Source organism: Monodelphis domestica, chromosome 4 (genome assembly GCF_027887165.1).
Source record: "Monodelphis domestica isolate mMonDom1 chromosome 4, mMonDom1.pri, whole genome shotgun sequence".
Taxonomy (NCBI): domain Eukaryota; kingdom Metazoa; phylum Chordata; class Mammalia; order Didelphimorphia; family Didelphidae; genus Monodelphis; species Monodelphis domestica.
Window position 1 is genome coordinate 248,905,670 of NC_077230.1, and position 1,153,433 is coordinate 250,059,102.

Here is a 1,153,433-nt window from a genome sequence, read left to right on the forward strand (position 1 = left end):
TCTGTAACAACATCAGTTTCCAATGAAAAAAATATGCAACTACCCAAGACAGAGAGGAAAATTGGACAAATACAGAACACAATTAGCAGAAAACAGAACAGCCAATGGAGTAAAGAGTCCATTTTGCTTAAATCAAGTTATGGAAATAAGAGGAACTATTTCACACAACACTTAAATGAGCATATGTCTTCTAGGTCTTTATTTTTTATTTTAATTTAATTTTTTTCAAGATCTTTAAAACCAGATTCAAGAAGACTAAGGATCCAGTTAAAATCAGAATACATTTAGCTTTTCCTTTAGATGAACTAGCTAAAATCTCACAATCTGCCTGGCTTAGGAGGAAAAAATCATATTTAAATGAATTTTAAAAATTATTAAAGCAGGGAAAGAAAGAGGGAAGGAAGGGGAAGGGAATGTGTGTTTATAAAGTGCTTACTACAGTACAGGCACTATACTCAATGTTTTTTACCAATATTATTTAATTTGATCCTCATAGCAACCTTGAGAGGTAGTTGTTATTATTAACCCCATTTTGCAGCTAAGGAATGTGAAGCAAATAGAGATTAAGTGACTTGTTCAGCAGGTTCATACAGCTAGTGAGTGCCAGAAGTCAAATTTGAAATCAGATTTTCCTGACTCTTCCAGTTCCACTGGGCCACCAGGTGCCAAGTACTAGGAACTATGCTAAGTATGAAGGATTCCCATACAAAAGTGAGCCCACTACTGCCTTCAAGGAGATTATAGTTTAAAGGGAGACATACCACATTTAAGAAAGTGGCAGCCAAAGAAGGGAGTTTTGGTCTGGGGAATTTTGTGAGTATAGATAGCAATGAGGTAATCAATTGTCACAGTCTTCCAGTAACAAATTTAAATTGATTTAATTCCTCTTCTCAGAGCTAGAGCAAGATGTAGAGATGGGATAAGAGTATAGTGTGAATACACCAAACAGTTAAAAGCAAAATTGCTGTGTAGGCATGGTTTCCTGCTGTATTAGTTCAACAGGATATGAATAAGAACAGAAATATTCTGTGGAATCTATTATGACAATATTTCCAAACAGTTAAAAAATCAATTAATGAATTGGTTGAGAATAAATTTAGTCAGTTCAGTTGGACAGCTTAACTATTCTGGTAAGAACTATAGAGGTTAGTGAAGAATGAAATTGAAATTATTGACTAAAATCAGGTTTGGAGATTACCTGCAGAATTCATTGCTTCAAACTGTTTTTCTTCTTTTCAGCTAGTAGGATATTAGTCAGTAGGCTAAAAGTACATGGCTATATAGTTGTACCAACCATTCTTTTTACTTCCATATAGTGATGCCTTCAGAAAAAAGAGACATTGAGAATAGTGTTCTCCAAAGTTAGAGCTGTAGGGAACTTCATGGGAGAAAGATGGCATTAACTTAGGTGGACCATGGTCCAATACCAAGTGGTATGTGATTAAGATAGCCATTGATGGGGCTAGCCTCCAAAAACACTAGACACCATCCCTATCCCCAATATTCTGTCTCTTGCTTGGGTAGTAGCTGTTCTATCTCCTCTCCTAAACCAATGGTCCTTTAGGACAGTTATAGTCAAAACTACACAGATGCCACTAGGAAAATGTTCCACCCCCACTCTCCTGTCAGATTACTATAGGAAGCATTCTTGGTGAAGGAAGCTCCACTTGGGGTCAGAGTCTGGTGAGAGAGAACCCTACTCCTTTCCTTTCATTTTGAGTGGGCGAGATTCACAATATATGTAGGCATGACTGAACTTTGAACAGCATGTTCAGAAATCATTATGTTATCTTTCCTTCTCAAACCCAACCATTTTCCAAACATTTTTTTATTATTCCAGAGGATTCCATCATCCTTCTAGTCACCCAGATTGTCACAATTCCTGTGTCATTTCCAACTCTCACTTTCCTTCATTCTATATGCAACATATCCAGTTATCTACTTTGTTGGTACTTTCTCTACATCTGAGTGAAACTGTCTCATAGAACCACCAGGCTCATGCAGGCCTCCATCACCCCTCACCTGGACTCTTGTCTTTAAGTCTCTTCCTAACACAATCCATCCTACACACAGCTGCCAAAGTGATTTTCCTAAAGTATGTAACCATGTCACACACACACACCCCCCCCCCCCGTCAATAAAAATCTACAGCAGCCCTGTTGAAGTATTGGCACAAGTGCCACCCATGGCATGAGGGATCTGCTCTGTTCTTCCTGTTCCCAGCACCCAAGGACATTTTTTGCATGCTCTGCCCCTCTTTCCAGCCACCCAAAGCAAGCACTTTCTATCTCAGCTCTCTCTTGGTAATGGGATTGGGTGGGGGAAGAGGACCATAGGCAGCTTGAATTTGCCCTCTGGGCACTCAAACTCAAAAACCATCCCCAACAGTGATCTAAAAGCTCCCTAATGACTAGAATCAAATATTTCATCTTTATTTTTCACTCTATTTTTCATATGACACAAAGGATATTATTGTACAAGAGTATGAGTATGTCATTTACAAAATGGTAAATATCCACAAATTAGAGAAGCATGCTAAAAATATTTTTGCTATGTAATTGTACATTAAAAGTCTATTTCCTTAGACATTATCTGCATAATAACTTTACATTTTTCCCACATAGCCATTGAAAAAATGGGAAATAAGAAGAGCAAATGCCCCTCTGTAGTGGACAAGCAATTCTCCAGAAGAATAGAAGCTCCTGGAGGGTAGGAACTTTTTTCCTTCCTTGTAAGCATAGTACCAGACACAAAATAAATACTTAATAAATGCTTGTTGACTTGGGTTACATAAACAAAGACAGGGATTCTTTTTTAAAGAAAGGATGTTAGAAACTTAAAGATTGAAAAGGCAAACTACCCAGTCTAAAAGGTAGATTTCATATAGAAAAATCTGATTAGTCTGGGATTGCACATTTGATCAAATAAACTCCATGAACCAAAGGAACAGGTGAATTCCTCTTTAAGTCTCCATCATACCAGTGTGAGAAAGGAATTCATTAAGGACCTGGTGGTCCTTTAAGATGTGCAAGCATACACAGGCCCACAGTGAAAGGAAGTTGAAAAGAAAGAGACAGGAAATTGACCCCCCAAGCACTGCCAAGCAAATTAAGGAACTATGCTTGGTTCCTGAGATGTGAGAGATAATGGATGGAGGAATTGGCTTTTAAAGGTGAGACTGGAGGTCTGGAGGACATTCTCTCTCTGGCTCTGGTGCTTGTGACTCTTGCTGCAGGGACTCTGACTCTGATTTGGATTCGGAGTGTGGCTTTGGTGACTTGCTGAAGAGACCTTATTGCTCTGGTGACTCTTGCTGAAGGGACTCCTGCTCTTCTGATGAGATTGGATCTAAAGGAGCCTTTGTTGGTGGTAAGCTTTAATCCACCAGAATGGCAATTAGAGTATTTAGCTAGACAACTTTCTACCTCTTTCCTACATTTCCCTCTCTTTACTATCACTACTTTGATGTAATAAAGCTACTAAAGCTACTAACAGCCTCATAATTTTAATTTTTAATTATTACACCAGTATGCCTCAGCACACAGGGGGTACTCAGTAGCTATCACTGATTGACTGTCCTCATTGCCAGAGTGAGCTCTGAATGCTAAAGTTCTACTAACTGACCCAGGCTTACCTGAGATAATAGGGAAGGGCTGGGAAGGTTTTCTTAAGAATTGCTCTATTGGACAGCTAATGGATAAAGAGCCAGAGCTGGAATCAAGAGGACCTGGATTCCAATCTGGTCTCAGATACTTCTATCCTCAATTGCCTAGTCTTGATCGTTCTTCTGCCTTAGAATTGACCTCTGCAGTGACACAGAAGCATCACTGACCAGGCAATTTGATAAGCATTTAGTAAGGATATACAGTCAATAGGGCTTGGGATCAGGAAGAACTGAGTTCAAACCCAGCCTCAGACACATACTAGCTTTGTGACCCTGGGAAAGTCATTTAACCCTGTTTGCCTCTGTTTTCTTCTCTGTAAAATGAGGTGAAGAAGGAAATGGCAATCCACTTTAGCATCTCTGCCAAGAAAACTTCTAATGGGGTCACAAAAAGTCAGACAGGACTGAAATGACTGAACAGCAACCCTATGTGGTCTAGTCATCTGCACTACATGAGACTCTTCCCAGACACACACATGTACAAGTCCATGTATACACACATGAAAAAGCCACCCAAATAATCGGTCTTCAGAGCCACACTTCTCTGTTCCACAGAGGCCTCTCCTAATATTCCTGCCTTCCCCCTTTCATCAGTTCAGCAGAATGAGGCCCAAAGTAGAACCATGCAGAATCTTGGGCTAGTTCTGCCTTAATGAGCTGATTATAAACAGCCTCCATGTGGGAGAAAGGATGGTGCCCTCTTCAGATTATTGGCAACAGCTGCTGCCTTCCTCCCCCACATATCTATTTCCCTGACTTCTTGATAATGGTTGTTCTCTAAAGAAAATAACTGTCAGCAACAGCATCTTTAAAGAACCTTTGATCTGGCAAAAGTCTGGAAAAGAAAGAATTATTAGTCAAGTTACTGATAATACTTGCTTATACATATATCCCCCAAACCAAACCATTAAATTAATGTATTCTGCCTTGATCAGATGTGTCAGTACTTAAAAACTCAATCATTCCATAAGCATTATTGACAACCATGGCTTAGAGAATAAAATAAACAGCTGGATTTTAAAGAAGAAATGTAAGTTATGAGGTTTTAAAATATATATGAGTTTGAGTTCAAAACAAAGCTTAATATTATGGGGGGGGTAACATTGGATTTGGAATCAGGGGTCCTGGATTCAAATCCCAGCTTTATCACTTAGTACTTGACCTTGGTGGTCATTTAATTTATGTAGGCCTCAGTTTACTTATCTGTAAAATGAGCTGAATGGAGTATATCACCCCTAATATTTCTACCATCCCTAAATCCACAATTCTAGAAGCTATGATCTTTACTTAAGTAAACAATTAAACTCGGGAAGTATTATATCCATCTGAGACTTCTCAGGGATTCTTTCCTGTATTTCTAATTGCCAGCATCATATTTCCATACTTGAATGGCCCATCAGCTCCTCACACTAAATTAGCCTAACACTGAATTTTCTTATCCCTACTCTATCTCACTCCAAATTGACTCATCCTCCTGACTTTGCTATTAAGAATATTTTAATCATTTTTCCCATTCTGCAAGCTTTGGAGGTACCTTTGTTTCCTCTTCCACATAATCCATTAGTCACCAAAATCTCCCTATTCTTCTTTATAATTTCTTTTGGTAGCAGTTGCTTCCCTTATATTCTCATTGCTACATCTTTTATTCATCTTTTTTTTTTCTCTCTAGACTATTATAAAAGCTTCCTAAATAATTCTTCTACCCTACCACTATCTAATTCATCTGACACTGGAGTTCCAAATTAAACTTCCTAGGATATGGTTGAAATGACTTTATTCTCCTGATCAAAATCTTGAGGGATTTCCTATTACCTATGAGAGCCCTCCCAGACCCCTCAGTGGGTCATTCCAAACTCTCTCCAATTTGGCTCCAAATTACCTTTATGACCTTATATCCCCTGCTCCAAAAATAGCATGAAGCAACATAATCACTAGTTTTATAATTCTGTAAGACAGGTCAATAATTACCACAGTATTTTTAATGTGGAATATTCACGACCTCCTCTTCCTCTTCTTTCCCTAGCTAAGGAATTTTTGTGAATTCTTGCAATATACAGAGACACTAGCTTTAACAATCATTTTGCAGGAGCAATTTCTACCTTGCTGTGTTCTCTCTCTCAAGCTCTCTTAAACCCATTGTGCTCAGCCCAGATAAGAGGCACTTGGCTTCAGTAAGGTGTATATATTTTTAAATGAAAAGGACTTCACTGTTTGTTGATACTGAGAAGTGCTCTTATTTTTCAGCACATTCTAACTGCTGGGATGAACACACATACAAAAATGTGGCTTTCTTTTAAATAATTCGGAAAATGCCAGTGTGGGGGAGATTTCTCACAGATAAGAGTATACTTATGTCTCCTAATAATGCATCTTGAGGTCTTTTGGGTAGTGACAATTGTCTGCATGATAGCCATGATTTTTCCATTAAATTCTCTATTTTTCTTGAATACATAATTTAGCCACTCTGTTGTTTAACCACCAAATTACTATTCACCTCAAGGAAGGTGAGAAAAAAAAGAATTTCCCCCTTTTTTTAGAGTGCCAAAAATGAAAAGGAGTAAATCATTAGAAAATGAATTTCAAGTATGATTTTTGATGGTTGTAGATGACTGACAACCTTCAATATACCTAACATATGGAATACAAAACTATTTTGGTCATTAATCAAATATTTTCCCCTCTGGAAAGTACTTTATATTATTTTGTACATTCTCTATATTTATGAGAAGCAGCTTAGTGTAGTGAATAGACAGATATAACCTTAAGAACCAGAGAAATCTGGATTCAAGTCGTTATTCTTCTGACACATACAATCTATGACTTTGAACAATTTAAAATCTCAGTATTCTCAACTCTCTAAGACTAAAAATTGCCAGTCACTTATCTGCACTAATAAAGGGGTTCCTAAATCAATAAAATTTCCGTTCTAGTGCATAAAAATTCTCTGTATTTCCAATCTGGTATATGTTGTACCCACAAATCCACACATATCTTTATGTTATCTACCTTTCCTAGGTTGATACCAAGGACTGGAATGTTCGCCCTTCTCACCTCAGGCTCCTGACATGTTTAACTTCTTTGAGAGTTAGCTCAACTCCCAACTTCTGCAGGGAACCTTTCCTACTGTCCTACCCCCTCTTCCCTTTGAGATGCTTTTCCATTTACCATTTGCATATTATGTACACATCTATCTATCTCTCTTTCTCTCTCTCTATCTATCTGTTTACCTGTCTATCTCTACATATGTATGTATGTATGTATACATACACATGCCATTTACCAGAAAGAAATGTCTGGGTCTCTGTGTGTATACATATATGTGTGTGTATGTCTTAGATATGCAATTTTTACATGTTATTTCATCAAGTCATATGGTTTCTTGAGAGAAGGAACTATTCTAGCCTTTGCTTGCATATACAGTATTTAGTACAGTGGTAAGACTTTTAAAAGTATTGACTGTGACTTGAAGGAAAGAATTGTTTAGGGGTTTTCTTTGTGTCCTCAGTGCTTAACACTGGGCCATTTATAATTTAAATTGCTTATAAATGGTGTTTAATTGAGCTGAATACTCTATTTAGAAGGTCATATGGCATTTCCACCAAGTAGTTCAGAGAGCTTTTACCTTGACTTACATATTCACCTAGAAAAGGCATATTTTCTTAAGATAGTAGATAATTAATCATTCCTTCTCATTTCCTCTGCTTGTTCTTGGTTCTGATAAAGGGAAAAGTCTTCTGATTATCCTTGAAATTGGTGCTTCCAGCCCAGGGTTAATGGTGATCAAACAAACCATGTGAATGTGAAAAGTCCTGGAATTAGTTTGCTCAAAGGCTTCACCTCCTCCCTGACTGCACCTCTCTATTTCTTTGGCACAGCACACCAGAGTGTACTAACAGAACAGGTGAAACAAGAGGGATGTATTAAATTAATTCTGTATGTCCAGTGTCTACTGAGTACTATATGGGCATTGGAGAAGTAGAAGACATAGACCATGCCTTCAAAGCAAGTAGAATGGACAAAAGAATGAGTAGAATGTGTGAGGATTTGGGAGTATAAAGAAAGACTGTACACAGTATTTCACTAGGAAACTAATGGATGTTCATCAACAGGAAGGCATAAATTCAAGATTTTATCTATATTTAGCCATCTTTTGAAGTAGAAAATATTGATTAGAGTCAAGATTTAGGTTCAAGTTCTGCCTTACTAGCTGTATCCCTCATTCAAGCACCATGTATTAAGCACCTAACATGACTATTCAATATACTAATTTCTGGGTATATAAAGACAAAGACCTTTAACTCTAAGAGCTTCATTTTCCTTGTTTGTGAAAGAGGAATAATGACATTTGCACTACCTCTCTCACAAGGAAAGCATGATTTAATGGGAATCATTATTTTCACCAAACATCTATAATAATAATAAAGATCATATTCCAATTTTATAGATGAAGAAACTACTTTTTATCAGATTATAGAGGCTGTAATTGTTTTGGGTGATTAATAGGTAGTTTTGATTGAATTGAGCAATGCATCCAATAGAAGGTGACCTTCTCAAAAAGGTAAGGTATTTCACCCATGATGCCTCTGGGATGCCTCATTTATGAACCTATCCCAAAAATCCTTCAGATAATGTCAGGGATGTCTAAATCCTTGAACAACTGTAAGTTGGATACCATGGACAGCATATTGCTGCTAGAGGAACTCAAATTATCATTTGAATAGTCTATACATATGTCATTACACTTTTTTGCTAGAACCTTGACAAATGATTGCTGAGTCTGTCAATAAGAATTTAGTAAACACCTATCATGTGGCAGGTACTGTACTAATTTACATGGCAGAAGTTGGGGTTTACAAAGAAAGGCAAAAGACAATCTTTGCCATCAAGGAGCTCACAATCTTATGGTTAGCAATATAATGCAGGGTCTTCTTTGCCAAAAATTTGGTGCACTACATGCCCTTTAAGGCCCATCCCAACTCAGAAATTCCATAATTTTGTAATGACCTGGCAAATTTCCACTTTGCTTTTCTCCTGCCCTGTTTTGCCCCCTGGTTGAGGCCCATGCCTGCAAAGCCCCCAGGGATGCTTTTGTCTTACTTGAGCTCCACATAAGAGGCTCCAAGTCATGAAACAACCAGGAATGCTAATAGCACCACTAAGAAATCTGCTATTACAAAAAAAAAATTGGAAAATGAGGGGATGTCCCTCAATTGGGGAATGGCAGAATAAATTGTGGTATCTGATGGAGATGGAATACTATTGTGCCATAAGGAATGGTGAATCACTTGATTTCTAAAAAGAACTGGAAGGACTTCCATGAACTGATGCAGAGTGAAATGAGCAGAACCAGTAGAACCTACTCAGTAACTGAAACATTGTGGGACAAATGAATGTAATTGACTTTGCTATTAATAACAATACAATGATCCCAGGATAATTCTGAGGGACTTATGAAAAAGAATGCTATCCATATCCAGAGAAAGAACTGTGGGAGTAGAAATACAGAAGAAAAACATATGATTCATCATTTGTTTATATAGGGATATGATTTGAGGTTTGGGTTTTAAAAGATTATTACAAAAATGAATAATATGGAAATAGGTTTTGAATGATACTACATGTATAACCCAGTGGAAAAGCTTATCAGCTCAGGGAGAGGAGAGGGAAGAAAGGAGACAGACAACATGAATCATGTAACCATGGAAAATATTTTAAAAATGAAATTATATTTAAAAAAAAGAAAGAAAAATGCCATTGACCAGAAAGAAGTAATGGAGGAAAAGTGAAAGCCTAAAGATCTTAAAAGAGTCAAAGATATTCAATTCACCTTACTGATATCCCCTGTTACTGGGACTTCTTTACCTATTCAGTATTGCTCATTTCATTTGCCCATTCTATTTCCTCTTTATTTATAATTCTGGCCCAGAGAGTGCTTTTTCACATCAGAATAAGGGCATGGAAGGTAAGGTGAGATCAGCAAATAAGCTAACAGAAAACAGAATAACTCAGTGCTCTTGATGCCCTGGTGCTCAAGAGATAACTGATTTTCACATAAATGATTATTCATTTTCATTAACTAATAAATATTAGCAACTCTTCTCCCATGTCCAATGCGAAGTAGCATTTCTGAATATCTACAGAAAGATTTTCCTAATATAATGTCTCTAACTACATACATGCATGCATGCATACATCCTTTCCATTGTTTTCAGAGGTATTAAAGGCTATGAACTAATGGCCTTTATAATTTTCCTTTGCTACTTACTGAAGTGAATGTTAATAAGATCCAAATGTCGTGAAAATATTTGTCCCAGAATTCCTCCGTGAATACTCATTTTGAGTGATAGTGATTCTTTATAAGGTATGATATCTGTCATTCTACTTAAAGTTTTCAAATGTAATTAGAGTAAATAGTTAGTTAATTAAATTCACAGCTCAAACTCATTTGAGACCAGGGATGATGGTATAATAAAGAGATCTTGATGTCCCTAAAACCAGTGACTAATGCCTTATTGGGAGAAATTTGATTACTTAAAATGAAGTATTTGGATTTTTATGAATACCATGTTCATAGATTTGAGATCCACTGGATGAAACATTCTAATCTTTGATTGATTATTTTCTGTTTTGCATCATTTGACACTGTACCAACAAATAACCTTCATAGGATAATGGAAATCTCATTCTTCCACACATGTCAAATCAAATTAAGTCAAATTAGTAAGCATGTTTTTCTCTTTTAGTGCTGAGCAAAGCAGAGGATAATCCTAAACCCTCTTCCATGTGATAGCACTTCAAATATTTGTATATGTGACAACTAGGTGCCTCAAAGGACAAAGCCCTGGGAGTAGAATCAGGAAAATTAGTTCAAATTTAATATCAGAGACTTACTAGATATGTAATCCTAGACAAGTCACTGAACTTCCTGATCAGTTTCTTCAACTGTAAAATGGGGTGAATAATAGCTTCAACCTCACTGAGATTTTGTAAGAATCAAATAAGATATTTGTAAAGTGATTAGCACAGACCCCAGCCAACAGAAGGAACTTAATAAATTATTTCTTTGAAGTCCTTAAACCTTTTTCTCATAGGTTTGAAGTTTTTGTTTTGTTTTATTTTTTTTATACCATCTTGCCTTCAGTCCTTAACTTGTCCTAATCAAAATCTGAAGTTCAGTTGCACCACAAACTTTTGATCTAGGTTTAATTCTCTTACTTTTCTCAGAAACGTTTACTACCTAGCTTACTCTAGGGTTTATAAATGTGTAAAGTTACCTGAGCTCTGCTCCTTCTATTCCATATTTCAGGGCAAAAACTAGGCACCCACACATTTAAAAACCTTTAAAATTCTAAGGTTCTCTAAGACAGGATGGTAGGCTCACTTCTGTTCAGCAATATGACCTTTCCTATACTGAAATGATTCTAACCCAATTTTGTATTGCTGACTAAGATACCCAAAGCACATATCAGAGAATATTCTCTCCTCAAACCATCAGCTATTTTTTTAAACCTACACTCTGATCCTGAGAGGAAGATTTGTTTGAGAATACATAGGTCAGTGTTTGGCTTTGACACAATATTATCTTCATTACCTTGGGCAAATCATTTCTTTTTGAATATTTGTTTCATTTATAAGTGGACTCTATGATCTCAAAGGCCACTTCCAAATCTAAATCCTGTGGATACCATATTTTCCCATGTTATAGCCTGAAGGTGGTGAGAAAAATGGACTTTGATAGGAATTTCAGGATAAGCACTACAATCAATGGTTGAGTGAGCTAGTAGATAGTATGGTGTTGAATGTCAGGAACATGCAGTGCTAATCAGGACTTGGCAGAGGAATTACTCTGAGAATGAAGGACAAATCAATTACAGTCTTTCGTTGTCAGATTTCCTAAACTAGAAAATATTGACAACTATCGTGGAATTCTACACTTAATTCTTCCCCTGAGTAACACTAAGAATGAGTAATGTACCAATATCCTTAGTCTGATCTTCTTGGTCTCCTTTATTTCTCTTGAATAGCTAACTATATTAGTTGACTTTTCCCAAGAAATCAGAACTTTTTATCAGGTCAAGGGAGCAAAGGCTTTCAGTTTTTTGAAAAGTCCAGTTTTCCCCAAGCTATATATTCATTACCTTCTCTGTCTTTGGTAAACAATTCAAAAACCATTTCTGAAAACCTCGTGTTTTTATTTTGTGCTGCTGTAGAATTTCATCTTTTGTTCCATTACTATTGTCAAATGTGAATTGGAAATTTCTTGAGTCCCTGAGAGTTCTCTTTAGCTAGATGAACTTCAGTGGTTAGAATCTCTCTCCAAGTAAGTGTTTATAAAATAATAAATATGTTTCTCATAAGCTTTAGGTAAATGAAGTGTGGACTGTTTTCTTCTACACTATTCAACCTAGTAATGAATCAGGAGTATTGGAAGGGTCAAGAAATGTGAGATGGTAATATACAATATATTGGTATGTTTTTGTATATGTAGTCTCATTTTGATCTCAAGTCAGCTGCTTCAATTTTACCCTAAAAAATAAATATACCTTATACCATCCTGTTGGGAACATAGGAAAAATTACTATTATTCTTTTACATAGAGCTCTCAGATGCATGCTAGTCCATCTAAGAAGAGAGGTAGTAGAAATTCATCATTTCTTTAAAGTCCCTTCTAGGACTATATCATCTATGATCCAATGAGAATAGTAAGTTGTGTTAATTTATAACTGAATATAAGTTAGGGAATCTTGGGAATAGGAGTTCAAATTTGAAATTTGTAAAAGACATGAAAATTAAATTAGTAAGTAAAGAAGCAATAAGCCTGCTTAAACTTCAAGTGGACCAATGATTTCATTGATATTGGGAATTCCCAGATGATGATTTCCTTTACCAATGCAGGCTGGCAACTTCTCCGCAATTTATAGTCTTAGTTTACTAGAACACTGAGAAGTTCAGCAACTTGCTCAGGGTCATATAGCCAGATGTGTCCCAAGGGGAACTTGAATTTATGTCATTCTGGCTTCAAGACCAACTCTTCCTCTATTTCTATTTTAATTTAGAATATTACCCTATGTGGGAAGGACATTCATATTAAGATATTTATCTTCTAAAATGTAAGATAACTCAAATGTAGGCACTATATTCATACACATCAGTATAAAGTTCCTTTCTCATAATATTTCCAAAATTCAAGGTTACTAGACTAAAAGTTAACATTTAAGAAAGAAAATCTTAATAAGGAAAACTTAGATCAGTCAAGATCCCTGAGACTAATGCCCCATCAAATTTAGTCCTATATGATCGCACAATGGAGATTTAAAAACAAAACAAAACTTAATTAGCATCCAAAAGTTCCTGTTCAAAGAACCTTAGAATCAGTGCTTCTTTTACTCTCAACTCTAAAATGCTGGTATTAAAAGACACCCAATCTAGTGGAATTCCAGAGTCTAGGCTTAGTTAAACTTGAACCCTGGAGACATCCCTTTTCAACTCATCTGGGAGAAAAAATTTGAAGCCTAAAAGTCCCAATACATATGCTTGCTGTCATTTGGCCTCCTTCTGGAACATACTTTAACACATCATTTGTCTCATGAAATATTATATGACCTAGAACAATAATCTTTCCCAGATGATTAAAACTAATTGGGCTTTCATCTGAATGTTGCTGGGAAACAAGTAACCTAGCTATCAGAAGAGTTATTTTTAATTAAAATATTTTTTTAAATTCACAAACCTAAAGAATATTTTTAAAAATAGTATTGGAGTTTTTTGTGATTTAGATCTTTTTATTTGCTTCTTTATTGTTGGTATTCCACATAACTATGGAGGGAGGGAGAATGTGACAGTATGGTACCATGGAAAGCACTCTGACCAAGGTTGAGATGTCCTGGAGAATCTAGTCAGAAGTACCATAATCTTTTGCTAGGCCTGGACACTTCTGACAGACTCAGGAAACCTACATACCTTTTCTCAGAATAATTTTTTAAAAATACACATGATTATAGAGAAAATCAGCTATACTGGAATATATTTATCAAAAATATGTTTGTTTGTTTTTTTTAAAACCTGTTTTCATATATCCCAGATTAAGAATCCCTGATCTAGTAGAATGGAAATTGGACTCTTACTCAGAAGGTTGGGGTTCACATCAGGTGATTCAGTTACCTTCATGACCAGAGAGATGTAACAATGTTTTTGAGTCTCATTTTTGAGTACTTGTTCTAGCTGTTTCATTACATTACTGTGGTAATTAAAAAAAAAACACTAGAAACCCAAAGGGGAACTATCAATTGGAGACTGGCTGAATAAATTGTGATGGATGAATGTAATAGATATACCATTGGATGAAATCCTCCATTCCCACAATCCCAACGGAAACTAACAGACCTACCCACCTACCCCCCCCCCGCCCCCGGCAGCTATAACAAAGCCCCAGCAAAGCCTGGCAGAACATCAAGACTTTCCTGTCAGGCCTAGACAAATGACCTCCTACATGACTGATCATCATCAGCCTGAGAACTTCCTCCCAAATCCAGAAACTGAGACTCCCACCTTCTCAGGACCATTCTATGAACTTCACCCAAGTAAGCCACCTTGACCAATAGAGGCAACCCAGGTTACCTCATCTGTAACAATTACCCTTTAAGAGGTTACATCCATCTCTCCTCAGGTGGAGATTCAATAGCCATCTTTACAGGTGCTGATCTTTCCCTTGCCCTCCCTTGCCTCTCTTTCCCCTCCCCTATCTGGGACCCCATATCTACCTCTACAGGTAACAGGACCTCCCCACCTCCCAGCTTTACTATACCACCTCTGCCTGTTTCCTCCATTCCCTCTACTTCCTTGCCACCAATAAAGCTCCACTATAGCACCTCACTCTAGTCTCATTTGTCTCAGGGTCAGACCCTCCCCCCCCCCCCTTAGTCAAACTGACAGTAATGGTATATTATGATAACATAAATGAGAAATACAAAGAATTCTGAGGAACAAAGAAAAATTAAGGGATGCAGACAGAAAAAAGCAGATCCAAAAGAATAATTATAGCAATATGAATAACACTAAAATCAGTTAAGTAGATTGCAATGAATAATTCTAGAAAATTGATAAGGAAATACCTTTTTTCCTCTTTAGGGAGGTGAATTATCTCTGACAAGTGTTATAAAAGTGTAAAAACCAGCTGTGGGGATCAGAGAAGAAGGGAATAAGCATTTATTAAGCACCTACTATGTGTCAGGCACTGGACCAAATGGCCTTTGATGCTCAAAACAACTCTGCAAGATGAGTGCTATAATTGCCCTCACTTCACAATGGAGAAACTTAGGCAACAAAACTTGAGAGACCTGTCCAGAGTCAGAGATAGCAAGAATCTGAGGTCATATTTGAACTTGGGTCTTTCTGACTCCAGGCCAAACACTTAGCTAGGGGGAGATAGGGAGAAAGGGATAGGGAGAGGTTAGAATATATTACTTTTAAATTTAAACTGCATTATTAACTTATTTTCCATCACTTTGTTAATTCAAGAAAACCAGTAAAACAATAAATCATGCCATGATTTATAACTTTTGATTATTTTGGATATATAAATACTCACAATGAAAATGTAAGTATCTGTACTTGTTTGCCATTTCAAACAATCTTCATCATACTATCGCCTAAGACTCTTGAATGCAATACATGCTCTCAAAAAGAGAGTAAGAGATAATTTACATTAACCATAAATAGAAAAAAAATTCATAGGAATATATCTGTGAGAAAAAAAACAGAAATTACATGAACATAATTATAATACACAAAGTCAGATTAAAATAATTGGAGAAATGTTAATTGTTCATGAGTGGGCAGAGATAATGAAAATCCTACTGAAACTAATCTACTCATTCAATGTGATCCCAATTGAATTACCAAAAAACTATTTTATTGAATTAGAAAAAATGATAGAAAAATTCATTTGGAAAAACAAATAGTCAAGAATATAAAAGAATAAACTGAAAAAAATTTTAAGGAAGGAGACAAGCAGTACCAGATTTCAAACTATCTCATAAAGAAGTAATTATCAAAACTATCTAGCAATGGCTAAGAAATAGAAAAGTAGATTGGTGGAACCAAATAGTCATTCAAAAAAGTCATAAAACATAATAGTGACCTTATCTGTGAAAAAGGTAAAGTTCCAAGGTTTTGTAATAAGAATTCACTACTTGGTAAATTTTTTTGGAAAAATTGAAAGGCAGTTTGGCCAAAATTAAATTTGGCCAATGTCTTATATTATTTGCCAAAAAGAGATCAAAATGAATGTCTGACCTAGGTATAAAGGGAGATATTATAAACAAGCTAGAACAAGGAACATATTACCTATCAAAGTTATGGATAGGATAAGAATATGAATGAACAAGAGATAGAAAGTATTGTAAACTGTAAAAAGCATCATCTTGAATACTCTAAATTAAGGGGTTTTGTGCAAATAAAAATATATTAATGTAGCCAAGACTAGAAGGAAAGCAGTAAGTTTGGGGGTGAAATCGTGTGGACAATTTCTCAGATTGAGGTCTAATGACTAAAATATAAGGAGAACTTTGTCAAATACGTGTGTGAGTTATTCCTCAATAAATGATCAAAAGATATGAAAGGTCAATTTTTAAATAAAGAAATAAAAGTTACATATAAATATATGAACAATTGCTCTAAATCATGATTGATTAGAGAAATGTAAACCAAAAAACTTCTGGGAATCATCTCACACCTATCATATTGACTAAAATAATGAAAGGACAAAATGAAAAATGTTGATGGGAATGTAGAAAAAATAGGAACAAATTATACATTATTAGTGGGATTATGAACTCAACCAACCATTTTGGAGATCAATCTGGAATTATACTCAAAGAATATTAAAACTGTATATGCTTTTTGTCTTAGTAGTACCACTATTATGCTTATCTCTAAATTGATCAAAGAAAAAGGAAAATAACCTGTATGTGCTAAAAATATTTATAGCACCTCTCTTAGTGGTGACAAAGAATTGGAAATTGAAGATACGTCCATCAATTCAGGAATGACTGAACAAATTGTGGTATATGATTGTAATGGAACATTATTATGCCGTAAAAAATGACAAACAAGATAATCACAAAAATTCCTGAAGAGGCATATATGAAGTGTTGTAAAGTGAAGTGAGCAGAGCCAGGCATATGTTGTACCCAGTAACAAGGCAAGAATCCAGGAGAACTCCAAGGGATTTATGACGAAAAAAGGATATCCACCACAATAGGAAGAGCTTAGTCTGAAAGCTGATTGAAATATACATTTCTTTATTTGATTTCCTCCATGAATTTTTATCTAGTGTAAGCAATATTTGTTATTTTACAACATGATGAACAGGAAACTAAGTGTTATATGATAACATATGTACAACCTACATCATATTACCTGCCTTCTTGAAGAAGGGGAAGGGGTGAAAAAAGAGGGGAGAGAAGAATGAGGTGCAGATTTTTGCACATAGTTAATGAGCAAATTAGTTTCTCTTGAATAAGCATATTTATTATAATTTATTACATATTTATAATATATATTTGTAATATATTATATAATAAATAAAAATATTTATACTTTATAAATTATTGTTAGATTAGAGAAATTCAAATCAAAACTAGTCTAAGTTACCACCTCACACCTATGAGAGTGACTAGTATGAGCAAAAAGGAAAATGATGAATATTGCAGAGGATGTGGGAAAACTGGGAGACAAATGAACTGTTGTGAACTAATACAACCAATCTGGAAAGCACAGTCAAAGGGCCATAAAACTATGCATATCCTTTGACCCAATGATACCATTACTGGCTCTGTATCCCAAAAGAGATCACAGATAGGAGAGAAAGACCTACTTGTAGAAAAGTATTTTCAGCAGCTCTTTTTGTAGTTACAAAGATTTGGAATCTGAGAGGGTGTCCATATGTTTGTAATGGGAAAATTATTGTGCCATACAAAATGATGAACAGGATGAGTTCAGAAAAACCTGGAAAGGCATACTAACTATTGCAAAGTTAAGTGAGCAGAACCAGGAGAAGAGTATATACAGAAATAGTTTACTTTGATCAACTGTGAAGGATTAAACTGTTATCAACAAGACAAGGTTCTGACACAATCTTAAGGGACTCATGATAAAAAAAAAAAAACCAACAAAATAAAAAACACTCTCCATAGGCAAAGAAAGAACTGTTAGAATCTGATTATAGATCAAAATACACCCTCCTTCATTTAATTTTTTCATGAGTTTTTTTATTGTTTTTAGTCACCACATTGGGAAATACATATTGCTTGAAAGTTCTAGTATAACCTATATCAGACTATTTGTCAACTTGGGGATGTGGGGAATGTGCAGATGGAAAATTTGCAACACTTGAGCTACATTCCTAGCATCCTTTTAAGTTACATCCTCATTTTACATAAGGAGGCTTAGGAGATAAATTTCTCTGAGACTCATGCTGCGGGGCTCTTTTTTCAGAGCTTGTACTTTTGGTAAAGTGCTGCAGGTGTGAGTCTCTGTCTCTCTTTGCTCTGCTCATTTGACTGAAAGAACCTTTTTTTCCCTCTCTTTTGATTTAGTATTAAAAATCCTATATATTTTTAAGTACTAGGAGTATTTATTCATTTTTACTCCTACAAATTTTTGGTGACCACGAAGGGATTCAAACCCTCAATCTTCTGATCTGAATTCAGATTTATTCATTCATATTTATTCATTTTTACTCCTACAGGAGGGAGAGAATCTGATTTATAAAATGTCAGAAAATAATTGTCAAAATTTGTTTATACATGTAATTGAAAAAACATAATTTAATTTAAAAAATAATTGGATTAGATTACTAATTCCTTGAGGACAGAGACTTTCCTTTGGTATTTCACAGTGCCTGGATTAGAAAAAGCATTTAAGAAATATTGACTGTCTTTCCTTAGATGATTTTCTTAAGAACAAAAAATTCAGTGGGGTTAGAGAAGGCTTAAGAGGCAATTATTGTCCTGCAAAAACAAAAGAACCATAAAATATTGTAATGATTCCAGTTAAAGCTTCTGTTGTTTTTCTATTAGGACACCTAAATCACTAAAGACACTCAAAGTTTGTCATTTGGTCATGTAGGACTGTTCATGACCCTATTTGGGGTATTCTTGGCAAAGATACTAGGGTAGTCATTTCTTCTTCCAGTTCATTTTACTTATGAGGAACTGATTAAAAAAAAGGTTTAAATGATTTACCCAAGGTCACCCAGCTGGTTATTGTCCTTTATAAAAGGACAACCAAATGACAACATTGAGTAATTTCTTTAGATATAGGCATAAAATGAATTAAAATGAGGCATAATTGCACAAAGTAATCAGCCTCACTTTCTCTTTCAGTGTCATCAAAGTCCAATGATAAGACAAAAGTCAGGATAGCTGGTAATAGCCTGGAGTTCAGTAGATGACTTCCATATCTTCAAAGTCTAAGCAAGCTCTCAGCACTCCAGAGTCCTCACTTCTGCCACCTTCATGGCCATTGCAACAAATTGTTCTCATCAACCCCTTCCTTGAAGGAAAGTCTGCAACATGTCTGAGGTAGAAACGCCACTTGGGTGGGATTGTGATCCACTGGTTATCTTCAATCTGATTTAGCCTGACTTTTTACTGAGGCATGGTTGCTTTGCATGCTACAGTTTCCTGTAGCCATGGGTGAGAGCTGGGTGGCAGGTGGACACCAGAAGTAGATGAGCAGTCCTAAGAATAGCTTGAGAATTCCTCATAATAGAGGTACTAGTCTTCCCTGAAGACCACATGCACCTATACACAGCTAGTGTCTGAGGTCAGATTTGGACTCGGGAAGATGGTTCTTCCTTATTTTAGACCCAGTATTCTATACAGTTAGTCGCCTACCTTCCCAGAATTTGTTTCTCTTGCCAAAAATTGGGAAGAGAGGAAGCTAAGGTAAAATCAGGTCTTGGGTAACAGGATCAGGGGAGTTTTTGAAGAACTCTATCAAGGGAGAAGAGAGAGTTTTGATGGAGAGAAGAAAAAGTGAGCTCCACTCCAATTATGTGGTTACAGCATTTTTTCAACTTTTATTTCATGATTACTATAAAATGCCAAGTTTCCTGTTTAACAAGGAAAGTGCTGGAAATCAAAATTTCTTTTCAAATATGCTAGTAAAATAATAAATCTATCTATGAGAGACAATATAAATTGAGAGTATAGATTGTTGTCTTCTATACTATTCTAACTATTAACTAAATTGGCTAAATTGGAAGAGTCAGAGAATGTGAGTTAATTCAAAATATACTTCTTTCCGCCGTGGAAATGATTCATTCTCATAACTTTAGCTACCATTTTTAAAATTCCAATAACATCCAAAATATATCTATCTCAAGGTTGTCTGACCTTCAAATCTACATTTTAAATGCTGATAGGGGATTTCTACACAAATGTTTCAGCAGCATGATAAATACTTGTTTATGTCCCAAATGTCCTTTCTTTCTTTTTCTTTCTAGCAAAATTTTGGATAATAGAGATGACAATGGGCATCCTTACTTAACTCCTGATCTTATTAGGAAGGTTTCTACCTTATCCCTGTTATAGATAATGCTTACTGATCATTTTAGGTAGATGTTTCTTATCATTTAAGGAAAAAATCTATTATGCTTTCAAATGTTTTAATAGGAATACATATTATATTTCATCAAAAGCTTTTTCTGCACCTATCAATTTAATAATACTTCTGTTGTTTTTGTTGTTTATATAGTCAGTTATACTAATAATTTTCCTTATATTGAGCCAGATCTGAATTCCTGTTATGAATCCCACTTAAGAGCTCTAGGGATAAAAATAAGATCAAGTCAGTCCCTATCTTCCAGGAATATACAACATAAGAGAAAAAAAAAACAATATAGAAAAGGAAGCTTAAAAAAAAAAAGAGGTGCCAGACATTAACAGGACTCACTGCATGGAGTAGAAAACAAGCAGAGTAGTTATTGGGAAATGACAAGATAGTTGGAAATTGTTGGGGTTTTTTAAGTTGTTTCAGTCATGGCTGACTCTTTGAGACCCATTTGGGATTTTTTTTGGCAAACACACTGGAGTGCTCTGCAATTTTCTTTGTTTTGATCATTTTACAGAGGAAGAAACTGAGGCAAAAAGGATTAAGTGATTTCAGCTAATAAGTGTCTGAGAGCAGCTTAAACTCAGGAAGATGAGCCTTCCTGATTTCAGGCCTAAAGATTTATCCACTCTGCACTGAGCTGCCCTTTAGGAATTATTAGTCCTCTATGAAGGGATATCTGGGGAGGAATATTTTGTTCTGCTCTCCAATCGTAAAATCAGAAGGGAAAGGCAATTGAGGGTACTGAGAAAGTGTTGAGTGTCAAAGAAGCCACCAAATCCAATAAAGAACTTGATTTTGTATATTCCTAATGAACTCAATATGTATTATTTCATACTATTGCATCCATATTATGCTCTGGTATCACATGTCCCTCCAAGATGGGAGCCTCCTGGAGAACAGGGAATTTGTCTTATTAAATGCAGTTATCAGAAGGGGGTGACTTGACCTCACTAATCTCACTCTTGCAAGCAGTCTTGTCATTTCTCTGGAAACTCACTCCATCTAGAGGCCTTGAAATGATCAGATGTTAGTCATTCCTCCCTGGTATTGTTCTTTCTAATCACTCGTCCTTGTTGAAATGTATTTAAACTCTGCCAATAACTTTGCTTCTCAGTCACTCCGGCATTCTTGGTATTGTGCAGTGACCCCAAAATGCAATTCCTTGGCCCTGATTAAAGATCCTTGCTGTTGCCATTTTTGTAGTCTTCTTTATTTCAGGTTAAAATCTCTAGGATAGTAATATTCACACAGTTGGCACTTAATTTTTGTGGAATCGAGAACCCCATTGCTTTAGACCAGAGTGAGAATTGTGGCACAGCTGTCGAGTCACCTACCCAAGGTCTTAAAATTAGCCGCTGATTTCATTGCCCACTGTGCCAAAATAAACCCAAATTCTACAAAAACAGATTGAAGGGTTTCCTGGAAGAAGATGCAGATGTCCTTCAACGAGGTTTTACAATAAATCTTAGGGCAACAATGTGACTCATTATTGTAGAAGTCTTCATCGTTCATTTTTAAAGTTACACTGGAAAATAAACAAAATGATATACAACAGATGGCAGAACAAATCTGAAATTCATTTTACTGCCTCTACAAGACATGAACATATAAATGGAATGGAATATTATTGGGACTGAAGAAATAATGAGTACAAATAATTCAGAGAAACTTGGGAAGACTTTTTTATGAGTTTATGCAAAGTAAAGCAGCAGAACTCATAATATACATATAGGAGAGATATAATCCTGGCATCAGAAAGTTCCCTGAAAAATGACTTCTGATTATCTGAAGGAAATTCTATAGAATCTATTTGAATCACTGATTCAGTTTGGGAGAAATCTGGAAATTTTGGTTCCCTGTTCATTTCCCCAACCACCCTCCCAGCAAGGATCTAAGGCTAACAAGGCTAACAGGGATAATACAGATTTTAACACAATAATGGATTCAGAAAGGATAGCACCTGCAGCAATGCTCTCTCTCTTCTTGGGTCACTTTCATCATTTTCCTGATTTTTTCCTGTCACCTTCATGCTTCTAACTCTTTTACTTTACCCTGAAGTCATCTTCTCCTTGTACAACCCTAATATGGCCACCATAGCAATCATGCTACTTACATCAAAGGCAGCAGTCCTTGAGAGCCAACTACATGATTTAGGGTTTCTTTGGGTATATGATTTTGAGTTTGGGTTTTATAAGATTATTCACCTACCAAAATGAATAATATGAAAATGTTTTACACAATAATACATGTATAATTCAGAAAAAAGTTAAAATTGAAAAAAATTAATATTTAGTCTATTTCATTTTAATGATGTTGTTTGGTGCTTATGTTTAGTGCTTACCATTTCTTTTCTCAAAGAAAATGTTAATGTAATGAAAATATGAAACTTCGGTATATACAACTGTTTGTCCTCTTTGATTCTTTCTTCATGAACCATATTTTCCAATATATTTCTCCCCATATTCACTTTGCATTGAAATCACCAGCACATGTTTTCCAGTAGGAAAAAAAAAGTAGAAAAACATTGGCTACCCATCCTACATTCATAGAACTAGAGCTAGAAAGAATGTCATAAGCTACCTAATTTTGGGGAGTAGCTGGGTAGCTCAGTGGATTGAGAGCCAGGCCTAGAGACGGGAGGTCCTAGGTTCAAATCTGGCCTCAGACACTTCCCAGCTGTGTGACCCTAGGCAAGTCACTTGACCCCTATTGCCTAGCCCTTACCACTCTTCTGCCTTGGAGCCAATACTGTGTAGGTTTAAAAAAAAAAGAAGCTACCTAATTTCCCCCCCTCATTTTACAAATGGAAAAATATCTAATTTGACTTGCTGAAATTAATCATACAGTAATGGATTCAGATAGGATTTGAAATGTGATCCTCTAAACTCCAAGCCAGAAGTCTTTGCATTATACCATGCCTCCTCTACAAGACATCAACATATAAATGGAATGGAATGTTATTGGGGCTAAAGAAATAATGAGTACAAATAATTCAGAGAAACTTGGGAAGATTTTATGAGTTTATGCAGAGTAAAGCAGCAGAACTCATATTATAAATAATTACAGCAATATATAAAGGGAAACAATATAGTTAGATCTCAATTTATGTGATAATGGAATTCTCTGAAGTGATCACATTATTTGAAGTTATATGTAAAATATGCTAACTGGTTCTAATCCATTAGAAATATGCAATGATTTTTAAAATTATTCAAAATCTATTAATGTAATACAGTGAAGAAAAGGAAAAATATGTCTGTTTTAAGTATGTTACAAAGTAGTAGATATAGAAATTAACTACAAAAATTAAATTATGGAATGCCATGCCTAAAAATGAGCCTACAGTCATTTGATGAAAATGAAATTATCGCTTCAAGTATTTTAGCAGCATAGACTCTCTTTTGAAATTCCCTTTCTTTAAATCTTCATCAATACACTGATAAGCACAGAGTTCTTTAATCACATCAAAAAAATTACATGTTCACATTTTCATATGATAAACAAAGCATAGTGGGAAAACCTGGGGCAATTTTTAAAGTATTTAACTCTTTAAACTGCAATATATATTTTAAAAGCACAGCTAAAATATTTGGAATATCGGTCTTTGCAAATAGCTTTAGTTACCCATGCTTTCTTATTTGACCACCAAAGAACCAGAAGCAGTTAATGAATGTAGCTTCTCAGAGTGGAGGAATTTAGAGACGGATAAACAAGTTTTGGTTTCAATTTAAAATTTTCTTCTACAATACATTCTAATACATGTTAGGCAATCCTTAAACACTTTAAATTCATGCTGATTATTTTTAAACATAGAATACTTTTCTAAATTATGAAAGGCACTCTTTTTCCAGAATAAGCTTGTTTTGTCCATATTAAAAATTTGTTTATCAGTTTATCCACCTTCTTCATTTTCTTTGAAACATAAGGATATTTTGTTACTGTGTCCTCACCTGCACTGTTAGCCTCTTCAGTAATTTTAACATTATGCAAATTAACTCTTTTTAAAGCTATCAAACCAATAAGTGCTTGCAATAAATATTTCTTCACTATCCATTTCATTTCAATTTAAAAGTCACCCAAATTTTGTTTTTCTTACATTTAATAGGACAGGAATGGAATGGGTAGAAGAAAAAGTAAATCTTCATTTTAAAAAGTTAATTAAAAAGTCACTCAAGAAAATAGTTTTGATATTTAATAATCTCACTTAATTTTCCCCTCCAAACAATAATAGTCATTTCAATCTGTGAAGATTAAATCAACTCCCCTGCTCATTTTTAGATTCTCCAAAAGTATAAACATCCCATTTAATCTTTGAGGGTGGGAGGTCTGTGACCCACATGTGCAATAGTGGGTGACAAATAAGAATTAAAAGGCTGCCCCCTGGACAGTTCTAAGGAAAGCTTTAGCAGTAATTGGTAGACATAAAAGTAGAAGAAGGCACAGGAAATGACCCAAAAGAAAGTATCTTTAAAAGGGAGTTACAACTTTCTGTGGGGACTTCTTCAGAGAGTTCTTCATGCTTGGGACTTCTGACTGCTCTCATTCTTCGGAGTTCTGAGTTTGAGTTGGAGACTGACGAAGAATCTGTTGACTGGACCTGAGACCCTGTACTTGGTGAGACTATCCTTGAATCTCTTCCTTTGGACTGACACATGGTGAGTGAAAAGAGCTGACTCCTTTCCTGGATTTTCTGAAGAGACTAGCCTCGGGAGAGACCCATCCTCTTGAGAAAGGCTCCCTGCATCCCCAGGTCCTCGGCTCAAAGCTGAGGCCCCTCTGGCTAAGGACTAACTAGCCCTACCTGTTTTTGAGCCAAGGTTGGAGCAAAATACTTAGTACTTGGGCTAGATATCTTACCCTAGCCTCTCTCTGCTTTCTTACCTCACTCTTTCTATGTTTTGTAAATAAATTGTTAAATACAATCTCTTTGGAAATTCATAAAAATTCCTGGTTATCCAATTCTTAAATAATCCAGTCCAACCTTTTATTAAAAAAAACAACAACAACAACCTTATCTCCCCCTTACAAATCACTCATCTCATTTACAATACTTCATTTCACATTGGGTTCCTCCCTCCAACACAGGGCCACTCCCTGAAGGGACACAAAACATCCATGACTCCTCATGCCAAGCTCCATTATAGTACAACACCCGCTATCTTCCATTCTCTCTGTCAGTCTTTATTTACTGACCTTTTCTTGCTGTCTACAGACTTGCCGATATCTCTCTAATCATAAAAAGCCATCACATATGGAATATTATTGAATTATAAGAAATAAGGGGATGGTTTTAGAAAAACCTGGGGAGAGTTATATGAACTGATACAAAGTGAAGTGAGCAGAATCAGGGGAATATTACATCAGCTATATTGTAATAAATAAAAGTGAAAGACTTAACTTCTCTGATCAAGATAGTGATTCAAGAAAATTTCAAATTGTCCAAAATGGAAAATACTATCCATCTCCAGAGAATACTGAGGAACATTGAGTTGCAGATTGTAGCATAATTTTTTACTTCATTTTTCTTGCTTTTTTGCAATGTGGTTAATATAGAGATGTTTTGAAGGAGTTTCATATGTATTATTTATATCATATTGTTTGCTGTCTCAATAGGTGAGGGAGAGACAGGAGAAAGGGAGAGAATTTGGAATTCAAATTTTTTTTTAACTTGTAACAAAAAATAAGGACCATTAGATCATTGCAACTATTTATTTTCCTACATCTTTCCTTCCCTTAGCTAAATTCCTTGAGAAAGCAATATATACCATGTGCTACTGCTTCTTGTCTTTTTTTTTTAATCCCTTACCTTCTATTTTATATGACACTGAGTATCAGTTCCAACTGAAAAGACTGCTAAGAGCTAGGCAATTGGGGTTGTGAGTTGTCCTGGGTCACAGGTAGGAAATGTCTGAAGTCAAATTTGAACACAGGACTTCTCATTTCCAAGCCTGGCACTCGATCCACTGAACTACCTCAATGCTCCATTTCCTATCTTCTTACTCTTTTATAAAACCTCTTCAATCTATTTTCTGACCTCATAATTCAACAAATTTGTCCTCTTCAAAATTACAAATAATCCTTTTAAAGAATATCCTTTATATTTCATTAAATTTTCCCAAATTACATTTTAATATTTTTATTTTAAAATGTTGAGTTCCACATTCACTCCCACCCTCCAACCACTCCCCAACCCCTTGAGAAGACAAGCAATATGACATTAATTATGCATGTGAGGTCATGCAAAATATATTTCCATATTAGTCATGTTGCAAAAGAAAACATAAGTAAAAAGAAAAAAACTGAAAGAAGTAGGCTTCAATCTGCAATGAGTGTTAATCAGTTCTCTCTTTCAAGAAGTGGGTATCTTTTTTCATCATGATTCCTTTGAAATTGTCTTGGATCACTGTCTTGATCAGACAAGCTCAGTCTCAAAATTGATAATCATTAGCACCATTGCTATTATTATGGACAATGTTCTTGTTATTCTCATTTCTGTTTCCATCAAATAAATTAGGACTTCCCAAGTTTTCTCCATACTGCTCATCCTTTCTTATGACACAATAGTATTCTATAATAATTATATTCCATAAGTTGTTCAACCATTATGCAATGATGGGCATCTTTTCAATTTTCAATTCTTTGCTACCACAAAAAAAGTTTCTATAATTTCTTTTAGACAAACGGTTTTTTTTTATCTCTTTGAGATACAGACCTAGAAGTGGTGTTGCTGAGTTAAAGTGTATACTCAACTTTATAGCACTTTGGGCAAAGTTCCAGATCATTCTCCAAAATGGTTGTACTAATTCAAAACTGCACGAGCAGTGCATTCCTTAGTATTCCTATTTTTCCACATCCCCTTCAGCATTCACTATTTTCCTATTCTGTCAGGTTATCCAATCTGATAGGTATGAGATGGTATCTCAGAGTTATTTTAATTTGCATTTCTCTAATCAATAGCAATTTAGAGTACTTTTATGAAAGAACAGTTAGCTTTGATTTCTTCTGAAAACTGTTATTTATATCCTTTATCATATATCAATTAAGGAATTGCTTGTTTTTTATTTTAAAAAATTTCCAGATTACATGTCAGTATAATATTTTAAATATTCATTTTCTGATATTTTGCAATCATGAGTCTCTTGAGGTTGTCCTAGATCCTTGCTTGTTAATAAAAGTTAAGTCATTCACAGTTGATCATCATACATTATTGCTCTTACTGCATACAACATTCTCCAGGTTCTACTCACTTCACTTAGCACCATTTCATTCAAGTCTTTCCAGGTGTTTTTGTCATTATATTGTTTATCAGTTCTTATGGCACAATACTATTCCATTACACACATACACCACAACTTGTTCAGTCATTCCCTAATTGATGGACATTTTTTTCAATTTCCATGTCTTTGCCAGCTTTGATAAATATTTTTTGGAGAGGTAGGGTCTTTTCCCCTATCTTTAATCTCTTTGGGATATAGATTTAATAGTGCTATTGCTGGTCAAAAGGTATGCACAGTTTAATGATCCTTTTTCCATGGTTTCAGATTGCTTTCCAGATTGGTGGTTTACAGCTCCATCAGCAGTGTATCAGTGTCCTGATTTTTCCACATCACCTCCAACATTTATTCTTTTCCTTTATTGTCATGTTAGACAGTGACAGTTATGAGGTGATACTTCAGAGTTGTTTTAATTTGCATTTCTCTGATCAATAGTGATTTGGAGCATTTTTTCATATAACTAAAAACCATTTTAATTGTCTCATAAGAAAATTGCCTATTCTTATCCTTTGACCATTTGACAATTGTGAAATGCTTTGAATTCTTATATATTTGACTCAATTCTCATTATATTTTAGAAATTAAGCTTTTGTCAGAGAGACATGCTTACTAACTCCTACTGAGGAGAGGGGAAAGGGGAGAAGCCCAGCTGAGCATTCTTCTGGCTTTCTAGATTTTTTTCTTAGTTTTTTTTTTTTTGGTTGTTGTTTGTTTGTCTTTTAATCTTGGTTGCATTGTTTGCACAGAAAACTTTTAATTTAATGTAGGGAAAAATATCTATTTTACATTTCATCATGTTATCTATGTTTTGTTTTGACTAAAATTCTTCCCTTATCTATAGGTCTGATAAACTAGTTTGTGATCCCCCAATTATTTTATGATATCCTCCTTTATTTCTAAGTCATGTTGATGTGTTGGTCTATGCTAAATATGGTTTTCCAGTTTTTCCAGCAGTTTTTTGTCAAATATGAGTCTTTCTTCCAAAAGCTTGAATCTTTGGGTTTTCTCAAACACTAGGTTACTATCATCATTTACTATTGTGTGTTGAGTGCCCAATACTATTAGTCTTCAACTCTATTTGTTAGCCAGTACAAGATTGCTTTGATGGTTGCCACATTATAATATAATTTGAGATTAGGTACAGCTAAGCCATCTTCCTTCATATTTATTCATTAATGACCTTGATATTTGAGGTTTTTTGTTCTTCCATATGAATTCTGTTATTATTTTTCTAGTTCTACTGGCTCTTATTTTTATACATTTGGGTCAATTTCTTGTGTATTTAAAAAATGAAACCTTTATCTGAAAAACTTGCTGTAAAGTTTTTTTTCTCAGTTTCCTGTTTTCCTTTTAATTTTTACTGCATTAGTTTTGTTGGTGCAAAAACTTATGAATTTCATTCTAATCAATTACTTTATATGGTCATCCCTATCTCTTATTGGTTATAAACTCTTCCTTTATGCATAGATTTTTTAACTTTTTAAATGCTTCCCTAATTTACTTATTACAGTATCTTTATGTCTAAACTATTTATCCATTTTGATCTTATTTTGGTATATGATGTGATATATGTTGGTATAAACTAATTTCTTTCAAACTTCTTTTCAATTTTCTCAGCAATTTTTTTCATTTGATGAATTCTTGTTCCAAAAGCTTAGATTATTGAGTTTATAAAATACTAGACTAGTATAGTCATTTACTGCTATATACTGTGTACCTAATCTATTCTACCTACCCATCATTTTTAGAAAGTACCAGATTGTTTTTATAACTAGCACTTTGTAATATAGTAATACTAGGTAGCGTTCACTTTTTTATTGATTCACTTAAATGAATTATTATTATTATTACTGACATTTTGTTCTATCACATGAATTTGGTGATTATTTATTCTAGGTCTATAAATAATTCTTTGGTAGTTTGATTGGAATGGCATTTAATAAGTTAATTAACAGGCAGACTTGTCATTTTTATTATATTGACTTAGTCTACCCATAAACAATCTTTTTCCAGAATTTTGATCTAGATTTATGTGAAAAGTATTAGGTAACTGCATCCATATAGTCACTGGGTTTGTTTAGCAGGTAGACTCCTAGTATTTGAATTGTCTGCAATTTTTTAAAGTGGAATTTTGTTTTTTATCTCTTTGCTGCTGGGTTTTATTGGTAGTGTATAGAAATGGTGATGATTTATGTAAGTTTATTTTATATCCTATAATGGTGATGGTGAACCTATGGCATACATGCCAGAGATGGTACACATAGACTTCTTTGTGGGCACACATGCCAAGAACCCAGTGCCCCAAGGACCCAGTGGGCCCATCCTTGTAGTGCAGAGTTCACCAGAGTTCCCAACTAGAAAGCCTGAATGATGCACAACTGAGCTGCTCCCCTCTCCTCTCCACAGTAGGAGTTAATAAGCAGGTGTCTTCAAGACAGCATCCCTGGCAGGACAAGATTGCCCCACCCCATTCAGAATACAGTGGCCTCTTCATTACTTTTGGCCTAAGTGAGAGAAACAACTTATGTCTTTACTATCAGAAGTGACCAGTATCTTTACTATACAAAGTATTTTTGGGATGTGGGGATACATCTTTTGAGTTTGTACTTTAAAAATGCTCAAAATTGTAGTATAGTGATTAAGAAATAAGTTTTATGAACCTGAGGCTTGGCTAATAGCCTCTTCCCTGTTCTATATCCCTTCCCCAGTTTCTTTCATAGGCAATATTTGGCCACTTTAGTCTGTTCAATCTATGTTCAAAGGGGTACCTGCCTGAGGGAAAACACAATAGTGGCTTGTCAATCTCCCAATCATCCCTGAAAACAGATTAAAACCTGACTTCAACCCTTAACCATTTACTAAAAAGGTTAATTTGGAAGATACTCACTTCAGGAAGACTGGACTGTGATGGGGTGAATATGCCAGGATGATGCCCTTTAACCTGGGGGTTATATTTTCCTATAAATAAGGGATTTTCCTGTAAACTGGGTTTTTTTTGCTTTTTTTCTGGCCACTGTTTTCTCTCTTTTTCAAGAAAGTATTGCATTTGAAATGACTTGTGATTCCTTGAAAAGCAACTAAAGGGGATGTACTTTGGAATTTTCAAGTTCCCCTCAATTTCCACTTTGGAGACGATCTAGGTTTGAGGGGTTCATAGCTCACATAACTAGAGGGGGATAGCATAGAATGCTCACTCCCCTCCCTTCTCCTTCCCAAGCCTGACTATATCACCTGCCCCACTTCTCAGCAGTCTAGTGAGAGTGTTTACTCCCTCCCATAGGTGGAGTAAGGGGGTGAAGCAGTGTGAGCCCATTACTCAGTAGGGGAGGGGCACAGAATGTGATCTGGGGGGGAAGGGGAATGGGCACAGCACTTGGTCTTGGAGGTGGTGGTCAGGGTCAGGGCCTGGCACACCATCTCTTAAAGGTTGTCCATCATTGTCCTATAACTTTGCTAAAGGTGTTAATTGTTTTGACTACGTTTTAGCTGATTCTCTATATTTTTCTCAGTAAACTATCATATCATTTCCAAAGAATGATAGTTTCCTTACTGCCTTTTTTTGTTTCTTCAATTTCTTCTTTTTTTGTCTTATTGCTGTAGCTAGCGTTTCTAGTGCACAAAAATTAATAATGCATTATGGAATAGAAACTTCACAACAAAATGTAGAAAAGCATAAATATTTGATGCACCCTTTTCAAACATAAGGCTTAGAAGCATACATTAAAATTAATTCAAATAATTAAAAATTCCAATTAAAAATAAATTAGAAACTAAATAATCTAATCTTAAAGAATCAGTGCAATAAAAAAAAACAAATCATAGAAACAATCAGTAATTTAATTAAAGAAAAAAAACAACAATAAAACAACATACAAAAATCAATGGGATGTAGCCAAATTAGTACTTAAGAGAAAATGTTTATATCTACATGCAAAGATCAATAATAGAGGCGAAGAGATCAATTAATTGATCATGCAACTTTAGAAAACTAGTAAAAGAACAAACTTTAAATCTCATACTAAACACCAAGTTAGAAGTCCTGAAAATCAGAGAAGATATTAATAAAATTTAAAGTAAAAAACAAAAACTTTAATAAAATAAAAAATAAGAGCTGATTTTATGGGGGAAAAACAACAAAATAGATAAATCATTAGCTAATTTCATTTAAGAAAGGAAAAAGAAAACCAAATTACCAGTATCAAAAATGAAAAGAGTGAATTCACCACCATTAAATATGAAATTAAAACAATTGTTAGGAGTTATTTTGCCAATATTTACCAATAACTTAACAATCTAAATGAAATGAATGAATATTTTAAAATTATAAACTGTCTAGATTAACAGAAGATAGAATATTTAAATAACCTTAACTTAGAAAAATAGGTGGAACAAGCCATTAATGAGTTCCATAGGATAAAATCCTCAGGACTAGGAGAATTTACAAGTGAATTCTATTAGATATTTGAGAAAAAACTAATCCCAATACTATGTAAAATATTTAGGAAAATAGGTAAAAAAAGGATCCCCACCAAATTCCTCTCATGACCCAAATATAGTTTTCATAACTAAACAAGCAAAAGGGCTCCCTCCTAGGTCCTCTTAACTTTTTCCTCTATTGTTTTTTCCCTTGTTAAACTGATTGATTTCTCTGGGTTCAATTTTTATATGTAGATGACTCCCAGATTTATGTATGCAGCCTGTCTATTTCCTAATTTCTACTCCTGTATAACCAATTGAGCATTAAATATTTCAAATGGAATGTCTAATAGGCATCTTGAATTCGCCATATTCAAATTGGAATTAATTTTCTTTCTCTCCAAAATCGACACTTCTTCAGAACTTTCCTTTTATTGTTTGGGTACCATAGTCCATATTGTACAGTGGTTTGCAACTTCAGCATCTCCTTGACTTCTTTTTCTCCCTCATATTGCATATCCAATTAACTGATGAATTGTGACATTATTGTATTCTCAGAATATCTCAGATACATTCCAAGGGGTGCACAAACATTGCCATCACCCTGATTCAGACCAGCATCATCTCTAGTCTGGATCATTGCAAAAACTCTCTAATTAGCCTCTCTGACTAAATTCTCTCCCTACTTCAGCACATCTATCACCTAGCCACCAAAGTGATTTTCTTAAAGTGCAGATCTGACCATGTTACTCCCTACTCATAAACTCAAATGGCTTTCCATATTGCCTCTAGCATCAAAAATGAATTCCTCTGTTTGACTCTTTATAACCCTTCCTAACTTTCTAACCTCTCTAAAGTTTACTCTACTCTGTATTATCCCTGGTCTAGTCATACTGGACAACTTACTAGTCCTTCCACCCAACACTCAGTCTCTGGTGTCTGTGCCTTTGTACTAAGTGTCCCCCAAAAGTGTTCTTTCACTGCATCTCTTGTAATCCAATTTTCCTTCCAAACTCAGTTTAAGGTTATTCTTGATCCTGCCTGTCCCCAGCTGCTAAGGCCAAAAGTTGATATTTTTTATGTATTCTATGAATAAGTATACATAGATATGTATATATACATAAATGTGTAGTTTTTTTCAACAAATATCTAATTATTTGCTAGCACCTACTGTATGCCAGGGACTGTGGTAAATCCTGGGGATAGAAAAAGAGGCAAAAGGCAGGACCTGTCCTCAAGGAGATTTCACAGTCTGACGGAGAGAACACGTAAACAAATATGTAGAAACTATATACAGGAAAATAAGAAATCATTAACCAAATGACAGCCCTATGTGTGTGTGTGTGTGTGTGTGTGTGTGTGTGTGTGTGTGTGTGTGTGTGTGTAACCATATTGGATTTCCTATTGGACTGTAATTTCCCGGAGGGAAAGGACTGTTTTGCTTTCTTCTTTGCATTCCCGGAACTCCTCATAGTTTCTGACACAAAGTAAGTATTTAAAATTGTTTGTTGATAGATTAATCATGCCTCCCTTGGGGAAGGTCGGGTATTAGTTGCCATTAAACATTTGATAGCAATTAAGGCAATCTTCCCAAACCACTGCCTTTTAGAAAATGTCATCTTTTCTACCCTCATTTACAACTTTTCCTATATAAGTATGGGAAAATACTAGCATGTGAGGGGAAAAGAACTAGCAATTGCCCATTTTTCACAGAGGAATGAACAAGAAAAAATGTGACTAAAATTACAGCAGCAGAGATTTCAATCATGTTTTCCCTGAAAGTAATGGCTTTTGGTTGTTGGAGCAGACTACCAAATGACTCTCTCCTGGAGGGAATAGGTAACCAGCCATTTTTGGAGGAGAACTGAGATGTTTTAAAATTGGAGTTTAAGGCTGATTATTCTTCTCCCTCCTTCCTACCTGGAAAAAAAAGCTTTGGGTGGTTCCAACCCCTGTTGGGATCTATGAATAGCTATAGTCAGTAACTGGGTGCAAATATTACATCTTATCTGTTAGAGAGGACCAGTTAAGTTTACATATTTGTTTCCTTTGGTGTGAGGGAAGGTGAAAGTTGAGCAATGTTTGAGATTCCTTTGAAAAATTAATGGAACATAGGTTGCATATGTTCCTTTTTACCATTGAAAATAATAGCATTTATTAAGTACCTGCTCTGTATAAAAGCACTGTGGGAGGCTATAGAAAGAAATAATAACACGTATTTGCTCTTAAAAGGTTGCTTCACATTGTCCTATAAAGTAGATAGGAAAAGTATTTTACAGAAAATGAAGCAGACTCAAAGAGGTTCTTTTTTAGCCATAAATCTAAGATCTAAGTAACTAGGAATATATATATATATATATATATATATATATATATATATCTTTGGTACTAATAGTTACTCATTCAAGATTTAACTTATGTTTTCCTCTTTTAGATAAAACTTTCTCTTTTAATATTCTGAAATATGTGCTTGCAATAAATGGGAAGATTATTCTCAGTTTCATATAAGCATTTTACCAGAATTTCTGGATGGAAGTTTTAACGAAAAAGATTTGAGAAAACCCTGTGTGATATCCTCAGGCCCTTCATGTAATGATTTAAAAAAAATAGATCTGGAAAAGACCAGAGAGATAATCAGCTCCAACCTCAGCATTTTACAGATGGAGAAACTGAGTAACAGAATTATGTGATTTGTCTAAAATCAACTAGTAAGTGACAAAGGCAGAAAGCAAAATCAGGTATCCTGATTTTGAGTCCAATTCTTGTTCTGCTACTTGTCATTGCCTTTCTGGGTTACAAGGATAACACAAATGATGTCTGCTGGAGAGAATGACTGGATGATAGGATCACTACCTATCTCTTTTCCATGAGAGTTGTAGTTGTAGTAGGTATAGTATAATCACTACATCTGTGAGCTAGAGCAAGTCATGTAGTCCCTTGGGCATGCAGTTTCTTTGCAGGAGCTCTAAGGTTCCTTACAGTTCTAAAATCTATGGTACCACCATATTCCTTCAGATTTCTTTTCTGGCCTCTAAGCACAAGATTTCTTCAAGGCTAAAGCCAAGACAAGTCAGGGCCTTTTGAGCTGCTGTTATTCTCAGGACAAAATTACTCAGAAATCTCTGAGGAACAGAAGAAAGATTTTGTTGGCCACAATTGAAGAGAGAAATAACTTCTGTCACTTTTACTCTGGTTGTCACTGAATGAGGGCTAGTGGTCCAAGATATGAATGGAGTCAAGCTTCCTTCCAGAGGCAAAATCTTCCTGGGCAATGTTTTGTAAGGAACTTTAGAATACCCACTAATCCTATAAATTAGTTAGTTCTTAACCCTGAAAATGCACTATATTGCTAGTACCAGATACACCAGGTCCCTTTTCCTCTTTTCTAAATCTTTATTTCCTTCCTCCCTCCCTCCCTCTCCACCTTTGGCTTTCATAAAAAAAAAAAAAACTGACTTCTACCATTCAAAAGTCCGAATGCACCCTCACTAGAAGCAAAATGTGAGCTCCTAGAGGTCAGGGATAGTGCTTTTGTATTTCTTTATATCCTCAGTGTTTAGCACAGGCTGGCACATAGCAAACAATCAAAAAACTTGTTGACTTACTGATTCCCCGGCAGTGAGAGTTCTTGGCCATCATGTCATCCTACTGTTAGTCTAGTCTAATCAAATGGCTCATTTAAAAAGTTGGTTAGTGTAATAGAGACATGAAGAGAGAGAGTTTTTATATATTTTTATATTATATATATTATATTTTATATATTACTATAAGTAATAGTTTCCTCAGTTTACTCTTTATTACATTAGAAGGCTTTGAGATGACTGTTCTAGGTCAGGACAGATTCAGCAACAAGGCCAAAGGTAATAACCATTCAAGTCTAAGTGTAGCACACTGATACTAAAGGTGACATCTCCCTGATGAGGCAGCAAAAAGGAAATTGCTTCTATTGCTCCATGCCTGCCATGTTCTATATAGTAATATGGCTCCAACCTATGTTGTTATCATATTTCTTGTAACATTTACAATAGTGGCACAATTTGAGGACTGAGAGACAGAATAGAATATTTTTATGCTATACTGTCCATCTCTGACCTCCAGGTCTATAATTCTGACTGACAGATTGAATATCAGGTAAAGAAGAGTAGCATGGAAAAATTTCAGAAATATCTCAACAAATCAGGCTAGAAACAAAAGGAGAGATGAACTCAAAGTCCTCACTTTCACAGATTGAAGATAAAGGATAATGCGTTATTTGTTGTTTATCCAAGTTATTTGTTTGTTTGTTTTTTAAAAATAAGATCTCTAATACAAATTAGAGTATTATAAGGGAACTAATTTCACACAAGAGAGAGATAAAATTGTTCTCAGGAATATAAGAGGTCTAGGAGGCAGAGTCAAGATGGCCACTTAGATGCAGAAAAAGTCCAGACCTCTGTGAAAACCCTTCCATACCAATAAAAAATGGAGTGCTTTGAGCAGACAGAAAACCAAATGTAACAAAAGGACAGAGCAGGGAGACCCTCTTGCTGGATTTAACTTAAAAGGTATGCAAAAATAAGCCTTAATTCTCAGGTTTAAGGAAAAAGAAAGAAGGAAGGTCCCAGGACTCCTCCCCCACTTACAGTGTTCAGTCTCCAGCTGTCACTGGGATCTCTGGGTGGGTGAGGGCACTAGCCCAGTGGGAGTGCCTTGCTGGCACAGCTGTGCCAGGCTCAGGGCACTGACCACAGCTGGCAGGGAGGCAGCTAGAGGAGAGGCTCAGAGAGGGCAGCCTAGTTGCAACCAAAACTCTCCTTTTTGGTTCCCCAGAACCTTCTAGAGGTTTTGCTTTCAGGGCACATCCAGCTCAGATAAGCCCTACCCTGACTTAATCTTAACAATAGGGCAGATAAGAAGCCTACAGAGGGTAGGAAACTCAGTTCCCAATACTCCTCCCCCACTGACTTCCCTTGCTAACTAAGTTCCCAGGGATAAGGCTTCAACCACTACAGAATACCTTGTAACATGGAAGGAAGCCCAGCTCCCTTCAGCTTCCACACCTTCACTTACACCTTTATCTTCTGCTGCCAGCTGGGGAAGATCCAACCTCAGAGCTCATTAATACTCCATCAGCCTTATCAAGTCAATTAGCAGAGCAGAGAAGAAGCCCCATCAGGAAAGAATAGTCTATAAGAATTAAATTGTAATGATTTCACTAAAATATGTGAACATTATAAATAATAATTGTGGTTGCCAATTCAAAATATCAAAAGTCAAAATGACCTTTAATAGCTGTTATTTACAAAAGAGGTGAAAAGAGTGAAAGTAGAGAAAAACAAAAGGATAGAGAAGACAGTAGCCTATCTAACTAAATATTGCTCCAGTGCTCCATTTAGCCAGGAATTGTTGACCTTCAACCTGAATTTAACTGTCTCAGACAGGAAGAGAAAGTCAGCTATCCACTCACCCATGTTCCCTCCAAGAGGAAGGTCAATGACTCAAGATGAAGGTGACTCCTGAGGCCAACTTTCTTCCTTGAGCTGGCCTTCTTCTAGAATCTAACTTCCTTCTTGAAGTCCAACTCCTTCTTGAAGACAACTTCCTTCCTGAAGTCAACTTCCCTAGCCCCAGAAATTCAGAGCCTTTTATAGTGGCTTCTTGCATCTTCCCTTCTTCACAAGGACCAATCACAGTTTCCAAATTTCTCAGCACTGCCTAGGAGACAGTACTTGTGGGAACCACTTCTCACCTTCTGGATAAGTGAATACTCATTATAATGGTTCACTGATACCTGGCTAATTGAGGTATGAATTCTCACTTCCTAAATGATTGAGTTGAAAGGGTAAAGAGCTCCTCCACCTAGTGCTAAGTAGGGTGTTCAAGCTTTTTTTGATTCAATTCAAAAGTAGGCAAAGGAGAGTTAATTCTGTCTTTACCATCTGGTGAGATACTATGTAAAGGTACTTAAATTATTGTTAACCAACGTGTTAACTCCAACTAGGCAAAGATAATAAAGGATTCCCTTTTCACAAGTGTAACCTCAGAAAAGACAAAGAGAACCAAAAATTTCCTTTCACAAGCCCAAACCCACAGATCCAGCAAATAAACAGAGGAGCAAGATTACAGCCAATGACAGGGGGGGGGGAGGGGGAGAAGGAAAAAATATAAGTAAACAACAGAAAAAGAAAAAAAAGAAATTATGATCAATAGCTTCTATCAAGGTAATGAACAAAGAGCAAGCAGAACAGAGGAGGGCTAAAGAACACCAAGCAAAAATACAGACACTCCAGCAAATTGAACTCAGGCTTTGGAAGAACTCAAACACAATTCAAAAAACAATTAAGAGAGGCTGAAGACAATAGGGGAAAGAACTTAAAAAGAAAAATAAGTCATCTGGAAACAGAGGTATATGAATTAAAACAAGAAAATAGTGTCTTGAAAGCCAGAACTGACCAGCTTGAAAATGAGGCAAAGAAAGTGAAAGATGACCTACAAAGAAAATCAGACCAGAAGGAGAAGGATGACCAAAAAGGCTAGGATGAAATTCAGTCTTTAATAATTAGAATCCAACAACTAGAAGCAAATGACTTCACAAGGCAGCAAGAGTCTAAAAAACAAAATGAAGGGAATGAAAAAAATTGAGGAAAATATGAAACACCTCATTGATAAAACTACAGATCTTGAAAATAGATCTATGAGAGACAATTTAAGAATTATTGGACTACTGGAAGATCATGACAAAAGAAAAAGCCTGGGCATCATTCTCCAGAAAATTATCCAAGAAAACTTCCCCAACATTCTTGAACAAAAGGGAAAAGTGGAGATTGAAAGAATCTACAGATCACCTCCTACATTTAATTCCCAATAGTCATTTAATAAAATATGACTTCCAAGTATTCATAAAGAAAATACCTTACTTAAACAATTTGATCTCCAAATACAGAACTCAAGAGAATCACCAAAAGGTAATTAAGAAAGGGGGGACCCAACTTTTAAGGGACCCAATAAGTCCAAATGACTTGTATTCTTATAATAAAAGATGATATTGGTATCTTAAAATTTGATATTATCATCAGGCTAGTTAGAAGAAGTATTCTTAGAGGAAACAGTGACAAACTATATATGATGAAAGTGTAATAAACAGGCTGGTGGGTATGGAAGCAATACAAGGGAGGTAGAGGGTGGGGCATAGTTTAAATGGCACTAGAGTAAGAGAGGAATCACTAAGAGGGGAGGTGTTGAGAAGGGGAGTAACACTAGGAAGGGAAAGGGGGAAATAAATTAAAAGGAATAAAAGAGGTCTACATTATCTAAGAATATGATGCCACAATAGAAGAGGTCAGAGTTGGAATTAAAATCCAGAGGACAGTTTATTGAGATAGAGACTTAACTATATAGACTAAATTATAGGCACTATAAGAAATTTACAGAAAGATATGGACAAAAATCCCAGTTATACTGATGAGATGAAAGATCAATGACAATACTGAAATATTAATGAGTATTTTTTGTTGTTGTTTAAACCCCTTAATAGTGGCTGCTTCTTTTTTTTCTTAAATTTTACAAAACCAAACAAAAGAAGTATTTTCATATATAAAGAAAAGAATAAAGAAATGAAATCACCTATCTCTCATATATTTAGATTACCTTTTTCATATTTACTCAATAATTCCCAACCACAAGTGTCCCAGTGCTTCTCCACCTTCCCTGCATCACAAAAGATATCATAAAGGCAACCAATATGTAATAGACATCTTTAAAATTTCACCTTTCTATTCACTTTTTGGAGATTACATTCATAATTTATTTTCCAGCATTAATTCTGTGACTATGTATAATACTCTCCTGGTTGTACTCATTTCACTGTTCATTATCTTATATGTATATGTGTGTGTGTATATATATGTATTCACTGCCTCCTTGTATTAATTCAGCTCACTCCTCCAACTGCCAGTACTTTCTCAGCCTAGTCAGGCTAGGTCAGGCTTCTGGGCCTTGGTAGGCCTCAAACAGCCTGCCTCTACCTTCAGCCACACAGAGGTAGAAAAATAGAGTCTCTCTTCTTCTTTCTCTTGATCTTCACCACAATTTAATTCTGGTACTCTAACCTGCTTCCTTCTTCAATGGTAACTCTTAGTTTTCCCAGTTTTCCACAGAAGATCCAGAGAGCAGGATCCAACAAACCTCTCCAAGGAAAGCTTCCCTCAAAGAGACACTTTGCAGTTAGAAGTTCCAACTACTTAAAATTCTTCAGCATTCCCTGCTAAGAACTTTGCCCAAAGTTCCAAGCTGGGCCTTAACAGTGATCTGGCAGTCTCTTCACTCTGTCTTTAGCTTACTAAATCCCAAATCTATTTAATTTCAATATGAAAACATTTAAATCTATTTTAGGAAAATAAATTCAAGAGTCTACAAAGGAACTTCCTAAGGGGGAAAAAATCATGATATACAAGTGAATTATACCAAATATTTAAAGATTATCTAATTCTAATATTAAATAAATTATTTAGAACAATTTGTAAAGGAGTGTTACAAAAGTCCTTTTATGAAACAAATATGTTGCTGATACCTAAACCAGGAAATGCAAAAATAAGGAAAGAAAATTATAGGCCAAATTTCATTAATAAATATAGATGCAAAAATCTAAATAAAATATTAACCAGGATCCTACAACAATATATCACAATTTATATCTTTTTAACCAAATGGAATTTATACCAGGTATACAGGGATGGTTTAATATAAGGAACATTATTAATATAATTGATTATATCAAAAAAAGTAACAAAAATCATGATTATAGCTTAAAGATGCCAAAAAAGCCTTTTGATGAAATGCAACACTCATTCCTAGTAAAAACACTTGAAAGTATAAATATAAATGAATCTCTCCTTAGATCAATAGGAAGTATATATTTTAAACCATCAGTAAACATTATCTATACTGGGGATGTTAGAAACCTTCCTTATAAGATCAGGAATAATTAAAAAAAAGGAGCCTATTATCATCAGAATTATTTAATTTTGTACTAGAAATGCTACCAGTAGCAATAAGAGAAGAAAGAGAAACTGGGGGTATCAGAATGGATAAAGAGGTTATAAAACGATTTTTTTTTCACAGATGATATGATGATATATTTAGAAAATCCTAAGAGATTCAACTATAATTCATTTGTTTCTTATGATAATATATGTATGACCTGTATCATATTGTCTATCTTTATGGGAGGGGATGAGGTAGGAGGAAGGAGGGGGGAAAATAAGATATATATTTTTAGAAATAAGTAATGTGAGAATTTGTTTCTTTTGAACAACTGTATTTATTATAACTCATTTCCTATTTTAAAGCAAATTATATTTTATATCATATTATTGTTCTCTTACATATTTTATATATGTATAAATGAAAATAAATGGTAACTAAAAAAATAACCTATACCTCTAGATCCTCCAACATAAGTCCAGAGGTTTACATGATGGGACATAATGCAGAATTTTTCCTTTTTGTTTATAGAATGGCAGTATGGTATAGTGCCTAGCATTTTAAAAATAGATTCATCATCCAATCAGGAGGAATTTATTAAGCACCTACTATGTGCCAGCATTGTTGAGCTAAGGCTACCAAGGCAAAAGATAGGCTGTGCTCTCAAGGAGCTCACAATTCAGTGGTGAAGACAACATGCAAATACCCACTTACAAACAAAATATATGTAGGAAAAATTGGTGATAATCTCTAGAGATAATTCATTAGCATTAAGGGAGAAAAGAAAAGCCTTCTTGGAGAAGATGAGATTTTAGCAGGGATTTGAAGGAAGCCAGGGAAAGTAGGAGGTGGAGATGAGCAAGCAAAGTTATCTAGGAAGGGTAGTCAGTGAAAATGCCTAGAATTGGGTGACAATGTATTGTGTGAGGATCAGCATAGAAGTCAGTGTACTTGGACTACAGAGTACAGAGGGGTGGAAGAAATAAATTGGAAAAGGAATGGAAGAGGCCCATTGTGAATGACTTTGAATGCTAACTCAGAAGTTTTATATTTGATCCCACTGGAATTTAATGAATAGAAAACTGTTGTAATCAGATCTGTAAGGGTTAAATTTTAATGGTGTGACTGAAATATATGCTCAGAGTCAAAGATTACTTAAATAGGTTTTATTTACAAAAGATGTGGAAAGAGTGGAAGTAGAGAAATACAAAGGTAGAGAAGATATTTTGCCTATTTAACCAAACATTGCTCTGATGCTTGACTCATCCAGGACTTGTTGACCTTCAACTGGAATTACACTCTCTCCAGAGGTCAGTAAAGGACAGCCAGTTATTCACTCATCCAAGTTCCCTCCAAGAGGCAGGTCAAGACAATAACTCAAGACCTGAAGGTGACTCCTGAGGCAGACTTTCTTCCTTGAGCCAACCTTCTTCTTTAAGCTGACTTCCTTCTTGAAGTCCAACTCCTTCTTGAAGCTGACTTCCTTTTTCACTTCAGAAATTCAGGGCCTTTTTTAGTGGCTTCTTGTCTCCTCCCCTCTTCACAGGGGCCAAGCACAGCTTTCAAATTGTCTAGCACTGTCCAAGGGGCCCTGTCTGTGGGATTCACACCTCTCATCCTCTAAAGGTGTCAACTTTTATCAAAGGTCTCTGAAGGTCAATTTTTCATCAAAAGGTTAACATCTAAGGGTGTGAACCCTCTAAATCTTACCCTCTGGAAAGGTGAATACCCATCAAAAGAGTCCACAGACCCCTGGCTGACTGAAGTGTGAACTCTTCAAGTTGTTTGTGAATTCCTCCACCCCGCCCAAGCAGAGGTACTTTAAGTTATTGCCAACAAAAGTGTTAACTCCAACTAGGCAAAGAGAATAAAGGATTCCCTTTTGTTACAAGTTTAAATTCAAAATAGGCAAAGAGGACCAAGAAATTCCTTTCACAGATCTGAAATTTAAGAATATTAATCTAATCACTGTGAGGATGAACTTGAATAAGGAGAGTTTTGTGGCAGAGAAATTCACCATCAGATTATTGCAATTGTCAAAGGGAGATGGGATGATGCCTTTGACAGGGCAAGGGCAGTGATGGAGGAGAGAAGGAAGCATGTATTAGAGATTTCAGGTAGGCAAAATTGCTAGGACTAACTGGATATTGAAGGAGTGAGAGAGAGTGAGGAGTGGAAGATGATGCCTAGGGGGAGAGACTGGATGACTGGGAGTATGGAGCTTCTGACAGTAATATAAAAGGGAGGGTTTACATGGGAAAGATAACAAAAATAATAAAATAATAAAATTATTATTATAATAAATGCACTTTTGGACATGTTGAATTTAAGCTGTCTACCAGCTGTTGTAAAAGTTAAAATCAATGGTTGGATAATGATTATATGGAATTATGTGGTCACCGGTATTTATTATATCTTGAGTCAGAAATTTATTTACAAATAGAGAGAAAACAATAAAGAGAAATATGAGGGGGATAGAGAAGTTATCTATCATTTCAACCTAAATGTTTTGCTCCAGGTCTGCTTAATCCAGGCAGAGATTAATTAGCTCTTAGTGAGTGATCACTGAGGCCTCCTCCAAAACGGAAGCTAGTCTCTCCAGAAGCTAGGAAAAGAATCAGCCTTTTACTCACCCAATGAAGTAATACAAGAGTCAGAGTGCAAGTAGAAGCCAAGCTCCAAACCCACGTTCCAAGTCATAGTCTCTAGCAAAGCTCCCTCAAAGACTATCTAAGACTATCTCCAGAAGACAATCTTTTCAGACTATCTTCTCACAAGTAATCTCTTCTGAAGGAATTCGGGGCTTGCTTGTTCTGGTGACTTCTTGTCCCTTCCCCTCTTCGCAGGAACTAATCACAGTTTCCAAATTGTCTAGCACTGCCCAGGAGGCAGTGTCTATAGGATTGACTTCTCACCTTCTGAAGTTAAGTTCTCATCAAAAGGATTCACAGATTCCTGGCTGATTGAATTTCTAAGGGCATGAATTCTGTACCTTGCTAGTTTCTCACTTAGTACTAAGTTGAGTGTTTAATATTTTGTTGATTCAATTCAAAAGTAGACAAGGAAGAGTTAATTCTCTCTAAAGATTAGTGAGGTACTAAGTAGGGGTACTTAAGTTAATGTTAACTTCAGAGAGACAATAAAGAATTCTCTTTTATACTGTCTAGTTCAGTGTCTAATTGGTAGCTAGATATGCAAGACTTGGGGACAGAATAAAGGTTAGGTTTAGAAAATAGAGTTTTGAATCACAATTATAAAGATGAAAATTGCCACCATGGCTACTGATGAGATGACTAAGTGAAATAATTTAGAAAGAGAATAGAAAAAGGCCCAGGATGGGGCCGAGGAACATATTCCTTTAATGAGTGTGTCCACCATGAAAATCCAGCAAGGATAATGAGAAAGAAAGGTAGTAGGAGAACTAGAATAAAGTGATATCAAGAAAACCTAAAGTGAAAAGGGTATCATGGAGAAAGAGGTGACTAACAGTGTCAGAGGCTACAGAAGAATCATGATAACTTTGGAGAGAGAAATAGTGATTGAAGGATTGGAAGCTAGATTGTGAGAGCTAAAAAGGGAGTGGAAAGGTAGGAAGTGGAGGCACCTTGTTGCAGACAAACTTCTCAAGAAGTTTAGTCTCAAAAGGGAGAAAATGAGTTGGGGTTGGGGGGAGGTGGTGTAAACCTTAAAATTTCTTAGACTTATGAATGTTGGAAATTTCCCCATTTCCAACATTAGGTAGGGAGGGTCCTTCTCCTCCCTACCTAAGATTACTTTAGGACAGAAACCTTTTGCTGAACAATGGAAAGGGCTTTGACCTATGCTTAAGCATAGAACAGGAAGTTCTTTGAGTCATGATTGATTTTAGAATTGATACAATAGAGATACTTGGAATGACAGAACCAGGTCTTGGAACTTCCAATCTCCACCCTGCTCAGGGTAACAGGATTTAGGAAAGGCTGCAGCAAAGGATCAAGATTTAATTATTTGAGAATATGACCTTCAACAGACATGTGCAAAGCCACAGACCTCTGGGCGGTCCTGGGTTAAGCTAGAGCCACCATTGGCACAGGGAAGACATGGACAGTGATTGGTAGATGTGAGAACTGAGGGGAGGGAACTTGGATGGTTTCCTTAAAGATAGCGGGGTCTGAGGACTGAAGGTGGTTGGAGAGGTTTGGCTCTGAGAGGTTGTGCTCTGAGAAGCTTGCTCTGAAGAAAACTGGAGGTGGAGGCCCCTGAGACTGTTTCTCCATTTTGGTCACGTGAGTGATAGGGACTGATCTCTTTTCTTTGCCTCAGCTATCTAAGGGCTTGGGCCTTTTGGCCCAGCCTAAACAGAAGGGGTATTTAAGCCCTATTCCCTTCTCTCTCCTTTCTCTCCCCCCCCCCCCTCTCTCTCTCTAATACCTTTCTTCCTCCTGTTTGTAATTAAACTCCATAAAAGGTTGACTGCTGACTTGAGTTTTCATTTAGGAATTACATAGCTGATTCCTTGGCGACCTTAAATTAATATATATCAGTCTTTTAAAGTGATTTCCTTGTCACAGTGTTTCAGGATGAGGAAAACACAGGTACGTGTGTAGATAGCAGGAAAGTAGCCAGAAGACAAGGAGAGATTTAAGATCAGTGAGAGGTTATGTTCACTATCTTGTCTCTAAGACTTATTAGGTCTATGACTGGGGAAATCAAGTAATATCTCTGTCTTAATTTTTTCACTTGTAAAACAGGGGTAATAATACTTATATTACCTAACTTATGGAGTTGTTCTGAGGTCCAAATGAGATAATGTATCTAAAATACTTTGCAAACTTTAAAGTGTCAAGTGCTATTTAGTATTTTATAAAGACACAAAAACACCTCGTCTGTGCAGGAGATCTCTAACTCAAAATTGCATATTCTCTGGGGTGAGGAAGAGAGTTTATTTGTCACCTTGAAGGGAAATGTAATATTCATAATTCAGAGGGAGAAGAAGCTTTATAAGGAACAATTCCAGATAAGCAGCCAGAAGCTTGAACAGCTGCCACCAATCAACACTGTTCATCAGCTTCCTTTAAATTCCTAGCTCTGCCTGAAGAAAAATTTGACAGAAGTATCATCCTGTTTAATCTATTGCCCAAATTCAGAGGATGGATGATACTTAGGGAACAAGGAGTTTTGTAAAAATATTAAAAGATTTTTAAATGTCCAAAAAGTTGAAATATGGTTCAATGTCATTTGTGGGAGAAGGGCTTGGTTGGCTAGAATCCTGGAAACAACTTCCCTTGTATATAAAATATCTGTTCTACGATACAGCATTGAATTTTGATGAGAACTGCATTTTCCCTTCCCATAAGCAAAGGAATCATAGTGTAATGGAGTTAAAGCTTAGGTTTATAGGTCCTTAGAGATCATCTAGTTCAGCCCTGACCCTTCCCATTTTACAGATGAAGAAACAGAAGCCCCAAAAGAACTAACTTGTCCAAGGTCACAAAGGCATTAAGTGGTGGAGGCATAATTTTAACCCAGGTCATCTGACTCTAGCATTCTTCCACTGCTACAATAGGGGCCGGGATGAGACAGAGCATTGTAATGATGCAGGACCCTCTTTAGCAGTTAGAGGGATGGGTAAGTAATCCTACCTGCAGTATCCCAAGTCCTTTCATATGATCACAGAATTGGAAAAGGCATTAGAGGTCATTTAGTCAATTTTTAGATTTTAGATAGAAGCTTATAGAAAGGAACTGACTTACCCAAGGTCATCCAAATCATTAGAAAGTTTTGATGTCAGCCTAATTTCTCTTTTTAAAAAATAGTCTTTATTTAGAAAAAAAATTATGGAGAACTTGTAGCAGCCAGGGATTGGGTTTATTTTTTATTAACTGGCTGAAATAGTGATAACAGATTACTTCTAATCTTTTCATACTTTAGTTTTGACTCATCCACAGAGAGAATGTGCAGGGACCATATTTTCTAATTTATTTGCAGTACCTTTTAGGACTGGGAAAATAGCAAGAATGCAATAAACAATCACTGATTGATAGAATTAAGAATTAAATAAACAGAAGGAAATGGAACATATTGTTTTTCACACCATAGACTACAGACCTAAAATACTTAGGTAATTACCTCTGGACACATCTTTTTTATATAAAGAAAAATGGATGCTTTTTACATCTGACTGGAAAAGACCAACACGTATTTTCTAGGCTTTGGGGCCTACTTCTGGGGAAGTCTGTGTTCTAATTCAGGCTTGTTGTCTACATTATTCACTATTCATATTTATTTAACCGTAGCTATGCCTATTGTAGCAAGGTGGTTTAGTGGAGAGAATCATTGACTTGGAGTCAGGAAAATCTAAATAATCCAGCTTCAGATACTTACTAGCCAAGTGACCCTGGACAAGTCCCTTAACCTGATTTTGCTCAGTTTCCTAAATTGTGAAATGAAGGCAATAACAGTATTCAACTCCTGGGGCTGAGATAATAGAATAGGCTAGAAGCTTTCTTTTTCTTTCCCTTTCTATGAAGATGGATACATATCCATTGATTGGAGCCTCAAATCTGACTTCTGAGGACTAAACCTCTGAGAAATGGAGGCTGTTAGGAAATCAGAGTCACAAGTTGTATTACTCTTGGGCCTAGAACTCTCATTTACACAAATAAGAATCCTTGGGAGCCAGTCTGATTGTCCTGAATTTGATTCTCTTCTAGGCTGAATATTTAGAAATTTGTAAATATAACCTTTTTTTTTTAATTATTCTCTTTAGGGTTTCCCAGAGTGCTTCTTCAATCTTTCAATTCATGTAAATGGCCACTGTGGATTGGTTGAATGAATGAATAAAATATATGAATTTCATTCAAATAGGAAATTTTCTTTGCATATTTTAACTCATTCATATATATTCATTTTGTGTGATTCTCATGCATATCCTTCCATAAATCTTTCGTAGAAGTTACTGGAGACCTTCCAAGTCTTTTAATATTTCATAGATACCATTATGGCATTTCAGCTATTTGTTATTCCTATCCCTCTATACATAACTTGTTTAACTCTTTTTATGGTAACATGTAATTAGTGAAATATTTCAATGAATTCAATCCAACTCTGAATATTTTAGGTGGTTTTACTCTACTGGTACTAAGAATAAAGACTAAAATAAAATTATTGGCCCTTATCCTTTTTTTTTATAAATCGCTTATCTTCTATCTTAGAATCAATATTAAGAATCAATTCCAAGAAGAGGGATAAGGATTGGTAATTGAAGCTTAGTGATTTTCCCAGCTAGAAGTGTCTGAGGCCAGATTTGATTCCAAGTTCTCCACTATGCCATCCAGCTCTCCAACTGCCCCCAGGCCTTAACCATAAGAAATTTAAAGGAGCTTACACTGCACTGGGAAAAAACAGTTAGTATATATTATATTATATTATTATATATTATATATATATATAATTTGGGGAACATTAACAAGTGGGGAAATCAGGATGGATCTGATGTAGAAATGACCCTTGAGTTGAGAAGGGGAGAAGGGGGAAATCCAGTATAAGGGGGAAGTACTGCAGGCCAGAGAAGAGTTTAGGCAAAAATTCAATTATATATAATCAACCTAGCAAGACAGGTTAGAAACAAATTTCAAAGGACTATCAACACAGGACTGTACGCTGTCTTAGCAGTAGTAGGAAGTTCTTAAGCTTCTTGAGATGGCATTGGGATAGGGTAAGATCTGTATCTGTATATGGTTTAAGAATATTTCTTTAGCAACTGTTAAGATTTGAAGGAGGGATAGTAATTATTTGGCTAATATAAGAGATAAATGGCATAGTACCTAGAGTGCTGGGCATGGAGTCAGGAGGACTCATTTTCCTGAGTTCAAATCTAGTTTCAGACATTTACAAGCTGCATGATCCTAGGAAAGTCATTTAACCCTGGTTGCCTCAGTTTCTTCATCTTTAAAATGAGTTTTAGAAGGAAATGAAAAATGGGGTCACGAAGAATCAGAAATGACTGAAATGACTGAAAAGCAACAGAATGGATGAGAGGTGATGAGGATCTGAATTCTGAGGATGGCCCCATGGGGAGGAACAAATGTGAAGGTGTTATGAAGGAGGAATGATGAAAACTTGGCCATTAATCAGATATATGCTAGCTATCCTGTGGTTGTTTTCTGGAAGCTGATTTGTCATGCTGTCCCACAAAAAGTCTTTATATAGCCTTTCTTCCAAGTTATGTTAGAAGCCTGCAAGCTTCTGTTCCTTGGGCCGAGTTATGGGCCAGTTTTGCTTTGTACAGCTCGTGGCTCTGCAGAGTTAATCGTGCCTAGTCTTTCTGAGGTGCTTGTCTCTGGTCTGTAGGGCACTGAGTATAGGACTAATTCCTCAGATTGTCCTGGGAGGACTTTGGGATACTATAGAAAAACTGATAACAAATGTACCTTTAATTCTCTATGGCACATTGAAAAATACATTTTACCATCTGTAGGACATTAAGGAATAGTATATTTCTATTGGTATGTTTAATGTCAAAAATACCTCTAAATAATTTTTATGTTTTCTGAAGTTTTTTTAATACTTGTTTTTGTTTGTTGGTAAAGAGGAGTTTCAATCCTGTGATTTCATCACTGAAGAGAATTCTTGTTGCAGAAATTCCCAATAGCCACACAGATTTATAACTTGTCTAAGTTGTCTGTGCTATGGACAAGTTAAATGACTTGTCCACAGTGACATTGTAAGTATGTGTCAAAGCAGGACTTTCTGACCTTTGGGCCTGCCCTCCACTTTCTTAGACACTCTGCCTCTCCCAAATGCTGCTGCTGCTGCTGTTGTTATTTTGGTTGTTGTTGTGCCATTTCAGCCCTGATTTGTGGTGATCACATTTCTTGGCAAAGATACTGAAGGAGTTTGCCATTTCCTTCTCCAGCTCATTTTATAGATGAGGAAAGTAAGGCAAAAAGAGTTAAGTGACTTGCCCAGCATCACACAACTAGAAACTGTCTGAGGCCAATTTGAACTCAGATCTTCCTGACTCCAAGTCCAGTCAGGACTCTATCCACTGTACCATCTATCTGCCCAGACCTTTAGGGAATACAAAACATAATTGTAAATGTTATCCATTATCCTTGGTCCTATGTCTTTGGGGCACTTTCATTTCAATAAATGTCTAACAAGTAGAGCATCTAAAACATATCAGGACAACCTCAGGAGTGAGATATCCTAGGATTAGTTCATTTTGGGGCACTTCAGCATCTCTGAAGAGAGAATACAAGAAGAAACATCCTGGGGTTAAACCCAGTTAAGAACATGCTGAGATAAAGCAAAAGCCTTGCATACAAAAAGTCATGGCTGAGTTGAATTGATTTTTGAACCCCAAATGAATCAGTAAAAAAAGGGGGGAGGGCTGACAAACAGAGTCATGAAGTGGCAAGGAATAGGGCAATGGAGGGGAAACTATTGGTCTATTTTTCTCCTAATGGAAAGGAAATATGAGAAAAAACACAGGAATTGGAATTAGAATACCTGTCTTCAGACCCAAGGTTTACCATGACTATGACCTCCCCAGGACTTACCACACTACTTGTCTCATGTGCTAAATAAATGCCTGTTGATTAACTGACTTACAGCTACTTCCTGTTTATTTCTTAATATGTGAAATGAGAGAATTAGATTAGAGGAACTCTAAATTCACATGGTGCTGGGATAGAAGCTATAGAAATTGGCATAGACATTGAAAATAAACTGATAAAAGTCTAAGCCCATATTGATGAATTTTTATATTCCATTTTCCATTTTGTAAATTAAAGCAAATCAGGCTGACAGCTGCTTTTCTGATAACAATATTAATTTTTATTTATATAGCATCTTCAATTCAAACAGTGCAATGTACTTGAAAAATGAACTATGCCAAAGTATTACACTTTGGCATTTCTTCTGAAAACAAAAAAATTCTTCATGTTTAAAAAAAAAATCTAGTGAATTAGCTAAACTGGGAATCTGGCCCATGATCTCATTAGGCCTCACATACTTTTTAATTAAAAATTTGATTAAAATTTTGCTGAGGCATTAATCTTTAAAACACCCCAGAGAGGTAAATGAATGGTTATCAACATTCTCCAGCAGCCAGTTATTAGTACTTATTGAGCATAAAGCAATGAATGCTTACTGGTATGCTATATTGAAAGCATTTAAGTTCTGTCTTCAAAGAGCTTACAATCTAACAGTGAGAAAAAAACATGTAAAAATTTAAAAAGCATTTATATAAATAAAAAGGTCTATAAATAAAAACAGAATTTAAGCAAAAATAATAATAAATTAAAATTTAAAAAAGACTTCCATAGTCAACAAACATAAAAAAGTCTATAATAATTAAGAACCCTGAGAGGCAGGTGCTATTATTTATACCCATTTTACAGTTGATATAACTTAGGCAGAGAAGAAGTAAAGTAACTTACTTAGCATCATGTGACTTGTGTTTGTGAAGGTTTAATATGGAAGGTTCCTCTGCTCGGTTGGCTCATTGGTTCTCTACTACATACAAAATACAATAAAAGCTTTTTATCTTGTCATTCTAGGCCCCCTAGAACATATCTCTCATTTACTTTTCCAGACAATCAGTAAGTAACTTATTCTACTTTCTGTCATGTATGATATGCCGCAGTCAAGACTGATTGTTCAACCCTCTCTAAACAGTTTCATGCTTTCCCAAATCCATATTTTTATCCATCGTTTATCCGCAGTCCCTGCCTTTTGAAATACCCTCCATCCCTAATGGTACAATTCAAATGCCACCTCTTCTATGTAGCCTTCTTTGATATCTCCTAGGAGAAGTGATTTTTCTATCAACTTTATAATCATAGAAGGTGTAGCTCTTTTGAGGTACTTTCTTATATTTGTTATCACATGGATTTGGAGTCTATCCTCCCCTTTTGGACTGGAAGGTTTTTCTAGGAAACATCAAAATGAAGTAGCTTAAAGAGATGGAGTTGGATTGTTAATATTTGCCTTTGAATCCTTATTCATATATTTACTAAAGACATGTAACTATTAACAAGCCATGTAACCACACTGATCTTGTTTTCCTTATTTGTAAAGTGGCAACAATAACAGTAATAATAATAATAACAATATCTATACTATCTTTGTTACAGAGTTAGATAAATAATTTTCAAGCCCTGAAGTCATCATTATTATTTAAGTTCCCTCTACCCAGTTTGCTTTGATTCATAAAGGCACTCAAAGTAAATGAATTAAATATTTAGGGATGAGGGAAATAAACTTTTATATATAATTACTATGTGCCAGGTACTATACTAATAGCTTTACAAATGCTATCATAACAACTCTGAGAGGTACTATTGTTATACCCATTTTGCAATTGATGAATCTGAGACAGGAAAAAGGTTAAGAGAGGCTTAAGGTCACATAGCTAGTAAGTGTCTGAGGTCAGATTTGAACTTAAGGCTTCCTGATTACTCAGACCCAAAGCTCTATCCACTGTGCTACTTCGCTGCATCAATAATTTAGTTGGGGTTTGAAGGTGAGCAAGGATGTAGCTTAGTCAAAAGGTCAAGTGAAGCCATTCCAGACTGGAAGAATGGCATGTTCGATAACCTGGAAACTAAACCTGAGTTGCTGTGCCCAGGGAACAGCAGGTTTGTGTAATGGAGACCGTCAGGCAAGATTTAGCAGATGTGCTTAGACTGCTAAGGAGTCACTTAAGGATAGGATTGGTGAGTGAATTCTGAAGCTAGCTTCAGCCTGGCTGTTTTTATTTTATTACATCCTTCAAGGATCAGTGATTGCACTGGTGGGATTACTCCATTCTGCCAATACAGATTTCATTAGCAGAAAGGTTCATAAGTTGCTGTGGAGGAAAAAAATTAAAAATAAAATTAACTCATCAGCTGGAAGCCTACTTACTCTCTGGTGATCAATCCCCTTACCCACATCTGGACAGACTGGGACTCAGGAATTTAACCCAGAGCCATCTGCAGGTATGTACCCCAAACATTTCCAGTGACATAAAATGATAGATCTTGTACTATCAGGAAAAACCTATCAAGAATTCAATAAGACAGCTGAATAGAAATTTAGTGGAAGATTTTCCTGAATTACAAAATCTCAAAATTGAAAGAGACTTCAGTGACCATCTAGTTTAATCTATACCTGAATAAGAAATCCCACTATACTATATGCAATAAGTGAGACTCTAGTCTCTATTGAAAACGTTTCAGTGTGGAAGCAGTTACCATTTTCTGAGGAAGCCCGATTCAATTTTGGATCATTCCATTTGTTGGATTGTTCACACACACACACACTAAAAAAAACAAAACAAAACAAAAACAAAAACCTGAATATTCTTTTCATGCTCTACCTATTTGTCCTACTTCTTTCAGAGAGATAGAATGCCTCCTCTTTATGATAGCCCTTTAAGTATTTGAATTTATCTATATAGCTCAACCCAAGTCTTCTCTTCCCGAAGCTAAAGATTTCCAGTTCCTTCAGTCTATATTCATATGGCATGAATTCAAGTTCTTTCCCTATCCTGGTTACCCACCTCTGGTAGCTCTTAAGTTTATCAAAATCATTTATAAAATGTGGTACCAGAAACTGATAACATCATTCCAGATGTGATTGGACCAGGACAGAATAGAGAGGTATATAATCTTTCTTCCTTTTTCTTTTGACATTTATTTTCTATTAAATTTTTAATTTTATTCTCCATGTCATTTAAATTATATACAATTCTTCACTAAATTCTTTAGAATCAGTTCTTTCATTTTATTCTTATAATAGCCTTTGTAGCAAGCATTATCATCAGTGCACAGATGAAAAGAAACTGAAACTCAGTGATGGAATATGCTCCAAGTCATTCAAATAAAATGAAGGGATTCCATTGACTTTCTGCCACTTGTCAAGATAATGGTACTCTTTTTTTCAGCATATCATACTTCCTGTAGCAGTAAAATATATGTAACAGAGTTATGTGCTGGCTTCCATATGCAGAGGCCTCATAGAGGGAATCCCAAGTAAAATAGGTTAGAGGTGATCTTTCTAGGTCAAGTAATTTTAGGAATATAATAACTTCCCCTTATGTAGCTGAGGTTTTGTACTTAATGCACCTGTAGAAAGGCTCTGTGCTAAAACTCATGAATCAATTCTTTGGGCAAGAGTGGGGATGTGTTGCAAGGTTATGCACAATATCTCTGATGAGATCTTAGACCTAGATACACAAAACACATTCCTCAGCTTCATATCTGAATCTATTAAGAATTCATTGTTTCACATTAGGACCAAAGAAGTTTTTTTTTTTTAAATAATATTTTATTTGATCATTTCCAAGCATTATTCATTAAAGACAAAGATCATTTTCTTTTCCTCCCCCCCACCCCCATAGCCGACATGTGATTCCACTGGGTATCACATGTGTTCTTGATTCGAACCCATTGTCATGTTGTTAGTATTTGCATTAGAGTGTTCGTTTAGAGTCTCTCCTCTGTCATGTCCCCTCAACCGCTGTAGTTGGGCAGTTGCTTTTCCTCAGTGTTTCTACTCCCACAGTTTGTCCTCTGCTTATGAATAGTGTTTTTTCTCCTAGATCCCTTCAGATTGTTCAGGGACATTACACCACTACTAATGGAGAAGTCCACTACATTCGATTATACCACAGTGTATTAGTCTCTGTGTACAATGTTCTCCTGGTTCTGCTCCTCTCGCTCTGCATCACTTCCTGGAGGTCTTTCCAGTCTCCATGGAATTCCTCCACTTTATTATTCCTTTTTGCACAATAGTATTCCATCACCAACAGATACCACAATTTGTTTAGCCATTCCCAAATTGAAGGGCATCCCCTCATTTTACAATTTTTGGCCACCACAAAGAGCGCAGCTATGAATATTCTTGTACATGTCTTTTTCTCCATTATCTCTTTGGGGTACAAACCCAGCAGTGCTATGCCTGGATGAAAGAGGAGACATTCTTTTATCATCCTTTGGGCATAGTTCCAAATTGCCCTCCAGAATGGTTGGATCAGTTCACAACTCCACCAGCAATGAATTAATGTCCCTACTTTGCCACATCCCCTCCAGCATTCATTACTTTCCTTTGCTATCATGTTAGCCAATCTGCTAGGTATGAGGTGATACCTCAGAGTTGTTTTGATTTGCATCTCTCTGATTATAAGAGATTTAGAACACTTCTTCATGTGCTTATTAATAGCTTTGATTTATTTATCTGAAAACTGCCTATCCATGTCCCTTGCCCATTTGTCAATTGGAGAATGGCTTGAATTTTTGTACAATAGATTTAGCTCTTTATAAATTTGAGTAATTAAACCTTTGTCAGAGGTTTTTATGAAGATTCTTTCCCAATTTGTTGTTTCCCTTCTGATTTTAGTTAAATTGGTTTTGTTTGTACAAAAGCTTTTTAATTTGATGTAGTCAAAATTATTTATTTTACATTTTGTGACTTTTTTATGTCTTGCTTGGTTTTAAAGTCTTTCTCCTCCCAAAGGTCTGATATGTATACTATTCTGTGTTTACCCAAATTACTTATGGTTTCCTTCTTTATGTATAAGTCATTCACCCGTTTTGAATTTATCTTGGTATAGGGTGTGAGGTGTTGATCAATTCCTAATCTCTCCCACACTGTCTTCCAATTTTCCCAGAAGTTTTTATCGAATAGTGGATTTTTGTCCCAAAAGCTGGGATCTTTGGGGTTTATCGTATATTGTCTTGCTGAGGTCACTTGCCCCCAGTCTATTCCACTAATCCTCCTTTCTGTCTCTTATCCAGTACCAAATTGTTTTGATGACTGCTGCTTTGTAATATAGTTTAAGGTCTGGGACTGCAAGGCCCCCATCATTTGTGGTTTTTTTTTCATTATTTCCCTGGATATTCTTGATCTTTTGTTATTCCAAATGAACTTTGTTATGGTTTTTTCTAAATCAGTAAAAAAAAAATTGGGGGGAGTTCAATGGGTATGGCACTAAATAGATAGATAAGTTTGGGTAGGATGTTCATTTTTATTATATTGGCTCATCCTATCCATGAGCAGTTAATGTTTTTCCAATTGCTCAAGTCTAGTTTTAGTTGTGTGGAGAGTGTTTTGTAGTTGTGTTCATATAGTTCCTGTGTTTGTCTCAGGAGATAGATTCCTAGGTATTTTATTTTGTCTAAGGTGATTTTTAACGGGATTTCTCTTTTTGGTTTTTGCTGCTGAGCTGTGTTGGAGATATATAGAAATGCTGATGACTTATGTGGCTTTATTTTGTATCCTGCAAATTTGCCAAAGTTGTTGATTATTTCGATTAGCTTTTTGGTTGAATCTCTAGGATTCTTTAAGTAGACCATCATGTCATCTGCAAAGAGTGATAACTTGGTCTCCTCCTTGCCTATTTTGATGCCTTCAATTTCTTTTTCTTCTCTAATTGCTATTGCTAGTGTTTCTAGTACAATGTCAAATAGTAGAGGTGATAATGGGCATCCTTGTTTCACTCCTGATCTTATTGGGAATGCATCTAGTTTATCCCCATGGCAGATGATATTAGCTGATGGTTTTAGATATATACTGTTTATTATTTTTAGGAATGACCCTTCTATTCCTATGCTTTTTAGTGTTTTTAATAGGAATGGGTGTTGTATGTTGTCAAAGGCTTTTTCTGCATCTATTAAGATAATCATGTCATTCTTGTTGGTTTGCTTGTTGATGTGGTCAATTATGTGGATGGTTTTCCTAATATTGAACTAGCCCTGCATCCCTGGTATAAATCCTACTTGATCATGGTGGATGACCCTTCTGATCACTTGCTGGAGTCTTTTTGCTAGTGTCCTATTTAAGATTTTTGCATCTATATTCATTAGGGAGATTGGTCTATAGTTTTCTTTCTCTGTTTTTGACCTGCCTGGTTTTGGGATCAATACCATGTTTGTGTCATAAAAGGAGTTTGGTAGAACTCCCTCTTTCCTTATTATGTCAAATAGTTTGTATAGTATTTGGGTTAACTATTCTCTGAATGTTTGATAGAATTCACTGGTGAATCCATCAGGCCCTGGGGATTTTTTCTTAGGAAGTTCTTTGATGGCTTGTTGGATTTCATTCTCTGATATGGGATTATTTAAAAATTCTATTTCTTCTTCTGTTAGTCTAGGCAGTTTGTATTTTTGTATATATTCATCCATATCACCTAAATTGGTGTATTTATTGCCATATAATTGGGCAAAGTAATTTTTAATGATTGCCTTAATTTCCTCTTCATTGGAGGTGATGTCCCCCTTTTGGTCTTTGATGCTATTAATTTGCTTTTCATCTTTCCTTTTTTTAATTAGATTGACCAGTACTTTGTCTATTTTGTTTGTTTTTTCAAAGTACCAGCTTATTGTCTTATTTATTAAATCAATTGTTCTATCACTTTCAATTTTATTAATTTCTCCCTTAATTTTTAGGATTTCTAGTTTGGTTTTTCTGCTGGGGTTTTTTAATTCGATTGATTTCGAGTTTTTTTATTTGCATTTCCAATTGATTTATCTCTGCTCTCCATAGTTTGTTAATCTATGCACTCAGGGATATGATTTTACCTCTGATTACCTCTTTGAAAGGATGTCTCGCCATTGTCATTTTCTTTGGTGAAATTATTAATTGTTTCTATGATTTCTTCTCTAACTAAACAATTTTGGAGTATCATATTGTTTAATTTCCAATTAGTTTTTGATTTGGTTTTCCATGTACCATTACTGATCATTATTTTTATTGCCTTGTGATCTGAAAAGGCTGCATTTATTATTTCTGCTTTTCTGCATTTGTGTGCCATGTTTCTGTGACCTAATGTATGGTCAATTTTTGTGAATGTGCCATGTGGTGCTGAGAAGAAGGTGTATTCCTTTTTATCCCTATTTATTTTTCTCCATATGTCTATTAATTCTAATTTTTCTAAGATTTCATTCACTTCTTTTACCTCTTTCTTATTTATTTTTTGATTTGATTTATCTAAATTTGATAATGGTTGGTTTAAGTCTCCCACTAATATGGTTTTACTGTATATTTCTTCCTTCAGTTCTCCTAGTTTCTCCATTAGAAATTTGGGTGCTATATTATTTGGTGCATACATGTTGATTAGTGATATTTCCTCACTATCTAAAGTCCCTTTTAACAAAATATAATTACCTTCCCTATCCCTTTTGATCAGGTCTATTTTTGCTTTGGCTTTATCAGATATCATGATTACCACTCCTGCCTTCTTTCTGTCAGTTGAGACTCAGAAGGTCTTACTCCATCCTTTAATTCTGACCTTGTGAGTGTCTACCCGCCTCATGTGTGTTTCTTGAAGACAACATATGGTAGGGTTTTGGATTCTAATTCATTTTGCTATTCATCTACGTTTTATGGGTGAGTTCATCCCATTCACGTTCAATGTTATGACTGTCACTTGTGGACTCCCTGGCATTTTGATATCCTTCCCTAATTCTAACCTTTTCTTCTTCAGCTCTAACTTTTAGTCCAGTGATTTACTTTAAATCAGTCCCCCTTGTCCCCTCCCTTGATATGTTTACCTTTCTAGTCCCTCCCTTTTTATTCCCTCTCCCTCCCCCCTCTTCTTCCCTCCCTTTTTTTTTGTTCCCTCCCCCCTACCCCCTTGGTTTTTCCTTCTCCCTTCCCTTGTTGGGTAAGATAGAATTCAAGATCCCAATGGATCTGGATGTTCTTCATTCTCAGAGTTGATTTCCCTGAGAGTAAGGTTTAAGTAAAAACTCTCTTCCTCTCCTTCTTATAGGAGTTTTCTTCCCCTCCCCTTCCCGTGTGGATCTTTGTGTGAAAAAGATTATTCTATTTGGTCTTTCTTTTCCCCCTATTTAAACATTACATTTTCCCCGCATGTTATTATACATAGATTGATATAAATGTAGTCCTTATAGAAGAGAGTTTGAGTAAAAGAAAAAGATAACATTTTTCTCCTTTTCCCTTTCCTTCATATTTACCTTTTCAGGTATTCCATGCTCCTTGTTTTTTGATATTGAACTTTCCACAGAGTCTTTTCTTTGCAAAAACTTGGAAATCTTCTATTTTGTTGAATGCCCATACATTCCCTTGGAAGTATATAGTCAGTTTTGCTGGATAGCTGATTCTTGGTTGAAGACCCAGCTCTCTTGCCTTTCTGAAAATTATGTTCCATGCCTTACAGTCATTCAGAGTGGAACTTGCAAGGTCTTGTGTGACCCTGATTGGCATTCCTTTTTACCTAAATTGTCTTTTTCTGGCTTCTTGTAGGATTTTTTCTTTTGTTTGAGAGCTTTGGAATTTGGCAATTACATTCCTGGGAGTTGTCTTTTTGGGGATTTAGTGTAGAGGGTGTTCTGTGAGCTCTGTCAGTGGCTGTATTGCCCCCTTATTCTAGAATCTCTGGGCAATTTTCTTTGATTATATCTTGTATTATGATGTCGAGTTTGGTGTTTATTTCTGGCTTTTCTGGAAGTCCAATTATTCTTAAATTGTCTCTTCTTCCTCTATTTTCCAAGTCTGTCACCTTGTCAGTGAGATATTTTATGTTCTCTTCTAATTTCTTGATCTTTTGGCTTTGCTTTATTGATTCTTGCTCTTTTACCTGCTCGTTGTCTTCAAGTTGCCTAATTCTGACCTTTAAAGCCTGGTTTTCCTTTTCAGTTTGGTCACACTGGTTTTGTAGATATGTGAATTTCTTTTGCATTATTTCCCACTTTTCCTCCCAGAAGGCTTCCATCTTTTTGATCCTTTCCGATTCAAATTCTTCATGGGTTTGTGGAGAGTTTCCTTTTCCTTTGGAAGGTTTTGGAGCATTTGCTTGTGTTTCCTCTTCTATCTCCTCTGTATTTTGTATTTTTGCTCCATAAAATGTGTCCAAAGTCGCCCCCTTCTTCTTGTTTTTCTTGGAATTTTGGGGCTTTTGTGCTTTTGTGGAGTTTGCCATCTCTGTCTGAGTGGGGAGGACTAGCTTTTCTTATCTCTGTTTGGTGTTCGGAGGTTTTAGCCCTAGGCAGATTGTCCGTTCTATGCAGTTGTTGTTCTGTCTTCCTGGGGAAGCCAGGAATTGTTGGTGTTTCCATGTTACTGCCCTCCTCAGTTCCCTCCTGATGCTTCTCAGTTGCCTTACTTCCACGCTTTGAGCCTGGCTTGGACCTTTACCCGGGGTGTTTGTTTCTGTGCCTTAGCCAGCCAGGAGAGCCAGCACTCTGAGGGGGGAGGGGCCCAGGCTTCCTGGAGCTCTGAGGGCTCCTGATAAGATTAACTTTCTTTGGGTTGAACTGAGTATGCCCTGAGGCAGGGACCTTCCATGAGACTCGGATAGAAGGATCCATCTAGGGGGCTGCAGGCTCCCCCTTCTCTCTCTGTTTCCCTGCTGTCTGGGTGTCCCCGTGACTGGGTCAGGTTGTTTTCAGGATGTGGCCTTCAGAATAGCTCCCGGCTCCCGAGGCCCTTTTGCCAGCCCTGAGGGTTACTGTTGGCCTTTGCTTCCTGGAGCTCTGAGGACTGGTGATAGGATTAACCTCAGACTGAGTATGCCCTGAAGTAGGGACCTTTGGTGAAACTCAGATGGAAGGATCTGGTCAGGGGGCTACAGACTCCCCCGTCTCTCTCTGTTTCCCTGCTGTCTGGGTGCCCCCTTGACTGGGTCAGGTTGTTTTCAGGATGGGACCTTCAGCTCCAAGGCTCTTTTGCCAGCCCTGAGGGTTACTGTTGTTTCAGAAGACCCTGTTTTCTGAGGGGGAGGGGCCATGGATTCCTGGAGCTCCGAGGGCTCCTGATATGATTAACCTCGGACTGAGTATGCCCTGAGGCAGGGTCCTTAGGTGAGACTCAGATGGAAGGATCTGGTCAGGGGATTACAGGCTCCCCCATCCCTCTCTGTTTCCCTGCTGTCTGGGTGCCCCTTCGACTGGGTCAGGTTGTTTTCAGGAAGCAGCCTTCAGGATAGCCGGCCCTGAGGCTTTGAGGTTCCCTCTGCTGCCTCGGACTGAGTACTCTGGGTTGGGGGGATGGGTCCTGGGACCTTCCTTCTGCCTACCCCTTAGGTCTGAGTGATCTCGTGTTCTGGCTTTTGGGGGGGGGGTGTACCTTTTGGTCCAGGTCTAGGTCCAGAAGGAGGATTCCCGGAGTCTATGTTGTTGTTTGTTTTGAATTTCAGTGCCTTAGGAGCATATAGTTTGAGTTCGGTAGGGAAGGGTTTCCAGAGATCTGAACTTTAGCTTTCTCTAAGCCGCCATCTTGACCGGAAGTCTGAGACAGGACCAAAGAAGTTTAAGATAAATATTCTGATATTGCCTCATATATGCCAAAAAAAAACACATTAATTAGCTAATTAGGCCCAAGCTGAAATTCAATTAAAAAAAACTTTCATATCCTCTTTGAGTATCAAACCTTAGTCTCAGGCTTACACAAACATACATTTGGCTATATAATTTATTAACCCTATGACAATAACAGGTAATACAAAGATATGTATACAAATTTCAGTATATTAACTTTGAGGAAAAGTGACACTCAGAGACAGATAAACATAAAATGCAGCTTAGGACTCTTCAGACATATTGGAGATTCTACAGGCATACCTAGATTTATTTTTTTTGTTTTATTGTGCTTTTCAGATATTGCAATTTTTTTTTTTACAAATTGAAGGTTTGGGGAAATTATGTCTATCCCTCCCATTTTCTTCTAACAGCATGTGTTCACATCACATCTCTGTGTCAGATTTTGGTAGAAATAGCAATATTTCAAACTTCTTTGTAGTTATATCTGCTACAATGATCTATAATCAATTATTTTTTATTTTACTATTATAATTATTTGGGGGCTTATGTCCAGTTTAAATTATTTTTAATGTTTTATAAATGCATACTTGAATTTACTGTCTTCTGAATTTTCATTCATCTTCATTTCCAAAGAATGCACACTTAATACATTATACTATAGTATAAGCATAACTTTAATATGTATTGAGAAATTTTAAAAATCACATAATTCATTTTATTTTGATACTTGCTTGATTGTAGTAGTCTAAAACCAATAAGTTTTTATAACATGTCTAAAATGTGCCAGACACTGTCCTAAGTGCAGGGGATAGAAATATAAAAAAAAAGATAGGCCCTGCCTTCCCTTGTGAGGGATGACTACACATGAAAGAAAACTGAAAAAGTGTGTATGGTGTAAAGGGTGAAATTATGACTGAGACTGAATGTATAATTAATTTAGGTCACCAAGGGTTTTATTTATAAAAATCCTAATGAAAAACCCAAATAATAAAATACCCAAGTCAGCTGCCAAATTTTATGGTGATTTAATTGCTATAGTAGAGAAGATTAAGAAGAAGAAAGAAGGAGTAAGTTTTTTCTCTCCCTCTCCTTCTGCCTGATTAGGAAGATTAGATGATTAGATCAGGAGATAAGGGAGTAAGTGTTTGGAGTATGAAGGAGGAAGGAATTTGCCTGACCTCCAAAGGGGCTCAGCTAAGATACCCAAACCTGAAATCAGCTCCAGGGCAAAACTCACCACCCAACACTCCAAGATGTCGGAATGCTTAGCATGGTGCCAGCCAGTCATCTCTCCGGGGAAAGAGAAAGTTAGACATTTTTACATCACTTTTCTGTGTCTCATCTGTACCAATGAGGACTTAGCTTGACTTAGGACAGCCCAGAGGTCTGTCCTTTTTTTTGCACATATCTGTTGAAGGTCATCTCAGATAATTAAATCTTGAGTTTGATGCAGACCTTAAAAATCTTGTTAAACTGAGTAGGGTGGAGAATGAAGAGTTTCCAAGACCTGATTCTGTTATTCCAAGTATCTGCATTGTTACTGATCAGGAAATAGCTAAATCACATCTTCTAAAGAATGGACTGATTAGGGTGGAATAGTTTTAAAATTAACAGTGGAAGGAAGGAACAGAAGTACCCAGATAAAAGTACCCTCAATGGGGGAATGATAAAGTCCACTTTAAAGGAGAATAGCCAGATGGGAAACAAAGAGATGACTGGTTTGGAGTCTTCTTTAAATGTAATCATTGGGAAGAGTTCTTTGCTTTGCCTTCCAGCCCTCTTTGAGGGCAATATGGATACTGCTATGTGTGAGTATGTGTTATGATGAGTTTCCAGATGAGGATATTCCTGGGAATATAATGGAATCCTGCCCCAGAAAACTATAGGATATATATTCCTCCCCTAAAAAAACCAATAAGATTTTAATCTAAAGGGGGTAAGGGTTAGTCCTCAACTAACCAGAAAATTTATCAGAGCATTCTCCTTTTTCATCTATATTCTGGTGGAGGTTAGTTTTATTAGAATTTCATATTTGAAACAATTTCAAAGGCAGCATGGCATAGTACAAAAAAAAATTCCATGTGGAGCCAGAAGACCAACATTGGAAACCAAGAATTCATGTTTATTCTTTGTATTACCTTGAGCAAGTCCCCTAATGTCTATAGACCTCATTTCCCTCCTTTGTAATATTAAGGAGTTGAACTAGAAAATTTCTAAAGTCTCTTCTCTAAAAGAAAGGAGATTCTTTAGAATTTGTAGATATTTATGTTAAATGAAGAATATGGGACGCAATAGCCATAATTGTATGGCTGAATGCTTTATCCTTGAGAAAGTCATGAACTTGTATGGATTGTTTTGTTACTACATGCATATACTTTCCTTGAGGAGGGAGTTGGGGATTGCAAAATTACTGCAACTGTTTATTCTCTGCTTGCCATTTCTCATTCCTTTTTTATCTTAATTGTATAGGACTGTTCCAGAACTGATAAATCTGGTCAAGAACAAGAAACACTTCAAATAATAGTAGCTAACTAACCTCATTTTTTGTTGTTGTTAGTTCCAAAATTGGTAGATCAAGAAATTTCTAGAGTTTGCCTAGATTTTAAGAAAGCCTTCCAACAAATATGTCATACTATTCTTGTAGAAAATAAGAAGAGATGTGATTTAGTTGATGATCCAATTAGTCATATTTGCTACTGATTGAATGGTTGTATTAAAATAATAGTTATTAGTAGGTCAATGTGAATTTGGCAGGAGGTCTTTAGCAGAGTCCTCCATGGATCTGTCCTTAGTTGTTTAACATTTTTATCAATGACTGGATAAAGACTTCAGTGGAATGTTAATCAAGTTTGGGATGACATGAAGATGGGGAATGACAGCCATCCCATGGAGTGACAGATTTAAACTTCAAAAAGAGCTAATTGGGTGATGGCTTTCAGCTGATTATGTATTATAATATATATTAAAATGAAATTCAATATACATAAATATAAAGTCTTAGATTTGTGTTCCAAAAGTAAAAAATCATAAGCATAAAATGGAAAAGAAATGGCTATACAGCAGTTTTTCTGAAAAAAAAAAAAAGATCCAGGGGAGAGGGTTAGTTTGGTTTGATATCTTCCTTCCCACTTCTTTTTTTTTTTAATTTTTTTCCATTGATATGCTTGAACCTTTCTTCTTCCAAATAAATTTTATTATTTTTTCTAGCATTCAGAGGGACTTATGAGAAAAACCACTATCCACATTCAGAGAGGAAAAACTGTGGGAATATAAACACAGAAGAAAAACAACTACTTGATCCCATGCATCGATGGGGATATGATTGGAGATATAGACTCTAAATGATCACCCAAACATCAATAATATGGAAATAGGTTTTGATCAAGGACACATATAAAACACAGTGGAACTGTGCATCCATTAGGGGAAGAAGTGGAGAGAGGGGAGGGAAAGAACATGATTCTTGTAACCAAGGAAAAATATTCTAAATTGATTAATTAATTAAATTAAATTTTCAAAAGAAAAAATTAAAATTAAAATAAAAACCCTATAATCAAAAGAGAAATTAATAAAAATAAATTAAAAATTAAAATAATGACTATTACAAGGAATTCTTTTTTAAAACTCCAATAACAGATAAGCAATTATCTAATTTTTTTTAAACCCTTACATTCCATCTTAGAATCAACACTTTGTATTTGTTCCAAGGCAGAAGAGCCATAAGGGCTGGACAATGGGGGTTAAGTGACTTGTCCAAGGTCACATATCTGGAAAGTGTTTGAAGTCAAATTTGAACCTAGGGCATCTCATTTCTAGGCCTGGCTCTCAATCTACTAAGCTAACCATCTGCCCCCCCCCCCAAATATCTAATTAAAAAAAAAAGGAAAGTCAAATGTTTGGCTTTAAAGAAAAGAATCATATAAAATGAAGGAGAAATTAAGGTAATTATTAAAATGAAATTGTCTAACTATATTCAAATAAAACCAACTGATGTGAAATGCATGATTACTTTTAAAAAATGTAAAATACTGAAAATAAAAGAAAAAAGGGGACAACTCAAATATCAGAAAAAGACATTTAACAAGACATAAAATGCTACATGTAATATTTAGAAATTGGTTTCATTAAATAATATTAGTAAAAAAAATTGTTGTGGTCACTGTTTATAAAATTAACTTTTAAAGCACAAGGATGATAGAAACGTTTAACAATTTAATTTAATATAAATGTATTATAAGAAAGAAATAAGAAAGGAAGGAAGTAGAAAATTTATTTCCTAGCCTACCACTCTAAAGTCTGGTCTGTAGCATTTCAGAAAACTCATGCCAAGGATCTCAATCTCCTCTATGGTCTCATCTTTTATAGCCCTTTTCTCTATGTCCCTTCCTGTCTCTCTGAGCTGGTTTATCACATCTCAGGAACCAATCAAAGTCTCTCTGACCCCTACCCATAACCCTTAGTTCTGGGTAATGTTCCTAGGTTCCAGCCATGCTAATGGTATGGGTCAGATGAGAAGAAAGTTCACAACCCTTGGAGGAAGGGGTTCTCTTTACAAATTTCCATAATGATGATAATATTAACAATAATTATAACCATCGATAGCATTTACTGTATGCCAGGCATTTTGTTAAGTACTTTTCAATTATTATCTCATTTGACCCAAAAAAACTGGGATGAAGAAACTGAGGCAAAAAGAAGTCAAGTGACCTTCCCAGAGTCACATAGCTAGTAATTCTCTGTGTATTTGAACTCAGGTCTTCCTGATTCCAGGCCCTATACACTATTCACTTTGCCTCAGTTTTAATGTCTCATCTTGGCACTAAAACTAGCTAGAGTCAAAACAGAGAAAAAACCTAGAGAACAGTATCTCTAATGAATACTGATTTAAAAAATTAAAATAAAATGTTCACAAAGTGTCCTCAGCAACAAATCACAAATGTTGAGCTTTATTACCAAGTTAAATTTATTAAAGAAATGCAGAGATGATTCAGTATTAGATAAACTATAAATGTTACTGACCATATTAATAAGAAGAGCAATGTAAAATACATTATTCCATAAATAAACACACAGAAACTTTGTACAAAATACAACATCTGTTTATGTTTATAAAAAACAAACATGGAATCACGATATATTTCCTTAACATGGTAAGTAATAGTTATCCTGCATTATATGAAATGTTGTTAAAATAGAGTCCTTTCCATTCAGATCAGGGGCAAGTCAAGGATATCATCGTTATCACTACTATGAGATATAGTGCTATAAATACTAACTATAATGGCAAGAAAATTAAATTGAGAAAATCATGACAGGCAATACATCAAATTACCTCTCTTTGAAAAGGTTATGCTTGTTTACTTAAAAATTATAGAGTCTAATGAAAATCATTTGCAACAAGTAATGCCTTGTTCAAAGTTACAAGATATAAAATAAATCTACTTGTAATCAACAATTTTACTTATTACTAAAAAAATCCACTAAGTGACATAGAAAATGAAATTTCACTTAAAATATCTACAGAATCTATAAAACATGATTGGAAGCCTACTTTCTAAGATACCTTGGAACTAAAAAACAACTACAAAACAAAAGTAAACATATATGAGTGGGCCAAGGCAAATTACAAAAGATTGCATCATCTAAATTAATCAACTTATTTAGTGCCAAAGAATACTTTACAGAGGTGGGAAAATAAAGTGAAACTAAAAGGCTAACATTTGATAAATGCAAAAAACCTTGCTACCAGCTTAAGGACTTGCTATTACCTATTTTTAAAATTTGATATTAAAATTATAAAGTAGTCTGGAAGAAATTAGGTTCAGACCACATTTTTTTAATGCCCTCCAAATGGATATCTGGCTTAAACATGAAATGTTACATCCTAAACAAATTATAAGAGAAAGGGAGAAATTACCTTTCAGAACATTGGATTAAGGAATAGTTTGTGACCAAAGGATGGAGAGTATCACAGAAGAAGTAATGGACAGTTTTGATTATGTAAAATTTAAAAGAATTGTACAACCAAAACAATGCAGCTAAGATCAGAAGGGAATTGTTAACTAAAGCGTTTAAAAAGAACACTGCAACAAGTCTCTTTGATAAATGTTTCATTTCCAAAATATATAAGGAACTGATTATAATTTACAAGAATAAGAATCATTTATTTATTGATAAATGATCAAAGGATATGAACAGGCAGTTTTCAAAGAAGGAAATCCAAGTCATCTATTAATAGCCATCTGAATAATGCTTCATATCACCAATAACTGGAAAAATGTGAATTAAAGAATCTCAGAAGTGCTACCTCACATCCCCTAGATTGAAAAAATCAACAAAAATGGATAATAACAAAATGTTGAAAGAGCTGTGGGGAAACATTGAAACTTTACCTCAAAAGTTACTAAACTGTCCATATCCTTTGATCTAGCAATAACATTGCTAGGTCTAAGCCCAAAGAGATCAAAGGAGGAAAAGAAACCAGGTGTACAAAGATATTTATGACTACCCTTTTTATGGTCACAGTGAGCTGCAAATTAAAAGGATATCCATAAAAAGATATCCATAAATTCTTAAATTCTCTTTTCTGATCAAAATCCATTGTCATTCTACCTTTTCCTTTGCCTTGCAAACTTAAAACCTATTTATTCTTCATTTTTACCAATGCCTCCATCCCACAATTATGTTCCAAACCTTCATCTCTGCACTGACAGCATTCTCTTCTCTTCTCTATCTTGGACCCTTTGTGATCCGATTCAACTCTAGAGTTCTCCTCTATCAACTCCCTTGCCACCTTATCCTATAGTCAATATTATTTCTGCAAATTTCATCTCTGGCTCTTGAAATCATGTCTTTGCTTCCATTCACTTGCTCATGAATAAAGCTGGAGAAAAATCATGAAACCATGATGACTTCACTGAAAATGTATGTTTTGTTAATTTAACTTGACCCTCACTGTGGCAAAAAATAAATCATTTTATTTCTCACTATCTAACTCACCACAACAGCTCTTCCATCCATCTTTTCATCCCTCCTCAAATGTATAATGGCTTTCCTTGCCCTTTCCCTCTCAGTTGAGAACCTTGACTCATTTCCCTGAAAAAACTTGCCCATTAAGGAAGACCTAACTCTTTTTCTGTCTTCCTTATCAAACATGACTCACATGCTTTCTGCCACTATCTCCTCCGTCAGAGCCTGTTTTCATCAAAGAGGTAGCCCCTCTTCTTATTACATCATCCTATGCCATTCTTTCTTTTCCAGGAGAATGCCCCCTTTATGATCCCTTCTCAAGGGATTATTTCCCTACTAACTACAAACATGCCCATGTCTCTCCATGAGCAACAAGAAAATCTTTACTTGATTCCTCCAACCTTGCTAGCAGTTGTCCTGATCTTCTCCTTTTTATGGCCAACCTCCTTGAGAAGACCATTTACAATAGGTGCCTCTACTTCCATTCTACTCATTCTTGTTAAGAAATGTTTCTGCCCAGCTTCTTATCTCATCATCAGACTTTCTCCAAACTTACCAATAGCCCCTTAATCATCCAATCTAAAAGTCTTTTCTAAGTTTTTATACTTTCCAACTTCTCTGCTTGATATCATCTTTTCTCTAGTTTTTCATGACACTAATATCCCTTGGTCCTCTTCCTTTCAGTCTGACTGTTCTTTCCCACTCTCCACTGCTGACTTTTTATCAAGATCACACTGCTAAAGATAGATGTGTCCCAGGACTCTGTCTTGAGCTCACTTCTTTTTTCCTTTATACTGTTTTCCTTGGAGATTTCATCATTTCCCATCAATTCAAATATCATCTCTATGCAGATGATTCTCACATCTATTTTTCCAGCTTTAATCTCTCTCTTGACTTCCAATCTCATATCTTCACTGTATGTTAGCTTGAACTGGAATGTCCATTCAAAACTAAGCTGATTAACTTCCTTTTCACAAATACCCATGTTCTCAACCTAGTCATCCTTGACTCCTCACTCTTACTTCTTGTATCCAATATGTTGCTAAGGCCTGCTGTTTCTATTTTCACAATCTTTCTCATATATATTCCCTTCTCTACCCTGACACCACCACTGATGCAGACCTGCATCTGGATTATGGCAATAGTCCCTGGCTCCTCTCCCTTCCACAAGTCTCCCCATTCCAGTCTTTCTTTCTTCCAGGTATCAAATTGATTTTCCTAAAGTATAGTTTTCACAATATTGTTACCCTAATCAAAAATCTCCAGGTCAAATATAAAATCCTCTAGCATTAAATTACCTTCATACCCTGCCTTTCCCTCAGTACCTCCCTCCCATGAACACAGTCTATTCAATCTTATGGTATAGCAATGAAATAGAACACGACTATGTTGAAAGAAATAGCAAAGGGGACAGTTTAAAGAAACCTGGAAGAATTCATATGAGCTAATATTGAGTGAAGTAAATAAGAATTAGGAGAATAATTTATGCCATAACAGCACCATTGTTAAAAAAAAAGAAATTTGAAAGTCTTAGAGAAACTTTAGTCAACATATTGACCAATCAGACAAATAATGAATATTGAACTCCACTTCCCTAACAGAGAAGTGATACATCCAATTTGCCAAAGGAGAAGTACATTTTCCAAAAAGTCTATGTGATAATTTTCCTTGCTTAACAATGCCTATTTGTGGTAAGGGTTTTGATTGTCTTTTGTTGTTGTTTTCCAGTCAGGAAGTAAAGATAGAAGGGAGAGAAAACTTTTTTGAAAATAGAAAAAATTAATTTAATTGTAAAAGAATAAAATAAAAGAAGGCATTAAAACACTCTCTAAAGTAGATGGAACAACTGTTATACCAGATAATAAAGAGGAGGCTGGACTACTTAACACTTTTTTTCCCTCTTTCTTTAAATTTTCTTGTCAAAGAGTCTGATCTTTGACTTAGATAGAACAAAATGCTGAACAGTTTTTATTGCTCTATCCTTCTTGAAATTACTTCATATTCTTTAATCTAACATTTCAGTAGAATTTCAGCTTCTTAAATTCATGATTTATTTCATTTTTGACTTTGTATCTCTAACCTTAATGCCTTGAACAAGAGGGTATTTAATAAATGATGAATTTAACAGATACTCCACATAAGAGAGGAAATACAGTGCATCTGTATACACCTAAATCCCTTATTTCCACTCGTATAGATGTCAATATAGTTCAGGCCCTCACCATCTCTTATGTAAACTATGCAAAAGTCTTCTAATTAGTCTCCAAGTTCCCACTCTTTTTTTCACCCTCCACTCCACACACAATTACCAGATTGATGTTCTTAAAGTATACATATGACCAGGTTACTCTACAGCTCATGAAATGTCAGTGGCTCTCTACTGCCTCTAGCATACTTTCCAGACTCCCCATTTGACATTTAAAGCTTTTTAAAGTTTAGTCCCAGTTTACCTTTCTCGGCTAATTGCAAATTACTCTCCACACGCTTGATGTTACCTTAGAGTAGATGACTTCTAAGGATCCTCCCAATTATGAGACCTTGTGGTTCTATGGTTTCTTGTTCAGTTGTTTATTCACAGATGACTCTCTGTGATTCCCATAAACCATAACACACCAACACATTTGGGATTTTCTTGACAAAGATTCTGGAATGGTCTGCCATCTCCTTCTCCAGTGGATAAAGGCAAAAAGAGGTTAAGAGATCCAGCATCATCTCCTGGCTAGTAAACATCTGAAGTCACATTTGAACTCAGGTCTTCCTTATTCTGGGTTTGGTACACTATTCACTGAACCACCACCTTGTTGCCTATCTGTCTTTAGGTACAATAATGATCATCTTACCAACAAGGGAATCAAAGCCCAGAAAGGTTAAATGACTTCTCCAAGATCACTCTTTAAATAAACTCATGAATACATGCATACACACACGTGCACTCATACACATATCATACAAATACACACAAGCACTAGAATCCTGGCTCCTATGAAATATGCTTTCTGCCATACCCTCCCACCACTTTGTAATTATGAAACATTTCCTAACAGAGAGCAATGGACCATCCCACTGCCTGTTTCCTATGGGAAACCTTCAGTACAGTTGCAGTGCAGCTATTTCTTAATGCACGCAGTTCATTTTTATTCATAATATGGCAAGCCCATCATTCAGTCTGAAGTTATTTCTCAGAAATCAGTTTTCCCAGTAGCACAACTGATTAAAATACCCAGGGCCCAGGAACAGTTATTACTGCTGAGAATTGGTTAGCATGCAATTCTCTGCTCAATGCAGAGCAACAGCTGTGAGCGTACTCAACTGACTTCATACAATACTCTGCCTCGCTTCCTTCCTTCTTATGAAAGAATAAGCTGCATCCCTGCTACTTCTTTCAAAGTGACACTATGAGCACAAACGAGGCAATTTTCAGTCTTTTCTGAATACTTTGGAAGAAATGGTCTAATACGGATACCTTGAATTCTTACCTGGCATGTTTCAATCATCGCTGTTCTCCTCACCTCCAGTGTCTGATTCTCCAATTCTTAAGCTCGGAGTATTAAACATTTACATCTGGAAGGGACCACGGAGGTCACGTTGTACAACCTCTTTGGTTTATGAAGAAAACCAGGTGCAGAGAAACTCAATAATTTATCGAAGGTCACACAAGTAATCAGAGACTTTGCCACATTTGCATTCATCCTGGAATATCCCTCTGCTTCTGCAAGCTTATCAAACTGGAAGATCCCTCCACCCTTGAAGCTCCCTCTTCTGATGTATGATTTCCTCCCAAAACATCAGACAATTTGAGGAAGGGGCCAAACCAGATATCCTTCACTTCTTTATATTTTTGCTTCTAACTCTAAAATTTCCCCACCATTACCCCATTACAGATACTTTCTCCCTTCCTCCTTTCCAGTTTTCTTTTAGGGTGAAATGGACAGATGAGAACAATGTTTTCCAATTGCCATGAAGACAGCTAACACAGACACTATGGTGTGCTTACCTTAGTTAGACATCAAATATGCCAAGGTCATCCACTGCATACTGGACCATTGCCAATTGTTCTGACTTTTGTCTTGCACTAGACTTCTTTGACTCTGGAAGAGAGTGAGACTGATGATTTGGCACAACTCTGCCTCACTAAAATCCAATTCATACACTCATTGTGATGTCATTGTTCTTCTAAAATGAAAGTTAAGCAATAATAATGTATTATCTTCCCTAATTGGAATGTAAGCTACTTGAGGGCAGGGAATATCCATTTTTTTTCTGCTACTCTATTTGTTTCCCCAGTGTGACATCTGGCACATAAATGCTACTATTATTTCTGTTTACAAATGAGAAAATTAAGGCAGTGTTATGTGACTTGCCCAGTGTCATGCTGCTACTAAGTTATCAGAGGCTAGGTTAATAAAAGTTTCTTGACTTGTTGACAGGATCAGAGACAAAAATTTAACCAATGTTCTCTGTCTCCAGATATACAAATATATTTCTTTTCACAGTACCCCAAAGCCTAAGGAAGACATGTGTGCCTGATATCCTTAAAGTTCATAGTATTGATTGGAATTGTGCAGTGGTGGAGTCTGAGTTAAATGGTGCTTTGTGATTCTAGTTTTTGATTAATTAGCAGAGTTTGCCAAATAGAGTATTGACTCCAACCCTACACTTTCCGTGCCTGACATTCCAAACCTGAAGTGGGGCAAAGAGGGGGGGGGGGGAGGGTGATGTTATGACTTCCTCCCAATTGATAAGAGATTGCAAGGCTGAGAGGGAAGGACATCCAAGCCACCTTGAAGATCAACAAATAATGTTAATAAGGGCATGTGAGGGAATATTACATATGTATTTTGGGGATCTTTAATGATTAGGAGAAATCCACCAAGTCCCAAGCATGTCCCCTTCTCCTTTTTATGCCCCTTCTCTACTCTTTCTCCAATAGTTAGCCTGGAATGCCCAGCGAAACAATAATCTGAGCAAAGACAGGATTCCTGAGGATGGAAGGAGGGTAATCCTCCAGACCCCCAATAAATCTAACAACCTGAATTCCCAGGGGCTGCTGCAGTTCCATCCCTTCTGCAGCCATTCCACCACTGCAAGGGTCATTCCACCACCCTAGGTTATTCCCACTGCCCTGACCACACTGTCTGTAACATCCCTGAATAAATACTTTTGTATCTTCAGATGAAAGGGTTTGAAAAAGCATTGACTCTCTCATCACAAACTTACTCTCCTGTAACAGGATCATAGATTTAGGACTGGATTGCTGTTAACAGATTATGTGGTGAATTTACAGAATTATTCTGACTGGTTTGTGTATTTGCATCAAACTGGAATTTTCCCCATGTAAAAGTTAAACTTAATTCTCAAATATTAAAATGTTATATTTTAGGAAATTTATTAAATGATCATTAGAAATCAAGGAATAAGGAGGATACAAAATAAAAATCACATGCCTATGGCTGATCAGCCATTTCAAAATCCCCGCTCAGTACCACCATGCTCCCAGACAGGGCCAAATAGAGGGCAGGACCCTCCACATCCCCACCTAATATCCCATGTACAGGAAGTATGTAAGGACAGGAAGTCAATGGGCTCCTGGGAAATGTAGTTCTTTTTTAGGGTAACAGATTTTCAATTATACACCCAACATGTTAGGGAGCTACCTGCACAGTCACCCATGGCAATGGCAAAATGAGAAGTAACACTAAAAGTTACTTTATAGCTATTTGGGTACAGAATACTTTGCCCTTCTCTAGCTCCTCAGCTTCATCGAAGAAAGTGAGCCTCGACTTGGCCATATCATTTGAAGAGGTCTTTCTATTTATTAATGTGTATAGCTTTTGAATGTTAGCAAAGGGGGAAACTGTGGTAAATCTACACACAAGGTAACATTTATTAGCAAGGGCATGCTAATTGTCCATGGGTCAATGGCTTGCTTTCATTTAGGACAAAGATCCCAAGGAAGAGGGCAGCTCTCATTTTAATGCTTTGGAGGCATATAGAACAAAGAACAAAAAAAGATAGATGGCATCATGGGATTGAATACAAAATTACTGATTATAGAGCTGCGGCTCAGGGTACAACATGATTGTTTGGGAGTTTGGTAATAGGAGCTAGCAAAGACTGCTCTTTTTATTTCATGAGACTAAGTGCTCTCTGTTTGAGTCCAGGTGTAACACAGCAGCCCAGACTTTTAGACAGCAAAACAGATATCCTTGAGGACAGGTTGGTAGTATAAAAATATCAGGTCCAACTCCCTTGTGTTCACATGCATTCCCCAATAGCAGCAAAATTCATTAAGGCAAGAATAGATCAATGAGAGCTAGATTTCTAAATTTAACCCATTAGAGACAAGCTTAATTCTTAATAAGTTCAGAGACAAGGAACCATAACTTAAGATATTATAGGACAACATCAATTAATTATAAATAGAACCAATAAATACAGGATAAATCTTAATCACAGGGTAAGATGTTATCAGTTCAAAACTCACTTATTACTTAACAAAAAGGGAAGGATAAGGTAGGGACAACTCCATTGACCCTTAGATTTGGAAGAGCTTAGAATAAAGAAGATAAGATATTGCTTTCAAAATTCAGTTGTGAGAATCTGCAGAGCAGACAAGGGGAAAAACATTTGATTCTTACTGGAAACAGAAAGAGAAATTTGAAGATCTATGTCTTCTAAAGTTACTTAGTCCTCTTCTGTCGCTCCATAGGAACATGAGAGCAGATTTCTCTAGGTCTTATCTCTCTTTTGGAATTCAAAAGAATATGGAATACTGTGACTCTTTCCCTTTCTTTGTCCTGATAAGACAATAACATAGCAGGTTATTTTCTCTTCTTCCATAGCATAGCCGAGAAATGAACAGCAGCCTTCTCTTTTCTTATTTCCCTCCTTTTCTATCTGCCAGGGGTTGGTATATTTACATGCCATCAGTTTAAAGCAGATTCAACTGGGTCCAGGAAAAGTAACCCACCTCAATCTTCCTTTCTATAGAAACTGAGTATTACATATTTAGGATTATTCTTAAAAATTCTAGTTTGATACCAAAGAAATCAATTTTTTAGATATTCATATTTAGGAACTGAACTAGGATCCTCTCCTGTTAGTCTAAATACACAAAGGTCTTCACACAAAGACCAAATTTATCTTTCTTATACATAGAAATGGTCATGCTTATTCTCTTCTTCACTTCTTTTCTCTATAAAGTTGTTCTTGATCTACATATCTGTTGTTCAATTGTTTTTCTGTCTTGTCCAACTCTTTTGTGATTCCATTTGGATACTGGATGAATAAAAGATACTAGAGCTGTTTGCCATATCCTTCTCCAGCTCATTTTACAGATGTGGGAACTGAGATAAACAGGGTTAAGTGGCTTGACCATAGTCATATAGCTAGTAAGTGTCTGAGGACAGATTTGAACAGAGAAAGATGAGTCTTTCTGACACCAGACCTGGCCACTTAGCTTCCTAATCTATATAAAACCTCAGTATTTATTTTTTTAAACTTCTTACTATCACTTACATTTATTATCCCAAGCCCCCCTTTCTCTTCCACAACCCACTTCCTTAAATAAATATTCTATCTTTCCTTACTCCACTTCTTCACAGCCCAATTATTCCCTATTCTAGTTAGAATCGTATAGGGCTGAATCTGAAGACTGGAAGACTTGAATCTAGCCTAAGACATTTACTCACTGGGTGACCCTAGACAAGACAATTTACATTTGTAAAATGGGGATAATAATAGCAACTACCTCAGAGGGTTGCTTTGATGACGAAATGAGATGATTTTTGTAAAGTGCTTAGTTAAATACCTGGTACATAATAGATACTTTAAAAAAATTCTTGTTTCCTTTCTTCCTTAATATGTGGTTTATGCCCCAAAACTGTGAAAAAAAATGTTCTTGAGGAAATCAATAATTTTTGAAGACACAGAACTAGATAATTTTTGAGATACTTTGAATTTCTAAATTTTTGAACCTAATATCTTTATCATTGAACTCAAAGGTATTGTCTCAGTTCACTGAAATTCAACAAAACTTATTAGAGGCCTACTGTGGCTGAATGCTATGCTAGCTATTCATTTAAATAGTTCAGGAGATGGCAGATTTGTAGCAGCAAAAGCCAGAACTGCTCTAAGAATCCTTCCACACTAATCTTAAAATAGCACCTAAAAATGACTGAAGTCAGAGATCCTATAACAAGACAAAGTGATGGAGGGTCTCCTGCAGAAAATAATTGGAAAGATAGGTGGAGAGAGTTGATTTTCATGGGATAAGGGAGAGCTGGTGTATTCAAGAAGAGGTTAAGTTTTTCAATAACAAGAGAAAGAGACAGGAGACCTCCCTTCTCAAAGAAGGATTCAGGGGAGACAGTTGGTGTTTAAGGTTGGCTCAGAGAGAGGAGATGGGGTTTGAAGATTTTCCCCCTTCTGCCTTCCCTCCTTAGCTAAGGCTGCTCTACCAGATTCTTGTGTCCCTCTTGTCCTCACTCCACTACTTGAGACCAAAGAGTCTCCCCTTGATCTGTTCACTCATACTTGATTCACAGCTTGGGGAAAAGATAACTATCTTAATGTCAACTCAATTAGGATAATACAAAGGAATAACTGGCAGGCAAACAATGGAAGAGGAAAGTGGGAAAAAGGGGATCCCTGTCTCTATCTAAACCCTTTCCCCTCCCTTCTCAAGTTGGGGAGAACTCAGGCCTTGACAGCCTGGAGAGAAAGTCAGGTTGACTCACCCTGGGTTTGGCCCCTTGCCCACAGTTCAGACTCAGGGCAACAGGAGCTGAAGTAAAGTTGGACAGAGATTTAAAATGTCTTTCTCAGGTTTCCTCTTCAATAGTCTTTTCAATCAGGAAATGTTGAGGGGAAAGATTTCCAGTCACAGACAGGAAAAAGTGAGTAACCCTCAAGAGAAAGTCTTTTTCAACGTTCTCTCTTCAGCTTCTCCCAACTGAAAGACCAACTCCTCTACCAGCCAGAGTCTTCTGCTCCTCCAGACTCCAAACTCCTGGGGCCACTCCCCCATCAAGGTGATCAGTTCCACACACTCTTCAGCCTGGCACTTTTCTTATGTGCCAGCCTCTGTCACACTGGAAATAAAATTACACATGGAGGAGTGCCAGCCAATAACCCCTGACCTACTCACCAGGTTCTGAATCTGGAAATAGGTCAGCTTCAGCATCCGAGTACCCTGCTTTAACAGCAGAGCACCTCCCTCCCATCACTTGAAGTCCCAAGCATGAGCACCAGTCTGCAGTGAGGCCCTGAAGTCATTAACACTTGGCCCTTTCAAGACTATGGTGAAGCCTCTATTCCCAGGATGAAATAGCTCACAATATTTTAAGTTCTGTAAGCAATCAGCAATGGAAAAATGAATCAGCAGTTTTCAGAATTCCCAATCCACAGGTTTAAAAAGGCTGGAAAAAAGAGCAAACAGCAACAGAAACACGTAAACACAGAAAAAATTTTGGAGATAAAGAAGAGCAAGGCACTGATTCAGTAGGGAACAGTGAGAGCAAAGCAGCCACATGAAAATGTCAAAGAAAAATGAGAATTGGTCTCTGGCACTAGAAGAAATCAAAATGGAATTAAAAAATCAGAGAGTAGGAAGAAAAATGGGGAAAAATGAAAATAATCCAGAAAGAAAATAACAGGTTAAAAAGCAAAATTGGTTAAGTGGGACAAAGGCATGTAAAAATGGGGATTTTGAACCCTAGACTTCAATCCCCAGAAGTTCTTGGTATTTCCCAGAATTCCCTATAATCTCATCTGAGTCTCCACCTGGGCAAGATCACAATGAGTATTTAACTGGAAGTAACACCTGCCATATTCACTCTTCTCTGCCATTACAATGATGTAGTAAGCTTTGAATGGGCTAATCAGCACTGGGCATGTGGTTTATTATTTTGTATCCTTGATTTCTAATAATCTTTATTAAACCTCATAAAATATAATATTTTTATTATTAGAGATATCATTTTGACCACAAAATTGGATGAGAACTTCTCAATTTTTTTTTTTTAAGATAACCACGTTTCTCTGGCCAAGGCTTTTTTGCCTACTCTTGCAAGTCTCTCTTGACTCACCTCACTCCTGCTGACTGCTTCTGCACTCCAGCCATCCACTCCTGCCTGCAGTCCTCTGCTCCGAACCAGCTTGATCCAGATTGCTCTTCCTCCTGGGTCCCCACCCCAGCCAGCCCTGGCCCCAGCTGATCTCCAGCCTCCGAGCCAGATCACCCCAACCCCAGCCCCAGGACCCAGGCTGCTGGTAGCTTCTCCTGTGTATTCAGAATCACAAACAAACTGTTAAAAAAAAAACCTGGTGGTTCTTTCCTTAGGCTACAATTAGTCTCCATGTGGCAGGGGATGGGGGGAGGGGAATGAGGAGAAGGAAGAGACTTTTCCAAACAGGAAGTTACAAGTATGGCGTATTCTTGCAGAGAGCAGTGCATTGCATATTTCAAAGGATATTTTTTGAGTGCACTGATCCTTTTACTTACCTTCAGGGGAGAAATCCATCTCCCTGCAACTCTTTGCCATTTGGGCCTGCCCAATTTGAGATTCCTAAAACCCACCCTCACAATGGGAAATCCCACAGGAAGGAATCTCAATGGATAAAAAAAAAAACCAAAACAATGAACGTTAAAGAGACTGGACATTAAATGTTTAAGGCTTTTTAGACATCTCTGTATTTTATTGCATTTTGCTGATTGTTTTGTTTAAGATTTAATTTTGTTGGTTTTACGTTCACATATTAATGTATTCAATACTATTCTGTTATACTGAATCATTTTAATGTACTGGGTTTTAACTACTTTTATATTCTGTTGCTTTTCCCCTATAACTACACTGAACAAATATTACTGAATAAACCCATATATAAAAACAGCCTTTTCTAGTTTGACTTTGTAAATTGTCACATAGAGGATGGATGTGCTTCATCAGAACTGGTTAAAATTGTATAACAACCTTTGGAAAATTTAATGAGCTAAATATCTCAAATTGATTTTAAGGGTTCTTTAGACATGATTTTAGATATTTTTTCAACAACAACTGATCATCTTGCCTGCCTCTAACAGGACATAAGGCCCATTTTAGTAGCTGAAGTGAAATACAATTCTAATCTCCACCTCCCACATTTATAAAAATACGAATGGATGGGACATCACAGTCTCATACCAAAGGAGCTAGGGAGTTAATCCCAGGGCATGGTACCCCTGGATGGCTCCCAAAAAGGGAGCATTTCTCATTTATAATTCTTCAGCTCATTTTACTTCCACCAGAATGATCTCTAGATTTCTTGATGATATTCTAGATCTGAATAAGTTTTACTTTGTTTAAAAATATGTTTGCCAAGTTAAAACATTGCTACACCTGAAAAACTTGTGACAAATATCCATTTTTAAAATGTCACAGAGCAACTTATGTTAAATTAACTGTAAAAATTAAATTATTATCTAGTAATAAAAATATTATATTTTTATGAGGTTTATTAAGGATTATTAGAAATCAAGGATAGAAAATAATAAACCACATGCCCAGGGGTGACTAGCCCATTCAAAACTTACATACTACATCATCGCAATGGCCGAAAAGAGAGAGCTTGGGAGGCATTACTGCCAGTTAAATACTAATTGTGATCTTGCCCAGGTGGAGACTCAGGTGAGATTATAGGGAATTCTGGGAAATACCAAGGACTTCTGGGGATTGAAGTCTAGGGTTCAAATCTCCATTTTTACAGGCACAAAAATCCAAAGAACAAAAGATTTGTTTGTTTTTTTAAACAGAATTGACCTACTGGGAAAAGACATCAAAAATCCAATGAAGGAAAGAGTTCCATGAAAAGTATAATGGTCCAAATAGAAAAGAAGAATCAAAAATTCATGGAAGCAAATCATTAGAATTGGGTGAAGAGAAGCTAATGACTTCATAAGACATCAAGAAATAATAAAACAAAATCAAAAGAAGGGAAAAATAGAAGAAATTATGAAATATCTCATTGAAAAGACAACTACCTTGAAAATAGATCCAGGAAAGACAATCCAAGAATTATTGGACTACCTGAAAGTCATGATAAAAAAAATCTAGGCATCATATTACAATAAATTAACAAAGAGGACTGCCTAGATGTTTTTGTTCAAGAGTGTAAAATAGAAATTTACAGGATCCATAGATCACCTCTTGTAATAAATCCCCAAATGACAACTCTCAGAAAGGTTATAGCCAAGTTCAAGGGCTTCTAGGCCAAGTAGAAAATACTGCAAGCAAGGTTGACCAATATGACAGTAAAGGAAAATAATAAATGTGGGAGGAGATGTGACAAAATTGGAACATTAATTCATTGCTGGTGGAATTGTGAATTAATCCAACTATTCTGGAAGACAATTTAGAATTATTCCCAAAGGACTTTAAAGGAACATATTATTTTTGATCCAGCAATAACACTACTAGGTCTGTATCTCAAAAGGATAAAAATAATGGGAATGGACCTGTTTGTACAAAAGCATTTATATCTGTGCTTCTTGTGTTGCCAAGAATTAGAAACTAAAGGGATGTCCCTCAAATGGGAAATGGCTGAACAAATTGTGCTATATGATGGTGATAGAATACTATTGTGCTCTAAGGAATAATGAACAGGATGATTTCAGAAAGAAACTTCCATTCATCCCCTCCCCATTCTGGAGTGCTGACCCAACTCATCAATATTCTTTACATGCCAGTGCAGCATCCATGAACAGTTGGTGAACATCAATAAAAGAGAGTGGGTGGAGTCCACCTAGGTCTTTGGCACAGAACTTGGGCTGGAGGAGGCAGATGAGGGAGAGACTGGGATTTCTCTAGGAAGAGAATCAGAACTTAGAGTAAGGAAGAGACTCTAAATCTATGCTTATCTACCTTGTCTATCTTAAGTGATTATTTATAAACTTTATGAAAAATAAGAACTGGTAGATATGTTAATTTTAAACATAACAATGTATAAGCCTTTGGAATTGCTTGTCAACTCCAGGAATGGGGAGGGAGGAAGACAACATGAATCATGTAACCTTAGAAAACTTATGTGAAAAAAAAATAAAACCTTCAGTGGGGGGTGGGGGAATGAAAAGAAAACATTGCAAGTAGCCAGAGAGAAAAATTCAAATATCATGGACCCAAAGTCAGGACTACACAAGATCTGGCAACTTTTACATTGAAGGATTAGAAAGCTTAAGATATGATATTCTGGAAGGCAAAGGAACTGGGTTTACAACCAATAATCACCTACCCATGAAAACTGAACATATCATTTCAGTGGAGAATATGGTCATGTAATGAAATAAAAGATTTTTAAGAATTCCTGAAGAAAAGACCAGACCTAAACAAAAAAATATGGTATACAAATACAAATTGCAAGAGAAGCATAAAAAGGTAAATAAGAAAGTTAAACAATTTAAGGGACTCAGTAAGGTTGAATTATTTATATTCCTACATGGAAAGATAATATTTGTAACTCAAATCTTTTTATCATTATCACAGCAGTTAGAAGTAGCATACAGAGGGTTTGATAATAAGCTATTTAGGATGATATGGAGAAAAAATCAAGGGATGAAAAAGAGGATTGCCTTGAGAAAAATGAGAAGATAGAGATAAAATTGGTGAATTATATCACATAAAGAGGCATGGGGGTCAGGGGAACTATTACAATAGAGGGGAGAATGAGAATGCCTTCCAGCACGAGGAGAGAAAGGAAGGGAAGGAGAGAAAAAAAGTTTGATCATAAAACTTAGAAAAACTTATGTGGAAATTTGTTATAGCATAAAATTGGTAATAAATAAATCAATAATGAGTCAGGATCTTAATTTCTCTGCAACATTTGATGTTGTGTATCTCCTCTATCTTTAACTATTCTCTCTTCTCTTGGCTTTTTTATCTCTGCATTTTAAAAAAAACTTTTACTGCTTAGGACATCCCTTCTCCATCTCGTTTCTTAGCCCTGGCTTTCCTTCCTCCAATACCTTCTTAATTATATTTCGGGAGATTAGTGACTTTATTGGTATAGGTCAAAATTTTCCATATCTAACCAATTTATTTCAGTCTTTCTCACCCTTAATTAAACAGTTGTCTGAGTTCAAGAATTAGGAGCTCAGCAAAAGGAAAGGAATTCAAAAGCCAGATGTGTTGCTTAAGAGTATTCTTGGCTAGTTGGGTAGATTTAAAATCACAGCAGACCTAAAATAGCCCATAGGACTATGAGCAAAACTTACAGTTAGACAACTTATCCAGTCAAATAGCCTATCAACTTTGCAGAAAGCTAGTTATGGTAGAAGCAATATCAGATTCACAGAAAGCAGCCCAGCAGAAACATGAGTGGATGACAGAATTGAAGGACTATTAGGTGACAATGGAGGGAAGACTAATCTAAAAATGAGCACAACCAGCTAGCGAGGAGCATATCATGGGGAAAATTAAAGGCAGTATGGTACACAAAGAGATATCCTAGCAGAGCTATTATCTTTGGAGCATGAATTGTCATAGCTGTGTGTTATTCCTGGCTTCATCTGCTCCCTATGCATATGTCCTTTGAGAAACATATTTTCCTGGTCACATGAGTTATCTCTGCCTTGGTCACACATATTTCCTTTGCAAACAATGTTCTGGTAACTTGTGTGAGAGTACACTCCAGTGATCAGGGGTGGGTAAAGAGAGAAATCTTCCTTTTATTTTGCTACATTAATTAAACAGACATTCTTACTTTTAACTAATATTTCCTTTGGTTGTTCTAATAAAGGAAGCATTGATTAGGGCTCATAGCCTAGGGTTTTTAGTGGATTCTAATGCAAACCCTTGAACCTTGGATAGCTTTTCAGATAGTTTCAATTGAAGAAGGTCAAGCTACTTAATCATTCCCTAAATATGTATACTTGGATTTCTTTTTTCTTCCTTCATTTTCTACTGAGATTGTCTTAGCTACTGTAGGGCTTCCAATATCTATAATATTAATTAGCCTTAACATTTTTCTTGAACTTTAGATTTACCTTTCCCACTTCCTAATGGATTTATCCATTGTCTATCTGGACTATAGACCTAGTAATGGTATTTTTGAGTCAAAGGCTACTCAAAGTTTTATGGCCTTTGGGCACAGTGCCAGATTGCTATCCAAAATAGTTGTATTAGTTCATAGCTCCACAATCAGTGTATTTGTGTCATAGTTTTTCCCCATCTTCTCCAACATTTATCTTTTTTTATTTTTTGTCACATTAGCCAGTCTGATAGGTGTGAGGTGCTATCTCAGAACTGTTTTAATTTGCATGTCTCTAACTAGTAATGATATGGAGCATTTTTATAGGATTAAGAGAATTTTAATTTTTTCATCTGAGAACTTCCTGTTCATATCCTTTGACCATTTGTCAACTGAGGCACTTTTTGTATTCTTATACATTTGACTCAGTTCTCTATATATTTGAGAAAAGAGGCTTTTGTGAGAGATACCATATAATTTTTTCACAGTTTGTTGTTTCCCTTCTAATCTTTGTTACATTGATTTTGTTTCTGTAAAATCTTAAATTTAATGTAGTTGAAGTTATGTTTCACATCTCATAATGTTCTCTCTGTCTTGTTTGGACACAAATTCTTCCCTTATCCATAGATCTGACTAGTAAATTATTCCATGCTCCTCTAATTTGCTTATGGTATCATGCTTTATTTCTAGATCATGTATCCTTTTTTACTTTGCCTTATTATATGGCATGAGTTATTGGTATGTGCCTGAGAGATTTCTAAGTACACAAGGAAAACAAGGTTGAAAGTGGAATTTAAATGGAAAAAAAATGATGCTGGAGAACTGGAACCCTCCACCTGCAGATGAGTATATGTTTTTTTGTGAGGCTAAACTAATGAACAGTAAGGAGCCTAAAAAGAAAGAAGGAAGCAAAAAACTAGAGGAAAATATATCATGTAACTTAAGTTACATGTTTAAGTTAAATGAAAAAAGGAAAAAAATAACTCCTTTAACCTCTTAGGAAAAGGGGAAACAAAAGAAATGGATAATGAGTCAAAGGAAAGAAATGAAACAAGAGGAAAGTGGAAAATTTCTTTTCAATAATGAGAATTAAAGAATGTTTTGATGGGGAAGAGGAATATTCTATAATTTAAAAATGAAGGCATTACAATGGGTAAAATCTGACAAGATTTGTTGCTCAGGGAGGCCAGATGAAACAAGTCTGAGTCTTTTAGTCGCAACTGGAATCCAGAAAACTAGAAGATATTAAGCCAGAAAGAAGATTTCATGGCAATTGGGGAAAATATCATGGGGTGGTTAAAAAAAAAAGTAGTAAAGGACTGCATAATTAAGGACACAGTAAAATTCTTATCATGAGGTAAGAGAGAGAATACTGCTTCTATCTGTTGCAGGAATTGTTATTTCTAAAAGGGCAAGGAAGGCAAAATCTATAAGAACATAACATAGGAACTGTTTACATGAGAGAATTGAAATGGAAACCTCAGAAACTTGAATTTCATGAAGAATACAGAGACTAAAGAAGAAATAAATAAACCTACAATAGCTTTTATTTTTTACTTCCAATTCTAGGCACATATTAAAATACCATCTTTTGCCAAGAGTCAGATCAGCCTTCCACACCAAAGATTCTCTGGCTCCATCCAATAAAAGAGGATTGGAATGGAGGAATGGGATTTTTAGGTGCCTAGGGAGTCCAGTTGGGCATTTTTTTAAAGTATATCTACCATAATCACAGAGGAGTTGCATTCTCTGAGGCCTGGTGATTATTTTCCTGGTAGCAGCTGTTCTCCTTTCAGTAAGAATAATCCTTTTACTTTTTAAGTTCTCTTCTTCAGGGAGTCAACTAGAAGCTTTGGTCTCTTAGCTGCAGCACAACTTCCATTCTCTTGGGAAATTTTTCTGGACATGAACTGAGGGTTGCTTTTGAAACAATCCACTAAAATGATAGAAAGGTCTAGGGTATTTTTTAAGAAGGAAAAATACAGTCTCCAAATACTTACATTTCCTCTACTGAAGAATGTTCCAAGAAAATTCTCCCATAATATATAATCATTCTACCTTTAAATAGAATAATATATATATAGATATAGACATATAGATGTCTATATATATATACATAATTATATGTACACCCTCACCCATCTATTCATATATATCATTTTCCCATTAAATATTTTAGAAAATATAGAATAGGGGCAGAGAATTTCATGTCAGTTAATCTTGTTCAAGGAAATATTTTCATGCCTACTGAATTTAATTTATTATATTCATTTCATTCAGCAAACAGCTATTTAATCCACTTAAGCAGGTTACAGGATCATCATATGTTTCAAATGTTGATTTTCCATAGCTGTCCAGATTTTTCAATGAATAACAACTTTCCAGCCTTCTCTAAATCCCGGAATAATATAGGATTGGAGAATGGAGACCATGTGATATAATGAAAAAGACCTAATAGTTGGGGAACAATTTTATTGAATCAACAAACCAGTGATATTTCTTTGAAAAATTTCAGAAACATATTTAAATGAAACTAAGAATAATCTAGTCAAAGAAATGCATATTTCTCAAGAGTCCTTCTGCTCTACCTTTTCCTTTAGTTTTATGTCTATTAATTTTATATCTAATTGGATTTTGTATCATCCAATCTCTTTCTAAACTTGTGAACAAACAAGATCTATCTTCTTTTTCTTATACTCTACATGTTTTTCCCTCTGTTGGATCTCATTTAATATGACAACATATTTTCATGCAGTTTTAATTTCTTAAATATCTTCATATGCATTGTTTAATTTCATTTTCACAAGACCTTTTGGTTTTTTATTACAAAAAGTATTTATATGGAGTGCATAGGCTCTGTGACTATGCCATCTCATACTTGAATTATCAGGTTCCCAGGGCAAGGCTGGTTACTCTTCTTAGAGTTCTAAACGTAACCTTGGATGATTTAGGAGTACCTTTCTAATAATTCTTTCATTTGTGACTTGTAAGACAAGTGCATGCCCCCTTTTATCATCCCTGAAATCATCATCCAACTAATGTTCCTGCCTGAAAAACATTCTGACCAGTTGATCCTTTCTTCAGTATCAATAAACCAAGTAATAGCAATTAGTCTTGACAAAGTGATAGTTACTAAAAAGATATAGTAAGATTTGAAGTACAAAAGTCTCCCAAACCGAGAGCTTACTTTCCTCTATCACCTTGGTCCAATGTGAAAGTAAAATCGAATTGGTGAGAGCAAATATTCACCCTACCAGGCTTTTGGGGGGTATGGCATAGCCTGTGCATGAATTACACTATTACTTCTTGAACTGGTTTCTCAGCTACCAAGTTAATTAAGGTTTGGGTTGGAATAAAAAAATGCCGCTTTCCAATCTCTGCTATGAACTATATTTGCTGGGTCTTTGGAGGATTTTCCAACATTTTGAAGATCTTAAGGTTTTAATCTGTTCTAGTCTATCCCTGATACTCATTTGCCTAAAACCAGGAAAAAAGAAATAAAAACCCGCAATGTTTGTGGCCATATTATGAGTAAGTAGAAGAGTAGATGATCCATCTGGAGTCTTATATCATTTCTTCTATCTCACCTCTATTCATAACTTTTGTATTCATATTCAGTTAAAGGTCAACAGCCAATTAAAAGACATCATCAGGATGCAATAAGTCAAGCAGAAACATTGTTAATACTTGAATAAACTCTGAAACAGTAAGGGAAAGGCCTCTTCCATTGCCATTTTCAGAACCAAGCTCACCAGGCCTCCATTTCTATTGGCAGTAACCAGAGCATAATGAGCAAGAATTAAGAACTGGGTCCTCCTGTTACAAATATACTATCCAGTGTAAAGATTAAAATTTAGGGGATACTGAGGCAGGTAGAAATTAGTTTCTCTATGCAAGGAGTATTATTTTTATGAGGTTTATTAAAGGTCAAGGATTAAAGAAAATACAGATTAAGAAAAACACATGTCTAGGCCTCTGGCCTAGACAACCTCACCTACATTATGAAAAGAGCTGCTTTTGCTTGCAAGCGGAAACAGGAAAGAAAAAGAGCCAAAAGCCTTTCCAATCAGGTTAAATACCCCATCTGATCTTGGCCCAGATGAGAATTCAATGATATTAAAAAGCATTCTGGGGAAGTGGAGCAAGGACTTCTGGGGATTGATGTTCTGGATTCAAGTCTCCATTTTACACCAGATTTTTGAAGTTTCCATTTGTTGTATTTAATTTTACATTTAATTATCTTGGCAAAAGAAAGAAATATTGTATAAATAAATTGTGTATATGGAGAAAATATATGTGTAAATTATATACATATATATCAAAAATCAATTTTTTTCTTATCCTACTTTTCCTTGTTACAATAGGATGTTAATTAGAAACAAGGAACTAGACATATGATTATATTGGTATAGGGAACTCTTAAATGAAAAAATTCCCTCCACCAATGCATGTTAGCACCTTCTCTGAAACTTATAGTCTTAGATCATTGCCTAAAGGCTTGAGAAGGTGACTTTCCCAGGATCACATATCCAGTGTGTCATATGTAGAATTTTAACCAAGCCAACTCTTTACCCCTTATATCATGTTTAGGATATTCTTTCTTTTGTTATTCTTTTTTGAATTTTATTAAATTGATTAATTAAGAGAATTTTTTATGAGTACATGATTTATGTTCTTTCCCTCCCCTCCACTAACCTCACCTCCCATAGTCAATGTGCAATTCCACTGGGTTTTACATATGTCATTGATCAAGACCTATTTCCATATTATTGATATTTGCACTACGGTGATCATTTAGAGTCCCCACTCATATCCCCATCGACCAATATGATTAAGCAATTGTTTTTCTTCTGTGTTTCTACTCCCACAGTTCTTTCTCTGATTGTGGATAGTGCTCTTTCTCATAAGTCCTTCAGAAATGTCTTGGATCATTGCATTGCTGCTAGTAGAGAAGTCCATTACATTTGACTGTGCCACAGTGTATCCTTCTGTATATAATGTTTTCCTGGTTCTGCTCCTTTCACCCTGAATCAGTTCCTAGAGGTCCTTCTAGTTCACATGGAATTCCTCCAGTTCATCATTCCTTTGAGCACAATAGTATTCCATCACCAACAGATACCACAATTTGTTCAGCCATTCCCCAATTGAAGGGCATCCCCTCATTTTTCAATTTTTTGCCACCACAAAGAGTGTAGCTATAAATATTTTGCTTGATATTCTTTTGGTCCTCTTCTCTTCTATCTGTTCTTTGTTCTTTATCTGAATAAAAGTTTTTGTTCATAATTTCTTTTTCCCTACTGCTTATTCATATTTTTTTTCTTTTTCTCCCCTCCTTGTGGGCTGTACACTTGTTCTTCTGCTGGTTCTGCGAGTTTGAGCTTTTCTGCCCAGAATGGGCATCTTCTCTACTCTTCTAGTATAATGGATTAGAGCAGTTGAGCAGACCTGCAGGGCTAATGTGCCTTGAGGTCAAATATTCCTCAGCTCCCAACAGAGGCTAAAGGTGATGGTGTGGAGGCTTAAGGTAGTAACCAGCCAGCCCTCCTCTCTGCTTCTTTCTGCTGCCAGCCTTCCTGCTAGCCATGGTCAGAGCCCTGAGTTTCACATGGTGGCACCAAGGTACTCTGTCATGATTGCAGCCCTCACCCTGAGATCCCACTATCAGCCGGAGTCCTACTGAGGGACTCAGTATAGTAGGTTGGGGAGGGGTGTTGGGACTTTCTTTCCCTTATTCCCTAGAATTCAACTTTCACTGAATAGCTTTCAAATTGAATCAAGTAGGGGAGACCTGTGGCTCCATCTTGTTGTTGAGTTTGTATTTCTGTCTTTTTTGAAGTGCTTTGTTTTGATTGGTGTAGAAGGATAGTCACAGAGGATTGGGCTTCTGATGTTTCTAAACTACCATCTTAACTCTGCCCATACCATCTCTTTTTAACCGAGTAACAGGAACTTCCTGTATTTTCTCTTTTTCATGAAAGAATGAGGAAAGACTTTGACTTAGAGTTTACATTTATAGAGTGGCTTATGGTTACAGAAAATTTATATATATGTACATATATATATATATAATATTTGATCTTCATTATAGTCCTATCAGGTAGATAATGCTATCTTCATCCCCATTTTACTGATGAAACTATAGCTCAAAAAAGTTAGAATTTAACTCTATATCTATAGCCCCTAAAGAATAAAGTTCAAATTATTTGTCTGAATTCAAATTCCCTCACAATCTATATAAATTTACATTTCTCATTATTTCATTCTACTCCTCTCCATATATTCTATTCTTCAAACAGTTGAGCTACCCTGTCACAGAACATCACATTCCAGTCTCTATCTTTGCTCAAACTAATCCCCAAACTGATGAATGTCTAACCTCCTAAACACCTCAACCCCAAAATTATTTTTATGTGAAACCTTCCCTGCTCCTCCCATTCAGTAATCACCTATGCCCCCTCAGACATTACTTTGTAATACATGTAGAGCATACATAGAGATATACTCATATGATATTTTCTCATAATAGTTGACATTTACATAACACTACAGTTTGTACTCCTTGGGACTGCCATTACTATGGTACCTATTTTGCAGATGAAGAAACAGATTCAGAGAAATTAACTGAGTTGTTCAGGATAATATAGCTAGAAATTGCTAGAGATGGAGTTCAGAACCAGGTCTTCCTGATCCCCAATCCAGTATTCTGTCTTCTATAGCAACCTATCTCTCTACTAGACTTTAATCTAGTCTTAATCTAATGAATGTTTGTTGAACTGAACCAAATGATTTGCTTTGGTCATACAGCTAATATAGCAAAACAGAGATATAATACTAAGTATTTGATTCCAAGTCCAGCATCTTATTCACTCTACCACATAGGCTTAGAAAGTAAAATCATTGGATCATAGGATTTAGAGCAGGAGCAAATTTAGATACATAGGGATCAAGTGATGTTTACTAAACTTCCATTCAAATTTGGGTCTTCTGATGCCATATTCAACGTGCTTACCACTACATTAGGCTCTCTCCCAATTACCACAAAACTCTCACAGAAGTGAGAGCTTTCTCTACTGGTACATGAAATGAATTTTATTTTCTGTGCAAAACTGAAGTTTATCTCTAATCTTTTACTTCCAAGAATTTGAATTACCACAAGTACAAATATGTTCCTTGAAATCATTCCAATTAAATTAATAACTGAAGTGTCTATAATCTCTTGATAAGAAACCTCTCTGATCATCCCAATAATTTTTCCTTGGAGGGGGTCTCAGCTGGCTTCATCTTCTCAAGGGAGCTGCAGATTTCATCTTCCATTTTCCTTTTTTTTTCTTTTCCTTATAGATGGATCACGGCAAAGGAAAAAGAATGTTGGACTTGGATTTCAGAGAGATTTAGGTTTGAGTCTTACCTCTGTAACATTAGTTGTGAGACATCTGCTAAGTCACTAAAAGCCTCTCTAATCTCCACTCTCCTCATTAATAGAGATGATAATACTACTACTACCTATCTTACATGATTGCTCAACATAATAGATATAAAACACACTGCAAACTTTAAGGCACTACATAACCACTGGCTATTATCCTGATTATTATTTTACCTTATATCAACCTAGCAAAAGACAAAATAGATAGATTTTCTTTTCTTACCTTTTTACTCTTAATCATGATTATTTCCCCTCTCCTTTCCTATACTATTCATTTGTATTTTAAATCTTTTGCTATATTCTTTTCACTTCAGAGATTCCATTTATAACTATTGATATTTACCATGTTTTTATTATTGGTTGAGATGTGATGAGGAGAGGCAGACCTTGACATATCTGTACCCCAACTTTCTCTTCCTCATCCTAATGTTGCTTATGGTTTTTTTTTTCTATCTTGAATTCTAAATGACTGGTGTCCACAGCATTCTTTCATTATCGTTTTCTCTCTTTTCCCATTTTCCAGATTGCTTAAATTATTCATTCTCACAGCAACCCTGAGAATGGTGAATAGAACTGATATTGTTCCCATTGGATAGATGAGGAAACTAAGGATCTGAAAGGATAAATTCCTACTGGAATTTGTTTTCTGTTTCTCTGATGAAGGCTGAGCAACAAGTTTCTTAATTGGTCTTACTGACAGTTTATTCATCAAAAAAAGAAGAATCAACAAGGAGAAATGTTATACTGAATTTAATTCTCATTAACAAGTAAAACTTATTTTGTTTCTGGGATGAAAAATATGGGAAATGTGGTGGGAAGTGATCACTCCCTGTCAAAATATGTTGTAGGGAAGATACGCATAGTTTTAAATACACTCTAGATTTGGGGCAGACAGACCTAAGGATCATAAGTTTATGGAATCATAGCTTTGAAACCAGAAAGGTCACTAGAGGAAATCTAGTTGAAACTTCAAGTTTTACAATGATGAATCTGAGGCACAAATAGGTGTAGTGACATTTTCAAATTCATGTAGGAGACAGGATTCAAACCTTTGTCTTTTTTTTTTAAACCCTTACCTTCTTGTTTGGAATCAATACTGTGTATAGGTTCCACGGCAGAAGAGTGGTTAGGGCTAGGCCTTGGGGGTCAAGTGACTTGCCCAGAGTCACACAGCTGGAAAGTGCCTGAGGTCAGATTTGAACCCAGGACCTCCCATCTCTAGACCTGACTCTCAATCCACTGAGCTACCCAGATGCCCCCCAAACCTTTATCTTCTGACTCTAAATAAAAAAAAGGTTCTTTTCATTCTGCTACTTTAGTATTCAAAGAACTCAGAGAAAAAAGATAAATAGGATTTCGTGGACTAAAACTCTACAGAGGAAGTCAGTCAGGTAATAATAGGAAGTTCACAATAATAAAATTCTAAAGGCAGAATGAGAAACATTTCTGAGGCTCTCCACAGAACCACCTACCTACCTCAATAGAAGGGAACAACAATGAAAGTATGACAATAATTATATGAGACATCAAAAAATGGGTAAAAACAACAGGACTCTTTACAATTCTATGGAAAGCATTAAATAGAAAATAGACAAATAACAAGTGGTAAACACTATTAATAGAAGAAAGAAAGATAGAAATTAGAGTAGCCTGTTCCCAACTGTGCCCTGATTGCAAAACAACATTTTTGCTTCACCTTAATTGATTCTCTATCTTACTCTCCACAGAGGATAGATTTTTCTTTTCTCTTTAAAACTCTCAGAGCTTCTCCTTTCTTCGCCCTGCTGGCTGAAGACATCTCATACTTTACCAAGAAAATAGAGGACATCCATTATTAGTTATCTTTTCTCCTTTTCTCTACATTTCCAAACTGTTTGGCATCATCCTCCATTTTCCCTTCCTTCACTTTAGCTTTTTTTTCTTTATTTTATTTTTTCCCATTTGAATAAGTTTTTCACTTTAGTTTTTGATGAAAAGTTTGTTCTTATCTTTGCCCACAGTCAAAGCCTCCACTACTGTCTTCTCCCCTAGATTGCCCCCATAATCTGTATCCCTTTCTAATCTTAAACATCTCATTTACTGGTTCCTTTTCTGATGCCTGCAAATTCAATCAAAATTTTTATCCTTAAAAAACCCTAACTAGGGTCAATGATCACCCTAAGCTACTATCATATATTTCTTCTTCTATTGGCAGTCAAAATCCTATTTTAAAAAAAGTCATCCATTGCTTCTACTTATCCTCTTGCTCACTTGTCAATTCTTTACAATTTGGTTTCTGATTTCACACTCAATTGAAATTGTTCCCTCCCAAATATACCAGTGATCACTTCATTAACAGATTGAAGGTTTTTCTTAACCCTCATCCTTTTTTATTCCTTTGTGGCATTTGAAACTTGTGACAACATTTTCCTTCAGCATACTCTTTCTTCTTCTTTTGTGCCATTGCTCTTGCCAGTTGAACTGATTCTTCTTGGGCTTTTTGTTTGTTCACCACTCAAATCATATCCCCTACTATAAGAATACCCCAAGATCTGGCCCTTTCCTCTTCTAAATCTCTACTCACTCAGTGACTTCATTAGGTCCTATGAGTTTCATTATCATCTCTGTGGATGACTCCTAGATTTATATAATCAGACCTAGTATCTTTCCAGAATTCTCTTCCCTCATTATCAATTGACTATTGAACATTTTAAAATGAATGTCTTATACACATCACAAAATAAACATGTCCTCAACCAAAATTATCATCTTTTCTTACAATGCTATCCCCTTTGTAAATGCTTCTTTTGTAGCTCCATTGTTCAACACAGTGCCTGGAATATAGTAAACACTGAATGTATCTTTATTGAATGGATGAATGAATTAATATATTAATGCTACCAGATTCAGGGCTCCAATTTTTGTCACCTAGTCACCTCTATAACATCTTTCACATCCCTTTTCTTTTCTCTACCCACTTAGTTCAGACCTTTATAACTAATGAGTTAGTTCAGACCCATATAACCACTCACCTGGACCACAGCAAATAGTTTAATTATTGATTCCCCTGCTTTAAGTCTGTTGTTTTCTCTAATTAATCCTTTACATAGATGCCAGAGTGAGTTTTCTTGGGTGTCAGTCAGACATATCATTCTGCCACTCAACCAATTCTACTAGTTCTCTATTGGCTGTAGGCTAAAACATAAACTCTGTTAGCCATTCAACAATCTGGACCCAAGGTGCTTTCTAGTCTCATTATGAATTACTTCCTTTCATGAACTCTGCTTTTTTTTTTTTAAACCCATGCCCAGAATGCACTTCCTCTTCACTTCTATCTCTTGGAATTCAAGGCTTATATTTAACATAATTTTCTAAATACAGCCATCACTGACTCTCCCCACTCCACAGCTGATAGTGCCCTGCATTTCCAAACTACTTTGTATTTATTTTCTCCATATTATGTGTGTGTGTGTGTGTGTGTGTGTGTGTGTGTGTGTATAATACATGTATTGACAGGTCAGGTCTCCAGAGGGCTCAGCTATTCCTCCTTTCAAGGTTCAAAGGGTAATTTTGAAGGGTTGGGAAGTTAAAAACCACAAAATCTTTGATCTGGAAAGTACCTTAGAAGTCCTCTAGTCCAACTTTCTTCCATCTCTTGACAACTCACGTTCTATGTTAAAGAGCTAAAGCCCAAAGAGATTTAGTAAGTTATCTGAAGTCATAGTTATTTAATGACAAAACTAGTTTAGAATTCAATTCTCTTGATTCTAGCCAATGCTTTTTGTTAAATCCTTGGGGTTTCTCTAATAGAGTTACTCAAAAGTCTCCGGCTAGTCATTTCTTTGCCTGCAGAACAAGATGCAGAGCTGATTCAGTACTAAAGATAGATCAAGCAGGTTGCTCCTCAAGGTTGGCTCCTTACCCAACCAGCTACTTCTGCTACCAGTTCTGATTGCTGGAGGGTCCTTTAATATCTTGTCTAACCTTGCTAAGTCCACAAGGTCATAATTTGGTTCACTGTTTCTCTGACACTTCAGCTATTATCAGGGTTAAAAATACAGAGCCAAGAATAGCAGGGGCACTGTGAACTCGCTGACACTTACTGGCCAAGTGGAAAGATAAGGCAGGCAATGGCAGGCTTTTTGCATGAATACTTGGTTCCCTCTCAGTAACCAATGACTAAGAAGTAAGCTGACAGGAAACAGTCAAATACTGGAATGCGCTTTGACCCGGGAGGGAAAGAGCCTCTTCACCACACATTTCCAGAAGCCGGCTCACCAAGCCTTTATCAGAAGAAAACAGTTCATACAAGCTCTTGGCCAGTCCCCCTTTTACACTTATATATGGACATATTGTCTCCCCTTTCAGGCAGCTCTTCAAAAGCAGCAACAGTTTCATTTTGTCTTCAATAATGATGTACAATAAATGTTTAGTTACTGATTGATTGGCACTTGATTTCAGCTATTGTGTTGTTCCTGAGACTTCTTTTCTTCAAGATATATATCCCCAGCTGATTCAAGCAATCCTTACATCTGCTGGCCTCTAGGAACCTTGCCATCTAGGTTTTCTCGCTCTAGACGCAGTATAATTTGACCTGCCTGATGAATGGCCAACGCAATACATAGCACCAATGATGGGTGTTGTGCCCCCCAAAAGTATCCAAATTTAGAGACCTCTAATAGCATTCGTTATTCTCCAGGCAGCAGAAACAACTAAACTTAGCAAAAAGTTAGCTAAAACAATTTTCCCCTGCTACCTCAACCCAGGTAAAATCCTCTCAACCCTTACTCATTTTCCCCCTTGGCAGGAGCTTCCTAGAAATACCCTCATGCTATTTAGGAGTCCCTGTCTTGTCACCAGAGGACCTCTGTTCTGAGATCCACAGTAAGTACAATTCATGCATTCTTTCCATTCCTGCTTTAAATTAATTCATTTATTTTTGCCATGGACATATTTTATAGTGATGATCCCTAGTGTAAGATTTATTAACTATTATGACTTTCTATGGAATATTCACATTTTAGGGACTATAGGATGAGTATATGCCTCTTTCCAATTGTAATTTTGTGGGATTTCAAAGAGTCTTTCCAACTTCAATCAGATGTTGTTAAATCCCTTCCTTCAAAGAGCCATTCTTCAAGGAAAACATTTGCCTTTATTAGCAGCAAGAAAAGTCTGGTGGTATGAAACAAACCTGTTTGGAATTCATAAATATGCATCTGTCTGTTAAACAAATACTATGAAGGTAACAAATATTCCTTTCCCCTGCAGGAATGTAAATAGTAGACACTGAAGCTGAATCAATAGAACATTCTGTTGTCTACAGACTCCACAACCAGGAGACAGCTGAGAATCTAACTTTTGACACTTTTGCCCAGAGAAATATCCTTAGTTGTGGTGACATTTTTCCAACATTTTACTTGCATTTCAGAACAGATTGAGCCCTCCCTGAAGAACCCTCACAGATAGGGAAAGTATTACTATACTTGGGGTTTGGGAATTTAAAAGAATTTTGGACTTCGTAGCTCAAAAGGACATTCTCTTTCCCTTTCAGCTCTGAAAGCAATGTTGGATTATCAGTCTTTTAAATGGAAGTCAGAATTGTGTCATTCATAGAGTTCTTAAAGGGACAGATAAGTTGACAGAGGCAAACAGATAAAAGAATGGGGCAGTAGATAAAAGAGATGAATGGCAGTAATAAGAGTCAGTTTCCCCAGTCTTATTCAGGACTTAAAAAGAATATCCAGCAAGAGTCCATAGAACAGAGGTGACAAGCAAAAGGACCTTCAAGGTCATCTAGTCCTAGCTGTCAATGCTGAAATGGGATAAGGTGGTTTTGACCAGAACCTTACAGGAAAATTTGATTATTTCATATTGAGAATTAGAAACAACATTATCTGGATTTTTCACAAAACTCTTTCTGAAAGTGTGTGTGTGTGTGTGTGTGTGTGTGTGTGTGTGTGTGTGTATGAGAGAGAGAGAAAGAGAGAGAGAGAGAGAGAGAAATATTTCTTCCAGATGGCAAACTTCACAAGAAAGTGGACAAATGCTAATACTTATGATTTATTTTTGACTTGTCATGAAATTTAACTTCCATGTTAAAAAAAATCTGATGCAAAATGCACTTTGCAGTCTGTGTGCTTTTAGAACAGTCAGAATGTGTTATCCTTTTTTTCTGGGCAAGAGATTTTTTTGAAACATTATTCCCTTGATAAAATGGATTGTGGAAATTTGGCAATGAAATATCAAAAATTCAGTTTAGTTTTTCCATGGAGTAACAATGGCTATCTAGCTTTTGCTCAAAATAAAGCTTGTTGCGGTGATAAAAGAAAAGTAACATCTCCCAATAAGACTGAGGAAAGACTTAAGCTCTGTGAAATACAAATAAATTTGACCCAATGATACCATGACTACGCACATAACCCCAAGAATGTCAAAGTCCCACAGATAAAATATTTGTAGTGCAAAAATTTGAAAGAAAGTAGTTGCTCATTGACTAGAGAACAAATTAAAGTACCTGAATATAATGGAAATTATTGTGCTAGAAGATACAACAAATATAAAGAATTGAAAGAAACTGAGGAAAATCTTCTGAACTGAATCAAGGAAAATAAAGGAATGGAAGCTTAGGAGGCAAAAATCTCTGATATCCCTTTCATTTAACAGGCAGAAGACAGAGAGACTCAGAGAGATGATGAACCTAGACTTAGATGTAAGTTCAAAGTCAGTGACCATCCCAGCTGCTCACATCCTAGGCTGCTGTTTTTGTCTCAGCTTTTTCATGTATTCCCTATACCTCACAATATGATGCACTGAAGCCACAAGTGGTGACAGAAGGGTGGTAGGATAGATAGAGTGGGCAACAGGAGCTATTTTGGAGCTCCAATTTTAAGCTCCCTCTTTGCGTCATCTCTCTTCCTGCACCATGGGAGACCTATCACAATGATGCAGTTTGGCCTAAGTACTGATCACACAAAGACAAATTTGGAAGCTCTTTGCACATCAGAGCCTGAACCTTGTTGGTGAAAATTAGTCCCATTTACAATGGTATAACATGAATCCCAAAAGGCTTGCTGCCTCCCAATGGAGAAGCAGCATCATGTTTTCAGATAAAAATATTACTGAATTTTGAATGAGAGGTCCTTGGTTCAAATCTGCCACCCAGAAATTATTGTATACCCTCTTGAGCCTCACATTTTTCATATGAACCATCAGGGCTTTGGGTCCCCTATGGTCCTCCAAGTTTCCCACCTCTAAATCTAAATTCCTATGATCCATGACTCTTATCTTAGGAGTTAAAGAGAAGAATTAATGAGCTTGGGTCCTAGATGTGGAGGTAGTAGTTGCTTAAGACATTCTCAGCTAATGAGGATAGATCTCCTGTTGTCTGTTTGAGTAACATGCCATCTACATCCTCTCCAAGATAGCAAAAATCTCTTAGAAAGGGTCAAGAGAGAGTTTTTAAAAAAAGAAGCACATTTATTACTTGGTCAATTCTTCGTGATCTAAACTTCCCTCCTATAGCCTAAGATTTTCAGTAATGGAGTCCTGGTTTTTCCTTCCAATTTCATCCAAAAGGACCCCATAGTTTGGTCAGTGCCAAGAGCTGACAAGCATGGTTTTGAAGTTAGGCTGCCAAGTTGGTGTTTCCAGAATCACAAAAATTTTACTTATTGAGGTCCCTTCCATGTGTACATTTGTTGATAGTTTGATTGATTCTAGCAAAATCTATTCTCTGTAACACTCTCTGGAAGTGTATTATTACTTAAAAAGATTTAAAATGTGACTCCAAGCATGATTTATATTTTAAGAGACATTAAAGCTTGAAAAAATATTTTTTTAATTCTTAGTCTTTAACTTACCACAAAGTTACATCTAAATCATAGAGAAAATGGAGCCCCAAATAGGCAAATCTGTTTGGATAGCAGTTTGAAAAAGAATTGGCACCTTTGGAAGACTGTTCAGTGTGATAGGCCAGCCAAAAGAATCTAATAATACAAGTTCAGAATATGGAGGGAAAAACTTTAAGGAACCAAGAGATGATCGTTCTTCTATGCTGTGCCCTTATATGACATTTGTAGTATTACATTCAGTTCTGGACATCACAGTTTAAGGATGGGATCCAGAAGAGGGCATCCACAATAGTGATGAGTCCATTGAATATGTAGATTGATTGAATGAAATAGTGATGAGGAAGAAAAAAATAAAAAAGGAAATATCTCTGTAAATATTTGAAGAACTTTCTTTCATGTGGACAAGAATTAGACTTAATTCTGATTGATCACAAATAAGGAAGAACTGGGAACAATAGACAGACATTCAAAGAATCAGATTTCAAATTGATGAGAGGAACAATTTCCTAAAAATTAGAGCTGTCCAAAAGTAAAATGGACTTTCTCAGGAGTGGTGGGTTTCTTTTCCACAGAGGTCTCCAAGAAGAACTTCAAAGTTTGGGGGTATATTGTTAAGGATTCCCTATGAAGGATAAATTAGACTTGATAAGCCCTTTTTATAAGGACTTGACATCCATTTAAAATCTAAAATTCTGTAGTTTTGTGATTCCATAGTAGTAGTAGTAGTAGTAGTAGTAGTAGTAGTAGTAGTAGTAGTAGTAGTAGTAGTAGTAGTAGTAGTGCTGGTGGTGGTGGTGGTGGCAAGTAGGAATGGTGGTAGGAGCAGTGAGGAGGAGGAGAAGGAGGAAGAATAAGTAGTAGTAACAGTAGTAGGAGTAATAGGAGGAGGAGTAGCAGTAGCAGTAGTTGTGGTAGTGGTTGTAGTAGTAGTAATAGCTAGCATTTCTAATATGTCACTAGGTTAAGTTCTTTATAAATATTGTCTCATTTGATCCTCAAAACAACCCTTCAAAGTAAGTGCTATTATTCACATTTTACAGTTGAGGACAGTGAAGCAAATAGAGGTTTTCTGACTTACTCAGGGTCTCCCAGCTAGTGAATGTTTACTTTGGTAGATTTTAACAGGTTTTACTGATGCCAGACCCAGTGCTTTATCCACTGCTTATAGGGTTTGATTATCAGGAGTTCATAATTTCAATGAAAACTTAGGCTTGAACTCTGGACATACACACATACAGTAATGACAGTGTAAAGAGAACACCTACTTAGAGAGGTTTTATGAATTCAGATTGCCTGGATAAGGTAAATTATAACCCCAAGAAACAAAAATTCTGATTGCATTTAAGCACCATGATCCAGTTGCCTTCCTACCCTTGAACTTCCCTCAGTGGCCAAGATCTTCTCACCTTGGAACATGCCTACACTATGGCAGCTCTGTTCTCCCTTTGGTGAGAGCCTTCTAGGGGAGCCTCCAGTTTGGGATTGGGTCCTGAACCACCATGCTTCACTCCCCACATTAGTTGGGCAGGCATGGCCATTTTTTTTGCCTGTAATTGTATCCCTAACACTTAACATTGTGCCTTGCACATAGTAAGGACTTCATTAACTCCTATTGCCTTCTTGCCTGCCTACATATTGTCAGATCTGATTGACAAACCTGTATCAGTGACATTTGAAAGGCAATAAAGTATTAGATGGTACTCAGCACTAGAAAAAAGTTACATATTGTTCCAAAAAGAAAAGGAGATGGAGTCTGCAAACTACAGTTCAGTGAACTTGACTGATTCCTGGCAATATTTTTGAATGTATGATTAAACAATTTGTTAGTGAACATTCATAAAAGGAATTGGTGATCACAAAAAGCCAGAATAACTTTATCAACTGTGGTCATGCTAGACTAAGCTCATTCCCTTTTCTGAAAGGATCATTAAACTGGTTGATCTAGGGGGGATTCTGAAAATATAGTTAACCTAGATTTTAGTATAACATTCAATAATCATTTGCCAAAATATCTCATGTTATGCTGGTGGGGAAAGATGGACTATATATGTTAAACAATAATGCAAAAAAGTGGTTTCAAAACCAATCCCATGGTTGCTGGATGCAATGAGTATCAACAGTGGTTCTAAGTTAATTTGGCAGGAGTAGTGAAGGTATGCCCCAGAGATCTCACAGACACAGAACTTGAATCTAGGTCTTCCTTATTCTGACATTGGTCTTTTACCTGATACTCTCCACTGTCTCATATCAAGTGGAATAATCCATGCAATTTTCTATTCATGAGCATATATAATTTATCACAGATAATATTGTACTGTACTTCTATGGTTAGTCCCATTTATTACAAAATTTAAGATTATTATTGTACCATGCTTTCATCAGCAACAATGATTTGAGGATGTTGAGGAGGTATATACAATCTCATGATGTCTTACTTCATATTCCTTGGGAAGCATCTCTTTCCTCATCTATCCTTCATCCGGCCTCTGTATTTTTGATGTTCAGACTTCTGTATACAGCTAAACATACTGCAGTAAGGGATTTCTAGCAAGACATAACAGGGAAAGCTGACAGTATGAGACCCTGCAGATCAACATTCCACTCAGAACTCCCAGGGGTCTGGGACTGGACAGAGTTAGTTGCTGGAGAGAGAGTTGGTGGATTCCTGAAGAAGACAGAGAAGGTGTGGAGGTGTCTCTTTCTGAAGGAAAACAACTTTGGAGCTGCCAGGGAATTGGACCATCTTCAAAGAGGGGTGGAGTGAGTGATTACCCCACCCTGGTGGACAGTGTGTGTGTGTGTGTGTGTATGAGTGTGTGTATGAGTGTGTGTGTGTGTGTGTGTGTGTGTGTTAATCCTGTGAAAGACTCTTCATCCTGATATTGTTTGACCCAAAGGAGCACTCTGATGTCATGAGAATATTGGGCCCCTGTTGTCTTTGCCCCTACAAATCCCTCTCTAACTTTAATTGCTCATTTAATTAGATGGTTTAGGATAATTAGAAAGTTCAGAGTTTGATAATTGAGTGGGGGTTAGAAGTAAATCATTCCCTGATTCCGTTCCCAACCTTCTCTCTTTAGTTTAATAAACTTTTTATCATATATTTATAACTAGTTTGAACCCTTCCACCTCCCTATTACAATACTAACATCTTACAATGTTAGAGCTCAATGGGTCCTTGGAGATAATCTAATCATGAAAGAAATTTAAAGAGATTTAAGTGACTTGCCTAAGTGACTCAACCAGGGTCCAAGCTAGGACTCTAACCCATGTTTCTACAACCTACTCCAGTGGTTTTTTTCTATAACCATGTTGGGCTAAATTATTAAAAGTTGGCTTTTGTGTTGAAGAAGAGCATTAACAATTCATTGGTTTTTTTTTAAATAAATGAACCACAAGAAATGTGTGGAGTTTAAGATGGGGGATTTAAGAACTGAAATAATAGTTTTTTTAATTGAATAGATAAAAAAATTAACTCAAAAAGTGCTAGTAAAATAATAGAATACCATAGGTCTATCTCCAAATATTGGTTAAGTGCTCATGACAAGTTAGGCACTGTGATAACCAATAGAAGTACAAAGAAGAAACCTAAATAATCTTTTACCTCAAGGAGCTTATATTCCAATAGGAAAGACAACATATAAGCTAAAGGTTATAAGAGACTGGGGTTAGGAGAGAGAACATTCTAGGTAATGGGGGTGGGAGTATGCAATGGATGTCCAAAGACATGAAGAAAGGTCATAGAGTATCATCTGTGAGGAACAGCAAGTAAACCAAAATGACTCAGCCACAGAATGGGAAAAAAGGAATAAATTCTAGGAAGGGATCTGGCTATGATGAGTTTTAACTGCCAGATTAAGGGAAAGGAGTGATGATTTCAAGATAATAGAGAAATACATAAAAGAAGGATGAGCCCTTGGCTGGTCTTTGTACACAGAAACAGAATGATCAAGACCATGGCAACTGAGGTCACTTTCAAAAACCCTCAATTCATTTATTTTACAAAATGAAAAACTCTATTTCCATTGTCTCTGATGACAGACTTATATATGATAATACCCCTTGACAGATGCCAGTGACACAAGGTAGCTCCAGGGACCTGTGTATTAGGAATAAGACTTGATCGACTCCTATTTGTGGACCTATTTGTTTTGTCCTATGGGCCAAGGGAAGCCAATGCTTTCATTTAAGTCCTTTTTCCCTCCCTTTTATTATTATATAAACCATCCATCCACAGAATTGACTGACACTGATTAAATTTGTATGTAGCAGGAAAAATGATTCATGTGCAATAGGAAATAAAATGTGCTGAAGTTCAAAAGCATTTACCTGATAAAAAATAATTCTTTGTTCTCATGCCATGTAAGTGAACATTAATCAAAAGAGTTCCTTCGTCATGGTCTCTTGCCACCACTTATCATTTAATCTTTATACAAAAGGGGGAGGGGAGTACCTGACACTGACAGAATGAGTACGAACTACAAAAGTAATTAAAAGTTACATTTTATGATATGGCACTTGAAGTCAGCTTATATAATTGTCACGCCCTCTTAGGTTTAGAATTTTCTGAAGGCTGAAACTGGAAAATTAATGCTGCTTTCACATTCATGAAATCTTACAACTTGATAGTCAGTCTAACTGAGCCCATACCATATAATGCTTTGGACTGTCAGCCACATATCTTGCTTAGACTATATTAGATACTCCCTGAGAGCAGGGTGCTGAGGCTGACATCCCTGTATGCCTCCCACATTGTCCAGCACAATTCTAGCTACATATTAGGTACTCAATAAATATTCTCTTTGAAAGTGAGTGTTTTATTTAGGAGGAATTAAATAGAGAGTTCTGTTCTTGGAGTCAGAAAGACCTGAGTTTAACTATGACCTCAGACACTCACTGTGTCACTCAGGGAAGTCACTTAATTTCTATCGGCCTCAATTTCCTCAACTATAAATTGGGAATGGTAACAGCACCTACCTTGCATGGTTGTCTTGGAGATCGAACAGGATAATATTTTTAACCTACTTAGCATCGTGTCTGGCACATAGTAGGCATTATATTATAGCTATTCCTTCTCTCCCCCATGTGAAAAAATGTAGGATCTACAATGAATAATGCCTGGTGGCAAGCACTTGGGAGATCAATGGTGGCATAAATAGAAGCAATGTTGTCTGCAGAGTATACTACAGACATCCTTAACTGAAAGAAGAAAAGGATTAAAGAAAAAAATATGTCTAACATAGAGGAAATGTAGTAAAAGTAAAGTAGTAGTAATTTAGTTAACCAGGCATTTGATGAAGATTACTCTCAGGGCCCAAAACAAAGTATCTATTAATACCCAGACATATCTTACTGAAAATTTCACATTCTGTAAATGCTGAATATATCATCAGTAACAAATAACAACAATAATACTGGGTCTCATCTCTAACAAGGATGAAATGGTTCCTGGGGTGGAAATGATGGGAAACTGTCAGGGAAGAAACTATTCCATCTTAGAATTTGTAAAAGAGAAAAGAAAATCTGGGAGAAGTCTGATATGCCCCAACATTTGGGGAGAGCAGATTTCAAATAATTGAAAGCAAAGATAGGTAGGATACCATAACCTAAAACTCCACAGGAGAAGTTACCCAGAAAGATTAGGAAACTGGGTACAAATAGAAATAAGAAATAATGGATGGGTGGAGTGGTATTATGTCATTGCCTATGGATGCACAGAGAATTCATCAAACAAATTTTTAATAGAAATATGCAGAAGATTTTGGTGTGGGCAATAGAAGGTGCATACAAAAAAGTTCCATGATCCTATAAGAATGGTTTTAGGATTTCTAAGCTCAGAATGGCTTGAGGAAAACTATGGGAACAAAGAGTTGGGTTTTTTTCTCTGCAGTTCAGGATGAATAAATAGCATGATCATTATATAATGAAGAGATAAGAGCTGACCAATTCTTCTTTTCCTTATGTTTTCTTTTCTAACAAGAAGGATCTTTGGATCAGAAAGGAAAGAATAACAGTGATTAATAGAGACTTATAACTTGCCTATGATAAGTTCAAATCATCAAGTAGATGAAATGTCATGGATGAATTCTGAGCTACTGTTCACATGATCTTCAAAGGATCAGGGAGAACATAAGAGATACTGTAAAACTGGTCCTTCCAGATAGCTGCTTATTAACCCTTTTTTGAGAAAAAGAGACTATAGTCTGAAAAAAAAAAACATTGTCAGTGAATGACTTCAATTTCTCTCAAAGTTTTATAATGTTTGATTAAATGGATGGCTTGGGAATAATTAGTTTGGAAAAAAATAACAAAAAACCACAAGGAACCAACATGGATGACTTTGTTAAGAATATGTTATATATACAAATTTTATTTCTCTTTATGACAGGGCTACTAGCCTGGGAGATCAGGATAATTCTGCAGATCAAGTTTAAGGACATTGGATTATTTTATCAAAGCATCTGATCAAATATCCAATCCCATTCTTTTGTACTGTCAACTTGAAATATAGAAACCCCACATCTGCCCCATCCCCTGAGAACTCATCCTGAGGGAAGTCCCAGACTAGCCTGTTTAAACAGAACAATAGACCTTAAGATTGATCTAAATCAAATGTTAAGTACCCTTTTGTCCTAGTAGTTTCTCCCATTGTATCAAAGTCCTCTCCCAGGTAGCTCAGACCTTGACTGGACCCTTCCTTTTTTTAACCATTGTCAAGCATCTGACCCTCCCTGATAATGCTGTCTTGGACTTTTCATTTCCTTGTGGCCATGGTAATGTCACTCAATAATAATTCCCTGTCCTTGGTTCCCCAAATGATAAGTTCCCCAAATTCTATTGTTCTTTGGAGAATCAGCAAGTGGTACATTCTATCAGGGATATGTCCCTAGAGCCCCAGGATGTTAACTGTGTAGTTTGCCTCTGCGAAAGCTCTGGATCACTGGACCCATCTCTTTCCTGATTAAAGACTTGATTTTTCTGACTACTTTAGTAATTCTGTGTAGATCCATTCTAAACTAGCTGAGAAGCCAGATGCAAAGATCAGTCATTAATGGGTTAATGCCAACTTTGAAGAATGTCTTCATGAAGTTTCTTAGAAATCCATCTTGGTCCTAGTCTATTTAATGTTTTTGTCTATGTCTTAGATAAAAATTTAGATGGCATTTCATCAAATTTGCAAACAGTTCAAAACTGAGAAGGATAATTAGCCTATTTGTATAACAGGACTAGGATTCAAATTAAGATCTAGAGAAGCTATGTGTGAAAAGGAAAACTGATGCAAGTTTTGGACTTTCTGCCACTCAGGTGGAACAAACAGCAGTTGGAATGTTAGAGAGAAGACATTGACAAGAATGACAGTTGGTGGGAGGGGAACTTGGAGAGTGACAGTTGGGCTTGGGAGGCTCTCTTTCCTGGCCCTCAGACTGGAAGGAGTTCTCTTTCCCTATCTTGGGATAGAAGTACCTCTATTCCTGGACTTCTCCCAACTGTGTGCTCTACCTGGATTCCTGTGATCATGTCATTGGACAAAAGGATTTAAGGGGAGCAGTTTGAACTGTAAGGCTGGTCTTTAGGGGCCTCAGCCTAAAGAGACAGGCCCAACCAGCTCTGAAAGTCAGAACTTTTCTTCCTCTTGCTGTCTACTGCTAAGACTTTGAACTTAAGAAAACTAGCATAGATTAGCTTAGACAGGAATAAAAGAAACCCTCCACCAGCCTGTGAGGCCTGGCCTCAGCTCAAAAGCTGATAGAGACTCAAACCCAATCTAGGGAAACCTCAATTCCCTCTTCCCTGATACTTCCCCAATCCAAACTTGTGATTAAAATTCATCTTTATTTAAATAACCTACAGTTAGATAAGAGGACTATCATTAGAGGGAGCTGAACCTAAGAATAGCCATTCAACCATAAATGGTCCTTATTGGACCCCTGATGGGTGACTGTGGTCTGGGGAGAGGCTTATCCCTCAGGGGGGTCCAGGCTTACCTGCTCTGGGGTATTTTCAACATCAATCAATAGAGAAGAGGCCCCCTCAAGCTATAATAGTTTGCCCATTTCTGGGAACCCTATTTTTCAAAGATAGTCTCTCAGCAGGGGTCATCTCTCTCCTTTTACCTCACCAGCATCCATATTTCCTCTCTCCCTTCACCCCCTCCATTCCCTGTTATAAAAACTTCCTTATCCTCTGTATCTCTTCAGTACTCAACAATTCCCTTAAATATTACATAAGACAAGTTTTATTATATGAAATTTAATGAGGAGAATTGTAAAGACCAATATTTCAACTTTAAAAATTATCTTCAGAAATACAAGATGGAGGTGTTATGGATCTAAAAAATTCAACTGATAAAAATCTGAGAGTTTTAGTTGGGTGCAAACTCAACAGGAAAATTCAGCTGACTGTCAGGTAGTTAGGAAAACAATAAATAAACAATCATTTACTAAGATTTTTTTTAAACCCTTACCTTCCATCTTGGAACCAATACTGTGTATTGGTTCCAAGGCAGAAGAGTGGTAAAGGCTAGGCAATGGGGGTCAAGTGACTTGCCCAGAGTCACACAGCTGAGAAGAATCTGAGGCCAGATTTGAACCTAGGACCTGGTTCTCAATCCACTGAGCCACCCAGCTGCCCCCTATTTACTAAGATATTAATACATGTCAGGCACTGTTTACTGTGAACAGTTAAATTTGGGAGGTAGGAGTTTGATCAAAAGTCAGTATATAGTTTATTAAACACAAAACACTTAGTTTATTACTAGGAAATAAGAATAGGAAACAGGAAGGAGGAAAGTGAAAGTAATCTTATATTAGATTATAACTATACCCAATAAACCAATCCTAACTAAATTTTTCTAGAAAACTCTACATATATCTGCCTCAGAGGGCAGTATCTTCTGCTAGGCCAAAGCCCTTACCTACTCTCACTACTCTCTTAATCTGATAATAGAATCACTACCTATCTACCCAAATTATTTTTTTTTGATGGATGAAAAAAGTATTTATTAAGCACCTACTATATGCCCCACACCGTACTAAATGCCAGAGATACAGAGAAAGGCAAAACAACAACAACAGCCCATCCCTGTTCCCAAGGAGCTCTGTCTAATGGGGTAGGATGGGATGTCATTTTTTTTTCCACTCAAGTTTTTTTTTTTAATGTTGCTTTCTTTCTTTCTATTTTTCAACATTATTTTATTTGGTCATTTTTACATATTATTCATTGGAAACAAAGATAATTTTCTTTTCCTTCCCCCCATCCCACCATCCCTCCCATAGCTAAAACATGATTCTACTGGGTATCACATGTGTCCTTGATTCGAACCCATTTCCATGTTGTTGGTATTTGCATTAGAGTTTCATTTAGAGTCTCTCCTCAGACATGTCCCCTCAACTCCTGTAGTCAAGCAGTTGCTTTTCTTCAGTGTTTTTACTCCCACAGTTTGTCCTCTGCTTGTGGATAGTGTTTTTTCTCCTAGATCCCTGCAGATTGTTCAGGGACATTGCATTGACACTAATGGAGAAGTCCATTACATTCGATTGTACCACAGTGTATTAGTCTCTGTGTACAATGTTCTCCTAGTTCTGCTCCTTTCGCTCTGTATCACTTCCTGGAGGTTGTTCCAGTCTCAATGGAATTCCTCCACTTTATTATTCCTGTTAGCACAACAGTATTCCATCACCAACAGATACCACAATTTGTTCAGCCATTCCCCAATTGAAGGGCATCCCCTCATTTTACAATTTTTGGCCACCACAACGAGTGCAGCTATGAATATTCTTGTACATGTCTTTTTTTCTTATTATCTCTTTGGGGTACAAACCCAGCAGTGCTATGGCTGGATCAAAGGGTAGGCAGTCTTTTAGCACCCTTTGGGCATAGTTCCAAATTGCCCTCCATAATGGTTGGATCAATTCACAACTCCATCAGCAATGCATTAATGTACCGACTTTGCCACATCCCCTCCAGCATTCATTACTTTCCATAGCTGTCGTGTTGGCCAATCTGCTAAGTGTGAGGTGATACCTCAGAGTTGTTTTGATTTACATCTCTCTGATTATAAGAGCTTTAGAATACTTTTTCATGTGCTTATTAATGGTTTTGATTTCTTTGGCTGAAAACTGCCTGCTCATGTCCCTTGCCCATTTATCAATTTGAGAATGGCTTGATTTTTTGTACAATTGATTTAGCTCTTCACAAATTTGAGTAATTAGACCTTTGTCAGAGGTTTTTGTTATGAAGATTGTTTCCCAATTTGTTGCTTCCCTTCTCATTTTGGTTACATTGGTTTTGTTTGTACAAAACCTTATTAATTTGATGTAATCAAAAATGTTTATTTTATATTTTTGACTCTTTCTATGTTTTGCTTGGTTTTAAAGACTTTCCCTTCCCACAGGTCTGACATGTATACTATTCTGTGTTCACCTAATTTACTTATAGTTTCCTTCTTTATGTTCAAGTCATTCACCCATTCTTCTACCCAAATCATTAATAATTATTAAGGCTATTAAGGCCTTAAATCCATTTCTCAGTCTCCTCACATTCCCAGAGACAGAATGCATGCATGCATGAGAGTCACATACTTCTTTCCCCAGAGAACCTGGAGACAAAAAGCCCTTTCCAATGGTCTGCAACTTACAAACCACACTCAGCCACACCCTTCTAACTGTCACCAACTGCCAAGTGGCAAAGCACGGAGCCTCTTACTGAAAAAAATTTTATTGTTCCTTTTCCTCTTAAATATAAAAAAGGAGAAATTAATAAAAACTCTATTAACAATACTGGTGATACAAATGCAGTGAATTAAACAACTTTTTCTTACAAATAGCTTACATCAGTAAATGAATGATGACATATTTATTAAGACTTTACTATGTGCCAGTCACTGTGATAAGTCCTGGGAATACAAATACCAAATACTGAAACAGTTTTTGACCTTAAAGAGGTGTTAACTTGGAAATAACACAGAGCTACTAAAGTAGTCAGCAAAAAAACAAGTCTTTAATCAGGAAAGAGATAGCGTTCAATATTCCGCCACCATAAGGAGTCAAGCACCTAAAAACACACAAAACCAAGGGATCTGGAACTCTGGAAATATTATCTCTGGGAGAATGCACCATGAGGTAATTCAACAAAGAGTGATAGAACTTGGGGGTCTTTTATACCCTCTGGGAAACTTGGTACATCAAACAGGAATAGGCAGTCTGCAAAGAGGCTGCAGACAGCAATTGGGGTATGTGAGTCTCAAAATGTTGTGGTGGGTGGAAACTGCATCCCCCAGTGCCTCAGGGGTCCCTCCTACTTCCTAGCATAGACTGGTCTTGACTGGACCAATCCCATGCTGGGGGAGTGACCATGCCTCCTACTTCCTAACATGGGATCAGTCTTAAATTGGAACAATCCCATGCTAGGGAAGGGCCAACCCCCCCTCCCATTTCCCGGTGTGGGATTGGTCAATATTAGGACCATTCTCTTGACTAGGAAGGCTCTCCTTTTATGAATGAGGGTGGTAAATGGGGGAGAAGTGAATTTCAGCCAGGGAAACTCTGGTTGTTTTTGTTTGAATAAACTTTAGATCAGAGCGAGATAGGAGTTATTTTTTTTTTTAGCTCTTTCCTATGGGAATCAGGGAGTGATGTACTACAATGAATATAAAAGGAAAGGGTCAAACCAAGAGCTGGGTTTCCTGAGAGAGGACTTAAATACAATGGGAGAAGCTACTAAGACAAATAAAGGTACTCAACATTTGACTATATCTACCAGTCCCACCCAAACTGGGGTTACCAAATACTTCAAGGTCTACTTTTCAGTCCAAAACAGGTGTGTCTGGTACTTCCTTTGGGAGGAGTTCTCAAGGGGCAGGAGCAAACTTGAAACTTGCAGAAAACCCAGTGGACAGAGGTTACACTCTCTAATGAGAAAATAATATGTAAAAGGGTGCTAGAAAACTGCCAGACAGTGAGTATATGCATAGTGGTACAGTTTAGAAATGGCCATGAAGTTACAGAAATACAAAGAAGTAGAAAATGGGGCAAGATAAAACAAAAACTCATATATAGGTGTATGCAGTGCAGTCCCAATGACAGAGTTCAGGGTTTCTGCAGGAGAAGGAAGAGAAGGCTGACAATGATGGCTGCAGTAAACAGTGTGGATGTGGATTTAAAGAGATCTGGAAACCATGTTAAACATTTTTAACAAGCCAAAACAAAACAAAACAAAAATCCTAATACAATCTTAGGCTTCACTGAAGTGGGAATAGTGACCAGAGCTAGGCAAACAATAGAAAAGCCATGGGAATATAAATTTCTTTTGTTTGAATCTCATCTGTTTAAACACCAGTTTCTATAGCATAATAATTACATTTTATTACATTTCAAGTTTAAAACAAAAGCAATAATCAATGTTTATTAAATGCATGCTTTTGGTAGAACACTCCAATGTGTAATGTGCTCATACAGATGGGGAGGCATATAATTTAGGAAAACAGTGTTTCTGTCTGGAAGGAGCTTATAGGGAAGTAGATACCAACAAGACATAAACACTAAGAGCTATATAATATAGATTGTTACAAGATGAGTGCATGAGTGCATTAGGGAGATACAAGAAAAATGTTACAAGATTCATTACCATGAGAAGGGAGGAGGGAGAGGGGATCAGAGAAGTTTCTTTAAAAGAAGTGATATTTTAATTGGGTGTTTAATGATGTGAAAGAATTTAAGACAAAAGGGGGAGCAGGGCTCCCTAAAAGGAAAGGACCTGAAGAAAACCAGTCCATCCCATTGTGCTAGTTTGCTTGGACATGTGGAGAAGTGTAGGATATGAAATAATCCTGGAAAGACAGAGAGGAATGGAATGGAGGAGAGGTTTGAATGATAGACAAAAGAATCTGAATTTTGTTCAGGATCTAAAAGAATAACACTGTTGTCTTTGGAAGAAGGAATAACATGAGTGTGTCTATATATCAGTATATCTGTATGACTATATGTGTATGTATGTGTGTATGCATGCATGCATGCATGTATGTATTTATGTATAGGACAGTGTTACTGCCACCTAGACAATTGCAATATCTTTATAGTTTTTCCAACTTCTATTCTTTTCTCATTACAATTCATCTTTTAAACTTTTTGGATGTTTGAATAATAGACATTTTATGTATATAAAATTATATTTTATGTTTATATACATATAAATTAATATATTCTAGCAGTAGTTTAAAAGATGTGTGATGCATTGTATTGAGAAAGAATAGAAGTGGAAAACTATAAGAAAGTTATTGCAATTGTCTAAGTGGTGGTAACAGTGCTATATGGGTTGATGTGTGGCAATGGGAATAAGGGAAAGATGAAGACTAACAATGAGACTGACTAGACTGACTACTGTAGAGGAATATGTGTGTGTGTGTATATAAAATGTATATACTCTGTATATATGTATGTATATATGTGTGTATATATATCATATGCATATATAATGCATGTGTATATATGCATATAAATATATTGTATGTATTGTAACCGCGAAAATATGGATTCAAGACTTTGAATTGCCAAAACTATAAAGATAATTTTAGTGTCTTAAATTAAATCAAGAATAAGTGGTCACCATGGGAAAAATTCCCAAATATTAAATACCCAAGTCAGCTAGCTTTTATGGAGATTTTAATTAATACAAATCAAGGAATTAAGGAAAGGCAAAGAGACAGAGTAAGAGGAAATAGCAGGAAAAGGCTAGGGCCTAGGCCAATGTCCTAGGCCTTTTCTCTTTAAGAGAGAAACTAAGTCAGTCTTTAATCACTCACCACAAGATCTTTCCAAGCAAAACTATAGTGTTCAGAGACCCAGCAGCCTCCTCTGACTCCTGACCTCCAATTAAGCTACCAAAGCTGAACTAAATCGAACTACCTAGAACTGGTTCAGACAGCTCCTTTTAAAGATAAATTTCTCTTGTGTCACCTCCCCTAAATTTTTACATCTACCAATCACAGTAGACGTGTTTCCTAGGACAGCCCATTCTTAGTTTTTAGTTCTCACCTTTTCTGGTAGATTATATCTTCTGAGTATTTCACACCTCTTTGTTAAGCTTTTCCCTTGCAAGTTGCCTGACCTTTAAGTGATTAATTTTACCTGCATAGGTACTTAGCACCCTTTTGTATTAGATTTTAAAATAGACCTAGCTTAAGAGCTTTTGCCTCTCTATAAGTATGGGTTAAGTACTTTTTCATTGTTCAGTAAGGAGTTTTACAATTTTATCTTCCCCATAAGTATGCCTAAGTATGGGTGTAGTAATGTTAGAGTTCCCAATACATTCCTGACCAAGTACCTCAATTGTTTAAATAGGGAATAATCTTAACCATAACCTTAAGATAATGTTCCAAGGTAGAGTCTGAGAAATTTTAAGATTCACAATCCCCCTGATGATCATTGGGAAACTAGTCTCCCCAATGACCATTTAACATCATCATCTTATAGTCCTAAACACACTTCTAACTACAGATGTATACAACATTCAATTTTCTTAAGAGGAAATTACAGTAGTGAGGGAGGAAATAGAAAAGAAAGAAAGCAAAACCAATGTTTCGCTAGGCACATTGACAGAAAGCCAAATTAGGGGCAGTCTGCTTTGGCATAAATGTGTACATTTACAATAAATGTTCAATCAAACTTCAGTTCAATCAACCATATCCAAAGTTCATTCTTGATCTTCCTGATGTAGTGTAGGTTTTCTGGCATCTTTCTGCAATAGTTCATTCTCTGGACTTAGGAGTTAGCAAGCTTCTTCCTTGATCTTTTTCTCGAACAAAATCAAAATCTTGGATTTTTTTATAAAAATACAATCTCAAACAAAAGATCAAAAATCTTGGATTTTAAAATTAAAATATAATCCCCCCTGAAGTAGGTGTTAAAAAACATCCTGTTCAGCTCAGGATGCAATGTTGAGTTATGGGGGTGTATGAGTCAATTATCAAAAGAAGAGAAAAACACAACCAAAAACATAAGGAAAAAAATTCAAAATAGGTCCTTGTATAGGTCCAATTTAAAGTTAATTTCTATCCCACAAGTCTATAGGACAGAATGCAGTAATATTTCACTTACCCATTTGCAGCCAAGAGTATAGGAAATTGCCATAATATCAGAAGAGAAAGGAACTAGAATTCTATTTTGATAGGGAAGTGTCATTCCCTTGTCTGATTTTTGACATTCTCAGGGATATAGGGAGCCAGCATGATAGTCAAACTTTGTACTTCTATGAATACTTCACAAAGAGTGAGGATACAAGGAAGTCCTACGACTTAACATATGTCAAGCATCACAACCTCAAGTCTCACATTAATATTTCCTGTGTGCTCTTTTTGGCACTTTTCAGGTTAAGTCTGTGCTCCTTGTTTTTTATCCCTTTTTCTGGAATTATACATAAACATTAATCACAGTCCCATAACATTTTATCAATAAATGGCAGGTTCACATAATTTAAAGCTTTTGGGTATGCATTGATATAATAGCAAGTATATATATATATATATATATGTATATATGTAAAATATATATGTATGTATATATATGTTAAACTTATATTACTGCAGAAAAATATTAATTGTATGTACCTTTAGTACAAGAAATGAGAAAAAAGAAAAAATCAATTATTCTAATCAAAAGAAAAGAAAAGCAAAAATAAAAAATAAAATCAGTAATTCAATGTGTCCTCAAAAAACATCATCCACTTGTCTATGGATTATTATCTCCAAAGCATATGATAGGATACAGTCAATCAGTCTCAACAGAAGATGCTTTCTTCACGTGAGCAATGAATCCAAGAGTCCTTTTCTCCAACATTTATAGATATGTATATACATATATAGTGTATGTGTATATATAATGTGTGTACAAATATAATAAAATATGTGTATACATAATGTGTGTATGTTTCTATATATAAAGTATATTATATATAATATGATATGTGTAAATATAATGTGTGTATATATGTGTATATGTATATCTAAAGTGTGTATGTATATGTTTATATATACATATTTACATGTATGTTTCTATATTATGTGTGTTTATATATATAAATTATCTAGATATGTGTAAATATTATGTATATGTATATATAATACAAGTATGCATATATAGTGTATAATGTATATATAGCATATATATAATATAATGTGTTAATGTGTGAATATATAATATATGTATATATAATGAGTGTATATATATAACACATATAATGTCTATGCATAAATATAACATGCACACATATAATATATGAATATATGTGTGTTTGTGTATATATAATGTGGAGGTATAAATATGTAGTGGATGTATGTGTACATCTCATATATGTATATATCTATATGTGTTATATGTGTTGAAAAATTGAAATCAGATCTCAATAATGAAAACATTATATTTTAAAGGATTTATTAATGATCATTAGAAATCAAGGAATAAAGAGGATACAAAATAAAGACCACATGCCCATGGCTGATCAGCCAGTTCAAATGCCCACCTTACCACCACTAAGCTAGGGACAGGAAGTAAAGAGGCAGGACCCTCCACATCCCAGCCTAATATCCCCTGTCTACAGGGAGTATGTAATGACAGGAAGTCAATAGGTTCTTGGGAAATGTAGTTCTTTTTTAGGGTAACAGTTTTTCAATTATACATCCTCCCCTAAGATCCATAGAAGACTAGTCTCTCCAATGGATCTTGTAAACATAACCATATTGGAAATGACAATAATTTGCAGATAAAAGGAAAAGAGAACAAAACCAATGGTTGCTACATGCATTGACAAAAAGCCACTTAGGGGGCAGTCCCCTTCTGCATAAGAGTATAAATATAAAAAAAAAATGCATTCAACCCCACACAGTTCAAATCACCACATCCCAAAGTTCACTCTGGATCTTTGGGTGCAGTGTGTGGTCTGTGCAGGCATCTTAATGGTGCCTTCTCCAAAAAGTTCACTTTCTGGATTTGGAGAGGTAGCATGTTTCTTAGCCTAAAATCACTCTCAAAAAAAATTTAAACTTTGCAATTTAGAATAATAATAATAATAACAACAACAACAACAACAATACATTTCTTCCCTGAAGAGGGTTTTGAAAAACACAGGGATCATTTATGAATGGGTGGTGTTATGTGGTATATGAATCAATTGGCAAGAGAAATCAAAAACATCAAGAAAAAATCCAAATAAAAGAGAAAATAATTTTTGGATGAAATACAGACTATCAAAGTCTTATGTGTAAAAATTCTAAGTAAAGGAAAAATTAAACCTATACAGGTCCTTGAATCAGGGCCCAGTTAAAGTGATTTAAGTAATTATGCATTTATCCAATCAGCAGCCAGGACTACAGAAATTTTGCCACACAATGAAAGACAGAATAGGGACTAGGTTTTAGGAGCCAGGTAGGAGCCAAATTTGAGACACTTGGTAGAATGTGGAACAAGGAAGACCTGCCTTTGATATATTTCAAAACAGTCACAACTTTGAACCCCAAACAAGTTCAAGTCCTCTTGTCTTAGCTCAAAATTCCATCAGTCCCATTGGGATTGGTTGATCTCTTTGACTTTGTGCTCAATTGGCACTATGCAAGTAGTTTTGTGCTTCTTTGGCACTGTGCAATGGCTCTTTTTGTATTCCCTTCTTCTGGAATCAGACAAAATCATTAAGCAAAGTTCCATAATTTTTTTAAACAGTCAGTGGCATCATTTTTATAGTCTAAAGCTTTTTGGGTATGCATCAATATTAGAACAAATGTATTTTAAATTTATATTACTGTAAAATTAAAGAAAAATCTTCTCAATACTGTTGACATGATTCAAATACAAAAAGGAGAGAAAAATAAAACTCAGATACATATTGCATATGCAAGAATGAACAGTAATTAAAAAGAGTTTAAAAAATCAAAAATATATAGCTTACAATCAGTGACACAGTGTGTCAGTCAAGGAGAGGTGGAATACAAAGGTTTCTCACCAAAAAAATAATGAGATCCATTTTCTTTTTAACTTAACCACTGTGTGAGTACAAATGATTTTCAGAATAAAGCAGTAATACAATAGATATTGCACATTTTAAAAAGTGCCAAAGTCCCCAAAATTCACAATAGCCCAATTAATTACAATAGCAAACAAACCCACTATCATATTTCATATAACTTGCTGCATGACAAAAAAAAAACCTATGAACTGATGAATATTTCTCACATTTTTTTACAAATGAAGCAAATATTTCAACCTTGGAAAAAATATTTTTAAACAAAGTAAAACTGATTTGGGTCTAGAACATCACCAAAAAATCTAGATTGTTCTGGTAGAAGTAAATTAAATTGAAGAGTTTTGTAGGAGCTCTTTTTTTGGCTTTCTGTTTCACATAAACACCTTAGTAGGAACACCTCTTTGGTTCTCTACCTTTAATAAAGCATTTTTTATAATATAAATATATTTTTTAAATAATCCATTGAGAAACCACTAGTTAAATAAAATTACTTCAGAAGATCCCTTAGAATTACAATTTAAATACTTAGTTCATTAAATTTCCCAAAGGTTGTTAACCAGGTTGAGTCCATCCATCATCTATGTGACAATTAACAAATGCAAAATGGAAAAAAAAAGCTGTTTATGAGCTTTTATAATATTTTGTTCAGTAGTCACAGGGGAAAGACAAGCGAATATATCCAATTACCCAATAGTTAAAACACAATAGATTAAAATGATTCAGTGTAACAGAATAGTATTGATCAGATTAATAAATGAAATTAAAACAATAGAGTTAAATCTTAAGGGAATCAGCAAAATACAATAAAATACAGAGACTTTCCTAAAACAATTGAGTCTTAAGAGGCTTAAAATTTTCACCTCCAGTCTCTTTAAAGTTCCTTTCTCTTTCCATTAAGATTCGTTTTATCAGGGCTCTGGAATTTCCCATAGCAAGGGAGAAAATGGGTTTGGGGAATCTCAAACTGTATGAATCTTAGAGACTGGGCAGGCCCAAATGGCAAAGGGTTGTAGGGAGATTAATTTCTCCCCAGAATCTCAGGCAAGATAAGTAAAAGGATCAGTGCACTTATGTAAAAATATCCTAAAGTTGGAAACTGAAATAGGCAATGCACAGCTCTGTCAAAGAATGCACTGTACTTATAATTTACTTTCTGTTTGGAAGAGTAACTTCCTTCTTCCCTTCTCCTTCCCCCATGAGGTAAAATGCTAGGGAACTGTTGGTTTCCTCTGCCATGTGGAGAGGGAGTTAGGAGGCTAATCGTTGCCTAAGGAAAATAAACCCCAGTTTTTACCAGCTGCTCCCTGGAGAGCAGCTCCAAATTTGTGAGTTCCAATGACACAGAGGCAGCTACCAGCAGTCTGGGACTTGGGGCCAGATGAGTGATCGGGCCCTGAGATCAGGAAAAAGCAGTATCAGCAATACCAGAGGCAGTAGCAAGAAACTGAGGAACATTGGATCAAGCAAATGGACAAGAGAAGTGACTTATCTCCTCTTTACCAAGAGTCCCCCACTAAAAATAGTCTGGCCAGTAGGGAGAGTGACCAGGCAAAAAGTAAGTAAAGAAAAGAGCAACAGCTCCAAAGAGAATTCAGAGTTCCTTCAGAATTTGAGAGGGTGGATGGGTGGGTGGGGTTGGCAAAAAGTCTTGGAAGGAGAAACGTGGATTAAAAAAATTTATCTTGGCTATCTTAAAAAGATTGAGAGGTTCTTCTCTGACTAGTGGTTGCCATCAATGTAAAAATTAAAATTTAGCATCAATAAACAAAATTATATATTTTAAGGGATTAATGATCCTTAGAAATCCAGGAATAAAGAGGATACAAAATAAAGACCATGTGTCCATGACTGATCAGCCAGTTCAAATGCCACCTTACCACCACCAAGCTCGGAACAGGAAATAAGGATGTAGGGCCCTCCACATCCCAGCCCAATTTCCCCTATCTACAGGAAGTACATAATGACAAGAAGTCAGTGGGATCCCAGCATATGTAGTTCTTCTTTAGAGTAATATATTTTCAATTATACACTGTATGTGTGTTATGTGTGTATGTATGTGTATGTGTATGCATATATGTGTATATATAGACATGAAGATAACTCAGGTCAAGCACAATGGGCAGCATAGTTACCAGTAAGTAGTTAACCAAGTCCTCATCCTTCTCCTCTCATTTTAACAAATTGTAAACTAAAAAAACAAAGACTGACTTGTCCTGTCTGTAAAAATTGCTATTTTAGGTGTTTTCTCTTGCCTCTTTTCTCCTCTCCTTTCCTCGTCTCTCTTTTCTTCTCTTTTTCTTTCCCTTCCCTACTCTTCTCTTTTTGTGTCTATGTATATATATATATATATGTGTGTGTGTGTGTGTGTGTGTGTGTGTGTGTATACACCCTGTTACCTCTTCTCTTCCTTTCCCTTTTCTACCCTTCTCCCATCCCCACTTTTCCTCTGTTCTTTTTTCTTTTCTTCTCTCATTTCAAAATACTATAAGGTGCTGTTTGTTGAAAGGTTCCTGATGTATCAAATTAAATTTATTGTAATTTTTTTGTATTGTAATGTAATTGTAAATTAATTTACAAAGAGAATATTAAAGGATTTAATCTTTAGGCCAGGATAAATAGGTTCTTGAGTAGGAGAGAGACCAACAGAAAACAGTTTTAAAACATTAATATGGCAGTAGGAAACATTTGAAGGTAGAGAAACTAAAACTATGCATGCCAATTTGAATGTTATTAAGGAAATGAAGGGTTGAATATAGCAACAGAAAATTCTCTGCACAAATTTCCATTGACAATCATGGACAACAATCTTTAAGACCTGTAGCTTTGTAATACTTCCTCCTTTTTAACTTAAAAATCATTTATATGTTCCTATAATGATTAGCAGTTTAAAACAAATAAAGAAATCTTAAAAAGAAAAAAAGATTTCCTGGAACTGAATTCATTAAGATAGTTAACACTAAATATGAAACAAAAAAGGTAGTATGCCTGAGATTCCTCTAAGATGGCAGATATGAAAGACAGTGAATGATGGTGACAGAAATAGTTAAATATAAAGGAAGAACAAATTTATTGTAAAAAGATAATATTAATAGTTTGAGTCTGTGAGATGAGAGTTGGTCTTGGGATACTGAGTTGGAAATGTCCTTAAGGCAGCTGAAGCCAACAACAGGGCTCTTAGAAGAATTTACAACAATAAATAGAACAGTAAATAATGATTTGGAAGTCATCTATATAGGAATGGTATTTAAGCTATGAGATTGAGTGAAATTTCCAAGTTGAAGAATATAAAGAATGTGTATGAAAGTTCTCTTAATTCTTCTGTATATGGAGGGAGACATTAACTCCCTCTTAACTGATTGAATGCCAATCCTGCTGTGAGAAATTTCCTTCAATTGATTCCAGAGGAACTCTTCAAAGAGACATGAGAAGAAAGGACTCTAGGTCTGCCAGGGAGGCAAGAGACGGAGGAATTGCAACCCTATGAGTCTAATCATGTTCTTTATCATCATGGCCAGTACTTCCAAAGACTACTCAGAGGGGCCCACCACTGAGTGAGATTATTCTCTCTCTTGGAATGAGGTAAGGCATTATTTCATTCCCAGTTGGAAATCTTATTTACTCATGTATTTTCTTGTCTATTCTATTATGAAGAACTTCTCTGATTTTTCTTTCCTTCTTTACTTTGGTAAGTGAGTTTACTTGCTGTTGATTGTTTCTCAAGGTCTTTAGTATAGCTAATGTTTCAGGAGAAGAGCTTAAGAAAAAAAAATGAAAATGAACATATCCTCCTTCCTATGAATTAGGAAAGCAGTTTTCCTTCTGAACTCAGACTTGTAATCTTAAATGACAGATATTTGGGAGGAAGAAGTTATGCATAATTCTAGCTTGATACTCTTTTTGGAGATGGGAGAATATATTGCTCTGCTGTAGTAGTCCTGGACTTTGACTGTCTCTGCCTTATTCCCTACCCAGCTATTGTACTAATTGTGCAAGCATAGCTCTTCTTTTAAATGCTGCAGTGGTGAGCTAGACCTCAGATCCTCTTTATCCATGAACCTTCTGAGCCACGTGTAAATATTTAGATAATGCCCTTTCACACATTGTTTACATGAAATTTTCTCCTTTCCTTGTGATTGTAAAGTTCTTAAAGTAGATTTTTTGTCTATTTCTGTATCCTCAGCACCTAGCACAACACTTTTTACACAGGGAAAACCACTTAGTAAATATTTTTTGAACTGAGTTGAATTGAATTGACATCTGAGAGGATGCTATTTTAACTCGTCAAAATTCAAATGTCATTGCTTAAAGACCCTTACACCAACTGTTGCATAATTGCTTACAAGACATGTTATTCCTATTGATTATTTATCATGAAAGTAAAGTCATTTTTATAAATAAGATTGTACTTGAGATTTTTAAATCTGCCTCCTTTCCTTTTTTGGGCAAGGGGAAGAAATGGGGGACGGTAAGAATGGAATCTCGAACAAGCTATCAGGCCCAAGAACATTTGTTGTTGTTTTTGTTTTAGTTTTTGTTATAAGAGAAGTCTTGTTGGTTTAAGAGTGCAATATATTCAGAAATGAATGTGAAGTGAAAATTTTAAAATCATCAAGCCTTTTTTAAAGAAATAATGCCCCTTCCCTTTAAAAGAAAAAAAAATTTCATAGATTCTGTGTTTCTCAAAATATTTCAATGTATGAAACCAATATTCCCTAAATTATCTTTATTATAAGGCCTACTTAACCAAGCTAAAATTGATTTTGTTAATTGGTGTTAATAAACTTTTGGTTGATTGATTAGCTTGACCTTGAGTTGACTTTTCACCATATTATGGGGCAAAATTCAATATCTCTACCAGCATACTTTGTAGATATTGTAGGTTCATTCCACCACAATAAAACAAATTTCACAATAAAGCAAATCACATTTTTTTTTCATTTACCAGTGCATATAAAAGTTAGACTCATAGTATACTATAGTTCAGTGATGAGCCTTTGGAAGATCTTTGAAAGATCTTGCCTCAATGTTGATGATTGCTGAATGGTCAGGATGATGCTTGCTGAAGGCTGAAGAAGTTATGAAATTTCCTTAAAGTAAGAGAACACTGAAATTTGCTTGCATCAATTGACTCTTCCTTTTACAAAAGATTTCTTTATAACTTGTAGCGCTATTTAATAGCATGTTTCCCACAGTAGGATACTTTTCAAAATTGGAGTCAATTGTCTCAAACCTTTCTGCTGCTTTATCAACTATGTTTATATTATGTTCTTCAATATTGTTGTAACTCAGAGAAAAAGGAGGCCCAAGAAGAGGGAAAGAGTTAAGGGAATGACCTGTGGGTAGAACACTCAAAACACATATAATATTTATTAAGTTCACCATTTAATATGGGCAAGGGCATAGCACCTCCAAACAATTTAAAGCAATATCAAAGATCACTGATCATAGATCACCATAACAGAAAATAATATGAAAAAGTTTTAAATACTATAAAGGTTACCAAAATGTGATACAGAGACATGATGCGAGCATGTTAATGGGAAAATGGCAACCATAGACTTGCTTGATTCATAGTTGCAATAAAGTGCAATAAAATGAGGTATTCCTCTATTTTCAAAATACCTCACCTGGTTACAACAAAAATCACTGCATCTTGCCAAAAAAAGAAACCTGGATAGATAATAATTTAACCAATGTCAAGATATTCTGCATAATATATATTTTTATTTGAAGTGCAAACAAGAGAAAAAACAATCACAAAAGTCATCAAAGAGTTCTAGTCATCTGACTGCATGAATTAGCATATTCCTAACATATCCAAGGTCTGAAATTAGGCTACAGAATTTTACAGAAGCATGAATTCTGCTTTTCCCTTTCATTCTCTTTTTTGTTTGCTCGTTTAGCTGTAGTCAAGCAAATCAAATCACTTCAGTTGTTTTTCATGTCTATATTTGTTAAGAAAGTTTGGGGATGGGGGAGGGAGAGTTGGTGACAGATTTTTAAAAGAAAGAAAAAAGCATCTGTAAAACATTAAGATATCCTCAGAAGAAAACAAAAAATATATATAGAGAGAATGGGATACAAATAAGGAATCTTGTTTACTACTGTGTTAAATTTAATATACACTTTATTTTTTTAAAACACCTATCTTCCAGCTGAGCATCATAACTGTATATTGGTTCCAAGGCAGAAGAGTGGTAAGGGCTAGTCAATAAGGGTTGCTCAGAGTCATATAGCCAAGAAGTGTCCGAGGCTGGATATGAACCCAGAACCTCTTATCTCTAGACCTGGCACTCAATCCACTGAACCACACAGTTGCCCTCTAAAATGCACTTTAAAGGAACTGTACATATATTTATAGTTCATACACAGTCCTTTTTTGTATATTGGGTTATTCATGTTTATTGATGATTATTAGCTTCATAATAAAAAGAAACTATAAGTACAATTTCTAATTTTAGAAGAATTCAGAATTTAATTCCAGGATCCTAGAAGTAGAGGGAAATGCCATAACCAAGAGACAAGTAAAAGCAGTATCAGACAAGTATTAGTCCCTTAACCTTTGACTTTAGACAAACTCAGGAAAACAAAATAAAACAAAACACCCTTTTTCTTTTACTGAAGCAAGCTGAACTTTATCCTACTATCTCTTCTATTTATTATCTAGTTTCTCCTCCCTTTATGGTTCATTTCAAAAAATGATTTATACTGATTTGTTTGTATCTCTGTTTCTGGTCTTCTTACTTTAATTCTCTTTCTTCTGGCATCTATATGAGTACAGCTTTTAAAGGTCAGCAACAACTCTGTCCCACCCGATGGCTTTCTATCAGCCTCTTCTAAGTTCCTATTCTTGATATTGCACTGGATACCAATATTTGATCTCATTTATTAAGCACCTTTTATGTGCCACACACTGTGCTAAGTGCTGATGATACAAATAGAAATAAATAAATAAGAGAGACAGTCCTCACCCCCAAAAAATGATTTAAAGAGATTAGAAAACATATCAAAGGGAGCTGAAAAGGTAAGGATGGAAGGTACCCCATGCAGGCATCTCAGAGGAGTACTTTGAAGAAGTCCAAAAAAAATCCAAAAGCAGTGTAGCTAGTGGAAAATGGAGAGAGGACAGTAGTGAACATCTTCCTTAAAGAGAGGTCCTATAGCTTATGACAGTGCCTTCCAATCAGAGGGTCCAATTATATGTACAGGGAGTACTAATGATGGTGAATACCATGCAGATCCAAGCAACTGACCATAACCTTCCTCCTTGAAACTTTTTCTTCCCTGGGTATCTGTGGCAATGTTTCTAATCTTCTTCCTCTCTATTTCATTTGCTAGATTATCTTCTAACTGGAACCTATTAAATTAACATATCACCCAAGGTTAAATGGCAATTTGACCACTACTTATTTGTACTGACATTTGTGTTCTTTATTCTATGTCATTTACAATCAGTCTCTTCATTTCTTTCACGTCTTCTATTTTTATATTCAGTAATGCATAGGGCAGTCACTGGTCTTATTGTAGACTCAAGAGATATAGCAGGAGAAAGTTTAACTTAGCTCTTTCCTCTGCTGTTCAGATCACAGGAATGTTCAAGGCTATTAAAAGCAGATTTAGAAAAGTTTCTAAACCTTTGCTCTGCAACCCAACCCTATCTTTCTTTTCATTTTTCTTTAAACTCTTACCTTACATCTTAGAATAAAAATTGTGTATTGCTTCTAAGACAGAAGAGTGGAAATGGCTAGGTAATGGGGATTAAGTGACTTGCCCAGGTTCACACACCTAGGAAGTGTCTGAGGCCAGATTTAAACCTAGGACCTTCCATCTCTAGGCTTGGCTGTCTCCACTGAACCAGCTGGCTGCCCCCAACCCTATCTTTATTAGAGGATTAGAAACACACAGAAAAGTTGTAGAGTGAAAAATTAAGCACAAGCCACAAAATATTACTAGCTCCTCTGGCCACCAACCCAAAGGATGACTGGAGAAGGAAAGACCCATTCTAAATATGTTTCCAAGTGGCAGGTGATATGACACCTTCACAAAAATGGAATGAATCTTTCATCTGAGATGCATTCCCATTACTAGCACAGATTTCCCTGAATTTATTTTAAATATTTTTAAAATTGTGAGTCCTTCCACATAGTTTAGTATATACAGTATTTAGCACAATAAGCTATCAGTATATTTTTACTACAGGCTGGATGAGATTTTTTATAGAATGATAAAGATTATTCTCCTAAAAGAATCACATATATACAGCTTGGAACTGAAGGGTATATATGAATCTATTTAGCAGGGTCACTGGATTTTGCAAAATGGCCAGAAACTGGACAGAAGAAACAAGCAGTCTGGGTTAGTTTTGATAGAGTGGAAAACTTATGAGATTTGGAATCTGAGAACTTGGTTTCAAAAGGTAATTTGAAATAGTACTGAAGACCTATAATTAGAATTGGGGAATATGGGTTCACATATAACCATTTAACCTCCTTGGCCCTCAGTTTTCACATTAGAATAATTGGACAGGCAGGTTGGACTTGAGTTCTATGGTCCCTTCCAGCTCTAAAACAAGGATTTTATCACTGGGGTTCTCATGCAGGCTCTATTTTATTACCTGTGTGATATTTCAGTAAGTTTCTTCACCTTTCAGCCCTATTTTCCTCATATTTAAAATGAAAGGATTGGACTAGATAATCTCTGAAGTCCCTTGTGGATTTAAATCCTTCCATCTTTGTTACCATTGCATCTGCGCAGCTGTGGAATGTCCATTAAAGATCAGGACAAGAGATCCTACCTCCCAGCTCTGCTCAGCTGGATCGACACGTTGGAATATTGGACCTCCACAGAGAGCAAATATTTGAGATCCTCGAAAGAAGCAATATACAAAATCTTCCCACAGGACAGATGAAGAATTTTATAGGTCAGTGACAGTAGATCTATAGAAAAAGGTTTATAATATGACCAGATGCAGAACAGGTAAGTGACTTCTTGAGGATGGCAGATCTAGAGTAGACTCCCAGCCTGAATCCCATAGGAGCACAAGAGATCAAATAAAGGCCCCAAACACAGAAAGATGAGCCAATGCTCCAGTTCTTTAATCAGAAATGAACTTGGGGCATCAGATCATCTATTCCGAATTCTCTGCTCTTTAGAGCAACAGATTCAAATAAGAGAATCATTAAATGGAATCAGCAAAAACTGTCACTTAATAATTTTAGTAGTTTTAACCTTCAAGAGAGTAATTTTCTCCTCAAAAGTCCATCTTAAAACTTAGGAATATTGCAACTAGGTAAATGATAATATGCTGCCACTGAACAGCAGGACATGTGGTACAGTGGACAGAGAACTGGGCCTGGAGTCAAGAAGATCTGAATTCAAATCAGGCTTCAGAAACTTATACACATCCTATCCCTGACTATGACACAAGATTAGAGATTTTAACCTCCTTAGGGAATCATCTTTGCTCACCCAGCATGTGAAGACTGCTTCGGCCGAACAGACGGAAGAAACCAACAAGAAGTTTCAACGGCTGAGAGGGCAACGCAGCAAAGCACTGTGGAGTGTTTAGGGAATGTTGGAGCACAAAAGACAACACGGCCATCCAATGCAGCTGAGGAAGTCTCCAGGTGTAATGATTTTTCGTGCCAATGGACCCAAGCTTCCAACACTGAGAGAGTGGGACTGTCTCTGTGCATCAACTTTTCCACTTAAATCTCCTTCATGTACAAGTGTCTTTGTGCACACTCATCTATACACCATAGATGAAAACGCACAAAGACAATCGTCATCCTCGGTTATGGAGAGACTACTACTAAGTATACTCTATAGGGCATTGGATGTGGATTCAAATCTTGCTAATTTTACTATCCAGGTGAGCCTAAAGAAATCACTGGGGGGAAGAGCCAAGCAGGCGGAGTAGAAGCAGGGAAAGCTCAAAACCATCAAGAGATTCCTTCCAAACAATCTTAAAATAACACCCCAAAATGAATCCTGGAGTGAAAGAGCCAACAAGGAGACAGACTGAAGCCACTTTCATGTAGAGAACAATTTGAAAGGTAGGCAGAGCAAAGGGCACTAAAAGACTGTCTGCCCTTTGATCCAGACATAGCACTGCTGGGTTTGAACCACAAAGAGATAATAAGGAAAAAGACCTTTACAAGAATATTCATAGCTGCACTCTTTGTGGTGGCAAAAAATTGGAAAACGAGGGGATGCCCTTCAACTGGGGAATGGCTGAACAAATTGTGGTATATGTTGGTGATGGAATACTATTGTGCTCAAAGGAATAATAAAGTGGAGGAATTCCATGTGAACTGGAACAACCTCCAGGAAGTGATGCAGAGCAAAAGGAGCAGAACCAGGAGAACATTATACACAGAGACTGACACACTGTGGTACAATCAAATGTAATGGACTTCTACATTAGTTGCAATGCAGTGATCCAGGACAATTCTGAGGTACTTAAGAGAAAGAACACTACCCATCAAGAGGAAGAACTGTGGGAGTAGAAACACAGAAGAAAACCATATGATTGATCACATGGTTCGATAGGGATACGATTGGGGATGTAGAACTCTAAAAGATCTCCGGAGTGCAGATATTAATAATATGGAAATAAGTCTTGATTAATGACACATGTTAAACCAAATGGAATTGTGCTTCAAATAAGGGAGGGAGTTGAGGGGAGGGGAGGGATAGAACATGAGTTTTGTAAGCATGGGAAAATATTCTAAATAATCTAATTAAATCAAATTAAAAAAAAAAAGAAAGGTAGGCAGAGGATGTATGCATCACTGGGGTGAGGAGGGGTGCACAGCCTGAAGGAGAATACGCACTGAGACCCTGCCTAAGGCAAAAGCCTTGCAACCCAGGTCCAAGTGGACTCACAAGTGAATTCTATCAAATTTGTAAAGAATGACTAATCCCAATTCAACATAAACTTTTGGGAAAATGGGCAGAGAAGGAATCCTACCAAATTCTTTTTATGAAACAAATATGGTACTGTTACCTAAGTCTGGAAAGACAAAAACAGAGAATGAAAATTTTAGGTCAATTTCATTAAAGAAAAGAGATACAAAAAAAATTAAATAAGATACTAGCAAGGAGACTATAGCAATATATCACAAAGATCATTTATTATGACCAGGTGTGATTTACAACAGGAACACAGGGTTGGTTTAATATAGGAAAACTACCAGCATAGCTGACCATATAAATAATCAAACTAACAGAAATCACATGATTATCTCAATAGACAAAGAAAAAGCCTTTGACAAAATACAAACCCATTCCTATTGAAAACACCAGAAAGCATATGGTCAATTCCTTAAAAATGGTAAGTAATATCTCCCTAAAACCTTTAGCAAGTATCACCTATAATGGGGATAAGTTAGAAGCCTTTCAAATAAAATCAAGAGTGGAGCAAGGATGCCCATTATCACCATGATTATTTAATATTGTATTATAAATGCTAGCTTTAGCAATAAGAAAAGAAAAATAAATTGAAGAAATTAAAGTAGACAATGAGGAAACTAAACTATCACTCTTTGTGGATGATATGATGATAAAATTAGTGAATCCTAAAGAATCAACTAAAAAACTAGTTAAAATAATAACTTTAGTAAAGTTGCAGGATACAAAATAAATCCACACATCATTAACATGTCTATATATTGTCAACAAAGTCCAGCAGCAAGAGATATAAAGAGAAATTCCATTTAGAATCACTCTAAACAATATAAAATACTGGAAATCTACTTGACAAGGTCAACACAGAAATTATATGTACACAATTAAAAAACACTTCACACAAATAAATTAAAATCTAAACAATTGGAAAAACATTAATTAATCATGTTTTGACTGAGCTAATATAACAAAAATGACAATTCTACTTCAATTTATTTATTCTATGCCATACCAATCCAACTACCAAATAATAATTTTATAGAACTAGAAAAAAAATTTTTTAAATCATCTGGAAGAACAAAAGGTCAAGACTATCAAAGGAACTAATAAAAAATATGAAGGAATGTGGTACCTAGCAGTACCAGATTTCAAATTGTATTATAAAGCAGCAATCATCAAAATAATCTGCTACTGGCCAAGAAATAGAATGGTACATCAATGGAATAGATAAGATAGACAATATACAGGGGTAAATAACCTTAGCAACCTGGTATTTGATTAACCTAAAGATCCCAACTTTTGGAATAAAAACTCACTATTTAACAAAAACTACTTGGAAAATTGAAAAACAGTATGGCAGAAGCTAAGAATAAAGCAATATCTCACACCCTATACCAAGATATGGTCAAAATGGATATATGATTTAGATATAAACATTGATAACACAACTAAATTAGAGGAACACAGAATAGTTTATTTGGAAGATCTTTGGAGAAGGGTAGAATTTATGACCAAACAAGAGACAAAAATATTATAAGATATAAAATGAATAATTTTGATTATATTAAATTTAAAAAGCTTTTGTACAAACAAAACTAATATAGCCAAGATTAGAAAGGAAGCAATAAACTGGGATAAAATTTTTATAACAAATTTCTTTGATAAAGGTATAATTTCTCAAATTTATAAAGAACTAAGTTAAATTTATAAAAATACAAGTCATTCCCCAATTGAAAATTAGTTAAAGATATGAACAAGCAATTTTCAGATGAAAATGAAAAAAATCTTCCAAATAACTCAATTAGAGAAATGAAAAATTTTAAAAACACTGAAGTACCACCTCATACCTATCAGATTGGTCAATATAGCAGTAAAGGAAAGTGGGAAATATTGTATGGACTGTGGCTAAATTGATATACTATTGCATTGTTGATGGAGTTGTGAATTGAGCCAATCATTCTGGAGAACAATTTGGAACTATGCCCAAAGGATTGTAAAACTATGCATACTCTTTGATCCACTAATATCACTACTGGGATTGTATCTCAAAGATATAACAAAAAAAGGGGGGGGAACAGGACTAATCTGTACAAAAGTATCTATAGAAGCTCTCTTTGTAGTGGCAAAGAATTGGAAATTGAGGGGATGTCCACCAAGAGTGGAATGGCTGAACAAATTGTCATGCATGTTGGTGATGGAATACTACTGTGCTATAAGAAATGATAAGCAAGATCATATCAGAAAATGCTGGAAAGATCTGCAGGAACTGATGCTGAGTGAAAAAAAAAAACAACAGAACTGGGAAAACATTATCCACAATAACAGCAATATTGTATGATTCCTATCTGTGAAAACTTGGATACTCTCAGCAATGCCATGATCTGGGTCAATCCTGAAAGACTAATGATGGGGAACACTGTCCACCTCCAAAGAAAGAACTGTTGGAGCTATCCTTCACATCAGTGTATTTATGGTTTTATTTGGGGGTTTTGCATGATAATAAAATAAAATTTTTAAAAATCACTTAATACCTTTGTGCCTCAGTTTCCTTATTTGTAAAATGCCCCCAGGGTCTTTGAAGTCTATGATCATAAGATGATGAGGACTGAGGTATTTCTCATCTTTGCATCTCTACTGCCCAATACATAATGAATATATTTAATTTAATCAATCAAAATAATATAATTTCTCTTCTCCAAAACCTTCACTAATTTCCCATTACTTACACTGTAAAGTCTGAACTTCTTAGTAGAGGATTTAAGGGCCTTCACATAGCAAGCACATAAATTGTTTGTGTTTCTGTCTATGTATTTGCATGCATACATGTGTATGTGTATTCTATGCATTCATCTAGATATCTGGCTACCCTTGCTTAGGATTCAAACCCAGATCTTCCCAACCATGAGTTCTGTGAAGGCAACCTTTTAAATACTAGTACTCTGACTCCAAATCCTATACTTTTCCCACTACACTAAAACTAATTTACCCTGCTTTATATCTTCTGACCAGTTTCTGATAATTTTCAAAAAAAGTGATGTTGATAAAGTTTACATTACCTTATCTTTGAAGTTTATAACACTGACAAAAAATACTATCCTTTCTGGATTCTTGATACCTTCTGGATGCCTTCTTGGATTTTGTAATTCTAACTTGGTTTACTATCTGTCTGAACATTTCTTCTTTGCCATTCTGGATTTATCATTCATATCCTGAGCCCCAAACATTGGTGGCCTTCAACCTTTTTCTGGACCCTCTTTTCTTTCAACATTGGGGAGCTCGTAAGCTCCCATGATTTCATCATCCCTTTTCTGGTGACCTATATATTCAGATTGAACTCTTCTCCTGAGCTTTAGTCTCTCATTACTAGTTATCTGCTGGACATATCTAAATGATTGTCCTATGGTCATCTAAACTTAATTTGTCCAAAAGTCATTATCTTTTCTTCTTTAACCCCCTCCAAATGTGTCTGTTTCTGCTAAGGCCATGAGCACCATTCTGGTGACTTGTGTTCATAAATTTGGAGTCATAGATAGATCCATTAAATAGATCAACAAATGGAAACATACCATGCCATACATACGTGCTTATGACACACAAAGCATTTGCTAACTATTTGTCATGTGCCAAGCTTTCTGATAAGCATGAGAGATAGAAACACAAAAAAAGCAAGAGAGTTCTCACCCCTGGCAGCCTCTTCCATATGCCTTTTCCCTCTGCTCTTTGGAGGACTAGTAACTTTAATTCTGGGAGGGAGTGGTAAAGGTTTTCCAGACTATGGTATCTTATAACTCCATGGAAATATTGCATAATCAGTAGAAGGCAATTTTTTTAATGGGTCTTTGTTTCAGGGATTTGCTTGGGGGCATTATAAGCTCTTTGCAATTCCCCAAAGGTCTGATATCCTGTTTGTAGCCATTTTAGCCCCAACTTAGACAATGTCCAAAATTTGGGGTACAAATGGACCAGCTCTATGGATTTTCAAATGGCCTACATATCTCTTTATAAAAACATGGAATTAAATTAGCCTAAGTACACACTATTTTTAGGACTAACATTCTAGCAAATTATTTTAACTTAGATCCCTCTAGTGGTCCTTTTAGCAAACATCACTTAGATACCAATTACTATACTAAGCTGTTCAGTGACATTTCCAAATCAATGGGTGTCGTGAGAAATTAGAAGACACTTATATTACATGATTATTAAGCATTTCTATAAAAATCATAATTTGCTGAAGGCTTTCCAGTCCTTCCCATGAATTCATCTTCTCAATAACTTTTCCAAGTAGGTCATTAATATCTCTGCTTTACAGAGAAGGAATGAAAGGGGTTTAGTGATTTGCAGAAGGTTACACAGTTGAGTCATTAACAGAGAAAGGATTAGAATTGAAGGCTGTCTGAGTCGCAGTTCTTTGCTTAGTTCACCAAAGCTTCTAGACTTTTATGTTATTAAAGAATATTATATCTTTTTCTTTCATGTCCAGAGTGCACCACAAGATGTACAGTAAATCCCCAAAGACACAAAAGATCAACTCTGTTTGACTTCCTCATACAACCAGTGAATATTAAAAAATGCCCAGATATGTGGCTAGAGAGAGTAAAAGCATTCCCACTGGATGGCCATCAGGCTTTCCAAATGGGACTATTTGAAAGAAATGGCAGATGTCTGATGGATAAAAGAGAAATTATACTCTCCTTAGGGGAGAGAAAAGAAACAGAAGATGGCAATTAGAAAAAAAAAAGAATAAAATGGAAAGAAGCAAAAGTTGAATTCTGTGAATAAGGAAAGAATATTTAGCAGGGGTGAGGGACTAATGAAGAGTTGCAAATATAATTTTGAAAAGATTGATAAAGCATTATTTTAAGAAAGATCTACTGAGATTTTATTTTAATTTGAGAAGTTTATTTTTCCTTTGCTTATCTATCATTTCATAGATTTGGTAACAGAATCTAAAAGACTAGTTATTCCATTTAAAAAAAAAACCTTACTTTTACAGCATTTGTTTTGTAATATAACAGTTTCCTACATACCCTAATATCTCCCCATTAGAAGTATTCTTCATCTCAAAAAAAAGTTAAATTAAAAACAACCATTAATGCTATGAGATTAATGAGGTAAAGTTTTGTTCTGTTTACTTCCAAGTAGATTTATATGGTTACACTAGTTTTGTAATAGTTTGATTCCAATATGCTGAAAGATGGTACTTCCCTTTTATTCCTACTGTCTTTGTGATCTTGGCAAAGTTACTTAAACTCTCTGACATTCTATTTTCAAATCCATAAAATAGAGCATGAAATTCCTACCTTGCCTTCCTTATCAGATTCTCCTGAGGATTCAATAATTTATTGCATATAAGTGTGCATAAAATGTAAAGTGGTATACAAGGCTAAAGTGTTATGAGATAGGCAATGTGGGATATGAAACGTGTGCAGGATTTGAACTCATAGGACCTTGAGTCACCTGTTTCACCTTGATTACTTTGTCTCTTTGGTCCTCAGTTCCTCATCTAAAAATTTATGAAGTTGGATTATCTAGATTCTAAGACCTCTTCTGACTGTAAATATAATCTGTGTTGCCAGAAAATCAAATTTATTTTATTCAGAACCCAGGTCCTTCTGATTCTAAGGCCAGTTTCTATCCATATACAAGTGTTGTCAAATACAAATAAAAATAGGCTGGTGGACAATACATAAAGATCCTTGTGGGACCAATATTGATTTAGTTGTAAAATAACTTATTTTGTTATATTTTTATTTATTTTGTTAAATATTTCCCAATTACATTTTAATCTGCTTAAAACACTGAGGTGTGTTGTGGGGCACATGTCTATTTTACAGTGGAGTTAGCTATTTAAATAACACTATATAATATTAACTCACAAAATGAAGTCTTCTTAAGAGCAGAAAAAATCTCAAGGAAGGAAGTCTAGGAGTACCATATTTCAAACTATATTATAAAGCAGTAATTATCAAAACTATCTGGTACTGGATAGGAAAAAGAAAAATAGATCAGGGGAACAGAATAAATATACAACAAAGAGTTGTACAAATGTATAGTAACCTTGTGTTTGACATAGGTAAAGCTCCAAGGTTTTGAAATAAGAATTCACTATTTGGAAAAATTGTTGGGAAAACAGGAAAGCAGACCAGCAAAAGCAAGATAATAGACCAGTATCATAAGCTGTTTACCAAGAAAAGATCAAAATTGATACATGATATAGGTAAAAAAAGAGATAATATAAACAAACTAAAATAATAGGGAATATAACATCTATCAGATTTATGTATAGAAGAATTTATGAATTGAAGGAATTCAGACATAATGAGTCATGGGAATTATGAATATATGATTAAAGTTGATTCTAATTGAGCAAGGATTCAAGGGTCAGCTATGACAAAATCTGTAAAGTGATAGTCTTGTGATTATATATTTAATAATTCACAAGATTGATTTATACTGAATCCTTCTATAAGAGAAATTGGCTTGGGGGTGAAATTACCTGGCTAAGGAATTGAATTTCTCTTAACCTTTGAGGGAAATTACATAGTATTTGACTTCACACAGTGAAAATGGTGATGGGCAGCCTGCAAAATTCCTAGAGATCAGAAAGACTTAACTCCCTTATCTGAATAAGCAAGATAGAAATCCTATGAGTCAAGAAGATACCTGAATAGATCAAAGTCAGTTCATTTAGGAAACAAGTTTCAGCTTCCCTTCCCAGAGAACTTGTGAAAGTTCTACCCTGTTGTAAAAAACATTCTCTTAGATACAAGAAGACCCAGTAACAGGAGACTTCAGCATCCTTCTCTAGGTTTTGCATAAGTCTAACATAAAAATAAACAAAAGGGAAAATATGGAATAGAATTTTTTTGGAAAAACTAGAGTAAAATGATTTATGGTACCTTCTTAATAGGACAGCAAAAGAATATATATATATGTATATATATATATATATATATATTTCTCAGCACCATATGGAACTTTTACAAAAATTGGCCATGAACTAGGATACTAGAGATATTGTAAAGAAATGTAAGAAAGTAGAAATAATTAATACAACATGTTTTACAGGTCATAATGCAATAAAAATAGAAAGTTAGCAAGGTCTGTCCAGTGGCCTCTCTGAGGACCCAGGATCTTTCTGCCCAGATGTGACAACCTAGTTGGATAAATGAGATGAGAAACACCATGCATTCAACCCATGTACGCAGGCATCACACATAGTGATCTGACATAATGCCGTGTTTTTTTTTTTTATTATATAGGTTTTCAGATACATACACACAATCAATTCTCTACGTATGTGACATTCTACATTTTGATTGGATATTATCAAATCACCTAAACAACCCTCTTGTGATGTTACTATAACAAAGAATTCTGTGATCATTTACTGAGTTTCTCAACATTCTGTGATAGATATGATTAATGTGAATAAATCCATTTGCACGTTAGTACCCCTTGACCTGCTGAGAGGATCATTGTGCTTTTGGTCAGCTTTCACGATCAATCAAAATTGCTTGGGAGAGGAATAACAAAATATCTTCTTATCTAGGTGTGAAGACCTAAAGCAGACCAGTTTTGGGGTTTTCCTCAATTTACAAGTTCTGTTTTTTTGTATTACTTTGAAGTGCCTAGCAATGCTGTTTGGTTTCTGTTCATCAACAAATTCATTGGAGTATAATAACTGTAGGGAAAATTTTATTATGGTGCTCAAGCATTTGGCCAGTGTTTATTGTAAAGCCTTGAAGCAAATCTTGTGCTTGAGAAAGGAGGGGTTATGTGCAATAATCCTTGGGCTTTGATTATGTAATTGCAATCCTATTGGGGTACTAATCTAGGGGGTTTAAAGTGGAATATATATTTATTGATCCTATAAGTATTTGCTCTTATATTATTTCTCCTATATTGGGGAGAGAATAATAATCATAACAAATCCATTAGTGAGGGAAATTGGGGAGAGAAGTCACAGAAAGGGGATTAGAAGGGGGGGTCTCTTGTGGGGGAGTCTGCTTTGAAGACCCCTTTTCTCCAGACTGTAACCTTGTCAGGCAGTCAGAGTATGATGGCCTCCAGCAGAAAGTGACTCAAAAACCACAAACAAAAGATAGAGCCTCAAAAGAAGTTTAATAAAAAATTCCTAACTAAAAAGTGGGTCAAAGAAAAAAATTATAAAACAGTGAATAATTACATAAAATAAAATGATAATATTGAAAAATATCATAACTTCTAGGATGTGGCTAAAATTATCCTCAAGGGAAAAATCTTTTTATGACAAATATAAATGAACAAAATAGAAAATGAGACAGTTAACTAACTGAATGAACAGTTTTAAAGTTAGAAAGCCAATAAATAAACAAACTAAAAATATGCACAAAAGAGAAAATATTAAAAATTAGAGGGAATATAAACTTGAAACAAAAAACTCCACAGAAACAAATAACAAAACTAAGAGCTGGTTCTTTGAAAAGGTATAAAACTAATAAATTCTTAGCTAATCATGTTTAAAAAAGGGGCAAAAATAAATGAAATAAAATAACAAATGATTAAGCAATAATTACAGCAAAACCAGAATAATTTTTAAAAGAAAATCAGAATAAATCATGCCATTATATGCTAACAAAACTGAGGCTACAAAAGAAATAGAGAACTTCTTTCAAAAAATGTAAAAAATTCCAAATTGTCAGGAGATTGACTAGAGTTCTTAAATAATCTAATCTCAGAGAAGATATTGAATTTCACCTAAAAAACACTCTACCAAAGAGGGGTAAAAAACTCCTTAGCCTGATGGATTCAGAGGAAAATTCTATCAAACTCTCAAAAAAAGTTAGTACCTATACTTCACAAATTATTCTCAAAAACCAAGAAAGAAAGTACTTAAATAGAATAATAATTAAAATTATAATGGATACAATAATAATTATGCAAGAAGGAATAATGTAAATATGTGTCAAAATGTCTGCTGTCAAGGAAAAGTAGCAATTGCAAATGATTGGCAGGACTTAAAATCTCATGAGCCTACTGGGTCAAGATTCCAAGCAGCTGAGGAGGGTATTTTTTCCAAATGCCATACTCTCTGGAGGAGCAGAAGGAATAAGGTGTGTGGCTGAAAAGATCCTGATCATCCATCAACAACTAACCTTTGAGGATTTCAACTGGGATGAAAGAGTTTATCAAGTCAGTCTGCTGGACAGCCTAACTGGAGAAGAATCTGTGAACATCAGTTGGGACTCCTGGTTCATCAAGGACTCTTGTGTGTGAGACTCTGTTACCCTGTTGGACTTAATGTTAAGAAGCTTAGTTATTTAGATTTAGAATAGGTATTAGAGGGTTTGATATCTGGGATAAGGGTTAGCAGTTACCCTTATCTTCCTTCTATTCTCAAACCCTTCATCCCTTTTCCTGTTAATAAAATCAATATATTTATATTTTCCCTCTGTATTACTATCCTTTCCCTTGCCCAATTAATGTATTGTAATTATTAGAACACTAGAATGACAAATATAGTCCTTATAGTTAAACCATGGAAACACAGAAAAAGGAAACTATAGACCAATACCACTGACTTGAAAATTTTAAACAAAATCCTGTCAATCCAGAGTACAGCAATTTATCCAAGTAATCATTAATTAATAATCTATGATCATCAACTCTGAATAGCTTAACTATTTTCGACAAGGTAAGAATCAGGACAACTCGAGGAGACTCATGACAAAAACAAAAACAAACAAACAAAAAAAAAACCCAACCCTATCCTCACCATAGAAGGAACAGATAAAATACAAATACAAATTGAAACATACCATTCTTCACTTTATTTTCTCCATGAATTTTTCTCTAGTGCAAGCAATATGTGTCTTGTTTCACAATATGGTGAACATGATAACATAACATATGTTATATGATAATATGTGTACAATCTATATTATATTACCTGCCTTCTTGGAGAAAGGGGAAGGGTGAAAAGGATGGAAAAAAGAATGAGACATAAATTTTTGAACATAACTAATGTGAGAATTCATTTCTCTTGGATAAGAGTATTATATTTTATTATATATTTATTACAAATCATGTGTGTTATATTATTATAATGTTGCATATTATATATAAAATTAATGGTAAGAAAAATCAACAGCATTCCTACATTATAATAACAAAATAAGAAATAAGATTTCAAAGAGAAATTCCATTATAAATAACTATAAAATTCATAAACTATCTGGAGGTTAAATAACCAGAGTACACAGGGCTTGAATAAATTCAGTTCCAAAGTGCTTCTTAAAGAACAAAAGAACAACTTAAAGATTTAAAGGAATATTCAGTGCTAATAACAATTACATTACCAAAATTAATTTACATTTTAATACCATACTAATCAAATGACCAAGAAAATACTCCACAGAATTTGACAAAGTAATAACAAAATTTGTTTGGAAAAAAATGATATAGAATATCAAGGTAAATGATAAAATGAATTAGGGACAAAGGGGGAATGGAATTTCTATACCTCAAATTATATTATAAGGCAACAATCATCAAAGTCGTCTGATTCTGGTTAAAAAATATAGAAATCAGTGGAACAGAGTAGAAAAGGTAGAATTCAGAATAACAGAGCTCAATAACCCACTTCCGGTGATGGGGAAAACATGTTACAAAAATTGCTGACTAAGCTGAAAAGCAGTTTAGGAGAAATTAGGCTTAGACAAACACCTTACACTATGTTATATAATACATTGTAAGTGGATACTTAATATTAGAGCTCATATTATTTTTAAAAATAGAGATGTAGATCAATTACCTCTTAAAACCAAGGATAGGAGAGTCTACAGTAAATAATAGATAGAGGCAATTACAATATATAAAATAACTGATTACTTGAAACTGAAAATCTTCTGCACAGACAAAATTAATGTACCTAGCTAAGAAAGGAAGTGACTTAATACAGAAAAAAAAATCCTTGTATCAAATTTCTCTAATTAGGGCTTGATTTCTAAGATACAGATACACAGAACTGCCCCCCTCCACTGAAAAAATATACCCACAAACACACACATATGCATTTACACATACATATATAGGCACAATGTCTTACAAATAATCATTTCCCAATAGATATGTAATCTAAGGATATGAAGTTATCAAAAGAATTGTAAAACATTCACAACCACATGAAAGAATGTTCCATATTACTAATAAGAGAAATGAAAAATAAAAACAAACCCTGAGGTTTCAACTCAAATTCTGATTCTAGACTCTCCCTTGTCCAATCCACCCTCTATAGAGCTATTAGAAAGTTTTTCTAAGGCATAGGTCAGAACATGTTTCTACCCTGCTTAAAAACATTCAGTGTTCCCTCATTGGCTATCAGATGAAATACAAACTCCCTGGTTTGCCTTTAAGTTCCTCTGTAATCTGTCTCCTACCTACCTTTCTAGCCTTTTGTAATGTTACTCCTCTTCCCTACTTAACTCTTACAAAACTCAGCACTCAATTTCTAGTCTCTGTCCATTACAACAAGCCATATTGGTTTGTTGCTGCTTCTCTTGCTGCTACTGAATCCCCATTCTCTTTTGAGATATGGTTCAAGCACCACTTGGTCCTCTAGGAAACTTTCCTTAAACCTCCCTCCCTACTTATTGGTGCTTCATTCCTCCTCTATTTACTTTGTACTTTATGTAGATAGATGTTTTACTCTCTCTAGAAATGTGACATTAGGGCTATTTTCATGTATCTTAGTATCAGCAATGTTTGGTACAGTGCTTTTGTGCACAGTGGATGCTTTGCAAATTTAATTCCAATAAACAAATATTTATAGAATGTTTACCAAGCACACGATATTGTAGTTGACATAATAGTCTTTTGTTCTAAAAGACCTTAAAGTTTAGAGGGAGAGGAAGTCTAAAATTGGACATGGGTAGGCTAATTGGGCTAGGTAAACAGCATGGTTAGGTGGCAAGGTGGATAGAGTGCTAGGCTTAGTAAAGAAAACCTGAATTCAAATTTGACTTCTGTAAAAATAATGGGCAATGAATTGTTATTGATTATAAACTGATTAGATACTCTGCTTGCTGTACTTATAAATTATCTTCAGTTTATATAAGTGAAGTGAAGCTCATAAGTGAACTTCTCTTCAGAGCCAGGTACAACGACACAAAAGAGACTCTTGTTATATACAAATAAAATATTTAGTGAAAATATAAAGATAAAAAAGGATTTCTAACTCCACCCAAATAAAACTCCCTGGTTCTCCAAGGAACTGCTTCTCCTGTTTCCACAGGCTACACTGATCCTTCTTGACCTGACTAACCCAAATTTTTACTATTCTAAATAAACTAACACTATTATCCTTATAATTCTTAACTTTCTCTTCAAGTTATAAAAATAACAAAGGCTAGCTGACTGAGTCTTAGCAAGACCCAAGTTAGGACTCTGAACCTTAGCAGAATTAGAGTCCAAACTAAAGACCAGGTTTTTCTTTGGTCTTCTCAGAGTTAAAACAATCTATAAAAACAACAATAGATAGTCACTAGTGTTTCCCAAGTTGGAAAAAGAAAACATTAAGCTCCTTCAGTTCTTTTCTTCCTTTCTTTTACCTCAGACAGTAAGGAGAGAGAAAAGATATTACCTCCTCCACATCCTCAGAGAGAGTCTCACTCTGCCAATTGTCAGAGATCAACTGCCAAACTCAGAGAGCAACTGTCATAGAAAAACTGTTAGAATTGAAACTGACACTGTCTCAGCTCTGTTTGAATCTCCAATTCTTCCTCAAGCCAGCTTCTCTACTTCTTATCTCTAAATCAATATAACAATATTTAATTTCTAATATCATCCTTATACTTCAGAACTTCCTAGTTATGTAACCTTGAGCAAGGTAACCTTTCTGCCTCACTTTTCTCTTCTATAAAATGGGGATAATAACACCTATCTTCCCAGACTTGCAAGGTTAAAATGAATTAATTGAAAAGTACTTAGCATAGTTCCTAAGACATAATAAATGGTATATAAATGCTAACTGTTATTAGAATTAGCTAGCAAGTTACAGAAGAGAACAGTAACAATGTGGAAGATCAGGGAAGACTTTACAGAGTAGGTGACACTTAAACTGAGTCTCCATTTCTTAAGGTATAAAATAAAATACTTGGGCTAGAAGATCGTTAAGGTTCTTTCCAATACTGAGTGCTAAGACCCAGAAACTAAACCACAGTAAGGGAGTGTATACATAATACTCTGCCCAAGCAGCCCCAGAAGATAGTCCTGATATACTCTGTTCAGTCTACATTTGAGGTATTGTGTTTAATTCTAGGTACCAGAACTTTAAAACATAGAATTGACTAAATTAAGTACATCTAGGAGAGGGTGGACTAGAGTGTTAAAGAGAATTGAAGGAAGGGAATAAGCACCTATTATGTTCCAACCACTGTACTAAGTGCTTTATAAATATTATTTAATCCTGACAATGTCCCCAAAAGGTAGATGTTGTTAATCTCCATTTTTACTGATGAAGAAACTGAGAGGCTAAGTGGTTTAAGATTTAAATTAACATCCAATTAACTCCAAGAATTATATTTTATAAGATTTATTAATAATCACTTGAAGTAGAGGAAATAAAAGGACAAAAGTAAAAGCCTAAGTAAAGCAAGTTTTCCCAGCCATGTTCGCAGGAAAAGAGAAAGAAGGGCAGGGTTGCACACTAACTTTATCTCCAAAACATAAGGGGGTAAGATGAGAATGAAAGTGGGATGATGGGATTTAGAGTCCTGGGGGGCGGATTCTAATTATACAGTGGCTTGGCCAGTCACAAAATTTCTGAGGCTGAATTTGAATTCAAATGTTCTTGAAGCTAGCCTCAGCACTCTCTCTGCTATATAACCTATTTTCCTAGAAGATAATGCCAAGTCTGCCTTAAGGAAGTGTGAGAAAAGAAATCCTTATGGAAGAGGCTTCTTCTGTTTGGATATAGAGGTCAGAACTAAAAGCAATGGGTGGAAATTGGCTATGAGGATATTACTTCTGATGGAAGGAGAATTTTTTCTCACACTTAGAACTTTCCCAAATTAGAGAAGACTTGTCCCCCCCCACTCTAGGAGGTCTTAATTTCTCCTTCACTAAAAAGATCTTCAAGTAAAGGATGGATTACCACTTGTTGGAGATATTATAGAGGGGATTTATGTTCAAATTCAAACTGGAAAAGATGGAGTTTGAGATCCTTCAAACATTGAGATTCTGTGACTATGCCTCAGTAGAGATTAAAGGACCCTTCTCTTGCACTCAGCATTAAAACACTTGATTTTTTCACCACAACCATCCAGAGCTCAGGCAAAGGCTTTTCCACTTTTCTTTAAAACAGAATTAATGACATATTTTCTTCTTATGTTATCTATAGTTTCTCCTGCATACCTCCTCTTCCCTCTCACAATTAACCATCCTTTATAATAGACATTAAAAAAGAAAAAAAATAAGAAAAATCAAAACATTGAAATAAATCTGATGTTATCTACATCGTTATGTGTGTGTGCTTTTCCCCTACCTTTGCAAAGGAGTGGAAGGAATTTTTTTCTCTTATCTCTTTCTTCACGTCAACCTTGTTCCATATAATTTTATAACTTTCAGCATTATTGTTTTGTGATTATTATTTCCATTTACATAGCTGTCATTTGTTTATTGTTTTCTTGGTTATGCTTACTTCACTTTGCATCTCTTCAAGTAAGTCCAGGCTTCTCTGTATTCATCATATTTATTATTTCTTTGAGTTTTTAAATTTTTTTCCTAAATCAATGCATTTTTTATTTAGATTAATTTGTTTAGTCAATTTAGAACATTATTCCTTGGTTACAAGACTTATCTCCATCCCCCCTCCCCCCACCTGTCCCACAGCCAATGTGTAATTTCATTGGGTATTACATGTGTCCTTGATCAAAAACTATTTCCATTGTTGGTGTTCACATTAGGATATTCATTTAGAGTCTACATCCCCAACCATATCCCCTCGACCCATGTATTGAAGCAGTTGCCTTTTCTTCTGTGTTTCTACTCCCACAGGTTTTTCTCTGAATGTGGATAGTGTACTTTCTAATAGATCCCTCTGGGTTGTTCAGATCACTGCATTGTCACTAATGGAGAAGTCCATTACATTCGATTGTACCACAGTGTATCGGTCTCTGTGTACAATGTTCTCCTGGTTCTACTCCTTTTGCTCTGCATCAATTCTTGGAGGTTGTTCCAGTCCCCTGGAATTCCTCCATTTTATTATTCCTTTGAGCACAATAGTATTCCATCACCAACATATACCACAATTTGTTCAGCCATTCCCCAATTGAAGGGCATCCCCTCATTTTCCATTTTTTTTTTGCCACCACAAAGAGCACAGCTATGAATATTCTTATACAAGTTTTGTTTTCCTTATTATCTCTTTGGGGTACAAACACAGCAGTGCTATGGCTGGATCAAAGGGCAGACAGTCTTTTAGCACCCTTTGGGCATAGTTCCAAATTGCCCTCCAGAATGGTTAGATCAATTCACAACTCCACCAGCAATGCATTAATGTCCCAACTTTGCCACATCCCCTCCAGCATTCATTACTTTCCTTTGTTGTCATGTTAGCCAATCTGCTAGGTGTGAGGTGATACCTCAGAGTTTTTTTTTATTTGCATTTCTCTGATTAAAAAAGATTTAGAATACTTTTTCATGTGCTTATTAACAGTTTTGATTACTTTAACTGAAAATTGCCTGTTCATGTCTCTTGTCCATTTATCAAATGGAGAATGGCTTGATTTTTTGTACAATTGGTTTAGCTCTTTATAAATTTGAGAAATTAGACCTTTTGTCAAAAGTTTTTGTTATGAAGATTGTTTCCCAATTGGTTGTTTCCCTTCTAATTTTGGTTACATTGGTTTTGTTTGTACAAAACCTTATTAATTTGATGTAATCAAAATTATTGATTTTACATTTTGTGATTTTTTTCTAGCACTTGCTTGGTTTTAAAGTATTTCCTTTCTCAAAATCTGACATGTATACTATTCTGTGTTCACGTAATTTGCTTATACTTTCCTTCTTTATATTCAGGTCATTCACCCATTCTGAGTTTATCTTGGTATAGGGTGTGAGATGTTGATCCAAACCTAGTCTCTCCCACACTTCCTTCCAATTTTCCCAGCAGTTTTGATCAAATAGTGGATTTGGGTTCCAAAAGCTGGGATCTGTGGGCTTATCATAGACTGTCTTGCTAAGGTCACTTACCCCAAGTCTATTCCACTGATCCTCCTTTCTGTCTCTTAGCCAGTACCAAATTGTTTTGATGACCACTGCTTTATAGTATAGTTTGAGATCTGGGACTGCAAGGCCTCCTTCCTTCACATTTTTTTCATGATTTCCTTGGATATCCTTGATCTTTTGTTCTTTCAAATGAACTTTGTTGTGGTTTTCTCTAATATAGTAAAAAAGTTTTTTGGGAGTTCAATGGGTAAGGCACTAAATAAGTAAATTAATTTGGGTAGGATTGTCATTTTTATTATGTTAACTCATCCTACCCATGAAAAATCAATGTTTTTCCAATACTTTAGATCTAGTTTTAATTGTGTGGAGAGTGTTTTGTAGTTGTGTTCATATAGTTCCTGTGTTTGTCTCGACAGATTCCTAAGTATTTGATATTGTTTAGGGTGATTTTAAATGGAATTTCTCTTTCTAATTCTGGCTGCTGAAATGTGTTGGCGATATATAGAAATGCTGATGACTTATGTGGGTTTATTTTGTATCCTACAACTTTGCTAAAGTTGTTGATTATTTCCGCTAGTTTTTTGGTTGATTCTCTAGGACTCTATAAGTAGACCATCATATCATCTGCAAAGAGTGATAACTTGGTCTCCTCATTGCCTATTTTAATACCTTCAATTTCTTTTTTTCTCTAGTTATTATTGCTAGTGTTTCTAGTAGAATGTTAAACAATAGAGGTGATAATGGACATCCTTGTTTCACTCCTGATTTTATTGGGAAGGTTTCTAGTTTATCACCATTGCAGATGATGTTTGCTGATGGTTTTAGATATATACTGTTTATTATTTTTAGGAAAGACCCTTCTATTCCTATGCTTTCTAGTGTTTTCAATAGGAATGGGTGTTGTATGTTGTCAAAGGCTTTTTCTGCATCTATTGAGATAATCATGTAATTTTTGTCAGTTTGCTTGTTAATGTGGTCAATTATGTGGATGGTTTTCCTAATATTGAACCATCCTTGCATTCCAGGTATGAATCCTACCTGGTCATAGTGAATAACCCTCATGATGACTTGCTGGAGTCTTTTTGCTAGTATCCTATTTAAAATTATTGCATCTATATTCAGTAAGGAGATTGGTCTCTAGTTTTCTTTCTCTGTTTTTGACCTGCCTGGCTTTAGAATCAGTACCATTTTGTGTCGTAAAAGGAATTTTGTAGAACTCCTTCTTTGCTTATTCTGTCAAATAGTTTGTTTAATATTGGGATTAGTTGTTCTTTGAATGTTTGATAGAATTCATTTGTGAATCCATTTGGACCTGGAGATTTTTTCTTAGGCATTTCTTTTATGGCTTATTCAATTTCTTTTTCTGATATGAGGCTGTTTAGGTAATCTATTTCTTCCTCTGTTAGTCTAGGCAATTTATTTGTAAATTTTCATCCATATGACCTGGATTACCATGTTAATTGCCATATAATTAGGCATAGTTTTTAATGATTGCCTTAATTTCCTCTTCATTAGAGGTGAGGTTTCCCTTTTCATCTTGGATACTGTCAATTTGGTTTTCTTCTTTCCTTTTTTTAATTAGATTGGCCAGTACTTTGTCTATTTTATTTGTTTTTTTTTCAAAGTACCAGCTTCTAGTCTTGTTTATTAAATCAATAGTTCTTTGAATTTCAATTTTATTAATTTCTCTTTTGATTTTTAGGATCTCTAATTTAGTCTTCATCTGAGGATTTTTAATTTGTTCACTTTCTAGTTTTTTAGTTTGCATGCCTAATTCATTGACCTCTGTCCTCTCTAGTTTGTTAATATATGAACTCAAGGATATAAATTTCCCCCTGAGTATTGCTTTGGCTGCATCCCATAGGTTTTGAAAGGATGTCTCATCATTATTATTTTCTTCAATGAAATTATTAATTGTTTCTATGATTTTTTCTTTAATTAACTGATTTTGGAGAATCCTATTGCTTAATTTTCAATTAAGTTTTGATTTGCCTCTCCATGTACCCTTACTAATTATTATTTTCCTTGCATTGTGATCTTAAATGGTTGCATTTATTATTTCTGCTCTTTTGCACTTGTTTGCAATGTTTTTATGTCCTAATACATGGTCAGTTTTTGTGAATGTACCATGTGCTGCTAAAAAGAAGGTGTATTCCTTTTTGTCCCTATTTATTTTTCTCCACATATATCTTAACTCTAATTTTTCTAAGATTTCATTCACTTCTCTTACCTCTTTCTTATTTATTTTTTGGACTGATTTATCTAGTTCTGATAGAGGAAGTTTTTCAAGTCTCCCACTAGTATAGTTTTTCTATCTTTTTCATCCTTGAGCTCCACTAGTTTCTCCTTTAGAAATTTAGATGCTATGCCATTTGGTGCATACATGTTGCATACTGATATTTCCTCATTGTCTATAAATTATTGCATTTTTGATAATCATTTTCTGACATTTTGTGATCCATTTCTTTCCTTCCCCTCTGCTATTTCCCCTCCCCAGGATGACAAGTAACAGAAATTATACATGTTATTATATAATTCATATTTCCATGTTTGTCATGTTGTGAAAGAAGACATATATCACTTACACTGTAGAAAAGTTCATGGAGAAAATCAGGTGAAAGATGACATGCTTCAATTTGCTTTCAGAATGCATCTATTCTTTCTATGTTGGTAGATAGTCTTTTTCAGCATTAGGCCCTTAGAGTTGTCCTTGATGCTGGCATTATTGATAATAATTATTATTCACAGTTAATCATTATACTTTATTGTAGTCACTGTGAACTCCTAGTTCTGTTCACTTCAATTTGCATTACTTCATGCATCTTTCCAGGAGTTTTGTGATCTTCTTGTTTATTATTTCTAATGCCCCAATAGTATTTTATCACAATCACATAACCCTACTTGTTTAGCCATTCCCCGATTCATGGACATTTCTTCAGTTACCAATTACATTGCCGCCAAAAAAAGAGCTACTACAAATATTTTTGTAAAAGTAGGCTCTTTTCCTCTTATTTTTCATCTCTTTGAGATGCAGATCTAGTTGTGTTGTTGTTGTGTCTAAAGGTAGGCAGTTTTAGGGCTCTTTAGGCATGATTCCAGATTGTTCTCCTGCACTAATAAGTTCAAAGCTCCACAAAGAGTGTTTTAGTGTCCCAGTTTTCCCACATCCTTCTCCAACATTTATTATTTTCCATTTTTGTCATGTTAACCAGTCTGATAGATATGAAGCGCTACCTCAGAGTTGTTTTTAATTTTCATTTCTTTAATTAGTAATGATTTTGGGGGGGCATCTGGGTAGCTCAGTGGATTGAGAGTCAGGCCTAGAGACTGGAGGTCCTAGGTTCAAATCTGGCCTCAGACACGTCCCAGCTGTGTGACCCTGGGCAAGTCACTTAATGCCCATTGCCTAACCCTTACTGCTCTTCTGCCTTGGAGCCAATACACAGTATTGACTTCAAGATGGAAGGTAAGGGTTTATTAAAAAATAAAATTAATAATGATTTGGAAAATATGACTAAAGATAAATTTAATTTCTTCATCTGAGAATTGCCTGTTCATATTCTTTGACCATTTGTTAATTAAGAATATTCATTATTACTACAGTACAGTAATATTCCAATTTATTAATGTACCACAATTTGTTTAGTCATTGCCCAATCAATGTGCATTCATGTACTTTGCTTCTAGTTCTATGATATCATAAACACTTCTACTATAAGATTTATTCATCTGAAAACTGATTGTTCAAATCCTTTGAACATTTGTCAATTGGGAAATGGTTTGTATTTTTACAAATTTGACTTAGTTACATATAGATCTGAGAAATGAAAGCTTTATCAGAGAAATTTTTTATTAATTTTTACCCAGTTTGTTGTTTCCCTTCTAATCTTGGTGACATTGGTTTTGTTAGTAAAAACATATTTTAATTTAATGTATTTAAAATTATTCATTTTATATCTTATAATATTCTCTATCTTTTCTTTGATCATAAATTATTCCCTTTTACATAAATCTGACAGATAAACTATACTTCCTTAATTTACTTTCATTGTCACCTTTTATATGTAAATCATGTGCCCATTTTGACCTTATCTTGGTATTCAGTGTGAGATATTGGTCTATAACTAGTTTCTACCATACTATTTTCCAGGTTTTCCCAGAAGTTTTTGTCAGATTGAGTTCTTATCCTAAAATATGGGATCTTTGGGTTTATCAAACACTACATTGCTAAAGTCATTTACTTCTAATACATCCCACTGATCTACCATTTCTATTTCTTAGCCAGTACCAGATTGTTTTGATGATTACTACTGTATATACAGCTTGAGTTCTAGTATTGTTAGCCAAAATCCTTCACATTTTTTTCATTAATTCCCTTGATATTTTAGATTTTTTGTGCTTCCAGATTATTTTTATTACTTTTTCTAGTTATAGAATAGTTGTTATTAGTTTAATTGGTGTGGCTCTGAATAAATGAATTAATTTAGGTAAAACTATGATTTTTATTATATTAACTTGACCTACCCATGAGCAATTACTGATTTTCCAGTTGTTTAGATTTGACTTTATTTATGAGGAAAATGTTTTGTAACAGTGTTCATATAATCCCTTTGTTTGTCTTACCAAATAGATACCCAGGTATTTTATATTGTCTAGAATTATTTTAAAAGAAATTTCTCTTTCTATCACTTGCTGCTGGACTTTGTTGGTAATATATAGAAATGCTGATGATTTATGTCCATTTATTTTATATCCTGAAACTTTGTTAAAGTTGTTTTTTCAACTAATTTCTTCATTAACACTCTTGGTTTCTCTAAGTATACCAACAATTATTTTTTAAACATCTACTATCTACAGTGCACTGTTTTGGTTAGAGTATATGAATCAAAGAAAAATGAGATTCATTAAATGCCTTTAAGAAATTTCCAATTCAGTATGATGAAGTAAAATATGTAGATACATATCATTCAAAATTGTACTTTAGAAAGACTTCTTTTGTTCAGACTCATGATTTCAATGGCATCTAGAACCCTCCAATGGAAATGTACTTATTGATTCAGATTGGCAAATTGCTTATAATTTATTATTTTCCAGAACTGGAATCACCCTCCCCACCGTTGGACCCTACCCTTATCCCCACCAAAGTTAAGTGGTTTATTCATGATCACACTACCAGTATGTTTCAGAAACAGGACTTGAAACTAGATTTTCCTGAATCAAAGCCCTCTAGTGCATCTTGTGTTTTAGATGAAGGATGAATCACTTTTAGATTGTGATTGTGGGGTGAGTGAGGAACAGCGAGGAAGGATATTCAAGAAGCACTGAATTTGGAGTCAGAAGAACAGTAGAATATAAGCTTCTTGCAATTACTGACTGTTTTTGGCAGGAATCATATTATCAGCACTGAACATATTGTCTTGTACATGGCAACCACTTAATAAATGTTAGTTGATTTGAATTGAATTTGAATCTCAATTTTAAGAGTGTGCAATCATTAAGTCAATTCATCTAACTGCACTGGACCTGTTTCTTCAGACAATAGCTAAGGTTCCCTCTGGTTCTAAGTCTTATGATGTGACATGGAAGATGTGGGAATCAAAGTTGGGTTGTTCTCATCAATGCAAAGGATCTTAGAGTTCCAAAGGACTCATAATGAAAAAAGTTATCCACTGATATAAAAGGAACTGATAAACTTTTAATGCAGATTGAAGCATTCCATTTTTCATTTTATTTCCTCCATGAATTTTTCTCTAGTGTAAGTGATGTGTCTTCTTTCACAACATGATGAACATGGAAATATGAACACATGAACAACCTATATCATATTACCTGCTGTCCTGGGAAAAAGGGTAAGTGTGGAAGGGAGTTAAAGAACACGGATTACAAAATATCAGAAAACATTGATTGAAAATTGTACCTACATATAATCTGAGGGAAAAATAAAAAACTCAAAAAAGGAAGAAGTTGAGTTGGATGTTAAAAAAGTGGTAGGATAGCATTCAGCAAATATGGTAGGGAGAGAGCATTCTAAGTTTCAAAAAGATGAGAAGAAGAATGAGCAAAAGTACAGTCACCAAAACAAACAAACAAACAAACAAACGAACAAACAAACAAAAAAAAACCAACAACTACAACATGGCATGTGTTGAATGGAGGATCATGGCAGTTTTGTCTGGAGAATAAAGGGCATGGAAAGAATTATATGAGCCAAGCCTGGGAAAAGAAGTTATAGTTCAGTGACAGAGTTTTGAATGTCATTGTTAAAATTGTAATTTTAATTTTTCCCTGGCTCACTTTGATTTTGAATGGCTTATATAACTTCAGGGATACTAATCTCTGAGACCTTCATCTGAAGAATTGCTTTTTCTACCAGAGAACTATGTTGGCAGCTCCAGGGCTAACCACTAACCCCTTCAAAAAAAAATCCCACCAGAATAGAAAAGTAGTGGAGAAAGGCAGCCTTTTTTTTGTTGCTGTTGTTCAGCTCCGTTTGGCTATGTAGCAGAGCCAGTAGGACCTGTCTGGTCTTTGAATGATCATTCTTAGCCCTACATCCTGTGGATACTATCTTCTGGGCCATTTTCCTAATGCATAGAGAGGTAGCAGCCTCAATCCAACTCTCAGACCTTTTCTTGAGAGCCATTCCCTTTCTAAATTCAGATTTGGGAACTTGGCCCATTTCCCTCCCACTTCCATAATTCTTTCTACCCCAATGCTATCCTTCTCCTACAAAGATAAAAATGTTATTATTTGAAGTGGCTTTTTAACCCTGAAACAGTTTAAAGTGAGATATTTTCCAACAATGATGTTGGTTTTCAATGCTGCTAGATTCACCATGTGCTTCTCCACTTAACTGGAAGAAAGTCGCATGCAAAATAATAACAAAAACATAAATCAACTCCATTTCTAAGGTAGCTGGATTGGACAAATGGTCTCATATTGCAAAAGGAAAAAATGGATTTTGTTTGAGTGCAAGGTTACTCCATTTGTTATCTTCTGGAGCCCATTTACTTTTTGGTTTCTGTGGTCAGAAAAATTATAATGCTAAAAAATCATAGCACTTCATCCTTCAACCAATAATGCAGTCCTTCCTGATATTTTCCACTTCTTCAAAAATTCTGGTTTGAAATATAGAACCAGAGACAGCAGAGATAGAAAAGACCTGTCCAATCTTCTAGTCAAACCCAGTCTCCTTTTTTAATCCCCATTTCACTCATTCTTTTTCTATTCCCTCCATTGTCATACCCTAGCAAAGTCTGCTTTTATTTCTTTCGGCATCACCACTTGACTGACTTTTAAATTGCTTTTGCTTAGTAATACTCCATCCTTCACAGGGACCAGTCAGCCTATACCCCATGGCTATTATTGATTCGTTTGCAGGATTTTGACAGTGATCAAGTTTAGTAGTGACTGCCTTCCCTTTTATTCTTGCTACAGTTATTTTTTACCTAAGAGAAATCACTGTAAAATGTATAGACTTTAGATAAACATCTCACTCAGAGTTTGCAAAATAACTTGCCTCTGGATTGCTAGGACCTAGTATTTGCATAGCCCCTGATCACTAGACAGTTCCCACTAGGTTTTATAACTTCCCTTGCTTATAGCAATATGCAAATCAATTATTGTACCAGGCACCTGTCTTGTTTCAGCAGATGTAAAAATTATCTAGTGTCTTTTCTCCCCGTGGAAGTTGACAGCATTGTTAGACAGTTGAAAATCAATTAGAATAATAGACTACTAAAGTTTATAGAACAGAAAGAAAAGTCTTTTAGGATTTTTTTAGTTAATGCCTTCATTTTCTAGATGAGGAAACTGAGGGATTGACTGAAATCTTGTGATCATAGATTTAAAGCTGAAAAGAAATTCAGAAGTGATCTGGACCAACAATATCCCTACCATCTATTTTATAGTAAAGTGACAGTATAGAAATACACCCCTATCCCCCCCAAAATCAGGCTTTGTATTGAACTAATAATCATAACAAAGAGCAATACAGATCACTTGGGTGAAGAACAATGGGCAAGACCTATTATTTTACCAATCTAAATTGGTTTTTGAAGGCTTTGATTAAAACTGAGACAACGAGGTCAGGAAAAATGAAGATCTAATCTTAATCCTGAGTACTGTGTCTGGCCTTAGACAAGTAGGGTTGTTGAGTACTTTCAGTCATGTTAGACTTTTTGAGACCTCACTTTGTTAGGGGTAAAATTAGGGTTGTTGGCTGATTGTATTATTTTAGTGGTCGCCAGGGATTTAAATTCAATCCCAATAAAATACTCAAGTCAGTATGGGATTTTTATAGTGGTTTAATTACAATAGTAGAAAGAAATTAAGAAGAAGAGAGGAAAGGGTATAAGATTTCTCTGGCCTAGCCTAAGCCAAGGGAAGTTCAGAGGTCTCAGCCACGAGGACTCCTCAGAAGATTAAATCTAGCTCAGCTTCCAGTCATGGGGTCTCCTCTGAGATGACGGGCTTCCTCAGAGGATAGTGCTTTAGGAGGTCAAGGAAAGGAGGAATCAACAGTCACTCACCAAGGTTGCTCAGGGAAAATGCCTCACCTAAACCACTCTACAAAGCATCTCCCAGTAACCTTACCACCAAGCTGCAAATGCCAAACCACCAGGAGCTCCCAACCTCACCGAGCCACGAGAGCCCAATGTCACTGAGTGAGCCCAACATCTGAGAGAGAGAGAAAGAGAGAGAGAGAGAGAGAGAGGAAGTGATGCAAAATATATAGACATCTCTTTACATCACTTCTTGCATCTCACATGTACCAATGGTAGCTTCAAGTGGGCTTAGGACAGCCCAAGGGGTCAGTCAGTTGTTTCTGATTTGTCACTTGCTAGCACTTGTGGGTCATAGACCATCCTCCTCACAGTTAATCCTTAAGTGGGGGTGTATACATTCCTGGTTGCTAGAATTCTAAAGACTAAGCAGGGTGGAGTAAATCTAAAATTCACAATTTTGGGTTTTCTTGGCAAAGATACCAGAGTGGTTTGTCATTTCCTTCGCTAGTTCATTTTATAAATGAGAAAATTGAAGCAGACAGGGTTAAGTGACATAAAGGCAGTAAATGTCTGAGACCTTGAATTCAGGTTTTCCTGATTGCATTCTGGCACTTTATCCAATGCACCACCTAGCTGCCCCAGTGACTAAAGAGGAATGGAATGGTCTTTCCTGAGAGAGGTTCTGATTTTAGCCATTATGTCCTAGCAGACTAAAGCTGAACTGGGTTGGGTGACCATGAAGAAAGAAGCCCACAGCAGTTCTCAGAGATTGCTTACCTAATAGCTACCATAGTAACTTTCAGTTTATACTACAGTACCAGCACAGCAACTTGGCCAAGAGGGTACAAGATGAAGCTCAAGCACACATCTATGTGCAGTCTATTTTGCTTGCTAGAATCTTCTTTCTAAAACTACTTTCTAATTAGTTTATATTTATTCTATTCCTATTTCTTTGTATTTATATATCCTTGTTGTTGCCATTAGAATGCCATTTTACTGTTAATAGGTATGATTTCATTTAGGGTGTTTTTAATTTCAGTTCTTGAAACATCGTAGCTGTTTGATAAATTCTTGTTGATTAATTTCTTAACATCACCAGAAAATGAGTAGGCCTTCTACATGTCTTCACAATACTTGGGCCCCATGTGGGTATGGCTTATTCAGGCTTATTTCCAAGTGTAAGGGTTAAAAAATAAAGGGTTGGACTAAAATGTGGTCACCAAAATTATTACTCAATGACTTTATAGCAATTTATTTATGAAATAGAGGGAAAGAGTGAAAGTAAGGAAAATGAGAGAGAGAGAGAGTAGGTAATTACTCTGGCCCAGTCTGAACCAGGTAGGGCTTCAGAGGCCCCAGCAAAGGGGACCTAGAGGTAAATTAAACAACAGTTGTAGCCATGAGGCCTCCTCCAAGATGAGGAGCCTCTCTGGAGGCTAGTACCTCCCAAAAAGCCAGGAAATAGTCAGCCTTTTTCCCTCACCCACGTGGTAGTTCTAAGGGAAGACTGAAAAGCAGTCTGAGGTCCCTAAGCCAGAGCTCCTTCAAGGTCAAGTTACAAGGTGAAAGAGCTGGTCACAGGAAGTTCTTGCCACTTTTAAAGACCCTTCCTTTCATCACTTCCTATGGCTTCTTTCCACTTTTCAAGGAGCAATTGCAGCTATATCTTTGCTTAGGAATGCCCAAGGGGCAGTCAGTCGATTCTGATTCGTCACCCACTATCACACACGTGGTTCACAGACCTCCACCTACTTAAGAATAAGTGGGGTGTATATGCTTCTTGTGATTAAATCTAAAAATGGGCAGGGGAGTGTTAATCCAATCTTCACACAAGGGAGATGTATATCTGTGCAGAAATAGTCCCTGAGTGTATAAGATTAAAAGGATTGTTGTAAATTTTGTTTCTGTGTGTCATTAAATGCCTCTGCTTTGAACTAATTATATCTTCTAGATGCTTAGAGAAAAAATACCCACACTGATGGGGGGAGGGAGTTGTGAGCAATTATTTTTCATGTAAATGGTCTCAGAGAATGCCTTCAATCTGGGTAGCTGTTCAGGAGGCCCCGTAGGTGACATCGAGGTACCCGGGGCTCTCCATGGAGACTAAGTGACTGGATCATAATCAAACAATTAGTAAATATAAGAGGCTGATTCTAAAGCCAATGATCTCTTTTTTGCCTACATTAGGAGAATTGTTTCACATCTGAGAAGATTGAGACTCAATCTTCTCAGAAGGGCTCAATCAGTCACATAGTCAGTGATAGCTAGCATTAGATCACGGGACCATAAGATCTAGAGGTAGAAGAAGTCTTAGTAGTCTAAGATGCCCTTCTTTGATCGCTGAGCAAACTGTAACCTGCAGAGGTGAGTGACTTTCAGTCCCAAATTAAATCCCTTCTTCTGTAGGAAGCTTTTCCCAACTCTTCTTTATTCTAGTGCTTTCCCTCTGTTAATTATTCCCTATTTACTCTGTATATAGCTTGTTTGTCGATATTTGTTTGTTTATTGTCTACCCCCCCCCCATTAGACTACAAACTCCTTAAAGGCGAGGATTGACACTGAACTCTTTTTGTATCCCCAAGAGTTTAGTATAGTTCTTGACACATAATAGGTACTTTTAAAAAGTTTACTGATATTCAAAGTGTTCTGCAAACTTTTTAAGTACTATATACATGAATTATTATTATTATTAAGAGGAAGAGGAGGATTGGTGTCTACTCCTTAGAAAGATGCTGTATATTAAAATGCTCCTATTATTAGGATGGTACAACATAGCAAATCAATGAAAGAAACCCCACCTCGGCCCTTCATGCCAGTGGGGAGCTCAGATGCAAAGGTTGCGTTAAACTGCTCTAGAATTCATGAAGGCTTCTAAGAGCAGTGATAGCAAGCATCATTCTGTGGCCCATAACCTAAGGAAATTGCAGGATGTGCAAGCTTGGTTTATTTTCAACCAAAACAATTCATTTCAGAGATGAATAGTTTTGAACTTCCTTCTCTCTCTTTTCCTCTGACTTTCACCACCTCCTAGCTTCTATGTATATCTCTCTATCGCCACCTTCTGGATCTTTTCCTTACTGCTGAGGCTAATCTTCCACTCCCCAAATACACACTTTCTTTTCTTTCTGTTTTTCTGTCTTCTATTACACCTCTTTCCTTCAACTAGCCATAACATGCAATTAAATATGTTTTGATCATTTGATGTGTTTATTAGAGACATTTTATGTTTTCTATTCAATTAAAAAGACATCAAATTGAACATTTGATGTCTTTCTTAAAAAAAATTAGAATTGCTTTTTACTTGTATGTCACCCACTTAGATTTTTCCTCCCTGTAGGTCACTGAGCATTATAGTTAGAAAACTGGATCTTGAATGCTGGCATATTACTACTCTCCACTGGAAGCTGCTGTCATTAGAATGACTTATTAAGGTGAATTTCTCTATCAAGTCAACAATTCCACAGCAAGTACCACAGAATCACTGAACTAGATGGGTCCTTTTGAGAGATTCCAACTAGCCCTCTGCCTGAATAAGTGTGACGTTAATAAGTGAATGAAGCATTTATTAAACATTTATCAGGTGCAAAGTACTATGTGAATAATAATAATAATAATAGCTAACATTTATATAATATTTATTATTTGACAGGCACTTACTAAGCACTTTTGAATTATTATCTCATTGATCATCACAACAACCTTGGTAGATAGGTATTATTATTATTTCCATTTTACAGGTGAAGAAATTGAAGTAAACAAGTGAAGTGACTTGCCAAGGGCTACACAGCTAGTAAGTGTCTGAAACTGGATTTGAACTCAGTTATTCCTGAGTACAAGCCCATCGCTCTACCCGCTGCACCACCCAGCAGCCAAGTGTTAAGCCTACAAACAGAAAAGCAAGGCATTCCCATCTCTCAAGGCGCTCACATTCTAATAGGAAAGACAGCACACATGGTGCATTTTAGTTGCAAGTCAGACAGACAAGGGTGTAGTGGAAAAGGTCATTTTTGCTAGTAAAATGATATTGGTTTCTGACCTTGAATCATTGGAAAATGCAAAGGTTTTTGGTGACAAAATCTTTCTTTTCTCAGCCATTGCTATAAAACCTGTAGTGGTAGCTGCCAGGCTTCCTTTCCACAGGTCTTTTGGAAGAGAAAGACTCAGGGTTCTACGTTATGTCCATCAAAGTCTGGGGAATGAAGATGGTCAAGGTGTTGTTTGACTTGTGTGGCATATGCTGCCTCTACTCACCCTTGTCCTTGTCTCTATATATTAATATATATGTTTAATATAATAATATAATGTAATTAATATAAATTATATAAATTATATAGTTAATTACATATATAATATATAATTACATTATATTAATTATATATTATGCATTAAATGATATTTATAATATAATAATTAACATGAAAAACCTTTTATGTTTCATGTTTCCTTTTTGTTAGCGTGCCTACCCTGTGATTGTGCCAATTGTGCCAAGTGATGGGCAGTTGCTGGGAAAAGCTGTTCTCTCCACTGGAGTTGTCACCTTGGATGTTAATTGTGAGGGCTGGGCTAGAAGAACTGGTTGTTCTGGGGGGTATAGCCACACAGGACACTCCTGTGCCAGTCCACTTGTGGGTAACAGTTGTTCAGCTGTTGGGGGGGCTGATGAGGAAGATGGACCTTTCTCCACCGTGATTTCTTCCCTCAAAGATGACCTCAGTGGCTGGGCTGGAAGCAGGTCTGGTGGTTTGGGGGAAAGTGCTGTTCCTGAAGCTCTGTAGGGTTCTAAGCTGTTTCTTTTGGGGTTCAGGGGATGATGGTAGAGGTATCAGTGATTTGATTTGCCTAGAACATCCTTGGGTGGGAGGAAGGGAGAAGGCTCGGGGTCAGAGTCTTGTAGAATACCAAGGCTTCTTTTTTGAAGTGTGTCTAGTTTCTCCTGATCCTCTTCTTAGTTCGAGATGTGATACAGGTATCAGACACTGTCCCTGCCCTATCATCAACTACTACTGATTTCATCTAATGCCTTTTAGCATTTCACTCCTCTCAAATGGATCAAGAACTTGTTTGCTCCTAGTTATATCTTTGGTTAATTTATGGATTCTATATGAATCATGTAGCTCAAATCAAATATGAGCTCTTACTTGATAAAATTATCAGGACCTAGAGAACCCTATTAGAGTGGAGGAGCGTGAAGCAGCACTCCTACATGTCAAATGCAGGCAAAGGACTGGATGATCTCTGGGGTCCCTTCTAGACCATGACCCACCTCTTTTGAGATGACTGAAGACATCTCCTTGATAGGAGTGAGCTACAGGGATTTCTGTCAATTGAGGATAAGTGATTACATTTCATCATTCCTATCTAGTACATTTCATGACATAGATTAGGTACCTAATAAGTGCTTGTTTGAGAGCTAAATCTCAGCCCATGTATGGACATTTGTAATATAATGATATATATTATTCAATTATTCAATATAATATTATATGTAGTAATAATATGTAGCAATTATATATATCTTACAGGGATATCTACATATACATATATAGATATAGATATATTTCTATAAATAAATGAGGATAAATCAGTTAATCTTGAAAGGTCCCTAAAAACTGATGCAATAACTATGTACCTCCGCCTTCTTGTATTTCTTCTGTTCTACAATTCTTTAAAGATTAGTGGTCATATGTGCAAGTTCTTTCTATACCCTAATTCATCCAGGCCCCAAAACTTAGTAGATAATAGATAATAGCAGATAATTGGTTAGTTACTATTTCCTTCATTTGAGGATTCAAATTTCTCAGCTCCACTTCTATGCAGAAGATCATTCTTCTTGACAAATAAGATAGAAGTCAGGAACAGAGCAATTGCTGATGGGACATTCAGGAGCGAGGGTACATATATCTTCTGCTATATCCAGCCTTTGGGGGAGGGGTGCTAAACCAAGTTCATTTCTAGGGGAGTCTTTTTTCTAATTAGGGAGTTTTAGTCCCCCTTAAGCCATCCACCAAGGGGCAATTCTAACCCTACCAATGGTTATGTCTTTGGTCAGGATGTCTCCAAAATATAATTAACTAGTCATTTTCATTTCACCTGAGATCAGACATATAAACAAGGATCCGCCCCTGTTCTGGTGAAGGTCATTCTCTTCAAAGGCACTGGATCCATTGCCATGACATCATCCTCTGATGCTGGCCTTCTGACAATACTGCAAGTCAGCCAACACACAATGCTTTTGCCACCACCAGAATGCTAGTAGAAAATGACCTGTTGAACTCACAAGGTCACCTCATTGCAGAAAGGGAACATAGAACAGGGGTGCACAACCCCTTTCTAGGCTCAGGTTTCCTAGGCAGAACATGTGCTTAAGATCTCATGGTGGAAGTCTCTTCTCCCACCGGACTCACAGGACAAAGACCACAATTGTCCTTGTGCTTTATAACCAAAACAGCAAAGGGCTTAGGATAGTCCAATCCAAAGATTACTTTTTTAACATCTTCTGAATCACCCTCTCTTCTAGTTTGGCAGCCAATTAGAGAGCTATTCATTATCACACCGTGTAGTTTCATGGGTTTCCCTTCCTTGTGTAAGTCATACTCATCATTTCTGATGTTTTAAAATTTTGTTTCCATAAACTCTAGAATACATATCTGACTATACCCAGTCCCTCCATTCTTAGGAATCATGAACTTTTAAGATGGCATTATCTCTTTCTCCCAAAGCCACCATTTCCATTTCAATCTATTAATATTTGTTAAACATTAATATGTACCAATCAATAAATTGATAAACATTTATTATGCACTGATGTGCCAGGCATAGGAATCATGAACTTTTAAGATATTTTTTCTCCTGAGCCCATCACTTCCATTCCAATAAATTCAATCTTTATTATACTTGTGTCTTGTATTTTAGAACATTTTCTTTTCCCTTTTCCTTAATCACCTTAGGAAATAAACCTAATAATGGGATTGCTGGGTCAAAAAGTATACATAGTTTTATAACTCTTTGAGCATAATTTCATATTGCTCTCCAAAATGGATGGATCAGTTCACAGTTCCACCAAAAATATATTAGTATCCCCATTTTTCCACATTCCAATATTTGCCATTTTGCTCTTTTATCATTTTAGACAATCTAATAAATATGGGATGTTATCTCAGAATTGTTTTGATATGCATTTCCCTAATCAATAAAGACTTAGAGCAATTTTCACATAATTACATATAATGTTGAGCTCTTCATCCAAAATTGTCTATTGATATTTTTTGATCAGTTGGGGATCAATTCATATTCTTATATATTTGACAAAGTTTCTCTATATATTTTGTATATGTGACCTCTATCCAAGAAATTGTCTATACATTTTTCTCCCAATTTATTGCTTTCTTTCTAATCTTGGCTACATTTGTCTAATTTGTAAAAAAATAAACAAATAAATAAAAAAAACTTTTCATTTTAATGTATTCAAAATGATCTGTTTTGCATTTCGTAATGTGTTCTATTTCTTGCTTATTCATATATTCTTCTCCAATCCATAAATCAGTAGGCAATATGTTCCCTGTTTTTCTAATTTGCTTATATCTCCTTTATTTGCTGCTCCTCACAGAGATATTTGAGGGTGGCATCCATAAGTCTAGCCCTCCTCTCTGCCTTAGAACTGACACCAGGGCTCTTCATCCCTTGTGACCTTCCCCAAGCACTCCTCTTCACTCTGAAACTATGATCCAAAACTACATATGGGTAAAGGAATTGCCAAACAGCACAAGGCCCTGCACCCAGTGCCAACAAATCTCTTTCTAACCAGTTGTCTGACCTCCTTTCTGTCTGAGCTGAGAGTTCCCCAAACTGCTGCTGCTGCTGCCACAGAGTGTGCTGTAGACTGGCTCCTAACCCTGGTGTCACAGACCTGGCCTGCCAACTTCCTATGGTATGTTAGGGTGGAAAAAATGTCTCACCTTGACCTTTTGTTGTCTTGGTTGCTCCAGAATTTGTTTCAAGGCGTCATTTTAAAGTTGTAAGAAGGAGACTATTAGGGAAGTTCAGCTGGGTTGTTTCCTCTACTCTCACTTCCCCTGAAACTGTTTCTGGATCAGCTATCATTCCTTACTATTTTTTCAGTTGGATTTTCTAAAGCAAAAAAGACAAATGAAGAAGGAAATTATAGGATAACTGAAGCACTTATACTCTTACTGCTCCCTACCAATTCAAAATCAAGATCTAAACTCTCAGCTAAATAGTGAAATCAATAAAATTGACATTGTTCAGAGAGCCTTGCAAAAGAGCTTACAATGTTACAGTAAAAAGGCAATCAAGTAGCAAGGGGAAGGCAAAAAAGAAAAGGTTCATTTTAAAATATATTCATTTCTGCTATATAAAACACAAAGGCATCAAATGGGAAAATCTAATTTGTCTGAGGCAGACTAAGGCCCCCGACAGTTGTGGGCTTTGTGAAAGGCTTGATCATTTTATTTTAAATTGACCCTTTGCTCTATTAAATAAAATCTCTGTAGCCCACAGAAAAGTACAATTTAACCTGAGTTCTCATTAAACTATTTCATAATATTTTAAATTGAAAATCATTCTAGGAGAAATTTTAAAATATGCACTTAGAAGACAGTGAAACAAAATGAAAACAGTCCTTACTTTTTTTCAACAATTCTAAAGAGCTTTTCCCAGGAAAGTTGCTTGAAAGACAAGAAAGAATTCTGCCTTTATATCTCAGCCAGAAGGATTAATTTATACCATTCATTTCATATTTCCTGTCATCTAAAATGGGGGTGTAACTCTAAAAAGTTTTTAAAAGCAACTTCTAATTTGATTCTTCCAGATTGTAGAAGCATAAGTGATGGGAAACAAATTCATCTCAGGTTCTGAGAAAATGTCAGCAAACGATGGTGGTAATAACTACAAAAAAAAACCCTGATATTTATATGGTATTTTAAGGTTTTTAAGGGATCTTATGTATATTGCCTTGTTTGAACTTTAGATCTTTCTAATTTAGGTATTATGCCCACTTTACAGATGAGCAAACAGAGAAAAGATTGAGAAATTGATTGAATTGCTCACAGAATTCATATCTAGTGAATTTTGGAACCCAATTCTTCCTGTCTCCAAGTCTAGTATTCTGATCACTGAGTGGGCATCCATTAATCAACCTAAAAAACTTTTATTATGCACTTACAATGTTCCAAACAATGGGGATATGAAGACAAAAATAAAACAATCCCTGCATTCTCTCTAGGGCAGATAACAAACAAGCAAAAAATCCATACTATCTATGTCTATATTGATATATATATATATATACATATATATGATACACAAATTATATATAAGGTAAATTTGAGGGGAAGGCACTAGAAGCTGGATGTTGGGAATGAAGGAGAATGAGAAATGGCTTGATGACAAACAAAACTTCCCTTTTCTCCTCAAATCTGGCCTAGCTTCATTATTTTTCAGTTTGACATAATTCTTCTTTAATCTATACAATAATATGCACCACTGATAGACCAAATCGAATTCTGCTCCATAATGCCTAGCACACAGCAGAAGTTTAACAAATGCTTATAATGCTTTTAAAATTATTTCTGAGATTGGACTATGAAAAGTTTGGTCTTGATTTTAGCACATTTATCTAGTGTGCAGTAGTTGGCTAATAACTTCATCTTAACATGTTTATCAAATCAAACAATAAACATTTTATTAAGTCCCTACATGCCAGACCCTGTGCAAGCTGCTAGAGTTACAAAGAAACAAAGCAAATTTTTTAAAAACCTTATTGTTACAGAATTTACATTATATCAAGGGAGAAAGCCTGCATTGCACTCATATATATATATATATATATATATATAATATACATGAATGTATATTATATATAATATATTCTTAGTCAATTACCATACTTTGTTAGTTGTCTTGAAAAACAATTGCAAAAATAAAAAAAGCCAGCAGCCACAGCAGATTTTTTTTTTTTGAAGTTTGCCCCAGTGACAAGTAGCTATTTAAGGACATTTATGGAAACAATTGGCAGGCTGGAGCCATATGAGGTAATCTTCCCAAGATAAATCCATAATCTTCGTCCAATGATTAAAGCTCTATTAGAATCAACTTGGATTTTTTGTCCTCAATGTGTCCTTTCTTTGACCAAATTCTGCTGCTGTTTCTCAGTACTGCTCCCCTGGACAGCATCCATAGACATGTGGAGCAAGTCCCTAAATGCTGATGATTGGCCAGGGCATCCTTAGTAGGGAAGTTGCTTTGCTCTAGTAGTCTTTATGTCTTTATGTGCCAGATCATTCAGTCGGAGAGCTGAATTGGGCAGGAAGAGAGTTCTATGCAGGGAGAAGTCTCCAAGCTCACACAGTAGTCAGACATGCCTGCAGATTTCTGACTTTCTACTCAATCATGATCAGCATCTAAGGATTAAAAGCAATTCACACAGAAAACAAGGAGGAAAGGAAGATGCTGTGTCCAGAATGAACAGACATGGCATGCTAACCTCACTCTGACACCTCTAAATCCTCTAAAGCCTATCTGGACATTTTTTTTTCCACATAGTACATAAAAGTTCAAAGTTTAGAGCCTGGAGGATCGGAAGGGTGGTGCCACAATGGCCCCAGATGGGAAATTCAAAGGATTCTGACTACTTATTTAGCTCATTAAACCACAGTGAATAAACAGGTTTTTGTGTACTTTCCTTCATATCTAACAAAGATGATAATCTTTTTTGGTGTTGGCATAGAGGACTGAGTGCTAGGCCTGGAGTCAGAAAGATATAGGTAAGGCATTTATTAGCTGTTTGACTCTGGGCAATCCATTTAGACTGTTTGCCTCAGTTTTTTCAACTGCTAAATGGTGATAATACACCCACGTCACAAGATTATTGTGTCAAATGAGAAAATATTTGTAAAAAAGCACTTAGCTCAGTGTCTGGCACACAATAGGTGCTATATAAATACTTATTTTCATATTTTTCCCTTCCCTATTTTTGATGATGAATATATTCATGGGGATGGGAATCCATGTTCCCAGCATGGAGATTCTCTTTGGCAAAGCAGGCTATAACCCAACTCTGCCTTAGTGGATGCAACTTGGCAGAGGTTCTTAATGTAGGATCCACAGACCCCAAAGGTGGCTAGAGAGATTTCGGGGGGGGGGTGGCCTATGAGTTTTTAAAACATTTTGTTATCTATTTCAACATAGCTGTTTTTCTTTGTAACTCTATGTATTTTATTTTATGCATTTAAAACATTCTTTGGAGTTTGTAGTTTCACCAGATTGCCAAAGGGGTCTATAACACACACACACACACACACACACACACACACACACACACACACACACACACACACACAAATTAAGGACTCCTGTTCCAAGGAGTTCCTAGAGGTATAGAGAGGCTAAGTTAATGATTTAGGGTCACTTCAGCTAGTATATATCTGAGATTATAATTTGGTCTAGGACTCCTGACTTCAAGAGCTTTGAGGAGCATAGTCTATGTAATTCAACTGAAAACCTTATCAGACATTACACAATGCACAGAAGACTCACACAGTTGTCTAAAATCTAGAATTCGGTGTGATCTCTGGGTTTAATAAACACAGGTGCCTTATGCTAGAGAAGTAACTGAGCTTAGGAACAATAACAATTTGCATAAAATGTACGTACAGGGGATGACTGTCTGCTTTTTAATAACCCACTGAAGTGTGAGCATGTATATATAGGAGACATTACAAGTGGAAATAAGTGCCCCTGGTGCTCCGTTCCTTGATTACACATTCAGAGGGTTGTGCAGTTTATTTGATTGGGAAAGTCTATGTGAATGGGAACATTCAGACAAAAACATTTGGGCCATTTATTCAAATCTCCAATGGCTCATTCTAGTAAATGTATGCTATTTACTCCATTCTTCTTTTTAAGTCATTAACTGAAGAAAACAAAACACTTTGTTAAAATAGCATTAAGGGTGATGTTTATAATGCAAATTGAAGTGTAATATGCATAAATATAAGTATATTACATCAATGCACACAAACATAAATATGCGTTATAAGTAACCTTAATATCATTCCACTGTATAAAATAACTTATAATATTATGCAATAATAAAGTTTCTTTTAAAAAAAAAAAACCTCTGAAGGGGAAAAAAAGGCAAAATATTATGTTGGAACCAAAGAGAAAATAAATGTCTTTTCATCTTCTTTGTATCATCTTGTCCTCAGTGCCAGAAATACTTGGATTCAAAAACCCTTGGTGAATAAGCACCTAATGTGCCAGTCACTATGCTAAGTGCTAGGGATATAAAGACTGTCATTGACCTCAAGAAGCTTCCAGTCTAATGGGAAAGACAATATGTAAGCATTATATATACAGACAAAATATAGACAGGATAATAGAAATTATCTATACAATAGAAAGAAAATGAGCAACCGAGACTGTTAAGAATAAATTTTAGGGTTGAGACTGAAAATAATTTTAGTGGTTGCCAGGGATTTAAATTCTAAATGCCAATGAAATACTCAAATCAGAATGGAATTTATGGTGGTTTATTTACAATAGAAGGAAGAAATTAGGAATTAGGGAGAGATAGAAAGGGGAAGTTATGCTCTGGCCTGGCCTGAGCCAGGGGGAGTTCAGAGGCCTCAACCAAGGTGCCTTCCCAGAAGATTAAATGTAACTCGGCTTATAGCCTCGGGACCTCCTCCAAGATGAGGAGCCTCCTTAGAAACTGGTGCCTTCAGAAAACCAGGGAAAGGGGATTCAGCCTTAACACTCACCAAGTGGTCACCTAAGGGAAGAAGTCTGAGGTCCCAAGCTGGAGATCCTCCAAGTCCAGTACCACCACCCAGGCCACACACACACACACAAAAAAAAGTCCCTCTCACAGCAAGTGATGCAAAATATAAAGGCAGTTCTTTACATCACTTCCTGTGTCTCATATGTACCAATGGTGACATAAACTGGGCTTAGGACAGCCCAAGGGTCAGTCAGTTGTTCCTGATTTGTCACTTGTTAGCACATGTGGATCATAGACATTCCTCCCCCACAGCTGATCCTTAAGTAAGGGTATATACATTCCTGGTTGCTGGAATTCTAAAGACTAAGCAGAGTGGAGTAAATCTAAAATTAACAACCCCCCTGATGATGATTGGGAGACTAGTCTCCCCAGTTGATCACTAAACATAATCATCTTGTACCTCTAAATTTTCTAACTACAGGTGCTGTATTTAAAAAAATGAATGAAGGGACGTTTTATACCCCAAGGGAAGTTTGGACTTTCAGTATAGAGAAGAGGAAAGAGAGGAGAAACCCCTTCTCAAAGCAGGGTTCAGGGGAGACATCAGATGTAAGGGGTTGGCTCAGGGAGGGAAGAGGGGGTTTGAAGATGTTCCCCCTTCTGCCTTCCCTCCTTAGCTAAAGCTGCTCTCTACCAATTCACTCTTGTCCCCCCTCCACTACTTGAGACTAAAAGGTCTCTCCATGATCTGTTTACTTATACTCAGCTTGGGGAACAGATAACTTTTAATGTTAACTCAAACATATAATACAAAAGGAATAACGGGCAAGGAAGAATATAAAAAGGAATGTGGAAAAATGGGGTCTTTGTCGCTATCTAAAACCTTTCCCCTCCCTCCTCGAGTTTGGGGGGAACTTGGGCCTTGGCAGCCTGAACCCCCTGAGAGAAAGTCAGGTTGACTCACCCCTGGGAAACAGGAGCTGAGGTAAAGTCTGCTCAGGTTTCTCTTCAGAAGTCCCTTCAATTGGAAAGTGTTGGGGGCAAGATTTCCAGTCACCAGCAGGAAAATTGGGTAACTCAGGAGAAAGTCTTTTTCCCAACTTCTCTCTTCTGCTTCTCAAGACTGGGAGACTCACTGCTCTCCCAGTCAGAGTCTTCTCCTCCTCCAGAATCCACTCCTGGGGTCCCTCCCCCATCAAGGAGATCAATTTCACATACTCTTCAGCTTGGCATTTTTTCTCTAGTGCCAGCCTCTATCACAGTGCATACAAAATTTCACCTTCTAAGAGGAAACTACAATAGTTACAGATAAGAGGGAAATAGAAGAGACAGCAAAACCAATTCATTGACAAAAACGAATTAGGGGGCAGTCCCTTTTTGGCACAAGAGTATACATTCAGATTAAATGTTCAATCAACCTTCAGTTCAATCATCTGCACCCAAAGTTCATTCTGGATCTTCCTGATGTAGTATAGGTTTTTCAGCATCTTTCTGCAAAAAGTTCATTTTCTGGATTTTAGGAGTTAGCAAGCTTCTTTCCTTGAAGATCTTTCTCAAACAAAAAAAAATTAATCTTGGGTATTTGTAAAAATACAATCCCCCCCAAAAGTAGGTGTTGAGAAATACCCAGTTCAGCTCATGATACATGGTTGAGTTATGGGGGCATGTGAATCAATTAGCAAAAGAATAGGGAAAAAAATCATTGAGAAAAAATGGAAGAAAGTTAAACTTTTGGGAGAAAGAAAAAAATTCAAAATCAGAATCAAAATATAAATGTATATGTATATAAATAAATCTATGGATATAAAAATTTTATGTAAAGAAAAATAAATTCATAATAGGCCATTGTATTAGGGTCCACTTAAAGTAATTTCTATCCCATAAGTCTGTAGGACAGAATACAGTAATATTTCACTTACCCATTTGCAGCCAAGTCTATAGGAAGTTGCCAAACAATAAGAGAGAAAAAGGACTAAATTTTTTGTATGTGTGATAGGGAAGTCATTCCCTGGACTGATTTTTTTGTCATTCCAGGATGATAGCCAAACTTCAATACTTGTTTGTAAGTATTTCAAAAAGAGTGTGGATACAAAGGAGTCCTACATCTTAACATATGTCAAGCATCACAACCTCGAGCCTCACACTAAGTTCAAGTCCTGTTGTATTGGCTTAGAAGTTCATCAATCCTACCTGAATGGGTTTCTTTCATTTGACCTGTGTGCTCTTTTTGGCACTATTCAGGTTAAGTCTGTGCTTCTCTGGCACTGTATAGATGAAGTCTGAGCTCCTTTTTTTATTACATTTCCTAGAATCAGACACAAACATTAATCACAGTCCCATAACATTTATCAATAAATGGCAGGTTTCCATAGTCTAAAGCTTTTGGATATGCATTAATATTATACTACAGGGGTCTCCAAACTATGTTCCGTGAGTCACATGTGGTCCCCTGAGACCATGTATGTGGCTCCCACCTCACTTCCAGAAGGGGCACCTCTTTCATTGTTGGTCAGTGAGAGGAGCACTTTATGTAGCAGCACTGCAAAGCACAGCATCATTCATATATGGTACTATTTCTGGTGACATAATCCTTTGCATGGTGCCTTAGAATGAGGTGCTGCGCAAAGGATTATGTGACTGCACAATGGAAGACATTAGCATGGTGAGCAGCAATCTGGGAGAGGGGATTGAATACTGTGTATACTACTGCCCAGTTAGGATTAGGGTTAGGGTTAGGGTTAGGTTTTTATAGTACAACCCTCTAATGGTCTGAGGGACAGTGAACTGGCCCCCTGTATAAAAAGTTTGGGGACCCCTGTTATAGCAAGTATTTATGTATATATATATATATATATATATATATATATTTTAACTTATATTACTGCAGAATAAAAATAATATTGGTTGTATGTACCATAAATACAAGAAATGAGAAAAATGGAAAAAATCAAATGTTCTAATCAAAATAAAAGAAAAACAATAATAAACTAAAAAAATCAGGAATTCAATGTGTTCCCAAAAACAGTATCCACTTATATATAGATTATTCTTTCCAATGCATGTGATAGGAAAGTCAGTCTCAATAGAAGATGCCCTCTTTACATGTGAGCAATGAATCCAAGAGTCCTTCTCTCCAATTTTTATTGATGTTGGAGTAGTTAGCAATATTTGGAACAGCCCTTCCCAGGAAGGCTAAGTTGCTCCAGTACTCTGGAAGTTTTTATATATACCTTGTCTCCTGGACTCAGGTCATGAGGTGAAAAGTTATTAAAGAGCATTATCTGTCTGTTATATCAAGATACTCACTCAAAACAGATTTCCAGTGATACAAACTGTAGAACTAATTTGATGGGGGAAGGGAGGAGGGAGGTAGGAGAGGGAGGAAGAAGGGACAAGAGGGAGGAGGGAAGGAAGGGAGGAAGTGGGCAGATCTGATCTTTATTTAATTCATCATCTCCCTCTCAGAGTAATTCCCTAATACAAAAGTCTAGTGGTCCTGCTTGTACTGCAGATCTAGATTCATTGAATTCATGCAGTTTGTGCTGTAATTTCTATATATAGGAAGCAATAGAAGTATCACCCCTAATCGTGATGTATATGCAGGGGTATGTGTATATACAGGTATAGGTGGAGGTCCGAAAAGCATCTCAAATGGTGAGATGTGTAGGTCTCCTCTAGGCCTGCTTCTAAGATAAAATAGGGCCAGACAGAGAATTTCAGGCCATTTTAAAAGTGTCTCAGTACATAATTTGCCAATCATAATTTTAAGTTCTCTCTTCATTCTTTCAACTTGGCCTAAACTCTGGGGATGATATGGAATATTGAATTTGGGAGTTATCCTCAAGCAAGAATATATCTGATTTAGAACAGAATCAGTAAAATGACTTCCCCTATCTAAATCAATATGTGCTGGTATGCCAAAGCAAGGAATAATCTCATTTAAAAACATCTTAGCAACAAAAACCACTGTGGCTCGGGCAATAGGAAATGCTTTTGGACATCTGGTCAGTTGATCTACTATGACTAGCAAAAATTATAATGTCCAGCCTTTGGCATTGTTATGAAATCTATCTGCAGATGCTCAAAAGGTGTGTAAGCCAGAGTACACCCAAGAAAACTTTGCCACAAAAGATATGTTCTTTATATGCTTGGTAGGCAGGGCAGGCTCTACTCTAGAGGCTATGGTAATTATACCAGGAGATATCCATATTCTTTTAACAGAGTTCACAATTCCCTAGGTACCAAAGTGACCATTCTTATGGACAGATTGGCAAATTTGGTGATAGAAACTTCTAGGGAGAAGGGGTTTTCCTTCATATGACACCCATACTCCATTACTCTGTTTTGTTTTAATTTTTTGTTTCCATTTTTCCACTTCCTTTTCATTATAGGAAAGTGATAAATTTAAGTCATCAGTGATTGTCAATGTTAAAATTAACTCATGCCCTTCTATGGCTCCTAGCTTTGCATAGGTATCTGCCCAGTCATTTCCTCTAGAGACAGGATCAATGCCACCTTTATGGGCAGGACAATGAACCACAGCTAGCACTTCAGGAAGCTGGAGAGCAAAAAGAATTTTATTAATAATTTATGTATTAGCTATAGATTTTCCATCTGAAGTTAAAAATCTTCTCTAGAGCCATATCAACACAACTGAGTGACAAATGTCAAAAACATACCTAGAATCTATATAACTTGTTGCCTTTTTATCCTTGGCAATCATACAGGCATGTTTCAGGGCTGTGAGTTCTATGCCTTGAGCAATAATATTTGAGGGAAGTGAAACTGACCATTCAGTGGCAAATTCTGTGACTACAGCAGCTCCAGTGTAGCAAATGCCATCCCTCATAAAAGAAGAGCCATCAGTAAATAAGACTAGATCTGGGTTGTCTAAGGGAGTGTCCAAGAGATTATCTCAAGGCTTTTCTGCCATGGACACTAATGTTTCACAACTGTGTAATGGTTCTCCTGAAGTTGGTAAATCTGGAAGCAAGGTGGAAGGGTTAAGAGTTGTACATAGTTTAAGAGTAATATTTTCATTGTTTAATAGGGTTATTTCATACCTTTTAATTTGCTAATCGGAAAATGCCTGTGTTCTATGCCTTAGCAACAATTCTTCTACCTCATGTGGGAACATAATTGTTAATGGGCATCCCAATATTAGATTAACAGTTTTTGTCACTAGTAAAGCTGTGGCAGCTACACCTCTAAGACATGGTGCTCCTGAAGCTACTGGGTCCAGTTGGGCTGAACAATAAGCAATTGGGTACTGAGAAGGTCCAAAAGTTTGAGTTAAAACACCTGAAGCTACTCCTCTCTGCTCACATACATACAATATAAATGGCTTGTTGTAATCTGGGATTCCTAGAGCAGGGGCAGGCAGGATAGCATGTTTTAGATATGACAGAGCTGACAGGTGTTCTGGCTCTAATTTAAGTGATTCAGGGACTGAATCCCCTGTTAGTGCTATACGGAGCTTAGTAATTTCCCCATAGCAAGGAATCCATTGTCTACAAAACCCTATTACTCCTAAAATTGCTCTTAAGTCTTTCTTAGTGGTAGGAGATCTCAATTTTTGAATATTTTCAAATCGCTTGGGAGAAACAGAACAGATACCAGCAGTCAGGGTGAACCCCAAATATTATACTTTGGGGAGACACCACTGAACCTTATCCTTCGAGATCTTATGTCCTCTTTTGTGCAATTCCTAAAGAAGATGTTTAATATCTTCTTGACATGATTCTGCATCTGTTGAAGCCAAGAGTAGATGATCTATGTATTTGATTAATTTGCTATTTAAAATTTTTATATTATCTGTTTCTTGGCTCAAAATTTGTGTGAACAAACTTGGGCTTTTCATGAAACCCTGGGACAGATGGACCCATGTATACTAAAAGCCCTTCCAGATGAAAGCAAAAATATGGCTGGAATCCTCATGTATGGTATGGAAAAGAAGGTTGAGTACACGTCCACTACTGTAAAGTATGTAGCTTTGCTAGGAATAGAAGAAATAATAGTATTTATGTTGGAAACTATGGAGTGTCTCTTTATGATGTGATTGTTCACAGCTCTCAAATCCTGTATCAATCTATTGAGGTACTTGCCATCAGCACCCATTTTGGTTTTTTAATAGGCAGGATGGGCATATTGTATTCAGATTTACAGGAAATTATGATGCCCTGATCAATTAATGAGTTTATTACCGGGGTAATACCCTCAATTGCATCCTTTGAGAGAGGATACTGAGGAATAGAAGGAGGTGGGGTAGATTTAGTTTTAATCTGCACAGAAACAACATTAAGTAAGCCTACATTGGAAAAAGATGTGGCCCAAAAAGACTCCAGTATATCTGTAGGTATTGCAAAGATGGAAGGCTCTTTCACCTCCTGGCTCTCTGAGAGAAGTACATGGAGTAATTTAAAGATTCCCCAGGTACTTCCAATGATAAGAAATCATCTGGAGAGCAAGTTATTATGACTCTGATTTTGCATAGAAAGTCCCTCCCCAGCAAATTTAAAGAGGATTCAGGCATCTAGAGGAAAGAATGTTGTACTTCTAGGAGTCCTACAGACAGCATCCTAGGGGAAAGCTTTTTAACTCTTTGGGGTATCCCTGACACCCCCATTACATTCTCTGAGCCAGTGGAATTGCAATATAAATCAGGTGTACTCTTTAATACAGAACTGGAAGCTCCACTGTCCAAAAGACAATCATAATAGTTGTTTCCCACCTTTAAGTTAACATGGGGCTCATCAGTATGGGGTGGGGCAGTGGATAGGGGCAATGGGTAGTAAGACACCAGGGTACAGAAAATTAAAGGTTGTATCCTCTGATTCCTGTGCCCCAGTCCCCCCCTCCCCCGACACCTTCATAATATTTGGGAAGTTCCATGGGTACCCCACTGAGGGGCTTTAAGACCCTGAGTATTTTTTGGACAAGTTCCACTTAAGATATACTATTGTTGGGTCATATGGTTTGAGTTATAATTTTAATTTTCATTCCTAAAGTTGTGATTTCTATTATCATTATTATAGTTATTTCTATAGTTATTATTTCTGTAGTTGTTATTAAACTGCATATTATTTCTCATTGTCTTAAATAAATTTCTACACTCTACCATTATGTGGCCCTTCTTCCCATAGAAGTGGCTGGTAATGGATCAATAGTTAGATTCTTGGAAAAGGGTATGTGCCATTGGTTGAGTATCATGACCTTTTTCCCATTTGTCAATCTTATCTCTTAAATATTTCAAATCTTTCCTAATTGTTTCCATGAAATCATTAGTATTCCTCTTTTTCTTTTTTTCCTTTTGAAACATATACAGCAGTTTTTCTCAAATCATCAAGATCCATTTCAATACATCTTGGGCAATGAGTTCTAAAATAATCCCTGATCACTTTGCAGAAGTTATTGACAAAGTGTCTTATAATTTGTCTTATGTAATTTTCTTTAGAAAGGTAAAAATCTAGGTATCGACCCCCAAACTCAATGAGCCTATCCATGAATCTGGAGGGTGTCTCATCCTCATTTTGCTTAAGTTTTTCAAATTCATTCCATTTATCCATGCTTTCAGAGTACTCCTTCATAGCAGTTAAAATGGCCTCCCTACAATGATATAGTTGTACATAATCCTCAGAGTTGTTATACTCTCATTTGGGATCCTGAGATGGACAGTGTGCTGCATTGTGCCCCCAAGACTTCAATAGAAGGAAGAAATTAAGAATGAGGGAGAGTGAGAAAGGGGAAGTTCTGCTTTGGCCTGGCCTGAGCCAGGGGGAGTTCAGAGGCCTCAACCAAGTGGCCTTCCCAGAAGATTAAATATAGCTTCGCTTACAGCCACAAGACCTCCTCCAAGATGAGGGACCTCCTTGGAGGCTGGTGCCTTCAGAAAACCAGGGAAAGGAAATTCAGCCTTAACACTCACCACATGGTCACCTAAGGGAAGAAGTCTGAGATCCCAAGCTGGAGATCCTCCAAGTCCAGTACCACCACCCAGGCCACACACAAAAATTGTCCCTCTCACAGGAAGTGATGCAAAATATAAAGGCAGTTCTTTACATCACTTCCTGTGTCTCACATGTACCACTGGTGGTTTCAACATGGCTTAGGACAGTCCAGGGGATCAGACAGTTTTCTGATTTGTCACTTGTTAGCACACATGGGCCATAGATCATCCTCCCCCATAGTTAATCCTTATGTGGGAGTGTACACATTCCTGATTCTAGTATTCCTAGAATTCTAAAGACTAAGCAGGTTGGGGTAGATCTAAAATTCATACTACTTCAGAGACATACAATTTGTGTGATCATGGGTAAGTCAGTCAGGCTTTTAGAACTCTAGGTAATTCTTCAAATCTCAGTTGTGGATGAATTTCTGAGCTACATACATTGACAATAAGAGTTTGCACAACTATATATTGATATTTCTGTTTCACTAGAACTACTATAAACTGCAGTACTGGAATGAAATGGAAAGGATTTCCCAGAACTTCGGCTCTTAACTCAGTACAAAAGCCCCCAAGCTTGTAGGAAAAAAAAATCAACCTAAAAGAGGTTCAATTAGACAAGAAAAAAAAATTTGTTTTTATCATATAGCTTGTTTGCTGAATGGGAATTAGTACACTTAAAAATATTTATATGGCAATTTAAAGTTTGCAAAGCATTTTACATGTAAATATTTCAATTATTTGAGCCTTAATACAACTTCTGAGTTAAATATTAATGATATTCGTATTATCTATGTGTAAAGAAATTGATATTCACTGGAGCTATGTGTGTCTGGATTCGTACTGAGGTCTTCTTTATTATTATTTCTGTTATATCAAGTTCAATATTCAATCTATTATTCTGTGAGAAAAATTCCAAGATTCTCTGTTGACAACTTCTTGCTCTAATTGCTCTTTTCCTGTCCCTGTATATGATATAGTTCAAGCCTTCAACTTCTTCCCATGCCCATCCTTAAGTAAAATGTCCTCCCTTCTCTTGAAGTTCAGTCCCTTCTCTGCTTTGAATATTGTCTTCAGTACCACAGGTCCCAAGGAATCCCTAAAAATTTTTATAATACTTCAGATATAAGCTTCTGGTAAGAGGAAATTATTTTGATTAGAAAGAAAGTTGAGACCCAACTAAGTGTTTTAAAGAAAATCTTCTGAGTATCTAATAATCACAGAACGTTAAAGCTGGAAGCACCTCAGTGGAAAGGGACAATTGCTACTCCTTATACATGATGGTGTGGAATGAACTCAGAGCTTGGAGACTCTCAAGACTCACTTCTACCACTGCTGAGCTCTATGACCTTGGACAGTCAGTCTTTCTGGACTTCAGTCTCCTCCTTTGCAAGATAGAGACTTTGGAATAGATAATCTGTAATATTCCTTCCAACTTGATTGTAATGCTCCTTTCAGCCTGATATTTTATATTAGCAATATACCCCATGGGTGACTGTGAAACTCCCTTGAGTTTGATTAAATATGTATTATCACTGACTATATACAAGGCACTTGGCTTGGTGCAGGTATTACAAGGATAAAGAAAAAATAGGTCACTGCCTGACTATAGTTTACATTCTATTTGGTTGAGGGTGGGCAGTGGGAGAGAGATATAACATGTAAAAATGCAATAAATCAATAAGCATGTTTTAAGTATCAACTGTGCTAGGCTCTGTGCTAAGAGAAGGTAAGAATAAGAGCCAAAGAAGAGCAGGGAAAGCTTCCCAGAGAGAGTAGCACCTAAACTGAATCCTGAGGGACAATAAAAGTTCTGAGAGGCAAGGACAAAGGAGTGCATTCCAAGCACATAAAAGCAGTTGTACAAATGCATGGAGGTAGGAAGTAAAATAATAGCATACTAAATTTAGAGAAAAGCTCATGGTTCCATTTGGAGAATGGATCACAAAAGATAGTACAATGCCAAGAAGCACTGTAAAATGATCAAGGTTGCTCAAGGAGACCAACTAATTGCAGTGGGATTGATGAGAATCTGTGCCAAGACAGAAGACTTGTTTGGGGGTTCAAGGAAGTGGCTGTTTGACAAAGTCAGACATAAGATTCCCTCATGCCAGATTTCCGACAAGTACCTCAGTTTGGCTGCCATTTTGGCTCTCCTCTCCTTGAGAGTGAATGTAACATCAGACCAGGGAATGATACTTCCCTTTCACTTGAAAATCCAGTCCCTTTTCTTTCTTTCATAGTATGGCAGTTTTCTGTTGTCCTGGCTGCTAACAAAGTGCATAATTGTTGCAAGGGTCCTATTGATTTGAAGGACATAAATCACTTTATCCCTGATTCAAGGACCTGTTATTTGCTTATTCTTGCTTATTCAGAATTTTATATACCCTCCTCAGGGGGAATTGTATATTTTCATTAAATTCAAGATTTAATTTTTTTTCTTATTTGAGAGTAAGTTCAGCAAAAGAAGCTCACTAACTCCCTGAGTCAAGAAAGTGAACTATTTGGAGAAGGTGCCATAAAGATGCCTGCAGAAACCACAAACTACATCAAAAGATTCAGAATGAACTTTTAGATGTAGTGAATTGAACTGAGTGGGGATGAATACATTTATTCTAAATGTAAATTCTTATGCCAAAGGGGATTGTCCTTTAATTTGTTTTTTGTCAATGCACCTAGCAATAATTAGTTTTGCTCTCTTTCTATTTTATTTCCCTCTTATCCCCAAATGATTGTAATTTCCCCTTAGAAAGTACAATATTGTTTGCACCTCTAGTAAGTGATCTTTAGAGATATTAGCTGGTTATGTGAAATGATTCATTGGGGAGACTAGGCATTGTAAATCTGGGAGATGTCAACATGCTCATCTTCCACAAAATCATAGGGGGATTGCGTGAAGGGAATCCTTTCTTCCTAGGATCATAAACTTTCTGCTCATCCACACCAGACCATTGGCTTGGCAGGAATGCTCCTAACAGAGAGACTTTGATTGGTTCCTTATGAAATTCCTTTGTTTTTAAGTAAGCATTTGAACCTTTTTTTTTCTAATTAACAAGCACCTATTTTCTCTCCTTCCTCCCTCCCTTCCTACTAGGAGAAAAAAAAAAGAAAAATTAAATCTTAGTAAGAAAAATGCAGTGAAGAAAATTAATTCCCACATTGTAGTCCTATATCCAAAAACTTCTGCTTTTTATATCTGACACTCTAAATCTTATTTCTGTTCCTTTGCTTTTGTTGCCTCCCCTAACTGGAATGCCCTCCTGCCTCACCTCTGCCTTTTCAAATCCCTAATTTCCTTCAATATTTAGCTCAAGTGCTACCTTCAGCATGAATACTTTCCTTATCGCACCTAGGTCCTAGTGCTTTTGTCCACACTAAAAAGAATCTTCTTATTTTATATATAAATATATATTTAAATATATGTATTTCCCCTGTTCTTGTAATCTTCTTGAGGACAGAGAATATTTCATTTTTGTCCTTCATTAGTTTCTACCATAGCTTCACACATAGTAATCATTTAATAAATTAATTGTTGATTACATAAAAACATATAAAAAACAGATCAGGAAAGATAAGTTGTGGTCTTGGCTGTCCCAGTGATACTGGTCTACTCATTCAACATTTCTGGAATTTAGTTTGCTTCTTCACAAGAGAGGATCTATGAAACAATCTAGAATTCTCAATTCTAAGCAAATGTTTTTCAAACTCTATGCATAGAACTCTAGTATCTTCCACAATACAAATAGGGGTTCTGAAAGAAAATGTCAATGTTTGATGTATTTTACTTTAAAAGATTAGTAATTATGCATATATAAAAGTGTTGTGTAATATTTTTCTAGTATGAAAATAAATTTAATTTAATCCCATTTTACTTAAAATTTCCCCACCTACCTTTATCCTAAGGCATGTTCTCAATCTCCCTAGATCAATATTTATTGGTTCCATTAACATAAGGTAAGAGTGAGCCAAGGACAAATTATTTTGAGAAATGACATTTTATATAATTCTATACATTCAGCAAGGCATTATAAGAGAATATAAAGACAGCAGAAACACGATCCTCTTATAACTGCTTACAGTCAGAGAAAGGACATATGCCTATATAAAAAGTTAAAATAATCTATATGACTATACATCTCTTAAGAGATGGCAGCTGTTGGCCTTATGAAATCATGAATCACTTATTCTGCTTTTATGCTATTCTATATTCTTGAATAAAGGAGAGGACAAAATAATGAGTGTCTAACAGTGCCAAGCAATGTGCCAAGTATCAGGGATAGAAATATAAAAATAAGATAGTTCCTGCCCTTTAGTAGTTGCCATTATAACAGAGAGGGGATGATGATACTTAAAGGTGAGTGGAAGTAGGAAAATAGCAATTTATCTGGAAAGTTAAAGGGGTAATATGAGAGATGGGAAATTTGTGATAGCTAGGATAAATAATGCATCTCTCTTGATTTGTACTGTAGAAGAGACTACTCTCTGACTCCAGGAAGCATAATTAAATACTACATTTGCTCATCTGAATGGTAGAGTAACATGAACCTGACCATTAAGAGAAGTGAATTTTCCTTATCAATAACTATCCAAAGACCTAAGTGACTCTCTAGGTTCCATATCTAGGAGTTTTCTGGGTAAGAGAATATCTAAATTAGACTTTTTTGAAGCTATATGTGTATCATTTAATAATGCTATAAGATTCCTCTAAAATGACCATTATCCAGGACCTTTACCAGGGTTTCCCATTGCCTCAGAACCTATCCTCATTCAAAAAAATTATTTTTGCTTCCACCTTGTGTTTCTCATTTTCTTGGTATTATCAGGATTCGATCAGTCCTTCTGTGGCAAAGATGGGGTGTAGGGAAATAAGACAGTTTTATTGAGACACTTTCCAGAAATGGTGCTAACTTTGACATTATTAAAGTTCTAAGAGCAAGATGTGGAAAGGGAAGAGAAAGGGGCATAAGAAGGGCAGAATGGAAAATGGTCAGAGTGAAGCAATATGGTCCTAGGGAATTCAGAGTTGAGTGACTAGGGAATTCCTAGGTGTGGTCTCTGGAGGTTCGTTTTCAGAGGCTGGACCAGCTATAACAGGATAGAAAATGGCTTGAGCAAGATAGGATGCTTGATCCCAGAGTTCAGAGCTGAATGATTTAGCTTCTCTTCATCCTGTCCATAGGTTTTCTTTCATATCTCAACATTATTTATCACCCAAACCTAATTCTCTCCTTATAAACAGTGAGTTAATTTTTTCCCCAAATGAATTGCTAATCAGATTTTCTTTCTTACCATTCCTAAAGAAAAAAAATACTAAAGTAATGTTGCAATAGTACTGAACTTGACCATTCATAATAATTTTTGTGCTCCTTTACAGCCTTGGCATTCTCTGTTCCTGCTTCATTGTTTTGTTTTGTTTTTTTAAACAGGAAGTCTGAAAGGTGGTTTTAGTGAGATTACGGCTTCCACAATATAAATAGGAATAATGTGTCACTTTCTTACATTATGTTAACTTTATGTCTAAATTTTTATTTCCACCAGGGAAGAGAAATATTCATGACTCCTTTCTTTCCTTGACAACTAAAAATCATAGGCAGTCCTGAAGACAAAGAGAAACTTTAGTAACTGAATAACCAATTAGGGGATAAAGTTTGCTTATATGACATATATCTGCAGCTGTGGTTATATGAGTTGGCTCTATGGGTGAAAATACTGTAGATTGGGACTGCTACCTATGCTATGGATAGTGTACTTGACAAACTAATATGAGCTCTCATTTTGATCCCTTGATATAGACATTTATTCTTTTCCTAGGTCTCTTGGAATCAGCTTCAAGATCTGACAGTACCTGGTATATAGTACTTAATAAAGGCACACACACACACATATGTTAAAATAAATGCAACATCTTACAATCAAAGAATGCTATGGCATAAAAGAACTTGAATAAGCATCTACTTCAACCCCATCAATTTTATGGACATCAAAACTGAGGTTCAAAGAGGTCAGATAACTTACTCAAGCAAGTCATACCACCAGTAAGGGGTAGAGAGTACAACCAAAATCTTCCAACTCCCAAATCTAGAACATTTTTCATTATACTATGATAGTTTCTTAAATCTCCATCAATAACACCATGATTTTATATTATGAATAAAAAGTAATCATTTTTATTTCTCCTCTTCACATTGAAATTTTATGCTGCACAATTTTAATTTATTTTTAGTGTAAATTTTTTTTGGTTAATTTTACTTTGTAAAAATAGGCAATTGCATTGTAATTTGTAAGAGAAGATCAAGCACATAAAGAAAGGCTTTTGAATTGCCTTCTTATGAAGCCATTTTATTTTAAATATAGGGAATACAATTTTAGATTTAACATATCACCCATAACTCCTCAAAAAGGAAAAAAGTAGGCCAAAATAAAACAAAAAAGGCTAATAATATTGTAATTGTTAATATCATTAGGATTTATGAGCTCTATTAAGACTCCCAGAAATTTTTGTGGAACACAGATGTAGTTTTCAGAATGCCAAATCTCAGGATTCAAAGAGTTGACAATAAATAATACTTTGTCATATTTCAGTGTTTCTTGACAAGTAGAGACAGTTAAACAGTGTGTTATCCATAATTGAATGGGCTGTCCAACTTCTTGAATGTTACTTGTGATCAACTTGCCAGGGTGAGGGTGACAATTCTGTTGGAAGGACAGAAGCAGTGATATTAAAAGTCCAATTAAACCTACCATCACAACCAGTAAAATTGAAAACAAAAGATAGCAGATTGGCTAACAGGACAGCTATGGAAAGTAATGAATGCTGGAGGGGATGGGGCAAAGTAGGGACACTAATTCATTGTTGGTGGAGTTGTGAATTGATCCAACCATTCTGGAGGGCAATTTGGAACTATGCCCTAAAGGCGATAAAAGACTGTCTGCCCTTTGATCCAGCCATAGCACTGCTGGGTTTGTACCCCAAAGAGATAATAAGGAAAAATACTTGTACAAGAAAATTCATAGCTGTGCTCTTTGTGGTGGCCAAAAATGGGAAAATGAGGGGATGCCCTTCAATTGGGGAATGGCTGAACAAATTGTGGTATATGTTGGTGATGGAATACTATTGTGCTAAAAGGAATAATAAAGTGGAGGAATTCTATGGAGTCTGGAACAACCTCCAGGAAGTGATGCAGAGCAAAAGGAGCAGAACCAGGAAATCATTATATACAGAGACTGATACACTGTGGTACAATCGAAGGTAATGGACTTCTCCATTAGGGACAATGCAATGTCCCTGAACAATCTGCAGGAATATAGAAAACACTATCCACAAGCAGAGGATAAACTGTGGGAGTAAAAACACCGATGAAAAGCAACTGCTTGACTACAGGGGTGGAGGGAATATGACTGAGGAGAGACTCTAAATGAACACTCTAATGCAAATACCAACAACATGGAAATGGGTTCGAGTCAAGAACACATATGATACCCAGTGGAATCATGCATCAGCTATGGGAGAGGTGGTGGGAGGGGGGAGGGAGGAAAAGAAAATGATTTTTGTTTCCAATGAATAATGTTTGGAATTGACCAAATAAAATAATGTTTATTTTTTTAAAAAATGAAGGAAAACATGAAAAAAGGCAATTTACATAATAGCAATATTGGCACTTCCCTAATAGTTAATAACTGTTATACAATATGAGAGGCAATAGGTATTAGCAGCAGCAACTTCCCTGCAAAGTAGATGTTATTTATTATCCTTGTTTTATGGATGAGGAAACTGAAGCATAAATGGTTAAGTGAATTGCCCAGGGTCACCAAAATACTTGGTATCTGTGGCTGGATTTGAAGTCATGTCTTTTTTACTAAAGCCTGGGTGCTATATTGAACTACCTAACTGTCTAGTAGACAAGTAAAAGCTTTGGAATTTGGATTTTGAATGTGGTTTCACATTCTGACTCTAAATCAGACTAGATGTGAGACCTTGAGCATTCATTCGTTTCTCTCTACCAGCCTGATGAAGGCCCTCATTATCTCATATTGCAATGAGTTACTGTTTGGTCTTCCTGTGTCAAGTCTCTGCCCATTCAAATCTACATCCCACTCAGCTGCAAAAGAGTATATAGTCTTTCAGGGGGAAGATGGCCTAAAATAGAAGATTTCCAAGCATTTCTGATGAAAAGACCAGATCTAAAAAGAAAATTTGATGTCCAAAAATAAGACTCACAAAAAACATAAAAAGGCAAATAGGAAAGAAAAAATTAAGAGATTCAATAAGGTAAAACTGTTTATATTACAAAAAGAAAGTTGATATTTCTAACTCTTAAAATATTTTATCATTACCAGAGCAGTCAAAAGGGGTATAGATAGATAGAGTAAGCTATTTAGATGCTATGATATACAAAAAGAAATGAATGAAAAAGAGAATGAACTGAGAGAAAAGGGGAGAGGTAAAATTATGAGGTAAATTATCTCACCTAAATGGGTACGAAAAAAGTTCTTACAATGGAGGGGAAGATAATGGTGGTGATTGGCAATGCATAAGCCTTACTCTCATCAGAATTGGCTCTGAGAGGGAATTACAAACACGCTGTTGGGGTATCAAACCCTATCTTATCCTATAGAGAAGTAGGAAGAGAATAATACAGTGGTAGAAATGTGAGTAGTGATTTAAAATCAAAACAATTGGGAGGAAGGACAGAGCAAAAGAATAGAGAAAGAACAGAATCATAAAGCGAAAATAAGATAGAGAGAAATATACATATGGTAATCATAATTGTGAATGTGAATAGGATGAAATAAAATGGAAGAAGATAAGAGTGGAATAAGAACCAGAATCCTACACTGTTTACAAGAAACACATTTGAGGCAGGGTAGCACACACAGACTCAAGATAAAGGGATAGAACAGAATCTATTGTGTTTCAGCTGAAGTAAAAATAGAAGTAGCAATCATGATCTCAGACAAAGCCAAAGCAAAAACAGAACTAATTAAAAGAAATAAGGAAGGAAATTATATCTTGATAAAATGTACTATAGACAATGAAATAATATCAATACTTAGCATGTGTGCACCAACTAGTATGGTCTCCAAATTTTAAAATGAGCTTTAGGAAAAAAATAATGAAACTATTCTAATAGAGGATCTCAACGTTCCCCTTTCAGAAAGAAATAACTCTAACCCAAAAAATAAATTAGAAAGAAGTAAAGGAAGTGAATAGTTTTTTTAAAGTTGTATTTAATAGATCTTTGGAGAAAATTGAATGGGGGTAAAAAGAAATAAACCTTCTTTTTAGCAGTGTGGCATGCATACATAAAAATTGACCATGTGCTAAGGCATAAAAACTTCACAACCAAATATAGAAAAGCAGAAATAATAAGGATATCCTCAGATCATACTGGAATAAAATTTATAATCAACAAGGGTCCCTGGAAAGACAAATTAAAAATTAATTTTAAATAAATAATCTAATTATAAAAAAAGATTGAGTCAAAGAAAAAATGAAGAAAAACTAAAAAATATCATTAAAGAGAATGACTATAAGGAAACAACATATCAAAATTTATCTGAAACTGCCAAAGCAGTACAGGTGTAAAGAGAACAAAGAAATGGGGGGGGGGGTCAAAATTCTGAGCTCGAGGTCCAACTTTATTTAATTGTGAGCAAAAATTAAGGTGGAGGTTTTATTATATCCAGTCTTTGACAAAATATAACAGCTACATGTTCATCAATGTATTTTATGGGTTTTTAATAGTTAATTAATTTAAGTGATTAACAAGGAAAAATGTTCAGAGTATGTTTTAAAAAACCTGTTATAGTGCTTGATAACAAAATTTGGTAACATCTGATAAGAAGTAATAAATTCTAGTACAAGGTCAAGATAAGATACATTATGAAGAAATTTTAATTAATCTTATAACTACTAGTCCAGAACTATCATACCACCTCTAGGAGAGATTAGGTTAAAGTAACCATAATACTCTGGGGATACTGTACTGAGTATAAATCTTCACAGAATCAAACAACACCTGGACATGCCAAGGTTGTTTTCCTATGATCTCATCATGCCAGCTGTCCACTCACCATTCCAAATGAGCACACCTTTTTTTTTCCTGCTGCATGAGTTTCAGCTTCTCTAAATAACTACATAGACCAGAGGTTTTCATTCCTCCAACAGAAGCTCTTAATATTATTAATTGCTATAATATTCTAATAAACCAAATTATATCCTTTCTAATACCGTGGTTGATATTCTATCATTATAACTGATATCTTACATAGTTAGCTAGTAACTGGGTCTAACTCTAAAAATCATAATTTTAGTTACCTAAAGTAGTACCAGATTTCAAACTGTTCTATAAAGCATTAATCATCAAAATAATCTGCTACCAGCTAATAAATAGAATACTTGGTCAATGCAATAGATTAGGGGTAAATGATCTTAGCCATCTAGTGTCTGATAAACCCAAAGATCCTACCCTTTAGGATAAGAATTTAATATTTGACAAAAACTTCTGGGAAAATTGGAAAACAATATGGCAGAAACTTGGTATAGACCCATATCTCACACTCTATATACCAAAACAAGGTCAAAATGGGTATATGATTTAGACATAAAAAGTAATATCTTGAGTAAATTAAGGGAATATAGAATAGTTTTCCTATTAGATCTTTGGGAAAAAAGAAGAATTTATGATCATTATAAGATGTAAAATAAATAATTTTGATTATATTAAATTAAAAAGGGTCTTACAAACAAAAGCAATGTCACTAAGATTAAAAGGGTAATACACAATTGAGCAAAAGTTTTATAACAAATTTCTCTGATAAAGGTCTCATTTCTCCAATATGTAGAGAACTAAGTAAAATTCATGAGAATACAAGCCATTCTCCAATTGAAAAATAGTCAATGGACATGAAACACAAGCAGTTTTCAGACTAAAATACCAAACCTATCAATAATTATATGAAAAAATGTTCTGAATCACTCAATTAGAGAAAAAAATTAAAACAACTTTCAGGTACCAGATTTGTCAATATGTCAGTAAAGGAAAGTGAAAAATGGAGGGGATATGCCAAACTGGAATGCTAATCCATTGTTGGTAGAGTTGGGAACTATACCCCAAGGGCTATAAAGTTCTGTGTGCCCTTTGATAAGTAATACTATATAATTTTCGTCAAATCCAAGACTTAATTTTTTTTTTTTGTGAGGAATTTCAAGAAAAGCTTACTAACTCCTCAAATCAAGAAAATGAACTCTTTGGAAAAAGTGCTATAAAGAAGCCTGCAGAAACCATACACTACATCAAAAATCCAGAATGAACTTTGTATATAATTAATTGAACTAAAGGGGATTGAACACATGTATTTTGAATGTAAACTCTTATGCCAAAGGGGATTGCTCCCAATTGGCTTTTTGTCAATGCACCTACAAATCATTGGTTTTCCTCTCCCTTTTCTATTTCTCTCTTATCTCCAATTATTGTAATTTCCCCTTAGAAAGGGCAATATTGATGCACCTTTAGTTAGAAGATCTTTAGAGGTATCAGATGGATATTTGAAATGATTCATTGGGGAGACTAGGCATGTAAATCTGGGAAATTTAAACATGCTCATCTCCCAAAGGGAATTGTGAAAGGGAGTTTCTTTATCTTAACTTAATCAAGTATTTTGGATTGTTCAACCCTTTTAACTCAACCAGTCAGGAACTTGTGAATCCTTTTGATAAAGTTTATACCCACAAAGGCCAAAAGCACTGCCCCACCTTGGGCAGTGCTAGGAAAATTGGGAGGCTGTGATTGGTTCCCATAAAGAGGGAGAAAGACAGGAAGTGATGTGGAAAAAGGGATATAAAAAGCCATGCCCAAACACTGATTCATTTGACATGGGTATTGGTGAGCTGGGCTAAATGAATAGGCTTGTGTTCATGGATTTCTGGACTTCTACATGGTGATCAGGACTTGAGGGAGCCCTTGCTGGGTGCTGAGCTGGACTTCACTAGAGTAGCACTTAGTGTGGTAGGTTAGACAATTCTCCACCTCCTTTCTATATTTCCCACTTTATAGCTCTATGTTGTTGTATATAAAAGCTGATAATAGTCCTTTTGACTTAAGGGCTAATATTTTATAATTGGTGACCACAATCTTCGTTTTTTAACTCATCTATATTTAATCAAACCAATTCTAAATCTTACAAATACCACTATTAAGTTTGTATCCCAAAGAGATAAACAAAAGGGGAACAGACCTACTTGTACAAAATTATTTATAGCAGCCCTTTTTGTGGTGGAAAGAATTGGAAATCAAGGAAATGTCCATCAATTGGGGAACAGTTGAAGAAATTGTGGTATATGATGGTGATGCAATACTATTGTGCTATAAGAAATGAGGAGCCTGATGATTTCAGAAAAAGTTGGAAAGAGACATAAACTGATGCAGAGTAAAATCAGTAGAACGTTGTACTCAATATTGTACAATGATCAATTGTAAAAGACTTAGCTATTCTAAGCAATACAATGGTCTCGGATAACTCTGCGGGGCTTATGACAAAGAATGTTATCCATCTCCACAGGAAAACAAATTGTTGGAATCAGATGCAGATCAAAGAATATCATTTTTCATTTTAGTTTATTTGGGTTTAATTTTTGGGGATTTGGTATTATATGAGATTTTTCTCAAAGCAATGAACAATATGGAGATGTTTTACATGATAATACATATATAATTAAGATCAAATTGCTTACCGTCTCTGGGAAGGGTAAGGGTAGGAGTGAGAAAAATTTGGATCTTATAACTTTAGAAAACGTATATGGTAAATTGTTATTGCATGTAATTGGTCAAATGAAATATCTTTAAAAAAAAAAACAAAAAACAAAAAACTGAGCTCCTTGAAATCAGGGACTTCATTTTTGCCTTTCTATCCCCAGTGCTTAGCACTGTGCATGTCACATAGCAAATGATTGTTGACTCATAGCCAGGCAATTCTACAAGACTGTAAATTACAGATAATTGCCAGTATGCATTAATAGAGAAATTTCCACATCAGTGCTTCTAGACAAAAATTAAATCATAGATTCTGACAAAACAAGTTGAAGTAATATTTCAAACTTCCAAAGCATTCTAGCAAACTTTGATTGTAACTTTTTAAAAAAAAATTTTTTTATTTAGAAAATTTTTCCATGGTGACATGTTTCATGATCCTCCACACACACTTTTCTCCCCACTCTCAAAGCTGACAAGAAGTTCCACTGGGTTATATATGTATAACCTATTTCCATTGTAAACCTTAAAATTTCTTAGACTTATAAATGTTGGAAATTTCACCATTGGGAAATTTCATACTTGGAAAATTTCTTAGTGATAGTCTATTGGAATGTGAACCCCATTGGCATGGGAGGTTCCTCCTCCTCCCTTCTTAAGATTACTTTAGGACAGAAACCTTTTGCTGAACAATGGAAAGGGCTTTGACCTATGCTTAAGCACAGAACAGGAATTTCTTTGAGTCATGATTGATTTTAGAATTGATACAATAGAGATACCTGGAATGACAGAAACAGGTCTTGGAAATTGCAATCTCCACCCTACTCAGTCCTAACAGGATTTAGGAAGGGCTGCAGCATAGATCAAAATTTAATTATTCCAATCTCTACCCTACTCAGGGTAACAGGATTTAGGAAGGGCTGTAGAAAAAGATCAAGATTTAATTATTTGAGAATATGACCTTCAACATACATGTGCAAAGCCACAGACCTCTGGGCGGTCCTGGGTTAAGCTAGAGCCACCATTGGCACAGGAAAAATGATGGACAGTGATTGGTAGATGTGAGAACTGAGGGGAGGGAACTTGGATGGTTTCCTTAAAGATAGAGGGGTCTGAGGACTGAGGGGGTTGGTTGGAGAGTTTTGGCTCTGAGTGGTTGGAGAGGTGCTCTGAGAAGCTTGCTCTGAAGGAAGCTGGAGGTGGAGGCCCCGGAGACTGTTTCTCCATTTTGGTCACGTGAGTAATAGGGACTGATCTCCTTTCTTTGCCCCAGCTATCTAAGGGCTTGGGCCTTTTGGCCCAGCCTAAACAGAAGGGGTATTTAAGCCCTATTCCCTTCTCTACCCTTTCTTGCTCTCGCTCTCTCTCTCTATCTATCTCTAATTCCTTTCTTCCTCCTGTTTGTAATTAAACTCTATAAAAGGCTGATGGCTGACTTGAGTTTTCATTTAGGAATTACATAGCTGAATTCCTTGGCGACCTTAAATTAATATATATCAGTCTTTTAAAGTGATTTCCTTGTCACACCATGTTATTCATATTTGCAGTAGAGTGATCTATTAACATAAAAACCTTAATCATATCCCTATAGAACTACATGATTTATCATATGTTTGACTGTAACTTTTTTAAAAAACTGAAGTTTCTATTCATTGAGAGTAACGAATCAGAGGATAACTGATCATTTTGAAAGACAAGCATAACTCCCTTGAATTCTGTGTTTGACAGCACAATAAACAAAAGCAGAAGATTGTTTTAGAGAAATGTGTTATTTACCAATTTACCTCACCCTTATAAGTGAAAGAGTCTATTACAAGTTTATAATTGTGGGTTAGAGTACAGTCTAATGGAAAGAGAACTGGATGAGAACTAGCTTTACCAAAATCTAATAATGTTGGACAAAGAATATCATCTCTCTGGGTCCATCTCCTCATCTGTCAAGGAAGAAAGTTGTACTAAAAGGTGTCTAAGGTCCCGTTCAGTCCTGTGAGCTTATTATAGATCTTTCTTTCTTTTTTTAAACCCTTACCTTCTGTCTTAGAACTAGGAAGTATCTGAGGCCAGATTTGAACCCAGGACCTATCATCTAAGGGCCTGACTTTCAATCTACTAAGCCACCCAGCTGTCCCCTAGATCTTTCTTTTTTGAAAAAAAAAATGTAATTTTTATGCAAGGACATTTTCCTAAATGGCTCTTAGATCAGTGAAAACAACCAGATCAACCTTTTCTTGAATATAATGGAAATGTGTTTAATTTTCTACAATGAGAAACATCTATAGTATAAATGCAGAATGGATAAAATGAAAGGCAAAAGATGCTTTTAATGTAAGGGGGGAAAGAAGCAAATGTTTTTATGACCGTTGAATTCAGGAAATATAGTATCCCAAACATCTTAGATTGTAAACTAAGCTGAAAACTTTAGACTTTGGGGGCACTAAATTTATTAAGCAATTGCTGTGTGATGTACTGTCCTAAGTTCCAGGAATTAAAATTGTATTTTTAAGAGGGTTATATTAGCATGGAGAGTCAATACATAACTATCGTATAAGGGATGGCGAGGAGTACAAAACAGCAGCCCAGACAAAATGATATGAAAAATCTGAGGAAAGAGGATCAAGAAGAATTTTAAAAGGACGTATCCTCTGTGTTGGGTGCTTTTCAGAGCAAGAAATTTAGAGCTAGTAGAATTCTAAACATGGGAGATAAGCTTAGGAGGCCAAAATCAGAATCTAGGACAAGGCTATCAATTTGGTTGGAACATAAAGAATGTGAAGAGGGAGGAATAGCATAAGAATGATAAAAATGTAATCAGTATATGGAACTCTGAAAGCTGGAAAGTGGGGGAGGGTGATAATGGGAAATCAATGCAGATATTGAGATCTGATAAAATCCCAGTAGTATTTTAGGAAGGTTCTTTCTCACACACTATAAAGGATGGAAAGGATAGGCTAGAGAAATAAAGACCAGTTACAATGTTCCAGTTTAGATGAGAAGAGGGGAGCATCTGAACAAATATTGTTGCCATGGGAAATAGGAGTGGATGGATGTGAAAAATATTGGAGAGGAAAGATCAAAGTGACTTTATAACTGTCTTTATATCTGTTTCAAGTGGCATTGAAGGCATCATGAAATATAAAAGCATTAGTCTACTGACCACATTTTAAGCTTCCTTTCAGAATAGTACACTTTGAAAGATAACAGTTAGCTGAATATCATCATTTTGGGAGATGAGAAAAATGAGGCCCAAAGAAGTGAACTTTTTGTCCTAGAGATCACAGAAAACAAGTGGCAGGATCAAGGATTTGAACCCAATTTTCTGACTTTTCATGTTTCATTTCTGTCTAACCTGCTATTATGTTATTCTTTAATTTTCAACATTTGAAACTTCTGGCAGCATGAGAAGAATATAATACTTAAATTCAGAAGATTCTAGCTTTAGTTTTGTCAAATGCTAGTTAGGAAGACCTATGCAGATCATTTAACACTTTTGAGTTTGAATTTCCTCATTAGTAAAGTGAAGGATCTCTGTTTGCCTCAAATGATGAGTGTGAGGATTGAATGAAACTTAAGAAAATATTTGGAAGACTATAAAATATTCAAACATCAGTTAATTGATAATTATTTATTAAGTGCTTATTGCATTCCAGATACATTTTTAAAAAGTGGACTTATGATAGGATTGGAGCTCCCAGTAAGGAAATTCTGCCCCTGCAGATGGACACCTACTCTGTAACTTTAAAAGTGTTAAAGGAATGCCAAGGCACTAAGAGATAAAGGATAGGTATATTCAAGAATCATCAGCATGAAGATGGCAATTAAATCCATGGGAGTTGATGGGATCCCCAAGTGAAGCAGTAGAGAAGGAAAAGATCAAAAAGAGAAGAGACACCCCAAAGACAAAGTGGTGGGCACCTAACTGAAGATGACTGATATTCACATATCTTCTTCCAATTTGTAAATGCCCTGTGAGATGACTTCATTTGAAAGCATCCTAGGAGGCAGGTGCCACAAGTTGAAGAGGGAACTGAAGTTGAAAGAGGTTAAGCAAAATGCCCAGACTCACACAGACAAGTCTTCCTAACTCTAGGTCCACCATCCTATTCCATGAGCCATGCTGCCTCAACATAAATCCATAATTCAAGGATATTGTAGACAAATCTGAAGTGGTACCAATGAATACAACTATTTTCCACCTTCTTTTGATGGATAATAAAACTGAGTTTTCTATTGCAATACAAACTTAACACAATTATCTGTGACTTTGAGGGTCACCTCAAGTCTTATTACTGCAAGGCAGTTTTCTTTGAAGGTGGTTTAAAAATCACTTCAAAACAATGATACATGTATAACCCACTGAAATTGCTTGTCAGCTCCTGGAGCAGAAAGAACATGAATAATGTAATCATGGAAAATATTATTTATTAATTAATTGATTGATTAATTAAATATCACTTCAAAGAAAAATAGTCCTGGGATGTACTAGTTTATCTGATTAAGAACCTAAGCCATACTGAGTATTCATAAATCTGGTTTAGAGTCTATAATAGTAGCAACCAATGTGCTTCCAGGACATATTTCTATGGACTTGATTCTCATCAATAAAGATAACATTGTTATAACATAAAGGGAAGCAATCTAGTCTCAAAGTCATATCATCTTAACTTAAGTCCCAATTGTGACTTACTAACTCTGTGAACCTGGCCAATTTACTTAGCCTCTCCAGTATTATTTACTCATTTTTTTAACTGAAATCATACTTATGCTTCCCACTTTTCGCAGGGTTACAACAAAAGTATATTGTAATTCTTAAACTGTTATCTATATTTAAGTTATTATAATATGAACTTTATCATAGGTAAATCAGTAAAAGATTTTATAAGTCTAAATATAAATATCAAATATTTGAAATGTTACTCTGTAGAGTAGAATCCTTTAAAAATTAAATTTTAAATGGAGGAAAGTATTTTGGGCAAATATGTTTTTATAGATTCAATATGGTGGCATTTATGGTTTTAAAAAAGCAGGCTAAAACTATGCCCCATTGCCTGGCACGTGGTATTAGTCTGTAAGCATTTATCAAGTATTTTTATGCACCAGGTACTATGCTAGGTACTAAGGGTACAAAGATAAAAATGAAACAATCTCTGTTCTCAAAAATCTTTTATTTTATCTGGGGACACAAGCATAAATAATTTTCTTCATAATAAGCACCTAATGAATACAAGAGTTATTACTAATATTATCTGTATTGCACTTTAATGCTTGCAAAGTGCCATAAATGTAATATATACATATATATGATATGTCAATCATATGATATAAGAGATGGTTAGGGAAGGAGGGCATTTGCATTTCAGGGGATCAGGAAAAGTTTCAGGCAGATGATGTTACTTGAACTAGAAGGCTAAAGGAAGCAAAGGATTCCATGAATGAGGAGGGAGTACAATCCAGACATGTGGATGGCTAATGCAAAATCCCCAGGAGTTGGGAGATGAAATGGCACAGATCCAGAAAAGAAACAAAAATGTTTGTGTATGTAAAGCAGAGTAATAATAATGAAAATTTAAAGATAGGAGAGGGGCAAGTTGTGACGCGTTTTAAAAGCTAAACAGAAAAGGCCTTTAAAGGCAATAGGGAACAATTGATTTTAGTTTTTGAGTCAGGGGAATAGCATAGTCATATATGTACTTAAGGAAAATTATGACCAAATATTCCCCTTCTTAAGAAATCCTCACTAGACCATCTTTCTTAGCCAAACTTCTATTCTAATTCAATCCAATAAGCATTTGTTAACCACCAACTTTGTGTGAGGCACAGGATTGAGTACTAGGAATACAATTAACTAAAAGAGATACCTGCCCTCAAAAAGTTAATCTAAAGTGGGAGGAGACAATTCACACAAAAAAGGAGGAAGTAAAAGGAGAGGGACAGAGTATGAGTCTGCAAGGGATAACTTATTCCATGAAATTGACAGCAGGTAGCACAGTAGAAACAAAGTGGAATGAATGGAGAGCCCAGTTTCTGCCCTTTATATGGAAGGCACTGGGATGGGTTTGTTACTCTATCCCCCAGCCCTCCAATCAAAGGGGAGAGGTTGAAGGAGGTGATACCAATAAGGGCTTGAGTCTAAAATGCTGATGAGTTTAGAAGTGATGAGATTCTGCCAAGAAGGACATCTTGTTCTATAAAGCTGAAAGCTCTATAGAAGCAGATTCAAAGTAGGGGAAAATGATTTATCATTTCCCATCTCTTCTTCCTCTATTGTTCACACCTGAACCTTTACAATCTAGCTTTTAACCTCATTACTTTAACCTGAAATTGCTCTATAAAGTTAGCAATGGAAAACTAAGTCAAATTTATAAGAATATAAGTCATTCCCCAATTGACAAATGGTCAAAGGATGTGAAAAAGAAGTTTTCAGATTAAGAAATCAAAGCTATCAGTAATCAAATAAAAATGTTCTAAATACCTCTTGATTAGAGAAATACAAATTTAAAGCAACTCTGAGGTATCACTTCACACCTGTCAAATTGGCCAATATGACAGTAAGGTGATAAATATTGGAGGGAATGTGGCAAAACTGGTATACTAATGCATTATTAGTAGAGTTGTGAACTAATCCAACCATTCTGGAGGGCAATTTGGAACTATTAACAAAGGGCTAAAAATCAATGTGTACCTTTTGATCCTGTAATACCCTTAATTGTTCTATATACCAAAGAAGTCATAAAAAGGGGGGAAAGGCCTATTTGTGTATATTTATAGTGGCCATTTTGTAGTGGCAAAGAATTGAAAGTTGAGGAGATGTCCATCTCCTTGTGGGGAATGGATGGCAAAACTGTGGTGTATGTTGGTAAGGGAATACTATTGTGCTATAAGAAATATTGAGAAGTATATTTTCTGAAAAATCTGGAAAGAACTTTTATGAATTGATGCAGAGAAAAATAAACAGAACCAGGAGTACATTTTACATGGTAATGGCAATACTGTGCAATTCAACTATGATAGGCTTAGATGCTCTCAGCAATACAGTGCTCCAGGACAAAATTGGAGAACTAATGACAAAGAATGTTATTTTCTTCCAGAGAAAGAATTATTGGATTCAGATTTACATCAAAGCATACTATTTCTCACATTATTTATGGATCTATTTTGGAGTTTTGGTTTTATATGAGTGTTGTCTTACAATGACCAATATGGAAGTATGTTTTGCATGACAATAAATGTACAACCCAGATCAAATTGCTTACCATCTACTTACCATCTTGCAGGAATCCATTTCTATCTTCAGCTTGTCTTTAGGTGGCTATTGTGTTTTTTATCTTCTAGTCTTCTCCTGTAGCTTCTAAAGACTCAAATCAAGTAATTATTCAAATTAAAACTGTAAGCTTATGACTGACTCAGCTGATGACCACTCTGTCCTCTCCAGAGCAGCTCTGCTCCTGTGGTCTTCTTAAGCTGACATTGCCGCCATCCCTATGGCCTTCCCATTACCTCTGATTGGTAAATTGCTTCCCAAACCTCCACTTGGGGAAGTACCATGGAAGACGTTCACTCCAAGATAAAAGTAACTTAGCCTCTTCCATATATGCACCACCTCCCCCAAATTCTATCTCTTTTCTCCTGGCCTGGGACTTCAATCAGGGATTTTGCCTCTTAAATTGTTCTCTCTCCAGAATAATTCCCCTCTCAGAATAACCTATGTCTATTTCTTCTCAAGTTAATTTGATCTGGTTTCCACCCACACCAATATTCTTTTTTCTGCCCCCTTTATCAACTTAAATGTCCTCAGGATAAAAGGAAAGTACCTTACACTTGAAAATAAAAAAGGCAAATGCATGTTGATAAATAGTTTTAAAAAGAGCTAATAACCCCTCATTCCCATTATACTCTCTTGGGAAATAGGGATGCCTCCTAGGAGACTTGTTGCAATAACGATCAAGCATTTCACTTTCACCTCAGATGTGCAAGATTTATTCAATTCATTCAAGGTACTTATCTTTTAGCCAGCCAAGGTTCCATCATGTATAGTATCATTAAGAGTGGAAACAATTTTATAGCCCAGTGGTAGTAAGGTACAAACTGCTTCCTCTCTTCAATAATTACTGGTTGTATTTGATTGGAAAATGTGTCTATAAACCCTCAATCTCCTGAACTTCTGGATGGGAGGGATCTCCTACTAAATAAGTACTTTTGCTTTGATGTACCAGGGCAGGAAAGAAGGGTTTAACTTCTCTCTCTCTGCCTTCTGGTACAGGTATAGGGATCACATCTCACAAAGTTGCTTCAAACCTATTCTCTCTGGATTTAATAAATTGTTTTGATTGACTCCAGAAGTCAGAGGCTAAATAATTTCTTTTAAAGGCTTCTATAAACATAGACAATATTAGGTTCCTCTCTCAGTAAGGTAAATATATTCACAGTTAATAAGAGGGCACAGGGCACAGATTTCATTTAGCTGACTCTGGAATTTCAATGTGATAAGCAAGGAAGGAAAAGTTATATTTAAAAGAATGTACTTCTAATAACAGCCTTTAAACTCCATTAATGTCTCTTCATTGTATAGTAGAGGAGGGCTAGAAGAACAAGGTGGGTTGGTGGTTGTGTTGGTGAGTTATGTTATTGGTCTCAAAGATTTTAAAAGTTGCTATGTATTGTAGTGGAAGAGGAAGACTATGATTAAAAGGAATGTGATGCCAGGTTTAGCTGCCAATTTTAAAAATTAGCAATTGTTTGGTTTACCTAGTTTGGTGAATAAGATCCTTTATTATCACATATTATATAATTGTTTATCTTTAAAAAAATAATATCTCTAGGTGAAATTATAATAAAATGTGCAGTGTACTCCTATATTCACAATTTAATCATTATTACAATATTATCCACTAAAGAGCTGATCTAATATCTCATCATATTATGAAGGTGATTCTGATTTCCCAACATCTATGACAGTAAAGTTCAGACTCTGCCAGGCACTTCCAGATAGATTCAACATACAGATTGGACAGTACTCTGCTATTGAAGTTAAAAAAAAAAGTTCACCACCAAGTGAGTCCCCCAGTAGTGATTCCCTCTCCACCTCCAACAAACTATGAAACTCACCTGATGGTGTAGGTTTGAATCCCTGCTCTTCCCCCTACCACCTATGAAGCTTATTTAAGTCATTTTAGCTCCTTTGGACTCATTTCCCTAATTTGTAAAATGAAAGGTGGCTAGAAAAGATAACATCTAAGATCCATTCCAGCCCTAAATCTAGGATCTTCATGAGGTAACTAGAAGCTGAAGTATTGGTAGAGGGGATGGCTACACCGATAAGGGTATAATTCCCCTATTAAGTTATACTATATCTAGGGTAAGTGACCATTATTGGTAAATTTATAGAATCTAACACACTTAGAATTTATTTGTGATAGTGGAATATAATTCATCCCTAAATTTAAATAACATATGTTTATACTAAACAGCCTATATAGTGATGTCCAGAAGTATATTAAAAGATGTCCATTAAACTTAATTATATGTGGTTTTCCTGATTATCTTACCTGTGGATGTTGCTTTAGGAGATAAATCTTCCTCTACCTGTCTTAAACCAAGATCAGTATAATGGAGTTTTTAGAAAATCTATTTGGAATGAATCAGTTGCTTTTATCATGTAAAATGTGCATTTCTGAGAATCATATACCGCATTTTCTCCATAAATAAAGACACATTTATTAAGTGCCATGTGTCACACTATTCTGAGTGATGGGAATACAAACACATAAACAAAAGACAACACATAGAGGTGAAGGGAGGCCAAGGAAGACTATTTTGGATGGAGAAATTACAGATTATGAGTGCAGCTTCAGAGCAATAAATTAGCATACATTTCCAGGAATAACAACATTTGACTTGACTATGACTCCAAATCTGGAAACAAGGTAGGGATTTAAGGGGAGGGAGCTGACAATACATATCCAAGAACCCTATTTCAAGTTGACAGTCAAGGAGTAACCTGGAAAACAAAACAAACCATGGCTGGAGCCAGATGTAGATGTAGTGTGGCTCTGTGAAGTAATCACTCTTGAGGACATCAGAGCACCAGGACATGGATTCTGATCTTACAAGAAAGCAGCAGACCAGGAGGCAGGAAAAATAAAGCAATGAGGCCACATGCTTATGTCTAAATAACTGCCCTGGCACTGGGTCATCTTGATTAGTGATTTAGTACCATCTCATGTAATCTACTATATGTTTCTGGCTCTAGACAATACTTAATGTTTGGCCTGGGCACCATGCTCCTGTCACTGTCTTCTCTTCTATCATCCTGGAATAGCATCACATCATCTTGACTAGATCCTAAGAGACCATCTGCTCCTCTTTGGAACTCCACAGGAACTGAGCTGTCAGGATTTGTGAAAATATGCACATTTACATAATTTACCTTCCAAACAAGAGCTTTATCTTCTGTCCATTCCTCAATTTCACCTGTTTGTCATCTGCTCCAGTACAATGAGAATAAGAGACAACTAATGGGCACTCTATGTGTTGTAATGGTGTCTAAAAGATGTTAAAAGAACCAGAGATAGTTCTCTAATATGTTGTTAAGATTCTCTATGAAGGACATACATAGATAAGAATCATAAAGAATGAGAAGGTATGAATGGATAGGAGTCTTTGCTAGTGGAAAAGCCACACTACTGACATCATTGATTCACAAAAGTACTGAAGCATCGGCTTTTGATAAACTTAAATTTACTAAGGTAAAATGTATATCAGCTTTATTCCAGAAGTACACATATATAGATTCATAAACTTTACTTATAAAAGAGCACAATGGTATCCAACACTAGGTCATGTTCACAAATTAAGTTCCAAAATGTTTCCTCTCTCATCCTTATCACTCAACAGTCATTTTTGTTAAGTACCTATAGAGAACAACAGGAATAGAGCCAAGATACCAATGTAAAGAGAAGGTCTTGCCTAAGGTCTCCCAAATTTGCCTCCAAATAACTTTAAAATAATGCCTCAAGAACATGGCTGCAATCTAGACATGAATCGCTTCCTCTCCCCGGCACCGAACGAAATAGACTACCTCAAAAGAGCATAAAAATCACCTTTGAAAGAACGGAGGGACTCTCCAGCACCCCCACAGAAACGAAGGTATGTAGGGCTTGAACATTTCCACACTATAAGAAGGAGGAAGAGCTTGCACAAAAACATGAACTGAGCTTCCCTTCCCTTCCCCCCACCCCCCACCAAACCAGAGTAAGAGATCAGAGTGCTCACTGGGACAGCAAGTGAGTGAAGAACATATCTGTCTGGGGGGGCAGGCACACCAGGGTCCTTGGGATCTAAAGACTGCAAGGAAATGACCTCTCAGGGCGGTTTCACGGGAGAATCCTGCACTGAGCAAAGGGGCAACCATGCTGAACACAGGAGAGGCTGTGCTGAGCAAAAGGGCAGCCTCACTGAACACAGGAGAGGTTGCGCTGAGCAAAGGGGCGGCCACGCTGAGCAAAGGGGCGGCCATGCTGAACACAGGAGAGGTTGTGCTGAACAAAGGGGCAACTTCTTTGAACACAGGAGAGTTTGTGCTGAGCAAAGGGGCGGCCACGCTGAACACAGGGGAGGTTGCTCTGAGAACAGGAGCCTGTGCTCTAAGAAACCTCAGAGGCTGCGAAGAACTAGTCTGAGGCAACCTAAATTCACAGAAAACCCGCCCATATCACCCAGACCCCAGACCAAAAAGGAAAAAGGAACAAAACCACCAAAGGGATGACTCACATGGCCCAAAATCAAGTCTCCAGGAAGAAAGGGAAAAAGGTGACTATTGAAAACTTTGATGGTGGGAGTACCCAAGGAAAAGAAGAGAAAGAGGATGAAACCCAAACAAAATCAAAACATGCCTCCCAAAATGGAAATTATCCACAAGCTCTGGAAGAACTCAAATTGGAGCTTACCCAAAAGATGGAAACCTTCTGGAAAGAAAAATGGGAGAAAGAGATCAGCAGTCTGATAGACAAGATTTCACAATTGGAGAAAGAGTTGGAAGCATCTAATAGAAGGGCAGACAAAGCTGAAAAGCAAAGCCAGTCCCTAAGGACCAGAATTAAGCAACTAGAAGACAGTGAGCATGCAAAACAGCAAGAATTAATAAACCAAAGCCAAAAAAATATAGAATTAGAAGAAAACATAATATATCTCACTGAAAAGGTCACAGAACTGGAAAACAGAGGAAGAAGAGACAATGTGAGAATTATTGCTCTGCCCGAAAAACCAGATATAAACAAAAACCTCAATGCTATACTACAGGAGATTATAGAAGAAAATCGCCCACATGTTCTGGAGCAAGGGGGCAAAATAGAAATAGAAAGGGTTCATAGAACACCCTCTAAACTAAATCCCCAAAAGACAATCCCCAGGAATGTAATTGCCAAATTCAAGAGCTTCCAAGAAAAGGAGAAAATCCTACAAGAATCTAAGAAGGGGAGCTTCAGATATAGGGGGGCTCCCATAAGGATCACACATGACTTAGCGGCTAACACACTAAGAGACCGCAAAGCATGGAACATGATATTTAGAAAGGCAAGACAGCTGGGTCTCCAACCAAGAATCAACTACCCAGCGAAAAAGACTATATACTTCCAGGGAAAAGTATGGGCATTCAACAAAATAAAAGATTTCCAAGCATTTGCTAAGAAAAGACCAGAACTTAGTGGAAAATTTGATATCCAAACACAGAAAGCAAGAGAAACATGAAAAGGTAAGAATGAAAGAAAGGGAAAAGTAGATAAATCTTATCTTTTTCTTTAAGTCAAACTCACTTCTATAAGGACTACACTTACATCAAATTATATATATATATATATATATATATATATTAATATGTGGGAAAAATATACTGTGTAACTCTCAAAAATTGTATGCACCATAAGAGTAGTTAGAATAATCATGCATAGGGAAAGATTGGGGCATCAAGAAGATTTTGTGAAAGGGGGGGGGCAAAGAAAGGAAAAGGGAGGGGGGAAGTGTCGGCAATACTAAGAGTTACTTCAAGAAATGGGGGGGGGAGTAAATAGAACAATCTTTCCCATACAAAGATACACATTGGAAGGGGAGGGGAAGATATCTCATATGAGAAGGACAGGAAGAGAGCATGAAGTGGTATTACTTAAACCTTACTCTCAGTGAAATCAACTCTGAGAGGGAAGAACACCTAGATCCAGTGGAATCCTGAATTCTATCTTATCCAACAGGGTAAGAAAGAAAGGGAAGCATACCAAGGGAGGAGACTAGAGGGACTGACCTAAAGTAAATCACTGGTTCAAAAGGATATAGATAAAGAAGAAAGTTCAGAACTAGAGGAAGATATCAAAATGCCAGGGAATCCACAACTGACACTCATAACTTTGAATGTGAATGGGATGAACTTACACATAAAACATAGACAAATAGCAGATTGGATTAGAACCCAAACCCCTACCATATGTTGTCTTAAAGAAACACATATGAGGTGGGTTGATACTCACAAGGTTAGAATTAAAGGATGGAGTAAGACCTTTTGGGCCTCAACTGATAGAAAGAAGGCAGGATTTGCAATCATGATATCTGACAAAGCCAAAGCACAAATAGACCTGATGAAAAGGGATAGGGAAGGTAAATATATTGTATTAAAAGGGAGTATAGACAACAATGAAATATCACTAATCAACATGTATGCACCAAATGGTATAGCATCCAAATTTCTAATAGAGAAACTAGAAGAATTGAAGGAGGAAATAGACAGTAAAACCATATTAGTGGGAGACTTGAACCAACCACTATCAAATTTAGATAAATTAAAACAAAAAAATAAATAAAAAAGAGGTAAAAGAGGTGAATGAAATCTTAGAAAAATTAGAGTTAATAGACATATGAGAAAAATAAATAGGGACAAAAAGGAATACACCTTCTTTTCAGAACCACATGGCACATTCACAAAAATAAATCATACACTAGGTCACAGAAACATGGCACTCAAATGCAAAAAAGCAGAAATAATAAATGCAACCTTTTCAGATCATAAAGCAATAAAAATATTCATCAGTATGGGTACATGGAGAGCAAAATTAAAAATTAATTGGAAATTAAATAATATGATACTCCAAAATTGGTTAGTTAGAGAAGAATTCATAGAAACAATAAATAATTGCTTTGAGGAAAATGACAATGGTGAGATATCCTTTCCAACCTTATGGGATGTAGCCAAAGCAATACTTAGAAGAAAATTCATATCCATGAGTGCATATATTAACAAATTAGGGAGGGCAGAGATAAATGAATTGGAAATGCAAATCAAAAAAACTTGAGAACAAACAAATTAAAAACCCCCAGAAGAAAACCAAACTAGAGATCCTAAAATTTAAGGGAGAAATTAATAAAATCGAAAGTGATAGAACTATTGAGCTAATAAACAAGACTAGAAGCTGGTACTTTGAAAAAGCAGACAAAATAGACAAAGTACTGGTCAATCTAATTTAAAAAAGGAAAGAAGAAAGGCAAATTAACAGCATCAAGGATGAAAAGGGGTACCTCACCTCCAATGAAGAGGAAATGAAGGCAATCATTAAAAACTACTTTGCCCAACTATATGGCAATAAATATACCAACATAGGTGATATGGATGAATATTTACAAAAATATAAAATGCCTAGACTAACAGAAGAAGAAATAGATTTCTTAAATAATCCCATATCAGAAAAAGAAATCCAACAGGCCATCAAAGAACTTCCTAAGAAAAAATCCCCAGGGCCTGATGGATTCACCAGTGAATTCTATCAAACATTCAAAGAAGAGCTAACCCCAATACTATAAAAACTATTTGACATAATAAGCAAAGAGGGAGTTCTACCAAATTCCTTTTATGACACAAACATGGTATTGATCCCAAAACCAGGTAGGCAAAAAACAGAGAAAGAAAATTATAGACCAATCTCCCTAATGAATATAGATGCAAAAATCTTGAAGAGGATACTAGCAAAAAGACTCCAGCAAGTGATCAGAAGAGTCATTCACTATGATCAAGTAGGATTTCTACCAGGGATGCAGGGCTGGTTCAATATTAGGAAAACCATCCATATAATTGACCACATCAACAAGCAAACCAACAAAAATCACATGATTATTTCAATACACGCAGAAAAAGCCTTTGATAAAATACAACACCCATTCCTATTAAAAACACTTGAAGGCATAGGAATAGAAGGGTCTTTCCTAAAAATAATAAACAGTATATATCTAAAACCATCAACTAATATCATCTGCAATGGGGATAAACTAGATGCATTCCCAATAAGATCAGGAGTGAAACAAGGATGCCCATTATCACCTCTATTATTTGACATTGTACTAGAAACACTAGCAGTAGCAATTAGAGAAGATAAAGAAATTAAAGGCATTAAAATGGGCAAGGAGGAGACCAAGTTACCACTCTTTATGGATGACATGATGGTCTACTTAAAGAATCCTAGAGATTCAACCAAAAAGCTAATCGAAATAATCAACAACTTTAGCAAAGTTGCAGGATACAAAATAAGCCCACATAAGTCATCAGCATTTCTATATAATTCCAACACAGCTCAGCAGCAAGAACTAGAAAGAGAAATCCCATTCAAAATCACCTTAGGCAAAATAAAACACTTAGGAATCTATCTCTCGAAACAAACACAGGAACTATATGAACACAACTACAAAACACTCTCCACACAACTAAAATTAGACTTGAACAATTGGAAGAACATTAACTGCTCATGGGTAGGATCAAATTAAAAAAGTTTTTGTACAAACAAAACCAATGTTACTAAAATCAGAAGGAAAGCAACAAATTGGGAAGCAATCTTCATAAAAACCTCTGACAAAGATTTAATTACTCAAATTTACAAAGAGCTAAATCAACTGTACAAAAAATCAAGCCATTCTCCAATTGACAAATGGGCAAGGGACATGAACAGGCAGTTCTCAGCCAAAGAAATCAAAACTATTAATAAGCACATGAAAAAGTGCTCTACATCTCTTATAATCAGAGAGATGCAAATCAAAACAACTCTGAGGTATCACCTCACACCTAGGAGATTGGCTAACATGACAGCAAAGGAAAGTAATGAATGCTCGAGGAGATGTGGCAAAGTAGAGACATTAATTCATTGCTGGTGGAGTTGTGAATTGATCCAACCATTCTGGAGGACAATTTGGAGAGAGAATTTAAGAATTACTGTATTACCTGAAAGCCATGATAACAACAATGACAAAAAAGTCTAGACATCATATTTTTTAATTATCAAAGAAAACTACTGCCCTGATACCTAAAATCAGAAGGTAAGACAGAAATGGAAAGAATCTACCAAATGCCTTGGGAAAGATATTCCAAAATGAAAATTCCCAGGAATATTATGACCAAATTTCAGAACTCCCAGGATAAGGAGATACGTAGTAAGATATGGTAGGCAGTCATAAAGGAAAAAAATTAATATCTTTGAGTTATACTCAAGAAAACATAGGACTTGGGAATTTCTAGATGAAATTACTAGAGGGCTTAGAATATGATATTCCAGAATGCAACGGAGCTACAATTACAACAAAGAATTACCTAACCAGCAACAATTGGTATAATCATTCAGAGGAAAAGGTGGATTTTTAATGAAATAGAGGACTTTCAAGAATTCCAGATGAAAAGATCACAGCTGAACAGAAAATTTGACTTTCAAATACAAGATTCAAGAGAAACAAAAAGTTAAACAGGAATGAAAAATTATAAGAGATTCAATGAGGCTAATGTAATTATATTCCTATAAGAGAAGACAATACTTGTAACTTCTAAGAAGTTTATCTTTATTAGGACAATTAAAAGGAGTATATACTTGAACAGAGGACATAGGTGTGAGTTGACTGTGATGGGAAGCTATCTAAAAATATAAAATTAAGGGATGAGAAGGAGGGATGACAATATGGGGATATCTAAAAAAATAAAAGTGGGGGATAAAAAAGAGAGATACATTGGAAGAAGGGAAAAAGGAAGAGTAGAAAGGAATAAATAATTTCACATAAAAGAAGAAACAACTTTTATAGTGAAGGGAAACAATGGTGGGAGGTGGACAATATGTGACTCTTACTACTATCTCAGCTAAAAGAGTGAATACATAAACATTCAGTGGAATATGGAAAATCATCTTACCCCAGAGGGAAGTAGGAGGGGAAAGGGAAAAGAGAAAGTTGGGTATGATAGAAAAAAGGCAGATTGATGGAGGCAGTGGTTAGAAGCAAAATACAAGAGGGCAGGATAAAGGGAGAGAGAAAGATAAACAGAAAATGAAATTGAAGGAAATATATAGTAATCAAAACTATGAGCTAAAAAAAATTACATTAAGTTTATCTGACAAAAGGCTCATTTCTCAAAGATGTAGAGAACTGAGTCAAATTTCTAACAAGTCATTTTCAAAACTGATAAATGATCAGGGGGAGGGGGGAAGAACCAACAAAAGAAATGGTGATGCAGTGCCCCAGCCCAGAACAACATAGAGAAAGCTGAAGGAGGACTCACTTCATTGGGGTACAAGGAACTCAGATGAGAACAAGTGGCAGAGTTTGGGAAAACACAGCCAGTTTAGTCTAGCCTCAGTAGGGTAAGAGTGGAAACCAGCACAATAAAAAACAAGCATCAGCGGGGGGGAAATGGTCCTGCAGAGTCCAGCCAAAACAGAGGATGGACACAACCCAAAACTGAAAGCACTGGGAGGAATTCAGTCCAACAAGGTCCAATCTTGGCAGGATTGAACAGAAGCTAACTCAAACCAGTTGAATTGACCAACTGCAAACCTCTACACAGAAGGCCAACCTGGCCACCTCTACAATGTTCAATCTGAGACTAACAGCTGAGACAGCTAAGCTGATCAAAGGCTTAGTACAAGTGCTGGACAGTATAATCAAGGGGAAAAAAGATCCCCAAATGAGCAAAAGACAGAGAAAAAGCCTGATACTAGAAAAATATTTCAACAAGATAAATGGTCAAACACTATAAGAAGCAACTAGGTGGCAAAATGGGTAGAGCTCCAGGCCTGAGATCAGGAAGATCCATCTTCCTGAATTAAAATTTGGCTTCAAATAGCTGTGTGACCCTGGGCAAGTCACATAATTATGTTTGCTTCACTTTTTCATCAGTAAAATGATCTGGAGAAGAAAATAGCACACCACTCCAGTATCTTTGTCAAGAGAACCCCAAGTAAGATAAAAAAGAATTGGACATGACTGAACAACAAAGGATATGAACAGGAAGTTTTCAGAGGAAAAATCAAAGCTATCTAGAGTCATATTAAAAAATTCTCTAAATAACTATTGATTAGAGAAATGTAAATTAAAATAATTCTGAGGTACCACCTCATACCTACCAGATTGGCTAATGTGACAAAAAAAATGATAAATTTTGGAGGGGATGTGGAAAAATTGGGACACAATAGTAGAGTTGAAAGAATTATGAACTGATACAACCATTCTCTTTTTTCTTCTGAAGTCTTTTTAAAAAATTTTTATTTAGTCAATTTAGAACATTATTCCTTGGTCACAAGAATCATAGTCTTTTTCCTTCCCTGCCCTCCCACCACCCGTTCCTGTAGCCAACACACAATTCCACTGGGTATTACATGTGTCCTTGATCAGAACCTATTTCCATGTTGTTGATGTTTGTACTAGGGTGATCATTTAGAGTCTCCATCCCCAATCATATCCTCCTCAACTCATGTCATCAAGCAGTTGTTTTTCTTCCGTGTTTCTACTCCCACAGTTTTCCCTCTGAACATGGATAGTGTTCTTTGTTGTAGATCCCTCTGGGTTGTTTAGGATCACTGTATTGCCACTAATGGAGAAATCCATTACATTTGATTTTACCACAGTGTATCAGTCACTGTGTACAATGTTCTCCTGGTTCTGCTCCTCTCATTCTGCATCAGTTCCTGGAGGTCATTACAGTTCCCATGGAATTCTTCCAGCTTATTATTCCTTTGAGCACAATAGTATTCCATCACCAACATATACCACAGTTTGTTCAGCCATTCCCCAATTGAAGGACATCCCCTCATTTTCCAATTTTTTGCCACCACAAAGAGCACAGTTATGAATATTCTTGTACAGGTCTTTTTTCCTTATTATCTCTTTGGGGTACAGACCCAGCAGTGCTATGGCTGGATCATTTTTTTATGTGCCAGTCTTTTAGTGCCCTTTGGGCATAGTTCCAAATTGCCCTCCAGAATGCTTGTGATCCAACTATTCTTGAGAACAATTTGTAACCATGCAACAAAGGGCTATAAAACTGTGCAGGTGTCTTTGGTGCAGCAAAACCACTACAAGTACTATAAACTACAGAGATTTTTTAAAAGGGTCCCTTTGTATAAATATATTTATAGTATCTTTTTTTGTGGCAGGAAAGAAATGGAAATTGAAGGAATACCCATCAATTTGAAATAGTTGTAGTATATAACTGTGATGGAATACTATCATGCTTTAAGAAATGATGAGCAGAATGACTTCAAAATAACCTGGAAAGACTTGCACAAACTGATGCAAAGTGAAGTGAGTAGAACCATGAGAACAGTATATTTAATAATAGCAATATTGTATGATAATCAACTATGAATGACAATTATTCTCAGAAAAAAATTATCCAAAATAATTCTAAAGGACTTCTGATAAAAAATTATATTCATATTCAGAGAAAGAATAGAGTCTGAATACAGAATGAAACAATCTTTTAAAATTTTTCTTTACTTTTGTTGTTGTCCATTCATTTTTGTTGATATTGTTATTGGTGGTGGTAGTGATCTATTTTTTGTTCAAAATATGAATATGAATCATTTTTTGCATGACTGCATATGTAGAACATATATCAAATGGCTTGCCTTTTCATTGGAGAGGGGAGAAGAGAGGAAAATAATTTTGAATTCAATTTTTTAAATGAATGTTAAAAAGTGTTTTACATATCATTGGAAAAAATAAAACATTTAAAATAAAAAACCTTAACTCTAAAATTTTAAAGTATATAATAAGCTTGTTGAAATACTCTCCAAGTCAAGAAGCACTACATTAGACACTAAATATATAAAGATAAAAATTGGTCATTTTTTTTTTTGCTCTCAAGAAACTTCAATTTTAAAGACCACTGTTTAAAAGATAAAATTTCAATTCAATAGCCTTTATTAAGGGTTTATTAAATGTCAGGCACTGTACTAAGTGCTAGGGCAGTGATAGGAAGCATCTTAGAGATGGAGTGCCAGGCCCCACCCCCACCCCATAGACCAAGTGCCATGCTCATGCCCCCCTCTAAACCACATTCTGTGCCTCTCTCCCCACTCACTCTCCTCCCCCCTTACTCCTCCCAGGGGAGAGAGGAAACACTCCCTTTGGACTATTGGGCAGGGGAGCAGGTGATATAGTCAGACTTGGGGCAAGGGAGAGGCCAGGGTTGCAAGCTCTCTCCTTCTCTCTACTTCTGTGAACTATGATCCCCTCAAACCTAGGAAAAAAAGCAAAAAGAAAATAGCTTATAGGAAAACCCCTTATTTATAGGAAAATATAACCCTCAGGTTAAATGACATCATCCCACCACATTAACCCATCATGTTCCAGCTTTCCTGAAGAGGGTATCCTCCATATTAACCTGTTTAGCAAATGGTCAAGGTTTGAAGTCAAGTTTTAATCTGGATGTTGGGCTGATTAGGAGATTGACAAACCACTATTGTGTTTTCCAGGGTTTCTGGCCCACCTGTTTTCCCTCAGGCAGGCACCTCTTTGAATGCAAATTGAACAGACTGATTAAAGCCCCACAAGTTTACTAGTGAAAGAAACTGGAGAAAGGAGTGACTTGGGCTATTAGCCTAACCTAGGGTACATAAAACATATTCCTAAATCACTAGACTACAGTTTAGAACACTTTTAAAGTACAAATTCTAAAGACCAATCCCTATATCCCAAAAATACTTTGTAAAGACACTGGTTGCTTCTGATAGTAAAGACATAAGTTGTTTCTGTCTCACTCAGGTCAAAGGTAATTAAGAGGCTATTGTATTCTGAATGGGGTGGGGCAATCTTGACCTTCAAGGGATGCTGTCTTGAAAAGACTAGTTTATTAACTCCTACTGGGGAGAAGGGGAGAGGAGCAGCCCAGCTCTGCCTTCCTAGTTAGGAGCTCTGGCAAACTCTGTGCTGCAGGGACAAGTCCACTGGATCCTTGACATGGGTGTCCACAGAGAGGTCTATGCATTCCATCTCAGGCATTCATGTCTAGGTTTGCCATCACTGCACTAGAGATACAAAAACAAACTGAAAAATGATCTTGGCACTAAAGGGCCAGGATTACTGTCACTAATATACCAATATATTAGAACTATATTTTCCAGAGCTTATTTACAGATACAGACATCAAAAAGGAGAAAAAATAATGTTCATTAAAATACTTTATCAGTTAAATTATTTTACACTTGATATTTGAAATGATTTTTTTTTCTTTTAAACATTATTTTAATTATTCATTTTCAAACATTATTCATTGGAAACAAAGATCATTTTTTTCTCCCCCCCCCCTTGTAACCCCTCCCATAGCCGACGCATGATTCCTCTGGGTATTGTAAACCTCAAAATTTCTTAGACTTATAAATGTTGGAAATTTCACCATTGGGAAATTTCATACTTGAAAAATTTCCTATTGATAGTGGGTCTTGACTATTGGAATGTGAACCCCATTGGCATGGGAGGTTCCTTCTCCTACCTTTTTAAGATTACTTTAGGACAGAAACCTTTTGCTGAACAATGGAAAGGACTTTGACCTATGCTTAAGCATAGAACAGGAATTTCTTTGAGTCATGATTGATTTTAGAATTGATACAATGGAGATACTTGGAATCAATCTCCACCCTATTCAGTCCTAACAGGATTGAGTAAGGGCTGCAGCCTAGATCAAAATTTAATTATTCCAATCTCTACCCTACTCAGGTTAACAGGATTTAGAAAGGGCTGTAGCAAAGGAGCAAAGATTTAATTATTTGAAAATATGACCTTCAACAGACATGTGCAAAGCCTCTGGGCAGTCCTGGGTTAAGCTAGAGCCTCCATTGGCACAGGGAAATTGATGGACAGTGATTGGTAGATGTGAGAACTGAGGGGAGGCAACTTGGATGGTTTCCTTAAAGATCAGAGGGGTCTGAAGACTCGGGGGGTTGAGGAGTTGGTTGGAGTGGTGGCAGTGTACTCTGAGAAGCTTGCTCTGAAGGAAGCTGAAGGTGGGGGCCTCTGAGACTGTTTCTCCATTTTGGTCACGTGAGTAATAGGGACTGATCTCTTTTCTTTGCCCCAGCTATCTAAGGGCTTGGGCCTTTTGGCCCAGCCTAAACAGAAGGGGTATTTAAGCCCTATTCCCTTCTCTCCATTTTTCTCTCTCTCTCTATCTCCAATTCCTTTCTTACTCCTATTGTAATTAAACTCCATAAAAGATTAACTGCTGACTTGAGTTTTCATTTAGGAATTACATAGCTGAATTCCTTGGCGACCTTAAATTAATATATTTCAGTCTTTTAAAGTGATTTCCTTGTGACAGTATCACATGTGTCCTTGATCTGAACCCATTTCCATGTTATTGGTATTTGCATTGGGGTGTTCATTTGAAGTCTCTCCTCAGTCATATCCCCTCAGCCATTGTATTCAAGCAGTTGCCTTTCCTCGTTTTTTATTTCCACCATTTGTCCTCTGCTTGTGGGTAGTGTTTTTTCTCCTAGATCCCTGCAGATTGTTCAGGAACATTGCATCGACACTAATGGAGAAATCCATTATGTTCAATTGTACCACAGTGTATCAGTCTCTGTACAATGTTCTACTGGTTCTGCTCCTTTTGCTCTGCATCACTTCCTGGAAGTTGTTCCAGTCTCCATGGAATTCCTCCACTTTATTATTCCTTTTAGCACAATAGTATTCCATCACCAACATATACCACAATTTGTTCAACAATTCCCCAATCAGAGGGCATCCCCTCCTTTTCCAATTTTTTTCCACCAAAAAGAGTGCAAAAAGACTTTTGTCCCAAAAGCTGGGGTCTTTGGGTTTGTCATAGATGTCTTGCTGAAGTCACTTACCCCAAGTCTATTCCACTGATCCTCCTTTCTGTCTCTAAGCCAGTACCAATGAATATTCTTGTACAAGTCTTTTTCATTATTATCTCTTTGGGGTATAAACCCGGCAGTGCTATGGCTGGATCAAAGGGCAGTCTTTTATCTCCCTTTGGGCATATTTCCAAATTGCCCCCCCAGAATGGTTGGATCAATTCACAACTCCACCAGCAATGAATTAATGTCCCAACTTTGCCACATCCCCTCAAGCATTCATTACTTTCCATAGCTGTCATGTTAGCCAATCTGCTGGATGTGAGGTGATACCTCAGAGTTGTTTTGATTTGCATCTCTCTGATTATAAGAGATTTAGAACACTTTTTCATGTGCTTATTAATAGTTTTGATTTCTTTAACTGAAAACTGCCTATTCATGTCCCTAGCCTATTAATCAATTTCAGAATGGCTTGATTTTTTGTACAATTGACTTAGCTCTCTGTAAATTTGAGTAATTAAACCTTTATCAGAGGTATTTGTTATGAAGATTGTTTCCCAATTTGTTGCTTTCCTTCTGATTTTAGTTACTGTGGTTTTGTTTGTACAAAAGCTTTTTAATCTGATGTAGTCAAAGTTATTTATTTTACATTTTGTGTCTCTTTCTAAGTCTTGCTTGGTTTTAAAATCTTTCCCTTCCCAAAAGTCTGACATGTATATTATTCTGTGTTCGCCTAATTTGTTTATAGTTTCTTTCTTTATGTACAACTCATGAACCCATTCTGAGTTTATCTTGGTGTAGGGTGTGAGGTGTTGATACAATCCTAATCTGTCCCACACTGTCTTCCATTTTTCCCAGCAGTTTTTATCAAATGGTGGATTTTTGTCCCAAAAGCTGGGGTCTTTGGGTTTGTCATAGATGTCTTGCTGAAGTCACTTAACCCCAGTCTATTCCATTGATTCAGTTTTAATTCAGTAAAAAAATTTTTTGGAAGTTCAATGGGTATGGCACTAAATAGATAGATAAGTTTGGGTAGGATGGTCATTTTTATTATATTAGCTCATCATATCCATAAGCAGTTAATGTTTTCCCAATAGTTCAAGTCTAGTTTTAGTTGTGTGGAGAGTGTTTTGTAGTTGTGTTCATATAGTTCCTGTGTTTACCTCAGGAGAAAGATTCCTAAGTATTTTCTATTGTCTAAGGTGATTTTTAATGGAATTTCTCTTTCTAATTATTGTTGCTGAGATGTGTTGGAGAAATATAGAAATGCTGATGACTTATGTGGATTTATTTTGTATCCTGCAACTTTGCTAAAGTTGTTGATTATTTCGACTAGCTTTTTGGTTGATTCTCTAGGATTCTTTAAGTAGACCATCATATCATCCACAAAGAATGACAGCTTGGTCTCCTCATTGCCAATTTTAATACCTTCAATTTGTTTTTCTTCTCTAATTGCTACTGCTAGTGTTTCTAGTACAATGTTGAATAATAGAGGTGATAATGGACATCCTTGTTTCACTCCTGTTCTTATTGGGAATGCATTTAGTTTATCCCCATTGCAGATGATATTAGTTGATGGTTTTAGATATATACTGTTTATTATTTTTAGGAAAGACCCTTCTATTCCTATGCTTTCAAGTGTTTTTAATAGGAATGGGTGTTGTATTTTATCAAAGGCTTTTTCTGCATCTATTGAGATAATCATGTGGTTTTTGTTTAATTACTTGTTGATATGGTCAATTATGTGGATAGTTTTCCCAATATTGAACCAGCCCTGCATCCCTGGTATAAATCCTACTTGATCATAGTGAATGACCCTCCTGATCACTTGCTGGAGTCTTTTTGCTAGTATCCTGTTTAAGATTTTTGCATCTATGTTCATTAGGGAGATTGGTCTGTAGTTTTCTTTCTCTGTTTTTGACCTGCCTGGCTTTGGAATCAGTACCATATTTGTGTCATAGAAGGAATTTGGTAGCATTCCCTCTTTGCTTATTATGTCAAATAGTTTGTATAGTATTGGGATTAGCCGTTCTTTCAATGTTTGGTAGAATTCACTTGTGAATCTATCAGGCCCTGGGGATTTTTCCTTAGGCAGTTTTTTGATAGACTATTGGATTTCTTTTTCTGATTTGGGATTGTTTATGAATTCTATTTCTTCTTCTGTTAGTCTAGGCATTTTATATTTTTGTAAATATTCATCCATATTGCATAGATTTGGTATATTTATCGCCATATGATTGGGCAAAGAAGTTTTTGATGATTGCCTTAATTTCCTCTTCATTGGAGGTAAGGTTCCCCTTTTCACCTATGATATTGTTAATTTACTTTTTTTCTCTCCTTTTTTAAATTAGATTGACCAGTACTTTGTCTATTTTGTTTGTTTTTTCAAAGTACTAGCTTCTAGTCTTATTTATTAGTTCAATAGTTCTATCACTTTCAATTTTATTAATGTCTCCCTTAATTTTTAGGATCTCTAGTTTGGTTTTCTTCTGGGGGGTTTTAATTTGTTCGCTTTTGAGTTTTTTGATTTGCATGTCCAATTCATTGATCTCTTCCCTCCTTAATTTGTTGATATATGCACTTGGGCATATGAATTTTCCTCTGAGTACTGCTTTGCCTGCATCCCATAAGGTTGGAAAGGATATCTCACCATTGTCATTTTCTTCAATGAAATTATTAATTGTTTCTATGATTTGTTCTCTAACTAACTGATTTGGGAGTATCATAGTATTTAATTTTCAATTGATTTTTAATTTGGCTCTCCATGTACTCTAACTGATCATTATTTTTATTGCCTTTTGATTTGAAAAGGGGTGCATTTATTATTTTTGCTTTTCTGCATTTCTTTGCAATGTTTTTAATGGCCTAGTACATGGTCAGTCTTTGTGAATGTGCCATGTGCTACTGAAAAGGTGTGTTCCTTTTTGTCCCTATTTATTTTTCTCCATATATCTGTTAACTCTAATTTTTCTAATATTTCATTCAAATCTTTTACCTCTTTCTTATTTATTTTTTGGTTTGATTTATCTAAATTTGATAGTGGTTGGTTCAGGTCTCCCAGTAATGTAGTTTTACTGTCTATTTCCTCCTTCAATTCTCCTAGTTTCTCCATTAGAATTTTGGGTGCTATAGCATTTGGTGAGTACATGTTGATTAGTCATATTTCTTCATTGTCTATACCCCCTTTTATCAGGATGTATTTACCTTCCCTATCCCTTTTGATCTGGTCTATTTTTGCTTTGGCTTTGTCAGATATCATGAGTGCAATTCTATCTATCAGTGGAGACTCAATAGGTCTTACTCCAACCTTTAATTCTGACCTTGTGAGTATCTACCCACCTCTCTGCTATTTATCTACATTTTATGGGTGAGTTCATCCCATTCACGGTCAAAGTTATGACTGTCACTTGTGAATTCCCTGGCATTTTGATCTCCTCCCCTAATTCTGACCTTTCTTCTTTTGCTATAACCTTTTAAACCGGTGGTTTACTTTAAATCAGTCCCCCTAATTCCCTCCCTTGATATGCTTCCCTTTCTTTCCCCTCCCTTTTTATTCCCTTATTTTGGGGGGGAGCTCTGTTAATTTCCCTCCCCCTTCTCCTTCCCTCCCTTTTTGAACACCTTCCCCCCAATCCCCACTTTATTTTCCCTTCTCCTTTACCCTGTTGGATAAGATAGAATTCAAGATCCCAATAGGTCTAGATGCTCTTCCCTCTCAGATTTGATTTCACTAAGAGTAAGGTTTAAGTAGTACCAATTAGCACTCTCTTCCTCTCCTTCTTATAAGAGAATTCTTCCCCTCCCCTTCCAATGTGTATCTTTGTGTGACATTGATTATTCTATTTAATTTATTTCTTTTCTTCAAGTATATATTGATACCATCGTCGATTTCCTCCCTCCCTTTTTCTTTCTTTTTTCCCAGCCCTTTCTCCATATCATCTTAATACCCCAGTCTTTCCCTATGAGTGATTCTTCTAATTACTCTAATAATGCATACAATTTTTGAGAATTACACATATTTTCCCCACATATTAATATATATATACATTTGTTCTAAATGTAGACCTTATAGAAGAGAGTTTGAATACAAGAAAAAAAAAACATTTTTCTCCTTTTCCCTTTCTTTCACATTTACCTTTTCATGTTTCTCTTGCTCTTTGTGTTTGGATATCAAACTTTCCACTGAGTTCTGGTCTTTTCTTTACAAATACTTGGAAATCTTCTATTTTGTTGAATGCCCATACTTTCCCCTGGAAGTATATAGTCAGTTTTGATGGATAAGTGATTCTTGGTTGAAGACCCAGTTCTCTTGCCTTTCTGAATATCATGTTCCACGCCTCATGGTCCTTCAGTGTGGAAGCTGCCAGGTCTTGTGTGATCCTGATTGGAGCTCCTTGGTATCTAAATTGTTTCTTTCTGGCTTCTTATAGGATTATTTCCTTAGCTTGAAAGCTTTGGAATTTGGCAATTACATTCCTGGGAGTTGTCTTTTGGGGATTTAGTGTAAAGGGTGTTCTATGAACTCTTTCAATGTCTATTTTGTCCCTTGTTCAAGAATCTCAGGGCTGTTTTCTTGGATGATATATTATGATGTCAAGATTCCTGTTTATTTCTTGCTTTTCAGGTAGACCAATGATTCTCAGATTGTCTCTCCTTCCTCTGTTTTTCTGATCTGTCACCTTTTCAGTGAGATATTTTATGTTTCCTTCTAATTTGTAAATTTTTTGACTTTGCTTTATTAATTTTTGCTATTTTGCAAGATCATTGTCTTCTAGTTGCCCAATTCTGGTCTTTAAAGACTGGTTTTCCTTTTCAGTTTGGTCTATCCTGCTTTTTGAGGCTTCTAGCTGTTTCTCCAATTGGGAGTTCTTGACTCCCAGATTGCTAAATTCTCTTTGTATTATATCCCATTTTTCCTATCAGAAGGCTTCCATCTTTTTGATAACCTCCAATTTAAATTCTTCAAGATCTTGTGGACAATTTCCATTTCTTTTGGAAGGTTTTGGAGCATTTATTTTGGTTTCTTCTTCTGCTGTTTCCTCTGTATTCTGTATTTTTCTTCTGTAAAAACTATACAAAGTCAACCCCTTCTTCTTGCTTTTCTTGGTGTTGGAAAGTTGTCCCTGGGAACTGTTTGCCATCTCTATGGTTTTCCCTTCCTTTCCAGTCAGAAATCTGAGTGAGGAGGGCTGGCTCTCTGTGTATGGGTCAAGGCTTTTTGCCTCTGGCCAGCTCTCACTTCTCCACAGCTGTGCTATCTTCCCGGGGGAGTCCAAGGTCTGCCCTCCCCTGCCTGCTGGCATTTCAGATGTTACTGCTCTCAGGTGTGGGTCTTTGGTGGTCTTAGTCAACTCCCAATGCCTATAGGTGCCCCTTGCTCACTTCAAGGGTGCCCTTCACACACTCATTAATTGTGGTGCGCTGGTTCTGAGTGCCTGCGATCTGAGCTCCCCTTGCCTTCCTGCTGGGGTTTCGGGTGTTACTGCTCTCAGGGGTAAGTCCTTGGTGGTCTTAGTAGCTCCCAAGACCTGGAGCTGCCCGTTGCTCACTCCCTTCTTTCTCTTGACCCAAAATAAAAAGAAGCATTTTTCTCTCATATGCAAATATGCTATTGTTTTCCCTGAAGTTTTGCCTCTTTCTGTTTACTCTTTAAACAAACTCCATTTAGAATCTTTCCAGCTATTGCAAAGCATGCTTGAAACTCTGAAACAACAGTTTGAGTTGGTAGTGTAAAAATGGAGATTTGAACCCCAGCCTTCAATCCCCAGAAGTCCTTGGCACTTCCCAGAATGCCCTATAATCTCACCTGAGATTCCCCACCTGCTCCAAGAACAAAATTTGTATTTAAACTGAAGGTACCACCTCTTTGGGCTCTCTTCTTCCACTTCTAAGCCCACACAGGCAAGATGTAAGTGGGTATGAATGGGCTATGTGCCCTAGCCATGTGCTTTCTTATTTAGTATTTTCTTTATCCTTGATTTCTAATAATCTTTAATAAACCTCTAAAATATAATACTTTTAGTAGAGATACTAATTTAACTGTTACAGTAGGGCTAAAAAGTATGGTTTGGATCTGCTTAATTCTTTTCCTGGGACTTTTTATTTTCATTGGAGATTTCCCACTTTATTTCCTTCTCCTCAAGAATATGCCAAAAGTTAGCCTGCTTATGCTACAAACCAATCTGAAACATTTTGACAAAATTCTAAAAGTCCCAACTGCTCTCAACATGCAGAGTAGAGATTCTGCCCTGTGCTTCTATGAGGAAATTCAGACCTCTGACAGAAGAAATCTAAATGGATAATAAATACTGAGGGAAGGCAAGGAAACTTTAAAAGAGATCTGGGAGCTTATTGCTAATGATTTTGAGTTTATTCTCCTACTATAATAGTGAACAAGTCTATTGGGATTGGTAAAAAGGATTTTTTTTTTTACTGTACTGCCTGCCTGCACTTTTGTTTATATTATTGTATTTGCTGATTGATTTAAGGTTTAATTTTTTTATCTGTATTAATCTGGTCAATACCTTTCTGTAATACTGAATCATTTTAAGCTACTATGTTTTGCCTATATTGATCTTTAATTTCTACCTTTACCTCTGCTGAAGAATAAAGTATCACTGTATAAGCCCATGAACATCTTGCCGAAAACCCTTGTCACTAAATCCATTGAAGATTACATGTTGCCTTTGTGTATTGTCACATAGATGATGATGGATGGATTTCATCAAAAGCTATATATAACCTTTAAAGAATTTAATAAGCTAAGAATTTAATTGTAATTTTAAAGGGTCTTCAGAAATAATTTTACATAACTAGTGGTTTCTGAATGGATGATATTTCATATTTATGTATATATATTATTAAAAATGTTGTATTAAAGGTAGAGAAACAAAGAAATATTCATACCAAGGTGTTTCTATGAATCAGAAACTCAAAAAGAGTTCCTGCAAAGCTCTTCATTTTAGTTTACTTCCAACAGAACAATTTAGATTTCTTGATGATGTTCTAGACCCAAGTAAGTTCTACTTTGTTTAAAAATATGTTTGCCAAGGTTGAAAGATTTGCTACATCTGTAAAAATTGTGATAAATATCCATCAGTTCATAGGTTTTTTTTTTATGTCATACAGCAACTTATGTGAAATATGATAGTGGGTTTGTTTGCTATTGTAATTAACTGGGCTATTGTGAATTTTGGGGACTTTGGTACTTCTTTGAATGTGTATTATCTACTGTGTTAGTTTTATTCTGAAACTCATTTGTACTCACACATTGCTGACTGTGTCACTGATTTTATGCTATATATTTTTGATTTTTAAAACTTTTTAATATTGTTTTTGCTTGCATATGCAATATAGTATCTGAGTTTTATTTTTCTCTCCTTTTTGTATTTGAAGTACATGTCAACAGTATTGAGATTTTTCTTTAATTTTTTTTATTTTGCAGTAATATAAGTTTTAAATACATTTGTTCTAATATTAATGCATGCCCAAAAAAGCTTTAGACTATAAAAATGATGCCATTGATTGTTTAAAAGAAATATAGGATTTTGCTTAATGATTCTGATTCCAGGATGAGAATACAAAAAGAACCATTGCACAGTGTCAAAAAAGCACAACGCTAAATTTCATAGTGCCAGTAGAGCACAAGGTCAAAGACACCAACCAATCTTGATGGGATTGATGAAAATTTTCAACCAAGACATGAGAATTTGAACTTGTTGGACCCTGATTCAAGGACCTGTTATAGGTTTGTATAAAGGATTTTTTTAGACATAAAACTTTTGCATTTTGTATTATATCCACAAGTTATTTTTCTTTTATTTGGATTTTTTCATGTTTTTTATTTTCTTTTGCAAATTGATTCATATTCCTCATAATCTTCATATACCTCATATACCTCAGCCATGCCTCCCTGAGTGATCCCTATGTTTGTTATTATTGACCTCAGGGGGGCCAAGTTATTGTTATGAACTTTGACTTAAATATGAGCAATTTTAGGATAAGAAACTTGCTACCTTCCAGAATCCAGAATGCCCCATGAAGATAGATGCTTGCAGAGACTACATGCTGCACCAGAAGATCTAGAGTGAACTTTCGGATGTGAGTTGAACTATGGGGGGTTGAAATGCTTTTGTTTTGAATGTATACTCTTATGCCAAAGGGGACTGCCCCCAAATTGGCTTTTTGTCAACTGTGGAAGAGGCATGAAGAAAGAGAGAACTTCATGCTTACAAAACAAAGTGAGGGACCTCATCTGTCAATCAAGGTGAACATTCCAAAACAGAATGTTCCCAGGAAAGTCTGTTGAAGAGTCAAGTAGGGTTGAAGAGGGAAGAAGCAGGGAACAGTTCCTCTGTTAACTTCTGTCCTAAGCTGAAGTCTCTTGGCTTTGGAGAGGGGCTTGGTTTTCTGACCAAGGGAGAAACTGACCTAGGCTGAGGCTTTGGTGTAGCTGATGTTGGTGGCTTTGTGTAATTGGAAGAAGAAAGAAGATTAAACAGTTGTCCTTCATTTTCCTGACAGATTTTTGTGTCACAGCTGTGGCAGGACTGACATTTCCCAAAATCCTCTTAACCCTCCTCATAGACTAGGGACAACCTCATCCCTCTCACCTCAATTCCATTTTCCTGTGTCCCCACATTTTGTGTGATTGTACTTAAGTGGCTGTAACTCCTCCCTCTGTCACTCTTGGAGATGTGATCAGTCTAAAGTCATGCAGTTCTTTTGTTTTAGTTATTATTAATAAAACTTTATAAAATACAATATTTAGTTATTGATTATTAATTTTAAAACCCACAGCAAATAAAGAAATACTGTAGTAATTTTTTTTAAGATCCTTGAAGGGAAAAAATACCAAATCTTCTCAATATAATCTAGAACAGTAATTATGAACCTATGGCATGGGTGCCAAAGATGGCACACAGAGCACTCTCTATGGGCATGTGGCCATCCCTTCCCACCAGAGTTTGTTACTAGAAAGACAGAGGGACTCAGGTGGAGCTGCTCCTCTCCCCCTTCTCCACTGTGCCTGAGGACATTTTTGATAACCCCCACTGCTCAGCAGCTCAATGGGAGTGCACAGGGGGTTAATGTGGGGGGAGAGCTGGAGGGGAGCAGAGTGCTTGGGCCACTCCCCTCCCCCTCTCTACACTTGCTGAGGACATTCCTCACTTCAACCAACCCTATGCCCAGTAGTCCAAATGGAAGCCCTTCCTACCTCTCCTGTGAGTTAAGTGGAGAGGGGAAGGTCATACCTGGTACTTGGTGGGGGGGAGGGTCATGGCATTTGGTCTGGTAGGTGGGGTGAGGGCAGGACCCAATACTCAGTCTCTAAAGGGTTTGCCATCACTGATCTAGAGGGAGTAAAAGCACTTAGTTTACAGGTACATTATGCATGATACAGTATACATACAAATAATTAAACTAAAAAGGAGCTTCTGTAGAAATTAAAATTAATCTTCAATGCTTAAAATGTTATATTTTAAGATATTTATTAATGATCATGAGAAATAAAGGAATAAAAAGGTAACAAAATAAAAACCATGTGCCCATGGCTAATCTATCTGTTCAAAAAGCCCACTTACCACCACAGTCACAACCCAGGAAGCAAAGAGAGAGAGACAAGGAACCTCACTCAATATATCCCTATCTATAGGAAGTACATAACAAAAGGAAGTCAGTGGGTTCCTGAGAAATGCAGTGTTTAGGGTAACAGATTTCCAAATATGCATTATCCCCCTGAGATCTGGTAGAAGGCTGGTCTCTCCAATGGATCTTGTAAACATAATCAACTTTGAAATTACAATAATTTGGGGATAAAAGGGAAAAGAATAAAACCAATGATTGCTAGGCACATTGACAAAAAGCCAGTTAGGGGGCAGTCCCCTTCAGCATAAGAGTATACATACAAAACAAATGCATTCAACCCCACACAGTTCAAATCACCACATCCCAAAGGTCATTCTGGACTGACTGACAAATGTCATTCTGGACTGACATTGGGAAATGTCAGTCCTGCCACAGCTGTGACACAAAAAATCTTTGGGTGCAGTGTGTGGTCTGTGGAGGCATCTTCATGGTGCCTTCTCCAAACAGTTCATTTTCTGCATTCAAAGAGGTAGCATGTTTCTTATTCTAAAAGTACTCTCAAAAAGAATTTAAACTTTGCATTTTAAAATAATAATACACTTCCAACATGGATTATGAAGTGGTGAGAAACCTCTAGTATCAAAAAAGAAACTTTATTATCATAAGCTCTGTTTTGTTTTGAGGGAGGGAGAAAGAAAGCCCAAATACCACAAAAAAATCCTATAAGGGATATTAAAAAAAATTAGTTCCCATTATAAAACTCCAGTTATCAGAGATTCATTAAATTATCCCACTTGAACTTGAGGGACACAACCCCTTTAAAGACTGGAACCACTTTTCACCCCCAATCACGAGGGCATTAGCAATGACATGCTAAGATAGATGGCAATACTATCCTTCACCAATTTCTTTTTTTTTTTAACCCTTACTTTCCATCTTGGAATCAATATTATGTATTGGTTCCAAGGCAGAAGAGTGGTAAGGGCTAGGGAATGGGGGTCAAGTGACTTGCCCAAGGTCACACAGCTAGGAAGTGTATGAGGTTAGATTTGAACCCAAGACTTCCTGTCTCTAGACCTAGCTCCCAATCCATTGAGCCACCCAACTGCCTTCACCAATTTCTAATGCCCTGTGTGTCAAGGAAGATCCTCCCCTCCCCTATCCTCAAGAGCTAGATCTGTCCATCAAACATTCCTGACATACTACAGTTGTGCCAGGTTTTGTGTCAGTCAACGTGCTGTGCGTCAATAAAGGTCAAGGTTTCGGGCTTCTGAGGCGGAGAATCGAAAAGATTCGGGGGAAGTGAGAAGAGAACTAAGAAGGAAGAAGTCAGGATGCAGAACAGGCAGCTGAGAAGGAAAGAGAAAGAGACATGCAGGCTAGGCACCACGCGGTCAGGTTACTTAGAGGAATAATTGTCTACCCTTTCCAATAAACCTTATAAAATATATATCCAGGTAAAAATATTATTCAATTCTTATACCTGTTATTTTGATTTGTGTGATTATCAGAGCACAATAGAATGAAGATAAGTTTGAACTCAATTGTATGTGCACATCTTAGTCGTCAACAAATAATTAATGGTTAATGTGTGTAAGACATGGTGTTAAATGAGCACTGAGGAGACAGACTAGCAAAAATTGCTCATGCACTCAGAGCTCACAGTCTGAGGAAGGACAGAACTACTGTAAAAAAAATAAGTAAGATATAATATAAATAGCAAGTAATCTCAGAGGAAAGACACTGGAATTACAAGGAATGAGGAACATCTTTTTAAATAAATTAACATTTTAACTGAAATGTAGTGTAGGAAGCCAGAGGCAGTGGTAAGGAAAGCAAGCATTCCAGGAATCAGAAAAAGCCATTGAAAATACACAAAATGATATGTCTCTGCAACTTATGCAAAGGCATAATTCTCCCAAAGTGAGTAACTCATATCATAACTACTCTGCTTAGGATATGTGGCATAAAGAATTCATAAATCCCGAAAGATATCAATTTAAGTAAATCTATAAATATTTATAAATAAATCAATAAGAGTTTACTGTGGCTAGCCATTATGCAAAACACTGGAGATACAAAACAAATCATGATCAAAAAAGGATTTGAAAGAAGATATTAAAAGGAGAACAAATTGAACATCCTAAATAATATCATAGAAACAATAAAATTATTTAAAAAGAAAAATGATGAGATAACCTTAAAATTTATATTATATGGTCAAAAGAATCTTTAGCAGAAAATTTTTATCTGAACAATAGTTAATAAAAAATAGAATGACAAATTGAGTACATTATTTATACAGCTAGAAAAATTAACAAATGAAGAGAGAAAAAACAAATAAAAGGGAGAAATTTAAAAAATCAAAGAACTAAAATGAATAGAGAATAATGAAAATTATAAGAAGCTATTATGCATAACCTTATGTCACAAAAATGAAAATGTAAATGAATAACTTAATCATCTGCAAAAAGAGACACAATAATGGCTAGATGGCACTCCCTGAAAATATGACTTGGATTCAAGTATTACCTCAGCATATTGATCACTGAGTGTGCAGGGAGACTAGTCTTAGAAATGTATTGCTACTATGCTTAAAAAAAATCATTAAATTGTATATACCATTGTCTTACTGATCTTAATATAGACTCAAAAAAAAACAAAAAAAGAGGGGGGAAGCCTATCATGTGCAAAAATATTTATAGCTGCTCTTTTGTCTCTGTGATGATGATGATGATGATGATGATGACAAAGAATTGTGAGCTAAAAGAACTTCCATCAGCTCAGAAATGGCTGAAGAAATTTTTGTATGTGAATGTGAGGAAGTACTATTGTGTTATAAGAAATGATGAAGGCAATAGTTTCCCCCCAAAAAATGGGAAAACTTGTAAACGATGGAGAGTAAAATGAGCAGAACTAAGAAAAATATTGACGAAACAATAACAATGTAAAGACAAAAATGTTTCCCTAAAAGATTTAAGAACTCTGATCAGGGCAATGACCAGTCATGATTACAGAGAAGCAATTATCAAACATGTTATCCACCTCGTGCTAGAGAAGTGAAGGAATCAGGGTCCACATTGAGACATTGTTTTTGGGACATGGGCAGTGTGTTAATCAATTTTTGCTGGGCTATGTATATTTATTACAAGTTTTTGTTCTTTAATTTTCCAGTGAGGGATAGGGGAAGAAAAAGGATTTTAATAACTGAAAAAAAATTTTTAATGTGTTGCAGAAGAGCTGCCAATCAACTCTCTACTATTGAAATCTTTGACTAGATAGACTAGACACATGCCAATTCTACTTAAGAATCAAATTTTTTTTATTTAAGTATTTTTTATGGCTATATGATTATGTTCTTTTTCTTCCTTTTGCTTTTCCCCTTCCCAGAACCAGTAAGCAATTCCACTGGGTTTTATCACTCAATACTATTTCCATATTATTATTTTTTGTAATAATCTTTTAAAAATCAAAACCCATATTCTATACCCATATAAACGAGTGACAAATCAAATGTTTTCCTTCTGTGTTTCTACTCCCACAGTTCTTTCTTTCAATGTGGATAGAATTCTTTCTCATAAGTCCCTTGGGATTGTCCTGGATCATCACATTGCTATTAGCTTCCAAGTCGATTACATATAATCATCCCACAATGTTTCAGTTTCTATTTACAGTGTTTTCCTGGTTCTGTTCATTTCACTCTGTCAGTTCATGGAGGTCTTTCCAGCTCATATGGAAATCAAGAAATTTATCATGCCTTATAGCACTTTGGTATTCCAACACCATCATATACCACAAGTTGTTCAGTCATTCCCCAACCTATGGACACCCCCTCATTTTCCAATTTTCTGCCACCACAAAGAGTTTGACTGTGAGTATTTTTGTACAAACATTTTTCATTATTATCTCTTTGAGGTACAAACCTAGTAGTAGTACTGCTGGATCAAAGGTTAGGCATTCTTCTAAAGCCCTTTGTACATAATTCCAAATTACCTTCCAGAATGGTTGGATCAATCCACAACTCCATAAGCAGTATATTAGTGTCCCAATTTTACCATAACTCCCAAGATTTACTATTTTCCTTTACTGTAATATTGGCCAATATGCTAGGTATGAGGTGGTACCTCAGTGTTGTTTTGATTTGCATTTCTCTAATCAGGAGGTGTTTAGAACACTTTTTCATGTGATTATTGATAATTTAGATTTTATCTGAAAATGGCTTATTCATATCCTTTGACCATTTGTCAATTGGGGAATGACTTGATTTCTTATATATCTGACATAGTTCTTTATATATTTGGGAAATTAGACATTTGTCAGAGAATTTTATTTTAAAATGTTTTTTTCCCTAGTCTGTTGCTTTCCTTCAAATTTTGGTTGCATTGATTTTGTTTGAACAAAACCTTATCCATTTACTATAATCAAAATTATTCATTTTATATTTTGCAATATTTTCTATCTCTTGCCTGGTCTTAAATTATTTCCTTTCCCATAGATCTGACAGGTTCAGTATTCTATACCTAATTCTATAATACCTAAAACTAATATACCTAAGTTCACCTAATTGAGTTATGATTTCACTCTTTATATTTAAGTCATTTACCTATTTTGAATGTATCTTGGTATAGTGTAAGATGTTGCATCAAAACCTAATTTTTTCCATACCATTTTATGATTTTCCCAGTAGTTTTTGTCAAATAGTGAGTTCTTGTTCCAAAAGCTGGGATCTTTGGATTTTTCAAACATTAGCTTGCTGAGATCATTTACCCCTAGTCTATTCCATTGATCTAACCTTCTATCTCTTATCCAATACCATATTGTTTTGATGATCAGTATTTTGTGATACAGTTTAAGATTATGGTACTCCTAGGCCGCCAGCCTTCCCTTTTTTTCCTTAGTTCCCTTGTTATTCTTGGTCTTTTGTTCTTCCAGATGAACTTTGTTATAATTTTTTCTAATTCTATAAAAAAATTTTTGGTAGTTTGATAGGTATGGCACTGAAAAAGTAAATTAGTTTACATAGGATTATCATTTTTATTATATTAGATCATCCTGCCCATGAACAATTAACATTTTTCCAACAATCTACAATTTTTCATTAATTTCTATAACATACAGTAGTCATCCTTTCCCATCTTATTTGCTCTTTGCTTTCTCTGGGTTTTTGTTACCTGTGGTACAGGTGGGCAGAGGGGACAAATAGTCACCTTTCTGCATCAGAGGTCCAACCACATGCTGCCTCCACAGAGAGCATCCATTCTGCTTTCACTTATGGGTTTCTTGTTTTGTTTTTCAGGGGGGAGGGAAGGAAAAGAATGCCAAACTGAGGGCCACAATTATGGAGAGAGAGCACAGTACTGTACAGTAATGGTAACATAGGTATTAAAAAATATATATAAAAAATATTAAAAGTCCATATAATACAAATTGGGTCCTATCAATGGTTTCAGGTATCCATTTGGATAGATGACATTTTAATATTACTATAATGTTGATAACATATCACTGTGTGTTTAATTTATCTATATAATTTTATTATATATGTTACATAAGGGTTCAGCAGATGTTCACTTATATCTACAGTTTTAGCCATCCACAGTAGGTCTTGGAACATATTTCACATATTTGGAAATACAATTTAGAAAAATGGATTAGAGAAATAAGTTAAGAAAGCCATAAACGAATTCAAAGGGAAGAGGGGAGACACACCCCTGGTCTAGAAAAACTTCAAGGGGACTCTACTTAACATTTAAAGAACAAATGATCCTATAGTAAATACATTGCTCTCAAAAACTTAATAAAATGCATTCTACAGAATTCCTTCTATGAAACAAATACTCCCCTGATATCAAAACCAAGACAATAAAAAACAATAAAAAATCAATTCCAATAATGAATATTGTAGCAAAATTTTAAAATAAGACTATCTGCAAAGATATGACAGAAATGTAGAAATGATAAGAGTTGGGTTTCGACAGAGAATAAAGGGAAGTGTCAACATTAGAAGAACAATAAACATCAATTACAGAAACAAAAACATTTTATCAAGAGAAATAGAAAAGCTTTCAATAAAATAAATTGCTCATGTTAAAAACACTAAAAGACAAAATGAGTGAAGGATCTTCCCCTTATATGATGAAAGTCATTTATATAAAATCAAGGTCTAGCAATATTTATATAGCATATGCTCTGGAGCTACTCTTTAAACCTCCACTGTCACTGGCAGATCAAGTCTCCACAGAAATACTGTATTTCCCCATATTTCAGAGTTAACTATAAGAAAAATAATGGGGGCTGGGAGAAGGGATGTTCCTCCTAATGCTATGGCTCTTGAGCTCCTACAGATGTACTCATTCCCTGATTATCAATTTATATCAAGTAGCTGGTCAAATAACCAGCTTTTACAAAGTGGTATTTTCTAAAATAATAAAAGAATAGTCAGTAAAAATATCTAACACTCTCAACCCCAAAGTCTATGAAACATTCTTCTATAAACATATAAAGGGTCCAAGAAAAAGTGTCCTCAAACTTAGAGAGTCTAAGGGTAATATAACTTCTATAAATACTTTTGCTAGAACCTTCAAGACATTCCCTTATTTCATATTTCCTTCTTTCCTCAAAATATCTGTGAAGATTGAATTTGGCTCTCCCCTGATTGTAACAATGAAGGTACTTAGTTCTTCCTTTATTGTGAAGATTAAATTGTAATCCCCTGTCTAATTTTAGATTTTAATCCCCAAAGTGTAAACCCAATATTTAAAGTAGATCTATCCATTTTAACCACAAAAAAGTATGAACCAACCACAAAAAGGTATGAACTAACCACAAAAAGGTGTGAACACCCATTTCATACATTAAGTGGGAGGTTTGTGATGTGTGAAAGAATAGGCAGTCCTGGAAAGGAGCATCTACTGTGATTGGTAAACATAAAATTTAGGGGGGAGGTGACACAAGAGGAAAAGGTCTTTAAATAATGGAAACAGAGACACACAGAGATTCAATCAGTCACTTAGGTTTGAAGTGAAGATCAACAGTCACTCGGAGTTGGACTGGAAGACAGATTACTCCGAGTTGGAGTGAAGAGAAATACTTGAGGAGAGACTGGAAGACAGACACTCAGACTTGGAGTGAAGACACTTGGCTGTGGAACTGGATGCCTAGAGGAGTTTTTGCAGGAGACCACAGACTGCTTCCCTTTTAGAAGGTCACTGGGATGAGTGTAAAGGCTGACTTAGTTCCTTGCCCTTTCTGGAGGTGTGAACCTCTGAGAAAGGCCCATGGTCTTGAGACTCCTTTCCCCTGACTGGGGCCTTACTGTTTCAGAGAAAGCCAGAGCTTTCTCTTTCTCTGGCTTCTTTCTTGGCTGACCACACGGGTGTCTAAAGAATTCTCTCAATAAACTTCTGAAATTCCTTACCTTTTTACTCTACCTTCTCACCACTTAGTCCCTTTTAACAGCAAACTTGGCTTCAACAGATGCAAAAACTTGTCAAGAAGATAGCAAACACCTTCTTTTGGAATTGCACAAAAGAGGACATAAAATCTCTAAGGATAAAGTTCAGTGGTGTCTCCGAAAGTAGAATATTTGGGATTCATCTTGACTGTGGGTGCTCGTTATATTTCTCCAAAACGAATTGAGAATGTTCAAAAATTGAGTGCTCCTACCACTAAGAAACAGCTGAGAGCAATTTTAGGAGCAACAGGGTTTTGCAGACAATGGATTCCTTGCTATGGGGAAATTACTAAACCCCTTATAGCATTAACAAAGGATTCGGTTCCTAAACCCCTCAAATTAGAGCCTGAACACCTGTCAGCTCTATCAGATCTAAAAAAGGCTATCATGTCTGCCCCTGCTCTAGGCATCCCAGATTACAACAAGCCATTTACTTTATATGTGCATGAACGAAGAGGAGTAGCCTTTGGGGGACGTCCTCTGGCTTACACACCTTTTGAACATCTACAGATAGATTTCATAACGATGCCAAAGGCTAGACATTATAAATTTTGTCTAATAATTGTAGATCAACTAACCAGATGGCCGGAAGCATTTCCTACGACCCGAGCCACAGCAGATTTTGTTGCAAAGATACTTTTAAAGGAAATTATTCCTCGTTTTGGCCTGCCAGCACGTATTGACTCTGATAGAGGGAGTCATTTTACCGATTCTGTCTTAAACCAAATATATTCTTGCTTGGGGATAACTCCAAAATTCCATGTTCCATATCACCCCCAGAGCTCAGGCCAAGTGGAGAGGATGAATAAAGAACTTAAGACTATGTTTGGCAAATTATGCACTGAGACCCATTTAAAATGGCCTGAAATTCTCCCTCTGGCCCTATTTTATCTTAGAAGCAGGCCTAGAGGAGACTTACATATTTCACCATTTGAGATGCTTTTTGGACATCTGCCTATACAGGCTAAGCCTTTCTCCCAGGCTTATACATCACTATTAGGGGGAGATATTACTATTGCTTCCTATATACAGGAGTTACAGCACAAACTAGATGAACTTCATGAATCCGGAGCTGCAGTACAAGCCGGACCATTAGACTTTTCGCTGCATGACCTGAACACAGGAGATAAAGTTTATATCAAGAATTTCAAGCGAACTGGAGCAACTCAACCTTCATGGGAAGGACCATTCCAAATATTATTAACTACTCCAACATCTATAAAGATTGGAGAAAGAGACTCTTGGATTCACTGCTCACATGTGAAGAAAGCATCTTCTGCTGAGACTGATTGACTCTATCCTATCATATGAATTGTGACTCTATCTTATCATATGAATTAGAGATAATAATCCATAGACAAATGGATGCTGTTTTTTCAAGAACACATTGAATTATTGATTTTTTTTCTTAATTTTATTATTTCTTTTCTTTTCTTTTTTGATCAGAATATTTGATTTTTTTCTCATTTTTGTACTGAAGGTACACATAATTAATATTAATATTATTTTTTTCCTGCAGTAATACAAGTTAATATATATACTCTTGCTATAATATCAATGTATGCCTAAAAGCTTTAAACTATGGGAACCGGCCATTTATTGATAAAATATTATAGGACTGTGATTAATGTTTGTGTCTGATTCCAGGAAAAGGGATAAAAACAAGGAGCACAGACTAAACCTGAATAGTGCCAATAGAGCACACAAGAAATATTAAAGTGAGACTCGAGGTTGCAATGCTTAACTTATGTTTAAGTTGTAGGACTTCCTTGTATCTACACTCTTTACAAAGTACTCAAACAAGTACAAAGCTTGACTATCATGCTGGCTCCCTATATCCCTGAAGAAAAAAAAATCAAACGAGGGAATGACATTTCCCCATCAAAATAGAATTCTAATTCTTTTCTTCTTATATTATGGCAACTTCCTGTAGTCTTGGCTACAAATGGCTAAGTGAAATATTACTGCATTCTGTCCTACATACTTGTGGGATAGAAATTACTTTAAACTGGACCTATACAAGGCCTATTTTGAATTTTTCTTATGTTTTTGATTATTTTTCTATTCTTTTGATAATTGACACATAAACCCCCATAACTGAACATTGCATTCTGAGCTAAACTTGATATTTTTTAATACTTACTTCAGGGGGGATTGTATTTTAATTTAAATTCTAAGAATTTTTGAATTTTTTTTTTGTTTAAGATTGTATTTTTATAAAAATCCAAGAATTTTGAATTTTGTTTAAGATTGTACTTTTGTAAAAAATCAAAGATTTTGATTCCGTTCGAGAAAAGATCTTCAAGAAAGAAGCTTGAAACTTTTATATCCAGAGAATGAACTGTTGTAGAAAGATGCCTAAAACCTACACTTCATCAAGAAGATCAAGAATGAACTTTGGATATGATTGATTGGACTGAACTTTTGATTGAACATTTATTATAATTGTACACATTTATGCCAAAAGGGACTGCCCCTAATTTGGCTTTCTGTCAATGCACCTAGCAAAACATTGGTTTTGCTTTCTTTTCTTTTCTATTTCCCCTCTCACTATTCTAATTTCTCTTAGAAAATTGAATATTGTGTATACCTATAGTTAGAAGTGCATTTAGAACTACAAAATGATTATGTTAAATGATCAATGGGGAGACTAGTCTCCCAATGATCATCAGGGGGGATTGTAAACCTTAAAATTTCTTAGACTTATGAATGTTGGAAATTTCACCATTGGAAAATTTCATACTTGGAAAAAATTTCCTACTGATAGTAAGAACTCTATTGGAATGTGAACCGCCTTGGCATGGGAGGATCCTTCTCCTCCCTACCTAAGACTACTTAGGACAGAAACCTTTTGCTAAACAATGGAAAGGGCTTTGACCTATGCTTAAGCATAGAACAGGAAGTTCTTTGAGCCATGATTGATTTTAGAATTGATACAGTAGAGATACTTGGAATGACAGAACCAGGTCTTGAAACTACAATCTCCACCCTACTCAGAATAAAAGGATTTAGGAAGGGCTGCAGCAAGGATCAAGATTTAATTATTTGAGAATATGACCTTCAACAGACATGTGCAAAGGGGCAGACCTCTGGGCGGTCCTGGGTTAAGCTAGAGCCACCATTGGCACAGGGAAGACATGGACAGTGATTGGTATATGTGAGAACTGAGGGGAGGGAACTTAGATGGTTTCCTTAAAGATAGCGGGGTCTGAGGACTGGAGTGGGAGAGGTTTTGCTCTGAAGTGGTGGTGGCTCTGAAGGAGGCTGGAGGTGGAGGCCCCTGAGACTGTTTCTCCATTTTGGTCACATGAGTGATAGGGACTGATCTCTTTCCTTTGCCCCAGCTATGTAAGGGCTTGGGCCTTTGGCCCAGCCTAAGCAGAGGGGGTATTAAGCCCTATTCCCTTCTCTCTCTCTCTCTCTCTCTCTCTCTCTCTCTCTCTCTCTCTCTCTCTCTCTCTCTCTCTCTCTCATACCTTTCTTCCTCCTGTTTATAATTTAAAACTCCATAAAAGGTTGACTGCTGACTTGAGTTTTCATTTAGGAATTACATAGCTGAATTCCTTGGCGACCTTAAATTAATATATATCAGTCTTTTAAAGTGATTTCCTTGTCACATCTCTTTCTTAATATCTTCCCTCTATTGTAAAAATAAACTACCATAATTCCAGTTACTTGAGCAATTCATTTGGGGATTAAAAAAAAAATCCCTGGCAACCACCAATTAAATATATTCAGTCCAGCCAACCATAAATCTAACATATCCAGTCTATCTCCGGTTATAGCCACTGGTTCTGAAAAGTTCCTAAGTTGCTCTAAGGTGGAAGGGTGAAAGAGGAGGTCAAGATGGAAGGGGATGGTGGAGCTGAAGTCCATAAACTCTCCTTTTCTCAAGTGATCCCTTCTCTCATTAAGCAAATAAACACATATCCTTGAAACCCAACAAACTTCTTGTTTATATAAGCCCCACTGGGCATTAATAAGTATTTAAACCAATTTGAACAGACTTCTTGTCACAACTAGTTGAAATACCTTGAGTGAACAGAGATGTCCAAGCACTGTTTAGACCTAGTTCACATTCTAAACTGAAAAAAGTTAGTAATATAAAAATGATACCACAAAATCATTAAAATCATAACATAAAAAGCTAGAGAATAAATTATCTCTTATAATTATGATTAATAATTTATATATAGAAATGTGAAGATTATACAAACATTTTATTTCATATATAAAACATAGAACATCTTGGTCAAATAGGATCAATTCAGGAAGATTTGGGGGTGGGGGGAGGGCTTACATTAAAGACCTCTGGTAAAAGTGTGATATCAAAGAACAATAGGTAACTTTTAAAAATAAGAGTCATTCCCTATTAGATAAGTAGTTAAAGGAATAACAGATGCTAACTAAATCTTCAAAACAGAAAAAGCAAACTTTTAACAGCTATCAAAAAAATTTCAAAATCACTAAGAAACAGAAAAAACACAAATTAAAATAATAAAAACCCTAAAAAAGTAAACACAACAAATATAAACTAATAATGGCTGGCATGAAGATAATGTTTTGAAGTTTGAAATGTATTATTTCATTTAAACCTCAAAACAGTTCTATAAGGTAAGTACAACAGATGGGAAAATGACCATCATCAAGAGAGCAGATGTGCCAAGATAGTTTGATTTTTAATGCCTCTCTTTAATGTCTATATGTACAAACTGTTTTCCTATGAAAATTATTTCACTATTCTGCATTTGCATGGCAACTCATAACAGGGTGCTTAATGGCAAATAATGACACTATTTACAATAATGATAAAAAAATTTTGTTCCAGTAGAAAACTGTATTTTCTTCTTTGTATCCCTAGAAGATAGAACTCTGTTTGGCAAGTAGTAGGGGCTTGATAAAAACCTCTTTGCTTGTTGAACAGAGTACCTTATTTTAAATGATTTACCCCAAAGCATTTAGTTATAACAATAGAAAGTGAACTTATAATGGTGATAAATCTTGGTAATTAGCAATACCAGACGCCTGTCTCTAGGTCACATATTACAGTCATGGCTCCCTCTCTCCCTTCCAGAATTTGGTCCAACTTTGTGAAATGCCTTTTGGTTCTCTCAATTACTTATTCTGGTGACCCTGGAATTTTTAAAAAGTCTTCATTTTCCACTTTTGTTTCTTGAGCATTATCATGAACTCGTGCTATTTCGAACAGGATCCTCTTGTTTGGAGCAAAAGTTGTCCCAGTAAAAAGGATCTTCCGATGTCAAAGGAACTGAGGATGCTACCAAATCTTCAAATGTCAAAAAAGTGAACTGTGACATAGTTAGCTTAGAATGATCTTGAGAAAGAACCTAAAAATATAAAGATGTTTAATGTAACACTATCTAAATCTGTTCTATTTAAAGATCCATTTTATAATTAAGAAAATATTTATAAGACAAAATATAGAGGCTGGGACTACTAAATTCAACTCCACTTATTGAGAACATAACAAATTTCAAGAATTAAGACATATCAAGAATAATAACGAACAGAGAATGTGAAGATATGCCCCAAAGTCATATAATTTCATAAAGGAAATGCTTCTTTAGGAAACCATTCAATTCCAGAAATCAGAACACTTATACTAGAAATCTCTGGGGCACAGACCTAACAAATGGAAATCCAGATGGCCTTATTTTACTGTGCAGTGAATAGAAAGTCAAAGTTTTAAAACTGGGAGAGATAAGATGCTCAGATTAAGGCATCTCTCCTAGAAATTTTGCATATAAAAAACTTTATAATGATGATGATGATACTTTGTAATCTGACTTTATCTCATCCTGCTCCTTGCCCCCCTCCCCTTTATTAAGAAAATTAAAAATTTCTTGAAGGCATGGACTACTTCATTTTTCATCATTGTACATGTAACACCTGAGTGCCAAAGGTGCAAAGAATATACTTGTTTAACTAAGCTGGATTAAAGAGTAATGAAAAAAATAATGAAAGGGAACAGAATAGTTGGAAAACTCAGGACTAAAGATATAAAGTAATTATGAAACTAAATCTCCATTACATTTAATACAGTAATATTTATAATAATTTCAGAATTTACCATTCCACCCTCCTCAATGAATATTTCATTATAATAATATGACATTTAGCTACCATCCATCGAGTTTCAATTAAATTACTATTATGATCATAACAACCAGGTGATCAGAAGAGAATTCACTACTAAAGGTAATGAAATGGTAATCATGGGATATGATATTCTAATAGATTAGTTAGCAATTTTTAAGCGCAATAAACTACAGGCATTCAAACGTAAACTACTTGTTAAACATACTATTTAAAATTCTTGACTTAAACTTGGTCAGAAGCATTAAGAAGGAAACAATGAAAATGATTTATTCTGTAATTTTAAATTATGCTCAGCCTTATATGTTCCAATTATAATAGAACAACAATCAACACTAACTAATGTTGTTTAAAATTGTGTCAAAAATATATCTTACTTGAGGATTCTGTGGTCTTAATCCATCTGGTTTCTTAAGAGCAACTGCAATATGATGGTACTCATCCAATCTGCTTTCCTAGAAAAGATATAAAGTTGTACATACTTGTCTTAATATATATCATCATTATTAATCATAGTAATACATTTAACTATATTTGGTTAATCATAACACAACATGTAGAAACAATGAAAATTCAAAATCATAATGAGTTCACAATAATTTTTTTGCAATGCCTACACATTGTGCTGAAAAACAAAAGGCTTAAATTAAAAGTAGCAGATGTTGAGACTGTAAGGGAAAAAGATTATGAGCATACGACAGATGACTTAAAAATGAGACAAAACTTTCAACTTAGAAAACCTTTTGCTAAAACATGCCTCTTTAAGACAGTTACATTTTAAATATGGATACTGTTTTTAAAAAGAACAAAGACTTTCTTTACTTATCTTCGTTCTTTTCACTTAATGTTTTAATCACCAGAAGCTTATACACCCTACTTAATGCCCAAGTGGGGAAGGTCTGCCACCCACTTGCTAAAGTGGGTGACAACTCAGAAACAATTGACTACCCCCTGGGCAGTCCTAAGCAAAGTTATAGATGGCAATTGGTCCCTGTAAAGTGGAGGAAGGGACAGGAAGTGATGTGGGAAAAGCACTATAAAAACCTTTAACTTCCTGTCCAAACACACTTTCTCCTTCAAACTTGGCCTTGGAGGAGAATAAGCACGAATTGTTTCTGGGAAAAAAAAAGTTTTTGGTTTTAGAAAATTTGAAGCAAGGCAAACAATTTCTTAACTTTAAAAGACTTAAAAATTATAATGAAAAAGGATTGTGTTTTGGGTATAATTGAATTTGGAGAATCATTAGAACTTGCAATTCTTGCATGATTATTACTTATTTTATACAAAGCAATTGTTTAAAATAATCATCCAGCTTCCATTCACTTTTTATGTACTAAAAAAGCCTAGCTTCATATATCTACTTTTTATCTCTTTTGAAGGTTAATATAAAATTATATCCTACTATCCAAAGTCAATTTCATCTTGTCTACTCATTCCTTGTCAGAGGCATGGATAAAATTTTAAAGATCAAAAACAGAAAGGGTATTATTCAATGATTCTGTTATTAACCTGAGGTCATGTAATGCATTGTTTCAAGTTGTCATTTCCCAATGTTACCTGCTAATGTAGACTCGCTGCTTCTATACAAAAGGTTAGTTTAAAGTCATATGAAAAACATTAAAGCCTGTATTTTCAAAGGTCTCTTCTTCCAACCATGTGATTTTATGTCCATAAAAAGTAGATACTAAAATTGAAATTGAAATTGACTCAAAATAATCCCCCTACTTTGCCAATTTGAGTTCACAAAAACTTCAACTAGTCTCACATGCAACAGGATTATTTTACTTTTTGAAGATTATAATTTAGATGAGTCCAAATATCTTTTCAAATGTATTTAAGATATAATATCTAATCATCTAGTATTATTCAGTATTACTAAAAAGATGAACAGTGACAAACTGTTAAGAGAAGCAATCTATTGAACAAAACAAACTCAATAGTATGTGAGGAGATAAAAGTTTAAAAACAACTTCAGGAGAGTAAACATTCCATTCTTATACTTTTTCCCCTCCAAGAATGATATATCTACTATTTCTTTTAAGCATCCTTGTTAAGGTCTTCCTTCCTATCTAAAGGCAAATCTTAAGGCATTTTTATTATAAATGAAATTGCAAGCAACAGCCTATAAAAATGTAGAAGGTTCTTTAAGGTATAATATTTCACCTTTCCATAATTGATATTCATACAATATTTTAAAGTTTGCTTGGTATTTTCCTTTTAGAGTAGTGTTTATAAAGCCATGAACCCCATATTCGGGTAAGTTATGGAAAAATTCTGGAAAGTCAAGAAATATAAGGTATATATTTAAAATATCCAGGGGAGGAAGACTAAAAATTAGTATTTTGTTAAGAAAGCTATTTTAGATCCCAAAGATGTCCTAGAATAGTGTTTCAAATGATGTAAACATTTTATAATATATATGAGAAAATTTCAATACTAAAACATTTTTCTGTTTAAAACATAAATACAAAATTATGTGCATTATATATATATATATATATATATATATATATATATATATATATTACCACTGAATCTACTGTACACTGATGGAGTAAAAATCATAACCACTTTAATATCCAAACTCAATATCAACTCTTTAAGAAAAAGATTATTTTTTTTTATATTTTTATCCCTGTGTCACCACACCAATAGCTCTCATATCATCATCAAGATTTACTATGTTTTTAGATCCCAGAGATGAGATTTGAATGCTTGTGTGAATATTAACAAAAGTGCTTTTTAACTGCTCTTTTCTGAAAACTAAATTCTAATCCTTCCATGACATGAGATAAATTTAAAATATTCTAATGTAATTACTAGCAATCAGAATTTGAATACACATTTCTCTGAAAAGTAAGTAAAATGTAAATGAGCATATTTTCTCCTGAAATTTATTACTTCTATTAGTTAAAAATGTAATTGATTTGACATTAAATTTTCTATTATAAAAAGCTTTAACTATGCCAATATTTTGCGCTGATATTATCCACTTTTTAACATTCATCTTCAATATTAGTCTTTGCTCCTAAAAATTGGAACAAATTGATATTATTTTGTTATTGATTCCACTCTGTATCACTGCTGACATTTTTATAACTGCCTAAGTCATGTTTTACTTGTCTCAGAGTTAAGTTTGGAAATGCATCTTTCCTGTAAAACATTCATTATCTCTGAGTTAAGTTTAGAAGTTCAGTTCTCCTGCTAAAGACTTCTATTCTTGCTTCAAGGAGCACTGATATCTTTGAAAGATGTAGGTAATCACCAAGGAGTCTGGTTTGTAATCCAAAGTAGTCTATTCCACTATTGCTAAACTGTCCTTTTACATGGACTTTAAAAATGAGCATTTCTTCCTGAGGGGATGGAAGGATAAATTATAGCTAGCCTCTTCATTCCATTTTTTAAAATTTGCTTAATTTTTTCTTAGATTATATGTTGATACATTTTTTAAAAATTATTTTAATATTTTGGAGACATATTCTCTTCCTCCCCCACAACCTTTCCCCTCCCCAAGTTAGGAGATAATATATATAGATTATACATGTGTTATCATGCAATACATATTTCCAAGTTCATCATATTGTGAAGGAGGACACATATCACTTATGCTAAAGAAAAAATCAAGGAGGAAATAAGAAGAATGGCATGCTTCAATCTACATTCCCCTTCATTCCTAATTTCCAGTCAGTCATATTGCTCCTCATGCCGAGGGGACTCTATAGACTCTGTAACCAATTTTATTGATTATCTTCAGCTAAAATGCTTCCTTCTATTCTGGATGCTCCTCCTTTTGTCCTTAAAAGAGAGATGTCCTATATGTTCTGAAATATTTAGAGCAGATTTCTTTGTTGTTGCAAAGAACTGGAATTGGGGAATGGATAAACAAGTTGTGATGGATTATTATTGTGTCTTAAGAAATGACGAGGGTTAACAGTATTTTTTTAATAGAAAGCCATACATCAAATTATGAAGAGAAAAATGAGCAGAACCAAGAGAATGCTATATAGTAAAACAGAAATAGTTTGAAGAATAGCTTTTGGTTGTCTATCTTAAGAAAAATACCTGAAACAAGTAAGATATAGTTTTATATATACATTTATCTTTTTATCAAATAATGCTTTCTGGAATGGGGGATGAGGGAGATAACTGGGAATTTTAAAGTAACAAGCAAATAAATTAACTTTAAAATAAATAAATGATAAATTGATCATGCTAAGAACTTTTGCCTCAGTTTACTTGGATTTCAATCATAACATTCCTATAGAAACAATTATTTAATCCAATAAACATTTCATGAATACTGGATATATGGAAGAAACCAATTTTTGGAGGACAAGTATATGAAGATGGCAAAGTTCTAGTTTCTTCACTCTCTGGAAATTACAATTTAGTAAGAAGGAAAACGAGTAAAGAAATTAAAACAAGTACAGAGCTTAAAAACTGGTTTATAAAATAATCAACAAAATGTTAACCTGGTCAAGGAGGAGAAAAATGGCAAAACAACTGTGATCATAAGGTAAACTTTCATGAAAAAAAGATGGAATTTGATCTAAATCTTGAAGGATGGGTTCTAATTAGTAGAGACTGTGGGTTTGGGAGAGTGACATAGATAAGAGAATTCTAGGCATAAAGAAAACCATGAATTATCTCAGGCATAGAAAACAGGCAGGCAGTCAAAAAGCATTTGTTAAGAACCTCTGATATCCAGGTATAAATATGATATGTTTTTAGAGAAAAGGAAATAGTACAGTTTGTCTTGAAAGTCACTGAAGTTTTAGGGTTAAGGGAATATGATTAGGAGGTATGTGGGAGTAACAACTGAATAAAAGAACAATTTAAGTAGAGTGAGGAAGCAGGGAAAAGCCAAATTGACAGAGATTAAGAGAAAAATGAAAGCTAAGAAAGTAGAAATATGTTCTTCAAACTACTTGAAGCTACAACTATTTTTAGAAAGTAAAACATAATATTTAATATACATATGGTAATTCAAATTAGTTAAAATATACTAAGAATGTGAAAATTCTTAATGGAAAAAAATCTGATTTTTTTACCTCAAATGCCCATTCTTCTTCATCTTCTCCATCAAGTAGCATATTTGTTTCTTTATATACTTTGCCTATTTCCAGATGAAGTGGAGATATATTAAACTCGATTCGCTGTAATTTAAATCCTATTCCAACTCCAATGGCTTTTAAGAAGCTTTCTTTTAGTGCCTAAAATATTAAAAGATTTGATGTTACAGTTAAAGCATTTGATAAATTAAACATCAGTTCAAACAATACAAAATTTGTAGACTACACGTGTTAAGTTCTATGATCCTGTGTTACTTTCCCCCAAACATGCTTTGCTATGAAATGTTTTCCTGTTCCCATAGAAACAGCACAAAGCTAAACACATCCTGAATTTCATTCATATGATTTATGAAAAAGAAAAAGTAATTTAGAAATGGTGACATGTAGTACACCATGTTTTATATCTTTAATAATGCAAAATCTCTGTTCTATAAGAATATGTTGTGGTGCCAAATCCCATTACCACAAAATACTGTTTAATAATTTCAAAACCATAACTGATAATCCACTTAATTCAAGTAATGGTTGAACTTTTGATGATCTGAAATGCTTTTGTTTCCAATTTTTATATGGAATAATGAGATCTCTAATACATGAGTTTTGATCATCAAAATCAGAATAAAAGCATACCCAATGCCTATAAAATATATCCAGCTGGGTCCATTCATCTTCAAAGGTTTTAATTGTCTTCCATTCTCTTTCTGTAAACTGTCTATTCATAAGGCGAAAGAATTCTGGAATTGAGCTTCGGCCTGTCAATTGAGAAAATATAGTATTACAATTAGTTATTTTAAAATCTGGGAGACATTTTCCAATATAACTTCTAAAATTTTTAATGTCAGATCCTCATTATAGTTCCCTGTGATTTATTCTGCAATAGTTTTAAATGTTTTATATGAAATTGGTTACTTTTTGGCTTTTTCTTCCATTACTCAAATGAAATAATGAAAGAATGCAAAAAGAAAAATAAATAAAACATTTTAAAACAATAAAATATATTGAAGACTAAGAAATCGTTTCTATCACAAAAGTTGTGTAAATTATGATTGTGTGAAAATGGAACTCCCCTAAGACTTAGATATCAGAACAGAAAATGATGAGACAGATATCAATAGTGTAATATTTAGAAATTGGTTTGACTAAAAATCTGAATTAAAATAATTGAATTGTGGCCATTGTTTATAAAAATAATTAACTTCTATCAAAATGACTAAGCAGTTTTTATTTATAAGGAAGCAATATGAAATATAAGAAAGAGGTAAAAAAAATCACCTAGCTACAAATGCCCTAAATCCTAGACTGCAAATGCACATCTGAAAGCAAGTTTCATCATAAATCAAAGTCCTAATTAGGAAGCCAAAACCCGAAGAGCCAGAAGATGCTGAAAACTATGCCAAGAATCTTCAGCCTCTAAGAATCTTCAGACCTCTAAGAATCTCACCAGAGCTCATGCTGAAGAAGAGAGTGTCCCACTGAAGCACCCACTGAGAGAGAGGGTCTCCTCAAAGAACCAAGGAAGCAAAGAGTGAATCTTCTCCTCTGGTCTTGCCTTTTATAGTCCTTTTCCACATCACTTCCTGTTTCTCTCCCATTTCACAGTCTCCCCATTTGCCTGGTACTGACCAAAGGGGGAAATGCTTAAGGCCTTTGGGGGTGTGAACTAGTAAGTGACTTGTGAGCTCTCTTACCTACTGACTTACCAAGTGCTAAGTTAGGGGTGCTTCAAATTCTTGATTTGATTAAATCAAAGGATGCTGATTGATTACATTTAAAAATAAACTAAGAGTTCAATTCTCTCTTCACATTAGGTAGTACTTCCAATCATACTATCAGAGAAAAAAAAGTAAGAGCTATGGTGGATGGAAAGGACCCAGGTAAGGATATGTCAAAAGGACATGAACCATGAGGATTAATGCAATCTTCTCCTGGCTTGTTTCTGGACATAATGAAAAACTAACAAAACATGTGCTACTGAACAATAGTAGGGAAAAAAAAAACATGCAACTGCCTAAGATAATATAACCTTAATTGGGCAGTCCTTGTTGCAAGCAATCATTCTGTACCTCCCTAATTAATTCTATTCCATTCACCATCATAGCTTACCAAGCCTTTTATATCCTTCTGTAAATTTCTCATGACTCCCCTTACCCCACCCATTCAACTGAGAAACTTGCTTCATATTTTATTTTAAAAATTGAGATAATTTGCCAGGAACATCTCATCTCACGCTGAACAGGTATATTCTGCCTCTAGCTTCTTCTCTACCTCTATCTCACACAAAAAGGTGGTCCTTTTCCTTGACAAATTTAAGCCTTCTATGTGCCCAAATGATTCTATTCCAATCTGTTTTCTCCAGCAAATTGATTACTCTATCATCACCACTTCTTCACTTATCTTCAAGGTCTTTCTGTCTCCTAGCAGCTTTCTTCATGACTATAATAAGCAAGGGCATTTCTCTCCTATCCTCAAAAAAATCCTCCTCTTATCTTCCCATATCTCTTCTGCCTTTTGTGGCTAAACTTAAGATTGTGGAAAGACTTCCTTCTCATGTTCTTTTGTTAACTCTCTATGGTCTAGCTTCTAATCTTCTCCCTTACACAAAACTTTCCTTTCCAAAGTTACTAAGGATCTCCTGATAGAACAGGCTAATAGGCTTTTCTCAATCTTCATCCTTCTTAAACTCTAGGCAGGTTTTGACACCCATGATCACCATCTTCTCATTCATATACCCTCATTTTTTGGAACTCAACTTTCTCCTAATTTTCTTCCTACTTATGGGACCATTCTTTCTCAGTCTCCTTTGTCAGATGCTCATCCAGGTCATATTTGTTAACAGTAGATATTCCATCAGACTCTGTCCTTGGTCCTCTTCTCTTCTCTTTCTATACTATATTACTTGGTTATCTTATTAGCCCACACATATTCTTTTCAAATATCATCTCTCTGATGATAATTCTCAGAAATAAAATGTACAAGTTGATTTCGTTTTGAAAGAAGATGTCACAACTATTAGACTATCAAAATAGAATGGAAAGTCTCCCTGATGGGCTCCCACCAATCAGTTTTCAAGCAGAACTGGCTGGGTACAAGTCAGTGATGTTTTAAGGGAATCTTTTCTGGGAAGTCTGAACTAGAAAACCTCTGAAGACCTTTCAAATTCAAAATATCTGAGAAAAAAATGGAAAGAATCAAAAAAGAATGGTAGATTTCAAGCTCTGAGGACTCTGAAACCAAACTCTATTTGGCTTTTCTGGTTATTTTTTAAAACAGGTAAACAGGAGGGCTGAGGAATAGAGCTCTTCAAAATTTGTCAAGAGGTCTTTTAGATCATCTATAACTGTGAAGGGGGTGAGATTGGTTACTCTGCCAAATAACCAGAAAAACAGTTTAAGAACATTCTTTGATCAGATTTTGACCACTACAGAATACTTCCTGGTCTATACTTGTCTATATTTCTGCCTCTGCACCTCTCTCTCTCTCTCTGTCTCTCTCTCCCTCTCTCCTCTCTGTCTCTCTCTCTCTCTCTCTCTGTCTCTCTCTGTGTGTCTCTCTCTCTGTCTCTCTCTAACACACACACACACACACATATCCTTTCAAAGCAATTAGAGTCAGTGAAGGTATATCAATTTTTTGTAGGACCAGGCAATAAACATTTTCTTTGTGTGTATGTGTGTGTGTGTGTGTGTAGGGGGGGGGGTTCATCAACCATTATACCTTTGATGACAAGAGATTTTTTTATTTTTCTTAAGATTTCATTAGTATCCCTGGTGGCACATCATAGCCCACATGCTTTCTTTTTAGTACTGTACTACAGTTATACTGCTTCATAAAATAGATTCTAATAAAACATGATTTGTAAGGATTAAGTATCAGGTACAGGAATTTCTATACTTTTATTTTTACTACACAGTTCAAGAAAAATTTTATGGCTGTGAAACTAATAAAAAAGAAAAGTTTTCCTTTCCTATTGCTAAGACTAAGAGTTTCCCAGGCAACAAAAGTAACTTATGGCTTTTCAGAGTAATTTTATCATTCTAAATACATTTCCTTACACAGATCCTACAGTGAGTCCCTAAATGTTTCTGGTTTGCTACCCTCAACCCAGACCTAATATGTATATTTGGAGAGGATGTTGGAAATTGCAAAATAGAGTGATATGTGTCAAGAATCTTATTGTTTGTTTTTGGAAGCCCAAGAAATCAACTCCATCCATTTTTAATTTTTCTGTCTAATAAGAACCTATATATCATACTTCAATTTAGCTTAAATTTTCATACTTAAAGAATTTAGGCTTCTAAAAGGCAAGGCCTATTACATTTTTTGTTCTTGTCTTCCAGCACCTAGCACAATGCCTGATGTACAGTAGATGGTTAAAAAATGCTTACTGATTGAATGATATACTCTGGTTTCAATGTCAATATACATGTGTTTCATTTAATTCATTCAGTAGTAAATCAACTCACTGGTAGTTGGATAAGGATCTCATTAACACCATTATAACTTAGTGTTTGTAGATGGCCTAACTAGGTGATTCTTATTATGTTTTGTGCTCCTTTACCCAACATTCTGCCATTATCACTGAAGAAAGACAAGGAGGAACCATAAGATAAATGGTGATATTGTATTTTATCTACTTGATAAAACAGCTTGTGTATAACACTGTAAGAAGGGAAATAATAAACCCTTAAGGATTTTATTAGCTAGCAAGGCTAGAAGGTGTTTGAAGGCTAGTTGCTTGGGGTGTCCTTCTTAACCAGAGGGCCTCAAGGGGTATGTCCCTGTGATGAAAACTATGTACAGGGAGAGACAGGATCCTGTATTCAGATAAGAGACATATATGGGGTAAAGTATTAATGGTTTGCCAGTTCTTAGCCTAACCCTAGATATCCTTTCTGATATGGGCCTGTCAGAGAGGCAGTGATGGTGGTCAGCTCTGTGTTTGGCTTAACCGTAACCTCTTGGAACTGCCTCCCCAATTGACCTCTTTCACCCTCTACCTCCCTCAGTATCTTCCAAAGATTTATCTGACTGTGTTAGAATATAATTTAAAAGGTAGTTTATTAATATAACTAACAAGGGAAAGGTTTAGGCAAGTGGGATTCAGGAGATCCTTAAGCTATCTGTCCAGACTGGTCTTAAGTCCCCTGCTTTGTCCACCTGCTGGGACCAGTCTAAAAAGCAATTCTTCTTTCCTCCTAAGCTATATTAACTTAAACTAAATTTCTAAGTATCAGTTTGAGTCTTGAGATTAAGATGTTACAGAGACAGATTGTTTCTTCAGGTCAGACACAGAGACTGCCCTTATGGGAATAATTCCCCTTGGGCTAATCTAAAATGTCTTATCTGACCGCCTCATTCTTGACAAGATGAAATTCAAGGCAGTTCATGGACACCAGAGACGTAGCAGCCAATTTGGGACACTCCTTGGAATTAGATGAGATTTTCAAATCCAGAGCTCATGAAAACTCCTTCACTCTCTAAGGCTCAGGACTGTAACCGCCTCTCTTCTGTCAGCTGAAAAAACTCCCCAGCATCCCTCTGCAACATTCCTTCTCCAGTCTGCCAATCATGTCTCCTCCTGTGTTCCATCTCCACCTTATTAATCTCTATTCCTATATTCCTCCCCTTTCAAGAACTAACACAATAGCAAAAGCTGGAAGATATGCCAATACTGGCCTTCTTAAAGTATAAAAATGTCTGGATAATTTATGGAAATATAGAACTTTCTGGTTAAAAAAATGTATCTTTCACAGAGATAAGAGTGGAAGTTAAAAGTCTCGTTTACAAGATATATATAGACTGACTCAAGTTTATAAGACATAGCCATTCCCTAAATGAAAATGGTCAACAGATATGAACAAGAAGGTCTCAAGGGGAAAAAAATCCAAACTATGAAAAAAATTCTCTAAATTACTAATAGCAGCCTTTGATATTAATCATTTTTTCCTTCTTAATACTCTCTTTTCTAGGTTTTTAAGACTCCACTCTCTTCTGATTCTCCTATCAGACAACTCCTGTCTCCTTTGCTGGCTCCTCCTTGGATCACATCCTTTGACAATAGGTGTCCCTCAGGGTTCTGTCTTGGGTCCTCTACTCTTTTCCTTTTACTTGAATATCTCATTAGCTCCCGTGGATTTAATTATAATCTTTATGATGTAACAGTTAAAAATTAAAGGTTATACTAAATCAGGGGTCCCCAAACTACAGCCCCGTGGGCTACATGCAGCCCCTTGAGCCCATGTATCAGGCCCCCACCACATTTCCGGAAGGGGCACCTCTTTCATTGGTCAGTGAGAGGAGCATTGTATGTGGTGGCACCTCAAAGTGAGGCATCATTCACATACAGTACTACTTCTGGTGACATAATCCTTTGTGTGGCACCTGAGAATGCTGCCCAATGACAAACCACCCCTAGGGAAAAAAGGGTCCTTCTTTTTTTTTTTTAAAAAAGCCCTTACCAAAGCAGCAGTCATCAAAACAATTTGGTACTGGCTAAGAAACAGAAAGGAAGATCAGTGGAATAGACTGGGGGAAAGCGACCTCAGCAAGACAGTATATGATAAACCCAAAGATCCCAGCTTTTGGGACAAAAATCCACTATTCTATAAAAACTGTTGGGAAAATTGGAAGACAGTGTGGGAGAGACTAGGAATAGATCAACACCTCACACCCTACACCAAGATATATTCAAAATGGATGAGTGACCTAAACATAAAGAAGGAAACCATAAGTAAATTGGGTAAACACAGAATAGTATACATGTCAGACCTTTGGGAGGGGAAAGGCTTTAAAACCAAGCAAGATATAGAAAGAATCACAAAATGTAAAATAAATAATTTTGACTACATCAAACTAAAAAGCTTTTGTACAAACAAAACCAATGTAACTAAAATCAGAAGGGAAACAACAAATTGGGAAAAAAATCTTCATAGAAACCTCTGACAAAGGTTTAATTACTCATATTTATAAAGAGCTAAATCAATTGTACAAAAAATCAAGCCATTCTCCAATTGATAAATGGGCAAGGGACATGGATAGGCAGTTCTCAGATAAAGAAATCAAAACTATTAACAAGCACATGAAGAAGTGTTCTAAATCTCTTATAATCAGAGAGATGCAAATCAAAACAACTCTGAGGTATCACCTCACACCTAGCAGATTGGCTAACATAACAGCAAAGGAAAGTAATGAATGCTGAAGGGGATGTGGCAAAGTAGGGACATTAATTCATTGCTGGTGGAGTTGTGAATTGATCCAACCATTCTGGAGGGCAATTTGGAACTATGCCCAAAGGGCGACAAAAGAATATCTACCCTTTGATCCAGCCATAGCATTGCTGGGTCTGTACCCCAAAGAGATAATGGACAAAAAGACTTGTACAAAAATATTCATAGCTGCGCTCTTTGTGGTGGCCAAAAACTGGAAAACGAGGGGATGCCTATCAATTGGGGAATGGCTGAACAAACTGTGGTATATGTTGGTGATGGAATACTATTGTGCTAAAAGGAATAATAAAGTGGAGGAGTTCCATGGAGACTGGGACAACCTCCAGGAAGTGATGCAGAGCGAGAGGAGCAAAACCAGGAGAACATTGTACACAGAGACTAATACACTGTGGTATAATCGAACGTAATGGACTTCTCCATAAATGGTGGTGTAATGTCCCTGAACAACTTGCAGGGATCCAGGAGAAAAAAACACCATTCATAAGGAAAGGATAAACTATGGGAGTGGAAACACCGAGGAAAAGCAACTGCCTGAATACAGAGGTTGAGGGGACATGACAGAGGATAGACTATAAATGAACACTCTAATGCAAATACTATCAACAAAGCAATGGGTTCAAATCAAGAAAACATCTAATGCCCAGTGGACTTACGCGTCGGCTATGGGGGGTGGGGGGAGGAAAAGAAAATGATCTATGTCTTTAACGAATAATGCTTGGAAATGATCAAATAAAATATATTAAAAAAAAAAAAAAAGCCCTTACCTTCTGCCTTGGAGCCAATACTATGTATTGGCTCCAAGGCAGAAGAGTGGCAAGGGCTAGGCAATGGGGGTCAAGTGACTTACCCAGGGTCACACAACTGGGAAGTGTCTAAGGCTAGATTTGAACCTAGGACCTCTCGTCTCTAGGCCTAGCTCTCAATCCACTGAGCTATCCAGCTGCCCCCAAAAAGGGTTCTTCTTAATGATTTATAAATTCTATTACAATATGATTCTTGTAACCAAAGAATAATGTTCTAAATTGATAAAATTAAATTAAATTTAAAAAAAATAAGTTCTATTTCACAGATACAGTATCTGAAATAGATTTGGAAATGACTAAAATCTTTCTTTAGTAAAAGCTCAGATTTTGAAAGCTGGATTTATGGTTATATATCCATATCTGTGTCTAGACACACAGTGTCCTATTTAAATGTGTGCATTGGTATTAGGAATTCATTTGGCTAAGTAAATGTGATTTTTAACTATTTGTGCTAAAGATTATGAAAGCTTCAATAAGAAAATATTTTCAATGTAACAATCAATCAATCTAGAAAATGCTAGATTCTGAGTCCAAGAACATGAGTTAGATTTCCCCTATTAACTACCTATTGTATAACTGAAAATCTATTACCCTAAAAAAAGAACTACATTTCCCAGGAGCCCACTGCCTTCCTGTTGTTACATACTTCCTGTAGACAGGGGATATTAGGCAGAGACTTTGGCTTGATGACAGTGAGCTCGGTGGTGATAAGGTGGGTGTTTTGAATTGATTGATCAGCCATGGGCACATGGTTTTGGTTTTTTAATTTTGTTACCTTTTTTATTCCTTTATTTCTAATGATCATTAATAAATCTCCAAAAATATAACATTTTTATTATTGAGATTGAATTTTAATTTTTACACTAAATAACACTAAGTCACTTGGCCTAGTCTCAGTTTCCTCATCTATAGAGTAGAATGATGTCCCCTGATGTTCTTTCTAGCTTTATATCTCAAAAAGTATATCTGTATCTAGGGTTGGGGAAAGCTTTCTGAGCTATGGATCAGATAAACACAGATCTAGAAGTAGAAAAGACCCTAAAAGATACCTAGGCCAATCCACTCATTTATAATTTAGGAATGTGAGGCCCTGGAAGATTAAGAAATTTGTCCAAGGTTGCACAATTAGTAAACATCAGATCCAAGATTTCCACCCATATCTACTGTGATGCTAGTCAATGTTCTTTCTCTTAACCACATGCCTCCCTTACCCAAAAGATATAACACTCCTTTATGTTTGGTTCTTACAAAATTGATGATTCATTATCAAATTTTAGGTGATTCACATTCTTACACATATGTAGTTTGGAATAAGTATTAGTTTTTAAATAACTGTGGTAGACAGCATGATGCAAGTCTATGGATTGGATTGTATATTTCTATGAGATGAATTTTTCTTCTCAAAGGGAACCAAGCAATATCTGAATCTATTTTCAAATAAGAGGAAAGAATGGCAAAAATCAGTAAGATTTTAAAATTCTATGTCTTTATTTGTTTCTGCACTTTAAATCTCTGGATTTATTAATTATAATGTCTCTTGCCAAAAAAGGCACTGCACTCTCCAAACTTTTTCTTTATTTTTCATCCCACATTTTACAAGTTGGAATACTTTATGAGGGGTTGGCTTTACAAAGTTTGTGTTTTCTTTTGGGAGAATATATTTTGTTTCAACATATCTGGCACTTTTAAATAACAATATCTACCCACTATAGTACCTTTGCATTAAAAACTAACTAGAATCACAATATAATGGCTGTGACTGACAATGCAAGTAACTGCATTTTTGTAACTTACCATCTAATAACAGAAAGGAAGGACTATGTCTACACTTACAAATTTGGAACCAATATTGTCCATCATAATTGACTTGTTTTTGTTGCTTTTTTAGTGTTTTGTATTTGTACCATGTAGTCAGGATATATTCTATTATTCTGGTTCTTCTTTCTTCAGCTAGGTAACATAGAAGAGAGAATTCTCAACTCATAGTCAGGAAGAACTGAATTCAAATCTTGATTCTGACACAATAACTTAATAAGCTTCCAGTAACAGTAGAAGAGGGATGGGCTGAGGCTTCCATCTTAAAGCCTCCTACATCTTCATCATGCTGCATATATCTCCTTCCTGATCTCAAAAAACCCTTAAGATTGGGAAAAGGAGAAGCAAAAGGTCTTCTACAATTGGCACATGCCTTCCATCTTACTGCACAAGTCTCTTACCTGATCTCTAGCCTCCTGTGGGAAAAATAGGGAGGAGGATACCTTGCTATCCTGTCCTCAATGCATGTTCTGCTGGTTCTCTAGCTTCCTGTGGAATGAAGAGAAGCTCCATTCCATCTTACTAGTTGCCTTTGCTAAGATGTGGGAAGAGAGTGCCATTCTATCAAGTATCCAGATTGGTCTCCCATTTGGGGAAGTAGAGCATCACTACTCCTTCCATTCCAAATATTTGCCTTACTTGCCTGAAATGATCAGGGCTCTGTAAAGATGCCACCCATAGGTCACAATATTGACTTATTTTTTTAACTTAATGATTAACAATCTCCCACTAGGTTCTACCCTTCACATGAAAGTGATTCTGAATTCTCATAGGTCATCAAACAAACCCTACTATCCAGTTCTTTATTCCTATCCTACTCAACTGCCCTCCCTCCAAAGCCAACCAAATTTTATCCCAACCCTTCCAATTGCCCTCTGGAATATCAGCTCTATAGGCAACAACCTTCTTTTCATCTCAAAACCTGACCCTTCCCAATCTTTTCACTTTGTTAGCTTTCATTAAGATGTGTCTCTTATTTGAAGACAGTCTCCATGGTGACCATTCCAACACTATCTGCACTTTCACTCATTCAGTAGTCCAGGAAGTGAATTGAAATACTCCTTGCTCCCTCTTGCCACTTCTAGATTCTTCCCCTACCACCATCACTAAATAAACTCTCCTCTTTTGAAGTCTATATACTTTGTATTTACAACCCAATCAAAAACTTGGTAGCTGTTGTCTAGATATCTAGGATGCTCCTTCTTAAATGAGTTCAGTATCTGGTTCATACTCTTTCTCTCCTTGACTCCTGCCCTTATATTAAAGGACATTATATATATATATGTATATATATATAATATTAGGATATTAATCATCCTAAACTCTAGCTCCTCAACCTAATTATTTCTTATGATGTACTCCCCTACCCCATGTCAACCACACATAAAGATGGTTATACTCTTGATCTTGCCATTACTTATAAATGTACCATCTCCATGTTGGTAGACACTAAAATTCCTTTATTTTCTTACAATTTTTTGGCCTTCTGTCTCTCCCTTTGCCTTTCCATATCAAATCCTACTCTTTGTTCACATTATATAATAACTCAACCCCTTAATTCACTACAAAGTTATAATCCTGTACTACCTTTTCTCTCTTAATTTTCCCATCTTGTACCTTTAGTAAACAAGTCCAACTTATACTATTTCTCTTATGTGTTTTGCCTCTTTGTTATATTGTCATTTGTTCCCTGCTAAATCCTAGCCCTGGTTTACTCTCACCATTTGATGCCTTTGTTCCAACAAACATACTACTGAATGATGGTTCCTGAAGAACCACCACACAACTGTTTTGACTAGATCTCAAACAAATTTATGTAATATAAACTCAAATGGGCCCTCACAACTGCTAGGCAAACCTTCTACACATCCCTAATTAGCTCACTATCCCATTCACCACAGTACCTCTTTCAAAAGTTTTTCTTTCCTCTCAAACATCCCAAGGTTCCCCTCTCCTACCTGTTCAGCTGACAACTTCTCCTCAAACTCTAATGAAAACATTGAGGTTATTTGATACAAAATTCCTTCTCATCTCATAATACGGAGATGTCTTGTTAATATTTTCTTTTTCACTTCCGTCTCACATGAAAAAGTGATTCTTCTCCTTCTAAGTCTAATGCCTCTAAAAGCACAAGTGATCCTATTCTACTGTCTCTTCTCCAGTAGATTGTCCTTTTTTCATCACAACTCTCTCATTTATGTTCAAACTCTTTCTACTAGGTGCTTCCCTCATGACTAGAAACATGCTCATTTCTCCATTTCTATCATTGGAAAGCCCTCACTTGATCCATTTATTCCTTCTAACTAGCTTGACATTTAAAAAGGTAATGGAAGTAATATAAGATTTTGTCATAGATAGTCATCCGGATAAAAAATTACATGAACCAAGTATGATAATTGCCTCAGTATCCACCATTATCCCCTTTCCTGCCCCTGGGACATTTCAGAACCCATATATGGCTGTGAGGTGTAAACCTCAAATTTCCTTAGACTTATAAATGTTGGAAATTTCACCATTGGGATATTTCATACTTGGAAAATTTCTTACTGATAGTCTATTGGAATGGGAACCCCATTGGCATGGGAGGTTCTTTCTCTTCCCTTCTTAAGATTACTTTAGGACAGAAACCCTTTGCTGAACAATGGAAAGGACTTTGACCTATGCTTAAGCATAGAACAGGAATTTCTTTGAGTCTTGATTGATTTTAGAATTGATACAATGGAGATACTTGGAATAAATCTCCACCCTATTCAGTCCTAATAGGATTGAGTAAGGGCTGCAGCCTAGATCAAAATTTAATTATTCCAATCTCTACCCTACTCAAGTTAACAGGATTTAGAAAGGGCTGTAGCAAAGGAGTAAAGATTTAATCATTTGAAAATATGACCTTCAACAGACATGTGCAAAAGCCAGAAACCTCTGGGCGGTCCTGAGTTAAGCTAGAGCCTCCATTGACAGGGAAATTGATGAAGAGTGATTGGTAGATGTGAGGACTGAGGGGAGGCAACTTGGAGGTTTTCCTTAAAGATAGGGGGTCTGAAGACTCGAGGGGGGTTGAGGAGAGTTGGTCGGTGTGATTCCTGTGGCTCAGAGAAGGCTTGCTCTGAAGGAAGCTGAAGGTGGGGGCCTCTGAGACTGTTTCTCCATTTTGGACACGTGAGTAATAGGGACTGATCTCTTTTCTTTGCCCCAGCTATCTAAGGGCTTGGGCCTTTTGGCCCAGCCTAAAGGGAAGGGGTATTTAAGCCCTATTCCCTTCTCTCCCTTTTACTCTCTCTCTATCTCTAATTCCTTTCTTACTCCTATTGTAATTAAACTCCAAAAAAGGCTGACGGCTGACTTGAGTTTTTCATTTAGGAATTACATAGCTGATTCCTTATATTATATTATATTCCTTATATCAGTCTTTTAAAGTTATTCCCTTGTAACATTGTGGCTGACCACATGGGCGTCTAAAGAATCCTCTCAAATAACTTTTGAAATTCCTTACCTTTTTACTATACCGTCTCACCACTTAGTCCCTTTTTTTTTTTAACAAAAAAACTTGGCTTAAAGACACAGCTGCTAGAACACGTGAGTATAAAAAACTTTTTCTCTTTTCTCCTTAAGTTAAATTGGAATCAGCAGTTTTTTTCTTTTTCTTCCCTTTAATCTTAAGGGACAGCTGGGTAGCTCAGCAGATTGAGAGCCAGGCCTAGAGACAGAAGGTCCTGGGTTCAAATCGGACCTCAGATACTTCCCAGCTGTGTGACTCTGATAGACAGAAAACAGCTGTTTTAAATCTCAGCAACAGGACTCTAAAGTCCTGGCTGGAAGAGCTGTTTCTAAATATCCTTTCCCTTAAGGAACAACTTCCTGCATTAAAAAAAAAAAAACCCTGTGGAAAGTTTGTTGCTTTGCCCTGCTCCCCACGTGTTTTGTGAAATTACAAAATATATATATAAAAATGAGTACTACATTCTTTGACAATTATATGGCAGCTGAAGAAGTAGGGGCATTGAGGAATGAAGGATACCTCCAAATTTTTATATTAATAGGTACTGTCATTTTTGTAATCCTCAATACTATATTTAGAGATGAAAAAATAAAAAATATTGAGGATAAAATAAAACAAAATGAGGATAAAATAAAACAAAATGAGGATAAAATAAAACAAAATGAGGATAAAATAAAACAAAATGAGGATAAAATAGAAAATATTGAGGATAAAATAGAAAAAATTGAGGACACAATAGAAAAAATTGAGGATAAAATAGGAAATATTGAGAATAAAATAGAAAAACTTGAGGATAAAATAGGAAATATTGAGAATAAAATAGGAAATATTGAGGATAAAATGGGAAATATGGAAGATAAAATAGGAAAAATTGAGGATAAAATGCAAGCCCAATTAGAAGATCTAAAAAAACTCTACCAGAAACAGACCTGTTTCTGAACCTTTGAATGAGGAAATTTCCTTCCCTGAAATAGAGATGGAAAACACCTTCCCTATAGCCCAGTTAACAGACTGCTTCTCTCGTGTAGTGCAAATCTTGTCTGAATTTAATCCCCAAAACCCTTCCCCTGCAATCCCAGTTTCTCACGTTCCTTCTCCTACAGAAAACCAAATTCCAATGCAAGGGAGATCTTGTCCTCCTAGGGAAACCTGTCCTTGTCAAACTGACCCACAGGTGCAAAATTCAACTAGAGGCCTGTTTCCTCTAAGAGAAGTACCTGAAATAGGACGAAATGGGGATGTGGTAACTTTAAGACATAGGATACCGTTTACTCCCCAAGAAATAAATGAATTTACACGAAATATCCCCACATATGAACAAGATCCTTTTCTAGTAACAAAAAAGATGGGAGACATATTTTTTCAGTATAATCCGTCTTACAAGGACGTTGAGAGCTTACTCCAGGCTTTTTTAAGTGAACGTGAAAAAAATAAAATAATTGCCCATGTCAACAAAACCCGGGGGCGTAATGCAGCACATTGGCCATCTCAGGATCCCGAATGGGACTATAATAATCCTGAGGATTATCTACAACTATACCGTTGTAGAGAGGCCATCCTCACGGCCATGAAGGAATGTGCAGACAGTACAGATAAGTGGATGGAACTGGAAAAAATTAAGCAAAAGGAAAACGAAACACCCTCCAGATTTATGGACAGAATTATGACTTGGCAGAAGTAATTTTTGAGCAATGTACAGATGAATCCTTTTATGGCTCTCAGCAAGGTCCCCAGCAAGGAAACTGCATCCTGCTTGTTTGAGGTTTCAGCTTCAAACGCCCAGAATTCTCCACAGATCTCTGCCTAGTGTCTCTTCTTTCCCAGAGTCCTCTGCTTCCAACCGTCGCTGTCACTCAACTATACTTGCAAAATTCGATCTTTTCCCTTTTGCAACCGGCTCTTACAATTCCCACTTTTGTTTTTGTGAAACTTTCCAAATGTTACACGGGGATTAATTTATGGGGGGGGGGTGTTACTAAAGTCTAAAACTAACTAATGTGTCCACCCTCAAAATAAAAATTTTATCTAACCCATCCTATGCTATGCTAAACTACAGCTACCTCTAAGGAAGGTTTGTGGAAAGTTTTGGGAAGGGACAATTAGTTTGGGTTACATAAAATTTCAACGTTGAAAACAGGTGTTTGATAAATGTTACACATAAAAGTATTTGTATGACTAATATAACCAAGGCAACAATTTTTTTTACCTCTAAGTTGTTTAAACAGTTATTAGCTATGTAACTAGTAACATAAATTTATCTTATTGCTAATCTATTCTATTCTGACATTATGTATCTCTAGCTAATACAATTTTATTGCATTACTTAATTATCCTTGTTTATTCTGTCCCTATTTTCTGTCTATCTATTGACAAACTTTCCCTAAATCCCTGATCTATTCTTTCCTTATTTTACATCTTTCCTAATAAATCTACGTTACATAGCCTTATCGCTAACCCTATAGTTGTTTCAACTACGTTACATGGTTTATACTCAGTACAACATTTACACATATACATTTTATACATAGTCCTTATATTGGTGTTAGTTAAATAGAAAAATCTCTTGATCTTTTTGTTTGACTAAGACCTATTAGGACCAAATATTTACATATATACATATTTGTGGTTTGCAAATGTGGACACCCATTTATCTACAACGGGGTCTTTATAAATCAGTTTGTGTTGCACATGTGATCTTTTTGTGTCATGGTGGATGCATACACTCACCACAGAGTTGCTTGTTTTCCTTTTGTCTACTTGTTGCCTGTAGAGGTCAGCTTCTATCTTGCTGTTATATGCCATGTTGCATGTAATTGCCCGATAGTATGAAATTAATTGTGTTATTGTTGCAACACCTTATGTAACATCCTTCTGCTGTTATCTTTTCTTGCTTGTACATGCACAGATCAAAGTTTTAGCTGTCCATTTCAGCTTTCACAGTTTGGGGATTTCAGTTCTCTTCTTCCTTGTTTTTGGGTCCTCTATGTCTCTCTTCCTCTGTTGTAGTCTTAACACCTTGTCTGTCTTCTATCATCTTGACTGTTGATCTTTCTCCTTCCTTCTGATCCTCTCCTGCACTGGACTTTGTGTGTGTTCTTGTTTAGTTTGTGTCAACTGTGTTTTTGTGTGAGCAGTTTTATGTTTTTAGTCCTCACTAAAATCTGTTTCAATAGTTTCTTGATTTTCTGCATGCATCTGGGTGTTCTCTACTGGTCATGGCAAGAGAAATGGATAGGCAGTTCTCAGATAAAGAAATCAAAACTATTAACAAGCACATGAAGAAGTGTTCTACATCTCTTATAATCAGAGAGATGCAAATCAAAACAACTCTGAGGTATCACCTCACACCTAGCAGATTGGCTAACATAACAGCAAAGGAAAGTAATGAATGCTGGAGGGGATGTGGCAAAATAGGGACATTAATTCATTGCTGGTGGAGCTGTGAACTGATCCAACCATTCTGGAGGGCAATTTGGAACTATGCCCAAAGAGTACTAAAAGAATATCTACCCTTTGACCCAGCCATAGCACTGCTGGGTCTGTACCCCAAAGAGATAATGGACACAAAGACTTGTACAAAAATATTCATAGCTGCGCTCTTTGTGGTGGCCAAAAACTGGAAAATGAGGGGATGCCCATCAATTGGGGAATGGCTGAACAAACTGTGGTATATGTTGGTGATGGAGTACTATTGTGCTAAAAGGAATAATAAAGTGGAGAAGTTCCATGGAGACTGGAACAACCTCCAGGAAGTGATGCAGAGCGAGAGGAGCAGAACCAGGAGAACATTGTACACAGAGACAAACACACTGTGGTATAATCGAACGTAATGGACTTCTCCATTAGTGGTGGTGTAATGTCCCTGAACAACTTGCAGGGACCCAGGAGAAAAAAACACCATTCATAAGCAAAGGATAAACTATGGGAGTGGAAACACCGAGAAAAAGCAACTGCCTGAATACAGAGGTTGAGGGGACATGACAGAGGATAGACTCTAAATGAACACTCTAATGCAAATACTATCAACAAAGCAATGGGTTCAAATCAAGAAAACATCTAATGCCCAGTGGACTTACGCGTCGGCTATGGGGGGTGGGGGGGGGGAGGAAAAGAAAATGATCTATGTCTTTAACGAATAATGCTTGGAAATGACCAAATAAAATATATTTAAAAAAAAAAAAAAGAAAGTGATTTTACAAAATAAACTGACCGTTCCACTAATTTTCAAAAAGTACAAACCAGAAAATTTCCTCTAACATTGTGTGATTTAAGGAAAAATTAGGCAGAATTTTGAAATACATACTTTTAACAGATAATATACAGAGAATCTTTTTAACAAAAACAATGATGTTTCACCAAGTTTTCATAACTTAAAAATTTAAACTATAAAAAGTTGACACTTGATTACTAGAAGCAGCAAAAGTTGAAAAACATTATTAACTAGTTAGAGAATTTAGCTAATTAGTTGTGCTTGAATATTTCTACAACATGTAATAATGAAGGTTCAAATCTATTGCTATATTCTGAAGTAATCAAAAATCACAAAAACAATTTAAAACTAACTTTGAAGACTATAAAGAAAAATTCTTATATTATTGATAAAACTTTAAAATGATAAGTCATATAAAATAATATTGTGGGAGGTGGAGTCAAGATGGCAGCTTAGAGGCAGCAAAAATTCAGACCTCCATAAACCCTTCTTCACTGATCAAAAACACAATGCTTCTAGGATACTGCTAACCAACTCTAACAACAGGACTGAGCTAGGGAACCCTCCTCCTGGACCAAACTTAAAAGGTACACCCCCATAAAACCTGAACACTGGATCACATGGGTTTAAGGGGAAGGAAGAAGGAAGGTCCCAGGACCCCTCTCCCACCTACAGCACAGAGCCTCCAGCCATAGCTGGAATCTCTAAACTGACAAGGGTGGTAGTCTGGAGGGAGAACCTCTCCAGCAAAGCTGTTCCAAGCTTAGGCTTAGAACACAGGAGGCATAGAGGCAGCTGGAGGAGAAGCTGAAAGCAGACAGCCCAGACACAGTCAAAACACTCCATCTCCCGCACACCCCCCCCCCTTTCTGGAGGTTCTGGCCTCAGGGCACAACCAGCTTTGCAGATCAACTCTGCCCTGGATCAATTTCATCAATAAAGACAGATAAGAAGCTTTCAGAGGGCAGAGAAGCTCAAGCTCCAACACCCCTCCCCCACAGACTGATCTGAGAGCCTTGCTGACTGAGCTCCAAGGGGCAAAGGCTGCAACAAAATACAGGAAACAACTTTGACCAGAGGGCAGTAAGCCTAGCTCCTTCTCAGCTTCTGCTGTCAGCTGGGGAAGATCAGACTACCTGATTAAACAGAATAGAGAAGCCCCTTCAGGAAGGAAGAACCCAAACCCATAGACCCAGTACATAATTAGAGGAGCAAAACTACAGGCAACTATGGGGGAGGGGGTTGGAGAAGGGGGAAATAAGAGTAAACAACAGAAAAAGAAAAAAGAAATGACAATCAACAGCTTATATCTAGGCAATGAACAACAAGCAAATGAAAAATAAAGATCAATGAACACCAAGCAAAAACACAGAATCTCCAGCGATTTGGACACAGGCTTTGGAAAAACTCAAAATACAATTCAAAAACCAATAAAGAGAGGCTGAAGACAATTGGGAAAAGAACTTAAAAAGAAAAGTAAATCATCTGGAAATAGAAAATAATGTCTTTAAATCCAAAATTAATCAGCTTGAAAATGAGTCAAAGGGGATGAAAGATGAGGCAAAAAAAAATGAAAGATGACCTTCAAAGAAAATCATACCAGAAGGAGAAGGATGACCAAAAAGCCATGGATGAAACTCAGTCTTTAAAAACTACAATACACAACTAGAAGCAAACAACTTCACAAGGCATCAGGAAACGATAAAACAAAATCAAAAGAATGAAAAAATTGAGGAAAATATGAAACACCTCATCCAAAAAATAGATGATTTATAAAACAGGTCCAGAAGAGACAACTTAAGAATCATTGGTCTACCAGAAGATCATGAAAAAAGAAAAATAGTGGATATCATTCTACAGGAAATTATACAAGAAAACTGCCCCAACATTCTAGAGTAAGAGGGAAAAGTGGAGATTGAAAGAATCCACAGGTCACCTCCTGTACTTAATCTCCAACTGACAACACCCAGGAATATTATAACCAAATTCAAGAACTACCAGACCAAGGAAAAAAATATTATAAGCTGCTAAGAAGAAGTCATTAAGATACCATGGAACTACAGTTAGGAAAACACAGGATCTGGCTGCATCTACACTTAAGGACCAAAAGGCATGGAATATGATATTCTGGAAAGCAAGGGAATTGAGTTTACAACTAAGAATCAATTACCCAGAAAAACTGACTATATTTTTGCAGCTGAAAGTATGGTCATTTAATAAAATAGAAGACATCCACGCACTCATAAAGAAAACACTAGATCTGAACAGAAAATTTGATGCCCAAACATAGAAATCAAGAGAATAATCAGAAGATAATTAAGAAAGGGGAAAAAAAACACTTTTTTTAAGGAACCCAAAAAGATAAAATAATATGTATCCCTACAAGAAAAGAGGATATTGGTAACTCTTAAAAATTATTATCACCTGGGTTAGGTAGAAGAATTATACTTAGAGGCAAGAGTGACAAAATGCATAGGGTGAAATGCCAAGACATAAATATGTATATAGATATATGCATGCATATATATATATATATAGAGAGAGAGATATTACTAGAGGTAAAAAAAGAGGTTAATACTGTACTAGTAGGGAATCAAAGGAACCAAAGTTTTGACAGGTACTTGAGAGAGAGGAAACAGATGATGAGTAACACCAATTATCCCTCTCCCCAGTCAGAGCTATTTGAACAATGGAGTCAGATCTGAGTAGAGCTGAAGGGTAAGAGAAAATCCCCTTCAGTCTCTTTCTTCTTTAGTTGATATATTTGTAATCCCAGTTCTAATACATTTAAGATGTCTGAACCTTCAGTAAAGTCAAAATAGCTATTTATTGGATAAGGGGTTAAGGTATAAATTAGGAAAGAGGAAACAGGAAGTCCCTGATAATCTTCCTTCTATAGATGTCTTCAGAGGTTTGAGGAACAAGTTGAGGAACAGACTATCTTAATGTATTTGTAGATTCAAGATAATGGTATTTCTAGTCTCAGAGATATGTCTTTAAATGAGTCTTCTGAAGGGCAGACTACCCTCCCTGAAGGGAAAAGTCCTATCCCACCACTGTAAAACAGACAGCTATTCTGGACCTTTTACTGCTCAACAAGGGACTTAGTAGATTGTAGATTTGTAAGCTCAGAGAGGACTTTGTTCCTTCCCTCTTCAAGTCAAAGAGAGAAAAGAACCCTTAGTCCTCAACTGTTCTTCCTTTTCTTAACCAGAATGTTCCAATCCCATCCCCTGATGGCAGCAGAGATCTATCTCATTTTTTTTCATGAGATAGCTTTGCAAAATCCAGTCTTATCATTCATTTTAGCATTTCTCTCTTCCATAATACTAACAGAAATGGGAAAAGAATCACAGTGGGGTACATTTATATGTCATAAAGAAATGCATGGAGGGAGTGGGAGAGAACACAAATACACTGGAAGGGTAAAGAGGTTGGAGATAGGAAATATTTAATTCTTACATGCATTTAAATTGACTCAGAGAGGGAAGAACAATAAAATCCACTGGGGCAAAGAACTGATTTGTGCCCTATAGGGAAGTAGAAGGGTAACACATGGTCAGGTAGGGAAGGAAACAATACAAGGGAGGGAGAGGATGGGGGGTAGTTTAAAAAGACCATTAAGAAAATAAGATGGGAACAAGAAGGAAGGAGGGTAGAAAAAGAAGTAAAATAAGGATGGGAAATAGGGGGACTGATTAAAAACAAAACATTGATGTAGAAGGAAATAGAGAAAGAAGAAAGGGAAGGGCTAAGAATAGAAATTAAAATGTTGGAAAATACGCAGCTGGTAATCATAACTCTGAATGTGAATGGAATGAAATCACCCATAAAAAGCAAGCAAATAACACACTGGATTAGAAACCAAAATCCTAACATATGCTGTCTACAAGAAACACACATGAGGAAGGTAGATACATGTAGGGTAAAGGTAAGGGGATAAAGTAAAATCTATTGGGCATCAACTAAGAAAAAGAAAGCAGGAGTTACAATCATGATATCTAACAAAGCCAAAGTAAAAATAGACCTAGTTAAAAGAGATAGGGAAGGCAATTACATCCCGATAAAAGGCAGTATAGACAATAAGCAAATATCAGTAATCAACATGCATGCAACAAATGGCAGAGCATCCAAATTTCTAAAGGAGAAAGTAGTGAGGCTCAAGGATAAAACAGATTAACAAACTATACTAGTAGGAGACCTGAACCTTCCTCTATCAGAACTAGATAAATCGAACCAAAAAATAAGAAAGATAAGAGAAGTGAATGGAATTTTAGAAAAGCTAGAGTTAGTAGATATGTAGAGAAAAACAAATAGGGACAAAAAGGAAAACACTTTCTTTTCAGCAGCACAGGGTACATTTACGAAGATTGACTATGTACTTGGGCATAAAAGCATGGCAAACAAGTGCAAAAGAGCAGAAATAATAACTGCAACTCTTTCAGATCACAATGCAATGAAACTAATAACTAGTAAGGGTACATGGAGAGGCAAATCAAAAATTAATTGGAAATTAAATAATATGATTCTCCAAAATCGTTAAAGAAAAAAAACACAGAAACAATAATTTCACTGAAGAAAATGACAATGATGAGACATCCTTTCAAAATCTATGGGATGCACCAAAGCAGTATTTAGGGGGAAATTTATATCCTTGAGTTCATACATTAACAAATTAGGGAAGGCAGAGGTCAATGAATTGGGCATACAAATTAAAAAACTAGAAAGTGAACAAATTAAAACTCCTCAGATGAAAACTAAATTAGAGATCCTAAAAATTAAAGGAGAAATTAATAAAATTGAAATTCAAAGAACTATTGAATTAATAAATAAGACCAGAAGCTAGTACTTTGAAAAAAAAAACAAATAAAATAGACAAAGTATTGGTCAATCTAATTTTAAAAAAGGAAAGAAGTAAACAAAATTAACAGTATCCAAGATGAAAAGGGAGACCTCCCCTCTGATGAAGAGGAAATCAAGGCAATCATTAAAAATTATTATGCCCAATTATATGGCAATAAATATGGCAATCTAGGTGATATAGATGAATATTTACAAAAATATAAATTGCCTAGATTAACAGAACAAGAAATAGAATACCTAAAGTACCCCATATCAGAAAAAGAAATTGAACAAGCCATCAAAGAACTCCCTAAACAAAAATCTCCAGGACCAGATGGATTCACAAATTAATTCTATCAAACATTCAAAGAAAAACTAATCCCAATATTATACAAACTACTTGACAGAATAAGCAAAGAAGGAGTTCTACCAAATTCCTTTAATGATACAAATATGGTACTGATTCCAAAAAGCCAGGTAGGTCAAAAACTGAGAAAGAAAAGTACAGACCAATCTCCTTAATGAACATAAATGCAAAAATCTTAAATAGAATACTAGCAAAAAGACTCCAGCAAGTGATCACAAGGGTTATTCATTTATGACCAGCTGGGATTTATACCAGGAATGCAAGGACAGTTCAATATTAGGAAAACCATTCACATAATTGACCATATCAACAAGCAAACCAACAAAAATCACATAATTATCTCAATAGATGCAGAAAATGCGTTTGACAAAATATAACACTCATTCCTATTGAAAACATTAGAAAGCATAGGAATAGAAGGGCCTTTACTAAAAATAGTAAACACTATATATCTAAAACCATCAGCAAACATCATCTTCAATGGGGATAAACTAGAAGCCTACCCACTAAGATCAGGAGTGAAACTAGGATACCCATTATCACCTCTATTATTTAACATTGTACTAGAAACACTAGCAGTAGCAATTAGAGAAGAAAAACAAATTGAAGGTATTAAAATAGGCAATGAGGAGACCAAGCTATCACTCTTTGAAGACGATGAGATGGTTTAATAGGGAAATCCTAGAGAATCAGCTAAAAATCTAGTAGAAATAATCAACTTTCGCAAAGTTGCAGGATACAAAATAAACCCATATAAGTCATCAGCATTTCTATATATCTCCAACGTATCTCAGCAGCAAGAATTAGAAGAAATTCCATTTAAAATCACCCTAGATAATATAAAATACTTAGGAATCTATCTGCCAAGACAGACATGGGAATTATACGAATGCAGCTACAGAACACTCTCCACACAATTAATTCAATTCAAAATTCAACAACAATTCAATTCAAAAGATAGTGATTGCTCATGGGTAGGACAAGCTATCATAATAAAAATGACAATCCTACCCAAACTAATTTACTTATTTAGTGCCATGCCCATTGAACTATCAAAAAACTTTTTTACTGAATTAGAAAAAACCCTAACAAAGTTCATTTGGAAGAACAAAAGATCAAGGATATCCAGAGAAATAATGAAGAAAAATGTGAAGGAGGGTGGCCTTGCAGTACCAGATCTCAAACTATGCTATAGGGCAGTGGTCATCAAGAAAATACGGTGCTGGCTAAGAGACAGAGGAGAGAATCAGTGGAATGGACTTGGGGGTAGGTGACTTCAGCAAGACAGTCTATGATGAGCCAAAGGATCCCAGCTTTTGGGACAAAAATCCACTATTTTATAAAAACTTCTGGGAGGTTTGGGGGACAGTGTGGGAGAGATTAGATTTGTATTAACATCTCACACCCTGCACCAAGATAAACTCAGAATGGGTGAATGACTTGACTATAAAGAAGGAAACTATAAGTGAATTAGGCGAATGCAGAATAGTATATATGTCAGATCTTTAGGAAGGGAATGATTTTGAGACCAAGCAAGAGTCAGAAAAAAATTACAAAATGTAAAATGAATAATTTTGACTACATTGAATTAAAAAGTTTTTGTACAAACAAAACCAATGCAACAAGAATTGGAAGGAAAGCAACAAATTGGGATCTTCATAACAAGAACCTCTGACAAGGGTCTAATTACTCAATTTTGTGAAGAGCTGAATCAATGCATTCTCTAATTGATAAATGGGCCAGGGACATGAATAGGCAATTTTCAATTAAAGACATCAAAACTATTAATAAGCACATGAAGAAGTATTCTAGATCTCTTGTTATTGGAAAGATGAAAATTGAAACAACTCTGAGGTATCACCACAAAGACCTGGCAGATTGGCTAGTGTGTCAGCAAAGGAAGGTGATAAATGTTGGAGGGGATATGGCAGGGTTGAAACACTGGTACATTGCTGGTGGAGTTGTGAATTGATCCAGCCATTCTGGAGGGCAATTTGGAGCTATGCCCAAAGGGTGCTAGAGGACTATCTGTCCTTTGATCAAGTCATAGCACTGCTAAGTTTGTACCCCAAAGAGATAATAGGGGAAAAGATTTCTACAAGAATGTTCATAGCTGCGCTCTTTGTGGTGGCAAAATATTGGAAAATGAGGGGATGCCCTCCAATTGGGGAATGGCTAAACAAATTGTGGTATATGTTGGTGAAGGAGTTGTGCTGTGCTCAAAGGAATAATGAACTGGAGGAGTTTCATGTGAACTGGAATGACCTCCAGGAGTTGATGCAGAGTGAGAGGAGCAAAACCAGGAGAACATTGTACACAGAGACTGACACACTGTGTTACAATCGAATGTAATGGACTTCTCCATTAGTGGCAATGCAGCGATCCTGAACAACTTGGAGGAATCTAAAAGAAACAACACTATCCACATTCAGAGGAAGAACTGTGGTAGCAGAAGCAGAGAAGAAAAATAATTGCTTGATCACATGGGTCGAGGGGGACATGATTGGGGATATAGACTCTAAATGTTCATCCTAGTGCAAACATCAACGACATGAAAATGGGTTTTGATCAAGGACACATGTAAAACCCAGTGGAATGGGAAGGGGTGGGGGGAGTGAAGTAAAGAATATGATTCTTGTAACCAAGGAATAATGTTCTAAGTTGACTAAAAAAAATTTAAAAAATAATAATATTGTGAAAGTTACAAAAAATTATAATATTTTTTCACTTAGTGATTCTACAAAAATGATAACACTCTCTTATTCAGTGATTCTAGAAGGACTATAGCCTAAGAAAATAACTAAAAGTGGGAAGAGATAAATTTTAGTATTAGTTTTTAATGGCTTTACTGACTTTAACTGAAGACAGGAAGAATACTGTGGAACATGAGTCCTATGAGTTTCATCAAAAGAAAATATTTTGTGGGCATGAATGATAAAACAAAACCACCCTCTGGAATTCCACAATGATAAAATATAAAAGGGAAAAAAGGATAGGTTGGCATTCATGAAACCTAGATAATTTCTAGTCCTAGCACCATTATTAACTAGCTATTCAGCCATGGATAAGCCATAAAACTTCACTAGGTTATAGTTTCTTAATCTCTAAAATGAATTATTTAGCTTAAGATTATTATCTCAGGTCTCTTCTTGATCCAAGACTCTGACTCTGGCTCAAGTGCCATTGGAAAATTTAAAAAGTGAAAATCTAAAAACACAATCACATAATATATGTATAACTCAGTGAAATTGTTTGTCAACCCAGGAGGGGGGGGGGAGACAACAAGAATCATGTAAACACAGAAAAAAAATTTTTTTTAAATTAAACACTGCTTCCATATTCTTAAAAAAAGGGATAAAAGAAAATACAATCATAAATATCTCTAATGAAAAAATGGAAAGGAAGTAAAATATCTGCTTCCTAATGTATAAAATGAAGGCATCAGACTAGGGCATAACATCATAAATTTAGCTCTTTAAGAAGCCCTTAGAAATCTAATCGAATCATTTCATTTTACTTAGTCCCAGAGAAGTTAAATGATTATTGAACCCAAGTCCTCCAAAGCCAAAGCCAAAGCTCTTTCCATAAATCCTATTCATTACTTCTGACATTTGATGATTATATAACCAATAAACATAAAAATCTATTGTAATTAAAGTTGGGCAAAAATATTCTATATCCAATATAGCCTAACAAATCGAATCATCATAGATCTAAAGCTAGAAGGGACCTAAAGTCATATACTCCAATTCTGTCATGTTACAGGTGAGTAAACTGATCTTGTTTTCAGAAACAGTACCCTTTCCCCTGTATCACTTGGTACATCAATATGGTAAAATGATATTGCAGTATTAAAAATAAGAAAAGCAAAGAAATCAGAACAATCACTTGAGGAAGAAATTTGGAATTATGGAAATAAAGTCACCATAATGTCCATATTCTTTGATCCAGAGATTCCATTACTAAGGCTGATACCCAAGAGATACCAAAAATAAGAACAGCATATTATAATACACCAAAGTAAGTAAACAGAGCCAAGAAAGCAGTATAAACAATAAATATAGTACTATTAGTAGAGAGAACAACTACACACATAAAATCAAAAGCTAATGTAGCAAAACTATAAAAAACAAACATGGCTCAAAAGAAGAATTATAAGAAACATTCCTGTCTCACTCCTTTGGAGAGATTAGTCTACAACCATTGTACCCTGTATAAATTTTTTCATATTTTTTGATGTGTTGATCAGTTAATAGTGATTTTTCTCTTCTTTGATGTCTTTTTGTCTTTATAAAAATACAAGTTGTTTTATATGATAGAAATTTGGGGTGAGGGAGAAGAAATATTGGGGGAAACTCAAGTGATATCAAAAACAAAAGACATCAAAAATACTTTTTTTTAATTACTATATACTTTGTAAACTCTTGGAACAGGTACCACATTATCTTTTTTTATCTGTATATTATATTCTACAACAAATATAGAAGGAACAAAAGGAGGGAAGGAGGGAGCAATGGGAGGAAGGAATGAAGGGAGGAAAGGAAGAAGGAATAAAGGAAGAATGGGGGAAGGGAACGAGGGGGAAAAGGAGAGGAGAGGTTAAAAAGGGGAAGAGATAGGGAGAAAAGGAGTAAAAGGGGCTAAAATTTTGTAGATTTAATACTGAAGCCTTAAAGCTATATATCATTAATATTTTTGGGGGGCAAAGAATTGGTACATGCTGAACTTGGAGAGGTTCAAGTAACTATATAAAGAATGGCATATATACAGTTTTAACAGATGAGGAAAAGATTTGTTAACTGATGTACAAGCTATATCTGAGTTGGCTGTCTACATATGCTCAGACCATCAACTGATGAACTGAGCTAACTAATATCAGGGTTAGTAAAAAATTAATAAAAATGAGAAAAAATATAAGATGTGCTTCTAAACAATTTAATCCTGAATTATTTAAGCAACTGAAAAATCAAAAAGGAAAAAAAATTACAATGACACTCACAAGAGCATCTAGTGTCAGAGTAGCTGGGTCTACCACTCACTACTTGGATGACCTTGGCCTCATTACTTAGCTTTTCTAGATCTCATCTGTAAAGTGAGTGCATTAGACTAAAAGGTTCCTTCCAACTCTAAAACTTCTGGGTTTTAAGTCTGGATTTCTAAAAAAAATTAGTGGTATCATTATGACAAATAGGAAAATAAGAGAACCTTGCTGCATATTTTAGTGGCCAATCAGGACAAATTCAGTTTCAGATATGCTGAATTCCATTTTGCTAGTAATATAGAGCTGGGATATTCACAAGAGGATCAAATAAAAATAAAGAATGCTGTTAACAATAATGTCATTTTTATTTGTGAGATATTCAAATTATTATTTCAGAACCTTCAAGAAACATTTAACATATTCTAAGGACAGTTGGGAAAATCAAGAAAAAATTTAATATATACACACTATTAATAAAAGCCCTCAACAAAAATTTAGCTCTATCATCAAAAAGCACTCAAATATTATATTCATCTTTGACTATTATACTATTTTCACATACTTTATGAAGGGCATCTTATTTACTCAATAATAGGAGAGATTTGACAGTCACATGCAATAATAAAATAAAATAAAAGCAACAAAACAAGTTTTTTTAGTTTGTTTTGCTTTGTTTTCTAAAAGGGTTATTAGCTTTGGAGGTAAACTCAAAGAGCAACAGCACCACCCTGTGGAAAGTAACAGGATCCTTAATTTGCAGGAGTGAAGAAACCATTTTATAACCAATAGCAATGGTATAATTTCAACAGTCACACAGAAACTAATATAACAGGAGGAAAATAAATACAACTTCCCACCTAACTTGATTCTATCTTTTTTTCCTTCGTAAACAGATCCCTTAATAATTTTTCTCTAAATTTACACTCATTGCCTTTTTCAATTTGTTCCTTAAATATTGCACAATTCACTATTATCTTAAAGATTGTCTTTGAACTCAGGAAAACAAAAAAATTGACATCATACCTATTTATATCAATGAAAAACATCTTACAAACTAATCTCTTGACCCTTCTTTTCTCTTCTGGAGATCTCAGTTCCCTAATTTCTTTCTTGAGCTCTAGTGACACATCATTCATTGTATAATGGACACTTTAACCTAATTAAAAAATTCACAATCATAGTTCAAGCCCTCGTCACTTCCCTTTGTATAGGGGCCTGCTATAAGAACTGAATCTGTGATATCATTAGTAAAGGGACTTTCTGAGTGAGACAATTGTTTCTATTAATGTGAGATGGCACATTCTCTGCAAGTTGAAGTCTTAAAGAGACTGCATGATTTTCTCAATGTTACATAGACAGTATTATACAGAATTCAAACAGTCTTAAAGCAGTTTTAATCTTTAAGAGTTTAAAAAACTGTTAGAATACAAATTTCTTGAGGACAAGAAACTGTTACATTTGTGTCTTCATATTTCCAGTATCTTAAAAGCATGCTTAGGACACATTGGGTCCGTTAAATTTCTTGCTGCTCATTGACTCTTATCAAGACTATTGAGTGGCTGACTAGCAAATTTTTCTATTTCTATTCCCTCCTCTTTCCAATTTAACCTGTACACAGATTCTTAAGAAGTATAGTCAGACTCATGCCAAAATAAACTACATTGTATATCATGTATAAGTGATCTTAATGTAAAAAGGTTATATGACAAAAGAAACGACAAAAATGGAAATAAATTTGAGAAGAACAGTAGAGGGGGAAAAAAGGGAAATTCTTAACTAAACAAGGCATAGAGTTCACAAAAAGGCAAAACAGACAATGCTGATTACATAAAATTAAAATCTTTTGCATGAACATATCAAGGTAATTTGAGTAAGGATAAATGATCAAATGGGAAAAAATTCTTTAGATTAAAAATAACATATATTAAAAAACAAATGAGAGTACCAGAGGTAAAAATTTTAAAAGAATGAGAGCTATGACATGCCTAGGAGAACTTCTGTGCAAAAAAAAAAAATCTAATTTTATTTTGAAATAAAAAATTTTATATGACTACCTATATTCTTTATTTTATAAATTTAAAAAATGCACTGCATCATTTGATGAAGCTTGATCTTTTGAAGTATTCTTAAATTCTAGTCTTTTTCATGTTAAAAATCATGATAAAAGCTTACAATCCAAGTTATAGAGAAAATTGATATAGATAAAAAGATAATAATTCCTAGCATTTATATGGCTTAACATTTATTATTTCACTTGCTCTTCAAATAACCATTTAAATTAGGTGCTATTATTATCCCCATTTTTCAGATGAGGGAATTGAGACTAAACCAGTAAGTAACTATTATATTTATTAAACAGAGTTCCAAAGTAAGGAAGTATCTAAAAAAGAATTTAAGTTCAAGTCTTCTAGATGCCACATTCATTACCCTATGAATTAAATCATATATTTTTAAATATATATGTTAATTTTTCTAAAGATTTTTTCCCATTTGATCATTTATCCTTACTCAAATTACCTTGATATGTTCATGCAAAAGCTTTTAATTTTATGTAATCAGCATTGTCTGTTTTGTCTTTTTGTGACCTCTATGCCTTGTTTAGTTAAGAATTTCCCTTTTTTCCCCTCTACTGTTCTTCTCAAATTTATTTCCATTTTTGTCTAGTTTCTTTTGTCACATACTATAGAAGAACAGGTACAATTCCCCAAATGATAAGCAGGCAGAAGAGAAATTTTCAAAAGAATGCAATTTTAAAATCACATGAAAAATACTCAGAATCACTGATAATAAGGGAACTGTATACTAAAAATAAGTGAGTTTATACCTAACACTCCACAGTTTAACCAAAGTCATAAAAAACAATAGAAAAAGTCAAAGATGGAGGGTTTATGATAAGATTGATATATTTAGGAGAACTGTAAATTAATCCAAGTCCTCTGGAAAAGCCTACGCTAGAAAAGTAATTTAATTATTCATACCTTTTGATTTAGTAAACTGGCTAATGTTTTTTATAGCTCCAAAGAGGACAAGCTGAAAGAAATATAGCAAAATACTCTTAACAGCACATTTTTTAATCATAGGAAAATAAAAATAATGTGGCTGCCCAAAGGCTAGGAAATGGTAGAATATATGAGAGTTTAAAGTAATACACATTATTGTGTTATAAGAAATTATAAATATAAGGAATTCAGAGAAAATTGAGAGATAGCTGTAAGAACTGATGGAAAGTAAAATAAAAGTAGAACCAAGAGTAAAATATACACAACAACTACAATAAGGTAAATTAAAATAGTACAGAATTAAGATCAATGCAAAATTTATTAACTTCAGAGCTCTGAACATTCAAAGTATAGCACAGGCAGATAATGGGTAAGAAATGTCATGCCCTGTCCAACATGGTCAATGAGTCAGTTTTTGTTTTTGAATGCTAATTCTGCTAAATAAGGTACAGAACTGCTATTATTGCAGAACTAACCATTTAGGGAGGGAAAAAGCTATATTTAAAGGTTTGGGTTTTTTATCTTCTTAAAGCCTTCTCTTTAATGACAGTGCTTAAAGTAAATTCTATTTTTTTTATCCTTCAAGGTCAAATTCTGGAAATTTCCAGAAGTATTTCCTGATTAATCAGCTGTCAAAAATAATCTTTCTCTTTGTGCCAGCCATTCATGGTGTTATAATTTATCTTTAATTATTAGGTTTTGGAGTTGTTGTTTTTTTTGTTCATGTAACAGAACCTTAATTCCTCTGCTATATCAGCAAGTTCTTTAAGGGTAGGGAATATATCTTATATCCTATATCAGTCATTCCCATCGTATTTTGTTCTATGAACTCTTTCATCACCAACAATAAAAATGTGTTGTAAATATCCAGAGTAATTTAAAGTACTATCCAAAATATGTTGTCACAAAGGAAAAACATATGATTTTTTATTGAGCAACTGAACAATTATTTATACTTTAAGGCATCATTATAGAATTCTTAGTGGGACCCACTTGAAGCATTATCATGAACCATAAAGGAGTTTACAAACTATTAAATGGGAATCATTGCCCCATTTTATAGCATCTAGTCAGGGTCCTGTACACAGAAGAAATTCAATAAATATGAAGTAATGTACCATATGTGCTCTTATTGAAAAGCATCATCCATTTATCATAAATCTTAGCAATACAACTTATTTAGATATGTCCAATAAAACAACACTTGGCTATTATGTTATTATTATATTAAAGGTTCTTCAAGATCCCATCTAAGTAGAGCACAAGATAGATCATTTTTTGTTTTTATAATTTTCATAGCATCTTTGATTTTTTAATCCATTGTGTGCCTTGGTTTGGTCTTTCAGACCAATTTTTCAAGCCTTTTTGAAATCAAGAAATGACAATGTAATTAAGTATCAAGGGAGGTAAAATTATTTACAAATAAATATTGGCTCATTCATTTTAAAGACTGATAGGTTTCATGTTTAGTGTTAGGGTACTAGGTGAATAGCTCAAAGAAGCATCTCATTTAAAGGCAGGAGAATCACCAATGACTTTCTCTCTGAGATCTATTCTTACTATTTATTAATACACAATAAAAAAGGCAACAGCAAAATAGACATTCATGAATGAATTTCTTAACAAGCCATCAAATGGTGTTAAAAGTTTCCTCAAAGGTGCCTGTGAACATCTGCTCTACTGCTGAATTCCAGATATATCCACTCTGCTATAATTTAGAATGAAACAGAGGTCATTTTGAATCCAAACATGGAAAATTTATAATTTTCCTATATACCAGATTGACATGGTACCATATAACTACCTACTCAAAACTTTTCAATTTCCTGACACTGAAAATGGATACAACTTTCCCAAAGGGGAACTGCATACAGATTAAATGTGTGTGTTTCATCATTGACAATGGTTTCCTTTGAATAATAACACATCCATTATTTTTAACTATTATTCATATCCCACTGATATCCTTAACACTGACTCAGAAAGGTATATGCTTCCATGAACTAATTATCCCATTCATTCCACAGACTTTGTAGCAAAATATACTTGTTTGCTTATCTAAATCAAGGGTAATAATGTCACTCCCATTCATCGCACAAAAAATATGACAAAAATAAAATAAAATTCAGCTCTTTGAAAAGTCAATGTGCCATACAAATATTTCCTCCAATAATTTAATGAGTAAGGCAAAACTACAAGTTTGCAATATCTTCATTGCTTGAGTGCCTTAAATATTCAACAATTCTATTTGGCCTTGCAAAACTGTGCAGAAATTTAATACAGGTAGTCTTTGTTACTATAACTCTTCCTTACCCCTGTTACTATAACTTTTCCTTACCCCACCATATCTACATGGATTGACTGGTCAGGATCTACCAATAGGACCAGGCTTTCTCTCAGCTGACTGACAAGTGCATTAGTAAAAATATTCTACAAGTGAGATACAATGAAAACAGAGTCAACATAGTAGGTAGAGAAGTAGACCTGGAATAAGGAAGATCTTAGTCCAAGTTCTATCTCATACACTCACCACATGGCTCTGGACAAGTCATTGAACCTTTTTGTGCCACATTTTCCTCAGATATACAATTAAGGAGGTAGATTCAAAGGTCTCTTCCAACTCTATAAATCATATGTATGAAACCCAAATGGGTACTGCCATGGCCTCCGAAAGAACTGAAAAAAATTTAGTTCTACAATGGTCTAATAAAGTCTTTCACTTTACTTAACAATCACTATCCTATGAAATACCTAGCCTTGAATCCTACCTGATCCAAAACTAACTTCAATTCTACAGAGAGGTAAATGAGTTCAAGATAATTATGCCAGAATTTTTCATTTCAGGACACCCTTGAGAGAATGATAACCAACTCAGAGACAGGAGACAAGAATTTGGAACCAGATCTTCTGATGCACTAAGTCCAGATTTCTTTCCAATATTTAATGTTATATGAAATAAATTTGACAATGGTCATTCTCTGGTTACTGTCCTCTAGGATTTCCTCCCCATGATTCATCCTCTCATTTATCTTTCTAAATTTTCAACAAATGTTAAAGTTTTATTCAAATGAACCCCCTAAAAGGAAATAAAGTAATATCTTGATTTTGGTATGCTACTTTCTTTCACTCACTAAATATACTTAGTCTACTATCACATTTCAGAAATTTGTGACATATCAATAGTACAAGTGACAACTATACAATCCCTTTTCAAGAATTGTTGAAACTAGAAAGAGTTTTTTGGCATTAAACTATACCAAGAAAAGGGAAGAGGAAGGCTTAGAATAATTATAATCATTTAAAAATATTAGTCAAAAAGTTGTAAAAGAGCAAAATCTCTGAGGAAACTAATACTCAGGAAACTGAATCTTTAATTTTTTTGACCTCTACTCCCATTTCTCTTTCAAACTGTTCCATTCATTAACCCAGTATTGGCCAGAAGCCAGCATTATCCATTATATCAATTATTAAATGTAATGTTTCCAAAAAGCCAAAGAATCTCTTCCCAAGAAATCAATTATTAGGCCAAATCAAAACTGAGCCTATAACTATACTTCATCTGGGATGCCATATACAAGTCATTTATTGCATCAAAAGAACCTTTTCCTGAGAAGCAGAAAACAAAGTCACACTGAACCAGAAGTAAATGCTCACCCAGAGAGGTATTCAAGGGCAAGGAACAAGGGGGGGAAAAGAAGGGTGGGAGGAAATGATAAGGAAACTAAGAAGAAGCAAATTTAAAGTGGATAGAGTGTAAAAAGGAAAAGGACTACATGCAAACCCAAGAATACTGACAACAATGACCTTTTAATCCTTACTGAAGAATCAAAAACATGTTGGGTTGTTTGTATCATGCTCAAGTGTAAAAGGTTGAATGAAATTTTATCAACTATAACTGTTTTGGGAACATGGTACTTCTTTCTCTATATAAAAAGATGTCTATATCATGCAATTATAAATGTCAGGCAAAATGTATATGTCCTATGTAGATGGCAATAAACATTATGCTTTACAAAGAGGATGCCTTCTTAGCCAATATATGTATAACTTAAGAGCAATCTTGGAAAATTCTTAATAAGATTAATGAGGAATGGGATAAGATTCTTACAACTTATTTTATTTATTTTTAAGAAACTGATTATTCATTCAAGCAGAACTAATATAAGAGAAAGAATCAGAAGACTGGCAAACTGGCAAGGTATATTAAATTTATATATACATATATATATTTCTTAACTCTGGATTAACTTGGGCAATTAACAAAAACTATACTTTTGCAAAATCTGAATTTCTTTTGAAAGTATATTTAGTGTAGCATTTGAAATAAATTCTATTTGACAGGCTAAGATACTATGCAACACATAAACTTATTTTCACAAGTACAGTACTGAATAGCACTATAAAGTTTTTACTTAATTTCTAGTCAAATTAGTATACACAATTCATTGATAACATCTAGAATATACATTAGGAACTTAAATACAAATAGACCCCTAGATGAAGTTATGCAGGCTGGAAAAGTTGACATGGGTTGACAACTAGTCTTTTATCATTCTTGTTCCTTTTTTCTTCATCATCCATATCTTAGGGACCCCAATCAATCTTTATCAAATTGCCTTCTCACATCAAAAATATGTTGCCATGAGACCTCTTGGTGATTATCCACTATGATAAAATTCAATTTACTCCAAGGTTAGATCCATATAAGGATAATTAATCATATTTAAAACATAAGTGTTCAAAACTACATGATTATCAAATGGTATAGAGTCTTTGATAAAATACAATGCTCCTTAAAACTAAAAAAAAAACTATAAAGTATAAGCACAGAGAAACCTATGTTTAATATCATAAAAAGCATCTATCTAAAACCAATGGAAATGATGAAATAAGGTAAAGATGAAGAGAAAATGGCTATTCCAGACCTCAAATTATATTATAAGGCAGCCATCAGCAAAACCATTTGTTATTAATATAGATTATAAATATCAACATAGAGAACTAAATCAATGTAACAGATTAGACAAGAGAGAATAGAAAACAACTGAACTTAATAATCAAATGAATGATAAAGTGTCAAACATAAATTACCAAGGGAAAAGCTCTTTAATAAAAAATCTTGCTGGTAAAACTAGAAAGCAATCTGTCAAAAATTAGGCCTAAACCAGAATCTTATAGCACACTCCACAATACACTCTAATTGTATACATGAGCTTAGTATTAAACATTAGACCATAAAAATATTAGATAAAAACAGATCATATATCTTTTACAGATATGTACAAAAGATGTATTCTTAACTTAACAAGAGATAAAGACAATTACAAAAGATAAAATAGACAATTGATTATTTGAAACTGAAAAGCTTCTGCAGAGACAATATTATTCAATCCAGGATAAGAAAGCAGCCAAATGGGGGAAAAAAATCCTTGCAGAAATATTCTGCAACAAGGGCTTGTATCTAAGATATAGCTATCTAAAGATAACGATATCTTTAGACAGATAAATAGAGATAGAACTATATATCTATAAACAGATATGTGTGTGATGAATAATCATTACCTAATAGATAAATGATCAAAAGATAAGAAGTTTTCAAAAGAATTGCAAAAAACTCATAACTACATAAAAGAATACTCCAAGTCACTATAATGGAAATGCAAATCAGAACGACCCTGAGATTTCATCCCACATCTTGTAAACTGGCAAAGATGGCAAAAAATGGCAAGTCAATGTTGGAGGGATTGTGGAATGATAGGTATATTAATACATTGCTGGTGGAAGTGTGAAATAATATAATAATTTTGGGGAAACAATTTGGAATTATGAAAATTGACTGGATATGAAAGGGAAAAAATGACTTAGGAGTGAGCAGATGAGAGTCAGTAGGACTTGGATTGAGTAATAAATTTGAGCAGTGAAAATTTCAAAGGAAGATAGGCTGCTATGGGGTGGTAGTGAGGGAGAAGTCTCAGTATGGGCAGATATAGTGTTATCTGGTCAGGCCAGATCATTGGGAATTAAAGATGGAAGTACCACTAGAAGAAGCCTAAAATTTGTCAATAATGGAATGGGCGACAGGTAAATTTTAAATGGGTGGAAAGAGAGTGGGAAGTAAGGAATAGAAATAAAGTGGCTTCTTCAAGTAAATGGATTTCAGCATCAGTCAGGTTAGAAGAATAAGAAAGGTTAGGCATTTTTTGCCATACAATATGAGTCTCCAAAGAACAACTGGAACAACCTCATTGATGATAGATAGCAGGTGTACAACTGAAAATCTGTTACCCTAAAAAAAAGAACTACATTTCCCAGGAGCCCACTGACTTCCTGTTATTACATACTTCCTTTAGACAGAGTATATTAGCAAGTGGGTGGTCCTCTTGGGTCTCTTTCTTGGGCTTGCAGCCAGCATGGTGGCAGTGGTCCCATGGGCACATGGTCTTTATTTTGTATCTTCTTAATTCCTTGATTTCTAATGATCATTAATAAACCTCCCAAAATATAACATTTTTATTATTGAGATTTAATTTTAATTCTTACAGAAGGTAAACCAAATTTTTCAGGTTTTGCTTCTGGATAAGAGCACACACAAAGATAGTTCTAGGGGCTTTACCCTAGTACATACCACTGAACATAAACTTACTTCTGAATGCAGATGCTTAAATGTATCTATACTGGTCTATCTCCTCTTTCTATAAACTTGAGGAAAAAATAGGTATAATTAAACTTCAACCAACCAAAGTGTAAAAAATGTCTTACAACTACATTCAGGTTACCAGACTATCAAATACTTCATAAAATTCAAAGTATACCACCTTTTTACTCAAACTGAACTATTCCATTTCTAATTGAAATATTATAGTTCCATGGGATCATATAGTCACAACTAAAATCAAGATTTTGAAAAATAAGGCTGAGAAAAGTTTACTGTAGTAACTTATTGTGGCACATCTTTTTTTCCATCAAAGTACATTATTGGAAAAGTCTAGACAAGTTCCTTTTGTACTAACTAATGAACAAGATATGTCATCTTCTGTCATCAAACTTTCAAGGATCTATAGGTTGCAAAAAGTTAAATTAACATAATCTTGAAGATTATCATCAAATAATTTACATTATGCAGTACAAAGGGTGTTATCTGGAGTCAGTGGAATCATTTAACTTCTCTGGTCCTCAGTTTCACTTGTAAAATCAAAGGACTGAAATAGATGGCCTCTAAGGTCCCTCAACTCTAAATTTATGATTCTATTCAGTGTTCCAAAAATAATTTTATACCATCAATAAAATCAAGCTTTTGTAGTTACTAGGTATATTTTTAACTGCCCTAAAAAACTGGCCAATATGCTAAAGTTACTTTACAATATTGTTTCAAATGAAATGTCTCTAGTCTAGTGACTAGAAATTGATTTAAAGCAGTTCAATGTATTCTGCTTTAGATTATGTAATTTATTCTCCGTTTAGCATTTTTAACATTATGATTAAAGTAGATATCTTTTTTAAGTCCTCAGGTACCTAATTCTACCACTCTATCTCATCATGACCTTCTGCCTCTCTAGTTGGAAGGTGGAGCTATAAACTCCAAACCCCTACTTACTTAAGGAAATATATGAGCTTAGACATCTCCTAATTTCCCCGCCTCACTGCACTACTCTGAGAATTTTCTGAATGATTTAATCCACCATACCTCCATCATGCATAACTGCCCTAACCCCACCCCCACCCCAACTCCCTCCATTTTCAGCTTCTTTTTGTATATTGTATGATTTTTAGATTTTCTCCATTTTGCTTAGTCTAGCTCCCAGGAACGTATACACCCACATTACACTGGCATGTGCTAGCAAGTGACAATCAGAAACAACTGACTGTCCTCTGGGCTGTGCTAAGCCAAGCTTGAGCCACCACTGGCACATGTGAGACACAGGAAGTGATGTAGAGAACTGCCTTTGAGTTGAGGAGTCCTGGGCGCCAGTTGACTCTGGAACTTAAGCCTGGAAGAGCTCCCTCAGACTGCTTCCTTGAGACTGTCACATGGTGAGTGATAAGACTAACTCCCCTTTCCCTTGGCTCTCTGGTTAGGTCCCGTGGGCCAAGGCCTTGAACTCCTGCTTGGTTCAGCCTGAGCTGGAACAGTTTAAACTATCTCTTTTTCCTCTCTCTCTTTCTTAATTTCTTCCTCCTATTGTAAATAAATCACCATAAAATTCCATTCTGATTTTAGTTCTTCATTGGGATTTTAGAAATTAAATCCCTGGAGACAAATTAAAATTATATTCAGTCTCAACCCTAAATTTACCCTACAGTTGTCTTCCCTCATTGGGACTGTAAGCTCCTTGAGGGCAAGGAGAATCTTTTTTTTTGTATGTATATCCTCACTGCTTAGCATAGTACAGACCACATTTGTGGTGTCAACTGTTTTCAGTAATGAACAACTCTTCATGACCCCATTAGGGGTTTTCTTGGCAAAGATACTAGAGTGATTTACCATTTCCTTCTCCAGCTTATTTTGCAGATGAGGAGCTAAGGGAAACAGAAATTCCCTATGAAAAAAACCTTAGTTATTTTAGGCATCAATTGTTACCCAATAATTGGGAGGGATTCTGCCTGCCTGCCCAGTACTTAACATTGGGAGGATAACTGTGGGCCCATTAACCAATAGTCTGGTGGATTCTATACCAGTCGGCTACCATGTGAACCCCAATGTGACTGTGGAACCACTAATGAAATTTTGCATTTTGTTCTGCATCATGTGGGAATTGAGAGTTATAAAACTTGTACTTTGGAGCAGAGAAAGGGGTTCAGATTGTGAAGAAGGTCTAGAGTTCTATCAGTTAAAGGCCAGATCTCTTAATAAACAACTATTAGCTTGGACCCATGTTTCAGCTCTTTAATTGCATATTGTGGACTGACTTTTTTAGCAATAGGATACAAATAAAATGAATGAAACAATTCTTAACTTATACAAACTGTAGCAGAAGCAGCATAAGAAACATTATCAAATATATGCATGAATGGAAAAAATTGAAGAATAGTAAGAATTGAAGATGCTCAGCCCATGTGATTGACTGGTATTCACAAAACATCAAAAGAATTAGAGGAAGAGTCCCCTGAAAAAAATCTAGGGGTAGACACACATGCTGTAGAGATTTACAGAAGAATATGCATAAAAAATGCACCAGTAAGAAGACATGGACAGACTGTGCTGGTATATACTGACATCAATACCATCACAAACCAAAGAACTAAAATATGTTCTTCTTTAAAATTAGTAAGAAAAAATAAATGCTGAAAAGGCTGCAATCAATGGTTATCAAATATTTCATCAGTTAAGTATGAAATGTGTTACATACTTTTTTCTTAAGCAAATGAGCATTAATCATGTTTGAGTAACTGTTCTTCCAGAATTTATTTTCTACTACTCTATTAAGACTTTTTACACACTGAGAAACAAAGGAATATTTTTATTGATTTAAAATAACTATATTGAACTTCTTGCTCCAAGATCATTGTTAGGACTAAGGAATCTGAAAGCAATGGAGAAGTAAATTGTTCTATAAAAATAGAATATTACCTGGCAAAGTTGTCTTCATGATATCAATTCCAACTTCTAGTTTAGGTTCAGCTGCAAGAACTGCATAATCTCCTTGATGTGAGATATTAAAGTTGAAATTTGGATGAGTACTGAATGAGTCATTAACAAGGACTGGTTTCCCTTTTGAGGTTCTCTGCAAAAGTATACTATTCCAAGGGATGTTCAATTTTTCTGCAATTACTTTCCTCATCATCAGTCGACCTGCCTGTGAATTAAATGATACTGTAAAAAAAAGGTATATAATAACAACTACTGAACAATTATATTACATGCCCCCATGTCAAATATTGGCATATTTTATTATTACAATGTTATTTTCTAGGGCAGGTGGCATAAAGAGATAAGAGCACTGGAACTAGAATCAGGAAGACTGAAGTTCAAATTCTGTCCAAAATACTTACTGTGTGATCCTGGGCAAATCACTTAAACATGCCTCCCTCAGTTTCCTTATCTGTAAAATAAATAGCAACTACTTCTCAAATTTGTTAGGAAGATAAAATGAGATATTTGTATTGCACTTTGCCAACCTTAAAATGCTTATTATCAATAAACATTTTACATTACTAAGCTAAAAGACAAAGCTATAAAATACTAAGCCTAATAATGAATCTGTGAGGTAACTTCCATAATGTTCTTCCTACTTGCTGTCACTGAATTGTATTTTAATAAGTAAAATGCCTTTAGCATCTTTTGCTTTCATTTTTGGTTAAATAATTTCTAAATTATCAAAAATATTTATTTATATGCCAGAAATATAAGTAAAAAACCAGATAATTAAGAGAAAAAGGAGTTATTCTGAAAACATTATTGGATTAAAAATAGCTTATTTTGTATTAAAGTTTTTATTATTTTAAATGTTTAATTTAAAAATAAGTGACGCTACTAGAAATATGATTTCCCTTTCCTGCTCGATATGTGCTCTTACCCTGCCCCCATAAAGTAAGCTCCTTGAGGGCAGAAATAATTACTTTTGTGTCTAAGTATTCCCAGCACATAGCAACAATGCTTAATAAACATGTGTCTAATTGAATTTAAACTCATCCAATTCTAACAAGTTGGAAGTGCTTCAATAACAACCCTCAAAAGGAGTCCTCCAAGACTTGACTAGCTAAGTTTTATCCCCAGAGAGCTGGCCCTTGGGTAAGAGTTTTGTTTTGTGTTTTGGGGTGTTTTTTTTTTTCCCCACAACTACTATCAAGTCATTGAGGTTTGTAATCTGAACTGATGGAGTTAGAAATATGAATGAAATCATAGATGACAGAAGTTGAGAGTTGGTTTTCTGATTCTTAGAATATACCTGCCTCAGTTTTACTTTTCAAACTGACAAGAGGTATCTCTACCATCCCTTCCCAGATCATGCAAAATGGGCAAGGTATTCTGAAGTCCCGTAGAAGGCAGAGCTCCATCACAATATTAACCAAGTAGGACCTAAAAACTAGAGAACTCAGTAGCAGCTGTAAAAGGATCTGTGCTAACTTTCGGGGAGCACGGGGGAGGGAATGGAGGAGCAATAGTTGTCCAAGCCAATGAGACTCTTTAAACAATCTAGGTCTTCTTTGAATCAAGTAAGAGGCGGATATTAAGCAATCCCAGACTGACAGAAAGAAAACAAAGAAAAAGGTTAGGAAAAGCGGAGAGCATAAGGGAAAAGGATCTGGATTTAAAGCAACCTATGCAAGTGCCCCAATCTCAGTTTCTTCATTTGAGAAATGGTGTTGCACTAGATGATCTCTAAGGTCACTTCCGGCACTAAATCAGAAGGCTGCAGGTGCTTAATATATAGATTTTGGACAATAACAATAAGTGGCCCCTAATACTAGCTGCTCTAGTAACCGGGGGGCCGGCCAGCAGTTTGATGTTCTCCTAAAGATCCCTGCGCTTCGGGCATCGAGGAAAGATGAGGGGTTCAGGTGGAAATCTCTAGTTTGGAGGCCCACCGCTCCTGACACCGACTCCTCAGTGTTTAAAGAGCAAAGATTCGTCGGTACCATGGCTGCCTTGGCGTCCCGGGCAAAGACGAATTGGCCAATGCGATCCTTCTCCTCCGGCTGCACGGAACGCGCCGCCAGGAGCCATTCAGCTCGGCTAGGGCGCCAGGCGGCGCACGGAAAAGCCCAGCGTATGCCTTCCATAGGGAGGACCCACCACTAAACGCGTGCACCAAGTATCATTCGTGGCGGGGCGGGCGGACACGCACGCAAGCGCACGCACGGCCCCATAATGACCTCGTTCCCCCACTCTGAGCGTCAGCGTAAAGACGATATTTATTCCGTCTCCGCCCCTCACCGGAGGAACGCTGCCTGCGGGGGCGTGACGTCAACGCGTATCCTAACCTTGCTCTCATCTCTAGGAAAACAGCTGGGAACGGGGGTGGGGCTAGGAGGAAACAGTTGATGCTCTGCAGTAACTTCCTAAGAGTCCAGAGAAGGGCGGTACTTCCAGGACCGGTGATAAGTTTGGAGGTGGGTGGAAGCCAAGTGGCAGGGAAATTGCACCACTCTTGAGCCAGGATAGGCAAGCTTGACAGCCGGGCATGCCAATAGCAGTGAAGCCACTGGGAGTTTGGGCGGGCCAAGCTGGAGACCACAGACTACAGATGCAGGTGGGTGATGATCCTGGTGCCTAAGGGAGGGAAGAGCGGCCTGAGGGATCTCCTTTGGTCCCTGGTACCCTTAGGTGAGGGTGGGGCTAGCCTTGGCCAGGGGACCCAAATGGGAGAGGCAAGGTCTACTGCCTCTGCTGAGGGGCATGGTCTTTGTCTTGGGCTGCGCCTCCAGTCCCCTGGGACTTTGGATGCCTTTGCTCACATCCGGGGGCCTCTTTAAGCTCCCCTGCAGATCCTGACTTTGTGGATTCACAGCCTGGAGCTGGGAGAGTGGTCCTTCCGCCCCTGAGGAGGTGGCCACCCTGGGGCATCTCTTAAAGATGCTGAGATTGGAGCGGCCTTGGCCCCTCCTTGTGCGCTGCTCATATTCCTCTCCTAGACTCCCTTTCCCTTGAGAAAGGAAAATGTTTACTCGTGAGCATCTCCTGCCTGATTTGGAAAACCACTAGGGGCAACGTGTGGATTTCACAAAGGTTTTCACCTTGACTTAGGAGCTGTCAAAGGGAACATGAGGGACCCTTATTTGCAATAGAGGCATAAGTTTTGAGTGACAGTTTGCTCCTGACCTTAGATAATGTACAAATTATATATCCTTAAACATCATAGCCAAGTCTCCCAATTAGAGTCCATATCATTTATCTTTTAGGGAATTATTTTGTGTGACTTAATTTCTTCCTTGAGTTCATAAACTTCCAGGGAAACCTCTCTTCTAGAAATTGTGTGTAATTTCTTATGTTAGGCAACAAATGCTGTATGACATTTTCCTTTTTTGGGCCATAGCTTTAGTAGTTGTGTTTATCCCCAATTCATCCATTTCCTTCTATGTGTTCTTTATTTTGTTTTCTATTTATCCCTTTTTACACAATTATTGTAAGATTTCTAAAATTCTTTTGAAAGCATTTAGATTTGTTTTTCTTTTTATCTTTTTTGGAAATTAAAGTGTTCTAAAATGAATTACTTTAGTGATGTGGACATACATGCAATGTTATTACTATAAAGAACTATAAAGAAATAAAAGTCATCTCATAATATTGCCTTTTTACTTTCTGAGTAACCTGAGAGCCAAAGGGATTAAATTCTGAATCCAGAAGTCTCATAGGTTAAGGGGAGTTTAGGACTAAAATTCAGGTTTCCTGACTCCTTTCCTCTTTCCCCTATAACATCATTAATTAAATCACATTGCTTCATTTTATAAATATATATGTGTGTTTGTATGTACAATGAGCATATATGTGTGTGTGTATGTTTTGTAAAAGAAAAGTACTGGGGGCAATTTTCTGAGCAAAACTGACTTTACTGTGAACTCCTATCTCACATTAATCAGTAGACTGCAGGCATCCCCAGTATAGCCTGAGACCTTGTGCCTTTGAATTGAAACTGTATTTTTACATGAGCTGAATTATATGAATTCAGTTTAGAGGGGGTCTGCCAAGTGGGATCTTTTTTTGTGAAAGTCACTCTTCCCTTGGAAAGCAGGGTGGCTTCTTAGGAGTGTGCCAAATAGAGTCTTTCTTGGCAAGAAGGTCAAGTTTGTGATATTTCTTTTTTTTTTTTTAGGGCAAATTACATAACCCTCCATTCCATATATGGTGATAATGAGACTGGCCAAGGTCATTCTGTAGCTTCAAAACCAAATGAGTTAACAGCTTCAGAATCTCTTGGATATATATAAGACTACTTTGAAGGCATCTACACATTCCCCTTGGCAACGATATCTACAAGGAATTCTATTATTAATTTTATACACACTGTAATTATTGATTACAGATTCTCATGCACAGTTAATAATTGGAATGATTCCTTATTAAAGCTATTATGATTACAACTTATTATAATACTGCCTATCTAATATGATTATATGCTGAGAATATATAGATATACAGAGGCATAAAATAACCTCAACTGAAGTTGCTTAAATTATCCTTTACAGTACGAATATACCCATGTACAATGCATAATATGAAATCTTTGTTATGTTCAGATCACTTTTTTTTCTTTTTTTTATTTTATTTGATCATTTCCAAGCATTATTCATTAAAGACATAGATCATTTTCTTTTCCTCCCCCCCACCCCCCCATAGCCGACGCGTAAATCCACTGGGCATTACATGTTTTCTTGATTTGAACCCATTGCTATGTTGATAATATTTGCATTAGAGTGTTCATTTAGAGTCTCTCCTCTGTCATGTCCCCTCAACTGCTGTATTCAGGCAGTTGCTTTTCCTCAGTGTTTCTAATCCCATAGTTTATCCTTTGCTTATGAATAGTGTTTTTTTTTTCTCCTAGATCCCTGCAAATTGTTCAGGGACATTACACCGTGACTAATGGAGAAGTCCATTACGTTCGATTATACCACAGTGTATTAGTCTCTGTGTACAATGTTCTCCTGGTTCTGCTCCTCTCGCTCTGCATCACTTCCTGGAGGTTGTTCCAGTCTCCAGGAACTCCTCCACTTTATTATTCCTTTTAGCACAATAGTATTCCATCACCAATATATACCACAATTTGCTCAGCCATTCCCCATGATGGACATCCCCTCATTTTCCAGTTTTTGGCGACCACAAAGAGCTCAGCTATGAATATTTTTGTACAAGTCTTTTTGTCCATTATCTCTTTGGGGTACAGACCCAGCAGTACTATGGCTGGATCAAAGGGTAGATATTCTTTTGTAGCCCTTTGGGCATAGTTCCAAATTGCCCTCCAGAATGGTTGGATCAATTCACAACTCCACCAGCAATGAATTAATGTCCCTACTTTGCCACATCCCCTCCAGCATTCATTACTTTCCTTTGCTGTTATGTTAGCCAATCTGCTAGGTGAGAGGTGATACCTCAGAGTTGTTTTTATTTGCATCTCTCTGATTATAAGAGATTTAGAACACTTCTTCATGTGCTTATTAATAGTTTTGATTTCTTTATCTGAGAACTGCCTATCCATGTCCCTTGCCCATTTATCAATTGGAGAATGGCTTGATTTTTTGTACAGTTGATTTAGCTCTTTATAAATTTGAGTAATTAAACCTTTGTCAGAGGTTTCTATGAAGATTTTTTCCCAGTTTGTTGTTTCCCTTCTGATTTTAGTCACATTGGTTTTGTTTGTGCAAAAGCTTTTTAATTTGATGTAGTCAAAATTATTTATTTTACATTTTGTGATTCTTTCTATGTCTTGCTTGGTTTTAGTCTTTCCCCTCCCAAAGGTCTGACATGTATACTATTCTGTGTTTACCCAATTTACTTATGGTTTCCTTCTTTATGTTTAAGTCACTCACCCATTTTGAATATATCTTGGTGTAGGGTGTGAGGTGTTGATCTATTCCTAGTCTCTCCCACACTGTCTTCCAATTTTCCCAACAGTTTTTATCGAATAGTGGATTTTTGTCCCAAAAGCTGGGATCTTTGGGTTTATCGTATACTATCTTGCTGAGGTCGCCTTCCCCCAGTCTATTCCACTGATCTTCCTTTCTGTTTCTTAGCCAGTACCAAATTGTTTTGATGACTGCTGCTTTGTAATATAGTTTAAGGTCAGGGACTGCAAGGCCCCCATCATATGTGGTTTTTTTTCATTATTTCCCTGGATATCCTTGATCTTTTGTTCTTCCAAATAAACTTTGTTATGGTTTTTTCTAAATCAATGAAGAAGTATTTTGGTAGTTCAATGGGTATGGCACTAAATAGATAAATAAGTTTGGGTAGGATGGTCATTTTTATTATATTGGCTCGTCCTATCCATGAGCAGTTAATGTTTTTCCAATTGCTCAAGTCTAGTTTTAGTTGTGTGGAGAGTGTTTTGTAGTTGTGTTCATATAGTTCCTGTGTTTGTCTCGGGAGGTAGATTCCTAGGTATCAGATCACTTTTATAGACAAAGTGAGGGCTATAGAACTGTTTAAGATATAATCCTCAAGTAAAAGGAGAGGATTTTCTGTAATCACAGAAAGTAAGGATCATTAACTTGAGCAGCAGGAGGTGTAGTGGATGGAGAGTGAGTTTGGAGTCAGGAAGTCAGGAGTCAGGAAGACTCATCTTCCTCAGTTCAAATCTGATCTCAGACACTTAACTGTGTGACTGTATGCAAGTCACTTAATGTATCATCCTATCTCCTTCCTTTCACAAATAAATTCCTGATGGAGATCCATAGTGGTGGGGAGGAAGGAGAAGTTGTTTGCCTGCACTTTTTCACTTCTCACTCACTTATCAGCCTTTTGCAATCTGACTTGCTTGTTTCCTAGCTCCCTGATTGAAAATGCTTTCTTAAAAGGTCACTAATGTTCTCCTTATTTCTAAATTTAATTGCTTTTTGTCAGTCCTCTTCCTTTTTAAAATTAGTAATCTAGACCAATCCAGAGTTCAACATCAAATGCATCTTTTTGAACACTTTCTCCTTTGGATTTTCATGAGTCTTCTATCATAGTTCTCTTCTTACCTATCAGATAATTTCTTGCCTTCTTTTCAGATACAGTATCTATATAATATTCCCTATGGCAAACCCAAGGGCCCCAATTTCTCTTCTGAACTCCAATAATACATCTCCAATTGCCTATACTAATAATTTCCAAAAGATAGCTTATCTTTCCCCAAAACCCATCTTCTTCCATACTTCTCTATTAATAGCAGTACCACTGTCTAGGAGTCATCCTTGAATCTTTATTTTCTTTTACAATTCATCCCATCAATGGCCAAATTTTATGGATTCTACCTCCTTAGCACATCTCACATCCATTCCATTCTTTGTTATGTTTCAAAGAGAACCAGTGAAGTAGGGGGAACTGCATTTATGTGAGACAGAATTTCACAAAGTCTGAAGACCCTTCTAGAGTCATCAAAATCCAGTGACAAGCAAAAGTGAGGATGACTGGCAAGGACCCGGGATGCTGTTGATGACCTTGGCATCTTTGATAATGTATGACCAAGCTCTAAGCATTCTACAGCCTCTTCTATATCTTCTATATCAGAACTAAATCACCATAGGCCAGACCCTCATCACTTTTCCCCTTGACTCTTACAAGAGCCTCAGAAATTGTCTCCCTGCCCCCAATCTCTACCCTCCCCCAAATCCATCCTCCACATAGCTACAAAAATGAAATTCTTATAACATGGGCATGACCATATCATCTTCTTGATCAGGAAACTTTAGTGGCTCTTCATTGCCTTTAGGATGAAATATAAACTTCCCTGTTTAGCATTTAAAATACTTTCTCTATCTGTCCCCAATGTATCTTTTTATTTTTACTAATGTATTGTTTCCCTTCACAAACTCTAAACTCTAGAAAAACTGACCTACTTGTTATTCAATCTCTTACCTCCATGCCTGAAATATTTTCCCTCCTCACATATATATTTAATTCCTAGCTCTTTTCAAGGCTTAACTCCCACACCACTTTCTTCAAGAGATCTTTCCTGATTCTTCTAGTTGTTAGAATATTTACTAACACTATATTTATTTTGTATATATCTATTGAGCTATAATATATATTTTCATAACTATCAAACTGTTGCATCCTCTAATAAAATTAATCTTAGATTTGGAGCTGGAAGAGTCTTTGGAAGCCTTTAAGTCCAATCCCTTCATTTTTTAATTTTCTTTTTTTCTAATTAATTAATTATTTATTTAGAATGATTTTTCCCACCCCACCCCCAGAGCTGACAAGCAATTCCACTGGGTTATACATATATCATATTTAAAACCTATTTCCATGTTATTCATATTTTTAGTAGAGTAATGCCAATACCCCAATCGTATCCCCATCAAACCACATGATTGATCATATGTTTTTCTTCTGTGTTTCTGCTCACACAGTTCTCTCTCTGGATGTGGATAGTGTTCTTTCTTATAAGTCCCTCAAAATTATCCTGGATCATTGCATTTCCACTGGTAGAGAAGTCCACTACTTTCAATTGTGCCACAATGCATCAGTCTCTGTGTACAACATTCTCCTGGTTCTGCTCCTTTAGCTCTATATCAATTCCTGGAGGTCTTCCAATTCGTAAAGGAATCCTCCAGATCATCAATCCTTACAACACAATAGTATTCCATTGCCATCAGATACCACAGTTTGTTCAGCCATTCCCCAATCGATGGACACTCCCTCATTTTCCATCTTTTTGCCACTACAAAGAGCATGGCTATAAATATTTTTGTACACGTATTTTTCCTTATTATCTCTTTGGAGTACAAACCCAGCAGCGGTATGGCTGGATCAAAGGGCATGCAGTCTTTCAAAGCCCTTTGAACATAATTTCAAATTGGCCTCCGGAATGCCAACCCCTTCATTTTACAGATAATAAAGCTAAGATCCAACTTCATATTTGTATCTCTGGAACTTAGAGAACCGTTTGGTATTAATTGGTAACCAAAAGGTGCTCTAGCAGTCATCAAATTCAGCCTTCTTATTTTACAAAGGAAATTAGCTTGACTTGAAGTTCAAGCCCAGACTTGAAGCCCAACTCTAATAATTGTAGAATCACAGGATTTAGATCAGTAATTGGCTTTAAAGGTAATTTAGTATGACTCCTTTATTTTACAAATGAGGAAATTGAAGCCCCGTGAGCTTGGATTTTATCTAAAGTGACATAAGTAATACAGACCAAAGCTGGGATTCAAAACCCAGTTCTCTGACTCTAAATCTAGTGCTTTTTTGCACTTCATAATGCTTTCATACCACATACCTAATGATTCAGAGGAAAAGATCAACAAGAGACTTAATTCAACCAGACATTCTTCATGGTAACCAAATGTTTAGAAAAGTTTAGAAAGACCTTAAAAGAAAAGTAGAATTTAAATTGTAAAAGATAAGAATGAAACTATTTTACCTTCTTCTCTTCTCTGACAATCCTACCTCTTCCATGAAAATCCTACCTCTTCATAATTCTTTTCCCAGAAGTGATCTTCTAATTTGTTTTCTCTACCAGTCATTTGGTACTGTAAAAATGGAGTTGCCTTGAATAAAAACAAAGGTTTTCCCCACTGATTGTGATGGTGTATCAGTGGAGTACAGAGTCTCTGTAAGCAGGATCAGTATATGAGAGAGAGTCAAAGTTTGACTAAAGCTAGATTCTGTTTCCCTCACCCCCTCCCTGAGGGAGACAGTTGCCAGTTACAGCACTAGTTCCCTGAGGCAATGGCTGGAGGGGATTTGAAGACAGGCTTCTCCTATCAACCATACCTAAGGATGTCCTCAGCTTTTCTCCCACAGAGAGGGTTTAGAGGCAAACCCTAGCAGGGCCTTGCTTCAAAGGGGGTGGCCTCAGGAGACTCTTTGTGGTATACGACTCTTGTTCTATATTGTATACTCTTTCAAACTATATTAAGAGGCTTGACAAGAATCTGACTATTTTATGAAGGGTTTAATATAGGATCTCAGGTAAACTGGGTAAAGGAAGGAGGGCATAAGTTGTCCTGTTGTTTCCTAAAGGATCCTTGGCCTGAATGGTGTTAAACTTTGCTCATCAGATTTCATCAACCCTGTCCCACCTAAAATAATTCCTCTATTACCTTCTATATCTATTTGGCCTAAAAGATGATAAAAAGGAATAGGTGCAGGAAGGCAGGAAAGGACAAGGGAACTGGCCTCCACTTTCTGTGAGTCCATAGGCCCCCACCCCGCTTTGGGGTCTGAGATATCTTCTCAGATTATAAATGGTTGGAGATGTTTGATTGAAGAAAGATCTTTAGGAAGCTTGAAAGTAGAACAGGGAGGCTTTCTGTGAAACCCCCAACCTCAAAAATAAGTCTTCTCAGGTCAAGGACTCAGCCCAAAAGCCCCCAGAAGCTCCTTAGAACTCTCCCAGGTCCCTTCTCTTCCCAGAATCCTTTGCTCTTTCCAACTGGCACAGACTCTGCTTCAACCCTGATGCCAGGGTTCCAAAAATCTCCCATGCACTCATTCTTACAGTAATTAACCATTTACTGCCTTGTCACAGACAGGTGCCTAACCAAGAGAGTGCAGGGTCACAAAATCCCAGGAAGAGAAAGCATCTAGGAAGAGAGGGTCAACTCTGTTGAAAGACAAAAAATTTTAAAAATAGTAAAATTGAAGGGGAAAAAATCAGATTTGAGGATTAAGAGGTCATTGGTGAATTTGGGAGAGAAGTTTCCATTGAGCGAAGAAGTCAGAAACCATTTGCACAGGAATAAGGAGTGAGTGAGAGAAGAGAAAATGGGTACAAGTCTTATAGCTATATGGTTGTAAAAGGGAGAAAAAGATACAGGGTAAGAGACTTTGGAAATGGTAATATAAAGTGAGAGTTTTTAAGAATGAGAGACCTAAGACTGTAGCTTTCAGTAAATGAGGCAGAGAATAAAGATTAGAGAGAGCTAGGATGATTGTTGAGGCTATCTGCAAAAGGGAATGGGATCATGGGTACAAATGGAGGTTGGAGACTATAGTAAAAGACTAGGGAATGGACGATTTCAGGGCATTTTTAGGGGAGGAGAAAGAATATGGATTAAATATAGTAATAATTGCTAGCATTTTTTGTAGAGTTTTAAAGTATGTAAAGAGGTTTCCAGACATCTCAGTTTACCTTATCCTGGAAGGGACATGATATTATTGTTCTCAGTTTACAGATATAGAAACTGGGGTCATTTAACCTTACTAATTATACAGATAGGAAGTATCTGAGACCATATTTGAACTCAAATAGTCTTCCTGACTCCAAATATAGCACTTTATCCACTGGGCCACCTAGCTTCTTATGTGCATTCCATACATATACATATACATATACATATACATATACATATACATATACATATACATATACATATACATATACATATACAAGCTACTTCTTTAACCTTCCAGAAGAAAAAGATTTGAATCTTTGCATGTTCAGGTTTTATTATTAGAATAATGCTAAAATACTCTAAGTTTGCAAATTAGTGTTTTGCCATAATAATGGATGTGAACATTAAATTTTTATTGTTTTTAAATATCTTAGGAAAAATAAAGTAAAATCCTAGAGTTTTACAATTAAATGTTTTAACATAGAAATATACTCCAACATATATTAGCTTTCAGCTATAGTTAGGACACTTTCATATAATTATGACAATAAGTAACAACTTCTAAAGTTATATTTTATCATGAAATTAATCATTTTTTTCCTTTTTAGTTCTAAGGACAGCTTATATTAGACATGGACTGCTCACAGAATTCTCTTCGATGGGCCATGTGTAATGGAATTCCACCTGATAAGAAAAGCAACTCTCTTGTGGCTGAAGAACATGGGCAGAAAATCTTAAATGTGCTGCAGAATTTTAGAGAGAAAAATGTCTTTTATGATTTTAAGATAATTGTAAAAGATGAAATAATCCCTTGCCATCGTTGTGTATTAGCAGCATGCAGTGACTTTTTCAGGTAAATCGTTTCTTTATAATTCAAATTTAAACTGGATAATGTAAATAATTCACATTATGAAGTCCACATTTTATAAAGTTTTAAATATATCCTCTCTTCATCAAAGGATGATGTGTTCTCTGATTATTTGCAGTCCTTGATAAAAAGGGCTCCAAAGATGTAATCAAGATTATATATTGTAATATTTACCTTCGTTAGTAGTTTCTATCTTTGTTAAAAGTAATTATGTCTTCCTAGTTCCTAAGTATAAAATTCTGCCAGCTGCCAACAGATACTCTTAGAAGGTTGGTGCATCTAACAAATAATCTTTTCAGGCATTTGGTACATGAAAGAAATAAGACAACATATCTCAGAATTTGGAAGCAGGCATTAATTGTTGTTTATTTAATTTGCAATGAATTAAAGTCTATATTTTTGTTTTCATAATTTTATTTTCCTTTTTCTTTTTGCTGATAAAGTTTGTTACCAATTTGTGGATTTTGTTTATGTTTTTAAAAATAAGCTTTTTTAATTTTTTCATCGTTATGTTCTAGTTTTTCAGAGGCTTGCATAAACGAGCTTTGTGGAATAGTTTATCAATAGCTGGCTGTGAAGTCAAGAAGACATGGATTTCAGTCCTGCCCTTAATATCTACTGGTTTTATGAACCTAAGCAAATCAGTTAACCTCTAGCTGGCTCTCTAAGTCTATAAATTAATGAGGAGATGAAAACTCACATTGATCTAGAAAGTTTCCTCTAAGAAAAGTTCCTAATACCAATGGAACTGTCTTTCCAGTCTTGTTCTTATAGTCAACCACATATCTTTATATATATATATATAAAATCTTCTTTTAAATCAGTGCTTGGTCTCCTTTTTTTGGTCTCATTCTTTTTTTATCCAATTCTGAACCTAATCTCCCTGAAATTCTCCTTCCTACCCATTTCACTCCTTGATCTCAAACTCTCTTTTTTCTCTGTTTTGCTTGTTTTACTTTGATTTCCCAGTTCAGATAAAAGTTGGATGCCTAATCCTCCTCCCCAATCAAATTTTTCTCTCCATATTTATTTGTAACATCCATTTATAAAATGCAATGTTTTCATTCTACCCTTTCTTATTTCTTACTCCTTTAAGAATTCCCTAAAGTCTGTTCTCTAAATGCTGTTTTTTGGTTTGTTTTTTTTTTAAACCCTTATCTTCCATCTTTGAGTCAATATTGTATATTGGCTCCAAGGCAGAAGAGTGGTAAGGGCTAGGCAATGGAGGTTAAGTGGCTTGCCCAGGGTCACACAACTAGGAAATGTCTGAGGCCAGATTTGAACCTAGGACCTCCCATGTCTAGGCCTGGCTCTCAATCCACTGAGCCACCCAGCTACCCCCTCTAAATGCTGTCTTGATGAAGTCATGGGACATAATGAGAAGTATTTAATGATTCTAGTCCAGAGACCAAATCTCTTCTTTATCTTTTCACCTTTCCTTTATCTATATTCATACCATATTACCTTCCCTTTGAACCTATGAATCTCTGTACTACTTCTCTGAGCCTTGTCATTCTGTCTAACCAACCACTTCATCATATAACAGAAATTAGTACCAAGATCTATGCCACACCTCATAGAAACTAATTTTTCCAAGTGCTCAAACCCTGCCTTTATGCGCACCTCAACAGAAATTCTTGCAAGACAGCTTTCTCACTCCTTTATACCTCTGTAGGGTGACTTTATCCTGCTCTTCTTCTCCTATATCCAATCAGTTCCCAGTGCCAGTTGATTCCATTTCTGCATATCTCCCCAATCATTTTCCTCCCTTCTTCCCATTTATATTATTAAAATAAAAGTCCTTTAATGCCATTCACCTTAACTCTTGTAAAAGCTGTTTACCTGTCTTCCTGCTTCTAAGTTCTTTCCATTTCAATCTCTCTTTCAGACTAGAGCCAGAATAATTTTTATCCAAAGATTTTATCATGTCACTCCTAGATAACAAAATCTTTAGGAATTTTCTCAATTACCTACTGAACAAAGTTTAAGCTACCATATGTGGCTCCATAATCTAGATGCTACCTTTCCAACTTCATTACAGTTCTACCCTCCCTCCATATTTTAGTCAAATAGTCAACAAATATTTATTATTCACTTACTACATGCCCTAAAGATAATCCTTTATACAAGATAGGTTCTATTATAACTCTATCCTCTGATCTTCAGTGTGATGACCTCTGCTCTTTTACTGTCCCAAAGAAGGGGGAGGAATTTAAAGCTTCTCATGCACCTTTACTCCCAAGTTCTGACCCATCACTGCACACATGCACACACACACACTCACTCACACGTCTTTTTTACTCATTAGAGAAAGGTTTCTTTGTATTTTCCTAACAGTAATGATAGGGACTTATAAATGAGTCTTTTCCCCAAAAAATAATAATTCACTTCCTCTGCCTACTCTCTGATTTTTTTCCTGCTGTACCTATTACTTATTAAATTATTTAGTGCATTGGTATTCTCTTTGCCTTCTTATTTTTTCAGGTAATGTATTAGTATGTTTTCTAGAGAAAGTCAAAGAACAAGCAGATTCTCCCATTTTAGATTGAAATAAACATCTAATGTCTTAGTATTGCACTAATTTTTAGAAATACTTTATCTTTATGCTCTTTGGCCACTTTACATATTGAATACCCCAATCATCTCCAGCGCTGGGAAGACACTTCTCTCATCTCCCACCCCCAAGCGCAAAAGTATTAACTGCAAAAGACCAATAAGTTAGGTGAGGAGTGGAATAGGGAATCTGATGAATATCTCATTGGATGACCTCTATGTTATTGGTGAAGCAGGATACTAAATTATACTCTGAGGGAATTGAGAAAATTGTAAAGAATGAGAGAGGAAGTTGGTATAGGTAGCCTAGAAGGATTTGTGAGCAGAAGTTGTATAACCTGCACAGGAACTCACCATGTAATGGTCTTATTTCAGGAAGAGATTCACCTGGTATCTTCATCTATTCACTTCACTAGCCTGGACTTGAATTTATTTATTAATTACTTATAAACACATATTTGGGCTTTAGTCTATAATAGGCATACAGTTGTTGTCCCCTCACCCCATTCTGCTTCCACACCTTTAAAGCAGATCTGTTACCAGAAGGAACAAAGCAATATATGCAGTGTAAGTAAAAATAACATAACATAAAAAATAACATAACAAAAAATAACATATAAATAACATATAATATATAATAATAACATATAAATATAACATATAACATAAAATAACATTAACAATAACATAAAAAAACTGAAGATGATGGTATTATAATGATTAAACTTAGCCTTGGAAAACAGTTGACAAACTGTACCTTCCTCCCTTCATTTCAAAGTTGTTGGTGAGGGGTAGGGGAAGGATATGAACACATAATATCGGGAGACACAGTCAGTCAATGTCTTATTTTTTTAACTACTTTTTTCTTTCTCTTTAAAATCTTTATTATAGTCTTTGAGCAGGGGAGCCATATTCAGAAATTAATATAATATAAAAACAAGAAATAAAAATAAGATAATATATTTAAATAATTAAATTGGAGGGTGGAGCCTACCTATTTTTAATCACAGAGTATAAGGATGGAAGCAGGGAAAATTTGGACCCCTGGAATGAGGACTGAAAGAGAACCAGTGGCAGTTGAGGAGCAAAGATTTTGTCTTAAGTAAAACAAAAAGTATCCTAAAAACAAATTACATAGTGTTATTATAAATGTGATATTAATTTTTAAAGGAATCATACATCATTCAAAGCTGTTCATTTATGAATAATAAATATATATATATATATATATATATATTATGAAGGCTTGTACTCTATATTTAATTACATTTTATCTTTTGGGGGCCACAGGAGGGAGGAACAATGACTGAGTCTCCTTGTCTCATCCAGATTCTATAGCTACTTAAGGACCTCACATCACCACTTATGAGCATGGAAGCTTTTACCTTCTGCTTCCAATCTTAGCCAGCTGATCTCTCCTCAGGCTACATGATGGCCTTCTGCTTTCAGAAATTTACTATATTAGTGTCAGATTTAGTGTGGATACCCAATTTGCTTTAGTCCACTGAAGCTTAAAACTCCTGACCTCAAGTAATCTACCAGACATAGTCTCCCTAGTAAAAAAGATTACAAGAGTCCCAAATTTAATCTTCAGAGAGAATGAGAATTATTAGATTATTCCTAGGTATGTTAGTAATTAGAAGCAAAACCAAATCACTTCTGACATATACCAAAATAGAAATTATTACAATACTTATCACTATTCATTAACTATCCAGAATATTTCAATAAATGTATATGTAGATTAAAGGTGAAGACATTTATAAATTTAAATGAAAAAAGTAATATATACTATATTAGGTAATAAACTACTACTTGACATTATTGAGGAGTTAGTTATATCATTATCATAATTATGAGTTAAAAAATAGACATTTCAATCCTGAATCTTCTCTTTTAACCTGTGTGAAACTGAAAAAGCCACTTCATTTATAAAATGAGGGAGTTGGATTAGATAACTAAGGTTTCCTTATGCTCTAAATTTATGATCTCATGAACATTTGTAACTATTTCAAATTTGATTCCTGTTTTTATTATTTCCTATATAGTATTCAAAGAAAGCTGTCTTCCTCCTGAACATCCCTAATGGAAAGAATTCCACATGTGGTCTCGGAATAAAATAGCACAAATTCTGAACTCTTAATGCCATAAATTCATTAGGACATATATTCAAGTGATAATGGACAAATTCTCCCATTGTACAAAGCATTTTCCTTGGGAAAAAATCTCATATGCTTGGTATCATCATTTTACAGGAGACAAAACTAAGGAAATTAGTAACTATTAGAGCAAAAAGCCTAACTCAAGGTTTTCTAATTCCAAATCTAATTTTGCCCCCTGTATAACACTTCCTATCAACTTATATTCCCACTAAGTAAGTTTTCCTGAGTTGTTACAGTTGGAAAAATTAATCAGCAGAAGGTGTGGGTTTCTTTCTCATACACATCTACATACATTATTTATATATGTGAAAAATATGTGTGTGTGTGTGTGTGTGTGTGTGTGTGTGTGTATATATATATATATATATATATATAACTGGATAAATAATCAACCAGTAAACACATATTAAACATCTATTATGTGCCAGGCACTATTTGCATTCAAATAATCTATATGTTAAAAGTAATTAAACTAACATGTTCAAAGATTTATTCCTTATGACTTTAAATCTCCTTAAGATCAGTGTAAAGGCCAAAAAGAAAGAAAATATTCTATTCTAATCATATGTCATTTACTTTTGTTTTTACAGGGCTATGTTTGAAGTAAACATGAAAGAACGAGATGATGGAAGTGTTACCATTAGTAATTTGTCCCCCAAAGCAGTGAAAGCTTTTCTTGATTATGCCTATACTGGAAAAACAGAAATAACAGATGACAATGTGGAAATGTTCTTCCAGTTGTCATCCTTTCTTCAAGTTTCATTCCTTTCCAAAGCTTGCAGTGATTTTTTAATAAAAAGTATTGATCTTGTCAATTGTTTACAGTTGTTATCAATATCAGATAGCTATGGTGCTTCCCATTTGTTTGACCATGCACTCAAATTTGTACAGCATCACTTTTCTCTGCTACTCAAATCCACAGACTTTTTAGAGATAAATTTTGGAGTATTACAAAAATGTTTGGAAGCAGATGAATTAAATGTCCCTGAAGAAGAATCTGTGTTGAAAGCAGTTCTTAATTGGACCAAACATAATTTGGAATCAAGACAAAAGTATCTGGCTCATTTGATGAAAAAGGTACGCTTACATCAGTTATCTGAGGAGACTCTTCAGGACTGCCTGCTCTCTGAAGATCATTTACTTAAAAGCACTAAGTGTTTTGACATAATTAGGGATGCAATTAAATGTGTGCAGCGTTCTAGTGGACTCTTCCCAGATGCACGTCCATCCACAACTGAAAAATATATATTTGTTCATAAAACTGAGGAAACAGGAGAAAACCAGCACACATTTTGCTACAATATTAAAACAGATAAATGGAAAGTGCTGCCACAGACACACATGATTGATTTGCCAGGTTCTAGTCTATCTAGTTATGGAGAGAAAATATTCATGACGGGTGGTTGCAAAGGGAAATGTTGCAGAACTGTCCGACTTCATATTGCCGAGTCATATCATGATGCCACTGACCAGACTTGGTGCTACTGCCCAGTCAAGAATGACTTCTTCTTAGTATCAGCAATGAAAAAACCAAGAACCATGCACACATCAGTTGTGGCTCTCAATAAATTGTTTGTTATAGGTGGAAAGACTAGAGGAGCTCGGGGAATTAAAAGTCTTTTGGATGTTGACTCCTATAATCCTCTTTCCAAAGAATGGTTATCAGTAAGCCAGTTACCTAGAGGAATATACTATCCAGAAGCAAGTGCATGCCAAAATGTGATTTATGTTCTTGGATCTGAAGTAGAGATTACTGATGCCTTTAACCCATCTCTTGATTGTTTTTTTAAATATAATGTCACATTTGATCAGTGGTCTGAACTAGTAGCAGAATTTGGCCAGTTTTTTCATGCCACATTAATCAAGGCAGTGCCAGTAAATTCCACACTGTACATATGTGACCTTTCTACCTATAAAGTTTATAGTTTTTGTCCAGATACTTGTGTTTGGAAAGGAGAAGGATCTTTTGAATGTGCGGGATTTAATGCAGGTGCTGTTGGAATTGAAGATAAAATTTACATATTAGGTGGTGATTATGCTCCAGATGAAATTACAGATGAAGTACAGGTCTACCACAGCAACAGATCTGAGTGGGAAGAAGTGTCACCGATGCCAAAGGCATTAACTGAATTTTACTGCCAAGTGATTCAGTTCAATAAATACAGGGACCCTTGGTTTTCTGCATATTTATATTAACAGCACGTAGAAGAATCTCTTTAAAACTATTTCAGTTCCAAAAGACATTTACAGTATACTCTGCTATTTGGCATTATTGGAGAAAGTCTTGGACATGCTTAAAAACTATGGTTAACTGGGAGTTACCATATGAATTCATAAAGGTGTATGGCATTTATATGTACATGCATACAAGTACATGTGTATATGTATGTATTACATGCATGCAGTGTAGTTATAAGTTCTCTAAGAATATAGAAAACAGAAAAAAAATTTAATAGCAAAATATCGGGTGTGACCACAGACGATCTACTTTGTTATAGGGAGTTGAAAACTGTATTGATAGAAGTAGCATCAACTCAGGGAAATTAAAGATTTTTGAGGTAGTGAAAAAAAAATTAAAACATTGCTTATAATAATTTAATCTTACTCTGAGGATTCACGAGTCTGCTTGAAAGACTTTTATGTATACCAAAGTCTTCAGTTTGGATAGTATAATGATTTAAATACTTAATCTATGGAATTTTGTTTAAAGTATAATAAAAACCAAAGCTAATGGACCTTGGTTATTAGAAGAAAACAAACCATCTAGGTAATTTTAAAAACAGGTGAAATGTAGTATGATGTTATATAAAATATAAAAAAGTGGCATTGCTTAAATTTCTGTCTTTTCCTTAGGAAAAAAGCAAGAAGGCTCTGGAGAGTCCCAGGGGATTGGGGATGGGAGGAGTGAAGAACAGTTATTTTGGATGTTTGTAAGGAAACAATTCTATATGCTTCCTTTGGACTCCAATGCTATTGCCATGAGAGATTATTTTATGTGGTCATAAACAGAGCTAATTCAGAATGATGTCTGGTTAGTGAGTGAGAATACTGAGTAAAAGAATGTTTACTATGTAAGCATTTTAATTTGCAGAGATTGTGATTATTGATATATATTTAACATTCTCAATTTGGAAGCAAGGGATTTTTTTAAAACATCTACATAGTTCTGTGGTTATTACATATTTGATTTGTACATAGGATCATAGATCTAGAGCTGACAGGAACCTTAAAGGCCATCTAGTCTAGTTCCCTTATTTTATAAATGAGGCTCAAAAATGTGGTTACTTGTCCAAGGTCACACACACACATTTTTTTAATCAAAATGTATTTCATTAGTTATTTTACCATGAATTTTTGGTACCTATTAGTTTTGATTTTTCTTTTTATTATGAATTTAAACATGGATAATCATGAACATTTCAATATATTAAAAAAAGCAGATCCTATATAAAACTGTGAACTTGCTTTTTTATTTTTTTCAAAAATATATTTCCCAGGTGTTCATTATAGGGCCACCAAGTGGCATAGTAGATAGATCATCAGGTTTGGAGTCAGGAGGACCTAGGTTTAAATTTGAACTCAGATACTAATAGCTATGTGACTCTAGGCAAATCACTTAGCCCCATTTGCTTAGCCCTTGCCCTTCTGTCTTAAAGTTGTCAGTAAGACAGAAAGTACAGATTTTTTTTAGATTCATTTTGTAATGCAGAGCTAACATTTAGTCCTTTATTTAAAACTGACCATGGAATTTTGTTAAAAAATTTACTTCATAAAGTATTTCACTCTTTGATAGAACCTGAAATATTCTATTTTAGTAATAACTTCTTTTCCTAATCATGATTATCCAAAGCTTCCTGGGGGATAGGGATATTTGTGCATCCAATATTTGAAGTGCATGATTTTGCAATGGGTTCATAAAATGTGTCAAAATATGCTACACATGGCTCCTTCTTCCAAACTTAATTTTCTTTAACAATTGGAGCAAAGTGAAATAGCAAGAATAGGATAGTTTGTTGCTTGAGTTTAGTAATAATTATTTTATATAGTGCTTTTAAAGTTTACAAAGACTTCACAATTCTATTTCATTTGAGCCTTATAGATATTTTTTTTTGGAAATAGATTAAATGACCCCTCCAACATGCAGCTAGTAATGTCAGTGACAGGATTTGAGCTTGTCTTCCTGAATCAAGATCCAATACTTTCCACTTGCTATTTAATTTATCCAGTTTCCTGCAAAAGCTTAGATAGTTTATTTTAGTGATCATTCAGTTGAGGTTAATGGAAATTTTCCCTAGGCTTAACATTGGTTGGAAAATAAATATTGAATGTAGCCTAGAAAATAAACAAAATCTCAGGTTCCCTTCCACCTTTATCAAGAGGAGATATATTTTAAAATGAAGTACAATGCCATATACCTCATTTAACTAATATTATTTGAGTTGTTTCTCATAGGTAAATTTTCTGGATGAATGAAATATTTATTTCTTTAAGCACCAGATTATTTTTATGTTAGCCTTCTTTATAGAAATCTTCCTAAAGTGTATTACATATTTCCCATAATATATTACATATATTATGTCTTAATCTCTCACTACTCTGAATATAATCTTTTATTGATGACTTGAGGTACAGCATTGGAGTCAGGCTGACTTTGGTTTGGGTCTTCTGACACGCTAATTATGTGACACTGGGCAACGAAGCAGGTAACCTCTGAGACAAATCTTCTAAAATAGATTAAAGGTTGCAGAACACTTGTTGATCTGGGTTGTCAGAGGAAGTTTCCTTACCGTGAAGTTTCCTATGCAGTGAAATTGTAGGTCCAAATTTTTCTTGAGCTGTTGCCTCAGTGTCATTGCTATAAACTGTCCTATGAGGGAATGACACCTGGATGAGTTACTGAAATGTATGGAATGGTGCCATACCCTTCCTTGCCTGTTAGCGATGCTTTTTTCAGGGCTTCTGGTTCCAGTAGCCCTGGCCCTTGCAGTTTCTCACCTGCTGCCCGTGACTGATCAAAGATTGGTTTCGTTTCGGGTATAATTCTAATGTACCCCTGCCTAAGGATAGCTCTATACCTCTCATGGAGAAAAAGTGCATGAGTTTTCTATTAGCTATTTTTCTTTAAGGAAATTTGCTTGATTCCCAGCTCTGCCTCTGGCTTGAATGAGGTCCGCTCTCTGAATAAGTAAGACATTAATGAATTAGCATTTCCTAAAATTATAAATACTCTAATTTGAACTTTGATAAGAAGTTTCACATCTTGAGAATAACTATGCTCCATATGGTATTGTGAATATAATTATTCCTGTTAATGACAAAGCATGTTCATTTGGCACTAGGTAAAACTATATAATATTGTTTTCTGGCCTATTGTCTCACTAATTCATATCACTGCTTCCTAGAGGATCTAGGCTAAAATATATAAACTATTCATTTCAACACAAATGAGAAAAATAATTCAAAGGTACAAATCCTATTAGCCATGAATACGCACTTTCTTTTTGATGTTTAAATGAGATAGTAGATCTTAGAGTCATTGACATCTTCTGGCATAGAGAAGTAAAATGAATTGCCTGTGGCCCATAGCTAGTAAATGTTTGAAATAAATTTGAATCCAGGTCTTCCTAACTCCAAATTCTATGTCTGGTCCATGACTTTATTATGTTGCTTCTCTAAGAGCAAAATGCACACTCAGAATTTGCATGTCCTATTGTGACTGAATGTGGGCTTTTGTATGTTGTGTGTTACACAAACTTTCATGTATATAATTATGCAACTTCTTTCTATATAAGAAGGAAACTATTTTGATACATGGCAGGATTTTACACTTTAGATTGCTATCATGTTATAATTTATATGTATAGAAGAAGCATGTGTCCTATTTTTCTGTGCAATTTAAAATTTGAATTCAACAAAGTCAAGGATATAAAGTATGCAGAATTTTACACATTAATAAAACTGGCTTGAGAGGCTTTTGTCTAAGTTATTTGAAATTCTTTATTGTTTATATCATTGATTTTTCCAAAGCATGGACCCTATCCCTGCCTTGCCATACCATGACCCTAACAGATAAACCATCAGAGAATAGGAAGATGTTTTACAACCTACCTTCCCAAAATAGCCAAATGTTGGGCTTGGTTCCAACACAATTAGACCATCCCCTTTGACTATTATAATATTTTCCAATTCTTTTCCTTCTGGCAGGTAGCTGGCCTTGGGGCTAATGGTGCAAGCTACAAACCTCTCCTATGTAAAAATGGAGATTTGAACCCAAGACTCCAATCCCCAGAAGTCCTTGGAGCTTCCCAGAATTCCCTATAATCTCACCTGAGTATGAGAACACAATTTTTATTTAAAGGTCTCTCTGCCTCCCAAGAGGCTCTTCTTCCACTTCTAAGCACACACGTCTCTCTACCTGGCATGCAAGATGTAGAGTAAGTGACTGTGAATGGGCTATTCAGCCCTTGGCATGTGCTTTTCTTATTTGTATTTTCTTATTTCCTTGATTTCTAATAATCTTAATAAACCTCATAAAATATAATACTTTTATTAGAGAAACTAATTTAACTGTTATACCTACAGTGCTTTCTTTGCACCCTGGATACCCAGAACAACTGTGCAGATGAGAATGAATTGTGATTGATTTTTTGTTGCAGATTCTCATCACATTATTTTTCTCCCTAAACCATGTTTCTTCTAAACTTCTCTATTTTTGTCAAGGACAACACTATCTCTTCCAGCAGTTCCTGTTATCAATTCCCTTGTTATCTTTGACTTTTCACTCACTGTTAATCCCCCCTCTCCTCCTAGACACTTGTTCTTTTCTTAATGGATTGCTGAAAATGATGTAAGCATGTATATAAAAACCCATTTATACCCTTGAAAAAGTTGGAAACAATTCCTAATATGTATTAAAAAACCTTCCCAATAAAGAGTTTAGTTAGATTTTGAACTTAAATATATTCTTGGGCTAATAATATAAGATATTGGGCATTACCTAGCCTCCTTCTATATGGCATATTCAGAAGCTCCTCTAAATTCTCTATAAAAGAATCCCTGATATCCAGATATTTTAGCTTCTTTTTATATATTTTGGGTACCAGTGCATTACTTAAGTTATCCATCGTTTTACCCTTTCCTCTTGGTTCATGAGTAGTCCATATCTTTTCTGTTCTTTAATGAAGTCCTTGATCTACCACCATTCAACAAATATTCATTATCTTCCTACTGTGTGACAGGAACTCTGCTATGGACTAGAAGTACAAAGACAAAATAAAATAATTTCTGGCCTCAAGAAAAAAATATCCTATAAGAAGAGTCAACATATATATAAAGGTATCTGGGCCATCCCATGGAGTATCTCAGAGGTATACTTCCTGGCTCTATTTGACTGTAGGAGACCATTTGTCAGGCATTCATTTATTTTTCTCCCTCCAATCCCCACAAAGTCTTGCACTTTGAAAGAAGTCTTTTTTTAGCAGTTGTTAAGCAGGAAGAACTGGTGACTAAATGGATATTTACAAGTGAATATCCTTATACTCAGAATTCTATTTCCTCACTACAGAAGCAGTTAGGTTATGCAGCACCTAATGTTGGACCTGGAACCAGGAAGAACCAAATTCAAATCTAGCCTCAGATACTTGCTAGCCATTGTACGATTGTGATTTAATCTAAATTTAAGTGGTTGCCAGGGAAAATCACAAATAAAATATTCAAGTCGGTTTGGAAATTTTATGGTCATTTAATTAATATAGAGGGAAGGAATTAAGAAGAAGAGAGAAGGAAAGGATATAGGATTTCTCTCACCTAGCCTGTGCCAGGGGGAGTTCAAAGACCTCTGCCACGAGGTCTCTTTAGAAGATTAAAGGCTTCCTAATCAAAACACTAGTTTTGGAAGGTAAAAGAGAAAAGAATCAACTTAAACTCCGAGAGAGCTCAGAGAAGACACCTCACCTGAACTAGGTTACTAAACTTCCCCTGGTAGTGTATCAAGGACTCTCACCGCCAAACCCGGATGATAGCTTCTGCCACACCAAGATGCCAAGAGGCTCAGCACACAGCCGCCAGAGCCATTTCTCTGTGAAAAGCTCCCGAGAGAGGAAGTGACGCAAAATATATAGACCGTTTTTACATCACTTTCCTGTGTCTCACATGTACCAATGGTAGCTTAAGCTTGACTTAGGACAGCCCAGGGGTCTGTCAGTTGTTTCTAATTTGTCATTTGCTAGCACAATGTCTCTCACAGGCCATCCTTCTCAATACTTAATCCTTAAGTGTGGGTGTAGACATTCCTGTTTTGTAAGACTAAACAGGGTGGAGTAAATCTAAACTTCACACCATGTGACCCTGTCAAAATCACTTAATCCTGTTTATCTCATTTTTCTCATCTGTAAGAGTGAGCTGAAGAAGGAAATGGCAAGCCAATTCAGTACCTTTGCCAAGAAAATCCAAAATAGGATCATAAAGAGTCAGATATGACTGAAACCACTGAATAACATAAAAGAAATATCCTCAGGTTGTTGTAAGGGTCAAATGAAAGAATGTTTATGATGTGTTACAGGTGGTTAAAAAATGTCTATTTCCCCCTTATTGTTAACATGTGAGAATTGTTTCAACGATGTGGTAGAGTGAGAATGAATAGGTTTCCCTATCACCATTCCAGCCAATGTAGCTGTGAGCACATGGTATTTAAAGCAAAAGCCATTCAGATATATGTCTTGGATTTCAGTTACTTCTTTTGTGTTTGTTCTTTTGTAATCATAGACAAATTAAGATTTAATCCATGTTGGACTCTTCCAAGCTTGGAGGAGATTTTGTGAGTTCCATAGGTCCAGAGGTCACAGTTCTAGTTAGATTATTAGGGCAGATTGGTAGCAAGTAGAAGAGTCCCCAGCAACAAAATATATATTTCCCATACTTAAGAAAATCACCCACTAGAAGATTGTCCCAAATATAGTCATGAACTATGAATTAATACAACCATTCTATAAGATGAAATTAAAGTATATGATAAATATGATTGGTTAAATTATTCATATCCTTTGACTCAGCTAACCCTTACTGGACATGCATATTTTAGAGGCCAAAGACATAAATAGTCAATATTTATATGAAAATATTCATAGTGACACTTTCTATAGCAGCAAAAAATTAAAAATAAAGTGAGTACCCATAAATTAGATAAACCATAAGCAAGATAAATTGTGATATATTGATTCCTGATGTTTTATTGTGTAGAAAGAAATAAGGACTGTAAGGAATTCAAAGAAACAAAGATTTGTATAAATTGGTTTGGAAGGAAGGAAGTAGAAACAGAAGAACAATATACATGATGACCCAATTGAAAAAGACACTAAAGGAAGAATTCTGAGCAATTCTAATAACTAATATTAGTCCTGAAAAGCAAATAATGAAATATAGCTCCCTACACTTAGCAGAGGGGCATGAGACTACAGGAACTAAATTTGGCATAGTTGTTAGACCTGGCCCCTTCATCAATTGTTTTTGCTTTTTTCCCTCTTTGTTGCAATTCCAGGGGTGGAAGAAACATACCAAAATCAATGTGAAGTGCAGTAAAAGCAAAAGGAATCAATACGACTTTTTGCCTTTTAAATAAACACTAGGAAATGGAATTTCCATTCAACATATACTTCTGAGAAAGCTAGTTTAAATGTATATGGCCCTCCAAATACAGGTTTTGATCTACACCTCAATATAATAAATATGAAGTGGATGAGAATCTATTTTCCTAAAGTATAAAAAAGGAAGAAAATGAAATATTGTATTTGTCTCAACTTTGAAGAGTAGGAAACATTTTAATCAATTGAATGAATAGTAGTCATTGGTAAAAAACAGTCACTTATTGATGGTGACCTCTTCTGACTTCTATTTATTGATTCTAGAGGTCCCATCTCCATACAATAAGTATGATCCCTTTTCCATATCATCCCTGCAAGATTGAGTTGTATTTATATTGCTTCATTACCAATTTCCCTACCCCAAACCCCATATCTTATTTTAGCAGGATAAATATCTCCAATACTTTAAGTTATTCTCATATACTAATGTATTATTATTCTATAATGCAAAGTTTAAATTCTTTGGAGAGTAATTTTAGGATAAGAAACTTGCTAGTCTGTAATTAAAAATCTGTTACTGTAAAAAAGAACTACCATTCCCGGGAGCCCACTGACTTCCTGTTGTTAGGTACTTCCTGTAGACAGAGGATATTAGCGAGTGAGCAGTCCTCTTGGGTCTCTTTCTTGGGTTTGCAGCCAGCATGGTGGAGGTGGTAAGCTAAGTACAGAGATTTTAAATGGGCTAATCAGCCATGAGCATGTGGTCTTTATTTTATATGCTCTTTATTCCTTGATTTCTAATGATCATTAATAAACCTCATAAATTATAAAATTTTCTATTTGAGATTTAATTTCAATTTTAACAGTTTTTGGCAACCACTCATCAGACAAGAACTTCTCAATTTTTTAAGATAGCCTAGATAAATTTTTAAGCCACGTTTCTCTTGCCAAGGCTTTTTGCCCACTCCACCCACCCACCCACCCTCGCAAATGCTGAGAGAAGTTCAAAAGTGCTGCCTTACTTCTTCAATCCCTACTTTTTGCCTGGTTACCCTCCCTATGGGTCTGGCTGTTTTCAGTTTGAGGACTCTTGCCCATCTTCTTGAGCCTGTGTTTGTGTTCCTCATTCCACCTGCTGCCTTTGGTTGTTGCTGCCTATTCTGCTTGCTCCTGCTCCTGCTCTGGCTTTGGCCCCAGCCCTGACTTTGTTCCTGCTGATAGCTGCCCCTGTATATTCAGGAACTCAAAAACTTGGAGCATGCCTCTCATGGCAACTGGTAGAAACTGGGGTGTATTTTCCTTAAGAAACAATTAGCCTCCTAACTCCCTCTCCACATGGCTGGAGAACCAAACTGCTCCCTAGCATTTTTCCTGAAGGGGTAAGGGGAAGGGAAGAAGTTTTTACTCTTCAAAATGTAAACCTCAAATTTCCTTAGACTTATAAATGTTGGAAATTTCACCATTGGGATATTTCATACTTGGAAAATTTCTTACTGATAGTCTATTGGAATGGGAACCCCATTGGCATGGGAGGTTCCTTCTCTTCCCTTCTTAAGATTACTTTAGGACAGAAACCTTTTGCTGAACAATGGAAAGGACTTTGACCTATGCTTAAGCATAGAACAGGAATTTCTTTGAGTCTTGATTGATTTTAGAATTGATACAATGGAGATACTCCACCCTATTCAGTCCTAATAGGATTGAGTAAGGGCTGCAGCCTAGATCAAAATTTAATTATTTCTAAATCTCTACCATACTCAAGTTAACAGGATTTAGAAAGGGCTGTAGCAAAGGAGTAAAGATTTAATCATTTGAAAAATATGACCTTCAACAGACATGTGCAAAAGCCAGAAACCTCTGGGCGGTCCGGGGTTAAGCGAGAGCCTCCATTGACAGGGAAATTGATGAAGAGTGATTGGTAGATGTGAGGACTGAGGGGAGGCAACTTGGATGGTTTCCTTAAAGATAGGAGGGTCTGGAGACTGGGGGAGGTGGAGGAGTCTTGGTCGATGTGGTTCCTGGGCTCTGGGGAAGCTTGCTCTGAAGGAAGCTGAAGGTGGGGGCCTCTGAGACTGTTTCTCCATTTTGGACACGTGAGTAATAGGGACTGTTCTTTTTTCTTTGCCCCAGCTATCTAAGGGCTTGGGCCTTTTGGCCCAGCCTAAACAGAAGGGGTGTTTAAGCCCTATTCACTTCTCTCCCTTTCTTTCCCTCTCTCTCTCTCTAATTCCTTTCTTGCTCCTATTGTAATTAAACTCCAAAAAAGGCTGATGGCTGACTTGAGTTTTTCATTTAGGAATTACATAGCTGAATTCCTTGGCGACCTTAAATTAATATATATCAGTCTTTTAAAGTGATTCCCTTGTTACAAAAACAGGAAGTAAAAATTACAAGCATGGCATACTCTATGAAAGAGCAGTACCCTGCCTATTTCAAATAGCTTCTAGCACTGCTGAGTGCACAGATTCTTTCACTTATCTTGCCTGAGATTCAGGGGAGAAATTCATTTCCCTATAACCCTTTGCCATTTGGGCCTGTTCAGTCTTTACATTCATCCAGTTTGGCATTCCTCAAACCCATGTTCTCCCTTACTATGATATTCCAGGGAGATTCCAGGGAAGGAACTTTAAAGAGACTGGAGGTGAAAATTTTAAGCCTTTTCAGACCCCATTGTTTTATAAAAGTCTGTATTTTATTGTATTTTGCTGATTGTCTGTTTTAAGATTTAATTTTGTTGTTTTAAGTTCATATATTAAAGTATTCAATACTATTCTATTACACTGAATAAGTTTAATCTACTGTTTTAACTACTGATGTATTCTGTTACCTTTCCCCTATAAGTATACTGAACAAATATTATTGAATAAGCCCATATAAAAACAGTCTTTTTTTCCATTTTTGGCTTTGTAAATTGTCACACAGATGATGGATGGACTCCGTTAACCTGGTTAACAACCCTTGGTAAATTTAATGAGATAAATATCTCAAATTGATTTTAAGGGGTCTTTAGACATGATTAAATTTTTTTTCAATAACTCTGACTGATCATTTTGTCTACCTTTGAGTTACTTGTAACAAGAAGTTAAAGGTCCATTTCAGTAGCTGAAGTGAAGTACAAATATAATCCCCACCTCCCACATTTATAAAAATGTGAATGGATGGGACATAACAGTCTCATACCAAAGGAGCTGGGAAGTTGATCCCAGGACATGGTACCCCTGGATGGCTTCCAAGAGGGAGCATCTCTCGTTTGTAACTCTTCAGTTTAATTTACTTCTACCAGAACAATCTAGATTTCTTAGTAATGTTCTAGACCCAGATAAGTTTTACTTTGTTTAAAAATATCTCAACCAAGGTTGAAAGATTTACTACACCTAAAAAACCTGTGACAAGTATCCATTAGTTTTAAATGTCATACAGAAGACTCATGTAAAATATGATAGTGGATATGTTTGCTATTGTCATTAAATGAGCTATTATAACTTTGGTGATTTTGATACTTCTTGAATGTGCATTGCCTGTTGTATTATTGTTCTTTATAAAAACTTTTACTTTGTAAACAGTGGATCATGGCAATTTTGAAAAGGAAATGAATCTCATTTTTGGGATGAGAAACCTTTGTATTCTACCTTTTCTTAGCTGACACAGTGTCAATGATTATAAGCTATATATTTTTTATTTTTAAAACTTTTTAATATTGTTTTTGCTTGCATGTGCAATATACAATTTTAGTTTTATTTTTTCTCTCCTTTTTGTATTTGAAGCACATGTCAACATTATTGAGATTTTCTTTAATTTTTTATTTTGCTGTAATATAAATTGAAATATATATTTGCCATAATATTAATACATACCCAAAAAGCTTTAGACTATAAAAATGATGCCGTTGATGGTTTAAAAAATTTTATGGGACTTGGCTTAATGATTATGTCTGATTGCAGGAGAAGGGAATACAAAGGGAGCCATTGCACAGTTCCAAAGAAGCACAAAGCTACTTACATAGTGCCAGTAGACCACAAGGTAATGTGAATTTTAAAACTACTCCATCCTCCTCAGACCGTATTTTAGAAGATCTGATTTAGCTATTTAGAATCAAGTCTTGGGAACTCTACATTTCTCCACCTACTTAGTTTAACAAGGTCAGGAATGTCTGCACCATACTCAAGGATTAAGTATCTGAGAAAATGGTCTTCAACAGACATGTGCAGAAACAGCAGACAGACCCCTGCGCTGTCCTAAGTCAAGCTAAGCTAACACTGGTACAGATGAGATGCAGGAAAGTGACGTGAAACTGTCTATAAAGGGAAAGTCACTTGCTCTCTTCGGCCTCTTTTTCTGGAGAGGCATTTCTGGCTGGCAGCCTTCTGACATCTTGGTGGGGTGGCAGCTATTTGTCTGGGTTTTGGCTGTGAGTTTGCCCTTGAGCTAATTGAGGTTCAGGCATCTTGGCTGAGCCCTCTTGGAATTCAGGCTGATTCCTTCCTCTTTTACTATCCAAAACCTTACCTTATAGAGCCTCTAATCTTCCCACCTGGCACAAGCCAGGAGGGAGAAATCTTACACCCTTTTCACTATATTAATTAAATCACCATAAATTTTCAGACTGACTTGGGTAAATATTTTTTGTTATTTGGGATATCAATGGTGACCAATAATTAATATAGTTTAGGTCACAATGCTAAAATTATCCTTTACAGATTAAGAGACCAAACCAATCCTATGTGGATTTACGACATTCTGCGCAAAGAGCTCAAGGACTTAATTATGTGTGAGACTTGAGATTGTGACTGTTTAACATGTGTTAAATGCAGGTCTTCCTTGTACCACACACTCCATATAAAATATACAACATAGATTATTCTGGCTCCCATTTGCTCCTATAATCTAGTCCCTTTTCTCTCATAGTATGGCAACTCTCTATAGTCTTGGCTGCAAATGGGTAAGTGAAATATTACTGCATTTTCTCCTATAGACTTGTGGGATAGAAATTACTTTAATTGGGCCCTGATTCAAGGACCTGTTATAAATTTATTTTTCTTTTACTTAGAATTTTTATAAATATGATTTTGGTAGTCTATATTTCATCCAGAAATTATCTTTTCTCTTTTATTTGGATTTTTTTTATGTTTTTAATTTCTCTTGCCAATTGATCTTTCCCCATTAGAGTATAAGCTTCTTGAGGGGGAGGAACTGTTTTTTTTTCCTTTTGGCTTGTATGTATTTACAGGGCTTAGCACTGTTCCTGACTCATAGTAAGCACTTCATAAATGCCCATGTTCTGTAAACTGAGCGAAATTTACTCTCATTCTAATCCCTTCCAGTATATTTGATTTCATAGCTTGCTGCTCATGTGACATGGTCATCTGCTCACAATGTAAAATAATTAGAGGAAATATTGGGAGTCTAGTCAGAGCACTTTGTCTTATACACCTGATTTCATGGTCATCATTTTCATTATAACAGCATTTGATTTGAATATGTTTTTCCAAATAAAGGAGTAACTCCAATATTCCAAATGCATGAAGGAACAAGAGAGTACATGTAAAGTGCTTTTAGTTTTTGTAAGAACTACATGATGCTGAAACATTCCATACAATATACATTAATTAAAGTCTGTAACACATTATGAAATACTTTCAGCGTACTCTAGTAATTCATGGATATAGTCACTTTGCAGTAATTAAATTTGGCATTTTAAATGCCTTCATAATACTTAAACAGGCTAAAACTAAGATAGCCAATTTAATAATGCTCATGGAAAATGTCAGTTGCTTTCTGTGAGAATTATGGGTAAGTATCTTGGAGGAAAATTTAGATCTCAACCTGAAGCAATACTCAGTCTGACACTTAAGAGGTTTCAATGCATTTTATTGTGTTTTTTTTTTCCATTCTTCTAGGTTCAGGACTTGTATAATGCAAGTTTGATCTGGCAGTTAATTGCTCTTAAACCTGGCCAAAGTTGTTTGTTTTTTTTTTTAAATCAAGAGAATCTTCTCTCTGCAGACTTTTCAAATTTAAAAATCCAATTAGCTTTAATGTTTTCCTCTTAAAGATTTACTAACCTCTTTATTTGATGAAACATTAAATAGAATTCAAGTTATCTAAAATGCTTTTTAAAACAATCTTTTAACAATTCAGAAAATGTTTTATTCCTTTTATGATTCAATTCTATATTTACAGAATTCTTAATGTAAGACATTTATAGAAAGGTCTCTAACCCTTTTGCAAATAACTCGCATTTTACCTATTATTGAAGAAATACGTTACTGGTACTTCAGTCTTGCTCCACTTCATAGCATGCTCCCATTTATTTTGTATGAACAAATAAATGTGCATTCTTATTTCCAATTAACCTTTTAATGCAAAATCTTAACATGATAGTAACCAACAACATTTATGTGATGCTTTTAAGATTTGTGAAACACTTTATGTACACTATCTCATTTGATCCTAACCATAGCAGTACTTTGTTTATTATTACTTCCATTTACAGAGAAAAAAAATAAGGCTAAATGTATTGCTCAGTCACATAGCTACTAAATATCAAGAGATAAGATTAAAGCAGTTCTGCAGGATCCAAGTCCCTAACACTACTCACGAACTAGACTGTCTCCTTAATTAGAAATTCTCCTTCCTTTTGTGTGAAGAACAGGTCCTAACAAGATGGTAGACTCCTCTCATAGGCCCATAAAATGGAGTAAAAAAGGAAAGAAAAGGGGGCAGCTGGGTGGCTCAGTGGATTGAGAGCCAAGCCTAGAGACAGGAGGTCCTAGGTTCAAATCCCACCTCAGACACTTCCTAGCTCTGTGACCCTGGGCAAGTCACTTCACCCCCATTGCCTATCCCTTACCATTCTTCTGCCTGGTACCAATACATAATGTTGATTCTAAGACAGAAAGTAATGGTTACAAAAAGGGAGGGGAAGACAATTGAGTAATTTCATGTCCCTAGGCTAAACTCCTTTTAGAAAGATATGTTGAGGAACACATGATAGGCTAGTCCTTTAAGAGAATAACAGGTGAAGTTGCTTTACTTTGATTCATTAAACCCTATGTGAATAATTGGGGTTGTAAATTGCATGCTAATCAGCTGGCTTTTCTGACTAGATTATAACTCTAGTAACCTGCCAATGGTGAAGGAAGGGAAGGACTGATTCATGTTAATAAAAGGGATTCAGTGGGCTCCCATTCCTTGTACTTGCTTGCTAGCTGTAGCATTTGTAACACTGGCTCATGAACAACCCATTCATTTCCTTGCGGATGAAATAAAATAGCCCTTGCCACATTAACATGGAATTCGAGGGTTTTTTTTAGTAGGTGGTCATTCCTCTCCTTTTATAACACAATTTTAACATATATTCATCAATTTAGATATTGACCAATAATATTCTTAATAAGTTGCATAAAGCCAATGACTAGATTAAACAAATGTGTGGCCTCCAGTAGAAACCAACTACTGCTCTAATCCTACACAAACACATTTTCTGCAATTTATAAAACTACTAGGACACTGGATCTTATACAGTCTATGCCTCTAGTCAAATCCTGACATTTATCTCCACTTCCTTCTTTCTATCTGCTATTGTCCTCGGAAGAAAAATCAAATTAATGTTATCATTACTACTAAAAAGGAGATGGCCATCAATTGCCTTCTGGCTTGACTGAATCTCTGCTACTTTCCAGACCAAAAAATAGCTCTCTGATTACGACTTTCCTATATGTTAAGATCCTTCAGAGCAGTTATTGCCTCAGACTTGTATTTGTATCCACTACTGGAACCTAGTATTCACTTAATAAATATTTGTTGATGGATTATGGGATTAACAATGTACTGAAGCTATATTCAACTCATTTAGAATAATTATTTAACATCTACTTTTTAAAAAAAGATTTCTTTGATTCTGTTGATCCACACCCCTCTAGGCTACATGATAAAGCCAAAATTTTCATATTATGTTTCTGAAGATTGTAGGCAATGATGTCAATAGCTAGAAAATAATCTATTCAGGCTACTTGCCAACTTTCTTATATTCCTTGGATCTGTTAAAAAATCCAGAATAGAATTTCAGAGTTTGAAGAGACCTGCATAAGAATTTATAAATGAGTAGACTATAAAAACCAATTTATATGCTAAATTGGTATTGCTCTTAGATGTCAGAACTCTTTCCTTAACAAGGAGATCAAACATTTTCCAGCTAAGGTGGTTTCTAGGTGATTTTGGTGTCCTTATTATGGCAGTGTATTTATATTTAAATATGTACACTTGTGATTCTTTACTGTACTGGACTTGTAATCTTTAAAGGAATTTTCTCCTTCTTACTTTTTTCTACTTAAAATCCTCTTTATTTAATTTAAGCTGTACTATTTACCACAATCTACCGTTTTTCTTATATTTTTAAATGATGATCCCAAAATCCAAATGCTATTCTCAAAATCTATCTTTTTTGTTGACCAAATCTGTCTTTGTCTTCTGAATTCTTTATGTTAACTCATCAATATTGATGTTTACATGGCTAATGCACCCAAGGTTTGGCAATGCTTTCTAAATTCTTCCCTCTGTTATCCTTTATATCCACATGAATCACCAAAACTTGGTTGATTATCAAGTCTGAAAACGTTTAGTTAGGCTCTCCATCAAATCCCAAATACATAACCTGAGAAAAAAGTAGATAACTCTATTATTTGAAGACAACAAATCACTGTCTTGATACCCTTCAGCAAGGATTCACTAACTCCTGCAACTTGTCCCTTTTTCCTCTCAACATATAGAATAACCTCTCACATCATGGAACTTATTTTTCTACCATTATTCCTTGCAACTGTGTAATTAGAGTTTTGTACCCCAGGACTCTGTTTCCCAGAACCCCACTTTCATCCTGTAAGGATAATTTATAGGGTTGTGACCTAATCTAAATTAATTTTGGTCACCAGGGAATGTCCCAAATAAAATACCGAAGTCAGCTGGAAATTTATGGTGACATAAATTAATATAGAGGAAAGAAATTAAGGAGAAGGGAGAGGGAAAAGGAGTAGAATTTCTCCTGCCTGGCCTGTGCCAGAGGGGAGGTTAGAGGCTTTCTCTAAAAGGATATGTTTGGAAGGTAAAGGAGAAAGTATCAGTCTAAACTCCAAGAGAGCTCAGCTAAGATTCCTGAACCTGAACTAGCTACTCAGCTTTTCCCAGTATAGTATCAAGGAAAACTCAACACCAAACTGGACAATAGCTTCCGCCATGCCAAGATGCCAAAATGCTAAAATGTTCAGCATGCTGCCAGTCAGAGACCTTTCCGCCACCAAAGAGGCTGGAGAGAGGAAGTGACATGAAATATATAGGTGGTTTTACATCACTTTCCTGCATCTCACATGTGCCAATGATATCTTAGGCTTGACTTACGACAGCCCAGGGGTCTGTCAGTTGTTTCTGATTTGTCATTTGCTAGCACATGCCTGTCATAGGCCATTTTCCTAAATACTTAATCCTTAAGTATGGGTGTAGACATTCCTGATTTTGTTAGACTAAGTAGAGTGGAGTAATCTAAAGTTCACAATCCTTATATTACATCCTTATGTTTTGGAGATAAGGTTTCTCTTTGCTTTTCTCACTGCCATGGTCTAGAAAAATTGCTCTTTACTCAGACATTACTTGTCTTTCTATTTCCTCTACTTCAAGTGATTATTAATAAAGCTTATAAAATATAATACTTGGAGTTATTGGATATTAATTTTAATCTTACACAGCATAAAAAGGCTGCTTTTTCAAGACATACAAGGTAATTCACACAAATGCACTGTGAGATGGGGGTACAGAACACCTCTCTATCCCAAACTCATGTTCTCATCCATTTCACTCTAGAATTCTTATTTCCATTTAGATTCTAAATATTTTCTATAAATCACCTAAGGCTCAAGTTTATACCTCAAGTATTTATTTGTATTAGTAAAAGGGATACAGATAGGGACTAGGCTTATAATTTTAGTGATATTAGGAATTTCCAGATGAGTAAATGTCTACCATAGTCAACACATTCTTTACAATTTATAGTCTTAGATTATTTAATGATCTATAGGGAAGTTAAACAACTCGGTCTGTTTCAAATAACTAGAATGTGTCAGAGACAGGGTTAAGTCTATGTATTTCTAAATCTCAGCCTCTGATTCAATGATTCATTCAGCATTAAATCCCTTCTTAGAGATCCATTGGTCTTCTTTCTAAAAAGCACTGCCTTTGGAGAAGGGATCATACAGTCTGAACAAATGGAAGAGAGAGAAATAGAGGGATTAGTTGGAAAGTTAGCTAGAAAATTATTTCAGTGGAATGAAAAACACCACAAATCAGGTAATTGGTAGTAGGAAAAAATCAAATCACTGTGCTGCCAGTTCATTTGTTTGTGACTTGACATACACCACTGAGGATTTTTATTTTCTTTATCTGCAAAAAGAGAGTTGAATTAAATCAACTTAAATCACCTGAGCTAGACCTCTGGCACAATATGCCATGAGATCAGGAGATGGAAGGCAGCATAGGTTGGGGTCAGGAGGTAACTTCTATCCTGATGTGTCTTCTGAAGTTGGCTAAAGAGCCCCACAGATTTTTGGGTTTTCAGTATGGATTAAATCAGACAATTTACTAAGGCACTGAAGCAAGCTTATCTCCATTTCTTTATTTTAAATAATATTTATTTTTTCCCAATATATATTTTCTCAAATGGCTCTTAATTTTCCTAGCACTTTCTTAGGGGAAGGGACAACTCTAGCCAGCCAAAGTTTGTTGTTATTCAGTTGTTTTCATTTGAGTCCAACTCTTAGTGATCCCATCTGAGGCATCCTTGATAAAGATAATGTTGTGATTTTTCTTTCTCCAGCTCATTTTACAAATGATGAAACATAGGCAAACAGGCTTTTTAAGGGTCACCCAGCTAGTAAGTTTCTAAGGCCAAATTTGAGCTTAGGACAATGAGTCTTCCTGACTCCAGGATCAATTCTCTATCTACTGCATCACTTTACTGCCCAACTTAAAACAGTAGATATTTAAACAAGTGGTATGCCACAATTTAAGTGCCCAGATATGTTCCTGTTTGCCTTTATATATTGTCCTGGTTGCTTTTTCTTTCAGAATGAGATTATCAGAGATGTTTCCTTTGTTCCTGAAGCACTATTTTTGATGCTTCTAGCCCCATTGCCTGGAGACTTCTATGTGGGCACTCAAAAGAAGAGCTAGAATGACAAAACATGGTTAGAAGCAGTGGAAACTATCCCTGAGATAAATAGTAATAGCTTATATTTATGTAGTGCTTTAAAGTTTGCAAAACACTTTAAATATATTATTTCATTCAAACTTCAAAATAATTCTGTGAAATAGATGCTAGTATTGTGCTTTTTTCTTTTTCTTTCTTTCTTTTTTTTACAGATAAGGAAACCAAGGCTGAGGGAGGTTAAGTGACTTTCTAGTGTGACTCAGGTAGCAGGTATATGAGGCAGGATTTGCATTCGGGACTTCCTGACATCAAGCCCAGTCCTCTACTCAGTATGTCACCTACTTCAAATCAGGGATCACTTTCTATGAGTTCAAAAGGTATGTCAGTAGCAATGGTCAAAGGACCTTAAAGTCAGGAATAATATGCCCTGACAATAAGGTTTTGCGCTCTTTTTTTCCCCAAAATACTTTCTGTCTTAACACAGAATATCAGTAAGGGCTAGGCAATTGGGTTAAGTGACTTGCCCAGAGTCATACAGCTAGGAAGTGTCTCAGGCTAGATTTGAACCAGGGACTTTGGGATCAGGGCTGGCACTCTATCTACTGTGCGACCAACTGCCCTGACTAAGGTGTTTTTGAGATTGTGCTAGGAATTAATAGGGACAAAGTAAAAGAATTAAATTTATTGACTTGTATAGTATTTTTGCAACTGGAAAAATATTTTAAATATGGAATTGTTCAGTCATTTAGTTGTCTTACTCTTTGTGACTACATTTAGGATATTCTTTACAAATATACTACAGAAGTTTGCTAATTCCTTCTTGAGCTCATTTTACAGATGAGGAAACTGTGGCAAACAGGGTTAAGTGACTTGCCCAGGGTCACACACTAAATATCTGAGCCTGGATTTGAACTCTGGTCTTCCTATTTCCAGGCCTGGCACTCAATTTACTGAGTCACTTAGCTTCCCCCAAATTACTTTCCTTTGGATAGTATCACTTGTTTTACATGAACTGGTATGTAGTTCACAAGATTTTAACATATATTTCTTTTATTTATCACATTGACTATTGAGCAATTTCCTGATTTAAAAAAGATCTAATATTTTTAAATCTACCTTTGCTTATAGCCCATAGGTTTTCAGTATGGATTAAATCAGGCAATTTACCAAGGCACTGAAGCATTATCTCCATTTCTTTTTTTTAAATAATATTTATTTTTTCCCAATTATTTGTAAAAGCAAGTTTTAAATTTTATATTCTAAAATCTTGAGTTCCAAAATTTCTCACTTTGTCCCTCCTCTTCCTCATCTGAAACTCTATTGTTCAAAATACATGTCAATCTGACCTCAAACACTTCCTAGCTGTGTCGAGTCACTTACACTTCCCCCCCTCCCCCCCTCCCCCGCATCATTGCCTAGCTCTTACTGCTCTTCTGCCTTAGAACCAATGCACAATACTGATTCTAAGACTGAAGGTAAGAGTTAAAAAAAAAAGGAAATACATATGCCATTCACCATTGATCATCATATAATATTGCTGTTACTGTGCACAATGTTCTCTTGATTTTGCTTACTTTGCATAAGTTCATGCAACTCTTTCCAGGTTTTTCTGAAATTCTCCTGATCATAATTTCCTGTAGCACAACAATATTCTGTTATATACCTAGCATTTCTTGTATAGTACTGGAAAATGGTGGTAATAATAAGCATCCTTGTTTCACCCTGATCTTATTGGAAAACTGCCAGCTTATATAATAGGGGAGTGATGCTTGCTGATGATCTTAGATAGGTACTACTTATTATTTGAAGTAACACACCATTATTCCTACACTTACTAGTATTTTAAAAAGGAATGCCATTGTATTTTGTCAAAAGCTGTTTCTGCATCTATTCAGATTATCATATGATTTCTATTTTTCTTATTGATATAGTCAATTATACTGATACTTTTCCTAATATTGATCTTCCCCTACTTTCCTCATATAGATTCCAGTTATTCATAGTGTATGATCCTTGTGATATACTTCTATAATCTCCTGATTATTATTTTATTTTAAAATGTTCCATCAATATTCATTAGTGAAATTGGTCTACAGGCTTTTTCTCTGTCTTTACACTTTCTGGGTTAGGTATCAACATGTCTGTGTCATAAAAGCAACTTAGTAGGATTCCTTATTTGCCTGTTTACCCAAATAGTTCATATAATAATTGGAATTAATTGTTCTTTAAATGTTTGTTAGAATTTAGTTGTAAATCTATCTGGCTCTAGGGATATTTTCTTATAGAGTTAATTGATGGATTTTTCATTTCCCTTTTTCTAAAATGAGATTATTTTAGGATTTTAATTTCCTCTTCTATTAACCTGGGCAATTTACCTTTTTGATAAATATTGATCCATTTTTTCTTAGTCAGATTTTTGACATATAATCAAGGAAAATAACAAAGATTAATTGCTTTAATTTCCTTTTCATTGGTGATGAATTAACCCTTTTCATTTTTTTATATTGGTAATTTGGTTTTCTTCCTTTTAAATCAAATTATTTTCTAGTTTATCTTATTTTATTTGTTCCTACCCCTGCCCCCATAGAATCAGCTCCTACTCTTATTTATTAGTTCAGTAGTTTTCTTCCTTTCAATTCATTCACCTCTCATTTGATTTTTAGGGGTTCTATGTTTAATTGGTTATCTAAAATTAGTTCTTTTTCAAGTTTTTTTTTAGTTGCATGCCCAATTAATTGAACTGTTCTTTCTCTGTTTTATAAATGTAACCATTTAGATAAACACATTTTACCTTAAGAATTGCTTTGGCTGCAACCCACAAACGTTGGGTATATTTCCTCATTGTTATCATTCTCTTTTTATGAAATTATTGATGGTTTTTATGATTTATTCTTTGACCCACTCATTCTTCAGGATTTGTGTGTGTGTGTATGAGTATATTTAGTATTAATATTACTTCATTTTCTATGATTCCTTTTGTCAAGATATAATTTCCTTTGCTATCATTTTTATTAGATCAATTTTGCTTTTACTTTGTCTGAAATCTTGATTGCTCCCTTTGCTTTTTTTACTTTAGTTAAAGCAAAATAGATTCCTTTCCAGTCTATTACCATTTACTCTGTGTGTCTCTCTTCTTCAAATATATTTCTTGTAAAAACACTGTAGTTCTCAAAACTGTAAATAGCATCTATCTAAAACCCATCAGCAAATTTTATATGTATTGGGAATAAACTGGAAGCCTTCCCAATAAGATCAGGAGTGAAACAAGGATGCCCGTTATCACCACTACCTTCAAAATTATACTAGATATACTAGCTATAGCAATAATAGAAGGAGAAATTGAAGGAGTTAGAATAGGCAATGAGGTAATAAAGTTATCTCTCTTTGCTGATGATGTGATGGTATACTTAGAAAATTATAGAGAATCCACCAAAAAACTAATTAAAATGAACAACATCAACAAAATTGAACAAAAAGCATCAGGATTTCTCTATACTATCAATAAAATCCTACAACAAGAGGTAGAAAGATAAATCCCATTTAAAATAATTGTAGACAACATAAAATACCCAGCAGTCAAGCAGCCAAGACAAACCCAGGAACTATATAATCACAACTACAAAACACATTTTATACAAATAAAGTCAGATTTTTTTAAAAACTGGAAAACATTAGTTAATAACAAGTAGGCCAAGTCAATATAATAAAAATGACAATTTTTCCTAAATGAATTAACTTATTTAGTGTTAAACTACCCCAAAATTAACTCACTGAGTTAGAAAAACAATAACAATATTCATCTTGAACAACAAAAGAACATTATGAAATGTAAAATAGCTAAGTTTGACTACATGAAATTAAAAAGTTTCTGTACAAACCAGGAGAACATTGTACACAGAGACTGATACATTGTGGAACGATTGAATTGAAATAGTATAATAGGATATAATAGGGGTTTTAGGGAAGAAGCATAGAGGGAACATATAAATATTTTGATTTTATTAAACAAGGAAAGGGAAGGTTAAAAAAAGGAATAAGGGGGAAAGGGAGAGATCTTAATTATTTTATCCTCTAAATTATAAGATATCTGACTAAATCTATTTCATTTATAAGTACATTAAAATCAAAGTCTTTAGGGATTAGTAATCTTACAACAGAGTCTTTTGGTGGGCAAAATCCAAAAATCCCAAGAGAAATATCCAAAGATGGTCTGTTCTCAGGTTGGTCAGGTTCTTCTATCTGTCCAGCAGAAGAACAAAGACTTCTTTTCCATAGCCAAAGATATTCCCAGGCTTATAATTTGAATGATGAATGAATCACCAGTTGCTCCAAGAAAATACACCTGCCTCCTCCTTCATCCAGGTCCAGACAGATTGTGTCAGTTGCTGAACTGTTTCTCTGGGATTCTATTCTACCAGCTCCATGGGAAATTTTAATCCCATGTCCTGTCAATCACTCTTATGTTACAAGCTTATTTCTATTGTAACAGAATGTAATGGACTTCTCTACTAGCAGCAATGCAATGATCCAAGACAATTCTGAGAAATTTATGAGAAAGGATGCTATCCACACCCAGAGAAAGAACCGTGGGAGTAGAAACACAGAAGAAAAACAATTGCTTGATCACATGGGTGGGGATATGATTAGAGATATAGATTCTAAATGATCACCATAGTGCAAATACCAATAATATGGAAATAGGTCTTGATCAATGACACATGTAAAATCCAATGGAATTGTGTGTCAGCTACAGGAGGGGGCTTGGGGAGGGGAGGGAAAAAACATGAATCTTGTAACCATGGAAAAATATTCAAAATTAATTAATTAAATAAACTTTTCCAAAAGTTGGAAAAAAAAACTTTCTGTACAAACCAAAGCAATGATACCAATATTAAAAAGCAAACAAAAAAGTAGGAAAAATCTTTGTAGCAAGTCTTTCTGAAAAAGGCTTCATTTTTCAAATATATATAGAACTGAATAAAATCTATAAGAATACAAAGCATTTCCTATAAATGATATTTGGTCAAAGGATATAAACAGGCAATTTTCAAATGAAGAAATTAAAGCTATCTTTAGTCATATTAAAAAATGCTCCAAATTATTATTGACTAGAAAAATGCAACTAAAACAATTTTGTGGAACCATCTCATAACCAACAGACTGGATAACATCGAAAAAAGAAAAATGATAAATAATGGAATGGATATGGAAAAATTTAGACACTAATACATGACTAGTGAAATTGCAAACTGGTACACAACCATTCTGGAGAGTAATCTGGAATTATGCCCAAAGGGTAATCAAAATGTGTATACTCTTTGACCCAACAATACTACTACTAAGTCTATATACCAAAGAGGTTAAAGAAAAATAGGTGAAAGGTACCTACCTATAAAAAAAATTATAGCAGCTTTTTTTAATGATGGCAAAGAACTGAAAACTGTAGGAATGTCTGTCAATAAAGGAATGCCTGAGGATGTAGTGGTAAAGGCTTATAATGAAATCATATATATATATATATATATATATATATATATATTGCCATAAGAAATGATAAGCAAGATGATTAGGAAAAATATTGGGAAAGACATATGAAATGATTCAAAGTGAAATGAGAAGAACCAGGAAAATATTGAACACAGTAACAACAATAGTTGCCCAACTATGAATGACACTATTATCAACAAGGCAAGAATCCAGAACAACTCCAAGAACCCATTACCAAAAAAAAATAAAAATTAAAAAATAACCACTACCAAAGAAGAAACACAGAGACTAACTGCAAATTGAAACATTCCTCTGTGAATTTTTGTCTAGTGTAAGCAATATGTGCCTTCTTTCACCAAATAATAAACATGAATATAGTATTATATGATAATATATGTACAATTTATATCATATTTCTTGCCTTCTTGGGAAGATGGAGAGTCTTTCAGATAGTCTAATAATTCTTCTTTCTTAAACCCTTACCTTCTGTCTTGGATTCAATACTAAGTACTGAGCCAAGGCAGAAGAGTAGTAAGGGCTAGGCAATGGGGGTTAAGTGACTTGCCCAATGCCACATAATTAAGAAGTATCACTTTTAACTGAATATCAAAGTTGGACTCTCCTCCTGGAGTGGAGAGTGCACTTCTTAAACTGAGAATGTGAGGGTCTGGCTGTGTTCAGGGCTGTGCTGACCTCTGATGCTTTGATTACTGGTTTGCTGGAGTGTGGTCTACTTCTGGTTTACCCCAACACTGCCTTTGCTGGAGTGTGCTCTCCTCTTAGCCCAGTGAGATAGATCTTTCCTTCCAATTTCCATTCTTTGAAGGGAAAAAAAAATTAACCCATACTTTTCTTCCTTCTCAAAATTCAGAATTCATTTTCAGGCATTTTTTAAATAGTTGTTGGGAAGTGGATTTAGAATAAATCAGGAAATTACTGGCTTATTTCACCATCTTGACTACTGTCAACATGGAATCTAGGAACTCCAAACTTGTGGCCTAGTGGGATCTGGTGAACCCAAGGTTTCAGAACTAGCTTATATATTTGAGAGTCCAAAGTTGTACTTGTTCCCTGTTCCCACCACCCTAAAGGGAATCCCAAGCTAACAGTTTCAGACTGAGTGGGGAACCCTCAGGTGAAAGATAGTCCTAGTTGAGTGGGACTAAACGTATGCTAAGGATCCTCTTTGCCTTAGATAGTCTCCCCTATTGTATTAGAATCTTTCCCAAGAAGATCCACACCTGGGCAGGAACCATCCTTTAGTATCCATGGTAAGCAGCCCCTTCCCTTACACCCTAGCCTCTAGCTATGATTCTTTTTTCTAGCTTGATTGTATCCTGTCAGTGTAGTTTGAACACTTCTATTTTCTTTGTAGCTATAATGATGACAATCATCTTTCCCTGCTCCTGGTTTTCCCCCAAATGGCATATAGGTTCCCCAAATTCTTTTATTCCTTGGAGTTGTCATCTAGCCTGGTGGCACTCCCAGGTATAACATCCCCAGAGTCCTGGATTTATACCCTGAAAAAGTTGTGCTGCAAACTCTGAATGAAGAATTAAATATTGGACTTATCCCTATCCTGATTAAAGACTTGGTTTTTCTAGCTATTTAATAGTTCTGTGTTATTTACAAGTTAAGACTACTATCTTGGGGGCAGCTGGGTAGCTCAGTGGATTGAGAGCCAGTCCTAGAGATGGGAGGTCCTGGGTTCAAATCTGGCCTCAGACACTTCCCAGCTGTGTGACCCTGGGCATGTCACTTGACCCCCATTGCCTAGCCCTTACCACTCTTCTGCCTTGGAGCTAATACATAGTACTGACTCCAAGACGGAAGGTAAGGGTTAAAAAAAAAAAAGATGACTATCTCCATTTATAAAAAAAAATTTTCTTAACTTTTTGTGATATGTGCCATGTTGAAAGACTGTGTTGCAGTATTACCTCTTCATCTGGGAATTTCTATAATTATGGGCTAATTTTGCTTCTCAGCATATTGTAAAGATTAAAATTTAGGGGAGACTGAGGCATCTGAAATTAGTTTCTCTCTGCAAGGAGTATTATATTTTTTAGAGGTTTATTAAACATTAAGGATTAAAGAAAATACAGAATAAGAAACACGTGCCTAGGCCAGAGAGGCCTAAACAAGACCTCACCTACATTATGGAAAGAGCCACGTCTGCTCCAAAACGGAAGTCCAAAAGAGAGCACAAAAGCCTTTGCAATCATGTTAAATCCCTTCTCGATCTCGGCCCACCTGAGAATTCTGTGAGATTACAAAGCATTTTGGGGAAGTGGAGCAAGGGCTTGTGGGGATTGAAGTCCAGAGTTCGAGTCTATTTTCACAATATCAATCTATAGAATGGTTAGCAGGACTGGTCTTTGGCCAAGTTGTAATAGCAGGCAAACTTTTTTTTGGCATTAATCAATTGTGTTCAGCAATTATTAGTTTCAATTGCTATATACAAGGCTGGCCTGATAGTCAGACAAAATACATGGCTATGAGAAACAGGGTAAAGTAGTAGAAAAAGTTCTGGGCTGAAGTCAAATAAACTGGGTCCAATTTCCATTCCTGTCATTTATGGTCTTCATGCTGTTGGGCAGGTGTCTCCACCTCTTTGGGTCTCAAGTTCTTCCTGTGTAAAATAAAGGCATTGTATTAAATAACCATTAAACCCTTCCAACTCCATAGCTATGATCCAGTGGTGTTGGAAAGGTTATGAAACAACTAGCATTCAGAGAGTGTCAGGTTAAGTAAACAATTCTCAGAGACATCAACAATCTGGAAGAGTATATAGTAGCATATATGTAATGAGATTGAAAGAGGACCAAAAGGTCCCATAAATTGATCAACATGGATGTTATTCTTGGCTTTAAGGGCCCCTTAAAGTTCAAGGTACCAGATTGATTAGGAAGGGTAACATATGTGAGGCAAAATAGATCCTCTTATGAAAAAAAATTAGATTCAGTAAGAACCTAATTTTGAATTCTAATATTAGCCTTTATTATATATGTGAACTGAAATAAGTTACTCAAATGAATGAATGAATGGAATGAAAATATTTATTATATGATTAATATGTGCCACTCATTGTGCAAAGTTCAAATCCAACCTAATTTCCATGAAATTTAGCCTTGTATAAGTTCCTCTGAGCTCCAGTTTTTAATCTATAGAAGGAAGGGATTGGAGGAAATAATTTTTAAAATCTCTTTGAGGTCTAAATTCTATATTCTTCACTCTGTGCCAGGCAAAAAAAGCCTTATAAACAGTAGATACTATGGTGGGTGAAATATCAAATGATTGGAAACAAAGGTTTAAGTTCCTGAGCATATTGACTAAATTCAGAGAGACAGATTTTTATTCTTTCTATATTTTTATATGTGAGAATATATATGAGAATATACATATTCTTTATATATTTATGTATAGAGATATTTATTTTATATATTATTAACACACTATATTAATATTAAAAGCAATTAATCAAATAAGGCCAATTAATTAAAAGAAAATAACTAAATTACAAAATTAGTTAATATGATTTCTAATTAGAGGAAAGATGATGGACTTTCTAAATTGGGAGGGAAAGAGTGAACATGCACAGTTCCCTGAAATCAGAAAAAGGTGTTCCCTTCATGCCTACCAAGTGTCTGTATTCAATAAAAAAAAAAACAATGGAACAAAAACCAATTGAATAGTATGGGAGCAATTTTCAGATAAGATATATGGATTGCTTGAGATATATAATTGTGAGGAGACTCCCTTATATCAGTCTTCAGATCTTTTGGGTTTTCAGGTCAGCATAACTTAGGTCTTTATTTAAGGATCTCTAAGCAACTGGTAGAGGTGGTCCAGAGGGAACTGAGCTAGATCTAGAATTGAATCATAAATTGAAGTCAGCGTACTTCCCTCAATTCCCACAATAGCAAAGTTGTTTAAACTGTGATTCTGTATAAACATTCAGGAAGGCACAATGGAAGTTGGAATGAAGTGGAGGAGTCTAATAGGGGATTCTAAGTGTTATTCTAATTGTAAAATCCACATATCAACCCTAGAATAATGCCAAAATTTAGGATATAACCTACCAAAGAGTAAAACTAAAGAGCAAATAGTAGCTGAATTTCAAAGAATCTGAGAGAGACGTAAAAAGCTGGACTGGTAATCCTTAGTACTTTCTATTGCTAGGTAGTATATAAACCAAGAGCAGTGATTGACAGCACATATACTAGACCTTATCACTGAAAAGGAGCAGCTCTCTTTGGTAACTAGTCACAGCTCCCCTATATAAACCAAAAAAATTATAGGATTCTATACTAATTTTGGGATTGTCTTTTTTTAAACAACTGGTGCTCTATATTTGGCAAATATGGTAATGATTAATGAGACTAACATCTTGATCAGAAAATGGGGGCAGGGTGCAACTGGGTGGTTCAGTGGATTGAGTGTCAGGCCCAGAGAGGGAGGTCCTGAGTTCAAACCTGGCCTCAGATACTTCCTAACCCTATGACCCTGGGCAAATCACTTGACCCCCATTGCCTAGCCCTTACCACTCTTCTGCCTTAGAACCAACAGAAGATAAGGGTTTAAAAAGAAAAAGAACATGCCATTCATGAATCTTTCTGGGCAAGTAGGAAACTTCTTGATAATTCATCCTATAAATACAGTCAATGGGAAGCATTATTTTATCAGTGTTTTGTCTTTCATTACAAGACACAATCTACATTCACTCTTTTGTTCAGCATTAATGTGTTATTATCCATGGGGATTATTATTGAATAATGAGCCCTCCGTTCATTACCTAGAATGTCTAAAAATTGTAAGGCTGATTGAACTTTGTTATGGACTAATATTTCAGATTAATAGTCTCTCAGCTGAGTTTATATTACATGATTCTTGCCCTCCAGTAATACAAACAGCCAATAAAATTACACTGCTACCCTGATTACTCTTTTGTTCTGCTATTATTTATGGACAACATGATTGATTTTTATTCCCCTTTTCAAATTATAGTCAGAAATAGTGAGGCATTCCTTTGAGGGGTTGCACTTTGTTCAAACTATGGATAAATGAATTTTGATTGTTTGGAAAACCTAAGGGCCCTTTTTATTCATATACTGCTGAAATGCAAAATCAACTTAAAGGAAAAAAATGAGTAATTACTTCAGTATATTTACTAAAGTACTTTATTAAAAATGTTCCTATTTTTAATCAAGGCACCTAGACTTAAAATATGGCAAAGTCTGAAAAGCAAAAATAGTCACTTCCCTGAAGTCCAGGTCTACATACCTTACCTTGAAAATATATCATCTTTAATGAAACTATATAAAATCTAACGATTAGATGAAGGAAGTGGGGATGTTCAGTTTAAAAAAGACAAGATTGGTATGGAATTTTTAGTGACTTTCTCATGATATTTTTGAAACATTTTCTTCATTTTTTGTCTCATAGGAGACCTTGAGAAAATGTCCATGTTATTCTCCTCAATGTCCTAAGATAGAGTAATATTTCAAAACTTGTAGTTCACAGTAGTACAGAGAAAAAGTTTTATTAAAAGAAGGAAAACAAACAGAAATTATAGAATGAACTCTTATTATTGTCCTTCATTTATGTAGATTCCTCAGAATAATTTATGGCCCTGAGTTTGAGGATTTTCCAGCCAATCTGCTTCCCACATACCTCCTGTTAGCTTCTTGTTGCTCAAGGAGAGAGTAGGGATAAGGTTCCAGTGGTAACTCTCCAATCCTGTCTCTGCCACCATCTCTTGTTCTTCCTCTTCTTCCTTTTCTTCCTTCTTGTTCTTATTCTTGTTCTTCTCCTCCTCCCAGTCCTGCTCCCTCTTCTCTCCTTTGCTTTGAATAATCAAAAGATCTTCTAGCCTCAGCCTCTCAGGTCATTGGCATTACAAGTATATCACCAAATCTGGAAACTTTATCATCACTATCATCCTCATAAACCATTTATTAAAGTGTGTATCTGAATGTCATCAGGACCAAACTTTATGTATACAAAAAAAATGGAGCACCCAAATAGTATAAATCCAAGGACCCCTGAAGGTATTGTTGGGAGTTGGGTGATAAAATTATAGTACCTAAAGGATGGAAAAGAGCTTAGAGTTTAGCCTAGCTTTCCTTTCAATGTTTATATGCCTTCCACAACTGGCTGATAACTGAAATTCCCCAACTGGAATTTCTCTTGATTTAGATTAAGGTTTTAATTGATGCTAAAATGCAAATATTCCTGGGAGTAGTGAGTACTAAACTTGGAGTAAATAAAACTTGGATTTAAATATCACTTCCTAGTAACATGGCCATTGGTAAAGTCTAGGTTCAAACACCAGCTCTGACGCCTCCTAGTTATGTGACTTTGGGCAAGTTACCTAAACTTCATAGGCCTCAGTGTCCTCATATGTAGTTCTCTAGATCAGTGATCTCCAAATTCTCTTGGTTGTACATGTCTAGCTATTTATGTATGTAATGTATAGTTGGAAATTCTTGAACTCCTAAAACCACATTACCCAAAATTCCTTTCTGCATTACCCAGAAAGTTTTTTCCTTTGTGCACATTTGCATGGTCACGCTATTGTTTATAAGTTCTGTAGCTCCTCATTTTAAGGCCCTGGATTTCACCCACCACCAAGGAAGACCTCGGACAATGCAATCAGGCAAGGAAAAAGGCCATTTATTATGGAACTGGTACGAGCACTAGTAGGAACCTCTACCATCAGAGTTCTGATCTGCTTCTGAAAGGCTGGGCCTTAAATACTTTTCAGCATGTATGACCCTCCTTCCAGCCCCTTATCTGCTACATACCACTGTTGGAATGTTGCCGGAATGGATGGCTCTTATCTGCTACATACTATTCTTGGAACCTTGACAATTTTATGTTATTGGGGTCTTCTTGGCCTTTATCTGGTACCCACTGCAGCTGGAGTTTGGCATATTTATGGTTCTGACAAACTCCCAAGGCTAGCCAGCTCCCTGTTCAGGCCTTCATGAACTTTCAAGGCTGGTCAATTTGGCCTCCCTCACTCAATCTTCCCCTCTTCTTTCCTGAGTGGGCTGGGTGGTTTAGGTAGTTATTTTTTTTATTTTAGTTATTATTAATAAACTTTTAAATATATAATACTTAGTTATTATATTTTAATTTTAATCTTTACAATATGTTTACATACATGTATGTAATTTATATACATACACTTATAAATATATATTATACATACATATTTAAAAAGTATACTTGTATCATTATTTTGTTAATCCACCCAAGACAAAAAAGTGGGAGTGGAGAGGACTCTTCATCTCAGGTTGCACTGCTCCTTGGTAAGGAGCTTATTCTCTAAGGAATACCTGTATAGTCACCAGATGATATGGGGAGGGGGAAATTTGGGGGATTTTCTCAATGGTACCTGAGCAACTACTGATACAGGAACCCAGGTAGTGGTTAGTAATGATTGCCCTATTGACAAGTCATTGGCAAGGGTAGAAATGAGAAGGGTGCTAGTTTGTATATGACCTGGAAAGGAGCAATGGGGGGAACATTGGGCAATAATAGGTGAATGATAAATGGCATCATTTCAGACAAATCCCATAACTACCAGCCTGGAGAAAATTAACTTATCTTCTTCTCATCTATTAGTTGCTTAGTCATACCACTGTCCTCTTCTTTGGAGACTGCTACTATAAATAAGATCCTTTAAGATCCCTTCCATCTCTGAACCTACCTATGATCCTATGATCCTAACTCACTTAAAATCTCTGAGCTTCAGTTTTCTATTTTGTAAAAATGGCTGTAATGTAGACTTACTTTACTGTGTGATTAAAAGTCCCAAATAAGATTAGATATACGTGTCTAATCTTAATATGTATATTATATTTAATCAAAATATATATAAACCACTTTGCAAATTTTAAAGCATTCTATAGATGATTTATTACTATTATTCACCATTATATTGCTGTTATTATTATTTCATCAAAACTTATGTTAAAAGTATTTCAACTCCTTCTCTCAGGAAAAGTTGTGGTAGACAGGGGTGACCATGAAGGAAACAAGTGCAGGAATTGCAAATAATAAGATATTTAGAAGGAGAGGAAAAACCTGCAAAACTGAGGCAAGCCAAATTGCTTGCACTACACAGCATTTATTAGTTCATTGGTTCTGGCCTAGATTTCTGTGGCAGAATAAGATCTAAGGTAAAAGCCCAACAGGCCTGGGATATGGAACAGTACTCTCTGCAGCGTTCCCTGACCACCAAGCAAAACATCCAGATACTTGATAAAGAAGTCTTGGGACCTACATCATTTTCAACTTTGTTTGAGACTCCTTTGGAAGAAAAGTTGGATTATAGACAAACCCCTTCCATAGCATCTTAACATATCACCAGAGTACCTTGCATTTAACTTCTAAGAAAATATGCCATATTAGACCTCCAATTTCTGAAAATTACTTTGAAATTCTATCATCCTGTCATTCATTAACAACAAAACAGAATCATTTTGTTAAGGTAAAACTTTAAAATTTTAAAACCCACAGTTCTTGTCATGAGGAAGTGAAGTCATGTGCTATACATGTAAGATGTTTGTCTGTGTGGCATATCTAAATGTGTAGAGATGTAGTTTGAGGGAAGGCATTGATTGACAAGTCTGCCCGTCTCTCTCTAAGGAATACTGCCTTTCCTGCCTTGATGGGAACATGAGAAAGGGCCAGGACACTGGCCACTATGTTCTCTTCAGGGAGTGAGTGAGAACTGGAATGATTCTGGTTTAGGAACACAATTGTTTCAGAACAAATAACTACTTTCCTAATCACTCTCCCTTAAATGGGAAGGGTACCTCAGATTTATACCTACTGTTGAAGTGCTGGTTTTACAAAAGATCTTTTAAAATAGCAAGTAGAAATTAAATCCTTCTATCCAAATAAAATTGCAAATATAAATTTGAGTTTTAGAAATTAAAAAATAGCAGAAAATACATAAATGAATGAGCCCTTTAGTTGTAAACAAGATGAGATTTCATTTATCTAATAGATAGGTCCCAATCTCACTTAAGCTCTATAGGCAATCTGGAAATCAAAGACAGAATGGCTTCTTTTTAGTCCTGAAGAGATTGGGAACCATGAGTATCTTTCTCAAAGAAGAAATAAAGAATGTTTCTGCTTTCCAAAGATTTCACTCCAACTCTATTTCTCAGCAGTCATTTAGCTTTCTTTCATCATTTAGGAAAGTCTCATTCAAAATACTAGGGAATTAGCTAGAAATGCAGGTTATAGGAGGATTTTTGCTTCTCTTTCTCATTGCTTTTTAATTCACATTATTTGGTGGTGTAGTTTTCCATTTATGCTATTATAGTTTTTTTTATTTTCTTGACACTACTCACTGAAGTTTGCATCAATTCAAATAAGTCTTTCCATAAAATTCTGTATTCATCATCCTCATTACTTTTTTTTTTAGCACAGTGATATCCTATTGCATTTCAACAAGGCAGAATCAAGGAAGTCATGTATTTCTATCTTGGGGAATTAGTCTCTGCAAAGGCATAAAGACAAATATAGAATCTTCCATTTTGGGGGATAGTTACTAGGCCAGTTTAGCTGGAACAGAGAATCCTTGAAGAAAAGTAATGTGGAACAAGCCTAGAAAAGTAAGCTAGAACAGAGGTCTTTAAACTCTCTTTATCTAATTACTTTTAAAATGATTTTCAGAGTATTTGCTCACCAAATTTTTGTAGTCAAATATTCTTGACTACAAAAAAAATTTGGTGAGCAATCCTGATTTAAAAAAAAGATCTACCAAAGGGGGAAAGATCTGGCCATCTCTGAGGGATTATTCTCCTGGGCAGCCAAAAGGCCTTTTGGAAAGTCAAGGTCCTGCAAGGTGAATTGAGGGAGGACCAAGAGTAAGTTTTACATATTTTATAGTTTGGTTAAGTCTAGCCTTATTACCTGTCATGCACACAAAGTCTTTTATGCTACAGCTTTTAAAAAAATATATCCTTTTCCAGTATTGCAAATTCCTTATTTTTGAAAGCTTAGAAAAATGTCTTTGAAATTATATGAAATGACAATGCTGAATATTATAAACTTCATGCTTCAATTTCCTCAGTTACAAACAGGTTGAATACTTATTTGAAGTTTTGAATAATTTTGTTCCCTTGAATTTCTCCTTAAAAAAACTTTAATGCATTATAGACTTGATCTGTGAGTTTCCTATATGATGGACACTGAAACAAATTGCTTTCATCTCTTGAAGGATTTCTTTCTTGAGGTGTCAATAAATTTGAACTCTATTCTCCTCAGTTTGAATGTTTCTATAGCTGAGGGTGTCTCTAGAACTGACCATAGTGGAACAGTAAACACATTTTGTAAAGCAGCTGATTGTTACCATGGCAACGTAGGATGTATTTGACATTTAGTCTTTTCATTATTCTTGGTTGCTATAGTAATAGCATATATAATAGAACCTTGGATGCTGACACCATTTCAGAAGCCTATTAACATAATACCTCTTCCTAACCCCCACCAAAATGGGAATATTAATGAATGTGAGATTTAAAACAGTGAAGCCCATAAATTGTAGTGAGTTAAAATGGTTGAGGATATAAATTGACCAATGGAACACACATTAGAAGATACAAACCTTTAATCTCTTTAACTGAACTGAAAAGATGCTTGTAGAAAAAAAAAGAAAAAATGGGTCTGGATAAAAAAATTTAAAAAATTAGGTAAATGACTGTAATCTCCATCTCTGTCTCTCTCTCTTCCTCTTCCTCCTCCACCCCCAAGTATAAGTATATATTTTAGTCTTTCAATGAATCTGTGATCTCATATATTTTTTATTCCTGACCAGATTACTCTTGACTCTTGAACTTTCACTACAACATTCCCTTTCAACAATATATTTAAACTAATTCAGACTAAGAAAGGTCATGTTTCTTAGTAACGTGAATTAAGACAGATATTAACAATTGTAAAAATCAGTACAGCATAAAATTAGTTACATTGTAAAATCAAAACAGTAGAAATCAGAGGTACTATTATTTTTTTAAAACCTGTTCATATCTGTGACCTTGTTTAAAAACAAAGTAAGTTTAGTGTGCCAAGGATGATTTGTAATGAATTTCTATTGGTTTTCAGCAATAATCTCCATTTTAAGTAAACTATCTCTTTATTAATACATTCTAGAAATTCACCACACATGAACATCAAGTTTACTTGGCTATAATGGTAGAAACCATCTTGTTCACTCTTTTGAAACATGGGACATTTGTGTATGTCTAGTCCTCTGACACTTCTGCTTTCTATCATTTTTCAAAGATATAAAATAAATTTCCAACATTCACTTCCTCAAGTTTTTTTTTCTCTACCCCAGAATATTAGATAGGGCCTAGGGAATAGTAATTTGACTCATCAAGGTCTGACTTCTTTGTATTCTAGTATAAACTCTTCACTGAGTAGAGTTCAGTTCCCTGTCATTTCTGTTTTTCTAACTCTTCTGTAATAAGGGATTATTTGAATGATAAATGATAGCTAAAAATCAGAGCTGTTAATCTTCCTTTCTCCCTTCCTCCCTTTACCTCCCTGGTTCACCTCCCTCCTTGTTCCTCCTCTCCCCTTCCCCCCTCCTTTTCCAGTAGCTTCTTCTGTTGGTCTCTCTAAATCAATTCAGTGTGGTGTATCTAATAAATCACTCTTTTCTCTTCTCTAAGATAAGTAAAGGATTTATTGGGAAAGAAGGGAAAGATAAGAAATGGAGGGAAGGAGGGTTTGGGGTTTCTCTAATAGTAGAATAATTCTTGGGTTGGAGGATGGTGGAATATAGTTCAAAATGGAAAAATGAATTAATACGTCTGGAAGTTCAGTCACTATATCACAGCAGAGAAATCAGACAGAGCTGGATTTTGTCCTTCTTTCTTTCTGTCCCCAAGCCAAGAGACTCCCCCTTTCTGCCTTCAAGGCTAAAGAGACACCTTCTTCCTTCTGTCTTAAAAGCAAAGAGACTTCAGACTTCAGTTGGTCAGATCTTTTTTCCCAACAGTCTTTCCTGGTCACATTCCAATCAGAATGTTCTCCTTTTGAATGACAGTTCAGCAGTCCCAACTACTCCAGTTCTGCTGCAAACCATTTCCAATTTCTCACTTCCACAACCTCACAAATCACAACATCACACTTCCCAGCTTAAAGATAATTCAGGATCATAGGATCTAAGCACTAGAAGGAACCTTAGAGGTCATCTAGTTGAAGCTGTATTTGCAAATAAGAACATTGTTTCTCTATATCAGTCCAGGCCAACCAGTAAGAAATATGGTAGAAGCAATCATTAGATGCTTAAATGAAGAGTATATATGTCATCTGACTCCATCATTAAAAGCAGTTATGGGAATTAAAGGGAGTATCTCAAAGACTAGACAGACCAACAAGGTTGTTCATTTTGACTGATACAAAGGATGGATCAGGGTCTAAAACAAAACAACAGCAAAAATGCCAATAACCAGGAGTAGGGATGTAGAGGAGCAGGAGAAAATAAGGAATGAAATAAAACCAGGATGGTTGATGGGAGCCTGGGTAGGCAAATCATCTGGTGATGTCAGGGAGAGGAAGAAGACATTGGAAATGAGTGAAATTTTGGAAAGAGAGATTGTGTTTGTACTCAGTGCATCCAGTATCCTTCTTCTGCCATATTATCTTTCTCCTTATTAATAAAAACAATAGCTAGTATTTATATAGCTTTTATATGTTTATATAGTATTATGGGGTGTATGGGGTGCTCAGGGAGGGATAGTATCTCTGGTATGGAGGGCTTGTCATGCCTTCCTAGGGCAGCTCCCCAGCCTCTGACTCCCACCTGACACCCAGCTCTCACTTGTGGCTTCCAGTAGCTGCTAGCATGCGGCAGCAGCCACACCCTGGGCAATAGCTTCGACAGGCCGACTAAACCTTATGAGGGTAGCCATCGGGTCGTCGACCCCTGGTGAACCAGGGCTTTGCTCACCCAGCATGTGAAGACTGCTTCAGCGGAACAGATGGAAGAAACCAATAAGAAGGTTCAACGGCTGAGAGGGCGACGCAGCAAAGCACTGTGGAATGCTTAGGGCATGTTGGAGTACAAAAGACAACACAGCCATCCAATGCAGCTGAGGAAGTCTCCAGGTATAATGACTTTTTGTGCCAATGGACCCAGGCTTCCAACACCGAGAGTGGGACTGTCTCTGTGAACCGACTTTTCCACTTAAATCTCCTTCACACACAAGTGTTTACTCATCTACATCACAGATGGAAGCGCACAAAGACAATCGTCATCCTCGGTTACCAAGAGACTACTACTATAGTATTTATATATTTTGTGCCAGGTATTATATAAAGTGCTTTACAAATATCTCAGCTGATGATCTATTTGATTAGTACCCTGGATGCCTATATTCCCTGCATCAAAATCTCCTTCCTAGCTGGGTGTAGACCTATAGGATTTTCTTTGCCTGAGGAACCCTAACATGTTGTTATTCATCTTTTATTTTTCTTGAGTTGTGCTTGAGTTAGATTTAAGTGAGATGGAGTTGCAAAAAGCTGTAAACTTCACATTTTCTTCAAGTCATTGAAGTCCAATGACAAGACAAAAGTCAAGACAACTGATGATGGCTCAGGGATGCAGTGAATGATCTTGGCTTCTCTGATATCTAACAAAGTTCTAAACTCTCCTCAGTTCATTCTTCTGCTGCCTTATGGCAGATGGAATAAATTATTCTTATCTTCTGCTAGGGAGAAGCCTTCACAATCTTGGTGGAAATACACTAACCCCCACTTAACTCGCCAATCAATTTAAAGTTTGTTTCTGTCAATCTGGTCTAGCTTGCTTGATATGGTTTACAGGGCTACTGTGCATGCTACAGCTTCTCAGAGCTACAGGTGAGAGGTGAGTAGCATATGGGCACCAAAGGAGGAAAACAGCCCCCAAAACAGCTCAGCAAATTCTCACATCAGAGGTACCAGTCTTCCCTGAATACCCCATACACTGCTATCAAATATGATGACCTGGAATGAAGCTCTCCACTGGCTACACCAGCTGCCACCACTGCTACTTCTCTACCTCTTACCCTGCATAGTAAACTCATCCTTACTCTCTCCTAGTCATATCCTTTGTTTCCTTTACTTTCTGCAGTACCATCTTGGACTTTTCTTTGTTATAGTGCTATGGAAAGAGATAAGGATTTCTAGTAAGAAGACTGAGTTTCCTCTCTGGTTACTTATTTCCTGTTTGGCTCTAGGCAAATTATTTTATCTCTTGGAGTGTTAGATTTTATTTCATAACCTATATAATGGACATATTGGACCATAACCACTAAAGTCTCCTCTCATTCTAATATAGGATCCTATGATCCTAAATCTCTTGCTTATATCATCTTTTCATATTTGCATGCTCACAGAAACCAAGCTTCCTCCTGAAGATAAAGATCTTCTCTCTAAGGTTAGTTTGTTCTTAATTATTTTCATAGTAGGAATTATAGTTCCTCAAGAAATCAAGTAGAAACATAGCAAACTAAATCTTTTTTAGGCAAGGATGTTTTCTAGTGATGATGACAGTTTTGATATGACATACTGAAATTTCTGACTTCCAGTAGCATGTACTAAGTGATTCCATTGTATTTTCAAACCCCTGGCTGGCTGTTGATAGCACAGACATGAAAAGAGGGCCCATTCTTTTCCTTGGCTTCCTTCTGGGAGCTTGAAATTTTTTAATGTTTTAATTTTTTACCATTAAATTACTTTATTGCATTCTTAGTAATCACCATTACCCACAAAAGCATTTAAATAAACAAATGCATAAATATTATGTGCCAAACCACAAACTCTACATTATTTATAATTTGTTTAAAATATATAAATTACATGCATGTTAATGTAAACATCCTCTCCTTTTGAGTTCCCTTTGGATTTGTTTCACTTTAACACTTTTTATCGAATTTATAACTGTTTTTGATGTAATTATAATATTTATTCTTATGTTTTCTCTTCATATATTTCCCTTATTTTCTTCATTTTTCTAATACTTGTCATTTTTAATAACATAATACAATCTATTACATTAAAATGCTACTTGACACTTAATTTCATACCAACCCACCTGAATTTGCTATAAGAAGGAGAATTACTAGTCATAGATTTGCTCATCTTCATCCTAAGGTCAAAGAAAATGCAAAAAGCAGCAGAATGGATAGCATCTCTGACCCAGGACTCATACACAAGAACTCACTGACAGGGATGATTGGGCCTTCCTAAATCTAGAGCCCTGGTGTGGGAATTAAGACAGTATATGAAAAATAAATTCTCATAGTTACAAAGGTGAAGGTAAATATAAGACAAAAACTTCACCTTGAGAGAAGTTTATCCCAAATGTGGGTAGTGGATGAAGTTTACAAGGGGAAGTGATCTCAAAGAGGAATATTAAATATATTATGATTAAATCTTAGCAAAATAGAATAAAAGTCAATTTTCAATTTACATAGTAGATACTCTGGATTCTAAACTCATGTTGGTCACTAACTAATACTTGCTCATTTGATGGAATATTGTTTCTACAAAACCCACCACACAGTCAATCCCAGAACATCATGACTAAAATCTTATTTTCTGCTCTCTTCCAATTTGAAAAGGATTAGGGTATCCAGGTAGCCAAAGTTCCTACCAGGATTTATTCTCTATCCATCCTGTAATACAGTTGGTGAAAATAGTACATTTAGAAACTTGTTGAAAAGGACAGAGCCAAGATGGTGGAATAGAGGGATCACTACAGCTGAGTTATCTCAACATTCCTCTCCAAACAACTTTAAAATAATGCTTCAAGTTGAATTCTGGAGAGGCAGAGGCAAGAAAAGCCAGGGGCAAAACTTTTTTCTATCCCAAAACAACTTAGGAGGTCAGAAAAAGAAGTCTGTAACATGGGAGTGGTAGTTGGCCTGGAACCAGTATTGCAGTTTAATTTATTTTTATGTCAATTAGTATAAAACTAATTCATCTTATATAATCCTTTAACTAATGTCTGTAACTAGAAAGTTGGAAAGAACTAGTCCCAGTTGTGAATTAACTATGGTAGATAAGGAGATAGTTAGCTTAAGTGTTCCTGTTATAAACCTTCTTATGTTAAGTACACATCTTTTCTATATCCTGATTCTGAGTAAATTCCTTCTATCTTCTCTACTAATAAGAATAATTTTTGAGAATTACAGAAATCCTCTTTCCATGTAGACTTATAAAGATGTTTACATTAATGACTCCCTTAATTTTTTTCTTTTTATTTACCTTTTTGGGCCTCCCTTGTGTATTGTGTTTGGACTTCAAATTGTTTGTTTGGGTCTGAATTATTGCTTAGGAATGCTTCTAAATTTTCTGTCTTATTGAATGCCCATTTCTTCCCCTGAAAGAATATACTCAGTTTTGCTGAATAGTTGACTCTATGTTGTAAGCCCAAATCTTTTGCCTTCCTGAATATCATATTCCATGCCTTTTGATCCTTGATGTAGAAACTGCTAGGTACTGTGTGATATTGATATCACACAGGTAGCTCCATGGTATTTGAATGGTTTCTTTCTATCTGCTTGAAGAATTTTCTGCTTAGCTTGGTGGCTCTTGAATTTAGCTATTATATACCTGGATGTTGTCATTCGAGGATTTCTTTCTGGTGGTGATCTATGAATTCTTTCAATTTCAATTTCATTTTCTTGTTTAAGAATCTCTGGGCAGTTATCTTTGATAATTTCTTGTGTAAGATTTAAAATTAATATCTAATAACTCCAAGTATTATATTTTATAAGATTTATTAATAATCACTTGAAATAGAAGGAAAAAAGGGCAAAAGTAAAATCCTGAGTAAAGAAAAATTTTCCTAGTCACATTCATGGTGGAAAAAAAAAGAGGGGCAGGGTTACATAAAAACTTTATCTCCAAAATGTAAGGATTTAGTGTGAGAAGGAACATGGGAAGTTGGGATTTAGAGTCCTGGGGTTCAAGTTCTAATTTTACACTTATAATATGATGATCAAGGTTTTTTCTTGATCACGGCTTTCAGGTAGTCCAATAATTCTCAAATCGTCTCTCCTAGATCTATTTTTCTAGTATGAAGGGTTAAATCTTGTATAGGAGTTTGACAAAATGTGAGGAGAGCACTTTGGTAAAACACAAAACACTTATTTTATTTTTGAGGAGAAGTTCGGATAGGAAATAGGAAGAAGGAAAGAGAAAACATTACTCTAATATCTTATAACTAGGCCTAAAATCCCAATACTAACTAAAATTTCTAAGAAAACCCTAATCTAACTGCCTTTGAGGGCAGGTGTTTCTGTCTGGGCCAGGCCTGGCCTATCTTAACTATACTGTCTGCTAAGATTATATTCACAATCTACCTACCTAAGATAATCAATAAACATTAATCAAACTCCAAACTCCTTAAATCCATTTTCTTTACCTCAATTGTCAGTTAGAAACTCCAAATGCCAGTCTCACTGAGACAAAGACAGATGGAGCTCCTGCACTCTCTGAAACTCCAGAGGCAAAAGCCCACTTCAAAATATTCTTTTTAAAGAGACAGGGGGAGAAATTAAGAAAACTCTTTTAACACTAGGTCAGTTGTTTTATCAATAAGATATTCTATGTTTTCCTCTGTTTTTCATTCCTTTCATTCTGCTTTATTGTTTCTTGATTTCTCATGAAATCATTCATTTCTAGAGGGTCAAATATGATTTTTAAGGCCTGGTTTTTCCTCTGTTAGTTTTTGGTTCTCCTTTTTCAATTGGTCCATTTCTTCTTACATCACTTTCCTGTCTTCCTGCATCACTTTCATATCTCTTCCCCACTTTTCTCTCCTCTTAATTGGTTTTTGAAGTCTTTTTTTGAGCTCTTCGAGAATTTGTGTCAAATCTATATTTTTCTTTTGGAATTTGGGCATGTTTCCTTTGCTTTCATTGTTCCCTTCTGTGTCTGTACCTTGTTCTTTGTCTCCATAAAAATTCGTAAGAGTCAGGTGCTTTTTTGGTTGTTTGCTCATTTTTCTTATCTAATTATAGGTAGGCTCTGTTTTCTGGGAAATGTGGGTACCCTCTTAAACTTCAGTCCCTGCTTAATATTATACTCAGCTTATTTTCTGGGTCCGAGGGCTGAGAACTCTGGGAGCCCCCCTCCTATTCAGTTGTCCCTTAAGATGCAGATGGCTTTGAGATTTGCCTCAGACTTGGATATAAGGTTTGATTTCACTCTAATCTTGATCAGTTCAGGGGCTGATCAAATTCTAGCCCTATGCTTATGCTCAAGTTTTTGGTCTTACTGTGTACTTGATCCAATTAGGCACACCCTTAATTTCCCTGTCTTGGAGTTCCTCCCTGAGCTTTAGGCAGAAAGATCAGTATTTAGTACTTGGTACTATCAGCCACCCCAAATTATATACTCTGTCCTTATCCCAAGCCCAAACTAGAAATACTGGCTTCACTCTTGGCCCACACAAATCAGCCCTCCTCAGCCCAGACTGCCCTGGACTGGGACTCTGGACTTCTCCAAAGGTTTGAAATTTCAAGGGGTGTGGGTTGGCTTGTATCACTATTTCCCCAGGCAGTCTCAGTATATGGATGTTAGCTTGGGCTTAGGTTTTAAACCTTGATAGTAAATGGTAGAGGAGGAGAATTTGCCCTTGGCTTGCTCCTCCCTTCTTTCTATAGCCTTTTGCTGGCTCTGCTTTCTGCTCACCCCATTTCCCCAGATGATCTCTACCTACTTTTTGGGGTTTTCTTTTCATGAAAGTTGTTTCACTCTATCTCCTTGTTGGTTCTTTCACTCCTGCATTCATTTTGTGGTGATATTTTAATCTTGGTCAGAGAGGACTCTCATGGTGACACAGTGTATCTCTGGTTCAATCCTCCATCTTGGCTCTGCCCCCAAAGTCTCTATTTTCTGATTCTGAATAAAGATGAAAGAAGCAATCATAGACTCAGTTGTAAAAGTAGGAGTATTATTTGCTTTTCTAAGAATTTATGTCAAAAAAAGGGTCTTCAGATTTTATGACACAGAGAGAGGACTCTGTTTACTTTCATGTCTTTTTTTAAGAGTTATGGTCTGAGGGTCTTAGCTATAAGATCAACAAATTGTTTGGAACTTGTACTAGAATTTATCAACTATTAGGTGACATACTTTCAGTATGTGGGTTTTGTTAATCAATGATTTTTATCAACTGTCAAAAGCCTATAAAAACATCTATGAACATCCACAAGATGCATTTCATCACAGACTGTGATGGGATCATTAACTCTATTTATCCCTGAATAAAGTCAGTTTTTAGCTTAGAATTATGGCCCAGAAATTTCTTTATTTCTTATATAGTAAAACCACCTATGGGTCTTTGAGTATTCACATTTGACCCTGGATATATTTAGGATGTGCACCATTCCGCATATAATTCATCATTTGAGTTGCTTCATCCTGGTTATTCCCCTGGTTACTATATCCATCATTGTAGTACCCATTTCTTGGATTGCCTCAGTTGTTGTGATGGTTACCCCTAAAATTATTGTAATTGTTGCCATTATATCTGGAATTATTCCTGAAATAGCCCCTATTGCTTCTAAAATCTTGATTACAGCTTTTTCAGTCTCTCATTAAATGACTCTGCTTGCCACACATATAACAGATTGGATCCTGAGTGTTAAATACCCTTTGTGGTCTATAATCCCTTGATCTCTGGGCAGTTATCTTTGATAATTTCTTGTGTAAGATTTAAAATTAATATCTAATAACTCCAAGTATTATATTTTATAAGATTTATTAATAATCACTTGAAATAGAAGGAAAAAAGGGCAAAAGTAAAATCCTGAGTAAAGAAAAATTTTCCTAGTCACATTCATGGTGGAAAAAAAAAGAGGGGCAGGGTTACATAAAAACTTTATCTCCAAAATGTAAGGATTTAGTGTGAGAAGGAACATGGGAAGTTGGGATTTAGAGTCCTGGGGTTCAAGTTCTAATTTTACACTTATAATATGATGATCAAGGTTTTTTCTTGATCACGGCTTTCAGGTAGTCCAATAATTCTCAAATCGTCTCTCCTAGATCTATTTTTCTAGTATGAAGGGTTAAATCTTGTATAGGAGTTTGACAAAATGTGAGGAGAGCACTTTGGTAAAACACAAAACACTTATTTTATTTTTGAGGAGAAGTTCGGATAGGAAATAGGAAGAAGGAAAGAGAAAACATTACTCTAATATCTTATAACTAGGCCTAAAATCCCAATACTAACTAAAATTTCTAAGAAAACCCTAATCTAACTGCCTTTGAGGGCAGGTGTTTCTGTCTGGGCCAGGCCTGGCCTATCTTAACTATACTGTCTGCTAAGATTATATTCACAATCTACCTACCTAAGATAATCAATAAACATTAATCAAACTCCAAACTCCTTAAATCCATTTTCTTTACCTCAATTGTCAGTTAGAAACTCCAAATGCCAGTCTCACTGAGACAAAGACAGATGGAGCTCCTGCACTCTCTGAAACTCCAGAGGCAAAAGCCCACTTCAAAATATTCTTTTTAAAGAGACAGGGGGAGAAATTAAGAAAACTCTTTTAACACTAGGTCAGTTGTTTTATCAATAAGATATTCTATGTTTTCCTCTGTTTTTCATTCCTTTCATTCTGCTTTATTGTTTCTTGATTTCTCATGAAATCATTCATTTCTAGAGGGTCAAATATGATTTTTAAGGCCTGGTTTTTCCTCTGTTAGTTTTTGGTTCTCCTTTTTCAATTGGTCCATTTCTTCTTACATCACTTTCCTGTCTTCCTGCATCACTTTCATATCTCTTCCCCACTTTTCTCTCCTCTTAATTGGTTTTTGAAGTCTTTTTTTGAGCTCTTCGAGAATTTGTGTCAAATCTATATTTTTCTTTTGGAATTTGGGCATGTTTCCTTTGCTTTCATTGTTCCCTTCTGTGTCTGTACCTTGTTCTTTGTCTCCATAAAAATTCGTAAGAGTCAGGTGCTTTTTTGGTTGTTTGCTCATTTTTCTTATCTAATTATAGGTAGGCTCTGTTTTCTGGGAAATGTGGGTACCCTCTTAAACTTCAGTCCCTGCTTAATATTATACTCAGCTTATTTTCTGGGTCCGAGGGCTGAGAACTCTGGGAGCCCCCCTCCTATTCAGTTGTCCCTTAAGATGCAGATGGCTTTGAGATTTGCCTCAGACTTGGATATAAGGTTTGATTTCACTCTAATCTTGATCAGTTCAGGGGCTGATCAAATTCTAGCCCTATGCTTATGCTCAAGTTTTTGGTCTTACTGTGTACTTGATCCAATTAGGCACACCCTTAATTTCCCTGTCTTGGAGTTCCTCCCTGAGCTTTAGGCAGAAAGATCAGTATTTAGTACTTGGTACTATCAGCCACCCCAAATTATATACTCTGTCCTTATCCCAAGCCCAAACTAGAAATACTGGCTTCACTCTTGGCCCACACAAATCAGCCCTCCTCAGCCCAGACTGCCCTGGACTGGGACTCTGGACTTCTCCAAAGGTTTGAAATTTCAAGGGGTGTGGGTTGGCTTGTATCACTATTTCCCCAGGCAGTCTCAGTATATGGATGTTAGCTTGGGCTTAGGTTTTAAACCTTGATAGTAAATGGTAGAGGAGGAGAATTTGCCCTTGGCTTGCTCCTCCCTTCTTTCTATAGCCTTTTGCTGGCTCTGCTTTCTGCTCACCCCATTTCCCCAGATGATCTCTACCTACTTTTTGGGGTTTTCTTTTCATGAAAGTTGTTTCACTCTATCTCCTTGTTGGTTCTTTCACTCCTGCATTCATTTTGTGGTGATATTTTAATCTTGGTCAGAGAGGACTCTCATGGTGACACAGTGTATCTCTGGTTCAATCCTCCATCTTGGCTCTGCCCCCAAAGTCTCTATTTTCTGATTCTGAATAAAGATGAAAGAAGCAATCATAGACTCAGTTGTAAAAGTAGGAGTATTATTTGCTTTTCTAAGAATTTATGTCAAAAAAAGGGTCTTCAGATTTTATGACACAGAGAGAGGACTCTGTTTACTTTCATGTCTTTTTTTAAGAGTTATGGTCTGAGGGTCTTAGCTATAAGATCAACAAATTGTTTGGAACTTGTACTAGAATTTATCAACTATTAGGTGACATACTTTCAGTATGTGGGTTTTGTTAATCAATGATTTTTATCAACTGTCAAAAGCCTATAAAAACATCTATGAACATCCACAAGATGCATTTCATCACAGACTGTGATGGGATCATTAACTCTATTTATCCCTGAATAAAGTCAGTTTTTAGCTTAGAATTATGGCCCAGAAATTTCTTTATTTCTTATATAGTAAAACCACCTATGGGTCTTTGAGTATTCACATTTGACCCTGGATATATTTAGGATGTGCACCATTCCGCATATAATTCATCATTTGAGTTGCTTCATCCTGGTTATTCCCCTGGTTACTATATCCATCATTGTAGTACCCATTTCTTGGATTGCCTCAGTTGTTGTGATGGTTACCCCTAAAATTATTGTAATTGTTGCCATTATATCTGGAATTATTCCTGAAATAGCCCCTATTGCTTCTAAAATCTTGATTACAGCTTTTTCAGTCTCTCATTAAATGACTCTGCTTGCCACACATATAACAGATTGGATCCTGAGTGTTAAATACCCTTTGTGGTCTATAATCCCTTGTAGTAGTCAGACCAACTTTTGTTTAACCCTTTTCCTTATTCAATTTACTCTTTAGTTCTTTTATTTCCCTTTTCAAGTCCTCTACTATTTCATTGTTTCCCTTATCTCTTTTATCTCTATATTCAATGAAAACATACATTGCTACATGCCAAAGCTCATCAATCTACACATTGTACCAGTCTGGACAATAATGCTTAAAGTAGTTCTTCACTACTATGCAGATTTTTTTTTTTTTTATAAATCGTCTACAGAGACAAATCACATCCCCTTCCTTTCCAATATCCAGGTCAATGTACCATTCTCTTAGTTCTATTCACTAATCCATATATGCAGATGAAGTTTCCCAAATCTCTTGTCTTAATCTCTCAAATTTCATCCAAGTCTCAGATCTATCCAAGCACTCCCTCATTGTCTTTATTCTTGCCTGCACTGCTTTGACTAGTTTTTTCATAATCAGCTTCCAAATTTATTTGCCATTTTGGGTACTAAGTTAGCCAATCAGCTGTTGTCTAATCCTGATTTGTCTCCCTAATTATCTTTTCATTCTCCCTCTTTGTCAATAAATCATCCATTAAAAAATCAAAATCAAGATATGTAGGATCAAACTGTTTAACGATCTTTTCAAATTTCTTAATGCCTATTATAGGTTCCTCCTCAAAACAAGGACTACCTTTTTTGAAACTGTCCATATCTGACTGTGTGAAAGCCTTGTGGTGTTTGATATTGACTAGCTCATGCTCAGGGGTAAGTAGTGGTACCTCTTGGAGAAGAAAAAATACTAATATTGCTGTTTGATTTGTTAGCTGTGGCTTCCTTATTCTTATCAGTGGTATTCTCATCCATTTTCTTTCCATTAAGCAAGTGATCTATTATTTTCCCTTGTTTCATTATAATGCTCTATAATATTTCACCCTGGTTTCCATTTTTATCATCCTTCTTTTGTTGTCTCTTTCTGATCATTGTTTGAGATAAGAGACAGCATAGTTGTTACTTCAGTATTAGTCCCAATAGTATGTAAAACCAAGTATTGGAATTAGTTTTACTATATTCAATACTGTGAGATAGATGATATCTGTGAAGGTTTTTGGAAAGGGAGGCTCTTGTAAATATTCTAGAATCCCTTCCTTAATTATTTGAATCATGGTCTTTTCACCCATGATTCCTTTCATTTTCTTTAATATTTTTGATAAAATGATTGTAGCATCTAGATCCTTATTTGATTTTCCCATTGTTATTAATAATATTGATCTTGTTATTGGTTGTTGATCTTCATGGTCATTTGCTATTGATCAGCTTGAGCTGTTAGGTTCACCTGGTTGTAGACAGTGAATGAATTTGCTGGACACAGCTTAATCCAACAAAATGTATTATTCACCATCAGGAGAGGAAGGGACAGAATTAAAGGAGGTATGAAGTAAGATAGGACAATTCTTATCCTAAATCTAAGATTTCTAAATATATCTTACACCAAACTAATCTGTAAGGATTTTCTTCTCATTCACCAAAGGTGAACCTGCTTAAACTATTCCACCACTGTCTATCTAAACCCCAAATCTATCTTTCTAACCTCATTCTAATATAAACACTTCAACTATTCTTAACCTTTTTAAAATATAATTAAAAGTAACAAGTTGTCTTCTCTAAGTTACCAAGTGGCAGTTAGAAATCAAAATGCCTTCCTGTGACTCTTCCCAGCTTAAAGTCAGAACTCATGTTGTTTAGTGAAAGCAAACAGTGCCCCTTACTTGGCAGCTGCTTCTCCTTTTCAGGAGAACAATTCTGACAGCAAACAAAAAACAGATGTTCTTGTAAGGTTTCAAAGTTAAGTTTAGCCAAAACTACTAGTTGATTGTATCAAGAGAAAAGTCATCAACCACCTCTCCCAACAGTCAGTTTCCAGAGAGTGGCAGAATCCTCTCACTCTCTTCCCAGCATGCTAATCTTTCTTAAAGTGCCCATAGTAATTTTTCTCCTGGCCTTGCATTAAAAGGGGACAGAGGAAAAATTCTTTCTCTGGTCTATCTCTCTATATTCTAATTATGCCATATAAATAATTAATAACTAATTAATCCTTACAATACTGAGGAATAAATATACAGTATGTATACAAATATGTATGGTTGGTTGATTGTTGTCCTCATATAGGAAGAGCACCAAAATAACATCATGCTGATGTCTTTTGATTGTAGCATAAATTAGATTTAAATGAATCAGAGCTGAACGAAGTCCCTGACTTCTCTCTTCCACAGTCAAAGGCCAGTGGTAAGACAAAAGTCAAAAGTGAAGGAGACTGGTGATGATTCAGGATGCAGTAGATGACCTTGGAATTTTCAAAATCTGAGGAAGCTCTACTGCTCCTCAGTACCTACCTCAGTATCTTTCATGGCCATTGGGACAAATTGTTATCTGCCCCTTCTGCCAGGGGAAGTCTTTTAACTCTCTGAGTTAAAAGTCTGTCAATTAGTATGAATCTGGTTTTCCAAGGTATGAATCCTACATGTACTAGTTTCTTGGAGGCACAGGTGAGAGCTCCAAAGGAGAAAAGCAGCCCAGAAAAGGGGTTGACAAGCCTTCACACCAGAGGAACTAATCTTTCCTAGACATCTCAAATACATATTGTACAAGCAAAATTGAGGCATGAGAGAGAATTTACAGCTAAAGGAAAAGAGAAAACTTCATGGCACTTGAACTGAGCTTTGCAGGAAGACAACATCCTGAGAGGTAGCGATGAAGAGGGACCACATCTAGACCTTTAAAGTGGCTTATATGAATATAGGGTAGTAGAAGGAGTAACAAATTCTAGGAAAGAGGAGTAGTTCAGATTGGCTGGAGAGTTGGTTTTAAATAGGAAATTTGTATGAAATAAACTAGAAAAGATAAATTGGGGCTTACCTTCATACCTATCTATATGCTGGAGTGGAAAGTATGAAATGCCAGGTGAAGGAATTTGTATTTTATTCTGGAGACAATAGGGAGTCATAAAGTTTTTGAGCAAGGGAGTGTCAAAGTCAGATTTGTGCTTTAGGAAGATTATTTTGGCAGCTCTGTAAAACAGTGTGAAATGGGACCACTAATGCATACATAAGAATCCCTTCTGCTCATATTAACCAAGAAAACTACATATTAACATTATCTAGATCCTGTTGTATTTCTATTTATTTTGTTAAATATTCCACAATTAACATTTTAGTCTGATTCTGAATTCACACAGAACTATTGCCTGCCTGGCATACAGATTTGCAGGAAGGAAAACCTAGAATCAGAGAGATCATTTAGAAGAAGTGATGAAGACCCAAACTAGGATTGTGACTAGGAAAATTGTGATGCTCTCTAAAGACATAAGAAAGTTTGGAGAAGGAAGTTTTAGAAATGGCGAATTCTGTTGTTTGAGTTTGAGGTGCCTATGAGAGATCCAGGAGGAAATATACTTCTGGGAGCTGATAAAAGAGAGATTATGGTAAGATACATGGATTTAGCAGTTGTAGCAGGCAATTAATAAATATTTATTGAGTGAATGAATATTTGAATTCCCACAATGGGCCATTATTAGTACTTGTCTCTCCAGTGATATTTGTTAACAGTTGGTTGATTAGCATGCCTTTCACTAACAGGTGATATTTCACATGTCATTCATTCACAGATATTAGGGACACTCCCCACCTCCACCACAGGCTTTCTACAAGGTACTCAACAGGTTTTCAGTTTTCATCTAGGATTTTTTTGGGGGGAAAGCCTGCAGTCTCAGGGAAGATTATTCCAATTCTTGATGACTTTAATCATTAAGATTTTTTTCCTTTTTAAGTCTATTATGTCTTTTTGTAGCTTCTGCTCATTCCTACTTCTGTACATAGGGACCAAACAGAATGAGTCCAATAGTTCTAGAAATACTAATTGTAGCAACATGAGGAGGATAATAAATTAAGGAAATAAATACTGGTAAAAAGTAAGCAAAATTAGCTTTATTGCAGACAATATGATAGTTTCCTTAGAAAATTCTAGAGAAATAATGAAGAAACAAATTGCAATGTCTGCTAGCTCTAATAAAGTAGTAGGATATATAACATAACCTTTAAAATCATCATTTTTATTAAATATACCTATTCAAATCACCAGCATTTCCAAACTTTCTAGTCATTGAGTAATATATCAGAGCAAAATGAATCAATAATCTTAAAGTATTTGCTGTTTTAAAAAAGTGAAATAAATTGATTTAGTGTTTCCTGGAAGGCTTTACTGCTTCCACTGATATAATTTTAGTGGTTTTATTTCTACTACCACTTTTGGGCTCACTCTACCAATTCATTATGGAGTTAGGCAGGTTTCCATGACTGCTTCTTCCTGTATAAATGGATTTGAACTCTGGACTTCAATCCCCAGAAGCCCTTGCTCCACTTCCCCAGAATGCTTTGTAACCTCACCTGGGCCTAGAAGGAGATGGGGTATTTAATCTGATTGCAATGGCTTTTGGGTCACTTTACTTCCTGTCTCTGCTGGTAAACAGATGTGTCTCACAATGTGAGTGAAATTTTGGGTGGGCCTCATGGCCCACCTGGCACGTGCCTTTTCTTACTTGTATATTCTTAAATTCTCAACCTTTAATAAACCTCTAAAATATGATACTCCTTGCAGAGAGAAACTAATTTCTACCTGCCTCAGTCTCCCCTAAATTTTAATCTTTACATCCCTCAGGGTATGAGACATAACTTTGGGGCTCAAGTTTTGAGAGTTTTCTAGTAACATTATACAGAACCCTCACAATCCAAGAGAGTATCTATTGATGACTGGCTAGATTTTTAGAAAGGAGCTTTTGGAAAGGGATATTTCCTAAGCAGATAAAACAGAGACAATTAGTACAAAAACAACCTCTGAAAAGCCTTGAACATACTCTCCCACAGTTACACACAGAATCCCTGGCCAAAGTTTGTTTAAATTTAAGAGATTAGGGTGCATATGTTGCAAAAGGGTAGTTTTAAATTCCTGGATACTGAAAATGCTTTTCTTCCTTAGGTACAACTCTCTGTTGGGTTCTGAGGGTGAGTGTCTTTATATAGTACTTCACTCTTCCCCAAATTATTAAAGACTTGTTCAAGCCTACTTTACAATTTGGATTAATTGGTTCAATAGAAACATCTAGGCTTAGTTCAATCCTAATTTATACTTTTGATTGATATAATAGAGATTTCTAGATCTTCTGTAATTATATTAATGGGGGGATGTAACAACCCTCTTAAATATTGTTTTTTGATTAGTACAATTAGTTATGCTGAACTTTTCCTAATGTTAAGTCACCTTTACATTAATGGCATGAATATAATTTTATTTTAAGGAATAACATATTGCTATAGCCTCTCAAATGTTCAATTTAATTATTTGCATCAATATTAGTTTTAGTAGGCTCTCTTTCTCTGCTTTATGGCTAGTTTGGGTATCAGGACCATATTTATCTCAAAGAAAGAGTGATTAGGTTCCTCATTTATTTCTGAATATAGTTGATAATATGTATTATGAATATTATTTGTTCTTTAGATGTTTAATTCATCTGGACTAAACATTGCTTCTTTGGGGATTTTTTATAGCTTAATCAAAATATCTAAAATTGTGTTGTTAGATCCATCTACTCTTTATCTTCCATGTTCTGATTTTTTTTACAGGGTGTCCCAAAAGTTTTAGTGCAACTGGAGTCTAAATGCAGTTTACTAAGACTCTTGGAACACCCTGTATTTTGTTCCCCCATAAGTGCCTTGAGGGTAAAGAACAATTTTTCTTGTCCTTTTTATCTCTAGAGCTTTTGCACATTGTACATTTTTAAATGTATTTAAGTACATTAAAAAGAACTTAAGTGCTTTGCTTCCTTGGTTGATATTTCTATTTGTATTTTAATGTGGATACAAATAATTTTGAGTATTACATTTTTTTTGCAGATTTAAATTTTCACTTGTTGGCATATTACTAAGCACAGGAGTTTAAGATAATTTTTTTTATTTTCTAACCATTTATTTTTAAACCTCTTTCCTCATATGATTTTTTATCTTAGTAATTTGGTTTCCTTTCTTAAAAAAAGATAGCTAATGACTTATTTTTTCTTGATGTTAAAAACGCTCAATATTGTTTATCAGTCCAACACTCTTATTTCTTTTTTTTTAATTCCTTTAAATTTTAACATTTATGTTTGACTTTGAACTCATTTCTTGGTCAATACATTTTTAAGTTGTATGTCAAATTTCTTCATTTTCTTTTCTTCTTGGAGAATATAGAGATATATTTTACAACAGCAAATGCCTTAGTTGCATCCTACATATATTTTGTGTTGTTGTCCCACTGCAATTATTGTCTTTAATAGAATTATTGCTTTACTAATCTGCTTCTTAATCTATTTATTATTTAGGATATTCTTATTTAATTGCCACTTAGTTTTGCAATTTTGTTTACATTTCTGCTCACATATTGATTACAATTGTATAATTATGGTCTGTAAAACATGAATTTCTTTTTTCCATATTTATCTATTAGTTTTTTTTCCATAGTGCCTTGTGATATCTCTACTCAATTGCCAAAAGTGTAATGGACTTAATTTTTAAATAGATTTTTTTCAGATCAATATTTTCTCTTGTTTGCCAAATGCAGATCAATATTAAAAGTATATGTGTATAATCTTCTTCCCACTTCTACCAGGAACTTTATTTATTTAAGAGTCTGCATTTTAAAAAGGCAGCTGGGTGGTACAGTGCCCTGCTCTAGAGTCAGGAAGGATATTCTTCCAGAGTTCAATTTGGTCTCAGACACTTACTAGTTGTGTGACTCTGGGCATGTCACTTAACCCAGTTTGCCTCAGTTACCTCATCTGTAAAATGAGCGGGAAATGAAAATGGCAACTCTCTTCAGTATCTTTGTCCAAAAAATCCCAAAATTAGTTCACAAAGAATGTGACAGGATTATAAAGATGGAACAATACATACTTACAAAGGTTAGTTTCCATTACTAATATTTTCTTAAGTCTATTCTAAATAGACTTAATATTCTAAATTAATTAAATAGAATCTAAAAAAATAATATGGTCTTAATAACATTATTTATTACTCAATAGATCCTGGAGGTTTTTTCTAAAAGGGCCTTAATAAAAGTAATTTGTAATTTATGTAACTTAGTACTTTAAAATGCTTAAAATAATTTAAGTATTATAAATGTCCCCCTTCAATTTTATTTATTTGCTTAGAAATTGGTTGTTACATTTTTACTGTTTAATTTCAATTATTTTTATCATTTTTCTTTCTAAATTTAAAATTTTATTTATTTGCACACTTTTATTTTCTGTTCCTCCCACTTTGTCCTACTGAAGAATTAAAAATGAATAAAAATAAAACCTTCATAAAATATAAAAAAGTATAGACAACAAAACAATAAACAATGGCCTGATTCATAAAACTTCCAATTTTTGATATCCCTGTGTTCAGACTGAAAATTTAAGAATAGGTTTTAGAAAGCCAGCTAGAGCTGGTTCCAGCACACCACTGCTCCAAATGCATGGAGTTATACCTGCTACCCCTCTATGACAAACTCCTGTGAATTCTTTTCATCTCTGCTTTGTTTTCTAAGGCTTCTAAGAAATTTTAATATAAAATGTACTGAAATATACCACTTAAAACTTTTTTTTTTCATCAAGTTTTGTGAGAGACTAAAGACTCTCAGATTGCCTCAAAGAATTTCTTCTTCTATATGTTTTGTAGGATGTGTTTAGAATTATTCTTTCTTCAAGAGGCAACATTGCTCAGGAACTTTTTTTTTTAATTTAAGAACATAAAAATTTAAAATACATACTTTCAAGATATTCTCTAAGACTGATACTTCCCAGCAAATATCCCTTTTGTGCTATAAGTATGGAGTCTAGGATCACATTGCTCAGGAAACAAAAATCTTATTCTGATAGCCCTACCAATCTGTAAGACATTCTTCTTTCTTCCTCAGTGACTTCAGTGTCTGATGGCAGTTTCTCCTTCTCTACCCAAACTCCTGCTTTCATACTGGGGGACTGCAACAGATTTTCTAATATTCTCTCAAGCATGCTACTTTCCTAGTTCTTCAATGTACTCAATTCCTAAGACTTATTCATTTATTCTACTTTACCTAAACAAAGAGGTCACAACCCTGACATTGCTATCACCCACAAGTGTTCAACTTCCATGATCATGAACTCCAAAATTCCTTTATCAGATCATAATCTTATATTATTTTACCTTTCACTTTGCCTTATGAACCCAGACTTACTTCTCATCTTCATTACTTCTAAGACCTCTATTATTCAGTTCTTTCTCAGATCATCACCTCTGCACTGGCTATAACCTTTTCCCTTTCCTAGCTTAACCCCTTAGTGAATCAGTTAAACTCTACATTATCCTCTACTATTGAGTCTCTTGCCAGTAGGTCCTATCACCAATCATGACTTGCCAAACCAAAACATTTTACTTCTACCATTGCCTGCCTATACATACATATATATGCTGATGAAAGGACCAAGCATTACTTGTTTATATTCTGAAAGGAAACAGAGAAAAACATTAAACCATGCTGACTGGGTCCACTACAATTGTATGTTACAAAATCTTGATTGGGTCATCACTGTGGTAAGGCAATCCTTTTATACCTCTCTAATCAGTTCAATATCCCACTGGAAAAAATGAGGCCATTTACTGAGAACAGCTCTTCTTTCTTTTCATTTCATATCACTCATATGTCTTCTCCCATTATTTTTACTTTTGTGAGAGGCTGAAGACTCTAGTTCTCTTTGCCAAGACAAACCCCTGTATATGTTTCCTTAATACAATTTAATCCAACGTTTTCTAGTAGGTTGCTTTCTATATCATCTCCACTTTCTCATTTAGCTTCAATTTCTCTCTATCTAAGAAAGTTTTCTACAAATGAAGACTCCATTTTCCTCACTGTCTTTTTTTCCCTCCTTATCTCACCCAAAAAGTTTAGTAGTCACTCATGAACCTGATCCCACTGCTGATTGCTGGAAGTTTTTGCATCCTCTGTTTTGGAACTGTGTTGGTCTAACCCTTCCCAACTTCTGAGGGCTCACCATATTGGCAATGAAATTAGTACAGACACCTGAACTGCTTTATTCCTCCTTCATCTGTGAACTTCTGAACTTCCACCTGCCAGCCTCAAGGACTCCAATCATAGGGACTATAAGCATGCACCATCAAACCTGCCTCTCTCACTTTCTTCTGAATCTTTTTCAGTATGGCTTCTTGATCTCATCATTCAATTGAAACTGTTCTCTCCAATGTCACCAAAGGTAGCTTAATCACCAAATTAGTTTTTCTCCATCATCCTTTTTGACCTCTTTCTAGCCTTAGAAAATGCCAGCCATTTTTTTTCCTGGGATACCCTTTCCATTCTACCTTTTTGTGACAGCACTCTTTCCTGTTCTCCCCCTTTCTGGCTGCTTGCTTCCAGTATCTTTCACTGTATCATTCTCCAGGTCATGCCCAGTAACCATGGGTGTCCCTCCAGGATACATCCTGAGATCTCTACTCTTCTTTCTCTAGAGTATCTCACTTGGTGATCATATCAGCTCTCACTGGTTTGATTATCATATCTATGCATATGATTCTCAGATCTACTTTTCCATTACTAACCTCTCTTCTGATCTCTCTCATCATCAACTACCTATTAGATATTTCATATAGACACACTGCTTTTTCACTATTTATTTTCTGAAGTTAATTTCACAGTATTCAATGGGTCCCCAGGGCAACAGGAGGTCAGAAGATCTTTATGCCCAAAGGATACTTAACTCAATTTGTTACTGGGCCTGTGGTATTGAAAAATAGCAATTAAAAGAACTAAATTGTGTAATAGTTGGTCTTAGGATCCATCCAGTGGTGTCCAGTAGAAATGAAGCCATTAAACCATACATAAAGATTCCTACTGCTGAATGTAGACTCAGAAATCCACATCCTGACATCTATTTTCTACTATTTTTTACTTGTTAAATATTTCCCCATTATATGTAAAGCTGTATGCCTGCTTTGGTCCCTTGTTTGACACCTCTAGGACCAAAGCTTTGCCAGGGGCCTGAGCTAATGGAAACATTTCCTTTGGAAGCTGTCAGGCTAGTAACATGTAAGTAGAGGGAGGTGTTGTTGGCTCTTCTCTACTTAAAATAGAAAAGACCTCAGGCCATTATTCTCCTTATTTATTTTCAAGAATGACTAACCACACATGTGGGTGTTCATAAGATCAATTCAAGATTTTTAAAAACAAATTCAGAAAGGCATTTACAGAAGTTATTTAAAACATTTACGTCCGCAAATAATTTTTTAAAAGATTTGTTAATTTTGAACGTACAAACCAAACTCATTCATCAAGGGTCATCAGCCCTAATGAAGGACAGAAAGATACATCAAGTAACAACAACACTGAGTAAAGTGGAGAAAAAACTTCTCTCCTTCCTCCATTGATTTCATGGAGTAGACTGGATAAGATTTTCTCCCTGAAAGATTTAAGTAGACTCTCCATTCCAAACGAGAGATATTAAAGTCACGGACAAAGCCCTTTCCTCTGGACTTCAACCATGAGCTTCTCTGTTCTTTTCCTACCGTTTGTCTCCTCCTCCAATTTGACCCAGAGGAACACTTAGTATCACTTTTCCTTCCTTCCCCAAGTAGTCAAGAGCCCAGGGTCATAAGAGACACTTGGCTGCCTTTACTTCGATTAAACCCAACACATTTGGAGATTGCAGGGGACCAATCTCCGCCGAGAGCTCCCGTGACGGACAGCGACTTGGCCCAAAGGAAAAAACAAAACAAAACAAAACAAAACATAGAGGTGGAAATAAAGAATTCTGGAGCAGTAGCATTCTGGAGAAGGGATCCGGGGACCCATTCGAGAGTTCGATTCCCATTGTGACGCTAAACCTGGGGCGGGCAGATCATCCAGAATGACAGGTCCTTCCGAACCAATGGCCTAGCGATAGCAGCTGAATGGCAGCTGCCGCCACCCATAGAGACACTGGAAAGGTAGAGTGGGGCGGGCAGAGGACGGTAGGCGAGGAAAGAGGAGGTATAATTTATTTATTTTCCCGGAGGAGAAGTTCCGGAGGTGCAGGTGGGGCTGCAGGTGAGTGGTTCTCACAAGGGGGAAATTCTTCCTTGCAGGTTGAGGCGGGTGGGTGTGGGGGCGCGGCTTCGTGCTGCAGGTGAGGCGGCAGCTCCAGTTCCAGTCCAGGCCGTGCGCAGTGCATGGCCGCGGAGCTCCTCCTCTCCAATGGAGGTTATCATGACTGCAGAGAAAGAGAGGGCCCCCGGTCCTGGGAGATATAATAACCTCTCTGGGAGGGAGAACCAGGTAGCCAGCCGGGAGTGCCCGCCCCTCTCTGGCCCTGGTCCAAACCTGACCCGGGTCCTGGCCCTGACTCGACCCTGGCCCAGGCTCCTGCACCGGCTGGCCAGCTCTGGGGCTGAGAGATGGTATAAAGAGCCAGTAAAACACAGAACACCATTCACCTCCTCCCAGCGGAGGAAAAAGGCCAAGGGGATTGGGGGAGGGGCGGGCGGGACTGAATGGGAACAGATCCAAGCAGCTTAGGAAACAAGATGCCTTCTTCTGAGACTTTAAGGGGAGGTCAACTGTAGCGGGAAATGGTTGGAAGAGAATATGGATTCAGATCTTTGTCCCTGGAACCACCCGTGTGACCCCTGCAGAAGACACTACCCCTATCTATGAGGGTGACTTGTAAGTTCTCTTCCAGCTTTTTTCCTGCCCTAGGCACCCCAGACCCCAGACTGATATATGTTTTAGACCTGCAACCTGTAAACCTTAAAATTTCTTAGACTTATGAATGTTGGAAATTTCCCCATTGGGAAATTTCATACTTGAAAAATTTCCTACTGATAGTAAGAACACTATTGGAATGTGAAACTCCTTGGAATGGGAGGATCCTTCTCCTCCCTACTTATGACTACTTTAGGACAGAAACCTTTTGCTAAACAATGGAAAGGGCTTTGACCTATGCTTAAGCATAGAACAGGAAGTTCTTTGAGCCATGATTGATTTTAGAATTGATACAATAGAGATACTTGGAATGACAGAACCAGGTCTTGGAACTTCCAATCTCCACCCTACTCAGAGTAACAGGATTTAGGAAGGGCTGCAGCAAAGATCAAGATTTAATTATTTGAGAATATGACCTTCAACAGACATGTGCAAAGGAAACAGACCTCTGGGTGGTCCTGGGTTAAGCTAGAGCCACCATTGGCACAGGGGAGACATTGACAGTGATTGGTAGATGTGAGAACTGAGGGGAGGGGACTTAGATGGTTTCCTTAAAGATAGCAGGGTCTGAGGAGAGGGGGGAGGTTTTGCTCTGAGAAGTTTTGCTCTGAGAGGAGGAGGTTTTGCTCTGAAGTGGTGGTGGCTCTGAAGGAGGCTGGAGGTGGAGGCCCCTGAGACTGTTTCTCCATTTTGGTCACATGAGTGATAGGGACTGATCTCTTCTCTTTGCCCCAGCTATCTAAGGGTTTGAAAGCAGAGGGGGTATTTAAGCCCTATTCCCTTCCCCCCCCCCACCTCTCTCTCTCTCTCTCCAATACCTTTCTTCCTCCTGTTTGTAATTAAAAACTCCATAAAAGGTTGACTGCTGACTTAAGTTTTCATTTAGGAATTACATAGCTGAATTCCTTGGTGACCTTAAATTAATATATATATCAGTCTTTTAAAGTGATTTCCATATCACATTGTGGCTGACCATATGGGAGTCTAAAGAATTCTCTCAATAAACTTCTGAATTTCCTTGCCTTTTTACTCTACCTTCTCACCACTTAGTCCCTTTTAACAGCAAACTTGGCTTAAAGACACAGCTGCTAGAACACGTGAGTATAAAAAACTTTTTCTCTCTTCTCTTTCCTCCTTAAGTTAAATTGGAATCAGCAGTTTTTCTTTTTCTTCCCTTTAATCTTAAGGGACAGCTGGGTAGCTCAGTGGATTGAGAGCCAGGCCTAGAGACAGAAGGTCCTAGGTTCAAATCTGACCTCAGATACTTCCCAGCTGTGTGACTCTGATAGTTAGATAGAAAACAGCTGTTTTAAATCTCAGCAACAGGACCCTAAAGTCCTGGCTGGAAGAGCTGTTTCTAAATATCCTTTCCCTTAAGGAACAACTTCCTAGATTAGGGGGAAAAAAAAAGAAAACCCTGTGAAAAGTTTGTTGCTTGCCCTGCTCCCCACCTGTTTTGTGAAGACTGTTAGAGAAATAATTACTAATAATTACTATATATATATATATATATATATATATATACATATGTATATATATATATATATATATATATATATAAATGAGTACTACATTCTTTGACATTTATATGGCAGCTGAAGAATTAGGGGCATTGAGGAATGCAGGATACCTCCAAATTTTTATATTAATAGATACTGTCATTTTTGTACTCCTCAATACTATATTTAGAGATGCTAAAATAAAAAATATTGAGGATCAAATAGAAAAAATTGAGGATAAAATGCAAGCCCAATTAGAAGATCTAAAATGTTTCTTACAGGATCAATTGGCAAACACCCACTCTACCAGAAACAGACCTGTTTCTGAACCTTTGAATGAGGAAATTTCCTTCCGTGAAATAGAGATGGAAAACACCTTCCCTATAGCCCAGTTAACAGACTGCTTCTCTTGTGTAGTGCAAATCTTGACTGAATTTAATCCCCAAAACCCTTCCCCTGCAATCCCAGTTTCTCATGTTCCCTCTCCTACAGAAAACCAAATTCCAACTCAAAGGAGATCTTGTCATCCTAGAGAAACCTGTTCTTGTCAAACTGACCCACAGGTAGAAAATTCAACTAGAGGCCTGTTTCCTCTAAGAGAAGTACCTGAAATAGGGCGGAATGGGGATGTGGTGACTTTAAGACATAGGATACCATTTACTCCCAAGAAATAAATGAATTTACACGAAATATCCCCACATATGAACAAGATCCTTTTGTAGTAGCAAAAAAGATGGGAGACATATTTTTTTCAGTATAATCCGTCTTACAAGGACTTTGAGAACTTACTATAGGCTTTTTTAACTGAACATGAAAAAAATAAAATAATTGCTCATGTCAACATTCAGAATTACAAAATTGATTATGTTGTTTGATCAATGGGGAGACTGGTCTCCCATGATCATCAGGGGGGATTGTAAACCTTAAAATTTCTTAGACTTTTGAATGTTGGAAATTTCCCCATTGGGAAATTTCATACTTGAAAAATTTCCTACTGATAGTAAGAACTCTATTGGAATGTGAAACTCCTTGGAATGGGAGGATCCTTCTCCTCCCTACTTATGACTACTTTAGGACAGAAACCTTTTGCTAAACAATGGAAAGGGCTTTGACCTATGTTTAAGCATAGAACAGGAAGTTCTTTGAGTCATGATTGATTTTAGAATTGATACAATAGAGATACTTGGAATGGCAGAACCAGGTCTTGGAACTTCCAATCTCCACCCTACTCAGAGTAACAGGATTTAGGAAGGGCTGCAGCAAAGATCAAGATTTAATTATTTGAGAATATGACTTTCAACAGACATGTGCAAAGGAAACAGACCTCTGGGTGGTCCTGGGTTAAGCTAGAGCCACCATTGGCACAGGGGAGACATCGACAGTGATTGGTAGATGTGAGAACTGAGGGGAGGGGACTTAGATGGTTTCCTTAAAGATAGCAGGGTCTGAGGAGAGGGGGGAGGTTTTGCTCCGAGAAGTTTTGCTCTGAGAGGAAGAGGTTTTGCTCTGAAGTGGTGGTGGCTCTGAAGGAGGCTGGAGGTGGAGGCCCCTGAGACTGTTTCTCCATTTTGGTCACATGAGTGATAGGGACTGATCTCTTCTCTTTGCCCCAGCTATCTAAGGGTTTGGGGCCTTTAGCCCAGCCTAAGCAGAGGGGGTATTTAAGCCCTATTCCCTTCTCTCCCCTTTCTCTCTTTCTCTCTCTTTCTCTCTCTCTCTCTCTCTCTCTCTCTCTCTCTCTCTCTCTCTCTCTCTCTCTCTCTCTCTCTCTCTCTCTCTCTCTCTCTCTCTCTCTCTCTCTCTCTCTCTCTCTCTCTCTCTCTCTCTCTCTCTCTCTCTCTCTCTCCAATACCTTTCTTCCTCCTGTTTGTAATTAAAAACTCCATAAAAGGTTGACTGCTGACTTAAGTTTTCATTTAGGAATTACATAGCTGAATTCCTTGGCAACCTTAAATTAATATATACCAGTCTTTTAAAGTGATTTCCATATCACAAACCTTTTATAAAACAAACAACTCCCTCCACCCCCATCCCACCAAATAAGAAAAGTGGACCCGAAATGTATATTGCCTAATTCAACATTGCCCATTGGATTTCGTTCCAGCTGCTGTCTGGAGGGATACCCATGTAGTGGTCCTGACTCAAGGTGGCCAGAGGTTAAATTGTTTCTAGTTAGAAATTCTGTTAAGAAAACTTGATACAAAAAGACCCCCCCTCCCCCCCGTAGGTAATTCCTCAGCATCTTTGGACCAATACCTCATGTTTCGGTGAAGATAAAAACACATTAGTTATTTTTTCCTTTTTAAATAAGAATAAATCTTATGTAAGAATTCAGGAAAGAGGAAAAATTAGTTTGACTCTGCAGTCTATGCATTTTGGTGTTTTCTTTCTTCTTGTATTTTAATGTTTTGTAGTTATTTTCTTGTTTCAGTTCTGTCCAACTCTGCATGACCTCATTCGGAGTTTTCTTGGCAAAGATACTGTAATGATTTGCCATTTCCTTCTCCAGCTCATTTTATAGAAGAAGGAACCAAGGCAAACAGGGTTAAGTGATTTGCCTAGTAACATCACTAGTATGTGTCTGAGGCCAGATTTGAGATGCCTCCTTACTCCAGGTCTGGTGCTATATCCAAATGTACTGTCTAGCTGCTCCCCAAGCCATTTCTCCTTCTTTTCTTGTAATTATAGCTTAACTAAATGCCTTTTAAAACCTTTTGAAGAAATTTTACTAGTCAGAATTTTACCATTCTTTCTTCATTCTCAAGTAATTATTGTATCTCCAAAAACTTTCCCAGGATAATTATGCCAGTGCTTTTCTATCACCCTTTAGAAAAATATGAAATCATTGTGCAAAGACGCATTCGTCTAAGGGGCAAATGGTAAATAATTCTTTGTAATCATTTGTAGCTTCTTTGCTAAGACTTCAGAGTAATCTCTGTGTTTTGGACTGAGGGTGAGAAAAAAAGTTACTGGAAATGCAGAGACAAAAAGTACTAATTCTTTCCCTTTTCAAATAGGTGTTAATATGACAGATTAGTGTCAAATTAATATTATATTCACAAGTCTTTAATCTTTTCACATTTTTAAGTTGATGTGCAAAAGACTCAGTAACAGAATTCATTCTACCTAAGTAACTAATGGGAGGAGATTTGGAATGGGATAACCAAAGAGATATGGCAGTCTAAATGTACTGAAGCAAAATTTCAGACAATGACTTGGGACTCATAGCCAAGTTTCCAATGCCACATTAGGGAGCAAGTCATATCATTTTCTTCAAAGCTTTGGGCCAAAACTTTCAGGAGAATGAGCTGTCAGCAGGTTCTACAAATGGTAAGTACTTGACATATCAGAAAATAATGTTAAAATTATATAAAGTATTGACATAGATCACAGCAGTCCTATCATTTTGCACCTTCAAATATAAAGAACAAGGCATACAATCATTATATCAACTCCACAAATGAGAACAACTCAGCAAATTAATCAGGGTATATATTTGCATTTCTGTTGTCAATTCTGATCATTTATGTAAACTGGGGTTTTTGAATTTTTAGTACATTGAAGATATTGCCAACTGTTGGTATGAGATAAAATGCTTGAATTCTCAGAAATATGAACATTTATAAGCCTTGGTCTTAGGCAATTCATTAATCTAATTTCAAGAAATGAATTTTGAGAGGGTTTTTAGAGGCTAACATATGTGGTCTTCCACAGACTAGCTCCAAACTAGTTTCCATCCTTATGACTTGCTGTTCCCCTCTGTCCAAATTTTACATCTATAACTGTATTCCTTTTCTGATGCTGTCCTGGACTTTCCCAACATGTTTTGCCTGTGCCATTCCACAAACTTAGAATCCTTCCCAGGGGCAGCTGGGTAGCTCAGTGGATTGAGAGCTAGGCCTAGAGACGGGAGGTCCTAGGTTCAAATCTGTCCTCAGACACTTCCCAGCTGTGTGACCCTGGGCAAGTCACTTGGCCCCCATTGCCTAGTCCTTACCACTCTTCTGCCTTGGTGCCAATACACAGTATTGACTCCAAGATGGAAGGTAAGGGTTTAAAAAAAAATAGAATCCTCCCCAATCTGATTCCTAGTCCCCATTGTTTCAGTTTCTTCCTATTAATTGCCCAAATAGATATCACCTCTTGCACAAAGATTTATTGATCAAATGTTAAGAATGAGGGTCAACCAATTGGCAGCCCATTTGCTCTATTATATCCTGGAAATGTCATGAGCAGATAAAAAAATTCCAGCAAACAGGATGAACCCACTCTGGCAAACTTATGGGAAGATAAGGATAAAAATCTCAAAAGATTGATAGTCATGGATGGCCTGTCATTTACATTATTGGAAGGATTATCCGCCAATTCATTTGAGTGTTTTTGAGTGCAGAGATCAGCATGTGATGACCAACACAAACTTTCTTAGAATCTAAAAAGAACAAATTTACTATGGCTAGGACACATTTTTATTTAGGAATCCTGTTAAGAATCAGAAGCATATGTCACAGTAGATAGATGACCAGTTTTAGGGCCAGGAAGATCCAGGTTCAAATTTTGTCTTTGATACCTACTTACTTTGTGAAGGAGTGGGGGGAAATGCCTCAATCTTTCTGTGTGACCCACACAACTTTCTTTGTAGTAAAGTTGCAGAAGAGTTGTTGATTTGGATGTATATTATTAGTTTCCTAAGGGATAAAGCCACAGATTTGTACATTCTATCCTCCATTCAAAAAGTAGGGACCTTTCTCTTCTTACACTAGTTTGAAAAGAATAAACCTAGAACTAATGGCTTTGTGACAGACTGATTTGTTGGCTACTGTGGTTTCCCATATAGGTATATTCCACTGATGTATTTGCTGTGCCTTTGGTTTGCTTCTTAGGCTTGCAATTATTGTTTTTTCGTGTATCCAAACTAGTGCCAAGGTCATACAAACATGTTATCAGTCCCTGCTGATTAGATAGCTTATCTTATTGTTTAATGTAAAACAAATACTGTTTAATAATAGAATGAGGGTTGGCTTTTCTTGTGGATTTGCTGATTAGGAGAGATCCAGGTTGAGAAATTAGCATTGAGACTTAGCAGCTGAGCAAGATATCTAACCTTTTCAGACTCATTTCAACATCTGTAAAATGGGATAATTCTTATAGTACTCTTTGTACAACAACCTTATTAGGTTAACTTTAATATACTTAAAGTCTTATATGTCAACTATTTAATATCCATAAGTGAGATGATATCATGTAGTGTAAATCTTGAAATTTCTCAGACTTGTGAATGTGAAAAAATTCCCCATTTTGACTGTGAGAACTTGCCAGGATCAGAAATGGGAGGACCTCTACTCCACCCATACTTAAGACTGCTTTAGGGGAGAAAACTCCTTGCTAAACAATGAAAGTACTTAGACCCATACTTATAATAAGGCAAGGAGTTCTTTGAGCCATGCCTGTTTTTAGAATTGATACAATGGGATGCTAGGTACCTATAAAGGCCGGGCAACTTGTAAACTTGCCAGGAGCAAAGAGGTGAAAACTTATTCGGAGGCTTTCTCTTGAGGGGATTGGTCAACTCAGCTGTGTTTTCTCTGGTTCAGACTTACTCAGAGGTTTTCTCCTAAAAGGATTAGTTCACCCAGCAGTGTTTTTAGAATGGGTTGTCCTTTGGAAAACGTCTACAGTGATTGGTAGATGGAAGAACTTAGGGGAGGTGACATAGGAGAAAACCCCCTATATAAGAAAAAGCAGAATCTCTTGAAATCAATCCTTTTGGAGGAAGCTCTTATGAGGATCGCTTGGGAAGAATCTCTTGAGAGAGGCTCTGGAGAAGGGAAGCTTTGGAGGACAATCTCTAAGGAGGTCTCGCTGGAGCTCCTCTGAGGGGACTCTGTCCCTCTGGAGGCTCTGGAGAGAGGCCCTTTGAAACAGTCTCTGGCTGTATCTCTCTTTGAGGAGGACTCTGGCTGGAACTCTCTCTGGTGAAGTCAGCTGAGATGGAGCTGGCCTAGTGTCACTAGAATCCTTGCTTAGACAGACCTTATGGTGAGTGATAAAAGACTGACTGACTGATCTCTCTCTCTTAAGACTCAGGTCTAGGCCATGTTGGCTTAAGGCCCTTCATACTTATTTCCTTTTTTCTCTCTTTCTCTCTTTTCTTTAATTCCTCATTGTATTATAAATTAAATTCTCTATAAAACCCAGTTGACTTGGGTATATTCATAATTGGGAATATTTCCCTGGCGACCACCTTATATTTGATTTAAAACCAAGACACTGTAGTGAAACATATTTTCTGCAGTCACAATTTACTCACCCACTCTTATATCTACTATAATTTCTATCTTCCACTATTTTACTCACTACAGTTTACAACCTCAACCATTTTAATTATTACAGCTTATGGCATTTTAACTCTTTTAACTGCTACAGTTTATGGCTTTAACTAATTTAATTGTTACAGTTTATGGCAGAAAACTATTTTAAATAAAACAGTAGTAAGAGCAAAGGTTAGTGTTAAAATTATACCCAAAAGGGACAGTGAGGTGGCTCAGTGGATTGAGAGCCAGGCCTAGAGACTGGATGTCCTGGTTTCAAATATGACTTCAGACATTTCCTCACTTTATGACCCTGGGCAAGTCACTTAACCCTCATTGCCTAGCCCTTAACTGCTCTTCTGCTTTAGAACCAATACATAGTATTGATTCTAATACCAAAGGTAAGAGTTTAAAAAAAAAAGTGTATGTGGGGAGTGGTGCAGCTTGATGGATCAGTGGATTGAGAACCAGTCCTAGAGACAGGAGGGTCTGGGTTCAATACTTCCTAGCTGTGTGCCTAGCTCTTATACATGATAAACACCGTATCACTTATGGATATTAAATATTCTAAGACAGAAGGCAACAATTTTTTTTTAAAAAGTGTACCCAGGGTTGAGTTTCAATCAATTTGGAAGATTTCAATCAATTCCAAAGAATTAGGGTCTTGAGATAGGGATTCTAGGCATTATAGAAGGGAGTATCCATTTTGAAGGGGCAATTAAATGGCACAATGGATAGAGTGCTGGGCCTGCAGTCAGGAAGACCGATCTTCCTGACTTCAGATCTGACTGCAGATACTTGTTGTGGAATTCTGGACACTTAACCTGGTTTGCCTCAGTTTCCTCCTCTGTAAAATGAGCTGGAAAAGGAAATGGCAAACCAGTATCTTTGCTAAGAAAACCCCGAATAGAATCATGAAAAATCACACCCAAGACAACAACAACAAAATCCATTTTCAGGGGAGATCCTTGATTTATTGAAGCACTGAAGTACGTGATGAAGATTAAAAGCCATTCAAGAAGCCAATTTTGATGTCTGTATGATGTTTTATAGTTCTAAAAAAGGTGGGATGAGGTTCAATGTCTAACAGATGTACTATCAGGGGTAAATTATTTTTGTTACCTAAAGAAAAGATTAACCTTTTTGATTTTCTGTTTATTGCTAAAACATGATGTTAGATACTGCTTTTGGAATTACAATCAATAGACTTTATCAATATAATAATTATATTTTGCCCCAAATGATTATTTTTCTTCATTTAGTGTTAGACCTGCTGGATTGTTTAAATGTTTATTTCCTGGGCCAAAGGCAAAATGATGTGTTGGATATCTGGGTCTTGGAAGATTTGAGTTCAAATCCTTCCTCTGATACTATCAGCTTTTTCTTTTTTTATACTAGACAAGTCAACTAACCACTATTTGCCTCTGGCACTAGGATTTATATATTGTCATATACTGTTTGCCATATATATATTCTCTGTTGATTTTTGGTATTGTTTGCAATTAACAAGGTATATATTAATTGTCAGGCTGGTATAGGACAAGGCATTTAAAGAGAAAATATCAGTCCTTGCCCTCAAGGAGTTTATATATTATTGTAAAAAGATAACATGTACAAATACAAGTATATATGATACACACACACACACACACACACACACACACACACACACACACACACATATATGCAAAGGATTTCAAGTTAATGCAGAGCCAAGTAGGGCACTAGTAAGGGATCAGGAAAAAACTTCATGTAGAAGGCACATTTTAGTTGAACTTTGAAAGAAATTAGGGACTCTGGGAAGTAATGAGTACGGATTATATTATGGGCATGGAGTAGGATGGTGCAAGTAAAATTGTGGGTGAAATTTAGGAACCAACAAGCAAGAGAGCCCCACCCAATACAGGCAGAGAGCCTGAATGAACAAAAGAACGAATCATCTAATTTTCCATTGAGACAGTAGGTGATTACATATTGTGAAGGGTTAACTTTTGGGAGGTAGGAATTTGAACAAAAGCCAGTGTGCAGTTTAATAAACGCCAAACACTTAGTTTATTATTAGGAAATACCAATAGGAAATAGGAAGGAGGAAAATGAGAGTAATCATATAATATTGTAACTATATCCAAGATGCCAATCCGAACTAAATTTCTCTAAAAAGCCCTAAATCTATCTGCCTCAGAGGGCAGTATCTTCTAGTAGGCTGAAGCTCCCGCCTACTCTCCTACTCTAATAATATAACTACTATCTATCTATCTTATCTACCTAAGTGATTAATAATCAATAAGGCTATTAAGGCCTTAATTCCATTCTCTGTCTCCAAACTGTAAAGATTAAAATTAGGGAATATGGGGAGACTGAGGCAGGTAGAAATTAGTTTCTCTCTGCAAGGAGTATTATATTTTTTAGAGGTTTATTAAAGGTTAAAGGATTAAAGAATATACAAGTAAGAAACATGTGCCTAGGCCAGAGGCCTAGACAAAATAACCTCACATCATGGAAGAGACGCCTCTGCTCCAAAACGGAAGTCCAAAAGAGACCCCAAAAACCTTGGCCACCAGATTAAATCCTTCCTCGATCTCGGCCCACCTTAGAATTCCCGTGAGATTACAAAGCATTTTGGGGAAGTGGAGCAAAGGCTTGTGGGGATTGTAGTCCTGTATTTGAGTCTATTTTTTACAAAACAGAGCAGGTGCTAGTAGCACAACCTCTCCCCTGGAGACCCAGACGCAAAAAGTCCTTTGCAACTCTCTCCAACCAACTAACTCCCCCTCAGCCACACCCTTCTGTCACTAACTGACAAGTGGCACAGCAGGGGGTCTCTAACTGACAACCTGCACAGCAGGGGGTCTCTTACTGAAAATATGATTGCTCCTTTTCCTCTTAAATATGAAAAAGGAGAAATTAATAAGAACTCTTTTAACGTAGCCTCCCTGAGATCTGTTGGGATACCAGCCTCTCCAATGGATCTTTCAACTAAAACTCTCCTATACTCTATATTATAAATAAAAATTGCAGAGAGAAAGTAAAAAGCAAAACAATTCTTGCAACATGCAAGTCCCAAATAATACACAATTCAAAATATTTGCAGTTACAGAAATTATAACCACAAAATTCATACTATACATAAATAAAACCTTATTATATTTTACAGAAATAAGAACCTAAAGATACCTTCAATTCAAATATAATTCAAATATACCTTATAATTACTATACACAAAAAATAAACAATAACCATATATACATTATATACCTCTAAAAACAAAAAAAGAACCATATATATACATTATATACATCTAATATATCCCCCCTGAGGTGGATCTAATCACAATAGTTATAATACTTTACCATTTACTTACCATTTAGTTAATTTTAACCTTTTCTATAAAAGTATATTATATCTATAACTTTACTATAATCCTATACAAGTATTATTATTATTATCATTATTTCTACATCCTGTAACATAATATATAACAAATAACATAATATAAATTATGCTCTTACCCATTACATTCCATTTCAAACTTTTTTGTATCAGAAACCTTTATTTAAATGCAAAGTTTAGAATCTTTAAATCAAAGTCCATTTGGAGTAGTCCTTGTAGTAATTCAATGTTCTTGTAAATATTGTCCAATTGTCCATTTGTAGTATTCTTTTTCTTGAATTTCAATGTCCTTAAAAACAGTGTCCATTTGTATCTGGAGTCTTGTCCTTGATGTAAGCAGCTAATCATTTTTGATGGCATGTATCGGGAACAAGGCTGGCTGTGTTACTTCTGTTTGCTGAAAGTGTTTTATATAAACTAAGAGTCTTTACATTTCACCTATAGTTCCTAGACCATAAAATAAAAGTCTGGAAATTAGCGTTAAATACAAACATTAATAACATTAGCATTTTTGACATCATTTGGAGCAAAGAACCATGTTACAGTGTGGTTCATATCTAAGAAAGAATGGATTGCAATAACTGGTGAAATTATATTTGGGTCTGGAAAATCAAATGTTTCACTATTTGATTCCAGAGTCCTTTCTCCCTGGGCAAACCTTCATAAAGGACCATGTACACCTCTCTGAGATTACTCTCGTTGAGGAGTAGTTAAATTTTGGCTATTACGTGGACATATTCCATTAGGGATATATTGTAACAAATTATTTGCCTCAGTTTGGAAATTGTTTCAGTTATTATTTTTTCTCAAATACTTATTGTTTCTGGAATAATTATTCCTAAAGTTCCCACCATTATTTCTAAAATTGCTGAATGTTTGAATCCAGCATCTGCAATTTATCATCTGGTGTCTATTTTTTCCGCACAAGTAGTACATTGGCCTCTGGTTTGTATTCTCTCTTTGGGTTGTGTGTTAGGCTCACACAGGAGCCATAGCTAACCTACAATTTGTATCACCTTTTTCATGCTTTTCAATTTTTCCCTTTAGTGCTTTTATCTCCTTTCTTATTGCATCCACTAAATCACTATCATCGACAGCTTTCATTTCAGGCCCATTATAAACATAAACTGCCACTCCTCTTAATTCATCAAGGTCCATATTCATCCAGTTAGGGCAACTGGTTTTGAAATAGTCCCTGACTACATTGCAACAATTTTTTACAAACTCCCTTCTCAGTTATCTTAATATCTCATTCTCTTGTTGTCAATGTTTATGTATCTCTTAGTTCTATAAGTTTGTACATGAATTTTGAAGAGTTTTCTCCTATCTCCTGCTTCAGCTTTTCAAATTTTTTTCAGGTACCAGGTCTATCTGAACAAGCTCTCATTGCATTAAGAACTGCCTCCCTAGCTTGGCATAATCTTGCATAGTTCGTTTCATCATTAACATCCCAATGAGGGTCATTCTCAGGCCCGTGAACTGCACCCTCCTCATTGGAAAGCTTGATAACGTTATCCTTTTCTCTTTTGGTTAATATCTCATCTAGAAGATATTCAAAATTAATCCAGATTGGATCAAATTGTCTGCATATCTTCTCTAGCTTTTTTTTTTTTAATCACAGCTATAGGCTCCTCCTCAAATGAAGGAATACTGGGCTTAAATCCCTCCATATCCTGAGTGATAAATGGTTTGTGGTGCCAAATAGTTACTAACTTGTTCTTCTTAGGGTTTAGGGTTGGTACTTCTCTTAAAGGGAATAGGCTAGGGTTAGTATCATCTTTCTTTTGGCTTTTAATTTTAGGTGCCTCAGTGGGAGAATTAGAAATAGTAGGAGAGACAGGTTTAGTAGACTGAGCACAACTCTCATTCAGTTTGGTGATAGTTTCATTTTGATGCATTCTACTTTTGGTGCTTTGAGAGATAATATCTTCAAGTTGAGCAACTTTAGCAATAGTTTTGGGTTTTTTTTTTGTTGTTGCTTTATAGATTTAGTCATTGGAGAGATACTATTTTCAACTTTGAAGATAGTTTCAGTTTGGTGGGCAATAGTGTTAGTCAGTTTCAAGATGGAGTCCTCAAGATATACAACTCTAGTCTCCATTAATCACTCTTTCAGTTGCCTCTTTTTCTTAGTAAGAATTAAACTAAATACTTGATATAGATAGTACTCTTGTAACAATGCGTACAGAACAAATACTCTTATAAGTGGTACTAATCAGAGACAATCTCTAACACTGAGATTTAAAATCTCAGTTGAAATAATGGTAGGCTTCTAGGAAATGGGATTAGATGTTTCAATGAAGGGCCAATATCAGTAGAATAAACTTTGGGAAGGCTATTTGTGGCTGACAGGCCCAGTCCAGACTGAGCCTGTCCTGAGATAATAAACACAGACCACTATATAACAGAGACAGATTGTTGTATTTAATAAACAAGGTAAGGCGAAAAGGAGATTTGAGATAATCTAAACTAAGGTCAATCTACCTAAACCCACCAGATCTAAATATCTCTTCACAGAGATTTCTTCTGTATGAATTTCCTACTTGAGTCCTCCCTAACTGCCTCAATCCCTAGTCCCTGACCTTGACTAAACCTACAACTAAGCCCCTCTTAACTGTAATTGAGGAAAAGGCCTGTGTAAGCTTTTGCTAGGGCCAGGGAAGGTCTTAGATTCCAAAAGATCCAGACCTGATCTCACAATCATTCAGATGGTTCAGGTTCACTAGGCACTGCCTCAGTGAAATACAGCTAGCAAAACAACAAGCAGGAAAGGATTAGCCACCAAGGAAATTTGTAGCCACTACTTCCAGAGATTCTTCAGAGAGACAACTAACAGCCTTGGTCCCAGCTAACCCTTCCTTCAAAGTTCCAAGTTCCAGAATCTTCCTGCTAGTCTCATGCCACTTCTTTCTGCAAACTTACATACTTTCCTTATAACACAGTGAAAGTCCCAGGTATTGGGAGTTCTTTAAGGTAATGAGGCAAAATCTCCTTCACTATTCATACCATGACAACATGGTTATACTCCTATCCTTTTCCTAATATTGGAAAGAACAGAAGATCAATAGATTAATCAAACTCCTCACTGGCTTGCCAGACTGTAAGGGTTAAATTTTGGAGGGATAGGAGTTTGAAAAGAGGGCAGTGTAATTTATTAAACACAAAAACACTTAGTTTATTATTAGGAAATATCAATAGGAAATAGGAAGGAGGAAAGTGAAAGTAATCTTATAATAGCTTGTAGCTATACCCAAGATCCCAATCCTAACTAAATTTCTCAAAAAAAACCTAAATCTGTCTCCCTCAGAGGGCTGTATCTTCTGCTAGGCTGAAGCCCTTGCCTACTCTGACTATCTAATAATATAACCTTTATCTATCTACCTTAGCTACTCAATTGATAATCAACAAGACCTTAATTCCATTCTCTGTTTCCAACCAGAGAGAGTCCTAGCAGCACACCCTCTTCCCCAGATACCCAGAGATAAAAATCCCTTTGCAACTCTCCAACCAACTAACTCCCCTTACCACATCCTTCTGTCACTAATAGACAAGCAGCCCAGCAGGGAGTCCCTTACTGAAATTATGATTGCTCCTTTCCCTCTTAAATATGTAAAAAGGAGAAAATAATAAAGACTCTGAACAATAGGAGGGGCCTCTTGACTGAACAGAGTTTGCTGCTGAGGGTGTGCAGAGTAGGAATAAGACTACTAACAGGAAGGACTTTTCAGGTTAGACATCTCCTAGTAGATTGGAATGATCTGGATGCTTACTGTCAGCCAATAGGAAGATCGCAGACAGTATGGGGATTGAAATATAAATAGAATTAGAGACAGGATGGAGGAACTGCAGGCAGAATGGGGTGACTTTAGTTTTCTCAGCTACCCATGGTGGGACTATTGATTTTTACTTTGCTTCTTTTAAATTCTTCCCCTTCTTTCCTCTGACACTTTCACCGCCTCTGTGCAGACACTTATTTCCTCTCACCTCCAATAGCCTGTTGGTTGGTCTCTTGACCACAAGACTCTCCTGCTCCATCCTCCACTCAGCCGTCAAAGTCCTTATCCCACCTCTCCAGTTCCCATATACTTTCTACCTCCCTCTTACTCAGCATTTCAGTGACAGTGGCCTTCTTGTTGTTGTTCTTCATATGTTCCATCTTCCAACTCCAGACATTTTCACTGACTGTCCTCCATGCTTGGAATTCACTCCCGTCTTATCTCTGTCTCCTAGATTCCTTGGCTCCTACTTTCTAGAGGAAGCCTTTCTCAGTTCCTCTTAATTCTAGAAGCTTGCCTCTGAGGATTATTTCCAAATTTTCCTGTATATAGTTGTTTGAATGTAGTTTCTCCATTAGATAGTGAGCTCCTTGAAACAGGTAATGTCTTTTCCTGTTGTTGGTATCCCTAGTGCTCAGCACAGTGCCTGGCACATAATAGTAGGCCCTTAATAAAGGTCTATGGACTGACTGATTGACCGGCCATGCAAGGGAACAGAGAGATTGAATGTTCCGTGCAAGGAACAGCAAGAAAGTCAGTTTGACTGACCTGAAGAGTGTCTGCTGGGGTATAATGTATGATACAACTAGAAAGATATATTGGAGCCAGACTATAAAAGGCCAAAGAGGAATTTGTATTCAACCCTAGGGGTAATAAGGTGGCCAGAAGCTACAATGGATAGAGAGCCAGGCCTAGAGTCAGGAAGAACTATGTTCAAATCTGGCCTCAAACACTTGCTAGCTATGTGACTCTGGGCATGTTTATTAACCCTGTTTGCCTTAGGTTCTTTATATGTAAGATGAGCTAGAGAAGGAAATGATAAACCACTCCACTATTTTTGCCAAGAAAACTGTATATGTGTCATGAAGAGTTGGACCCAATTGAACAACAATAACTACACCTCAGGTTGCTATGGCATAAGTGGTTTATTGAGTATGGAATGACAAAATTAGACCTTTAATTTAGGAATATGACTCTGTACAATACTGAAAATTGGGTTTCCTGAGAAGTGGGCCACCTATGATAGCCTGAAGGGATGTCTTCTCTATTGATTGATGTTGAAGATACCCCAGAGCAGGTAAGCACGGACCCCTCTGAGGAATAAGCTTCCCCTCAGACCAAGGTCACCCAGCAGGGGTCCAATAAGGACCGTCTATGGTTGAATGACTGTCCTTAGGTTCAGCTCCCTCTATGTCCCCCTGAAATGATAGTCCTCTTCTTATCTGACTGTGATTATTAAAATAAAGATGAATTTTAATAACAAGTTTGGATTGGGGAGGTATCAGGGAAGAGGGAATAAGGATTTCCCTAGATTGGGTTTGAGTCCCTCTCAGCTTTTGAGCTGAGGCCAGGCCTCGCAGTCTGGTAAAGGGTTTCTTTTATTCCTGTCTATGCTAATCTGTGCTAGCTTTCTTAAGTTCAGAGTCTTAGCAGTAGACTGACATCAGGATGTAGCACAATATATATTATTATATAATATGTAAATAATCTATAAATAATGTACATATAATAATTAAGTTAGTAACAGTCTGTAAATATTTAGCATAACACTTATATATATTGTACATAAAATTAGGTTATAGATTAAACTAGGGATTTAGAGAATAGTTATAATAAGTAGGGAATAGATTAGGAATAAGTTATGTTAAACATAGCATAGACAGTTATACTTAGGAATAGACTTAAGCTGCATTTGCAGATATATAGTAAACTTTTAATTTTTTACTGTAAAACTGATGCTGAAATTGTGTTTAATGGAAAAATATATATAGATAAAATAGTTTGCAAATAATTATAGATATGTAAAATAGGGGAAATGTTTGTATAAGTTTAACTTAGCAAGAGTATGTAGTATTAGCACTAAAATTCAAATTTCTTTGTAATGGTTTTGTTCAAACATTTATTGTACTGAATTTATTGTAAAATCCTAAAACTACCTTTACCCAAACTTTCCTGCATAGAATTCCTTAGAGTAGATAAAGTTAGCATAGAATAGTGATAGAGTAATTGAGTGAAGTTTATTATTTGGGGGGGGGGAGTGGTTAGAAATTAGATTTAGTAGCTTGGTAAGTATAATAAATCTAAGTGACCTTCGGAAGGTCACAACAAAAAAAGGGGACGATTGTGGAAAGGAAAACTGAAGCAAGTGCTGGATTTTCTGCCACTGAGTTGGAGCAAACAGCAGTTGGAAGGTTAGAGTGAAATTGATGGACAGTAATGACAGTTGATGGTAGGAAGGGCAACTGAGAGTGACAGTTGGTCTCATGACGGTCTCTCTTCCTGGCCCTTGGACTGGAAGATAGAAGTGCCTCTATTCCTGATTTTCCCAACTGTGAGTCTACCTGGATTCCTGTGATCATGTCATCGAACAAAAGGATGGAAGGGGAGTGGTTTGAATTGTAAGGCTAGTCTTTAGGGGCATCAGCCCGAAGAGACAGGCCCAACTAGCTCTGAAGATCAGAACCTTTTCTTCCTCTTGCTGTCTACTAATAAGATTTTTAATTTAAGAAAGCTAGGTAGCTTAGCATAGAAAGGAATAAAAGAAACCCTACACCAGCCTGTGAGGCCTGGCCTCAACTCAAAAGCTGAGAGAGACTCAAACCCAATCTAGGGAAATCCTGATTAACTACTTGTTATTAAATTCATCTTTATTTAAATAATTGCAGTCAGATAAGAGGACTATCATTTCAGGGGGACATAGAGGGAGCTGAACCTAAGGACAGTCATTCAACCATAGACAGTCCTTATTGGACCCCTGCTGGGTGACCTTGTTCTGAGGGGAGGCTTATCCCTCAGAGGGCTCTGTGCTTACCTGCTCTGGGGTATCTTCAACATAAATCAATAGAGAAGCTGTCCCCTCAGGCGGCCTATTTCTTGGGAAACCCAATTTTCAAAGGTAGCCTCTCAGCAGAGGGTATCTCTTTCCTTTTACCTCACCAGCAGCTATATTCCCTCTCTCCCTTCAATTCCTCCATTCCCTGTAACATAAAACTTTCCTTACCCCTCAATTCCTCTGCAATCCTTTTAACTATTACACTGAAGGACAAACTTGAGTAAAAGAGACAAGTTAAGTTGATTTTAGCATTTCATGTGACTAATGGTAATGAAGATTTGAGCTTGGGTGGTAATTAATGAAAGTGGAAAGAAGAGAATTATGCATTCTGTTTTGCACAATAAAAATTAATTAAAATGGACAAACTTTGGTAACTGGTTACACATGTGGGTTGAGAGAGCATGAGGAGTTGAGGAGGACTCTTTAAGAGAGTGAACCTCATTAATTGGAAGGGATAATCTACTCGAGATGAAAATAGGGAAGTTTGTAAGAGGAATAGATTTTGATGAAAAGATGATGAATTCAGTTTTTTATTTGCTAAGTTTGCAATACATATAAGACATCATTTGAAATGTCAAATGGCCCATTTGATATACGTTCTCCTCTGTAACTTAATTTTAGTTCTTATGCTAATTCTAAATGAATAGGATCAGTCAGTGGGATGCCTATACTCACGTTACTACAAGCATTTTAACTTTAGTTTTCCATCTCTCTACTTCTCTTTGTATTTTTGAGAGACCCACAGCAATGGTTTTTAACACGGATTATGGATTTTAAAATTGACCCTGCTAAATTAACGAATGCTGGCGGGGGGTGACATTTCAGGTTCCTTACAGTTGACAGTGGGGAGATGTCTGTCTTCCTCCTGAAGAAAGGCTTCCTCCTGAAAAGACATTGTGCACAATTTCTTGTCAACCAAGACCTAACTAATGTCTCTAGGTATGGGAGGTGGTTGTGAGGTGTTCATTGTTAGGGACCATATAAAACAAATGGAGAGACCCTGGATTCTACTTTCCAGGAGTTAATACCTGAACTTTACCTCCCAGTGACAAGAATAAACTTTTAAGTAGATGGGAAAAGCCTACCAGAAACAATTTTGCTTCAGCCTCTCTTGAGGCCATGACGAAAGAAAGGAAGTAATTTTCATAAGGCCACTGAGAACTATTCTGTAAATTGGATGACTATATGAATAGTTTTAAAGTTAAAATTTCTTCTTTTCTATGTTATATCTCAAGGACTGTAAGAATTGTGTCATTTCTCCATTTTGATATTTTTATATAAAATGTTGGATCTAACCAAGCTCCCACTGGCTCTGACTTAACACAGAAAGTATGAGATGAGACTACACAACTTTAAAAGAAGAGTCCATCTTAATATTTTATTTAGCCCATTTTATTTTTCTGTGTGTGCATGTCAGGATTCCATTTTCTTTTTCCATTAAAATTGCTAATGATTTTTGGCTATAGATAGTGCCCTTGTAGAGTCTATAAACTTTATGTGTCCAAGACTAGACAGCATCCTTTTGATAAGAGAAAAGATCATTTTAGACACCTTTATAAGAATACAGATTCCTTTATAGGAATCATAGTGTAGACGCTTGTCAAATAATTTCCTGACTTAGTTGATTTTGCTTTAAACTTAAATATCTCTTGGAAGTTCTTGAAAGATAGTCCATTTTAGGGACAGTTTGCTTATTGGTTCATTTCCTACATTAGTTTTTCCTATACTCTGTATGTACATTTTTATAAAGCCAAATCTTTATTTCCAAAGTGTTCATTTTCTGCCTTTTTGTAGTTCTTACTGACCTCCATTCCAGTAGTGCTTCATTGCAATTCAGAAGATAGTTATTCCACATGAATGCTTAGAATAAAGAGAGGACAATCTGAGAATTTTTCCAAAATGATATTAATCATATAAGAACAACAAAACAAAAAGAAATTGCTAGAACCTGGAAATAAAAATATAACATCATAATATCTTTTGAAATAGTAACAATGGAATATTATTCAAAGTTTTTCCATAAGGATTTGATGTTTGATAATATATACTAAACTGGAGAGGTTATAAACAGTACTATTTAGGGATGTCACGAATTCACTGATTCTACCCATTGCATCTTAAATCCCATCTTTATGGAAGAAAATACTATCTAAACTTTAATTACCCGAGAAACATTTGTCATACTAATGGAAATGAATACTTTGCCTACTGATAGACATCAACAAATTTAAGAGACATATAAATGCACACATGCATGAATAAATTCTGTATGTAGCTGTATCATATATATTTTCTATTTGTATCCCCTATGTCCATGTATGTGGCTATCTGTGTATGAGTCAAAAAATAAAACGTTTAACTATGGTACAAGTTTAAGATAGGAGAATAGCTTACATGGTTTCTTCAGCTCTTCCAGATAATATATTTTTATTGCCATTGGTATTTCCATAATTTTGTATTTCTTTTAAGAATTCTCTCTATTCTTGATTCCTTTTCCTCTCTGTCAATTCTACTTCTATTTTACTTCAGCCCACCATTTTGGTTTTAAAGCAGCGGTTTGATACTGACATTTCGTAGATGTCTTTTGACTGTATGACTATTCTTATATGTCTCTACTGATGAAGCTCATATTTTTTAGTATAATTTGTACTACTGATTTCCAATTATTAAGTTCTGGGTAAAACAAGAGAAAATAATTAAACTCATTAGTACACTAATAACCAATTCACTATTTAGCAACTATTGTAGTCATAATCACCTTCTGAGTTCCCTAGCTCTATCTGTACTTAGAAAAATCTAGTCCCTATTGAATGTGGTTTTGACCCACTAGGTTCAGCTCAATTACCATTCTCTATAAAATTCTTTTTAGTAGCAATTACATTTCTTCTATTTGACCAAGAAATTGCATTTTTGCTTCCTTTACCATGAGCTATTCAACTCCCAACCCCAAACACTATAGTAACTTTAAGATATTGCTTAATTCTAATCCCTATGAAATTTAGTTCAACTCTCTCAGTTCAGTTAGGCTTCTCAGAAAAGCTTCATCTGATGATTACATAGTTTCTTTCAACCTTCTCAACTAGGTAACACCAGGAAATGCAGAGCCTTGGGCAAGATCATGCTTACTCTTTGATCTTCTGTTACATTTCATCCCCTCCTCTTTTTCTTTTCCCTGCTCCATGCTCATTTAAACTATAGTCAGAAACCCATTTCATTTTTAGGACCCAACAACTCCCCTAGGCAGTTACTTAAATCTCCCTTTCCTCAAAGTCTCTACTCTTTCATTTGGAATATGGTTTGTGAGACACTGTTCAGAAGGCTATGTAACCTTATCCTAGCATAATCTTCGCTTTATATTTAAAAAAAGCAACTGCCAAGCCAGTGAGATAATTCTGAGATGTGGTTGAAATTGGTTGAACTTTATCAGATGATCTCCACATCCTCCTCCCCTCCTTCACAGATTTTCATATCACAGTCTCTATGCTCTCTATATTTTATTAAAAACAACACAAGACTTCTAGGAAAGAATATTTCAGTTTGCCTTGTAACATTTCTGATCTTTGACCAACTTTACTTTCAAAAGATTTTCCTTTACAGTAATTATTAATTTTTTACAATTCCTCCTAACATCTAGCCTTCAGATTCTTCTAGGTAATGGTACTGTCTCATCTTTGGGGTTTTCTATTTGTTTTGAAATCAGAGGATTCTGATTTCATTGATATAGGTGGCAGCCTTTGACTAGTGTAGCTCTACTACTGCTGTTAACTTCTGTGATTGCCTGGGACACATATTAACCTTGGTTTTAATTTGTAATAATTAAAATAATGGAAGACATAAACTGTTGCAGATAAAAGAGTTGGAGCTTAAATTGTGACCAGAAAATATGGTTTCAAGACAGTGTCTTGTTTTAAATCAAATATAAGGTGGTCACCAGGGGAAAATTCCCAATTATTAAATATACCCAAGTCAGCTGGGTTTTATAGAGATTTTAATTTATACAAATGAGGAATTAAAGAAAGGGAGAGAGAGAGAGAGAGAGAGAGAGAGAGAGAGAGAGAGAGAGAGAGAGAGAGAGAGAGAGAGAGAGAGAGAGAGAGAGAGAGAGAGAGAGAGAGAGAGGAAATAATGAGAAAAAGATAGGCCGGCCCAGGCCGGCCCTGGTCAACCCAGGCCCAAGCCCTAAGAGAAAGATCAGTCAGTCTTTTATCCACTCACCACAAGATTTGTCCAAGCAAACATTCCAATGTTCAGAGAGACACCAGTTCAGCTTCCTCTAATTCAGCTTTCCTAGCTGACTTTCCCGAGAGAGAGACCCCAGAGGGACAGAGTCTCCTCAGAGGGAGCTCCAGCAACAGTTCCTGCTCTCAGTTTCTCCTCTCCTTTTAAAGGGAATTTTCTCCTATGTCACCTCTCCTAAATTCTCACATCTATCAATCACAGTAGACGTTTTCCAAAGGACAGACCATTCTTAATTCACACCTAAGAAGGCTTGAACTTTTGATTAAGTTCACACCTGAAAAACCTCTGAGTAGGTTTCTCACCTCTTTGCTCCTTGTAAATTCACAAGTTGCCTGACCTTTATAGGTACTTAGCACCCTTTTGTATTAGATCTAAAAATAGGCACAGCTTAAGAACTTTTGCCTTACTATAAGTATGGGTTTAAGTGTTTTTCATTGTTCAGCAAGGAGTTTCTTTCCCTAAAGCAGGCTTAAGTAAGGGTGGAGTAGAGGTCTCACATTCCTGATCTAAGTAGAGATTTCACATTCCTGATCTAAGTTCCTTTATTGTTTAAAATGGGGAATGGTCTTAACCAAACCTTATGAAGTAGGGCCTGAGAATTTTTTAAGGTTTACAAATTCTAACCTTTCACTCATTGTTTTTTCTGTTCTCTTTTGAATGTTTAAAGTTTGGCATATCTCTTTTAGGAAGCATAAATTAAAAGAACGCATAGTAGCATGCTGAGCAGTAATAAATATAATGGGAGGATTACTTAAAGCTTTGTCTACATGATACATCTCTTTCTCTGTCATTGTCTCTCCAATTATTTTTCTGTCTTGCTATGTCTGTGTCTATGTTTCTCCCTCTCCCACCATCCCTTCCTTTGCAAATAATGAAGGGGGCAGTTTTCCTAATATGACTGGTTGATTTACAGTTCTGTCTGTGTAGTCTTATTTTGTTTTATATTTCATAGTCCTAGGAATTATAGATGAGTTTGTTAAATCTTGCTCTTTCTTCTGAGGCTGGTTCATAGCTATTGTCATGTTTTTTTTTTTCCTAAAGGCTGTTAGTTTGAGTAGTATGATTTTAAATAAAAAGTGAAACAATCCCTAACACTTCAGTTTCTTCATTTGTAAAATTTGGGGGTTTGATCTCTATTTTATGGTTTAGACATTATGAATTTTATTTATTTGTTTCTAATTTTTGTTCTATTATTGTAACTCAAACCTTCTAGGAAGAAAAGTCTTTAAAAATAACAGCAAAAAGAACAGATAATAGCAGCCAATATTTATTTCTTACTGAAAGTTATAAGAACACAATTATCTACTTGATAGTTCAAAATCTTTGAGTGAATTTGTTAACTGCTCATATCTTAGATTATGACATCCTTAAATGGTGATTTAGTGTTTAGATCCCAAATTTATACCAAATTTAGGAGATTTTTGAAAAACAAATATCAATAAGATCTGTTTGGCTAAGTCAGAAGTTCCCAAACTTTCTTGTTCACATTACTTTTAGTACCTCAGGAATTTTGGCCTATAGACCAAAAGAAATACTTAACAGTCCCATTTATTAAATAGGTGCAAACAACTTAATAAGTGTTTATAATGTAACATCTTAGTAGCTGTTTGAAAAAACAACATAAATTGAAAGAAAATTAGTATTTTTTTAAATTTTTTAAATAATCAAAATCTCTAACAGAATGTATACAACTGTTGGGCATTATATAGCTTTCTGAACTTTGGAATGAGATTGGACAACACCACTTTCATTTTCTCTTTTTTTTTTTTGAAAAAATTTTAAATTACATATAAAATAAATTTTTAACATTTTAAAAAATTTTGAGTTCCAAAATCTCTCCCTTCTTTCCCCTCCCCCATTTATTGAGAAATTAAGCATTTTGATGCAGGTAATACTTCACAGTCATGCAAAACATATCACCATATTAGTCATGTTGTGAAAGAAAGCACAGACAACAACAACAAAAAAATACACAAGAAAAATAAAGAAACAATGCTTCAATCTGCAGCCTGAATCCATCAGTTTTTTCTCTGGAGGTGGATAGCATTTTTCATCATGAGTTCTTTGCTTTTATTGTCTTCTTTGATTGCTGTATTTCTGAAAATAGCTAACTTATTCAGACTTGATCATTATATAATATTGCTGTGAAGATTGGATGTGGCTATCTCCTGATTGTAACAATGAAGGTACTTAACCCTTCCTTGACAGTGAAGATAAAATTGTAATCCCCTGTCTATTTTTAGATTTTAATCCCCAAAATGTTAACTCAGTATTTAAAGTAGATCTACCCATTTTAACTACAAAAAGTGTGAACTAACTACAAAAAGTTATAACTAACTACAAAAGGTGTGAACACTCATTTCATTCATTGAGTGGGCAGTCCTGGAGAGGAGAGTCTTCTCTGATTGGTAGACGTAAAAATTTAGGGGACGTGACACAAGAGAAAAAGGTCTTTAAATACAGGAAACAGAAACATACAAGGATAGATAGAATTCAGTCACTCGTAGTTGGACTGGGATTGATCAGTCATTTGGGCTTGGAGTGAAAAAGAGTCACTCAGAGGAGAGACTGGAAAAAAATCACTCAGAGTTGGACTGGAAGACAGACACTTGAGGAGAGACTGGAAGACACACATTCAGACTTGGAGTGAAGACACTTGGCTGTGAACTGGACCCCTGGAGAAGCTTGTGCAGGAGACCTCAGACTGCCTTTCCTTTTAGACGGTCACCATGGTGAATGTAAAGGCTGACTTAGTTTCCTTGCCTTTCTGGTTGTGTGTAATAGTGAAAATTTAGGGGAGATGGGGAGACTGAGGCAGGTAGAAATTAGTTTCTCTCTGCAAGGAGTATTACATTTTATAGAGGTTTATTGAAGATTAAGGATTAAAGAAAATACAGGATAAGAAACACGTGTCTAGGCCACAGAGAGGCCTAGACACAACCTCACCTACATTATGAAAAAAAGCCACGTCTGCCCCAAAACGGAAGTCCAAGAGCCAAGCGCCCTCAAAAGCCTTTGAATCAGCTTAAATACCTTCTCGATCTCGGCCTTTCTCTACAGAAATCTGATAGAAAGGTATTCACAGTTCTTCTAACTTGCTTATTATATCTCCTTTTATGTATCCATTTAGATATTATTTTAGTGAATGGTATAAGATATTGATCTGTACTTAGTTCTGCCAAACTACTTACCAGTTATCCCAGCACTTTTTTCCAAATACTAATTACTTATCCCAATTGCCTAGACCTATACTTCTGTCAAAAACAAGATACTATAATATTTTGCTATTGTTCTTTGTATATCTGTACTGTCCCACTGATTTACCTTTTTATTTCTTAGCCAGTAAAAGAGAGTTTTGATAATGACTGCTTTATAATGCAGTTTGAAGTTTGATACTGCTAGACCTCCTTTCTTCACATTTTTTCATTAATACTTTTGCTATTCTTAATCTTTTGCTCTTCTAGATTAATTATGCTATTCTTTTTTCTAACTTAATAAGATGATTTTTGGGATAATTTGATTAGGCTGATATTGAATAAGTAGATTAGTTTAGGTAGATTTGTCATCTTAATTATATTGACTGCCCATCCATGAAAAATTTATATTTTTCCAGTTATTTAGGGGTGACTTTATTTGTGTAAAAAGTACTTTATAATTATGTTTGTATAGTTGCTGAGTTTGTGTTGGCAAGTATAATCCAATGTAGAACTGTGACAGCAGTCCCTGCTTTCCTGGGACTGAATGCTTTAGTGCTCTTTCTTGTCTTTAGACTACATATTAGCAATGCAATAGATTCCTGTACATTGTGCTAGCAAAGGGACATAACTGTAATTTTCTGACCAGGTGGGTCAGACCCTTTTAGGTCTGTGGGCTGAGAGGTTCAGCAGCCATTACCAATAATTCAGTCACTCTTGAGGCCTCTTGCTGGTTTGTTTGGGCTTAGTTTGGACTGATGAGGCCCATGCTAGAGTGTGCTGAATCTCAACGAATTTTGCCAAGATGAGATCATTTCTTTCCTGAAGAATGCTGGGGAAAGGGTTGTATTCAAAGTTCCCATCCAACTCAGTATAAGAGTCTGGTGTTGTGTTGTGTTGTGAACTACAACTTTAAATAAAGAAAACACTTTTGGCTTTGTAATACAAGGTGGAGCACACAAGGACAGAAATAAATCTCATCCTGTTGTAATAACATGTATTTAACCTGGAGGGCTTTCTAACAGAAAGAACATAATCAAAGTTGGTGACAGGCTACTGTGTGTGGATAGAATCAGATTTTCTGGCAGCATCCATGCTGAAAACACGAGTTTTTTCAAACAATGTGAGCAGAAATGTATACTCTTATTAGAATATTTCATCACAATAATGGATTAAGTGGCAACAGCTTTTGGACCACAGATTGTTAAAGTTGCCAAAACCCCTGGTTCTAGCCTTGCTGTTGCACTGATTACTTCAGTGTATTGTAAAAAGCATGTCATCATCATCTGCAAAATAAAATCTTCATGTATTGCAGACAGATGAGCTACATTGCATGTTGGAGATCATATTCTTTCCATTATGGAACTAGTATTGAACATTATAGGGTAGCAGAAGCCATACAGTTCCTTGCCAGTACCATAGATTAGGTCAAACGTGGAATTCTTCCCCATCTCCCCAGACTTGCGTAGCAGTGAAGGGACCTGAACATGCAACAATGGTGTCTTCATCCATCTCTTCTACCACCATGAGTGCATAATCCAGAATTCCATGAATATGGGATGGTTACCTTGAGGTAGCTGCACTACCAGCCCTTGTGGGAGAATGAGGAGGAAGAGAATGAAAAAAGAAAAACTTCAAAAATTCATCATTCTTTGATTTCAGCACTGTTGGCTTGGCTGGGCACGTTGTCCACACTGAAACTGTAGAGGTAGTGCTGTCTGCTGCTCTGCCATGGGCGTTGGGATCCAAGGGGATGTATTTACCCCTGAGATTTTGTCTTCTCCATCACTTATTTCCTTTTTCAAAGCTGACAACCCAGCAGAAAGGTGTCGATTACTGTAAATTGAAAATGGCAATCAATGGAATTACAGCCAAAGACAGCACAATGAAACAAAGAGTTTTCTCAAAGGATAAAGGGTGGAAGCTACACTTATGGCAGAATATTGTGACTCAATAATGGATTCAGTGACAATAGACTCTGGGCCATTCAATTCCTCTGAGATACCTTTATCTGTGGGAGGGTCACTTTGGAAAGTTTGTCATTGCCAAGACTAATTCTAAGTAGAGGAACATTTTGTGTGAAACTGTCTAGAAGCACACCACGAATAGAAAACCAGGAGATTCCCTTGTTATTTCAGATATCAGTAGGGGCAGTGTGGCTCACACAGCTGTTACTCTGGAATCTGGAGACCAATTGTTCATCATTGATAACATACACCCAACTTGACGGCTTTTCCAATGAAGATGTAGTTCAGGTGATCCAATAGTGTGAGGACATTATGAAGTTCAACATCCTTCAAGATGAAGATAACTTCAAATGAACAAGAGAGTCCTAGAGCTGTTACTTTGCTGTGGAAGCCTCCTGGGCATCATGATTATGGGAAATCAGGAGCCTTTTTATCCCATAATCATCTCCATTGTCACTAAAAAGATAAGTGGAAAGCACTGGTACAATGCACACTGCTGCTGATCAAATCCTAGCATTCAACAGCAGTAGCTGAGAGGGAATATCTTTTGAGTGAAGCCAACCATTTCTTACAGATGGCAGGAGAGACTGTCACATTGAAAATTAAGAAGCAGATAGATGACTATTCAGCATCAAGCCTCAAGAAATTCCCCATTCCCAGTCATTTAAGTGAACTGAGTGATATAGAGGATGAAACATTTGTTCCACAGAAATCAGGTAAACACGCTGATATTTACTTCACTAAAGCACCCCGCTAAGACAGTGCTGTTGCTCTGGTAGAGATACCATCTATTGAAGTCAAGTCCCTGGCCTCCAGGCCTCAGGATCTATTTATTTTTAAGCCCTTACCTTCTGTCTTAGAACCAATTTTGTGTAAGAAAAGCCAGGCAGTGAGGGTTAAGTGAGTTGCCCAGGGTCAACCAACTAGGAAGTATCTGAGGTCAGATTTGAACCTAGGACTTCCCATCTCTAGGTCTGGCTCTCAGGATCCATTGTCAATGCATTTGAATGAGGGAATTCTAAACAAGGATGTGGTTTTTCCCCAACAAGCACAACACTGAACTAAGGTGGATCTGAGTGCTTATAAATGGGGAAGACTAATCTCTGATAGTTTTCCAGGGATGCAAAACAATGTGGATTTGGAACAGGAAAAGAACTTCTGGTCTTAGACTAAGGAGGACTCAGAAACTTGGGGCCTCTCAAGAGTACTGAGAGAGCCTGAAGCAACAATCATGTAGAGGAGCATTCTGGGCTTGAATCGTGAGGCTGCCACCCCATCATGCAGTCAGTTAGGACACCAGACCAGTTTCCAAGAATAGAGCACTGCATAGAGCTACAACAGTCAGACAATTCTTAAATAACACTCTGCCTATCAATATTGATAGGAAGTCTCTTCCCCCAAGAAAAATCAAACAAGAATACAGGGAGATCATGTTCCCAACTTCTGTGGAACTGTGACATGGAAGACTTCAGGTTCAGCATTATCAGATGGATTGTTGGAAAAAAGGAGTATTTGAAAAAATATTTGCCCCACAGGTAGACCACGAGTTCTAGGTAGCTTAAAGCTATATGATAATTTCTTCTATTTCCCTTACATATCTAACTCCTTAGGATCCTTTCAGCTATATCCTCTCTCTCCAAACTCTCATCACTGTGGCTCTGGAATCTTTTTGGTCAGAACCTCAAAACCAGACTTTACAAAGTGATTTCCTGATGTGAAGAGGAATGTGGAAATACTAGATAGCAAGAATTTATTCCACTGTAAAAATGTGTTATTTATTAATTTAAAATTTTTTTTACCAAAATCTTTACCAAATTTCCACCTAAGTTTTCCTTAATTAAATGATCAAACTTATTTTCCTTCCTCCCTTCCTTTCCCTCTCCTGATTCCAACAAATGGTTCAATCTGGATTATACATGTATTATCATGCAAAAATATATTTCCGTATTGTTTATATAAAATTATTTTAAAGAAGAAAAGTACAAGACTAATAATAGTACCTCCTGTAATAGAATCTCTCAGTAAAGACATTGATTTTCAGACAAATAGTCCATTTTCATTGGTAGAGAAAGTCCCGGAAAGAGGATTGGAATTGGAGCCTGAAAAACTGGATTTAAATTCCAGCTTTACTATATATCCTTAGTCATATGAGTATAGGTAAGTTCCGAAATTCAAGGTTCAGTGTTTTACTAATCTGTAAAAATGAAAATGAAAATACTTATACTACCATTGACTTACAAGGCTGTTGTGAGAAAAACTCTGTAAAAAGGAAACCATAATGTAACTAAATCTGAACTATTACTATTAGTCTTCTATAATGGTTTATTTTGGGGTTTTTTTGTTACTGGGTTTTTTTTTTTTTTTGGACAAGCTTTACCTGGAAATTTATTTTCAACACCAAACTATTAAAGAGACTTTTTAGTCAGTAATGGCATCTCAAACTTAGCTTTGCCCTAGAGCAAGTGCAGTGAATGATAGTTGTTCAGAATTTATTCCATATGAAATTAAGTTTTCAAGTTGTTGTTTTTTTGAGGAGGGGGGTGAGAAGCAGTGAAGGTGGGGAGGGGGGCTGGACTTTTGCTTTCAACAATAAAAGGAACTCCTGGTGAAGAAATTCTTTTGACCAATGTAGATCAATATCAACTTTGCAACTTAAAATCTAGAGAGTTCTCTGAATCACTGAGAAATTAAATGATTAGTCCTGGGACACATAGTCTGAAGTACATAGTAGACTTTCCTGACTCCCAAGACCAGTGGTGTCTGTACAGGGAGTAGCTCCTCACAGGGGACCTTCCATTAGGCTCTGAACTTACTATGTAAATTGAAGCATTAAAAGAATATAACTGTTTCTTTTTCTCAATGTTAAATTTGGCATAATGGTTCTTCATTATTGTTGAGTAAAGCTTATTACTATTTATGGAAATATGTACCACATATGTTGGAGATTGATTTGAGTTTTGGGATTTTGTTGTTTATTTTTCAATCTTTTCCCTTTAGGATCCAGCCTGATTCTTGTGCTCCTAGCTGAGTAGAAAGCCATAATTTAAAAACAAAGTGCCAAATAGGGGAACATCTTTGGTCCCTGCACTTTCTAGAGATTATCAGATACTTTTACATTGCTGTGACAGTAAAATTGTATTCAAATTTGTAAAATGAAGCAATTGAAAAGAAAAAGGAAAAGCAATTTTAGTGTTCAAGAAACTCAGACCCTTTTGGAAGAAATCAGAAAGAGGAAAGAAGTCATATTTTCTAAGCAACTCAATACAACAATTAATGAGATGAAACGGAAAGCTTGGGAGGAGATTGCTGAGTGTGTGAATGCTGTGGGGGAAGGAGAACAAAGAACAGGGGCTGAAGTGAAAAGGCGATACCTTGACTGGCGAGCACTTATGAAGAGGAAATGGTTGAAGGCAAACATAAAGCTAGTGGGTCCTGGCTTACCCCTTTCAGCATCAGATTTCAATGACTCTATCACTGAAGAACTCGATGATAAGATTGCATTTCCAAATGGGTCAAATTTGGACTGGCAAAATACAGTTGATATCAAGGAAGCAGGTGGCTCCTTAACAGAAGTCAAAGAGGAAGAGGAGGAGGAAGAGGAAGAAAAGATTCCACAGAATTTTGAAGTAAGTTGTTAGCCTGGTTTTGTGTGTAGTGCTAGCATTTAGTTTTTCTTTGCCTAGACTGGAAAGTATATATGTATTGTGCATGCATATATATTTGTGTGTATGTGTTTATTTATATGTACATAATCCATATATACATATATATGCCTGGAAACATGTTTCCTATGGTAGTCTTCAGATTTTCATGATAACTTTTTAAAATGTGAGCTACATGTTTGCTGTTGACAACTGAGAAATTTTAGCATGTAGTTTTGTGTGGCTAAACAATGCAGTTTTTAAGCAATGTCGGGGATTAATGTGTTTTCACAGAAGTTATAAATAGATACTTAATCAGCTCTCTTTTCTTTTCTTTCAGTTTGAAATAGAGGAGGAGGAAGAAATGTTGTCCCCTATGATGCCAGATTCCAAGAGGGAAAATGAGCTTTCTGTTTTCCCTCATATCAAAGAATTTGGTACTCTTACATCAATACAGTCTCAAACTGCCTATGATGAATCCTACTTACTTATAAGCTTGGAGAAACAAAAACTTGAGATAGAAAAGCAACGGCTAGACATTGAGGTAGAAAGACTGCAGATAGAAAAAGAAAGGCTGCAAATTGAAAAGGAACGGTTATGGCATTTAGATATGGAGCATGAAAGACTCCAAGTAGAGAAAGAAAGGCTGCAGGTTGAAAGAGAGAAATTGAGGTTACAGGTTGTCCATTTGGAGAAACCTGCTCTGGAAAATGATCTTGGCCAAGCAGAAAAAAAAATTCTGCAGCCTCTCGATTTAGAGACTGAGAAGCTGAAACTTGAGAAAGAACGCTTGCAACTGGAAAAAGACAGGTTGCAGTTTTTGAAGTTTGAATCTGAGAAACTTCAGATTGAAAAGGAGCGTTTACAAATAGAAAAAGAACGGCTTCGTATTCAGAGGGAGGGACATTTGAAATGAGTTTTCTAAGTTTCCATAAGTAATAGATATCTTCATGTAAAGGTTTATAAATCATAGGTAGGATTTCTCTAAGTCGTGTAGCAACAAGAGAGTTGCTTTTTTTAGCCGTTTTTCTGTCAAGTTGTTAGTGTATTGAAAATGAAAAAAAAATTGTGGTAGGCAATAATTCATTGTGACTAAGTAGTACATATATGATAAAACTTTTTCACTATAGAAAATATGAATGTCTATTCTCTTCCATTCAGTAATGTTACTTAGAATATTAAACAATATTTGTGTAAAGGAATTCATAAACATCTTCATGTCTAGGCTTATTGTGTAATTTCAGTATTATATTAACTTTGCTCTAAAACTACAAATGAAATAAATCCACACAGGTTTATATAAGAGATACTTAAATGACCAAATCATTAAATATTATATGTGTAGAAACGTGCAGTTATCTTTTAGTGTATTGAATGATGATATTTCTTTTCCTCCTCACACGCTTCACTTCATGAACAGCCATTGATTTAGAAGTTCAGGAATCATTAAGGGTTTTCCTAAAATGAATCAAATTCAAAAACTCTCCAACTTATCCTGAAGACTTTGGATATTTTTGTTCATGTCAGAGCTGTGTAGACACATCTGCAGAATTAATCTCTTTCATCTTGAGTCCTTACAAAAATCTACCTTCTCTATGTTAACTAAGAACTTCAACAAGTGAATGGATGAGCATGGTAGAAATTTTGCAGTTGTACATGATCCTGTAATACTTAGGCTTATAAAAGAATTGTGGGGCATGATGCTTGTTAAGAAAGTGGATTCTTTATGCCCTACTGCAAAATTTCATCAGATCCACTAGAATTTAAGCACAGAAACTAAGGATTTATTTAAATTGGTGAAAATTCTCTCCCTAATACTGGAGGTGCTTCCTCCATGCTCAGGTCATGACCCCCTGGTCCAGCTAGAGTTGGTGAGTTGGGGTGTAGAACTATTACTTCCTGGAACTGTTCTGGGAATTGAAGTCTTCCATTGATCAATTTAGCACCTTTCATGAGCACTACATTCACTTTAAAAAAAAAAGGGAGGGGGAGAGAAAATGGAAACATCTTTCAATGAGATCTTTTGTATTTTCTGTTTTATAGAACTGAAGCCTAGCATTTTAATTCATCTCAGATGTTGACAGAACTTGACTGGGTGTGTATTGGCTCCTTGTGAAATCCAGAATGGCTTGCTGATGTGTAAAACTACAACATATGCCATAAATTACATAAACATAGGTTATATGTGTATAGGTATATTTGTATTTCCTGACTCTCCAAATAGTGTTATTTTTCTATTGTCGAGACAACCACTACTGCCATAGAAATAAATTTGCTTATACTGATGGCCTATGGGTCTCTTATTTCATGAAGGGTGCCCAGCTAAGGTTAGTGGGATTGCTGTGCTTGTGAAACAGATCCTTGAGAGGAAGATGAGTCTAAAGGATTATCTTTTTGAGTTTAGAAAGAATAGAAAGCAAATGTCCTCTGTTCTCACTGTTCTTGAGAATCACAGAATTTTAGAACTGGAATGGATCTTAACCACAATGTAGTCCATATTGTTAGATTTAAATGAATAACTCCAACTTCTTATTTTCCATAGAGTTTATTAATAATCACTTGAAATAGAGGAAGCAGATATATAGAGATTTAAGAATAATCTATCCTAACGCTGACCATGTTTCTCTCATGGCTGTCGCGCTCAGCCATGGTCCTTCCCCACCGCCTCCAAGGGAGTAGAGTGTGCGGGCATGTCTTGCCCCATGTCTGAACCCAGACCTGTAACCTTTAGTTCTGGGTTCGTGTTCCTAGGACTCTTGGTCTGTGACCTGTTTAGAGAGTTTATGTGATATCTAGCCATGCAGAGAGGTGGGGTGGAACGGAATCTATCTACATAAAACTGTAAAAATTAGAATCCGCACTACGATATAACTGAGCAGTGCTTAGACCTCTGAAGAGGAGGAAGGAACCCACTACCAATTAAGATAGCATATTCCATTTAGGAATACCTCTCATCAGGAAGTTTTTCCTTTTAATAAAGCCTCTATTTGTCTTTTTTTCCATTTCTGTTCATTACTATAGGTGTTCTGGGGCCAAACTGATATCAATACTCTACTGGTGATAATAGCACCTACCTTCCAGGGTTCTTATAAGGCTCAAATTAAATAATATTTTTAAAGTACTTAAGACTGGCACAGAATAGGCATGTAATAAATGCTGGTTTCCTTCCTTTTCCTTGTTTTTTCCTAACCCTCTAAGTCAGTTTTTATAAGAATATAAAATCAAACTCTTTGCACTTCTAGAATATTGGGTTTTAGAAAAGAGATAATCCCGTTTCTACCTCATTCCTTTTTTTTTTCTTACTCAATTCACCATGATTTCCAATTAATTGCTCCACTTTTACAAAGTATTCACTGGAAGGATTAAGCCTCATCAAAGGTAAATATTTAAAACTTAGACTCATTCCTTCATTCATGCCAGTGACTACCCTCATGACTGACTTGGGACCTCAAATAATCAATAGCCCTCTTAGAACTACTACTCAGAGATGTTTTTTTTTCCTTTGAGAACCATACTTTGCATATGTTGATCTCTTCCCACCTTCTTTTATGCAATGTACAACATTGTGTCTTGGCATTCTTGAACCCCTTTGAATTATTTCCTTTGCATCACTTAGATTGCTCATCCAGAGAAAAGAAGTCATGAAAAAAATATTACCTCCCCATTGTCTCCACCCTGCCTCTACTAGGATAACAAATTGCAAGTGCCTCCTAATTAACTGTCCTGGGAAAACTTTGTAATGATGGTTCCTATCCCAATTGAAGTACAAGAGATAGAAGAGTGAGTTGGTTGAGTTTCCAGAAGTATGAATTCAGAAGCTTAGCTCTTCCTCTTGAATATCTGGTTATGCAGGTGAAACTGCCTGCATAATTTACCTATATTTTTGCCAGTATGACAACTGATAAAAGTACTTGGCTCAAAAAAGATCATTTTGGACTTTATCTTTTTAATGTTTGTGCTGCCCCAAGCACCAAGCACTCAGAATTGTATATAATGTTAATAAATGTTAAATAAATGAAAAAAATTGATGGATGATTATCTTCAACTATCACCTCTATGAGAGTGACCTGCAGTCTAATCACCTCTCATTTGTGCTTCAGTCCTATATTTGATCCAACAAAATGGCACCTTAACTTAGAGGTCTTTTGTCATCTAAAGCTCAACAAAATGACAAGGTATTCTCAACTTTTTTCTCCAAATTTGCCTCTTCTCCCTCTGCCTTTTTGTCCTAGTCTACCTGGTATCATTTTTGATTCTTCATTCCACTTCACTCCTTTTATTCACCCTACCTCTAAGTCATAATTTCTGACCTGTGTTGAATTTGATCTTGACTCTCTATTCCCAAGAGCAATGAATTTGAAGCCAAAGTCCTGGGCTGACAGTGATGCTGCCACTAATGATTTGTGAACCTGGGCAAAGGAAATCAGCTCTCTGAACCTCATTTTCCCCATAAATAAAAGTTGGGATAAGATGACATATGAAGATGCTTCCTGTTGTGTTTATACATGTGTGTGTGTGTATGTGTGTGTGTGTGTGTGTGTGTGTGTGTGTGTGTGTGTGAGTGAGTGAGAGAGAGAGATATGTGGGTAGAGGCAGAGTTAGAAAGACTGACAGTTGTGATTAGGAGTTCATCAATAATACTGTTCCACCCATATTCTTTTAGAGTTGCCAAAGTACTTATCCATATCAACTATGTAAATATTTATTATTATATCTATTATTAGAAAGACATTGTGATAAATAGTGGGGATAGAAAAGACAAAAAGAGAATAGTACCTACCCCCTAAAAATATCCCATTTCAGACCTTCACTCAGAATGATCATCTCTAGTATCCCAACTAGAACCACTGCCTGCTCTTAGTCTCCCAATTCCACAAATTTAATTTACCTAATACACAAGTGTGAGGCAAATTTGGCTTCTCTCATGTCACTGAGAGCTAACTTGATGTGAAAGAAAGATCACTTGACCAGAAGTCAGGATATTTGCTTTGTGGTTCCAGTGTTGCCACTTCTAAAACCATTTATCACTTAAAGTCTCTAAATCTATTTCTTCATCTGCAAAATGGAGATAATGACTGATCTTTTAGCTTCATATGGTAGTGTAGTGGCACCAGGAATGATAAGGGAACTAAACTCATATAAAGAAAGGTATTACAGAGGTTCTCTATGGTAACAATGGGTTTAAGATCAACTGCCATTTGGGAAATCTGTCACCCATTATGTAATTCTGACTTAAAGTTCCAGGATGGAGAGAAATAGTTACAATCTGTAGTTTAGAGGGAGAAGAGGCAGACCAGGAGAGAACTCTCATCACACTACCTTGGAAGCACTAAAACTGTAAAGGTCCCCAGACCTAGTCACAGAAGCTCAGGCTAATCACTTCTCGCAGAGGTGAGCAGGACCAAATCTAACATAAAATCTAAAGTCAAGAAATAGGTAAGAAAAAATGAGTAAATTATAAAAAAAAAAGACCCTGATCATAAAAAAAAAAAACTTCTATGAAGGTTGGCAATTTTTGTCAAAAGACAAATTAGAAGAAAGTAATGTAAAAATATCTACAAAGTCTCAAAGAAAATTACATATTGGACACAAGCCAAACAAGAATGTCCAGAAAAACTAAAGAAAGATAAAAACCAACTAATGTTTTTTTTTTACTTCAAAAATATTTTATTTTCTTAATTACATATAATAACAATTTTCCACACATATTTTCTGAAATTATAAGATCAAAATTGACTTCCTCCCTCATAGAGATTACAAGCAATTTGATCTGGGTTATACATGTATTATCATGCAAAACATACTTCCATACTGGCCATTGTTGTAAGAGAATACTCATGCAAAACCAAAACTCCCAAATAAAATTGTAAATAAACATGTTTTGATTTGCATCTGACTCCAACATTTCTTTCTCTGGAGATGGAATTCTTGTGTCAGGAGTTCTTCAGTTCTTCAGATCATTGTGTTGTTGAAGGTAACGTAAGTCTCACAGTTGATCATCATACAATATTGTCCCAGTTCTACTTATTTTTTAATTAGTTCATGTAGAACTTTATAACTTTTTTTCTGAAATCATCCTGCTTATCATTTCTTATAGCATAGTAATATTCCATCACCAAAAGAGACCACAATTTATTCAGCCATTCCAATTTCCAATTCTTTGCCACCTGGAAGGGCATTTATATACATGGGTTTGTCTGCCCCAGGGGTTCATGGAAAGCCCCAGTTTATTAGCTCAGATTCTGAGCCAAGAAAAGGACAACATAAAATGATCTCTTGGTTTCAACAGACAGAAGCATGTCAGGAAGATAGTAAACATCTTATTTTGGAACTGCATAAAAAAGGGAATAAGATCTCAAGGGATAAGTCTCAGTGGTGTCTCCCCAAATTAGAATATTTGGGGTTCATTCTGACTGCTGGTACCCATTCTACTTCTTCCAAGCAAATTGAAAATATTCAAAAATTGAGCGCTCCTACCACTAAGAAACAGTTAAGAGCAACTTTAGGAGCAACAGGGTTTTGTAGACCATGGGGAAATTATTAAGCCCCTGATAGCACTAACAAGGGATTCAGTCCCTAAACCACTTAAATTAGAGCCAGACCACTTGTCAGCTGTGTCATATCTAAAACAGGCTATCTTGTCTGCCCCTGCTCTAAGCATCCCAGATTACAACAAGCCATTTACTTTGTATGTCTTGAGTGGAGAGAGGTAGCTTCAGGTGTTTTAACTCAAACTTTGGGGCCTTCTCAGTGCCCAGTTACTTATTATTCAGTCCAACCAGACCCAGTAGCTTCAGGAGCACCACCATGTCTTAGAGGCATAGCTGCCACAGCTTTACTAGTGGCAAAAACTGTTGATCTAGTATTGGGATGCCCATTAACAATTATGTGCCCACATGAGGCAGAAGCATGGTTGCTAAGGCATAGAATGAACACAGGCATTCTCTGATCAGCGAATTACACAGTATGAAATAACCCTGTTAAACAATGAAAATATCTCTTTAAAATGCTGTACAATTCTTAACCCTGCCATCTTGCTTCCAGATTTACCAACTTCAAGAGAACTGTTGTTAAAGACTATTGTCCATGAGAGAAAAGCCTTGAGATAATCTCTTGGACCCTCCCTTAGACAACCCAGATCTAGTTTTCTTTACTGATGGTTCTTCTTTTATGAAGGATGGCATACTCTACTCTGGAGCTGCTATAGTCACTGAATTTGCCACTGAATGGTCAACTTCACTGCTCTCAAATATTAGTGCTCAAGGTGCAGAACTCATAGCCCTGAAACATGCCTGTATAATTGCCAAGGATAAAAAGGGCAACAATTTATAGATTCTAGATATGCTTTTGGCATTTATCATTCAGTAGGTATGCTATGGCTCCAGAGAAGATTTTTAACCTCAGCTGGAAAATCTATAGCTAATGCATAAATTATTAATGAAGTTCTTTTTGCTCTCCAGCTGTCTGAAGCCCTAGCTGTGTGGTTCATTTCTTTGCCCATAAAGGTGACACTGATCCTGTCTCTAGGGGAAATGACCAGGTAGATACCGCTGCAAAGCTAGTGGCCATAGAAGGGTCTGAATTAATTTTAACATTAACAACCACTAATGACTTAAATTTATCACTTTCATATAAAGAAAGGAAAGTGGAAAAATGGAAGCAAAAATTCAAGGCAAAACAGATTAATGGAATATAGGTGTCCTCTGAAGGGAACCCCTGCTCCCTAGAAGTTTCTATTACCAAATTTGCTAATCTGTTCATAAGAAAGGTCACTTTGGGACCCAGGGCATTGTGGACTCTGTTAAGAGAGTATGGATAGCCCCTGGTATAACTACTATAGCCTCTAAAGTGTGTACAGCTTGCTCTACCTGCCAAGTATTTAACCAACACACCTTTTGTGGCAAAACGTCTGGTGAGCATCCTCTGGCTTGCACACCTTTTGAGCACCTGCAGATAGATTTCATAACAAAGCCAAAGGCTAGAATTTTGTCTAGTCATAGTAGATCAACTGACCAGATGGCCAGAAGCATTTCCTATAGCCTGAGCCACAGCGGCTTTTGTTGCCAAGGTGCTTTTAAAATAGATTATTCCTCACTTTGGCCTGCCAGCATGTATTGATTCAGACAGGGGAAATCATTTTACTGATTCTGTTCTAACTCAGATATATTCTTGTTTGGGGATAACCCCCAAATTTTAAGAACCATATAATCCCCAGAGCTCAGGCCAAGTTGAATGAACAGCGAATTGTAACAGTTAATTTAGTTTCACTACTAAAGGTATTATATTTAGAGGTTGATTAAGATGATTAGAAATAAGAAAATACAAAATAAGAAGAGCACGTGTCTAGGGCTGAATAACCCATTCACAGCCACTTACTCTACATCTTGAGAGACACATGTGCTTAGAAGCGGAAGCAGAGAGAAAGTAGGCAGTACAGTCAGTTTAAATACAAATTGTGTTCTCGGCCCAGGTGAGGACTCAGGTGAGATTATAGGGCATTCTGGGAAGTGTCAAGGACTTTTGGGGATTGAAGTCTGGGTTCAAATCTCCATTTTTACAGAACTTAAAACTATGATTGGCAAATTATGCACTGAGAGACATTTAAAATGGCCTGAAATTCTCTCTCTGATCCTATTTTATCTTAGAAGCAGGCCCAGGGGAGGCCTACACATCTCAGTATTTGAGATTTTTTTTGGACATCCACCTATAGAGGCTAAAGTCTTCTACACTGCATATACATTATTATTAGAGGGAGATACTTCTATTGCTTCCTATATACAAGAATTACAGCACAGACTGCATGAACTCTATGAATCTGGAACTGAAGTACAAGCAGGACCACTAGACTTTTCACTTCATGACCTGAACCCAGGAGACAAGGCGTAAATAAAAATAACTTCTGGTGTACTGGAGCAACTCAGCCTTCCTGGGAATGGCCATTCCAAATATTGCTAATCACTCCAACATCTATAAAAACTGAAGAGAAGTACTCTTGCATTCATTGTTCACATGTAAAGAGAGCATCTTCTATTGAGACTGATTGACTATATCCTATAACATGCATTGGAGATAATAATCCATTGACAAGTGGATACTATTTTTGGGAACACTTTTATTGCTTTTCTTTTCTTTTGATTAGAATATTTTATTTTTTCCCTTTTCTCGTTTCTTGTATTTAAGGTACATACAATCAATATTATTTTTCATTCTGCAGTAATATAACAAAATATATATACTTACTATAATATTAATGCATACCGAAAACCTTTAGACTATGGAAACCTTCCATTATTCATAAATGTTATGGGACCATGATTAATGTTTGTGTCTGATTCTAGAAAATGGGATAAAAAAAAAGGAGCTCAGACTTAATCTATACAGTGCCATAGAAGCACAGACTTAACCTGAATAGTAACAAAGAGCACATAGGTCAATAGAAAGAAACCAATTCAGGTAGGATTGATGAACTTCTAAGCCAATAGAAAAGGACTTGAACCTAGTGTGAGGCTCAAGATTGAGGCACTTTGTGTATGTTAAGACGTAGGACTCCAATCCACACTCTTTGTGAAATACTTGCAGACAAGTACTGAAGTTTGCCTATTTTCCTGGTTACTCCTATCCCTGAGAATGATGAAAAATCAGACCAGAGAATGACACTTCCCTATCATACAAAAATCTAGTCCTTTCCCTCTCTTATAGTATGGCAATTTTCTGTAGTCTTGACTGCAAATCGGCAAGTGAAATACTGCTGCATTTTGTCCTACAGACTTGTGGAATAAAAATTACTTTAATTGGACCCTAATAGAAGGGCCTATTATGAATTTATTCTTGTTTTACTCAGAAATTTTATGTACATATATTTTTGATATTTTTATTCTGATTTTGAATTTCTTTCTTTCTCCCAAAAGTTTAACTTTCTTCCATTTTTTCTTTATGTTTTTGGTTTTTTTCTCTATTGATAATTGACTCATATACCCCATAACTCAGCCATGCATCCTGAGTTGAACTAGGTATTTCTCAACCCCCTTTTCAGGGGGGGATTGTATTTTCATAAAAATCCACATGTAAAATTTTTGTTCGAGAAAGATCTTCAAGGAAAGATGCTTGCTAACTCATAAAATCGAGAGAATGAACTGTTGGCAGAAAGATGCCTGAAAATACTACACTACATCAAGAAGATCCAGAATGAACTTTGGGGTGTGGTTGATTGAAGTGAAGGTTGAATAATATTTATTTTGAATGTACACTCTTATGCCAAAAGGGGACTTCCCCCTAATTGGTTTTTGTCAATGCACCCAGCAAAACTTTGGTTTTGTTGTCTCTCTTCTATTCCTCTCTTATCTCTGACTATTATAGTTTCCTCTTAGAAGGTGAAATTTTGTATGCACCTGTAGTTAGAAGATTTAAAGGTACAAGATGATGATGTTAAGTGATCAACTGGGAAGACTAATCTCCCAATGATCATCAGGGGGATTGTGAATTTTAGATTTACTCCACCATGCTTAGTCTTTAGAATTTTAGCAACCGGGAATATATACACCCCCACTTAAGGATTAAGTGGTGAGGAGGAAAGTCTATGGCCTGTGTGCTATCAAGTGACAAATCAGAACCTACTGACTGACCCTCTTGGCCATCCAAAACCAAGTTTAAGCCACAATTGGTACATGTGGGACACAGGAAGTGATGTAAAGAACTGCCTTTATATTTTGAGTCACTTTCTGTGAGAGGGACTTGGCGGTGGAACTTGACCATTGAGGAGCTCAATCCTGAGACCTCAGACTGCTTCCCTTAAACTGCCATGTGGTGAGTGCAAGGTTTACTACCCTTTCCTTGACTTTTCTAGAGACACAAGCCTCTGGAGAGGCCCATCTCTTGGAACTCCCTTTACTTTCGCTTTCTGGAGGCACCAGCCTCTGAGGAGGCCCCTCCTCTTGGTGGAGGCCTCATGGCTGGAAGCTGTGCTCAATTTAATCCTCTGCTCTATCCCCCTTGGCTGCGGCCTCTAAACTCCTGCCTGGTATCTCTCTCTTTTTCCTCTCTTTCTTCCTTAATATCTTCACTCTATTGTAAATAAACCACCATAAAATTCCATTCTGACTTGAGTATTTTATTGGGATTTAGAATTTAAATCCCTAACAACCAACTAAAAATATATTCAGTCCAACAATAAGTTTTACCCATAACAAACTCCACCAATAATGCATTAGTGTTCTATTTTGTCCACATCTCCTCCAACATTTATCACTTTACTATCATATTGGCCTCTCTGACAGGTGGGAGGTGGTACCTCTGAGCAACGCATGATTTTTACAATCAAATAAGGAAAAATTCAAAAAAGAAACAAAAGTAAAGCAAATTTTTGAAAAGAAAATTGATTTAAAAGAAGAGCTTCATAAAAGAGGTACAAAACCTCATTCAAGAAAATAGCTTCTTAAAAATTAGAATTGATCAAGCTAAAGATTCCACAAGACATTGAGAAAAAAATTAAATAAAGTCAAGGACTAAATAAAATAGAAAATATGAAAAATTCCCCCAAAAAACTAGTAATCCAGAAAACGGATCAAGGAGAGATCATTTAAAAGTTATTAGTCTTTCTGAAATCCATGATTTTAAAAAAAGACTATAGGCATCATACTTTAAGAAAATTTAAAGGAAAACTCCCAAGATATTATAGAACCAGAGGCAAAATGGAATTGAAACAATTCATCTTTGAATTCCAAGAAGAGTTCCCCAAATGAAAATTCCCAGGAACATTGTAGCCAAATTTCATAACTTCAAAGTTAAGAAGAAAATATTTCAAGAAGTTGGAAGATAACAATTCAAATACCATGGAGCCATAGTCAAGATGTCAGAAGATTTTGCATCTATTTCTATAAAACAGTGTGCCTGAAATATGATATTCCAGAAGTCAAAGTACTGGGATTACAATAAAGAATAACCTCCCAAATAAAACTGAGCATAATCCTTTGCAGTGGTGGGGTGATGGATATTAAATGAAATAGAAGGCTTTTAATCATTCTTGATGAAAAGTCCAGAGCTGAATAGAAAACTTGATGGTCAAACGAGACTATCAATGAGGAATATAAAAAGGTATACATGAGAGAAATCATGAGATACTTGATAAGGTTAGTATGTTTATATTCCAATTTTGCAAGATGATATGTGTAACACCCAAGAACTTATCAGTATTAGAGCAGTTAGAAGGAGTTTACTTAGACAAAGGGCATAGTTGTGAAATTATTGTGCTCTGATGATCTCAAAAAAAAAGGAAGGGAGAGGAAGAATGAGGAAATTTATCTCACATAAAAGAGACACACAAGAAACTTTTTTAAATGGATAGGAAAATGGGGTAGGGATGGGGAGCAGGCAATGCTATATATCATCATTCCAGGGAATGGAATATAATATTCCTAAAATGATTACATCTGTACCTTAACACAATTACCAGTTTTTTGACCTCCCAGAACTAAGCATTAGGTGAATGCATATAAGATTAAATATTAATATATAATAGCTCCAAGTATTATATTTTATATGATTTATTAATAATCACTTACAGTGAAGGAATAAAAAGGTAATTATCTAACAATAAAAAAACATGTGCTCAAGCTTTTCTACCTGCTCAAAAACCCTGCATCCACAGCTGTCATCACAGGAAGAGAAGAGGGTGAGAGGTGGAACTACACAGAATTTATATCCTGTCTACATCAGCATGTAACAACAGGAGGAGAGTGGGGTACTGGGAAATGGAGTCCTGGGGTACAACATTCTAATTACAATGAGTATCTTTCTTTCATGGTTCACTATAGAAGAGCTTGGGAGATAATTAGAAAAGGAATTTCTTTGAGTCATCTTTATGTCTTAATTCAGTTGGGAACTTGGATTATTAACTATCTATACAGATATAAGGTGATGGTGTTACCTACTATGTTTCAGACATTGCTAAGTGCTGAAGATACAAATAAATGTAAAATAACAGTCCTTGCCCATAAATCTGTAATTACTCATTAAATCCTTGCATGGAGTCCAAACTCCTTTGTTCAGATTTCAAAGCTGTACATGGTCCAGTCCAACCTTGTTTCTTCTATATTACCTTTTGCTACTATTATTATCTCCAATAAAACCTCTCTGATTTAGCCAGGCTGGTCTCTTCATGATACATCAAATATGCCATTAGATGATAGATTTTAATCTTGAAAGGACCTCGGAGGCCATTTAATTGAAGCTTCTTATTCTAAAAATTAGGAAATTGAGGTCCCAAGAGGTTAAGTGACTTCTTCAAGGTCATTCCATGCTCAAACTTCCTTCTGTGCCTTTTTTCATGCTATTCTCTTATAGTGGAATTCCCTTCTCAAACTATCTTGACAGTGAAAGGCAAGTCAACAAGTATTTATGAAGTACTTCCTATGTTTCAGTCATTGTTAAATGCTGAGAATACAGATAAATGCAAAACAACAGTCCTTTCTTTCAAGGAATTCACAGTTTAGGAACCAGAAAAAAAATGAAAACAACTATGTACAACAAAAAATAAATACAGGATGCATGGGAGATAATCAACAGAGGGAAGTTACTAGCATGGAGGGGCATCTAGAAAGGCTTGTTGTAGAAGATCAGATTTTAAAAGGGGCTTGAAGGAGGCCAGGAGGTAAAGATGAGGAAGAACATTCCAGACTTATGAGACTGATCAAAAATGCCTGGAGTCAAGAGATGAAGAATTTTGTGTGAGAAACAGCAAAGAGACTAATGTCACTGTATTAGAGAGAATATGGTAGGGAGTAAGGTATAAGAAGACTGGAAAGGGAGGGTATGAGCAGGATATAAAGGGCATTGATTACTAAATAGAAGATTTTATATTTGATCCTAGAGGTGATGAGGAGTTACTGGAATTTATTGAGTAAGGGAATGAACTAGTCAGATGTAACCTTTAGGAAGATCACTATGACAGCTGAGTGAAGGATGAATTGTGGTGATGACTTGTAGCCAAGAAACCACCCAGCAGGCTATTATAATGATACAGGCATAATGAAGGCTTGTGCCAGGGTAGTGGCAGTCATCAGCTGTTGTTCAGTCCTTTCAGTTATGAAAGCAGGTATTAGGGAGAAAACCCTCTGAGTCACACAATGAACTCATTGAGGAGAGAAGGATAGCGTTCTGGATGTCTGATAGCAAATTACCAGGATTTTTATTGGGGGATAGGAATGTATCGAGTGAACCTCAAAGGAGAAGGGGTTACTAGAATTTCTGTTACTACCTGAATCAATTTAGGTAAGGTTATTTCACCTCTTTTGGCCCTCTTTTCTTTTATCTGTAAAAATTCTTGTTTTCTTTTTGACTTCAAATATATAACCATGTCTTATATCCCGCCCTATAACACTAAATATGGAATCAGTTTTATAGTAAATATGATATTTAGTTTGTAGTGCTCATAAATCTTTGGTTAAAATATAATCAGTTACTTGTAGCTTTTTAAAATTTGCCCATTCATGGAGTGAAGTTTTCATTTCATTTCCTAAATTGAGAGTAAGCAAATAAATCAGTGTGATAACCTTTCTTTATCCAAAGTGGAACAATTCATTTAAACTTTCTTGCTCCCAGTTTAAAAATATTAAAACAACTGCTTGCAAATTGTCAACAAGAAAAACTTGACTTTATACTAAGAGCGCAAACTTTGGTCTTTAGCTTCTGAAGGTAATTTCAAGACTATTATAGAAACTTGGAAATTAAGATCTCGATCTAAAAAATTATACATGTTAAACAAAGGATATTGGCTACTCAGAATAATACAACTTTTTTTTTTCAGGTTTGGAGCAGATATGATCATACATAAATGGTTTTGTGGATTTTCCCCTTTATCCCCAAGGAAATAACACTGTGTCAAATTGGTATAATGGATCCAAAATATGTTGAGCCTTCTTTGGAGACTTTTTAAATCTAGTCATTATTCATCTATGACATTTGTGGGACATGAGTGTCCCATGCAGATTCCAAATGAAGGAAAATCTCCCTATTGGTAACAAATTTCTTTAGATCCTTATTCTCAGGTGATGTACTATTTACATTAAACCCAGGAACATGTCAAATCCTCTTCAGTGAAATCTATAGCAAAAGGTAAGAAATTTGCTTAACTAGAAACATATAACTATAAACTATAAATTGTTATATGGATACAAAAATGCATGCCCCCAAATGTGTTGCTCAGATTATGGCATGTAACTGGAGAAGCAACGTATTAAGTTAGTTTAATGATACATGTAAACCTTATGTAAATACTGAAGATGGGCAACAGTCTGGGCCTGGAATTGAATAGAAGGAAGAAACCAAGCCAGATACCATTTAGGAAACCAAAGATTTCAATGATTCCTAACTAACTTGCTGTCACAAAATCCCATCTCTATGGAAGTAAGCTTGTGCCTTCTCCCACCTTCTTCTATCATTTAATTCATTACTGGAGATCATCATATTTTTAACCCAAATATTTTTCACACGACTCAAACAAATCAAACTATCATCTTGGTAGGAAAGAAAAACATAAAATAACCCCCAAAGCAATTTAAAGACATTAGATGGCTCTACTATGCTGTGGTACATTACGGATGATTACTTGGGCTGACAGTTGTGTCAAAAGTCTATCAAAAGTGAGTATGATTGGAAAAGGAGGTAGGCTGGACATGTAAAAATGTCCACAAGAGCTGGATAGCTTGAGTATTATTTTGGCACACCAAGATAAAGGAAGACTTCCAATATGTAAGATGCTCTCTGGATGATTTATATACAAAAGATGGCAGTACATTATTAGAGAAATATTAATTTTGAGGTAGTCAAAAATCCATCAAAGTACTAGAAGTTAAAATGAAAAGATGTGAATGAGCATTTCTTAAAATGTTAGAAAAAGCAAAAAAGATAAGAGAAAGATATTTCAGAAAGTTGAAATATCTGAAATATTTTGAGAAGTGAAAAACCCAAATACAGAAATTATTCATACATGTGTGATTATAAAAATCTATTCAGTTTGGTCAAATTATTGGCAGAAGATGTAATGAAGAATAGGAGTTGTGGTGAAGAATAGGAGTTATGGGCCAAAGAGGGTTAGCATGAATAATATCTGTAGGGCTATATTTAAATATATATATGTATATGCATACACCATATTTGCTATGCAACATAGTAAATTACCCAACCTATTTTAGTGATGAATAAAATAATAGAAGAAAACCAAAATAATAAAAATTAAAGTTAACATTGGTATAGTGATTTAAGGTTTGTGAAAGGTATTATATATGTGTCTCATCTGATTTTTAAAATAACCATGTGTATAATTAGATTTTTTTTCCCCAGGCCTCTAAATCCCAGCTTCCCATATTCCTTCTCATGTTACGTGCTAACGCAGGAAGGATATAAGTTTTGTGTAGCTCTGTCCCCTCTCTCTTTTCCCGTGATTGCAGCTGCAGAAGCTGGCTTTGGGCCAGGCAGGAGAACTTACTCACGTGGTCTTCATTTTGTTAGATAATTAGGTTTTTAGCCTTCTATTTCCTTTTTATTCCTACTACTTCAAGTGATTATTCATAAACTTTATAAAATTAATACTTGGAGTTATTGATATTGATTTAAATCTTACACATATTAAATAAGTCTTATTTCCACTTTAGAAATAAGGAAACTGACTCTGAGAGAGGTTGTATGACTTGCCCAAAATCATGCTGATAATGAATATTTGCTTCAAACTCAGATCTTCCTGATAAGTCCAACACTCCTTTTGCTACTGTAATGCCATGTTAAATCAAACTGGAAAAGTTGGAGTCATAGAAATTTGTTCAAATGGACGTCAAATATTCAAAATTTGTATGGTCCCCCTAAGCATACAAATTACAACCCATTCATGCCTGCTGATCTGGTGGTGACTCTGGTCCATTTCTTTCTCTAAGTTTGCCACTAGGGGTAAGTGGAGGGCAAAAGTGAGGGGAAAAGCTAATCCTTTCTTGGTCTCTTACTAAAGAGAACATAGACCAGACCCTTGGTTAGAAGAGACCAATGATACAAGTTGTTTTCCTTCCTAAATGTCTGTGTAAATGAAATTAATATAATTACCTTCAGAAGGGTTCTAGCTTAGAGAATCTCTGTCATTAATTATTGTTGTATACTTTGCTTTTCAGGAAGCTTGGAGAAATCCTTTGTCCTCAGACACAGATTATATTCCAGAGATTTATTTGTTCAACACACATACATTTAACACCTGTGAGAAAGGTGAGTCATATGATGAGGGTAACAGATGGATGGTCCACCTTCCAGACTGGATCTCAAGGGATCACAAGTAGCTGGCTAAGAGCTTCAAAACTTTGGGTGATTTGGTCCTTCTGAGATAGTAATAATATGCTCAGGATAGGTTCGGGTATGTGGCAGAAGTATGGCTAGGGTATATGAAGACTCAATGGATCCAAAAGGATGAGTGAAGAAATGTCTGAAAGATACTAGGGAAACTTTAAGAGAAATACAAAAGATAAATGAGACATTCTTGCTACCTTCAAAGAATTTGTAATTAATGAATGGGATTTAACATATTATTAACTATAATCTAAAACATTAAAACTATCAGTAATACATAAGAAAGTTATCATTATCTTATGTTATTCAAATTCATTATTAATTTAATAAACATTCTTAATACAAAGTAGATAATAGTTTTTACACTTGGTATCAATCCAAGTATTTGAGAGTCTAGTAACCTTGAAGGAAAAGCCTCCTGAGATTTTCCTGTTCTGATTCTTCTAGTTTCTAAGGATACTAAGTTGAAAGGAAATTCAGTTAAATCTTTCTTACTATTCAACAATCATTCAAACAATTATTATGAAAGCACTAGTATGAAAATTGAATTCAACTTGGGTATGGATCCTAGATGACAAATTATTATTGAGTTAGAATGGACCTTATAGATAATTTAGACTTGAATAGATATTATCTTTTGCTTAAACCAACCTCTCCTCCAAACTTCATTATTAACGTTGAGGATACCACATTTTGACCAAGCATCTCACATATCCATAGGTCACTAAATCTCGCCATTTTTACCTCCATCCAACATCTCTCATCTAAGTCTCCTCTCCTCTTACATTGCTGCCACTCTACTTCATACCCTTATCTAGATTTACCTGCATCAGGACTATTCTAATAAGCTCTTATTAGGTTTCCATATTACGAGCCTCTCTCCATCTAAGACATCCTCCAGGCAAACACCATAATGAATTTATTACAGTACATTTCTGACCATATCACTATTGGTTTTAATAAACTCAATGACCTCTGTAAAGGAAGAATTTTGGAAAGAGAGGCAAGAGGGCCACGGAATGTCATAAATCTGCAGAGTGACAGGTGAACCTCTTTGGAATCAGAAAAGGAAGGAGCTGAGGAAGGAGCTAACTGCCAGCCTGGGGGAGTTGGAGAGGGGCTCTGGAGACAAAGCCAGCTCTTAGAGCCAGCTCAGACTTCTTGCTAACCTCAGAATGATTCCAGTGAGCCATTCTGCCAAGACCTGAATCCTGCTAAAGCCTAGAAAACCAAAGCTGAGGGAGAGGAGCCAATTGAACTGCCATGGTTGCCTCAGAGAAAGCGTACCTCTCTGGGGTGGGCCTGAAACGTTCTTCACCCCATTTCCTGTATCAAACTTTCTTTATCCTCAAGACTTGATATCCTGTGTGGGTTTAGCTTAGGACAAAGAGAGACAGCTGGGAACTTTATAGTGAGCTCAGGAAGACAGAGCAGCCCTGGCCTGGGCCAGGGAAAGAAGAGACTTTAAAGACAAAAGTCAGTTGAAGGAATCTTAAGGTAGAAATCATAGAACTAGTGATCCACCTGCAACCTACACTCCTAACTCCCCTTCCTGTTATTCATAGAATAAACTTCGTTAACCTGAAAACACAGTCAGATGAGATTTGTACTGGCCTAGGACAAGGAGCATCACCATCTTTGCTCTCTGGCCTTAGAAGGAGCAGCCCTGTCAGACTAGGTTGTGTTAAATCCTGGTCACCATAGATACAGGGTCTCCTTCTTACATAAAGCCTATAGCAGTGGTGATGAACCTTTTAGAGACATTGTGCTGTACCCCACCTTCAGATTATGTGCCATGTCCCGCCCCCCCCAACCTAGTGCCAGGTTGTGCCCTGCCTACCCTCTCTTACCCCACACAGGGGAGGGAGAAAGTGCTTCCATTGAGCTGCTAGGCAGAGAGGTGGGTGAAGTGAGGAATGTCCTCAATGAGTGTAGAGAGGGAGAGGGGATGGGCTCATCTCTGCTCCCCTCCAGCTCTGCTGCCTGTGAGCCACCCACTTACCCCCTATGCATTCCTATTAGGTTGCTGGGCAGGGCCAGGTGATGTGAAAAAATGTCCTCAGGCAAGGTGGAGAAGGGGAGGGGAGTACCTCTGCCAGTGTGTCCCTCTGCCTTTCTAGTGACAAACTGTGAGGCTGGCATATATGCCCACAGAGAGCGCTCTGCATGTTATCTTTGGCACCCATGCCATAGGTTCACTATCAGTGACCTATAGGATCAAATATAGGCTTCTATTCAGCTTTTAAATTCCTTCACAATTCTGAATCAATTTGCATTTCCAACTTTACTATACATTATTTCTCTTTATACATACTGTGATCTAGGCAAGTTAGAAGACTTCCTACTCTTTACACACAACACCCCGTCTCCAATTTCTTTTCTATTCCATAGGTTGTCACCCCCATTCCAAAAAGAATTTCCTTACTTTAACCTCTCAGAATAAATATCTTGTTTCCTTAAAGCTCAGCTCAAGCACCACCTTTTTATATGAAACATTTTCAGCTGCCTCTAGGCTCTAACATCTTCTTTGCCAAAATGACTTTATATTGATTTCGTATATGTTTATATATGTAAAACATCTCTTGTGATCGAACATAATCCCCTTGTGGGCCACAGTAATTTCATTGTTTTGTTGTTTTTCGGTTGTTTGTTTGGCATTCCTAGTGTTTAGCACAGTGCCTGGCAAACAGTAAATACTTAATAGATACTTGTTGATTGATTTTTTTTCTTTACAGATCAGGAAATTGAGGTTTAGTTAGATTAATTTCCTAAGCTATTCCTTTAGTCCAATATTAAGTTGAGAGAAAAGTCAATGGACTTAGACTTGAACTTAGAAGACGTGAGTTTTAGGTCTGGTTTTTATCACTTTAACCAAATGCCACCATGATTGTGCCAATAAGTCAATTCAATAAGCATTTATGAATTGTTCCATATGTGCCAGAACCTGAGTTTTATGGTCGAGTTACAAAGAAAGAAAAGAACCCAGGGAAGATTAACTAGCTTTATGTAACATTCCCTTCTTTTTGTGACACATAGATAGCCCTTGGCTTAAGAACACCTGGATGTGGAATATCATGGACATTTAATAGACACATCACTGAATTGTCCCATATTACAACCAATACAATTACGATAATCATCTGAATTTTCTCACCTTCCATCCTCGTTCAAGAGTAGCAAAGGAATAGTGATGGCACCACCTGGTGACTGCTTTGAGAACTGTCTGATCCAATGTCTTTCCCTTCCACCTTTTCTTCTCTCTCAGAGAAACATTTCATACACTATATTCACCACTCTACAGTCCTCTGTCTTTCCCTATGAATAACTCAGCTCATTTTAATCAGGAAATCCTCTTTCTCAGATGCCTTTTAGTAACCATTTTTTGTCTTTTCCTTCTAACTACAAAGAATATCCCACCATGATAGAAAAAATGGAAGCAAAATATTTCAGGGGAGTCACATCCCACTGTATTTGGGTGCCCGTATGAAGTGGAATATAGGTCTCTCTAGTAAAGTCTCTAGTTTACTTTGTTATGCCAACTCTGTATTTATATATGCACCTGGGGCCATGGCTCTTATGGCTGAATCTCTTTATGTCTGAGGGGACCTCTGTAAGTTATTAGGCACCTTAACTACTCTTTTCTTGTCCTTATCATACCTACTGCTCTCCCTTTCATTTGCATATGGACAATTTCTCCTGCCCCCTCCATTTTCCATTTCCTCCTCTCTTGATCAGATTTGCCTATCTTTTAGCTAAGAATTTAGCCTTCCTCCTCTTTGTCTTTAAAAAAATACTATTTGTTAAGAGGAAGGTACTATGTCTTATCTAAATTTGACTCTCCCAACACCAAAACTAGGGCTCTGCACACAGTTGATACTTGTAAAATGTTTATTGAGTTGAATTAAATGCTCATTCAAGACTTTTTCACTAAAAGAAGGAAAATGGAAAGCATTTCTAGGAATTGTGTCCTGGCCAGGAAACTGAAGGGCAGAGGGGCATAGATAGTGTTTTGGTCATTGATTCAGTGGTGTCAGCTAGTGCACTTCTCCACCCTAAGATTTTCCTCCTGGACTGCAACCTGGTTCTGTATATGGGCAAAGAGACAAGAATCTTACACCTACAACCAGCAAAGGGATTGCTATAATCTCATTTGGAGCAGTTTCCCAACCCCTCTTATTCTTTGTCATTGAGAGTTCCAGAAGTCTTTGCTGATGCTTCAGTTGCACCCAATGCTTGTTTCCAGGGTGCGGCCTGCCGGGGAGCTCTATGCTTCTTCTCCACCCTGGTGCACTGGATCCCTTGGGCCAGCCCTCTAGATTGTTTTGGGCAGAAAAATCACTTAATTTTTTCTTTTTGTGGGTTATACTGCTCTAGTATTCATTTTGAGGTATTGTAGCTTTTTGGAGAGTAATCTGTTATTGGCCTATGTACCTTCTTGGTTATCTTGGTTGAAATCACTGCTACCCTTTTTAAATGTCAGAGGGAAACTACTCTTAATCATGGTTTCTTTTAATATTTAGCATTGACATTGAAAGCATCACAGTCTATTTCCCTTCCTACTGGGTGACACTAAAATGGTCAAATAAATAAAATGATGGAGTTGAACAGGAGCAAAAAGATGATTTTTTTTCTTCATTCAACAACATAGCCAGTCAGTTGCATATAGACACTTAAATCTGGTCGATTTTGGTAGGAGTAAAGAAATAGTCTGATAGTACCAAATTGAAAGGTCTTCCTTGCATCTTACCTTAAATAGGATATTTTTAGTAGCAGCATAGTGTTTCACAAGTCTGTGAAATAAAAAAAATGTTTTAATTATCTTTAAATATAATTGGTTTTTTTTTATTTTTGTAGTCTCATTCATTTTTTCTGTTTTTTTAATTAATAGAATTTATTTATAATTGTCTCAGCCATTCTCTCCCCTCCCTGCATCATAGAAGGCATCATCTAGGAAAGAGATATGTATTTTGAAATTACATCTTTCATGTTTCCATTTTTCAGTTCATTCTCTGGAAGGGTATAATGTATTTCCTTTCTACCTCTAGGTATTTTTTTATGAACATAAAATATTTTTCTGAGAAAGGGGTCATAAGCTTCACTACATTGATAATGGGTTATTGACACAAAATTAGTACAAGGAGTCTTCTCTAGTGGGACATATGATGTGTGGGATTCAATGGCCTGGAACTACCCTCAAGCTGTCCCCAGAATGTTACTCAGAATTTGGTTTGTGTCCACTTTGTTCGGTGGACAGTGAAGTAACTATCCCCCACCTAAGCCCTCAATCATGTTGAAAATTTTTAAAAATTGCCCATTTTTATATATATATATACATATATATATATATGATATTGAAGTTTTGCAAAGTTCTCTACATGAATTACCTCATTTGAGCTTCACAACAACCCATTCTCCATAGGAGGAAATCGAAGTTCAGGGAAGTTATGAGATTTTTTTTCTGGGATTACATAGCTCATTAATATTCCAGGAAGAATTCAAACCCAGATCCTTCTAAGTAGTAATCTAGTTTTCTACCACTGTCTCTCATTAATGTATGAGCTTTTTGGGAGCAAGACAGTGTTTAAATATACACTATTAGTATACATGTAATTAATTATTTTGCTTTCACTTACAATTAGCTTTCAGGTTATTGAGAATATCATTGCTATTTCCTAGCACAGTTGAATTGCTTTTAATTTTTAGACCTCACATTATCAGCAGTTTCATTCCTCGTGCTGCTGGATTGTGGAATAACTTGTCATGCTATTTCCATATTTTTAAATTATATCACTCAATCATCAGTTAGCTGACTTATACAATCCTCGACAAGAATTGCCAATTCATTTTATTCTTTATAATCAAATAATTCTGCTTCAGTAATTCTATTGCTCCTGGTTTATGATCAGTCTTAAGATAAGTCATCTCTAATGAATGGCATCAGCAAGGAGGGCAGAAGAGAAAGAAAGGAAATTGTTCACTTGGCTCCACCACTGATTAAACTGCTTGAACATTTGCATTTGCAGGATGGATATTTGTCTCACTAAAATGAGGGCACATTAAAGAAAAAAGGCCTTAAAAGTTTTCAGCTCAGAAGTGCTAAGAATGTCTTCCAAAGACATTTATATAAGCCAAAGAGGTATCCAAGTACAAATTTCCCTAGGAGATATACTGACTCATGGGATTTTTAAAGAGAAGACATTCAGTTCATTTAGAAGCAAGCAAAGTCAGAAAGTTGGATAGTATAGCTAATTTTGAATTGTTGCTAAATGACTGGTAGAAGATTAATGTGGGCATATCCTACATAATATCCTTGATTAATTCCAGAAAAAATATTGTGGTAGGTGAAATAACATTGTTGAGGACTTTTAGTTCTATAAAAATGATGTCTTAAATGGGGAATTGATTGAATTGAAGAATAATTCTAGACTTTGAGATCTAGTTTACTTGTGATGTATTAATGACAAAATGGCATAGGTTGAGTAACTTTATTTGGGATATGATCAGACTTACAGAGTCAATTTGATGTAGTAGACAGAGCACCGGGCTTGGAGTCCAGAAGACTGTGGTTTATATCTGTGTCTGAAATGACTAACTGTGTAATTCTAGGCAAGTCACTTAAACTTTTTATGCCTCAATAAAAATTAACATTTTCCATCTGTGAATTCCACAAGATGATGGGCTCATAGCACTTTCAAATATTTATATTTGGTCTCAGACCTGGTGTTTTTACTTTGTTGGCTAAGGCTTATTTTAGTCATATATCTGTGTGAAATGAGGACAGTTTATCTCATCTAATTAATTTTAACCCCTATTGTCAATAGTTTTCTAAAGGTTAGAGAACAATAATTAATAAACCAAATAAAGTTCTCTACACAACAATAAGAGTGAGTCTCTTCTTGAATGTGGTTCATATTCCATGTACTGAAATCTCCTCTTTCCCCAGTTCTTTCTGAGAGATTGATGCCTTTTGTTTTAATACCAGTCATTTTTCTTACTGACTTCTTACCGCTACAGTTAGGGGAATGAACCTATATGCCTTGCCATGAGAAATACCACCACAGCTGGAGATTATAAAGGCAGGAGAATGCTCTCTTGCCATGGTAACCTGAATTTTATTTTTTCTTTCCTGAAGTCTCTCTAGCTTGTACCTTGGTTACTTAGGAAGACTTAGGCATCCTCTGACCCCGACCCCTGCTTCTTTTCCTAGAAAAAATGTGATTAGTACTTGTTTAGTAGTTGCCATATAAGAGCTTTTACAATAGTTTGGTTATTAGTACTCCTTAGTTGTGTTACAATCATACATAGACCCTCACTAAGTATCTCTGTTAATTCCAAATCCAAAGTTTCGAGAAACAGATACAAGTCTGTTGTAGTATTGTTTTCTTGGACTTGAGTAAGTTTCTTAACCATCTGTGATTCTGTTTCCCATCATCTAAAAATAGACAAGTAAAATGATAACTATTTGTATTAGTGATTGCAGGAAGTATAAAATAGAAAAGACAATGAAAAAAGACCTACTAAAAAGATTCTTACATAAAATAAAAAAAAAAGCCAAGTTAAAGGAAATTATTCACTGAGCACATTTTCAATAAATTTTGTAATTTAAATATAATGATTTTTATCTTAGAAAGTTTGGGGATTTTTCCCTTCTTTCCATTCCATTACCAGGTGGAACCCTAGTTTAGAAGCATTTGGAGGTTCTTGAAATAAAACCTGACATTTCTGTAATATTTGGTTGTGATCTTTTGTACTCAAAGAGGACCAAAATGACATCACAAAGTTGGAGACAGTTTAGAGGGTCTGACTGTGGCTGATCAAACCAATATGACCTCTTCCACAGGTCAGGCACAAATATCCCATGGAAATGTTTAGGATAGAAATTTCTCTAAATTTGCGCATCTCATGCTTCTTTGGGGCTACTATAATTCTTCTTTGCTCATAGGGCATAGTATCTTCTTTGATGTGGGCACACCATGCTGGATGGTCCTGTCGTAACATCTCCCTTATCTCACACGTAATACCAAAGTTTTTCAGAAGGGCCTTTAGAATGTCCTTGTATTGTTTCCTATGACCACTGTATGAACACTTGCCTTGTGTGAGTTCTCTTTAAATTGTCTTTTAGGCAAACGTGCATTTAGAGTTCAATCAACGTGGTCAGGCCATTGGAGTTGCCTTCTCTGCAGGAGAGTTGGAATGTTTGGCAGTCTACCTTGAGAAAGGACCTCAGTGTCTGGTACTTTTTCTTCATCTGAAGATCGTGATCTTCAGAATCTTCCCAAGACAATGGAAGCCATTCAGTTTCCTGGTATGGCATTTGTACACTGTCCTGGTTTCACAAGCATATAGCATGGTCAGCACAAAAGCTCCATAGACCTTCAGTTTGGTAGGCAGACTAATACCTCTTCTCTCCCCTACTTTCCCTTGGAGCCTCCCAAACACTGAGATAGCTCTGGCATCACCCTTCTCATGTATGTGTATATCCCTGGAAAGTATGCTAACACGGTAAGTAAATTTACCCACAGCATTTGAAATTTCTCTATTTTCTATAACCAATGATTTTATACATGGGTGGGGGTGCTATCTTGTGGAGAACCTGTTTCCTTGGTGTTCATTACAAGGCTAAAATGAGCACAAATGGCAGAGAAACAATCCATACTCTGTTGCATCTCAGTCTCAGAGGTTGCATCAGTGAACAACTCTCTGCATCAACTCTCCCTCCACTTTAGTCTTGGCCTGTATCCTATTCAAATTAAACAACTTACCATCAGTGTGAGAACTGGGCTTGATGCTGCTTTCCTCCTCATTGAAGATGAAACATGCTAAAAAGCATGGGAGCAAGCACACATCCCTATTTAACTTCATTTGTGAGTAGGAATGCAGAACACTTGCAATCACGCCATCATGGAATTGGCATGAACTAATGAAATTCTATGGGTCACCAAGTTTCACCATTATCTTCCACAAGCCCTCACAACTTACGGAATTAAAGACCTTGATCAAATTGATGAGCATTGGGAATTTAACTTAGTTCTGCTCCTGTAATTTATCCTAGAATTGTCAGAGAGCAAATGCCATGTCAACTGTTCCTTTGGCCTTTCTGAAGGCATACTTGCTCTGAGATAGATGGCCATCTTCCAGTTTAAAGGTCAGCTGATCTTTAAGGTAGATTCTAGCAAGAATTTTACTAGCAATGCCTAAGAGAGAAACTCCATAGGACAAACTATTTCCTTTTTCCTTTATAGAAATGGAAATCAAGGCATTCTTGTTCTCCTGGGAGATAACCTCCATTTACCACATAACCCAAAAAATATCAGTGAGCCTTTGTATGACCAAAAGACTACCGGCTTTGTAAAATCTCTTCTGGAATTGAATTAGCTTTGATTCAATTATATAGATTGACACTCAAGATACAAATAGATACTTTGACACTCAAGAGGAACCTAAAGGCATTCAAAACTTCTTCAGTTGGAAGTTAAGTTAGAGGGGGATTGACCAACCTGAGTGGATGGTTTAGTGGCTTCAACACTAATTGATGATGTTCTGTTGAGAACATAATTGAAGTTGTCAGCCCATTGCTCTAGCATCATGCTCTTATTAATGATCAGTGTGGCTCTATCAGAGCAGAGTGAGATGTTTTATATGTGTTTGGCCCATAAATAAATTTCAGGGTATCAAAGAAATGCTTTGGATTGTTACTATAAATGTAAAACTGAATTTCATCTGCCTTTTCATTGCATCCCAAATCCTGCATCTCTCTAAGCTTTGCTTGCACTTTCTTTTTAATGGAGTTAAGTGTTGCCTTCTTAGAGACAGATGGACTATCCTGCTGGTAAACCCCGTGAAGTTCTTGTTTTTATTTAGTAGCTTTTGAATTTTTCTTTATTTTCATCAAACCAATCCTGATGTTTGTGAGGGTTCTAACCCAGATGAATAAAGTGCTATATACCAGATGTTTGAATGTTGCTCACTTCTTTTCTGCTCCACTGTTGCCAACCCTGTGTTGGCTCAGCTTTCCCTCCAAGTTAGCAATGAACTGTTCATTCAGAGAGGAGCTCTCTAATCTGGTAAATTAAGCCTTCTAGTAGTCTTCTTGCCTTGGGTTTGCTACTTTTGATGAATGAAAATGTTCAGTTTGGAGAAGATAAGTCTATGATCAGTGTAGCATTCTGCACCACACTTTGCCATGGTCATTCTCACATTCTTTCCATCTCTTCTCCTCACAGTGATATAGTCTATTAAATACTAAATAATTTTAAAAATAAATAATAAATCTAATAGACATAGTCTTAAAATTAAATATTAAAGAATAAATTCTTTTTGCAAGGATGCAACCATGAAGTTTTATTGTCTTTGGGTAAATGAAAGAAAGTACTGGTAATGAGAAGGTCATGAGATGCACAAGTCTTCAATAGCAAGTGACTATTGCTGTTGCCATTTCTGACTCTATTCCTCCCAAGGACTCCTTATCATATCTGATACTCTGCACACTCTGGCATTAAAGTCACTCAGAATTATAAGCTTGCCTTCTTTTGATCATCAATGATAACAGTTTCCAGGTCTTTCTATCATGATGGCAGTTGCACTGTTGTGAGCCTGTCATTCCCTCCTTTTGTGAGGCACATAAATGTGTTATCTAGATTAGATTTGGCTGTGAATCTAAGCCATCTTCATGGTGCTTCTTATCAGGGTGACCTCTTAAAAATGTGTATTGAGCCTTGACTTCAATAAGCTGATCTTTTTTTTTTATCACCCTTATTTCACTTAGGGCTTCTGAATTCTTTTACAACAAGAGAGTTGCTCATCTTTCACATCTGCTGGATTTCACATTGATCATAATCACTCATATTCCATTTACCAGTGGTGAGTGGAATTAATTTTGCAAAAGTTTTATATATTTTGTGTGCATTTTCAGTATAAGGTCGGCTTTCTGCCTATTGCAGTAAGGAGACCAGAATTAGGTTGGATGAAACAGGCAGTTTTTAAGGCACTTTTCCTTCTCCCTTTCTGCTTTTGGGAGGTGAGCAGTGCAGTCCTTAAAAAGGGATGATCAGACTGAAACACTGTGAGACGATCAAATGTAATAGACTTTGCTACTCATAGCAATGCAGCGATCCAGGACAATCCTGAGAGACTTATGAGAAAGAACACTCACTATCCACATCCAGAGATGGAACTGTGGGAGAAGAAACACAGAAGAAAAATATATGATTTATCTCTTGTATATATGGGTATGTGATTTGGGGTTTAGGTTTTAAAAGATTATTGTAAAAATGAATAATATGGAAATGGATTGTGAGTGATAATACATGTATAAACCAATGGAATTACTTGTCAGCTCTGGGAGGAGTAGGGTAGAGGGGATGAAGAGAACATGAATCATGTAACCATGGAAAATATTTTAAAAATAAATAAATAAAAATTTAAAAAGAAACAATTTTTAAAAGGGATTATCAGACACCGAGGGGGTTGTTGAATTCCACTGCTCTTTTGGTCCTGTGAAAGGATGATCCTACCCTGGGCCATCTATGTGCAGAATTGTGACTACAGCTCCCAATACATCTGTAACTGCTACTTCATCACTTGATTATTGCTCCAGGGATTCAAGATAGGACTAAAATAAATAATGAAATAGTAAAATGTAGGCTGTGAAATGGTAAAATGGTATTGGTGTTGTCTTTGGAATTGCGCATAAATTATATTTCAGTGAGGCAGAGTTGCACAAAGTCATCAGTTTCACTCTCTTTTCTTGAGTCACCAGAGTCCAAGGGCAAGACAGAAGCCAAGATCATTTGGAAGCTGTGGATGACTTTGCTGCCTTTGATGTCTGACAAAACTCTATGAACTCCTTAGATTCAGCTTCTACAACCTTTATAGTCAATTGGAACAAATTCTGCAAGGGAAGTCTTCACATGCTTTGAGTAGACACCCTTCTAAATAACCAATGGGTTTGAGACCTTTTGGTTACTCTCAATGTAGGTTAGCCTTTCTGCCTTGATGGATGTACCAAGATGTGGTCCCTGCACATATCACAGCTTCTTGGAGCCACAAGTGAGAATTGGGTGGCAGGTGGACATCATAGTTGGAAAGCTGTCCTGAATAAAAGGGCTTAGCAGCCCTCGATAAAATATTAGTAATGTTTAAGAAATTAGAGAATGTTTTATTCACAATCCTGAGAAGTAGGAAATGAAGACATTATTAAAGAGATCTAAGAACAAAGAGGAATGCCATCTAATATATTCATGATTGCTTGTTGAGTATGCTATAATGAGGATTCCTTTTGGGTCATGTAATATTTATTGGGAAAGGAAATAGGATTGGAAAAATGGGGGATAAAGGGAGGTTTGTAAGGGGTAATTTCCTTTCCACAGTCAGTAGTGGACCAAGATGGCTACTAGGTTTCTTGCCAACTCTCAAATTCTACTGAGGGCAGGGACTTTTTTACTCTTTATATCTTTTGCATCTAGCACAGTGCTTGGCCCATTTCAATCCCTTAATGATTATTTATTGAATAAGTGCATGTCACCTCTAATGTGGTCAATTATAATCAAGAGGAAAGATAAGTTTACTAATGGGAACTGGTATTCCACTATGTTTCCTAATATGAAAGAAGGATTAAAATTGTTTTTTTTAAATATTAGGACAACCGGGCCAAAACTAATGAGTAATACTTATAAGGAGGTACATTTTGGTTCAATACAAAGAAAATCTTCCTAATAATTAAAACTGGTCAAAACTGGACATGGCTACATCAGGAAAAAAAAATCCCAGTCACATGTGATCCCTTGTTTGAGATTAGATGGCATATCAGGTATTTGTGAAGATGATTCAAGTGTATATGAACTAGTTGACCTCTGAGGTCCTTTCTAACTCTAAAATTGATATTACACCTAAGCAATCAATTAAAATGACATATCAGAAAGTCCAAATAACTCATGTAGAACAGTTTCTCTGTAAAGTTTAGATGATTTAAAAACTGTTTCATACCTATACCCAGCACAACCAAAAAGGAGGGCCATACCCAGAAAAATCTATATGGATTTGTAAACAAAGGCATTCTTATGAAGCGATCAGATCCAAAGCCAACAGAAACCTTTATCTTCCCTAAAATCACTGGCTCCTGTTTCTTGAAATTAAGCTTTCAACTGGATACTTTCAATATTTTCTTTGGAAGATTCTGGGTCGCTGGAGATGTTTTTAAAATAAGTTCTCTCAGGAAGATGAAGAACCTAAGAAACCCTATAATAGCCTTCTGGAAGATGGATGTCAAACTGCTTATGACACAAGTGACCCAGGAAGCCAACCCCCTAAGTATCCTAGTGGAGTGGCATTGTGAACTATTCAGTTCAGATTCAATGAACTGACATATTATTGCAGAGTTACTATAGTGACCTTTGAAAAATTGCAGTGAATAGGAGAAGTGCCACAAGTCTAGACAAGTGCATCAATGAAAAAAAAAAAACCCAAAATGTGAAATCTTAAAAATAAGCTATTGAGCTTTGCTTCAGTTTTTGGCAATAAATATATAAAGATTTATAAAGAGATATTTTGTGATCATCCAGACAAAATGTTTAGTGATCCTTAAAAGTAATTGCAGCTTTAGCAAGAAATCTTAATCATGGCAAAACAATATTTCCTTCCTTCCTTCCTTCCTTCCTTCCTTCCTTCCTTCCTTCCTTCCTTCCTTCCTTCCTTCCTTCCTTCCTTCCTTCCTTCCTTCCTTCCATGTGTCATTGATCAAGACCCATTTCCATATTAGATAATGTATTTTTCAAAAAAATTTGCCAATGATACAAAGTTAGATATGATAGTTAAGACATCAGTTTGTGGATTCAGTAGCCAAAAGTATCTCAACAGTCTAAAATGATGGATCAAATCTAATAAAATGGAATTTGATATATATAAATCCTGTGCTTTGAGTAAAAATAAAATAAGCACAATAAGTTCAGGTTGGAGGAAGTGTGGCTAAGCAGCAACTGGTGCAAATTATATCTAGTGGTTTTAATGGATTGAAAGTTTATATCAACTGGGTGATATACAGTGAAAAAGACTGATGTTATTTTCGGGGGCTTTACAGGAGACATATTGTTCAAATACTCTGATGTAGGAAAAGATCAGACTGTGTTTGCAATATCATGTTCTGTTTGCAATATTTTAGATTATTGACAAACTGGATTGAATACAGATGAGGGAGATGATGGATAAAGAGGAGCCTGAAGACAATGTTATCAAGATAAATGAACTGAGGACGCTTACCTGAAAAGTGAGAAGAATTAAGTGAAACATGAGATCTGTATTAAAGTATTTAAGGACTGTCATTACTACAAGGAATTAGACTTCATTTGGTCCCAGAGAGAAGGAACACAAACAATGGGTGGAAGTTGAAGAAGCAGATTTCAAATTGGGGAAATAAAAGACAATTTCATAAGGATTAAAGCTGTACAAAAATGGCAAGCTGCCTCCAGGGTTGGGTAGTGGATTTTCTATATGTGGATGTTGCCAGGTAAAGTAACAGGTGAGGACCTATGTTTATTAACAGTATTTTTGAAAGATTCATGTTCCCTGTTCCATGAAAGGTTGAACTATATCATCTGAATATTCTCTCTTCAGATTTTCTGAATATCTCCTTCTGCATGATTCAGATCCCAATTCCAAGCTAGGAGTTTCTTATCTTGCTACTAGCATTATTAGACTAATTGGCTTCAATGTCTGTCAGTGATTGCTAAATTGAACCTATGTGATTATACAACTTTAAAATCAGGAAGGCAAGCACAGGAAAAAGCCAGACCCAATACTGGATAATGCCATTTGACTTGTGCAATGCTCTTACAATCTTGCTTAGGTTCATAAACTCCATTTTTCAAGACTTTGGGTGTTATGGATGTAAGAGTGGAAGAAGAGTTTATTTCAGTAAGATTCTCATTTGTTAACAGCATCTTGATTAGTGTACATTTAATTGCCATGACTGTTATAATATTTACTCCAACACTGTGTAGCAGGGGAAAGATGAAATGACAGGAAACAAAAGTTCAAGCTTCCAAGATTTATTAAGCAGTGTATTCTAACTGACTATCTTCAGTTTTGGCATTGGACCTTGTAAGGGGTAGAAAATGTTAGAGGTGTTTATAAAAGGTTGGATTGGATTATTTAAGAATAAGGTAGCCAGGAATTTAATTAACTCCAAAGAGATTTATTTTAACAATTTATTTATAAAATATAGAAAGAGTGAAAGTAAGAAAATCAAAGAAAGGATATAGGGTAAGATATCTCATCTACACACTAAGTATTTTTCTCCAACCCTGGCTCAACCCAGGTGGTGCTAATTAGTCCTTAGCTGGAGGGACCTCAGCCTTGAACTGAGTACCTGGGGATGCCGAGAGTCTCTCTCAAGAGGATAGGTCTCTCCTGAGGCTAGTCTCTTCAGAAAATCCAGGAAAGAAGTCAGCCTTTTCCACTTACCATGTGTCAGTCCAAAGGGAGAGATTTAAGAAAAGTCACACCAAGTCCAAGGCTCAGGTCCAGTAAGCAGATTCTTTACCAGCCTTTAACTTGAACTCCAAACTCCAGAAGAACTATCAACAGAAAGTTGTGAGTCCTTTTATTTATTTATTTTTTAAATTTTATTTAGTCAATTTAGAACATTATTCCTTGGTTACAAGAATCATATTCTTTCCCTCCCTCCTCTTCCCCCACCCCTTCCCATAGCTGACACGCAATTCCACTGGGCTTTACATGGGTCCTTGATCCAGACCTATTTCCATATTATTGATATTTGCACTAGCGTGATCATTTAGAGTCTCCATCCCCAATCATATCCCCTCTACCCATGTAATCAAGCAGTTGTTTCTCTTCCATGTTTCTACTCCCACAGTTTTTCATCTGAATGTGAATAGTAGTTTTTTTCATAGATTTCTCCAAGTTGTTCAGGATCACTGCATTGCAACTAATGGAGAAGTCCATTACATTCAATTGTACCACAGTGTATCACTGTAAGGATTGTCTTGGGAAAGCACATGCTCAGTCCTGCGCATGGCAAGAAAGGCATTGATCTTTGATCCAAGCATTCCTAAGGTTTAGGCTCCAACTCAGGTTTCTTTGTGCTCACCTGGCTGAGAAAAACCAAGCCTCTGCCTTGTCATAATTTACAACTGAACCAACCCAAGGGCAATCCACTGTGTCTTCATTAATATGTATTATGTACATTTGCATCTCAATACCAATAAATACTAGCAGAGCACAGCAAGCCAGCCCTTATTACCTTTTCACCTGTCTCTGTCTTTCCTGGAGCTTGGCCTCTGGCCAAGAACAGCTTTCTCATGGAATTTCCTCTATTTCTGTGAAAGACCTCTCTTTCTTAATCTCCTATCCTCTAGCTGGAGTGGTCCTTGATTAGAACCCTGGCTCTAAGGAAGCATGGCTTTTCTCTCAGCTGATTTCAATACTCATTGCTATCTCCATGGTGTTGATTTAAAGTTACCTAACTGTCTCATGTCCTTGTGAAGTTAGGTAGCTGGAGCTTGATCTGTGTAGCTCGATTATTACAACTATTGCATGGGTGTCTGCCTCCTTTTTATCCATTCCCTCAGCTCAGCCCTTCACCCAAGGGTCAATCTTCTATCTTTCCTTTCTTGTGAGGGCTGCTGGTCAGTACCTCACAGCCTTCCTCCACTTTTATGTGTACCAATTACAGCTCAAGCTTTGCTTAGGACTGTCCAGGGGGCAGTTGTTTGATTCTGATTTGTCACCCACTATCACACACATGGGTCACAGACCTCCTCCACTCAAGTGTAAAGTGGGGTGTTTTCACTTCTGGTGATTAAATCTAGAAATTGGGCAGGGGAGAGTTAATTGACTTTTCACAATCAGGGGAGAGTTAATTTCACTTTCACAATCAGGGAAGAGTTAATTTAATTTTCACAACCCCAAATAAAAAGGGAGATTAATTCTTACATATTAAAAACAAATAAGATCATTTAATTAAAAGAAAACAATTAACTAGGACATAAAATTAGGGAATCTGATTTCTAATTGGGGAAAGATTAGGGACTTCCTAAATTGGGAGGGGAGAGAGCTAACAAGTGCAATTCACTAAAATCAGAAAAAAGGTGTTCTACTCCTCCCAAAGTAATCTATAAACAACCAAAAGAACATAGGAACAATATTCAATTAATTGGTAGAGGGTCAGTGTTCACATTAGACATATGGGTTGCTTGAGAGAACTCCTTACAACAATCTTTGGATCTGACTGGGATTCTGGTCAGCATAAACTACATACTTAGTTAAGGCTTTCTAAACAGCAGGTAGAGGTGGTCCAGCTTTCCAGCTGTGCAGGGTTAGGTTCAAACAATGAAATAAGATTTTCTTCCAATTCCCACAATTGAAGAAAGTTATCTCATAATACAGGAATTGAACTAGACCCATAATTGAATAGAAGGGAAACTGAGCCAGTTCTAGTATTGAGTTACAATATGGGGTCAGTATGGTTCTCCCCAATCCCATAATTAACCACTTGCTCATCTAATTCCCTCAATTCCTTCAACTATGTATTTGCCAAGTGGGAGAGATGCAAAGAAAGAGAGGTGCCATTACTAGGACACACTGGAGTATAAGAAAATATACATGAATTTTATAAAGTAGAGATTGTATTGAGTGGACAACACCTACCTCAATGAAACAACTTTAGCTATTTCTTATTTTTATTAGATGCCTTAACCATACTTTGAGTGAGAGCTGTTTAGTAATGGTGCTTCTGGATGAATTTTAACTAAATTGTGAGATAGCGTGGACTGAAGCATGGGTTTTAAGTCAGTTCACTTATCAGACTTTTGTCCATTATATCCCATTCCCTGAAAATTGGTGATGAAACATCTGTGGTTCCTATATCATGTCTAATGTCTAGGATTTTATTTAATATATAATAAATAAATAGTATAAATAAATATTACATATAATAAATATAATTTATTTGTAATAATTACTTATAATAAATATGATATAGAACACTATAAATATAACATGCAAACATATAATAAATATATAACTTATATATTATTTATTATCCATATTATTTTTATGTGCCTTCCCTATTCCACCTTTTGGGATAGACCAAGAGAATGGTGCCAAAAAATTAAGCATCCAGGGCAACTATGCTATTATAGTAATGGCAGAATCTCATAAGGTATCTATGGTGGATAGAAATGTATTAAATTACTTGAACCAAAAAAGCTGCACTAAATTATATACTCTCCCTTAAATACTAGGTTTCCCATTTTGCATCTCTCATTGCTGCTGAAAATTTGAAAGCCTTCCTTTAGATATAGACAAAAGAGTACATTCAATGATATCAAGGACCAGTTTATTTTGATTTCTAGCTAACTATTCCTAAACCCTTCACATTCATTACAAAGTTAGCTACAGTTGTAGTCGTAGTTGAGACATCCTCTATCCTCTGTCTTTCCACCTCCTCCCCCTTGCCTCTATTCCATGCTATATATAGCCTTGCAAATATTTTTCCTGTGAATTAGCTTTGGTGAAAAGAAATACACTTACACAAGAAGAGATATTTATTAAGCAGACCGTGCATGAAGTGTGTAGAAAATATGTTGTTGTGGTGGGCAGCTAGCATAGTATCCCATTATGGAGCACAATGATAAGAATTTGGGATTCTGCCAGATTGCTCATCAGCTTAGTCAGTTTCAGACCCACTGGGTGCTATTTGTTAAAAATGTTAATTTTATGTTCTCTGTGTTCCAGGACATCACAACCGTTAGGAGAATGCATTCCAATAGAAACTGGGATTTGCACACCTATGTATAAACTATCACATCAGGACTCCCTGTTGAGTATACCATAAACTTCCAAATGATTTGTCCTTCACTGGATTTACTGGATCTGAACTGACATCAGCAGACACAGGATGCCCATATGGAAGAGCTTTTGCCTCCACTTCAAACTGGCATGACTCCAGCACCTGTGGGAGAGCCAGTCTCCAGAGGAGTTTTGAGACTCTTTCAAACCTTTACATCTCTACTCTAGAGGGACCTGATGTTTGGTGCTCTACTTTTACTGGAAAAACCCCCAAATGGACCACATTGGCACCTGAAAAATGTTGTGTGTTGGCTGGGAATTTTGGTGGTCACATATGAAAGACAGTGTCCACTAGTGTGTCTAGTCTAAGGAGGACTGTGCACAAGCCAGGAACACTGTAGGGGCTGGAAGGTTTGCTACAATCCCTGGCAACTTCCCTCCATGCCAGGTGGTTGTGATGCTGGACTTGGTCAAGAGCTTTCTCCCTTCCAGGGCAACTCTGCCATTCCTGTAATAGCAGATGCTCTTGTCAAGATGGTCCATTTCCTCCCCTGTGCTGAGCATCCACTATTGCCAAATCTACCTGCCCATTCCTGAAAGAAGATTCTCAAATCTATAAGTTCCCTTTGCACAACTTCTTTTAATTGGTCCCCCTCCTCCATTTAATATCTCATTTTGAGTGTCATTATTCAAGGTTTGTTAGGTAAAATTTTACCTTTCCAAGGAATGCCACTCTTAGCCTAATGGATGGATTGACTATGTGAATTGGACTGTGATCAGTGCCTCAGGTCTTATACTTACTATCACCAAGGTGATTGGGGTACTTTATTACAGAATTTTGTTAGGACAATTCAATTTACTAGTCTATTTGCTGATGCCTACTTATAAAATCTTTGGTTTCCATTTCTGTTTTTCCCTGCTCTCACGCTACATACCATGATTTCTACCATCAGTGACTCTAGGAATGTTAGGTGTTGTCCAGAATCACTCACCACAAGCTATGTGGAAAGCTAGGGCTTCATTTTTCATGGCAGGTTAGTTAGCATTAATTGCTTGCTTTTGGCTTGAATAAATCATATAATGTTGATGGTTATATTTTTATCATTGTAATAAAATACAGAATCCATACAATTAATATAGCATTTTGTGGTGATTCTTTTTTTCTGGAAAATATTGTAAATTTTCTTCTTTTAGTTTGACATGAAGCTAGTGATGAAGGCCAGACATACTCTTATTTGAGCTAATGTGTTTTTAACATCTTATTTAAAGCTTCATTTGATGGGCTCACCCATAATACCTTTTACCAAATTAGCTGGAGGATCTCTTGAGCTTAAGCTTTCTGGGGTGCAATAGGATTAAGTTAATCAAGTGTCCACATTATGTTGGGTATTTTTATGGGAACTCCCCAAGAGCAGAGGACCCCAAGGCTGTTTGAGTATGAGTTAACGGACTACAGACAGCAGGATCAGGCCTAAGAATGGCCATGGCATTTAGAGCCTGAAGTGAGATAGGGAGACCCAATGAGACAAATAGTAAGAGAGCAGATTGGTTGATATATAGAGGCATGAAGGCAAAGAGAGAGACAAAAGGAGAATTTATTGAATATGTTCCAGGGTCCTAATATAATAACTCCCTATATAAATCTACAGCTGGAGAGGTCAAGTTCACACATTTTACCCACTTTTAGGCCATGCCTAAGCAGTATTTTGTTTTGTTTTTTTACATGCTCAGTAAATTAACTCTTAGATTATTATTATAAAATAATCTTTTATGCTCCCTTTCATATTGTAGCAAGGGAAGGTAGAAGTTGTAAGAATGATTGACAGGTCTTAAGACTTTAGAATCTTTCATGAGCTGGTTGGGTCAGAGTTCCAAAGGGGCAGTTTTTCAACTGACTCAGTCTGTAGCTGAAAGTGAAGAAGGAAGGTGTGTATCTGAGACTCCCTGAACAAACCACCTATCAAGCAACTGGCCTTTGAGGATCAACTAACTGGCTGAGGGTGAGAGGAAAATCTCCAGTCTTCCTGGTGGACAGATTGACTGGGGAAAAGACCTCTACCTTGCTGGACCATCTGAGGATACCACAACTGGAATTCCTGATACTTTATCAACCATTGACTCTGTGTTTGTATGAGATTCTGGGTTTACTGTGAGATTTATTCTTAATAGTCTTTAGTTAAGATAGTTAGATAGTGTAAGCTTAGATAAATCAAATATAGTGGGTAAAAAGTCAAATGCTACCCATCCTCTTCATTCCTTCCTCAACATCTTCCCCTTCTCTGTTAATAAACTCAAGTTATTTAAATGTGATTTTCCCTTGTGTATAAACCCTTTCTCCTTTCCTAAAATCTCCATAACAAAATGCTACTGAATAAAGCTGGAAGTCACATCACAATACTCTGTAAATTAACATTAGGAAATCTCAGCTGGGCCCTCACTGAAACTAGGCAATTCTTTCATGCTTTCCTAATTTCTTCTCCCACTTACTACAATAGTGATTTCAAAGTTCTTCTCTTCTTACCATCTAAGAACATCCCTATACTTCCTGTTCATCTGAGGATCAAGCTTCATATTTTATTTAGAATGACAAAATCAGGTTCATTTCTTAATGTGATCAGGGAAAAAGGAAAAAGAAACCCCACATGTTCTCAAATACTTATAGTCATTCTTTTTGTATTGGCAAAGAACTGAAAATTGAGGGAATGCCCATGATTTGGGGAATAGCTTAACAAGATGTGGTATGTGATTGTGATGGAATAGTACTATTATATAAGAAAAGATTAGCAGATTTATATAAAAAATGGAAAAACCCACATGAAATATGAAGAATTAAATGAGCAGAATCAAGAAAACATATGTATGTGTGTGTCTGTATATATATGTGTGTGCATATATATATATTTTCCCCCTTTCATTATATGGTATTTTCCTTCTTGCATGGTATGATCCAGTCAAACTGGTCTTATTTTTTCCCCTTAGATGGTCTATTTAATTTCCCATCTCTACATCTTTGTACTATTTCTAAAGCTAGTAACACTTTCTTTTTTCACCTCATACATACAATCTTTTAAATCCTTGAAGACTCGGTTTAAAAAGTGAAGCTTTCTCTAATTTCCTCAAGTGCTAGTGCCTCCTTTTATCCGATTTACTTTCTATTTTGACTCTATTCTGTATATATTTCCATGTACACATTTTGTCTCGCTCAGTAGAATTTCGAATTGATGAGAGTAAATGTGTTTTATTTTTCTCTTTGTTTTTTCATCAAAGTATGGTTGGAACAGAGTAGATGCTTAATAAATGCTGACTGATTGATTGGGATAAGGACAGTCCTTAAAAACCCTTTCAAATAAAGGATTGAATTGGGCTTTGCTATAATTGTTAAAGTAAAATAGAATTAGAAGTCTTCTAATGAATTTCTCTCCATTTACATTGTCTTATCATTTTCATCATCTTTACATAACAAACTCAAAACTGAAGGAATTTCTTGTCTTTGATTTTATGAGTTTCAAGTATCTCAGAATTCTGCTGGACTAGTTTTCTTTAAAGCCACTGGCACATATTCTATGCAACAAAATGCGCTTAACCATGAAGCAAGTGAATATGAGCCATTTCAGTTGATTTTGCTTCTCTAGTTCTACTGGCTGCCTCTGTCATACAATCATAGATTCATTTAGTGGGGTGTAACTGGCAATGTATCCCATTTTCCATTTCATTCCATCCTTTTACTCATTCTTAGGAATTTTATAAATTATAACATTAAATGGATATTTAGGATTTCATGGCACAAAGAGAATGTTAACCAAAGGGGATATGATCCTCACAAGACTGAAATTCAAAAGACAGAAATCCAAATAATTGCACTGAGGAAGAAAAGAAAGTTATCTATAGAGATGACTGCATTCATAGTGAATTCATCAACCAACAATAAAAACCAGACATGCCTAGTCAGTGTCAGGAGGGCAAGAAACATTAGATTGAGGATACATTACATGGAAAACACTGCCAGAGGACGATGATACAAAAAGAGAAATTTTTAAATGACTGACATAATTTAGCAGCTCAAATCTCCTTGCAGGAAAATGAAGCTATACAATAGAGAAGATAAAATGAGATGAGGGAAACTGAGTGGTCTAGATAAAGTGTTTTAAGAAGATTGAAGCTGGAAAAGTCTTTCAGCTGAAGTGACCAGGGAAATGGAATAGATAGCCTTTGAGCTCCGTAGTGGAAATAAGAAGGAACTCGATGGGAAGCAATATTTAGGCATCTGCACTCTCTGCATGTTGCAGAGTAGGACAGGACTGTGAAACCTTAAACAGTTTATCTAAAGTGGAGAATACAAAAACGGGGAACTCTATGAAATAATACCAGAAGAGTAGCTTGGAGACAAGCTATAAAAGAACTTAAATACCTGGTTAAGTGGTTGGCAGTTTGCCCTGGAGGTAACAGGGAGCTACTAAGGACTTTTGAGCAGTCCCGTAGCATGATCCGATTAATGTGACAATGGGGAGGTTTTCTACACCCTTTAGGTCAAAGTGGGCGTGGTTTTCTGAACTTGCGATATACGTTTGGAAGCAACCAAAGAAGAGAATATTTATGAAGCACTTAGAGCATAGACTAGCAAATAGTAGGTGCTTAAAAACGACTTTCTTTACTCCCTCCCTCTTTCCCATCTGCTGAATCTAAGAAGCCTTAGGACTTCGGAGAGTTTCCATTCTCTCTTTTGCGTTGTTTCCTCCAATTAGAAGATGAGCACCTGGAGAGCAGGGATTGGTTTAGTTTTTCTATTTTTATCCCCAGTGCCTAGTATAGTGTTAAGCATATAGTAAGCTATTAATAAATGTTCCTCTCTCCCTTCCTTCCTTCCTTCCTTCCTTCCTTCCTTCCTTCCTTCCTTCCTTCCTTCCTTCCTTCCTTCCTTCCTTCCTTCCTTCCTTCCTTCCTTCCTTCCTTCCTTCCTTCCTTCCTTCCTTCCTTCCTTCCTTCCTTCCTTCCTTCCTTCCTTCCTTCCTTCCTTCCTTTCTCTTTTTCTTTCTCACTTTCTCTCTCTCTCTCTCTCTCTCTCTCTCTCTCTCTCTCTCTCTCTCTCTCTCTCTCTCTCTCTCTCTTGTTCATTCAATTTTTCAGGTTTTTTAGGGAATATTTTGTAATTGTCTTTATATAGATGTTGAGGATGTTTAAGTTAATTCACTCCCAGATATTTAATGTATTTTGTAGTTATTTTTGTTGGGACTTTTTATTATTCCTCTTTGGTATTCTTTTTATTACATAGAATTGCATTTGATTTAGTGAGCTTATTTTGTAACCAGAAACTTCAATGACTCATTAATTATCTCATTTATTTTATTTGTTCGTTCCCCTGAGAGTATGTAAATAAACCATCATGTTTTTAGAAAAGTGTTATTTCTGAATTTTCTTTTACTATCTTTAATGCCTTTAATTTCTTTCTCTCAATTCATTTTTATTCCTAGCATTTCTAGAATTGTCAAATAACAGTGAAGAAAGTAGGTATCCTTGTTTTATTTCTACATTTCATTAGGAATTTATTTTTGCCTTATTATCCTATTGATTTAACTTGATGATTGTTAATATATTTTTAAGAAATCTCTCTGTCTTTACGTTGTTGGTTTTTTTCTTAATAGCAGAAATAAATATTGTATTTTGTCAAAAACTTTTTTCCTAAATCTAATATGATCATGTTGCTTAGAGTGTTTGAACTTTACTAAAATTATGTTGTTTTCCTAATGTTGAATCATACTTTTATCTCTAATAATAAATCCATTATTATCATAGTGAATGATTTTTGAGTGAATTTCTATGGTAATTTTTGCTAGATTTTTGTTTAAAAAATTTGAAATAACCTTCATAGATGATAGTGGTTTATAGTATATTCCTTTTTTATCTATCTAGTTTTGAGTTTCAAGATTATATTGAAATAATGAGGGGAGTTTAGCAAAGTATTTTTTATTCTCAAATTTGGAGAATAATTTGTAGCATACAGTCACTAAATTTAATTTTAAAAGTATGATAGAATTCTCCCATATATCCATCTGGAAACTTGTTTATTTTAAAATTTATTAGTTCTAAAGTCTTTAGAATTTCCAATTTATTCTATTATTTTGGAAGTTTTCTCATTTGTACTTATTTTTATCTTGATTTGTTGCCTATGTAATTTTTAATAGTTGCTTATGCCATTTTATTCTTTTCTTTTTAATATCACTAAGGAATATATTTGAGGCTATATTATTTCCTTCACTAAAAGTCAGATCATAGAATTGTTTTATCTTGTTTTGACATTATTGTAGTCTTTTATAGCTTTTAATTATTTCTATCATTTATTCTTTGAAGAATTCATTTGCTTGGATTTCATTATGAAGTCTCAAATGAGGTCTCTGTCTTTGCCTTGAGTTCCCTAAATTGCTGTTTTTATTTCATTATGGTTTGTAATGGAAGTGTATTATATTTGTTCCCATTTATTTCCATCTTTCTATAATTTAATCTATGGCTTACTTTTCTAAAAAGTGTCATGGGATACTCAGAAATATATTTAGTATGTAGTGGTCTCATTTGGAAGGCACAGTAAATTTTTTTTATCTCAATTCTCTAAGAGTTTGCTCAGTTATTTATTTTCCTTTGTGTTTGTATTGACATTAAATTCCTCCAGATTTGAGAGAAGATTAAGACAGGTCTTGATCTCTTAGGATAACAGTAAGTTTTTTTGTGAATCAATAATTCCTTTACAAATTTAGCTGCTTTGCCATTAGATGCACATGCTTGTACTATTTATATTGTTTTGTTAAGAAGACTGTAATTAGGGCAGCTGGGTGGTTTAGAGAATGGAGAGCCATGCTCAAAGATGGGATGTCCTGGGTTCAAATCTATCTGAGATACTTCCTAGATATGAGACCCTGGGTAAGTTAACCCCAACTGCCTAGTTTTTACTGCTCTTTTGCTTTGGAACTTAGACTTAGTACCAATTCTAAGACAGAAAGTAATGGTTTAATTTACTTTTTTTTATCTTTAATGATAATTTGAATTTTTTTTTGTCTAATAGTATGATTAACAGTTCTTTTTTGATTCACCTGATACATAGTAAATTTTGTCCTTTTGGCCCATTGTGACATATATATATATATATATATACATATAAATTTATATGGTATATGCTCTTTAAAATAATACGATTCTTGTAAGTAATGGATGGTGAGATTTTTCTTTATTAGCCATTTTACTATTCTTTCATTTTATTGGATTGTTTAATCTATTCTCATTTAGTGTTATGAGTTAGGTTAATATTTTCCTCTGTATCAGTTTCTAAAGTTTTCAAAATTACTTTTAAAATATTTTAATTCCCCTTCCATTTTAAAGTAATACTTTTTATCTAGGGTTATATAAACTACTTTGATGTGACCTTACCTGTGGCCACAGGTTTGCATCCCCATTTCACCTCACACCTGTTTTTTAGCCCTTTCCTTTGTTTTGCAATTTTACTTCAGTAATTGGTTTTTTTCCTTCTTTTGCTTTTTAGTTTTATCTGTTCTTTTTAAAAATATTTTTCTTTATTCTCTATGTTAATACTCATACTATGGTGTTTTTTTTAAAATGTATTCCTTGATTCATGGTCTATATCCTTATTCCATCTTTAAAGAATTCCATATTTATATTCTTCATGGAATTAAATTTTCTGAAGTACCAGGTTTGACTTCCTTCTTCCATTTTATCGTCTTTATAGATCATATCACATTTTAACTTAAAAAAAAAAACAACTCTTCTGTTGCAGAATCAACACTAAGGATTGGTTCCAAGGCAAAAGAGTGGTTAGGCATCTGGGGTTAAGCAACTTGCTCAGGGTTATGCAGCTAAGTGTCTGAGATCACATATGAATGTAGGACCTGTCTCTAAGTCTGGTTCTCTTTCCATGGAGTCACCTAATTATTCCCTGCCCCTGCCCATTGAATTTTAGAAAAGAGAGACCTACTGTAGACAGAAATAATGTCTCATTGTAAAATTATTTTGCAAAATGTGGTGTCCAATTCTACCCCTGTCCTCCCCATGAGCATTCCCATTTTTACTGATCATTATATCTCATCTTTTGTTTCATTTCAAGTCCATCTTCCCCCTTTCTGTATATTAGGTACTCCCAGGTGTAAACCTCAAAATTCCTTAGACTTATAAATGTTGGAAATTTCACCATTGGGATATTTCATACTTGGAAAATTTCTTACTGATAGTCTATTGGAATGGGAACCCCATTGGCATGGGAGGTTCCTTCTCTTCCCTTCTTAAGATTACTTTAGGACAGAAACCCTTTGCTGAACAATGGAAAGGACTTTGACCTATGCTTAAGCATAGAACAGGAATTTCTTTGAGTCTTGATTGATTTTAGAATTGATACAATGGAGATACTTGGAATAAATCTCCACCCTATTCAGTCCTAATAGGATTGAGTAAGGGCTGCAGCCTAGATCAAAATTTAATTATTCCAATCTCTACCATACTCAAGTTAACAGGATTTAGAAAGGGCTGGAACAAAGGAGTAAAGATTTAATCATTTGAAAAATATGACCTTCAACAGACATGTGCAAAAGCCAGAAACCTCTGGGCGGTCCTGGGTTAAGCGAGAGCCTCCATTGACAGGGAAATTGATGAAGAGTGATTGGTAGATGTGAGGACTGAGGGGAGGCAACTTGGATGGTGTCCTTAAAGATAGGAGGGTCTGGAGACTCGGGGGAGGAGGATTGAGTTTTTGGTCGGTGTGGTTCCTGGGCTCTGATGAAGCTTGCTCTGAAGGAAGCTGAAGGTGGGGGCCTCTGAGACTGTTTCTCCATTTTGGACACGTGAGTGAAAGGGACTGATCTCTTTTCTTTGCCCCAGCTATCTAAGGGCTTGGGCCTTTTGGCCCAGCCTAAACAGAAGGGGTATTTAAGCCCTATTCCCTTCTCTCCCCTTTCTCTCTCTATATATATCTCTAATTCCTTTCTTGCTCCTATTGTAATTAAACTCCAAAAAAGGCTGACGGCTGACTTGAGTTTTTCATTTAGGAATTACATAGCTGATTCCTTGGCGACCTTAAATTAATATATATCAGTCTTTTAAAGTGATTCCCTTGTAACACAGGTGTTCACAATTCCTTGAGAAGGGTACTAATAGTGGAGTGTTAAAGTCTTTTAGTGATTGTCCTTTCTCAATTCACAGTCATCTCCCACCCCAATTAAGTCTTCTCCTACAGAAATATACTTCACTGAGACCTTTTACTTTATAGGGTTGAATCCTACTCTGAGTCCTCCAATTTCAGTTCCTTACTCATGCCATCTTATCATTCTCATGTATCTGCTCTTCTTGAAAATAAGAATTACAGTCCCTTGACTATTCACCCATGAACTTGATAAAGGCATAACATCCATTTTTTTTAATACTTCACCTCTTTCCTCCAATTTTTGTTCCCTTTCATTCTATAATTTTTGTACTACATTATATCTTCATTTGTCTTTAGGAAAGTCACATAGGTTTTTTTTTTTTAATGGCACCATTTTTGGACTTTCTTATGTTTCTTTAAATTCTGCTTAAATCTTTCTGCCTCTATGTGCTTTTTAATTTATTGATGATCACTATTAAAAACAACAACAAAACTTATGACATTACTTATATATTTCATTACTTACTCTTTTCTTTCCTACAATTCCTAAAAAATATAATTTTTCTTACATTTCTTGTGTTTCTGTGTTTTGGGATGCTTGCAAGTCAAATATTCTGTTCACATATATTTTAAAACAAAACATTTCTGGGACCTCTTTTGGTAAATATTCATCTTTTTAGCAGATTAACTTTATTGATCAGGCTCAGTGTTGCCAGTCACATGATTTTGGATTTTAACTTGAGTTTCCTTGCTTCTCAGAACATAATATTCCATTCCATTCTACAGTTTTTACTGGGTATAGAATAATTTCATGTACTTGATTTTAATTACCTTTATACCTGAAGATATTTCTTCTGGCCTTTTTCAAAATTTGTTGTTTATTATAGGAATTGATACATTTAGCTACTATGTGTCTTAGAGTTTGAAGCATATTTTTTTTCTGAAAGCAATTTGTGGCTCATTTAATTATTACTTTTTTCACATTCAGAAGTTCTAGGCAGTTTTATTTTGTTATTTCCAGCATTTTTATTGTTTAGTCATGTCTGATTCTTTCTCACCCAATTTGAGGTTTTCCTGGCAGAGACAAAATGTTATATTATTTCATTTTCCACCTCATTTTACAAATGAGAAAACTGAGGTAAGCAAGGATAAGTGACTTTCTCAGAGTCACACAGATAAGTATCTGCAACTGGATTTGAACTCAGGAAGATTCATCTTCCTAACTTTAGGTCTTGCACTATATACAATGTGCCACCTATCTGCCCAATTTCTCGCATTATTTTATTCATTATTTATGTTTGTCATGTGCTTCTGGGAGACCTATGACTTTATGTTGCCTGTGAATTCCATTTGTGAAGTCAATGCTTTTGGACTGTATAGAGATAATGTCTTTTAATATTTTTGCTCTTTGTTTCTGTTCTGTCAGTCCCTCCCCCCCCCACCTCTTGACATCATTTAAGTTCTTTTACTACTTCTAGTCTGCTATTTTTTCTTTTATGAATTAAATTTCTCTTTCAAACTATAATTTTTTGTTATTGCTTCATGATCTAATGGGATTTCACAGGATTTTGTGTTTAATTAGATATTTGATCACTTTTTCTTTGTCTTGTAATATTTGTTAAGGGTTTTGTAATCTCTATGAGATTTTAGATCTTTCTTTGCCTTCTACTTTCAGATCTTCTTTGTTGATTTATCAGGAGGGGATCCCAGTTTGAACCATAAAGATAACTACCCTGGTCATTTTGTGCAAATTTATTTATCTTTACTGGGAGTGATGATATCTAGTCTGCAGTCTGGTTGATCATGTGGAAAAGGAAAGGCAAGATCTCTTCTATCCATATGTCCTGTCCATACCCCATTCTCTCCAATCAGAAACTCCAGAAGGAAAAAAAAATGAGATCATCTTTGCATATAACCATATATACTCAGAAGAGAAGCTGCTGCTATGGTTTTATAGCAAATGACTTTTTTTTAACCCTCCTCTGTGATCAATAGTGATATTCCACTGTTATAATCTCTGCTTGATTCACTTCTTGACATAATTTACTTCATTTTTTCCCCCTCAAGAGCAAAATTACTCTAAAACAATTTTTAAGAGAATATGTATAAAATACAACAGCTTTCACACAAATTCTGTTGTGTAGTTTTCTGCATTTGGGCATAAGAATCTTTGTTGTAGACCTAATAGTACTCTTATTTCCTTTGATTAAATGGGCAGTGAATGTCCAATACAAGAGATTTTCTACTCAGTGAGCCATGTTCATGGCATATTGATCCATCAGTGACTCTGCCTCTAACCATCTTTTTTGCTGGTTTTCTCACAAGAAGTACAAATGGATTCCACTCTACCTGCAGACTCCACATTTGACACTTTCTCCTTTCTTTTATTGTTGCTGTTTTTTAAAATTTCTTTTTTAAGTGACCTTCAAACATTTGGAAAACAAATCCAGGCTCTGTAGTATTATAAGAACGTTTGTTGTTTTATTTTTTTTTTGTTGGGTACAAAAACCACAATTTTGTACACAGAACAAGATTATAAATAATATTGGTAGCATGAGTGACCCGTAGTCTTTTTGATTCTACACTGCAGACGGATGATGTAACGTCAACATTTTTTTTCTTTTTTGCTTTATTTCCCCTACTTAGACAAATGTAATCTGTGGGACACTGACTGGTGTGTAACAGAATGAAGATAACAGCAAACAAGAAGATGGCCAACAACTTTTATAAAAAACATGTCTCTGAATTTTATTACAGTGATGCCATTTATATCAATTATTGCAATGAATTGTTCCCTAAGATGGTTAGAAAAAAGAATTGTGTTGTCCTCTACTGAATTTACATCAGTTAAAAAGCAAGCATGTTTCGATATTCCTCATTTTCCTCAAAGGAAATGTAAATAATTTCTTTTACTTTTCACAGGATTTACATGTTTGTTTATTATTTTTTCATCACAGTTTTGTGACATTTCCACAGCGGGATATTCTTCCATTGTATACATGGATGTTTGGGAGACACAGGTTAGCATGTTCATTGACTTCTATAGCTATTTAATCCCTCTCCGCGAAGTCCAAGGTAAAAGTGTTGTCCTTTCTGAGCAAGTCCTTCACAGTTTAATGCGCTAATTGGCAAGTCTTATTAGTTTTAAGTCCACTCGAGTGAAATTTGTTGCTGTTAATACACCCGTCCCAGTTCCCCCCCCACCCCCAAAAAATCTAAATTATGAATTTTCCTGATATAAAATCTGAGTTTGGGTTTCCGAGCTGAGCTCATGCACACATTGTTGCTGATGATGTCTGGCGCATTCGGACGTACTTCCCGTTCTCAGCCAAATTTCGGAGTTCATCAGTGACACTCCCATGTCGTGACAAGCTGTGCTGTGTTTCCATCAGTCACCAACACAGTTTTAATTAAGGCACTCAATTAATTTTTTGGTTTTTATGGTAGGTCCGATGCAATTACAGCCAATCCTGAACTTTGTCTAATTGTAGTTCCAGAGTGTACAGCTTTTGGGCAGTCGGGAGTCAATACACGGCCATTTTCTCCGACACTCCCCGTGATGGATAATCTGGCTTTGTTTCTTATGGCTTCAGAAAAGGTCAGCTAAGTTGCATGGAAAGAAAATAGGGAAAAAGGTGTTACAATATTTCTATCCTATTGGCAGAATATGATACAACAAACACCAAAATGTTAATATTTAGACATCTGCATTTTTCATATGCTTTTTGTTTTCCAAAAACCGCATATAAAAAATACTCAGCTACATTGGGAAGAAGTCAATTTAGAGATTGTGATAAGAGAATTTTTAGAAAAACAATGACTTTTTAAGGCAAATTTAAAACCAGGATTAACTTAATAAAAAGAGCAAATTCCTTAGCCTAAGTCACTCTATGCTGAAGAGCCTACCTCAACCAAGTTTAAGTTGAGTTAGTTTTAAATATTATATATGTGTATATGTATATGAAACCTATCACCTTCTTTGCTATGTATGTTTTAAATAGAAAAATTCTTCTTTTAAAAGTATGATCCTCTATATAACCTACATATAGCTATAATTTCTGCCAAGTCCTCTCTTAACTAAATAGATCTCTCCACAAACATCTCCATTCATTCACACCACTTTAAGACACGACCCAAACAGCACAAGTAGTGACGGACAGCTGACTACATATTTAGTATGGACATTTAGGAATAGATTTTTAAAGAGTATTTTTTGAGAGGGACATGTAGCAAGAGACAATATGGAAGCCCATCAGTATGGACACTTAGCCAGACTCACTTTTCTTGTGAGGCAGACCTCTGAATGTTTCTTTTAGTATCTTTGCTCACAAATATCTTCCTATAGCAGTTGTGAGGGGGGAGTATAATAGGAGAAACAACTATGAAAATATATCCTATTGTTCTTATGGAGATCTTTTCATTGTTTCTAGACCCGAGTTTGAATGTTAATTTACAAAAGGGACCAATTAATAGAGGAAGACAATGAAGTCAATTATTTGACTCATCTTTTTCCAGAGGAGAAACTTTATTTCTGTTACTGTGTCTGGGTTTGTCAATTTCTTCAGGAAATTCTTTAGGCTATATTTATTTTGCATGGCTATTGAAGGCATTAAAATAAGAAACCTTTTACCAATGGACAGAACCTTGGAGATAATTTGTTCCAACTTATAATTTTTCTCATAATAAACCTGAGACCAAGAAAGGTGAAATAATCTATCCATAGGTAATAGTGGCATAGTCCAGTTTAGAAATCTAGTCATTTTCATGTATTTTGCCCCCAAATGATTTAAAGTCAGCTTTGAACAGTGCTATTAGGAATGGACTTGTGTCCCTGACTAACTGGCTTATAGCTTTAACTGTTAGTAGCTATGGCTAATAAATATAACAAAAAAGGATGAAGAGAAAGATCAGCACTCCTCATATATTTAGAGATCTTCATCTACTCCCTATAGAACTTATGCTTTGGGTGTGGAAATAGGATGGCCATAGATAGAAAATCTAAACTTGGCATGTGCTTTTTCTAATGTAGAGTAAAACTGAAAACTTAAATTCTAACTGAAAGCAATAAAAATGCAGCTAACTTTGGCCTCTAGATGAACAACTCTCCAGATGCAAATGAAAAAGAATTGAGTGAGATTCCATACATGGAGGAGACTTTGAACAATAAATATGGTGTGAGAAAGGAACTGAAAAATGAACTTTTAATTTCCTGTTACCATCCTCATTTGAGGCTAATTCTATTCCTCCAAGGTTTTCAGTATGTCATACAACGATCAGTTAAAGGAACTGATGATGTTTAGATCAGAAAAGAGAAGTTTTAGAGCAATATGATATCTACTTTCCTTTATTGAGAAGAACTGTTCAATTTGGTTTTAAAAGGTGGGACTGAAAAATGGGTAGAAGTGCAAAGAGACAGTATTAAACTCAATAAAAAGAAAAATTTTCTAAGAAAGAGAATAGTCAAACCCTGAATGGCATGCCTAGATAGTAGATTCCCTATCACTGGAGCTTTTCAAGCAGAGATTTATTGAGACTATTATAAAAAGGATTCAAACTTTGGGTAAGAACCTCTGATAACCTCTGAATTATCTTTCATTACTTAGATACTTTTGAGGACAGAGTTCTTTAAGGAATTCCTATGTGATGTTGGGGATCCATATACCTTCTATCTACCTATTGTATGAGTGGGAAACTCAATTTATCTTTCTGTTCCTCTGTTTTTTCATCTGCAAAATGATAGGGTTTGAATGTGAGAATGTACCTTAGTAGAAACAGCAGTGATCTGGGATTCAGAAGACCTGGGTCAAATGTTAATTTTACCACCTGCATAATCTTGGACAAGTTCCTTAACCTTTCTGGACCTCAATTCCCATCTCTAAAATGAAGGTGTTAGACAATATGATCCATAAGGTTCCTTTAATAACCTTGGTTTTAAGGAAAATAAGCTGGACTGGCAGGTCTGAGTCCTGTCTTATACTTACAAGTTGTGTGAACATGGGCAAATCACTCAATTTCTCTGTGTCTCATTTTCTTCCTTTTAAAAAGAGGCATTAGAGCACCACTTCAAAGAGTCGTTGTGAGGATCAAAGGAAATAATATATGTTAAACACTATCTAAGTCTTAAAACATTATATAAAATGTCAGCTATTACCTTTACTAATTCCTCCAGTCTCTATTGTTTAATGATCATTAAGGTTTCTCTATCTTAAACATTTATAGGTGCATTACTCCATGGCTACGCTCACTGACACATTTTCTTAGTAGCATCAGCACTCTAAGTTTTTACAACCTTGGACAAGTCATTTCTCTGATTCTCTGATTCCACAAAAAGAATGAATGAGGAAAATTAAGATTAACTCACAGGATTGTAGTTAGGCTTTATCTATTGTCATGGATTCCCCAGAGAATACATCTTCAGGCAACTTTGGATTCCTTGCACTCATTCTTTCTGTCTCCTCTTGTGTTAATAGTCCCCTGAAGATTCCTGAGATTTCTAAACCTGGTCACATATGTGAGTCAGGTTGGGGATACCCAAGGGCCTGGATAAGGTTCCTGGATATTCATCTAACTTGGGATTTCTCTCTGGGGCTGGATGACTCCCAAGCCAAACCCTGGTTTATGCAATATGGCTGTATGAAAATGGTCAGAATATTGGATTATTCACTAAATTTTCTCTAATAAAGGAGATACTTTGAGATGGTTCTAGGCATTTCTGCTTCTCTGGAGTGTTTATAATTTCATGGATGTACACTCTTCTTTATAACAGTAGAGGCCAAGCCCTTCCATACCTTCTCCTTCTGTGTGATTCATGCCCATGTTCTTTCATATGAGGACTGATGGAATGTGCTGGAGGCTTGACTTTGATTCTCTTTAACATATTATAGAAACTATTGGAGCTCTTGGGCTAGCCATCTCTATTCTCTAATTTTTTCTATATGTCAGGCTCCCCTGTTCTAGCAACGCATATTCTGGATGACATTTTCTATAACTTCATTGACATGTCAATTCAAAATTAGCTATATAAAGTAGATTACATACACACACCATATATTGTCCCATTTCTCTCTTAGTCACATTAAATATTTATTCTAATGAGGTCAGTATATTCTATGATTTTTAGCCATCTAGTACCACCAAGGAGAGAAGCAATATTAAAAAAGATGGACATTTGTGGCAAGGAGTAATGTAAGATAATTGAAAGCATGGACCTTACATTTATATATTAGATAAACTGGATATTTTTTGGTAAATCATCTGACCAATTAAATATTGTCACTATTTTCAGCATTTGAGGAATAGAGTTATTTAAAAAATAATATTAAGGAAAAGAGAGCTTTGGTCCAGCTGTTCATTGGGCAGCAATCCTACCAAAGAGTGTACTGAAGACTTTAAGTGAAGCACATTTTCTACACTATTACTAAGAACTTGCTTCTGTAAGGGTTTGCTATAGGTACCCATATAGTGCTACATCTTTGTGGTTGTTGGCTTTACTTATATTTCTTTTGGAAGAAATCTCAGTATGGATTCAATTCCATGTCACAAAAAAACTTGATTGTTGAATCACTGCATTGAAGGATAGCAGTAATACAGTCAGGGACAAATACATTGTCAACCAAAGGAAAAGCTCCTGTGATACAGCATGCCTACTCTTGTTTTGGATATGCCTTTAATAACAACATCCTGTGCATACTCCCATCATTATTCATTTCTAAAATGTCAAAATTTCAGCATCTTCTAACACCAATAGTCTAATTTCCCTTTTTTTATTTTGTGCTCTTATGGAGCAGATTAAAGGGAAATATCTACTAAAATCAACCTGAGTTCTGGTTTGGGCTTGGCTACACTGGTTATTCTTGGTTTTTGATCTTATTCCTTTATAGGTTGGTCAATTGGATGTAGTCATTCTTCCCAATAACATTCAGTTTTCAAAGGTCTTATTGATATAAGGATGATTGTCTTTGAACTACTGGTCTTTTGAATAATTTTGAAAATGTCAAGAGACCTGGGGAGCTTAAAGGTTAATTAAGATTTAGCAAAAAAAAATATTTGGTGAATGATTACAGGAAAGAATTACTTCTGAACTTGTTTCCTTAAGACTAAGACTTAAAAAATACAGGAATATCAATGTTACATTTTCCTCTGAAATCTATTACTTTAAAAGTTAAGCCTTAGTTACAAGATGATTTATGGAGAATGTCCATGACCATATTATGGTGCCAATCTAAAATGTTATTTTCATATTAATGCTATGTAAGGAAGTATGGATATTACACCTGAATTTTAACATCTTCATAATCTTTTTGAATGAAGTGGAATTTTCAAGTTATTCTTTTCTTTACCTCTTGTAAGTAGAATGGCATGTGAAAGTTCTTTTTTAGTATCTTGTCTATTGTCGGGCCCTGCTGATGACCAGGATGCTCTTTCCATGTCAAGAAATCCACATTTTTGATACAGTGGCAAAAGAGCTTCTACAAAATAAATCTACTCGGAATGTTTTCTGTACATTGAACTCTAGGAACTAATAGATTGTTTTCTATCCTATGGAAACATTGAATGTCTCTGGAAACAATATGAGGAAAGAATGCCCACTAACTTGACATTTCCTCAGCTTAGAGTCCAGCAAGTGGATGAATTGCCCAAAGTTATTTGAGCAATTTCAGCAGTCTAGAAGAAATATAGCAGTCTACTCTTCTTGGAACAGTTCTTCTTTGCAAAATTGAGAGAATGACTTCCTTTATGATAAACTATACTCTGCAGGATTCAGCTATTGCTTTTCTGAATTCCAGATAGAAACCAATGGAATGACAGTAAAAAAAAAAAGGATTATTTTTTTAAAGAGAAAGAAACCATTACAATTTAGAATAGTTTCAAGTTTTTTTCCTTCATTTCAATTTTCTAGTAGTCAATACCAAACAGTAGTGCAAATTTTTCTTGAATAACTTTGTAGATATATCCTATTCTTATTGAAAATTGAGTGGGTCTTTATTTTATAACATCCTAATTTGCAATGTCAGAAGAAATAGTCCTATTAATAATTTAATATGAACATTTTAAAGTGGGCATGTTGAATTGAAGACAAAATTTCCTTAAAGTTTAATCTAAAATAATTTAGTCTATTAATAGAAAAAAGGAGAGGATTTTAGATTTTTGAAAGTAATTTCTACCTCCTTGGACAAATGATTCCTGATCCTTATTTTCCTCAAGAGTTATGAAAGAGAAAAAGCACAACTGCTTTACTGGGGTGTCGTTAGGCCTTATTGCTTGCTTGACATATTTGTTGTAGATGGATCATATGCACTATAACTGACTTGGACTTGCAAAACAGGTGCCTGGTTAAAAATCAATTTGATTTGCTTCCATTAATAAGAACGTCTTACTTCTGCTGGATCCTTCCAATAGAGCTAAATACTCAAATGTAGCTTTGGTTCCATTATTCTTATAAACCTTAGATTCTCACTCACTTCAAAAAGAGTTTTTACCTGAAAGCAGAATTGAACCTAAAAATATCTTCACTACCTAAATTGTACCTAAAAAAAAAGACCTCACTATCACTGCTAATGTTCTGTCTCTCAGTCCCACCTCTGAAATATACATAATACCCATGTAATCTTGGGTAAATGATTTAATGTCCCTAGGCCTCTGTTTCCTAATATGTAAAATGATGGGGTAAGACTAGATTTCCTCCAAGGTACCTTCTAGCTCTACATATATGTATTCACATACTGACAAGACAATATCTGATGTCTGGTAACTAAGAAAATGTATAATACAGAAAGGGAGCTCTTTGAAACAAAAATGACCTTAGCCAGAAATAGGAACATGCTGCCTATGTAGACCTTTAAATGAAAGGCCTCTTTTTTGCTTCAACTTGAATTTCATGTAGCAGGCCTCTTTGGATTGATTCACAATAGCAAAGTTCTTTTAGTTTGTTTGTTTGATCCTTGCAATGCAGATGTCTATGAACAACACAAAAGAGTGTATATGTACATCTGCAGCCAAAGAAACTGAACCACTTTGCACTGGTTTCCAAAAAATAGAAAGCTCTAATTAGAAGCAAGCATTACCACCACTGGACAGACAGGTCACGACACTGCATTTACAGGATGCATCACCCACTCACTGTAGTTGGCCCTAAGTCCTACCCCTAAATTTTAACACTTTCGGTTCCATATACGTTGTAACCTTCTCTATAAGTGGCTAAATTCTGGTTATTCTGCGAGGAAGTTGGGTTAAAAGTCTGTGCACTCTTTGCCACCTTCATTCGCTTTGCCTCTGCCCTGGACTTGTAACAGAACTCTATCAAAGCCACCAGCATGGCCAAGCCCAAGCCGCCAACCAGAATGTAGAAGACTCCAGCGACGTTGCTCAGGCTCAAGGCACTCGTCTTGTCCTAGGGAGAGAGAACCGCCTCAGTTAGTGATGAAAATGTGGCCCCCCCAAAGCAAAAAGTACAATGCGGCATTCAGACAGCAAGTACGAATAAGAACAACTTTTATGTCAGAAGGATTTTATCATGGGCTTTGGGCTGTCGGATTTTAAAATAAAGCCAATCGGGGAAGAGTTCCTGAGCAAGACTACTTTGATTGCTTGCATATTGGGGATATAATTGGACTCGATAACAGCTATGTGATATGAACATTGCGAAGCAGACAATTAAAACCACTTTACTCTCCCATATCAACAATTAGGAAATATTTAGACAGGGTGTCAGATAGGTTACGAGGGCAAAAATGCTTTTCTAAAAAATTTGCAACATGGATTGGGAGTTGGTTTAACTGTATAAACATGATGAGCACATTTTTCAACATCTGCCATTTCATTTGGGGAATGATTTGACTCCTCCCCCTCCCTTCCCACCCTTTATTAAGGTTCTTAACACCAATTATTTCATCATTCATGGTTATGGTTTGAACAATCATGTGCAAACAAAGTGAAATGCTAGTCAATCATTTTAAAAGCCATTCTACATAGAAAAATCCACCTTTAACTAGTAAACATCAAAAATACACATTTTTTCATAGATATTACACTCATGACAGATATGTGTTATGTTGGCCATGGATAGGTGGATTTATTCTACCAAAGTATTTCAGCAATGAAATTATTCATGTCTTAGCACAGCTATGAATATTTTTAAATGATCTTTTTAAAATTCTTACTAAGATACTTTTAATTAGATGATGTTTTGGGTCATCCATCTTATCACAATATATTTTAAAGTAGCCAAGCACATGATTTTTATTTATTGGAGACATTAAGATGCTCACAAAACCTCTGGATTTTCTCATCATTGGAAATATATTTATGAGGTAAAATGCATGACAGCATATAACCCCACATTTTTATGAAGCCTTTGAAGGGAGTTAGTGGTCTAAGCAATGGCCTCAGGTTATCATTTTCTCAGAATTAAGATAATGGAAAGCATGGATAGAACTATTGGTGGTTTAATTTAAAGATGCACTATTTGTTCTGAAATATTGTAGTAGTTATGAGAACTCAGTGTGAATTTACATGGATACTCTTGTTGACTTCATCTCTGCTAAGACACATCATGGCACAGGCATCAAATGTCCTGGCTGGAGATGTTAAAGAAATTTCACTATCTCAGAGGAGAATCATTATATTCTGGTTCAAAGCCAATGCTATTGTGCCTAAGAAGTCAGAAAATGCATTGGAAAATCTGATAGCCTAACAAAAAACTTCTTAATTTAGAATTTTTCCTGTTTACTATTTCAGATTTGTGAAATTCTATTCTTAATAATGACCCTTAGGTTATATGCCTCATATCAAACATTAAGTGCTATCTTATACCTTTTCAGAAAAAAATGAATAATTTCCAATAAACATACATGTTCAATTATTCCTTAACCAGAGCACCAGATCTATATATGTGATTATATATTTCTATTTGCACACCTGTATGTACAAATGTAGACATAGCAATATTTTTATATATGTGTATTATGAAATACATGACATGGCAGGATAAACTTCCACCTCTAACACATACTATCTGTATGACTATGGATCATTCCCTTAATCTGTCATATGTCATATGTAACTCATTAATAAAGACCACATGGGAGTCACCATATGGGAAAATAATTCATTTTCTGCACCTACAAAATCAGGTTTGATGAAAAATCCATATCTGTAATCTATATTTTCTGTTACCTTGCAATATTATTTTTATTCTTTGGTAATCATTAACTTAATCTGTATCCAAAAGAACTAAGATCATAAGTACTACAATTTTCCAAAATCAGATTTTGTGAGTCAGAAATTTGGGGTCTTGAAAAATGTTATTAATCCCTGAATAACTTAATGGGAGAATTTAGAAAGCTAGTACACTTGATCAGACCTACATGGAATAGTGCTTCTTTAAACTAAACTGGATCCTTTAAATGGATTTGGGGGAATTAGCATTATTGAACCCTTCTGGGTGAACATTCATTTATTTAATGTAAATTTTTCTTTATTCTCATTGACTTTATAAAGGTTACCACCCATGGCAACTTTTGTAAATATAGTAAAAGCTTCTGAATTGATGAAGTCTTGGGATTTTGAACCCCAAAGAAAATGGAACAAGGGGTTCCAGGTAAGCTGGAATACCCTAACATTAACAGAAAACAAAATGCATCTTTTCTGCATTTAGCAAAGTTCATTTTTTGCATAAAATAAGCCTCAATATTGGGAGAGCAAGTGGGTTGTACATATATATTTTTTAAGCCAGACCCCATTTGAAAAGCTAATGAACTTAATTCCAACGTGGGGCTGTGCTAGGAAGAGGAATGCTCATTGCTTAGTTTCCATCTGTGTTTGACCATGGCTCCCTTTAGTGTTGGGTGAACACAAGAGGAGGTCCCGAGCTGCAGTGACTAACCTTGCTTCCAGAGTCCTTGGGTCCACATTCACCTTTATCGTACCACCATTTGTTTTTCAGCTTGTCTAAGACGCCTGCCTCACTGAGTTTCAAAACGGCAAGGTTTACAGGAGTTCTTCACGTGGAAAATAACATAAATAACATTATATATGTTATTTTATGTTATTCAAGTAAAACTACATTAGAATCGCATGGCAAAGTGACAGAGCAGAGGCCACAGTGGGTGTTATGTCTTGTACTATAGGCCCAGGTTTAGAAACAGACATACAACTGGGGCCTGCTCCATCGCTTTAGGTAACAGGCACATACTGCTAGGGAAGATTGGTAAATAAAAGGTATGCAATTACTGTGAACCCAAAACTATTGGCTTTGCACAGTTTCTTCAATATTCAGAATTTTTCGTCTCAATGTAAAAATTTAACTGACTTACTCCATAAACACAATTACTTTGTTTCTTTTTAGACTTTATATGTTTTCAGAATTTATTACAACAGACGGACATCGTAAAAGCTGGCTTCAGTTCATTTCATTTCCTGCTTTTGTTTATGATGATGATAGGATTATATTTTATGCCATGAAGCATGCCTCCAATATCTGCTATCATATTCATTTGGCTACTTTTCATATACAACACCTTGCCAATAGAAGGATGACTTAGGCTTTGTTGAGAAAAGATCACTAATTCCTAAAAAACAAAAGAAGGTCATTAACCAATAGTATTTTAAAGTACAAACCCATGAGTTCTTCTGGAATAACAGGTCTTTATAATCTTCATTTCTCTTGGTATTATTTAACAAGCAGGGTCATTAAGATAAATCTAAACATAATCCAATGCCAACATATTAATATAATCAAGTTACTATAATTATGTAGGAAAGTTCTTATAATATAGTTAAAAACACTTCAGGGTACCAGACCCCTAAACTGTGAATAAGGCACAACCAGAATATTTGATATCACTAAGAAGCTACCTTTCATGAGAAAGTCTAGTGTCTTCCAACAATTTCTTTGTTAACACCAGATATTGTTGGAGGAGGCAAAGAAGTGAAGATATTTACTAGTACTGTTGGTTTATTATCTCAAAGAATGTACTTGTGTCTGTATATCTGTTTTCTAGAGAAATATAAGTATTTCCTTTATAGTTTCTATCTGCTCCTTTAACTCTGTGTAGAGCACAAGAATAATGTGCTGTGATACAAAGAACAATGATTTAGAACCCATTAGATCTGGGCCCTCTAGATTGTTACTGTCAGTCTCATCTTCTGTTAAATGAGTGGTAGGCTATGCTAGGCTTGGTTAGACTATCAGATTATCTTTCTGACTCAAATATTACATAAATATTCACTGAGATAAATTGCATATATTCTAGCAGTTGTCCTCTGATGAGTAGCTCTATGGAGAGGCATATCATTCCCTACTAAGCAGATAAGAAATGTCTTAGAGATCATCTATTCAAACTCTCATTTTACAGAATAGTAAACTGAGGTACAGGTAAGCCCATTCAGGTAGACTAAAAAGGATTCAAATTTAGGTCTTCTGATTGGTTTGGACATTTGCTTACATCTTTAGAATATTTATCAGTTACTCTCTAATTGTTTTACTTATGAGATAACAAATTCCTTGAGGATTTTTGAATCTTATCACAAAGCTTCCCATGTAGTAGTCTCTAAAAGTAGATATAATTTTTGTAGGATGATTGGAGATAGAGAAGAAAGGTCTTTTCAAATACTTAAAAATGACACATTAAATCCTGTATTTTGTTTAACTATTCAATAGGTTTAAAAATTCATAACTATAATATTATGTTTTCATTTTAATTGCAAGATTTGAAATAACATTTTAGTTCTCATTTTAAAATATCATTGCAAACTTTATAGTTGTAATATGTAATAGAATGTTAACTAATATATACTTGTTTCAGTTTTTGAATGTTTGAGATTTGATTCACACAAAGATAAAAATATGATTGACTTTTTCAATCAAAACATGCCTTTGGTTCATCAATTTCTTTTCAAGGTATAAATTTATAGGCTTTCCCAAGTCACATTAAGGAGGACTTAGTAGAAAATAAAAGACATTTCATTTTTATCATTGAGAAATTTAACTGTCAGGACTAGCTCTAGATTTCCTTATAGAGCTGAATGGTCATACATTAAGGAATATTTTTGAATGATATTAAATACTTCATTGACAAATCCTCTGGTGATGGAATAGGATAAATGACTATGTCTCTACATGCTAATGTGATTAATTAAAGAATTTTTATTGAGGTAAGTCTAAATAATTGTCTTACCTATAGAGGCAAAATGATATCTTATCGATTTTCCTTTCTTCCTTTTTTGTCCTTCTTTCTTCTAGAAACACTTACAAATAGAGAAATCCATGAAAATTCTTACATCTCATTTCCCTTTCTCTTGGAACCAGAAGATATCTTGATATGCAAAGGGGTACAGAGGAAGTGGGAAAAATACATTCACTTCTTTCTTTTTTTTTCCCCTTCTTTCAAGGTCTAAGATAGTCATATGGTATATATGGCCCTTCATTTCTTCTCTCACATCTCTTGGGAGAATTAGAATAGATGAAAAGGTGTTGAGCTCAATTACATATTCATTTCTCTGGACCTCAGCTTTCTCTACTGTTAGAAAAAAGATGCTAGAAGAGATGATCTCTCAGGAGCTATCTAGCTATTATATTGTATGTTTTATGGCTGGGCTAGAGATACTCAGCTGGATTGGGAAGGACTGACATTTCTAATTTTCCAAGCAAGTATAGATATATTTATGATTTCTTCAGAGACTAGTCACATTTCCCTGTCATAAACATGTTTCTGAAATCAGATACACACACACAAAGGGCTCTTTTGAAATGAAGGGCCATCACCTTGAGTAGGCTTGAAGCCTTATGAACAATCAAAATTGTAACCACAAACTTATAAAGCAGGAGATTCCCTCTTTTGGATAGATAATAATATTGAGTTTTATATCTTGGATACTGGAATAAAAGAAAGTATTGCTAGAAAGAACAAATGGCTTTATAATGAAGGCATAATTTTAAAGCTCATGTTTCAACTTTCATTTTATTTAAAAGCTACTTGAGGGGGCAGCTGAGCACTACTCAGTGGATTGAGAACCAGGCCTAGAGACGGGAGGTCCTAGGTACAAATCTGGTCTCAGACGCTTCCCAGCTGTGTGACCCTGGGCAAGTCACTTGACCCCCATTACCTAGCCCTTACCACTCTTCTGCCTTGAAGCCAATACACAATATTGACTGCAAGATGGAAGGTAAGGGTTTAAAAAAAAAAGCTACTTGAGAACAAATAACTAATTAGTAGTTATATATAGCCTACATGTGCATGGAAATTCCCCAAACTGTATTACATCACATCTACATATGTACCCTCACAAGACACAGTGGAGTGTGGTTCTTAGAAAACAATGCTATTTTTCATCTTCTGTATATTTTTTCCCTTTTTTCCTTAGTCATTGCTTAGGAATATGTTGGAAATAAAAGAAATGAAGTAATGACAAAACTTAGTTGATTTTCTTTTTATAGAGAATCGGTAAGAAAGGAAAAATAAAAGTAGTTTTTCAGTGATAGCAGATTAAGGTGACCTTGCCTCTGTTTTAAGTGAGGACACAGTTTTGAGTAACTATACACTAATTTCTATCCCCTTATATAACTGTAATTGTAATCTGTTCAGTTACTGACTCACTGAAAGGTAGCCCAGAAAGGTCTTTGTGTTCAGTAGAATCGATGTTCCTATAGACCAATGGATTTGTGATCTCATCGATAGGGTTGCTTCATATAAAGATGTAGATCTCAGCCTATCCATTCTTGGAGTCCTTGTTACATCTTTGAAAAGATTTTTAATATTGTAGTGGTAAGGAAGAAAAAGGCCCAAGTTATTCTGTTTTTTTTTTTTCTCAAGAAAGTCATGCATCCTACTCTTTTCTAATCTTAATGTCCACCTGTTTGAGAGTAAGTCCATCAGAATCCATCATTCTGTGCTCTTAGTTTCTCTTCTCTATGTTATATATCCCTAAACCCCTGAATGAGATTATTTAGTCTAGATGGGTGTACAGCCTCTGGCTTCTTATCTTCAATGTCTAGAATACCACAGGGGCTTGGTGCTGGGATGAAAATTCCAATTAGGTTGAATAATTTCAGGAACTCACAACAGATGCGAATATTTTTGCTTTGACAGTAATTGCATACTATAGAACATGAAGAGTCTTTACCAGCAGTCCTGGTAGCATCACTAGTCTCAGGCCAGAAGGAAGGACCCCAGCAGATGCACCAATTACTTTACATACTGTTTACCCGCTTTGGTGACATTGAGGCTAACCTTGGAGTCACCTCCCCCGCTGCCACATTCTCCTTTGTCGTACCACCATTTGTTTTTCAATTTGTCCAAGAGGCCTTGTTCATTCAGTTTTAAAACTGCGAGGTTAACAGCATTTCTTGAAACGATAAAACATATTTTGTAAGAAACTGCACAGCTGTTAAGATGTTAGAAGGAATGAGGATTTAAGCTTTTTTATAAGCTTCTCCCACACGGTAAATAAACCTCTCATTACCATATTACAATCCCCTCCACTGCAATCCAAACCAGAAGTCGGAATTATTTTGCTTATTTTCAAATGTGATAAATATGCCTATGGTATTGGGTAGTTCTCCTTTTATAGATCTTCCATTAGCCAAATAATTGGTGCTGATGACCAATTAGATGGAAGCTTTAGCAAAACACTGATGAACTGGGATTTGAGGGATTCTGTTTGGGATCCTGGAAGAATGTCAGAATTTAAAGGTAGGTAAACATTGTTTCAGGTTGGTTTTTATTCCCACAAGGCAAATGCTAGCAAATCTTGGAAGTACTGATTTCTTGTCTACTCTCCCTACCGCACAGTTAAATTGAGCACTGAATTCTTGCTTTTTGTGGTAAGATTTGTAGTTTCATGCTCTGGTTTCAGCTTTGTAGGTATTGATGGAGTTAGTTAGGCCTCAGGGAAAAGGTCTTAAGTCTCAATTTGATTTCAATTGTTAAAGCCACTACATGCTACTTAGAAAAAAAAAAACAAAAAACAAAACCTCTTGGGTATACATTTTGGTTGTTTTAACTAGGTAATTAAACCTGTTGAAGTTATTCCTTCATTTTAATCTACCCCTTATATATAACACATGCCCCAGATTAGGTCTTCTCCAGATTTAACTCTATAAGAGAACAAAGTCATGTTGTATAGAGATGTCGACTTTTCTCTAGAAGACAAATGACTATAATATTAAAAAATAGTAGGTGAAGGAAATATTTTTAAAATTTTCCATTATCCTGGCACATGCTTTAAATATATGTCAAAAAATGTTCAGTGGGTCTTATTTTTCCAAAGTGTACTGGTTTTAAATTAGATGTTCTAGAAAGAAATTTTTTTAGGCACTAAGCAGATCACAATAAAATTTAACCTTAAAACAAGAGAATAAGTTTCAATCTTGGAAATATTTGGCTCTACAGTTTTGTTTTGGTTTTTGGTTAGATATCTGATTTCACTGGTGTGGAGAAATCCCATTGGTGAAACTTCCCTCACCAAAGCAGATCTGTAACTTACCTGTAATTTAGTCTTGGAAAATTTGTCTAGGACACTTAGAAGAAGTTAAGAGATTTGTCCATAGTTGTATAATAGGTATGAGAGATAGGATTTGAACCTGGCCTTCTTGATTCCAATTCCTCCACTCATTACTCCACTCTACCTCTCTTGGTTTATGATAATTCAATAAATATTGAGTATTGACCAGTCCCAGAGGAATTGAAATATTATGCCATTCAATAAATGTGGTTATAATTCTCGTTTGAATAGTATTTCAATTAGATTTGGAAATGTAATTAATTTGGTAAGTTAATTTATGTATTATATTAGATTATTTAATATTTTTTCTAAAAATTGTTCTTAATATTTTAATTAGTTATATATTTCTAGCTGTTAGACTGACCTGGTGCTCTTGGTTTGCAAATATATACCCAGGATAAAATGTTCACTTTCAGAGGCATATGAAATCACTCAGATTCTTTGGGAACATTTAGCGCAAATGAGAGTTTACCTTTATCTATGTTTTATGAGAGCCCTTCAGGCGTTAAGTGAGCTTCTCTAAAGTGAACAATACTAGGGTATCATGCTCACTAAAAAGATGAAACATAAGTAGAAATATATATGCCCAGGTTTACTACCAGAAATTATCTGTAGGGCAAGCAAGATGCATGAAGATCTTTGGTTGAGTGAGAATAGTGGTGGGAGAGAGTGGGATACTGGGAGAGCTTTTGCCAGTCCATTAAATAGTAGTTCCTTATTTTAACTAATTATTGTTACTAACTAGGTTATAAACTATTGTTTCTATGCTACCTAAGGGCATTTAGTGTCCTCTAAATTCATTGGCCTGGAGTGAAGTTCTAATGGCCCTTTCTAATTACAGCTTTGAAAGAAGGGTCAGATTGTGGTGTAGAATTAATTGATAATTCAAGGGAAACTGTATTAGCTATAAAAATGAAACAAAACAAAAACCTTTCAGGGAGAAAATGGGGTTATTTTAATTTATTATGCATTTGCAAAAATTAGACAAATTTGTTTTAAATGAACTGAAAATAATCCTTTTGTGAAATTTAATCCTTAGAAATAAAAGTAATTTAAAAAATAATACATTGTGTTTTAACCTTAGACATAGTATATTCAAAAATTTTAGTAGTGGGTGGGCTTGTAATTGTTTTACATATTCTTTAAGAGAAACTCTTTTATGAAAGTAAAGTCATTTTATGAGAGGGTTATTTAACAGGGTTGTTAGCCATATCCATAGACGGTTTCACAGCAAAAACATAAAAAAAAATGAAAAAAGAAAGGAATGGAGAAAGAAAAGATGCTTTCAATTTGAGGTAATTGAAAATTAAGGTCATAGAGATTGTCTTTCTTACATCTATTAGGCCATGTAAAAACAGTTCAGTTTCACACTGCTATTTCTATATCTTGGTTCATATTGTACAAGTTTATGAAGAAATATAAATCATTACCCATTTTAATATTAACTACTATGTTGAATTCCTCTTAGAAAGTCTACAGGCTTATCCTTGTAACAACTGGCAGTCAACACTGTACTTACTTGATGGTGTTTAGTAGAAACAATCTCATCATTGATACCTTTCAGTTTTGACCATTTCTAAGAGCTTGCTCCACTTAAAACCAAACCCAAACAAAATAACCATCACACTGATTACTATGTATCACTATCTAGGAGACTGATTCAGTCAGAGGAAATGTTATTAAGGACAAAAAGATGGAAACCTCTTATTAAAATAATTTCCTGGAGATCTTTTTGTGTGTACTTAATATTTAGGTTATGTTGCTTTTTGGACTGTGATATAAAGTATTTGGTCCATGACAATCTTTCTATTTTTATAGTATGCATCATCCATATGTCATAGCAAGAATTAACCAAAAGAACTTAAAGGCTATGCAAAAATCTTTCTCTCAATATGCTGTGTTAGATTAAAAATCTTAGCCATCAGAGAATGAGTTATGAGCAACACTGCAAGCTATAAATAAAGTTTAGGAAACCACCAGGATCGGCTACAAGAGAAGGACCATTTCTGTCATTGAAACGTCACTCTATGTACTCCACAAGCATCTCTTCCTATCTTCTGGAACACGGGCATTGTTCAGGTGACATACACCTAATGGTTCATTTTCTACATATTGAGAAGACTATGTCAGAAATTTACATTGATCCCAAAGGGACGGACATGCTTACACAGAATAAACTCAAAAAAGCTCTAAGAAGCAAAGGCTTTGCTAGGCACATAAGTGATGAAAAAATGTCTTACTCTCTTTCATTAGTTACTGTTTTTCCCATATGAAAGACTGTATCTACAGAGCTAACTGGAAGATCATTTGTTTTTCACTAAAATGTAAATGAAAAGGAGTGAATAACAAGGTAGGTGTGTGAGGAATAACTGTCTTCTGAATACAAAAGGACTAATTTACCCAGAAATACCACTGGATCATAAAGATCATAAACTCTTTTGGCTTTGCTGTTGTGTCCTGGGATAAAATAGGGTAAAGCATAGCCTCTTGTGATACCTTTCTTCCCAACCCTGAGAAGACAGGGATACATTTGTATCTTCATTCATTCAATAACCATTTGTTATGTGTTATTATGGTCCTAGCACTGCTTTTGGCTCTGGGAAATGCAGTGGCAGATACTGAATTTGAGTCTACTGACATAAATTATAAGATCTTTTTATTCAGAATTTTACTTGCTATGAAATACAACTTCTACATTCCTTCAGTATCTCCCCCCCCCCCCATTTCTTTTACATAGTGAAGAGCCAGGGTGCTCATAAGGGCTTCCATCTTGGTAAAAAAAAAGTTTTAATAGCTTTTCCTAATTTCACAGATTTGATGACATAGGTCATCTTGCTTACTCTATGTTCAGGTATATCCTGAGCTTGAATTTACTGAAGAGCCCATCAAATAAAAAGGAAATGTAGATGGAAGTTCACAACAATGTTGCTCCAGTTTTACTCAGCATTAGAGAGGCCATTATGAACAATCAGCTGGAATCTTTATATAGAGGTGCCACTGAGTTTGGGGAATTATGGTTTGATGTTATAAATATGAGCATTATTATTGTTATATTTTCATATTAGATAATATATTTTCTTCCATATTTTTTCTGTATAGATCAAATAGTACTTATTTATCTGAGCCAAAGTATTTATAATTTTATCAGTTCCTGGTACATAGTGAGTGCTTAACAATGATTTGTTGATTGATTATTTATCCTTACAACCATATAATGAGGTATGTGTGTGAGTAAAAGGATGAAAGAGACAAAGACAGAAATATACACACACACAAAGAGACACAGAGAAACACACACACACACACACACACACACAGAGAGAGAGAGAGAGAGAGAGAGAGAGAGAGAGAGAGAGAGAGAGAGAGAGAGAGAGGGAGAGAGAGAGAGAGAGGGAGAGAGAGGAGAGAGAGAGAGAGAGAGAGAGAGAGAGAGAGAGAGAGAGAGAGAGAGAGAGAGAGAGAGAGAGAGAGGGAGGGGGAGAGAGAGAGAGAGAGAGAGAGAGAGACAGAGAGAGAGAGAGAGAGAGAGAGAGAGAGAGGGAGAGAGATTTTATTCCTAAAGGAGAGATTGAGAAATTGAATCATGAAAAAGCCTAATGACTTACTCAAGATAATATAGTAAATTGTACATAGGTACAGTTTCCTTATTTTTAAGCTAGTGCTCTATTCAACAGACTCCCTGCAAAATAAAATGACCAGCTACTAAAATGTTTAAGATGTATACACAAACAGCAAATAATCCTGGAGATCATGTGCCAGATTTATCTATATACCTCCCCTCTTTTCCTAACCTAAAGGAAGTAAACTTTTGATATTTCATAGTATGAAAAGAATACTATGCAAACTAGAATATAGTCTTCCATACCTCATGACAATACTATTGCTATATTTTCTGGCTCTGTGTGTGACTCATAGGCATAGGGCATTCAGCCTGGTTTTATGATTTGTCATCCCTCTTTTGTAGAGTAGGAGATGCTTGAGGTAAGAAGTTTTAAAAAAACTATTTTATTATTAAATTACTAAATATTGAGGAGGAATAGTCTGATCCAACAAAAAAGATGACTGGTTCAGAATTTAGGTGGCCTGGAGGACAGACAGACCTAATCAAGTATTAACAACAAATTGTGGGTCTTTTCATAAGGGATTAAAAGATCTGCTTCAGGAAACTGGAATCTTTCAAAAGCATGAGTGAGGAGGAGACGTGCTGTTTCACATATCACATGTTTCTCTTGCCTTTGGTGGCGTTCTTTTCAACATGACTTAGACTCAGCCTGTCATCTACTAAATAGGGCACATTTTATTGTATTAGTGTTTATCCATACATGCACAATAACAGAAGGCTTTTTGCCTCCCAAATTAAGGAAATAGAGAATTAAGTGAGTCCTCAAATTAAGAAGTACTAGGACATTATTGGAAGTTCCTTTTTAGATTTATTTAGGAATTTAAAATGCAATCAGGTCTTTCTTACATTATTTTGGCAAGAATCCATTTCTCAGAGCTTTCTGATAGCTAACTAAAATTCTAAGGCCATCGTTAGATACTGGAAAATACTGATTTCACTGGTTTTTGAGCCATTTTTTAAAATAGAAGTGTTCTTAGAATCACTATGAACCAAAAAGTATTGCCTTGAAAACTGTACTCAATAAAAACATTATATGTATTTCCCTACTTATGACCTTAAGAACCGATATTATACTCAATCAAAAGTCACTTAAATGGTTGTTGTGGTCTTGGTATTGATAGACATATTGAAACTTTTCTTTTTTTCCCACTTAAGTAGATGCCTATTTCAGTAGTCATATTAATTAAGAGGGAGGAACAGCTGTATCATGCCATTTTCTATTAGTTGCTTTGTTTTTGTTTTTAAAATTTTTGGTTTACTCTAACCTTGTGATCTAATTAGTGGAGAAAAATCCTGGCAAAGCTCTGATCTGGTACTTATCTTTGAGACTAGCCTGAGGCACTGAGAGACTACATGAGTGGTCTTTGGTTACTGAGCCAGCATGTGGTAGAGGCAGGATTTACACCCAAGACTTCCTCATTCCCAAAAAGATGTATAATCAGCCAGCTACCATAGAAACCAAGGGCCCAAGAGAAAACCCCTATACTTTATATGAAATCCATGTATGCCTAACTCAGAAAGATTGCTATTACTATCTACAAAGAGATTGCAGAAAAGCAAATAAATGTATAAGACTGATACTCTTAAATGATAAAAAGCAAAACTCTGTAATCTGCTTGACCCTCAATATAAGCACTTCAGTTCACAGTTTTAGTGTTTTAGTGGCTTTTTAGGTCAAGAGACTAACAAGTTCTCAGCACGATCAATGCTTCACTAAGTTTTCAATTTAACTTAGAGCTTTGTTATTACTTTCTCTCCCAAATTATCCCTTCCAACAGATAAGCACATGCCTTTATCTGCCTCAGTGGCTTTTGAAAGACCATTCAGAAAGCTGGGATTGGGTCTAAATTGCTCTGAAGCCATTTGGATATAGCTAGTGGGAAAGAAATTAAGCCTTTCCTCAATTTGGTTTCTCTAGCAACAATGCTACAGGTAATATCTACCTAATAGGGGAAAAACCAATTCTCAGCAATGATCAGTAGATCAGATACAATAAGAAAGGGGGGAGAATTGTTTCTTGATGGGAAGAACCAGACTCAGATTAAACTGGAGGTGGAAAAGAATTAAAATAAAGATGATTTTAAAACCTTTTTATTAAAGAAGGATTTACTCTCTTTACTTGGGTTTTTATATGGTGCATAAGCAATTAAGTCTGTGAATTCTACTTAAAAAAAATCGCTCCATAATCCAACTGTGTCATGGGGGATTGTAAAAGGTGAGTAAATGCTATACTAATTTTCAGGCTGCTTTTAGTTTATATTTTCTTCTCTATTTGCATTGTTAATTCCTACTTGAGTAAATGGGTTCTGGCTGAGATGCTTGTGCTGAAAGGAGTGATTATGATTCATATTTAAAAGTAGATAGCATGCTGGCATGTAGGGCAGAGGATGCTGTATGTATGAATGTTCAGAGGAACAAACAATTTTCCAAGTCATTCCTGTAAAATCCCCATGTAGTTATATTGTACTATTTCTAGTGCTTACAGTTCCATAACTTGCTTTAGAAATAGTAAGTGGTTATCACCTAGGAGGTCCAAGGGAAGAAAAAACAGATCCTTTATTGGGGGACAGATTTTTAAAGATTAATATAGAGAAATCATCAGCATTCAAATACAATATCCTAGGAGTGGAGCAGGGATGGAAAAATGAATTTCTGAAGAACTCGTCTTAACCAAATCAAATCAGTTTGAAATTTATACTCTCAAATAAATGGAAATAATTGGTGCTTTCTCCATAGGTAAATCTAACTTTTAAGTGGAACATTTAATTTGGGTTGACACTAAGGAAGTATGAGGAAATGTTTTGTCTCCTTCCTTTTGCTTACAAAATTTACTTTTATTTATGGGCTCAAATTTATTGACATTCTGCAGACCTATTTGGGAACATGGAACCCCTGCTTCAAAAGGATACTGCCTTACTATCATACTTGATTGTAATTTTCCAAAGCCTTTGCTCCAGAACCCATTAAAATTTTTTTCAAATCAATTCAAATCAACATTATATTTATGTGTACATACATAATATAGATATATGCATAAACACTTAGTAGGTAATTAATAAGTGCTCATTGACTGATTGGACTACAATGGCCTTGTGTATTGGTGCCAAAGGGACTCTCTAGAGGACTCAGCCTTTTTTTGCAACCACTTATACCTGCTTCCACTTGGAGAAAAGCAGAAATCTGGTAGAGAAGTTCACATTTTCTAAATATTGTCTGCCTGCACCAAGGAGACTGCTTAAAAATTGAATGGAGGGCAATAGTTTCCAGCCTGGAACAAATAGTCCTTCTCTGGGTATCCTGCTTTATGATACTTCCAAATGTTATAGAAACTGAGATATTAGATCAAAGATTTAGAGTTAAAAGGAACCATAGAGTTCAACACTCATCGTGCATATGGATAATGTTAGCTGCTGCACAGTTGTGAATTGCTCAAGGTTACACACATATTAAGGGGTAGCAAGTATTAAACCTAGATTCTGTTTCTAAATCTACTGTTCTGATTGCCAGAAATTGCCTCATGTTATTTATAGACTTCAAGGATATATAGATGTATTTTGTTTTGTTCAGCTTAAACCTCCAAACTAACTTCATGACTGTATATCCGGGTTGTTCTGGCCCATTTTGCACTTTATGGCTTGGACTTCTAGGCCCTGATCTTCTGTTTTTACACCTTAACAATACCTTTGCCTGTACTCACTGTGTGACCTGATTGCCTAGATGCTATCCTTGGCCCAATGAGTCAGATTCTCTCTCTTTCTTTGTATCCTCTAGAATTTATTCATCTGCAAAATGAATGTTGAACTCTATGGTTCTTTCTAGCTCTAAATCTTTGAGCTAATATTTCAGTTTCTAGAATATTTGGAAGTATCCATACAGTAGGAAAGCTGAAAGCAGTAGCAAATAACATAAGTGATTACTGATGAGTCTCTACTATATAGTATCATGTATTTTTTTAGTCAAAATGCAAAGTATCAACAAACCCTATTTGAAATGCTACATGAAATAGGTTTCTGCATGAAATAGACATAGTTTTGACTCCAGTCAAAGAAGGCTTAGTTACTAAAGTGCCAGAAATACTGTTTTCTAGAATTTTGAAAGCCTACTTGGTAGAAATAGAAAAGTGATACTACTATGACTATGACGGTTACTACTGCTGCTTCTCCTACAACTTCTCAAATTTGAAAGTTCGGTAGATATGTGCACTGCCAACCAAAGCTCATTTTCTATTGTTTGCCTCAATTTCATACCTTAGCTCTAGTATTTTATCTTAAAGTACTTAAAGGAAATATTCCAACTTAGATATTCCACTGTTGCCTCAAAGATAAAAATAGCCAAAACTTGAATCTGTTCCATTCCCAATATTCTTCCATGACTCAGTCATATTCATTTATCCATCAATATTCATCCAAGCTGAAAACCTGAGTTACTTTTCCTTCTTCATTCCCAATTTCAAATGAATCATAAAATTGTCATTATTTATTCCTGTGAAATGTTCATTAGATTCACACTTTCCTTTCCATTTCCAATGTCACCACCTCATGAATGGAACACAGGAGTCCCAAAATAGTTCACTGTGTTCTCATTTCTCACTAAGTCATCAATGCCAGATTCCTCTTCCAATAATTTAATAAAATTAAAATATTTATAAAGTCTGTTTATATGCAAGGCACTATGCTAGACAATGAGGAAATAGTGGCAAATAAGACATGGTACTGTCTTTGTGTAACTCATAGTCTAGAAGAGATGCTAGGGCAACCTCAAAATGACTGTGATACAAAGCACAAATTGAAAGGTTTATAGCAGAGATATAAATAGTTGTACACATGTTTGAAGAAGAGAGAGAGATAGGCAGACAGACAGAGACAGAGAGTTTGGGACTAGTAAAATCAGAAAAAATCTCATGGAGAATATGACCTTGGAACTTGGAATTGGAGGATGGATATGATTTCAATTTTAGACATAAGAATAATATACATGAAGGTATGGAGACAGGAGAGTGAGATGAGTTGGGGAACAGTATTCCGCAGAGTTTGGCCACATTGTTAAATACATGAAGGAAAGCAGAATAAACCATGAATTCTGTAGTGATACCTCCTATTCACATATGTCCAATGTCTATTGTTTAGGTTCTGACTGAAAAGTAATATCCTCAAGCTTTAAACCACTATTTGGTGATAGAGTCAACACTAGGATCCCAGTCTCCTAACTTCCAGAGCTGTTCCTCATTTTGGTGCTCAAGCATCTCTCTAATTAGGTCTCTTCCTACCTCTCCATCATCAGCTTTCTTTAATCCCTAGTATGAAACTGTTGTTGTAATAAGGGCCATTTTATCAGTGTTTCCAGATAAGATATATTTGGTTTTAACTCCCAATTCAGTTCTTTGTTGTCCTTAGCCTGGCATGCCTTTTTCCTTCTCTTTGTGTATAACCTTCCTATCCTTCAGGGTTATGCTTAATTTGCAAGTTATCCAAGAAGTCTTCCTCAAGTGCTTCAGGTTCTAATGATCTCCCCTTGTCCTCAAGTATCATAATTCATTTTCTATATCACTCATTTTCTTTCCTAATTACACACTGCCTTGCATTGTTATTTAATGATTCCTTTTGTGCCCTACTTGTTTCTCCCAAAAGACCATAAATTCCTATAAGGCAGGACTATATTTTATATATATATATATATATATTTTTTTTTTTTGGTATCCCTTTTAGGACCTAATATGATGCCATTCATATAGTAGGTATTCAATAAAATGAGTGAAGTTAAGTTGTGAATTTTCATGGAACCCAATAATAATTATAAAGGTGTATTTAATAAAAAGAAGAAGTTAGTGTGATATAAAGGGAAATCCTCCCATTAACAGCACTTAGGATGTTTGGAGAGACAACGGTACTCAACAAATGTAGAGCCTGTCAGGAAGAAATTTTCAAGGAACAAAAAAGATATCACAACTATCCATTAAATGTTGTCAAGAGAGACATAAAAAGTCTATTGATGCCAACTATTCTTTCAGAACAGTTAAGGTAATAGACAACAATTTAGCATTTTCTAAATAAAACACTCAAAGAAAGTATTTCATGGACAGCTTAGGTAGTTAAAAGGAGATACTGTTTTTGGTTTTGTTTATACTGATGTAAATAAAATATGTAAGGATGAAAAGAAAAAGATGTGATAAAATTCAAAGGAAGCTTGTTATGGATCAGAAGACAAGCTTGGAAACTATAACCTGAGTATTCACTCAGATGCAGGAGCTGGATATGGCATTTCTAATGCTAAATTCAGAATAAAATTTATCATGGAATAAATGACTTGAAAAAATGTTTTCTATTATCATGTCATTTTAGTTTTAGGTAGAGTTGAACTAATTTCTAATTCATATTTTAATTTTTCCCCAATTTATTATTAATAATAATGAATTAATAATAATTTGCTTCCCTCTGGATTTAATTAAATAGAAGTGCCCAATTAAGGCACCATAAATATTCCATTTCCTTATAAATTCCATGAAATTAAGAATTATACATATGTTTTAAAAATTCCCTATCATTTAAAGTTTGAGAATTCTCAGTACAAAGCCACACAGTTCTAATAATAGCTAACATTTATATGGTACCTATTACATGCCAAACACTATTCTAAACACTTTACAAATATTATCTCATTTGATCTTTATAACAACCCTGGGATATAGGCAATATTATTATCTTCATTTTACCAAAGAGATTAAGTGATTTGCTTATGGTCACATGGTTACTAAGAACTTGACACTGGATTTGAAATCAGTTTTCTAGACTATAGAATCAGCACTCTATTCACTGAGAATTTTAGTTTCTATTGAAATCATTTTTTATAATTTAATCTATATGATATTATTTTCCTCAATCCCTAACTTTGGACTCAGATTTACTCTGGAAAAAGGGCCCACATTAAGGAAGTAAATAGGTCAAAAAGAACAAATCTTCTTAGAAAAAAAAGGTGGTATATTCTTATCTCATATCAAGACATAAGTATTTGTACACATATGAACCAATGCAGATTTTTAAAGGAAGCTGATTAGAAAATTGTGACTTATTGGAAGATTTATACATAATACAGTAATTTTTCTGTTTTGATTTCAATCTACTTATAGTCCAAGGATTCTAAATCCATGTTCCTATAAATATTTTAAGTCTATACTACCATAGATTATGACAAAATTTCTTTACCTTGAGAGTATATGGTGTCATTTCATAGAGTTGAGTTGCTTTATTGTCTCTAACTGTTGTCTGTAGTCTTGAGACATCATTTAGAGTGGTATGTACTGTTAAGAGAGGTTTTATTAATTTCTTCCTTTTTTGTATGTAAGAGGAAAAGTAGCAATAAGATTTTGGAGTATGAGACTCCCTGCTGTGCAGGTTGTCAGTTGGTGACCCCCTGTTGTGTGGCTTGGCAGTTGGTGACACTTAGAAAGGTGTGGTTTGTGAGTTGCAGACTGTTGGAAAGGGCTTTTGTCTCTGTCTCTCTTGGGGGGTGGGTGTGTTGCTAGCATTCTCTCTGACTAGAGAAAGAGAAACAGAATCAAGCTTTAATAGCCTTATTGATTATTGATAACTTGGGTAGACAGGTAGATAGATAGTGATTATATTATCAGATAGAGACAGTAGTAAGAATAAGTGAGGGCTTTGGCCTAGCAGAACATACTGCCCTTTAAGGCAGATAGATGTACAATTTTCTAGAGAAATTTATTGGGATCTGGGCTATAGTTATAATCTATTATAAGATTACTTTCACTTTCCTCCTTCCTATTTCCTATCTTTTTTCCCCCCTAATAATAAACTAAGTGTTTTGTTTAATTAATAAATTATACACTGGCTTTTGATCAAACTCCTACCTATTCCCCCAAAATTTAACCCTTCAACCTAGCAGGTTGGGTTTGGGTCATTTTTATCAGAGATTTGGGAGGGAAATTCTTTGTGGTGTCTGTTTTAATTCTGGTCAGATTTTCCTGTGTAATTCCTGCTAAAGAGAAATAATTAGGAAATGATAGGAGTTGGGGCTGATAAAGAGGATCAAGATTCAGGGAAATCTAAATAGCTTCTATATACACATAAGCTATGATTTCCTCACAGTTCCCAGTGTGGAAATTTTCTCCATAAGCCCAAATTGCAACCCATTTATGACTTGGTAGATAAGTTCCAGAGAAATTCTTGATACTTAAAGAAATTAAGTGACTTGCTCAGGTTCAAATAATTAGAGGCAGGTTTGAAATCAACACTGCTCAGACTTCTGAGCCCACTCCTTTGTTGACTAGTTCCTCATTTGGCCTCTCTATCAATTATATTTCCTTATGCTTCATTCCCATCATGGAATTTCCAATCCTGAGGAATTTCTGACAGACTAAAAAGAGGGGACTGACCAGGAGGTCACTGTGGGAGTGAGAATTACTATGAAGAATCCTGACATTTCTAAATCAAATATAATCATCACATCCACATATCATGGAGTAAACTTTACAAAAAACAATCTAGTCCAAGAAATATTAGTATAAATCCAAATAACCTGGCAGGCTAGTCCATACTTTTTTCTGAAATGTCAGGATTGCCATCAGAGAATCCATAACACAAAGTACTGCTGTGATATGAGGTAGGTTCTAGGATGATTAGAAGTTTGAATCTCTGTTAGGAAAAGTTGGAGGCTTAGTTTTAGTTTGGTATTTCTAGCCATCTCTGGACATCTAGGATCAGGGACATCTGTGTAGCCCAAACCTATGTCTTAAAGTAATGATAGCCTTTTGCAGGCTGTTATGGCTCGCATTTTCATCACCAGTGTTGAAGAAGAATCATTTCATGCATTAAGACTTTAATTCCCTGAGCATTTATACTGCTGTTCAGAAAAAAGCCTACCTACTTTCTCTGAGTAAGGTTTGAAATGATTTATTACTCTCATAAACAGAAAAAATATTTTGTAAGTAGTTAATAAAGTAAATGTGGTTATTTTAAATCTATATGTTTGATATTTTCATTAAATTATTTGCAACAATTACTACTTTAGGTCATTCATCAAAATAAATGTCTAAAATTCCATTCATGTGTCAATTTAATGTAGAGCCATTATAAAAAAGTTAGAATGTAATGAAAACTAGAAATATTAGAATATTCATCTCAATTGTATTGTTAATACTGTAAACAAAACAAATATATTCTAAGACATATTATTTAATAAAAATAACACAAATGGGTAAATTCATAGGTCTAGAAAATGTCAGTTAGGAGGGATTCCAAAAGCATTTCATTGAAATCATAATGGAAAATGGAATTTTCATTGCAAGATACCTAAGATTTGGTTATCCTGATTCTTCTGAAAACCAATATTTACTGGAGCAGTCAGTTATAACTGAATTGTTCCAGTTCTATTTGATATGCAATTTTGCCTCAACTCCCCACCCACACCAACCTTACATTTATCTCTCTTTGGCAAAATACAAAATAAATCTAACTCTCCAAATTTGTGTGGTTGCACTATATAACTCAATAAATTCTTCATGCCATTTGCTCTCATCTGAAATCAGGTATTACTTAAACTGATAATTTTTATTATTCTTTGAAATTCTGTTTTAAAGTGCCATCAAATGGAATGGCTCCTATCTTTGGATGCTCAATAGCATTCATTTCAATGATTGACTTGATTTTAATTTAAGATATACATAATGGGAAATCATCGCTACAGTACCACTGAAATGTCTTTCCTTTAATGAGCTATGCATATTATATACTATGAAATACATCATTAAGAATTCAAATTAAGCTATCTAAATCACATCTGTGTGATAATATTAAATCCATGCTCTCAGGAGAAAATGGCAATAGAAATCTAACAAATTAATCAAGTAAAGGCACCTGAAACACTCAAGTCATTTTTGTTTCTGCTTAGGCATTAGTTCTATAAGCCAAAGCAATAACTTTGTCCTTGAAAAAGTTGGGCAAATGTTGCCTTACTATTGCTCATCTGCTGGCAAAGAATATGTATGTGGGCAAAGTTAGAGCTAGATTCTTTTGTAAAAATAAAAGTCACAAAAAACCTTGATTATCTTCCAGAAATCCACAGTTCTTAAAAAACAAAAACAAAAACTTCTGGTTTTTAGGATGTACATTTGTTTCTATAGTTATAGGTATTATCTGCCTCCAGTTCAGTGTGAAATCACATCAAGTAAAATTATATGTAGCTTAAAAGATTTTAAAGCATTGTGAAAATACTCTCAAGAAAAGCCCGAGCAGTACAAGAATGAATTTGCATGGTGTAGTAGATAGGAGATGGGCCTGCATTTCGATTCTGCCTTTGGCACATTCTTCTATAGCTATGTGACCATGGGCAAGTCATTTAATTTTCCAAAACCTCAGGAAAAAAATCTATGATAGTCAGTTATTAATCTGTCCTGGCAGAGGAAATTTCCCCAAGAGGCTAAGAGAATCAAAGATTCTGCTATATCCCTCCCACTCCAAAAATTTCAAAAATAAACATTCAGCTACTCAACAAAATTTGTACAAATTTTACCGAGTTTCAGCAAACTGACTTTTTGAAATTTGATGAATTATTTGATGCAAATTCTATTATTCTGCTCTACCATATCATCTTCAGGCTTTTAAATTATCTTTGCTTCTTAGGTTCTCCATGCCTCTTTTTCTTCATCTGGACATTACCCCAGGTCTTAGTTGGGTTTCTCAGGGTCAAACTTCCTATTCAATCGATTTTACTGTGCCCACAAAAGGCAATAATGATGAAGTGTATTACTGAAGTATAATAATAGGAAGCTGGACCTTTACTATTTTTTTTACAAATTTTTTACTATTTTTATTTTTCTTAATTTTTAAATCTTTCTTTTTTCACTACTTTTATCTCCTTACCAGTTTCCCCTCTTGTACTTTTCCTCTTTAGAGGGATAGAATGAGCCCAACTTAACCAAAGACTGGGATTCTCTTCCATAAGAAACTTCAAATTTCAGATAAAGGCTTCATCCAGAATGGGAATTGTCCAAGCAATAAAAAAGAAATATGGACTTGATATATAGTTAAAATTTAGTAATAATATTTATTTTTCTTTACTCTCTGGGTTATTTTCTCTGATTAATTTTAAAAATATAAAGTACTAAATAATAATAATCTATTATAGCCTAATGAAACAATATTATTAAGTTTAGATAAAGGACACTAGTCTATCAATCATGTTGTAAATATAATGAATCATTACTGAGCATTTAACTCAATTTACAAATTAAAGTTTAAAATTTCTCTAATTTCAAAATCTATTTTATAATAATATATTAGATATTAGTATTATAATTTTTGTGATCTTCTTGTCATTGGAATTTAATTGACATCATCTTTCTATATACCAATTCATAAGTAAAATTTTAGAAAAAAAAATCAATTAAATCTTTTCCCCTGAAGGTATAGGTAGCACTTTCTAAAGAATTCCAATCTGCTCTGTATTATGTCAGAGTCAAGACATTAAAAAGGGATAGAAATGACTTATAAACCTTTATGACTTAAATATTTTTTTCATTGAAACACCCTGTAGTTGGATGATGAAAATTTCATCATGAGCAGAGGTTGATCTTGGTCTCTAGAACTAGATCTTTAAAAATTCTACAAAAGGAAGGAGGGAAAAAAATAAATAAGACAGGTGGGGGAGGGGTTTCCTTCAAATGGATGATATACATTCCTTTGAAAGAAAACTCCCCTCTTACCTTGGTCCTGGAGCTGGTTAGTTCTCCTCAGTCCTCCTCCTAGGGGAGAAATACCCAAAGTTAAACAATAATAGAACATGGTCATGTATCAAAGTCAGGTTCAGTTCCGGCCAACCACCTTTCTCAAGTCTCACAAAACGCTACCAACTGTTCCACATTTTGTGATTTGTAATTGGATTAAAATTCACTTTCAGGATTAGGCCAATGGGAATATTTCTTTGAGACAGAAGGAAAGGAGAAATTAGGTAGGAATGATTCAACCAAGGGAAACTCTGGACACTCTCTCCACTTTCTGAGTTAATCATACTTGGTTCTTGGGTAGTGTACTGGCCTTGAAGCCAGGAAGATGTGTGTTCAAATTTGCCCTTGGATATTTACTACCTGTCTAACCCTGAGTGAGCTCTTGAATTCTTTGAATCTCAGTTTTCTCATTTGTAGAATGAGAAAGAAAACAAAACAAAAAAACAGCTTTTATACAGATTATTGTATGGTTCAAATGAGACTCATGTCCAATGCTTTTCAAATCTTTATTTTATTATTACTATGAGTGTAGGAGATACAATGTATGGAGAGGGTGTTGTGTTTGAATCCTAGCTCTGATGACTACTTGGAATCTTGGGTTATTTATTTTCCTTCTCCTGCCCTTATTCTTTAATGATTAGATGAAATGAGTGGACATGATGGTCTCTAATATTCCTTTTGGTACTACATATATAATTGTATGACCCTTTAATACTTTGCCTACTTAGAAGGAGATGGACTTTTAAATGAGAACTGTGAGGTGAAAAGCTGAATACTTCACTTCTCCCTGTATCATGACTAACTTTCCTGCCTCTTATATGTAGGGGTGGGACTTGCAATTTCACTGAAGTTGGGAATTTCTAGGTGAGCAATTCCTATGAATACAAATTGATACATTCTCTGTTTCCTAGAGCACTGAGTGAGGAAGCAATTTGGGTCACAAAGTCATTTTGTATCAGAGAAAGTACATGACTCCAGGTCTTTGGGGTTCATAGCCAGCTCTCTATTCACACACCATGTCCCTCTTTTGGTGACTGTTGCCAACTACAATTAAAGCCATAAGTGGAACCAGTTTAAGATGCAACTCTAAGTATGCTACATTATTAAAGTATGATGCAATATTAAAATGAAATAATTTTCTAATGGTGGTTAGCTGAGAATAATAAAAACAATCAGTAAAGTGGACACTTTCAGACAATGTATTTTTCAAGATTAATTTCTAGTCTGAATAGAGTTCAAATGTTTGGATAGAAATATATTAAAAAATCTCCATTGAAATAAAAACTATGTCTTTAGAGATAATGTTTCAAGGAAAGTTACTCTCTTTCCTGTCTCTACCCATGATTATATTTAGGAACTTTAACGGCACTAATAATGGATGTCTGTTTTAAATATTCCCTTTTGGCATAATTCTAAGATTGAGAATTAAGTAACATCAATGCCTAATATAGGACAACTGGGTTGAGTTTTGTGAGACATAAAGGAGATGACCAAGAATCTTCCTGAGCCCATACAAGATCATGTGCTATTGTTATTTAGTTTTGGGTAACTTGATAAAATATTTTATTGAATAAAACATTATCAGAAGAGAGATTGAATATGCTTCCATCCTCCAGCAAACAATAATCACTGTATAGCCAAGAAAAATCAGAATGAAGACTGTCATAATTTATAGTAATAATCATGACTAAATTCATGAAAAATGTATACTATAGATTTCATTCTATTAAATATTATTTCCTCTGTATTAATATTTTCATGTATTTTAGGTTAATGAAACCTATAAAATTATATGATAACAAATCAGGTCAATAACCCTTCCTCCATATATGTATATTATTGTATATGTGTGTCTATTATATATGTGTATAATATAGCTACACACATACATGTATATGAACAATGTATATATTTGTTAAGATGCATAAAGGAAGATATAGGAAATTGGATGGCTCATCAGAACTGTTAATGAATATTCATACATGTTAATTTTTTAATATTAAGAAGTTGCCATTCTGAACATTGCCATAAATATTGAATAAACTATCCTTGGCCAATGTTATAATATCTATATGTGTATATGTATATACATATATTAACATGTATATGTGTATGTACATGTATTTTGATAATAATATATATATGCATAATCTTTAAATACTTTATAAAAGAAGAATGAGTGGAAGGAACTATATTTGGTCCTCCACCTCCCCAAATAAAAGATGAAAAAAATTAAGAGACCCAATGATTTCTTTGGGGGACCTATTTATGAATGGACTTCATAAGGATTTCAGGAGTGGTTTGCTCTTCCATCTGTCTGCATTCATATGTATACAGGGAGTCCTAAAAGTTTATTATTAAGTTGTTTAGTTTAAAAGGACACTAAAACTTTTGGCATATGTTGTATATATGTATAATTCTTGGGGTGTATGTGTATATGTGTATTAGAACACATAAATATACACACATATTTAATTATATATGTTTGATGATATGTAAGAATGATTAAATGTGAGATGTATTTATGGGGGTAGGTATGCATCAAACATATAACACATATTTATATGTATATACATGAAAACATACATACACATATGTAGATAATAATTCTTGTAAATTTTGTTTCTTGTCCATCATATACAAATTATTAGAAATGACCATCTCTCCACAACCTGACTATTTTCAACTACAAAACAATTTTGAAAAATGATGTGGAAATCAATTTATCTTCCCTAAACACAAATGTTTTCTGAAATCATAAAGTATTGAACTTAAAATGAAGAGGAAAAATAGTGTTTCGTGATATATAATTTAAATATGGAATTTACTTGACATGGCTGAGTTCAAAGGGAGAAAGCTTAGTATTCAGAAAAGCCTAAGCAATCTTTGAATAAAGACAGCTGTAGTTACACTTGCCTGGATTGGGTAAAAATGACAGTTGCTAAGTAGACTTCATGCTTCAGGACATAAACTGATTGCTACTTGTGATGAAGGGAAAAAATGGAAAAGAAATTAAATCCTCCTAAAGTAAAGTAATACAGAGGTTGTCAGGGTCATTACTGTGCTTAAAAAGCAAAGAAACAAAATCCTTCCTGTGAAGAATTTAATACCAAAACCTTGGAGAATGCCACCCTAGATGGATCAATTGCCATTCTTTCTAGGTGCTGCAATATGTTTGTTATGAAAAAAATGAAAATCAATTCCTTTGCTCATGAAAGCAGTTTTTCTCTATGCCCCAGTAATGATCTACAGAGTTTTGAAGAATGAACATTATTATTATTTTTCCTAATGTCATTAAATAATTTTGAAAGCTCTTCAAAGAGGCTTTGTTCATTTCCAGCTCTGTCAGCTATTATGAGAAATGTTTTTCTTATGAAGGAGAGAGAGGGACAAGAGCTGTGATTTAACAAGAATAGAGAATTCTTGGATGTGGAAACCCCTTCAACCAATGAAGGATACTAACTTCCGTGATAATTTATAGTCTTGAGAGTGGCCAGGGGGTCAAATGACTTGCTCAAAGTCAAATAGCCAGCATAGTCCAGAGGTGGGACTTGAACCCACATCTTCCTGGCTCTGAAGCCACTTCTCTATCAGCTACACCATACATTCTTTCCATGTGAAATGCTGTTTCTGTTAGGAACTTACCAGCCGAAAATCATTTAAGCTGAAAACCCTAAATATTACTATTCCAATTATGGGAATGGGCTTCCTTCCAGTTACACTAAGTACTACAGCTTCACGAGAAACAACTATAATTGACCCTTTTATAAATACAATTCAGGATATGACAGCATGGTATGTCTGATTTCTAATGCTGCATTGCATCCTACCACTTCTTAGCCACCAAATAAGTGGTTATGAAATGTGTTTAGATAAATTCATCTACTTTGCCAAAATACCACCCAGAGAATTCTCAGAAATCAACTAGCAAATTTCCAGTAAAAATCTAGGTCTTTGCATTTCTCAAACATTCTGTTGTTGCATATTGCTTGTTGTAAGAGCAGTAGGATGAATAAATTTAAAAGGTAATTAATGGTTCAATGTCAATGTGTCAGAATTTCTCTAATGTAATATCCCAGAGCTCTTTGTTTGGCTCTGTGTTATTTAAGATTTCATCAATGACTTAGATAAAGACATAGGTGGTTTAGTCATTGAGTTTGCAGATTACACAAAATTGGGAGGGATAGCTAGCACACTAGATGACAGAGACAGAATTCTAGATGACAGATCAGAGCACTGGGCTGACTCTGATTGGATGAAATAATAATGATATTTGATATAAAGTCTAGTCCTAGGTTACAAAAAGACAAATTCACACGTTCAAGATGGGGTAGAAATGATTAGATAGCAGTTCTGAAAAAAAAAAAAAGATCTAACAGTTTTAGTGGAGTATAGGTTCAATATGAATAAGCAGAATGATGTAGCAATTCAAACAAAATAAGAACCAAACATAAAAACTAAAGTAATCATGGGCTACATTAATGTCTAGTAACTAGAATATAATGCTACAGTATTTTTCCCTTTTCATAACTCATTTGAAGTAGTGTTCAGTTTTGAGTGCCTTAGGTTAAAATGGAGATTAACTGGATGTATCAAGGGGGAAGGCATAAAGGATGGGGAAGGACCTTGACTGAATCCATAACATATGAAAAACTATTAAATGAACTGGGGGTGTTTAGTCTGGAGAAGGGGAGACAGGGTTGGGGAAAAGTATTCATAATATTGTGTTCAAGTACGGTTATTATATAGAGAAAGAATTATACTTGGGATGTTTATCCAAAAAACCAGGCATAGTGTGTGCTGGAAGATGCTAATTTAGGCTTAATGCCACAAAACATTCATAATTAGAGATGTCCAAAAAAGTAGAATGGACTACTTAGACAAATCCTTAGATCTCTTTAGTGAGACCATTCCTCATCTCAGTGCTTCAAGCAGAAGAATTTGGAAGGGGAATTTTGGATATGTAATAGTGGCAATTCCTTTCATTTATGGGTTGTACTAAATTTCCACTTGAATTCCCTTCTAACTTGGAAATTCTGTTCTTTTATAATTAGGAAACAGGAGGCATGGATTTGAATTTTTGTTATCTTTTAATAATTAAGTAAATCACAATTTTTCTACTTTTCAATTTCCTCATCTGAAAAAATGGCTATAATACTGATCCTGCCAGCTTCATGAGTTTATTGAGTAAATTAAATGAAATAATGTATATTAATGGATCTTTGAAAACTGTAAAGAACTGTTTATGAAATATTTAAAGGTAAAAGTATCACCATCATCATCATCATAACTGGTATGTATGAAAACTTAGAAGAATCCAGAATCACAGAGTTTAAGAGTGAGAGTGGGATTCAGGAGCCATCTAATCCAACCAAACAAATTAAAGTAATCTCCATTATAACATACCCACCAAGTTGTTACCCAGCCTCTGCTTGAAGACCTCCAAAGAAGGGAAATCTACAACCTCTCAAAGCAACTCATTCTAATTTTGGACAGTTCTAGGAAGTTTCTCTTCATATCTATCCTGAATCCACCCCTTTGCAAATTCCACGTGCTTCCCCTGGTTCTATCTTTTGGGGCCAAATGAAATTAATCTAATTCCTCTACCACATAGTTGCCATTCAGATACTTGAGAACAAGTGTCCTGTCCTTGTCCAGCCCTGACTTTTTTCTTCTGGAGGCTAAACATATACAGTTCTTTCAACTGAATTTTAAATGATATGAACTTTAGACCCATCACCATCTCAGTTGTTCTCTAGACATCCTGCAACTTATCAAGTTGAAATGTTACTATTGGTCAAAGAAAAACAGTTCTCAGTTTTTTAAACTATATGGATGCTTCAGTGGTTCCATTATCTCATATACACATATATATGTATATAAATCTTTTTTTGTTGTTTCTTCTTTTGTATTATTCTTGTCCACATATTCTCACTGACTTTCTGAAGACTGTCTTTCAATATGTTAACTCTCTAGACCTTTAACATTATGTAGGTACCAGGACAACATTCATTTTGACCCCTTTTTATCCCCTCAGTCTTTCATTTAGTGTAGCAGCTGTCATTTAAACTTGTCACTGAAGAATTAAACTCATTAATGTGGCTGTTCTCTTATTGCCTGGACTGTTGAAGATTGCAAAACATGCTGGCCTTATTATCCTTGGTGATTCTGGTTCTTATACACGTTTCATGGATAAGAGCAATGCAATAGGATTCTTCCCCATTCTGAATCCCTGTCCTCGCTGTACAGGAAGGCATCTTCAAGGTTTTTTTTTTTTTAAGATGTTTTGATTACTAAAGTTGCATTTGAGCTAGCTCTGTCCTCACACTCATCTGTAGCATGTTAACTTTACTTCAATAAATGTATGAAATATTAATATGGATGTTTTCTCCATCACCATTAATTTCAACCCACCACTTCCTCCTCATCTTGTATAATTGTCTATGCTTTCCCACAAATCTGCTGCAGAAAACCCTCCCCTCCTCATCCCATATTGTAGAGACTGTCTTCATAATCAAAATAATTTTTATGTCGTAAGTACTAGTACATTCCCTGTTCTGGCCACCTATTTTCCTTTGTTCTCACCACAAAAGAATTCTGTCTTTTTTCTGATCATATATCTCTGCCAGACTTGCCTGTGGGCATCAGCGAGAGGCTCATGAAGATCCATTTGCCTCTCAGCAAAGACCGGTACACCACAATCATCAGCGCATATGCCCCAACACTGACCAGCAGGGAGGAGACCATCGAGCAGTTCTACTCTGACCTGAGTGCCGTCTTGCACTCAGTACCCACAAATGACAAGCTGATACTACTGGGAGACTTCAACGCCCGCGTTGGACAGGACCATGAAAGATGGAAAGGAGTACTCGGCAAACACTGTGTGGGCAAAATGAACAACAACGGCCTACTGCTACTCAGCAAATGCTCAGAGTTCGAACTCACCATCATGAACACTGTGTTCAGACTGGCGAACAAATATAAAACAACGTGGATGCACCCAAGATCAAAACGGTGGCATCTCATTGACTACATCATTGTATGCCGGTGAGACATCCAGGATGTAAAGATCACTAGAGCCATGAGAGGAGCTGAATGCTGGACAGACCACCAATTGGTTAGAGTGACTCTTCAAATGCGCATTGCGCCTCACCATCCAAAACGCGCCCAGACAGTTCACGCATTTTACAACATGAGTCGTCTTAGAGATTCATCTTATTTGCAAACATTCCAGTCCTGCCTGGACAACAAGATGTCTGCCAAGGGACCACTCACTGGAAGCTCAACCGAGAAATGGAACCAGTTCAGAGATGCAGTGAAGGAAACATCAAAGGCAGTCCTAGGCCCAAAACAATGCAACCACCAGGACTGGTTCGATGAGAACAACACTGCTATTGAAGACCTATTGAGCAAGAAGAACAAAGCCTTTATGGAGTAGCAAAATAACCCAAACTCTGATCCTAAAAAGGACAGATTCAAGTCTCTCCAAGCCACGGTGCAGCGTGAGATCAGGAAGTTGCAAGACTGATGGTGGGAAAAAAAGGCAGAAGAAATCCAGCGGTTTGCTGATACTAAAAACTACAAACAATTTTTCAGTGCCCTCAAGACTGTCTATGGGCCATTAAAACCCACCACCACTCCCTTGCTATCCTCTGACGGTGACACTCTTATAAAAGATAAAAAAGGCATCAGCAACAGGCGGAAAGAACACTTCAGTCAGCTTCTCAACCGACCCTCTTCAGTTGACCAAAGCTCCCTTGACCAGATCCCCCAAAACCGCACCATTAATCAACTTGACATCCCTCCTTCAATAGAGGAAGTCCAAAAAGCCATTCAACAAATGAGTGCAGGCAAGGCACCTGGTAAAGACGGGATCCCAACCGAGGTGTACAAGGCCTTAAATGGAAAGGCGCTCCAGGCATTCCATATAGTGCTGACCAGCATATGGGAAGAGGAAGACATGCCCCCAGAACTCAGAGATGCCTCCATCAAAGTAGCCCTATACAAGAACAAAGGCTCATGAGCAGCCTGTGACAACTACAGAGGCATCTCACTACTCTCTACTGCTAGAAAGATCATTGCCCATGTTATACTCAACAGACTCCTGTCATGTTTCAGAGCAGAACCTGCCTGACTCACAATGTGGCTTCCGGCCAGATCGCAGCACCATCGACATGGTCTTCACGGTGAGGCAAATGCAGGAAAAATGCCTTGAGCAGAACCTGAGTCTCTACAATGTCTTCATAGACCTGACAAAGGTGTTCGACACAGTGAACAGGGACACATTGTGGGTGATCCTCAGCAAGCTCGGTTGCCCAGCAAAATTCCTCAAACTGATCCAACTCCTTCATGTCGATATGACAGGGGAAGTCCTATCTGGTGGAGAGACTTCCAATCGCTTCAACATCTCCAATGGCATGAAAAAGGCTGTGTCCTCACTCCGGTACTATTCAACCTATTTTTCACCCAAGTATTACGACATGCTGTGATGGATCTAGACCTGGGCATCTATATCAAATACTGACTGGATGGCTCACTATTTGACCTTCGCCGCCTGACTGCAAAAACAAAGACAACAGAGAGACTCATCCTGGAAGCTCTCTTTGCAGATGACTGTGCTCTCATGGCCCACCAAGGAAATCACCTCCAAACCATTGTGGACAGGTTCTCTACAGCAACAAAACTGTTTGGCCTGACTATCAGCCTCAGCAAAACAGAGGTGCTGTTCCAACCCGCACCAGGGAGGCCAACGAACCAGCCATGCATTACAATCGATGGAACGCAGCTTTCTAACATCAACACTTTCAAGTACCTGGGCAGCACCATTGCCAACAACGGGTCCCTAGACCACGAGATTAATGCCAGGATCCAAAAGGCCAGCCAGGCACTTGGGCGGCTGCACTGCAAAGTCCTCCAACACAGAGGTGTAAGCACTGCGACGAAGCTCAAAGTGTACAACGCAGTGGTCCTCAGCTCGCTCCTGTACGGTTGCGAGACATGGACACTATACCAGAAGCACATGAAGCAGCTGGAGCAATTCCACCAACGCTCCCTCCAGTCAATCATGAGGATCCAATGGCAGGACCGAATCACCAATCAGGAAGTCCTCAACAGAGCCAACTCCACCAGCATCGAAGTCATGGTCCTCCAAACCCAGCTACGATGGTCTGGACACGTCATCCGCATGGACCCACAGCGAATACCAAGACAGGTATTCTATGGGGAACTGTCAGCTGGACTCAGGAAACAAGGCCGACCAAAGAAAAGATTCAAGGATCAGCTAAAGTCAAACTTGAAGTGGGCTGGCATTACACCAAAGCAACTAGAACTCGCTGCCTCTGACAGAAGCAGCTGGCGAACCCACATTCACCATGCCGCCACCACCTTTGAAGAGGAGCGACATCGACGTCTTGCCGCTGCACGTGAACGCCGACACCAGGCCACAGCCGCACCTCCTGTAACAACTGGCGTCCCAGGCCCCATGTGCCACACACTCTGCGCCTCAGCCTTTGGACTCCAAAGCCACATGAGGGTACACCGTAGACGAAACTGCACAAAGACACTAGTCATACTCGATCACCGAGAGACTACCACTAGACTAGACTAGACTATATCTCTTAATACCTAGCATTTGCATAGTTCTTTAAAGCTTGAAAATTGTTTTTACGAATAGATGATTTTATTCTCACAACCATCAGTGGAGATAGATTTTATTATCAGCATTTTATAAATGGCCCAAATTAAGCAGACATGGCTATGTGACTTGCCCAGGATCACATCGCTGCCTAGTAAGGGTCTGAGGCTAGATTTAAACACAGGTTTTCCTGACTTGGGACTTAGATTTCTATCCATTAGCATCACCTAATTATTTTTCCTTATGCCTTTAATTTCACAGAGGTCACCTTTGAAAAGATCCTATATTGTGCTCAAAATACCTCTCTCTTCTTTACCTTTTAGGTCAGTGATAAATAATAATAATGCTCAATAATTTTCTAACCATTCAAACTTGTAACCTCTTTCTTAAAACAAATGATACATAAAATCTCATCAAAATCAACTTGTCATCATGTCTTCCTAATAATGATCCATTTCTTTTCTGCTTTTAATATGGAACACATTTCTAAAGTATAATTTCTTTGATGTAGAGTTTAATTGCATCCACCCAGAACATAATCTAAGGGGAACTCAGGAATCCCAGGTTTTATTTTTGGCTTTTCCCTTTTGATCCCTGCCAAGTCTCAGTGGATCATTCCTACCATCTGCTGTTTTCACTCCTATATACATGCTGACTAGTTCTAGACTCCAGTGAGTCAGACTTCCTTAGACAGGTCATCTATATTTTGGGATAGCAGTACTTAGTAGGAAATTCTTACTTGTATCAATATGAATCCATTTCTCTGCAATGCCTACCTATTGTTTCCAACCTAAGATAAAAATAATTTTCCTAATTCACATCTTAACTTAGTAATTGTCTTGGATAATTTCCCAATTTTCCAGTTTAAACTCCCATATTTGTTGTCCCAAAGTAATTGAGAAGCTGATTCTAGTTGTTAAAAAATATTCAGTTACATAGTGGCTACTAGGTGACTCAGTTAATAGACAACCAGGCCTGGAGATGACCTCAAATATTTCCTAGCTGTGTAAACTTGGGCAAGTAATTTACCCACTATTGCCTAGCCCTTCATGCACTTCTGCCTCAGAATTAATACTTAGTATTGATTCTAAGACAGAAAGTAAGGGTTTTCAAAAAAAATTTTTGGTCACATTAAAAGTAAATTTATTATTATGTTGACTATGCTTCTTTGTTGTCTTTTCAGTATATAAGCATGTGACTCACAAGTTTTTATTTTGGTATGACCTATTGTGAGCTGTATTACTTTGATAATTTTATTACTTATAATCATTTCTCAAAAACATATTGTGCCTTTGGGCTTTCTTCCCAAACCAAATCATATATCTTAATTTATTAAAATGATTGATGCAACATCAGAATAATTTTTCTTTGTAGTTTAGAATTGTTCTTTTTATCTTAAAGCAATGTGACTGGAAGGATTTCACAATCATTGTGTAATGGAATTGTTATATGTACCTATCCCAGGAAATAATGGTTTCCAAAAAAGTGGCAGAATTCTAGCTAATGCAGAAAGTTCCATATTTAAAATAAAAAATTTTATCATGAGGTATGTCTATTCTGATTGATAAAATGATACCTGTTTTTTGCTCCTAGTAGCATCAACTAAATGGATTAGAAATAATTTACATTTTCTGAAAAATATAGTTATCTACATAGGGATGTGGGTTTAGAACAATACTTTTTGTAAAAGTATTGTTAATGGATATTTCCTGGATCATAAAATGATTTTTCTATTAAATGGTAATGAATGCATCTGATATCGCTCAAGTGAACCCATTCAAAGGTACCTCAAAAGCATGTTGATATATACTTGGACAAAGAAAAAGATTCTAGAATGGGGTTTTGAGAATAAATATGATATGCAAATGAAGTTGAACAATAGTTCTCAATCAAATTATTCTTTTCTTTTTTTAAGGCCTCCTTACTTTTTATCTTTGAATCTATATCTGTATTGGCAAACCTATGGCACTTATGCCAAAGGGGACTGTTCCCTTCTCCTTCTCCACAGTACCTGAGAAGTTTTTCACATGACTTGCCCCTCTGCTCAGCAGTTCAATGGGAGCACTTGTGAACCTTATACATTCTCAGACCCTACTTCATAAGGTTGGATTGTGAACCTTAAAAATTCCCCATTGGGACCATACCCCATTTGGGCAGTGAAAGTAACTTAGATCAGGAATGTGAGAACTCTACTTAGATCAGGAATGTGAGAACTCTACTTCACCATACTTAAGCATGCCTTAGAGGAAGATATAGTTGTAAACTCCTTTCTGAACAATGAAAAGTAATTAAACCCATACTTATAGTGGGACAAAAAGTTCTTAGGCCATGCCTATTTTAGGACTAATACAAAAGGGTGATAAGTACCTATAAAGGTCAAGCAACTTGTGAATTTACAAGGAACAAAGAGGTGAGAAAACTTACTCAGAGCTTTCCTGGTGTAAATTACTCAAAAATTACAGCTTCTTAGGTGTGAACTAAGAATGGTCTGTCCTTTGAAAAACGTCTACTGTGATTGGTAGATATAAGGACTTAGGGGAGGTGACATAGGAGAAAATGCCCTTTAAATAGGAGCTCAGATTCATTCAGATTGAGGATTGAGCTGGTGGAGGCAGCTGAGATGATGCTGGCTTGGTGTCACTAGAATCCTTGCTTGGACAGATCTTGTGGTGAGTGATTAAGGACTGACTGATCTTTCTCTTAAGGGCTTAGGCCTGGGTTGGCCAGGGCTGCCCTGGGCTGGCCTATCCTTTTCTCATTATTCCCCTTTTCTCTCTTTCTCTCCTCTTCTTTCATTCCTCATTGTGTTAATTAAAATCTCTATAAAACCCAGTTGACTTGGGTATATTTCATAATTTGGAATATTTCCCTGGCGACCACTTTATTTTTAATATAAAAAATATATTTCTGTAGTCACAATTTACTCATCCACTCTTATATCTACATCAATTTAATTCTTCCACTATTTTAATTATTACAGTTTATGACAACCACGAAATTGGTGAAAAAACTGGCCTATCCTTTTTTCATTATTCCCCTTTTCTCTTTTTCTCCTCTTCTTTCATTCCTCATTGTGTTAATTAATTAAAATCTCTATAAAACCCAGTTGACTTGGGTATATTTCATAATTTGGAATATTTCTCTGGCAACCACTTTATTTTTAATATAAAAAAACATATTTCTGTGGTCACAATTTACTCATCCACTCTTATATCTACAACAATTTAAGTCTTCCACTATTTTAATTATTACACACTTCCTCCTGCCTCTGTCTGGGGTGAGAGGGCAGCTCACTAGTTTAGGCATTCACTCTCTAAAAAGTTCACCATCACTGATCTATACAAAGTATCAGTTCCAAAGCAGAAGGTAAGGGCTAGACAATGGAAGTTAAGTGACTTGACCAGACTCACACAGTTGGGAAGTGTCTGAGGCCAGATTTCAAATCCAGAACCTCTTGTCTTCAGACCTGCCTCTCTATCCACTAAGCTACCCAGTTGTGCTTCAAATTAGTATTTTCTTATTCATTTTAAGTGACTACCAATCCATTCTGATATTCTTTTCATACACTATTTCCATTTTCACTGAAATTTTCTTAGATAATAATAGGAAGCTGACCTTTATTGCCTATGTGATAAAAATGTGATGCTGACTTTCAATGCCTAAGGATATGGACTGGATCTGTAATTTTATTGATATAGAGAACTCCCAGGGGAAGGAACTCTTTTTACCAATACAGGTAGACATCTTCTATAATAATATTGACAGATAAAATTTATATAATGCTTTAAGATTTTTGAAGTCCTTTACATGCATTATCTCTCTTGATCCTCACAAGACTATAAATTAGATCAATAAATGTCTAAGTTATCACATATATTACTTGTGTCTTATAGATAAGAAAACTGAGGATGAGAGAGGCTAGGTAATTTGTCTAGGATTACACACTTGTCTTGTTTGAAGCAAGATTCAAATTTAGGTCTTCCTGTCTCTAGGTTAAATCTCTTTCACCACCGAGTAGTTATTTCTTTGCAATTAATGGTCATGGGCACTTATTTAAATGTTAAGTAACTGTGTCTAGGATAACAAAGCCAGTTTTGTCAGAGGTAAAGCTTGAACCTAGATATCCTAGGCTTTGAGGTTAACTCCTTACCCACCATGACATATAATAGAACATTCAAAATTGTCACTAAAAGTCTAATTACACATTTTCTCCTAGATTTATGATTAAACAAATGGGAAGAATTTTACTTAAAACTGTGTGTAGTGGTATAAGTCATGGTGGTATGAGGTACAGTGGACAAACAGCTGTATTTGGAATTAGTTGAGCTATTTTGAATCCTATTCTGACATACTACTTACACGATTGTGTGAAATAATTTCGCTTCTCCAAAAGCCTAAGTAAACAATAAAAATATAATATAAATGACAGCTATTATTATTAGTGTAAATAGGTTTATTATAAAGAATGAAAAATTGAATAAAGGCCTTGATGCATTGACAGGGCACTGGTCTTGAAGTCAAAAGACCTGGCTGTTTGTCCTGGCTCTAATACTTAATTACCTTGGGCAAGTCATTTAAACTTTTCTGATCTCCAGTTTCCACATATGTAGACTGTTAATGATAATGCTTTCACTATATGGGGGTTGTTACCAGAAAGAGTTTTACAAACCTTAAAAAGCAAGATAAATTTAATATTTTTATTGATGGCAATAATAATTATTTTATCAGTAGAGGGAGTTCTTGATGAGATGTTGAAATGATTAAGCATAAGATATGTTCATTTAAGAAAGGACAATGTTAATTGCTACATTAAAGCTGTCTAATGTTTTAGAAGCAGCCATAGTATAATTGAAAGAGGTAGAATTGGAGACTGAGCTTCTAGGTTTAAAGTCCATCTCTGTACCTATGTGACCTGAGTAAGTCATTTGCCCACTCAAGGTCTCAGGATTCTCATTTTAAAATAATAATGATAATTTATAATATATTAATTAAGTAAAATAAAAATATATATTCATTGCCAAATTACCTAAAATTAACTTAAACTTAAGAGTTATTTCTCAATTTCTTTTGCATGTTTATTCTCAAAAAATCCATTCTAGCTTCCTTTTTGGGGTCCAAGGATATGGTTAACATGCTTCCAAGGTACCTTTGAATAGGCTCAATTGTATGATATATGATTTATTCATTACCATTAAAAATAATTTTATAAAATAAGAATTTCTACAATTCCCTAGTTAGACTAGGTATATTTAAAAACCTTTAAAGTCTCTTTCAGCTCCATATCTATGATCTTATCATAAGATATAATTTAGAGCTATTGTGCTAAGTCCCACTAGTATGATGATTCAGGTTCTCATAATATAGCTATTACATTTCTCCTGGCTATACCCCTAAAGGTTTTAGAATGCCTTTTGAAAGCTATATAGTTCACAAGCATACCACTATGCTACCAACCATGATCATCAGTGATTCCAATGCTCCAACCAGAATTAATTAGCTTTAGGAAGGGAATATTTACTAAGGTAGTAGAGTTGGTTCATTTGAACAAATAGTTACCTGAAAATATTCTCTCTTTCCTCCTCTTCCCCTTTTGTGGTATATTATCCCACAAATACTTAGAACTCCAGGGCAAGTAGATTCAAGTTTAGAGAGCACATGTGGCAAAAATGTAATTTACAGCTCCTAATGTCCTTTTGTTGATAGCTTCAAGATGTTCCCTTAAAGAATGTCATCTTTTTCCTTGCTTGTCCTTATGCTTTTTCATCTTATTTGACCTGCTTTTGACTCCTTATATGGACATTCTAGGCAGCTTATGTGGAGATGTATTTAAGATGATGATGGGGAAGTTCTAACTTCTAGACCTTTAAGCTCACAAAGTCCTCTTCCAATCAAGGGATAACACAAAGGCCGGAGAATAGGGAGTTGAGTGAAGTCAATGGCTCTGCTTCTTACTCCAACAAACTCCCCTTTAGCATTTTAGAAAGATTTTTACTCCTTTTAACTTGCTTGAATCTCCTTTTTAATTAAATTTCAGTTTTTATATAGACTGCACAGAAGATAACAAAATTTTCCTAGCTAATTTAAAAAGAATTTCTCCCCCATCCTGGAAGTGCCAGATGATTCATATCTCATGAACAATTGAGATAGTTTCTCATTAGATAAATATACCATGGATAAATGAGTGACTTGATTCAACACTTATGATTTTATAAAAAAATATCCCTGAATTTTATTTGGGAAATGATTTAGTTTTCCAATGAGACTGATATTTATGAGTAATGAATAATAACCTGATAATCTCAGTACCTTGATCCTTAGATATAAAGATTTCTTCACCTTATGTTTCCCAGGTATATAAGGCTTGATTGAATATGTAGGAAATAATTCAGATTATAGTCTGTGATATTCCAGAAGTGGAAGACTAAAGTGTTTATCACATAACAGTAACAACTTACTACCCAAAGAATTGGGATGATGGGGCAGTACTGTGCCTGTATTCCTAGACTTACAAGAACATTGATTTTGTCTTAGTTTACATTGTGCCACATAGACAAGGTAGTTTGATGGAATGTTGTTGTGTAATTTTTGTTTTGTACTTATCTGTGAGGCACAGTAGTGATGGATAATAAGCATGCTATTCAAAATGGTAACTGCTAATTATAGAAGGCAACATCATGGTGGTCTTGGTATAAGGAAGACCAAGACCAAGATTCAAATTCTGTCTTTGACACAGACTACCTTTTCAACCATGAACAAATCACAGTCTAGCAATGCCCCAGGAAATAATCTAATCCTGATGAGTTACTGTCTCATTACATATGAATTTTTTATCTTATTGGCAGAGGGAGTTTCTACACAGAGAGATTATTGGATGGCCCAACATTTAGGAGTTCATTAGTCTGACCAAAAACTAAAAGCAAAACATTTCTGGTTCAGACCCCACAATGCACCATGGCTACAATCTCTCTCCAAAGAGAAACTTGAATTTGTCACTATTGGTTTCACTTTATCAGTTTCAAAGCTGTTCCTAAAGGAGGGTAATGAAGTATTCATCTCGAGAGGTAATGTGGTATTAGTGCAAAGAACATTGGATTTGATACCAAAGAGACCTGGCTTTGGATCTTGCCTCTGACAGTAGCTGATGATGAAACAGAAAGTACACTAGACTGAAGTCTGAGGATCTGGATTAGAATCACAACTCTGCTCTTACTACAAATGGGAACTTGAGTAGGTCAGTTATTCTATCTCGGCTTTAGAGTCATCATCTGTAGAATGTGCCTAATGACAATAATTCTCCTTACACAGGAAGACCAGTGTAGGGGTCCAGGGTACATGCTAAAGGTGGAGTTGGAAAATCTTGAGTTAAAATATTGCTTAGGATACTTATTAGCTCTATGACCTTGACAAAATGACTTCCACTCTTAGGCTTTCCACTTATCTGCGAAGTAGGAATAATCAGAGCACTTATATCACAAGATTGCTGTGAACATCAAATGAGATAATGTATTTAAAGTGTTTTGTAAACCTTAAGTTGCTACATAAATATTAGCTGTTTTCATTCTTGTGGTTGCCATAGTCATAGCCGCTGTTGCCATAAGGAAAGTGCTTTGTAAATTGCTATCAAACAATCAGAAAACATTCAAGTATCTACTATGTGCTAGACACTGTTCTGGGCACAGACATAGAAATGTTATGCACCTAGGAGACATCATTACCCATATTTTGACATAACTCAGTAATATATGCCTTGGTGAACGCAGTAAATGATGCTAGAAGTCTTAGACTATGAGACAGAGGGACAGGACATTCATGTATTCTGTATTTCCCTGTCCTGAGTTTAGATGTTTCTACTTCATTGAGCTTTGAAGGTAGCAGCCTGGCATTCTTGCATACATGGCTAGAATCGGGGGCGGGGGGTACTAGGAAACTGTTCACACTCACCTGGAGAGAAACCCTGATACCCCGGTCTCATAGAGTCAGTTATTTGTGATTTATCAGTGATCTTCTATCTCCTACATACATAAAGATTTCAATAAAATGTTAAATGTAAAATCTTAAGAGCTTCTGAGTTCTGAGGATCATGAAGTGGATAGATAGTTAGCCTCAGACCTAAGTTTAAGTCTTGTCTCTGACACAAATGGAACATGTGAATCTTGGGAGTGCCTACCAGTGTCTCTAGGCAACTCTTGAAAAGTTGCACTGAACCTCATTGGCAGAGAAAGTTCCCTACAACAATGAAATTATAGGGCTGGTATCCTGTCCTAGAAAGGGCTGCTGAACTCCTCAGGTTCCTAGTTGACAGAGATTCTATGTCATTATTGAAGGAGGCAGTACCTTTACCACTCAAACAGTTGTGACTTAAAACAAGTCCCTTGACTTTTTGCTCCTCAGCTTCCTAAGCTATAACATGAGAAGAATGGATCATTATGAAGGGTACACCTAATTCAAAAGGTCCATTTCTCAGTAGCCTCATTTAAAAATTATTTTGCAAAATACTCTATTCAAGTGGGGGCATGAACAATTTGTTAAGGGACTAAACACTGGCATGTTTTATCAAAGTACTGATGGGGATGGAGCTGAAGCACAGCATATGTGAAATCTAGCTGAGACCTGTCATTTAATCATTATGAAACCTTGGATTATTTACTTTGCTTCTTTGTGGAATTTCATTTGATTATGCTTCTCTGATCAACCACAGTGTTATTGTGGGGTATGATAAAATAAATTATCTCCAAGCACTGAGGTGGTGTGAGTTGCTATGTAAATGTCAAAGAATGAATTTAAAAATATCTTTGCTGTTGAATCCCTGCATAAAGCAGTTATAATATTGTCATACAAGACACTGTCACTTCATTCTCCTTTCTCCATGAAACCTTTACTTTGTTTCCTCCCAGCTGAAAGTCATCTCTTTCTTATATTTTCCTAAAGCATATTCTTTGGGTATCTTTTCTACCTTTGTTTTTGCATATTTCTGATTTTATTCTGTTGCTATTAGATATTATGCTAATAAAGGTTAGTGTCTGGGTTTAATCATTAAATGAGCAAATATTTTGCTGTGTTAGACATTGTAGGCAAATACAGAAATGAGAGTCCCTGCTTTCCTGAAGCTTACATTCTACTAGGAGAATATAAAATGTTGTTGTATAGGTGATAGGGTATTGGATTTGAAATCATGAAGACCTGAGTTTAAATACCACTTCCAGCACTCTGTATCTCAATTTCTTCATAAATGGACAAGAAAGGTGTTTGAATTATTCTCAGTGGCCTCAGATGTTCCATTTTGCTCTAAATCTCTGATCCTTTTGTACTGTTTATAGGAGAGTGTAGGGAAGGGTGTGATTGAAAAAAATCTATATAGCTCAGTTTGTAGCAAAATTATATTCAGTCAATAAGGATTTTTTCATGTTTTCTATCATCAAAAGCCTACAGTAAGTTTTTAAAGAAATGATTGTTTAATTGAATAAATTGTGAAGGTTGATTGGTATCTCTGAAATCCAGGATAAAGCATCAGTAGCTGAGTAGTCATTAAGCCATTAGAATCCCTTTCCTAAGAGGCATTAATGCCCCCCCCCAAATTAAAATGCCTTATGAATTTTTATAATTGATCATCCCTACTAAGTGGATATCTTATCACAGAGGTGGTGATTTGATATGTGTGTCTGTATGTGTGTATCAACTCCATTTTGAAGCTTATGCTAAAGAAAGGAGGGCAAATCTTGGAAGGTCCTCCTAAAATGGAAAGGCTTTGAATATGGGCAAGTGGCAGATCACTTGGCTTTCATCTTCAGACCAGCCTAGTTGACTAAGGAAAGACTCATCATCAGAAGAATGGACATATATATATATATATATATATATACATACACATTTATATATGTATATATATGTAAATTTTTGATGGTGGAGAGCAAGAGCAATTTATGAAACTATCTGCCAAGGTGTGAAGCCAGAGTTCATGAGCTATAGCAAGGCAGGGACTTTCCAAAGCAATGAATGTTGAATGGACCTTGAATTACAGGAATATACTCAAGTAATGTGGTTCTTTGTAGTTCTAATCATTCTTCAGTTGTTTCAAAGACTTGAGAGGTAGTGTGGTATGATCCGTGGTGGATTAGCTTTAATGTTAGGAAGAAATAAATTTGTCTAGTTTCTGACCCATAATCAAAATGCAACAAATTGTCAAATCACTTAATGTCTCAGTACTCCAGAAACTAAGTATAAACTATAGAGGAGGTTCTGAATTGCCAGGGAGTAGGAGTTCCTTACAATTAAATCACAGATCCAAACTGAGGACAAAAGAAAAATCTGAGGCATTAATTCAAAATCTAGGTCTCTGAATGGCAGTAGAAATTCTCATGTTGCTTATAAGGACTAAGAATTCAGAAAACCATGGATAGATTTATATTGGTTCCAAAATGTAATTTTTCCCCATGACAGAGTATTCATACAATTTATCATGTTGCCTTCTCAGTTTCAAAATATAATGTGTTATGCCTCAAATAGAATTCACGTTGTTTATATCAAACCTGGGAAGCATTTCATAGCCAAGGCTCTTCTTGCTGCTGGGAGGCACTGAATTTCAGGATCTTTTGTTTTGAACCTAAATCTGACATATTGCATCCCAAAACAAAATGAGAATATATGACAAAATCTCTGTGGCCATTCCTTCGTATGACAGGAGGCAGATGCAAAGAACTCATGATGTGTACTTTTTCCTCTTTACTGTAAAGAACTACTTTCAGATAAGTTTTTAAAAGTATTTTGAAAATTTACAAATCTGCTTAATTTCCTAGCAGGGAAAAAAAGGATTTAAGAAGATGATACAATTGAGGTTAAAGGTTTCATAATAATTCTCTTGACCTCAAATGTATGACTCTTAAACTTATCTTATATATAAAGACCTCATATTTCTTTGGCAATTTTATGCCAGGATATATTTCATCATTAACTATGATTTTATTATTGAAAAAACAATGAATCTGAAATCTCCCTCTTCAAGTCTGCCAAGGACACTGCCCAACAGAACGATTCTATCTTTTTCATGTTTGTCACATGGAAAATCACATGATAAATAATCCTATATTACATATGTGTTAGGCAAACATCAGACATGATACCTTTCCATTTTCCTATTCTACTCCACAAACTGATGGAAATATTTTTTGACCCACGGGTGCTACGGTATTCGTTATAATTACAAATACAAATTTGTTTGGAATTTCTGATGAGGAGTTGGGCATTACAAAATATTCTCTTCCTTTCTAAGAAACCCAAATCACAGCAATTAAAGTAACTTAATTCCAATTCTCCTCCCCCATCTCCCAAATACTCTGACTAGTTATTCTGTGAAAGGCACATGATGTCCTTAGTTTTTTACTGACACACTCCATTGCCATGGGCCAAGCTACCTTGCAGCTGGGCATGGTCAGGTTGGCATATTACCAAGTTGGTGCAACTGTGTCTCATTCTTTTCATATCCCACACATTGATAAAAGATCCCTGAGCACACTGCTTTCTTTTGAAACATCAATTCTTTGTGGCAGTAAATACATCTTGTTTTTGGCTCTGGCACACAAATATCTTTCAGAGAAGGGAGTCTAAGTTTGAATGATAATCCATCATTTTTGGAGAAGACGATGGATGATGCATCTGACAGCTGGAAGAATGCACTTGGCCTCAAATGCAAGAGATTAACGGCAAATGGGTGGTTGTAAGTCAAGTTTGGAAATTTCCCTTGGACTGGGGAAAATTTTCAAATATAACCCTTCTCTTTCTTGGCATTAGGTACAGAGTTCAGAATACCGTTAGCTTTTTTATGAGAGTTATTTAGATAGAAATACTAATAACACTGATGAAAATAAAAATTGGAAAAATTCTTAGTCAACATGTTATCTTCTGTAACTTACGAGAGATTTCCCCATTTCTTAAATGGCATTAAATTAGACATAAACTACATTTTTCCTTTTTCTTATTTCTCTATATGCTATATATATGTAACTTGCTTTTGCTGACAGTTAATTAAAAAAGAAACCTGAGTTCTAAATAATGTTGCACACTATTAATGCTTATCATATGAATAATCAATTGATTTTGGGCAATTAATCATATTAAATAAAGAATGAGTTGGAGGTTACTATTTCAGAAAAGTCAGGATTGCTCACATATAAGATAGGCTCATGAGATATATCCTAAAGTCAAGATAGTCTCTCAACACAGTTTAAAAGAAAGTTTGATTCCTTCCTTCTATACCCCACTTCTCCCAATAAGCAGAAGGCTAATGTGTTTCTGTAAGAGATAATCTTGGGGAACAAATCTTGCTGCCTCTCCCAGTTTATTCTAAACCTTCTGACATTTACAGTTTCAGTGTATACATTCTTTTGGTATTTTTCCCTTTTCTGGCTTAGTCTTCACAAATGATTAGTTTCAACAAACTTGTCTATCTCCTTCTTGCCACGTCCTGCCATTACTCTCTGTCACGTGTTATAGGCACTGCCACCTATTTCTCATGAATGACACTTCTCCTCCTATTCCTTTGCATTTGAATTGGCTACCCTTTGAATCTCGAACACTTCCCTTTGCCCTGAACCTCTACAAATTTTTATTTTCCTTTAAGATTCAGTTAAAATTTATCTGTTTCAGAAGGCATTTCCTAATGCTTCCAGATCCTGGTGCCTTCTCCAAGGTCCTCTTCTAGCTACACAATATGTAGTTAATATGTTTCTAAGCACATGCATGTTCTTTTTCCAATAGAACATAATATTCTTGAAGGCAGGGCCTATTTTTATTTTTACTTTAGATCCTTAGAACTGAGCACAACATTCACAACATGGTAAATCCTTAATAGTTACTTATTGATTGACTGAAGTGCATTTGAAACAACACTGGATTTGAATTCAGAAGACCTGAGTTCAACCCTTAATTTTACCTGTGACATACATTAATTCTTCTGAGTATCAGTTTCTTCATCTTCAAAATGTACGTAAGGAATTTGATTATTTCCAAGGCTCTGCAAGCTCTAGAACTATGATTTTTTTCACCATTAGCTGTCAGGCATTACCTATTGGACTTTTGCAAAACTGCTAAAGATGCAAATGGATAGCAATGTCTCAGTATTAATACTTTCATAAGCAAGCACAATGCACACACTGGCTATTAAATACATTGAATTAGATAATTATCATCTTCTTTACTTGTTTGAACTGTAAAGGTAGAGTGGCTAGTCATCCCCAATAGCTGTATCATTTTTAGCACTATCAAAATAGTAACAGATGATATCTCTGATAACTTGACTATTTTAAAAGATATTCTACATAAGACTCAAGTATTAACTTTTCACATTTTTTCTGTATTCTCATCCTTCCCCTCTCTGTGACATTTATTTTGGATCATTTTGCACTAACAGAGAAGTTTAGAGATTTTAGAAATTAGAAGAAAGTTATTACTTGTCAGTCATTTCTTTTTGTCTTCTGGATAAGTCTACATAGTTGGAAAGAATCCTTTTTGGGGATGGAGGATGGAGGAGGAAGTGGAGAGAGTCACTTTGCTGCTCAATGAATCAAAGCAGCAGGGTTTTTGAGAAAGCAATCTTTGTTTGGATTTCTAAAGGCATGCCTAACACTTGGACCTATAGACAATGGAAAAACTAACAGAGAGTTCAGTAAAAAATGAATGATACTCAGCAAACAAAGCTCTAGTTAAAAAGCTTGGCACCACAGGGCAACAGGCTTGGTCTCAGCTGGACTAGTAAGGGAAGAATGGTCCCAATTCATCCTAGCATCCTAGCTGCAGGATGACCCTCTAGGAGCTTGCCACCAGGAGCCTCAAGTAGTTCGAGTCAGTATCTGAAAGTGTTACCATCTATGTACAAAATAGTTATCTATCCTGCCTTTAGTTCATTATTTTTTCCCTTTTATAATTAAAGTAGATTCTCAACAAAATATGAATTCATGCCCCTGAGTAATAGGGGCAGGTGAAAGCTACTTGGCCTACACTGCCCTTGTGAGCTCCTGAAAGGCATGATGAGATGACTGAAGTTTTGGTATGCAAAGTCCAGCTTGCTCAGGAAATTGTGGTGTGTATATAAAACAAAGCACATAAACAAATTCTGCCTCCAGGAAGCTGTGCCTAACAATTACCTCATTAACAAGACCAAAAGAAGGACAGGAAAGAGGGGAAACCCACTGGCTCATTATTATACAGCTTTACACAGATGAAGCTCTTCAGCTACTTGGGAAACAATCCCTGTAGTGTGGGATTTGACAAAGTGGCACATTTAAGACCAAATTTGGTTGTCATTAATAGGAGTCAGGCGCAACAGTATCTGAGGGCCAAATTCAATCCTTGGAATTTGACTTTCATCAGGAGAAATAGAAAGAATAAGGCAATTAATGTTCATTGAAAATTAATTAAAAGAAAATTGATCCACATATCGATGCAAGTACTATGTGCAAGTGATCTTTAAATTATAAAGTACTCTCTATATATGGAAAGTTTCATGATCAACAAAGATCATATTCTTTATCTTTATTCACTGTCTTCCTTCCTTCCTTCCTTCCTTCCTTCCTTCCTTCCTTCCTTCCTTCCTTCCTTCCTTCCTTCCTTCCTTCCTTCCTTCCTTCCTTCCTTCCTTCCTTCCCTCCCTCCTTCCCTCCCTCCTTCTTTCCCTCCTTCCTTCCCTCCTTCCCTCCTTCCTTCCTTCCTTCCTTCCTTCCTTCCTTCCTTCCTTCCTTCCTTCCTTCCTTCCTTCCTTCCTTCCTTCCTTCCTTCCTTCCTTCCTTCCTTCCTTCCTACCTTCTTTTTTCCCTTCTCTTCTTCACCCTTCTACTCTTGCAACTGTGCTTTTGAAAGAGAGTTATTAGGTCCCATTAAATGCCATTTCCAACTTTTGGTACTTTACTACAAAATAAATCATCCCCAAACTAGGACAGTTTATTTAGAAAAAAATATCAATTTTCAGAATGGTTGAAATTTTATTCCTTCCATTTGAATTTAAATCTGTGATAGATTATTTCCTGGCACACTTCTAGCTCCACTCCAATTTCCCATAAGATTAAGACAGAGCAAAGTAGTTGTTAGAGGTGATGTTCAAATGTGTTCTCATTTCCTCACAACTGAAGGTTTTGTTCCATTTCCTCCTTTTTTAATGTAGCATATCATGTTATACTAGCAAAAATCTCCTCATACAATATAACGATTTAAGATGATCCATTAAGGAAGTTATTCCTAGCAATGAGAGTAGAGAGAATCCCAGAGTAAGGTGTAGATGAGAATACAAGTCTTGTTTCTGTGACATTCTAGCTACATGACCATGGGCAAGTCACATAACCCTCAGTACTCTAGGCAACTCTCTCAAAGTATAAGGTACAGGAAAGTTGAGGGTCTGTCTTGGTGGAGGAAGTTTTCATTTAGGGTATTTCCTACAAACAATGAATTAACTCTGGAAACAAAATAGCAATGAAAAAAATAAAAAATTCATAAAGTCCTTTCTGGTAATAGTATTCTCCATTCAATATGTTGGCAGTCATAGAAAAAGATGATATCATTCTAATGATGTTTTCTTTTAAGGTTAGGCAATGGCACTGTCCCAGTATCTGATTAGCAACATTCTTCTATTTTTTTGAAACACAAAAAAATCATTGATTTTCTCTGAGTTCCTGTGCTCATTGAATCTGATAGATTTATGAAATACTGGCAAATGAGGTACTAATATTCACAGGGAGAATAAGTGGTGCAATTACTTCCTGACCTTCAGTTCTGCTTCTGACTTAAATCTTATGCAAATGTGATGATCTTCACAACTCATCAGCAGCCTTCAATTGCTTAGAAAAGATGGAGAAATCTGCCTTCTGGACCATGACATGAATTTTCAGTGTCCAAGATGGAAAGCATAGAAAGTGCAGATTTTAATAGTTTTACATAAAAAATTAAATACTTAGTTCAATTGTTCATTATCATGTAACAAAGCTGTGCTTATAAATCACATCTTTGAGGTAAAAACTAAATATTTTGAGGTTGTTTGGAAACAATCATTAGGCTGGGTTCTAGTGATCTTACTTATTCCATACTCCCTTCAAAATATGTGGGAGTGTGACTTGAGTAAGAGCTCTGGAATCAGAGCCTACTTTCCTTCCCACTAGAGAGTATTCTCCTACTTTTATAAGTGCATGTGCTTACTCTCTAAAACAATCTCAGGTAAAGCTAAAATAAGAAGATGCCACAAATGTAACAAGACACTGAAATGGGGGGAAAAAAACCAGTTGACTGGTTAGAGAAGTCAGGTATTTGGTGCTTTAACAAGAAAATTCTGAATCAGAAACTAGAAGCCAGAGCTCTTTAACAAAAAAAAAAAATTTAAATGGATGAATTTGTTACTATAACAACACTAAAATGAAATTTAGTGTCTACACATGTCAATGTAATATAAAATTAGATTTTTACCTGAGTTTTAGGCCAACTAGAAGCAGCTAGTGTAAAACCAGGTTCATTTTTATATGGCCTTGAAAAGTCTATATAAATTGTGGTTAGTCATTCTAACGTTAATTACAGTTACCTGTTTGTTGATCAAATATATGAAATGGATTAAAAGAAAAAAAATAACATACCATGTTCACACACAAAACAAAAGAATTATATCAGGGACATCAGGGAAGGTGGAATACTATAACAACACATGTTATATTGTTATACTATTCCACCCACCTTAATGAGGAACCCTTAGGCGTTGCTACTCCATAGCCTTTCGAATCCAGATTTCCTCCAACTTTCATGGTGTCACACGGCTTTCGTTGTTCAATGTATTCATTCATAGTAGACTCCAGGAGGAAGGCAAATTTTCCCTTGGACTTGCGGACACGTGCTACTCCCTCTGCTGTAGTCCTAGTGAACACTGAAGGTTCGGCTGACTTCATGTAGGTCCACATCTTTTCATATACTGCTATTTTTGATCTCTGGAGGAAATAAAAATAAGGGAATAAAGTAATTACATTGACTTACCAATAAAAATATAACATCTTTTCCCTTCATTTATCTCTCCCTAACTCCAGTTTACTAAATAATATAGCTCTTCTCCAATTCTAAGAACTCTCCTGTATAATTTAAAATTAGTAAATTTGAAGTCCCAGGGTTAGAGCCAAGTTGTCAGAATAATCCAGAGCAGCTCTGTGCCACCATGAGAATCCTATTCAACCAAGATTAAAATATCACCCCAAAATGAATACATGAGTGAAAGAACCAACAAGTAGACAAAGTGAAACAACTTTTTTTTTAAAACCCTTACCTTCCATATGGGGTCAAGTGACTTGCCCAGGGTCACACAAATGGGAAATGTCTGAGACTAGATTTGAACCTAGAACCTCCCATCTCTGGGCATGGCTCTCAATCCACTGAGCTACCCAGCTGCCCCCTGAAACAACTTTTAAGAAAAGAAAAAACCCAAAATGTAGGCAGAGAACCCCTGGAGCACTGGGGTGAGAGGAGAACAGACCCCCCAAAAAGCTGTATCAAGGAGAAAAGAGCAAGCCACACCCCCCCCACCCCACATCTGCTGTTATGTCCAAGCCAACATCCAGATCCTGACATCATGCCTAGGAAAATAGTGGTACAAACCAACCCATAACCCTTGAAATTTCAAACCTGTGGAGAAGTTCAGAGCCCAAGCCCAGGGAATTCTCGTCTGGGATTGGGATAAGGACTTAGTTCACACTTTGGGGTGGCTGATATGACTAAGTACTCATCTTTCTGCCTAAAGCTCAAGGCAGAGCTCCAAAACAAGACAATCAAGGGTGTGCCTGATTGTTTCAAGTCTACAGTGAGACTAAAATTTTGAGCTCAAGCCTGGGGCTAGAAGTTGATCATCCCCTGACCTTATCAAAATCACAGTGAAATCAAAAGCTTACACCTAAGTCTGAGATAAGTCTTTAAGTTATCAATATCTCAAAGGTCAATTGAATCAGCAAGGGGAGGGTTTTCCCCAAACTCTTAGCTCTCAGGCTATCACATCATCCCCCCAAGCATACCTATAATTAGATAGGAAAAAAGAGAAAATAAAGAAAAAACACCTAACTCTAAAGAATTTTGATGGAGACAAAGAGCAATGTATAGACATAGAAGGGGACAGTGAAAGCAAAGGAAACATATGTGAAGTCCAAAAGAAAAATATAGATTGAACATAGATTCTGGAAGAACTCAAAAAGGACTTCAAAAATCAATTAAAAGAGGCAGAGAACTAGTGGGGAAGAGAAATGAAAGTGATACAAGAAAAAATGGGTGAATTGAAAAAGGAGAACCACAAACTGACAGAGGAAAGTCAGACTTTAAAAATCAGAATCGACAATCTAGAAAATAATGATCTCATGAGAAATCAAGAAACTATAAAGTAGAATCAAAGGAATAAAAAAATGAGGAAAACATGAGATTGTTTATTGATAAAATAACTGACCTAGAAAATAGATCTAGGAGAGAAAATTTGAGAATTATTGGACTACTTGAAAGTCATGATCAAGAAAAAACCTTGGTCATCATATTACAATGAATTATCAAAGATAATTGCCTAGAGATCCTCAAACAAGAAAATAAAATTGGAATTGAAAGAATTCACAGATCACCTTAAGAAAAAAATGCTCAAATGACAACTTCCAGGAATATAATAGCTAAAGTCAAGAGCCAAAAAGCCAAGGGAAAAATACTTTGAACAGCCAGAAAGAAATCATTTGAATACCATGGAGCTAAAATCAAGATCACACAGGACCTAACAGCTTCTACATTAAATAATCAAAAAGCATGGAATATGATATTCAGGAAGGCAAAAGATTTGGGTTTACAACATAGAGTCTCCTATGCAACAAAATTGAGTATATTCTTTCAGGGGGAAAAATGGAAATTCAATAAAATAAAAAGATATCCAAGCATTCCTGAGGAATAAGCCAGACCTAAACAAATAATTTGAAGTCCAAACACAAGATACAAGAGAAGCCCAAAAAGGTAAATAAGAAAGAGTAAATTTAAGGGACTCATTAAGGTCAAAATGTTTATATGTCTACATGGAAAGAGGATTTCTGTAATTCTCAAAAATTACTCTTAGTAGTAGAGAAGATGGAAGGAATTTACTCAGAAAGAGGGTGGGGAAGTAAGCTGATTATGATGATATGGTGTATATGTAAATGTGACGATATGGAACAACAAATATGTATGATATAATATGTATGCATATGAATGCTATATAAAAATCAATCAAGGGTTAAAAGAGAGGGTTGCACTGAGAGAAATTAGAAAGGAATGATAGAATGGGGTAAATTGTATAACATAAAGAGGAGTGAAAAATTATTATTGAGAGGGTAGGATAAGGGTGGTGACAGGTAATGCTTAAACATTACTCTCATCATGACTGGTTCAGAGAGGATAAAATGTGTATACTCAGTGGGATTTAGGATTCTGTTTTACCCAACTCAATGGAGTATAGAATTCTATCTTACCCCACAGAGAAATAGAAAGGGAATAACATAAGGGAAGAGGGAGGTAATTGGAAGGAGGTTTAATTGGGGGGGGGTGACAAAAAGCAAAATACTGGTGAGGAAGAACAGAGAGAAAGGGAATAGACCAGGATTTAAAAGGAATAATATAATGAAGGGCAATAAACAGTTAGTAATGATAACACAGAATGTTAATGGGATGAACTAACCCATAAAATGGAAGGTTATAGTAGAGTGCATTAAAAACCATAATCATGCTATATGTTCTTTACAAGAAACAGATTTGAGATAGAGTGACACACATATTCAAGGTAAAGATGTGGAGCAGAATTTATACTGCATCATCTAAAGTAAAAAATGAGGAGTAGCAATCATGATACCAGACTAAGTAGAAATTGATCTGATTAAAAGAGATAAGGAAAGGAATTACATTTTGCTAAAGGGTACAATAAACAATGAAGTAATATACTTTCTAAACATTTATGAAACAAATGGCAAAACATCAAGATTTTTAAAGGAAAAGTTAAAGGGAATCAAGATAGAAATATGTTGTAAGACCATACTTGTAGGGAATCTCAACCTTCTCCTTTCAGAACTAGATAAATTGAACCAAAAAATAACTAAGAAAAAAGGAAGTGAATGAAATGCTAAAAAAAAAATTTGAGGTAATAGATATTGCGAGAAAACTGAAGAGGGATATAAAGGAATATACCTTCTTCTTGGCAGTACATGGCACATATGCAAAGAGGGGCCATGTACAGGCCATAGAAATATTGCAAACAAATGCAGAAAAACAGAAATAATTACTGCAAGTTTTTCAGATAATAATGAGATAAAATTATAATTAAGAAGGGACCATGGAAAGACAATTTAAAATTAGCTGGAAACAAAATAATATAATTCTTCAAAATTGGTGGGTCAAAAAGGAAATCATAGAAAAATTATGGACTTCATTAAAGAGAATGACAATGAGGAGACAACATATCAAAACCTATGGTATACAGCCAAAGTAGTATTTAGGGGGACATTTATATCTGAGTGCCTATAGCAACAAAATCAAGAGGGTGGAGATAAATGAATTGGGATCATAACTTTAAAATAGAAAGAGAACAAATAAAAAGTCCCCAGATAAAAACTAAATTGGGAATCTTAAAAATTAAAGGAGAAATTAATAAAAATGAAAATAAAAGAACTATTGAACTAATAAATAAGAGTAGGAGCTGGTACTTTGAAAAAACAAATAAAATGGATAAGTACTGGTTAATCTAATAAAAATATAAATGATAGAAGCAAATTAACAGTATCAAAGATGAAAAGGGTGATCTCACTTCCAATGAAGAGCAAATTAAGGTAATTATTAAGAACTATTTTGCCCAATTATATGGCAATAAATATGACAATCTACATGAAATAGGTGAATATTTATAAAAATACAAATTTCCTTGATTAAGAAAATAGGAAATAGAATACTTAAATACATGGATAAGAGACAGAAGGATGGATAAATGAAATAGACTAGGGGTAAATGACCTAAGCAAGTTAGTGTTTGATAAATCTGAATATCCCAGCTTTTGGGACAAGAACTTACTATTTGACAAAAACTTATGGGGAAAATTAAAAAACAGTATGGAAAAAATTAGGTTTGGATCAAGATCATACACCCTATACCAAGATAAATTCAAAATGAGTAATTGACTTAAATATAAAGAGTGAAATCACAAATAAATTAGATGAACATAGAATAGAATACTTGCCAGTTCTGTGGGAAATGAAGGAATTTAAGACTAAGCAAGAGATAGAAAACATTATAAAATGTAAAATGAATGACTGATTATATCAAATAAAAATTTTTGTACAAGCAATACCAATGCAACAAAAATTTGATGGAAAGCAACAAACCAGGAGAACATTTTTATAACAAAATTCTCTGACAAAGGTTTAATTTCCCAAATATATAAGGAAAAAAGGTAAATTTACAAATAAAGCCATTCCCCAGTTGACAAATGGTCAAGGGATGTGAATAGGCAGTTTTCACATGATGAAATAAAAACTATCAATAAGCACATGAAAAAGTGTTCTAAATCCCTCCTGATTAGAGAAATGAAAATTAACACAACTCTGAGGTACCATAGCATGAAAAGCAGACTGGTCAATATGATAGCAAAGGAAAGTGATAAATGTTGGAGGGGATGTGGCAAAATCAGGACACTAATACAATGCTAGTGGAATTGTGAATTGGTCCAACCATTCTGGAGGGCAATTTGGAATTATGCCCAAAGGACTTTAAACGACTGCCTGCCCTTTGATCCAGGTATATCACAGCTAGGTTTGTACCCCAACAAGATAATAAAGAAAAATACTTATACAAAAATATTTGTAGCCATTTTTTTTGTGGTGGCAAAAATGGGAAAATGGGAAAATGAGGGGGTGTCCATTGATTGAGGAATGGCTGAACAAATTGTGGTATCTGATGGTGAAAGAATAATATTGTGCTGAAAGAAAGGAACTGGAAGCTTTCTGTTATCTGGAAAGACATCCAGGAATTGATGCAGAGTGAAAGGAGCAGAACCAGGAGAACATTGTACACAGAGACTAATACACTGTGGCACAATCAAACATGATAGGCTTTTCTACTAGCAGCAGTGCAATGATTCTGGACAACTGTAAAATTGGACTTGAACTCTGGACTTCAATCCCCACAATTCCTTGCTCCACTTCCCCAGAATGCTTTGTAATCTCACCTGGGCCGAGATTGAGAAGGTATTTAACCTGATTGCAAAAGCTTTTAGCTTTTTTGGACTTCCGTTTTGGAGCAGAGGCGTCTCTTCCATGATGCGAGGTTATTTTGTCTAGGCCTCTGGCCTTGGCACATGTTTCTTACTTGTATATTCTTTAATCCTTAATCCTTAATAAACCTCTAAAAATATAATACTCCTTGCAGAGAAAAACTAATTTCTACCTGCCTCAGTCTCCCCATATATTCCCTAAATTTTAACTGTTACACAATCCAGAGGAATTTGTGAGAAAGGATGCTATCCACATCCAGAGAAAGAACTGTAGGAGCAGAAATGCAGAAGAAAAACATATGATTCATTACATGGTTCGATGGGGATATGATTAGGGTTTGGATGTTAAAAGATCACTCTACTGCAAATACAAATAACATGTAAATAGGTCTTGATCAATGATACATTTAAAACCCAATGGAATTACTTGTCAGCTCTGGGAAGGGTGAGGGAAGAAGCGGGATCATGAATCATGTAACCATGGAAAAATATTCTAAATAAATATAAATAAATAAATGAAACTTAAAATTAGGAAACTAATTAGTTTAATGGAAATTACTCAGAAATAATATATTGTGTTCTTTTGCTCACTGATGTACAGAATCATAGGATCAAAGATTAAGGGGTGAAAGATGCTTTAGAGTTCATCTAGTTCAATCCTCTCATTTTGGAGATGAGAAACAAACGTCCAAGGAAGAAAAATGCCTTATTTGATTCCCCAGACTTTACATTCCCTAACTCCTGGGCCAAAGTGCTTTATGCTGTATTGTAGAAACTCATGCTGTTATGAGTTTAAAATAGTATTTGTCATAAGAGCTTATTATGTTCACAGTACCTATGTCATCCTAATTACTACTCTCCATTAGTTAAAAAAGGAACATGATATTCTAAATGTAGAAGATTCTGAATATTATTGGCCAATTTGCATCAATTTTTAAAAACAAAATCACATTAAAATTCAAATACATAATAAATTACTTGCTTTTAGCTTTCTAAAGATGTCTTTTAATATCAAAGTTGTTTACATGGAAATGATACTATAACTTTTTTATCTCAAAATTTTGACAATGGTTATTTATGTTAGTAATATTTAAAAATGGGTAAATTCATAGAGTAATCAGAGAACCACGAGATAGAAAACACCAATGGAAGCTCATAAGCCATGAACTCATTCACAAGAATCAAATCATGAACAGAAATTTTTGCATTTTTACTAGATAGTAGCAAACAATAAAATAAAGTTTTCTAGACAATATAAAGAAATGATTCTTATTTCATCACATTCATGTTTTATGATAGGAGGTGGTTCCAATTCTATTTGCCATATAAGAAATAGGTTGGCTTTTGTGAATTTTTCATAAGGGAGCTCATTTGGATAGCATTTCTTTCACAAAAATGACATGAATCATCTTAAATTATTTCCTGGTATTTGAACTAAGCATCTATTATTTTATCTGTATGCAGATTTTATAATATTTGAAAACCCTGAATTCTATTTGATAATATATACATGAAGGAGATTTATATTTGGATTCATTGCAATCATTCGATAATAACCCAGTACCTTTTGGATCAGGATTTACATCTGAAATTAAGGAGAAACTTCATTCAGATTTAAAGTCACATGTAATGCCAAACATTGTCTAACTACACTATTATTCCTTTCATTGGTTTTTTATTGGTGGCTTGTCCAGAACCTTTTATATTGAAACTTTAAAATAAAATTATGCTGAATTAAATGTGTCCAAATATAAAATATTTCTTAAAGGACTTACAAATATTCTAAGCAAGTAAATGAAAGAGGTATATTTTGGAGACAAAAGAAATCTTTTCTGTTAATAAAAACACAGAAACATTGAGATCTAGATTCCTAGGCTCTAACAGAAATATTACTTTTATGACCTTTTCATAGGTCCATTGTAATAGAAGGGTTTTGTGAATGCTAAACTATTATACCAACAGGTTAGTAATAATAACAATAATATAACAATTATCAGTGGAGAGAGGTTTTTGTTTGTCTCCAAATGCTGATAAATAATATCAATATAACTTCTTGATAACTTCTGTCATGCCAAGTGTAACAGTTGAAATTAGGGGGCCAAACTGTGGCAGGTAGAAATTAGTTTCTCTGCTAGAAGGAGTATTATATTTTTAGGGTTTTATTTAAGATAAGGAATTTAAGAAAATACAAGTAAGAAAAACACGTGTCTAGGCCCAGAGAGCCTATTCATGACCACTCACATCTTGCCTGCTAGGTGGAGAGCCGCATGTGCTCTGAAGCGGAAGTAGGAAAAGAGCCCCTCTAGGTGGATACAGTCAGTTTAAATATCCCATCTGGCTCTCGGCCCAGGTGAGGTTACAAGGCATTTTGGGAAGTGAGCAAGGACTTCTGGGAAATGGAGTCTGGAGTTCAAGTCTCCATTTTTACACAAGTATCTACTCATTAGTTGGCATTTGGAAAAGTCTCAATTGACAGATCAATTATAGATATTATAATCCACAAAGAAAAAGACCTAAATGGAATGCCCACTTCAGAGTCCTCATAATAGGTAAGAAGCATAAAATCTTCCAAACTATAAAGTCAGTTGAAAGAACTTTGGTCCCTACCCATTAGCCAGGAACTCCTCATTTCTTTAGCTTAGGAGAAGAGATCTTGGCTAACAGTTAGTCCTAACCTTTGGAAAAATCAAACTCTTTCAGGTTGTATTAATTATGTATATACCTATATGTCTTTATAAAATTAGCATCCAAAGATTGCAAATTCTTTGAAGACAAGGATTATTTCTCTTTAATTTTCATATTCCCTACAGCAAGTACAGTATTTTAGACTTAATGTTAGGAACTTAATAAATGACTGTTGATTGATTGATCACTGGAGCATACCCAAGGGGCCCTTAGAAAAGCTAATAATTTGGAAGAGAGTTGTTGAAGAAGAAATTTTGAGTTCAATTCCTGATTTCCCTAATTTTGCAGTGCAGCTTTCTCAAAGATAAACAAGCTTATCCTGTTGGACCTCTTCATTGTCTTTGTTTTCTGGGACAATAATCTAGCCCAATAAGTCAAAACATATCTCTAGCCAATACTTGAAGTATAAGGCAAAATAAGCATGTGCCAGCAAGATGGGACTTTGCTCTCCTAAGGGCAACTACCTGGGTTTGGAGTTTGAGGGAGAAGGTTATGAATGTGATAGGTTCACATATGATAATTAAGATCCTGACTTTTGCTTTCTGTTCTATAGACACTGTGGATAATTCTGCAATGATATATCTCTGACATACAACTTGGTATACCCTTTCAGTGTCCTTTCCATTTTTAGGCTATGAAACATGCTGCCAATAAATGCTACCACCCATGCTCCTGACCAATTTTGACCTTTGGATAGCAAGTAATTTGTATATCTGTATCTTTATTTCTCTCTAAACCCAATTCATATAAATCTGTCCTCAGAATGACCAGAAAGTTTTTTTTTTTTAAACAGAAGCACTGAGCTGAGCAAGTCTATAGGGAAAAATGAATGATAAGGATAATCCATTTGGAATTTATTTTGAACAGGCTTATGCATTTTAAGGTAATTCAATGAACTATTTAAATGGAAGATAGCATTAAGTCATAAATATGGGCCAATTATTAGGCAATTTTCTAAGCACTTAAAAAATAGCCGGCTAAGGCATGATGTCTCTTTGCTGAATTTAGACATGCAGGAAGATTAAAATCAAATAGACTTTAGAGATGACTCATTAAGGAATAACATTTAAGTATAGTAAACCAAAGAATATATTACACTATTTAAAGAAAAGTATAAAAATCTTTCACTCATAAATAGTCACTCACCGGCCACTTCTATACATTTTTAAAATGTCTTGATCTCTAAAATTTCAAGGTAGAAAAGACTATGTTTTAACTTGTGTGCACAGAATGCATAGCATGTATAGAAAAGGAAGAGAGAATTCATGTCCTTCAAAATAACATAAAATTTAATGGTTAAAGAAACCAAGCCTGTAGTTATGCCAAAAAAAAAATCAGATAAAGACCAAGTTGTGAAATATGAATTTCCCCCTTTGATAATAGGGACATATACCAAAACATTTGTTAAAGGTAAGATTACTAGCAAGTGAAGAAATAGATTCAGATTGGACCAAGTTTCCTTCAGCCCAGGTGGCTAGAAGACACTGAATTGTTTTGTCTAATTTTACACTTACTTAAAAGAAAGCAAGAACAAGTAGCAAAGATCAGAAGGGAATCACTGTAGTTTTCTGTGAATCTTATTTAGGACTGGAAGAGGGTTGCTCTCTTGGTGTGTTAGCGTAATAAGTATCAAGTTAAAATAATGCTGAATGGATGCAGAAAAAAATTGAAAAAGCATCTCAACAGAGACACAACAAACATGGAAATTAGTCTAGTACTAAAGCTTTTGTATCTGCAAGATCTGTGCCAGCAGGATCTTTCTGATGCTTTCTCCTTATGCTACTGTAAGACTGAAAGCACCACATAACTAGTTCTCAGTGATGAAAGGCAATATGACAAGAGAATATTAGATGTTGAATTAAATAGCTCTATGTCTGTTTTGAATATTTGAAATAATTATATAATACTTATATTTCTAGTATCTATTAAAGAAGAGTTGTAAGAATAAGACTGTCTCTGATAATAAGGAACTTAATTTTTTTAAATTAAAGCAGGAAAGTCCAAATTTTGTATATTTTTTGTATATTTTGTATATTTTGTATATTTCAGAAATACTGACCCTGCAAAAGTGCCTAGCACATAAGTGCTTAATAAACATTTATTAACTGATTATAAATTCCAAATAGACAAATTATTACAGATATAAAATTTCTGTCAAATCAAGGAAAACTGTACTTGACTCTAAAATTCTTATCTTCAACTTTTCCTTGAAACAAAGTATGATTTTAAAAAATTTAGCCTTCTGTTGATGCCATATCACTGAATCATGAAATCCCTTAGTCTATGAAAATGAGAAATTCATCCAAAGAAATAATCAAAAAGTAGTATTGTGGGTGTAAGTGGGCTACACCATATCAATAAGAATTATGTAAGAGAAGTAAGGCAATGGATGATGTCAGAACATGTATAACCAGGAGAGCAGAGCAGAGTATGATCAGAAAAGAAGGTTTGAGTTAGAGAGGGATAACCTAGGCAGTGTCTTCAAGTGTCATTGGAATTGCAGAAAAGTCAAGAGATCTTTTATACTGCATGGATCTCTGGGAAGGGTTTACAAAACTTGAGCAAGAGTCAGATCAGATAGGCAGGTATGGCTTGATTGTGATCTAAATTGATTGTGATCTGAATTGTTGGAGAAAGTATTCATCAATGAGAGATATATCTATCAAAATTTCAAAATACAACAAAAGATTTTTCTGATGGGAATCTTCATACACAGTGACAGATACTAGTCAATATTGATTTGAATCAGAAAGCAATTAAACATATTTGAGTAGAGTCAAGCCTAGTTTTATTTACCATTCTATCAAATTAAAAGGCAAAGGAATGGAAAATTATCATTACATTTTGGCACAATGAATTTTGTTGTTTTAAAGGCAAATCTTCAAGTTTTAACAATTTTACTCTTTTAAGATTATGAAAATTGTTACTTGTAAGTCATGTTCTTACTAGAAAATATGAAATAAATAGAAAGGAGTTTTTAGTTAGAAATCAAATCAGCAAATCTTTTCTGTGTGCTAGGCACTACAAATACAAAAAAGAAAGATAGTCTGTGCTTCCAAGGAGCATACTTTCTAATGGTAGAAGACAACAAAAAGGGTCTTGAAAAAGCAGGAGAGGCAATAATGGAGAGGAAATAAATCCATCCAGCCTGGGCTTATTTTTTTTCTCAAATGAAATTTTTGGGAGGAATTGAAAGCAGGCTCAGGGGAAGAGAATACTTCCAGTTGGAGAAGTATAGTGGTAGAGTGAGCTTCCAGGGTGAAATTTAATTCTGATCAGAGCAAAAATGTTTCATGTCATGCAAATCCAGAAAATAGCCTTATCCATGACATATACTTGTCCTTTGGTATACTTGTTTATTTTTAGCAATAGTTCCTTTGGATTGTGGGCTTATTTATTTTTTCCAGATAGGAATGAAATAAAATAAAATAAAATAAAATTTCCCACATTGTAGGATCATACCAAAGTTTATAATAAAATCTTCTCAGATATTTGTCAACCCAATTTTAAATTAATTTTTTATTATTTCATGAAGAATGAAAAAAAAGCCTGACAAGTAGCCTATTGACAAATAAAAAGGTTCCTTCTTTTTTGACCAAGCCAAACTGTCACACCACTAAACGTATACTTTGTTTTCTTGTAACTTCAGAACAATTTCTTGAGATGACTCTATATCACTTTCCTATTTTCTTGTAGAAACACCTGTCATGCCAAAATTTATGCCTTTGATGGATTTGAAATTGTGTTAAACTTGTACAGGAATAGTACCTAATTCTAATAAAGCTTTATAAACACGAAGAATGCTAATTAAGTAATAAATTTAGGCTATTTTGTTTTTCTTTAATAGAGCCTAAAAAAACCATTTCATATAATACCTAATGAATTTGTTTATTGTATGAAAGAAATTCTAGAAACTATCATATTATAAATAGAAAGGTTTTAGATAATACAATAAAATAGTTGATAATGCATCACTATAAAGTTAGATATCTGATTTAATCCAGTTTTCTAAATAAACTATTAATTTGATATTTTGATGATATAATTAAAATCTTTTGTAAAACATATTTCTAGAACTCATCTGAAGCATATGTATATTTTTCCTCAAAAGTTAAGATTGAATCATTTTTACTTAATGTTCTGTACTTTAAAATGGTAAATTTAAAAGGTAAAATATAACATATAAAGGTAAATTTAAAATTTCCACTTATTTGTATTTAATAAAATAATGATGGACTTTCTTTAAAGTTCTTTTATGTGAGAAGTCATAAAATGAATTATATTCAGATATATGAAACCTTGTATGTTCTTTGGTGAATAATGCAAAATGGTTTTGGCCACAGTCAGTTAAATATACTTGAAAATATAGGTGCTAAATATATCTCAAACTCTGGAAAGGTCTTTAAAAATGGTTGCACCACTGTTTCTAAGGAGAGTGAGAGTACAAAGAGGATTCAGAAAATCTACCATGAAAAGGATCCTTAAAAATACATGCTTGGCTGAGAAATGAGTCATAAGCCATATAAAGAAACACTGCATTGTGCCTATGCACCTCACCTTGATTTACAATGCTATTAAGATACTGCAAAGTAAAGATTAACCACATTTTGATCAGAGCTCTTAGAATTTAAATATTTTCTGCCTTCATTTTCTGAAAAGAAGTGAACTGCAGCTTAAAACTATTATCATGGAACAATATAACACAAATGGCCAATAAAGTTTGCAGTTAAAGTTTGGGTTTGAAAATGCGATGATCTAAAATTAGGTTTCAAAAGCTAGCAGGCACTTCTCCCTTCTTATTCTAATTCTTATTTATACCTTAGTACCAAGCTCCACAAAGTAACAGCAATATAACCAAACAGCTTCTCTAAGATCATTGTATTTTCAACACTTGCTATTATTATGGAAACATAGATCATCACTTCTTGGCCTTTTGGCTAAGATCAAGTGTAGAAACATAGATCAATGAATAAAGGACAATTTTTCCAATCAGATCTTGCTTTTCTAATACTTTGGGGAAATGTATTTTTCTCAAGTAAAGATTAATAATTGTTTCACAATTTAAGGGACCTTAAAACTCTATGAAGTAGAATTGGACAGTAACCAAGTACCACAAACTGTATAATAGTTACTTAAAAAGAAATGCTTGTTTTTTAGTGCAGAACATTTTCTGGTATACTGCTATTGACTTACTCTGAAGAATTCTTTTGTTGACCCAGAGTCCAATGTTCCATATGCAATTTCAGTTTGTTTGGCAAGGTCTTCTGCACTTTCTATTGGGGAAACCATTCGCTCAACAGTCAGGAATGCAGCAAGATTTGCCGTATAAGAAGAGATGATGATGAGAGTAAAGAACCACCAAACACCTCCAACAATTCGTCCTGAAAGGGATCTAAACAAGAATAATGTAATGTATAATTTCCTCTCTTTAAGTTCCAAAAAGAGAAAAGAAAGAGAAAAATACCATTTTCCCCAATATGCTTGTTAACTAAGTAATTTTAATCCTTTTACCTAAATTTACATATTTGGGAAGAATTTTAAAAATGATTTATGCATTATCTGATGATCCTTCTACTATATTTAAAATGTTATTGATATTGAAAATATGGATTTAACATTTCCTCTTTATTGTCCAATAAGTAGAAACAACACAATCTAAATTCACTAATGTGTTGTATTTAATCCTTAGTGAGACCATATTAGTATAGGATAAAAGATGGATTGCATTTTCCTTTCTAGTTGTAGCTTCATTGAGAGAGAGAGGGGCATATGTTGGGGATAGTTATCTTTGGGAGCTGGCATTGAGGCTATAACAGGTAAATAACTATTCATTCCAAAATGATCTTTGTTTTTGAATATAGGATTTTGAATATAGGACCCCCGGCCACATTTCCTTCATGAATTAGCTGGACTACATTTTTATATTATGTTATAGATCCTTTCACTACTTTTAATTGCCTTGCTTGGTATTGAATTGTGTGTGGATGTGGGTGAAAAAAAACCAATCTAAATGAGAAAAGTCAGGATGCACTAATTATTTAATTTGGCACCTCCTCCTGGCTAAATGTCTTGAAACTTTTTCTCGTTAGATTGAGGAATCCTATCGTTAATTCTATAATAATATAATGCTGAAAATACATGAAGAGCCTAGAATACTAGTAATCACTTCAACATAATGTCAGAGTAGATTGGTCTCAAAATAGTATTTGTCTTGATTATAGGACTTAAAACATGAAGTCTTAGAGTGGATGCGTGTTACAGTGATTCCAATTCTATGGAACTTCATAGCAGACATCTCCCTTGAGTTGCATTGGCATGAGAATCAAGGTTAACAGTTGCTACCCATCAACTTATTAAAATGTTTATTCAAATCATGAGAAGGGAATAGAAAATGAGTTCATGTAATTACAATTTAGATTTTATTTTCCATCTGTCAAATCACTGAACTAAACATTAATACTAAATGGTTTTGACAGTGGTGAGGGTTGGCATAAGTTACTGATCTAGAGGGAACATTAATCTTTATGATTTATTCACATTTTATGCGAACAAGAAAGACTAATGTCCTATGAGCTAGGATTATGCTCAATATAAGTTATGAATTGAAAGTTTTGGTTAGCTTCAAAAATGTTCTCTTAGGCAAAGAGAATGTGGATCCAGGGCCAGGACAAGACATGAATGAGCTCTGGGAAAGATTTAAATATTGTATTACCTATGTAACATATTACTGCAATCATACAACTTATCATATACAACATAAATACCTTTATATTTAAGACAGTGTAAGTTTCTTGCTTGGAAAAATGTACTTATAAATTCTAATGTTAAAAAGTATCTTTCATTCTCCTTATACTGCACTCTCTGCAACTAAATTCTAAGCAGACACCTACCTTGTATCTAGACATACCTACCTAGCACTGGATCAAGGTGGCTTGATGAAGCTCACAAACCCTGGAATTAGTGGGAAATAGATATTAAATGAAAGAAATGTTCAATGTTTTAAAACTAACCGTGGTGAAATGTCACATCCTTGCTGCATAAAGGCACCCAGGGAAAACCAGAGGCTGTTAAAAATGCCAAACTCATTGGGAGGCTGGTCACTTGGTCCTTCTTTTCCATCCTCTGGTTCTTCTGTGTGCCATTCATATGGACTAAATCGACTAACTAGGAATAAGACCACACTGACACCAATGTAGGCAAAAACTATGCACATCCAAATCTCATAGGCCAAAGGATCCAAGAAGGAAAATACTCCTGGTTTAGATTTCTGGGGCTTTTTAATCATAATGGATATGCCCAAACTCATGAAGGGCTTTGAAAAGTCAATAACTTCTTCTCGGACCAAAGTGATTGTTAGTGGGGCGATAGCAATCTCAGCTTTCTAAAAGAGAAGAAACACACAAAGGCATATATGTTAATGCTGTTCTTTGAAAACACTTGATTGTCAACTCTCTATTCAGAATTGAGCAAACAGTTAATTATTTTCAAATATATGATATACACGTAGCCATTTTAATCCTACAAAGTATGTTTTTGATGGTTGTAATTTGGGGGTGATGGAATCAGAAAATGAGAGTGTGATTTCTGGTTATTTCATTTGTAATTATGGTGATGAAGGAATTAGGAGGTCTGGATGTCTAAAAGTGTTGCTCCCAGCAGTGGCAGATCTTGCTCACTCTTGCTACTCTATTTCAGAAGCAGCCACTGATGGCTTCTTTGTCACTTTTTCACTATCATAAAATCTAAGTTAAAGGCATGTATTTTTTTTTTCCTTTTAGAGTCAAGAAAGAGATGTTATAGAACAGATGACACCATTTTTCTGTGTGAAAGGTCAGCAGTCATGGCAAATATCTACCAACTCAATGTAGCAATGAAAACCTGGGAAATAAGTTTTTATTCAAATAACTTTATAACATGTATTGAAATGAGTTGATAAAATAGCACTCTTAATTCTCAATCATCAGTGTTAACAGAGAAAAAAGCGAGTTAAGATAAGACATGATGAATAAAAATAAATAATTCCTAAAATATTCATGTGTGTATAAACATTTACAGTTATATTTAGCATTAAGAGAGTCATAGGATAGTTTCCGTCTGTCTCTGGCTGTATCTGCCTGTCTGTCTGTCTCACACACACACACACACACACACACACACACACACACACACACACACACATTTCATATTGGATCATTTTCTCATTCATCCTGAAAAGGGTTACTCATATTTTGGCAGCAGCCCAAGATTTTGGATGATCTTCGTAACTGAGGATTGACCACAAATACCTGAACATATGTAACTTGTGAGTGTCCATATATACTATTAAACTGCCCGTGGGGGAGACCCCCCATAAAGGAGAAGTTGATATATAGAAAGCTGTTTCAGAGTGCAATATGTTTCTACTATTCTTGTAAGGTAAATCCTTGGTGTATATTTATAATTTGCTTGCTTTACACCTGTCCCATCAGATTAAAAAATTACTGTGGAACAAATGCTTTAGAAACACTCCCTTTCTCAACTTGAGACAAGGCAGTAATGCTCATTTGATAAAACTGCCCATGCAAGCTATGGTCCAATGCTATTTGTTCTCTATACTGCATTTCTTTTCTCATTTAAGGTCACCTATGTAGTCAGCACCTCTTTCCCATGGATATCAAATCTAATGGATCGCTTTATATAGTCGTTAAAATTCCTTTTCATGTTGAGGTTTTAGTTACTATATTACTATGTAACAAAACATCAGTTTCATGGTCTGAAAAGCACAATACTGAATTATCCAGCTACTGAATGGAAATTTGGGTTTGGGATACGTTTCCCTCTGTTGACTTGCATTATGTGCTCAATCTTTTCCACCTATGTGATTTCCAAGGAAATGGAAGAAGTATCCTCTCTGTAATTATTGATTTCACGGGGGTCTTGCAAAGATAAATCAGATCGAGTATGCTCTGTTCTTTGGAAGATGAAAACCATGAAACAACATTAATATAGCATGCTTGGCTGCTTTTGGACATTTCTGAAACAATATATGATTGCATGTTCCTGTTATTGTGTTCTTCCCTAAGAGGAAACTTTTTTCCTTAGTTTACATTTGATTTCTGGTTGAGAGAAATAGGATGCAGGATGTCACTACGACTGAGTGCCTGCTGTCTACTTCAAGCAACCAGCTTGAGATTTTGATGGGCACTGAAGTGATGACTGATCTTGTGACTCAGACAAGAGTGAATGTTTTTATTTGCTTTGAGCTAAAAATTTGTTCTCACACTTATCTTTTGTTGCAGGAGGTGCATTATACTGTTTCATGTGAAACCACAACATATTCAGTCTTTACTTTGGGGAGCTTTGCTGTCATGTAAAGTAAGGAAGGAATTCTCTAACATTTCTTCAATATTTAATAGACCCAGCAACACTGTTATCACCTCATTTTATCATAGGCTTGGAAAATATATATATATATATGTTAAAGGATTCATTGTGCAACCATAGTTTAAATAACTTTTTAAAAGTATGTTTATTTAGTACATGATTTGGGATGTGAGTGACCTGCTCCAAATAAGCTTTACTTGTTGACTTGCCCAACTAGTGACTCTCAGAGTCAGAACACGGAAATTAGGAATGAAAGTAGAGGCTATAGACCTAAATTCAAAATCTCGTTCTGCTGCTTGCAATTCATAGGACCTTGTATAAGGCAACCTTATCACTCTTGGACACAGGAAATAGTTGGTCTAGGTTATCTTTAAGGTTCCTTTTAACTCTAGATCCTATGATTCTAGACAAATTTTAGCATTAAAAGTAAGTGTTGTTTAATGCAAGTTACTCAAGGTAGTTCTGTATTTCTCAAAGCAGTTTCTAAAGGTTAAAAAAAATCCAGTATGAAATTAAAAATCTATTCACCCTTCCCTCATTGTGCACAGTGTATTTTAAGTCATCTGATGATAAGCTTCTATTAATGCCATTTTATTTTCTGCTTGAGAAGTCAAAAGGTATTAATTATTTTAAACTTTTGGGAATTAGTAAACTGAGAACAACTCGGTTTGAAGCTATACATCTAGGACACTTTGAAACAGTTTAATCAATCCATGAGGATTTAAAATGTTCAATAATTTTGTAAATTTACTGTTCATAGAAGGTCAATTCATCAAAAAGTTGATTTGCTTACCCCATACACAAGTTCTCCTACCATCCCATTCCAGATTTTTGTATCTGCATCCCTTGCTCCATATTTTCCATCTGGAACAATGGCAATTTTGTACTTGATACCAATATGTTTTGCAATTTCAGAAGCCAAATCTACACAGTAGCCTTCATACTTGTCATTCCCTTCAAACATTTCATGGTTTTTCTTGTACATAACATATGGGGATTCCTATAATGAAAGAAGTAGAACTGTAAAGGAGAAATATATGAAATGCAATTTGAAAAACAGCATGTAAACCTATTGGTTTTAGTGTGTGACTAAAAGTTAATGTTTGGTATTAGTCTATACACATTAGTGTATATATCTTAATCTATATACACACTAGGATATAATATACATTACTTCTACATAATCTCCTATGTCAAAAGAAATCAATACTTAAACTAAGGCACACTAATTAAATTCAAAAGAATGTCAATGCTTTAAAATAACTGCTCAATCAATGGGCAAGTAATGAATCATTACTTTCTGTCCAGAGCAGTGGCTATGCAAGGACATTTTGGAGAAAATAAGAATCTGACATACTTCAGTGATAGGAATTAAAGTTTCAAAATATAGATCATAAAAGTTTGAAACTGACTCAAAGTAAAATCTGAGCTCTGATGCCTGAAAATACCTGAAAAGATAGAATGACACAAAGGCATAAATTAGACATATTCTGAATATACTGCTTCTGGTTTGGAATTATTTTACATACACTGTACCTTGACTTGAATGGAATTCACTTTCTTAGTGATGTGAGATATTCCATTTGCTACCTAGAACTAGTGCTTCATGAATATTAATTCAGCTTCCAAACATATTTGAAATTGTATGTGTCAATTTTTATTGTGACTTACACAATGTTAAGTATAGCTAATAAATAGTTTCCCGAGTATCTCAGTATTATTTGAAATTATATACATATGTATGTATAATAATATTTGAAAATCAAGAGCATTTTGGGGAAAAAACATTGATTAAACCTTGATTCCAACAAGAAGTCACATTTGCAAATAGCCTTGGACATCACAAACATATTTGTCGTATTTATATCTATCTTCCATTTAGGACAATGACTAAGCAAAGGGACTTGTTACAAACATGAAATATGCAGTGGACATATTTCTCCATTAGTCTTTACAGGGAAACTCATTACACAATGATTATCATGACTATAAGCAAAGTCATCTATTAGTATATAAATTTATTGTTGTAAATAAAGATTTTATAATATGATGCTATGTGATTCTGAGACTGCTCTATAATTACTCTGGTTATGTCATTTAGTTTTCCATGAAAAAGCAGAAACACATCATTCATAATTTAACTTTTTTTATTATGTTATTTTAAAACTATCTCCATTTGATACCTATAATATATTCTACTTTAATTCTTACTTGATTTTAATTTAGTTTGTTGTTATATAATCAAATTTTTTTATTATATCATATTCCATATTCTGTGATTTCCATATCACAGTAATGAACATCAAATATGATTCTATTAAAAGTAATTGGCTCCTATTGCCTTCTAAATCACAGAAATAGCATAGGACAATGTCCTTTGTATTATTTTTGCATACTCCTTTGCTTGGATTCTGGGGTAACATGAAACAGGAAAATCCACCTTCTGATCTCATTCTATCCATTCCACCATTTTCTTTATTCCTCCATATATAAGAGCAACTAAATTTATTTTCCTTACAGAGATGCTTTGAGGATTGGTATTACGTTATAGAGAATATGATAAAAATATAGGAAAAAATAGAACATGACAAATTATAAATATGTACATGAGAATAAGGGGTTGTTGCAAAGCATCATTCACTTAAAAATGTGGCATGAGAACAGTAATGATTATTATAAGTGACTTTCTCATGCAGTTTGATTAAAGAAGGGGAAAAAGCAGCATAGAAAGATAGGAGCCACATAACTGCAGAGTAATTCTCTATATTTTTGAAATGGTTTTATTTCTATAATTAATAATAGCTAATTAATATTAACACATATTAATATTTATCACAGAATATTATTTGTTATAAATTAATATTCAATATAAATTTCTATTAATAAAATAATTATTATAATTAACAATAGCTATAATTAAAATTAACTTTCTAACATAACAAAGATTTTCCAAAACAGGACCATCCAGAACTCAATTCAGTATTAAACCTCAGGTACAGAATCTTAGGTCACTGGGATATGAATTATGTGAGATGATACCTTATATAATCAAAATATTTTGCTATAAAATACTATCTTATAGGAATCTGTTTTACTTGGCTGCATATTTGTGATGCAATTTTTGTTTCCCTTTAGTTTAGTTTTTTATTGAGGGAAAGTGGGAATGAAAGAATCAATGATTCTTAATTGAAAAAATTCATTTAATTACATAAATTATTTTGAGTAAATACATTTTGCTTAATGGAATAAGACAAAACAACATTATTTTCCTCTCTTTAATGAAAATTAGTTTAACTTTCCTTTTTCTAAAGGCAAACAAAGGGGAAATATCATGAGATATATTTAAGAATAGTTAGCTCAAAAGATCTCCGGATCTAAGTTTTGCAACACTACTGTCATTATTCTAAAAATATGAGTGCAACTCTCTAAGATACCATGTGATTTTAAAACTAAGTGAAAATATTATATGAAAGGAATTTTCTATCTTTAGTTAATTCAAATTTTGAATCTTAAAGTCACAATTATGAGGTAATAATCATCTTAAAACCCATTGAGCATCCTTTCTCTTTTGCCTAATGTCCTTGATGACTCATTCTACTATACATTTCTGTTCAGCTCTTTTAAAAGAACGAAACATTAAATATGCTAAGTTATTTCTGAAGAGACTAGAATATAGAAAGAAGAAAAGAAGACTTCACTTAAAGTCTGGTTCCATTTTTCCAGCTTTTTCCTTTTTGGACAACAAACAAGCATTTAAGTTTTGTTCATCTTAAATGTAGGTTAGTGCAGTTGTGGTTTAAAACTTCAAGTATAAATAAATATGTGTGCAAATGAATGTGTATGTATACATATATGTTCATATATATGTATTAAATATTCACCTCTCAAAATATTAATAGAAACCTGGGACATTTTATGTAGCCAGTCCAGCCTATTAAAAAACAGGAACTATGGGCTATGGGAGAGGTGGTGGGAGGGAGGGGAGGGAAGAACAGAAAATGATCTTTGTTTCCAATGAATAATGTTTGGAAATGACCAAATAAAAATAAAAAAAAACCAGGAAAATGATTTAGAGAGATGGAGGAAAATATTAGGAGGAAAAAGATGACCTGTGGAGAGAAAAGTCTCCCTAGGAACTCTGTTTTCCCTCCAGCTTACCTCTTTGATATTTTTTCCTTCTTAACTAAGCATGCTAATTGTCTCATCTATGAACACAAAGAAATTGACAAATACTGAAATGCAATTTCTTAAAAGATGGGGATTGTTGACATTTAGTCCATAATATAATGACATTTTGGAAGGGACCTTTTAAATCTCCTTTAGTAGTAGTCTCCTGGGGGAGTGGTAAAATAGTATGATCTGAATAGTGAAATAAACTAATTTCCTTTGTTCCTTAAACAATTGAAGTTTCTCTTCTTTGCTTGTGAGATGTTTTATATATACTGTGGCATAACATTTCCTTTTTAGTCATTCTTTAAGGGAATTACTAGCCTTTGGTACCTTGTCACTACATTGTGTCCTGGTTATGAACTTGATGACTAAAATAACTTTCACCATAGATTGCTGGGAGCCTACTCTGCTTCTCACAGGCCCGGAGAGACCATTTGAGGCAGCAGAGTCTAATCTGTTAGGTTTAGTCTCCAGTTTCACACAGCTGAAATTCTCTTCCGTTCAGATACATTACAAGCACAATACCATGGGAAAGTCCACTTGGAAATTGTACTAATTGATGTATTATTGAAATGGGATCCTTACCAGAATGATTTCATATATGCCACACAAAATAATTATTGCATTGCCTAGGGTATGATTTAGATATAGTTCAATCACTTATATCAATTGTCAGTTAATAAAGTCATTGATTATTTGCTATGGAAATTGCTGCCAAATTGAAAGGCATCCTTCTGGGTGTAAATAACTTATTTTATTAAAATCCCATAGGGAAAATGCTTTCAACTAGAAATTAAGGATTTTTACCTATTTCACCTTTAGGATAATTCTAGATTCATTAAGTGTTGCCTTCTTTGGAAATTAAAGGAGTTTCTTTAATATACTAGAAAATGGATGTTTAGGAAGAATCATTATCTGTACTAATGCATATGTGACTTGCCTAGTATCTATCATGTCCATGTAAAATATGTTATCAAGATGAGATAATACCATGTTGAACTATATTACCTAAACATTCTCAGAACTAACTTTAGTTCAGGAAAATTGCAGGTCACTGAATTTAGTTTCATGGAATATTGCTGCATATAATACTCCATTTCAAGAACATGACTAATTAATCTACTTGAATTCAATAGAAATATTTTAAATTAAGGGTCAGACTAGGGTGGAGGTGAAGGAAGGATCTGTCTGAAATAATGCATTTTCTCTGAAGAGGTCAAATTATCTTGGGGGGGGCATTTTGAAATTTTCCTCTCCTTCCCTTCCCACATATTGATTTTAAGTAAATTAGATCCCTGTTTCACTAATTGTAACCTATATGATAAGTTGCTTCCCATTTTTGGTTCTCAGTTTCTTTTTCTTTTCTTTCTTTTTTAAAAAAATAAATGGTGGCCATGAATGGTGGTAGTAGGAGTAGTAGGACTAGGTAATCTCTAAGCACTTTCCTAGCTCTAACATTTTGTGATCAAATGAATCTATCCCCCCTCCCCCCCGGCATAGGATCAAAAATTTTTGTCTCAAATTATCTATATGAATGATTATTTTGTTATTTTTGTGTTATGTCAATAATAGTCATAGGCTTATGAGAGTTGAAATCTTACAATATTTTAGGCTTAAAGTTGAAGAGGTCTTGGAATAAGACATCCCACCAAAAATGACTATTTGAGATTTTTCTACCATTCATTTTTAGATCTTTTAGCCCGGTAGGAAAATGAAGGCCCCATTAAAGATATCTTAGAAGTATAAAAGCTGAACACCACATTTTGTTTAGGTACAACAGCTAATTTCTCAATCACATTTTTTTTTATTTAGCAATAAAATAATCTAGCAGTACAGTACACAAATAAAATACAGAAAGGAAATGCAAAAAGGAAGTGTAGTAAGACTGTATACAGTATTTCAGGAAAAAAATTGGCCATGCAATACAATCTTTATCTTTTTCCTGTGGCTAGATATTTATATTATTCATTTAAAAGAAAAATTATCTTTATTTTTCTTAGGTGGTTTTCAATGTAATTTGAGGGTTTATTACATATGGTTCCTCAATATTTCATTCATCTGCATTGAATTTTATTTCCTTCAATATGAGGAGGGTGTGGGAGATAACATAGGTCCGTGGCTAGTATTTTCAACAAAAGCAAAACACAGAGGCCAAAAGTGTCCATTAGTAAAATGTTATCTGGTTTACTTGGTTATGAATTTGTGAATTCTAACTATATTTCAAATAATAAGAATAAACAGATAAACATTGGCCTTGCACTACATTCATAATGACAACAATGATGGTAGTACTCCCAATCAACAGAAATTATACACAGGTAGTACTATATACATATATAGATGACAGACTTAATTTTAAAATTCCTTTTTTATTTACTTACAGATGACATGCTATAAGGAAATCTGAACATGCTCTGCAAAAATCCCTTGGCTTTAAGCATTATCACTCTAGTCCCTCAAACAATAGAGTTGAAAAGGGTATTTTCTAGATAATAATTATTAAGCACATTAAAATGCTCCATTTCAGACAAAACAGGCAATTTTTCAAAAAATGTGTGTCTTTTGAAAGATTATATTTGATCAGGAAACAATCACACAAATTCATATGTATTTACTTATTTCACCTATGCTTGGAATTATGAATGGCATATATATACACATAATGAATGTACAGTGACCTCATTTAAAGACATGGGCATGATAGAGAATTTTAACTAAATGATTCCCATTCAACATCCATTTCTTCTCTTGATAAGGATGAAGGTCAATTCTTCATCTGTTTTAGATAATTCAGCATGATCACAGAACTTTTTTTTTTTTGGTGGTCGAGGGCCTGGTCATCCAGTGAAGAACCATAATCCACATGAAAAATTAGTTTAAGTTTACTATATTGGAGAATAAGACTTGAGCCTTAGTTAGGAATGTTCGCAGCATCGTGGAACTCTTTCTTTCTTGATCAATTTCTTAAAATAGGATTCTTCATCAGAGGCTGAAAAGAGGAGGACTGTACTGAAGTATGACTTTCTATTACTGGGTCGTTTTTAGGAAAAGAAATATATATATAGATTTTAATGTCCCATGCAAATATTATGGTTAGGATAGAAGTTACATATGTCACATTGCCACAAACACAATTGCTGTCGGTTGATTTGCATCCTCGAAAGATAATCTTGAAATCAATGACATGACATATTACATCTCTAACTGGTGATGTAACACAGACGAAAGTGCAACACATTGAAACTGGACAAATGTCACTAAAGCATTTTCCAGTATTTTCCTATTTCATCTCAAGATCAGGTTAGGAAATAGGTTGACCTTACTGAAAAACACTAGGTTACCTAAATATGTTTCTGTCTCATTTAAGATAGATTGTTTCCATAAATGATTAAAATATATATCTTGTCTAATGAGACAGGTGAAAAGTGCAGTAAGCTGAGATGCAAAACTTTAAAGCCAGCCAGGTAAAGGTCACCCTTTGCTGGTCTGCATTGACAAGCATTCACTCTAAAGGGCATGTTTGATTTAAGAAAGGAAAAATGTAAGATAGTCTATTATTTAAAAGGTAATTTCACAAGACTCCCTTTGAGGAATAGAGCTTGGAAATCTAGAGTTTCTCAGTTTATTATGTGACATAATGAAGCAGGCTGCATTTTGCTCAATTCCCAGGTGCAAGTCAATGATAATGGTGTGAGTAGGGTCTGGTTAATGAGAAAAATAACCAGTGGAGGAAAAAAAAAACATTTTTAACATTAAAAAAATGAATATGAAACTAAGCAAATCAGCTTCAAGAAACACTCACCTAAAATGTTTATAAAAATATCCAGATTTGGTTCTCTAGTATTATAATCAGACAATGCAAATCCTTATAGATGATTAAACTGCCTGAACATGATAATTTTGAGCACTAGAAACCATTATTACATTGACATTTTTAGAAACACTGCAGAAATGACTTTTGCTACTGAAGATACTGAACTTTTGTTATTAACTTTTTAGCTGTTTAATCTTTTGGGGGTCTATGCATTTTATGGATTTTCATCTAGAGTTTACTGCATCCATTTTGAATTCTCAATATTATTACAAAGAATGATGGTAGAACAAAAGACAATACAAATAAAAAGGAAATGAGTTGACTCAAACTTGGGAAAAAATAGATTCTGAATGAAGTGAATATTACAAGTAAAACAAACCATTAAGGTACAGTTCTGACCCTCCCAATTACCCAGATCTGGAGGATTGTTAGTTTCCCAACAGAAAGAAAGAATAAGAACATAGACAAAACTTACCATGATTGTGGTTACAACAACTGTCCTATTTTCAACAGCTGCAGTGTCATTTCCAAGTGTAGGCATGTCTTGAATTAGAACTAGTTTATCCATGTCATTCCAATAACCAACCTATAAAAATATAATACAAGCAGTTTTAGAGTATAATTTAAAGGAATAAATCATATTGACCCCCAAAAGGTGAATTTTTAAACAGGGGAACCTAAATTTTGCTTATAAATAATCCACTTCATAACTTTGGTATCTTTGGGTATGAAACAAGGCAGAATGAATGCTATGTCAATCAGTGATCTACCTGAACCAATCTAATGTCTCTAACAGTCACTGTGCTAGATGCTGGATATATTACTACAACAACAATGACAACAACAACAACAACAAAACAAAATAATTGGTTTACTTTCATTCAGAAGAAAATATCTGTGATATGCTTACATGCAATATGAATTTCAACATTAAGGAGAGATTTTGAAGGGCCTTTAGTATAATCATCTACACATAAAGGAATCGCCTTTACAATATTCCTAGAGTTTTCACATAATCTCTATTTAAACCTTTTCATTATTGAGGAACTCATTAATTCCTAAGGTAACCCAAATATAAAAGAGGTAATAGAGTTTACTGAAAAGAGCACAAGATTTTAGAATCCAAGGACTTGGGTTAGAATTATGTCAGTCATTCTCTATGTGAACTTGTTCAAGTCACATTAACTCTCTAGACTTCAGTTCCTTCATCTGTAAAGAGAGAGGGTTTGGCTAGATGACACTTAAGGTCCTTTCTAGATTAAATTCTATGCTCTTATGATTCTACATTGCACCAGCCTTAGTATACACTACTTAACTCAATTTTTAAAATGTTTATTAAGCATCTGCTATATATAAATACTCTAGAATAAAAATAGACCTCAACAGGCTACATTAAAGGGTTGGTACTAACAAAAATCCAGTTTAACTCAATATCAACTGCCTATTATATGTAAATTAGTAGGATAGGCATTAAAGACACAAAGAGAATAAATGAAATTCCCTGTCCTTATGGAATTTCCATTGTATGCACTACATTCTATTAATATATGTTAATAATGACCATTAAACATTCATGTCACGTTGTTGGCCTATATTAGAATTTTTGTTAAAGTCCTGTTCCCTAACTTCAAAAGTTATACTTTTGCTTTAAAAACAAACAAAAACTAAGTGTAGGTTTTTAATTTTTTTCCTTTAAGTTTTCCTCCCAATCAATAACCCTTGCAATATTGAGTTAACTCTTACTCTTCCTTCTTTCTCATCCTTGAACAGCTTATCACTTGCCAAGTCCTATCACTTTTCACATCTATGATTCTTCCACCTCTCTTCCACTACTTTCACAGTACCATCACCCTAGAATAAACCCTCACCAAGTTCTTGTCAAGATTACTGAGATAACATACTGATTCTTCTTGTGTAGTCTCCCTTCTCTTTAATCCTCCTTCTACACAGATGGCAAAATATTCTTACTAATACACTTCTGCAAATGTAATTTATCTTATCAAATATTTTCAGTAACTCCCTATTGCCTATGGAGTAATGTACAAACTCCTTAGTTAGCCCTTCATAATTTGGCTTTATTGGACTATTTTAGCTTTATTTGCATTGCATATAAATAACATAACCCACCTTTTAATTGAAAAAGATATGATATAAGACCTCATCCTGCTGCCTCCCATTGCTTCTACATTCCTATGCCTGAAAGGTACTATTTTAATTTCTGCCTGTTGAAGTTTTTCTCTTCTTATAAGACTCATATTAGATATTACTTCCTTCATAAAACTTTTCCTTATATAGTCACGTAAAAGTGATCTGTCCCTTCTTTAATTTTTATAGATTGCTTCATCTTGTTCTCTCATCTGCCCCTATCCCATTGTACACCAGATCACACTTATTGGTGTATATGCCATGTATTCCTCATTCAACTGTAAAATCCTTGAAGACAGTTTACATAATGTTTCATTTGCATATCTCTAATATTTATTATAGTGTCTAGCTTATAATAGGCCCTTAATCTTCTTGATTGAATACTGCCAGTATGAACCCATCACTCTAGACTGTTGAAGTCTTTCTAAATTTGAACTTTGTCATCTAACATATTAGTCATTTCTTATGCGAGTTTAATAAACATGCATTCTTTGCCTTCATCTGATTGATTAAAATGTTGTGTCAGACAGATGCAAAAGCTGAGATCAAAAGAATGATATAATAAATCAGGAGACCACTGATTTTTAAAATTGGATAGTATTTTAGAGGTAAGATAATTACAAAGTCCAAGGAAATAATTTTATAGATGAAGAACCTAAGGCCTAGAGAAATTGTGATTTTCCAAATTTGTATGTCTACTAATTGGAGGAACTATGGACTAGAATCAATTTCCAGATTTCTTATATCAATATCCTATGACATTTAATCTATCCCTAGATGTTCATTAATCCACCAATTAATATATTTTAGCACAATTAAACCAATTATGAGTCCTCCTTACAATCATGTAGATCATATTTCTCCATATGATTTTAAGGGGCTTTCTTTATGAAAGGATTCTATGAAATCAAGTGATATTATTTATTCAATTTCCCTCTATATCACTACATTGCCTACATCACTTATATCAGAGAATATAAACATTTGCTTAGATCCAGTAACTACTCACATAATTCTTTCTCAGATATAAATATAAAAAAATTAAATTAAACGTAAAAGTGAAATAAAGTATATTAAAGTCCTTCTACATATTTTAGTCAAGTTCATAGACAAATCCTCCAAAGCTCACTCTTACTCCATCTAATTTTGTTGACATACACAAAATGTTAATTTCATGGTCCAGAGCCATTGTAAATAGATTCCTAACTAGTTAATTATAGCAACAATAATATTAGCAAATTATTACACAGGATTTTTAGGTCTTCAGAGTGATTTATGTATTATTATCATTATTAATATTTTAAAATATATTATTGAACCACATTTGATCTCACTCATTCTACAAAACAAATCTGAAGTATAAATTGTCTTTCAAAGATGAAGAATAAAAAAACGATTGCTTCACCAAATTCAAAATCCTTGGTTGTCATTTGAAGAATGAAGCAAAACGATTTTGGTTCTATCTTTAGTAATCTTGGATAAGTCGGTATATTATGTTAACAGGAAAGCTATCTGGACATTTTCTAAGTCCACAAATAACTAACATTCTAAGGAGGTCTGTTAGCCTTCTATGGTCAAAGTAAATCTAAAGAGCAGATGGTTCCTGGTATCCCTTTAGCAAAGTATAACTGCTGCTCCCATGCATATGGCCCAATTGAGTTTCCCATTTTTTAAATGCTCCTTCTCCTCACACCCCAATTGACTCCTGTTCTTATTTTGACACTTCCTTGACACTTTGTATCTGTATTCCTTTGCTTGACTCTCAGTGAAAGATCACTACTTATATTGACTAGGCATGTCTACTTTGCATCTTTCTTTTTATTTATCAACCCTGCCTCCTGCATAACCATTTTGGATAGGCAATCTCGCCAGGCTTTGTCTTACACTCTTACCTCTAACCATCAGACCTTGTAAGTCTGGCAAAAAATATGAATTAGACATTCTTTGAAATCTATAGCTATAAGACACTGAAGTTTCATCTAGAGTTAATTAGACAAAGTGAAAATGTGGCCAATATATTGTCCAATTGTCAAAAGGATAGTTTGCTCAGCTAGTCATTGAATGAAGAATAGTGCCTAAGCCTCTCAAGCTCATTATGGCCCTTTATATGATTTTGTGTACCTTTGTGTTATTGATAGGTTTCTTTGAATGGATCATAATTTAATACAAACTACTTAGTTTATACTAAGTGGTATATATCTAGATTTGGAAGGAACCTTAGAGATCAATTATTTAATCCTCTCAATTGTATAAATGAATCTAAATGAAAGTTAAAAGAGTAGGTTACTTACTCTATATATTTTGAGAGGTAACATGGGTTAGTGGATAGAAAGTCAATATCAGGAAGATTTGGATTCAAATGCTGATTCTGATATGTACTGGCTATGTGATGTCACTTAACCTCTAGGAACTCTGTTAGACTTTAAGTTATAGGAGTAGGTGCTGATCTACATTGTTATAGACTTTACTATTCCAAAGAAATCTAAGATACAATCACATATTTTGCATATATTTAGAATAGAAAGTTTGATGTCTTAGACAGTTTTTTTCTTTTTGTATCACTAGTTCCTAGAACAATGCCTGGTGCACAGTAGGAAATAAACGTTTGTATAATTGCAATATATTCTGAATGATTCAATATTGCACAATCACTCTCACATCTTGATTCTTACCCCACTGTGGAGGTTATGAAATAGAGAATATATAAACTGAGAAAACTATTTCTTATTGAAATAGAGAATGTAAACTGAGGGGAAACTGTTTCTTGTTGCAATGACTGCTGTCCTCTGGCTTTGATTAGAGAGAGCTGCTAAGGGAACTTGAAGCTGCTTATTTGTAATGGAGGTAGGAATGAGAAATGCTGAGGGATGCTGATACACAGAGATGCTGGTACAGGGATGCTGCCACACAGGGGAACTGCTCTGGGGAATGTTCTGGGGTTTGCCTACTGATCCCTATTGATGGCTGATGGATAAGTATATCCTTCTAATCTCCTCCCTTTCACTCCCTCCCTTCTCCAACCCTCTTCTTCCTGCCACCCTCTCCTCCAAATTCTTCTTGAAGTCTTTGGCTTCTTCCCTCCCCCTTGAGTGAACTATAAAGATACTCTTCTTTTCCTTTTTCAAGTCAAGGGGTTTATTGGGATAACGGGATGGGAAACTGAGGTAAGAGGGATGAGGATGTTTCAAATCTAAAATGAGAGAGAATTTGAAGATTTGAGAAAATAGTCCAGTCACAAACTGTGACTCTAAAACAGTTAGAGAAATGGAGGACAATAGCTGTTAAAATTGTTTTTCTTCTTCACAAAGTCAGGAAGGTCTCTCAGCTTAACCCCAGAGAGAAACAAAGTTCAAAGTCTCTCCTTCAGCCTGGCTTTCCTCCAACTCTTGCTCAGTCAAAATCTCAGAAAGAACAGAGGTTTCTCCTTGATCAGAAAACCCCAAAACCAAGTCAGCCCCACCAGGGTCTTTCAGCCAGGTTCAGTCTCCAGAGAGAGTGGCTCTAAATCCCCTCCCCCTGGTCATCTCAACTGCCAACTCCTGGGAACATTCCGTTTGGAACCTTCTTCTTGATTGGCAGGTAGGTCCCCAGCCTTGGTTCTTGCATCTTGGCTTACAACACCTCTCTCTCTCTCTCTCTCTCTCTCTCTCTCTCTCTCTCTCTCTCTCTATTTCTCTCTCTTTCTTTCTCCGCCCCCCCATGCCTCTACCACAATTAGCTTGATCATTCTAGCACTAAAGCTCCACCCCAGAATAGTTTCAGGCAGAATAATGGCTTCAAATTAGAGTCCTCTGCATGTATATCTGTATACTTTCTGATAGAGATCTTGACTAAGTATAGATAAACTGTTTAATGACATAATCTGTCAATGAAAACAGTGACTACTTATATTGGAGTGACCCCAAATTGATGAGAGTCTTCAGTCTCTGACTTTGGTACTTTTAACCCTGTGAGCTAAATTTACAAAGTATTATCCCCAGTTTACAGATGAGGAGATTGAGCCTGAGGTAAGTTAAATGACTGGGAATACACATTATTAAGTGTCTGAGGCGGGATTCAGAACCTACCTTCCCAATTTCAAGTCTAGTTCTCTATTATTTCCCATTATTTTTGTTTCCTTCTGAGTCTCCTAGGATATAGATGTATCATTCCAGATTTGGCATCAGTATATGTTTTATACTTGTCCTCTGAGGAACAAATCATTAATTCCTACAAAACACTACTTACTGCTCATTTATTGATATTTTCTTCTGTTCTCCTATCGAATCTGTCATGAATCAATTGGTCCAGAAAGAATGAATTATAATTTTTGAAAATGTTTTCAAATCCATAAATAGCTAGTTGCTTTACTAATCAGTGTGTGGTTTCTGACTTCACAATTGTCATCCTTTTCTTATAGTGTGTTTCTATCAATATCTCCCCAAGGAATATTTCATCCAATATTGAAGCTACCATAGTCAAAATTGAAGTGGATACCTATCTTTTATTCAATACTTCACTTGTTCTATCCCTAAAGCACTCTACTAGTTGGTCCCAAGTTCTCCAGCTGAAAAGAGCTTCTAGTGACAGTTCAGTTTAAAAAAGTTTGGCAGAGAGTAAAGAGTGTCTGTGGTTAATAGTGTCCTGCAAGATTAAGAGAACAACTCTCCCTACTCTCTAACTCATTTGCAAAGGGGAAAAATCATATATTTTGTCATATGAGGTTAAAATTCAAAGGGAATTTCTCTGTATGGTCCTTCTAAGAGTAGAATAACATAGTATAGTAGAAACTCTGAACAGGTTTCATTGTCTTCCACTGATTTTTCTTGTATTGATTGATGTGAATATGAAAACTCACTTCTCTAATCAGAATATGGCTTGTTTTATAGGTTTGGAATTAGCATTTAGTTCTAATGGTTTTGGGGTCCCATTAAGTTTCTGAAGTGTCACATAAGCAAAGGAGAACCCCCTTAAGATTGTCCAAGTCACGTATACAAATCTGCATGAAAGTCATAGTGTAAAAAGAACAATAATAAAGAACTCACCTTTATATTATTATTTAAAGTCTATAAGGTGTTTTCCTTTCATTAATTAACCCAATAAGATAAGTGTAATATAAAGTTTACATAGATTTTTTTTTGTTGTGGATATGTGATATCATCTGCATATGTACCTTCTAGTGTGGAAACTACTCTACTTATTCATAACTCCCTTATGATTTAGATAATTTGAGAATTTTCCAAAGCATTGACTTGCCTAAGTTAAGTCAACAAGCGTTTATCATGGCCCTACTATGTCCTAAGTACTATGTTAAGCAATGGGAATACAAAGACATTTTTTAAAAGTTCCTGCTCTCAAAGAGCTCCAGCTAATGGAGAAGAAAACATGTAAACCTTTTTATGCAAACAGAATATACATAGCCCAAATTGGAAATAATCTCAAAGGGAAGGCTCTACTAATATTATAATGGCGAAAGGCTTCTTGAAGAAGGTGGAACTTAAGCTGAGAACTGAAGGAAGTCAGGAAGCAAAGATGAAGAGAGACAGGATTCCAGGCATGGGAACAATCAGTAAAAATTCAAGAAAATGGGGGTGGTGGTGATGGTGGGGAGATGAAATATCTCTTACAAGGAAGCCAATGTTACTGGATTGCAGAGAACATGGAGGGGAGTAAAATATAAGAAAAATGAAAAGCCTGGAAGCTTCCAGGTTATGAAAGGCTTTAAGTATTAGCTGACTTCATGTTTGATCTTTGATCTTTGGAGGTAATAGTGAGCCACTGGAATTTTTTGAACAGGCAGGGTGACATGGTAAAACTTATCCATGATCAAGTAGCTAAGTATTAGAGGCAGAACCAAATCTAAGGCTTTCTAACTCCAAAGTTGGCCTAGTATATATTGCACTAGACTGCTTTACATATGTGTCTATGTAGCTAGATGGTAGAGTGGATAGAATATTGTGCCTGGCATTAGGAAAACCCAAGTTCAAATTTGGCTTCATATATTTACTAGCTGTGTGACCCTGGGTAAGCTCTTTAACCTTTATTTGCCTCTGTTTTCTCCTTTGTAAAATGTGGATAATAATACCACCTACCTATAAAAGTTTTTGTGAAAATGAAATAAAATGATAATTTTAAAGAACTTAAGAATATATTTAAGTATTATATGAATATTAGGGATGATGACGATAGTAGTAGGCAAAATTGGTGGTGCAGTGGATTGAGTACTAGACCTGAAGCCAAGAAGATATAAATTCAAATCCAACCCCAGATCCTTCCTAGCTGTATGATATTGTCCAGGTCACTTAACCTTTATTTATCTCAGTTACCTTAACTGTAAAATGAGAATAATGATTGCAACTACATCACAGGATTATTTTGAAGATCAAATCAGATAATTTTGGGAAGAAAAATGCTTAGTATAGTGTCTAGCACATAATAGGTGCTAAGTAAATGCTTATTTCCTTTCCCTTTGTGAACCTTAAAAATTCTCAGATCCTACTTCATAAGGTTAGATTGTGAACCTTAAAAATTCCCAGACCCTACTTCATAAGGTTGGGTTAAGACTATTCCCCATTTTAAACAATGAAGGAACTTAGATCAGGAATGTGAGAACTCTACTCCACCCCTACTTAAGCATACTTTAGGGGAAGATAAAGTTGTAAACTCTTTGCTGAGCAATGAAAAGTACTTAAACCCATACTTATAATAAGGAAAAAAGTTCTTAAGCTGTGCCTGTTTTTAGAACTAATACAAAAGGGTGCTAAGTACTTATAAAAGTCAGGCAACTTGTGAACTTACAAGGAGCAAAGAGGTAGGAACTTACTCAGAGATTTTTTCAGGTGTGAACTTAATCAAAGGTTTAAAGTCTACTCAGGTGTGAATTAAGAATGGTCTGTCCTTTGGAAAATGTCTACTGTGATTGGTAGATAGGAGAACTTAGGGGAGGTGACATAGGAGAAAATTCCCTTTAAATAGGAGCTCAGATTCATTCAGAGTCATTCAGATTCAGATTGAGGATTGAGCTGGTGGAGTCAGCTGAGATGAAGCTGGCCTGGTGTCACTAGAATCCTTGCTTGAACAGATCTTGTGGTGAGTGATTAAGGACTGACTGATCTTTCTCTTAAGACTCAGGTCTAGGCCATGTTGGCTTAAGGCCCTTCATACTTATTCCTTTCTTATTCTCTCTCACTTTCTTTAATTCCTCATTTGTATGAATTAAAAATCTCTATAAAATACCCATGTGAATAATTTAAAAAAAATTGGTTTTTATTCAGTAATATTATGTACAACCAGATTTAATGCTATGTATGCCTTTCAGAACCTCCTCTTTATATTTGTCCTCATAAGAAGACTTTCAGTCATTTCTTGGCTAAGACTATGAGCCAGGTAATAGGACTTTGTGACAGTAGTTACATTCTGAGTGCAGGGTACCATTCAAATATTTTCTCATTGATGAAGTCCTTATCATATTCATATCATATCATTCATATCATATCATATTCATATTCATATCATTTCATCCATATTCTATTCATATAATTCATATCATAATACATATTCATATCATATTCATATTCATTCATATCTATTCATATTCATATCATAATACAAAAGCAGTAACTCTCCAGGGATGAGTTTTTTGGAGAGCCACAGTATTAGTGCTCTTTCAAGCCCCCAAATGTTGGCAAGAACTAGATATTCTCCATTTAAAAATTAACTCAGGGGTTCCACATTTATCCTGTGGAAGCACATTTCTGAAGGGCAATTAAATAAAATAAGAAAACAATGCAACAGACACCCTCTCATTCTATGCAGCCAGGGTCTCTCAAGACATCAGTGGAAATTGAGGGCCTTCTGTAAGCATGCCTCCCCATTTTCTCATAGTAGGATTACTTGATTATAAAGAAACTTATATAACTGTGTTTAAGAACCATTACAAAGTAGAAACACGGGTACCATTGCAAGAGAAGAAAGTAGACAAGATCTATACCAGTATTAATGGAGAAAGCTAGCAACATCTATTACTTGCCTTATAGTTTATCTTTAAAGGCTGACTACCTCCATAAAACCTGGGATCATGAAAATGGGTGAGAAGTGACTTCAAATTCCTAAATCAGTAAAGGGGACAACTGAATTATTTTTGGTACCCCAGCAGAGGAAATTTCAAGCAGGTAGGCATGTGTGCAAAAATAGCCTAGGATAAAGCTGCCAGGGGGATTTAGAAAAGTTTCTGTGTACTTATTCCTATATATCTGGTGCTCTTGGAAATTTTTATTCCCTTCTTGATATCAAGTGGGTCCTCTGGAACTCGATATCAAGTGGGAACTCTGGAACCCTAAATTCACAATTGCCATCAGAAGTTGACTCCTTTTTTAGGTCAACTCCAAATTGGAATCCTAAGCAGATCTTGGAATCAATTCATCTATGTGTCCTCTGACACAGAGCCAAAGGGGTGCTGCACCATTTCTCCTGGTGTCCTGAGTACTCAGAAATTCAGCAGTTTTTAGGAGTTGGGGCTTCAGAAATATCAAGGTGGCTTAATTAGGCTCTCAATCAATTCCCATGGAAAAGAAAGTCAGACAAACTGATGGGTTGTCTCTAAGAGCTGCTTTCAAAGATAGTCAGCAAGTTTTCAATTTATAAGAATGATTGTGCACCTCTCAGACATATTGCCCAGTCTCACCATAACTGCATTTTCTAAGGTAGCTCATTTTTAAAGCTTAATATTCCTGACAGAATGCCCAAGTTGGTAGTTGCTATAGAAATACAGAGACAGATAGGTATACCCAATTTCATACTTCATATTTCTTTCAAGATATGTAGATTAATGCTATCTGATGTGAAGATCTACTGTGCATCACTTTCCCAATGTGCTCTGTAACCTCTTCTTTTCAGGTTTCAGGTTTTGTTAAAATCACACATCAATATTTCAGAAATAATTCTTTTCAGGAAACCTATTTGACTTTGTTGCGACTTATTACCATCCTGTTCTTTCATCACTCATGTTCTTTTCTATCCAGTACCATTTTGCTCTGTACTTGCTGTAAAAATTTTATAATTATCTGTTCAATTCAAAATTCTACTGCTGACAGCATGACTATTTACTTGGGACTGAAAAGTCATAGTGACCTGCTGTTCCTTCCTGTCCAAGGTACATGCTGTTTCAAGTTGTTTGGCTGATTTTTTTCTTTCCAGGGTCTGCTGTTTTCACTCTCTTTGCCTCATAAATTTCATGTTATCTTAAAAAGCTAAAATAAACTGGACATTTTATTTCTTACTACTTTGTTAACATGTCTTCTAAAATTGCTGAGAAACTCACTAGTTGAGGTTGATGGAAGAATCTTAACTTTTTCTTAAATATAGTCTCAGTCACATTTTCCTGCCCATTTTCCCTGCATTCCTTTTGGCTGTGTTCTGGGTTTATTTTGCATTGTTGGACTAGTCTTCTGTCACATTAAATTAATATGATGCAATATGACAACTTGGATATTCTATTGGGAATATTGAATTTTAAAAAATGAATTCCCTAAGGAAATGTAGTGATGGTACAACAAGACACTATGCCTAAAAACACTTATAGTACGTATAGCAAATCATGTGGAAATGGAAGAATCTTGGGATTCTGCAAAGCCCTTTCTGTGAATGCTTCCACAATGGAGGAATTTGGAGTATACTCCTTATTTTTTCTTTTTCACTTAGTGCTACGTTTATTGATTTCTAAATGGCAAAAAGAATATTTGTTGTCAATGTCCTCTAAATTTTGGCAACCTAAAGCAAAGCCTGACACACTCAGCTCTAGTTCTTCCTGATGTGAAGTCATTCATATTATGATGTCCTGGACTTCAGCCAAGCAAACTCGAATGCAATAAATTTCCAGATCAGTTTTGTTCCTTGACTTTGTTCCTTTGCTGCTGGAGGTTCAGCATGTTGTAAAGATAATCTTTGAAACTAGAGGAGAACTTAGAGCTAAATCAATTCAACTTTATCATTTTAGAGTTGAAAAACTTTGACCTAAAGGGATTGCATAACATTATCCAAATTCTAATTATAAGAGCCATGATTCAAAATCCAATTTTTTATAGCAATCCAGTGTCCTTTCCCTAGCAAGGTGGAGATTAGAACTCTTGTTTACTGACAGTTAGTCAAAGATCTTTTTTGAAGTACTTAATAAATTAGACAGGAGCAGTTGGTTGGTACAGTGGATTGAGCCCTGGCCCTGGAGTAAGGAGGCCAAGAGTTATATAAAGCCTCAGGTACTTACTAGTTATATAACCCTGCACAAATAACTTAATCCTTTATGCCTAAATTTCCTAATTTACAAAATAAACTGGAGAAGGAAATGGCAAACCACTCCAGAATCTCTAGCAAAATAACCCCACAAAGAATCAGACATGACTAGCTGACTAAAATATAACTACAAATAGATTAGGCTGTTTGTGGTGCCTCAAGTTTTAAGCGTATAAACAAAAATTGAAAAAAAAATCCATAGATCTTTAGCTTAGTCTGAAAGAGACACCATGTTGGCACCACACTTACTCAGCTACTTTCCCCAATCACAGACTAGTTTTGCTATGACTTTCTATTTTGTTGGTCAGTGAATAATGTCTAGGTATTGCTGAGTTAGCAACTTTGTGGGATTACTTTTAGTTCTGTTTCCACAGTAGTATCTTTGCCTATGTATAAGGTATCTTAAAGAAAAGTTTGAAATGCATACGTAATCTTCTTCAGTCTAATTGCCAATGAGTGCTTCTGCTGACTTTATAGAGCCACTTTTAATATTTTGATTATCATTGTCTGGTTAATTTTTAGCAGGAATGAAAGAAAAAAGCAGGGGGTAATAAAGTTGATTGTGCATTTGGAACTTGTGTCATTAATTAGGAATGATGAATAGGATTAAGTTGTAAATTTTGATTTAAATAGAAAAATTCCAGCTATTAGCTAATTGAGTAACTGAGAAGATATCTATAATGTATGAACTATAATAGTAGTAGTAGTAGTAATAGTAAGAAAACATTTATAATCATATAGAACTCTTTAATCAGATCCATAGAAGGGGTCTTAATCTTTCTTCTTATAAACAAGTTCTTTATCTCCTTTTGTAATGAACTTATCTGATTCATAAACTTGCTTTTGAGATGATTATGCAAAATAACTAGCAATTAAAGATAAGGATTTGAACATTTCAGCACCATCACCTTGAGACCTCTCTTCCTCATGGGCTCTCTCAACATAAACAGTACCGGGGTCCTTGGCCCTCAGAAAACATAAGACCCCTGTTACTGGAGAGGGCAGTTAATAAGTAGGTAACCTACTCTTTTTTTCTATAAAGATCTGTTACATCTGATGCTCAGGGTCTTGGATTCTGTTTAGTATTTCTGCAGAACAGCTGAAACTCAATATACCATTGGTTTTGTGTGATATACTTACTATCATATTCAGTCACTTTGCTTAGAACCTTTGCTTTGAGACTTTTTAGGGGGCACTATGTGAACTCATGAGAATATTCCCTTTTCTTTGATTTTTCCTGCGAAATGTTGACATATTATACTAAAATAGGCTAATAATACAATGCCACGGAAAACTCCTTAGGTTATAGAAAATTTCTCTTACATGAGTTTTCATCAGTCATGGAATCATGCATTAACCATTAGGACATTGAAGTATCTTTTCTTCCATCCTCAAACTTTTCTAGTATTACAACATTCAATTCTAGTATTATAGCACTCAAACTCAAATAAAAGGAGGCTACTAAATGGCATATAAGGACCTCTGCAGGCCACAAATTAACACTGTGCTCTAATTTTTACGATTGATTTTGTTACATATTTCCCAGTTACATTTTAATCTGGTTTGGATTGAGTTGAGAAGTAATGTGGTTAGGGACAGCATGTTTGACACCTCTTAATGAGAGAACAATGATACTTGTAGTTCTAAAAGTTTTCAAAATATCTCTTTTAAAATGTTGTTCAAAGCTGGCAGATGAGAGCAATTTGATTTTGGTAAGTGTTTGAGAAACATGGACAGAGAAATAGTGTTTGAGTTAGAAAGATGGCTCCTAAACACACCTCTACATATCATTTGTGCAATCTATAGAAAATCCCCAATCTTTCTATATTTGGTAAGTATACAAATTGCCAATGAGGTTTCTAATTTGCATTATTGAAGAAAATTACTTCCCAGAAATTCTTTACCTTAATAAAATCACAGATTCAGTGAGAAAAAAGGGAAATATTCATCCAGTTCCTTTTTATCTTCCTCAAATTATAAAAATCCTTCAAGGATTATGTTCCTTGCGGACATGAACTGTTTTTCATTTTTTGTAGTTTGTATCTGAGTCTAGCACAGTGTCAGATACATAGTTATTGCTTAGGAAATGTTTGAAGAATTGAAATTGAATTCACTTAGAACAAAATCTGATTTTCCAGCAATTAGATTCTTAATTCAGTTGGAATCATAAAGATAATAATGTTAATTGATCTTATATAAAACTTTGAATTAAAAAAAAAAACATTTGTTACAAAAGTGCCTAACAAAGTCAGATAGATGGATAAGAAAAGGTTACTATGCATTACTCCCCATAGAGGACTGTTGAAATCACTGGTGACCCTGAAGCAATTTTGTAGTCAAAAGATTCCTAAACCATTTATTATTACAAGTACCTGATCTAATTCTTTTCACCCTACTTGTACCTTCAGAATTCCGACTTCCACTATTCCCCCATCCTTACAATGTACCTCTTCCTTTGTCCCTTTAAGATCTTTTATGTTCATAACACTCAAAACTGGAGTGGCACATGTGCAATCTAATTACCCAGAATGAAACATTTGCCAACCACTAGTATATTTACAATCTGGGGAATCTGCACAACTTTTAGGTAAAACATGAGTAATACTACATACAGACACAGACACACACACACACACATATATATATTTAGGAAAATTGTTTGCAACACATGTCCTTCCTGATACTAGTATTAGAATAGTTATTAATCAAAATACTAAGTTTTTGATTTTTAAATTATAGTTATTTATAAGGCATAGCTTCACGAAAAGTGTGCCACCTAAACTATTTAAAAGCTGCTACATATAAGAGTCTGGAAGAAGCAATTCTATACACTTTATAATTACTTCACTGATATTTTTTCACATCACTATACAACAATCTAAAACCATCTTAGCATATTTGAAATGGAGAGCATCATTAAGTTTTTATATTGGCTTCATATTCATGTATGTACAAGCAAATAGATGTACTCTTCATGCACATGATGTACTCAACTGCAGAATTAAGATTGTTTTACATAATTCTTTTCTCTAAGGTTTTCAAACATCATTATCATTTTTTTAGAAGAAAGGCATAATTAAATTTCCATGGACAGTTTATACAATCTGGTCTTATTCCACATATACTGGCATATCTGTCAAAGCAATAAAAACTTCATAGTCAAAGTTGAGATGGGCCTTAGATGTCAGAAACATTAACCTTTATCCAGATCATCAATCTCACCTACAATTTGAAGTTCTTTTCCAGCCTTTGTTTCAGAACTTGTTGAAGTAGTGCATTCTAATTTTGGAACCATTAATTTTTAGGAAGTTTATACTATATTTTTAGGAAGTTATACTATACTTTAGTTGGAATTTGTTTGCTCTCGTTTAACTTCCACCTAGTTGTGTCTCACAGGGCTCAAGTCCTAATTCTTAGGCTGCTACTATGCTAAAAACAATAAGAGTAATATCCAGTCTTACAAGGACATTATTGTATGTAAATCTCACAAAGAAAAGAGAAAGTGTGAAGAGCAATTTTTGATGGAATCTTTTTCATTAATTAGAAATATGCAATTTATGACCAAAAAAAGCACAAGCTTTTCATTGTTCAAAACACACCTTTCTGGGTCCCGTACTCTTCAGCTCAAATACATCCATTGTGTAATTGACTCTTCTTCCATAATGGTCAAATTGTACATTTCCTGTCAATCCTTGAATTCGAACCTATGAATTGAAGGGGAATAAAAAGACAAAACAAGACCATATATGTGCTCATTTGTCATAAAGTCATCACTGCTTGGTTTGTAATATTTATATTAATAAGTAAAACTGAACTGGTTGCTGGATATACTCTGAAACAGTAATGTGAATTATATGAATTTGCAGTTTTGTTATATTTATATGCATATATAATATACATTCATATATATACATATATGTATGTGAAGTTTAACACATTTAAAAATCTTAAGATTTCTTTTGCTCTTTCAGTTTTTATTCCTTTTGTATTTATGTGATTCTTCTATACCACTATTCTACTATATACTCAGAAAAACACATTCCTACTTATAATTTATTGTATGATATCAGCCATCTATCTACCAAAAATCTGTACTAAATGACTCTTACATTCCTTTTGGGTCCTGTTATGACTGTCATCACTCCCTTTAAAGGTTTAAAATAATCTAACCTCGGACACTTCCTAGCTCTGCAACTCTGGGCAAGTAACTTAACTCCCATTGCCTAGACCTTACCACTCTTTCTGCCATAGAACCAATACACAGTATTTATTCTAAAAAGGATTGAAGGAAAAGATTTAAAAAAACAAACAAAAGTCCAATAATTAAAGAATCATTTAAATATGTTTCTTTGAAATGTAGCTTCTAAAACAACAATAGCATATTCAAGGTTATTTTACTTCAATTTTTATTCTACTAAATTATCTTAAATAGCATATTTTTTTCTGAAAATTTCATAACAAATTCATAAAGAGGAGCAAAGTGTATTAAATATGATTTTAAAATATGAGATGATTCAAGATTATATTCTGCTTCAGAACTAGTTATGAATAACATTTTAACCCAATGAAATTGTGAATCTCCTGTGGGAAGGGTGGGGGGAAGGGAGGGAGGGAAATAATGTGATTCTTGTAACCAAGGAATAATGTTCTAAATTGACTAAATAAATTAATTTTAAAAAAGAATTACATTTTAATGTGTGTGATGTTCATATCTCTATTTTGGCATTTATTTTTATTTGGAGAATTCATAAAAAATGAACTCTTACTGAACTATATTAAGTGGGAATTAATAATATGTTCATAAACATATGTTCAATGCTTTTCTTGAACCAGAGGGAGCAAAAACAGGAGTAAAATATGGTTTACAAAAATGTCAATTTACCTGTTTGAGTGTCCTCTCCATATCAATCCCCTGGCCCCATGGGGCAGCAGGATTGGCTAGGCAATCCCCCGCATTCCCTCTCCTTGAAATGTCAATTTTCTGTCGTCTAAGATTGCGAAAAGTTTCTGCCATCACAAGCACTCCATCATATGTCAGAGCAGATGTGTACTAACCAAAGGAAAAATAATTATAACATTATTTTAAAAAGCTATATTACATAAGAGATGGAAAGTTTTTGAAGACTTCAGTACATGAAGAATTATGTCCTCTAACCATCCAAAATTAAATTATATAACTGGTGAAAAACTGGTTTTGACCTTCAGTTATGTTATAGCTAAAATATATGTAATATTCTGCTTTCAAATACTATTATCTAAATAAGAAGACAATACCATTACTCTAAGAAAGAGAAATTGTTTACTATGTTTTTTTCTATTAGGTTCTAAATGTTATAAATTTATACCTCCAGAAAAAAGAAACAGTTCTGAGAAAAGAAACAGCTTTTCATAATCTGTACAATAGAATGAGATATTAAACTACTAAAGAAAGCTGAGAAACATGATTGATTTAGAATTAGTTATTTTAAAATTACCTTTCCTGTTTGAAATATTTTGGGAATTAGGAAAAAAAGTACTCAGCTTTTACAACTGATCCCTTTTTGAATAAAACCTAGGATGAAGACTGAGAAAATTAAGTTGGAGAAAATTTTTATCAGAAACAAATTGTTACTGAAACTTTGGCAAGATTTTTATTCAATGTCTTCATAAGAATAGGTGGGATTATTTCAAGATTTCATTCAGTAACAGGAAGTCTGACTTGGAAAGAATAGATCTTGGCACCACTTTATGCCATTGAGATATCTACATTTATTTAGTGAGTTTTCATATATTTATTGTGTTGCACCAGAAAGATTAAGTCACATTTCCAAGATCATATGATAAGCGAGGATTGTAGCTAAGAATCAAAGTTCAAACCAACTGCTTTCCAGTCTTCTGTTAAAATGCTCAATCTTCTTGCTCTTATTTCCTCCTAGGGGAAAGACTCAATAGACAGAAAGAAGGTAATGAAAAGCAAGTGCAAAAAAATCAGAGTTAAATTGAAAGTGGAAAAGAGCAAAGGAGGACTTTTGGTGGGAATGTAGTCTTTTTCTGATGAGTGATTTTATCAGCAAAGTTCTCTGTTAAGAACTTGTATCAGTGCATATCTTTAACTTTTCTATAACTGATAATGTTAGAGGATTTATCTGGGGATACCAAGAGGTTAATTGATTTGTCTAAGATTGCTGCCAGTATTTGACAGAGATTGTGCTTGAATCCATGTATCCTGACCCCAAGGCCATCTCTCTATTCACATCTAAACTGCCTCGGAGGAATGGATTATAAACTTCTTACCCAAATCCAATAGGATGGTATAATCTTTAAAAAGCTGACCGGTACTGCCAAGATTTTACATTTATACTCCATTTAACTTGGGAAATAGAAAATCAAACATAATTAAAGAGGTCCTTGGGGCAATTTTTCAGTGAAAAAGGAAAGGAAGAAGGTAAAGGTGGAATTATTTCTGTTTTGATATTTATAGGTAAAGGGTGAAATGTGAAAATTCTATAGATGGAAGGAATATTTGGGAAAATGACTAAAACTCAATAACAATTTGTGATAATAACAATAATAATTAATAATAATAATAACCAACTGATTTTACAGTGTTTTAAGGTTACAAATTTCTTTCTTTACAACCACTCTGCAAAGTAAGGAGTAGAATTATTATGATAGAGATTAAGTTGTGATTTAATCATTGTGAAAAATTGACAGATGAGCGAACTCCTTTTACTAATGCAAGTTGTCTCCTCTATAATTTGTAGTATGAAAAAGTTGCCCATAATACTGTGAGATTAAATTACTTGATCAGGAGTTTATAGCCAGTATGTGTCAGAGCAAAATTTGAACTGGGGGCTTTCTGGTTACAGGGCCAGCTTTTTGTCCTATTCCACCTCTTCATACTTTATAAATATGGAAGATGAAGGACAGAGAGGTTAAATGATGTGCTTGTAATCATGTATTTACTAAATACCTGAAGTAGGATTTCATATCTCAATTCCAAGTCCAGAGGTAACTACCACATCATTCTGCCTCTCATTTTAAATACTTTTATTGTTTCTATGCAATATGATGTAATATATAACAATACAATAGTACTGTGCATATTCTTTATTATAAATACAAAATAATTATAATAAATATGCTTATCTAAGAAAAACAAATTCTTACATCAGCTGTCTTAAAGCCTATGTCCCATTCTTTTCCTCTGCTCCCTCCCCACTTTCCTTCTCTGCAAGAAGGCAGGTAATATGATATAGGTTGTACATATATTATGATATAATAAATATTTCCTTGTTAGCCATGTTGTGAAACAAGACACATTTTGCCTACACTGCCTCTCATTCTAAGAAAAAAATATGAAGTCAAAGGTACCTTCTAGTTTGAAATCTCTTATAAAAAGGATTGAACAAAACATAAGTATAATAATGAAATTACTTTCAAGAAATAGATTTGAGAAACTGCTTTAAAAAGTCTCTGGGTACACCATATAGAACAATAGCAGATTAATTAAAAAAAAACTTGGAAAGAACTACCTGAGATAATGAAGAGTGAAACAAATAGAAAAAATAAAATATTATATACGACTATAGATTTAATATTTGAAGAATAACTTCTAAAGTGTTAATCTCCTGAGAATGAACTGAGAAATAGAAACATGAAAGATATAATCTATGTATCTGTTTGCCAGATGATGCCTTCTGTGGTGTGGGGAGGGAAGAGGAGGGCTGAGATACCTGGAAACAAATTCTATGAATAAAAAAATGAAAAAAAAATAGAACCTCTCAGAAGGAATTGTAAAGGTCAAAATAAATTATAAGATGTTACTTATACTTGAGTGGAAATGACATTAATAACATATGAAAACATCCTTTTACTATATAGCTCCACTGATGTATGGAATTGACTGGATTCCTGAAGGCTGTGCTAGTTGAGCATAACTTATATCAGATTCTGTCAAGTTGGAAAACTTTCAGATATGGACCTTGTTAAAGCTGACTAAATATTTGTGTGTTTAAGAGAAAGTCTAAATTCAGAGGGGCTCATGACTAGGATTATGATGACCGTTTCATCTATAGCCACTCTGTCTATCTGATTTTGGCTCTCTCTGCCTCTCTGTCGTATTCTATCTTTGTCTGTCTTTTCTTTTCCTCCTCTTTCTTCTGATCCTTTCCCACTCTTCCTTCCCTCTCTTCATTTCTCCCTCTCCTTCTCTGGGTGGTGAAAAGGAAAGGATATGCAAGAAATTGTAGGTGTAATAAAAATAAAGATATCAATAAAATTTTACTTATAAAAAGATTATTTACTGTAAGTTATAGACAGAGAGGGAGACAGAATCTTTTGATGGAGGGAGTACCATTAGTGAACAAATAGATCTTTGAAAGAGAGATTATTCTCACACATATATCTCACACACTAGGGCAGATAGACCAAAATTTAAAAACAAAGAATTAGACCTTGAGAGCTAGAAGAGACTTCATAGGCCATTAAGTACAAATCCTTCATTTTAAAAATGAGGAAGTGGAACCTAGAGAGTTCACATCATTTGCCCACAGTCATACATGTCTTAAGTGATAGAGTCAGAATTTGAATATGGGTCTTTTGACCCCCAAGCCTGGCATTCCTTTCACTATACCATGATACCTCTCAAGGATTTACAGAAGAACTTCAATACAAAATGGAAAAATCCCTACCCCACAAAAATAAAACAGAAATATTATCAAGGAGAATAAAAGGCTACACCTTATAGGCAAAAGGCAAGGTAAGCTAAAGCATTAAATAGGATTGAATTTCAACAAACCTCAAATAATAAAGATATTTTAAGTGTCACAAGGTTGGGAGGTATAAAGGAAAATGCCATTTTATTTTCATTTAGAGAAAGAAAATTGACAACAGATTATGACAAAAGACATATTTTGTCTTTTTTAAAAATTGCCTTTATTTTTTTAAGTGAACTTGAAAGAAGAGATGATATAAATTGTATGGAATAGTCATCATACTATAGTAATCAAAGACTTGATGAAACGATTGCCAGAAATTTTGATCCTGTTGACTTCCATAAGAAAATGAATCTACATATACCTTGGTAGAAAAGCAAATAAGTAAACAAACAAATCCAAGCAACCATGATACTGAATAATAGAAAGTCTTTAAAGATAAATTTTCTCTCCTATAAGCAATAGAGTTGAGTAATGAAGAGGAAGTTTTAGAGTTTTCTCTCTCTCTCTCTCTCTCTCTCTCTCTCTATATATATATATATATATATATATATATATATATATATATATATATATGGTATATATACATATATATGGCAGTCATTAAAATGATATTTTATATATATAATACATAGAGAATTTTAATTCTCCTCTATTTACCATTAATTCCAAAGGATATAGAAAATCAAACACAAAGAATCCTGAGGCTATTTAAAAAGAAGGGAATAAGGTAAACCAGTCAATTAATAAACATATGTATATATATAAAGCATCCTACTTTTGCTAAGAATTATATTAAGTCCCAGGAAAACAAAGAAAGGTAAAAGATAGTTCCTAGTTTCAAGAACGTTATGGTCTAATAGTGTACACATACCAATAACTATATGCAAATATGATAGATACAGATTAAAATTGGAGATAATCTACTGAGGGAAGGAACTAGCATTAAAGGAGACAGAGAAAAGCTTCTTTAATAAAAGGTAGGATATTAGTTAAGAAATGAAGGAAGACAAGGAAACCAGAAGGTAGAGAGAAAATATCTCAAACATGAGGAACCACCTGTGTAAATGTTCAGTGTCAGAAGACTTTTAGGTCTTTTGTGAGGAATCTCAAGAAGCTAAGTGCTACTGAATGGCACAGTGGGTGGGGAGAGTGCATAAGGTGTAAAGAAGATTCCAAACTGATGTGGTTGAGAAAGTTATGAAGGGCTTTGAATAACAAATGAAATTGTTATCTTGTCTATCAGAGATTTCAAATATGCAGCATTGCAAAATGAGGTCAGAATCAGATGAAAATTCCATTAGGAAATCTTTGACAAAATAAATAAAAATACATTAAAACATAAATATCACATTTTAAAACTAAATCAACATGGATTAATGTCCTTTATTTATATTTGACTTTTATACCACCAATTTGCATCACTCACCTATTTGTCACATTGGATGATTGTTAAATCAATGAAGCAGTCATTTTGAAAGAACATAACCAGATGCAGCAGTTTGAACTGCCTGTCCTCAGACTAATTTCATCAATAATCTGCATGGTGAAATAGTTGACCTAATAGGGGCTACAGATTAAAATAAGCTGGAGAAGGTTAGAAATATGTTTAGCACCTCAAAAGACAGGATCCAAATTCAGAGTGACCTTTTGAGTCAGAGAAATGATTCAGAAAAAATATGAATAGAGTTCACAAAAGAAAGGTTCAGGAAATCAAACTCAGTAGGAAAAAAGAAAAAAATGTAATTTTTGAATGACTGCTATGCAAGGTGTGGGAGGAAAGGTATGAATTCTGTGTAATTTTTTTTTGTCTTTAAGGGGCCAAGATTTTGCTGTGAAGATAAGACTTAGACACATGACACAACCAGATGCTAATGTAAAACAAATGTCTAAATATCCCTCATCCCTCATGGACAAGTTTAGGGGAGAGCAGAGATTAACATGTTCTTGAAAAAAATGATGGGGAAATAATGTCAGTGTCATATTGTGATGGAAATTCAAGTATCATTCAAAGTATGCCGCATTCAGGAACTATGAAGTATACACTGCAAAGAGTAGATTTGAGAAAGAGTACTATGTATCATAGTTTCACAGTTAAAGAACATACATCAAGGAGGTGCAATAGAGATAGTGCTGAATCTGGAGCAAGTATGATGGGTTCATATCTAACCTCAGACACCTATGAGCTGTATGAACTTGGGAAATTTATTTACACAGTTTCTTTGTCTGTAAAATGGGGATAATAATAGCACACACCTTCCAGGTTTGTTAAGGAGAAAATGAGATAAAGTTTGTAAAGTATTTTGCTAATGTTAAGAGCTAAACAGATGCTATTATTATTGTTTTTCATCAAGAAGGATTTAGAATCTCATAGGAGGACTGATGAATAATTTTCTAAAAAAATATCAGACATGAAGGAAGGATTGTAATTACAGGAATCATTCTGCACATAGAAGGGAAAGCTGAATGTTTTCCATGTTTTACTAACACTCCTTAAAGTATAAAAAGGGCCTTTACACATAGGATGGGAAACAGCTGTTCTCTGAAATAAGAACAAGGGGAAGAAAACTCAAATACCAGTTTGGTGATGGAAAGGACTATTAACTATCATAATGCAATATACAATAAAATTATAAATTCTAGTTCTTTGCCGTTCATTATTCTGCAGGACATGTCAGTTTGTATTTGATGATTTAAGTGTGGCCTTGCTTAAATGTGGATAGATTAACTAGATTACTTCTGAAGTCCCCTTCTATGCTTACTTTAATTTTTAATAATGTTAGAGCTTACATGATTCTCCTTTCACAGCTAAAGAAATTTATGTAAGGCATAACCAAGTGATCTGCTGAAATTTATGTAGCTTGTGGTAGCAAAGGTTAGAGCTCTTTCTATTAAATCAGTCACTTAGTCAGCTGTGGAGTATTGAGATTATCTTGATTATTAGTCCTGTATTTAGTGTCCAAAGAATAGATTATTTCACACTTGTGACAGCCATGAAGAAGCTTACTACATAGTTCAATGTTAAGATTTCCTACTCTAGCACTCTTTAGAAACCCTGAAATGGAGAATTTTAGAATCCAGCCACCAGCAGAGAAGAAGGAATTCCTAGGAAGCACTTGATGTTGGAATCTACCCTTTTGGAAAGATGAAGAGGATTTCTTGGGCATCACATATTTTATATCTTGTCTCTTTGGCAACCCCAAGTTTTAGAGGCCTGAATTCTGGATTTCTGTGAAGAGAAGGGCAGTTCTTGGTCAGAGCTAGGTTCTTTGAAAAGAGAAAAGGATGATGACTCCTAAATTTGGAAGCACGGGAAAGGATTCAAATCCATGAAATACAGGAGCAAGGAACCTGACTCAAGAGGCTCAAATTTACTCCTTTTTAACTGGGGGTTATTTGATTGATGTTACTCTATTTGGAAATAGGTTGTCTATTAAGAAACTCTAAGTGTTTCCTTTCCAAGAGCAATCCTAGTACCTAGAGTAGTACCATAAAAGTGAATCATTATTTGAGTCTTTGTGGCATGAAAATATGACTCATCAGATTGTTGTAATATTGCTTGTCTACTTATTCCAAATTTCAGTTTACAACCCAGATTTCATTTCTCTTTCAAAGTAGAATTCAAACCAGAGTGTGCTATCAGGAGTGTGTAGAACTGTAGGACTATGGCAAAAGTGGGACTTTCTGGAGAGGTCCCTAGATAATGAGATCATGGATTTATAATAAAAAGGGATTTTGGAGCACATTCTAATCCTCTCATTTTTCACATAAAGAATCTGAAGATTAGAGAGGCTCAAATTTGTTCAGGGTTATATAGTTACTACATATGAAGCAGAACTTTAACCCAGGTCTTCCTGACTTCAAATTAAGACTTTATTCACTATGAATTACAAGTAGAAATTATTTCATTCTTTATACTTGTGTCTCTAACACTTAGCACAGTGTTGGGCACATAAGAGGCACTCAATATGTTCTTGTTGATAAACTAAATTAAGATTATGTCATTGGGGAACAAGTTTTGGTAAGTTCAGTTTCTACAATGATGGTAAAGCTTTGTTTGTTGCCTGTCAACAAACAACATCTTTAAAGTACCAATCTTTCTAGGGGTTCAGTCTCAGTACTAAAAGGTCAGCTACTTAGTGATGAATTTGTTGACTGAAACTAAGAAAAATAATACGAGAGCCTCAAATTCCATATATTCCACCAAAGTTTCAGAAATTATGATAAGGGCAAAAAAGGGGCATAGGATTCTGTTAATCACATAATTTTATATTATTTACAAACATGAATTTTGTTGTTAGTGCACTAAATGTAAAATCCTTGTCCAATAACAAAGAACATACTTTCCAAGGAAATGAATTACTTTAGTCCTGTCATTCTTGCTCTAAATGAAACAAGAAAAACAAAAAGTAGTTGTGTCTAAAGGAAACTTGACTTAGAGGTAAATAAAAGATTATGGGTTCTTCTTGGAGAAGGAAACAAAAATTTTGGTTTCATCATGAAACCAGAATCAAGAAGAAACATCATGTAATGAGAATGTCATATTGCAGTGCACATTTTCAAAGAGAGTAATTCCTAAAATGATTGTGGTTTATGTGCCAACATCTGTTGCAAAGGTTGAGGAAGCAGTCAAGTTCCACAAAGAATTTGAAAAGATCTTCCAACTTAAATGAGCATACTGAATCCAAATCCTTTAAAAAAAAAAAGGAGAGGAGAGGAGAGAATGCAAACTCTGGGCAGGTAAACTTGACATTGATTCCTGAAAACATTTTAGTACATATTAGTAAAGGATGGTTAGTGAATATCTAGAAAAAGAAGCAGTAATCAAATGCATAAAAAACATACTTTATTTAAGAACAGGTCTTCTTCTCTATCTCCCAACAAAAACCAAAAGCTCAGGAGAATTCTTACCAGACTAGCTTCACTTGTATTTTTTTTTTGACAGTTTGATAATATTCTTATTTACTTATTAGGAAGACTACTCTGTAAATAGAGTTTAACTAGATTTTAGCAAAGCATTGATAAAGTCTCTCAAACTATTTTTGTGGTTGACATAGAGAGATATGAGGTAGATAAAAATACAGAGATATGGATTTGTGATTTTAAAAGTAATTTTACTGTGTATTATGATATTACCCTTCAATTTTCTACAGATTTACAAATCAAACAGAATCAAATGAGGGAATTTTTTTCCCATAACCTATCAAACTGAATTTCATTGATTTTAATATTTTTTGGTCATTTTGGGGGGGGGTTCAGGTGGTTGTCAATTGCTTATGGGCTATTTTAATTCTATAAAATATTTTCTACATGTATTTATATACTCCTGTGGGTTGTTTGTATTTTTTCCTTTTTTGTGTGCTTACCTAAAATCTATCCTGTGCCTGATAAATGTACTGTTACCTCTAGAGCTTACAGCATCTGGCAGTGGGTCAGGGGAGAGAGATTTTTATCTCCATATACAGAGATATAGAAATGAGCTATAATTGTAGATCTTCCCAGACTCAGTTCTGGTTGAGATAATAATGGGTCAGAGTGAAATTTGGTGCCTACCACTATTATTAGAACTAATTGGTATAATTTGAGAATCTAGGTTTAGGTGCTATGCTTAAAATGAATAAAAATCTCCCCTCTTTGTAGCTTCTACCCTTTGATTCCAGTCTTGCCTCTCAACATACATATAAAAAGTCAAATAATTCTTCCACATGACAATCCTTCTAATAATTTCAGATGGTATCATATCTCCCCAGATTATTTCTTTTCTAAAGAATCTCAATCATGCCATATTTTTCAAAAATTAAAGAATGTTTAAAATGGGCAATTCTTCAGCCTTATAAGACCTGAGTGATTTGATTCTTGAAAAGTAAGCATCCAAATTGTTCCTATGAGTTAATCAAACTGAGGCATAATGAACTTTGTGTATATTTAAAATTTTTATATTACTTGGTAATAAATTGCAAATTTGAGAGGATGAGCTTTTTTTTTTGAGAAGAGGAAATGCATTGAAGATTTTAGCACTGAAATTATTTAACTGAAAATAGAGGAGCACAAATAACAGCCAACTGTGTGCCTATTAGATCAGTAAAGGGAAATATTTATTTGTGTAGCAAATAATTATTATGGTAAATTTTTGACTTAGAGTGATTGCAAGTCAATGGAATGAGGAATCCTAGAAATAAGCTTAAAAACCACTAACTCCATACCAGTATCATATGCATCGTGGAACTGTTTTATGGATCAAATTGGATGATTTATGTAAAGTGCTTTGTAACCTTAAAACACCCTATAAAACAAGCAATTTTGATAATTTCCATTATTTTCTACTATAATCCCCTCATTTTACATTTGAGGAGACCAATACCTAGAGTAGTTGAATGACAGAACCAGTATTAGAAATTAGGTCTCAACCTCCAGTAAGTTTAAGTCAAATTTCTAATAAAGTATAATAAGACAAGTTTGGAAGTCAGAGCTTTATATAAAACTATTCAGGTGTCAAAATATTGTTTATCTTCAGTGTATGAAGTTTCCAGAAAAATGGGATATTTGAAGTGTTATTAGTACAATTGTATCAGTTATTTTTATCTTAAAGACAAGATACATTAACATCATAAACACTGAAAACCCATACCTTGGGAGGTGTCTCTGATCCTGGATATTCTCTTTGATCTAGTTTTTTCCAGCGCTGCATAAGCTTGGTTACCATAGGTGTATTAAAATCTACTAACTGGAATCCTGTTACATTGGCTCCTCCATGCATAAACCTCTCCAGAGAAATATCCTTGAATCCCTAAAAGAAATCCATTTGGTACTTTAAAATAAATTATCATACAATATAGATATCTAAGTAGACATTTAATGCAAGCAATGCAAAATATGATATAAAATATCAAATGGACCTCATCCTGAGGAAATACTGTTATTTAGATTAAAATATAAGGTTATAAAGATTCTGAATTCAATTCAGTACAGCTCAATTCAGTTCAAAATGTTAGCTAAATGTTTTCTAAGTGGCAAAGGTTACTGAGAATAGAATGGAAAAATATGGCAATTTTTACTCTTAAAGGAGCTTACATTTTTATTAAAGGATATAATAAAAGAGATAGAAGAAACACAAGATAAACAGGAATCAGGCCAGAATGCTAAATTTTAAAGCACTGCTATTAACATTTTTAGTTCTTCATAGGTGGAAATAATTGAATTTAGCACCTGGTTAGCAGGAATAATTAGCTAATAAAGAAAACAAACAGGTGGCCTTTATCTGTCTTCTGACAGGTACAATACAGGTACCAAGACTGGCTCTGTCCTACTCCTGTCTTCCTTTCTGGTATCCTCTAGTCAGTGGATCAGCCAGTAATCAGCACATTTCTCAAATGCTTGGTATGTGCCAGACCTTGTATTAAGCACAGAGCATACAAAGAAAGCAAAAAACAAACAACAACCAAAAAACTCTCCTCTCAGGGAACTCAGATCTTAATGGAGAGAGAATAAATAAACAACTACATATGGACATCATTGTACAGAACAGACAGAAGAAGGTCATCTGAAAAGAAAGGCATTAACAATGGAGTGAAAAGCTTCCTATAGAAAATGTAATTAAACTAAATACAGAGGGAAGCCAAATATGCTGGGGCAGAGACGAGGGATCAGAGGATTTCAGACTCAGGGAAGAGCCAATGCAACTGCTCAGAGACAGGACATGGAATGTCATGTTAGAGAAACTGTAAAAAAGGCTAATATAACTGGATTGAAGGATGTAGGTCAGGGGAATAAAGTACAATAAGTGCAGAGAGTTAATGAAGGTCAGGAAGAGTTTTAAATGATAAATGGAGAATTTTATATTTGATCTTGAACAAAAAAGGAAGTTACTGGAGTTCATAGTGCAAAAGAGTTAAATGGTTTGACCTTCATGCTAGCAGCCTTTAGATATTAGAGACTGGTGTGGGCAGGCCAAAAAAGCTATGGAAAGGAAGAGAGAGAAGTATGCCTCCCTCTCAAGTGGATTTTCCTTGGTTGTATTTTGTGCCACTTGTATTGAGTAAAAATAAGAGAATAGTACAAGAAAAACTAATTGTCAATGAATGCACTGGACACAATTTCAATAGAAGGTTAGAAAATATAGACCTCAATTTGTTAGATTTATCTAAGAGCAAGACAAGGTAAAACAAGAAAACCATAATGTAGGTTTTATCAGTGTCCTTACTTTTAACCCTTAATACTAAAATAATTCTCAATTACACAATTTCATGTAGCCCTTCTTCTCTGTTGAAATGAAACAACTTATAGACAAAGCTTTCTATTTTATCACTCTACAGTTCATTTCCAGAGAACAATTCAAGTGAACCCTGATAAGTATTTTCAATTTTTGTCCCTTACTTGGGTTTTTAATGTCACAAGGATATGAAATACATTATAAAAATAGTCCACTCATAACAACCATGCTTTTATCCATAGAAATCTAGTTTATAACAAGGACATGTCAAATCAAATGTTCAAAAACAAAGGGAAACAAGAAAAAAAAACCCTGACAAAAATTACTTAGCCCAATTTCTATAAATTCAGATATACTCTTGTCACATTTCTCCAGCTTTTTGAAGAGATTACAGAAAGTTTTCTCCTAAACCCATCAGGCATAAGATACAAATAATTTCCCCCTATATCATTTTCTCTTTTAAAAAATCATTATTATATTTTTATTCTGAATTTTACAAAACCAAGTAGTTCCATAAAAAAGAAAAAGAAGGGTGTACATGAATGAAATAATAAATCATATATTTAATTTATTTTTCTTAATGTCTACATAATAAATCTCATCCACAAGTGTTCCAGCCCTTCCCCACCCTCCTGACATCACAGAAGGTATTATATATCTCCTGGAAGAGTAACAACTTTCATACAAATTAAGTCTTTTATGTTTAAACCATGCAGTTCAGAACATGGAGGCAACATTCACAATTTATTCTTCCAGTATTAATTCTGTAGCTATGTATAATATTTTCTTAGTTCTACTCATTTCACTATTAATTATCCCAAATGGTCCTTTCCAAGTTTAATAATAATGTCTGTATGTCACTTTTTATGACAGTATTATTCCATCATGATCACATACCAACATTTGTTTAGCCATTCCTCAATTGATGATCATCTCCTCAACTTCCAATTTCTTGTCACCACAAAGAATACTATTATAAATATTTTGGAACATATTTTTTTTCCTTTTCCCCTGATCTCCTTGTAAAACCTACTGAGCAATGTTTTTGTTGGGTCTAAGGGTATCAGTTTTATACTTCTCTGGGTATAATTTCAAATTGTTCTCCAAAATGGTTGAATCAGTTCATAGCTCTACCAACAGTGTATTAGTGTCCCCATTTTTTTCCACATTCCCTCCAACATTTGTCATTTTGACCTTTGGTCATTGTAGCCATTCCGATATGTGTAAGATATCTCAGAATTGTTTTGGTTTCAATTTCTGTAATTAGTCCTGATTAAAAGCATTTTTCTATATACTCATATATGGCTTTGGTTTTTTATCTGAAAATTATCTGTTCATATTTTTTGCCCATTTATAAATTGGGAGAAATATAATTCTCTTGTATTACATTTTTCCATTTTCCCCCAGGACTTTTCTCTGGGGTAGTAACACCCGTATCTTTCACAACTAGGAACAATGTTTTCTTTTCTTTTTTTTTTTTGTTAAGAAAAAGAATGCCAAGATATATTTGCGTGTTGCCATGTCTTATTAAAACTATAACAAGGTTAGAGAATTCCTTCGTAAAAAAAGGTATTAGCCCCTCTTCCCATTTGGTTCTTTTCATGTCACTAGATTTTTTTTTTGTCCTTGAGATGTTTTTCTTTGCCATAGACTAATAGTTGCAAACCCTCTTTTCCTGACTTATTGTTTCAGGTCTCCACAACCTTGGTCTGTTAGCATTTTAGAAGCCCGAGTAAGATTTGTTAATTCTCATTAGAGTTCCATGCCTCTGAAGAGAAATAATGTAAGCTTTTGTTGTCAGAATATGGTTGCTGAGGTATATCACAGAATCTGATCTTTTTTTCGAGTTATTTAAGGAAGTTCTCACATTTTCCAAAGGAGAAAAGAAATATAAACACTTCCATACATTGGTCAAAGTTGCAAAGTGGCATATGATCAACAGAAGGCAAATGGGCTACTTTAAAGTCTGAGAGCCTAATCTGAGCCACTCACAGTCTCTTGATACCTGCACCTTAACATCTTATAATTTTAGAAATAAGTTTGGAGGGAAAGAAGGTTTCAATTTATCAGGGTACCTAATAAACTACAAGCTGTACAAATATTGATTATCTACTTTCTAACAAGAAGTAGAAAGTGTTTGTGTGTATCTGGAGGGCCTGGAGGCAGTAGGTTGGTGGTTATTCTTGGTGCCATGGAAGACAGATGGCAAGATACCATTGGTGGATGGTTGGATAGGATATGAAGCATTGACTGTTATGGGACAGGCTAAATAAAGTGAGGTAGGGGAGTGTTTACTCACTTATTCATCTTACTCATAGATCAAGAAAGCTCAGTCTCAGGGCAGAATTCCAAAAATAAATGGATTAACTCCACAGGAAGTAGGGAAGAAGAATGCTCTCTCCATATAAGTCTGATCTGGAGGGTGTTATTCCAAGTTGGGGAAAAAGGTGGGAAAGGGGGCATTGGCAATGTAATGCAAGATGAAATGGAATGTGATTAAATACCTTTAAATATGAAAGCTGTAAATTTCTGGCCAAAACTAATAAATGGCCAAAAATTTGGTATTTTGGTAGGTTTTTGTTTTAAATAGAATTCAGATATACATATTAGTAAACATTTGACCTGTATGAGTTAAATCCTAGGCTATAGAAAGAGTAGGGGGATGTGTAACTGCCACTACTTCAACAATCACATCCTCTTAAACCTAATGGGGAAAGCCTGTGACACAAATCTAATATTTCCAAGAATAGGATGTATTCCTATACCTTGGGGTTACACATAATATTCAGTTTGTAGATAAGGCTAAAAGATTAATAGTTGCCTCTGAGTTTCAATTTCCTCATCAGTAAAGTGGGTATCTCACTCACTGTGTTATTACAAAGCTTAAATTGCATCATTTACATTAAATATTCTATAAAATTTAAAACTAAAGGTTTTGTAATTATTGTTTTTGAACTTTTCATTCTTCTGAACATGACAAAATCTATGCCAATTATTGTTATTAAAAACTAACGTGGTAAGTGGGCAGAAAAGGGCAAAGGTCTCCTCCTATAATTAGAGGTCTCAAGTCAAGTCCTCAATCTGGGACAACAGTGGTGGTTTTTCCATGCATCACTTTTTCTGAATTCAGTTGAATGATTTCTTAAAGTGTTTTTTTGGGGGAGGGGGGATAGGGAGGAGTTGGGGGTTACAGTAGGGGAAGGTTGAGGAGAACCAAACCAAAGGGTAGGAGTAGAGAGATGAAGCTCAGTACCATCCAGGAAAGTGAGAATAGTTGACTTGGGGGGAGGAGATATGGACTTCTTTAATAATTATTTAAAGAAAAATGTGCATAATGCAAATTTTTGTAAAGTAAGAATTTTTTTTGAGTTTTTCAGAAGTAAGAAGTACTTGGAACTGAGCATATTATATATATTTACATTGCTCTTTATGTTAGCATATTTGACTCTTACCACATCTCTGTGAAGTAGGTAAGAAAGGTACCATTATTTCTATTTTAAATGTAGTTCATATCTGGAGATACTAGCTCAATATTTTCTTTTCCTGGAAAGGTAAGTTCCCAGACTATGGTTGGCTTTGTCTCCTCAGGGTTCTAGAAAAAATATTCTCAAGAGTTAAAGGTGTGTTTTTTTTTTCTTTTAGTATTAAACCTTATGTTTATCACTTAATGTGCTCTTCTTGATTATCAGTTGATATCAATTAGCCAGCCAGATTTAATTAGCTTTTAAAAAGGAATGTTTACTAAGGTGGTATAATTAAAACAGTTGGCTCAAAACACAAGCCCCATGGCCCAAATAAAAAACTAGAGAGTGGATTCAAGTTTAGAGAACACATATAGTCAAAAAGTAGCTCAAAGAACTTAGTTTCTGGAAATCATTTTTCCCCCTTTGTAGGTTACTTGAGAAGGTATATGGTACAATTTTTTCTGTAGGGATTCATTTGAAGTCTTTATTCTTTCTTCAATGTATTTTATTCATTATTAAGACACTCTTGCCAGTCACTCTTGCCAGTCATGGAAGATCCAAATAAACTGGTAGGTTGCTAACAAAAAAATGTCTAAATATTCTGGACTTCAGAAGTTTATAAGATTTTTCTCTAGTCAAAGAGAGTGAAAGAAGAGGACAAAGTACCACTCCCATGCCCAATGAATTTCTTTCTGAGGACTTCAGTGGAAGACATCTATCCATTTGCTATCACATGCTTAAATGTTCATATCTAAACTAGCTCATTGGTTTTAATCAACTCCTAAAGGATTTGACCAACTCTCCTCAATATATTGGAATATATTACCTACACAAAGTCACTCTAATTCCTCCAATAACATTCAAAGACTTTTAAATTAATCAAGGACTTTTCATGTCCATTCTAACATCTTTGAGTAATTAATTGATTGATTCAATGTTTTCACCAGTTAAGATACTATACCTATAACATCTTAATAGGTATCAGAGGCATAGCATCTTATTACTAAGGGTTAAAAAACTGACTGATTTATCTGACTGATTTACTTGCTCTTATATATAGGTGAAACTAAGGCTCCATGAAGAGAAATTACTTGCCTAAGGTCACACAGATAAGTATCAGAGGTGAGATTTGTACTCAGGTTTTCTTGACTCCTATTCCAGTATTCTATCCACTGTACAATTCTGCACTGACCTCCAATATCATTATTTTACCTTATATAGTTAATCAAGTTGTTTGATGTTTATATACAAAGTTTCATTGTCCAATCAACAAATATTTATTAAACATTTTACTCTATACCAGATATGAAGCTGAAAGAAACAAAGAAGAATGAAGCAATATCTGTTCTCAAGACACTACTGAATAGATGTTTGGGGAGAAAGAATAAATAAAGAGAAGATAAAACCATGCCTATTTAGGTTAAACTAATTTAGAAAATGTAAGCATATGCCATTAAATATAAATCTATTATATGTTACTTTTTCCTACATTGGAAAGTTAACAAGGAAAAGATTTCAAAATCTAAGTATATTGTAAATAACTCTAAACAGATAATTGGTGGTAACAATATAAGTAATATGTCTTTCCTTATGTACATATTGAACAAACTGAATATTAAGCAATTTCTCATAAATTTTGATTTTCAATGATTCTACATAAAGTATTTTCTTAAACAGTAATATATACTGGGACCTGAAATTGTGAAATATAGTTGTCCCCTCCATGCCACAATTTCAGAACTATTGTCATGGATAGAGTGCTGGGCTTTGAGTGAAAAAAAAAAAAACAACCTTGAGTTCTAATCCACCCTTAGATACTATCTGTGTGACCATGGGCCTAGTCAGGTACTGTCTCAGTTTCCTTATCTATAAAATGAGATAGATAAGTAAATAGCAGATCATTCCAGTATCTTTGCCAAGAAAGCTCCAAAAGGAGTCACAAAAAGTTGGATATGATTGAAACAACTAAACAAACAGGTAACTAAAGTTTTATAAATCTTAACTGAAAGTTATTAGGTATAATTTAGAATGGAGGTCATTAGTTATTTTGACAATTGATACCCCTATTTAAATGAATACTGTGATCATTGTTTTGAAATTTCACCATGATGTATTTCAATCAAATAAATGCATTATATGCTAATGCAAAAAATGCATATATACAGTGCTTCTCCATTCAAAATATCATTTTCACTATGATAACAATTTTCCAAATGAAACACTGGTTGTACCTTTTGCATAAAACTGACTACATTAAAAATATTTCCTTGAACATTATTTTCAGTCATGGTTACAAAGTTTGATGAAAGTAGAAAATGGACAGTACTTACTAGGTTTGCAATGATATAATGGTATCCTTTAACATGTTTCCCAACACTGACAATCTGTGAAAATATAAGGAGATAAGAAAAAATAACTTTTTTTATATTGACTTATTTTATAGACTATTAAATTTATTAGCATATACTACATGTAGCTAATAATGCCACATTATTAACATGACACTACATCAGCACCAGTATGCTAATCAGCCTAATGCTAATAAAGGAACATTGTTAGAAAAACAATATATTTCTATTTCCCCTAAATGATTTTATGGACATAGAATTGCATGTTACATAAGTGTAGAATGCTAAAATGCACATAATTAAAACAGATTATTTTATTTAGAAATTACTTTTAAAATGAAGACAACTATTACAGGCTACTGGTTCAGAAAAAAAAACAAGTTACAGGTTAATAAAAACAATGTGTATAATTTTACAAATAAAAGACAAAAGTATATTTTTACTTTAGAAAGATGAGAAAAGTATCCGTTACTTGTTGGGAAAAAAATGGAGTTCTTTGTCTGAAATAGGCATCATGGTGTAAACCTTAAAATTCCTTAGACTTATAAATGTTGGAAATTTCACCATTGGGAAATTTCATACTTGGAAAATTTCTTACTGATAGTCTATTGGAATGTGAACCCCATTGGCATGGGAGGTTCCTCCTCTTCCCTTCTTAGGATTTCTTTAGGACAGAAACCTTTTGCTGAACAATGGAAAGGACTTTGACCTATGCTTAAGCATAGAACAGGAATTTCTTTGAGTCATGATTGATTTTAGAATTGATACAATGGAGATACTTGGAATCAATCTCCACCCTACTCAGTCCTAACAGGATTGAGGAAGGGCTGCAGCATAGATCAAAATTTAATTATTCCAATCTCTACCCTACTCAGGTTAACAGGATTTAGGAAGGGCTGTAGCAAAGGATCAAAGATTTAATTATTTGAAAATATGGCCTTCAACAGACATGTGCAAAGCCAGAGACCTCTGGGCGGTCCTGGGTTAAGATAGAGCCTCCATTGGCACAGGGAAATTGATGGACAGTGATTGGTAGATGTGAGAACTGAGGAGAGGGAACTTGGATGGTTTTCTTTCTTTTTTTTTTTAAACCCTTACCTTCCGTCTTGGAGTCAATACTGTGTATTGGCTCCAAGGCAGAAGAGTGGTAAGGGCTAGGCAATGGGGGTCAAGTGACTTGCCCAGGGTCACACAGCTGGGAAGTGTCTGAGGCCAGATTAGATGGTTTTCTTAAAGAGAGGGGGGTCTGAAGACTCAGGGGGGTGGTTGAGGAGTTTGTCGGAGTGGTTGGAGTGTGCTCTGAGAAGCTTGCTCTGAAGGAAGCTGAAGGTGGGGGCCTCTGAGACTGTTTCTCCATTTTGGTCACGTGAGTAATAGGGACTGATCTCTTTTCTTTGCCCCAGCTATCTAAGGGCTTGGGCCTTTTGGCCCAGCCTAAACAGAAGGGGTATTTAAGCCCTATTCCCTTCTCTCCCCTTTCTCTCTACCTCTATCTCTCTATCTCTAATTCCTTTCTTCCTCCTGTTTGTAATTAAAACTCCATAAAAGGTTGACGGCTGACTTGAGTTTTCATTTAGGAATTACATAGCTGAATTCCTTGGCGACCTTAAATTAATATATATCAGTCTTTTAAAGTGATTTCCTTGTCACAATGGAACAAGAAATAGTGTGTTAGAGTTATGTAATTGGGTCTGAGAAAAGTTGGGTTCAAATGTTTTTTCAGTCATTTACTGGTTGTGTGATCCATGGCAAATTACTTAACCTCTTACTCAGTTTCCTCAAATGGGGATAATAGCAAAAGGTATAAGATATCTTTTTATGAATTAAATGAAATTATTTAAATTGCATATCCATGAAGAACCTCCAACAATTCAAGATTAAATGTTTTCATGAATATTTTAGGTGTTATTCTTAACTTTCCAAATAACAACTTCTAATTAGGAAAGACAGGTTATTTTTTATCTGTATATGCTAATAGCAGTATTTTGTGATAAAGGGAAGAAAGGTGGAAGATAGTTAAGGACTTTTCACTCTCCATATCCACTATCCTGAGTATTAGTCCTATATTCTATTGGGGGCTTCATAAATGCTTCAGGATATTAAAGCTGAAAAACTTGAAAAGAATGAACAAATCTTAAGAGATAAGATTTACTATCTTGGTTGGATAAAATAGAAAATTGAAACAAATATCAGCAACTTTGGTAATTTGGTTTACAATTAACAAGTCAAATATAAATATACTTTCCTATTTCTGTAAAATTGATAATAGAGAAAAATTTTAATATTTAGCTAAAGTATGATGATTATAAGAGGAATGGCTTTTTTTCCTAAGCCATCGTAAGTTAATGAATGGTTATTATTTGTTTTTTGAATAAAACCTAATTATTTAATATTCACTATATTTTACTGTAGCTTATCTTTCTGATACTTCTTAATTAGTGATTAAAATTACACCCTATTTTAGCCAAGATTTAGACCATAACAGATGATAGAGATTTTAAGATAAATATGTTTAATGATTTATGAAACACCATACACTTTATGATTATGAAATATTATAAAGTGGTGGGAAACACAAAGGAGAGATGAAGAAAGCAAATGAATAATTCTTAACTCAGCCAGAATCTAATGAAACCATAGCATACAATTATTAGAAGAGACATTGTTGTGGGGTGCAGAGGTGTACCCCTGGGGTTTGGTAAGGATACCTTTTGCAAGAATGCAAGACTCTGAAACTTAAATTAAAAGTAAAGAGAGATTTATTAGTAATGTTGAATTTTTGGCAAGCAAGAGAGCATGCGTGGAGCAACCTGGGAGGTTACTCTCCTAATGTCTCAGTTCTGGAGTTTTTATATTCAATGAGGACTTGACTCTGGGGCAAGGGGTTGGGAAGGAGTTTTCCCTGAAGGCATGGGGGTGGTTCTCATGATTCCCAAGACAGATGGATGAGGTGAGTCTCTTTGTCCATCTCAAATCAATGGGACAATCAAAGGAGGATAATCCTTTCAGTGTCCAATGTTTTGGGTTGGGAGTCAGAGGGAACAAAGGAATTTCCCTGATAATAGTTTGTCAGAGTTTCTGGGGGTACAATGCCCATGACAACATCAGAAGATATATACTCCAACTCAGATTCAACAATTAGATAGCTAGCCTCTGCTTGTAGACTTTCAGTAAGAAATAATCCACTATCTCCCAAAGTAGCTTTTTCTTCCTTTGTTTTCTTCTAATTATCAGAAAGTTTGCCTTTACATTAACTTGTCTTCTTTTTGCAATTTCTAACCATGAATTTTAGTTGTGACTGTTAAGACTGAGTAGAATAAATTTAATTCCTCTTTCCAATGTACTATGTTGAACCAGTTGAATCTTTGCCACATGAAAAGTAAAAGGGAAATGTTTGAAGCTGAGTTTATTCTTGCTCCATCCTGCCTTGGCCTTCTCATAGAAGAATCTAAATGATGACAGCTTTTTAATGGGTTCTATAATCCTGGATTTATTCCCCAGTCACAGTGACTTGCTTTTTTCATTAGTGAGACTGGACAAATTCAATGTTCTTTTTGAATTAAGTAGGGGGGAAGGTAAGGGACAAGGTCACTATTAAAGCAATAATTAAATGGAGACAAAACAGAAACCTTTGTAATCAAAGCTCCAAATATTTACCTGGAGAGGCAGTCAGGATGGCCTATAAAGATTAGGCTAACCCTTCTGATTATTTTTTAAAGAAGAAATTAATTGTGAGAGCATTTATTTCCTTCTTTTCTTTATAAACTATATTATTTTATTTGGTACATATGTTGTTAAGAAGAAAAAATGAAGCAATGAAAACAATCAATGTTCTCATTGATCTGGGGGAAAGATAATTTAAAAAATATATTAGTTCAAGGCGAATGGAAAAAAAGAAGAAAATCTAGGATTAAAATAATATAAAGGACATGATACAAAAGGGTTAAAAGTCAGCAGAAAGTAGAAGAATTGAATCAATACGGTGTGAACTAAAACCTATTGTTCTCTCATAAGTGAATCAATCTTTTTTCTTTTAATGAGGAATGTGTAGGAGAGAATACAATTGGAAATTACTTGAGTAAAGAAATTAGAGGAAAATATAGGGAGGAATCACAGATCCACACTTGTTTGATTTAGACTGAATAGAGAAGGATATAAGGTTTTTGTTATTGTTTTGTTTTATCATACTCTGTTTAGAGGCCTGAGTGAGAGAAGAAGAAGAGAATTTGGAGGCAAAGGTCTTAAAGTGATATTCTTCTTCATGGAAGAATCAAATAAAATCAACAAGCATTTAATTAAGCACCTACAACATGCCAGGTTAAGAACTGTAAATACAAAAAAGGCAAAAAAAATACACACAAAAAAACCCAAAAGCCAATCAATGCTCTCACATTTTAATATGGAGACAGTATGCAAACCTCTGTTTGCATATAATATAGGAAAAATTGGAGATAATAGAGAGAAGGTACTAAAATTAAGAAGAATTGGGAAAAAGCAGAAGGTAGGCATTTAGCAAAGACCTCAGGGAAGTCAAGGAAATCAGAAGGTAGAGATGATCAGGGAGACCACTGCAAGCAAGAAGTACAGCTAATGAAAATGGTGTCAGGAGATGAGGTATTATGTTTAAGCAACAGCAAAGAGGTCAATGTCACTGGATTTCAAATGATGTAGAGGGAAGGAACGTGTAAGAATACTGGAAATGTAGGAACGTAGCAGAGTAAGATGGGCTTTAAAAGCTAGAGGACTAACAGCTTAATACTAGAGATACCAGGGAACCACAGGGATTTATTGAATAGAGGAGTGGCATGATATTACCCTACTTTTTGGACTATTGCAAGTCATCTGGTTGTTTTCCCTGCCTCAAGTCTCTTCTTACTGAAGTACATTTTTTACTCATCTATTAAATTCATCAAGGCTTCTAGTGAGGTGGTCTGTAAACAGGTGGTGGCAGTGCCAAAGGAGAAGGAGTTGGAGATAGAAATGTTATAAAGGTAGAATTCATGGAATTAGGCAAGTGATTGGATGTGGGAGATGAGCAAATGAAAAGTAGAAGATGACACCTATATGGTGCGATTGATTGACTGGGAGGATAGTGTTTTAATACAGAATTTAGTAAGAGAAAAAGTTTTTTTTTGGGGGGGGAAATATTTGGATGCAGTTTAAGATTTCCACTTAACATGAATTCAATGTCCAAAAGGTAGTTAGAAATATAATACCATAAATCCAGAAAAATATTACAGATGGACAAGTTGATTTGTGGTTATCTGTATAGAGATAATTGAATCCTTGGGGGCTGATGAAGCAAAAAAGTATTGAAGAAGAAGAGAGCCCAGGATAATACCTTGGGAGTACCTTGGGGGGGGTACACTCATGGTTAGTGGGCATGACTAGAAGGAAGAGGAATTCTTGGGGAACAATGAGAATAGTTCTCATAAAATCAGGGAAATTCAACTGGAGGGGTATGTCTTACAATGAGTTACAAATGTTGGAGAGAGTAAATACTTTTAGAAAATCCTGACCAGAGACTATATCTATTCAGAGCTATATTTTATCTCAGAGATCTGGCCTAGATCTCACTTCAGATTTCTAAGTCCCCAGGGCCTTTGGGACAGATTGTGATTTAGGTTCTAGGAAGAAGAGATTTAGGTCCAGGAAGTCCTAGTCTTCAAATGATAAGATGCTAAACATAAGAACATGGAAAAGTACTGGAACCAAATGACATGGGATACAAAGGACCTAGGTTGAGAGCTTGACTTTGCTAGTTACTTACAACCTTTGTCACCTTGGGCAATTCACTCTTGCTATATGGACCTCATTTTCCTCGTTTGAAAAACTATGGGATTGAACTCTGACTTCTGAAATCCTTTCCATTTCTAAATCAATGATCTATTAATCTTTGAATTTCCATTTCAGTTATACCACACTACCTTCTTTATGAATTAATATTCCTAAAAGCATAGTTTTCTAGAAATTTCTTCAAAAAAACAAATGGAGAGAGAGACAGACAGAGACAGAGACAGGAGACAGACAGACAGACAGAGACAGACAGACAGACAGACAGAGAGAGAGAGAGACAGAGAGACAGAGAGACAGCGACTTTGAAGAGACATGATTAACAAATGTACTGATAGATAAGTTAGGCAGAGGAAGAAACTATATTTTCTCTTCCAAGAGTGTTTACCTTATCTGAGGAACATAGAACAAATTAAGACACACACACACACACACACATACACACACACAGACACACACACACCTGTAAGCATTAATTCATGAACAAGAATAGTTTAGGCAGAGAAATAAGGGAGAAAGAAATTATATAGAAAATTATAGATAGGAATGTTACTCAAGTTAAGAGAGTGAATGGAAGATAGCAAATCAGGGAGGATTTGAATCATACTCTTATTTGGTTTGAGAAAAGAAATGGAATAAAAAAAGAAAGTAAAGAAAGAACTTATGAAAGAAGAAACAAAAGGAGGAAGAAATAAAGGAAGGAAAGAGAAATCTCTACCAAATAATGTAAAGTGATTCACAACACTTACTTCCTACTCATATCTTACCTATTCTGAGTCCAGTTTCTGTTTGTACAATTTCACTTACTGTATTCTATCATGGTCACCAAAAGCCTTCAGTAATCAAAGCCAATGAACTATCTTTCTTGACCTTTCTACAGCATCTGAAACTGCCGGTCAGGTCTTCCTTCTATAAATTCTCTCCTTGTGTGACCTCCATTATATTTTACTATCTAGGTTCTCCTGGACAGCTTGGTGACCCAGTAGATAGAGTGCTGGGCACTCTATGGTCAATTAACCATATTTGTCTCAATTTCTTCATCTGTAACATGAACTATAGAAGGAAATGGTAAACTATTCAAATATCTTTGCCAAGAAAACCTCAAATGGGAATCCAACTGAAAAATAACTGGACAACAATAACAGTGACAACAAAAATGCTAGTACCAGATTAATCTTCTTTAATTAGAGGTTGGGTGATATTATTCCACTACTTCTAAACCTGTTCATGATTCCCCATTGTATTCAAAATTAATTTCAACTCCTACAATTCAAGGCCTGTTATACTTTAAATCTAGATTATTTTTGCCAATCATTTCTATTTCTTACCTGCTCTCAAGATAAAGTGGACTATTCTTTTATACCATTTATACCTCCCAGATTTTGTTTGAGATTTCTTCTACCCGGAATACTATTTCCTTCCAATTCTGTCTTCTAAAATCCTACTCAGGCTTTATGGTCCATCTCAACCATTATTTATTTTCACTAAATAATTGTTATGGTATGCTCTATCAACAGTGTGATCTCTTCCTCTTAGCACGTTCATTTTCACTTTATTTGACCTTCTCTGTTGTTCATTTATAGTCATGTCTGACACTCTGTGACCCCATTTGGGGTTTACTTGGCAGAAATCCAGAAGTGATTTGACAATTCCATTTCCAGCTCATTTTACAGATGAGGAAACTGAAGCAAACTGTTAAATGACTTGCATATAGTTATAGAACTCAAAAGTGTCAGAGGCCATATTTGAACTCAGAATGGTCAGTTTTTATGATTCCAGGCTTGATACTCTATCACTATGTCATCTAGCTGTCTTTGGCCATCCCTAGTGACACCTTATATTCTTATTTTTAAAATACTTATTTATATACCTATTTATCTACTAATCTCCTTGAGGGTAGCTGTCCGACTCAAACATATTTATATTTTCTGCTGTACCTAGAATGGAGTCTTATACATGAGGGGTGATGAAGATACTGAAGGATGAATATTAAATGCTTTATGTCCTCAATAATGTAGCTTCTATGTGACCACATCCAATTATAACTGTACTAAAAAGTCTATTTTAAATTTAAACACTTCCAAATGTTAAAACTGGGCAAAGCCCATGGTTATTCTGTACAGTCTCATCTTATAAAAATTGTTAACAGCTCTATATTGTCAGCAAAAGAACTGCAATAAAGTAAGGTTTCTATAATAAACTGTCAAAGGGTGAAGACTTATAAAAGATAAAGAATTGAGTAGAACAGAAATACTGTGTCAGAAAAAGCAAAATATAAAACTGGCAAAATGCTGTATTATATTTTCAGTGGTGTTAAACCCTTTCACAAACCCATTCAAATTCCATTAGCCCATCAAAAAAGAAACCACTTAAAAAGAAGTTCCCATCTGCCAGCACCAAAAGCATAAGAATTCTAGGACTCTTGCAACAAGAGGACTTAAATCTATAGATTTACTTCCTTGTTGTGAGCCATTCTGAGACCACTTTACCTGCTGAACCAGGAGATTTCTAGAAATAATATTGAGGCAGCTAAGGACAAGAAACAGATCACTGGATGTGGAGTCAGAAAGTCTTGAGACAAAAAGTTCTGAATTAAAAATCTAGCTGAGGCACTAGCAATGAAAACTGTTGACCTATCATGTAGCTTTCAGGCCTAAATATATGGCACTATGATACTATATGATGGGATACACTGTTAGATGTTTTCATTTAATTGTTTTATCTTTATAAAAAAGAAACTTTAATGTAAAAACAAAAACATTAATAAAATTCATTTTTTCCAAAAGGAAAATAATATATAGGAAGTGATATCAGTGATTAAGTTTGAGACTTTTTTCCCCCTCTTAATCAGTATTAAACATGCTGGCTTGAAATAGGCACATTAATGTCAGAACACTCTTTTCCTCTGTGTTGTACAAGGATTTGTGATTTGTTCTACATGGGTAGCCCCTACACTGATGCAGATTATAATCCCACTACACATTAGTTAGTTATTTTTAAGAGTTTATTTGCCTTTTTGAGATAGATCTCTAATTTCATTGGTAGAGGAAACTCCTGGGAAGTACATTTTCTCTACCAATAATGATTAGTAACTATTTTGCATCTTAGAGATTTAAAGAGTTTCTAGAATTAATGAGAGATTTAATATACACAGGGTCAGACAGCCATTAGGCATCAAAGACAGGTTTCCCAACTCTCATGCCAGCTCTCTATCTACTATGCAATATTCCTTTGAAATAGTAAAAATCTTGAAATGGAAGAATTTAATTGGAGTGGATTGAACTATTCCAATTCAACTTAATTTCTTTTTATCTTTTAAAATTTATTTATTTTCATAGGTGATTATTACCTTTTCTGTCCATCTCAATCTCACAGAATTTTTTGATGAAAAGAAAATCCTTATAATAGCACAGTAACTTAAAATGAATTCTGACATTGGCTATATTAAAAAATGTATGTTTCATTCTACACTTTAAGTGCAACATCTTTCTGGCAGCAGGTGGGTGGCTTGTTTCATTTTCAGTCTTTTGAATTTATAGCTTATTGAATTGATCAGTCTTTCAAAGTTGTTTTACTCTATAATGTTATTGTGTAAATTGTTTTCCTAATTCCTTACTTCATGCTGAATCGAGTCACAGAGATTTTCTCATTTTCCTCTAAACTTTTTATTTCACCATTTGGTATGGCAAAATAATATTCTATCATGTTCTATACTGTTTTTCTAATAGGTATAAACTCTCTTATTTTCTAGTTTTAGCTAGTATAAAAACAGATACTATAGATATGTTTACACATATAGATTCTTTTCCTTTCTCTTTGTTCAGTCCAATATTCAGATAAAAACTACTACTGTTCAGGGGAAAACAATACCTAAGGTGAGTAATTGGGTGTAAAAATTATAGATGTCTTCAAGAGTTCCTGTGGCCCAAAATTTAACACCTCTTGGTCAAATAGGAGATGAACATCTTTAGCAAAAGACATACAGTAAATTTTTGTTTTGTAATTTAAGACTTTCAGCTAATGATGTGACAATTAGATGAAAAGTTTTTTTGAGATCAAGGATTACCTTTAGACTTGCGTTTTATCCTTAGCATTTAAAATAGTGCCTAGCTTATAAGTAGGTGCCTAATAAAAGTGTATTGACTAAATTGTCAAAGCTAGTGCTTTGCAGAGACAAAGGCTATGAGAACTCAGGGTTAGGTAATGACTACCATGGAGAATTAGAGAACTTTCATGGAGACCCCAAAGATGAATAGTTAAAAATACAATTTAAAAAATCATAATTTAAACCTCTTTGGTTTTGAGGAATGTATTTTTTTCAGATGACTACAAAATAGAACTGTGCATAAAAGTTATTTATTGTTTTCCTAATATAGGAACATATTTTGAAGTGAAAGAATGATGATTCTATTGTAACAATTGGTACTACTACATAAAAGTAATACTTTTATCAGCTTATCAAGAAATATACTCCTTTGAATGCTTGTATTATTATTTTTGAAACACAAAAAAATGTTGATACAAAAGATATCCAATTTATTGTATTAAGTCCAATTACAAGTATAGGTGGTAGAATTGTTTAATTTTAATCAACTTTCTTTGGATAAAAATAATGCTTTGTGTGAGGAATTGATTACAAAACTTAATTAGCAATTTTTTCAAAGACAAAAGAACATGAGTACTGTAGATTTTTATCTTCATTTTTCCTTCTGGAAGAAATACAGGATGTACCTTTACAAAGGGTAATCATCAAATAGTCCTGTGGGATAGAATTTTGTTGTATAAGGTCATGAAGTAACTGCAAGATATACTGATTTCATGTTTTCACAGTGAAAAAGCCATCTTAATCAAAACAACAAAAAGAGGATGGATGAACTGAGTGATTTAATTTTTTTAAAAATGCATCTGAATTGCATTAAAAAATTACCCCACAAATGGCTGAGCAAATTGTGGTATATGTTGGTGATGGAATACTATTGTGTTAAAAGGAATAATAAAGTGGAGGAGTTCCATGGAGACTGGAACGACCTCCAGGAAGTGATGCAGAGCGAGAGGAGCAGAACCAGGAGAACATTGTACACAGAGACTGATACACTGTGGTATAATCGAATGTAATGGACTTCTCCATTAGTGGCGGTGTAATGTCCCTGAACAATTTGCAGGGATCTAGGAGAAAAAAACACTATTCATAAGCAAAGGATAAACTATGGGAGTGGAAACACTGAGGAAAAGCAACTGCCTGAATACAGCGGTTGAGGGGACATGACAGAGGAGAGACTCTAAATGAATACTCTAATGCAAATATTATCAACATGGCAATGGGTTCAAATCAAGAAAACATGTAATGCCCAGTGGATTTGCGCGTCGGCTATGGGGGGTGGGGGGGTAGGGGGGAGGAAAAGAAAATGATCTATGTCTTTAATGAATAATGCTTGGAAATGATCAAATAAAATATAACTTAAAAAAAATTACTCCACAATAAGCAAAAATTCTTAAAATTGTCACTTGACAATTAGATCATCTTGACAGTCTTGCTAAAGTAGCCATGAATCATATAGGGAAAAAAAAATTGTCAGTTCAGATATAGACAGGAACATTTCCACCTGCTTTTTTTTTTTAACACTGTTCTGATATAAACTATTTGGGGGTCTTTTCAGATGAGAGCTGCTATATTTTACTTCAAGCTATATTATTTACTGTGACAGGTTAATAATCCACCCCTGTATTAAGAGAACTTTCTTACAGCTTTTGACATAAAGTAATATTTGAGTAGAAATAATCTTGGACTAGCTTTTAATTTGATGTTACAACTCAATGGAAAACTAGTCTCTTAGCTATCACTATGCCCAAGAAAATGTAAAGACAGATAAAACAAACAGTGCTTTTGGTGAGGGTCTCAATTTAGGGATATACTATTATTGGACATCATATAAATTTTAATCTGCCTAGAAGATATTAAACATTTGTAATAACACTAGTAATTACCATAGGAATTCATCTTAAAAGGTAATTGAAACTATAAAATAGGAATGAAAATCTCAAAATATTAATTTCCAAAAATAACTCAAATTATTTTACTAATGATATAGAATATGTTATATAATGTTTCACTTTACAAAGATTTCATATTTAGAGTATCAGTAATTAAATCAATGCCATATATTATTCTTAGAATCTTCTGAATATGCTATGTTTTGTTCACTACTTTTGCTGGAGTGAGAAGAGCTGTGCAGGTCTAAGGGCAATTTTATATTTTTCTTAGTTTCTTGATCACTGAATTCATCATCCCTTGGTCAATCTATTATTAATAATTTTGGGACATTATTGATTAAGCAAGTATTTATGGGACATATACTATATCTCAGGTATTGTACACAGGCTCTGGAGAGAAAAAAATAAACAAAAGTAATCCTTTAAATTTTCCTAGGGGAAGGTTTTCTGTTGCCAAGACTCAAGTAAGTTGCAGATAACATAAAATATGGCACATAGTCCCTTCTTGGAGAGGCCAAAGATGGAAGCAGCAGAATTTAATATACACATAAAGACAATTAGATCCATAATTTCTTGGGACACTGGATCATATTGTCTTTCAGTGCTTATTATGAGCCTAAGGGAAAAAGATAGTAGTTTATTAATAAAATCTGTTCTAGATCATATAGCAGAAAAATGCTACAAAGAACTTGAGCAGATCTTTCAAAACAAGTGAACATATAATTTGATACTCTTATTTCAATGAAAAGATAGATATAGTTAATGGCAGTAAAAATACATTAGGAAATGTATTCAAGATTGGACATGAAAAAGAGGCTAGAGACTTACAGGCTACTCAGAAGCCTCATGACTTATAGATAAATATTTGTTTCAAAAGGAGGTGGAAGACACCAAATATCAAAATAAATTGATTATAGGTATATTTTAATACCCAGGAAACTACTAGAAACTGATATGGAAGTAACTCTCTGATCAGCCATCTTTGTGTAGTATATGCCTTATTTTTGCATAACTGTCTCCATGTTGTCTTCTTAATCAGATTGTGCAAGCTTCCTGAGAGAAGAGAGTGTCTTTTATGTTTCTATGTATCTCAGCACTTAGTGCAGTACTTGGTACATAGTAGGAATTAATATGTTTATTGATTAATTGACTAGTTAAAGCGAAGATGAAAACACCAAATTTTAAAGAAGGATGATATAGAAAAAAGGCACCATATAAATGATAACAGCTCCCACTTGAGCTACTCAAAGGATTTATTTTTTGCAGAAAGTGCTAAATGGAAAAGTTGGAGTCATATCCTATCACATCTTTTTTCTTTGACTTTTAATGTTTATAATATGTAGGATTTTTTTCATTTTAATTTAATTTTTAAAACATTTCACATTATTTCCACATTTCATTTTCTTGCCCTCCTTCCTCCTCCCCTCCCATTCAATAAGCATTTCCACTGGGTCACATACCTATTTCCATAGTATTCATTTTTGCAATAGAGCAATCTTTTAAAACCAAAACCCCCAATCATATATCCATATAAACAATTGATTGGTCATTTGTTTTTTCTTCTGTATTACTACTCCCATAGTTCTTTCTCTTGATTTGGATAGCATTCTTTTTTCATAAATCCCTTGGGATTGTCTTGTATTAGCAAAGTCCATTACACTGTATTGTTCTATAACATTTTACTTTCTGTGCATAAAGTTCTTTTTGATTCTGCTCAATTCATGCTGCATCAGTTCCTGGAGATTCTTCCAGTTCATATTGAAATCCTTCAGTTGATCATTCCTTACTGCACAATAGTATTCCGTCACCAACATATACCACAATTTATTCAACCATTCCCCTGTCGAGGGATTCCAATTTTTTGCCACCACAAAGTGTAGCTATGAATATTTTTGTACAAACATTTTTCAGTTTTATTTCTTTAGGGTACAAACCTAGTAGTAATATTGCTGGATCAAATGGTAGCCACAACCCCTCCAACATTTATTATTTTCCTTTACTGATATATTGGCCAATCTGCTAGGTATGAGGTGCTACCTCAGCATTGTTTTGATTTGCATTTCTCTAATTATGAGATATTTAGAACACCTTTTCATGTACTTCTTAACAGTTTTGATTTCTTTATCTGAAAACTGCTTATTCATGTCCCTTGACCATTTGTCAATTGAGGAATGGCTTGATTTTTTTTTTTTGTACTGTTATCTGACATTTTTTATTCAAATTTTCTCCTTTCATCCCTTGCCTCCCTCATTTTTGTTGTAATCCTACATAATCTGCCTTTTGGAATGTCATATTCCATGTCCTCTAGTCATTTAATGTAGGATCTATGATATTAAAATTGTTTCCTTATGACTGCTTACACTCTTTTTCCTTTGCCTGGGAATTTTGGAATTTGGCTCTCATAATCCTGAGGTGCTTTATTTGGGGATCTATTTTAGAACATGACTAGTGGATTCTTTCAATTTCTATTTTACCTTCTTGTTTGAGAATCAGTGTAGTTTCCCCTTATGATTTCTTATAATATGATAGCTAGGCTCTATTTCTGATAGTGACTTCCAGGTATTTCAATAATTCTTAGATTTTCTCTCCTGGATATATTTTCCAGTCCAGTTGTTTTTCAAGTACAATATTTGAGATTTTCTTCTTTAAAATAATTCTTATTTTTTCTTGATGCCCCATGGCTTCTTTGGCTTCCATTTGCCCAATTTTAATTTTTTAGAAACTTATTTTCTTTCTTAGACTTTTATATTTGCTTTTCCATTTTGCTCTTTCTAGTATTCAGGAAATTATTTTCTTCAGTGTATTTTGTACCACCATTTCTAGTTTTTAGGGAATTGTTTTCTTAAATGAATTTTGTTCCTAAGATATTGTTGCTTTTGTAAAATCTCATTATTTTTAAACTTCTTTTCAATTTCTTCCAGGTGTTCTTTTGAGGCCTGACATCTTTTCACACTTTCCTTTGAGACTTCACATGTTTCCTTTTTGTCATTGTCCTTTCCTGAATTATTTTCATCTTCCCTGTCACTAAAGTGTCTTTTGTCTTTTGATGAGTTTCTAGGTTGTTTTTTTTTTTTTTAATTTCCCTACCTTTCCATTGTGAATCTTTCCATTTTCTGGGGTAGAGGGAGCACTTTTCCACGCTTGCAGAGTTGTCTCCTGCTTGGGGGAAGACTGTTCCACAATGTGTCCTTTGAAGGGAAGTTTATATCTATTTTCTCCAGCTATATTCTTATCTCCATGTTGCCAGTTCCCCTGTTGTCTTGTGTATGTTTGGTCAATGTTATGTTGCTTCTTCTTCTCAGGCCATGTGGAAGTGCATTAGGCAATCCCTTGTTCTGCCACTTCAATGCTTCAGGCCACAAAGTAGTGGATGGAGCTGGTTTGTGTTCTAGTAGTCCAGGGATGCTGCAGTCCCTGGGCTACTCTTCCCTTCTTAACCCAGTGAAATTTGTCTTTTCTAGTTTCCTTTATTTTGAGGTAGTTTCTTTTCTTTTCCTTTCTTTTTGCATGTGTGGAGGGTTTGGTTGAGTAAAGGGTCCTCTATTCCACTATCCAAGGTCCCCATATATAACTTCATCACAACATCACACAAAGATTTAACACATGTAAATCAGCTACTACCCTAAGGAGGCTAACTGAACCAATAAATTGATCCAGAAAGCAAATGCTTGATTTTTATGCCCAACGAAGAGCCAAGGACAAAACTTGTTTAGAATAAAATTTCACTAGTAAAACACGAGAGGAAGACAGGGAATTATGGATATTATTACTTCACAAAATATCAAGGAGTAGTCAAGTGGAAAATAAGTCTACAAGAAAGGTTTGTGTGAGATACTATTGAGCTCTATCACTTTAAGGTATCACTTCAATACACGTAAAGACGAAAATAGGTGAAAACTTAGAAAGAGAATTGCAAATTGAGCAGTTCTATGATGATTTATTCTCTTTGCTGAAAGTGGGATCATCATACTTGATTTCTTGATTATTATTTGATATACAATCTTATTTAGTGGAAATAACATTTAAGAATATGGGCAGATTTGGAAAAGTAGGTATCCTAGACTAGGTATAGAAAATATTCATGAAGATAGTGATAAAATTTTGAAAGTCTTGTGGGATCAACATTTTAAAATATCTCTAAGAAATTTACCAAAGTATTGAAAAAATCATGATGAAATTATTTACTCAAAATAACTAGATTGGTAGCATACTTGAAATTACTGATCTATATACCAATTGTCATCATCTATATGTCAACAAGGAAAATATGAATACATTTTCAACTTTTGATTGCAGCCAACATTTTCACATCACAAAGTCTAAATAAATACAAGAGTAAGATAAATAATTTTCTTAAGTTTCTTATCTGAACCACAAATTGTTAACATGATGAGAGCTTCTTTGATTCCTGTGGGGCTTGGAATATCACAGAGAAAGAAGGAAGAAAGAAGTTGCTTTTACTGAAACTGGTATAAGCTGAGCTATTTAGCATGGACAAGATAATTTCCCCAAAATTTATTATTGAATTGGTTTTATGCAAACTGTTATCACAAATGGAAACAATGGAATAAAGAGAGTACCAGCATTACAGTCAGAAAAAAATGGATGTTATACCACTGGAGGGAATATCCACACTAATGAAATCCCAGATATATTGAAGTTTAGATTTTATAAGAAATGATGATAATCAGAATTAGTTTCTTCACTTTTCTCCATTTCCTATTTTTTCAGAATGTACAGCTGTTTAAAAAGAATAAGTTATTGCTGACATATTTGCATGCTTTATTCGTCCTTCAATTACTTTGGCCTCTACTGTGATGATCCAATAATTTGCCTATAAAAAGTTGACTAATTCTGAAATGACAACTATGTCTATAATGAGATTTTCTTTCACCATTATGATGTAGCCAGTTTCATTTTCATGTCATTCGATTTTTGGTACTTTCAGTGTCTTCTGACTTATTTTTAAAGAAAGTGTTCAAGATATACAAGTATGAATATTTTGAATGGTGTTTAAACCGTGAAACCTTTACATTTCTTGATTTAAACCCACATTGTATTTTTGCCATCTTTCTTTATGCCCATTTTTGAATTGAAGTCAATGAGCATCAAAGCATATTTTGACTTTCTTTGGAAGATGTCAATTATTCATAAAAACTTTCAACTTCCAGATTTTTGGGAAAAATTATAATTACTTTCATCATAGTCTACTTGTTTCTGTTTTATAAATTGACCTAAACTTTAAATAAACATGTTTATTCTTCAGGGAAAAGAACATAAGAGTATTTGTGAGTGAAACAGTGAAATGACTAATTAACCCTTATTAGGTTACATTTCTTGATGATTTAAAGTTTATGATGTATTAACTCCATCAAATAAATTATTTGTTAAAGCTTCCTATCCTCTTAGCTTTACCTTCTTTATGTATTCTGCTTTTTTTTATAACAAAAATGTTCATATAGATCTGTGATGGCGAACCTATGACACGTGTCAACAGCCATTTTCGATGACACAAAACTGCATGTGAAGTCAGTATGCATGCCTTGGGGCATGGGAGCCACCATGCATCTGCAGCTTTGGCCTTGGCTATGGTGGGGGGACTGCTCCACTCACTGACTGTGGGGGCTGGGGTAGAGCAGTGGTTAACTGGGGCATGTGGGGCTCCTGCAGGGGCTGGGAGGAGGTGTGTGTGCATGGAAGGAGTTAAATAGGCAGTTAAATAATATAAAATATCAAATAATATCAAAACCAACAAAAGAAACAGATTCACAGATGAAGTTAGTAGGGCTTGCATGGACTTGAAATGTACAAAATATCAACCTTTAACTGAAGATTTAGCCAATGAAATTCAGCAACAAAAAAGTCACTAATAGGTAGGTTAGTTGAAGAATTCCCCCTCCCCCTCACTTATCTTAGTTCACAGTACCTCACACAAGTTAAATAATATCAAGACCAACAAAAGAAACAACTGACAGATGAACAAAGAAGTTACTAAGCAGGTAAGTTAAATAATTAGTTTTTGGTTTATTAAATACAGTTATATATTACAATTATACATTTTTATTATTTAAACTATAAATATCACAAAATTATGGTTTTTCTTGGTGACACACCACCAGAGTTATACTTGATTTTTTGGCAAATTTTGACACACCAATCTCAAAGGATTCTTCTATTCTAATAATCATTGGTTTGTGTCCAAGTTTTCATATTAACCAATCAAGAGATTTTTAAGCACCTGTTATTGAATAGTTATTATGCTAGGAATTGGAGATACAAAAAAAAATGAACATATAATCCTTGCCCTCAAGGAACTTACTTTCTTTTATTAAGAAAACATATGCATATATAAGTGCATGTAGTCAAAACATATTTATTGCCTACTGTGTTTCAGATATTGTGCTAAGCATTGGAGATACAAGTAAAAACCAGAAAGGAAAAAACTCTACATGAGACTTACATTCTAAGAGGGAGTTTTCCATCTCTATATATAACAAAATAGCTAAAGACAAGGCATATGAGGAAGGAAGATTCTAGGAGCTGGGGAGAATCAGGAAAAGCTTAGTGAATAAACTGGTGCCAGATCTGTCTTGAAGGATTGCTTGAGTATATTGTAAGAAAGCAAAAATTAAAATTATCTATAATTCAACTAGTGTTTGTGGATTAAGAATTGTTTAGATTTTAATACAAATTGTTCCTTCTTTCAAAAATTAAATTATTTTTGTGGAAACAGAATGAGAGGTATTTTTTCCAGTTTTGCATTTCATATATCACTGTTATGAACTGACAGTGAATAAAATCTTTGAACTATGAATTTCAAAACTACTCCACCCTATTCAGACCATTCTTTAGAAGATAGGATTTAGCTATTTCCTGATCAATAACAATAGAGATACTTGGAATAACAGAATCAGGTCTTGGAAACTACAATCTCCACCCTACTCAGGGTAACAAGATCAGGAAGGGCTGCAGCAAAACTCAAGATTTAATTATTTGAGAATATGGTCTTCAACAGACATGTGCAAAAAAGGACAGACCTCTGGGCAGTCCTAGGTCAAGTTAGAGCCACCATTGGAACATGTGAGATGCAGGAAGTGAGGTAGGGAACAGCCTCTGGAGTTCTTGGGACTTCCTGTGAGGAGGGGAGAGTCAGTTGGAGGCTGGTGCTTGGAGTTGGAGGAGCCTGCAGACTGTTTTTCTCCAGTTTGGTCACGTGAGTGACAAGGACTCATCTCTTTCCTTGCCTTGGCTATTCAGGGCCTTGGGCCCACTTTGGCTCAGCCTGAGCAGAGTGGATGTTTAAACCCTCTTCTCTCCCCTTTCTCTCTCTCTTTTTTTTCTCTCTCTCCCTCTAATACTTTCTTTCTCCTGTTTGTAATTAAAACACCATAAAAAAGTTGGCAGCTGACTTGAGTGTTTCATTTAGGAATTACATAGCTGAATTCCTTGGCGACCTTAAATTAATATATATCAGTCTTTTAAAGTGATTTCAGTATCACAGAACTCAATAAGATAGGAGACTTAATTCATCATCAGGTCCTTCCCAACTTAGTAGAGCTTTCCTGAGTTTGTGTTCCATAAGACTTTAAGAACTGAGAGTCGCTTCCATAGCATGTCACAACCATGTATTCATTTAAGATCTTAGTAGAGGATTTGCTAATAAGTGGTATAAAAAGAAAGTAATTTCTGGAAACTACATATCAATGCATGTTAAAAGGTGAATTATTTTCAGGATATTACCAAATAAATAATCCACTTGTTAACTAGATTCATTAAGTGGACAATATTTCCATCAATTGCCAATAACAGAAAATGTAAGAAAAATTAGTGTGGCAATGTGAATTTAAAATATGACTTTATATTTCTATACACAATAAAAAATATAAAATGCTAACTTAACTTTTGGGTTAACTTCTGTTGTTGACACATTAGACATGTGACTCTGAGAAAGTATTTAATCTCTTAGTGCCCCAGGCCTCTAAGACAATAAATTGCAGAGTAGTGGCTGAACTGCAGTGGTAGAAAAAGAGTTCCCTTTGCCAATGAAACCAGAAGTTTGATGTTCCCTTTGCCAATTTCTCCCACCACAAAATGAGCAAAATAAAATTTATTTTGGAAAGCTGCAAATGTCACAAGAACAATTATTTTCAGATTCTAAAATCATAAATTGTCTTTTGTAGATTGTCTTGATGTGTTAAGCATCAATATTTATAAATAATTCAATGCTATTTTCTTTTTCCTAAATGAGAAAAGTTCTTCCCATACATTCTCCTATTTTGGAATGTAGAATTTCAAAGATGGAAGAGCCCCATCAATTAATTACCATTTATTCATCTCATCTTCTCATTTTACAATATGAAGAAAATGAAGCCCAGAAAAATTAAATTACTTGTTCAACATCAGAGTAGCAAATGAGTGATAGTATTAGAATCTAACTCTCTAGTTAATAAGACTATTAATAATTCTTATTATGATAACAAAACATCTATTAATTTTATACATCTGTACAATCATGTATGTGATATTAAATATAAAACAATAATGGTAGGATAGTGAGTTGTTTGTGTACTTTTTTCTATTGGAATGTCTTTTTATAAAAAAGATTAGAATAAGAGGAATAGAATAATAATTAAAAAGCAACTTATCATAGTTATGTAAAATTCTACATTTCACAAAACATTTTTAATAGAAGTTTGGTTAAATAGTGAAATAAGCAATACCAGCTCATTTTTTGTACAGAAAGAAACAGGATCCAGATTTCTATCCCAGTGATGTCTGTCCTCTTGTCACTATGTCTATCAGTAACTATGGGATAACTTATTATGTCCTGTCAGTTTTTTTTTTTACAATTCAGATATAGAATTTTCTTAAATCCAAAATTTGAACATCTGTTGGCAGATTTAACTTTTAATTAAAAATCACTAAACTATTTTAAAAAATCAAGTCCCAACAAAATTTTAATTAATATTGTAAAGTTGGGGATAAGAAAATAAAAGCTTAATATTGGCATGACAAAAACCTACTAGAAAAGCATTTTTCTCAAGTTACTGCAAATATGACTCCTGGGAAAATAAAAATATAACATCATTAATATAACAAGGAATAATAATGAAATATGAGTTTAGAAGCAAACTTAGTTTGTATTTAAGGGTGAATGTTCAGAAGAATGAAGTTTTTTTTCTTCCTATTTATATTTCTTTTTTAAAAAGAGATCAAGAATGAATAGAAAGGAAAACTAAACAAACGAAGTTTAACGTAACAGTAGAAATTTGACAAATAATCTTATTTATGTTTAAACATATTTTTCTAATAAAAGAAATATACATATGAATTCATATTTGAGCATCTAATAATTTTTAACAAAAATTATCTTGCTAGATTTTGGAAGTGGTGTTCTGAGTTATCTTTTGTTATAGACTAGGATATTCCTGGATCCCCATCTATCTTTCATTTTCTGGGATGGACGCAACTGGCTGAAATGAAATAATATGGAGATTATTTTAAAATATTCTCCATTTTTTACAAAGATGCAAATTGTAAATGAACAAATTGATATTAAGTGTTTATTTTTCTTTAATGTATGTACTTTTATTTGAACTGATCTTCAATGTACAGTTAAAGATCCTTCCCTTCCTCCAAGTATTGACACCAATCTCATGGAATTCCCAGGAGACTAAAACATTTCCATTCATATCTATGTTTGGGGAAAGTATGGAAATTAGGGGCTTGTTTTTTTAAGTTTTACCTAATTTATATAAAAAGCAATACTATTGCCTACCCTCCCTCCCATTTTCTGCTCTGGATTAATAAGTAGTTTTTTTTTTTTTTTGTAGAACCAAACAGTCTTTATAAAGGCAAATAACAGTAACTGTAATAGTGGTATTTGGAATGACTTAAAAAACAAAAGACAACAAAAAGAACCCTTGAAAAAACAAATGTACAATCAGAGACTTGAATAGACACTGTAGAACTATGGGGATGTTTGTCTCCACCATACTTAGATTACTCATCACCATCACCATTCTAATTTTTAAATCTTATGTCCAAAGACAAGAAAAAACAAAACAAAACAAAACAAAACAAAAACAAATAAAGCCATGCCAATCTCATCTCATTTTTGGGATAGCAATTATCATGTCATATTCTTTGGAAAAATAAAAACAACCATTAAATTTCAAATAGTTCATTTAGAATTGGTTGCAATAGACAAGGGAGGGCCCTGATTAATCATATTTCTGCTTAGTGGAGAGGGACCAGGGTGGAGCCTCTAATTCAGATAGGGTATTTGTGCTCAGGTAGGATAATGACCTTAATTTTCATTGTTCTGGAGGCTAAGGCTATATAATCTTTTGCATTCTTTCTGCAAGATCTAAGTACTTGGTGATACCACCAAATAATATTGTATGGGCAGAACAATACTTATGGATATCAATATCACACTTCATGAATGAGTTGAAGGTAGTCGTGCATTCCATAGGATTTTATATCTAATAAAGATGATTGCAAGAGAACTTCTGGGCACCAGAACCTCTCATTGTCAATGGTAATAGGTTGGCATCAGAGAGCTCATAGCTCTTTCTCAGAGAAAAGGTAGACTCAGGACTGGCCATCTCCTACTTTAAGTATAGGGGTATGCCACAAAGAATCTCCTTGGTGTCATGAACAATTTCCCTTTTAGAAGCATTATTGAAACTGTACCATCTCTTGATCTGGATCTTCATGATATAGCCCATTGTATAACAGCCAGTTGAATACAAAAGATTGCATGGGAAGCGCATAATCCTCACAGATGGACACAATGTGGGTACCATTTTTACCAATAGCATCCCGAGACAATACAGACTGTATGTCATTGTATAGTTGGGGTGTTGAAGGTTTTAAGCATAATTGATGTCATCTTTTCTTTGTTGGCTCTGGAGTTCAGGGGTTCATCTGTAAGAGACACAATGTGCTTTCCAGGGGCCACATGGAGTTCAGTGTAGAAAGTATATAATTCCAGATCACCTTCATATTGGTGACAGTACTATGTTTAGTGAAGTATTTTAGGATCAGAATACCTGTTTTGCACTGAATAATTCCCTATATAGTTGTCTTCTGGTTAATGACTACCATCATGCCTTGAAGTATGGGGCATCCAACAGTGGGACAAAAGGCAGCATAAGGGACATCACCTCTTGAAAAGCCAGCTTTATACATTTTGGAGCCATGGTCAACAATGAGGATAATGATATAATAATCCATCATGATCTTTGAAATATCAAATTAAAACCCTTAGATGCAAGTGCACATTGTGGGGAATAGCTCATAGCTCAATATTATTAATGAAACAACTTTTAGAACATCCTACTTTCAGTACAGACTTACAACAATCATGATATCAAAATCCCCCTGATATTCTCACTTGTCCTTCACTCTACATAGTCAATAACTTGCCATCTTGTTGACTCTACCTCTATCACCTGTCCTTTTCTTGCAACTCAAATAACCCTAGTTCAGGCCTGTATTAATTTTGCCTGGAATATTGCAATAGTGTTCTGGTTAACCTCCCTTTCTCAAATTTCTCTCCTCTCCAATCAATCCACCATTTAGCTGCCAGTATGATATTCATAAAGGACAAACCTGATCATTTTACTCCTCTATTCAATTACCTCCAGTGGTACCCTACTACCAGAAGAATTAAATATAAATGAATTCTTTAGCTTATCTTTTAAAAGCCTTCATAATTTGGCTTTTATAGAATTTTTGGACCAATTATTATCCCTTTTTAGATTTAGTTCAAGTATGATTTTATACAAATATTTCTTTTTTTCATTCATTTGCATTTATTTTTGTATTACTCAACTTTAATTGATAAGCTTTATCCAAAATCTTGGAATACATAAGAATTCCTGAGACAGATACCAATGTAGTTTATCAAGTAGTGAGTAATGAAAGTGAAACCAGGTAATGACCTGGGCTAGTCAACTCCCTAGGAAAATTAGCCTCTGTATATGTGGTTCAGAACTCTGCTTAAATACAGTGCCACTCAAAGCATTTGTATTTCTTTCTCATTAAGGATTCATATTATATAAATGTGGTACTTAATAGAATGATGGAAAATGGGAATAAATATCTATAAATATGAATCCTAGTAAATATGGGACTACTAGATGGAAAAAGTGATATATGGGACCCTATTGAAGAACTCTTACATCTGTCAGACCACTTAACAAAGATATGTGGAAATAGTGGTTATTTAAGAGATGTCAAGATGGTTGATTACTTTATTGAAGTGAGAAAAGGACTCTTCTGGGATCTATTACATTGCCATGAAATCCCTGATGCAAAGTATACTTTCTCCAAACATACCATTCTAAATTTTCTTCCCATCCACTGCCAAATTTATAGGAAGAATAGGTTACAGTCACAGATTCTACTTTCTACAATTTTGTCACAATCTATGTTTCCCTACCTACTCTATGAACTCTGCTCTATTGTGGGTCAGTGATAACCTTGATATTTCCAAATCCTAAGGTCCATGATGTTCAAATGATTGGTCTATGGGCACATTGCTCACTAAGACAGTGAAAGATCAGAACCTGTTTTCTGACTAGGTATCACTCCTTCTACCACATTCTGCTTCTACCTAGCAATTCATAGATAGGTAATTTATTATTGAAATATTGGATCTCTTGGATCTATAGGTTCCTGAAGTTTGTAAATACAATTTTTAACAATTATGATTAACTTTGGACATAAATTGAGGATGTGATTACTTGACTGATGTGATTTCATGAGTATTGAGTTCTGTATATTTGAGATATACCTCCTCAATCTGGTATGGTTCTTGAAATTCCCTTAATTTGAGTCACAATATTTTATTCCACTCAAACTATTAGCTCTGAATCATAAATTTCTATGAGAAGAGTGCGCTATTAACTTAGATCACATTAAAGAGCAAGTTGTTGATGTCAGATCTCTTCCTGGCAGAGAGGACAAAGGAAAATATCTAAGCCCTGGGAGCCTAGAGGAAAGTTCTGCCAAGAGGGGGAGAAAAACTCATTATTTTGCCAGGAACCAAAATACTATGACAACAATTTTGATGCCTGACAAAATTATGAATTAGAATTTGTTAAGCAATAAGGAGGGAGTGGAGACCAAAAGCTATCTACTATCCCTTTCAACTAAAAAAATTATATAATTCTATGATTAACTAAACAGGGTGAATGAGCCTTTTGGGGAATTATAATGCAGCATTATTGTTTGTATAAGGGAAATTATTTCTGAAAATCACAGACTAATGAGTAGAGAAAAGTCATCAAATAAAATTGCATATCGTATTTAGAGGTTGAAAACAGTTTAGAGATTAATCCCGTGGTTCAACTCCTTCATAGCAGAACATCAAGTTCAATGATTCAATATTCAGGAAACCTACCTTCAGATTAAGTAAAATGATAAAAAAGTAAAGCACTAGTAAATGTGCCTCTAGCTTTCAGCACTTGTTGACATGCTTAATGTAACTGGTATGCAATTTATATAAGTACATTCATTGGTTACATTTCTGTAGGTGTCCTTATAGAGTAGAACTTTTTTTTTTTTAACTTTTCTTAAACCTTTTATTTAATGTAGTTTTAGGCATAAAGAGCCAAATCAAAATTCAAGAAACAAATGATGGACTCATCTTGCCCATATATATTTTTATTTTTCTCATATAAACATTTAAAAGAGTATGACTTTTGATTTAATTTAAGAAAGAGTAAGATTTAAATTTGTTAATTTTCTCAGAATGAACTATGTAGATTTTTTTAGCCTTTTGAAATAAACTTAACTTCTGGAATATCTATGTCTTGAAATAATAATTTAAAACATTTTCTAGTATCTTTCCTATTATCCTTGAACAGACTCAACTGAATCCAACTTAATTTTTAACTTCTAAATCAGAAAAGACACCTACAATCTGTTATACATTTCTCTTCTTCCTTAGGAAAACTGAATGGTATCAGATTCTGATATCTTTTTTATTTTATAAGAAAAACAACAGGAAAACCTGCAGCTGTGATAACAGTTGCTTAGAAACCATCTAGCACACCTTTCCAATATTCTATTTTTCATACATTAGTCTGGCATAAACGTATGCATTTCTGTTATATTTTTTATCAAAGAAAAACCTATTATATGGAAATTGTGAATAAAATAAAAATTTTAGATAAAAGATTAAAACAGTAAAATCCAACATATTGACTAAGAAATGGACAACGTATTTTAGCTGTTTTCCTTAATTTTCCTGTTAATTCTATGTACAAAGCAAAGCTAAATGTGCAAATATACTTTTGCAATGAAGCAGCTACAGCTGCAACAGCATTGTCATCAGCCACAACAGAAAATGTTGCTTTTAAAAATCCTTACCTTCTGCCTAAGTATCAATTCTTTTTCTCTTTGAAATTTAATTTTTTTCCAGACTACATACGGATAAAAATGTTAGTAATTGTTTCTTGACATTTTGTGATCAATATTCTTTCCTTCTCTCCCACACTTCCCCTCCCCAAGATGGCAGACAATTGTCCCTGAATATCATTTTTAAGACAGAAGAGCACAGCAAGGGTAGGAAATCAATGTTAAGTCACTTGCCCAGGATCATACAGAGAGAAAATGTTGGAGGCCAATTTGAACCCAGGTTCTCTTGACTTTGGGCCTACTGTTCTATCCATTAGGCCACTATGGGTATAAGGAGTGATTATCAATATGGTTTCATTTTTATAAACAATTTCAGGTGATCTTTAATGGCGATAGTGGTATAAACAGTTAATAGAGGTATTTATACATATTTTTCTGAAATTATAGCTAGGTTAGCCTGGGTAAGTCTACTAACAGTTGTCTGCCTTGGTTTCCTCATCTGTAAATTAGTGATAACCGGTCCTATAGAAATAGATTATTTTGAGTATCAAATAATAAATGATTTCAAAATTCTTTTCAAAGAGAAGACCATGGATTTGAAGTCACCGGTATTTAGTTTGAAATCTAGCTCTGCCAGTGCGACCTGGGCAAGATTCTTATATTCTCTTGGTCTCACGTGAGAAACAAAGGCAGCCTGCTAAAGTCTCTGCTAGCTCTAGATTTTTAAATCTAAATAATTATGAATCTCTTTTGATGTTAAATTCTATTTGGCAGGCATCTCGCGTTGATGATCGTGAGTCAGCACAGTGCGTGAAATAGACCTTCCATACAGGGCATACAGAAGACCCGAGTCCGAGTCCTGCCTCTGATAGAATTAGCTGTTTGAACATGGTATCGTTTATACTCTCTACCTCAGCCAAGTCTCTAATGTCAAACCATCAATCGGCATCGATGGAGAGAATTCCTAGACTAGGAGTTGTACATAGTGATAAAATCATATGACTAGACTAAAAAAAAAACAACAAAATTGATAAAAAAAAATCTGCCTTTGAGAAGGGCTTTCCTGGACGAGAGAATTTCTTAGAAAAAGTACTGAAATAGAAAACTCTTCAGGACAGCTAGGTGACTCAGTGGATAGAGAGTCGGGTCTAGAGACAGGAAGTCCTGGGTTCAACTCTAGCCTCAAACATTTCCTTGCTGGGTAACCCAAGGCAAGTCACCTAACCCCAGTTGTGTAGCCCACATGGTTCTTTTGCCTTGGAACTGATATTTAGTATCTATTCTGAGACAGAAGAAAAGAATAAAAAAAGAAATATAATACTCACTGCCTTAGCTCTATTGGTGGTAGCTTTCCAATGAAACAAAATATACTTTAATAAGTGCCAATTAGGACAACTAGGTGGTGTAGTGGATGGAATGTCAGGATTGAAAAGAGTTCAAATGGAGTTCAAATCTGGTCTCAGACACTTACTGGTTTTGTGATCCTGAACAAATTACTTAACCTGGTTTGCCGCAGTTTCCTCATCCATAAAATGAGTTAGTGAAAGAAATGGCAAACCACTCCAGAATCTTTGCTAAGAAAACACCCAAATGGGGTCACAAAGAGTCAGATATGCTTTCAAAATGGCTGAACCATGAGTACCTACTATGTGTGTGATCACTGAACAAGATTATACTTTTTATTATTCTCCAAATAGAGTCCAATAGCCATTTTTATTACCATACTTCTTTTTATTTTAATTAAAAAAATTTAAAAACCCTTACCTTCTGTCTTGGAATCAATACCGTGTCTTGGGTCCAAGGCAGAAGAGTGGTAAGGGCTAGGCAATGGGGGTTAAGTGACTTGCCCAAGGTCACACAGCTAGGAAGTGTCTGAGGTCACATTTGAACTCAGGACCTCCCATCTCTAGACCTCGCTCTCAATCCACTGAGCTACTCAGCTGCCCTCTTATTACCATACTTCTATTCCTTCTGATGTAGGAAGGGAGGAAAGGAAAAAAAACAAACATTTATTAAATAATTACTAGTACCAGGAAGTTTCCTAAACATTTAAGAAACATCTAATTTGAGCCAGACATAGGCTTGGAGCTTACCAGGAGTCATGCAGCTAATATGCATCTATGGGTGGATTAAAACTCAGGTCTTCCTGATTCTAGTTCCAGCATACTCTTTGCTGAGCCACCTGCCTATCCTTTATATCCTGGATAATTACAACCACTTCTCTATTATATGTTTTAGTGATTATCTATTCAACTTCCCTCACTTTATAGAAGAGGAAAGAAGGTAGAACAGAATCCCTGTTAAAAAAACAAACATTTATTAAATAATTACTAGTACCAGGAAGTTTCCTAAACATTTAAGAAACATCTCATTTGAGCCAGACATAGGCTTGGAGCTTACCAGGAGTCATGCAGCTAATATGCATCTATGGGTGGACTAAAACTCAGGTCTTCCTGATTCTAGTTCCATCATACTCTTTGCTGAGCCACCTGCCTATCCTTTATATCCTGGATAATTACAACCACTTCTCTATTATATGTTTTAGTGATTATCTATTCAACTTCCCTCACTTTATAGAAGAGGAAAGAAGGTAGAACAGAATCCCTGTTAATCTCCTGACAAAGCCTGAAAGAAAAAAAATGAACCAGCTCTTCTCTCTCTCTTTTTTCCCCTTCTCTCTTCTAACTTTTTATCATCCAAGTGTAGCCACTTGTTCTATCTTACATAGTCACAAACTCTTTGGCTTCAGTTTCATCTTCTATAAAATGAAAGTTTTGGTTTAGATTTTCTTTAAAGACTTTTTGAGACATAAACTTTGTACTTTTTCTTATTTTATCCTTCTTGGCTTTCCCAACTTCATAGCTGGCCATTTATAGACATCAGCAATAAGAGTGCTTTTAGGATCTTGGCATCATAGACTTAGAGTTGTCAGGTACTTCAGAGGTTCTCTAGTTTAACCTCACCATTTTATACATAAGGAAAACTGAAGCTAAGAAAGTCTAAAGGACTTGCCCAAGATCACATAGGTATCCTTTTCTTTTGTTAAGCAAACTAGTTATAGTGTGCAAAGTATAATTGTTAGGTTTTTGTCTCACTTTGATCAACCAAAATGGAATTTTTTTTATTCTAATATAAGTGGTATAATATAAATGACTTTTAAAATATTGAATTAAAACTTAGAGGAATTACAAAACAACAAAACACTTCCACAAAGATCTACAATTTTTAGATAGAGTGTAATGGACTAAAGAAACTATAGATAACTGTCTCAGAAACTTCAGCTCCCATTGGCTTATTTATAACTTGTATGGAGATGATTAATAATCATATATATACACATATAAATATATATATATATGCACATATACATCAATCATCATCAAGGTTTTATTATTATTACCTCTCTATCTACCTACCTATATCTCTGAACTATGGTCATGAATTTCCAAATGTCCTGAAGGTCTCTCATATTCAAGGTGTTCAAATAAGAAATAATTATCTTTCTTTCGAAAGCCACTTTGCTTCTGAACTTCCCTATTTCTGTCTAGGACATCACTATGCTAATCATTCAAGTTTTCGACTATGATATTATCCTTGACTTCTCATTCTCCTTCATTCCAATTACCTAGTTAACTACCAAATCTTACTGTTTTGTTCTTTACCACATTTCTTTCATTCCTCACTTTCTCTTTCTTCAAAGGAAGCTCTCACCTCAGTTCATTGTCTTTTGATAAAATTTTGATCCTTTTGATCAGTAAGTTCTATCCTTAAATTCAGGTCTTTGGTTTTCTCTCAAAGTTTTCAAAAGGTCCAATATGATAAAGTCACATATATTTAATAAATGCAGATATATTGAAAATATAGAAATTACCAGATCTTGTTTTGTTATTCGGTCATTTCAGTTGTCCCCTCTTTATTGGAGTAGGTTGCCATGTCCTTCTCTACATTTCTCGTCTCTGATCCATCCTCCACAAAGTGAGCAGAATTATTTTGCTCAAATTGACAATCTGACCATATCACTCCCATATTCCACTCCAATAACTACTTGTTTCCTCTAGGATAAAATGTAAACTTCTCTATTTGACTTTCAATTACCTTCTCACTTGACTCCAACTAATTTTTCAGACTTATATGTTATTCCTCTTTCTACCTTCTGTGGTCAAGCAAATTGATCTTTTATTTCCCATACAAGATCCACAAGTCCTGTTTCCAGGACTATGGTTGAATAAGTACCACAGGGTCAACACAAATTGACAAAAGTACACAATTCAATTGATTTGACTATAAGATTAGAGTAGCTTTCTTATTTCCTAACTTGAAAAAAGTCTTAAGTTGAGAGATAACTGAAATAGAAAAAAAGAACTCCACTTGGACACAAGATGCTTGATGGAGATGCTGATCACCTGTATGCCTGTATTCATTGTTAGAATGATAATGTTTCACTTTTAAATAAAGTTTTATGTGTAATGGATGTACTCTAAAAGGTAATATAATGAATATGCTGATTTATAAGATTCTCCTGGTTATAAAATTAAAAAAGAAACTTCATTGTGTTTATTTTTTATAAAATGATACTCATGAATGATACTTTATCTCCTAATGCTTTGCTTTTGAATTAGGTGTCTCACTACCTAGAATGTTTCCCTCACCTTCAACTATTAAAATTCTTTTTTTCCTTCAAAACTCTGCTCCATAAAACTTTCTTTTATATATAAAAATTTTTTTGCTGTCCTTTCAGGAAATATATACTTTACTTTTTTATCTTTTTTATGTCTTTTTGTATATCTTTATATTCAGGAAGTATCCTTTGATCCTAAACTCCTTTAGGGGAGGAACTAGTTGATTTTTGTTTGTATCCCAATCACCTGGCACAAAAAAGATTATTAGACAGTTAATAATGATGGCTGATTTGCCACTATATAAACTGTTATATTTAATAGTAAATATCAGTTGGCCTGAATTTTAGATAATTTGTAAAGCACTTTATATTCTGTATTTGATGGTCACAACTACTCTATTAATTACCTGAAATCCCATTTCATTTTTGCTATAGTTCTCAATGAAAAAGTAAAGATATATGGTGCATATTTTGTGCCTTGGTTCAGATTTGGAAGCTTCCTAATGAATATTCATTACATGGAAATGGACAAGAACTTATTTGTGCATGGCATAAACATAATTTGGAAAAATGGACACCAGATGAGGTATATCTCTTAGCACAGTTGTCCATTAACATATTTTGAGATAAAATTGTGTGAGCTATTTTCATTATGTTTTTGCAAATTGGTACAAATTAAAATGTCAGCTAAGTAATTATTGTCAACATGTAGAAGTAACATGAAAGTCCTAATCTGACCTGAAGTCTACTAATACATCCAGCCTGTACAACAGGAGCAAACTTTGTCTGCAGGACTGATTTTTACTATGTACATCCTGGGAGTTATTTAGATTTTTAATTTCAGTAAGGGTTTTGTCACCTTTGCTTATTGTGTATTCTCTAAATTGGATCATTCTACATTAATAGAGGAATAGATGACACAGAGAAACATAAACTGAGGGTAAGTTCATATAAAACCATAAAACAAAGGAAAGAAAAACAAATGATTTGTCTCTTATCAATTTATTTGAATAAACACAACATAAAAAGAAATGACTTCAAATAATTTAGTTCACAAGTAGTAAATTCAATAGTGATTTCTTTTGATTGGTGGGAAGTGATTATGGTATAGGGAAGTAAATTTATCAACAATGTGAGGACAAGTAAAGAAAATCCTGCTGTGTGGTTCCTAGGTGTACAAATGTTTCATAACAAATCACCAAAAGGACAATGGCTCTTGATGTCATTTAGATCTTTGCTTAGGACAAAATTACATTATCACTATAAGTATCATTATGTAAATATCAGGTAAAAAGACAAAGTGTAGAACCCAGGAAGAATAGGCAAATTATAATCTAATTTGAGTTCTTGGAATCTTTACATGAAAAAATTCATGTTTCCAATCACTTTAACAAGAAATTTATTTAAGGGTTTTTCAGAGAGCTTATCTGGAGCACTTAAGTATCCTGGTTTTCTCCTTAGAAACTAGTTGAGCCTTTGAAATGGGTCAGTTTGTTTTAGGCACTAAATCACCTACTTCTAGGTGAGTCTTTTAAGTAGGCATTAATCAGAGGTGCCTTTTGAACCTTTCTTTGTTGTCATAATAGAATCTTAGGAATCTAGTCAATTTCAGGGAATCACATGCCCAATAGAAATTAATAGGAGTTATATACCAGACCCTATCTATTCAAACTCATGGTATAGTTGTGTTATAAGTGTAGTAGTTATAAATTAGCTAGAGGCCATGCATGTTTTGATAAAGCAACCAAACAAGAAAGCTTTTTTTTTCCTTACATTCTGAGACAACTGAAAAAATCTTCAGCTATGCAAAAATAATTTTTATGTTCTAAAAATATCAGAGAGGCAACAAAGGCAGAAAGAGATCTTATCTCAAATTTAGAAAGATCTGGTTTCAAGTTCTGCCTTTGACATATGCTGTCTGGTCATGTGACCCTGGACAATCATTCAATCTTGAAATGCCTTGGGCAACTATTTTGCTACATTATTAAAGAGACTCCTATTTTAATAAAATTAAAGGTTCAATTAAAATATCTTCAAAAGAATCTCTGAGGAGAAATAAGAGAAGCACATTAATTATTGATTTTTTTTGAGATTATCTAAGAACATTAGAGAATTATAGGAGTTATTCAGTATCTGAGGGTGGTCTATGGCTTTGGTTAAATATAAGAACCATTTGACAGTTGGTCTGTACAATTAAATAATTTGAAGAAATAAGGAGATAGAAGGAAATATAAACACACAACAGCATGAGAATAAGTCAAAGGTCAATAAAACATACATGCACTGAATTTTGATATTTTTGATAGCTGATACACTAGTCATCCTTGAGAATTTTTTAGAATGAGAGATTGCCATTATTTATTTGCTTATATTTAGTACTTGCTAGTATACAAACATAATTTCCTGAAATGATTGTTATGATGTGAATATCCCATTGTCTCCTCTTATAAAATCATGTCTAGATTGATGATTACAAAAGAATAGCTTATCGTTTTTCTTTTTTCTTTTTTTTACAAGTGTCATATCACTGAAAGAGGAGAATCACAAAGCTGAAAATGACCTTGGAGGTCATTTAATATAAAGTCCCTCTCAGATATCTTTGAAGCCTCCCCTTTAAAAAAGAATGAAAAAAAAGAGTAAAAGGGTGAATTTTCACAACTTAGAGCTAAGATTAATATCATGTAAAAATAAACCATAAGTTGTCTGCATATCAGTTTATTAAACAAACCAAACTATATAATTAGCACACGTGAAATTGTAAATAGCAAACAAAAATATTGTTAATATATAGTTTATCTAACCTTACGGCTTTCTTGAGTAAATATAACTAAGCAAGCAATTTTAGACCACTAGATGGCATACATTCCCTATAATTTTGATAAAATAATAATAGCTTTATCCTGAGACACAGACTTTCAAAATACTATCATATTACCCAGGGTTAGGCAAAAAGCAAGCACATATTTGTTGATATATTCCTATAACCTAGTACAATGACATAGCATTAGTTTATTTTTCTGCCTAATTCAAATAAAATTAGGAAATAATTTTTGAGTATTTATGGATTTATTCTTATTTAGGGTTTATATCTAGTCTTTAAATCCTATTCTCCTAGATCACTAGGAGAAAATATGACACACACAACACTAGCTTGTCTGCTTGTAAATTTACTTTCCTTATTTCACATAGGCTGTTCTCCAAAAATCAAAAATGTTTTCTTCTCACAGACTTCTATAGGATTTAGGAGATAAGGAAAAAATAATTTAGTGATTCTCAAAGGTTGTCCTCAAGGGGCCTTATATCTAAAACATAAAATTCTACTAGATCCTACAAGTATCAAACTACTTTTGGAATCTTAGGTCATAAAAATAATTAGTTGGGAGGGACAAAGCATGAGAAACTCAGTCGATCAAACAAGCATTTATTAAGCATATATGTATCATGGGCTATGCTATGGATGGGGAATTCAGAGACTAAAATTAAACCATTTCTATCTTCAAGGACATTTTATTTATCAAGGGGAATAATCTTTGTGTGTTTAAACACTGATATACACACAAACATATTCATACAAAGTAAATACTAGGTAATAGTGTATGCGGACAAAGGCACTAGGATCCATAGTGGTTTTAGGAATGGCCTCCTGGAGGAGTTAGCATTTGTGTTGAACTTTGAAGCAATAGAAGTATTCTAAGAGGTACAAAAGAGAAGGAAAAGGCACAAAGCAGTCCTAAACATCAGCTTCCAAATTCAAAAGTTGGCAGAAGTTTCTCGCAACCCTAAACTTTAAAATATCTCCTAATTCTAAATTTGGAAGATTTCCCCAAAATTAAACAAAATATTACTAGATTTGAGATCTAGGCGATAAATGCAAGACCTACCTGTTCCAGTATGTTTTGAAGTCTCTCTATTTCACAGTCTATTACAAATTTCTTTTCTTGTCTACGATCCAGGTCTTCTAGAAGGCGCCTGTAGCTGGCATCATTAAAGTTTTCCACACATATGGCACTGACATGCCAACCGTTTTGTCCTGCTTTCTCCATTATAGCTTGAAGTATGGAGTATCCTAGAAGAGAAGAAGAGAATTATTAGATCTGTGTTTTTCCCGTATCTTAAGAAAAGTATAGATAATTGCAAAAAAATATAGATAATAAAATATAGATAATTAATGCTCCAGCAGCAATTTCAAGTCCTACCTCTTACATTTACTTTATCCTTGGGGAAGTCAAGAGCTTGGATAGTTATTTTTGTATTTGTTCTTGTTCTCCTTACATTGAGCAACAATAGGACTTAGATATCAATTGCCTGAAGTTATAACCTTATATATCATATAAAGCCTCATATGTTCAAAGACTATCTACCCACCACACCTAGAACATAAATTTCCTCTGGGAGAGAAATATTTATTTTACTCTTCATATCTTCAGAATCTAGCATTGTCTTGCATGTTATAAAAAGATAATAAATAAATGTCTTCTAAATTGAACTGAATGATCTTTATAAAGGGAACATTATATATTTCATATTGTATAAAATGACATAGAATAATAGTCCAAGCCAATTTAACAAACATTTAGTGTCTATTATTCCAGGAAAAAAAGTATAGTTACTCTAATAAGTTCTGGGAATGCAAAGATGGAAAAGGATATTGCTTCTGAGGTCAGTGAGAGTACTCCTGACATATTTATGGTCTTTTTACATTATAAAAATATTCTTTTTAAGTCACATAATCCTGTCCATCAACTCTGAGCAAACCAGTCAACATTATGTGAAGCTACTAGGAGTGAGAAGCAATATAAAAATGAATGTGGGAATAAACAAAATAAATAGAACTGTGACCTTTACTAAGTATCCTTTACTGAATATGAAAAGATGTGGAATTATCTGTATATTTGCCTTAGTCCCTTCCCCTCTTGCATGTGATAAAATTTCTAAACTGGAAGATCTTATAATCTATAGGTTGTAGAACACACATAGAGGAAAAACTGTATATACATACATACATACACATACACACACATATATACTTAAAATGCAAAAAAACAAGCTATTTTTGTTTTAAATTTTAATTTTTTAACAACCCTTACCTTCCTTCTTGGACTGACTACTGTGTGGTGGTTCCAAAGCAGAAGAGTGATATGGGGATTAAGTAACTTGCCCAGGGTCACACACCTAGGAAGTGACTGAGGTCAGATTTGAACCCATCTCCGGGCATGGCTCTCAACCCACTGAGCCACCTTGCTGTTAAGTTCTAATAAAATGTTTAAATTTCTAATAAACTTAAAATTATGTGTAGTAAAGACAAGACAATGCTTCCAGTCTCATTATATGTATATTTTAGAGGATGGGTAATTTCTACAACATAGCATAAAGTAAGTGAAACCTCTGATATTTCTGAAATATATTGGAAGGTATTTCAGAGATCATTTATTTCAACTCATTCCTGAAAAATATTTCTTTTCTATATATTTATTGTAGCTTGAAATCACTCTTAATAGTTTATGTCATATTAAGTATGGTTGAAACTTCCTGATTAGTATAGTTCAATGATGGCAAACCTTTTAGAGCTGGGCTCCTCTCCTATCCCACTGCCAGACCAAGTGAAGTGCCTGCCCTACCCAGAGACTGAGAGACATATCCCCTACCCCTATCCCCTCTTACCCCAGACTGGGGAGGGAGAAAGCCCTCCCATTGTGCTACTGGGAAGAGGGGCAGGTAAAGTGAGGCATGTCCTCAAATGCATTGAGGGGAACAGCTCTGCCCCAAGTCCCTCTGACTTTCTAGTAACAAGCTCTGGTGGGCAACTGCAGGCATGCCCACATGTTCCATAGGTTCACCATCACTGGTATGTTTACTATAATATAGTCTAGGTATCAAATTTTATTGGTTATGTATTTGAATATATGAGAGATAGCTATAAATCTTAACAATTTAATGTCAGATATTTAAAATATGTGATCAGAAGACTCCTGGAAACAATAGCACAAATGTGTTTGCACTCCATTTACAAAAGGTAGAAAATCTAAATATAAAGTATTATCACAACTATATCATCATTTTCTTTTGTCTATTTCTGGTCTATAAAAGAATAAGAAATTTTTATAGAAAAATATTATCTTCTCAAAGTTTTTACACAAACACACAGCCCCCTAATACTTGGTACCTAATTAAGATCAGCAACATTAAAGGTGCTCACCCTGAGGATTCTTCTCACTAGAGTGGGTGGATGTTTTGTATAGATAGTAGGGCTGAGAACAATCCTATTCCATATTCATCAAACATTCTATATGAATAAAGATGGAAAATTCGTTTTGTCACCTACACTAATAAAGAAGGGACAGGCAAGTTATCTCAGAGCATCAATTTTTCTTTTTTTTTCCCCCCAACATCCCATCTTGTCCTCTCCCTTTTTTATTTTTTACCCTTCTGTTCAAAGCCCCATTATAGCTGGCTACCTTTAATCTCTAAAATGGATTCCTTTAAAGAAGGGACAGGATGAAGGTCACAACTAGCCAGAGGTTAAAATGAAACTTGTAAAGACAGGGTGCTAACCATCTTTCTTTTTGAATTGTATCTTGCATGATTTTATCTGGTACAAGTAAAGCATTTTACATGTTACTGATAAATACCCTGAAATTATATTTATAATGAAAATTACTTGACAAATAAAACATGGCAGTTATGGTTTACATTTTTTCCATGCCATTTTCTTTCTTGCCTCATTATCCTTTTCTGCCCCACTCCCCCCCCCCCAAAAGAGGAAAATAGTATTTATTAATTACAAAATAATTATTCTGAAGTTCTTATTCCTCCATTTCATCTTTTCTTTTGTTATATTTGCCTATAATTAATTATCTTTTCAAATTATGCCTAAATTCTTTTCCAAAGACTGTCCCTTTCCCCTTATTTTCTATTCATTTCATGTATAAAATTATGTTGTGAATTTCATTTTAGTATGCATCATATTGATTAATATTTCTTCAATTCAAAGTGAACTTTGTTTAAAACACAAATTGACATAATCTTTCTGGTTATTATGTATATCTTTATTGAAACTTTTTTTTGCTCCATCTTCCCCTCACACTCACTTAGATCAAGTCACATAAATAATGATAGCAATCACACTTGGAAGCCTTTCTTTTACCTTGAATCAAGTTCAGCTTGTCATAATTCTTGAAAAAACTGATTTTATTTTGGCACTTCTGGATGGACTCTTGTTGTTACTTGGCACATAGATATATCTATTTTCATGCTAGCTTGTCTTTCACAGAAAACAAATCTTCATATTATCTGATGAAATACATGTTCTTGGTCTTACAGCAGACCTGGTATTAAGTGTATTTTCATAAAGTACAATGGTATTTTATAAATTACTTCTCTATATGTCTCTTAATTGTAACTAATCATTAAAAATGGGAAACCTAGGATTTGAATTTTCTTAGTATCAGATGCCAGGACCTGATTCATCTTAAAAAGTTACAACAGTAAATGGTTAAGAGTTTGTCTATCTGTCTGAAAACAAATTTAGGACTATAAACAGAAATAAGTGAAATCTATTACTAATCTGTACAAACTGAACTGTTCAAATAGTGAATTTCAGGGTCTGTGTATAAAGAATGAGAACTCAAAGAAGCTGCCATATTCAAAAATGCTTTCACTTATTATATACCATTATTCAAATTCACACCTTATTAATTTGGTAAAGGAAGTCAAGAATACATTGTGAATACTAATAGGAAGCATTGCAATCCACTCTATGATTGCATAACTCCATTGTTACATAAAAGAGAGAGGAGAGGGGCTAAATGGTAAAATAGCAAGTCATATTTGCTGCTATAACCTATAGTTATTTAATTTAATTCCTTGCTTTTTCCTGAATGCAGGATTTATTATTTATTGTATTAGTTTGTAAGATGATTTAAAGTCACAATCTAAGAAGAAGAATTTTGAGGAACTTTTGAAAAATACTTAATTTGCAACAATAGTAGGGAAAGTATCAAAGCAGTGTATAATGAAATTATTCAGTAAATTTAGTGATTATACCCTCTACTTAATCTTTCTCCATGACTGTGTTCTGGAGGTGACCTTGGGTGCTTGAAGGCTGTGCCAGCATAACACAAAACTCTGGCAAGTTTTGCCAGTCTTGAAAAGCTTTAAGTTTGGGCGCAGTGACAGACTGCACGTCTGTTGTCCGAGAACCAACCTAACTAATAAACATAGCAAGGTCCAGCACCAGAGGGATAGACAGCAGGTGATAATTTTTATTTTGGCCCAGAAACCATAAGTGCCTAAGGCTGGGAGAGAATTGTAATCTTCATTTATGGGAAAAAAATACTCCATTAGATCAGAATATTGATCTTTCAGGAACTGAAGTAAACTTAGAGAGAAGGGGTGATGTGGTATTTTAGATAGAGTATTGGTCTCAAGATTCAGCAGGTTCTAGATTTAGTTTTGCTTCCAATAACCAATTACTTGAAGTCTCATTGCTCCAAGATATCTCTTAGATACCATCATAAGTCCCAGAATTTATAGAAATTTATTGAAATGGAAGTTATAGAATTACAGGTTTAGAACAAAAAAAGGTCAATCAATTTTTAAAAGTTACAAAAGAATGTCATCAACTGTAAACAAAAGTTTTTCTAAAATAATATTAAATAGAATAATAGGGACAGAAATGACCTTGAGAGGTCATCTACTCTAATATTAGAAATATCCTCTTTGTCACTCTCCTGGAGTACTGATCTTTGGGGTGAGCAATTAAAATTTTTATTCTTTATAAATGAGAAGGTTGCTATGGGTATTGTTGGAAATGTTTGTTTTGTATACTCATTTATAAGTGTGATTAAGCACATCACTCTACTTACTCCTAATAGATGGTTCATTTCAGACAGATATTCTATTTTCCTTTAGAAAGGAAAGAAGACTTTATGATCACTTTGAAGGATTTTAATCTTTTTTAAATAAAATATACAATACTAAAGTTAAATTCTATATTCTCCTCATGAGAATAAATTAAATACTAGTACAGAATTATTTGTTCTATAGGTAGAATATTGAGGTAACCAAATAGTTTTCTTTATTTGGACTTTTGGACATTATTTGGACCAAAAAAACTGGGACAGTCGCTTACACATGTTTGCTGGCTGAGAAAGAATTGCTTACATAGAAAATTGTGTCTATCATAGATATTTGTCTAGCATTGTGGTTATTTATATGATGAGCAAAAAGCAAAACTTAAGACTTTCTTTTGACATACACAAAATATCAGTGTGGAAACTATCTTCAGAAAGGAAAATAACTGGTTAATTAATTTGAAATGGACAATTCATTATTTGATCAGAATTCAATTCAGCATACCTATATAAGTATGTGCATATATGTATATATGTGTATGCATATATGTTGAGAGAGAGAGAGAAGGAGAGACAGAGACAGAGAGAGAGAGTGCATGAACTATATGTGTTATTCTGTGCTAGATACTACAGGGCTGTGTTGGTGAACCTATGGCATATGTGCCACATGGAACTGCTTTCCTCCTCCTCTCCACACATGCCTGAGGACATTTATCACATCACTCACCTCTTTGTCTAGCAGCCAAATGGGAATGATTCCTCCCTCACCAGTTTGGAGTAATGGGGTAGCTTACATACGCATGAGGGTGGCAGTTTGGGCACTCTTTTTCTAAAAGGTTGGCATCACTGCTTTTGAGGATAGAACTTGGTCCCTTCTCTTAAATAGCATGTAGTTTTATTCAAGAGATGAGATAGATGCAGCATTTAAACAAGAAACAACAACAAATGATGCTGATTTCAATGCAAATAGTATAGATTGTAAATTGGGGCAGAATAATGTGTTGGTTATAATTCCAGCTGATTCATGAGAGTCAATTGTTAAATTTTCTGTGTCAACATAAATACCTTAGAAATAAACAAATTCTACAAAGAAGAGTTTAACTTATGGTTCTTTTGATCCATTAAACTTAATTAAGTGATAAAGAAAATGATAATGATGCTTATTAATTTTAAAAGTGCATAATGCAAAAATATCCTTCCCTGAGGGCCAGTTAAATATCTACTAGCATATTCTAAGAGAACTAGTGTTAGACTAGTTTAGAAAGTTTCATAGAAAAGATGGACCTGGGGTAGGATGTATATTGTCTAGTAGGGAAGTAAATTCTAATTATTATAAATATTATTTTTGGTATGTATATTATTATCTTTGCTTTGACTTGTTCTCTCTGCATTATTTTAAATATATTTTCCCTAACTCCTGGTTCATGTAACTAACTAAAGGAGGACAGGTCATTTCTCCAATCTGAATGATCTCTCATATCTTTCCAAGAGATGAGTTATGCATAAAAGATTAAACAGTTTCATTTGTTTCCAACGTCTTAGGCACCAACTACTCTAATGAACAATAGAGGAGATCATTCCCTTATCCTTAAAGTTTTACTTAATACCCCCTTGACTACTAACTACCATGCTCTTTCAAGACTGTACCAGTTTATTCATGAGCTTCCAACAGAAAGCCCCTCTCCCTATGCCATGGAAAGTCAGGTGCCAGAAATCTGCTTTGCCTAAAATGACATCACTGTATGCTGTGCTCCAAGAGTAATCAGTCAGAGAACTGAAGAAAAAAAGGAACAAGAACAGGGAATGTGAGTGTATTTACAAGAACTCAAGGAAAGGGAACTAGGATCTCTGTGACTTAGCCCACCAGGAAACTGCCCTCAAAAGAAAGGAGGCAGAATATGAGTGATAGGGGAATATGAGGAAATAATAGTAAAATTACCAATGAGATTATGAGAAAAAAACAAACATTCAATGCTTTTGAGCATAAGCAGATAAACCAATAAGAAAGCTATCAGTAACCAAAGGGAATATGGCTTCTAGATCCCCTAACCAAGTTTGGAAATTTGTGAATAATTTTGAGAGATAAAAGTATTCAAAACTCAAGGAAGCCAATCTTGTAGATTCTAAAGAGAGCCTGGAACCACAGCAGGATATGTCTGAATAATTCAAGTGAAAGAATTGAAAAAACAGAATTTATGTCCTCTACAGCAAAAATAATAGGCAGACTAGAACTTGAATTCATGTCAAATGTCACCAAATATGTCTTCCTACATTTCTTTAAAATCTTTCTACAGTATAATGTTAATTTTTGTACCTCTAAGAAAGAATATTTTTTTTTCCAGGAAGAGGGAGATCTTCGAAAGAATGATATAAAATTTGCAGATATCATAAAGTTAGGAAGCATCACTAATATTTTATATGACAAATTCAAAAAGATCTAGAAATATTATAATATTGGTCTAATTTGAAGAAATCAAAATTTAAGGAGTTTGGGTCCCAGGATCTTCCAGTGTGCAATAAAGGGATTTTACACATATGAACACTGATTAAGGTAAATGGAGATGTTTAACCTGCAGAAGACAAGGTTTAAGGGAAGGATGAGTTTATAGCTCACAAGAATTTTAAGGGCTATTCTTTAAAAAGAGGGTTGAAATATCTTTTTGGCCCAAAATGGCATAATTGGTAGCAGTACATAGCAGTTAAAAACAGTAACATGCAGATTTGATGTAAAGAATAAGTCATCACAATTAAAACTATTCATAATAGAATGAACTGCCACAGGAGATAGTGAGTATGTATTAATCATAGATCTTTGGGGAAATGATAGATGGCTTCTTTTTAGACATTTTGTAGAGTATTTCTTTTCAAGGAACCATTTGGAACAGCTGCCCAACTCTGAGTTTCTCTGAGTATCAAAAAATAGTAAAAAAAAAAACAAACTAAAGTCATAGAGGTAGCAATAACTAAAGTTAAGATAGGATCAAAGAATTTAATCTGGAAGGTGACTTAGAGTGTTTCTAGTCCTGAACTCTGTGATTTTTAGGGGACCACAAGGACTGGAATTGCTGAGGTAGAGGATTCCTGTTAGGGGAACAGTAGAAAAAAGTTGGAAAGTTAGGATGGTACAATAATTGGAAGGGTTATAAATCAGTGGTCATCAAAACAATTTGGTACTGGCTAGGAGACAGAAAGGAGGATCAGTGGAATAGACTTGGGGTAAGTGACCTCAGCAAAACAGTCTATGACAAGCCCAAAGATCCCAGATTTTGGGACAAAAATCCACTATTCGACAAAAACTGCTGGGAAACTTGGAAGACAGTGTGGGAGAGATTAATTAGGCTTGGATCAACACCTCACACCCTACACCAAGATAATGACTTAAATGACTTAAACACAAAGAAGGAAACTATAAAGTATACGAACACAAAATAATATACATGTCAGACCTTTCGGAAGGGAAAGATTTTAAAACCAAGCAAGACTAAGAAAGAGTTACAAAATGTTAAATAAATAATTTTGACTACATCAAATTAAAAAGTTTTTGTACACACAAAACCAATGTAACTAAAATCAGAAGGGTAGCAACAAATTGGGAAGCAATCTTCATAACAAAAACCTTTGACAAAGGTCTAATTACTCAAATTTACAAAGAGCCAAATCAATTCTACAAAAAACCAATTGATAAATGGGCAAGGGACATAAATAGGCAATTTTAAGTCAAAGAAATCAAAACCATTAATAAGCACATGAAAAAGTGTTATAAATCTCTGATAATCAGAGAGATGCAAATCAAAACAACTCTGAGGTACCACCTCACACCTAGCAGATTAGCTAACATGACAACAAAGAAAAGTAATGAATGCTGGAGGGCATGTGTCAAAGTTGGGACATTACTTCATTGCTGGTTGAGTTGTGAATTGATCCAACCATTCTGGAGGACAATCTGGAACTATGCCCAAAGGACACTAAAAGACTGTTTGCCTTTTGATCCAGTCATAGCACTCTTTGTGGTGGCCAAAAATTGGAAAATGAGGGGATGCCCTTCAATTAGGGAATGGCTGAACAAATTGTGGTATATGTTGGTGATGGAATACTATTGTGCTAAAAGTAATAATAAAGTGGAGGAATTCCATGGGAACTGGAACAACCTCCAGGAAATGATGCAGAGCGAAAGGAGCAGAACCAGGAGAACATTGTACACAGAGACTGATACACTGTGGTATAATCGAATGTAATGGACTCCTCCATTAGTGGTAATGCAATGACCCTGAACAACCTGGAGGGATATAGGAGAAAAAACACTATCCACATTCAGAGGGAAAATTGTGGGAGTAAAAACACCAAAGAAAAACAACTGCTAGAATACATGGATCAAGGGGATGTAGCTGGGGATGTAGACTCTAAATGAACATCCTAGTGTAAATACCAACAACATGGAAATAGGTTCTGATCAAGGACACATGCAATACCCAGTGGAATTGTGCGTCAGCTGTAGGAGGGGCGAAGGGGAGGAGGAATAGAAAATGATTTTTGTAACCAAGGAATAATGTTTGAAATTGACCAAATTAAAAAAAAATAATGTCAAAAATAATTGGAAGGTTTTTTATGTCATGTATAAATTTTTGGAATTAAAAGGCAATGAGGGTAATTCTGAGTGAAGGAGTAATATGATGAAAGTGATATTTTATGAAATTTTGAGGTCTGATGCAAGAAAGAAGTGGGGGAAAACTGGAGGTAAGAAGACCAGTTAAAAAACTGTTTTTTTTTTCATTCAGATAGTAGCTTGCTGGTGTTACTGGAAACCAATAGAGGTAAAATGAGGATAATTTTTTGAAATAAGAAATATCAAAAGGAACTCAGCATCTGATTAGATATGTGAAATGAAAGGAAGAGAAATATTAGTCAAGTTGTCATACAGGGAGGATCTTGAGTGCCCTGAGATTGCTATGAAATGTGTTATGATATGTCATGGACCATAAAATATCAGTCAGTTGAGTTAAGTTAATACCACTAGTAGGATTAGTATCTCAGTAAGTATAATGTAACTGCTCTTATGAATTAAAAAGAAGGTTGTAAGCTGCTCCTACTTGAAGCCATTATAATGATCATCCATGGAAGACTGCACAGTGAGTGGTATTTCTTTGTGTTCTGGAATCACAAGGAGGTAAAGCAAATAAGAATGTCATAAACAAAAAGTATCCCATAAACCAAAACTGTATATTATGAAAGAGGAAACATTTGTTAAACTACATAGTAATAAAACTGAAACTAGATCTTATTAAATATAAGCAAACACGTCATAATGCTTAACACAAATGTCAGGAATGCTATCTAATAATGAAATGGATGATAAAAATAATGTGAATGTCTCAAATGATTCTGAAAAGGATTAGCATGCAATTTCAAAAAGCCCTTTTTTTGAATTTGACTTTCATGGGTTTAATGAACAGAACAGTTATTTAAAAGTGTTTCAAACAAGATTGTATTTGTGGACAAACATCATGAAGAAACTTCCTCCTATGTGATATTATCTAATGTGAAAACATTTCAGGATCAACATGTAATAGCATATGATTTGAATATTGCTATAATAGGACCATATAAGAAGAGAAGCTATGTAGGAATACTTTGAAGTATAGACATAAAATATACCTTTGGCAGAAGTGACTTGAAAAAATTATTGAAGAGTTTTGTAATGAAAAACTATATAAATATTTAGCTATATGATATCAATATCTAGGTACATGTAATAGAAAATTCATATACTATATTATTTAAATAGAGGCAACAAAAAGAAACAAAGAGAATGGGACCAGAAAAAAGTATATCTGAGATTTCTACTCAATAACTGACAACAAAATCCAGAAGGTTAAGGTATTATAAAGCAGCAAAACAGCACAGGAAGAAAATAAACATTTCAAAATGAATGAAAAATTGTATTGGAGAGAGAAACAAATAAATTAGAAGAAAGAGACAATCATTGAATAAGGATGTGGAAAATTTCTGATCTGATCTGATCTGATCAAAAGTAGAAGAATACAACAAAAGAACAGTTTGGATAAAATTTTTAAAAAAGAGAAAAATTATGCACTGTCAATAACGAACAATAGAATGATTTCATTAAAGTAAGTGATTGCAATTCTAGTTTCTCTGCAAAACTGGGAAGTGGCAGTCTTGGATAAAATCCATTTATTGGCTCAAACCCTTCAGACTGGCATATGAATTGCTCACAAAGCACTTTTACCACCTTCCTCTCTGATGCAAGCCTGCTTCATCTTTCTTAACAGAAGGCATCACATATTTATTACCAAAAGATGAGAACATCAGGATTACTCCCAAAAATAGGCGAGTGACATGTTTATGTTTTATAGAAAATAATTGCAGCTTGTACAATTAAGGGGAAAAATAAACATAAGAAAACATATTGACTGAGTCAAAAGGGTAGGCCAGATATCCTAAGAGTGTAAAGAGTAACTTATCAGTTTCATGAATACTGAGAAAGCAACACTAAAGGATAATACTGTTAAAAATGCCATTGTTGACCATCTCAAAGCCTTTGACTCAGTTATGTACATAAGGATGAATCAAATAGACAAATACTTTGAGAATGCTAGTGAGTCTATATGCAAAACTCGTTTCAATTTAAACATGCACAAATAAAGGAATGCCCCCAAAATGATATAAAATATAATGACTTCCAGGGAAATTGTTGAAGTTTTGATATGATTATTCCTAGCTTGAAAGCCCTCTTTTACAATGTAATAATCTGTGATAATTCTGAAGAATTTAAGATGAAAAATGCAATCCATTTTCAGAAAAAGAACTGTTGTCTGAATGCAGATTAAAGCATGCTTTTTTCACTTGTGTAATTTTTTCTCATTTTTGATGTTTACCTTTGCAACATGGCTAATATGGAAACTTTTTTTCATGAGTGCAAATGCAAAATCTATATTAAATTCCTTGCTTTCTCAAGAGGAGTGAAGGGAGAAAAAGACTGAGAACATTTTGCATCTAAAATTTTAAAAAATCTAATTTTTCCTTTAATTGAGAAAAAAATGAGAGAAAAACATAAATGCTTTTCTTCCTTCCTCCTTCTCCACACATGAAAATATATTCCTTAAAATGTGCCTCTGTTGACTGTCAGTAATTATTAGTTCAGTGAAAGGCTTAGTGCACTTGATTTGGGGGCACCTGGATGGCTCAGTAGATTGATAACCAGGCCTAGAGATGGGAAATCCTGGGTTCAAATCTGACCTCAGACACTTCCTAACTGTGTGAGTGAGCTAGTCACTTAACTCCCATGGCTCTAGCCCTTATTGTTCTTCTGCCTTGGAATCAATACGTTGTAATGATTCTAAGGTGGAAGGTAAGGGTTTATAGAAAAAAGAGAAGAGGTCACTTTTAGGTATTAATTCTATGATGTCAAATCAGCTTGATTCCTGATGAGCCAAAGATTTTAAAAATGTATGTGAAATGAACTCTATATTCCATAAAGTTTCTTCTCCTTTTTAGCTAACGGAATTTTAGGAAGATTTTATTTTTCCTTTTTTTTTTGTACACTCAGATTAATTAGAAGAAACACAAAAGACACTATTTCTGTCAGAGTGGTCTGAGGTTTGAAGAAGCATATTTTGAGGAAATTAGTTTTAATGATCTATTTTTTTACTGAGGTGGTAACAGGATGGAAGACAAAGATGAATGAATTTGAGATCAGAAAACCCAGACTCAAGTTCTAGGGAGCAAATGTTTCTGACACTTTCTACCTTATTCTGGTGAAAATTACAAAAAATGGAGCTTTTTTTCCCCCAGAAAGAGCTTCTTCAACATTCATTCATCCACCCATTCAACAAATATTTGTTAAATGGGAAAAGTGCTATGATAGGCACTTGGATACTACTTTTTATCTAGTTTCAAATGGTCAGACAGTATTTTTATATATGTCTGTTCATGCTTCTATTTAATAGCACTTCTAGTACTTGAAAACAACATTCAAGGACTATTTTATGAAATATGGTGATGGTGTGTCACAGAAGGTAAAGTTGGATCTAGACAGAACACTTTTTTGGGAAAGTGTTCAAATGTTGGCTTATATTATGCTGAAACATTTTAAATGCCCCACAAATTTGAGGCTTATTTATCAAAGAGGTCAGCACTTAGCTTACTTTTTTCATCTCTTGGACAGTTCCTCCTTATTATACATGGAACATGAACCTTCACATTAATCATTGCTTAAACTCCCTCAATCTGAGCATCTATAATTCCATGACATCTCCACATCATGCTAACTACATTCTGACCATCATTTCCATCTTCCCCAATTTGAAACTTGGACTATATGTAGGGGGTATTTGGCTCTGAGCTGTCACCTAATCTTGCTCCAAAGGGTGGTTCTGTGTGACTTCTGGTTTCATAGTATGTTTTATCTCCCCCATTAGAAGGTGAATTTCTTAAGGACAAGGACTACATAACTTGATTGTATTTTGATTCCTAAAATATGCCACAGTGCCTGGCATATTATATGTGCTTAATAGATTCTCTCTCTCTTGTCTCAGACACTGTCTCAATGTCTCTGTCTCAGCCTCTTCTTGCCACTCTTCTCTATTTTATCCATCTGTCCTCATCACCTCAAAGGACTTAATGCTTCTATTTCTTCTCTGCTCTCTTCTATTACTCTCTTTATAATTTGACTTTTGACAATTCAATTGAAACTGTCTTTTCCCATGTAACCAATGATTTATCCTTTTAACACTAGAAGTACTATGAAATTTCTTTTTGGATATTTGAAATTTGAAAAGGCTTAGCTATATCTACTTTGTGCTTCATGATTCTTTCTATATCTGTTAATAATATTCCTTAGCCATCTAAAGACTTTTCAGATAATAAAGAAAATAAACAATTTAATCTATAAAGAGCAGATACCTCAAATGCTGCATATATTTAAACACTATTTTTCTCATAAATAAGAGAAAATTCTACTCAGAAATCTTTTTAATCCATTTCCCCACATATTAGTCTTTTCTCCTTAATGTACCAGTAGGATTTGCCAAAAATGTATAAAACTTTGTGAATAATGTACATATATATAAAGTAAAATAAAATTTTATTTTTATGTTTATTTTATATTTTATATTTTTCTAGTTTTTCAGATTTTCAGAATTTTAACTTTGGTTGCAATAATAACATAGTTTTGTTTGCATCCTTACTGATACAACACCCAAGAGACTCTGATGAAAAACTGTTAGAAGTAATTAGAAATATTCTATCTGACTCATTCAGTAGTGAGCTTTCAGACAGTGAATATAATGACGTAAATGCTAAGACTACAATTTGTGGAGTAAAGGTCTGTTTTCCATCAACAATGAGTTGGTCAGTGAAGTTCTTTATACAGATAATCATCTAAAAATTAATGAGCAATATGGTTCTCATAAGATCCAAGATCAGGTCAAAAGAATAGAAAAGTCACAATGTTTGAAAGAGAAACATGTCTTTGGCACTAAATACCTACTTTTCAAGTAGTGCAAGGTGTTTGCAATAGATAAATATCATAATATTTCTATTTGTTCTTTGTCTCTTGCATTTTTAAAAACAGTGTAATCAAGAAAAGTTCCATTTATTATTTGCATTTTTCTTTTACCTTTTTTTTTTAGTCTGCCAATGCTTAGAAATGTTAAAAAAATACTGGGGAAACTAAATGGCTAAGTGGATAGATCCAGGTTTGGTCCTGGATTCAAATATGACATCTGATATTTCCTAGATGTGTGACCCTGGGAAGACATTTAACCCCCGTTGCCTAGCCATTATCACTCTTCTGCCTTATAAGTAATATTTAATATTAATTATAAAACAGAAGGTAAGGGCTAAAAAATTTAGACATAACAAAGGCAAATGAGTTACAGGAAATCCCAACTGATCCATTACATTTGATGAATTAGAAAGTTCACTGATTATGCTGTTTATCAGTGAAAAAAAAAAGCCTATCTATCAAAAGCATTTGTAATAGCTTCTAAGGGTTGTTCTTTGTTTAATAAAGCTATGCTATGACATTTATTCCTACATATAATGAGAAACATTTGCTTTGACCTGAAAACTGAAAGGAATCAAAATATGTTAGGATAAATTTTGTCTATTACCTTCATTAAAATTTATTTTTTGGAAATTATCAAAAAGTTCTTGTTCTTAATATATATAAAATGGTCAGTGATCTACCTCTACAGAAATGTATGTTATAAATTTGACATATAAAATATGTCAAATAATCAGATAAATTTAGCCTAAAATTTTGGTTAACAGTTGACAGAGAAAGTAAATATTTGTCTGATAAATTCTCTTACTTAGGGGAAAAATAATACCAGAAGCAACAATACCACTGTGCTTAGAGATATAGTGCTGGAGCTTATGAAGCTCATTCAACAAAGGATACAATAAAACCTGTGGCAATTATCCCTTTATCATCCCCTGAGATTTGCAAAGCAAAGTTCCCCCATAGTTGGGACTGTAGATAACTTCAAGAAGTGATGAAAACATATATGGGCCACTGCATAAAACTATGGTTTTGAATCTGGAGAGAAGCCTCCAGTGATACTGTCTTCACACCAGTGTAATAAATCCAAGTTTCTATCTTTTCTGAGTAACCTTTGTCAAGATTTTAATTTTCTATCTGAAAAAAGGCCAAAGTGAAAACTAGATATTATTATGTTCATAATAAGAATAAAGAAGAGGAGGTGCTCCTAACCAATTAGTTGAATTGTTACTCCAGGAAGTGAATGAGGAGATGACCTATGAATGTTTTCTGTAATGTCCTAGATATAACCCTTATTGAGGATAAAATATAAAAAAGTTTTTAATTCAAAAATTTACCATGGAGTAACAGATACATATGATCAATCCACTAGCCCAAATGTGCCAAACTTTTAACATTATAAAATGTTGAAACAGGACTACAGATAGATTTATTTTACTCAAAATATCATCAAAAACATAAAAAAAAATAACTCAAACATGTTTGCAGTGACTAAATAGCAATAAGTATGCAAAATGTTATCCCTATATAAGAGGTTACAGAAATATACTTAAATATTTTATTTGTCCCATCAATACAAATGAATTTAAGTCAAATAATTAAATGTTTAATAGACATATATTAATGCAATTTTGCTTTGAAATAAATATTTTCATTCTACTATTGCTATATTCTTTGGCTTATAGATAAAAAGACTAATATCCTTGGTTAATTGATTAATATTTGTCTTTTATAGTAGTGTAAAATTCTGTTTTCCTTCTAATGCTAAGTGAGTTATTTTTATAACTTTGGAAAACCTGTGCTGAAAATTATTATGTGAATTGTTAAAATATCTCAATAAAAAACCAGGTCATCCTAACTATAAGTCTATGACTTTGTTAACTAATTAATAGTTACCCTGTTTGTGAGAAATTATGCACTAGATATGTGAAGTGAATATTTTATAGCTACTGTTCATACAATTTCATCTCAATAAATGCTTTTTCTTTGAAAAATAATAGATTGTGAAGTATCTAACATAATGCCTGCCATATAATAAACAGTAAATAAATTTTAGTTACGATTATTATGATTGTATATCAGTTCAACTACAAAGATACCACCAATAATGAGTACAGATATATATGTATAACATTATTATGTAATTCTTATTATATGCATGATATTTATGCTGTGTTGACATCTCACTTTGGTTCTCTTTTCATATTTACTATTATTCACAATAATCAGTCCAACAAAAATTCACTATTACTATGTTATGTTGCCAGATGCTACTGCAACTTTATTATAAGCTGAAGAAGACACTGTCATCAATTATGACAGTTCAAATGACATATGAACCTAAGCTAGGAAGTGATCTAACTGTAGTATAGCAAACTGACTCATAACAAAAGCTCAACCTATTCATAGGTCATAATCAAACATTTATAAAGCTCTTAATACAGTGCTTGGGTTATATGAGATGTTTAATAATAATTCCTTTTCCTTAATCAGTTAATTGTTGGAGGAGTGTTGTTGAATTCTGAAATCATAAGCTTAATATGTGCTTTTTTTAAACAACTGGTTAGTAGATTTTGGAAGGTGAAATGGAAGTATAGTTCAAAATAATGGTTCTTGGATCAAACTGAAACAAGAAAACAAAAGAGACATATTTGTTTTAGTAGGATGAATCCAAACTGTTGTTTAAAAGAACAAAGAAAATTCAAACTCAATATACCTGCAAACTGAGCAGGATAAGCAAGTAACTTTGACCTAGAATTATTTTTTCTCTCAATTTATTTAAAAAATTTCATTTAATATTCTATCAGCTAAAAGTACAGTTGTATGATAAGCTCTTTGAGGTTGGGGATTATTTTTGTTTTTGTCTTTTTACACAGTGAGGGTGTTTAAAATGCATATTGAATTGAATTCAGTATTACCATAAAAGAATTCATAAATATGAAGAACTCAGAGAAGAATGGTAATTTATAAGTTACAGAGAAAAATAAATAGAAGCAGGAAAATAATATTCTCAATCATTATGACAACAGAATTTAAAAAATTAAATGAATTTGAATTCTGTGTAATTTAATTTCTAGAGTGGATTCAGAGAAGCTTTATGAACATATATCTCCCTCTCAATTTTGGAAAGGAAGACAAATACACAGTTGAGGAACACTGCATTTTCCATCAGACATCATTGTTACAGTAGGTGACTTGTAAATTGCTCTACCTTTTTTATTCTTTGTTATAAGGTACAGTTCACTGTAGAATAGAGAAAGGGGCAGATATTTTCAGGAATGAAGGTGATCATAAAACACAAAAATAAAAATAAACCTTTAAAGATGAAGGTAGCAGATAACTATCAAATTCATTTTTAGAAATATCTACACCAAAAATATCCAAAATGTCCATTTATTTGATGCTAAAAGACATAAACTATCTGCTACCAAAAACAACACATCCTCCCTGCAATGTTAGGAATAACTGAGACTTTACTGTATATGGAATCATGTATTTAAAAGATCAATTAGTAATTGACCTTTCTTAATTCACAATAAAGTTTGAATCTGACAGAGCTTATTAAGATATGATGGAAATCCTTATGCCCAGAGTTACCATTATCAACATAACATGGAGAAATGTTGTACAGAATTCTAACTAAACACATTTATCAAATTCAGAGTCCAAGTTGTATATAAGAAAAATATTCATTTGAACCTGCCTTCTACCTACAGACCCATAATTGATCATTTTATTTTATTCAAAAGAGTTATTTTAAGAGATTACTTTTGCCATTTCTTCAGAGCAAAGAGACAAGCTCCCAATTTCCTTGTGATGCTTCTGGTGAAAGGATTTGCATACAATTATTGAGCAGATTTCTGTTCCTAGCAGGAATCAACACAGGATGAAGTAAGTACTCACCATATGATTAGCCTAATTTTTTATATCCCACTGAGATTAGTTCAATTCCAAGAAGTAATTGTAAACCCATGTTATTGACTTTGTGGAAGTGATTTTTGATTGCTTCATATTAAATTTCATTTCAGGAAAAATGACACTGAGGTGAATATCCAGAAAGACCCAAGTATCTTTGTAGGCAAGACTGGTCAAAAACTGTGGCTGGGCTTAGCAGAAGACTTGACCAACATTACTAATAGGAACTGTATATCTCCATTGCAGGGACAGAAAAAAAAAAAAGGTATGTGATATTCAGGCAAAATAACTAAATATTCTTAATGTCCCATTTTAAACCTTTGTGAAATGAGAGATTTTAATTAGCATATCTTCATTTGGTGCTTTAAGTTTTACAAAGTGCTTTACATGTATTATTGTTTATCTTCATAACAAACTTATGAGGTAGATACTATTATTATCCCTATTTTACAGAGGAAGAAAATGAATTTGAGTCAAGGGACTTGACTAAGATCGTACAGCTCTGAAACAATGGTCAAAATTTGAATGTATATCTTCCTAACCACAAATTCAGTGATAATTCAATATGCTTCCTAACAGGATTGATGGAAAGGATCATTAGTAAAAATTAATGCTTATTGTTAATAGCAGTAGTTGTAAAGGAGCCCGATTCCTTTACTGATAGATTTATGTGAAGCTATTGTGAGTCGGTAGAGAGATGTGATAAGAAATTGAACTTTTCCATAGTTCTAGGGGAGAAAGAGTGCCATATAAATATAAAAAAGATACAAAATAAAAATACAGTCCTTTTCTTGGGGAGAGGTAGGGGATGTCAGCTTACTCTGTCTATAAGTTTTAAAAAATTTTTTTCTGATGTTTCAGTTCAATGGAGCTACTAACAAAACCTATTTGACCCAGAAACATTGGTAGCCAGCAGCCCACTCTGGCATAATGTGGGTCACTTTGAGGTGCTTTATGGGTTTTGACATTAATGTACTGAAAAAGTACAATATATTTGCACAGGAAAGAGATTCCTCTTTGGCCCTCTTCTTTATTCTCCTTGTAGTGATGTCTCAGCATATGTATGTGCCTGCATTTTGGATATTTAAGTTTTAAAGTCAATATAAAAATACACAAGCAAAAAAAAAAATTCAAAGACTTCTCCACTTAGATTTATCCTAAAATTCTCTATTTCCAGCAAGTACTCCAGAGAAACAGGAAGAACAACAACCAAATAAAAATCTAGTAGCAACAAAATCATAAATAGATTGAGGGAAACTTTATTTTAAAAAATGAATTGATGGTTATAACCAACTGTCATTTGTTCAGCATCAATCCCAGCAGTACCCCAGATGACCAAAATCTAATAGGTCTCTGGAAGAAATTAACATTGATTATAAAGTAGAAATATTTTGCTTATGTTATAGATGCTAATACAATGTTCTTTTGAAAGCAAAACTACAAGGTATTTAAATTATTACTGATAGTCAATTGACTTTAAGAGTGAAAAAAGGGGGCAGAATCAAAAGGCAGCTTAGAAACAGCAAAAGTCAATTCCTCTGTGAAAACCCTTCCATAACAATCAGAAACAAAGAACTTCTAGGGGGACAGAAAACAAAATCCAACAAGACAGAGCTGTGGGACCCTCCTGCTTGATTCTACTTAAAAGGTATATAGAGAATGTTGAATTAGCAGTTTGAAGGAATAGAAAGAAGGAAGGTCCCAGGGCCCCTTCCCACCTACTGTGCTGAGACTCTCTGGTAGTCAGTGGGATCTCAGAGCAAGGGCTCCAACTGAGATGGAGTGCCTCACTACCACAACTATGGGAAGCTCAAGGCTGTGACCACAGCTGGCAGAGGTAGCTGGAGGAGAGAAGCAGAGAAGAGGGCAGACTAGTCTCAGACTTCAGCCATCACATCTCCATCTCAGGTCTCTACCTCTGGAAGTTTTGGCCTCAGGGAACAATTAGCTCTGCATATCAGTTCAAGTGGCTTAATCCTGTTTATCAATAGTGCAGAGAACAAAGTCTCTAGAGGGCAGAAAAACTCAAACTCACAGAGTTAGCAAACAACCAGAAGAGCAAGTACACAAAATAGAAAGTCAAATTCAACAAGACAGAGCCACAAATCTCTCCTACTTGATCCAACCTGAAAAGTATGCAGATAAAGTTAAATTCTTTGATATAAAGGAAAGATCCAATATGACTCCCCCACTTTCTACCCTGAGACCCACAGTAGGAATCTGACTGACTGGGATCCCAGTGCAAAGGCTGCAACCTTAACAGTGTGCCTTGGTACCACCACAGGAAGCTCAGGGCTCTGACTGGGAAACTGGAAGTGAGGTACCTGGCAGAAAGTAGTAGAGAGGAGGACCAAGGGTAACTACCTTAAGTCTCCATACCTTTACCTTCATCTTTAGCCTCTGCTGGCAGCTATGGAAAATCTGGCCTCAGGGCACATTAGTATTATATGTCAGTTCCATCAGCTTAATCCAGTTAATCAGTAGAGCAGAGAGGAAGCCCATTCAGGGCAGAAAAGCCCAAATTCACAGATCCAGCATATAAACAGAGGAGCAAGAATACAGTCAATAAGGAGGGGGAAAGAAGGGGAAAATGTGTAAACAAGAGAAAAAGAAAAAAAAAACTAATTACACATGAAAGCTTCTATTCAGGTAATTCATTTAAAGAGCAAATGGAACAGAGGAGTTCCAAAGAACACCAAGCAAAAACTCAGGAACTCCAGAGAATTGGACAGGCTTTGGAAGAACTCAAAACACACACACACACACACACACACACACACACACCCCCCAATTAAACGAGATAGAATAAAATTGGGAAAGGAACTTACAAAGCAAATAGGTCATCTGGAAACAGAGGCACATAAACTAAAACCATAAATTAGTGCTCTAAAAGCCAAAATTGATCAGCTCCAAAATGAGAGAAAGAAAGTAAAAGATAAAAACAATGACCTACAAAGAAAATAGATCAAAAGGAAAAGGAGGATCAAAAATTCAGGGATGAAATACAGTCTTTAAAAATTAGAATACAACAACTTGAAGCAAATGACTTCACAAGGCTGTGAGAGGCTATAAAATAAAATCAAAAGAATGAAGAAATTGAGGAAAATATGAAACAACTCATTGATAAAACAAGAGATGTGGAAAATAGATCCAGGAGATACAACTTAAGAATTATTGGACTATCATAAAATAATGACAAAAGAAGAAGTATGGACATTATTCTAAAAGAACATTTCCAAGAAAACTAACCTGATATTCTTGATTAAGAGGGTAAAGTAGAAATTCAAAGAATCCACAGATCACCAACTACATTAAGTCCCTAATTGATTACACCCAGGAATGTTATAGCCACGTTAAAGAATTTCCAGACCAAGGAAAATATATTACAAGCTGCTAAAAAGAAACCATTCAGATATCATGAAGCCATAGTCAGGCTTACACAGGACCTGTTTTCTGGTCTCTTCATGTGGATGCAGAAGCACAGAAGCTCAAAGTTGTAATGGATCTTGGAAGTCATTCAGACCAAATCCACCCAAACACTTGCTCTACAACCTACATGACAAGTGGTCCATCAGCCTTTTTCTGAATAATTCTGGGGAGGGTAAGGTCATTATCTCCAAAGAGAGTCCATTCCACTCTTGTATAACCCTAATTGCTAAGAAAAAATTCTTACCATTTAGCCAAAATCTATACACAGGTATTAGATTTGCCCTATGGAGCTAAGAACAGATCTTTTCCTTCTTTCATAGGTCTGCCCTTTAAAACCTAATATAGCTATTACACATTCCCTTGATCTTCTCTTATCTAGGCTAAATTATCTCCATTTTCTTTCTCCTGAGCCACTATCTTCATAGAATAATCATATAACCATTTAATATTTTTTAGATTGAAAGTAAAATTGGAGAGATATACTAGTCCAACTTCCTTATTTCTGTAAGAATTGAAAATAATATTTCTACCCATATATATATTTTATCAAATTTATTAGAAAGGGTAGACAATTATTCCTCTAAGTAACCTGACCACATGGTACATAGCCTGCAAGTCTCTTCCTCCTTCCCTCTCACCTGCCTACTCTGTTCCCAACTTCTTCCTTCTTTGTTCTCTTCTCACTTCTACCCACCTCAAGCCCAAAGCCTTGGCTTTTATTGACATACAACATGTACAGGGACACAAACCTAGCGCAACTGTGTTATGTAAAGAATGTTTGATGGACAAGTCAGGCTACTCAGGAGGGGGAAGGGATGAACTTCCTTGACACATTTCATAGGTATATAAAAAAAATAAGGCTCTTTTCCTTGGTAGTTAATGTGATTTCTCTAAGTTGTCAGTAAATTAAAAGCAATATTGAGGCAATGTGATAAAGTGGGAAAAGCACTGGACTTAAAAGTAGTAGGTATATTTAGATTTGAATCCTCTCAATTATCAGTTGGGCAATCATGGATGGCATACACATTGTACCCCCCCAAAACTCAGGCAAAGTATTATCAGGGAAATTCCTCTGTTCCCTTAAGCCCCATGACTCCCAATCCAAAATACCTGACTTTGGAGATTACCCTCCTTTGATTGCCCCCATTGAATTGAGATGGACAGAGACACACCTCATTCATTCATCCTCCAAATCAGAGGAATCAACCCCATGCCCTTGGGCTAACCTACTCCCTAACCCCTAGCTCCAGTGTCATGTCCTCACTGTTGTAGAAGAATATAAAAAACCCCAGAATGGAGGCATTCTGGGAGCAACCCCCCAGGTTGTTCCACTCATGCTGTCTTGCTGGCCAAAAAAGAATTTAAAATAGAAACAAAGTAGTACTTAAATGTTCTATTCCCTAAAAATGTCTCTTCTCATAAACAACACTTTAAATTGATCTCTAAGTCAAAATAAATCTTCTAGTCCTTTTTACCTTTAATTTAGTTCTTTAGTTTCTTATGCATTAATTTAAAATTATAAAAGGAAACAAACTGGTACAATATATAATTTAAATAAAAGTAACATTAAACAACCATGATTTACATAGATCTTTGCTTTGCAAAGTGCTTTACAGATAGTATCTAATTTTTACTTCACAATAACCCTGGGAGGTAAGTACTATTGAGGCTAAAAAGATTAAGTGAATTATCCAGGATCACACATATAGTAATATGTGAGGTCAGATTTGAACATGGATTTTCTAACTGCAAATCCTAAACTCTATTCATGATGCCATGAAGGTACATGGGGGAGCTGGTTTTAGTCTGTGAAACTTGATGTAAAAAAACCAACATCATTTTAACAAAATAGGAAATAAATCAATGGCCAAATATTTCTTCCTTCACATATTTTCCTGACCTTCCCCATCATATTTCGTTCAAATTGTCCATAATCTGTGAGCTTTAGTTAATAATTACTCATAGTTAAAAACAGATAAAACTGGGAGTTGCTGCCTTTCCTACTATGAACTGTTCCTTTACATCTTGCTCTTTCACTATACACAGGTGATCAAAATATCTATTAGACTGCTTTGATGAAAAGTCAATAGGAATTTTATGAAAAACTGAACTGGTGATGGAATAAAGACCCCTTGAAATATTTACTCCTGAGGACATTATAGGCAATATCATCTTTCTTGATTACTTATTGGAACTCTCTAAAAACATGCTATATGTTGGCAAAACAATGAAATCTCCAGGAGAGTAGTGCAGTTGAAAGAACTGGATTTGGAGTTAGTGAACCTGGGTTACAATATTAATTTTTTCACTTAGAGCTTTGTGATTTTAGCCAAATCAGTTAACTTCTCTACCTAACTTTGCTTTTCCTAAAGATTAGGGTATTGAACTAGATGGCCCTTAAGATTCTTTTCCAAACCTAAATCTATGATTATAATTCCATTTAACTATTTCTGTAATTTTTATAAACTCATTGAGATATATTTAATTCTTGAAAGGCATGTTTTCTTGACATAGCCAGAATCAACAACAACAAATCCATTCTCATCTTTGATTTTTTTAGTTAAATATGCTGAACAAAATATATTAAAATTTTAAATGCTAATCATTTTTCTTTCTTGTATTTTTGATATGAAAACAAATATCTGTGAATGAATTTATATGTCTGTCATCTATGTCTCTCATGCATTAATAACTAATATTTACAAAAATACTAGAGCACAGGCTGTCTTCTAAATAATGAAACATATTTACCCTCATACCCACTGAGAAAGCGTCTTTTTTTTTCATATTGGCAAATATCAATGAATTAATATTTTGAGTCAAGTGATGAATTTATTTGAGCTCCAAATTTGTTCAGGAAAGTTTGGTTCCAAGACCTGTTTTTAGCCCAAAGATGCTGTGTGATCATGGGCATACTACCTAAAGTGCCAGTGCTCTAGGTAATTCAATAAAACTATATGATTCATAAGAATTACTAATATTTGGGGGTAGAGAGTTTTCACATTGACTTCTCTGCATTGACAAAATCCATATACAAAGCCTCCTATCCTTTTACATATTTATTGTATAAAGTTATGTAAAAAGTCAAATTACATTGTACAAGAACAGATTTTCTCCAAGAAACTTGAATTTGAATTACTATTATATGTATTAGTTACTGCTCATGGAATAGGTCCTTTAAACATAATCTATAATTCATTACATTTCATGCAGTTAATTATAAGGACATCTTAGTATCTGGGGACTGTGAATTATATTGTCTAGAAATATGACATTGCTGTCAATTTAATTCAGTTAAAACAAATTCAAAAGGATTTATAATATCTCACATTTTGTAAAAGTGTGTTAGGTAATAGGAAAACAACGATAAACAGCAACATTGTTGTCTGCCCTCATTAAGTTGTTCTATTGAAATCTAGCTAATATAAGCACAAAAATAGGCACAAGGTTGACTGATGGGGGAAAACAACATTCTAGACATAGTGCTCTTAGAAAATCTGAGAAAGGAAAAATAGTTTTAAACTAAGAAGCAGCAGAGATAAGTTTAGGAAAAAAAATAGAACCTGAAATGGGTCTTGAAGAGAAAGAAAAAATTCATTAAACAAATGTTAATCTGGGCTGAACATAAACCCTGAGAAATATAATAAATAAAAGTCCATTTTATATTATTTTCACTATCCTCAAGAGTTTTATTTTTAAGGCTATACAGATGCAAGTAGGTTATCTGAAACATGAATGTAGTATGTAGCATCACATTGGTTAAACATAATCATGCTAATTGAATGAATAGTAACAATATAAAGCATGGAAAGAGTTGAGAATCTTAGAAGAAAAATCACAGAAAGAACTACCAGGATATCTCAAACATCATAATGGTGAACAGACTGCAACGATTTGATTATTACACTTTCTTTAAGATGGTTTTCACTTAATACATAAGGATGAGAACAAATGCATATTTAGCAGGCAAAGGCAGCAGGTGATTCAGTGGATAGAGGGCTGGTTCTGGAATTAGGAAGTATTTAATTCAGTTTTAGCCTCACACACTTACTGTATGCCCTTAGCAAATCTCTAAACTTCTTTTTCTCTCAGTTTTCTCCAATGAAAAATGGGATTAATAATAGCATCTACCTAGGAGGATTGTTGTAAGGATCAAATGGGAAAATATTTGTAAAAGTACTTAGCACAGTGCCTGAGACATAGTTGCCACTATAGAAATGGTTTATTCCCTTCCCCTTCTTTGTTTTTTAATTAAAATCATTACCCTCCATCTTGGAATGAATACTGTGTATTGGTTTCAAGGCAGAAGAGTGGTAAGGGCTAAGCAATGGGGGTTAAGTGACTTGCCCAGGGTCACAGCTGGGAAGTGTCTGAGGTCACATTTGAACCCAGGACCTCCCATCTCTAGGTCTGGCTCTCAATCCACTGAGCTACCCAGCTGCACCCCCTTTCCCTTTCCATATGGAAAACCCTTCAAATCTTGAAGCCCTACATAAATATATATTATTTATAGCTGGCTGCATTACTCTTCTTTTAAAGCATAATTGGTGGATCCCCATTCTTTTGGACAAAATATAAACTACTCTACTTGGCATTTAAAACCCTTCATAATATGGCTCCAATCCACTTCTTCAGCATTCTTTCACAGTACTCTGTTACATGTACTTTCTGTTCAATTCGATGAACTAAAATGACTGCAATTCCCAGAACTTGGCACTCCTAATTCTGCCTTTGGGCTTTTGCACAAGTTTTTCCAATATATAGAATTAACTTCTTTTTCACTTTACCTCTTAGAAGGCTAAATTTCCTTCAAAGTTCAGCTCAAATGCTAATTCTTACAGGAAGCCCTTCTTGATATCTACAATCATTATAACATCTCCCTCCTCAAAATGATTTATCCATGTGCATACACATTTTATTCCTCAGAATATTGGAAGCATTTTGAAGGCAGGAATACTATTGTGTTTGTGGCTGTTCCATCACTGTATTTTAGCAACTAGCACACTATGGGGCAGCTAGATGGAGGAAATTATAGATTATCAGTCCTGGAGCCAGGAGGACTCATCGTCCTGAGTTCAAAATCTAGTCTCAGACACTTACTGTCTGTGTGACCCTTGACATGTCACTTAACCCTTTTGTTTTATTTCTTCAGGTGTCAAATAAACTGGAAAAGGAAAGGCAAACCTCAAATGGACTCTTGAAGAGTCAAGTATGAATAAGGAATGAACAAAAACTAGAATCCTATTTATGAGATTAAATTGTGATTTGCAGAATGACAGTATTGAGGAATAACTGGAAGTGCTGTCTATGAGACTTCTATGAGCATTCAGGATCAGAAAGGGTGATTGGTAAGCAGGTATTATCATGAGAAGGGAATGAGGAGGAGCAAAGAAGCTCTGCATTATTTGCGGTTACACCCCCATTCATTAGTTCATGGATCCATTGAAATAGGGATTTGAATATTTCTTATTAATTTATCTAAAAATCAGAGAACTTTAGCATTGTAATAGAACTGAAAGGTCAGGGGCTCTCAGAAATATAAAAGCTTAGAGTTGGAAAATATCCTAGAAATCATCTATTACAACTATTCATTGATGCATTGAAATAGCACTTATTAATCACTTCAGATCTTCAGTGAAATGTGATAGGCAATGGGGAAGTTATAAAAATAGACACAATGTGTTTCCTATCTTCAGTTACCTATCAATCAATAGGGAGGATGGGCAACTTGTACACAGATCATACAAATTGAAATAGGATGGGTATATTAGAAAAGTACAATGTACTCTTTCTCCTTTGAGAAAAGGGTGCAATTTTACAAATGATGAACCTGAGACTCCAAGAGCTTAGATAATTAAATTAAGGTAATATAACTAATTAATGGCAGAACCCAGAGTAGAAATTCAAGTATCTTAACATTTAATACACTGCTTTTTCCACAAGAAAGAATTTCCACCACATACAAATAAACAATGGGCTACAGAATTAATCAAAGGACACACAGAAGTAAATGTCTTCCACAAGAAAAACAACAATAGAGTGGTTTTCCTTGTTCTTTCCATTTTTTTCTACAATTGGACATAGAAAAATGGAGAAATAAGGGCAATATCTCAGTAATTGTTGCTTTATCTCTTGAGACTCTATACTTTATTAAGATAAATCACTATTTGGAATATTGTAGACACATTATAAATTATTTTCTTATTGATTGATGAGCCAGCTCTAATAATCAGAAATCTGTAATCTGAGTAAAAAGTTTGAATTTCTTTTACTTAGATTCATATGCTGCCTTATATCTATAATATTTTTCAAGATTTATTATTAAGAATTATACTAACTCTAGAATTTCCATACAATGAAGCATGGTCTAATTTCTAACATTACATACAAGCTCTAAATCTTATGATATTAAATACATAAGGTAATTCATAAAGAAATAATGAATGTAGCATTAGTTCCTTTATGATATTATTCTCCTACTCTATAAATTCCATTTGCTCCCAAATTTCACTGGAATAAAATAAAAGCTCCAACTGTTTTGCATTTAAATATCTTAAAAACTATTACCACTTTATCCTTCTAGGATAATTTCACATTACCCCTCTTTACATATTCTTTGCTTCAGCTAAATTGTTCTTGCTCTTCTTCACAAACAACAGTTCAACTTATTTCTCTTTGCCTGTGCACAAGTTGTGCCCCTCACCTGTGCCTGGACTGTTCTTTACTTCTTCCAACTTTTACAATCTCTAACTTCCTTCAGCACTCAGTTCATTTGAACTCATTTAATGTTCTAGTCCTGACATCCCTCCAACAGATAATATCCCCTTCTCATTTCCTTGTATTTATTTTGTAAATCTTTTCTCATATATATATATATATATATATATATGTTTATGTGTTGTTTCCCCTGATCAAATATAAGATCTTGCAGAGAATAACTTTTGGTCCTTGATTTATCATTTCCTCACAGTTCCTGGAGACTAATTGTAGGCAATTTTTAATTGGTTGCTGATTAATGGATTCATGATATTTTTTAGGAATATGCATAGATTAGCATTCAAGCATTCCCTAGAACTTGCCAGATAGATGACTGCCCAGATGCTGTAGGAAAAATTCTAGAGTAAGTATAATTCTTAATAACAAATCTTGAAAAATATTATAAATAAAAGGCAGCATATGAGCAGTGTAGGAGTTGTCCTCTGCAGGGCCAAATAACATGGAGGAAAGTCCATGTTATGGTTTGGTAAGGATGATGAGTGTAACCTCTTTTGATCAGCACATAGCAAAAACAGGCTGTCTTTAAAACTGGTGTGATAGAGGCTGGCACTAAAGAAAAAGTGCCAGACTGAAAAGTATGTGAAATTGACAACTGTTTTAAGAAAAGATAAGAGAGAGGGAAAAAAGGGAAAGGAAGGGATGTACCCCAATGGGGGGCTTGGGCCTTTGGTATGGAGGGGGGGAAAGAGAACAGGGAGGAGAACCCTCTTCCCCACAAAGTGGGGTTCAGGGGAGACAGCAGTATGTAACGAGTTGGCTCAGAGAGAGGAGAGGGGGTATTAAAGATTTTCCCCCTTCTGCCTTCCCTCCTTAGCTAAAAATGCTCTCCCCAATTTGCTCTTTACCCTTTTGTTCCCCCCTCCACTACTCAAAACCAAAAGGTCTCCCCTTGATTCATTCACTCATACTCAGCTTGGGGAACAAATAACTTTAATGTTAACTCAACAAGGTAATACAAAGGGAATGACAGGCAGGGAAGAATGGGAAAAGAAAAGTGGGAAAAGGGGGTCCCTGTCTCTATCTAAACCCTTTTCCTCCCTCCTCGAGTTTGGGGGGGAACTCAGCACTTGGCAGCCTGAGCCCCCTGAGAGAAAGTCAGGTTGACTCAGCCCCCTGGGCAACAGGAGCTGAGGTAAAGTCTGCTCAGTTTTCTCTTCAGAAAGTCCCTTCAATTGGGAAGTGGTGGGAAGAAGGATTTCCAGTCACCAGCAGGAAAAGTGGGTAACCCTCAGGAGAAAGTCTTTATCCACCTTCTCTCTTCAACATCTCAAGGTGGACAGCCCCTCACTGCTCTACAGCCAGAGTCTTCTCTCCTCAGGAAATTCACTCCAGGGGCCCCTCCCCCATTGAGGTGATCAATTTCACATACTCCAGTCTGGCACTTTTTCTTTAGTGCCAGCCTCTGTCACACAGATCACATTGCCTTAACCTTTCTCTCTTCTGCATGATTTTATGCTGCTATGTAAAGAGTAAAGATGATGGTCCTCCCACAGCATGGGAGACACAAACTGAACTAGGCAAGAAGCATACCTTCCCTCCTCTTTTACCCTAGTTCCAAGAAATGGGTCTAAATGTATTTGTTTTTGCTCTATTTCATTTGTCCTCAGTTTTAGGTGACTGTGGCAAACCTCATCAGACCTAGGACTTCAAATTATTGTGATGATGGAGCCAGGAATGCCAGTGTTATCTGGCAGGCAGGCGTCCAGGCAGGGAAGGCAAGGGAAATTGAGCCATAATTGGGTTTTGGATTTGGAACTTAGGGCTGTGCTTTAAAGATACCAAGCTAAGCAGTGAAATTAATCCCTTTACTCTGTCCTGAGACGAAGGAAGTAAGGTGGGTGAACCATGTCTTATGTGCTGACTGGGGAATAAAATGTTTGTGATTATTTAAACCTTTTGAATTAAATATTTGTTCAAAAAGCTAATTTAATTATTGGTGATTAAATGGAACTGGGTGTAGGTTACTTATTCCCTACAAATGGCAGGATACCATATGTTAAAGCTGGATCCATTATACAGAGAGCCCAAACTTTATAATTGATACTGGAAAATCCCAGAAGAGGGATGAAATATGACTTTACTGGCTTTTTGACCTTGGGTTCGGGATAGTAATTGTTATACCTGGAATATTATGATTAGTCATTCATAGTTATGACTATCAGACCATAGTTGAATCCTGTTGCCTTCTTTTGGAAAGGAATGAGAATAGGCTCAGATGTGTGGCCTGGCAAAATCATCATGGAAGGAAGTAGACCTTATATTACAACTCTAGACTGAAGTTCTTTCTACAGCCCTTATTAAGTGGGACTGCTGAAGAAGAAGCTTGGGGGGTAGACTGTGTCAAGGAAGCTCATCCCCTCCTCCCCTTCCCAAGTAACTCTACCTGTCTATCAAACATTCCTGACAGAGCATAGTTGCGCCAGATTTGTATCTTCATACATTCCGTATGTCAATACTGGTCAAGGTTTGGAGCTTCTGAGCGGAGAATCAAGAGAGAATCGGGGGAGAATCGAGAGAGAATCAGGGGATAATTGAGAGAGAATCAAGGGAGAATCAAGAGAGAATGGGGGAGAATTGAGAGAGAATCAGGGGATAATTGAGAGAGAATCAAGGGAGAATCAAGAGAGAATGGGGGAGAATTGAGAGAGAATCAGGGGAGAATTGAGAGAGAATCAAGGGAGAATCAAGAGAGAATGGGGGAGAATTGAGAAGAGAACAGAGGAGGAAGTTGAGGGGGGCGAAGAGAAAGACACATGCAGGCTAGGCACAATGTGGTAAGGTAACTTAGAGGAATAGTTGTCTACCCTTTCCAATAAATTGTATAAAATATATATCTGGATAGAAATATTATTTAATTCTTACAAGATCTTCAGCCTTGTAGTAAGAACTAGAATTTATTCTCTGGTCAAGGAACAGAAACATTTCCTTGAGGCTGAGGCTGTCGAGACCTAAGTCTGCAAATTGAATAGTGGTCATAGATGGGGGTGTATGAAGAAGTGATTGGCTCAAGCTCAATCCAGTCTAGATACAGAAGCAAATATAAAAGGTAAAGAACTTTAGGAGCTCTGTATGGTGAATGCTCAACTCTCATTTCTTAGTTGGTTAAAGAGTTTCAAATAGTGACTCACTTAGCCTCATCAGTGAGAAATTGCATCAAATGGACATGATTTCAAGTAGGAAGGGAGAAAATCTTATAAGAATGCAAGAATTGATAACTCCTTAAATTTTCCCATAGAGGAAACCAAAAAGCTTTTGTTTTGCCTGGCCTTTAAATAAGCAGCTATTGATAGATCAACTGACTGATCTGCAACTGATTTGGAAGTTTTTCCAAGAAGCTTGGTGGTACAAAAGTGTAAGTCTGAGGGATAAGATTAGCTGATTATTTTGGGGTCTACATTAGGAAAGAAAGGTCAAAAGCAGTCAGTTAATAACAGATGGAAAAGAACAATTTCAGGAACAACAGGAACCCTCAAATTGAGAGAAAGTTCCAGCTTCAATTGGATTTTTAGAAGCTCTAAGAAAGATTATGTATAAACCCCTCACCAGGATTAGTTTGTTTTTTTTTTTTCTGAGAGGTTGGTTAGTTTTGTAAGCTTTGATGCCTAAAGCAACATTTTGAAACATGAATCCTGAAATTGTTTGAGGTTCCCTTGGGGCAATTTTAGAGAAATGGCATATGTTGTAAAGAAATTGCATTATTGAAATTTCCTCCCTATGTGGGAGTGTGGTAATTGATTGCTACCTGCTTAGCACAATATACTGGAGATACCATACATTAGTAAAGTTTAATAAAATGCCTTACATCCATATTATAGAAGCATTTAGAGATTCCAGTAAAAACAAATCTTCCAATATTCTTCTATCATATTGCACTGATTAAACTGACATATCTTATTCTAAAAAAACCTGAGGGACACTGAGAATTTTAAGTGAAAAAATATAGTTTATAAGTATTTTATTAGTAGTAGTATGGAAGGGAAAATATATGTTTGGGGGCTGATGAAGTGACCTTCTGTTCTGCCAGAAGCAATAGGTTTGCTATGGAAGATTTAAACATGAACCTTTTTAGAGCATTGGTCAAAAAAGACTTATACTCACAAATTTACAACAGTGTGAAATTCTAATTTGATTTATGAAGACAGAAACCAATTTTATTAAAGAAAACAAAAACCATTGTGCAGATCCTTAACTAGCCTTTCCATATTCAGTCATTCCTCTTTAATCCATCCTATATACTTCCACCAGATTAATCTTTACAGCAAGCAAATCTCACCATATAAATCTTTGGTTGCAAAAGTTTTAATGGCCCTCCTTGCTGTCTATTATGTTTAATCAAAACTTCTAAGCCTGATGTTCAAGTTCCTCAGCACTATATCTACAATCCACCTTTACAATTTCATCTCTCACTATTCTGCTGATAACTAGTCTCTTTATAGTTCCATAAACAACTTGTTTCCAGTCTCTGAGCCTTTTTTCAAGTGGCTCTTCTTATATATTATTGTTTTGCTTGTTTTAGGAACATTAATCTGTAAACCCTATGAGGGATAGTGGTTATTGAGTAAACAGGAAAGACTAGGAAAAGAAAAAATAATTAAGAGACTATTATGAAAATCCAGATGAAGTCCAGCTTTAGAGAAGCAGTCATGTGAATGGGAGAAGAGCCATATGCAAGAGATGTTGTACAGTAGAATTAACAAGACATGGCAATTATCTGGACATGGAGAATATAAGGAGAGGAAGAATCAAGAATAACTCTGAAATTGAAAAACTGATGACTGATGATAGTATTTACCCTAAAGGAAATAAGGGAATTTGGAGGAATGGAATTGGGAAAATGATAGGTTACATTTTAGACATGTTGAGTTTGAAATACTAGTGGTTCATAAAAGAGGAAATTTCCAGATGAAAGGTGAAAAATGAGAATATCATTCAGAAGAAAAATGAGAAGTACTGTGAGAAAAAGTCTCTTATGAATTGTAAATCAAATATGATGGTGAAAAATTATTATTAAAAGGGTAGATAGAGGGTGCAGTGGACAGACTACTGGGCTTGGAATCAGGAAGTCTCTCATCTTTAGGAATTCAAAGCTGGCTTCAGACATTTACTAACTGTGTGATCCTGGGCAAGTTGTCTCAATCTCTTCATCTGTAAAATTAACTGAAGAAGGAAATAACAAACCATTGCCATAAGTTTGCCAAGAAAACTTCAAATGAAGTCACAGAATGTCACAAATGATTAAAAAATGATATAACAAACACAATTCTCATGATACTTTATAACATTATGGATAAGTCATATTATGGTATATATCTGATATTGTATACTTTAATATATAATATAAATGTTAATGTACCTTTATTGGCTTTCCTCTGAGTTATTTCATATTTTAAAGTTTTAACTAAAAAGCACTACAGTTCTCAGAAAAACATTACTATGAATTTTATAAGAAGTTCTAAATAATGTTTTACATAGGTTTAACAACTTATATATATTTTATTTCATCTAGAACATGTATAAATTATATATCTATAATATATAGCTTCAAAAATACTATATGAGGAAGCATGGCATAATGGATAGGTTTCAAGTCAAAAAGACCAACATTTAAGTCCCATCTCTAATAGATATTTGTTGTGTGATTATGGGCAAATGACTTAACCTCTTAGTGTTGTAGATGGCCCTCAAAGACCTTGAGTTTTAGAGATGGTGCTGGCCTGAAATAACAAAAGAGTTTGCTTACTTGTGAAACTTACTATACCAAGGAATCACAGATTCAGTCCCTGTTCCTTACTCCAATATCCAGATATTTTAAAAAGAATTTAAAACATATTCACGTTATTCCAATAATTTTTACAACTTTAAACTGATGAGAAGTTGAAGAAAATTCTCATTATATTGATAGAACAGCTAATACAGAGAGAAATTAAGTTACTTCTCAGAAGTTCGACTAAGATTGTAATATAGAAAGTGATGAAATCTTTCTACTGTACAATTTTTGCAATTAACAGCTATTACTGTTTAATTTTATAAATAACCCAGCAGTGGGTAAATATTTTATAATGGTAGCAAACACCACCACTATTTTCAATATTATAGATAAAATCTTTTTCAAAGTGTCAATAGGTAAAGAAAAGGCAGCAGTTAAATACCTTGAAGTTAAACAAAGGAACTTATTACATTACCTAGCAATATCTTCTTTTATTTTATTTTTTCTAGATGTGGTAAAAGCATCACTATTTTAAAAATAATTTTACATATGCTTCTTGGAATTAAAAAAAATAGAAGGAATGTCTACTGTTTAAGCTCATGAATGGGAAGGGGAAGGTAATTAGCGAGTCCAGGCAAGATAAGTTTGAAAAAGGAAGTGGGCAAATGAGAAGTTGGTTAGTTCAGAGATCATAAATAACACTTCCAGAAGGAGCCTAAACCATTTGGGGCTACAAAAGTCTTGGCTCTAAATATGTCCCTTTGCTACTGTGGAAGAGAGTTCTATAGGTTTTATCACAAAGACTTGATTGCAAAAATACTAGGAAGGAAAATGATGCAATGCTGCTTGCCAGCAGGGGATGGGCTAGAACATCTAGATAAGAAAAGCAGCTGGACAGTTTGAATCTTCTGACAAAGAGGAGAGAAGACCATCATCTGAGTTCAACCTGTTGAGGTCCTTCAAATCTCTGAAGTGGATCAGAGCACAGCCCTACCCATTTCAATAGTGAATAGAGACTTTTTTTCCCTGTTGGGAATAGAAGAGACTATCCTCTCAAGAAGAGTTACAATTGGCATCTTCTTGAATTGATATCCCTCTCCAATAGCCTGACTCTACATCTTTCCAGGGACTCAGGCCCCCAGACCTGAGTCATAAATCTTTGAGGGAGAAATTTAAGATATTAGTTAGGGATTTCTTACTTTTCCATCTACCCATAGAACCCCATTCTCCTTATATTACAGAGAATAAATAGTTGCTGTTACCTAGTAGAGCCTGAGCTCTACTGAAACCAAAGAGGGAGAAAGAAACATCTTCCTTTCCATCAAATAGTTGTTGACATAAGGATAAACATTCACAAGTGGAGTAAGATCAGAAAACAGAGACTGAAGGGGACTACCTCTTACCTCTTTAGTTCTGAACCTTGGTCAGACCACTCTCTTTCCAATGTGTAGCTCTGCCTGAGAGGAGAGAGAGAGTGCCTTTTTCAATGTTTCCCTTCTCTTACTCAAATAGTTCTAGATTGGTTTCTGACCCTCTAGGACACTACCACTCTCAGTTAATTGTTTGTGATTCCTTAATTCTAGATATTGTTAGAAAATAAATCCTACCTACAAGTTCAGAGATAAAGGGAAGGAATACTATACTCAGAAATTTGGGTTCTAATCCCTTATATTAACTAAAAGGAACTACAGGACTTTGAATAAGTCAGTTTGTGCCTTTATGGCTATAAAACTCAGATGTGTCATTTAAAATTAGAATATGGCATTACTAATCTCTATGGTTCCTTTCATCTCTAAAATTCCTTGCTTCTATTCTATAAACCAAAAATCAGTTAAACTATTATAATGTTCCAATGTTTAAGCTGCAACTAAAGAGTAATGAAACAGATTCCTTCTCATTCTTAGGAACAGTCTATGACTTTAATGTTGCAGTCCATACCCAAGCATCTGGCTTGCTGACCAGCTTTTGATTTTTAAAAATTAAACATTTTATTATTATATACAGACTTTGGTTTATATGATCATTTGATTTGTATATTTTGGACATTATATTCATTTAAAAAGCAATTTTAAATTCAAAATGAATTTTGAACCAAACAAGAATGGAAAACCAAAATTACTTCATTAATTATGTTCTGTCTTTTGTTCAAAAATAATGGAAATGATAGATATTCAATTTTTATCTTAATATTCATTTTCATGTAGTATTTAATAAGCTTTCCTCAAAAGTTTAATTTACTTTAATGATCAAAAAGGAAAGTTTAGTGTGAGCTTGGCATGTGTCAAGAAAAGGTCAGTCATTTCAAAAGAAAACCGAACAGAATGTCTTCACATTGGAAATGATGAAGTAGGCTTTACCTTGACACTCCTATAAATAGAAGAAAAGCTATTACAATAGGAAGTAATAATCCAATTATTTTCTTCTTCCTCATAGTGTAATAGGGGAGTATATGATTTGGGTCACGAGAACAAAACATTTATAAAACTCAGAAACTCTCATAATGAAAAGAAAAAAGCTTCATGTAATTACTTCCATCTTAAAAGTAGCTTTCTTACCATAAAAGAAAAATATAGTACACAGTATAGGGAACAGTATTATTGATCAATCCTGAGTACCACCAGTGGCTATATTCACCCTTTGGATAAATTCATGATCCCTCCTCCCCTACAAGTGATCTAACATGCTACATAAATAATATTATAGAACTAATTTCCTTTTGTTTTCACCTCTGTACTCACTCTGTCCATCCCAATTCCTTTTCTATTTCAGTATAATAAGTGAAGCAGTATTCTTCCTTCCTTTCTTTGAGTAGACAGTATGATATAGTAACCACAATTTCATGTAGCCTTTCTTTGAATGAATACAAGTATAGAATGAAGAAAATTATTATCCTGGTCAGAATCCATTTAGAGGTATTGTGTTATGTATTAGATAGAATATTTTTGAAAGGGCTTTGATAAACAAGAATGGAGTGAGAGTAATGTAGCTATCATAGTGGAATTGAAGAATTGACAGAAAATAGGAATGTTTTAGCTTAATATGAGAGACAAGAATGTTGCATTCAGTAAATCAAGAGATGAAATTAGAAGAATAATCAAATACTCTTCTTCCTGATATTTCATGTCTCCTGTGTGAACATAATTCTCCTTCATCCTTGGTAATTCCTTCTCTTTAATGCTTCCATAGAACTATGATCTCAATGAGATGCAGTGTTCCTTCATCAGTATAGGTCAGTGATGGTGAGCCTATGGCATGGGTGCCAGAGATTGCACAGAGTGCTCTCTGTGGGCACCTCACCACTCCTTCTTTCTCCCTCTGTCTCTCCCCCACTCCAAAATTCAGTACTAGAAAGGCAGAGGGACTCAGGTGGAGCTGCTTCCCTCCTCTTTATTCTCACTGAGGACATTCCTCACTTCACCTGCCCCTCCACCTAGCAGCTCCATGGGAAAGCTTTTTCCCTCCCCTGTGTGGGATAAGGGAGGGGTGGGGCACACCTTGTAGTAGGTGGTGGGAAGGGACAAGATACAGGGTCTCTGGGAGGGGCATGGCACTTGGACTGGGGGAGGGGCCTGGCACACTATCTCTAAAAGGAGTTTGCTATCACTGGTATAGGTTATAGTCTACACATGTCTTTTCATCCTGTGCATTTCTTATCCATACTTTTCCATTATGGTTCTATCAATTTTAACAATGGCTTTCCTATAAGCCTTCTTATATTTTGTGAGTACCAGTGCAACTACCTCTTTATTTGTTTCTTATTTCCATTTCCTGACAAGCCTACCATCTCCCTTTTCCCTGTTTCCTTCTTTATCATTACATTATCCTGAATAACCATGAAAATAATTATCTTCAATTTACTTCCCAAAAGGATTTGAGATAACTGGGAATTTTCTTTCTTTTAAAAAAAATATATTTATTTATTTGAAATATTTTCCCATGGTTACATGATTTCTGTTTTTCCCTCCCCTCCTACCATAGTCAATGAGCAATTCCACTGGGTTATTATACATACATTACTGTTTTAAAAAGAACAAACAAACAGGGGATTGTCTAAAACATATTTAAAAAGAATAATTGATGAGTAAAAGTAAAAACAAAACACAAATAAGATAAAGGCAACAGAAATAAATGCATTCAGGATGACAGGTATTTTAGTTAAACACATTTTATCTCAACTTTTTTGCACAAAAGCATTAACAAAAACATTTCCTCAGATAGTGACTGGTGTTTACTAAAAGAAAGCATACAGTTTCATCTTCAGAGTGAATTAAATTTGTTGTGGGTATGTTCTATAAATACATTGGGTAATATAATGGCAACATCTTCAGTGATGTTCTTTCCAAAGGACACAGAAACATTCTTTAAATAAACATTTCCCTTTATTGACCCTTTATAAAAACTGAAGGTATAACATTAAATCCTAACTCCATAGAGGCATTTCTGTGGAGAATGTAAGTCATAATTACCCAATCCAATAGAAGGATAGAGCTCAAAGGACCTAAGGGAATGAATAGTTAACTAACTATTATTCTGCCTTTTAACACACACAAAAAAATCTCAATTGAGCTTTTCACATGGGATGAGTTATACTTAATTGATGGCTGAATTATGTAATGATTGTCTAAGGTGCTAATAGATTGTATTTTTAATTATAGAGTTAATTCTTATACTTTTAATACTAGATGTGTAGAACTCAGAGTTGAAATTCCATTACAGGAATCTAAGCCCTTGTCTTGTATTAGAATCATAAGTAAAGGTAAGATGTTTTGATCTTGAGTTCACCTATTCTGATCTCCTTTTGAAGAAAAGGTCACTGAGACCCAGAGAAATCACGCAGTGACTTGTACAACATTATCTGGTTAGCAAGTAGCAAGAATAGGACTGAAACTCAGTTCTTCTAATTACAAATTCCATCCTTTCTATTCCTGATAGGGTTAAACTTTTTCTCAAAAAGGTAATTTAAATTTGTTCAAGCATGGAACAAATACTTGGATGAAACTCCAGCATCTTATTACACAAAAGAAAGAAGATAAATTTTTTCTCTGAAAAAAATGGAAGAAATATTAATACTTTGTCACCTCATTTGCAAATGATGCACAGTATGATCTCTATATATCATCTTATATTAGAGGAGTGCTCCCTCATGGGCCTGTCAGGATGGGCTGCAAAATACCCCAAAATAGCAAATTTAAATATTGGTTTTCAAATCACTGATAAATATAATGGTTTAATTTAGTAAAATTGATATGCTGTTGATTTTCTGATTACTCAGAGATTGGGAGCACCTAATACCTATTATGTAGATTCAGTTGCTTCTCAACCTCATTGTAAACAAAATCTAACCTGTTTTTAGGATGTAGTAAAAGAAGTGTGATAACTATAATAGGGGAGATAATTGATCATTGTATGATTCTGTTACCATGCCACATATTGATTATTATGTTAGATTCTGAATGTGAGGTATAAATAACAATATTCCCACATCAAAGATAAGAAATCTGAGAGGTTTAGGAACTTGCCTTATGTCACACAACTTTTAAGTGGGAGAAATAAAAGTCAAACTATGGTTCTTTTACTGTGTTTGGTCTTCTCACTACAATATGTCTAATGTCATTTGTTTAGCAACTATACTATACCAGGCAGGTATACTATACCAGATATTGAGGAAAGGATAAAAAGAAAAATACTAAATAGTACCTATCCTCAAAATACTTACATTTTATTGATCATATAATGCAGTGATATCAAACATTCAACTGGTTAAATGTGATCCATGATGATCCCAAATGTAAATTGAACCAGTTTAAAATGAACTTGGGAAATATTTAAGAAAATAAATAAAATACAATAAAATATAGCTAATACTAATATGTGCTTTTCTAAATCAATCCATTGTCTATTTTGACTTGATATGGACACTTCTGATGAAAGCACTAGAGATTATCCTTGTGTTATATCTGTTGTTGATCAACAACAGGTCAAACAAATTGTTTGCATTATTTGAACCCCAACCTACTATAGTTTCTATAGATGGTCTCAGATGAATTGTGTGCAAGCTCTCTAAATCCTCAAGGTTATATGCCCATTGACTTTCAAAACTGTTGGATATTTTGTTTTCAAAGCATGGAAATGGAGCAAAGATGATTTAGACACAACAATTGCATTACTGATCACCACAAAATCACTTAATATTTCCTACAAATTATATTCAAGATACTGTAGATTTCATTTTTTCAATTAATCTCTTGCCAACATATCCAATTTAATTAATGCTTCAACACCTGTAATACAATACAAGATCTTAATAAGCAGAAACATGTTGTTAAAAATGAAATTTAATTTGTGAATACTAGGAATCAGGATACTTTCCTAGCTCTCATTCTTTAAAATTTATATAAAAGAAACAATTATAATTTGCTATTCTGATTAACCTCCACTAATGTTTTACTTTAAAGCTTTCTCTTAGCAAGGAAGTGATTCTAAGTTCATGAGAAGTCAAAAAACCTTAACAGATTTCTCTAGTCATACTAATAACTGAACAGGAATGCTCACCTATATTTCTGTCAAGCATTTATTAAATGCCTACTAGGTAGCAGATCATCAATGAGGAGGCACAATGAATAAAGTGCCAAGCTTGGCTCTAGGAAGACATATTCCTGAGTTCAAATCTGGTCTTAGATAATTACTGGCTATGTGACCCTGAGCATGTCATTTAACCCTGTTTGCTTCAGTTTCCTTATCTGTAAAATGAACTGGAGAAGGAAGTGGCCAACCACTCAAATTGTGCTAAGTGCTGCAGACACAAACAGAGGCAAAAGGCAATTCTGCTCTCAAGGAAATCACAGTCTAATGGGAAGACAACATAGTAAAAACCATATAGAAAGAAGATATATACAGGATAGCTTGCTCATAATCAAAAGAGGGAAGGCACTAGTTTTAAGTGGATCAAGAAAGGCTTTATATAAAAGGTGAGGTTTAATTGGACTTGAAAGGAAACCAGAACTCAGGATAAGGTAATTTATATAAATAATGACTATAGGTTTTAGGGAGAGAAGCTAGGTGGCACAATGTAATTACCTGCGTACTAGTCCAGTCATGAGATGATAAGACCTCACAGTCACTTGACTGGAAGCAGTACCAGAGAAGAGAAAGGGGCATATTCAAGAAATGTTACAAAGGTAATAATAGTAACAGGATCTGGCAACAGAGTGTAAGAAAGAGGAAGGATTTAAGGATACACAAAAGAGGAGAAACTGGGTATCCTAGGAGGATGCTGGTATGCTTAATAGTAACATGGAAGTTAGGAAGAGGTTAATAATGGGGAAAGATAATGAGGATACCTTTGTATATATTTTATTTCAGATGTCTATGGGTCATCCAGTTTGAAATGTCTAACTGGAGGTGGAGATTAGAGTCTGGAAATAAAAAAAAATGTTAAGTCTAGATAAGTATATCTGACAAACATCAGTTTGGGGATGATGATTGAATCCATGGCAGCTTATTAAATTAATAAGCAATACAGCACACAAGGAGATAGAAGAGGGCACAGATCAGGCCCAAATTCCAGCTAGAGGGAAGTTAGGTGATGCCATATAGCCTGGAGTCAGGAAGAAGGGTTCAAAGACCACTAAATGGCAGCTGCCCTAGGCTGAAGCTGCATTCATAGCCATATTGTGGAGAGACTAAAGCAAGTGTTTGTTGAAAGGCATGGGAGAATTTGATCTTTCTGTGTCCTCTCTCTGTTTCCTCCTCTGCCCAATGTTTATCCATTTCTTTATACATCATCACCTCCTCCAGGAAGCCTATACTAGCCATAAGTAAATGACCCACATATACCCAAGTTTCATGTAATATTTTTTTATGTGTGTCTCCTGCTTCTACTAATAACAGTTGTTTTTGTTCAGTCTTTTAAGTTGAGTTTGATTCTTAAAGACCCCATCTGGCATTTTCTTGCCAAAGATACCATATTGATTTGCTATTTCCTTCTATTTATTTTACAGATGAGGAAACTGAGGAAAGCAGGGTTAAATGACTTGTCTAAGGTCACACCACTAGTACATGTCTGAGGCTAGAGTTCAGATATTTTATACTAGATAACAGGACATTAACAGATTATTCTAAGATAAAATAGAATATGTAAATAACTTTATCTTAGAAAAATTTTAAAAGTCATCAAATGTTACTAGCTAGTACACAATGATGTACTGGGAAAGAACCGAAGGGTCATCAAAATATTATGGAAGAAAAAGATTTTGGGTTGCTAGTCAGAAGATGAAGTGGAATAACAACAGATTGTGATAAGAGAAGGCAGTGTGAGTTTATGCACATGAAAGTGCTGCATTTGACAATGATGGCAAATTTACCTTTGAGTGTGGCTGAAGTGGGATTGGGGGATATTTCCTGTGCGAAATGAATGAATTGAGAAAATCTGAGGTTAGTGTGCTTGGAGAAACATCAATATTTCTGTATGATAAGGTCTCCTAAATATGAGAGAAATGGTTGAGGAGGGAAGAAATATTGTGAGCCAGGTATTAGCCAACATCTATCTGAATTTTGATCCTATGGTATATAATGAATTAACTTCAAATGTGGAGAGATTACTAACTGATAGTGGTAGATGGATAACCTGGAAGTGACAATGGGGAGGAGGAATATTCCAACTCTCTTACCTCCTCTCCTTGGTGAGGGAGATGAGTCAATGAAGTCAGAGCTGGAAAGGGCAGCCAAGGAGGCTATGTTACTATTAGGGAGTGCCAAAAGATAGAAGGAAGGGGAAAGAAAAAATATTTAAGATGTTAGCAAGTTTACTGCCTATGGAGCAAGCATTCTAGAGAGTATAGTGGAAGTGATGAGTAGCTTTAGAGTTTCAGAGTGGGTGAGTTCAAGGAAATGGGAGTAGGTGTTTAGGTAGTGGTAGGTGGGGTTTGAATGCTGACATCTAGGAGTTCACAATCATTGGGATGGGGAGGGTATGAGTGATGAGTTTGTTAATTACTATGCAAAAAAGTTGTACATAGACAAGGTAGATATTAATTTTAATTAATTTTCAATTATATGTAGAAACAATTTTTGACAATTGTTTTTTGATATTTTAGAATTCAATTTTCTCCCTCCATCCAATCCCTGGAACAGTGAATAGCCTGATATAGGTTATATATATCTGTGCATTCCTGTAATACATGTTTCCATATCACTCATGTGATAATATAAGACACATCACACATACAATATACATCTTGTGAAGGAAATAGAGTTGATGATGGCATGCTTTGATTTGCACTTAAATTCTAACAATTCCATTTTCATCAAGAATCCCTTGTGGTCATATTGGAAACTAGCTTTGCTGATAACAATTTAGTCCTTCTTCACATTTGATCATTGTGTGATAAAGTAAATTATTATTAACAATATAAAATTTCAACCTTAATACACATAACTTCAAACATGAGTTATTATATTTGACGTGTATCAGTTGTAATGATGTTTAGTAAAATATGTTCATTTTTTGATTCATTCAAGAGAAATGGCCTATAGGTAAATAATGATAAGAAATTAAACTGAGGCAGCATGTCATAATGGAAATAATATTCTTTCTGGAGTCATAAAAATTGAGATCCAATTCTGTTTTTGGTATTTACTTCATCTGTAACCATGGGCAAGTCATTTAGCCATTCTGAGCCTTAATTCCTTATATATAAAATAAACATGTAATTCTAGAAAATCTTATTAACTCAGATTTAGTAGATACAGAACAGATCTCATCATTACAGATCATTTTCCCAAACCTTCCTCCCCTTCAAATATCCCTAATACTGTTTAAGTTAACACCATTCCTGTAGGCATCTAGATTCATGCTCTTTTTCACCTTCAATTTCTCCTTTCCTTCACATATCCCACAAATACAGCAACTCTTGTAATTTCTTTCTCTACAACATCTATTGCATAAATATCCATCTTTTCACTCACATAACTGCCATATTAGTTTAGGTACTTATAACCCCTCAACTGTACCATTGTAATAGCCTTGTAATTGGTGTCATTTCTTTTAGTCTCTCCCCTTACTTGAATTGATCTTCCATACAGTGGCCAAAGTGATTTTCCTAATGGATATATTTTACTATGCTCTTCTCCTGATTATTAAAATCATATAATTCTATATTATGTTTAGGATCAAACATAAAGACCTTTGTTCAGCTTACAGCCACAATCTGGCCCTTTCCTGCCTTTGAAACCTTCCACTTTTTCCCACTCCATGAACCCAATATTCCAGGTACACAGGCCTATTTGTTTTTCTTTACACACAACATTCCATCTTTCAACTTTGTTTCTTCACAATGAGTTATCTTCCAGGCTACTTTCTATCTATTATTTATTAATCTTTTATATTCTGATGTATATAGTTTATCTATGCCATTAGAAGGCAATCTCCTTGAAGGCAGGGATAGTCTTTACTTTTTCATAGTGCCTGGCACACAATAAACATAATGAATGTTTGTTTATATTTGATTTGTTGATTCCAGATGCATCTTTGAACTGTGAATTTTTCCAGGCTGCACTGCCTCAAGATGAATTGAGATAGAAGCAATACTAAATATTCTATTTCTAAAAACTTATCAATATTAAAATTTTTCCTTCAGACTGTCTCAAATTTGCCATTCAATTTTCATTCCACTGTCATTGCACTGAGTTTAAGTCCTTCCTCTTCACATCATACCTGTGTTACTGCACCTGCCTTTTAAAATAGCCGGATTTTAATGTCTTACTTCCAATAAGTCATATCATACACTGTTGACAGAATGATCTTCCTTAAACCAAGCTTAAATTATATCTTTCCCTGCTTCAAATCCTTCCATGTTTTTCTGTGGTGGTATCTATATCATTTCTAAGGTATGTCTGGTTTTCAAGATCATCCATAATTCTCATATATTATAGAGGGGATTTTCATTCAAGACAGTCAGAGCAGTTGAAGTTTCTTTCAACTCCCAAGACTATAGTTCTCTAATTCCTTATCTTTAAATGTCTTCAATGAATGTATAGAAAGAGATACAGTATGGAAGTTTAAAATAAATAAAATGGTTATACAACATTACAACTATAGTTTTTATTGTATAATTTGTTATAAATGTACTGAATTTATATATTACATATAGTAAGAGGTGAAACTATAACTATATTTAACTTTTTGAAATAATTGTGTTTTTGGTTCATAAACATAACATTGTAAATTAAATCCTATTTTAAATGCAAAAAGAGAGCTGTTTATTTAAAGTATAGTAGAATTGAGAATTATTATTGACTTTATTATTGTACTGTAATTTTTACATACTGGGATTTCTGAAAGTTGGCCCTGATTCTGATGCTATTTAAATAAAGAGAAAGTGCTCTAGCTTCTGAAATCATGTTAAATGTTATTTCTAGCAATATAATCCATTTAATCTACTAAATCATCTTGAATTCTTTGTATCTCAGAAAGGTATGAATCAAAAATATGGAAATAAAGAGCTCTATTTACTAGGAAGAGGATGTTAGAACTTTTTGAAGACACCGTTCAGGGAGCAGACATTGAAATGTGGTCTGAAAAGGTATCTTACTATGCTGATACATTAACTTGCTCCAGGCATGCTCTAGGTCTGCATGTCTGCTGAAATCCACAGAGGAATGCACTCTGGTTTCAGGCCACACACACAGCACAGTGGCAGAGAAAGGTCTTTTTGCAGCAAGACAGTAATAGTTTCATCTGAAAGACTTTTTCTTAAATAATACTTTCCCTTTCACTTCATATTTCTATATATAAGTTAATTTTTTCATGAGTATGCTAACAAAAAAGACTTTTTAGGTGTTTTTTATTTTCAAATGTCATCTGACCAAAAAATAGCATAACAAAGTGGATAGAACATAGTGTTTGATGTCAAGAAGAACTAGGTTCAAATTTAACCCTTGATATTTTATTGGATACAAAGTTGAAAGGGATCTGAGAAATAATTTAGTTTAATTTCCTAATTATATAGATGAGGAAACTTAGAGAGAGCATCACACAGGGAATATGAACAGACCAGGATTTAGATGCAGATTATCTGAATCCAAACTTTGCTTCCTTTCCACTACATCTTACTGTTTTTGTTTGTAGAATGAACATTAGTCAGCTAGTCATTGAGCATTTATTAGGGACTTATATAACATTCCAGATCTCTTATAATATCTAATTTGATCTTCACAGCAGTCTTGTGAGAATGATACTATTATTTAACCAATTCAATATATATGGGACAGTGATGCTGAGCCAGGTTAAGAAACTTGTCCAAGGTAAGAATGCATCTGAGACATTATTCAAACTGAGGTCTTCTTTGCTCCAGTAGACTACTAAATTGCCTCAATAGAGTAATGTGCTCCTTCTAGGACCTAAAAGAGATTATTTCATTGTATTTTCCAAGTGGGATGTAATGATGGAATGGGGCAGGGAGGCAGTTGTTCAAAATAGTGTATAAAGTATAACAGGGCTGGGAATTGACTGAAGCAGTGGAACAGTGGAAGCTCTCACAAATCAACCTTTTTTATGATGGTTTCCTCATCTGTAATTTGCAGAGTTTGGATTAAAAGACTGCTCAAGTTTCTTCCAACTCTAGATTTATATTCCTATGAATCTATTTTCCTTCTATTTGGCCTGAAATTGCTATCATTATAAAAGCAAAAGGATTATCACAAGCAAGCCACTGATAAAATAATCACATTATTCATGGGAAAATGAAAAAAAGACTTTCTTTTTTCCTGGAGTAATTCTTCCTTTCATAACATATGAGAAAAGATTTATTTGCTAGGTAATAAAGCCATTCTCATTGGAATCACAGAGACTCTGAAGGAATATGATATGTTACTACATTTTAATAGGTTCAAGAAGCTAGAAATAGTTTCTTTGGGATTGCTGTGTGGGGGGGGGGGCATGCTGGCATGCATGTAGGAGTAAGCATTGAAAGAGAGTTGCCCATAGGATCAATAATATGAGGTACAAGAATGAATTGTGTTAAACTTCACTAGAAGACATTCATTCATAGCTGGTGCTGGGGCAAGGGGCATATTTTAAATTTATGTAGTGTATAAAGAAAGGAATATTGTTTAAGAGCTCAAAATAAACTGGAAGTTTATCAGGTTTCTCTTTTATTTCATCATTTTTTTACAACTTGTACTTATGGATTCTTTTCATCTTTCTTGGATCTCTTTTGGTTGCAGGCCAAGTAGTAGTATTCATGACAGAAATAATGAGAAGATGTAAATGAATGAAGCTAAGTCAATAATGGGAAGATGGAGCGTTCAGATATGAAGCTTGCAATGTCCTTGTCCCAAGGAGGGATGAGAGCAGGAGAGCAAGAGCAAAACGGAAGTCCTATGTTCCTCATGAAGTTTTTGTTTCTCAGGAGACTCAAATGGAACACTCTTTTCTCCTTCATTGCTTCATGGAATCTGAAATTCTCATTTTTCCATGGTTCTGTTTTCTTCTAGCAGACCCATGGGAAATAGCCAAGTTTCTTCAGCCAGCTCAAACACTATTCTTGTGAAATGTCACTCCAGTGTTCTGTAGAATTTTAACATGTTATTGTATGTCTTTGAATCATGGACTCTTTAAGACTTGTTCTTGTCTCTTATAATATCTTGGAATTTTATAATTTACTCCATTCCTTCCTAAAGGAGTTTAAAATTGAATAGAGAAATATACCAACAATATAGACAGCAATAATACAACATGCATGGTAAAGGTGTTGTATACAAAGTACTACCTAAGATATGAGTAAGAATGAGAAGGGTCAAAAAGGCTTTCTTGAAGAGTTAGCATGTGACGTAGACTTTAAAGGAAGGGTTAGGAAACTAAAGGGAGGTCCCTCAATTGGGGAATGGCCGAACAAATTGTGGTATATGATGATGATGGAATACTATTGTGGTATTAGGAATTATGAACAGAATGCTTTCAGAAAGAGTTAGAAAGACCTATGCAAACTGATGCAGAGTGAAACATTATACACTAAATGTGTATAATGAACCAGATCAATATAATACATAGTAACTAAAATGTGGAATGATCAAATGTGATAGACTTTGCTACTAACAGCAATACAATGATTCAGGAAAATTCTGGGGGACTTCTGTAAAAGAAATCTATCCACCTCCAGAGAAAGAACTGTAGGAATAGAAATGCAGATGAAAACATATGATTTATCATTTGTTTATTTGGGTATATAATTTGGGGTTTTGTTTTTATGAGATAATTCAATTACAAAAATGAATATTATGAAAATATGTTTTGAGTGATAATACATTATAACCTAGATTGAATTGCTTTTAAACTTTGGGAGTGGGGAGGGAAGAAGAGAGAGAGACAACCTGGATCATATAGCTTTGTAAAACTAATGTGAAAATTTGTTATTAAAAAAAATATCACAAAAAAGGAAGGGTGACAATTAAAATAGTGAAAAGAGAGACTTTTTCAGAGTTATCAGAGGGAAAGAAGAAAACCACAAAATGTGTTTCCACAGAGGGATTGTCTGCTTTGCAAATACTGATTCATTTTATCTTCAAAACAACTCTGGGACATAGGTGCTATTATCATCTCCATTTTACAAATAAAAAACCTGAGGCAGAAGTAAAGAGATCTGCCCAAGGTCCCACAGGTATTAAGTATCTGTGGTCATATTTGAACTTAAATCTTCCTGACCACAGGTGTGGTCCTCTATCAACTGTGTTAAATAACTCCAGTATTTTATCTAGGAAATCCTAGGGAGGTAAATTTTTTCCCAAATAGAGGGTGATATGATCATTCCTGTTCTTATTAGAAATATCAATTTGGCAGCTTTGTGGATGATGGATTGGAAAGGCATAGACTGAAAACAAGTAAGATCAATACGAGTGTGGTAGCAGTAAGATAGAGAAGTAAGGGAATGATAGCAGAGATCTAATATATATATATATATGTACATATATATATATATATATATATATATAAATCATTGTTACTTAACTAATTGGTTAAGTGTAGTCTAAAGAAAAGGGAAGATTAAAAAACGACAGAGTTTTTCAGTATGGATGATTCAAATAGTGGCTATGCCATCAAAATAAATAAAGAAGTTGAAGAAGAGAAAATGACGTGGAAAGGTGATGAATTTAGTTTTGAATATGATGAGTTTGTGAAGAAATTCACTGTGTGATTGGACATTTAACCAGGAGTGATAACTGAAGCCACGGAAAGAGATCTTATTATGAGATGAGAAAGATGGAGAATGTAGACTGAGAAAATGCCATTAAATCTGATATTTGGGAAGGATGCTAGAGATGTTAGGGAGAATACATCAAGTAGAGAACAGGACAAAAAATAGAATTCAGGGAGTTAAAGAATAAGTGGGTAGTGAATCAGTGCAAAATGTGGACTATTCTTTCTTAAATATAAAGGAAAGAACTAAGGTTCAAGCTTGAGGGAACAATGAGGTTAGGAGAAGGATTTTATTTTGCCTTATTTTGTCTTTTTTTTGAGGTTAAGAAACATATGAATGCACAGGGAAATACATAAATAAGAAATTGAAAGGAGAAAAGGGAATATTGATTTAGTCATATCCCTGAAGTAATGTAAGAGAATGAGATAAAAGGAATAGACAGAGGAGTTAGCCTCGGCAAGGAATAGAACCACCACTGCAAACCTATTGGATGATTTGGTGTTTTATGCAGAAAGACAAGATTAAGATAGTATATAGTATAAGGAACATAAAAGCTTGTGATAGAAAATAAAATGTAATACTTACTAGTAGAGAAATTCTAAAGACAGAATACATGGGGTAGGTAATGCAAGATAAAGGAATAGGGAGAGATAAGGATGAGATAAATGGTGCGAAAAGGTATGAACTTAATTATCAGAGGATAAAAAATGATTTTTATTTTAAAAGTAATGGTATACCTATTATATATATATACATATATATATATATATAATCTGACTGCTTTAAGAAGAGAATATGAAGAGTGTAGGCATGATGAACATTAAATCATATGAAAGGAGGATAAACAAATACAATTGTAGCTATCTTGAAATAATTGCATTATTTCTTAAAGATGATGAGATTTTATACTTTAATTTTTGTATATTATTGTGCTATTTATATCAAGTCTTAAAACATTTGAAAGCATTTCAAATGAGTTCCATAATCATACAAAAACTTTTGAACTAACTGTCTATGCAGAAAAAAATAAGTGTATGAAAAATCTTATTTATGCTATTATGATAAGTTGGAAAGGCAACCGATAGGGCTGGGATGAGGCAAGAAAAGGTTATCCCACAGGTATAAAGGATGCCTCCATTGTCCAGTTTTTAAAGGAAAATGATATAGGTTGTTATGTGACAATAAAAAGGGAGTTTCTCTCTTACTCATAACCAGCAAGATTCTTTCCAGTCCTTCTTATTAGCTAATTCTTCCATTGGAAGAAAGACATCTGCCTGAGAACCAGTGTGGTTTCAGAAAGGGCTGAGGAACAGTTGACATAGTATTTGGTATCAATGAACTCCAGAAAAAATGCCAGGAGTGGAAAAGAAGTCTGTAATCAAAGTTCATTATTTTGGCCAAGGCCCATGATAGTGTTACGCATGAAAGTTTTATGGGAGATCATAGCAAATTTGGTTGCTTGGAGAAGTTCATCATTATTGTACACCAGTTTCATGACAGCATACTTACATGGGTTCTGGATAGTGGAACATGTTCTCTCACTTTGAGTCACTGATGTAATGAAGTTGGGCTGTGTTCTTGCTTCTATGCTTTTCAGTATGATTTTTTTGGTGATGCTGTTTGATACTTCAACATGTATGAAAACAGCATCAAAGTCAACTACTACACTGAAAGTAAATTATTTAACTTGAAAAGGCTAAAATCCAGAACTAGAATGGAGGGAGAGGTAGCAGGTGATTTTTTTTTTGTTTTCAGATAATTGTGTGCTCAATGCAGCCTCTGAGACTGAGATGAAACAGAATATTAACATTTTCTTGCAGTTGTCCTAATTTTGGTCTGGCAACTAAGAATCAGAAAACAAAAATTCTCCACTAGCTATCCACTGCACTATACCATTAATACATGGAACTTTATAATTGAAAATTTGTTACCCTAAAAAAGAACCACATTTCCTGGGAACTCACTGACTTCCTGTCATTACATATTTCCTGTAAACAGGGGATATTAGGTGAGGACGTAGAGGGTCCTGACTTTTTACTTCCTGTCCCAAGCTTGGTTGTGGTAAGGAGGCTTTGAACTGGTTGATCAGCCATGGGCACGTGGTCTTTATTTTGTGTCCTATTTATTCCTTGATTTCTAATGATCATTAATAAACCTCCTAAAATATAACATTTTTATAATTGAGATTTAATTTTAATTTTTACATTTTTGGCAACCAGAAGGGATGAGAAAAACTCAATTTTTTTAAGATAGCCTAGATAAAATTTTAAGCCATGTTTCTCTTTCCAAGGATTTTCACCCACCACACCCACCCACCCACCCTCTCAAACTCCAAGAGAACTCTGAATATGCTGCCTTACTTATTCAGTCCCTACTTTTTGCCTGGTCACCCTCCCTATGGACCTGGCTGTTTTCAGTTTGAGGACTCTTGCCCATCTACTTGAGCCCCTGTTTGTGTTCCTCATACCTTGCTGCTTCCTACTCCTGCTCCTGCTGCTGCTCAGGCTCCTGATCTTCTAGATCCTGATCGTTCATCCTCCTGCTTTGGCCCCAACCCCAGAACTCTGGCCCCCAACCCTGGTCGATTGCTTGCTGTTGTTGATCCTGCTGGGCTGCTGGTAGCTGCTGCTGTATCTTTGGAACTCACACAAACTTGGAGCCACTCTCTGGGCAGCGAATGGTAAAAACTGGGGTGTATTTTCATTAGGTAATGATTAACCTCCTAATTCCTTCTCCATGTGGCTGGAGAAACTAGCCTTTTACCTCAGGGGGGAAGGGAAGATGGATGTTACTCTTCCAAACAGGAAGTAAATTACAAGCATGGCATACTCTTTGAAAGAGCAGTACCTTGCCTATTTCAAACAGCTTCTACCATTCATGAGTGAACTGATCTTTTGACTTATCTTGCCTGAGATTCAGGGGAGAAATTCATCTCCCTACAACTCTTTGCCACTTAGGCCAGCCCAGTCTCTAAGATTCATCCACTTTGAGATTCTTCAAACCCATGTTCTCCCTTGCTATGGGAAATAACAGTTCTGAGAAAAAGAATCTGGATGGATAGAGAAAGGAAATTTAATGAGTCTGGAGGTGAAATTTTAAGCCTTTTCAGGCTTCATTTTTTTAAATGAAAATCTCTGTATTTTATTGTATTTTCCTGATTGTCTGCTTTAAGATTTAATTTTGTTTTTTTTAAGTTCATATATTAATGTATTCAATACTATCCTGTTACACTGAATCAGTTTAATCTACTGTGTTTTAACTATTCATTGTATTCTGTTACTTTCCTCCTATAACTATTGAACAACATACTGTAAAATATTGCAAAAGCCCATAACCAGCCTTTTCTTCCATTTTGGCTTTGTTAAGTTGTCACATAGGTGATAATGGACTCCATCAATCTGGTTAACAACCTTTAGAGAATTTAATAAGCTAAATATCTCAATTGATTTTAAGGGGTCTTTAGACATGAATTTTAGATTTTTTCCCAACAACTCTGACTGATCATTTTGTCTACCTTTAAGTTCTTTATAACAAGAGGTAAACAGTCTATTTTAGTAGCTGAAGTGAAGCACTATTATAATCCCCACCTCCCACATTTGTATAAATGTGAATCGATGTGATATAAAATACTAAAAGAGCTGGGAAGTTGATCCCAGGGTATGACACCCCTGTATGGCTCCCAAAAGGGGTCTCTTGGCGACATTTTTAGACCTAACATCTAACAAAACAGAGGTTTGGTTTTTCCTAGACTCCTCTGCCACATTTTTGCAAATATGGCAGTAATAGATTTAAAAACAAAAATATCTCAGCCAAGGTTGAAAAGTTGCTACACCTAAAAAAACTTGAGACAAGTATCCATTAGTTTTAAATGTCATACAGCAGACATATGTGATTCCTAATGATAATGGGTTCGTTTGCTATTACATTTAAATGGGCTATTATAATTTTGGGGATTTTGATACTTCTTGAATGTGTATCACATGTTGTACTATTGTTCTTTATAAAAACTGTTACTTTGTAAACAGTGGATCATGGTCAAGTTTGAAAAGGAAATGGATCTCATTTTTTGGGGGTGAGAAACCTTTGTATTCTACCTTTTCTTAGCTCACACAGTGTGTAAATGATTGTAAGCTATATATTTCTTATTTTTAAAACGTGTATTATTGTTTTTGCTTGCATGGGCAACATCTTATTTCACTATTTTTCTTCTTTTTGTATTTGAAGCACATGTCAACAGTATTTAGATTTTTCTTTAATTTTTTTTTGCTTTTTCAGTAATATAAGTTTAATATATATTTGCCCTAATGATAATACATACCCCAAAATATTTAGACTATAAAAATGATGCCTTTGATTGTTTAAAAAAATTATGGGACTTTGCTTGATGATTCTGTTTGATTCTAGGAGAAGGAAATACAAAAAGAGCCATTGCACAGTGCCAAAGAAGCACAAAGCTAAACTGCATGGTGTCAACTGAGCCCAAGGTCAAAGAGACCAACAAATCCCAATGGAATTGATGAAATTTTGAGCCAAGACAAGAGGACTTGAACTTATTTTGGGTTTGGGGTTGCGGCTGTTTTGACATATGTCAAAGGTAGGTCATCCTTGTCCCACATTCTACCAAGTATCTCAAAGTTGAATACTACCTGGCTTCTATAATCTAGTCCTTATTCTGTCTTTCATTGTGTGGCAAAACTTTCTGTAGTCCTGGCTGCTGATTGGAAAAGTGCATAATTACATGAATTACTTTAATTGGGCCCTGATTCAAGGACCTTTTATAGGTTTATTTTCCTTTACTTAGAATTTTTACACATTAATGACCCTGAACAATCTGCAGGGATCTAGTAGAAAAAACACTATTCATAAGCAGAGGACAAACTGTGTGAGTAGAAACACTGAGGAAAAGCAACTGCCCAACTACAGCAGTTGAGGGGACATGGCAGAGGAGAGACTCTAAACAAACACTCTAATGCAAATACTAACAACATGACAATGGGTTCGAATCAAGAAAACATGTGAATACCCAGTGGAATCACACGTCAGCTATGGGGGTTGGGGGGAGGAAAAGAAAATGATCTTTGTCTTTAATGAGTAATGCTTAGAAATGATCAAATAAAATATTATTTAAAAAAAAGAATTTTTACACATAAGACTTTGATAGTCTATATTTCATCCACAATTTATTTTCTCTTTTATTTGGATTTTTGTTGATGTTTTTGATTTCTCTTGCCAATTAATTCATATACCTCATAATTCAGTCATGCATTCCTAAGTGATCCCTGTATTTTTCAATCACCCTCTTCAGGAGGGAATTATATTATTATTCTAAAATGCAAAGTTTAAATTCTTTTTGAGAGTAATTTTAGTTTAATAAACATGCTACCTCTCTAAATCCAGGAAGTGAACTGTTTGGAGAAGGCACCATTAAGATGCTTGCACAGACTACACACTGCACCAGAAGATCCAGAGTGAACTTTGGGATGTGGTGATTTGAACTGTGTGGGGTTGAATGCATTTGTTTTGTAGGTATACTCTTATGCACCCTAACTGGCATTTTGTCAAATCACCCAGCTCTTTTCCTTTTATCCTCAAATTATTGTAATTTCAAAGTGGGTTATGTTTACAATATCCATTGGAGAGACTGGTCTTCCATGGATCTCAGGGAGGAATGTGTAATTGAAAATCTGTTACCCTAAGAAAGAACTACATTTCCTGGGAGCCTGTTGACTTCCTGTCATTACATATTTCCTGTAAACAGGGGATATTAGGTGAGGACATAGAGGGTCCTGACTTTTTACTTCCTGTCCCAAGCTTGGTGGTGGTAAGGCAGGCATTTGAACTGGCTGATCAGCCATGAGCACATAGTCTTTATTTTGTATCCTCTTTATTCCTTGATTTCTAATGATCATTAATAAACCTTCTAAAATATAACATTTTTATTATTGAGATTTAATTTTAATTTTTACAAAACTATAAGTTACAGTAAATGAAGAACTTTTGAATACTGTGGATAATTTCCCTCATTTTTATATTTCCAAAATATAGAATATTTCCAAGAGATGTACATATAGATGATGAAGTTGATGCATTCATTGTCTGAGCTAGCTCAGTGTTTAGGAGGTTCTGAAGGAATATGTGAAAATCATGAGGTATCATATTGCTCACCAAACTGAAGGTCTACAGAGCTGTTGTTCACCTCATTGTTATATGTCTGTGGAATTTGGACAGTATACCAGCACCATGCCATAAAACTGAGTTGCTTCCTGCTGGGAGCCATCAAAGACCATGCTGTTTGACATGGTCCAAGTGGAAACCAGGGACTACAAAGTAGATATCCCACTCTTTCCCCCCAGGATATTACCAGGAGATTCCACTTACAAAATTAAACCTAAGGATTCTTATATACTCACTTAGATAGGACCCTCTTTTCTAGGCATAAAAACTTCTGGCAAATCTATGCTCTGAATTCCCTAACCTAAATCTGGGTCATATTGATTCTACCCTCTTATCCTACACTTAGCAACAATGTTTCATTGACTATCTCCCTAGGCTTATGGCCTGTTGTTAGGTTCTATGGAAACATGTATGTTGAGAATGAAAGTGTGCCAAGTAGATGTGTGATCATAAGGGTATAAAATAAAGCTCAGCCTCAGCCAAAGTGGAGTAGTTTATCCTGTGAAACCTGTGCTGCGGGTTGAATGCAAAAGCTGTGCCTCATCCATCATTATACTGACACTGTCCAGCCTCCAAGACCCCATCCCCTGTGGGAGGCTGGCCCACCTCACAGCAACATCCAATTGAATTGTCTTAGGATGATTCTGAAGATCATCTGGTAAGATAAAGTACTGGACAATGAAGTCTTTTCTTGAAATGAAATACCAAGCATTCAAACTTCACTGCAGAGAGCACAACTGAGATGGGCTGGCCACATTGTTCAACTGCCAAACACACTAAAAGAATATTTTATGGAGAACTTACACAAGGTAAGAACTCACATGGAGGTCAGAAGAGGTAATATAAGGACACTATCAAAGTCTGTCTGATGAACTTCTGTATTAATTATGAAATATTGGCAACATTGGCATAGTACCATCCAGCATGGATGCCCTCATCAAAGAAAGCACTACATCTATGAGCAAAGCAAAAATGCAGGAGTTCAAAAGAAGTGGGAGGTGTACAAATTTAAGGACATCACCACTCGAAATATTTATAGGGACTATTTGTTCATGACCTACAGAAAAGCCTTCCAAACTTATGCTGGTCTAAACAGCCACAGTTGGAACAACTTTTAGTTGACTTCAATATCTTGATGTCATTTTAGTCCTCTTTCAGTATGAAGGATAATTACCAACTATGTATACATATATATGTGTGTGTGTAATAATGCATTACATTATATATACTTTATAATATATGGTTACTATAGTTAGTTGGATGGGCAATCCATAGAGCTGTTCTATCAGTATAATTATCCATATAAGCATTTCAGAAAACGAACTTGACTCAGACGGTTTTGATTTGGAAACTGTACAAAAGTTCATCTTTTTAACATTCTTCCAGAAGTATTATATAGCCATAATATAATATCATTATTTGAAGACTTAAATGTAAAAAGTCACCCAAAGGATAATAGAAAGGGTCATTATGAGTATAAGTATGGTATATCACATTAAAAATAAGAAACTGTGCAGAATAAGTGTCATAAAAGATGTTAACAAAGAGATGTATGATGGTATGTCCAAGTAGCAAGTGTCAGAAATAAGCAATTAGTGACCTGTATTCTCTACTAGTAACTATACAATGTCAAGAGATCTAGAGGCAAGTACAGCACAGTGGTAGATTTAAGGGTGTCTCTATTGTAGAATTTTTATAGGGGTACATGAACAAGTGTATGGGCAATCACAGATAGATTATGATCTGCATCAAAAATACATGTAAAATACTTTGTAAACTTTAAGGAATTATATACATTAGATTTTATCATCATCATCATCAGCTCTACAGGTAGTGCCCACATAAATCAATCAGAGATCTAATTGTATTAATTTCATTGCATCTTTGAATTCCACGAAGTCTTTTCAGTGAAAAAACTTAATCATCAAAGATTTAAGTAACTATTAAATGCCAGATGCTGAGAAAATAACAAAAATGAAATTGTGCTTGTGCCCAAAGAGAATTCATTCTATTCAAAATCCTCAATAAGGCAACGAATTTTGATTTAACTAGCCATTCTGGAAAAGAAAGTATCAAAAAATGCAGAGGGATGATGAAATGGGTTGATAAATGAACAAAATAAGGAGATCATGTTTGACAGTATTCAGGAACTCATTCAATGTTTCCATTAATACTGAACTGCTCACTGAGTAAGAAACTTCTCTTAAATGGTAATATTCTACTCGTGCCATTTGTATTATTAAAAAGACATATAGATGATATGCACACAAAATTCATTTTAATGACCATATTATAAAAATTCCACAATTATTCCCCATATTGCAATAAGACCAGCAAGAAGGCCAACTAATCAATTAGTTTTTTTGGTCTTGGAAATTCCTAGAGACTATGCATTATTATGTACATAGGCAACAGACTGTATTAGCTTAGAAAAGGATTCACACTGATGAAACCATGTATCTTTGGAAGCAGTGAAGAACCATAACATCTTTATACTCATCTTAGCCTTCTAGACACTAAATCTTTGATCCATCTTCAGATTTTCACTGTTCATTCTCCCCTCTTCAAATATTGCCTCTTTAACTGCCATAATAGTTCTAAAAGAAATGTAGGTTATTTCTGTATCAATTTTAAATATCATCTACTCAAAAACTATTTATATAATATATATATATATATAAATATATATATGAATAACCTCTTCTTTTTAAAATCTGCCTCCAAATGCTCTCCTTGTTTTACTTCTCTGCCTCTATAATTTTCTCTAATTTTCTATAAAAAAGTAAAAAATAAGCTGGACCCCTAAGTTAGCAGCTCCAATCACTTTCTCACTTAGACCACAAATTGCTACCCAATTAGGCTTTTCAACTGTAAATCTTAAAAAAAAGGAAACAAAACCAGAAGTGTCTCGTTCTCATTCTTGCTACCCAAGAGACTAGGAAGTAGCAGGTACTGCTTCTATAGCACTAATGTGGAGTTGGTACACTTTAGCACATGACTGCTGAGAAAGGTGCTGATATTTTGATTAGTGTATAGCTGATCTCTGAGTTCCCTTACTGACCCTGAGGATTCATAATAGTAGAACAGTAAGAAAAAAAGAATGGAAACATTGACTGTGAGTTTGTAAAGTATTTTATAAATAATAAAATGCTATATATTGATTCCTCCCTCCTTTCTCCTCTTCCTCTTCCTCACAGATTATGGAAAGCATCATTGATCTATAGCTACCACTGCTTTTTTTCTATCTTAAAAGCAGGTGTGAGGGCATTTGACAAGGGGAAAAAGACCACAGCCACTTCAAGAAAACTACAACTCTTCTGCAAGACTATTTACTAGAAAAGAGCTATAAAAATACTGACTTAGAAAAATAAGAATGCAGGTGCTTGACTCTAAAAGAAAAAAATAGAAAAGACAATTCTTCCCAGTGCAAAGAAAGGTGGAGAACTAGATTCATCAGAGAACACTTTCTCTATTGTTGAGAGTAGAGCGCTAAACAGAGTAGTGGGAAAGGCTCTGTGGTCTGGTCATTTCTTTCTGCCTTGGCTGGGAAAAGCAAATTTGTCATAAATATGACATATGTCACTGTGCCTTCCACTAATAGAATGGGAACTAGGGAATTCTTCTTTATCACTGATATATTTTCCCCCATATTACACATTTGCTTGAATCAATATGTCATACTTGTAACCTGTGTTATTTTGTGTTTTTGTTTGGTTGTTGTTGTTTAGATACAGGACGTTCTCATGGCTGTATATTTCTTAGAGAATGAAGATTATTCAGATAGGAAGTTATGGGACTATATTTATTCATGGACAGTAGGAAGGACCTAAAGCTGGTTGTCTGTGTCCATCAGATTAAGAGGTAAAGTTGCCCCTCTTGAAATCTCATTCTCAATGTGACCAAGATGATTCTCATTTGAAATAAGAACTCTGAGATAACCAACTTATCTCAGATAAATACTAAGGGTATTAAAAAGGATCACAAATGATACTCAGGAAAGACTCAAATAAGGAATTGAGTACACTTGTCTAATTTTTTGGGGATGTGTGCCAATTTTTGGCTTATTTGGAAAAATGATGTTCAGAGGCCTTTTTGTTGCTATATCCATTCCTTTCTCCTTCTATGCTCATCAGACAGCAAAGCACATGCCAAAGCTAGAATAGCATGCTGGTAGTAGCCAAGAAGCTAACTTTACTCCCTTCCCCTAGTCTTCATTGATGCTGAAAAGAAATATTAATGTGGTGGTTGTTGGTGGAGAGAACAGAATGCAAGACCACAATACACACAATTGCAAGTAAAATTACAACTATGCTAGTTGATGAAATTTCTTGTACCATCTTGATCCATGCTAAAATGTTACAAAATTTTCCACAAAATCCTGTATTATGTGGCCTCATCATAGCATAGAAATGATTCTAAATTTTTGGAGGCTATGTTAAATGGAATGTAAGCCAAAGTTTTACATATGAACAGTGACAAAATGTAGGAATATCCAAGGACTAACCCAGATAAATGAAAAGAATTTACGACTTCAGAATGTCCACAGGGTAATTAATTTTTTAGTCAGAGCTGAAATCCTTAAATCTGTTTACAAAATAATGGAGAAATTGTGATCTGGTAAACAGAGAATTGGAGAGAGTAACTGGGTCAATGAAACCACAGGTTATTGAAGTAAAATACATACTAATTGGTAGAATAGAGAAATTTAAGATAACAGATTTACTCAGAATGAGGAATTTTGGCATGCACATTTCTTCCTCTGATGCCCACATTTGCTGGTATATAATATACAGGAAAGTCATGAGGAGTTTTCTGAGGAATTCTCCAGGCTTACCAAGCTAGTTAGTGTCAGACACAGCATATGCATTTTTCTACTTCACTTCAGGTACAGAAGTCTATCAATAAGTCTTTGCTCTATATAATGTTCAACAAAATGCAAGCTCGTCCTCCTTTCTGTTTCCCCCCTTTGAGCTTTAAAGTTTATAGATAAGAACTGCAGACAATGCTTAAATATTATTGCAAACATATGGAATATCTCAGGTGCAAATTGTATATAAAGCTTAGGTTGCCTTCTCTACACACAGTCCCTAGTGCATAATCAATCAATGCTAGTCTCTGTAATTAGCCCAACTTCAAAAACCCTTCTCTATTAAAAAGGGTATACAATATCCCCTATATGGGACAAAACCACTTGAGAGTTTTTTTCTCCAGGCAAATGCCCAGAGGCACTAAACAATTCAGTTTCAAAAACAAATTAAATCTTGTGGAGGAAGAGCACCAACATATTTGAAATATCCTGAGTCATTCCCCCCCTCATTTGTATTTTAAAATAGCTAAAGTGATTTAATTCATATATTTCATTGCCAATTGTCAATTCAGAATAACATCTCATGGGCATTTCTTTAAGGTTTAGAAATATCACTACAATGAAAATGCCTTGACTAGGAACTGCATTGGTACATTGATGGTATTTTTTTAAAAGATACCATGTTAGAAATGAAGAGTTTAAATCAGCTTTCTAGCAACCAGAATCCTATTCTATCTGGAACAAACCATGTCATTCTTCAAAATATACATGGTTCATCATTTGATCCCTGAATGTGGGATAACGCAAATTTTCTTAAGTCAATCTCCTGATTTAACAAAAGGATTGTTTAATTTTTTTCTTATATAGGTGAAGAACAACAAGTTAAAAGATAAAATTTTATTGCAAACTTTTTTGTTTACTTATTAATTCCTCTTTTTTGATTTAGAGGTATTAAAAAAGCAGAATAAAAGGATAGGCATTAAATGTATCATATCTTTATCCTTGCCACTGGAGAGAGTGATGAATCAGAGAGACTTCTCAATACTTTTTTTAAACCTTCATATTTTATTTTCTTAAAGACAGGGATACCAGAATTAGCCAATAAATGTCTTTTTGATATCACTGTAATGTCAAGTGTTAATTCTTTTTGTTAAGCCTAAGGCTTTAAGAGAAATTATTTTAAGTTCAACTGACATGCCATTAGAAAATGTTCTAAAATCCAGTTTCAGGAAATTTTTCATTATCCTACTTTGTGCTTAAAGATAAATAAGGAATTCTCACATTGTATTCAAAGTATACCTATTTAATTAAGCAATAACATTGTTTTGATTTCAAAAATTCAGATGTTTTAGATATGAAACTATTCATCGCCATTTAGAATTTTCCAAAATATTCACCCATGGTCCTATGAAAATATATTTCATGAATTCTCAAACTCAGTGGATATTTTTGGAAATTTTTCAGATTTACTGAGGAAGTTAAACAAATTTCAAATTATTCAGTTTATTTTTAAAGGTGTGGCTTAAAAAATCTTGCTTAGATTGCTAGAAAGCAATAGTTGACTTTAACAATGCATTTTCTTTTCTTTCATATAATTTTAAAGAAATTTTACTAAATTTATAATTCGTCAAGTCCTTCCTTCATAAATGTGGTAAACTATGATTTTCTTTCATTCTTTTTGGTTATGTTCATATATTTTTCCTTGAAAATCAGAGACATAGGAGAAAACTATCCTTTTTTTTTTTAACTTAATGAGATATCAATCATTTTAAACAAGTTAGATAGATTAATGGTAGGTTTTTCCAATCAGTCAGTGTTCTTTTTGCTATTCACCAGAGGAGCTCTACTTAATAATCTGACCTTAATGAAACCCTTAGGGGTCAACAAAATCAAGTGTTAATTCAGACAGTCTAACAAAGTCATTTTCACAATCCTTTATTTATTTATTTATTTATTTATTTATTTATTTATTTATTTATTTATTTATTTTTAAAATAAGAACCTATGATTTAATCTGAATAGATAACTCCAGGTGTGAAAACTGCCTCTGGGGATTCAGATTAAGATAACTCACTCATAATTTATAGCTTTAGAGGGTTGCCTTGAGCACTCAGAGGTTAAGTGACATACTTGTTTATGCTCACATAGCCACCATGTGTCAGTGGCAAAAATGAAGCACCAGTGTTTTTGACCCCAAGGTTAGCCTTTGATCCACTACATCAGTAGTGTCAAATTAAAATAGAAATAGGGGCCACCAAAGTCTGTAAAAGACCCCTTGCTGTCCCTATATCCACATAGGAAAACACTAACTTTGTTGTATTGTATTTTTATTTATTTTAACTACTTTCCAATTGTATTTTAGTCTGTTTCAGACACCACTAAGAAGTGTTGAGCCAAATATTTGACATCTCTGCATTACACCATGCACCCACATAATCTTTGTTCATTATTTTGGAAAAGAACCTAGAATTTCATCCATGTAGGGAATTCCTGGCATTAATACATTAATACAGGTAGAAGCTGGAAAGATAAACAACATGAAAAGGATTTTAAGAAGCTTCTACTCTTAGATCAGTTAATTAGATGTGTCTGAGGTAGTCAAACGGAAAGTTTATATTAATTGAGCACCTATTACACTTCCAGCACTTAAAAACAAATTTTCAAGCATTATTTCAAGCTGAGTTGGACAGCTGAATTCCCGGCCAACTGGCACAGTGGCCTTGTCACGATCATCAGACTTAATGGTTTTGCATATCTTCATCAGAAACAATAAAAATAAAAATAATGAGGCACAAGGGAAAATGAAGGAAAGTCAACATAGACCTCACCTCTGGTGACTTTCTTAGACCTCACTTGATTTCAGAGAATTTCTGAAAAGGAAGGATCTTCTGAAGCCATTTAAATAATGACTGCTTGCCCTTTGACCCAGCCATAACAGTGCTAGGTTTGTACCCCACAGAGATCATAAGGAAAAAGACTTGTACTAAAATATTCATAGCTGCTCTCTTTGTGGTAGCAAAAAAATGAAAAATGAGGGGATGCCCTTCAATTGGGAATGGCTGAACAAATTGTGGTATATTTTGGTGATGGAATATTGTTGTGCTCAAAGGAATAATAAAGTGGAGGAATTCCATGGAGACTGGAACAACCTCCAGTAATTAATGTAGAGCGAGAGGAGCAGAACCAGGAGAACATTGTACACAGAGACTTATACACTGTGGTACAATTGAATGTAATGGACTTCTCCATTAGTGGAAATGCAATGATTCAGGACAATCCAGAAGAACTTGTGAAAAAGAACACTATCCACATCCAGAGAAAGAACTGTGGGAGTAGAAACACAGAAGAAACAACATTTCTTGATCACATGGTTCGATGGGGATATGTTTGGGGATGTAAACTCTAAATGATCACTCTAGTGCAAATATGAATAATATTGAAATAGGTCTTGATCAATGATACATTTAAAACCCAATTGAACTGAATGTTGGCTACGGGAGGGGGGTGACTGGAGGGCATGTAAAGAATATAAATAATGTAACCATGGAAAAATATTCTAAATTAATTAATTTAATAGATACATTTTTTTTAAAAGGAAGCCATTTAAATAAAGTCAAAGACTTCTCCTGTGGAGGCCCTCTAGGGAGGCCCTTGTATTTTAAGGGATGTTATACTTCTGGTCAATTCTAAAGATTAGGATGTTTCAAGTATTATACCTTATGCATATGGACCACCTTCTGTTACCAAATGATGAAGATGATACAAATTGAGCAGTCATTAAGTTTACTAGTGAAGAATTCAAAATGCAAACTACAGATGCCTTAATAAACTGCAGAGAGGGTTTTGTTAGCATCTTTACCTTATAATCCCATAATCTTGCCTACATAGGACTCGTATTCCAGTTGCTATTTGCCTTTTACTTTATCCGTGGAATATTTCAGTGGTGAAATTATTTATTTCATTGTCAAGGACTGAACTGCACTACAAAATGAAAGGTGCAACACTGGGGAAGATAACATTATTATCCAAAGGAAATAAATGGTCTGATGTTAGGCAGGAAAGTATTTCAGTTTCACTAAAGCTTTTGGTGTTACTATCTCTTTGTTATGCAAAATTGTTCCACAACATAACGATTTTCACTTTCTGGAGAACCTGGCAGAAAGTGAAAATGCAAAGAGCTCATCCTTAGATCAAACAGCATGCAGCCTTCTCTCTGTACTTTAGAACATCAGTGAAATCTGCCTGACTGTACTTAATAGGATAAGTCATGGTTTCTGCTAGCTACTGGCCTAACAGCATACAATATGCCAAGAGAGCACTTGTCATGAATTTTAAGGAGAAATGATGATGGTGTCACTTGACTTCCACCTGACAGCAATAATTGAGCTGGGGGTGGGGGAAACAAAGAACCACTAGAATTGAAAGTAAACAGCTTAAGGCAGTTCGATTCCAAGTCAAAGTTCAGTATGTAAGGCACATACAAATCTCTTCAGAATAAAGAGTTTCTCCAATATCTAGTCAATTATTATGTTGAGGCATTTATCTTACTGGATGGCTTCAGCAAGTGTCGATAAGTCATTGGTAATTTGTAAAAGGGGAATTCCCTAAACCTGCAGTTTCATACTTAAATATAAACAGGCCATTAATCCCTTCAGGAGGTTATGGGCCTTGTATTTATTGACTTACAAAATCTTGTACTAATAGTGATTCTATAGTATTTTTCATTTGTTTTGCTAAATATTTCCAAATTATATTTTAATCTGTTTTAGGCCAGATGCTACCTGTGGGAAGAATGTCTGGCACCTCATCCCTAGACCATTAAAACTTTATACCAGGATTGGGGATGCAGGAAAAGATTTTCAATCATCCCACGTGTGATGATTTTTGTTTTGTTTTGTGGTTACGTTACTTACTAAAAACCTGTGTCAAATGTTCTCTGCTTGCTATGGGTTCTGGCTTCATCTCTGGAGGAAACATTTTCTCACTTAAAGCTATTCCAAATCTAAAATGAAGTTTGGAATTTGACAAAATTCACTCACTCAATCAATAAATATTTATTAAACGTTTACACGTTGACGGGCTCTATGAGATGATGAGTGTCAGGGACCAGAAAGAAAGGTTTTAATCAGAGTTTATGATTTAAAACAAACAAACAAACAAACAAACAAAAGGCAATGCCCTCTTCATAATCCTGTGAATGCCTTCTTTCTTGATTTATAGTAGCCCACTCTTGTCCTTAAGAGTTTGAGATTCTGGAAAAATAAATGTTATATGCACCTTTACAAATTAGCACCTATCTTCAATTAGCAGAGTCTATATGAAAATTTCACTTCCTTTGAGAACCCTATTTTCTTCCTGAACTCCTTAAAGCTATATTATATCTGTTTATGTGTAGATAGATAAATAATAAATAATTATGACTGATTCTTACAATGAATTAATATTTGTATAGGAATATTGTTTCTGATATAAGTAATGATTAAAATCCTATAAAGTTTTGCAATTTTCATTAACTTGTTCCTGTTATAGTATTTACATATATACATATATGTATATATTTATAATGTACAGGTAGCCTAACCACATTGAGACTTTTCCCATCATTAGGGTTTCGATATTGTTTTCACTGGCCAGTATGACAAATTAAATGGGAAATTTTGGGAGAGGACACCAAAAAAGTTTGGAAACTCAGAAATGCATAAAATCAATGTATATTATTATAAAATTCCAACACATTTTATCTTTTAATACCACGAGTATACACAATTTCTTTTTTTTTAAGTTAAAAATGTGAAAGTTACAGTTTGTGAAAAGAACATGAAGACTACATAAAGGCTAGAAATGTAGAGACAGTTTTAAATGTTTAGTAATTCATAAATGCATAAAAGGTACTCTAAATACCCCATAAAAAAGAAAAAATATTCAGGCTTCTTCTTTGGTATAAGGAAGAGGTCCAAAATTTTTACACCAGGTTGCCCCAGCCCTAACCCCCACAATGTGCAAGGAATACCAGTATAAGAATCTCTCTCTGACATTTTTCTTTAGTTACCAACACTGATGCACAATATTGAGGAACAGGCAGAATGAGACTGCTCCTTCCATTAAGGAAGGCTATTGGGAGTAGGTGGTATCTATTCCTTACCTTGTGTCTAAAAGAAGCTTTGAGGGATAGATAATTGAATCTCAGATTCCTCTTTTGTAATAGGAACAATGATGTTTATACTATCATGGAGCTATTAGGAAAATAAAATTAGATATTGTATATCAAGCTACAAATTCTATTATAACCAATAGTATTATTTAAAAAATTCTAATGTCAAAAGAATTCTAACAATTACTATCTTTACCTTTCATTAAATATATTATTCTGCAACCCAGACTTTGCTCTAATCTAGGTATGATTTTGCATCTCTTATTTATTCCAGATAATTAATGTCTTACCATATCCTTATTATTAAGAATGTAGTAAGGGCCTAGAGACCTACAGCAAAATTGGAGACTTAATGAGAGAAAGTGTGAAGAAGGTAAAGGTTCAGGAGACCAGGGATTTAGGTTCTAGCAATACAAATTTAAATTTTACTCCTTTAGGAATTGTCTGTAATCAAAGGAATATGTGTATTGGCAGTTAGTATTAACATAAACACTTCCCTGAGGTTGTAAATGGAAATGTTAATTTGCAACTAAAAAGATAAATCTGAAATTGAATTGAATTAAATAAACTACATGGAAATATTCCTTGAGGCCATTTAGAGTGGAGTTAGAATTCTTTGTAAACCAGACCAGTTGGGGACATTTTGGTTTCTGGAGGCATTTATTTTTAGCAAATCAATTAAAGTCAACAAACATTTATTAAGTGCCTACTACATGCAAAGTGCCTTCACTTAATACAGTTCTATACTAAGAAGACAAGAATGGTCCCATAGACTGTAGCATTATCTATCATAAAGCATAATTAGATTATTTTTCTGGAGGACTAAATTTTGGTGAGGGTGTCATTAGCAAAGAAATATTCCTTATATAGTTAGAATTGCTTGTGAGGATTAATAAATTAGCATCCTGGTTTTATAGATCAGTCTTCTTTCAATAATGGTAAAATAATAGATGATTTCACATGTTACCATACTTTCTTAATGTACATATTACTGTTCCCCACCCACGCCACATTTCTTTTTAATTCTTTGTTATAAGGGAAGGTTTGTTGGTGTGGAAAAGGATGTATGCAGAAATTTAGGTAGTGTAAATTTTAAAAATATATTAATTAATTTAAATTAATATATATATAAATTTAATATAATTTAATTAATATTTAATAAAATATATTAAAAAGGAAAACAATGTAGACATGCTTAACATAACTGTAAATGATATAAACTTGAGAGGAAAAGAATATATATATTTTCATATATATACATATGTAATATGTACATAAACACATAATACAGATTCAGGGAACAAAAAGATTACTACAACCTAGAATGAGTATAACCTAATGAGATAAAATGAAACTAAATAGTATCCACAAAAATGCTTTTAAAAATTACCATAGTATGCAGGACACTGTACTGGGTTTTTGGCTTATGAAGTTAAAAGTAAAAGAACATCTACCTTGGAACACTTAGTTGTAAACATATGCATATATATGTATTGTAAACATTTATGTTCATAATTATTATGTTTCTAGTTCCCCAGTTAATATAAAGTCTAAAATTTTCATTGTTTCAATAAACCAACAGTATAAAATGGATATGAACATATCCTTAATCATTTTAGGAGGTATGAAGTCCTTTGGTTATCAGTTGACACAAAATTATCTTGTGATTGGCTGAATCAGATACATCTTTGACCTATGAATAACACACTGCCTCAGTCCTGAATCAAGCAGTTCAGTAGTCATTCAAATAGTTTCAAGAATGAGATCTATTAGAGACAATGGAGGTATCATCAGCAATCAGGGGGCAGCAGCAGTGTCACCAGCCAGTGAAATTATCCCTGGAGAAGCAGTGGATGACACCAATATCTGGTTTGAGAGCTCAGAGACACACTTGGGAAAGGCAATTTCAGGACTCTACAAGGGCATCAACATTCACTCTATGAAGTGAAGATTTCAGGAAGAGTATTGTGAGCTGAGTAGAAAAACTTCCAGTAACCAAAAGTTGCGAGCTAATCCCTTAGCCTCATGTGCTTTCGAATTTGAAACTATATTATATTAATCTGGAGCCTAATGTATACAAATGGACAGTGTGCCTCTGCTTTGGTTGGATATTTCTGTAGAACTATCATTACTATTCCTGCTTAGTAAATACTCTTTCTAAAAGTTAATTGTACTGATTGTAATCAGTGAGCAGTACACTGGTTGAGCATTCATTATCAGGAGTTTTAGATACATTCAGCCCCATTTTTAGGGATCTTTTTACGAACCTTAGGGGAGAAGTCATCATCTATCCTCTAAATACACCGGCCATTAATGAAAATGGAACCTGGGGAAATTAGTCCCAAAGAGGGTGCCCAGACCACATTGCAGTTCATATGAAAAAAAGACCTGAGTATTTGTGCAGACTATAACATAATGAGGAATTTAAAAAAGGTAAAACAAAACAAAAAAAAACCGAATGTAGTAGTTAAATGGTACCTTTACTTACAAAGCATTAAACCTCCCCCCCACCCCTATTTTCCAGCTTGTATTTTTACAAGGTAATTTCAAATGGCTATTTTTACCAGTTCCATTGGACACTACTCTGCACTGTAGTAGATCTCCAATTACAATATTTTCTATAAGACAATTATATATATTTATATATACACACAATCTAAAAACATAAATAATTTATATAGTGGTTACTATGTTGCCAGACACTGTGCTAAGCTCTTTACAAGTATTCTTATTTGATCCTCACAACAGTCCTTGGAGGTAGGTGGTATTATTATCCCCATTTACAGATGAAGAAACAAACAGAGGTTAAGTGACTTGCCCAGGATTACATGGCTAGTGTCTGAGGCCACATTTCAATTCAGGTCTTCCTGTCTACTGGACTGAAGCTATTGTGGACCTAGATGCTTGATAATAAGATAATTTCCTTCTACTTAATTTCATTGCATTATTCCTCAATACATTTTTCATTAATTGCAAAAAAGTCTTCCAAAATCCACATCCAACACCATATCCACACTTCTTTATTGCTCATAATGCAAATTAATCTTCTTTAGACAAAGGCAAACTGAGGATTGTTTGATCGGCTTTGTATATTATGTTAAGTGCTCATGAACTTGCCTGTGATGCCAGATTCACAGCATAGCTACTGCTCAGCAGGAACGGGATACTCAGGTATTTGTCACAGTAGTGAAACCATCTGTGGTAACTGAAACATTTTTTTTCCAGCTATAGGAGGTTTTTCTAAATAAATTGTGAGAAATCTAGTGGATTTAAATAAACACTTGAAGCACCCCCTGCTTTTTTTTTTTGCTATAAGAGTATTAAATTTTGACCAGGTTTTTAGGTGCAAAAATCCCTATCCAAAAGAAAATGGTTTTCCTTTGACTAAATAAGGGTTTTGCAGGAGTTAATATTCCTAAGAAAAATTAAGGATAAAAATTATTTCTCTTCATCTTATTTATTAGCCAAAATGTAAGCCAATTGATCATTGTACCTTAGATCAGATAACTTGATTTTGACTGAAAACTAGAAACTCATTTAACAATACTGAAATAGAACCTTGGTTTTACATACACAAAGGTTTGAATTTTAAGATCTTATATCTTTATGGTAATATTTAGTCACTGATATTGCACATGCTTCTCTAAAGTCCTGTTTTATTATTTTTTTTTCATAATGTGGAGATGACACTAAGTTTTCAAAAGGTAGGAGGTCCCACAATGATTAAGAAGCTTTGGGTATAGACCTGGCAATGGGCTATATATTGGTTGTCAGAGAACCAATGTAAGTTCAATCTCTTCTGGTAGTTATTTATGGGAACCTGATTTCTTTCAGCTACAAAAGCTCTCAAAGACCATCATATAAAATAAAGAAAAGTTCTGCTCTGTGTGATTTGAGGGAGGGCCCACAAGTGGCCCATCCTGACAAAATTATGAATATTTGAAATATGGAAGACTGTTGTATGATTGTCGAAGGGTCACACTCAAAGTATAACTGACTCCCAGTTATTCAGGGTTATTTAGATGAAGAATAACATAAGTATTTCCTATCCACATCTGTTCCACCTCTGACACATACTTGGCTTCATGAACCTTTGGAATTCATTTAATCTATCCATGTCCTAGGCAATTCTGAAAGATTATAAATTGCAGTGAAAGGATGAACTGACTTTGGGAGAAGGAATTTCCTCATTTGGAGTTGCTCATATCAATGAAAACACAGATCTGCTTCCTAATTTTATTTTCTATTGTGGAAAATATGGATAAACTTGTGTACTGTGAGTTTTGGGGAAAGATCTACTCCCTAGATACATTAAGTACTGAGACCAAGGAAATAGAACTACCTGAGGGAAAATCTCATGACATGATTTCACTGCTTATCTTCTGAGCATTTAAATGCTCACTAGCATCTCCTTTAGAGTATTGGAAGGGGGGAAATGGAGCATCTGAAACAATATCACATTGTACTACTTACAAATTATTCATTTAGGGGAGAGGAGATTGAAATAAGGTTCATTGATAACCAGAAAATTTCAATGATGCAGCTGACTTCTAATTATTATTATTATGATTATTAATCATAGATTTAGAGATGGCAGGAAACAAAAATCTATTTAGTGAAGGCCATCACTTTGAAGATGAGAAACCTGAGGCCCAGAATGATAAAGTGAACTGCCCAAGTTTTTAAGAGAAGTAAGCATCAAAGGGAGGATTTGAATAATTACTATAATTATGGAGTCAGCTAGGTGACATAGTGGAGAGAGTGCCAAGACCAAAGTCAAGAAGATGCCTCTTTCTGAGTTCAAATCTGTTGTTAGATACTTACTGGCTGTCCTGGAGAAGTCACTTAACCCTATTTGCTTCAAATTCATCATCTTTAAAGTGATCTGAAGAAGGAAATGCAAACCATTCCAGGTTCTTTGGCAAGAAAACCCCAGATGAGATAAGGAAAGAGTCAGACCTGGCTGAAGGGACTGAATGACAAATAACAATCATAATAACAACATAAAACAACAAAAGTAATAATAATGGTGATTTCAAGTATTTATAGAGTGCTTAAGTGTTTTAAGTTGTTTTACATATGTTATCTCATTTGATTGGACTAAACAATGAATAATAATAATCATAATAACAACATAAAACAACAAAAGCAATAATAATGATGATATCAAGCATTTATAGAGTGCTTCAGTCTTGTAAGTTATTTTTCATGTTGTTTCATTTGATTCTTACAATTTTGTAAGATAGGTGCTATTATTATCCCCATTTTCCAGATGAATAAACTGAGGCTGAGACAAGTTATGATTTGCCAGGGTAATTTATGTAAGTAATTGTCAGAAGCAGGTTTTGAATTTAGGTCTTCAAAGTTAATGTCTGGACCTCTCTTCACTGTGCCTCAGTCCTCTTAACTTCAAAGCCAATGTTCTTTCCACTAGCAACATTGTCTCTCCATTCTTGAAATATTTACTGTGGATAATTCTATTACATTGCCATTTATAGATAAAATAGAACAGCAGGGAAGTGCTGTCTCAAACTATATGAGTTTGGACAAGCGATTCGGTGTATCTGGGTTTCAGTTTGTCTGTACAAGGAGTAGATCTGACTAGATGATTAGTAATAGATCTTTCAGATCCCAAATGACATAATTTTCTGAACTATGATTCTATGACTGAATGATTATGCTCAAGTAGGACTGAAAATATTGGTGCTCATAATGTAGAACCTGAGCATCTGTCAATACATATGAATTAAGTTACTGAGCAATAGAACACGAATGTTTCCCTGGATAGGAGAAAAAATATAATTTTGGAGCAACATAGTCCCTTGTACATATTATACCAGTACTGTATTATTGGGACAGCATGTGTGATGTGTTTTTTCTTCTTGGTCAGGGTGTTCTTCATGAAATGCTCTTAAAACAGCTTGACCACATTGTGGCAAGCTGTGTACCTGCAAGAATGCTGCTGCACTAAAAACACCCTTGATGGAGAACAAACATGACATACCATTAAACAAACTTTAGGGATCCTTTGCAATGTTTAATGTAACAAGCTACAGGAATTTATGGCCCTATTTTTACTTGTATTTAGAAGATATAGAATCAGGGAGGCAGAGGTAACATGGCAGAGTGGATATAAAACTATTCTTAGAGTAGAGAGGGGCAGGGTTCAAATCTCACTTCAAGCACATATTGGAACCCTGGACAGTCCACTTATAATCTGAGTATACAAGGCAAGTTTCTAGAACTATAAATAACAGAGGAGCTGATGTTCTGCACTAATGAGAAAAGTTATTTTATTGTATGTTTTTGGCCAATTAAATCAGATATTTATATTTCAAAAATAATCATAATGCTAGATTAATATAATTACAGGGCTTGAGGAAACCTCAGAGGCTACTTTACCCAAATGAAAACCAGATTAGGGATACTATCTATAACCATCCTAGGAGACAATAGTTATTCAGGCTCTTCACAAACAACTCTACTAATAGGGAATTCAGTATCTAAATTGGCAGAAAACTTTATTTTTGTTTCTGTCTGGTGGTTAGGAAGTTCTTCCTGATATTGACTTGAAGTAGATTTTACCCATTGGTCTAGATTGTTTCTTATGAGGCTACATCTTAGATTCTCATTTCTAATGTATTATCTTGAGGGGAGGCAGCCAATTTGAAATTGGAAGGTGACATTTCCCAATATAATTACAGGCACAAATTGGTATAGTGAAGAGAGCAATAAATTTGGGGAAAGAAGAAACAGTACAAATATGAGCTCTGTGGTTTGTCACCTATGTGATATTAGAAAAGTCATGTAACTTCCAAAGATCTTAGTTTTCTTATTTGCAAAATGGAGTTGGACTAGATAAAAATTGAGATCTTCTCAATCTCTAAATTCTGTGAACAGATATATACAAAGTACAACTGTATAGATTTATATGGTTGTATAAGAATATTCTTGTATAGAAATGAATATTCAATTTAACAGATAATGTGGCTCTCAACTCCTTAGTTTTAAATAGAATTATGCATGTTTATAAATCTAGTTATGTCTATAACTACATATAACATAGCTTATATAAAGTATAGATTTTATGACTATATAACTATATATTTTAAATCCTTTCCTATGCTCTTAGATTCAATACTGAGTATTAGTTCCAAATCAGAAGAGAGGTATGGGCTAGGCAATTGTGGTTAAAGTGACTTACCCAGGGTCACACAGCTAAGGAGTGTCTAAGGCCTTATTTGGACCCTTGACCTCTTGTCACCAGGCCTGGCTTTCTGAGCCAGCCCCAAATGATATAGTTTTATATGGAATTATATATACAGATAAATATACATATATAAAAACCAATATAAGCTATAATATAATGTAATATAATGCAATACTTATTTTACACACAAGTGTTCAGTGAACTGAAGGTACTTTTTATCTCTTAGAAGTTCTTCTATCAGGGCTCAGTGTACGTATACACTGTTATATAAATATATCTATAAATGGAATTTATGTTTTTCAACACTTTAGCAATCTGAGATTCCATCGGTGTTGCTACTCTTTCCATTGATTCAGATCAGAGCCCTATAGGCTTTAATAGGTGATTAAAAAATAACTGCCATGCCTAAAATTTAATTACCTTGTGGATAAGTATCGATAGGACTTTCTCACTTAATCTGTGGTACGTTACTCAGAATTTTATTTGAAATCTCCCCTTGTTTGTAGAATCTGCCAGATTATTACCTCAAGAAATCAGAATTATCTGCAGATCATGATGATGCATCAAAGTAGAAATTCACTGGAACGCAATATTAATTCATGTGTCATTTATATCATCTCTTCTCTGAATACAATAGTGTTTTTGTTATATTTATCGACTAGCTATGTACACTTACTTATAAGTATAGCACCCCCGCTAGGCTTAGTTCACCCCACAAAAAATGTAATTAGAAGTTTGTATCCTCAATGTGCATTTGACTATTTCTCCCAGTAAGGTTTTCAGGGTAGCCCTGAGAGATTAGAGGTTTTCTAGTACTGTTGCTCAGAGTCTCTATCTCAGGTACTCCAAATTGATTATCAATTGGCCATAGAGAGTTAGTTAACTTTCAGAAAAGGGTATTTTAAAATGTGGAATAGCAAAGATATTTGGTACTTCCCCTCACATAGCAGGGGCAGATGCAATCCTCAATATATAATCTCTTCAATATTCAAAGGAGAGAGTAAGCCCAAGCACATGCAGCAAAGGGATAGCATGTAGCTCGGGGATGGAAGCTCTTTTCTCCTTTAACAGCATCCTTATAAATGTCCTATTAGTTATGTATAACTGGCGCAGTTTCTGAGTATTTGTGTTCTTCTAGTGTCCTACAATTCCCACACAGTTCACTTCTCTCAGCTTGATTAATGATTGATTCTATTACTCAGAGTCAATTTTCCCTGATGATTGTATGGGACAGAATATCTTTTTAGTTATATTAATTAGGTTATTACATGGGTGCATATATATCTGTGTACACATATACAAATGGAGCCAGGCAAAGACAAACACATGGGAGTACATACACATACAAATTATAAGTGTTTGAATAATTCTCACTTACAAAGAACTTAGTGTATAAATTTTAAAAATAAAAGCTCACTGATATGTGTAGTAAAATGTCATATACATTTTATACATATAAGAAAATGATAGCGAGGTTATATGAGTCATCTAAATCATGCATAAATCTTTAAAAGTTGGAGAAAGTGAAATAAATGTTATGGATTCTGAACACTTATGTGAAAATGTGATTATACCTAAAACTTAATTATCTGTGTTAATTAAGTGGAGGCATAAATGAAACTCCAAAATACACCCAAACATCTTTTTAGACCAGTGTTAATTAGCAGCTAAATTAATTGGAGTGTTATCATTGCTATCAAAATTGTTCATTAGCCAATCACAATTCATTGAGTATGTACTGAGTACAGGACTCTATTCTGAAAATCACAGGGTATTCAAAGGGAGTAGATGATATGATCTTTGCAACTGAGTGGCTTAAAATGTAGTATAGAAGACAGAACACATGAAAAAGATAAATAACTGAAAGTAACCTGCCAAGCCATATCTCTACTTGATGCTCTAGCAAACACATTGGTAAGTCACACAATTCTTATTACTTTTGATTTGAATATCAAAAACAGTATCTCTCTTGCCTTATTTGACCCTTAATGAATATGAACATCCACAAAGTGTCTAGCAGAGAAGAGAAAATTGATGAATATGGGGATGACTAATCCACCCAATGTTTTCAATAAATATTGATTTATTAAGGATCTATAATAATAACTGGCCTTCTTTCTGTCCTGTTGATTTTATGTCTTTATTTCTCAGATACCAGTTTTTGTATGCACTTTTGGATGCTATTGATGCCAAGTTCTCTAACCCAATTGGATGAGTTACAGAGTAATGACCTTTTGCTTCTGTTCTGTTTGCTCTGTTGAAGGAATTGAAGGGATTAGGGCAGCAAATGGCAGTAGGAATTGAGGCAATTGAGTGAACCACACTGACTCTATCTTGTGACCCAGTCTTGGAGCTAGTTTAGTTCTCTTTCTATCCAATTATGAGCTTAGTCCAAATTCTGTCTTGTGAGAAATTTTATTCAGTTGTGAGGATTAAGAGAAAACCTAACTGCATTGTTTGTACCTGAATGGGTGGGAAATATAAAGCACCTATACCTGCTGTTTTAGAACCCTTAATCAAGGACCTAGGTTATGTTGACCAGGAATGCAGTCAGATCATAAGATTGATGTAAGGTGTTTTCTCATAATTTTACATTTTAATAGACCTATATGTCTCATCTGAAAACTAGTCCTATTGTAATTAATAAGATCTTTTTTCCATGTTCCCTTGATTGTTTATAGATATGTGGGGAGGAGTGACATTTCTTCACCTGAATTTAGGGAAATGCACCTGTTACTCTCCCCCTTCCAACTTGTAAGTTTCTAATCTTTCATACAATTAGAAATCATGTTACCTAATGCTGTGTTTTCCTTTTAATTAGTCTTATTTGATTAATTGCTTTTCTTGTCTAAAAGTCTGTCTCTCCCAATATTTGGAGTCTAGCCCTAAGCTGAGAAAGAGGGCTCATCCTAATTCATTGTGAAATTGGCATGTTTTGTTTAATAAATCAGTATGTTCAGAAGATCAAAATTTTGTTTCCTCAGTCATTTCCTCTTTTGCTTATTATATATGGTCTACGCATTGCCAAAGATTTTGCCACAGGCAATCCCTGACCAGATGGTCACAGGTCTTTGGAATAGCAACTACCAGACACTTTTGCTATTACGTTGGAGGAGAATCAGGTAGTTCTGTTCTATTTTCCGTTCCTTTGCATTACTAACAAGGGATGTTTCTGCCTTTAATACATTTATATTAATATATTTCCCTGGAAATTCTAATTTGTTTTCAGTTGACAGGGATAAATTATTCCTTGGAATAGATTATGTAAAATATGAAAACATTACTATTTTAAAATAAAAAATTCTCATTAAGTAACTCCTTTCTACTTAGACAATTATTATTTGAATCATAGGTAAATATGGAGATTAAGAATGAATCTAACTTCACTTAGCAATAGCTAGCTAGTTTCAAAATAAATTAATAACAAATCTGTCATGGTAATGGATGATTTCTACGTGGATGTTTAAAAATAATGAAAGTGGGGATAGTGATTATTGAGAGGTGGTGACATTTCTCTCCCCCCCACTTTGTGAATGGGTAAAAATCATTCATTACTTTTAAGACTGTTCCCAAGCAGAACATAAAAAAGTATGACATAGAGATTATTACAATTTTGTTTTCAATTAAATTACTGCAACACAGCAGTTTGCCTCTTTGCAAGGATAATCTAATACAGGAACTACTGACAAAAATCACTTGCTCTGTGTGAATATATAATAAAATACACATAATAAACTTTATAATATTCTTTTTCTGGTGCTACTGATATCTGAGATTATATTTTCATCCATTATTTCAGGTGATTAATAAAATTTTTAATATATGTAGAATTGTATTTTTGATATTTAAAAACAAAAATCTTTTATTATCAACAATTGTGGTATCTGTTATATTAAGTACTGTATTTTCCCCACCTGGATATTGGTCCATCAAATTGATATGCTTTTGAGGAGTATTCATTTAATAAGGAGTGTTTAACAGGGCAAATTTAAAACAATGCAATATATATGAAGAAATAAGTCAAGAAATGAGATAAGCGAAACAGATCAACCACATCACAGTTACTATGTCACTAAAAGGGAAACAAGAGACTTGAATTTTAAAGCTTCATCATCATAAGTCAGTGGTAATCAGTGACTCATCAATGGTGACTATGTCCAAAAAAACAAAAATAGAAAGATCCAGGAAGTCATCGTCCCTCATAAAACGGCCAGGAAATATCACTGAAGAGAAAAGGTGTGAATGAACTGCTGAACGAGCCAAACTCAGCTCATTAGCAAGCATATGGAATGCCCTTTCTGCAGATACTAAGAGGGAGTTAGGCAGATATGAAAAAAGCAAAAGGAAAAGCCATACTTTCAGGGGGCATTTCCAAATAGCAATCCTGTAAGGAAAAAATGTTTTCTGCTTAAGGGTGGCATCTTAGCCACGAGCCTTTGGGCAACATAAATAAATAAGTTAATTAAAAAAATGGAAGCAATATATCCTATTTATGGGGAAGAGGTACACAGAAGCAGGAGATGGAATGTCAAGTACAGAGAACAGTTAGAAGTCTAGTTTGACTGGAATACAATATGAAAAAGCAAGTAATTGGAGGTAAGATTGGAAACCTAAAAATGAAATAAAATTGTAGATTCCCTTGAATTTCACCGTTGGGAATTTGTTGAAGTTTATTGTCCTAGAGGTAAAGAGAATTAAAATAAAAGTTTTGAGCAGGGGCTGATATAATCAGGAATTTACCTTAAAATAATAATTTTTGTTACTGTATAGAAAATGGAGTGGAGAGAATGGAAACAGAGAGACTAGAGTACCACAATGGTTCAGGTGAGCAGTGATGAGGGGCTGATGTTGGTCTGAACTAAGGTAGTGGTGGTGATTAGTGAAAAAATGGGATGAATGTTAAGAGATGCTATAAAGGTAGAGTTGATAATACTTGGACACTGATTAAATATAAGGAATTGATAAAGAGGGAAGAGTTAAGGATGACTTCAAAGTTATGAACTTGACTATCTCAGAGGATAATGGTTCCCTCAATAAAAATAGGAAAGTAACTCTTTTTGATATTCTGAGCTTCAGATACAAGAAAGGAAGAAAGGAAACAAGAATTAATTAAGCACCTACTATGTTCTAGGGACTGTGCTAAATACTTTACAAATATTTTTTCATTTTATCTTTAGAACATCCCTGGTAGGTAGTTACTATTATTAACCTCCCATTTTACAGAAGAAGTAATTGAAGCAGAGAAACAGGTTAAATTGCTTGTCAAACAGCTAGTTAAGTTTCAGAAGCAAAATTTTAATTCAATACTTTCTGATTTCATGTTTATCACTTCATTCCCTATACCACCTCACTTCCTGAATTCCAGATGGAAACATCTAGGAGGAAGTTGGTGATATGAAATTGGAATTCAGGAGATACATTAGGGATTGGACATATATATATTTGGGAATTACTTATCTAGAGATGTTGCCCATGGAAGCTGATGAGATCCCCCAGGGAGAAAGTAGAAAGAGAAGGAATCTATTTCAAGCATTATTAGGAAATGCACCATGAGTCATCCCTGCTCTCAAATAAGGTAAGCAAACTAAAAGATGGATATATATTTATGCCTTAAAACTTAATCACAAATGGGGGAAACAAGTATTTATTAAGTGCCTACTATTTTCCACAAACTGTTGTGTCTTACAAATAATATTTTTCTTATCAACAACTATGGGAAGTAGATGGTGTTATTAAAATTTACAGAGAAAGAAACTGAGGAAAAAAAGAGATGAAGCTGTTTGGCCAGGATCACACAACTAGTAAGTGTTTTGAGGCTAGATTTCAACTTAGTTTTCCTGTCTCCAGGCACTGTACCATCTAGCTAATTTCCAAATGCAAAAAAAGCAAAATGTACTTATGAGTTTTGTCATCATAAAAGTGGAAAGCTTGACCATTTCCACGAATATACAACTGTTGACATAGTTCGAGCATTTTCTATTCTCTCTATAAAAGTACATTCCTTATTATGGAAAATGAACCCTCTGGAATATAACAGATGCTGTAGAAGCTTTGCTCATTTTTTACAAAAAATAAAGTAAATGGAAAATGTTCTTCTTTCTTATAATTCTTCTACTACTAGGCATACTCTAAATTCTTCTAACATGATCTTTCCCAAGTGTCCTTTGTGTCAGTCTACCTCATCTAAGTGTATTTCTGAAGTTTCTATGGTTCTTACTCCAAATGCTTAATGCCTTGTAAATCTATTTTGGCTGCAGTTTTACTCACCGTTGTTGAAAATCAAGTTGAAAAATTTTGGAGAAACTGTCAAATATATTTAATTCCTTAAGTATAAAGAGAGATTGCAATGTTGAATTATTTCTGGAAAATTGTCAATAACATTTTTAAGAAACCCAGTAAACTCTGGGAAGCAAGTGGATTTAATGAGAAAGCATTTCCCACCTCTATGTGAAGTTCCAAAACAGGATTAAAACTGGCTTAATGTCTAAACATGGACAGAGGTCATCTATCACTCCTCCTTTGCAAATTATCATGATGCCTTCTAGGAATCTACTTAATGATTTCCTAATTATGCAATACAGATGCACCTTTTCATCATTTCTCAAATATATTCTCTCCTCTGATACTATCTTCATCCTTGGGCAGGCTCTTATCATCTCTTTCATAGACTTATTGTTAAGTCTGCCTTCTATGAATCTCTTTTTGATTCCCTCTTCTATTCAGTCACTGCAGTGATTTCCTTAATGCTCAGCTCTGAACATGTCACTCCCTTAATCAATAAAACTCCAGTGGCTCTCAATCCCCTCTAGGACAAAATGAAAAGAATCATTTGGCCTTCTGTGTACTTCCTAACCCAATCTCCTTCCTGCCTACCTTCACAGGCTTCTTATACCTTAGTCCTCATCACATACTCTTTCATTCAATGACATTGGCCTCCTTGCTGTTGCATAAGCAAGACACTCAAAATTTCATTACTGGGCATTTTTTTCTGACTGTCCCTCATGGCTGAACTCCTTCTCTTCCTCATCTCTGCCTCTGAGCTTCTGTGATTTCCTTCAAGTTCCAATTAAAATCTGACCTTCTACAGTTTCCATCTTGGCCAGAGAGAAAGCAAAAGACAAATTGTTAGTTATCCTGCTGAGACTTACTTTTGCCTTCTGAACTATGTTGTCACTGATTCAATGTTGAACACTCCTGAAAATTTTCGTTTTCTATCATGTACTCTAAGTTCAGAAAGTTATCCTTTGATCAGTTCAAATAAATTCCACAAAAGAGTTTTAAGTCTTTAGTGTATGTTCAGCATTGTCATGGATTCTGGGAAAAGAGACAAAATTCAGTAGCACTTGCAGTCAGGAAACATAATTCTACTAGGTCATGAAGTGGGCTCTCTTTTGGCCCCTCTAACATTGCTCATTCGACTCCAATGCCTGGGATACCAGAGAACCTGTGCTTTCCTTATTAGTCAGAAATTTGACACTGGCTTATGTTTAGATCAAACTCCTTGGCTACTACTTGTAGATCAACTTTGGGTTCATTTGCTAAGTGGAAAAATGACAGTATGGGGTGGCAATCTTTTAAAGAGAAAAATGTAATAATCAACATTTATATTCATGAGGCTAGTTACAATGGGGAATTTATTAAGTTAGAGGCCAGGTCATATGATACCAGAATCTTGTCTGGTGGTGCCAAATGTATAATAAATATTAAATCTGGATTATGCCTTAATGCTTTTGGGAACAGACAAAAGGCTCAAGATTCCATCAATTATAAAGCATTAAAATAAGCATAGGCCACCAATAGTTTTATAAATGGACATTACTGACAAAGTTTTTGAACTTGATTTTAGGTTAATGGAAAAATTGGACAGATTGTTCATGATAAAGTTGATTTGGCTGAAGACGAAATTAAAACAGAAGAAACCATCATATATATCATTTATAAAGATACAGTTCATCAAACCACCACATTTTGAAATTGGAAAGTCATGAAGATGATATAAAAACAACTGCATAAACTTTTGACTGGCAGACTTTAATGCAGTTTGTACCAATTCATGAAGACTGTCAATCTTTGTTCTCTGATAATAGCCATGATAATTGAATAGCTAATTCTAATAAAATAAATTAGCATGTAATAAATGTAAACAATATATGAACCTGTCAGTCTTATTTTTTCATCTCTTAAAAATTACATACTTAACCACTATCACCTCCAAAAAACATTTCACTAAACAAATGCATAAAAATTACATGCAAAACTACAAATTAAACATTGCTTGTAATTTGTTTAAATATGTAAATTATATTCATATGCTAATAGATACACCTTCTGCTTTTGAGTTCCATTTGGATTTATTTCACTTGGAAATATTTTCTCTTGATTTTGTGGCTGTTCTTTTTTAAATACTATCATGGTATGTATTATTCTTAATCTCTTTTCTTTTTTCCATCTCTTTATATATTTTCCTTATTTTCTTTGTTTACAATATTTGTAATTTTTTTCTTTTTTTCCCTTAGAATATTTTTCCATGGTTCCATGATTCATGATTTCCCTGCCCTTTCCTCTATCCCTCCAAGAGATAACAAGAAAATCCATTGTGTTATATATGTGTCATTGTTTAAAACCTATTTCCATGTTATTCATATTTGTAGCAGCCTGATTTAACATCAAAACCCTAATCATATCTCCATGGAATTACGTGATCTATCATATGTTATTCTTCTGTGTTTCTGTTCCAACAGTTCTTCCTCTGGATGTGGATAATGTTCTTTCTCCTAAGTTCCTTTGGATTGTCCTGGGTCATTACATTGCTGTTAGTAGAAAAGTCTATTACATTCAATTGTGCCACAGTGCATAAGTCTGTGTGTACAATGTTCTCCTAGTTCTGCTCTTTTCCCTCTGCATCAATTCCTGGAGGTCTTTCCAGTTCATGTGGAATTCCTACAGTTCTTTATTCCTTTTACCACAATAGTATTCCATCATCATCAGATTCCACACTTTATTCAGCCATTCCCCAATCAATGGACACATCCTCATTTTTCAGTTTTTTGCCACCACAAAGAGAATGGCTATTAATATTTTATACACATATTTTCCTTATTATCTCTTTGGAGTACAAACCCAACAGCAGTATCACTGGGTCAAAGGGTAGGCCAATATTTATAATTTTTAATAACATATTACAATCCATTTTATTTTAATATCACAAATTATTCGGCTATTCCTCCCATTAATAGCATTTTCCATTTCTAGTTACGTTTTTTCACAATAAACCAAAATTCTGTGAAAAGTTTTATACATACACTGCTTTTTATTCTCTCAATAATGCCCTCAAGGTCTGATTCTAGTAATGGGATCCATAAGTCAATGAGCATGAATAGCTTTGCAACTCTTAATGTGTATCCATTTTTTTTAAAAAAAATCACAGTTGCTCTAACAATTTAATATTTAGTTAATTTCTCCATGTTATTAACAACATTTAATTTAATCACTTTTGTCCATCTGGTTCTCAATTAAAATATAGTATCAGGACCATATTTTGCTAGATTTGTCCTTAGGTAGCAGAAATAATCTGTTTCTAGGACCATATTCTTTCCAAAACAAGTTTTTCAAGCTTGATTATACCCAATGGAACATTATTCAAATACCACAAACCCTCAGAAATGCACAATTAACTCCATAGTATTATAAATTAAAGTAAGACTTTTGGTAAACATTTATGCTCATTGAACCATTGTTTTCCTACCCAAAACTATGTTTGGATTATGTTTATGTTTAGGCTTAAATCTACTACTAACCTCATTCAGATGTGTGTGGGCTTTTCATATTATGGTTAGATTTATTTAGTTATGAGAGGGGACAATTCAAGTCTGCCACTCTTATTATTTTGTTATTTCTTTCCATCTTTATCTCGTTTAGTTTTTTTATTTAGATGTTTTAACACACAGGTTAAAAACATGTGTGTTTGTGTGTGTTTAATCATAGTAACCTTCATCCCTCTTCATAATATAGTTACCTTGTTCATCCCTTACAATTATATACATTTTGGGCCCAACTCTTTGAAAGATCATGACTACTACACCTGCCTTCTTTAGATCAGCTGAGGCATCGTATATATTCTACTCTGCCCCCTCACCTTCTTTCTATGTTTTCTCATTTTCAGTGTGTTTCTTGTAAGCAACACATTGTAAGATCCTGGTTTTTTATTCTTGCTGCTATATATTTTATTTGCATGTGTGAATTGTCATTATACTCAATGCCATAGTTACTTGCTATATATTTCTATCTACCCCATTCCTCCTCACTGTTCCCCTCTTCCTTTCTTCCTGTTGTATCCCTCCTGAGATATACAATTTGCTTTGACCAATACCTCTCCTATTCATATCTCTTCCTCCAAATCTCCCATTATCTTTTCCTTTTGTCCTCTTAGTTCCAAACTGCCCCACCTTTCCAAAGGTCCCTCTCTTATTCCTTCTGCTTGACCTTTTAATTCTTATTCTATCATTTTTTTCTAAAAACGACTTCCTTTTCTCCATAACCATGCCTTCCTACTTACTGACATGAATTCAATTCTAAAAATCCCTCCCCTATTTTGTCCTTTAAGTCTATCTCTATTCCCTCATATTACCCCCTCCTCCTGATATGTATACTGCACTCAAGTCCTGCCCTTATTCCTTTTTCTTCCCTCCTGTTTCTGTCCATAAAGAAAACTTTTATCCTACTGTTTGTGTATATTTCTCTCTTCATCCCAGGTTTGATGAGAGCAGGCATCTTGTACCACCAGCCCTCCACTCCTCCTCTCCGTCTCCTTCTCCATGCCAGTTCCTCCACTCATTTCTCCTCCATCTGGAATAGCCATTCCTCCCTCTGCTCTATTCTACTACCATTTCAGTTCATTCCATTCCATTCACCTCAACCTCAAATCTTCCCTCCTTACAGGCTCCTTTAAAATACCCAGGCAATGATGCCATTCTCAGGGGCCATAGATGCCATTTTCCTATACTAGAAACAATTGAACTTTTGGAGTTTTTAGGATTAATCTTTCATTACCTTTGTGTATTTCTTAGAGATCAAATTTTCTACTGAGTTTTGGGTTTTCCTCAGGAATAGGTGAAATTCCTTTAGTTCATTAAATGCTTTCATATATTTTTAAAATAATCTTAAACAATTTAAACAAAGAAATAAGTTCTAGGATAGATACACTTGCCTAATCTATATTTTCTTTTAATATTTTGGTGGAATTTAATTTACTATAAATACCTTGGATTTTTCATGTGCTACTTAATAGTAGAGTTCATTGGGGGCAGCTGGGTAGCTCAGTGGATTGAGAGCCAGGCCAAAGACAGGGGTCCTAGGTTCAAATCCAGCCTCAGACACTTCCCAGGTGTGTGACCCTGGGCAAGTCACTTAACCCCCTATTGCCTAGCCCTTACCACTCTTCTACCTTGGAGCCAATACACAGTATTGACTCCAGGATGGAAGTTAAGGGTTTTATTTTTTTAAAAAAAGGAGTAGAGTTCATTATGGGTAATGTGGAATTCATTTAAGTATGATTGATAATAAAATAATGTTTAATGTTTCTTCATTTATATTATACAGTCTTCAAAATTCTTTTTTATCTTTAAGACCTACATATAGCAGAAACCCACTTTAGACGTTTCTTTTAATGGAATTTAAATCAAATGCCAGATATAAGCTCTACTGAATGAGAAATAGCCTGGCTGCAATTATGCAAATTTTTACATAGTGGACTCAGTAGGTAAAGATGTAGCATGTATTTGCAGGGAGGGATTATTTTAAAAAAAAACTGATTTGCAAAACCAGGAGTTATGGCACACACTGAAATTTGAGATACAGATGTATACATTTATATGTGTATGTACATATTGTGTGTATGTATATTTGTACATATATACATTTAGTCAATCTAATTATACTGTAAGATGCCTCAAGGCAGAGACCATATTTTATTGTTTTCATAGGCTTGTTTATAGGGGTTTAGAAGATCTGAAAAGTAATATATAAATAATGTTTGATAATTTATCTCTTTTTCAAAAAAAACGAAAGTCACAGCCTTTTATATTTGATATATCTATATGTATATATCAGGATTTTTCCATTCCATATATGAAGAAGAATTCTCTCTACTACTTAACAAATAAGTCACCTAGTAGTTATAACTTTGGAAGGACCAGAAAATGTACAGAATGTTTGTCTATATCTATATATTCATGGATGTATATGAATACATAAAGTATAATAATAGATGATTCATATTATATTATTTTATATTTATATGAATTTTTAAAAGAAAAAACCCATATGGAACTGATCTTGAAAAAGCATTTTTATACATGCACATACATATTTACATAAATGTGCTTGTATGTGTGTTATCATTAGACAATAGATTAGTGGTCAATGGATATGAATAGTTTTCACAAGAAGAATCCCAAAGTACTGACAATCATATGAATGAATACTTGAAATAAGTAATAAGAGAAATTCAAATCAAAACAACTCTAACATTTTACCTTGTGCCATGTAAATTGACAAATATAATAATAAAATGAGAATGAGAAAATGGATGGGTTGGGCAAATGAGGCACCCTGGTGCATTACTGGCCCAGTTGTAACTCAATACAAATTTTTCAGAAAGCAATTAGAAACCATACAATTAAAAGTAAGTAAAATGTCCATATTCTTTGCTCTATAGAACCCATTACTGAATTTTTATCTTAAGTAAGCAATTGTCAAGAAGAATGTCCATATCTATATTTCCATATTTATACTACGTATGTACATATGAAAAAATGAATTTTGTGATAACGAAGAATTGGAAATGAATTTATGTCTAATTATTAGGGAATGGCTAAATAAACTGTGGTACCCAAATATAATATTTGTATAAAATAAGAAATGATGAACATGGTGAATATAGCATATGATAGAATAAAGTAAGCAGAACCAAGAAAACAGTATTTACACTGATTATAACAGGCTATACCAAAGGATCAAAAGTGAATATTATAAAATTATTAAGAATAAGCATGGCTGCAAATAAGAGATTTGAGTAAATATTCTCTATGCAACCATTTGCAAAGATGGGAGGTTTACATGTGCTCTATATTGCACACACTTTCTGACTTTTCCAATATATTGATAACAAAATAATGATTTTCTCTATTCTTTTTTTCTCTTTAAAATATTTGTCATCTGGGTGGATGACTCTTGGAGAAGGAGAAAAATAGATGCTGGAGGAAACTTTAGTAATATAAAAATTTATAGAAATGATACCTTCTAATATTTACCAAGAATCAGTATGAAGATAGAAGAATCACAGTCTGCAGATTCTACTCTTTTTCCTTTTCTGAAAATCATGACAAAATGTGATCTTTTATAATTCTGATCTATCTCTCATGTACTGCATATTTTAAAGATCACTCACAGAAACTGGGAAACATATCTTTTGGTTCATTTAGTACCTAAGAAATCAGTTCCACTGGTGACTTTTAATATTAAGGTAAATTTGGTGTTTTCATTATATTTTACCCAGTATATACTGGGTGTCAGTTCCCTAATAGTCTTTATTTGTCCTGCACTTTTTAATTTATTTATAAAGTATTAGGGGTTTCTATGGCTGAGATGTTGTGGATGGTACTGAAGTACCCTGGTTTATGGCAGATATTCTATAAAAGGAAGCCAGAACCCTCATTTGTAGCAGCTGACAATCCAACCCAGTAGCTAATATTACCTGGAACAAGTTTCTGTTTACAGATCCTTTCTCCAGGCAATTGAGGATGCTAGATGATATTGTCAGTTGGCACCATGCAATTCACTAAATAACTGGAAAAGAAATGTTTCACAGGGAAGTTCATAACAAATCAAAATTTAGGGCAGAAGTTTTGAGAGACATTCCTTAATAACAAAGGTGGAAGAAATCATCAAGTGCTTTGGCATTGATGTTGAAGCCCTAATTCCTTAGTAAGAAAAGGCCTCAGGCAATAGCTGATACAGGACCTGGGACTTCAGAAACCAAATTGGATTTGGAGTTTTGAGTTAGAACAGATTCAATGAAATAAAACTTTGTTATAAGGAAATATACTACTACAAATTCTATACAGGGTTCTATTGGTCTTGTAATATAAAATGTCATTGTCTTTACCATTTTACTTTGATGGCTACCTCTTTTAATGTGATCCTTTAAATTCATAATTCCATTTTTGTTGGCTTAAACTACATTGACTCTGATTCATCCAATGTTAAATGAGCCAGGCTGGGGAAAAGAAAACAAACACAACCATAGAAATGATCAGCCATCTGGGCTGGTGATTCCCCCTCCACATTGTCACTGATGGAATGGCAGATCTCATCAGTCCATCCCAGTGGGAGGGCAAATTTTGAGAAGTCGTCACATCTATTGATCTATTTTCATTATTGTATTTTAAAATTTTATTTTTATTATTATGCAAAGTTATTGTAAGAACACACTGATAAAAGCCCAAACCCCAAAATAAAACCATAAATATACTGATGTCAAAGATCCATATCCATCCAACTCCAACAGTTCAAATGTCCTAGGTTCAACAAACAGAACTCCAGTGTAGAAGTCTGTTGATATGAAAAGACTCTATTTCTGGACAGTAAAGGTTGTTGAAGGTTGAAGTGTAAATAGAAAATGATCCAATTACACAGAAAGTAAATAGGAAGAAGTATAAAACTCATAAATTCACCAATACATTTTGCCATTTTTTATTCTAGTTCCCTTTAATCATTCTCACCAGAAGTTGTTTGAGCACAGACAACTTCTTAGCACTTTTAAGACCTTTGAATTGAGGTAGAGTAGCAGTAGAAAGAGTATTCTCCCAGAACCTTGTACAATCTATATAATGCACCCCATAACCTGTGATAAATTTCAATTTATTGCATTACATCTAATCCTTTTAGTTGTCTCTGTTGAAACAGAAAGGTGACAAAGTAATGTCAGAATGATGCACAGGGGCATTAAGGTTATATTAAGGATGCTTGGGATTTTGTTATTAATTCTTTGTACTCGGCACTATGCTTTAAAAACCTGTTAAGGGAGCTCTTAAGGTGAAATGCCATTTCAAAAGCATGAAAGATAATTCAGCTAACAAATCACCTGTGATTACTGCTAAGCATTGAAGGGGGTAAGCAACATATGTGTCACATGTGATTGAGAGAGCTAAAGGAAATTTTCAGACAGAGATTACTCCTAGCATGTTAGAAACAAATAACTAAATTAGATTATACATGAATTCCTATTAACTTCAATAAGGGCAACAGGTTTTTAAGAAGATTTAGTCAACTGATAAAAAAAGAGACTCACAAGGGAGGAAGGGAAAGATAAAGCTGGAGGGGTTCCCATATTGCTTTTTTTCTCTCTCATCACTGCAGGTGGAAGGAAAGAATAGATTATTTTCTCTGTAGATTTTGGTAGGCAGCTAGACATCATGAATGGCACTTTGAAGCTGTGCTAGAATTGGAAAAAAAATTCCTCTTTTCCCTCCCTCACTTGCAAAAACAAAGTCCCCTTGTATGACTCAGACAGCCTTAATCATCCATCAATGTTGCTATCTTCCTTGTGTTCAATAGTGGTGCATCAGAAGAAGTGACTTATTCTTCAAAATGACATTTAAGACTGTTAAGAATACCAAAAAGATTTCACTTTTCAATTCATCTGCTGCTTCTTTTGGGAGTCAGTAAAGTCATCTTGTGTGACAGTGACATTAAGTCCATTCATTTAAAGGATTTGCCTAAGGAGTTTATTTTTCCCTAAAGACATTAAAGTGTTATATTCAATAGTTCTTAATTATTAATGGTTATATGATTAAGATATCATCTATTGATCTAGTATTCATTTGATACTTAATTGGTAACTAGAATAGTGCATGCTAGGTGCTAAGGGGGGAATCCTAGAGTAGTACAATATACAATTTTTCTCCCTAAGGAATGTAATGATTTGTTTTTAAATAATAATAATAACATTATATAATTCTTTAAGATTTGCAAAGTGATGCATAAAAACTATTTTATTTCATCTTTATAATGACCCTGAGCTATGGGTACTGCTATTACTCCCATTTTACAGATGGGAGTTTTACCTTTTACTAATTTTCTTTATTTCCTTTTTTTTTTAACAAATCCTAGTTTATAGAAACTGAAGCAAACAGAAGTTAAATGATTTGCTCAAGATCACACAGCTATTATATATCTGAGAGTGGATTTGAAATCATATCTTTCTGACTCTAGGTCCAGCTTAATATCCCTAAACCACCTAAGATGCCCAAACTAGTGCAAAAAACAAAACAAAACAAAACAAAACAAAAACAACCCACAGTAGAATATGAGGCTGTTTAACTAAAGACCAATGGAATATCACAAAAGTCACATCCTACAGTACTCAATGTGGGTTTGAGTAGTGAGGGAAAGGTCAAATATAATAGTGGAAAAGTAGATCTGGGGTTTGAACCTTCACCCTCTAAATCCAGACCCAGTGTTCTTTCTATTTCATTGTACTATACCTTCAGATCCATGAACAACACCTTAATTTACTTAATGATTAAATATAGCCAAATTATTTCTGGAGATTAGCTGATAATGTCAGTGTCCATTGCATCCTGTTGATTGGCAATATTCTGTTGTTTTAGTAGAATGTTAGCTCTTTAACGTGATAAAGTGTTTGCATCTTTATATCACTGGTATCTAGAACAGTTTCTGGTAAATGAAGTTCTTAAAATTATTGACATAATATGTTTAAAAATACAATTCATACGCAATACTAATAATAAAGTAACAGTTCTTGTGTCTATAGCAAAAGGTACCAAATGTGATTTTGATTCATTTGTTGCTATTGGACAATGGCAGTGATTCCATTCAATTAATAGTTATGGGGCTATGGAAAGTGTAAGAGATTAGAAGTCAGAATATTTGGCTTCTAGTCCAGGCTATGCCATCTATTGCCTATATTGCTTTAGGAAAGTTACTTAACCTGGCTGAAAATGAGTTCCCTCATATAAAAAAACATAGATGAAAATATATGACCTGCATAATTAAGAGAGTTGTTTTATTAGAGTTTACATATGAGTTCATATATGTGAAATATCTCTCTATAGTATAAGATGCTGTACACATTTAAATTATATATTTTTATTGAAAAACAATTAATGCTCTGATCATTTAACATAATCATATTTAAATATCTGTATTTGCTGTTTCTTACTAGAAACCTGCTATATCGGTAAGCGTCCAGGTATTTATTTTATATAAAGATGAAAAAGACCCTATTTTTGTAACTTTTCAATAGTTATTTTTTTGCATTCACTACTCTTCATTCTGGAGTATCTACATTGTTTTTTCTTTCTGCAAAGCAGAAGGAACAGAAATCACTTCAAAAAAGAAAACTTGCAATTTTAAATAAATAAAATTTCATCACTTTGATAATTTCTTGAAAAGAAATTGAAATATTATGTGAACTCTATTAGGCTAATGTAACTTCATTGTTCTTTCAACCAGGATTTTGACTTTATAAAAGATGATATGCTTCTTATTTCTCTATGGCCAGGATTGATGTCTATAACAATATTGCCTCCACATTGCTCTCTATCCATTTCACTTCACTTCTACATCTATGATGTTAATGATGTTAATTGAGATAATGATCACTTTTTGTTTGTACTATTGCATAACTTTTAATAAATACCCCTATTTCAAATATCTCCCTATTCTCTTTCATCTTCAACCCAGCTGAAAAGAAGAGGTTTTATCAGATTACTACCTTGCTTAATTTCTATTTAATCTGCCCCATTAGTAGATGATTTCCCTTAAGGCAAAATATTTTGCCTATTTTTTAAACACATGCACATACATAATTTAAGAAAATATTATTAACTGACATACAATATATTATAATGCCCTTTTGTTACTTCTAGAGTCAAATACAAATTCCTTCATTGGTCAGTTAATGATCATTACAACCTGACTCCAACATACTTTTCTAGCTTTATATTATTCCCCTCTTTCCCTCTTTTCTTTATGGAATCTAGGCACCTTGCCATGCTTCCCATAAACATTCCATTTCTCTTCTCTGTGATATTGCACAGGTCATTTCCTATTACAATGTATTCCCCTCCCCACCTCTGCTTCTTATTTTGTTTGAATATGCAGCTCAAGCACCATCTCTTATATTACTAGCCCTTTCCAGATCTTTCCAGCTGTAGAGTCCTTCCCTAAGGAATGTGTATGTATTTTGAACAGATATGTAGTGTATATATATATATATATATATATATATATATATATATATGTATGTATATGACATCTATATATGTGAGTGTGTATACAAATGTGCACACACACGCACACACAAACACACACACACACACACACACCCCACAGATAAATTACTTAACCTAATCTGTTGCCTTAATTCACCAGAGAAGGAAATGACAAATCATTCTATTATTTTTGCCAAAAAACTGTAGAGAGCATTGGTGTGCTATGGTCCACAGGGCCACAAGGACTTGGACAAAATGTGTATACATGTATACATTAACATATACATATATGAATTTAACATTGTCTCTTAGAGAGCAGAGACTGTTTTTCTCCCTTTTTCTTTTTATGCTGTATTTCCATTGCCTTGCACATAATCAGGACTCAAATATTTAAGTATTCATTGATATGGTATACAAAGACTTAGAAATATAAAGTGTATATCAAATTAATACTCATTATAAGATCTGATGGTGGTGGGGTAATGCTAATGTAACTTTACTTAGAGGAATTATAGACATTTCCTTATTTTTTCTATGATCTTTAGAAATAAATTCTAATTAATTTCCTGTTTATCATGTAATAAGCTACCATTTATGTTCGTGAAAAACATATATTAAGCACATATAAATGCTTTAAAATCTATATTTTTCCATTACTGTACATTGCCCAGCTCCTAGACCTCCCTGTGGTATGCTGTAATGTACTGCATTGCTTTCTGCCTCAGGCAAAGGTCCAAAAAGAACAGAATTGGCCTCTTTATAATTAAACTTTTTGAGTTCATGTATTTCTTGGGGGAAGGAGAGACAATATTTTGGCTTAAGAGAATTTCTGTTTTATTAGCTGCAAGGCTAGGGCAAACCACTTTCATTTATTGCAAGTAAGTAATTAAGCAAGGTAGATGATAAGGTCAAAACAAATTAATTGTTATACTCTTTGGTTTGCATGATGTACCTGTGGATGATTGGAAGTTAACCATTGAATAAAATAAAGTTATGCACAAAGGTCACAGGCTATTTCAAAGAAAGCTAAGTAATTAACTATAAACTCCTCAGTAATGCATAAATTCCACAAGTTCATTCCCATTTTAAAAAGAATTTTTGAGTTCTAACTAACCATTCACTGTGGTTACATAAAGAGAAGAAATGTTGAGGCTTTTTTTAGGCAATCATTTTCAAAATTTCTCAAATAATTAGTCCCCAGTATAGTCACTATATCATTATAGGACCACCAAAGTGTAATCATCTACTAATTTTCTAAAACAAATTCAGGTATATAATCTCTCCCCTGACAGATAATTAAGCAAAATTGACAGAAATTATGTTGTGTTTAATTTGCCATTTAAATGATCAGCTTTTTTTGATGTGAATTTTTATGGACTGTATCAATTTATATACTTACTTTTATGGTTTTTCAACATAAAATTAGGCTTTTGTGAATTTTCTCAAATTAATTGTATTTTCTTTGTTCCTCTCTTAATTGCTGCATTTGGGCAACAGACCTGAAAAGGGATTTAATATGTGTGTGTGTGTGTGTGTGTGTGTGTGTGTGTGTGTGTGTGTGTGTGTATCTCACTATTTGTCTTCTACTTCTGATTGCTTTACTTATTTTCATATGAGGTGAAGGAATTTTCTTGAATTATGAAATATATAAAATATTTGCCTCATATATCTGAGAGAAAAATTCCAAGAGTTTGAAGCTTTCAACTATGTCAGAAAGAAAAATATTGATTGAAAAAAAAAGGGAGAACTTTCTGGCATTTCTGATGAGCAGCTGTTCTAGTTTGTTGAATCATTCCTTGGATAACCATTATTTTATTCTTTATACTTCTACATTGGCATTATACTTCCAGTGAAAAGAATTCAGAATTATGCAAATGAATGGAAAGAGCCATATTTGTGTGCAATTGGATAACTCCCAGTGTAACAGCTGTGTGATACTTGGACTGAAAATGACGATCTGGGGGAGAGCAGATTATGTAACTTAATGTTTACTAGTTGTGGATTCTATCTTTCATAAAAGTTTGGGAACTAGAAACATTAGAATTATAAGAACATTAAGAATTATAAGAACAATAAGAATTTTGCATCACATGGGCAGAAATATATTTTATTATGTGTCTAAGATAATAGTTTGGTGTATTTTTTCCTTTAGAATGTCATGTATCATTATATCTAGAGAAGAAATAAATTCAAAGAAACATTTTTCCAAATTATTTTTCTTGAATATAAAGAAATATATATGTTAAATATTTTAAAATTTTCCTTCCCCTCAAATAAAATAGAATCAAAATTTGTGGATCAAAGAAAATATTCATGTTTTACTTTAATTACAGTGTTTGATGGCTTATATTCAACCTGCTATCATAGATGCATGAGACAGAGAATTTATCACTCCCCCACTTTTTTTCTAGCACCCATTATTCTCTACAGACATTGACAATCAGACGAACCACACGACAAGTAGAAGAGCCAGGAAGTCACTTGATTGTTGTAATCAGAAAGGTATATAAATATCAGCCTATCATGAAAATATACCATGTTGTCTGAAAAAATGTTTATTGTATTGTATTTCCCAAAGGTCCCTATTAAAATGTAAATACAGCAATATAATTAATTTTATCATCTATTAGCCTTTTAAGTTGAATTAGTTCATCAAATTAGGTAGCTACTGTCTAGTGTATCTATGAATTGCAGGACAGATGAGTTTCAATGACGAAAGGGATCAGAGCATGGGACATCGTTAGTGAAGGATATATCTAGGTCAGTTATGTAAGTGGGAGCCCTTGAACAATGAGAGCTGGAGTCAAGCAGGATTAAGGAAACACTAACAAAATTGGTGACAAATTTTGCTATCTTTACAGATTTCCACAGGGCTGTTCTGGGTGTTTAAAATATATATGCATATTCATATATTTGCATCTATTTCCATGTATATATATATACATGTACATTAATATAAATATAATATACACATTATTTATATACACATGAAAATTGAGAATGATCTCATCTGAGAACATAAAACCTACCATAGTTATGTTATAGTATCACAGAAAATTAGTGAGATGTTATAAAAAAAAGGAAAGAGCTTACTAATAGAATAGATGTTCATTGCCACTTTACTGCTTTAGAAATATAGACGAACTTTCCATTTGCCTTGACTGCATAGTCTTGGGCACAAAAGTCCTAAGTTTGGGGTGACTAACTTCTTTTTCTTGATTAGTCTCAAGAGAAATTAAAGAGTCTTCTCTATATTTTTAAATGGGAAAAATTTTCCTCTCTGGATATTTTGGAATGAAATTTTTTTTGTTACCTTCTGGACATAGATAAAACTGTCAGGACTTCTCTTTTCTCCCTTCTTCCCATTACTTTCCTCCCCTCTGCTACATTCTCAGACATGTAATAAAATGTTCCTATTGTGTATAGAACCAAGTGCTTTGTGTTAAAAAAAGGAGATTAAAAAGGTTAGATAAAGCAAGAATCCTATCATTATGAGACTTATAATCCATTAGGGGAATAAGACAAAAATGAAAAGAACTATAATAAATGAGGATATGATACATATGCTATTTTGTAGGTTTAAAAACAAATGCAATATGAATTATATAGCATCAGTCGGGGTCTTGGCATTTCACTTGTCTCTAAATAATTTTGTGATAAAAAATCATAATCAGTTATGCAGCACTATTATATCTATTTTATCTATCTGTCCATCTATCTCTCCATATATGTATTTATCATTTATCTAATCTCTTTTTGTCATTTGTAGCAAAATCTGTTCAAGGGTATGATACCAAAGGAATAATCTCATTTAATTCCCTTTATAATTTTTTTACACAAATGAGAAAAGAAAAGCCCATAGAGATTAAATGATTTATTCAGAGCCAGAGAAGTAATAACAAAGTTCTCATTTGCATCTGCATCTGACTTTCAGGCCACTATTCTTTCTGGTATACAACCACTGAGAATTTTTTCAATGCTATTTTACTTTAAATTCAGCACTTGTGAGAGTTCAACCTGTTTAAATATATACATGTATACACACATATTTGCATACACATATATATGCAACTTACTTAAATACATGGAAATATATATGTATACATATATATTTCCTGTTTGGCATAGGACTACCATGACCATTCAGACTACTATTTCTGAAGAAATTCTCTGCATAGCCAAGCCCTCAGTTCAAATTGTCTGAAAATTTCAAATTGTAATGATAAATTTATATTCTGGACTTGAGAAAACACAATTTGTAAAGGATTCCTTCCCTTCCCCAAACTACAAAATGAAGAAAAGAATTTCAAGTGCATAATTACCTTCCCTTTTATTGTACTTTTTTCCAGTACTTGGACTGCTTGAGTAATATTTACTAAAACATTCCAAGAAAGAGTTTTTATTTGCCTTGATGTGTCCAGAGGAATGAGACTTATGGCTATTATGTGACTGATCTATAGTGGCAATAGAGACAAATGAAAAGAAAATGAGGCCAAAATTCAGGAAATCAGGGGAAAGGGAAAAGAACCTACATGTTCTAAAACATCTATAGCAGCTCTCTTAGTGCTGGCAAAGAATTAGAAATTGAAGGGATGCCTATGAGTTGGAGAATGGCTAAACAAGTTGTGACATATGATTGCAATGGAATACCAGTGCATGTAGGAAATGATGAACAGGTTAATTTAAAAAAAACATGGAAAAGATCTATATGAAATTATGATGAATGAAATGAGCAGAGCCAAGACAAAATTATACACAACAGAAATATTGTTTGAAGAATTACTCGTATATACCTCCATAGAAAAAAGTGGCAAATAAAAATAAGCAAGCCAGTTTTACTTACACTCACATACACCTTTTGTCAAATGATGCCTTCTCTAATGGGACAAAGGGAGGAAAAGGGGGAGTTACCTGGGTATTTTAATGTAAAAAATAAATAAATATATTTAAATTAAAAAAGGGGAAACCTGGGGATTCTAGGCCTAGCTATGGTAGTACTTCTACTGTGACTGTTACCACCCCCACTTTATCTGACCTCTGTTTCCTTATCTTTTAAATATAAGGAGGATATTATATGATTTCTAAGATGGAGATTATCTGAACAAATTCTAAGGTACTTCAGGACAATAATTGTTTTGTTTTTTTTATTCTCAGCCCCTAGCATTAAGCCAAATCTATAAAAGAAGCTTAGAGACATGCTTATTGAGTTCAGGGGTTACTTCATCTTACCTTTTAAATATCCAATTTCTGGAACAGTGCCTTGCAACTTAATAAATACCCCGAATATCTCTTGCACTAAATTATTATTCATTCTAAATATGTGAATAACAAATTTGTGTCTTTACTACAATTGGACTAAGAAGAGCCATTGTAATTGCCCAAGTGAAGTTTCTGTACATTTCTTTTAATACAAATCCTTCCATTTTTTCCTTCACAATATCCAACATTAACCAGATGATTTTTGGCTGTTAAAATGAGTCAAGTAAATATAAATTGGGCTAGAAACTGAGGTTTACCTGCAATATATAAATAAATAGATTGAAGCAGATTTTTTTTTATGTATAAGCCAGTAGTTCTCTGTTTCTGTAGCCTTTTCATATTTGAAGACACTCTTGCTATAATTCTGCAGTAGTCTTCTAATCCAGGAAGATCCTTTTCCACAATAGCTTTCTAATACTGGAAGATCATCTCTTTGCCCTATGGTCACTTCCACAGATTGATTAATTTCTCCCACAACCTCCATTTAAAAATGTAGCCCCAGCCAGCCATGCTCACTCTTTCATACATTTTTGGGCCCCAGACTTGGGAACTCTAGACTTCTTTCTCCACTAACACTTACCCTTACTTACTCTATTTTAAACTTCTTTTTATAAGTTCTCTTCCTTTGTTGGAATACAAATTTCTTGAAGGCAATGAATATATTTCTTTTGGAGGCAGCTAGGTGGCACAGGTAGTAGTGGTCAGGTGGGAACACCTGAATTCAAATCAGACCTCAGAAACATATTAGCTGTGTGGTCCTGGGCAAGTAAGTCATTTAACCTCTGTCTCATAAAATAATAATTATAAATGACAGCATAATGTCTGGCACTAAATAAGTCCTATACAAATATTAGCCATATATTATTGTTATTTGCTTTTTATGGTGTTCCCAGGGTTTAGCACAGTGCTTATACATAGTAAACATTTAATAAATGCTTGTTCACCTGATTCAATTTGATTTCTCAAGCATCTTTTAGTTCAGAACAGTTGTAGTTCAGAGCAGTGGACTGCAGTTCACACTTTAATCAAGTGTGGCAGGATTCTTACAATAAACAAATTAAATACCAATTTTAAAGTACGAATAATCCAACAAGTAATATGAGGCTTTTTTATCTCAAATTTTAGAACATTTTTATTTTCAATCTAATAATATCTTTGACTATCTGAGTCTTTGCTATCAATTAATATATTAAATTTGGAAACTGCTGATGTAACATCTACTTTTATAAAAAGGTTCACAACATTTAAAAATTTTGTTATTTGCTTACATAAATATCAGTATTTTGGATTTTGTTATAATTTGTCAAATATATATTTTACAATTTTAAGTTTTATTGTGTGCGTTTTAAAATGGCTCTGAACCCTGGGAGACTACATCTTTCAGGACTCTCTACCCCAACTTCCTCAGACATATCCCACTTCCTTTGTGCGAGGTGTCTGAGAAGATATAAAAGAAGAAAGAAGCATGGGTTTGGGTGCCTTTTTTGGCCAGAGATCCTTTGATTCCAGGGCTGGAGATCAAATTTTCTCTAGCTTTCCCAAACCTTTATTTTCCTAGCCCAGATAAACCTATCTAACTATCCCTAGAGTCTGGCTTGATTAATTTAATTCCCTAGAATAATTATACTAGAAAAGAAAGCCTGGTTAATTTCTCTACTGGGGTTGGGGGGAAACCTGACACACCTTCATTTTCCCCTAACTTTCCCTCCAATTTTCCCTTCCACATTTATTTAAAGTCTGTTGCATTTCATTTTAAATGTCTTCAGGATTTTGTCAGAACATTGAAGCATTTGTAAAAAAAAAAATTACATCGCCCACAAAGGGTATATATTGGAATTACTAGAAATACACCCTAAATGGTGATAGCTATTTTTCAGGTAGAGTTCAGAAATGTGGTGATTTGAATTGGAATATTTAGTTTCTAAACATTATCTCTGCCACTGTATAAACTTCGGTAAGTCATTTGGCATGTCTGGGCCTCTGTTTATTCAACTATAAAATAAAATCTTGGATTATATAATACCTAAATCCTTTTCTAAAACTAAATTAATGATAGTATTAGTAATTATTTGAACTACATTTGTCAATGTTTGTTCCATTGTCAATATTAATAAAATGATTAAACATACTATGTGCCAGTCAATGCATAACGCTGTGGGATTACAAAGACATAAAGGAAATGATTTCTGTTCATAAGGAGCTTGTACCCTATAGGAGAAATAATATGTACATGTATGAGTACAAACAAAATGATTAGTACATGCAATTTAATTTGGAAGTGAGACTTTAGTAGTTGGGAGGGGAGTGATTAGAGGAAACCTTATATAGGAGGTGGTATTTAAGCAGAGTTTTAGAAGAAACTATTCTAAGAAGTATAGATTAGGAGGGAGCACATTACAGGTATTTGGGACATCCTGTACAAAGGAATCAAGATGGGATGTAAGGGAAACAAGAATAGTTTGGCTGGATCAAAGAGCGAGTGACAAGGAATAATATATTAAGATTGGAAATAGTATCAATTCTTATTTTGGCTATTTTTCTTTGACCTCTAATTTCACATAATTGTCCATAGTAGGTGTCAGCCTAAAATATTTATGTTTAAAAAACTAAAAGTATAAATTGCCACTGTTTTTTCATTCACATTTTACTAAGAACAGCAAATAGCTGATTGTGAGTCATTATTAGTTCTAAAATAATAAGAAACTTTTTACCATAGGACAGAGAAAAGGATATCTAATGTATTAGGATAAATAGGCAGTATTTACATTCATTAACCTTGAGGAGTACACCAACATCTCTCCCATACTAGAGAATGAAAAATAAAACCTCTCATTGCTGGTATATGAGACTAGTCTTTGCTTGGATAGCTTAATAGTGTTAGGTGAAAGGAAGAGAAAAGAAAAATGCTTAAAAACATAACTGTAGGATTCAAATATTCCTGAGTCACAGGATTATAGATTTTGAATTAAAGGGGGGCATTATGTGCCATTATATGTCCAAAGAGATTTAATAAATTAAACAAGATCACACAATTGGTAAATTAACAGCCATTTCCAAATTAACTGAACTCAAACTATCTGGTTCCAAATGCAGTGTTCTTCCCATCACACCATTCTGTCTTTCTCCATGTTTCTCACTCTATTTTCAACTAGGTAGAAAAGAGTGTCAGGCCTGGAGACAAGAAGACTCATCTTCCTGAGTTCAAATCTAGTCTCAGATACTAGTTATGTGACCTTAAGCAAGTCACTTAATCCTGTTTGGCTCAGTTCTTCATCTATAAAATGAGATGGAGAAGGAAATGGCACGCCACTCCAGTATCTTTGCCAAACAAGACCAAAATGAAGAGCTGAACAAGGCTAAGAACAAACTGTTTTCCCCAATAGATTCATGTTTTTGTGCCATACTGCTGAGGTCACTCTTGTCTGAAGCACAGAAAATATCAGACTATTTTGATGAATCTGTGTCAGCAAGCACTACATTCTTGACAGCACTTTCTGAGTTAATATTCCTATTTCTCTATGATGTGTCAGTGTTAGAGGCTGTGCGGATCAGACATTTTATCATATGACCAATTTCAATTTAGCTATGATAGTTCTTCCCAGTACTATGAAAATTGGACCCCTAATCCAAACACTTGACTATCACATGTAAAAAGGTTTCTTTTTATTGCATACAAATCATTATAAACTTTAATAAGCAACATAGAGATGTGAGTTGATGTTGCTATTTAGACTAACATATATATTATATATATATATAGTGCTTTATGATTATAACATATTATTTTTAGATGTATCAGCTCCTTTTCCCCCCAATTTAAACATTATTTTATTTGGTTATTTTCAAACAATATTCCTTGGAAACAAAGATCCTTTTCTTATCCCCCCCCCCTCCTATTGCCCCTCCCCTAGCCAATGCACGATTCCACTGGGTATCACATGTGTCCTTGCTTCAAACCCATTTCCATGTTGTTGGTATTTGTATTAGGGTGTTCATTTAGAGTCTCTCCTTATTCCTGTCCCTTCCACCCCTGTAGTCAAGCAGTTGCTTATCTTCGGTGTTTTTACTCCCACCGTTTGTCCTTTGCTTGTGGATATTGTTTTTTTCTCCTGTATCCCTGCAGAATGTTCAGGGACATTGTATTGACACTAATGGAGAAGTCCATTACATTCTCTTGTACCACAGTGTGTCAGTCTCTGTGTACAATGTTTTCCTGGTTCTGCTCCTCTTGCTCTGCATCACTTCCTGGAGGTTGTTCCAGTTCACATGGAATTCCTCCACTTTATTATTCCTTTTAGCACAATAGTATTCCATCACCAACATATACCACAGTTTGTTCAGCCATTTCCCAATTGAAGGGCATCCCCTCGTTTTCCAGTTTTGGGCCACCACAAAGAGCGCAGCTATGAATATTCTTGTACAAGTCTTTTTCCATATTATCTCTTTGGGGTACAGACCCAGCAGTGCTATGGCTGGATCAAAGGGTAGACTTTCTTTTATCGCCCTTTGGGCATAGTTCCAAATTGCCTTCCAGAATGGTTGGATCGATTTACAACTCCACCAGCAATGAATTAATGTCCTGACTTTGCCACATCCCCTCCAGCATTCATTACTTTCTTTTGCTATAATGTTAGCCAATCTGCTAGGTGTGAGGTGATACCTCAGAGTTGTTTTGATTTGCATCTCACTGATTACAAGAGATTTAGAGCATTTTTTCATGTGCTTATTAATAGTATTGATTTCTTTGGCAGAAAACTGCCTGTTCATGTCCCTTGCCCATTTATCAATTGGAGAATGGCTTGAGTTTTTGTACAATTGATTTAGCTCTTTATAAATTTGAGTAATTAGACCTTTGTCAGATGATTTTGTTATGAAAATTATTTCCCAATTTGTTGCTTCCCTTCTCAACTTGGTTGCATTGGTTTTGTTCATACAAAACCTTTTTAATTTGATATCATCAAAATTGTTTATTTTACATTTTGTGACTCTTTCTATGTCTTGCTTGGTTTTAAAGTCGTAAAAAGGTTTCTTAAGCATGCCCTATTTGACAATTGAAAGTAAGGGAAGTGGGGAAAAGGATGAAATGTTCTCAAAAGTAACAAATTAAGAGACAAAAACTTTCACCCATCTTATCGAACGAACTCATTACAGATAAATCCTCCTTGTGATACTCCTAAATCTCAAAAAGTTGAACAGGGATACTTGTTAGGACAAGGAAAACCAACTATTACAGTAGATGTAGAGGGATTAAGAATACCTAGCTCCCGAAGAATGAGGCCCCACTTTTCTCTTTCTTCAAGTATTATAAGAATGTGTAAAATAATGGCATTTGATGTACATTTCAGTTATTTTATTTTTTAATGCTTGTAATTTTTCAGTGGCTTTTCTTCCCAATAAAATCTCCACATCTAACAAATAAGTTCAATTAAGAAAAATTAACTCCCCAAACCCACCTGGTCTGAAAGTGCATTTTCTACTGGAATCTACCACCTCTCAGACAAAAGGTGGAAGATGACAATTTAGAAGTCATGATTAGTCATTATTCTGACAATTTATAGCACACATCCCCCCTCACTCTTATTAACACCATATAATGTCACTACTTAGTAGGCTTACAATCAGGTTTTCACAGTTTTTGACAGCTATTTTGAGAAAGAAAATTTCTGAGGTATGATCAAGAACAAAGCTGTTGCTGACCTTGTGATACTGAGTCACTGAGAACTAGGTATACTTTGTGTCTAAAACCTCCATATAGACCATTACACAACGTTTCTCTAGGACCACATATACTGTACAAAGAAACAAAAATATCAACATATAGGAAGAAAAAGGAAAAGAAGAAATGGCTAGAATTATACTTTTCTGCCTGGATCATCTAGTTGGTAGAGAGGTTAGAGTGTTTGTCCTGGCATCAGGAAGAGCTTATTTCATATCCAGTTTCAGTGACTCTGGCAACTCACTTAGTCCTGTTTACCTCAGTTTTCTCATATGTAAAATGAACTGGAGAAGAAATAGCAAGCCACTACAGTACCATTGCCAAGAAAACCTAAAATGGGGTCATGAAGACTTTGGTACAACTGACACAACTGAGAAACAAGTCATAATGAAATCTCTTCTTGTCTGTTCTTCCAACACAATCAATTCTGCAAACCAGTATGGATTCCATTTAAAGAAAACCAACCCAGAAGCCTGAGCTGTGAAATTAGAATTGGTTACCTAAAATCTATGATCCCCAGTAAAACTATGATTCCCAGAACCCACTTCCTCTCATTACATGCTGACATAAATAGGATGAATTGGGTAGAATTCCACGTCTAGCCCTCTTTCCTTCCTATCAGAGATTTTGATGGAGCAGGGATTTTTGAAAAGGTAGAAAACTTAAGTCCTGTGGTTCTATTTTGTCAGATAATAAACTTTGTAAAAATAATACTTGAAGTATTTGATATTAATTTAACTCTTACAGAGGTATTGCTCCTTTTTTATATACTGTCTTCAGAAGATCTCCGAGTGGGAGGCTTTATGTTCTTAGATCTAATGGTTAAAATGTATGCCTTACATCCAGATACCACTAGTTCAGTTGCACTTCCTCCTTGATTCTGGAAACATGAAAATTTTAACCCAATTTCCAAATGACAGCAGTGGAATTCCTCATTCTTGTTTATAAGCATTGGGAGAAGGCAATTCCATTTAGGCAATGAAATTGAAATATCATCTCTGTCTACAGTCAATCAGTAAGCACTTATTAAGCACCTATTATGTGAGAGGCATTGTGCTAAGTGCTACATATATCCTTTTCCTATTCATAACTTAGCTACTATACTGTCCCCTGTGACCTAATAGTAAATAGACAGGAAAATAATTTGATTTCCTGTGTATGCTTTTTTATCATGTTTTTTCTCTACACACAACCCAGGGTTCTATAGAAAACAAATGGAAAAATTCATGTATAAGGGGAATAAAATTATCATTTTTATTTTTTATTTTAAGAAATATGTAACAATATAATGGTGAAGAACTTCTCTCCTTGTATAATTTGTTATTGTCAGATATGGTATGTGGATTTTAATAAGTACAATGATATATATTATTATGTGAGTTTTAGGTGTAGTAAGGGATGGGTCTCGAGCTACTATGTACTTTGTCTCAGCTTTTTAAAATTGTACAGTATCTTTGATTATTTAACCACAGGGATATTTATTTTTCTGTCTATTTCATTTTATAAGAGGTTATTCTTAAAGGTATAATCTAATGGCCATATTTAAGAAGCTTTTGCCTCTGATGAGGTTTTTCTCATTTAAATTTTAAAAACATTTTAACTTCAAATGCATCTATACCCTTTGATTTTGCTATGTTCAGTCTTTTACTGTCTCTCTTTAACTAATGAATACAAATTAAAAGGTTTTCAGGATCTTTCCAAGGTTATCATTGAAAAGAGAACTTGAATTAATCTGGGGGCATTTAGCTGTCAGTTAATTTTACCTAGACACATATCTTGGAAACAAAAATGAATGGTACCAAAATTTTGCATTACTAAATGTAAAACAAAACAAAACAAAACAAAACAAACCTCTCCTTGTGAACAGTGAAACAATCATTAATTAAACTTAATAGATACAGTAGATGTCCTATATTTGTCATCTACTTTTTGTCAGATGAATATTTTCCTACTTCAGGATATATAGGCAGTAGACCTTAAAAACAAAAACAAAAAACAGACAAAACCAAATAATGTTAACATTTCAATGAATATTTTATAAGTAATTTTTCTATCTGTGAATCAAAGAATGAATTTCTTCAAGGTTAAATGGTATGTAGGCAACACTGATATGTGATAAAAATCTAAACAGAAAAGGCATATGCCAAGAATTGGTTATAATAACAGCCAGCATTTATGTAAGCCATCAAGATTTGCAAATCACTTTACACATGTCATCTTATTGAATCCTCACAATAAACCCGTGAACTAGGGGTTATTATCATCATTTTAGAGATCAGGAAACAGTGACAAAGGTCTAAAAACAAAATTATACAACTATACATGGATTATAAAGTTCATTTGACTCAGTTGATAATGACCTTCCTCTATCAGATCTATTAAAACAGAACTGGTCTTTCATTTCATCTCTCTGCCTCTGTCTCTCTTTTTTTCACCCTCTCCCCCCTCCCCCAGTGCTTTGGATACCCTTTTATTGTCAATAAATCAATGAATAGGCATTTAATTAACACTTCACATTTGCCAGGCACTTTACTAGATTCTGTGGATACAAAAATATAAATAAAATCATTGCTACCATTATGGAGCATAAAGACTATAGCAGGCAACATGTATAAATAGAAGTATTTACAAAAAAATACAAGAAGATGATTGGGGGATTAGCTTTTGAGTGGATTAGGAAAGGTGTCACATAGGCAGTGGTATTTGATATTAGCTTTGAGGGATACTAAAGATTTTAAAATGTTAACAAGAATGTAGAGAAATCTGTGCAAAGGTATTGAAGTAGAAGATAGAATGCCATTATCATTAAGAATTTCATCTGCCAGTGAGTTGTTCCCTTCTCTCTGATCATGCCTCTTAAAAAAATAGACTCTGTCCTACTCAGTAGCTGCCAGTTCCATTTATTTACTTGTTCTCAGTCTATCATTGACCATGTCCCTATCTGTAGAGAATCATTTTCTAGGATAATAACTTACATTTATAAATCACTTAATTAATCTCTTCACAGTTAGCTTGTGATGTAAATATGTAATTATTATCTCAGTTCTGATTAATATTAAGTTGCAGAGGAATTAATTGACTTGATCAGGAAGATATGGCAACTAAATGGCAGAGTTTAAATTTGAATTCACATCTTTTCACTTCAATGTTGTTATTACAGAATCATACTCCATGAATATATCTATAAATGAACAAAATCATTCAGATAACACAAATTTATAATTGAAAAATTCTTTGAATATTTTAAATCCTCTCTGCCACTTAGCACACTCAGAAAGTACCTAATTTCTACCATCTTGGCTGCTGGAAACAGAAGTGCCTTTTTACCATTCAGGACCAAGGCCATGGTTCCATAGTTAAGGAATGACAAGATTATTCTAAATAAATTAAATTAATTTTTCAGATACTTGAAGGTTATTTTATAAAAATTATAGCTTAAAAATTAAATTTACAAGCATTTATTAAGTGATTAATATATGTGTAATTGTACTGTGTCATGTTATGGATTGTTAAAAATGCCAATCTTTATATACATATATATTTATATTTATTTATATATATTATATGAATATATTTGAATATATATATAAACTTACAAATATATACACATATTGGCATTATATATACATATATATGCATACACATATGTGATAGTTTGGACCCAATTATATTTGAATATATGTATGTATGCATATGTGCCAAATGCTTACAAAAAATTTAAGAGTTGAGGATAGCGACAAGTATATAGATAATAACATGTAGCACATGCTCTAATCCAAACTCCCAATGCATTGATAAACTGGATCTCCTGAGATAGCTCTCATGACCCCTTAGGTCTCTGGTGTTCCAGCCCTGAGAGGTTGATGGTGTCTTTCTAATTAAATGTTATTTAAGTCATGAACAAGCACTGATGCATTCCATATCATTATTTTAGATAGGCTATCAAGTCAGACTCAAGTAGTTTTTAGAAAAAATGGTATAGTAACAAAATATAGTAAAAAGAACTATTACAAAATGTCTCTGACAACCTCACTAATACATTCAGAATCTAAGGGAAAGTGTATTCAAACTTTGGGGGTATATTGGGTAAAGAGTAGCTCCTACTGGGCTCTTCTAAAGCTATGAATCTGCATCTAGTCTGTCTTTGGATCCCAATTAATACGCTGCAACTAATTATCTCAGAGATCTTGTAAGAACTGAGAAGATGGGAAGGACCATGAGCCTACAGAATTCATAAGATCCTCTTCTGGATAATAAAGGGTAAAAATTCCAAAGCCAAATCCCAAGGAAATCTCTTCCCTTTTCTTTATGCCCTATCCCTGCCAACCCAATTGACTATTCCTCAGAAATTACTCTCCTATTCAAAATTAGACACCCACTCTGAACTCCTTCTAGAACCAAATTGGCTTGTTATTTCATGAATGGCTTTATAGTTAACTATAGGTTCTATGGATCCTCCATTGGATCACCAGAGACATCTAAACTTCCCAAAGTCTTTCCATACTTTGTTGGGACGCCCTCCACCACGTCAACTGTCATAGCTCACTTTAAATGATCAATCTGATTCAACTGAGGCGTATTCTCACCTGGTTATGGTAGCAATATAGTGCATTTCTTCATTTATTTTAGTTTGGAGTGAATAATTTTATTGATTTACAAATATTAAGATAATACATGTATATAGTATAGTACTGTTAGAAATCACAGGATGGGGAGATCATATCTAAGTGAGAGAATCAAGGTCATTCATGAAGCAGGTGACATAAGAACTGGGTATTCTATATAGAAATGTATAGGATTTTAATGATTGGTATTAAGGAAGAAGGCATTTCAGTCATAGGAAATCACATAAGCAAAGGTGTAATGTGAAAAAAATATATTTGGTGAAGAGATGTCAAACATAATATAAGCAAAATTCATCTCATAATTAGAATAAAATATAATTAGACATTATAATACAAACAAATATAACAAAATATAATAAGTATAATAAAATATAATAAAAATACAAGAAAAATATTTTTAAGTGTAATTATCTAAGCCAATATGTGTTTGACAGGAATCCTTAAATAGTCTAGAGACCTCTATTTCTATTTGAGTTTGACATTATTAACCTAAAGTATTTATTTTGAATAGTACATAAGATAACTATAGAAACTCAAAGAAAGCAAAGGCAAAGAGATTCAGACTTGGTCCCCTGAATAGAGTAGGGTATTGTAAAAAGAACACGGAATTTGGAACTAGGGCATCTCTTGAATCTAGTCCTTTTGCTTTACTTTCACAGGCATCTCATTAGTTCAGGCTTTTAGCATCATGTACTTAGATTATTGCAATTGTTCCCAATTGGTTTCCCTAAATCATGTATCATTCTACTTCAATACATTTTCTACAAAGATGCCTTAGTCCCAGATTTTCCCATGATATTTCTGTACTCAACAAATTCCAATGACTATCTCAGTAGCGAGTCACTGGAATTATCAAGAACATTCATCTCCCCTTAATTTTTCCTAACTTCCATGACCAAATCATTATTTTTACAATTTACCATTTTTCTCCCTGTTATATGAGCATTGAATCATTTTTCTAATTTTTATACTTTTCAATGATTTCATAATTACTTGACATAAATGCTAGCTTTCTGTCCATATTTATTTTTTTTCAGAGACCAGTTTCCTTTTCCCCAAATGATCAATAGTGATCTAAAATATATTATTCGATGCCCTTCTGTAGGATGAAGTTGATGGAATTTTTTTTTTACTGCTGTGAGACAAACAGGCTATGTTTCAGGGTACTAAGATTTAGACTGTTCTTACATTTGTACTTTAGTAGGTAAAGAACCTGAGATTAGTACCTAGGAAGCAAGAAATAAATAACTGAGAAAGGAAATTTGAAGTTGGTGTACTTTCTCTTTCAGAGGCCACATCTAAGTTGAATTCTTATCTAGATTGACTCTACCCCATTCTTTCTTTTCTTTTATTTATTTGTTAGTTTCTTATCTTTTATTTTTTATGGGACAGTTGTTTTATTCTTACACACAAAAGAAATTCTAAACATAAAAGATCACTATATACACTGAAAGAATAACTTAAAAAGAGGATTCAGTAAGTTAACTATTGTTTCAACCTGCTGGGAGGCCGATGGACTTCATTGAAACATATGTAGAAACTCAGCTCTATACTGTTTCACTCAACATCCATATCCTGACATGCCAGTTCAGGGATTTGGTCCAAATTTATAAGTAGTTGACTTAAAGGAACTCCTTTTGCCATCAATCACTTTCATTCCATGGACCCGGGATTTCTGCAACTCTCAAGTTCAGAAGATCCCCTACAAATCTTGGCAAATTGTCTTTGTGGGGAAAGTACATTTCCTACTCAGGAAAAAAAAAAGCACACACACACAAGTAGAGAGGGCAGACAGGGACCCAGGCAAAACTCACTGGTGGAGTACCCCTTCTTTAACTGATATGTGTGAACAATTACCATTATCTTGAGGTAGGGAAGGGTTAGCCATGGAGTTATATGACGTCACTTGGAGGGATGAAGGAAGAGAGCCTGCTGGTAGCTATTTCTTTTTTTCCCATTTGAATAAGTTTATTTAGTCAATTTAGAACATTATTCCTTTCTTTTAGAGATGTTTTTGCTGATATCCCTGGGACTCTGTCCATATAGTAAGTGTTCTGGTATATCTGTTCTTCTGAGAGATACTTTAAGATTTGAAATATTTCTACAAATTTATCCCTTGCTGGAATTTGTTTTAAAAGTTCATTTATGGGATCTGAGTTTCTTTTTCTAGATATAGTTGAGGTACCTTTTTTCAGAATAACATCTTTGCTTATTCTAGCTGTACTGGTGTCTATGTACACCTGGAGCCTTAAGCATATAGGGAGGGATTGCCAAAGTGATGTGAGGAATACAAGGGGGAAGATCACTACTACCTGGGTATATCATGGAAAACCTTATGTAGTACATAGCATTTAAGATGGACTTCAATGGTTTAGATAGAGGAGGGTATTATAGGCTAAAGGCTCAGTATAAGAAAAATTATAGATGTGAAACAGCCTGTCATGTGTAGGGAGATGATAAGTAAATGATCACAAATATTTAGGATAATCAATGGAGAGAAATTAAGATCTTTGAAACTTTGAGTTTATCATAGATTATTTGAAAGAAATGGGTTGGAGGATGAAGATCTAGGGGAAATATAATAGCTATCTTCAAGTATTTAAAGAACTATTACATAGAAAATGATATAAAAATGTTTTGTTTGGCCTCTGAGGTCATAACTCAAAGCAGTGAGTGGGAGTTCCAAAAACTGCACACTTTTGCTTTAGGTTAGGAAATGTTTTCTAACAATTAGAGTTGTACAAAAATGTACTGGCTCCCTTGGGAAATAGTGGACTCCTCGTCACTGAATACCTTCAGGCAGAAATTGTATTACATTTTATTAGATAGACTTTAGAAGAGATTCTTGTTACAAAATAGATTGAACCAGGTGATCAATCATTAAAGTTCCTTCTACTTCTAAACTACTGTGATTCATTTCATGTTTTATAGCATTACTAGACTGATGCATTAAGGAAATTCCAAATTGTAAAATTTTGATTTATTTGTGTTTACTTTTTTAAAATTTTATACATTTCCACATAAGTTTTCTAGTCTCATGATCCACATTGCCCCCTCTCTTCTTCCAGAGGTGACAAGCAATTCAGTCTGTGTATACCTTATTTTTAGCAAGACACTAAACAGACCTCTCTCCATCCAATATACTCTGCCTGATGTAAGTTAATATATGAGATCCATCCCACTTTTGCTCTTCTCATTAGAATAATTCTAAAATCCAGCTGCTGATGGAGTAAACTCCTTCTTCCACTCTAGTTATCTATTTTTTTCTCATTCCTATTCACCCCATCCTTACCCAAAGCCCAATATTCCCACTTTAAATTATGCCCTCTAGAGTGTGTGCTCTCCAATTAATGCACTTCCCTTAATCTTAAATTTCTTCCTATCTCACTTCTATCTTTTGCTACAAACAGATCCACCTTTCTCCTGATGACACTATTTAATGGCCACTCTTTCCAATATTTTCTCTTCTAGTTCCTAATTAAGTAAGAGTAAGAAGAACATTGCTACTTCTAGAATCTCCTTCTTTCACTATCTCTCACCTAAATTGTCTTTTGAAGTTCATGCTATCATAGTCTATCACTCAGTCCAGATTTCTTTTTTTTTTTTTTAATATATTTTATTTGATCATTTCCAAGCATTATTCGTTAAAGACATAGATCATTTTCTTTTCCTCCCCCCCACCCCCCATAGCCGACGCGTAAGTCCACTGGGCATTAGATGTTTTCTTGATTTGAACCCATTGCTTTGTTGATAGTATTTGCATTAGAGTGTTCATTTAAAGTCTATCCTCTGTCATGTCCCCTCAACCTCTGTATTCAGGCAGTTGCTTTTTCTCGGTGTTTCCACTCCCACAGTTTATCCTTTGCTTATGAATGGTGTTTTTTTTTCTCCTGGATCCCTGAAAGTTGTTCAGGGACATTACACCGCCCCTAATGGAGAAGTCCATTACGTTCGATTATACCACAGTGTATTAGTCTCTGTGTACAATGTTCTCCTGGTTCTGCTCCTCTCGCTCTGCATCACTTCCTGGAGGTTGTTCCAGTCTCCATGGAACTTCTCCACTTTATTATTCCTTTGAGCACAATAGTATTCCATCACCAACATATACCACAGTTTGTTCAGCCATTCCCCAATTGATGGGCATCCCCTCGTTTTCCAGTTTTGGGCCACCACAAAGAGCGCAGCTATGAATATTTTTGTACAAGTCTTTGTGTCCATTATCTCTTTGGGGTACAGACCCAGCAGTGCTATGGCTGGGTCAAAGGGTAGATATTCTTTTGTCGCCCTTTGGGCATAATTCCAAATTGCCCTCCAGAATGGTTGGATCAGTTCACAACTCCACCAGCAATGAATTAATGTCCCTACTTTGCCACATCCCCTCCAGCATTCATTACTTTCCTTTGCTGTTATGTTAGCCAATCTGCTAGGTGTGAGGTGATACCTCAGAGTTGTTTTGATTTGCATCTCTCTGATTATAAGAGATGTAGAACACTTCTTCATGTGCTTGTTAATAGTTTTGATTTCTTTATCTGAGAACTGCCTATCCATTTCCCTTGCCCATTTATCAATTGGAGAATGGCTTGATTTTTTTATACAATTGATTTAGCTCATTATAAATATGAGTAATTAAACCTTTGTCAGAGGTTTCTATGAAGATTTTTTCCCAATTTGTTGTTTCCCTTCTGATTTTAGTTATATTGGTTTTGTTTGTACAAAAGCTTTTTAGTTTGATGTAGTCAAAATTATTTATTTTACATTTTGTGATTCTTTCTATATCTTGCTTGGTTTTAAAGCCTTTCCCCTCCCAAAGGTCTGACATGTATACTATTCTGTGTTTACCCAATTTACTTATGGTTTCCTTCTTTATGTTTAAGTCACTCACCCATTTTGAATTTATCTTGGTGTAGGGTGTGAGGTGTTGATCTATTCCTAGTCTCTCCCACACTGTCTTCCAATTTTCCCAGCAGTTTTTATCGAATAGTGGATTTTTGTCCCAAAAGCTGGGATCTTTGGGTTTATCGTAGACTGTCTTGCTGAGGTCGTTTTCCCCCAGTCTATTCCACTGATCTTCCTTTCTGTTTCTTAGCCAGTACCAAATTGTTTTGATGACTGCTGCTTTGTAATATAGTTTGAGGTCTGGGACTGCAAGGCCCCCATCATATGTGTTTTTTTTCATTATTTCCCTGGATATCCTTGATCTTTTGTTCTTCCAAATGAACTTTGTTATGGTTTTTTCTAAATCAGTGAAGAAGTATTTTGGTAGTTCAATGGGTATGGCACTAAATAGATAAATAAGTTTGGGTAGGATGGTCATTTTTATTATATTGGCTCGTCCTATCCATGAGCAGTTAATGTTTTTCCAATTGTTCAAGTCTAGTTTTAGTTGTGTGGCGAGTGTTTTGTAGTTGTGTTCATATAGTTCCTGTGTTTGTCTTGGGAGATAGATTCCTAGGTATTTTATTTTGTCTAAGGTGATTTTGAATGGGATTTCTCTTTCTAGTTCTTGCTGCTGAGCTGTGTTGGAGATATATAGAAAAGCTGATGATTTATGTGGGTTTATTTTGTATCCTGCAACTTTGCTAAAGTTGTTGATTATTTCAATTAGCTTTTTGGTTGAATCTCTAGGATTCTTTAAGTAGACCATCATGTCATCCGCAAAGAGTGATAACTTGGTCTCCTCCTTGCCTATTCTGATACCTTCAATTTCTTTATCTTCTCTAATTGCTACTGCTAGTGTTTCTAGTACAATGTCAAATAGTAGAGGTGATAATGGGCATCCTTGTTTCACTCCTGATCTTATTGGGAATGCATCTAGTTTATCCCCATTGCAGATGATATTAGCTGTTGGTTTTAGATATATACTGTTTATTATTTTTAGGAATGACCCTTCTATTCCTATGCTTTCTAGTGTTTTTAATAGGAATGGGTGTTGTATTTTATCAAAGGCTTTTTCTGCATCTATTGAGATAATCATGTGGTTCTTGCTAGTTTGCTTGTTGATGTGGTCAATTATGTGGATGGTTTTCCTAATGTTGAACCAGCCCTGCATCCCTGGTATGAATCCTACTTGATCATGGTGAATGATCTTTCTGATCACTTGCTGGAGTCTTTTTGCTAGTATCCTATTTAAAATTTTTGCATCTATATTCATTAGGGAGATTGGTCTATAGTTTTCTTTCTCTGTTTTTGACCTGCCTGGTTTTGGAATCAGTACCATGTTTGTGTCGTAAAAGGAGTTTGGTAGAACTCCCTCTTTGCTTATTATGTCAAATAGTTTGTATAGTATTGGGGTTAACTGTTCTCTGAATGTTTGATAGAATTCACAGGTGAATCCATCAGGCCCTGGGGATTTTTTCTTAGGAAGTTCTTTGATGGCTTGATGGATTTCAATTTCTGATATGGGATTATTTAAGAATTCTATTTCCTCTTCTGTTAGTCTAGGCAGTTTGTATTTTTGTATATATTCATCCATTTCTCCTAAATTGGTGTATTTATTGCCATATAATTGGGCAAAGTAATTTCTAATGATTGCCTTAATTTCCTCCTCATTGGAGGTGCTGTCCCCCTTTTCATCTTTAATGCTGTGAATTTGCTTTTCTTCCTTCCTTTTTTTAATTAGATTGACCAGTACTTTGTCTATTTTGTTTGTTTTTTCAAAGTACCAGCTTCTTGTCTTATTTATTAAGTCAATAGTTCTATCACTTTCGATTTTATTAATTTCTCCCTTAATTTTTAGGATTTCTAATTTGGTTTTCTGCTGGGGGTTTTTAATTTGATCGCTTTCGAGTTTTTTCAATTGCATTTCCAATTGATTGATCTCTGCTCTCCCTTGTTTGTTAATATGAGCTTTCAGGGATATGAATTTGCCTCTGATTACCGCTTTGGCTGCATCCCAAAAGGTTTGAAAGGATGTTTCGCCATTGTCATTTTCCTTGATGAAATTATTAATTGTTTCTATGATTTCTTCTTTAGCTAAACGGTTTTGGAGTATCATATTGTTTAATTTCCAATTGGTTTTAGATTTGGTTTTCCATGTACCATTACTAATCATTATTTTTATTGCCTTGTGATCTGAGAAGGCTGCATTCATTATTTCTGCTTTTTTGCATTTGTGTGCTATGTTTCTGTGACCTAATGTATGGTCAATTTTTGTGAATGTGCCATGTGCTGCTGAGAAGAAGGTGTATTCCTTTTTATCCCTATTTATTTTTCTCCATATGTCTATTAATTCTAATTTTTCTAAGATTTCATTCACTTCTTTTACCTCTTTCTTATTTATTTTTTGATTTGATTTATCTAAATTTGATAATGGTTGGTTTAAGTCTCCCACTAGTATGGTTTTATTGTCTATTTCTTCCTTCAATTCTCCTAGTTTCTCCATTAGAAATTTGGGTGCTATATTATTTGGTGCATACATGTTGATTAATGATATTTCCTCATTGTCTAGAGTCCCTTTTAACAAAATATAATTACCTTCCCTATCCCTTTTGATCAGGTCTATTTTTGCATTGGCTTTATCAGATATCATGATTACCACTCCTGCCTTCTTTCTATCAGTTGAGGCCCAGCAGGTCTTACTCCATCCTTTAATTCTGACCTTGTGGGTGTCAACCCGCCTCATGTGTGTTTCTTGAAGACAACATATGGTAGGGTTTTGGATTCTAATCCATTCTGCTATTCGTCTACGTTTTATGGGTGAGTTCATCCCATTCACGTTCAAAGTTATGATTGTCATTTGTGGACTCCCTGGCATTTTGATTGCCTTCCCTAATTCTAACCTTTTCTTCTTCGGCTCTACCTTTTAGTCCAGTGATTTACTTTGAGTCAGTCCCCCTTGTCCCCTCCCTTGATGTTTCCCTTTTTAGTCCCTCCCTTTTGTTCCCTCCCCCTCCCCCCTCTCTTGCCCTCCCTTTTTGTTCTCCCTCTCCCCCTCCCCCCCTTGGTTTTCCCTTCTCCTTACCCTTGTTGGGTAAGATAGAATTCAAGATCCCAATGGATCTGGATGTTTTTCCCTCTCAGAGTTGATTTCCCTGAGATTGAGGTTTAAGTAAACCCCCCCCCCTCTCTTCCTCTCCTTCTTATAGGAGTTTTCTTCCCCTCCCCTTCCCCTGTGAATCTTTGTGTGAGAACCATTATTCTATTTGGTCTTTCTTTACCCCCTATTTATACATTACATTTTCCCCACATATTAGTATATATAGGTTGATATAAATGTAGTCCTTATAGAAGAGAGTTTGAGTAAAAGAAGATAACATTTTTCCCCTTTCCTTAATATTTACCTTTTCAGGTATTCCTTGCTCTTTGATTTTCGGTATCAAACTTTCCACAGAGCTCTGGTCTTTTCTTTGCAAAAAGTTGGAAGTCTTCTATTTTGTTGAATGCCCATACTTTCCCTTGGAAGTATATAGTCAGTTTTGCTGGGTAGTTGATTCTTGGTTGGAGACCCAGCTCTCTTGCCTTTCTGAAGATCATGTTCCATGCCTTACGATCATTCAGCGTAGAACTTGCAAGGTCTTGTGTGACCCTGATTGGCATTCCTTTATATCTAAATTGTCTTTTTCTGGCTTCCTGTAGGATTTTTTCTTTTGTTTGATAGCTTTGGAATTTGGCAATTACATTCCTGGGAGTTGTCTTTTGGGGGTTTAGTGTAGAAGGTGTTCTGTGAGCTCTGTCAGTGGATGTATTGCCCCCTTGTTCTAGAATCTCTGGGCAATTTTCTTTGATTATATCTTGTATCACCATGTCCAGTTTGGTGTTTATTTCTGGCTTTTCTGGGAGTCCAATTATTCTTAAATTTTCTCTTCTCCCCCTGTTTTCCAGATCTATCACCTTGTCGGTGAGATATTTTATGTTCTCTTCTAATTTCTTGGTGTTTTGGCTTTGCTTTATTAGTTCTTGCTTTAAAGCCTGGTTTTCTTTTACAGTTTGGTCAAACTGGTTTTGTAGATGCGTGAATTTCTTTTGCATCATTTCCCACTTTTCCTCCCAGAGGGCTTCCATCTTTTTGGTCCTTTCTGATTCAAATTCTTCATGGGTTTGTGGAGAGTTTCTATTTCCTTTGGAAGATTTTGGAGAATTTTCTTGTATATCTTCTTCTATCTGCTCTGTATTTTGTATTTTGGCTCCATAGAATGTGTCCAGAGTCGCCCCTTTCTTCTTATTTTTCTTGGTATTTTGGGGCTTCGGTGCTTCTGTGGAGTTTGTCATCTCTGAACGTGGAGGATTGGCTTTTCTTGTCTTTGTCTGGTGATCAGAGGCTTTAGTCCTGGGCAGATGTTGGTTCTATGAGCGTTCCCTGGGTTAAACTGAATATGCCTCACTGGAACTGGAATGGAAGGGTCGGACCACGAGGCCACACTCTCCCCCTGGCTCGATTTCCGGAAGTTGCCTTCAGAATCCCTGGCCGTGAGGCTGTTTCGTCGGCCTGCGGGGGGATGGGCTGCCGCTTCCCCAAGCTCAGAGAGCACAGACTTTCACTGAGACTTGGATAGCAGGATCCAGCCTGTGAGGCTGTCTTGCCCCCCCTGAGGGTTGCTGTTGTTTTGACCAGCTCTCTGCAGCGGAGGCCCCAGGCAGTAACTTTCACCCGGACCGACCAGCTCTTTGCAGCGGAGGCCCCAGGCAGTAACTTTCACCCGGACCAACAGGCTCTCTGCAGCGGAAGCCCCAGGCAGTAACTTTCACCCGGACTGGGACTTGGGTAGAAGACCCTGAGGGTTGTTGTTCCTCAGACCCTGCTCTCTGAGCCCGGCGCGGCTGCCGCTTCCGGGAGCCTTGGACTCTGCGCTCCTACCCCTGAGGTCCGAGGGATCTCGGGTTCTGGCTTTTAAGGGGAGCCGTACCTTTTGAACCGGGTCCAGGTCCAGTAGGAGGGTTCCCAGGGTCTGTGCTGTTGATCGTTTTGAATTTCGGCGCCTTAGGAGCTTCTAGTTTGAGATCGGTCGGGAAGGGTTTTCCGGAGATCTGAACTTCAGCTTTCTCTAAGCCGCCATCTTAACCGGAAGTCTGTCAGTCCAGATTTCTGATGGCTTTATTGACATTCCTAGGTTATTCCCCTTTCTTCTTCATTAAATTTATAATCTGGATCACTTTCTTTCTTTCCACTCCAATTCTTTACTTCATTGAGAGGATGTTGATTTATATTGTTGTTCCCTCAAATACATTCTAACTTTCCAATTACTCATTCTGTTCAGGTCCCATGACCTGCCACTACCATTCCATTTTGGTAACTTAAAGAGATGACTGCACTCTTGATCTTGCCATCACTTACAAATGTTCTATTTGCATGTTCATGAATTCTCAAATTACTTCATCTGATCATAATCTTTTATCATTGTTTTAAATATATGTCTTACTTGTATCAACTAACTCAATTCCTTACCTCCATAATGACCTCCAACAGTCTCTCCCATTCTTGAAAACATTCATATTCTATCATCTATCTATCTATCTATCTATCTATCTATCTATCTATCTATCTATCTATCTATCTATCTATCTATCATCTCTATCATCTCTATATTGGCTAATGATCCTTTCTTCCCAATATCAAAGTCTTGCATCTGAAAAACCTTATTCCTATTTCTATTGTCAAATTCTAAGGATTATTTGTAACAACTATCTCTTTCAATCCTGTTCACAGGTTTGCCAAAAAGAGATAAAGGAATTCATGAAATTGTGCTGATTGAATTCACTTCATATGTATTTCAGCTAGGCATTTACCAAAATATCACAATACTTTTATTCCTTCCTAATTGATGCCCTGTCCTCCTTACCAAAGTTATTACTCTAACATTTCCATCTCTCCTCAGCCCTCCCAAGGTCCTTCCTCCTCTCACTCTCAGCTAAGGACCATGCCTCATGCTTTTTTGAAAAACAATGATGGCTTACTGAGAACTCCCTTTTCCACTTTACATCCCTCTGGCATCATTCCCCACTATTTCTTTCTTCATTAAAGACTCTGATGAAGTTAGCTTTTCTTGCCAAGTTGAATCTTTCTACAGGATAATTTGATCCCATCCCCCTCTTAACTTGTATGTCTTATTGTCCCTTTTGTCATTAACATTCCTATTTAAACTCCAATTTCTTCCATGGAAGAACATTCTTTAAACAAAACCCCCCACTTAACCTTACCATTCATCTTATAACTTCTCTTTCCTTCCCAAATATTTATACTCATTTCCTCAAATTCCTTTTTCATTTCCTCTCACTTTCTTCTAAACCTCTGTCTGGCTTCTGTCTTTATAATTCAACTGATACCTACTGAAATTAGTTTGTCTGAAGTTACCAGTAATTAATCTCTCTCTCTCTCTCTCTCTCTCTCTCTCTCTCTCTCTCTCTCTCTCTCTCTCTCTCTCTCTCTCTCTCTCTCTCTGTCTCTGTCTCCCAAACTTTACTGTCAGTAAGGGTGTCATTATCCTCTCAGTCAACTTTCTTCAGAATTTTAGACATGCTTGATTATTCTGTCCTCACTCATACTGCATATTGCATAGTCAATCAGTAACCAAATCTCATCATTTCTATCTTTATAACTTTTCTTATCCCTTCTAATTCTGGGTGATTCCCTATATTAATTATTTCCAATTTATCCTTTATATAGATTAAATGTTCATAGTTATTGATATACTGTTTCTCATTAGACTGTGAACTCCTTAAGAAAAAGTACTACTGTCGGTGGAGCTATGAACTGATTCGACCTTTCTGGAGGGCAATTTGGAACTATGTCCAAAGGTCTATAAAACCAGGTATACCCTTTGAGACATTAATATCACTACTAGGTTTGCATTCCAAAGAGATTAAAAAAGAGGAAAAAAACCTACTTATACAAAACAATTTATAGCTGCTCTTTTTGTGGTGGTAAAGAATTGGAAATTTAAGGGATGTCCATCAATTTGGGAACAGCTAAACAAATCATGGTATATGATGGTGATGGAACACTATTGTGCTATAAGGAATGATAAATAGAATGATTTCAGAAAGAGCTAGAAAGACCTTCTTCATAGACTGATGCAGAGTGAAATAAGCAGAACCAGGAAAACACTGTACACAGTAACAGCAATATTGTAGGATGAACAACTGTGATAGATTTAGCAATTGGGAATCCAAAGATCCAGGACAATTCTGAGTGACTTAGGACAAAGAATGCTATCCACTTCCACAAAAAGTATTGTTGGAGTCAGAATGCAGATAAAAGCACACCATTTTTTCAATTGTTTATTTGGGTTTATTTTGGGAGGATTGGGTTTTATAAGATTACTCACAAAATGAACAATATGTAAAAATAAAATTAATAAAATTAAACAATAACAAGCACTGTCTTTTAAGTTTTCATACATCTCCAGCACTTAATATGAGCTCAATATATAGTAGGAACTTCATAAATATTGATTGATTGGCTGGAATAAATCACATCTCCACTCACATAGACACGATCCTAAGTGCGATCTTAATTACATAGTTCCTAAACTATTAAAATAATCTTCTAATACTCTCTGCCTCAATATTTTATCCTCACACACAAAAAAATCCTACACATGGCTGACGATGTAAAGTTCCTTAAGTCCACATTTGATGCTTATTTCCTCAAGAAATCAAGGGTTTCTGTTACTTTAGGATCAAGTACAAAGTAGTCTGAAAATTAAAGCTCTTAACACAACCTGACCCTTCTCTCTTTTCTAGTATTCTCACATACTATTTTCCTCTATATTTTCTACTACCCAGCTATCCTGGACTAACTGCTGTTCTGAACACATTTTATTACATATTCTCTTGGGGGAGGTTATGTAGAATTTTACGAGCTAAACAAAAAATTTTATATCTGATTCTTGGAATCAATAGATAGATACTTTTCCTTTCTGGGTTATAAAATTCTTAGCAGAGGAATTCAAGAATAAATTAGAAAATGTGATTTTACAGAAGGAGATTTTGAATAGTTTTGACATGTAAAGTTTCCTAGAATACTATAACTTACCCCTGTGTAACTTTTGTATTTTTATTAAAAGATTATTTTGGAGGCAGGTATGTGGTTCAGTGGATTGAAAGCCAGGCCCTGGGTTTAAATGTGGTCCTAGACACTTCCTAGCTATGTGACTCTGGAAAAATCAGTTAACTCCCATTGTGTAATCCTTACCACCACTCTTCTGCTTTGGAACCAATACACAGTATTGATGATAAGATGAAACGTAAGGTAAGGATTGATTTTTTTTGGAGCAATTATTTCATGTCCTTATGTGGGTAGGTATCTTGAAGTATATTCTCACAATAATCATTCCTATGAAAATTTTATCATATTTTATCATGTCTATTTCTTTCTCTTATATTGATCATTATGCTTTAACCCTTAGGCTAATGGCTTCCAATATAGGTGTATATTTTTTTGACATGTAATGCTCCATCTCTATTCCTTCAATCAAGTCTTTTCTGAACAATCCAGTCATGGTGTACTGAATAAGTTCCAAACTACCAAATAACTGTGATACCAGTGATATCATATGTTTGTGTTTAGTTCATTACATCAAGATTTTAAGCTCTTTTGTAAATCTAAATTTATGTGTATCTAAATCATTATATTTTTTATTTAATTTTTACCTTTTAATCTATTTTATCTTTTATTTTATCTTTACCTTTCCTATAAACTTGTAATTTTATATTACATATAAATAAAATATTTAAGAAGGTAAGTTATATTTGTAGTTTTATCTTTCTTACAAGATTACAAATGTCCAAAGAGCAAAATATGTTTTCTTAATTTTTGATTCCTTCTCTCCTTGCAAACAGTCACATCTACCCAGAATACATTCAATAAATTATTATGATTTAAGGTCATCTGATATATTGTTTCCAGTTCCCTTCCTATTATTTTTCTCAAAATTATTGCTCTTCTACATTTTTGAACTTTTTATGTAATACCTATATTCCTTGATAGTATCAAATTTTAGAATTTGAAGTGGTAAGGTGATAAGAATTTGAGATGTTGAGTGAGAGGTCTTGAATTCAAATCCTAAGGATTGTCATTTACTACCTGTGTGATCTTGAATGAATTATTTAATTTTAATTGAGCCTCAGCATCTTCATCTATTAAAAAAAAATGTTGTAATTCACTTCCTATGTCCTTTCAGCTATGACTTTTGATGTATGTTTTCCTTTTCCTAAATTTTAGTTTAAGGGAGCAGTAGGGGACTCTGTGGATTGAAAGCCAGGTCTACAGATGGGAGATCCTAGGTTCAAATCTGGCCTCCAGACACTTCCTAGCTGTGTGACGCTGGGAAAGTCACTTAGCCCCCTTTGCCTGGCCCTTACTGCTCTTCTGCCTTAGAACCCATACAAAGTATTGATTCAAAGATGGAAGATAAGGGTTTAAAAAAAGACATGAATAATTATATTTACAGGCATTCTCAAGAAAGGTGAATGAGTGTGGATATGTGTATGTTTGTCAGGAAGCAAATATAGCATTAACCAAATTCTTTCCCCCAAAGTGAATTGCACCATCAATGCTTAATTTTAAACAACAGAATTCCTACAGAAGATTCTAAAATGATCAGTTCACAGAATAAAATACTATTTTCTATTCCTTTAGGTTACCACAGCCATCTGACGATGATGTAAATTTTGACTCACATTCACTTTGAAAGGTAAATACAATTTCTTGATACAGATTCTTAATAACGTCTAGGAAATAACAAGTCATAAAAACCCTTAAGAACAAAAAGACATCAGGATAAGATTAGAGTCCCAATGCATTTTATAAAAAGAAAAATTAGAAAGAATGCTTCACAATCATTTGGTGGAATCACTCAATGGCAATTTAGCAGCTATGAAAATTCCTAACTCATTGATGAATGTACAAATCACTTTCGTGCTCAAACTTGAGCATGATCCAACAAAATCTGAATCTTCAGACCCATGGTACTTCTTATCTAAGTTAAGAAACTGTTTATCTTGCTATTTCCAAAGAAATGTTGACATAATTAAAGAGTGTGCTTGACAAAACCAAAGTTTTTTTTTTTATAAGCAAACATTTGGAGAAAATTATAATAATTTTAAGTTCATTAGATGTCAAAAATATTTTGATTGACTAGAAATATAATTCCTTCAGAAATTTTTAGGGAGAGGGCAGCTCAGTGGTTCAGTGGACTGAGAGTCAGATATAGAGATAGGAAATCCTAGATAAAAATTTGGCCTCAGACACTGCCTAGTTGTGTGACCCTGAGCAAGTCACTTATCCCCCATTGTATAGGTTTTACTGGTTTTTTTTGTTTGTTTGTTTTAGAGCCAATACATAGTATTGATTATAAGATGGAAGATGAAGACTAAAAAGAGAATAAGATAGAAATCATTAAGGAGTAATACAATTTGGGAAAAGTTTCCTCCAGGTAACTGACAAATTTCATAAAAACTGAAAACATGCTCACAAGCAAGTAATTATAGACAACCTTAAACTTTAGCTAAAATTATATCTACTTTATGAAAGTCGAATTCAACTTGAAAACATAAAATTAGACTAGAAAGGAAGGACAGTACGAGAGAAAGAATATTGACTTTTTCTAGTCCTTCTTAAAACTAGTGTCTTTGGTTTGTTTCCTATTTATTCTTTATAAAGCATGTTTGTATATATTTGTTTATGTTGTCTTTCCCATCAGACTGCAAGCTCCTTAAAGACAGAGGGCATCTTTTGCTTCTTTTTGCATTCCCAGTACTTAGCACAATGTTGGGCACAGAATAGATATTTAATAAATATTGATTGATTGGTTTGGGACTTGTAGACCCAATTATTTTACTTCAAGAAAGTCAAATCACTGACCGGGGCTATACTTTCCTAAGCTCTAAAATAAGGTGGCTGAATTTGATATTTGATGATCTTTAAGTTTCTCTCTTGCTCAAACTTTCTAAGGCTGCTGTCTTTTATGACTCAGATGGAAGCATCCTATCTCCTTTATGACAATTAGTCTATATAATCATTATTCATTTAACGTAAAATATGTTCATATGTTCGTGTCAAAAAACAACACAATCAGATTTAAATAACAAATATCTCTTTGTTCTTACCAAATACAAAATTTGGAATAACTAAACCATTCTATCAAAAGATTCTTCCTATAATCAAATCTTGGTCTCAAGAAATGTAAGAGGTGTTGATTCTGAACAGTTATTCAATATCTTTTCATTCAAGGTACATGATCATTTCTTAGAAGGTCTGTCTTTTGCAATTTTTATGTGTAAGGAAAAAATTACATAAGTTTAATTAGAATGACTAAAGATAATTTATACCTTAAAATGGACCAGATGACAATGTAAATGAGGTGAATTAACAAAATAAGATGAGATACAGGTATATCTATTATATGTCTTATAGATTATAGTGTATAACAATTCCTATAATCTATATACTATATAAATTAACATATATCATACTTTTTGTTTTTGATACTATTAATTTTATGTTATTACAGGGAAAATTGAAAATGAAAAGTTTTAGAAAATAAATTCCATCACACCCTACACCAAGATAAATTCAAAATGTGTGAATGACTTGAACATAAAGAAGGAAACTATAAGTAAATTAGGTGAACACAGAATAGTATACATGTCATACCTTTGGGAAGGGAAAGACTTAAAAACCAAGCAAAACTTAGAAAGAGTCACAAAATGTAAAATCAATAATTTTGACTACATCAAATTAAAAAGTTTTTGTACACACAAAACCAATGTAACTAAAATCAGAAGGGTAGCAACAAATTCGGAAGCAATCTTCATAAAAACCTCTGACAAAGGTTTAATTACTCAAATTTACAAAGAACTAAATCAATTGTACAAAAAAATCAAGCCATTCTCCAATTGATAAATGGGCAAGGGACATGAACAGGCAGTTCTCAGTCAAAGAAATCAAAACTATTAATAAGCACATGAAAAAGTGTTCTACATCTTATAATCAGGGAGATGTAAATCAAAACTCTGAGGTATCACCTAACACCTAGCAGATTGGCTAACATGATAGCAAAGTAGTGAATGCTGGAGGGGATCCAGCAAAGTTGGGACATTAATTCATTGCTGGTAGAGTTGTGAATTGATCCAACCATTCTGGAGGACAATTTGGAACTATGCCCAAAGGGCGATAAAAAACTGTCTGCCCTTTGATCCAGCCATAGCACTGCTGGGTTTGTACCCCAAAGAGATAATGGAGAAAAAGACTTGTACAAAAATATTCATAGCTGCGCTCTTTGTGGTGGCCAAAAATTGGAAAATGAGGGGATGCCCTTCAATTGGGGAATGGCTGAGCAAATAGTGGTATATGTTGGTGATGGAATACTATTGTGCTAAAAGGAATAATAAAGTGGAGGAGTTCCATGGAGACTGGAACAACCTCCAGGAAGTGATGCAGAGAGAAAGGAGCAGAACCAGGAGATCATTGTACACAGAGACTGACACACTGTGGTACAATTGAAGGTAATAGACTTCTCCATTGGTGTCAAAGCAGTGTCTCTGAATAATCTGCAGGGATCTAAAAAACACTATCCACAAGCAGAGGATAAAGCAACTGCTTTACTGCAGGGGTGAAGGGGATACGACTGAGGAGAGACTCCAAATGAATACTCTAATGCAGATACCAACAACATGGAAATGGGTTCGAATCAAGAACACATGTGATACCCAATGGAATTGCACATCGGCTATAGGAGAGGTGGGGGGGGGAGGGAAGAAAAGAAAATGATCTTTGTTTCCAATGAATAATGTTTGGAAATGACCAAATAAAACAATGTTTAAAAAAAAAAGAAAATAAATTCCAAAACCCAATTCCTTCAGGAGGCCTACAATTACATTGTTCCTTACTCTAATAATGTTTGCATTTTATACTTACTTCATATGTATTTCGCACATACCTGGCTTCAGCTCTCAAGTAAAATCCCAGTTCTTCAGAATGTGTTTCCCAATTCCTTCACTCTGTTATTACCTCCTCTCTATCATGTTTATAACTTACTTTGTGCATATCTGTCAGCATATTATCTCCCCATTAGATCATAAGATCCTGGAGGGCAGATCCTATTCGTTGCCTCTTTATATCCCCAGCATTTAGCATAGTACCTGGCATATTAGAGACACTGAAACATTGTCTAATCCATCAGACTATAAGCTCCTTGAGTGATAATTTTTTTTTCATTTTTTAATGTATCCTCCCTGTGCCTATTACAGGACTTGATATACAATAAACATTTAAAAATATTTGTTGATTGATATAATCACCTGTGAAATAAATATAATACAAGATTTTTATATAATATATAATATTTGATTAGGCATTCAATATGCATATTTTGGATAGGCAACACAGATACATAATGAGCTAAACAAACATTAAATATGAAGAAAAGAAATAGTTGATCATCATTATCATGGAAGTAACAAAATTACTGGTGAACTAATAATTAACTGGTGAATTAGGGCAAAGTAGAGAAATATGGTTGTATAAATATGTAAATATGCAAATTGGTAAAAATAAGTAAATTAGATGAAAATTCAAGTATTACATAAATTTTGACCAAGGGGATTCACTGTTAGATATATAACCAAAGGAGATCCAATTTTAAAAGAAAGTCCATTGTATCCTAACATTTATAGCAGGAATTTTTATAGAAGCAAAGACTGGAAACAAAGCAAATGTTCATTAGTTAGGGTATCACTAATAAAATTATGGTGTATGAATGTCACTGAATGTTACTGCATTGTAAAAAATATGAATGTAAAATGTAAGAAAACTAAAGAAAAATGCATGAATGGATACAACATGAACTAGGAAACTAGAACCAGGCAAACAATATATAATATAACTAGAAAATGAAAATAGTAAGATTAATAATAACAAACTTAAAATTGATGCTATATAATTATAATGATCAAGCTTGACCCTGAAGAGGAGATATAAGAATATGCCTCCCTCTTTCTTTCCAGAATGAAGTAATTATGGATTTTGAATATTGAACAGTTAGACCTAAAAAATATAACTATTAATTTGGCTGAACTGATTTTCAACACATTTTTTTTTGTTATATAACAGATGTCTCTATCTCTGTCTCTGTCTTTGTCTCTGTCTGTCTGTCTGTCTGTCTGTCTGTCTCTGTCTCTCTCTCCATCCCTCTAGGGGATGACAGGTAAAATCATATACTGGGGAAGTAAAGGCAATATAATAAACAATAAATCCATAAATCAAAATTTAAAAAATCAAAGACATTAGAAGTGTTTCAAATTGCAGCATTAGTGAAAACATCAACACTGATGGCTACACAGAGATCTAAGATAATCAAAGAAGGATGAGAAAATGTGTTCTAAGGGAAAGTTTCATCTACTACCCAGCATATAAAAATGTTTAATTACTCTGTTACTTTGGAGGGCTGATTTTTATGTTAGTCTGAATTATTGAAGCCCAACCCCTTTTTTTCAGAAATTTATGAATAGTTCTGAAATCTGCTATAACAAAAAGTTTTTCTTCATTCCTCTTGTTACCTTTATTATTACCTTTATATATAGACCTTATATATACCATGCATATTCCTTTATAATATTTCCCAATCATTTCCTTGTCCTTTATTTCCTCCATTAATGTCCTTACCCAGTTTATAATAACTTTAATCTTGTGGTTATTATAATTTCATTTCTCCTTTCTCTTCAGCTTCTCACCACTTCACAGCTTCCCCAAACCACTCCACACATTTCAGCAACAGCCATCATTCTCAAGCATCCGCTTGATTATGGGTGACAGATGTGTGACAGAAAACAAACAACTTTTTTTTTTAATTTCCTGAGGTATCTGATTTATATGAAGCATCAAGAAGACCCACTGAAAATTCAACATTTAAAAGCAACAATGAAGAATGCTACTAACACTAATAACTTTACTTTGGACATAATTTCCTATGGTTCATACTGTGTCTTTATGAGAGCAATAAATCAGGTGCATGGTGATAAGTTTCATTTGACTGTGCTTTTGGTGGGCCTTGTTTTAGATAAGTAAGTGGTAAAAAAGGCTGTTTTTTATACACACACACAGAGATATGTGTTTTAAAACCCCATTCTTGTCCTTAATAGTTGTGTAACCACAGTTTAGATCATAAGCATTGAATAATAAGAATGATAAATAATAAATGATATTTTTGTAAGCAGAACAAAAAGACTACTAAGACATTTTCTTCCTGCCCTTGTTTTTTTTCTCCTCCCTTCAACAATAATAATGATGTACAGAAAATATTCAACTCCAATAAGAAGATAGATGTGCTCTCTAAATTTAAAAAATCCTAAATCTCTTTACTTAGAAATATGGGTAAAATGCATTTTTTATTTCTTTGAAGGCTTTTTAGTTTTAAAATTTGAACAATATTTTGACCGTATACAATTGTGAATGAACATTTAGATCTTTACTCTTGTAAGAATCATTCTCTACTCACTTATAATCAAAAATAGAAAAAAATTTAATACAGAATCTCTAGTTTTCAAAGCAAAATTTGATTTTTTGCAAATTTACTTTATTGCCTCTATACCAATGGCAATTTCTATTAATACATAGGTAATGCCTTTTATTTAAAGAAACTTTGTTTTCCTCAACAACAATAAATTTAGAAGATAATTGGCACACATACATATTTTAGTTTTAGTACTAATTTGATGTTACCACCAGGAGTTGGCAGTTTTCTTCTGTGCTTGCCTTTGTCATCCTCCATATGTAATCCAGTAATGAAGCCAACACCTGTGGCCATAAAAAGGTCCATACTCAGCAGCTACAGGACTCAGATGACCATGATGAAACAAATTTCTAAAGAAGCAGCATTTGGACCTGTGGCTGGTTTTCTTGTACAGTTCTTTCAAGGACAGTTATATCTGATGTAGTGCTGGGCATTGTATGAATTCATTTTTATCCTGCAGGGATAAATCTATTTTCTAACCCATGGGCACTCTGACCATTTCTACTTCAAATTAAGGTCTGAGGTCTCCACAGAAACATCTACTTGGGGTTTTCTTAGGACTTCAAGCAGGTTTGACACAAGAAATATTTTACCCTTAGCCATAACATTCAGCCTGGCTGGATAGTTTGTTCACAGATATGAATACTCTTCCTCTGACCCCATTCTGATGTGTGTTTCTTTGTTAACAAAAATAAAATAGGACCAGAAGTAAGGATCATTGATATATGAACCTGGTAAATTTGAAGGAAATATTGACAGAAGACTTTCAGTTTTCATTTAGAGTTTTTCAAAAGCAAGTTCCATTCCTATTAGTTTTTATAATCTTGACTATAATTTTGTCTGACTGTAGAATACATGTTTTTCTTTTCAAGAATATAAGCTCCTTGGAGGCAGGGGTTATTAGGTATTTATCTCTGTATCCTGGGCATATAGCACATTGTTCAAGTGTTTTCTAGGCATTTAATAAGTATTTTATTCATTGTTTAAAGGAATGAACCTTGGAATCTCTAGTTTTCTTTTCTTTTTTTTTTCTTTTATTTTCTACCTTCCACATGAGGCCTTTCCTGATTCTCCTGGAATTAGCTACCACTCTTTCTGAAAATAACTTTGCCTATAGTTGTGCTTATCATGTAAATTTTTTTCTCTTTTCCTTCCTTTCCAGTAGAACATAACCTCTCTAGTGGGAGGACTGTTTTATTACTGCTTCATATTCTTTGATTCTGTAATAACATTTTGTAATATTCTGTAATTCTGTAATAATAATTTCCTTGTGGTTCCATCACCAGGACTCACTATTTCTCTGTAACTCATTTTCTCTGGCTATCCTCCATATCTAAAATTTTCTCCTTTTTCATCTCTGGTTACTGGGTTCCTTTAAGTCCTAGTTAAAATTACATCTTTTATAGAAAGCTTTTCACAACTAATCTTAGTTCTAGAAGTTTCACTCTTTTAGTTATTTCATAATTCTCCTATATATAGCTTTGTACATATTTGTTTGCTATGGTCTCCCTGATTAGATTGTCAACTCCTTTAGGGTAGAGACTGTTTTGAATATTTGTTGTATTGACAGAGCTTAGCACAGTGCCTGGCAAATAGTAAACAATTAATACATATTTATCCACTATTGATTAGTATCTTCAATGCTTAGCACAGTGTCTTGAGTAAGCACTTAAATATTGAAATTAATAATTTAAAGCAATTACCATGGCAATTTTCTTCATTCAGAGTTTAGTCACCAAGCACTCTTGATCATTCTACAGCTATAATGAGGCATGCCACATACTCTTTTGTAATTGTTAGAAAGAATAAGATTTGTGAAAGAGCCATCACTTGCTTTTCCTCTTTGCTCTGTTTTTGCACTTGAGGTGAACTTCCCCATGTCCTAATCAACAGGATTATTTTATTTGCCAGCAATTCTTTATGTTCATTTACTAATAGTAAATATTTTCTATACCCTTTCATATGCCACCTTTTGTTATCTATTGCCTATTTAATTTTTTTCAAGTTCTATTTTTGAGATTATATTTCCTTATGTCGCCACTTATCTCATTAACACTAATTTTGTGCATTTTTACTTCACTCTCTTCTCTTCACTTATACTAATATAGTCATTTCTATGGTGAGTTATACATTTATGTCAATTAATATGTTGTGTTTTACATATTCTTTACACATCTGGTTATAATCCTGGGGCACAACATTCATAAAATGCATGCTCCAATGAACACTGCATAATCAGCACCTGAACAATAAAGAAAAGGGGCCTCAGTTTGTCAGCATTTTTAATGGTCTGGAGAAAAGGAAGGAGAAAAATCAAACAAGCCAAAGAATAGGTAGGTAATTTAGATTTTAAGTTCAGTGATAGAAAAGTAGTGACAAGTCTTTTTTTACTTAAGAGAGCGAATCATATAAAATTCATACAATTTTTTATCCAGTTTCTTATATGATTTGGAAAGATGGAGCAGTAATTAAACATTTATTATGGGCCAGACACTGTGCTAATCATTGGGGATACAAATACAAGAAAAAATGTTCCCACACTGTAAAAGAGTTCCCATTTTAAAAGGGAAAGACAATACATAAAAAGAAGCTAGAGAGAGAAGACAGGGAAAGAGGGTCATACATGGGGAAAAGTTGCTAGAGAAGTAAATAGAAAAGCCTAGCTTGTCAGGAATGGAGCAGAGAGTGAAATGAATTTATGTGGCATAGGCACTAGACAAAATAATGGTTCAGGCCAATGACTTATGAATCAGATGAGGGGACTGCAAAGTGGAGGCATCTACAGAGTGGTGAAATTAAGTAAGTATAAAAATGTAACCAATCCAAGTTTAATGGAGATCTGGTTACTACTTTCTCATTTCATAAGCAGATAGAGCTTTTGGATTTGGCCTCTGAAAACCTACTTTCCAGTGGGGATATTTTCAACTATAACAGATTTAAGCAAGGACTAGGATGGCAGTGTGAGGTAGTAGGAAGGGGGAAATATCTAAAAAAGAAGTTATAAGAAATGTTAGGTCTATACAACTAAGGTATTTTCCCTTCCTACCACCATATCATTTAACAAAACAAGAGAGAAGGAATAGAATTTAATAGATCCTAAAAAAATAAAAGGGGAATGAAAAGGGAGGGGGTAGGGAAGGTGAGGAGGGAAGCAATATTAGGCAGTAAGAGTGTATGGGGTAGCATAAAAAGACCCCAAAAGAAAACTAAGAGAGAAATAAGAAGGGAGGGGGGAGAAAAGAAAGTAAAATAAGGGTGGGGAATAGGGAGACTGATTAAAAACAGAACATTGGTGTAGAAAGAAATATTGAAAAAGAAAAGGGAAGGACAAGGAGAGAAAATCAAAATGTTGGGGAATACACAGGTAGGAATCATAACTTTGAATGTGAATGGTATAAACTCACCCATAAAGAAGAAGCAAAAAAAAAAGAGTGGCTTAGAAACCAAAATCCTACCAGCTATTGTTTACAAGAAACACACATAAGGCAGGTAGACACACAAAGGTTATGGGTCAAAGGCAAGAGCAAAATCTATTGGGCTTCTAATGAGTAAAAGAAGGCAGGTGTTACAATTATGATATTTGACAAAGTCAAAGTAAAAGTAGATCTGATTAAAAGAAATAAGGAAGGTAATTACATCCTGATAAAAGGCAGTGTAGACAACGAGAAAATATCAGTACTAAACATGTATGCACCAAATGGTATAGCATCCAGATTTCTAAAGGAGAAACTAGTGGAGCTCAAGGATTAAATAGAAAATAAAACTATATTAGTGGGAGACCTGAACATTCCTCTATCAGATCTTAAATAAATCAACCCAAAAATAAACAAGAAAGAGATAAGAGATATGAATGAAATCTTAGAAAAATTAGAGTTAATAGATATGTGGAGATTGACCATGTACTAGGGCATAAAAATATGGTAAACAAGTCCAAAAGAGCAGAAATAATAAATACAAACTTTTAAGATCATAATAAAATAAAAATAATAATTATTAAGGTTACATGGAGAGAAAAATCAATAATTAATTGGAAATTAAAAAATATGATTCTCCAAAATCGGTTAATGGGCAAATCATAAAAACACTAAATAATTTCATTGAAGAAAATGAAAATGTTGAAACATCTTTTCAAAATCTATGGGATGCTGACAAAGCAGTACTAAGGGGGAAATTCATATCCTTGAGTTGATATATTAACAAATTAGGGAGGGCAGAAGTCAAAGAATTGGGCATGCAAATTAAAAAACCAGAAAGTGAACAAATTAAAAATCCGCAGATAAAAACTAAATTAAAGATCCTAAAAATTAAACAAGAAATTAATAAAATTGAAAGTAAAAGAACTATTGAATTAATAAACAAGACCAGAAGCTGGTACTTTGAAAAATAAATAAAATTGACAAAGTACTGGTCAATCTAATAAAAAGGGGAAAGAAGAAAACAAAATTAATAGTATCCAAGATGAAAAGGGAAACCTCACCTTTAATGAAGAGGAAATTAAGGCCATCATTAAAAGCTATTTTGCCCAATTATATGGCAATAAATATGGCAATCTAGGTGATATGGAGGAATATTTACAAAAATATAAATTGCCTAGATTAACAGAAGAAAAAATAACCCCATATCAGAAAAAGAAATTGAACAAGCCATCAAAGAACTCCCTAAGAAAGAAATCCCCAAAGCTTGATGGATTCAAAAGTGAATTTCTATCAAACATTCAAAAAACAACAAATCCAATATTATACAATCTATTTGACAGAATAAGCAAAGAGGGAGTTCTACCAAATTCCTTTTATGACACAAATATGGTAATGATTCCAAAGTCAGATAGATCAAGAACAGAGAAAGAAAACTATAGACAAATCTCCTTAATTAATACAGATGCAAAAATCTTAAATAGAATACTAGCAAAAAGAGCCCATCAAGTTATCACAAGTGTTATTCATTATGATCAGATTGAATTTATACCAGGAGTGCAAGGATGGCTCAATATTAGGAAAACCATTCATATAATTGAGCATATCAACAAGCAAACTGACAAAAATCGCATGTTTATCTCAATAGATACAGAAAAACCTTTGACAAAACACAAATCCCATTCCTATTGAAAACACTAGAAAGCATAGGAATAGAAGAGGTTTTCCTAAAAATAATAAACAGTATATATCTAAAACCATCAGCAACATCATCTGCAATGGAGATAAATTAGAAGCCTTCCCAATAAGATCAGGAGTGAAACAAGGATGCCCATTATCACTTCTATTATTTAACATTGTACTAGAAACACTAGCAATAGTAATTAGAGAAGAAAAAGAAATTAAAGGTATTAAAATAGTCAATGAGGAGACCCAGCAATCAGTCTTTACAGATGATATGATGGTCTACTTAAAGAATCCTGGAGATTCAACCAAAAAGCTAATCGAAATAATCAACAACTTTAGTAAAGTTGCAGGATACAAAATAAACCCATATAAATCATCAGAATTTCTATATACATCCAACTCATCCCAGCAGCAAGAGTTAGAAAGAGTAATTCAATTTAAAACCACCCTAGGCAATATAAAATACTTAGGAATCTACCTGTCAAGACAAACACAGGAACTATATGAACACAACTACAAAACACTCTCCACACAATTAAAACTAGATCTAAATAATGGGAAAAACATTAATTGCTCAAGGGTAGGATGAGCTAACATAATAAAAATGACAATCCTACCCAAACTAATTTGCTTATTTAGTCCCATACACATCAAACTACCAAGAAACATTTTTACCAAATTAGAAAAAAATAATAAGAAAGTTCATTTGGAAGAACAAATGATCAAGCATATCAAGGGAAATAATTTTAAAAATGAGAAGGAAGGTGGCCTAGCAGTACCAAATCTTAACCTGTACTATAAAGCAGTGCTCATCAAAACAAGTACTGGCTAAGAGACAGAAGAATAGACTTCGGTTAAATGATCTGAGGAAGACATTCTATGATAAACCCAAAGATCCTAGCTTTTGGGAAAAAATATACTATTTCACAAAAACTGCTGGGAAAATTGGAAAATAGTATGGGAGAGATTAGGTTTAGATCAACATCTCACACCCTACCCAAGATAAACTCAGAATGGGTGAATAACTTGAACATAAAGAAGGAAATTATAAACATATTAGGTGAACACAGAATAGTATACATGTCAGATCATTGGGAAAGGAAAGATTTTAAGACCATGAAGAGTTAGAAAAAATTACAAAATGTAAAATAAATAAATAATTTTGATCACATTAAATTAAAAAGGTTTTGTACAAAGAAAATAAATGCAATCAAAATTAGAAGGGAAGCAACAAAATGGGAAACAATGTTTATAACAAAAACCTCTGACAAAGGTCTAATCACTCAAATTTATAAGGATCTAAATTAATTGTACAAAAAATCAAACAATTCTCCAACTAATAAATGAGCAAGGGCCATGAATAGGCAATTTTCAGATAAAGAAATCAAAACTATTAATAAGCACATGAAAAAGTGTTCTAAATCTCTTATAATCAGAGAAATGCAAATCAAAACAACTCTGAGGTATTACCTCATACCTAGCAGATTGGCTAACATGACAGCAAAGGAAAGTAATGAATGTTGGAGGGAATGTGTCAAAATTGGGACATTAACACATTGCTGGTGGAGTTGTGAATTGATCTAACCATTCTGGAAGGCAATTTGGAACTATGCCCAAAGGGCACTAAAAGACAGTCTGCCCTTTGATCCAGCCATAGCACTGCAGGGTTTGTACCCCAAAGAGATAATAAGGAAAAAAGACTTGTACCAGAATATTCATAGTCATGCTGTTTGTAGTGGCAAAAAATTGGAAAATGAGGGGATGCCCTCTGATTGGGTAATGGCTGAATAAATTGTGGTATATGCTGGTGATGGAATAACATTGTGCTCAAAGGAATAATAAACTGGAGGAATTCCATGTGAACTGGAATGACCTCCACAAATTGATGCAGAGTGAAAGGAGCAGTACCTGGAGAACATTGTACACAGAGACTGATACACTGTGGTAAAATAGAATGTAATGGACTTTTCTACTAGGAGAAATGCAATGATCCAGAACCATTAGGAGGGACTCATGAGAAAAAATGCTATCCACATCAAGAGGAATAACTGTGGGAAAAGGATCAGAAGAAAAACAACTGCTTGATCATATGGGTTGTTGGGGATATAATTGGGGATATAGATTCTAAAAGATCACCCTAGTGCAAATGTTAATCATATGGAAATAGGTCTTGATCAATGACACATGTAAAAGCTAGTGGAATTGCATGTCAGATATACAAGGGGCTAGGGGGAGTGGAGAAAAAGAACATGAATCTTGTAACCATGGAAAATTTTTTAAATCATCTAAATAAAAATTTAAAAAATTAAAAAAAGGGATAACAGGAAAAGATTAAAAGAGGTTTCTTTAACCTATGCCTGTAATGCAGTTAACTGTGCCTTTCTGGATGAGATATGATTCATTCACCTGGATTTCCTTTTTGAGTCCTTTAAGTTTTAGATTTTGCAAATATAAATTTATTTGTATAGTATATATTTCTCTGATTGCACCCAAGTATATACATTTCCAGGGTGAAAATTCTCACATGGGTTTATTTCAAAAAACTAGGCTCATGGATAATAAGTGTAGTGAACCATGGATTCCAGAAAACATTATTTTACCTTCATTAACAAGACACAGAAAACTATACTGACAAAGGAAGATGAACTCAAAATGAAAAATGGGATATATTTTGTATGTCACTAATGTAGGATTTTTTTCTTCCTGTGTATATATGCATGCATGTTTATGTTTTAAAGACTGAGTCTCCTTATCTCACCAGAGCTGGAAGGACAGGGTTTGGAGGGATAATCATGGGTAGACCTGACTCTATTGTGACTCCAAGGGAACTCTGACCGGTTAAGTTTCTGCATGAAACTGATTTTCTGACCTGTTTTGGTTTGCTCCTCCTTAGATAACTTGGCATTAGTCTTTTCCTATTCTCCCCTTGGGGGCAGGGGGAAGAGAACAAAGCAACAGAAAAGAGAAGGAAAACCAGAATGAAACCCTGATAAGCAGGACAGCTTTGAATGTTATGTGTTAGAATATATGTTTCAGGGAAAAACAAGATCTTCATAATAGACATATATTTTTTATGCATCTAGATAGTACATTGAACAAAATAGTGAATTTGGAATAAAAAAGAGATGAATATAAATACTGCATCTAACACTTACTATCTATGCAACCCTGGGCAAATTATTTAACTTCTCAGACTTAGTTTCCTTATCTTTATGATAGGAGTGATAATAGCACCCACCTCCCAGGGTTGCTGTGAGGATAGAAAGAGGTAATGTGTGAAATTCTTTGTAAAGTTCAAAGAGATACATATATATGTATACGTGTGTATGCATGTTTATATATATGCTAAAATCATTATTAATAATATAATATTATTTAAATTTACAAACTTCTATAATGTACAGGGAAATGTTCATTTTATGTGGTGTGCATTACTTTCAGAATTAAAAAAAAACACAGACAAAAAAGGATAGTGGAAATTGCATTATAAGTATTTAATTAGAAGTCAAGTAAATATAGGCTGGTAATTAATTCCTTCCACTTATATCTGTGATCTTAGACAGTGACTCTTTTGGCTTTGGTTTAGTGGTCTGATAGAAAAGTGGTTTAGACTAACCACTTTAAGGTCAAAGATCTTCTGTAGAGACAACAATTTGTTATTCTCTATTTTTCTTTCAAAATTGAAAATGAAACTGACATAGAATAATTTCTCATCCTATGATCTTTACCTATGAGTTACTCCTGATAGCTAAATGAGATAGACTAAGTGAAATGCTTTGAACATCATGGGCTCGAAAAGAAACCTAATTGCTGATTCAATTCATCAAGCCCTAGTATTTTCATGACTATGTAATGTTTTGAATATTTTAGGTTGTTATGTGAGGGATAAATTTAAAAGCTTTGATATAAAGCTACAGGAGTTTATCTTCTTGATTTTTCTGGAGTATTTTTTTTTATCAATGTGTTTGTGAAGATTTTAAGCTATTAATGATGAAAAAAGTCTTTAGTATCTAAGTTGGTTTTCAAAGCAGTCTCAAATTGGAACTGTCATTAAGGTATTCCTCTCTCATGCTTGTTCAGGATTAATACAGAAATAAATTAATGGTTTCCTCTTAGCTTTGAGAGGGCATTTTGTGATACTGAGTCCCTGTGGACATGCTATAGGTAGAAAAAGATTAAAAGGGTCTGGGGAATGATTTACTGTGAAGCTTTCATTGGCCTCCAAATTCAAAAGGACTAAAAGGTACTGAGTTGATCCATTCTGTCCTTATCAACTAGAGATTTTTACATTGTTATGATTTTTAACCTGGCATATTTATAAAAAAACACAACAAAACCTTAAAATAAGCATGAAAAATAGCAACTAAGTCTTTTATGTGACCACTACTCTTTTCTTGTAAATCATGTTGGCATATTTCTATCAGTTCAGTGAGTCATTAACCTACTGTCATGAAAATCAATGGTTCCAGTAAAATTCCATATATCTTATAGGGATTTTAAAAACCAACCCAAGCAAATAAAATGTGCTAGAGTGCCAATAACTGCTTTTGTGAAAGTCTGATAATACCTCATCATTTGTCCATGAACAAAGGCACATTATACCCTTTAATATCCCACCTTTCCCTATGGAAGAGAACAAAGCAAAACTATTGAAACATATCCAAAGAGATTGGTAATTTCATTGCTACCTTCCTGTACGATTTTAACTGTGTCTCTTGGGACTCAAGTCCATTACATGTCCTTTACAGCTCCGCTAATATAGGAGTCAAAGATACCATAATAAAACTATATATTACTGCTTTATTCTATAGACTACGTAGCATAGAATTGGATATTGATATGAATTTTTTGAAACAGAACTAAAGAATCATAGGATTTAGATCTATAAAGGAACCATAGGAATGCACAATCTTCCCATTTTAATGGATGATATTTAGGGTGCAGGGATGTTAAGTGACTTGTACAGGATCACAAAGATAATTAATTAATTAATTAATTAATTAATAGCTCTAGACTTTGTATTTAGATACTATGATTCCAAAACCAATGCTTTCTTCTAATCAATAGCATTTTGATACCTTGAAGATACAACATTCAATGAGTATGACTATTTCCACTAGATAGGATATAACCCATGCAAACCATCTAATCCTTTGTAATTCATATTCATATTATCTCATGCATCCTAGTAAGATGATCAACCCACTTTAAGTGGATTTTAAGTTGTTTGCATTATTAAGATGCCAGATAGGTTGTCCATCTATTAACTTTCATTCTTACAATATGGCCATTCTCTTTTCTAGTTATAAAAATCCTTAATAATGCATTTTAAGGTTCTTGTATCTACGCTAACATTGACAACTGGCTCTAACCTTTTTTCATTCCATTGATCTTCAGGATCATGGAAGATATTGAGTCTTCTGAGAAGGTTACCTTCTTTGATTAGTTGCCATGTAGAATTACTAGGAGCATATTAGTATAATAGAAATGGGCTCTTTAAGTTTTGAGGCATCTGAGATTACTGAAAGCAAGGAAATTTGAGCTGATTTCTTTTTCCTGTTCAGTTCCCACTAACTATCCATCTAGAGAACTTATATAAAATAGTTCAATATGTAATAATTCTTTCTTTCCTCAATCTTCATATGCCACTATATACCTTTCTTATTCACAGATCATGCTTGAAGATATTTTTGTATGTATCAGTCTTTTAAACTACAAAAACCACTACAAGGGTAGATTGACCTCAAATTTTTATACTGATGCATTTTCCTTAATTTAACATAGTTGTATATATTTAGAAAAAGAAAAAGAAAATGATAAAATAGAAACAATAATGAGGAAGGGTGGAAAATTTTGATGGACCAAGAAAAGAATACCACTTGGGGCCTTTAAATAGCAATAGATAATAGTAAAATAATTGGCAAATAACAGCATTTTTGATTCATTATTTTTGTTATTTTCTTGTTGCCCAATACTGATATTTTGTTGATTCATTTTCTAAATATATTGTTTCTTATGACAAAGAAGATCATTTTGTCAGGAAAGACATATTAAACTGATCACATGGTAATCATGTAGCTGCATCTAATCTGCTACTTTATATGTTCTCTTGCCTCATGGTGCTTTGATTTCCTTTTTTAAAATATTAATATCTATAATTTTCCAAATAATATATTATTTTGTGTATTATTGATATAATGCATTGAGTAAAGAACATTGCTTATGCCTATAGAATATTAAAATAGGACAATTATGATTATGCTATATATTGCTATATGCTATATATATCACAGTAGTATATCATAAATGAAAATATTAGATTATAGGAAGGTCTAAATTTTCTAAAAATTTTCTCACTTAATCGAGGAGACAGGCTCTGCTATGGTGACCTTGGCCACCATGAACTTATTCAACTCTAGATAAAAATTTCTCTTTTAGAGAAGGAAGCAGTCCTTTATTTTTCATTTTGAGCAAGTAATGTATAAACCTTGAGTCTGAATGTCCAGGTTTTTAACAGTAATTATTTCTCTTATTCTATATTTAGTTTATTCATGTATTATTTTCCATTTCTGTTGAAAAGAACAAAAATTCAGTGAAGATAAAAATGCATATACATACCTACACATTTATTTAAGATATGCCCATTTAAAAAGAAATATCTTTTTTTTTTTTTACTTTTAGAAAGCATTGTCTCTGAGTTGAAAAGCCTTCAGGGATAAAGAATTTAAAAAAATAATTGCTTTGGAAAGTTGTCAAAAATGGGATTAGTGCAATAGAAATGAATATTTCATTATTTTTGGATAACATGAATTCTTCAATATCTCTTTAAGTTGAGTTGAGGAATCTGTGTGAAATTGTTTTCTCTTCCTATGTATTTGTTATCATTGAGACAGAATATTTAACAATGGACAAAAAGAGGAATCAATCAAAAAGCATTCATTGAGTATCTGCTAGCTTCTGAATGATTTGCTGACTAGCATTAGTCTCATAAAAGGTTGGCTCTTCTTTTTCTTCCCAAGCTCTCTTTTCAAGATATTGTTGACTTCTTCTCCCTACTTCCACAAATTTTGTGTTAGGATTCAAAATTGTAACACAGTAATGAAATGTTGAACATTTTTTTAAAAAGACACAACAAAGGGTTTTATTATGCTTGTTTTAGCAGGGAAAGAATTAGCCACAAGTCAAGAATATAAACAACCATATTGAAATTTATAAACTCAAAGGCAGGTGCATGTTAATCTATGTTTCTTTGTTTTAAATGCTTACCTTCCAACTTTGAAGCAATGCTGTATATTGGTTGCAAGGTGGTAAGGGCTAGACAATGAGACTTAAGTGACTTAGGCCAGGTCTCACAGTTAGGAAGTATCTGAGGTCAGATTTCACAACCTCCCATCTCAATGCCAGGTTCTCAGTTCACTGAGCCAGATAGCTGCCCCATATGACTATATTTCAATGAAATTACTGGGACTGATATTATTCTTGGAGTATACAACAAATGCATTAGATTTTAGGACATAAATTATGCTTTTCTAAAAATATTACAAATGAGGCAAGGAAGTGAGATATAGTATTGATGGAAGTAAGCTGGGTATTAACTGAAATTATCTTTCTGCTAAAAATGTTCTGACAAAATTTTAACTTCATTAACTTCTAAGTCCACAAAAATGGAGATGGACAAATATTGTGATTTTCAAAATGGAAGAAAATATTGAGATTCATTAAATGTAAACCAATCAGTTTGATGACTAGCCTCAGAAAAATTCATTCATTCATTCTACAAAGTTCATTCATTTTACAAGCATTTATCAAGCGCCTGATTTATGGAGAACATGTTTTAGGACATGAGAGAGATATAATTGGAAATATATGTCAGTATATTTAGATGCTTCTGAAATTATAGAAAGGATTATATGTATTGTAGATGCATACTTAGAAAGTGAATAAAAATCATAAGAATGTAATCAGAGGTCAATAAGAACAACTCAGACCAGACTAAACAAATTTCCTTTTTCACAGGGTTTCTATACTGGTAAATCAGGAAAATGTTATATTTTCTGAGTTTTGGTAAGGTAGTTCACAAAATCACTTTTAATACATCTTAATGAAAAGATGGAATGTTTGATGAAGAATATAGTGGGCTAGATTATTATCTCTTTCAATTATTGTGTCCAAATTATTGATTAATAGATCCATGACTTCATGAATTAGTTTCTAATGATAAATTACAGAGATTTCTTTTTGATCCAGTTACTTTAAGCATTTCATTAATTGTTGAAATTAAATTGCACAAGATATGTTTCCTTTAGAATTTTGGATGATATAAAGCTGGAAGAGATAGTCAATACAAGAGATAAAAGAATAAAAATTTAGACAGACCTAGATATGTTGAGATAATGGACTGAATTTAACAAGGTGAAATTTAATGGTAACATATAAGGCTTTGTGACTAGGCTATAAAAAATCAAGTACAGGAGTCAAGATATCAGATATCTGGCTTATTGCCATCCATGTGAAGAAGTCCTAAATGTTTTCATTGACAGCTAGTTCAGTAGGTGTTTAAGTGTAGTGTGGATGACAAAAAAAGATAATGCAATCTTAGATTGTTTAAAGGTAATTTTTGAGCACAGAACAAGATAGGAAATTGCCTCGGTATTCTCTTACAATAAGACATTTGGAGCTTTGTAAGAAATCCATTGACAAATTAGAGTTTTTTACAAAAAGGTTTGAAAAAGAATATGAAGAGATGGGAAACTGTCATACAAAGATCACTTGAAGAAATTGATTTTTTTTTGGACTTTCGGTAGGTATTGTCTCTGAGTTGAAAAACTTTCAGGGATGAAAAAAAATTAAAATTAATTGCTTTGGAATGTTGTTGAAAAATAGGATTAATGCAACAGAAAAGAAAATCCCATTCTATGATCCCCATTTTCAAGTATTTGAAGGGATGGACTATGAAAGATGCTGAAGCTTCTAGGTATCTCCTGAAGAAAGAACTAGAATTGTGGGGCAGTTAAGATTATTTACACGAAAGGTATATTTGGGCTGCATAAGGAATGCTTACCCATTAACTGAAATGATCCATTAATTGATTTAAATGCCTAAAGAGATGATCAGTTAACCATAATATTTGTGCATTTAAGCAATGCCTGGATAAGTGTTTTTTCTAAGTTTTATATAGAAAAAATTTATACATAGAACAGAGTAGAATGCTTTACTCTCATATTCAAAATTGAATGATTCAGGTGGGAGAAAAGAGGAAAAGAAATGTTTCTTACTCTAAACAGTTATCAACACTGACCATACTTTCTTAAGATTGTAGGCTGATAGCAAAAACTATGAAGCAAAAGCTTACACTAAATCATTCCAGGGAAAAGGAAAGATAAATTGGATAGTAAGGGAAAAAGAAAGATAGGAAACATAATAGAATGGAAGGTCATGAGGAAAGGAAAGGAAAGTCACTCTCAAGAGATTTGCATAGGCTCAGAAAAGGTCAATCAAGACGAATTCACCCAAAACAAGACAAAACAAAATAACCTTCCAATTGATAACCCTTTTCTTCCCACAACTTCAAGTATTGGCAATGTCTAATAAATTTCTCAGTTGATAGCATTATAAAGCTATGTCATAATATAAAATCTTAGGAGGCAAGAATCTATTCTAAAATGTGCCATTTGTCCATTCAGGAACTTTTATTCCATTAACAAAAACAGGTCATGCTTCAAGACAGGAAAAATCTTGCATCTCAGCAATTCCAAATATATATTTTCTGTGTCTCTCTTAATATATCATTTTACGAGACTGGTTGAAATGCTATTGTAAAAATCAATTGAAAAAGACCTCTCCAATAATATCATTAACCTGTCAAACACTAAAGCACATTAATAGTTGAGGGAGTAGGCAAATGGTAATATGAAAGATTGTGAATGTGAAGCAGTGCTTATCTCAGGGTTAAGGTCAAAATCTTTAGAACTTATGTCATGTATTTTAAAACTGTCAACAGAGATTTTCAGAATATTAAAATCAACAGATTCATGTCTCCTCAGGGCATAACTTTACCCTTTGTACTAGAAATTATAGGAATAGATAAAAACACACACAAATCATAAATATTCAATTGCATAGAGAAAGAAACCAGATATATAACTCATTTTAAGTATATTGCAAATCGAAACCTACATTTCAGATTGTACTTAGTTAAATTCAGTTTCCCATTCTTGAGGTAGTGAGGGTAGAAAGAAGAATGGGACAATCCTGACAGCATTTTAAAAATATCATGTGCTCACTTCAGCAGCACGTATACCAAAATTGGACTGATACAGATATTAGCATGACCTCTGTGCAAGGATGGCATGCAAATTTGTGATGGGTTACTTTTTTTTTTAAACAAACATACAAAAACCCAATCATTTTATGTTGTTAAAATGATTCATTTCTTTAAAATAAAATTATAAGCAAAAACTATTTATATCTTCAAAATATTTTAATATTAAAATGATAAATAAATGGCATATAGTAGGCTGCATACTTGCATTGCTTTTTGTTCTACGTTGTTGCTATGTCTATGCCCTTTAGAAGTGTTGTTGTTTTGACAGTGTGTGTGTGGTGTGTGTGTGAGTGTGTGTGTATGGTGTTGTACACTTACAAATCATGAAAAAAATCTAGTTGCTAAAGACTGAGGATCATTCAGGGCAATCGAGAATCAGGGGTAGATGTGTGAGTAGACTAACACATGAGGTTTTACTAACAAAGAAGAGCCAGATTTAAGAGAGTCATTGAAATGTCTGATCAAAAAGGAGCAGTAAGATTTTGTCAAGAGCATGGATTAACAATGGACTAATACACTAATGGTACTCTTCTGATTTTAAGGAACTTTGAGGAAGACCCCATATTTTTCTGGTGAATTTATGAAAGGACATGAACAATAGATAAATAGGATAAGCAGGCAGGATTGGATTATAATCTGCTAAATCAGAGAAAATATACACATTGATGAAATAAAAAAAATCTATTTAGGAATTCTTAGATTTTCAAAGAATTACATCAAAACATTAATTTTAAATGGCTTGTTTTTGGAAAGTATTGGCCTCAGAAAGGAGTTTATGGTACAGAATGGTTTTTTTGTAGCTCTAAGTCTATGTAAGAGATGAGGGAAGTTATCTGGCTAGAGGTCATAATTGAACCTATGGGAACAGATGAGGTCACCAAGTGAGAGATCACATCACTTGGCATCATTATTATTTATTAAGATATTAATAAATAAACATTTGTTGAAGGAATACACCAGATAAAAATAAGGAATAGGCCACTCATGCACTTCTCTGAGAACAGAAGAATATACAATTAATATACCCTTTTGTGGAAAGGGATCAAACTAAGCTTAAATAGGACATAAAGGCTGGTTTTCATCACTTTATAAATATTTTTCTTTAATACAACATAATAGTCAATCTGAAGCACATTTAAAGTTGTTTTCATAATTAAATCTCACTTAAGTAGACAGAAATGAACAAATAATAGAACTGTATAGTAAGAAAAGCCTAAAAGGAAAATTTTAGATTTTAAAGAAATTAAGAAGTCTCCTGTACCTTGCCCTCTTATTTCCAGATAAGACTTGCTGCTGATCACAGTTTTGCAGAACTTGGCAGTATAAGAATAGCTTGTTAAGCATGTTATAAATTTATGTGCAAAGTCTACCCTTGGTATGACATTGCATACTGGGCCATGTTATCTCTATCTAACTAAACACCTGATTTTTCATTAAAGATGAAGTAGTATAATTGTTTTTTAAATTCTGAAAAAAAATATCTTGAACATAGAGATTTTTCATTCTTTTAAAAGCAATACTTATGTGTAAACTTATTTATTTAGGCATATGTTATGCTTGTTTGCTAATTGAAGTGAATGTTAACTAAGTAATATTCTCAAGATGTTTTCTGCTTCAGCTTTAAGTCAAAAATCCTACTTGTTTTTCCCCAGATGCATGCAGAAGAATGTGCATTGTTCATTATGAATTATCCTTAAATCTACAATATGATCCTATTATCTCACTACTGTTTATTTCTAGTCACCACACAAAAACAGAATAGAACAGAGCTAAAAAAATCTGAGGACTAATTAATTTGTGAAATAAATTGGGAAAAGAAAATATATCAAATTCAGACCATTATCTTTCCTATCATTTTGTAACATTATTTTGACTTTTGGATGAATTTTCCACTATGTAGGACAGGTGCAATCACTAATCTCTGCTACCTGCAAAGCAAAGATAAAATGTAAGATGGCAAAAAGTCCAGGCGACTCACCATCCAATCTCCTCTGTCATTGCCATGACCTTTCAATTATTCAGGCACAGTTGTTACATTTCAAACTTATTGCTATAGACAGTATTGTGTATATTTTTCCAATGTATTTCAGATTCAGAAGAAAACAACTGTACTAGGTTTGGGTAAAAACATTTATTTAGTTACTATACAAAAATGTCATTTCAGGAGTAAATAGAAATATTTTGAGAGTTATCTTAGGTTTCTTAGTTCCAAGCACCTTGTTTGTTTAGAAAAAGATAGACTGAATTTGAAGTATGTTCACTTAAAAATCTCTCCCTAGGTCAAAGAAGAAACTGAACAAAATATAATTTAAAACAATGACAAACAGAAAACCTTTTATGAAGGGGTGCTTTTGGCCCTTTTAGGTTTCAAGGCTTTTTGTTCAGCCATGATACAGAAAGCCCAGAGAAACAGAAATGTCATTTCAGTTTAACATTTAGAATTCTGCTGATAAAGAAACTGGATTAAGACTTACCCCTATCTGTGTCATACAGGAAAACAAAACAGTTCCATTCATAGTGATCCAACAAACTCAAGAGTGCTCCTCGGAGAGAAGGTCTCAATTGCAGCACAAACTGACTCTCCCCCTCCGTAGGGAAACTTGGTGTGATAAGGGAGATGTGTAAGGCGCTGCAGAATGAGGTCAAAGTATGTACTGACCTCTTGTCATAGAGTCCAAAAATGGCAAAAACTCCTCGAGAATACTGAGAACAAACTAAAAAACAAAGGAGAAAAATACAGTTAGCATATATTCTAAAATTGTTCTTTTAGCACTAATGAATTATGGAAATATTTATCACATCATAGGAAAGTAAAACAATAAAACCTAAATAAATCTCAAACCTTTTATGAATCGACTTGGAATAGTCAAAGGTATAACCTGAAATACTATGATTCTAATTCTGATTGCCCCATTTTATTTCTTTTGGCTCTCATTGCTTTTTCATCTCGTCTTTAGTCTTTATTATGAAGTCATATTATCAGCCTTCAATCATCCAATCTTCCTATTTCTAGAACTATGGGAGATGTTGAAAGGAAAGCAAAAAGCAGTAGATAGGCTTACTTCCCCCTATGGAGCTTACAACTTAGTTGAAGACAAGAGTAGCACAATGAAACTATTAGAGCATTAATAAATGATTAATTTTACACTGAATAATTAACAATCTAAGGAACAACCAAATGCCAGTGAATTGCCAAATTTACTCATTAAAATGATTTGGTCTCTAAACAACTTATTTTTACCATACTTTTTGTAGTGGAAAATTTGCTGAATCAGCAGTCAAAGATGTCTGAATTTAAATCCTTGTATCACTATTTACTATCTGTGTAAATCTGAGATCACTTTTTCTTTCAAAGCCCTAGTTTCCTTTTTTGTAAACTGATTAGGATAGATTGGATAATCTCTATGGGCCTTTTCAACTGTAACATTTTATTATTCTATGATTTTATTATGATTCTAATTTGAATTTTCTATTTAAATGAATTACCTTTCCTCCTAAGCAATATGTATGGTTTTTCTCTGATTCTGAAATCTGATTTACTACTAAGCATAAATTCTTAATGATCCCGCAGTAGCAACACTATTTTAAAAGCATTTCATTTTGCTACTGGAGCCTGGCAGTGGTATCTGAAAATCATTGCTGGGATAGTGACAAACCTCAATCAAAATACAGGGAAGCTAAGTGATTTCTGGGAAGCATGTGCATTCTAAACCTATTAAATCCTTTCACTTGAGTAAGTTTCTATGAGTTATCAAGAGGTAAACTGACATATTGCGAAACTCACTATTCTTGTCAATGAAAGAGAAACAGTTAAATCCCTACATTTACTGATATTTCTCGAAATTGCATGAAAGGATACCAAGCTTATAATAAATAAAAACAATAAATAATATCTATTAATTGCCTATTGTGCATAGCCCCCTGCTATGTACTGATTCAGATAGAAAGCATTTACAGTCCAATATGAGGATAAGATTAGCATAGGTAACTATAATGCATGGTGTTTTATGATCTTAATTAGAGTTGCAAAGTAATGGGATATATGAATTCTGAGAGTAGACTTATCAATATACTGGAAAACATATGGATTGGCTCTGAGTGATAGGCAAAATTTCAAGAGACAAAGATTGAGGAGAAAAATCCCAAGTAAACAGATAAGAGAAAACTAATGAGGGAGTATGTATAATGCATATTCAGGAGGCTGAGAACTGTCCAGTTTGATTGGATACTGGTAATAATAAAAGAAGAATGGTAGGATGACATCAGGTGAGTTTAAATCTTAAAGCCCATGCAAATAATTTCTAATTTTATTTGGGTATATTTATCTTATCACTCTTTTGCTCAATATAAAATAAGTTTATTTGGTGTGTGACCCTGGGAAAGTCACTTGACCCCCATTGCCTAGCCCTTACGACTCCTCTGCCTTGGAACCAAGACACAGTATTGATTCCATGATGGAAGGTAAGAGTTTAAAAAATAAATAAATAAATTTATTTGGGAAGTAATAAGGACAATGACAATTTTTGAGCAGAAGAATAACATTTCTAGGTCTAGGCATAAGAAAAAATAATCTGATAGGTGGTATTGGAAGGGTAAAGGAGAGATTGAAGGATTGAAAGAGTGTAGCCAGTAAAACCTATAAAAAAGGAAGTGTACTAGTACGATTAGATAGGTTATAGGGACTTGGTGATAGTGGGAGAGAGGGAGAAGTGGATGTACAAGAGACATTATGGAAATGAATTTGACAAAAACTATGAGTCTCTTGGGCTCTTTTCTTCCTCCATTTGCTTTCTAAGCTGATGATTTTCACATCTCCCTATTCAATTCTAATCCCTCTGTTGTCCTCCATTTTTGCATCTCCAAATGTATAGTAGATATATTGAACTACTTGTCATATAGATATATTAAATGCAACATTTTCATAACTGAACTCATTATATAAGATTTCTCCCCAAACTGTCCCCCCACCCCCTTACAAACTGCCTTATTACTCTTACAGATTCCATTATCCTTCTGGTTTTCCAGGCTCACAACCTAGGTGTCATTTTTGACAACTTGCTTTTTCTCACTTTCCATAGTACATTGTTTGCCAATGTCTGTCAATTTTACCTTTATAACATCTGTCACACATTATTGCCCCCTTTTCTCTTCTAACACTGTCACCCTTCCCTGGTGCAAGTCCTCATCACCTCACACCTAGATTATTGCAATACTATGTGCACTGGTCTCTCGGGTCACAAGTTTTTCCTTCACTTCAGTATGTTCCTCTCTCAGCTGTCAAAAGGATCTTTCTAAAATGTGGACCTGATCATGCTGTCTCCCTTTTAGATGAACTCCAGTGACTCCCTATCACCTTCAGGATCAAATACACAGCATTTGCAACCCTTCATAAACTTCTCCACTACCTCATGGTAATCTTCTTACACCTAACATCACCCAATGTGCTTTTTGATCCAGTGACACTCATCTCCTAGGCATTAAAAAGGTATCCTTGCTTTAACCCTGAGTAAAGAAGCAAGAAAAGCCAGAATAGGGAAAATTGATGAGGGTATTAGGATTGGTTCAGAGTATCAAAAGTCCTTGCAGAAATTAATAGTAAATTTAATGTCAATAAGAAAAGGGGCAAAATATTTATAACAGCTATCTTTGAAGTGGCAAAGAATAATAAACAGAAGGGATGTCCATGAGTTGGGCAAAGGATAAAGAAGCTGTGGTATATGATTGCAATAGAATACTTTTGAGCCATCAGAAATGATGAAGAAGATGATAAAAAAAACTGGAAAATCTTATATAAAGTGATGCAAAGTGAAGTGAGCAGAGCCAGGAGAAGGTAGTACCTGGTAAGAACAATAATATATGATGATCAACTGAGAATCAGCAATGCAAATTTCCAAGACAACTTCAAGGGGCTTATTGTGAAAATGGCTATCCATTGCCAAAATAGGAACTGGTGGCATCTGAATACAGTTTGAAGCATACCATACCTGAATTTTTCTCTAGCCTAAGTAATATTTCTTTTTTACATGATGAAAATGGAAATATATATGGAATGATAACACATATTCAATCTAAAGCATAATACCTGTCTTCTGAGAGAGGCAGGAAAGGAGAGAATATGGAACATAAAATGACAGAAAATTGTTATTAAAATTATATTTACATGTAAAAACTGAAATGTTTATTAAATAATGGGGTTGCTATTAGAAAAGAAAATGGAGCATATAGAAGAATAAAATCTTCATCATTTGAGAAAAGAACCTAAAATTTTGCATCTTGAAGTTTATATAATTGAGTTGTTAAGTCTTTGGTGTTACCATATCTGTAGGTGAATGAAGAAGGAAGCTGTGAAAATGAAGGAAGGCATACTGCTAAAAATATCAACATATTCCTAAAAGTTTTAAGCATTATGGCTGGAGATGTAATGGAGCATAAAACAATCATCTAGCTAACAAATCCTGAAAATGAAATGTTTAAGTAATTTCTTGAAAGTCAATAAATGACAGCAAAAAGTCATAGAGAGAGGATGAAACAAATAAATTGGGTTTTGAAAAGCAAGAAATCATTGAGTGTGATGGTATATAAACCATGATGTAGAAAAATGAATATTTGTATCCTTCCCATTAGCCAAATCAATTGAGGAGTAGCCATTTCCCCCAAAGTAGTTTAACGGACTGTTGCTGTTAGGGTGAAAGTTAGGTTTCTGTTAAAGAAGAAGGTGAAAGGTTGAAAAGTTCTGCAATGGAGGGGAATTCCAAAAGGGACAATGGAATGGACTCAAATTCTGAATTTCTCAATGTGTATAACTGAAGGTCCCTGAGGTCCTTTAAAGAGGTCTGCTAGATAGAAACTACTTTTATAATAATATTACAACTTTGCAAATTAAAATATGGTAAAGGTCAATAGATATAACCTACCTAAACAAAAGTTCTTTTACAGTGGAGAATTCCTCAATGGTTTTTAAGAGTAGAAAGGTACCCTGATATCAAAACTTATAAGAACTGCTAGACTACATGAGTTAGATTGCATTTGATTTCAGAAACATTAAGGAAAATAAATATTTTTTAAAATTGTTTAGAGATAATATGGACATGCAGTAGGTTTCCCTTTAATCTATATATCTAGATTAATTTTGACTTCATAATGCTGTCCAATGTAATCAGTTCTCCCTCACTCACCCCCCTCCCCATCTTCCAACTACTTCCATATTATTTCACGCACTCATTTCTCTATCTGATTTATTTCTACACTCAAATACCAAGCTGACTCCTATAGTTACTCTTGTCTCAGAAATTTACTAACTCTGCGACATCCGCAAGGTCTTCTAGGACCTACCTTGTAGTTGCTTTTCATCTAATTTGAATCATTCTTTGTGAACTTTCCATTCTGTTACTACTTTCTTGGAGTAAAAAATCACCTTTTGCTTTAGTGCTGCCTATCTTTAGATCACAGGTTGGTTGCAAAATAATTTTATTTTTTGTGTTGCTATCATATTGTTTAGGTTTAGGGCAACTAGGTAGCTCAGTAGATGGAGTGCCAGTTGTGTAGTCAGGAAGATACATATTCCTGAGTTCAAATATAGCCTCAGACACTTGATAGCTGTATGACCCTGGGCAAGTCACTTAACCCTGTTTGTCACTGTTTCCTCATTTATTTAAAAAAATAAGTTGTAGAAGGAAATAGCTAACCACTTCAGTATCTTTGCCAAGAAAATCCCAAATGGGGTCATAAAGTTAATATATGACTGTAATGCTTGCACAACAACAAATAAATACATACCAATAAATACACACAAGTTTGTGATTCCTCAATGAGAAAGTGTTAGGTAAATAAGCAAATAAAATAAAGATATGTTACTAATTCATTAATCTCGCAACTATAAATTTTGATTGACTAAAATGTTTTCTGATAAGCTTTTCAAAAAGTATCATGGAATTTGAGAAACTGTCAAGAAAAGGTCTAGGAAAATGGAATCAGTTTATTTTTAGTAACATTTGTAGGCTCACAAGTGTCTTTGGGGTTAAAGCCCAAGAGTCAAATTTAGCTACAAAGCTGTTTGACACATAGTAGGTGCTCAGCATGCTTTGAAGGAAATTAATATACAAATTTTTCAATTAGAGAATATTGTGGGACTTAAGGTATAAATAGTGTCTAAGCTCCTTGCCTTAGTCCAGAACAAGGGAATGGCACAAAACTAAGAGCATGGGGAATTATTATACTCTTATGTAGATCTGTCCCACTCTTTTCATTTCATTACTCCCTGTAGTCTTGTAAATGTGTAGTACACCTCTTTTCTCTTACAAGATAATGTTTACTCATTGTGGTTCCCATTGTAATTTCAAAACCCTCCAATAAAGAGAATTGAGATAATATATATTTATTTGTACTAAAAAGTCACTTTCCTCACTCTTCGCACAAATTTTCTTCATGGGATAGTATATCTTTCAGTGTTTCAATATCCATAGAAGAACTTTCCATACTCTTGGGAGGGTTGAATTATTTCTATGTTACTAAAATTTTACTTTTATCACAAATTACATGATTTTAAAGCTGGAAGATTCCTTAATATTTAATAAAACACTGTGATTTAATAGATGAAGAAACTGAGACTCAGAAAAATAAAATGAGTTATCTGCATGGCTTCCTTTATTTTGTCAAGAATGATAAGAGTTGGGGGTAGGAGTGCATGAAGCCTTTGGTACTTTAGTCTGTAACTTCTTCTGGATAGAAGAGAGAGATAGAGATCTCAAAATAGCATGGGAGGGTCTAGGAAGCACTGAGACACATAACCTGCTGCAAATCTAGATAATGTTTCTCATCTACTCTGCTTCACCTCTCAACTCTTGCCAGTGTCTGGAAAAGGAGGTTATGGCCATTTTTAATTTGGGTTGTCTCTTTCTTTTGAGTTTTCATCCTTTTCAGTGAATGAAAAAGCATTTAACCCATATAAAGGTCAAAGCATTCAAACAATTCTTGGAATCTTAAGCATTTATTACATGTGTGACAAGAGAAAAGACACAGAGTGATAGGGAGTGATAGACACAGAGAGAAATAGATAAAAGGAGAGAAAAATTTAAATAGTTTATATAATATCTACACAGTACAAAGAGATAAACAAATATTTTGCAGATTAAACATTCAACTTTTCCCACTTAAGTAGAAACAGAGAAGAAAAACAATTGCTTGATCACATGGTTCAATGGGGATATGATTGAGGATCTAGACTCAAACTGATCACCCTAGTGCAAATATCAATAATATGAAAATAGATCTTGATCAATAACGTGTAAAACCCAGTGGAGTTGAGTACTGGCTATGGGAGGGGAGTGTGGAGGAGAGGGAAAGAACATGAATCATGTAACCTTGGAAAACATTTTCTTAATTAATCAATTATATAAAATTAAAAAAAACTTTTCCCACTGAAAAGAGAATATTGGAAAAGAATGATTAATAATAATTATGGCTTACAGGTTTACATTTATATAGCCCTTTAAGGTTTGCAAAAAATCTTATTAATGTCAACTTGTATCTTTCCAATAATATTATGAGGTATGTGCCATTATTATCTTCATTTCACAGATTTCAAGAAACTGAAGGGGACAAAAGTTAAATGACTTGTCTAAGGTCACATAGCTAATAAGTGTCTGAGGCCATCTGTGACTCCAGCTCTGCCTTTCTGGGGGCCTGAGCTCTGCATATTCCACCACCTACTTGTCCTTTTGTGAAGTGTTATTACTAAAAGAGATTGCATTAAAGAAGGATGAGTCATTTAAATATTCAAATTGAAGAGGACAAAAAAAAAGGCTTTTCTTCTGGGCTAACTATATGCTCAGCATAGTTGATTTCTCTTATAGCAGGAATTAGATACAACTAAGTGCCATGTGTAATGCCTAGAATATTTTTCTTCTGTAAAGTCAATAAACAGTCAATGAATTCAGCATTTACTGTCTCCTATGTGTAAGGCACTGTTCTGTTCTCACAGAATTTACAATTTCCTATAAATTCTGATTTATAATAAATCCCAGTATAATCATGAAAATAATTAAAAGTAGAAGTTTCTGACATTCCTATGACCTAATTTCTCTTAACCCTTCTAATTATTGCTGTTAAACTATTATAAAATTAGCATCTTTACCACCTTTTTCTTACCTACCTTGCTAGAAATGCTAGGGAATAGGGCATGTCAGAATAACATTAAATGTTTAAAAAAAAGTGTCATACAAATTATTTCCACTTCTAAAATTTGTGAGGCTTTCTTTTGACCTAGTTTTGTAGTTTTTTTACTAATGCAGGATTTTGTAGCTAATATTACACAAAAAGAACTATTATAACTGAGTACAAAAAAATCTATTCCTTAAGAATGAGTCATAATGATGTATATAATTTATCTTTTTTTAGCTATTAAAAAGCCTGGTCTCCCTGACTTCATTCAAGTGCCAACTAAGATCCCACATTCTATAAGGAGTCTTTCTCTATCTCCTTAATTCTAGATCCTCCTCTCCTCCTTTGATTATTTCCATTTTCATACTGTAAACATGTTGTTTGTATACAGTCGTTTTTATGCTTTCACCTCTTTTAGAATATGCAGTTTATGAGGGTACAAACTGAAGGCTATTCCCACTTACACCCCTTTTTTTGTACTTCTCTGCTAAGCGCAGTGTCAGATGAATAATAGATGGTAATAAAATTTTATTGACAATTGACTATAAATGAATACATGAACATGGATAGGGACCTGAAGGTAGAAGATGCTAACTGAAAAGGAGTAGTGAGAAAAAATCAGAGGTAATAAAATAATGTTATACTAAATCAAGAAGACTAATTATTTGCAATAGCTATGTCTTACTTTAGAAAGTATAAATGTTCACATGGAAAACTGTTTCTCATATATTATACATGATTACTAATAGATAACAATAACTAATAGAAAACAATAATTAATAACCTTTTCCCAATTCAAAGCAAGGCTCAAGAAAATTAATGGAATTACCAAAGAGCCAAAAAGATACTCAGAATGAAATAAAGAATTTTTGCCTCAAAACAACTTTTTTTCCTACCATACCACACATAGAAAATGGCTAGTTGAAAATACAATCAATAGAAAAATAATTATAAGTATTTTAGTTAAATTCCAAATAGACTACAAAGTGTTAAAATCTGAAGAAATTGAGGAGCATTTTTTCTTTCCTCTATAGATCAGTGACCCATGTTTATACCTTGTACAATGCTTTTCACTTAGCAAGTGCTATAAAAATGTTTCTGAAATTGAATTTTCTTGTCCTTTGGGGATAAGATTTGTTGCAATGTGTATCCATAATAGAAATGACTTTACTTATACAATAAAAGAAATTTATAACTAAATAATATCTAAAATAGATTTTATTACACTGTTTAAATAGATTTCTGTGACAGTTAGTCAAGATATAGTACCACAAGAAAAATATATTTTATTTATTCATATATAGAAATAAATTATTATATTTTAGCACATGTACACAAGTAAAATATAGTTCTGTCCCTGAGTATTTTGATTTATTATTTTAAGAATATAATGTAAATTTAACTGGCACTGACATGGGGGTAGACTGTCCTCTGAATACTCCAAGTCTCTAGAGTAATTCCAGGTCAAAGAGTACATGGGGAATTTCCCAGTCTTGGACCCCTGAAATACTGGATAAAGAAAACTAAGCTGGCCCTGATGCCACTTAAATTAATCACTACATATGAGAATTAACAAGTTTTTGATTGATTAATTTAAAAGTATTTGATTGATAGACAAAGAGTTTGATTCATTCTTCACACACCAAAGGGACAAACTGTATGATCAAAAGTCTCTGAGAGATATATCCCCTTTCTGCATTAGGTACATTTCCTGTAGCCTTCTGAGAAGCACAGATATGTACCTTCTGTTTGCATCTCAAACATCACTAGATTCTCTAAGATATACAATTCACCATCCTTTATGATCAAGGTTTAATGTGTCATAAACAATATATACCTGTGCTTCTACCCCAGACATCAAGAAACCTCACATGGGAATGTCACTGAATCTCCCTTGTTTATCCCTCTTACCACCTTCCATTCCTGGTTACAGTCTCTGTTCCTTTCAGGCATAAAAATCCTAGAGTCCTCTTTAGGGAGGCATACTTCACTTGCACCTGCCTCCTGGCCATTCAGTCAATAAATTCCTAAACTATTTTAAAATATTCATTGGACCCTGGTAATTCTTTAAGTGAGTGTACTCTCCTGAACCAGAATATATCAAGCTCTCACACAAGAGCACTCACTTGCAAAACAGAATTTGTTAAGAAAACATTATACTTTTCTATAATATTAATACCTAAAAAATATATTCCCTTTTACCAGGTACCATTTTTCATTCTGGTTTATAACATTTAACAGTTATAGATGACAGGTTGAAGGATAAGAAAACTTAAGAGAAATTCAAAGAACACTAGAGTAACCATTTGATTTTACATATAAAGGAATGGAGAGTCAAAGAAGTTGATTAAAGGTATTCAAGATCATTCATCTAAATAGTGGCAAAGCTAACCCTAGAATCCATATAGTTCTGACTCACAATACAATTCTTTTTTCATTATTATCCCAAGTTTAGTCATTCTTTAGTTTTAATATGATTCTTTAAAATGATCTCTGACTATTTTTCTATTTTGGAAATTCAAGCTAAAATGTCAGAATTATTTGAGCATATATTATATCTTTCTTTGGTTTGGTATAGCAATGATGCTAAATCTTGTTCAGGTTAAAAAACAAAACAAAAAACTCAGTCAGGTGGTGGATATAGCATGCTGGGCCTGAATTCGTTAATTCAAGCCCTCAAGGCATTATTGTACTTTATTAATATGTAAAAGCTCATTTTCTTAGAATTCTGAGAGGTGGTTAACTTTTAGTACATAAAGTTACTGAAGCTAATCACCATAAATGACAAGGCAGAATGCAAATTACACACAAATATTTCATTTTAATTATATTACAATTAAGCACTTTAGCTTTCTCAGATGTCTTCTCTGGTGCTGTTTCTGGACAGCACCATCAAGGATCACAATGAGGTATAATTGCACGCTGGAAACACATGGCCATGCCCATACTCTCATCCAATTTTTTGACACGAGCACATTTCAATTCTAAATTAAACTAATTGAGATCTCAGTAAAATATACAAGCTTGTTTGCACATTTCTTTCTTGAGTCAGGCTAACATAATGGGAACACATGGTTCATTTTCTGCTAAGTTCTTCATAGGAATTAATGCTAGACAGTGAAATCAAGATGCATTTCAACAATGAAGTTATTTGCCTGGTGGTTAAGTTGGGTGTTTCAAAAAAATATCGTTAACTCTTTCAGACAATTATATAACAGTAATAACTTGAACAGTCTTTCCTAACAGATTAACTTTCAGCTAGAGAATGACTGAAGGATTAAGGAATTTAAAGCACCATTTCCTGTTAAAATTTTTTGAGGATGTCTGGGACATTTTCACTTTCATAAGGTTCCTTGAAAGAAAAAAAAATGCTGGATCATCTATATTTTACTATTGTAAATGGAAAGATACCAGAGGGATAACAGGATATGATTTGTTGCTGGGGGAAGGAGGGGAAACTTGGACAGAGGTCACCAGCAATTTTAGTCTTCTACAATCAACCTGGACATTTTGATGTATGCACAACAGAAGAGTGATGGGAGAAATTTCCTTACTATGTTTTCCCTCATTTCCATTTCTGCCTGAGCAAGTGTGGCACTGACAGGAGTATGAAAAGAAGTTAGAAATAGCAATGCTGTTCATTAGTTCATTGCTTATTACTGTTCAGATGAGGGTTGAAATGAGGGATTCTGAAGAGATGATAGAAGAATTCAAAGAGCAGACATGATCTTAGCTTGGGCAACTGTTATTGCTTATGAGAAACCTAAATATGGAGGAGAGCTTCATAGTCTTTATCTTCTTCAAAGATGGCTAAGCAAGATTAATTCCTTTTCCCATCCACTGTCTAGAGAATTCCCCTGTGGAAAGAGCACAGAGTAGTCAGTGGCCCTGCAGAAAGCATTTCTGCTAAAGGCCACTCGAATCAGCAGGGATGTCAGTGTCTGGCAGAGAGAAGATTCAGAGCCAGCAAAGATCAGAGATCAGTCAAATAACATCATTTGAAAACATGAGCATTTAAGGATGTGAACTGACCTTCTATCTGTGTGCCATGCATGCACCTTTCCATAAGTGTTCTCTAGTATCATATGTATGCTAATTATATGTATACCCTTCTAATGTTAGCTCTGGCTATATGTGTTCCTAATATGTATAAAGAAAACACTTGATCTCAATGTGTGCCTATTCCTCATAGTGAGGGTTTATTTGTAGGATAGTAAATTATTTATTGGGAAGGTTTTGTTATAAATTTATTCTTAATTCATTAAAAAGTTCTTGTTCTCAACTAAAAGAAAATATATCTAGGGAAAGAGGGGTTCAATATATTGTCGTTAGGAGATTATGATGAATAATATAACCCGGCCCTCGCATAGCTTAGAGGAATCCATAGGTGGATGTCCCAAGTGCTAAACATAATATCATGTCACTTAGGAGAAACAGAATCAATTCATGCTTTCTAGTTAGGAAATAGGTAAGAGGCTCATGAAAAGGCTTTACATTTACTTCTTGGAAGAATGAAGCATACTAATGTAGCTATTATAATATAATACTGTTGTTTGAAAATTTACCTTTATTTAATTTCTACATTTATTCTATTAATATCATGTTCCTTGTATGTTATCATTTGTGTTTATGCATTTAATTGACATTGTGTTATTATGAAAGAACTAGTGGATTTAGTGTCAAGAAACTTGGTCTTGAATGTTTACATTTTGGGTCATAAATCAAGTTACTCCATAAGACTGTGGAGGTATTGTGAGACAGCAGATTCTTTGAAAACAGTATAAGAGCAATAGTAGACTAAAATCCCAATAAGGATCTGTAGACTGATAATAGCCTAAGAAGCTAGCATTATCTTTGCTTGAAGTAAGAAAAGAATACTGTTCAAGAATATGAAGATGTTACTTATGCTTGTCTCTATAGACTAATTTTGGAGCATTGTGTTTCATTCTGGGTGGTAGGAAGAGCAGTGACAAACTTTAACAGGAAAAGTAGTGATCAAAGGATGGTGATAAAGCTTGAAATTATGTCAAATGAGAAGTGATTAAAACCATTAGATATGCTCAATCCATAGAAGACTTAGGGGTGGAGGGATATGATATATGGCTTCAGTATTTAAAGGATTGACATGTGGAAAAAGGATTAGGTCTATTTATTCTATGTGTCATCAGAAGACAGAACTTAAGCAATGGATATAAATTACAATAAGGTAGAGTTTTTCTTTACGTGCAAAAAGGGAAAAAATTTAAACTATATTTTTGTTCAGTTATTTCATATATTTCTGATTCTTTGTAACCTCATTTTGGATTTGCTTATCAAAGATACTAGAGTGATTTGTCATTTCTTTCTTCAGATCATTTTATACATGAAGAACTAAGGCAAACACATGTAAGTGACTTGCTCAGGGTCACACAGCTAGTAGCTGTTCTGATTTGAATTCATGAAGATAAGTCATCCTGAGTCCAATCCTAACACTTCATCCACCTACTTTGCCTCTTCAAACAATTGAGTTATCGGAAAGTAAAATAGCAAGACTCAAGAGATAGTAGGCTTGCCCTCTTGAAGGTTTTCAAGATAAAGATAGATTGTAAATCACTGAATATTTACTAGAGGGAATTTCTGTACCTGTAAAAATGACACAGAGAACTACAGGATCTTTTCTACTATGAAATTCAATTATTCTCTCTCTTCTTCCTTGTCCTTGTCCCCATCCTTGCCCTTCTTCTGTTCAGTCTTTGCAACTATTGTTATTCTTATTTTTGTTTAAATCTCATTGTTGGTTGTATCTCTATTTCTGTTTCTGTCTGTCTGCCTGTCTTTTCCTTTCCCTCCCTCCTTCTCTTGTTCACACACATCTAAACACCTGCATGTATGCCAGCAGATCTGAGTTAATAATGTTTTCATTCAAAATGCTACAAATCCAAGTGTTATCGAATGTGTGGTCATTGGCAGCAGAAGGATCTCAACATAGAAGGAGTGGCTTAAATAGAATGAGTAAAGGAAGATAGTGAGCATGGTCTAGAGGTAAAAACATTGGATGTGGAGCCATATGACACTGGGGTTCACCAGACCCTTTCTGACATTTACTACTCTTGTGACCTGAGGCAAATCAAAACCTCTGAAACCAAAGTTTTCCCACCTATAAAAGCATATGATACCCATGGTAATTTTGTCATAAGTATTTTGTTCTGGGTAATAAATGAAGAAATATATGTGAAACACTTTGGACACATAAATTGCAATATAAATGCTAGTGGTTATTAATATCAGAGCTCTCTCCCCAGCTAAATAGGAAGCTAGAAATAACTACAGAGTGGACAGTGAGCAGTGAGGTAGAGATCCATCTATATACTTCTGGGAGTCAAGATGGGGGCTTAGAAGCAAAAGTCTAGTCCTCCCTGAAAACCTTTCCATACCAAAACACTTCAAAGTAGATAAAACCAAATCCAACAAAAGCACAGAGCTGAGGGACCCTCCTTCTTGATTCAACTTAAAAGGTACACAGAGAAGGTTGAATTCTTGGATTTAAGGAAAATAAAGAAGGAAGGTCACAGGACCCCTCCCCCACTTACTGTGCTGAGACTTGTGGCTGTTGGGACCTTGGAGGGAGGGCTCCAGTCCAGAGGGAGTGCCTTGCTACCACAGCTATGAGAGGCTTGGGGCTCTGACCACAGCTGGCAGGGAGGCAGCTAGAAGAGAAGGGTATAGAGGAAGGCAGCCTGGTCTCAGCCTTCAGCCACCATTCCTACATCTTGGGCCTCTGTCTCTGGCGGTTATGACCGCAAGGCACATTCAACTCAGCAGATCAGTTCTGGCTGGCTTAATGTAGTTTAGCAATAGTGCAGATAAAAAGCATTCAGAGGGCAGGTAAGCTGAATCTCCAACACCCCTCCCCCATCTACTGCGCTGAGACCCACCATAAGAATCTGGTTGACTGGGATCCCAGGGTGAAGGCTGCAACTGAGATGGGGTACCTTGGTAGCACCTTGGGAAGCTTAGGGCTCTGACTAGGAAGCTTTCAGGGAGGCAACTGACAGAAAGGAGTAGTGAGGAGGGTAAAGGTAACTACCTTCAGCCTTAACAACTCCACCTTTACCTTTACCTTCAGCTTCAGCTTCAGCTTCTGCTGGCAGCTGAGGAAGATCTGACCTCAGGGCTCAGTAGACCAGCTTCATCAGCCTAATTCAGTTAATCAGAAGAGCAAAAAAACCTCTTCAGGAGAGAACAGCCCAAACTCACAGATCCAGCAAATAAACAGAGGAGCAAGGATACAGTCAGTGACAGGGGAACAAGTAAAAAATATAAATAAACAACAGAAAGAGAAAAAAGAAATTACGATTGACAGCTTCTATACAGGTAATGAACAAAAAAGAAATGGAACAGAGGAGGACCAAGGAATAGCAAGTAAAAACTCAAGAACTCCAGCAAACTGGACATAGGCTTTGGAAGAACTATATATAAATATATATTTCATAAAGAAGCATATGGGGAAGGGGGAGAAGACAAATACAATGGAAGTGTGGAAGAGGTTGACAACAGGTGATACTTAAGTCTTACACATATTGAAATTGACTCAGAGAGGGAAGAACAATCAGAGCCATGGGGCAAAGAATTGTATTGTGCCTGAGAGAGAAGTAAGAGGGAAATAACTGGGTTGGTGGGGAGTAATCCAAGGGAGGGAGGTGTTGGGCGGGTTGTTTAAAACAGAGATCCATCTATAAATAGAAGATCAGAAAATCTATAATTGTTGGAGACAAAAATATAGTAGGAAATAGTGTTTTCTTAATGCTTATGGCAGCCATTCTAATATGTCAGAAACCCATTCTTTACTGCAGTCAACACAGTCTGTTCAGCATTGCTTGAATGGGTAAAAATAAAAAAAAAATAGGCCCAGGAGCAGCAGCCTCAAAGCACTCTTCCCAAATAGCTCAACTAGAGGCTTGTCTTTCATCAGTTGCCAGTGCCAACAAAAGTAGTTACCCTGTGGCCAAATGAAGTAGCATTGGGGAATTATTCAACCTCAGTGCTGTTGGATGGTTTTTTCTTTTACAGATATGATACAGCACATGTTTTTAAAAATTTAATCTTTAAAGGCTTTAAAAGCTATTACATTGGGTACCATTTGAACAGAATGAAAGAATACTTTGACATGTTTTGGCAGGCTTCATAAAGCAACTACTTTTATCACAAATTTTACTTTTGCAAAACACTCCTCCATCTTTTCCTTTTGTGCTATCTGGCTAGATGCTCAACAAATATTCTACAATTCTCTTGGCTTTACTTATTCTATGGCCCAAATTAAAGATAATCCCTTGCTTTTCCACATATATACCCTATACACACCCTTTATTTTCCTGTCTCAATGTCTTCACTTATTTCCTATGCCTGGACTTCCCTATTTCCCACTAAATTCTTTCCCATTCTTTAATGCACAAATAAACATGACCACCTTGGCAGATTCCATAATCAGGGAAGACCCTCCTCTTTTAAGACTACACCAAGAAGTGAGTTTGTACCTCTCTAATGTGTTTTGCAGTTCTGAGTTAGATATATGTTTGTATATATATATATATCCCATTAATGAGCTAGATGGTACAGTGGATAGAGTACTAGGCCTGGAGTAAAAAAGATAGAGAAAAATGACTGTACATTAACCAATTAAACTATAAATGAGGGCAAGAACTAGATCTTCTCTTAACTTTTTGTCTCCTCTCCCCCACTCAGTGCCTAACATTGTTCTCTGCATCTATTAATTGTTGAATAAATATTAACTATATTAAATTGCATTAAATTACATAATAGTCAGAACTCTATTCTGATATATCAGGCTTAAATATTGAAGATGTCTTTATGATGGCTCCTAGACTGCCAGAACTCGTTTACTGATTATGAATCTTATGGTATGGTAGGCAGTGTCTTTGACTTATAGTCCTGAAGACTTAAAGACCTAAACTTGAATCTTTCTTCAGACACCTAGTATCTGGGGGAGTTTGCATAAGTCAATTAACCTCTCTGAGCCTCAGGTACCTCAACTGTAAAATGGGGAAAATTATGGCACAGGGTTCTTTTAAATATCAAATTATTTAATCTTATGTATGTTTGTACACTGTCAGAACTTAAAAGGCTACATAAATGTGATATATTACCATTATTTTAATTATGATAATAATATTAGCAACAGAAGTAATAACATCTCACTAATCTTGTTTGACGGAGGACAAATAGGAAAAATGACAGGAGAAATCACTATCTTGCTATAGTTTGACTATACTCAACTGCTAAAGTGTATAAAATGACTGCTTTTAATAAATGAATAAAAGAACTAGAATGTAAGTTCATCTTCTATAGGCTTACTAAAAGCAATATATATATATGTATATATATATTTATATGTATTACACTGGGGACCTAGACACTAGACAAAACTGTGCTCTGACTCAATCTTTGATAAAAAACATCCAAGGGAAATGCAGAAACCAAGACAGAGTTAGCTCAGTTTGCCTTTATTTAAACACCTTTCAACTACTCCAACTAGTATTTAGCTATCTGAAGTCCCAAACCCCCCACTGATGCTTTTCCTTTCTAATGGGCCAAAAAGTTAAAGTAAAAGTAACCCATCTAGAGCTTATATTAATGGCTTCTTTTTGTGGTCAAGTAGAAAAACATAACCTTTTTTGTTGTTAAAGCATTCTCATCAATAAACTTGGTGTGGTAAAATTGAAGGATCAATGTAATGTTTGATACAATAAAATAATTTGAGCATCGTTAAAATGTTTGGTTTTATTGTACCATAAGATTTAATTTTACCTGTTTTCCCATCAAATAAAAAAATGACAATAGCTAAACAGTGTACTAAAACTGAAAAGAACAAAACCAAAAATAAGCATAGTTAAAAATAAAGTTAGTTCCACTAACTTTAAAAATTACAATTATAAAGCAACAGCCTCATTAAATTCTCTTTTAAGCTATCATGTCCAGTGTTCAAATTCAAGAAGAGAATAAAATATTCTCCTTAAAGAAACCCATTTTCACTCTTTCCAAGCATTAGTTTATCTAAGGATAGGAATTTGTGTAGTCATTTTCAGTCATATCTGATCCTTAATGACCCCTTTGGATGATTTTGTGGGAAAGATAATGGAGTGGTTTGCTATTTCCTTCTCCAGCTTATTTTATAGATGAAGAAACCAGGGCAAGCTGGATTATAACATGCCACGGGTCACAAGGTTAGTAGTTTCTGTGGACAGATTTGAATTCAATTCTTCCTGACTCCAGGTCTGGCCTTCCATCTACTGTACTACCATGCTGCCCTAAAATAGGATAGGCCTAAGATTCTTTATAAAAAATAATCTGTTTTGATTTAGTTCAGAGCCATAAAAAATATTTGTGTAATTTGGTGATTAAAAAAAACCTCATTTAATCTCCTAATCAATATATTGTATAAAATATATAGGCCTAGAGTAGCCAATAAAATTTTATACAAAATATCAAAATGTCAGTTAAACATAGGGTTTTTTAAATCAAAGAAACACACTAATAATTTCCTCTGCTTTGTATTCAAATTTTATTTTATTTATTTATTTATATATATTATTTATTTATATATATTTATTATATATTATATATATTTATATAAATTATTTATTAAAATTTTCATAATGTATTCTTGGAAAATTAAACATTAAAATTATATTTTAAATATGTTAAATATGTACTTTCTATGACTACAAAAATAAAATTACTTTAAATTTGCTGTTTATTATCTGCTTATTTGAGAGACCACCAAAGTCCATTACTTTTTCACAATATATGTAATTTAAATAGCTATTTTATTTTAACATCACCTTTCCCAATGTTTTTCTCTTTCCCCTTTGGTAGCATTCTTTTAGTGAAGAGAGGTGATGACCACATCAGAACATAGATGAACATAAAACTATGCATGCTTCTCCTACTAATGTACTATTTCCTTCAATCTATTAAACATTTTTTTCTTGTACTCCATTCAGCAAAATGAACAGAAATCTATTTAATCATTAGGAAGTACAAGCCTCTCCTGGTCATTTCATTGTGTCACGAGGTTTTAATTTATTTTTCTGAAGAGTCCCTGATCTATACATCTAAACCTAGTCTCTCTTGCATTTAATTCCACATCACCAACTGTTTATTGGATATTTCCAATTGGATATTCCATAGACACCGAAAACTTAATAAATCTCAAATAGAACTCATCGTCTTTTCCCCATGACACACTCTTTATCGTCCCAATTCATATTAAGAGGATCATCATCATTTCATTCACTCAGGTTTGCAATCTAGATTTTATCTTTGGTGCTGTACTCCCTCTCACTCTACATATTTAATAAGTTGACGAATTTTGTAATTCCTATCATTAAAACATCTTTCACATTGATCCCCTTATCAATCTCCATTTGCTCCGCCGGCCCCAAATTACCTTTCTAGGTCTATTAAACAATATTTTCCTTCAAACATGCTACGAACTAGTCAAATTGCCTTTCTTATTGATACTCATATACAATACTGTATCTGATTCATCCATTTTCTTATAGTTCCTGTCCCTGCTTCCTGAAATGCATTCCTTCCTCCCCTCTGCCTCACAGAAATTTTTGTTTCCCTTAAGGCTCAGTTCAAATAGCACCTTTGACATGAAGTCTATTCTGTTTCCTCTATATATTTGTGTTTCTCACCTCTCCAAAATTAATCTATACCTAGTCTGAAAATCTATTTTGTATATATCTAATATCTATATGAATATATTTTGTCACCTATCAGGGAATTATAAGGCCCTGAGGGCAAGAATTATTTTAGTTTGTATCAGCGCTTTGTACAATTCTTGTCATATTATAGATGCTTAATAAATTCTAGTCAACCACTTTATTTGAATTTCTGTTAACATTAACTTTATTAATTTTTTAAAAAATTAATATTTTACCTAGGAGACCAAACATATATTTTTCTCTTCAGTATATTATATTGTACTGTATGAATAAAGGAAAGTGCATATGAATTGGAGGAAAGTTAACAGATGGCATTTAAAAGGCAAATGATTTAAACCACTATTTAACTTTGATCATATTTCAGAAGAAAACAAAATATAAAAAGATAAGTTTCACAGCTTTATTGAACACCCAGGGAAGCTATTTTGATTCACCTGAGTTCTGTCTGCCAGGGTTTTATAAACCCATCTCCTATTAATAGGCTTTCAGTCATTTTTTTTCTCCATTTGGTTAACAAATCTAACTACTGGAACTACTATTTCTCACAGCTTACTGAGGTATGACATTCTATCATCAAGGGAAATTAAATTAGTCTAGAAAAATTATTTTCTTCTTCATAAATAATATTGATTGTGACTTAGTGCACTGGGACCTTTGAATTTTTTCTTATAACCATAAAATATTACATATTAAGGCCTGAGGCAACATGACATAGTGGATACAGTGCTGAGCTTGGGATCTTAGATCACAGGAATATAGATGAATTAAAAATTGGAAGGGACCATTAGAAGTCTTCAAGTTCAGTCCTTTCATTTCATCAGTGAGAATACTGAAGACCACAGAAATTATATGACTTGTTGGTCACATATCTAGGAAGCATCCAAGATAAGATTTGATACCCAGTCTTCCTTACTATAAGTCCAACAATCTATCCACTATTGCATGCTTTCTTTCAAGAAGATCTGGTTTCCTGTCCTGACTCCAATACTTAGCTATATGATCTGACAAAACTCATTTAACTATTACATGCTGTAGGCAACAACCCAAGACTTATCTTCTAAGTTATAAAGTTCTAATTTGCTTTTGTAGAGGGTTCTTTCAACACCAAAAAGTCAATATGATAAAGAAACCACTTGTCATAGACTGTGATAGATTTTAGAAATTTTCCAGTTCACCCCTCTTATTTTACAGATGGGGGAAATGAGGTTCATATAGATGTAATAACTTGCTTCAAGTAATATAGGTAGTAAAAACATACAGACTTCAGATGTGGACACAGGATCGGTGACTCCAAATGTTGACCATTGGTAATTGTGCCATACTGCTAAAAATATTTTTGTTTGTTTACGAATCAGGTATCCAAATATTAATAACTAACATTTATATAATTTTTAAAGTAAGCAAGCCTGTTACATGTGTTCTCTCCTTTAATCCTCATAACAACCTTAAGAATTAGGTGCAATTATCATCCCATTTTATAGAAAAGCATACTAAGACTAGGAGAGGTGAATTAACTTGCCCAGCATATAGCTAGAAAGTATCTGAGACAAGGATTCAAACAAAAGTCTTTATCCAGAATTGCATTCACTATATCCTTATATAACTCTCAGCTACAACATTTATTATTTTCATGACATTGGCCAAATTTTGTTCACCATATACATAGTGATATATGGTATGAACCTGTACTATAGTCAGTAAACCCTATGCATAGATGTTGTTCCCTTAAATTTAATGTTATATTGTATTTTAATTCTATATTTAACTAAATTCTTACTTATGTCATAAGGGTTTCTTATAATTTCATTTCATATAATAATAATAACAATAATAATAATAAATAACCATTTATCCTGAAGACTGTTTTTGAAAAAAAATTGCTTTTTTGGAACTATTTGTTAATAGATTTTCATATAAGTCATGTAATTATTTCTTTTCTTTTATACATATTTACTACCTCTTCACTTAGTACTATAGTAAAATTTCTACTTTGGGGGAACATTTTTTCCCTCTCTATGGAAAGTCTTTTTGGACCTCTGTGTTCTCTCTGAGTTGAAGTCTGGATTAAGCGCTCATGAATTTTTGGGATGGAAGTATTACAGATTTATTCTCCAAAAGTAGCCTCTGATTGCCTTTTGCCTCACTGAGAAAGACTTCAAAATAACAAAATGTTTTATCTCACAATGTTTCCTATGATGAAAGAAAACCAATACAAAAGGCCATAAAGATTCAATAAAGCCATTTCACTGAGTTAGAGAGTTTCCTCACTGGGAATTCCCAAACCATACCAAAAAGAAAAAAAAATCACACATTTCATAATTCATTTCATAATTCCTTTAAAAATCCAAAATTATTCTGTCATAGAATTTGGATATTTGAATAAATAAAGTATCAAGTATAAATAAATGAATTATATTTTATTTTTCATTTGATTAATGTTATTTCCCTTAACAAGCATTTTACAGATAGACTGAGGTGGGGGTGGGTGGGTATACTCTTGTGCTTGATAAGTCAAACCTCTAATATTCCCTGTGGTTACATTTCCATCACCTAACCTGTGTAGCAAATGTGGCATTTGTTTGTGTGGTCATGGGCAAAGTCCTATTTGGTTTTCAGTTTTTTTTTTCTAAAGGAGAATTTGATAATGATCTTTAGATGATCTTTAAAGTCCCTTATAACTAATAAGTTATAATATTTATGATTAGAATGATAGGGTGTTTGATATTCCCTTTTACCCTAGAGAGGACTGTCCTTTGGTAAATTAGTGTTGAACTGTGGTTCAGAGGAAAATATTCTCACTAAGAATCCAGAAGGCCACTAGGAAAGCTCTAATCATTTGTTGTTCAAATGGGGACGATGCTTTTATTTCTAAACAAAAAATGAAAGCTTGGCTGATCAACTTAAAGGCTGCATGATCTTGAAAATTAAATACATTGTCATTTTTTTTTCACAGACATTGGGCTAAAAAACAGTGTAAATGAAATAAACCATGAGTTCTGGGGCCATTTAAAAAGGAGGAATCGTTTAAACAATTTAAAGAACCCATTATACTCAGTAGAAATTTCTAAATTGCTTAATTTGATTAAAGTGACATTTAAATGTCAAGTACTTCTCCAGCATTTCCTCTTCTATGATTGCTGACTGCTAAAGCATTTGTGCCTAATTAGGAGGTTCCCTTCTTTTATAATGAATCTATTCCTTTTGCTTGGTTCATTGACTGATTCTTGAGTTCATCATTTTCCTGCTAAGTATTAAATTGTGTTATCACTAAAATTGAATTGTGTAATTTTTTTATTTTTAAAAGATGTTATTAATAGGCAAAATATTTATTAGGAAGGAGTTATATACAACCTTTAAAGAAATTATTTTAGTAACTGATAATACCTAATTTTTAAGCTCATGATCAAGGCATACTAGGGATTTTATATGGAAGTAAAAAAGTGAATTTTTTTAAAGAATGAAAAACGTTTTTATTTTCAATAGGAAAATATGGAGCTTTAATTCAAAACAGACACTTTGAAAACAATTTATAAAAAAATCTTAAATGGGAAAGTTTCAGCAAGCTTTTTCTTTGAAATTTAGAATAGGAGAATACATTAACAATCACAATTAATAATTAACAATCCAATTGCACAATTGCTTTAAAAGACACACAGTGTAATAGTTGCATGCAATATTATCCTAAAAAAGTTCTATTGAATAATAGGACCAAAGATTTCCATAGAACATTCCAACTTTTCCATCTCATGGGTTAAGCTCTATCCTTTCAATAAGAGAAACAACAAGAAAATGATGTTCACCTTTTCCCTAAAACCCCCTATCCCCCAGACCAGTATGTAAACAACGCAACAGACTTAATGACTAAAATACTCTGTTACTGGATCCAGCTCATTCAAATGATTTTAGATTTTGTAAAAAAGGTCTAGCTGATATCAAAAGATGTCCATTTACAGTCAAAGAGTAATAGAATAAAATCAAATAATTAAATATCAGTACAATGACATAGTAAACCAAAAAGTTGTATCCTTCTATTTTTCAGTATTTAAGAAATCCCATCACTGTTAAAATTTAACCTATCAACTGCGGACAGATGGCCATTAGGCCTAGTTTAATTCTACTAGATCTGCTGAAAATATCATGGAGTCAGTATAACACCACTAGACTGAATCTATATTCAGGTGGCATCTAAATTGATATATCTTTATAACTATGTTGGTCATTATATTTACATATATACATACATACATATCTCTATGCATATATACTCACAGTATCACTAATTTAGATCTAAAAGACACAAAGCTCCTCTCTAGAACTTCCCACTCTTTCACATGTGGGTCAGTCACAGACCTCCCACTTAATGTATGAAATGGGTGTTCATACTCTTTTGTGGTTAGTTCACACCTTTTTGTGGTTAAAATGGGTAGATCTGCTTTAAGTACTGGGTTTACACTTTAGGGATTAGAATCGAAATATAGACAGGGGATTACAATTTAATCTTCACAATAAAGGAATAGCTAAGTACCTTCATTGTTACAATAAGGGGAGAGCCAAATCCAATCTTCATAGCCAGAAGCAGTTTCTTACACCACTGAAACTATTATCAAGAGAAGTAGGGATAGGAAATGAGAGCTTAGAAAATAGGAAAGTATATCTTAAATTCTTATATTATGTCTAAAATTCTAATCCTATACTAAAAATATTTAAATAAATCCCTCCCCCTAATCTAACCGCTTTCTTTGTAGTTTCTTCTTCTCTGACAGAGCAGAACCCCTTAAACTTACTCTCACTAAGCTAAAATACTATTCTCTATCTAACTAAACTATGCTATTTAATAAATTCTTCTTTAACCTCCTTATCCAAGTATCAGAAATTCAAACTGTCAGCGATGGAAATAGACAGTCATCCAGTTCTAAGGAGAAGAACCATTAGGGTCAGGCCTTTCTTCCTCAAGGTTCTGAGAAGAAAAAAACTCCTCAGAGATAGACTTCTTTCTAAACTTCATATATGTATACCATTTCTCAACAGCCAATATGACAGAGAGCACACTCACACAAACGCTCTGCTCCTTCAAAATGGAACCAAGCTTAACTGATTTTTTTCCTCCTTTCCTCTGAAAGAGAAGGAGTTCAAAAATCTGTTTGCTACTGCCTCTTAAAGAGACAGAGTGATATTAACTCTCTCTAACCTAGAAATTATTCTTCTGAAGAGACAGAGCAAAAATTAAATATTTTTTCTTTATAACACAACCAATCCCAGAATTTTTATTGAATGGTATAGATGGATTGAATGAATGTCAAAGGAGGAAAAGTGACTGAGTGATGGTAGTAGATGGGAGAACTTGTAATGTGGCAGTTAGTATGTAGGAGTATTCCTAGACTTCCTCCTCAATTAGGATGGATGTGAGAATGGTTAGCCATTGCTGGAAGGGAGACTAGGGAGGTTGCATCTTGTTAGATCCCAATTCAAAGTAAGAGTCAAAAGATGAAATGTTTGTGAAAAGGGAAAAAAAAATAAAGTGAAAGTGAGTTTGTTACCTATGAAACATACATCACAGAGTGTACAGCAGAAAGGGGTGAGTAGTTTTAGAGTGAGGCATAATTGAAGATAGTAATTAAGGAAATGGGAATCCAAGGTCTAAGAACCAGTAATAGAGAATAATGTTTGAACCATGATAGCCTGTGACTTAAAATCACCAGGATGGGGAGTGTATGACTAGAGGGGAATTTCTTAATCATTAAGAAATTTGTGTAGAATTTCATTGTCCATAAGAATTTGGCTTCAGTGTGGAGTCTTCTCAGGCTCTTAGGCAGTTCAAAAGAAAGGAAAGGTATATGATGAAATTATGTTTTTTTCCTGTTTTTACAGGAAGCAGATATGGTGTGGTAAATTATTGTTTTTTCTTGTTATACTAAAGTCAAAGGCAAGAAATTGTTCTCTGATGGAATGATGTTTCTCCTCTTTCCTCCACAGTGTGAAGAAAAGCAATAGATCAGTTTGATGTCTGGTTAGCAGATTTGTACATGACATAATGCTAGAATGTATAACTAATGTATTAGATGATAGATTGGCAGTCAAATAATCAATGAACAAGCAAAAATATGTGGCAGTAAATGGCATAGTAGATATAACACTGAGAAAGAAATTAGAAAGATTTTAGTTCAAATCTTGTTACCCTGGGCAAGTCACTTAACCTTTGTCTACTTCAATTTTCTTAACTGTAAAATGGGGGAAATAACAACACATAAAAATATCACAGCATTGTTGTGAGGCTCAAATAATATGTTTATAAGACCTTTTGTACTATTTCTAGCACATGGTAGGCACCTGATAAATGCTTACTCCCCCCATCTACCATGTCAAGAACATGACGCTGAATCAAACAAGACAAAGTTTAATAGAATTAAATGTAAAGTACTGCACTTGGATTTTGAAAAAATCCAACTGAACAAATATATGATTGAAAAGGCATAACTTGTCAACACTTCATATACAGATTTTGCTATTTCACAGGATTGCAAAGTCAAATAAAAGTCAACAATATGATGTGATAGGCACAATGACAACAAAAAAACTTAAATTGATGTTAAGTGCTATGGATAAAAGTATATGATCCAGGACAAAGAAGGTAATGTTTAAATATCATCTGAAATATTGTGTCAAGTTTGAGGTGTAGTATTTTAGAAAGACGTATTCAGAGAATAAAAAGAACTCAATCTCATACCATATGTGGTAAAGACTTAGAGGAAGGCATTGTAGTCATCTTTAAAAATATTTTATTCATTGCTCTTAGCAAGAGTGATTAGATTTGCTATTTGGTACCAGAATAAAAAACTAGCACCAATTATTTAGAATCACAGATAGAACATTAAATAAAAATTCTAAAGATGTAAAGCTTGATCCAATATAAGGAAACTTCTCTTAATGATGAGTGGTCCAAAAATGGAGTGGTTTTACTCCTATTCCTACTACTTTACAAGGGAGAGATAACTATGAATCCCAGGAGTAACTCCATGTCAATCCCTTTCCTGATGATAAGGTGAAGCTATACTTCCAATATCTAGCTCCCCATAGTCAGTGGTATTGTAGTGTAAAATGGATGATAATTTGTGCAGAACTCTACGTAGGTACAATTTATGCTTCAGGTGAGGGTTAAAATAAATAGCCTTTGTGGCCTTTTCCAACTCTGCAATTTTGTGATTTTCTGTGAGCCAAACCTCACACAATATGAATATAAAAAATTGCTTTTACTAATGAGGACTGACAACTGCCTGGAAATTTAAAGTTTTATTTTGGCTCCTGAGAAGTTAATTAACTTCTCCATGATCATACAGTTTATATGTCAGAAGAACCTGAGCCTTTATCACTTTGATTTTTAGGCTATCCCTCTATTGACAATTCCATGATACCTTTCAATTACACATGAATGAGAAAGTATTCCAAATGAATGAGAACTCATACTTTATGATTAAAAAAGAGTAAGGGGAGAATCATATTCTAATTTGCAGCCTAGACTTTGTAGGAGAAAATTATTTAAGATACCAAAAAAGGATACACAATATACCAAAGCCTATAATTCTACAAGTAGAAATGGCTGAGGAAGAAAATGAAGATCTTAATAATAAAATCCTGGCAAAAAAACAACCAAAAATTTTATGCAGGTGAAAAGGAGGAGTTGTCTAAAATGAGATGAAACAATGAGAATGAACAAAGAGCTCATTATTCAACTTATTTTAATAGACAATTATAAAATATATAAGCAATAAGAGGCAACAGGAGATAAATAACAGAAAGTAACATGATCTCCAAAAAATACTTTCAAAGAAACAATCTCGGACTAGTGATAAATCAATCAACTAATATTTATTAAGTTCCTACTGTATGCCAGGCATTGGTGAAGATGAGTGCTAAAAATAACAACAGTAACAAGACTTTCTTATTTATGCTATTTGGAATGGATGGATGAAAGATACTGGATGACCAAGAAGATATTGAACTGCTCAATTTCCCATTTTTGATTGAATTCTCTACCAAAATGAATCTCAGAAACCAATAGGAAGAATAGAACAAAGTCTTATAACTGAAACTTAAGATAGGTGAGGATATAGGACAAGCACAAAAATCCAAATATGTGTAAATCATCACATAAACTAGACCAGAGAAAACAAAAACAAAAATAATTGTTAGTTATCTTTGAAAATTGTTAAAAAGAGAATAGGAGAGTTGCTTTAGGGGTGATAAATGTCCTGTTTTCAAAAATTATATGAAAAAATAAAGAATTTGAACTGTTGAGCTTGTTTGATTCATATTTTCTCAAAATGTATTATTAAGGTGATAATGTTTCAGCATTTAGTAAGGAAAATGTTAAAGAAATATTAGAGGTTCATCAAGAATAGGTTACATTGATTTTTTTTTCTTCAGTTAATAAAAACTAGTCCATTAGACAAGGATATTTTTTAAAAAGTGTGCAGAGCAAAGAAGTCTCTCATTTTACCTTTGGAGGTAAGATTAAGCATTGTGGGCAATATGATTGAAAAGCTAGGTTGATAAGAGCTGGTTGAATGACCAGATTGTACTAATTTTTTCTTAATTTAAGTTTTTTAATGGGATGCCTCTGGAATCCATCTGTAGGGGGATAAAGTTCAATCCTATCCATATATCATATAAATGTATATATATATATATATAAATGAATATGCATATATATGTTATCTCAATAGATGTTGGTGGCTCCTGCTTATTTTTTAATTTGATGCCATAGATACACATGATACAATGATGTTTTCATGTTGTTTTTTTAAAATTTTATTTAATTAATTTAGAGTATTTTTCCAGGATTACAAAAATCATGTTCTTTCCCTCCACTCCCCCTAACTCTCTCCCATATCTGATGCACAATTCCACTGGGTTTTACATGTGTCTTTGGTCAAGACCTATTTCCATATTATTGATATTTGCACTATGGTGATTGGTTTGAATCTACATCCCCAATCATATCCCCATTGACACATGTGATCAAGCAGTTGTTTTTCTTCTGTGTTTCTCCTCCCACAGATTTTCCACTGAATGTGGATAGTGTTCTTTCTCCTAAGTCCTTCAGAAATGTCCTGGATCATTGCATTGCACAGAACTATTGGTGGAGTCTCAGTGGTGAACTTATGATAGGACATTCATAAGGTTAATTCCAGATGACTCATCATAGATATCTTGGAATAAGAATCCTTCATGGGGACACTCACATCAAAGAAATCACAAATACAGATATGTATTAGAATAATCACATTTACATAGCACATTTTTAGCTTACTCTGCAGCCTTAATGACCATGGGAAATAAACTTACTCTGCTCCTGATATTCCTGATACTTCCTTAAACTAGTATAGTTAAACCTCTACAATAAAATGATTATGGAACTCAGAGAATTTTTTAATCCAATCACTCAATTTTACATATGAATAAATTCTGAACAAGGGAACTTAAGTCACTCTGATTGTATGAGAATATTTAAAATCAAGGCTCCCTGGCTCAGAAGAAAATGCTTAATTCCCTTCTACCTCATTGATCAAGTGGCTGGATTAGTTCTTGATGAGTCCATGTAGATGATATGAGACTCCTACCTTTAAATACTCAAAAAACTACCTTTTATTTATTTGATCTATTGATATAAACACATATATCAATCTTTTAAATATCCCTTTTCCCTTTAAAAAAATCACAATCTTTGCCTCGTCCTGTGATACTTTTGCAGTTTCTGGGCTTAAAAACCCTTATCCTCATTTGACATCCCCACTGGAGTGTACTTCTGTTTAGAACTTTGAACAGAGATTTAGTAGCCAAAGTCAAGGTTATAACCAAAAGCCCAGAGTGTTAGTTCTCAGGGGAAAAAAAGCTACCCTTTCCCTGATTCTCAGGCAGGGATTGGATCCACATTTCATAGATACCATCAAAGAGATGGTATTCCTCCTTCTAGGAATATGGATACTTGGTAAATTTAGACTTCATACATATATTTGGAGCATGACAAGATGTTGTAAAGAGAAAGTTTTTGTTAAGTTCTTATTGTATGTCACATACTATACTAAGTGTTTTACATTGTAATCACAGCCTCAAATCTACTTCAAACTTGTTCCATTATGTGTATGTGTCCACTCCAATTATCCTGTATGATGTGGGAGAAAAAAAGTCAGCCATCTCTCCTTTCTATCATTTACATAAGTGTTTGTGGGATAAAGAAGAATATAAATATGCAGTGGTGATGAAAGGGATTTCTTATAGTGGCTGAGATTAAAGTACCATTCAATTATTGCTTCGAAGGTGACTTTGGCATATTAACTATTCCTTTCATGTGGACACCATCTCCCAATGCCATGAATTTTCATTAGTTGTTCTACAGGCTGGGAATTCTTTCCTTCTCAAATTCCAACTATTAGAATTCCTGAGTTTAAAACCCATCTCCTACAAATATCTTGGATCTATGCTATATTTATTTGTATTCTTTTAGACTGCATATAACCCATGCTATCCTACTCCTACAGGTTTATTTCCCTTTATATTACTAAACTCTTAGTTATCTGCCTTCTCAGTCCACAATAGAGACGAAGCAGCAAACTTGGGGGGTATGTAGTGACAGCCTTTAGAATAAGGTGAAATCTCAACAAGGAAAGAGATTGCTGACAGCCTGACATCAAACCGAAAAACACAGAATTATTACCATATATTATGATAATGGATGCTAGTAATAATAACTCTAGGTCAACAACACAATTCAACAACTTCCATTTACATGATTCTAGACACTTTGTAATGTATTTTACAATAAACATGGTTAAATAGTATTTTAAACAAAGAAGACCAGGGGCAGTTATCTGTAGACATAATAATATTTTATTCTATGGTGGACTACTTTCAAAATTAGAGGATATGTACCTAGAATAGAAAATGAGGATTAGAAAGTCTTTCTTCCAGTGACGTGAACCAACTTTATTTCATATTACTCTCCATTGACTCTACATTCTAACTAAATGCAAGATTTGCTAATCCTTGAACTTGATATCAAATCTCCCATCTAGAAAGCCCTCCAAATGTGGAAGTATTAGATCATGTCTAGGTGATGCTATTTGCTAAGTTATATGAGTATAGTGGGTTATTTAATCTTCATAAGACTGATAGCTTTCTCATATGTGGAAAAGGAATCAAAACACATAATTATCTGGGGCAAAAGGAGATATGTATCAGAATACTAATACTGGAGCAAAACAGGCTTCCATCATGGGATCTCAAAATTATACTCCTTATTTTTGATTTTTAGTTTCCTCAGTGCTCAAGTATAAATTCAGGTGGTACTCATAGCACATAGCCTTTTCTGCTGATTGCTCTAATGGTTAGTGCTATTTCATCCCTCAAATTACCTTGTATTTATTCCTCACAGTGTCACATATATATTAGGTAAGATGAATATTAGTTCATATAGATGCATATACATATAAATATATGCACACATGTTTATATAACAGGTTTATCATATATACACAAGTATAGTCATACACAACACATTAAAACACTTACCTTTTGTCTTATTGTCAATTCTAAGACAGAAAAGTGGCAAGGGGTAGGCAATTAAGGTTAAGTGACTTGCCCAGGATTATAAAGCTAGGAAGTATCTCAAGCCAAATTTGAAACAAGGACTTTCTGACTCCAGACTTTTAGCTCTAGCCATTAAGCTACCTACTTGCCCCACCCTTTGTGTATGTGTATGTGTGTGTGTTTAGAATTTTTCAGGATTTACTTTTTTGTGATTCAAAGAAAGTTATATTGTTTATTTATTAATTATTCTAAGTGTTTTACAATAATTAAATATAAATGAATTTAATATAGTAGTAGATTCTATAGTATTTTCGGCAAAAGACTAATAATATACTTTACAAATTGTATAAAACATAAATCTATATTTTTACCTACCTCTTTCTATATACTGGTTCCTTTTTCCTAGATTTTTTTCCTCTCCCATCACACATTAGTAAAAAATAATTATACTAATATATTGTTCTAAATGGGACTAAAAAAACAATTAAAATTAAACCCAAAAGTTTTAAAGCTGTTATACCAACACACATTTTTAATAGAAGAAAATGCACATTTTTATACTAGAATCAAAATTTCAACTAGTCTTTCAAGATTCACTTCACATCGTAAATCTTCACACACTACAGGTTACTGTGATATTGGACCTTCTAGCTATTCCCACTCTTAACTTGCTGTCATCTACTCACCAGGAGATTAAGACTCAATAGGGCTAGATAGTGGTAAAGTGCATAGAAACTGCTATTCATAGTATAATGTTTTCATCCATGACACTGGCCTTTTAAGAAGCAGTTGATGATTGTAGAAACAATTACAGACTTCATTAAAGAGAATGACAATGAGGAGACAACATATCAAAACCTATGGGATACAGCCAAAGTACTACTCAAGGGAAAATTTATATCTCTGAGTGGCTATAGTAACAAAATTGAGAGGGAAGAGATTAATGAATTGGACTTGTAACTTAAAAATTAGAAAAAGAACAAATTAAAAATCCTCAGATTGAAATCAAATTGGAAATCCTAAAAATTAAAGGAGAAATTAATAAAATTGAAAGTAAAACAACTATTGAACTAATAAATAAGATTAGGAGCTGGTACTTTGAAAAAAAAAACAAATATAATAGACAATGTACTGGTTAATCTAATCAAAATAGAAAGAAGATAAGGAAATTAATAGTATTAAAAATGAAAAGGATGATCTCACCTCTAATGAAGAGCAAATTAGGGTAATTATTAAGAGCTATCTTTCCCAATTCCATGGTAATAAATATGACAATCTAGGTGAAATGGGTGAATATTCACAAAAATATAAATTGCCTAGATTAACAAAAGAGGACATAGAATACTTAAATAATCCCATCTAAGCAAAAGACATTGAACAAGCCATCAAGGATCTTCCTAAGAAAAAATCCTCATGGCCAGATGGGTTCACAAGAGAATTTTGTCAAACATTTAAAGAACAACTAATCCCCAAACTATACAAATTGTTTGACAAAATAAGCAAAGAAGGAGTTTTACCAAATTCCCTTTATGACACAAATATGGTACTGATTCCAAAGCCAGGCAGACCAAAAACCAAGAAAGAAAACTACAAACTACTCTCCTTAATAAACACTGATGCAAAAATCATAAATAAAAGACTAACAAAAAGATTACAGCAAGTTATCACAAGGATTATGCATTATGACCTGGTGGGATTTATACCAAGAATGCAAGGATGCTTTAATATTAGGAAGACCATCCACATAAATGAATGTCAATAATCAAAACAACAGAAATCACATGATTATCTCAATAAATGCAGAAAAAGTCTATGACAAAATACAACACTTGTTCCCATTGAAAACATTAGGAAAGTATAGGAATAGAAGGGTCATTCCTTAAAACATTAAACAGTATATATTTCAAACCAAGAGCAAGTATCATCTGCAATGGGGACAAGTTAGAAGCCATCCCAATAAGATCAGGAGTGACACAAGGATACCCATTATCACCTCTATTATTTAATATTGTGCTAAAAACACTAGCAGTAGCAATTAGAGAAGAAAAATGAGTTGAAGGGATTAATGTAAGCAATGAGGAGACGAAACTCTCTCTTTGCAGATGATATGATAGTCTACTTAAAGAATCCTAGAAAATCAAATAAAAGGCTAGTGGAAATAATTAATAACTTTAGCAAAGCTACAGGGTACATAAATTATCAGCATTTCTATATAATCCCCACAAATTTCAGCACCAGGAGTTAGAAAGAGAAACTCCATTTAAAATCACTCTAGACAAATATAAAATATTTAAGAATCTATCTACCAAGACAAAAATAGGAATTATATGAACATAACTACAAAATACTTTTCACACAATTAAAACTAAATCTTAATAATTGGAAAAAAACAGTAATTGCTGATGGGTAGGACAAGCTAACATAATAATATAATCCAAATTAATTAAATTATTCAATGCTGTACCTATCAAACTACCAAAAAAAACTTTTTATAGAATCAGAAAAAATAAAGTTCATCTGAAAGAACAAAAGATCAAGAATATCAAAGGAAATAATGAAAAAATAAATTGAGAAAGATGGGGCCTTAGCAATACTAGAGCTTAAAGTGTACCATAAAGCAGTGATCATAAAAATATGATAGTAGCTAAAAGACAGAAGGGTGAATCAATGAAATAGACTTGGGGTAAATCACCTCAGCAAGCCAGTGTTCAATAAACCTAAAGATTCTGCCTTTTGGGGCAAGGACTCACTATTTGACAAAAACTACTGGGAAATTGCATAACAGTATTGGAAAAATTATGTTTAGATAAACATTTCATAACCTATATCAATATAAATTAAAAATGGGTAAATGACTTAAATGTAAAGAGTGAAATTATGAATAAATTGGGTGAACATAGACTAACATACCTGTCAGATCTGTGGGAAAGGAAGGAATTTAAGACTAAGCAAGAGATAGAGAACATTACAAAATGTAAAATGAATGACTTTGATTATATCATATTAAAAAGTTTTTTTTTTGCAAACAAAACCAATGCAACCAAAATTAGAAAGAAAACAAGAGAGAAAACATGTTTTACAAAATTCTTTGATAAAGGTTTAATTTCCCAAATATATAAGGAACAAAGTCAAATCTAAAAAAACAAACAAACAAAAAAAAAAAACCAAGCCATTCCCTAATAGACAAATAAATGGTCAAGGGCATGGTAAAGCAGTCATCACATGAAGAAAACAAAACTATCAATAAGGTCATGAAAAAGTTTTCTAAATCTCTCCTGATTAGGGAAATGCAAACTAAAACAACTCTGAGGTAGCACCTTATACCAAGGAGACTGGGCAATATGGCAGCAAAGGAAACTGAAAAATGTTGGTGGGGTGTGGCAAAATTGGGGTGCATTGGGTGGTGGAGTTGTGGATTGGTCCAACCATTCTGTAAGGTAATTTGGAATTATTCTCAAAGTACTTTAAAAGACTGCCTGCTCTTTGATCTAGCAATACCACTGCTGGATTTGTATCCCAAAGAGATTAGGAAAAATATATTTTTTGCACAAAAATATTTATAGTTGAACTTTTTATAGTGGCAAAAAATTGGAAAATGAGAGGGTGTCCCTTGATTGGGGAATGGCTGAACAAATTGTGGTATCTAATGGTGATAGAATACTATTGTGCTGAAAGGAATGATGAACTAGAGGATTTCTATGTGTGCTGGAAAGACCTCCAGGAATTGATGCAGTGAAAGGAGCAGAACAAGAACATTGTACACCAAGACTGATACACTGTGGCACAATTGAATGTAATGGACTTTTCTACCAGCATCAATGCAATGACCAAGGACAATCCAAAGAAACTTCTGAGAAAGAATGCTATCCATATCCAAAGAAAGAATTATGGGAGCAGAAACACAGAAGAAAAAAATATGACTGATCACATACGTTGATAGGGATATGATTGGGGTTTTGATGTTAAAGGATCTCTCTTTTGCAAATATGAATAACATGGAAATAGGTTTTGAACAATGATACATGTATAACCAAGTGTAATTGCTTGTCAGCTCTGGGAATGGGAAGGGAAGAGAGGTGGGAAAAAATTCATAGGCCTTTGCTTCTTAGGTTTGGTAAGAAGTAGAAAAGATATATTTCTTGGGGAAGAAAAAGACATAATAAAATGATTATTTAGAAGTTCTTCTAAGTAACCTCTTTTATGATTGTGGCATGTGTGGTCTGTATATGGGTATGTTTGACCAACTTATTCCTAGGTTGCTACTTATCTGACACATGGCATGTTTCAGGGCAAAATAGGTAAAGAGTAATGAATCTCCAATATCTGATCTATTGACTGGGTTTGATCATATTTTGCCTTACCTCATGCAGACTGTCAATTGTGGTAGCTGAATTCAAAATTCTTTATTGGGGAAACCTAATCTGTCTCTGAAAAATCCATCTTATCTATCTATCTATCTATCTATCTATCTATCTATCTATCTATCTATCATCTATCTATCTATCTATAATCTATCTATCTATCTATCTATCTATCTATCTATCTATCTATCTATCTATCCATCTATCTATCATCTATCTATCTATCATCTATCTATCTATCTATCTATCATCTATCTATCTATCTATCATCTATCTATCTATCTATCTATCCATCCATCTATCTATCTATCTATCTACTATCTATCTATCTATCTATCATCTATCTATCTATCTATCTATCTATCTATCTATCTATCTATCTATCTATCTATCATCTATCTATCTATCTATCCATCTATCTATCTATCTATCCATCTATCTATCTATCTATCTATCTTTCTATCTATCATCTATCTATCTTTTTTATCTTTCCCTTTCTTCCAGGTCTACTTCTAAGGTCCAATAGCAGAATTATAGAATTAGAAATGAGTTTAAGTGAAGTTGAAAGTTGGCTTGCAGAGAATAGCATGAGCACATGCTAGGAACTCTGAAGAGAGGATTCTGGAATGTAGGAGAGGGAGGAGGGGGAATATTGAAGGTGCAACAGTCATCTTCATCTTCACTCTCTTCCTGTCCTGAAGCCTGAGAAGAAGGAGATGCTTATTGCTGAGCCTTTTTTAATCAAGTCTGTTGGTGAGAGAAGGGAAACTTTATTAATTCCTTTGGGAGTACCTTTTTTCACAGAAGAAACATACTTAAAGAAAATCTTTATACTATCAATCCTGACTAAGAAGAAGCATTATCCAGAGTCCATTGTTTTGTGAGGGCTGAGGTGTTCACCTCAGACCCAGTTCAGCCAGGGTGAACTCAGTCACTTTGAGTTCATCCTTATCCATCTTGGAAAAACTAACAACATCTATATAAACTGACAGGGAAGTATTTTTAGTGTCAGGTAGCATAGAGAGGGTTTGGGAATATTTAGCCAGAAGAAGGGAGTGTTAGGGGGCATCAAGATCATGAAGTCTCCATGTCGTGATGGACTTAGGGGGAAGAGGGAAGTAAGAGACCTTGGAGATTAGAGCATCCTCATTCCTAAATCCTCCCTACTTCCCTTTTGTTTAACTAATAAATCTGTTATTGTTACATCAAGAAGTTTTGGAAGATTGGGTTGCTTTCTGGCCCTAGTGTGGTAAGGCCAAATCTGCCTTACTTCATTAAAGATTGGGTTATTCCTTGGTGGATAACAACATCCATACATCTCAGTTTATACCACAGTACTTCAAATGACACCCCTTGGCCCCTAATATATGGAAGTGTCCCTGAACCCTTAGGTAAAAATGACCCCAACATCCTTTGATTAAAAAAAATTGCTCATAGTTCAATTTACCTTAATTATTCATACTTATTTGTGGCCATGCTTTCATATCACTATTATGTTGTTACATTCTTTGAGTAGTTTTGTATTTTACATCTTTGTCTGTCCACCAGCTAGACCAGGTCCTTACATATAGTAGATGCTTAATAAATATTTGTTTAGTTGATGAACCTACAAAATATAAACCTATGAGTCAAGTTACTAAAAAGTTATTCTTTCATGTTGTAACTCATGCCCATTCTGCTAGCTCCAATCTCCTGAGATAATTAAAAGAGCCAGATCATAGAGCTTCAAAAAAATTCAATATTCTGATTGCTCAAAAGAATGAGTCTGAAATTTGTGTATTGGAAAGACATGCACACATCTAATTTTCTCTCATTAAGATTCAAAGACCTCCACATTTCTTTATTCACAAAAAAGTTTTAATTTAAATATGTAAAAAATAATGATGGCATAAGAATATGGGTTCTTATGGTCTAATAAGACTATAAGATGGATCTGGAATAAAATCAAAATGATTTTCTATCATTAATGGTACATAAATTTCCTTGGATATTGGGGTCTCTCATTTTGTTACTATTAATAATTATAGTAGTTTGTAGTTCAATAATTCATTATAGTAGGCAAGGTATTTTTCTCATACTCACACTGTGAAGTAGGCATTATAAGAATTAATTTTGATTTGTTATAAAGCCCAGAATAGCCAAAACTCAGAATATTTCAACTGAAGAAAAAACAGTTGGCAGAAGGGCAGTAGTGAAAAGGATAATCTCATGGTAGGTACAGAGATTCTGGGAAAGTATGTGTCCTTTGTCCCAAAAAGGGTTTTCAAGAAGGGTGGGCCCCATTCAAGAGCTACCATCATGAAAAGGCTTTTGGATGGTGGCCCCTTGGGCTACTGTACTTGTGGAAGTGAGGTACAGAAACAGTAGTTTTGAGTACAGCATGAGAATAGCCAGGAATAGTGGAAAATGAGTGTGACATTCTACAGGATAAAACATATATTGTCCATGTGTCTAAATATCTTGGGAGAAAATTTCATTTATCTTATGCTAGTAATGGTTTAAAATTACAGAATTCTTATCCTAATTTTAAACATGGGGAAACTGAGGCTTAGAAAGGTTAAATAATATACCAAAATCATATAATTAGCAAAAAGCATAATGTTGATTCAGATCCAAGCACTGTGAATCCAAATGCACTTTACTGCCCCTTTGGTATAAATTTTGGTCTAAGGATTTGGAATACTGGTGATTATTTATATGCAGATATGTTTTATAATATTACTACCTCACAGAGACATGGATACATTTTTTTGTGTTTGACCTATAATTGACAGATCATTAATGACACTGATCCAGGTTTGGCAGACTTTATAAAACATCACACATTCAATGTTTCACAAAGAAGTGAGTATTTTCAAGGCATCAATTTAATCTGCAGTGTTGAAGTTGGTACTCTGCAGTTTCAAAGTGATAAATTCTTTCTTAAACAACCACTCCTCTATATGAGGCAGTGTTAATTATTTTATACAATACTGGTACATAGGAAGTGCTCGGTCATTTTTTAATTTATTCATTAATTTTTCATTGCCTATCTTGATCAGAGACTTCAAACATCCTTAAAATGAATTTTCCATCTTTCATTTTTGCATATATCATGGGTTATATGGGAAAATACATTTTGATTAGGAATTTAATTCTGACATTTATTGGTCTGCTGCCCTGAAGCTTATAACAAAATATATCAGAACATGGTTTACAATGGAATTAAATATGTTGTATTTAAAATAGCAACCTCTTTAAATTGTGAAAACTTTATATTATAAGGCTAAACTTAAACAGAGATCTTGGTAATATCCTCAAATACTATCTTTTAAAGGGATTCTACTATAGAATAATGTGTGCATTCATTCTTTCCAAAGAATTTTCCTTAGAAAATGTGCTCTGGATCCTCTATTTTTTTGGATGAATTATCTTAATTTTTATGGTATTCATATATAACATAGCCTATGTTAGTAATAATGACTACTTAGTATCATGAAATGCTACAAAAATTAGGAAAATTAGTTTGAAATTTTTAGTATAATCAATTGTGTTTCACTTGTACTGCAGTACAGCTAGTCTGAACAGCTAAATTGGTGATAATATTTTCAGGGAAATTATTTTAAATAATATATAATGGAAATTGACTTTGAACACTATCCAAAGTGTACAGATTATGAGATCATTTTATATGTGAAACTGTAGAGCATGGTGCAGTGGAAAAAATGCTGAATTTGGTATGATGGCCTGAGATAAAATCCTAGTCATTACATATATATATATATATATATATATATATATATATATATATATATATATATATATATATATATATGACCTTTAGAGAGCTTACTTAAACTTTCTGTATCCCCTGTTTCATTTGTGAAATATAGAGAATGGATGAATTCAGTCTATGGAGTCCTTTCTACTTTAACTAAGATTCAATGCACCTGATCTTTTCAGTACTTCAGTAACTAAACTTTGGATAAGATCCAAGATGTATGCATTTCACATTGAATTTCTGTCAAATTATCATCATTTTGCTTCATTCTACTAAAGCTATTCTATAATGACTCTTTTATACCAAATCTAATTGCCATTCCTTGTATCTTATTATTTTTGAACTCTCAAGTATTGCTGTTAGTGCCCTACTCCTGCCTTCTTACATTTCTCTCACATTGTGGTATATAACTCCAGTATTCCAATTTTAGTTCTAGGCTTTCTGTATTAGAAGTGATTGAAATCAAACAAACATAAGAACAGGGTTAGGTATGAATTTATAGGGGAAGGGAGTCTAAGTACCAAGGCTGCCCAGTTTTGGGAAGTCTGGAAGTATTGATCTGGGAAAAACATGGCAAAAAATGGCAACCTAGTAGCTCTGTAGGTTTTTTTTAATTTAATTTAATTTAATTTAACTAATGATTTTTTAATTGTGGAGAAATACAGGGATATGCCCAGGAAAGCATAAGTAAATAATGATTAAAATAAAACTTAAATTATGAGAATTATAGAAAATGAACTTTGGGGCATATATTTAACAGGCTGATTTGTCCTACAAATTAAGAGAATATATATTTACATGCATCAATAGTAAATAAATCTTTCAATAATTTCCTGTAATGTTTAGACAAATATTTTATTTGTGTTTTAGGTGTAAATTAACCTACATAACAAATGCATATTAAATCAATATAATTCTTATCTATTTGTTTATATTTTAATAACTTAATTAGCATTTTCTGCTACAAATATGAAACATTATCCAATATATTGTTATTTTTTAAAACTTAAAATATGTAAGAAATCCAGCATAAGTAGCCCTTCAGCAAAAAGCACTAATGTGCTCTAATCTACCTGGTAAGTATAGTAACTTACTTTTGACTGAATTATTGTGATGGAAGAATCTTAGTTTTCCCAAAGTTCTGAAATATTGTGTATATTTCTTCCTATAAATAATACACAAACTCCTTGAGAGTAGCTACTTTTTCACAAAAAATGAAATGCATCTTTATTATAGACTAGCACATAGCAGGTGCTTAAAAATGCTTGCTGAGTTTAATTGAACTGCTGGCTCAGTATCTAGAACTCATCACATTATATCACACTGCTTTTCCAGAAGTCTTCAACATACCTTAATGTAGTTGCTATTTTACTCTGACATGATATAGTCTTCATAGAAAGAGCAAGAGCTGAATTCAGAATCAGCAATTCTTAGCTCAATATCCTTCTCTTCTACTAATTACTGAATGAACATGGAAATATATCACCCTCATCTTGATGATGGATATTATGCAGATAATGAATAAATTAGAAAGAAGCATTTTTCCAATGTACACAGCTATATACAAACTGAATAATAAAAGTTTGGGAGAGGCAAAAAAGCCAGAGATCCAAAGACTTATCATTCTTTACAGAACAGAACAACTATCTATATACATTTACTTAGTGAGAATGATTTGGAATGGTAAAAGTATATCTTCAATGTAATTTGAGTTATGATATAGAGTTTTCTCTGGCCAACCACTGAATTACAGTCCATCTAAGTGTGAATTTCTCAATCACTAGACACTTTCCCATAATTTTTCTCCATAGTTTTGGAACTGTTAGGAAAAGTGAGACAGAACTAGTGGAAACAATATTGATGATATTAAGTACAAAAAACAAATTCCCACAGGAGCCTGTGCCAGTAGCTTTGGTTGTATTGGTGAGAATGTACTGATTAAAGACCTCATGGCAAGAAGGTACCCACTAACACTTTGACTACCTAGTCTCAAAAATGGAAATATCTTCTACTAGCAGTAGAGATTTTTGGTTTCCTTCACCTGCATTAATTGTTATTTTGAGGTACCCTGCCTCGTTGGAATACTTGCTTAAACACCATCCTAGCATTTAACAAATCCTCAAATGAAATCAATAAACCTTACTACTTAAACACACATAAATAAATTAATATGCTATTTGGTAAATGATGAGGCAGCTAAATTCTAAAATAAAGTAAAATATGTTAAGAACTATAAATTACCCAGTTTATACTCAAAAGATGTGAACAGGTAATTCTCAAAGGAAAAAAAATGAAAGCTATTTACAACTATATGAAAAAATCACCAAAATAACTAATGCTTAGAGAAATGCAAATTAAAGTAACTTTAAGGTTATATCCCACACATGTTAGATTGACAAAGTTGATAAAAACTGAATATGACAAATGTTAGAGAGGCTGAAGGAAATTCAGCACTTTGACACACTTTTGGTACAGTTGTTCATTGGTTCAACTATTTTTGAAAGCATGCTCGTAAACATTGCAGATCTTTTGTCATAACAATGACATTATTAGATCTATACACTAAGGGGATCATGAAGGAGAATAAAAGCCTTGTATGTAAATTGTTATTTATAGCAGTTCCATTTTTATGGCAAAGATTTAAAAAACTTAGGAAGTTCCTATCAGTTGGGAATGACTAAAGAAATTTTGGCTTATAAATATATTGGAATTTTGTGTTATTAAAAAAGTGGAGAAAACAACTCGGGAAAACTTGGAAAAACTCATGAGGAATGATGGATGTGGTGTGAAGTAAGAAGACTAAGTGAATTATTTAGACTACAGAATCAGTGTAATAAAAATCAACAATTTTGAAAAACTTAAGAATTCTGACCAACACAATAATCCATAATAATTCCAGAGGATGTAGGATGAACAATGCTACCCATGTACTGATTTAGAGGTAGGGGACTAATACTCAGAACAACAAGGACATTTTCATATATGGCCAATAATGTTTACCTTAATCATGATTGTTATATGAGAGAAGAAAAAAATTAATGCTTGATAAATGAAAAATAGAATTTAAAAATTAGAGAAATAACCTTTTCATAATGAAGACTCCTTTCCTCACCTTTGCTTCACCTTTCCTTTTAAAAATAGGAATTGGCAAAAAGTGTGTTTTGTGTTGTAATTTTAAAAGTTTTATCAATAAACATTTATTCAGTATGCATTATATATGTATAGCATAGATATAGCTTAACTATATTGATGGAATAACGATTTTCCCCTGTAAATCATTACTTCTCAAAGAATAGAGAATACAGGGGTAATAACATATAAAACTGGACCATAGAAAAATGTGGTGATCATTCTTTTGAAAATATTACATTTATTTGCATAGTTTCTCATAATTTCCCAAATTGGCAACCTATTATCATTAGTGCTATAATTACATACATTGTCTCAGTTTACATGAGTTCATATAAGACCCAGGTTAAAAGATACATCTTCTGTAAATCCTTTTAATACTTTTCCCATTGTTTCTTCTCTGATCTAAATTCCAAAAATACTCTTTTATTCAATGTTCATTTAGTAATTAATCAACTTCCTTTTTTTGAGAAATATTTCCCATGGTTGTTTTCAGCTATTGTTTAAATCTTGTATTTTATTTAATAGGTAAAATGCTGAGAGAACTCCTTTTAACGATGTGGTTAATACTTTATCTGCAATTTGTAATCTTTGAGACTTACTGAGTGTTAAATGTTAAATGACTGAGCCAAGGTCACTCAAACTGTGCATGTCAGAGTTGGCAATTAAGCTCAAGTCTTCTAGGGTTTGAAGCCAGTATTTAATGTTTTATAGACAAATCGTTTATTCTCTGGAGGTATAAATGCTCAGAAACATCTTATTTGCTTCTTTTTAAAATAAATAGTTCCTAATGCATTTCTTTGGGCTTCATGTTGGTTTATATTATATGATTTGAAGTACTTGAATATATCCCTGACAAAATAAATCAAATGTTGTAATAATGTTATTAACATAGAAAAATTCCAAGATTCTAATTAAAATGTTATTTTTTCTGTTCTCAAATGGAAAGTGGGTATCTGTTAAAATGTTTTGAAAAATATTTGAATATTGCAAAGAGCCTCTATTTTTTAATAAAAAGTTGGTGCTTTAATCCCTGAAATAAAGCATAAGGTCCAAAAGCTGTTGATATATATCTCATACTTCAGATGCAGCTGTACTTACTGTGGAAAGGAAATTAGACTGACAGTTTGTGGGGGAAGGGGCCAACTGGGAGTGGTAGTTGGGTCTTGTGACTAGCACTTCCTTCCTGCCCTGTGGGACTTGCTGCCTTGTGTTGGAGGAGAGAGGAGCTTGTTCAGCCTGTCTGGAGTGGCATGCTCTTCTTGGTTCAGCCAGAAGATTCAGGCCCATTCATCTCTGAAGGTCAGACCTTATTGCTTTCTGTGTACTGCTAAGATTCTGAATTAGAACAACGAGAGTAGACGGGAGTGGGACAAACTCTCCGCCAGCCTCTGGGGCCTGGCCTCAGGTCTGAAACTGAGAAAAAACTCCAATCCCAACTAGTTATTAAACTTTATGTTATTTGAATTCGCAGTCAGATAAGTGGACTATCTTTTCTGATCATAGAGGGAGCTGAACTTCAGCTCAATCATTCCAGGACAAAGAGTCCTTATTGAACCCCTGCGGCTTCCTCTCAGCAGGGGGTATCTCCCTCCCTTGCCTCACCTAGCACTATTCCTTCTCTCTCCTTACCCCTATACAAACCTCCCATTATCCCCATTTTCCAATCATCCCATTTCCTTTCCTAATAAATATTACTGCTTGTCTTGTGGGCTTGATGCTAATAATTTTTAAACAGCCTTTTTGTTACATCAATAGAATCTTGTTACTTTTAATTTCAAGACCTTTTGCTATTTATTATTTTCTTTTTCAAGGATAGCTAGGTGAAGCAGTAGATAAAGTGCTGGCCCTGTGGTCTGGAAGACTCATCTATCAGAGTCCAAAATTGGACTTGGATATTTTCTAGCTATATGACCCTAGGCAAGTCACTTAACCCTGTTTGCCTCAGTTTCCTCATTCATAAAATGAACTGAAGAAGGAAATGTCAAACTGTTCCCGTATTTTTGCCATGATCAAATGGGGTCATGTAGTGTTGGTCATAACTAAACAAAACAAATAATTTTTAATATTATTACTGTTCACACATTTAAATTCATGTTCTGCTTAATGATTTCCCAACTATTTTCCCTTTCTAGGAAAAAAAATCAAAATGTCTCTAAATTCTACTCTGAAAAACAATAATAAAAATATCTAGAAGTAGAAAGGTGGGGAGTTTAAAAGTGAGAGTAAACTTATCTTCCCAAAGTATTATTCAGTCAGAAACCTTTAAGTACAGTACTATTCTCATAGCTAACATAGCATGTTAGTCCAGTGTTGTTGTCCCCTTTAATTAGCTTCTTAATTAATAATTAGCCCTTTTACATCATTTTCAAAACCATTTTCATGTCATAGTTACAGGAAATAGTCTCAAGTTAATTGTAACAGTCAGTGTCAATTAACACGATTCACAAAACTACAAACTGATTCTTAGAATATTTTGTAAAATAAGGAAAGAATAATGTACCTTATAAAGAATGTTTTTTCTCCTTTTTCTTATAATTCTAGGCAGCAGTTTTATGAACCTACATTTTTAGAATTGATTTCAAAGAATAGTAATATAGTCACAGCTTGCCATATTAATTATTATCAATTCTTACTGAAGTATCTCCTAACTTTATATATTAAACTTCAATTTTTTTAATCTTTATTCATCTATACATTATTTCATGACTACATGGGTTAACTATGCTTAGACAATTACATAACATTCAATAATAATAATTTGATACATTGGTGATCACATAAAAACGTAAGCGTAAGTCCCAGGTAAAAAATAAATGAGACAACATAGATCCTCATCCCCTACTATGTTCTTTCTATGTGATCTATATAGGGCAGTGCCAGTAGATGGCTTTCCCTTGAGCCCCACATTTCCCACTGCCAACTCGATTATTACCATCATCTCCCTACATGTCCCAGTTTCACTTAAATGCGTCTCACTCCTAACTACATAGCTATCTATTGAGCTAATTACTAATGCTCAAAACCTTAGAGCTCTCTTGAATATGCTACTCCACCTACATATCTACTCAGTTGCCAAGTCCTGTAGATTACACCTTCACAAGATGCCTCACATTCATCTCTTTCTTCTCATTCACAGTTCCACCATCCTATTTCTTGTCCTCATAACTTCCTGACTATATTAATATATCCTGGTAGTTTTCTTGCCTCTACTCTTTCTTATCTTTCCAATCCAGTTTTCATAAGGCTACCAAAATAATTTTTCATATGCTTAGATCTAACAATGTCACTTCCTTGGCATTTGTTGCCTAAAGTTTAAAAATCTGCCAATTAGTCTCCACCTCCCACTTTCCACCTTATATTTCTAGCTTTCATCTCCTTCAACCTTTATGTTGTCTACATTATTAGGTACTTGGAATCTACTTGTCTTTTTTTTTAAACAAACATCTATTCCTTCCTTATCTCTGATTTTTATAGACCTCCTCAAAAGCTTGACTCAGGCAGCATTTTCTCTTTAAAGTTCTTTTTTTTCCCTTGTCACATACCCAAACTGATTTTTTTTCTCCAAGGTCAAATGCTTTTAAAATTGTTTTGTGTAATCTTACATTTTATTTAACACTCTTTGACCAATATTATATTTATCTCTCTGCATTTCTCATTCTTCCCTTCCCCTCACTTCAGTACACTAGTAGAATGTAAGTTCTATGGGAGCTAGCATGTTATCTTTTTTGTTGTTGTTTGTTTTTCATCCCAAGAATGTAGGACAATGCTTTATATATTAGGTGCTTTATTATTTTTTTTCTTCAATTGAATTGGGTTAAGCAATTTCTCAAATACTAATATCTCATCATTTGTTTATCCATTCATTTAACAAGAATATCGTGGGGCAGAGTCAAGTTTGAAGCTTACTAGCAACAAAAGCTCAAATTACTCTGACAATCCTTCCAAACCTATCATTAGAAGGCACCTCAAAACAACTGGAGTAAAAGCAGTACAAAAAAAACCAATGCAACCAAGATTAGAAGGGAAGCAACAAACTGGGAAAAATTTTATAACAAATTTCTCTAATAAAGGTCTAATTTCTCATGTATATATGCATATATATATATAAAAGAACTAAGTCAAATTTATAAGAAACCAATTCATTCCTCAATTGATAAATTGTCAAAGAAATATATGGTAAAAATAGAGAGTTTTCAGAGGAAGAAATCAAAGTTATCAAAAACCATATAAAAATGTTCTAAATCTCTCTTGATTAGAGATCTGCAAATTAAAGCAACTCTTGAGATACCACCTCATAGCTAGCAGATTGGCCAATATGACAGTAAAGAAAAATAATTAATGTTGGAAGGGACATGGCAAAATTAGGACACCAATGCATTTCTGGTATAGTTGTGAACTGAGCCAACCAATCTGGAAGGCAATTTTTAATTATGCCCAAAGGGTTTTTAAATAATTCATACCTTGTTATCCAGCAATACCACTACTAGGTCTGTATCTCAAAGAGATTAAAAAAAAACTGGGGAAAAGACATGAATGTAAAAAAATATTTATAGTTGTGCTTTTTGTGGTGGCAAAGAATTGGAAGCTAAAGGGATGTCCATCAAATGGGGAATGGATGAACAAATTTTGTTTGTTTGATGGTAATGGATTACTATTGTACTATAAGGAACTATGTGCTATGCTATATGTGCTATGATGAACAGGATGATTTCAGAAAGACCTTGAAGGACCTAACATTTAACTGGTGCTCAGTGATATAAGCAGAACTAGGAGAACATTTATACACATTAACTGAAGTATTGTGGGACAATCAAATGTGATAGACTTTGCTTGTAAGAGCAATACAATGATCCAGGACAATTCTGAGAGACTTATGAAAAAGAATGCTATCTATCTCTAGAGAATGAATAGTTGGAATATGAATGTATATGAAAACATATGATTTATCACTTGTTTATTTGGGGATATGGTTTGGGGGTTTGGTTTTATAAGATTATTCAATTACAAAAATCAAAAATATGGAAATGTTTTGAGTGATAATACATGTATAACCCAGTGAGAGTGCTTGTCAGCTTTATGAAGGGGGAGGGACCACATGAATCATATAACTTTGGAAAACATATAAAAATTTGTTATTGAAAAAATAGAGATAAAATTAAAAAAGAGGAATATTGTGCACCCATCATATACATGGCACTGTGATAGGCAGTAGTCATACAAAAACAAAAACTAAAAGTTCTCAAATAGCTTATATTCTCTGAAGGAAAGAGTGAATGTTTAGAGGTATGAATTAGATAAGTTTACACTAGAATATCACAGATTTAGTGTGCAGGTTATAATAGGGACTCTAACTTTTTTTTTCAAAAAATTGAAAGAAATCAGCTCTATATAAGATATAAAGTTTCAGAGAAGATATCAACTTGTATTAGTAAAGATACTTTCCTCACTACTTGGGAGTTTCCTATCATAAAACCAATCCTTATTACTATTTGAAGATTTATAGGTTCAATTTTTAAATTATAATAGGTCATTATTCTTGCAAGATTTGTTATAAGAATTTAGATATGTCAGATCATTTTACTTGAGATATAAGTAGTGTCCCAAAAGTCATAATATATGTTTAATCTTTAATAGTTTTAATAGTTTAAACCTTTCCTTGCATATCCTCTCTAGAGTTATTACCTGATATCTGTTAATCTATATTACTCATTTTGTTTGTTCCATATTAGTGTTATTCTATTATTTCTTCATCTTTAAAAAGTGTCCTTAATATTTCTTATTTGATTTTCCAATTATAAATTTTATTGTTTGGTTTCTTTTAAAAAAAACATTTCTCTATGTACCTTATTTTTAACCCTGAGGGATATGGGGAATGCTAAATTGTTTAACTCATAAACCTTCAATAGTTTGATTTCCTTTGATTATCAGCCAGACTCAATTAGTTTTTAGAAAGCATATTTACTAAGGATTTATGGCAATTACAATCATTACAGAAGCAATCTTATCAAAGTAGGGCATACTATCTCCTTCCCTACACAAGATACTTGCAGACAGTGGGATATACTTTATGACAAAATGATAGTGATAACACATATAGGGAACATATGAGCCAAAGTAGTAACTTGGAGCTCCTGGCTATGAGAAATCTTTTCTGGGCTTCATGGTATCCTCATGGAATTGCCCTTGAGAGTTGCTCTCTGTTAAGTACAAACATGATGTCATAGAACTCTGAAGTTGCTTTTTCTACATGTGCCTAGTTGCTCCTTGATTGTTCAAACCCCTAGAATCTAGGAGATCTAGATGCAGGTAGTTCCATTAGTTCTCACTATTCTAGGGATGTAATCAGATCTTGCATAACCTAGTTAATTTTGTCTATGGTTTAGTAAGTTGGCTTTTCTTATAACATTTCTGCTTTCTCTTTTCTTTCTACTTGCAATTAAGTATATTGTCTGTCAGTAGCAAAATCTTTCTAGTAGCATGACTAATGGGGAATTAGAGAAGGAGGATAAAAAGTTATAAATTCTCTTTTCCTAATTTCTCCCCTTAAAAGGAGTGATTCAATGACCTGGAAAATCTAGCTACTGATTCCAAATTCACTTATATTTTTTATATGTAACCCAAGATGTAGACAGGGATACTGTGTTGAATTGTATCTCCCACAATTGGTAGCAAAATTACTATACCTTTGTAGCCACTCACTGAATATCTTACAAATGAATGAACTGCATTACTAGCAAACAAAATTTGTTGAAGACGTCAATTCCAATTTAAAACAAACCAAAACCAAAAATTAAACCCACCTTAGGATAACTAAGAAGTCGATCACTACATTTCAGTTCTCATTAGAAAACTGAAGGAATTTAAAATTGTAATTTCAGTAGAAATGTACCTGTTTTGTTACTAAATATATTTTGACTGTTTTAAATGTATTTAAATATAATTACTAAAATATGGTGAATATAATAGCACATATTTCATGTGTATGACAGCTGAACTAAATTAAAATATTATTTCAGATATATAATATATTAGAATCTTAGGATTCTAAAATGTTTGTTATTTTAAGTATTGAAAAAATGTAATTCTCAAGGGAAACAAACAACATTAAAACATTGTTAGGGAACTGAAATACAAGAGAATGCCATCAATTAATAGTAGTTTCCTGAACATAGCATAACATGTTTTCAAGTCATTTCTACACTGATCTCTTCATATTCAAAGAAAATAATAGCTACAAAAGCAGAATAAGCCCATAATATTGTTATTATTTTTCCATAACACTAATTTTAGAAAATGTTTTTCACATTGTCATCTAGTATTTTCTATAATATTGCATAAAATGTATGGATATATTATATAACATAATCTGCAATGTCTTGTCCCATAGCTATCTCAACTTCAATACATCTAAAATAAAACTATATCACCTTGCTCACTGCCCAAACATATCCTTTTTAAAATTCCTCATTTCTTTGGAATGCTCTATTTAGTAAACCAAAGTTGCAACCGTGGAATAATTTTTTTTATTTTTTTATTCTTTCCTACTCCACACATCAGAACAAATGCCAAATTTTCTTGATTCTCTCTCCACAACATCTCTGTCTATTTCAGTCTATTATCATCTTTCACCCGGGCTACTTCAAAAGTGAACCAATTTGTCTCTCCTCTCTCCAAATTACCTTCCACTTAGTGGGAAAAGTTATAATCCTACAGCTCAGGTATTACCATTGAATATTTCTTTGAATAAATTCTAGTAATACTTTACCATCTTTTGGAAAATGAAATAAATTCTGACATCTAAAACACTGATAAACTGGCTATGACCATTCTAGTATTACCATAGTTCTCTTTATTTTTTCTATCTTCATTCACTCTTTCTTTTCATATGCTCCCAGTACTGGAATAGATATCATTCTTACTCTGGTGACTTAGATCCTCAAATTCCTTCCAAGTTCACCTCAACTGCTTCCTCTTATATCAGTTCTTTCCAGATTTCCAAGCAGTTAATGAATCCCCACTAAATTACCTTACACTTATTTGTATATTTATATAATTTATATACATATACATTATTAATATTGTCTCTCATTTTGGAGTGTAAAGTCTTAAAGAAGCCATTGAATTTTTTTTATCAGTATTAACATAGTGTCTGGAATATATCAAGTGCTGTAAAATGTATTAATTGATTAAATATGACTATGACACTTTAAAATAAAATATATAGTAAGAAATGTAATTATCTCAATATTTTGCTAATTTAAGTATATGTTCATTTTATAATAATGTAAAGTTATACTATATAATAAAATCATATAAAAGTAATTCATATATAAAATAAATAGTACTCTTTCCTGAATGTTACACCTTGATGCTAATTTTTGTTACTATGGTATGTTGTACTGATGATAAAAATTATACTATCACATTTTAATTTTCACAGATTGCTTAGGTTCAGCTTTATATGTTCCAGAATGTGAAGGAACTGAGTGATTCAAGCATCTATATCCATATACTAAATTCTGCCTATAGTCAATGGATATGCTGTGAACAACATTTTCTACTATTTGTTCAAATAGTTGGACTTGACTTCCAGGTAAACATGGTGGCAGTCTAGATGCAAGACTCATTCTCTCCTCAGCACCCACTGATATAGACTACCTCAAAAGTCCAAAAAAAGCAAAAAAAAAAAAAAAACAAATTCATAAGAAGGAAGGGACTCTACAGTAGGGCACAGAATTGAAGGTATGTGGGATTTGGGCATTTCCACACTATAAGGGAGTGAAAAAGCTTCCACCAAAATGTGAGCTGATCTACTCTCCCCCACCCCACCTACAGAGCCAGAGTCAGCATCCAGTAGAATCAGTAAGTGAGTGAGGGTCACTTACTCTAAGTGTAAGAGTAAGGGGCAGCTCTAGGTCCTTTGCAGCTGACTAAGACCACCAAAGACCTACCCCTGAGAGCAACTAGACCTGAAACCCCAGCAGGCTAAAGAGCACAGACTGTGGGAGCTTGCAGGAAGATAGCACAGAGAAGGGCAGCAAACAGCAGAAGCATTGGAGATTCAAGAGCTTATCTCAGGCAAAATCCTTGCTCCTTAACTCCATACACACAGAGTCTGACAATCTCATCATATTTCTGGCCAAAAAGGGAAGGAAAAACCTCCACAGTGATGGCAAATTGTGCCCAGGAACAACAACCTCCCTCCATGAAAAAAACAGGAAAAAGGGATTGACCCTGGAAAACTTTTTTGGAGGAAAAACCCAAGCTACAGAGGAAATAGAGGAAGAAATTCAAATAATGCACCAAAACCTTCCAAAAAATGGAAATTGTCTACAAGCTCTTGAAGAATTTAAATTGGAGCTTATCAAAAAGATGGAAGCCTCTGGCAAGAAAAGTGGGAACTGGTTCAAAGAGAAAATAACAGTTTAAAGGACAAGAACTCCCAATTGGAGAAATAGCTGGAAGCCATAGAAAGCAGGATAGACCAAAATGAAAAGGCAAACCAGTCGTTAAAATCCAGAATTAAGCACTTGGAAGACAACAATCTTGTAAAACAGCAAGAATTAATAAAGCAAAGTCAAAAGACTGACAAAAATAGAAGAAAACATAAAATATCTCACTGAGAAGATGACAGATAACGAAAACAGATCACAGAGAGACAATTTGAGAATCATTGGTCTGAAAAGCCATAAATAAACAGAAATCTTGACATCATACTGAAAGAAATCATTGAAGAAAACTGCCCTTATGTTCTTTAACAAGGGGGCATAATAGACAAGAGTTCATAGAATACCCTCTACACTAAATCCTCAAAAGGCAAGCCCCAGGAATGTAATTGCCAAATTCAAGAGTTTTCAAGCTAAGGAGAAAAATTCTACAAGAAACCAAAAAGAGACCATTCAGATATCAAGAAGCATCAAATAGTTGGACTTGTTTGTGTATCATAAGTAAAAGGCAAATCCTTGAGAGCCTATTCATAGGAAAAATAAAACAACAAAAACACAAGAATGCAGCATTCAAAACTCATGAATTGCTCTTTCACCATGTATTCAATATGATTAAAAAAAACCACCTTTCCAAATCAGGAGGAAAACATGATGAAATAATGTACTGTATATAATTGGAAGCTATTCATAGAACTGGACCATTCCCACTAAGTCTTTCTTTTGGTGTTACTTCATCAATTTCTTTATACAATTATCTTGAATATCCTATTATTATCTTAGATGGGAATTCTTGGCCAGAATTGTGCTGCAATGGGTATTCAATAAATAAACCTATCAGTTTTCAAACATTTCATTTATGTAATATTTGATTCTAAAGATATGGTCTCACATTTTCCAAAGAAATGTAAAATATTAACATATTCGATTATAATTCAACACAAATATTCTTTCAAGATTAAAAATAACAATAATTTAGTATTACATAAATTTTATTTCCTTATAAGATCAATGATACTTTCAACTTGAGCCCTGGGACAATGCCTCTTCACTCCTGTGATTTGTTGCCTTGTATCTCCAAAAACATTCAAAGATGTAAATAAAGCTTTCAGTTTTTTCCTCTTTTACAAAGAACATACTTCTTCATTCTGACTCTTAGTAAAGATAATGTTAGTTGACAGCCCTATTTTTTATATTCATAATCTCTGTGACTTCCTAAACCAGCAGGTTCTTCATGAGTTTCATCTCCCCTGAACTTTCAAATAGAGTAAAGCAAGAAAATTGTGGGATAAATATACTCCACCCTCATCATATGTGTGTGCACAGTTCATGAAGGCTTGCTGGGGAAGCACATAAAAAACTAAATATTTTTCTAAAGTGAGATTTTTGGAACTCAAGATCCTGACTACCTTAAGTTGTTTTTTCTTTTTCTGGTAGCAGGTATAAAATTAGAATTCCTGGGAAAGAACTCTTCCTGACCTTAATAAGAAATAAACTTACTAGGGCACTGATAGAGTTGCTGTAGAAGCAAATGGCATTTGAAAACATCTGCTTGCATGAAGTGTTATAAAGAGTTCAAAGACAATTACTGATCCCCAACTTCCACTATAAATGGGTATTCAGTTCATTATGGGGCACAAGGACTTTTGCTTTCAACCCCCTCCCCCAAGATAGAAACTTAGAGAGTTTCTTTGTGAGCAGCCTTAAGTTTCCAAGTTCCAAATTTTGAATGGCCCATCATTTGCCTCTTAGAGAGGAGACTTACTCAAATCTGATTCTGATTTCCTGATGGTTGGAGAAGTCAGACAATTACCAAAAAAGTGTTATTATGTACGTAAACAATAAAATCATGGCATTGAATCCAAAAAGTCTATTTCTTGCCAAGCTTGATATTATAGTTAGTTAGATCATGAAGGGGTAAAAGATTTTATCACCCCTCCCAAAATGCTCTCAATGGAGGTCTCACTGATGATTTGAGTGCTTCACATTTTTGTATCTGTTCATGGACTACTGTAAATCTTTTGCATGTTATTTATTTTCTGAAATGGGAAACAAAGTTTGTCCCATATCCAATATGCTTTTTTTATATTAAATGTATGTGTAGGAGTTGGGAACTGTCACTTGCAGTTAATGACTCTCAGAAATGTTATTCCATCAATATATTTATAAATTATCTTTGAACACACTAGGTATATCTGATTGTCCAAAAAGAAACTGTCCACAGAATAAAACCCAGTTCATAGGAGCTCAGATTATATGAATCCTCCATTACTTACTGTTTTCTACATTTCCTAATATCACACTTTCAGAAGGCATTCTACTCTCTGAAATTCACTTTCTTCAGTTTACAGATTGATCTTGGGTTGAGCATTAGAGGAGAAAGAGGAATTAAACTACTTTTGAAAGGGTTATGTGTAAAATATAAAAAAATATTTTTCATAATCATATATATTTGTAATAGGTGGTATTTCTCTTGCCTTTTTAGAAAATGTCAGAGAGAAACTGGAACTGAGAAAAATCTTCCATGCTTTAAAAATTAAATAAATAAGCCAAAAATTTTTTTCAATTTATATAAAAGAAAAAGATTTGGGAGTGTCCCAAAGAGTTCCACTAGAAGGAAACTTTTCATTTCTTTTTTCTATCTATCTTTCTCTTAATTCTCCTTTTTGGCTGCTTCTTTCTTCCTGCATACTATTAAATATATAATAAACACCGCCTTTTTGGGTCCCTACCTCCTCCATGATCACTTTAGGAATCCACCCACTTTTATAACTTCTTCTTTCTTTCCTTTCCAGCCCCCTTCTGGACCAATTCATGAGTGTCAATATGCCCAGTGACGTGGTTGGAGGGCTCTTCTTTAGGGCACTCTGAAGTAACTCTGAATGTCAATATTTTAAGATATAATCACTTGAACTCACTTTATTAGCCAACTATTTTAAGGAACTGTGATTTAATCCACATAAATATGACCTATAATGCCATCAGTATAAGCCCTTTCTATGCTTTAATTCTTTGTTAACCAATTAATTTAATTCTCTTAATTAATTAAGACTTTTCTTAGTTAATAACTCAAAAAATTATCATCTGTAAGGCAGATTCCAGTGATAGACCACTCCAAACTTCATTTAGCTGTGTTTTAAGCAATTGACATGTAGTCTTTTATTGAGATCATTCTCAAACTCTGTCTAGTATTGAAAGTCATTACAACCTATTCTTAAAGAGGCCAGGGTCTCCTCCACACCATGATAAAGCATTAAAGTTGAACACTATATTTTAAAAAATAATTTAAATATTTTAAACCTTTATGTTCCATTCTAGGCATTGGTTCCAAAGAAAAAGAACAGTAAGTGTTAGGCAATGGGGGTCATGTGACTTCTCAAGGGTCATATAGCTAGTATTTGTCTGAGGTGAGGTTTGAACCCAGAATCTCAACTAATAATTTAATTGAAACTATCAATATCTTTAGCAAAATAGCAAGACATAAAATAAACCCAGATAAATCATAGGATTTCTATATATTACAAATAAAGTACTTCAAGAAGAGATAGTAAGAGATAACTCATTTAAAACAATCATAGGAAAAGATAAAACAATCACAGATAAATGAAAATACCTACAGGTATCCCTGCTAAAACAAGCACAGAAAGTATATGAACATAATTATAATTATTATATACTTTTACACAAATGAAACAAGATTTAAATAATTGGAGAAATAACCATTGTTCATGGATGGGCAGAGCCAATATAATTAAAATGACTAATCTTCATATTCAAGGCCATTCCAATTAAATTACCAAAATATATTTTATTGAACTAGAAAAAAATTGTTTTTCAGAATAAATAAAAGATCAAGAATATCAAAGGAATTAGTGGTGATAATGTAAAGGAAGAAGGCCTAGAAGCTGAATATCTAGACATTTCCATACATACCATCACACTGCTCTGAAAAGAGTTTTATTACCATTTTATCCATTTGGATTCCTTCAGTTTCTTTTCCTTCTCATTACTATTGCTAGCATTACTAATACGATATTAAAATAATATTGGTGATAATAGGCATTTTTATTTCTTGATTTCATTCTTTATCTTACTGAGAAGTCTTCTAACTTATCCCAGTAACAGATAATGTTTGCTGATGGTTTCAGGGATATATTTATTATTCTAAAGAAAAATCCATTTATACTTTTGTTTTCAAGTGTTTTTTAAAAGGAATGGGTGTTTTGTTTTTTTCAAAAGCTTTTTTTTTGTATCTATTGATATAATCATATGTTTTTGTTACTGTTGATGTAATCAATTTTGTTAATAATTTTCTTTATATTAAGCAATAACAGTATACCTTGCATAAATCCTGTTTGATTATAATATATAGTGTATTATTAATTGGAGAAATGTAAATTGAGACAGCCGTGGTATATTATTTCATGCTCATCAGATTTACTAAATGTTAAAGGGGAAAGATACCAAATGTTGGAGAGGGTATGGAGGTATGAAGGTACTAGTGCATTCTTGGTGGAAGTATAAATTTATCTAACCACTTTAGAGAGCAATCTGGAATTATGTCTAAGGAATTATATAGCTCTGTAAAGCTGGCAAAGCAATGTCACCATTAGGCTTGTATCTTAAGGTGATTAGGGAAAAAGTTAAAGAACCTAAATGTCTAGAATATTTACAGCAGTTCTCTTTGGGTTGGCAAAGAATGGAAGGTTAAGGGGATGCCCGTCAATTGGGGTATGGCTAAAGAGGTTGTGGTTTATAACTGTTATGGAATACTACTGTTCTGTAATAAATAATGAGAAGGTTAATTAAAAAACCATGGAAAGACTATCATGAAATTATGAAGACTGAAATGAACAGAATTAGGAGAACACTATAAAGATAACCAGAAACACTGTTTGTGTATGCCTAGTTCCAGAGGAAAAAAATGAGAAATATAAATAAACAAGATATAATTTACACATTTTCTAAATCATTCCTTCTCTAATGGTAGGGGGTTGGAAGGAGAAAACCTGGGGATTTTAATGTCAATCAATTTAAACGAAAAAAGAAAATAGAGCTATTTTCCTTGTGGTCAGTGCTCATATTTTCTGTTTTCTCTGTGTTTTCTATGTGCTGAATAAATATCAAGTTACTTAAAATGACCACTTCTCTCTATATTTGGAAGGGTAAATAATTCTGGATTTCTGCAGTGGACCCAGATGAAACAAGACTCTTTTTTGGGGGGATAAGAATTGGGGGAGAAAGAGTTCTTCCACATGCTTTGAACACTCCTAACTCTTATAAAGTTATTTTTAATCATGTAAAAAGAGAAATAATAATAGCATTTCATTTTATTTTGATGAATTATTAATAGATTATTATCTCATTTTTTAGTCTTTTTTTGAGGGAGTGGAAGAAAAATGATTCTGGTAAAAGATTACTATGCTATTCATTCTTTTATAGCTAAGGTTCAAAATACTATTATAAAGGTAGATAAAATTATTAACATAATGCCTTAAGTTTTTTTTAAAAATTAGAAACTATTTTTGCTGTAATTTAGTCTATTTCTTCTTTCATATCTGTTCTCTAACATTAAAATTACCATCACATAGCTGGAGGATATCACTTCTGTCCTCTTTTAACACATCAGAGTTCATACGACCATGAAAATTGGCCTAGTTCCTCACATAAGGGATAGACCCTTAGTTGAATTGACAGTAGTATGCCTAGTAATATGAAACCCAAAATAGATGAATACTTGCCTTTGGGAACAATTTATTTCTCTAATTATCAACACAAAGGCTATGTAAAGGTAAATTATAATCTAATATTGCAGCTTTGATAAATTTATATCTTTTTGGGGGAGTTATAATTATAAATTAAGCATTTCAAAGAAAGCAATTTTTGCTTCTGATGAATATGGTACTAGATTATGGATGAGAAAGACAGTTATTAAATATTATTTTCCTTTTTTTGTACAAGGCTTTTGGCTTTATAATGAGAAGCATTTACTACATAGTAGGTAATAAATATCAAGTGAATGAATGAATCGTTGGTAGTTATTATATCATAGGATAATTGCTTTGGGAATTGTATATTGAATTGACTGTATCCTCAATTCAAATTCACCACTTACTTGAATAGCATCACATACATGAGAATTGGGAGGAACTTCACTATCCATCTTTTTTAATGCCTATATGAAGGGAATTCTCCCCATAACAATGTCCAGTAAAAGCTTGTTCAGGCTCTGTTTGAAGATTTCCCAAGGCAACGAACTCACAATGTTTGATGTAATTGATTACTCTTTTCAATAACTTTAATTGTTAGAAATCTTTTAACCCCCTGACATTGATTCTAAATTTGCCTAAGCAAGTCATAACCATTGTTCCTCCTTCTGCTTTCTGGTATCAAAAAGAAGTGCAGCCCCTCATCGACATGACAGCCTTCATATTCATGAAGACAGTTACAATAGCTTCTTTTCCAAACTAAATATGCTCAGTTTCATCAATTTATCCTCACATTTCATGGACTCGGGGTTTTTTCTCATTTTAATTGCCTTCCTATGGATACTTTGCAGCTTATCAATGGACTTATTAAACTGGGTCCCCAAACCTGATTAGATAGTACCACAAGTGATGTTCTATGAGGACAAAGTGTAGTGGGATTATAACCTCCATATTCCTGGAAGCTTTGCAATTTTGAATACAATACAAAATTGAATCAGATCTTTGACTGCTGTAACACATTTTAGACTCCTATCAACAGAACAGCACATCAATGCCTTCAGGTCTTTTTAAGAAAAAATAATATCTAAACATATATTCCCAGGCTTATAATTGGGGTATTAATTTTTTTTGTAACCAAGTGTAAGGTTTTACACTTATTCCCATTTAACTTCACCTTACTAGGTTTATTCCAATGCTCTGGCCAAGTGGTATCAAATTCAAATAGAAACCAGCAACATTAATCTGTACATAATGATTCCTCGGCTCAGGGACAGGGCAGGAATTAGCTTAGTTTTAAAATGTAATATTTTCTGTGTTTTATTATATTTTTATTTATTTTGCTAAATGTTACTCACTTAAATTTTAATCTAGGTCAAGTTACCCTTTGGAGTAGTGTGGACTGTAGGCCCTGTGTTTGACATCCCTACTTTATCCTTTCAAAATCCTTTTTAAATTCTGATTCTCACACTGTGTTATTTATCTACCCAATTTTGTGTTCTTTGCAAATTTTGTGAGAATATGCATTGTGATTTTATTTAAGTAATTTATAAAAAGTTAAATAGAGTCAAGCAAAGATTACATGTATACTTCAGAAGAGATCTTGCACCACCGATACTGAATTAGAAACAATTATTGTTTAAGTCCAGTTACCCAATCAACTCTGAATCCAACTTTTATTCACATATTGCCTCATTCTCTACAAGAAAAATATGGGACATTTTAAATAACATAAAATTTATAAATAAAATTATATAAAATTATTTCCTTCTTCCAACCTGTGCATCTTCAAGAAGAGATTTCATAACAAATATAGTCAAACAAAACAAATTTCTCTATTGTCTATATCCAAAAGTATATATATGTATATATTATTATGAAAGATAGGCTATCATTTCTTTGTCAGGATGGGGACCATTTTTCATAAGTGGACCTCTGGGATTATGGCTAATAATTGTAATGGTCAGAGATCTTATGATTTTTGAAATTAATTTTTTATTATTTTATATTTTATTTATTTATTATATGTTATTAAAATTTATTTATTCTTATTATTGTATGAATATATAACATAATATGATATGCTATGATATATTAATATATAGCTTGTTATATTAATATTTAATATATTATGTAACAATATGTAATTACATACTATATTATAAATTATTCTATATCATCTCAATTCACTATGTGTCAGTTTATTCTTCCTATTATGTCTTCCTATATTTCTCTGAAACTATTTTTTTCATCATTTCTTATAGGACAGTATTCCATTATATTCATGCATTATGATTTGTTCAGCCATTCTGCAATTGATGATCATCCACTCAGTTTACACTTTTTTCCACCAATAAAAATAGTTACTAAAATATTCACTTGCATTTAAGTAATGAATAAACAGATGGACAGGCTCTGGATTCAAGTATTTTTTGCATTATGTCAAAAGATCCAAAAGTAGGACCTCACAGCATTCTGGGTATATCTGTGGAGTTTGATGAGCAAGAGCAGTTCAGGGAGATAAGGTAGTAGTGGTTACAATTTATACCATTGGAAGGAGGACCCACATTGATTATATTACATTATGGCATGAAAGTAAATTATCTGGGCAAGGTGAAGCATCCAAAGCCCACTTCATACAGCTCCACAAAGCACTGACAAAACCAGAAGATGAAAATCTTTTGAAAAGGTTAGAGATAAGCTATTGCATCTATTTCCAAACCAGATATAAAGAGTATAGGCATTTGAAAAGGCTTCTGTGGCATGCTCCTCCCACAATCATGCTGCATCTCAGTCCTTGGTCAGTTTTACAAATGCCATTTACAAGCTCTCTTTAGAATTAAATGTCAAGACTGAAATAGCCAAAACAAAGTCTTTTAATCTGTGCAACTTAGCATCATTGAAATAATGTACCGAATACCACAGTTCTCATCTATTATTTTACATAGTAGATATAAGGCTTATTCAAGTATAAGCATGAAGGAATTTTAAACATTTATAGAAACTTTGATGAATACACAGCTTCAAACATAATATTTTAGATGTTGAAAGCTGAGATATAGCAGAAACAGCTAACCCAGACTGCTATGGAGCAATCAAGCCCGAGATAGCTCTTTGCCGCAAAAGGCTTTGGGCTAACTTCAAATCCAAGTGGCAGACTCACAAAAAGAAATGTTCTGCAAATAGCAGTTGCAGCTGCAAACCAAAGAATAGTCATCACATATGCAGTGTGAAAAGGACTGTTGTTCATAAATCAGTCTTTTTAGCCACACCTGCACACAGATAGTAATTACCCTTGGTAGGGTCATAATCAAATATGAAGGACAGGAATATCATATTCATGCAGTGTTATGTCCTTTTTACCAAGTTGCCTGTCATCCTTTGTTCCATGAAGCTTTGACAGATTATTTTTTTAATTTATGCATATGTTTGTTTGTTTTTTAGTGTGTCTGTGTTTTAGCCTTTGCTACTAAAGTTTATGTGAGGTCACAACTGCTTTTACATTGATTTGTTCAAAGTCTTTTCTTGAGTTCTGGAGCAAAGCTTCTTCATGTTACTAGGGCAACGGACCAAAGTCAGATATCAATGAATGTTGAAGAGCATTAAAAGAGCTTCTGACCAAATCTAGCTTAGATGGAAGTCACAGGCTTTTCTCTTAATAGGTGACGTGCATAAAATATATTTATGGGGAAATAAGCAATAATAATTCTTTGTTCCATTTCCAAGAATTTCTATTTGTTATTGTGATGGATTAAAAAATCAAGCTTCAGTAAATTGCAAAACAAAAACAGTAACAAATTATCTGTTTTTGATAATGAAAACGTTAGTAAGTTTTCATTATATTAATTCCTCTATTAATAAAATCTGAATTACTTTTCAGCATTAGGAACTATGATTTATTTGTTCATTAAAACAAACATAAAATTTTGATATAAAATTGGTGTTACAATTAAAGTAAACCTCTAAACAAATTACCATTTCCTCCTTTTCTTGGGTGACTTCTAGCATGACATTTCAGGAATACAGAGGAGAATAAGTTATTAAAATCATGCATTTTAATATCAAATGATTATAATTTTCTACTAATCCTAAAACATAATGAAATAAATATTAATAGTAAAATTAAGATGTCATCTTATTTTTCTACATTTAGCTTAAAATAAAAAATAATTATCCTTGTAAGAGTTAAAATATCACAAGGCACTTCAATTAATTTATTTTTCCAGGTAACTAGGATCTTAAAATTTTGTTCTAAAAGGGAGTTGTAATAGGTCTCTTAAAAATGCAATTTAAAATTGTTATGAAACTAAGAAACCCAGTTATAACCAGAAAACAATATTCTTTGGTCTTAATGAAAGTCACTCATACATTTAGTACTACCCTCCCTAAAAATACAGCTAATAATGGCATAAACTCTATTGTATATCATCAATGCACATTCCTTGTTGTTGGGTTTTTTTCTTTCCAAAAATAAGAAATAATTTATTATAAAATATAATTTGCACATTAAAGTCACATTTTGGGTTGTCTATCATGAACTTACTTTAAAGTGATTTTTTTCTATCTAAAGGGTCATGAAGTAATTAACATTAAGAAAGTGGACAGGGCGGATTTAATAGAAATAGCACTACAGAGTTGGAACACATTTCATGTCATCTTGTTTATTTCCTACAAAAAGTAGGAATATTACCTCAGGTTATGCTTATGCTCTTATTTCATAGACCTTCCAAGTTTGAGAACTCAATCTTCAAGCATTCCATTACATTTATGCATAGTTCTAATTGTTGGAAACACACAGACACACAGACACACACACAATTATATCTCCCTACACCTACCAATTAATTTTATTTTTGTCATCTGGAACCAAGAAGAATGAATTTAGTTCTTTTTCCACATGGTGTATCAGTACAATACAGGAATATAATAATCTCATAGAAGGGGGTGACTTAAAGGATTTTTAAAGATAACAAGAATTTCTAGAGCCATAGAGGTAGGAGGACTATTGAAAAAATGGTAAGAGAATTAAATTAAGGTGTTTTTTTTTAATTTAAGAATTATATGAACTACATTCTTATTTACCTCAATAAGTATTTTTAAATGCCTATTCTGTGCAAGTTTTTGTACTAGGTGTTCCAAAAACATTTAAAGATTCCACCTTTAAGGTTATTACATTATAATAAGTAAATATAATATCTGTAAACTAAATACAATATTATTTGAAGAGGGATTATGGCATTAAGAACTAGGCATATCAAGGAAGGGGCTAAGCCTTAAAGAAAGTAGAATATCTTAAATGACAAAGATGAATAGAAAATAAATCTCAGTCATGGAGAACTGCCTAGGCAGAATCAGTAAAGCACATATGTCATACTGATTCCATAACATTGTGAATACGACTGTTTGCCCAGAATATAGAGTCTAAAAGGAAACAAGTCAGTAAACATTGGCTAAAGTCAGACTGTGAAATGCTTTAAATGAAATGCTGTGGAGTTTGCATTTTATATTAAAGGTATGAGGGGGAGAGGTGAGTCATCATCTTAAAACATCTAAAAAAATTTATGTAGCAAATTGACTTGTTTGGATTTCTTTATTTAAAATGAAAGAGACCCATCAAATAAAAGATGTACAATTTGTTTTTAAAATTAAGTTATATATATGCATATATATATATATATATATACATACATCATAGCACTGCATCCAGTGACCCTACTGGAAGGACATTTTCCAAAATAATGAAGGAATAAAATGACAACTTCATCATATCACATATAAACTCAAGCCTTTGAAGCCTGACCATATAAACCTTAATTCTTTGCCAATAGTTTAATGACATTAACAAAACCTCTTCTTTAATCACATGATTAATAGGGGTTAAAAGGTAAAAATTGTATTGCTCTTTTCTCATTAATCACTTTATACCATCCACAGTATGAATAACAACAACAATTTCAAATATTATAGCATTCTTCAAAATCCCCTATGCTATTTCAGGCACAAATCTTTATGCCTTGGAAAACAGCATATGATACTGTTTTAAGACAACAGACATTTAATATCTAATTGTTGTGTGCACAGAGCACTGACCTGAGCCCTGGAGATAGAAACATTAAGTGGGGTATTCCCTATGCTCAAAATTGTTATAATCAAACTGAGGAACTCAAAGTTGTACACAGGAACTCTAATGCAAACAAAACTATAAATCGAAAGTAGACCTCTACAAAGAATATTGGTTTTGTGTTTAGGTAGAATGTATTTTATTACTGAGTTATTAAAGTTACCTGTACTATTTCTCATTCACAATTTAAAGCCTACAATGTTTGCTTGTTTTTTTCTTTTCAAAATGACATTATTTGACTCAGGAAAAAGTGAAAAATTAATTTTTTTATTTACATTTGGATATAATTTTAATAATCATTTTCTGACATTTTGTGATTAGTATTCTCACCCTCCTTCCTAATCTTCCTCCCTTCACAAGTTGGTAGATATCATATATGCTAGAAATACAATATATATTTGCATGTTCATCATGTTTTTCAAGGAGACATGTATCACATGGACCAGAGAAAAATTCATGGGGGAAATAAGTGAAGAATGGTATCTTTAATCTGCATTCAGACTCCATCAGTTTCCCTCTTTGATGGTAATAGTCTTCTTCATGAGTCCCTAGGAGTTGTCTTAGGTCTTTGCTGATAATAGTTGATTCATTCACAGTTTATCATCATACATTTTTGTTGTTACTGTGTACAACATTGTTCTGTTTCTGCTCACTTCATTTTGCATCATTTCATATAAATCTTTCTAGGTTGTATTTTTATGTGAGAGTGTCTTGCTTTTCATTTCTTATGGTACAATACTATTCTACTACAATCATATACCACAACTTATTCATCCATTGCCCAAGTTATGGAAATCTTTCAGTTTCTAATTCTTTGCCACCATAACGAAGCTACTATAAATATTTTTGCACAAGCAGTTTCTTTTCCATATTCTTTGATCTCTTTGCAACCCAAATCCAAAATATTGTAGTGTTATTGCTGGATCAAAGGTTTTGAACAGTTATATGGCCCTTTGGAGATCCAAATTGCTTTCTAGAATGGTTGTTCTAGTTCACAGCTCCACAAACAGTATATTAGTGTTCCAGTTTAACTTACCCTTCCAACATTTATTATTTTCCTTTTTCTATCATACTAGTCAACTTGAAATGTATGAGGTAGTGCCTCAGAATCGTTTTATTTTGGAAAAATGAATTTATTGCATTGTTAAAAGCAATACATAAACTTTTCTGTCTTAATAGCGGAAGTCACCATTTTAAGTCATCTTTCCTAAATTTCACTGAGGTTTTTCAGTCTTTACAGAGAATATTCATTTCAATTTTACAAGTAGTTATTTAGTACCCAAATTGAAACCATGACCAGCAGTATATGGAAAAGTTAAGTACTTGAGTGTTCAGTACCTGTGAAGTATAGTGTCATATTCCAGTCTATTGAATTGTGTAGCATTCTCATTATTACTTGCGTTAAGATAAATGGGGAATGGAGGACTTAAGGAGAAAGAGAAGGTTGCTGTTCCAATAGTTCTATGTTTTCCACTCTTGAAGAAGTTTGAGTGGTTTTTGTAAAGTGCCTCAGAACAAGGTGAGTCTCTAAAATTCTGAACAGACATAGTTCCACTACTAATATTTTTCAAGAGACTTCCATGATGAGACTTTTACTGTATGTCCCTTTTGAGATACTAAGCTCTGACAAATGATTACTAAACCTAAATCTTTTTTTTTTTACTATAGCAAGAGGCACCTATCTATTCTCTTCTTCTGATCATCTTATATGTTATGATGGTAAAGGATAACTTAATTAAGGAACTTCAATCATCTTATATTCATTGTTTGATTTCCTATAACAGTTTTATATGTTCTCTGCATATGATCCCAGTAGATATTAATTGACTAAATTATTATGGATGAGAATTAGTAATCCATAAAGTATGAATAATTTTTTAAAAATCTCTTGTAGTATTTTGCCAAAGGGAATTTGCAATGTCCTTCAATGCCCTGGAATATGTCCACATGTTCCTGAGGCTATGGAGTTATCTCATTTGTCTGTGAAACTACAGAATAGCCTTGGCCACATTCATTATCACAATATATAGCATGTCAAGGTACATAATCTGTTCTGTAAAAAAGAGATATGATAAAACTTGACTTTCTTGAAGGACAGAATCCACCTGTTGGGCCCTAATTAGTGGAAATTCCAACTGCCTGACCTTCAGGAAAACCAAGTTAGGATTGCCCTACTTTCAAAGACAAAGGGGATGAAGTTGACTTACACACCTTCCTTGCCCCCACTCAACCACTGGAGATTTGGGCAATCTGACTTTTTTGCATAAGGTCTAAAATATATGTCATATGAAGAGCTCATTTTCTCAGAACATTCTGTGATTGTTTTGAGATCCTTTTTTTTAAACTTATTTTTGATTTATGTGATTTCTGCATTCACATTCTGCATTCACAATTAAGTCCATTTTGCTCAGAATATCATTCCTGACATGGCTGTTCTGCTACTGTGATGACTAAGGTGTTCATTGTATAGCACTGTAATACATTCAATATAGAATACATTCAAACCCTCATCCCATAAATTTGAGATGTTCTGAAGACCCCAAGTTCAACATTTCAATAATTTTCTTTCTTTAAATATCATCTTCTTATGGAACACAATTTATTATGCTTTCATAATATTTTCCATATTAAATGTCAATAAAATTTTCCAGTATTTGTTTTTCGACATTTTGCAATTCATGTTCCCTCCATCTCACCCTTCCCTCCTTCTCTAAGTCGGTAATAAGATATAGGTTGTATATATGTATTATCATGTAATACGTATTTCTATATTTATCATAAGAAGACATATATTGCTTTCACTTGTGAAAAAGTCATGGAGGAAATAAAGAATGGCATATTTCAATTTGCATTCAGATTCTGTTCCTTCCAAGGCAGCAGATATACTTTTTCTTTCATGAGTCTCTTGAAGTTTCCCTAGTTTCTTGTTAAGAGTTAAGTTCTTCAGAGTTGCTCCTCATCCATTATTATTGTTACTGTGTACAATGTTTCCCTTGTTCTTACTTTAATTTGCATTATTTCATATATCTTTCCATTTTTGTGATTATCTTGTTTGTACCTTTTAAATGTCATCATACATGATTATAATCTAATATCTAGATTATTGCAACATAATCCTGATTGAACAGTCAAGGAAGTTTTAATGAATACTAAGGAATCTAAATTAAAATTATATGCTTACACATATGACATTTTAGAGTCATTTTCCTTCCTTTTAATATAAATTTTATACATTATAATTCTATTATTAAAATAAGGTTTAATGTGTGATATCCAACACTAGTAGATTATTTAATGTTTTACTAAGTTTTTTCTTTGCTAAAGACTGAGTTGCCTCATTATAGCTTTGTGAATATATTATAAATAACTCAGATGCTACTAATTCAAAATTTTATGATAATCCATGCTGACTGAGTAGACTTGCCTTTTCATTTATGTAAAAGTGTGATTGAAAAACAAATTAGCAGGATATATAATGTCAAACCTGGGAGAAATACTACCTCTAGCAAAAACTCACATTAGTGCATGGGACCAGATTAACAACTTGTATAATATAAAAATAAAAAAAAATATATACACATCCAAATAGATGTAAAATGAACATTACCCAGTTTATGATAAGGACCTGCTTAAGGTGCTCATCAAACTATGCTAGAAATATATGAATCATGAATGGATAGAAAGGGGATCATGATATTAATTGGGAGTGTTTATATAATTAAATATTGTCTTAATTGCTGCCCAAACCATTCATCACCAGAAAAGGTTATCTTTTTTTAACACCAAGATTTTTGAATAACACTAAATGCCTATGAATCATAGACCTCAACCATCAAGAAATGGAATTATTAAAATATCAAAAAAGAATTACAAAGTTACATGGTAGGCATAAAAAGAAAAGGGCATGTATGAAATACAAATAAAACAAATAAAATTTAGGGTGATATTGAGGATTAGAATATCAGAAAAAGAGGTAGGAGGTGACAAAAGGAATTGTCATATACCTTGTATTCCAAAAAAGGATGAAGTAATTTCCTACAATACTGGGCAAATAATTCATGGAGATTTTTAGGATGAAACAGAAAAACATTGTGGAGTATGAAAAGGCAGAGAATGGTTAAAATCTATTATAGAATTAGGGAGAAATTTCATATTTATAAGAGTTTGCTTTTCCAATTAGATAGTAAGGTCCTTAAGCAGAAAAAGAAAAATCTTAATATATTTATATATTTATGCATACATGCATACATATATATATATGTATATATATGTATATATATACCCCATGATATTTAACCTGGTTCAGTAAATAGAGTAATTGATTTAGTAAATATCTCTTTGCTTCCCTGTGCCTATCCTATGTTCAATCAATTATTATGTATTTAGTATGTATCAGTTATTATGCCATCACTGGAGGAACCAAGACAGAAATGAAACATTTTCTGTTCTCAAAGAGCTAACATTTTTATTAGGGGGAAACAACAAATGTACAATAGATATAAAACATACACACAAGATATAAAGAAACCAATTTTGAGATAGGGTACTCAAAACTAGGAGATACATATGTTACCTCTGGTAAATGATAGTCCCTTGGGCTGGGCATGGAAAAAAGCTGAAGTTAAGAACCATATCACAATAAAGATGGAAGAAAGAAAAAGCAGGCAACATTAGTTGAAAGATAAAAGTACATGAATGGAAGTAAAGAGTAATGATTACAGAAGGAAAGTTGAAGCCAAAAATTCATAATATGTTAATTTTAGAGGAATGTAGATTTAAACTAATATAAACAGAAACTAAATATATCATAAATAAAATTTGTAAAGGATCCAATATTATTCTAGCAATTAAGGATACATATATCCTTAAATTCTTTCCTACTTAACTTTTCAAATCTATAGCAAATTTCAAATAGGATGGGACCGTGTTTCAGTATCTATCCAGATGGATTTTTAGCTAATTATCAGAAGATTAAAAAGGAGTCACCATAACTGAAAAGTCTCTTGTATTTTTTAAATTCTAATTTTGTATTTAATTGGGTAAGCAAAAACTTTCTAAATATAGTTCTACATTCATAATGTATGCTTCTTGAATACATAAGAGAGCTAAATGGGGCAGATGATAGAACCCTGGACATGGAAACAAGAATACTTGTGTTTGAACTCTACCTCAGATATTTAATAGCTATGTGACTTTGGGCAAGTCACTTAACTTCTATCTGCCTTAGTTTCTTAAGGTGTAAAGTGGGGAAAATAATAGCACTTCTCTTATAGTTTTAATTGGAAAATTAACAAGATTACATATGTATACATATGCATACACACAAACATATATATATGCATATATGTTTGTGTGTATGTGTGTATCTTAGCATAGTGGTGCTTAGCATGTAGAAGGTAGTAATAATGATTATTGCATCCTCCCTCCCAATAGAATTGCTTACATTTCCTATGAAAAATGCATTTGTAGTCTACATCTGTTCAATCAATTTTCAGGCACATATAACTATAAAATTCTTTTTTTTAGATCTTTTATTTTATTTTTTTTTGTTTTCAAAAATAACTTTAATTTTAATTTTTAAATTTAAATTAATTTATTTAGTCAATCTAGAACATTATTCCTTGGTTACAAGAACCATATTATTTCCCTCCCTCTACTCCTCCCCCAACCTTCCCATAGCTGACATGAAATTTCACTGGGTATTACATGTGTCCTTCATCAAAACCTATTTCCATGTTGTTGGTGTTTGAATTAGGATGTTCATTTAGTGTCTACATCTCCAACCATATTCCCTCGATCCATGTATTCAAGCAGTTGTTTTTCTTCTGTTTCTACTCCCACAGTTTTCCCTCGGAATGTGGAAAATGAGGGAATGCCCTTCAATTGGGGAATTGCTAAACAAATTGTGGTATCTGTTGGTGATGGAATACTATTATGTTCCAAGGAATAATAAAGTGGAGGAATTTCATGGGAACTAGAACAACTTCCAGGAATTGATGCAGAGGGAAAGCAGCAGAATCAGGAGAACATTGTACACAGAGACCAATACACTGTAGTACAATAAAATGTAATGGACTTCTCCATTAGTGGCAATGCAGTGATCCTGAACAACTTGGAGGGATCTATGAGAAAAAAGGGCAGACAGTCTTTTATTGTCCTTTGGGCATAGTTCCAAATTGCCCTCCAGAATGGTTGGATTAATTCACAACTCCACCAGCAATGAATTAGTGTCCCTACTTTGCCACATCCCCTCCAGCATTCATTACTTTCCTTTGCTGTCATATTGGCCAATCTGCTAGGTGTGAGGTAATACTTCAGAGTTGTTTTGATTTACATCTCTCTGATTATAAGAGATTTAGAACACTTTTTCATGTGCTTATTAATAGTTTTGATTTCTTTGACTGAAAATCGACTGTTCATGTCCCTTGCCAATTTATCAATTGGAGGATGGCTTGAGTTTTTGTACAATTGATTTAGCTCATTAAAATGTTAGTAATTGGATCTTTGTCAGAGGTTTTTGTTATGAAGATTGTTTCCCAGTTGGGTGCTCCCCTTCTAATTTTGGTTGCATTGGATTTGTTTGTACAAAAACTTTTCAATTTGATGTAATAAAAATTATTGATTTTACATTTTGGGATTTTTTTTCTAGCTCTTGCTTGGTTTTAAAGTCTTTCATTTCCCAAAGATCTGACATGTATACTATTCTGTGTTCACCTAATTTACTTATAGTTTCCTTCTTTATATTCAAGTAATTCACCCATTCTGAGTTTATCTTGATCTAGGGTGTTAGATGTTGATCCAATTCTAATCCCTCCCATACATCTTCCAATTTTCCCTGAAGTTTTTACCAAATAGTGAATTTTGGACCCCAAAGCTGGGATCTTTGGGCTTCTCATAGACTGTCTTGCTGAGGTAATGTACCCCAAATCTATTCCACTGATCCTCCTTTCTGTCTCTTAGCCAGTATGAAATTGTTTTGATGACAAGCACTTTATAGTATAGTTTAAGACCTGGGATTGCAAGTCCTCCTACCTTTGCATTTTTTTTCCATGATTTCCCTGGATATTCTTGATCTTTGTTTTTCCAAATGAATGTTATGGTTTTTCCCAAATCAATAAAGAAAAAGTTCTTTGGTGGTTCAATGGCTGTGACACTAAAAAAGTCAATTAATTTGGGTAGGATTGCCATTTTATTATGTTAGCTCATCCCACCCATGAGCAATCAATGTTTTTCCAGTTGTTTAGATCTAGTTTTAACTGTGTGGAGAGTGTTTTGTAGTTGTCTTCATATTGTTCCTATGTTTGTCTCGGTAGATAGATTCCCAAGTATTTGATGTTGTCTAGAATGATTTTAAATGGAATTTCTCTGTCTAATTCTGGATGCTGAAATGGGATGGAGATATATAGAAATGTTGATGAATAATGAGGCTTTATTTTGTATCCTGCAACTTTGCTAAAGTTGTTGATTATTTCAACTAGCTTTTTAGTTGATTCTCTAGGATTCTTTAAGTAGACCATCATATCATATGCAAAGAGTGATAGCTTGATCTCCTCGTTGCCTATTTTAATACCTTCAATTTCTTTTTCTACTCTAATTGCTCCAGCTAGTGTTTCTAGTACAATGTTAAATAATAGAGGTGATAATGGGCATCCTCGTTTCAATCCTGATCTTATTGGGAATGCATCTAGTTTATCCCCATTGCAGATGATGTTTGCTGATGGTTTTAGATATATACTGTTTATTATTTTTAGGAAAAACTCTTCTATTCCTGTTTTCTAGTGTTTTCAATAGGAATGGGTTTTGTATTTTGTCAAAGGTTTTTCTGTATCTATTGAGATAAACATGCAATTTTTGTCGGTTTGCTTGTTAATGTGATCAGTTATGTGGATGGTTTTCCTAATATTGAACCATCCTTGCATTCCTGGTATGAATCCTACCCGGTCATACTGAATAACCCTTCTGATGACTTGCTGGAGTCTTTTTGCCTTAAGATTTTTTTGCATCTATATTCCTTAAGGAGATTGGTCTATAGTTTTCTTTCTCTGTTTTTGACCTGCCCGGCTTTGTAATCAGTACCATATTTGTGTTGTAAAAGGAATTTGGCAGAACTTCTTTGCTTATTCTGTCAAATATGCATAATATTGAGATTAGTTATTCTTTGCATGTTTGATAGAATTCATTTGTCAATCCATTTGGACTTGGGTTTTTTCTTAGGAAATACTTTGATGACTTGTTCAATTTCTTTTTCAGATATGATGTTGTTGAGGTAATCTATTTCTTCCTATGTTAGTGTCTTTGTACACACTCATCTATCATAGATGAAAATGCACAAAAACAATCGTCATCCTCGGTTACTGAGAGACTACTACCATACCATTACTCCATTCAATACTGTTACACTGAATCATTTTAATGTACTGAGTTTTAACTACTGTTAAATTCTGTTGCTTTTCCCCTAAAGCCATACTGAACAAACATTGAGTAGGCCCATATAAAAACAGCTTTTCTATTTTTGACTTTGTAAATTGTCACATAGAGGATAGATGGACTCCATCATAAAAAGTACTTCAACAGCCTTTGGAAAATTTAATGTGCTAAATATCTCAATTGATTTTGAGGGTTCTTTAGACATGATTTTTAGAATTTTTCTTAACAATCTCAGGTCATTTTTGCCTGCCCCTAACACGAGGTAAGGCCCATTCTAATAGCTGAAGTGAAATACAAATTTAATCCCCAACTCCTGCATTATAAAAACGTGAATGGAAGTTGGGCAGTTAATCACAGGACATGTACCCCTAGAAGCCTCCAAAAAGGAGCACCCCTCATTTATAACTCTTCAGATCACTATTTAACTTCCAACAGAATGATATCTAGATTTCTTGATGATGTTCTAAACCCAAAATGTATTTTACTTTGTTTAAAAATATGTTTATCAAGGTTGAAAGATTTGCTATGTTTGTAAAAATTGTGACAAATATCCACCAGTTCATAGGTTTTTTTTAAAATGACATACAACAATTTGTGTAAAAATGATAGTGTGTTTGTTTGATATTGTACTTAATTGGGCTATTGAGAATTTTGGGGATATTGATAACTACATACTTGTACTACTGTTCTTTATAAAAATAAACCTGTTACCTTGTGAAATTCACAGTGGACCATGGCCAGAAATGAGGAAATGGATTTCATTTTTGGTGAGAAAGCCTCGCATTCTATATTTTCTTAGCTGACACAGTGTATCAATGATTATAAGCTACATCTTGAATTTTTAAAACTCTTTTATTATCATATTCTTCTTGCATGTGCAATATACTATTTCATTCTTATTTTTTCTCTCCTTTTTATATTTGAAGCACATGTCACCAGCATTAAGGTTTTCTTTAACTTTTTGATTTTGCAGTAATATAAGTTTAAAATACATTTGCTATAATGTCACTGCATGCCCCAAAAGCTTGAGACTATAAAAATGATGCCACTAATTGTTAAAAAAAATTATGGGACTTTGCTTAATGATTCTGTCTGATTCCAGGACAAGATATACCCAAAAGAGACATTGCATAGGACCAAAGATAAATCAATCTAGGATGGATTGATGCGATTCTAAGCCAATACAAAGGTCTTGAACCTAGTGTGAGATTCAGGGTTGTGATGTTTAACATTTGTTAAGACATAGGCCTTCCTTGTGTCCACACTCACGCTGAAAATACAGATGAGTATCCCAAAACTTGGCTCCTATAATCAGGTCCCTTTTCTGTCTTTCACAGTGTGGCAACTTTCTGTAGTCCTGACTACTGACTGGGTAAATGCATCATTGCTTAGATCATTTTATTTTGACCCTGATTCAAGGCCCTGTTATAGATTTATTTTTCCTTTACTTAGAATTTTTACATAAGACTTTAATAGTCTATATTTTCATCTAGTAATTTTCTTCTTTATATTTTTCTGATGTCTTTTTAATTTCTCTTACCAATTGTTTCATATACTTCATAACTCAGCCATGCATCCCCAAGTGATCCTCTGTTTTTTCAATCACCCTTTTAATGGGGAAATGTAAAAATGTTATTATTTTAAATTGCAAAGTTTAAATTCCTTTTAAGAAGAATGTTAGGTAAAGAAAGATACTACTTCTTCAAATCCAGAAACTGAAGTGTTAGAGAAGACACCATGAAGAAGCCTCCAGATGACAAGCTGCACAAGAAGATCAAAAATGAACTTTGGGTGTGGTTGATTGAACATTTATTTGTATCTATACTTTCATGCCAAAGGGGACTGCCCCCTAACTGGCTTTTTGTCAATGCATCCAGCAATTATTGGTTTTGTTCTTTTTTCCTCTTATCCTCAAATTATTGCAATCTTTGAATTGATTATGTTTTCATGATCCTTTGGGGAAATTCTTCCCAAAAGAACATATGGAGAAATGTAAAAATGGAGATTTGAACCCTGAACTTCAATCCCCAGAAGTCCTTGCGATTTCCCAGATTGCCCTCTAATCTCCCTGAATCTCACTTGAGTTTGAGAATACAATGGCTATTTAAACTGACTTCATGCGCCTACCTATTCTCTTGGCTTCCGTGTCTGGGCCTACGGGGCTCTACCAGTCAGGATGTAGAGTGAGTGATTGTGAATGGGCTTTCTGGGCCTAGACACATGCTTTCTTATTTTTGTATTTTTCTTTATTTCTTAATCTTTAATAAACCTCTAAAATATAATACTTCTAGCAGAAAAACTAAATTTTAACTGCTACACTATACATCTCTATCTCTTTCTATCTATCTATCTATCTATTGATCTATATATCAAACTTTCAATCTATCTATCTATCTATCTATCTATCTATCTATCTATCTATCTATCTATCGGGCGATTAGTCTGTCTCTTTGTCTGTCTGTCTAGAGAAGATGAATTTGGAATTATGATTTCACCAGAATAAGGAATTCCATATTTCAAAATTGCTTAAATTTCATATGAGTTTAAGCATTCACCTACTCATTTATAACTTAGTCTTAGAGAATTTCTCAGGCACTGAGAATTTAGGTGGTTTGCCTGTCATCACATAGTATATGTAAGATGCAAGGCTAAGCCTTTCTAAATATAAAATCCTCTTTCATTCCATCATATACTGAATGTCTTTCTCTCCCCTTTATACACAGTACATGTATATATATATATATATATATATATATATACATTTTTATTTTATTTATGTTATATTTTATATATTGTTTCATACTAAATATATAAAATTCATTAAACATGTATTAAGCACCTTCTATATTTCAGGGACTGTGCTAAGCAATGGGAATAGAAAAAGATGCAAAAGACAGTTCCTGTCCTCAAGGAGCTTATAATCTACTAGGGGAGACAATATGCCAACAAATATTTACAAAGCAATGTATATATATATATATATATATATATATATAATAGGAAGTAAATAATAGAGGAAAGTCATTGGAATTAATAAAAGTTGGGGAAGACTTCTTGTAGAAGGTGAAATTTCAGTTCTAGGACAGTGAGAATGTCCAGAGAAGAGAGATAAGAATATCTTATTCATGTTACAACAAGGATACCAGTGTCACTGGATTAAAGAATACATATTGGGGAGTAAGGTCTAAGAAGACTGGAAAGATAGATGTGATCTATATTATGAAGGAGTTTGAATGTCAAAAAGATCATTTTGCATTTTTTTCCAAGAGGTATTAGAAAGCCACTGGAGTTTATTGACTGGCATGTGTGTGTGTGTGTGTGTGTGTGTATGTGTGTGTGTGTGTGTGTGTGTGACATGATCAGTCATGCATTTTAGGAAAATAACTTTAGTGGCATTAATGGAGAATGAATTGGAGTAGAGAGTGAGACTTGAGACAAGAAAACCCACTAGCTGGTGATTCAGTAGATTCTTCAAGAATATTTGATTTAATCAAAAAGGACTTTAAGTGACATAAATAAAGTCAATGCAAAGAAACAGAGGCAGGACCATGGCTTGAGACTTAGAATTGACCTTGAGTGGTCATCAAGTTAAATTGTCTCATTAAGAGTCATAGATTTAATAAGTGTACAAGATGGAATTTGAATCTGGGTCATTTTGATTCTAGGTTCCGTTACTTGTTCACTACTTTAAATACATGTGCATTTGCAAGCCCAAGTATCTATCCATCCATGTGAGCTGACAGCCAATACCCTAAGAATGAGTTTATGTGATAATATAAATGTAGAATAAATTGTATACTTGAGGTTATGATGCATATCACTTGCCTGAGAAATGACAAGATATGCTTTATCATATGAGCATCCTCCCTATGTCATCAATTATATATGAAAGATCAAATAAATCATGTTCAGAAAAGAAGTCTTACCCAATAACAGCTTAAAAGAACCTTTGAAAACCATATATCATTCATAATAATTGTAATTTTTTTAAATTCACCAGAATTACAGTCACAAAAATGAATTAGATAAATTAGAGTTTTAAAATATTTTTAAAATAAGGGCAATTGAGAGTTAAAAGTCTTGAATCACTTTTGTCTTTTCCGTGGCTAAGAAGTAAAATGTATCTCTTAAATATTAAACTCAATTACATAACAATATAGCTGGGATACTGAGCATTTAAAAATGGTATCGATATCTTGTGGCACATATATTATCCAACACATAATTCCCAACAAAAAAGTCTGTGAGGACACCTTTGTAGGTGAGATTAATTCTTTCTCTGCAAACATAGTATTCTGGACCCAGAATGAGAAAGGCCTGAGCTCAAATTCATCCTCAGACACTTCCAAGTTGTATGACTGGGTAAGTATCTTAATCTCTGTATGCTTTAGTTTCCTATAAAATGGGTTAATAGAAGTATATATTCAAGGTTTTTGTGAAGTCCTTAGAGATAATTGTAAGTACTTTGCAAAACTTAAAGAGCTACATAACTATTATTATTAATATAATTATTATTTTTTAAATGAGCAAATTATTAAAGGGGACTAGACCCCAAGTCATCTAATGCCATGCCTAGTATCCTCAAGCACATTCTTAAGGCTGTGATACATTTCAAGTCAGACTTTATCTCTCGAACTGCCTAAGGAAGTGATGGCAAACCTTTTAGAGAACAAGTGCCATGTCCTACCCCCAGAGACCATGTGCTATGCCCAATCCCTCACCAAGTGCTGGGTGTACACTGCCCCCCCCCAGGAACACTGGTGATATGAAAAAAATGTCCTCAGGCAAGGTGGAGAGGGGGAGGGGAGAAACTCCACCAGAGTCAGGCCTTTCTAGTAATAAACTCTGGGGGTTGGGAGAGAATGTCCACGGGGAGTGCTCTGCATGCCATCTTTGCCTCTCATGCCGTAGTTTGGCCCCCCACTGGCCTAGGGACTTAATTTGGAGATCATTAAGGAAATATAATGCAGCAGCTAGGTGGTACAGTTGATAGAGCATTGGGTTGTTAAGGATAATTTTAGTGTTTTGACTTAAAAAATCTAAATTAATTTGGTCAGGTAAAATTCCCAAATAATAAAATACCCAAATCAGCTGGAAATTATGGTGATTTAATTAATATAGAGAGTAGGAATTAAGGAAAAGCATATTTATCTATTTGGCAACTAGGGATGAAAAGATTCATCTATACATATATATTAGTGAGTACTGCTGTTCCATTTCAAAGATATATGATATAAGGTATTGACCAAAAATTTCCTGAGTGAAATTTAAACTATGAATTGAAGCTATAGAATTTTTTAGAATTTGGAGACTGGTTCAAAACAGTCAAGAGTTATAATACAAATTAAAGTCACAAGCACATTTAATGCCACTTTCTCTTTATTTTGCCATGAAGTTTCTTATGAGCTAATGACCATTTGTGTGAGAGCCTAGGATTGTGTGGTCAAAGTCCAGCCAAGAGGAAAACAGGGTTTTCTTCAAAAATGTCAACAAGGTAAGTCTTGGAATGCATGAGATTTCCCTTCCCCCAATGACATTTTCTCCATATTTCACCCCTTAATGTTATTATGATGCTCAAAAATCCCAAAGTGTAAATTTGTTAATGGAGTAACTTGATAAAAATGTACTTCTCTAGAGCCCTTGCTAAGTTAGAAAAAAATTGAGAAACAAAACTGAAACATGTCAGAGTTCTTTTGCTTTATAAAAATGAAAACTGGGAAGCTATCTTTGGAACTACTACACCCCCACTCCCACCCCCATAAGATGATTTAAGATGTCTAAAATTTTATCTTCCTCCTCTCAAGCTACCCTAATATCTTGATTGACTATAAAGAATACCCTTCAATATGTCTCATTTGGATAAGTAATTTTTGTGTAGGTGATCACTTGTTCCTTTACTAGTCAAAATTTTAACTTTCTACAAAATCATACATTTAGAGATGTTCTTGCTACTGAGATATGTAATAAACGGGGTAGAAAAAGTGCATTAATTACTCTTTTAATTTTAATTTAAAAATAGGAAGAACCAATTCAACAAGTCTGTACTAGAGATTTTTCCATCTGGGTAGAACTCATAGGAACTGGGTTTCCACAGACATAATCTTAAGAAAAGAGAGTTATCTCCATGCCATACCTCCATAAGGAGGTATCAGAATCGTACTTGAAGTTAAGCATTATAGAATAGTAGAGAATATTGAAACTCAGAATTAGTTCTCTAAAAATATAATTCTCATTCTGAAATTACCTTATGGGAGGGGGTGCAGCTACAGGCTCATTGTTTGAGAGCCAGGTATAGAGATGAGATGTCCTGTATTTAAATCTGGACTCAGACAGTTCCTATCTGTTTGACCCTGGGCAAGCTAATAAACCCCCATTAGGTAGCCCTTACCACTCTTCTGACTTGGAACTAATACACAGTACTGATTCTAGGACAGAATGTAAGAGTTAAAAAAAAGAATTTAACTTCTGTTTCTACTTTGGTATGAATCAAAGAATATGATACTTAAATGCTAGCCAGCAAATGGCCATAGTTATTTTAGTGTATTAAGATTTTCAAAATCAATTTATTCTTTTAAAATTTTCCCTATTTTCCCATTTATCTGGCAACCTAGGATGAAAAGACAAAGATATTTAATTATAGCATAACACAATTACAGTAAGTAGTTAGGGAATATATTTTCATAATTCTGTCATGACCTCTATTCCTTTTTGGGTAGCATGTGCTTCAGCTGGGATACTAACTATAAGGAGAATATAGAGGGGGGATTTATGCTCCATATATAATATAAAATAATTGAGTGCAACTAGGGAAAGAACATGGATCACAAAATGTCAGGAAAAGATTATTAAAAATTGTATTGGCATGTTATCTGGAAAAACATAACTTTAAAATCCTTGACTAATATTAACTTCTTACATGTTCTTTTCATTCTCATTGGATTCTTTTACGAAGGGCAGAGAGTTCTGGGTAAATATGGCAGCAGTCTAGTCATAGGATTATTCCTCTCCTCAGCACCTACTGATTTAGACTACCCTTAAAGAACCTGAATTCATATGAACGAAGGGACTCTATAGTAGGGTGCAGTATTGAAAGTACATGGGATTTGGGCATTGCCACACTATAAGAGACTGAAAAATCTCCCACCAAAACATAAGCTGATATACCCTCCCCCACCCCCACCCACCTATGGAGCCAGAGTCAGTGCACACCAGAATCAGTGAGTAAGCAAGGGGCACCTCTAGAGTGAGTGAGGAGCACCTCTAGGTCCTTGGCAACTGACTAAGACCACCAAAGACCTACCCCTGAGAGCAACTAGATCTGAAACCCTAGCAGGCTGAAGAGTCTAGACCATGGGAGCTAGAGGGAAGATAGCACAGAAAAGGGTAGCAAACACCAGAAGCTGTGCAAATTTGAGAGGTTGCCTCAGTCAAAATCCTTGCTCCTTAACTCCATACACAGAGAGCCTACCTATCTCACTCAGATTTCTGACTGAAAAGAGAAGGAAAAGCCTCCACAGTGATGGCAAATAAAGTCCAGAAACAACAACCTCCCTCCAAGAAACAAAAAAAAAGAAGGGGTTGACCCTGGAATATCTTTACAGAGGAAAAACCCAGGGTATAGAGGAAATAGAAGAGAAAATTCAAATGAATGCACCAAAACCTTTTAAAAAATGGAAATTGTCCACAAGCTCTTGAAAAATTTAAATTGGAGCTTATCAAAAAGATGGAAGCCTTCTAGTAAGAAAAGTGGGAAATAGTTCAAAGAGAAAATAACAATTTAAAGGACAAGAACTCCCAACTGGAGAAACAGCTAGAAGCCACAAAAAGCAGGATAGACCAAACTGAAAAGGAAAACCAGTCTTTAAAATCCAGAACTAGGCAATTGGAAGACAATGATCTTGCAAAACAGCAAGAATTAATAAAGCAAAGTCAAAAGACTGACAAAATAGAAGAAAAAATTAAAAATCTCACCGAGAAGATGACAGATCAGAAAATAGATCAAGGAGAGACAATTTGAGAATCATTGGTCTACCTGAAAAGCCATAAATAAACAGAAATCTTGACATCATACTATAAGAAATTATCCAAGAAAACTGCCCTAATGTTCTTGAACAAGAGGGCAAAATAGACATTGAAAGAGTTCATAGAACACCCTCTAAACTAAATCCTCAAAAGACAACTCCCAGGAATGCAATTGCCAAATTCAAGAACTTTCAAGATAAGGAGAAAATTCTACAAGAAGCCAAAAAGAGAAAATTCATATACCAAGGAGCACCAATCAGGATCACACAAGAATTGGCAGCTTCCACACTAAAGGACCACAAGGCTTGGAATATGATATTCAGAAAAGCAAGAGAATTGGGACTTCAACCAAGGATTACCCATCCATCAAAAATGACTATATACTTCCAGGGGACTCAACAATGTATGGGAATTCAACAAAATAGAAGTTTTCCAAGTATTTGTAAAGAAAAGACCAGTACTAAAGTGAAAGTTTGATATTCAAAGACAAAGATCAAATGAAATATGAAAAGGTAAATAAGAAAGAGAGGGAAAAGGGGAAAATGTTTTTTTATTCAAACTTTCTTCTTTAAGTGCTACAATAAGATCAAATTATTTATATTAATATATGGGGAAAATGTTATTTCTAACTCTCAAAAATTATATTCACTATTATGGTAATTAGTAGAATCATTCGAAGAAGAGATTGGGGTAATGAGTGCTATATAAGATGATATGCAAAAAGAGAAAATAGGAGGGGAATAGAAGATGGCACCAAGAGATACATGAATAAATAAAATAAATAGGATAATATTTATCACACAAAGATATGCATGGGAAGGGGAGGGGAAGAATACTATTAAAAAAAGAAGAGAGTGGTAATGGGTAATATTTAAACCTTACTCTGTGAAATCAGTTCTGAGAGGGAAGAACATCTATATCCATTAGGGTCTTGAATTCAATCTTATCCTACAGGGAAAGTGAGAAGGTAAAACTAAGGCAGGTTGTGAGGGAGGGAATATAAAAATGGAGGGAAGGAGAGGGGGGAGAGAACTTAAAAGAAACAAAAATAATAAGAAGGGAACTAAAAGAGAGAGGCCAGAAAGGTAAGCATATTAAGGGAAGGGATTAGGGGGGTTGATTAAAAGGAAACCATTGTATTATAAGGATATAGCAAAAGAAGAAAGGACAGAACTAGGAAACGATATCAAAATGCTGGGGAATACACAAGTGACAATCATAACTTTGAACGTGAGTGAGATGAACTCACCCAAAAAATGAAAACACAGAGGAGAATGAATTAGAATCCAAAATCCTACCATACATTGTCTACAAGAAACACACCTGAGGTGGGTAGACACTCACAAGGTTAGAATTAAAGGTTGGAGCAAAACCTATTGAGTCTCAACTGATAGAAAGAAGTCAGGGGTTGCAACCATGATATCTAACAAATCCAAAGTAAAAATAGATCTGATTAAGAGGGATAGGGAAGGTAAATATATCATGATAAAAGTGAGTATAGACAATGAGGAAATATCAATAATCAACATATATGAACAAAATGGTATAGTATCTAACTTTCTAAAGGAGAAACTACCACTATCAAATATAGATAAATCAAATAAAAAATAAATAAGAAAGAGGTAAGAGATGTGAATGAAATCTTAGAAAAAATTAGAGTTAATAGATATATGGAGAAAAATCAATAGGGACAAAAGGGATTATACCTTCTTTTTAGTAGCACATGGTACATTCATAGAGATTCATCATGTACTAGGGCATAAAAACATGACAAGCAAATGCAGAAATGCAGAAATAATAAATGCAACTTTTTAGATAACGCAATAAAAATAATGATCAGTAAGGGTAAATGGAAAGCCAAATCAAAAATTAATTGGAAATTATATAAAAATTTCATTGAAGAAAATGTCAATGATGAGACATCCTTCCAAAATCTATGTGATGCAGCCAAAGCAGTACTCAGGGGAAAATTTATATCCTTGAGTTCATATATTAACAAATTAGGGAGGGCAGAGGTCAATGTATAGGACATGCAAATCAAAAAATTAAACAAATTCATAATCCCCAGAAGAAAACTAAATTAGAGATCCTAAAAATGAAGGGAGAAACTAATAAAATGAAAAGTGAAAGAATTATTGAACTAATAAATAAGAGTAGAAGCTGGTATTTGAAAAAAAAAACAAACAAAATAGACAAAGTACTGGTCAATCTAATAAAAAAAGGAAAGAAGAATACCAAATTAATAGTATCACAGATCAAAAGGGAGACCTCACCTTCAATGAAGAGGAAATTAAGGCAATCATTAAAAACTATTTTGCCCAATTATATGGCAATAAATATGTCAATCTAGGTGATATGGATCAATACAAATTGCCTAGATTAACAGAAGAAGAAAAAGAATTCTTAAATAATCCCATATCAGAAAAAGAAATTGAACAAGCCATCAAAAAAATGCCTTAAGAAAAATCTCCAGGGCCTGATGTATTTACAAGTGAATTCTATCAAACATTCAAAGAACAGATAATCTCAATTCTATACAAACTATTTGACATAATAAGCAAAGAAGGAGTGCTACTAAATTCCTTCTATGACACAAATATAGTACTGATTCCAAAGTCAGGCAGGTCAAAAACAGAGTAAGAAAACTACAGAGCAATATCCTTAATGAACATAGATGCAAAAATCTTAAATATGATACTAGCAAAAAGACTCCAGCAAGTCATCATGAGGGTTATTCACTATGATCAGGTGGGATTTATACCAGGAATGTGTGAATCTTGGAATTTCTCAGACTTGTGAATGTTAAAAAATTGGGGAATTCTCCATTGGGACAATTCCCTATTAGGGACCATTCCCCATCTAAAATGTGAGAACTCTACTTAGATCAGAAATGTGAAGACCTCTACTCCACCCGTACTTAAGACTGCATTAGGGGAGAAAACTCCTTGCTGAGCAATGAAAAATATTTACACCCATACTTAAGCCATGCCTATTTTTAGAATTAATTACAAAGGGGTGCTAAGTACCTATAAAGGTCAGGCAACTTGTGAACTTACAAGGAGCAAAGGGTGGAAACGTCTACTGTGATTGGTACATGGAAGAACTTAGGGGAGGTGACATAGGAGAAATTGCCCTTTAAATAGGAGCTCATATAGGAGCTCAAGGAACTGATTCTGAAACATTCAGATTGAGGATTGAGCTGGTGAAGTCAGCTGAGATGATGCTGGCCTGGTGTCACTAAATCCTTGCTTCGGGAACTCCCTCTGGGGAGACTCTGTCCCCCTGAATCCTTGCTTGAACAGATTTTATGGTGAGTGATGAAAGACTGACTGATCTCTCTCTCTAAAGACACAACTACAAAACACTCTCCACACAATTAAAACTAGATCTAAACAATTGGAAAATCATTAATTGCTCATGGGTAGGACAAGCTAACATAATAAAAATGACAATCCTACCCAAAGTTATTTATTTTTTTTTGGTGCCATACCCATTAAACTACCAAAAAACTTTTTTACTTAAATAGAAAAAAAAAAACATAACAAAGTTCATTTGGAAGAACAAAAGATCAAGGATATCCAGGGAAATCATAAAAAAAAAATGCAAAGGAAGGTGGCCTTGCAGTCCCAGATCTCAAACTATACTATAAAGCAGTGGTCATCAAAATAATATGATACTGGCTAAGAGACAGAAAGGAGAATCAGTCTAATAGACTTGGGGTAAGTGAACTGAGCAAGACAGTCTATGATAAGCCCAAAGATCCCAACTTCTGGGACCAAAATCCACTATTTGATTAAAAGTGTTGGGAAAATCGGGAGATAATATGGGAGAGATTAGGTTTGGATTAACACCTCACACCCTACACCAAGATAAACTCAGAATGGGTAAAAGACTTGAACATAAAGTAGGAAACTATAAGTAAATTAGGTGAACACAGAATAGTATACATATCAGACCTTTGGGAAAGGAAAGATTTTAAAACCAAAGAAGACTTCCAAAAAAATCACAAAATGTAAAATCAGTAATTTTTATTACATCAAATTAAAAATGTTTTGTACAAACAAAACCAACATAACCAAATTAAGAAGGAAAGTAACAAATTGGGAAAAAATCTTCATAACAAAAACCTCTGACAAATGTCTAATTATTCAAATTTAAAAAGAGCTAAATTAATTATACAAACAAATCAAGCCATTCTCCAATTGATAAACGGGCAAGGGACATGAATAGGCAATTTTCAGTCAAAGAAATCAACACTATTAATAAGCACATGAAAAAGTGTTCTAAATCTCTTTTAATCAGAGAGATGCATATCAAAACAACTCTGAGGTATCACCTCACACCTAGCAGATTGACTAAAATGACAACAACAGAATATAATGAATGCTAGAGGGGATGTGGCAAAGTCAGGACATTAATTCATTGCTCAGTGGAGTTGTGAATTAATCTAACCATTCTGGCAATTTGGAACTATGCCTAAAGGGAGCTAAAAGACTGTCTGCCCTTTGATCCAGCCATAGCACTGCTGGGTTTGTACCCCAAAGAGATAATAAGGAAAAAGACATGTACAGAAATATTCATAGCTGTGCTCTTTGTGGTGGCAAAAAATTGGAAAATGAGGGGATGCCCTTCAATTGGGGAATGGCCGAACAAACTGTGGTATATGTTGGTGATAGAATGCTATTGTGCTCAAAGGAATAATAAAGTTGAGGAATTCCATGGGAACTGGAACAACCTTCCGGAATTGATGCAGTGAGAGGAGCAGAACCAGGAGAACATTATACACAGAGATTGATACACTGTGGTACAATCAACTTCTTGATTACTGGCAATGCAATATCCCTGAACAATCTGAAGGGATCTAGGAGAAAAACCACTAACCACCATCCATAAGCCTATTCTGAAGTCCACATTTCAATTTCTGGAGCTATACTTTTTCTCATTATTTTGTTGTATTTTTTTTATGTGTGCATCCCATGAGGATGGATCTTTGGATATACTAATATACTTTTTCTATTCCATTTATAGATCACATTTTATGTCCTCCATTTTTCCTATTGCTATGCTTCTCTCTTGGAAATGATAAATCGTGAAAAAAGTATCACCAAGTGGAAGCATAGTTCTATTGAAGTCATTCTATTTCTTAACTTATGAGATTTCATTTATCTCTTTACTGATTTCAAAGACCAGCTTATACTAGGGCTGGTTCGATGGTTCCCCTAACAATATCAGTGCTATTTGCTCTTGGGTACACATGCATATCTCTTCTGAGATTGGATGCATAACATAGAAATGCAATTCTTCCCTTGTAAGAAAAGAAAGTGATATTCTTCTATTATTCAAGTTTTTCCATTATAAAAGCTGTCATTTATTATAGATATATATCTATTTACTAAGGGCTGGTTGTTATTTATTTTTGGGTTGGCACTTTTATTTCTCCTTTAAGAGGGAATCTCCTTTCCCTCCTCACCCTCCATTCTATTATCACTCTTACATTGCTTATATTGTATTCTTCCATTGCCCCATTCCTGATGTTTGTTGGGATAATAAAGGACTTCCTATCTCTTTAAGTTTATTTATGGATTTTTGTATTATCCACAACTCCCATCTATTACTTCCCTTCTTCCTTATTTATACAGTTTGCTCTAGATCCTCAAAAAATTTGTTTTACCTAACTTTGCAGGTTACATTATTTGCAGTTGCTGCTTGACTTCTTTTCCTTTTGAGATATCCTATCCAATTTAATTTTTTGAGTAGTGCTAGATAATTTTGAAGGTTTCTCCCAGCCATATTCTTGAATTCATGGATTCTAAATCTATCTCTTTTGGTGTTTCATAATAGATTTTTCCATAGCATTTGGAGTCTCTTGGTCATGCAACATCCAAACATTCCTAAAGCACTTTCAATTTGGAACATTCCTATTAACCACCTGTTCTTTTTTCCCACTGGTGTCTTCCTTTTGAGACTCCCATTTTTTTGTGCTAAAGCTAATTTTCTTCCTCTTTGGGCCCGAACATCCATCTTTTATAAACTCTTTATCTCCTATTCTATATTCATTGAGGGCAAGAATTATTTTTATTTTTACCGTATTTGTATCTCTAGGATATAACAAGGTGCCTAAAATATATCTTTCCTTCCTTCCTTCCTTCCTTCCTTCCTTCCTTCCTTCCTTCCTTCCTTCCTTCCTTCCTTCCTTCCTTCCTTCCTTCCTTCCTTCCTTCCTTCCTTTTTTCCTTCCTTTCTTTCTTCCTTTCTTCTTTCCTTCCTTCCTTCCTTCCTTCTTTCCTTCCTTCCTTCCTTCCTTCCTTCCTTCCTTCCTTCCTTCCTTCCTTCCTTCCTTCCTTCCTTCCTTCCTTCTTCCCTTCCTTCATTTTTATAGTACTTCAAACTGACTTCTCCTAAAAGGAGTTGTTTGTTCTTAACACTGTGAAATCTAACCATTATAAACTTTGAAGTTTCAAGCATTGATATATGCCATGATATTTAAGATTTTTAAAAATCATATTTTTCCTGGAAAATCAAATGATCCTTTTCTTATTCCTGAGATTCCTAACTTCAAGATCAGTTATTTTACTCTCAGAATTCATATGTATGTGCATATAGATGTGTGTACTTCAAATCTGTCATATTTTACTATGGACTACTGCCATTTTGTCAAGAATTTCCATTGACTCTTCTACATTCTGTGCTCTATTTGTGAAAAAATCTAGCTTTTTGAGTTGAACAATTTAGAAATATTCTACTATTTACTTTAATCCCCCCAAAACTTAAATTTATTATTTATAAATGTTGAATGAATGTACTTTAAAAATATTAGATGCATTAGGTGTAGCTAGGTGGCAAAGTGGATAGAGCACCAGGCTTGGATTTAGGAAGCCCTGATTTCATGTCTTGCTTCAGCCATTTATTATCTATGTGATCACTGGCAAATTACTTGATCTATGTTTGCCTGTTTCTATATCTGTAACATGGGGAGAATAATAATACCTACCTCTCACAGTTATTTTGAGGATCAATTGAAATAAAAATTGTTAAGTGGTTAACACAGTGCCTGACACACTATAAATGCCATATAAATGTTAATTGTTTACTACTGCTACATATTATTGCCCTGCATTATAATCTTTCCATCAACTTACTTGCCAATGCTATTAGTAAAAGCCTAAAAAATATGTCTGTCAATAAACATTTACTAAGCACCTAATACATTCTGGGCATTGTTCTAAATATGAGATCAACAGAAAAGTTATGACCAAAGTACAATAACAATGATTCTCATTTATATTATGGTTTTTATGCATATATTTCAATGTTTTGTGAACACCATGGATACCCAAAATTGACTATGATTCCTTATCCAATTCAGTTATACTTGATTGAAATATCATTCTCTATTTTAAGAGAATTGAAGCAAAATATTTAAATAATTTAACTAAATATATGGCATATCCTGCCCATAAAAATGACACTATAAACATAATCAACATAATATTGAATTATAGAAAGTTAAGGTAGATTGAAGTCCACAAATATATCATTATAGATGTATAGTAGGCAAAATAATTTTTTAAAATGATGGAAGGAGACAAAACCAAAGAATGTGTCTTTCTATTTATTGAAGTTATCCTGCATCCCTTTGGAGGTTGGTGTGGTAGAGTGCCAATTGGCCAGGCTAGACAGCACTGTCTAGCTAGATCATTATGCCATGCGTGCAATGCATGAAGCAAGGATTACAAATTTAAAACTGTCAATATCTCAGAACTATAGTATTTAGAAGCAACTTCAAAAGTCATTGATTACAACTTGCATATATATTCTGACATCCTTTGGAGGCTTAACTGGCTTTTGTTTTAAGACCTTCAGAAAGGGGTAACTCACAAGCCTTATCATTAGAATAATTTTCATTATATGAAATATAAATCTGCTTTTCAGTAGCATTTACCTATTGCTTTTAGTTGAGCCTTCTAGGGCCAAGAAGAAGCCTTATAAGGCTTCCATATGACAAGTCTCTGTCATTCATACTTTCAAAAGTCAGGTAGATGACAGTGGATAGAATATAAGACTTAGAGTAATCTGAGTTAAAAAAAATAAACCTTGGGCATTTACTAGAGATATAACCCAAAGTCAATCTATTTAAGCCCCCTCTTATCATATGGGAATAATATCACCAGATCTCCAGAGTTCTTGTAAGAATGAAACAAGATAATATTTGTAAAGTGCTTTGAACATCTTAAAGTACTACATAAATTCTTGCTATTTATTATAAGCATATCTTTTGTAATTCTTCTCTTTTCTAGGCTACACATTTCTCATTATATTGAAGAAAAAGATGGTTGAGTTAAAGGAAATCCTATCTTATTCAAGGTCTCATATGATTATAATCTTTCTTCTTTTGGTAAATTTGTTCCATTTAAGCATCCTTTACTAACTTCTGTTATACACTCAAATATATATATATATATATATATATATATATATATATACACATACACACACACACATATATATATATATTGGTGTCTGTTTATCTATATAGGTATATTCACATATATATGAATATACTTATTCGCATAGGTATATATAAATATGTAAAATATGCATATACTACTATGCTTGTATAAATGTTGTTATTAGAAAAAGTATAGCATATGAGAACCTCATAAACCAACTCAGGAGCAGTGAACTTGCCAAAGGAAGTGGTGGTGATCCATTGCAAGGCTCCCTCCTCTGGCAAGGATGAGATATCCCTAGGAAATCATAGGGCAGATTTAACAGCAAGATTTTCTGCAAGATTTGGTCCTATCCATGTTCTGAATTTCTCCCTGGTGGATAAGCACTATCTCAAACAAGCATACTGCCAAGGGGAGATTCAGTCATGGCAAGAACATCAAGGGGCCAGATTAGTCAAAGGAATCCGGTTATCACAACGAAGAAAGCCCGTCTTGCCCAAAAGTCTGTACCAACATCTCTGCAATGTGATTCACAGATGACATTACATTGTGATCCATGCTGGATGAGGTCCACTGGTTTTGGGAAGCTCCAGGGATATCAAGAAATGGTACAATAGTGTGTCAGGCATGTGACATCTGTAGAAAGTTTAATCAAGGTCATTTCAAATGGGCATTGGGAAGGTGACCCCTAGATTATATGTTTTTTCACCATCTGCAGATTGATTTTATTAATATATCTGGAGACCAAGGGTATAAATATGTTTTAGTCATAGTGGACAGACTCACTCGATGGACAGAAGCATATCCATCAAAGAAAAACAACACTGGCATGGTAGTGCTTAAAGAAAGAGTTTCTAGATACAGCATTCCAGATGCCATAGACTCAGACAGGGGAAGTAACTTTACATCTAGAATTTTTGAACAAGTGTATAAGTCTCTGGGAATAAAGGGTAATTTCCATAATGCATATAGATCAGAAAGTTAAGGACAGGTGGAAAGAATGAATAAGGAGGTAAAAACCACGATAGCTAAACTCTATGATCAAATTCATCTTAAATGGACAGAGGTTCTTCCACTTGCATTATTCTATCTGAGGACGAAACCCAGAGTAGACTTACATATTTTCCCATATTAGATATTGTATGGACAGCCAGTATGGATAAAAAGGACCGCTAAACCATCTTATAGTTCCATGCTGTGAGGGGAATGCCAGTTACACACCTATCTGACACAGATACAGGATAGACTAGAAGAAATGAGAAGGCTAGGACTACTAGTGCAAAGGGTCCCACTAGATTTCTCATTACATAACATCAGGCCAGGGAACAAAGTATATGTGAAAAGTTTTACCAAAGACAAACCCCCAGAGCCCAGATGGATTGGCCCAGACGATGTAGCTCTCACCACTCCTTCATTGATCAAAGCAATAGGAAAAGATTCTTGGTTTCACACATCTCACATTAAACATCACTATGGTTATGATAACAGCCCAAAAGACCACTTAATGGAAGCCCAAGAATCCATTCAAACACAGATGCCCCAAGAACAACCCTTGATAAATAAACATAGAGCTCATGAATCCAACAAAATCAGACAAGAAGAAATAGAAATACTAAGCAGAGACAGTGAAACCGAAACAGAATAATGCCCAACAGGGATAGTAGAAATTTGGGTTAATTAGATCAGGGAGGATTAGTGTAGCCTGTGAAAAACAAGAGAAGTCATTCCTTGCAGAACCTGGGAGTTTATTTGGGTGGATTTAGAATCCCTTAGAATTAGTAAACATATATACAAATCCCCATCTCAAGCCTGGACTAAAATACCATTAACCTCTACAATCAACCGCAAAGGAATATAATAACTGCCTTACAATCACACTTTAAGAAAGACACCTACATTCATTACATAAATTTTAAAAAATCTCACTTAAACACATCAATATGGCACATCCTTTATAAATTTACACTCACATGCATCAATATATTCACTCACATGCACGCACATGTTAATCTTACACACATGAATGATCTTGTAGTTCCAGATATCTGAGATCCTCTTTCAAGGTGAGACGACAGGCAACTATGTATTCTGTAAAGGAGAAGGTACCCTGGACCAGTGACTACTTCAAACAACACCAAAGGATGGAAGACACAAAGACAAATGGAAAGAACTATGAATGAAAGACATTAGGGGAATGAACTTCAGGAAAATGGGTCACATAAGATTAATTGCTGATCATATTAACTTCACATATAGGGAAGTACATTCACATGCACATTCGAATCAACACAGGAAGAATGAAGAAGAGATCTTCAGGTGACATGAGAAGAGGCTTTCCTGAAGATGAATAAGTATGCATCTACCATGACATATCTAGAATATGAAAAAATTTCACACTGACATTAGAGGCTGTGCTGTAAATAAGGACAGTCCATAAACTGCCTTAGACTTCTCAAGACTGAGAAGATAGAATAAAGATTTTCTCCTGAGGTTACCCACTTTTCCTGCTGGTAACTGGAAATCTTTCCCCCCAACATTTCCCACTTGGAAAGGCTACTGAAGAGGAAACCTGAGAAAGATATTTTAAATATCTATCCAACTTTACTTCAGTTCCTGTTGCCCTGAGTCTGAACTGTGACCAAGGGACTAAACCCAAGGTGAGTCAACCTGACTTTCTCTCAGGGGGATCAGGCTGCCAAGGCTTGAGTTCCCCCAAACCCGAGGAGGGAGGGGAAAGGGTTTAGATAGAGACAGGAACCCCCTTTCCCTACTTTCCTTTCCCATTCTTTCGCTGCTAGTTATTCATTCGTATTACCTTGATTGAGTTGACATTAAAATAGTTAACTTTTCCCCAAGCTGTGTATCAACAGATCAAGGGGAGACCCTTTGGTCTCAAGTAGTGGAAGGGGAACAAGAGGGACAAGATGGAATCTGGGAGAAGAGTCTTAGCTAAGGGGGATAGACAGAAGGTGGAAAATCTTCAAACCCCCTATCATCTTTCTGAGCCAACCCATTACATTTGCAGTCTCCCCTTAATCCCGCTTTGAGAATTGAGGTCTCCACTCTCTTTCCCCCTCTCTATAATGAAATTCTTAACCCCTGGGTTATAAATTAACCTCCCCTTATAGTACAATGTATTATATACATATATATATATACATATACATATATATAAGCATTTTCACAGACATATATAATTATAAACTATTTTAATAAAAATAATTTGTTGTCATATACATACTACTGAGATAAAAAGAATAAAATAAACATCTGGAGACTAAGTTGTCAATGGATATTTTATATTTGGAATTACCACAGCTGGACCATGTAGATAAGTTTGCTTCCAAAAAGCAAGTCCCCAGCCTTAGTTTAAAATGTGCCATATATTTAAGCTAGGAATTAAATTGGGTCATAAGTAATTTCTAAAGGCAGGGGAAAATGTTTCTACTACTACACTAATTTAATTTCTATAATGGATATTAGATAACTTCTCTTACACAGCAACAGTGTAAGAAAAAGAACAGATTGCTGATTGAAAGTTTCTCTATATTTTAACCTCTTTCCTAATTACACGAAAGTCCAAGCCAACTCAGAACCTGGGCCATTAATTGACGAGGTTTCCTGTATCTGTTCAATAATGAGAATCTTGAAAAGTACATGAACCTTTTGCCTGTCAGTGAGAGTAAGAACATATCCCCCAAGGAGCTTTTTTAGTACTTTAAAAATGGTTTCCAAGCAGTGATTTCCTTTTTTACATAGACACTTATATCTTCAATTCTTTAGAAGTCTCTGAGGATTAAGACGAGAAGGTTAATACTTTCATCTGAAAGATGAGGGCCTAGTACTGCTGAATTTTGGGTTTTTACTGCTAAGCTTCTTACCTGAATCAGCATTTGTTTTATTTTTTTCTCTGAGTAAAAGATTTCCCTTTTATTGTCACAAACTGGTATTCAAGAAGAGCTCCCCTTTTTTATTATCTGCTCTTCTAAATTTGGAAAGTGTGCATTTCTTTTGCTCTGTATTTTAACATTGAATATTATATTATAAAAGTTACAGTAGAAGAATACATGAAAGCATATTAAAGAACATACTTTTTCTTAATAAGAAAAGTAAAACAATGGTTTTCAGGATATGACAACAAAAGAATGTTTAGAGGAAGGAAGGAAGGAAGGAAGGAAGGAAGGAAGGAAGGAAGGGAGGAAGGGAATGGAATAAGCATTTATATAGTAGCTGCTTTGTGCCAGTCACTTTGGTAAGTGCTTATCTTCTTGGATAAGACCATGCAGCTCTAAATCAGAATATAGGGAATGGAAAGGAGTATGGTCAGATGTATTAGCCATTTAATGAAAAGGATATTTTCTCCATTACTTTTGATGGTTGATAATCATATGTATTTTATGTAGCATTTTTCATTCATTATAAAAATTGAACTTCACAAATTTTGTAAACTCTTACCTTCTATCTTGGAATTAATACTGTGTATTGTTTTCAAGACAGAAGAGCAGTAAGGGCTAGGCAATGGATGTTAAGTGACTTGCCCAGGATCACACAGCTAGGAAATGTCTGAGGACACATTTTAACCCAGTACCTCACATCTCTAAGCCAGGCTCTCAATCCACTGACATACTACTAGCCTCCCCAGACCAAATAATAATAATAATAATAATAATAGTAATAATAATAATAATAATAATAATGAAGTCTAATCCTATGTGATTCTCTTTTGCAACAACAGAAATGGCGGAGGAGTGGTGAAGGAGGAGATTGTGCATATTAAGAATCATAAAATTCATAGACAAAAGGAATTAAAACTCATGTGTAGTAATTTAACTCTTAGTAGTCATAATGAATAATCATTAAATATTGAGTTTTTAAAATATATTAAAACTACTTGGTGTTACATGCAAGCTTGCTGGAAATTATTTATGTTTATTTTTGATTTAAGTATTATTAAGAGAAAGAGAGACAGAAAGACAGACAAAGAGAAAGAGACAGACAGAAAGGAAGAGAGGAAGGGAAGAAAAGAAGAGAGAAGAGAGGAAGGGTAAAGGAAGGAGGGAGGTAGGGAGGGTCAGAGAGAAAGCCAAAGAGCTAGAGAACCAGAGAAAGTATAGTGCATTAGTATTTATCAGATTCCTTAACACCAAAATTTCATAATGAAAAAATAATTTCACAAATTGAGGTTAAAATCTTTATCTTTAGGAATAATAGCCACTTAATCTTGGAGAAACATTTTTCTAAAACAATTCTATATCTTTATGGAAACTCCCTTAAAAATTCCTCCTATTCTTTATTAATGTTATTCCTTAAACTTCAAATGACTTCTGTTTACTTTGCCTCTTGAATTTCCTAAACAACTTTTAGAACATAATTCAATTTTCACTTCTTCCATGAAGCCTTCTCTGAAAACAAAGACAGAAACAATGTGTCTGCCTAAAAGATAACATTATAATGAAAGAGATTATATGCAAATAACTATGTATATATATATATATGTGTGTGTGTGTGTGTAAATATATATATATGCCATTTACAATGTAAATGAAAGATCTTCTTAAAAGGAAGAAACTAGCCATCAGGAAAAGACTGGAAAACTTCTGCAGAAGATATGTTTTGATCTGAGTGCTGAAATAAATCAGGAAATCAATAAATCTGAAGCTGGGAGGGACAGCTAATGCTAATGCATAGATTAAGGGTCCAAAAGTTAAAAATATATCCCATGAGATGTGATGTATTTTTGATGTTAATACAGTATAATATAGAGCAGTTTTGGCAAAGACTTGGCAAATGTGCAGAGCAGGCACTCAGCAAGCTGCTCCATTCCCCCTCTTCCCAGTGCCTGAGGACATTTTTTGCATGCCCTACCCCTCTGTCCAGCTTTCCAAAGCAAGAGCTTTCTCCCTCAGCTCTCTCAGATAATGTGGGGACACCTTGAATTTGCCCTCTGGGCACTCGAACTTAGAAATGGTTCTCCAAGGCTGGTAGAGACTGACATGTGTACATGTTTTCAAGACAATCACTTTCAACTTAAAGTTCTTGTGTGTAAATGAATATTTAAAGAACCACTACTTCCAATAGCCTTCAAAATTCAACTAGGTATACTTTTAAAAATTCAGTTTTGAATTCATGTCTTTAGGATCTCTACACCTTAGTAACCTAAAAAAATATTTCTCAAATCACATATGTAATATCTCCATTTTGAATTGCCTCATTGAATGATAGTAACTAATATTGTCTCATCAATGCAAACTTGTGATTTGAATGCCATTTCATAAATATGATTATATCTATCCAAACATTTATAACTTTATTGTTTTCTTACAAAGAGTATGTATACATATTCTATTAAAACTGATATTTATGTATCACTTGGAAACAAATATATTTAAACATTCAGGCAAAATTATAAATTAAAGTTGATTTAATCTCATGAAGCAGTCAGTGCATAGGAGAAGAATTTGACAAGGACATAGACATAGATATGGAAGGAATGAACATCTGATTTAATTTATATAGGGAACTATATGATGATAAAATCTCTTCTAAAAACTATATGATGATAAAATCTCTAAATGCAAGTTGGAAACCTCTGCCACTAATAGTCTCAATATATTGCTTAGAACACTGAGAAGTGAAGTGATTTGCCTAAGGTCTCATAGTCACTACAGGTCATAAGTGAAATTTCAACCCCTTGATCCAGTTATGTAGTTATATCATATGTGTCATCACATATTTATAGAATGTTAATTTTAGTGAATATGATGTAATTTGTAAATTATACTCCTTTGATCTATGGAATGGTTTGTACATGGTTTTCAGGTTCCCCTTTGCAATTTTAGTTTCTGCTATTGGCCCTTTTATATTGGCTACTTATAAATTTACTTACTAAATGGAATAGAAGTGTAATGGTGATTAGGGGAACCAGAACAATATACAATTATAACACAACCAAGCTCCTACTCCACATCTTTATGGCTTGGTAAAATTGATTGGAATATATACTCTGCTATTATGATTTTGAATAATTTGTCCTCTGGTTCTACATAGTGTTGTTTCAACACTAAATAATAATGTTATAAATGATAATATACTATATGTTAATTATATAATAAAATATACAATAAATAATAATTATACCATGTACTTCTAGTAAGAAAAACAATTAATTTCACTGAGGGAAGAATGGGAAAGATCAGGAAAAGATTTATGATTTGGCAACTAATTTTATATAAATAAGGTCATAGAGTTCAATTCATTCTCCAGATGCATATATTTCCTTGCCTCAGAAGAAAGACAGATTTCTTGATCTTGGATTCTAAAGATGGATAGGACTTCAAAATATGGAGATAGCATAGTAGACGAATGGAATAAAGAATGTGAGAGACACAGAAGCAGTAAAGTGCTGTACATGTGCAAGGGGAAATGTATCATCCAATTTGGCTATTGTGAAGCACATATGGAAGAAATAAGCCTTTTGGACTTGAATCTGAAAACAATAAAAAGCTATTGAAGAATTTTGAACTGAGGGGTGAAGTGATCAAATTAGGGCATATGGAAGATTAGCTTGAATGATATGAAGGATGGATCAGAATAGAAAGAAGAACAAGATGTAAGGAGAATGTGATTCTGTAGAAGGTTATCTTGGTAGCAATGAAGGCCAATGAGAGGATGACTGTAGCAAGAAAGTAAAAAGGAGCTAGGCTTGGAAAATTACTCAGATCCAAATGACCTGTTAGGAAATGTGTCATTGCCAGAACCATGGACAGCATCAAGATATTAGTATGGTTTGAGGAACAAGTGATGAAAGTATTTAGGCAAGGTTGGAATCACAAGACAGGGGCATGGGGCAAGCTTGACCTAAGAAATACAAAGAACCCTGTGATAAGGTAGTTTAAAGATGGTTCATAAGACAATGAAATATTTAGAAGGAGTACATTAAACTATGTAAATTGAGGAAAATGCAAAGCATGAAGGTCTATCATAAAGAGCTGATACTCACTACTAATAAATGTGGGAAAGGATAGCCTATGTAGTAAAACTCATGTCCACTACACAAAATTAACAAAAATAAAATGTTAAAGTAAATTTTAAAACATGAATGACTATAATACAGCAAGGAAAAACATGAGTTATTCATGTTTCAAGCAGATGAAAAGTATATGATTCTTCACTTGTTTATTATGCTATATTTTGGGGTCTTGGTTTTATAAGACGATTCACTTGCAAAAATGAACAATATGGAAATATATTTGTATGATAATACATGTATAACCCAAATTAAATTGCTTACAATCTCTGGGAGAGGGGAGAGAAGGAGGGAGAGAGACAATAAAGAAAGATAAAGATGTTGCTAAAAAGATTGTTATTAGTTATTAATTATACATGATAATTAATAATTAAATATTATTTTAAAATATGTTATTTTAAAAAGAATGAAAGAAAAACTACAGATAACCATAGTCATATACTGGCATACCTTTACCAAGGCATAAAAATGAAGGAAAGGACATTAGCATTGTGAGTATAAATTACATAGGAGAATTTATGGAAAGACAGAAAAAAATTTCATATGAATGAGAATGAAGGGGATGTAACTGGAATCAGAAGAAATCCAATCCACTGTTTCCAGAGAATGAAGACCATCTCCTTGATGATCACTGCAATAGGTATATGGTTCCTTATACTGATAAGTATTCTGCTTTATACTTCCACATTTTACCTAACACTAGGCAAGCGTTCAAAATAAAGCCTGTTCAAAAATAAGATGTCAAGGCACTTGATTTGATGAATAATTTGATTTCACTTGGCTGAACACCAGTTGCTGCTCCCTACACAACTGAAAGATATGAGAAGAACTATTCATTACTAGCAAGATCCATCCATCTTTTGCATGTACACAAGTAAGCACAAATGTTCCTTGATAAATTATATTAAGAATGGGCTTGATAGATTTTTCAGAGTGAAGATATTTTATCAGTGTTAAATCCAGTGGAGGCAAAATGATGCAAGCATAAATGATATGTCAAAATATCTGCAGTGCTTTCCTGATGCTCATGGGCTCAGTTTGATATGAAAATCTCCATTTGCTTTCTCATGGGAAACTGTTGATTCCATTGATAACTAATTACATAAAAGACCCACTGAATCAAGTAAATCTATGTGACCTTAAAGAATCAATCCAATTTGGCACCAACCTACCTCTCTGGGCTTCTTTCATATTATTCAGAGGAGCCAGTAGTTTTTGACTTTCAATGTATGTCATGTGCATATCTCAAAATTACTTTGTTGGTGTATAAACCCTGTTAAGTCAGGGTTTATCTGATTCAATTTATATTTCTCACCCTCCTGCTACACTCCAATCCACCTCTTTGTTCCCTGGCACCTTGCAATGTATTCACTAAGTAAATGCGTGTTGGATGAAATGAATTAATATGGCATTTCTTTGAGAAATAGGGCTTTGTATGTTTCAATGACAAGTCATTATTAATATCTCTGTTTATATATTAATGTTTACTGCATCATCTAACATCTATGATGAAAAGTAAGCAAAGTTATTCTCTCCTCCTTCCCTTTTCTGTGCCATCTTTTCATTTTTGAAATAACCCACACCCTCAGGTTTCCAGAGTATTCATAATGCTTTTTGGCTGCTTAGAAACACTCCCCCACCTACGGTGACATTTTCCCATGACTCCAAAATTAGCCCATTTTTTTTTCTTCATGGTGCCCTTCAAAATTCCATTCCCTATCTAAATTTCCTTTTCTCCAAAGATAAGTTTCACATGCCACAGTAGGCAAATAGAGGCGATATCTGGGGCTCAAAATAACACCATAATGACAACTACCTTTATAATGTCTATGGACAAAGATGACTCTGCCTATGTTCTAACCTTGAGATTTTTTTAATGCAAACTTGTGTTAAGGGCATAAGATCCCCACCCCATTCTAAAACATAAGGCACGAGTGAATAATGAAAATAAAAGGGCAGAGAATGCCCTACTCACAATTTTAAGCACAGGGGCATAGCTGGGATTTTATTAAGTATAAAATTATGTCATCATAATGAACAAATGGATTTTAATAATAATATTTAGATGTGGATTAAAGAAGCAGGGTTTAAATCAGAAGGTCTAGGTTTGAATCCCAAATACCACCTACTATCTTTTTTGTACCTAGACACATCATTAATCCCTCTAGCTTTCAGTTTCCTTATTTTAATAAAAAGTGGAATAGATGTTCTATAATATCCTTTCCAACTCTACTCCTATTTTTTTAAATGAAATCTTACCTCTTGGATAAAAAAGAGATAGCCTTTCATAGTGATTGCTTATTTCCTCTTTAAAGCATTATTTTCTCCCAATTTTTCCTTTTATGTATTTTTTCTTTTTGTTTCCTTATGTTTAATATGAGTCAGCTGAATTAAGTACCCTACAACTCAGATAGATACATGGCTAGCCTAAAGTCACATGGCAAGTCACTGTCAGAATCAGGAGTCTAAGTCATGTATCTTGAACCCAGGGAAGTTCATGGCTGTTATCAAACTGACAAAGGGCTTCATGATGCAATAAAGGCTAAGGATCCTTGTCCTAGGTCAACTCTTGACCTAACTTTCTATTTTAAGATTCTATATTTGTGAAGTTACTATCCTTTATGGTGAATGCATTACTGACAGTTATTAATATAAATATGGCTTTCCTATTAACAAAATTGTTTTTGATATGTCCATCTATGTTGTTTGAGGAAGCATTTCTCAATCTCATCTTAAACCACATCCAAACCACACTCTATCTATAGAGTTCCTAGCAAGTGTTACTAGATGAGATGCTTTCCTGTTTAGATTAAATAGTTTCAACTTTGCAAAGGGGAATTTAAAAAAGTATATTTAAAACTTATTTATCTTTTTGAGCAGATTCAATTTGTGTTCAGTCTTGTTATATTTAACATTAATTAATCATTATTACAGTCTTTAAACAGGGTCTGAGATTTCAACCTCAGTTACTATAAAATGACTTAAGGAAAATGATGCAATTTAACAATTTTTACATGATTCCTTGTTTTACATAGCATTTATTTTTAGCTTTACTACCATATTAATGAATCTATAATTACTGGTGTTCATATTATATGTGTTTCTTCATTAAGTAAATAATCAAGCTTATCTAAACCTTCTGTTAATATTGTGTAACAGTCTTCCTGTTAAAACCTGGGCTGATCACTTTATAAGGGGAATTAAATCACTAAAGGTTCTGGAAGTTGTATTTCTTTTTAGTTTAAAGTTAGAGCAGTATCAGAAAAGTTTTTCCCCCTTCTTTATAGTGGAAAGTTTAAGATATCTTTTGAGGAGAAGAGAGAAGAGATGGGGAAGAAAAAGGTGGCAAGAAAAAGACCAAAAGGGAATATGTTCAGTATCCTCCCTCTAATTCAAGCATCTAAAGGAGATTAGAAACCACAGTGGTAAACATAACTGTTGAGTAGTTTAGACTTAGTCAAGGTTATAAAATTTCATAAGTCATGGAACCCATCTCTTATTCCATTTTAGGTAAACCAGATTTCAATCTCCTTATTTTAGATATGCTTAGATGTAAAATTTTTCATTGATCTTCAATCAATCAATTAATATTAATCAAGTGCCTACTACCATTGCCACCAATTATAAGTGAAGAATCTTTTATTTTAAAATTTCTATCCTTCGCTAATTACCACAATATTTGTAGTAACATCATCTTTTAATTCTGGTGCTATTTTCCTCTTTTGTCACCCTATCATCAGCCTGGGATTATATTTTCTTTAAAAGATGAAAACAAAAAAAACTTCTGGGCTAACAGGGTTGCAGTTTAGATGCAGGACTCTTCTTCTCCTCATCACCTACTGATATACCTAAAAAAGCGAAAAAAAACAAATTCAGATGAATGAAGGGTCTCCACAGTAGGATGCAGCACTGAAGATACGTGAGATTTGGGCATTTCCACACTATAATGAGGTGAGATAACTCCCACCAAAATGTGAGCTGATCAAATCTCCCCTAACTCACCTAGGGAGACAGGGCCAGAGCCAGGACACTATAATCAGAGGGTGAACAAGGGGCACCTCTAGATCCTTGGCAGCTGGCTAATATCACCAGGGACCTACCCGTGAGAGCAACTAGACTTGAAATCACAGCAAGCCGAAGAGCATAGGCCTTGGGCATAGAGATAGTATAGAGAGGGGCAGCATATAGTAGAAGATATGGAGACTGGAGAGGGAACCTCAGGCAAAAAACATCTCTCCTTAGCTACATATTCAGAGAGCCTGCCCTCCTCACTCAGACTCCTGACTGGAAAAAGGAAGGAAAAACAAGCTTAGTGGTGGCAAACAAGGCCCAGAAAATACAACTTTCAACCATCAAGAAGATCAAGAAAAAGGCTTTGACCCAGGACAAATAAATCCAGACTACAGAGGAAACAGTAGGGACAACAAACAATTAAATGCATCTAAACCTTCTCCCCAAAATGGAAATTGGCCACAAACTCTTGAAGAATTTAAATCTGAGACTTTGAGAAAAATTGAGGAGATTTGGCAAGAAAAGTTGGAAATAGTTCAAAAAGAAAATAACAGTCTAAAAGACAGGAACTCCCATTTGGAGAAAGAAGCCCAGAAATCAAATGAAATGATAAATAAATTGGAGAACACAATTAAACAGCTGGAAGCCATGAAAATCAAGAAAGACCAAGCCAAAAAAGGAAAATCAAAAGATAATAGCAGAAAACTAAAAGAATATAGAGGAAAACCAGTCTTTAAAGACCAGAACCGGGCAGTTGAAAGCCAATGATCTCACAAAAGAGGAAGAATTAATAAAGAATTAATAAAGCAAAGTAAAAAGACTGACAAAATAGAAGGAAACATGGAATTTTTTGCTGAGAATATGACTGATAATGAAAACCTATCTAGAAGAGACAGTTTGACAATTATTTGTCTACCTGAAAACCCAGAAATAAACTGAAATCTTAAAATCATACTATAAGAAATTATCCAAGAAAACTGCCCTGATGTTCTTGAACAAGAGGGAAAAATAGACATTGAAAGAGTTCATAGAACACCCTCTATAATAAATACTCAAAAGATAACCCCCAGGAATGTAACTGCCAAATTCAAGAGCTTCCATGCTAATGAGAAATTTTTACAAGAAGCCAGAAAGAGACAAATCAAATATCAAGGAGCACCAGTCAGGATTACATAAGATCTAGCACTTCTGCACTAAAGGACCACAAGGGTTGGAATATGATATTCAGAAAGGCAAGAGAATTGGGTCTTCAAACAATGATCACCTACCCATAAAAACTGACTATATACTTCTAAGGGAAACTATAGGCATTCAACAAAAAAGAAGCTTTCCAAGTATTTGTAAAGAAAATACCAGAACTAAGTGGAAAATTTGATATCCACAAACAGAAAACAAGAGAAACATGAAAAGTTAAATAATAAAGAGAGGGGAAAGAAAAAAATGTTTATATTTAAATTTTCCTCTTTAAGGGCTTCACTAAGATCAAATTATTTATATTAATATATGGAAAATGTTATTTGTAACTCTCAAAAATATATTCACTATTATAGAAATTAGAAGAATCGTTAATAGGTAGAGATTGGGGTAATAAGTGATTTAAGATGATATGTAAAAAAAAAAAGGAAAAGGGGGAGGGGAATAGAAGATGGCACCAAGAGAAACTTGAAGGAATAAGATAAATAGGACAATCTATATCATGCAAAGTTGTGCATGAGAAGGAGAGGGGAAGAATATAATTATAAGAAGAGGAAGAGAGTACTAATAGGTAATACCTAAACCTTACTCTCAGTGGAATCACTTCTGAGAGGGAAGAGCATCTAGATTCCTTGGGGTATCAAATTCTATCTTACCCTACAGGGAAAGTGAGAAGGGAAAAACTAAGAGGGGGGAGTGGGACAGGGAGTACAAAAAGGGAGGGAAATAGGGGGGGAGGAAATTTAATAGACCCTAAAAAATAATAAGGGAAAAAAAGGGAGGGGGAAGAAAGGGAAGTAAAATAAGGATGGGGATTAGGGGGACTGATTGAAAGCAAACCACTGGTTTAAAAGGAAATAGTGAAAGAAGAAAGGACAGAACTAGGAAAGGATATCAAAAAGTTGGAGAATACAGAGGTGGCAATCATAACTCTGAATGTGAATGAGATGAACACATCCATAAAACAAGAGTAAATAGAAGAGTGGATTAGAAAACAAAACCTACCATAGGTTGTCTACAAGAAACATACATGAGGCAGGTAGACACATACAGGATGAAAGTGAAAGACTGGAGCAAAATCTATTGGGTTTCAAATAAGAAAAAGAAGGCAGGTGTTGCAATCATGATATTTGACAATGCCAAAGTGAAAATATATTTGATTAAAAGAGATAGGGAAGGTAATTACATCCTGATAAAAGGCAGTATAGACAATGAGGAAATATCAGCACCCAACATATATGGATCAAATGGTATAGCATCCAAATTTCTAAAGGAGAAACTATTGGAGTTGAAGGAGTAAATAGATATGTAGAGAAAAATAAATAGGGATAAAAATGAATACAACTTCTTTTCAGCAACACATGGTACATTCACAAAGATTGACCTTGTACTAGGGCATAAAAATATAGCAAACAATTGATAAAGAGCAGAAATAATAAATGTAACCTTTTCAGATCATAATGCAATAAAAATAATAATTAGTAAGAGTACATGGAGAGGCAAATCAATAATTAATTGGAAATTAAATAATATGATTCTCCAAAATTGGTTACTTAAAGAACAAATCATAGAAATAATTAATAATTTCATTGAAGAAAATAACAATGATGAGACATCTTTTCAAAATCTGTTAGATGCAGATAAAGCAGTACTCAGGAGGAAATTTATATTCTTTAGTTCATATATTAACAACTTAGGTAGGGCAGAGGTTAATCAATTGGGCATACAAATTAAAAAAAAACTTGAAAGTGAACAAATTGAAAATTCCCACATGAAAACTAAATTAGAGATTCTAAAAATGAAAGGAGAAATTAATAAAATGGAAAGTAAAATAACTATTCAATTAATAAATAAGACTAGAAGCTGGTACTTTGAAAAAACAAATAAAATAGACAAAGTACTGGTCAATCTAATAAAAAAGGACAGAAGAAAATAAAATTAACAGTATCTAAGATGAAAAGGGAGACCTCACCTCCAATAAAGAGGAGATTAAGGCAATCATTAAAAAATATTTTGCTCAATTATATGGCAATAAATATGCAGGCAATATGGATGAATATTTACAATAATATAAATTACCTAGATTAACAGAGGAAGAAATAGAATACTTAACAACCACTCATCAGAAACAGAAATTGAACAAGTGATCAAAGAACTCCGTAAGAAAAAACCCCCAGGACCTGTTGTATTTTAAGTGAATTCTATCAAATATTCAAACAACAACTAATTCCAATATTATACAAATTATTTGACAAAATAAGCAAAGAAGAAGTTCTACCAAATTCCTTTTATGATACAAATATGGTACTGATTCCAAAGTCAGGCAGATCAAAAAACAAGAAAGAAAACTACAGACCAATCTTCTTAATGAACATAGATGCAAAAATCTTAAATTGAATACTAGCCAAAAGACTCCAGCAAGTGATCACAAGGTTTTTTTTTTTCTCATTATGATAAGGTGGAATTTATACCAGGAATTCCAGGATGGTTCAATATTAGGAAAACCATCCATATAATTTACCGTATCAATAAGCAAACCAACAAAAATCACATGATTATCTCAATAGATGCAGAAAAAGCCTTTTACAAAATACAATACTCATTCTTAATGAAAACACTAGAAAGTATAGGAACAGAAGGGCCTTTCCTAAGAATAATACAGTACATGTCTAAAACCATCAGCAAGTATCATCTGCAATGGGGATAAACTAGAAGCCTTCCCAATAAAATCAGGAGTGAAACAAGAATGCCCATTTTTAAAATGGCAAAAAAAACTTAAAATTAAAAAATCACCTCTATTTTTTAACATTGTACTAGAAACACTAGCAGTAAACAATTAGAGAAGAAAAAAAAATCGAAGGTAATCAAAATAGGCAATGAGACCAAGTTATCACTCTTTGCAGATGATATAATGGTCTACTTAAATAATTCTAAGAAACAACTAAAAAGCTAGTGGAAATAATCAACAACTTTAGCAATGTTGCAGGATACAAAATAAATCCACATAAACCATCAGCATTTCTAAATATTTCCCACACATCTCAGCAGCAAGAGTTAGAAAGAGAAATTCCATTTAAAACCACTCTAGACAATATAAATACTTAGAAATCTACCTGTCAAGAAAAACACAGGACCTGTATGAACACAACTACAAAACACTTTCCACACAATTAAAACAAGATCTATATAATTGGAAAAACATTAATTGCTCCTGGGTAGGATGAGCTAACATCATAAAAATGACAATCCTACCCAAACTAATTTACTTATTTCGTGCCATATCCATCAAACTACCAAGAAACTTTTTTACTGAATTAGAAAAAACCACAACAAAGTTCATTTGGAAGAACAAAAATCAAAAACATCAAGGGAAATAATGAAAAAAATGTGAAGGAATGTGGCCTTGCAGTACCAGATCTCAAAATTTACTATAGAGAAGTGGTCATCAAAACAATATGGTACTGGCTAAGAGACAGAGAGGATTAGTAGAAGAGACTTGGCATAAGTGACCTCAGCACAACAGTCTATGATAAACCCAATGATCCCAGATTTTGAGACAAAAATTCACTATTTGACAAAAACTTCTGGGAAAATTGGAAAACAGTATAGTCTCTCGGTAACCGAGGATGATGATTGTTTTTGTGTGCTTTCATCTGTGATGTAGATGAGTGTGCACAAAGACACTTGTGCATGAAGATTTAAGTGGAAAAGTCAATGCACAGAGACAGTCCCACTCTCTCGGCGTTGGAAGCCTGGGTCCAGTGACACAAAAATTCATTACACCTGGAGACTTCCTCAGCTGCTTTGGATGGCCGTGTTGTCTTTTGTGCTCCAACATGCCCTGAGCACTCCACAGTGCTTTGCTGCGTTGCCCTCTCAGCCGCTGAACCTTCTCATTGGTTTCTTCCATCTGTTCAGCTGAAGCAGTCTTCACATGCTGGGTGAGCAAAGCCCTGGTTCACCAGGGGTCCACGATGACCCGATGGCTGCCCTCACAAGGTTTAGCCGGCCTGTCGAAGTCGTTGCCTGGGGTGTGGCCGCTGCCGCATGCTAGCAGCTACTGGGAGCCACACGTGAGAGCTGGGTGTCAGGTGAGGGTCAGAGGCTGGAGAGCTGCCCTAGGAGGGTATGACAAGCCCTCCATACCAGAGATATTACCCCTCCCTGAGCACCCCATACACCCTGACACCCAAAGTATCATTGTATTAAATAATATATCATAATACTGAACACATAGATGTTTAACAAATTACTTAACAAATGTTATGTATCATACAGTATATAATCTATCAATTCCCTTAACTCTCCTATGACTTTATAGTCTCCACTTTCCCACTTAGGACTATCTATTAATTTCCTACTTCTCAATTTTCCATGAGATGAACAACTGGTCTGAGACTGCTTGGTTCTCCTGGAGGTCTTTTTAAACTTTTTACTCAGTGCTCAGTTTGATAACACATTTAGGATGATATATATATATGCATATATATATATATGCATATATATATACAGAGAGCAGGGGCCAGGTACACTGAATGAATACTTCTATAGTTGAAGTACAATTTCAAAACCTTGACAATAATGCACAAAAATATTTTCATGGTTCTTACAGACAGTAATATGTCAGAGTTCTTGAACCTACTCCAAAGCAAAAATTAAAATAAAAAGGGGAAAAAAATCTCTAATTAGTGATGATTTGGAAAGATAATAAATCTCAGAGAAGGTTCTTCCAAAATGATGCAACTGTACATGAAATTCAAAGTAACCTAAATTTTTTTCAAGGTACTGAATAACATTACTTCTGTTTAGGGTAGACAAAGCATGAAAACAAACAAAAAATACCATGTTTCTTTTTCTAATTCTTTTGATTAGGTATTGGGAAAACTTAATAGCAATTCTAAGTAGTTCAAATTAAAAACATAAATATTGCTGAGCTCCATCCTCAGATTACAAAGAAGCCTCTCAAGTATAATTTTTCTTTTGACCTCAAATACACATTAAACTTAAAAAAATGTTAAAAGAAAATTGAAATCCTTATATTTGCCATGGGAATATTATTATTCACCTAGACATTAAAGAGGCATGATCTTAAACATGATAATAATTTGTCAAGGCTAAAAATTGAAACCAGTTAGTACCTCTTAATAGTTATAAATAAATAAGCTATATAATGTATTTAATGAAATCATAATTCAATAAGATTAGTATATCTAGGTGGTCTAGTGGATAGAGTACATGTCTTAGAATCAGGAAGACTTGAAACTATCATGCTTCAAGTACTGCTTAAGCTTGTAACCCTGAGCAAGCCATTTAAGCTGTCTGCCTCAGTTTCCGTATTTGTAAAATGAGGATAATAACACCAACCTTTTAGATATATTATGGGAAAGTGCTTTAGAAACCTTACATTTCTACAAAAGTGTTATTATTATGATTGTTGTTATGTTAATTTATTCATCTTTACTCTTATCATGAAAAATAATACCCTGAATCATTCCGTAGGTTTATATTATAATTGATATGATATAATGTATGTACAGGTCTCTCAGATTTCACTTTCATATGATTGTGTTTTCTAACTCTGTAGAAATCTGTTCAGTTTTTGATCATTAAGTTCATGTCTTAAATAAGAACATACTTAAACAACTATCTAGGTCAGAGGAAAGGTTGCAATGTTTCTGAGTACCACCAACATGCTGATTTTGCAGCTGAAAGAGGTTACAGTAATCAGAATGCCCCAAATCCAACCTGACCTGATTTCACTAAAGGTCTGGGAAAGACAAGGCATTAGAAAAGGACAAATATAACAAGAAATGGTTTCCACATGAAAAGCAAAGTCACTGAAGTAGGTAAAAACACCCTGTTATCCTCAAAATTTTATTTCCATCATAATATTTAAATTGTATTAGCTACAACTGGAAGACAATAGAAATCCTCTAGTTCAAGTCATTTTGTATAATATTACTGTATTAGAAGAAAGATAAATAAAAGCATCATGGGAATAAATGTGAATTGATACAAAGCAAAGTAAGAAGAACTAGTTAAATACAGGTATCTCACAAATAAGTGGCATCTGAACCTGGCTCCATTTACTCTGAAAACAGCACTATTTTGCTATCTTTTAACGCATTAGTAAGGTTCTACAAATTGTTTCATTTGGGCAGAGGTTTATCAGGTAGGCAATATCCTTGATTGTGTCTACAGATCTATATTCTTCCACTTAAAAAACAGGTAATTTATCCTCACTTAATTTTTTTTATTATGAATTGTGATTTATATAACCCACATTTTAGCTTGGTATGGTGGTATGTGCCTCTAATGTCTGATACTGCAGGAGACTGGGGTTTATAGATCACTTGAATTCAATGGTTCTAAAGAAAATGATTAAAAATTAAGTGTCTGTTCCAAGTAGAACACTAATATGGTGAGTTCTAGTAGTGGAGGACCACTTGGATTACTACAGAGGTTGGAACTATGTCTGAGGTATGTACTAGATATGAAAAAATAGAAGAACTTAAAACTTCCTTTCTGATTAGCAGTGAATGGTCACTGAATTTCCAACTCAGGTAAGAAAAGAAAAGCCAGTACCAAAACCAAAAGAAACCAAACCCATGCTTTGCCCATTGTATACCTCCTTCTTCCACCTCTGAGAAAATGATCTCTTATAGTCAAGTGGAAAAATTAATTTAAATCCAGAAAAATTAAGCAATATGTTGAAGAAGTGAGCCATTAACTATAGAGTTCCACAGTGATAGACTCTGCTTCTGCAAAGAAGGAAGAAATAAGTCTCTTCTCTCTATTTTTAGCCCAAGTTAGGACATTGTAATTTCACAGTATTCAATTTTTTATTGATGTCTTTCTCCTACATTGTTTTAACCACTATATGTATATCTATATAACTAGTCCTTACTTGGCATCAATTCATATTTCTTCCTATGGTTTTCATATTTCTCTTATTGTCTCTTATGATGCAGTAATATTCATAGCAAATGTAAATCACAACTTTTTTATTCAGTCCTCAAATAATGGTGCCTTAATTTTTGTGATAAATGCTTAAAAAAGCAACTAAGGTTACTGATCACATTTGGTTATTATAAGAATAGAGAATGAGAACTTTAATCCTATTTGGAATAATAATACCAACCCTGCCTCCTAACATATCGAGTTTGTACTTTAATTAGAACCTAATCATTTTCATCAATAATACTTTCTAGAGCAATAAAATTTATTAATATGTTAACATCTGAATTAGATTTAGTCATATAGTATCTGAAACTTTACCACATTATTTATATAGTTTTTGTTTTGATGAAGTTCAACATCATCTTTGGATAATTACTGATTAAAGCATATATGTATTTTGTTTCAAATTCATTACTAAACAAATCTTAATTAATAAAATCTTTATCATGTATCATGTTTCTCTTGACCTTACATATCCATTAACAAGATAATTATGAAGGGTTCACATAACTTTCATTCAAGGAAATTATTAGAAAGAAAAAACTTAGAAATATTTCATTGATTAAAAATGATTTTAAAAAGTATGCCACTAACACCCATATTTAACAAATTAATCATTCTGAGAAACTTTATTACTCATAATGGTAAAATCTAAGATAATTTCCTGGATGCAAAAAGACTAGAAAGTATAATATAAATGGTATTTAATTTTTTACATGTGTAATAAATATGAAAGTTGCTAATATGTACTAAAGTAAGTATTAAGGTAAACTTTTTAAAAATCATGTGATATTAAAGCTATATAGAACCCTCTATCCAACTCTCCTCAATTTACAGATGAGACAACTGAGGTCTAGAGATGATTATCTTGTCCCAAATCACACTAATAGTAATGTTTGAATTAGGTTTAGAATACTGACTTCTATATTCACAGTTAATTTTATTATAAGAAGAAAATATCATGGATGACCCTAAATAAAATAATATCAAAAATATTTTAGCTTAAAAGATATGACATCATCATATTATAATTACTGCATGAATAATACTATAGTATAAAATATAATTATTGTGCCTTCCATTTTTATTGTACATATAGTCACTTGGAAATAAAACTAGAGGCAAAATCTAGAACAACCAAATCATTCAATTTGAAGTCCATGTAAAATGAAGCCATATATTAACATTTTTTAAAGATAAAAAGGGCAATGTCATGATATTCATAGACCCATCACCATGAGCTTCCTTTTTTGCTTCCCCTTTTCTACATATCAGAATCCTATGGACCACTTCCTGTCCCCAATACCTATTATCTTCTTTATTGCAGTTGTGTTTGAAATTGTGTTTGACTATTCTTTTCAAAGTCAAGCACTTTCATATACACTTGGTTCTATTCCTTTTCATTTTCTTTAGTTTACTCTCCTCTCAATCTTCTTTCCTCTCGTTTCTAATCTATATGTATTTCCTTGATTTCAAATTCTTTCAAATGTCCTCATTTCTTAAAAAATAAAACATACTCTAGCCTTTCTATAAGCTATAGTCATACATCTCTTTCCTTTTAGTTAAACTTCTAGAAAAGATTCTCTCTCTCTCTTTCTCTCTCTCTCTCTCTCTCTCTCTCTCTATATATATATATATATATATATATATATATATATACATTGCTTCTATTTTCCCTTTCTTCCTACATGCTTCTTAGTCCTATGCCATCTCATTGAAATCATCATATAAATCCTCTTTCCAAAGTAACCAGTGATCTTTTAGTTGCTTAAATTGATATTTTCCAATCATTATCCTACTCAATCTTTCTGTAATATTTGGAAATGTTGACTATCTGTTCAACATGGATAATTCCTTTTTCCTAGATTTTTTCTGATATTGCTATCTTGCTTTATTTATATCTGAATATTTTTTCTCAATCTCTTTTTTGTTCATCATTTGTTTGATTCTCAAAAATTATATGTATAAGCAAGCTGAGTTGTAAACCCTCTTTTCTTCCCTATACTCTCTAATTTGGCCACCTCATCAGTCCTCATGAGTTTAGTTATCATTTCTGTACAGATGCCTCTCAAATCCATGCATCTACCCCTAATCATTCCCATAAGCTCTGGTTATGTATTTCCTGTTGCCTATCAAACATTTCAACTAAAATGTATTATAGACATCTTAAATTCAGTATGCATAAAACAGAATTTATTATGTCCTCCTAATTCACAACATGTGAACAAAGAATTACTAGAAGAGCAAAATATTTTTTAAAGAGAAAGAGGAACTAGAGAATAAATTGTCAACATTTTTTGGATGCTGAAGAAAGAAAGGGAATTCTAGAAAATCATCTGCTTCTGCTTCACTGACTACCCTAAAAGCTTTGACAATGTGGATCTTAATAAAATGTGACAAATACTGAAAAAAATGGGAGCACCAGATTATCTTACTGGTCTCATAAGGAATTCATATGTGGGTCAAGAAGCAACAATTATGTTTGAACATGGAACAACATATTGGAAAAAAAGAGTATGAGAAGATTTTTTTTGCACTTTATTTATTTAACATATGCAGAGTGCATCATGAAAAATGCCAGTCTGGTTGCATCAAAAGATAGAATTAAGATTACCAAGAGAAATATCAAAAAACCCTTAGATATGCAGATGATACAATTCTGATGGCAAAAAAGTAAAGAAGAATTAAGAAATCTCTTGAAGAGGATGAAAGAAGAAAGTGTAAAATCTGGCTTAAAGATGAACATTTAAAAATACTCAAGATTGTGGCAACTGTTCCCCTCCTGTTTTGACAAATAAAGGGAAACAGTGTCAAATTTCATATTCTTGGTTTCAAAAATCAATACCTACAGTGACTGTAGCCATGAAATTAAAAGATGCTTGCTCCTTGGAAAACAAGCTATGGGAAATACAGACAGCATACTAAAAAGCAGAGATCTGACCTTGCTTATAAAGGCCTGAATAGGTCAAGCTATGTTTTTTTTTTCCCTTCGGCAGTGATTTATCATTGTGAGAGTTGGAATATAAGGAAAGAGCCATGGAATTGATGCTTTTATAGCATAGTGCCACAGAATGAATAATTAGTGTCATGGAAACAATAAGCATGAGTGTGGAGGATATATGGCTTGGTATGCTATAGTCTATGACCATGTTGGTGAACCTATGGCACATATGCTGGAGTGTGCTGAAGGGGGCTGCTCCCTTCCCCCTCTCCACACAGAATGGAGGACATTTCTCACATGACCAGTCCCTCAGGCCAGTAGTCAAATGGAAGCTCTTCCTTTCTCCCCTATCTGTGGTAAAACAGGGGGCTCACATGCAGTGTGAGGGCTGTAGTTTGGACACAGTCTCTAAGGTCTCTAACAGGTTTGCCTTCACTAGTCTATGAGATCATGAAAAGTCAGACACAATTTAATCGATGAATAACAAATTTAGCCAAACAGGATTTGCTGATTTTTCTCACAAGTGACACTGTATCTCCCCCAAAAGAATGGAACTTTCTCAAGGGTGAGGGCTATTTCATTTTTATCTTTCTGTGCTCAGGTACTATCAAAATGTATGATAGCAAATAAATCTTTGTTAATGAATTGAATTAATTATGACCTAAATAAATAAGTTCCCTGATGCCAACTGATCCGAGAGACATACTTTGTTCTTTTCCTGCCTAGAAAATCAAATGATATTTGAATTGAAAAGGACAATAAATCCCAAATGTTGTAAAAATGTTTGCCATCTCCCAAAACAGTTGACAGATAATGCTCTGTTTAACTAGAGACCTATCTTGTTTGTACCACTCTTAATGAATATATTTAGACTTTACAGAACCCGGTATACCACTTTTTACAAAGCAGATGCTAGCTAAATGTTTACTGATTATGTTACTGCTGATGACAATGACAGTGGCAGGAATTAATTGCAGAAGGAAACAATGAATGAAAGTGAGTAAAGGAAGTAAGATGCAAGTATAGAAATCCAACCTGGAATCCAGCAAGTGCTTAGTGAATATTAACAACTTAAAACAATCCCTCAGAGTATGGCCCATTCTTTAAGTATTCATACCTCCTATTTTTCATCACTGGTAAAAGATAACAGATTCATCCTTTTGTATTAAAAAGACGAATGGTGACTTTGAGAGAGTGTTTTTTCAGGAGTGAATTAAAGCATTAGGTCACAAAGGGCTGATGGGTAAGTTAATGATAAATAAATAGAGATGAATAGTGTGCTGTTTCTAGAATTTTGACAAGGAAGGCAATAACAAAGATAGGAAAATTGATTATCAAAATGGCATGGGGCAAAAATATATAACCGAAACATTATGCAGAGTTTCATTTCTCTTGTGATTTTTTTTTTATCCAGGGCAAATTCATTTCCTAAGCAATATTTACCTATGAGTTTAAGTCATTTTCAGGCACATAGAGAATTCTCTCTATACAGGTTATGAAACCTGGAACTCATATATTTGGGGTACCATTAAGTTTCCTAGTGCTATCGTGTCCAGTTAATTATTGCCATCATATTCACATTTGTTTGCAGAAAATAATTAGAGTATTGGAGAGAATCTAACTCAAAATTTTTCTCAAGGACTTTAATAGATCTTGGGACTGTGAATTTAGGAAAAGATAAGTTCAATACTTCATCTTAGCTTCCTTGAATTCAACAGATGAATTCAGTATTGAATATTTTTCTTTCTATACAATGATTTTAATTACTTTTTTACTTGTCTATAGTCATGTATTTATTTTGTGAATTTTTATGATAAGGATGTTCATGAGAAAGATAAATGACAATATGTTATGAAAAGATTTAACTTGAACTAAATGAAGACACACTAGTAAAGTGTTCATAGGAAAACTTTTAAGGAAGCCGAAGCAAAAGAGAATGTTTATCTGATTTTGGAGGTAAAATCAATTATACAAATCAGTGTGAAACATCAGAAGACATTTGGGAATTATCTGAGAGAAGCTACTGGATATTCTATGAGGTAAAAGAGTCTCATCTCTGCTAACTTTTACACTACATTAAGGTAAAGAGTATATTGTTGATATTATTCCTGACCATCCTAAGAAAAACAACAAATTGGACTGGAATATCCTGATATTACACGAGTATATTCAAGATGAAGAAGACAAATCTACAGGTTTTTTGTTTGTTTTCTGCTTTACAAAAAGGTTGTATGCACAAAGCTAAAGGCTACTGTGCCGTGTTTAACTCTGAATAAAAGCAACACAAAATGATTGTGATTTCAGTACAATATTTCTACTGTTTAAGATTCAGCACAAAACTTCATTTTTCATGCATTTTTCTGAATCTTACTCAAACAGGAAATCAAATGTAAACATTCAGCAGTTCATGGTACACCTAATATTATTCAGAATTTCCTTTTCTTTCAAAAATATATTTATTTAGGATACAAACATTTATTTCAGAGGTAATACATAAAATTTCTCAAAACTATTTATCTTAGTTGGTAAAACCATAAAATACAGAGGCCTGAATGTTCAACTTATTCTATCTTCTAGCATATTCAGTAACAGTGATAATAAAAATTTTGTCCTCTATTGATCTTTAATAAGGTCACTTTGCATAAAATTGTCATATTTTTGGTCACTATTTGTCAGTACATGGATTATAGCAAGATAACTAGTGTCTTTGTCTAATCTTTTTTAGAGCCATTCAAGTAAACTATTATTTAACCAGGATTTTTATAGTCAGAAGCTAGTCTGTTGCCAGGAAATTTAGTGTTAGTTGCTCTTCTCTCCCTTTCTATTATTGTGTTGTTGTGAAGACTTGTTGAAGTGATAAAACTGATTCTTTCATGCCATATGGTTGATTACATAATAAAAAATTTAAATCTAACACATTGTCATTGTTAAGGGTGCTTGCTATTTTCCAATTTCAGAAAGTTGTATTAAGTACAGGAAAAACTATTAGAGAAACTGAAATATGAGATTAAAAATATATAGAAATGGAGCAAGCTGATGATTTATCAGATGATCAGAATTTCATAGCATAGAGAAAAAAGAGTTCCTTTTACAAGTATGTAAGAAACCAGAGTCAAGTCACTTAATCATTTGGGGCATCAATTTCTTTATCTGTAAAACAAGAAGGTAGGAATAGATCATCTTTAATATACCTTTCAACTTCTATGATTCCATTAATTCCTAAACTCACTTATGCTAAAAAGAGTAAAATGAAACTCCCATCTTTGATTCTCTGAATGTCATCATAATTTAATTGAAAATTTCTCCATAATATGACTCCAGACTACCTTGTAAACTGCATTTTGTATTCCTCTTTTCAACCTCTTTACAACCATCACCTGCTCTCATCAGTTCCTTCTCCTGCCTCCAATTTACACATGCCTTGAATAAATACTACTCATTTCCTCCTACTATAAATTTTTTAAAAGTTGAGCTCAAATGATTTTTAATTTCTGAAGAATTGCATGTTGATTAACATTATAGAATGTAAGATCATTGAGGGTGGGCCTATTTTTAAAAAAATCTCCAGACTCAATTCCTGCTATGTAGTATGCACTTTATTAATAATTATAATACTAAATATGATGATTATTTGGTTGATTTCTTTGTTCCCTTCAGCAGAAATGATTGTTTTCTACTGGAATATCTTAGGCCATTTTGACCTCTATCATGTGCTGATGCATATTCTAATTTATATTAAAGCATTTTCAAACATGCCTCAGTGTTCATTCAGTTGTAGTCTTCAGGGCCATACTATGTTGTTTCATTTGATATTCCAGTGTTTGACATAAGGATATACTGATAAATCAATACATCAAGGTTTCATTGTTATATACCAAATAGCTAAGAGTTATTTAGATGAAAAAGTAATATTCAAATTACTCCAAGTTTTATATTTAATAAGATTTATTAAATAATAACTTGAAGCAAAAAGGAAAATAAAAGACTAGAGAAACAGAGAGAGCTCACAGAGCCGTGCATGCGGGGAAAAAGAGAGTGAGAAGGAAGAGCAACAATATTATACATACACACATAACAAACGCAAACATGAAGATGAAAGGAAAGGGATGCTGGGAGATGAAGTCCAAGGGTACAACATTTTCTAATTACACAGAGTGTGCCATAGTGTAAACTAATACGTAAAAGGTTAAGTGATATTAACAGTGTCACATAGCTCTCTAGTGACAGAAACAGAATTTGAATTCAAGATTTCCTGTATCCACATCCAGTATTCCATATAATATTCCATGCTTTTACTACTAGTACACTACTTCACATACTAGGAGTTTAGTAAAAGTTTGTAAAACTGAAATTGTCAAATTGAATTGTATTTGGCTTTTAGATTATTTTTGAGTGGTTCATAGCTTAATTTCAAGAAAAATAGGAATAATCCCTATCATTACCTAGGAATAAAGTCAATATATCAAGAATTAATTATAGTTCTAGTTAAATTTTTCAGTATAGGGAGAGAGTAATTGACCAATAACATATTAGACCCTCATAAAAATTTAATTGATTCTTTGAGTCATTTAAAAATTATTCCCTTTGATAATTTCTAAGCAATATATATGCTACAGAATCACTACCAGATCATATACTAAAATCAAAAGTGGATAATTAAAGATATCTTGAAGATTTCAATATAAATTTAAGATATTAGGATACAAAAGTGATTTTAATACTCAAAAGGGAAAATGTGATAAACCTGGAGGTCAAAAGATATTTTAATTGTATTAACATAAGATTAATATTAGCAAAGTCAGATTTATGAAAGTGATACAAAGTGTGAACTATTCTTTGGAATACATTGTATAAATATTGTTTAACTATATTAAGCAATAATCTCTCCATTTTCAAGTTTTCCTAAAGCATTTTATCAGGATCTCCCTTTTACTCTAGCCACACTCTAAACTGTATATATGTATGGATAAGTAAGACCTCTCTTCTCCCATGAATTTTCTTCTCTTTGTAGATTATCAGCTTCCTGAGAGCATGTATAGAATCATTTTTCTCATTTCATACATAAGTATAAAACTTTTACATACTAGGATTTAAATGAATATTTTTGAATTATTATTGAACCCAGAATAAAAAATAAAATAATCTCCATCAATTAGAAGAAAAAATTAAAATAGGATATCAATTACTGTAATTTATCAAGCCTCTTGTCAACAAAAACACTTTTGATCACAAGTGAACCAGAAAAGAAGACTGTAATGAAGAATACAACAATGACCAACACAAAAAGACATTAAGAATTGCTCTAAAAAAAAGATATGTTCAAATTCAAGACACTTATGTCCCTAAGACTTCTCAAAGAAGTCATTAAAGCCACTGATCAACAAAATTATACATGTGTTCATGTTCACAAAAACACACACATTGTTTGAATTCACCAGAGATACTAAACCCAAATATTAGAGGGATGCAGGGTAAGGATATCAAATATATTAAAACAAATATCTAATAATTGTAGTCTACATCTATGGATACATAAACTAACAGCTAAATACATTCTTAGGGTTTTATATAAAAACATCATTGGTATTGTGAAGGCAAAGGGGATTAGTTAAGTACATAATGATAGATGTGTGTATATCATTCATTGTAATGGAAATTACCCTGGAAAAGTAAACAAGCAGATTCATTGTAATTAATATTTTTAAGTTAGAAAATTTTATAAGCAGAGCTATTTCTATGTATTCTAATAAAATACTAGATTGTCATTGAACTACTTGTGTAAAAAGCAGATAATTCTAACATAAAGCAAATAAATTCACACATATCGGGTAATTAGTCATTACTCTTTTACTATAATTGAGAAGAAAAAATATTTTTGATCATTAACACTACATGTTCATTAACAGAACAAATTTCCAATGAGCTAGGGTTTAATATGTTATTAATTCACAAATGTGTAGATTTTTATATCCAATAGTAATAGAAAATGAATATTGCAGATATGTGGTAACAAGATGAGAGAAGAATACAGGAAGTAATTTCCAAATGTTTGACCATTGTTGGGTAGTCATTAGTATTTTCTATAATTTCCTAGAAAGCTTGCTGTTTTAAGTGTGAAAATGACACCTGAATAAGCGTGAGACTTGCATTGAAAACTTGGAAAAGATTTAAAGAGAATCTGAATAAGTCAAAAGGATGATTCATGAGATAAAAATTAAATTTAAGAGTTAAGATTATAGAAATTGATAACCTTGGAAATACTAGTGCAATTGATTCATTGATGATAAATGTAAACTAACATAGCCTATTAGGTTTAGCTAATTTCATACCAGAATAATCAGGTAATGCTTTATTTCTGAGCCACCTGCACAAGGCATCTTGCTGTATACCGTTTTTCAATCCTTTTGATATTATCTGTACAAGTCCTGGGAGATGTAATCTGATAAGCTTTAGTATTCTTGACCTTGGACCAAGCAGGCTGAATGAGCATAAATTCATACAGCCTATTCTATCTAACCAGGACAGATGAAACTATCTGGACAGTGCTTCACATCTCATCTATTCATTTACTCCAGCTACATTTTTCAGTTCTCTTTGACACCATGCACATAGGCCTTAATATTCTGGGAAATAAATTCAAATCAATACTACTATTACTACAAGAAAAGACATGAAAATCAACTTGATGGACCTCTTCACCCTCTATGTGACTTCATAGACCAAAACAGTCTTTCTTGGTCAGCACTCAAGATACCTATATTTATATTTATATTTTTGTTTTTCTCCTAGATATAGAGATATATAAATGTAGATATACATTTTGCTTGTCCTTTTTTTCAATATAAGCTTCTTTAAGCCAAGATACATCTTATTTTTTGTTTGTATCCACACAACTTAACAGTGCTTAGCACAAAGTAAATGCTTAGCCAACTCATGCTAACTCATCCATTGGCAGATACATCCTTGGCCTAGAAGACATGAAAATGATTACATCACAACAAAAACATTTGCTTAGTAACAGAGGGAAAGTTAAATTCCTGAGAATAACTCAAGGACATAGAAAGATAGTTTTAGGCATATACAAAGTCAATTAAAAATCAACACAGTAGAAATTCTAGGCAATATTCATTTTGAACTTCTCAAGCAAAATGTAAATCAGGGGAACACTGAAAAGTGTATCTGTCTGATTTATGGATAATGGGAGAGTATATGTCCAAACAAAAGATAGAGGGGGTTATAGGAACTAAAATAAACAATTTGGATTACACGAAATTGAAAAGCTTTTGCACAAATAAAACCAATATTGCCAAAAATTAGAAGGAAAACAGGAAACTGGTAAGATTTCATCAGATTTATCTTAGCTTAGACCTGCAATTGCCTAGGCACTTGGGATGTTGAGGTAATAAGCTTGGAAAAGTCATTTATCCTTTCTGTAAACCTTCATTTGTAAAATAGAGGAGTTTGATTATATGATTATATGATAATGATGACACTGAAAGAAGGAAATTACATAAGGAACTTGAGAATACTCATACTGTATTTTTATGCATTAACATTTGTCAATTCATAGAATTATAGTATAATATATGTATAGTTGGAAGGGACCTTAGAGACTAGGAACTATTTCTTATTTTAGAAAAGGAAACTGAGACCCAAAAATGTTAAGTGATGTTCCCAGGGTAACAAATATAGTAAATATCTAAGGCAAAAACAGAACTCAGGTTTTTCTGATAAGTCCAGCAATCTATCCACTACAACAGACTGTCTTTCAATATGATTCAAATGCCAATTTATACATGTAAAAAGTCAGAGAAAAATATGTATCCATATCAGGAAATGAAAGAGGCCAAGATCTCACATGTTACCAAGAAATTTCATATCTATATATAATGTGTTTTTTTAATAAAAGAAGCATAAGGCCCACATGATGAGCAGTAGAAAACATTACTAAAATTAAACTTAACATCTTCCAATTGGAATATATTTTTCTTGAAGCCAGATACATTTTATCTATCTTTAAATATCCAAAACTCAGTACAATGTATCTTGTACATAATTGAATGTTAATAACTATTTTTTTGCTTAATTGATATGAATAGGTAGAAAATGACTCATCACCAATATTGAAGTCACTTAAGAATCAGTTTATTACATACAATTATGTCATCAGCTACTTGAGAAAAAGATCAAAATCATTAAAATAGAGGAAAGAAAAATTTTGAGAAGAAACATGATTTGACATATAACTCATTTTTAAAAATTATCATCTCTTTTTAAAATTGGGATTTGGACAAAAATAAAGGCAATAAAGACAGTTGTCATCATTTTGTAGAGTTTAATGAGTTCCAAAATACTCAGCAGAACAAGGAAACCAAGAGTCTAGAAGTTAACTGAATCCAGTAAAAAAATAAACAAATAAAACAAAGAGAAAAAACAACAAAAATGTTTATCTTTTTACAAATAAAAAAATGACAAGCAAATTCAACTGTAGTTTATAATACAGATTCGTTTACAAAGCAGCGAAGAAGGATAGAGACTAATAATATGGTCTCAAAATCCATAAAAAGTGGTGGAGGGGAAATCTATCATGCAAGGAATTCACCCTAATATTACCTAGTTAAATCACATCATCCCAGTATCATCTGTAGATGAAAATAGAAAAAGGGAGATCATGAAGACATGAAATAGATTAAACCTGCCAGTAGGCCTATACACATCTATCATTATGAACAATGATAGTTGAAATATCACATTTGCATTCTCATACAAAGAAATATCATTGCAAATGATGATAACTAAATGGGCAAGAGTGGGAATTGTTAAATTATTTCAATTGTGTCCAATGCTTTGTAATACTATTTGGGGTTTTCTTGGAAAAAAAAATACTGGGGGTTTTGGCAATTCCCCTTTTCAACTCAGAAGACTGAGGCAAATAGGGTTAAGTGAATTGCCCAAGGCCACACATACTAAATTTCCAAATCTGAATTTGAATTCAGATTTTCCTGACACCCAATTCAGGACTCTACCCACTATGTCACCCAGCTGTCCAGAAGAGTATATTGACATGGCCAAATACATATAGAAGCAATTTGTGCTGTAGTTTAAGTTATATAAGTTTAGAGGTACTCAGATATCAATTCCAATGATCTCTGAAAGAGAAAAAGCTTAAAAAGGGACAGAAAAATAATGATATAATTACTAATAAAAACAAGATGGAATATATACTTAAAGTTTTAATATTTTTGACAATGGTATATGCATGAATTCAGAGTATCCTTTATGAAAAAAATATGAGAAGGGAAAAGAAAGGTTTTCCCATATAATTTTGGGCACGTTACTTTATAGTTATGGATTTTAATTTCCTCATCTGTAAAATGGGAAGTTTGAACTAAATGATCCTTGAGATTCTTTATAGCTCTAAATTTATGATGCAATGCGTGATTTTAAAAACAGGGCTAGTTTTGTAGGAATATAAAGATAGAAAGTATAAAGTGTGTATATGAGTATACAGATATACATATGCAACGACTGTGCTGATGTGAAAAAAATGATAAAAATACCTAAACATGACAAATTCTAAGGATGATTTATAAAAAATGAATAATTATTAATCAAGATTCTTTCATTTAGATGAAAAAATAGAACATCAGGCACATTGGTAGAAGGGGAATCAAAGAGGAATAAATGGAATTCTAAGAAACTCCAAAAAACTGGAATACTTTCCACTTATCATCTAATAATCCATCTTCTAGAATGTCTATGTTTATGCTTGTGACAAAATTTTGAAATAACCACATGGTAAACTGAGGGATACCTATACTTCTGTTTCTCCACAGTGATAAAAGTTACACTGTTCTTAATAATAGTACTCCACTATCAATGAAACAAATCCAAGTTTCTCTCTTGTATTTAAGATTCTCCATGACTTCCCTCCAAACTCTCTCTCTAGGATCACTTCACCCCACTACTGCTTATACACTTAATGTTCAATCTAGACCAGCAGGAATGCTTACCAGTTCTTGAACACATCTAGTAGTTTTATGTCTTGGCAATTTTTCTCACACCTCTCTCTGTGGCAGGGATACATCCCCTTTCCATCAATGGTTGAAGCCATTTCCTACATAAAATGTCCCCTGGTTCTCTCCAGATAAATGGGATCTTTTCCTCCTATGAATGCTTATTTCACTTTATTGATATATTTATTATATCTTTATATTAATTTGTTTATTATAACATAATAAATTTAAATAATAATAAATTATTATTAAAGTCAGCTACATAGCATAGTAAAAAAGTATTAAACCTTAGAGCAAGGAATAGCTGAGTCCAAATACAGCTTTAGATACATACTAGTTATGACCCGAGAAATTCATATAACCACTGTCTGCCTCAGTTGCCTCAGTTATAAAATGGAGAAAATGATAGCCCTACTTCACAGGATTATTATGCCTGCTACATATTGTTCTGCCTACTCCTTCATTTTCACAGAGAACAAATGACATCACATGGTGGTCTTGACTTGCTTATGAGTTAAATTTAAGTGAGAAAGATGTGCACAAAGTCATCAGTCTCAATCTCTTTCCTGGAGTTATTGGAGTCCAGTGGCAAGACAGAAGTCAGGACCACTGCCTGTGCTGCAGTGGAAGATCTTGGCATCCTTAATGTCTGCCCAAGCAAGCTCTAAGCACTCCACAGACCCTGCTTCAACTGCCTTCATGGCCACTGGAACAAATTGTTCTCATCTGCCCATTAATGACACCAGGGGAAGTCATCATATGCAGACATCCCTGTAACTCACCGACAGGTTGAGATCTGTGGTTTATATTCAACCTTATTTAGTCCACCTACTGAAATAGTTTCATGTAGGCATATTAACTGCCCTTTCTACAGCTTATTGTAGCCACAAGTAAGGGTTAGATATCAGGTAGACAACAAATGTGGGTGACTAGACACGAAAAGGGCTCAGCAAGCCCTTGTTTCAGGGATGCTCATCCTTCCTGAACACTATAGAGATGCCCTGGAACATATCCCCTATCTAACAGAATAGATTCTAAACTCTTTGATGTTGTAAAGATCTTTATCTTTTTACTTACTCAAGTCCCTAGCAAAATGTTTTAAAAAACAGCATTCTTTAAGATAGGTGCTTAATACTTTTGTATTAAATGAATGTAACAACTTATGTAGCCTGGAATGAATTAATATTATATTGCTGGGATAGGCTCTATAGCAAGAAATATTTTATATGTTATTACATAAAGCACAACTATGAAATTAAAGGAAATGTTTCTTTTCTGTAATTGGGAAAAATGAGCCACAATACTTATTCCTAGTGCATATCTTGTTCTCCACCCAGAAGTAGACTTCAAAAACATTATTTTTTTCTTTAAAGGGTGTTCAAAGTTGCTTTTCTTCTTTTCCAATTAATTTACTACTATGTCCTTTCTCACTTCTAGATTTGCCACTTTTACACTGCTGCTTTTCTTTTGAAAATCAATTTTAATTGGCAATAAAATTATAGTTTTCAAATAAGTTGCTTTCAAGAAAAAGAAAAATATGATGGTTAGAAAAATAAAGAGGTACTGAAAGAGTGATAAGCAAAGGGAAAGTATTTGTTAAGATAAGAGATGTTGGAACAACAGTTTTTAAGCTTTTTTATTTCTTCTTGATGGGAGCTACTGTGGCTTTTATAAGAAGTCACATTATAAATAAGTAAGAAAAGGAAAGAAAAAAACCTTTCAATTTTTTTCCTTTAAAGCTAGTAGTAATTTTTCTTGCATAAAGCAAACTGCATTTCATTGTAAATGTTTCTAAAATTCCAAATTTTCTTAAGAGCTTTCTATGCAGGGTATTATAGAAGTAATCCACATGTCACTACATAGTTCAATATTTTCTGAAGCTTCAGAAGATCAAAATATACTTATTTATCTCAAATCTCACCAAAAGGGGGACCCTTAAGAGACAAAAGAAAAGGAAATTTAAAAGCACAGATTTAAATCAAGGTGTGCAAACAAATAATTGGGAAATATATGTAGCAAAGGCAGAAACATAATTAATGTATTTTCTTATTTACTAGAATGACATCAAAGTAAATACTGATTCCTCATCTTCTTTTATCAGGACATGAATACTTGAACACCCTTCTTTGAAAATTAATGAGAAATATGGTTCAGACCTTTATTTGGAAATAAACTGTCAAAGTAAATTGTGAAAAACCAAATATGAAACTAATATGCTTTCATCATTCTTTTACCAGAGTACAAAATAATTATTTTGCTATGTTTTGAATAACCAGCTTTGAATTACTGATTTACATTTTCTTCTCTATAAATTTGGGGGTATTTTTAACATCTGCAACTACAGTCATTTCTAATGGGGTTATGTGTTATAACAACGGAGGTATAGAAAAAAAGAACTTGCCTAAAAATGACTAACAATCTGATTTTTAAATGTATCTGTTGAAATTTTAAATGCCATATATAGTAGGACAGGCAATGCAATGTAGTAGAAAGGACACTAAAGAAACAAAGGATTGTCATTTTGTTGCTAACCAGTTGTGTGACCTTGGGTAAAACTCTTTTTTTCTGGCCTCAAATATCTCTTTTGTTAAATTCAGAGTCAAAGTAGATGATATTTGGGTTGCTTCCACAGCTAAGATTCTATGATATCTTATACATGATTAGATAAACTAAGAATTTAAGTGTGAATGTGGGGGAAAATTATGGAAATACTATATTTTGAAAAAAATATACTTCTAACTAAGTGTTAAATATAATTGGCTTCTTAAAAGGAATAACAGTTGTCATTTGTTCTATGCTAAACTTTGGGAATAAGTGATATCAAATAATATTAATTTAGTTTCCTCTAAATATTTGAAGTGTTTATTCTCTGACCACATAGAAGAAATTATAAGGTACTATTGGCTTTTAAAAGAACCTTCCTACATATATACATACATATACATATGAATTCATGTGTATAATTATAGATGCATACATATACCTATATATTGTGCATATGTATGTTTAATATTAGAGTGCATGCATATATATGTTCATTATTATATTGTCATAGTTTTTTCTGTTATTTTTTTATCCTTGGTGCCTAATATAAAGGTTTCCTGAATTGAATACGTGTAACGTAAGCCCACTGTCCCAAAGGAAATTTTTTCCATCTAATTAGACTAACCCCCTGAAACTCAAATGATAGAATCTCAGGACAGTAAATGATTTCAGAGGTTATCTGCAATCTATATAAGAGGTAACTAAGAAACTATTCTACAAAGTAAGTGGTTGAGTAGTTAGTCAACCAGAATCACCTAAAGATATTCAATCGAGTGGCATCCACTGTCTCTAAAAACAGCCTATTACCCTCAATTGTTAAGGCATTTTTCTTTACATAAAGCCAATTTCTATTCACTAATCCTAGTTCTGTCCCTTGGGAACATATTGAATTAATTCTAATCTTTGTACCACAGGGAAAATAGCATAGTTATTGCTAATCTAACCCCTCCTTCCCCAACCTGCCATTAACTGCTACCAAGTGTTCCCACTTCTATGCAAAACCTGTCTAATTTCTTCAATTAAGACTTAAATAGCATAGCCTCTAGTCCTCTCAACATCCTGGTTGCCATACACTGGAAATGTCCTAGCATTATTCTTCCTGAAGTGTGATTGAAGCCCAGAACTAAACAGAGTAATGCAAATGTGGTCTCTCTGGGATAACATACAGCATGATTGTCACCTCCCTTCCTCTGGCCAGAACGACTATTAATAAGGTTTAATGCATCTTTTAGGAGGCAATGCAGAGTAATGGATAAAGGGCTGGAAAAGACCTGGATCTAAGATGCCATGTGACATATATGCTATGTGACCTGGGGCAAATCATTTAATTTTTCAGTGTCCAGGAAGCTCTATAAGATTATAAATTAAGGAACACTTATGAATCTGCAATGATAGAGGGGTTTTCCTATTATGAAGTTCCTTAAGATGATAAAATCTCAGGCTTGTAACAAAAATATTAGTTCATTTGTCATCTTATTAAAAAAGTGTTTCCTTTTTTTTCCAGTGTGTCTTTACTTCACTTATGTGCTTATTCAATCAGGCAAGCAACAAATAACTATTAAGCATATATGTCAGATACTATGAGAATAGAAAAACAAAAGCATGACAGCCACTGACCACAAGGGAGTTCTTTTCAAGGTGAGGAAACAACATAATCACCAGTAAGTAAAAATGAATTATATGCAAAATAAATACAGTTCACAGTTATTTAAGGGGAAGTACCAAAAAGTGTGAGAATCAAATAGGAATCTCTTGAAGAAAGGAACATTTGAGCTAATACTTGAATATAGTGAAGATTTCCAAGAACCAGAAAAGAATTGGATGAGTATCGTGGGCAAGTGAAAAAGCCTATGCAAAAACGACTTTATACCCATAAAAATGCTAAACTTAAATCTGGAAGATAAATTTAAAAGAAAACATGATCTACTGTAAAAAACTATGTTTTCCCCAGAGTTTATTTTATTTTAATGTTATATTATATATATATATAGTTTTCACATATATATTTTTCATTTTTCAATTAATAAGGAAACATATTTGAAGAATAAAGAGCTGTAGAAGGAGAAAGGGAGATGGAAAAGCACATCTAAGATGTTGAAGGTAACACATTTAGTCCGCAGTTATTTATTGAGAGCTTTTCAGTTTTCAACTGAAAGTTGAAAGTTTCAATGATAAGTTGAAAACTTAGAAAAGGTCTCATTACACTATTGAGGAAATATAGGAAATTTAAAAAAGTTAAGAGAATGAAGATCATTTGAGAAAACTCACAAAATTAAAGAGAAAGAAAAGGGGAAATACTACTATGAGTTAAGAAAATATAAAAGGAGGAGAATGAAAGTCCTGAAGAACTAAAGTAAACAAATAAATGAGATTCTGAGATATATAAAGCAGTGGAAAGAAAAAAAAAACAAGGAATTTGGGACTATTGAGAGGTAATAGGAATTTTTTTTAAATCAAGGTTATAGGGAATTGTGATTAGTGAAATCAAAAAGAAGCCAAATAATTGGAGAAAAAATAATTCAAAATGATTCATATAGCATGTGTTATTTAAGTGAAAAAATGTCTGAAGCTTTGTGTCACTAGTGAAAAAAAATTTTAAATAAAAATAAAATAATTTTTTCTCATGAAAACTCCTATCTTTAAATTCATGAGAGTTTATAATAATGAGTGATTGGCAAATGTTCATCTGTTGATTATGGAGCCAGCTTTTTAACTACAGTATTCAGATTTTGGCTGCAGGTTGTTTAAATCTCCTGGTTTCTACAATAGTTTTGATCCACCTGTGCAAAGGCATCTCTTGTTTGCTCTGCAACAGCAGGATCTGTCTGCTACTTTTGTTTCCCATCCATCTACATCAGAATTACATTGCTTCCACTAGTGTTCCAATGTGTTATTCAAACATTTCTTCAGGCTACTCTATTTACAATTGCCCTCTTGCAGTTCACACTATAGGAATTACTTTAGCATCCTGGTGCCATCCATTTTCACTAAGTGTATGACAATTTCAGAACAGCTGAGGCTGGATCATGATCATCACAGCTTCAAATCTCTGGAGCTAAAAAATGCCCCCAAATCTGTGAAGAACATGTTATGAACTACATTCTAGGCAATAGCTCTTCCTGAAACCATCTCGGTTCAAATTCTGCCTCTAACACATATGGACTGCATGAACTTAGGCAAGTTGCTTAACCTCAGTGTTCAAGATAATTCCTCGCGACTGTAATTGGCACAGAAGACCCTGACCTACATCGATGATGGAGCTTCATTGCCTATAAAAAGAAAAAAACAAGAACTATCCCTATTCCTAATCCCATGTGGTCTGGGTGACAGTTCATATCTGTCTAGAAACTGAATAAATGTTGGATAACAGAAACATAATTATTAAGGATATGGCTGACTTCTAGATCTCCCCTTTAATATATGAAACTCATTTTTCACTGATGCCAGATTATCTTCTGATTTGCTCACTGAAACCTCTTACTTAAGGGTAAGTTTTCAAGGACCTGTATTTTGAAAAAAAAATCTTTTTGTTATTCTATTTCAAAACAAACACATGCTATAGTTATTCTCATCTGTGAACTTAGGGTTTTTTTAAAAGTTGACTAAACATACATCAAGTCCTCTGTGGTCAGTTAATCTGTAGCCATATGAACAAGCATTTAGGAAAAAAAGTTGCTTTGTTCTAGATACTATGCTAATTGTTTGGAATACAAAGAAAAAGCAAAAATAGTTTCTGCTTCAGGTAGCTTGAATTCTTTTTTTTTTTAAACCCTTACCTTCTATCTTATAATCACTGCTGTGTGGTTCTAAGGAAGAAGAGAGGTAAGGGCTAGGCAATAGGGGTTAAGGGACTTGCCCAGGGTCACACACCTAGGCAGGGTTTGAGGTCAGATTTGAACCCAGGACTTCCCATCTCTAAGCCTGGGTATCAATCCACTGAGCCACCCAGCTGCAACATGCATATTTAAGACATGTAAATTGGTAAATTCATCAGACATACAAAGTAGGTAAGTGTTACAATAGAGGGAAAGGCAGTTAGAGGATCTGGGTTGTCTCCCAGAAAGTTGCATTTTATCAGACACTTAGAGGAAGTTGGTCATTCTAAATTGGAGAGGTGAGCTGAGTCATCATTATAAAAGGCAAAGGGAACAGTCAGTGCAAAAGCACTTAGAGGATGCAGTGTTAAGTATGAAAATGTTAAATTCTTTGGATCCTAAAATCAATGACATTATCTGTTTCTGTTTTGGGTATGAATCTGAGATTTCATATATGCCAGTAACTACTTGTGAGGAAACAACATCTGCCAAAACAGATTGGTAAAGAATCTTAGAAACTGGGTCACTAAGAGTGAAATCCTTGATGGCAGCTACACAGCTACTATGTGCTAGGGACAAGATTTGATCACAGGAGTTCCCTACTTCAAGATCAGTGCTCTATACATTATAGAGATTAGTTCTGGGTTTAGCTGTTAGAGGTCTGAACTGGGGAGTCCTATTGGTTTAAAAGTTCCTTTTATTACCATTTAAAAATTAGAAAGTGTGCTAGTCTTGAAATCCCTGTGATTATATTTGGATTTATTCCTAGATCACTCTGAGTATATATATATATATATATATATATATATATGTATATATATACATATATATATATATATGTATATAATATCTTTATCTATAAAATGGAAATACGAATGATTCTACTGGGGATGCTGCTTTATTTTGAAGGAAACCTTATAAATCACATAAAATAATATTTTTTATAAAATTATTTTAGAGTTAAAGATAATGAAACTCCAGACTATATAATAAGATACAGTCACAGTAATCTACATGACTAAAACATAATTTTGTATGCTGTTTAATTATTTTTCATATATATATCTGTATACATACATGAGTGTATATATATATATATTATATGTGTGTGTACACAAACACATACAAGGTCTCTTCATTCAAGGTACAACTATATTTCTGTAATGGAATGTTGTTATATGTGTTTATATAAGTCATTTTAAATGACTTAAATATTTTAAATAACATTAAAAATTACTTGTCATTACTTCCTGAGATAACTAATCTATTATAACTAGTCTAACAGGAGACTAAATGAATTTGTCATATTCAAACTTATAGGCATTTTATTGAGGAAACTGGGTGTCTCAGAATGTGATAATGGACTGTCCAATGCATTGATATAATCCTAACTAAATGGAGCAGAAATTGGTCAACACTACTTTGTGTTCTATGTGAAATCCTTCATTATCTTTGGTTTGGGATCAGAGAATAACTATAACAAAAAGAGATGGATGAGCATTGTAATCAAATTCCCAACTTCTATCCTGGCTAGAAAAATCTATGAAACAGCAGTCCTCTAAGACAGAATATTTGAGAATTGGTTCAAACTCTATGTAGCAGGTTAAATCATTTTGAAAGTCAAATAAAGTTTTGGAGACCACATTATCTCCCAATAAGAGCATGGAACTTAGAAGCAGAAAAATCAGTTCTGAGTTCTGGTGGCTACAACAATAACCATATTTCCATTGGTAACTGAATAATAATAAATTGTACTTTTATATCACTTTGAAGCTTACAAACTCATTTCTTCTCAATAAACCAGTGATATATAATAATGCAAGTACTATTATTTCTATTTTTTGAATTAAAAACCTAAGGCTCAGAACTGTAAAGTGACATGTCTAAGAACATAGTTAAAGTAACACAACAGAGATTTAAACTAAAATCTCATGGATCCAAAGTTTACAATATTTCTAGTATAATATTTAAATTAAAATCCCAGTTCTTAAGTTTTATCATCTGAAAAACTGGTATAGTAGCACTTATACTAACTACTGCACAGGATGTTTCAAAAATAAATTAAATAATGTTTGATGAGTGCTACCTAACTTTAAAATGATCTATAATTATAAGGTATTGTCAGGAGCACTTCACAAGAAGTTGGAGGGCTTTTACATCTAAAATTTAATGTAAAGCTGGTCTCTTAAAGATGTCAAACTTAAGTATGGTTTTAAATTAAAACAAATTTTTGATGCATTACATATCATACTTTATTACCACACATGGTTCTCTGTTATATTATTCTAAGTGAATAAAATGATACAGTTTTAAGTACAGTTTAAAACAGGTAAAATTTTAGCATGAGATGTACTTTATAGGGAATTTTAATATTTGTGGGGAATCTGACAATATTATCAGATGTTACATGCTGAATATATGTTGGACATCAGTCCTAGGAGTAGCTAAGTAGTTGAGTTATAGGGCAAACATTTTATAATGCTCACATAATATGAAGAGAGAAAAAGGAAGTACAGTAACAAGCATTGCCTTTTATACTTGTAAATGAAAACTTACGCTATTTGAGTTATGAATTCTCAGCAAGCTGAGTAATTAATCATCAGGGATTTTTGTATTTCTAGCAAATTTAGATGATTTAGCTGGTGAGAGCTGCATGTAAATGCAATGTTTATGAAACCTTGGCTGCCATAGATAATAATCTATACATTTTCTGTACAGAATTTTCTGAACTGTATCTTTTGTGACTTCCAAGCACAAGCAGACCTCCCTGAGACCATCAAACACAGGAGTATCAAAAATTCAAATAAAAAACATTGATTCAGTGCTTATTTTTTAAACAAAAGTTTGTGGTAGTCACATTCAATGATGAAAAATAATAGTCCTTGCTATAAAAGCGAATTTATTAAATAAATAAAGTATATTAAGTAAGAGATATATGACCTATATGGTGAATATGACTTTAAATTCAAGTTTATTTCATTTTAAGGCAAAGCACATATTCAAAGTCCACTAGGAAAATGTGAGGATGGGTGATCTTCATAATGGCCTTGAAGAAATAATTATTTTAGCAAGCATGAATGAGGAGGAAAAGAATTCCTTGCAAATGCAAAAAAAGGCAGGAAATGCTAGGGCAATACCAAGGGGAAAGCTGATTGCCCAGCTTGGGTACATTAAATTGTGTATTGAAGGTGAAATGTGAATTAAGGGTAAATTTGTTTGGAGCCAGATCATAGTGATTCAAAGTCAGACTAAAAACTTGTTTTATTATCCTTTAGGTAAATAAGAAGCCAATGAAGATGTTTCATAAAAATAGCGACCATATAATTTCTGAGGATTAAGGATATTCTTTTGGCAGCTAGGTGAATATTAAATAGTAACAAGGAACTATGCCCAAAGGGTGACAAAAGAATATCATTTGATCCAGCCATACCATTGCTGGGTCTGTACCCCAAAGAGATAATGGACAAAAAAGACTTGTACAAAAATATTCATAGCTGCGCTCTTTGTGGTGGCCAAAAACTGGAAAACGAGGGGATGCCCATCAATTGGGGAATGGCCGAACAAATTGTGGCATATGTTGGTGATGGAATACTATTGTGCTAAAAGGAATAATAAAGTGGAGGAATTCCATGGAGACTGGAACGACCTCCAGGAAGTGATGCAGAGCGAGAGGAGCAGAACCAGGAGAACATTGTACACAGAGACTAATACACTGTGGTATAATCGAACGTAATGGACTTCTCCATTAGTGGTGGTGTAATGTCCCTGAACAATTTGCAGGGATCTAGGAGAAAAAACACCATTCATAAGCAGAGGATAAACTGTGGGAGTAGAAACACTGAGGAAAAGCAACTGCCTGACTACAGCGGTTGAGGGGACATGACAGAGGAGAAACTCTAAATAAACACTCTAAAGCAAATACTAACAACATGGCAATGGGTTCGAATCAAGCCATATGTGATACCCAGTGGAATCATGCGTCGGCTACTGGGGGTGGGGGGAGAGGAAAAGAAAATGATCTTTGTCTTTAATGAATAATGCTTGGAAACGATCAAATAAAATATTATAAAATTAAAAAAAAAAGAAGTGGACAATTAGCTTCCTACTGACTGACCTCTAAGATCTGTCTCTGCTTTCCTTTTTAAAGGACAACTCCAAGGATATAGCTCACTTGTCTGGAGTGAATTAATAATCCCCAATACAAGCAACTATGAACAAACAAGGTTCAAACAAGATAAATGGGAGATACGGTATTTGAAAGAGCAAAAATTATAAGAAAGGTAGCAAGGTGCCAAGTTATGGAAGGCTTTATAAGTGAAAAAGAGGATTTTATATTTAATCTGGAAGCCAAAAGAAAACCACTTGAATGGGGAAATGACAAAATCAGACTGTGCGTTTATTGAAAACCAAAAGATCAGTTCCATAGAAGAATGGAAGATAGATTGGAGTAGTGGGGAGGATCTTGCCATGGGGAGACCAATCTATTGTGATATTTTAGACTATTGTGATGTTAGGAAGGAGATGATAAGACAGAAGAAAGAACCGGGCATACGTGAAAGATATTAAAGAGGTAAAATCATCAGTGTTTGATAATTGCCCCTTATTTTGTTCTTAAAAGTTGAAATATGCATGTTTTTCATTATAAAAGTTTAAAAAAGGAAAATAAATGTACTCATTGACTGAAAAAAAATAGTAACAAGGAGAGCAAGGCTAGCATTGGGTTTACCCATTAAATTTGACTAGGTATGATATCATATGGTCTTAACAATGTGTGTATAAAAGAAGACATATGATGATGATAGAATTACAAGGATAGGTTTAGATTGAATGAAAAAGACAATATTTAAAAGATAATACACTGAGGTTTTGAACTTGAATTAGTGGAAGGATAGTGGTCCTCTTTCTTGAAGTAGCATGCCTATAAGGTGTAAATGTCCTCTTTCTTGAAGTAGCATGCCTATAAGGTGTAAATGTATGTCAAATAGTAGGAAATGTCAAACATGTCAGATAGGAACTGAAAGGATATTATTAGTACTTAAGAAAAGGACTTGAAAGTCATCTATATAGAAATAAATTATATATAAATAAAAAATGAGAAAAAAGGTGTTAATAAATAACATTTGTATGGTTCTTTAAGGTGTATAAAATATTTCCCTTATGACCACCCTCTGAATTAAGTGAAAAATATTATGATGATGATGATGCTTATTTTACATGAGATAATTAATGCTGAATGACTTGGCCTCATTCACAGCTAGTAAATATTTGGTGATAGATTCAAATCAATGTTTTCTGTACAAACATCAATACTGCCTGATATACTCTTCACACAGGAAGAGAGTATAAGCCTTAGTTGCCTCATTTAAGGTCACTTCTAGGTATAGATATATTATTCTTTGAAAAATCAGTATGTAACCTAAATGAGTATCAGAATGCAAGTAAACAGAAATGAAAATGAGTGGTTAGAGAGATAGATTATAAAAATAGGAGAGAGCAGTGGCCCCCCACCATAAAAGGAAAAGTGAATCCTGGAGGTAACGGGTAGTCAATGCTGTTAAATGATACATAAGGTTCAAGATGACGGGGACTGAGAAAGACCCATTTAAATTGACACACTTAAGGAGAAAATAATTTCTTGGCAGTGGTGAAATTGAAAGTTACGATGCAAGAGGTTGAGCAATTAATCAACCAAAAAGCTAGTGGAAATAATCAACAACTTTAGCAAAGTTGCAGGATACAAAATAAAACCACATAAGTCATCAGCATTTCTATATATTTCCAACACATCTCAGCAGCAAGAACTAGAAAGAGAAATCCCATTCAAAATCACTTTAGACAAAATAAAATATTTAGGAATCCATCTCCCATGACAAGCACAGGAACTATATGAACACAACTACAAAACACACTCCACATGACTAAAACTAGACTTGAGCAACTGGAAAAACATTAACTGCTCATGGGTAGGATGAGCCAATATAATAAAAATGACCATCCTACCCAAACTTATCTATCTATTTATTGCCATACCCATTTAATTCCAAAATTTTTTTTACTGAATTAGAAATAACCATAACAAAGTTCATTTGGAAGAACAAAGGTTCAAGGATATCCAGGGAGATAATGAAAAAAAATTCAAAGGAAGGTGGCCTTGCAGTCCCAGATCTCAAACTATATTATAAAGGTATGGTCATCAAAACAATTTGGTACTGGCTAAGAGACAGAAAGGAGCCTCAGTGGTATAGACTTGGGGTAAGTGACCTCAGCAAGACAGTATACGATAAACCCAAAGACTCCAGCTTTTGGGACAAAAATCCACCATTTGACAAAAACTGCTGGGAAAACTGGAAGACAGTGTGGGAGAGATTAGGTTTGGATCAACACCTCACACCCTACACCAAATTAAACTCAGAATGGGTGAATGACTTGAACATGAAGAAGGAAACTATAAGTAAATTAGGTGAAGACAGAATAGTATACATGTCAGACCATTGGGAAGGGAAAGATTTTAAAACCAAGCAAGACATAGAAAGAGTCACAAAATGTAAAATAAATAATTTTGATTACATCAAATTAAAAAGTTTTTGTACAAACAAAACCAATGTAACCAAAATTAGAAGGGAAGCAACAAATTGGGAAACAATCTTCATAACAAAAAACTCTGACAAAGGTCTAATTACTCAAATTTATAAAGAGCTATACCAATTGTACAAAAAATCAAGCCATTCTCCAATTGAAAAATGGGCAAGGGACATGAATAGGGAGTTTTCAGCTACAGAAATTAATAAGCACATGAAAAAGTGTTCTAAATCTCTTATAATCAGAGAGATGCAAATCAAAACAACTCTGAGGTATCACCTTACACCTAACAGATTGGCTAACATAACAGCAAAGGACAGTAATGAATGCTGGAGAGGATGTGGCAAAGTTGGGACATTAATTCATTGCTGGTGGAGTTGTGAATTGATCCAACCATTCTGGAGGACAATTTGGAACTATGTCCAAAGGGCGATAAAAGACTGTCTGCCCTTTGACCCTCCCATAGGTTTGTACTGCTGGGTTTGTACCCCAAAGAGATAATAAGGAAAAAGACATGTACAAGAATATTCATAGCTGTGCTCTTTGTGGTGGCAAAAAATTGGAAAATAAGGGGATGCCCTCCAATTGGGAAATGGCTGAAAAAATTGTGGTATATGTTAGTGATGGAATACTATTGTGATAAAAGGAATAATAAAGTGGAGGAATTCCATGGGGACTGGAACAACCTCCAGGAAGTGATGCAGAGCGACAAGAGCAGAGCCAGGAGGAGAACATTGTACACAGAGACTGATAGATACACTGTGGTACAATCGATTGAAATGGACTCCTCCATTAGTGTCAGTGCAATGTCCCTGAACAACCTGCAGGGATCAAGGAGAAAAAACACTACCCACAAGCAGAGGACAAAAGGTGGGAGAAAAAAACACAGAAGAAAGGCAACAGTTTGACTACAGGGGTGGAGGGGATATGATTGAGGAAAGACTCTAAATGAACACCCTAATGCAAAAACCAATAACATGGAAATGAGTTCAGATCGAGAACACATGTGATACCCAGAGGAATCACGCTTTGCCAATAGGAGGGGTGGTGGGAGTGGGGGAGAAAAAATGATCTTTGTTTCTAATGAATAATGTTTGAAAATGATCAAATAAAATAATGTTTAAAAGGAAAAAAAGATGAGCAATTGGGGAAGGTGTGGAAGTAGCTAGTATCAATAATTCAATATTTTAAATTCATTGATAGATATAAATCCTTTAAAAAGTAAATACATTATTGCTACTTTAAAATAAATGTGACAGACACTGTCATATCTGTAAGGAGAGATGAGGGCAGAATTTTCTTATATTTTAATTCTATAAATGTAGACATAAAAAGCTTAAAACTTAAAAGTCTAAAAGAGATATGAAATGAGCACTTTTATATTATGAAGTTTCCCTGTCATATAGTTCAAAAGCAGAATGAAAAATTGGACTAAAAAAGGTCCACAACAAAAGGAAAAAAGTATAAGTGAGAAATAAAGGTAAAACATGATATAGTGGATATAAAATAAAATGATAGTAAAAAAGAAACAAGACATAAGGATGAAGAATACATCACAGCAAAGAAAGAAGCCAAAAAGAATGTATTTCAAATCTGTATCAGCCATTGAATATGCAACTATGGATCTACTTTTTGCGTTGCTCTTTGACAAGAGCTAGTGAAATAGGAGTTCAAGCAATAGATATAATGATGCCTAAAGTAAGTGTGATGTTTTCAAGTTAGAAGTGCCCTTCCCAGGAAAAGTACTCTATATAATGCAAGTATTATTGTACTCATTTTACACATAAAGAAATTATAGGCCAAGGAGTTCAACTTATGCAAATTCACACACCCAGAAAGTGAGATGTGATTTGAATTGAAGATCTCCTGAATCCCAGTTTTATATTCATTCCATTCAATTTTGCATAATTGCTTATTTCACAGGTATTGGACTTCCTTATCTGCTAATGGCTATAATTCCTCCTAAATCATTTATTGGTTATTATAGATTTAAAAATAATCAAATAGTATCCCATCCTTAAGCAATAAGATTTTTCAAAACTTAACTAGGCTAGTTCTCAAATGGCAGAAATAATATAGTTTTCACTAGATGCAGAATCCAAGTATTTCTATTTTATATTATATATTTGATCTGGAGTTCCACGCATTAGAAAGTAGGGTTTAAAAAAATGTGGCACTTTCCTGGCAACATGCGGAATTAAAGATTATACTTTAGTCCTAGGTATATTCAAAGAATGGTGGTAGAGTTGTAATTTGGATTTCAAGGGACTGAGGAATGAGTAGTTGGGGGAGAAAGTGGTAGAGATAAAGCAAACAAAACAAAACAGACAAAATATAAGCAAGTAATCTTCCAGGTTGAGAATATTGCTGTGACTATAGCCTATTGTATGTAGATATGCTAGATATTATTTGTCATATATGTGTTAATAACTATTTTCAAATGGGTAAAAAGTCACAGTTTTCTTATAAAGAAAAGCACACATTTTCTTTATTTTGGGGAAATCGTAAAATACAGAAAATGGTGCTACGAAATAATGGTGCTAATTTAATGGAATTGTGACTCTACTATGATTTCAATTTAGGGATCAAAAGATTCAAGGAAAAAATGTTTCACTCTTCAATTGATGTTGTCCTGAGGCAAAACAGAGCTGCATGTGACTTCTCAAAAAATTAATCTATAGTATCTAAGGTGGGAAGATATAGTATTTAGTATCAAACAGACTTTGTCATGTATATCAATAATATATACAAATATGGAGAATATCTTGATGACTAACATTAATAAACATAAAGTCAGGTAAAAAGCATCTGTTTCAATAATGAACTATTTAGTTAATAAGCACTTTATGTTTATAGATTACTTTCAACCTGACGAGGGGATGAAAATGTCCATTCAAATTTTACATTAGAGGATACTGACCTTGAAAAAAGCAAAAAGAGAAAAATACATTACATGATAAATGAGTAGGAACAGAACATAATAAATTGAAAGCAAAAAAGGAATAATTATGCTAATTAATTTATATTTAGTTTCAGGATTTCTAATACATTGGGATATATCTTCCATTCAAATCCCCTCTCTGCCACTTACTATTTTTGTGACTTTGCACAAATGACTAAATCTTCCTGAAACTCAATTTCCTCATTTGTAAAATTAGTTTGAAGAAATGGTTTCTAAATTTCTTTCCATATTTGAATCAAAAACCTAGTTGTAAAGTGTTCCTTGAATAAAATAGATGCTAGAGAGGGTGATGTAGCTTCACCAAAATGAGGAGAGGAAATGACTTCTGCTTTTATCTGTTTGCCTAGCTCACTTTGACTTTCATTTTTTTCTAAGTTCATTCCTAAATCTTCTTTGCATCCTTTGCATTAATGAATTATAAGTACACTTGATAATTAAAGCCAAGTATTTACAGTTTTTCATAACAAATACATGGTTAGAAATGTGTGAAGCAAAGCTGCTTTTGTGCTATGTGGGAAATCTCCAGTTTTCCAAGTTTATTGGAAGCATTCCAAATTATTGTAGAGCACACATGTCACTGAGATTACATGTCAGCTTCCCCAAAATTTGAGTTGCTAAAATGCTTTCACTATCCATCTCATATGAATTTTCATAGGAAATAAAGTAAATAATATTACAGTTTATTGATTGATTTAGATAATGAAAATTCAAGAGTCAATGCATTTTAGTCATATATCAACCTGAAAGCATCAATAATGGTAACTTCAAATGGCTCAGGTAATTTTTTCCCACTGAGTATTATCACTTCTCAGGTACATGGCAAAGTGATGGCCTTTTCTCATACTTATAATGATCTGTGAAATGATACTAATCAAGTTCAAAGCTCACCTTACAAATCCTTAGATATTTAAAAACATCTTTCAAAACACACTCTTTTTTTAAAAGAGAAGTTCTGCGGTTTTAATAGTTTTATTTTACTTGCTAATTTTCCCAATTTAAAATTTATAATTTCTTGTATAGGTTTTTATGCTTAACATATATTTTCACATTCATTTAAAAGAAAAGGAAATGATCTTTATCCTTTTTCTGTTACTCATTTTGAGGTTTGATTTCTCTCTTAGGTCATGAATTATGTATTTAAATCAGCTTTTATTAATAAGATTGCATTTCAAATATTGGTGTTTTATTTTAATTTTAAATGTGTCTTCTTTTTCCATAAAGAATGTCCCTTGGAGGTCATTTCATGCAGTCCTAATTTGTGTACTGAAATAATCTTCCAATGAATTATTTTTAAAGGCTCTAATATATTTCTTTTAGATTGGATGCCTAGCTTAAGAAGTGATACAAGGTCAACATGTTTTTTACTTGTGGAAATTTTATAGGAGGCAGTAGTTGATTCTAAATCCCGATTCTAACTATCAATACATTTGTTTCTGCGAAATCAAATATTCTCACTTCTGGTCTATTGTTCTACTCATATATTTTGTAAGGTTGTGGGTTTATTTGTCTCTTCCTAATCCCTAAGATATTCCTAAACTAGCAATGTATTAATTGAAGGACAAAAACATTGGTGTCACTAGATTTCATAAGCATTGCTATACAACATCTTTTATAAAATGGAAATTCATTGACTAGAAAATGTTTCTTCTTGGGTGTATTCAATAAACACTAATTTAACTCAATTTAAGGGTTCATTTCTTTTCTTTTACACTTGTGAAGTTCAGGTAGACATGGATCTCTGATGCCTACATGAATTCTACAAGTGGAGCAACAGAAAGGGGATTGGAATTAAGATAAGCAACACTCGAGGAGCAGTTTAGATTGTGAAGACCTGCTGAAACCCTTGTAAAAAGTCTCCCTCCCCTATTATTCAGTTTCTGGCACATTGATGCTGATAAAATGATAATTTTCCACAAAGAATTTTTGCTCTTCTTGCAAAACAAAGAATATTTAATTAAAAAATGATCATAAAGGTTTATCATCATGAAATTCTGTAGAGATAGCACATATCGGTAATCTCTGATCTCTCATAATTAGGGAGAATGAGGCACAAAGAGATTGACAAAGGAAGAAAGAGGGGGGAAGAGGGAAGGAATAAGAGAAAGATGGAGGAAAGGAGAAGAGAGACTTCATGAGAGACAGAGGCAAGTTGACAGAAATACAGAGGGAATCAATGAGACAGAGAGACAGAGAGGAGAGAGGAAGAGAGAGATGTGAAGAGAAGAGAGGAAGATAGATGTAAAAAGACCCATAGAGTCAGAGAGACACTACATGAAATAAGAATGTGGTAACTCTATTATGCTCTTTGCCTAAAACCATGTAAGAAATTCATGATAGGATTCAGGTACTATCAGGAGCAAGAGGTGAATATGCAAAATGGATGCTGGAGACAACTTGAACCAACATTCCAGTAACTGTTAAATTTTCAGTGTGTACATTTATATTTCAGAAATCAGTAAGTTGATAAATTAGAATTTGATGCATTTTGGTTAATTATCTAGGTTTAAGAAAATAATGGAGAAGATATTAATAATGCAGATTAAACTTAAAAGTCACTTGTGAGTACATTTCCCCCCAGAGCACCAATTGTTAGGCACTAATCTAGCATACTATTGGAAATATGAAGAAATGCAGTCCTCTTTGAGAAACTTAACATGGTTGGTCAAATGAATACAAAAACAATTAGAGAATAATATTTGAAATGAGTAAATGATTGCTACATATATAGAACTATTTTAAAAAGTGCTTCGGCAATTAAAAGAAAAGAGAAAAAAATAAATTCACACTGTAACTGGAAGCAGAGATGAGCTGCCTTCAAAGAGCTCCTTTCCTCTTTCTTTTGTGGATTTTTCTTTGCTTCATAAACATCAGTTTTATTTGGTTGATTTCTGACAAAATGAAAGTTAGCAAAAGGATATGAAATAGAAAGTTACATCAATAAGAACAACAGAAACCACCTGGACAAACATATGTATTTATGATAATGGAAAAATAAAGGTCATGTCAGGACAGGGGAAAATGACATCTACGTCAAAGGCAATGTGCTACTTAAATATGCTGATAGAGTCTCATTTGGAGATTTTCTTCTCTAGTACTTTTCCTCTAGCTCATGCAAAACTATATTAAAACCCACTACATTAAGGAGATAATGTATCACTCCAGCACCTATGTTTAAGTAGCCCTGTTAGCATTATAACAGATGTAAGATCATTACTAAAAGTATTGTGGATATGAGCATGCACAAAAATATATGACAATGCCACTGGTATAAATTTCCACTAATGAATGACAAATATAAATATTATTCATTTTAACCATGACAGATAAAGTGCATACATATATACATATGTGCATATGTTCAAATATATATATGACTATTACCTCAATATTTTATTTTAAAATGCAAAATTTTAAATGGGATATTACCTGTCACTAAATATTGTTTATTTTCAGAAGATAAAATAGTTTTGTGAGCAGAAAAAATAGACCTAACTGAAGAGCCTCTCTGTCTCTCTGTCTCTGTCTCTCTCTGTCTCTGTCTGTCTCTGTCTCTATCTTTGTCTCTGTCTCTCTGTCTCTGTCTCTCTGTCTCTGTCTCTGTCTCTATCTTTGTCTCTGTCTCTCTGTCTCTGTCTCTGTCTCTGTCTCTGTCTCTCTCTCTCTCTTCCCTGCTTCCCTCCCTATTCCCCTCAATTTATTTTCCCTTCACTTATCCAGGAAAAGGCTAAAACTGAAAAGAGGATGGAGGGAAAAGCAATTCAATAACACTCAATATTCTAGCTTCAAGTGATATGAACATGTTAGTACTCTTTTTAAAAAATTAAACTCAATTTATGACCTTGGTAAAAGTACGAATATGGATTTTTGAGGGTCAAAACAAATAATGTCATTGACTCGACTATTTTTCAAAATCTAAAAAGTTTAATTTGCAACGTAGTCATTTTATAATTATCTTATATATGTATATATCTACATGTGTGTATATGTAATTATAAAAAACAATCTTCATTCTCTTATTCTTTTACAAAATCTAGAAGTCATTATGACTTGCCTGAACTTCGTGCTTAATCTATGTATTTTAATATATAAAATGCTTCATTTCATGTCAATTTGCATATATACCACTCATGAAAATATAGATTAGGACAACAATAATGCATATAACTTTAAGAGAGGAAGAAACACAATCACCTCTTGCTTTCCTAAGGTTTAATTATATAATTTGGATGTTAATTTCAAGCTTCTCTATCCTCACTCCTACTGTTCACATTTGCTGTTCATTAGCACCCCCTTCAAAGGGTGAATAGAAGAAAAAAATTAAAATCAATCCCTTTTGCTATGCAGAAGTGGTTTTGACAGAGGACTAATTAAGAAAAGAAGATGAACATTATCAATTAAAATAAAAATATTGGGTTAACTAAGCATTTTAACTCTCCTTTTTATCTATTGGCTGAATTATTTAAAAAACAGATATCATTTATTTTGTTGAAGCCTGAAAGTCCTATGGCTCTGACTGTTGCTGACAGACATTTTGAAATACTTCATCTAAAAAGAGGATGAAGGTGAGAAGAAGAATCCTATCAATGTTACAGGAATGCATGTTTACAAGAAATACACATAGAACTATATGAATTTTTACTGTGCGGAGAGCTTAATAGTTTTCAACCATGTGATAATCCAGCCAAGAAAACTAATGACATATTAGGCTACAATAAGAGAGAAATTAGTGAGGTGGGGCAGTGGGCATATTGTTCACATATTAGAGTAAGAAAGATGAGTTAAAATCTGGTCTCAGAAACATATTAATCTTATGATGCTTTGCAAGTCACTTAAGTTCTCTCTGCTTCAGTACCCTCACCTGTAAAACAGGGATTGATATTAGCAGATACCTCCCTGAGTGATGGTGAGCATAAAATGAAATAATAGTTGTAAAGGACTTGATATAATACGTAATAAATGCTTATTGCCTTCCAAAATGAGGAAAGTAATGGGCCTGATTTACCCTTCCATAATGAGACCACAATCTGCAGTATTTTTAAAGTTCTCAGCACTACATTTTATAAAGAATATTGATATTTTTAGAAAGTACCCAGTGTAGTGTAATGTCACAATTCTGTACTAAAATCTTTTGAAGATACCCTCTAAAAAACTTAGAGGAAAGAAAATTCAGGAAGGGTGTGTGTGTGTGTGTGTGTGTGTGTGTGTGTGTGTGTGTGTGTGTGTGTGTTGGTAGGGAAGAAATATAATATCAATCCTAAAGAGTTGTCTATATAAGAGATAGTGGGACTATCCACATTCAGTGGGAAAACTGTGGGAGTAGAAACAGAGAAGAAAAACAACTGCTGGATTACATGGATTGATGGGGATATGATTGGGAATGTAAACTCTAAATGATCATCCTAGTGCAAACATCAATAATATAGAAATGGGCTTTGATCAAGGATACATGTAATACCCAGGGGAACTGCACATCAGTTACTGAAGGGGATGAAGGGAGTGGAGGGAAAGAACATGGTTCTTGTAACCAAAGAAAAATATTCTAAATTGACTAATTAAATATTTTTTTAAAAAAAGAGATAGTGGAGAATGTACTTGAACCTAGTCTTCTTGAATGTAAAGCCAATGAGCTGAAGAGTGTTCTAAGTCCAACATTTCTAATTGCTCTCTTGATCCAATCCCTTCCCATTGAATCAAAAAGTTTGTTCAATAGATCTTTCTTTTTCTGTCTCTGTCTCCCACTCCAACTCTTTCTCTATAAACATACATATCTTTTCCCATTTTTGTCTCTCTATTTTTCTTTTTTGTGTCTCTGATATTTTCAAATTCCTCTTCCATCCTTAATTACTATTAACATAATCTTATCTCTCCAATCCACAAGATAACCTTTATTTGATCCTTTTATTCCCTAAAAAGTCATAAAATAACCCCATAATCTTTTAAGTTAGGATCTTATTGCTTTCTTCCCTTTGCCAACAAAATTAGAAAATCTGACTTCCATTTCCTCTCCCTTCCCCACTACTTGTAAATTCCTTGCAATTTGCTAAGTCAACTTTATCACTCAATTGAAAATGTTCTCTGAGGTTCCCAATGGCCTTTTCATTTTTTCCAAAGTTGATGGCTTCATCTTAGTCATCATCATCAATTAAAAATTTATACATATCTACTATGTACCAGGTACAGTGACATAGATGTCTGTGATACAAAATAAAAGAAAATTCCCTGACTGACCTTCAAGGGACGTTGCTGAATGCCTGATTTTGAATATCTACTCCTCAAGTTTTCATGATTATGCTTTTGTCTAACTCTTCCCCTACCACTGCAACTGTCCTTTTTTAGACTGTCTTGCTGGATCCTTCCATCTAAGTTTGATGCTCCATTAAAGCTCTGTATTAGACTTTTTATTTTGCAATATTCTTCATTTTGGTGATTTCACTCACTCAATTCACTCAATCACATCAACTCTGCACTCATATGTAAATTAATCACCTCTTAAAATTTCTAGTCCTATTCAAAATCCAGTTTATATATATATATATATATATATAACCTTCATGGTAAATATTTTCTTAATCATTCTAATATTGTTTAGTTTCCTCCCCAAATTGTTTTATATTTTCTTTTATGAATGTATGCTATATCATCTGCTCTCCCTCCCCCAATAGAAGGTCAGATCTTTGAAACAAGAAACTATTTTCAAATTTGTCTTTTTATTCCTAGTATTTTACCACAATGTCTTACACATAATAAAAGCTTAATAAATCCTTCTTTCTGTCAAAGTCAGCATTTTTAAAAGTCTTTAGCTGACATCAAGCTTTAGTTCCCCCTCCCCTGGATCACTGCCTTGTCATGGCTAAGGGGCTGGCATAGCTCAATAAAACTATGGGCTATGTTATGCAGAGTTACCCAAGATAAATAGTTCATGGTAGAGAATTCTGACAAAAGAAGATACGTGGGAGAATGAAATAACAAATCATTAGAGAATCTTTACCAAGAAAATTCCATGAACATTATTAAAATGATAAAAGATACAACACTAGAAAATGAGTCCCTCAGGTCAGAAGGTATCCTTCATATTACTGAGGAAAAGCAGAGGACAACTATATTAGCTCCAGTACTAATGATGTGGTTGGGCCAATGATGAAAGGAATCTCAGATGTGGGTGTATCTATTGATGAAAAGAAAGTTTTAAATAATGATAAATATTGCATATGAAGCTAGGATGTAAGATCCTTGAACTAAGGTAGACTGGAAGTGGTCAAATGTGAGATGGAAATATTAAAGATTGACATATTGGGTGTCAGTGACCTTAAATAGATGGGAATGCATGACTTTAATTCAAGGGATCACTACATATATTACAGTGTGCAAGAATCCCTTAGAATGAATGGAGTGGTCCTCATATCAAATAAAAAGGTGAGAAAAGCAGTATTAGGGTATAATTTTTAAAACGACAGAAAAATATCTGTTCGTATCCAACACAAACCATTCAATATCCTAGTAACACAAGTAATATATAAGCACTGACGATGCTAAAGAGGCCAAAGTCAATCAGTTCTATAATGATCCATAACATCTTCTAGAAATAATACCAGAAGAGTCATCGTAGGGAATTGGAATGTTAAAGTAGGAAATCAAGAGATAATTTGAATGATTGGCAAATTCTACCTTTGAGTACAAATTGAAGCAGGGCACTGATTAATTTTGTTAAGATATCTTTTTGATTATAGCAAATATTCTCTTTCAACAACCCAAAAGACTAATCCACACATGGATACCACAAGAGAGTCAATATAAAAATCAAATTGATTATATATTTTAAGCCTAATGCAGAGAATCTCTATACAGTCAGTTAAAACAAGAACTGGAGCTGATAGTGGCTAAGATCATGAATTTCTTATTGCAAATCTCAGAAGTGAATTGAAGAAAGAAGGGAAAACCATCAAACTGTAAAGGTATGATTTAAATAACATCCTATATAGATATGAAATGGAAATCTGGATAGATTTAAGGGATTAGATCTGGTAGATAAGAGTGTCCATGAGCAGAGGTTCTTGATATTGTTCAGGAAAAAGCATCAGTTTTTTTTTTTTTCCAAAGGAAAAGTACAAGAAGCCAAAGTGCCTGTCAGATGAAGTTTAACAAATAGCTGAAGAAAGAAGGAAAACAAAAGGTAAAGAAGGGGAAATTATACCCAAATGAATGCAGGATTCTAGAGAATAGCAAGGAGAGTAAGGCTTTCTTAAATGAGAAATGCAAAGAATAGAAGAAAAAATTATAATAGAAAAGATGAGATTATTTTCAAGAAAATTAGAGACATAAAGGGAATTTTTATACCAAAATAATTATGATAAAAGACAGAAGTTCTAGGGACTGAACAGAAGTAAAAGAGATTAAGAACAGTTGGTAAGAATACACACAAACACACACACACACACACACACAAATCAAACAGGAAGGATCTTAACATCACTGTAGTTACACCTGTAAAATTAGATATCCCAGAGAATTAATGCAAGTGGGAGTTAGGAAATATTTCTAATAATAAGGCATTTGGGATGATGAAATACCAACTGAGTTAGATGATTCTATTAAAGTGTTGCACTCAATATGTCAAGAAATTTGGAAAATTCAAAAATGGCCACTGAATTGGAATAGATCGGTTTATGTCTTGCTTCTAAAGAAAATGCCCTAAAAAAGGTTCAAATTACCAGACAATTGTGCTCATTTCACATGCCAAGAAAATTATGCTTATGATTCTTCAAGCTAGACTTTTCAGCAGTAGGTGAGTGGAGAATTACCAGAAGAACAGACTGCTTTTTGAAAAGGCAAAAGAACTAGAGTGCAAATTGCCAACATTTGCTGAATCACAGAGAAGGCAAAAGAGTTGCAGGAAAAACAAAGAAACAAACAAAAACTTCTTCTTTTGCTTTATTGACTATACTAAAGCCATTGATTGTTTAGCTTCTAACAAAATGAGGCACAACTCAAAGAGATAGGAATAATGGGTCATTTTACTTCTCTTCTGAGGATCCCATATGTGGGTCAACAACAGACTCAGAAAGAAATATGACAAGGGTGTATATTGTCACCTTATTTAACATATAAATGACACATTTTGTTGGGATCCAAATAGTCAATGGCTTTAGTACAGTCAATGAATCACGAGTACATATTTCTCCTAGCAACCTTATTTCTGTTGCAACAGAAATAAGGTTGCTAGGAGAAATATGCAGATGAAATATCAATAATATGGAAATAGGCCCTAATCAATGACACATGTAAAATCCAGTGTAATTGAAAGTTTCTACAGGAGGGGGATGGGAGGAAGAAAGGGAAAGAACATGAATCATGTAACCATGGAAAAAATGTTCTTAATTAATCAATTAAATAAAGTTTTTTTTTAAGAAAGAAATATGCAGATGATATCCCTCTGATGACAGAAAGTGAAGAACAATTAACATGCCTTTTGAGGAGAATATAAAAGAAGGCTTGGAGGTTAACATAAAAAAAATCCTAAGATCATAGAAACTGATCCCATTACTTCTTAGCAAAAAACGAGGTTCAAGAAATGGAAGCAGTGTTCAATTTTATATTCTTTTGTTCAGAGATGTCTAAAGACGCTAATTACAGCCATGAAATTGAATGATGCTTGTTCTTTGGAAAGAAAGCTATGGCACATCTAGACAATATGCTAAAACAACATACATCTGCCAATAAAGGTACATACATCCAAAGCTATTATTTTTCCAGTAGCAATGTGTGGCTGTGAGAGTTGGACCATAAGCCAAGCTGAATCTGAACAACTGATGCTTTCACTTTATGATGCTAGAGAAGGCTCTGGAGAGATCCTTAGATAGCAAGAAGATCAAACCTGTCAATGCATAAAGAAGGGAATACAGAGCATAGATAGTGTCATGGAAGTCATTAACATGAGCTTTAACAAACATTGAGACAGTGGAGGATAGAAGGGTCTGACATGTTATTGTCTGTGGAGTCACAAAGAATGGGACATGACTGAAGGACCCAACAACAGTCAACTTTTCTGAAATTATTTTTTATAATTTGGTGATACATTTAAACTTTACCTTTTGCTTATATTATTTTCAAGAATTAAGTCTACTTAGGTTGAAGAAGATAAGACAGAAGGGTCACTTTCTTTGAGTACTTAAAGGAGGGATAAAATGAGTCCTCTTGATCATATAGGCATGAATTAGAAAACTAGCTATAAATTGCAAAGAAGCCAATTTAGGCTTAACATCAGTAAAGACTTCACAACAATTAGGTCTGTCCAGAAGTATAATGATCTACCTTTCGAGGCAGGGAGTTCCCTCTCCTTAAGTGTCTTTAATAAAAATCTAGAAAGCAACTTCTTGGGCTTGCTCTATTGGGAATTAATCCCATGAACTCTACTAAATACCAATGTCCCTTCTTACTCTTTAATTTTCTCATTTTCAGTTTCTGTAATTCTTTTTTAAAATATGAACTGGCTTCAGAACATTTACAGTAGTTTACACTGATGAAGGAAACATGAATGTCAAAGGAGCATTCAAAAATGATCTTTCCTGAATCTTCTCTCTCTAATTTTCTCCTGAGAGTTATCTGGCACTAAGCCTTTTTTTAAACTTTTTTAAACCTTTACTTTCTGTCTTAGAATCAATACTGTGTATTAGTTCCAAGGCAGAAGAGTGGTAAGGACTAGGCAACAGGGGTTAAGTGATTTGCCCAGAGTCACACAGCTAGAAAGTGTCTGAGGCTAGATTTAAACCTAGAACCTCCTTTCTCTAGGCCTGGCTCTCAATCCATTGAGCTACTCAGCTGCCCCCCCAAACTCTTTTTAAAAAATAATTTGTTTCTTACTTATAAATATCCAATTAACTATCTCCAGCCCTCCCCTATCCCCATTAGAGAAGGCATCACACACACACACACACACACACACACACACACACACAATTTGTTTATTTTTACGAGTTTTTTCTCTGGAAGTGAATAAAACACAAGTTGTTCTTCAAACAATATTTCTGTAGCTGTATATGATGTTCCCTCGGTTCTGCTCATTTCATTCTTCATAATTTCATGTAGATCTTTTTATGGTTTTTCCAAAATTAACCTGTTTGTCATTTCTTGCAGCCAGGAGTTTTTTTACTTTTTGAATATAATTCCAGATGCTGGCCAAAATAATTGGATCAGTTTGCAGTTCCACCAAGAGTGTATTAATGTTCTCATTTTTTTCCATATCCCCTCCTAGGTTTATCAATTTGTCCTTTTATCATTTTAGTTAATCAGATATGTATGAGATGATATCTCTGAGTTCCTTTGAATTGCAGTTCTCTAATGAATAATGATTTCCAACATTTTAATATAGTTATATAAATAGCTTTGATTCCTTTATCCAAACCCATCTGTTCATATATTTTGACCATTTACAAATTGGTAAATGGCTCATATCCTTTTATATTTGAAAAAATTCTCTATATATTTTAGATATGAGATCTCTTCCCTGAAACTATAATTTGTTCCAAATGTATTGTTTTCCTCATAATATCTGCCACATTAGTTTTATTTGTATAAAACATTTCAATTTAATGTATTAAAATTATCCATTTACATCTCACAATGTTTTCTATCTTATATAAATTATTTTTCTTTTATAAATGTTAGGTAATATGTTCCCTATTCTTCTAAACTGTTTATGATATCTCCTTTTATGGCTAGGTTATGTAACTATTTTGATCTCAACTTGGCAAAAGTAAAAAAAAATATCAGTCTATATTTAGTTTCTGCCATACTGATTTCCAGTTTTCCCTGAAAATTTTAACAAATGATGAGTTCTCATCCCAAAAAGTTATATTTTTACTTTTTGTCAAATACAAAATTACTATAATCTTTTCACAACTATTTCTTAATACACTTGTACTATTTCATGGATCTACTTTTATATTTCTCATCTATATTTCTTACCAGAAAAATTTGATAAGTACTGCTAATATATTTCAAAATATGATTTTGCTATATCACCTTCCTTTATACTTTTCATGAATTCCTTTTATATTATTAACCTTTTGTTTACCACTTAAATTTTATTATTTTTTATAAATCAAAATAACTTTTGATAATTCAATTAAGATAGCATTGAAATATTTTAGATTCTTTTAGGTAAGATTGTCATTTTAATTATATTGGCTCTCTGCATCTTGAATAATTAATATTTCTCCAATTATTTAATATGACATTATTTGCATAAAAAGTGTTTATTATTGTGATCATATAGTTTCTGAGTTTGTTTTGTTCAGATGCATTTCTAGTCAGTTTATTCTCTCTCTGACCAGTTTAAATGGGTTATCTTTTACTATCTCTTCTTACAAGACATTTCTGGTAACACATAGAAATGATGATTTACGTGGGTTTATTTTTCTATCCCACTACTTTGCTATAATTATTTGTAATTTCAACTAATTTTAATAGAATCTTTAGGATTGTCTATCTGTATTATTATATTATCTGCAAAAAGATGTTTTTATTCTTTGCTTATTAAGATTCTTTCAATTTCTTATTCTTCTCTTGCTGCTATAGTAATATAATTAATGTTGGTAATAATTGGCATCCTTGTTTCACTACTGATTTTACTGAAAAAGCTTCAAATATCCTCATTACAAATAATGATTGATGATGATTTAAATTTTATATTTATTATTATTATCCTAATGAAAAAAATATTTGAGTTCTTTTTAAAGTCACATTTGCTTTCATAATATCTGACTTGGTAGTTATTTCATCTTTTTTATAACATTTCAATTTAAAGTTTTCTTCACTTTTCTTAAGCACCACCTTTCTACTTGACATATATTTCTCTTAATAACCTTCCATTAGGAAGGAAGCTGAACACATTATGTTTCCACATGGCCTTTAGTTTCTAACCTTGAACTTAAAATCATTAGAGATCAATTGCAAGTTTATCAAAGTTCAGAGAAAATTTAGCTATGATCTCATAGCCAGGGAATCTAAAAGAGATCTCTAGAGGTGCAATAACAAAAAAAAGTAGATGTTTGCAATCATATGGAAAAATAGGAACTAAGCATATTATCTTGGAGAAAAAGTAGTTAGAGGTCACATCAAAGTTGTCCTTAAATAACTGCAGACTCTTATGAAAAAGAGAAAAGCCTTTTAACTCTCTGTTTTACTCAGTACATGAACTAACATAAAAAGACCATGGAATTCCCAGCAATAGATTCATGCTCACTTGTTATATGAGAAATCAGGGTAAAAGTATGTTAGAGCTGAAAAGGATTTTAGTGGTCATCTCTTCCAACCTCTTCATCTAGAGATGACAAAAACTGAGACCCAGAGAGAATTAAGAAACTTGTCCACAGACTCAGAACTGTCAGCTCCAAAACTTGGGTCCAGGTTGTCTGATTCTAATTATTTGCTTTTATTAAAACAGCAACAACATTTGAAATGATTAAAGTATTAATAATTTCATCATAGATGCAGGAGGACACATTTTTTCTCTTTTCCTCATGGGAATAGTTTTATATTGAGTCCTCCGCATTGAACACAAAAGTTTGGACAAATAATGGCACATCATGTACAGAATGGATGATGGAGGTTAGCAACGTTGCACTTTGTTATGGATCAGTTTCACTTTGTTTTGTTGACATTGACTTCCAAGTTTGATAGACTTTCGTTATAAAATAACTGATCTCAACTTAATGTATGGTGTGATCATTTATCATATGTCCCCCCAGGCCTCAGTTTTGTCAGAGAAAACATCACAGCATGAATATTAGCTTAAAATACAAAAGACTAGAATACTAATAAACCACTCTTATCCGGAAGTACCCACGATGATATTTATGACAAATGATGTTAAAGTACAAAAAGAAATTCTGGTCTAGCTTTTAGAGTCTTATCAAGACCGTTGCTGAATTCAGAAAATATGGAATACATATAATTTCCTATATGAGAGCACTGTAATCTTTCCCAATTTTTCTTTCTACTGAGAAAGAGATGAGGCTTCAAAACACATTTAGAGGTATAGGTCACATATTAAACTGAGATAAGCAATTCTTAGCAACTGAATTGACCATCTTAGCACCTTTTTTTTTTCCAGTACCCTCAGCCATAAACAGATTCACACAGATAAGCAGTGACCTGTAGAAAAACTCTGTTCTATTAGGAAACTGCTTTGTCACTTCAAGACATAAGGTGCTGACATACAAGAAAACATATAGATTAATAAGAATGGGAAAGGGAACCTGAAGAAATTCTATTCAAAAATGGATCCGAATGGAAATTTACCTAGTTTTCTGTTCACAGAGGCATTTAGTCTGCATGAATTTGACTTTAAACAGTAATAAAAGCAATGAGAACTATATAAACCAAAAGTAAAAATCACAGAACTAGTGTCTTAGAGTTTGAAAAGATCTCAGAGGTATAGTCTAAACTATACCTGAAAAGGAATCTGTTCTATAGTATCCCTGAGAAGTGACAAAATATGAGGTCTTTTTAATTTACCCTCAGGTAGCAGTGACCAAATTCTGGGCCAATAATTCAACATTGTGCACAGGTCAAAATTGGGGGCGGGGATAATCAATTACTTTTTCCATCTCAGAGCTAAAAAACAAAATGATAACATGCTCAGATGGCCCTAAGGTTTTTCTTGCTGATTAGGTTGGCCAGTGAGCTGGACCTAGGATGCTTCAGAAGCAAGTTCAAGAATCGTAGAACTAGAATGGAAATAGAATTCTGTAAATAGTACAGAGTCTGTGGTTCAAGGGGTATGGATCTACTTCATATACATCAGTTGACAAAAAGAAGGATTGAAAATTGGTAGAAGAAATAGGGTTTCTCCCTTCTCAGTTCTGGAAGAGAAAGAGAATACAAAAAGTCTAGAACAGAAAATAGCTGTGCATTTTTTGTTATTGCTGTGGGTTTTTAATTTGTATTTTTGGTCTCATATCAGTAATAACTACTTAATAAGTACTAATCCATTAAGAAGCACCACAAAGTAAATAAGATGATAAATGTATCAGGAAGTATCATGAAATTTCCTGGCCAGCTTGAAAAGAAGGTAAGAAAATTACATAAGGACTGTAGGTGATACAAAGATTTTAGCCGAAGTCAAAAACAGTTGTGGCTGAATTTGCAGGAAGAAATTTATAGAAAGATGGATTTGGATAGAAGACTAGCTTCTCTGAAAACACAGATAAAATCTGATAGTCACAGAAATGGGAGAAATGTTTAGCATTACCTTATTGTATAATTGAGGATATCCAGTCCCTACTGGACTCCCTTAAGGTGTAGTGGGAGCCATCAAGAAACCATTTAGGTTTACTATTTTCCTTAATATGAGATGACTTTTGATTCAAAATGCTTCTCACACATATCCTTTTTCATGGAGGTATTTAAAAAGTCATTGAATCTCAGAGATAGAAAGGACAGTATAGGGCATGTAGCTCAACATGGACCTGAAAATGGCATCTATTATACAATATTCCAACCAAGTCCAATCTGTCTTTTTCTAGAAGACCTCCAGATATGAGAACTTCATTAACTTCAGAGGCACTTAATTCCATTTGGGGACATTACTAAGAATCATTTCCTCATATAAGGCTAAAATATTCCTCTGCAACTTTAACACATTGTTCTCTGATTTCAAGCTAAACTTGTCTAATCTCCCTCTCCTATATGTTGCATTCAAATATTAGAATATAACTATCATATCCCCTCTAAAATTATCTTTTTCTCCTCCTCGGGTTGATCATCATTTTTTAAAACTACTTTTCCAACTAGCATAGCTTCCATCACTATCCTGATCACTTTCTTCTAGGCATACTCCAGTTTTTCAATATATTTATATGTAAACATAATACCCCATATATAGTCTGACTATGACAGAATGTATTTAGATTATTTTTTCCTTTCTCTGTACACTTGATTTATTGGTAGAGCTTAAGATATCATTGAAAGGTAATATAGCTTAGTGGAAAACATACATTCAAGTTTCCCCTCGGATATATAATTAACTGTGTGACTTTGGGCATTACTTAATGACTCATTACTCTAAGCAACTTACATTAGATTATAAGTTCTTCAAGGACAGGTACTATCTTTTGCCTTTCTTTGTATCTCCAGTGCTTAGACTATTGCCTGGTACAGAAGAGGCACTTAATAAACACTTATTGACTGATTGATCTGAGACCACAAATTGGAGAGAACATACTAATTTATTTAGAGAATGTCCTCACTTAGGAGTTTCTCCTACTAATAATAACATGAATCTAGTCCTTAGTGTTAAAATCATATTAGAGTTTTTTGTTTGTTTAATTGTTACATTAAACTATTTATTTCTATTGGACTTGTTCTCCACTAAACCCCACAAGGTTCTTTTTTGCAACATTCTTTCTTAGCTTCATCTTCACCATTCTGCATCATCATTTTGGGACCCAAGTCTAGGAATGAGCAATTGTAGATATAATATTTTATTCCATACTTCCAGACCTCTCAAGAGTAGTGTTTTGGGGTTCAGTAATATAGCTCATGTGTAAAATAATTTTCCATTTAGTTTGGGAAACTCCATTCTTGTGTAACCATATTCTATATTTTAACTAGAAATACTAGCATTAGTAATTAGAGGGGGAGGGGAAAGAAAGTTAAGGAATTAAAGTGGGCAAAGTGGGAATTAAACTATTACTCTGCAGATAATATGATGATATACTTAGAGAATTGTAGAAAAACAGCTAAAAACTAATGAAATAATAATTTTAGCAAAGTTGCAGTATACAAAATAAATCCACATAAATGATCAATATTTCTTTATATTTCCAACAAAACTCAACAGCAAGAGTTAGAAAGAGAAACTCTATTTAAAAATCACTCTAGATAATATAAAATATTTGGCAATCTATTTGCCAAGAGAGGAAGAAATTATATGAACAAAATTACAAAATACTTTTTACACAAATAGAGTTAGGTCTAAACAATTGGAAAAACATTAATTGGTCATGGGCAGGCCAAACTAATATAATAAAAATGTTTTACCTATATTAATTTACTTTAGTACTATATTTATCAAAACTAATAAAAGCTATTTTATAGAACTAGAAAAATGACAACAAAATTCATCTTGAAGAACAAAAGGTCAAAGATATCAAGGGAATAATAAAAATGTAAAGGAAGTTGGCCTAGAGGTATTAGATCATAAACTATACTATAAAACAGTAAACATCAAAACAATCTGGTACTGACTAAGAAACAGAAGGGAGGATCAATGAAAGAGAGTAGGAGTAAATGACCTCAGCAATCTAGTGTTTGAGAAATCCAAAGATGCCATCTTTTGGCATAAAACCTTTTTGTGACAAAAATTAAATATAGGTCAACATCTCACCCCCTATAGCAAGATACAGTAAAAATGTTTAGACACAATGGGTAATATTATAAATAAATAAGGGAAATTTAGAAAAGTTTCCCTGTCAGATCTATGGAGAAAGAAAGAAATTATGAGCAACAAGAGGTAAAAAACATAATACGGTATAAAATGAATAATTCTGATTATATTATCTGAAAAAAGGTTCTATATAAACAAAACCAATGCAACCAAGCATAGAAAGAGAACAACAAAATGGGAAAATTTATGTAGCAAATTTCTCTAATATAGGTCTTATTTCTCAAATATACAAAGAATTAAATGGAATTTAAGTTATTCTCCAGTTAGCAAATGATCAAATGATATGAATGGGCAGTTTTCAGATGAAGAAATCAAAGCTATCAATGATAATTTAAAAAGTTCAAAATGTCTCTTGATTAAATAAATGCAAATTGAAAGAAAACATATCAGATTGAACAATGTGATAACAAAGGAAAATGATTAAATGTTAGAGAGGATGATGCAAAGTTGAGACATTAATGAATTTCTGGTGGAGTTGTGAATTGATTCAACCATTCTGGAGGCCAATTTGGAATTATGCCCAAAGGGCTATAAAACATATACATATCATTTGATCTAGTAATGACACTACTAGGCCTGTATTCCCAAAAGATAAAATAAAAAGGTGAAGGAAAGGACCTCATTGTACAAAAAAAAATATTTATAGCTGCTTTTTTATGGTGGCAAAGAATTGGAAATTAAGGAGATATCCATCAATTGGGGAATGGCTGAACAATTTATGGCATATAATGGTAATGGAATACTATTGTGCTGTAAAGACTGATGAACAGGATTATCTCAGAAAAAGCTTGGAAAGACCTGATGCAAAGTGAAATAACCAGGAAAATATTGTACACAGTAATAGCAATATTGTGGAATGATCAACTGTGATAGACTTTGCTATTAATAGCAATAAAATGATCCAGGACAATTCTGAGGGACTTATGACAAATGACTCCACCTCCAAAGAAAGAACTGTTGGAGTCAGAATGCAGATGAATTCATGCAATTTTTCAACTGTTTATCTGGATTTATGTTTTGGGGTTTTTGTTTTATTAGATTACTCACTTACAAAAATGAACAATATGGAAATGTTTTGCATGATAATACATGTATGACACATATTGAATCACCTACTAACACCAGGAAGGGGAAGGGAATGAAGGGAGGTAGAGAAGTTCAATTATATAACTTGGGAGAACTTGTGTTGAATTTTGTTATAATATGCAATTGGCAATAAATAAATAAACAAATAAAATCATCTGACACAAGGTTTTTTTTATTTATACACAAACATAACAAAATCTTAATTTAGTAACATATCAAAATTGTAAAAATAGCAATTGTATTGAATCTGTACTTCATAGAGACATTTAAAGAGAATAAAGGAAATATCTACAACATGAAAAAAGCATATCCTTTGTGCAACAGCTATCATATATTCGCATTCATTCTATTTTCTGTCAGAACTGTAGTTCAGTGACTGGGTTTTGAAATGCTTTTCATTGCTATCTATTTATTGATGAAAAAAATATATCCACATAAGAAAACATAATTCACAAATTTGTTCATAAATTCTAGTTCATTTTTGGCTATTTTGAAACCAATTAGAAAAAAATTTGGTTAAATAAAGTTAAAAGCAAATCCTTAATCAATAATAAAAGTAAATGTCCACAATAACTCAATACTTGTGGATAACATGATAGCAGAACTCATAGGCATAATTCACATCTTTTAGAACAATATCCATGAGAGGTGAATAAATATGTAGCATTGAATTTCAGAAAACCTCTAATGAATTACTTCAAGATTTTGTTCATGGCCCTATCCTGACCAACAAATCTATTACTGACTGCTGCAGATACATGTCAGTAATGAAATTTACAAATGACATCATACTATTGCATGAAACATATTACAGAAAAATACTAGTGACTTCAATGAGAGCTACTAAAATGTGAGGAATGTACTTCAAAAAAAATTCCAAGGATGTCAGTGATAAAAAGAAAGGTCCTGTATACATCAAGATATTTGCAGTAATATTCCTTTTAATATCAAAGAACTGTGATGGTATATCCATTGATGAAAGGATGATGAAGCAAATTTTACTACTTGAATGTAATGGAATGTTACAGTATTGTAGAAAACTACGAATATGATAAATATAGAGGATCCATGGGAAAACATAGCAAAGTCAAAGGAAACAAATTCAGTAGAATAATATACATAATGACAATAGCAATATAAATGGGAAAAAAGTAACAAAAACAGAATATGATCTCATTATAATGACCAAGCTCAGCCTCAAAGAAGACATATGAAAAGACAGCACTGCTTCTTTTTAGAAGGTTTGGGAGTAGGAGAAATTATGTTTTGAATATTGTATATAACAGCTGACTTATTCAATATTGATTTTTAAAAATTTTATTTTGAGGGATGGTTCTCCAAGAGAGTATGAAAAAGGGGATACAATGAGAAATACAGGTGTTATAAAACAAAAGAAAAAAATTTGTTGTTTTAAAAATATTATAACAATCTTCCACCTGTTCCAAACCATAAATATAAAATTATTTGATGATAATAATAATGATGATTATGTCAAGACCTGCAATTTCAATAGTGTAGAGAATTTCTTGTTTGGAAAATGATTTTTACTGATGCCTATTAGAAACTGATTTATAGCATATAGTACTAGACAGTTACCTGGGGCACTGAAAGTTTAAATGACTTCCCATATTCACACAGTTAGTATATATATATAAGTGACAAGATGAACCCAGCCCTTCCTAACTTGAAGGACAACCTTTTATTCAATAAAACAAATACATAAAAATCACTAACTACCTAAGAACTTAGTAGTACTAAGAATACCTGAGTAAATTCACAAATGATGGATGAGGGGAATTTAGAAGAAAGGTTCAGGAAATATTTAGTTTCACTAGTCCTAGTCAAGGTTCAGCTGGAGTACAGTGTTCAATGTCTGTGCCACAGTTTAAGAAGGATACTGATAAACAGGTTATATAACAGAAAATGATCAAAATGATAATCCTGACATTCTTAAAGCCACATTCTAAGAGGAAGCATTAGAAGATTTGGGTATGTCTTTTTTTTTTCTGGATGAGATAACATTAAGGGTTACCTCAAATAGCTGAAGGGTTTTCATAAAGGAAAGGCAATGTGTTAATTCTTTGTTTCCCAAATGATATAACTAGGATGAGTGGGTTTTAGAGCTGACTAACAATGGTGGGAAAAAGAGATCCTTGAAGACTGGAAATGGACAAAAGTTCTGATTATTAAAGAAGGTGGAATAATGAATCAAAACAACTTTAAGACTGGAAGTTTAACATCCAAGCCTGCAAGACTTCAGAATTCTAAAGTTATGACTTTAGAAGACTCATGATGATATAAGCTTCCTGTCTCTCAGCAGAGAGCAGAGTCTATAGAAGAGAAATAAAACATTGTTGTTGTTTTTCAAATAGGGACAATGTTATTTGTTTAGAATGAATCAAGGAAAGAATGAATGAATAAATGATAAAGCATATATTAATCACTTAATGTCCCTTGCACTATGCTGAGTACTTAAAATGTAAAGATAAGTAAACAAGACAGATTCTGCTCTTAAGATTTTTACATTTCAGTAGAAGATAATACATAAAGTGGAGGTGGGATGCAGATGTAAGCAGTGATATTTTGGAGATGATCAAGAAGTTACCTAATAACATGGTAAGATAAAGTTACTGCTCACCTTTTAGAACCTTGCTTCCTAGAAACAAAGTTCAAGATCTGGATGGACAGAGTTAGAGGATGCTTAGTTTTATTTATTTATTTATTTTAAGGAAGGTTCTACTAGTGACAGGAAAGCAGGAGAGTCATTGAGAGATAAAAACAAATTATAATAGTTGGATTGTTCCCTGATTATTCATCCTCTTTTTTTTCCAGAGTTCAACAAGCACCACATTCACTATCTCAGTCTCCTTGTCAACTTCTGATTTTATATTAGGAGATTTTAATATATAGGTATTTGCTCTCTCAAACTCCCTAACTTTCCAATTACTTAGCCTTCTTAAATCCCATTGTCACCAATATAGAAGGTCCTACATTTAATCCTTTTATTACCCATATTTGTACCACTTTCCCATTTGTTAACCTTGTTATATTGCTTTATTTGATCACAACCTCTTTTTATGCCACCTGTTCCTATTCCTCACCCTCACCCTTAGCATCTTAAACCCATATTTTACCTTTACTGAGAACTACATTCCATACAACCCTCAATATTTTTGTAGACCATTATTCCTATTTTGACTTTACTTTCCTCAAATAGTAAGTATTTAAGCTTGTCTTATCAACTCCCCAATCTAAAACCAAATGGAAGTTTGGAAGACAGATGAAAGCTATATTAGAGTTTAGTATTTTTTTAACATCAATCTGAACAGGATGGAATTATTGATCCAAGAAAACCTAGATTTTGGCAGAAAAATCAACTAGGCAAGTGGAGAATGAAAGAGATGGGGCTCAGAAAAAATCCACTTGAAAAACTTCTGGGGGGCAGCTTGATAGCAAGATTAACAAGTATCAATAATATCATGGTACTGAAAAAGAAAAAACAGTCATTACAGTCTTGAGCTTTTTTGATAGAAGTATAATGTCTAGGTTGGAGAAAGGGTAGTTCCTTTGTTTTCTTCTATATTCTGTATTATTCAGACATATCTTGAGTAACCTGTGAGCTTTATTAAACAACTTTAGTTAGCCTTAAGCATACTTGCTACAGAAAGACAAAAATAGATATAGCACCTGATTTCATTAATATAGGGTACTCCCAAGTAAGAAAAATCCCATTAGTAATGAAGGCGGCATATTCTCTGCCAGTTAGTCTTTGAGAGTTACCTACAGCATTGAGTGATAAAATGATTTGTTCAGGGCAACAAAGCTAGTTTGTGCCAGAGACGGTACTTGAACTCAGTTTTTCTTAACAAAGAAAATTTTCTACCAACTGATATGTGTGCTGTTTTTCAGTCATTTTAGTCGTCTCATTCTTTGTAACCCCAAGTGGAATTTTCTAGTCAAAAATACTGGAGAATTTTGCCATTTCCTTCTCCAGCTCAATTCATAAGGAAACTGAAGTAAATAGGGTTAAGTGACTTGCCTGGGGTCATAAAGCTAGTAAATATCTGTGGCCAGATTTGAACTCCAGAAGATGAGTCTTCCTGATTATAGGTCTAGCACTGCCCATCATACATGTGTACAGTAGTTTAAAGGTATTACATTTTAGCAGTTGCTTTTGTTTTTGGAATGGTCGTTAAGAAGAAAATAAGGAAATTTTGAGAGGGGGCAAGGGATGCTAAAACTACAGAGAGAAGGAATATTATTATTGTGCTGTAAAGGATGAAGATCAGAAAGCAGTTGGAAAGACCTTCATGGAACTGATACAGAGAGAAGTAAGTAGAACAAGGAAAAACTGTACGTAGTAACAGCAATATTGTGGAAGGACTAATTGTGATAGCCTTAGCTACTATCAGCAATTCAATGTTCCAGGACATTTATGAGGGGCTTATGACAAAGAAGGCTATCCACCTCCAGAGAAAGAAGTGCTGGAGTCAGAATATAGATGAAATATACAATTTTTCTTTTGTTTACTTGGGTTTATATTTTGGGATTTTGTTTTTATAAGATTATTCATTTGCAAAAATGAACAATATGGAAATGATTTACATGATAATACATATATAGCCCAGACAGAATAACTTTCTAGCACCAGGAGGGAGAAGGGAAGGAAAGGAGGTAGATAAGTTTGATCATATAACTTGGGAAAACATATAGAAATTTATTATATGTAACTGGTAAAAAAAATAAAAAATAAAATGAAACTTCAAAGAGCTGAGTCTTTTAGTAGAGAAATCAGATATTTTAATATGTGTGTTGGAAAAGAGGGAAGAGACAAGTTTTAATGTTACTTCCAATGATACAATTCGATAATGGATTGAAATTTCCTCTAAAGTTGTGGGCAATAAAGCCTCTTTATTCCAAAATAATAACTAGTCATAGACAGAAAGATAAATAGGTAGGTAGGTGGATAGATAGATAGGCACATTCATAATTGTATCCATTTTTAATTTTATTTTGCATTTATAAAACTAAATGTACCCTAAAATGGGAGCTTTTATTTTTACTTATGGACTTACATTTGAATACAGATGTGACTGATAGTTTAGAAAATCATTCCAAAAGAAAATAATAAAACTATGCTGTAAAGACATGATTCATGATCCATGATCCAGTCTCTGACACCAGTCCAATTCAATTTTTTTCCCAAAAACTCATTTTTTTCTAGGAGAAAAAAGAGCTCTCTCAGACTGCTGGGTTTCCTTTGGTAGTATGGGGTTAAATGTTCATATTTCAAATCACTTTCCTGCCACACAAAATGTGAGAATAAATAGGCTTTGTAAAATGTTAACAAAAACAAGCAATTGAGCAGAGTAGTTGCTAATTCAAAAGAGATGCCAACAAATGAATTAATTAAGCCTAGTAGTTCAGATCCTATCAAACCTGAAAACCAGATTTTCTGCAGATTAGGAGCCAGGCAGATAATCAAGAGTTGATTGTCTTAGCAGTGCACCAGTGGGTCCAAATCTTCCCTTCCAAGTTGTGGCATGCATGGCCTCTAAGCTTCTCAGTGGTCTAGTCCCACAAGCTCTAAGTGTGGTCTATGCCATGCAAGGAGCAAAGCCAGCCCATGTACCATATGGGATTCTCCAGAGTACACTCAGAGATTCCCAAGAGCTTCCTAATGAATTTTCTCTGCTGCTTTGAAAGCAGCCCTTGTGGAGGCACAATAAAGTTCCTCTATCAGAAGCTACTAAAGGCTACCAACAGCTTGAAAACAATTCTCCATCCTCCAGTAGGGAATAAACTGGTCCAAGTTCCATTTGACCTGAAACATCCACATTGGTTCTGCTTATATTCACATTTAAAATGTTATTACCAGCTCACTGCCAGTTCTATCTCTTTGTACAGCTCTCTGTATTACAAAGATATGGCTGAATGGACACACAGACACATAACTCAATTTTCTATTCCCCCTAACTACAAAATTTCAAAGAAAGGAAAAATGAATCTAATATTTTTATAAATGTATTTAGGGCTCATTTCTGTCTACCCCCACTAAAGAGCTACTGTTAAACCATTGTGGTGTGGTGATGATCCTGAGTCCATAAAGGCTGTGCCTATGGAATTCAAGCCACAAGATGTCCTGTTATCAAAGCAAGATGTGCCTGGAGGATGGGCTTGATGACATACTATATTTTTGTTATCTAATGATAACCAAAACTCATTAAGGCTCATTAATAATAAGTTTGCCACCACAGTTATTCATGGCATTGGCTATTAAGGCATAGAGGAGATTATAATCGACTTAAGTGAAGGGAGTACACACATAGTTAATAATATTGAATAGATGACATTATTCACTAAACACACCAGGAATGTTCAGGAAAATGCCAAGTTTCACAGAAAAAAGAAAAGTATTAAAAACTTTTGGATTGTAAGTTTCAATAGAATTAATACTATATCATATTTAATCTTATTTTTATTTCCCCACTACATACCTAGTCCTTTCTACAGAGTCATTACTTTTAATAATGTTTTTTTACTGAGTTTTACAAGTTGAAATGGAGGAGCATAAACATCATAGCTCTTGCTACAAGGGGGGGGGGAAGCACATAAACAAAGCTATAGAACTAAGAAAGATCAGAGGGTGCCCTAGAAAGATTAAGTCATCTAGTTTGGTAGGAACAGAAAATACATGAGATCAAAGATTTAGAGCAAAAAGGAATATTAGAGGTAATTAAGTCTAACCCCATTTTTTAAAATTATAAACTCATAACAAGAATAGATAGGGAACTGAGGCAGCTAAATGGTGTATTGAGCGAATAGAGTGCTGGACTTGGTGGAAGGAAGATTTCAATTCAAGTCTGACTTCAGACATTTACTATCTGTGTGACCATGGGAATGTGTGATCTTAGCACAGTTCCTGGGACACTGTAGATATTCGATAAACGTTTTTCAATTGAATGAACTCTCTCTACACCACTTTCCAAATGTGTAAGATCAAGATAAGAATAGCAATTATTATGAAGACAAATTGAGATCATATGTGAAAGAGCTTTGTCAAATTTAAAACTCTATATAATACTATTATTATCATTATTAAATGATTGGCCATCACATAGCTAGCAAGTGTTTGGGGTAGGATTTAAACCTAGGTCTTCCTGACTGCACTATGTCTTGCTGCCTCTCTTGTGGAAAATAAGTTATTAATCAACCGATAAAAAATGATTTATCAAGCACTTGCTATATCTTCTAAGCATTGGGTATCCTACAGAATAAAAAGACAAAAACAAAACAATCCTTGCTTTCAGAAGTTTATTAGACAGAACTGGAATGATCAGGCAGTGTAAGATTATGGAGGACCTTGCATACCATGCAAAGATACTGGAAATGTAAGTGAAAGGGAATTGCTGATTATTTGTTAGCAGAATAACATCATCATATCCAGTTAAAAGAGGTTGCTACATTGAGCAAGTGAGTTAGAGTGAGAGAAAAAATGTTAATGTAAGTAGCAGGACCAAAAGATAAGCATGGGCACTCTGAGGGTAGAGAACAGGTGGGTTCATAGCAGGCAAAGGAAGATGTTTGAAACAAGAGTTGAAGTGGAGTATTGTTTCTAAGATCCAGGAAAGACTGAATGTTTATTGGGCTTAATGTATTTAAAGTTGGATAGAGTGAAAAACTCATGTATTGTGTAATAAGTGTTTCAATAACTAATTTAAATAAATAAACCACTTGATGTTCTCAAAGATTTTCCATTCTGGGCAAGTATGTTGTCCAGTTGAGATGTAACTCAAATTCAGTTTTTTGGGAACCCCCCCCTTTTTTCAAGTAGGAAAAAATGATAGGAGTAATGATACAGCTTATGTTTTCTTCTTCTGAAGACCAGAACGATTAATTCCTCACATACAAATAGGTTAGATATCAGGTGATGATTTTTTTTTAACTGCAACAGTTTCCCAACAGTTAATATAACTATTTACTACGGCACAGAGGGATACAATCTCCATCTCTAGAGGCAGTGCCCACACTTATGAAGCCATAGATTCTTAAATTATTGAAGGTGAAGAAAGTAATACATATGTCAACCACTCTAAAAATAATAGTGAACCCAGTGAACTCTGTTACCAGCAGTTTTGGAGGATCAACTACGAATCCACTGCTAATGAATTTCTGAAGCCTGGCACATGTGCAGATCAAACTATTACTCTCAAAGGTGGGAGGTACAAAGAGTTTTTGGTTTAACAGAACATCTATCAAACAAAATCTAAGAAATATTGCCTGTAACTTGTGCTGGACTGAAAATAAAATGTTGAGGGAAATATTTGGCTGCAGATGTTCTGGAATCAAATAACATTTCTATAAAAATAATATCTATCCTGCCTAAGACTGAAATCACTAATGTTACTTGCATAACAGTTTAAAAAAAGGAATCACTTAGTCATTTTTTAACATAGTGCTAATTATGTTGTGATTCTGGCAGTAGTAAAATAATTGGGGGAATTATAATAGGGCTAATTCACAGTGTGAAGTTTTGATTATCAGTTATTAATACAAATAACAATTAATGATAGCTCTCATTTTCAAAGCTTTATGTGGTTTCTATGAATTTTGTCATAAAATCTCCATAATTATGTAATGTAACTGTTAATCTCTCCTATTACATAGACAAGGAAAATGGAATTATTTGGAGTTAGTAGGTGCCTGGCTGATTTAGCTATGCTAGAGCATATTATACTTATTTGTTTCTACTTCATAGCAGTTTAGAGTATGGAGGGATGAGATGATAATACACCCAACCATCAAATTACAAGATTAAAAGCTGGAAAAGATCTCTGAGGCCCTTGAGTCCAACCCCCTCATTCTACAGATAAAGTCTGGAAGACAAAAAAGATTAAATGACTTTCACAGGGTCACACAATTCACAAATTTCAGAAGTTAAATGATCTATATAAAGTCACAGAGTTAGAAAGTATAACAGTAGGGGTGTGAATCAAGACCTTTGACTCAAAATCCAGCATTCTTTCCATTATATCACTCTATTTTCCATGCATTGTTCAAGTCATGTAAATGAAATGATAATTAACAGAAAGTATCATGCACAAAAGAGGAAAGAGCTAAATAAAGAAACAAATTTGAAAATAACAAAGTAGTTATTGCAAGGCTATATTTTCAAGGTTTTGGGGTGCTAGATGAATATTACAAGTAAAAAGTGAACTGGTTCGCAGCAGTACACATAAAAGCATAAAACACTAAATGGTTACTATGATGGTATGAAAGTAGTTATTTCTAAAACAAAATAAAATATAATAGGTTACTGTTGAGACCACTTACATTAGCATCATAGAGGCTTTGTAAGTTTTAGAAAGAAAATTATATAGAAGCAACTAGAAAACACTATCTGCAGGGTTTTAAACAAAATATGTGTACATTGTTTAAAAAATTAAAATCTTTGATGGAGGAGGGCACATCCATTTGATGAGCACATTAAAAAAAATCTTAGATATCTATATGCTGAAAAGCTTACCACCTGGAATACTGATATATCTAGTTTTAAATAATATGTATATTACTAAAAGCAAATAAATTATTGGGAGAGCGAGGTAAATATATTGACCATAAAATAGAAATGATCCATTTATTTAATAATATTTTGAAATTCAAAATAGAGGTGATTATATAAAAAACTATGATAGCCAACAAAACCTTCAGGGTTTTGCTCGGGTTTATGCTCACCAAAAGGGCTTATCTGAATAATGGTAGAGGTCTGAACTAGTCCAAATAAAATAAAATTCTTCTATCAACAGCAAATTTCAACAATTTCTCCTAGTCACAGATGACATTGATTTGATCCCTAGAATACCACAAAGTCTCTTCAATAAAATCTGTAGCAATTTCAATAAAATCTGTAGCCATTCAAAAGCTATTGCCTGAACAATTCACATGCCAAGTGAATGAATACATGAGTTGACCATCTAATGATATATAGTTAGACAGGTATTCTATTTAGTTAATATGTTAGTAGCAATATCTTGGGCACACTTTGCAGACAGAGAATGGATCCAAAGCCCACATTAATGGGGGAGTGCCTTTTAAATGTCTAGTCCAATGTTATATGAGATATAAGCTCAGACCTTATTAACTAGTGAATCCTTCTGTGCCAATGGTGCATCTTTTTATCACCAAAAGATATTGATTGATTTCAGGCTAATTAAGCATATGACCTAAATGTACTCACAAATCTTTTACAATTCTCTGCTGACATGGTTAGTTTGCTTCCTCTTCTACTGATGATATTCTTGGTAAAACCTAATATTCTATGGCCCTAATATTTTGTATTCTACTTCTAGCATGCAAGTTATTGTTGGTAACATTCTAAGTCCTTATTTTGTCATGTATATTTTATTCCCACTTAGGTTATTTATAAAGCTAATTGCTTGAATTAAAAAAAAAACATTGACAGTTGTGGTTAGAGACAGTGTTATGTATGCCTAGAGTTTAGTGTTTTCAATTTGCTGTATTTTTATTCATCTTATGCAGAGTCCTTAACTAAATATTATTATTTTTAAATACAAAGGAATGATGTCCAAGCTCTTCAGTAAAGCTAACAGAATGGAGAGCCTAATTTCTACACTAACCAAACTAGTCTGCAGTACCATCTGGTGGCAGGTATCCTAATTGAAGGCCTAGCTTCAAAGGGTGTGTTTCTAATTCAGTGGCAATTAGCATTACTGCTATATCTAAATCAATAATTTTCAAAGAATCAAAATATAATATTTAAAATTTATTTTATACTTTATATTATTTTGACTGGGAATAATTTATGAGGCACTCCAGAATCTTATATATTTCAGATAATCATTATAAACATAAATTATCATTTTGCTATAGACATATCAAGTATTTAATAAAAATATATTGTTGATATAGTTATAAACATCTACTTTTATTTTATTTTCTAATCTTCTGACACTATGTCCAAAATTAAGAAATAAATGTTCAAAATACTATAATGGATTTATAGTCTATATCTCTTAAGATTTTTTAAAAACATGATTAGATTTTTGGAATAAACTGCTTTAACAAAGTCTCTCTCCATTTGAATTCTTCATCCAATAAGCTGCCAACATAATTTTCCTAAGTATTATGTGTTGCCGTATTATCCTCAAGGACTTTCAGAAGCTAGACAAGTGAATAATTATAGAAAGCATTTATTTGAGGATCAAGGGAAGAAATAATGCCATTGATATGCACTATAGACAACTTAGTCAAAAGAATGAGATAGATGAGGAGTTCTGAAAACATACTGCACATCTGACAAGGAACATGACAAAATAGTTATGAATGATTTCAAACATCCAGAAAACAATATTTTGAGTAATCCTTCTGCCAAAAATAGGGCAGATAATAGTTCTGAACTATCTTAATGATAATTTCTTTTTTAAAGAGATCATTTTGTTCCCTTCTTACATTGGAGCTAAAATTGAACAAATCAGAGAAAACAGTTGCTAAAATAGAAAAGATAAATGAATTTTTAAACAAGATAGCCAGTAGGAACAGAAAACATAGGATAAATGAAGCAATCAAAAAAGGATACCTTAGTCACTTAAAATCTAAGTGCTCTAGGCAACTCTATGATGAACTTTCAGAGAAGTTGAGAATTTATTTTGATAAAGAGAATTTCCTCACTTGGGTTCCCTAAATGAATAAAATCACAGGACTAGTTCCTATTCTCATTAAGGTCCTTCAATGAATTTTAGACATCTGATCTAGATGATGGTGTTGTGATATTGCAGATGGTCAAATATCCTATAATTCAAAAAAATAAAAGAGTGGAATTTTCAAAGTTGTATCTGAAGAGCTTGACTTGGACAAATTCTAGGCTATATTACTAGTAAGATGGTTTGGAATATAGTTCAGAAAACATGTTTAAGTAGCTCTAGTGTGCATAATATTTATATAGAAACTAGGAATACAGAAACAAAACAAAAAAACCACAGCCCTTAGTTTCAAGGAATATATTCTACAGGAAAACAAATTAAGAAGAGGCAAATTTTGCTGTGGTTCTTTTTCGGTCATTTTTCAGTTATGCCTGACTCTTTATGACCCTTTTGCCAATTCCTTCTCCAGTCCATTTTAGACATGAGGAAACTGAGGCAAATAGGGTTAAGTGATGTGTCCAGAATTATATAGTAAATAACTGAGGTTGGATTTAAAGTCAGATCTTTCTGACTGCAGGCTCAACACTTTATCCACTATGCCACCTAGCTGCCCTACAAGCCAGTATTAATCTTCTTCAAAATGAGACTGAACTTATTTGTTTCAAAAGCAGGTTAGACTGGAATCTTAAGAGAATATCATCTGCACAGTAAAGATGGTATGTGTTTTAGACCATATTACCATAACATTTAGGTGAAGTTATAATTAAGTGAATGTAGACCAAAAGATAGGCCAGATCAATATTATTGAATAAAGTCAATATCATTGAAAAAATTAAAAGAAGTTCTCTAGTGCAGATGATGAGCTAGAGAAGAAAATGTCAAACCATTCTCATATCTTTGCCAAGAAAAATCCAAATGGGTCCACAAAGAGTCAGAGATGACTGAGATGACTGAACAGCCACTCTAGTTGTTCACTAATAGTTCAGAACTCAGAAATCTGTTCTTAGCATTGGGCTATGCAATATTGTTTGCAATAATATGGAGAAAATCAGAGGTGCCATATTTATAAAAGAAATTTTGTAAGGAATAGCTAATATTATGGAGGACAAGATTTTAGCAGGCTAGAATGATAGATTCTGGCATTACTGTGGTTATAACTAGAGATAGTGATTCAGAAGTCACCTACATGTAAGAGAAATTAAAGGGAGAGGGCATTTAGAAAGAAAAGGATTGAATTTTGATCAACAAACACTAAGGAAAAAAGCAAAAGGAGGTAAGGATAGAGCAGAATGGATCATAGATGCATTGAAAGAAAATCACATGGGATTGGGACTAGATTTATTTATTTTTTACTTCAGAGAAAATAATGAGTAGTAATAGGTGGCAGTTAAAAAGAGGCAAACAAGTTCGATATAAAAAAAACAATTCCTGATAATTGGAAATATCCAATATTAGTATGCCCTTTGGAGCTAGTGTGTTTGCTGTCATTGGAAACCTTTAATTAAGCACTACATGATCCCTTGTTGATATCTTATTGAGTGATTCATATTCTTGTATATATTGGATTTATTAGTCTGTAGAATATATTCTAACTCTGAGATTCTGTAAAAGGGGAGTGGAATTATGATAATCAAAGGTGAAGAAAGTTTTAAGAAAGACAAAGTCCTTAGCTGTATTCAATACGGCAAACATGTCAAGCAGATATAGGGTGGAGAAAACATTTTTGGATTCCAAAGAAAAAGTCTTACTATGTATGTATAATGTTGTTAAACTATAGAATAAAACACTTAACCAAGTACTTAGTGTATTTAATAAAATCAACTGAGATTTTTTTGTTATACAAAATGTTCTTGTATTGGTATTACCACAGATATATAATGCATATAATAATTTATTAAGAAGCAAAGGAAGTAGCTATGAAATAATAAAGATGGGTTCATTGAAAACTGTCAAACTAGTATCTGCTTCCACATTCCATTATAGCTTTAGAAATTTCCCTTGAAATATAGAGGTTAATTTAGAATTAAAAATTACTCTGAAAATGGAGCAACAATGGATAACATATTAAGGCAACACTCAAAAATGTAATGTATTAATAGAATCTATGTGATATTTGTAAAAAGTGCAAACTTTTCCTGAACTTCATTCATTTTTCTTAAGTTTGCAGTATAGATCAAAATTCACAGTGTATATTGAAGATAAAATGTTAACAAGGTATGTGGAAATGATTTTAAGGATATGTATATGCACATATATATAATAGGTGGAAAATATGTCTATGTAGTTGTAAGGTTATAATTCAATATCTAAAATGTATCCAATCTGTTCTAGATTATTCATTGGCATAGAACCTATGAAAAAGTTACCTAGCAATGAATGAAAGCAGAATTTTCTTCAAAACATTACACATAAATAGTATATTTTTTCCTTCTTTTCAGTTCAATATTCTTATTGATTTTAAGTTTTTCAATGAAATAAATCTTTGATGTAACTCAAGGAAATCAGTGATCCACAAATAAACACATTTTGCATATGCATATAGAAATATATGTGTGTATTAGATGTATATACACACATAGGAGTAATTATAAATACACCATATATCAGAGTAAGGCATGACAACACTAACTCTAGGAGCAATCCAATCCAATCCAATTCAATAAGTATTAAACAGTTTGTAGGTATAAGCCTGCTGGTTGACTTACAAAGAAAAAAAATGCCCTTTCCCTCACAAAATGCCACTTTCAGAAAGTATAATATCTAAATAGATATGTATATACAGAATAAAAGAGGAAGGAGAAAGAATTAACAAGCTAGCAAGTAATGAAGCTAGCACATTGCACATGAGCTGAGTCATTTATGAAATTAAGGATTCTAAGAGTTGAAGTAGGTTTATTTACTGACATCAGGTGGGAAATAAAATGCAGAGTTTTGTGGAGCAGTCAGTAGGCCAATTTGACTGAAATATAAGGTATATAAAGAGTGGATATGTATGGAGCCAGATAGTAAAGGGCTTTAAATGCTATCACTGAGAATTTCCTTTTCTTTAGAGGAAAGAACAGAGTTTGGGATAATTCAAATACAAAATTGAAATCAAAGACCTTTTCTAATATATATGTAGCATATTGCTCTAACAACTGTTGAAGCATACTGGTTCATTTTCAGGCTCTTCTATCATTATGAGAAAGTGGTAATTCCTTAAGTTTCTCCAAAATTTCTGTAGTGGGAATGTAGAAGCTTGATCTTTGTTAGTAACCTTACAAAGGGAGAAGAAATTATCTGAGGCTCTTATAATAATTCTCTAGGGACTATAGTTAATCAGCCCTATAAAGTAAAACTATTCTGGGATGAACACATTATTTCAAGCCAATAGAGAGCTTTCTTGTCAGTTCATTCTGCCGAAAACTCTTACTAGTCACGGTAAAGCTATATCCTTTTATTTTTTTTCTCCTCAAAATAAGCAAATTCCAAGCTTTTGATATGGTGGCCCAAATTAGTTACTTTGGATTCCATGTCATTTCAAAGCTGTTTTACTACAGAACAAGATAAATGTGCTTTAAAATTTAAATCTTTAGCCATACCAGGAAACAATTATAATCTTATTTATTTATTTACTTTACCAGAAGTATAATTCTATACATTCTATGGCTGTGATGTAAGAAATAAACTAAGGAATTGTGATTGTTCTAATGTCCTACAAGGAGTAAATTAGTTATAAGATCAGAGGAGCAACTTTCAAATTTTTATTAAAATAATGTTCTGATTGGAAATAGAAGCCTTTTGAAACACAAAAAAATCATTTATATCTAAGAAGGAATAAAGCAGACTAAAAAAAATAGAAAATTCTATAAATATGCATTATATTATATTAATGAAATTACTGACTAAAATATAAAAAATTATTTGGTAGAATTTCTGTAAGATGAGTTCCATTAAAAACTTATACATTCATAATAGGATATCAAAGGTTAAATTATCTTCTGAAACTACCACATCAAAGGTATTGTAAGGAAAAATGCTGAAAATTATTATTTTAAGGACATCATGAATTTAGCTTTTCTTTCAGAATATTCTAAACAATGTCAGGCATGTATTGAAACTTAGTGATTTCTTAAAAGATCTTCAAAAATATGGAAAAATGTGCTACAGCACCTAGAACTATTTAATGATTATTGACACAACTAAAACCTATGATAGTTTACTGAGGTTTAATTCATTTCACATTTTTTGAGTGCCTACTAAGTTACTAGTAAGTCCTATAATTAAAAATATAGAAAATTTGTAGTATCCCCTTAACATAAATTATCATTCAAAAGCTAGTTATTGTACCTGAATAGCTATTCATATCATAAGTATATTTTAATAAGTGGCAGGCTCTGTGGCTATGATGGCAAAATAAACTATTTTATGTAAATACATCTATTCCCTTATGACCAGTGTAACTACAAATGAACTTCATATTACTACTGCAATACATATTTAATTTGTGGTCTTTGAGAAACAGCAATTAATCGTATTTTGTAAATAGTAAATTGAAATATTTAAGAAGAAAAGTAAAATTAAAAAAAATTTCTACAAAGGGATTAAAAGGAGGTACTCAAAATAAGGAGACAACCTAAAAGATTTAATGAAGCTAGCAGCATACCATAATATCCTAATGTATTATCAGGTAATAATTTATAAATGCTCTGTTATCATTTGCTTGATATTATCTTTTGATGGGTATATATAATTTGTTTAAGACTTGAGATCTTTTGCAGAGTCAGATGAACCCAAAATTGCCTTCTCACAAAACTTTAAAAAAAACTTTTAAAAAATGTGATTAAAACTGTACATAAAGTTGAACTGATACACAAAGCTCTAAAGCAAATATTTTCACCTTCAGAAAATTTGCTGACCAAAGTAATTCAGTATCAGGAAGATCATGCCTGCTCTAGTTTAATATTAACCTCCATAAAATAGGCAAAAGCTCTTTATTAACTCCCTTAATACATTGAATAAGAGAGTATAGGAAAGACATTTATTTCAACTGTTTCTCAAAAGACACATTTAAAAAATCAGCACATTCATTTTGGTTGTGGGATAGCAGTTTAGGAAAAAAAAAAAACATTTTCAGGTGCTTTACAATGCCTCCTAAGAAAATATTTCACATATAACCAGAGAAAAAGATATTTAGTTTTATCTTATCCAATCTCAGAGTAGTGTCATTTCAAAGAAAGACCTTTAATTACAAGTAGAAATCTGCATAAGCACACCCAATGCTGACTCACACAAACTTCATTTGTAATGGATCACATTTTTATATTATCTTTATTTTATAATAATCTCATTTCATATTTCATAAAACAAAATTTCATACTATGTGTGTGATTTTAAGAAAAAATAAAGAAAATTATACTCATTGAAAGATAATTGCAGCTGACACAAGTCAGGTCAATATTATTGAACTATTAAAAAAATCTAAGCATGAAAATAGGCTGTTTCTCTGGAATTCAGGCCCTACAAAAATATGCTAAGTTGGAAGCAATTAAGTTGACTTTTCCATATGCAAACTACATTAATAGAATTGCCTATAAATTCTCAAAGACTACTAGAGAAAGCATTGAATTGACCTCATCAGAAGAAAAATTAAGTGCTTTCTGTGCCTTTTGACAAAATACCCCCTAATTTACCTACTTTTTTATTCTAATACACATGCATTATTTTTAAATAAAAGCTTCCCTGTTTAAGGTCTGTAATATACAGGCAGACCAGATGCAGTAGTTTTGCAAGTAACCTCTGCAGTAAAATGGTAATGGAAATAAAGCTAACTGATCACGTCCTAGGTCATTATATTTGACCTGACATGAATAGTCACCTAAGTTCTTATAATCTGAGGATATATAGGCTATCTTTCTGAGGAATGTGTGTTCCAAGAGAATTTTCCCAAGTATTCTTTCAACTTCTTTTTTCACCCTGCTATACCCAAAGGCACAGTCCTTGATATATGAGGTTGCCATATAATTATTGCTTACTATTTATTTTTAATTAGGTTGGAAAATCACATACATCTGTGCATTTGGTCAGTCAACCCAGAAAATTTGAATCGCCTGAATGCTGATATCCTCAAGCTAATATGACAATTGATTTTTGTAAAATTCTGCTCAGATTTAGCTTACACATGGTCAATATGTTCATTTGTTAGTAAATTTATTTATGCTTCATTAAGTAGTTTGTTTCTATATTGGTAACATTAAATAGTTTTCTGTAATATTCTTCTTATATCCCCAAAAATGACTCATATGGGCATATGAAGATATTATTTTATTCTAGTTTTTCCCTTCCCTTCCTCCAAAAAAGTTATAGTATTTGTGTTTCAATGATTTCTTAAGCATGTTAAGAAACACAAGTTAAATAGTTAATGTTTTGTTTATTATATCTATCCACTTTTGATAACTACAAAATTGATGACAAACATATCAACCAGTATTTCATTTGGTCCTTATGAATTTCAATGTTCATATGATACTTTAGAGTATTTAAGTATAATGAAAATATTACAAATGGGGATAAACAATAAAATACTGATTAATATACAACTTTTATATTTCTACTTTTAAAAGTTTTCACAATATGAGAAATACATAATGATAAAATACCCCAAACTGAGATGAATTAGAAAGTGATGAAAGGAAAAGATCAGTTTAGGACTTTAAATTGTACATGAAAGAAAACAAATAATGTAAATGTTATTGTCTTAATGCATGTGGATCCTCACAATGTTAAAATATTTATCAGTTTTTAGAGAAAAAAAAACTTTCAAATTAAACTGCTTGGATCATTTTGAAGTCAATAAATTTCGCCAACCATTATACTTGATGCAAAAAAAGATGTAAACAGAATCTTAAGATAGGGTATGAGAAATTCTTATTTAACTGCATATATTAAAATAGAATTATGAATAAAAGGTTTATACTTAGAAATGTTTCTGTATAATCTTTCCCTTTGAAAGTTAGTGTCATCAACTAACATTAATAATGTCTGAAAAAAACTGTCAAGTACCATCAAAGTATGTATAACTGTCTAGTTTTCATTTGAGATATTTTAATTAAATGCATAGCCCTTACTCCTTTATTTTGATAGTAAAATCAACAGAAAATATAATTAATAAACTGTTTATCAAAGAATGAAGACTCATGGGAAATATAACACTGCTGCAAATTAAGAACGAGATTTTAGTGTGCAAAAAATAAAATATTGCAAATTCCTAATAAAAGTGTTCTAGAAACAAACAAAATGTCATGATTGCACAAAAAATTAGTAAAAATCATAAAACAAATGTGTTTAAATCAAATTATGGACATATTGAAAGTATGAGAATAAATATCAAACACATCAGTGGCATAAAGATTTTTTAAATCCTTCCAAAAAACTTTTAGTTTTTAGTTCTTCTAGAAAAGCATCATAAGTGTAAAAAAAGAGCACAAAACTTGAAATATTATTTAAATTTACTTAGAGTTCAGGTTAAATACTTTCATGATATCTAAACATTTCTCTTAACAAATATAGAATAATATTATATGTAATTCTTTAAGAATAATTAATATTCAGTACAAAATAATCCATGGCCATTATGCCAAAATATTGATATCTATTTTTAAATCTCATGAATTAGCATTTAAAAGTTACCTTCCATTTTGCATGATATTAAATGAATATTTTATTCAATAATGAAAGAGTGGTTATAAATGTATATTTTAACAGCTTAAGAGGTTTTACAATTTATTCATATTCTATTCTATTATATGCTTTAATTAATATAACAAATCTTTTAAAAACCCATTATGTTTCCACTATGGCATTTGAAGTCACTGTTTTAATATCCTTCTCTGGGATAATAGTTTCACTTGGGTTGGTTTGTGAATTCAAGTAGATCAGATCCTAACTTGGTTTGGCACCAATGTATGGATTCATGGAGACATATTCACAGAATATATGCATTGCCTGATAGTAAGAGACATTTACAACCCAGAATATAAGAGCAGGGCAGACTCAAGTGACATCACCAGATCAACTGCAGCGTCAACCTACTCAAATATATATCCTCCACACCACTGCTTGCCTTTATTTTTTATCACTTATAGAAGCTTTACCTTGCCTCACCAGTTTTATACAGCATGTCATTGTTAAATAGCAGAGATTTTTAACCAGTCAAATAACAGAAAGAGCAAAACAGGCAAAAAATCAAAACACCTATATATTCTTACAAAATTCATCCTATGAAAACACAGATCATCCAGCTGCAAGAATGACAATGAAATAGGAAGAAGCAGATTCATCCTGTTAACCAGCAAGAACACACACTAGCTTACTGGCATTAGGAACCAAACCAGCCTCTGATTTTCTGATTTTATGTAGTTCCAGTTGCTCTCTCTCTCTCTCTCTCTCATTCTCTCTCTCTCTCTCTCTCTCTCTCTCTCTCTCTCTCTCTCTCTCTCTCTCTCTCTCTCTCTCTCATTCTATCTCATTGTTCCATTTTAATATTCTAATTTACTTATAACTTCTCGAGTGCACATTTACTTACAGGCATTTGTTACAGCGAAGCTGTTGGCTGTTTCAATGTTGTCCACATGAGGAACCAAATTAAAAGGTGCCTCCGATGCATTGGGGCTGGTGTTATGAAGAAAAATTGCTAATCGAAAAGCAGTATATTCCTGATCTGTGTTTCTGATGAATAGACCACCTATTTTAAAAAAAGACAGTAAGAAAAGCATACTGAATTTTTTTCTATCTTTTTAAATACTATACCTACCACAGGGACAGTACTGGCAAGGCTCTCCACTAGTAAGTAGCAATTATGTCGAGGGATCTGCCTTTTTCATCCCTACCGCTATCTTGAGTGCCTGCCCTTTGTCCCTCCTCAAGTTGCTTTGTATTTCAGCCTTGGGGGCTTCTCATATTTTGCTGTCCCAATTTGTCATGACCTCTGAGACCATTTAGTGTTTCCTTTCCTCTGTTTTCTTCCCTCCCCATGATTCCCGGCACACTGCTTCTTCAGCTAGAGCATCCTGCTTTCTCAGACTAAGTGGCATGCAGATTAATGAAATAAAGGGCTCTGGTAAAAATAATAATAACAATAACAAGACATAGAGGGGTTGTAACACTGGGAGGAAGAGAGAAATGGGAGAGAAGAATGAACTTTGTTCTCTGCAGCCCATGGACTCAGCCTAATTAGCTACCTTTTTTACACAGTCCACAACAAATGATGCAGTGGTGGGGCTGAGCTTAGCTGGAAGAAATTCAATAGCTGCGTCCCATTAAAAGACAGGAAAGGAGAATAACAGGAGGAAAGAAGGATGGGAGAGGGTCCCTAGAAGCAGACTGGAAATAAGGAGATGGGGTTAGGGGAGGTTAAGAAGAGAAAAGGGTGAAAAAAAGAAGTGGATGTTGGAAAAGAGAATCTAACTTTGGAATCGGTGAATCTGTAGAGGAAAAAAAAAAGCTGAGAAGGGTGGGAGGACAAGCTCTTTCCCTCACACTCTTCTTTTCTGTGATGGGCAAGCAAGCTACTGCAGCGTCCAACTGAAGGGAAAGCAGGTTTTTAACAAACTCTAAACACCTCCAATCCCAAGACCCAAGGGGGAAAATAAAGAGTAACATTAATAACATTAAATAAACATTAATAACATTAGATCATAAAGGTCTTTTCTAACTTGTTCTTATCGTTCCTAAGTGACTTCTGTAGAAGGTAGGGATCGAGAGATGCGGGGAATCGGAACAGGGAGTGAAGAAAAACAATAAAGATTAGTTTCATTTTATAAAAGAAAGAGGCTTTATTTTCCAAGGGGAAGTTGGGGAGGGATAATAGAAAGGGGGGGGGGATGTGGAGCGAGGTATCTGAAGGCTTTCCTGAATCCCGTATCTGCAACTCATTTAACTGACTTTCAGAAATCAAACCCACTTGCCACATGCATGAAGCGATGCAATGCAAAGCTTACCTATTTGAACGCTGCTTGGAAAAGCTCCCATTGCTAGTCCCCAAAATCCAGAAAATAGCAAGACAAGCTGTCTGCAAATAATCCTCATCTTCTTTTTTCCTCTCTCTCTGGCGCGCTCTCTCTCACTCTCTTTTCAGATGCTGCTCAGAGAGGCATTGAGGAGGATGGCGCTAAAAACAAACCACACAGGGGGAAAAAATTCAAAAACAGTCGAAGAGAGGTAATTGTTTCCCCCCCTTCCCTTAGCAATCCATCCTGAGCTGCCGGATTTTTCCCGCAGTCTCCATTGCCCTGGAGAGGTTTTCTGTCCGGCTGTGAATGTTGCACATGCAAAAGATGGTGGAGGAGTTAGGTGGTGGTGGGAGCGTCTAGTGGCTGCACTGAGAGATGAGACATGCGCTATATCTTTCTTTCCCTTCGCTCTCACTCCCGCTCTCCTCCTCTCACTCTCTCACATACACACATACACAGGCGCAGCTACTGCACACGCTCGTGCCACACGCGCGCGCGCGCGCGCACACACACACACACACACACACACACACACACACACACACATAGGAACACACATACACAGAGACACATACAGAGGCACATTCCCCTACCCCTCGCCTTCAGTAACTCAGACCATCTCCTCCCCTTTCCCACTCACACCTTAAGTGTTTCCCCCTCAACAAGCCCATCTCCACCACTCAGTTTTGTCTGGCTCACTTCTCACTCACCAGAGCGCCCCAGTCTTCCTTCGCTTGCTCCCCTCTCAGGCTGGAGACTGGGCTTTGCTTCTCTCTACAACACTCACTGAGCTCCTCTCTTTCTCCACAGCAAACCTGCAGCCAGAGCAGCGCTTAGAATATATGCTTCCCCCCGACACACACACCCCTAGCCCCACTTCTGTTTGTCTCCCTCCTCCCTCTCTTTCCCGGTCCCTTGTGTTTCTCAGAAGCTCTTACTCGGAAATCCGCTTGTCCGCAAGGTCGGCGAGCCCAAATTAAGGGCTGAGGAGGTTAAGACCTCCCCATACTGTCCCCTGGAGCCTCAAGCTGCATCTTGGCAGCCTCACGGACAGGACCTATAGCCCTCGACCTCTTCTCTCTCTCTCTCCTTTCCTTGTCAAGCCCTCCCCTCAGACTCAGCAGCACAGCAGCAGCAGCAGCAGCAGCAGCAGCAGCCCCAGCCCCAGGAGAAGGAGCAGCAGCAGCAGCAGCAGCAACGCGCAGTGGACTTCAGTCCCCTCTGCAGCAAAAATTTCTCTCCAGCAAACAGTCGGTGAAGCTAGAAAGCCCTAGACAGGAATGAGTGAGGTGCAGGACCTGGTAGGGAGGGAAAAGGATGAGAAGACCAGGGACCAGGAGCAGGGCACTAGGGGAAGGGACTTAACTGGAAGAATGAGTTACGGAACTGTGCAGATGGGGAAGGGGCTCCAGAATGTTGATGGATCATGGAGAGGAAGAGGAAAGAAGTTTCATTTAGTAAGGAGCGAAGTGAGGGTTAGTGAAGAAGGGGTGAAAAGAGAAATAGGAGAGTTAATCAATTTTCTGAATCCATTGAGGTGGAGTTGCTAGAAAGTGAGAGATGTCAAGTACTCATGATAAGACAGCTCCTTTGCTTCTGATATCCTCTCTCTCCCCTTCGCCACCCCTCACCCCCAATCTCTGGTTTTGTGATCCTGCCTCTCCAGACAGTAAAAGCTAGGGGCAGCCTCCTAGGAATAGGTATGATGTGTCAAGGTATACTGGAATTGGGTCTATGAGTCCAGGTGACTGGTACAGAGAAGAGCCTTTTCTTTCTCAGTCTCATTTCTTGTGCCACAGGCATTTACTGCTGCTTTTGATTATCCTCTTTACTGTACCCATCCCCACCTCCCCCAAATACACAATACTCTCTCGTCCTTAGGCACAAAAAGGTCTGCAAAAATACTTTCAGCGTCTTATAGATAGTCATTGAAATACTTGACAGGCTGAAAAGAAAGTTTTCCTGGAAAGTTTCAGGTGAAATTTCTCCTTTAAGCCCTCCATTTCTCAAGGTGGGGAATGGGATGGGGGCAGCATATGATATGGCAATGAACTTAGTACCTCAAAATTCTGTTGTCTCCCACCAGTAAGGGATTTTGACTATTCGCTAATATGTTTCATGGACCCAGGTTTCTAATTCCTTTAAAGTGGGAAGATATCATGGTCTTTACAATCATCCAATGCTTCTAAAGGCAATATGCCTTGGCTATTGGTAGATAAAAAGAAAAATGGTTTGCTAACCCCAGCTTCTGCTGCAGTCACAGTTCTCAAAGGAGCATAACCCACTAAAATATATTTATAAAATATTAAGTAATTATCTACATGTAATATCTCTTGTTTATGAAAGATAATACCTTGATTCATCTTGTATTATTGCAAATCACTCAGACTTTGCAGATATTATTGAAATGCATCTTTAAATATTTCTTCATACTATGTTTTCAAAAAACTTTTATTTATCATTTGTTTGTAAATTGAAATTAATATTGTTTCACACATTATAGTTTTTAAATTCAGGATATTATTTTTTCACTTCTTTCCTCAATTTGGAAATAAGTTTTTTAAACCTCTAATTCTTTTTGGGTTGTTTTTATATTTTTCTTTGACATTTCCTTCCCACATTTCTACACACTCAGTGACTGTGACAATGACAACCTAATTGGGAATCACTGGATTACACAAATCATGAATTTGTAATTTTGTTGTGAAAGCCCACGTCTGTTAGTGAAATGGGATTTAAGATGTTTTCCTTCATCATTTATGCAAGCTAAAAAATAAAACAAAAAAGGAGCCATCTCTGTTAATCAACATAAGATTCCATTTCTTTATGAATAAAATCAAAATTTAGAAATAAATTCACAAGGTGTCCTTTTGGCTTTAAAATTGTGTTACTTGGTGGGCAGAATGATTGGAGGTGGTCTGGTGTCAAGAAGAATGTAATGTAAATTTTGTAGGTATAAAACTAATAACAATAGGCACAACACTTGGACATGAAATTGTAAACTTTCTTTCCAGATACAGGTGAAAATACTGGGCGATGTTAATGGTAAATGGTTACCTTAAATCTGAGTATACCTTTTTTATCATTCTCATTGACATTTTCCACTCAGTCTGATGTTCCTGAAGTTTTGCTTATCTACATCTAACAACTTTTTAAAAATTCCATTGATCTTTTTGTTGCAATATGTTCTTTTGAAATAATGATCCTTATTAAGATAACAGAGCATTTTAATAGTGGTTTCTATAGCTCAAATTTAAATGAAAGTGATTACTTGTATGACCTTAGCTGATTGGCTTAAACATTCTGGACCTATGTTTCCTCATTAGTAAAATGAGACAGTTGAACTGGATCATCTCTAAGGTACCTTCCCGCTCTATAATCCTTTCAGTTTCTGAAAATAGTTCATTAAGGTGAACATATAAACCTTTGAATAAATATTTTCTTTTCCAACTTTGTGTTTTAATGTTGAGTTTTTTAAAAATTCAACCTACTTTTCTAAAAATAAATTATCTGCATAGAGAAACATTTATTTTGAACTAAATACAAATCAATTTTTTCACAATTACAGAATCTCAGAGAGGGGCTTTGTGGGTTATGTAGACCAACTTCTACCTTGAAAAGAACCCTTTCTACTACATGCTTAAGTTTTTATCAGGCTTCCCCTTGAAAATATATGGTAAAAGGTAACCTATCTTCAAAAGTATCCCATTTAACTTTTGCACAGCTCTAAATTTTTAAGAAAAATTTCCTTATATCAAGCCTAAATTTGACTTTGCAAATATCTGCACCCATTGCTGCTCATTCTCTCTTCTATGGGCAAGCTAATAATAGAAGACAACTATCACACCATTATAAGTCATTTCATCTAAGATAACAATCTCCATTTTCAATGAATTCTCATATAGATTGATTTTGTTAGTAGCATATACATTTAATCTCAAAATTTTAAAGAAATGTTGAATTTTTTTTATTCTTGGCTAAATCATCTTACCTATTAGGAGCTTAGCCTTATTTCTAAAAGGGGGGTGTCAGACTACAATTTCACAAAGATAATTTCTTCATATAAATCCATTCGAAATTTATGAATGTGTGAGAATAAAGAGGAAGAAAAAAGAATCATGTTTCATTATATCCTACTGAGCTGAAACTTGTATTCCTTTAATATGAAATAAAGATTATTCTTTTAACTGGATCCTTATGAGTAGTCAGGGGCATATATATATATATACATAAAAACATATTTATTTTGTTAATTTTACATCAGGCTAAATCCACTGAATTTGATAATCAAAGATTATACTACTTCTGTTGTTCTGTGTCCTAAGAAGCTAGTGTATGGTCTTATTCATCCAGTCAAAAGTATTAATTTTGGAGGCAGCTGGGTAAGTGGACTGGAAGGCAGTGGACTGGAAGCCAGGCCGAGAATGGGAGGACTTGGATTCAATCTAGTCTCAGACACATCCTAGACATGACCCAGGGTAGGGCAAGTCACTTAAATCCTTTTCTTTAGTCATTACCATTCTTCTGCCTTAGGACCAATATGAGAGATAAGGATTTTTAAAATATATTAATTCTAAGTTATACATGCATATATATGTAAATGTAGATATAGCATATCTAGTTATTATATCAATAAAAACAATTTCTTCTGGACCCATGTCCCCTGTTTTATCTAAGAAATGTATTTTGCTTAATTTGATCTTGTATATTATATATTTCCACAATGTTTTCTGCTATTATTTCCTAATCATCACAATAATGTGATAATCACAACCATGATGCTATGATTCAAAGGTTCTATCACTTTATCTTTTAAATCTTGCATTCAAACTTACTTGAAATCATCTCCCTCATATTCCCTTATAGGATTTACTTTGTTTTTGTTCTGCAATCTATCCTTTTCACATGTTCTGGCCAGGAAACTGATTAGCCATGAACGTGAATTTAATATTGATATATTATTTGTGCTCTAGAACAAGATCTGATCATAATATTTTAGTGACCTTAAAGGTAGATGCTTTCTATGTCCCAAACTCATCACTTTTTCCCAGAAATGGCAGCTACATAAATTGTTACAGGACAAAATATTACCATTAATTCAAACCTAAATCCTTGAACACTTAGTCTATGCAAGGCACTATTTACAAAGACGCATATGACCTAAATTCGAATACTATCTGACTCATATAATGTATTGACTGGGACAACTAACTTTATCTGTCCAAACTTCATTCTCATCATGTACTTGTACTTGTAGATAATTGCACTTGAACCACCAATTTCATTGGATAATTTTGAGGAAAGCTTATGGCAATTAATAATTTTCTAATTATTAAATTGACTACTTATCTTGATATCCAATGTGCTTCCTCTCATTTGAGATATTTTGCTAAAGCCAAAGTCAGATAATCATGAATGTTGTAGAGAAATGTTCTATTTAGGTATATTTTGGACTAGATTAACTCTTAGTGTCTATGTAACTCTGGAATTTTTGGATTCTATAAAATATAAATCTACAAAAATTATAGATATGAGATAGGCCACATGAGGGATAAAACTTTTTTCCAAACACAGTTATTGTCCTCTAGTAGTTTACTGTTGAAGGATTAGATATACACAGAATTTCTATAATATTCTAAGGTATAATAAGAGTCTCATTAAAGAGGCAAGGAGTGTGTTTTAAAGATATTAAAAAATGAAGAAATTATTAGATAAAATGACCAGGTAATGTGGAATGGGGAAATACTTGAAAATCAAACTAAGAATTTTAGGTTTTATTTATTAGGCAATTGAAACTGATCAGTAAAGAGATAAATGATAAAATAAAAATGTAACATTTATTTGTGATCCCTTTATTTCATATTTGATAGGTAATATCCAATTTTTGTGGATCAAGAGGCTTATTTTATTATTTTGGTCATTTATAGATTGTGTCTCTCCCAACACAATGGATAGACCTGCTCTATTGAATTTATAGGAAAACATGAACAAGAATCTCAAGGGATTAATGGACTTGATTGGGTTAAGATTTTGAGTGTTCTGGGGAATCCCACAAATATAAATCAAAGATTCATTGTACTATTGGAGACTATGCAAAAATATAGTACACAATACACACTCACACACACACACACACACACACACACACACACACTTTGGAACATGATACAGAAAATGAAATTAAAGCTACAAAAATGTTACTTAGGATAATATGGGATTTTTTCAAGATTTAATTGCCTAGTTTGATATCAACATTTATGAAATTCATTAAATATTTGTCCAAGGCTTCACTTTACTTCTCTGTGGTAATCAAAGTCATGACTATACACAGAAAGCAAAATGCATTTGCTCTTTATTTACCTTCATTCTAAATTCATTGTATACAATTCCAATTAGAAACACTCAAACATACCAGCAAAAATGTATATGGATATTACTGTCTTAATAGGAAATCTGTTTCTGATTTTTATATGCTTTATGATGAATTGTGTGTCTATATTATTCTAGGATCAGTCTGGTTAGATCAGAAAGGAAGTTAAGAAGAGGGTTGGATAAGATTACTACTGAGGTCCCTTCCAGCTATAAAGCTATTATTTTATAATATATGGAAAGTAATATCTCAATCAACATACTGTTCCCTTGAATGCATTTCCCTCTGTAGGACATTTAATTATATAACACATTTAACCAAAATATTGCTTAGCTGAAAAAAACATCATTTGTGAAGTATTTTGTTGAGCACTGTATTGATTTGAAGTTCAAAAGAAATTTTGGTTTGTGTGGAAAATGTGTTGTATACCCCACTCATAATTGCATGCCATTATTTTAAATTGTTCAATATTCATCAATTATATATATACATATATATACATGTGGAAAAAAGCCTTTATGTTATTTTTCCCTTCTAGCAAAAAAAAAATCACAATGAAAGTTTCCCAAAAGAACCACTCCAATTATAGTTCATTTGTTGCTATTTATGTTCATATTTCATGAATATAAAATATATATACATATATATATATATATAAGCAACTAGATATTTTTGAAAAGCAAGTTTTTATATGTTGAATACAAATTCCATAACAAATATATAGTTTTTTGGAGACTGAATAAATAGTATTTATTGACTTACTTCTCTCTTAAGGTGCTGAGAGTGTGGATATTTGAAATGAAGTTCAGGACTCTGTTTTCAAGGACATTGTAGCTATTTGATGGAGTTTTAGATAATACAGTTGGGGGTCAATAGTGTGAATAAGTTTTAAAAATATTCACAGAGTGATAAGCAAATAATTCTAAGTAAAGATAAGAACCCTAAAATTATGTATGAGCACAACACCTTGCTTTTAATAGACATTGAATAAATAGTTCAGCAATTGAAAAGAAAGAAAAGGTGATTAGGGAAAGATAGATTTAATCAGGATGTTAATAAATACTTGTTGAATTAGTTATTAAAATATTTCCTGGAGATGGTTACACCAGATTTTAAAAAGATAGAATGCTTCAGAATGGTGAAAAGTAAATTAGTATTCCTACAAGGGAATAATTACTTCTACCTCCCAAAAGGAAACAGACAAAAATATCTTATATAGAAAATGGCAAGGAAATTTGACGGGTTGAAATAGGGTATGCATTTCAGAGGATAATAAGAAAAGTTAGTCAGATAGTTTGAGGAAGAGTGATGTATTCATGGAGAACTTTGATGCAAAGTGTTTAATATGATAAAAAAATTAAAATCATTTGTGCAAAGTAAATAAGACTTTACTGAGTTTACCTTTTTATTTTCTCATATGTAAGGGGAAGGGACTGAAAGATCATGAGTATAAGAATGGAAAGGGCCCTAGGCCTGAGCCTTAGTTTAATTAGGGAGGGGGAATTGTGAAGGGAACAGGTACCCTGAATTTAATGTGATAGTGAGCAGTTATAGCCTTGTCTAGTTCACTGATGTAATTAAGGAGTGATCTACCTGCAGGAAATTTCTTGCTAGATTGAGTGTGTTGACCTCTGTCTCATCATGCCACTGGGTCCTGGTGAATTTATTTGTAATTCATTTCCTTATCTCACTGATCCTTAGCCAATCAGAATCATTTAGCTTTTGGAGAATCCTGGTCTTGTTCAGTCTTGTTTATATGTTTTTTTCTCCTCTTCTATACTGGGATTTTGTCTTCAGATAAATATAAGTTTATTTGTTGAATTCAGAGTAAATGTTTGCCATGAGGGAGAGGGTAAGAAGAGAAAAAATCCAGATTGCAATCATAAGGAAGATAAATAGTAACTGAGAAACTCAGAACTTCAAAGAAGATAAAATCAAAGAAAGGAACCATTAATAAAGTCCAAGCAAGTAAGTGTTTATACAGAAATGCTCAAAGTTTAACCAACAGTGGAGAAGGATTAGAGGGATGAATTCTAGGGGGGAGACACTTTTTTTCTCATTGTTATGACTGGGATTTGATGGGTACAATCTGTGATTAAATTCTACTTGTGAATAACTATATTCCATTCAAAAGAATAAGGATAGACAAAAAGGGGTTAGGGTAGCATAATATATCAAGTTATTCACTTATATGGATATCTAGTTGGCATGGCATATAAAGTGCTGGACATAGAGTCAGAAAGACACATTTTTCCTCAGTTTACATCTAGGTTCAGACATTTACTAGCTTTGTGACCCTACTCAAGTCACTTAACACTGCTTTAGTTTTCTTATCTTGAAAATGAGCTAAAGAAGAAAATGACAAACCACTCCAGGATCTTTGCCAAGAAAACTCCAAATAGGGTTAAAAAGAAAACTGAAAAACAACTGAACATTTAATTGAGAAAATTTAATTTAATTTTAATTTTTTGAGACATTTAAATGAGAATTTCTAAATTAAATTTAAATGAGAAAATCCCAAAACTGGAAGAGGGACAAGATTGAATATATTTGTATGTGTGGAAATGGAGATAAAAACAGGAATTATTTTTTTCCCACTGGAGTATCCTATAGATCACCTAGAAATCCTTGAGAAGTTTAAGTAATACTTCAGTGGTATTTTGGGCAATAGCATGGAATAGAAGCATGATATTGTAGTGATGGGTCACTTCAAATATCCAGACTTCTCCTTAATGGACTCTCTGTTTTATTCTTTCTGCCAAAAGCAGAGAAATTTGTTGTTTCATGAAATGTCTTAGTGATACTTTCATCTTTCAAAAGGTAGAACAAACAGTAAACAGGAAAATTCTATTCCGGAACTGTTTCAAACTAACAGAGATACATTAGTTGCTGGACATGGTAACAAAGGGGATCTTGGATCTGTGAAGAGACATTGGCCATTCCATCTAAAACTTGTGATTGAAAAGGAAAATAATTATGGTTATTATTTAATATGCACTTTAATTTTTAGAAAGCAGGTTTTAAACAATTCAGAGGAAATATATGCAGGACCCTGTGAAATATGCTTTAGTGGAAATAAGCCCAGGGGAGATGGGAGATATACAAGGATGAAATTCTGAAGACATATCTCTTTCATATTTTATTGCTATAGTTAGCACTTTTAGAACTATATCAAGAAGTAAGATGGAATCAAGCATATCCAGTAAGTGGAGGAAAAATAGCATTGGTCTGAAAAGAACAATGTGAACATGCAGGGAACTCAGCAATCAACTTTGATTTTGGTAAGCAATGTGCAGAGATTATGAGTTTGTCTCAACATGTAAAATATGTATCAGAAATGATAACCCTCAGAATGAGCTGAGGCTGCCCATTGAATCTAAGGAAAACAAAAGAGCACAAAAGGTCAATTTGCCTCCTCCCCAACATTGGGAAAAAGGAGGATAAAATGATGCAATAAGACCTTTGGATGGCAACATCAAAGAGAATGTATAGCTGATCAAATCTCATTTTTGTCTTTGGCCATTATATGGAAAATGAAAAACAAAAATAATTAAAAGAAAGTTGATACCTAAAAGAAATGAGGAAATACTATTTAAAAAGCACTTGAAATATTATTGAATTCAAGTCACTTTGTAAATTTGATGTTTTGGTCTTGCATGAATTGGTGAATGTAGTTACAAAGCCACTTCCAGTGATATTTTGAAAAATCATGGAAAATTGGAGAGGTACTACCAGGTTGAAGAAGAACAAGAGTCCTCCCCATTTAAAAAAAATCAACAACAAAAGTTAGAGGATTCAATGTAAAAAAAAGAGAGGTTGGCAAATTATATAGAAAAGGCAGAAATGTTTATAAAGTCAACATGACATTATAAAACCATAAATATTTTGCCAGATGCCTGTCATTTCCCTTTTTACTGGATAAGAAACTAGTAGATGAGAAGGCTGGGAATAAAGGTGACCTAAATTTTAGCAAAATTTCTGATAAAGTATTTTATGCTATTCATATAGAGAAGTTAGTAATCATATAGTCGATTCAGGGCTAGTTGTACAACCAAATATAAAGACTAGTTAATAATAGTTCAGTTTTATTGTGGAAGGAATTCTCTAATAGAGTACCCAGGAATATGCATTTGGACCTGCACTGTTTATCATTTTCAATGGCTTAGATAAAGGCATAGATAGAATGCTCTTCAAATTTGAAGATTACACAAAGGTGACACATTGGATGACATAATCAGAATCTGACAGCATCTTGAAAGTACAGAGCATAGTAATGATTCTAATAAGATGAAATTCAATAGAATTAAAGACTTGGGGAAAAATAAAATTTAAAACTTTAAGGTAGGGAAATAGTTTAATTGGAAGTTGTTATGAAAAAGATATTGACTCTTTGGATAGGCTTAAAGTTTATATGTCATCAGTATGATATCACAGCCAAAACAAACAAATAAAAGTGACCTTAGAACTTATTAAGAGAAGCAAAACTTCCAAGAATAGGAAATTATGTTACAATCCTAGTTGGTCCTCATCATACTTTATGGAGAATACTATGTTCAGCTAAAATACAGTTTAAGGATATAGACAAGTTGGTAAGTAGCTGGAAGAGAGACTCTGGTATGGTAAGTGTCCCTATGTCTACCATGAGGATAGACTGATGGAACTGGACAAGTTTAACCTAGAGAAATAAGATGCAAGACAGATTATTATGGCTGTTTTACAGTCTGAAGGTTTATCATGTGGAATAGGAATTAGCCTTGCTTTGTTTGTCCCCAGAGGGCAGAAACAGGACCAGGTACAGAAGTCAAAAACAAGTTAATTCAGGCTTAATATCAGCAAAAACTTCCTGACAATGAGGGCTGCCCCAAAGTTAAATGGATTGCCTCAAGAATTGGTGAGTTCCTCTTCACTAGAAGTCTTTATACTGAGGCCAGACAAGCAATAGTATTGTTATATCAGGAAATCTTTTTGTTGTATGAATAATATTATATGATCATTGAAATCCTTTCCATTTTCTAAATACTATGATTCTCTGGAATTGCCCAATCATGAGTACTAAATCTCCCTCCAAATATTTGTTTATCTTTATTTTCTTAAAGAGTATTTTCTTATATTTCTGTTATTCCTAAATATGTCCTTTTAGTTCAACTCCCAAATATTTTATATAGTTTGTAATTAGTTGGAAAGAAAGATCTATATTTTTGCTGGGTTTCCTTAGTAAGAAAGACTAATAATTCATGTTACAGTTATTGTTTAATTATTTTAGTTGAATGTAAATCATTATTTATGATCTATCACATTAAGTCTAAAACCAGATAATTTTGATCTTCTCTGCCTATGCTTTAATTTTCTTTTTATCATATTATTACTATAATTAGCATTTTTAGAAGTATAACATGTAGTAAAACCAAATCAAGTCAAAAAAGAAAGGCAACATGACAGTGGATAAAGGTCTGGTCTTAGAAAAGGAAGATCATTCATTTAAAATCTGTCTATGACACATAATAGATATTGGAATACTGGGCAAGTCACCCCACTTCATGCTCTATGCAACCCTTTCAAACTGTAAGTTAGAGAGAACTTATCAACTTGATAAAGGTGAGTTTTGAAAGCCAGGAGTTCCCTATTCAAGGATATCACAGATTCACTCTTTATCCCTATGTGATTAAATAGTGGTAGTCTCTCGGTAATCGAGAATGACTATAATGTGATAATAATGGTGATAATAGCCATCCTTGATTTACCAATAGTCTTATTTGAAAAACCTTTAATATTTCTCTTTAAATTATTAGTTTTATTTAGATAATATTTACCATATTAAGGAATATTTTTAATGTTTTAAAACATTTTACCATAATATCTGTAATTTGCCAAAATCTTTTCCTTTATCTATTGATATAATCATGCATTATGTATGATATTGATCAAATATATTAAAAAGTAATTTTCAAACCTTAAAGTACTATAAAATAGAATTATTATTGGTTTGTATAAAGTAGTAGTAATAGTAGTAGTAGTTGTAGTAGTAGTAGTAGTAGTAGTAGTAGTAGTAGCAGTAGTAGTAGTAGTGATTATTGTTGTTGTTGTTGTGGATGGAGAATTTAGGAATTACCCCACCATTAATTTATGTTCATGTAGAAAGAATTTATGGGATCCCAGAGAAACAGCAGTGTATAATATAAACATGTCTGTAACATCATATTGAGATAGATTTTGAGACATAGCAAAGGATATTATTTCATAAAATAGAAGTGGAGAGAAAATGCTTAAATTTGGTAAAGTGGTAACCCTCTATTTAAATTCCAACAGCAGTATTTTAAGTGTTGTTTTAGGAAGTAGAAGTAGCTCCAAAAAAGGCAAAGATGGCAACAACAACAACAAAAAAAACAACTGGTTGAGTCAAGATGTTGGAGTAAAGGCAGAGACTAACCTGAGATCTCCCAAATTCTCCTCTAAACAATGGGAATATAATGCCTTGAAATGAATTCTGAAGTGGAAGAAGAAAATGAAAGGACCAGGTAGAACTTATATTTTTTTAATTGTATTTTTCCAGATTACACATAAATACAATTTTTAGTAATTGCTTTCTGGCATTTTTTGATAGATATTCTTTTCATTCCTTCCAGCCCTCCCACTCCCCAAGATGGCAGGCAATATGATACAGATTATATATGTGCTATTATACAACATATATTTCCATGTTCATCATGCTTTTAAAGAACACATATTTCTTATACTAGAAAAAAGGAAATGAAGTGAAAATGGTATGCTTCAATCTGTATTCAGACTTCAGTTTCTTCTATGTCAATGGACAAAGTTTTTCATCATGAGTCTCTTGGAGATGTCTTGGATCCTTACATTCTTGATAATAATAAAGTCATTCATAGTTGTTCCTCATACATTATCACTGTTCCTATGTAGAATATTATCCTGACTCTTCTCATTTCATTTCATATAATTTTACACATATTTCCAAGCTTTTTGTAATAGTCCTCTTCGTCATTTCTTATAGCACACTAGTATTCCATTACAATCATACACCACAACTATAATGGAAAAATGGTTTGGGGTTGTTAAAAGGAAATAGGAATTTAGGAGAAACAGACGATGTTTAGGATTGGCTCAGAAAGAGGAGAGAGAGTTTGAAGATTTTTCCCCTTCCCCCTTCACTCCTTAGCTATGGTTGCTCTCCCAGATTTGCTCTTGTCCCTCTTGCCCCCCCTCTACTATTAGAGACTTAAATATTTCTTCTTAAGAAGATGTCTCTCCCTCCGCCCCACCTTGAAGTTGTTCAATCACACTTGATTCCAATTTGGCCTCTTGGCCACAGATCAGAACTAGGGTAATGGGAACTGAGGTAAAGTCTGACAGAGATTCAAAATGCCTTTCTCAGGTTTCTTGTCAATAGTTTTTCAATAAGGAAATGTTGGGGGCAAGCATGTCCAGTCACAAGCAGGAAAAGGTGGGTAACACTTTGGAGAAAATCTGATTCACTCCTCCCTCTTCAGCTTCTCCAGACCGAGACCAACAACTCTTCAGAGGGAACTTTCTGTTCCACAAGATTCCAGCCTCCTGGGGCCCCTGTCGAGGTGAACAGATCCACACCCTCTTCAACCTGGTATTTTTCTTATGTGACAGCTAGCCTCTGTCACACAACTTATTCAGCCATTATTTTATTAATGGAAATTCCTTTAATTTCCAATTCTTTGTTACTGTATAGAGCTTTTATAAACATATATATATGTATATATATGTAAAAATATGAGTCAAAAGATTAAAATAATTTAAAATTCCAATAGGAGAAAAGAGGAGAACTAATTTAAATGAAGTGGGTAATATATCTGAGCAAGAATGCACTAAGTGAGAAAAAGAAATAAAAAGAGTAAATGAAATTATCCTTTTGGAGTGTCCACATTTAGAAGTCACAGACTTCTCTCCTCTATTACTATATGTAAGCTTCTTGAACGTAGGGATTGTGTTAATGTTTGTCTTTTTATCCCTAGTGCCAAGCATAGTACTTGTCAAATACTAGGTACTTAATTGTTGATTGATTTACAGCATCTTGCTGAACTCTAGGAATCATCCCACATCCTTCCAGCTTTTCCCGCTCCTACATATCAATAAGCACTTTCTACTAGTCCCACCAATAAAATAATATTCTGCCCAGCCCCCAAAGTTCCATGGTCCTGCTAGCCACTGGGGATATGAATATTCTTCTTCCTAATTGCTTTTAATTCCTTGCCACCTATTCTATTTACTACTTAAAATTCTTTAAAATCTAATTCCTACTCTTAGGTAATGATCCTGTATGCCTTTCAGTCATTATATATCTATACATATATATATATATATATATATATATATATATACATATATATATAATCAGATACATGAATATACAGTATTGAACATTCAGGTGCTTATTTAGTCAGCTATAGTACAGCAAGATTTTATTTCTCCAATAAATAAACAATTGCTCCTTTCCCTTCTAATTTGCTGAGTTCTAAATCTTTCTGCCTCCTAAATGTGGCCATTTCCAAAGCATTATGTCCTTTTATTTCTTTTTTTTAATTGACACATTCTTGCTTAGAAACATTGCACAGAGGCAGAGTCAAAATGGTGGCCTAGAAGGAGCAGAAGTTCAGCCCTCTGAATACCCTTCCTTACTGATAACAAATTGAATGCTCCTAGGGGACTGAAAATCAAATTTAACAACAAGACAGAGCCAAGGAACACTCTTGCTGGAATTAATTCAAAAGGTATAACCCCCGAAAATCTGGAATCCGAGAACACTTGGGTTTAAGGGGAAGACAGAAGGAAGGTTCCAGGACCCATTCTCTCTCCCACCCAGAGCTCTGAGACTCCAGCAGCAGCAGGAACACCTGGGTGGACAAAGGTGCTGGTCTGGAGGGTGTACCTTGCGAGCAGAGCTGTGCCAAGTTCAGAGCATCCAACACAGACAGCGGGGAAGCAGCTAGGGAGGGAGCATAGACCTGGCAGCCTAGGCAGAGCTGTGGAGATCCTCCATATTTGCTCCATCCTTCCAGGAGGTTTTGGACTCAGAACACATCCAGCCCAACTAAGCTGAACTTAATCCCATCATAAGTCTCCAGAACTCAGGGAAGCCTAGGGTCCACAACCATTCTCATTGACTGCTGGACTTTATTCCAATCTAAAGCCTCCAGAGGACAGGGAAGCCCAAACCCCCAACAACCCTCCCCCAGTTAAAGCTCCAAGAGGGGAGATTGACAGAAGGCCCCAAAACAAAAAAAAAAATGAGAGGAACAAGAGCACAGACAAATACAGGGAGTAAAGAAGGGGTGAATATGAGCAAACAACAGAAAAAAAGAAACTACAATAGACAGCTTCTATTCAGCAAACAGAACAGAGGGGGAGAGATCAGCAAATGATAAATCAGAAATCCCAGCAAATTGGATACAGGCTGTGGAAGAACTCAAAACACAATTAAGAGAAGCTGAAGACAATTGGGCAAAGAACTTAAAAATTAAGATAAGTCATCTGGAAACAGAGGCACTTGAACTAAAACAAGAAAATAGTGTCTTGAAAGCCAAAATCAACCAGCTGGAAAATGAGGCAAAGAAGATGAAAGATGACCTTCAAAGAAAATCAGACCAGAAGGAAAAGGAAGACCAAAAAGCTAGGGATGAAATCCAGTCTTTAAGAACCAGAATACAACAACTGGAATTAAGTGACCTCACAATGCAGCAGGACACTATTAAACAAAATGAAAAGAATGAAAAATTTGAGGAAAATATGAAGCATCTCATTCACAAAACAGATGATTTAGAAAATCGTTTGAGAAGAGACAATCTAAGAATCATTGGTCTTCCAGAAGACCATGACAAAAGAAAAAGCCTAGACATAATGCCACAGGAAATTATTCAGGAAAACTGTCCTGATATCCTAGAATAAGAGAGAAAAGTGGAGATTGAAAGATTCCACAGATCACCTCCTGTATTTAATTCTGAACTGACAACACCCAGGAATGTTATAGCCAAATTCAAAAACTATCAGACCAAAGAAAAGATATTACAAGCTGCCAAGAAAAAGTCATTCAGATACCACGGAACCATAGTGAGGATAAGCCAGGATCTGGCTGCATCCAAACTGAAGGACTGAAAGGCATAGAATATGATATTCTGGAAAGCAAGGGAACTACGTCTACAACCAAGAATCAACTACCCAGCAAAACTGACTATATTCTTACAGGGGAAATTATGGTCATTCAACACAATAGAATTCCAAGAATTCGTAAAGAAAAGACCAGACCTGAAGAGAAAATTTGATGTCCAAGCACAGAACTCAAGAGAATCATCAAAAGGTAATTAAAAAAGAGGGGAAAAAGAAAAACAAACAAAAAAAATTTAAGAGACTCAGTAAGTTAAAATGATATGTATCCCTATAAGAAAAGAGGTAATTGGTAACTCTTAAATACTGTTGCTATCAACTGGGCAGTTAGAAGAATTACACTTAGAGGGAACAGTGACAAACTATATAGGATGAAAGGACAAGACATAAATAGGTATATAGATATATGTATGCATAAATACATATACGTGTATATATATATATACAACTAGCGCTAAAAAAGGTTAATACTAAAAGAAATGGGAAAAGAAATAAAAGGGGGTAAATTTATATGCCACAAAGAAGCTCATGGCGGGAGGGGGGAGAACATCAATACACCAGAAGGGTAAAGAGGTTGGAGATAGGAAATACTCAACTCTTACGTGCTTTTAAACTGACCCAAAAAGGGAAGAACAATCCAATCCATTGGGGCAGAGAATAGATTTGTGTCCTATAGGGAAGCAGAAGGGTAACAAATAGACTGGTGGAGAGGGAAGCAGTACAAGTGAGGGAGAGAGTGAGGGGGAAATTGTAGAAAGACAACAGGGAAAATAAGGGGGGGGGGAAAGGCAGGGGGTAGAAAGGGAAGTAAAATAAGGGTGGGAACTAGGGTGACTGATTATAAACAAACATTGTTGTAGAAGGAAATAATGAAAGAAGAAAAGGCAGGACCAGGAAGAGAAATCAAAATACTGGGAAATACACAGCTAGTAATCATAACTCTGAATGTGAATGGAATGAATTCACCCATAAAATGCAAGGGAATAGCATAGTGGATTAGAATCCAAAATCCTACCATATGCTGTTTACAAGAAACACACATAACGAAGATAGATACGCATAGGGTGAAAGTAAGAGGATGGAACCAAATCTATTGGGCATCAACTGATAAAAAGAAGGCAGGAGTCACAATCATGATATCTGACAAAGCCAAAGTAAAAATAAATCTAGTTAAAAGAAATAGGGAAGGTAATTACATCCTGATAAAAGGCTGTATCAAAAATAGAGGAAATATCTGTACTCAACATGTTTGCCCCAAATGGCATAGCATCCAAATTTCTAAAGGAGAAACTAGAGGAGCTCAAGGATGAAATAGACAGAAAATCTAGACTGGGGGAAGACTTTAAAACCAAGGAAGAGCTAGAAAAATCGCCAAATGTAAAATCAATCATTTTGATTACATCAAATTAAAAAGTTTTTGCACAAACAAAGCTAATGCATCCAAAATTAGAAGGGAAGCAACAAATAGGGAAACAATCTTCATTACAAAAACCATTTGTACAAAAATTCAAGCCATTATCCAATAGAAAAATGTGTAAGGGACATGAATAGGCAATTTTCAGAAAAAGAAATCAAAACTATTAATAAGCACATGAAAAAGTGTTCTAAATCTCTTATAATCAGAGAAATGCAAATCAAAACAACTCTGAGTTATCACCTCACACCTAGAAGATTGGCTAACATGACAGCAAAGGAAAGTAATGAATGCTGGAGGGGATGTGGCAAAGTTGGGACATTAATGCATTTCTGGTGGAGTTGTGAATTGATCCAACCATTCTGGAAGGCAATTTGGAACTATGCCCAAAGGGCGATAAAAGACTGTCTGCCCTTTGACCCTCCCATAGCACTGCTGGGTTTGTACCCCAAAGAGATAATAAGGAAAAAGACATGTACAAAAATATTCATAGCTGAGCTCTTTGTGGTGGCAAAATATTGGAAAATGAGGGGATATCCTTCAATTGAGGAATGGCTGAACAGATTGTGGTACATGTTGGTGATGGAATACTATTGTGCTAAAAGGAATAATAAAGTGGAGAAATTCCATGGGGACTGGAACAACCTCCAGGAATGGATGCAGAATGAGAGGAGCAGAGCCAGGAAAACTTTGTACACAGAGACTGTTACATTGTGGTAATATCTAATGTAATGGACTTCTCCATTAGTGGCAATGCAATGACCCTGAACAACTTGGAGGAACCTATGAGAAAAACCACTATCCACATTCAGAGGAAACACTGTGGGAGTAAAAACACCAAAGAAAAACAATTGCTTGAATACATGGGTTGAAGGCATGTTGTTGGGGATATAGACTCTAAATGAACATCCTAATGTAAACAACCACATGGAAATGGGCTCTGATCAAGGACAAGAGTAATACCCAATGAAATTTTGCATTCGCTGTGGAAAGAGTGGGTGGAAGGGAGGGTGCGAAATAATGTGATTATTGTAACCAAGGAATAATGTTCTAAATTGTCTAAATAAACCTATTCAAATGGGGAAAAAAGAAACATTGCCCATTCTTACATTTCAATTACTTCTCTATTTTCCTCCATTAACTTTTTTATTTTAAAATTATTGTTATTTTTTTCATTACCTATAATTTACCTTGATATTCTTCCCCTGAGACATTCACAGCCATTCCTTGTAACAAAGAAGAAAAGAAGGCAAAAATTGTTCAACAAAGCTAGTGAAAAATTCAAAATATTTCTGTTACAGCCAGTGTTTCATGCCCTCGGATCCCCTCCCCATTAATATAAGTGGGGAAGATGTCCAAATAAACCTCTTCTATGGGGATAAGCTAGGTCATTATAATTTCAGTACATTTAGTTACCACTTAAATTATAGTATTTTTCAGCCTCTTCTTACTTCCCTTTGTGTCAGTTGATATAATTTCAAATGAGGAAATATAGGTAAAGTGCTTTGCAATATTGAAAATATTCTAAAATATTGGTCATAATTTTATTTCTGAGCTTCTCTATATTCATCATATTCATTGTTTTTATCACAAAATAATATCCTATCACTTTCTCACATCACAATGTACTTAGTCCGTGATCACTTGATGAACATTTACTTTGTTTCTATTTTTTTCTTGACATCACAAAAAAAGAAAAATTGATGTTGGAATTTTATTTTTTTGCATTATCAACTCTCACTACACCATGTATTGGAAAGAATACTGAGTTAGATTCTTCTCTTATCTCTACTATTATCTATGTGATTTGGGCAAGTCACTGAACATCTCTGGGGCAATCTTTCCACATCTGTAATGTTTCAAGTCAACAAATATGTATTAAAGCTTTACTATGCATCAAACACTGTGCTAAGCCCTGAAGCTACAAATAAAATTAAAAGCAATGACAAAAAAAACAACAATAATAACAAACCAAAATTTTAAAGAATGATGTCTGCTCTCAAGTAGCTTAGAATTTAATGGACTATGATTGATAATATGACATCATGGATACAAGTTGGAAATCAGAAAGACAGGAGTTTAAGTTCTGGCTTGGATAGTTACCAGCAATGTTAACATGGAGGCATGTATTGTTTCCAAGGCAGAAGAGACCAGAGCTAGGCAATAGAGGTAAGTGACTTGTCCAGGGTCACATAGCTTGGAAGTATCTGAGACCAGATTTGAACCTACGACATCCTATCTTTAGGCCTGGCTCTCAATCCACTGAGACACCTAAGTGCCCCTAGTATTATTTTTCCTTGCTGATATTTTTTGGTAAACAATTGTGTATGGCTTATGCCTCTTACTGAATTTTAAATTCATTGAGGGTAGTAATTACTCACACAGAGCCTAGAATAGTGAGTTTTAATTTGTTGGTTCTCAGTAAATATTTATTGAATAAATGAATAAAATAGATTATAATGTGTGGAACACAGAGATGGAAGGGTTCTTAAGGAATAGTGCTAATGGATTGAGCAAAAAAGGTGATTAATCTAAAAATGCAATTTTATAATGGAATATTGGCTGGGGCAAAAGGAAAACAGAATTTAGTAGTAAACAAGGAAAAATATATACCTAACATTTACTCATTATTACCTTCTTGCAAATATTAATCAAGACATAACATTTTATTTTATTTTCTAAAGATTTTTTAAATTTTAATGTCAAAACATTCTATACAATATCTATAAATCCCAGTATTAAAAATTCTTCTATTCTGTTTCATGGAAGGATATACATAAATGGATAACTTCTTCAGTGCCTCAAGGATGTGTGATTTCATTTTAGTGGACTCTTACTCCACCAGAGCATACTATATAATCTTCTCTACATCTTATTAGAGCATCTTAATTAGTTGCTATGGCTTAAAAAATCATCATTTTGCAGGCGACCTTCCAGTGATGGGTGCTTCTTAATTAAAATAGTCTAGTCCTCAGAAGACAGACATGTAGTCTATCACGAGGTCCATCTGTACTTAATGTCTTTCACTCTTGATCAGAATTTATAGACCTTTTGCCTTGTTGGTCTAGCCTTCATGGATACAGATTCACCTCTATGTGCAAATCAAGCATCAGAGCTGGACATTAGTGTAGGTGCCGATTCATTGCCTGAAATTATAAATACAGTGTGGTTTTACTCTCTTGCATTACAGTTCTGCATCAGAAAGAAACTGTTCATTTGTCATTTTTCATTTCCTTGGTGTATTTTCTAAGCTAGCATTAGATGGTTTGGATAGTCTTTCTGAGGCATTTTACTATTTAACCTATGAGACAATTCCAATTTCCTGCATTTTCTTGTAAATGATGACACTAAGGAAATGCTTTAATAATTCAGCTACTTTGTAGCTTTTGAAGAGGAATCTTGTGCTGCAGCAGAAGCTAGCATAATACCCTAAGAATCAAAAAATGATTTAATATTTTCACAGATACTGTAGTTCATGCTAACCTATTCATATGACACGTGGTTTTTGCACAGAGGAATGTGAACTTTACTGAAAGCTTTTCATATTCAAATCAGTTAAACTTCAAGCCACATACACTCTTGAATGTATCAGTAATTGCTGTGCTCTAAGGACATGTTGCAGTGACATTATCATTTTTCAGCAGGATATCACTCACTGCTGTCATGGAAAATTTATATTAGCATCATAGTAAAATAGTTTATTTACTAGTTTCTTAATGACCTGCAACAAACATTGATCTGAGGTACTGAATGACATTTAGTGTGGTAAACTACTCAGTTGTTGTTATTGTTGGATGCATTTTCATAGGTTAATGTTATTAAAAATTCTTTGTACCCAGGAAGATTTGATTGCCATGGAATTTTGAGAATCATTGTTTGGTTACATTAGCATTAATCTTCATATAGTCTATAAATACAAATTCTAAAAAATAAGAAAGAAATGAAGACAGGAAAACCAAAAGCATTCTTAGAGGCTTTTAAAAATGTATTTTAAGTTACCTAACAAATGGCTTCTCATAGGATTTAAAGTATAAGGCTAGAAATATTTTATATAATTAAAGATCATAGATTCAGAGCTAGCAGACATTAAATGGCTATCTAGTTCAGCCCTTCATTTTATCTTTCAGTAAAATGAAGTTAAAAGAAAATAAATTACTTTTCCAAGAATGAACTTGAGTCCTACCAATTCCCAGTTCTTTGTACATTCATCTGTACTTTACTGAAATGTTTTAGTAAATGCTTAATTATTTTTAGAAAAATGTGCAGAACACTTGTTTACATTAAATCTGAATTGGTAACACTTTCTGAATTGTTGACACTTTCTTAAGTCTAGAAAAATTAAAAAATAATCCTGATTTGGGTCTTTTGATGATTTCTGAAATAGAAATTCTGACACAGAATTTAACAATCAATTCTTGGGATTCAGTGAGAACTGCTCCAGAATACTCCTACCAACAATGTCAACATATATAATATTATCTGATTTAATATGATAAAGCATGATATAAGGATAAGGACTAGACATATGATTTCATGGATAGAAGAAACAGTTAATTCCTCCTCTGCACCATATAGTCTTAGAGAGTTCCCTAGAACACTGAGATTCACTAGCCCAGATCCACAGACAATTTATGTCAGATGCAGGAGTTGAATCCAGGTCTAATTTCCATGATATGATATGATATGACATAGCAAGACATGACATGACACGACATAATTCAATGCAGTGTACTTTAATGAACTAATATGACATGATGTAATAAGATAATACAATAGACACATTATAAGATAACACATCAGTATTATACAGTATCACATAAAGAAATAACTAATGTAATATAATTCCTCTGTGGAAAAAAGAAAAAGGAAAGAAGCAATAGACCCTGCGATATCTACATCTGCAGCATTCATCATCTCTGTCTTCTACTGCAAGTACATTCTATTTCCTATTATGCAGACTCCCACATAGTCTCTAACCTTTGAAGGAAAAAAAGACTCCTTACAATCCAGTGATTCTAAACTTTTGTAGGTTATCAAACAAAATCCATTCTCTATTCCTCCCAACCAATACCTTATTTCCATCTCACTCAATCCTTCTACAAAAAAAAAAAAATCTCAACAAAACCCCATCTACCCCTTTCCACTCTGCTCTCTGGAATACCTAGTTCATATGTTTCGAACTTGCCTTCATTTTATGTTTTAATCTCCTACTTCTACTGTCTTCTGACAAGCACTGGGATCTGGTTTGCTCCTGATGACATAGACTTCTTGCTCATTCTTTCCAGGATTAGGTTGAAGTTCATTCATTCATTCATCTTGGCTCACTGGTCAATGTAGAAAGGTTGGAAAATTCTACTCTCTTTAACCACTTATAAGTTTCCTCCTATCTCCAGCACTCAATAAGCTGTCTTCCTTTAAACTCCATATATTTCAGATCATCAACACAATCAAAATTCTCAAAAAATAATGTATGCAAAATTATTTATAAAATTCAAGGAATATGAATATTTTATATTAACTTTTTAAATCATGTTTTGTGTACTTCTTTGATATTATTTATTAATATATGTTAGAAATCATGTCTAAAAAGTGCTGCTCCTCTCCACAGATACATACTTATATTTCTCTGTGTGTGTAAATTTATGTATACAGTCATAAATGTATAGCTTTATAGTTTCCAACATAAATGATCATATAAAATGTTTATGTGACTATGTTTTGATTTCAGGTTCAAAATAACATTAAAAAATAAAAATGAAAATGCAGAGTAAGAATTTTAAAAGATCTATATATGACTTTTTATTATCATTGCCTTATCTTTCATTGGATACATATATTTTGTTAAATCTTGAGATACAATTCAGAATTTATTCAAACCCCATTAATAAAAATGTTTTTCAGAACAAATTACTTTAAAATGTTCATATTAAGAAAGATTGTCAAGAGCAATCTGCTCAGTCTTGGAGAAGGCAATGTAATAACTGACATTTATAACTTAAATTTTACATGTATCATACCATTTGAGCATTATAACAACCCTTTGAAGGAAGTAAAAATATTTCCATTTTAAATGCAGACAATGAAGTCCAGAGATTTGTGTGTGTGTGTGTGTGTGTGTGTGTGTGTGTGTGTGTGAATATAGTAAGTGTCAGAGGCAGGATTTGGATACTGGTCTTCGTGACTCCAGGCCAGCATTCTATCTATTACTATTTAATGATGCCTTTGTTTAGTATTTTATTCTCTCCTTAGCTATGTCTTATTTATTTATGATAGAATAACACAATATCATAGCTGAGAATTATATTTTAAAATATAAGTGGATGAATAAACTTATAATTAATGAAATAGCATTTTTACCACGATGCTATTTGTATAGTTTATCAATGTTATGAAAATATTTATTAACATTTAGTTTGGTATCACAAATATTTTATTTTGCTTCTCTAACAAAATTAGTTTTGACAGATGTGAAATTAAAAAACAAATAAATATCTTATGAAAATAACAGGTTTATTCTCATGCATTCACTTACCTATACAGTAACATTCTGGCTTAATTTTTACAGATTTTTTCACAATTTTTTGCATCATAGAGGATTTATAGTACCACAGAATCTCAGAGTTTCAAAAGTTCTTGGAGGTCAAATACTTCAGACCCTTCCTAAACAAATAATCTATGGCATCCTGGACAACAAATCATACCATTTCTTCCACCTGAGATCATTAAGTGACAGGGAGATTAGCAGCCTTTAAAGGAGGTGAAAAATGCATTAAATGTGTTTGATAACAATGCCTTTAAGTAAGGTTAAATGACTTAAATAAAAGTTGTTGAGATTAGAAGTGCATATGGAATTTTATTAATTATATTAAAGAAGTCAGCAGAGCCAAGGTTAGATCCCAGAGAGGAATAAAGGAGTGAATACAGGTCACTTCCTCAATATGCAGATTCAGAGGATGAGGCTATAAGGATGGAGGCATTTTCTTGAATGAGAAGGTTTGTGGGAAATGATGGTGGAGGTATCTTCCAACACGATGTCCTTATTAAAATATAGCAGACATGAACAACAAAGTCTAGATTGGAACTGTTTTGTCAGTATGGTACAATGGAAAGAGCCCTGACTTCAATCAGGTCCTTAATATTCAATTCCCCCTTATGAGAGTATCTGTGAAACTTTGGAAAAGTTACTCTCCCCCTGTGGACTTTAGTTTCCATAGATGAAGGCTTAGACCAAATGGCTCCCATACAACCTCTGTAGTTCCTTTCAGTTCTATATGTATTATTTCTATGTCCAAGACATGATTTTCACCTGTTATTGTGTATCAATCCAATAAATCCCTCTCCACTCTGCAATAATAAACATTATGTAATCATTTCCCATACTTCATACCTAGAATCTATTCTTTTTGGGGTTTGTCTAGTTAGAGTAAAATATTTATTTTCCATTTTTGTTCTCTTCTTTTCACTTCAAAGATCCTTCCAGAGAACATAGAGAATCAAAATGAGTATAAGAGCTCAGTCTTCTAACCACCTTCCATTTTTATCATTTTGTCTTCACCAGCCCCTTTTAAAAAAATCTATTTTATTACCTCTTAGCTAAGAGATAGCAAATTTCCATTTTTCCCTACCTATTCTCTTGCATTTTTCAGTAAATTGTTCTTTACTTTGCAACCTTAAATCATTCATGTAATCTTTTCCTTCACTAGTAGTTTGAAATGATTTTGACTGGTCAGGCTTAGAAAAGTACCTCCTTATTTTATTCTTAGAATCATTCTCCTCTTCCTCCTCCTCTTCCTCTTCTCCCTCTTCTTCCTCCAATCCACATTGGAATATAATCGTTATATTTTTAGTAGCTAGCAAAAGGTACCAAATTGATAATAGAGCACAAAAACTGGTCAAAGCAATTAACAGAACTGAAAGCAAATCACTGTCTAGCCTGAGTCTACTGATCCTGCAACTGTAAATATGATGATGAACTTCCCAAGCTGTGTCAGTTCAGCAAGTTTGGAAGCTCAAGGTCTAGAGAGATAAGTGCTTTTTAATTATTCAAAGGTTCACTGGAGACCCCATTGAGCAGAGAACAATTAAGGAATAAACAAATCTATGGCACAGGATGAAGAACACTAGATATTGCTGCTAAAATGACAGGAGTGATAGTAAATGCCAAGGATATATATTCTTTTGATCTGGGTTAGTTTCACTATTCTGACTCACAGCTAGGCATCTGCTCATTCCTATTTACAGACCTTTGCATTAGCAACTAATACTGATATGTGTCCCTATTTTAATTAACTATTTTAAGAGAAAAATCTTGCGTAAACTTATATTGCTAAATTCTACAGTGATGTGTTAGCAAATGTTTTTGATTTCTATAGAATTCTACATCCTCCAAAAAAAGACACACACTGATGCTTCCTAATGGTGACTAGATCTCTATATAGAAAGTTCATAGACAAAGGGCAAAAATTCATTTATTTTAGAATCATCCATATGATAGTGCTTTAGCAAGCAAGCAAGACATTCATGAAATATTGGCAATTTATTAGACAGTTATTAATCATATTTGATAAACAGAGCAGGTAGATATTGCAATGGATAGAGTGCTGGACCTGGAATCAGTACGATTCATCTTCCTGAATTCAAATTTGGTATCAGACACTTACTAGCTGTGTGACCCTGAGCAAGTATAGGGGAGTTTCTTTACCCAGAGAGTTCCTTAATGTAAGAATTTAAATTTAGGTTTTATGTTAAATATGAGAATTCTAAAGTATATTGTAGTTGCTGATTTACAAATATTACAGCTTAAGTCAAAATGACTTTTAGCAGCTTTATTTATAAAGAGGTGGAAAGGGTGAAAGTGGAAAAATGTAGATAAAGAGACAGAAAGTACTGCCTAGCTACAAACACCTTAAGTTATCCTAATGTCTCCAGACCACAAATGTGAATCAAGAAGCAAATCTTATCAGAATCCAAAGTCCTGATTAGGAAGGCAAAATCAGAAGAACCAGGAGACACTGAAGAATCTGCCAAGAACCTTTAGTGCACATGAGGCTAAGACTGCCAAGAATCTCATCAGAAGTCATGCTGAAGGGAGTGTTCCACTAAAGATCCAACAAGTGGAGAGGGTCTCCTCACTGAAGAACCAAGAAAGGAATCACTCCACTCACCACCACAAGACAACACAGGATCAAGGGAAAGTTTCCTCCTTCAGTCTGGCTCATCAACACAGAGAGAATCTTTGAGTTGGCCTTTTTAAAGCAGTTTTCTTGAGGTCTCTTCCTGTCATTCCCCTACTTTACAGGAACCAATCATAGTCTTTCAATTTGCCTATCACTGCCAGGGGTGAGGGGGTGGAGGGGTGCAGTAGCCTCCGGAGCTGTCACTTGTGACTTGTGAACTCTCATACTTTGTGACTGGTAAGGTACTAAGTAGGAGTACTTAAGTTTTTGCTTGATTAACTTAAAAGTTTCTTATTCATAGACAAAGAAAGTTTGATTCACTCTTCACACTATATTAATAAAATCACAGAACCAGAAAACCCCAATTAAATAAATACAAAGAAATTTTGTGAAACAGTAATAATTGATTAAAAAAAAGAAAAAAGACATCTTCTGTAGAAGATGGTAAATGAACTGAGCTCTGAGATTACTTAGGGTTTTCAAGAACCAAAGATGAGAATTGAAAATATTAGAGAGATGAGGGGGACAGCCAGGGAAAGCAAAGGCATGGAAATGGGAAATGAAACAGTAAGTAGACCAGTTACACTGGAACATAAAGAGCCAGAGGGAAAATAGCTTGTAATCAGCTTGGAAAGATATGGGAGTGGTAAGTTTAGACATGTATTTTAGGAACATCAATTTGGCATTTCTGAGGAAGATGGATTAGATAGAGGGGACAGTAGCAGTGAAAACAGGAAGCTATTGAAATAACCCATTTTTGAAGGCAACAGGAGTAGATACTAACACAACTTGGTGTGTGTGAGCTAACTTTTAAGATATAGTCTCATTATTTTTTTTTTAAATACAAGGTGATAGTGGATTTTGTGGTAGGGAAATTAGGAAAAATCATTCTTGATGGATAGTAGCTCTAATGGGAGGGAAAAGTCTTCCCCTGGGCAATTATTAGATATCCATGACAGACATTTTTTAAAACTCTATTTTATACTAAGATGTATTATGGCTAACTGGGTAAAATTTGGTCAGCTGAAGAGATAAGAAAACAAAAGTGCTGATAAACATGACAATTGCTGATAACCTTTTCCAGCCTATTCACTCAGTTTTACACATTCTTTAGTCCAAACAAACACTTCTTTTTGATATACCTCACACAGGATATTGTCCCTCTTGTTTTCCATTCATGAAATTCATTGCTGCCTTATCTCTTTCCCTTAAAATCTGTAGATTTTCCAGATTTATCTTGTGTCACCTCCTTTCAAGCCTTTCCTAATCCCACCAGTTGCTTGTTCTTCACAAGTCAACAAGCATTTATTAAGCATTTACTATGTGTTAGGCATTGAGCTAAGCACTTTGGGAATACAAATGCATGCCAAGATGCTTTTGTCCTGCCTTTTCAGTGACTATCTCCTCATGTTTATAATTCCCTCCTTCCTGATCACTGCTTCCTGGCTTCCTGCAAGTCTCAGTTAAAATTCTACTTTCTTCAAGATGCTTTTTGCAGTTTCTCTTACTGTTAGTGCCCTCTTTCTGATAGACACATACACACAGTTTTCATGTTAGATTACCCATTAGAATGTAAGTTTCTTTTGAAAAAAAATTATGGCTTTCTTTGTATCACCACTGCTTAGCACAATGCCTAGCATATAGTAATCACTTAGAAATATGGATGTTTTTAATGCTATTATGCTGTTTGCTACCAGTTGCTTTCAATCCATCAGTAGTTGTATATTCAGAGAACCTACTATGTGACATACATTCTACTAGGCATAGGGATACAAAGACAAAAAAAGAATATGGATACAGATGTAACAGCTTTAAGAATCATCTCTTAGTGCATAGCCATATCAATAATTGGTTAGATCAAAATTTAGAAGTATGAACATAGATATTGGCAATGTGGTGTAGTGGAAAGAAAGCTTGCCTTAAAGTTGGTATTGATTTAAATAGTGTTATACTATGCAAACCGATTAACTCATCAGTGTTCCAGGAAAATCTTTTGGACTATAAAGAAAAGATGCTGACCTACTGTGTTAAAACTGTATCTTGTTCTGATACCTCTAGCCACCCCCCATCTAGTCAGTTGAATATGTTTTAGCCAGAAATATGATCATAAAGAGAATCCTGGAAATTAAATATGAATTTCCTACAGTTCAGAGAAGTATAATTTAAAAATTGTATCATATATTAACTGAAAATCACAACTGGACAATGTGTGCCAAATCAGGAGAAACTATCTAGACACTACTTGTGAAAGTTTTGTTCCTATGATATATAAATGCTAGATAAAATAGAGAAAGACCTCCATAGCTCCAGACCAGCACAAAATGAAAAAGATGATGATAACTTTGAAATGTAACTTTGAAGTTTTTCCAATATCTTTGAGATGATTTAGCTATTTTAATGAACTGAAACAAGAATGGCACAATTAAAAGTTGTTCTATTTCCCAAACAAAACTGATAAAAAATGAGCCCTTGGACTCCTCACCGTACTCCAAAATGTTTTAGACTCCATGTTCATCATGCTGCCTAGTTCTCCCAATTCTAATTCAAGGTTATATGAGTAATATCTTCTGCCTTTTCTCATCCCCATCTTCTTCTCCAAGACATTTTCTTTTCTTCAGTTTCCCTTTCATTGTGACCAACTGCCATTTGCCTTACTATCTCTCCTAATTTTTCATTGGTTGTCTCTGTGTCTTTATGAAAATTTGATAGTCATCTCCTTCTTTGCTGCATGACCAATCATGGTCTTCCCTGGTAAGTAACAAGTGAGTCAGGTGTTTCTGTTCTATTTCACAATTTCAAAATTAATTACCAATTCACCTGCATTGGCAGAAGAAATTTCCTCACCTGTTATCCCCACCAAATGTATACTTATGATGCCTCATTGTATGGATGTTATATATTTACATATGCATAAACACACATATATAACATGTATATGTTTAGAGTGAAGACACAACATGCTATATCACCTTTAGGTTTGTGTCTATATACAAACTGTTAATTCTTAAAAAGTGAAGCATAGACAATAGTAAAAACAATGACTTTCTTCATTTCTTAGGAAAGATTAATTCAAAACCAATTGTCATAATGATGAAACTAAAACATTCAAAATATTTTAGTAATTTATTATTCTCCATGCCTTATGAAAAGACATAATAATAGAAAGGGAAACACAGTCTTATTTCAAAATATTACACAGGAAAAAGAGTAAAGATTAAGGACAGGGGCACCACCCATAAAGGGAAAAACAGCAAAATGCAATTCAATTTTTTTTTAATGTGCATTTGTAGTTTTTCACATAAATTCCAACTAAGATAGATGATTGTGAAAGAATATATAAAATTATCAAAAAATTGAGCAACTCTGAAATGGAACAGATCTGTTAATACTTGGAAAATGAACTATTCTTAAAGATAATATCAAAACAACATCTTTGGACTCTACCACATGAGTATGTGGTGTGCTATTTAATAATTAAAAAATCCTGCAGACTATGATAGAAATATAAATTACACTAAAAACAAAAGAAACACTACCAATTTTCTCCTTGGTCTAGGAGCCCTGGACTTTGGCTATGATATTCCTGAATATTTTCATTTTAGGATCACGTTTAGGATCTTAATGTTGAATCCTTTAAATTTCTATTTTATCCTCTTTTTCAACAATATCAAAGATTTTCTAGATAGTTTCTTGTAAAGTGATAGACCACTTCTTTTTATTTTTATTATAGCTTTCAGGTAATCTGAAAATTCTGATATTCTCTCTCGTGGATCCATTTTCATATTCAGTTGTTTTTCCTTCATATTTTTCTTCTACCTTTTCATTCTTTTGATTCTGTTTTTCTTTGATATCTCACAGAGCCATTTGCTTCCACTTTCAATTCTAATTCTTGGTGTATTATTTGCTTCATTAAATTTTTATACCTCCTTTTTCATTTTGTTAAGCCTGGGTTGTTTGTTTGTTTGTTTGTTTGTTTGTTTGTTTGTTTTAAGAAATTCTAAGTGGATTTCTGTGCCTCTTTTACCACTTGGCATATTCTGTTTTTTAACGTATTATTTTCTTCAGTATTTTTTGTGCCTCCTTCAACAAGCTGTTGACTTTTGTATCACTTTTATTTCTTTTTTCCATTTTCCTCTGCCTCTCTTATTTGATTGTTTAAAAACCTATCTTAGGTTTTTTCGGGCTGAGACAAATTCATATTTATCTTTGAGGCTTTACATGTACTTTTTTCTGTATGATTGTCTTCTAAGTTTACATCTTCCCTGTCACTATAATAAATTTCTCTACTCAGATTATTTCTTAGGTATATTCTCATTCTGCTAGCCTTTTTCTTTACTTTTAACTTGATATTAAATTTTGGATATATTTCCTGGGGAGAGGAAGCACTCTTCTAAACTTCGGGTATCTCATGCCATTACCCTCAGAGAAAGTTTTGTGGGTGTGCAAGTTTAAGTTCTTCCAAGGTATGTGATCTAAGGGGAGGTGTGATCAATATTCTTCTCGACTCTGCTGTGGTTTTGAGTAATCAAAAGCACTCTTTTCTGCACTGGAACCATAACCTGAGCTGTTGCTCCTGCTAGTTCTTCCACTTCTTCTGGGACTGCATCCTCTAACTTCATTTAGGCAATATAATAGAGTTTTCAACCCACAGCTAGGAAAGAGTCAATCATAATCTCCTTCTGACCAGTTTTCTAAACTCCTTTAACCACCCATGATATCTTGGAAGTCACTTTCTGCTATTGTATTGGTCTCCTCTACAATCTTGGACTTGTACTCAGAATTTTACGGATGAGTTGAATCCAGATTTTGGACATGGAAGAGGGGGTATATTTCATTGCTGACTTATGGTGGGGGAAATTCGGAGGTGGGGACCAATGTATTGACTTGTTCCAGGACTTAGGACCTCATTTCTGGTTTTCCAGGTGTAGCTTGCACTCCACCGTGAGAGACCTTCCTTCTCACCCTTTGAAATAAACCTTTTTGTTGAACTTTGAAGCTGCCTTGAGTTTCAAAATTGCTTCAATCCATCCCTTTGTTGACTGTATCACTCTAGAATTCATTTTGAACCATTTTTAAACATTATCTGAAGGGAAATTTGGGAGACATTAGAGATTTTCTGCCTCTACTCTGCCATCTTGTCTCTAAAATGATAAATCAATTTTTTTAAAATTCCCTAATATTCCTCCCTTCCACTTTTTGTCCTTCAACAGCCTGGATTTTCTCCAGCACCCAACTTCAGTTAACATGAAATATTGGACACACCTAACATTTTAAGAAATGGCCATGTTAATCTAACTAAATATCTATAGTTTATTTTATCATCAAAGATCCATATGTGAAGGATTTTTTTTCCTTCATGTATGGAGATATGAAGTAAAGCTATTTCAAACCTCCGAGGAAAACATATCAATTGTTACTTTAAGCATTTTTTCAATTTTAAAAAGTGCTTTGCTAAGCTGACAAATATTCCTATTTCTAACATGCGTTTAAAATGCTTTATTGATATTTTTGATATTTTATTTTCCCAATTACATGCAATAATAATATTCAATATGTTTTTTTTTATTTTAAGATCCAAAATGTCTCCTTCTGTCCCTTCCCTGCACCCACTTCTGGAGATGGTATGTATTAATGCTCTGATTTTGCCATATTCCCTGCAACATTTATCATTTCCCTTTACTGTTATATTGGCCAATCTGATAAAGTGTAAGGTGGTACCTCAGCATTGTTCTAATTCAAATTTCTTTAATCAATAGTGATATAGAACATTTTTAATGTGGTTATTGATAGTTTTAATGTCTTCATCTGAAAATTCCTTGTTTGTATACTTTGATCACTTGTCAAAAGAGGAATGGCTTAGACTCTTATAAATTTGACTTAGTTACTTATATATATGAGAAATTAGATCATCAGAGAAATTTGCTGTAAGAAATTTCCCCTCATCAGTGTTTCCCTTTTTAATCGTGGTTACATTGTTTTGTTTGTACCAAAAAAAAGAAAAAGAAAGAAAGGAAACCTTTTAAATTTAAGGTAATCAAAATAATTGATTTTACAACTCATAATATTCTCTGTTGCTTGTTTAGTCATAAAATCTTTCCTTCTTCATGTATTTGACAGGTAAACTGTTGTTTCCCTAATTACTAATCATACATCCATTAAAATTATGACTTCCTAAAAAACTAAAATAATTAACCAAATTGCATGTGTATCATTTTGAAAGACTGCTGCTTTTGCCAACCTTTGTTTTTGTGACATATTCCTGTTCAATGTAGTGAAAAACAAATAAAATACAGAGATCTTTTGTCTTGTCCATGAAGATAGTACGAATATAATTTTTAGAAGTAAATAAACAGTGTAAAGTGATATGAAATCAGGTAATAGACATAATAATACAGCTAGAGGCATATGGGAAAAATAAGAATATCATATGCAATTCATTTGTAGGACCACACGAAAGTGTGGCTTATTCCATGCCACAAGAAGTCTATTGTTTTTGGAGTTATGACTGATATGATCAATCAGACAACAAATATTAAGTTCTCATTTTGCATCAAGTTCAATTAGAGGCACTGGGTACACAAATTTCAAAATGGAACAAGGAGCCCACTTTCTATTAAGAGAGATAGCATATATTTATATATATATATATGAATATAGTTACATAATCATACATGTATGCATATTGTGTATACATATAAATACACACTAGGACTAATAGGTGAGCTAGGTATCACAGTGGACAGAGCACCAGGTTTGGAGGCAGAGTCAGGAAGATCTTAGTTAAAATTCTTTCAGAAACTTGGTAGTTGTGTGATCTTATGTAAGTCATTTATCTTCCATTTGTCATTGGAGAAGGAAACCACATTTGTGTCTTGGCCATGAAGATCCTATGGAGAGAGGTCCAAGGGATCATGAGGAATCAGACATAATTATAATGACTGAACAACAAATATACTAGTTGTAACATATAAAATTTTAATTAAATGTAGTTGGTAGTACATAATTGATAAATGAGAGGTTCTAACAACATGTTACAAATTTTTATAGAAGAAATTACTACTGTAAATAAAGTTATATAGATTAAACTATGAAATCATATGGTATAGTTTGATTTTTTAGAGCTCGAGAAGGTCAGTTCTCGTTTCCTATAATATGCCCTCCTGTCAAGTGATTGGAGTAGAGAAACTTTAAGCCACTGTTAGTGGTCTTGGTAGCCTATTGGACTTCTAAGGAATTTGGGTAGATGTATATATAAAGTTCCAATCTAAATCCAAGCTAAATTTTAGCTTAGTCTTCTGTCTCCCCAGGAGCAATTCATTTCAACAGTAGGTCAAGAGAAATGTTTCCCTTATTAGCTTAACTCAAATGAGAAACTATCAACTTTGCCTGTGAAGAACAGTAGGTTTCATTATCATAGACAATAGGGGTAGAAGAAGGACTTGTCTTATCTCTGCTGAGAAAGGTGCCAAAGGGATTGCACGCTCTTTATGAACCTTCTGATTGAAAGTTTATACTGTGGGATTTGAATCACAACTGTGTCTTTATGTTTTATTCATAATCATTTTTTAAAATGTGCATAGTGGATCTACAGTGGAGAGGGAGAAGAGAAAGAATGCAATTGTCTCTATCAAACTCATGTAAGTAGTTTTCCTAAGAATCCTACATTTAGCAATAAATAATCAAAATTTAGTTTCTGATTTACAATAGTGCTACTTTAGCCAGTTAAATGTCTCCCTTCATCTAAAAGATATGTGCTTCTATTTTTGTTTCATTTTTTCACTGTTCTATTTATGTATCCCATTTGATTTATTCATGTTAAATATACTAGTATTATGAAAGAGAAAATATCTTCTTATGACTATCTTGATTTAGGATTACTTTGGGTTAATTGTCCATAGTATTTTTCATAATACATAGAAGACTATGTTTTCAAAATACTTTTGTAAAGGTGTGAGGAAAAGTTCATTTTCAACAATGTATGATCTCCCTGAGTAAGCTACTTGCAGATATTAATGAGTATGAATCAAAGCTGATCCCATTAAGGAAAAAAAAAAAGTTCAACAATTGTTTCTATTTCTTAAGGCTTTCAAGAAATATGAAGATCTTTATTTAACTTGGATAAATTATAAGATATTCTAACCTTGACTGGATGAAATATTAGTTACTTTTTCATGACTTTTCAGAATTAAGGGAGCTCTGAATAGTCAGAGAAAAGAGTAAGTCTTGATGGTTAAAAGAGTCTGCAGTCAGTTGAGCTGGGGAATGGAGGACCAGAAAGTCAGTAATTCATCCAAGCAATATTTATTAGGCATCTGCTATTTATTAGGCACTGTGCATAATTCTAGGGAAAATAATAAAGGGAACTAATGAAGGATTTCCCCCCCGAGTAATTAAAAATCTTAAGACAAGGGAAGCAGTATGAGTATCATAAATACTGTATCAATGGGGAGAAGTGTGAGGACACTATGATAAGATTAAAGATTTCTGGACTTGTAGTGCTAAAGACATGAGTCTCTGTGACCTGAACAAATCCAAGTTTATCTCTAGGGATAGGATACAATCTTTTGTTGAGAATTTTAAGAAGCCACAAAAATCTTGAAAATTGTTATGCATATTTCAAATACATTTTTTAATATGTAAGGAATCTGGGATTTCATTGGAAGGATCATTGTGTGAAACAGTGTAGTTTACAACCTCTTGAACTTAGGAGATAGCAATTAAGAATTATTATGCCTGAAAAAATCAGTATCCTAATCAACAGAGGTGGAATTTGAACACAACTCTACAAATTCTTTCTCTTATGCTTTTTCTCAGAACTTACATAGTTTGACTCTTTAATTATAGACATAAAGTCCAACAGAAGGCCTTTTCAAATTGATGATATATGCCAATGTATCTGTGAGGTGTGTGAGGTATTCAGAAGATTATTTCCACTCATATGAAGGTTTGTAAAAACTTACTCATAGCTGCTGCTCCTCTTTTGTTGTCCACCTGCCATCTAGTTCTCACCAATAGCTCCAAGAAACTTTACCACATATAGTGGCTACAACAAGGCAAATCATCCTGCCATATGGATTAAACCAGGTTGAGGATAAATGACAATCTTCAAACTCATCAGTGAATTAGAGAGATTTCTATTCCAAGCATGTGAAGACTTTATGCAACAGAAGGACTAGATGAGAATAATTTGCTTCAATGACCATGAAAGCAACTAAAGCAGGCACTGTGGAATACTTAGAACTCAGATAGAAATTGAAGATATGTAGCAAAAAGTGAATCTAAAATCATCATCAATCATATTGACTTTTGTATTGCACCTGGACTTGGATGATGCAAAGTGTAAAGGATAATTTTAATGTTCTGACCTAAACTATATTAATTATTGGCCACCATGGATATCCCAAATAACAAAAAAAAATTTACCCAAGTCAGTCTGGAAATTTATGGTGATTTAATTAATATAGTGGAAAGAAATTTAAGAAGAAAGGAGAAGAAAAAGGGTGTAGGATTTTTCCTGCCTGGCTTGTGCCGGGCCGGAAAATTAGAGACTCTAGAAGGTAAGGTTTTGGATAGAAAAAAAGGGAAGGAATCAACCTAAACTCCAAGAGGGCTCAGCCAAGATGTCTGAACCTGAATTAGCTCAAGGGCAAACTCACAACCAAAACCTAGACGAATAGCTGCCACTACGCCAAGATATTGGAACACTTAGCACGCTGCCAGCCAGAGACACCTCTCTGGGAAAAGAGGCCAGAGAGCAAGTGACTTGCCCTATATAGATGGTTTTAAGTCACTTTCCTGCATCTCATCTGTAACAATGTTAGCTTAGCTTGACTTAGGACAGCCCAGAGGTCTGTCTGCTGTTTCTGCACATGTCTGTTGAAGTATATTTTCTCAAATACTTAATCCTTGAATATGATGCAGATATTCCTGACCTTGTTAAACTAAGTAGGGTGGAGAAATATATAGTTCTCAAGACTTGATTCTGTTAAACCAAGTATCTCCATTGTTACTAATCAGGAGATAGATAAATCAGATCTTCTAAAGTACTGTCTGAGTAGGGTGGAATACTTTTAAAATTCACAAAATAAAAAATAAGGCCTATGACTTTGTGGAGCTCTGCCTCACTTAAGTCATTTGTGGAAAAGTCCAAAGACATTACAAGTAATGTCATTTCATTCTTTTCCAAGTATGAAAGATACCCATACAAAGATTACATTTTGAGTGTGTAAGATAAATTCCATTGCCTAAAAACATTAAAAAAACAACATGGGAGGTGGGGAGAGGGAGAGCCAAGATGATATCTTAGTAGCCGCAAAATCCTAAACCACTCTGACAATATTTACAAATAAATCTCTAAAAACCACCTTGAAAAGCAGGACTCAAAAACAAACAGCAAGAATTTCCAGGTAAGCATGACAGCAATCTAAAAGAGGCTTACTTACCCCAGCACACACCAACAAGGACTACCCCAAAAGACCTTAAGGATAATTTTCAGAGGAGCAGAGGAGCTGTGAAATGGGGTGCAGCATTGAAGGTGTGTGGGATTGGGGCTTTTCTAGTCTATAAGTGGGTGAAAAGACTTCCACCCAAATGCGAGCCAATCCACCCTCCGCCACAGCCAGAGCCAGTGCAAGCCAATACGAACAAGCAAGGGGAGCCTCTGAAGTGAGTAGGGAGCACCGCTGGGTCCTTGGGAGCTGACTAGGACAGTAGGGGACCCATCCCTAAAGGCAGCTAGGTGGAAAATATTAATGTGTGAGAGAGAGTGCAGACTTTAGGTATCCAGAGTCAATGCACCCGCCAGAGCCAGTGAATGAGTGAGGAGTGCTCCTGGAGTTAGCAGGGGGCACTTCGGGGTCCTAGTGAGCTGAGTAGGATCCCCTGGGGACTTACCCTTGAAAGCAGCTAGACCAGAAACCCAGGCAGGCAGGAGAGCACAGACCCTGAGTGCCTCTGGGAGGGTGGCACCAAGAAGAGCTACAAAGAACTGAAGAGAATAGATAGCCTGCCCCAGGCAAACTTCTTGCTCCTTCATTCCATACACAGGAAACCTGATCAGCTGACTCAGATTTCTAACTAAAGAGGGAAGGGAAAACATTCAGAAAAATGGCTAATCATGTACAGGAGCCTCAAAATCCTTCCAAAAATCCTAAAAAGAAGGCAGTAACCCTTAAGAATTTTTATGGAGGAAAAACCCAGGCTACAGAGGAAATACTGGACGAAACTCAAACAAAAGCAAAACCCCAAAGAACCCATCAACACAAATTGTCCACAAGACCTGGAAGAATAGCCAATGGAGCTTATCAAAATGATCGAAGCCTTCTGGAAAGAGAATTGGGAAATGGTTTAAAAAATGAAGAAATCATAGCTGAATACCAAAAGGTTAAAGCAGGAAACCAAAAAATTGTAACAGAAAACCAGGCCTTAAGGACAAGAATTGAGCAAATTGAAACAAATGATCTTGCAAAACAGCAAGAATTAATAAAGTAAAGTCAAAAGACTGAAAAATAGAAGAAAGCATAAAATATCTCACTGACAAGGTGACAAATCAGGGAAACAGAGCAAGGCGAGACAATTTGAGAATCATTGGTCTACCTGAAAAGCCAGAAATAAATAGGAACCTTGACAACGTACTCCAAGAGATCATCCAAGAAAACTTCCCTGAAGTTCTTGAACAAGAGGGAAAAATAGACATTGAAAGAGTTCATAGATTACCCTCTACACTAAACCCCCAGAAAACAACTCCTAGAAATGTAATTGCCAAATTCCAGAGCTTTCAAGTTAAGGAGAAAATCCTACAAGAAGCCAAAAAGAAAAAATACAGATACAAAGGAGCAACAATCAGGATCACACAAGACCTGACAGCTTCCACACTAAAAGACCTCAAGGCCTGGAACATGATATTCAGAAAGGCAAGAGAACTGGGTCTTCAACCAAGAATCACCTATCCATCAAAACTGACTCTATACTTCCAGTGGAAAGTATGGGCATTCAACAAAATAGAAGAATTCCAATTATTTGTAAGGGAAAGACCAGAACTAACTAGAAAGTTTGATATCCAAACACAAAGATCAAGAGAAACATGAAAAGGTAAATATGAAAGAGAGGGAAAAGGAGAAAAATTTTCTTCTTTTTTTTTATTCAAACTCTCTTCTTTAAGGGCTACAATTAGATCAAATTATACATACATACATATATATGTTATATATATATATATATATTAATATATGTGGAAAATATTATTTGTAACTCTCAAAAATATTTTCATTATTATAGTAAATAGAATAGTCATTCATAGGAAAATATCAGGGCATTAAAGGCGATAAAATGATATGGAAAAAAGGGTGAAAGGGAATCAATGATGGTACTATGAGATATCTGAAGAAATAAAATAAAAAGAAAAATCTTTGTCACACAAAGATACACATGGGAAGCAGAGGGGAAGAATATTCTTATAATAGGGAGATGAAGAGAGTGCTCGAATATTACTCTCTGTAAAATCAAGACTGAGAGGGAAGAGCATCTAGATCCATTGGGATCATGAAGTCTACATTATCCTACAGGGTGAGGAAGAAGGGAAAACTAAGAGGGGGAGGGAAGATGGAGCTCAAAAAATAAACGGAAGGAGGAGGAGGAGGGAACTTAACAGCCCCTAAAAAAACGAGAAGGGAACAAAAAGGGAGGGGCCATAAAGGGAAGCATATGAAGGGAGGGGAATAGGGCGACTGACTAAAAGTAAACAACTGCCTTAAAAGGATATAGCAAAAGAAGAAAGGTCAGAACCAGGAGAGGATATCAAAATGCTAGGGAATTCAAAAGTGACAATCATAACTTTGAACGTGAATGGGATGAACTCACCCATAAAATGTAGATGAATATGAGAGTGGATTAGAATCCAGAATCCTACCATATGTTGTCTACAAGAAACACACATGAGATGGGTAGATACTCACAAGGTCAGAATTAAAGGGCAGAGCAAGACCGATTGGGCTTCAACTGACAGAAAGAAGGCAGGAGTTGCAATCATGATATCTGACAAAGGCAAAGTAAAAATAGACTTGATAAAAAGGGATAGGGAAGGTAAATACATCCTGATAAAAGGGAGTATAGATAATGAGGAAATATCACTAATCAACATGTATGCACCTAATGGTATAGCACCCAAATTTCTAATGGAGAAACCAGGAGAATTGAAGGAGGAAATAGATAGTAAAACTATACTAGTGGGAGACCTGAACCTACCACTATCAAATGTAGATAAATCAAATAAAAAATAAATAAGAAAGAGGTAAAAGAGGTGAATGAAATCTTAGAAAAATTAGAGTTAGTAGATATATGGAGAAAAATGAATAGGGACAAAAAGGAATACACCTTCTTTTCAGCAGCACATAGCACATTCACAAAGATTGACCATATACTAGGTCATAAAAACATGGCATACAATTACAGAGAAGCAGAAATAATGAATGCAACCTTTTCAGATCATAAGGCAATAAAAATAATGGTCAGTAAGGGTACATGGAGAGCTAAATCAAAAACTAATTGAAAATTAAATAATATGATTCTCCAAAATTGACTAGTCAGAGAACAAATCATAGAAACAATTAATAATTTGATTGAAGAAAATGACAATGATGAGACATCCTTTCAGACTCTTTGGGATGCAGCCAAATCAGTACTAAGGGGAAAATTTATATCCTTGAGTTCATATATTAACAAAGTAGGAAGGGTAGAGATGAATGGATTAGACATGCAAACCAAAAAACTTGAAAGCAAACAAATTAAAAAACCCCAAAAGAAAACCAAATTAGAGATCCTAAAAATAAAGGGAGAAATTAATAAAATCAAAAGTGATAGAACTATAGAACTAATAAATAAGACTAGAAGCTGGTATTTTGAAAAAAACAAACAAAATAGACAAAATATTGGTCAATCAAATAAAAAAGAGGAAAGAAGAAAATAGAATTAACAGTATTAGTAATGAAAAGGGAGAACTCACCTCCAATGAAGAGGAAATTAAGGCAATCAATAACAACACTTTTGCCCAATTATATGGCAATAAATATGCCAATCTAGGTGATATGGATGAATATTTACAAAAATATTACAAAAAAAAAAGAAGAAACAGAATTCTTAAGCAATCCCATATCAGAAAAAGAAATTGAACAGGCCATCAAAGTACTCCCAAAGGAAAAATCCCCAGGGCCTGATGGATTCACGAGTGAATGCTATCAAACATTCAAAGAACAGCTATTCCCAATACTATACAAACTATTTGACATAATATGCAAAGAGGGAGTTCTACCAAATTCCTTTTATGACACAAATATGGTACGGATTCCAAAGACAGGCAGGCCAAAAATGGAGAAAGAAGACTATAGGCCAATCTCCTTAATGAACATAGATGCAAAAATCTTAAATAGGATACTAGCAAAAAGACTCCAGCAAGTCATCACGAGGGTTATTCACTATGACCAGGTAGGATTCATATCAGAAAAGGATGGTTCAATATCAGGAAAACCATTCACATAATTGACAATATCAACAAGCAAACCAACAAAAATCACATGATTATCTCAATAGACTCAGAAAAAGCCTTTGACAAAATACAACACCCATTCCTATTGAAAACCCTAGAATATATAGGAATAGAAGGATCTTTCTTAAAAAGAATAAACAATATCTATCTATAACCATCAGCCAACATCATCTGCAATGGGGATAAACTAGATGCATTCCCCATAAGATCAGGAAGGAAAAAAAAGATGCCCCTTATCACCTTTATTATTCAATATTGTACTAGAAACACTAAAAGTAGCAATTAGAGAAGAAAAGAAATTGAGGGTATTAAAATTGGCAATGAGGAGACCAAGCTATCACTCTTTGAGGATGACATGATGCTCTACTTAATAAATCCTAGAGAATCAACTAAAAAACTAGTGTAAATAATCAAAAACTTTAGCAAAGTTGCAGAATACAAAATAAACCCACATGTCATCAGCATTTCTATATATCTCCAACACATCTCAGCAACAATAATAAGAAAGAGAAATTCCATTCAAAATCACCTTAATATAAAATACTTGGGAATCTATCTGCCGAGACAAACACAGGAACTACATGAGCACAACTACAAAACACTTTCCACACAACTAAAACTAGATTTGAGCAATTGGAAAAACATTAACTGCTCATGGATAGGATGAGCCAATATAATAAAAATGACCATCCTAACCAAACTTATCTACTTAGTGCCATAACCATTGAAATTCCAAAAACTTTTTTACTGAGCTAGAAAAAACCATAACAAAGTTCATTTGGAAGAACAAAAGATCAAGGATATCAAGGGAAATAATGAAAAAAAGTACAAAGGAAGGTGCCCTTGCAGTCCCAGATCTCAAACTATATTTTAAAGCAGTGGTCATCAAACAATTTGGTATTGGCTAAGAGACAGAAAGGAGAAACAGTGGAATAGACTTGGGGTAAATGACCTCAGCAAGACAGTTTATGACAAACGCAAAGACCCCAGCTTTGGGGATAAAAATCCACTATTTGATAAAAATGGCAGTGAAAATTGGAAGACAGTGTGGCAGAGATTCTGTTTGGATCAACGTGTCACACCCTACACCAAGATAAATTCAGAATGGGTGAACGACTTGAACATAAAGTAAAAAACTATAAGTAAATTAGGTGAACACAGAATAGTATACATGTCAGACCTTTGGGAAAGGAAAGATTTTAAAACCAAGCAAGACTTAGAAAGAATCACAAAATGTAAATAATTTCGACTACATCAAATTAAAAAGTTTTTGTACAAATAAAACCAATGTAACTAAAATCAGAAGGGTAGCAACAAATTGGAAACAATCTTCATAACAAAAACTTCTGACAAAGGTTTAATTACTCAAATTTACAAAGAGCTAAATCAATTGTACAAAAAATCAAGCCATTCTCCAATTGATAAATGGGCAAGGGACATGAATAGGCAGTTTTCAGCCAAAGAAATCAAAACTATTAATAAGTACATGTAAAAGTGTTCTAAATCTCTTATAATCAGAGAGATGCAAATCAAAACAACTCTAAGGTACCATCTCACACCTAGCAGATTGGCTAACATGACAACTGTGGAATGTAATGAATGTTGGAGGGGATGTGGCAAAGTCGGGACATTAATTCATTGCTGGTGGAGTTGTGAATTGATCCAACCATTTTTGAGGGCAGTCGGGAACTATGCCCAAAAGGCGCTAAAAGGCTGCCTACTTTTTGATCCAGCCATAGCACTTCTGGGTTTGTATCACAAAGAAATAATAAGGAAAAAGACATGTACAAGAATATTCATGGCTACGCTCTTTGTCGTGGCAAAAAAACTGGAAAATGAGGGGATGCCCTTCCATTGGGGAATAGCTAAACAAATTGAGGTATATGTTGGTGATGGAATACTATTGTGTTCAAAGGAATAATAAAGTGGAGGAATTCCATGGGGACTGGAAGAACCTCCAGAAAGTGATGGAGAGTGAAAGGAGCAGAACTAGGAAAACATTGTTCACAGAGACTGATACACTGTGGTATAATCGATCGTAATGGACTTCCCATTAGTGTCAAAGCAATGTCCCTGAAGAACCTGCAAGGATTTGAGAAAAAACACTAACCACAAGCAGAGAACAAACTGTGGGAAGAAAAAAAAACTGAAGAAAGGCAACTGCTTGACTACGGGGGCCGAGGGTATATGATTGGGGATGTAGACTCTAAATGAACATCCTAATGCAAATACCAACAGCATGGAAATGGGTTCGGATCAAGAACACATGTGATACCCAGTGGAATTGCAAGTCGACTAAGAGAGGGGTGGCGGGAGGGGAGGGAGGAAATGAAAATGATTCTTGTATTCAATGAATAATGTCTGAAATTGACCAAATAAAAATAATGTTTAAAATTAAAAAAAAAAACAGGAAGAAGGTGTGAAGGGGGCAAGTAAGTGGGATGTACTCATTCATAAAATAGAGGTGGATAGCATAGTGGATTATAAACCAGAATCCTATCATAAGTAATTTGCAAGAAACACATTTAAGGTAGCTAGACACACACAGATTAAAGGTTGGCACAGTATCTACTGGGCTTCCACTGAGACAAAAAAAAAAGCAAAAATATCAATTATATCAAACAAAGCTAAAGTAACAATAGATCTGATTAAAAGAGACAAAAAAGGTAATTGCATCTTGATTAATGATGGTATAGACAATGAAGAAATATCAGTATTTAATAGATGTGTACCAAATGGTATAGCATTACTAAATTTTTATGATTTAACTGAATATTTAATTGGTGTTCACCAGGGATTTAATTTCGAAATCCCCAAATGAATTACTAAAGTAAATGGAATTTTTGGTAGTTTATTGCAATAGAGGGAAGATATTAAGTAAGAGAAGAGGGAGAGAGAGATAGAGAAAGAGAGATAGAGATAGAGAGAGAGAGAGAGAAAGAGGGCGGGGGAGAGAGTGAGAGAGTGAGAGAGATAATGCTCTGGGTTCATCAGAGCCAGATAAAATCATCAGGGATAAGAATTCTAAGCACCAGTCAGGGGAAAGGAGTCTCAAGAAGATGGGCCTTTCTCAGAGGTTGACATCTCTAGAAAGGTAAGGAACCTAAGTCAGCCTTTCACTCGACATGGTGATTGTCTAAAAGGAAAGCAGTCTGAGGTCTCCTGCATGAGCTCCTCCAGGGGTCAAATTCCACAGTCAAGTGTCTTCACTCCAAGTTTGAGTGTCTGTCTCTCCTCAAGTGTCTGTCTTCCAGTCCAGCTTCCAGTGACTGAATTCTCTATATTTATTGTTCCATCCTTCTGTGCCTCTGTTTCCTCTGTTTAAAGACCTTTTTCCTCTTGTAACACCTCCCCTAAATTTTATGTCTACCAATCACAGCAGATGCTCCTCTCCAAGACTGCCCATTCAATGTATGAAATGGGTGTTCACACCTTTTTTAAGTTAGGTAACACCCTTTGTGATTAGTTAACACCTTTTTGGTTAGCTAACACATTTTTGGAGTTAGTTAACACCTTTTTGTAGTTAAAATCATTAGATCTGCTTTAAATACTGAGTTAACACTTTGGGGATTAAAATCTAAAATAGATCATGGATTACAATTTTATCTTCACTATCTAGGAAGATCTAAGTACCTTCATTGTTACAATCAGGAGATAGCCAAATCTAATCTTCACAGCCTCCATATTCTTAAAGGAGAAACTAAGGGGGCTTAAGAAGGAAATAGATAGTAAAACTATTCTAGTGGGGGATTTCAATCTTCCCTTATCAGTACTAGATAAATCTAGCCAAAAAATAAATTAGAAAGAAGTAAGGTAAGTGAATTAAATTTTAGAAAAGTTAGATTTAATAGATATCTGGAGAAAATGAATAGGGATAAAAGTGAATATACTTTCTTCTCAGAAGCACATAGTACATATACAAAGATTGACCATGCACTATGGCATAAAAACTTCACAATCAGATGCAGAAAATAGAAAAAAATAAACGTAACTTTTTTGGATTATAATGCAATAAAATTATAATCAATAAGGTTCATGGAAAGGCAAATTAAAAATTAAATGGAAACTAAATAATCTAATTCTTCAAAACTGGTGGATCAACGAACAAATCATAGAAACAGTCACTGATTTCACTGAAAAGAATGAAAATGAGGAGACACATATAAAATGTTATGGGATACATTCAAAGTATTACTCAGGAGGAAATTATATCCCTGAGTGCTTATATCAATAAAATAGAGAAAAATTAGGTTAAAGAATTGGGCATGCAAATAAAAAAAAAACTAGGAAAAATAAAACAAAACTAAAAATCCCCAGGTAAGACTAAATTGGAAATCCTAAAAATTGGAAAAATTACTAAAATAGAAAGTAAAAGAGCTATTGAACTAATAAATTAGACTAAGATATGGGTTCTATTAAAAACACCCAAATAAAATAGAATATTGGTTAATTTGATTTAAAAATAAGGAAAAAAGAGAATCAAATAATCAGTATCAAAAATGAAAATTGTGAACTTACCACCAATAAAGAGGAAAGGGAAGAAATTATTGGATGAATATTTACAAAATATAAATTGCTTAGATTAACAAAGAAGAAAGAGAATCCTTAAATTATGTCATCTCATAAAAAGAAATTGAACAGACCATCAATGAACTCCCCATTGATTTGTATTTATCACTTTCACAAAAAAAATGTTAGTCCAAAGAGGATCATATTCACATTAGATATGTTTATATTCTTCTCAGTTTGAGGGTTTCCCCCAAAATGTTCTGATAGACTTCTCCAAACGTTATGAGCAAAAGGGTCAAAATACTTAGACTATTTCTAAACCATAATGAAGAGAGAAAAATAATTTGCAGAAAGTGGTAGTATTCTTCACTCATGAGACCAATTTCTGACTTTAGAAAATGGCTTATGAGTTAAAAAAAAAAGCCTTACTTAGGGATTAAAAGTTTGTTTTTACCAAGCCTTTTACCTTTTATTTTTTTAAATCATATTTGGTTTATTATACTAGCAATCTCAATGTGTTGTTTTTTTTTTCTCTAGTCCTATAATCCTTTGAAACCCAAGTCTTTGTGACCCAGTAATGGAACAAAGACAGAAATTAGTACTTGACTTAAATATCTATTTTTGTATCTTTTTATTTGACTATTTAAACTTTATGATTTATTAAAAAACCAAACAAAGCTGAAATCTGTCAAAAAATCCTCAGGGTCAGATGGATTCATAAGTGAATTCTATTGCATTTGAAGAATAATTTGATAAAATAAGCAAAGGAGTCCTACCAGATTATTTTAATTACACAAATATGTAAACCAGTAAGATCAAAAGCAGAGAAAGAAAATTTACAGACTAATTTATTTAATGAATATTGATGCAAAGATCTTAAATAAAATACTAACAAAGAGACTACAGGAATATATCACAAAGGATATTCACTATGACCAGGTGGGATTTCTATAAGGCCGATTTAATATTTTTTTTAAATTTCATAATTTGACCCCTATCTCAGAGATGGAGAACTGACCATCATTTCTATCTTAATTGGCATTTACTCATGTTATTTCATTTCAAGTTGTTAAACTGGAAAAAATACAGATTTATTACAATAGTCAGAATTAGGGAAAAGGAATGCTTGCATTAATAGGCCATCTACTCAGAGCTGTGTGCCACAAACCCTCCCAGAGTTCCCCTGACTCTGTGCTTTCTCTGATCACAGAACCCTGGTAGTTTCACCACTTGGATGGATGAAAAACTCCAAAAAGCCATTAAAGTGGGAAGCTTAAGTACCTTTCTTGAGGAACATGGCGACTGAGGATGAGAAGATAGTTCATTGCCTTTACAATGATAACAAGGAAAAATGAGGACTCCCAGACAGGAATAACAATGCTTTAAAATGAATGAAAAAGGGAAAGATCCAGCCAAGGGCTGGGCTACCTCACAAAGGATTTTGGTCTATGAGGAGAAACCATTGGGACAAAAGAGATACTTAATACCTCATGGGATTAGCCCTCCCCACCTAAACTACTTTAAGGTTGAGGGAGATCTAAATTGAAAGTTGCCCTGAGAAATTCAGACAGGAAAAATGCAAAGGCCCTGCTACAGACAGATAAAACTTCAAACCTAGCCAAGACCACTGCAGACAGAGAGGCTTCGGACTTTGCGCTGGGGCTTGTCCAAGGTCCCTGATAAAATTCAGCACCGAGACCCCAGGTGCAAAAAGCAACTTTCCAACAAAGGTTATTCATGAAAAAGTATTTAAACCCCAGACTGTCAGAAGCAACTTGGAACTCTGACGGCAGAGGTTCCCACTGATGCACGTATCAGTTTTTTCAACAAAGGGCCTTTTCCATGTCTGATTGCATTGTCCATGATCTTCCAGGGTGGTGGGTGAATTCCCGGACCTTAACAAGGTCTATTGTTAGTCTGAGACTACATAGGTTGGACTTTCCCCACAGGGAGATACTTTCATGTGACAAGGTCAAACTAGGGAATTTTGGCCTTTAGGTAACTAACCTGGGGGTCATCAAATCTTACTAGGCTACAAGTTTGGGGGCTTCTAGATTCCACGTTGACAAAGGATAACCTGTTATTTGCTTATTTTGATGGAATTTGCATAATGGTTTAATCTAAGAGCCTCAGAGAATTAGAATAACCCAAAGTGTGGCATTTAAAAGAGTTACAGCCATAAACTGTAATAATTAAAATGGTTGAGGGTCATAAACTGTAGTGATTAAAATAGTGGAAGACTTAAATTGTAGTAGATATAAGAGTGGGTGAGTAAATTGTGACCACAGGAAATATGTTTTTGCTACAATGTCTTGTTTTAAATCAATATTTAAGGTGGTCGCCAGGGAAATATTCCCAATTATGAATATACCCAAGTCAACTGGGTTTTATAGAGACTTTAATTAATAATACAATGAGGAATTAAAGAAAGAGAGAAAGAGAGGAAAAAAGGAATAATGAGAAAAGAATAGGCCGGCCCAGGCAGCCCTGGCCAACCCAGGCCTAAGCCCTAAAAGAAAAGATCAGTCATTCCTTAATCACTCACCATAAGATCTGTTCAAGCGAAGATTCAGGGGGACAGAGTCTCCCCAGAAGGAGTTCCAGCCAGAGTCAGCCTCCCTTGAGAGACCTCCTTAGAGATTGTCCTTCTCTCAACAACCTCCTTAGAGACTGTCTCTGGAGACTCTTTTTTTTTTTCTTCAACAGCCTGTCCTTTTTCTTATATAGGGGGTTTCCTCCTATGTCACCTCCCCTAAGTTCTTCCATCTACCAATCACAGTAGACGTTTTCCAAAGGTCAGCCCATTCTGAATTCACACCTGAGTAGACTAATCCTTTTAGTAATCCACACCTGAGTAGGCTAGAATCTCTGAGTAAGTTTTTCACCACTTTGTCCCATGTAAGTTTACAAGTTGCCTGACCTTTATAGGTACTTAGCACCCCTTTGTATTAATTCTTTTTTTTTCTTTTTTCTTTTTTATTTGGTCATTTCCAAACATTATTCATTGGAAACAAAGATCATTTTCTTTTCTTCTCTCCCCTCCTTCCCACCACCTCTCCCATAGCCCACGTGCAATTCCACTGGGTATCACATGTGTTCTTGATTCAAACCCATTTCCATTTTGTTGGTATTTGCATTAGAGTGTTCATTTAGAGTCTCTCCTCAGTCATATCCCTTCCACCCCTGTAGTCAAGCAGTTGCTTTTCATCGGTATTTTTACTCCCACAGTTTATCTTCTGCTTGTGGATAGTGTTTTTTAGATCCCTGCAGATTGTTCAGGGACACTGCATTGCCACTAATGGAGAAGTCCATTACCTTCGATTGTACCACAATATATCAGTCTCTGTGTACAATGTTTTCCTGGTTCTGCTCCTTTCGCTCTGCATCACTTCCTGAAGGTTGTTCCAGTCTCCATGGAATTCCTCCACTTTATTATTCCTTTTAGCACAATAGTATTCCATCACCAACATATACCACAATTTGTTCAGCCATTCCCCAATTGAAGGGCATTCCCTCATTTTCCAATTTTTGGCCACCCCAAAGAGTGCAGCTATGAATATTCTTGTACAAGTCTTTTTCCTTATTATCTCTTTGGGGTACAAGCCCAGTAGTGCTATGGCTGGATCAAAGGGCAGACAGTCTTTTATCACCCTTTGGGCATAGTTCCAAATTGCCCTCCAGAATGGTTGGATTAATTCACAACTCCACCAGCAATGAATTAGTGTCCCTACTTTGCCACATCCCCTCCAGCATTCATTACTTTCCATAGCTGTTATGTTAGCCAATCTGCTAGGTGTGAAGTGATACCTCAGAGTTGTTTTGATTTGCATCTCTCTGATTATAAGAGATGTAGAACACTTTTCCATGTGCTTATTAATAGTTTTGATTTCTTTGGCTGAGAACTGCCTGTTCATGTCCCTTGCCCATTTATCAATTGGAGAATGGCTTGATTTTTTGTACAATTGATTTAGCTCTTTGTAAATTTGAGTAATTAAACCTTTGTCAGAGGTTTTTATGAAGATTGTTTGCCAGTTTGTTGCTACCCTTCTGATTTTAGTTACATTGGTTTTGTTTGCACAAAACTTTTTTAATTTGATGTAGTCAAAATTATTTATTTTACATTTTGTGACTCTTTCTAAGTCTTGCTTGGTTTTAACATCTTTCCCTTCCCAAAGGTCTAACAGGTATAGTATTCTGTGTTCACCTAATTTACTTATGGTTTCCTTCTTTATGTTCAAGTCATTCACCCATTCTGAATTTATCTTGGTGTAGGATGTGAGGTGTTGATCCAAACCTAATCTCTCCCACACTGTCTTCCAATTTTCCCAGCAGTTTTTATCAAATAATGGATTTTTGTCCCCAAAGCTGGGGTCTTTGGGCTTGTCATAAACTGTCTTGCTGAGATCATTTATGCCAAGTCTATTCCACTGATCCTCCTTTCTGTCTCTTAGCCAGTACCAAATTGTTTTGATAACCACTGCTTTATAGTATAGTTTGAGATCTGGGACTGCAAGTCCTCCTTCCTTTGCATTTTTTCCTTCTTTTTGTCAGTTGATGCCCAATAGATTTGGCTCCACCCTCTTACTTTCACCCTATGTGTATCTACCTTTCTCATATGTGTTTCTTGTAGAAAGCATATGGTAGGGTTTTGGACTCTAATCCACTCTGCTATTTGCTTGTGTTTTATGGATGAGTTCATTCCATTCACCTTCAGAGTTATGATTACTAGCTATGTATTTCCCAGCATTTTGATTTCTGTTCCTTTACCTGCCTTTTCCTCTTTCACTATTTCCTTCTACACCAATGTTTGCTTTTGAACAGTCCCCCTTGTTTCCACCCTTATTTTACTTCCCTTTCTACTCCCTCCCTGTTTATCCCCCCCATTATTTTCCCTGTAGTCTTTCTAAAATTAAACCCCCACTCCCTCCCTCTCTTGTACTGCTTCCCTCCCCACCAGACCGTTTGTTACACCTCTACTCCTCTATAGGGTGCAAATCTATTCTCTGCCCCCAATGGATTGGATTGTTTTTCCCTCTTTGAGTCACTTTCAAAGCACGTAAAAGTTGAGTATTTCCCGTCTCTGACATCTTTACCCTTCCAGTGTATTGATGTTCTCCCCCCTCCCACCATGAGCTTCTTTATGACATATAAATTTACCCCCATTTGTTTCTTTTCCCATTTCTTTTAATATTAACCTATTTTTAAGCTCTAGTTATATATATATATATATATATATATATATATATATATGTTTATATATGCATACTCATGCGTATGTATTTTTGCATCCATATATCTATATACCTATTTACGTCTTGTCCTTTCATCCTATACAGTTTGTTGCTGTTCCCTCTAAGTATACTTCTTTTTGCTGCCCAGCTAATAACAACAGTTTTTAAGACTTACCAATGACCTCTTTTCTTATAGGGATACATATCATTTTAACTTATTTAGTCTCTTAAATTTTTTTTTCTTTTTTACCCTCTTTTTTAATTACCTTTTGATGATTCTCTTGAGTTCTGTGCTTGGACATCAAATTTTCTGTTCAGGTCTGGTCTTTTCTTTACAAATTCTTGAAATCCTTCTATTTTGTTGAATGACCATACTTTCCCCTGTAAGAATATAGTCAGTTTTGCTGGGTAGTTGATTCTTGGTTGTAGACCTAGTTCCCTTGCTTTCTGGAATATCGTATTCCATGCCTTTCTTTTTTTTCAGTGTGGATGCAGTCAGATCCTGAGTTATCTCACTGTGGTTCCTTGGTATCTGAATGACTTCTTCTTGGCAGCTTGTAATATATTTTCTTTGGTCTGATAGTTCTTGAATTTGGCTATAACATTCCTGGGTGTTGTCAGTTGGGGATTAAGTACAGGAGGTGATCTGTGGATTCTATCAATCTCCATTTTTCCCTCTTGTTCAAGGATTTCGGGGCAGTTTTCTTTAATAATTTCCTGTAATATAATGTCCAGGCTTTTTCTTTTGTCATGGTCTTCTGGTAGGCCAATAATTCTTAAATTGTCTCTCCTTGAACAATTTTCTAAATCCTCTGTTTTGTGAATGAGATGCTTCATATTTTCCTCAATTTTTTTCATTCTTTTGGTTTTGTTTTATAGCGTCTTGCTGCCTTGTGAGGTCACTCGATTCAAGTTGTTGTATTCTGGTTCTTAAAGACTGGATTTCATCCTTAGTTTTTTGGTCGTCCTTTTCCTTTTGGTTGGATTTTCTTTGGAGGTCATCTTTCATTTTCTTCACCTCATCATTTGTTTGCTTTGCCTCATCTTTCATCTCCTTTGCCTCATTTTCCAGCTGGTTGATTTTGACTTTCAAGACACTATTTTCTGTTTCCAGATGACTTATCTTAGTTTTTAAGTTCTTTTCCCAATTGCCTTCAGCCTCTCTTAATTGTGTTTTGAATTGGATTTTGAGTTCTTCCAAAGCCTGTATCCAATTCGCTGGGATTTCTGATTTTTCCTTTGCCTGGTCCTCCCCCTCTGTTTCATTCGCTCTTTGCTCATTATCTGTGCAGAAGCTATCTATTGTAATTTCTTTCTTCTTTTTCTGTTGTTTGCTCGAGTTTATCCCTTCTTTGCTCCCTGTATTTGGCTGTGCTCTTTCTCCTCTCATTTTGTTTTGGTTTTGGGGCTGTCAGTCTCCCCTCTTGGAGCTTTATCAGATCTCTTGGTACAGTCTCTAGGGGAGGAATGTTAGCTTTCCTGTCCTCTGGAGGCTTTTGATTGGATTGAGTTCAATTGGGTTGGGCTGTATGTGGTATCAAGCACTAAGGCTTTGAAGACTCCTGGAAGGCTGGGCAACCCAGGCTCTCTCCAGTTCTCTCCAGCTGCTTCTCTGCTGTCTGCAAATGTCTTTGCCCGCCTCCCTAAACTCTGAGGAGTTCTGATGGGATTTGTTCAACTGGATTGGTCTGGATGTGCCCAAGGCAAGGGTTAGACTGGAGCCCCATGGAGGGACCCAGCCATGGCCAGTTTCTCCCTGACTTCCTCCTCGCTGTCCAAGCTGGATACTCTGAGCCCAGCGCCCCGCTGCTCTCCAGGTAGACCCTGCAAACCAGCACCTTTGCCCGCTCAGAGGTTCCCTCTGCTGCTGGGGGCTCAGCCCTCTGGGTTGTGGGGGAGGGGTCCTGGGACCTTTGCTCTGCCTTCCCCTTAGCTCTGAGTATTCTTGGATTCCGGCTTTTGGGGGGGCGTACCTTTTGATTTGAGTCCAGAAGGAGGGTTCCCCGCTTCTGGCTTATGTCCTGTTGTTCAGATTGAATTTTGGTGCCCTAGGAGCATTCAGTCTGTATCGGTAAGGAAGGGTCTTCCACAAGGTCTGAACTTTTGCTGCTTGCTAAGCTGCCATCTTGACTCCGCCCCCTTTAACCCTTTGTATTAATTCTAAAAATAGGCATGGCTTAAGTATGGGTTTAAGTATTTTTCATTGTTCAGCAAGGAGTTTTCTCCCCTAAAGCAGTCTTAAGTACCAGTGGAGTAGAGGTCTTCACATTTCTGATCTAAGTAGAGTTCTCACATTTTAGATCTAAGTAGCTTCACTGTTTAAAATGGGGAACAGTCCCAATAGGGAATTGTCCCAATGAAAAATTCCCCAATGGGGAATTTTTTAACATTCACAAGTCTGAGAAATTTCAAGATTCACAAAAGCAAATTGGATTTATAGAGCCCCCAAAAGAAAGAGAAAATAAAATCATTTTATTGTTCTTATAGATAAAAAATAAGCAATATTACATTAATATCATACTGGCTTTTTCACCTCAAAATATATATTAAATTTAAGTTCTGAGGGATTTGATGTCTCCTATAGGGATATGGATACCTTGTCTCCATTATCTTTCTTTCTTGTGTGGCAGCTTTAACAACAACTTTTTCCCCCACTCATGAGTTCATTAATGCTATTTTTATGTGTAAATGCTCTTTCTCTGGGCTCTTCACTATATTATTGGGCACTATAGAACAGAACTTTGAGTGTATTGTGGGTAAATAATACTCACAAATGTTTTTATTTAAACATTTTTACATAATATATTTATTTAAATTATTTGAATTACTATATAAGAGATAGCTATTGAACACTTGCCTAAATGCTACAGTGTCTTCAACTAGCTTATGCAAATATATTAGTGACTCAGCTTTCTATTTAGCTACTATTTTTCCAGTTACCTTGTAGGTCATGCACTTTTAATAGTAATTTCATTGTACACATTTTAAACATTGTGCTTCTGGGATTGTGCACATTTAAGAAGTCTTTCCATTTCAGTGATATGGCTTAGCTTGTATTTTATGAACATTCTGTAATTGATTTTGCAGGAGAAAAAAGGAATTGTTTAAAAATCAATATGGTTATGTTGATATTTTAATTGCTCAAAGGAGTACTTATTGGCTCCTGTTATTAAAAAAGCCTTTGATTCTGAGAACATAGTAAATACAAAGTATTAGGGTTTGAAGTATCACAGTTTGCTTAATAGATCTCCTTTTTGAATGCTTCTGGATTTAACTGGAATCTTGAAATTTCTTATTAATTAGTATGTATAGCTACCAGAACTAACTCACATTATTTTGTCCAAAGACTTTTTAAAAAAATTATTTCTTTATTTAATTTAGAGTATCTTTCCATGGCTATATGATTAATATTCTTTCCCTTTCCTCCTCTCTCCTCTCCTCCCATAGCCAATGAGCAATTCCATTGGGTTTTACATGTATCATTGATCAAGATCCATTTCCAGGGGGAAGCTGGGTGGTTGAGTAGATTGAGAGTGAGACCCAGAAACAGGAGATCCTGGTTTCAAATCTGTTCTCAGACACTTCCCAGCCATGTGACCCTGGGCAAGTTGCCTAGCCATTACCACTCTTTTGCCTTGGAATCAATATACAGTATCGATTCTAATAAAAAAGGAAAGGGTTTAAAAAAGGTGGAGGGATACTTCAATTACCTTCCTTACAGTTGTTGAAAGCATCAAATAATACATGTAAAGTGATTTGTACAAAGTGTGGCATTTCTCTTCATATATACAGATATCCTTTCTACTGTAAACCTTAAAATTTCTTAGACTTATAAATGTTGGAAATTTCACCATTGGGAAATTTCATACTTGAAAAATTTCCTATTGATAGTGGGTCTTGGCTATTGAAATGTGAACCCCATTGGCATGGGAGGTTCCTCCTCCTCCCTTCTTAAGATTACTTTAGGACAGAAACCTTTTGCTGAACAATGGAAAGGACTTTGACCTATGCTTAAGCATAGAACAGGAATTTCTTTGAGTCATGATTGATTTTAGAATTGATACAATGGAGATACTTGGAATCAATCTCCACCCTACTCAGTCCTAACAGGATTTAGGAAGGGTTGCAGCATAGATCAAAATTTAATTATTCCAATCTCTACCCTACTCAGGGTAACAGGATTTAGGAAGGGCTGTAGCAAAAGATCAAGATTTAATTATTTGAGAATATGACCTCCAACAGACATGTGCAAAGCCACAGACCTCTGGGCGGTCCTGGGTTAAGCTAGAGCCACCATTGGCACAGGGAAAATGATGGACAGGGATTGGTAGATGTGAGAACTGAGGGGAGGGAACTTGGATGGTTTCCTTAAAGATAGAGGGGCTGAGGACTGAGGGGCTGGTTGGAGAGTTTTGGCTCTGAGTGGTTGGAGAGGTGCTCTGAGAAGCTTGCTCTGAAGGAAGCTGAAGGTGGGGGCCTCTGAGACTGTTTCTCCATTTTGGTCACGTGAGTAATAGGGACTGATCTCTTTTCTTTGCCCCAGCTATCTAAGGGCTTGGGCCCTTTGGCCCAGCCTAAACAGAAGGGGTATTTAAGCCCTATTCCCTTCTCTCCCCTTTCTCTCTCCCTCTCTCTCTCTATCTCTAATTCCTTTCTTCCTCCTGTTTGTAATTAACTCTATAAAAGGTTGATGGCTGACTTGAGTTTTCATTTAGGAATTACATAGCTGTATTCCTTGGCGATCTTAAATTAATATATATCAGTCTTTTAAAAGTGATTTCCTTGTCACACTACAGATACCCATTCCACACTATCCACTGCAAGGGTTAGGAGCATGGCACCCCCATGATCTGAAAAATCATGTAAAATTTTTTGTTCTTCCCTTTGTACTTGAGAAATCTGAATGGTTTTTCATTTTCTTTTATGGAGCATTCACAATACCTTATTTTAAGATTTGGGTTAAGTATTTGGGTTATAGTCTTTATGTAGCAAGTGTTAAAGATGTCTCTACATTTCTAGCCTTTGTGTGTCATTCACTGGCTTTTGTAGTCTTTTTGTAAACAGTTGAATATATTTATGAGTCTCTAAACTTTTTCTGTTTTTCTGTTGGCCTTCCTGTATCTGCAGCTTCCACAAAACTCTCACAGGATTGAGTTTCCTATGCCAACCCATGTTCTAGAGAAAGTGTGATGGGTAGAGCCTTGATGGAGAAGGGATATCTATACATATAGATAGATTCAAGTACACATAGGAAGCCTCTCATATATTCTTTTGGATGAAACCTGTCACTTTGGTGACCAGGGAACATCCCACTAGGGATCAATGATTGCTCTGTAATATAATTTTGGAGTGCTTGAGGATGCTGAGGTTATGTCCAAAGACTTTTTTTTTTAAACTCTTTTTTAAAACCTAAGACTTTTTTAAACCCTTACCTTTCGCCTTGGAGTCAATACTGTATATTGGCTCCAAGGCAGAAGAGCGGTAAGGGCTAGGCAATGGGGGTTAAGTGATTTGCCCAGGGTCACACAGCTGGGAAGTGTCTGAGGACAGATTTGAACCCAGGACCTCTCATCTCTAGGCCTGACTCTCAATCCACTGAGCCACCCAGCTGTCCCCTGTCCAAAGACTTTTAACCATTTGAATAGTAACCTACAAGTTTCTTTAGATTAATTAGGGAATAAATTCAAACACATGGCAAGAAGTAATTTCAATATGTAATATTTAAAGAATATTTAAAATCTAATTGTAATGAGATTTACACATTACCCCATTTGCAGAATTCATTTTAGAATTTCTCCTGTATATTAATTTAGAAGTCTCTTAAGTATTTCCTTCCATCTGGAAAATAATGTGGCAAGTGAAGTATAATCAAATAAGTTTTCACTGAAATTTGTTTCTCTCAGTCATCAAGCTTACATGACCTTATACCTACACTCAGATGTTTCAATAAGCAAGCAAACAAACAAACATAAAACAAACCCTTGTGAAAGTTGCCCTTACATATTTCCAAAGACACATCTACAAGATTGTAGACCCAGAAGCAAAAATGGATCCTAAGCAATTGACTGGAAAACCACATTATGGGCCTTTAAAAAAAAAGTTATTAGTTTGAGAATCCAAGGTCTCTCTAATCCCACATTGTCAATACGGAATTTTGAGCCTAAGTAAAATACTTATTTTATATACAACATTGACAAGTTCAAATCCTTTAAGTTTGTAGAAGATATCCATTTTTAGAAATTGTTTCTTCTCAAATCATGTCTAAGTGAATGAATTTTGTGCTCATCTGCTAAAAGAGAAAACAAAAATCTTCCTTTTTTTCTATCCTTAATCAGACTAACTGACTTGTTTTTAATTAGAGGTGAGGTTAAATTATATCTTAACCGTATTCAGTTTTAAGGACATGAAGAAGGTAGTGGTGGGTAACTCTTAGAACTATTCCTTGTTGTCATCAAAACTTCCAATTAAACATTCCCATAGGCCCATGGCCCATGTATAATATCACACTGGAGAATTTTTTGCACAGAAATATAGGTTTGTCTAAAATAAGTAAAATCCTCTTGGGGATAAATGGAACAGCATGGCATTTTATAACTGCTCTTCTACTTACTCCACTTGTAATAGGATCATCCTGTTATAGCTGTATTGTTTTGCTGGACCTAATTTAATAATTCTTCTCAGAAATTTCTTGCCTTCATTTCACAAATTTTCTTCCTACAAATGAGAAATTTAAGATTTTATGAAAATTAGATTAGATTACATTTTAAAATGTAAAAGAAAATTCAATTATTCTCCCACATTCTGTTTAAAGAACAATTGCCATGGGCAAAAAATGAAAATTCAATGAATTTATCTATTCCTTTTTTTACTTTTGTGAAGTAGAAATAAGTACATTCATGTTGAATCAGAATTTACATCTCTATAGATATTTGTTTATATTCACAGCACTATATTCAGTACAATAAAAAATTCATATTGAAACCATTTTAATTTTTAAATAATATCAGCAAAATGAAAACATTAAATTTATAAAGCAAGAACTATATAAAAACATAGATTCAAGAAAATTGAAATAATCAGACGTTTTTCTGTTCTTTTCCCCTTTCCATATCATCACTCATTTATTCTACTGTTACTTAACATTCATTTATTATCTTCAATGTCATAAATTATTTGAATTTTTCTAGGGAAAAATAGGAAACTTTACTTTAGGAGATGGCATTTTGTTGTAGCCTAAAAGTGCATCTTTTAATAAAAGATATTATGAAAATTAGTATGCTTAGCAGTTGCTTAAAGACAGTGAAAAATAAAAGTTTCCCAATTGCACGATTTTTAAAAAATAAAAAAGATTCCTCAATAATACTTTTAAACTGTAGTTATATTTTGCTACCAGAGGCACTGCTATTCACTTTATAGTTTTTGTTTAAAAAAAATATTCATCCCATTAATATATTTGTTTCACTTCACTGCAAAGAAACACCATATTCTCTATTATCACCAAATTCTCTATCATTCTCAGTGAATTGGTTATTCCTAGTTCCCTTCCTGTCTGGTAATGGTTTAGGTATATGACATGTATTAAAGCACATTATACATCTGTCTTTTAAGATTCATACCATGACTCATCGCAAGATACCACCATCTTAATTCTTTTGCATTTTAGTGAAATCCAATTATGTGAACATGACATAGTAGTAATGGTCACATAACATAGTCTAATTACAGACAATCTTTAATTTTTCCAAGAAAAATAAAAACATAAGAAATATACATAACTACCATGCAGATTACATATCCATCACTTCTTCCAATTCCAGTCTGGCAACAATCAATCTACAGACATGCCTCCACTTCTAGGAACTTCAAAATACAGTTCTGGTGCTTATACTCAAATCTTTTCATCAGGTTTTTACATCAGGAGCTGGCAAATATTCTCATTAATTCATACATCAGATTATTCATATTTTTGACTAAGAGAACTCAAAGTTTGTTCTTTAAATGCATATCCTCCCAAAGTGCCAATGTACAGACCATTGAGAAACTTAATATTCAGGGCATCTTGTCTGGTTTCTCTTCCTTCCTTGGGTTATGGAAATGTCGATTTAGTCTTTGATCTCTCCTCTGCCTGATGCTGAGTATGAACTCCTCCATTACATACTTGTTTCCAGCTTTTACTATTTCACCAGATTCACAGTGTAACAGTAAAATGGTTGTAAGGCCAAAAGTAAACTTTACCCATACTAATAATATTTTGTCTTCCTTCTGTCTGGCCTCTTGAATTTTGTTTGTTGTAAATACCCTTTGTTAATGCAAATATATAGTCCTTTGGCTCCTTTTGTATCTGGTAAGACTAAAAGATTGGTGTGCAGGGCTTATCTTAGTGGTGATGATGATGATGATGATGATGATGATGATGATGTTTCCAAATTACCATGGCAATAACTACCATTTATATACTTTAAACACTTTACGTGTAATATTTTTATACATAAGGGGAAAAAGCCACTGAAGTAAAAACAAAGATATCATCTATTTTTGAGGATAGTAAAAAATAAAATTCATTGAGTTCTTTGGGATTTACAAAGTTCTTTTTTTGTGAAATAAGTAGTACTTCTCTACTTCAATGAAGCCTTGATTTCATTGATAAAATATTTATCCATGACCAGCAAAGATCACAAGCTTTTGATTCAGTATGCTTTTTTTAACATTTTTCATAAATCATTTTGGATTTTCCAAATAATATAGATAATTGTTTTTATATCTTTTTACATTCTGTGTGTACCAATTCTGTTATTGTTCAGTTTTTCTGTTATCAATTGCTGTTACCTCATGAATAGCCTACCAATCTTCTATTTTCTAATCATACATTTCATAGTTTCTAAGATCATAGGAACTAGAGCTGGTAAAGATATTTGATATCACTTAGTCTAACTCATTCATTTTATAGGGAAAGAAACTGAGGGCCTTTTTGGGACACCTGCTAGTTGTGTGACCCCGGGAAATATATATAATTTCTCAGAGTTCCTAGTAACTCTCTAAGACTCTAAGCTAGAAACAAATTACTGATCTGAATTGGTGGAGGAAATTACCACAGCAGAATTTCCTAATGAAATTATAGGTCTTAAAAAGGTATGTCCATAATATTTTAGCAACAAAACCTGAGCTAACGTTATGAATTTTGATGACTGAACTGGTGAAAAAAGCATAATGGCCATTCTTTTCCATCTTTGTGCTCATCAAATGCCACCTGCTGTAAAACAAAATTTCATTTTCTCTTCAAGATGTAGAAAAACAACATGAACTAAATGTAATCCTTAGCCTGAACAGAATATAAGAATTGATGTGGTAGAAATCAAGCTAAAATCATTAGGAGAGATCATATTTTGCCCGTTTTGCTAATTTATTAAATATTCTTTCTTTATTCTCTTGATTCTAAGAGAGTAATGTAAATCTTAAGCCCTTAGGCATAGGTAAGAAGTGGAAACTCTTGACCATCAATCATTCAAATATCACTGTATGGGGAGGTAGACCAGAAAAAAAGAAAATATTTGTGAATTTCTTTTGGGTCACTGACAATATTCAGCTTTTTAAAATAATCATGTACTTTTAAAATGTTTTTTTGTTTTATCTTTAATATTTTTAAATCACATATTAGATCTCTTTATTTCTCACTTTACAACTCATAATCTTTATTCACATTTTCAAGTTTTTTTCACATTTCTTAACAGAAGACATCATATGATTCTGAGGCAAAAAAAATCAGTCAAAATATTTTCTTGTAATCATTCAAAATCATATCTTTTTATTTTTAGAGAAAAATACCAAAAGTAGATAACCTCATTCTTAGATTAAATATTTAATAAAATTGGACTAAAATAGCTTTTATTTCTACTAATTAACAAATCATGTGTATAATTAAAAATCTGTTACCCTTAAAAAAAACCTACATATCCCAGAGTCCACTGACTTCCTGTCATTACATACTTCCTGTAGACAGAGGATAAAGGGAGTGGGTGTTGAGGCTCTTCCTCCTCTTTGGGCATGATGTAGCAATCAGCAGTGGTGATAGTAACCAGTCATGGGCATCTGGTTTTTAAATTTTATTTTGTACCCTCTTTATTCCTTGATTTCTAATGTTCATTTAATAAACCTCCTTAAAATATAATATTTTTATTATTTGAAATATAATTTTAAATCTTACACATCTTTGCTTCATCATAATGAAATTGTTACATTAAATTAAACGAGTCCCATTTTATATTGCTTTGCAGTATCTACTTCTGATAAGTTCAGAATTCTAGCTTCCTAAAATTAGCCTGCAGAAACATATGTATGTAAAAAATATCCTTCTTCTTCTTCTCATTATATATCAGAAAATGACTGTTTCCTTAATTAATAATTCTCTTAAGTAACACAAAAAATGCAAAGTATTTTGAGCTGTCCTTGAGTTAAACACAAGGCAGTACCACTCTTCCATTCCAGGAAGATGAAACTTTATTCCAGTAAAAAAATAAAAATAAAAAAAGTATTCCTAGAAATTCCTCTTGTGATTATATCTTTCTTGGATATATTTGTTTGCCATAATATTCATTCTTATATCTAATGTTGAACCCTTATCTTGCAAAATAAACTCTTTTCCTATGGTTTTTAAGAAGAATATCAAAGAATAAACCTTGGAGTAAATATTTATTGAAAGCAGAGACTTATTTCAAAAGTCTCTATTTTTCTAGGCAAAGTAATCCTACTTCTTTAAGTCTCTCATCTTAGGTGTTATTTTATTTTAGGTGTTTGGGGAATTTTTTTTGTTGTTGTTCTTTGAATCCTTAAAATCTCAGCAATACTTCAAATTTTATTGACCTAGATTTCACTAAAAAAATAAAGATTTGACCAGGTCTGAGTAAAATTACCAATTTGTTCCTTACATTTCAAGATCATGTTCATTTATACCACTGTTTTATATGCAACAAATATTTAGCCAATCAATAGATTAATAATAAGTTCTTTTTGTGTTCAAGGCACTGTACTAAACGATAAGGATACAGATACAGAAAATGAGAACATCCCTACTCTCAAGGAACTTACATTCTCGTATAGGGATATAACATACACACATACACATACATACACACATGTGTGTGTGTGCGCATAATTGCCAGAGGAAGGAGATTGTTGTTTTTTTTTAATCTTGGGAGGCCATAGGTCTTTTTAGTGGAACCATAGAATAATAGATTTTCATATTCTTTCCAATAGTAATGGTAGTATTGATTCCAAAATAGATTCTAGTGCAAGGCTAAGAAGGTGGAAAGAATGGGACAATAATGAGAGCAAACAATTGACTTCCCTAGCTGGTTATTAAACCTAGGTGTCTTTGTGGATGGTTTCTTGATATTTGAAATATGACATAGAGAGAATATGATATACCCTATAGTTTAAAAGTACATCACTACAATGCTAACATGTTTTGATTATAATTATCTGTAATCCTCAGATCTTTTTTCATATGTGGCTTTGAGTGAGTTTAGTCTTTTTTTACATTTGTTTAAAATTTTATTTTGAATAAAAGATAAAATATTATTTATCCTTGAAGAAAAATAAGAATCATTAGTACTTGGAATACTGTGCAGAGTTCATATCATTTCATCTCAGGATGGATAATGGAAAAAAATCAGTGATGTTCAATTATGGTGATCAAAAAAATTGGAGAATAGGGAAGAGCTGCTACATGTGGATAGTCAAAAAATGTATGATTCTCATTTTAAAATTTAAAATTTTACCAAAGGGATAAAATAAAAGTGAAAAAAATAAGCAATATAATTAGACTAAATGTAATCTTATTTATCCAATCATCTAAACTAGGAAGAATTGCCTCTGCCAATTTGAGAGAAATAAGAGCAGCCACAATAAAGTATTCATCAGTGAGTTATAATGTTACGAATATATATATATATATATAAATATATGTACATACATGTGAATTAAGCCTCAATTAATATAGCTAGTAACATTTTCAATGTCTTCATACAATTTATTAAGTCAAAATGAATATTTGATTAAATTATGGAATCAAAGGTACCAAATAAGCTTATACAAACAGAAATAATTGGATCAATTAATCAATCAAAGATGAGAGGCAGAGACAAGATGGTGGCTTAGGAGCACCAATAATTCAGACCTCTGAAAATCCTTCTTTACCGATCACAAACTAAATGTTCCTAGGGGACTGAAAATCAAACCTAACAACAAGACAGAGTTGGGGAACCCTCCTTACTCAATTCAAAAAATATGCCCCCAAAAAGCTCGAATCCAAGAATACTCGGGCTTAGGGGGAAGGCAGAGGGAAGGTCCCAGGACCACACACCCCTACCTAGAGTGCTAAGCCTCCAGTGGCAGTAGGAACCTCTAGGCAGGCAAAGGCACTGGTCTGGAGGGTTTACCTTGCAGGCAGGCCTGTGTCAGGCTAAAAGTGTCAAACACAGGCAGTGGGGAAATAGCTGGAGGAGGAGCAAAGAACTGGTATCATTGTCAGAATGACTGACATCCTCCATATTCCTCAAGTCTTCCAGGAGGTGCTGGCCTCAGGGCACATACAGCCCAACCCAGTTGAACTTAATCCCATCAAAAGTCTTCAGAGCTTAGGGAAGCCCAAGCTCCAACACCCCCACCCCCCACTGACTGCTGGACTTTAATCTAATCAAAAGCCTCTAGAGGACAGAGAAGCTCAAACTCCAACACTCCTCCCCCAGAGACTGCAGTGAGAGATCTGACAAAGCTCCAAGAGGGAAGACTGACAGAAAGCCCCAAAACAAAAAATATGAGAGGAACAAGAGCACAGACAAATAGACAAATATGGGGAGCAAAGAAGGGGTAAATATGAGCAAACAACAGAAAAAGAAGAAAGAAATTACAATTGACAGCTTCTGCATAGGCAATGAACCAAGAACAAACAATACACAGGAGGAGGCAAGTAATAAAACAGAAATCCCAGTGAATTGGATACAAGCTTTGGAAGAACTCAAAAATGCAATTCAAAACACAATTAAGAGAAGCTGAAGACAATTGGGAAAAGAATTTTAAAACTAAGATAAGTGATCTGGAAACAGAAAATAGTGTCTTGAAAGCCAAAATCAACCAACTTGAAAATGAGGCAAAGGAGATGAAAGATGAGGCAAAGAAGATGAAAGATGAGTCAAAGGAGATGAGAGATGAGATAAAGAGAATGAAAGATGACCTCCAAAGAAAGTCAGACCAGAAGGAGAAGGATGACCAAAAAGCCAGGGATGAAATCCAGTCTTTAAGAACAAGAATACAACAACTAGAATTAAGTGACCTCACAAGGAAGCAGGACACTATAAAACAAAACCAAAAGAATGAAAAAAATTTAGGAAAATATGGAGCATCACATTCACAAAACAGAGGATTTAGAAAATTGTTTGAGGAGAGATAATTTAAGAATCATTGGTTTACCAGAAGACCATGACAAAAGAAAAAGCCTGGACATAATACTACAGGAAATTATTCAGGAAAACTGCCCTGATATTCTAGAACAAGAGGGAAAAGTGGGGATTGAAAGAATCCACATATCACCTACTGTATTTAATTCCCAACTGACAACACCCAGGAATGTTACAGCCAAATTAAAAAACTATCAGACCAAAGAAAATATATTACAAGCTGCCAAGAAGAAGTCATTCAGATACCATGGAACCACAGTGAGGATAACCCAGGATCTGGCTGCATCCACACTGAAGGACCAAAAGGCATGGAATACGATATTCCAGAAAGCAAGGGAACTAGGTCTACAACCAAGAATCAAATACTCAGCAAAACTGACTATATTCTTACAGGGGAAAGTATGATCATTCAACAAAATAGAAGCATTCCAAGAATTTGTAAAGAAAAGACCAGACCTGAACAGAAAATTCGATGCCCAAGAGCAGAACTCAAGAGAATCATCAAAAGGTAATTGAAAAAGAGGGAAAAAAGAGAAAAAACAAAACAAAAAACACTTTTTTATAGACTCAATAAGTTAAAATGATATATATCCCTATAAGAAAAGAGGTCATTTGTAAGTCTTAAAAATTATTTTCAACTGGGCAGCTAGAAGAATTACACTTAGAGGGAACAGTGACAAACTTTTGCAATGATAAGACATAAATAGGTATATAGATATATGTATGCATAAATACATATACATACAACTAGAGCTAAAAAAAGAAGTTAACACTAAAAGAAATGGGAAAAGAAACAAAAAGGGGTAAATTTATATGTCACAAAGAAGGTCATGGTTGGAGGGGGGAGAATATCAATACACTGGAAGAGTAAAGAGGTTGGATATAGGAAATACTCAATTCTGTGGGAAGGGTGGCTGGAGGGGAGGAAGGGAAATAATGTGATTATTTTAAGCAAGGAATAATGTCCTAAATTGACTAAATAAACTAATTCAAATGGAAAAATCAATCAAAGATAAATAAAAAGGATATACAAAATCCTTACTCATTTTGGTATTAGTAAATTCTCCAAACTACCTGATGGCTTCAGATTGTCCTACCTACAAAATTAAATTGGAATGCTTGCAGCAATTGGACACTCCTCCAGGTCTATGAATGTTAGATAGATTTTTATGACCTAGACATTCAAGCACATTCAGGAAGCATGCTTTTTTGTTTTGTTTGATCTCTAATAAGTGGACCCTTGGAAGGAATGGGAATTTGGGACTTGTTGAATTTCACTCTTTTTTCCCCCCTCTTTGATGAAAAGATTACCTTGTGAACTTCAAAAGATTAGAAGACTTGTACTTCCCATAAAAGCTGTTATGTCTTAAGAATGCCAGTGAACATAGGACAAACTAGATATAATAAAGAAAAGGTAGCTTCAGAGAATAAAATCTATTTGGGGAATTTAAGGTTCCTAAAAAAGAGCACTGAAACTCTGAGACCAAAAGAGAATTATCTTTCATGGGAAATTCCATGAGAACTTCATAAAAGAAGAAAAATACTTCCTTCCATTTAGCAGCAGTGAGTTACCACTTTGCTACATGTGCCCACTAAAAGAATGAGGCTGTTTTTTTTTGTTTGTTTGTTTTGTTTTTTTCTGGATTCTGTATGTAATTGTGAGAATCTGTTCTAGAATTTTAGGGGTTATTTTTGTACCAAAAATTTTTAGTATATCATATTAGTAAATATATCTTTCTAAAAACTTATCTTTCTGGTAATTAATGGTGAGCATAATGAATGGGGGCTCATGACTAGTAGTAATAAAAACCTACAACACCTCAAAGAAATCCCTAAATCTTGAAGAGATAAAGTGTCAGCCACAATCTGGGAACTCAACTCACCAGTATGGGTGGGAAAATGCATTATAAAAGTCACTACTTTTGTATGGGATGTTCCCAAAGAATTATTATGGGAAATCTATATTTATCGTGTCTTCAAAATATTCATTTTATCACTCCATAAATTATATAGTGTAAATGAATATATCTTGGATCTGATTAAAAATTGATTAACCACATATGTCTTACATTTCGATGACTTTTGTTCTCTCTATATATTGACTATTTTTTGCCTTCCTTTTATTTTAATTTTACTAATTTCTATTGCTTTATTTTTCTGAGCTAAATCTTATTTTTAAATATGCTTATGAATTTGAATGTACTCCTTGTCTCTTACTCCTATTTTCAATTTTAAGCTAATTGCAAGTATTTTTTTTAATTTTTATTCATTGTATTTGTTTCCACAGCAATAACCACATGACTGGTGGATTACAGTAATACTAATATATAATTGTTGATATTAGATGATACCTGAAAACATTTAAAGCAAGCTCCTCCAAATCCTCATTACTACTTTATAATTTACATTTCCAATAGAAGACCATTAAAATCCTACCAAGGATAGATTCTGGAACTGACTATTCAATTCAGGTTTTTTTGTTCTTTTATGAATTTATGAAAAAATTATTATGGAAATATTTATTTTAAGGTGTTAGAAGCATGTGATTAATATTGACATTGGTACCTATAGGTCTATAATCATAATGTAGTTTCTTTGTTTCTATGCTGTAGATTTTTGTTTTTACTTTGATAACAAGCATGTAACTTCCATTTTATGATTCATCTGATGCATATTGAATTTTGTTAAAGCCCCTCAATTTTATTCTTTATATACCTTCAATTTCTCATATATATTTTTAGTAAGCAATAGATTGTGGTGCTTGGAATTTTTATTCAATAACTCTTTTTAATAGTATTATATTGTTACATTCATTCACAATTTAAAGGTATTATAGTTAGGTCTATAGCTTCCTCAGGTTGTCTAATGTTTTTTAAATAATTTTTTTTCATAAATTAAGTTTTTTTTTCTTTTCTTGTTTAAATATATCACTTTATATTTTCAGTTTTATTTGGTTAATCTCTCTTTTATTATCTTTCCATCTTTTCTATTTTTACTATTTACTATTTTTCTCAATTAAAACAAATATTTGTTAAATTGTTCTCCTATCTTTGTCAAGTACTAAATTTAAATCCCTACATTTCTTGGTGATCCAGTTAGGAATTTGATTAATCTTTTAATCTTCTGTTCTGATTATTTTCCTCACTTTTTATTAAGCTACCCCTACTGGAGTTAGTTAGAATTTTTAAGCATACATGGGCAATTCAGTATGGTGCTAGAGATCATGGCACACATTGTAAATGAGCAGTTTCTGGACTATCTGAAACAAATCCAGCTCCCAGAGAGCTTTATTGAGTTGGCAAACCTTACAATTTTAGATTGCCTCTGGGTATTACCATTTCTGGGATTATTCATTCTGATATGATGCTTATAAAATTTGCCAAATTTACCAAATAGTTTACCTATTTCTCTCCAACAAGAAAAAACAAAGGAAAGATGGCTTAATTGAGACTCAGATTGAATACCTTGAAAATTACATCTATCAACTAGCCCAAATTATCATTCAATTTACCGAAACTACCTCTCACTCTAACCAATCTGTCTTTGTTCCTCCTCCTCTTCCTTGTCCTCTTCCTCCTTCTCCTCTTTCTCTTCCTCCTCCTCGTCCTCTTCTTCCTCCTCTTCCTTTCACCTACTCCATGTAAACTCAAGCAAGAAGCCAAGAGAAAAAAACAAGAAATAATGTAACTACAGGCCTATTCCCCCTAAGAGAAATATTCATTTTTAATCATAAAGAAGAGTTAGTTCTTGTAAGATATCAAAAACCATTCATCCCTCAAGATATTGAAAAATTTAATCAGCATACCCCTTCTTTTGAGGAGGATCCTATGGCAGTTATCAAAACGCTAGAGAATATTTGTCAAACATATGAGCTGACCTGAATTGACTTTGAAAATTTATTACAGGCATTTTTAACAGAAAGGGAGAAAAATAAGATAATCTCTTGCTAATCAGGCTCAGGGAAGGGGAAGAGTTCATTGGCCCCAGCAAGACTCACAATAGAATGTGAATAATGAAATTATTACATGAGACTGCATTGGGCTAAGGAGGCATCGCTAAGAGCCATGAGAGTATGTTTTGAAAGACTTAGTTCCTGGACAAAATTTGAAGATCCAACTGTTCCCAGTTCATGGACAGACTAATTGAGCTGGGAGGCAGATACAGACTCAGATCTGACCTGGGAAAGGAATGCCAGACAGATAAGGAGGAAATTTGTGAAAATCTGTTGCAGGATGGTTAGGGACTATTTTAAAACCAACTGTCTGAATTAGACTAATATGGACCTTGAGGAATTAAGGAAAGTGGAAGTAGATGTATATAATGGCCATGAAAAGAGAGTTGAAGATGACAGTGATTTGATGGAGGCATTAAGGAAAGAAATAAAAGTATTAAGGGGAAAATTGAAAAAGGAAATGCAAATTATGGGGTGGCCTTGGCATCTTTGGAAGAATCTACAAATCAGATACAAATGTGTTATTTATGCAGAGAAAGGGGTCACTTAATGTAAAATGTAGAAGCTGGAATAAGGTGTTCAGAAATAATGGAAACTTTAGGAACAACTATTCTAGAAATAACAATAACTATAGAAACAATTACAATAAAAGAAACACATTTAGAAATAATAATCCAAATGAGGAAAATGAAATGTTACAACAATATATCTGAAACGGGGCTTGTCCATATAACATTGAGAAAGGAAATCCCTCTTCAATAAGAGGATCCTCATGCAGTGGTAGTCTCTCGGTGACTGAGAATGACTATTGTCTTTGTGCATTATCATCTATTGATGTACCCTCATGTGGCTTTGAAGTTCAAAGATTGAGGCGCAAAGTTTGTGGCACATGGGGCATGGGATGCCCATTGTTACGGGAGGTGCGGCTGTGGCCTGGTGTCGGCATTCACGCGCAGTGGCAAGGCATTGATGTTGTTCATCTTCAAAGGTGGTGGTGGCATGGTTAATGTGGGTTCACCAGCTGCTTCTGTCAGAGGCAGCAAGTTCTAGTTGCTTTGGTGTAATGCCAGCCCACTTCAAGTTTGACTTTAGCTGATCCTTGAATCTTTTCTTTGGTCGACCTTGTTTCCTGAGTCCAGCTGACAGTTCACCATAGAATACCTGTCTTGGTATTCGCTGTGGGTCCATGCAGATGACGTGTCCAGACCATCGTAGCTGGGTTTTGAGGACCATTACTTCTATGCTAGTGGAGTTGGCTCTGTTGAGGACTTCCTGGTTGGTGATTCGATCCTGCCATCGGATCCTCATGATTGACTGGAGGGAGCTTTGGTGGAATTGCTCCAGCTGTTTCATGTGCTTCCAGTATAGTGTCCATGTCTCACAACCATACAGGAGCAAGATGAGGACCTCTGCATTATACTCTTTGAGCTTCATCGCAGTGCTTACACCTCTGTGTTGGAGGACTTTGCAGCGCAGCCGCCCGAGTGCCTGGCTGGCCTTTTGGATCCTGGCATTGATCTCATGGTCTAGGGACCCGTCATTGGCGATGGTGCTGCCCAGGTATTTGAAAGTGTTGACGTTAGAAAGCTGCGAGCCATCGATTGTAATGCACGGCTGGTTAGTTGGCCTCCCTGGTGCAGGTTGGAACAGCACCTCTGTTTTGCTGAGGCTGATAGTCAGGCCAAACAGTTTTGTTGCGGTGGAGAACCTGTCCACAATGGTTTGAAAATGATTTTCTTGGTGGGCCATGAGAGCACAGTCATCTGCAAAGAGAGCTTCCAGGATGAGTCTCTCTGTTGTCTTTGTTTTTGCAGTCAGGTGGTGAAGGTCGAATAGTGAGCCATCCAGTCGGTATTTGATGTAGATGCCCAGGTCTAGATCCATCACAGCATGTCGTAATACTTGGGTGAAGAATAAGTTGAATAGCACCAGAGCAAGGACACAGCCTTGTTTCACACCATTGGAGATGCTGAAGCAGTCGGAAGTCTTTCCACCAGATAGGACTTCCTCTGTCATGTCGACATGAAAGAGCTGAATCAGTTTGATGAATTTTGCTGATCTGAGAATCCTCAGAGAAATGACAAAGGTCCTTCATGAAGGTCTGAGAGGGGAGAAAGGACTTTGGAATCACAGAATGAAACCTTTGATTTCCAAAACACTAATATTTTAACACCAGTTATCCTAGTCCATTCTCCCTCAAATAGTAATGAACTCCATGTAACTTTGAAAGTCAGAAATACTTATTACAGTTGTCTTTTAGATACCGGTGCCTCTAGATCTGTGCCAGTTGTAAACCTCAAATTTCCTTAGACTTATAAATGTTGGAAATTTCACCATTGGTATATTTCATACTTGGAAAATTTCTTACTGATAGTCTATTGGAATGGGAATCCCATTGGCATGGGAGGTTCCTTCTCTTCCCTTCTTAAGATTACTTTAGGACAGAAACCTTTTGCTGAACAATGGAAAGGACTTTGACCTATAGAACAGGAATTTCTTTGAGTCTTGATTGATTTTAGAATTGATACAATGGAGATACTCCACCCTATTCAGTCCTAATAGGATTGAGTAAGGACTGCAGCCTAGATCAAAATTTAATTATTCCAATCTCTACCATACTCAAGTTAACAGGATTTAGAAAGGGCTGTAACAAAGGAGTAAAGATTTAATCATTTGAAAAATATGACCTTCAACAGACATGTGCAAAAGCCAGAAACCTCTGGGCGGTCCTGGGTTAAGCGAGAGCCTCCATTGACAGGGAAATTGATGAAGAGTGATTGGTAGATGTGAGGACTGAGGGGAGGCAACTTGGATGGTTTCCTTAAAGATAGGAGGGTCTGGAGACTCGTGGAGGTGGTTGAGTTTTTGGTCGGTGTGGTTCCTGGGCTCTGAGAAGGCTTGCTCTGAAGGAAGCTGAAGGTGGGGGCCTCTGAGACTGTTTCTCCATTTTTGGACACGTGAGTAATAGGGACTGATCTCCTTTCTTTGCCCCACAATGAGTATACCTGATTCTGATTCTGATTCCATTGGCTTTATAAATGTAATAAGGGTCTCAGGAACACCTCTGAATGTCTCAAAGCTTTCACCTCAAATGGTGTCTGTGGGACCTCTATCAGTGGAACATTCTTTCCTTCTAAAAACCTAACTTCCCTATAAATTTGTTAGGGAGAGACCTTTTGTGTAAACTAAGAGCCACAATAACTTGCTCTCAAGATGGCACTATGATGCTACAATTGCCTGAGGAATTTTTAAATTTGCTCCTGTACTTCTCTTGGATAGTCAGGAGGTAGACCAACCTTCCACCTTTGAAATACCAACTGATATATATGTAAATATCTCTGGGCCACATTTTCTTCTGATTTAGGCTTACTTAAAGGCAAGCATGAAATATGAGAAGGGTTTTGGCTCTGAGGGTAGGGTGCTGCTGGCAATTGATGGTGACAGTTGGCTGCTGTAGAATCTGATTGAAGAAGAGTGTGTGGGTTGTGAAAGATTATTGATTTGCCCTTAAATAAGGTTGGTTATATAGCAGTTTGTAGTAGATGCTTCTCCCTGGCCCAAGGGCAAGATAGCTACCCTAAGGCCTGGAGCTCTGAGAAATGCAAAGCTGACTTCTTGATCTTAACAACAATAGGTTTGTTAATGGTAATAACTAGGATTGGGTAAGGAATGGAGGGGTAGGGAATTCCCTAGGCTAATAAAACTTTATCTATCCTAGAACCCTCTGATCTGCAAGGATCTCTTCAGCCTCCAACACTGTTGGAACTACTCTGTCTCCATATCTGTCTAATTTCCCCAATCTTCCTATCTAACTGGCCTAGTCTGAGTTCATCCAAAATAGATTTTGGTGAGGTTGCAGATCTAGTTCCTGGATCAGGAATCAGATGACAGGACTGATATAGTCACCAAATAATGTAGGCTGAGCCAACAATGGTAACTTAGCAGATGAACTCAATCAAGATAGTATTTTCTCTTCTTAGGAATTCAGTAGATATCACTAGAATAAGGAACTTGCTGGCTGGGATCTTACAGGGATCAGGGGGAGAACCAAGTCTAGAATTTGTGACCTCTCTCACTGCTTCCTCACTCCCCACTCCAGGATGACAGTTAACCACTTCAGAGCACACTCTCAGAATTCCAAGAGTTCTTTCTGCACATTCTGTCTTCTGCAATCCATCTAACTCCTGTATCTTCACTCTGCCAATTTGCATTTTCCCCAAATTCCTTTATTCCTTCCTTTTAGTTGGTAGCTGTCCATTATTTAGTGAGTTAGTTAGACAACAAATATAGTGTAGATTTGGCCTGGTTAACTAGGCTGAAGAATATTAGTGAGACTCTTTCAAATGATAGTTTTTAGGTAGTTTACAAGTTGATATAAGAAGATTTAGATACTTTTTAGGTAGTAATAGGGTAAGTAGTTAAATATCTCTCTCTTTCTTATCTTTCTGTCTTTATTATTTTTTCTCAAAACAAAAAAATTGTTAAACTGCTCTCCTATCTTTGTCAAACTCCTAATTTTAACCCCTACAATATTTAAATTAAAATGGGAGAGTAATTTAATTACTCACAGTATTGTCTTTACAGTGTCTTCAGGCATTTTGAGTCACTAATTTTAGGTAAATGGTTACTATAAAAATATTTTTAGTTAACTTAGTTAATTTGTAGGTGTTTATATTGCTTCTCCAAAGGAAGTTTTAAAGGCTGTTTGGGGCTGTTTAAAAAAAAAAGATGCCCTATCATCTACTATATACTTATTCATCTATTATCTATGTTCCATTTATCAAGCATTAATCACCTGCCATCTATCTATTAATCTTATGTCTCTCTACTTCTACATATACATAGAACATTCTATTTAGACGTAACTGATTGATTGAAAGATAAACAAAAAGACAGATAAATACATTTATTCTAAAAAGCACTAATGATAGTAACAAACCTTATAAATAAAGAACATTGAATGAAGCAAAAAAGAAAATATTACAATTAAAATCAATATCCTTAATGCCACCTAAATTCATCTCATCTAAGGTTATCATTATACCTATAGATATGGAGATGGATATGATTATATACAGGTAATATGCTGATAGATATAGATATAAATATGAAGGTAGGTACATGTGCATATATGCACACTATATGCATATTTGCAAATATTTGCATATTATCCTTTTAATAACATTTCACTGATGAGATGTTTTTAATCTATTATGAAAAGCTCTTTTCAAATGACAAGTAAATTAGTGTCTACATTTGTTTACGTATAAAAGAAAGAATTGTCTGAGAAAATAGTCTTACAACTAATTTGATGCAGCAATGAGCTTTATTATAACGGTTCCTCATGTAATGAGGTTATGAATGATCAAATTATGAAACAGTGTAAAACAGAAAATATCCCCTGTGGATTAACACCGAGGTCTCATAAGCCCATTACCATAGATAATAAACCTACTGATTTGCTACTCAATAATAGTGTCACAGAGTCCCCTAGGGGCATTTATTATAGTGTTGAATTTTACAAAAAAAAAACATACATAATATATTTTGCTGATAGTGGTAGGGAGAGGGGGAATGTGTGCCTATTTTTGCTGGTTTACTTTATTATGTTTTTCAAAGCACAGATTTATTTTTTTATGCAACTTGAGTCTTTCCCCCCCTGGGTTATACATGTATTATCACACAAATCATATTTCTATATTACATATTTTTGTAAGTGAATAATCTTTTAAAACCCAAACCCCCAAACACATACCTAAATAAACAAGTTATCATCACTTTTATTTAATATTGTACTAGAAATGCTAATTTTAGCAATTAGAGAAGAAAAAGAAATTGAATGAATTAAAGAAGGCAACAAAAAAACTAAATATCACTCTTTGCAGATTATATGATGGTATATCTAGAGAATCCTATAAAATAAACTAAAATTAGTTGAAATAGTTAATAAATTGAGCAAAGTTGCAGGATACAAAATAAACCCACATATATCTTCAGCATTTCTATATATTTCCAACAAAACTCAACAGCCATGAGTTAGAAAGAGAAACTCCATTTAAAATCTCTCTAGACAATATAAAATACTTGGGAATCTATTTGTCAAGACAGACACAGAAATTATAAGAACACAATTACAGAACACTTTTTACATAAATAAAATTAGTTATAAGTAATTGGAAAAACATTTATTGCACATGAGTAGGCTGAGCTAATATAATAAAAATGACAATCCTACTTAAATTATTTACTTATTCAGTGCCATACCAATAAAACTACCAAAAAACCTATTTTATAGAACTAGAAAAAATAATAATAACATTCATCTGGAAGAACAATATTTCAATAATATCCGGGGAACTAATGAAAAAATAAAGTGAAGGATGGTGGGCTAGCAATACCAGATCTTAAATTGTACTATAAAGCAGTAATTATCAAAACAATCTGGTACTGACTAAGAAATCAAAGGCTGAATCAATGCAGTAGATTAGGGGTAAATGACCTCAGCAATCTAGAGTTTGATGGACCCAAAGATAATTGCTTTTGGGATAAGAACTCACAGTTTGATAAAAACTGCTTGGAAAATTGGAAAACTATGCAAAAATTAGGCTTAGATCAATATTTCACACTCTATACCAAGGTAAAATCAAAATAGATATATGATTTAGATGTAAAGAGTGATATTATATAAATCAACTAGGGGAACATAGAATAGTTTACCTGTCATATCTATGGAAAAGGGAAGAATTTATGTTCATACAAAAGACAGAGAATGCTACTAGATGTAAAAATGAATAATTTTGATAATATTTAAGTTTTAAAAGTTTTTGTACAAACAAAACCAATGTAACCAAGATAAGAAGGGAAACAACAAACTGGGAAATTTTTTTATAATAAATTTCTCTTAAAAATCTCATTTCTCAAATATATTAAAAAAACTAAGTCAAATTTATAAGAATCCATGTTATTCCCCAATTGATAAATGGTCAAAGGATAAGAATAAGTAGTTTTCAGATGAAGAAATCAAAGCTCTCAATAATGATACTGGTTAACTTTAAAGTTGGATAGTTAATGAACTCATCAATATCTCTTTTCATTTAGGCAAAAAATCAAAGGTCATTATGCTGAAAATTTTACTTGCTTATTTTAATTAATGCTTTAAATGAATTCTAAAATAATATAGACATTGTAGATGTCAACATGTTAAGGACTTGCAATTTTGTCTATATAGGTGTGGCAGCTGTCTCCAATAATTCATCTATCTATCTATCTATCTATCTATCTATCTATCTATCTATCTATCTATCTATCTATGTTTTTTTATTTATCTATATATGCATGTAAAGACAGATATGTACCTGTATATGCATGATCACATATGCATACATACTCACATATAAGGATACTGTTAGACATAAAGCTCTATTACTTTAGGGATCATGACATCAAAGTTAGTAGTTCACATGTATAATTTGTAAATTTCTTTATATATATATATATATATATATATATATATTTATCTTTTTTAATTCTGATAACAACCTCATGATTCTGATGACATTTTTGCCCTCATTTTCAGGTTGAGTAAAGGTGACTCCATGAAATTAAGTGACTAGTTCAAACTAACACTGTCTTCTTCATTTGAAGTCCAATGCACTATCCACTATACAGAAAGTTTAAGCAAAATTGCCAAAATGCTAATCCTAAACTGCAGATTTCATCATTTCATTCCCCTGCTCAAGAAGCTCTGGTTTCAGGATAAAACATAATTCCTCATTGTAAGAAGAGGGGAAGGAGTGAATAAACATTTAATATTGCATGTACTATATGTCTGACACTCATTGGATTTTCACGACAATTCCAGGGGATAGGAGCTTTTGTTATTACCATTTTATGGTCCAATAAATAGAGACAGGTAAGTAAAGTATTCTGCTCAGAATTCCCACAACTAACAATTTTTTGCAGTTGGATTTGGACTCATATATTCCTGACTTCAGATCCCATCTTCTACTCACTGTTCCATGTAGCTACTTCATTTTAACAGTTTTCTCATTCTGGTTGCAGTTTAACTTTTCATCATCTTCTTTTTCACAGTCTGGTTTTTCATCCCAAATAGTCAACTTGCTATTCCCTGTAAACTTCATTACATCCCCCATCTCTGCACAGGCTGCCTTCCCTACATGGGACGCAATCTCTTCTTACTTCTGCACCATGGGATCCCTAGCTTCCTTCAAAATTTAGTTCACATGACAATTTCTACCTAATACCTATCCTTACTCCATTCCCCCAGTAAATTAGTTCGTATTTATTTCACATAATTATATTTGAAAATGTTTGCACATGTGTAAATATTTACCTATAGATATAAGCACACATATGTGCATATATATTTACCTCAATATAACTTACCTTTGTGTATATAAGTTGTTCCTCATTCTCCCATAGCTGCTAAGTTCTTTGAGGGTTGGTAGTGTTTCATTTTGATTTTTGAATCCTTAGAGCTTATTAACCTTCTTGATGCTTAAGAAAATTATTAAATAAATATTAATAAATATAACTGATGATCCAAATATCAATGTTTTCATACAGTTCTGAGGAAGCAGTTTTGAATGTTGTAAAACAAAAAAGAAATCTTCACTGGGTAAATTAATGCTGTATTGTACCAATACATTCTCTGTGTACATAATGAACTGTTAGAATAAAACATAACGATCATTTACAAGAGAGAAGCATCATGATGCAAGCATAATAAAGGAGGAAAATTAGTAAAAAGCTGAATTACTAGTGTAAGTGACTGAGAAAGTAAATTGTAATAAGCCAAGTTGTAGTCAGCCAGAGGACCAAGGTCAAGGTTCTTGGAATTATAAACTAAGAAAACAAAACCAAGAAATATAATCTTTCATGACTATCATTGGCCAGGATCTTTATATTATATTGTCTATAATAGAAGTTAGATGTATCCATATGAACATGTATGCATGTTTATTCCTTTTGGATCTGTTATTGTCCAGCATTTGGACAGAATACTTTCTCTTGTATTTCACAGATCTGCCTTAATGTTGCTTGAGTAAAATGTTACATCATCTAATGGGCTTTTTGCCCATTACTTTTAAAAGCACTATTGCTCTTTCAAAGCTTTCCTCCCTACTCCAAACCTTGACTTTAAAAGCTGGGATGAGTAGTCAAGAAAAATAATATTTACAAAAAAAATACACTGAAACTCTTTTCTTTCTCTGCTTCACCATCAAACTTAAATATGTTCCTTTTCTTCTTCTGAACTTTTTTTTTTCTTGGCAATATGCTTACACAAAATGTGTCTATATCTACTATATTTATTCTGATCTATTTTTGCCTCAGTTTCTCATCTATATAATGAACTGGAGAAGCAAATGACAAACCATTCCTGTATATTTTTTAAAAATCCAACAATTACCTTCTATTTTAGTATCAATGCTGTGTATTAGTTATGAGACAAAAAAGTGGTAAGGACTAGGCAATGGGGGTTAAGTGACTTACCCAGGATAACATAACTAGGAAATATGTGAGGCTAGATTTGAACCCAGAACCACTTATCTCTAAGCTTGACTTTCTATCCACTGAGCCACAAAGTTGCTCAGTATCTATTGATTGACCCAAGGACTGTGTAATCTCTGATTCACATCACCCATTAAAAGCTAGTTCTAGCTGCAGTGAGGGTTCTAGCAAAAGAAGCAACACAAGATTGGCCATTTCTGTTATTTTATGCTTTTTTCCCCTAGGGTGCTATTTCTGATAGCAAGTTGATTTCAATTTCCTATAATTTTATTTGGTTAAATGTCAAGATATTATAGTTAACGTTGTAGTTTTTAGGTCTCAGATTGGCTGAAGTGTAAATGTGTGTGTGTCTGTGTGTATGTTGATAAAGGTTAACTCATCTCATAGTTGGCGTTTCAAGTTTTTCACATACAACATCAAAGAGAGGATTCATTATATTGCTGTGAAAGTGGCTAGAATAATAACTCTTTCAGAAGTTAGACACTAGAGTAGAAACAGAAGAAAAACAACTGCTTGATTACATGGGTCGAGGGGGATATGATTGGGGATGGAGACTCTAAATGATCATCCCAGTGCAAACATCAACAACATGGAAATAGGTTCTGATCAAGGACACATGTAAAACCCAGTGGAATTGCGTGTCGGCTACAGGAAATGGGGGGGGGAGGGAAGGGAGGGAAAAAATATGATTCTTGTAACCAAGGAATAATCTTCTAAATTGACTAAATAAATACAATTTTCAAATAAATAAATAAGTAGAGACCATACAGAGCTCAGGAATGGAACAGAGAGCCAAACAATTATAAATTATGTAAGAACAAATATGCTAGAACATATAAATTGGATGGATTTGTACTGGCATATCATACATTACATTAAGCTATATACACATATAGTTATATCATGTGCTAGAGCTGTTTATTAGCATATAAGAATATAAGTATACATATAAATATACTTAAATGCACACATGTATATTATATTGAAATATGCATATATTTATATTATATATTCAAAATTGGCTCATATATTTACTATATTTGTAACCTCAAGTAATTTCCATAACTTCTGATTCAGTTTTTTTACCTGTAAAATAGGAATCTTAATAGCATACACCTCATAGAGCTGTTATGAGGCTTAAATAAGATGATATTTGTGAAGTATTTCACACAATTACTAGCACATAGTAGCCACATAATCAATGCTTGCTTCTGATCTCTCCCTCTTGTATATACTAGAGTTGCTTATAGTTGTCTAGAAGAACATAAAAATATATTATATGATATATACACACACACACACATATATATATATATATATATATATATATATATGAATACACATTTGTGTACACATACATGCATACTGGTGCTGTTTAGAGTATCCTATAATAAGATGAATACCTATACAAGTCTAGGGTCATTATCTTCTATCTCAGTGCAATAGAAAGAGCACTGACTAATGTTGGGGAGAATGGGTTCAAATCCAGATTTTTCTACTTGCTCCATTTAATATTGTTCAAGTCCTTTTTTCTCTGTGATCTTTAGTCTTCTGTTATCTTTAGAATCAGATATCTCATCTGCATGATTTTTCAGATTGCTTCCACTTCTAAATCTATGATCCATGTCAGGGTTATTATAAAAATAAGTTTATGAGATAAAGTAGTATTCTCTTTGTTGAAAATTAGTTTTCATATGATTTGGGATTCAGTTCAGGAAATAATCAATATATTCTTTTCATTTTCACTTTGCACTAAGGTGCTCATAGATATGGGCAATTTCCTTTCATGTTTTCTTGAAATTCATATCCAATCTTCTTTTAAAAAATGTTATGGACATGGATTTCAATCAATTTAATGATTCATAAATTCTCTCAATTTGTTTTCAGTCAGTTTCTTTTTTACATTAAAATACCTTTTTTTAATATTTTGATTCTATTTTGATGTTACTTCTTGTCTTATGGAGTCTTTAACTTCTATTTGGTCCACTCTATTTTTCAAGGAGTCTGATAATTTGGTAAGATTTTCATATTTATATGAAATTGTTAATTCTCCTGATTTCCCTACCAAACTAATTTAATTTATTAAATTTTTATCTGGCACTATCATATCATATTTAACTTAAAATACATTTTTTTTAAAATTCTTACTTCATTCCCGTCAGGAATTCTACTTTATTTTGTAGTTAAGCTATGTTTCAGTGAGGTTGTTTTTGTTATTTTCTTCTACTATAATTTTTGTCCTGGGTATTTTATTCCTGGAATCATAATCATGCTTAATTATGGAACTTAAAAAAAAAAAAAGGTTTCTCCATACCTTCCAGGCTTTTCTTTTTCAGCTTTACTTCTCAAGTCAAAGGTTTTCATTAAGAAAGGATAGATTCTGTGGGCTTCTCCAGGTGCCTGTTTATACTTGTTTTGTATTCTTTGTTGTCCTGTTGATATTTTCCTTGGTGTTGAGTGCTATGTTCTTCAAGCATCCCAGAAGCAGCTCTGAATGAGGACCTACAAATTTTGATTGTGCCCAAATTAATCAAATCTAGGAAAAAGTTTGATTGTTGCTCTTTTGGTCTGAGCTTCCAAACTCCCAAGCTTGGTGTGTATTATGGATGACACAACAATAAGCTTGGCACTGATCAGCATAAGTTGACTGCTACTGGCCTCAGGCCCAAACTATTTAAACTTGTAGTCTCTGTAGTTTCAAAGCCACAGGACAATAATATAGGCTTTCTCCTTTGCCTGAGCACCCTGCTTTGATCCCTCAGCTTCACACCTCAGAATGAACTGGGGACTGAAGCGGGGATATTCATCTAGGGTTAGTTCTACATAGCTGCAGCTTCCTTCTGTTCCTGCTCAGTACTGTGGAAAGGAAACAAGACTGACAGTTTGTGGGGGAAGGGGCATCTGGGAGTGGCAGTTGGGTCTTGTGACTAGCACTTCCTTCCTGCCAAGTGAACTTCCTTCCTGGTGTTGGAGGAGGGAGGAGCTGATGCAGCCCAGGTCTGGAGTGGAGTACCTCTACTCTGCTCAGCCCGAAGACACAGGCTTCTGAATGTTAGAACCCATCTCTTTTCCCAATAAATATTACAGTACTTGCTTGGAACACAGCCTCAGGACAAGTCTTAGTCACATATATCGAATGGCAACTGCCCTGGGTCTAGCTACAAGACTATGTTGAAAATAGTGATACACATTCCTTTAACACATCTTTTTCTTTATTACGAATCAATTTTTTTCATGTATTTTTGTGGTTTTCACCTGTGCTAATCTTTGCTTGGATTCACAGATTCAGTTAAGATATATGTTGACTTTGTTCTGAGGATATTTTTAAATTCTTTACAGAATTTAACTCCTGCTTCATCTGATGTCAAATAATGGGTAGTTATTCTCATGTGATCAAATGCTTTCCACTATCTCCTTTATTTGTCTTTCTTTACAGACTATATGATCTGTCATTACATTTAGCTACAACTTCATTATGTCTTCTGATTTAATTAATAGTCAGAATGTCAATATGCTTGTGGTTCAATTCCTCTAGTCATTAATTGACTTAGCCATTGGATAAATTGTTTTACATTAAGGTATAAACAGCTAAGTTAATGTTGACAGAAGGTCTAAAAATCTATAAATCTTAATGTTCCTTTCAACCACCTTCTACAAATTTATTATCAGAATTGAGGAAGAAGGAGTACTCCACATTGCTTGGGAATCAGAGAAGTTATTATGAACTAGTGGACATTTATTTTAATATTTTGAAAATGAATATAATTTTCATAGATTAAAATAAAAAGAAAGATAATCTAAGCAGAAGGAGCAGCTTATATCAAGGTGCAAAACTAGAAAAATGATTTTTTTGGAAAATTTTATTTAATTAATTAATTTAGAATATTTTCCCATGGTTCCATGATTCATGTTCTTTCCCTCCCCTCCCCCCACCTCCTCCCACACAATTCCACTGGGTAGGAAAATGTTTTAATGAAAAACAACAAAAATATCATTAGCATAGGGTTAGATATGATAGGAAACGCTTACAAAAGCAAATTGATTCCCAATTTTGAAGGATATCATATATCTGAATAAACATTGTTGAATGAGGGAATGGCATGATTAATGCAATGTTTTAGGGATGGGCAAGAGTTGATTGCAATACAATAATGTTGGCATGAGGTGATAAGGTGATTAGAATGGGAGTAAGAGAAATGGAAAGGATGCTAATGATTTGAGAGGAATCATGAAGGATGAATCACCAAGCTGACTATTTAGCTTTGATGAACTGGGGAGAGAAAGAAGATAATTTTTCTTTCACTTTCACCCTACATTTGCTATTCTGTCTTTTTTCTGCTCCACAGAACACATGAAGATCATAGATCATCTCCTCTAATCTCATCAGTACGTGGAAAACTCAAGCCTTGACTGACACCACCTCAGCCTCTCTCCCCTTTTGATTGTAGGGATAGAGAGTGAAATACTAAATTCCTCCTAATTCTTCCCTTTATAGAGACTAGAAACTGGACTATTGCTTACTGCACTCTGCATCTGCTGCTCTTCCTGGTTTCAAATTCACTGAACAAGTTGCCCTTCACTTGATACTTCCTGGACTCCCCTTTCCTAACTTATCTTCTACTTTACTACTTCCTTTTTGGTGTCATCTCCCCCTATTATATTGTGAGCTCTTTGAGGGCAGGGGTTGTTTCTTTTTTAATTATATCCTGACACTTAGCACAGTACCAGGAACTATAAATAAATGTTTATTGGATTGGACAGTATATGTGTCTAGGATATGGAGGTATGACTATAGAAGTATGAGAGTCAGGAAGAGTTTCCTTGGACTTAGGAGATGAAAGGGAGGAAAGATTATAAATTAATTTTTTTTAAGTTGAGTTTAGGTTGCAAGCAGAATAAACAGAAGTAAATGTATAGCAAGACATTTAAAATGAGCTTAGTAGAGCTATGAAGACTGGCATGAGATTTTATAGAAAAGCAGGAAATTTCAGTAGCAGATGCACAACAGATTTATGGAGTTCTACTATATTTATTTTCATAGATGTAGGAATGTTCCATTTGTCCAAACTATAACATATCTGGTGGTTGCAATGACATCTGCCTGTGGTAAATAGGCTTTCAAATAATCCAAATTCAAGTTTTAGAGGCTAGCTGTGGAATCAGAATTTCAAGAATTCAAGATAGTTGCCCTATAGATATTTAAAATGTTTAATAAAAAACATATGACAATTAGTTGAAATAGTGATGTCCAACATGAAGGACATGACATTAATTAGAGTTCATGGAACTAGGTGATTCAGTAGATATCAGACATCAGATATTCAGTAGATAGAGATTCAGGCCTGAAAACAGGAAGACCTGAATTCAAATTTGACCTCAGACACTTACTAGCTGTGTAACCTGAGTAAATCACTTAACCTTAGTTGCATAACCTTTATCACTCTTTTGTCTTGGAACTTATACTCATCATCAATCCTTTTTTTATTAAACCCTTACTTTCCATCTTAGCATTAGCATTGATTCTAATGTATAAGAGTGGTTAGGGCTAGGTAATAGGGGTTAAGTGACTTGCCCAGGGTCACAGAGCTAGGAAGTGTCTGAGGTCAAATTTGAACCCAGGACCTCCCATCTCTGGGCCTGACTCTCAATCCATTGAGCCACTGCTGCCCCCTCAGAATCAATTCTAAGACAGAAAGTAAGGGTTAAAAAATTATGGATCAGTAAATGAAGATTTGGTAAAAAACAAACAAACAAAAAAACAAAGTCTGGTATTTTACAATTTTTTCTCATGGATTTTTCTTTTTCTTTCTTTTTTATTTTCCAAAGTATGTGTAATAACAATTTTTAACATAAGTTTTCCAAAATTATAAGATCTAAAGTGTTTCCTTCCCTTTCTCCCTCCCTCTTTTCAGAGATGGTAAGCAATTTTATCTGGGTTATACATATAATATAAAACATCCTTCTATATTGGCCATTGTTGTAAGAGAGTACTCCTATAAAATCAAAATCCCAAAATAAAAACAAAAATAAACTAAAGTGAAAGGCAGTATCTTTTGATCTGCTTCCCAACTTCAACAATTCTTTCTCTGCAGGTGGATATTCTTTATAAGCCCTTCATAATTGTTCTAGATCATTGTATTGCTGAGAATCACTAAGTTTTTCACAGTTGTGAAATTATTGTACAATATTGGTATTGTGTACAATGTTCTCCTGGTTCTGATTACTTCATTCTCTATCAGTTCATGTAGGTCTTTCCAAATTTTTCTGAAATTATCCTGCTTATCATTCCTTACAGCACAATAGCATTACATCATCATATACCACAACTTGTTAACAAATAGTCCTCTTAAGATATCTATCCATCTATCTATGTAGATTTTTATCTTTAAAGCTTTTAATTTATCTAATATCCCTTGAAATTTTTATATATGCATAAATATATATGTATATATATCATTTATCATATATAGTAGTAGTCTCTTGGAAGCTGAGAATGATGATTATCTTTGTGCATGTGCACAAAGACACTTGTGCGTGAAAGGAGATTTAAGTGGAAAAGTCAATGCACAGAGACAGTCCCACTCTCTCGGCATTGGAAGCCTGGGTCCAGTGGCATGAAAGGTCATTACAACTGGAGACTTCCTCAGCTGCATTGGATGGCCGTGTTGTCTTTTGTGCTCCAACACGCCCTGAGCACTCCACAGTGCTTTGCTGCGTCGCCCTCTCAGCCGTTGAACCTTCTTATTGGTTTCTTCCATCTGTTCAGCCGAAGCAGTCTTCACATGCTGGGTGAGCAAAGCCCTGGTTCACCAGGGGTTGAGGACCCAATGGCTACCCTCACAAGGTTTAGCCGGCCTGTCGAAGCTGTTGCCTGGGGTGTGGCAGCAGCCGCATGCTAGCAGCTACTGGGAGTCACAAGTGAGAGCTGGGTGTCAGGTGAGGGTCAGAGGCTGGAGAGCTGCCCTAGAAGGGCATGACAAGCCCTCCATACCAGAGATGCTACCCCTCCCTGAGCACCCCATACATATATATATACTATATCATATGATTTATACTCCCAATAGCCTTGTGAGCAAAGTATTTTTGTCATCATCTTCTGTAATTAAGAAAACAGAGAGTGTCTTGCTTAGATTACAGTGAGTTTCTGAGACAAGAATTGAACAAGACCTGTTCCTGATTCTAAAGCCATTGCTTTGTCTACTCTGATAGGGTGATGCCTCTTTTTTCTTTTAAATTCCTGTGATGAATTCAGGCTTTTATCTGCATCAAATCATTCATCAGACACAGAATCTCCAATAGCTCTCCACCATCTCCAATATTTCTATTGTTGCCATCAGAATCATAGTTAAGAAATACTCATTGAGTTCCTATTTAAAGCAGGAACAATACTAAATGCTGAAATATAATATATTATTTCGACCTCAGATGTTCATGTTCTTGGAATAGAGTTATTAGAAATAATTGATCAATAAGCACTTATAGATTATAATGTAAAACTGAAACAATGCCTGTCCTTGAGGAGACTGGAATCAAATTAACAGAGACAAGCTGAAACTATACTAATATATGTGTTTATGTACATATGTATAATATGTGTATGCATGTGTATGTGTGTATGTATGTGTATACATAGCAAATTAATGTTAGGTAATTTGGGAAAGAATTATAGATTAGATATTTGGAAAAAGGTTCAGTATAGGGCATTTTTTCCCCCTGAATATTGAAGGAAAGAATGCTAGAACGGGGATGGGGGAAGTACATCATAGTTGTATAGAGAGAGCCAATGCAAAGAAATGCAGATGGGAAATAGAGGGCTGTGAGTGTAAACAGTGGAAAGAAGGATGTTTGACTGTCACAAAATGTGCAAAGAAAAGTAATATAAAATACGGTTTGGAATATAGGTTAACATCATGCTGTAAAAAGGTTTATATGATATATTATAAAAGTCTGATATCCAAGGAACTCCATTATTTGTCAACTGTGCAACTTTCCAATTTCTCCATTATCAAAATATTATTTATTCTTATCCCTGAATGACCCATCCTCAGAATTGTGTAGTTCATAGAAAGATGAACTTTGAAATAGAACTGTGTATTAATTTTTATTCTGACAATAACCAGTTGTGTGACTGGGGAATTTTCTTGGCCTTCAGTTTTTTTCTGTAAAATGATAATTTGCATTTTAAAAGTTTCTTTCTTTGGAAAGCTGTATTCCTCTTACTACCAATCAAAATCCTAATGATCGCTTAGTGGTATCATCTCCTTGAAGCTTTTCTCACTATTCTTACCAAGAATGTCAGACTTTCCCCTTCCCTACACTGTGATAAATTTCATTCATTCAACCACACTCTACTTTGGGATCACATAATCTTCTACTATTAAATGCTTCTACATTTCTCATCTTTATCCAACCAGATATTATTTCACCTAAAGTATGAGGTGATACCATTCAAATAATATACATAAAATCTCTTTGGAAAACCATTAAGGTGCTATTTAAATATTAGTTGTTGGACCGTAATTTTTTATATCCTCTACAATGCCTAATGCAGAACTAATATTAGTTAATCAATAAATTCCTATTGAATTTGTAGATTTGAACTATCTTGACCTCTTTTGATATTAAAACATAAAAATATGTTTAGTAATGTAAAATTAATGCTAAAGCAAAAAATCAAAAAGAAACCAAGATGATTGATTGTGCAAGTCTATAAAAGGAAGTGTTTCTCATAATGTTGCATTTATACAGCTATTTCTAGCTGATTGATTCAAAAATAGATTGCCAGATGTGACTTCTCCTTTTTCCACGAAATTCAAGCTTTGGTACAAAACCACATTAATTTCAGAGTAAAGAGGAAATTTTCAAGATGGTACTAAAAAAGAAAAGATCATCTATCTGTTTGGCTCTCTAATTTTTCTGAAGTATATTTGAGTAAAGGTTTCTGCCTAATATTGTTGCTGAGTCCTTTCAGTCACGTATGACTCTTTGTGATCCCATTTTGGGTTTTTCTTGCCAAAAATGCTGGGGTGGTTTGCCATTTCCTTTTTCAGCTCATTTTACAGATGAGAAAACTGAGGTAATCATGGTTAAATGACTTTCCCAGGGTGACACTACTAGTGAGTGTGTGAGGCCACATTTGAACTCAGGAAGATAAATCTTCCTGATTCCAAAACTGCTATTCTATCCACCATCCGTCTTTCTGCCTAACATATGAACATAGAAAAGGAAGGTTTTTAATGATTAAACCAATTTAAAAAATTTCACTGAATCTGGGTAGTCTCCCACCAACTCATTCACTCCATCATGAATACAAAGCACAATATCTCTATAATTTAGTAGAAAGAGAAGGACTAGGAAAGGATCATAGATGTATACAGTAGAATCTGATAATTTTATATATTGGAATCATAGAATTTAATTTCAAAGTCAGAAAGGACTTCAACACCTATCTAGTAATACTCATGCTTAAAAAAAAGAATCCCAACTAAATATATCAACATATAATATACAAACAAATAGGTATCCAGCCTTGGTTTGAAGACTTTCTTTTTTTAAAAGGCCTTATTTATTTTCTGTCTTAAGAGTGATACTAAATCTCTGTTCCAATACAGAGGAGTGGTAAGGACTAGACAACTGGGATAAAATGACTAGCTCAGGGTGATACAACTAGGCATTGTCTGAGGCCAAATCTGAACTCAGGTCCTCCTGTCTCTAGGCCAGGCTTTCTATCTACTGAACTTTCTACCTCCCCCTTGAAGACTTTCAATGAGGAAGTAACCACTACCTTCTGAAGTAGTTCATTCTGATTTTGTCTAGCACTAATTTTTATGAACATTTTTTTCTGACATCAGGTTCTAATTTATGTCACTTTTTCCTATTGTATCTAGTTCTACTCTCTGGGGTCAAAGAGAACAAATTTAATTCCTTTCCACAAATATTGTTTTCCAATATCTTTTTCTTCCTTTGTTGAAGTCAGGTACAACATCTTCCATAAATCTTTTTAACTATCCATTGGTGAACTATACATTGGTTCCTGCAAACTATCCTCATAGAATACATTATGCTCATCACTATTCTGGTTACCCTCCTTAGGACATTCATCAGTTTATCAATGCCCTTCCCAGTTTTGTGCCTAGACCAACTTTTGTGGTCTCAGCAGTGGGGTGAATGTCAAGAACATAGCCTTTTTATTGCAGGAAGCTCTATTTCTATTTGGTCAAATATCAAATTAATATCATCAGCTGTCATAATTTCCTATTGATTCTATCCACTAAAATTCAGATACTCTCCATAGAAATTATTGTCTAGTCTTATTTGTCCCTCTCAAGAGTAAAACTTTATATTTGACAGAATCATAGGATTTTTAGAGTTGGGATCACATTACCTTCATGGTTCCTTTTAGATCCAAATGTAAATTCCTATGAAATACTTGAAGAAAGTTATCATGTTCTCCCTGAATCTATTCATCTCCAGGTTGAAGATCTCCAATTCTTTCAACTAATGTTCATTGACCTAGGCTAAAGAATCTATATCATATTAATTGCCTTCCTTTGGAAACTCCAGTTTCATTAGTTCCTTTTAAAATTGCAAGAAATATAGAATGAAAACCATAGAGCATATAGAATATGCAATATGCTCAAGCTTGCACAACTAACTAATGAAGTAGGTATTCAAACTTATTTTCCCTGACTCTAAATCCATCATTCCTTCTGCCTCTAAAAATGTATCACCAAGAGTTGACATGATTAAAAAACATCACCTTATAACCAACCCAATGATGAATCTCTTTAAATTTACTGAGCTTATACTTGACGCCTTGCCTACTTGGTAGACCATTGTAAAAATTTCATTATACTGTCATAGAGTTAAAAGACTAGAGGAAACTTCATGCTGCAGTGATATCAGAATTTACACATGTGGTGGTATAAAATACAATATTTTAATCCATATTTTAATATTTTTTGATGCTTCAAAGATTGATGATTGCAATAGTATGAGTGATTCTTCTAAGATACAGATGACAAACTCTCCTCATTTTCCTGGATTATCTTCCTGAATTGCTTCCCTTCTCCAATCTTTATTTTATAACAATGAATTACTATTAGTTGGGCTAGTCCTTGGCAATAGATAAACTCTTGGTACTAGACCTTTGGGATATTTTAAGTTTTTTAAGGTCTTTCAAAATACCACTGCACTGGCCTTCTTTAAGAACTTAAGGTGATTTCTTCAAAAATAAATAAAGAAAAGAACAGTGCTAGATGGAAAATTTGACTCTCAAATACAAGACTCAAGAGAAGCATAAAAAGATAAAAAAGAAAGCGAAATCAAAAGATATTCAATAAGGTTAAACTGTTTACACACCTATCTGGTAATATGATTCTTATAACTTCTAGGAATTTTATTATTATTATTAGGGCATTTTTAGGAGTATACATGGATAGAGGGCAAGGGTATGAGTTGAAAATGATGGGATATTAAAAACATAAAATTAAGGCATAGAAAAGAGAAATTAAGTGGAAGGATATAAGAGGGAAAAACAGAATGAGATAAATAATTGCACATAAAAGAAGCATGAAAGAGTTTTTACAATGGAGGAGAAGATCAGAGAGGTATAAAGGGTAAAATATGAACTTTACTCTGATCATAATTGGCTCAAAGAGGGAAGAATATACACAATTAGGTATAAAAATCTATCTTACCCTATAGGAAAGTATGAGGGGTAGGGGACAACAGAAGGGGGAGTGCGTGATAGAAAATTGGGCAAAAAGGAGGAGACAGAATGGAGAGCAATATACAGTAATCACAATGGTAGGAACCTTTTTTTTTTTTAACAAGTCTAGTAAAGGACTCATTTCTTAAAAAAAAACAAAAAACTTGAGGCTATTTTTAGAAGATTGAAAAATGTACTGGATAGAGAGCTAGAAAGAATAAAATATGCTTGGATGTGAATCCCACATCAGTTACTAACTAGCTTTACAAACCTAGGCAAATCACTTAGCCTTTCTTAGCATTAGTTTCCTAATTCATAAATAAAATTGGGCATATAAATATGTGTATATACATACATAAAAGCACGTGTGTATGTGTGTATACAGTAATATTATTCCCTTTAATGATAAAGTACTAGAATAGGACTTCCAGAGCTTAACATAGTGCCTGGCACATAAAAGGTTAATAATACATATGGAATTGGTATAATGAATATATTAAATATTAAATGAAATTAGTTCCTATGCATTTTCTCATTGCTAAATTAGATTCAAAAATCAGTCTTTTAGTTCTTTTATTATATATACATCTTTTTTTTTCTGGCCTAGAACTTTGATTTCTTTAATGAGAGAATTGTTCCACTGTAGAAAAAAACCTCTCCATTGATGCAGGTTGACTGCTCCTCCAACAGCTTTAGTCTTATAGAATTTCTTGGGAATACTGAATGCATTATTTATAATTATACAGATAGTGTATGTGTATGTGTCAGAGGTAGGACAGGAACCCAGACAATCCTCATTATACTGCTGATCCTTTATCATTCATACCAAACTGCATCTGTCTACAATCAATATTCTTTTAAAATATTTTTTTTCTAAATTACACAGACATAAATTTTCATAATTGCTTTCTAACATTTTGGGATCTATGTTCTCTCCCTACCTGCTACTTTTTCTCTCTTCCTGAGACAGTAGGCAATATGATACATGTTATTCATTTGCTATCAGGAAAAGCATATTTCTGTGTTCTTGCTGTGAAAGAAGATATATATTACTTATAACAGAAAAAATCATGAAGGAAATATGAAGTGAAAAAGTGGAATGTTTCACTCTGCATTCAGACTTCATGAGTTCCTTCTATAGTACCGGATAGCTTTTTCATCATGAATCCTTTGTAGTTGTCTTGTATCCTTGCATTGCTGATGATAATTCAGGCACAGTTGCTCATCATGCATTAATGCTGGTCCTGTATACAATAGTCTCCTGTTTCTGTTCTCTTCACTTCACATCACTTCATAAAAGTCTTTTCATGAATTTTTGTGATCAACAATTAATATTTAGTGAGTGCTTTCAGTTTATACTTTAATTCTACCATCTGGATAATTCTGATAAAAGTCAGAATGATGTCAAAGGTGACTGCTTTTCTCTACCTTCTGAGAGTTGACCATACAATGGAAAACATGAACAGTGCCTCTTCCTACCTCCCAGTACACTCTCATACCCACACAATTTTTTCTTATTGCTTTTGTGTTAATTTGACTTGGCTGAACTTCATCTTTCATTGTTGAAAAATACAGTTTCTTGTTCCTGGAACAGCTAGGAGAACAGCATTACTAAATCAAGGGTTGGGTATTGGAGAATAAGGATTAAAGCTTAAAAACTTTTATTTTTTTATTAGCAGTTAGGTATTAAAATGTGTTATTTATAATGGAGCCAAATAATAAATATCAACTAGAGTACCACAATCAGCACTGGAAGTTTTCCCTTTGAACAGTGACAAAGTGATGTGATAATTGTAAAGACCTCGATGTTTTGGTCCAGCCAATAGCAAGACACTCTTGGATTCTTCTGACCTGAAGGGAAGCTGAGGACTGTAATATTTATTGGGAAAGGATATGGGGGGATTGGAAAAATGGGGATAAATGGAGGTCTGTAGTAGGGTATGGAAGAGTTTAAGGGGAGAGAGGGAATATTGCTCGGTGAGGCAAAGGAGAAAGATGTCCCCTGCCAAGAGGAAGCAGCAGGGGTCCGATAAGGACTGTTTGTCATTGAATGACTGAACTGATGTTCAGCTCCCTCTATGCCCAGAAAAGATAGTACACTTATCTGACTGCAAATTCAAATAATATAAAGTTTAATAACCAGTTTTGATTAGAGTTTTTCCTCAGCTTCAGAGCTCAGGCCAGGCCTCAGAGGCTGGTGGAAGGTTTCTCCCACTCCCGTCTACTCTATATCAGTCCTTGCTTTGTCTAAACCAGAATTTTAGCGTAGACAGAAAGCAAATAAGAACAGTTCTAACTTTCAGAAGCTATTGGGTCTGAATCTTCAGGCTGAACCAAGAAGAGGCACACCACTCCAGACTGGGCTGAACAAGCTCCTCCCTCCTCCAACACCAGGAAAGAAGTCCCCCAGGCAGGAAGAAAGTGCTAGTCATAAGACCCAACTGCCACTCCCAGTTGGCCCTTCCCCCACCAACTGTCAGTCTTGTTTCCTTTCCTCAAGGGGCAAAGTCAGAGATTAGAGATGCACAGAATAAAGACTGATACAGAATGTTGGAAAAAGCTTAAACAAACTACTTCTCTGAGCAGCTGCTCAAAGAGTATATACAAATGTAAACAGACCACTAAGAGCTCAGTTGATTTGCAAGAAAAGAGAGAACTAATGTTTTCACACAAGAATACAAGATTGTTACAAAGATTTACAAATTTTGTGGTAAAGGAAGTTGACTGAGAACTCTATTGCCTATGTGAAAATTTTTTTCCTCTAGTCTCCGACTTTGAATTTAGTCTTATGACAGGATTTATTTTTTAATTGAAAATTTTAATTTAATTAATTAATTAAGAATATTTTTCCATGGTTACATGATTTATGTTCTTTCCCTCTGCTCTTCCTACCCCCCCCCCCAGCAGATGCACAATTCCACTGGGTTTTACTTTTTGTTTGTTTTGAATAGTGAAAAAATTATTTAATTAATTAATTTAGAATATTTTTCCATGGTTACATGATTCATGCTTATGACAGGATTTCTAATCTTCTATGTCACATAAGGGTGTGAATGTTTTTATTCTTTAGAAGATTAAGCTAATGTGAGATACACCATAGGTTAAGAGAAGTTCAATTTTCTTGCCAAATAATTTCATACCTATGCCAATTTTCTAATATAAGGATTCAGTATAAAATCAATCTTGTGAATTATTAAATATATAGCCACAACAAGAAAATTGCCTTTGCAACCAAATCTTTCTATCACTGATCCCTAACACTTGTTCTTTAGAATCAGTTTTGACTATATATTCATAACTTTCAGGAATTTTTATTTCTGAATGCATTCACTGGCTATTTTAATGCATGGATTTTAGAATCATACTTTTATCACATATATTTAAGGAGGAGGAAGAGAAGGAAGAAGAAAAAGAAGAGGAGGAGGAGGAGAGAAAAGGAGAAGAAGCTTAGATCTCACTCAAAAGGAACTTCTTTCAGAAGTGTAGAAAGGTGAAGATAGTAATAGAGACAAGCAGCCTTTCTCAGTTTTTTCCTTCAGCTATCTGAAGTAGGATTGCCCCTTTCCATCTTCTTTCTCACACCTGAAAGCCCAAAGCTTCCAAGTTTGAAGAGAATGAAAGTAGACTGAAAAGAATGAATTTCTCTCTTCTCAACTCTGCCTTGCCTCTCAGATGGGACAGGGCATTAACCACCAATGAGGAGATTAGATTATAGAATCCTATATCAATGGGATTCAGGATGGGTGTTACACTTACGTATACCAACAAAAATAGGTAGATTTGATATGATCATTTTCATGTGTTCCAGTGACACTGTTCCTTTGACTGGTCCATGAACAAGACACTCCATTTCTTGATTTGGGGATTATTTTCTGGCTATCTACCATGACTAGATTACTACTCGTTTCAGACTTCCTTTAAGTCTCAACTAAAATTTTATCTTTTACTGAAAGCCTTCCTCAGATGCTCTTAATTCTAGTTCTTTCTCCATTAATTATTTCCCATTTATCCTGTAAATAGCTTGCTTGGTTTATATTTGTTTGCATGATGTCTCATTATATTATAAACTCTTTGAGGGAATAGAATATATTTTTCTCTTTGTGTACTCCCAGGGCTTAGCACAATGCCTGATACCTAATAGATGCTTAATAAATATTCACTATTTTATTGAAGAATAGCAACAAAGATTCATAAAATTTAAAAAATAGAAAAAAACAATAAAAGGGACAACAATTTGGCTTCTGGCCTCAGGTGTTTATTCACAAATTCCCAAAGTATGAGTGACAACTAAAATCATGTAGATAACCTATTAAAACAAGTAAAATTTTACCTTATTAGTATAATCAGGAAATGTTGATTATTGATTAGAGGAATGTAAATCAAAACAATTCTGTAACATCATCTCACACCTACAGGATTAGCTAACATGGTAAAAGGGTAAAATGACAAATGTTGGAGGGGATGTGGAAAAATAGGGGCATTATAAATGTTGGAGGGGATGTGGAAAAATAGGGGCATTATATTACTGTTGATGGAGTTGTTCACTGATTCAATAAATTTATAGAACCATTAAAAATCATATTCAAAGAAAAAAATTATATATATATACATATATATATGTATGTATGTATGTATGTATTGACCCAGTAATAATGCTTTTAGCTTTATTTCCTAAAGTAATCAAGGAAAAGGAAACCATATGTTCTAACTTACTTATAGCAGCTCATTTTGTGATCACAAAGAATTGGAAACTGAAGGAATATTTATCAATTGAGGAATGGCTGATAAAGTTGTGATATATACTTGTAATGGAATACCATTAAGCCATAAGAGCTTACAGACAAGATGAGCAAAAAGAAATAAAAGAGAAATCTGGAAAGTGAGCAGGAAAAAAAAGAAGTGAGCAAAAGCAGAGGAACATTGTTTACAGTGATAACAATAGTATGTATGACCACTGCATTACCTCTATATTTAATTGTACATCTAATTCCATTACACAAATATGAAGATCCATCAGTGAATACCACCAAGTCTGGATTTTCAATTGGATTGTCTTTTAAATCTATCCTAGGCATATGAATTTTAAAACTACTCCACCGTACTCAGGCCATGCTTTAGAAGACCTGCTTTAGCTATCTCCTGATTAGTAACAATGGAGGTACTTGGTTTAACAGAATTAAGTCTTGAGAACTATACATTTCTCTACCCTACTCAGTTTAACAAGGTCAGGATACCTGCACCATACTCAAAGATTTAATTATCTGAGGAAATGGCCTTCAACAGACATGTGAAGAAAAAGCAGACAGACCCCTGGGCTTACCTAAGTCAAGCTAAACTATCATTGGTACAGATGAGATGCAGGAAAGTGACATAAAACCATCTATATAAGGCTCATCACTTGCTCTCTTTCCCTCTTTCCCTAGAGAGATGACTCTGGCTGGCAACATTCTGACATCATTAAAGATGTCAGAAAGCTTTCTGACATCTTGGTGTGGTGGCAGCTATTTGTCTGGGTTTGTTGGTGAGTTTGCCCTTGAGCTGATTTAGGTTCAGGCATCTTGGCCGAGCTCTTCGGAGTTCAGGCTGATTCCTTCCTCCTTACCTCCTAGAGCCTCTGGTCTTCCTCCTGGCACTAACCAGGTAGGAGAAATCCTACTCCCTTTCCTTTCCCCTTCTTCTTAATCTCTTTCCACTATATCAATTACATCACTATAAATTTCCAGCTGACTTGGGTATTTTATTATTTGGGATTTTGCCTGGTGACCAATTAAATTTAGATTTTATGTCACAATGCTAAATTATCCTTTACAGGCATATCTACTAGATCTACTACTTCAGAACACTCATGTAATGGTTCACCATTCTTTGGCAAATCAGAAAGAAGTGTAACTGGATTTAATACCCTATACTTCCTCAACTGGATGTTCTCACTGTCTAGGAGTATAATTTCATACTTAGATGTTTGTTGATTGGAATAAGCTTTTGTACAACATTTCCTCATTAGTGCTTCTATTTGATGTGAACAATATACAATCAATGGACATCCCAAAACTAAGTCTGCTGACTTCTGGACTAACACAGCTGCAACTGCTACACCCGTTAAACAAGGAACTGTACTAGCAGCTACTGGATCAAGCTGACAGCTATAATATCCAATTGGATGACAACTTTGTCCTAAAGTCTGTGTCAGTACACCAGAAGCAATACCCTTAGATTCATTTGCAAACAGTTGGAATGGCTTTGTATATTACAGGATACATACAGCAGGAACAGATAAAATGGCTACTTTAAGCTTACGTAAGGCTTGCAGATGTTCAGGTTTTAGTTTCAGAGGTTCTGGTTCTATATTCCTGGTTAAGTCTATTAGACATTTGATTAATTCACTATACCCAGGTATCTATTGCCTACAGAAACCAGTTGTTCTAAGAACAGCTCTGAGTTGCTTTTTGGTCTTAGGAGCACTCAGTTTCTGAATGTCTGCTATTCTTTTCTGTGTGATACTTCTAGAACCCTCTGATAACACAAATCCAAGATACTGAACTTGAGGCAAAACCAACTGTAATTTTGCCTTGGAGATTTTATGCCCATGCTTATATAATTCTATCAAAAGAATCTTGCTATCTCTGAGACATATTTTAGCATTTGGAGATGCAAGGAGAATATCATCCACAAAACATACTATTTTACTTTCCTTGAATGTTATGGTTTTTAGATCTCTATTTAAAATTTGTGAAAATTGGCTCAGTGAGTCTGTGAACCCTTGTGGAAGATGAGTCCACATCTATGAGTTTTTTCCCAGGTAAAGGCAAATATCTTTTGAGAATCCTTGTGAATTGGTATCAAGAAAAATGCTTAGCATAAACCTACCATGGTGAAATATTTTGCCTGACTTGGAATGGAAGACATTATAGCAGCTGGACTTGGTACAATAGGGTATGTCTTTATCACATAATAATTTACCACTCTTAAATCCTATATGAATTGATATAACACTTTGCCATTTTGATCTAGCTTTGGCTTTTTGATTGGAAGTATAGGTGTATTATATTCTGAGAAGCAAGGTATTATTATCCCTGGTTGGATTGGGGATTCAATGACTGGTCTGATACCCTCTATTGTTTCTTTAGTTAAGGGATATTGAGGTACACAAGGAACTGGTCCTTCCTTTGTCCTTACCCTTACTGGAATAGCTGCTTTCAATAGACCTACATCTTCAGAAGACTTTAACCATAAAACTTTAGCAATATCCTCAGGTATTGTATAGATTGAATCCAAGTCATCCTCTGTGCTGAATGGATCTAAGAACAGCAATGGAAAAGCTTTCAGAGATTCTTCTAGTAGATGTAATGAAATATCACCAGTATCAGTACATTAGATTGTTGCTTGTAATTAACATCATAAATCCCTACCCAGAAGATTCATGGGATAGTCTGGCATACAAAGAAATGCATGCTCCACAGATAAAGAACCTAAAGTAATCATTTTTGTTTGTAATGTTTCTACTTTCTCTTGTTTTCCAGTCGCTCCTATTACTTCCATTGTACCAACTGCTCTACAATTCTTAGGAAGACTTTGCAAAACTGATATACTGGATCCAGTATCAACCAGAAAATCATAAATCTGATCACCTATAGAAACATATACATATGGTTTTGTAGTTTTTGGAAGCTGAAATGTTTCCAATACTGGTGCAAACACAGTAACATCAAGTACAAAGCTCAGTCTTTTATTGCCCATCCAAGTTTACATCTGCTTGAACTACATGATATCCCAGAATTTTGCGTGTTTAACTCCATCATCAGCTTTTTTCACTTCTCCCTTTGGTCCTTATACTCTCTACCTTGGTATCATTGTTCTCATTTACAATATCATTATCATTATCCAGTTTATATTCTTCATTATTTTACAATCATTAGAATTTTCTACTAATTTTACATAATAATATTCTTTCCCCCTATAATTATTAATACTAATTACAACCATATTCAGTGTTCATAAACCTTTAATCTTTCATATACAATCCCATCTGGTCTAGTTGTTGCTTCATGAGTATGACCATTTGCTTAAGTTCAGAATCCTTAGTAACTCATACCATTGTAACTTTGAACCAGTTGCCAATAACAAATAACTTCACTCTACACTTATACACAATATATAGACAAAAACATAGTATGGGGACATGGGACAACACAGTTTGCACAGTAATTGACATACACAGTTTCATCCATTTGTAGTCTAAAACCATATAATATACTTTGGGGAAAAGGATGAAAACAATATAGGGGATGTGCAGAACACACTCCAACAGAACAAATAAAAGATCCATTAACATGTCCCCAGAAATGCTTACATTCATTGTTAATTGTGTATATACAATTGATTTAGTGTTGTAGTAATCCACTGTGATTACCTTATAAATATACAATTAAGGAAAGGGAAAAAAGTTCAAAAAAAATTTCAATATGGCCACCTAGTGCATATGGCAGAGGGTTTTTTAAAGATTAAATGTCTCTCCCAGATCAGGTAGAGTCTCTGAGTTTTGCTATCCTCCTCCCTATCCCCCATGGAATGTTCCACTTGCTGAGTGCAAGATGGAATCCTTCCAGCCTGTAACTGACTCTTGGCTCTCTGCTTTCCCTATATAAATCTATATTCCTAAGTCCTATCTTATCCTATCCTAGCTCAGCCAAACTGTTATGGGGAATATTTTGGAGAGGGTAAAGGGTTTATACAAAAGGGTAAAATCACATATAAAAAAATGAATTTATTAACAAAGAAGGGAAGAATAGGAAAGGAATGAGGGAAAGGTTGGTGTCTGACTATAAGCCCAAGATATTTCCCACTATAATTATTTTCCCAAGCTAACCTGTCTAAATAACTTAACTAAACATTACTAAGAGTTAAATCCAACAGGGATCCCAGAATCTCACAAACAGAGTCCTTGGCAGGTAGGTAGCAGGAATCCAGCTTCTGAGTCCTCAGATGTCCCAGGGAATAGAGAGAAAGGCTTCTCCAACACATTCTGTCTACATCACCACAAATGTATGGGAACTCTTCCTCTTGGCCTTGTTTTATTCAGAGGCAGTCAGCTTCCAAGGTGATCTTGTCTCGGTAAAGTCCAGATCCACACACCCTTCAGGTTTCACCATCAGCTCCAAAGAGATAGTTTGTAACTGTGTCTTCAACAGTTTGGAACTTTTTCCCTGTCAGATCTTGGGTAATTCTGAGCTTGAGGACTGCCAATCAAACTACTGTGCAATTTCTTACACTTTATAACTTTCCTCTCTATAAATGTCAAAGTAGAATACCTGGGGCTATAAAATCCATAGTTTATCAAAGTCAACATATCAAAAATCAAACGAATTAAGTAGATAATTTATCTTTTTTTTTTTAATTGTAGTATTTGTTCAGTTTCACAAGAAGTAATTTTGTGGAGCAAGGCAATTTCTTTTACTTTTTAGAATGTCTCAATCTAGCCTTTCCTGTATTTCATTTCCATATTAGGTCATCTTGTGAAATGAAAATTAATGTTTGTTGATCTGTGAATTTTTTCCCTTTGAATGCTTGTTAGATAATCTTTTTGAAAAGGAAGAGCTTGATTCTAGTTACTGGATGTTGAGTAAATCACAGAGAGCTTTCTGTTGTTATTCTGTCACTTTTATTATTTTTCACTCCATTCTGTTTTCTGAAGCATTCAGACAATTTTCTTAAATTATTTCCTGGAAAACAGCATTCAGTTCTTTCTGAAGGCAAATATTGCTTACATTATGTCACCTAACCCTTATCTCCTATCTCTGTTGACAAAATAACAACCAAAATTTGTAGAGATTTGAAGTTTTCTTTGAAATTGGGCATTGCTTTTTGTTCCTTTTTTGTCATCATTCATTTTTTTTTGCCCTAAGACCAGATGATTTTATGTAGAGTCCTGACTACTATAACAAAGTTTCCCCTATCTTTTCATTGCTGTTAATTCACTTGTTTCCCTTCTTGAAAAACTTCCATTTCCATCTCAAGACATTTCAGATCTTTTACTTTGGTTATGGACTTTCAGAGCCCCTTGCTATATCTTTTTATAGATCTACTCAAATTTATAAGGCTTTTTAAATAGTCTTTTGCTACTAGGTTATGACAACAGAGCTACTAGGTTATGACAACTGAGCTTCTTCCTGAGACTGCACAGAGTCTGGACGCCCTAGTCACTGACCCCTGGGAATACAACTGACTCATGATGGACTCTGAGGAACAAAAGAATTTGGGGAGCCTATATACCACTCTAGATGACCTGGGGGGTTTAGGATTAGAGGGACAGTTGATTGACTTTACAATGGTAGGAAAGGAAAATGAGGAGTTCCAGACAGGAATAATAGTGAGGGGCTGATGCCCCACAATGGACACAAAAGGGAAAGACTCAGTCCAGGGCTGGGCCACCTTGGTAATGGACCTTAGCCTAGGGGGAGAGATCATTTGGGACAAAAGGGATACTTAATATTGGATGGGATTAGCTGTTCCCACCCAAACTACCAGGAAGTCCATTGTCTGGTGAAGAGGGACCTTCCCTCAGGGGGAAACCTCTCCTGTCCAGGTCAAAACCTGGGGTTTCTACACTCAAAATTAAATAAACTGGGGATCTTTAGATTTCCATGTTGACACTTTCTATAAACTCTTCATGAAGGTACAACATATCAATATGGATTTTTTCATGATATTCTTCTGGAATTTGGGGGGCATCTATACATTTTTAAAGTTTTAGTGTAAGATTCTGTTGCTTTTTCAAGTTTCCATGAAGTTTGCCCTCCATAATAGATATAGACAAAGGAGAAGGAATAATTGGGAAGTAATACATCCACAGTTTCCCAGGCTACAGAGAGAAAGTACAATGAGGAATGAAAAAGAACCAACAGATTTGGTAATTAAGGGATCAGTGGTGACCTTGGTGAGAACTATTAGTGACAAAAAGGAAAACCACACTGCCTCTGCAAAAATGAATTTACATCTTATTAGTAGTAGATTAGTCAAAGAGTTTCTTATAATAAAGAGATGTCAAAATGCTAATTAGATCTATTGTTTCCCTTATTTTGCATTTGTCACAGCCATAGTAATTCCACTGTTTATACAAGAGTAGTAGGCTCTACAATCTTTCTGTCAATTGTTTTTACATTTAGTGACAAATTGATCCATTTCTTTTGGAGTTAATTTACTCCCTAGCATTTCTGTTAATGGTATTTTCCCATTGTAAATTGCATTAAATAATTTACAACAATTAGAAGTTAAAAGTAGATTATTTTTCATCTAAGATATTTTGGTCCTCCAAATTCCTCCCCAGGAATTCAAGGAACTGATTAAAACCACAAATATGGAGCTTGATGTCAGTTTTCACAATAACTGTATAGATTGGATCAGAGAAGCTACTGTCCAAAAATACTTCTGCTACTGATCATTTATAATTCCAGATGAAATAGGAACTGTTCAATTATCCCTGGGTAAATTTTTATTAAGCATATACTATGCGTTAAAAATTATGCTATGTAGCATGGCTTTGGACATGTTCTTAATTAAACAATCCCTACTCACACAGAATTTACATTTTAAGAGAAATAAATAAGGGCATAAAAATACATACACAGGAAAAATAAAAAATAAAGGTAAAGGAGGTAATATAAGGTATTTTGACATGAAAAGTAGTAGAAAGTGAAGGGGCTAGGAAAAGTTTTATGTAGAACTACATTTTGAAATAAAAGAATTTTATAGAACTGAAGAGGCAGGCATGAAAATAAAAAAGGGAAAAAATGAGGCATTGAATGCTGACATGTGGGGAAAAGAGACAAGGACAGCTTGGCTAGGTCACAGAAAACAGAACAATAAGAGGAATACACAGTGCTACTTCTTGGGGTGGAACAAGATGGAAGAGCAAAGTAGCACTCAGCTGAGCTCACCCAACATTTTCTTCCAAGCAACTTTAAAATAATGCCTCAAAATATTTTCAGAAGTTGAAGAGCCAACAAGAGGTTAGAGTGAGATATTCTTCTTCACAATACAAGACATAGAAGGTTGGAAGGAGAGATCTGTGCTATGGGGAAAGGGAATGATCTAGAGTCCATGTGGATGAAACATCAGTGGTGGGACTGTAATAGAGACAGAAGAAGGAACATTTTCAGGAGTTCTTAAGCCAGGCATGGTAAGGTGATGTTGAAAATGTTCAGAAAGAGATTATAGAATAGCTGCATCCTAGGACTTGAGGTACTGCCAGATAGTATTTGGCAACTCCATTGCCTATTCTCCATTCTAGTCTATAAAGTTCAAGGACAAAAAGGAGTACTTTCATTCAAGAGGAATGGAATCCCTGAGGGTCAGTATCATTTCCTGTCCACAGGGATTATGAGGAACAATATCATTTCTAATCCCAAATGAGGAAGGGGCCAGAGGAGCAGCATCAGTTGTATCTCAAGGAAATAAGGGCTCTTTCTGGGTAAGGGCCAAACAATAACAAGAGTTCAGGGACCAAATCTCTCCCTAGATCACAGCACCTTGGAAGCATCATTACTTTTTCAACCTCTAAAACTAGGTTTTCAAACAACAGCACAAAAAATCCTGAAACTTTACAGGGCTTTTTCCTACATCATGCTATGAACTGAATTCAACATTAATAAAAAATTCCAAATTAAAAAAGAATGGAAAGTGAGACAACAACAACAAAAACAACTTGACCATAAAGATATACATGAGATCAGACAAAAACTCAGAAAAATATAATGCAGTAAAAACAATTATAGCAAAACTGCAACAAAAAATGTTAATTGGGGACAAACCAAACAAGAATTCCTGGAAGAGCTAAAAATGAACTTCAAAATCAAAAACAAATATCAGAGGGAAAAATAAATAAATGAGAGCAAAGGGAGAAAATTATGGAAATACACTAAACAGTCAGGTAAAAGAGGCACAAAAATAAAGAAAATAACTTAATAAACAGAATTTACCAAATGGAAAACAAGGTACAATTCAGCTAAGAAAATAATTTCTTAAAAATTAGAATTGTTCAAGTGGAAATTAATCAATTATGTGAATCGTCAAATGTGTGCTTAAGGAAAATCATTTTGGCAACATTGAATGCATTGGAGTAAGGACAATGGAAGACAAGCAAATCAATCAGGAGGCTGTCATTATAATATAATGATAAGGTTATGATCTTGGAATTACCTGTGTGAGCAGGGAGTAGAGACTGACTGAGAGATTTTGTAGAATTTTAAAAAGCAAGACTTGATAATTGACTAGATGTGGATTGAGAAAAACTGAGAGGTTCAAGATGATGATAAGTTTATGAACTTGAATGACTCGAAGACCAATGGTATCTTGGATATCTGTAGGGAAGTTTGGAAGAGTGAATTTGGGAAGGAAAGGATAATAAGTTTAGTTTTAGACATGCTGAGTTTGTGTCATTTCAAAGAGATCAAGTTTTACATAAGCAATAGGCAATTGGTGATGTGAGATTGAAAGTCAGGGCTAAACTGAACTGGGGATGAATATATAGATCTATGATTCATTGTAATGTTGTAGTTGAATTATCAGAATCTTTTTGGCACAAGGAACTGAAATAGATTTAGAACTGTGAGCATTGAGATGGTAGTGAAATTTGGAAGCAAGGATAAAGGATAGTAGGGGAAAGGCATGAGATATGAAATATTATCTTTACATATTTTGCAATTTTGCATGGGCTCAGTCTTGTATAGAGTGAACCTCATGCAGTATGATGGCAAGTTAATGTCCATAATGTCAGTCATATATTTTATTTTACGTTATATTCTTTGTTGTTGTTTTTTGGTCAATTTTAGGCATGTCTGATATTTCAGGATCCCATTTAGGATTTCCTTAACAAAGAAACTTGAGTGGTTGGCCATTTCATTCTTGATCTCATTGTACAGAAGAAGAAAGTAAAGAAAACAGATTTAAATGACTTGCCCAGGGTCATGCAGTCAGCAAGTGTTGGAGGTCAGATTTGAACTGAAGATGAGTCTTCTTGACTCCAGACCTGGCATCCTATCCACTGTTATATACTTGCCCTCTTTTATTTTGTACTCTATACAACTCACTCTTTTTCTTTATTGCTTATCACAAAATAAAAATTAAGAAAATATCTCTTAATGTCAGGAGAGACTCATGTGATCCCAAATAAATCTCTTTAATTCACTGTTTCCCTTCTATTTAAAAAAAAATGAATACATGGTATTGATTCCAAGGCAGAAGGTAATGGTTTAAAAAAAAAAAGAAAAAGAAATATTATTTCATTTGACTGTCACAACGACCCTGAGAGAAAGTTGCTGTAAGTATCTGCATCTTACAGATGAGAAAACTGAGGCAAATGGAGGTTAAATTACTTGCCCAAGGACATTTAGCAAATTAGTGTGTATAGCTGGATTTGAACTCAGATTTTCATGATCCAAGGACTACTACTTTATCCACCGTACCACTAGCTGCTTCAGTTTCATGGCAGCAGAGACATCTCCAGTATGGATTAAGACTTGATTAGGGCATGATTTTTTGGTAAATAAAAGTGAATTATAATCAATTTTATGAAATATATATATATATATAATTATAGTTTTAAAATGTGATTCCTAAATATCAAATATGATATCTTATTATACTAATACAAGAGAGCGAGTCACTTGTCCCAGGACATCAATAAAATCCTAGCACTAAAATCTAGGGTTCTAGACCCTGAGGTGAATGGTTTTTATATCACAATACATTGCCTTTCTACTTTATAAAGTATGTCAGATAGTGAAGAGGCAGGGTAGTAGAGTGAGTGAAATATCAGATTTGGACCAGACACCGACTAGCTATGGGACCTTGGCCAAGGCATCCAACCATTATCAGCTGTAGTCTCCTCACTAGGAGAGCTGTGGATAATGTCGGTTCCTACTATACAGAGTTGTTTAGAAGATTGAATGAGAGAAAGCGTGTAAAGCACTTTGAAAAACCAAAGCATTATGTAAATGTGAACTGTTTTTACTTTTACTTATATAAGTCATAATTAAAACTAATGTTTGTCAGTTTGTGGCATTGTTTATCCCACCACTGAAAATATCTTGAGTAACTGAGTAAAACTCTTCCATTTTAATCAGCAAATACAAGAGCTGAGATATTAGATATGTGCTTTGTGATCCAAGAAGCCTGCCAAATTGAGCAACAGTTCATAGTGAAAATTATCTGACTTGTTGCCAGGCAAGCTTCTAACATATGTTAGTTAGAGAGTGATGACTGATAGAATAGGAAAATGACAATGTAGACTGAGAATGACTTTCTTCTCCTAGCACTTGCTATTGGAGTAGTAAATAGAGAACTTTAAAAATAAATTGCTCGTTGATACTATTTTTGATAATATGTGACACTGGAAGAGTAGTGGCTCATAAAATAAAGCCAAATGTCCCTTAAGCAGAGAATATGTTTATCAATTGGAGTCTGATACTGGTAGCCAATTAAGAAAAAAATACTCTATGGGGAAATCATCTTTTGCTTTTTAAAATAATGGGAACTTAAATTTACAAATAGGCAAAATTCCCCTATTAACAAGCTGATGGTCATTCACTGCGGATTCAGTAACTAAGTTGTTTAATAGTGCTTCTCCTTTTGGCCAATAAAGCATCCACAGACAAAAAAACCCAAACATTTCAGTGCCAAAACCAACATTTCACTATCACTTGGTTTGTCATTTTGGATCAGATCTGAAAATCTTAAAAATATCCTTCAGCACAAAAGTCATCTGATTTTGCCAGGATGGTTTCCATAAGGATGAGTGTGTCTTTTGGATCTGGATCCAAAAGATTTTGAAACTCTTTATCATCTTTCATCCCCTCTTTTCCAAAGAAAGTATTTTTTCCCAAATTATTTTCATCTGGTTTTTTCAACTAAGGAGAGAAAAAAATGAAGTATCTGAAGAATATTATAACAGTAAGGTAAATTCAAACTTAATGAGAGTGAAATCTACTTCCTATATTTTGTATTTTTGTGTTTATTTGCAGTTCAAAAAACTTTCTGCTCTAAAATGCTAAATAGGTTTGACCTTATACACAAGCAGATAGATTTCCTTTGTGCTGAATTCCAGAACTCTTAAGAAATCCTAATGCTCCAAATATATTCCATTCAGATCACAGTTACTGCCTATATTTTCATTTTACATTTTTATTAAATATTTAGTTACTCCATTAATGAAAGGGAGCATGGTGGTCTTGAGAAGGCTTTAACATGTAAAAGGAAATTGTGCAGTGAATGTGGCATAAATACTATCATTAGAGAATTTAAGTTCCTTCAGTGCATGGATTGTCCTCATTTCTGCCTTTGCACCCATTTTTGTATGACACATAGAAGGTACTTGCTAAAGATTTTGTGATTGATTGATCAGAAAAAATGGAACATTAGGGGGAAAACTTGCTAATCATGAAGCTTAAGTGAGGAAAATTCATAAAGAGCTTATATGCTATGTTGATAACTGCAAAATATCCAGAATTTTAGAAGACATCTAGATGTAGAATTGTGTAACATTTATAGAAGAATGTTGTCAAGAGTTATGCCATCAGAGAGGACAAAGAAAGGATGAGATTGGAGGAAGTACCATCATCTATGATCTTATAGGACCAATAAAATTTAAAAGTATTGAACTATAAAAGGTTCTGATTCCCTAAAAAGCGAAACTATCATCACTATTAAAACTGGTTCTCCATTACTGGTAAACAAGTTTGGAAACTTTTATTTTAGTTTTCCCCAATTACACATAAATTTTTCCAACATTTTAACAAGTCTCAAATACTTTCCCTCCCTCCTTAACCTCCCCTTGCTGTGCAGTTATGCAAAAATATTTCTCCATATTAATACTTTAGTGGAAAAAACATTAACAAAATAAAATTAAGAAAGAAAGTTTAAAAAATTGCTTTGTTTTGGATGCAGACTCTATCAATTCTACCTCTGAAAGCAAAGGAAATTTTTTTTTATCATGAATTATTTGGAATTATGTTGGATCATTGTATTTCTGAGAATGCTAAGTTATTCACAGTTGCTAATTGTGCAGTATTGCTATCACTGTATACAATGCGTTCTGACCTCCTACTTGTCATTGTTTATAGTATAATCATATTATAATATTACTATTATAATTATATACTATAACTTTTTCAACCATTCCCCACCTGATGGATATCTTCACATTTTCCTTTTTTTTTTTTTGGGTACTATAAAAAGTGCTACTTTAAATATTTGTACATATAAGTTCTTCCCCCACTCTCCTTTTTTATCTCAAGTTGAGTCAAAGGGTAGGTACTGTTTTATATCTTCTTTGGCATAAATCCAAATTGTTTTTCAGAGTGGTCATAGTCAGACAAGTTTTAGATATCTGCTACATTAAAAATTCATATGACAATGCATCTAATATTTTCCCCTTCATCTGAATGTTCTGGAATTTGGCTTTGACATTCTCAGGAGTTGTATTTTGGGGATTTCTTTCAGGAGAGCTTTGGTGGATTCTTTAAATTTCTATTTTACTCTCTGGCTCTGTAATATCAGGGCAGTTTTCCTTGAAAGATGATGCCCCTGATCTCTTGGACCTAAGCACTGGTGTGTATTAATGTTCTTCCTTTCCCTGGGACAATGACCCAGGAATGTGATTTGGATCTGCTAATGGGCAATGGGACAAGAATCTTGCATCCAGAGCATCCAGAGCCAGTAAAGAAAACACTGTAATCTCTTTCTGAAGAGTTGTCCTACGCCTTTATCATCTGTAGCTGAGAGGTCCAGAAGCATTTGATGCTCATTAGATATCTACAGGGCATGTTGCCATGGTGGGGCCCCTCCTGACATGCTGCTTTGTAGTCTACTTTCACCTTAGTGCTATAGATTTTTTGTGTTAGTCCTGCAAGTTGTTTAAGGGTGAAAAATTATTTCCCTCTGACTCATTATAATTTTTGCTACTTCAGAATTTGTTTGGAGACATATCATAGTGGCTTGGAGGGTAATATGGCACATATTAGGTGATTCTATATAAATTCTTTACCATTTTGGCTCCAACCCAGTAAACATGTTTAGCCCCTTACAGAAAACAGTGTTCTTAAAAGAAAACAGAAGATAAAGTTTCTGAGTACTTGGGAAAGAGAAACAAGTTTTAAAATGAGTGATTAAGGAAAATGGTGGCTGAGTAGCAATGACAACTGCAGCTTTTCTGACAATCCTACCAAATCAATCTTTAAAAAGCACCTCAAAATAAGAGTAGTCAAAAAAAAGGCAATACAGAGTGATCATGCTCTCCCACTGAACACAACCTGAAAGGTAGTCAGAAAGAATCAATTTTCACAGAATTAGGAAGAATTGGAAGCAAAACTTCATACAGAGTGCTGACCAATGCCAACCACTCCCCTCACCTACAGTGTCAGTTTCAAAAGCTGTAAGAGTTAAATAGTTAAAGCCATAAACTGTGGCATTTAAAATAGTTGGAATTATAAACTGTAAGAGTTAAAATGGTTGGGTCTCATAAACTGTAGTGAGTAAAATAGTGGAAGATATAAATTGTGATAGATATAAGAGTGGGTGAGTAAATTTGTGACTGCAGAAAATATGTTTCACTACAGTGTCTTGGTTTTAAATCAAATATAAGGTGGTTGCCAGGGAAATATTCCCAATTATGAATATACCCAAGTCAACTGGGTTTTATAGAGATTTTAATTAATAATACAACGAGGAATTAAAGAAAGAGAGAAGGAGAGTAAGAAAGGAATAAGTATGAAGGGCCTCAAGCCAATATGGCCTAGACCTGAGTCTTAAGAGAGAGAGATCAGTCAGTCAGTCTTTTATCACTCACCACAAAGTCTGTCTAAGCAAGGATTCTAGTGACAGAGTCTCCTCAGAGAGAGTTCCAGCCAGAGTCCTCCTCAAAGAGCCTTCCAGCCAGAGACTGTTTAAAAGGGCCTCTCTCAAGAGCCTCCAGAGGGACAGAGTCCCCTCAGAGGAGCTCCAGCGAGACCTCCTTAGAGATTGTCCTCCAAGAGCTTCCCTTCTTCAGAGCCTCTCTCAAGAGATTCTCCAAAAGGATTGATCTCAAGCAATCCTCATAAGAGATTTCTGCTTTTTCTTATATAGGGGGTTTTCTCCTATGTCACCTCCCCTAAGTTCTTCCATCTACCAATAACAGTAGACGGTTTCCAAAGGACAGCCCATTCTGAATTAACTGCTCAGTCGACTAATCCCTTTAGTAAGTTTGAATCAGAAAAAACTTCTGAATAAGTTTTCACCTCTTTGCTCCTGGCAAGTTTACAAGTTGCCTGACCTTTAATAGGTACTTAGCACCCCATTGTATAAATTCTAAAAATAGGCATGGCTTAAAGAACGTTTTGCCTCATTATAAGTATGGGTTAAAGTACTTTCATTGTTTAGGAAGGAGTTCTCTCCCCCAAAGCAGTCCCAAGTATGGGTGAAGCAGAGGTCCTCCCATTTCTGATCCAAGTAGAGTTCTCACATCCAAATGGGGAATGTTCCCAGTAGGGAATTGTTCCAATTGAGAATTCCCTGATGGGGAAATTTTTAACATTCACAAGTCTGAGAAATTTCAAGATTTACAAAGCTTGGGTATAGGCCATCTTTGGGATTCTGGTACCCTGCCTATACCAGAAACAACAGAGCACATCAGACTGCAAAACTACTCCTTGAAGTTCCAAGCTCTGGCACCAGCCCTCTCTGAGGTCTGAAAGGTAGTAGTGCTTGGCTCTTTTAAGCCTGAGCTGTGGTGAAGCCCTTAGCTCCAGAGCAGAATAACTCAGAGTGCTGGGACCTGGAAGCCATCAGCAGAGAAGAGAGAATTAGTAGCTTTCAAAACTCCCACTCCACAGGCAAAAAAAAGGCTCGGGAAAATAAGCAAACAGCACCTACCCATCAAAATTTTTTATGGAGACAAAGAGCAAAATACAGAATCAACAGAGAACTGTGAGATCCAAATAACCACATGCAGAACTTCAAAGAAAAGTGAGAAATATCAGGCCCTGGAAGAACTCTAACAGAAATTTAAATATAAAATAAGGCAGGTCAAAGAAAAATGGGAAAAATTAAAGTAATGCAAAAAGAAAATAAAAGCTGAAAAGCAAAATTGGTCAACTAGAAAAAGAGGTAAAAAAATCCAATGAAGAAAAGAGTTCTGTAAAAAGCAGAATCTATTCATCTATTGGAAAAAGGGGCAAAAAAATAAAATAAAACAAAACAAAAAAAAACCAATGAACAAAAGAGTTCCACAGAAAATAGAATGGGCCAAATAGAAAATTTGCTATGGAATAAATTCATTTTTAAAAATTAGAATTAGGCAACTAGAAACTAATACTTCCATATGACATCAAGAAACAATAAAACAAAATAAAAAGAATGAAAAAAAGAAAATCTGAAATATCTCATTAAGAAAAAACAATTGGGAAACCATAAGTAAATTGGGTAAACACAGAATAGTATACATGTCAGACTTTTGGGAGGGGAAAGACTTTAAAACCAAGCAAGACATAGAAAGAATCACAAAATGTAAAATAAATAATTTCGACTACATCAAATTAAAAAGCTTTTGTACAAACAAAACCAATGTAACTAAAATCAGAAGGAAAACAACAAATTGGGGAAAAAAATCTTCATAAAAACCTCTGACAAAGGTTTAATTACTCAAATTTATAAAGAGCTAAATCAATTGTACAAAAAAATCAAGCCATTCCCCAATTGATAAATGGGCAAGGGACATGGATAGGCAGTTTTCAGATAAAGAAATCAAAACTATTAATAAGTACATGAAGAAGTGTTCTAAATCTCTTATAATCAGAGAGATGGAAATCAAAACAACTCTGAGGTATCACCTCACACCTAGCAGATTGGCTAACATGACAGCTATGGAAAGTAATGAATGCTGGAGGGGATATGGCAAAGTAGGGACATTAATTCATTGCTGGTGGAGTTGTGAACTGATCCAACCATTCTGGAGGGCAATTTGGAACTATGCCCAAAGGGCGACAAAAGAATATCTACCCTTTGACCCAGCCATAGCACTGCTGGGTCTGTACCCCAAAGAGATAATGGACACAAAGACTTGTACAAAAATATTCATAGCTGCGCTCTTTGTGGTGGCCCAAAACTGGAAAACGAGGGGATGCCCATCAATTGGGGAATGGCTGAACAAATTGTGGCATATGTTGGTGATGGAATACTATTGTGCAAAAAGGAATAATAAAGTGGAGGAATTCCATGGAGACTGGGACGACCTCCAGGAAGTGATGCTGAGTGAGAGGAGCAGAACCAGGAGAACATTGTACACAGAGACAAACACACTGTGGTATAATCGAAAGTAATGGACTTCTCCATTAGTGGAGGTGTAATGTCCCTGAACAATCTGCAGGGATCTAGGAGAAAAAACACTATCCATAAGCAAAGGACAAACTGTGGGAGTAGAAACACCAAGGAAAAGCAACAGCCTGACTACAGCAGTTGAGGGGACATGACAGAGGAGAGACTCTAAAGGAACACTCTAATGCAAATATTAACAACATGGCAATGGGTTCAAATCAAGAACACATGTGATACCCAGTGGAATCACGCGTTGGCTATGGGGGTTGGGGGGGAGGAAAAGAAAATGACCTTTGTCTTTAATGAATAATGCATGGAAATGATCAAATAAAATACTATAAAATTAAAAAAAAGAAAAAACAATTGATCTGGAAAATAGTTTCAGGAGAGAGAATTTAAGAATTATTGGACTACTCGGAAGTCAGAACCCCCACAAAAAGCCTAGACATCAAAGTATAAGAAATTATCAAAGAAACTTCTGCAATATTCTTGAAGAGGGTAAAATAGAAATCAAAAGAATCCACAGATTGACTCCTGCAATAAATTCCCACATTTGAACTCCCAGGAATTTTAGATTCAAGTTCAAGAGCTCAAGGGCCAAGAAGAAAAAACTGCAAGCAGCTGTAAAGAGACAATTCAAATATCATGGAGTCCAAGTCAGGATTATACTGGATCTGGCAGCTTCTACACTGAAGGACCAGAAGGATTGGAATATGATATTCCATAACGTAAATTAACTGGGTTTACAATCAAGAATCACCTACCTATAAATACTGATTTATATTCTTTCAGGGGAAAGTAAGGTCATTTTAAAAAATACCAGCCTTAAACAGAAAATTTGAGGTCCAAATATAAAATTCAAGAGAAGCATAAAAAGGAAAATAAGAAAGAGAAAAAAAATAAGGGTTTCATTCTGGTCAAATTGTTTACATTCCAATGTGGAAAGATGATATCTGAAAAAAAAAAAAGATGATATCTGTAACACTTGAAAATTGTTATCATTACCATAATAGTTAGAAGAAGTATACAAAGACAGATGTTATGATAGTAAGCTGTTTAGAATGACATGTTAAAAAAAACCTAGGAATGAAAAAGTAGATTGCACTAATAGAAATGGGAAGAGAGAAGTAAAATGTGGTAAATTGTATCCCAAAAAGAAGAATGGTGGGAAAAATCTATTACAGTGGAAGAGAGGATGAAGGAAGTAACAGATAATACTAAACTTTACTCTCACTGGAATTGACTTAGAAAGGGAAGAACAGCCAGAGTGGTATAGAATCCTATCTTACCCTATAGAGAAATAGAAGGGTAATAAAAAAGAACAAATTAAAAACTTGCAATTAAGGGTTAAATTAGAATTCCTAAAACTCAAAGGAGGAATTAATGCAATCAAAAGTAAAAGAGTTATTGAACTATTAAATAAAACTAGGAGATGGTTCTATGAAAAATAAAACCAAATTAAATAGAACACTGGTTAATTTGTTTAAAAAATAAGAGAATCAAATTACAGGTATTAAAAACAAAGAGGATGAATTCACTTTTCATGACAAGGAAATTAGAGGAATCATCAGGAGTTATTTTGCCCAATAATATAATAATAAATTTGATAATCTAGGTGAAATGAATGAATATTTACAAAAAATATGAATTACCTAGATTAACAAGAGAGGAAATAGAATACTTAAATTTACCCATTTCTGAAAAAGAAATTGAACAAGCCATCAAAGAACTCCTCAAGAAAAAATCCTTAGGACCAGATGGATTCACAAGTGAATTCTTTCAATCATTTAAAGAATAATTAATCCCAAAACTCTTGCAAAATAATCAAAGAAGGAGTGCTAACAAATTCTTTTTATGGTACAAATACTGGTGCTCATTCCTAAGCCAGGAATACCAAAAATGGAGAAAGAAAACTATAGACCAATTTCCTTAATGAACATTGATGCAAAAACCTTAGATAAAATGCTAGCAAAGAACTGCAACAATACATCACAATATATCACTATTTCCAGGTGAGATTTATACCAGGAATGTAAGGCTGGTTTAATATTAGGAAAGCTTTCATCATAACTGACTACATTAATAATCAAACTAGCAGAAACCACATGATTATCTCAATAAATATGGAAAAAACCTGTGACAAAATACACCACCCATTCCTATTAAAAACACTATTAAACAAAGGAATAAAAGGGCCTTTCTTTAAATTAATAAGTAGCATTTATTTAAAGTCATCAGCAAGTATCATCTGCAATGGGGATAAGTTAGAAGCCTTCCAAGTAAGATTAAGAATGAAATGTGGATGGCAATTATCACCATTATTATTCAATATTGTGCTAGAAAGGTTAGCTTTAGCATCCAGAAAAATAGGAAATTGAAGGAGTTAAAGTAGGCAGTGGGGAAACTTTACTATCAATATTTGCAGGTGATATGATGGTCTACTTAGAGAATCCGACAGAATCAACTAAAGAGCTTTTTGAAAGAAAAGTTACAGGACACAAAATAAACCCACATAAACCTTCAGCATTTCTATATATTTCCAACAAAGTTTGGCAGCAAGAGTTAGAAAAAGTAAGGGAAAGTGGGAAGTTATTTGATGATCTTTCCCCCCTTTCTCCCTAAATCTAAAGTTGATCTGCAGTTGTTCTTGTAGAAGTCTACCAAGAGCGCTACTAACATGAATCTTGGAGAAAGAAAAGATTTATGGATGAGAAGGGCAGGACAAGTGAACAGAAACAAGAAGATTCTGTTGTGAGCCAGAGACATGACTGTGTGGCTCTGGAGAGCAGATGGGAGATTATGAGCAGTAGAGTTTAGTCCTAAGCAAGGATGATGAGGACAATTTAAACATTAAAGTGGTGGGAACTCTAGGTAGAGCTGAAGACAGATCACTGAAACATATTTGTTTCTGTTGTTTCCCTCTCTTTGCAGAGGTTTGAATAAATTGTGGGTTATTTACGTTCATTAAACTCCTTGTTCCTAGCTAAGCTTGGGATGTGTTAACCTCACCATAAGTATATACTTTATTTCTTAAATGTGAAGACATGATAAATCTGGAATCTTTGGAAAGCCAAAGCTGTGTGTTGTATCTTAGTCAAAGTTTACAGTTATAAACCAAGAAAGTAAAATGCAGAGAACTGGTTTTCCTTTCTAGAGAAAAGAGAAATCTTGTCTAAATAAGATAAACTATGGGCTTGAAAGCCATGTGTTAGAGGTGTTAGGGAAAACAGGAAAGTAGTATTGGTTTATTATAAGTCTAGCAACAAATCTGAAATCAAGTTAACTATAGAAATAAAATCATGAATTGATAAAGAATTCCGGCTGTAAAGAGAATAAATCCCAAATATTTTTACTTCGCTTTTCATTGGTGGTGGTGGTGTGTGTATGTGTGTGTGTGTGTGTGTGTGTGTGTGTGTGTGTGTGTGTGTTTGTGAAGTGTGTGTGAAGTGGGGTGGGTTGGTTCTTTGTGTGTGACTTTCCTTTCAACCCTCTCTCCATCCTTCCAGACACAATAGATAGGGAATATGAAAAGCTATGCCTCTGAAACTCTCCTCCCAAGTAGGAAAGAGGAAAAATTTTTGCTGTAATGTTGTACTTCTCCAAACAAAAGATATTTATTTACTGTGTGTTCTTAGGGGCTGGGTAATTTTTAAAAATCAATGGAAAGGAAACAAAATTCATTCAAAACAAAGGAAACCAATTTCTTGAATTGGTTGGACTTGATTGTGGTCCTGGTATTTCAAATTGAAGGTCTTTTGATTCTGTCAAGACCTGTGAGATTGACTGTATAGTGGTCTTATTTGTTGTCAATAAAGGTTTATTTAAAGATATGCTAGCAATTATGTATATTTTTATATCCATCAACAAAATTTACCTTCTGAGTTATATGGCATATTTAGGTAAAATGTGTGGGTAGAAGTTAACAGCTGGAGACAAAAAAAGACTTTCCTACAGAGAAAATATTTATAAGATAACAGATATTTTTATGTTGCATATTTTCAAGTCCTAGGAATTCATTTTGGCCTAGAATTGTCTCATTCTACAATGCCTTCTTTTAGGATGTACCACAATGTGACTCTTTAGTGGCTGGCAATTAAATAATATCTATATCTTAATTTTAAAATTATATCACATATGATAAAATTTAATGCCTCTCATTTGTTTCCTTTGTTTTTATTGAATTCTGTTTACTTTCTTTGATTTTTAAAAATGTTTATTACTTGTAGGATTTTTTTCCTTTGAGGAACAAATAGAAACTCATTGGTGATAACACATACAACTCAAGAATGAGAGGTTATATTTTTGACCAAGTAATGATCCCTTTTCTTGTACAATAGGCAACAAAATATGATTCAAGTCTATGCTCAGTGATGCATAGAAAACTATCATGAAAAGCAATGAAGATTCTACTGATGATGGAAAGTTTCAATGTAATGATTAAAATGTGACATAGCGTTCAAGGCCACAGTGTCAGTAGTTAATGAATTCAGATTGAATAAGTGGTATTGTCAAGAGCACTGTAAGAAATGCTATTAGATTTAGTATTAAAAAGATTTTGCTCTAAATGGCTAAAGAAAAACTATATGATCCTTAAGAAGTTGAATGTATTCAGAAATTAGATGATTGAAAGTATTCTGATATTGACATTTACCTTAGACATTCTTTGAAAAAAACTGGTTTATTATTCATGGGACTTCAGAAGAAGAAGAATACTAAAAATTACAATCAAGAAAAATCATTAAGAAAGATGAAGTTCAAATTTAATAAAATAGAAAACTAATTGGGAAAACATTTTATTTCCAGTCCTTTACATCTAAACTAACAGTTGAAAAAAACAGAATATTCAGATACTTTTTTTCTCACCTTTGTGAAAACTGGTTTTGACATTTATAATAGATCTATTTCAAAAATATATTTAGAGGAGGAAATTCCATATCTCTCATAAAAAGATAAAAGACCAACCAATCTCTCAGTGAAACTGAATTTTTCTGGAAGGCTGTATACTAGATTTTTAAGGTCCTTGAGGGCAGATACTATATTTCCTTCATTTTTTTCTCCCTCTGAATGTTTATCATAGAAAATATAGAGTAGGGAGGGCAATGATGGCAAAGACTGAGTGTCCAAATTGCAACCATCACACAGCACGTGAGTCCCCTGCCTTACCCCCCCATGGGGGGAGGAAGAAGCACTCACCTTGGGCTGCTGGACAGATGGACAGGTCATGTGAGAAATGTCTCAGGTGAGCATGGAGAGGGGGAAGGGAGCAGCTTCCTCCATCAAGCTCCAGCCCATATGCTATAGGTTTGCCAACACAGGAATAGGGTATTCAATGAATATAACTTTTAATTTTAATTGTGATCTCTATTTTTACCTTATTTTTATTTTTTAATACATCCCCTTTCTCCTCTCCTACTCAGTATGCCACCCCCTATAACATTTTGAACAACAAAAATGAAAAGAAAACTGTTTAAGAAAATTAACCTATAAATTAAATCTAAAAATGCTCAATACTCATGATACCAAGTTTCTACAAAGAAAAGTAGAAGCTTCGTTGTCTTCTTTCCTTTGATTTTTAGTTGCATAGTATTTTGTGTGGTTGCTTTGACTTTTGTTAATGTTGATGTAATTTCCATTTACATGATAGTAGTTATTATAGTTAGATATATAGATAAGATAGTAGCTAGGTAGATAAGTAGCTAGGTAGGTAGAAAAAGAGGCAGATTGATAAATTCTATTACCTAGCAATGGATTCCATGTATCTATCAGCCAGTCTTCAAGTATGTATTAAGGATTTACTCTGTGGCAAACATTATGTTTTTGCTGTACATAAAATTACAATAAAAAATGTGATCTTTGTCCTCAAAGAATTCACTCTTTTTTAAATTCATTTTTTGTTAAAGATACTTTATTTTACCAACATGTAATAACAATTTTACACATAAGTTTTCTTAAGTTATGTGATCCAAATTTTCTCCCTCCTCTCCCCTCTTACTTTCCAGACCCAGTAATCAATTTGATCTGGGTTATATATGCATTATCATACAAAAATATATGTCCATATTATTCATTTTTATAAGAGAATACTCATATAAAACCAAAACTTCCAAATAAAAACCTAAATTATCTAAAGTGAAAAATCATATGCTTTGATGCACATTCTGATTCCAACAGTTCTTTCTCTGGGTGTGGATAGCATTCTCTGTCATAAATCCTTCAGAAATGTCCTAGGTCATCATATTGCTGAAAGTAACTAAATCTATTCCATAAAATTGCTGTTACTATGTACAATGTTATCCTGGTTCTTCTTATTTCACTCTGCTATTAGTTCATGGAGGTGTTTCCATCTCTTTCTGAAATCATCCTGTTCATCATTCCTTATGGCACAATAAAAATATGTCATCATCACATATCACAATTTGTTCAGCCAAATTGAGGGGCATTCCTTTTGTTTCCAATTCTTTGCTACCACAAAAAGCACAATTATAAATATATTTGTACAAGTAGGTCATTTCTCATGTCTTTATCTCTTTGGGATACAGACCCAGTAGTGGTATTATTAGATAAAAAGGTATGCATTCTTTTATACCCTTTTGGGCATAATTCCTAATTGCCCTCCAGAATAGTATGATCAGTCCCCACTTCATCAACAATGTTGTAATTTCCCAATTTTCCCACAAATCTTCACATATACACAAATATGTATAATTTTCCTTAATCATTATATTTACCAATCTGATTAGTATGAAGTGTTATCTTAAAATTGTTTTAATTTGCATTTCTCTAATTAAAAGTATTTTAGAACATTTTTAATATGATTATTAATAGCTTTTGATTTTTTCATTTGAAAATTACTTGTTCATATCCTATTGCCATTTTTTAATTGGGAAATGACTTGCATTCTTATAAATTTGAGAAATGAGAGCTTCATCAGAGACATTTTTTGTAAAAGTAATTTCCCCTAGGTTTTTTTGTTTGTTTCCACTCTAATCTTGGTTAAATTGATCTTATTTGTACAAAATCTTTTTAATTTAATATAGTCAAAATCATTCATTTTAAATCTTAAAATATTCTCTATCTTTTGTTTGGTCATAAATTCTTCCCTTCTCTATAGATCTGATAGGTAAACTATTCTATATCCCCTAATTTCCATACAGTATTACTCTTTAAATCTAAATAATATACACATTTTGTCCAAATATTGATCCATGCTTAGATTCTGCCATACTGTTTTCCATATTTCTTCAGAAAAAATTGTCAAATATTGAGTTTTTATCTGAAAAGCTGGGATCTTTTGGTTTATCAAATATTAGATTTTTAAGGAAGGAACTTATATTCTAATAGAAGAGACAATTTACAAGCACCTGTATATAAATAACATATAAAGGTTAAAGGAGATATAAGCTTAAAGAAAAGAAATTAGAAATATTAGGAATTAAATTTAGGGGTTTGACTAAAATATGAGAATTCTAAAATAATATTGTGGTTGCCAATTAAAAATATTATAGCTCAAGTCAAAATGACTTTTGATAGATTTTATTTACAAAGAGATTTAAAGAGTGAAAGTAGAAAACTGTAAGAAGAGAGTAGAGAAAAATGTCTAGCCTATCACACTGTGTTGCTCTGGTGTCTGGCTCAGCCCTGGCAGGGCTCATTAACCCTCAGGCAGAAGACCCTGTGGAGTCTTATGTAAAGGTTCCAGCAATGAAGCCTCTTCTAGGAGAAGGAGGCCTCTCCAGAACTAATCTCTCCAGAAGCCAGGAAGGTCAGGCCAGCTACTCACACACCCAAGATGAAGTCTATAGGAGAAGATCCAGGAGAAGTCCTTAAAGAAGCAGTCCAAGAACCAAAGTCCCAAGTCAAAGCCATGATCCAAGTCTAAAGCCTCCTCCAAGAGGCAAGTTATCAGCCAAAGCTCCAAACCAAAGATTCAAGCTGAAGCCTCAAGTCGAAGACCCCTGGACAGGAAGTTCAGGACTTTTTATAGTCCTTTTTTTTTCCACGTCATTTCCTGCCCCTTCTGCCACTTCACAGGGTCCAATCACAACTTCTAAATTGCCCAGAACTGCCCAGGGGGGGCACTATCTGTGGGATCCAACTCTCATCCTCTGAGGGTGTCAATTCTTATCAAGGATTCACAAGTTTCTGACTGATTTTTAAATCTGACTGAGTTTAAAGGGTGGAGCTCTCCAAGTAAGTGGGCTTGTGAACCCCCTCACTTAGTGTTAATTAGGGATGTTTAAGTTTTTGGTTGATTTATTCAAAATATATAAAGAGATTAAAGAATTTCCTTTCTTATAAAATGTGGAATTTGAGTAAGGTCTTCAAAGAAGTCAAGGAAGGAAGGATGCAGCAATTGGGAAGGAGAGCATTGCAGGAATAAGTAACAGTCAGTGAAAAGGTATGAAGTGGGGAGAGAAGGAGTTATATGTTAGTGACAAAAAAACAAAACAAAACAAATGAACAAAAACAAACCCACCATCCAAAAGCTATGAATGACCTGGTAACTTGTTAAGTATAATTCAAGTTATGATTCTAGTATGTTTGGATCAACTTACATCTCTAACAACAATTAACTACTATTCCTTTTTTCCCCACAGTTCCCACAATATTCACTTTTTCCATCTTTTCAGAACTTTATTCATTTACTAGTGGCAGATGAAACCTAAATATTATTTTGACATCAGTTTTTGTTATTACTAGTTTGAAGCATTCTTTAAAGTATTGTTATTATTGTTTCAGTCATCTTTGACTTTTCATGACAACATCTGGGGATTTTTTGGCAAAGATACAGTAATCATCTGATATTTCCTTTACCAAATTATATAAAAGATGAGGAAACTGAGAACAACAAGGTTAATTACTTGCTCATGGTCATGCATTTAATGTTTCAAGTCAGATTTGAATTCAGGCCTTCCTGACTCCAGACCTGGCACAATATCAAATGTGAAACTGAAATTGAGTTCTTTGTTTGTGGGAGGTTGGAACATTTCCCACATTTGTTGGTCATTCTCTACTACCATGTGTAAGAGAAAGGAGGAGTTACAAAAAAGAGGGAGAAAGAGGTAATTAGGGGATAGTTATGTTACCCTACCCACCTCTTGAATGGAGGGATGGGCTTGATATGGAGGGATGGATGGAGGGAATGTGACACATTTTATATGGATAAAATGTCAGAAATTTTTTTTTGCTTGACAATGCATATTTTGTAATTTTTTTTAAATTTGAGAGACGTTAGCTGGAGAGAAAGTAAACATGTTTGATTAAAAACAGAAATAAAAAATAAATTTATGCTTAAAGCCAATCAGCATGACCTAAGAATAATCAACTCTTCCAGTTTTTACTATATCCTGCTTTTTAACCACACTATTCCTTCTCACATTAATGAGTGAAGATGATCATCTATGAAAAAAATGGATTCCTAAAAATAGATTCTCCCTAAACTTATTAAAACAAAGTCTTACACTTGAAAAGTTGTAAAAAGAATAATATTTCCTAAACAATAAGACTTTATGTCATGTGATGAACAAGTCAAAACCCTAAAAAATATATTTGAAACAAATAGCCATAATTTCACTGTGCAAAAGCTAATAACATCATTGGAGTAAAATTTAGCTAAATATTCTTTTCTTCAGAATGAATCACAAAACCAAAATGAATGTGTAAATGAACAAAAATGTGTATTAAAGAATTAATTTGTTCTTAAATATAGCAATTCTTACTGGATAAAGTTGGCTTAAATCCAGGAAGACAAATTTTCTAATCTGTTTCTAACATATACTATGTGACCTTGAGGGATGGTTCTTAATCCCTCATACTCTAGGCCTCCTGGTGATAGAAGTTACCAACCCACATTTATAGAGAGATTTTCCTCATGCAGAAATTTTCAGTAATAATGGAACAAAGTCTCAGCTTTATTATCCTTCATTACTTTATGCCAAAAACTATGTAAAGAGTTTGGGATAAATTTTCCAGACACAGTCCTTGTCTTCAATGGATCTACATTATATCAAGTGGAAGTAACACATTCAGACAAGTGCTGGTAAAGGAAAGTTGAAAAATAGAAATGTTTAATGGACCTACAGAGTGGTCCAATGACAAGTTATATGCTCTTTCTAAAAGCAAGATTAGCAACAACTTGATTACCACTCCCACAGCACATGGTAAGTCAGGGGGAGAGGATGTGGTCCCAATGGAATCATAGAGATGGCATACATAGGTAGCTGGTGTTAAGTATATGAGGTCTCACAGATTATCATGACCCCAAGGTGAGAGCTAGTGGTCTGGTTGGGAGAGGACAGAAGCAGCAGGAATTTCAGCCCTGCTACAAATATGTAAGAGAGGAATCAAAAGGATTGTATCTGTGACCTATGAATGAAGTTAGCCACCAACATGTAAAATAAGACAAAACACATTCAACAAATTGTTAAGTCCTATGGGTTTGTTTAGAGAAGTGTAGGAGTTTATGAAAGAACATGATGATGAACATGGAATCATCAGGTCATTTCCTTCAGAAGTTATAAAAAGTTATCCATATGGAGACTTTACTTAATATTTGATGCAGATTATGCAATAAAATGGTAGAAATTGTTGCACATTAGCTGGATGGAGGAGAAATTAACCACCAACCTGTTATTTAAGCAGATATGACTTGATGGATAGAATTATACATCAGAAAATAATTTTTCATGGAATATCAGATTACAGATCCCTATAGTAAGTACAAATTTAGGTCTGCAAAAACTCAATTCTCCTGGATCTGGACCCAATATCTCATTCTGAACAATTGCTCACAGTTGCCCAAATATAATATTGGTTCTTAGAGTCTTAAGAATTATATTTTAATAAATGTCACCTTTCTCCAAATTCTTAATATCTGAGTTATGTGGAAGAAAAGGGTTTCAACGTCTAAATATCTTGTGAGCTCAAAATCATGTAGACTCAGAATGAGATACATAAAACTTTAACTATTTTGTTTGCTACAGAATTTTACCAAGGATGCTTTTAGTAAATCTAATGGGGATCATTTTACCCCCAACATTTCTATTCAACTACAAAAGAGCAATTTTTTGTACACTTGTGCTATAGTTAATAAAAAATTCTTAAAAGAATAATAGTGAATGGTTCCAGAATTGTTTCTTTCTGAACCCCACTGAAAGTATGAGAATAATGAGATTACAAAAACAAAACCATAGTATGAATAGAGTACTCAAAATATCTTTGATAATGTAACAAGAATATCCAATTGAACAAGGTTATTGAAGAGAGACCATTCTAGAGACCCCCACAATAAGTGACAATCTGCAAAGTAATGGCATTACATTTATTTTATTATTTACATATATTTAAGGCTTTACAAACTATTCCCACTCTCCTATAAGACTTTCCCACACTCTTACGAACACTTCATATGCTCTTAAACACTTTCTGAATGTATGGGCACAGTGAGGGAGAGCCAGCAGATCAATGCTACAGTCACTGATCCAATTAGTGCCCAGGATACAGAACACAGCACTGTAGTTGGTTGCCTTTAATTCCATCAGCCAATAGTGCCCCATGTACAATCTTATGTTGGCAAACTTGAGCAAGAGGTAGTGTCATACTGCATTTCCATTGTGTACTGTATGGTATTCATCAACAAAATCCCATGATATAGTGAAAACTCCACAGTACAAAATTAGATATATATTTTTAAAAATCTGCAATACTGTGAAGCTGCTATAAGTGAACTGCAATATAGTGAGGGACAGCCTTATTTTCTCATATGAGAATAGGATAGGATAACTATCTTCTACTGTAGTTCTCCTGGAGATAATTAGTTTGTCAACAAATATTTATTAAATGCACACCATGGACCAGATACTCCACTCAGTATAGAGAATATTAAAAAAGGTAAAATATAGTTTCCAAAATAATCAACTGAGAGAAGGTACTAGATTCAAGGGAAACTAGAAAAGACTAACTAAAAAAGGTGGAATTTTAGCTGAGTTTTGAATTATGCTAGCATCCCAATTCTTTGACTCAATTATAAAGAGTAATTAGTTTATCCATTAATCTAATGGTCCAAAGGACATTAAGTATAAAATACTACTACTATTAATTATAATAATTATGATTATAACTAACATTTATATAGCACTTTAAAATTTGAAAAGTACTTTATATATGTCTCAAGTGATCCATGCAGCCATTCTGGATAGTGATTTATTCCTGGCATTTCTATATTAAATTCATTGAGGTGAGAAAGAAATTAATAACAACAAAAACACTAGTACTAGTACTACTACTTCTTACTGTACACATTATCATCATCAATAAGAATGAAAGTTGGCATGCATATGATGTTTTACTTATGTAACAATGGTTAGAATTTATTCAGAATTTGTACAAAAAGCAACTAACCCCTCTTGCATAGCCACCACTTGATATAGAAGAGCCATTATTTCCAAACATGACCCTTCAGCCCTGCCCCTGAATATGACTTTTGCCTGAGTCAACATTCTCACTCTTTCCCATTTCAAGACTGGCATTTCTTTGACTCTATCTCCAAGGAGATAGTGGCAAAGACATGCCAAAAGCCAACTGCTTTTAATGGGACTCAGAAAAAAAATTATGTTACTTAATCTCCTCTTCCCCTTTGCCATTGTTTAGTTCATTCTTTGTCCCTGGGAAGCCAGAAATTTTAGTTTCAGTTTTTAAAAACATCTGTTTCTGGAGAATTCAATAATATCCTTTTAATTTAATTTCCTTTGTTCTTTTTGAATCCTTAGATGGCAAAATCTCTTGCTACTTAAAAGAATAGCTTTTTTTCTCATTTAAACACTCTACCTTAGTTTTCTCACCTATAAAATAGGAATAATTATAGCATCTGCCTCCCAGAGATGTTGTGAGTATGTAAGAATAAAATATTTATAAATTTTCTTTGCAAACATTAAAGTGATATCAAATGATATTTTGCATAGTAAGAAGGAATAGGAAATAGTCAAATATTTGCTGGTCTTCATTAAACCTTTGACTAATGAGTTACTCTGGCTGAATAACCAGTGGTTTAGTAGTCAACCAAGTGGCATTCCCATTGGTCTGCTGGACAGAGGGATGGGTCATGAGAAAAAATGTCCTCAGTAAACGTGGAGAGGAGGAGGGGAGCAGCTCCACCTAAGTCTCTCTGCCTTTCTGGTAATAAACTCTGGAGGGGAAAGATGCTGGCACCCATGTCCACAGAAAGGGCTCTGTGTACTATCTTTGGCACCCATGCCATAGGTTTGCCATCACTATACTAAGTTTGCCCTTAACAACCAATAACAACATTTTGTTTCTGTGTCTGTCCTCAAAAGCTTTCTGGCATAGAAAAACTTACTATTTTTTACATTTTTACTGTTCAATAATTCAGGGTCACCCATTAATGACAATGAGCTTTGTGGAAACATTCAGACATATAGGCCTTTGTAGTACTGAGGGAAAGTAATTCTCAATTTTCATGGAACCAATGTTGAGAATATCTAGCAAATTAGACTTCTTGATTAGAACAGCTAAACAGCATCTAAAATGACTAATTTCTGCTCCTTTGAAGTAACACTTTAGAAGTGCATTTGATTTAATAATTTTAGGCCTCTATGAAAGCATTTCTAGATTTAAAATGCAAACTCTGTACTAAGATTGACCTTAGCTGCCACCTATGTCTTTTTATCCCTCAAGAATTGTAAATGCAATGAAGTTCTTTAGATTTTTACACTGATTAATGAATCAAAGAATTAGGCAATGTAGTAAAAGTCAGTTAATTACCTAATACCCAGAATTGAAACTCATGTTTCAATTGCAGCACTCGTGTTTGTGAGGAAGTAAAATTAAGCAGGTAATTTTCATTTCTTCAAGACTTATTCTCATTTTAAAAAGCATATTTTAATAGAGTCTTTTTAAAAGGAATTCTAAAGGCAGTAAGTCTCTTATTCAAAGACATTTTCTTTACTGAAGTTAAACAACATAAACATAATTCTGGAAAAGAAATGATGTTATTCTTTGATACTATTGGAGTATAAAAGTTCAATTCAATTCAATTAGATTCAATTCCACCAACATTTCTGCTGAAACTGCTATGTTTTAGGCAACTAGTTAAGAACTGGAAATGAAAAGGTAAAAAAACCCAAAAAAACAAAAAACATCTTACTGGAGTTTATATTCCAGTGAGTAAATTCAAAATATAATAAAATACATAAAAGCTAATTTGAAGAGAGAGTACACTAACAGTTTATATTTTCCAAGGGGACCATATACAGAATAAAAGTATTCTCTTAAAAAATATTGCCCTTTAAAGTCACTACTGAAATGGAAAGAAGCATCCTAGTGAAGTGGAAAGAGTTTTTGACTTGAATCAGAAAGACCAACTGGTTCTGCATTTATTAGCTGTATGCCTTTGGGGGTATTATTTAATACACCCGAACCTCAACTTTTTCATCTGCAATGAATGAATTAATGTATGAAAAATATGTATTAAGTCTTTTCTATGTGCCAAATAATATGCTATACTGGGGTAACACAAAATCAAAAGTTGTGTAATCTTTTGCTTCTGAAAGTTTACATTCTAATGATGAGAAAACATATATAGGGTAGTGCTGCCTTGTAAAATGAGTTATGGTAGATAAATGCACAAAATGGTGAGTATAGGTAGGTAGGTGGCACAAGGATAGATAGAACACTGGACCAGAAATCAGGAAGAAGTGAATTACCAACAAAGATCAGACATTTGCTTGCCTCTAACTCTGGGAGAGTCACGTAACATCCATCACCCTCTGTTTAAAAAAAAAACCACAAACTGTAAAATGGGTACAATAATAGCACCTACCTTCTAGAGTTTGTGAGAATAACTTAAGATAATATTTGTGAAGCACTTTGCCAACCTATATAAACAGCTATATAAATATTAGCCATTATCATATTAATGCCAGCTATTAAGAGAACAATAGTCAATTTACAAAGTTTTTTCAGAGGAAATAGTAATTTATTTGAACAAAATATTTAGAGCAAGAGGTGTAAAGTGTAGATGAGAGGATAGGGATAATAGTAGGGAGGAAAGTGAATGGTAAAGCAGAACCTTCATTGTCTCAGGGTGTGAGAGCCAAGCAAAGTGATTTAACCCCCTCACAGGTGTGGACTATGGAGTTTCCAGTTGGAGATTGGAGGAATTAAACAGGCAGGTATTCTGTGGAAGATGGGCTGATGGAAGGGAGGTTGCTGGATTTGGGGAAGTGAGAGAATGCTCAGTCCTTCTTGGGTCTATGGATTAGGGATCTCGATAGTAAGGGAAATACCAAATGCTTCCTAAACTACTTCACAGTACTGTTGTGATAAGATGGTATCATTATGTGAAAGTACTTTATAATAGCAAAGTATGGTATCAATATAAGTTATTTCTGTTGCTGTTATTCTTCTTATAATAATAATTATTAGAATATGTGTCAGCTGAAGCATGAGACTAAATAGATTTTTATTTCATTGCACAAAAATAGTTGAGTTTTCTTCCTGAAATGTTGACTTCATTTTCGATAAATGCCTCATAAGAATATAATTTCAGGTACCATAACATAACAAAGGTTATTTCATATTCCTCCTTTTTTAATAACATCATTTCAACTTCATTCATGCCTGACTCTTTTAATAACTTCTTTAATACTATTAATGGCACTATCATGTTTCTAAGTACTCATGCTTATAATCTCATAATCTTTGTTGAGTTTTCACTCTCTCTCTTTACAGGAAGTTCCAAGTCTTATGATTTCTACTCCCCAAATTCCCTTTTCATCTAGAAATATGATCATGTAAATCCTTTACTCAAAATCCTTCAGTTTCCCACTGACTAATGAATAACATGGTAATTCTTAACCCTGGTATCCCAGATCCTTCATAATTTGACTACTATCCACACAATTGGTTTTGTGTGAACTATTCTTTCCCTTCACATTTTCTGTCTTCCAGTAAAATGGAACTACTCCCCTCTATCTTCATTGTCTAGCATTTTCCAAATTCCCTGTTTTGCACCATCCCTGAGAAGGATATATTCCTCTCTTTCTTCAATGGCCAACTTAGATGCTATCTGTCATCCATGAGGGTTTATAGATTACTTCCAAGAAAAGGAATCTTTCCCACCTACATTTTTGTAGCACTTTGTATAGTGTATGCTTGGTATTTGTTTCTCTTTGCCTTATAATTATTTGTACTTGTATTCATTATTACTTTTTGTTCCCATTAGATTAGGTGTATATTAAGAGTAGGGCATGTATCATATTTTTTCAGTCAATCAAGGAACATTTATTCACATAATCTGTTCCATGTAGTGGACTAGATTCTGGCACTCAAAAAAAAAATGAAACTGCCCCTTTCCTCAAGGAGTTTATATGCTACTTTGAGTACTTGGCACTTTGACTACAACTTATGTTCAAAAAGTTGCTTCAGGATAATGAGAGGTGACATATCAGAGTCATATAAACAATAGTTATCAGAGGTAGGATTTGAATTCAGTTTCTGGGCTTGAGACTGCCTTTCTAAACATTATATCATGCTGCCACCTCTTTTGAACCTACTAGGCACTTTTCATAATAGGTATTATAATATAGATAAGTGGTATCAAATTCAAAAAGACCTGCAGTTGCATACTGACTTAGAAAACAATAATTAACTTCTTTATTATATTGTATTTTCTGGGCAGCTAGGTGTCACCATGGATAGGATTCCAGACCTGAATCAAGAAGACCTGAATTCAAAATTGGCCTCAGATACTTACTATGTTTGACTCTGGGTAAGCTATTTAACAATACTTGACACAGTTTCTTCATTTTTAAAATGAGGTGGGAAAGAAAATGACAGACCATTCCAGAATATTTTCCAAGAAAATCCCAAATGCAGTCATAATGAGTTTGAAACAACCAAACAACAAAATTGTACTTTAATGTATTTTGCTTAATGTTTTCCAATGATATTTTAATATGGTCCAGGCTTTACAGTCTTGTGGGTCACCTCTGTTATTGACTATGAAGAAATAACCTTGGAGTTAGGAAGACCTAAGTTCAAGTCCTGTTTGAGACACAGAATAACTGTTGACCTTGGGTAAAATCATTTAATTTTTCAATACCTTGGGGAATTCCTCAAGATGCTAAGTTGAAGACAAGTTAATAAACTCCATTGGTGGAGATAATTTCTATATGGAGATATCTCTATACCAATGAACTCATAGGTCTGCCCTCTCATAAAAGGTATTTATTAAAGATATCTACTTAATTGAAACAAGAAATCATCATATTGCTATGAAAAGTACCATAAAATTAGAAATTGAGGAAAAATGCTTCCTTGCCTATCTGCCTTAATTAATTTAAAGGTTGTTGTGAAGGCATTTCTATTCCAAGTTAAAGTTTACCCTGGATGACTCAAATGTATATTTTATTTAAAAATTCTTATGATACTCTGAAATGAGAAGAGAATTTAAAGTGCCTTAGAATACATAAACAACTGGACAAATGCAAGGGCTATTTTTCATACTATAGAGTAGAGAAAGGAGAGGTAGAAAATAATTAATTATAATGTTTAACATTTAAGAAAACTGATTTTATACTGGATTTTCTGTAAAACATGAATATACTTATATATGCCATTCATCTTATTCCACTGGGATAATTCATATCTGTGTTGTATGTACAACTATATATGTCTTTGGTACCATAAAAAATGAAGACATCTACAATTTTAAATATTCCCATGGAATCAGTTTGATGGTATTTTACTTTTAAAAGCACAGGTTAGGAATGTCTGGTTCTTGAATGCCTTGAAAGACGTTCCTCTGCCTGGCACATAAGTGCTTAATAAAAACTTATTGGTTGAACTTTTATATATATTTCCCTGGTAATGCATGGTTGGGGTTTTAAATACTTATTCTATGTGAATTATTCAAGAAAGGATTGTTCTTTTTATTCTTTCTGTAAAAGTTAATTTTTTAAATGTTCACATTTTAAAAACTGATTTCAAAAATTATTATCATATAATCTGATATAGACTTGATCTTGTTTTTATAATATTTTCAGTTCAGTTATATAATTTAACTTAGAAGGTATCTAAGAGGCTATGTATTTTAATTCATATAAGAATAACAATATTTAATTCAAAATTCTCAAAAAAATGGTAATTCAGGTGAAGATAATCAGGTGAAGGGGAAACTAGTATGCCTTGATGAATTTACTTTTTATAATGCTCTAATTCTTAGGACATAATCTAAAATAATGAAAAAAAGACATTTGCTTTCATATAACCTTACATTCATTGCCCTTACTTCTACCCTACACAGTCAAGCAAATAAATCTATTCTCTTTCAAATTAATATCCTTCCAAGACTTCAAAGTATTTAGGTTGCTTACCTTGTCTTCTGTTTTCCAGACTAAATGCCCACAATTCCTTCAAATAATCTTCATAAGTAAGGATTTTGAAGTCCCTTGCCATTCTCATTTCTGCACTATGTACTATGAAATATCTCCCTCCCAAAATGAGGCACCTAAAAATGAATACAATAGTAGAGTTCCACTGGTCTGACCAGTGGAAACCACACTGAAATGCTCACTTTTTTTTCCATATATATCACCTCTTTTATTATGGACTAATTTCACATTAGCACTTTTAGACAGATTTATTACACATTTTTACTCATATTGATTTTGTTATTCAATAAAATTCCCACATCTTTTAAGGACAAATTGCTTTCTAGTCTTACCATTTGGTACTTTTGAAGTTGTTTTTTGAAATGATTTGACATTAGCCCTTTTAAAATCAATTGGAATCTGCATAATACTTTGTTTGGAAAACACTTTGTATTCATTTTAGTCTCACTACAACCTTGTGAGAAAGATACTCTACAATTTGTTTCTCTCTCTCTCTCTCTCTCTCTCTCTCTCTCTCTCTCTCTCTCTCTCTCTCTCTCTCTCTCTCTCTCTCTCTTTCTATTCCTGTCTCTTTCTACTTCTCTCTCTATATCTCTCTTTCATGGCCATTTTACAGAAGAGGAAACTTGGGCTCTGAAATATTATTACTAGTAAATGTCACATGCTCTATCTGAGCCTAGCTCTCTCCAATTCCAAATCAAACATTTTTTCACTACATTAAACCATACTTCTTCATATTATATGGCATTTTAAAAAATTCATCTCTTTAAATCTCTTAATTAGCATGTTTTAGCCTGTAAAGTACTTTCTGTATCTATCCCCAATATCAAATTTAGTAGCTATTCCTCCCAGCTTGATGTCATTAGGTTTGAAAAGTAAGCCACCTCTTACTTCATCTAAGTGATTAATAAAATCAAGCAACACAAGTTTATTTAATCCTAAAGTTCTCCACTACCGATCCCTTCCAAGTTAAATTTCATTCAATTCATTATGTATTTATGGATTATTTATTCTGTGCATTTATTGTTCTGGTTGGTGGGGATAAAAAGGCAATGAAATAGTCTGCATGCATAAAACCGAGGACATAAGGAGAAAAGCATATCTATATAAATAATAAATGCAAGGTAATTTGAATGAAAAGGATAAAAATTGGGAAAGGGAGTCATTTTTTTTATTTTACATTATCATTTGCACGAAGGATGAATTGAAGAAAGGTAAGAAGTTTGTAGAATTGTACAGCTGTGAGGTACTGAGAAACTGCACGAGGAGGACCATGGCCCTGAATATTGAGAGAATGAGGAATACATTAAAGATTCTATGGAAGAACAATTGCTCAAACTTGGGAGTTCATTGAATAAGATTTGAAAAGAAGAGTCATTGAGAAAGATTCTTTATAAACTTGACTGTCTAGAAGGAGAATCAGGTCTTCAACAGAATTCGGGAAATTTTAAGGAAGAGGATGTTTGAGGAAAGGAGTAAGATTTCTGTTTTAGATTTGCTGTGTTTAAGATGCTATTTGAACATCCAGCTGAAGATGTTTAATTGGTGATCTGGAGCTGGAGCATAAAAGAGGATTGAAGTCTGGAAACTGTCAACTAGAAAAAATACAGAACTATTAAATAGTCAAAATCACTCTTTAATCAAGGGAAAAGGGGTTAGCGCTACTAATATGACAACAGAGCTGCTTCCCATGACTGCACAGAGTCAAGACGCCCTGGTCACCAGCCCCTGGGAGTGCCAGGGACTCAGGATGGACTCCAAGGAACAAAAGAACTTGGGGAACCTATATACCCTTTGGAAATCCAGGGGCAGGGAAAGATGATTGACATCGCTATGACTACAAGGAAAACGAGAGTGTTCAAACTACACTGACAAGATACAATCAAGCTAGAAGCTAGGGTGCAAGAGAAGGGGACTGCTTACAATGGTTACTAAAGGAGGGTTCATGCCCAGGTCTGACCTTCCTGAGAAAGGTTCCTAATGGACTCTACCTAAAACAAAGAAAGTCCTTAGCATATGCTTATCTCACCCAACCAGAATTATCATTTCCCTTCAGGGTATATTTCTTGGGAACAAGGAACAAGGACAAGTTTTGGGGGTCTCCAATCTACAAGCTAAATCTAAAATTGGGGTTCATCAGATCCCACTAGGCCACAAGTTTGGGATTCCTAAATTCCATGTTGACAAAACACACATGCACACACACACAGACATATACCTTCCATATATGTAGTTTGTATGTATATACACATAAATATATATAGAATATACATATACATATAATCTATGCCTTAGGTGTTCAAATATATAGTATTCATATAAATAGACATATTTTAATGTAACATACTCTCCATATTTTATGTAGATGTGTGCATATGCATGTAGCATCCCTATCTCTCTGAATTCCAGTATCACATCTAATAGAAAGAGAATAGATTTATCATGTCATTAGTAAAGAGTTCCTGATTTTTGTCACTATATGTCAGAACTTGAATGTTAAGTGATACTCTTAGTTGCCTAAAATGTGAGAGTTTTAATGACAACTTCAGGGTCATATAGGAGAATAAGAGAGAGCCATGGCATGTCATTTAAGAGAGCAAAAACTTATCAGAAAGGCTGGTGAGTCAGAAGTGTCACAGGCTGCAATGAAATAAAGGTGAAGGAGGATATGTTCTTTCCTTTACAGTAGTAGTTGCATTACAGATAGCATGAGGAATAGTCACAATTTAGAGTTGAATCAAATGTAGAGATGGCATTCAAAGCTTGTCTTCAAAAGAGGGAAACAAACATTATCATCTATGTTCTGAAGTGTGGGGAGTGTTTCTGTTGCAAGAGTAGCTAAAACAATGAGAAAGCAAAGAGTGAGAATATGAACTATGTGATTTTAACTTGATCCAGTGCAAAGAACTAACTAAATCATCCTACTAGTACTGTTGACAATTATTGTATGTAAAGGGTCAGAATTAAGCAATTTAAAATTAAGTCCTGAATTTATTGGCAGCTTCCTATTCAGAGGAAATACGTGGAATCCACAAAATTTGATTAACCAATCAACAAAAATTTAAGCCACTATTTGTTGTTCAGGTTCCATAATGAATGTTTTTGACAGGACTTTCCAGCCTACTGGTGCATGCCAAACATATCCTGAGACAGTCAATATAGTACACATATTATTAAATTTCTGATGTCAGAACACCATTTATCATTTTGAGAAGTTATGATTCCAACTTATTGTGATCATATTACTGATTAGTACAGAAAAAGCTCATTTTTTAAATATTGAAAATCAAATGGATCAGTTTCTGATAGTAGTCTTCAAGGTCTAGAAAAGTGATTGCTTCACAAGATTCTTGGATATAATCAGTTGATTAATAGGACCTCTGGTAGATTCCACCTTGTTGAAAAGGCTTTGGGTAAGCTCCCAATCACAAACTAAATTACTTTTTTATAGTTTAAATTTTTTTCAATTATATGTGGAAATACTTTCTGACAATTGTTTTCTGATATTTTAGGTTTCATATTCTCTCCCTTCTCCATTCTTGAAGCGGAAGATAGTTTGATATAGTTTATACCAGTGTTTTCATATAATATATAGTTCCACATTCCCCATACCATGGCATGACACATATCATACACATAATAAAAACACTCATGAAGGAAATAAAGTGAAATATGACATGCTTAAATCAGACTCAGATAGTTGCCTCTTTGGCTGTGGATAGCATTTTTATTATGGGTTCCTCGAACTTATCTTAAACGCTTATTTTACTGATAATAGTTTAGTCCTTCACAGTTGATCACTGTATGATATTTATGCCATTGTATTCACTGTTTTGTTTCTGCTCACTTCACTCTGCATCAGTTCATAAGTCTTTCCAGGTTTTTCTGAACTCATCCTGTTTTTAATTTCTTTTGACACAATAATATTCCATTACAACCATATACAATAACTTTTTCAGCTATTCCTCAATTAATGGACATCTCCTGAGGTCCAATTATTTGCCACTACAGAAAGAACTGGTAAAATATTTTATGTAAATAGCTTATTTTGCCTCTCTCTGACCTCTTTGGGATACAGAACCAATATTGATATTGTTAGGAGCAAAGATTTACATAGTTTTATGACCCTTTGGACATTGTTCCCTATTGTTCTCCAGAATGGTTGCATCAGTTCAAAATTCCACCAACAGTTTATTAGTTTCCTAATTTTCCCACATCCCTTATAACATTTATTGTTGTCTTTTATTAGTCATATTAACCAATTTAATAGGTATGAGGTGATATCTAGGAATTGTTTTAATTTGTGTTTTTATAATCTATAAGTAATTACAGCATTTTTTCATATGACTATGGATAGTTTTAATTTCTTCATTTGAGAATTGCCTGTTCATGTCCTTTCATCATTTGTCAATTGGGAGTATGTCTACTTTTTAAGGATCAATCCAAGCCACATGAAGAGGCTCATTGCTAGAAGGATAGTCATTTGATGAGGTCTTGCCCAGAGTAACCCATGTTATTCCAGTAGAATACAAGCTCTGAAAAGATCTCTGAAGTTTATATTCTGAAAACAAGCCTAGCAAAGCTTAAAGCTTATAGAAACTATCAAATGTTGATATATTTTTTCAAATAGGAATTTAGGATCTGTCTGTGCTGACAATTTTATTTCAATGTCAGGAAAAAGTAAAAAAAATGATGATTTTGTTAATTCCTCTTTAGATTTGGAATTCCAAATTTTGTTCCAGGAAATCAAAGGGAGCAAAACTGTTGGAGCCCATTTGAGCTCAAAATGATTTTACATATGAGAAGATTGAGACCCAGAGAAAGGAAATGGCTTCCACATTTCTAAACAGTATTGTTTGAAAATGGATTGTACTGAAAAGAAAAAAAAAGATATTAATGGATGATGGATTGGCAATGAAAAACAGGGAAACAGTGGTACCATCCATGTGTTGATTTTGTACTCTGTAATTTAACTGAATTTAGTGTGTACTCAGGTGTTTTCATTCACATTCACTTTGATACACTATTTTAAAAAGATGATTGAATTTAGTATACTATTGATTAATAGTATTAATTAAATTAATTAATTAAATTAATTAATTAAATTAATTAAAAGCATTCTGATAAATTGGAAGGAAATTTAGAGTCTAGTCTTGACTTTGTTGGATCACCTTAGGGAAGTCATTGTTCCTGTTTTAAACTTTGCTTTCCCATTTATAAAATTGGAGCAGTAAAATACATAATCACTAAGACTCTCCTGACATCTGAAATTCAGTGGTCAGTAGCTCTTTAATATGCAGGTATAGATCATGTACTAAGGAATAGTCAAATACAGTCATAACTAAACAATTCATTTGGTGGAGGGTGTATTCTATTAAAGAAGATAATTATAGTTTGGTCAAGAATAGGGAAGATTTGGGGGCAGCTGGGTAGCTCAGTGGATTGAGAGCCAGGCCTAGAGATGGGAGGTCCTAGGTTCAAATCTGGCCTCAGACACTTCTCAGCTGTGTGACCCTGGGCAAGTCACTTAACCCCCATTGCCTAGCCCTTACCACTCTTACACAGTATTGGTTCCAAGACAGAAGGTAAGGGTTTGAAAAAAAAAATAGGGAAGATTGAAAGACAGAGTCTTATGAGACAGTTTTTCTGTGAGTATTCTCATGAGAAAATTATAGTCCACTCATCAGACACTTTGATCTTATCTTCTAGAATGGTTGATGGACAAGGTAGTCTTTGGGCAGAAGTGTAATGATGAGGAAACCTTGAGGATGACAGAGTAATCCTGCTATGATCTACTAAAAGGAACTAGAGTCAAGGTATTACAGAGCAATTGGGCATGAGAAGAAAGGTATTTCCCCTTCTACCTCCATTATTATCTCTTGTGCAGAGAAAGAGCATGAATCTCTGGGTGTTAATATTCTGGAAAAAAAGCTTTACTCTCCAGTGATTGTTGTAGTTTTTATAAAAATAATAGAGGGCATGTGTACAATATTAATAAGGGAATAGGTTAGGTGGAAGTGGGATATATTGAAAAGAGAGCTTGATTTAGATTCAAGAGACTGAATTTAAATCCAGGTGTATCACTTACTACCTATGTAGTTTTGTTTATTTATTTATTTGTACCTATTTATGAAATAACAAATTTCCATATACATTTTCTGAAATTATATGATCCCAACTGTCTCCCTTCCTCCTTTACCTCCTCTCTCCCAGAGTTGGCAAGCAATTTGATCTAGGTTTACCTTTGTAAATTTGGACAAACTCGTTCAACTTCTAGGTATAATTCATTCACTTATATACTTAGTATAAGAAGATTGAAATAGATTTTTTAAACCTTTATCTTCCACCTTAGAATCAATTCTACATATTGGTTCCAAGGCAGAAGAGTGGTAAGGGCCAGGCAATGGGGGTTAAGTGACTTGCCCAGGGTCACACAGCTGGGAAGTGTCTGAGATCAAATTTGAACCCAGGACCTCCCATCTCTAGGCCTGGGTATCAACCGGTTGAGCTACCCAGCTTCCCCCTGAAATAGATATCTTACAAGACCATTTCCAATTTTAAATATGTGTTAATATGGCATAATATTATAAGAGACTATTCAGTGCAAGATTTTGTTGGAGATGGATATACAGTATATTATGAACTAAAAGCTATCTCATTGAGGAATTCTTGTCTAGAAAAATACAATTATGATAAATCTAGTGTTAAAACAGTGTATACCTCTGAACTTTCATTCTTTTCTTCCTCTCATGAGGGAAAGAAGATTTAGAGACTAAGATCTTACAACTCAGGTGGGCAGATTCAACCTTTCCTAAGAGGAGCAGTAAACAGTCAACTGCTGCTCTATTTTTTAAGTGAGTATCAAAGGTTAAATGGAAATTCCATTGAGGGCTATACTAGAAGCCTAAACCACAATACCAGATGTCCAAATGGCTTTAGACTCCAAAAAAATGATTCAGTAAAACGAAGGTTTTCCACTTAGTTCTTATAGAGGAAAAATTAAAGTTTATGTTTAATTAATTGGGACAAAAACCAACTGTAACTATTTGTGTTTTATTTTTTATCTGAATCATGTCACTCTCTTATCAACGATGCTTACTTATTTTGCTTCTTATTTTAATACAGTTTTTAAAACATAATTCCTATATTGTATACAAATTTACCTTCTTAATTATCTCTTCCCATATAAGTCCATTGGCTTATAAAGTAAGTAAAATTATAACAACTGGATGGGACTTGGTCATAGGATAACACATTTAAAGATGGAAGGGAATTCAGAGATAATCTAGTCCAAATTTCTGTTTCTGGGAGCCAGGATGGAGGAATAAGGGACTCTGAGTTTGCCAAAACTTGCAGCCAAACAATCACACAGGGAAAAAAAGCCCTTCTCCAAACAAATTTTGAATTGGGAGACCCCACAAAAGAGAGAGTGAAACAGGGTTCCAGCCAAAAAAAAAATATAGATGTCTAGCAGGAAAGACCCATCTAATGTGGGTAAGATGGAAGAGTTAGTTAAATTAGCAGAGTGAGGAATAAGTAGTCTAGCTCATGCAGAAGAGCAAACCTGCATACACTGAGCAGTTTGAAGACTGATCCATTGCATGCACACCCAAGGGAACCCTCAGTGGAAGGAGTAATCCAGCTCTCATAAGTACAGGGGACCTAGTAGTTGAGTAGTGGATTCCAGTTCAATCCAGTGCATGTGGGACCAGAGGGAACCCAGGGACAATGCTCCATCCCAGGAATGGAGCTGAGCTTCATTATATAGGCAAGGAAATGAAACATGCCCCCTATTCCCCAAATGATTAAAAAACTTTAAAATCTTGACCCTGAAAAACTATTTCAGCAGGAAGGAAGAACAAAGTGAAAAATTAGGAGAGAGATATTAGCTAATAAAGTACTATGTTACATAGGGAAAAAATGAGGCCACAAGAGGTTAAGGGACTTGTCCCCAAGATACTATATCATAGAGCCAAGATTTGAACTCCAGGTTCTTGACTCATTTGAATCAGTGCATATTCCATTTGACCATGCTTTCTTACTGATCATTGGGTCTAGATAAGGAATTAGGATCCAGAGAACTAAAATGACTTGCCCATTGTTAAAGAAGTAGTAAATAGTAGAGTTGGATTCAGGGAGATGGCTTAGTGGATCGAGAGCCCAGCCTGGCTACAAAAAGATCCTGAGTTCAAACCTTGCCTCATACACTTAGCTGTGTGACCCTAGGAAGTCACTTAACCAATTGTCTAGCTCTTACTGCTCTTCTGCCTTGTAGATAATATTTACTATCAATTCTAAGATAGAAGGTAAGAATTAAAAAAACAAAAACAAAAACAAAAACCCAACAGATAAGGTCACAAAAAATAGCAGTTTATTTATAGGAGTAATCTATTTTATTATTGTTGATATAAGTAGTTAGGTGGTAGTGAAAATATAGTATTGGACCTAGAGTCAGCTATTTCTGAGTTTAAATATGGACCCAGATACTTACTAGTTGTTTGACCTTGGACAAATCACTTGACCTCTTCCTATCTCACATTACTCATTTGTAAAATGGGGCGATAATAGTACCAACATAATATACATTAAGCATTTCATAAATTTCAAAGTAGTGTACAAAAGTTACTGTTATTATTATTACTACTATGTTTGCTAGTCTTTTTAAGCCAATAGTCCCTTCTCATGATGTTATTAATTTTCTTCAAAAACAAAGGCTGGGCAACATTAGGTCTATATCTTATATCTCTTGTATGTATTTGTAATTGTATGTGTTTTCTCTTTTTTTTTTTCATCAACAAATTCTACCAAACATTTATTTATTTTTTAAATTAAATTAAATTTTTTTTTGGTTACAATACTCACTTTATTTCCCTCCCTCCCCTACACCTACCCTTCCCACAGCCAACACGCAATTTCATTGGGTATTACTTGTGTCCTTGATCAGAACCTATTTCCATGTTGTTGCTTGAATTAGGATGTTCATTTAGAGTCTACATCCTCAATCATATCCCTTCGACCCATGTATTCAAACAATTGTTTTTCTTTGGTGTTTTTACTCCCACAGTGTTTCCTCTGAATGTGGATAGTGGTTTTTCTCGTAGATTCCTCCAGGTTGTTCAGGGTCATTGCATGGCCGCTAATGGAGAATTCCATTACATTTGATTGTACCACAGTGTATCAGTCTCTATGTACAATGTTTTCCTTGTTCTGCTCCTCTCACTCTGCATCAATTCCTGGAGGTTGTTCCAGACCCATGGAATTCCTCCACTTTATTATTCCTTTGAACACAATAGTATTCCATCACCAATATACACCACAATATGTTCAGTCATTCCCCAATTGGAAGGCATCCCCTCATTTTCCAATATTTTGCCACCACAAAGAGTGCAGCTATGAATATTCTTGTACAAGTCTTTTTCCTTATTATCTCTTTGGGGTACAAACGCAGCAGTGCTATGGCTGGATCAAAGGGCAGATAGTCTTTTAGCACCCTTTGGGCATAGTTCCAAATTGCCCTCCAGAATGGTTGGATCAATTCACAACTCCACCATCAATGCATTAATGTCCCAATGTTGCCACATCCCCTCCAGCACTCATTACTTTCTTTTGCTGTCATGTTAGCCAATCTTCTAGGTGTGAGGTGATACCTGAGAGTTGTTTTGATTTGCATTTCTCTGATTATGAGAGATTTAGAACACTTTTTCATGTGCTTATTAATAGTTTTGATTTCTTTAACTAAAAATTGCCTATTCTTGTCCCTTGCCCATTTATCAATTGGAGAATGGCTTGATTTTTTTTTACAATTGGTTTAGTTCTTTAGACCTTTAGGCCTTGGTCAGAGGTTTTTGTAAGGAAGATTGTTTCCCTATTTGTTGCTTCCCTTCTAATTTTGGATGCATTCGCTTTGTTTGTACCAAAACTTTTTAATTTAATGTAATCAAAATTATTGATTTTACATTTTGTGACTTTTTCTAGCTGTTGCTTGGTTTAAAGTCTTTGCTTTCCCAAAGATCTGACAAGTATACTATTCTGTGTTCGCCTAATCTGTTTATAGTTTCCTTCTATATATTTAGGTCATTCACCCATTCTAAGTTTATCTTGGTTTAGGATGTGAGATGTTGATCCAAACCTAATCTCTCCTATACTGTCTTCCAATTTACCCAGCAGTTTTTATCAAATAGTGGGTTTTGGTCCCGAAAACTGGGATCTTTGTGTTTATCATAGACTGTCTTACTGAAGTCATTTACCCCTAGTCTATTCCACTGATCCTCCTTTCTGTCTCTTAGCCAGTACCAAATTGTTTTGATGACTGCTGCTTTATAATATAGTTTGAGATCTGTGACTGCAAGTCTTCCTTCCTTTGCATTTTTTTTCATGATTTCCTTGGATATCCTTGATCTTTTATTCTTCCAAATGAACTTTTGTTATGGTTTTTTTCTAATTCAGTAAAAAAAGTTTTTTGGTAGTTCAATGGGTATGTCAAAAATAAGTAAATTAACTTGGGCAGGATTGTCATTTTTATTATTTTAGCTCGTCCTACCCATGAGCAATCAATGTTTCTCCAATGGTTTAGATCAAGTTTTAATTTTGTGGAGAGTGTTTTGTAGTTGTGTTCATATAGTTCCTTTTTTTGTCTTGGCAGATAGATCCCTAAGTTTTTCATATTGTCTAGGGTGATTTTTAAATGGAATTTCTCTTTCTAATTCTTGCTGCTGAAATGGGTTGGAGATATATAGATATGCTGATGTCATATGTGGGTTTATTTTGTATACTGTGACTTTGCTAAACTTGTTGATTATTTCAACAAGCTTTTTGGTTGATTCTCTAGGATTCGTTAAGTAGAACATCATATCATCCACAAAAAGTGATAGCTTGGTCTCCTCGTTGCCAATTTTAATACCTTCAATTTCTTTTACTTCTCTAATTGCTACTGCTAGTGTTTCTAGTACAATGTTAAATAATAGAGGTGATAATGGGCATCCTTGTTTCACTCTTGATCTTATTGGGAAGGCTTCTAGTTTATCCCCATTGCAGATAATGTTGGCTGATGGTTTTATATAGATACAGTTTATTGTTTTTAGGAAAGGCAATTCTATTCCTATACTTTCAAGTGTTTTCAATATGAATAGGTTTTGTATTTTATCAAAGGCTTTTTCTGCATCTATTGAGAGAATCATGTGATTTTTGTTGGTTTGCTTGTTAATATGGTCAATTATGTGGATAGTTTTCCTAATATTGAACAATTCTTGCATTTCTGGTATGAATCCTACCTGGTCATAGTGAATAACCCTTGTGATGACTTGCTGGAGTCTTTTTGCAAGTATCTTATTTAACATTTTTGAATCTATATTCATTAGGGAGATTGATCTATATTTTCTTTCTCTGTTTTTGACCTGCCTGGTTTTGGGATCAGTACCATATTTGTGTCGTGAAGTGAATTTGGTAGAACTTCTTCTTTGCGTATTCTGTCAAATAGTTTGCATGATATTGGGATTAGTTGTTCTTTGAATATTTGATAGAATTTATTTGTGAATCCATCTGGACCTGGGGATTTTTTCTTAGGGAGTTCTTTGATGGCTTGTTCAATTTCTTTTTCTGATATGGGGTTGTTTAGATAATCTATTTCTTCCTCTGTTAGTCTAGGCAATTTATATTTTGGTAAGTATTCATCCATATCACTTAGATTGTCATATTTTTTGCCATATAATTGGGCATAGTAGTTTTTAATGATTGCCTTGATTTCCTCTTCATTAGAGGTAAGGTTTTCCTTTTCATCTTGGATATTGTCAATTTGGTTTTCTTCTTTCCTTTTTTAAATTAGATTGAACAGTACTTTTTCTATTTTATTTGTTTTTTTTTTCCAAAGTACCAGCTTCTTGTCTGATTTATTAAATCAATAGTTCTTTGACTTTCCATTTTATTAATTTCTCCATTGATTTTAAGGACCTCTAATTTAGTCTTCATCTGAGGATTTTTAATGTTCACTTTCCAGTTTTATAATTTGCATGCCCAATTCATTGACCTCTACTCTCCCTAATTTGTTAATATATGAACTCAAGGATAAAAATTTGCCCCTGAGTACTGCTTTGGCTGTATTCCATAGGTTTTGAAAGGATGGCTCATCATTGTCATTTTCTTTAATGAAATTATTAATTGTTTCTATGATTTATTCTTTAATCAGTTTTGGAGAATTGTATTGTTTAATTTCCAATTAATTTTTGATTTACCTGTCCATGTACCCTTAGTAATTATTATTTTCATTGCATTGTGATCTGAGAATGTTTTATTTATTATTTCTGTTCTTTTGTAATTGTTTGCAATGATTTTATGCCCTAAAACATGGTCAATCTTTGTGAATGTACCATGTGCTGCTGAAAAGAAAGTGTATTCCTTTTTGTCCCTATTCGTTTTTCTCCACATGACTACTCACTCTAATTTTTCTAAGATTTCATTCACTTCTCTTACCTCTTTCTTATTGATATTTTGGTTTGATTTATTTAGTTCAGATAGAGGAAGGTTCAGGTCTCCCACTCGAATAGTTTTTCTATCTATTTCATCCTTGAGTATCACTAGTTTCTCCTTTAGAAATTTGGTTGCTATGCCATTTGGTGCATACATGTTGAGTACAGAGTACTCATTGTCTATACTGCCTTTTATCAGTATGTAATTTCCTTACTTATCTCTGTTAACTAGATTTATTTTTACTTTGGCTTTATGTCAGATATCATGATTGTGACTCCTGCCTTCTTTTTATCAGTTGATGCTCAATAGATGTAGTTCCATCCTCTTACTTTCACCCTATGCTTATCTACCTTCCTCATGTGTGTTTCTTGCAGACAGCATATGGTAGGGTTTTGGATTCTAATCCACTCTGTTATTCACTTGCGTTTTATGGGTGAGTTCATTCCATTCACATTCAGATTTATGATTAACAATTGTGTATTTCCCAGCATTTTGATTTCTACTCCTAGTCCTGCCTTTTCTTCTTTCCCTATTTCCTTCTACATCAGTCTTTGTTTTTAATCAGTCCTCCTAGTTCTCTCCCTTATTTTACTTCCCTTTCTATCCCTCTCCCTTCTAATCCCCCCCTTATTTTATTTGCTGTCTTTTTAAAACGACCCCCACCCTATCCCTCCCTTATACTGCTTCCGTCTCCACCAGTCCATTTGTTACCCTTCTACTCCCCTATAGGGCACGGATCTCTTCTCTGCCCCATTGGATTGGATTGTTCTTCCCTCTTTGGGTCAATTTCAATGCTGATTTTTGCACTTTCTTTGTCCTTGGGAATCAAGGAACATCTTCATTTTTAAAAGTTTATTTAACAAATGAAGGGGAGAGAAATACTTTTCCTACTTATGTGACCTGTCCATCTGTGAGGACAGGAAAGGGTGGATAGGTTGATAGGAACACCTCCTTATTAACTATTTAACAATTACATTTTTCTCATGATATTCAAGGGAAAGGTTGAATAATGAGCTCCTAAAAATCTATTTATTTAGTTTCTTGACCCCGCTTGGGTCATCTCTGGTCACAAGAGAGCCATAAAGGCCTAAGTCACTTTATCACTTATGGGACTGGCTTAATTCATAACCATGATTTATCAACAGACTTGTATTCTTACTCAAAAATCAGTCTCAAGGTAAATTTAATCATAACATTATACTCTGCTCCTCTTTTAAAAAAACTTGAAAATTAAGTTAGTATATAATGTTTTTTTCTCTGATCTGTCACAATTTCCATGACAAGAAATACTAATGGTACATAGTTGATCAGATAAACATAATTTTGATTAAACAAGAGTTAGAAGCATTAAGTTCCAACTCAAGAGCCAGGTTGTAAAGGAAAATGTGAGTTAATAATTATTTTCACACTTTAAAAATAATATTATGTAGGAGGGATATATTTTATGACATAGAAGTAAATGAACATTGTGCAAAAAGTTCTAAAACATTATCAATATGAGGTCAAAAGATTTGTCAAATTTTCCTTTTATTCCCTATGCCCTGCTTCAGTGCTATGCGCTCTGTGGAAACTGAGTATCTGCTTGATGAGTGACTGAATTTAATTCTGTGCTTTTCATCAACATCAAAACCTATTTTTAAGCTATCTGCAAATGGCATGGTACAAAGTAAATACAGCATAAATCCTTGGCTCCTATAATTGAAGCTGCCCAGCATTATTATTGATGAATAAAAATACTTTTTAAAAGAGCAAACAGACTAATCTAGGTGTGTTGTGAAGGGCAGTATGTGAGCAGCATCTCATTTAATTACTTATAGTTTGATCAACACGTGGTAAAGTCCTAGAATGAATCCTCATTGTGGTAATAGAAGTTGTGCATTTGAACCCTGGCTAGCATTATCATTTAGTACTTTTGACAACACTGGCCAACTATTTCAACCTTCTGAATATCAGTTTCTTTATTTTATACTTAAGATCATAATGGTAACACTATGCTACTTATGTAGGTAATATGCTTTATAAACCTCTAAGTACTAAAAATACGTGAATTATTACAATATAATCTTGGAACATATACTAAAGATGTAGAATCCCTCATCTTATATATATTCAGGCAGCTGTTCATTGAGATATAGATGGAAATACTGAACTAGGATTGTATATTCGTGGAGTTACAATTATAATGAAAATAAATTCTGCATACTGAATCTCTTGAGATATACTTTCCAGTAGATCTTCAGAATCTATACTTTAACCAATGTTACTATTTGAAATTTTCTAAAATAAAAAGGATAAATTATTTCATCTCTCACTGTGGCTTATATGGTCTGTTATAATACATTTTAATTAGCATAATTTCACAGCTGTTTTTCAGCATTAGTATGGTTTTTCATTTATAAAAAAGCATATATTTGCATTTTTATTCTGTATTTCTATTCCTGAATATTTTACTACTTTAATAATAATAGTTGGCACTTATATAATAATTTAAGGTTTCTGAAGCACTTTGCAAATTTATAATTTTATCCTTACACCAGCCCTGGGAAGTTGGTGCTTATCACCACCATTTTATAGATGAGGAAAGTGAGGCTGAAAAAGTTGTTACTTGCTCAAGGTCAACCAGCTAATAAGTGTTTGAAGCTGTCTCTTTCCACCAGCTAGCTGTCCATATATAATTTATAGAACCATTTATACTTTTATTGGCAAATTTTTAACATTCTCATACTTAATTTCTGAGTTTTGTAGTTGTTTTTAAAATGTCTAACCTGATTATTTTACTGGGGTGGAAAATACTATTTTGGAAACGTCCTAATCTGACATAGATAAGGACTGGTCTCAGAAAGATCAGAGAGGAAATTAGTTCTCATAATCTTGCTGGCTGAGTAACCCTAGCCAAGTCACTTAACCCTCTTTGCTTCATTTTCCTCATTTGTAAAATAAGCTGGACAATAAAATTGCCAACCATTCCATTATCCTCAAGAAATTCCACAAGAATCACAGATAATTTGACATGGCTGAAAATGACTAAAAATAAAGAAAAAACTTTTATAAACTCCAATGAGCAATCTTTAAACATTTATATCTTTACGAAAAAATTATCAAATATTTAAGAATATGAGTCATGCCACATTGGATAAATAATCAAAAGGTATTAATAGATAGTTTTTAAATGAAGAAATATAAGATATATACATATATCATATATATATATGTGTGTGTGTGTGTGTGTGCTCTAAATAATCAATGATTTGAGAAATGCAAATAAAATTAACTCTGAGACATACCACACACATACCAGATTGGTTAAAACTGTAAAAGGGAAAAATGATAAATACTGGAGAGGATATGGGAAAATGAGGACACTAACACATTGTTGATATAACTGTAAATTGATCCAATCATGTTGGATAGCAAAGAGTTTCATAATTTTGTATCTTTTGATCCAGCAATATCACTGTTGTGTTTATTTCCTAAAGTGATCAAGGAAAAAGGAAAAGAGACAATATGTTCTATTTTATTTACATGAGCTCTTTTTGTGGTGATGATGAACTAGAAATTGAAGGAATGTATCAATTGGGAAATGGCTGAACACACTGTAGCATATGATTACAATGAAATACTGTTGTGCCATGAGAAATGACAAATAAGAAGTTGATTTAAAAAAGTTGGAAAGACTTATAAGAAATGATACAAAATGAAGTGAGCAGAACCAGGAGAGTGTTAACTCAATAACAACCATAATATATGATGATCATCTATGAATGACTTAACTATTATCAACAAGGCAAGGATCCAGGACAATACCAAGCGATTCATGAGAAGTATAGTCAGTGCTATAGAAGGAAATGACAGTCTGAATGCAGATTGAAACATACTATTCTTCACTTGATTTCCTCCACGAATTTTTTCTCTAATGTAAGGAATATATGTCTTGTTTCATATCTGACAAACAGGGAAATATGTGTTATATGATAATATGCATATATTATACTATATATTTCATATATATGTATATCTACACACAAAACCTATATCATATTACTTGTCTTCTTGGAGAGTAGGGAGGGATGGGAAGGAGGAAAGTTTCTGTTTTGCAAAATGTCAGAAAACAACTATTAAAAATTGTATTGTAATTGAAATTATATAGAAATGTAACATTTATTAAAATTTATTATACTACTCATTTGATCTAAAATAATGAATATAATTGTATTTCATTCTATTATGATTTATGCATCAATGCAATCAATAGGTTATTCATTCATGCAACAGAAATTTTTGAGCTGGTAGTATTTTTAAAAAATTCTCTACAAGTATTATTTTTGAAAAAAAAACCTCTTAAAATGGTTATAGATCAAAGAAATTTGTGTAAAAATTTATTTTTATATTTCATATATTAGTACTTCATTTTAGAATTATTTACCATAAATTTTGAATAGAAAACAAGAGATTTCTTTTGTCGTCTTCATTGCCCATGGCTTTAGTATATAATATTTATATTTAATTTAAATTTAATTATGTGATTTCTTCCTCTTCCATGGTAGCAAAAATGACATTGTGTTCAGTTTTATATAACTCAATCACAACTAACAGAATTTCAAACAAATTAACTATTTCTATTTATGCTGGATTTGACATTGTTAGAATTTGTATTTACCATGTAGAATTGTAAGAAGTAGTGCAAACTTTTGAAATCAGCACATGTGAAAATCTGTAGACAAATTCTAAATGAGGATGTACATACCATGGCCAAATAAGCAATAAAAAGGTCCTTAGAATATAAAATGGATCATTTTGATTACATAACATTTAAATATATTTTTATAAGTAAATATAATAAACCTAATGCTAAAAAGCCTTAGCAATGGTATGGTTGAATAAAAGTGTTTACTCTTTAATTATTTTTACATACAATTCTAAATAGTTTTATAATAGGGTTTTATCCATTTACATTATTATATTGCTTTTTTCCCCAAAGCTGTGTAAACATTTTTCAACATCTTTGCTATTTTTACTGGAGTCAGATGGAATATCAAAATCCAAAGTTAGTTCACTTCTTTAATATTGATTTTTGTTCAGTGTTTAATTGTTCATGGTTCTATTTGAAGTTTTCTTAGCAAAGATACTGGAGGGGTTCATGCTTTCCTTCTCCAGATTACAGACAAAGAAACAGAGGCAAACATAGTGAAGTGGCTTGCCTAGGACAACAGAATTAGTAAATGTCTAAGGCTAGATTTTACCTCAACATTTCCCAACTGAAGACAAGAAGTGATTGGAAGCAATGTTGAATTTCAAGAACAGTTTTTTTTTTCCAGAAACAAAATAATTGCATAAAATTTTAGAACAGGAAATTGAAAAACATCTTTGTGACAATTTTCTTTTTGAAAGGTCTCATTTCTCAAATATATAGTGATCCAAATAGGTAAGAATAAGAACCTTTCACCAATTGATAAATGATGAAATTATTTGAATATTAAGATTTCAGAGGAAGAAGTAAAAGCTATGAATAATGATACTAGAAAAGAATGCTCCAAACCTTTAATTATTAGAAAATACTTCCAAGGTACCATCTCATACACATCAGATTGTCTAATGTCAGAAAAGGAAAAAGACAGATTTTAGAGATGGTGTGAAAAAAATACACTAGCCCTTGATGGAGCTAGGAACTTGTTTAATTAACCATTTGGAGAGCCATTTGGAAGTATTTCTCCAAAGCTATTGAATTGTAAATGCTTTTTGAGCCAGCAGTACAGCTATTGGTTTAATCTCCCCAAAGAAGAAAAGAAAGAAATTAAAAGGACCCATGTGTACCAAATGTTTGGTAGTTAATTTTTTGTGTGTGGTGGAAAAGAACTGGAAACTATGGAATGCCCATCAATTTGAGAATGGCTGAATGAGTTATAGTATGTTAATGTGATGGAATATTCTTACACTGTAAAAAGTGATGAAGGGGAAAACCTCAGAAAAATCTGGGAAGACATATGTAATGATGCAAAGTGAAGTGAATGATGTATACAATAACAAAAATATTTAGAAGGTGATAAATTGTGAAAGACTGAGTAATTGATTACTATAATGAGCCACCACAATTCCAAATGACACATATGAAAGATGTTATCCACTTTCAGATATAGAGCGATGATCTCAGAATTTATATTGAAACATTATTCTCTTTTTCTTGCTTTTTCCTGTTTAATATGTTTAATTAAGAAATTAGTTTTACATGCCTTCATATTTGTAAAAGCTTGTATATTTCTTGCTTTCTCAATGAGTGGGAAAGGGAGAGAATCTGGAACTGAAAATAAAACATAATTGTATTTTAAAGAGATTGGAAACATGGAGGGCGCAAAAGGCTGTTGTGGAGAACCTTAAACACCTTTTGATCCTGAAGGTAACAGAGCCACTGTAGTTTAAAAAATAACCTCTCCAAATATATTACACAAAAGTAGAGAAATAATGGCAGTCTTCTTTATTGAAAGAGGAATAGAAAATTAATAAAAGGACTGAAAGAGAGATTAGGAAATCTTTGTTAATTCTTTTTAAAAATTATTTTAATCAATACTTTTAACTCGCATCCTCCTTACAAAGCACATTTCCAAATCTTTAAAGCAGAGTTTCTTTACCAATTTCTGTGTCATAAATCATTTTGGCAATTAGATGAAATTTATGAACCCTTTCTTGGGACTATGCTTTTAAATGCAAAAAATAAAATACATAGAATTATAAAAGAAATATTATATGGAAATATAGTCATCACCACATACACATATACATACATTTGTATGTATATATATATATACATACTAAATTCATAAACCCATACTGATTTAAATAGTGATCATGTGAAAAAGCAATTAAAGGCATTTTGTTAATTCCTGAGGACAGCCCTAAGTAAAAATTTCAGTTAGACAAATTTCAGCTTAATAAAAGGAAATACTTTCTAACAATTTAAACAGCCCCAATAATAAATAGACTGTTCTATGATGCGGGGAATTTTCTATTACTGGAAGTGTTCAAGCAAAGCCTAAATAACCACCTGTCAGGGATATTGTAATTGGTATAGTCATATGATAAGGTATTTTTTCAACAAATTTTGAGAGTTAAATAGCTTCTTATAAAACTAGATTCTTATATTTGTTTTGATTGTTCCCCAAAAGGAATTTGTATCTACTTTTTTTTCTAAGTACTATTTATGAAAGTTAAACATTCTATTTTACTGATAGCTGATATTCTGTATATAAGAGGTTGAGGAGAGGAGTTACCTCCCCCTAAGCCAGTTAGTATAACCACAGAATAAAAGTAGTTAATAACAGAGGTAAGGAAAAAAAGTGTTAGTGTGTTAAAGTGCTTAAAGACATATCTCCTCTCTATTATCCACTTACAAAGACTTTATTATTAGTAATTATTATTCCAGGGCCCCCAATTAGTCATATCCTAGTGATACCTAAAGAAGCTAAGCTTGCCAACCGTAGAGATAGTCAGAAACAATTTTGAGGAGGGTAATCTCTGTATTTCCATTAAAGGGCAACAAAATCAGAGATTTCTGTCTCCTCTGACTCCCAAAGCTATACATACATATGTATATATATTATGTATACACACACACACACACACACACACATATATATATATATGTATATATATATAGTCTTGGAGCAAAGTCACTTACACAGTAGGAGAAAACAAATCAATTGAGGAATAGAGAGAGAAAGATATTCTGTTCAGGAAGCAGGTTCAAGCAACATTACTTCTGGCAGCAGAGAAAAGAGCAAACTATAGATTAAAGAGAAAGAGAAAACAAGCCCTGGTTCTTTAAAGAGTCAAATTTCAAAGAGAACTTATCCATGCTGCCCAACTAAGTGGCCTACCTAGGCAGAGATAGTCTGCCAACAAAGGGGTAAAATGAAGACATCAATTACCAGAAAAGAAAGATATCAAGGTCATTTCAGAACTGAAGAAGCAAATTACCTTGGCCACATGTGCTCAGTACACACATACCTCACTAAATTTGTACTCTCTACACTGATTTGTATATTTCAGGGAAAGTAAGAATTGGTTTTAGAAGAAAATTTGGTGTTGCTCTTGTTCTTAGTGTGGCATCTTGGCAAATGCCATTATTCTGAGCTAATTGTATGGATTGGTTAACAAGTAATAGTAGGCACCATGAGGGAATCTTGTATGCTATAGTTTAGGAATATAGATCAAGTTTATAATCCCTTATCTTAAAGCAGCAATAGTCCTTTGAGAAAATCTGAAATGTGAGTCAGAATACGTGGAAATCAGGTTACAGTGCAAGCAGTAGTAATATATCAATACTCTGGTCAAAGGTGAATTGAATTATTTGAGGTCAATGTAACTAATAGTTTTAATGTAATATTTGTTATGGGCTTTTATTATCTAAAGGGACCCAGGTTGCATGCTTAGAGATATTTCTCTTTAAATGCCCCTCTCCAAAAACCTGAAACATCTCCAATCTAGATAGTTCAGAAGAATATTATCAATTTTGTACTTGAAAATACAGTGGCTATGAATATTACAAGGAATTAAAGTAAAAGAAAGTGAATGCCACACACTTACAATACCTCTAGGCAGTACAGTTCCTGGATGACAGCCTCTCATATTCATAATGTTACCTTCCACAGTCTGTGTACCTGTCCCTTGAGGTCCTTTATAGTTCTAGTTTTTCTGGGTCTATTCTAGATACCAATTCTTCATGCTAAATCTTGGTCTTTGATTCACCCTCTCTTCTTCTTAAATCTCTTCTAACTCCAATAAGTGCCCCAATTTTAATATGCCATAGAATATACATGTATTATGCTCATTTTCTCATGTCATTCCTATGTACACATTCTAAATACATGAGTATTTAAAAAAATCAGATATGGATGTTTATCTAGAATTCATGAGATTGAGTTGGGAAAAAAGTGCTAAGAAGGACAGTTCTTAAAGTTAATTGTTGGTTGATTATTGCCAGTAAGTATATGGAATGTAAATAGTTTATGAAAATTTTGCAATTTTATATAGTCTTCCCTGCTACAGTCAACATGAGGATTACCTAAGAACCTTTTGCTACCCTTTTAATTATAATTGACTTTTGGTCAGAAAAAAAGGAGCCCAGAGATACTCCAGTCCAATAGTATCATAGGATCCTAGAATCTGGTCATTAGAAGGAACCTAAAACAATCTTCTAGCTTAATCCAGATCCACATGAAAAAGGTCACAAATAAACCCTACTTTTAGTTTCAGCCTTATTTCAGCATTTTGATTTACTAGTGTTTTATTTTTACTTCAAATAACCCATTTGAGTTGTTTTCAGAGAATCATATGCTCTATATTATTTCAGCTGACATTCTGATTGCAAGATCTTTAACTGTTCTTTAACCACCAAGAACCACAAACATTCTGACCTCCTTACATATATTTTACCATCTAGTTTAAAACCCTTGGCTAGTTTGAACCATTAGCAACCTTATGGCCCTAAGTAGGCAGCTTACAGTCTAGTTCAGAATATCATCTACTACTTCTAAACTTAGTTTATCTTCCTCTTCTGCACAATGGCTATCTGACTTGTACCTCACTACAGTAGTGCCACTTGGTGTTACCATCAGTTCCACTGCACAAGCTCTGCAAGAAATTGGCTATTACTGAAATGGATAACAACTACCAGGCTCATCTTTCAGATGTCTCAAAAATTCTTACTTGCATTAGGTTTTTTGATGGCAACATGAAACTGTTGAATTATATTGCATTTCCAGTTAACTAGAATCCCCAAATCTTTGTCAAATAACAGATGTCTAGCCTCCTCTTTTCCTGGACTTTCATAAATGATTTTTAGCTCGAGTGTAGAACTCTATGGGTTGACTTTTTCTGAGATGGTTTTAATTGTCTGATGATCTGTATGATAAATGTGAAAATGCAAAATGCAGATTTAAAATAAAACCATGTGCAATCTCTCTATATATGAGTCTCCACTCTAGAGAGACATTGAAGACTTCATGAAAAGTCCCACTTAGTCAATAAACATTTATTAAGCATCTACTATAGGTCATATATACTGTACTGTTTTAAGGATACAAAGAAATGTAAATGACAGCTTTTACTCTTGAGCAGTTCACAATGTAATGAAGACAACACAAACATCTATATACAAAAATTAAATATATATGATATATACTTTATATAATATATAAATATATATATGATAAACTGGAGATAATCATAAGAGGAAAGACATGTAAAAAACTTTCTGTAGAAGGTGGAATTTTACCTAAAACTTGAAGTAAGCCAAGGAAGCTAGGAGGTAGAGGTGAAAAAAGGAGATCATTGCATGTATAGAAGGCAGCTAGTGAAATCTGCGAAAGTTGGGACATGGAGTATCTTGTTGGAGGAACAGCAAGACTATTATTTATTAGATGAAAGGAGTAGGAAGTATAAGGTGTAATAATCCTGGAAAGGTAGGGGGACAAGATATGAAGAGGTTTTAATGTCAAAGGATTTGTGATGATAGGGAGCCATTGGAGTTTATTGGGTAGGTAGGTGATATAAAGGTAAGCTAAGATAGCTAAGTGAGGCAGTGAATAGAAGGCTATGCCTTGAGTTAGGAAGAACTGAGCCCAAGTCCAGCTTCAGAAACTAACTCTATGATCCTGGGTAAGACACTGAGACTTGTTTGCTCCAGTTTCCTCATCTGCAAAATGAGCTGGAGAAGGAAATGGTAAACCACTTCAATATCTCTTCTAAGAAAAGTGACCCCAATTGGGGTCCCCAAGAGCTTCCTCATGATTGAATCAAATGAACAACAAAGAGGTAGTGTGATCAGATTTGCACTTTAAGAAGATCACTTTGACAGATAAGTGGAGGAAGGACTGGAGAGAGGAAAGACTGATAAAAGAGATCAATAGTCTATGTTTGAGGTCATGAAGGCTGGCATTGGTGGCCATGTCAGAGGAAAGAAATGAGCATATGGAAGAGATTTTGCAAATATAAAATTTAAAGTCTTTGGGAAAAGCTTGACCATGGGAGGTGATTGAAATTGAGAAGCACTGCCTATAGATCTTAACAAAATGTGTAAAATTAACATTTTCCAGTTAAACTACTTTTCTTTCTATTTGAGGCTCTTAGATCATCTCTCAAAATAAGCCTCTTCTTTCCTTTCATAATTGAGACCTACATGATCTTTTGTTAAAAAGCATCAGAGAAAAGCATATGCTATGGGGTTTTTTTTTGTTCTTGCGTTATTATTAAATTTTCAGTTGCTTAAAATAATATCAGAAAATATTTGACATAAACTGTTCTGGTCTCTAAGATATTAAGCTGAGCAAATGCCCTAAAATAATCTTTAAAGGAAGAGGTCACTTTCATTTGAAAATATGAGGTTTCTTCTGCTTTATCAGGAAGAAATCAGACAGATATTTGGTAAACTATACACTTGGATTATCATCACTATCATAAAACAATAAAAGTGCTGTACCTCCTGAATTTGACAAAATTATGACAAACATGACCTTGGTAATGTTCTATTGATTACCTCGAGAGGTACATCCAGGTGTTACACTAGATAAGGCAGCGGGCCTGGAGTCAAGGGAGACTCAAGTTCAAATTCATACCTGAGTGTGTGACTCTGGGCAAGTCTCTTAACCTCTACATGTGCAAAATGGGGATAATGACACCTTCCTTACAGGATTATTGGGAGGAACAAATGAAATGAATAAGCACAGTGCATGGAATGCAGTAAGTTCAAAATGAATGTTAACTAGCTATTATTAGGGACTGTGGAGTATAGTGGATATCCATTTTAATTAGTGCCTTTTGCGTTCAGACATGATTAATAATATTAATAAGGATAAAATGGTGACAATATAATTAAGATTTACATATTACCTTAAAAGAAAAAAAAAATTGGCAGCATAGTATTCTGGATAGAGAGCAGGTCTTAAAGCTGAACATACCTAGGTTTGTAGATTGACATGTGATGGGTCACTTTGCATGAGTCACTTCATCTTTTAATGTTCTAGGTGACTGTAGCTCCTTATTGGAGTTACTTCATTGGAAGTATGACTTTTACTATTTAGAAGAAGGAACTGAAGGATCATAAGTAGAGAAGCCTGAGGACTTTAGAGTATAGGGAAGGACAGGGATGTCTGAGAACTTTAGATACCCATAAGGCAGCCTGTTGTAAGGAAGGGAGCTATTCCCCTGACCTGAATTAACTATGAGCAGTTGTAGTCTTGTTCACTCATCCATTTAAGTAATGACTACCTGGAAAGAATTTTTGCTGAGTTAAGTGTTGAATTGATCTCTTTTCCCCCCTTTTACTACTCTTATATATCAAAACTATGCAGTGCTGCCCTCTTTAAATCTTGTTTATTTGCTGTCTGTACTTTTATAATGGGCTTTGTCTCCAAATATTATTATTTTTATTGCATTCTTATCTTTTCCTAAAAGTGAGTTGAACATACTGTGAAGAAGGAAAAAGGGGAACTTTTTCACAAAAAAGCCCTTGATATAAACTGGAGATGTTAGGAAGTCTCTCTTTTTCTCCCTTAGTGATTAAAGAACTGCCTTGCTCTTCTTGACTATAGAGCAGTTGGGGAAGATGGAACAAACATTTATTAAACATCTACTATACTTCTGGCAGTGTGCTAATATTTTCAAGTTTTTTTTTCTCATTTTACACTTTACAAATATAATCTCATTTTTTTCCAATATACTCTTGAAAAGGGATTTTTTTAAAAATCCGGAATTTCTAACTAAAGAAAAAAGAAATTATAGGTCCAGTTACAAAGCCAAAAGTTTTGAAAATGCTACTTATCATCACACATAACCCTCTGTAAGAAAGGTTCTACTTTTGTATGTGAAAAAGAAAACCCCACGTATGGATCAAAAGTAAGCTACGCATATATCTGAAGAAGTGGGCAACTCATGCTACCTCAGGAGGTCCATGTTTTGAAGGACCTTATTCATTACAGGTACAGAAATTATTAAGGTAAAAATGAAATATTCAGAATTAAAAGTAAGTATGAAGGGCCTGCACAAGCAAACAAGTATTATCTTATTTAATGAGATATATCATACAAAATATTTGAGTGTTTGAGTATTCCTAAATTAACTGAGCCCATTTTTCTCAATTAAATAGGCTAGCTCCTGATTCCTATGGTCCTGGATCCTCATATGACAAAGATTCCTTTAAATCATTCTTGGCTTTTCCCAACAAATTCTGCTTGACCTGTCTTCAAATTGCCTAAAAGTTCTTAGATTCATCTTGCTTCTTTTCCAGTACCATGAGTGATTTGAGAGAACAAGGTTGACTGAATACATTGTTGTAAATTATTAGTTTGATAATAAGAAAAATGTGAATGGAGCAAAGATGGCAGAGAACTTTCACAGACCCAGCTGCTCTCTACTAAATTATCTTCGAAATAAATATGCATAATGTCTTAAAACAAATTCTGGAGTAGCATGACTCACAAAAACAATGGAGTGAAAAATTTTTTTTAGCCCAAAAGGTCTATTGTACCAGACTGGAAGTAAAATGCAAAGCAGCATGCTAAGGCAGGTCCCACAAGAGGCAAGAGGCTTTGGGGAGAATGGTTGAATCAGCAGCAAAGGTTGCTGGAGCTCTCAGCCACAGATTGTAAGGGAGAGTGAAACTATTATGTGAAAGAAGATCATAAGGATCTTTTTGTTGCCTCTGAGGGCAAGGACCTTGTCACATCTTACACATATCAATTTGCATTACTGGGTCAAGGTCTCAGGGTGAGAAGGATCACTAGTATATACTTGTACTTGCAGCCACAATGAAGCAGGTGATGTGAGTCAATTCCAAGGCAGACAAATGTACTTAGGGTTGACCATGGGCCAGAGGAGTATTAAACACCCTTCTCTGTATACCATACCTTTAGCAGAACTGAAAATTCAAAGTCCCCAGAGCTATCTCTGATGGCAGCTACGAAAAACAAACAAACAAAAAACAGAAGCTTGAAACAGTGACCTATTTAACACAGTAACTTTAGCCTTCACCACAGCCAAGCTTAAAAAAAAAATCAAGTGAAAAGAAAAAGGCTAGAAAACAAGCAATTAACAAAAAAAAAAAAGGAATATGGAAAGTTATTTTGGTAATGGGGAAAGAATTATCTGATCACCTCCTCTAAGAGGTTCCAAAACAATAATTCACAGAAATATTATAGACAAATTCCATAACTCTCAGGTCAAAGAGAATATATGTCAAGCATTTGAAAAGAAACAATTCATTTATTATGGAGAGACATTCAGGATAACACAATGATTAGCAATTTATACATTAAAGTATCAGAGATAATGGAATATGATATTCCTTAGGGGAAAGAAGCTGGGACTCCAACAAAGAATCATTTACCCAGCAAAACTAAGCATAATCCTTTAGAGGGGAAATGGGTATTCAATGTCAAATACAGTACTCAAGAGAAGCATAGAAAGGTAAACAGGAAATAGGGAGACAGAGCCATGATAGCAGATCAGAAGCAGGGAAAACTCAAACCACCATGAGAATCCATTCCAACCAACCTTAAAATAATGCCTCAAAGTGAATACTGGGTATTATCAAGCAGTAATCATCAAAACAATCTGGTACTAGCTAAGCAATAGAATCATGGATCAATTAAATAAATTAGGGGTAAGGACTTTAGCAATCTAGTGTTTGAAAAACTCAAAAATCTTAGCTGTTGAAATAATAATTCACTATTTGAAAAATCTGATGGAAAAACTGGAGAACAGTATGACAAAAATTAGGTATAGATCAATATCTCACACCTTATATAAACCTTATATAAAGTCAAAATAAGTATATTATTTAGATACAAAGGATAATATTATAAGTAAGTTAGGGGAACATAGAATAGTTGAACCATCAGATCTAAGGAGAAGGGAAGAATTTATTTACAAACAAAAGATTAATATAATTACAAGATGGAAAATGAATAATTTTGACTATATTAAATTAAAATTTTTTGTATATATAAAATCAATGTGACCAAGATGAGAATGGAAACAACTTGGGAAAAAATAAAACAAGTGTCTCTGAAAATGGTTTTATTTCTCAAATATATAAAGAGGTCAAATGTATAGAATCCAAATTGTTCCCTATTGACAAATTGCCAAAGGAAATGAATAAGTAGTTTTGAGATTAAGAAATGAAGGTTATCAATAGTCATATGAAAAAATTTTCTAAAATACCTCTATTAGAGAAATGCAAATTTAGACAACTGTAAGATAAAACCACACACCTATCAAATTAATCAATATAACAGTAAAAAAATAATAAATGTTGGAGGGGTTGTGGCAAAATTGGGACACTAATGCATTATTTGTGGAGTTGTGAATTGATTTGACCATTCTGGAGGGCAATTTGGAATTATGCCCAAATGGCTATCAAACAATGCATACCTTTTGATCCATTAAGTGATTCTTTGCTTAAGTGACTTGTCCAGAATCCCACAGCTAGGAAGTGTCTGAAACCAACTTTGACCTTAGGACCTCTCATCTCCAGGTCTGACTCTCAATCTACTAAGTCACAGAGCTGTTCCAAATATTCATAATTCTTAAGGAAAAAAAAACCTTTATCAGTGTAAGGGCACTTAGAAGGAATATACACAGACAGAGGGTATGGGAATAAGCTTATTAGGATATGATATGTGAAAAAAATTAAGGGATGAAAAAGGAGATTGCACTGACAGAAAAGGGAAGGGAGAGATGGAATGGGAAAAATTATCTTATGTAAAGAGGTTTGAAGAACTATTACAGTAGAGAGGAGAATGAAGTTGGTGAAAGACACCACTTAAACATTACTGTCATCTTAAGCATACTTTTTCAGATATAGAATCCTATTTTACACAATAGAAAATAGATGGGGAATAAGACAAGAGGGCTTGTAATAGTAGGGAGGAGGAAGTAGGGGGTGGTAATTAAAAGCAAACACTTGTAAGGAGGGGCAGTGAAAGGAGAAAGATCAGGATCACAAGAGGAAAATAATATGATGGGGAATACAGTTAGTACTGTGAATGTGAATGGGATGAATTCAGCCTAAATTGGAAGTGGATAGTAAAGGGTATTAAAAGAAAACAGAATCCTATGATATGTTGTTTACAATAAATATATTTGAGTCAAGGAGACACACTCAGAGTAAAGGTATGGGGATAGAGCAGAATTTATTGTATATCATATGAATTAAAAGCAGGAGTAGCAATCATGATCTCAGACAAAGCTAAAGCAAAAATAAATCTGATTAAATGAGATAAGGAAGGAAATTTCACCTTGCTAAAAGGTAATATAGAAAATGAAGTAATATCAATACTAAACATATATCCACCAAATGGAATAACCTTCAAATTTTTAAAGGAAAAATTAAATGAGATTAAGGAAGAAATTGTAAAACTATACTAGTGGGAAACCTCAACTTCCCTCTTTCAGTTATAGGTAAATCAAACCCCAAACAAGAAGGAAGTAAAGGAAGTGAATGAAATTTTAGAAAAGTTAGAACAATAGATCTCTGTAGAAAACTGAATGGGAATAGGAGGAAACATACTTTCTTTTTAGCAGCAAATGGGTTCTACATAAAAATTGACCATGCACTAGGGCATAAACACTTCACAACCAAATTCAGAAAAGGAGAAATAATAAATGTATCTTTTTTATCATAACACAACAAAAATTATAATCAGTAAGAGTTAATGGAAAGACAAAAAGTTAATTAGAAACTAATTAATATAATGCTAAAGAAGGCATGGGTCAAAGAACAAATTATAGAAACAATCAATAATTTTATTTATGAGAGTCACAATGAGGAGACAACCTATCAAAAATTATGGGACACAGCCAAAACGGTACTTGGGGCAAAATTGTTATCTCTAAATACTTACATCATTAAAATAGAGAAAAAGCAGATCAATGAATTAGCATGGAACTAAAACAAAACAAAACAACACTAGGGAAAGACCAAATTAACAATTCCCAATTAAAGACTGAATTGTAAATGCTAAAAATTAAAGGAAAAATTAATAAAATTGAAAGAGAATATTGAACTAATTAATAAGACTAGGAGTTGGTGTTGTGAAGAAAAAAAAAACAAATAGAATAGAACATTGGTTAATTTGATTAAAAAGGGAGAATAAAATAAAATAATCAATATCAAAAATAAAAATGTTGAACTCATCACCAATTAAGGGAGGAAATTAAAAGAAATAATTAGGAATTATTTTGCCCAGTTATATGACAATAAATCTGACAATCGAAGTAAAATGGATGAGTATTTATAAAAATACAAATCACCAATATTAACAAAAGAGGTAATAAAATACTTAAACAATCCCATATCAGAAAAAGCAATTGAATAATCCATTAATGAACTCCCTTAGAAAAAATCCCCAGGGCCAAATGGATGCATAAGTGACTTCTATTAAAAATTTAAAGAACAAGCATTCCCAAGACTATGTAAACGAATAGAGAAAATCAGCAGAGAAAAAAAAAATTTTTATCACACAAGTATTGTCCTGTTGTGTGAACCAGGAAGAGCAAAAACAGAGAAAGAAAATTATATGCCAAGTTCATTAATAAAGACAGATGCAAACATTTTAAATAATATACTAGCAAGGAGAATCAAGTAACATATCACAAGAAATATTTACTATGTCTAGGTGAGATTTGTACTAGGACTACAATGCTGTTCCTGACTGAAAAAAGCCTTTGACAAAATGCAACACCCGTTCCTATTAAAAACACTAGAAAGCAAAGGAATAAATGGGTCATTCCTTAAAATGATAAGTAGTAGTAGTCTATCGGTAACCGAGGATGACTATTGCCTTTGTGTGTTTTTGTGCACAAAGACACTTGTACATGAAGATTTAAGTGGAAAAGTCGATGCACAGAGACAGTCCCACTCTCTTGGTGTTGGAAGCCTGGGGTCCAGTGGCACGAAAAGTCATTATACCTGGAGACTTCCTCAGCTGCATTGGATGGCCGTGTTGTTCTTTGTGCTCCAACACACCCTAAGCACTCCACAGTGCCTTGCTGCATTGCCCTCTCAGCCGTTGAACCTTCTTATTGGTTTCTTCCATCTGTTCGGCCAAAGCAGTCTTCACATGCAAAGCCCTAGTTCACAGGGGTCCACAACAACCCGATGGCTACCCTCACAAGGTTTAGCCGGCCTGTCGAAGCCTTTGCCCAGGGTGTGACTGCTGCCTCATGCTAGCATCTACTAGGAGCCACAAGTGAGAGCTAGAGCTGGGTGTCAGGTGAGGGTCAGAGGCTGGAGAGCTGCCCTAGGAGGGCATGACAAGCCCTCCATACCAGAGATACTACCCCTCCCTGAGCACCCCATACACCCCCAAAAAATGATAAGCAGTATCTATGAAAACCATTGGCAAGTATCATCTGCAAAGGAAATAAGTTAGAAACCTTCCCAGTAAGATCAGGAGTGAAGAAAGACTTCCCATTATCATGACTATTATTTAATGTTTTATTAGAAATGTTAGCTTTAGCATTAAGAAAAGAAAAAGGAATTAAAATAGGCTATGAGGAAACTATCTCTTTTTTACAAATGGTATGATAGTATACTTAAAGAATCTTAGAAAATCAAATAAAAAAAACTAATTGAAATACCTAATATCTTTAGTTAATTTGCAGGATACAAAATAAATCCACATAAATTATCTGTTTTTTTATATGTTACCAATATGGATTTGCAGCAAGAGATAGAAAGAGAAATTCTGTTTAAAAATTGTAGGCTGTATAACATTTCTGGGAATCTACTTGCCAAGATAAACATGGGAATGATATGAACACAATTGCAAAATACTTTTCACACAAATGCAGTAAGACATAAATTATTGGTCATGGGTAACCAGAGCTACTATAATTAAAATGACAATTCTACCTAACTAATTTACTTATTCAGTACTATACCAAATCAAACTACCAAATAATTATTATATAGAACTAGAAGGAAATAACAAATATCATCTGGAAGAACAAAAGGTCAAGAATACCAAGGGGAAAAATTAAAAAATATATGAAGGAAGGTGGCCTTCTAGGACCTGATATCAAACTGTACCAGGAAGCAAGAATCATCAAAACTCTGGTATTGTAGTACCCTGGTGTTTGATGAACCCAGAAACCTCAACTTTTGGAACAAGAATTCACTGTTTAACAAAAATTACTGGGAAAATTTGGAAGTGGTATAGCAAAAAATAGGTATAGACCAATATGACAAGATAAAGTTAAAATACATATACTGTATGATTTAGATATAAAGAGTGATGCCATAATTAAATTAGGGGAATATGAAACAGTTTACCTGGAAGATCTTTGAAGAAATACAGAATTTATGACCAAACAAGAAATAGAGAGCATTATAAGACATAAAATGAATAATTGTGTTTATATTAAATTAAAACTCTTTTGTATAAGCACGACTAATGTAACCAAGATTAAAAGGAAAACAACAAACTGCAGAAAAAATGATAACAAATTTCTCTGGTAAAGGTCTAATTTCTCAAATTTTAGAGAACTATGTCTCCCATTTCTGGGTCTGTATCCCAAGGAGATATTTTAAAAAGGGGGAAAGGACCCACTTCTACAAAAATATTCATAACAGCCCCTTTTGTAATGGAAAATTCCACAAATTAGAAACTATGGAGATGTCCCTTGAATGAGGAATGACTGTCAGAAAAAGAAAAATGTGTACTAATATGTGCAACAATGAAAAAGAACCATTATATATTCTTAGAAGCTCCTACTTGATAAGAGAAATGTGGCATAATCGTCTGTGCTAATTTAAGTGGTCTATCAGAGTCAAAACTATTTGTGTGGTGTGAAATTTAGATTACTCCACCCTACTTAGATCTTACTTTATGGAGAAGATGAAATTGTAATCTCCTGATTGAACAATGAAAGTACTTAGTTCTTACTTTATAGTGAAGATAGAACTTTAAGTTAAGTCTATTTTGATATCTTAATACAAAAAGGTGTTAAGTAACTATAGAGGTTAAATTAATCACAAAAAAGTTAAGTAACTCACAAGATATAATCTTGTGATTATATAACACAAAGAAGTGTTAAGTAACTCAAAAGATATAATCTAATCAAAGAAGATGAGAGAGAACTAAAGAAAGGGCAGTCCTGGAGAAAAGCTCTCTGATGTGATTGGTAGACGTGAAAATTGAGAGGAGGGGACACAAGAGTAAAAGGTCTATATATTTTGCGTCACTTCCTCTCTGTGGTACCTTTGGTGGCGGAGAGTTGGCTGGTGGCAGCATGCTAGGCTTTTTGGCATCTTGACATGGCTACAAGCTATTGTGTGGTTTGGTGGTGAGTTTCTGCCTGAGTTTTCCCTCCTTTACTTTCCAAACTTTATCCTCTTAGAAGCTTTTAATCTCCTTCAGAGACCCAGTGGCAGAGATCTTGAACTCCTTCTGGCACAAGACAGGCCAGAGAAACCCTATATCCTCTTCCCTCTTTCTCCTTAAATCCTTCCCTCTATATTAGTTAAAATTATCATAAAGTTCCAGACTGACTTGGGTATTTTATTTGGGATTTTTCCCTGGTGACCAACTAATTTAGATTTTTAAGTCACAACCCTAAAATTATGTTTACAATTCAAATAATATTCTGGTTTTGAGACTTGAAGTAAATACCAAAATATTTTTTGCTATATTTATATATTTTCTTTTGACATGTCAAGCATATTTCAGTTTTATAACTTGGAAATATATTTCATTGAAGTTTAAGAATTATAATCTTTAAGTATTTTTGCTACTAGCATATCCTCTATGCTTGGAGAAATTAACTGCTTTTGATTGTCTATTGTTATTCTTCTTCCTGGTTTTAAAGGGAACCAATGACATAAAGGGTAATATCTTGATTTGCCTATGAATTGTTCCAAATACATCTAATTGTACTAGATAACTCTCTAACTTGGGTTTTTTTTCCCACAAGAATAATATGAAGTCACTTTTCAAAGCTTTTGCTGAAGTCCAAATGCTGAATGTGTCTTCTAATATTCTCTCAGTACAAATTTATTGATATTGTTGTTTAGTTTTTAGTCCTATATAACTCTTTGTGATCCAATTTGGGGTTTTCTTGGCAAAAGAAACTGGAGTAGTTTGCCATTTCCTTCTCTAACTTATTTTATAGATAAGGAACTAAGGAAAGCAGAGTTATTTGCTCAGGGTCACACAGCTAGGAAATGTTTGAGGCCAGATTTGAACTCATGAAGATGTCATTCTGCTTTCAGTTTTGGTGCTCTATCCACTGTACTACCTAGCTCCCCAACTCCACCTTCCCTACCCCATTAAACATTTACTATTTTTTAGACCTGTGATGGCAAACCTATGGCATGCAGAGCACTCTCTATGGGCATGTAGGCCACCTACTCACCAGAGTTCATTATTAGAAAGGCAGAGGATTTTGGGCAGAGCTCCCTTTCCCCTCTCCACCATGCCTGATAACATTTTTTTTAACATAACCTGCCCTTCTGACCAGCAGTCCAATGGGAGCACTTTATACCTCCCCCTTCTCTACACTTGCTGAGGACAGTCTTAACTTCACCTGCCCCCTCACCCAGAAGCCCAATGGGAGTGCTTTCTCCCTCCCCTGTGGGGGTAAGGGTGGGTGGGGAATGCCCAGCTCTTGGTGGGGGGTGGACATGGCAGTGGTCTCTTAGGGGAGTGGGACACACACACTGTGCTAAATACTGAAAATATAAATAATAAGAAGAAAGCAGGAATTAAGGAAAAGTATTTAACAAAAGAAAAGTAGAAAAGGAATGGACCACACTGTTTAGTGAGGAGGAGGGTATGAATTTTGTGGAGTTCAAACCAAGCAGAGCATCTGAAGTAAACTGAAATTAGCTGGAAAGTTCTGACCCATATACATATGGAGGCTTTAGAAGAATTTTATTACTCTGCCTTCCAGCTCTCCATGCAATTACGTGGCAAAGGGAATATAATGCTGGTCCTAGAATTAGGAAGAGTTTTACTGAGTTCACATCTGGCCTCAGACATTTAGTAGCTGTGTGTCCTTAGGAAAGTCCCTCAGTTGTTTACCTCAATTTCCTCATATGTAAGATGAGTTGGAGAAGGAAATGGCAGGGCACTCTACTATCTTTGTGGAGAAAAACCACAAATCAGGTCATAAAGTGTTAGATAAAACTGAACAATAACTAGCCCTCTAGTCAGAGGGCAGAGGCAACTGAGGAACCTGAGGGGATGTTGAGTGTTACAATTGAATTAGTCTCCATGGTGATGAGATTTTGGGGTGATGTGCTTTTTCTCAAGGGAACATGATGTTTTTAGAGTTGAAACTAAGGAGAGTAGCTGATGGGGAAAAAAACAGCAAATAAATAAAACTAATTCTCATAACATTGTTTTACATTCCTGTGCCTCCCTAAAACTTTCTAGATAAAAAATATACTTTGTATTCCTCTTGAAATCCCTACACAATGACTTCTTTTTGATTCTTACTACATATTACTTGCTCTCATTCTACTATCTAACTACAATGGCTTACTTGATTCCATATGACACTTCATCTCCCATTTCCATGTTTTTTGCCTTGGATGTCTCCAATGATTGGAAAGTTCAATCTTCTCAACTCCTCTAAATTTACCTGGCTTCTTTCAAGGCTACTTTTTCATGTGACCTTTCTTTCCTGGTGTGCTCCTCCCACTCCCAAGCTACTGATGCATTCCACTTTTAGATTACCTTCACACATTATATATTTTATATGTGTTTAGACATTTACATGTTTTCTAGCCCACTAAAATGTAAGATCCATGAGATGAGAGCAGTTTCCTCCCCCTTTTATTCTCAATACCTAGAACTATAGTTGGCATATCAAAAACACTTAAATATTTGTTGACTAATTTACTTATAAAAAGAAAAGAAGATTTGTCATGTATGATTTATACTTGAGGAAATCACACTGGCTGTTAGTGTAGGCTGCATTTCTTTCTAAATGCTGAAAAATTATTCATTTAATATTATTATATAATAACTGTAATAAGTAAAAAATAATATTGGAGGCTTACACTAAAGTTATACATTTATTAGTAGAGAGAGACTAATAAAAATTAGGTTCCCAGTCTTTCTAACTTAAGTATGATCAAGTCCTGAATTCCATCCTGGCTGGTCCATCCCACAGAGCTCTTGTAAGATTAAATAAAAGCTCAGAGAAAGAGTTAGCTCATGGACCAGTAGAGAAGCAAAGAGACAACCGAGCTTCCGAAGTTGTTTTTTTCAAATCTAAGCTCTTCCCCTTCATCCTTCAACCAGCCAACAGCCTTCATACATCATGCCTCCTGGCCACCTTGGCACCATCAAGACCTCATACCTTCAGGCCATCACGCCATCAGGCATGTGAATCTGACTGCCATGGTACATCTTTTTGGAATCTGTCTGGGTTGGAGGTCCCCCAGATATTTAATTCACACATAATATATATTACATAACATAATATTTAATATTATGAGCTCCAATTTTAATGGAACTAAAAATCAATTTCCCAATCAGTTGAGACTGTTTTCTTCCTTACTTTTTGAATAGCAAGATATCATATGACCACCAATATAGCAACCATTTTGAAATTAACAGTAGCTCAGTGCTAACAACTACCATTTTTTTTTGTAGGCTATGACATACCTTTTCCAAGTCTGGTAATTATAACTCATTGAGAAAAACTTAGTTCTCTCTTTCTGGTTCCCTTTCTTTTACAGGATTTAACTATTCCTTAACCAACTTAATTATGCTCTTCCTAATCTAAAGACTAAAGACAAATGAAATAAATCATTTCAATTTTAATGAAAGTGACAAACCATGATAATGAAATTTCACCATATTGTGTCCTTCACAGGAAGTCCTCCTTTTATCAATTATATTGTGCTTCCATTTGAACCACAAAAAACATGACTACATTTGAGAAACATAATGCCTATTTGTCCTTAATATACCAGAACCACCACTCTTTTCCAAGAACAAGTCCTATAAGAATTCACCATTTTCCACCATGAGTTACTTAGGGTAAAAATTCCATATGAATTTGGTACTTTGTTAATAATACATGTTAAAAACATCACATCCCTCATCTAGTTAATATTTTAAGGAATTTTCCCTATATCTTGATACTATATTGTATAAAAATGGGTTGTCAAAAATTCTGTTGACATTTAAAATAAGAGAAAATGTGCCATCAGTGGCATTGCATACCTTTTCCTCCTTCTTTAGATGTAGTCCTACCATATGTCACTTTTTTCAGCCTTCATGAGCTCTTAGTATTTCAGATATATTTCCAGCAGAGATGTGCTGAATATTTGGCAGGAATCATGGTAGGGACTGAACATCGTTAATCTATCTATCGTATAATTGTCCAGTGCTCATATCTGATAAAACATTTGTGAGTATTCAAAGGCAGAAGTCTTTGCTGTACAAGAAAGCTCTCAATTAAGGTGCATAATTTTCATTTTTTAATTTAATTAAGGTAACCTGTTTTAATAGCCCAAAGCCATAATATTTCAAAATACCTTTCTTGACTAGGATTTAGAATTTAAAAATTCTACCTTCAACCCACTCTTAAAATTGCTTTTGCTATTTTTCTGGAATTTATGGAGAAACTGTTGTAGGGAATTTTAAAAAAAAGTCTCATGGGCTCCCTTTCAATCAAAAAATTTAGTGGCATTACTAAAAAGTTTTCATAGCTTCTCCAATTTGAAGGTTGTCACAAACTCGATAATTTTACAATATCTTGTCTTTGTAAATTTGTCACATATTTGACAATGTTACAACATCTTTCCTTTGTAATTACATTGTATGAGAATTTGTCATCAGGCCCAATAAATCAGATGCTAACAGATGAACCAAATTCTCCTTGGGTACATCACAGTAAGCTCAAATCAGCCAGCTATGATGAACATTAGGCAATTCTCTCCTCTGTTCAGATATGTCAAGGATATTAAAAGCAAGACTAAGAAGGGCTGGCTTCACACCTGTAATCCAAACTGCACCCACTTTCTCTGTTGTCAGGGAAAAGAAATGTGTGAACATAGGAACCTTTAAAATATCTTTTAATGAGTTATAGAGAGGATTGGAATCTAAGCCAACAGAATTGAAATAAGCTGTGAGTACATAGGAAAACATTCAAAGCAGAAACAAAATGACTTTCCCAAACCATATAGCTAATATGTAATAAAAGAATTCTATTCAACAAATATTTGCTGAATGAATACAGTGTGAAAAATTCTTTACTAATCACTATTTAAAATGGGAAAAAATGTATCAAAGACCAGGAATCAAGAATGTAAATTACTAAACAAAGGAAGATGCTAATATTAAAAACTATTTTAAATGACTTGGGGATCTGAAAAAAAAACCAATGTTTAAAAAGCACTTCAAAAATGATAGGAGTGAAAAACTAACAGCAAGATGGGGTAAAGGGTTAGCTTGAAAGGTAGTCAGAGAGAGTTAATTTTCATGGGATAAGGGTGAATCAGAAAACAAAATTGAACACAGAAATGTGTTAATTGCATGCCTCCATGCCCTCCCCTGCCCCTCCCACACTGTGTGAAGTTTCAAGCCCAAGTGGAGGCCAACTTCAGGATTTCAGAATGCTGGCTACACCACCAACAGAGCACCTCTCACCTCCACCAACCTCTTGAAGTCCCAGGTTGTGGCACTATCCTTCAGTGATGCCAAGAAGTCCATAGTGTTTGGCTCTTTCAAGCCTATGATGGAGTGAAGACCTAATCCCAGGGCAAAAGAGCTCACAGTACTTAGTCCTGCTATCAGAAGAGGAGAAAGAATCAGTGGCTTTCAGAATTCCCAGTTCACAGGCAAAAATGTCTAAGAAAATTAACAAAGATTAAAAGAAAAACCTGATTCTAGAAAATTTTTATGAAGACAAGGAACAAAGTATAGAGTCAATAGGGGATGGTATGATCCAATTAACCACATGCAAATCTTCAAAGGAAAATGTAAATTAGTCCCAAACACTGGAAAAATACAAAAAAAATGAACTCAAAGAAGGCAAGTCAAAGAAAAATTATAAGAAAAATTGGGAAAAGAAATGAAAGCAATGCAAAAAGCAAAATAAGAGCTTCTAAAGAAAAATTGGTCAACTGGAAAAAGAATCACAAAAATCAAATCAAGAAAAGAGTTCCATGAAAAGTTGAATGGATCAAATGAAAATGAGGATCAAAAGGTCCTGAAAGAAATTCATTCTTTGAAAATTAGAATTCAGCAAGTAGAAGCTAATGACTACACAAAACACCAGGAAACAATAAAAGAAAATGAAAAGAATGAAAAAAAACAGAATAAGTAATTTCACATTGAAAATGCAACTGATCTGGAAAATAGATCAAGGAGAGATAATTTAAGAATCACTGGACTATGTAAAAGTCATGATTTAAAAAAAAAGCCTAGACATCCTAGTATAAGAAATTATCCAAGAACACTGTACTGATATTTCTGAAAAAGCAGTTAAAATAGAAATTGAAAGAATCCACAAATAACCTCCTACAATAAATCCCCAAATGACAATTCCCAGGGATGTTATAATCAAATTGAAAAGCTTCTAGGCCAAGGAGAAAATGCTGCAGGAAGTCAAAAAGAAATAATTCAATATCATAGAGCCCCCTTAAAGATTACACAGTATCTGACAGCCTCCACCTTGAAGGACCCGAAGTCTTGGAATATGATATTCTGGAATCCAAGGATCTTGATTTACAAACAAGAATCGTCTACCCAGAAAAATGGACTATATTATTTTTTTTTAAATTTCAAAAACTATGTATATAAAAATTCAGAATTAAAAAAGAGTTAATTCATGACAAGCCATTTTATTAGGGTTCAATTAAAGAAAATTTCTATCCCACAATAGGGGGAAAATTGTAGTAATGTTGCATTTACCCATTATAAGTTAGGAATACAGGAAGTTGAAATATCTTAAGAGAGAAACTATATATTTCTTGTAAAAATGGAAGTATCATTTCCTCTTCTGATATTTCATCATTTCTCAGGGATAGGGGAGCCAGACTATTCAATTGTTAGGTACATTCTTTTTTTTTTTTAATTTTAAACATTATTTTATTTGGTCATTTCCAAACATTATTCACTGGAAACAAAGATCATTTTCTTTCCTCCCTGCCCCCCCTCCCACTACCTTTCCCTCTCCCATAGCATACGCATGATTCCACTGGTTATCACATGTGTTCTTCACTCGAACCCATTTCCATATTGTTGGTATTTGCATTAGAGTGTTCATTTAGAGTCTCCCCTCAGTCATATCCCCTCAACCCCTGTAGTCAAGCAGTTGCTTTTCATCGGTGTTTTTACTCCTAGAGTTTATCCTCTGCTTGTGGATAGTATTTTTAGATCCCTGCAGATTGTTCAGGGACACTGCATTGACACTAAGGGAGAAGTCCATTACCTTTGATTGTGCCACAGTGTATCAGTCTCTGTGAACAATGTTTTCCTGGTTCTGCTCCTTTCGCTCTGCATCACTTCCTGAAGGTTGTTCCAGTCTCCATGGAATTCCTCCACTTTATTATTCCTTTTAGCACAATACTATTCCATCACCATCATATGCCACAATTTGTTCAGCCATTCCCCAATTGATGGGCATCCCCTCATTTTCCAATTTTTGGCCACCACAAAGAGTGCAGCTATGAATATTCTTGTACAAGTCTTTTTCCTTATTATCTCTTTGGGGTACAAACCCAGCAGTGCTATAGCTGGATCAAAGGGCAGACAGTCTTTTATTAACCTTTGGGCATAATTCCAAATTGCCCTCCAGAATGATTGGATCAATTCACAACTCCACCAGCAATGAATTAGTGTCCCTACTTTGCCACATCCCCTCCAGCATCCATTACTTTCCATAGCTGTCATGTTAGCCAATCTGCTAGGTGTGAGGTGATACCTCAGAGTTGTTTTGATTTGCATCTCTCTGATTATAAGAGATGTAGAGCACTTCTTCATGTGCTTATTAATAGTTTTGATTTCTTTGGCTGAGAACTGCCTGTTCATGTCCCTTGCCCATTTATCAATTGGAGAATGGCTTGATTTTTTGTACAATTGATTTAGTTCTTTGTAAATTTGAGTAATTAAACCTTTGTCAGAGGTTTTTATGAAGATTGTTTCCCAATTTGTTGTTTCCCTTCTGATTTTAGTAACATTGGTTTTGTTTGTACAAAACCTTTTTAATTTGATGTATTCCAGATTATTTATTTTGCATTTTGTAACTCTTTCTAAATCTTGCTTGGTTTTGAAGTCTTTCACTTCCCAAAGGTCTGACATGTATGCTATTCTGTGTTCGCCTAATTTTCTTATAGTTTCCTTCTTTATGTTCAAGTCATTCACCCATTTTGAATTTATCTTGGTGTAGGGTGTGAGGTGTTGATCTAAACCTAATCTTTCCCACACTGTCCTCCAATTTTCCCAGCAGTTTTTATGAAATAGTGGATTTTTGTCCCAAAAGCAGGGATATTTGGGTTTGTCATATACTGTCTTGCTGAGATCACTTATCCCGAGTCTATTCCACTGATCCTCCTTTCTGTCTTTTAGCCAGTACCAGATTGTTTTGGTGACCGCTGCTTTATAATATAGTCTGAGATCTGGGACTGCAAGGCCCCTTCCTTTGTATTTTTTTTTCATTATTTCCCTGGATATCCTTGATCTTTTGTTCTTCCAAATGAACTTTGTTATGTTTTTTTCTAAATAAGTAAAAAAAATTTTTGGAAGCTCCATGGGTATGGCACTAAATAGATAGATGAGTTTGGGTAGGATGGTCATTTTTATTATATTGGCTATCCTACCCATGAACAGTTAATGTTTTTCCAATTGTTCAAGTCTAGTTTTAGTTGTGTGGAAAGTGTGTTGTAGTTGTGTTCTTGTGTTCGTATAGTTCCTGTGTTTGTCTTGGGAGATAGATTCCTAAGTATTTTATTTTGTCTAAGGTAATTTTGAATGGGATTTCTCTTTCTAGTTCTTGCTGCTGAGCTGTGTTGAATTATATAGAAATGCTGATGACTTATGTGGGTTTATTTTGTATCCTGCAACTTTGCTAAAGTTGTTGATTATTTCAATTAGCTTTTTGGTTGAATCTCTAGGATTCTTTAAGTAGACCATCATGTCATCTGCAAAGAGCGATAATTTGATCTCCTCCTTGCCAATTTTAATGCCTTCAATTTCTTTTTCTTCTCTAATTGCTACTGCTAGTGTTTCTAATGCAATGTCAAATAATAGAGGTGATAATGGGCATCTTTGTTTCATTCCTGATCTTAATGGGAATGGATTTAGTTTATCCCCATTGCAGATGATATTAGTTGATGGTTTTAGATATATACTGTTTATTATTTTTAGGAACGACCCTTCTATTCCTATGCTTTCCAGTGTTTTTATAGGAATGGGTGTTGGATTTTATCAAAGGCTTTTTCTGTATCTATTGAAATAATCATGTGATTTTTGTTGGTTTGCTTGTTCATGTGGTCAATTATGTGGATGGTTTTTCTAATATGGAATCAGCCCTGCATCCCTGGTATTAATCCTACTTGATCATGGTGAATGATTCTTCTGATCACTTGCTGGAGTCTTTTTGCTAGTATCCTATTTAAGATTTTTGCATCTATATTCATTAGGGAGATTGGTCTATAATTTTCTTTCTCTGTTTTTGGCCTGCCTGGCTTTGGAATTAGTACCATGTTTGTGTCATAAAAGGAGTTTGGTAGAACTCCCTCTTTGCTTATTATGTCAAATAGTTTGTATAACATTGGAGTTAGCTGTTCTTTGAATTTTTGATAGAATTCACTGGTGAATCCATCAGACCCTGGGGATTTTTTCTTAGGAAGTTCTTTGATGGCCTGTTGGATTTCTTTTTCTGATATGGGATTATTTAAGAAATCTATTTCTTCTTCTGTTAGTCTAGGCAATTTATATTTTTGTAAATATTCATCCATATCACCTAGCTTGGTATATTTATTGCCATATAGTTGGGCAAAGTAGTTTTTAAATATTGCCTTAATTTCCTCTTCATTGGAGGTGAGATCCCCCTTCTCATCCTTGATGCTGTTAATTTGCCTTTCTTCTTTCCTTTTTTAAATTAAATTAACCAGTACTTTGTCTATTTTGTCTATTTTTTTCAAAGTACCAGCTTCTAGTCTTATTTATTAGCTCAATAGTTCTGTCACTTTAGATTTTATTAATTTCTCCCTTAATTTTTAGGATCTCTAGTTTGGTTTTCTTCTGGGGGTTTTTAATTTGTTCATTCTCAAGTTTTTTGATTTGCATTTCCAATTCCTTGATCTCTGTCCTCCCTAATTTGTTAATATATGCACTCAGGGATATGAATTTTCCTCTAAGTTCTGCCTTGGCTGCATCCCATAAGGTTTGAAAGGATGTCTCGCCATTGTCACTTTCTTCAATGAAATTATTAATTGTTTCTATGATTTCTTCTCTAACCAATTTTGGAGTATCATATTATTTAATTTCCAATTAATTTTTGATTTGGCTCTCCAAGTACCCTTACCGATCAATATTTTTATTGTCTTGTGATCTGAAAAGGCTTCATTTATTATTTCTGCTTTTCTGCATTTGAGTGCCATGTTTCTGTGACCTAGTGTATGATCTATTTTTGTGAATGTGCCATGTGTTGCTGAAAAGAAGGTGTATTCCTTTTTGTCCCTATTTATTTTTTTCCATATGTCTATTAACTCTAATTTTTCTAAGATTTCATTCACCTCTTTTACCTCTTTCTTATTTATTTTTTGGTTTGATTTATCTATATTTGATAGTGGTTGGTTCAAGTCTCCCACTAATATGGTTTTACTGTCTATTTCCTCCTTCAATTCTCCTAGTTTCTCTATTAAAAATTTGGATGCTATACGATTTGGTGCATACATGTTGATTAGTGACATTTCCTCATTGTCTATACTCCCTTTTAACAGAATATATTTACCTTCCCTATCCCTTTTGATCAGGTCTATTTTTGCTTTGGCTTTGTCAGATATCATGATTGCAACTCCTGCCTTCTTTTCATCAGTTGAGGCCCAAAAGGTCTTACTCCAACCTTTAATTCTAACCTTGTGAGTGTCAACCTGCCTCATATGTGTTTCTTGAAGACAACAAATGGTAGGGTTTTGGGTTCTAATCCAATCTGCTATTTTTCTAAGTTGTATAGGTGAGTTCAATCCATTCACGTTCAGAGTTATGATTGTCATTTGTGGATTCGCTGGCATTTTGATATCGTTCCCTAGTTCTGATCTTTCTTCTTTAGCTATCTCTTTTTGAACCAGTGATTTACTTTAGGTCAGTCCCCCTAGTCCCCTCCCTTGATATGCTTCCCTTTCTAGCCCCTCCCTTTTTATGCTCCCTTCCCCTCCCCCCTCTCCTTCCCTTCCTTTTTATAATCCCTCCCCCGTCCCCCTCATTAATTTTCCTTTCTTTCTTGCCCTAATGGATAAGATAGAATTCAGGATCCCACTGGATCTAGATGTTCTTCCCTCTCAGATTTGATTTCACTGAGAGTAATGTTTAAGTAATTCCACTTCACACTCTCTTCCTCTCCTTCTCATATGAGACTTCTTCCCCTCCCCTTCCCATGTGTATCTTTATATGGGAAAGATTATTCTATTAAGTCCTCCCCTATTTCTTGAAGTAAATCTTAGTATTATCGATGGTTCCCCCCCTCCCTTTTCCTTTCTTTGCCCCCACTTTCCCCAAATCTTCTTGATGCCTGTAACAAGGGAATCACTTTAAAAGACTGATATATATTAATTTAAGGTCGCCAAGGAATCAGCTATGTAATTCCTAAATGAAAAACTCAAGTCAGCCGTCAGCCTTTTTTGGAGTTTAATTACAATAGGAGTAAGAAAGGAATTAGAGATATATATAGAGAGAGAAAGGGGAGAGAAGGGAATAGGGCTTAAATACCCCTTCTGTTTAGGCTGGGCCAAAAGGCCCAAGCCCTTAGATAGCTGGGGCAAAGAAAAGAGATCAGTCCCTATTACTCACGTGTCCAAAATGGAGAAACAGTCTCAGAGGGCCCCACCTTCAGCTTCCTTCAGAGCAAGCTTCCCCAGAGCCCAGGAACCACACCGACCAAAAACTCAACCTCCTCCCCCAGCCTCCAGACCCTCCTATCTTTAAGGAAACCATCCAAGTTCCTCCTCCCAGTTCTCCCATCTACCAATCACTCTTCATCATTTTCCCTATGCCAATGGAGGCTCTAGCTTAACCCAGGACCGCCCAGAGGTTTCTGGCTTTTGCACATGTCTGTTGAAGGTCATATTTTTCAAATGATTAAATCTTTACTCCTTTGCTACAGCCCTTTCTAAATCCTGTTAACTTGAGTATGGTAGAGATTGGAATAATTAAATTTTGATCTAGGCTGCAGCCCTTACTCAATCCTATTAGGACTGAATAGGGTGGAGTATCTACATTGTATCAATTCTAAAATCAATCAAGACTCAAAGAAATTCCTGTTCTATGCTTAAGCATAGGTTAAAGTCCTTTCCATTGTTCAGCAAAGGGTTTCTGTCCTAAAGTAATCTTAAGAAGGGAAGAGAAGGAACCACCCATGCCAATGGGGTTCCCATTCCAATAGACTATCAGTAAGAAATTTTATAACTTATAACTTATGACTTATAACCAAGCAAGACTTAGGAAGAGTCACAAAATGTAAAATAAATAATTTTGACTACATCAAACTAAAAAGCTTTTGTACAAACAAAACCAATATAACTAAAATCAGAAGGGAAACAACAAATTGGGAAAAAATCTTCATAGAAACCTCTGACAAAGGTTTAATTACTCATATTTATAATGAGCTAAATCAATTGTACAAAAAATCAAGCCATTCTCCAATTGATAAATGGGCAAGGGAAATGGATAGGCAGTTCTCAGATAAAGAAATCAAAACTATTAACAAGCACATGAAGAAGTGTTCTACATCTCTTATAATCAGAGAGATGCAAATCAAAACAACTCTGAGGTATCACCTCACACCTAGCAGATTGGCTAACATAACAGCAAAGGAAAGTAATGAATGCTGGAGGGGATGTGGCAAAATAGGGACATTAATTCATTGCTGGTGGAGCTGTGAAATGATCCAACCATTCTGGAGGGCAATTTGGAACTATGCCCAAAGAGCAACAAAAGAATATCTACCCTTTGACCCAGCCATAGCACTGCTGGGTCTGTACCCCAAAGAGATAATGGACACAAAGACTTGTACAAAAATATTCATAGCTGCGCTCTTTGTGGTGGCCCAAAACTGGAAAACGAGGGGATGCCCATCAATTGGGGAATGGCTGAACAAACTGTGGTATATGTTGGTGATGGAATACTATTGTGCTAAAAGGAATAATAAAGTGGAGAAGTTACATGGAGACTGGAACAACCTCCAGGAAGTGATGCAGAGCGAGAGGAGCAGAACCAGGAGAACATTGTACACAGAGACTAATACACTGTGGTATAATCGAACGTAATGGACTTCTCCATTAGTGGCGGTGTAATGTCCCTGAACAACTTGCAGGGATCCAGGAGAAAAAAACACCATTCATAAGGAAAGGATAAACTATGGGAGTGGAAACGCCGAGAAAAAGCAACTGCCTGAATACAGAGGTTGAGGGGACATGACAGAGGATGGACTCTAAATGAACACTCTAATGCAAATACTATCAACAAAGCAATGGGTTCAAATCAAGAAAACATCTAATGCCCAGTGGACTTACGCGTTGGCTATGGGGGGTGGGGGTGGGGGAGGAAAAGAAAATGATCTATGTCTTTAACGAATAATGCTTGGAAATGATCAAATAAAATATATTTAAAAAAAAAAAAAGAAATTTTCCAAGTATGAAATATCCCAATGGTGAAATTTCCAACATTTATAAGTCTAAGGAAATTTGAGGTTTACAATCCCCCCTGATGATCATTGGGAGACTAGTCTCCCCATTGATTATTTAACATAATCATTTTGTAGTTCTAAATTCACTTCTAACTAAAGATATACACAATATTCAATTTTCTAGGAGAAATTAGAATAGTGAGAGAGGAAATAGAAAAGAAAAGAAAGCAAAACCAATGTTTGCTAGGCGCATTGACAGAAAGCCAAATTAGGGGTAGTCCCTTTTGGCATAAATGTTACAATAAATGTTCAATTAAAAGTTCAGTCCAATCAATCACATCCAAAGTTCATTCTTGATCTTCTTGATGAAGTGTAGGTTTTTGGCATCTTTCTGCAACAGTTCATTCTCTGGATATAAAAGTTTCAAGCTTCTTTCTTGAAGATCTTTTCTCGAACAAAATCAAAATATTTGAAATTTTTTATAACAGTAAAATCTTAAACAAAAGTCTTGGATTTTTATAAAAATACAATCTCAAACAAAAAAAAATTCAAAAATTCTTAGATTTTTAATTAAAATACAATCCCCCCTGAAGTAAGTATTTAAAAAAAAAATATCAAGTTTAGCTCAGAATGCAATGTTCAGTTATGGGGGTGTATGTGTCAATTATCAAAAGAATAGAAAAATAATTAAAAACATAAGAAAAATTCAAAATAGACCTTGTATAGGTCCAGTTTAAAGTAATTTCTATCCCACAAGTATGTAGGACAGAATGCAGTAATATTTCACTTAGCCATGTGTAGCCAAGACTACAGGAAGTTGCCATAATATAAGAAGAAAAGAATTAGAATTCTATTTTGATGGGGAAATGTCATTCCCTTGTCTGATTTTTCCTCAGGGATATAGGGAGCCAGCATGATAGTCAAGCTTTTTTCTTGTTTGAGTACTTCGAAAAGAGTGTAGATACAAGGAAGTCCTACAACTTAAACATAAGTTAAGCGTCGCAACCTCGAGTCTCACTTTAATATTTCTAGTGTGCTCTATTGGCACTATTCAGGTTTAGTCTGTGCTCCTTGTTTTTATCCCTTTTCCTGGAATCAGACAAAAACATTAATCACAGTCCTATAATATTTTATCAATAAATGGCAGGTTCCCATAGTTTAAAGCTTTTAGGCATATATTGATATTATAGCAAGAGTATATATATTAACTTGTATTACTGCAGGGAAAAAATGTTAATATTAATTATGTGTACCTTCAGTACAAAAAATGAGAAAAAAAATCAAATATTCTGATCAAAAAATAAAAGAAAAGAAATAAGAAAAAATAAGAAAAAATCAGTAATTCAATATATTCTTGAAAAAAAAACAGCATCCATTTGTCTATGGATTATTATCTCCAATTCATATTATAAGATAGAGTCACAATTCATATGATAGGATAGAGTCAATCAGTCTCAGCAGAAGATGCTTTCTTCACATGTGAGCAGTGAATCCAAGAGTCTCTTTCTCCAATCTTTATAGATGTTGGAGTAGTTAATAATATTTGGAATGGTCCTTCCCATGAAGGTTCAGTTGCTCCAGTTCGCTTGAAATTCTTGATATAAACTTTATCTCCTGGGTTCAGGTCATGCAGAGAAAAGTCTAGTGGTCCGGCTTGTACTGCAGCTCCAGATTCATGAAGTTCACTTAGTTTGTGCTGTAACTCCTGTATAGGAAGCAATAGTAATATCTCCCCCTAATAGCGATGTATAAGCCGGGGAGAAAGGCTTAGCCTGTATAGGCGGATGTCCAAAAAGCATCTCAAATGGTGAAATATGTAAGTCTCCTCTAGGCCTGCTTCTAAGATAAAATAGGGCCAGAGGGAGAATTTCAGGCCATTTTAAATGGGTCTCAGTGCATAATTTGCCAATCATAGTCTTAAGTTCTTTATTCATCCTCTCCACTTGGCCTGAGCTCTGGGGGTGATATGGAACATGGAATTTTGGAGTTATCCCCAAGCAAGAATATATTTGATTTAAGACAGAATCGGTAAAATGACTCCCTCTATCGGAGTCAATACGTGCTGGTAGGCCAAAACGAGGAATAATTTCTTTTAAAAGTATCTTTGCAACAAAATCTGCTGTGGCTCGGGTCGTAGGAAATGCTTCCGGCCATCTGGTTAGTTGATCTACAATTACTAGACAAAATTTATAATGTCCAGCCTTTGGCATTGTAATGAAATCTATCTGTAGATGTTCAAAAGGTGTGTAAGCCAGAGGACGTCCCCCAAAGGCTTTTCCACGATATGCATGTTGGTTATATGCCTGGCAAATAGGACAGGCTGAACATACTTTAGAGGCTACAGTAGTTATACCAGGGGCTATCCATACTCTCTTGACAGAGTCCACGATGCCCTGGGTGCCAAAATGACCATTTTTATGAATAGATTGGCAAATTTGGTTATAGAAACTTCTAGGGAGCAGGGGTTTTCCTTCAGATGACACCCATACTCCATTAATTTGTTTTGCTTTAAATTTTTGTTTCCATTTTTCCACTTCCTTTTCATTATAGGAGAGTGATAAATTTAAATTATCAGTGGTTGTTAATGTTACAATTAATCCAGGTCCTTCTATGGCTGCTAGTTTTGCAGCGGCATCTGCTCAGTCATTTCCTCTAGAGACAGGGTCTGAGCCACCTGTATGGGCAGAGCAATGAACTACAGCTAGGGCTTTAGGCAGTTTGAGAGCAGAAAGAACTTCATTAATAATTTCTGCATTAGCTATGGATTTTCCAGCTGAGGTTAAAAATCCTCTTTGGAGCCATAGCATCCCGACTGAGTGACAAATGCCGAAAGCATATCTAGAATCCATATAAATTGTTGCCTTTTTATCCTTGGCAATTATACAAGCTTGTTTTAGAGCTATGAGTTCTGCTCCTTGAGCGCTAATGTTAGAAGGTAGTGAAGCTGACCATTCAGTGGCAAATTCTGAGACTACGGCAGCTCCAGTGTAATGTATGCCATCCCTCATAAAAGAGGAACCATCGGTAAATAAAATCAGATCTGCATTGTCTAAGGGAGTGTCCAAGAGATTATCTCGAGGCTTTTCTGCCATGGACACTAATGTTTCACAGTTATGTAGTGGTTCTCCTGAAGTAGGTAAATCTGGAAGCAAGGTGGCAGGGTTAAGAGTTGAACAGCGTTTCAAGGTAATATTTTCACTATTTAATAAGGTTATTTCATACCTTGTAATTCTCTGATCCGAGAATGCCTGTGTTCTATGTTTTACCAATAATGCTTCAATCTCATGTGGGCACATTATTGTTAATAGACATCCCAATACTAAATCAATGGTTTTTGTTACTAGTAAGGCTGTAGCAGCTACTCCTCTAAGGCATGGTGGTGCTCCTGCTGCTACTGGGTCTAGTTGGGCAGAATAATAAGCAATTGGGCGCTGAGAAGGTCCCAAAGTCTGAGTTAACACACCAGAGGCTACTCCTCTTCGCTCATGCACATATAAAGTAAATGGCTTGTTGTAATCTGGGATGCCTAGAGCAGGGGCAGACATGATAGCCTTTTTCAGATCTGTTAGAGCTGACAAGTGTTCAGGCTCTAATTTGAGGGGTTCAGGAACCAAATCCTTTGTTAATGCTATAAGGGGTTTAGTGATTTCCCCATAGCAAGGAATCCATTGTCTACAAAACCCTGTTGCTCCTAAAATTGCTCTCAGCTGTTTCTTAGTGGTAGGAGCACTCAATTTTTGAATGTTCTCAATTCGTTTTGGAGAAATATAACGAGCACCCGCAGTCAAGATGAATCCCAAATATTCTACTTTTTGGAGACACCATTGAACTTTATCCTTAGAGATTTTATGTCCTCTTTTGTGCAATTCCAAAAGAAGGTGTTTGCTATCTTCTTGACATGTTTTTGCATCTGTTGAAGCCAAGAGTAGATCATCTACATATTTGATTAATTTTCTATTTTTAAATATTATATTGTCTGTGTCTTGGCTCAAAATTTGCTCAAATAAGCTCGGACTTTCGACATAACCCTGTGGCAGCCGACACCAGGTATATTGTGAGCCCTTCCAGGTGAAAGCAAAAATATGCCTGGAGTTTTCATGTATTGGTATGGAAAAGAAAGCTGAACACAAGTCTACTACTGTAAAGTATGTAGCTGTGCTAGGAATAGATGAAATAATAGTATGTATGTTAGAAACTACGGAGTGTCTCTTTATAACGTGATTATTCACTGCCCTTAGATCCTGTACGAATCTATAGATGTGCTTGCCATCGGGTCCTTTTTTTGTTTTTTTAATTGGCAGGATGGGCGTGTTGTATTCAGATTTGCAAGGGATTATTATTCCCTGTTCTATTAATGAGTTAATAACTGGTGTAATACCCTCAATTGCCTCCTTTGAGAGGGGATACTGAGGGATAGAAGGAGGTGGGCTAGATTTAGTTTTTATCTGCACAGGAACAGCAGATTTAAGTAAGCCTACGTCAGAAGAAGATGTGGCCCAAAGAGACTCCGGTATATCTTTAGGTATTTCAAAAATGGAAGGTTCTTTTGCCTCCTGGTTTTCCGAGAGAAGTACAGGGAGTAAATTTAAAGATTCCTCTGGTACTTCTAATGATAATGAGCCATCTGGGGAGCAGGTTATTGTGGCTCTGAGTTTGCATAGAAGGTCCCTCCCCAGCAAACTTAAAGGGGAGTCAGGCATCAAAAGGAAGGAGTGTTGTACCTCTAGGGGTCCTACAGACACCATTCTAGGAGGAAGTCTTTTAACTCTTTGGGTTATTCCTGATACTCCCATTACATTCTCTGAGCCAATAGAATAACATTGTAAATCAGGTGTTCTCTTTAATACAGACCAGGAAGCTCCGGTGTCTAATAGACAATCATAATAGGTGTTACCCACTTTTAAGGTAACATGGGGTTCATTAGTATGGGGAGGGCAGTGGATAGGGACAACGGGTAGTAGGACATCAGGGTCTGGGAAATCAAAGGTTGTATCCTCTGATTCCTGTGCTCCAGCCCCCCCCCCGGGCACCATCATTGTGTTTGGGATATTCCTTGGGCACCCCCCTGAAGGGCACCTCTCTGAGGGTCATTAGTACCTCGAGTAATTTTTGGACGAGCGCCATTTCTCATATATTGTTGAGTATTATCATTAAAATTTTCTTCAATTTGAGCATTGTCATTAAATTCCCAATTCCTATTTCTATAATTCTGGTTTCTAAAGTTCTTATTTCTATATTCATTATAGTTATTTCCATAGTCATTATTATAATTTCTAGAATTCTGGTTTCTATAACCATTATCATAATTTCTATAGTTATTATTTCTAAAACCATTATTAAACTGTGTATTCCTTCCAAACATCTTAAGAAAGGTTCTACATTCCATCATTTTGTGGCCCTTCTTCTCACAGAAGTGGCAAGTAATGGATTGATAATTGGATTTCTGGAGAGGGGCAATTGTCGTTGGTTCATTATCATGCCCACTTTCTAATTTAGTTATCCTATCTATTAAATATCTTATTTTTTTCTTCATTTCCTCCATGTCATCATTATTTTCTTTCTCCTTTTCTTCATTTCCCTTAAAAACATATATAGCTGTTTTTCGCAATTCTTCAAGGTCCATATCTGACCATCTTGGGCATTGTGTTTTAAAATAATTTTTAATTACTTTGCAAGAATTGTTTACAAAGATTCTTCTAACTTGTCTTAAACTATTCTCTTTAGTTAAGTCCCAATCTAAGTATCTGTCCCCAAACTCGATAATTCTGTCCATAAATCTGGAGGGTGTTTCATTTTCCTTTTGCTTAATTTTTTCCAGTTCCATCCACTTATCTGTACTGTCTGCACATTCCTTCATGGCCGTGAGGATGGCCTCTCTACAACGGTATAGTTGTAGATAGTCCTCAGGATTATTATAGTCCCATTCGGGATCCTGAGATGGCCAATGTGCTGCATTACGCCCCCGGGTTTTGTTGACATGAGCAATTATTTTATTTTTTTCACGTTCACTTAAAAAAGCCTGTAGTAAGCTCTCAATGTCCTTGTAAGACGGATTATACTGAAAAAATATGTCTCCCATCTTTTTTGTTACTAGAAAAGGATCTTGTTCATATGTGGGGATATTTTGTGTAAATTCATTTATTTCTTGGGGAGTAAACGGTATCCTATGTCTTAAAGTCACCACATCCCCATTTCGTCCTATTTCAGGTACTTCTCTTAGAGGAAACAGGCCTCTAGTTGGATTTTGCACCTGTGGGTCAGTTTGACAAGGACAGGTTTCTCTAGGAGGACAAGATCTCCCTTGCATTGGAATTTGGTTTTCTGTAGGAGAAGGAACATGAGAAGCTGGGATTGCAGGGGAAGGGTTTTGGGGATTAAATTCAGACAAGATTTGCACTACACGAGAGAAGCAGTCTGTTAACTGGGCTATAGGGAAGGTGTTTTCCATCTCTATTTCAGGGAAGGAAATTTCCTCATTCAAAGGTTCAGAAACAGGTCTGTTTCTGGTAGAGTGGTTGTTTGTCAATTGATCCTGTAAGAAACTTTTTAGATCTTCTAATTGGGCTTGCATTTTATCCTCAATTTTTCCTATTTTATCTTCCATATTTCCCATTTTATCCTTAATATTTCCTATTTTATTCTCAATATTTCCTATTTTATCCTCAAGTTTTTCTATTTTATTCTCAATATTTCCTATTTTATCCTCAATTTTTTCTATTGTATCCTCAATTTGTTTTATTTTATCCTCATTTTGTTTTATTTTATCCTCATTTTGTTTTATTTTATCCTCAATATTTTTTATTTTTTCATCTCTAAATATAGTATTGAGGAGTACAAAAATGACAGTACCTATTAATATAAAAATTTGGAGGTATCCTTCATTCCTCAATGCCCCTACTTCTTCAGCTGCCATATAATTGTCAAAGAATGTAGTACCCATTTTTATATATATATTTTGTAATTTCACAAAACACGTGGGGAGCAGGGCAAAGCAACAAACTTTCCACAGGGTTTTTTTTTTTTTAATGCAGGAAGTTGTTCCTTAAGGGAAAGGATATTTAGAAACAGTTCTTCCAGCCAGGACTTTAGAGTCCTGTTGCTGAGATTTAAAACAGCTGTTTTCTGTCTATCAGAGTCACACAGCTGGGAAGTATCTGAGGGCCGATTTGAACCCAGGACCTTCTGTCTCTAGGCCTGGCTCTCAATCCGCTGAGCTACCCAGCTGTCCCTTAAGATTAAAGGGAAGAAAAAGAAAAAAACTGCTGATTCCAATTTAACTTAAGGAGAAAAGAGAAAAAGTTTTTTATACTCACGTGTTCTAGTAGCTGTGTCTTTAAGCCGAGTTTTTTGTTAAAAAAAAGGACTAAGTGGTGAAACAGTATAGTAAAAAGGCAAGGAATTTCAAAAGTTTTATTGAGAGGATTCTTTAGACTCCCGTGTGGTCAGCCACAATGTAACAAGGGAATCACTTTAAAAGACTGATATATATTAATTTAAGGTCGCCAAGGAATCAGCTATGTAATTCCTAAATGAAAAACTCAAGTCAGCCATCAGCCTTTTTTGGAGTTTAATTACAATAGGAGTAAGAAAGGAATTAGAGATATATATAGAGAGAGAAAGGGGAGAGAAGGGAATAGGGCTTAAATACCCCTTCTGTTTAGGCTGGGCCAAAAGGCCCAAGCCCTTAGATAGCTGGGGCAAAGAAAAGAGATCAGTCCCTATTACTCACGTGTCCAAAATGGAGAAACAGTCTCAGAGGGCCCCACCTTCAGCTTCCTTCAGAGCAAGCTTCCCCAGAGCCCAGGAACCACACCGACCAAAAACTCAACCTCCTCCCCCAGCCTCCAGACCCTCCTATCTTTAAGGAAACCATCCAAGTTCCTCCTCCCAGTTCTCCCATCTACCAATCACTCTTCATCATTTTCCCTATGCCAATGGAGGCTCTAGCTTAACCCAGGACCGCCCAGAGGTTTCTGGCTTTTGCACATGTCTGTTGAAGGTCATATTTTTCAAATGATTAAATCTTTACTCCTTTGCTACAGCCCTTTCTAAATCCTGTTAACTTGAGTATGGTAGAGATTGGAATAATTAAATTTTGATCTAGGCTGCAGCCCTTACTCAATCCTATTAGGACTGAATAGGGTGGAGTATCTACATTGTATCAATTCTAAAATCAATCAAGACTCAAAGAAATTCCTGTTCTATGCTTAAGCATAGGTTAAAGTCCTTTCCATTGTTCAGCAAAGGGTTTCTGTCCTAAAGTAATCTTAAGAAGGGAAGAGAAGGAACCTCCCATGCCAATGGGGTTCCCATTCCAATAGACTATCAGTAAGAAATTTTCCAAGTATGAAATATCCCAATGGTGAAATTTCCAACATTTATAAGTCTAAGGAAATTTGAGGTTTACATGCCCCAATCTTTCCCTATGCATGTTTCTTCTAACTACTCTTATGATGCTATAATTTTTGAGAGTTACACAAAACATTTTCCCCACATATTAATATATATAATTTGATGTAAATGTAGTCCTTTTAGAAGAGAGTTTGGCTTAAAGAAAAAGATAAGATTTATCTCCTTTTCCCTTTCTTTCATATTTACCTTTTCATGTTTCTCTTGCTTTCTGTGCTTGGATATCAAATTTTCCACTAAGTTCTGGTCTTTTCTTAGCAAATGCTTGGAAATCTTCTATTTTGTTGAATGCCCATACTTTCCCCTGGAAGTATATAGTCAGTTTTGCTGGGTAGTTGATTTTTGGTTGGAGACCCAGCTCTCTTGCCTTTCTAAATATCGTGTTCCATGCTTTGCGATCTCTTAGTGTGTTAGCCACTAAGTCGTGTGTGATCCTTATGGGAGCCCCCCCCCCAATATCTGAAGCTCCTCTTCTTGGCTTCTTGTAGTATTTTCTCCTTTTCTTGGAAGCTCTTGAATTTGGCAATTACATTCCTAGGGGTTGTCTTTTGGGGATTTAGTATAGAGGGTGTTCTATGAACCCTTTCTATTTCTATTTTTCCCCCTTGCTCCAGAACGTGTAGCCAATTTTCTTTTATAATCTCCTGTAGAATAACATCGAGTTTATTGTTTATCTCTGTTTTTTTCTGGGAGATCGATAATTCGGAGGTTGTCTCTTCTTCCTCTGTTTTCCAAGTCTGTGACCTTTTCAGTGAGATATTTTATGTTTTCTTCTAATTAATTAATTTTTTGGCTTTGCTTTATTGATTCTTGCTGTTTTATTATCTCACTTTCTTCGAGTTGCTTAATTCTGGTCGTTAGGGCCTGGTTTTGCTTTTCAGCTTTGTCTGCCCTTCTATTGGATGCTTCAAGCTCTTTTTCCAATTGAGCAGTCTTATCTATCAGACTGCTGATCTCTTTCTCCCATTTTTCTTTCCAGGTTTCCATCTTTTGGGTAAGCTCCAGTTTGAGATCTTCCAGAGCTTGTTGATAGTTTACATTTTGGGAGGCATGTTCTGATTTTATTTTTGGATTTCATCCTCATTCTCTTCTTTTCCTTGGGAATTTCCACCATAAAAGTTTTCAATAGTCACCTGTTTCCCTTTTTTCCTGGTGTACTGATTTTGGGCCATGTGAGCCATCCCTTTGGTGGTTTTGTTCCCCTTTCCTTTTTGGTCTGGGGTCTGGGTAATATGGGCGGGTTTTTTGTGAATTTAGGTTGCCTCAGTCTAGTTCTTCCCCTCCTCTGAGGTTTCTTAGAGCACAGGCCCCTGTTCTCAGTGCAACCACCCAGGTGATCAGCTCTGCCCAGATAATCAGCACGTGGTCCCCCCCTGGTGTTTAGCTCTGCCCAGATGCTCAGCGCAACTGCCCTGAGTACAGCTCCCTAGGCCCCCTGTGCTCAGCGCAGGATTCTCCCGTGAAACTGCCCTGAGACATTTTTTTCCTGGCAGTCCCCAGATATCAAGGACCCTGGAGTGCCCCCCCTGACAGAGACATTCCCCACTCACTCGCTGTCCTAGTGAGAGCTCCGGTAGCTCACTCTGGTTTGGTGGGGGAGGTGGGGGGGAAGGGCAGCTCAGTTCACGTTTCTGTGCAAGCTTTTCCTCCTTCTTATTATAGCGTGGAAATATTCATGTACCTTCACGTTCACGTACCTTCTCCTCTGTGGGGTACTGGGGAGTACTGGGGAGTCCTTCTGTTCCTCCAAAGGTGATTTTTATGCTCCTTTGATGTAGTCTATTTTGTTCGGTGCCATGGAGAGGAAGCGTGTAGCATCTAGATTGCAGCCATGATTACCAGAAAGTCAGAAAAATGTACTATATTCTTTCAGGGGAAAGTACGATCATTTAATAAAATAGAAAATGTCTAAGCATTCCTGAAGGAAAGACTAGACTTAGCAAATTTTATATCCAAGTACAAAATTCAAGAGAAGCATAAAAAGGTAAATAAGAAAGAAAAAAAAAAGGGCTTCAAATAAGGTCGGATGGTTTATATTCCTATATGGAAAGATGGTATCTGCAACTATTAAGAAAGCTGATTAGGATGATATGTAAAAAAAAATCTTGAATTGAAAAAGAGGACTGCACATAGAAAATTGGAAAGAGAAAAGTAAAATGGGTTCAATTATATAAAAAAGTGTGTATGTGGGGGGGGGCAGCTGGGTAGCTCACTAGGCCTAGAGATGGGAGGTCCTAGGTTCAAATCTGGCCTCAGACACTTCCCAGCTGTGTGGCCCTGGGCAAGTCACTTGACCCCCATTGCCTAGCCCTTACCACTCTTCTGCCTTGGAGTCAATGCACAGTATTGACTCCAAGACAGAAGGTAAGGTTTTAAAATAAAAAAAAATAAAAAAGTGTGTATGTGGGGTGGGGGATGCTTATAGTGGATGGGAGGATGAGGTGGTGACAGGTAATATTTAAACTTTACTCTCATTGGACTTCTCTCAGAAAGGGAAGAACAACCAGAAACATTGGAGTATAGAATCATATCTTACCATACAGAGAAGTAGAAGGGAAATAAAAAGAGAAGTAGTGGGGGAGGTGAGTAGTATTAGGAAGGTAGAAATTGTGGGGTTTGATTAAAAATATTATAGAGAAGTAGGAGGAGGATAAGAAGGATTGTGGTGGGAAGGGGTTTAACACAAGGAAGGTGGTAGGGGGAGTGATTAAAAGCAAAACACTGGAGTGGAGGAAAAGAGTAAAAGGAGAAGGGCAGATTAAAAAAGGAAATCAGGATGGAGGGGAACATAGATGGTAATCATAAATATGAATGTAAATGGGATAAACATACCCATAAAATGAAAGTGGATAGCAGAGTGGATTAAAAAACGTTATCTTACTCTATGTTGTTTACAAGAAACATTTGAGGCAGGTAGACATACAAAGTAAAGGAAAGAGGTTGAAGTAGAATCTATTGGTCTTCAACTAGTACAAAAAAAGCAAGAGTAGAAATCATGATCTTGTACAAAGCAAAAATAGATCTGATTAAGAGATAAGGAAGGTAACTACATCTTGAAAAAAATTAGTATGGACAATGAAGTAATATCACTATTTACATATATGAACCAAATGGTATATCATCCAAATTTTTAAAGAAGAAACTGAAGTTCTTAAAGACAAAATAGACAATAAAACTATAGTATTGGGAGACCTCAACCTTTCACTATCACAACAAAATAAATCTAACCAAAAAATAAATAAAGAAGTAAAGGAAGTAAATGAATGAAATTTTAGAAAAGTTAGATTTAATAGATATCTGGAGAAAATTGAATGGGGATAGAAAGCAATATATCTTCTTTTCATCTGCACATAGTACATATATAAAGATTGACCATGCACTCAAACATAAAAACTTCCCAATCTAATGTAGAAAAGCAGAAATAATAAATGAACTTTTTTCATATCATAATGCAATAAAATTATAATCAAAGGTTCATAGAAAGGTAAATTAAGATTAATTAGAAACTGAATAATCTAATTCTTTACAACTGGTGGGTTAAAGAACAAATCATAGAAACAATTACTGATATCATTGAATAGAATGATGAGGACAGCAACTTAAAAATAGAAAAAGAACAAATTAAAAATCCCTAATTACAGACTTAAATTGGAAATCCTAAAAATAAAGAGTGTTAAAATAGTATAATACTGATATCAGAAAAAATGTCTGGGGAGCAGGGGTTTTCCTTCAGATGACACCCATACCCCATTAATCTGTTTTGAATATGTTCTCCAATCTTTTATAATTAATATTGGCTCTTTATTGAATTAGGGAAGGTATTCCTATAATTTATTTAAAATCCTCAGGACTGAAAGGTGTATGGTGTCTTACAGATCCCAAGTTTCCATTTTTATTGAAAGTTGGAATTTCTGTTATAGGGAATAAATTTCTATCTGAGTTTTCTCATTTTTCTGTCTCTAGGCTTCTTGCTTCATTTTCAATGGGATAGGTAAAAGATGGGGAAGGGGTGGGCAAGCTGAGGGGGAGAGTTTGTGGACCCATAATGCCAGAAGCATGAGAATCAGGAGCAGTATGGGAAATGATTTGGGCAAGGTGGGAAGGAGGAGCAAAGGAAGAAGGGGTAGGGACTAGGGGGTAGGAGGTAGAAGGGTGGGGTAGGAGGCATGGAGAGGGGCTAGGGTAGAGGGGTGGGGCAGGGGGAATGGGCAGGGTGGGTGGTTAGGGTGGAGAGGGTGGGGCAGTTAGCTTGGGTAGGAGTAGGAGTGGGTTGGTTAGTAAGGAGAGGAGGAAGTTGGGTATGGGAGAGGGCAGTTTGAGAACTAGGAGCCAAATTGTGTAGAGCAGGGTGGGACAGAGATTCCAATAAGAATGAAGTATGTAGAGATAAATCACTCCTATTCTGGGATATTATTGAGTCTCTTTTAATACTTTTCATAAAAGCCATGAGCTCCCCTAAACTTTCCTTTATAAACTCAAGCCAAGTATTTTGTTCCGCATATTGTTTAATAGTAGAAGGAACAATTGGTTGGTTTGACTGGGAAATATGTTTTCCAAGGGGAGACCGACATAATTCTATTTGATTCTCTAGCTTATGTACAGTATTTTCCAGGTTTCTCTTAGAGGAAAATAGATACAATATTATAGCTCCAACAATTAAAATCACAATCAGGATCAGTGGGGAGCTTAACCATTGCCATACATTCTCTGGGATTACGAAATAGACAATGAACAATGTTTGTCCAATTTTGGTTATTTTACTGAGAATTAATTTGTGTATTGGTTCTAACCACATATTCCTAAAGTCAATCATTAAGTTGCCTGTAATTTTGCCTTTTGTGAGTAGATGTTGGGTGTGGTCCCATTCACTGCCATAATCCAATAGGCTAAAACTTAATACAATCACTCTCTCTAGCAGGGTCAGTTTCTCCAGGTTTTTCTCACTGCTAGTTAAGAGCAATCCATTCAGGTACTATTGTCAGTGAGAATTGGCTAATTGGGTTTTTTGTTCCCTAAGGCAAGGGATATTTAGAAACAGTTCCCCCAGCTAGGACCTTAAGGTCTTATTGCTAAGATTAAAAAAGATTGTGTTCTGTTTAATTTAAGGAGAATAGAAAAAAATTTGAAATTACCTCTACAGCTGATCAAAATAAGCTATTAAAAGCTGACTTAAGGATAGTCACAGTAAAGGAAAAGTTTAGGAAAGTTAAGAAGATTGAGGGTATCTCATCACAATCAACATGGTTGCGAGATTGTTAAATTTATGGTTGGACTGAATATTTATTTGGTCAGCAGGGATTTAATTTCTAAATCCAAAAATGAATTAGAGAGAGAGAGAGAGAGAGAGAGAGAGAGAGAGAGAGAGAGAGATAGAGAGAGAGAGAGAAAGAGAGAGTGCTCAGGCTTCCTCTAACCAGGTAGCAATTCTAAGGCCTCAAGATGCAAGACCTTGTGTCCCTCTTCACTCCAAGTCTGAATGTCTCTCCTCTGTGTCTCTGTTTCCACTTTTAAAGGCCTTTTCCTTTTGTGTCACTTCCCCGAAATTTTATGTTTACCAATCACAGCCAACACTCACTCTTTCACATGTGGGTCACAGACCTCCCACTCAGTGTATGAAATGGGTGTTCACACATTTTTGTAGTTAACATCCAAAATGGGTAGATCTCCATACTCAACTTTAAGTACTGTGCTTTATGCTTTGGGGATTAAAATCTAAAAATAGACAGGGGATTACAATTCAGTCTTCACAATCAAGGAAGAGCTAAGTATCTTCATTGTTACAATCAAGGGAGAGTCAAATCCAATCTTCACAGAATACCTGTCTGGGTAGGCAAGTGACATTATCAAACTTAACTTTCTTTGCAGTTTAAGGCAAAAGTAATATAAAGACAAATGTGATTTGAACCATTAGGCAGATCTGAGGGTGGTGAGGGTCAAAAGTTATAAACAAAGGATAAAGTTAGTTGCACATCATTTTTCACCCTCAAAGAGATCCCAATCTGTAATTAATTGGGAAACTTAGTCTCTTGTTAATAGATACACCTCTTTAACTATAATTCACTGGCTGCCTAATATCTGCTCAAAAAGAGCTGTTACTCACTTTGTCTCCCTTCAAAACATGATGGCTAAACCATAGATAAATCTCAACTAACTTCTCTAATTATATAACTGAAATCATTGGGAGTGTCTTGTCTTAAGGGTATTCTTGACCTCTGGGAAATTCTATACATTATAAATACATATTTCAAAACTATAGAAATATATGGGGGCTATTCATTGGATTCAGTTCTACCTGATGCTTTGGGCCCCAAATAGGTTTTTTTTTGTTTGTTTTGTTTTGTGTTTTTTTGGCAAAGATAATAGAGTGCTTTGCTTTTTCCTTCTTTAGCTCATTTTGCAGATGAGGAAACTGAGGCAAATATGGTGAAATGATTTGCCCATGGTCACATAGCTGGTAAGTATCTAAGACCAGATTTGGGCTTTTTCCTTATTCTAGGTCACAGATGCGAGAGATGAAGATGACTAACATGGTAGACTCTTCTCAATGAATCACTAAGATGGAGTTAGTGAGCCATTTGATCAAAACAAGTTAAGGGGGAGATAGGGTAGCTCAGTGGATTGAGAGCCAGGCCTAGAGATGGGGGTCCTAAGTTAAAATCTGGCCTCAGACACTTCCCAGCTGTGTTACCCTGGGCAAGTCACTTGACCCCCATTGCCTAGCCCTTACCACTCTTCTGCCTTGGAGCTAATACACAGTATTGACTACAAGATGGAAGGTAAGGTTTAAAAACAAACAAACAAACAAACAAACAAACAAAAACAAGTTCTGTTTCAAGTACCCAACCTAAGCCCCAATTCAGATAGATGGGATTGAAGCAATCCTTGTTTGATTAGTGTGGAAACCCACTTGAATAATTTAGGATAATTGTATTTTGTAAATTGAACATTTTGATTAACTAGCATTTGGAATAACAATGTAACTCTCTAGTAACCAGTCAATGATGAACCAGGAAAGAGGCCATCTTTGTATCAGGGAGAAGGATAAAAAAGAGTCAGCCTGCTCCTATTTTTTTGTACTTGCTTGCTGGCCGTAACACTTGTAACACTTGCTCATGAGTACCCCATTCTTGTGTGGACACAATAAAAGAGCCTTTCACACACTAACTCTGAGTTCAAGATTCTTTTGAGTTGGTGGTCATTCCTCTCACCATCTCTCACCACTGTGCCATCTAGCTGCCCTTATATAAATATGTAGATGCAGTTTATTATCATCTACAAAATAATCTGACAATGGCTAGGAACTTTTTCCACATTAATTTTTCTTCTTGGTGTTACCAGTCAATCTGATAATAAAACTTCTACATGCAAATTCTTATTTTAGGGCCCAGCTAGTTTTCCCTCAGAGATACAAAAGAAAGGACTGATTCCTGTCCTTGTAGAATTTATATTTTAATCAAAGAAAGAGGAAAAAAATACTATTTGTTATGGGGGGAGGGTCTCCTTTTATTTCTACTTGTAGCATGGCGGCACTCTGGGTCCTTGTCGGCTTTGTCTCTTTTGGCCACAGTCAACTAATAAGGCATGAAAGGGTTACAGTCTGCATGGCCTGAGGGAGTATCCACACAGATGAAATCACAGAACCTTGAAGTATTGAAATTAGAAGTTGTCACTTATTAGGCTATCCACCTTCAAGAAGGAATAAGAAGGAAATGATTAAATCTCTATTTCTAGTATAAAGTGAGTAAGGGAGTAATAGGGAGAGTCCTTTGATCAATTTTCCTTCTGCCAGGAGCCATTAATGATTACCTTAGGGCAAGAGCACATAGAAGTCACATGTGTTCTCATAATATTCTTACCCTTCAGCAAGAGAATCTTTCTAGCTGAAGATAATTGACTTTCTTCAACCCAAAAGATGGCAGCCTCAAGGTCAGTGATGGAGTATAAAATTCCTGGAGAAAGAATATATGAACAGAGTTCCTGAATCTCTCAATTTCCTTTCCAGAAGAAGAGATTTTTATTTTCTAGGCAGTAGAATCCTAGAATAGTCTTCTAGTTAAAGAGGGGGATTATTTAGAAAGTGTCAGCCTTGAGGGTTTCCTCATAACTTTAAGAATTTGGACAGCTGACCACATAGAGAGGAAGGGAGGGTTTCTGTACATCAGCCCCTCTTGGAGAAAAATTAGAACATTTGTCGTATAGTTGACAATGTGTAAGAGACTTTAAATTACAACTTGGAGATAAAGTGAGTGGGAACAAATTATTAGAACCTTACACTTGACAGTCATTACAATGAGTAATTCCAACAGTGAGGGTCTAATTTCAAGAAAGTAGCTTCCCAATAGCCCTATGTACATTTGCCTGTTAATGGATGGTCAAATCCCATGAGTTACTAGTTTCAGAAGGAAGCAGTATGACCTTTTGGGAGAACTATGGATTCAAGAATGTTGGAATATTGTTCTGTTCCTAATACCAAATTCAGTTCCTTTGGAGGAGAAGGAAAAAATCAACTAAAAAAAATTAAGTATTAATTAAGCACTGTGTCAGGTGAAGCTATTATGATCCCTACTTAATAGTTGAGGAGGCAGAGATTAAACAGAGGTTATATGATTTTCCCACTCACACAGCAAATAAATGTCTGAGTCTGCACTTGAATTCAGGTCTTCCTGATTCCAGACCCAGCAATTTATCCCTGTTCCTCCTAGCTGCCCACCACAAGGGTTTTATATGTTTTCTATGATGTGTGTGGGATTTTTTGAATCTTTTATGCCTTCTGTATTTTGTTATTCTGAGAGGAAAAGTAAAGACTATCTTTTACTCCTGAGTATTTGTTACTTGAATGATTGTAAAGTTTCATGAAGGCATAATTTCTAAAAGAGAGTTTGACCCTTTTGGGGTTTGTTCCCAAAACCTAGACCTCTTCTAGGGGAAACCAGAGCATGTTTGTTCCTGATCCACAGTTTATGATAACGTGCTTATTACTTTTACTAGTGACAGACAGTGATGTAGAAATTACTGGGGTTGTTAAATCAGTAATGGGCATGCTAGACTTTCGTGTGACCATACTTATACATCAGTTCAGACCGAAAATTTATGTACATTAAACTTTTATTAAAGACCAAAAATTTGAGATGCCAGCTTGAGTAGAACAAACTACTTATGGACACTTTCTTTATCTTACCTTCTCATAGAGGGTTGACCTTCTAGATGGCATTTCTCTTTTCTCTGGCTTTCCTGTGCCAATGTGTTAGATTATTTCAGAAGCCTTGAAATAAAAATGACCTACATTTTCTTGGTTTACTTTAAGTGGGATCTTGAAATAGATCTTTATCCTCTTCCCTAGGGGGGAAAATTTTCCCTTGACCTAAGTTTCCTCATGTTTTATATCTGTTATTTCACTTCTGGGTAGGATACAAGAAGATAGTTACCTTTTGTGTCTTTTCTAAGAAATATTCTGGAAGTGAAAAAATTACTAAGCATTGAAAAAAGCATCAACTAAATTTTATTAGGCTTTTTATAATTTAGAAAATCATGAATTTTTTATATCTGTGACCTTATAAAAGTACTACTCTATCACCAAAAGGAAATTTAAAGCCCTGTAACGTCACCCTTGTAATCTTGATACTTTAAAAAGCATGAATGTAGATTATAATTGTAATGGTATGCAGTGAACCCTATTTATAGTAATGTTAGTACATAACTTTTCCTCCAACAGTCTAAAATTTAAGAAGAAGAATAGAGAATAAAAAACAAAGCAATTTCAGGGTGAGAGAGCAAAGACCACCACAAACAAGCGATGAAAGTATAGAAGTTCTGTGGTAGGAGGTAAGCTATAAATTATTCTTTGAGAATGAGGCTAGGGATGATATGAGGTATGCCTGATAGAGGGAATGTTAAAAAATGTTTGGATTATGGTTAATATTAGAGTTTGGGGAGGCAATAAATTTAAATTTTTATACATGGAAAAGTAAATAGGATAATTTGACCAGAATATAAATTTCTAAAGGACCTCAGAGAGCATCTAGATGCTATGCCCAAAATTATATAGGTAGGTAGAAGAAAAGACAAGACTAGAATTTATGTCTAGTGAGTTCTGTTTTTAAGCCCATCCAAACAAGTTTACTGAGACTTTGCTTAAGCATTTCTATTTGAGAGGAAGGAAGAACCCGTATCTCTGGAAGGAACTATTCTATTTCTGGATAACCTCATGTTTAGAAAATCTTCTCTTATGTGAAGCATAAATCTGCCTCTGCAACTTCTATCTATTACTTTAAATACTACCCTCTGGGAATCAAACAGATTAAACTTAATCTCTCCTTCACATGAAAGGCCTTCCCATTCTTGAACACACATTTTTCCGGCCTGATAGCTAAAACTTCTAGTGGCTTCAATTAATTCTCAGGTGGTTTGATTTGAAAGGCCTTCAAAATCTTGCTGACTCTCCTCAACCTACTTTCCATCTTAACATTTTCCCTAAAATATGGTATCCATTAGAGAAATCAATCCATTTCCAATTATTTTACCCACTTCACAATATATCTCCTGTTTTGTCCACACATACAAGTAACACACTCTATGCATCCCTTTTCATGTTACCCTATTTCAATAGCCTCCTAATCACTTCCCTGCCTAAAGTTTATACTTTATTCACTTGATTCTTTATATTATCATGAAATTGAGCTTCCTGAAAGTTAAGGTCTTATCATTTCATTCCTTGCTCAGAAAGTTTCAGTGGCTCCCTGATGCTTACAGAATAAAACACAAACTATTTTGTTTGGCATTTATTGAGTTCCTTACAAACTGGCTCTGATATAGCTTTTCATATTTTTATAATATTACTCACCTCATGAACACATCTTTTCAGCCAGACTGGTTTTCTTGATTGTCCCTGAACAAACCATCCTAGGTCTTGATTTTGCATCTTTTTATAACATTTCTTTCATACCTGGAATATTCTTGCTTCTCTCTTCCATTTCTCAGAGTACTTGGTTTTCTCTAAGACTCAGCCCAAGGCTCAGGTGTTTCTTCATCCCATTTGATAGTGGTCTTTCTTCTGCTTCCCACTTCCGAAATTACTTTGCATTTGATTTGTATATGTTTCGTTAATTCTTTTCTACCTGTCTGTTATTGAAAAAGAATATAGAGACTTCACATTCTGGAAATGAAGAATTTTTTTTTTTTGTTACCGAGATCATCTGCTTGTGTTTTAGAACTTCAGCAAAGAGAAATCAGAAGATTTTATAGCTCATTAGAACTTCATGGGAGGGAGTTCAGTGGATAGGGCTTGATTTTCTGGTATGCCACCTTGCCCTTTTACTCTCTTTGAGATCTTGCATGTGTCTCTTGCAGACAAAGGTGGTCAAAATCTGAAGAGCATTTCTTTCCCATGTGAAGATGATGGGAAAATTAGAGAAAGCTTAGTTTCCCTCCCTGAAGAAGATTTACCCTCCTTTTCCCTTCAATTGTATTTAGATTAAAGCTCTCAATTCTACTAAATTCCCATTTTTATAGGAAAGGAACATAGTTTAGGACAAGAAGCTGATTGATTTCCTCATCTCAGGTAGCTTAGGCAGCTATTTTCCTTACAAAGACTTTGAAAAATATCTAGGTTGAATTTAAATATGACAAATTTCCCTTGTAATACTATATATTTTATTTTATTCATCTAAAATGTTATTTTGAAAAGTGTAAGGGGTAGAAATGTGAGGGGTTTTTATAAAACATTGGAGTGGATTATTTAAAAATAGGGTCACCAGAAATTTAATTAATTCCAAAGAGATTTATTTTAACAATTTATTGAGAAAATATGGAAGAGTGAAAGTAAGAAAAATCAGAAAGAGGATAGGGTGAGATATCTAGCCTACACACCAAGTATATTTGCTCCAATCCCTTGCTCAACCCAGGTAGGACTAATTAGTCCTAAGCCAGTAGGTCTCTCCTGATGTTAGGCTCTTCAGAAAATCCAGGAAAGGAGTCAGCATTTTTCACTCACGAGGTGTCAGTCCAAAGGGAAACAGTCTGAGATCTCAAGATGGAGCTCCTCCAAAGTCAATTTGAAGACACAAGACCAAAGAGAGATCTCACAGGAAGTTCTTGGCATTTTTAATGATCATTCCTTTTAGTCACTTCCTCTGACTTTCTTCCCTTTGATATGTACCAATTATAGCTAAAGCTTTGCTTAGGACTGCTCAGAGGGCAGTCAGTTGATTCCCATTCGCCACCCACTATCTCACACGTGGGTCACAGACTTCCCCCATTCAAGTGTGAATAGGGTATATACCCTTTTGGTGATTAAATCTAAAAATTGGTAGGGGAGAGTTAATTTAATCTTTACAAAAGGTACTATAAAATTTAGTAGACTTTCAAAAGGGTCATGTGACACACAATAAAAGACAAGAGACATTTCCCCTGCATCTGTCCAAGCTAAGTTGTGTGTGAAAGTAGACACAATTCCTTGATCAAGTTAGAGAGATTGATTATCATTGTATTCCCTAAGCAAATACCCCCCCAAAACATGAGTTGTGAATAGATGTGTAATTTATGTACCTCTAAAACTATGTAGTGTGGAAAGGAAAACTGAAGCAAGTTTTGGACTTTCTGCCACTCAGATGGAACAAACAGCAGTTGGAATGTTAGAGAGAATATATTAACAAGAATGACAGTTGGTTGGGCGAAGAGACTTGAAGAGTGACATTTGGCCTCCAGGTCTCCCTTTCCTGGCCCTTGGACTAGAAGGAGAACTCTCTTCCTGTCTCTGGATAGAAGTGCCTCTATTCCTGATTTTCCCAACTGTGTGGTCTACCTGGTTTCCTGTGATCATGTCATCTAACAAAAGGATTTAAAGGGAGCAGTTTGAAGTGTAAGGCTGATCTTTAGGGGTATCAGCCCAAAGAGACAGGGCCAACCACCTCTGAAAGTCAGAATCTTTTCTTCCTCTTGCTGTCTACTGCTAAAGACTTCGAATTTAAGAAAACTAGCACAGATTAGCATAGATAGGGATAAAAGAAACCCTCTACCAGTCAGTTCAAAAATTGAGAGAGATTCAAATCCAATCTAGGGAAATCCTGATTCCCTCTTCCCTGATATCTTCCCAATCCAAACTTGTTATTAAAATTCATTTTTATTTAAATAAACCACATTCAGATAAGAGGACTATCATTTCAAGAGGACATAGCTGGAGAAGAACCTAAGGACAGCCATTCAACCATAAATGATCCTTATCAGACCCCTGCCAGGGGACCTTGGTTGGGGGGAGGGTGTGTGTGTGTGTGTGTGGGTCCATGCTTTCCTGCCCTGGGGTATCTTCAACATCAATCAATAGAAAAGACATCCCCTCAGGCTATCACAGTTGGCCATTTCTCAGGAACCCCATTTTTCAATGATAGCCTCTCAGCAGGGGTATCTCCTTTTATTTCACCAGAAGCCATATTCCCTCTCTCCCTTCAACTTCTCCATTCCCTGTTCTGAAACCTTCCTTATCCCCTGTACCTCTTCAATCCTCTACAATTCCTTTAACTATTACAGTAGAAAATAAGTCTTTGAGACAAATGGGAGCCTAGGATGCACCAGCCTTAATCTGAGTGATGTCATGAATGAAAGCTGCCTTACCTGAATCCTCCCTTCTTTTCTTAATTTTCTCATCATTTAAGAGATAACAATTCCATAGCACTTTAGATTTGCAAAACACTTTACCTTTATTTTCTCTTTTAATCCTTACAATAAGCCTGGGAGGTGGGTGCTATCCTTACCCACGTTTTAAAGATCAGAAGGCAAGTCAGAGAAAAGTTAAGTGACTTGTCCAGGATCACACAATAAGTGGCTGAGGACTGACTTGAACTGATGTCTTTCTGATTCCATATCCAGGACTTTATGCAACAGATAATCTAGCTGACTTTATAAAATTGCAAGCTGGATCTTGCTTTTACATATAGCTACAAGTGTCCTGTGGGATATTAGGTATTACATTTTGATTTCCTTATCTGTAGTATAAATCCTGAATCCAGGAGAACAAAAGTTCCTAGAGCTTGGGCTTGGGTTTATGTTTACCTTTTTTATCCTCAGTGCCTAGCAGAGTGCCTATCACAGAGTATGTGTGCTCTTGAATAAATGCTTGTTGATCTGAATTCATTTGAACACTCTGAAGTCAGACATTGCTCTATTAAACTTCTGTATGTCCCCCCAGAGGGCCTCAAATAGTTCCTAGCACATAGTAAACAATAGGATTTGTTCCTTCTATCTTTGTAACAAAAAGGTATTTTGACAACCTTCAATTTCTGACTTCCACAAAAGTGGCTTTTTTTCTCCAATATACTGGCTATGACTTGATGCATTTGTTTTCTATCCTTAACTACTATAGGGACATTTCTAATAACTAATTACAGGATTATAATTATAGTTAATGACTTATAGTAACTATCTCTATAGATATAGTATATATTACCATATCTTCCAAAATATTTCTGCTTTAAAAGTCATTAGTGGCAGGCAATTTGTTCCCATCTTTCTATTTCTCCATTCATTAAGCTAATATAACAGGAAGTGAATGATGTTTCTAGATGTAAATACAAACTCATAATGTAATTCCACATAGACTGGCCAATGGCCAATAACTTTTGATATTGTCTTATCTTTTACTTTAGGTCACCAGATGGCTGTTCAAATTTCCATTATATTAGGCCAGAAGGCTCAGCATCTCGGGGAACTTCTAGAGATAGACCTGTCTGACATTAATAACTAATGATCATCTGAGGATAGGAGTTAGGTAGTTGTGATCTATCATTGATTTCTTTCCTAATTATTTCCCTATTTTTTCCCAAAGAATGCCATTTGTACAGATACAATTTTTAATGCCCTCAGGAATTCTCTGACTCTGATTAAAGAATTAACTTAAATATATGTTATAATTCATTATCAGTCATACATATTTTGCTGATCCTGATGTTAAATTTGAATTAATGTCCAATAACTCCAAGTATTATATTTTGTAATTTTTATTAGTAATCATTTGAAGTAGAAGGAATAGAAGAACAAAGTACAAAACTTAAGTATGACCACATGAATAAACTTCTCCTATCTGACTTACCCAACCTCCAAAATCATGTTCCAAGGAAAAGAAAGTGAGAGGCGGGGCCACAACAACTTATATCTCCCCTATATCAGTACATTAGGGTAAATACACAGATGGGATGCTGGGAAAGAGAGTCCTGGGGAGCAAATTCTAATTACCCAATCACCCCTGTGATTCCACTGGGAAACAAACATGTAGACATCTCCCAGATTTACATGCCTAATTTCCCCAATGAAGCATTACACATAACCCACTTATATCTCTAAAGATCTTTTTAACTAGAGGTACATACAATGTTGTGCTTCCTAAGGGGAAATTACAATAATATAGGGATAAGAGGGAAATAATAGAGAAAGAGAACAAAACCACTGGTTGCTAGGCACATTGACAAAAAAAAAAGCTATTTAAGGGGCAATCAATCCCCTTTGGCATAAGAATTTATATTCAAAATAAATTAGTTCAACCCACCACAGTTCAATTCACTGCATCCCAAAGTTCATTCTGGATCTTTTGTTTCAATGTGTAGTTTCTGTAGGTTTCTTTATGGCGCCTTCTCCTAACAGTTCACTTTCTTGATTTGGGAAGGTAGCAAGGTTCTTATCCTTTGCTCTCAGGGATAGGGGAGCCAAAATGGCAGCCAAACTGAGGTACTTGGTAGAAGTCTGGATCTGGCACAAGGGAATTTATCTGATGTTCTCAAATAGCTTCTTCCTTGAACCCCAAAATAAGTTCAAGTCTGTAAAAAATAGACTCGAATACAGGACTACAATCCCCATGAGCCTTTGCTCCACTTCCCCAGAATGCCTTGTAATCTCACCTGGGACGAGATCGAGAAGGGATTTAAACTGATGAAAAGGCTTTTGAGGGTCTTTCGGCTGTTTTGGACTTCCGTTTTGGAGCAGAGGCGTCTCTTCTATGATGTGAGGTTATTTTGTCTAGGCCTCTAGCCTAGGCACATGTTTCTTACTTGTATATTTTTTTAATCTTTAACCTTTAATAAACCTCTAAAAAATATAATACTCCTTGCAGAGAGAAACTAATTTCTACCTGCCTCAGTCTCCCCATCTCCCCAAAATTTTAATCTTTACAGATGGCGACCTAATGGGAAAAAAAAACTCAATCTTCTGATTTCTTTTCTGATCTTAAATTCAGTTTTAATAGCTAGTACCTAGAAAATTTTTTTTTGAGCCATATCTCTCTGGCCAAGGTTTTCTACCCTCAGAAAGCTGCTACAGGCTCCGGACCTGCTGCCCACCCCACCTGGCTCGGCCCGCCGCTTCCTGCCTGCAGCCTGCAGCCCCGATCGTCCTCACCTGGTACCTGGTCCCGGCCTTGCCCACCCCCACAGCCGCTCCAGCTCCAGCTCCTGGCCTCTCACTGGCCCGCTGCCTGCCTATTTCTGCACCCCAGACCCAAGAGCGTGACCCCAGCCGGCTCATCACCCAGATCCTTGGAGCAGATCGCTCAGGACTCATTGCAACCAGCTGGTAACAGTATTGGCCACGTGGGCGGAGGGGAGAGACCAGAGGGAAAGGAGAACGGGCAAATTTCCCTTAGGCTAAGCCTCCACATGGCTGGGGTATTGGCCACAGGGGTATCAGAGAGGGAAAAGAGAGAAAAGACTAGAGAGAAGAAACATACTTTTCAAACAGAAACTTAATACCAATGGGCTGTTTAAAAGGATTTTTGACTCTTCTGGCAATTTCATTGATTTTGCCTGCCTATCTGGGAGCAGACTCAGCCCAAAGATTCAACTTTAACTTTGGGGAGGAAAATGGGTGGCCCAGCGAATTGGAAGCCAGGCCCAGAGACGGGAGGTCTCTAGTTAAAATCTGGCCTCCCATGCTTTCCAGCTATGGGGCCCTGGACGAGTCCCTTGAACCCCATAGCCTAGCCTTTACTACTCTACCTTCGGACAATAGACATTTAAATGGATAATTAAAAACAAACAAACAAACAAAAAAAACCCCAAGGAACTTTGAAGAGACTAAAGGCTACATTCTAAGGCATTTCAGACTCCAATGGTTTATAAACATCTCTGTATTCTATTGCATTTTTTGTTTAAGATATAACTTTGTGATTTTAAGTTCATATATTACTGGATTGAATATTATTCTGTGAACTGAAGGTTGATTGAATTTATTTTGAATGTACTGAGTTTTGAAATTCTGTTGTTTTTTCCCTATAACTGTGTTGAACAAATATTATTGTGAATAAGCCCATATATGAAAAAACAGCTTTTTTCTATTTTGCTGAGGATAGATGGACTTCAGAACTGGTTATAATTGTATTAACAACCTTTGGAATTTTAATGTGCTAAATACCTCAAATGATTTGATTTTAAGGGTTTTTTAAATATGATTTTTGGAATTTTTAACAAATATTTTTGCCTGCCCCTACCATGAGGTAAGGCCCATTAGCTGAAGTGAAATACATTTTATAAACCCCCAACCTTCCCACATGTGAATGGAAGTTGGGCAGTTAATCTCAGGGCATTTGTATCCCTATAAGCCTCCAAGAAAAAGGAGCACCCCTTTATTTATGCTCTTCAGCTCACTATTTTACTTCTACCAGAATGATATATAGATTTCTTGATTATATTCTAAACCCAAGATGAGTTTTACTTTGTTTAAAAAAAAATATGTTTAAATACCAAGGTTGAAAGATTGCTACGTTTGTAAAAATTGTGACAAATGTCCATCAATTCGTAGGCTTTAAAAATGTCATACAGCAACTTATGTGAAATATGAAAGTGTGTTTGTTTGCTATTGTAATTAATTGGGCTATTGAGAATTTTGGGGATTTTGATATCTATATATTTGTACTACTATATTTTTAAAAATGAAAAATTGCTAACCTTGTTCAATTCATTTGCCTTCTACTCACAGTGATCATGGCCAGATACAAAGAGGAAATGGATCTCATTTTTTGGTGAGAAAGCCTTGTATTTTATATTTTCTTAGCTGACACAGAGTGTCAATGATTATAAGCTATAATTTTGAATTTTTTAAAGCTCTTTTATTATTATATTTTTCTTGCATGTGCAATATACTTTTTCAGTTTTTTAATTATTTTTTCTCTCCTTTTTATATTTGAAGCACATGTCACCAGTATTGAGATTTTCTTTAACCTTTTGATTTTCAGTGCTACAAGTTTAAGATACATTTTCTAATGCATGCCCTAAAAAGCTTGTGACTATGAAAATGATTCCACTAATTATTTAAATAAATTATGGGACTTTGCTTAATGATTCTGTCTGATTCCAGGACAAGAGCTACACACAAGAGCCATTTCATAGGGCCAAAGAAAGGCCAATCTAGGATGGATTGACTCACTTCTAGGCCAATACAAAGGTCTTGAACCTAGTGTGAAGACTCGAGGTTACTATGTTTAACATGTGTTAAGACATAGGCTTTCCTTGTATCTACACTCACTCTGAAGATACTCACAGACGAGTATCCCCAAAACCTTGGCTCCTACTTGGCTTCTATAATCTGGTCCCTTTCTTTTCTGCCTCTCATAGTGTGGTACCTTTCTGTAGTCCTGGCACTGATTGGGTAAATGCATCATTACTTAGATCATTTTGATTGGGCCCTGATTGAAGGACCTGTTATAGATTTATTTTTCTTCTACTTGGAATTTTTACATATAAGACTTTGATAGTCTATATTTTCATCCAGAAATTTTTCTTTTCTTTTGGATTTTCTGATGTCTTTTTAATATCTCTTGCCAATTGATTCATATACCTCATACCTCAGCCATGCATCCCTAACTGATTCTGAATCTTTCAATCACCCACAACACGGGGGAATGTAAAAAAAAAAATCATTATTTAAATTGCAAAGTTTAAATTCCTTTTGAGAAGAATTTTAGGTAAAGAAGATGCTACCTCTCTGAATCCAGAACTGAACTGTTGGAGAAGCCACCATGAAGAAGCCTCCAGACCACAAGTTGCACAAAATTGAACTTTGGGTGTGGTTGATTGAACATTTATTTGTATGTATACTTTTATGCCAAAGGGGACTGCCCCCTAATGGCTTTTTGTCAATGTGTTCAGCAATTATTGGTTTTATTCTTTTTTCTCTTATCCTCACACTATTGCAATCTTTTAAGTTTATTATGTTTTTATGATCCTTTTGGGGAAAAATTAATTTTTCCAAAATGATCACACGGGGGAATGTAAAAAATAGACTCGAATACAGGACTACAATCCCCATGAGCCTTTGCTCCACTTCCCCAGAATGCCTTGTAATCTCACTTGGGATGAGATCGAGAAGGGATTTAAACTGATGAAAAGGCTTTTGAGGGTCTTTTGGCTGTTTTGGACTTCCGCTTTGGAGCAGAGGTGTCTCTTCCATGATGTGAGGTTATTTTGTCTAGGCCTCTAGCCTAGGCACATGTTTCTTACTTGTATATTTTTTTAATCTTTAACCTTTAATTAACCTCTAAAAAATATAATACTCCTTGCATAGAGAAACTAATTTCTACCTGCCTCAGTCTCCCCATCTCCCCTAAATTTTAACTGTTACAAGTCCCCTGCCTTGACATAGAATCTCATCAATCCCACCAAGATTGGTTGGTCTCTTTGACCTTGTGCTCCTTGGCATTGTGAAGGTTAACTTTGTACACCTTGGTTCTTTTGTAATTACTTCTCCTGGAATCAGACACAATCATTAATCAAAGTCCCATGATATTTAACAATCAATGGCAGGTTTCCACAGTCTAAAACTTTTGGGTTTGCATTGACATTAGTGCTAACGGACATTTTAAACTTATCCTAGTGCCAAAAAAAATAATACTGGTAACATGTGCAAAACAAACTGCAAAAAATGAGAGGAAAAGGAAAACTCAAATACTCTATTGCACATATAAGAAAAAATCAATAAAATTAAAAAAAATGTATAGTTCACATTCCATGAAAAGATGTCAGCCAAGTAGAGGCAAATTACAAAGGTTTCTCACCCTGAAATGAGATACATTTGCACAGTGTGAGTGCACATGATTTTTAATAAGTAACAGCTTTTTAAAACAGTAGTACAGCAGCTAATGCACATTCAAAGAAGTACCAAAATCAAAATCACAAGAGTGTATTTAATGACAATAGCAAACGAATCCTCCATGAATCTCTATAGCCACTTGCTATGTAACATTTAAAAAACCTTGGAAGCTCATGGATACTTGTCACAAATTCTCCAGATCTAGCCAATCTTTCAACCGTGGTGAAAATATTTCTAACAAAGTCTATTACTGCCATCATTTTGAAATGTGGCAAGAGAAACCAGGGGGGAAATAAACAACAAAAACCCCCAACAACTCTGTACTGCTGATGAAAACTTTTTGGGATTAAAATGTTGCCAAGAATCTAGATCATTCTGGTGGAAGGGTAGAGTAAGCTGGAAAGTTATAAATATTAAAAAAAAATTCAGGGGTAAACCGAGCCCCTTGGGAAATCCTCCCACCTCCCAGATGAGATTATAGCTCATAGCAGGGTAAATAAGCCCCTTGGAAAGCCCTCCCTATTCTGGTATAAGACTATATAAATACGTAAATGGCATAAATACATAAAAATACATAAAATGCATAAAAGGCATGTATTTATATGTCCCATCAGTTGCAATGTGGAGGTGAAGAATACAATAGTGAAAATCAGTTCTGATGTCTCATCCATTACATTTTATAACTATGAAGGCAGGGAGTACAATAATGCTGTTGCATGTCACTTCAATTACTAAATTAATTCTTACCTCTTGTTGCAAACAACTCAAAGGTCAGCAAATGATCAATCAGAAGTAGTGGTGCTACTAAATATCTGAAAATCACTTCTGAAGACCTCTTAAAATCAATTGAGTTTTTTAGCTAATTAAATTCTCCAAAGATTGTATACAGTTTGTAACCAGTTTGATGGAGTTCATCTATCATCATCATCTATGTTATAATTAACAAAGGCAAAAAGAAACAAAAGGCCATTAAAGCAACAAGGAACCATGATGGATCTCATGACAGACCCAGAACCCATAAGGACCTATGGTTTTGCCATGGAAAAGGCTTTGTCCAATTTGTTTCTGGATTTTTATAATGGTATTTTCTTCAGTCCAGTCATATGGGGAGGGTACAAATAAAGACAATGTAACAGAACATATATTCTGAAAATGACATAGTGTAACATAAGATATTAGATTAGATTAATATGTGAACTTAAAAACAAAATGAATTTTTAAGCAAAACAACCAGAAAATACAATAAGTGTGACAGGATACAGGCACTGAATTCAAGTCCTTTTCTCCAATTCTGATAGCTGTATTACAGAGACTTCTTTACTATTTGGAGGAGAACAAACTGAAACAGTTAATATAAATAAGACAATGGAGTCTGAAAAAGGCTTTAAATTCACCTCCAGATTCATTGAGGTTCCTTTTCTTTCTGAGAATCCATCTAGATTCATTCATCTAGATTGCTTTGGTCACATTTCTGGGGTTCCCTATACTGAACGGAATTACCGCACTGGGCACACTTTGGATAAACCCCATATTGGATGTGTTGCAGAGACTGGGTAGAATCTCCCTTCTGCATCTTGAAATTACTCAAGAAGGGAGTTCCCAGTGTAATGTAAGAAAAAGAGATCCAGGGGGTTGTAATGAGAAGCCAAGCTAAAGGAGAGATCAGTTGAAGAGCAGCAGAGGAAGGGCAGAGAGAGAAAGCCTGGGAGTTCTAAAGGGGTTAGAACTCTGAAGCTTCAACTGTCAAGGATCTTCTAGCCTGGGAGGTGGAGGAAGAAGGGAGGATTTCCTGGAAACTGAGATAGAGCTCATTGGTTTTGGGACCTATTATTCCTTCTGGGACCCAAAAACACCTCCACTAAGACTCTTCAAGAACAGCTACTGGAATTCTTAAGGGGGTATTGGATTTGGAGAATACACAAATGAGATGCTGGGAAAGAGAGTTCTGGGGAGAAAATTCTAATTACACAAAAAGTAGAAATCTCCCAGATTTACTGAGGAAAAATATTAGTAAGATTTATAAATTGAGTCTTGGGAATTGAAAGGTTGAAATATTTTGTATATGTATAAATGCACAATCTAAATTCTTTGGGAGCAGTGCTTGTTCCATTTTTTTCCTTCTATTTCTAGCACTTAGCATAGTATATAGCACTTCATAGATATTTCAGTTTTGAAAAATATGACACTTAAATATTATTGGCAATGAAAGGATCCAGGACAACTCCAGAGTACTCATGGCAATAAAATAAAATAAAGTAAGCCAGAGTCATAAGAGGAAATGATGGGGTCTGAATGAAGATTGAAGCATGCCATAATTCATTTTATTTCTTCCATAGATTTTGCTCAAGTTTAAGTGAAATATATATTTCTTCCACAATATAATGAACAAAGAAATATATATTTTATGATAACATATAGAATCTATGTCTTATTACCTGCTGTTTTGAGGAGGAAGGATGAATGTAAGGGAGTTAGAGAACATTTATTGAAAAATGTCAGAAAATTATTATTAAAAATTGTAAAAATAAAATAAAAAATAACAAAAGTACTACACTGTCAATTTTATTCAGACCATATCTCAAAAATAATCCTCTCAATATCACAAATACAAAATTTCCTTTGTCCCATGTTTAAGGATATGCTGGAACCAGGTAAAATTGGCTCACAAAAGGCAATTGTTAACTATTCAATGTGAATGTTTACTTTTTTTTTAAACCTTTGTCTTTTATCTTAGAACCAATACAATATATTGGTTCCAAGGCTGAAGTGTGTTAAGGGTGAGGCAATGGGGGTTAAGTGATTTGTTAAGGGTTAAATAGCTAGGAAGTATTTAAGGCAAGATTTGAATCAAGGACTAAACCAGGTTCTCAATCCACTGAGCCATATCACTTCCCTAGAGCATTTACTTTTGGATTGACAATTGGCAAATACTAGAAGTCCAAGCTTGATTTAGTGTTTTGTTGATTATCTAGATGTAGAAAAGTGATGGAGGAACTCTTAATAAAACAAATAAAACATTAAATTGTGCCATGTATAAAGTTTCTTTCTCTAGAGACCTCTATGTTAAAGAGATGCCAGTGTAGCTATATCTCAAAAAGATCAAAGATATGGGAAAAGGACCTAAATATACAAAAAAACATTTATAGTAGCTCAATTTTGGGGTGGCAAACAATTGGAAACTGAAATGATGTCCATAAATTGGGGAATGGCTAAACATTTGATTCATATAATTGCATGTCAATTGAATATGATTATAATGGAATATTATTGTGTCGTAAGAAATGAGTGATAGGAGAATCACAAAAACAACAACAATAACAACAACAACTGGAAAGATATATGAAATGATAGAAAATGAAGTGAACAGAAAAATGAGAATGCTGTATATATCATCATAAATAAACTGTATTTTAGTTAATTATTAACTATAAACTCTAATTTAGTTAATAATTTTCAACAATACAAGGATCTAAGACAACTCCAATGGTCTTCTGACAAACAAAAATGTTTTATACCACCTTATGGGAATTTTAACATTACTCCACCCTACTTAGACATACTTTAGGAGAAGACAAAGTTGTAAACTCCTGATTGAACAATGAAGGCACTTAACTCATACCTTATAGTAAAGCTAGAACTTTAAGCTAAGTCTATTTTTAGATCTAATACAAAAAGGTGTTAAGTACCTATAAAGGTTAAATTAATCACAAAAAGGTCAAGTAACTCACAAAAGGTGAATTTAACAAAGAAGTGTGGAGTACCTCAAAAGATATATTCTAACCAGAGAAGGTAAGAACTAAAGAGTGGATAGTCTTGGAGAAAATCTAATCAAAGAAGGTGAGAACTAAAGAATGGGCTGTCCTGGGGAAAAGTGTCTACTGTGATTGGTAGATGTGAAAATTTAGGGGAGGTGACATAAGAGAAAATTTCTTTAAAAGGAGGCTAGAAAATTCAGTTCGGAATTGAGTTCAGTTCAGGACTGAAACTCAGCCTGGAGGATCTCCCTCAGTCAGCTTCCTTGAGACAGTGGTGAGTGATAAGACTGACTCCCTTTCCCTTGGGCTCAGGGAGGCCACTTTGGCCAAGGCCTTTAACTACTGCCTGGCTCAGCCTGAGCCCGAGCAGTTTAAATTAACTCTTTCCTCTCTCTCTCTCTCTCTCTCTCTCTCTCTCTCTCTCTCTCTCTCTCTCTCTCTCTCTCTCTCTCTCTCTCTCTCTCTCCTCCTTAATTCCTTCTCCCTATATTAATTAAATCATAATTTCCAGCTGACTTGGGTATTTTATTATGGGAATTTCCCCTGGTGACCAAATTAATTTAGATTTTTAAAGTCACAGCACTATCAATTATCCATTACACTTAGAAGGAACTGATGGAGTCTAAATGGAGATGAAAGCTTACCATTGCTTCATTTTTTTTTCTTCATGAATTTTCTCTAGCATAAGTGATAGCAGATAGAAGAAATGGGACATCTGAGGAGGGATAAAGCAAAAAGGAAGAAAGAAAAGGATAAACAGGGAAGAAAAATAGAATGGAGGGAAATACACATCTAGTAATTATGATATTGAATGTGAATGAGATAAATTAGCCCATAAAATGAAAATGCATAGTAGAATGGATCAAAATCCCCAAACCAATAAAAATGCTGTTTACAAGAAACATACTTAAAGATGAGAGACACATATAAAGTAAAAATAAAGGGCTAGAACAGAATATACTATGCCTCAGATAATACAAAGGAAGGCAAGGGTGGTAGTCATGATTTATGACCAAATTAAAGCTAAAAATAGATATAATTAAATCAGATAAACAGGGAAATACTATCACAAAAGGTACCATATAAAATGAAGCATTATCAGTTTTATTTTTATATGCACTAATTGTTATAACATCCAGATTCTTAAAGGAAAAATTAAATGAGTTACCGACAGAAATAGATAATAAAAAATAAAACTGGAGAACCTTAATGTTCCCCTGCTCAGAACTAGATAAACACTACTAATGTTTAAATAAGAAAGAAAGTGAGGAGATGATTAGAATCTTAGATAACTTTAAATGATTGATATCTAGAAAGAACTGAGTGGAATTTTAAAAAAGGTATCCCTTCTCTGTATTATATGCCAACTTCACAAAAATTGACCATATATTAGGGTGCAAAAATATTATAGTTAAATGTAGAAAAGTAGAAATATTAAATGTAACTTTCTCAGACCAAAACATGATAAAAAATTGTATACAATAAGGGACCATGGAAACAAAATAAAAATTAATTGGGAACTAAATAACTTAATCTTAAAGAATGAATGGGTTAAAATTATTGAAACAATGAGTATTTGATTAAAGAGAATAATAATAATAATGAGATATCATACCAAAACTTATGCTATAAAACAACTAAACATAATTTGAAAAAATATATCTCTAAATGCTTATATTAATGAAATAAAAAAGAAAATATCAGTCAGTTGAGAATGTTGTTTAAAAACACTAGAAAAGAGAGAAATTTTAAAAATCCACAACTAAACCTCAAATTAGAACTCTTAAAAATTAAAGGTGAGATCAATAAAATTGTTTGTAAGGAAACTATTAAATTAAATACATCTGGGAGTTAGTTTTAGGAAAAATCAACAAAATTGATAAACCACTGGTTAATCAGATAAAAAAAGAGAAAACCAAATCACCAACATAAAGGTGAAAAAGGTGACTATTACCACTAACAAAGATGAAATTAGAATATTTATTAGAAGTTTGATCAAATATAAGAAACAAATTCAACAATGAAAGAAAAAATACTTTCAAAAAATAAACTGCCTAGATTATTAGAACAAGAAATAAAATACCTAAGTAAACCTATTTTAAAGATGGATTTACAAGGAAACTACCAAAACAAGAATCAATTAATTCCAACATTGAATAATTTGAAATAACAGATAAAGGAGGTTCATCAAACTCCTTTAATGAAGCAAATATGGTTCTGATGCCAACCAGGAGGAGCAAAAATAGATAAAGAAAATTATAGAACATAAGATCAGGAGTGAAATAAAGATGCCCATTATCACCAATATTATTTACCAAAGTATTAGAAATGCTAGTAATAGCAATAAGAAAAGAAAAAAATAAATGTATAAATGGAGATTTTGAACCTTTGACTTCATTCCCCAGCAGTTCTTAGTATTTCCCAAAATTCCCTATCATCTTTCCTGAATCTCCACATTGGCAGGATCATGTTATTATTGGTATTTAACTGGCGGTAACTCCTCCCACATCCTCTTTTTTGGGAATGATACAGCAATCAGCAGTGATAGTGGTGAATGGGGATGGCTGAAAATGGCTAACCAGCCATGGGCATGTGGTTTTTATTTTGTATCCTCTTTATTCCTTGATTTCTAATGATCATTCAATAAACCTCATAAAATATAATATTTTTATTATTAGAGATTATCATTTTAGATTTTACAGTAATCAAGGGAATAATCAAGGGCAAAGAGGTAATAAAACGATCTCTGCTGATGACATGATGGTGTATGTGGAAAATACTAAAAATTCAACTAAAAAGTTAGCAATATTTTTGCCAAGTGGGAGGATAAAAATAAATCTACAGAAATCATGAGCATTTTTATATATTATTGACAAACTGCTATAAGAAGGGACAGAAAGAGATAACTACATTTAGAATAGCAACAGATAGAATAAAATAATACTTGCCAAAACAAATACAGGAACTACATCAACATAATTATAAAACACTTTTTACCCAAATAAAGTCAGATAAAAATAAGTGGGTAAATATTAATTGTTCATGAATGGACAGAGCTAATATAATTATAATAACAATCTACCTCAACTAATTGGCCTATTCAATGTCATCCCATTTAAAGTATCAAAATTTATTTTATTGACTTAGATAATAAAATATCAAAATTCATTTGGAACAATAAAGGATCAGGAATATCAAAAGAAATAATAAAAATATAAATGAAGAAAGTCTAGCATTACCATATTTGAAATTATATTATAAAGCAGTAATTATCAAAACTATCTGGTACTGGCTAAGAAAAAGAAAGGTAGATCAATGGAAAAGAACAGACATACAAGAAACAGAAGCAAAAGATTATAGTAATCTTGTATTTCACAAAATCCTACATCCAGAATTTTGATAAAAGAAACTGTTGTTTCATAAAAATGACTGGGATAAGTGGAAACCAATTTGACAGAAACTAGGTATAGACCAATATCTTACACTATTTACTATTCAAAATAGATATATGATCTATACATAAAAGAAGATTCCATATGTAAATTAGAAGAACAGGAAACATACTACCTATCATATTTATGGATAGGAGATACATTTATGAGTCAAGAAGAGATAGAGAGCATTGTAAAATATAAAATGGATAATTCTGAGTACATTAAATTTAAAGGTTTTATACAAATAAAATAAATGCTGCCAAGATCAGAAGGAAAGCATAATAATTGGGGGGGAAAATTAGACAGCCTGTAGAGGTCTTATATCTAAAATATATAGAAAAATATAGCAATATTTATAAGAATATGAGCCCAATTGATAAATGTGCCAAATATACAGACAATTTTCAGATGAAGAAACAAAAGCCATATATAAGTATATAAAAAAGTTCTAAATCACTACTGATTAGAGAAATGCAAACCAAAACAGCTCTGAGATATGACTTTGCATCCATCAAACTGACTAAAATAATTAAAGGGAAAAGTGACAAATGTTGGAGGGGATATGGAAAAATGGACACATTAATATACAGTTGGTGGAGCTCTGAACTAATCCATCCATTTTGGAGTGCAATTTGGAATTTCACTCAGATAGTTATAAAACTGGGTATGCTATTAGACCCACTGCCAGGTCTATTTCCCAAGGAAATCGGGGAAAGAGGAAAAGAATCCATGTGTTCCAAAATATTTATAATAGCTCTCTTTGCAGTGGTTAAAAAAAAAGGAAACTCAGGGGATGCCCATCAGTTGGGGAATGGCTGAACAAATTGTTGTATATGATTGTGGTTGAATACTACTGTGCCATAGGAAACTATGAACAGACTGACTGAAAAAAACAAAACACCTGGAAAGTGATAATGAATAGTGAAATGAATAGAATAACATTATACATAGCCATAGAATTAATCCCAGAAGAATAAACTGTGAATGTTATATCCAGAAAGTGAACATAAAGGTGAAATATAAAAGAATTAATTTATATATATATGTATATGTACATGTTGACTTGTTATTTATATATACATGTGACTTTTGTTATTTGCGAAGGGTAGAGAAGAGTTGGGATATTAGTGAATGCGACATTATGAAGATATGAAGAAAAACAAGCTAAATATATGGGGGATTTGTGATTTCATTTGTGTATTACCCTCTATTTTGTATATAGAAATGCTGGTTTGGTTTGGTTTTGTAAAATTTGGAATATGTCTTAAAATTGTGTTGTAAGTTAAAGCATTTTTATTTTTTTTATTATCTAGGATGGCTTATTAGAAAGGGAGGGAAGATATATATATATATATATATATATATATATATATAAAATGGAACTTTTGTTCTTGTCATACAATGATTAAGGGCATTAACAGATAAACTATGAAGATAATTGGAATTAATGTCCAACATACATTAGAGAAGATAGAATAATTATATGAAGAATTATACAATTTTCTATGGGGACAAATAGAGACTTGATTGATGATTTTTATTGATAAAGGGAACTCATTGATGAGGTAATTCCCTGTACTAATATAGACTAGTACCTCTGATGCAACCCTTGTTATGGAAAGTGGTTTAGATTACTGAGAGTTTAAGGGATTATACCAGAATCAGATAGCTAGTATGAGTTAAAAGACAAAAGGCAAGAGTTTGAAAATTCTCCAAATCAATCATATAATACATTTAGAAAATAAGTAGCATCAATGCAAAAGTAGACATTAGGGAGGACAGCACAAAAAACAAACAAATAAAAAAAACCACCAAAAAACCACTCTAAACAAAACAAAAATTTTCTTAGAAAATGATTAAAATTCAAGAAGACAAAGACTACTCAGAAAACTTTATAATTTACATAATAAATATCATCTTTAAGAAAAAGAGCTTATGGAACTAGAAAAGCATTATTTAATTTTATCTTAAGATACAGGAAATAGTTACAGATAAGATAACCTTCTCAGAATTAGTTGTCTCTTTGCTGTTAGATTATTGACTTGCTAGAGCAAAGATCAAAATAAACACCAAATTAAAAGAAAAAAATGAAAAGGTGTTACTTACAGTTTTGCAAAGTAGAGCCTGATCTTTTTTGACATGTAATTAACATTTTTTAAAATGGTAAACAAAAATGAAGACATTGATTCACCAATTCTTAGTAATACTTAACCAATAAGTAAAACAATTGATTAGACCTACATTTTTCAGAGATAACCTCATCTGGAAATTTTTTTTTCCTATGAAATAGAGAATGATGGAAGCTAAAGGCAAAGCCACATTAAAGAATTCATAGGAAAAGATGACTGAAAATTATTGTGAAATGCAATTAAGATGCCTCTGCAGAGAATTTTGAATGCATTGTAGATAACTAGTATATATTCATGTGCTCATGTTTTCTCGTTCCTTTTTTTTTAAGCCTTTACCTTCCATCTTAAAATCAATACCGTGCTTTGGTTCCAAGGCAAAAGAACAAAAACGGGGTTTAAGTGACTTTCATATAGTCACACAGTTAGGAAATATCTGAGGCAAAATTTGAATCTAAGACCTCCTGTCCCCAGGCCTGGCTCTTAATCCACTGATCCACCCAGCTTCCCCACTTTCTCATTCTTTAAAAAAAAGAATCCCTTCAATCCCAAACCCTACATTTTGTCTGTTTTACAGAAAATTTCAAGGAAAAAAAAGGAAAAATAAATAGATTTGTTACATTTTCTGCTTCCCAATACTCAACTAACTGTTCTTTCAAAGATTTCCATTGACTTCTTAATTGATAATTCTATTAGCATTTTCTCAGACTTGTTCTTATTTGATTTCACTGAAGATTTTACACTTTTGATCATATTATTCAAATACTTTCTCATCCCTTAGCTTACATGACAAAGTTTAGCTGACCATTCTTCATCTATCTTTGATCAAATATCATACATCTCTTTTTCCTTTTCCCTAAGTATTGATGTCCCTCATGATTCTTCATTTTCAGCTATTACTGATAACTTCCCTACAAAAAGTTGTTTTGTAAGATATCATGGAGGACTTATAGAAATAGGAAAAGTTTTTCAGGGTGCTAAAAGTGTCTGGTAATTGGTTCCAGGCATTCCTCCTTTGAATCTGAGCTGGTGCCCTGTCCAGTTCTCCTCTGGCCCCACCCTACCCCTCCCCTCCCCAGGTAGCTGGCCCATGGGTGCCAGGAGAGCAGCTGCTGTCACCTGCCAGCCTGCTGGCCCAATGCACTCCTTCCTCAAGTGCACTCCTCCACCCCACACCCAAGGAAGCCCCATGCGCCCTAGTTGCATGGCATAAACTGCCCACTGAGGGGCTCCCTGCCCCTGTGGCCAGTGGGGAGCAGCCCTCCACCCCCACCCCCTGCCAGGCTGGGGCATGACCATGGCCATGGTTGCGAGCATGTGACTCCTGGGCCCTGAGTCACGCTGAGCCTGCATGCAGCCTTGTGTCATCACAAATGTCTATGCATGTCAGTGCTGACATGTGTCATAAGTTCAGCATCATAGCCTTAGGGGGAAAAATGCTTGATTTTTGTTTTTAATTTTGATTCAAAGAGTAAAATTACAACTTTTCAATATTATATTATTTGAAATATAAGAAATATCAAATGGTTTTTAGCTATTTAATCTACAGTGCATTATTAAATCTTAGGTTCAATAATTGAACAGCTATACGTGGAAAAATATAATAAACTGAACTTATTTTCTCCTTTCCCCTAATAGTTCCTACTTCGAATTTTTCCATCTCAATTAGTGAGGCCATCATTTTCCTAGTCATCTTAATCCTAAATAATAAAGCTACCTTTAATTACTCAAAACTCCTGAGTGCTGGTCAGTTGCTTTAACTTTCATAACATTTTCTTCCTTTCTTCTGTCTTTTAATTTTCACTCCATCTGTTTCTAACCAGTTCAGGCTTATAGCATCCCATATGTTAATTACCACAGCAGCTTCCTAATTGGTTTCCCTACTTCAAATTCTTTTTATTTCACTTATTTTTAAAGGAATTGGGATAAGAAGAAATTCTAGAAGCAAACAAATTCAAACGTTATTTTATAATATAAAATTAGGCCTACAGAAGTTAAGTGATTGTGGTTAGACAGACAATATGTGGCAGAACTGGAAAATTCTAAATTAATAAGAATGATGATGTTATTATTTTAGTAGTAGTTATATATTTATCTTAGTATAAATATGATTCTCCTGTGTAGAAATTATAATTTAACCACTTGGTAAATGAATTGATGAGGTTGCCAAATGAAGGACAATATAGAAAGAAGAGAAGATGGTCTGGGGTGGAGTCCTGGAACACAATATAAGGACCAAATATTCAGGGAGATAATGAAAACTAAGGAATGGTTGAGGATTTAGGAGGACAAATTATAAAGACTAGTGCCATAAAAATTCAGGGAATAGAAAATATTTATAAAGACAGGATTTTCAATATTGTCAAATATTGCAGAAAGCTCAAAAATTATAATTAGTGATACCATTAGATTTGGTATTAATGCAAAAATCTATTCCAGTTCTGAATTCTATGAATCTCTGGTGATTTACTATGATCTCCTGATGGTCAGTGATTGTGTTTAACATAGGCAATTCATTTTGAACCATATCTAGGATTTAATAAATAGAAATAATTGCTTGTTTTCCAAAGTGAGATATCAGGTATTATTTGAAGACATAGTTTCATGGTTGATCCCCATGTATCTCAGTAGAATTTCAATACAGGTTATACACCTATTTATTCATCCTATTCTAAGTGAAGAAAACCAATAACAATGGCTTAATTTCTCTTCTCTTCATTTTTTACTATTTAAACAATTTTTCTTCAATGATGTTTTATTTTTCCCCATTTACATGTAAAAATAATGTTCATTTTCTAACATTTCAAGTTCCATATTCTTCCATTTTCTTTCCCCCCCCCCCCATCTCTGAGATGGTAGAAAATTTTCCCATTGATTATCCATGTGTTATCACATAAAATGTATTTCCATATTTGAGAAATGAGACCTTTGTCAGAGATGCTTGCTATAAAAAATTTCCCCAGGTTTCTATTTTCCTTCTAATTTTGGTTGCATTGGTTTTGTTTGTTCAAAATATTTTTAAATTATTCATTTTGTATCTCATAATGCTATCTCTCTTTTCTTTGTATATAAATTCTTCCCTAAGCAATAAAACTAATGGTTAACTTATTCTGTAATCTTCTAATTTGCTTAAGAACTTTTATGTCTAAATTATGTGCCCATTTTACTTTTTCCTTGTCATATGGTATAAAATGTTGGCCTATACCTAGTTTCTGCCATACTGGTTTTCAATTTTCCAAGCAGTTTTTATTAAATAATAAGTTATGATCCCAGAAACTTGGGTCATTGAGTTTGCTAAATATAATATTATTAATAATGATTATTTTCTTTTGTGTATTGTATCCTTTATATATTTCACTTATCCACTATTTTTCTTAGCCAGTACCAGATTGTTTTGATGAATATCACTATAATACTGTCTGATATTTAGCACTGTTAAGCAATCTTCTTTTACATTTTTCATTAATTTCCTTCATATCCTGACCTTTTGTTCTTCCAAATGAATTTTGTTATGAATTTTCTAATCCTATGAAATAATATTTTTGATATTTTGATTGACATGGCATTGATAGGCACATTAGTTTAGGCAGAACTGTCATTTTTATTATGCTGGCTCTTTATGGCCATGACAGTAAGTTTTTTTTTCCCAATTGTTTAGGACTGACTTTATTCATATGAAAAGGTTTTGTAATTGTGTTCAAATAGTTGCAAGGTTTTATTTGGCAGGTAGACACCACCCCACAATTTAATTTATATTGTCTACAGTTACTTTAAGTGGGATTTCTCTTTCTATTTCTTGCAGGTGGATTTTTTGTTGGCAATATATAGTGATACCAATGGTTTATATGGATTTATTTAATTTCTTTTAACTTTGCTAAAGTTGTTAATTATTTAAATTAATTTTTCAGTGGATTGTTTAGGATTATCTAAGTATACCATTATGTCATCTGTAAAGAATGATAGTTTTGTTTCCTCATTGCCTATTCTAGTTTCTTCAATTTATATGTTCTTCCTATTGCTATAGCTAGCATTTCTAGTGCAATATTGAATCATAGTGGTGATAATGAGCATCATCACTTCAGTCCTTGTCTTACTAGGAAGGCTTATAGCTTATACTCATTACAGATAATGCCAAATGATGATTTTAGATAGATACTCTTTGTCATTTTAAGGAAGGCTTAACTTATTCCCATGCTATCCATTAAAAAAATAAGAATGGGTTTTGTATTTTGTCAAAATCTTTTTCTATACCTATTGAGATATTCATATGATTTCTGTTGGTTTTGTTGTTGATGGTGATAGTTTAATTTCTCTTCATGAAGAAAGATTAACCTCTTACTGTGAATTACAAATAGGCAGAATCTGGTTGATTAGGGGATGAAGTCATATGTGTTTTCACATAGAGTATACTACCTTCTTTGATGTAGGCATGATATTCTAGATGGTTTCATTCCAGTTCTTTCCTCATCTTACCATCAATACCAATGTTATACAGAGAGACCTTTCTAGTGGCTTTGTATTGTCTCTTCTGACCTCTTTGTCAGTGTTTCTCTTGTGTGACTTTTGAAAATAGTCTTTTAGGTAAATGTGTGTTTGACATTTGAACAATGTGGCCAGCTCATTGGAGTTGTGCTCTCTGAAGAAGAGTTTGAAAGCTTAGCTCAGTTTGCCCAGAACCTTTTCTTATTAGGTGATCATCAGAATCTTCCAAAGACAATTCAAGTGACAGAGATTCAGTTTCCTGGCATGGTGCTAATAAACGTTCAAGGTTTCATAGACATATACCAATAAGGTCTGTGAATGTGAAATCCCCTATCCCCCACAATTCTGTAATACTTCTTTACATTCTATATCTATTCTGTTTTGATATCCCCCCCTCATGGTTTAAACTTTTGAACTGAGTCATATTAGACTGACTTTTCTGTTATGGGTCTGTGATTTTTTTTTGTCTGAGTTAAAATAAAATTTGCAGGCTTGGGCTCGAGTGGCACACTCTTGGCCAGAGTTCAGTAAAGGATCTGAGTCCCCAAACCCTAAAACAACTTATCCTGATGATGTAATTGGTCTAATAATTCCTGCAGTTGTCCAAGACCCTTCCCGTTCCCACTTCATGTGAGATGTACATGCTGATTATGATTGACTGCAATAGTCAAAGGACCTACTTGCATGGTATTGGCCAAGTGACACTGGCCATGGCATGAGCCAAGTGAATGATAATGGTCAAGTTAGTTATGTCAACTCCCGTTATACTTCTGACTCTACTTCTTTAAATTGTGCTATGTGACATCACCTCTGTATTTCTAGCATAAATAAGGGTCCTGCTATCAAGGCAAGTTGTCTTCAGTTGCTAAAAGGAGTTTGGCTTTATTGTGAGAATGACCCTCTCTCTAAAACTATTTCTTTTTTACTTGGAGATTTGGTTTTTGCTTTTTGTGTCTCAGTTAATACCTTTTCTCAACAGATCAGCACAATGCCTCTGGAGATCTTCACTTTGGTAGGTGACCCAATACCATTTTTCTTCCATATTTTGCTATGGAGCCTTCCAAACACTGACCTAACTGTGGCAATGAGAGCATGAAGACAGGAGAAATATGAAGAGGCATGGACAAAGGATAAAAGAGAATAAAAGAGAAATGTCATTTGCTAAAATAATAATTGAGACAACCCAGTCCACAGATCATGGATGCTGCTTTGAATTCTGATAGAGTTTTCTACTTGACATTATATTAATATTCTGCAGTAGGTCACTCATTTTTAGAGTGGCATGGTAAAATTGTTAATTAAAAATGATATTGCTATAAAATTCTATGATAAATATTATAATTTTCTTCCCAGGTGAATTTGATATGCATACTTTATCATGAAAATGATAAAATAAGTGATCATAAATGAAAAATTTGGCTTTAATACCATATTTTATCAAGAAATTACACAAAACTCTCAGATCAGGACCATTTCACTGAGAGTAGTATATAAATAGGGCACATGAGTTTGAATTCGGATAATTCTGGATCCTTACATTTCTGTAAGCATTCAAAACCTTTTTCTGATTAAGAAAACTTCCAAGTTCAGCTAACATAAGGAAGAGAGGTCCCATGTATAGGCAAATGGACCACCTTGGTAGTGTCCATTAAAAGGCATGGAAATACTCACCCTCCAATGTACAATTTTCCAGTCTTCAATTAGGCTTAGAATTCTCCCATTGTAGCATGACTTTGGATTTTGACAGTAGGGAATGTCTGTTGAAATGCAAATTATTTAGAGTGTGACATAATACTATCAAAGTCTACATGGAAATGACAGTGATATAATTCATCATTTTTTCACTAATGTATTGATATTCTTCACAGCACTTACTCATGTTCCCCACCAGATGGTGACCAGTACAGCATTCGTGATCTCTTCCTCACAGGGATCAGGATATTTTAAAGATCTTAAAGTATCTACTAATAGAATACAACCTCAGTTTAGATCACTAATAAAAAAAATCAGAAAGGATGATAGAACACAAGAAAAAGTCTATTTTTTAAGAAATTAAATTACTTCTTAATAGCAGTTAACTCAATTTTAAAAAGTTTATTAAAAAGCTTAAGATTTAAACATAACTGACAGGATTTGTCTGAGTATTTCTCTTATATTTTAATTCTTCTGTTTTTTTTCCAATCTTAACTCATGTGTGATCCATCTTTCTATTGTTTTATATATGCTCTCTCCTTTGAATAGAGTTTCCTTCTTAATAAATATTGACATTTACATAGCAACTTAAAATATGCAAAGTACCTTGTATATAGATGTATTAAATTCCCATTTGAGCCTCACAATAATCCCAAGAGTTGGAAACCACTAGTATTATTATTTTCATTTGACAGATAAATAAAGTGAGAGAGGTTAAAAGATGTTAGTGACTATGAAAAATGTTAGTTGCATAATTGGAATCTAGGCTTCTCTCAATTCCAACTCTAGAAATTCTCTCCTTTGACCATACTTGCTTCTTCTTAATCTTGCCTTGGAAGAAGCATCTCAGGATCCATATTCTGGAAGTCAGAATGGAATGGTAAAACAAATAAAGTATTTAAAGACAGAGGAGACAGGTCTGAATTCTGACTCTAAAATTACCTGTTTTATGTTGAACAAATGACTTCATTTCTCTGAACCCAAGTTTCCTCATTTATTAAAAAAAGTCTTAGATTAAATGACTAGATGACCTCTAAGAAATTTTTATTTTAAGTCTGTGTATCTTATTAAATGTAGTAAAAGTAATATGAAGCACTAGGTGGATGCCTGGGTTAATCTTGTTTGATTTGTGATTCATCTGCAGTTAATTGACCATGAGACTAGCTTGACTAATTCTGTTTTCCCTATATTTTACTAAAATCTTCCTTTGCCTACAGAGGATGGATCTGTAGAGAGGGGTGCTTTGAGAAGGGAGAAATGTTACAGAAAGTTAATTTAGAAATTTATATGACTTGACTAAAGGACTTTTAGGGTTCTGTTGCTATTCTTCCATGATAGGGTTGTTCTGGAGGACATAATATATAGAATGATAGATTTAGAGTTGGAAGAGATTTTACAGGGAATCTAGATCAACTTCTATTTAGCAGAATGAATAAATGAGTCCCAGAAAGATTAAGTGACTTACCTAAGGTCATATTTGATATTGTCAGAGATAGGATTTGAATTCTTCATCTTATTCCCAAATCCTATCTATGTTTTTTCTTTTAAAGCATTAGTAAGGTTAATTGTATGGGAGAAGGAGGTATTGATGTTCACTAAACTCACGATTTTCAGATAAGAAAACTTTTGAATTCCTTATAGAGGATTAAGTTAAATGAAAATTTTTAGGAAACTAAAAGTGAAATATAAACCTTACAAAGATTTGGCTATGGATTTTGCCAAATGATTTAGTGGATTAGATTTATTAATGCATGTTCTTTACAATTGGTGTGAGTCACTAGATAAAATTAAATATATGGGATGAAAATAAAATTGGCAGCATTTGAAATGAAGAGAGGAAATAGGGATGATGATGTACAGAAAAGCTAGCTGCTGATCATTAATGCTCTTTTTAAATAAAAAGTTGAATATACAATGTAATTATAGAGAAAAAAGGTTATTTTTGAACTTTCAGAATCTCCAGAGAGAAAATTGTAGAAGTTTACTTAAATTTGATAGAGAGCTTTCATTTTTTGGGAAGAGTGCTGGTAGAATCTGTAACTTTATCTGAGTGGGGACTTCCTTTCAACTCTTTCATCTCCAAAGTGCTAATGATTTCCTTTCTCCAAGTGCATTACACCTGCTATCTATCTGATTGTTTACACAAACTCCTCTATTAGTGTAAAGTTCCAGGTATAAAGAAATCATGAAAGTATTAAAGATGCATTCAATAAATAGCTTGCTCTTCTGAGCAACATGTTCATGTACCAGACTTATGGATATGTTTCTGATATTTCAAATAATTGATTTCTGGATACTTGAATTGAATTGGGACTCAAATTTTGTGGTATTCTGACCCCTCTTGACGCCTACAGTCCAAAGGTCAAGTGAACCTCTGGGCTGGGTGCTGGCTACTACATTGTCTTAATGTAGTATCCATCTCTTTCATCTTGTTGTTTACCAATCTGATAGTAAATTCTCTACCATGTCACGTGTGTGATTAACTATCTCCAGTCCCCCATTCCTTGGAACTTGAATAAAAACTGTATTCATCTGTAATTCATTGTCTCATTCCATCAGAGGAGCACTGACAGGCTAAATCCATGTTGAAATATCCTGCGTCTCTTTGTCTCTATACCTTCTCTATGTCCTCCCTTAATCTTTAAATCCTTCAACCCAAATTCCCTCAGTCCTCAACTTCCCTTTCAAGTGGTCAACCCATGTTAGAATATTTTGTAACTATTGTTCAGCTATAACTAGAATATTAATATCTTAAGGGCAGGGACTTGAATCCCCAGTATATTAGCACTATAATTATGGGAATGAAAGAAAGAAGAGAGAAAGAAAAATGATTGAAAGGGACACTGACAAAGAGCCATTTAGGGGGCATTCCCCTTTGGCATAAGTGTTTACAATGAGGTTAAATGGAGGACTCAACCCTGCCTCGGTTCAGTTCATTATATTCAAAAGTATACTTCGAATTTCCCAATGTAGTATTTGATTTTTGGAAGCATCCTTACAGCATCTTCTTCAGAAGATATGCTTTCCTGGTCCTGAGTAATGGAGATGATCATTTCCCTAAAATTACTTTAAATGATCTTAGACTTTGGACTTTATTGGATAATTACTCAATCCCATCCTCAGGAGGATATTTATCAACAATAGAATTGACACAGGTTGCATGGCTAAGTTATAAGATATATGAATTAATCCTCCCCAAAACAAGAGTAGAGAGAAAAACTAAGTAAAAAATAATATATATTAAAATTATATATATACATATATATAAATGTAAGTATAAATTAAAATCATAACAGGTCCTTGATTCACCATCAAGACCCAATTGAGGTAGCATATCCTACAACCATGCAAGGACAAGTGCAGCAATATTGCATTTATCCACCATCAGCCAGGACTATAGAAAATTTCCATACTAAAGAGAAAGAAGGGGCAAAAGTCTGAGGAAAATGGAAATGTGATTTCCTGGTCTGATTTTGACTTCAACTATAGGTACAGGAAGTCAAAGTTAAAGCCAAAGACAGAAACATTTTAGTCTCATATAAAGGCAGAAATCAGGGAAGTCCATCTTCAGGACTTGTTATATAGTCACTTCTCTGAATCCCTGGAGACAGATCCTTTGTTTTGGCATTGATTCTTGATGCTGTGCTTCTTCACACTGAGCAGTGGTTCATTAGCAGTCCCTTCTTCTGAAATCAGATTCAAATATCAGTTTTATTAAAGTTCCATAATATTTATCAATGGCAGTTTTCAAAAATTTAAAGCTTTTCGGTATGCAATGTATATAATATTTTTCTCCTGGTAAAAACTTGATATAAGCTTTATTACAGTAACTAAGATAGTTTCAAAAGAGGACAATAATTCCTCGGATTAAAAAGCCCATTTGACTAAATTAGCTAATAAACCAGTTCCCTATAGCCATGATAGGTTCCGTGATGCACCATCAGATGTTACATGAGTCTCTGAAAAATTTGCTGAGGGTCATCTAAAATTCTTTGAATCTCATGGACATTTTTAACAATTTCACCAGATCTATTTACAGAGAAACAACAAGACTGATTAATAAGGGCATACATACCTTCCAATGCAGCTGTAAGCAAATTAAGAGAGAGCCAGTTTTGTATAACTGTCTTTACTAAGGAGTCGATCTCATCCTGCAGTAAAGACAAGTTTAGGAGATGGTTTGAACTGTATTTTAAGCCAATCTTTCAACCTTTGTAGAAATATTTCTAATAGAATCCATTACTGCCCATTCCAAAATTGGGGAGAGAAGCCCAGAAAAGTATCTGTACTCCTGATGAGGAGGCTACTGAATTAGACCTTGACCTCTTGGTTCTTGAATGCCATCAAGTGTCTAGATTCCTTGTCAATCTTGACAATAAAATAGTCATGTACCAACACTGGTGGGATAACATAGACCAAATCACAAGTACCATACCATCCTTAGGAAAGAAGATAGTTATTTATATATTGTCTCCCTAATTAGACTCTTACGCCCTTGAGAACAGGGACTCTCTTTTACTTTTCTTTATATTCCCCATGCTTATATTGCTGGATATAAGGTAGATAGTTAATAAATGTTTATTGATTGACTGACCAGGGATTTTAAGAGGTAGAAATGAGAAAAAATTATTCTAGATGTGGAGGACACTTTGTGTTTATGACAATCATATCTCTGAACCCATAAAGACATTTTATTCCAATTAGGGCAATCCAACCCTCTCTAATCTTTCAGTGACAGGGAAATCACTACTTCTCTCCCTATCTCTAATCTTCAACTTTTCTCTCCATAATGATTTTATCTTTACTCTCTTCACATGTATCCAACTCTCTATCATCTTTAAAAATCCTTAATTAAATTTTAGCTGGAAAAAATCATCCTAATTCTATGTCTCTGCATTTTTAGGCACACTCCAAGAAAAAGCTCACTACATTTGTTATCTATACTTCCTTTCTGTTCATTCATTCTTCAAGCCTTAGGGATCAATTTTCTGCCCTTATCACTCAATAGAAATGGCTTTTCCCCAAATTACTAATGACTTCTTAATTGACAAATCTTATTGTCTTTGTTCTGGTTTCATCCTTCTCCATCTATCAAATGCTTTTGAAACTGATACACTATTGACCGTGATTTCCTTCTGCATACTCTCTCTTCTGTGGAATTGTTTTATACTGCTCCCTTCATTCTCTTTCCTATCTGACTATTCTTTTTTAGCATCATTTTTTTGGCTTATTATTCACAACATAGCTCCTAACAGTGTATATTCACCACAGCCCTGTCATGGACCCAATTCTCTCATCCTAGGTGACCTAATCATGTTCCTTTTCTATGTAGGTGATTTGTAAATGTATATATCTAATGCCAATTTTACTTGTGAGCAGTACCATGCCACCAATTGTCTGCTAGGTATTTAATATTATATGTTTCAGAGATATATTAATCACATCTGAAATAGAATTTATATATTTTTCCTCTTCAAACCCATTCTCCAAACAAATTGCCTAATCTTAAAGATATCATCCTACAGACTTTCATCATCATTAATTTAGCATCATCTTTGATGATTCATTCTAATTCATAGTATTCATAAAATCAGCTTCCTAAACTTGCTTTTTCTATCTTCACAAAATCTCACAACAAAGTCTTTCCCAATCACATAGCCATCCTTTAAGTGTACCACCATCTCTTACTTAGATTTTTACAACTGTTTCTTCATTCATCTCCCTACCTAGTGTTTCTTTCATTAACACAGCTTGCAAAGTAATTTTCCTTAAGAAAGGATCTGACCATTTAACTCCCCAAGTCAATAAATTAATAGAATGTCTAAAATATCTAGGATAAAATGGAATTCCTTTTTCTTTTACAAAATTATATATAATCCAGCTCCCAACATGTTTCAAGCATCATTACGCATTATTAATTCTATGATTCCATTGAACTACTGGTGTCTGTTTTTCACACATGTTGTTCCATCTTATTTCTCAGTGTCTTTACACTGGTCAGTCCCCATTACTAGATAATCATTCTTTCACTTCACTATATAGATAAAATAATACATTCTTGCTCTCTTTGGAACAAATACTTAATGTCTTCATTTATAATCACTTTATACTGAGTTACTTTCTATTTATTTGAATGTATCTTAGCCCAAACAATTTCTATCTGTATATGTATATAATATTTCTTCATTAGAATCCTATCTTCTTTGATTTTATATATATATATATATATATATATATATATATATATATATATTCTTTGTGCCTTGCCTAAGTAGGCTCTTAATAAATGCTTGTTGGTGACTAATTGTTTTCAAAAATATATCTTGGTCTATCTTTAGGAAAGCTTTAGTTTGCATTAGAAAAAGTTATAACGTGTCACTCTCTTTCAGATAAATACCATATGGTTAGAGGATGTTTAATTGCTTATACTCTCTAAATTTGATTAAATTATGTTTGTGGCTTTAAGTATGTCAACAAAAGGGTATGTGCATATATTATCCACACACAGCTAGGCTCATGTGGGTTTCTTTTCATGTTGTTTGCAGGGATGTATGAAATAACTCCAATATCTCACCTATTTTTTTACAAGGGAAGCTTTGATTTCTGCCTAGGGTATTGCATAAAATTATGGTTATAAAATTCAGAGAGAAAGATTTTTGACTAGAATTATAACTGTCTAAATTCTTGAATATTGCTAAACTAGGAGACATTATTTTTAGGTCCTAGTCACTTTCCTCATCACTATTTCTTTTTTTTTTAATTTAAATTTCTAATTTCCACATGTTTTCCAAAATTATATAATCCATAGTGTATCCCTCCTTTTTTTCCTCTCCCTAACCCAGAGCCAATAATCAATTCAATCTGGGTTATGCAGGTATTATTAGGCAAAACCTATTTCTATATTATTCATTTTTGTAAGGAAATGATCTTATAAAAGCAAAATGCCCAAATATATACTCAAGTAAACAAAGGGTAAGTCATATGTTTTCATCTTCATTTCTACTCTAACAGTTTTTCTCATGATGTGGATAGTATTCTTTTTCATAAGTCCCTCAGAATTGTCTTGGATCATTATATTGCTGTTAATAGCAAAGTATATCACATTTGATAGTTCCACAATATTTCCATTACTGTGTATTGTGTTCTCTTTGTTCTATTTATTTCATCCTGCATCAGTTCACATAGGTCTTTCCAGCTCATTTTCAAAATATCCTGTTCCATCATTCCTTATAGCATAATAGTATTCCATCACCAACATATGAAAAATTTGGTCAGACAGTCCCCAATTGAGGGGCATCCCTTTAGTTTTCAATTCTGTGTCACCACAAAAATACCAGCCATAAATATATGCAAACAGGTCCTCCCACATTTTTATCTCTTTGGGGTACACACCTAGTAGTCACATTTCTAGATCAAAAGGTATCCATTCTTTTATACCCTTTTGGATACAATTCAAAACTGTCCTTCAGAAAGGTTCAATCAGTTCCCAATTCCATAAGCAATGCTTTAGTATCCCAATGTTGCCACATTCCCCCCAACATTAATAATTTTCCTTTACTGTCATATTGGTCAATCTGATAGGTGTGAGGTGGTACCTCATAGTTGTTTTAATTTGCATTTCTCTAATCAAGAATGATTTAGAAACTTTTTAATATATTTATTGATAGCTTTGATTTTTTCATCTGAAAACTGCTTGTTCCTATCCTTTGACCATTTAGCAATAGGGGAATGACATGGATTCTTATAAATTTCCCCTCAGTTTGTTGTTTCCCTTCTAATCTTGGATTAATTGGTTTTGTTTGTAAATACTTTTTAATTTAATATAATCACAATTATTAATTTTGCAAGTTTTAATGTTCTCAGTTTTGTTTGGTCATAAATTCTTCCCTTCTCTATGGATCTGCCAGGTAAACTAATCTATGTTCTCTTAATTTGCTTATAATATCACTCTTGATATTTAAATCATATAAGCATTTGACTTTATCTTGCTGTAGGATATAAGATATTAATCTAACTCTAATTTTTTCCATAATTTCCCAAATTTGCCAATAATGCTGTTAAATCATGTATTTTTATCCCAAATTCTAGTTCTTGGGGTTATCAAACACTAGATTGCTGAGGCCATTTATCCCTAATTTAATCCATTGATCCACCCTTTTTTTTCTTAACCAGTATCAGATTGTTCTAATGATTACTGCTTTGTATTACAGTTTAAGATCTGGTACTGCTAAGGCAACAATCTTCACAATTTTTTTCATTAGTTCCCTTGATATCCTTGACATTTTGTTCTTCAAGATGAATTTTGTTATTATGTTTCCTAGTTCTATAAAAAAAAATTAGTTGTTTGATTTGTATGGCACTGAATAAGTAAATTAATTTAAGTAGGATTGTCATTATTATATTAACTCTGCCTGCCACGAGCAATTAATGTGTTTCTAATTGCTTAGATCTAACTTTATATGTTTGGAAAGTGTTTTGTAATGGCGTTCAAGTAATTTTTGTGTTTGTCTTGGCAATATAGATTACTAAGTATTTTATATTTTCTAAAGTGATGTTAAATAGAGTTTCTCTTTCAAACTTTTTTGTTTTGTCTCCCTGGTCACTATTTCTTGAGAGGGGAGGAGGGCTCCGATTCATAGCTCTAGAAGCTTGATTCCCTTCCTACCAAATACCAGTTACATAAAGCAACTAGTGAATGGTGGAAGAAAGTATTTATTTAAGGCAGTAGCAAATAGAAATCAGGGGGAGAAAGTTGTTCAGATTAGAATATGGCAGATAATACATAGAATGAATTAGTTCTCACTGGGAATGAGCTATCTTAATAGAGAAACATTGTTTATTTCTTCAACCTCTAATTTATCAAGGGATGTGTTGCACTTATTCTTCTTTATTTCTGCTTCTTCCAAAACGTATGTTTTTCTTTCCATCGGCCTCTCCCGAGAAAGAAAGAAAAACTGGAACTCCTGTGTCCTATCTTGAGAAAGGAAGCCAAGTAAAGCATCCCCTCTCTCTAACTTTCATCTACTCTGCCCCTCATAGACATGAAATGTCAAAAAATTCTTTCAACATAATGACAAGAGTCGAGTCATATATATACATATACATATAAAGATATATGTATATGTGGACTTTTTATTTACACACACACACATATATGATTATACATATAATGGGGGCAGGATTAATAGTGTAATGCAATAGAAAGAAAGAGTAAGAACCCTAGAGTTAGAGGATGTGACGTCCCCCAGTGGAATGAACAGATGAGAACAATTTGTTCTTATGGCCTGAAGCAGGCACTGTGGAGAGCTTAGAGCCTTGTCAGGCATCAAAGATGACAAAGTCATCCTGACTGTTCCAGTCATCTTGAATTTTCTTGCAACTGAACTTCCATGAAACTGGAAGAGAAACTGAGGCTAATGAATTTGTGACACTCTACGTCACTTAAATCTAATTCGTAGTCAAGACATCACCCTTTCATGTCATTGGTTCTCTTCAAAAATAAAGCAGGGGTGAACATTCAAATCCTACCTTTTAGATTTTGCATTCCTGTATAATTTCCTTGGGCCTCAGTTTCATCACTTATGAAATGATGGGATTGTCCTAGGTGGACTATGAAGTCCCATCTGGTTCTATCTGATCCTAAGATGTATGCTTAATAAGTTTATATATGTAAATGTGTATACATGTATGCACAAGTATGTGCATACATACTTATATTTGAATATACATATACAGATAAGAAAATTTAACACACATACATCTACATATATATATACAGAATATATATATTACATATATATTTATATTTGAACTGATTGTTTCTTAAATTATATTGTTTATTTTGTTCTTTTGTCTGTATATTTATATGTGGATATACTAATATATGGGCATTAATGGGTCTAAGAAAGTGTTTCTTTAATGGTTGGGGACAAGAACTGAATTTCAAATTTCCCTAAAATAGCCAACTCTCACATGGAGAAATTCCCCCTATCAATGCATGCTGTCACCTTCTTGGCGATTTAAAAGTCTTAAAGAGTTTCCTAATATACTGAATGATAAAGTACCTAGTCTAAGGTCTCATAATCACTATGTTTCAAGAATAATTGAGCTAAGTTCTTTCTGGCTTCAAGGCCAGTTCTTCAGTCTGCCAGTTTAACTTTTTAAAAAATAGTGAACTAATAAATTTAGAGTTAAGTTGTATCTAAATATATTTTATGGCCTAAAGCAAAATCTTTAGAACCTGATGACACTGCAATAGCAATCTGAATAATTTGAGTTTAAATATAATTGATTATGGGAGGAAAAGGAGATTTTTAAAAATTCAGAATTGATTAATTTAAAGATTTATATTTTTTATTTGAAAAGAGCCAGATTAATAGTTTTAGAGTGCATTGATTTTAAATTAAATGTTTATTGAAAACAGAATAATATGATTTTAATAAATCTGGATTTATTGGTACAATATTTGTTATACTCCAACTTGTGCATTTTCTGGTTCTTTGTGGGATAGTTGTGTTGTCAGCAAAGGTCTGAATCTGATTAAAATATAATTGGGAAATATTTAACAAAATAAATAAATATACTGATAATGATTTATAGTTTTCTATCTTGATATGTCATGGGAGAGATCAATTTCTACTTGAGTTTAGTACTACTGGCATTAGGTAGATAGATTATATTTCTTCTTACTACTTTGTCATCTTCTCTAGTTATCAGGTTTAGATCACAAAAGGAAACTATGAAGCTGGACTTTGCGGTTTACATGAATTTTGACATGAATCATCATACCCTGGAAGAGTTAAATGTTCAATTGAGTTGGATGATAAACCTCATTTGGAACACATTGACTCAATCTAATATACTAAGGAGAGATTTAATACAAAACGTGTTTTATAGATTTAAGAAAAGGACATTCCTGATGTCCAAGATGAATAGGAAATTAACATGAATTTTTAAGACTAAGAGCCATTTCCCAATGGATGAATAGTAAACAGTTGCTCAAAAGGATAAGAAACTATTAACAATCTTAGGAAAGATTGCTCCAAATCACTAACATTGTGATAAGTGCTAATTAAATATCTCTGATCCTTCACCTCATGCTAGAAAATTGTCAAAGATGACAAAAGATTAAAATAATCAGTGGGAAAGTGACTACATGTAGACAGACACACTAATGCATTTTAAATGATGTGCGAATTGATTCAAATGTCTGGGAAACTATTTGAAACTATGCTTAAAAAGTATCCAAAATGCCCATATCCTCTGACCCAGAGATCACATTGCTAGAAGAAGGTCTAATATGGATTCAGTACAATATCTATAGCAATGCTTTTCATGGTAGAAAAGAATTAGAAATATACATTGATTTAGAAATGGTTAAACAAATTGTAGCATCTATATCTAATAGAATATTGTTGGGGGGCAGCTGGGTAGCTCAGTGGATTGAGAGTCAGGCCTAGAGAAGGGAGGTCCTAGGTTAAAGTCTGGCCTCAGACACTTCCTAGCTTTGTGACCCTGGGCAAGTCACTTAATCCCCATTGTCTAGCCTTTACCACTCTTTTGCCTTGGAGCCAATACACACTATTAAATCCAAGATGGAAGGTAAGAGTTTAAAAAAAAGAGAGAGAAGTTTGGAGGGAAAAGGGAATTAATATCATTATTTTTCTAGCTAATGACCCCAGGAACTACACCTTTGCAAGAAGGTTCTTCATAGAATTGTTGAACTATTCTTATCACCCTTGTCTCTCTCACCTAATAATCCCTAACCCTAGAACTAGCCATTCTACACTAACCCAAACATTTTTTGATTTATTTCTAGAAGTATTAGTCTGTGGCAGATTAGACAGGGACCCAAGGGGAAAGATTCCAAGTCCAGATGGACTCAGACCTTCCACTCACTGACAGCTACAGATGACTGGGTGTTGTTTCAGGCTAGCTTCAGGTTCAAAGATCTTCTTCCAAGGGAAATGCAGGTATTAACAGCAAGGATAGGTACAGGAACTCAACCAGTTATTTCGCAGTAAATCCTTCCAGATGCTTGCAGTCAGCAAACCCCCAGAGAGACTCCTAGCTCCTGAGTCCTCAACTCAACACTTCCTTTTCAACATTCCAGAATCTTTTTTCATGCATCTGTCCTCTGCAGACCATCATCTTTTACTATAACCCTCTCTTCCTTATAACGGGTAGAGCTGCACCCCTCCCCCTCTCCATTATACCTGATCACATTTTTATTCACATCTCTTGCCCCTCTGCCCAGCAGCCCAATGGAGTGCGCATGGGGGGAAGGTGGGTGGTTCACAGGCAGCAGAGCTGGAGGGGAGCAGAGTGCTCAGGCCATTTCCCTCCCCCTCTCTACTCTAGCTGAGGATATTCCTCACTTCACCCACACCTCCTCCCAGCAGCCCAATGGGAGTTCTTTCTCTCTCCCTTGTGTGGGGTAAGGAGGAAATGGGGCATATGCAGCATGTTGTGGTGGGAAGGTCTCTGGGAGAGGGCAGGCATGGCACTTGCCCAGCACTCTGTCTACAAAAGGTTCACTATCACTGCTCTATGCACATTGACTATAGCAGCGGTTCTCAATCTGTGGGTTGTGACCCCAGCAGGTCAAACAACCAAAACACAGGGGTCGCCTAAAGCCAGGAAATACATATTTCCAATGGCTTTAGCCACTGAGAAATCCCCCTACTTTACAGCAAGATCTTGGAAAGAACAGGGACCCTGCTGCTCGCACATTGTACTAATATTCGTTACTTATCAGCATCCCTCCCTCTATGAGGGGTGATGGATTTACCCTGTTGCCTGGAGACTGGACTCAAACAGAGACCCAGAGAGAGCACCCCGGTGCTGGCTCTAAAGGGGTTAAGAACAAGTCCTGGAGTGGATAACGCCTGGAGTGGATAGCAGAGCCAGGTAACCCCAGCAAAGTGAAGCCGTAGCTTGAGCTGGAGGGAGACCACAGGAAGAAGAAGGCAGTGTCTGCGGACCCTCTCCATAGGCAGGACTTACCTCCCACCCCAGTGCTCAGGCTGCCTCCTGCTGGATTAATATTTCTCAACATATATTTAAATATTGTTTTTGTGATTAATCACTATGTTTAAACTATGTTTGATTTGTAGCAATGAGAATACATAATACATATCAGGTATTTGCATTCCGAATCATAACTGTAACAAAATTACAGTTTTGAAGTAGCCACCAAAATAATTTTTTGGCTTGGGGTCACCACAATATGAGGAAGTGTATTGCGGGGTCACGGCATTAGAAAGGTTGAGAACCACTGGACTATAGTGATGTAAAAGGAATGAATAAAAACAAAACAAATACAAAATGGAATTATTTGTAATCATGATGAAAGAGTGCCTTGACCCTGAATAAGATTATATTAACCATCCTCCTTTCTTTGGAGAGATGAGGAAATATGGCTATAGGATATTACATATGACATTGGACTCCTTTGATATATAGGTTAAATTTTTGTACTGTTATGATTAAAATTGCCAAACTGTGGCAGGTAAAACTGCTAGAAGTATTATATTTTATGAGGTTTATTAAGATTAAGAATTTAAGAAAGTACAAGTAAGAAAAACACTTGTCTAGGCCCAGAGAGCCCATTCACAACCACTCACATCTTGCCTGCTAGGTGGAGAGCCGCATCTCCTTGGAAGCGGAAGTAGGAAGAGAAATCAGTAGGTTTTTACAGCCAGTTAAATAGAAATTTTGATCTTGCCCAGGTGAAAATCTCAATGAGATTAGAGGGCATTTCGGGAACTAGAGCAAGGACTTCTGGGGATTGAAGTCCAGGGTTCAAATCTCCATTTTTACAGTACTTATTCTTTTTCTTTCTTTTTTATGTTTTTTTTAATAAGAAACCTTATTTGGAGGGACCACATTCACAAATAAAGGTGGTATACAAACAGAAGATAACATTTAAATGAATTTATAAGAAGAAATGGTTATAGGCTATATTATTTAGCATTTTATTGGAATAATGTCATTGTAGAGAAATTTTCATAACAAAATATTATTTATTTTTATTATTTTTCTGGGGAAATGTAATGGTATAGTACATATCGTTCATGTATTCTTTCATTCAGAAACAATGACTGTTTATTATGTGCAAGGCATGGTGGATACTTGGAAAATAAATGTAAATAATATAAACTCCTGCCCTTGAAAAGTTTTAGTAAATTAGGAAATGTAAAATTTGAACACTAATAATTATATTAAAATAGAATTAATAACAGCAATAATAGAGGTTCAGAAATACTATTATGGTAGTTCAAAGAAGAGAGAGATCACAGCAGGCTGAGGTAACCTTCTGGAGAAGATAACATTGAGCTATCCTTCTCTGGATCTGGCATAATGCTTGATGTGGAGAAATCATTGCACCAGAATATAAATTCCACTAGATTTAAGACACCAGGCAAAACCTTCATAAAAGCCTTCAAAAGAAGATACACGGATGCACATGTTGCATTATTCTGGACACTAACAAATTAATATCAGGCCTTTTCCCATCATTATTTGGAAGCAGCTACAATGCAAACCAAAGCACACAAATTCCTTCAGTGGAAATGATTAAAAAATAGTTAGTGATTGTTTATTGGGGAAGAAAATAATGAATAAGGATGTATAGTCCACACTGATTGGGGAAGCCGAGAAAATGTCGTATTCAAAACATTCTGTCTGAAACTCTACAGATGACAATCTGTTATTAAATAATATTGAGATTCATTTATAAGAAAAAGAAAGGAGGAAGGACACAGATGAGGTGAGGAGTATAATGAGGAATCACCAGATATATTAAAGCTCTGTCAGTATCTTTTCAATAACAAAAATTCCAGTCAGAACTGCAAATAACATAAATGGTGGTTGATATTTTTATGCTACTTTATAGCCCTGTAAAACACTTACTTTTATCTTATTTGAACTTTATGATGAAACTTTAAGATAAGAAATGAAAACATCATACTCTCAGTTATATAAATGAAAAATTAAAGATGAAATGACTTGTGTATATTCTTACATGTCAGAGGCACCAAAGATAGATAGAAACCCATATATACTGACCCCAAGTTAGAACTCTTTCTAGTGTTTCAGACCTGTGCCCAAATTTGAATTAAATTTCTAAGACAACAAATAATAAGGCTTTTAGATGGGACTACAAAATAAGACTATTTGGCATGCACTATTTTGTTTAAAATGCCTTTCCTGGACCTGACAGGGCCCTAGAATATCTCTTTCTTACCTTATAATTCTTCTTCCTTATGAGAGTTAAATTAAGTCAACAAATGTTTCTTAAGCACCTACTATGTGCTAAGTCCTATGAATTAGGGAAGTACTTGATAATAAAATCAAATGAAACAATGTCAGAAACAGAATTTCAGAGAAATAGTAATTCATATAATTAGTTACTAACCAAAGCATTTATTGTTGGTCTCATCAACATATATTTGTTATTCTGAGGTTAAAAGTCATGGTGCTCACTCATTTAGCCAAAAAACAATTCCAGATTCAGATTCAATTAGTAAACATCACTACAGTGTGAAGAAATTCCTTAAGGATGATTCAGCTGAAGTTTTTTATTTAAGAAATAATTGAACTGGCAGAGAGAGGTATATTGAATGGGATACTGGACCTTTAATCAAGAAGACAAGTTCAGAACCTGTTTTAGGCATTTATTGATTGCATGACTGTTATGAGAAAGAAATCAGAAAATATTTATAAAGTACTTTGGAAACTTTAAAATATCTACATAAATGTTAGATACTATTAAATTCTTTATTTAACTAATCAATTATTTAAGTGATTATTTCTCTGAAGCAATCACTTTTGAGTCTTAGGAAGTATACTGGAAAAAGAAATGGCAAGGGAAATCAAATAGATCTAAAGAATGTCAATCCAAGGACAACAAGAAAAAGAAAGACTACCTAGTCCAGAGATGGCAAACCTTTTAGAGACTGAGTGCCAAAACTGAGACTCACATGCTCATGTGAGCCCCACCCCCTCACCTTACCCCAGACAGGCGAGGGAGGAAATTATCTCATTGGGCTGCTGTACAGAGGGGCAGGTGATGTGAGTAATGTCTTCAAGGAATATGTGGAGAGGGGAGGAAAGCAGCCCCCTCCTGTACACAGGTCATTGTGTCACCAACAGGGAACTGAGCTATATTTGACCTTCAAGTTCTGTCTAAGGTTTTATGGATTAAGAATACAAAAACATGAAGTTAGGTAAATTACATCTTAATGCGCTTTTCTTTTGGTTAATATTCTGATAAATAGAGGAAAGATATGAGAAAATATATCTCAATGCATGGTTCTAATATTTTTATTTCAATGAAGTGGCCTTGAAGGACAATAGGGAAGATATTTGTAGAGATTAAGCTATTTCATGGAGAAGTTCTTGAGCTATAATTTAAAGATTTGATTTTAAGTGGTTATTAAAGAATGTTGAAAAGGCAAAGCTTGTATTTTTTTTCAAAATGTGATTTTCACATTTATCCTGTAGAGCTATTGCCTTGCTTTAAAACCTTTTGCCAACTAATTGGAATATATCGAAACTCTGCACTTGTTTAAAAACATTTAAAATGCGTTTAATCATTAATATTCCATGCAGTGAATAAAAATTGGCAAAATATAGGTTATCTACATTCTTCTTCTCCTTTCTTCTGTGAGAAAAAAAGAAGTTTGTTTAATGAAATTAAAAATTGAAGTGAATTTGGAAGTATTCCCTCATTGATAGAGGAATTATATTTTGTGTAATTAGAATTTTTGCTCCCCAGGGACTCTTTCTCTCATAATCCCAGTTACATATCTATGTAACATACTAACATAAGGAAGATATAGGTTTTGTGCAGCTGCACCCTTGCTCTCTTCTTCCTTGAACTAGGCTGTTGAGGCTATAGGCAGAGCTTGGCAGGAAATCTTATTCTGTGGTCCTACTTTAGTTAGAAAATTAGGCTTTTAATTTCTATTTCTTTTTTCTTCTACTTCAAGTGATTATTAATAAATCTTATAAAATATAATACTTGTACTTATTGGATATCAATTTAAATTTTACAAATTTATGACTTACCAAATATACATGTATATATATATATATATATATACATACACATTTGTATATGATGTATGTGTAATCTTAGAAACTTGGCATAGAATTCTTTATAACATACAATTCTTATTGTCAGTCATCATAGAAACTATATCATTGTCAAAATAATTGTGCACCTGTGTCTTTAAATCTCTAGGTCCTCTTAACAGTTTCACTTCTGTAGTAATTGATTAATATTATTCAAATAGTTTTGACAGGTATGTAACACTAGACTCAGTGGATAGGCTAAAAGATCAAGCTATATCTTGTTTGTCTAGCATAAAGCAAGAACCAATTTGCTATCTTGGGATTCAGGAATCTTTAGCTATAGCTACTACTATAGTTTGTGTCTTGTTTTTCCAAGCCTATATTATTTTTTAAAATTTTATTTAGTTGATTAGTGAAGAGAATTTTTCCTTGGTTACATGATTAATGTTCTTTCCCTCCCTTCTTCCTGTAAAAATGGAGATTTGAACCCCAAACTTCAATCCCCAGAAGTCCTTGCTAGCTCCCAGAATTCTCTCTAATCTCCCTGAGTGCAAGATCACAAATTATTATTTAAAGTAACTCGGCCTACTTCAGGGTCTCTCTTCCTGCTTCCGCTTCCGAGCACATGTGGCTCTCTACCCAGCAGGCAAGATGTGAGTGGCTGTGAATGGGCTCTCTGGGCCTAGACACGTGCTTTCTATATTCGATTTTCTTTATTTTTTAATCTTTAATAAACCTCATAAACATATAATACTTTTTATACTAGAAACTAAATTTTTAATCTTAACACTCCCAACCCCCTCATGTAGCCAATGAACACTTCCACTGGGTTTTACATGTGTCATTGATCAAGACCTATTTCCATATTATTTATAATTGTACTTTGGTGATCTTTTAGAGTCTACATCCCCAATCATATCCCCACTGAACCATGTGATCAAACAGTTGTTTTTCTTCTGTGTTTGTACTCCCACAGTTTTTCTCTGGTTGTGGATAGCGTTCTTTCTCATAAGTCCTTCAGAAATGTCTAGGATCATTGCATTGCTGCTAGTAGAAAAGTCCATTACATTCGATTGTACCACAGTGTATCCACCTCTGTGTATAAGGTTCTCTTGGTTCTGCTCCTTTCACTCTGCATCAATTCCTGGAGGTCATTCCAATTCAAATTGGATTCCTCCAGTTTATTATTCCTTTGAACACAATAGTATTCCATCACCAACATATACCACAATTTGTTCAGCCATTCCCCAATTGAAGAGCATCCCCTCATTTTCCAATTTTTTTTTTGCTACCACAAAGAGTGTGGCTATAGATATTTTTGTACAAATCTTTTTCCTTATGATCTGTTTAGGGTATAAACCCAGTAGTGGTATGGCTGGATCAAAGGGCAAGAAGTCCTTTAATGACCTTTATGCATAGATTCAAATTGCCATCCAGAATGGTTGGATCAATTCAAATTCTACCAGGAAAGCATCAATGTTCCTATTTTTCCACATCCCCTCCAACATTTATTACTTTCCTTTTCTGTCATGTTAACCAATCTGCTAAGTGTGAAGTGGTACCTCAGAGTTGTTTTGATTTGCATTTCTCTGATTATAAGAGATTTAGAACATTTTTTTTCCTTGTGCTTAATGATAGTTTCGATTGCTTTTTCTGAAAATTGGCTGTTCATATCCCTTTCCCATTTATCGATTTGGGGAATGCAAGCCTATATTATTTCAACCATAATTTATTTTGTTTTCTTTTCTCCAGGCATCACACCCTGTTATAATATATCTTATTCATAAATATCAGATTTAACCTTCTGAAACTAACCCTAGGTACAAGAGTCTTGCAAGGCTTTCTAATATATATATATATATAATACAGTTCACATTCTTAGTGTATTCTTAAATTAAATGATGAGGACTATTTTCATGATTTCCAAATTTATCATCCTAAAGTACAGTTTTGATTATAACAACCTCTTGCTCAAGAATTTACAGTGACTCTCTAAAGCATATTAGACCAAGCTCAAATCCTCAGTCATTTAGTATATCTCTATTTAGTATATCATAAAGTATATCTCTCTACACATCTGGATCACTATGTCTATCCAGTATTACTCCTTATTTCTTTACTATCTTTCCTCTTTTTCCCTTTTTCATTTCTATGTTATTAACCAAAACAGCAAAAGAAAGATGAAAAGAATACTCCTCTGGCCAGGGTTATATGAAGGCTTCTTGGAACAAATTGGAGGTGGGATATATTATTTTCCCTTTGAATATCCTTATTCTACTGTGCAGGTTTGATTCTTTTGTTATTTTCAGTTCCCTTTTCAAAGAAATTCCCCCCCCCCCAAATTGTTTAATAATAAGCTTCCTTTTATATGATTCTCAATTCATATTGAAGGTACATATAGAAACAGTGAAATCAGAAGAAATAGTACTCTCTTTGAATTAAATAATTCTATTGTTTTAACAAATGTTTTTAAAATTTAACAAATTTATGTTTATTCAATCATACTTTCCCCTGGAAGATGCTATCAGAACTTCAGTTTCAAGAGATTTTGTTCCCTTGATGAAGGGGCATTGCATCTAGGGGCACAAACTCTGATTGTAGTTGGGAGAGCTTAATGGGAGGAGGAGAGGCCAGTTTAGAATAGAGGAAGGGTGAGCAGGAGCCACCTGTGAAGCCTGATTGCTAGCTGCTGATAATAAACTAAGGGAGCTGAAGCAGAGGCAACCTCCTGCAAAGACTAGGATGACTGATTGCTGGCTTGCTGAGAGTAAGATAAAAGGTATAGCATGGTTCAGTCTTCTGCACCCCATCAGGTGGCCCAAGTGTCAGTCTTTCAGCCCAGACTGCATCTTCCTGGAAATCATATTTCCAAGGTAATATCCATCTATTTGCTTGAAGAGGAGACTTAAATCTCTCACTGTTTTTTTCTATATCTTTGCTAATTGTTTATTTTAATATGTATTACTTTAAAATGCATGCTCTTTGTATGGAATGCTAAAATAGTTTTGATGTAAAAGGGTTTAGGGGATTTTAGAATGTGTTCCATTGATTGGGGCTTCAGCCAAATGTGGTATATTTATTTCTATAATATTCTACGGTTAACTCCAGAGTGAAAAGCAGGACTATTGTAATCATGTGCTATATAAAGAATATACATTTCCATTCTTCACGGAGTTTATCATATTCATCATGGGAAAGACTATTCATTTTTAACATTGAAATATCAAAAGAGAACTATAATCTCATTGATTCTGATACTTCATCTAATCCTACAGATTATGATCCATCAATACATGCCCATTGTTTGGAATTCTTTTCCATTTCCTTCCCCCCAGCTTGCTACAACTAGTGCCCTCCAAAATAATATGGGCCTTCCTAACTTTCTTTTGAAATCGAAAGGATGATAGTAGACAAAAAGGGTAATCTATTTCTTATCACTTGTTCTATGGCCTTATCCTTTGTTCTGGCCACATGACCAGAACGTCTTTTTCATTCATACTTTGTTATAACATCTTATGTTCTCATTCTTTGTATTTCTTCATTTGTTACATGTTGCTGTTTGCTCACTATCACCATATCTATATTTTGTTCCGAGTGGTATTAAATTTTAATTCTGCAAAGACTGAATTGTTCCATTACTTGTAGCCATACAGCATCAGTAGAAAGATAACTATGTGTTTCAGTAAGAAGTTTGGTTTCATTAGAAGGGCTCATAATTTCCCCATGGCAATTCAGTCACATTTCCTATGCCTATTTTGCTCTGAGCACAAATAATCACAAATTTTCAATGGACATTGAAGAAAAATTTACTGATGATTGAGCTCTATAAACTGTGAAATTGAAAGCCATAATATGACCAAAAAGCATTCTTCATACTTTTTTTCATTGTTTATATGGATAGTTACAACAGACATTTAAGAAGTAGTTATGGATGCTACCAACAAGAATTTGGATTTTTCTGGGATTTGATGCAATTAGCATAGTGCCATTCACTAATAACAGGTAGAGAACTTCATTCTCTATCCGCAACCTGGATTCTTTAATAAATTCCCTTTTTGTCAAAGACTTTAGGGAAGCATATATATTATTTGTTCCCTACATGATATTAATGATCAGAAGGTTTGTTTTGTTTTAAAGAGTATATCTGTTTTAACTATATATCTTTCAAGGAATCTTATGTGATAATGATGCATAAATATAGAAGACACATTCTGGAAGAGAACAGTCATAATGGCTTTATGATTTACCAAATGAAATGTGTTTTTATAGTCAATAAACAATAAACACAGGGGCAGAGCCAAGATAGCAGATCTTCTGCTTCCTATATCTTATGAAACTATCTGCCACACTCTTGCAAGTGTATTATCTTCCAAATGGACCTTCTTTATTTATGGTTCATCTATTTTTGCTTTCTGAAAGGTCATTTCTATCTTCTGTATAGGCACACTGATGCCTATGTTGGTTGAATATAATAGTGATGGCTCACTTATCTCTAACGTAAAAATAATTATGTTATTTGGCAGGTAGGTCAAATAACTCAAATGATTTGGTGCTGGTTAGGTTTATTTGCTTTGTACATTGAACAATTGATTTATACCATTTGAATTTCTATGTGTAATATTAAAATTAATATCCAGTACTACAAGTATTATATTTTATAAGATTTATTAGTAATAACTTGAAGTAGAGGAAAGTAATAGCCTTACACAGCACATGTGGGAAAAGAGAGCAAGAGGGCAGAGTTACACAGAACTTTGTCAATACAACACAAGAATGTAACATGGGTACAAAGGAAAAGGGATTCTGGGAAATTAAGTACAGAGGTATAAGATTCTAATTATATATATGTGAACTGTGATTGTAGCCTTTTTTCTATCCTTACTTTGTATTTCATGGTCAATATATGCTGCTGTTTTGTTATCACAGGTTTGTAACTTTAGGTTCTCAAAAAAAAAAAAAAACCCTGTATGAGTAGAATATTCACTCTGGCTGATAAAACAAACAAAAAAAGAATGAATATGTTGCTTTTTAAGGACTAGTCCGGTTGAGCACACACAAGATTAAAATCACTTGACTGGCCATTAGGTAATGATTTCTTTGGAAATGTGGAAACCCATGAAAATAAGGGAAATACAAAATGGTGCTCAGTCTTATATGACCTTTGCCTTTCCCACTTCTTCAGTAATGATATCCGTGGAAAAAGAGGGAAACACTGTTAAGGATCACCTCACACTTCATATCTATCTGACTAGTTGATATGACAAAAAGGGGAAAAATGATAAATATTGGATGAATGTGGGAAAATTGGGTCTCTGCTATGCTATTGGTGGAGACATCAACTGATAAAACCTTTTTGGAGAATTATTTTGAACCATGCCCAAAGGGGCATAAACTTGAACATATTTTTGACCTAGCAATAAAATTACTAGGTCATTCAGGGATTTAATGAACACGTTGTGAAATATGATTGTAATGGAATACTATTGTGCTATAAGAAATTACAAACACAATCACAAAAAATAGTGCAGACACATCAAAAAATGCAAAGAAGTAAACAGAGCTAGGAGAACACTATACACCACAACAGTAATTACATTTGATGATCAACGATGAATGAACTAATTATTTTCAGCAATGTAAGGATTTAGGACAACTCCAAGGGATTCATGATGAAAAAAGATATACACTATCACAGAAGGAACTGATGAAGTCTGAATGCAGATTGAAGCATAGAATTCTTCACTTTATTTACTCCATTAATTTTTTTCTACTGTAAGCCATGCTTGTCTTCATTCACAAGATGATGAATATGAAAATATGTATTATATGATAACACATGTCCAAACCATATCATGTTACCTGATATCTAAGGGAAGGTGAATGGTTGGTAAGGATGGAAAGAACATAGATTATAAAATGTTAGAAAAACATTATTAAAAATTATCATAAAAACGTTGAGAGGAATATTAACTTAGCTTTAAGCACTGTATAGACACTCATCCACTGACTGAATGGATATGTTGTTAGAACAAATGAATGATATCAATATTAACATTCTTCTGCTAAATATAACCAGAAGAATTGAGAGAATGGAAGTTGAATTAAAACTCAGTTCAGTTCAGACCTAAAATA

The 1,153,433-nt window shown here is 34.6% G+C and overlaps 4 protein-coding genes, 1 long non-coding RNA gene, 2 other non-coding genes and 1 pseudogene across 22 annotated transcripts; 4 read left to right on the forward strand and 4 right to left on the reverse strand.

Moving 5' to 3' along the window:
- Nucleotides 1-229,812: 229,812 nt before the first annotated feature.
- AASDHPPT (aminoadipate-semialdehyde dehydrogenase-phosphopantetheinyl transferase) lies at nt 229,813-286,857 on the reverse strand. 3 transcript variants are annotated; one of them, XM_016433879.2, is made up of 7 exons: nt 279,117-279,243; nt 277,530-277,579; nt 277,108-277,333; nt 237,431-237,552; nt 236,780-236,941; nt 232,106-232,183; nt 229,813-230,959 (listed from the first exon to the last, which is right to left on the reverse strand). In XM_016433879.2, exons 3-7 carry the CDS (start codon nt 277,319-277,321, stop codon nt 230,795-230,797), a joined length of 741 nt encoding a protein of 246 aa, XP_016289365.2. In that variant the 5' UTR covers nt 277,322-277,333; nt 277,530-277,579; nt 279,117-279,243; the 3' UTR covers nt 229,813-230,794. The 3 variants fall into 3 exon arrangements, with proteins under 3 accessions (XP_016289365.2, XP_056650423.1, XP_001381542.2); XM_056794445.1 differs by lacking the exons at nt 277,530-277,579; nt 279,117-279,243 and adding an exon at nt 286,541-286,857; XM_001381505.4 differs by lacking the exon at nt 277,530-277,579 and having other exon boundaries at nt 279,117-279,382.
- KBTBD3 (kelch repeat and BTB domain containing 3) lies at nt 279,409-299,791 on the forward strand. Of its 2 annotated transcripts, none has more exons than XM_001381511.4 (3): nt 279,409-279,730; nt 288,845-289,089; nt 294,410-299,791. In XM_001381511.4, exons 2-3 carry the CDS (start codon nt 288,869-288,871, stop codon nt 296,013-296,015), a joined length of 1,827 nt encoding a protein of 608 aa, XP_001381548.2. In that variant the 5' UTR covers nt 279,409-279,730; nt 288,845-288,868; the 3' UTR covers nt 296,016-299,791. The 2 variants fall into 2 exon arrangements, with proteins under 2 accessions (XP_001381548.2, XP_007494960.2); XM_007494898.3 differs by having other exon boundaries at nt 279,409-279,590.
- Nucleotides 299,792-336,968: 37,177 nt separating this feature from the next.
- LOC130453772 (uncharacterized) lies at nt 336,969-353,654 on the reverse strand. Its single transcript, XR_008911317.1, has 3 exons — nt 353,364-353,654; nt 341,808-341,989; nt 336,969-339,002 (listed from the first exon to the last, which is right to left on the reverse strand). It is a non-coding gene; the product is annotated as an uncharacterized LOC130453772 (long non-coding RNA).
- An 86-nt stretch (nt 353,655-353,740) lies between these two features.
- Nucleotides 353,741-387,893, forward strand: MSANTD4 (Myb/SANT DNA binding domain containing 4 with coiled-coils). 4 transcript variants are annotated; one of them, XM_007494899.2, is made up of 4 exons: nt 353,812-353,883; nt 382,537-382,678; nt 384,960-385,588; nt 385,944-387,893. In XM_007494899.2, the coding sequence occupies exons 3-4, from the start codon at nt 385,115-385,117 to the stop codon at nt 386,517-386,519; spliced, it is 1,050 nt and encodes a 349-aa protein (XP_007494961.1). In that variant the 5' UTR covers nt 353,812-353,883; nt 382,537-382,678; nt 384,960-385,114; the 3' UTR covers nt 386,520-387,893. The 4 variants fall into 4 exon arrangements, with proteins under 4 accessions (XP_001371481.1, XP_007494961.1, XP_056650424.1 ...); XM_001371444.3 differs by lacking the exon at nt 382,537-382,678 and having other exon boundaries at nt 353,741-353,883; XM_056794446.1 differs by lacking the exons at nt 353,812-353,883; nt 382,537-382,678 and adding an exon at nt 355,433-355,634.
- Nucleotides 387,894-433,581: 45,688 nt separating this feature from the next.
- On the reverse strand, nt 433,582-911,803 carry GRIA4 (glutamate ionotropic receptor AMPA type subunit 4). Of its 10 annotated transcripts, none has more exons than XM_007494900.3 (18): nt 911,101-911,803; nt 910,873-910,977; nt 910,151-910,320; nt 908,737-908,895; nt 732,517-732,756; nt 586,422-586,606; nt 551,748-551,801; nt 544,373-544,531; nt 533,931-534,098; nt 532,648-532,752; nt 517,113-517,223; nt 509,447-509,653; nt 506,301-506,671; nt 504,484-504,682; nt 491,052-491,299; nt 443,743-443,857; nt 441,115-441,249; nt 433,582-434,462 (listed from the first exon to the last, which is right to left on the reverse strand). In XM_007494900.3, exons 3-18 carry the CDS (start codon nt 910,236-910,238, stop codon nt 434,298-434,300), a joined length of 2,709 nt encoding a protein of 902 aa, XP_007494962.1. In that variant the 5' UTR covers nt 910,239-910,320; nt 910,873-910,977; nt 911,101-911,803; the 3' UTR covers nt 433,582-434,297. The 10 variants fall into 10 exon arrangements, 9 of the variants coding, with proteins under 9 accessions (XP_007494962.1, XP_056650426.1, XP_001371507.1 ...); XM_056794448.1 differs by lacking the exon at nt 443,743-443,857 and adding an exon at nt 448,088-448,202 and having other exon boundaries at nt 911,101-911,755; XM_001371470.4 differs by lacking the exon at nt 910,873-910,977 and having other exon boundaries at nt 911,101-911,380.
- Nucleotides 490,996-491,051, reverse strand: MIR2985-1 (microRNA mir-2985-1). The gene has a single exon (NR_162909.1). It is a non-coding gene; the product is annotated as a microRNA mir-2985-1 (primary transcript).
- LOC130454237 (U2 spliceosomal RNA) lies at nt 504,208-504,341 on the forward strand (annotated as a pseudogene).
- LOC130454129 (U6 spliceosomal RNA) lies at nt 729,994-730,097 on the forward strand. Its single transcript, XR_008911813.1, has one exon. It is a non-coding gene; the product is annotated as a U6 spliceosomal RNA (small nuclear RNA).
- Nucleotides 911,804-1,153,433: the final 241,630 nt, after the last annotated feature.

Excerpts from the sequence above, each read along its gene's own strand:
- AASDHPPT (XM_001381505.4), bottom strand. The coding sequence starts at position 279,260 with ATGGAAGGCATACGCTGGGCTTTTCCGTGCGCCGCCTGGCGCCCTAGC. Across the intron at positions 232,184-236,779 it reads AAGAAGAATGGGCATTTGAG|GAAAGCAGATTGGATGAGTA; the intron begins GTAAAAAAATCA and ends TATCTTTTCTAG. Across the intron at positions 230,960-232,105 it reads TAAGACCACAGAATCCTCAA|GTTCTTTCTCAAGATCATTC; the intron begins GTAAGATATATT and ends TTATATTTTTAG.
- KBTBD3 (XM_001381511.4), top strand. The coding sequence starts at position 288,869 with ATGGACTGCTCACAGAATTCTCTTCGATGGGCCATGTGTAATGGAATT. Across the intron at positions 289,090-294,409 it reads GCATGCAGTGACTTTTTCAG|GGCTATGTTTGAAGTAAACA; the intron begins GTAAATCGTTTC and ends TTGTTTTTACAG.
- MSANTD4 (XM_001371444.3), top strand. The coding sequence starts at position 385,115 with ATGAAGCAATTGAAAAGAAAAAGGAAAAGCAATTTTAGTGTTCAAGAA. Across the intron at positions 385,589-385,943 it reads AGATTCCACAGAATTTTGAA|TTTGAAATAGAGGAGGAGGA; the intron begins GTAAGTTGTTAG and ends CTTTTCTTTCAG.
- GRIA4 (XM_007494900.3), bottom strand. The coding sequence starts at position 910,238 with ATGAGGATTATTTGCAGACAGCTTGTCTTGCTATTTTCTGGATTTTGG. Across the intron at positions 908,896-910,150 it reads TCCAAGCAGCGTTCAAATAG|GTGGTCTATTCATCAGAAAC; the intron begins GTAAGCTTTGCA and ends TTTTTAAAATAG. Across the intron at positions 532,753-533,930 it reads TGGAGAGGACACTCAAACAG|GTTCGAATTCAAGGATTGAC; the intron begins GTAAATTGACAT and ends TTCAATTCATAG.